At 43.5% G+C, this 1,031,099-nt stretch overlaps 161 protein-coding genes, 2 long non-coding RNA genes and 1 other non-coding gene across 236 annotated transcripts; 77 read left to right on the top strand and 87 right to left on the bottom strand.

The window, feature by feature from the left end:
- The first annotated feature begins 10,380 nt into the window (after positions 1-10,380).
- Positions 10,381-12,164, top strand: LOC132257490 (activating signal cointegrator 1). The gene is made up of 4 exons (XM_059754414.1): positions 10,381-10,543; positions 10,603-10,718; positions 10,777-11,961; positions 12,020-12,164. Exons 1-4 carry the CDS (start codon positions 10,476-10,478, stop codon positions 12,082-12,084), a joined length of 1,434 nt encoding a protein of 477 aa, XP_059610397.1. The 5' UTR covers positions 10,381-10,475; the 3' UTR covers positions 12,085-12,164.
- A 5,904-nt stretch (positions 12,165-18,068) lies between these two features.
- LOC132257616 (uncharacterized) lies at positions 18,069-23,553 on the top strand. The gene is made up of 6 exons (XM_059754596.1): positions 18,069-18,235; positions 18,877-19,186; positions 20,172-21,142; positions 21,204-21,453; positions 21,674-21,930; positions 22,062-23,553. Exons 1-6 carry the CDS (start codon positions 18,069-18,071, stop codon positions 22,738-22,740), a joined length of 2,634 nt encoding a protein of 877 aa, XP_059610579.1. The 3' UTR covers positions 22,741-23,553.
- A 79-nt stretch (positions 23,554-23,632) lies between these two features.
- LOC132257381 (cytochrome P450 4C1-like) lies at positions 23,633-25,462 on the bottom strand. The gene is made up of 4 exons (XM_059754248.1): positions 25,113-25,462; positions 24,765-25,044; positions 24,077-24,709; positions 23,633-23,992 (listed from the first exon to the last, which is right to left on the bottom strand). Exons 1-4 carry the CDS (start codon positions 25,440-25,442, stop codon positions 23,634-23,636), a joined length of 1,602 nt encoding a protein of 533 aa, XP_059610231.1. The 5' UTR covers positions 25,443-25,462; the 3' UTR covers position 23,633.
- A 646-nt stretch (positions 25,463-26,108) lies between these two features.
- LOC132258510 (uncharacterized) lies at positions 26,109-31,530 on the top strand. Its single transcript, XM_059755841.1, has 11 exons — positions 26,109-26,427; positions 26,713-26,813; positions 26,874-26,967; positions 27,030-27,215; positions 27,271-27,903; positions 27,968-28,325; positions 28,822-29,084; positions 29,558-29,752; positions 29,814-29,999; positions 30,069-30,701; positions 30,870-31,530. Exons 1-11 carry the CDS (start codon positions 26,265-26,267, stop codon positions 31,232-31,234), a joined length of 3,177 nt encoding a protein of 1,058 aa, XP_059611824.1. The 5' UTR covers positions 26,109-26,264; the 3' UTR covers positions 31,235-31,530.
- Positions 31,531-31,990: 460 nt separating this feature from the next.
- Positions 31,991-33,111, top strand: LOC132258094 (uncharacterized). The gene is made up of 3 exons (XR_009468264.1): positions 31,991-32,216; positions 32,561-32,645; positions 32,722-33,111. It is a non-coding gene; the product is annotated as an uncharacterized LOC132258094 (long non-coding RNA).
- A 32-nt stretch (positions 33,112-33,143) lies between these two features.
- Positions 33,144-36,551, bottom strand: LOC132258093 (conserved oligomeric Golgi complex subunit 1). Its single transcript, XM_059755201.1, has 3 exons — positions 36,337-36,551; positions 33,885-36,276; positions 33,144-33,293 (listed from the first exon to the last, which is right to left on the bottom strand). Exons 1-3 carry the CDS (start codon positions 36,465-36,467, stop codon positions 33,147-33,149), a joined length of 2,670 nt encoding a protein of 889 aa, XP_059611184.1. The 5' UTR covers positions 36,468-36,551; the 3' UTR covers positions 33,144-33,146.
- A 5,753-nt stretch (positions 36,552-42,304) lies between these two features.
- On the bottom strand, positions 42,305-80,700 carry LOC132258509 (COUP transcription factor 2; the record flags this gene model as incomplete). Its single annotated transcript, XM_059755840.1, has 5 exons — positions 42,305-43,778; positions 44,086-44,243; positions 60,286-60,837; positions 72,661-72,810; positions 80,154-80,700. Coding segments are annotated over 5 exons (1,524 nt in total), but the record flags the coding sequence as incomplete, so codon positions are not given.
- A 10,549-nt stretch (positions 80,701-91,249) lies between these two features.
- Positions 91,250-93,426, bottom strand: LOC132258508 (transmembrane protease serine 3-like). The gene is made up of 6 exons (XM_059755839.1): positions 93,170-93,426; positions 92,711-93,104; positions 92,504-92,645; positions 91,946-92,201; positions 91,497-91,881; positions 91,250-91,434 (listed from the first exon to the last, which is right to left on the bottom strand). The coding sequence occupies exons 1-6, from the start codon at positions 93,424-93,426 to the stop codon at positions 91,270-91,272; spliced, it is 1,599 nt and encodes a 532-aa protein (XP_059611822.1). The 3' UTR covers positions 91,250-91,269.
- Positions 93,427-126,077: 32,651 nt separating this feature from the next.
- Positions 126,078-127,729, bottom strand: LOC132258860 (FAM172 family protein homolog CG10038). Of its 2 annotated transcripts, XM_059756371.1 has the most exons (6): positions 127,602-127,729; positions 127,429-127,544; positions 127,179-127,366; positions 126,923-127,118; positions 126,555-126,719; positions 126,078-126,355 (listed from the first exon to the last, which is right to left on the bottom strand). In XM_059756371.1, the coding sequence occupies exons 1-6, from the start codon at positions 127,672-127,674 to the stop codon at positions 126,170-126,172; spliced, it is 924 nt and encodes a 307-aa protein (XP_059612354.1). In that variant the 5' UTR covers positions 127,675-127,729; the 3' UTR covers positions 126,078-126,169. The 2 variants fall into 2 exon arrangements, with proteins under 2 accessions (XP_059612354.1, XP_059612353.1); XM_059756370.1 differs by having other exon boundaries at positions 127,429-127,729.
- A 114-nt stretch (positions 127,730-127,843) lies between these two features.
- On the bottom strand, positions 127,844-130,052 carry LOC132258859 (sorbitol dehydrogenase-like). The gene is made up of 4 exons (XM_059756369.1): positions 129,742-130,052; positions 129,440-129,685; positions 128,117-128,681; positions 127,844-128,054 (listed from the first exon to the last, which is right to left on the bottom strand). The coding sequence occupies exons 1-4, from the start codon at positions 129,827-129,829 to the stop codon at positions 127,868-127,870; spliced, it is 1,086 nt and encodes a 361-aa protein (XP_059612352.1). The 5' UTR covers positions 129,830-130,052; the 3' UTR covers positions 127,844-127,867.
- Positions 130,053-130,431: 379 nt separating this feature from the next.
- On the bottom strand, positions 130,432-132,338 carry LOC132258856 (uncharacterized). The gene is made up of 3 exons (XM_059756366.1): positions 132,151-132,338; positions 131,921-132,062; positions 130,432-131,860 (listed from the first exon to the last, which is right to left on the bottom strand). Exons 1-3 carry the CDS (start codon positions 132,214-132,216, stop codon positions 130,506-130,508), a joined length of 1,563 nt encoding a protein of 520 aa, XP_059612349.1. The 5' UTR covers positions 132,217-132,338; the 3' UTR covers positions 130,432-130,505.
- Positions 132,339-132,600: 262 nt separating this feature from the next.
- On the bottom strand, positions 132,601-134,988 carry LOC132258857 (arrestin domain-containing protein 17-like). Of its 2 annotated transcripts, XM_059756367.1 has the most exons (5): positions 134,733-134,988; positions 134,516-134,671; positions 133,634-134,452; positions 133,560-133,574; positions 132,601-133,070 (listed from the first exon to the last, which is right to left on the bottom strand). In XM_059756367.1, the coding sequence occupies exons 1-5, from the start codon at positions 134,845-134,847 to the stop codon at positions 132,919-132,921; spliced, it is 1,257 nt and encodes a 418-aa protein (XP_059612350.1). In that variant the 5' UTR covers positions 134,848-134,988; the 3' UTR covers positions 132,601-132,918. The 2 variants fall into 2 exon arrangements, with proteins under 2 accessions (XP_059612350.1, XP_059612351.1); XM_059756368.1 differs by lacking the exon at positions 133,560-133,574.
- Positions 134,989-135,108: 120 nt separating this feature from the next.
- LOC132257645 (arrestin domain-containing protein 3-like) lies at positions 135,109-137,028 on the bottom strand. The gene is made up of 5 exons (XM_059754632.1): positions 136,771-137,028; positions 136,555-136,710; positions 136,183-136,397; positions 135,485-136,043; positions 135,109-135,422 (listed from the first exon to the last, which is right to left on the bottom strand). The coding sequence occupies exons 1-5, from the start codon at positions 136,880-136,882 to the stop codon at positions 135,175-135,177; spliced, it is 1,290 nt and encodes a 429-aa protein (XP_059610615.1). The 5' UTR covers positions 136,883-137,028; the 3' UTR covers positions 135,109-135,174.
- Positions 137,029-137,044: 16 nt separating this feature from the next.
- On the bottom strand, positions 137,045-138,267 carry LOC132258507 (arrestin domain-containing protein 2-like). The gene is made up of 3 exons (XM_059755838.1): positions 138,156-138,267; positions 137,222-138,100; positions 137,045-137,155 (listed from the first exon to the last, which is right to left on the bottom strand). Exons 1-3 carry the CDS (start codon positions 138,265-138,267, stop codon positions 137,109-137,111), a joined length of 1,038 nt encoding a protein of 345 aa, XP_059611821.1. The 3' UTR covers positions 137,045-137,108.
- A 497-nt stretch (positions 138,268-138,764) lies between these two features.
- Positions 138,765-142,072, bottom strand: LOC132257513 (arrestin domain-containing protein 2-like). Its single transcript, XM_059754453.1, has 4 exons — positions 141,343-142,072; positions 140,698-141,252; positions 140,170-140,634; positions 138,765-138,962 (listed from the first exon to the last, which is right to left on the bottom strand). Exons 1-4 carry the CDS (start codon positions 141,443-141,445, stop codon positions 138,871-138,873), a joined length of 1,215 nt encoding a protein of 404 aa, XP_059610436.1. The 5' UTR covers positions 141,446-142,072; the 3' UTR covers positions 138,765-138,870.
- Positions 142,073-144,227: 2,155 nt separating this feature from the next.
- On the top strand, positions 144,228-147,536 carry LOC132258008 (uncharacterized). 3 transcript variants are annotated; one of them, XM_059755101.1, is made up of 4 exons: positions 144,228-144,645; positions 144,819-144,881; positions 144,954-145,438; positions 145,771-147,536. In XM_059755101.1, the coding sequence occupies exons 2-4, from the start codon at positions 144,822-144,824 to the stop codon at positions 146,294-146,296; spliced, it is 1,071 nt and encodes a 356-aa protein (XP_059611084.1). In that variant the 5' UTR covers positions 144,228-144,645; positions 144,819-144,821; the 3' UTR covers positions 146,297-147,536. The 3 variants fall into 3 exon arrangements, with proteins under 3 accessions (XP_059611084.1, XP_059611083.1, XP_059611085.1); XM_059755100.1 differs by lacking the exon at positions 144,819-144,881 and having other exon boundaries at positions 144,228-144,429; XM_059755102.1 differs by lacking the exon at positions 144,819-144,881 and having other exon boundaries at positions 144,228-144,621.
- A 2,667-nt stretch (positions 147,537-150,203) lies between these two features.
- LOC132258506 (uncharacterized) lies at positions 150,204-160,873 on the bottom strand. Its single transcript, XM_059755837.1, has 11 exons — positions 160,668-160,873; positions 160,281-160,405; positions 158,410-158,951; positions 157,341-157,886; positions 156,750-156,978; positions 155,646-156,691; positions 155,151-155,271; positions 154,833-155,076; positions 154,662-154,770; positions 153,384-153,921; positions 150,204-150,777 (listed from the first exon to the last, which is right to left on the bottom strand). The coding sequence occupies exons 2-11, from the start codon at positions 160,390-160,392 to the stop codon at positions 150,497-150,499; spliced, it is 3,768 nt and encodes a 1,255-aa protein (XP_059611820.1). The 5' UTR covers positions 160,393-160,405; positions 160,668-160,873; the 3' UTR covers positions 150,204-150,496.
- On the bottom strand, positions 155,375-157,323 carry LOC132258363 (uncharacterized). The gene is made up of 2 exons (XM_059755667.1): positions 156,750-157,323; positions 155,375-156,691 (listed from the first exon to the last, which is right to left on the bottom strand). The coding sequence occupies exons 1-2, from the start codon at positions 156,940-156,942 to the stop codon at positions 155,616-155,618; spliced, it is 1,269 nt and encodes a 422-aa protein (XP_059611650.1). The 5' UTR covers positions 156,943-157,323; the 3' UTR covers positions 155,375-155,615.
- Positions 160,874-160,962: 89 nt separating the features above from the next.
- LOC132258362 (VPS35 endosomal protein sorting factor-like) lies at positions 160,963-164,603 on the top strand. Its single transcript, XM_059755666.1, has 6 exons — positions 160,963-161,058; positions 161,124-161,214; positions 161,273-161,588; positions 161,654-162,924; positions 162,979-163,145; positions 163,205-164,603. The coding sequence occupies exons 1-6, from the start codon at positions 161,045-161,047 to the stop codon at positions 164,250-164,252; spliced, it is 2,907 nt and encodes a 968-aa protein (XP_059611649.1). The 5' UTR covers positions 160,963-161,044; the 3' UTR covers positions 164,253-164,603.
- A 109-nt stretch (positions 164,604-164,712) lies between these two features.
- LOC132258364 (14-3-3 protein epsilon) lies at positions 164,713-178,549 on the bottom strand. The gene is made up of 5 exons (XM_059755668.1): positions 178,364-178,549; positions 167,715-167,869; positions 167,250-167,564; positions 166,989-167,169; positions 164,713-166,921 (listed from the first exon to the last, which is right to left on the bottom strand). The coding sequence occupies exons 1-5, from the start codon at positions 178,425-178,427 to the stop codon at positions 166,866-166,868; spliced, it is 771 nt and encodes a 256-aa protein (XP_059611651.1). The 5' UTR covers positions 178,428-178,549; the 3' UTR covers positions 164,713-166,865.
- A 170-nt stretch (positions 178,550-178,719) lies between these two features.
- LOC132258335 (histone deacetylase 3) lies at positions 178,720-180,356 on the bottom strand. The gene is made up of 2 exons (XM_059755616.1): positions 179,196-180,356; positions 178,720-179,131 (listed from the first exon to the last, which is right to left on the bottom strand). The coding sequence occupies exons 1-2, from the start codon at positions 180,083-180,085 to the stop codon at positions 178,729-178,731; spliced, it is 1,293 nt and encodes a 430-aa protein (XP_059611599.1). The 5' UTR covers positions 180,086-180,356; the 3' UTR covers positions 178,720-178,728.
- Positions 180,357-180,393: 37 nt separating this feature from the next.
- On the top strand, positions 180,394-183,216 carry LOC132258334 (squamous cell carcinoma antigen recognized by T-cells 3). Its single transcript, XM_059755615.1, has 5 exons — positions 180,394-180,507; positions 180,571-180,650; positions 180,720-180,875; positions 180,933-182,888; positions 182,946-183,216. The coding sequence occupies exons 1-5, from the start codon at positions 180,481-180,483 to the stop codon at positions 183,214-183,216; spliced, it is 2,490 nt and encodes an 829-aa protein (XP_059611598.1). The 5' UTR covers positions 180,394-180,480.
- On the bottom strand, positions 183,130-184,589 carry LOC132258336 (something about silencing protein 10). The gene has a single exon (XM_059755617.1). It carries the CDS (start codon positions 184,503-184,505, stop codon positions 183,243-183,245), a length of 1,263 nt encoding a protein of 420 aa, XP_059611600.1. The 5' UTR covers positions 184,506-184,589; the 3' UTR covers positions 183,130-183,242.
- A 42-nt stretch (positions 184,590-184,631) lies between these two features.
- On the top strand, positions 184,632-188,968 carry LOC132258332 (RRP12-like protein). Its single transcript, XM_059755604.1, has 4 exons — positions 184,632-184,872; positions 184,938-185,157; positions 185,221-188,784; positions 188,846-188,968. Exons 1-4 carry the CDS (start codon positions 184,731-184,733, stop codon positions 188,940-188,942), a joined length of 4,023 nt encoding a protein of 1,340 aa, XP_059611587.1. The 5' UTR covers positions 184,632-184,730; the 3' UTR covers positions 188,943-188,968.
- Positions 188,969-188,999: 31 nt separating this feature from the next.
- On the bottom strand, positions 189,000-196,438 carry LOC132258337 (transport and Golgi organization protein 2). 2 transcript variants are annotated; one of them, XM_059755618.1, is made up of 5 exons: positions 196,163-196,438; positions 189,931-190,082; positions 189,744-189,866; positions 189,565-189,685; positions 189,000-189,441 (listed from the first exon to the last, which is right to left on the bottom strand). In XM_059755618.1, exons 2-5 carry the CDS (start codon positions 190,073-190,075, stop codon positions 189,012-189,014), a joined length of 819 nt encoding a protein of 272 aa, XP_059611601.1. In that variant the 5' UTR covers positions 190,076-190,082; positions 196,163-196,438; the 3' UTR covers positions 189,000-189,011. The 2 variants fall into 2 exon arrangements, with proteins under 2 accessions (XP_059611601.1, XP_059611603.1); XM_059755620.1 differs by lacking the exon at positions 196,163-196,438 and adding an exon at positions 190,319-190,655.
- LOC132257378 (uncharacterized) lies at positions 191,819-194,822 on the top strand. The gene is made up of 4 exons (XM_059754245.1): positions 191,819-193,321; positions 193,384-194,014; positions 194,227-194,476; positions 194,542-194,822. Exons 1-4 carry the CDS (start codon positions 192,921-192,923, stop codon positions 194,727-194,729), a joined length of 1,470 nt encoding a protein of 489 aa, XP_059610228.1. The 5' UTR covers positions 191,819-192,920; the 3' UTR covers positions 194,730-194,822.
- Positions 195,617-213,204, top strand: LOC132258333 (mucin-17-like). Of its 8 annotated transcripts, none has more exons than XM_059755613.1 (8): positions 195,617-195,977; positions 203,875-204,242; positions 207,672-208,125; positions 208,497-208,653; positions 208,723-208,903; positions 209,151-210,251; positions 210,315-210,478; positions 211,299-213,204. In XM_059755613.1, exons 2-8 carry the CDS (start codon positions 203,894-203,896, stop codon positions 211,548-211,550), a joined length of 2,658 nt encoding a protein of 885 aa, XP_059611596.1. In that variant the 5' UTR covers positions 195,617-195,977; positions 203,875-203,893; the 3' UTR covers positions 211,551-213,204. The 8 variants fall into 8 exon arrangements, with proteins under 8 accessions (XP_059611596.1, XP_059611595.1, XP_059611594.1 ...); XM_059755612.1 differs by having other exon boundaries at positions 208,720-208,903; XM_059755611.1 differs by having other exon boundaries at positions 208,467-208,653.
- A 729-nt stretch (positions 213,205-213,933) lies between these two features.
- Positions 213,934-215,120, top strand: LOC132257839 (omega-amidase NIT2-like). The gene is made up of 4 exons (XM_059754877.1): positions 213,934-213,991; positions 214,053-214,523; positions 214,612-214,899; positions 214,962-215,120. Exons 1-4 carry the CDS (start codon positions 213,976-213,978, stop codon positions 215,057-215,059), a joined length of 873 nt encoding a protein of 290 aa, XP_059610860.1. The 5' UTR covers positions 213,934-213,975; the 3' UTR covers positions 215,060-215,120.
- A 597-nt stretch (positions 215,121-215,717) lies between these two features.
- LOC132258505 (pickpocket protein 28-like) lies at positions 215,718-217,740 on the bottom strand. The gene is made up of 4 exons (XM_059755836.1): positions 217,127-217,740; positions 216,363-217,061; positions 215,973-216,013; positions 215,718-215,914 (listed from the first exon to the last, which is right to left on the bottom strand). Exons 1-4 carry the CDS (start codon positions 217,738-217,740, stop codon positions 215,718-215,720), a joined length of 1,551 nt encoding a protein of 516 aa, XP_059611819.1.
- A 619-nt stretch (positions 217,741-218,359) lies between these two features.
- On the top strand, positions 218,360-220,336 carry LOC132257850 (omega-amidase NIT2-like). Its single transcript, XM_059754888.1, has 4 exons — positions 218,360-218,481; positions 218,544-219,017; positions 219,750-220,037; positions 220,093-220,336. Exons 1-4 carry the CDS (start codon positions 218,472-218,474, stop codon positions 220,188-220,190), a joined length of 870 nt encoding a protein of 289 aa, XP_059610871.1. The 5' UTR covers positions 218,360-218,471; the 3' UTR covers positions 220,191-220,336.
- Positions 220,223-221,151, bottom strand: LOC132257851 (mitochondrial fission process protein 1). The gene is made up of 6 exons (XM_059754889.1): positions 220,935-221,151; positions 220,855-220,868; positions 220,667-220,780; positions 220,509-220,609; positions 220,354-220,451; positions 220,223-220,293 (listed from the first exon to the last, which is right to left on the bottom strand). The coding sequence occupies exons 1-6, from the start codon at positions 221,020-221,022 to the stop codon at positions 220,223-220,225; spliced, it is 486 nt and encodes a 161-aa protein (XP_059610872.1). The 5' UTR covers positions 221,023-221,151.
- Positions 221,152-221,181: 30 nt separating this feature from the next.
- Positions 221,182-222,336, bottom strand: LOC132257848 (Golgi to ER traffic protein 4 homolog). The gene is made up of 2 exons (XM_059754887.1): positions 221,910-222,336; positions 221,182-221,843 (listed from the first exon to the last, which is right to left on the bottom strand). Exons 1-2 carry the CDS (start codon positions 222,246-222,248, stop codon positions 221,238-221,240), a joined length of 945 nt encoding a protein of 314 aa, XP_059610870.1. The 5' UTR covers positions 222,249-222,336; the 3' UTR covers positions 221,182-221,237.
- A 2,454-nt stretch (positions 222,337-224,790) lies between these two features.
- On the top strand, positions 224,791-234,172 carry LOC132257370 (homeobox protein Nkx-2.2a). Its single transcript, XM_059754236.1, has 3 exons — positions 224,791-225,183; positions 230,763-231,049; positions 232,717-234,172. The coding sequence occupies exons 1-3, from the start codon at positions 225,062-225,064 to the stop codon at positions 233,388-233,390; spliced, it is 1,083 nt and encodes a 360-aa protein (XP_059610219.1). The 5' UTR covers positions 224,791-225,061; the 3' UTR covers positions 233,391-234,172.
- A 6,679-nt stretch (positions 234,173-240,851) lies between these two features.
- On the top strand, positions 240,852-247,748 carry LOC132258596 (uncharacterized). 4 transcript variants are annotated; one of them, XM_059755965.1, is made up of 9 exons: positions 240,852-240,978; positions 242,773-242,895; positions 242,956-243,171; positions 244,900-244,975; positions 245,084-245,172; positions 246,559-246,801; positions 246,914-247,147; positions 247,217-247,269; positions 247,569-247,748. In XM_059755965.1, exons 2-8 carry the CDS (start codon positions 242,805-242,807, stop codon positions 247,237-247,239), a joined length of 972 nt encoding a protein of 323 aa, XP_059611948.1. In that variant the 5' UTR covers positions 240,852-240,978; positions 242,773-242,804; the 3' UTR covers positions 247,240-247,269; positions 247,569-247,748. The 4 variants fall into 4 exon arrangements, with proteins under 4 accessions (XP_059611948.1, XP_059611951.1, XP_059611949.1 ...); XM_059755966.1 differs by lacking the exon at positions 240,852-240,978 and adding an exon at positions 242,050-242,178; XM_059755967.1 differs by lacking the exon at positions 240,852-240,978 and adding an exon at positions 242,590-242,710.
- Positions 247,568-257,960, bottom strand: LOC132258595 (cationic amino acid transporter 2). Its single transcript, XM_059755964.1, has 7 exons — positions 257,674-257,960; positions 256,019-256,254; positions 255,205-255,358; positions 254,989-255,120; positions 253,616-254,025; positions 252,540-253,555; positions 247,568-251,970 (listed from the first exon to the last, which is right to left on the bottom strand). Exons 2-7 carry the CDS (start codon positions 256,142-256,144, stop codon positions 251,436-251,438), a joined length of 2,373 nt encoding a protein of 790 aa, XP_059611947.1. The 5' UTR covers positions 256,145-256,254; positions 257,674-257,960; the 3' UTR covers positions 247,568-251,435.
- A 388-nt stretch (positions 257,961-258,348) lies between these two features.
- Positions 258,349-262,665, top strand: LOC132257959 (AP-2 complex subunit beta). Of its 3 annotated transcripts, none has more exons than XM_059755040.1 (6): positions 258,349-258,463; positions 258,876-259,007; positions 259,069-259,239; positions 259,428-259,454; positions 259,970-260,155; positions 260,221-262,665. In XM_059755040.1, the coding sequence occupies exons 2-6, from the start codon at positions 258,900-258,902 to the stop codon at positions 262,504-262,506; spliced, it is 2,778 nt and encodes a 925-aa protein (XP_059611023.1). In that variant the 5' UTR covers positions 258,349-258,463; positions 258,876-258,899; the 3' UTR covers positions 262,507-262,665. The 3 variants fall into 3 exon arrangements, with proteins under 3 accessions (XP_059611023.1, XP_059611021.1, XP_059611022.1); XM_059755038.1 differs by lacking the exon at positions 258,349-258,463 and adding an exon at positions 258,554-258,808; XM_059755039.1 differs by lacking the exons at positions 258,349-258,463; positions 259,428-259,454 and adding an exon at positions 258,555-258,808.
- Positions 262,666-262,667: 2 nt separating this feature from the next.
- Positions 262,668-263,670, bottom strand: LOC132257965 (uncharacterized). The gene is made up of 2 exons (XM_059755046.1): positions 263,086-263,670; positions 262,668-263,024 (listed from the first exon to the last, which is right to left on the bottom strand). The coding sequence occupies exons 1-2, from the start codon at positions 263,422-263,424 to the stop codon at positions 262,668-262,670; spliced, it is 696 nt and encodes a 231-aa protein (XP_059611029.1). The 5' UTR covers positions 263,425-263,670.
- Positions 263,671-263,799: 129 nt separating this feature from the next.
- LOC132257962 (nonsense-mediated mRNA decay factor SMG9) lies at positions 263,800-265,135 on the top strand. Its single transcript, XM_059755043.1, has 2 exons — positions 263,800-263,932; positions 263,993-265,135. Exons 1-2 carry the CDS (start codon positions 263,891-263,893, stop codon positions 265,133-265,135), a joined length of 1,185 nt encoding a protein of 394 aa, XP_059611026.1. The 5' UTR covers positions 263,800-263,890.
- Positions 265,136-265,141: 6 nt separating this feature from the next.
- LOC132258504 (uncharacterized) lies at positions 265,142-268,839 on the bottom strand. The gene is made up of 5 exons (XM_059755834.1): positions 268,813-268,839; positions 267,121-267,387; positions 266,665-267,064; positions 265,812-266,222; positions 265,142-265,752 (listed from the first exon to the last, which is right to left on the bottom strand). Exons 1-5 carry the CDS (start codon positions 268,837-268,839, stop codon positions 265,142-265,144), a joined length of 1,716 nt encoding a protein of 571 aa, XP_059611817.1.
- Positions 267,290-274,939, bottom strand: LOC132257963 (endoplasmic reticulum-Golgi intermediate compartment protein 2). Of its 2 annotated transcripts, XM_059755045.1 has the most exons (6): positions 274,763-274,939; positions 274,565-274,702; positions 274,024-274,506; positions 273,853-273,963; positions 270,886-271,177; positions 267,290-267,387 (listed from the first exon to the last, which is right to left on the bottom strand). In XM_059755045.1, the coding sequence occupies exons 1-5, from the start codon at positions 274,860-274,862 to the stop codon at positions 270,909-270,911; spliced, it is 1,101 nt and encodes a 366-aa protein (XP_059611028.1). In that variant the 5' UTR covers positions 274,863-274,939; the 3' UTR covers positions 267,290-267,387; positions 270,886-270,908. The 2 variants fall into 2 exon arrangements, with proteins under 2 accessions (XP_059611028.1, XP_059611027.1); XM_059755044.1 differs by lacking the exon at positions 267,290-267,387 and having other exon boundaries at positions 270,843-271,177.
- Positions 269,668-270,423, top strand: LOC132258503 (helix-loop-helix protein 1-like). Its single transcript, XM_059755833.1, has one exon. The coding sequence runs from the start codon at positions 269,668-269,670 to the stop codon at positions 270,067-270,069; it is 402 nt and encodes a 133-aa protein (XP_059611816.1). The 3' UTR covers positions 270,070-270,423.
- Positions 271,846-273,859, top strand: LOC132257961 (uncharacterized). The gene is made up of 2 exons (XM_059755042.1): positions 271,846-272,109; positions 272,590-273,859. The coding sequence occupies exons 1-2, from the start codon at positions 271,924-271,926 to the stop codon at positions 273,745-273,747; spliced, it is 1,344 nt and encodes a 447-aa protein (XP_059611025.1). The 5' UTR covers positions 271,846-271,923; the 3' UTR covers positions 273,748-273,859.
- Positions 274,940-274,987: 48 nt separating the features above from the next.
- Positions 274,988-276,729, bottom strand: LOC132257352 (ATP-dependent RNA helicase DDX47). The gene is made up of 3 exons (XM_059754214.1): positions 276,564-276,729; positions 276,238-276,496; positions 274,988-276,050 (listed from the first exon to the last, which is right to left on the bottom strand). The coding sequence occupies exons 1-3, from the start codon at positions 276,711-276,713 to the stop codon at positions 275,005-275,007; spliced, it is 1,455 nt and encodes a 484-aa protein (XP_059610197.1). The 5' UTR covers positions 276,714-276,729; the 3' UTR covers positions 274,988-275,004.
- A 163-nt stretch (positions 276,730-276,892) lies between these two features.
- Positions 276,893-279,129, bottom strand: LOC132257960 (signal recognition particle receptor subunit alpha homolog). Its single transcript, XM_059755041.1, has 4 exons — positions 278,914-279,129; positions 278,337-278,854; positions 277,462-278,273; positions 276,893-277,400 (listed from the first exon to the last, which is right to left on the bottom strand). The coding sequence occupies exons 1-4, from the start codon at positions 279,028-279,030 to the stop codon at positions 276,970-276,972; spliced, it is 1,878 nt and encodes a 625-aa protein (XP_059611024.1). The 5' UTR covers positions 279,031-279,129; the 3' UTR covers positions 276,893-276,969.
- Positions 279,130-279,430: 301 nt separating this feature from the next.
- LOC132257956 (spectrin beta chain) lies at positions 279,431-302,533 on the top strand. 5 transcript variants are annotated; one of them, XM_059755032.1, is made up of 12 exons: positions 279,431-279,554; positions 288,904-289,111; positions 289,192-289,517; positions 289,585-295,171; positions 295,235-295,431; positions 295,497-295,683; positions 297,354-297,479; positions 298,117-298,287; positions 298,825-298,931; positions 299,033-299,199; positions 299,267-299,449; positions 300,843-302,533. In XM_059755032.1, the coding sequence occupies exons 2-12, from the start codon at positions 288,976-288,978 to the stop codon at positions 300,844-300,846; spliced, it is 7,191 nt and encodes a 2,396-aa protein (XP_059611015.1). In that variant the 5' UTR covers positions 279,431-279,554; positions 288,904-288,975; the 3' UTR covers positions 300,847-302,533. The 5 variants fall into 5 exon arrangements, with proteins under 5 accessions (XP_059611015.1, XP_059611016.1, XP_059611017.1 ...); XM_059755033.1 differs by lacking the exon at positions 297,354-297,479; XM_059755034.1 differs by lacking the exon at positions 298,117-298,287.
- A 160-nt stretch (positions 302,534-302,693) lies between these two features.
- Positions 302,694-304,091, top strand: LOC132257396 (uncharacterized). 2 transcript variants are annotated; one of them, XM_059754276.1, is made up of 5 exons: positions 302,694-302,805; positions 302,906-303,581; positions 303,648-303,789; positions 303,847-303,935; positions 303,996-304,091. In XM_059754276.1, exons 2-5 carry the CDS (start codon positions 302,925-302,927, stop codon positions 304,071-304,073), a joined length of 966 nt encoding a protein of 321 aa, XP_059610259.1. In that variant the 5' UTR covers positions 302,694-302,805; positions 302,906-302,924; the 3' UTR covers positions 304,074-304,091. The 2 variants fall into 2 exon arrangements, with proteins under 2 accessions (XP_059610259.1, XP_059610258.1); XM_059754275.1 differs by having other exon boundaries at positions 302,906-303,584.
- A 267-nt stretch (positions 304,092-304,358) lies between these two features.
- Positions 304,359-306,042, bottom strand: LOC132257749 (uncharacterized). Its single transcript, XM_059754778.1, has 5 exons — positions 305,920-306,042; positions 305,184-305,829; positions 304,980-305,121; positions 304,831-304,919; positions 304,359-304,769 (listed from the first exon to the last, which is right to left on the bottom strand). The coding sequence occupies exons 2-5, from the start codon at positions 305,820-305,822 to the stop codon at positions 304,689-304,691; spliced, it is 951 nt and encodes a 316-aa protein (XP_059610761.1). The 5' UTR covers positions 305,823-305,829; positions 305,920-306,042; the 3' UTR covers positions 304,359-304,688.
- A 150-nt stretch (positions 306,043-306,192) lies between these two features.
- Positions 306,193-307,914, bottom strand: LOC132257395 (uncharacterized). 2 transcript variants are annotated; one of them, XM_059754274.1, is made up of 5 exons: positions 307,767-307,914; positions 307,204-307,709; positions 306,636-307,135; positions 306,441-306,567; positions 306,193-306,367 (listed from the first exon to the last, which is right to left on the bottom strand). In XM_059754274.1, exons 2-5 carry the CDS (start codon positions 307,697-307,699, stop codon positions 306,219-306,221), a joined length of 1,272 nt encoding a protein of 423 aa, XP_059610257.1. In that variant the 5' UTR covers positions 307,700-307,709; positions 307,767-307,914; the 3' UTR covers positions 306,193-306,218. The 2 variants fall into 2 exon arrangements, with proteins under 2 accessions (XP_059610257.1, XP_059610256.1); XM_059754273.1 differs by having other exon boundaries at positions 307,204-307,914.
- A 42-nt stretch (positions 307,915-307,956) lies between these two features.
- On the top strand, positions 307,957-309,817 carry LOC132257398 (uncharacterized). The gene is made up of 5 exons (XM_059754277.1): positions 307,957-308,112; positions 308,186-308,797; positions 308,863-309,004; positions 309,076-309,164; positions 309,231-309,817. The coding sequence occupies exons 2-5, from the start codon at positions 308,195-308,197 to the stop codon at positions 309,291-309,293; spliced, it is 897 nt and encodes a 298-aa protein (XP_059610260.1). The 5' UTR covers positions 307,957-308,112; positions 308,186-308,194; the 3' UTR covers positions 309,294-309,817.
- A 644-nt stretch (positions 309,818-310,461) lies between these two features.
- LOC132257390 (calcium-dependent secretion activator) lies at positions 310,462-344,929 on the bottom strand. 9 transcript variants are annotated; one of them, XM_059754260.1, is made up of 19 exons: positions 344,867-344,929; positions 344,431-344,671; positions 339,879-340,445; positions 337,877-338,021; positions 335,143-335,718; positions 332,843-333,093; positions 332,406-332,633; positions 331,877-332,128; positions 327,869-328,044; positions 326,976-327,812; positions 325,506-325,541; positions 325,002-325,114; positions 322,130-322,339; positions 319,155-319,453; positions 318,711-319,035; positions 316,214-316,594; positions 316,011-316,144; positions 314,597-314,772; positions 310,462-314,521 (listed from the first exon to the last, which is right to left on the bottom strand). In XM_059754260.1, the coding sequence occupies exons 3-19, from the start codon at positions 340,211-340,213 to the stop codon at positions 314,505-314,507; spliced, it is 4,491 nt and encodes a 1,496-aa protein (XP_059610243.1). In that variant the 5' UTR covers positions 340,214-340,445; positions 344,431-344,671; positions 344,867-344,929; the 3' UTR covers positions 310,462-314,504. The 9 variants fall into 9 exon arrangements, with proteins under 9 accessions (XP_059610243.1, XP_059610241.1, XP_059610244.1 ...); XM_059754258.1 differs by having other exon boundaries at positions 310,462-314,772; XM_059754261.1 differs by having other exon boundaries at positions 310,462-314,772; positions 318,711-319,020.
- An 11,259-nt stretch (positions 344,930-356,188) lies between these two features.
- LOC132258502 (cell adhesion molecule Dscam2-like) lies at positions 356,189-396,839 on the top strand. The gene is given in 20 exon segments (XM_059755832.1): positions 356,189-356,264; positions 365,787-365,974; positions 366,077-366,224; positions 377,192-377,353; positions 377,655-377,807; positions 378,784-378,898; positions 382,915-383,345; positions 383,803-383,963; positions 384,649-384,808; positions 385,350-385,619; positions 387,808-388,101; positions 389,835-390,721; positions 390,785-391,118; positions 391,588-391,719; positions 391,781-393,085; positions 393,682-393,801; positions 394,338-394,481; positions 394,546-394,971; positions 395,037-395,108; positions 395,270-396,839. Coding segments are annotated over 20 exon segments (6,078 nt in total). The 3' UTR covers positions 395,770-396,839.
- Positions 396,840-397,338: 499 nt separating this feature from the next.
- LOC132258500 (uncharacterized) lies at positions 397,339-402,055 on the top strand. Its single transcript, XM_059755831.1, has 12 exons — positions 397,339-397,436; positions 397,498-397,746; positions 397,815-398,088; positions 398,154-398,194; positions 398,612-398,997; positions 399,059-399,220; positions 399,449-399,701; positions 400,501-400,737; positions 400,794-401,061; positions 401,124-401,386; positions 401,448-401,611; positions 401,825-402,055. The coding sequence occupies exons 1-12, from the start codon at positions 397,355-397,357 to the stop codon at positions 401,996-401,998; spliced, it is 2,553 nt and encodes an 850-aa protein (XP_059611814.1). The 5' UTR covers positions 397,339-397,354; the 3' UTR covers positions 401,999-402,055.
- On the bottom strand, positions 402,008-403,405 carry LOC132257718 (crossover junction endonuclease MUS81). Its single transcript, XM_059754738.1, has 2 exons — positions 402,858-403,405; positions 402,008-402,791 (listed from the first exon to the last, which is right to left on the bottom strand). Exons 1-2 carry the CDS (start codon positions 403,319-403,321, stop codon positions 402,008-402,010), a joined length of 1,248 nt encoding a protein of 415 aa, XP_059610721.1. The 5' UTR covers positions 403,322-403,405.
- A 419-nt stretch (positions 403,406-403,824) lies between these two features.
- LOC132257393 (formin-binding protein 4-like) lies at positions 403,825-406,726 on the top strand. The gene is made up of 5 exons (XM_059754271.1): positions 403,825-404,633; positions 404,829-405,407; positions 405,475-405,608; positions 406,137-406,380; positions 406,441-406,726. Exons 1-5 carry the CDS (start codon positions 404,067-404,069, stop codon positions 406,705-406,707), a joined length of 1,791 nt encoding a protein of 596 aa, XP_059610254.1. The 5' UTR covers positions 403,825-404,066; the 3' UTR covers positions 406,708-406,726.
- LOC132257399 (small ribosomal subunit protein uS15) lies at positions 406,718-407,551 on the bottom strand. The gene is made up of 3 exons (XM_059754278.1): positions 407,440-407,551; positions 407,129-407,256; positions 406,718-407,068 (listed from the first exon to the last, which is right to left on the bottom strand). The coding sequence occupies exons 1-3, from the start codon at positions 407,460-407,462 to the stop codon at positions 406,764-406,766; spliced, it is 456 nt and encodes a 151-aa protein (XP_059610261.1). The 5' UTR covers positions 407,463-407,551; the 3' UTR covers positions 406,718-406,763.
- An 81-nt stretch (positions 407,552-407,632) lies between these two features.
- LOC132257394 (uncharacterized) lies at positions 407,633-409,513 on the bottom strand. Its single transcript, XM_059754272.1, has 2 exons — positions 408,199-409,513; positions 407,633-408,140 (listed from the first exon to the last, which is right to left on the bottom strand). Exons 1-2 carry the CDS (start codon positions 409,511-409,513, stop codon positions 407,785-407,787), a joined length of 1,671 nt encoding a protein of 556 aa, XP_059610255.1. The 3' UTR covers positions 407,633-407,784.
- Positions 409,514-409,580: 67 nt separating this feature from the next.
- Positions 409,581-410,311, bottom strand: LOC132257400 (tubulin-specific chaperone A). Its single transcript, XM_059754279.1, has 2 exons — positions 409,942-410,311; positions 409,581-409,704 (listed from the first exon to the last, which is right to left on the bottom strand). The coding sequence occupies exons 1-2, from the start codon at positions 410,148-410,150 to the stop codon at positions 409,581-409,583; spliced, it is 333 nt and encodes a 110-aa protein (XP_059610262.1). The 5' UTR covers positions 410,151-410,311.
- Positions 410,312-410,881: 570 nt separating this feature from the next.
- On the bottom strand, positions 410,882-414,885 carry LOC132257392 (protein AF-9). Of its 2 annotated transcripts, none has more exons than XM_059754269.1 (3): positions 414,656-414,885; positions 414,303-414,499; positions 410,882-414,234 (listed from the first exon to the last, which is right to left on the bottom strand). In XM_059754269.1, the coding sequence occupies exons 2-3, from the start codon at positions 414,481-414,483 to the stop codon at positions 412,349-412,351; spliced, it is 2,067 nt and encodes a 688-aa protein (XP_059610252.1). In that variant the 5' UTR covers positions 414,484-414,499; positions 414,656-414,885; the 3' UTR covers positions 410,882-412,348. The 2 variants fall into 2 exon arrangements, with proteins under 2 accessions (XP_059610252.1, XP_059610253.1); XM_059754270.1 differs by having other exon boundaries at positions 414,723-414,885.
- A 497-nt stretch (positions 414,886-415,382) lies between these two features.
- Positions 415,383-419,533, top strand: LOC132257353 (importin-11). The gene is made up of 9 exons (XM_059754215.1): positions 415,383-415,941; positions 416,005-416,118; positions 416,177-417,590; positions 417,652-417,801; positions 417,858-418,065; positions 418,126-418,363; positions 418,429-418,761; positions 418,831-418,999; positions 419,060-419,533. Exons 1-9 carry the CDS (start codon positions 415,703-415,705, stop codon positions 419,186-419,188), a joined length of 2,994 nt encoding a protein of 997 aa, XP_059610198.1. The 5' UTR covers positions 415,383-415,702; the 3' UTR covers positions 419,189-419,533.
- A 65-nt stretch (positions 419,534-419,598) lies between these two features.
- LOC132258956 (lysine-specific demethylase 5-like) lies at positions 419,599-427,751 on the top strand. Of its 2 annotated transcripts, XM_059756524.1 has the most exons (6): positions 419,599-419,837; positions 419,901-420,458; positions 420,512-421,022; positions 421,083-421,445; positions 427,091-427,378; positions 427,526-427,751. In XM_059756524.1, the coding sequence occupies exons 1-6, from the start codon at positions 419,650-419,652 to the stop codon at positions 427,685-427,687; spliced, it is 2,070 nt and encodes a 689-aa protein (XP_059612507.1). In that variant the 5' UTR covers positions 419,599-419,649; the 3' UTR covers positions 427,688-427,751. The 2 variants fall into 2 exon arrangements, with proteins under 2 accessions (XP_059612507.1, XP_059612506.1); XM_059756523.1 differs by lacking the exons at positions 419,599-419,837; positions 419,901-420,458; positions 420,512-421,022; positions 421,083-421,445; positions 427,526-427,751 and adding an exon at positions 422,925-426,954 and having other exon boundaries at positions 427,091-427,263.
- On the bottom strand, positions 421,456-422,745 carry LOC132258966 (32 kDa beta-galactoside-binding lectin lec-3). Its single transcript, XM_059756536.1, has 4 exons — positions 422,543-422,745; positions 422,309-422,487; positions 421,834-422,239; positions 421,456-421,778 (listed from the first exon to the last, which is right to left on the bottom strand). The coding sequence occupies exons 1-4, from the start codon at positions 422,632-422,634 to the stop codon at positions 421,493-421,495; spliced, it is 963 nt and encodes a 320-aa protein (XP_059612519.1). The 5' UTR covers positions 422,635-422,745; the 3' UTR covers positions 421,456-421,492.
- A 54-nt stretch (positions 427,752-427,805) lies between the features above and the next one.
- LOC132258959 (uncharacterized) lies at positions 427,806-431,363 on the top strand. The gene is made up of 8 exons (XM_059756529.1): positions 427,806-428,044; positions 428,104-428,298; positions 428,364-428,559; positions 428,623-429,064; positions 429,137-429,332; positions 429,409-430,491; positions 430,552-430,973; positions 431,035-431,363. The coding sequence occupies exons 1-8, from the start codon at positions 427,982-427,984 to the stop codon at positions 431,291-431,293; spliced, it is 2,856 nt and encodes a 951-aa protein (XP_059612512.1). The 5' UTR covers positions 427,806-427,981; the 3' UTR covers positions 431,294-431,363.
- On the bottom strand, positions 431,331-433,248 carry LOC132258961 (probable ATP-dependent RNA helicase DDX55 homolog). The gene is made up of 2 exons (XM_059756531.1): positions 433,084-433,248; positions 431,331-433,028 (listed from the first exon to the last, which is right to left on the bottom strand). Exons 1-2 carry the CDS (start codon positions 433,180-433,182, stop codon positions 431,331-431,333), a joined length of 1,797 nt encoding a protein of 598 aa, XP_059612514.1. The 5' UTR covers positions 433,183-433,248.
- Positions 433,249-433,265: 17 nt separating this feature from the next.
- On the top strand, positions 433,266-434,081 carry LOC132258968 (coiled-coil domain-containing protein 115). The gene is made up of 2 exons (XM_059756540.1): positions 433,266-433,365; positions 433,428-434,081. Exon 2 carries the CDS (start codon positions 433,430-433,432, stop codon positions 433,907-433,909), a length of 480 nt encoding a protein of 159 aa, XP_059612523.1. The 5' UTR covers positions 433,266-433,365; positions 433,428-433,429; the 3' UTR covers positions 433,910-434,081.
- A 362-nt stretch (positions 434,082-434,443) lies between these two features.
- LOC132258958 (E3 ubiquitin-protein ligase TRIM33) lies at positions 434,444-439,508 on the bottom strand. Of its 2 annotated transcripts, none has more exons than XM_059756527.1 (8): positions 439,003-439,508; positions 437,344-438,778; positions 436,893-437,236; positions 436,465-436,815; positions 435,568-435,745; positions 435,155-435,506; positions 434,970-435,093; positions 434,444-434,854 (listed from the first exon to the last, which is right to left on the bottom strand). In XM_059756527.1, exons 1-8 carry the CDS (start codon positions 439,126-439,128, stop codon positions 434,690-434,692), a joined length of 3,075 nt encoding a protein of 1,024 aa, XP_059612510.1. In that variant the 5' UTR covers positions 439,129-439,508; the 3' UTR covers positions 434,444-434,689. The 2 variants fall into 2 exon arrangements, with proteins under 2 accessions (XP_059612510.1, XP_059612511.1); XM_059756528.1 differs by having other exon boundaries at positions 435,568-435,742; positions 439,003-439,507.
- Positions 439,509-439,588: 80 nt separating this feature from the next.
- On the top strand, positions 439,589-441,875 carry LOC132258960 (signal recognition particle subunit SRP72). The gene is made up of 3 exons (XM_059756530.1): positions 439,589-439,800; positions 439,871-441,599; positions 441,660-441,875. The coding sequence occupies exons 1-3, from the start codon at positions 439,692-439,694 to the stop codon at positions 441,784-441,786; spliced, it is 1,965 nt and encodes a 654-aa protein (XP_059612513.1). The 5' UTR covers positions 439,589-439,691; the 3' UTR covers positions 441,787-441,875.
- Positions 441,876-441,919: 44 nt separating this feature from the next.
- On the top strand, positions 441,920-446,845 carry LOC132258962 (uncharacterized). 2 transcript variants are annotated; one of them, XM_059756533.1, is made up of 6 exons: positions 441,920-442,044; positions 442,223-442,380; positions 442,648-442,804; positions 442,864-443,511; positions 444,527-444,926; positions 445,842-446,845. In XM_059756533.1, the coding sequence occupies exons 1-6, from the start codon at positions 441,984-441,986 to the stop codon at positions 446,020-446,022; spliced, it is 1,605 nt and encodes a 534-aa protein (XP_059612516.1). In that variant the 5' UTR covers positions 441,920-441,983; the 3' UTR covers positions 446,023-446,845. The 2 variants fall into 2 exon arrangements, with proteins under 2 accessions (XP_059612516.1, XP_059612515.1); XM_059756532.1 differs by having other exon boundaries at positions 442,196-442,380.
- Positions 446,841-447,972, bottom strand: LOC132258965 (diphthine methyltransferase homolog). The gene is made up of 2 exons (XM_059756535.1): positions 447,414-447,972; positions 446,841-447,320 (listed from the first exon to the last, which is right to left on the bottom strand). Exons 1-2 carry the CDS (start codon positions 447,970-447,972, stop codon positions 446,845-446,847), a joined length of 1,035 nt encoding a protein of 344 aa, XP_059612518.1. The 3' UTR covers positions 446,841-446,844.
- Positions 447,973-448,514: 542 nt separating this feature from the next.
- LOC132258954 (receptor-mediated endocytosis protein 6 homolog) lies at positions 448,515-454,465 on the bottom strand. Its single transcript, XM_059756522.1, has 8 exons — positions 454,243-454,465; positions 453,699-453,871; positions 453,036-453,631; positions 449,799-452,976; positions 449,114-449,685; positions 448,879-449,049; positions 448,720-448,816; positions 448,515-448,652 (listed from the first exon to the last, which is right to left on the bottom strand). Exons 1-8 carry the CDS (start codon positions 454,265-454,267, stop codon positions 448,518-448,520), a joined length of 4,947 nt encoding a protein of 1,648 aa, XP_059612505.1. The 5' UTR covers positions 454,268-454,465; the 3' UTR covers positions 448,515-448,517.
- Positions 454,466-454,545: 80 nt separating this feature from the next.
- Positions 454,546-458,295, top strand: LOC132258957 (nardilysin). The gene is made up of 5 exons (XM_059756525.1): positions 454,546-455,009; positions 455,071-456,949; positions 457,006-457,163; positions 457,226-457,622; positions 457,689-458,295. The coding sequence occupies exons 1-5, from the start codon at positions 454,846-454,848 to the stop codon at positions 458,289-458,291; spliced, it is 3,201 nt and encodes a 1,066-aa protein (XP_059612508.1). The 5' UTR covers positions 454,546-454,845; the 3' UTR covers positions 458,292-458,295.
- Positions 458,285-459,648, bottom strand: LOC132258963 (GPN-loop GTPase 1). The gene is made up of 3 exons (XM_059756534.1): positions 459,318-459,648; positions 458,668-459,262; positions 458,285-458,609 (listed from the first exon to the last, which is right to left on the bottom strand). Exons 1-3 carry the CDS (start codon positions 459,538-459,540, stop codon positions 458,285-458,287), a joined length of 1,143 nt encoding a protein of 380 aa, XP_059612517.1. The 5' UTR covers positions 459,541-459,648.
- Positions 459,649-459,714: 66 nt separating this feature from the next.
- On the bottom strand, positions 459,715-463,353 carry LOC132258967 (uncharacterized). 2 transcript variants are annotated; one of them, XM_059756537.1, is made up of 4 exons: positions 463,028-463,353; positions 462,038-462,818; positions 461,833-461,979; positions 459,715-461,740 (listed from the first exon to the last, which is right to left on the bottom strand). In XM_059756537.1, exons 2-4 carry the CDS (start codon positions 462,776-462,778, stop codon positions 461,672-461,674), a joined length of 957 nt encoding a protein of 318 aa, XP_059612520.1. In that variant the 5' UTR covers positions 462,779-462,818; positions 463,028-463,353; the 3' UTR covers positions 459,715-461,671. The 2 variants fall into 2 exon arrangements, with proteins under 2 accessions (XP_059612520.1, XP_059612522.1); XM_059756539.1 differs by having other exon boundaries at positions 462,038-462,809.
- A 748-nt stretch (positions 463,354-464,101) lies between these two features.
- Positions 464,102-465,080, top strand: LOC132257351 (uncharacterized). The gene is made up of 3 exons (XR_009468248.1): positions 464,102-464,351; positions 464,411-464,431; positions 464,535-465,080. It is a non-coding gene; the product is annotated as an uncharacterized LOC132257351 (long non-coding RNA).
- A 22-nt stretch (positions 465,081-465,102) lies between these two features.
- Positions 465,103-467,532, bottom strand: LOC132257348 (probable methylmalonate-semialdehyde dehydrogenase [acylating], mitochondrial). The gene is made up of 3 exons (XM_059754211.1): positions 467,402-467,532; positions 466,694-467,048; positions 465,103-466,552 (listed from the first exon to the last, which is right to left on the bottom strand). The coding sequence occupies exons 1-3, from the start codon at positions 467,435-467,437 to the stop codon at positions 465,375-465,377; spliced, it is 1,569 nt and encodes a 522-aa protein (XP_059610194.1). The 5' UTR covers positions 467,438-467,532; the 3' UTR covers positions 465,103-465,374.
- Positions 467,533-468,198: 666 nt separating this feature from the next.
- Positions 468,199-468,851, bottom strand: LOC132257350 (glutaredoxin-related protein 5, mitochondrial). The gene is made up of 2 exons (XM_059754213.1): positions 468,545-468,851; positions 468,199-468,488 (listed from the first exon to the last, which is right to left on the bottom strand). The coding sequence occupies exons 1-2, from the start codon at positions 468,804-468,806 to the stop codon at positions 468,304-468,306; spliced, it is 447 nt and encodes a 148-aa protein (XP_059610196.1). The 5' UTR covers positions 468,807-468,851; the 3' UTR covers positions 468,199-468,303.
- Positions 468,852-468,892: 41 nt separating this feature from the next.
- Positions 468,893-470,854, top strand: LOC132257347 (serine/threonine-protein phosphatase 4 regulatory subunit 2). Its single transcript, XM_059754210.1, has 4 exons — positions 468,893-469,253; positions 469,365-469,553; positions 469,613-469,680; positions 469,739-470,854. The coding sequence occupies exons 1-4, from the start codon at positions 469,037-469,039 to the stop codon at positions 470,852-470,854; spliced, it is 1,590 nt and encodes a 529-aa protein (XP_059610193.1). The 5' UTR covers positions 468,893-469,036.
- Positions 470,855-471,014: 160 nt separating this feature from the next.
- LOC132257349 (transcription factor E2F5) lies at positions 471,015-472,489 on the bottom strand. Its single transcript, XM_059754212.1, has 4 exons — positions 472,299-472,489; positions 472,001-472,110; positions 471,214-471,857; positions 471,015-471,156 (listed from the first exon to the last, which is right to left on the bottom strand). Exons 1-4 carry the CDS (start codon positions 472,410-472,412, stop codon positions 471,041-471,043), a joined length of 984 nt encoding a protein of 327 aa, XP_059610195.1. The 5' UTR covers positions 472,413-472,489; the 3' UTR covers positions 471,015-471,040.
- An 88-nt stretch (positions 472,490-472,577) lies between these two features.
- On the bottom strand, positions 472,578-473,464 carry LOC132257825 (farnesol dehydrogenase-like). The gene is made up of 2 exons (XM_059754863.1): positions 473,395-473,464; positions 472,578-473,330 (listed from the first exon to the last, which is right to left on the bottom strand). The coding sequence occupies exons 1-2, from the start codon at positions 473,441-473,443 to the stop codon at positions 472,627-472,629; spliced, it is 753 nt and encodes a 250-aa protein (XP_059610846.1). The 5' UTR covers positions 473,444-473,464; the 3' UTR covers positions 472,578-472,626.
- Positions 473,465-474,279: 815 nt separating this feature from the next.
- On the bottom strand, positions 474,280-475,317 carry LOC132258080 (farnesol dehydrogenase-like). Its single transcript, XM_059755185.1, has 2 exons — positions 475,264-475,317; positions 474,280-475,207 (listed from the first exon to the last, which is right to left on the bottom strand). Exons 1-2 carry the CDS (start codon positions 475,310-475,312, stop codon positions 474,507-474,509), a joined length of 750 nt encoding a protein of 249 aa, XP_059611168.1. The 5' UTR covers positions 475,313-475,317; the 3' UTR covers positions 474,280-474,506.
- A 172-nt stretch (positions 475,318-475,489) lies between these two features.
- Positions 475,490-476,411, bottom strand: LOC132258079 (farnesol dehydrogenase-like). The gene is made up of 2 exons (XM_059755184.1): positions 476,256-476,411; positions 475,490-476,198 (listed from the first exon to the last, which is right to left on the bottom strand). The coding sequence occupies exons 1-2, from the start codon at positions 476,302-476,304 to the stop codon at positions 475,495-475,497; spliced, it is 753 nt and encodes a 250-aa protein (XP_059611167.1). The 5' UTR covers positions 476,305-476,411; the 3' UTR covers positions 475,490-475,494.
- Positions 476,412-476,423: 12 nt separating this feature from the next.
- On the bottom strand, positions 476,424-477,327 carry LOC132258078 (farnesol dehydrogenase-like). The gene is made up of 2 exons (XM_059755183.1): positions 477,224-477,327; positions 476,424-477,166 (listed from the first exon to the last, which is right to left on the bottom strand). Exons 1-2 carry the CDS (start codon positions 477,270-477,272, stop codon positions 476,463-476,465), a joined length of 753 nt encoding a protein of 250 aa, XP_059611166.1. The 5' UTR covers positions 477,273-477,327; the 3' UTR covers positions 476,424-476,462.
- An 80-nt stretch (positions 477,328-477,407) lies between these two features.
- LOC132258077 (farnesol dehydrogenase-like) lies at positions 477,408-478,551 on the bottom strand. The gene is made up of 2 exons (XM_059755182.1): positions 478,432-478,551; positions 477,408-478,362 (listed from the first exon to the last, which is right to left on the bottom strand). The coding sequence occupies exons 1-2, from the start codon at positions 478,478-478,480 to the stop codon at positions 477,659-477,661; spliced, it is 753 nt and encodes a 250-aa protein (XP_059611165.1). The 5' UTR covers positions 478,481-478,551; the 3' UTR covers positions 477,408-477,658.
- A 403-nt stretch (positions 478,552-478,954) lies between these two features.
- On the bottom strand, positions 478,955-480,139 carry LOC132257887 (farnesol dehydrogenase-like). Its single transcript, XM_059754932.1, has one exon. It carries the CDS (start codon positions 479,705-479,707, stop codon positions 478,955-478,957), a length of 753 nt encoding a protein of 250 aa, XP_059610915.1. The 5' UTR covers positions 479,708-480,139.
- LOC132258499 (farnesol dehydrogenase-like) lies at positions 480,010-480,762 on the bottom strand. Its single transcript, XM_059755830.1, has one exon. It carries the CDS (start codon positions 480,760-480,762, stop codon positions 480,010-480,012), a length of 753 nt encoding a protein of 250 aa, XP_059611813.1.
- Positions 480,763-480,997: 235 nt separating this feature from the next.
- LOC132257846 (farnesol dehydrogenase-like) lies at positions 480,998-482,056 on the bottom strand. Its single transcript, XM_059754885.1, has 2 exons — positions 481,837-482,056; positions 480,998-481,784 (listed from the first exon to the last, which is right to left on the bottom strand). The coding sequence occupies exons 1-2, from the start codon at positions 481,883-481,885 to the stop codon at positions 481,081-481,083; spliced, it is 753 nt and encodes a 250-aa protein (XP_059610868.1). The 5' UTR covers positions 481,886-482,056; the 3' UTR covers positions 480,998-481,080.
- Positions 482,057-482,192: 136 nt separating this feature from the next.
- On the bottom strand, positions 482,193-482,985 carry LOC132258903 (farnesol dehydrogenase-like). Its single transcript, XM_059756441.1, has one exon. The coding sequence runs from the start codon at positions 482,983-482,985 to the stop codon at positions 482,233-482,235; it is 753 nt and encodes a 250-aa protein (XP_059612424.1). The 3' UTR covers positions 482,193-482,232.
- A 419-nt stretch (positions 482,986-483,404) lies between these two features.
- LOC132258904 (farnesol dehydrogenase-like) lies at positions 483,405-484,265 on the bottom strand. The gene is made up of 2 exons (XM_059756442.1): positions 484,174-484,265; positions 483,405-484,115 (listed from the first exon to the last, which is right to left on the bottom strand). Exons 1-2 carry the CDS (start codon positions 484,220-484,222, stop codon positions 483,415-483,417), a joined length of 750 nt encoding a protein of 249 aa, XP_059612425.1. The 5' UTR covers positions 484,223-484,265; the 3' UTR covers positions 483,405-483,414.
- Positions 484,266-484,363: 98 nt separating this feature from the next.
- Positions 484,364-485,182, bottom strand: LOC132258900 (farnesol dehydrogenase-like). Its single transcript, XM_059756439.1, has one exon. It carries the CDS (start codon positions 485,178-485,180, stop codon positions 484,425-484,427), a length of 756 nt encoding a protein of 251 aa, XP_059612422.1. The 5' UTR covers positions 485,181-485,182; the 3' UTR covers positions 484,364-484,424.
- A 201-nt stretch (positions 485,183-485,383) lies between these two features.
- Positions 485,384-486,313, bottom strand: LOC132258902 (farnesol dehydrogenase-like). Its single transcript, XM_059756440.1, has one exon. It carries the CDS (start codon positions 486,137-486,139, stop codon positions 485,387-485,389), a length of 753 nt encoding a protein of 250 aa, XP_059612423.1. The 5' UTR covers positions 486,140-486,313; the 3' UTR covers positions 485,384-485,386.
- Positions 486,314-486,743: 430 nt separating this feature from the next.
- LOC132258899 (E3 ubiquitin-protein ligase Iruka) lies at positions 486,744-489,055 on the top strand. Its single transcript, XM_059756438.1, has 4 exons — positions 486,744-486,957; positions 487,015-487,599; positions 487,654-487,801; positions 488,045-489,055. Exons 1-4 carry the CDS (start codon positions 486,883-486,885, stop codon positions 488,212-488,214), a joined length of 978 nt encoding a protein of 325 aa, XP_059612421.1. The 5' UTR covers positions 486,744-486,882; the 3' UTR covers positions 488,215-489,055.
- A 188-nt stretch (positions 489,056-489,243) lies between these two features.
- On the bottom strand, positions 489,244-493,249 carry LOC132258905 (protein salivary glands marred). 2 transcript variants are annotated; one of them, XM_059756444.1, is made up of 5 exons: positions 492,941-493,249; positions 492,646-492,758; positions 490,901-491,061; positions 490,597-490,731; positions 489,244-490,050 (listed from the first exon to the last, which is right to left on the bottom strand). In XM_059756444.1, the coding sequence occupies exons 2-5, from the start codon at positions 492,722-492,724 to the stop codon at positions 489,769-489,771; spliced, it is 657 nt and encodes a 218-aa protein (XP_059612427.1). In that variant the 5' UTR covers positions 492,725-492,758; positions 492,941-493,249; the 3' UTR covers positions 489,244-489,768. The 2 variants fall into 2 exon arrangements, with proteins under 2 accessions (XP_059612427.1, XP_059612428.1); XM_059756445.1 differs by lacking the exon at positions 492,941-493,249 and adding an exon at positions 492,355-492,496.
- A 520-nt stretch (positions 493,250-493,769) lies between these two features.
- Positions 493,770-495,634, top strand: LOC132257620 (probable cytochrome P450 9f2). Its single transcript, XM_059754603.1, has 3 exons — positions 493,770-494,022; positions 494,084-495,297; positions 495,353-495,634. Exons 1-3 carry the CDS (start codon positions 493,811-493,813, stop codon positions 495,517-495,519), a joined length of 1,593 nt encoding a protein of 530 aa, XP_059610586.1. The 5' UTR covers positions 493,770-493,810; the 3' UTR covers positions 495,520-495,634.
- Positions 495,635-495,898: 264 nt separating this feature from the next.
- On the top strand, positions 495,899-499,908 carry LOC132258498 (uncharacterized). The gene is made up of 6 exons (XM_059755829.1): positions 495,899-496,110; positions 496,174-497,387; positions 497,445-497,606; positions 498,082-498,298; positions 498,363-499,576; positions 499,636-499,908. The coding sequence occupies exons 1-6, from the start codon at positions 495,899-495,901 to the stop codon at positions 499,800-499,802; spliced, it is 3,186 nt and encodes a 1,061-aa protein (XP_059611812.1). The 3' UTR covers positions 499,803-499,908.
- A 179-nt stretch (positions 499,909-500,087) lies between these two features.
- On the top strand, positions 500,088-502,218 carry LOC132258943 (probable cytochrome P450 9f2). The gene is made up of 4 exons (XM_059756505.1): positions 500,088-500,352; positions 500,409-501,619; positions 501,682-501,945; positions 502,001-502,218. The coding sequence occupies exons 1-3, from the start codon at positions 500,147-500,149 to the stop codon at positions 501,846-501,848; spliced, it is 1,584 nt and encodes a 527-aa protein (XP_059612488.1). The 5' UTR covers positions 500,088-500,146; the 3' UTR covers positions 501,849-501,945; positions 502,001-502,218.
- A 197-nt stretch (positions 502,219-502,415) lies between these two features.
- Positions 502,416-504,261, top strand: LOC132258941 (probable cytochrome P450 9f2). Its single transcript, XM_059756503.1, has 3 exons — positions 502,416-502,678; positions 502,743-503,956; positions 504,020-504,261. The coding sequence occupies exons 1-3, from the start codon at positions 502,473-502,475 to the stop codon at positions 504,184-504,186; spliced, it is 1,587 nt and encodes a 528-aa protein (XP_059612486.1). The 5' UTR covers positions 502,416-502,472; the 3' UTR covers positions 504,187-504,261.
- Positions 504,262-504,503: 242 nt separating this feature from the next.
- On the top strand, positions 504,504-506,489 carry LOC132258942 (probable cytochrome P450 9f2). Its single transcript, XM_059756504.1, has 3 exons — positions 504,504-504,759; positions 504,817-506,030; positions 506,089-506,489. Exons 1-3 carry the CDS (start codon positions 504,560-504,562, stop codon positions 506,256-506,258), a joined length of 1,584 nt encoding a protein of 527 aa, XP_059612487.1. The 5' UTR covers positions 504,504-504,559; the 3' UTR covers positions 506,259-506,489.
- Positions 506,490-506,491: 2 nt separating this feature from the next.
- LOC132258940 (cytochrome P450 9e2-like) lies at positions 506,492-508,371 on the top strand. Its single transcript, XM_059756501.1, has 3 exons — positions 506,492-506,806; positions 506,871-508,084; positions 508,155-508,371. Exons 1-3 carry the CDS (start codon positions 506,589-506,591, stop codon positions 508,319-508,321), a joined length of 1,599 nt encoding a protein of 532 aa, XP_059612484.1. The 5' UTR covers positions 506,492-506,588; the 3' UTR covers positions 508,322-508,371.
- A 108-nt stretch (positions 508,372-508,479) lies between these two features.
- LOC132258292 (uncharacterized) lies at positions 508,480-509,746 on the top strand. Its single transcript, XM_059755544.1, has 2 exons — positions 508,480-509,561; positions 509,635-509,746. Coding segments are annotated over exons 1-2 (1,002 nt in total). The 5' UTR covers positions 508,480-508,560; the 3' UTR covers positions 509,636-509,746.
- On the bottom strand, positions 509,641-512,949 carry LOC132258291 (sodium-coupled monocarboxylate transporter 1-like). Its single transcript, XM_059755543.1, has 8 exons — positions 512,077-512,949; positions 511,654-511,859; positions 511,482-511,599; positions 511,338-511,405; positions 510,935-511,089; positions 510,243-510,873; positions 509,999-510,186; positions 509,641-509,940 (listed from the first exon to the last, which is right to left on the bottom strand). The coding sequence occupies exons 1-8, from the start codon at positions 512,228-512,230 to the stop codon at positions 509,715-509,717; spliced, it is 1,746 nt and encodes a 581-aa protein (XP_059611526.1). The 5' UTR covers positions 512,231-512,949; the 3' UTR covers positions 509,641-509,714.
- Positions 512,950-513,337: 388 nt separating this feature from the next.
- Positions 513,338-515,463, bottom strand: LOC132258027 (H2.0-like homeobox protein). The gene is made up of 3 exons (XM_059755121.1): positions 515,148-515,463; positions 513,602-513,939; positions 513,338-513,522 (listed from the first exon to the last, which is right to left on the bottom strand). The coding sequence occupies exons 1-3, from the start codon at positions 515,386-515,388 to the stop codon at positions 513,379-513,381; spliced, it is 723 nt and encodes a 240-aa protein (XP_059611104.1). The 5' UTR covers positions 515,389-515,463; the 3' UTR covers positions 513,338-513,378.
- A 2,584-nt stretch (positions 515,464-518,047) lies between these two features.
- LOC132258497 (uncharacterized) lies at positions 518,048-519,143 on the top strand. The gene is made up of 3 exons (XM_059755828.1): positions 518,048-518,437; positions 518,514-518,523; positions 518,607-519,143. Exons 1-3 carry the CDS (start codon positions 518,145-518,147, stop codon positions 519,141-519,143), a joined length of 840 nt encoding a protein of 279 aa, XP_059611811.1. The 5' UTR covers positions 518,048-518,144.
- Positions 519,144-523,015: 3,872 nt separating this feature from the next.
- LOC132258496 (uncharacterized) lies at positions 523,016-524,712 on the top strand. Its single transcript, XM_059755827.1, has 4 exons — positions 523,016-523,152; positions 523,387-523,867; positions 524,095-524,178; positions 524,335-524,712. The coding sequence occupies exons 1-4, from the start codon at positions 523,016-523,018 to the stop codon at positions 524,710-524,712; spliced, it is 1,080 nt and encodes a 359-aa protein (XP_059611810.1).
- A 411-nt stretch (positions 524,713-525,123) lies between these two features.
- Positions 525,124-525,766, top strand: LOC132257379 (mitochondrial import inner membrane translocase subunit Tim29). The gene has a single exon (XM_059754246.1). The coding sequence runs from the start codon at positions 525,167-525,169 to the stop codon at positions 525,764-525,766; it is 600 nt and encodes a 199-aa protein (XP_059610229.1). The 5' UTR covers positions 525,124-525,166.
- A 39-nt stretch (positions 525,767-525,805) lies between these two features.
- On the bottom strand, positions 525,806-526,453 carry LOC132258495 (COMM domain-containing protein 1; the record flags this gene model as incomplete). Its single annotated transcript, XM_059755826.1, has 1 exon — positions 525,806-526,453. A coding segment is annotated over one exon (648 nt), but the record flags the coding sequence as incomplete, so codon positions are not given.
- On the bottom strand, positions 526,346-527,200 carry LOC132257380 (uncharacterized). Its single transcript, XM_059754247.1, has 2 exons — positions 527,015-527,200; positions 526,346-526,950 (listed from the first exon to the last, which is right to left on the bottom strand). The coding sequence occupies exons 1-2, from the start codon at positions 527,063-527,065 to the stop codon at positions 526,717-526,719; spliced, it is 285 nt and encodes a 94-aa protein (XP_059610230.1). The 5' UTR covers positions 527,066-527,200; the 3' UTR covers positions 526,346-526,716.
- A 1,517-nt stretch (positions 527,201-528,717) lies between these two features.
- LOC132258494 (sialin-like) lies at positions 528,718-531,186 on the bottom strand. Its single transcript, XM_059755825.1, has 5 exons — positions 531,147-531,186; positions 530,405-531,084; positions 529,648-529,927; positions 529,345-529,583; positions 528,718-529,093 (listed from the first exon to the last, which is right to left on the bottom strand). The coding sequence occupies exons 1-5, from the start codon at positions 531,184-531,186 to the stop codon at positions 528,947-528,949; spliced, it is 1,386 nt and encodes a 461-aa protein (XP_059611808.1). The 3' UTR covers positions 528,718-528,946.
- A 1,009-nt stretch (positions 531,187-532,195) lies between these two features.
- Positions 532,196-533,178, bottom strand: LOC132257697 (protein KRTCAP2 homolog). Its single transcript, XM_059754705.1, has 3 exons — positions 533,116-533,178; positions 532,767-533,052; positions 532,196-532,704 (listed from the first exon to the last, which is right to left on the bottom strand). Exons 1-3 carry the CDS (start codon positions 533,117-533,119, stop codon positions 532,587-532,589), a joined length of 408 nt encoding a protein of 135 aa, XP_059610688.1. The 5' UTR covers positions 533,120-533,178; the 3' UTR covers positions 532,196-532,586.
- Positions 533,179-533,527: 349 nt separating this feature from the next.
- On the top strand, positions 533,528-541,898 carry LOC132258273 (dihydropyrimidinase). Of its 2 annotated transcripts, XM_059755496.1 has the most exons (8): positions 533,528-533,823; positions 536,467-536,703; positions 538,573-538,667; positions 538,726-539,338; positions 539,696-539,934; positions 540,469-540,745; positions 540,813-541,248; positions 541,312-541,898. In XM_059755496.1, exons 2-8 carry the CDS (start codon positions 536,665-536,667, stop codon positions 541,386-541,388), a joined length of 1,776 nt encoding a protein of 591 aa, XP_059611479.1. In that variant the 5' UTR covers positions 533,528-533,823; positions 536,467-536,664; the 3' UTR covers positions 541,389-541,898. The 2 variants fall into 2 exon arrangements, with proteins under 2 accessions (XP_059611479.1, XP_059611481.1); XM_059755498.1 differs by lacking the exons at positions 533,528-533,823; positions 539,696-539,934 and adding an exon at positions 540,101-540,324 and having other exon boundaries at positions 536,397-536,703.
- A 74-nt stretch (positions 541,899-541,972) lies between these two features.
- Positions 541,973-601,517, bottom strand: LOC132258493 (trithorax group protein osa). The gene is made up of 20 exons (XM_059755823.1): positions 601,008-601,517; positions 589,209-589,499; positions 586,353-586,535; positions 585,337-585,393; positions 578,219-578,260; positions 557,336-557,486; positions 554,414-554,764; positions 553,655-554,356; positions 553,280-553,440; positions 553,080-553,124; positions 552,290-552,478; positions 550,524-550,740; positions 550,280-550,459; positions 549,491-549,613; positions 548,917-549,076; positions 548,324-548,555; positions 548,065-548,166; positions 547,666-547,747; positions 547,413-547,597; positions 541,973-547,271 (listed from the first exon to the last, which is right to left on the bottom strand). Exons 1-20 carry the CDS (start codon positions 601,515-601,517, stop codon positions 544,920-544,922), a joined length of 6,315 nt encoding a protein of 2,104 aa, XP_059611806.1. The 3' UTR covers positions 541,973-544,919.
- A 1,731-nt stretch (positions 601,518-603,248) lies between these two features.
- Positions 603,249-606,296, bottom strand: LOC132257359 (katanin p60 ATPase-containing subunit A-like 1). 3 transcript variants are annotated; one of them, XM_059754222.1, is made up of 5 exons: positions 606,182-606,296; positions 605,461-605,663; positions 605,164-605,396; positions 603,806-604,792; positions 603,249-603,652 (listed from the first exon to the last, which is right to left on the bottom strand). In XM_059754222.1, exons 2-5 carry the CDS (start codon positions 605,638-605,640, stop codon positions 603,454-603,456), a joined length of 1,599 nt encoding a protein of 532 aa, XP_059610205.1. In that variant the 5' UTR covers positions 605,641-605,663; positions 606,182-606,296; the 3' UTR covers positions 603,249-603,453. The 3 variants fall into 3 exon arrangements, with proteins under 3 accessions (XP_059610205.1, XP_059610206.1, XP_059610207.1); XM_059754223.1 differs by having other exon boundaries at positions 605,461-605,679; positions 606,182-606,270; XM_059754224.1 differs by having other exon boundaries at positions 606,178-606,201.
- Positions 606,297-606,716: 420 nt separating this feature from the next.
- Positions 606,717-619,043, top strand: LOC132257652 (uncharacterized). Of its 3 annotated transcripts, none has more exons than XM_059754641.1 (6): positions 606,717-607,105; positions 613,140-613,281; positions 614,202-616,165; positions 616,231-616,900; positions 616,981-617,156; positions 617,228-619,043. In XM_059754641.1, exons 3-6 carry the CDS (start codon positions 614,267-614,269, stop codon positions 617,321-617,323), a joined length of 2,841 nt encoding a protein of 946 aa, XP_059610624.1. In that variant the 5' UTR covers positions 606,717-607,105; positions 613,140-613,281; positions 614,202-614,266; the 3' UTR covers positions 617,324-619,043. The 3 variants fall into 3 exon arrangements, with proteins under 3 accessions (XP_059610624.1, XP_059610625.1, XP_059610626.1); XM_059754642.1 differs by lacking the exon at positions 606,717-607,105 and adding an exon at positions 610,291-610,506; XM_059754643.1 differs by lacking the exon at positions 606,717-607,105 and adding an exon at positions 610,648-610,813.
- Positions 619,044-620,566: 1,523 nt separating this feature from the next.
- On the top strand, positions 620,567-634,036 carry LOC132258492 (uncharacterized). Its single transcript, XM_059755822.1, has 10 exons — positions 620,567-620,590; positions 620,728-620,974; positions 623,549-623,636; positions 627,242-627,406; positions 628,312-630,928; positions 631,084-632,131; positions 632,289-632,543; positions 632,612-632,697; positions 632,771-632,907; positions 632,972-634,036. The coding sequence occupies exons 2-10, from the start codon at positions 620,746-620,748 to the stop codon at positions 633,150-633,152; spliced, it is 4,806 nt and encodes a 1,601-aa protein (XP_059611805.1). The 5' UTR covers positions 620,567-620,590; positions 620,728-620,745; the 3' UTR covers positions 633,153-634,036.
- Positions 634,037-634,326: 290 nt separating this feature from the next.
- Positions 634,327-646,609, bottom strand: LOC132258779 (E3 ubiquitin-protein ligase hyd). 5 transcript variants are annotated; one of them, XM_059756250.1, is made up of 16 exons: positions 646,147-646,609; positions 645,667-645,867; positions 645,320-645,599; positions 644,834-645,042; positions 644,119-644,417; positions 643,858-644,060; positions 640,532-643,798; positions 640,025-640,463; positions 637,874-639,855; positions 637,044-637,638; positions 636,567-636,992; positions 636,255-636,501; positions 635,983-636,189; positions 635,759-635,906; positions 635,455-635,685; positions 634,327-635,388 (listed from the first exon to the last, which is right to left on the bottom strand). In XM_059756250.1, the coding sequence occupies exons 1-16, from the start codon at positions 646,206-646,208 to the stop codon at positions 635,176-635,178; spliced, it is 9,009 nt and encodes a 3,002-aa protein (XP_059612233.1). In that variant the 5' UTR covers positions 646,209-646,609; the 3' UTR covers positions 634,327-635,175. The 5 variants fall into 5 exon arrangements, with proteins under 5 accessions (XP_059612233.1, XP_059612228.1, XP_059612230.1 ...); XM_059756245.1 differs by having other exon boundaries at positions 636,567-637,638; XM_059756247.1 differs by having other exon boundaries at positions 636,567-637,638; positions 643,858-644,051.
- Positions 646,610-646,724: 115 nt separating this feature from the next.
- On the top strand, positions 646,725-648,170 carry LOC132258136 (protein Mpv17). The gene is made up of 2 exons (XM_059755265.1): positions 646,725-647,202; positions 647,442-648,170. Exons 1-2 carry the CDS (start codon positions 646,942-646,944, stop codon positions 647,811-647,813), a joined length of 633 nt encoding a protein of 210 aa, XP_059611248.1. The 5' UTR covers positions 646,725-646,941; the 3' UTR covers positions 647,814-648,170.
- An 849-nt stretch (positions 648,171-649,019) lies between these two features.
- Positions 649,020-652,501, bottom strand: LOC132258137 (uncharacterized). Of its 2 annotated transcripts, none has more exons than XM_059755266.1 (5): positions 652,325-652,501; positions 651,766-651,981; positions 651,447-651,563; positions 649,764-649,952; positions 649,020-649,678 (listed from the first exon to the last, which is right to left on the bottom strand). In XM_059755266.1, exons 3-5 carry the CDS (start codon positions 651,535-651,537, stop codon positions 649,575-649,577), a joined length of 384 nt encoding a protein of 127 aa, XP_059611249.1. In that variant the 5' UTR covers positions 651,538-651,563; positions 651,766-651,981; positions 652,325-652,501; the 3' UTR covers positions 649,020-649,574. The 2 variants fall into 2 exon arrangements, with proteins under 2 accessions (XP_059611249.1, XP_059611250.1); XM_059755267.1 differs by having other exon boundaries at positions 651,447-651,559.
- Positions 652,502-652,682: 181 nt separating this feature from the next.
- Positions 652,683-655,353, top strand: LOC132257524 (FHF complex subunit HOOK interacting protein 2A-like). Its single transcript, XM_059754471.1, has 3 exons — positions 652,683-652,922; positions 652,988-655,131; positions 655,242-655,353. Exons 1-3 carry the CDS (start codon positions 652,842-652,844, stop codon positions 655,351-655,353), a joined length of 2,337 nt encoding a protein of 778 aa, XP_059610454.1. The 5' UTR covers positions 652,683-652,841.
- A 169-nt stretch (positions 655,354-655,522) lies between these two features.
- Positions 655,523-715,841, bottom strand: LOC132257523 (uncharacterized). Its single transcript, XM_059754470.1, has 10 exons — positions 715,379-715,841; positions 712,482-712,656; positions 699,810-700,052; positions 667,816-667,932; positions 667,021-667,207; positions 666,354-666,605; positions 661,823-661,939; positions 661,563-661,694; positions 661,072-661,331; positions 655,523-660,949 (listed from the first exon to the last, which is right to left on the bottom strand). Exons 3-10 carry the CDS (start codon positions 700,004-700,006, stop codon positions 657,685-657,687), a joined length of 4,527 nt encoding a protein of 1,508 aa, XP_059610453.1. The 5' UTR covers positions 700,007-700,052; positions 712,482-712,656; positions 715,379-715,841; the 3' UTR covers positions 655,523-657,684.
- On the top strand, positions 695,094-695,214 carry LOC132258980 (U5 spliceosomal RNA). The gene has a single exon (XR_009468299.1). It is a non-coding gene; the product is annotated as a U5 spliceosomal RNA (small nuclear RNA).
- A 3,249-nt stretch (positions 715,842-719,090) lies between the features above and the next one.
- On the top strand, positions 719,091-723,429 carry LOC132257608 (transient receptor potential channel pyrexia). Of its 2 annotated transcripts, XM_059754587.1 has the most exons (8): positions 719,091-719,227; positions 720,165-720,287; positions 720,355-720,854; positions 720,913-721,547; positions 721,612-722,195; positions 722,257-722,522; positions 722,578-722,959; positions 723,019-723,429. In XM_059754587.1, exons 2-8 carry the CDS (start codon positions 720,261-720,263, stop codon positions 723,418-723,420), a joined length of 2,796 nt encoding a protein of 931 aa, XP_059610570.1. In that variant the 5' UTR covers positions 719,091-719,227; positions 720,165-720,260; the 3' UTR covers positions 723,421-723,429. The 2 variants fall into 2 exon arrangements, with proteins under 2 accessions (XP_059610570.1, XP_059610571.1); XM_059754588.1 differs by lacking the exon at positions 719,091-719,227 and having other exon boundaries at positions 720,017-720,287.
- Positions 723,430-731,855: 8,426 nt separating this feature from the next.
- On the bottom strand, positions 731,856-734,789 carry LOC132257451 (WD and tetratricopeptide repeats protein 1). Its single transcript, XM_059754350.1, has 5 exons — positions 734,363-734,789; positions 734,000-734,302; positions 732,846-733,743; positions 732,720-732,782; positions 731,856-732,659 (listed from the first exon to the last, which is right to left on the bottom strand). The coding sequence occupies exons 1-5, from the start codon at positions 734,557-734,559 to the stop codon at positions 732,249-732,251; spliced, it is 1,872 nt and encodes a 623-aa protein (XP_059610333.1). The 5' UTR covers positions 734,560-734,789; the 3' UTR covers positions 731,856-732,248.
- Positions 734,790-734,910: 121 nt separating this feature from the next.
- Positions 734,911-737,190, top strand: LOC132257340 (conserved oligomeric Golgi complex subunit 2). Its single transcript, XM_059754203.1, has 3 exons — positions 734,911-735,022; positions 735,079-736,802; positions 736,867-737,190. Exons 1-3 carry the CDS (start codon positions 734,945-734,947, stop codon positions 737,147-737,149), a joined length of 2,085 nt encoding a protein of 694 aa, XP_059610186.1. The 5' UTR covers positions 734,911-734,944; the 3' UTR covers positions 737,150-737,190.
- A 23-nt stretch (positions 737,191-737,213) lies between these two features.
- Positions 737,214-746,771, bottom strand: LOC132257339 (PH-interacting protein). 2 transcript variants are annotated; one of them, XM_059754202.1, is made up of 12 exons: positions 746,615-746,770; positions 746,430-746,488; positions 746,334-746,363; positions 745,967-746,026; positions 741,062-744,295; positions 740,733-740,992; positions 740,543-740,674; positions 740,206-740,479; positions 738,676-739,815; positions 738,380-738,614; positions 737,799-738,313; positions 737,214-737,722 (listed from the first exon to the last, which is right to left on the bottom strand). In XM_059754202.1, exons 1-12 carry the CDS (start codon positions 746,655-746,657, stop codon positions 737,459-737,461), a joined length of 6,246 nt encoding a protein of 2,081 aa, XP_059610185.1. In that variant the 5' UTR covers positions 746,658-746,770; the 3' UTR covers positions 737,214-737,458. The 2 variants fall into 2 exon arrangements, with proteins under 2 accessions (XP_059610185.1, XP_059610184.1); XM_059754201.1 differs by having other exon boundaries at positions 746,334-746,488; positions 746,615-746,771.
- Positions 746,772-746,897: 126 nt separating this feature from the next.
- Positions 746,898-748,758, top strand: LOC132258870 (dehydrodolichyl diphosphate synthase complex subunit DHDDS). The gene is made up of 3 exons (XM_059756394.1): positions 746,898-747,064; positions 747,122-747,782; positions 748,480-748,758. The coding sequence occupies exons 2-3, from the start codon at positions 747,126-747,128 to the stop codon at positions 748,756-748,758; spliced, it is 936 nt and encodes a 311-aa protein (XP_059612377.1). The 5' UTR covers positions 746,898-747,064; positions 747,122-747,125.
- Positions 748,759-749,056: 298 nt separating this feature from the next.
- LOC132258861 (vitellogenin-2) lies at positions 749,057-755,323 on the bottom strand. The gene is made up of 11 exons (XM_059756373.1): positions 754,969-755,323; positions 754,710-754,903; positions 753,956-754,500; positions 753,240-753,895; positions 752,785-753,178; positions 752,517-752,730; positions 752,247-752,463; positions 751,220-752,184; positions 749,979-750,293; positions 749,312-749,919; positions 749,057-749,252 (listed from the first exon to the last, which is right to left on the bottom strand). The coding sequence occupies exons 1-11, from the start codon at positions 755,003-755,005 to the stop codon at positions 749,066-749,068; spliced, it is 4,332 nt and encodes a 1,443-aa protein (XP_059612356.1). The 5' UTR covers positions 755,006-755,323; the 3' UTR covers positions 749,057-749,065.
- On the top strand, positions 750,263-751,310 carry LOC132258872 (uncharacterized). Its single transcript, XM_059756396.1, has 2 exons — positions 750,263-750,347; positions 750,407-751,310. Exons 1-2 carry the CDS (start codon positions 750,339-750,341, stop codon positions 751,211-751,213), a joined length of 816 nt encoding a protein of 271 aa, XP_059612379.1. The 5' UTR covers positions 750,263-750,338; the 3' UTR covers positions 751,214-751,310.
- Positions 755,324-755,493: 170 nt separating the features above from the next.
- Positions 755,494-760,974, bottom strand: LOC132258866 (PAX3- and PAX7-binding protein 1). 2 transcript variants are annotated; one of them, XM_059756383.1, is made up of 9 exons: positions 760,629-760,974; positions 760,278-760,546; positions 759,765-760,008; positions 759,037-759,695; positions 758,729-758,852; positions 758,129-758,668; positions 756,194-756,389; positions 755,789-756,115; positions 755,494-755,720 (listed from the first exon to the last, which is right to left on the bottom strand). In XM_059756383.1, the coding sequence occupies exons 1-9, from the start codon at positions 760,810-760,812 to the stop codon at positions 755,666-755,668; spliced, it is 2,598 nt and encodes an 865-aa protein (XP_059612366.1). In that variant the 5' UTR covers positions 760,813-760,974; the 3' UTR covers positions 755,494-755,665. The 2 variants fall into 2 exon arrangements, with proteins under 2 accessions (XP_059612366.1, XP_059612365.1); XM_059756382.1 differs by having other exon boundaries at positions 759,037-760,008.
- LOC132257835 (basigin-like) lies at positions 756,569-757,638 on the top strand. Its single transcript, XM_059754874.1, has one exon. The coding sequence runs from the start codon at positions 756,664-756,666 to the stop codon at positions 757,474-757,476; it is 813 nt and encodes a 270-aa protein (XP_059610857.1). The 5' UTR covers positions 756,569-756,663; the 3' UTR covers positions 757,477-757,638.
- A 76-nt stretch (positions 760,975-761,050) lies between the features above and the next one.
- LOC132258869 (peroxisome assembly protein 12) lies at positions 761,051-762,131 on the top strand. The gene is made up of 2 exons (XM_059756393.1): positions 761,051-761,207; positions 761,268-762,131. The coding sequence occupies exons 1-2, from the start codon at positions 761,088-761,090 to the stop codon at positions 762,102-762,104; spliced, it is 957 nt and encodes a 318-aa protein (XP_059612376.1). The 5' UTR covers positions 761,051-761,087; the 3' UTR covers positions 762,105-762,131.
- A 1,005-nt stretch (positions 762,132-763,136) lies between these two features.
- LOC132258874 (serine/arginine-rich splicing factor 1A) lies at positions 763,137-765,089 on the bottom strand. 2 transcript variants are annotated; one of them, XM_059756398.1, is made up of 5 exons: positions 764,977-765,089; positions 764,584-764,778; positions 764,145-764,517; positions 764,010-764,077; positions 763,137-763,943 (listed from the first exon to the last, which is right to left on the bottom strand). In XM_059756398.1, the coding sequence occupies exons 2-5, from the start codon at positions 764,748-764,750 to the stop codon at positions 763,835-763,837; spliced, it is 717 nt and encodes a 238-aa protein (XP_059612381.1). In that variant the 5' UTR covers positions 764,751-764,778; positions 764,977-765,089; the 3' UTR covers positions 763,137-763,834. The 2 variants fall into 2 exon arrangements, with proteins under 2 accessions (XP_059612381.1, XP_059612382.1); XM_059756399.1 differs by having other exon boundaries at positions 764,584-764,766; positions 764,977-765,041.
- Positions 765,090-765,161: 72 nt separating this feature from the next.
- On the top strand, positions 765,162-769,508 carry LOC132258871 (partitioning defective protein 6). Its single transcript, XM_059756395.1, has 4 exons — positions 765,162-765,563; positions 765,712-765,937; positions 766,485-766,879; positions 768,075-769,508. Exons 1-4 carry the CDS (start codon positions 765,501-765,503, stop codon positions 768,312-768,314), a joined length of 924 nt encoding a protein of 307 aa, XP_059612378.1. The 5' UTR covers positions 765,162-765,500; the 3' UTR covers positions 768,315-769,508.
- On the bottom strand, positions 769,502-772,732 carry LOC132258863 (RNA cytidine acetyltransferase). 2 transcript variants are annotated; one of them, XM_059756375.1, is made up of 4 exons: positions 772,551-772,732; positions 771,785-772,491; positions 769,661-771,730; positions 769,502-769,597 (listed from the first exon to the last, which is right to left on the bottom strand). In XM_059756375.1, exons 1-4 carry the CDS (start codon positions 772,656-772,658, stop codon positions 769,510-769,512), a joined length of 2,973 nt encoding a protein of 990 aa, XP_059612358.1. In that variant the 5' UTR covers positions 772,659-772,732; the 3' UTR covers positions 769,502-769,509. The 2 variants fall into 2 exon arrangements, with proteins under 2 accessions (XP_059612358.1, XP_059612359.1); XM_059756376.1 differs by having other exon boundaries at positions 769,515-769,617.
- Positions 772,733-772,802: 70 nt separating this feature from the next.
- LOC132258862 (integrator complex subunit 2) lies at positions 772,803-776,376 on the top strand. The gene is made up of 3 exons (XM_059756374.1): positions 772,803-774,146; positions 774,206-775,995; positions 776,052-776,376. The coding sequence occupies exons 1-3, from the start codon at positions 772,858-772,860 to the stop codon at positions 776,336-776,338; spliced, it is 3,366 nt and encodes a 1,121-aa protein (XP_059612357.1). The 5' UTR covers positions 772,803-772,857; the 3' UTR covers positions 776,339-776,376.
- LOC132258876 (uncharacterized) lies at positions 776,243-777,091 on the bottom strand. The gene is made up of 2 exons (XM_059756400.1): positions 776,961-777,091; positions 776,243-776,886 (listed from the first exon to the last, which is right to left on the bottom strand). Exons 1-2 carry the CDS (start codon positions 777,043-777,045, stop codon positions 776,351-776,353), a joined length of 621 nt encoding a protein of 206 aa, XP_059612383.1. The 5' UTR covers positions 777,046-777,091; the 3' UTR covers positions 776,243-776,350.
- Positions 777,092-777,273: 182 nt separating this feature from the next.
- Positions 777,274-777,589, top strand: LOC132258877 (TP53-regulated inhibitor of apoptosis 1-like). Its single transcript, XM_059756401.1, has 2 exons — positions 777,274-777,420; positions 777,476-777,589. The coding sequence occupies exons 1-2, from the start codon at positions 777,274-777,276 to the stop codon at positions 777,575-777,577; spliced, it is 249 nt and encodes an 82-aa protein (XP_059612384.1). The 3' UTR covers positions 777,578-777,589.
- Positions 777,590-777,841: 252 nt separating this feature from the next.
- On the bottom strand, positions 777,842-778,881 carry LOC132258873 (complement component 1 Q subcomponent-binding protein, mitochondrial). The gene is made up of 3 exons (XM_059756397.1): positions 778,566-778,881; positions 778,148-778,495; positions 777,842-778,090 (listed from the first exon to the last, which is right to left on the bottom strand). Exons 1-3 carry the CDS (start codon positions 778,777-778,779, stop codon positions 777,852-777,854), a joined length of 801 nt encoding a protein of 266 aa, XP_059612380.1. The 5' UTR covers positions 778,780-778,881; the 3' UTR covers positions 777,842-777,851.
- A 277-nt stretch (positions 778,882-779,158) lies between these two features.
- Positions 779,159-792,780, top strand: LOC132258867 (tyrosine-protein kinase CSK). 4 transcript variants are annotated; one of them, XM_059756386.1, is made up of 8 exons: positions 779,159-779,370; positions 787,037-787,413; positions 787,489-787,907; positions 789,030-789,518; positions 789,583-789,744; positions 789,862-790,057; positions 790,131-790,217; positions 790,276-792,780. In XM_059756386.1, the coding sequence occupies exons 2-8, from the start codon at positions 787,120-787,122 to the stop codon at positions 790,450-790,452; spliced, it is 1,824 nt and encodes a 607-aa protein (XP_059612369.1). In that variant the 5' UTR covers positions 779,159-779,370; positions 787,037-787,119; the 3' UTR covers positions 790,453-792,780. The 4 variants fall into 4 exon arrangements, with proteins under 4 accessions (XP_059612369.1, XP_059612367.1, XP_059612368.1 ...); XM_059756384.1 differs by lacking the exon at positions 779,159-779,370 and adding an exon at positions 781,430-782,313; XM_059756385.1 differs by lacking the exon at positions 779,159-779,370 and adding an exon at positions 786,294-786,558.
- Positions 792,781-815,469, bottom strand: LOC132258868 (dual specificity protein phosphatase CDC14C-like). 4 transcript variants are annotated; one of them, XM_059756391.1, is made up of 10 exons: positions 815,318-815,469; positions 814,672-814,792; positions 814,111-814,376; positions 813,839-814,048; positions 813,689-813,770; positions 813,108-813,622; positions 812,818-813,047; positions 812,600-812,743; positions 793,097-793,234; positions 792,781-793,038 (listed from the first exon to the last, which is right to left on the bottom strand). In XM_059756391.1, exons 2-10 carry the CDS (start codon positions 814,715-814,717, stop codon positions 792,804-792,806), a joined length of 1,866 nt encoding a protein of 621 aa, XP_059612374.1. In that variant the 5' UTR covers positions 814,718-814,792; positions 815,318-815,469; the 3' UTR covers positions 792,781-792,803. The 4 variants fall into 4 exon arrangements, with proteins under 4 accessions (XP_059612374.1, XP_059612372.1, XP_059612371.1 ...); XM_059756389.1 differs by lacking the exons at positions 792,781-793,038; positions 793,097-793,234 and adding an exon at positions 809,972-811,613 and having other exon boundaries at positions 812,600-812,740; positions 815,318-815,468; XM_059756388.1 differs by lacking the exons at positions 792,781-793,038; positions 793,097-793,234 and adding an exon at positions 809,972-811,613 and having other exon boundaries at positions 815,318-815,467.
- On the top strand, positions 799,370-810,790 carry LOC132258864 (A disintegrin and metalloproteinase with thrombospondin motifs 12). Of its 3 annotated transcripts, none has more exons than XM_059756377.1 (11): positions 799,370-799,650; positions 802,681-802,934; positions 803,657-803,828; positions 804,329-804,497; positions 805,676-806,331; positions 806,485-806,598; positions 807,713-807,859; positions 808,054-808,628; positions 808,689-809,070; positions 809,128-809,426; positions 809,494-810,790. In XM_059756377.1, the coding sequence occupies exons 2-11, from the start codon at positions 802,856-802,858 to the stop codon at positions 809,838-809,840; spliced, it is 2,940 nt and encodes a 979-aa protein (XP_059612360.1). In that variant the 5' UTR covers positions 799,370-799,650; positions 802,681-802,855; the 3' UTR covers positions 809,841-810,790. The 3 variants fall into 3 exon arrangements, with proteins under 3 accessions (XP_059612360.1, XP_059612361.1, XP_059612362.1); XM_059756378.1 differs by having other exon boundaries at positions 802,425-802,934; XM_059756379.1 differs by lacking the exon at positions 803,657-803,828.
- Positions 815,470-815,493: 24 nt separating the features above from the next.
- LOC132258865 (cytoplasmic dynein 2 intermediate chain 1) lies at positions 815,494-819,906 on the top strand. The gene is made up of 4 exons (XM_059756380.1): positions 815,494-815,595; positions 815,816-817,621; positions 817,681-818,601; positions 818,665-819,906. Exons 1-4 carry the CDS (start codon positions 815,578-815,580, stop codon positions 818,713-818,715), a joined length of 2,796 nt encoding a protein of 931 aa, XP_059612363.1. The 5' UTR covers positions 815,494-815,577; the 3' UTR covers positions 818,716-819,906.
- A 222-nt stretch (positions 819,907-820,128) lies between these two features.
- On the top strand, positions 820,129-825,037 carry LOC132257637 (Fanconi anemia group I protein). Its single transcript, XM_059754625.1, has 4 exons — positions 820,129-820,220; positions 820,294-822,542; positions 822,600-822,803; positions 822,860-825,037. The coding sequence occupies exons 1-4, from the start codon at positions 820,176-820,178 to the stop codon at positions 824,424-824,426; spliced, it is 4,065 nt and encodes a 1,354-aa protein (XP_059610608.1). The 5' UTR covers positions 820,129-820,175; the 3' UTR covers positions 824,427-825,037.
- Positions 825,038-826,694: 1,657 nt separating this feature from the next.
- LOC132258643 (uncharacterized) lies at positions 826,695-829,954 on the top strand. The gene is made up of 7 exons (XM_059756037.1): positions 826,695-826,858; positions 827,989-828,107; positions 828,182-828,333; positions 828,395-828,603; positions 828,669-828,822; positions 828,999-829,205; positions 829,261-829,954. The coding sequence occupies exons 3-7, from the start codon at positions 828,263-828,265 to the stop codon at positions 829,505-829,507; spliced, it is 888 nt and encodes a 295-aa protein (XP_059612020.1). The 5' UTR covers positions 826,695-826,858; positions 827,989-828,107; positions 828,182-828,262; the 3' UTR covers positions 829,508-829,954.
- LOC132258641 (ATP-dependent Clp protease ATP-binding subunit clpX-like, mitochondrial) lies at positions 829,903-833,539 on the bottom strand. Its single transcript, XM_059756035.1, has 5 exons — positions 833,367-833,539; positions 832,666-832,949; positions 830,827-832,118; positions 830,537-830,758; positions 829,903-830,460 (listed from the first exon to the last, which is right to left on the bottom strand). The coding sequence occupies exons 2-5, from the start codon at positions 832,736-832,738 to the stop codon at positions 830,251-830,253; spliced, it is 1,797 nt and encodes a 598-aa protein (XP_059612018.1). The 5' UTR covers positions 832,739-832,949; positions 833,367-833,539; the 3' UTR covers positions 829,903-830,250.
- A 235-nt stretch (positions 833,540-833,774) lies between these two features.
- On the top strand, positions 833,775-847,960 carry LOC132258640 (regulator of G-protein signaling loco). Its single transcript, XM_059756034.1, has 6 exons — positions 833,775-836,580; positions 844,626-844,772; positions 844,846-845,205; positions 845,289-846,135; positions 846,264-846,535; positions 846,710-847,960. Exons 1-6 carry the CDS (start codon positions 834,274-834,276, stop codon positions 847,766-847,768), a joined length of 4,992 nt encoding a protein of 1,663 aa, XP_059612017.1. The 5' UTR covers positions 833,775-834,273; the 3' UTR covers positions 847,769-847,960.
- On the bottom strand, positions 847,957-849,173 carry LOC132258642 (large ribosomal subunit protein mL45). Its single transcript, XM_059756036.1, has 2 exons — positions 848,966-849,173; positions 847,957-848,907 (listed from the first exon to the last, which is right to left on the bottom strand). Exons 1-2 carry the CDS (start codon positions 849,014-849,016, stop codon positions 847,957-847,959), a joined length of 1,002 nt encoding a protein of 333 aa, XP_059612019.1. The 5' UTR covers positions 849,017-849,173.
- A 378-nt stretch (positions 849,174-849,551) lies between these two features.
- Positions 849,552-853,608, top strand: LOC132257728 (protein krasavietz). Of its 3 annotated transcripts, none has more exons than XM_059754749.1 (8): positions 849,552-849,656; positions 849,894-849,999; positions 850,603-850,674; positions 850,738-850,914; positions 850,979-851,079; positions 851,308-851,446; positions 852,046-852,798; positions 852,865-853,608. In XM_059754749.1, the coding sequence occupies exons 3-8, from the start codon at positions 850,614-850,616 to the stop codon at positions 852,903-852,905; spliced, it is 1,272 nt and encodes a 423-aa protein (XP_059610732.1). In that variant the 5' UTR covers positions 849,552-849,656; positions 849,894-849,999; positions 850,603-850,613; the 3' UTR covers positions 852,906-853,608. The 3 variants fall into 3 exon arrangements, with proteins under 3 accessions (XP_059610732.1, XP_059610733.1, XP_059610735.1); XM_059754750.1 differs by having other exon boundaries at positions 849,576-849,656; positions 849,957-849,999; XM_059754752.1 differs by lacking the exon at positions 849,894-849,999 and having other exon boundaries at positions 849,587-849,656.
- On the bottom strand, positions 853,278-854,453 carry LOC132257729 (copper homeostasis protein cutC homolog). The gene is made up of 2 exons (XM_059754753.1): positions 854,249-854,453; positions 853,278-854,194 (listed from the first exon to the last, which is right to left on the bottom strand). Exons 1-2 carry the CDS (start codon positions 854,399-854,401, stop codon positions 853,604-853,606), a joined length of 744 nt encoding a protein of 247 aa, XP_059610736.1. The 5' UTR covers positions 854,402-854,453; the 3' UTR covers positions 853,278-853,603.
- Positions 854,454-854,599: 146 nt separating this feature from the next.
- Positions 854,600-900,109, bottom strand: LOC132257409 (uncharacterized). 2 transcript variants are annotated; one of them, XM_059754294.1, is made up of 9 exons: positions 900,030-900,109; positions 898,000-898,153; positions 865,835-865,960; positions 863,091-863,292; positions 857,534-859,369; positions 857,237-857,439; positions 856,976-857,174; positions 856,048-856,354; positions 854,600-855,988 (listed from the first exon to the last, which is right to left on the bottom strand). In XM_059754294.1, exons 1-9 carry the CDS (start codon positions 900,083-900,085, stop codon positions 855,802-855,804), a joined length of 3,270 nt encoding a protein of 1,089 aa, XP_059610277.1. In that variant the 5' UTR covers positions 900,086-900,109; the 3' UTR covers positions 854,600-855,801. The 2 variants fall into 2 exon arrangements, with proteins under 2 accessions (XP_059610277.1, XP_059610278.1); XM_059754295.1 differs by having other exon boundaries at positions 857,237-857,433.
- LOC132257410 (uncharacterized) lies at positions 867,954-869,139 on the top strand. Its single transcript, XM_059754296.1, has 2 exons — positions 867,954-868,134; positions 868,197-869,139. Exons 1-2 carry the CDS (start codon positions 867,962-867,964, stop codon positions 869,017-869,019), a joined length of 996 nt encoding a protein of 331 aa, XP_059610279.1. The 5' UTR covers positions 867,954-867,961; the 3' UTR covers positions 869,020-869,139.
- Positions 869,473-870,631, top strand: LOC132257411 (uncharacterized). The gene is made up of 2 exons (XM_059754297.1): positions 869,473-869,733; positions 869,798-870,631. Exons 1-2 carry the CDS (start codon positions 869,504-869,506, stop codon positions 870,543-870,545), a joined length of 978 nt encoding a protein of 325 aa, XP_059610280.1. The 5' UTR covers positions 869,473-869,503; the 3' UTR covers positions 870,546-870,631.
- On the top strand, positions 890,699-891,776 carry LOC132257412 (endocuticle structural glycoprotein SgAbd-8-like). Its single transcript, XM_059754298.1, has 3 exons — positions 890,699-890,787; positions 890,847-891,205; positions 891,265-891,776. Exons 1-3 carry the CDS (start codon positions 890,779-890,781, stop codon positions 891,644-891,646), a joined length of 750 nt encoding a protein of 249 aa, XP_059610281.1. The 5' UTR covers positions 890,699-890,778; the 3' UTR covers positions 891,647-891,776.
- A 1,370-nt stretch (positions 900,110-901,479) lies between the features above and the next one.
- Positions 901,480-902,369, bottom strand: LOC132257928 (general transcription factor 3C polypeptide 6). Its single transcript, XM_059754996.1, has 2 exons — positions 902,080-902,369; positions 901,480-902,010 (listed from the first exon to the last, which is right to left on the bottom strand). Exons 1-2 carry the CDS (start codon positions 902,261-902,263, stop codon positions 901,622-901,624), a joined length of 573 nt encoding a protein of 190 aa, XP_059610979.1. The 5' UTR covers positions 902,264-902,369; the 3' UTR covers positions 901,480-901,621.
- An 853-nt stretch (positions 902,370-903,222) lies between these two features.
- On the top strand, positions 903,223-908,383 carry LOC132257422 (dual specificity mitogen-activated protein kinase kinase hemipterous-like). Of its 2 annotated transcripts, none has more exons than XM_059754310.1 (11): positions 903,223-903,380; positions 903,669-903,931; positions 904,001-904,228; positions 904,331-904,510; positions 904,576-904,790; positions 904,854-904,997; positions 905,808-906,229; positions 906,293-906,526; positions 906,638-907,090; positions 907,462-907,795; positions 907,864-908,383. In XM_059754310.1, the coding sequence occupies exons 1-11, from the start codon at positions 903,239-903,241 to the stop codon at positions 908,000-908,002; spliced, it is 2,754 nt and encodes a 917-aa protein (XP_059610293.1). In that variant the 5' UTR covers positions 903,223-903,238; the 3' UTR covers positions 908,003-908,383. The 2 variants fall into 2 exon arrangements, with proteins under 2 accessions (XP_059610293.1, XP_059610292.1); XM_059754309.1 differs by having other exon boundaries at positions 907,441-907,795.
- A 165-nt stretch (positions 908,384-908,548) lies between these two features.
- LOC132257421 (RNA-binding protein Ro60) lies at positions 908,549-912,469 on the top strand. Its single transcript, XM_059754308.1, has 6 exons — positions 908,549-908,635; positions 908,864-909,833; positions 910,012-910,171; positions 910,231-910,418; positions 910,751-910,929; positions 910,993-912,469. Exons 2-6 carry the CDS (start codon positions 908,874-908,876, stop codon positions 911,147-911,149), a joined length of 1,644 nt encoding a protein of 547 aa, XP_059610291.1. The 5' UTR covers positions 908,549-908,635; positions 908,864-908,873; the 3' UTR covers positions 911,150-912,469.
- Positions 912,470-914,272: 1,803 nt separating this feature from the next.
- On the top strand, positions 914,273-923,633 carry LOC132258142 (b(0,+)-type amino acid transporter 1). 2 transcript variants are annotated; one of them, XM_059755272.1, is made up of 12 exons: positions 914,273-914,372; positions 919,610-919,726; positions 919,781-919,900; positions 919,963-920,064; positions 921,696-921,748; positions 921,813-922,002; positions 922,064-922,334; positions 922,398-922,625; positions 922,698-922,794; positions 923,067-923,216; positions 923,284-923,452; positions 923,521-923,633. In XM_059755272.1, the coding sequence occupies exons 1-12, from the start codon at positions 914,327-914,329 to the stop codon at positions 923,589-923,591; spliced, it is 1,614 nt and encodes a 537-aa protein (XP_059611255.1). In that variant the 5' UTR covers positions 914,273-914,326; the 3' UTR covers positions 923,592-923,633. The 2 variants fall into 2 exon arrangements, with proteins under 2 accessions (XP_059611255.1, XP_059611254.1); XM_059755271.1 differs by lacking the exon at positions 914,273-914,372 and adding an exon at positions 919,026-919,159.
- Positions 923,634-924,213: 580 nt separating this feature from the next.
- LOC132258143 (uncharacterized protein C1orf131) lies at positions 924,214-924,831 on the bottom strand. Its single transcript, XM_059755273.1, has one exon. It carries the CDS (start codon positions 924,763-924,765, stop codon positions 924,217-924,219), a length of 549 nt encoding a protein of 182 aa, XP_059611256.1. The 5' UTR covers positions 924,766-924,831; the 3' UTR covers positions 924,214-924,216.
- Positions 924,832-933,053: 8,222 nt separating this feature from the next.
- LOC132257404 (muscle-specific protein 20-like) lies at positions 933,054-945,662 on the top strand. Its single transcript, XM_059754288.1, has 4 exons — positions 933,054-933,376; positions 943,032-943,243; positions 945,276-945,396; positions 945,459-945,662. The coding sequence occupies exons 1-4, from the start codon at positions 933,353-933,355 to the stop codon at positions 945,648-945,650; spliced, it is 549 nt and encodes a 182-aa protein (XP_059610271.1). The 5' UTR covers positions 933,054-933,352; the 3' UTR covers positions 945,651-945,662.
- LOC132257674 (protein takeout-like) lies at positions 933,666-936,006 on the bottom strand. Its single transcript, XM_059754677.1, has 4 exons — positions 935,753-936,006; positions 935,436-935,685; positions 935,064-935,347; positions 933,666-933,992 (listed from the first exon to the last, which is right to left on the bottom strand). The coding sequence occupies exons 1-4, from the start codon at positions 935,823-935,825 to the stop codon at positions 933,805-933,807; spliced, it is 795 nt and encodes a 264-aa protein (XP_059610660.1). The 5' UTR covers positions 935,826-936,006; the 3' UTR covers positions 933,666-933,804.
- LOC132258285 (myophilin) lies at positions 937,976-939,650 on the bottom strand. The gene is made up of 4 exons (XM_059755514.1): positions 939,425-939,650; positions 938,630-938,826; positions 938,452-938,572; positions 937,976-938,390 (listed from the first exon to the last, which is right to left on the bottom strand). Exons 1-4 carry the CDS (start codon positions 939,428-939,430, stop codon positions 938,208-938,210), a joined length of 507 nt encoding a protein of 168 aa, XP_059611497.1. The 5' UTR covers positions 939,431-939,650; the 3' UTR covers positions 937,976-938,207.
- A 629-nt stretch (positions 945,663-946,291) lies between the features above and the next one.
- LOC132257402 (mitogen-activated protein kinase kinase kinase 15) lies at positions 946,292-954,022 on the bottom strand. Of its 5 annotated transcripts, XM_059754283.1 has the most exons (13): positions 953,823-954,022; positions 953,487-953,759; positions 951,765-951,973; positions 951,496-951,690; positions 949,872-951,290; positions 948,721-949,523; positions 948,514-948,660; positions 948,203-948,298; positions 947,874-947,970; positions 947,616-947,810; positions 947,402-947,554; positions 946,581-947,344; positions 946,292-946,520 (listed from the first exon to the last, which is right to left on the bottom strand). In XM_059754283.1, the coding sequence occupies exons 2-13, from the start codon at positions 953,530-953,532 to the stop codon at positions 946,292-946,294; spliced, it is 4,353 nt and encodes a 1,450-aa protein (XP_059610266.1). In that variant the 5' UTR covers positions 953,533-953,759; positions 953,823-954,022. The 5 variants fall into 5 exon arrangements, with proteins under 5 accessions (XP_059610266.1, XP_059610265.1, XP_059610267.1 ...); XM_059754282.1 differs by having other exon boundaries at positions 953,487-954,022; XM_059754284.1 differs by having other exon boundaries at positions 947,874-947,967; positions 953,487-954,022.
- An 8,508-nt stretch (positions 954,023-962,530) lies between these two features.
- Positions 962,531-970,251, top strand: LOC132257403 (uncharacterized). Its single transcript, XM_059754287.1, has 2 exons — positions 962,531-962,875; positions 966,930-970,251. Exons 1-2 carry the CDS (start codon positions 962,858-962,860, stop codon positions 968,658-968,660), a joined length of 1,749 nt encoding a protein of 582 aa, XP_059610270.1. The 5' UTR covers positions 962,531-962,857; the 3' UTR covers positions 968,661-970,251.
- Positions 970,252-975,473: 5,222 nt separating this feature from the next.
- LOC132258491 (uncharacterized) lies at positions 975,474-978,437 on the top strand. Its single transcript, XM_059755821.1, has 2 exons — positions 975,474-975,569; positions 975,932-978,437. Exons 1-2 carry the CDS (start codon positions 975,510-975,512, stop codon positions 978,128-978,130), a joined length of 2,259 nt encoding a protein of 752 aa, XP_059611804.1. The 5' UTR covers positions 975,474-975,509; the 3' UTR covers positions 978,131-978,437.
- Positions 978,438-980,704: 2,267 nt separating this feature from the next.
- On the top strand, positions 980,705-1,016,654 carry LOC132258783 (uncharacterized). Of its 2 annotated transcripts, none has more exons than XM_059756257.1 (13): positions 980,705-980,967; positions 996,137-996,930; positions 1,004,440-1,004,657; positions 1,005,631-1,005,840; positions 1,009,918-1,010,075; positions 1,010,135-1,010,855; positions 1,011,497-1,011,609; positions 1,011,685-1,011,823; positions 1,011,908-1,012,392; positions 1,012,456-1,013,530; positions 1,013,774-1,014,109; positions 1,014,177-1,014,383; positions 1,015,109-1,016,654. In XM_059756257.1, exons 2-12 carry the CDS (start codon positions 996,138-996,140, stop codon positions 1,014,357-1,014,359), a joined length of 4,431 nt encoding a protein of 1,476 aa, XP_059612240.1. In that variant the 5' UTR covers positions 980,705-980,967; position 996,137; the 3' UTR covers positions 1,014,360-1,014,383; positions 1,015,109-1,016,654. The 2 variants fall into 2 exon arrangements, with proteins under 2 accessions (XP_059612240.1, XP_059612239.1); XM_059756256.1 differs by lacking the exon at positions 980,705-980,967 and adding an exon at positions 992,781-992,927.
- LOC132257480 (uncharacterized) lies at positions 982,695-984,527 on the bottom strand. 2 transcript variants are annotated; one of them, XR_009468252.1, is made up of 3 exons: positions 984,247-984,527; positions 983,463-983,628; positions 982,695-983,050 (listed from the first exon to the last, which is right to left on the bottom strand). XR_009468252.1 is itself a non-coding variant. In XM_059754395.1 (3 exons), exons 1-3 carry the CDS (start codon positions 984,348-984,350, stop codon positions 982,917-982,919), a joined length of 342 nt encoding a protein of 113 aa, XP_059610378.1. In that variant the 5' UTR covers positions 984,351-984,527; the 3' UTR covers positions 982,695-982,916. The 2 variants fall into 2 exon arrangements, 1 of the variants encoding a protein (XP_059610378.1); XM_059754395.1 differs by having other exon boundaries at positions 984,309-984,527.
- On the top strand, positions 1,008,653-1,009,817 carry LOC132258784 (GDP-D-glucose phosphorylase 1). Its single transcript, XM_059756258.1, has 3 exons — positions 1,008,653-1,008,875; positions 1,008,935-1,009,318; positions 1,009,379-1,009,817. The coding sequence occupies exons 1-3, from the start codon at positions 1,008,714-1,008,716 to the stop codon at positions 1,009,796-1,009,798; spliced, it is 966 nt and encodes a 321-aa protein (XP_059612241.1). The 5' UTR covers positions 1,008,653-1,008,713; the 3' UTR covers positions 1,009,799-1,009,817.
- Positions 1,016,655-1,031,099: the final 14,445 nt, after the last annotated feature.

Raw genomic sequence — 1,031,099 nt, 5'->3', positions numbered from 1 at the left:
TATGCGCCGTCCCAAGGTAAATATATATATATGTATGTATTTCAAATGGATTTCCATGAAATAGAGACTCGTCTTGTGGAATTTTGCGAATTGACCAATCTCCAGGTGCGTATTGGCAAAAAATATTGATGAATTGGAAGGCGACACTCGATGGAACTCGTTCCTTTCGAGACTGGTTTCCTCTTGAGCTTCTTGGAGAATGTGGAACTGCTAATTTTTGAGCAATCATCGGAAATTCTAATGGACTTAACCTTTGATTTTAATGCAGGATATCCTATATTGCTGTGCTTTCCATGAAGAGATTCTTGATATGCTTCATATCATAAAGTATTTGCTGAATCCATAATTTGAACAATGTTTATTTAAGGTATTTAACAATGTTAACCAAGGTTTTCAACTTTCACTGAGCACGGTTCAAATTCAGATAATGTTGATTCTAACTACCTGATATTGATTTTGGTCTTAATTAACAAGTTTATATTATTTTGACAAAGTTCAAGGCATGACTCAAACGTGATTTTACCCTTAAAACTATTGAATAAACACTGGAGCATGAAAAACTTCAATTTCCCCTAAAAAAGATTGTAAATAGAATTTAAGAAATCATTTATCAAAGTTGTTTATCTCTTATCACGACACATGCAAAACAATTTAGAATATCATTTAACTAATTTATAACCCAAAATACTCATCTTTCGTCAGCAAATTTCCTTGTTCTACACAACAAAGTCTTAATTGAATAGGAGAAAAAAAATAGAAGTACAGAAAGAGGTAAAAATTTATGGAAGTGAAGGAAAAAGAATGACAGAACATGAAAACGTGAGAAAACTTCCAGACAATGGAGATTTAAATTAAAAACTCCCATTAATACACGAAATTTTACCCATCTTATTAGGTCTGAGGCGAAAATGGCCCAAAACAATGGCATCGTTTTGAATTGAGGCGGAAAGTCTCTCTCTCTCTATCGAATGTCTTCTGCCGGATGACTCTGAGAGATAATTGTTGGCTTTTTTAATTATCAACTCGAGAGACTCTTCAGTCAAAATTCCACGAGCCGCGCAAGAGAATGTCTCTCGATTGTGCCTCTGGATTGGCATCGGAATTTCATTGAAATCCGGGAGAGAAAAAAGACAGGAATTTTTTGCCAGCGCTTGTGTGCCTCTCTCGTCAATCTTCTTCAGCATGAATGAAGCAATAGGCATTCACCTGAGAAAGTTTGCAACGCGTCTGCCATATCATCCTGCATTCCACTCCACACCGAAGAGTGGCCAAAGCTCGATGGACATTAAATATTTTATTCAAACGACAAATATGCAATAGCCCGTGGAATTTTGTGTTTTCATTGGGAAACAGTCTGGTAGAAATTGGACGTGCAAGAAGCCGGAGTTCGTCGCTTTTGACCAGCCACGGCGCGTTTGGGTGTTGCAACGGCGATGGTCAAAGAGAGGAAAATGTGTGTACAGCGAGAGTAAACATCAATAAAATGCCAAGTATGCCCATTGGTAAAAAAGAGCTAAATAAACTACTAATGAAAAGTTATGACATATTGACTGTTAGTGAATTGATTTGAGTAGATAACGAGGTGCTCTTTTTCACCACAAAACGTGTGAGAAAGTGGCAATTGTGCACTTAAAGCTAGACTCGCCTGAAAGTTTCCACCGTGTCTAATTGCTGATTTCTCGGGTTCGTCACTGCGAAGAATTCAGGAATGGAAAAAGTGCGATTCCGTATACTTCATCTCTCAAGATTCACCATCATCTCTGAAAGTGTGCTGAGAATTAATGAATTTATGAGTTTTTGATATCAAAATCATGAGTAAAAGCTTGAATTTCTCAAAATTGATCTCAGATTTCATCTTCAGCAATTCACTCATCAATTGACCAGTGAATTTTCACTCTCAAATAGACATGAATTTGGGTTAAGTGAATTACCATTTAGTTGAATTGTTGAAATTTATGTCTCTGACATTCCATCTCATTATCACACTCGAAATAATGTGTTCTTCCCCAAAAAGAGAGACGAAAAGACGTGAGAATCAGCAAGTTAATTAGAATCTCTTTGTTTGCCCATTAGAGCTACATTATTTAGTATGCCAACGAAATCACATTTCTTCGCCACGCAGAGGAAGTCAGTCGAACATTTTTCACTTGCTTTAATATTCCCAGTGCGGATCTTCTTCTACCATTTATGGTGTTCATATTAGATATGAGTGCTGAGATATTAATTTGATTGGCAATTGAATTGACTCAACGCATGAAACTACGAAAGAAATGCCGGAAATTTAATTTTCACCGCACACAAAATTATTGATAGCTCGAATTACACTCGTCTGGGGAGAGAAAAGTGCGATTGTAAAGCCAAAAAATTTATTCATTTTTCCTCAAAACACTTTCCAATGAGTTCAATGTGAATTACACATTGAATACTTTCACGTGAAATTCCCTCTTGTGTGACTGAATTTCGCGATATTCTTTGTCTGAGTGAGATTTTGATTATTTCATTATCAAATCATACTGAAAACCAGTCTTTACTGGACTTCTTTCCGCCAATATGCAAATCCAAATCCGATTCTTTAACACACCTTTCTTGAATAACATCTATTCATAATTTTTTTGCCACGAAGAAGACTCTATTTTGTTCTTCTAAAACCGCCCAAAACAGCTTCTGAGTCATCGTGGAAAAATTCCTTAAATCATTACCAAAGTGCATTAGCAATAAAGTGTGCTATCTGGATTATAAAAAATACATTTTCATGTGTTAAAATTCAACTTCAGAGATTTTCTCCTCCTCAAGAACACCACTTCATGGGTGTTTCATTTCCATCCATATTCCCATTTACATAACGCAATAAATTTATCTAAATGGAGAACCGCGCCGCAGAACTCAAGAAAGAGAGATTTCCACCGACACAATGATCGTCTGCGCGAGTGTGCGAAGAACTCTTTAGTGTGACGTGACAAATTCACACAGTTGTGTGAACAACGTGGGAGATTTTTTTCCACAGTAAAATCTCGCATTAAATGTGTAATTCTCCATGTTTCTTCGGTGGATTTGCTCTTTTTCTCTCTCCTCCAATTGCTCAATTCGCTGTGCAATGGTTGTTCTGGGCGATCATATATGAAATATTGTGATGTGTGGAGAAGTGAGAGGAAGAGGAACATCCTCGCATTGTTTTTCAAATGTCTCCACGCGGGTTCGTCGCCTAGGCATTGATGTCTTTTGTTCAGTGGAATGCAGAACGCCACGCCAGACTGAAGAGTGACTCTAGCAGTTGAGCTATTTATAAATTCTAGCTCATTAGCTATTCATTAATTTGCACTCCTTCAGCGCCGCAGAGTTGGCGAATTCGTATTGTCGAATTATCGTCTCTAAATATTAGCATAAAGAACTGCGCATTGGGAAATCATGAGGACAAAGTTGTAGCGTAAAAACTGGTGAACCTGCTAAAATTAGGAATGTCGGTCAATTGGCTATTGAACAGCCCCTAGTAAAAGGCACTTTACGACATATTCACGCATAAAAATTAATGCTATTTCAGCGTCATCTTAATCACTATATCTTTCGTCTTATTTCTCCACAATCACACATGCCATTCATGCACATAAATATTAAGAAATATCGATGGAATCTCTCTGCAGGTTGGCTTTTGGAGAGGTGATTTTTTAGCGCTTTTTCCACGGATTGAGGAATCACAACACTCTTCTCCCGGCATTTTTTCCACTTCTGACGCAAGCAGTTCAAGGCAATCGCAGAGCGATGGTGATCTTTTAAAAATAAACTCCGCCATAAGTCAGTTTGTGCCAAAAAGTTAAAGAGATTATTATAAATGCATGGCTGATCGCCGAGAAATGAGCCATTAATAACAGCTAAATGTCTCCACGCGGAGTGCAGAAAGTATTATTAAAAATTATACAAGGTGTGGATATTCAATTATACTTCCTTCGCGCATTCCATCATACACACCTTGAGCGCACCGTATTGTGCAGAAAAAGGTATTCCAGTGAAAGAAATTCCATTCCGGTACTCCAATACTCGTCGTCCAATCTATATTTGGGCCATTATGAGTACGCAATGAGACCAAATGTGATCGCATTACCACACCTCGATAAGTCGTGAAATGTGAGAAAAAGCAGAAAAAGACGGATAAGTAGGAAGAGCTTCCAATCGGTTGGACTTTCATTTGCCCACCTGAGATTCCAACTCTGTAGCGAAAGCTCACGTTGCTGGAAAAGCTTGAAAGCGCGATCTCAACCGGTTACAGTGCGTCCACGAATGATCTTCGCTACATTTTCTTGTAGTTTATATAAACCTAAAGTAAAAATACTAAAGTTTCCACGCATTAGATGGCGCGAGAAAGCGAGAAAGACATGATCAAATAAGAAGCTATTAGACATCATATGATCTTCAATGTGCACAAGTTGGCAGAGATCGAAGATCGCGGTTTTTCTTCAGAGACAACCTACGACACTTTCGGCAATCTTAACAAGCGATCTCTGAATTTACGATCACAACTAGTAAATGATAAAAAATAGCGAATGATTGAAACTCTCTTTTGCGCGAATCGCGATTGGCATCTTTAGTGTAATGTAAATTTTGACACTCTGTGTTTGTGTGAAGTTGCATGGAAAAAATCCCACAAAAGCACAACATTGCGATCGCGCGCGAAACCACCGCCACTGCGGTGAAGTCAAATCGCACTCTTTCCCAGTTGAATAACAACACTCTGGCGCGATGTGCCTCGATTTGGAGTGCTACCGTCAGTTTCCCAACTCAACTATTATCAAGTGGAAGTGATCATTGCACTCTTTTATGCTTCACCATCAATTGTGCAAACTGCGACTGCAGATTTAACGCGAAGATATTGTGTGCAAGAAGTGATCTTAAGTGAAGTGCAGAGACAAAACCATAAATCCATTAAGTAAATAGGAATTATTGAGGGTTTTCGCGGTACGACAATCAACAATCTCGGTATGTTTTGTGCATATTTCACTTTCTGCATAAATTTGAATGGATACAAAGAAAAAAGAGTATCAAAAATCAGTCCAAATCTAGCGATGTGAAAGCAATTTCTTTAGGAAAAAATCACTCTATAATCATCACGATACACGCGACAGGTCATTAATTGAATGATAGGAAAGAGTAGCAAAAAATTTCGGGGTATTAGCATAAAACCAGATCATATTATGCTTACGAAAACCAGCCCACGTATAAATTTAATATGAGGAAGTGTTGCGAGTTGCGTAAAGTTAAGAATTCATCTGCAGAAAAGGTACTACAAAATAATTGGAACACTTTTCAAACCATCATTTATTAAAGCTTCGTTCCAATTAACACTATGTACTGGTTTTTTTTTCAAATAACTTTTATTGAGAGAGTCTCAAGTTCTTCATCACGTTGGCAAAGGGGAAATATATTGAGTGTGGTTTCAAAAGGAAAATTTTCTGCATGAATATTTTGATACGGCTCATCTTCACGGTATGCAAAAATTAGTCAGTCATTCAACAAAAAAATATCTGTTAGATGATAAAATGTGATGAGAAGAGGCAATGAGGAAGATTACAAGTGGGATTAGCATATGAATTTGCCTCCCCGAAGCGACAGATGCTGAGATGCATCTGGGAAGTGCACGAGAGGTTAAGCATTTATGGGTTGGTCAAAGAGGTGTCTATCGTTAAATAGCAATCATTGCCCGCCTGGGAAATATAGGTCAGAGACGATACTCTTTTAATCGCCTTCAGAATGCCACTCTCCGTTAACTGACACTCTTCACCAGCGCTGGCATCAGTGCTGTGCCTTCCCAAAACACCCGGTCAAATCAAATATTTCTTGGCGACAAACGAGTCATTAATTAGAATTAGCAGTATAACGCATTTTGGAGTCACAAACTCGCGTTCCACATTATTTCCCATCACGAAATTGCTTTCGCTGGCACACGGTTAGAAATCGCGCTGGGCTTTTTGCTCGATGCACTCGCGGTGGAATAAATCTGGCTAACTGCTCTTAATATTTTATCACCTAATTGAGATCACAAAACGAGGCACATTAGCGTGATCGAAGAGGAGTAAATTTCGCGTCTTGCAAATTGCCACTTTGCAGACACTCATTAAGCGCATAATGTGATCCTCGTGCCGCCCCGAAAGTTCATCAAGTGCTCCAAAATACATTTTAGTCTCTGTACAAATGATTATTGCCACTTTTTAACTCCCGCTATGCAAATTGTGTCTTACTGTAAAAGGTGAATTAAGGGAGAGGAGAGAAAGAAATGTTTATGCATTTTATATTTTTGTGATAAAAAGTTTATGTACAATAAAACATGGAGTGAAAGATGAAAAAATTCATGGTCTACATCACGTGTGGTGTACGAAATCTAATGTGTTCTTTCTTGGCGTCAGGCAAGAAAAAAAAAGAGCGACAGAAGAGGCGGTATTTTGACGAACCCATTTCACTGCTTGGTTCTGCTAACTTGCACCCATAAATTTTGGCACAAATTCACAGTGTGATTTTGAACTTGAATGCAAAGCGTGAAATTGCTCGCGGTGTGATGAGAAATTCAAGATTCCAGCCATGAAGTGCATGTATTTCCACCTCGACTTTATTTAAGACACTGTCACATAGCGTGAAATGCCTCGACGATCCACGCGCCGAGGAGAGATTTTGATAGATTCAAAAAAGGAGGCGAAAACATATATAGTTTTTGAATCAAAACAACAAGCGAAGAATTTGCAATTGAATACATAACATGCGGTTTACATTCGCCCCGAAATGTTTAAGATGGAAATGACAAATATATATTTTGGATTAGCTGCGATGTTTTAAACTTTCTCATTATGCAGATTTGAGTTTTGACCGTTTTGACGTATGAAAACGAACAAAAATACGAATTACCGAATTCATATTCAAAATGATTATCTATGCCTCTGAAACTTGTATGCAAAAGAAAGTAACTGTTTCGATCATCTTGAATTTGGCATGAGGCAACAACTGAATAATGCCCTAATTTTGAACTAAAGTGCAAACCAGTCTTGTATTGTTTGCAACTAGAAAGTGAGAAACCTGAGAAATACAAAGGGGAATTTGGGGAAATCCGATATTTTCTAATTGATTTGTTAGAATCTTTTCATACAATATAAATTCACCCAGTTTATATGAAATGTTGTATTGATGAGGCAATTATCATTGGAAAAATTCAACAAATAGATTGAAATTTCACTTGAATTTCGAATCTAATACACTAAAATATACCCTAGATAATGCTAATAAATTGATATAATAGATGGGCATAAAGTAGTTAAGTGATTAGTGGACACGCCTACTTCAAAGCTCCGCCCATTCCATTAGTCATTCTTGCATTTTTACCTGCGAAAGCCAGTATTTCCACATCGTGTGGCGTCAGATGATAACATCATCGCCAGTGTCACTTTTACTCTTCGTCTCTCAGTGCTGATATCATATTTAGAGTCCGGCGCATGATCTCTTCTGGCACCCACGTAAGGTAATGTGAACAATGGCATGTTCACACGTACCATTGCGTTGTGGCGGCTGAGCAGCGAAATTAATGCCTTGGTGATGTAAAACAAAACACGACGACTCTTCGGCATGAGTAGCATCATGTTCCAATTCACCATTCAATCATATTCGCGAGCATTGAGCTGATGGGGCACAAAAAATGTGGCAAAGAGATGCATTGTTGATGTGTGGAAAAACCATTTTCCCCACAGTCATTGAATGGCACATGGAGATAACAAGACAGAAGAAATGCGTACACATTGCGTAGGAGTGCAAAATGTGTTACATTTTGCGTTCCGTGAAAATTTTCCCTCCAAGAAATGGTGGAAATGCGTTAATTGCCATGTGCAGAGAAATGGCATTATTGAAGGTAAAATATTTCCGTGTGGCTGTGCTATTTCATGCATGTTTTATTTAAATATGGGAGAATTGAGAGATCTGCTTAAGGAGAAGACGCTAAAGAAGAAGAAAAAAAACTGTTGGAGAAAAGAGTGTTTTGATCATTACAAAATCCATTTCATGTTACACGATCTCAGAGACTTGATTAATTCAATATAAATTTTATCTTCTCGCAATTGAAGACGAAGAAAACATTGCGCAAAATGCTCGCAATCTTTTCTTGCCTGGAATATTCAGCAGAAAATTTTCTTCATGGTCAAGAGGATTTCTCCATTTTCGTGGCATTTTCAGGAAAAAAGGTCTAATTAGAAATATATCACAGGAGTGAGGTTTGCAATTAAGCAAAAATTACCAGTGGAAATGACTGAAAACCACGAATGAGAAATGCTAATGCCACATTAAGTGGTCATAAAATGAAAGTCGATTATGGACATTTTTTTTTTATACTTCTTGACTTACAACAGCACAAATTGGATTAAATGTTAGTCAATGAAAATGTACACTATTTCGTGGCGCATGTGAAAAACTTTTACTTCGTGTTAGAGACCTCAAGAGGCATGTAAAAATCACTTTGGTTGGATGAACGCCTCGTTTTTGAATACTCTGCTCAGTGCCTTCAAATTAGCATCTCAATTGCAATTAGTCTGAAAAATGTGAAATGCTTATTTATTAGAAAATGTTCACTGTTACTTTTACACCTTCGGACATGCCCAAGAAATTATACCGATCGCTTTTGTACTTCCTTCCGTTGACCGCTGTTAAATCGCTGAATTCGTTCAAGGTTTAATTGCCTATTTGAACATCTCCATTTTAACACCTTATGCTTTTCTTCGCCAGCAAGTTCATTTGCATGGGGGCGCAATTGATGTGCTCATTGTGGAAAGAGAAATTACACAGTGATAACAGAAAATTATCGTAATAAAAAAGGTTAATTGCCGCTCAAGCGATGATCAATTGGAGCCACACAACTTGGTTAACACTCTCTAAAATAAATACAAAGGTCAAAACTCAGCAATAAATCATCAATGGAAGTAGCCTTATTTTCCACTTCTTAGATTTAAGATCATTTCTCCGCGATTCATGCACTGAACAGCTCAATTTGCATTATTCAAATATGGAAAAGTGTACGTGGAAAATGGATTTCATTGACCCTCAACTCTCAACAGTTTCAAGTGCTTTTGGCCTCTTGCATAAGAGTTCCGTTCGAGCAGCCATTTGTTCATCAATAGAATTGAACTCGTACGTCTTTTATGCATCCTCAACAGTTCTTTGAAGCCAGATGGAATACCTGTGTGTGGTTCTCTGAAATGAGCTCAAAAGTTTCACGAGAGATAATTTAAACAGCGGAAATCATTCTTCAATCGCTTTTTGCCTCCACTTCAATATCACAATTAAAAATCTCTTTCAATTTCTGTTCCAAATACTATTTCAACTAAAGTGGATCATCTTCTTCTTTCTCTCGCCGCAGAGAATTGAGTGTGACTCAGATTGCTGAATGGGAAGAAGAAAAGCGTACGCGCAACTCCTTGTCAGCATTGTAATCTGAAGACGGTGGCTTTTATTGCTGCACGTCGCTACTTATTTATGACGACATAAATACATAGTCGCGTGCCGACAAATGCTTCCATTGTGAGCTATGCAAACACAACAGCGACTGTTTAAATTGCGAAGGAGCCAATTTGACAGAGTGTGCAATGAAAATATCACCTCTGCAAAGGAAACATCACCGTTACCATTTGCATGATTCTAATTCTAGTCTCCTCATCCAAAACATTAAGAGACACTAAAGACTCTTTCTCCCGTGATTCACAGCCTCTCAGGGCTGGCGAAGAGATGAGAATTCAAACATATATATTCAAGAGAATGCTGGAGAATGCTTAAGCTATCTCTCTGAATAGCTGTTGTGGGAATTATTCAGCGCGAAATATTGGATATTGGGATATTATGCAAAACATCTCAGATGGTTCTTGGTGTGACCTCACCCGACCGCAGCTTCACATCTGCAGCGTTATCATATTGCGTAACGGAATAGCGATCTCCGCATGTGATTAATGGTGTGGCTTGTTTTGGTCTAAATTTCCGCTCTTCGCAGAACCGTAGGTGATCTTGGCTTTCTCAACTCAAGCGCCCCACATTTCTTTGTCTCTGCCCAACTAGTTTTGGCCAAATCTCGCCAACTGAACCCTTCAGCAGTGCTCTAGATCTCTAGAATTCGATTAATTCAGAGCAATTTTGGTGTCTAGCTGTCTTTTGACTAGAGAGACGAGAGCGCTTGTTTAAAATGAACTCCAGGGATTTTCAAAGTCCACCAGAACCTCAATCAAAACAGCTAAAACAATTAAATAGGGTTTTATATAACTTTTAAAATATTTCCTTATAAGAGTATTCGTTACATTGAAGGTAAGACTTTTCGTGTGGAAGTCCAACTGACGAGTCCATTCGCCATTTGTACGCTTTTCTTATTGGCGCATTCGCGAGCCGGATTGACTGTCACGTTGTGCGCTTCGTGGTGTGTTTTCCGTGGTATTTTGCCCTTTTCCCAGTGAATTCATCGTGTAAAGACTCAGAAGATGAATAAGGGTCTGCAGGAGAGTCTGTCCAACATCCTGGGCTTGGAGATTCCAGAGGAAATGGTTCAGTAAGTTGAGAAACATATTTGTTTACTTGTCCAACATTGTGAAATTCCCTGACTTTCAGGCACATTCTGTCTCTGCGCTCTCCGGAAGAGGTGGATGAGTACTTCAGCACACTCCTGGACTACTCCTGTGAGGATCACCTGAAGTTTGTCAGCAATTTCAAGGACCAAAGATACAGTAAGAGAGAATACTTCCTAGAGAAAGTCTTGACATTACATTCAATTTCCAATTTCAGAGCAAAAGTCCAAGGATGGCAAGAAGAAGGGCGCTTCCGGAAGAGTGACAGCTGCTCCTGGGATTCAAAATCAGAAGGAGAGCAAAGTGGAGAAGCCGAAGAAGAAAAGCAAGTTCACCAATCTCTACACTGCCGGTGGGAATATCAGTGAGATCATGCTGAAAGGGCGTCACTTGTGCAATTGCCAGGCATCCAAGCACAGTCTGATCAACAACTGCCTCAATTGCGGCAGGATTGTGTGCGAGCAGGAGGGCGTCGGGCCGTGTTTGTTCTGTGGAAGTGCGGTGAAGCACATGGAGGATGTCGATTATGGAAGCTGTGAGAAACAGGAAACGAGCTCGAAGGGCGCCAAGCCGAAGGTGTCAAGGGACAAGGAAGATGCCATTGCGCAGAGGAATAGACTCTTGGGATACGACAGGCAGAGTGAGAAGAGAACAACTGTGATTGACGACGAATCTGACTACTTCAAAGCCAACTCTGTGTGGCTGTCGGACAAGGAGAGAGAGAAGCTGAAGCAGCTCGAGGACGGACTGAGGGAGAAGAAGCACGCCAATCGCTTGTCTCACAAGTACAAATTTGACTTCTCAGGACGTCAAATCTTGGACGATGATGAGAATGTGGATTACGATGCATTCAAGAATATGCAGAGCATCGAAGACAGCAGGTTTCACGGGAAAACTCTGAGGGAAATTAACTTGAATTCGCTGAAGATTGATGAAGCTTTTCCAGAACTTGCCACAGAGCCTGATCAGACGAAGTTTGTTAGCAGCAGGATTCAAGACAAAGCGATGCTTGAACTGTCGGATCAGGGGCTGTGTTTGTCCATGCATCAACCATGGGCTTCGCTGTTGGTGAATGGAATTAAGAAGCACGAGGGCAGAACTTGGTACTCTTCCCATCGTGGACGCCTATGGATCGCCTCAACCGCCAAGCCGGTGAATCCGGAAGACGTTAAAGAGGTTGAGGAGTTCTATAGACGCTACTATAATGATAAGAACTTGAAATTTCCGAGTCAATATCCGTCAGGATGTCTTCTTGGGCACGTAACAATGCAGAATTGCGTCTCACAAGAGGATTACATGGTGGAATTTCCCGGTGGCGAATCTGAGAGTCCTTTTGTCTTCATTTGCTCAAATGCCGTGGAATTGCCAGTGTTCTTCCCAATGAGCGGCAAGCACAAAATCTGTGAGTTTTCTATCAAAAGCTTATCGCGCATTCCTTCTGAGCTTTGCTTTAATTCCAGATAAATTGGAGAGCAAAATTCACGTGGCGGCCGTAAAGTCTCTGCACAGTCATGGGAAGCTGTGAATCCGCAACCTTTTGGGATTGAATAAATTTCAGACTGATCGGCAAGAGCAGCTTGTCCTCCGTCTAACTGTTGATTCAGAGCAATCGCGCGCATTATTGATTCTTTCCAGTGTGTGCGTCTCTCGTGTTTCTGGAAGAGTGCTGAGCATAATTCTTGGCCGCTGAACGGCCAGCCGGAGCGCCACTTGGGTCGCCACCATTCAGTCGGCGTTTGCTCTCATGTCGTGACGGTTGCCTGGGTGCAAAGCAGAAGAAGTGTTGCAAGTATTTCACTCTCCAAGAAGTTCAAAAAAAAAAAATAAAACAGTTTTCAGTGTAGTTTATTCACCACTGGCACGCGATGTACCACAAAACCAAGCAGTGCAATTGTATTCAGCATTCAATCCGACACTCGTGAATATTGATGTGCCCAGGATATATCGTGAGGAGTGTATTCAGTGAAATTGTTCTTGCATCACACCTTTTTTTCGCTGGCTGCAATACAAGAAAAGTTCTCGCGGGAAACTCCTAAATAGCTGAACTGCAGACGATCCAAAGAAGGTAAAGGCAAATGAGCGAAATACCATTGCGAGAAACCGCGCATCTGATATGCCGACAATTTGAAGAGAAAAGGCGAAATTGCTCGAAAAATTAAATTTGCTCAGCTCATCTGAAGCGAGCGTGCAAAATCCTGTGTGCAAGTGTCATGGGCGCAAAAAGTGAGTGATCATTGTAATTGCAGACGGCGCACAGTAGCATTGGATTGAGGCGTAAAATGTGCAGAAAAGAAAGTTCTCATAATGTAATAATTAAACGAAAATCAACGTTATAGTTGAACAATTTGCGCAAGATTGGATGAAATGAGATTCAACTTTAATTCGAGTCCATTTCATTTGCTAATCCTCGAGTGCTGTTTTCGGTTCTTGACTCACAAAATAATCAGTCTTCATGTGTGATTCATAAACTTTAGGTGTTAAGAATGCATTGGAACTACTTTTCGTAGGCTGAGTTTAAAATATTTGATCCGGTAAGTTCGTCAGAATGCTCTTAATAAAGAAGTTGGAAAAAGTCTAAATAGCCAATTGATTTGGGTTTCGAAAAAGAATAGAAACATTTAAAAGCTTGTTGTAATCCTTTAGAAACCCCCATTTCAATTTATTAGAACCTCAACGTAAAAAATAAATATAAATCCAAGCCATTGGTTTAAAATTATCTCTGCAATCGAGAATCAAGGAGATTATGACGATAGTAAGACTTGGGTGTTTTGGTTCTCTTCTGGGACTGGAAACATCATCGGAGTTAGTTTTTTACTTATCATCTGTAATAATAAAAAAAGGATACATTAAGATACTGACTTTTTCTACAAACAAATGCATTTTTCACCGACTTTTTTAAGAAAACGGTTGATAAATTAATATAAAATGTATCGTTTGAATTAATTCTGTATTCATGAATGAATTTCTATCAAGAATTCTATCTAATTGTTAGTAAACTCCACAGATGAAAATTTAAACCTCGAATTTTTAGGTTAATCTTTCAAACTCATATTCGTATACTTACAATCGCCTGGACATTTTCCGTTTTCATCTGGAAAACTTGTTGGTATACCCAGAAAATTAGTACATCCCAAGCCTGCAAAGTGATTGAAATGATCACAAATATATAATTCTTGCATTGTCTATGTTTTTAAGACTATAATTATACCTTCTCTGATAAACAGCGAAACCAGGAATAAAATCCAAACAAAGACACTTTTCTCGAAAACTGGGTTCATTTTTTTGCTTTGTACTTCAATGCAGAAATTCAAAAACTGTTTATCAATCATTCGAGAACACAATTATATTTATACTTAAAAAATCGTGACAGAAACGGTTACTGTTCCTAAGCAAGAATTTTGCTGTTATTGTCAATTGACGACAATGCAGAGTTTTGGAGTATTTAATTGTGCAAATAGTCTATTTTATGTGCTTCACGAAATTGGCTTAAATCGTTTAAATAATTATTCTGAAGTTCGTGACTGAAGCTAATGGAATAATTAAAAACACAACTTCAACAAAAAAACCTGAGAGCTTTCCAATCAGTGCAGAATTCTGTCAAGAAAGAACTTATTTCGCAGATCTCTTGAATATTCGCACTAAAAAGACAATTTATCAGATATGAAGCAGAGAAAAGCCATCTCTTTTGTCACGCAGAGACACTGGCATCATTGGCACAAATCGTCAATTAAACGCACGTTATTGGCTGGGTTAAAAACCAGCCTCCGGAGTCGCGAGAAGTGATGCGGGAATCTTTATTGCATATCAACGGTATAAAATGTGGGCAATTTATTGCTATCTCGCAGCGACAGAGCACGCGCAAGAAGACTTCTTTAAGGAATTCTCAGTCGAGGAATAAATATAGGTAAATGAATAGAAGGCAGAGATAAAAATGGTTCACTGTTATAGGCGACGCGAACATACCGTTTTCCTGATATTGCAAAGCAGGTTCTAATCCAGGGTTCGGCCAATTAACTGCACAAAATAAATACCGATGAGACAAGAGTTCAAGAATTGCAGGAAGAGAATTGTCCTCATTTCCTCGGTGAGAGGCTCACTGGACACATAAATCTTCATCCATGGCAATTTACATGCGCAAGAACTCAATTTCCTCCGCAACTTTGTACACTTTGTTTGATGCGTTTCATCGTCTCGATTGCAATGGCGCGATTTTTCACAGTTGGCAAACATTGAGTCTCTCTGCAATTCAAATGGTGAATTATTCATGAAGAATTGCTGAAAAATGGGGGGTGAAATTCAAAGACTTTTCCTTTCTCTCGCATGCAATTTTGGCGCTGCGCAAGAATCCGCGCGAACTTGCATTTCAAATTTTCCCAATAATGTACGGTAAATTTGCCTTGATGAATGATTTCACAAAGACGCTATTCTGTGGCATTTTCATTGTTGAACATCACAAATCTCAAGTTGAGCAGCGCCACTGACTAATGAACCACACAAGTTTCACTCTGCAGACCGTGGAAAATCGCTCAAAACAGCGGCCAGTCTTTTTGTGATATGTTAAATCGGCCCAAAGAAAGTATTTACTGGACTTGCCAGTTGGTAAAAAGTGAAATTTTTTGGATGATACATTTTATCAGTTACTTTCCTTCCATTAAAACTTGGCCGATCGACACTTCAGCAGATGATTAATTTCCATCCGCACGAAATACACTTGATTGCATCAATGAAGAGTGAAAAATGGTGAGAATTGGTTGAAAATTGAATTTTCGCAATAATATTTATTGTTGGTAAATTGCTGTGGTGTTTTTGTGTGCTCCGAAAAAAACGACACAATCGATCATATTAGGCAAGAAAAAGGTCTTAAGAGTTAAAAAGGCGTCAAAGTAATCATCCACAGTCTCTTTGTTGCATTCAATTGAGGCGCTGGAGTGAAATAATTTTCAATTCTCATGATTATTTAGAGATTACGAAGGGGAGAAGACATATTGATTGTCTGTTCTGATTTCACACGGAACACATACTCGCAGTGTTTATCCTCTTCAGACGCGATGAAATAATAGTTTTCCATTCATAAGTCATTGATAGTTATGCTCACAATATTCAGCCACCATCTGTTGTCTTTTTTCCCTTGCGATGCTCATTTTCCTCCGCAGCCGCGGGCAAAGTATGTTTAAATGCTCGTGAGCTTCTTCCAGTGCGCGCACTTTTTCTCCGCCAACACTCCAACAATTTAGTTGCATTTGTGTGTTTTTAAAATTATGAGGATTTAATTAAAATAATTGCAGCCTTCCGAAAGTTTTTTTTTCTTCTTCTCTTCAGCCATTTCCCTACTGACATAATAAAGAGTAATTAGTAGAAGAAGAGGCGCCTCACAAAAATTTATATGTGCGTTCCTCAGTGCGTGTGCACACTCAACAATTGGTATCCCAATTTACATTGCCGTAAAATTCGTGAAATTACTGGAAGCGCGTGATTTTTTGAGTGCGCGGAAGCGAGTCTCCGTGAGACAGTGCGATTTCCTTGAGAAATATGGTTAACGATTAATCGATAAAGAGTGCAATTGCCCTGAAATGTTCTCAGCGCAGTCAAATGGCTGACCTGCATTCGAGCACTCAGCTTCCATTGCAGAGACATTTGCTCTTGAACTTTCACCAGGAGGAAAAATGGCAGAAAATGCACAATAAACTGATAAACCAAAAAGCGATCAATTCCCGTGTTGCGGTTTAGATGAAACACATTATTTTGCAATTACATTTGGATGAGGAAATTCATTTAATCCGAGTAACCGTTAAAGAAATTTATTCCATACCATCACGTATTAGATGAAATTGAGCGTCGCTTCTTCGATCCCATTAAAAATCACAGTGCAATAAAATCCTCAAATTAATTTGCAATAGGTGGGAAAGATCATTTGCAAATTTACTGAAAGAGTTTCACTAATATTCTGAAATATCGCATCGTGAAATACACTTGATGAAATTATTCAAAGGTGTGAAATTCTTATTACACAGTGAATAATAATCCAGATGAATAGCGATGAGATTAAGTGCCAGATCAAAAGCTTAAGTGTTAAAGTGTGGTGAGTGAGTCTTTCCCATCGCGAGAGGCACTTCAAACTCATGCAGAGATACTTAGCATAATATTTATATTGATGTGTTTGCATGTCAAAGAACCGGACATTGCGCGAAGGCGAGGTTTTGAAGTAGCACACTTTTCTGCATTTATTAGCTGTCCTCAGCTCGCAGAAGCTCGTTATGAGATCGACAAGTTCTTTGGGAAACCTCTTAAGTGGACCCACTCTTTATGACATTTTAATAATTAGTCTTATAAAAGATAAAACTGGATAAGCGAGATGAGATTTTGCGTAGCAGACATTTGGGGTTCAACTTAGATTAACGAATTCTTTAAACTTAAATATTAAAAAGAGATATGATTGAAGATCAGCAGAGTTATTTCTTTCTCTTAACGTAAGAGACATTTTCACTCGAAATCACAATGAAATATTCTTTCATGAAGAAATCGGAAAATAATGTGGCATGTGTGAGAGCTTTGGTCACACGAAAGAGCACTGCAAAGTAATTGCCTGACCAAATTGCCCAGAAAATTATTATTTTATGAATTCATGAAATTATTTGAAAATTTCCGTGAAAGATTGCTTCATAGTCAATACGAGTGGCAAGAACAATTTGCCCCACTCTTGGCACTGCAATTGGCTTCCGGTGTTTCTCTGCGAAGCCATCCACCTAGTAACCTGAAGAAATTGGCTTATGTTTATGTATTGGACAATTTCAATTTTCCCAGTACACAAATTTCACCTGGCGAAATACGCACACATGAAATTCGATGGTGTTCACAATGTAATTGGAGTGCGTTTCTGGGATATGAAGAATGAGAAATTCAAATATGCTCCTCATTTTCATCTCGTGGTCAGATTAGGAGCATCTTTGGGGCGCACGTGGTGCCAAAAGTACGCGTGCAAGTGAGACTCTGGTAACTGTGAGGGAAACTGTAAAAATTTCCAATTTTTGATTAGTCCATTAGGCAAAGAGAGAAAAAAGCTTAACCGAATTGATTGAGCGAAGAGAAATTGAACTTCTAATCAATGTGTTCTTCCCTCGTTGCAGATTCTGCTGGCCGCAGATGCGGAGAGGCGGAAATGGGTCACGAGTCAGGAAGATAGAGATGATCACAAGACAAATTGCAATTCGTGTGATTGGGTCTGTGTGGAAAAGTGCGCAAACCGTTATTAATCACCCAGCAAAGAATGAACGGTGCTGAGAACATTGAGGTGTATTGGCGAGGTGTTAATTCCACGTGAATTGAATTTGCTTCAACGATCAAAATAAATTGAAAGTGTTGGATTTCAATCTGAATTCGATTCTCCAAAGTGAAAGAACATTCTTCTGCTCTCGGTGTTTTCATTCCAAGTAGCAATTCAATGTGCAATATTGTCCAGTGATGTGTTCTTTTTATGGATCTTTTCGGTGAGCGTGAGAAGTGAAACGGAAAATGGTCACATGCAAAGTGGATACACTGTCCAAGATGAGTCGTGCAAGAAGAGGATCGAGTTCATCGTCGGGATTTCGTCTGCTCGGCGATCATTGTGACACAATGTCGAGCATCAGCAGAAATTCCATCTACAAGCAAAAAATTGACCTCATGTTTGACGATACGCGGTGAGTTGTTTTGCCTATAATATTCCAAATGCAACTTCATTACCATATCTTTGCAATGGGCGATCGTGCACAAAATAGAACATTTATGTCACTAGCGGATCGTTTGAGATAAAGAGTCCCACACGATTTATTTCCCTCTTCGCGCACAAGGCGCGGAGCGCAAAGTAGAGCCAATGTGGAGTGGAGAGAAAAAACATTATATTTGCCCCACAAAGTTGCTGGCGAACCAACTCGCCAAACCTGCCCACCGCGACTTGCAACTTGCAGAGCAATGCTGGCTGCTTGAGGAAAACTATGAGAGAAGATGACCAAGGGAAAACAGTTACGATCGGTCGACTGGCGGTGAATGAAGAAGATCAGTTCAGTGGGAAATATCGAGGCGATCGTGATGTATATTTCCTCCGTTAGTGCGCGATATTCACAAAAGAAGCCTCCGCGTGAAAAATATCTGTGAATACTGTGATCTTTTTGGTGAAATATAATATCGATTCGAAATGACATATTCAAATATATTCGATAGTAAATCAATTTTCAAGTTTTTTGGGTCGAAAGCGAAGAAGCAGGCACGGTGTGTGTTTATAGTTTATAGTTTATAGGGAAAAGTGTGAGGGCTTCGTTCAAATTGTGGGCTTGTCTTGCAGATCGATCATCAGTCATCGCTTCGATGATCGTGCGTCGGTGAGAGATCGCAAGGGATCCGTTCACGGGTCTTCCTATCGCGGATCCGTTCGCAGTTCCGGGAGAAATCGTGAACATCGCGAGAGCAAGAGGATCGGCAACAGTGTCCAGGCGCAGATTGAGCGGATGTTCACGGACGTGGCCAAGGACGCCTCGTCCTGCCACTTCGCCGTGAGGTGCCTGGGCGCCCTGCCGCTGCCCAACAAGGTCACGAGCCTGCAAGGCCTGCAGCAGCCTCTGCGACAGCTCTACCTCAGCGGCGCAGGACACGGAGTGAGTATCCTCCTGCCCAGCTTTCCCTCTGCATTCCTCAGCCATCGCTGCACGTAAAATTGAATTCTTGGATTTGTTTCTGTGACCCAGTTACTGATCTTGAACTTAGCCAGCAGCTTTTGCCACGCACACTCGCGCAATGTCAGTGCGCTTGTCTCGATCGTCACATAATTAAACGCTATCGCCTTACTTCGCGTAGTACATAAAAAGCGTCATAAAGAGAACATACTCGCACATATGCTTGCGAATTAGAAATCTCTAATCATTACGAGAAAAAGCATCAGCATTTTTGCAGCTCAATCGCATTGCGGTTATATTGGATTTGATCTCAAAAAGATTAGGATTTTTAGTGCTCTCAAAACACCGAATAATAAATTCATTATGCCTAATAAATTTCACTCGAAAGGTGTGTGTTTTTTTGCAATTTGAATTGCATTAAAAAGATGGTAAAATATACGACAGATATTGAAGAAATAACAAACCTTCACCTGGTTGGACATCAACAGATCACTTTAAAATTTCAAATAACTAGAAATTTCAAATGAAAATAAGAAACGATTTTTGCCGAGATTTTCATGCTCGGAGGATTTTGAAGAAAAACAAGTCCATTTTAATCAACTCCCACTAAAGACCGAGGGTTTCTAGGGCGGTCATAAATTTTTCATATTTATTGCTTATTTGAATTTTATCATATTTTCTGTTCGCACTGAATATCTTCCGTGAAATTCTTATGCATAAACAGTAAAGACTGTTTTTTAACACTGAATCTTTAAGCTTGTTGTTCTCTGTTGCACATGTTCATATGCCATTCTTAAGAGTATTTTCTTCAGTTAATGCTTTAGCGATTCCTTTTGCTATTTTTTACACGCAGAAATTGTGTGAAAAAATTGATATTGTCAAAATACTAATTCTCTTCATCTTTCCGGAAGATTGCTGGAAGTTTGCAATCTCTGAGAATTAATGCTCAATTGCCTTCCTGTTGCAGAATCAGAATGCAGGAAACTTGGACATTTGCACTAAAGGTCTGCGCGTGAGGCTCACGAACGGCCGTGAGCCGCTCCTGACGCCTTTTCATAACATCGCCGTGTGGTCAGCGGTGAAGTTCGTGGTGTCAGCGTCGGAAGGCGGAGCGGCCTTTCTGCCTCTGATCACGGATCCTGAGAACATCGACAAGAGCTCGCTGTTCCAGCCGCTGAGCGCTTCGGACAAGAGGCGTTTGTCTTCCAGCCTCCACGCACCGATCTTCGCGGTGGTGATGCGTTCGGCCGGCATGCCGAAGCAGCTGGAGTGCCACGCATTTGTCTGCCAGTCGCCGGAGGACGCGATCGTGATCGCTGCGACACTGTATCAGAGCCTAATGGCGCACATGGGTAGTGGACCCAATGAGAAGAAGCGGCCGAAGAACAGGAACGGCGTGAGTTGCATGAGCATCGCCAGCAGCTCCGTGACGAACAAGCTGGGCTCGAGTATTGCTCAGAAGTCCGTGTCGCACAGATCAATCCCGCCGCCGGCGCGCCCGCCACGCAAGAAGAGGAGTGCCACGAGTTCACTGAGCGGTGAGAGTGACGCCATCCGAGAGGCTATCGAGACGGAAACGTCCACGGAGGAGAGGAAGAAGAAGTCGAGCAAGACCAAGAGGGCGCCGCCGATTCCACTTTCTAAAGGTATCTGCCCACGCACGCCTTTCCCCACTTCTTCTGCTGATCTCTCTGCCTGTGCTTCCACAGAAAAACCTGGTGAAATGTACAACTCGTCAATGTCGTACTTGAATGAGCAGAGCAAGGCCCGGAATAGCGCTGCCATGCCAGAGCCGCCCAGCCACGATGCGTCCGGCGGAGACATCCTTACACGCGTCGCCATTCCCCGATCGGGAAGCTTCCTGAACACCAGCGGCCTGACGCGCTACAAGTCGCGAGCCACCAGACGACACGCTGGGAAGCTCGGCGGCGGTGGAGGGTAAGATTTTTCGCGGTTGGAACAGTGTAAAACAGTCGAATAGAGTAAATCCCATCTTCAGGTCGCCCCTGGGCTTCAGCGAGCTCTTCAACGAGTTCCGCCTGCAGGAGAATCTGCATTCGCTGGATGAAATTCTCAATGCCATAATCAACTCAGACGGGATGTCCTTCAACGATCTGAAGCCCATCTACAAGGAGTTCCTGCTCAAGCTGGCTGTCACACTCACCAAGGATGAGCTGTATCAGCGCTCCAAGAGCATCATGAGGAGGCAGAAGAAGAAGAAGCTGAGGAGGCGGAATAGCAACATCCAGGTAACTCTCGATAATCACGCGTCGCATATCACATTACACTTTGCATTTGGCAAATTTTATGTAATTCATGAATAAAACACTTCTCTCAATTTAATGTCGCTGCAACATGATTATTCAATGCGGCTTAACGAGATACACAATTGACTAATAAATTATTCCACATACATTTGCCTAATGATCTTGCATCTCATTAACCTCTGGTATTTCTCTTCTTCGCTAGAACCAACGAAAGAAGATGCTCGTGGGGGCGAAAGGGCTCAAGAAGGTCTTTCGCTTCGGGAAATTTCGCAGCGGAAAGTCAAAAGCCAGCAAGGCCAAAGCTCAGGTGTCCCAGCCTCAGCTGCCTGAGCCTTCTAAGGCGATTGAGAATCACCTGAAGAATGAGCAACGCATCAGAGCTGGAACTAGTGGCTCAGACGTGTCGGAGACTCGTAATGAGCACACAATGAACGCCCAGAACAGGAACAGTTCCAGCGGGTAAGTATCAAAGTTTACATCTCACAAAGAATCCTTAGATTTTTAGCTCTTTCAAGAGCTAAACTGCTCTATTTTGAGCCAAATATATGCAATTTTTATTAATAATCTTCTGTAAAAATGCTCTTGTTCAGGTATGTGTCATGCTCTGAGTGCAGCTACGATTCCGAGGCCTGCACTTGCACATCGGCTGATCGCTGCTACTGCAGTTTGGGAGCCGATCACGAGGTCAGCGCCAAGCTAGCCTGCAATGCCAGTAAGCCTGGCAATCGAGAGTCTCTGATGAGCTGTCGTACGGAAGATAAGTGCTACTGCTCGATGGGTGAGGGCGCGGAGTCGCACACGACCTGGTGTGACACGGACAGCTGCGTGAGCGCCAGCAAGTGTTACTGCCGGCGCGTGAATAGCAGGCCGCTGCAGAAGTGCAGGAATCGCAGGGACAACCTGGCGCTGGACTATGAATTGTTCACGGTCGGTGGAGCATCGGGAGACAGTGCCGATACGGAGCAGCGCGCTCAGGAGGCGCTCAGCGTGAAGAAGAGCGTCGAGATGGCCGCGGTGTTTGCTGACGTGAAGCTTAGCCAGACGACGGACATCTCGAGCCTGGCGCAGGGTCAGCAAGGCCAGAAGGAGCGCAGAGGCAGGTGCGCTAGGGCTAAGAATGATTTTACAAGCAAGTCAGAAGGCATCCCGAAGAAGGAAGCTCGCGACAAACTGTCCAAGAGAACGACTAAGTCCGAGGGCTACTATCAGCCGGTCAGTCCCAGACCTGTCAGCGCCTCGCTCGAGGACTCCCTTGGCTACTTGCCATAGGATTTGACGCCGAAACCGAAGAATTGCAGTACCTTCTGACTAGCTCTAGGGTAGACGTGTAGGCTATAAGTTAGGCAAATGCATGGTGTTGGGTTGGGATCAAAGAAAACCCCGGGCGGTTGAGGACTCTATCTATCATCCACTCTCGTAGAAATAGTGCCGCAGCGCGAGGGTCAGCCAATTTAGCCCATCTTCAGATCAATTGAATATATTTTTCGTGCAAAAATATTCACCCAATTGATTTCGTCCGTCAGCTTCACACTGGAGACTGTCTGTGGACAGAAGTCGGCAGAAGAGGACCGGATTGCACTATTCTACGAGGCACTCACTAATTATGCTCACTATTTTGTAACACCTCATCTTCCAACATCTCCGGTTGCCCTTTGTATTTATTCACAACTTGAGCAATACTTTTCGGCATTTTTGCTGCAATTAGAGAAAATTTGAGGCGAAGAAAGGGCAAAAATTCAACAGTGTATCATTCCTGCTATTGTGATAATCATCTTATTCGCCATTGAGAAAGAAAATTTACTTATATATTGTACCTCTTATTCCACACAATAAACACGTTAGCGTCATGTTATCTGATGGGTTGGAAATTTGTATCGAGAGAAAGAGAAGGTAAAAGTGGAGGAAGAGAGATATGAAAAGCGTGGGAGACAAGTTATAATTGTTTAGATTTAAGAGCTATAAAATCATAATTAGAGCAATTTTGTGGCTTGAAATGCTATTGATATTCATATGTCGTGCAATATAGGAAAATGTTGTGCAATCGTTTAAGTCTTTTTTATACTCTCTCATCTCAATTTGTAAGGTCTTGTAGTGAAATGGTAATAAAATTGCATTATTAATTGTGCAATAAATAAACTGTTTATTGCTTTTATCGACTCCATTTAGTGGCTAAAGAAATCTGTTCGACGCTCGAGTTGAATAAAGTTCTCATTTATTATTCGGAGAGTTATGTTGAAGACCATTCGGATGTCGTCGAACTTGAGGGTTGTGCTGAGTCTGAAGTTCATCAACACACAGGCGACAATCGTCCGAGCAGCAATTAGACCGTAAGTCATGCCTATGCAATTTCTAGGACCTCCGGAGAAGGCGAGATACTGATAAGGATGTCTCTTGGCGACCTTCTCAGGGAGGAAATTGTCAGGATTGAAGAGATGAGCTTTTGGACCCCAAGTTTTGGGATTCCGATTGATCCACAAAATCGGTATTCCTACAGCAGTTCCAGCAGGAACGGTTAAGTTTTCTGTAAACACCAGAAACACTCTATGAAGTGATTCACATTCGCGTAAGGAAGAGCAGAAATGTTAATTGGAGAGAAGACACTTACTCAGCTTAACATCCTGAGACACTTCTCGTCCAATATAGGGTATTACTGGATATAATCTCAACGTTTCTTTGATGACCATGTCTAAATATTGTAGTTGCTTGACACTGTTGTAATCAATTGAGACGTTATCATTCACAAACACTTCTTTAAGCTCTGCAATTGCCTTCGCCTGCACTTCAGGATGCATTGCCAGCATCAGAAGCGTGTAGGAAGCCAGATTGGTTGTTGTGTCTGAAGCTGAGTACAGCATAACATCCAATTCACCCCTGACATCTCGGAATCCAATCTGTCCCTTCACCCAATATCTGAAGAGTTGATTGATGACAATCTTGGGCTTCTGCTCAATTTCCTCATTATTCAGCAAAGCCTGTTCTTCTCGCCGCTCCTCTTCGGCATCCTCAACTTCATCGAACATTTCCCTCTTCATCTTAATTATCCGATCGAAGAAGTTATGAATTTTGGCAAGAGATTTCATCTGAATTCTATACATTTCAGACCAATTGAATATCCAATCAATGTGATAAATTGTCTTAGCGACACGAGTTGCCACAACCGACGAGGCGGTCTTAACGGCTTCCAAGTAGTCTTGGTTTTTCCCCTCCTGCACGTCAATATCCACGTCAGTGAGAGTAGCTGACAAAGAAACCTGTTAGCTAATTCCTTGAATAGCATTCTTAATCGAACTCACTTGTTATGAGATCCAAAACACAAGAGTACATGTGCTCTAGAATGTTAATATTCGCTCCTTCCACTTGTTTAGCTAAATTGCTGACCATTACTTGGACTTTCTGGTTAAAGATTGGGATCAGCGTCTTAATAACATTTAAGCCAAAGGATGGACTCAATATCTTTCGATGGAGCCTCCAAATGTTAACAGGAGCGGCCACAAGTCCTCGATCGTTTTTGAAAAACTTGTACATGTACGGTTTTGCCATGGCGTTTGGGTCCGACAGAAGGATTTCCAAGTCCTTGAAACAATAATAAAATATACGATCATTAATTTATGAAAAATATCAAGATAATAAAAGATATTCACCTCAGGATCATCAATGAAAACGATCATTTTGAGAGGTCCTACAAAGACTGTTGCTGGGAGTTCGACTTCCTCAAGGAGTTTTACTGCATATTTTGTAATTTCCTCAGGATCTTTCCCAATAAAAGCCATAATTCCACCAATAAATGGATGCTCAGGGAATTTATTCAAGTGTCCCACAAGTTTGTTTAATCTTCTCTTCTCCAAAAACACATACAACAAGAAAACCACCAAACAAGTGGCTGAAAGTGTCAGGAAAACACTGAAAAATCCCATTTCGAGACTCTCTTCCAAGCCACTTATCTGAAATGCTATGCGCACAACACTGATCATAGAATTCTCATGCTAGACGATCGCGATCGCCTCGAATCACCTCCTCTTTTCCCATGTGTGCCGCACTGCTGTTTAATCGTGGCATTGTCTCTCAATTAATTGCCTTCTCAGGCGATCTCTCTCCATCATTAATTGGCACTGATCTATTGAGAGAGTTCAATAATTGATACACTTTGCCGCTTCCCAGTTCACATCCAACGCGCATTCTTCAGCACGAAATGAGGGACACCTTGTGCATATGATTAATTGTTGCGCGGATTCTTCACTGATAATCTCCGCATTCTCTCTGTATGTAATTAACCACAATGACATCACTGTCGAATTAACAAATTGAGATCCAAAGATTTCGCATAATCTCACATGCATAATCTCAAATGACATTCAATGCTTAACCATTTGAACTTGCACGCATTTTCCCCAACTTGACAATGAACCAGAAACATCGCGAAGGGTGATAACGACAATTTCAGTCTGCATTTCAGAATGATTAATTCTCGTCACCTTGTGGGAGATCATAAGCCACAAGCCACATAATTTAAATATTCATTCTCTGCCACTGTCACGTTAATTCGCCTGCAATTACTCGATTTCCCGAGTAAGGTGAGACATTTATGGAAAATACTAGGTAGCGGTGTGAGAAGATCACACATCGCAGCCATTATCCCACCAGGAAGCGCCAGAGAGTCAAGGGAGGGAGCTTTGAGCTCAGCGCTCAAGACGATCGCTCAGTCAATACTCAGTTCAAGTATGAGTTAGTTGATCTGCCTTACAAGTTATACAGTATCAAATTCTTGAGGTGAAGCATTTTTTTTTAGTGAAATTATGGGTGTCGCTCTTATTCTAATGGGATTAACCATCCTAGCGGCCACTGTTTATGTGCATGTGAAGAAGAGACGAATTCTGAAGATGATTGGACATCTCGATCATTTTCCCCAGTGGCCAATAATCGGTGGAGTTCACTCTTTTGCCGGGAAGGACGTTGCAGGTAACATAAATCATGGCAAAAGTGATTCATTGATAAGCTAATTGAATCTCTAAGAAACATCGTAAACCAGCTTTCTAAGACAATAAATCTTGTCGTCATGTTATATGTTTTAGAGCATTGAAGCACTCATGTGAGGATGAGATAATTAATTCACCCTCATGAATGATAATATGTAAATTTGATCTAATAACAGGTGATTTTACAAGTTGAATAGGCGCATAAAATTGTACGTTATTAATTGAATTCTTATAATCTCGTCACTTTACGCTGAATCCGTGTTCACAGGAATAACCGCTACAATTGACCACTTGCTGAAGAACGTTAATTTGCCGGCATACACTTGGGTTGGACCTCTCAAACTTATAATGGTGATAGATGACCCTGAGGTAAAGTTGGATATTCTGAATCATATTTTCTACAATTAACAGCAAAAATTAATATTTCAGGACCTCGAAACCCTTCTTTCGGATCAATCAGCCCTTTACAAGCCCTACATTTATAAGTTCTTCAAGAACGACCGAGGATTAATCACATCTCAACGTTAGTATTAGAAATTAATGTGCATTTCCATGGGAAGTTTCTCTAAATTATATGTTTTTCAGCTCATATCTGGAAGACGCACAGGAAGATTCTCAACCCGTCATTCTCAATAAACGTCATGAAGCACCTCATACCGATGTTTCCGACCAAAATCAACAAAATGATCAGCAAAATCAAGGAACTCGAGGAAGGAGTTGACGTTAATCTGCTGGACTATCTGTACATGTGCACTTTGGACATGATATCAAGTAATAATACTTGGTGAATCTCTAATTTTTGTCTCACAATCATTGTGTTTTCCAGCGTCCGCGACTGGAGTGGATATTGACCTACAGGATGGGAAGAACCGCGAATATCTCAAAGCTGTAATTGCCGGTGCTGATTTGATTGCCACGCGCATTATCACTGTTCCCTATCACATTGAGTGGATCTACAGACTCTCGAATCTGTACAAAGTGGAGAAGAAAGCTGTGGTGGCGGTGAATAAATTCCTAGATGGCATTATCAAACTTAAAAGGACGATGTTTGATGAAGCAGCAGATGCTGAAGAAGAGCGAAGAGAGGAATTGGCAAGGCTCAACAATGAAGAGATTGAGACGAAGCCCAAGATAATCATTAACCAACTCTTTCGCTACTGGACTCGAGGACAGCTGGACTTTAAGGATGTGCGCGATGAACTTGAAGTTATGTTGTACACCGGAGCTGACACATCAACTCACTTGTCTTCCTACACACTTCTCATGCTGGCAATTCATCCTGAAATCCAGCAAAAAGTCGTGGAAGAACTGCAAAGTGTTTTCGTGGACGAATCCGTGCCTTTCGATTATGACAGTGTGAAGCAACTCACTTATCTTGAGATGGTCATCAAGGAGACTCTTCGACTCTATCCAGTTATTCCTTACGTTGCGCGTGAAGTCAAGGAAGATGTAAAGCTCAGTAAGTTGTAAATTGTTGATAAATTTTAAATATGCTGTGAAACAATCATCTATTCTACTTTCAGAGAACTTCACTGTTCCTGCCGGAACGATGATAGGAGTTCCCTTCATTCGGATGCACAGAAATCCCGTGGCTTTTGGGCCGAACCCCGAACTCTTCGATCCTGACAACTTTCTGCCGGAGAGAGTGGCCAAGAGACATCCTTTCCAGTACATGCCGTTCTCTTGTGGTCCCAGGAATTGCATAGGCATGACTTATGCCCTCTTTTCTGTCCGCACAATTGTGGCAATGATGATGATGAACTTCAAAATAAGCACTCGAATACGGTTTGAGGACATCAAAGTCGTTTACAACATCACTCTGCGGATTACTAATGAGAATCTCGTCAGTCTCACGCCGCGTAATGAGTTTTGGCGGAAAACGTGAAGCTCCTCGGGTTGAGTGTGAGACAATAAATCACTGCAATTTGTCAGTAAATTAGTCTTTTGTCCCTCCCCCAAACCATGAATGGAGCTTCGTCATTGCAATGTGCAGCTCCGAGCGCTCAAAGTGATTGATGTTTCTGAGAAGAATTGTAATGATTCTTACGAGGAAATTGTGGTCTTGCTGTGAAAGCTTTCATTTGAAAGCTTCTACCAGGCGCCTCCATTCACGAATGCAGCAGACAGATTTACTTGCAATCGTTCTGAATAGTTGATAATATTATAGATAAAATTGAGTTACGGGGAACGCGAATCACATCTACGGTTCATGTTATCACTGCGTGACTTCTCTAGAAATTCCATACGCTATCAGATCATATTCCGGATTGACTCCAGAAAGCTCGGCTCGCTTGCAACCTTTACCGGACTGAGAGTTGATCCCCACCTTGATTCGCCAATTAATTACACACTCAGCAGAGAGATAGAATCGCGTAAGTGCATCCACGGCAGTCACTCTCAATCAGATCAATCTGCTGGCGAACGGCTACCAGTGCGGTTGGTTCACGGAAAATCTCAGTGTCGCAATGGCTCTCGTCAGTGTTTTTGCAGTTCTCCTGGCAGTGTCTATTGTGGTACTTCTGATCTACATTCAAGTGCGAAAGAAGAGACTCCTGAAGCTGATTGGCGCCGATTTGGATCGCTTTCCCGAGTTTCCTCTCATTGGAGCGGCATTTTCGTTCTTGGGCAAAGATTGCGCAGGTAAATATTGAGTTCTCAGTGGAATTCGGAGTAAAAACATCATGATAGACGAACACCGTGACATAGTAAACTCAAAACTCACTCGTAAAAGCTCAACGAAAACTATGCAATTATATCTTCAGCAAATAATTAGATCAATTGCGAGATTGACTGTGTGCAATTAATGATATTCATCATAAGATTTGTTAAGTGCTTTATGCTCTATGGTTGTTTTTATGCAATTATTGAATTTGTCATGCAAAGATAACGGTAAATGGAAAACTCTCGATTTTACTCTAGCGTTTCCCGCTATTCGCTTCATGTATTCAAATGAAATACAATTCTAGGTGTAAATGGGATGCACTGAAGTATTTATGCAAATTGCAGTGTGTAGAGCATTGCCAGTGAATCAATAAATAAATTCCATGAGTTGATAGAGTGATTAGTTGATTAAGTGATCATTAAGCTGATCTGCAACGCTAATTCATTCACAGGCGTCACCGAGACTGTCGATCGACTACTGAACAGTGTCAAATTGCCGGTGTACACGTGGATTGGCCCTTTTCAACTCTTCATCATCATTGACAATCCCGAGGATTTGGAGATCCTGCTGTCCGATCCAAATGCCATGGGGAAGCCTTATATTTACAAATTCTTCAAGAAGGATCGCGGTTTAGTGGCTGCGGATGGTGAGATCCTCGCTATCTTTCACTCTTTACTGATTATGCTAATCATATTCTTTGATAACAGCGCACATTTGGAAGGTGCATCGCAAAATCCTAAGTCCATCTTTCAGCATCAACATGATTAAGACTTTAATCCCGACTTTCCATCGAAAAGTTGAGAAGATGGTTGAAAAGCTGAAAGCCGAGAAGGAAGGAGTGGACGTTAATTTGCTTGAACACTTTTACATCTGTGCAGTGGACATGATCTCGTGTGAGTCAATTGTGTAATTTCACCCCTAAAGCCCTCGTTTTAGCACACTAATGCTAATGCCTTTTACAGCCGCAACGACTGAGGTTGACATTGACATTGACGACGAGAAGAATCGCGAATATGTGCGCGCCGTGATTGCCGGCGCTGATCTGATTGCCTATCGCATGATTCAGGCTCAGTATCACATTGAGTGGATCTACAGGTGGTCCAATCTGTACAAGATCGAGCAGGCGGCTTTTGGCGTTGCGGATGACTTCCTCAAGAGAATCATTAAGCTGAAGAAGGACCTCTTCGATCCCGAAGCCGATGCTGAGGATGAGAAGCGCGAAGAATTGGCCAAGCTGCAGAACAAGGAGTTTGAGCAGAAGCCCAAAACCGTAATCAATCAATTGTTCAGGTTTTGGTCTAAAGGAACCATTGGCTATCAGGATGTTCGAGATGAGCTCGATGTGATGCTCTACACAGGATCCGACACATCAACTCACTTGGCTTCCTACACAATCTTGATGTTAGCCATGCACAAGGACGTTCAGCAGAAGGTTGTGGATGAGCTTAAGACGGTTTTCACGGACAAATCCGTTCCTGTTGACTATGACAGCCTGAAGCAACTCACTTACTTGGACATGGTCATCAAGGAGACACTACGACTCTATCCTGTGATTCCGTACATCGGCAGACACACCACGAAAGACATTAAATTGAGTGAGTTTGATCTCAATCAACTTTAATACCTGTTATTGAATATTTGCGTGACTTCAGAATGCAGTTCGAGTCATTCGCGACAAATTCACATTTATTGACGGGAAAATTAGATGTCGCATTTGAATAAATCATGGATTAAAATTCACTAATCATTCTCTCGCATTTCAGAGAATCTTACCGTGCCATCTGGAACAATGATTGGGATTCCGATCATGCGAAACAATCGAGATCCCGTGGCTTTTGGGCCGAATCCTGATCTCTTCGATCCTGACAACTTCCTGCCCGAAAGAGTGGCAAAAAGACATCCTTTCCAGTACATGCCGTTCTCTTGTGGCCCCAGGAATTGCATAGGAATGATTTACGGTCTCTTTTCTGTCCGTACAATTGTGGCCATGATGATGATGAACTTCCGAATAACCACATCGCTTAAGTTCGAGGACATCAAGCTAGTATATAACATCTCGCTAAGAATAACAAACGATAATCTCGTAAAGCTAGAGCCAAGACGTGATTTTTGGCTTGAGAATAACTAAAATCAACGCTTTATCTTTACTGAAAAGGAAGCTGGAAACCATGGCGAATATTGCACCAAATTTATCTCAGTGCAAACAAATTGATGAGGAGAGATTCTTGGGAAATTTTGTAGAGAAGAAAGTGTAGAGAATCCAAAGAGCTAAATTTGCCAGAAAATGCCGCAATATTTGTTTTTCTCTCTTGACCGGTGACTAGGTGGATTGCACAACATTCTCCAATTTAGCCTCAAGTATTAACATACATAAACACATGATCCAAAAATAAACAAGAGTGTTTTCCTCACTGTGTTTTGCGATCATCTCTCGACGGTGATAAATACGTGTTAATAGTTAGTGGAATCACGCTAAGAAGCCCTTGCTTCAGATTTTCTTCACTATTGATTTTCTAGAGTGACACATTTTACAGCATTTCCTATCTCTCGACTTCCTGCGGAGGCTTCGCAAGCTCGCGCTCTCACACCTGCGTCGATGGCGTCCTTGAGCTCTTGCACACCCCCAAGTGTGCCCGGAATTCAATGTCAACCGCGCCCCAACCCACCGGCGTTCGGCACACGACCTACTCCTCTCGAAATAGAATGCGTCCCCATGGCGAGAGAAGATGCGCGAGGGCAGTGTTCTCGGCAGAAGCGCATCCATCACGCCCGGCCAATACATGCAGCCGCACACTGTGAGTGTCCTAGGCTCGTCTTTCTCACACATCCGCCGCTCGCGTGCGAACGCCGAGGAAGATCATCTCACGAAGAGAGAGAGTCTGTGTTTCCGCCGCCCGAGTGTTTAGTCGATTGTGTGATATCGAACTGCTAGCATCTTCGCCAAGCACTTTTCACCCGAGTTTTTTCAGTGAGATTCGCAGGCAGCAAGCCAAGAAAGGAGACTCGCTTTCACTCTCATCGCGAGAATTCTGTAATTTGTGGTCTGCAAATTCCTGAAAGTTCGCAACTTCGCCATGGCAAAAGGAAAAGGCGGTGGAAACAAGGATGAGGTAAGGCAATGCCCTCTGCAAAAGCCCACACAATCTCGCTGTGATAAAATTAGACAAGATACAACTCTTCTCCAAGACATCAAAATAGCATCTTGCGCAACACACGCCAAAAGGTCAATTCAATCAACTACTCTTTTTTCTTCCTGTGCACTTCACGGGAAAAGGCTCTGCCCGGAACGGTGGCATCGCAGCCTCCATGTGTTGAAAATCCGTGTTGTGCGCATTTATCGATTGATTCACATCCCCAACATTTAATTGCGCCACAATTTAATTTGGCAAATTGACAGCTTTTCGGGGATCAATCCATTCAATTAATACCCCAACACTTCTCGTCTCATTGACAGAAAAAGGGCGGCGCTGCCGCTGCGGCCCCCAAAGCGGCCGAGGCGAAGCCGGCTGAGGCAAAGGGTGGCAAGGGTGGCAAAAAAGGTACGAACATTATTGCCCATTGATTCGCAATTAGCATAATTGATGGCATTCGCTCATCCCATCGTCTCTTCAACAGGTGGCAAGAAGTGACAGTGAGGAGAAGCCTTCCCCTAAAAGCACCTCTGCAATACATTCTACACTCTTGATGATTGTGAGGAAATAAGAAAATCAATTTCTCATTTCTCCTTATCTGTGAAAATGCTAAATGTACACACACCGATGTCAACCCCGCCCACAACACGCGCCCTTCCAATCCAAACGGGCGAATCCATCGTGACTTATCCAACTCTCGGAATCAGTTGCAGTTGAACCAAAAATAACGCCGACAAATAAACTCTCTGTCTAACTTGAATGTGACTCAACTTATATTTTTTTCTTCTTTTGGACACGTGTACTTTTGAGAACAATATAATTGTAATAATGTAATAAATACGATAAAAGTAGAGATAAATCTCTATGGATAGAAGACACGCGTTTGACTCTCCACTCACCCTTCGACGCTTAGGACTTGAACCAATCCTGCGACATGGCGCCGAAGAACGCTGCCGCTCCGGACTTAACGTTGCTGGCGTAATTCTGCGTCGTGCTGACTACAGACGATTGCCGTGTATCTTCGGCTCTTCTTGCTTTTCCCGCACCGCCCATGTGCTGAAAATAGAGTGAAAGAGACATTACAGAGATTTTCCAATTGCAGAAAGCGTCCAATGCAGTTTTGTTAGTCGTCATACAGCGGAAAAAGAAACTCTATAACATTCTCAAGATTAGCGACTGACTGAAATACAATACTAAACGCTCAAGCAAACAGTTCTGTATTAGCAAACACTTGTGTTTTCTCCTAATTCAAGCCTCTTTCAACATCTTTCCATGTGAATTCTAGAAGATTTCTCGCTGAAGTTTCGTCATCCTAATCTGAGTTACATTTTCTTAGTGTGAGAAGAGAAATATAGCAATGAGTTAAAGAACTGCTGCAAGAATTTGTATATACTTTTAGTCACAATGCAATAAAATCGACTTATCTGAATAATAAAGTCAAGTTTATGTGTTTCAGTAGCGAATTCACGTTAAGATAATGCGAGAGTTAATCAATATTGATGGAATACAAATTGAAACTCTTCATGCTACAATTCATTTCTCATGCTTACTCAGCGCTGCTGTGAATATCCTTTAAATCAGAGACAAAACGATTTAATACCTTTCCCATCACCGCAACATTTCCACTGAAAATCAATACCAACTCACCTTCTCTGTCGCCTGAGCCGAAGGCGAGGGCTTCGTTGTTGGCATTGCGGTGGACGAGATGATGGGCAGCAGGGGGAACCAGGAAACCGCCTCAGTCGCTCCCGTTCCGGAAATGGCGAGGATGTTGGGCTCCTTCTCCTGCGCGGCGCTCGCCTGGCGATTGCCCAGCATAGCCAGCAGATAGTCCATGTTCGGAATGATGCAGCCCAGCTGATGGAGCACGCGATGGGCGGACTTCTTCACATTGGCATTCACGTAATCGTAGGACATCTCAAAGTCGAACGGATCCACGCGCGACTTAAATGTTTGCCCTAGAGATTGTCCTTTCTCCGTGAGACTCTTATTCTCGCGCGTCACGAGCGCGAGCAGAAGGAACTTCACGTCGAAGAAGTACTGCAGAGCGATGTTCTGATTTGTCTGGATCAATTCTGTGTCCGCCTGGAAGTTGTAGAACTCGAAGAGATGCTGAACGACGTTCTCAACAAGGCGATTGACAATCACTCGAGGAATTGTGTGGGGCGCGATTTGGTTGAGGTCTCGACAGAGATTGAAGAGCTTCTGCTGAAGCGAGAAACTCGGTTGTGAAGGCACTCTGATGGAAGACTTCAGCACAACGTCCTGCTCGTTCTTCTCCTCGAGATTGATGACTTCCCAGTTGGGAAATTCCTGCAGAATTCCACTGAGAACTGTTGCTGGAGATGAATTCTTCCCGTAGCTTTGCTGGTTGTCTTTGAGAAACGACGTGAGCCACAAATTCCAGAAATAGAGACTCTCCTCTTCAAGTCTCCGGCAAATTTCCACCCACTTCTCCACGTCGTCATCCTCAGAGTGAGGATTCCTCCGCGATAAGCAGCACTTCAAGTATGGACAAAGCTCACCGATTGCCTGAAGAAGCTTCGCGAGATTTATGGAATTGTTCTGCGTCTCCTTGAAGCGGCCGGACTTGAGGAATGTCACAAATTTTAGAATCCTTCCTGTGCTGCACTCCACAAGATATTCCCTGAGCGTGTCTGTGATCTCATCGGAAAGCCTCTGACTCTCCCCGGAAACATAGTTGCTGAGGTCACTGAAGAGCAACTCCAGTCTCTTATCCAGACTCTCGCAAACCGCCACGATTCCTGGCGAGTATCCTCGAGTCTTCATCAGCAACTTGTGACTCTTCTGGTCCGGACTCATCGCCTGCTGCAGACTCTGCGGAATGTCCGAAGCCTCTTCTGTCCAGACCATTTTCCTCACACTATTCGATGATTTCTCTGGAGTTTGGATGAGTTTCTCCACATCTTGCTGAACTGCCTCGAGAGTTCCTTCCCAGGAAGTCTCGATGATGTCCTTCACTCTCTCATTCAGAAGCTTCTGGTAGAAATACTCGTATACAGCGAAATCCTCAGGAAGATAGAGCTTCTGGCAAATGCTTTCCCAATCTCGCGGCTTTTCCATTGCCATCGCCTGACGCTTGATGTCATGAATCACTTTCACAGACGATATCAAGTCTATCAAAGATTTGAGAGCAGTTTTAGTGGCCAAATTGAGTTTCTCCAGCCAGGAATTCGTCATCCTCTGAAATGATTCCGCCTTGATTTCACTCATGCTCACTTGAGGCTTGAATTCAGTGATAATTCCCGGAAGAGCCTTTAAAACTTCAGGATTGTCGAACTTTATCAGTGATATTGTCGCCTCCTTTTCCACCAAATCACGGATTTCCCTCATAAGCAGTCCGTCTTTGCTGACAAAACACTCAAACATCACTTCACAGCTCTCGTTTAGCAACTGAAGACTGGTCAGGATCTTATCCTTGACCTTCCGCGGCTTCTCCGTCTCCTGATCCTCAGCTAGGATGTTCAGGAAGGACTTGATCCTCAGTTCTATGAAGACGGCCAATAGAGCGTCCACATTGCTGGACTCCAACAGCAAGAGACTCGCCAAGCACTTCGACGCCACGCCGGCCGGAAGGCTTTCCCTGCCCAATGTGGCGAAGCAATGATCCCTGATGATCTCCAGGAATGGCTTCAGCGCCGTCCATTGCCGCGTGGCCACTGGAAAGTGCCTCACCACGCTGTCGTTGTCGTTCAGCTGCAGATCCGTGCTGATGTGGCGCGAGAAGGCGAACAACTGAGCGGCCAAGAAGTACTCGTCGTGATGCAAGTGCGTCCAAATCATCTCCGGAAGCACCGTGAGGATGTGAATCTGCACCACAACGCCGTAATACTTACTCCTCACGAGAATCCTCTGGCCTTTGTCGTTCCTCCGCTGAACTTCTTTGCTTGTCTTCAGGTTTCCCTTCACCTTTCCGGACAGCTCAAGAATGCCCTCAATTCGCTGCAGCACTGAACTCGAAGTCCCCTTCATGTCATTTATCGTGTCAGCAGCCTTCAAGAGATCCCGATACCTTTCCCTAAAACGCCACAAATCCATGTAAGAGAGGATTTTCCCAGGAAATCCGGTCAAAACTTACCCAACCATCGTTCGCAAGTTTTCCCTTCGTTTCTCAATTTCATTCTGCAGATTTTTGCTGACCTGCTCAATTTCTGATACTGTGTGCTGCTGGAAGAGCTTATCGGGATCCAATTCTAGCAATTCACTCATCTTACCGGTGGAAAAAGCTCGAGATCTTGAGGAAAATCCTTCACAAAACACCAACACAATTTGACAGCTGCAGGATTGTCCAAATACCACGCAAGCGGCGTATAAATTACACCGTATTTCTTACGTTGATAGAGATAAGAAGAAAATTGGGTTGGAAATTGTAGATAAAAGAAAGTAATCGTGGTTTAAGGGGCAATTCTAAGCCACATCCTCAAACTAAATTGGCTAATATCTATTACAACTTCACATAAATTTCTTATAAGCGAAACGTAAAATAAGACAGGTAGAAAAATAATTTTGAAGTTGGTATTTTGCTCCGCTGAGGGAAATACACTCGCTAGATGGCGGTGGCATCGGTGAGAAGTGGTCTAAGAAGCGCGCCAAGAGATGGTCGCAAATGAAATTACGCCTCTCGCGATGCCTCTCAATTTGACAACGTAAAAATAATTTATTTCCATATCGCGTACGACACAGGTCACGAATTGAATGCCCAGGGGTTATCGCAGTTTGTTTCTTACAGCCTCCAACTGATTTTCTTTCAGCGGGGCCTGAATGAGGCAAGACAGAGAGCTGCAAAAGTGGCGGCGATGGAATCGTCTTTTGCGCACGAATTTCCTCTCCTGGGCAAAAGGCGGAATGGCGTTCGGGGCAGGAATATATGTTCATTTTTCTTCCCAGCGCGAGTGGATGTCAAAGTGATAGAAGAGACTCCGCGTCGTCTCTTGTATAAATGTAAATAAAAAGATAGTGGATGTGCAGCGGCCGAGAGATTAATGATGTAAAACTGTCTTGTCCGATTGATTGTTATGGTAATCAGATGAAAGGATCGTAATTGTGGAGTCTGTCTCTATTTTTCCACTCATTGCGAACCACACACACACAATTAATTTTCTCTGGGCGCTGCAATGGCGACCATTATGAAAATGCACAAATCTCGCACAGGAGAAAATTGCAAGATATCTTCGGCTTTTAATTGCCATGCCGATGCCTAACTGTAAATGCTTTTCACCCGGTCTTTTGATAAATTTTTCCTCATTTCGCCTCTCTCACGCTCAAGAATCTCCGCACGGCGCGCGTGAATAGACAGATTTCTCCCTTCCGCCGATGCTTAAATGACCTGTCCGAAACAAAAGATGACTCGAGTGAAAAAAAACCCGGCGAAGAAATGCCCGTGAAGTGTTGGTTATTTATGAAAAATTGAAATTTATCTTCCGCAGTCGATTGCGCTGTCAGGTTCACTTTGTAGGCGCGCCATTGCCGGTCAACGTGTCAATCAGTTCGTTTCGGGCGAAATTTACGACCACGTGGGGTTTGCACCCACTCAGGCTCATCAGCTGACCCACGTGAACTCCGTGTCGACAGTCGATCGGGAAGCGCGACACGACGATCTCTAAATTACAGGGCGCGCTCGTCACTGATCAGGTGAGAATTCCGAGCATTCCGCACTTTTACAGCTTTTATCGGCTCGTGCTGCTCGATTAGGCGGAGCACGTCCAAAATCGGAGATATCTCTTCTCAGTCTTCTCAGCAACTTCTTAGAATTTATCGTAGTAGTAAAACTATTCTCATGAAAATCACTTGGAGGTATTTAGAAGAGTCTAAAATGCTTTCTTTGCATAAAATCAATTAAAATCATCTCCAATAACTATTCAATTACCTGAATGAATGATTTATTAAAATTTACCTAAGATTTATTCTAATGCACATTTTGCAAATGAATGTCAATAAATAATATATGAAAATGCCCAATGGCACTTTTTGCTGCGATAGCAACTCTATTAATTGATAAAGAAGATTTAGATGCGCACCTAAAACTAGTCGGCCTTTGAATTATGTTGGAGAATGATTTGTTTTATTAAAGAAAAATCACTCTCTTCCATAATGATGGACGATGGAAGGACAGACCAAACTAATTAATATTCCCAGAAACATGGAGATGATGATTTTGGGTAAATTGTGGATTTCATCATGTAAATAAATTTCAGCTGAAGCGTGTTGATTGATGAGAGATGAATTTACAAAGTCAGCATCAGGAGAAAACTGTGCAAACTCTGGCACTCTTGAGGGTGAAAGTACTGGAAAATCACTGCTGTGTGAAAATCTTCGAAACACCCCCGTGAAGCTGTCCGTTTATCTGTTTGTCTTGCATGGCCGTGATTTGTGTGTGTTTTTCCTGCCAGTTCTCCAAAAACGCGAATGCACGAAACTTTGACTGTTGGGTGGAAAAGTTTGGTTTCTTTTTTTCCGCTCAGGCTGGAAAGTAAACCATTCGCAGGTGCCTTTCATCACTCCCTCTCTCGCGGTGTGTGTCTTTTTTGGCAAAAGAGACACCATTTATTATTAATATCTCCTCTTCGCCTCACGGTTAGAGCTCACATTTTAATTAGACTCCTCCTTTTCATCGCCCCGCGAACGCTTTTCCATGTGATTTTACAGCTTTTCGGTGGAAAATCGCGAGCACTTTGTGGGCCGTGCAGGCATTTTCCCATCTGCAGCGCGCATTGGATGAAGGAAGAGGAAATATAATTACAAAATGGCACATTGGGAATGTAATTAATTAAGATGTTGTGGCGCAAATTGTCATAGATAGTCACTTCCGTCGCCAAGCGCCCCACGCATCTAATGAGATGAAGACGTACCACAGGTGTCAGGACACTTTGCATAATGAAAGTCAATATGCCGCTGGAAGCCTTCTGGTTAATTGAATCCCCGAATTACGGGCGCAAATCCACTGGGGAATAATTGAGCTCTCCAGGAGATGAGATGATGTCTAAATTCTCACCCTCGCGCTGCCAAAAGACCAGCGCGAAAGGGGTGGATTTTTACCACAGCGCAACTTCCAAATCTCACCCATTTCGCCATTCATCATTAAATTTACAAGAATATACCCTGCGCTCTTTGTAGTTCGCCCCATTTTCGTTCCCCAACAAGCGCCCCCCTCCGGTCCGTGTTGTTGTTTTATGAATCTTCTTAAGAGGTATTTCATCGACTTATTACTCCATCTTCATCACCATCATCAACGGTGGTGAGTTAATAATTAATATTCGCTAAAAAGCCACATCTGCGCCCATTTTAAATTCAACGCCAATTTCTGAATCCGCAATTAGGGCACAATGTTGGGCGCCATAAATTATTTACACTGGATTTTGGTCGCAACTTTTAATTCAGTCGCTTCTCTGCTCGGGATCTGTGAAGAAAATTTAAGCAAATATTCAAATTCATAGTGTTCTTAAGGCCAGTACTCAAACTTCCAGTTTAAGCGCAAGAATTGATGTCTTTGAAGATTATTCAGTCACTAAATCCGTTTTAAGACAGAGTCAAATAACCTAGAAAAGCATTGCGAAGCCCAAAACAAGATCTAGAAAGCAACTAAACTAGGACTGATTTTTCTAAGTCAATAGTTTGCGTCTTGTTTGTTTGTTCTTTGCCTATTTGAAAAGCCGAATGCAATCGATCCCGCATGTTCTCTTGGGATGAACACTGCGCTGCATTAGTGATTGATTATTGGAGGCAATCATTAAATGGAAATCGTGCTCGCGAAGAAGTCTGTATTTGGTTAAAAGGTAAACTAATTATTTCGGTGACTCTCTGGCGTCCAAAGAAGACAGCGAGTCGTGTTCGTGGGCAGATTGCATAAGGAGAGAGTCCAATTAATTAATTCATTCATCGTCATGCGCCCTCAAAATATGTATTAGTCCCTCTCCCAGGGCGATCGCGATTTCCCACACTTTCTCAAGATCGACGGCAAGAATCTCTCATGTCAGCTGAGGCGATCGAGAGTGAGAAATATGGTGAAAGGTCCTTCGCCTTGTTCACACCAACTTTTGCACGGCGCGCATTCCATCGACATCTTTTCTTGAGTTTTTTCCCTGCCATTTCTCCTCCATTCATTGGCAGTTTGTGTTTGGGTTCTCTTTCAAGACAATTTCGCGAAAATAGCACTCGCGCGAGAGACAAAAAGCACCTTCGTGGAAGTATTAGATCTTTTCGCGATATATTGCACGAATTGATTATAGAAATCGATAGATCACCGCGTATGCCGCGTGATCCAACATTCCTGATGCCATTTTACAAGCCTCGAAAATATTGCTGCGCGGCTACATAGTGAGGGGATCTGTTGTATGTGTGTCTGGAGCATGGTGAGCAAGCGATAAGTGCTCGATCATAAATTAATTGTACAACTCCGCGGAGTCTCGCAAATGTGGAGGGAAAACCTCAGAGAGAGATCATATTTAATCTCATTCTCCCTCTGCTCCTAAACTATAAATTGCTGCGCTCTCCGCGTTGCCCATGAGCCAAATGGGCCTCTGGGGTCCCACAACTGCGCAATCGATTGTCGATCTCATCGGCCCAGTGCACCAGAAGACACGGAAGACGAAGGCAGAGACGACGAAAGTCTCGATCGTCCACTTCCCTGTGCGATCGTGCATTTAGAGAAATGATCGATGGAATTTCACATCGAATTATCATTTTATTGGAAACGATACAACACAGTGGAAATGGCTTAGAGTTCACACGAGCGATCGATTTGTCATACGGGGACTCTCTTCCATTCCATCTCACTCTCGCCATGGCTATTTTACATTAATCCATTGTTAGATCAGCGTGTAAGAAAAGGCCAATATTGTCTGAGTGTCACAGAATCGATTAGTGGCAGCTTTGACAAATTGATCTTTTGGAAATGATTCTGTTAAATTCCTCAAATACACAACAAATAGACAGAGATATACAAACCTTCCCATTTCTTTGATGTCCATCTCCAACGGTCATCGGAAGAATGAGGATCATCTGCTTTTTTCCCACACTAAGTAATCATACATTGGAAAGATGGAATCGTAGATTTTGTCTCTCTGCAGATGAACTTCTTCCTGGGCTTATCATATCAGACAGAATATCTACTTACATTCTTCCTCACTGTAAATGCGATATTTTCAGACGTACTTTTGACTTTCCAATGCGCTGCAATTTCGGTGCACAATTTCTCTGGTTGAAATAAAACATGTGCACAAAAATTGTAAAGAGTTTAGCGCGAGCAAGGAGTGATTTAATTTACAATTAGATCCCCTATTTAGACTAGAGTCGCAGCGAAGAATGTCTTACCAATTGAGCTGGGGGAAGAATTCAAAATATTGTGGACATCTCACATAATTCTGTCAGTGGAAATTGCTGAGTGAATGAGGAGAGAATGGAGAGCATGAAAAATGTAGACTAATTCATCAATTCATTCCATGGTTGCAAAACACTCTCGCCCTCGTCTTTGCCATCGCGGAGCCTCGAGGAATCTTCAATGGGAGTGGGAAAATAAAACAATATGCTGGTAATGAATTTATAAATTCGTCGTCTTGGTGGAGGAATGTCTTGGAGTGAGAGAAATGTGATGAAAGAGCCTCTCCGCGTCCAATTCAATTCCGCTGTGGGGACAGTTTGGAGTATCATTGCAGCTCCGTTCGCGGTGCAAATAGACCCGATGGCACAATGGGATGTCTCTGAATCTAACCGCGTGGAGGGAATGCGATGGAAACAATAAAAGCAATCATACATCCATTCGTGACAATCAATGTTCGTCCATTAATTCCCAGCGATTGATTAATCATCATCATCGTCCGGAGTGGCCCAATTGAGACTGATTTGAATTTATCGGAGCAATTGATTCAAATTTATTAGTCTGATGGTGTGACGTCACATTGTTCAATTTCAGTATATCGTCCGCATCAGAAATTGTATTATTCATCCTCTTCACCCTTTATCGTCGCCGAGCACAAGCGAAAACACCCACAATTTTCTACTTGCAAAGGAAAGTGAAATTCGAGCTCGTTTTTTTTCAGTAATAATTTAGAGACGTTTATTATCATTTTATTATGCACTGCACTTATTACAATTTCTATTATCTCTCATCAAAAAACTTGTACAATGGTGATTCGTTCATGGATTTCCTTTACTTCCACACTTTTTCTCATCATCTGCAAATACATTTCAAATGCGGTGTAAAATGATTGGAAATTATGTCAGATTTTTCTATGGTGGTTTCTATATTGTTAGAAGAAAATAATATCTCACTGTACAAACAATTTATCTTGTGGTTTGGAAATGAAATCAATCATAAAAGGAGGAACTGAAAAGTGATGAATAAAAAAAATAAGAAGAAAAATTCTATCTCATCAATTTAATTCTATTTATGTACAAATTGTGGTATTTACAGTTTATTTCACTATGTAAGTCATAATATAGTTATTTCACTATATAGTAATTTCGATCACAACAATATATTGGTTTCTGAGACGAGTATCTCGCAATTCATTTATATAAAATAAGAGATATAAAATATATTTTTAAAATAGATGTAAAAAAAATTTATTTGTAGCTAAAAATATAAAAATTTTAAAATAATAGAGTTTCTTCATGTCAAAATAAAATATTATTGCTCTAGAATTTCATGGGATTTGCTTTGGGAGGGAAAACTTTAAGATTGCAAAGTCATAAAATGTTCTTTTTTCTCCTTATTGTTTGTGCTCATTAAGAGATTTTTCCTTTACAAGGAAGAGTATATAATAAATATATGTGTTTTCGTGTGTGTTTGTGGGAAAAGGGCAAAAAGATATTGCAATATTGCATTTTGTGATTTTCTCTGAGAAAAATTTACACTGCGAACAAGTCATAAAATAACCTACAACTTTTACACATTATTTTTGATGTTTCATCTGAAGAAGTGTTCTTCTTAATACAAATGGCACCTAAGTATGTGATCTCTTACTATCCTCTTTTCTTGTCCTTGATTCTTTGCTACACTTTATACAATTTGTCAATAATTTAATATCTCTTAATTGCCTACTAATTCTCTCTTCTCACTTTGCCTCCTCGCGTGATATGAGACAAGATTGCGGAGGGTCAGGGACTGGCTGTGGAGTATTGTCTGCAAGAGAGCGCGCACTAGAGCGGGAGGGAGGCCAGGAAGGCGTCCTGCAACTCCGCGGGTCACTTCACGTCCACGGCGACGGACACGTCGCTGGCCTGCAGCTGGTTGGGCACGGACGCGCCGACCTGCAAGTGGTCCGCGGGCGGCAGCGCGGGCGCCAGGGGCAGCTGCTCCATGGCCTGGCCGGCTGAGGACGGGGCGCTACAGCAGCCGCTGAAGGGAGCCAGCGAGGGCCCCATGGCCGAGGATCAGGTCGTCGCCAGCTGACGCCACACTGTGTGTCACATCGATGTGAGATACGGCCAGGAGAAACTGTTGCCGGACAGCAGCATGTCGCGGATCAGCGTCTCGATGGGCGTCTTCCCCACCAGACGGACGAAGAAGAGCTGTTCGATGACCTGCTTGTGAGTGTCACGGCGTGGAACACGGAGACAAAATTAGAATGGCTAGGGATTCTAGATTCTCCTCACAAATTTCTTTTGAAACAGTGCGTCAAGAGAACTTTTCAACCCTTTCAAAGATCTTCAAGACTTCATTACTGTTGCGGATTCTTGATGAATAGTGATAATTAATAAATGGTAAAGGATCGCAAGAGTACCGACACTTCATTGGAATAGGAGAAAAGCAGCAGATTCGTGGTGAAATGGGTGAAAGGGTTGAATCTCTTGCGATTAGGGATTGCTGGCCTGCTGTGGGCCTACTCACCTGCGACGAGACGGTCCTGAGCGATGGCAGTCGAAGCAGCAGCTTCCCGAATCTCGTGGGCTGGTTGGGATACTGCGTCCGGCAGTATTCCTCGAGCGCGCACTGCGACTTCTCCTGCAGGGACTCGATGTGGGTGACGTCGGACAGGCCGCAGGCGTCTGCAAGAGAGGCGGTCAGAGGTGAGTCCTCGTGATCGTGAGGGCCACGAGATGAGCACCGGGGAGACGATGTGTGCGACACCCACGAGAGACTCTCATTAAGGTAAATTGCGCACTGGTGGAAGTTCGTGAAGAGCAGCTCTTAACGGCGCTTCCAGTGATTTACAACTCGTCTGACGCCACAGACGTCTCCCAGGGCTATTCTCTGTGCAGAATCTCTACTGCCAACATCATGCACCCAATTTACAAATTTACATTCCACTATCTCACACCCCATCACCTTTGCAACACTGTAGGCCCAGAAGTTAATTGAGCGAATCTCTCGGGAGTGAAATTCGACATGGCTTCTCAGCATTTAATGCGCCTTATTTGCTATTTAGAGGTTCTTCGCCAACTACAACATATAGTGTTGATCCAGAAGAGACACCCTTTATTTATGACGAAAACATCTCTCGCAAATCAATATTGCTCGTGGAGTAAATTGAAGATTTCTCTCCAGCTTTTAATTGCCAACATTTAATATACCCACGAAAGTGACCATTGTAATTGATTGCTGAGAAGCCACATAATGGCAAGTGCTAAAATTTATTCATTGCCGCAAAGACTGAGAGGCAAGACAGAGAAGCAATCCTATGATGGATGATTAGTTGCATAGAAACATGGCATTATTGGCATATTTCAGGTGGGAAAATTATGGAATTCCTGCGTTCTCAGCTCACCTTTGCCATCACAGGCAAAAATCAGGTGCTTGTCCAGTGAAAATCTGAGAAATCTTCCAATCATTTCTAACTCATGCTATTCATTTTGCAATTCCGCATAAGAAGACTCTCATGCTCACCATCTGGCAGTTTCATGTATGTGGAGTGTATTTAAAGTATGCGAGAGAGTAATTCGAGTATCTCGTCTAATTTCGTTTAATAAGAACTTTTCCAAATGCTCTATTTGGTCTATTTATGTTTTCTAATTGTAGCGCAATTAATCGTTACTTGTTGTCACATATGTTACAGCGGCAATTGAAGACAATTTATTTTTCTTGAGGAGAAGTGATATAATTTATAGCCAACATGATGTACCACTCAAGAATGACAAATAATTATTTTGTTGTCTTTCACGACTCCTCAAATTGTGGATCTCACCAGCTGAACTGGTTAAAAAGTGCTTCATTTTCTCCATCTCTGCCAACTCAAGAACACTTTGAATTTCTCCGGATTTTTCCCAACATCCCTCAGCCAGAGAGATTTATTGTTGAGATACACTTTGTGGTATGCTAGAGAATATTTGCAAGATTTTTTCCGCGTCTCCAATTCCAGGAAAAACAATTGTCTAACAGACATGGTATGAATTCTATGAAGGAGGACTCATCGCGCGTTGCCCGCAGATGAATTAACTATTGAGTTACTCAAAAACGCCCGCCGATGGCCCAAAGTGAGAGGCTCTCGAGTGAAAATCAAGAGAGATCATAAATATCATGTGCGAGGGAAAAGTCAAAAATAGTAGAAAGAAATTTCATCCACCTGTTTGTCGTTCTCAAGAGGAAAAAAGATCATTTTCAGACCACTTAAGAGAAGGAGAATGGAGATGAAGCACTAATAGCTCTCGACTGCCTCGAGCAATGACGAGGGATCATCTTTGAGCACGTGTTTCAGTTAACGCATCGTGCATTTTTATGGAAAGTGCGAGCATTTTAGCCATCGCCAGAGCACTATGAATCACAGATATTGCTATTGATAGTGTGTTAGATGATGGACAGAGTTTTTCGCCCTCTCAACTTGCCCTATCTCCACATAATTTCACCCACAGTTGTGAAGCTAGCGCGCGCCTTATCTCCAGTTATTACACGCAGCATTTAAAGTACCAGCAATGACCAGATGTTCAATAAAAATTCTCTTACACTTTCCATATAAAATGTAAATGAATGGACGCATGCAACGAAATCACATCAATCTTAATCACACTCGCTATCTTTCATGTGGACGCCTCCAAGTCCCTGCAGAGAGCATAACCCATCATCGCATGGAAGTGTCGCCACCATCATGCCGAGACAGTGTGTGCTCGAATTAAATTTCATAAAAAGTGAATTGCATTAAAATTCTTATTTCGATTGGAGTTAATTGCTGTGCTGGAGATGAGCGCCTGTGTGACAAAAGTGTGTCATAAATCAATTAATCGGATGGTAAATAAATTTTAATATCAGTCGCGATGGACGAGAAGAAAGGAGGCAAATCCTAATTTTTAATTGCACACCACAGAAGAGGATGAAAAATGTGCAAAGGGGAGCCCGAGCAGAAGTGTGTTGTAAACACTACTTTACCCTAATTTAGCATAAAGTATTGCTTTAATTATTTTTATTGGGCCCTCTGCCGGAACAGTGTTTAGCCAACAGAGAGTCACTTTTTAATGTTCCACCATATTTTTTCCACCAAGCCAACTTCTGGGCTGTTTAACACTTTTACGATCTGTGCACCTTCAAAAGACACGCTCGCGGTTTTCGCCTTTTTCCCCACACTTCGCCTCAAAAGATCAACAATACTTGATTAATGTACAAATTTACACAATTCCTATGTTATTTTTTATGACTGTTTAATTAGCCATTAAGCAAACCATTCATTATCATGTCACGAAACGTTTTTTTTCCGGCAGTCATCGCAGTAGAAAATAGGTTGAATTGCGAGACATGAGAGGAGCACCCCTAAGGGAATTAATTCACCACTTTAATATATCGCAGGCAGTGCGTAAAAAGGCGATATTTGATAAATTTCCACCCTCAAGTGGTCCACAACTCCCTCAATAAATTCACGTCAGAAACGTATCACGGACTGCGGCAGTTGAGTGAGAATCTGAGAATGGATATTTTGTGGATTGCACAAGTCAAGAAGCAATATCTCATATCGTATGCACCCCTTGGCCTCCCGATGGCCAGACCTCGAGGGCAGAGATTCGTTTTTTATGTTTCGACATTTGGTGATTTATTGGCAGTGTTCTTCACACTTCTCAATATTTTATGGTTATTTTGGAAATTGATCTCGCTGCCTAATAGATTTGGCCACGAGATTAGAGTAATGTCTCCCGAGAGGAGCTATTAATTTATCAGAAGACCTCACACACACACAATATCGCATGATTAGAAGAACTGTTGAGGCCGCAACTTAGGGTGACTTAGTGCCATAGATATTATTAAAGTGTTGGGCTGCTTTTTTTTTCACCAGAGCGCCGCTCTCAAGTGCCCCCAAAATGCCACAATGTTTCGAGGGAGGCTCCCAGTTACACATAACGACGAGATGATACATTTATCGCATCGTGTTGCGGATCCCCCGAAGAGAATTCTGGAACATGTACTGGGAGGATCTGACCATGTATTCGGGGCGTCACGGAGATATTGAGAAAGATTTATTCACACACACAGCCAATGTGAGGGTGTTCGGCAGAGTGAATTGTGGCGGAAGGCGCAGAGTCTGGGAAAAACAATGCTAATATAGACCTCATTTCCCTCGACCCAAAGCGCGCCATTGGAGGAGTATTATCCCCAAAAGTGGTGGAAAAGGATTAAATTTTAATCCCGCCACTTTCTACACTCCATGAATAATGGATTTAGCCACGAAGAACGCCACTAAATGCACTCTCAGTTGTCTTTTTCCTGTATAATTGCCGCACACGCGTTTTGTTCTCTCTCTCTCTGGCGGGGCAAAAAACATTCATATCGAAATGCACCATTTCACCCCAAATAAATGAGAATGATGTCTGCACCCTATCAACATCCCCGGCAAACTTTCTTATCTAATTTTTGACGCGAATTGAATGCGTGAAATGAAACAAAAACAGCAAACAATAGGGCAAAGAAGTCAAAGGGGACGAGAGTAGCTAAATTCAGATTAAACCGCACATTTAAGGGTTGTTTTTGGGTGATGGTTTCATAGAGTGTCATGGCTACACGCCAACACTTCTCCAGAGAGAAGAATCTTCCTCCGAAGGGGTGAAATTATATACAATTCCCTTAATTGAACCCCTTTTTGCATTGCGCGTACACTCTTTAATAATCTTGACGCTGTCAGAGACGTGCTGCTCAAAGATAGCGCGTTGCCTCCTTTCTGAACAGCTGATGCGAAATTACATCAATTCTGTATTAATTTCCGTTTTGCCAATATTTGAAATGCGTTGAAATTGAATTTTTTTTTACATTCTCTTCCTTTGACACAATGAGCAATTTCGAGTATCACCGCAAGTTGAGTGATTCTGTCCGCAATGTGCGGCTGTGAAAATTGCATTAGCGCTTGCCACAGAGGGTTGAAAGTCGGAGGGTGAACTTCGTGCAATAATGCCGTCATTGAAATAAACAAATCGTGTTTGTTTGAAATATTTGAGGTGGTTTTCCCGATAAGGAATGTCATAGGGTTTTTCTGGCATTATCACTCTTTTTGTCACATTACAATACAATCCGAGGGTGATTTTCATGCAGACAAGCCTTCCGAGAGGGTAGAGAATTGGATTAGCTTTGGAAAAAGAATAGAACCAAGTGTGAGGAACAGGTTAGGAAAAGTGGTGGATTTGGAATATCACCTCACAACGCGTAATGAGCTCAAAGAGAGACATGTAAATGGGATGAAATCCAATCTGTGGGGAAATTCACAATGAGATTCATTCTAGGCATATTATCGCACCAAGTGGCAGTGATGCGCATTGCGATTTGATGGATGGATGCGCCAATCTCCCCACGGAAAATCCCTTCCTCCCTCGTGTTTTTGGCTTTTCCTCAAGAACAGAGACACTTGGCATGGAAAATCCGAAAAAGGCACAAATTCACAACGCTGTCGACTTTTTCAAATGTCAGCAAATGCCAAGAACTTGTCGATTTGCTAGTGAGCAGAAGGGGAAAATAACTAGTAAAATAACAGAATAGAAGTGTGTAGCAATTTTTGGAAGTGTCTCACATGTGTATCAGCAAGTGTGACAACGTTAATTGAGGGAATGACGCATAGAATATTTGTGAAACTGCCAAAGGATTGTCCGCAATCAATTGTGCGGGAATAAATCAAGTGAGAATTGTGGAATTTAGCCACCCCTCGGCTGTGAATGCCTAATGCGGAACAGAGGGTGGAGAAGTCATTGGGAATTCCACCCTCATTCACATTTTGTCCGATTAGAAAATGGAAAGTCGAGTCGTGTGTGCCCCCAACCCTCCGAGGGGGGATAGTTCAGAGCCCGTAGCAACTGTCACACTCGGTGGCAAGCAAGACGATGGCCCTCACTGTCAATACATATGGATGTTGTTAGACCAGGAAGCGGATGTTGCTATGATATGCCACCGACAAGGGTGGCCCCTAACCCTTTAGCGTCGCCACTCAGGGGCACATTTTAAATGTGCGCGGCCGTGACGGGGTGTGAAAAGTTACGAAGGGGTGTCAGAAATTGATTTAAATGTCAGATTGAGTGTTTCGATAGGAGACAAGAAGTTTGTGGCATCTTGGCGTGAGATGAATTGCGGCCTCATACGGATTCATATGACAATTCGAGAGCGATGAAATCGGAATTCCACTTAAAGTGCCACATCGCAGCGACAGTTTTCGCCTTTGAGACTTGCTCAAGTGTATTACCGTGGAAGGGCGAGATTAGACGTCCCTCGCGCGCGAAATTTCTTTTATAGAAATTGAAGTGCTACAAGAAAATGTTTTTACACACATTTTCACCCCCAAAACTCTCTCTCTCTTAACGTCACCTTGGCGCAGAATTCATCGACATTTCTGTAATTTCCGCTCGACAAAGTATCACTATACATAGCCAGAGACGTTTGACGAAGAGTCGAAGGGAAAATTTATTGGCAAATTATTTGCAATTTCCCTCTCGATAGAGAAAAAAGAGCACAGCATCCATCATAGTGTGACAATATGAAGATCATAAATATTGGCCCTGGGACAGCGTGTATGCAAAATTCATGCCACAGCCTCTCTGCCAAATTGATCCTCCACGCGGAAATGTCTATTTAATGGTTAGGGCCATTTTGCGGCGCAGAAAAAACCTACATTTGATCCACATATAAGTGCAAAAGTGAGGTATAATAGAATATTATTGCGCCCTTCCCGCGCGATGGCGAGAGAGGAACTTTATTGGACGCCATAAGTCATTCTCGACAGCCGGACAAAAGCCAGGACATTATCAGAAGCGGGAAGAGCGACGAAATGGATATGAAAATGAAATGTATTTTTTCCGCATAATTACGGAAGGTATGATGTTGATTGAGAGCCACAGACGAGGGCAATATTGGAATTGTCAGGCTGTCGATCTGACCCCGAAACATGACCCTTACGCCGAACCATATTGGGAAGAGAGTGTCTCAGTGGCTGTGCCCTAATGCCTGAAGCCGCACACAGAGTGGATGGGATGAAAGCCGATTTAAGGGCATAATTAAAATGTCTCTGGAGGAAAACTGCACTTGGCCACGACCTAGCTCTCCTGCTATCATTGTTTATGTCCCATAAATAGCCGAGATGGGCGCACAAGGAGCTGGCGATAGGGAGATGAGAGACTCTATCGCAAGGGTTAATTTATGCACTTTTTCTCCTGATTTAATCTCATGCCATATTTTAGCATGAAACGCTTTGCCACTTGAACATGATGCCCTGACAAGTGGCGAATGGATAATTCACCCACAACATCTGCCGACACTTCACTGTTGAACTGTGGCTCATGTCGAAGCGACACACACTTGAATTTCTCTCTCGGTACTGTTTAAACGAGTGAAATAACTTTGGAGGATTGTCAATAAATATATATCTACAGCCAAAAGTGAGAGAGAGAAGTTTGGCTGCGGAGGAGAATATTCGAGGAATTTTTCACATATAATTTAGTTGGATGAAATATTTGGACACCAAAAACCCACCCTCGAATAAATAACAAAAACGCCCAATTGATTTATTCGCCGTTCGCTGAAAAGTGTCAAAGTTTAAAAAATATTTCATTTTCTCCTCAGTGAGTTCCTAAAGTGGAAGGAATTTCATTTGGACTCTCCGGCTCTTTCTGGTCAAGATGTGTGTGCGCGCACATTTGGCATCTTCACATTGAGTGTCGCCTTTGGAATATGGCACAATTATATTGTTCGAGACAGTAAATTACCCAACAACAATGCGCCAACAACACGCGAACTATGTGGAACATGGACATCGATTGGGGGGTGAGAGCGCATAAAAGGCAAAATATATACAAATAGTAGTAATAACAATAAATGTATATAAATACAGGCGGACAAACACCAGGCACACAAGACGACAACATGAAGAAGAACATGCCAACATAAACTTGCACATTATGACCACTTGAACGCGCAGCGGGAGCCAAAGAGAGGTGGACCGAATCCACACTCGGATCTATATTTGCCCCCTCAGCCGATGGAAGTGTGAGACAGTTCCGATTGGGAGTCTTCCAGACATTTCGGTGGTTACCTGAGCCAAAAGCGCACACCGTTAAGAACAGTCCCTTCGGCACGATTCTGCAAATTCCTTCCTAAGATCGCTCTTGCTTGTTCCTATTCTTTTCCAGAGTTTGACTTGTTTCCAGTTCCAATCTCTAAACTCTTAACTGACATTAGAGATGTTTAATATCTAGAAAGTCCATCGTAAATCCATTTCTAACCGTGTTATTGATACATTGTGATCAGCCCAATCTCCGAATCGCGCTATAAAATTCACACCATAGCGAGTATTGCCTTTTTTGATTTATTGGGCACACTTTCCATGCAACTGCGGCCACATCTTCACGAAAGGTATTCTTGGGAAAATGATTATCGGATAATCTGACCGTGAATTGCATACTTCTGACACTTTTTTCCCCATCTCAGTACAATAGCTTAAGAGACAGATGCGATATATTCGTTTGTGTCGGCAAAATCAATTTAAATTCTGGGCCTCTTCTTGTTGGTTTTTGTTGTTCATCAAGAAATCTGCTCATATCTTTGGGCTGTCTTCGGGAGGAAAGTAAAAACATGAAAAGGAAATTATGTAAGCGCGCGTATTGTTGCGATGCCAGGAAGATAGATCCTATTCAGAGAGGCCATCCCGTATCCAGGTGTTGTTTTGGGGTGTGTGCAGCATCTCAGTGTCCTTCATGCCAGAGACGCACTGTATTTCTATCTATAGGCGCGAGTTTGGTGTTGAGATGCATCTGAGATTGTCGCACGTGTAGCCCGCTTGAAATTATTGTCACTGTATGCAAATGACGGTGAAGAAATTACCCGAGAGAGTGCCTTCGCGGTTGCAGAGAATACGGAAATATATGTTGAGTTTGTACGCAAAAATTCCCTCAACTTGTTGTGCGCGCCCCACAATTGCCTCCCCATGCCCTTTTCCACACCACTCTTGCACATCACACGGCCGAGAGTCCTCGTGTTGTGTTGCCACAAGAACCCAGAGAGATACATTTTAAGGAAGTTTATCTTATTACATATTTAAAGTCCTCCGCGTCTTATATTCTTGTTCCACCGTTTTTTGTGCTCTTTCCCTTCTTTTTCCAGCACACATCGCGTCCCTCCATGTCTTGTTGCCTTCTGTTATTGTTGAACGTATTGTGTGTTAAGTAGATTTTTCAAAACCGATACAAATTTGTCCACAATAGATGCTAAAAGGTGTCAATGTTGGTTTTTGCAATAAACGGTCCTCCGTTTCTCACCATACATTGTCGTGTATAGCTCCAACTGCAGCATTGCCAGAGATGCTCAAAGGAATGAACTCAAGGAGTGAGGATGGCTATTGAAAAACCACCAACGAGATTAGTGAGATGCACAGCATGGGTGGATTATTGGAATTGAATTGAAATGAATTTGAGAAATCTCCAAGAGGTGCTGGAGTTGAAAAGTGCTGCAATTTTCGAAAAATAGGAACAGTCAGCGGAGTTAAATGGTGTTGTGACAAAGTGTTGAATTGCACCATTATCCACACGCGCGCTGACTAAATACCATCAAAATCACATTTAGTAGCAATTTGTCACCTAATTTACAGCCGGGCATTATGCCGATGGTCGATTTGAATTTCAAAAGGGAATAAAAGTCGAGCGGATGGGCAGATGAATAAAATGTAATCTACAAGTTGGCTAATAATGCTCACGGACATAAATTCCCGGCAAGAGGAGGCGGAGGAGATGCCGGGAGAAAAGAGAGGCGTAGGGAAAATTGAAATAACACAGGAAAGAAGCAAAAGGAATGCCCTGAGCCGATGAAATGGTCAACTTTTAGAGATTGTGCCCAGCGCTCGCCGCTGTCTATTGGCGTGAAGCAGGAGGCTCGCAACACCATCATCGAGAGACACCGAGGCTGAGTACGATATGGTTTCGGTGGAATACAGATAGGAGTATTATTGTAATCATTCGCTTTATTTATGGACCATGAATAAAATACAATAAGACACCGCGCGGCTGTTTTGGGACCGGTTTGCAGAGAGCCATCTTCCTCTTCTGCCGCCGCGCCACCTTCGCCAGCGTCAAATGAAAAGAAGAGTGCACATTTTTGAGCCTCTTCTCCCCCGCACATTGCTGCCAAGACCCGCCGAATGGCCAAATTGGAGGTGCTTGGTGATTACTTCAAATTAAAATTTTATGCATTCGCCCGCAAGAGCGCAAGAGACACACAAACTCCGTGTGTGTTGGCAAAGTGCATCGATGCTGAATCTTCTTCGTGTCGTATATTTCATACGATGGGCGCGAGAACGTTGGAAAAAAGGCCATATTAAAATTCTCCGTGCGCAAGGTAACAACAATTTGCTCACATTTTATTATACTCAGGGACATCAAAGAAATATTTTCGTGATGCATTTCTTACTCCTCTATAAAATGCTTACGAGCAAACTCAGAGTGAGAAATCCCACAGGGCAGCACTTGAGTAAGTGAAATGAGATTTGTAACTAGATTTTCGCGGGCTGTCGTCTGTCGTTTGATTAATCTGCACACTTCCTATCCGCGGAAGACATATCTGCGGTGCGTGAGAACAATGCAAAGTGGAAAATGATGAAGCGGGGCGCGCATAGCGTGAAATCGTGTTCCGATTTTTCAATTTTCACCATCACTCCCCTCGAGAGGTGTTCAAGATGTCAGGAAAGAGTTTCGCCACTCCAGCGACTTCGTGGGACAAGAAAAAAAGCCCATCGAAGGGCCTATCATCACCGGAATTGGATGTCAACATTTAGGCTTTTGAGTTAGCTCATAACTGTCATTATGCGGAGTGGAAATTTGATTTTAATATAAAGGCATAAAAGTGCCCAAAATATCCTCAAATTCCCCAAATGCAGATCCCCTTCGTTGAGCACTCTCAATACTTTATGTCCATAAAAGTGAGTGTGTAGCACAGAATGGCTTTTAAATAGGGTAAAATGAGGAATTTCAATTTAATACTACTTCACGACGGAGATCGTGTTAAAGACCACATAAAATCAAAATTCATTTCACCCAATTTGCATGGGAATTGCCGCTCACCTGAGTGAGCATCATCGCGGTGATGATCGTGAGGCATAGAAGGAATTTCGGATGATGCGCGCGATACAATGAAACACGATCCGCGCCGGGATCTTGTATCGAAAAGCCGCAGTCACACTTCCATTACCACCTCATCAATTTTCTCCCGAAATCACCCCGAAAAGAGGAGGAAAAAGGAATTAACATGACAATATAATGCGTCGGTGCCAATAAAATTTCAACTAACACGCAACAGGCGATGCACATTTGGGTGTCCCGTGACGAACCGCCCACAGTCGTGTCATTAGACATCTCTCCACTTGAAATCGACAATCAATTGGTCACAAATTGTCATCGCCGAAGCACGCTCCGGAGCACAAGCGAGTGACTCGCGCATCGGCCAGAATGTATGGCCACTAAAAACAAATTGCCATTTAATTTTTTGACTGACACTCTGGCAACGCTCATGAAGACACACAGCGAACAAGACTTCCAATTGAGCGGCACCTGAACACACGGCCGCCGCGGACCACACGCGAGGTCTTCGCGCTCTCGCCAGCTCCGGGTGTCGCCGCGAAACGCCGCGGGTTCGGCGAGGAAATTTATAGACTTGCGATTAGGAGCATCTCATTACGGTCATCAGATGCCTTCACGCATTTGTGGAATTGTGGAGATAGCGTAATTGCGACAAAACACGCTGACATATCTGATTAGGAGGCTGGAATGTTTGATCAGCAATCAAAGCTCGCGGGCCATTTTAATGGAGGGCTTTTTGAGAGCTTAATTAAAAACTCATCACGTTTATATTGTAAAGTGGTGATGAAAGTCATATCGCGATGAGTGTTGGACAGGCTTTGGAAAAAACTGGCGGAAAGAACACTGTTCTGAGTGGATATTGACTTTGAGCAAAGCGGTGCAAGAAGTGTATTAGATTCCAGACATTGATGTTCTCAGTGTTTTTTTTTAATCTCAATAACAATTCAGCACTTTCGGGATTGTTGATTTTTTCCCAATATTTCCAATATGTATGAAAACATAAGACTTACTACTGCTTTATTTCTCAGACGTGAGTTTGAGAAAAGGATTTCTGCTCTTTAATTCTTCTTAAGCCACTGCCTTCATTTCATGATCTCCAGTAACTCTCAATCCTCTGAAAAAAGTGCCCAAAGTGTAAACAGCGTGTGAGAAAATTCCCCAAAACGGTCAATCACGCCAATTTGAAGTGTGTTTATTCTTGGAATTTTTTCCCTCGAAATTTATAATGAACATAATTTCATACATGAAACTGTGCAACTTTCTTGCACTCCTCGGCAGAATTGTGAGATTTCGGACACGATGTAATTGCAAAAATGTGATTCATGGATTGGTCAAATGACTGCGAAACCCTCTCGTGCTGTGGCAGATAAAAAGCCAAGGGGTTGGACTGGAAATCGGTCGATGGTGGATGAAATAAAAAGTGGCCACAATAGGAATGAAACAATGAAAATCGAACTGCGTGCAGAACACGAGTGTGGGTGTAGCCTGGGTGTTTTGGCTGGAACAATGGACACGGGATTCTCAATAACAATCACTGGCTTTCATTTATTTCGTCCAGACCAACATATAAATGCACACTGGGGCGTCGAGGGGCGGCCGAGAGAGCGCGCGAATGTTTGGTCGGACGAATTGGCGATGATGGGAAAATATATAACAACAAAAGTGATGAAATGATTACAGGGAGATGGGTTCGGTTTAATAATAATAATGATTATAATCATAGCTTAATCGAAGTACCAGTTATGTAGATGCATAAACACCATCGTGGATCTCTCGGCGCGCTGGAGATTGTAACAACTCTTTTGCACGAGCTCACTCAACATGCCCGTGCATTTTATAATTATGTGATTATGTTAATAAAATCAAATAAATTAGTCTGTGCCGCGAATCACCTCGTCATATTGCATCAACACGGAGCCTCGCATTTTGGGACATCGCGAAGAGGGTGGCAAAGAGATAAAACTCGACACTTTCATCGCGCGCGGGGGTGAAAATAAACAAATGGAAAATAATACGCAAAATGTGCGCCAGCAGATTTTGCGCCACGCAAGTTCGAATGCGGAATGGCCAAAAAAGCCATTCGCGCGCGAGGGTGAGCGTCAATTCTCGGGGCGAGTGAAAAGGAAAAGGGTTGATAACAAAATGAATTACTGACTTATTATTTAACACAGAGCTACTCTCCCTCTAGAACGCAACAAATATCCGCCAAAGTTTCACGCATTCACTCGACGTGGGTGATAAAAGTGTGGCAGCGAAGCTCAGCAGGGGAGCATTGCAAATTGGTGGCGCACCGACTATATTACTTCTCATTTAGGCATCAATTCATTCCGACAAATTAATAAATTCCGAAAGTCTATCTCAACTTTTCCATTCATTCGACGGGGGTGTGATGTTATTTGTGTATCTGCGGCACTTCAGTTTGCCTCCAAATCGAATGAAAGAAGTAACATGCCATTTTCCATTTTAATTATTCATACAAATCACTGGGTTATTAGCATAAGTCTTTCGGCACAGCGACTGGGAGTAAATATGTAGTTGTTCACCCCCTGATTTTGGCCACGATATCGCGCCCATACTTTAAATATTTTATATTGTTTCAGACAGCCAAAGCCTGAAATCACACTGAAGCGCGCAGATAAGTAATTGCGTTTTGGGTTGTGGCAAAGCAAATATCAAAGAGAGGATAGCGGATATACTCTTCGGTGAAATCTTTCGATAACCCCTCGCGTGAACTTGGCCGAGACGAGGGTGAAGCTCAACGAAAATACGTGCATAAATTTCAATATATGAATTAAATAATTGCGCTGCCGGGCGAAGGGTTGATGATGCTCATATGTAGTGGCAATTGTGCATAAATACTCCTGTCGGATGTTTGTCTTATCGCACCTAACCCGCCGAACCCCAACTTAACCTTTATCCCCATTTTAATGCGCTGCTAAATGTCACGCCAATGCAGTGAACATTCGGGACGGAAGAGTAAATCCTTTTTAGTGGTGACACAACAATTTAAAGATTATTGCTGGATTAATGCAAAGTAAGTCCGCACATGATGCAGGGATGGAGATGTAATCATTCTGGCGGCTCCGAGACACACAGTCGCTCGCTCCCCTTCGACCTTTCACATGTGCAAGAACAACAGATAAGGTTTCAATTTAAATCATAACGCCCCCGCCCAGAATTACCACCGCAAGATACACACACACTTTGGCCAGAATTTGGGGAGGGAAAACTTTGCCCATGACTTCACCTTCTGCAATAATGGAAAGTGTTGTATATGTGTGCGACCGTAAAATAAGGTGTAAGGTCTCATTGTGGTGGATTACATGTCAAAAAGATTAACATTCACCCCATTATATCCTGCCGAAAATCTCGAGTGAAAATACCACAAATTATGACGCCATGCAAAACACCCTGTCACAAGATATACAAAGATGACACCACATTTCTCATATAAAAGGCAATTTTCATAATTAAACGGCAGCCAAATATTTGGTGACACACATTTAGGCGCTTGCCTAATAAGTAATTAAATTTAATTAACTTTTTCTACCCCGCCTCACACTCGCCAAAGATCTCTAGATGTGCCACTATTTTACGAGGCTCTCTCTCTCTCTCTGGGACTCCTTCAGTCCGCAGAGTCTTTTGCCGCCCAAATGGCTGTATCAAATATCAAAGGTGTTGTTCTGAAGATGGCACACAAAAGAGAAAAGACTAGCGATTTATGTTTGGGTGGCTCTCAAAATGCTGTAACTATTCATTTCACTTCTTCAGTGCAATGTTTGGACATTCCATTTCTCCAGTGAGGAGAAAAATTCAACATTCAAGCCAACAGACACGGCGGAATGCTGGATCTCAGGCCAAATACTACTTGTAAACTCTCAGCAAGTTTGATACAAGGTTTGAAAAACGACGTGTTGCAAGAAAATCATCAATTACATTAGCGCTCCTCAACGAAAATATCTCGAGTTGCTGTGCTACAATGTCGAGGCATTGGTGTATGAAAGGCGATAGAAAATTCTTGAAATAAATGTGAAACACCAGAGAAATTCTTTCTTTGATGAGACGATAATTTAAGGCACACTCACTAAGTGAAGTGCGCGCGCGTCTCCTAATTTATTTCCAAATGAAGCATTAGCAGTGGAACATGATTTTCCATAGAAGAAGGAAAGCTACGATTTGGGCTCATTCGGCGCGGGATGTCAAGTCGTGACTTTGGCACATGGTGACGACCAGGAACATGGGCAAATCAGATGGGAATTCCCGATAGCAGTGGACGCAGCAGTGTTACAAGCAAACACACGGACTTAGAACAGCAATCTTCATATCTGACACAATAACGAATTGATCGGTGGATCCCGAGAAACCGTAAATGCTGACATCATGGGAGTCCCTCTGGACATTCCTCATGTGCCCAAATATCTGGTCAGCCGAAGGTAGCCGCGAGTGTTCCCTTCTGTTCGCCAGATTCACACGTTTAAATCTTGCCTTCGATTCTCTGCGCGCGGTTCTTTCCTCCACCTTTCTTCCCTTTTGGTGTGCTTATTCGCCAGCTATTATGAACCGGTTCAATGTGAGAGATGTGCTATACAGAATGTAATGTACATAGTACATAACTCAAAACATGAATCACTCACATGTAGCGCTAGTCAGAGTTGTTTCATGTACAATAGTCGGTGAAGGAGCGCGATTGAATTACCAAGAAGTGGTCGCCAGACAAAGGGACTCTTCAGAGATTCTTCTAACCCTCAGACACTACAGAAAATCCATGTCACTAGAGCTAAAACTGATCACAACCTCTCTAAAACTAATTGCCATTTCTTACTTTTTGCCATCGCGTCTTCGCTGCTCATCCAAACACCCGTTTTTGCGCGCGAACTGTACCTAAATACCTTCGGAGGAGTTTATTCTTGTTCTTGGTTAGTAAATTCGTGTGAATTGAACAAAAATATACCAACAAAATCAGATAAAAAACGATACGACAAACTCAAGAGAACTACAAACTACAAAAAGAACCAAGATAAAACAGAAAACAAATATGATGTTACAATAAATTATACAACTTTTATTAAATTAAGCGATTGTACTCAAAGTTTAAATTAACAAATAAGTTACAAAATCAACGGTTTCAGACTGGCCTAAGTATACCGGAATCGTTCTACATACGAGCCACTAACGACCTACGCGGGGGTGTGGGAGTAGGACAGCATACTGCTGAGGTTGGACGACAGGGGACTACTGAAGGCGCTTCCGTAGCCAGAGGAGAAGTGGCTGTTGAGGAAGCCCTCGAACGCCGCGTACGATCTATTGGGCGTCTGATAGTACAGTGAGGGAGAGCCTAGCATGCCCATACTACCTGACGACACGGCAGTAGAGACAATCGGCGAGCTCACACTCACGGTCGGCGTGGTGGAGCTCGCGCCAGTGGTGTTAGGTGCAGAAGCGACAGAGGTTATGTGGGCCTGCACCATGCCCAGGAGCTCATTCTCACTCGGCGCCCCGCCACCGGACGCGGTGGTCAGCGAAGCGATGACTTTTGCAAGCAATGCCGTGACGTCTGTGAAGAGAATGTCTAGCAACTTACCAGTGGTGAACAGGACGATTGCCTTCAGGCAGGAGTACTCGGCCGAGTCCACATGGAGCGCCTTGAGCTTCTCCACCTGCTCCTGGAATATCCTGATGTGGTCCATGAAGGCAACCACCCGGTCCGCCGCCATTGGGGACGCGTGCAGGCCCGCGGCCGCCAGCAGCGGCGCCACATGGAGTGGCATTGAACACTGAGATGCATTGAGAACGAACAGCTCCGACCACACGAGTCGCAGCAGCGCCACCTGATCCGTCACCTGCAGCTCCGGGAAGAACGGGATGTTCTTGGCCCACTCCACCGCCGAGAAGAGCAGCCGCGCCGCCAGTTCACAGATATTGTCTATCCCCATTATGTTATTTGGTTGCATGCACTGCCCATATCGGGAGGTTGGGTAAGGCTCGGCGCGCAGGAGCAACGATATGTAGGAACTTAGGTATGAGTGACCATTGAAGCCGGCCGCACACGGGTCGCCATTCGTCAGGGCGTACTGGCCGTGCATGCCGGGATATCCAGTGGGCTGAGAGGGTGGAACTCGTCCTCGCTGAACAGCTGAAATAGAAAACAGAATAACAATTTTGGAATCTTTCAAAGACACCATGAAAGTTAGGCCTAAAAAAAAGTGCAATTCGCTAGAGTGGCCAAGATTCGGGGTGAATTTTCAGTTCAACGCTTCCTTTGAGCTGTTGAAGTGCTCGTCAAGCCACAGTTGAGGCACGAATTGGCATTTTAAATCACTGAAAGGATTGCAACTATGGTTAAATTCCAAATATGATCTTATGTATGCCCATCAACACTTTCAATATATTTCAAGGCTCATTGAAATTACTTGACATTAAAGCGTACAAAGATTTATATATTTTAATTATAAAATTCCCCCCCATAGATAAATACACATTACAATTACCGACAATAAACTCCTCTCCTTAATTCATCTCAATGACTTCTTATTTTCATCAACTGGTGAGTGTGAGAGAGAGAGAAACCTTAAGAAGATGTGCAGTGCCAATAAACACCAACTAATACGATAGACAGTGCAATAGCAAACAATTAATTAATGAGGTCATCACATTATTTGCTTTTTTCTGTCTTCGACTCAATTGAACAACTACACAGCTGAATGTCTTGTCAGCTTCGCGATGACGAAATGCAAGAGATTCTCCCATTAAATTTCATTCTATCTCTATTCTCTGTCTCTATTAATTGTAATCAGTCCAGTGTAAATGATCTTCAAATGAGTGAATTATACTTGCATATGCGGCGATCGTGCTCAAGCAGAGCCCCAATTGGCATCCCTTCCAGTATTTGCATAAATAATAAGTATCCCGAGGAGCTCTAATGCCATGGTTTCGGTGGGTGATTATATGTGATCAACAAGTGACTGACAATGTCATGAGACACACGTAAAAGTGTAATGAATATTGACGAAGCGTGTCATTATATCCACACGCGGGGCTTATTAGGTTCCAAAGTGCTGACATATTATTAAATCAACTTGTTGCGAATCTAAATGCACGTATGATGATGTCGAAATGGGAATTCAATTGCCAAGAATTGACTCAATTTGCTACATAAAGACCACTAGAAATTATTCCATTTGCATTTCACACTCATGTTTTTATTGTCATTTCACTAATAAATTGATTGATGACACTGCGGAAAGCAGACAAACACACACACACACACACACATTTTCTTGGTGATGTTCGATGAAAAAGCCTTAAATAATCCCACTAAATGATTGCGTAAAATCTGTTTATTAGATTCTGCCTCGCCAATGTACATAAACAAGATAATATAAATGTATTGCACTATCAGTGATATCATATTTGAAGCTAATTTTTAATTCAATTAAATCCATGTTGATTGAATTTAGTATGGTGATATCAATGAATAAATTTCTACTCAATGCTCATTTGTGAGTGGAAATGGGAGAAATATTTTGTATTGACAAGTTTCATAAACTGCAAAACACGATGTTGTCTCATGTTTCTCTGTGCAATTTTTACAGCTATATTTGCCATGCAAATATTTGCCATTTCGTGGTGATTTCCGAGAAAGTTGCTCTATAAATATCAACAATCCAGGAAAAATTCTGATGTGCAAAATTATATTGAAGAACATCGCGACGAGATGAAGTGCGGAGGAATCTCTCCTGGTGGGAAAAGTCGGTGAGAAAATATTTATTCATAATTCATTAGTGGTGAAATTGAAGATGGAACCACACGCTGTGAGACGGAAAGAGGCCCACAAATGAATGGCACGCTCATGTGAGCATCAAAGTGCAAATGATCACATCAAATCAGCCGAATTAAAGTCAGTTTATCTCTCACGCAGAGCAATCTCGCGGAACTCATTACTCACAGACTTGCATGTATCATTCCTCGCTGGACCCGAAGCATCTTCTCAAATGATCCTCCCCAAAAACCCGCCATTCACATGTACCGCCGCGTGTGTGTTGAAAACGGTTAGCATCGATATGTGAAATCTCTATGGGCAATATTGTAAAATAACACCGAGTGCATATGCAAGAGGCGACTTTATGATGCTGGCAGAAACGCGCTAAATTTTCACCAAATGATTGATCGCCCCGACAGTGTTGCGCGGTGTTCGGCAAGATCATTGCAATCACAATACATGTGTCTTGCTTATTATCCCATCGCGAGAGCATCGCCAGAGAATGCATAATGCGTAGTGGAACTGGGAAAAAAGGACGGATAATTTACTGATGGATTCCTCGATTACCGCTGGTGTTGAATTACAAGATCGTTTGATGCCTTTTATCACTCACACAGGCAATGGAAGAATTACTGTGTGTGGAAGGTATTTCTGAGCATTGAGAGAAGGCAACACGGCGAAGAGCACTTCCTTATCGATCCTCCAATGAAGATACACAATGTTGCAAAATTTTTATGATGAAGCAATTTTTGAGCCGGCCAGTTTTATCTCTGCTTCACGCGTCCAAGAGCATAAATATTGGCGTGGTGTGGATGCCAATAAACCACCCACAAGCATATAATTCTCCCTGTCACATTACCATTAAATATGTGACTGAATCATTCACGAAAAGTCTCTCGGGGGAGAAATACAATATTTTAATTGCCCAGCAAGACGCCACAGGTCAACCAATTTCAACAAATCACAAATCAACATCTTGTGTCAGATTTATTGCAAATTGCAGCAAATTGAGAGCCTCAACCTGCCACACTTTGTCTAATGCTCCGTATACAATTGCTGAACAAATTTTGAGTTTCACATTGAAAATTGCACTGAGATAATTCAGATCAATTGCAGATCTTGTGATCCAAGCATTTAATTATTTTTAGCACGGCGTGGTAATATTCATTGAAGACATATAATTAATCTTCCCGCAGATCGCAAGTTTCTCTCGCAAAATTGACTTCTATTGGACAATACAAACTTGATAAAGTAAATTCAAGTCTCGCTAGAACTGTGCAGAGTCAAATATTCCCTCTCATATATTCGCTGCCGCGATAATGATATATTGTCGCCTCACATACATAAATGCCACACTATGTGGCTGAAATGAAATAAATTGTGTATTTTGCATTGCAATTCAATCCCTTCTTCCACATTCAGCATGGGTTATAACACCTCAAGTTATAGCTTCCATAAAAATCAATATATTGTATGAAGATCACATGAGGAAGAACATGGCAATAATTAGTAATAAATCTCTGTGATTAAAAAGGAAGTTAAACTGCGCATTTTCCATCCTTTATCATTGCCTGGAGATTTGCGATCTTTTCCGCATGATACCATAAACAAATTTGACTACCCTTCCACGCTTTTTCAGCTGCACCCACACACGATTGCGCGCGAGATTCATTGTCATGTGTGGCATGAGGCATAAAAGGAAATTTATTTATCTTGAAATCTATTATTATGACAAAAGTGTATATAAAATATTTTATTAAAATTGGTGTGAATAATTCCCTCTTCTGTATTTCTTTATTCGCACGATATAAATTAAAGATTACCTTGTGAGATTATCTGAGTATGACGAAGTAATTCCGCGAAAACGACTTCTTTTAATAACTATTTGAACACATGCAAATACCGAGGCGTTAAATCCTCCTTTATTTCACACTCACCTACCAGAATTGTCTTCAAAATTATATTTTACAGCCTCTTTGGCCAGAGATTAAGACTCTCAGCCGAATTAAATACAAAAAGAGTTTCCTAATCATCTCAGTGAATTTCTCCCTCTTCGCGTCCAATTTTCAGTCCATGCAAATCAATTTCGCGCAATTCAAGAGGTTATACGCGATGTGCATCACATAAGAGATTATCGCGCGGAATTTTTAATTCACACCGAAGTGCATGTCGGGGCGCGAATCATAGTAATTTCTCATAATCATCTTCAAAAAGGAATTACGTTTTCGCAAAACAATTTTCGATACATTCACGCCTTGTTATTTCCATCATCCACAACAGCCACACGTTCTCCACAGAACGATCCATTGATTTATTGATCATTTTTGCAATTTGTATGGCCGGTGCAGGAATTGAAGTGCGCATTTTGCACTATTTCGCAATATTATAATAGAATTATAGTGCATTCCACCACTTATCGTGGCTCTGCACAACTGTGCATATCGGTAAATGAATTTGAGACCTCTTTTTTCACCACCTGAGCTGGCGAGATGTAATTTCGTGAAGGAGCCAAATTGCTCCACATTTAATGCTTCCCGAGAAATTGCGAGTAGCGCAAATGGTTGGATATATTTTTCGAAAGGCAAAAGAGCCGCGATTTCACTTCTGGTGAAGGAATTGAGGGTCTTTTATGCGCCTTTTTGAACGGCATCAAAAGGTGTGCAAAATTTACATGTCAGTATAATTATGCACTGCAAAAATCTACCCACCGAGAAGTGCAGCTGAGAAGTTGGAATGAAATTAATGATCCATGCGGAGGAGTGCGCATCTTTGGCTACTCAACGCGATGGGGAAGATCTCTTGGGAATCTACCAGTAAATAGGAATTTATAACCTGAGTTCCCCAAAGCGACACTCGCCGATGAATCTGTGCGCTCATCGCCATGAGAATTGATTTCGATCCGTGCGCATTTCCCGAACGAACCGACACAGGAATCCACGCGAAATGAGATGAAATATCGTATGGGATATGAGAGCATTACACGACAATCCGTTACCTTTTCCAGGTGAAGGTGGAGGTCTGGCGAGACCCCGCGAAATGGCACAGAGAATGGAAAGAAATATTAATAGACAATTAATTTGTGTATCAATTGACAAAGTGTGCGAGTTGATATTGTTGCGCACATCTTGTGTGTGGTCCGCGGATTTTCACTTCGCTGTATAGTTTTGAGAAGAATGGTCGCCTCTTTGGGTGCGTTATTGTACGTGTAATTTATCTTTTGGAGTCTGCTTTTATTAAGAATTGACTTTGACTCGAAGCGCGTATAAATCCCGAATGGCTCTCTGGGAGTCTCTCTCACTCGCGGGATGGATTTTAATATTAAAAGTCAAGAAGTGAAAAACTAGCATTAGAATGATGATAAATCTCTGTGAATTTATCACTCTGCCCATATATATACTCTAATGTATTTTAATACATCTCTTAGCTGTTTAATGATTGTCGGGGGAAAAAATAACACCAATCAATTTTATTTCTACACCAAAATCAATTTCAAACATTTGTATATTGAGAGAATTGGGAGGGAAAATTACATTAATTATGACTCTTTCTTCCCCCTTCACTTTGCCCAGGCATTCCTCAAAGCCTCTCGCTCTTCTGGCCAAATATCTCACATTCGCGAGAGTTCATTCACGATTTTTTCCCCCAACAATAAACCTCCTCGTTGGGCTTCACAATGCGCGCAAAGAATGGGGAAAATAGCACAAAAGAACACTAAATATTTAGGTTCTCATACATCGCAAACCTGATTCTGCATCTTGCCATATGGTGTGTGTGCAAATTACAACCTCCCAAAAAACATACCTTGAGGATTCCTCTTTTTGCGCCACCTCCGAAGGGGGGCGAACGCATAAAGAATGGAATTCATGCTGGCAATTTCTCATGCGGGGGAACAAACGCCAAGCTTTGGGAAATTCTCAAGCTTTCGGCAAGGTGAGTGGCGATCATTTCCACTATAATTATCTCCCCAACGATTCAATAATGTTTATGCCTTCGGGATGTGTTTTCGAGAGATGAGGAGGAAGAAAGAGGCAATGATTCTCACCAGACCAAGACAAAAATCTCTTCTGTCCAGTGATAAATCTACATTTTGACCGAGTCGTAACAATTGAATCTAAAAGATGCATTGAATATGCTCAGTGTGAAGCTTCACTCTTGCCTATTTCTTCTCCTTCACTTCTTTGACGCTGTACAGTTGATGAAATAAATGTAGATTCGTCTGCTTAACCATAACTTATGATATTAGATTGAACTTGTCGCATGAATATTGCCGATTGTTGTGCGGTTTTTAAGATTATTCAATAATAGATAGAACAAATTGATTCATTTGTCCAGATATACTAAGACTTTACTAACATATTCAAGCTGATTTTTGTGGTTGGACTTTTCTCCTTGCTTAAAGTTTAAAGAAAAGCATACGAAATAGTTGCATTCTTAATGCAATCTACTCAATATTTAACAATATATTGAGCATGTAATGTTCTTCGCGCCACTGTACTTCTATTGCTGCTATTATAATGAAAATGTTCACCGTTCTGTACAGAGAAATACCCTTCGCGGACAGCTGACACGGATTTTGAAGAAAACATGCAGAGGAATGCCATGTTTGAACACTTTGCTTCTCAAGTGTATGTTGATGATGATGACTGTGCAGTTTGACTGGGTACAAGAAGTGTGTGATGCCCAGTACTGTGTTGTATCGAATGGGATTTTTATTTATTTAGTCACTTCTTTTTATTGCTACACTATCAATACGACTATTAGGAGACCGTTATGATATTCATCGGGTGATGGTTTTATGAAGCGAAAATTAGCATAATTCATAAATCACCGGTGATAATTGCACATTTCTCATGGGGCATATTGATAAAAAAAAGTCGAGGGTGTTGTGCGGAAAATAGGCACTCCATCAGTGTAGCTTTGTGGCCTCTTGAATTTTAATGCAGTGAAAATTGTGCGATAAATTCTCCGCTTGATGCTGAAGAAGTTGATCTCCCTTACCAATATTCTTCTCCGTAAAAATCTCTAAATGTGGCACGTGCCCATTGTATCATTTCCTCACCTTTTTGCCCGCTTTTTTTACCATCTCTTGCATTATTTGATTTATATTTTCTCACTCACCTCAGCATCTTTGGGAGCAAAACACACCGAGTGGAAACCTCTGACCTCTTCCTCAGCTCCGTTTCACGCTCGCGAGTTGCTTGGGGTCTCACCACACTTTTATCCTATGCCCCATCCAATTTATTAATTACACCGTAATCATGACGAGAGGAAATTCAATCCCCGAGTGATACGCAATGGCAAGCGTCAGACGAAAAGGAGGCACGCCAATGGAAAAAAAAGACGCGAGAAACAAATAGGAGTTTAATTGAATGTTGTTATTCGAGCTCTTGTATGGAGATTTGAGCTCTATTTGGAGATCTATTAGTGGCAGAATGGCGGCACAGGTTATCGCCACGTGAGATCCGACTGGCTGCAGTTTTCTCTCCATACATTTCGTGATAATCTCTGGGCGCTCTAACGAATTGGGCGCTGCCCATCTCGCTGCTCCTCTTTCAATTTTGAGGTTCACGAACCGTGGGAACGATACAAAATTGCAATTATGCACTTAAGCCACCAGTGAGGGATGATTTGTGCGCGGGAATGCAAAAGATCACCGGTTGCAGATGCCCGATCATACCATACACTTCATTAATTACTGTTGCAGTGCAAGGAAATGTTCCCACCCTGAAAAATTCACCCCGACCATGGCGGTAATCCATGAGAAAGAGACATTGTGGCAAATGGTCAAGACTCTGGTCAAACAGGAATCCATGGGAAGGGAACTTGCAAATCCCAGAACGACATCCAAAGGGTCACTTCTCATGCTGTCAGGTACGAGCTCCTCTCCATGGCATAAAGCACTCGAAGACACCACAGTGTCTTGAACCGGCCGGCGATCGGGTCACACTGATCCGCTCCAAGGGGTGCAATGTGTGTCCCATTGTCCCAAGGGTATTTAATTTGATTAATGATTTTCCCTGGATGCGAACGTTAGGTATTTATGATAATTTCATACCTTTACTTCCCTCTCGACAGACTTTCCATCCTCTGTGCATCTCATATGACTCCTGAGGAGGGGTTCGAAGAATGCACCTTCGAGGCAATTAAGGTGCGAAAATTGGTAAAGTCATGACGATATCTCACGCATGTTAGAGAAATGCTCTCGCTGAGATTTATTAATGGATTGAAAATTGATCTAATTGTGCAAGTCATCACGAATCCTTCCTCTTCTCTATGTCAATGAGCCGAGCGCGACTGTTGAAGAGTCATTAATCATGAGGAGGTCAACCGATTGATGTTGGAACTCGATATTACACCATCTTGACGACTATTGAGTGTCTGCGAGGCGAGCTAAACTTGCCAACGGCCAAATACTATTCACAAATACTTTTTTCCCTATTGACGAGACATCGAGAACGGGTATCACAACCCTTTTCTCGGGACAATCCTCACTGAAGGAATATGAATTATGCGCTAAATAAATAGTAAACTCGCTCTGTAGTCATCAAATTGGATTATTTTATCACGCTAGAGGGAATTTGAACGATTTTTCAGCAAAATCATCTAATATGTTGTCTTCAGAAGAAAAATCTATTCAGCTGCACGTCTCCCCAAATTATGTGCGCCTTTGATAGGTGAATGGATAAAATTCAACGAGAAATGCCAGCATTTGTGACACACAATTTCTCAGGGGTTGAATTTATGGAAATTATTCAATGTGTGTGACATCTTTCACGCCCTTTTGCCGTTGCATCGACCGATGGTCAGTGCTTTGGAGAAATTTCTCAGGCTTCTTCGCCATCCAGAAATTGCTCTGACCATCAGAAAACACTTTGGCTCAATGGTTGGAAAACGTAGTTTTGTGGCTGTCAAAACAATCATCTCTTCAATAAATAAATTTCTCGCATCGCTAAATTGTAAAATGCATCTCAAATGCGCCAATCATCCGTCTTCCCATCGATGCTGGAATCAATGAGCTTGCGCACCTCCAACAATATTCCCTCAATCTCCACTCCGCGATTTAATGGTGGTTCGAACGATTATGGTTGCAACACTCAATCATCATCATCATTTCAGTGTCATCGCACCGGCAAACCATTCCTTCTGTACGTGATTGTAATTTCCGAGAGGATGATCTGCGAACCCAAGCAAAGGTTCACAAATCAGGGATGATTTCCAAAGGATATTCTTTGTTTTCAAGTATTTGAAAGGTTTTCAACAGGTCCAAGATCTCCAAAAACAGAAGTTAATCTTCCGTTTAGGATTCTATCGTTCGATGTTTGATTAAATAAAGTCCACCTTTTTGCGTGAAAGAGGCTCAAGCCATATTTGTAATTTTGTTGAACATCTTCACATCCACACTGTGCCCAAACAGCAGAATTGGACAACAAAAGCGTCCGAACAGGGGAGAAATGTATACCTGTGGCAAAGGTATCGAATTTCCCCAGAGTTCTCTTTCTGAGCACCAGAAATTGCACCATAATAGTGACGATTTCTATGAGTAATAATATTTTCCCAGTGTAAATAGATATTGTCGTAAATTATGCTTAAAGCACGCATAATAATTAGTTGCGTTGTACGTGATGACGTGGAGGGAATATCAGATTCATCCTCCTCTTTGCATATGTGCCTCAGATGCGCAAAAAATGGTTAACCCAAATACGACACCGGTATCTCTTTCTGCGCCTTTTGTCACTGCGTCGAGCGTGCTAATCAGTTTAGTGTGGAATTTGAATAAAACACACATTGTCCCACTTGAGGCATGTGCTTAGTTTCGTCAAGCATTCATCTTGCATACGGAGAAAAGATGCAAATATTTGTCATCCGGCGAATCTTACCAGGGGCGCCTCTAAATCGGATCTTTTCGACTTTATGCTCTATTTGCGGAAAAGATGTCTCGAACCTGGATAAAATCTCTTGCTCTTTTGGCTTTTCCTTTAGTCTAACCGCCGCATATATTGAGAATTCAATAAGGTGCTTAAAGATTGTTCTCTCGGCACATCTGACCATCAAAGGGTGAGATGGAAATGTGGTCAGAAACATTCAATTGCGAGATCTTATTCCTAAACGCACTTTAGTGCTTGATGGTCAGTTTTTGGGATTTGCGAGGGCAAAAGCATGAAATTACACGCTCAACTCGGATCTCGGACGTGGAAAAAAGTGGTGGCAAACAATGGCTTGAGAGTCTAATTTAGGACCAACAAACGGTCAAGGTTAAACTATTAATGTGAAACAGTTTTGAGCCGCGACGGAGGGTTGGAGAGAAAGGACTGCGGAGGTACCCTTTTCGCCAGCCTCACAATGGAGGGTTAGTGGTGTTGTGAGTTCACCTCAGGTATTTGCATTGTTCTCGTAATTATCCTTCCCGAAAATTTAATATCCTGCGTGTAATAATATGCAACAGTATGTTTACAGTCGCTATTATGTGACACGCACACACGGAGCCCGAGAGAGCGAGGCTCGCAAGCGGGGTGCTGACAGTGAGACCAAACACACAATCCTATAATCTGATGAGGAGAGCGAGAGACTCCCCGGATTCGGAGACTCCGGGATGCGTGATGGTTTAAACATATGCGAAATGAAGATGGATTTAGGGTCGCAGGGCGCACAATTGCGCGTATATGTGGCAGCCCGCAGAGTCATTGTCCCTCTGCGCACTTTGATGGGAAAAAAGCAGCGAGTCCTTGTGCGGCGAAAGGTGGAAGTCTTCATGGAGATTAGCTTGCAAAATTCTTTTCTCATCACCAAAGTGTGAAGACAAGCTCTCGCGAGGTAAAAGTGCACACTCACCAAACTATCAATATATCCAAACATATCCCCTTTGATTAATTTACATAATCACCATTCCCACCACATTATGGGAACCATTCATCTCTCCACCTTTAATTGCTTAGATGTTGCTATATGGAGTCAATAATTTTGAGAGGGAATATTCACAATATATCCCCATAATGGTATGAATAATGTGTAAACAAACCGCCCACCTCACAAGTCTCTCTTTTTATCACGCCAGCGATGAATAAGCTTTCGGAAAGAATTCCATGAGGAGTTCCAATACATTCTCTGCCGGTCATTATTCATCCTCTCGCATAGCCAAATCCGCGGTGATTCCAAAATACCTCACAGATGTACAATATGTACTGTTAGAGAAAAATTAATAAAGGAGGAAAAAATTGTGACAAGACTTTTACGTTCGTCACTCGAAAGATACGCGGCATGAAACATGACAACCAACATCTGAATGCGCCACGAAGAATTCCTCTCTCGCATCTTCAGTCGATATTGTAATTTATTTTCCTCGGCAAAAAATCAATTGTATAACTCCGAATCTGAAGTGCATGGGGTCACAAAACACGCGTTTGTTGGGTCTGTTCATGGCAAAATGGAACAAACTTCTCCGGGAATTGCATGAAATCACTCACAATTGTCATATTTATTTAATAATTCTAAGACAAAGAAGACAAACGAGAAAGAATTGCTGGCTGTGTGTGTAAAAGGTATGAAATCTTAACCTAATTTTCAATAGTAATAGTGATAAATCTCTGCGTTAACACAAAATATACTCGCTTATTGATTCCACAGAGTCCAATAACTTTCATAAATTTACAACCCCATAAATAAACTTGACACGTTTAATTGTCTCGCGGAAAATTCTCTGGCAATTCCAAATATTTTCAAACCACAGCAATTCATAGAAACAACGAAACACCATATTGACAGCCGAATAGTGAGGAAGGAGCGCGAGTGAGATGATCATAATTCACAGATACTTTCCCATAAGAGCAATTGCCAGACCCTCTCTCGCGGTGGTACAAAACCGAGTCGACTCCAATCAAATTACAGTGGGAACTTTGCACTCTGGGAGAGGAAGAAGCTATTACTTGAAACATAATAATATTTTTGTTGTCAGTACACACTGAAGGGGCATCAATTCTGTACATCGCGCTGGCAAAGAGCAACATTGTCTTGTTGGTATAGCGCGAATTCACTGCCGTCCAAAAAGTCAAGAGGTCTCGACATGAGACTGATCGAAATTAATGACGAAATTGCTTGAGCACTATAGAGAGGATTGGATTTTTTCTCCCCCGCGAAATTGGCCACTTTTCGCGGATAAGAATTGCATTATGTGCGATGAGATATAAAAAGTCATTTTCTTACCTTCACGACGCATTCCCATTTTGAGGCACTTCCGTAATCTACAGTATTGGCATTGATTCCTATGGTGCTGATCGATGGGACAGGTTCGATTTCCTCGACAAGAATACGTTAAGTTGCGCCGGACCGATCGCTTGAAGAATGATTTACAACCTATGAGAAATGAAAGGAGAAAAAAAAACACCAATTAGAGTGCATCACAACTCCGTTTTCTGGGGCTTCTTCTGTGTTGCCCAACATGTCCTGGAAAACGTGACACGCAAGTATTGTTGGCAAAAGGGATGACAAAACCCTTCTTTCACACTCATTTGCATGACACAGAGTCACAGGCAAAAGAGGCAACTCGAAGCGAAGACGCGCTAAGATGATAAACATATTCAATCAATTAATTTGAAACGTCTTAAACTCAAATGGTGAGTGGCAAATGAAAACAGTCGAGCTGTGTGACTGTTTCCAAACTCAACAAATTGTTCTAATTGCTCAATAGGTTAAAACAATTAATCTTCACGCGGGACGCGTCAATGAATCATATATGCACATGATTATTACATTGTTGTGCCGACCCGCAAGAAAACTCTCATCTTCAGCCATCTCAAATGGGCCTATGAATTAGATTGGAGAGTGTCATGGAATATTTTCACGATACATTCGTATTTAGAGATGTTTTCGCAAAATGTCACACAGCGAGAACTCATGGGAAAGTTTTATCGAAGTTTATACGAACAATTACACCAAATTGTTCAAGCTTGAAATTTGTTGGAAGAAAAAATTTCACGAAAATTAAGATTTCACTGCTTGATGGAGCGATTTGAGCCGTAATCAAGCGTGACGATATCGGTGAGATATCAACGCCCCGCACAAGCGCGATCGCATGGTGAGAACCTCGTGGCGGCTCGCGGTTCTTTGATGATCTTGTTTCACCATTGGATTATGATCTGTGAGCTTTTCATTAATAACCAAATCATTTGGAGAGTGAATTACTGTGAGAACTTCCTGATAAATACGCATCTCTTCCGCCATGGAAATTGATTAGGCCGAAAATCATTCTCCCACATTCATCATTTGCGCTAGACTTTACATGTTGACGGCTTGGCAGCAGAATCTACCCCAGGAAGGAAAGTAGTAAAGTCGCCTTTCTTCGCTTCTCGCGAGTGCAACAATAAAGTGAAAAAGATGAAAGGCTCCTATTGTCAGGGTCATGAATTATTTTCCACTCGGTTGATGGCAAGATCTCACGTGGAGTGGTGCATTTTTCCGTGGAAATAGGCTGAGCGCAATCTCGGGCGTAAGATCAGCAGAGAAAAGTGCACAAGAGGGAGAGAAGAGGTGATCCAAACAGTGGATCAGGGCGAGAAATCTCGTGGTGATGGTACAAATGACGATGATGGTGTGTAATCCATTAATTGGACACACTCTTTGAATCCCTCACGTCAAAATGCCATAAGTTATAATGCAATTATGAGTGCGCGAGCAACTCAGCCATCATCGGACAGCCACATGATCCCCTCGACTGTTAAGGGAAATCACTTGCATATTTGAGAATCTTCCCATTCTTCGGCCGCGCGCAACCTTCCGTGTGAGATGTGAATTACACAATAGAAGCTAAAGTGTTATGTCTCATATTAAACGCCGAGTGGTTGGAACTTGTGTAAATTTGCTATGCACTTTTTGCACAGCGATTCGCCTGCGAAAATGCAGCATGAGAAGAATTCTCTCCTCAAAGACAAATCGCTGGCAGAATTTTCAAAGCCATTAGTCGCAAGATCTCATGCACAGGAACACACGAGAGGGAGAGAGAATTGAGATGAGAATGAAACATGAACTGATGGAGTTCCGATAGTGAATGAATATGAATAAGCTGTAATTATTTTATGACACACCGCAGCCCTTTTAGAGGTTAATCTCGCTTGTTGACGATGTGCCACAGTTTCTCCACCCGAAAGCCCAGAAAATTGCATGTTAAGTGAAATTAATGCTAACTGACACAGCTCGACTGTGGGGCAAACACACACCGGCAATTTAGCAATTTCCGACCGCACAGAAGCCCGTCTTCGGGGGCTCTTCCCTGGCGACGACACGGGCGCCCGAGGCTGTGCCCATTTCACACTCAGGTGCATGCGAGCGATGATTTGAGGTATGTTCATCACGACAGCGATAATTTCAGCCTCATATTGATCGGTAAATTTGTAATTTGACATTTTATTGTGCGATTTAGCAGCCTTGATTCGATTCACCAGCGAGAAGGTGACGCCACAGAGTCTATGGTAATTTGCTCATGAGCAAAACGGTCATACGTTAAACTGTATAGTTTTGATTTATTGCCATATTTATTAAATGTACTTGTTTCTCCGAAAAGAATTCATGGAAACGGAATGGTGGAAATAAAGAAAAGAAGGCTCAATTACACTAATTTCAGCATTTGAATGCGCGCAAAATCAGAAAATTCATGCAACTGAGCATCAAAATGATATGTTTAAAATTTGTGGAAGAAGTGAGAAGAGGAGAAAGAATGCAAATGAAGAATTTATAGGCAATGATTTCAAGATAGCTTTCACACACAGCGTACAGAATCCAAAAGCACTCCGAGCGATACTCAGCCGATATTAATGCTTAATGAAAGATGTCTTTTCCTGTGTGAAATATGAATATTACTTCCTCAATTTGATCGTGTATTTATTATTAAAATAATGGCTAATAGAGTCATTTGAAGAGATATATAAATCCACATGTAAATTCACCAACCGCTAAAGGTACTTTCAGGCACTGAACCGTGTAATTCCTCTAACCGTACAATTAAGTTTTCACCTAACCATAAATTACACCGTCGCTCCTAATTTCCACGTGATCTTGTGCGCTTGATAGAAAAATACCACATCTCTTCGCACCATTTCTTCGTGAAAACAAACCCTTGAACTTTCTATCGGCTCAACTCCAAAAATAAGATTTGATAGCCAATAAGCACGAACACCTGCTCAATTGACGGCGCGATATCAAATCAAAAATCCTTCACATTTCACCTCAATACAAAACGTTTTTCCATTAGGATGAAGATTTCATATCTCATGCGCGATAGTGCATTGCAATTTCCCTTCACAATTACATTCAGGAGAGGCTGGAATATCATTAAGTGAAACAAATGTCCGGCAATTTTGGATAATTCGTTCCTCAATTATCATTTTGTACAATTGCCGCGCGGAGATGGCTTCAGGGGTGGTCATCATACGGTAGCCCATCATCTTATTTCCGCACGTGACCACTTATTATGCCACATTCATCACATGGCGGATGAATAAACAAATATGCTCAACTTCTTTTGCCTCCGCCAATCGCAGGGTCTTCACAATCGATAACATCGTCTCGACTCTTGACCACTCTTAGCGCCTTCGCCCCTGAAAGGTGATCCTCATCTGGGCGGTGTGACAATATTTTGCCACCATAAATGGATTATGGAAAGTGCGCAAAGGTTCTCAATATATCGATGGCAGCCAAATCCCACTTCACTCCCGACTCTTGTGAAAACTGAGATTTTCCTCGTCGCATTTTCTCTGGTGCACACGAAGGGTTTCGGTGCGCCATTATGTGTCAAGAAGATTACATAAACGAAACATGGCTAAAAGAACAGTGCAATATGGAAAATTCATCGCAAAGTTTCAAGAAAATTTCACTAAGCCGCTGAGAATCTTGAAGACGATGCACTTGAAATTGTAATTGCATGCATAAACTGGCGGAGAGGAAAGTGAGTAAAATGGCAAATGCACTCTTCTTCTGGGTGATAAATCACACAAATATTCTGCAAATCAATTGCTGACAAAGGCAACACCGTTGCGGTAGATTTCGCGGGGCATTTGGAAATCCTTCGGCACTCAATTGCACGTCTGAGGGAATATTGTTTGGCGGATGGGAAGATGCAATGACGATGGCGCTCCGTTGGCGGTGGGAGGAATTCGGAATGGCCACAGCGCGGATGCGGGATTATTTATGAGCGAGGTCGAGCCCCTCGGTCACACAATATAATCACCATCATCGTATATCGCCAGAGAGTGTGCGGTAATGTACCGGAATACTTTGGCACGATTTTCGGAAAGAATTCCCGATCTGCCCTGCGAAACGTCTCCGCGCCCGCCAAGCCTGAATCCTTCGCTTGTCCCTGGGCGAACAATATCACACTGGGCGACAAGGAGTGAGTCCACAATTATATTCTCTCCCCTGTTGTGCGGAAGCATCGCCCAATTCACGATATGCTCAATTGTAATGTTACACACGCAGAAGAGGTAACACAATTTGAGAATTGAGAAAACACTTCAAGCCCAATTATCTGCCTAATAATGCGCATTTGTGGTGCGAGCAATTCAAAGTGAAACGACACACATTTAGCCAATTTTCCATTCCAGAAACATGATTCCTTCGGTTCAATTTATTCCTGCACTCACTGCGCTACCTCAGGTCGTCGCTGTGGTCCACCCTTTTACGGAAGTTTCGAAATTGAAAAATCGTGACCCGCGAACTGGAATATATAAGACTCTCTTCGATCCAACTATCGCGGCTCGTCTTCTCAAATGCCTTCCACTGTGCCACGAAGATCGTCTGAGAAATTGAGAATTTCATTTGTTCCTCGACAATTTCCCCCTTCGTGGACTCTCGCCAGGGCACAGCTATTGAAGTCGAAGCGAAAGACGAGCTTCCTGTTCTCTCCTAGTAACACTATTTGGGATGCATTTCACGCTTGCAAAAGAAGAAAATACTCAGCAGTAGATAAAAGAAATGCGGTTAAGGAAAAGGGGAGCAATTTTTCACTGCAAAATAAGGGTGTTTTTGTATGCATTTCAGCTACTAAATCAACTCAAATGCTGTCTGGAATGTTTGGTCAGCCTAGGAATCTCCACCAGCGCCAGCTTGCAGCGCCTCATCTCGCCGTCTTGTGAGAATTTCACAGACATCCAGCCGGTGGTCTCTGAAAGATCACCACATGACTCCCCCTCATTTAATTTTTGATTGCATAATTATTGCCAGCAAACAATGCAGGCGAAATACCATCGCGAAAGTGTAGCATAAGATCGAGTGCACTCCTTCAAAAACGATCTGCATGTCAGGCACAAATGCCTCATCTCTCCGTGCATTTGGATTTATTTGTATCTCCATTTTATTGGCATACGTACTTAATAACAATTGAAGCGCGATGTGTGTGAAAAATTTTCATTTTTATCATGCATTTTGTCTGTTATCAAGTGGTACGATCGCCGCACGATGCTCAGGCACAGAGAGAGGGAATGTGTGCTGCGCGGAGAATGCCAGGGAAGAAGCGAGGAAGAAAAAAAACTACAACCATACGCCCATTCGATAAAGTCGTGATCTTTTCCACAAGATCTTCCGTTAACGGTTTAATTACAATAAAAAAAGAAGTCTCAGGCAACGAGCAAGGAGAGAAAAATGACCAAAAAGATCTCCCGCGAGACTCTTGGGGGGAATAAGTCGAAATAAAATGAAATAATAATATCGATTCAATGATTATCCGTACGTTTTTTGTGGAAAGGGGCGAGTGAGAGCGCGCGATCTTGTACGATCGCCGAGATGATCGCATCACCATCATAGCATCACGTCAAAGCGCGCACTCCACTCTCGATCGGCCACGGCATGGGTGTATATGCGGTATCAAATAGCCGATGTACAATATCCGATCATGCCTTAGACTCTCTGGGTAATTCTTTCCTGGTGTCTGCCTGGCTCGTCTCTCGTGCGATGCACTCCCTCTCCACGTATTCCAATGTGCGCCTCACCGCGCGCCTTGAAGAATGGGAAAGAAGGAGGAGGAATGCGATTATATGGTTCGCGCGCGATGAAATATTGTCAAATTGTACTCCCACGCCATTTAATTTCCCATGACTGGGAGAATTAATAATTGCGATTTGCTGCAATTTTCCCCACCGATCACCTTATTTGCGCCTCACCCTCAGAGGCGCGCGAGGGTGCAATTTGCATTCAAGAGAGCCACGTGAAACTGGGAGGAAGTACTTGAGGATCGCCTCGTTATCAGGCGAGCACATCGATAGTGGCACGATCTCAACCAAAATGTATGCAAGAGCACTTATGGGTGGCTTGAAAATTCCCTATAAATATGCATGAGCGACTTGTGCAGGTTCCTGGACCACATCTTCACCCAGAGACCATGAGCGCCTCATTGTCCGGCAGTGCGCGTACACGAAAAAGGGCTGGTCACATTTGCATTTAAGATTCACCACTGAAGCTATGTAATTTCATTATTTGATTTATTAATTGTTGCCATCCTCCCGTACTTCGGGACATTCCATGCAAATTCATTGCCTCTCGACAGACGCGACAGGGACATTATTGGATTGTCGGAGTGATTTTTCACATGTGGCGAGAGATCAGTGGATGCAAATGTGTGATAATTGATCTGCAGGCGGTCCACATCTCTCTCTATGCTACAATTGCCAGCACACAATAATTGACATGCGAAATCGCCCTGAGAGACAGAAAATCTCTCCGCCCAGAAGTCCACACAATATGATAACAATATCACGATTCCTATTTTGCATCGTTAATCAATCCCTGCGCTCAATTCGGTTGGGAAAAAAAGAAGAGGATATTATTTCCGCATGAAATAATAAAAACACGACTCTAAACGTCTGGGGCTACCCTCAAAATCACGACTCGCATTATAATTTACTTTCCCATCGTCGTTTGCTATGCATTTTCAAGTTCAAGCATAAATTTGTGTCTCTTCCCGTAGGGAATATTGCTTTGCGGACTTTTCCTGATTAATTGCAGTCGAAAATGGAAATGACATCCACGACATGTTCCTTGGCAGAGACTTGTCCCTTCCCTTCGTCACATAGAACAGCACAATGTCTCTCATATATGCCAAAGGGGGCTGAATCATCACATTCTTCTCCGTTCGCGCTACTCATTGTGACGAACTTGTGCAAATCCCACCACCTTGGAGTCCTCGTCGAGGGTTGGATCGACGGAAAAGCCGGTAACGTTGCAGTTTTTCTTACATTTGCCAATTGTACAGGATCCTTAACCCTTTGACACTCAGGGCAAAAAAAAACGCCCAGAGATTCTCAAACCTTAATGGCTTTTATGAGTACAAAAAGAGGCTTTTAATAAACACATCACCCCTTTCGAACACTTTCATATCTGGCCATATTTACCAAATTAATCTCCGAGGCAGTGAAAAATATTAAAATTATACATCCTGTCTATCTTCCGGATCGTTTTATGCCAAGAGAGAGGACCGGTCAAATGTCAGAGGTGCTCATTAATCAGATGACTGACTGTGTCATAGTCGAATCTTCATTCAGAAAAAAGAGTTTAATAAGCTATTGCGACCGGTTTGACATGACTCTCCGCACGATGATCAATGGCTGACTGGACAATTGGGGAGGAAACGGGTTTCCCACCCAGAAATCTGGCGGGAAATCTGGCTTCCCAGAGAGCCAGACCAGCAGATATTGGAAATGTGGGAAAACACTCACCTTCACACGTGAACTGGCCATAGTGCTTCCCTGAGCTCTTATCACCGCAAACAACACACTCAATGTTCTGATTTGGTTTCACATCCACCGTCTGCGATGAGCTGCCGCCACTCTGGGAGCTGTTGGCCTGGGAATTTGGTGTGATGCTCTGCTGCACGAGCTCCTGCTTGGACGTCGGCACCAGCGGCCCGAGCGTGGTGAGCTCCTCCGACGCTGTGGTTACGGGGATGTGGCTGCCGAGATTGGGGTCGCGCCAGACACTTGGGGGCGGCGGCGCTACCAGGGCCATACTCCGCGGGAACCCCAGCTCCAGCGCGTTGATCTCGGATCCCTGGCCGCGTGGGTTGAAGAACCCGGTGGCTGTGGACGGCGATGGGCACAGGACGCCACCCCCGTACACACTTAGCGAGTTGTGTGTGATAATATTGCCGGTTTTGGCCCCCCAAAGCCGGGGCCGACACTCACCACTGAAATTTACCAATGCACCGAGGGGATGCTTGGGGGAGGGAGCGGGATCGCGCGTGAGAGTGCACCAATCAACAACAAGTCACAGATATCATATCCACACACAGGCAATGGCATCGGCCGGGGCTCAGTTCCCGATAACCACACTATCGCACATCAACTTCCGTGTCCGCCTGATTGAAAAGTACGTATGCCCGCTGAATAATTGATGCCCCAATCTGTATTTATGGCAATATGATTGCTGCCCTGCACAGCTGAGTTCGAATCACCAGGCGCGCGACCTTTGTGTGTTGAAAATACCGCGAACTACTTGTGTGACCTCTGATGTGTGTAGGAGATGCGACCCCAAGAGATCACGGTGACAAATGGTCAGACGCGATAGCAATTATCATGGCGCGGTAGTCCGCCGCCCGGAAGATAGCCACACACTCGAAAAGTATAACGTCCACGTCAATCAGAGCGCGCACTCACGGATTCACCAGTGTGTCTCATTGGAGCACGACGACAGAGGAAGTCGGTGAGCGCAAGACAGCTTCTCAAAAGGCCTTCTCAAGCCAGACTGGAGGAGCAGTGCAAAAGGTACGCGACCCGACCCGACTCGACCGCATCGAACCGACACCGACCTGCCCGTCCCTCTCGCTCGTTGCTTTCGTTTCAGTCATACTCACACCACTCGCCAGCCGAAGCCCACTTCCACTCCTCTCGCCAAGCAGCCAACCTCGCACTCGGGGCAGTCAGCGAGGCAGCATTTGTACGCCTCTGCTTATCTAATTCCCAAGCACTGGGGAGTTCGGCAGGAGGGAAAGTTGCTTAGCGACTTTGAGCTGGGAGTCGTGACTGTATCATGGCTCCGCCTCGATAGGTCTATTACGGGATTGGCCCGGGTGTTTACACTCCGCAGCACTCAAAGTTCGTTCCGTTTTCATGCTCTCTGGCAACACCACACATTACGCGCTATATACCGAGCGACGGGTGTCGAGTTCAGAAAGCACAGGCATGTACTTCGGGGCGACGGAGAGCGCGCAGAGAGAGAAAGTCGCCTGTGAATTTGCACGCTGAACTCTGGGGCATATCATCATCCGTGTGCCGAAGAGCGGGAGCAGTGCATAGAGCGCGCCAGTGCGGGCCATGGGTTAAACTGACGGGAGACGACGAGAGTTCAGTTCAGTTTGGCCCCAACCGTCAGCGCAAGATCAGGGGGCGCTGCCGCGCGCCGTCTCGCTCTGAGACGCCAACCAGAGACGGGGAGGGGGGAGAGCCGGTCTCTTCTTGGAGCTCGACCCCTAGGCCCTACCCACCTACCCCTGTGCGAAAAATCCCGCCAGCGCCCCGCATATTTGAGGTTGATAGATGGCCACACTATTGCCCAGTTCAGTTCAACGGACATAAATTGCGAGGCAGGGAACTAGCACACATTCTGCGGACCTCTTCAACTGATGAGGCCGTCATGTCACCACCGAGTCGCACTACCCCAGTTGCGCATGTCGAAAGGTCACCCCCACTTTCTTAGATGAGGTAACCAATCGGGGTTGAACGGGATTTATTGCCATTGAGTCGAAATGAACAGCGGACATATGGTGCTCCACATCCTGAGGGTCGGGTTGTACATAAGGCCACCCCGGGAGCAAAAAGGGCTCTCCATTGCGGCTAAAGACGGTGGAAATCTCTTTTGTGTGCCAAACAAAAATTACCTCTATTTGCAGTGCTTTCAATGGCAGAAAACCTCTGGGCGAGGGTGGAAAATGTCTCTTCATCGAAATGAAAAGAAATCCAAATGGCAGTGAAGCAATGAATATTCCAATAGAATTTCTAAAAAGAATTCACCTAACTTTTCCCACAGCAACGTTCATTCAATTCGCCTCCATTTATTTCTTATTCCAATTAAGGTAACAAATTAAAGAGATGAATAAGAGGATATAAACCTTTTTGATTTCAAAAATCTTTCCTTTATTCACCTGAAATATAGATTTAAAAAAAAAGAAATTCGATAATATAGTGAATTTACGTGCATTTCCTCTTTCTCAGGCCGATTACTCTTTGGCCATATAAAGACTTATTTTAACAAATATTCAATCACAACAGCAGTTATCGGACTTGGTTGGAGTATTTTTAGCTCAGATTCAAATTAGCAAGCAAGCCCAAAAGTCTACAACCTCATGTTATGGCTCATAAATTGCCGAAGCAACTTAATAAGATTGAAATATGATGGAGAGGAATGCCCATAAATCATGGTATAGGTGAGATTTGAAATTCTAATGCGAAATACAAGAAGATTTTGAGATATTTTTTGTCACGTCCGAAATATTCAAATGCTCGTGCCGGCGCCTTTTGAAATGCTGGTGGTCACTGACTATTTACACTGTGGGTGCCAAGACAGAAGCTGGAGAGGCTGTGGCACATCCCAAGCGACTCGGCTTATCTGTAATCTAATAGTAGCCAATAATGTGGAATTTATGGATGTGAAATTGTCGCTGAGACATTCCCAAAATTCTGCCACGCATTTTGATTGTGCCTGATTAGAATTTCAATTATTTATCTCCACCGAAATTTCACTTGCCATTGATTTACGTCTCCACATCTCTATCACAATGAATTAAGCGCTCGGGCATCCTGAGAGAGAGTGATTCATGGTGAGACTCCTCGTCTAACAATTCATAGCTCTCGTCCCTCCGCGAGATGACTTCTCTCTCGGGCATTGTGATGCCGTGTGGAGTTTATTTCTGGCCAGAGCGGCAACGGCAGCACATTCAAACAGCAAATATCTCAGCGTCTGACAACGCCTGAGATTCTAAATCTTTAACTTGTCACAGCGGGTTACAACCTACGTGAGGGAAAATAGTGCAGAGAGAGAGTGAATAAATTGATGTCTCTGCGCTGATTCGCGTCTGCATGCTGCAAGAGTCGCTGAGGAAAATATTTGCCGTCTATTTTGACAATTTAATTGTTTATGCTTGCATCGATGAGTGCTATATTGATCAAAGAGGAGCTCTTTTTTCTCCCGTTTCACACTGAGATTTATTAACCCTTCAAAACTGAAAAATCTCTATGGGAACACAGACGACGCGCGATGGAATAAGTCACGCTCACTTGAGGATTCAATCAAGCATTGATCCCTTTTTTGCTCAACTCTCCACTCGTGATCATGAGCCAAGAGAGGTTTTTCACTACAGCGCGCTTTATTCAATTAAGCCATCAAAGTGCGACGGATTATCTTGTGAACAACACACTAAGCGTGTTGATTCGGAAAAGCCCTCAATTTATTAAAAACTCATCAATTAGTGCCGCTAGATGACTATCAATGGTGTTCAGATGCAATTTTATAGGATTTTCAGGATCTCAGAGCGACTTTCAGCACAAAGGCCACTTTGTGTGCTCAAATGGAGGTGAATTATTGCAATTTTGTCACAGGATTTTTCATAATTTCATATTAAACCACACAGTTAAAGTGGTTGCGCTTCATTAAAATTGGATTTTCCTTTGAATCGCAGCGTATTTCATGAAGTTTCTCACGCAGAGATCAACAGAAGGACCTCCACAGGCGATTGGACAATGCAAGATGAATATCGAGTCCTTTGAGGCACAATGCAAGAAGGGATGATGAAACTGGTCAAGGTACAAGTTTGACATCCCTTTCTCAGCATCTCAGCACGACAAAAGGATGACTGACCCTTGGCGAAGATAAACACCTTTCGGATGCTGCTTCGGACACTTCAAACTGGGGTCGCAACATTCGAACTCATGCATCGAATTGACCTCTCCGGGTGATTTTGGTAGCAACATAATTTTGTGGACACGCTTCTGAGGTCACGGGCTATAAATTTCACGCGTCTCCAGAACCCAAATGAGGAAGTATCATGAGCCACAGCCACGGCGATCGAGCTGGACTGCCAATGATGATCAATTCAGATGGTGATTTATGGGCAGAGACATGCACTTCACACTTCATTCGAAGGAGTTAAACAGCCACAGAATTAAGCATTACTTTTTCACATGATCGTCGCATTGTTGAGGCCACACAAAACGCAACCATTTAACCTTATGGATGATGCCTCTGGTCTGGGCATTTCTCTTGACAGAGATTTCTGATTAAGATAAGTGGCCAAGAGCGACTCACCGTGGAACTTCACTTCCATTATCTCGCGCCCGAAACGCATTCACAGAACGACTCCATCCGCGAACATTTATAGCCCAACAATGGTCCCCTAACTGCTACTAATTTATCATTCTTTCTGCTTTGGCTGTTCCCGGAAAATTTCAGCACTTCATAAAAATCCTAATCTCACTGAGACACAGAAGAGTTGGTCACATTTTTAATTTAATTACAATGAGGCAAAAGTTGCTACGCAATTTGTAAGATAAGCAATGCGCAACTGTCTAATATTACCTCTTTATTCTAATGTTGCCGAAACTTCGAGGGAAATTGAGTTGATTACCGTGATTATTTGGCCCTTATCTGTTGTGGCCTTTCTTCCCTGCCACTCGCGACAACGTGAGAATTAACTCTCGTCTTTTGTTGGACATAAAAGAAAGGGTGTTCTCAAGCAAATACTTCTATGAACTCGTTAAAAGTTTAAGCATTTAATTGAGTTTGATGGGAGAATTCTTTGTACTTACCAACAATTCTCCAGAAATCTTCAGGAAGTCCATTCTTTGATACACAAGATACTTTTAAGGAAACATGAGAAGAAGCGCCAGAATTTTCATTACTGACTTTTTAATCAAACTTTGAAACATATTCGACAGAGAGATGACAAATAATATCAAAATTTCATTTTATTGTTTAGATAGTTTAGATCCCTAAATTGAGAACAAGGAATTTTTAATAGGCCTTTAGCAAGGATTGCTTGATTTTCTCGTGCTGTTTTAAAAAGAAAATGTAAAAAAAAAAATTACAAGAATTTTTTTTACGAATCTCTTTCAAAAAGTAGGTTATTTGATACGCAACTATTTGATACGCAACTATTTGAATCGGTGACATTTCTTTTAGTGCTTTGATTCATGTGATTGATAAGAAGCCTTACGGTGGTTGAAGAAGATCAGACCCTCAAGTTTCGAGACTTGTTCTATGAAATGCTGTCTCATTTCGGTAACACCATAATTCTTGGGTTTCTCCTGAAGCGCGCGCGTTCCCCAGAAAATTTCGTGAAGACAATTTATGATGTTGTCCTTTCTCGGAGATAAAATTTTTCACCATAAAGACGAAACACAAAGAGTTTAATATTACGCTGTGAATTTATCATGTTAATTATATTGCCGCTCATGAGTGAATTTGGAGTATTTCTCGCCCCGCAGGGTGGATTGCAACTCTGTGAGACAATAATTTTCACTTGTGCGGCACAATCGACTTCACTTAATCACCAACAATACAAAGGCACAAGAATTTATCTCATGGAGCAATTGTAGAACCAAAACCGAGAAAGATGGGGCGCGAGAAGCACCAGAGAAGTCGAGAGAGATATTCCGAGAAAACAATAACGCACAATTTTGATTTTTATGTTATACAATCTCCTCACAACTTGTGCCACTCAACACGGTTGTTCAAGGTACTACACTATTGGAATATAAAAGAAGTTGGATATTTTGTATACTCCGTATCGCCATGCGGGCCTCTAAAATACAAACAGCGAAATAATTGATCTAATCTCACGAGGCGAGAGGTCAAATCTCGGCAGGACATCAAAAACCACATGCGTTGAAGAAGAGCACTTACCGTGATATAGTGGATCGCGCAGAAATATTCACAAAGTCCGCATGTGAGGAGATAATCTCGCATTCTCCAACACACACTCAAGACTCTTCAGCCCGTGCTTCTCAACTTTGATGGGCGGTGAGGCGAATGGTGACAAAGTGGACGAGCACAGAACCGAAAAAAGATGATGTTGCAGTGCAACGCAATATGTTTAGTTTATTCCCTCTCTTCATAATCGGAAGATGAGCCCGAAATTCAGCAGAGAGGAGCCATAAATGTCAGGCAAATAAGGAGTTATGGTTCACTTTTCGTCAAGCACACACAGGGTTAATTGTCTCTGCCCAGATATGTTTCATATCTTAATGGCGGTCAATAGCAATTATAGTCTGGAAAAAGGAAGGAAAAATCGAGCAGATGAAGCCACCTAGCCACGTGGTTGCTCTTACATTATACTTTATGGAGTCATTTGACAATTTTTCGACATATTATGCGATTGGGGAATATGAGAAAATCCAGATGTTTCGTCAGATAGATGAGAACTCAGGCGTGTCTGGCCAGAGATGCATGATTGAATTCTAAATAGATCTCCAAGAGAGCACATAAGCCACCCAAATCGGATTACGAGAGAGAGAGAGAGAGAGTTCACTGCAGTGGCAGAGGGTGTGGGCGAAGCACACGGGATTCCTTGGCACACTCCAAGACCCAGATGAAAGGATCTCCTTCGAGACTGCCTCTGGTATCGCCTTCTAATTAAAACAAACAAGCCATGTCCATGTTACTGGATACCGAAATATTCTTTGTTCATTCCACCACCGCAGCATAATGGTAATGGTGATGATAATGCCTTGTACATAGTCCAATTATTTTGTCAGTCCGGGTGACTGATGATGTGTAATGAATCTTATATGCCAGGCAGGAGCTTTTTGTTCCTCTCCTGATACCATGAGATAGTTCCGACAAAACATGTGCCTCACCATGAATTTTCGAATACCACACTCACTGTCAAGGGTTGTGCGGCTCCAATGCCTCTCCGACTCTATTCGCAATCACTCTGGCCGCAGAGAATTGATCCGAGGGTGTTGAACTTCGCCAGACGCTTCAACTTGTTGCAATTTCCCGAGCTTATAATAGAAATAAAACTAAATACACGCCATTCTTTGAATTTCTTCCCTGGTCTAATTTATCCTATTTTAGGAAGTAAATTTAAAAATATCCCTCAAAAACATTCAGTTCTCTGGCTGTCTTTGGGGTTCTAATTTCAGGAAAGCACTTACAATACTGCGAAAAACGATCCAACAGCGAGTTAGAGCAATGTGTAGTTGCTGAGATTGGATGTGGGGATGATCATTTGCATCTAATTAATGATGGCTTTTTACAACCCAGCCACACCATGAGACTTTCAATAAGGTTCAACGAGAGAACACACACTCTACATGGGAGAATAAATGGTCATCTGAAGCCATTTGTGGGTCGGGTCCCGAAGTGACGAGGTGTGGGCGAAGGGACATTGATAAATTATCAATTGGAATTATTTAATGTTATAATGTACATGCCATGGATTTGCATAGAGGCGCTTTGCGATAAATTAGCCCGGAAAGGGGTTGACGAGTTCGTGTATTTGGCAAAAGGGGTTGATCTGGCGGTGTGGCGTAATTAAATTACATGAGATTTGTCATTGAATCCGATTATGGCTTGGGGGGAGGGGGTTGTGTGCGACATAGGAGTCATGGCTTTTTGTGGTGTGCGGACTTTGTGTGATTCGATATGGGTGATATTGAATGGAATTGTCTCCAATTCCACATCATTATTTATTCTCTTGGTCGCATAACGCACACTCGATGCTGAATTCCACATTATGAATGTTGTGCAATAAATAAATACCCTCGAGAATACCACAGTGCATGGCTCAAAAGACATCTTGATGAAGTGAATGGGAGAGAAGGAATGGGGAGGACGTGAAATAGGCTAAATATCGCTAGAGAGACACAGAGAGAAATTTCTCTGTGTCGGGATGGCACAAAAGGGACGATCCTCTTCATGTCCAGAAACCACAAAAACAGTCAACATTGTGCCTCGGTATCCGCTATCATAAATCTGGGTGTATGATTCCACCTATGGTGTGTGTTATGTAAAAATAGTACAAGGAGATACCCTTGATGTGATAAATATTTTGCAGACACTCACCATTGTCTTCACCTTTTCCTCTTTTGTCCCCAGTCAATTCATTCATCCTGGAGAGACAAGCCCAGAGATGAGACTATTGATAAAGGGTGACTGTTGTCCCAGGACACACACAGTGACAAAAATTCACTTCCTCAATAAACATTCCCAGAAAACATATCCCAACAATTGATTCAGAATATACAGGGAAAATTTATTCGGGTATTGATCCATTCCAGCACATGATCCATTAGTGCTGGCGAGAAGAAAGTTGAGTCGAGAGTGTCACTCTGCATAAATTTACCACGCGCGACCCCCTAAAAGACCAAAACTTTGCGCTCCATTTCGAGCAAAGTGCTCAGGCGGGATCATGTGAATAAAAGTATTATGCTGTTGAACCCACAGCGGAACTCAGGGATATAATGTGTCCTTCCTGGCTTTCGCACTGTGACTTGAATGCCAAATGAAATGCCATTTTCGGCGCCCATTAATATCAAATTGTGGAGAATATCAATAAACATACTTTGGGGCACTTTCTGAATTTAAATCATCTGCGTGGCAATATGTTGAAGCTTTCTGCAGACTTGAGACATATAATTTTTCCTCTTTAGGCGCACAAGAGACGCTGGGTGCGATTTTGGGGAAGGGTGAGAAATCCAGAGAGCATATTTATTTCGGCAATTATCAAGAAATGCCGCAACGGTCAGTTTTGGCGGTCATTGTTCGAGAGGGAATTGTTTGGACAACATTACATAAAAGGATCTTATCCTCACCCTAACAATGACCACCGACAGCTGAAGATCCAAGGCATACCAGTACATAAATATGCGCAGAGATTTTATGTCTCGAAAAGGTGGGAAAGGCTTTTAGATTGACTATCTTGCAGACGCGTCCGCCATAAATTGATGGAAGCCAATTCCATATTGTCACTCATCGCCCGGGAATATTATTAATGAGCAATATTTTTCCGCTTCTCACCCTTTGCGACGTCTTTTCCCGTTGAGCCTGTAACCCTATCCACCCTTCCAGTTGAGCTGTGCACAGTCTTAATGACCAGTAGTGACCATTTGACCTCAAGCTCGTCCTTCGTTCGCCTTCCAAGACTCCGAGCCAGACTTTCCGGTTCTCCACACACTGGGAAACTCCACAATCTCAAGGATGTTGGGATAAAAAATGTTTGAGAAAATTGACGCCGGCAAAAGACACCTCGAGGGAATTTCCTCTAACACTAATTAAACAACTTTCACCAAGGGTTGTCCTTTGATTAAAGCCCAGTGATTTTTCCTCTTTGCATGACGGTTATTTGAGACTTGTAAATAAAATCGCTGGATGATATTTGAGCAGTGATGCTGCAACTCCAGTTCTCACTGGCAATTCACATTTGACCTCAATCTCCCAAGGAGGCAGGATTCTTCAGGGGTCCATGATCTCTGGCATTGTATTGTCGGCACCGGCACACAAAGGTCCTCTTACAGAAAAGGTCTCCGATGCCATCAAATGTCAGAGATGAGGGATGAAATTTAATTTCCCTCCTCTTAGTATCCTTTCTGGTCCTTCAGCGCGCGGACGGCATTGTAAAATGTTCCACTCGAGTGATGGAAAATCAATGCGGAGTGATATGAAAATTCAACAGATGGCAACATATTTTTTAATTGGAGAATCACAAATTGCACTTGTGACACTTTCAGAATTGCGAGAGAACATCTGATGTTCTTTGGGTGAGAAATTGAGAAATTTCTCTCGCATAAAAGTCTAACTTTTCACTTCCTCTCATCTCTGAGAGTGTAATTCAATATCTCCTCTCGTGACTGCCGTGATATTTCTGTCCTGGGGGTTCAGCAAAAATTAATGCTGTAACCTTTGCCAATCAATTGATTGACACTTCGTTTGTTGGCGATATTCAATACAGAAATGCGACAGAGCTCACAATGAACTTGGGGAGATGTCCAAAGTGTCAGAAATTTTAAACATGCCCACAAAAGACGCTCACCAGAGTCAAGACTAATATCTTTCACTTCCGATCTTGTGCGGTTCATTGTGGCGCTTTGCCTCCTAATAGTGACTTCGCGGTTAAATTTCTTCCTTTTGTCCTCGCCATGTCACTTCCATTTGCACTCCACTTCTTCTCTCCCTGTGCAATCAAAAATAACGAGTTTCGCACAAGAAAGTTCTCTGTGAAGAGCGGCAGAAAAAGGAGCGACAAACGCTGAATTCCGTGTGATATCTCGTGACCAATTAATTAGTTGTTTACGGTGAAAGAGGAGCGAGCAAATTGAAGTAAATGGACATTGATTCCCGTACTTTATGACGCCCCTTCACTTTTCGGTCGATAAATATCTGCTAAATGCCCACTAAGTGGACACACATTATGTTCGCCCCACTCTGAGTGTGGCGATGACGAGAAAATTACACCGGCAGTCACCCATGAGGCGGCCTCCGGCGTGCATGGCCCGAGTGTCACCCCCGCTGGGCGATTGTCAATAATTTGTGGGCGAGAGTCGAGCACGCCACTGCCAATTCGTCACCCGCAATCACGGCATTGTTCGCCTCCGATTAGCCCTCTTCAGAGGCTCTCAATGCTCCTCTGTGCGCCCAGAAGTGAGCGACAGATGCAAGGAATACGGGATGCCCCGAGGGATCAGCCAAAAAATAGCCACCTGCATCGTGAAATCCATCCCTCAACCGCATTATCCACTTACAAAGTCATTGAAAGTCATCCGGGGTGAGCCGAAGCAACCCTCAAGCCATATGCAAATTTCTGTGCAAATCCGTGCAATTGTATATTTAGTCATTCGTCTGCAATCACTCTTCCTCCGCCATGGCGCAGCGCTCATCGATCCACGGCTTGAACGGCGACACTCTGGTGAAGACATCCGGATAGCCAGTGCCGCAAATCCTCAATCCGTAAGACACCACGCCGATGAGTTGCTGGTTCTTCTTCAGCACCAGAGGTCCTCCCGAATCACCCTGTTCAAAACATTGTCTAGAGTAGCTGTTTGCTCAATTCCCATTCCAACAATTGAACTTACTCCACAAGCGCCACCGAAGAGTCTGTGAGTGCAGATTTCCGTTGAAGAGAGATTGTGGAAATTGCTGCAAGTGCTGTGGCTGACTGTCACCAAGTTGACTTCCTGAAGATCGTCAGGAATCTTGCCAGGTCTTAATGGGTAAATGTTTCCCCATCCCGTGAGAGTAACTTTTTCGCCACCGTCAACGTATTCATCGCTGTACGACACTTTCGAGATGTTCTGATTGGAAAAATCAAAAGGCCTGTCTGTTCTCATCACAGCAATGTCGCTGGTGTAGAGTTGCTGGTAGTCTGGATGAATCCAGAATTGCTGGACTTTGTACCTGTCGCCACCACTCTTGAGATTGGAAGTTCCGGCCAAAATCTCGAGTCTATCAGCCTGAAACCTACAAAAGAAAGTCATAAATATTCTTCTGCCACATCTTAAGCATACAGTTATTCGCGAAATACATCTCTAAGCAGTGAGCAGCTGTGATGGCAAATCGCTCGTGTATTATCGAGCCACCGCAAATGTGACGAAACTGTCCTCTGTGGAAGAGTTGCAGGGAAATTTGGTAGGGAAACGCATTCTGCGTATTTCCACCTCCAACAATTCTTTCTCCTCCTGCAAAAGGCGCCAGGATGACAAAGAGAAGAGCACTCAAGACCAGAAACTTCATCTTCACAGGTTTCAGAATTAACTGATTACTCGTGGCATCGCTTCTGCCTTTTATACACAACATTTGAGACTGGTTTTGTCACCCACACAAATTTTTTTTCCGCCATCCGGAGGTTAATTATTATCATAATCGGGGCGTCAACTCCAATGAAATGCTAAGAATGCACCTGATGCAATTCAGCCTTCGCGAAACGGTATCAAGTTCAAGTAATCTTATCACTGCGTGAGGTCGTATGAAAGCAAAAGGCTTATTTGCGTTTGCATAATATGATATTCTTTATTTAGATGTCCTTTAAACCCACCACCATTGAATAAATATTGAATTACATTAGTTTTGACTTAAGCTTGGCTGTTCTCATCGATCCAGTCCTTAAACTCTGAGGCTCTGGTGAAAACATCAGGAGCGCCCATCGCACAGATGATTGTGCCATAAGACACGATTCCAACAAGGAGATTGCGATCCTTAATGGCCAGTGGACCTCCAGAATCACCCTATAAATTTGAGAAAGCTTTTATAAAGAAATGCCATTTAGGATTGTTGGCTAATTGACACTCACTCCACAAGCGCCGGTGAGAAACTTCTCAGACTTTGTGCAGATTTCAGTGGGATTCACGTTCATTCCCTCCTCGCGGCACTGTTCGTTAGTGATTGTGGGAACGTAGACTTCTTGCAGGTCATTTGGAGGATCTCCAATCCTGATAGGAGTCGTGTAACCCCAGCCAGTAAGCACACATTCAACGCCTCCGCCAATGAACTCATCGTTGTAGTCGATTGTGCCAATGTTAGGATTGGAGAAATTGAATGGGCGCGTTGTCCTCATCAAGGCAATATCGCTGGTGTTGAGCTTCTCGTAGTCAGGATGGATGAGATAGTTGTCGACTTTGTATCTTTCGCCGCCGCTGTCGAGTTTATTGGTGCCAGCGAGGATTTCAAGACGCTCAACTGAGTAACTTTGAGAGAAAATCTAAAGATTAGAGCCTTTTCGATTGCAAACCTTCACTTGCGAGTTTCTTACTCTTCAACGCAATGAGCTGCCGTGACCACGTAGTAATCGTTAATGATTGACCCTCCGCAGTTGTGACGGAATCCATCATCTCGACCGAAAGGACCCACTTTGTTACCCTTCACAAACACCTGGAGAGAGATTTGGTAGGGATAAGGTTCCTCTGCAGCCTTTCCTCCCACAATTCTCTGGTCTCCTTTCGCCGCTTCCTCAGCACAAACCACCCAAAAGCAAAGGAAAGCGACTAGAACTGCTATTTTGCACTTCATTGTTACAGATTTCGTATTCAACTCACATAACTTTCCTAGTTTACTCATAGTTTTTATAGTGAATTATTATCATTTAATTATTTCCACCTCTGATAATGCGGAGGAAATCATGTGAATGTTGCCCGCACTTGAAGAATATCAAGAACAAGGTGAAGCTGTACGTGGAATCCAAATTTCTACGAATTGATAGTGGCTCAGCACCTCGGAAGTGATGAGGGATATGAATTTTATCATTTTATTGCAAACTATGAGCGTTATTGACTGTTTAATTGTCACTTTAATTGCTCTAGCAATGTACACTGATATATAATATGTTGATTAATTGATTTTCAATGAACTCTAACTCAGAAGACGTCCAAAAAACTGATCCTCGCTGCTATGCAGAGATTTCATCAATCAACGAACAATTGAATCAATCGAAAAATAATTAATTTCAATCGAATTGCATCACTCCAATCGTGTGTTGACAAGAAAATCTCTCCAAAGATCAGCCCTAAAAAAGAGAATAGATAAAAAGTGGTGTCTTGTGCTTGATTTTTTTTGTCACACATCAAAAGAGCAAATAAAAATCGTTATAGATCTGTCAACAAATGAATTATGCGAAAATTCGTTCCGCTTCGACAAACTTATTCGCCCCAGAAATTTTATATATTTTGGAATTCATGAATTTATACGCACAAGTAGGGCAGAAATTCACAATCCACTTACCATGCCGAATATCACACAAATGATATTTTCACAAAATCCGGAGAGAATGCATTGCTGGGGGAATTTCCTGCAAGACAGCTCGAATGCCAAAATTGTCCAGCCGTGTGAAAAATTCCTAATTTTAATAATCGCAACATCTTTTGCGCGTACACAATTCCTGAAAATTTACCTGCTTCCCTATGCAAATACAATTTGGACTGCAAGAGAGATTGTTTGGGGTAGAAAAGATGGGAATATGTGCATCGCACACACAAGAAAAGGGGATGAAAAGTAAAGCGAGGGTCTGTTCTGCATTCAAGATTTGAATTTCTCTCAAAATCAGGCATGATTCAGCGTGAAATTCCACAGAAAGAGCATTGATTTCTTCCCTCGGCGAGTCAGTGCACTTCGAGAAATCTCCACGAGATGGTTTTTTATCATTTATCACAGCCATAAGTGTTAATCTAACGATGGCAATTGAGAAGAGTGTCCATTGTTCAGCGACCTCAAAATGCTAATCACACGCCGTGGCGTAATTCACATGAAAAGGAGCATTAATTAATGGTGCGCATCTTCTGACGCCTCGCATTGCGAATAAAATGTATTGATTCACCATCTTCCACACCACACTTTCCGTGCCTACCAGAGTTCAATTAAATAGAGTGTGTGAGTGGCGAAGATAGTGGTCGGTGATCTCAGAAATTGTGATTGATTGCAAGTCGTAAGATGGATTTATTGGCTGATTAAATTGATGAAGATGGATTCCAATTGTGTTGGTCTTTTATTCAAATGGCCATCCAGTGATGTACAAACTCTAATCTTGCTGGCAAATATTTAAATATCCTCATCCCTGCACTTCTTTCCATGAGCTTTTCATCCCTTTTCAAACCTCTGTTTGCCTGGGTCTTGATCGATGAATTCACTCAGAGTTTCGACACTCTTTGCGCAATAAAGAAGTGTTCTTTGGGAATTATTATAAAAGGTAAACAATCTGTGTAGAATTCCGCTCGAGAGTCTCATTGGCTAATTGAAGACACTTGAGCAAACAGACAGGCCAAGAGTGTCACGAGAGATGGTCGCTGTGCCAGAGAATGTGATCGCGCATCATTGGCCGGCGGAGGCAAAGTGAAAAAAGATCAAAGGTGTGTCTCTCAGCCGTGCTTTTATTGCTTGTCTAATGGCCAATTTGAACTCGAGTGGATGGCATTTACATCGAGCCAAAAAAATCGCGCTGCCTGAAATTTGTTGGCCGCTGATCCTCGCGATCATTGTTTGCGGGTTAAATTTAATGTCTCGCGAGAGTTCATTTATTTCTGACTCGCGCGAGAACCACACTGCAAATATCACTTCAATTGCCGATCGCCAAACAACAAATCACGCTCAATGAGCAGCGAATCCAATGGTTGTCGTCAGCAAATCTAAATTTACAGGCATTTTCCGAATGGATAATGATCAGTGGTGAGTGTTCGGTATATAAACAGAACAAAGAGGTTAAACCAATGTTGTGACCTCTTTCGCGTGTGAAGAAAAATAGTCCGCGTGCGATACATATCAAAAGTATGAGTCCCACTGAATTTGCATACAAAAAACCTAGCATTTCTCGATCACCACAGAAAAACGAAGGCAAAGGCGCAATGAAGAAGTCCACAGCTGTTTAAAATCGAATAATAATACGGCTCATTTCATTTAAAATGATAATTTTGCTTCGTAGAAAGCATGAATTCTCACGTAATTCTCACATCAATTGCATTCTCCTTTATTCTCTATCGGCACGAAGCCATGGGATAAAATACTGCATCTCCAACGGCCAATTTCCAACAAAAAAGAAACAGTCTTCTTGCATTTTTTAACTGCCACTGTCAAAATAGATCCGCAACAAGCAAATCTGCACCAATTCGCAAGATTGTTTCCCTCTCAGATCAGACGATGCGTGAAAGTCAGAGGTCATGTTGCAGTGCATCTTTCGGGAGTTTCTCGCCCTACTTTTTTTTCAAATAACAAACAGAAAAGAATCGCAATTCGCAGATACTCAAGGCGTGAAACAGAAAAAAACGCATAAATTTCTTGTTTTTGTGTTGCAACATTTTGGAAAAAAAACCTTCATTTTTGTGGGGAGAAGAAAATAATCTCATGCATTGCATTCATGAGTGGCATGAGTGGCCTTTTCAATTCTTGCAAATTTTCTATACTGAAAACCAAAAAAGTGGTAATTTTGAACACTCTTCTTTGCGAGTCTAAATTTGTATGCTTTATCCTTGACTTCATCTCGGTTTTAAAAGCCGTATTAATAAATTAAAGCAGTTTTTAGTTTCTTTAACATTTGAAGATAAGTTGAAGGTTATTTTTTGAGTTTTCTTCTATAATGAAAATTTATCCGGGTTTTCACTGAAGAATTCTGAAATTTTATACTACAGAATACTTTGAATTCATTTTTTTCATCTCATGACTCCTAAATCTACTCAAAAGAGCCCCGCTTTGCCTTATTTGCGAACTGGGGAAATTTCGAGCTAATTTTATTTGACATCGCCCTTTTATCAACTATACTTCCAAGTCGCTCTTCTGTTGTTTTCTCCCTATTTCAATTTTTTGGCATAAAAAATATGAAATCTACTTTCTTTTTTGCCAAAGCATCGCCTTGCGGCCCTTGAAAGTCCTGAAGATGTGACCCATTTTCGTGCACGAAGGGGACAATGTAACAAATCAGACGTGTTCGCTTGGTATTTTGCACTATTTTGGAAACATTGTTCAACATAATTGGATTTGATTATGCTGGCTTTTTTACGCACACTTTTTGCGACATTCCTCAAAATAAGGACACTTTAGGGAAATTTCTTGGCGACCGTTATGAAGGGAGGAATGAAATTGATTTAGTTTCCGCAAGCGTGGAATTTCTGGCAAAACTCTTGGTTCTGTGCAGAGGATTTCCATGGGAAGAAAGTGGCCCGAAGAGAGAGGGAGACTCCTTTCCGAGAGGAGAGTTTTGTGTGTGTCCAGTTTTCGGACTGTGGCGATAAATTAGATTTAGCCCTTAGAATTCAGCCGCATAAAGCCTTACCCCTGAGATATTTGCATGCGAACAACAATTGAGGGGTCAGACTCTGAGACATGCAGCATTATTCCTCCTCATGGGCGCAAACATTTTCCTTCTGACGTTCCCTTTCACAGCTCCGGTAAGATTTATGAAAAATTTGAATAAATTGCGCGTATTGATCCTTTAAATTTCTGGGCCCGACGCAGACGAGGTCAGACCGATAATTTTGCAATAAATCACAATTCGCAGAGGGGAGTTTTGTCACCCGATCAAATAAAATTTCAATTGATATTCAAAGGAAATTAATTTCAACGAGGACTCTCGAAATGACCGTTAACGGCGCGCGATGGTGAGATAATAAATGGCACTCTTATTTTTCCGCACTGACATTTTATCACTCTCTCTCGCTCTCTGGTGAATTTTAATTAGCAAGAAAGACGCCCATCATGACCATTGTTTTACTTTATGGACGACAGCGCACAAAAAGCGAAATGTTTAGTATCTTCTCCAAAATCCTCACCAGATTTCGTGATTCAGTGAATTCAGGGTGGAAAAAGTCTGGCACTCACGACAACTGATTTCAAATCAGTTTAAAAATTACATAAAAATTCAACTAAGTTTATGAACCGTAATACCGAAATGGCATTTCTCCCGGGAAATATGGGAAAATAAACTTGCCATTCGGATACATTTTCGGGCGAAATTGAGGGTGGAAATCTCATAAAAGACTTGAGACTTTCATAAATTTGCCCAAAAATTATATTTTCATGGGAAGCTCGCTCTTGGCAAATGCATGAAATATGCTCTGAGATACTCTCCATCCTCGCATTCTTGTGTGCAAAAATGGGATGAGGTGTAATAATATTAACCAGTGATTGATAGAAATTGTTTCCGAGTTGGACCCCTTTTCCCACATCCCCGCAGGAGTTCACGACAGAGAGGATATCCTCTCACCCATGGCAATATTGCTGCGGAATTGATGCAACTCACCCCTTCCCAAAGACACTCTCTTCAGATCAACGCACGCGACTCTCGTGATGCTGTCGCTTTTGAGGCCACTGAATGGGTGATTGTTAACCCCATTTTCCTCTCCTCGAAGCCTCACATGATGCCACGAGTCGGGATTTGAACTCTTCTCCAGTTTCATCCCTCTGCTGCTCCGCAACCCTCAGCCTCAGTCGCCCTGCGGGTCACAGAATCCCTGCCGCCGGTGAAGATCGGCGGTCGCGATAAAATTAGATTACGGCCTTTCCTCAATGAAACTTGACTCCCACAAATGCGATATAATCACGCACACAACACGGCCCAGATGGCTCCTTTCATTGCCACGGAGAAATGCAATTAGACACTACGCACAGGCCGACTTCTATGCAGAAAGGCCATTATTTTTTGATCCCGGAGTATATTTCTAATTAGCCACATATGAATAGAGGGTCGTCGAAAGAACTCATATTGTTTCATCTGCAATTCATAAATCTTTGTCCACATTTCAACCCTTTCGCGCGATGACAAGTTTTTGAGACAAGACTCATTATTATAGTGTCATTCGCATAACAGTTTCTTGAGGCATCTTCTTGAGTTCTTCAACTTACAACTTACATCTGTTAATGTAAAATTTACAAATGTTTATGTAATATTTACAAAATAACAGTTTTCCGAATTGATATCCTTTCTTAAAGTCTTACATTTCATTCAAAAAGAATTCATAAATTAAACAAATCAACGTAATAAGAATAATGAAATTACATAAAAGCGATCACATGCAAAATTATAATCATTTCAATGTCCAACAACGTAAAATGTTGTTTCGTGACCTGAGGAGGATTAAAAAGGGTATTCTTTCTGATTTGAACAACTAAGCGCAATATAGTAAATAAATTATTAATCATTTCGACAAACTTTCTTAACCGCATTTCATAACCACTGATTGTAAGCTGAAGATCAAATCTGTATTCTTCTGTGGGCTTGATTATAACTTCCATCGTTAATTCGACAGCGACCAGCATGCATATCAATCGAATCTCCACCCCGAAATCAGCGATAAATCATCACTTGACGTGCAATCCTTAATGATTTCTGCCACATTTTCCTCACTGTAATTTAATTACAGCTCTGCATAAATTGTGGGTAATGTAGTGAAAAATTGTCTCGATGCTGATCATTTTTTCGTCCTTCTGAGCTCCTTACAATTTTTAATTTCCTCGACCCTCGCATTTGGGGCTTGTGGCGCATAATTTATGCTTCTACACACAATGTATTGCGCGCGGGGCTCGAGGGGAGAACGAGCGATGTGCAATTAAGAAATGTACAGAAAATGTGTTTCTTCATCATCCCCGACTTTCCCGCCAATTTGCATGTTCATTTCACACCGGAAAGTCGACTTTCCGTGTTATTAGCTTTCCACCCACGCTTTTTTTTGTCTCCAATAATTAAGTGTTGTCTTGCTTCTTGCGCGGATCATTTGTGATTGTTGGCGCTTAATTGTGCCGCATAATTTTATGTGCACGCATTATTGGGCGAAATATGCCATCGCGCGAGCGGATAAGAAGTGATTTACGCGACCGAAGCGTCTTCCGACTCTGGGAAAATCTGAGGAAATGTTCGTTGAACGTGAAACTCGTTCTCGTCAACTGAAATTTTTGATGTTTTTTCCTCGCAATTCGTAACATAGAAATTCGGAAGTTCAGAGGTCAAAGATGCTCGCTTGAGAGAACTCGTTTGACGACCATCACCTCTGTTCAGTGTCCAGATCGTTGATGATGGTGGGAAAATGTGACGGCAAGACAGGAGAATCGAAGGGTTAATGAATGGCTTTGCATGTAAGCTATACACTCAGAGTGGCAAAGTGTGGATTTTACCGTGTGCAATCGCTCATTTCTCTGAGTGTGCTGGAGGATTTGTGCAGAGTTCCACTCGTGAAGAATGAATCTCTGGCTTTAATTGCTTCGACAACGCATCACGAGAGACTCGTGGGGTAAATCGCTGTGAAACTTATGGCCACCATTTGTCTACTTCTGACCGTCCAAGAGCCTCGCAATGACTGATGGACAGCGTGACAAACGAACTGCGAGGAATCATGTTGGGCCCCACAGCGTCTCAGCGGGGCTCCGGAGTTTGTTTTCACGTAATTGAAGTGCTTTCGGGCTCTCAGGCGAGCAACACTCTTCAACAGCTTAATTAAAAAATTTATTTCGCATTCCACACGAAGGGATTCGGTGATGAATGGCAACCAGAGCCCAGCCGCAATCTCCAGGCAATGTCAATGCCTAATCTCCAGAGGGCAAGCCACGGAGTATGGGAAATTGCAACAGATCTATCACATCATCTTCATCGAGGGCATCCCTCGTCTGCATCGAGTGTGTGCGGTTTCTTTAATTGGCTCGACCATTACCCTACAACTGTCCGGATTAGGGCAATAATAGTTCCGAATTACAGAGATTTAGTCTCGGACAAAGTATGGTGATTTATTCTATTTAGTCGTGCACTGATTAATTCTGAGGATTCCCAAATCCCACGAGACTGAGTCTCATTTCTCAGCACAGTCCACCTTCTCACGAAGGGTCCGCGCACAATAGAATCCAACCGTTGCGCCAACTTCACGCACATTCCCTCAGGATCTCCCCTTCTTTGCTGTGGTTTCACGTTAAAAAATATTAAATCATATTTTTTGTCCTGATTCCTCTCTTCCTCGAACTCTAAAGTCGGGGTCGGCAAAGTGGAACGCAGCTCTTGCGGTGAGAAATATGGTCTCATGTACGTGAATTGCCGCTACCCTCTTGCTTCCACCCCTGCAATTCATGCGTGCTGTTTATGGGATTTTTCCATCATTCCCGAAGGGCTGGAGTTGAGAACATGTCACCCTCGCTGGGATTGAGGAATTGCGGTTTCCCTGACACCTACATCTCATTGCCGCCAGATTTCCAATGCATTCCGTCACAGCAGGTGTCTCCATCCACTTCCGCTCTTCGGATCCGCGCTCCGCCAAATTATGCACATTTCCACATTCTAATGGTCACTTTGAGGCGACATTGCCCAAATCCTGACGGCGCGCTTAGGCAAATCCCCGTGGCTCGCCATAAAGATGCCTCGGCAGACCTCAATATGTGAATTTCATAAAAATAACCTTTACTTTTTACGACATACATACGCATTCATGGCCCCGATGTCTCTTGCCGCATTTTAAATTCATCCAAACAGGGCAGAAACATCACGAAAGGAATAACTTCCATGCCATAGAAATGTATGTGGAAATGGGAAAACAAGGACAGAGTTGAGAGGAACTCTAAAACATAGAGTAAGATTTCCGGGGTTTGAACAGAGAGAATGTTTGCAATCTCTGCGGATCTCAACTCTGTGCGACCCTTCATCGAACCCTCAATCCACATTTCCTGTGAATCTCTCCGTACGGTCACTTTAGGGGAGAGATTTGAGAAGCTGTCCGAAGGAATGGTGCTCATGAATAAAATATCCACTCTCGAGAATCTGGTGCGGATACAATGAAATATTGAGTTGGAAATATTGCCAGCTAATTAGATGAATGGCTGAACTCACAAGTCGCGGAAGAGATCTCGAGCGTCATCTCTGCATGGCGATTTGTGCAGGGCGATAGCGAGAGCGCCAGAATCTGTGGTGAGGGTGGGAAAAGTCGCATAGCATTTCTAGGTGTACCTTTGCACTGCTTCGCGAATTCTTCTGCCACGACAGATCACTGCGATGTGACAATCAGATTAGTATGGTAATGGAGCGAGTCTTTCTCTCGGCTGCGCGCTCTGCAGTGTGAAGATATTGCGATGCGCGAGGATCAGTCTTTGAATTGTGAACAGTGCTAATTATTAAGTGGCTCCAAATGCTCTGCCTCGGTTTTCTAATTAATGTAATGTGACTTTTGAAATGTGAACAATTTTGCCACAAATGTGGGAAGCAAAGTGCATAAATTCTGCACTTGGGCACAATGAGGGGCTTATCTCACGCGCTGGAGCACAATGAAGGGGAGTCAGTCTTTCATTGAGAGTCAGAGTTTAGAGCTGTCTCGCGGTGTTATCAGCAGCAGGAAGACTATTTAACACTGAAGCGTGCATTGTACTCATTTGTTTACAATTAAAATAATAGCTGCACCTTTGCGACATGCAACAAACATGCCCACAAAACGCTTCTATTTCACATTACAATGATCTCACAATTCTTCACCTTGCGCTTCTCCGCTGGCAGTAAGTCAAGGTGTCTCACACTGCGAAATTTTTCCTCCCAAAACCACCCGTGGTATGAGAATAGCGCGCGGTGTGGGACAGAAAACACGGAAAATGAAAATTTAAGAGCTGTAATTTGTAGATATGGCAGTCTGCCATCGTCAATTTCCCTCTCAAGACGCATCCCCGACTCCTGAGCTACCTTTTGCCTGACAAATTAATATGCAAATTTTCTAATTTATTGCCATATCAGACGGGAAATCTTCCACGGGCAAGGGAAAACGATTACAGTGCTTTCTTTTGTCGTTCACAATTTTATCCCCTCAATATTAATTTTCCACTTTTTATTCACCAAAAATGTGTATAAATACAGAAGCGCAAAGTCTGTCCTGAGTTTGATAACTCAATGTCTTAAGGAAAGAAAGTATACTTGGAGTTCTACCAGCCCAAATTAAAATGTTAACAATGAACCACAGCAAAGTCGGGAAGATAGACAAATATTTGCCATTTCATTGGGAAGGACTTTCTCTAGACTTGAGGTAGAAGATTATGTCATAGAGAAGAGCTCAATTATATATTTAGGTTTCCCTGAAAGTGGAACTTGAGACACACCAGATTTTTCGAATGCATAATAAATGTTGAGAGACTTAACTAAGTCATTTATAGTAATTTCCATTGATTTTTCCCTCATTGATCCATCAATCACAATGTTGATGTTATTCATCTCTCTTTTTCATTCCTTCCCTAAACTCTATAATTATTTTATTTGCCTTTCAATAAAATGATGATGATTTTTATTATTAAATTCCCACATTTCTCCGGACATTTCATCTTTCATGGCTAATACCGAAGACCCACATAATTCCTCCTCGTCACACATTTTCCCAGTCCAAGTACGCGATGAGGCCGAAGAAAGAACAATTATTGTTATTTTGAAAATCCTACAATTACTCCAAACACGCAATTATGGATATTAATGATTGTGATGGGGTCACTGAACGCGGGATTGAAAGTTCGACAATATTTCTGATCGACTTGATTAAATTCAATTGATTGGGTTGTGCTCGGCTCAAATTTCCTTTTTTTTCTCCCCTTCATGAAGACTTTTGAGTCTCTCTTATTTGAGATTTTGTGCGGTTACAAAGCGGGGAATTAAAAAGGAATAAAAATTTATGACATGGAAAGGAGTTATCCGGCAATATCTATTTGTTAGTGAGCTAATGAAAAATGTAATCTCCTTGTGAATCACAACCCTTTATAGTCTCACTCCGATGATGATTAGCGCAGGGAGAATAATGTCACAGGCATCGTAAAAAATGCCACGCAGTGATTTTCTAGCATTAAAACCCCATCACACCCTCGCTGTACGTAATGAGAGCCAAAAATTCATCGCGGAAATAGTATCCGCGATGAGCCCATATTTCAATTCTCTCTGTGCGAATTTTCGCGAGGGAAACCCGCAGCATGGAAGGGTTCTCGATGGCGCAACCCTTTTCCTCCGCTCTGCGGCATTATCATCCATCTATGCTTTGACGAAGAGGCACAAGATTTGTTACGGCTCAACTCTTCTCGATGGTGGTAATCTTCAGCTTCCATAAAATACACTGGCGACATTGCAAATGACTAAATGTAATTAGTGAAGCGAGCTCATCGCTGAAGAATGGATACTTTATACGGCGTATTTGTCTGTAAATATGATCCGCATCTTGAGAGGCGCGTTTTGAGATGTTTTAATCAAGGGATTTTTACCCACTCATCTTGCTGAATGGGTTTATGGCTTCTCCGCCGCGATAATGATAACTTTTGTCAATTCTGATTGTGACTCGTACAAGACGCGCGGATTGCGGCGAAAGCGCCATGTTTTCGGGATTGAGATAGGGAAGAAGAGAGACTAAAAGAGAAAAAAATGGGCAAGAAATTTTGCCGTTTGAAATGCACAGTAACAAAATAATTAAGTTAGTTTCTCATGGATGATAATTAAGCACACGATAAGGCCATCAGCCTGCCAAGTAATGAGATGAAGCTCATTAGAGCGCGTCCCTTGAAGGAGAGTTCCTCATCCTGATGCGGGAATTGTACTGGGAAACACTGCGGCCCAGATTCCGGGATTGAGAGAGAGAGAGACTAAACAAACTGATTCTGCAGAGGGCGTCATTCCGCGATAAGAAAGAAACACTCGCCGAGTTATGAACTCGCCGGTTTTTTTCTCAGTCTCCCCTTCAGAAATGAATTATGACACTTTTTACTCAGGGATGTTCATTATAATGTCATCCACTTGCTCTTGTTTTGGGGAAGAATCAACCAGACAGGGTGACTTTCAGCCACGCAAGAGATCAAGTGAGCGGGAAGTTTGCGAAACATTTCTGTCCATGGCAAGGAAATGCAATAAATCAACATCTTATGGCAAAATCATATTTCGAAAAGGAGCTCCATCGAAGGAAGAAGACACTTGGATCAGATAACGCCTTGTTTTTCATACATTATGTATTTATTTTCGTTTTCCTCCGCCGCGAATGCACTTGTCTTCTCAGGACTAGCATAAATCTATCAGATGCACAGATATTAGTCCGTGCTTTTTATTGGGCTTCATAAGGGAAAATATTTACTAAAGAGTGTTGGAAGTTGATTGAGTTATTTCACTAAAAGTCTTCCGCAAATCCAATCTTTCCTCTTGCAATTCGTCTCACTTTCACTCTTCCTAGCGTGTTGTGACCTCTCGGACGTTGCGTTTTGAAGTACGCAATTATCTCGTCTAATTGCAGTGCCTAGCAGCCCCAGATGTGACGAGGGAGACAAAATCCGAGACCACCTGTACATTTTTGGGCGTTTCTTTTGCCTCCGAGGCACACATGTTGTGCCTTGGCGAAAGTAATCACCGCTCCGGAGCAGTTATGTGATTTCCAAAGCATGAGAACTTCTCTGTCGTTCGCGCAACCCCTCGATTTGATTCCGATAGACAGCGTTCGCGGGGGTGTGTGGGAATTTTTCCAACTTGATGACTTTTGACGCTCTGTTTGACGAACCACATCTCCGCATTGTCAGTGCAATTGGGAGTGGAAATGATTTTGTTGTGTGTGCGGTTTTGCACGCAATGCAACGCCAACAATAGTTGAAACTCTGGGTGACACATGGTGGCAAAAACAAGCTTCTGTGGAAGGGTTTTTTCCCTCCCCCAGAGGACGAACAAAGCCGCAGAGTGAAGAGATTGCATAGCCGCAGAAGGCAAAATAGGGGGTTGATTTTGATTTGAAAGTTGTTCAATCAGAAGCGTAACGAACCATGAATTGTTTTCTCATGTTCTTATGCGCTCTGCGAGTCCAGGACTTTTTTTTGCCCATTGGCTCACACAATCACCCCCGCTGAACCCCCGAAGCGGTATTGTCTTAAAATTCTTTCTGGGCGCACTAATTACACTGAAAATCGATTCGTTCTCGCCTTTTTGCGCGCGCCGAGAAGGAGAATCCCAAACGAGAGATGTCTCAATCTATTAAGATTTGACGTGTGGTGCTTAATTGCCAACATTGGCGCACAAAATGTAATCTCTCCAATGTGCCTAATTACTTTAATTACTCGCCCATGTGTGAGAATATATTTGGGAATTTAAGCACCGCATAACTGAATTATATGGATGAGCACGGCTGCCGCATGAACCTGCGATACCATCGCGAACATAATGTCTCAATTTTCTCTCCTCCTCGCGGCCCAAAAGGTGGAACTCACACGACCCAATCTCGCCTCACGATGGACCCGAACGCAAAATTGTGAGTCGCTCTGGAGAGGCCAAGAGGAAAAAATCCCTGCGCGAGACTGCCTGAAAATTTTTAATGATCTCGTCAGAGGAATGATTAATAGAGAAATATTTTTGACTTAGACACACAAAGAAGTTAATTATACACATGCGGTTATTTGGCCTCCGCACATCTCTCCCAGAAAGCCGGTGAGATGGTAATTGGGATTGAAATGGGAGTGATGTCTCAATTGCCCGAGCACCAAATTCTCTGCGCGTGAACAATTGCCCATTGAGCGATTATTGTCTATAAAAGATTAATACGTTTAGCTGGGAAATGAGCCGAGGCAATTCGTCTCGCGGAGAGACACCATCACGATGGATTATTCCCACAGGAGTGAAAGTTGCACCCTCTTCGCTGTGTTCATAATTCAATAAGGACAGCGCATTCATCATCCTCGCGGACTTGTGCTTGTCTTTCGCCACATGGTGAAGCAGAGGTGGAAATTTCGGGAAATTTACCGCATGGAAATTGTAATTGACTATCGAGTTGAATTTCCAAATTAGAGAGAACACTTTAGATTATTTGACAAATTTGTGGTCTTGACCAAAAAAAGATAGGAAAACTAGCAAAGCACCACATTTCAAATGTCAATTGGTAATTTCAATAATTTCGATGGTAAAGTTAACACAACTTTTATATTTTGCTACTTAAACAGAATTTGTTAGAAAGAAGTGAAGAATTTGAACGAATTACAAAGCATATTTGTCATAGTAATAGAAATTCGGTATGGCATTTTGAAACTCTCAAAATTTCATGAAATTTGCTTTCCCTAATTTTTTATTGCGAAAACTCCTTTGAGATGAAACTTAATCACTTTCCACGAAACTCCGTATCCGGAAATTTGTATTGAAGGAGAAGAATTGATTGCTTGCAATTGTTAAACCGAGGAAGACACGCTATTTTCCACTCAACACACGATACCACTCGAGGATGATACATTTCTCACTCAGGCAGCAACACTTCCATCATGCATGATAACAATGCAGAGCACTTGTCCAAATCATTACAGCTTCCGATGGAGCGCGCGACGCTCGGGTTCATGCGATGCTTGAAGACGATGGCAGAGGCTCAAGTGGATGAGACAGAGATGAGACGCCGCGGTAATCTTCCACTTGTGTCCCCCTAACATGCGACATTTGCCGCGATAATGGATTTTACATTGTTGAAACTCAAACAATTCCCCCGAGGCGCGCGAGGGTTCGAGAAGGGGTTAAAAGAAGACTTTTAATTGGATCTCCTGTGGGTTAAAATTTCACCCTCATGTGCCAAAGAAGTGCAATTGATTCACCAAAAGCCGCGTGCTTTCGTCAGGACCGCGCTCATAACTCGATAATATCAAGCTGGAAATTGTCTGAGCCCATTATCTTTGGGTTTCGTGATTGAATTTCTCATAAGCACATTTTTCTTCATCATCGCGCGGTCCAACTTTCCACGGCCCCGGCAATCCATCATGAGCCTCAAATTACCCGATCGACAGCAATTCAATGTACTCTCATTGTTGCCCGGTTGTTCCCTTAATGATGTTGCATGTCAAAGAGTGGTTTATGAGATCAAATTCAATGGCTCTCGCTCGCAAATATGCTAGCGCGCGATATTAATTTTGCTCAACGTGAATGAGCGCAAATTTAATTACCTGCCCAGATAAATTTGCAATCAGCCAAAGTCCGCTTCGATGCAATCCCTATATATTGCAAATTAATTTAGCGCGCGTGAACCTCACAAGGCGTTTCACTATCTCAAAGTGCCCCAGGAAAAGACTTTTCGGTGAAATGTGGCACAAAAGATAACTCCCACACTCCACAGCGCGCAAACTTGGTCCTCTGCAACTCAATACAACGTGTTCCTCCGGATATTGATGTAGTTTCTGGGTGGTGGCACGGTGCCACCCGACTAAATGGCAACTGGAAGATGTTGATGATCGTTTATATGCAACCCTTTGCACCCCAAGCATTCTTGTTCGTCTTATCGCTCTGAATTTATGGCAACCCCTCGAAGATCCTCCACATTTCTCCTCCGCCATTTATTCTTCGACTCACCACATTTATTCTCGGCCGATATTTTAATGTGACTGCGGCATCAGAGTTTCTCCCCGTGAGGACAGCATTTGTCTATGGCGTTCAATACACACATTAGCTGATTAATCAATTATCAATTTCACTTGTTAGCGGATTTGTCGGTTGATATTTCACCCAATGATAAACATATGTGATTTTGTGTTGTGCAATATTTGTCATTACTTTAATAGATTACAATATTTGATATTTACACTACCAAATCTAGCACAATATCAACACTTTAATACACACTGGACGATTGGTAAACAAGAATTTCCAGATATTCTATTTAATCAAAGTCAGTTGGGACCGAAAGTTCATCGCGTTTATAACAGTGCACAAACCATAGCACGGCATTGTTGGTTTATTACCTCCAGATAAAATCGGTTAATATTTACTTGAATCAATTTGTGAACACATTTGCGTGCCGTGCAGTCAATGAACAGGGCCATCAATTGACAGGAACAACAATCAAATCACACTGGAGAAATCTGATTAATTAGAGGAATGGAAATGGGTGAAGAGCCATGAAATGGGATCCCTTTTCTCCACTCTGCATCGATTCTTCTTTCGCTGCACTTGTGACAATTCATCACACAGTGATCAAAACACTAGGGGATGATTTTTTCAATGCTGCGGTTTCAATTTTTCGGAGCGAACTTTTAACACTTTGACGCTGAAATCCTATTTTGACTTTAACCCATTCGCGCTCTGGTTCAAGAGTTCCGGAGGGGAGTTTTTCTACAGTCAGCGCCTAGAAATTGGGTACAAATTTGAGGAGTGTCGTCGATTTAGTAACAAATATTTGAGTTTCTCATAAAAGTCACCATCAGTTTGTGGTAAAATGGCTTTTTTTGCCAGTGAAAATTTTTTTTTGGCTGGCGCAGAAGAAGTAAAAGATCACGAGGAGCAATTTGTGCGGCGTGGAAATTTTCTCGAAAAAGGGGGAAATGTGAAAAGTTTGTGCAGCCAGAGAAAAGTCACATATGTTGTCTAACAGAGATATGAATGGAATAAGAGGTGTTCATGCAGACACTCCGTGAGGGTGTTGGAAAGTGGGTGAAAATTTATGATTTCATGTTGAACAGCGAGCTGAATTTTCTCTCCGGGTTATTTTAATATAAATTCAATGTGACAAGACATTTCTGACAGTTGTCGATCTTAAATTGAGCCACACAGTTCCATCAATTCGGTGGCATGAGGCACTTTTCCCCTGACACATGACTCTATTGCTTTCCATTCGCACCCAGAAAAGGATTTTTCGGGTGTGTCTTTGCACGTGTTGCTCGCGGAGAAATTTGATTCTCAAAAATTGAGACATAAATTACGGATGCTGAGCACAGACGGTCTTCCTTCCCCTCCTCCGTCACCCACACTCTCCGTATTGTCAGCAAATTTGTACACCAATTTATCTTTGAGCAAACAATTGGCCCCTGTCCGATGGCGGTCTCGAATTTTGGCCATGTAATTTCTTCATGGGGACAATAAAATGACAATTTGTCTCGGCAACTAGTTCAATACAATACACCGGCGATGGCTCGTGAAGGCACAATGGGCGTGTGCGCCCGTAAAATATATTTAATTAACATTTAACACCCACAAAATGACCGTAAAATAGTTTTCGGACATTGCGTCGGAATTCCTCAATAACACACACTGTGTCGGCCTTTTGTGAGTTATCATGTTCCCATTTATTCCGGGCCGAACGGTTAGTTTTGGGGATGTTCCTCCGCAGAATATCCTTTGGTACAATGGACCGGACGACATAATGACACGACCATGGCGCAGAGTACGGTCACAATAGTTTTAGATACTTGGCCCATCCATAAATTAGAGACACAGTTGACCATTCATGGACAGATGCTGGAGATGTCTTCATCTTGGGCGCCTTTCTTGCCGCCAAAGTTCAGCTCAGAAGCGTTTCATCGAGTTGTTGATTAATCAATTGAAATAACATTCTGACTAAAATGTTTTTACTGTTTAACAATTCTTTCTAACAACTTCTCGTCACTTCAGAGAGTCATAGAAATCTTCTCACATGTGCAAATGCTAATTATGACTCTTTATAGCTCTTGTAACTCGTCGAGTGACACTCAAAGTAGTGTCTCTAATTCACAAGAAAAATAGAATTACACCACTCTTGCTTCCTCGTCAGGTGTTGCTAATTAGCGACACGAATTTAATGTGAATCTTTCGCCTTGAGAGTTCAGAAAGCGTGAGAAATCACTCCAGAGATGATTCTTGGAGTCATTTCACAATATTTCGAGAAAGTGCTGGCTTCCCGGGGGGAAATTCATATCGTCCTAAATGGCTGCCGGTGGCGCAAAGAAGATCAAGTGAGACGAAAACCTCATGACAATTGTGATTATCACGAGAATTTGCGGTGAGGGGAGTTTTTTGTGTTGGGAGTTTAGCACACAAAATCTACTTATCGAAATGTATGCAAAATTTCCGCTCTCTTGGCGCCAAATACCGCATTTTGGCTGGGAGTCGTGCGACAAAAAGGGGATGCTGGCAAATGTACATTTTAAATCCGAGGAATTTTGTTACTTCCGCTAGATTAGCCAGCGACAGGAATGTCTCAAATCTCTAAAATACACACCGAGACGCGCGCCCCCTTGCCGCAAAATTACCCAGGGATTCAGAGTCTCCAGGCGCCGAGAGAGTGAGGAAATTCACTCGAATTGATCAATGAATAAATTGTGATATTGTCAATGAGGTGGGTCTAGCCAAGAAGACCACGAAGACTGGAGTATAAATGGACCGGCGGCTGCGCCATGTATTCTATCGAGTGTGCAATCAATTACTTAATCAGCAAACATACTCGAGAGTCGCCTTCTTCCAGCCATTTACATGCCAAATGAATCAATTAATACGGCCAGAGAAATAAAATGCCACCAATTCAGTGACAATGACCGTAACAAATGCACAAGAAGCGAGAACTTTTCCTTGTGCGGCCACGATCGATGAAGAAGTTGGCAGAGGAAGCAATAAAAAGGTTGAATTTTAAATTGGCCACTGATTCCCAATAGACATTCTGTGTGTGTGGCACAGAGTCGGAAATTGGTGCTGTTGCTCCTCGCCTTTTTCTGCACTCCGCGCCACGATCGGCAGCTGAGCAGTAACTGATTGTTTCGGAAGGTCAGCCGGGTGACGAGGAAGAGGTATGTCTCGCCGAGCAGCAGCACAAAATGCAAAACACCGCGAGCAAGCACTCAAATTGGGTGGGTGTTCGTGGAAGGCGCACGGATTTCACCTCCAATCGATGCCTCAATCGCCAGAGAGTGCGAAGAACACTGGCGATGCAATCTCGCCTTGGCTTCTTGCCTAAACGGACAGTCTGCGGTCCACGGGATGCTGTGAATGTTTTAATTTGTGATAATTGGCCCACCCATCGTCGATTTTATTTATTATATTGCTCCGCGAGACTTTTATTTGTTGCCATCTCTGTTGACTCAATAAAGCACATTTGCATAAATGGTAATTGCGGCGCGTTTTGCACTGGACCCTTTAAAATTGGCGCATTCGCTTCGGCCTCCTTTTCCTCGCCATGACTCTCCTCGAGTCCTCCGTCAAGGGCGGCAATCAACTCGGCGGAATCTTCGTCAATTGCGACATTGAATGTCGCTTAATTGATATAATTTCTCAAATATTGCCAATGCATCGCGACTCTTTGTCTTTTCCCCCAGTGAATCACATCATGAGAAAGCAACTTCTTAGCCCGTAAACACTCAAGATCTTTCTCTTCTTTGTCTGGATATTCTTGATAAAAATATAACATTTTTCAAAAATGCTCTTTATTTCATATCAAATAAATTGTCACATCAAACACAAGTGCAAACCTTGTGAATTGTGCTCATAAAATGTCCACAGGAAATCCTTTTCTGTATCGGAAAAGCATTAAATTTGCTGAAATCTCTTGAGTTTGCTTCTCCACATCCTCAAGTTGAGCCTTCGAGTTTCAAACTACTTTGCACTCGTCACTCGGAGGCGAATCGACAGAATGTGACATGTAATTCTCACCATCGCCACTTTAGTCCCTCGGCAAGGCAGCGTCTCCTTCCTGCGGTCCCACGAGAGTGCGATAAGACAAGGGGGATGTGTATGTGAAAAATGTCTCCGGGGAGCGATAAGTTGATGAGAAAATTGACATGCTATCACAATCACACATTTCGGGTGGCAAAACTGGGGTCCAAATTGTCCCGAAATCATCCTCAATGGGAGGGAAATGCGACCGCCTTGAGTGACGTAAGAGTTAACGTGTGAAATATGACCGTTCGGTGTTGGTATCAATGGCGAAATCGTCTTAAAGAGTGCTCCTATTTCTTTGTAAGCCGATACCGGAATTCAGTACCGGAAAATGACTTACATATTCCCGATGCGTGACACACAAAAAGGATCTCACGCCTCTCTAATTCGCATGTGGAAAGGAAGACGTTCTCACAGATCGCACCCAAGACGTAAGGAACACATGAGGCTCACACTACTTCCAGGTCAATTTGGCTCAATTTCAGGCACCATCGGAAGATTCCCGACGAACCTCTGTTGCTGAGCGACGGCAGAAGTCGGGGGTCATTGACTATGATCCTCACCATCCTCATTAAAGCGCTAAGCTCGCACTATCGCGTCTAGACGTGGCACAGACGATGGGAATTGGCAGTTCAGGAAATCCATCATGTGAGAGAGATATGTTTATTTGGTATTTTTATGACATTCTCTGTGCCATCGCACATCTTTCTCTTCCGCCAACAATTAATATTCCACAATCCCAAGTCTCTGTGACACTGCAAGAGTCTTCTTGCGCAGAGCATCTCAAGACGAGGGCCAAGATGATGTAGAAAGAAGTGACATTAAAATGATAATTGTTTATTAATAAGCCATTATAATGGAAATGTCTCGCTCCCTTCAATTTTATATCCATCTTGCAACAATTTTTTCCACCCATTTCTCGCGTGGTGAATAATTAAGACGAGAGATAGGAGGAAAAAATGCCACGGACACGGAAGATGGTGGAAAAAATATAAATGCAAATGAGGCAAGTGTCACTTTATGAACTTATTAAAAATCTATGACGCGCAGGAGTGGATGAAAAATAAACAAACAGCACCATAAAGTTCTTAATTAGCTTCTTGCTGCGGTTGAAAGAATGCCACACCAACAATGGACGGAAATGAGGAGATGCCTTGGCGCACAGTCGGAATTATAATACCAATTATTGGGATTATATTTCACCTCGCCACCCCATTCAATGTCCCCGAAATCAAAGAGTATGAATTGATATCATATTTAATACGGGGCGACGCCATCGGCGATGAATGGTTAAATAGGTCTTCACGGACTCATTCACGACTGTGGATTTGATTGAAACCGCACACTCACCTGCAAGATAGGAACTGATACACGATATTAACTATACGCGTTAGACGGGGAAGCGTGGTTAAGATGTCTGCGGGAGACGCGCTTAGAGAAAGTGTCACCATAAATTATTCCGACAACCCCTAAAGCCAGAGCGAAGCGATTGAAATGCGGAAACACAAATTAGTTAAACATGAAGCAAGGAATCGCTTGGCACAAATTCACTAATTCTCCCAAGAAAATCCTCTCAAGGACTGTTTCGGAGGCTGGAGACAGTCTGAGTTTGCGTGGGAACCTTTTCACCCCAGCAGATCTTTGAGGAAGACCCCGAAGATTTTAACATGCTGCAGACCATGTTTTTGGGATGAAAGTCACAGAAATGCACGGGAAAAATGATATTCTACCACTTATGCGGTCACACGCGGTCCATTTTCTGTATTTGTAGGGGAGAATGGAGCAATTTTTAAGGCTTAGTTGTATAGTATTGAAAATTGAGACGAAAATTCTCTACCCAAATCGACCTCTCTCTCTCCTATCGTGCAAAATTCAATGGAAAATCTAAATTTGTTGGAAAACAGCGATAGTTTGGAACTACTGATGGCCGTGAGCGCTTCCCGAGAACTCTCCTGAAGTGAATCTGGGCAGAGTTGAAAGTTTATAAATGGCTGATGGCAGTGAAAGGCGCGGGAGTGTGAGGTGTGCGATAAAAATGATCTAGTTGAGTGCTTTTTTGCTTCATGATTCTAACACAAAAATGCTCAGGAAATTAACTTTTGCGCCGAGCACACACATGACTTTCTCTATTATACAAAACCCCGCACATTACATGTGTGTGTGTGCACGTAATTCTATTAGTCTGTGGGGGGTGGCGAAGGGGTGGGTGCAGGTGTCGAAATGGGGAAATGAAGTGCCATTCTCAGGGGGGAGGCAGGACAAAAAATCCGCACTCACGTGGGTCTAAATTAAAAAATGCGGTGAATTCCGCACATGGAATTTCATTTGCACCACCACTTTTTTGTATTGTCAACGAGGAAAAAAGGCTCTCTTTCATCGGGCTTTTGGATCTCAAGTGGGAAATGATATTAATTTTTTCCCACCCACAGTTCGCGCGGTGTGAGATGGAGGAGAGATGAAAAACCGGGGAAATCGATAATGCTGATAAGCTCGGTAAACAGTAAATCAAGGCGTGTCCTTTATCAAGGAATTTGGGAGGTTCTAGATTGCGTGGGTGCGAACTTCGTTAACGCCCACTTTCTTCTTGTAAATAAATGTTCTTGCACTTAAGAGCTCTTCTCCTCACGCTGAGCGATGCTTAATCTTATGATTTCCGTACATTATGTAGAAAATAAGTTGTGCAACTTTTGCCACTTTGCATCGCTGCTTTTTTCCTTCTTCGCTCTTCATATTATGCAGATTCCTCGTCTCCATTCACCATGGCCAGAGTTTGAATGGCAAAGTCATGGCAAAATGTGTGTCAATGAGGAATATTCGCATGTCTGGCGGTTGTGTGTGTGTGGCTCTCCAAAGATCAGCAGGACCCACAAAATTCCCTTCCCGGTGAGCTTTAGCGGTGAGCATCACACCGAAATGGTGTGATAATAATTCACTTGGCAATTCTGCGGTGTTTCAAAAGCCACACAGAGAGACTCAATCTCACGCTGACTGAGAGCATCATCACGAGAATGCTCGCATGCTTCAGGGGGCGAATTGTGGAGGCTACAAGTTTCCTGTTGTGCTCCATAGTTGTTACCTTTTCTGGCTGAAAGTGTGACTGACTCAATGGTATTCTGGCGCTTGATGAAAATGGGATTTGACACACCTCATGAGATGCGATGATGGCTGGAGAGCCACAGATGCTTCAGGGGGCTGAGAATCGTGAAAATGCCAAGCGACGTGTAAATAAAGTGAGGAAATTGAATTAAATATCGTGTGACAAAAATGAAATGAGTTTGCAGTCAATGCCTTTGTGGAGGATTCCCCAAAACTCCTTCCCTTTGCTTTCGGTTGAAATATGTGCATAAATCACATTCATACAAGCAGAAAATGTATGACTTCTTCTCTTAGGGAATTTTAATGGCAACAATTAGCCATTCAAATAATAGTTTAAGGACATTCTTGTGGGTGAAGTATGTGGTTTGTGGTGCACAGGATGCCATTAATGGCCACTTACCAACGACCTGAAGCCATTACAGCGTCTCTCTTTAATCGGCCACCAGAATAAATCCATTCCCGGCCACACAAGATAAATAATTGCACAGAGTTTGCGAAATCTCTCAAGCCCATCAACACTCTCTGCCCATTATGTATTCACATTTCATCCCAGAAATTCTTCTCCGTAAGTTTGTGTGGCCAAAAACTTGATTCACCATTGATTAGGCGGAACTTGTGTGTGCATAATAATTGCCCTCACAGTGTTCCAATTAAAAGATTGCTGAACCCAAAATTTGTATGTGACACACACACAAGAAGGAAGGGTTACAAAGTGTCACTGGCGAATAAATCAGAAAACGACCACAAATCATTCTCGATTCTCTAATCTACTCACACACTAAAATAATGCACAATTTGTACCGTCCTCTGCGAAGCTTCCGTGCCAACTTATAAACTGCCAACATATGTGTCTTCCGGCAAATTTATGACACGTCCCAACCCTCGGTTCGCCTTCCAAATTAAATTGAGCATAATTTCTCGAAAGGATTAAAAAGGCATCCACCCCCTCTGTGCGAGAACGTGTGTGTGTGTCTCTGTGGCTTTGCCCACTTTATCGCAACATCCAGTGGTGAAATCTACAGGCAAAATGCTCCAGCCATTTCCTGGTATCGCCAATAAATTGCCGAGACTAAACGTTCTGGCCATAAAAAGCCATCACAACTTCCTATAGTTGACACAAGAAAAAATCCAATAAACTTGAGTGCATCACAAGAAGCGATTTTGTCACTCATTGAATTACCCTCCTTGAGTCCATTCTCGAAGTGTTTGCCTTCTTTTCCGATTTGTTGCGTGGTTCAAGTGGGCTTTAGAGTGCTTCCAAAATCCAATTCCTTGACCTTCTGTGGCCCCTTTCAGTGAGGCGCCAATCTTCATGGCGCACTTCCTGAACTCTAAACAAGGTGTGACACAGTGCAGCTTCCTTCACACATCTCCTTCCTCAATAAATTACCATCGCAACATTTGAACTTTTACGCTATGGACAATTGCATAAATATTCTCCCACTTCTGGCTTCAAGTGCAATTTCGCAAAATATTATTGCATGTCGTTAAAATTGCAATAAAAATCACGCGTAATCTAACATGCATCGTGCAATAAATCTGCTGATTTTTTCCCATCATATTCCCGTGATTGCAGCCGCCCATATATTGAATGATGTTATTCGGCTTGAGTACATTTTTTGGCATTTCCACCGCGCGCTCAATTGAGCGTTTCCTGCGAATTGCCAGGAAAAAGAGATAAATATAGGAGAGAACAAGTGAAATGGAAAGAACATAAACACAATTTGGGAAATGGCATTCACGATACATTGGCTTACACAGACGCTTTTTTATCATTTAAATTGTGCCCCATCACAATTCTTTCTTTGATTCCTTACACAATCTTTTCCCCTCTCGTGCGACGAGAACCACTTGAGATTCACCACCGAACGCATTTCCGAGATGGTTTTGTCGCACTGAATAAATTGTGGTCCTTCCTAATTAGATGATATTGACTGTGTCATTCACCGTTTAAAGCACTTCCCTCGGCGCTTTGTGTACATTTATTGTAAGTGTTTGATTACAATTAGGCTGGATTCATATTTCTAAACCGGAATTTCATTACACAGTGATATTAAACACACACTCTTTTCGTCATAATACCAATAAATTCAATAGCTTGTCATCAATTTCACACAGTTTGTGATGTTCAGGAGCACGAGGTTCTTTGCGCGTCTTTGTCATCATCCCTTCCCATTTCGGAGGGCAAATATTGGTTGAAAATTCTAAATAAACACGAATTGTGACATGAAGAGTCATCCTGACTGATGCAAAGCAAACATCGGGACATCGAGGACGATTGTCACGCCATGTCATCGCATTCGACGGCATAATGAAGAGATTGCGAACTTGGTTGGGCCACGAACTTGTTCACATGATTTCATGCGACATTTTCACCCCTTCGCGATGTGGTGAAGGAAGCAAATTGAAATAATATGCCTGCGAGAGTGAACGTGTATTTATTTGCAAATTGGGAGACAATTTCGTGCGGTGGCATCTTCCACAACCCCATTTGCTCTGTCCTTTAGACACATGCTCTCGTGGCGGGGAAAAGTTTTCCCAATCCATGGAGTGGGAGGTGTTTTTAATGAATTTGCAAAACACATAAAAGGGAGTCATGTTGTGCCAACACAATCCTATCCAATGCTCTCGCCCGACAATTATCCGCAAAGGGACATTTATATGGGGGTATGACGAAGTGTCCTGCCGTGTGGAAAGGACCAGAAATCAAATATGCATGAGAAAGGGGTCCAATTTTTCAATCAACCAAACTTTCAACAAATGCAAAATTATTAATTTTTCATACAATCACTCCAACAGAGGGAAAACTTGGCTTTATTTTTTTGTTAATTTCTATGCCGGCAATTTGCAGGCATTTCATTTGATGCCACACACGCAATTTCAACTCATTGAGGGGGAAAATATCATTGATATGGCGGAAAGCCACAATGATCAAAGGACATTTTATCCCTCGTGAACGACTCTTGACTGTGGGTGTTCTTCGCAGATATTATATTGTTGATGATTTGAGCAACTCCCTCGCATTCAGCGCATATTGATGGATTTTGTGATTAACAATCCACTGGTTGCAGTGACTTGAGGGATGGATTATGAGGATTACGTGGTCTAATTGAGTCACTTATCATTTTGGGCAATGATTTCGATGGTAAACATACTTTCTGAGGGTCCAAACTGATTAAGGCGGAGGAAGTACAAATTATAGGATGAAATATGAGGGAAACTTCTTAATGTCTTGTGACGAAAATCCAAAAGTCATGCCTTGATATTTAAATGTCTGTCCAAAAGAGTGGCTCTTCAACCCCCAAACATATTCAATTCACAGTGTTTATCTTGCAAAGCTCCAACAATGCTCTCCTAATTTCTCATTCTGCGCCAATGAGTCATTTTGCAGAGAGATGTGCAATTGCGAGAACATCCAGCAAATAGTTGTTCTTTCCAGTGAATGACTTATCAGATGATGTTAAATGGAATTGGCTGTGTTGGACAATTTGTTAAAAATACACACACCGACAGCAGAAAATGTAATGTTGTTAGTGTCAATATTTCCCACTTTATGATAGATTATTTTACAATGTTGTTAGAGCATTCACAAGTTTCACGGCGAGATGAGCGTCTCTCCAGTGCAAGCCATCGATGAGACACCATGCAGTGACTGATCACCTAGAATGTTAATAATTGATGATCATAATCGTGGCGAGGAAATTTCTTCGCCATGTCCTTGTCTGGCGCAGTTTGCGCACTGCTCTCGCCAATCAACGCCGTATTGGATTTATCATGAGCAGCAATTTCAGCTGAAATCGAGACTCGAATGTACCGGAAATCGCACAATTTTGCCTCCTGTCAGAGCGAAATCCTGCATGGAATTTTTCTCAAAATTGAGCGCTATTTGTGAGGTCGCGCGCGTTTCCGCGAAATAGTGCATCACGCGGATGAGGAATTTCCATTATCGACACTAATGTGAAATTGTGATAGGTGAATTGAATGGGGCTCAAAGTGGTGCCTGACACTCATATGGGTTCATCATGTGAGTGAGAAAGAGCCCGTTTGAGGCGAACGCAATATTAATCGACTGCAAGATTGATGGGCATCGTTCAGAGTTGATGTTAACTAATGACCGCAGCATAATAAATAAATCCTTAACAAATTTTAATAACAACACAAGATCATCACACGAACGGGTGAAGTGGAGAAAAAAACTATAAATAAAATAGAAATTCCACAACAATGCCGGCAATAAGTAAACAGTGAAAATTTTCTAATCTTACACCATCCAAAAGATGTGTTCCCGTCACACGATTTCTCAATATATTGTTTGAAGAATTTATTTGATGTCTCATCAGTAATATTTATCACTCCGAAGAGGAGGAGGAGTGAACAAATTCGAAACATTTTGAATGATTTGTTGTACTCACAGTCAAAGGATAGTCAACTCTGTCTGTTGACTTTTTGTTCGCATTCCGCGAATTGAGCGAACAACCAGAGAAAAAAGTAACCACAAACTACATCTTTCAAATCACACTCGAATCACACCGTGAAAAGGGACTTCTTTGCGGGAAAACACACAGGAAAAGGAAGGAGACTGAAAATCCCACGCTCTAACATGAGCATTTACAACTGTTCCAAAACCACACAAAACATCGGGCGCAAGAAGCTGAAAAAATTAATAGTCCTCGAGCTTAAATCGCTGCTTCCGCTTTGTTTTTGTCACATGCATTGTGTGCAGCCGAAAACTCACCCTCACTCAAGTGTGGATTTTTAATAAGGGCGAAATCACAACTCAACTGTGTGTTCCTGATAGATTGACTCGCAATTGGTTCCGGCCTGATGGAATTTCCCGGATGTTTGCTCTCTTTTCCACCACGACTCGAGGGGAGGTTTTTCATCAGTTGCCAAATCAATTGATAATTTCATTGTACGCCGACATAATTTTGTGATTGCACACAATTCACGTAATTTCACCAGGTGATTAATTATGGAGAATGAAGAGATATGCGCGCGGCTTCACAAAAATTCAACCCTTCTCGTTATGCATGATTTTTGGGGGTGATTCGATTGGATGACTCCACAAAGTAATTGTCAAATATATGATTTTCTGAAGAATCATCATCATATCGCCATCTGTACTCTGTGCAATAGAGTATCTATGAAAATTCACTAACTGAATTCAATCTGATTATCAACTTTAAGACATGCTCTAAGTGTATGTATACAAACTTCCTAACATAATCTCAAGAATATCTCCGCGTGATTTTGGCGGGAACTTCTTCCCCTGCTTGTCGAGTCGAGTGACCCAAGCATTAACCTTCCAAATACGTCGAGATCCTCGGTAAACACGTTCCAGAGGAATTATTAGTGAAAATTCTCCCATCTCGCTGGAGAAAGCCTGAGCGGCTGTAAATATTTTTAAAGGAAACAACCGTGCACGCGCTTCGGGCGGCCTTTTTTCCTCATCTGCACGCACCTTCTGGCGGAAAATCAGTCTGGGTGATCAGCAATAATGGGGCACATGGCAGAACTGTGGCGAGGAATAAAAATCACAGACACTCCGCGTCTTAAATGCTCATTAACATTTTGGGTGTGCGCGCTTCCCTCGATCGAGCAACTTCCCTCGTCATCGATGCCTTTTGGAAAAGCGTGGTGTCGCCTCTCGAGCGACTTAATTTCTATTTACGGCTTCCTGGGTCACCTCTTGGGGTCACTCCATGTAAATCTACAGTCGCTTTTGGAGGCACTCCGTGTGCACACAAGCCATCAGCGAGGGTTGCCCTGCTCATTTAGCACTTTGAGACGACACACCGCTTCCATCTGTTTATTTAGACATGTCCCAGCTCCTCATAATTCCCCCCCCGTTCTCAGGGACACAAACATTTCGTGTGCGACACAGGATGGGCATTTTTTAATGCACGAATTTGCATTGAAATGTCCACGCCGGAGAAAGTTTCGCCTCCGTGTTTATCCATCATAATTAACGATGATTAACACTTGGTGACACATTTTACCAGGAGCTCTCTAGAGGAAAAATGTCGCCGCACTTGTCCCAGAATAAATAACCAGCAGAAAAAGTATCAAAACATTTTCGTGTGCCCAATTTTGCATTGAATCCCAACATGACAAACGATCGTAAAGTTGTGCTGGTTAAATTACACGTAATATTTCCAATTTCTGTCCGAAGATTGTGGCGATTCTACCGTAAAAATGCATTTACTACTTGTGCGGTTGGCGTCAGAAAAATCATAAAATAATTTACTGTTTTCCTTTCAAAAATACCCGCCAAAAGACACTTTATTGAATGTCTATTCTGGTCGAGTGGCTGCGTGAAAATGGCCTTAACAAATCATCTTTCCCGCGCCACTGGCAAAGTGTTATTAAAATCGTGGCGACGAAGAAGAATCATTGGAGATTAAATTGAGGACAGGTTGATAATCTCCCTCGACGGTTGACGATGTTGTCATTGTGGGTGGGATCGCCGTAATCCATCCCGTGAGTGATGTGCGCGCTCCAGAATTGACGAGAGAGAGAGAAGCCAAGGCAAAATGGTGCGAGGAAAGTGAGTAAAGAGGCAACAAATGTGCTTTGATGCGGCAAAATGTGTGGCACAAAGTAAACAGGGTGTCGCAAATACACCCAGAAAGAGGGGATACTTTGAGGGACATCAAAGGATCAGGCTTTTTACACCGGTGAAAATGGAATTACAGTGACAGGAAGGAGTTCCACGCGACGTCAAAGACATCGACACATCTCGCTTTTAAATACCGCACTTTGATATCGTAAATCATAAAGGATTCGCACTCGAAAACTGCCAAAGCTTGCACATATAATTGTTGAAAAACATAAAAGGAGGATGCATAAAGAGGCTTTTCATTTCACATCATAGCTAAATGTATTAAATTTCCTCTGTGGGTATAAAACAATAAATAATTGGAGAATTCCTACATAATTTCAATTAATGCAGCTTTATTGTAAAAAGCTCGTTCCACAGTAAATTTGCAAACAACATTTTCAACGATGGCTTTGCCATTCAAAAATTGAGAATAAACCACATTTCACCGCGCCAGAGGTCTCAGATCGCACGCTATTGTCTGCCGTGAATCGTGATCCCTGAACTGGAACGCGGGTCACCCACTGAAGAACTCCGTTCTGACATTAAACAAGCAATCCTATTGGGCAGTTTGCAGGTGCGCCGAATGCTCGAAGCACCTTTTGAGGGTGTTTCAGTGCAACTTACTTGCTCTAGCGTCGCTCTTCTGGTCAATTTCCGAGGGTAAGTCGCCATTTTTCAATTAAATTGATGAATAGGCCCTCCGACATGCCCCTTTCGACCCCTCGCGAAGCCACCGCAACCCCACCGAGAATTTCTGCAACTCCGCAGCATTTTTCAGAGCGTTGTCAGCGTGCAATTAAGCAAATGTAAATACCACATGGGGTTTTTGTTTTGGGGGTTGTTCGCGTGGAAAAAATGATTTCAATTAGTTTCATTGGTATTAATGTCGGGAAATATCGGCTCATTGGCGCACAAAAAAGGATCCTCCTCCCAGGATATGAATGCAGATAGACTGTGCTGCGGTGGCATGGAGCGAAAATGCAAATTTGCTCATATCTCAAGTGTTGGAGCTCGAGTGTTTCCCACCCACGCACGCCACATGATTAACAACTTCATTTGGAATTCATTGGAATCGTGTTTCAGCGTCTGTGTGTCGCTCCGGGGCCGCGTCTTGGGGCCTCGAGCGAGTGGGAGAACTGCACCTGCCGCACGGCTCAGGTGCACAGGTCACGCAGGTAAGCATGTCCGTCTCATTAGGTGCGCGAGGACGTGGCGAGAAGAAGTGCCAAGCCACGAGGAGTCAAATTGTGGAAGAAATGGCACAATCAGAGCATATCAAATGGCTTTTCCTCTGCGCGGGAAAGAGGCGAAAAAAAGAGCAGACGCTCTGAGTGTGTGTGTGTGAGAAATTCGCTGAGGCGACACTTAATTTAAAGAAGTGGCGAGAATCCCCAGCGTGACTCGGTGGCAGTAAATCGTGGCAGGGATAAAGGAGAGTCACTGATAAGACACAGCAGCAGTATTTCACCACATCTTCCCATCCGCCGCCTCAGAAGCTGAATGCTGTAATTTTCACCCTTTTTATCCGCCCAAAGCTCTCAATTATCTCATGCGAGCCGTGCTTGTCGAAATTTCGTTACATCGGAACAAGTTGAATCATCGCGAAATGGGACATAGTCATAAGCGTAGCTAAGATTTGATCGTCGACTTCAGACATCAAAAAGGTGCCCTCAGACTAATATCACTGCAATTTCACCTGATACGTTCTTGTAATCAATTCCAAAAGATTCTTAAACAAGCAGAAAAACCATCCACCCTCAATACTTCCCTACGCCCTTGAACAGGGAAGTTGCAAAGTGTTGAGTTCGGGCCAAAAATCCTTTTTTGCGTCTCTCTGAATGATTGCCATGAGCACGATGTTATCCGGCAGGAGTTTGTCTCATCCAGAGCGAGATATTTCCAGCCTGAGCCCGACGGATTGTCTGTGAATTGCTGATGGCACACGGAGACAATTCCCCGAAAGCTCATCTCGCCCGGCGTAGATCACTGTGAAGCCCGCCCAGAGTGTGTCTTTTGCACTTGCACTGAAGGGTAAATTGGTGGCGAGATTGCAATCTCGTGCGACAAGATGTGGCGCTACACTTATGTAAATCTGCCGAAGAGAGCAAATCCTCTGGCTCACCCTCGCAAGACGCCAGGCATTTGCATATCGGAATGGAGGCAATCAGCAGAAAATAAAAGAAATGACCGTGGAAGCAAATAAATCGCATAAACGTGTTCGCACTTAGCATTCATCTCCAGGGGCGGGTTGGAAGGTGACGTCTGATATTTTTTATGCACTAGGGCGCAAATGGCAGCGATTGTGGCGAGAGTGTGGGCGCGAGGGAGTCCCGATGTAAGGAATATCGCAGTCATTAAGATGAGAAATTCAATGGAACTCCCTGGAGACGGGGTGACTTTCAAATATAGTTCTCCATCAGACTCTCGAGGGGTTCTCTCAACTGTTCGGACTCAAGATTTCGAGCCATTTGTTCCTTGAGTGCCGTCTGTGTAAGCTTAGTCAAATTAATGACTTCTTTCCTGCAAATTTAACCATTTTCCACCACTCCTACTGGTGTCAATTTTCCTGTACTCTTCAAAGAGCTGGAAAAGCTTCATCTCCCATTTGCATCACACTTAAGAGAGATTAGTGAGAATTATGGATGAAAAAAAGCAAAACAATACACACAACATGGCTGTTAATTCCTCGTCTGCGCACATTTGAAACCTTAATGGAAAATCATAAATAATTGATCACTCAACCGCTAAATGGAAAAACACGCATGTCGAATTCGTCATGACTCTTTTAATAAGAGAAATCAAGCTTTGAGTTCTTTCAAAGTGCAATTTAATTAAGCTTTAGTTCAGTTTGAAATCAAAATTGTTACTTTTTCGCTTCCAAATCACTAAGAAAACAATTTTGAGATCACAATCAGATCTTGTATCGCAAGAATTAAAGCTCTTTTTATGCAAAATTGATCATTTTATGTTATCAACTAGCAGTGGTATAAAAATAGATTATCATTCATTATTAATCCATCTCTATTAATTAGCTATTAATTTCGCCGATTGCTGCACACAATGGAGTCTCTTTTCTACTGCATTTTCCATCCATCCATCGCCCTTTAATGGAGTGATGTGAAATTTATGACCGCCTCGATAACACTCTTCGCTTCTCGACTGAATGGGGTGGAGAAGAGGCAAAAAGCGAGCTCCAGAAGTATAGTTTTTGACAAATGAACACACTCCTGCATCGCAGGACAGCGGAGAAAGCGGCGGCAAAAAATGAGGGGCTACATAAAAATGCCATCGAGATTCTCTCTCGTTGGCTCTCATGTATCATTTTCAAGTTTTCTCTGTGCCTGAAATGATGCGAAGTTATCGAGGCAGTGATAACCTCTGAGGAGCGCGAATGATTACACAGTGCGGCAGGGCCGCCCAACAAATCACATCCATACACAGAGAGAGAGATTCCAGTCTGGTGGAGAGATTGAGTTGGAAAAAATGGGGAATATAAAAATAATCTCAGCGGCGAACGATGTCGATGGCGGGAATAAAAATATCCCAAGCATTTTCTATTGCTGTGATAGCGAGAGAGGCCCATTATCGCGGAGATACGCGAGATGTGTGTGCGCAAAAAAGTGGCCCACAGAGAGTGGAAGAATGGAGTTATTTCAATTCATTCTTAACTCTTATCACTGGCATGTGCTCCCCATCGAATAAACAAGGAATAATTTTTAATTAATGACTCTGTTTTTTCCTCAATTTTGAATTGCAAATCGGAAAATAACACGCAATCGCGCTGGAAAATAAAGTCTAGGCTGTGATAGGGAGAATTATAAGAAACCGTATACACTTGAGTCGAGCACTCATTCTTCCCTCTTCGCGCGCGCATCCGACTTTGTTTGGACTTTTCTGGCCGGGGTCAGGAGGTCGCGCAGCACTGAAATTGTCGCCACGCACACTCACAACCAATGCCCAGTTGAGATTGTGGCGTTTAAAATTAAATTAAATATTGCTGGATGTGAAAATGAAAACAAACAAATTCAAATCGCTCTGAAAATATTTCACCCCGCAAATTAGGGTCGCAACCGGGACTTCAACTTTCAACACCCATCGGAGCCATAGGTCCTGGGCGTACACAAGAGGTCTGCCACTTATTTGACACCGTGCAGTCCGATTAAGGCTCAATTTGTATCTTATTCGTTTTATTATCAAATCAATGTTCACGCTGCGAGTCGCTTTTCGGGGGACCTTTGCTCGCGCTTAACCCCGAGCGCCCATCAGCCTCACTTCTGCGCCCGCTGGAAAGCCTCGTGGCGCTCGCGGAAGAAGTCAAACAGGGCGCTCATGCACGTGTGCGACGTCCACTCGTGCTGCATGTGACCCGCCGAGTAGTGAGGCACGTCGTCGGGATCTCCAGTGGCCAGCTTTGTGTCCAGCGGCTTCTCCGAGCGCACCCAATTCCGCGAGATCTGCAAAGAAGCGATTGTTAATCCCTTTCGTCATTCAACTCAACAATTACTACAGAATTCAAGCAAAAGAAGACAGAATTTAAACACAACTCCCTTTGCAAATCCTCTTGACAAGGGACTAAATAAATCTTAAAACTCTCTTAAAACACTTGCTAAAAGTGAGAAAAAAAATTGCTAATAAATAAGTACAAAAACTCACAGATTTTATGTAGTCGCGAAATTCCTTTGTGCATCCTTTAATGCCCAAGTGAACGGAATCTGTGAGTCCGATGGCAAATACCTTCTCCTTGAAGAACACAGGATACTTCCTGGCCAGCGCCAAGGTAACAATACCTCCATAGCTGTGTGCCACAATGGCCACTGACTGCAAAGAGCACAGAAAACAGCACAATTATGCAATGCCCAGATATTGACAATTCGTGTCCCAGAAACACACGATTATCGCTTGGAAAATTCGGTAGCCCAAAATTAGCAGATAATTCTGTTTGTCTCCCACTTGTTTTTCCCCCACAAATGCTCCGAGAGTTCCAATTTGGAAGATTAAAATGATCCACAATAAATCGTTACCTTTGGATTCGCGGGCAGAACGTACTTTTCCCAGACATACACCGCGTGTTCCACAGAGTCTTCGCTGCCGGGAATCGGTTTCCCGTTCACGATGTTGTCATTGGTGTTTGTCACCAATATTTCAAAGCCCTGCTTTCGCGCCGATTCAATGTATGGCAGCTGAGTGCCGGCCGCAATGGAATGATTGATAATGAGGCTGAAAAAGGCGTCAGCTCATCAAATTCATGCCATTTCAGGTGACTAATGGACAGCGTACCTCCTCGACCACTGTCCGGCCTTCACGACGCCGCTGCCGTGAATCAAGAGCAGGAGTTTCTCCGGACGGTTGAGTTCCTTCGCCGTGGAGAAGACGAAGGTGCTCAGTGGAGGTGCAGGATCGACTGGCACGGGGAGTCTCTCCATTCCCACAGCCTCTAGTCTTTCGTAAACATAGTCCGTGATAACCTACAGATTGCGCAATCAAATTAGCAAAAGCTGAACAGTGACAGAAGAGGTCAAAAAGTTACTTCGCCAATTTGCTCATAGCGCTTCTGATTCTCCTTGTGTTCCTTGTACATGGCGAACTCAAAGCCCTTATCAGTGATGGCTCCAGTGTGCGCATCCAGCTGTCTCAGTTTGCCCTCTGCAGAGGAAAACAGTGGAAAATCACAGCCGGAACAAGCAAAACAAACCCTCTCACCTTCATTGAATCCATAGCCGAATTCCGCCAGCGCTCTCGCGGCCTTTAATTGCTGCGGCGCCCTGTCTGTCATCTTAAAACGCAAGGCGAGAGTACACAACTACAATTGACAAAACAGACGGCGTGAATTCTTGCACGGAAAAGCAGTAAAAGCGTGATTCCGCTGAGCACAAACCAATAATGTTTTATTAGCACTTGACAACCACATTGTTTACCTCCCATGCGATATATCGAGCAAAGCGTCATCAATCAGAAGTAGACTTTATTCAAAATTTACTCGCGTTGTTCTTGTCCCTCTTCTGGCAGTGGATCATCACTTTGATGGCATTCCCGTGGCCGTAGCGCGACGTCTCGAAGGCCTTCAGGGTCTCAGTAATGTCAAAATGGTGAGTCACGAGCTTCTTCAGCCCAGGAACTTTCCCACTCGCCACAAGCGCCAGGGCAGCTGAGTAACTGAAATGCACAGGAACATTTTCAGTCCTGAAAGTCATCTCAAATCTCATTTGTAATCTCACTCGTTGCTGTATCGGAAGACTCCACGGATGTCCACCTCACGAGTGGCAGCGTTCACCAGCGGCAGCGTGACCTCAGCCTGACCCAGTCCCACGATAACCACGCATCCTCCGCTCCTTGTGGCCAACATCGCGAGTCTGGCCGTGGCCTGTGCCCCACTGCAATCCACCGCCTTGTCCGGCTGCGAACCGAGCAGCTTGTGAATCCTGCGCACGTTCTCCTCCTCAGAGACATTCTTCTCCACCAGGTAAGTGAAATCCGCCCCCAAATCCTTCGCTACCGCCAGTCGCTGTGGCAGCAAGTCCGTGATCACGACTTTCGACGCTCCCATGGCCTTGGCCGTGAGCACGGTCACCAGGCCAATGGGCCCGGCGCCCAGGATGAGCACTTCTGAGCCGATGCCGACGTTCCCGCGTCGGCACGCGTGCACGCCCACGGAGAGAGGCTCCAGCAGAGCGCCCTCCTCCATTGTCACGTGCTCGGGCAGCTTGAAGCAGAAGTCCGCCGCGTGAGCGTAGAATCTAGTGAGATTCCCGTGACAAGGCGGCGTGGCGCAGAAGATCATCTCTGTAGGAAGATAATTACTCTCATTACTAGTAATTTTCCAGACAGTCAAGCTGATGCGGGAGATAAAAATAGATTTATGGACTATTAAAGTATTATCAGTGAATATCGAGTGCTTTAAAATGAAGCTGTTAGAGGCTTTTGAGTAATATGATTACGTTGATTACGTATATTCTGTGTTTGTTGGTAAACATCTCATTCAATTCAAATATTGCGATGGGGACGAAAATAATTGAATTAGAGAAATGCGGAATTGTTATGAACGAATATGATTTGTGTAGCGATTGATGAAGCATTTGTTTCATTTACATTTTACCAAGATTTTTCCTGGGAATTTAAATTTCTTTGACATTCAATCTTCTCTCAGATAAGATCGAAAATCTCCGCACTTCCCTAAGATTAACTGTTTGTGTTTGAAAGACGTCGCATTGCTTGAGACGCCTGAGATTACAGTTCCGGTTGCAGACTCTTTCTGACCCGTCATCAAAGAGGTCACAATGCACAATCTATAAAATTACTGAAAATCAAGCTGATCAAGCTGAAACCGAAGAAATTTAATACATTTTTCGTCAGATAAAAAGGCGAATGACCTTCATTTGCACTCTTGTTTTGTCTGCTCTCCTCACGGTGACCGCCACGTTAGCGGAAAAGTGTGAAATTCCCCCTCGTTCATTGATGACGCACGTAGAGAATTGCTGATTTTCGGGGTAATCAAAGGAAAGTTTTGGGTGCGAAGTGGAGTGGGAAATATTGATCCTTACCTGGACACAAATTGTAGCGACCTTCCTTGCACAACTGGCACTCGCGACACGCGACTCCCGGCTCGATGGCCACGCGATCGCCGACCTTCAGCGTCTTGACGCTCTTGCCCAGCTTCGCGACCACTCCCGATGCCTCGTGGCCCATAATCATGGGCTGCTCCACCACGAAGTGCCCGATGCGTCCCTCCACCAGGTAGTGCACGTCCGATCCGCAGATTCCCACGCAGTCCATCTCCAGCAGGACCTCTGCGAAGAAGCGCTGTGCATTGCTTGCGATATTGAGACTATGTCGCAGTTCTCACCATTGTCCTTGATTTCTGGAATGGGCTTCTGCTCCAGGCGCAAATCGTTGATGCCGTGCAGGACCGCAGTCAGATTATCCTTCGCCATTTCACTGGTGATTGTGCGTGTGAGGAGAATTCAAGGGCGAGATGATCTCAGACGAGAGACAACAGCTCAACTGACTCTCGAGCGGAGCCTCTCCACCGAATCCCGCTATCAGCGTTTATTGCAGCACTATCACAAGTTGGCTTTGCTCTCATTTTTTCCCGCTCTACGTCACGCTTCGCGCCATCGTGCAACCGACAAAACAGGCAGGAGGACCGAAATGAACCTCCTGCAAATCCGTGGGACTCTTCTGTCACTTCCAGTACACAAAAATCACAGCTGGAGGGCTTTCTTGTTTACACTCAAGCCCCACTTTACACGTTTTTTTCTTTTTCAAACAAATAACGTTACGAGATAAGGCAAGAAGGCAAAATTTCCACTCAATTTTAACGAGTGACAACATCGAAAAAACAACTTTTTTTGGTGTTTACATTGACAAAATAATTTGGAAATAGTGCAGAAGAGGTCATGTGAACGGAGGCTCGTCTGTAAGCAACTCATACTTTCCGCGTGCCGCTGAATTATTCATACGAAATTGACGGTCAAGAAGTGGGTCACAACACTTGGCGTCACGTGGCTCCAATCGACCGAATTGTTGTCCAGCGTAATTCCTGCAATTTGCCTATATTTGTATATCCTGTACAGATTTTCGCACCGTCTATAAATAGCCCCCGACCGTCTAGAAGTCCCATCCAGCGTACTGTTTGATGGTGAAGTTGTTCTCATGCCGCCTCCGCATCGCGGCATTGGCATCACCCTTGGCCGTGCACCGCTTGCGCTCGTCGCGCGCCTTCTGCTTCCGCGTCTCACGCTTCTGACGCTCCGCAATCACGCTGGGCGCTATCGTGCTGGCCGTAGTGGAGAAGGATCTCATGCTGCGTCTGTCCGACAGGAGTTTCTCCACCATCTTCAGACGATACATGCGCGAAGAGGGATCCAGGCCCTCGAGAGAGTCTTGTGTGGTGGTTTCTGGAATGGCTGGATGATCTGCGAGTGGTCCATCGGCAGGCAAGGCGTCTTCGAAGACATCTTCCTCATCCGAGGGCGCCTGAAGTGAGAAACTGGCCAAGTGCGAAGACACTGAAGCGATGTACTTCTCAATTTGACTCTGCGCTGAATCATCCTTGGCCTTCTGCTCACTGAATTGCACTTCCTCCTCCAGATGATCCCGCATCTCCTTCAATTCTTTCTCTGTGCACTTCACATCGGCTTCGCCCTCCTCCTCCTCAGTAATCTCTGGACAACTTCCCTCCTCTGAATCCTCCTCGTCGTCGCTCTCCATGCCGTACTCTCTCATCAAATCCCTCTCCATTTGCAGCGTGAATCCGTATCCGCTGCAGCTGATCTCCACATCGAGATTCTCCTCCCGCGAAATATCTTCAAACTTGGGATATTCCTCACTCTCGTAGTCAAATCGCCTCTTGAACAGCTCTCGAACGCCCGTCACGTCCCTCTCGAAGAAGTACTTGGCGTTGGGATGCGACGTGGAGACCATTTGTGGGAAGTCGATAAGGATGGGCTTTCCCTCGTCAGTCACCATGATGTTGAATTCATTGAAATCCCCGTGAATGACGCCACAATTGCCCAGCGAGACGATCAACTCCATCAGATCGTCATACAGAGCCTCCACATTCTCCACTTCCTTCACGTTCGTCATGGGATAGCCATTCACCAGCTCCATCAGGACACAGTGGCGATTGAAGTCAATAGGCTTTGGCACGAGAAATCCTCTGTCGTGAAGAGCCTTCATGTAAGCGAACTCCCGCGTCGCGGAGATCCTCGACAAGTACAGCCACGAAGCCTTATTCCGCCGTCCATGGTAGTCTCTCTTCTCCTTCACATTCCGGAAACACACTCTGCCCAGTCGGTGGAGCTTCAGGCACAGCGGAAGTCCTTCTCCATCGGCTACTGTGTAAATGTTGGACTCCTTCCCGACGCCAATTTGATTGCCGAACGACGCCACGGATCCTCTCAAAGTCAGCGCCTTCAGAGCCAAGTAATCGTATCCCATGTTCGTTAAGCGATAGCCATCATCTGGAAAGCAAAATCACTCGTGATTCCCAAGAATATCAACCTTCCGGAAGAGAGACTTACACATCTTTCCACGCTCGTACTGAAGCAGTTTGTTCTTGCACAACTCCCGCAGCAGTTTATTCACTCCACCAGCTTTGAGATTGGCTATTGAGGCGGTCAGAGGTCCAGGAACCAATTCGTGATTCTTCATGCCCATTTCGATCTGTGGAAATGGAGAAAATATGTGAGAAACGGTGAAAGTTGCGAGAGAGTTTGAGGTTAGGAATGTGAAACTGAGATTCTTCACTTACAGCTGTTAGAATCCTGAAATCCTCCTTGCTCATGTACTTCAGCTTGTGCACCTTCAGCTTCCCCATCTCTTAGATCTCCTCACAATCCTTTATTCCTCGAGAATTATCCACTTTTTCACCAGAGAGGATTTGTCAACAAACCCTCATGTTTTCCTTCAGCAGCGATTATATCGATATTTCCGATATTTCTCTCTTAATTCAAAACACCCTCGGTTAAGATCTCTTAACTCTTTTATTCTACAATTGTTCTTTTTTACGAGAATAAACAACAAATATCTCTGCAATTTTGATCGTATCCAAAAAGTGACAATGCAAAAATTGTATAATTTCATATCTCTATGAAATATCCATCTCTTGACTAGCAATTGTTGAAATTTATCATCAAATTGGTTTTGTTATTCACGTTATTCAACATCTTGAGGCACTCATCAAATAAGAACTATCAAGCAGTAACGGAAGATTTCGGTAATATTTTATCAGTTTATGTTAATATATAAGTTTACCTTAATCACTACATGTTAGCACTCTTGTGTAAAAATAATAGATCCTACTTCCCTCAAAAAGGTATCGAAAAAGCGAAAAAGACCTCGTTTTTGTCCACTTTTCGTTCATTCCATGGTAAATTGCGCAACTTTTCCTCCTCACAAATGGCCATTAGAGGCTCATCAGGACACTTTGTGCAGTAATTCGTGCAAGTTAAACAAAAATCTTCTAGCTTAATATCTAAAGATAGACCTCGAAATGAGTATGAAAGAATAACGCTGAGATTTAGAGATTGGCTGGCGCTGGAGCCGTTGGGTTAAATGCATAAGTTGGATATCTTGGAGCAAAGTTGTCACCCACGAATCGCGTGTACTCATTATCCTCCTTGTTGGCGATGCTTGGAGATTTGTAGGAGCTTTCGGCAAACGTTGGCGGAGCTGCAAAAGCAAATACGCAAGATAAATCAGACGCGAATTAAAATGCCGGATCAGGAATTTAGGCGCAGTCTCGTCACGACAGCCAAACACTTTGATCCTAACAATTTACTGAATAACTAACAGAAAACCTTGAGCGAATTAATTGTGCCGCACTACTTTAGTGATAAGCGATTCATTAAACACTCACTGAGGAATAAAATCATAGAATCTCAAACCATTACTTTTTTGTGCAGCTCAATTAATATTCGCGCAATTATATTGCAAAGTTCATTCAATAGGTTATTGAATTTATCCGAAATCAAAGAAACTCAACTGGAAAGAGTGTTTTAAGGTGTCTCTAAACTTAAGTCTTTGTGTTTCTCAAGAAACTCAACAGTATTTGAGCATTTCGTGCTGTTCAATGAAAACATTCCCACACAAAGTCAAGGTTTGGAGGAAGTCAACTCAAAGGCAAAAGCAAAGTCTTAAGTCTCAAACCAGAGCACTTACGCATCTGATACGGAACTGTAAATGATGAGTAATTAAAATTCTCGCTTAATTACAACACGAGGTCAAATACTCACGAATATTCGGGTAGAGATTGTGGCCTCCGGAGTCGGTGATGGACCAGCCGAGAGCGCCGCCAGTCTCTGGCGGACTGGCCGGACTCACGGGTTGCGTGGGAAGCATCGACGGATCCTGAGGCGGCTCGTCCTTGAACGGCGCCGGCGGCTTGAACTCCGCCAGCGGCACAGTGCCCAGCGTGATGGGAATCTTGCCCTCGAGATTCCTGTGCGCTCCCGCCACTTCCACCACAATCTTCAGATCATAGTCCACGTCGATGATGCCGCAATTGACGAGGTTGGACGGCGGCAGCGGCGGAATCTCAAGCTTGAACGTCCACGTGTCCGACGCGCCGGGCTCTACAGCGCCTCCGGACACTTCCGAGATGTTCACCTTATCCTTCTTGGTTTCGCGGCGCGGTGTGTGAGTGTGGAAGGTGATGATCTTGCGCATGTGGATCTTCACGCCCGTCACGCGAACGTTGCTGGCATTGTCACACTCGGCCGTGATGGGAATCACTTGGCCAGACACGAATCCCGTCACGGGCACGATGACAATGGTAGCCAGAGGCCCTGAGCGACAACACAGGCAGCAGAAGCTCTTCTCCAGATCCAGCTTAAATTGCTCCTTCACGCGCGGATTGAGATTCAAGTCAACCGGAGAGATTACAGTGAAGGCCATCTTGCTCTCCTGGTCGAACTTCCACGGGCGATCCAGGGTGACTTTCACGGTGTAGCGCACATGGCCCCACTCGCCCTCGAAAGATGAGGGCAGTGTCGGCGGCAGAGCGCACGTGAAGGGATAAGTGTGAGTTCCCGCTTCCAACTCAACTTCTCCACCTGAAAACACCCGGAAATCATCATGAGCTGAGAACCAGAGAAGTCTCCCCGCAGTTCACTCACTGTTCTTCCCGCCCAGGAGGTAGTATTGGATCTGAAAGTACTCTTCATGGCCACTGAGGTGAGTCACTTCCTCAGTCTCCTTGCCTTCGCTGTCCTGCCGCTTCTCGCGCTCCTCCCACGACGTGTTGGCCTCCCCGAGAAAGCGAATGACAATGCCTGCCAGAAGACACAATTACAGCTGCCGAGCTTTATTTTTAACCCCTCAGAAGCAACTCACCGCGAACCTTCTTGGGGGAGTCGAAGGTGAACTCCACCTTGCCATTGATCGTCTGGCCAGCGTAGTACGTGTTCCAGGGGTTGTCGAGCACAATCTGGCATCCCTTCAGGCCCATCTTCAGCCACGACGGTTAACCAAAAGGGAAACGAACTGGAGCAGCGGGGGAAAACCAAATGGATGAAAGTGAAATCCGGCTTTTCTTCGCGAGAAGAAAATTCAGAACAGGAATGTGACGTCGACTGTCAGATCACACCCATTCCTGGGCTGCCCGATGAGCGTCTGCAGAGCGAGCTGCAGATTTGGCGGCATTCGCGCCAATTTCTGCAGAGAGAATCTCAATCTCATGAAAATACGTTAAAATAATGGCATTTATCTGCATGAATTACAGCCAAATTACAGCTCTTTAATGGATGGAATAGATAAGACAATGCTTTATGTTCTATCATAGTTTCTCTCCCTTGTTCTCTTCTGAAATTTCCTGCTCGGGAGCATTATTCCTAGGCAGCTCAGGAAGCACCAGAGGCTCGATTGCCTTGGTCTCAATCTTCCCGCCACACTTTGGCCAATTGCTGCAGTTGTAGACAGGATAGCGAGGAGCATTTTGCTTGCAGGACATCACTGTCTTCTCATCATCCTCGTCGTCCTTCACCTGAATCGCCCCAAAAATGCACTCCTCATACGAAAGGGGTGCTGAAATGGAGAAATCACGGTCACGCCCATTCAAATACCCCACCCTGGAATTGTTAACTTACGCAGGTTTTGGTCAAAGCCTGGAGACTGGATTGGATTCAAGATAGGCTCTGCATGAACTGGACCTCCTGAGATATCCTCACTCGCAGGCATAATCGCGTACACATTGTCCCTCAGCGGAACCGTTCCAATCGTGACTGGAATCTTCACCACCGGATTCAAGTGCGCTCCAGACACTTTGGCCTCAATTTTCACCTCGTAGGAAATGGTGATGACACGACAGAGTGTCAGACTTGTGGGCGGAAGTGGAGGAATCTGGAGATGTTGCTCGAACTTCCCGCTCTGCTTCTTCTTCATACCCGCAATTCTGGCCTCAGTGATTGTTAAGGTTTCCTCAATTGTCTTACTTCTGGGCTTCTGACTCGTGAAACGTATTATTTTCCTAAGGGCGAACCTCACTTCGTCCAGTTTTACAGAGCTTGCATTCGCAATCTCGGCGTGGACAGTGATTGTCTGTCCAGGAACGTATCCTGACTGAGGAGTGTGAGCTATTATGGACATTGGCCCCGTTCGGCAGGGGCCACAGCAAAAACTCCTCTCCAGATTTGCTTGGCATGGTAGCTAATGAAATTAGTTAGGAGATAAATCATATTAGATTTCAGTGATTTCCGATATTTCTGAGAAAAAAAGCCCCACTCTAATCCAACTAATGCCAGAATTTGAGTCAGACAATAGGGCGTGGATTAGTTGAGTAACTCACCCTCAAGATTGGTGAATCAAAGTTCAAATCAAACTGCTTCAGCACTGTAAAAGCCACCTTAAACTTTTGATCGAATTTCCAGGGCCTCTCGAGAGCCACAACCACGAAGTATCTGATGTATCCTTTGGAGCCTTCGAAGGAAGTCGGCACCTGGTGGGGCAGATCGCACGTGAAGCGATAGGAATGCGTCCCAGGCGCCAGCTCGAGTGTACTTCCTGAAAGGGGAAGAACAAAAAGAGAGAGTCGGTAATTAGAGAGCTTTGCACTATCAGCAAGAGTGGGGGCCACAAAATTGCAAAATATGTTCGGTGATAAGGAATTCCGAGATAAAAGTCTATGGACTTGTTTTTTTTTACAATATCACAATCTCACCATCTTGCGATCGGCCCACAAGATCCGTGCTGGAAGCCAGGTACTCCTCTTTGCCATGGTACACGACTGTTGTAGTTGTGGATGTTCTTCCGTTGCTGCTCGAAGTGCTCTCTGACCAGCGAACCTTGGCGTATCCCAGAATCTTGAGCGTCACAGCTAGAACATGATCACTAGATTAATCCTCAGCTGGAGAGGTTTTCTGGTCAGTGAACTCACCTCTCACGTTCTTCACCTTGAAGATATTCAACTCCACCTGGCCAGACATTGTTTGTCCTGCCAGGTAGACTCCGTACGGATTGCTGTCGAACCTCACTTCGCACTTTGCCATGGTGGACGAAAGACTGACTGGAGTTGGGTGAAATGTGATGGTATTTCTTTCGACATTTCAGTGACGCGCATTGAAAATTCGTCATAATTGATTAGATTAGATTACTCGCGGGCTATAAATCGGTAAAATGGGAAATATTTCAAGGCGATTATTGTGTTCATTTTGTTCATATAATGATAAATACATAAGTGATATCTTTCACAGCAAAAAAATCCATTGCGATCATTCAGTAATTTGAAGCACTCCCATAGACTGACTCGTAAGACGGCGGAGCTGAAGAAGAAGAAAAAATGTGTAGGTCAGTTTATAGCATAGTTGGTTAATTGGGGAAGTTCTTACGCGCATCGTCGATCTCTGAAGTGGCTTCCTCCTCGTGATACTGCACAGATTGAGCAGGACTCGAGGGTTGATTGCTCTCAAAAGGCGCAGTGCCGATAATTATGGGGATTGCCACACTAGGATTGGCCGTTATGCCGGGAATAACTGCCATGACTCGCGCTTCGTAGGCGATGTTGAGGACATTGCAGAAGTGAAGAGTTGTGGGCGGAGTCTCGGGGATTTCCAGACGTTCCAGGAAGGAGGATTGCTCATTCTCCACGAGACAATCCACAAATTTCTCTCTGATGGTCGTGACTTCGTCCTTCTCCGCCTTGGCAGGATATGTGCACTTATATGTGATGATTTTGCGTAAGGCGAAGGCGATCTTGTTAATGCTGTAGGCGCAATTGTTGGCCACGATGGCCTCAATGGGAATGACACCACCGGAAACATATCCCGTCTTCAGCACATTCACTGTGATCGCCAGGATCCCTCGAGCCGTGCTCGAGAGGACAAATTGCTTCCGGTACTCCATCTGGGCGGGCAATTTGAGCGACGGATCGCGGCTGAGGTCAAGCGTGCGCGAAACAGCGAAGGGCTTTTTGAAGGTCTTGTCGAACTTCCATGGCCTCTCCAGCACCACATCCACCGCGTAGCGGATGTAGCCGTGTGTGCCCTCGAAGGAAGACGGCAGCCACATGGGCAGTGTGTACTTGAAGGAGTACACATTCATCCCAGCCGGCAGCTCAAAGAAGGATCCACTGGCGGCATTGTAGGCGCAAGTGCGGCAGTTGATGTACTCCTCATTGCCGGAATGTTCAATAGTCTCAATTTTGTCGGCGATCGCGCAGTAAGACGTCCAACTCACGCGACCACTGCCCGTAACGTACACACAAATGGCTGAAACAGGCGATCTTCAGTTACTACGACCGACGAGAGTTCGATGGGATCTTACCGCGCAGCCTCTTGGGGCGCTCCACGACCAGGCGCACATTTCCCGCCAGAAGCTGTCCTGAGTGATAAACTTCGGCAGCCGGTGAGAATTCCACTTCAATGCTGATCGGCATTCGGTGGCTTTCGCGCGATCACCACGACGGCGCCAAGATGCTCACGCGAGATTGCGACGCTGGCGGGGACAATGAAATTCCTTGGACGTCACTCCACACAACGCGTGGCTTATGAGCAAGAGCACACCCAAATAAATACAGAAATTCACTGGGAAAACCCTCCGATCCTCACTGATCTGCGGCAGAGTTCCACCACGGAAAATTCATTGAGGAAAATGAGTTTTGAAAGTCGTGACTTCTGTGGCACCAAAAATATCTCGCACTGAATGTGTTTCGTCACCGAGGAAATACAGCAGAATGAAGATGATCACCTAGACGAAAAATCCATTTGGTGCAAAATCTCAGCCATGAGATAAAATCTCGACACGCGCGTCTGTGTGCGTGCAGCTATTTTGGTAATTGGCGGGAATGAGGAATTTTCGTATGTTTACACACCATTTTGCATAAGAGAGTCTTTCTCCATCAGGTGGACTGCAATGAGAGACGCCCACATCCTGTCTTTTTGTATATTTTCTCTCAAGGAAATCGCGCAATTACTACAACTACGTTTGTATATAATATCATTTCCAAAGTGGAAAACATTGTACATCAAATTCGTCGCCATCACTTGGGCAATGCCGGAGCACTTGGTGAATTGTACGTCTTCTCATCGCTCTTCCAGCCGAACATAACGTCTGCGTATGAAGGCGGTGGCGCTGAAAAGACAAACAGAAATCCCAATTGAAATTCAACCCAAAAGGCTCTCTCAATGTGCGATCCATCATTCACACTGCAATATCTCGTTCTGCCCTTTCGCAGCTTCACCCTTGCGGCAAGTCTTATCGTCTCGGTGATTAACTTGTTCATAAAGGACGAAGTTGTGGGTGAAAAGTAAAAAATGACAAAACAAGTGGTGACATTTCAATTATTCAGTGGCTTATGTGGGTGTTTTTCTTTCTCATTGAGAGTATTGATTAAAATCTCTTAGCTTTTCTCTATTTTAAGCATTTTTTTCCATGAAATGAGAAAAGAATGCCGCAATTGTTTGGATTTACTTCAAAACATCCTTATTGGCAGCTTTTCATCGCACAAAACGTGGGTGGAGAGAGAAAAACACAAGGACTTCTCTAAGGTCTCTAGCTGCTCTAGGCTAGAGAAGAATAATTTGCAGTGCTTTCAGCTGTATTTAGACAGTCGAAACCTGATAAAATAAAAGCTTTCTCAGTTAATCACCCTGATTTCTGTACTGCAAATGAAATTATTATGTAATTTGTGCGGGCGTTCCAACGTCATTTATAGACCAATTAAGAAGTGTGCGCTTCAAATTGTTTCAATAATACTGTTAGATTCGCCAGTGGTTTCCCTCGTGATGAATGTGTGTGAATATTGTCATGGAAATATTTCAGGAGAAAGTGGAGCAATTTTAACTTTGAAGTTCACACTTAGAATGATGAGATTTTGCACTACTTTAGTTGTGTAAAAGTATATTTCAGAATCATACGTGACTCTGAAATGTTTCCCTCTTGTGCAATGAGTATATATGTAATAAAACACTCTAGTGCTTTCGATGCTTTGTGTAATCTGATCAATAACACTTGCCAAAGACAAAATAAAATGCATGAATAAACACTATTCACAGAGATAAAAGATGAAGAAGAGAATACACCAAGAGAATAAGGGAAATTATAAGATTGTGCACAGAGTGCTTTTCAAAAGGTCTGACAATCTTTCGCTACGAAAGCTGTCCACAAGAAGAAAATGAGAAAATAGAGGAAGATTGGTGGATAAAAATGCATATTAATTGGGCTCTATGTGAGATTATAATCATCTCTTTCCTATCCTTATAACGTAAGTAATTTAAGTCAGGATAGAAATATGGGATCCTTGCGTTCAAACACTAACGCAAAGAGATCAAATTCTCACCTGTCTCATCCGGAGTTGCAGCTGAAGGTGCCGATGGTGCTAAGGGCGCATTTGGCATCGGTACAGGCATAGCCGGTGGATATGGCGCCAAAGGAGCCGGACTCGATCCAGGCAGCATTGGTGGCACTATTGGCATGTCAATCTGAGGCGGAGCATTCGGGAATGCCACCTGAGGTAGAAAGGTATTGTTCTCTCCTTCGGGACGCAGTGGAAACGTCCCAATGGTGATAGGCACGTACATTCGAGTTGTATTGTGGCATCCGAGCACGTAAATGGCCACTTCCAGGTGATAGAACACCTTGATGTGAGCCGCAAGTTTGCACGAGACTTCAGTGAAGGGAACTCTGATATCCGTCTGCAGCTCAATGTCGCGTTCGTCTTTCTGTTGTATCAATTCAAATCTCTTGTAGTCGATTTTGGTCTCGTTGGACTTTGACTTGTGACGAGGAGTGGTGGCAAAGAATTCTTGGGAACAACAAGAAAGATAGTATTAAGTTCATTGAAAAGTATAGTCTGTGGCTTCCTTACCACATCGCTGCATGAGCTTCACTTGGACACCTTGTATAGTGACGGAACTGAGGTTGGAGATGTGAACAGATACCGGAATGTTGTCACCTGTGATAAATCCTGTTTGTGGGAGCTTAACAGTGATGATGGCGGGAGAAGTTGAGCACTTCCAAGAGCAATAATTCTTCACTCTTTCGGACTCAACAGGAAGTCTCAACTGAGGATCGTGATTCAGATCCAGACTGGGAACCACGCGAAATGATCGACTGAATTTGTCGTCCAGCGCCCATGGAATATCAATGTTGACTTTCGCAATGTATTCTATCTTCCCGTGAGCCCCGAATATTGAGCCCGGAAGACTGGGCGGAAGAGAGCAGGCGAAGTTGTAGGAGTGCTGTCCCGGCGGCAGCTGGATGGTTGGACCGCCGTGTTGGCCGTACAGCACCGTTTGGCTGTTTAAATACTGCTCGTGTGAAGAAAATGTAATTGTACGGCTCTTTTGTTCGTTATTTTCCGTGTACGATTCCTGCTCGGTCCAGTGAACCTCTGCACTGCCCTTTATCATCAGGGATATATCTGCGTGGGTAAACATTGGGAAATGTGTATGAATGAACGTGAAAAGGATTCTTCATTCCAGTTGTGTGAGCAATAAATTCTCAAACTTACGCCGAATATTCATTGGTGAGGAATTGAAGATTTCCACACGACCAGTCACATTCTCCCCCGCCACATAAGTATCCTTGTCGAATATTATATTAGTCGTAGTCATTTTTATGCAAACTGATTGAGACTTTGCGGAATTTATTGGAGAAAAAGTCAGCAGATAAATAGTAAAACGTATTTTATCTAATTCAATTTTCGCCGAGTGACTGAAGTGTTGGTCTCTTCACTATTCTTTTTTTAGGCAGTAATCGCTCACAAACCAAGGTTATCCCGGTAAAAAGCTCATCTCACTTGTATCGCGTGTTATATAGAAAAAAAGCAACACAAAGTGTCAGAGTTCGGGTTGGCGTCGAAAAAGCGGCAAAATATGTGTTATAACACAATATACAATGCGGCATATAGGCGTTCTGTCTGTGACTTGCGTTTCCTATACACAATCCCCCAAATATTGGAATCAAGCTGTCGAGAGCGAAGGAGAGGACAGAAGAGAGACGCCACAAATACTAAGCTCCGCAGAGTGACATAAAGAACACTTAAGTCTCCCGACTATACTTCCAACCACGCGAAAATTGCTCAAAACTCCCACAGAATTGCTTAGAGATTCCCCAAAACTTTGTCAATCATCCAACAAGCAAATCAAATAACGGAGAGATTAGATAAAACTGACGCAATCTCACAATTCCCAACTACTCTGGACTCCACAATACACCAAACTGGCTTCGCAGTGCCGCGAGCGAGTATTGTAAGCCATATCAAAGTGTATAGGCATAATAAAAAGGCGAAGCGTGGAAATCGTTGCTTGTGGCGTCATTACACATCACTTCCCCGCCGAATAACGCGTTCTTCGACGCAAATTCCCTTCCACGCGCCTCGATTTTGCTTCCCACTCAGTACAAATGTGAGTATATTCACTACATAAGCCAATAGTTTTCGGACTTGTAAGTGTATTTCATTCATATCTTGAGGCCATGCAATTAACATTCTTCACGAACGAAAACCATGACCGAATACCAAATTCGCAAGAACCCAACAACCTCCGAATTCCTGGGAATTTGCAAGAGGATATTCTCAGCTTAATCCCAAGCTCGTGCTAAACTGAAATGAAAAGGATTGTGTATTATTGTAGTTGTCGTCCTGAGAATTCTTAGAATTCCATTTCCGAGAATTTCTACCTCGCAAATAGCTCTATGAGAGAGGTTTTCTCGCAGAGAAAAACCTGGCAGGACTCACCAGAGGTCAAGAATAGAGCTGGGAAGCTAAACGACTGTATAACTTGATAATTGAGTTGTACCTTTTATAGATACAGCATATAGTTTACCCTCAAATATTTAACCACTTGAAATAGTTCAGTATATCACATTTCCATCTAAGAGTAGAATTGAAGTCAGTGGGTTGATGTAGATTAGGGATAAGTAGAATGAGGATGAAATACATTCTGCTGACAGGATTAATGCTTTTGCTTTCTCTGACTATTTTATATGAACTCCTCTTCCATTTTATGGTTCTGCTCCTGATTAATATAAATAAGATCTTCTTGGAAAAAAGGAAGATCTTGGGATTTGTGAATCCTGCAAATTATCGTTTATGAATTTCCAAAGAAAACGCATTAAATGCACTTTCGCGCAGTTTTAGAATGAACTGCTTTGTTTAATCTAGGACAATAGCTTTTCTGCCCCACTTCAACTCTGGTCAAATAGAAAGCCCACACCCTAGATGTGTGCTGTAATACATAATAGTTGTGCGAAATTAAACTGGGATGTCCTTCCTATCCAATTTTCCATTTTCCAGCGTGTGCATGGCCGCAGGAAGTCTCATATGTGTGACATGAATGGTATATATTAATCAGCTTTGTGGCCATTGTGCGCTCGAGGCATTTAGGGCTTTTGTCCCCCTGAAAATCAATAGTTGTGCGCTCTTCCTGGAAAGATAATTGTGCAGAATTCTGTTGCACAACAATGGGTTAACTCTCTTGCCACCCCTTTCTTCCACGGAATAATTATATTTCAAATTCACTGCTGCAGTGTTGAATTGCGAGTGTGGGGCTTGTGTGGGTGTGAGAGTGAGGGATATTTGTTGATTCTCCGCCGAATCCCAAATCCGTCGGATGCTGAGGGCTTTTCCACTCCTGCGCGTCGCATGAATCATCTCCCAGAGGCATTATTTATCCTAAATAATATGTAAATGTGGCGGAGAAAGCAACTGGTGAGAAAAGGTGCTAAAAAGGTTACACTGGCAATAACGATAAGGCATTCACGGCAGGTTTTCACCATCTCGCACAGTGAAAATTTTTCATTGATACATTTATTTATGATGTTACATTGTTGCGCGGGTTGGCGCGCACACACATGTGCTGATTTTTATCGCAAACAATGTGGGGCGGGTGCGAAAGCCCCAAAGGCACAGTTCTTTTTTTATGTGCGACTACTGTGGACTTTTGGGGCAGAATGACGACAGCGTGAATAGGGCGCAGAGCGCCTTTTCAATTGAGCGGATGCCCTGGCGCTGGGGAGACCTACCCAGTCATTTACGTCATTCACAACCTCGTTCACGATTCAGTAGTCAGAGCATGAATCAAACAGGCTGTGGGCTGCCGATTCGGGGGGTTGCCAATTCAATCCACCCCACGGAGGCGCAACCCCTTCCCCGGCGCGCGAGCGGGACGGAAGAAGTGCAGGGCCGTGGGTATGAATGAATGTACGCAAGGTCGAGTGATGCCGAAAATTTCACTGGGTACAATTGCCTCCGCCAGCCTGGGCGTGGGCTGTCGCATGCGCAGCCGAAAGCCTGGCGCCGTGTCGCGAGCGGGCATCGATTGCACAGGTCCCCGCCAGCGGCTGGGGAAGTGAGCCGAGGCTCAGGAGCCGTGCTATATGGCTGGTGGCACAGGTTCGGCAGGCGCCAGTGTAGTATGGATGTGACAAGAGGCAAACTGTTGGATACATATACAGTGCGCTCCCGCAGGGACCTCGTTGAATGAGTTCGTGGCTGGCAATGAGGAGTATATATAGGGCTCATCTCCGCACTCCATATTACATTGCACATAGCATTCATACAAAGTGGAACAGCTTCATTTTCCGCCGTCGAACACAAGTAACTATTTCGCGCTAAGTGTGAAAGTTCTTAACGTTTTCTTCTTCCATTCCCATTTCCCATCGTGTCGAGAATTCGTGCTTAGGCCTAGAATATTTTAGTGTGACTTCCTCCCTGTGAAGAAAAGCGTCTCTTTGTTTCCCACCCCCGGAGATATTGTAGCTGAAGAGTGTGTTATCTGTTGCTGCTGAAGTAATCCTGAGAGCCACACATTGAGTATGCACATAGATTGTCCCATGCAAATTCCTCCATTCAGCTTTCTTTGTCCTCAACTATGAATGAGCGCGCGGCAGGGTGAGGACAGTGGAAAATTGAGGGGTGGAATTTTTGCACATCCCCATCCATGTACATACTGACTGTGTGGCATCTCTTTCCATGTCCTCGCAAAGTTAATGGGATTGAATGAATTTCCCCATATCGCCTTTTCTGGTGACTCCTTTGCCAGACAACAGGTTTCTCCCTCGCAGCGCCCGCACAGTGGGCGGACGCGGGTGAGTGACGAGCATTTTCCCATGTCATTGCAGAATCCAGTCACCACGAGGAACCTGATAAGTTTCGGTATTGTGCTTGCTCTGTTAAATGGTGAGCGCGTGTGGGCCCAAGTGAGAGGTAGTGACGACTACCTCTCGCAGGACGCGCCGGGCGACAGCAAAAACAGCGGCGATGTGAACAGGACGGCGGGCGGCGCGGGCGGCGAGATCATCCCCATGCAGCGGATGGGCTCCTCGCAGGAGCCCACCTGCGAGGAGCTGCGCGCCATGTGGCGCTTCTCCAAGCGTCAGTCGCGCGCTGCCGAGATCACCAACGAGATCCCCACGTATCGCGATCCGTTCGCCTTCAACGTGTGGGAGCCGCTCATGTTCCCCAAGACGCGCAGCGTGGGCGGCGTCCGGGTGTCCCGGTATCGCGACGCCACCAGGCCAGTCTACGGACGCGTGGTGCACAAGGAGCCGCTGGCCCGCTACCGCAACACAAAGGCCCGCAACCGACTCTTCGACAACATCGCCAGGTAAGCTCATGACATTCCCGCAGTCTCTGATTGTCTCAGGGGCAGATTGAGACGCAGATCCTTCACCCCAATTTTGTCCTACTCAATCACCTTTAGCCAGCCCGATTTTTCTGAAAGCTTTTTGTCTCCCATGTATGAATAATAACACACAATTTCTATAATCAATTCGTTAACCCTTCAGAACAAAATTGGTCAAACACAGAATTGGTGCAGACAGAAAGATTTTATTTCAAGTCTTAACAAATAATTAAGTTCATGACTAGCCCTCATCCTAATCAATCCACCGCGGAATCTGTGTGCATGAACAGCCTCTCATTGACTGCCCTCGGCAGGTATTACGGGGCCGAGCGCGTGAACACGGGCTCGATGCAGCGCAAGTTCGCCAATTCCCAGAAGACGCGGCCCCTGGTTGTGTTCCGGAATCCCGACAGCCCGGAGGAGGGTGGCGTGGAGGACGCAGCCAGAGAGGTGAGCAGCAGCGGCACATTCCCCAACAGCCTCATCCCGCAGCAGCGCGGCAAGTTCGACACGCTGAAGGAGCTCATGGCCACGCAGCGGGCGCGCGAGCTGGCGCAGCAGCGGCGGGCAGAGGAGCTGGCAGCGCGGGCGGCCGTGCTGAAGGAGATCGCCAATGGCCAGAGTCACTCGCTCACGAGCACATATCAAAAGTCCAGTATGGCCAACCTAGATGATGACAATAATCAAAGACTAGACTACGATCAGGGCATTCCCGTGGTGAGGCAGTCGCAGGACAACCCGCTCGCGGCGTCGGCTTACCTCCTCGGCGGGCAGCCGCGGTCGCACTTCCGGGAGCGTCAGCGCACCATCATGCGGCAAGTGAGCAATTCCTATCGCTAGGCCCGCCGCGGAGAGATTATGGCCTGAAAACAGGGCCGAAGTATTCTTATTCAGAACACAATCGGTGAGTCAGAGTTTTAAATATATGAGTCAACAACCAGAAAAGCTTTCAAAGAAAAAAAATCCCAAAAAAATAAGATATACTCGATCCGACGTACATAATCAGGAGGCTTTAAGAATCAAATATATCTCTGTATTCAATGTATTCAAATGGCAGCAAACCTTAAGCTACGGGAGTTTTCATGGTTATTCGCCAAAGTATTTTATTCAAAGTTTTTTAATTAAAAAAAAAGAAATGGAAAAGATCTGATGAAAAATCCCTCAATTGCGGGAATTCTCTTCTCTTTATGAATATTGAAAGAAAAAGTGAGATGAATATGATATATATCCCACTGTAGACTGTACATTTGCCTTCCACAACAAACTTACCCCATATTGGTTGAGCGAAACATATCTCTTCAATATCAAAGGAAAGCCGAGAGACAACAAAAGAAATCCCACAGAGGAGAAAGACAAGAGATATCATGAGAAATATTTTGAATAATTGTATTGAGATGTAAGATAAAAACTCTTGGGATAATATCCAGAAGCGTGCTGTGTACCAAAGCACACCCGCGCCCATATCATTCCTACAAGACACATTTCTTCCTACCACTGGTATACCTTTGACCTGCTTATTATTGCTGGAAATCTTATGGCGTTGGGAAAGAATGCGCAAAAAGGAGAACTTTTGCTCACATATTCTTGTGTATTTGGAAATCCAAATCTTTAATATCAGAGACAATATCAGAGAGACAATAATAATATACAATTTGAGCACCATGAAAACCCCCATTTGTAACCTAGTATAATAAAATGTAACTATCTAAAGGATTTTACTCTCCTTTTTGACAATGTATGTATGCATGTTGTGTGATGCAGGGTAAAAAAATCTGCTTAAAGAGCTACAAAAAAAGAAGAAAAAAAACGATATATAGTACCTAAGTGTAAACTATGACAATAATCTACAAAAAAAAATAAAAGAAATGTGTTAGAGTGCCGTCAATTGTTTAGAAGAAATATAAAACATGGTATAATTGGAGAATGAAACCAAAAAAAAACAGATGAAAAACTCAAAATGTAGTAATTATATGTAGCAAGAGACAATAATTTTTCCTTGTAAACTACTAAAAAAAACAAGTATATAAGGATATACTGAGAAAAAATGAAAAAAATAAATTTAACTTCTTAAATCAATTAATTCTGGGCATTTTTCCTCTTCTTTCTCACTCGTCTTCGCCAACTCTACATAATTCGTCCTCCGCCTATCAATCTTGCGCTAATTTCTTTCCTGACTGGAATACAAGTTGGGTCATTAGGACGCCACGGACGGGATACAAATAAGCTCGGACTCTTGTATGTATTAGCATCTCAAGTGGCCGCAAGCCAAGGGCGAATGCAACAAATGTTCGCGAACTGACTTCGGGAATTAACTCTCCCAAGGGGATGATTAATGGCCCTTCACGCGTGCGGTGCGGAAAAAAGCCCATTGAAATGTCACGGCGGCTGTTGTGGGCGGCATGGAGTGAAAAAAAAGCGAGGCGATAAGCTTTGTTTGGCCCGGCAAGAGGTGTGATTCTTATTTGTCCCACATTAATGAACACATTTGGGGTCATTAAACACGAAGGGTTGCGCCATTAAACTATTAAATTGAATCCCAAATTGCCCAAATTTTCATTGTTTGATGAGCTGAAAAGCCCCTTTTAAAGCACACGCTCGAGATTTAACGATATAAAGCTCTCTATTTGATTTACCATTGGAGGGCGAAGTTGTCCCTAAAACATCCCAGAACACATTGGCCTTTAACTATTGAATTAAACCTGCAAATAGAGCGTGCGATTCCATTTATTTCCTGGATCCGCAAATTCGCTTCAACATCAACACAAGAACCTTCGGAAACTTTTGCCCGAATTTTCGCCCAGTTTGCTCGCCAGGTATTGACTTAGTATAGCGAGAGTTGTGTGTGATTTATATTGTGTGTTACGGAGTTTTCTAGGTGAAAGCAGATGAAAAAGCCTCTAAAATTCAACCTCCGAGTGTCCTAATATTAGAGTGCCTTTCACAAACAGAATTATCTGGCAGTCGTGATTTTGATCCGGATTTAAAGAGAACTCGTAAAGGCAGACATTAGGCAAACGGCAATGATGTATTAAAGTCCTGGCGAATAGAGATCGAAATAGATGTCTCGAATATCAATAAGGGCCATATTTCAGCACATTTTATTGGCCCCTTTTACGACACACACCCATCCTCACAGAGACGGCATTAAGTTCAGTCGCTCAAAAATAAACTTCCATGGAAATACTTAAAATCCAGCGTCAGATAACTGATATTTAATGATGCTACACTACAAGAAGTTCTGCTAAAAGTGAAAATGAGAGTGAATTGAAAATTGCTATGGCATCAGTTTGTGAAATCGGATAAAGTGTGGGAAGTTTTAATGAAAGGACTAAACTCAGCAAATTGACTACTCATGAAAACATTATATGTTCTTGTGCCATTTTGCACGCTCCTGCAAACTTTTATCATACAATGGGAAAATTATTCGTTACATATTGAGAAACGTTCTCCACATGTTCACATATTCGAGGGTATTTTGGGGGTGGGCGGAAAGATTGGAATTAACGTTGCGTTGAGAAGAATTTGAGATAGTTGATGAAATTCTCCAGGAAACTCACAACTTCTTAGCAGATTTCGACAATGGATTTTTGTTGAGTCTCTTCAATCTCTGTCCGGAAAACTTCAATTCTCAGAAGTTTGAATAGAGTTGGAATCAGATTTCCTGCAGAAATAGTTTCCTTCTATTGTTACATATCGATTCAGTCTTTCTTCACCTTCTTCTAGAGAAGCTTTTATCTGGGATTATTCTGCAAAATGTCTTAAATGCTTTAGATATAGGAAATATCAAGGGAAATATAGCTGAAGTTGCCTCTTGTTGGGAGAAAAAGCACAGAAACACTATCAATTTCTTGCGAACAGCTAAGCTCAATCAAACTGTTGCTTTGCTATCTTCATTGTTTAGGACGAATGAACGATTTGAAGCTCAGCACAGTCAATGAATTAAAATGCCCTTAAACTTCTCAAAATTTATAGAACGTGCAAGATAAATGGATCTTTCCAATAAAAAGCTTTTTATTGAGTTCTGCGAAAAAATTATCTCACGAATTGTGTGGTGATTGAAAGCGTTTTATTGTCCGGAAAATTTACTTGTCCTCTTGACTTCTCATCGTTTCATCATTTCTATTCAATTTTTTGCACAACACCACCCGAAGACAATGGTGAGATTCATCTGGTGTGCGAATGGAGGAAAAAGAAGTGTGAATGTGGAGAAAAAGGACCAGGGATTATCGGAGAAACAATGTAGTGCGGCGCGAAAGGATGGGGGAGAAGCACATTCACGTCAATAGGAGCTCTTGAGAAGCCCTCGAGGTGGAGAATTAGAATTTCGGTGCAAGGACTTTAATTAAAACGCCTCCCCAGAGACAATAAATCACTGCCGGAGGCTCTGAATCGCTGTCATAATGACTGACGTGGTGAGAATGCGGAATTAATGGCAAAGACTGGGGGAAATGCTGATGAAGGCGTCAGGTGAGTGCATAGCGATTTTTCCCTGATTTCACCTCTGGATTTCGCTGAGGCGGCACAGGATGTCCTTTGTGCCCTGTGTGTGTGTGCAGTTGTCCCAGGACTATTGCGCGCTCGCTATCACGCACTGCCAATCGAATGGTGTTTCACAGCTCTCTCCAATCCATCATCCCACGTGAATGCATCAATTTCACACTTTATTGACTGGTGCACAGTGGAAATATCTATGGAAAATTGCATGGAAATGATGCAAGTGACGAGCACAAAAGGCAGCATTTTATGTCTTTCAATCCACATGGAATGGTGCTTTTATTGAAATTCTCTCCGCAGAGCAATATTGCAACACTGTCCATATAAAAGAGTATTATTTGCATACATTCAACTGCCATTTCACCCCGCACCGCCTGAGAATCTTCACTCCACGACGTGAAATTGATATTGGGGAGGAATTCCGCCCTCTGCGCGTGGTGAAAAAGAGAGGGAATATTGAGTAGCGAAATCCACCGTGAAAGCCATCAATAAAGTGATGCTAATTTATGCGGATATATGACGACAGAGCCATCCATTTCCGAGTGCTTAGGTGGTCTTCTCCTTGGGCGGGGATTTGGGCGGGAGGCTAAATCCCACCAGCGGGACGCTGCAGCCCGTGGGCTGAGCCACTGGATACGGCGCAAGCTGGGGATTTGGGTAGAACGTCTGCGGCGGCGGAGATTGTGGCGTCGCTGCGCTGGACTGTGGCGCCACGTCGTATCTGTACACGGGGTACATGGGGACGAAGGGCTTCGTGCTGCCCTTGTCATCGTCGTCCTCCTTGATGTCGTACTTGCCCGAGATACACTCCTCGTACGACGGCGGGGCTGCAAAGGGGGGAAAGTTGGGTAAAAGCTCTTCAAAACTCGCACACAGATCAAATCACACGACAGCATGTGAACTTTAGTGGGCGGAAGGCTAATCTTCCAGCCACAGTTCACATCAACTACACATCCTTCAGGCTCTTCGCAAAACTCAACTCTCTGTCTCTCTCCCATCTTAAGATTGGTTTCTGTGTAAATTTGCCCGGTTTCGTTAAGTGAGCTCATGCAGATTTAATTCCGGGAAAGCAATTAAACTGGAAATTGAGTTTCATTTCACACCTAATAAACAAGATGAATGGATTTTGCAATAAGTTTCCATTCAGGGAATATAATTGAATTGCAAACTTTCGCAGTTCAGTGTTTGCTGCAACTCTATGAAGTCTGTAATAATTGCAGCACCGAATATGGATTTTCAATATGTGGTTTATCCTCAAAATGACCTACTTTCGAGCTCAGATTCCCACCATTCTGGATGGGAAGTAAAAAGAGTTTGCTAGTTATCAGACTTATGAACAATCTGATTTCCCGGTGCTGAATCTTTAATGCAGCTTTCAGTGAATTTTCATACTCTTAATCAATGCGAAACTTTGAAATCAATATTAAGCGTTATTTTTCTAGCATCTTGCACACATAAAAATGTCATAAAGAGAAGTTACATAGTAAAAAATGAGCTGAAATAGTCAAAAGAAGTTTGGATTTCATGCCACAAACTTTATAGGGTGAGTTAATCAATTTTAGAGCATTTCAATGATTTATCTGAACTTTATTCAGCAGTTTTGCACATCAAACGATATTATTTCGCTCTGACGTCAAATAAATTGTATCTATGTGCTATTTGGAAAATCAAAATGAATGAGATTGAATCCTGAATAAATATGATTTTACTGATACAATAAATATAAAATTGATTAACTGGAATCTTCTGATTAAAATATATTATGTGTGCAAACATTTGCCTGAATATCAAATTGCATCTGCATTTTCCATCCTGTTTTCCGTATAATCATTAAACCCTCGTTAAAATACAATTTTCCCAGAAGCGAACACACGTTCAACTTCCCACATGCGCCAATTATAATAAAAATTTGCGCATAATAGTGCAAAATATGTCACTTCATCACAAATGCGCCATCACAGATTTAATATAATCTCCATCACAATGATTTGCCCCAAACGTTCTCGTTAGGAATTCGCACTTGGGATGAAATTCATGCGTGTGAAAAACAGGGAAAGAGGTGAAAAGTTCGCCCATCCCTCGGCTTTATGCTAATTAAATACTTGTAGAGGTGTAGTGAATAATTAAATGCGTCGTGAAGTGCTGAGTTGTTGAATTTTGAAGCATCTGAAGGGTCAATGTCAATTAAAATTAACATTTTCCCCTTGTTTTCACATAAAGTCTCCTCGTGAGACGAAGAGAAGCGTCTGGATTCTTATTCACGTGGAATATTTTAATTAAAAAGGGAAGCAACAAATTTGAGGATGAAGAAAAGTACGACATAAGAGCAAAATCATCGTGTCTCATGGTCGGTCGTTGAGGATGAAAGATTATTACTCATTCAAAATCGATTACTTATCTCTCTCGGTTTTCGGGAGGGATTGAGAGAAAATTGAAAGCGCTTGTATTGTCACTTAAGGAATTAGGGAAGCACCAGGGTGATAAGCTCTTGCAAATAACTCAATGATGGAACAATTTTACGAGGCAAATTGATTGATTTTATTGCATGAACTCGTGGTGCGCCATCGAGATTGGTACTATCTCAATCTATCGATTTTTCAATTAAGACCATCGCACAGTTTGTGCAGTGATTTCAGCCTCGCAATTGTCATTCCACCATTGCCACGCGAGATGATCCTTAAGAGCTCTCTCCCACTCTGCAATCCTCATATTTAATGCGAGGATATTAAATTTCTGAGAAAATGAAAATGCAAATGCAGCCATGCTTGCATTTCCTGCATATTTGTGCGATGGTTTTCCCCCGGAGTCAATCCTTTTCCCGGGAATTCATTTCGAGCACTCAGATTTGTGCTCGTTATGGTTCAAGTGCCGACCACACAATTTTTAATTATCATTCCTCATAATGAGATAATTTGCAAAATTTATTCCCCCGCCAACGCATTTTAATTCTTCTGCTGTGAAATGAGAGGGAATGGCAGAAATAGAAGGAGTTCTTTTTTTTAATTAATGGCGCGAGAGATAAAATCAGGAGGAAATACTCCAATAGTGACGCAATTGGAGTGTCTTCAAGTCGATGAATCACACAAGAATTTCAACACAAGACCCCCCAATTAATGCTCTCTGTCAGCTAATATTGGCGTATGCAAATTAAGCTGCTCGATATTGCCTCAAATAGACACTAAATGCAGCAATAGTGACAATGTATGAACCGTGTGAACACACAAATTTATGCTAAATGCATGCGACCTTCTTGCAAATGGTGTTGATTCGGGAACCTCCAAAGCAGTTCATTACACACTCATTAGTGATTCAATGGCAAACAAGCTCACTGAATTCGCGCATCTCTCGTGAAAATCACGTCTCCCGTAATAGGATTTCCAAATGGAATAAAGCGCGTGGGCGTGAGCGGATTAAAAGTCAGTGGGAAACTCACGCAAATTGGGATTAATCGCCGATCCACCGGGCGCTCCTGGTCCCCCAAATCCTCCTGGCCCGGGGGATGTCATGTGCGGAGGCGCGAGCAGGGGAACTGTGCCCACGACGATGGGCACTCGCACCTCCACATCGTCGCTGCAGCGCGACGTTTTGGCGCACACCTTCAGCTCGTACGTGATGTGGATGACGCGATTGTGCGTGATGTTCGTAGGCGGCACGGAGGGAATCTCCAGCGATAGCTGAGCTTGCGTGCTGCCCGATCCAGGCGCCTTCTTCTCCACGCGGTTGTTCACCACAATCTCCTTCTGCCGGCGCGTCTTGGGCTTCGGCGTGGTGGCATTGTACAGCACTTCTTTCTTCAGCAGCAGCCGAAAATAGTTTATGCACACATTGGAGTCGTTCACGATGTCCACCAGCACGGGCACCGACTGACCGGGCACGAAACCCGTCTGCGGCAGCTTCACGGTGATCTGCATGGGACCTGTGCTGAATGGCCAGAAGCAGAACGTGGAGACTTTCTGTCGCTCGAACGGCAGCTGAAATGTAAGCATAAATCCATATTTATTTCCTGAAGAATTTCAATGCCTCTCAGTGGCGTAGTAAGAATAAAAAAAAAACACTACTACAGAATTCAATGATGCATTAACGAAAATTCTCTCTTCATATTGTGAAATCATGAGATGTATTTTCTCAATGAATGTCAACAGCATTAATATCAGGGATAATCTTGGAAATAATCTGAATCTCTGCAAAATGTGAAGAGAACAAACTCATAAGAACACTTGTTGATCTCACATCTTTGCAAATTGACAACACAAAACATTGCAATTTAAAATGTTGTTCAGTGAGTTTTAGGAAAGAAAAATCCAGACAAAGAAGAGTGAAAAAAATTATGCTTGGCAGAAAGACAAGAACTCTCGGTGACTAAGAAAAACTAAACCACTTTTGTCCACTTTTTCATATAAAGATATTCTTATACATTTCTGAACAAATAACATTGAAATCCCATGAGATAATTTAATGATGCTTAGCCAAATTGATTATCTTAATTCCAATTAGTACAAGAAGTGCTTTAAGAAAAGCAACACTATCGAGCTTTGACCTCTCAAGGCCAATTCTGGCTGATGCAATCTTAACCAATTCCAATCTTATCCTGTTATCATACCCCAAAATATTCGTTCTAATTATCAAATTAATGCTCATCGTGATCAATGATTTAAGAAAAGGGGCTAAAGGAGTTCTGTAACACTACGCCACTGTTGTGATTAATACTCACTCTGAGCGATGAGTCAAAATTCAAGTCGTATTGCTTCAGCACCGTGAAAGCTTCCTCGAACGTGTGATCGAATTTCCAAGGGCGATCCACCACCACTTTGACGCTGTACCTGTTGAACAGATGAGCAAGGTAATGAGGAGAGACGACGCTTTGCGGCTCTAGGAACATCACCTGATGCTGCCGTGATCGCCCTCGAAGGACGAGGGCAGCTGTGCGGGCAGAGCGCACGCCACTGTGAAGTTGTGCACGCCAGCTGGCAATTCCACGGGCTCGGCCGTCTCGCTTCCGTGCAGATAGCTCGTGGTGTTCACGTACGTCTCCTCCGCCTCGAAGGCCTCCCGTTGGCGTCTCCTGTGCGTGCCATGGCGCCTCGCCCAGAAGCATTTGGCTCTGCCGCGAAAGACCACGTAAATGCCTTGAGAGGAAGGGAGAGAGAGAGAGAAAACGCTGGAAATGACTGGCAGAAGTGGACTTGTGTGGAAGACTTACTCCGGAATTTCTTGGGTTTCTCAAATCGCAGCGAAATCTGGACAGAGAGCGTCTGTCCAGAATAGTAAATGCCCTTCGGAGAGCTGTATTTGATGTCACAGTTGACCATAATTCCACCTGTTCACGCTCACGCACCAAAATAAAAACTTTCACTTATATTCCAAGTCACCAAAGTCTCTTCACACGCACTGCGGAAGATTGGGCAGAGAAATCGAGAGCCAGGGTTTGAGGTAATCCACTTTACTCGCATGCAATAATGATACAATTTGGGATTTTAGGGCAGATTCATGGCGGGTTCCTGATGAAATGTTTACAGACACTCTGCTTGGTATTTCATGGCACTTTTACTTTTATCGAGAGCCGTTCTTCCCCACCTTCCAGCCATGACGTCACCCTCAAGCTCACTCTCCGCTCGCCAAGCGGCTCTGGCCATCTCTCTCGTGCGCACGCTTTTCCTGAATGGCTCTACACCGCTCTCTCGACTACACCGCCTACTGCGCCTTCTACTTCGCCGTCTTCGGGTTCTATCCGGCCAGGCTGTTCGTGCTCCATGGCCGGATAGCGCGCCTCCTGCAGCCTGGCCGCATCCGGCGTCACAGCCCTCACGCCTTCCGCGTCGAACTGGTTGATTCTGGCCTGCTTCTCGGCCTCTTCATCCACATCCACCACCTCAATATTTGGCAGCGTGAGGTTTTGTTGGTCGAAATCGACCATGTCCCAAAAGGGAAAATGAGTTGGATCCAATTGCTCCTCCGAGCAGATGTCCAGCGGAATCTCAAGGGTGTGGGTTGACGTTATGAATTTGTATTTAACTTCCAGTTCTGCCTTCAGCCTGTAAGTAATGCGCAAGAACTCGTCGGGCATATAAGTGGGCATACAATCGTGCGGGATGATGATGCGTCCCCGGAAGAACCACTCGGGCTGCCTGTTGTTCACAAATAAGTGCGTCACATAGTATGAGTAGACCTTTTTAATGCGATGAACTATTTCGTCGAACTCTTGCAGGCCTCTGCATTTGAGCTTGTATCTCATGACGCGCATGAGCGAGAAGTTGAGCCTCTTGACCTCAATCTCATCCTTGCAGCGCGGAATTATGGTGAAGATGGTGAAGAACTCGGTATTTCGCATGACCGCCTTGCTGGGCAACATCAGCTTAATCTTCATATATCGGAAAAGCCCTAAGTACCTGACGGCCTGCGATACCTCGCCAGGCGGCTGAAGTCCAATCAGCATCAGCGTTTTGCTCACCACCTGGAACCTCGAGTAGGTGTATACTGAGCTCCCATCGCGTCTCTTGCCCTCGAGCAGGATGACGTAGTAGATGCGCTGGCGGGTGTGCACGAAGGAACTCGGCAAGTATCGCGGCAGTCTATAGTTGATATAGATTCTGAACGTTCTTGGTTCCAAGTCTACGACAGGATCTCCTTCGCGACCGTAGCTGTACACGAGATCATCGAGAATCTCTCTGGGCTGAGGAGGTGAGAAACATATGGCTCTGGATCGTTTATATATGCAGAATCCCAGCACGCGACCACGGATGGCTGCAAGGAAAGCCATAATTAGCAAGGAATCACGCAATCCCGACTGTTAAATACTCACTGACAATGGTCAAATCACTCAAGTCCGTGAATCTCACTTCGCATTGCACTTGATCGCCGGCCAAGTATGTCGATCGCGTGAAGTAGAAATTTCCAAAGAACTCCTCCCTTTCAGCGGGCAAATATCCCTCGGGATCGAGAAGAGCTATAGAATGTCCCAAGCTTCTTCTCTCCTCACCTATTTCAGGATCCATACTTAAAACACCCCTCGAAAACTCCCTAAAATACCACTAAAAAAGAGACGCGGCAAAGAAAATTGTACACGAATCCACAGTAAAACCGAAAATATATGTTATCAAATCGATGGCTAGAGACAAAGTGATCTCTTTTACCCCCTGTTGATCGCAACAAACTCTTGCACACACTCCAGGACTAACGGATGTGTTCACACATGACGATAAGGAAAAAGTGGTTCTCCTATCAGATAGAATTCATCTCATTGTTACAAAAAAACACTCACAAAAACCGTACATTTTTGTGCAAAGTTCAATAGTACGAAAAGTTGTTCATCTCTTTGTTCCGCGTTGAGAAATACTTTGGCCGAAATTTGCATTCCCTGTTAACGTGCCATTTCTCTGCTCTTCTTCGCCTATGACTTCTGGGAAATCTCCTGCTTCTGGTGCTCTGCGAAGGACAAGTTTGCCAACACGGCGTCGTCATACGATGGCGGCGGAGCACTGGGATTCACGCCCGTGGCGTCACTGGACAGACTGATGCTGGGATTGGAGATGTCTGACGTGGCGCTGATGTCCATTTGGTGGCTTACATTCCACAGGGAAGTGTCGAGAATGGCACTGCCGCTGGAGAAGCTCTGATGGTGCTGCAGACTGGGATAAATGGGCGGCGAGGGCGACGCTGTCGGTGCGTTTGGCTCCGTTGAGCTGCTGCCCACGAAGATGGGAATCCTCACCACGGGGTTCTTGTTTAATCCACCCACTTTCACCTCAATGCGCACCTCATACGCAATGCCCAGGAGATCTGTGGCGGACTCAAAGGACACCGGCAACTGGGGCAGCATCAGCGTGCGCTGAAACAGGCCAATCTTCCGCGAGTCCATCACCTTACACCGGATGTCCACCATCTTATTAATCGTCTCCTTCTTCTGCCGCCGCGGCATCATGCTATAGAAAGCGATGATCTGCAAAACAACGCGCAAGATTAATTCCAATTCCAATTTTAGCAAGAGACATAAAGGAGTGGAATAAGTGTTCACTTGAGTGCTGATTTGCAATGTAACGTCTTTTGCGACCAATAATTACTATGACGATGGTAAAATCTTAAGCTCGATCTCTTGATTCCCTTGAGATGTAATCAATGTTTGATAGATAAGAGATCAGAGGTTAACAACCCGATTTAACAAAAACAATAATTAGAGATGGTTATTCAATTCACATGCAGATCGCTAGAAGTTAATTCCAGCTATCAAATAATCCAGTGCAAATTGCGAATTGACTTGATTGAAAACCAGTTTTTCGTCTCAATTCACAGCAATTCTGTGGGGAGACACTCCTTTTGTTAGCTATCTCCACAGCTTTAAGTTGAAATTGAGCGAAAACTTAATGTAATAGTGGAAATAAATGATATTTAATTGAAATTTGAGAAGTGCAATACTCAAGACTCTCTGAGAAAGACACATATTGACTAAACAATTCCTTTCTCACCTGTCTCAGCTGAAATTTGATCTCATGGATGGTGGAATTGCTCTCATTCTGTATCCTCACAATCACAGGAACGCCCTCGCCAAGGCAGAAACCCGTCTTCGCCACCTCAGCCTCCACTGTGAAGGGCATCGTGTGGAACGGAAGGCACCACAGTTGCTCCACTTCCTGCAGCTTCAGCGGATACAGAAGCTGCTGCGTCACCGTGAACTGCGTCATGACGATAAAGTTCTTCTTGTGCGTCTCGTCTGGGCGCCACGGCCGATCCAGCACCGCCTTTACGCGGTACGTCACATGGCCGAATTCACCCGTCCAGGACGGCGGCACCACGGCCGGCAGTGTGTAGGCAAAGTTGAACTTGTGGCGGCCCGTCTGCAGCTCCACCGGAATACCGTCCGACTGCGCCAACAGATAGAAGATCTCGTTGAAGTAGTCCAGACGGCCCCTGTAGTGCTCGCGCTTCTTCTTCGTCTCCCCATTCACCTCTGTCTTCTCCCTCTCGCGCCACTCAGTCTCGGAATAGCCCGTGATCACAACGTAAATGCCTGGAAAGAGTAACGAAGCACCGTGAAGAAACGACAAATATTGATCTTTCAGTCAATGTGCTTAGCATACGAATCGTTTTCATGGAAAAATGAAGAAACGCGGCTTCAAGATTTGACACAATAGAATGGAATTCTGCTTATTTACCAGCTTATGTGTAATAACAAAAAATCCATATTCTTACGATGAATATTAAGAAAACCATAAAGGAAAAATCAAAAAGAAAATGTGCTCAAAAGGCTCTGAAAGGCAAAGCAAAATACCAATTCAGTTCCATACAAATTGAGCTATCAAATTGGACTCTAAAGCAGCTCAATTGCTGTTGAATGTTCAAATTAACACACTCGTTTGAGTAAAAATATTATCCAAATTGAACGTCCGAGAATGTTTTTCACGCGACAAAGTTGTTTAACAACCAAATCTTCCTAAGATTCCAACACATAGGAAGCAATCATTCTAATCACACAGCGATAATATCTGAATTAATCCTTATCTTGCTATTTAAATCTTAAACTATTCTTGGTTTCAATATGGTATTTAAGATTTTGCTGTGATTTCTCTTTCTAATCATTATTTTGTGTGTGCATTATTATGTAAACAGCAACATGATTTTCTAATCAAATCATGCTCCGATAAGATAAAATGCCTCCTATGTGCCGAAGATAAGAAATTCAGAGGGGATTTTCTTTATCAAGGTCTTTACGCGCAAACGAAAACAGTAAAATGTAATTTATGGAGCAATGGAAAGATCATCCGCGTCATTTATGCCCAGAAAGTTGTAAAAGACGAATCGATGGAAGACAACTGAAATGAAGAGATCATGTGCCATTTGCCTGACCAACGAGCGATGGAGACAAAGACTTCTTGGAAATAACTATACACTTCTATGATGACTCACACTCCAGCTCAGCTTCCGAAGGCTTGAAGATAAATTGGCCGCAAGATTGGCAGGGAATATAAAGAAAGTTTCACCCTCAAAACGCTGTGTCTGCAAATTGCGTGGGTTTCCCTATCGTGTTACCCAATTTTTTCACTCTTGCGACAGCGACTTTCCACTGGCCAGCGAGGGTTTCTCTCTCGCGAGCATGTGAAGTGTTGAGTCACCCGGGAAATTAGGGGATAATTCACAAAGAATGCCAATCATTTTAGGGGCATTTTGTCGCCCCAGAAACTTCGATAAGGACCCCAAAAGAGAGATAACTTGGCTGAGTCACAAGAAATATCAGCCAAAGTGCGTTAATGCTAATTACTGGTGATTTGCTGATAATGGGGCGCTCTGTCGCGGGGGCGAGCTCCCATGGATTCCCCCGGACAGCAGGACTTCTGCATACCTTTGTACTTCCTCGGCTTGTCCAGTGTCAGCTCCACTTCGCCCATCAATCTCTCGCCGGGATGCACGACATCATTGGGATTTGTGAACTTGATGTTGCACGCGTACGCCATCGCGACACTCGAGCTGAAAAGGCCAATAAAAACAGAGAGCAATTGAATTAATTGTGTCGCGATCGACAGGAAAACTCCCATAACAATTGCTGTGTTTGTTGCTCTGAGTGACAAAGAATGCAGGAGGAGCTAAAAATAGATGGATTTCACTCTGACTTACTGAAAGACACGGCAAATTGACTCTAGCCTCTCTCCTTGACCCTCCCAATCAATCAGCAGAGCACATTACCTTCCCCATCGCCCAGCTAAAAGACTGGTAATTTGAGTCTTCTCACCGTCAATGCGCTTTTTCCTGCCTCAAAGCTTTTTCCGCCAAAGATCTGCAAATCAGCAATTTATCACTCTTTCACTGCAAGGCACTTATTTTCACCATAATCACCAGCTGGAAAACAACACACAGACTACTCTGGAGGAGAACTTCAGTGCAATTGGCCCAGAGATAATCAGGAATTTGAGGAGGAAGTCGGAAGAGATGTGAACTGGACGGAATCCTCCTCAAAGTAACACCTTTCATCGAAAAACATCGCCACTGATGACGTCACGCGGCCGGAAATGTCACTTTTTGTGCCAAAACGTCAACAAACACAGACCTCGAGAAGGGTGCAGAAGAAATGCTAGTTTGAGAGTCATTTCCGCGACAATCACTCTCAAAATGACCACAGATTGGTGAGTGAAAGCCTGGAGGCTTTTGTGGTAGAGCTTTTTGCTTGATTCTGTGCGTATTTTCACAGGCATTGCATCGAGAAAGTGCCGCTGGAAGTGAATGCTTTCGCCCGGGAAGATGCCTCGGAAATCCACCCCCTGCGACAGATGACTGTGACGGTAGGCTCCCAGATTCGAGAAAGAGTGCTCTGTGATTCGATATTTGTGGCAATTTCAGGTGTTGGAGAGCAAAGGAACGAGAAGAGAGAAGTCTTCCGGCGGCACTGGCTTGGGAATGTTGGATCCACTGAGCCAGGCGTTTGACGGATCGGATCCTCTAAGCCAATTCGCGAGGCAGGCTTCGTTGGAGGTTGACCCACTGTCTCAGATAGCAGCTGAGTATGAACTCAGCTCTAGCGGTGGCAAAAAGATGGATTCTCCTCTCGAGGAAGCCATAGAACCGTGGAGTTCCCGCAGATCGGCGATCCTCAGCAAGTATACAACTGCTGAGCGTCTGTCCATTGTGACTAGCTTCGTGTCAGGCAGCGAATCCAGTGAGTGATCTGAGGAAGAGGTGGAAGGAGTCGAAGGCAAATGTTATTTGATACTTTCTTTGCAGTCAAGGCTCAGACGACGATGACTGAGAAGGTGAAGCATCGCCTGGAGCAGCTGGATGACTTCGCGGACGGCTCCTATCATATGCAGGACGTTACTCAGCAGGAGTACGTGTCGAGGATTGAGCAGCTGAATCAGGAACTGGTTCAGGCGTGGAACAACGATCACCGCGTGACAGCGCTGAAGATTGCCATTCAATGCTCGAAGCTGCTGGCCGACACTTCGGTCATGCAGTTCTACCCAAGTCAGTTTGTGCTCATCACGGACATCCTGGACATCTTCGGGAAGCTGGTGTACGACAGGCTGAAGGTCAAGGCTGGCTACATCAGGCCTGGCAGCACAAATCCCACTGCTCTGCCGGACAACTTTACGCCAGACATGGTGCCCGAAATGGCCAAGGAGACGTGCCTCAACTGGTTCTACAAGATAGCATCGATCAGGGAGCTTCTGCCGCGCTTCTACGTGGAGGCGGCCATCCTCAAGTGCTACAGTTTCCTCACGTCCACGGAATTCAATCTGGCTCTGCTCAGACTCACGCGCATCATTCGCGGCATCGGAGATCCGCTCGTGTCGATCTATGCGCGCTGCTATCTCTGCCGCGTGGGCATGACTGTCACGTCCGACAGGGCGTACATCAGTGAGAACCTCACGGATCTCTTCACGGTCTACCACACGATGTTCAGTCCGCGGCTGAAGAACGAATTGACGCGACAGCGCCTGGAAATGCCCACATATCTCAGCCTGTACATTCCCGCATTGGACTGGATCATGCAGGGAATGGCTGTTCACACGCCCGACGCAGTTCTCGATCAGATCCTGGACAAGTGTCTGGCCCAGAAGAATAACGGCCTTTTGCTCAATTCCGTCATGACGTCCTTTAGCTGCAACTTCATCTCTAGACGCGCCGTGAAGCTCCTGCTCGCCATCAGCGACAATTCCCTGTCCGAGGGCTTTCCGCAAGCGCAGCTGCTGCGCGCCTTGGGCTCTTGCCTCGTGATGGCCACGACATTGCCCGAGGAAAGACAACAAGTGTGGGCGGACGCGATGCGTCTCATTGGAGAGATTAAGCTTCCCGGACAGTTTATCCTCGCCCTGGAATCCTGGGCTGAACTGACGAGCACTGCGTATAATTTGAGTCACGTGGCGGCGATTCTGGAGGACTTGTTGATGCACATGGGCCAGAATCGGGTCTTCGAGCAGCACTATGGCGAATTGCAGGCAGTTGTGGATAAGATTGTGTTCAATAGCAAGGATCTGGAGGGTTTGCTGACACTTGTGAGTGAACTTCGACAGATTGTGTGCAGTATTTCTCACATTTTGTACTTTCAGGACAACTTCATGCCCGTCCTGGACCTCTTCCAGAAGGAGTCCGTGAAGCTGGACGTCTGCAGGAACATCATGATGGTGTACAGAGATAAGATCGAGGCAAAGACCAATGATCCGGTGACCACAAATGCCTTGATGTACATCTGTCGTGTTCTCAATGACTCTGTCAAGTGAGTTTTCAGGCAGATGTTTGCTCTTGTCGTGAGATTCATGGCGTTTTCCCTTGCAGTGCGCTCACGGTGGACGACGAGAGACGCCAGATCGGCGGCCTGATAAGCCACATGATAAAGCAAGTGGATTTTGGGAGGGACTTTGAGTCGCAACTGGCCTTCTACGTCGACGCCAGAGCGGCATTCCTCAATCTGGACGTTGTCTATGCCACTCTTATCCACTGTGTCAACAATTTGGCCATGGAGACGCGTCGGATGATCCGCGGCCAGCACTCCAAGAAGACGGCGGCTTTCGTGCGCGCCTGTGCCGCCTACTGCTTCATCACGATTCCCAGCATTGTGGCCGTGGCCACGCGCATGGACCTCTATTTGGTCTCTGCCAGCGTGGCCCTGCAGAATCTGTGCCTTGGCCAGGCGGATTCTTGCCTCGAGGCGGCGATAGAGCTGCTTCCTGACCTCCCAGCTGTCGTGGAAGTGGACGGCAAGCCGAAGAGCAACGAAGCCTATCTCATCAGCTACGTGGGATCTCTCCTGTCCACACTGATTGTCGTGCCCGACAGTCCGGACAGAGGCGTTCTCTTCCTCCTCAGACTGCTGCTGGACAAGCTGAATCTGTACCAATTTGATGAGATTCACTGCCAGTGCGAAGCCACGCTCATCACAATCTACTTAGGCATCCTGGACATGCTCTCGACAGCTGCTCAGGACGCTTATCCCTATCACATTCCCGGGATTGTGTCCAACGACGAGCTGTACGGTTCCGATCCCAAATTCATTGCCGAAATCGATGGACTGAGTAGCAAAGTGGCGGACAAGATCCTGATCAATCTCAAGCTCCTGGCCGATAAAGGGCAGCTGAAGGTGCAGAGCAATCTCGCGCTGGAGCTGTTCACGCGCATCGTGCGCAGCACGGATATCACGCGAGACAAGCAGTTCACACTGGCGGTGAATCTCTGGAATCTCGTGACGAAGAACAAGGCGCTGCTGGACGCGAAGGCTCTGCTCGCAGTGCTGGCGATTGTGGAGCAAACGAGGACGGCGCAGGGCAACACAGTCCTGGGAAAGCGTCTCGAGGAGCTCGTAATGCGCATGAGAAATAAACTGTAAGACACGCTCGTCAATAAAATAGTTTGATAAGAGGACAAGTTTTTGGCAATTATTGGTTTTTAGATTCAATACCTGTTCATTGTCTTCGCTTCCAAGTTGCGCAGGAAGCGAAGAAAGATGATAGAAAACCACCAGCGAACCATGACAAAAAGTCTTCAATTGAAACTCACATCGTATTTTAAAGTTTTACAAATATATTTATTCGAAAGAAAGACGTCGGACATGAAAGTGTAAAATAAATGCAGTTGGCCTAAAATTCAGCTATCAATATCAAGAGTTTACAATATTGTTTGAGGTTGCATAAGAGACAGTGTGTTTGGTCGTGCGAAGGGCGCGTCCTGCAAATCCTTTTTCTCCTCTCTTATCAAAACTGAAAAGCAAACTCAAAGCAAAATGCCAATTGCAAAACAGAGCACAAAAATTATGCCGGCAAAAGAAAAACAATCACACACTGTGAAAGTGATTTATCATACATTTTTATTTTCCACTTTAAAATTTAGTCATTCTCAGAGTCATCTTCGCAAAAAATCATACTCTTATATTCATTAGATTTCTTTACTGATTCGTTGGCCCCAAACTCAGGATGCGCGCATCGCCATCGAGCTCTTCAATCAGCCGCGATCCGTAGAGTGGGAATGATATTGGCTCTCTCGCATCTTTCGTCAATCGCGGGGCCGTTCGTAACAAAAATAAATAACAGATGGAATAAACAAGAGTTAAAATAAAAAGATACACGAATTTCCGAAGGAATTATGGTACATTTTTTCCTCACATAAAGTTTTTCCTCAAACATGTTAGAAAAAGATATATTTTTTTTTAAATAACTTAAGAGTAGAATCGTAAGTTTTTCTTCTCCGTCGTCCATTGAAAAGTGTCTGTTTTCCTTAACCATCTTTTTCTTCTCTTAAAAATTCGACAAGCTCTTGATAAATTGTTCTATTTTTTAATGGTTTTTCATCAATACGTTTTTTCCACTTTCGCATTCATTTTTTTTCTCTTAAGGTTAAAATACACTGAAAATCTCTTCTATGTAAAAATTGATTCTTGTGCTTAAGAAGATTTCACTTGAAATATTGTGTCTTTTCTCTTGAGAGGTTGTGTTATTTCTTCTGTATTTAATCTTTTTTTTCCCTTAGATGTAAAAAAAGTGTATTCTTAAGTCTGTTGAACAAGAAAACATACACAAAATATATTTAGGAAATGTTTTTAATTGAAATTCTGGCAATGTACCGTGTTTTAAAGCATTTTCTCTCACTTGTTAAAGATAATTAATATTTAAAAATTGTATCCTTATTATCATCCTCTGTATATCTTTTGTCCCTTCGCTATAAGAGTTTGTTTGTGTGTGTGTGTGTATTTTGTATGATAAGATTGTGAAAGATTGAATCAAAGAAAAAATGTCCCTTACAAAGTAAATAGATGTAAAATACCGCTTGAAGATTGAGATGAAATGCAATAAGTCGACATTTCAGGAGTGTTTATCATTATTTTTTCTTCTTCAAATATTGCAATGAAGAGCAATACTTCTTTTTCACCTCCTTTTTTCTCTTTTGCTTCTTGTTTAAATATTAAGAGAAATATTTTACTTGTTACGAAATAAACAATGTAATCTACAATGTTTTCACTGCTTTTTCATCTCCTGTGTGTTACATTATAATGCTTCAGTTTCCTATTCACGCCATTTTTGCTTCATCATTTTTCTTCTTCTTCTCTCTTCTGCGCTAAACATATTTGCAAAGATTACAGTTTATCAACTAAGAAAGAATATAAATTAAAAAATTGAGACGGCAATGCTTTCTACTTGTTTTTTTTTCTTCATCCATTATACTCAATACGTTATATTTAATTTAGTATATACTGTGACATATACCACTGTTAATTTCTTAAGTTCATTGTAACCTAACAATAGTAGCAATGCGTTTTTGTCCTTTTATAATCCACCAAAGTCTCTGTCTACCATTGTTTTCCATCCTTCTTTATTCATTTTTTCATAATTTATATAATACCAAATTTGACTGCCTGATTTCTCTGCGCGTTCTTTACTATCTGACTGTTTTTTTTTCACTACCACTGATGATTTTAACATTATATTTTCATTCAATATTATATAAGCTGTCACTATTAATTTTACAAATTCATTCATGAAAAATAACCTTTAATAATTGTGTAAGTAATATATATTTATCCATCATTATGCCGTAATTCAAAGTAATATTTATATTTTTTTTCATTCCTTAGCAGTTATTACAAAGTCTGTAATGCAATGTGTCCTCTCTCTTCACACTTCTTTTATGCTCTCTGCCATTCTTTTAATTTAATAGTAAATATTGTTATGCTGATGATGTGTTTGCAATTTATCTGTTTTTTTTTCCTTTATACTCAAAAATGTTGTATTCCATTTTATTCCATTACTCTGCGCGTTATGAATATTTCTTCTTCACAAATGTATTTTCCTTCCTCACAATTTCTATATTAGATTTTGGATTGTTGTGTTTATTAAGATGAAACAATTACACTTACTTAATGCTTATACTATTAATTTATTTTTTATCTTTTTCTTCCTTTTTTTTATTAATCTTATAATAAAAATTAATTAGGATTAAAACACCTAAATTACGATACGTCCTGATCTTCGACGTCCTGAATTTGCTCCTTCTGTTCACCTTCACCTGCAAGTACACAAATACATTTTGTGTCAATTCCCCCATCGAAATACCGATAAGATTTCCTCCTTACCGTCTCCTTGCATGTCGGATGTCCAAAGTGTGAGGTTGTCTCTTAATAATTGCATTATTAGCGTTGAATCTTTGTAGCTCTCTTCGCTGAGGGTGTCAAGTTCCGCAATGGCATCATCAAATGCAGCTTTTGCTAGGCGGCAGGCACGGTCGGGCGAATTGAGAATTTCATAGTAGAATACCTAAATAAAAGCCAACAAAGAGTTCAATGACACGCGCACATTGTCGCCCAATCGCTCAACGTCAATGGTGGTGTACTCACGGAGAAATTCAGCGCCAGACCCAGTCGGATGGGATGTGTTGGTGGAAGATCTGTCATTGCTATGTCGCTGGCCGCCTTGTAGGCCACCAGGGAGTTCTCAGCGGCCTCCTTGCGGTCACTTCCCGTGGCGAACTCCGCCAGGTAGCGATGGTAGTCACCCTTCATTTTATAGTAGAACACCTTGCCCTCGCCCGTGGTGGCGCACGGAATGAGATGCTTCTCCAGCACATTCAGGATGTCCGAGCAGATGTCGCGCAGCTCCTTCTCCACCTGTCCGCGGTAGTTCTTAATCATCTCCAGCTTCTCCTCGGCGCCCTGGACAATCGGGGAAAAAAAACATCAATAAATCACAATCAGGACCATCGACAGGAAGTAAATCAGGACTCTCTCACTTGCGCTCAGAGAGCGAGAGAAAACTAGAGAGAGAGAGAGAGAGAGAATGAGAGAGATGAACAGCACACTCACCTTGTTCTCCTCCTTCTGCTCAATAGAGGTGATTATGCGCCAAGATGCTCGTCGTGCTCCAATCACATTCTTATAGGCGACCGACAGCAAATTCCTCTCCTCCACCGTCAGCTCCAAATCCATGGAAGCGACCTTCTTCATGGCATCAACCATTTCTGAGGAGAGACAAAAAGAAAAATGCCATTTCATTAACTATACAACAGCCAAAGAAACACTATATTGCAGAAAAGTATCATATTTGTGTGTTCAGACAGTGAAAAAGTACACACATTACATTAATTAAAATTCTTTTCACACACAAACATACACCACAAAACAACCCCACCACTCGAACCACCCGCATTAAATATACATAAAAACAGAATTTCAGCATCATAAGAAATACTCCATGAAGACGACGTGAGAGGAGAAAGAAGGCAATTAAATGGAGAAAACCACTCATTTTTGGGAAGTGAGTTGAGAATAAATTATGCGATTCTCTGAGCAAACCATGTGATAGCTTAATTTCAATGTTATTTGAGATTATACGATTGACCGCTGGACTAGCAATTAAAGGATTCCAAGTTCGAGTCCAAAATGAGCCTTCGGTGAATATGTATGAATAGATTAACTACGAAATCAAGAATTCAAGCCTGAATTGTAACAAACATGAGCATTTTCTAGCACTGAATTCAGTAAGTTTATCTGAAAACTACTCGGATTTTTCCATTCGTGATGATTTACACAAGTAATCCATTCACAGAATCCTCCAAACACCCTAAATCACAGTGTTTGAAGAACTAGATATCATGTAATTACATTCAATTCAACCGTCTGGCTTTTTAGCAATGCCACAAAGAGCAAATACTTCATCCTCAGCTGTGTGAAACTTTATCTTCTCCCTCTCACTCAATGATGTGCATTCATAAGCAAATATTCAGCGAAATTTCCCAGATAAACTCTTCCGCTACAAATTCCTCAAAGTTAAGCACAACAAATAAGCTCGCTCTGTGATAATGATGACTGAAAGATTCTCTCCCAAACATTCCACACTTTGAGTATGTTTATCTTCATTTTGCATATTGTGCATCAATTTTACAAGATATCGGTAGATAAGAAGACACGAAACATTATATAACATTGAAGAGATTATTAAGATAATTTAAAGATGTTGGAAAGAGGTGCTGCTGTGGGAATTTTCCCACGAATATCTCTCTCTCTCGTGCCCAAAAAAAAAACTTTATGTGGGGGTGTAAAAAAGACAAAGTTTTGGCATTGAAGAAGATCCTTATTCAATTAGGAAAACTCTCAACCTCACAAACTTTTATTTATTCATTATCTCTAGCGGAAGATGTCCTTTATGTTTCTGGAGACAGCAGCAAAAAATCGCCTTGATGAATTAAGACATTTTATCATTCACCCAAACAATTTCTCAATCTTTCCCTCCCTCCCTCCCTCCCTCTTTCCGTGCTTTTTCAGCGCGCGCACAGAGGGAGGAAAAATGCCCCCCAATGGAGAGGAGAGGAGTAATAAATTAATTATATTTCATAAATTAATTAGGAGTGACAAAATGTTCTCACATAAAGTGTCACAAAGTCTTATCTCTTATTTCATTGCACTTTTCTTCACACTCTCTCACAGCTTTCTCTGCATTCCTCAACATCATCACACTTGGCACATTTCCCAGGAGAATGACTCAGAATGATTAAGCTGTAAAAATATTCCATTATAATATTCCTGGGTCGTTCAAGTACAACTCCTATATTCCGAGAGACGTCTTTTATGACTTCAATTGAATTTTCCCTCGCCTCATTGCCAATCGAAGAAGAACCAATATATAGCTGAGAAAAGCACGGATAGAGGGAAGAAGAGAGGAACAGAATTGCGGCGCACAGTTGGAAATGGAATCATAGTACGAAGCACACTTTTATCAATCTCTCAAATCTATTTCCGTTTTATTCTCCACTGTGACGACAAGTGTCTACCTTTCTCAACTTCGCTAATTTGCTGGTGGAAAGAAATGTACAAGTGGAGCAGAGCAAGAAGTGATAAACTCTCATCGCATCGCCTCTTCTTCTCTCAACTACACACAGAGTTCAAATAAAACACAGAGGAAAACCTATTCCAACTCCTGTTTTGGAAGGTGAAACAACAAACGCCATGGAAAATAAGGCAAAAGGAAGACGACGCATATGCGTGGTAAATTTCTGTAAAAGAGTTTAATGTAATCATGTGAAAGGAGTAAACAGGAGAAAATACCACAATTTTATGGTTTTCCATTCGTATGGAAAAACCTGCGCATCACAGAAGTTTCCTTCTTCTACTCTGTCTCTCTCTCTCTCTTTCTCTGTCTTCTCAAGTGTGTTCGTTCGCCAGAGAGACAATACACAAGGAGGAAAAATCCCATCAAGTGTATGCAAGAAACCACACGGAAAAGTCTCCCTCCTCTTCAACTTCACAGCACGAGAGAAGAAGCATAGTTGATAAGATTGTTGAGAAGCATTCCATCCAATTTCAGACATACAAATCGTAACATAAGCGTGCCCAGAAAGACAGTCACGTAGAGGAATTCTTATACATTTCAATTATTCTCATTTAAATCCATTTTGATGATGATGTCTCTATTGGAATTTCTCGACCAGAGTCGCACTCATGAAAATCTTTCACCCTCTTTTCTCCACAGTCACAACACACATAAGTAAATTGTGTGTTTGAGAAATGACCCTCAAAATAGGCTGTAAAAGTCAATATTGCTTCGCTTCTTCGTAAAACTCTGTGTTATTCAACTATTGAAGCAGAAATTCCGTGACTCATCATTTCCCCACAATTGACTTTACAGCCTCGTTTCTCTCCGACACCATGAGACACATTTTCCCGTGAGTCAAGGCGAAAATTACTCAACTTTTCCTCTTCTTATGATTTCAAGATTTATGAACTTTTGCATTAAGTGTGTGAGTGTGTGTGAAATTTGCAAGTCCATCGAAATTTCACCTGCATAAATTTTCAATGCCACGGCACAAAGTCAATATCATTATTTTTTGGGTGGCGAAACAACACAAACAATTCATCAGACCAGAAAAGCGGATAAAAAATCGCACTCGTGCCCTTCAATTCATCGTCATTTAGCCATCATCATCATATCTTCTCTCCCCACACACACACATTCATTATTTTTCCCTCCAAGTCAACTTTCCCATAGAATGTTTAATTTTTAATTTTTCTCTTTTTCATCTACCCATAAATAATTCAATTGAACTAATTTGTCCCATCTCTTGTACCGATGCGCGCAAGAGAGAGTGTCTAAAAATAAACCAGCGTGGCGCTTTTTACTCAAGAGCAACCATACAGACACACAACACAGTATCACATTTTATTGTACATCCCCAATTGTGCGCAATGTGGAATGGGCAAAAAAGTACACACAATGTATAAAAATTATCTTCATTACAAACATTGACGACAAAATACATTAGACATGAAGCTATTTTCACATAGAAAACTCTCTTGTAGCATGAAAACGAGAGAAATGTGGGGAAAATTGCCTTTGATGATGATACAACACTGATGCGCGATAGAGAAGCTGAGGAGAGTGGAAGGTGAAATTGATAACTAACCCATTCACTGTCATCTCTGCCTCTTTTTTTTTGCACACCTCTTCTCGCGCCAGGCAATGAGCATCCCTCCCTTAGTCGATGTGGCAGAGGAGCGTGTGTGTCTCACAGAGAGTGACAAAACAGGGCAAAAGTGAGACTTCCCTTTTCATTAAATATTCATTACATTGTACACTCCCACACATTGTGTGTATGTAATTTTTTCGGTGGCTCACACGCATCTCTCAAGGATCCTTTCCCACCTGTTCTCCTTCTGTGTCCTGACATTGGCCCAACCCATATCATCCACAGCACACTTCATGCAAGTCACAACCTCTTACACTGTGAATCCAATATTTTCTGATTTTCGCCCCACATTCAATTACACTCTCTGCACAGAGAGCATCCAACGCACAACTCAATATATGTACAAGCTCTACTCGACAGGGCGGGAAAAAAAAAGGATCTGAAGAGGCAGGAAGGCAGAAGGGCGACAATTCTCACATCTCTCCACAGTATAATCAACACATTGAGATCCCCAGACAAATATTTTCGGGGAGAAGCGAAACTCCACATCCATGATGATGGTAACAATAGAGAATTTTCATCTCCCTCTCAAACACAACCATCGTACAAGTTCGCTAGGGCAGTCAAGTATCGATCCACACGGGACTCCTCTTTGCCTTTTGAAGCTCTTCTAATCCACCCCCAACACTGTTTCCTCTCTCTCTCTCGCTCTCGCACATCCCCAGCGATTCATCCAGACCCCAGAGACACAAAACACAACCCGAGAGAAAAAGAGACACACATTTCTTCGTCTCTCACCAAAGCCGTGGTAAAATTTTCATTCCAACATTCCACATTTGCGTGGGATTCTTATGGTTTTGCACCTTTTTGCAGGCGACTTTCCAACAAAATCCATGTCTTTTTCAAGCTCAAAAGTTTCACCAAAAACTCCAAGAAGAAGGGACGGAAATTGTTATGCTTTTCAAACGCAAGTACACATCATAAGACTCTTGACAGAGGCTTTGCACAAGCTATTAAATAAAACAGTCATTTTCATGACTTCGTTCTGTACAAATTCGTTCAGCATTTTTGCAAAAGATGTCTTGAATTTCCAATAATGCAATTCTTTTCAAAGGTTAGAAAACTCTTCGATTTTATTTAGGAAAAAGTGGAGAATTTCTGTGGATTTTAATAATTACAATTTAATCTTACAAAATGATTAAATACAAGAAATCTGAATCTCTCTTTAAGAACACAGACATTCCTTAAAGCAAGAACCATGAGACCCTGAAAAAGTCCCTAAATTCCTCTCTTCCAACATATTCATTTAGCAAAATTTCTTCACCTCCTTTTGGATGTAACACAATTTGTCACGAAAAAAATCCCCTCTCTCTCATTCCCATTCAATGCACAATAAAGAGGAAGAGAATAAATGAATTTTGCACTTATCTTGGCTGAGCAAGACGTGAATTGACATCTAAATGGGAAGACTTGTCCGTTCGCTTTTCCCTCCGTAAAGTAAAACAAATAGTATTGGCAAGTTTATGATAATTTCCTAGCCTTTATCTTCACCGTACATTCACGCTTCGATGGCGAACACAAATTTATTTATCTGGGGAATTTCTGTTTTTTTCTTCCTTAATCTTTATTATCTGCCAATGACGATAATTTTATATGAAATTAAAGTGTGTTAATTTAAGCACTCAACTCTTGTGAATGAATGCGAATTTTTTTCCTCTCCTTTTTTCCTCTTGTCATGTGACACAGAGAAGAAGAATGGGAAACATTGCAATTTTACAACCATAAAATGTGGTCAAAACCAAGAGAGAATTTTACGTTTTCACCGTAGAATCATGTGCATGATCATCAGTTGTGGGAGAGACACAATGTGAAGAGAGAAAGAGAAAGAGTGTGGCTTTTATGTACAGTATGCAAATAATAATATATGGCAATAATTTCGTAATTCCTCACTGACGAGGAGAATATACAAATAAAGAGAGAGAAAACGTGCGTAAATGGTAAGAAATGTAAATACAGATTAAGCTTTTTTGCTCAACGACCGAAATTTTGGCTGATAAATTAATTACTCTTCAGCTCATTAGCAATACTCCTTGTTATAATAATATAGCAAAAGTATTAAGTTATGAGTAACCCCACATTTTTTTTCACCAATTTCATCCCTCTAAAATTGAGTGTCCTTTATATAAGGTCGTTGACGATATTACAGTATTTATCACCAATATTGTGTGCCTCATTTCAGGCATAGGATTGAACAAGGAATGACCAATATAATTTCTTCCATCACACAGTTCGTTTTTACTATCACGCTCAATTCTCTTGTGTGCCATGAATTATTATTAGTACCAATTCTGCAAATAAAATGTGACTCTTGTCGAATGACCGGAAAGTATACATAAAAATTCTTTCTAACTTTTTTTTCCCCGTCGGTTCTCTTTTCTCCTCGTCGTCGCACAACCACAAAAGTGAGAAAGAAAAGAACGTCATATTCGCGAATATGTGCGAGCATTTAACCAGTGTAATTGAGGATAGAGAGACTCGCCACAGTGTATATATGATGAATTGTACAAGAGAGTTTATATATTTCCTCGGAATTACAACCATACACAAGAGATGAGGTCATCGTACACGCAAACACTCAATACTTTTCAAGGTATGGCATTAGAGAAAGAAGTTCTCCATTGTACCAATTCATAGTACAGATGGTTATGCTATTTCTCTTCACTTCATCTTCTTCTGTTCTACCTCAACTTCACCCTGTAGAAATACTTGGGTATTTGATGAAGAGATTTCTTCCTCTCTTTTGCGGATTTTCTTATTAGCACAGTAAAAAAAGAGAGAGAGAAAAGAAGAAGAAGAACAGTCTAATAGTGGAACCGTAACAACGTCTGTTTTATAGTGGTGCATTTCACAGCTATAGATCTGTAAAAGATCTCTCTCTCTCTTTCTCTCTCCATCTCCTCTTTGTCTTTCGCTTCAGTTTCCACGACAGACAAATTTGTCACCTTCAACTTGACCACCTGATGGAGTTTTATCAATTAATCCGAATCACCTCATCTTCTGCAACCCCCGCAAACCAATCATGAATGCCCAATCGCTGAGCGATCCCAAAATAGCCAAATTGCCCAAATATTTGTATTGGAGTGGCAAAATATTCCAGCCAGTGGCTTTTGCGAGGGTGGCACCCAGAAAACTTTTCCCTTATCATCCACCAATTCGCTCTTTCTCTCTCACTCCCTCACTTTCGCGATGCCAAACTTTAGAGGAGCTTTGGTGTGCCTCTCGTCCAACACACTCAGCAGCAGGCGAGCGCGCGCGATTGTGGCCTCTTATCAATGTCAATGCAATTAGATAGTCGTGCGGCGTACATGTCATATACATAATAGATTATAATTGTCATGTATTAGGAATAAGCAGCAGACATGCGGGAGGAAGGCCACTGCTGACGATCGATGCCGAGAGTGGGCCTCCCTCAATGTCATCCAACAAACACCGCCACACTTTCTTCTCTCCCTTTCGTCAGTTCCAGCGTAAAGTGCTCGAGAAGCCAGTGGCTTAAGCTGAGAGGTGACTTAAGCTCGCTCAAAGTCAAACTAAACGAAACTTAGCAACCAATTTCATGACTCAAATGGAAATGACACAGAAATGTGACTTGAGTCGGAACTTGCGAAATTGTAGGGGAAATTCCTCTTGAATTCAGCGTCGTCTTCAGAGAATATGAGACTGTGTCTGACTATAAACAGGCTGAATTAACCTCTTAATACTTAAATCACGTCTTTGTCAAGCTTCTAATGAAAATCCCACCCTTTCCCACCACCTCAAATCATGGATAAAAGAAGACACATATACCCATAATGGGATCAAATTACCAGTATTTCACCGACTTCTTCTCTTCATTATTGCTTATAAAACTCACTCTTGAAATGAAAATGAGACAAATTTTCCTCTAGGGCTGAAAGACGAAACCCCAATGAATGGATTTAGCCGAGCACGAGGAGAAATTCAACTGGAAAATTCCCATAATGCGCACACACATACGAAAAAGAGGTTTCCAATTACATCACATTTTCATTCAGAGAATTATAAATCTACAACTTCTTTTACTCTTTCAGAATTTCCAACATACACACTTCTTTTTCTGCTGAATTGAAAGAATCAATATGAAAGGGAATAAAAGAACTATTTGACCTCCAGCAACATTGTAAGCTTTCCCAACGAAACATCCTCCAGATCTGTCACGACAAGGCGCGCTCACATCCCTCGTTATATGAAGAAAATTGCCCTGGAGTCATATTGCAAAGTGTGTTATATAGAAAATTCCCAGCATTGCTGTGTCCGTGGAGCTTAGTGAAAAGCCCACACTCCCTCGCACTTCCACTCTCTCTCTAAAATCTCTCTTGACAAATGATTTTAGGCCGATAGCGACAGGCAAGAAAATGGCCCATTTCTTTTTGCATATACACAACACACAACATTAACGGCATGGGAAGACGATGCAGCTTTTTGTCAAGTGTATTCTTAAGCCATAATTCACGATAATGACTCCATCAAATTCCTTACACACACACACTCACACACCGAGTTGGAGTGTGAGAGAGTACTGGGAAATGGATTACATATCTTTTCCATTTTTTCCCTAGCCTTCACTCATGGGCAAATCTCTATGGCAAGCAAATCATTGATTGTCAGATTATCGCCATTCCCTCCAAGTCTGCACTTCTCCATCGACACACCGACCATGAGCGCTTGTTTAGTGTAGTGTGAAACACAAGCGCTGAGATTGTGTGAGTTCCTCCATGAATCACTGCAGAGAAAATGATTTTTTCGAGTGCCATGAAACACCGCGTCGATTGAGGTATAAATTAGAAATTAAAGAGAGAAAGAAAAGTCCATTTCCAAATATTGCCCGCACTTTTCAATAATGCAGTGCGTGTGTGTACTCAATAAATTCTCTCCTCACATCTCAACACACCCTCAAGGACTCCCCGAGTTCGATCCTAGAAGACGACTCTTCGCCTATTTTAGCTCTGTATGCGCGCGCCAACAGGTGATGATGAATCACGATCACGCTCTCCATGATCATCCGCAGCATACAATCTCGGCGGCTCATTTACACAAAATACCAATAATTCGTAACTGAATCCGCACCACTTGACTTTCTTCATCACAGTCATTTGTAATTCAATCTGCCAACTGATGGATCAAGTGGCTTCATCAATATGTTGACCTGTAATTTACGCAATTGCCTTCTCAATGCACTTTACATAACACCCCACCTCTAATGTCCACCAATTGCCTCTTCACAGAAGCTCCCATTGAAATCCCAGCGATGAAAAAAACTGATTCATCAGCTTTGCATTGCTTCAAAGCATAAAATTTGTGTAATTCGCATGTGTAGAAATTTCATTATCGATCGATTTTTGCTGTGAGTTCCGGTCAAATTACATTTTCTACCCGGAAAGCAATTTCAGGATATTATATATTTTCCAATAAGAATAAGGATCTTCCTTTCCGACAATTTTTACCTATTGGAGATGAGTTTCTATCTTATCTCTATGTACAGAAAGTAGGTGAGTTTTCTCCATATGAATCATAGGAAATTATGAGATAAGCGAAATGTTTTTCAATGCACAATTTTTTATGAATTTTTCCCGGAATTTTTACCATGGAATTCTCTCTTAAAGATATTTAATTTTCTAGAAAACCCACGAAGATCTTTATCAAATCAATACTTCATAATTTTTCATACAATAAAACATCAAACTCTTCAATTTCTCACAAAGATTCCATGGTCAATTTGCATTCTAAACTTCCCCTATTTTTCATTGCTCTAATAAATAACCCTGGAATGTCAATTTCGCCCGCAATGGCGCCACTAACGATCCTTTCGAAAAAACAGAAACCAGCGATTCCTGCAAATCAACTCAATTTGCCGTGTCGATTTCATCTCGCGGAAAACCGGTCAGAAAAGGCGCACGATTTATCACCTCGTCACGTGATAAGACGTGGCCAGATCTCGCCAGATTGCTCAAGAACGCGGACTCGCGGCACGAGCCTCAGCAGCGCCTTATCTTAGGGCCCGCTCTCTGGCCAGGTGAGCTGGGAAACGTGCCTTTCGGCCAGAGCGCGACAAGTGTGCGAGCGAGAGGGCCTGCGGACATTCCAGAATCGTGGGTGTTGCGACCTGGCCGCCGAGTGAGAGGGAGACGCGCTCTCGATGCCCTGGGGCCAATCCGCCGTCTCACGCCGCGCAGTATTGAGTGTTAATTTCATTACGCGGCCCCATAGATTCAATTCACAAGTGGCCTAAGCACGGTGGCGCAAAAAACCTCCGGAATTACTAATGCGAGCGAGGCGAGAGCGAGAGAGTCGGAAATGGCCGGAGGTGAGAGAGAAAGAGTCACCGCAATTTGGCGAGTCTCCGCGCGATCCGGAGGGCAAATCGCCATCGGAGGCGCACCACTCGGGTGAGATGTGATGAATTGCCCACTGAAATGTGCTGTGACAAATTGCAATTTCTCATTGCGCGGCCCCCCGGCCGTCCGGGCGGCTGGAAGCCCGGGTGCGAGAGCGAGATGCACGAGGGAGCCACGAAGGCCGCCCGAGCGAGAGGGGAGATGGAAAAAACGCCAAGACCGGGATCGATAATTTCTCCTCCCTCTCGGACCGTGTCGCCCATGGGGGCGGCTTCGCCACTCCAACGCCCCCGGTGTCCCGTGGCCGGAAGACGCGAGGGGCGCGCTCCGCCGGAAGACACCGGAGTGCCGAAATGGCAGAGCAATGACGCATCGATCAAACTCAACAATCTCCATTTTTGCACACTTTTCCCCATTTGCGGCGTCTCTGCGCGCCCGCAGGGGCACCAGAGGAGCCCACTGAGCCCCCCTGAGCAGCATTTGGCCACCTCAGTGGCCCACTTGTACCGCCATTTGGCGAAAACAGCGGCGTCGTCCCCGGTCTTCGCGGCACCTCCATCGCGCAAAAGGGTCACTAGCATTTTTTCCCGAGGCTTTTTCACCATCATCCATCGCTCTAAATCCCAATATCAACACTCACCATCGTAGCGCTCAGCCTGCTCGGCCAGCTTCGCCTTGTAAACGTTATTTTCGCGTTCAGCCATTTTCGATGATTTGGGATTTCGGAACACAAAACACACTGAACACCTCTAACACAAATTAATCAATATGGCCGCGCCCGCCGACTCGATTCTCGCACTTGGTGGTTACTGTGACGACTGGCTACGACGACTGAGCGATGGCGCGTTCTCCGAGAGATTTCATCGACGCGTCGATGGGGAAGTCTTCTTCTTCCCCGCGGCGGCGTCACGCGCTCGCCCCTCGTCGAACGCGCCGCGGAATTATCCGCGGAAACCGCGGAAGTGTCTGCAGACAACGTAACATTGATAAATGCTGGGCTTTATTTCACGTTTCCGCCTCAATTTTGTCATTATCATTCTCCCCATCGTAGAACTCATTCTTCGGCTCTACCATCCTGTCCTCATCCGCCTGGCTGATGCGCACATCCGGATCGCTCTCGTCCTTGATCTTCCCGTCTTCCGGCAGGGCGTCTTCTGGGATGTTGAACATCTGCACACTGGGCGCGTGCTGGCACATCTTCAGATTATCGTAGACGTGCCGCACGATGAGGTCCAGGTATTGCTTGCTGTTCGCATTGTCCTGCCGCGTTACAATCTCCGGATGGAGAGTGAAGTCCGGTGCGAAGAACCCGAGATAGTCATTCATTGGGATGTCATTGGAGATGGTCTCGTCAATCAGAAGAGACGTCTCGTATGTCCAGCAGCGCGCCACGTTCCTCAGCGTGTATCTGAAATGGGATTAGCGTTAAAAACTCAGTTCAGACTCTGGAGTCTGCCTGAGAATTTACTCACCCTCCTCCGCCAACCACGAGAGTGGGCACATTGAGCTCCTTGACAAACTTCACGCACTCTCCGTGCCCTTTGGTGCTCAGCGAGAAGCACCCCAGGCGATCGCCAGCCAGGGAATCCGCCCCGCACTGCAGCACAATTGCCGTGGGTCGATAGAACTCCATCACGTGGGAAATGATGGGATTGAAGACCTGCACGTAGCTCTGGTCGTCGATGCCTTCCTTCAGGGGCACATTCACTGAGTAGTAGCGCCCGGACTCAGCCCCGATCTCGTACATGTCGCCCGTGCCAGGGAAGAAGTAGTTGCCATACTTGTGGAAAGACACCGTCATCACGCGATCAGTGAGGTAGAACGCCTCCTGCACGCCGTCGCCGTGGTGTACGTCGATGTCGATGTACAGCACGCGCGGGTGGTACTTGAGCAGCTCCAGGATGCCAATCACAATGTCGTTGACGTAGCAGAAGCCCGAGGCCTCGAACTTCTTGGCGTGGTGCAAACCTCCGGACCAATTGATGCAGATCTCGCTGAGATTGTGGTTGAGCTTCTGGGCGCCCTCGAGCGAAGCGCCTGTGTACATGGCGCAGAACTCAAAGAGGCCGTCAAAGACGGGACAATCGTCGCCCACGTTGAAGTGGGAGAGGTACTTGGTGTAGCCCTGGATGTTCTGCGGCGTCACGCGCTGCAGGAACTCGATGTATTCCTCGCTGTGGAAGCGACACATATCGTGCGCGCTGGCCTTGTACGGCCTGTAGATCTGCATCTTCTTGTGCAGCTGATAGTTCATCACCAGGCTGTGGATCACCGACAGCCGGTGGGGCTTCATTGGGTGACCCGGACCATAGTGGAAGTTGCCCACGTCCGGATTGTAGAAGTATGAGACCTTCCGTGTCATGGTCAGAGGTCGTAATCCTCATAAAAGTACTTCTTCACGGTGTACACCACGAGCAGGACGAACACGATGAACAGGAGGCGCCTGGTTGCTGTGAAATCCAACTGGACTTCCTCAGGCATCACGCAATCCGCCTTTTCACGCCGGAAGCCATTGGATTCACCGTGTTCTCGCTTCAACTCCACTGCGGGGCGGTATGTAGACTCTCCAGAAACTGCCGGTGGCCCCGAAAACTGCCCAAATAGTGCGGAAAAGCGAGGAAAACACTGCGGCAAGTGCGGATGTTTGTACACAAAGTGACAGCTGGTGACGTCATTGCGGCGTTGCACTTTTCGACGAGTTCGCCGCGCGTCAAAACCGCGATATAAACACTGCGTGGGAGCATCTTTTGCGGAAAAATGAGTGATCCTGAGGATATAGACATGGTGAGTGGCAAAATCTGGGCTGCAAGAGGACCTTTAATCTCTTTTCTTGCGTATTTCGTGCAGGAATCTTCCTCATCTTCTGGGGATTCGGAGGAAAATGAGGCCGATTGTGATCAATGGTTTGACACCAACTCGTTTTCATGGTAAGTTTTGTGTAAAATCATTGTTTATTCCTATATTTCTCTAACTTTTCTATGGCTGATGCATTCCAGTGCACTAGACGGAGGCTACCGACCGGATTTGACCAGCAAGAGTGCGGAATATATGGAGGAAAACACACATTTGCTGGGAATGTTTATGGAAGCCGAAGATCCGGACAAAGTGGTGACATTCAAGAAAGACTACCAAAATCTGATGGAATTGGCATTGTGAGTGGAGAATCTCAGTCAGTGATTTCTAAGGCACTAATCTAGCAATACTTTCAGTTACCTGGACAATCTGGAGATGATTAGGAAGTGCTGCAAGACGGCGTTTGCCAAATTTGGCTATGATGACTTCAAGCTGCTGGTTTGGCTGTACAGGGAATTGCGAGAGTGGGAGACCACGAAGAATGACTCAATCCTCGAGTGCATCTATAACATCTTCAAGGAAGCGCTGTCGCAGAAGTACTCCTCAATCATCGTGTACAAATTCATCCACTTCGCGCCATATTCTGCACACAAGGAGGAGATTTGGAGGAAGATTCTGGACGTGTACTTGTACGATTTTACCGCCACGGCAAAGTACGTGAGCTTCTGGAAGGATTTCTATCTGGAAGATCCGCCGGACAATGTTGAGAAGTGCCAGAAAGTCATTGATGTGTACACAAAAGCTCTCTCAATACCACATCTAGACAGCGAGGGGACATTGAGGGACTTTCAGGAGCTCTGCAGCGAGAGTCCGGAGCAGTATCGCGTGGATTGGGAAGCAATTGCGGAGAAGCATCGCGTGGCAAGTGCAAAGTTCCAGTCAATCGCGCCACATGAGAGTGCAGTGATTGACGCTGCGGACGTGGAGAAGCCACGGATGTTCAGAAAGTACCTGGAAGCGCCTGAAACGGCGTCCTTCGATAGGAAGTGGGTGCAGTTCATCTACGAGCGCATGGTTGGTGAATGTGCGCTGATTCCTGGCTGCTGGATCGCCTATGTTCGCTATCGCCAGGACTTGGACGACGTGACAGACTCTTCGGGACAGTTCTTCAACCAATCCGCCCTGGAGATCATAAACAGAGCGCTGATCTTCACGAAGACCAGCGAAGATCTCTTCTCAATTAAGATGGAATTGGTGGAGAGCAACAATTTCACCGTCACGCCACTGCTTACCGTTATGGATGACGCCTTGCGGGCGCCTTTTTCGTCTCCGGATCCACACACAAATCTCTGGATAGAGTATCTCACAATCCTAAGGCGTCACACGAGCACAGATTCGGAGGAGGGAAGGCAGCTGTTGAGGAGGAACTTCGAAAATGCCTGGGAATCGCTGAGTCAACAGTGGGGAAACTTGGCCGATCAGAATGGAGAGATTCTGAAGATGTGGGCAAATCTGGAGTACACAGACTTGGGCGATCCGGCAAAAGGGAAATCGCTGTGGCAGGAAGTGATGAGTTTTGGGGACAATTCCACCAGATCGGCCACTTGGCTGGAGTTTATTCTGCTGGAGAAGCAGAAGAATCCCCCAGGAGCGCGAAAGATTTTCAAGAAGGCCATAAAATTGCCAGAATTGATGGATTCTGATGTTCTGGCCAATGCCTGGGTGAGATTTGAGAGACTGCACGGCTCCAGGGAGAATTTGCAGTACTGCCAAACGCTGACAGAGGAAATCATGGCGGAGAGGGAGAAGAACGAGCGAGAAGAGGAGAATCGGAGGAAGAAGAAAGTCAAGGATCTCAAGAGAAAGCCCAAGGAGAGTCCTGGAAGAGAATCGGCGCCAGTGAAGAAGCCGAAAGTCGAGGTGAAGCAGCCAGAAGTGCCACAAAATGTCACGCCGTCTTCCTCCACGCGAGATCCCACCAAGGACAACGTGACCATCTTCATGAGCAATCTGGACTACAGCGTCACTGAGGATGAGATTAAGACGGCATTCCCGGAGCTCAGTGCGGTGAAAATTGACATGGTAAGGAGCTCGAGTGGGAAGAATCGGGGATTTTGTTACATCGAATTGGAGACTGCGGAGAAAGTGCAGGAAGCGCTGAAGTTCGACAGGCGGCCGATCAATGGGCGTCCTGCCTACATCTCTGGGTGTCTCAGGGAGCGCGGGCAGCGCGAGAAGATCTTCAAGTACTCCGAACAACTGGAGCCGACGAAGCTGTTCATTAAGGGCTGCGGTGGCGCCACGAAAGAGGAGCTGGAAGAGATTTTCAAGCCTTACGGAGAACTCAAGGATGTGCGCGTGGTGTTTCACAAGTAAGCCATCTCCTGCAAGCTATGAATCACTTCTAATTGACCCCTCTTCCTCACCAGGAACGGCAATCCCAAGGGCATCGCATATGTGGAGTTCGTGGAAGAAACGGCAGCGAGTGCAGCTCTGCTGAAGGTCGATCAGTATCAGCTGGGAAAGAACACTCTCAGCGTCTCCATCTCGGCTCCGCCGCAGCGCGGCCAGCCCAGGAATGTGCAGAAGGTGGAGAGCCTGGGAGCGGCCAAGCGCCTTCTCCATCCGGGCGAGATGCGGCCACGGATGGCCTTCATTCCGCGCTCAGTGCAGCAGAAGAGCACCAAAAACGGCCAATAATGTCACAGAGTTTATTGAAATAACACTTATCGGATCTTGATAGACTTCCGGACAGTTGCTTTGATACCCGAATGCTCGCCTGTGTAGCGCTTCTCCTCTTTGCGCACCGTCCTGACGGCGCCCTTGCGTCTGACCAGGGCTTTCTTGTACTTGAGACGATGCTTCACTCGAGGATTTCGCAGTTCCTTCTTTCTGTGCGGAATCAAGCCCTTGTTCTTAGACATTTGATAAGTAATGGCTCGCTTATCGGTATCATCTTCTTCTTCTTCATCGGGTTGCTCCTCTTCAGAGGCAGAAACTGCGTCTTCTTCTTCGGATACCTGAACTTCCTTCACCTTCTCAGGGATTTTCTTCAGAATACCAAGCATTTTCCTGGGTTTCTCCGCTTCCTGAACCCTTGGCGGCGCCACAATCTTGCCAGATCTAATATCCAGCAGCACTTTCTCCATCGCTGTCTGTGCCTCGTCCTGGTATTTTTCCTCCAGTTGCTGCAGAAGTTCCCGGAACTGAGCGATTCTCTTCATCACCGGATGATTCTTCACCGACACTCTCTTGTGTTTCAGCATGAGATAGAAACTGAGATTTGTGGCGTAGTGAAGAGACAACTTGTTCCTCGTGTCGATGAACTCAAATATGGGCAAAACCGTCAGATTCTGACTCTTCAGCTCGTCCAGGAAAGGCTGCATGATGTTCGCACTCTCGTCCAGCTTGCCAAGCAACTCATCAACCAGAGCATCGAATTCTGGGGACTCCTTCTTGAACTGGACGAGCTCCTGATGCTTCGAGGGACCAGCGTCAGCGTCATCCTTCTTTTGAGCTTCTTTGTCGCTGCCCAGGAACACATCCAGTGAGAATTGGGCATCGCTCAGCTGTTTCGTCAGACGCTGCTGAAGCTTTCTGGTCTCCTGCTCCTCCAGCAGCGCCAATTCCTCCTCCCTGGCCGTGTACGTGTCATAATCCTGGTCCACGAAGTCTGTGTTGTAGAATGTGCTCTTCTTCTTGCCCCACGCTCTGTCGTCCGGAATATCGTCATCCTCCTCAGACATGACATCACTGTCCGCCTCGAACTTCTCCGCCCGCGTCTTGTCCTCAAAGTCAGAGTCATCCTCCATGGAATCATCCTCGGGCAGGCCAAAAACGCCCTCCTCTTCACTCTCAGAAGCTGACGCTTGAGCATCGCGGTATTTCTTCAGCAGCTGTTTCTCTCTCGCACCGTACTCATCGTCCGACTCCGCCAAGTCATAGCCATCACCTCCTCCGCGGGAATCGAGCAGTATTTTATCACCCATTCCACGATTTTCCTCACTTTCCCCGGGAAAACACTTCACCACGTGCCGATGTTTATATTTCCTACGACTCGTCTAAATTTCGCCGCGTTCGCCTCGTGTTGTCTTCGGCAATCGCCGAGTCCATTCTAACCTCAAATTTGAGTGCGGCCACATTGTTTTGTTTTGTGCACAGAAATCGCGGATATTTTCCCGAAAATCGTGATATATTAGTGCTTTCTCGCCAAAATGGGCAAGTTCAGGTCAAAGTTGAAGAGTCACAGTAAAGGAAAACGATGGGCGTCGGGACATTCAGCGGTTACCAACCCGGAAAACTTCAAGCATCGCAGCAAGGCAAAGTCACGATTCTTCCAGCCTAATTTGAGCCTTGGTAATTTTAGGGCGCGCTTTTGCACACTTCAAATTGTGAAATGTATGTGAATGTTTGATTTGCAGCTCCCAAGGATGCTGCACAAAGTGGCCTGACACTGAATGCAGTGATGCAGCACGAAGCCAGGGAGATGTACGCTTCCGGACAAGCGGATCCCACAGTCAAGGATATTGCGTTGAGCATGAAGTCCGTGAGCTTGGACGACATGATGACAGAGTCCGCGGGAAAGACTTTCAAGACATTCGCATCGAACTATACGGACTGCACGAATGTCAGCTTTAGCAAGTGAGTATTCCGGGCTCTTATCATCTCTTGGATTGAATTTGATGGACGTTTCTCAACTTCCAGACTCTTGACGCGCTTCCGGGCAGATTCTAGCCAACACAAGGATATGCTGGCTGTCTTGGCGGCTATCACAGATGTTATAAACGACAAGAATGGCACTCAATCCTCCACAGAATACTTCATAGCGCTGCTGGAAGTGCTGGGCACGGTGAAGGAGGATAATCACATGACAGCAGCTCTGTCTCTCCTCGCCATGGGGATAAAATCCGTACCTCAGGCGGTGCTGAGGAAGAAGTTCTCCGAAACCGGTGAGTTGCTGTTCAATATTATGCACGAGTTCGCTGAGAAGGAGGATCAGAGCGTGTGGAGAAACGTCCTGGGATGCATGAGTGTGCTGCTGAGGAGTCAAGAGTATGCTCTGTGGACACTCAGCTCCACAACAAAGTATTTTGAATCTGTGCTGGCGTTCACAATTCATTCCCGCGCGAAGATCCGCAAAGCTGCCCAGCACGGCGTGACGAGCATCATGATGGGTAGTCACTTCATGGTGGAATCCGAGACAGCAGTGCACGCGCATCCGGCCAGTGGGATCGTGCGAAAGTTCTGCGTGATGCAGTTCAACTCGGAGAAGGTGAGCAACTCGCAGACGTTGGTTCTGCACACGCTGGGGCTGCTTCAAGGTGTGATTGGCGTGCTGAAGGAGGAGGACGTGAAGGTGATCTGCGAGAACATCCTCTCCATCATGACGGCTTCGAATATTCTGGTGAGGACAACAGGATTCCAGACTCTGCACGCACTCTTCGCCAGCAAATTGCCCAATGCGAGTGCAGAACTCACTGGAAAGCTGATCTCTGCGCTTTATGAGTACCGTCCGGATCGCCTAGACGTGCGGCAGACAATTGTATGGGTGACAGTGCTGAAGGAGGGACTCCTAAGCCTGGGCAGGAAGGATTTATCACTGTGCAGCAAAGCCTTGCCGAGGTTTGTGGATATTTGCACATCTGATCTCTGGATGAGTGAGAAACTGGAGATTGTCTCAGCCACATCGAATGCTCTGAAGGAAGTTCTTCAGGATTGCGTTCAGCCGTGCTGTGAGACAGCGCAAGAAGCCACCAGACATGCGGGATCTCTGCAGAAAGTCATCAAGTCCATCAGCAAAGCTTTGACTGGAAGTCCTTTTGGTCATGTCGCGAAGCAGGTCTTTGTCATCCTCAAAGCGACTTTTGACGCGTGTGGAAACCACCTTGGAGATGCTCTTCAGGACACTGTGGCCACTGTTGGACGTCTGTATGACACAGAGAGTGCTGTGAGGGTGCAAATTGAGCACTGTCTTGTGTCGGCGATTGATAAAATGGGTCCGGAGAGAATTCTGAAAGCCATTCCACTGACTGAAGACAATGGCGTTGTGTCACTCAATCGCAGCTGGATTCTACCGCTCCTCCGCGAATCCATTCGCCACTCGAGCCTCAGTTTCTTCATCAATCACATCCTCAGCCTGGCAGATCAGTGTCGCAACAAGTGGCGGAAGTACGAAGAGGAGAAGAACACTCCTGTTGCTCACACATATGAATTGTTGTGTTGCCAACTTTGGGGCCTCTTTCCGGGTTTCTGTCGACAGCCTATCGATCCGGAGAACTTCCAGAGTGTGGCAAGAACTCTTGGCAGTGTTTTGACCAATAATCCGGAACTAAGAACGCCAGTTCTCGACGGATTGAAGGAATTGTGTACGAATCCAACGGATGCCTGCAAGAAGGAATTGGAGCGATTCGCCAAGAACTTCATGCCGATCTTCTTCAACATCTACACGACGAAACCGGCGACGACTTATGCTGCTGAACAGCGCGAACTGACACTGGAAGTGATTCAAATGTATCTGGAAGTGACGCCAGAAGCTGTTCGAGAACAATTGTACGAAAAAGCCTTGGAACAGTTGAAAGACAATGCGCCAGGGAAGTTCACGAGTGAATCTCTCTTCGCTCTGGTGAGGATTTTAGCGCTTTACATGAACGAAGAGAAGCTGAGCGTACTTTATGATAAATTCGTGAGTCCAATTTTGGAGAGGAAGAAGAAAAATGCTATTGTGGTGAAAGAAGAGGACAGAATTGGACAGCAACAGAAGAAAACGTACAAATTTCTGGAGACGATACTTCGCAGTGAAAATCAGGGATGCAGAGATTTTGTGGCGAAACGCAAGACGGACATTCGTGATATGCTTCTATCGACATTCAGCAAAACCACCGCTCAGTGCCAAGGATCGAGACTCACGTGTCTGTCTGTGATGTTTGAGCACGCCAAGAAGCTCAACAGTGAGTCGATGCTGGTGAAGAAGACCATCCCAGAACTTATCTTGGCCTACGGAAGCTTCCATGGCACAAAAGACACTGTGGCCGATGATCTGCTGAGGAGAATTGCGGATCTGCATGAGAAGGACGACAAGCTGAATGATATGATAGACTCATTGTCAGCTGGACTGGCTGGAGATCAAGTTCTGGTGACAAACACAATTCTGGCACTCAAGTTCCTCTTCCAGCACTTTGCTGAAAATCTCAGAGTGACCACAATTGAGTTCGTGCTGCAGCAAATCCTGAGTTACAGTACAGGAAAGCAGAGACCAATTGTGGCGTCTTGTGTGGGATTTCTGCTGGTGTTTGTGCGTGTGATTCCTGTGCCGCTGGTGGCGAATCACTTGACTGTGATCATCAAGAATCTCTCCGGAATGGTGCCGGACACGAAGCGCTACTGCAGGAAGCAGTTGGGCTTCCTCTACAGGCGCCTCTGCCGGAGATTCACCGCTGAGGAGATCATTAAACTAGTGCCGGGCAATGATGAAGTGACGCACAAGAGACTGAAGAACATCAAGAAGGAGCAGGCGAGGAAGAAGCGTCAGGAAGCGGAGAAGGGTCACCAGAAGGGGGATTCCGATGAGGAGGCTGAAGAGGAGATGCTAGAACGGAAGATAGACACAATTGACGATGTGCTGGCAGACTCGGATGAAGAGTTTGATGAGGAGGAGAAGGAGGAAAAGCCCCAGAAGAAGAGCAGGAAGGCGAAGGAGAGCTTCATCAAGGAAGACGCTGAGACAATTGTCGATTTGGCGGATGTGAATGCCATTGGGAAGATCACAACTTCGCGGCCACAGACTGAAACGGTGCTGGTGAAGAGGCCCAAGGAGGCGAATCGTGGCTTTAAAGTGGCGTCAGATGGTCGGCTGGTGATTGAGGAGCCGAAGCGTGGTCACGCGGCTGAGGAGGAGTCTGATGATGAGGAAGATGCAGAGGAAAGACCATCGAAGAAGAACCGATTGATGGAGGATTCAAGCAGTGACGAGGAGCTCGTTGAGACGGCGCCAAAATCCAGGAAGCGCAAGGCTGAGGATGCACTGAGCGCTGCGTCTGGTCACACGGGATATCGGCCTGGCGGAAGAGGTATTCATCGAGCATTGTCTGCGTACTCTGGACAGTCGGGCAAGACATCGATGTCGCGCGTCTCCAAGGCTTCGACGAAGACTTCAGGAGCGACATTTGGGCAAGAGTACAAGGCCAAGAAGGGTCGCGGTGACGTGAAGAAGAAGGGCAAGTTCGATCCCTACGCTTACATCCCGCTAGACAAGAGCACGCTCAACAAGAGGTGAGAATTCCATGGCATTTCCCAAAGACACTCAATCTAACTTTAATGCGAAATGTTGCAGGAAACGTGCCAAGAGTGCTGGTCAGTTTAAAAGCATCGTGAAGGGAGCGAGAAAGGGCGCTGCTGCTGGCTCCAAGAATCGCCTGGTCAAGAAGTAATCCCGCACACGCAAGGCAAGTGTTTTCTTTATTATGAATTCCCCCATGAAATATACGAACACGTTGACATCATAGCTGTTGTTGAATGTGCGTGTGCTTCCACTCGCCATCGGGATCTGTTCCCACCATGGTCTCCTCGTGGAAATCCATCCGGTTCTGTGCGTCTATCAAGATCACAGTCCGCGTGCGACTTCCGTAGCCCTCGGCGGGCATTTTCACACACACCGAACTCAGTTTCTCCGCCCAGTTGGGCGCTCTGCGGCTCAGCTCTGCGTCTGGCCAGTGCTTCTCGTCGTCCTTGAGGAATTCCATCAATTCGCGCACTAGATTCTCCCTTCCGGCCGACTTGACCACCTGTCGGAACTTCTCTTTGCCGTGAAGCACCTTCCGCAGGGGAATTGTGTGCGGACTGTTGCCAAAGCCGAGAATCTCACCGCCGGGGAATTCCTCAATTCCCGGTGGTGCGTTGCTGGTGTGAAGAATTGAGGCACTTGAGTCGCTGAAATATTACATATTTCATTAATTATCAAATTGGCGGGAGAAATTAGACATTAATTTCTTCTGTAAAGTAACGGATAAACTCTTCTTTTCTACGTGATTAAACAAATAGTGATATTCTTACTCAAATTCAATAGAAACCAGATTGAAAGAGTTGTAAATCTCATGCTGTTCCACCAATTGTTCAGAGTATTTGCGATTTGAAAGGTTTCCTGAGACGTAATTACTCACGATTGGTCCTCTTCCTGGAGAAAAAATTAATATTAGTCAAGAATTTGATAGATATTGAAGAGAGAAACTCACCCAAAGCATTGGGATTTCTCTTCTCGCCTGTGATGTTTAGCAGAGCGCCTATCTTCGTCACGCCGTTTTTGGAGCCAAGAGCCAGCCAAGTTCCTCCTTCTCGGCCTGGTTCCATGTCGCGTCCTTTGGGAAGGTGAACACTTGATTAACCTTAGAGATCAAGAGTCTAAAAAACCTTAATTTTCACCTCCGAAGACGTGAGGATGAGTGTCAGTCCATGCTGAGGCTGGAAGTGCTGGTCGCGCGTAGGCTTCATCTCGATTCGCGGCCAGAATGAGTTTGTAGCCATTGCGAGATGGATTGGCAGTTGCAACGAAGAAGAGAATGCACATGTTTTCACTGCTTAAAGTAAAAGTTGCGTGAGAGATTAAATGCTGTCTTGTTCAGATGGAGATTGTGTGGGTTTTTTCTGTCTATAATTCGTTGTTGAGATGACATCACTTCCAACAGGCAGAATTAAATATTTTAGATGATGGCAAATCACTGGCAAATTTTTGGGGGTGTTTTTGGCATCAAAACAATTCACTTTTGCTGAAGAGTGAGTAATTGGTAAATGGTGAAGACGCTTTTCTCACCCGCAATCGTTCCAAGACGTGAACTTTGATCAACTTTGAGACACTAATACCTCGCACTCGAGTCCCGACCTTTAATCCAGAAATATTCCACCGAGTGGCGGAGTGAAATCGAGTTATTGAAGAAGTTTCACGAGTAGTTCCTTCTTTGGAATGCCACAATTTGTAATAGTTGGGTGTGATATACACAGTCAGCAGCAGACAGAGAATATTTGACTATGTGTGGTGAAACAATGAAGGAGTGATTAAAAGTTTTCGTCACACTGATAAATTTTGTTTGTCTCGCCCGCACTTTTTCCCCTCCTGTTCGCTCCCTTTCTTTCACTCCGTGCAGTGCGACTAATGAGGAGATTAATTTGTCAAGTCAGCAACGCGCGAGTCTTTCGTGTGAAATACACTTGAGCGGCGATTTACAGGCCACTATCAATGGACAGAGACTTTTGGCATTGATAGGGAGAAAGAAAGCGAGACAGCGTTGCATAAGATGCCAATTGCTGACAAATCCCACCGCATGGGAACGACCGCTCGCGAGGGGCGATAAAAAGAAGAGGGGGTCAAGAAACTTTTCGCATAAATACACATTTGTCTCTCTCCAAATTCTATAATGTGCAGAATGTGACTAAATCGCTGTTTTCCTCTGCGAAGTACGTAAAAACTACACCCACACTTTTCACAGGTTCTTGTAACCTATTTAAATTGCCATTGTTTGCCTTGCTATTCACATCCTGTTTACCTATTTTTTTGAAGTTCATTGGCAAGCGCGCGTTATCATGGGAAGGGCGATTTATTCTGTAATATCTTCGCCTCACGATAAGACTCAGTGAGACAACGCGGGAGAATGGAATCATATTAGGCGCCATCAGTGAATAACGAAGTTTTTAAATTCTCATTTCTTCGCAATTTCATGTGCATGATAGAAAATTCGCAGAACTGGAAGATTGCAGAAGGAAGAGTAAATGCTATTTCCTCCTTTCAATAGAATGCACCGCGCATTGATAGAATTAGACTCACAGATGCAAGAAAAATTGTGGAAAAGTAATCGACACATGAGACTTATTTACTCCTGAATTGCGGCAAATGCGTTGTAAAGCATTTTTCAAGATGTCAGAAGAGATTGAACCGCGTATTTTTTAGTTACTTGATATTGATACATTTAGAACTGCATAATTTAATTCTTTTAAATCCGGACGACACACAAGAAACCCTAGCAATGTGATTGATTATGAAGAAAATAATTGGAATATTTTTATACAAGATTTTGCATTGAAAAATAATAGTCAATTCATGCTAATGGGTGGAGCTTTCAAGTAGGCGTGGCTTCTTAAATACCCAAATTTTAACAAAGACTAGAATTGCAGGTGGAAAAAGTCTAGTTAATTGAGTAAAACATCGAGAATCTGACTACGAGAAGCAAGACAGCGTTCAAGTTCTGTGTTTGATCAACGTACAAATCACCATACTTGCTGCGGCACAATATTCATAACGATCTTATGTACAGAGATCGCGTTACAAGGTCGCGCAACTATTTCCTCTTCCACACACGCGCGCGCTCGCCTCCAATTGCTCTCGGGTTGCATTGTGCAAATTGATTTTAGATGACGGATCTAGAGAGATGCGCAATCTGGCGGGTTAACGACCTGCCTGAATGCTGAGAACGTGTGCGAATAGTTTGCTGGAAAATTAATCAGTATCTGAGTTCAAGGTGGGCATGCTATCGGTCGTCTTGGGCGCAATTGAGCGTGTCACGTTGAACAGAGACCACGTGGTTGCTGGGCTGAGCGTGTATTGGACGCGCTGAACTGACCCAATTTTCATGATGTATCATCTAACACATTCTGCATTGTTCCCATTGACCGATAACGAGCGATCTTGACCTTCGCGAGAGCGCTTTTTGAGGAAAAACCAAGTCCAAGTTCGTTCACACGCGCGCACACCTTTGCTTGGCTGTTGCAATGTCACAATCTCGATTAGATTCTGGCGTAGATCAATATTTGATAGCGACACAGAAATAAATAGAATTGAAGTTATTGAATTGGGAAATGATAATATTTTCCTCAAGTGTCGACGATCTAGATTTTGCTATATTTTTGCAATATACAAATAATAATTGTGAGGAAATGCGAACGACTTAAAGTTGCAATTGGGCAGAAAATTGAGCGAAAAAGTGGAACATGACAAACGGAACATCAATTGATATACTGATAGAATTGTAATCCAGATAATGGGCGACAAATACTCGATCTGCAGAAGAGTTCAAGGACTGCCAGAAATGTATGGCCACTGGATTGGTGTTGGAAATCCTCAAATACTCGCCATTCTGTGATGTGATCTGATCGAGAAAGGAATTCGTGTATGCGATAAGGTGTTGTTTTGTAGTTTCGTGTGAGCATTTTTATCTGGGTCACAAAAGTGAATTTTATCAGGGCGCGCAAAGGTGTATTTGAGGAAAAAAAACGCGCGCGCGCCAAAAGCTGAGTCTGTGTGTCCAGGAAGAGGCAAAATTTGAGGTGGAAACTTGGAAAATTTTTCATCGCCATACCGATAAAGGGTGTTGGACACATACACAGACTGTGTGGAATCTATCGATTGACAGAGCAAATCACAAATGGACAGACTTTTGCGCTGCGGATATAAATGCAATAGGAGTGGAGGTCAGGCGTTAGTAAATTACTGGCCGGTGTGCCATAGACGTCCAATTTTGTGGAGAGAATCCAGCCTTTTCCCGCGCTTTGCTGTCCCCTTTCCAATTGCCATTGCCGCTGTGCATTCGTTAAGTGTGTCTTCTCTGTTGAAACCGAAAAAAATGGCCGACAACGCCGGGAATATTGAACTGCCCCAGTATGTTATCGACGAGATCAAGCAATTAGCCGAGAGTGTGGATATGGTGAAGCCCATCCTCAGGGTGTCCCAAGGCTCGAGGAGCGGTGATAACTTTTCTGGGGACGTGTTTCGAGTCATAGCGGTGTCTGAGGATGGAACAATGCCAGATGAAGCGTCCAAAGACAGGTTTGTCCAGCAATTCCCTCGACAATTGTGCCTCCTTTCTCATGCCCACATCTCATCCACAGGCTGATCTACCAGAAGGAGCTGCACCTGTTCGTGAAACTGGCACCACGGACCGACATGAGGCGCAAATTGTACAAATCTGTGTTGTGTTTTGAGCGCGAAAGATATATGTATGACGTCATTCTCCCGCGCTTTCAAGTGTTCGAGCGCAAGTACCTGAAGAGCGCCGACAGATTCCACAACTATCCGCAAATGGTGATGTGCAACCTACAGGAGAACCAGGAATACCTCGTCCTGAACGATTTGCGGCGCGAAGGCTACTGGAGTCCCAAACGCTCCACGCCACTAAATATCCATCAGTGTCGCCTTGTTCTGGGCACAATGGCCAAATTCCATGCCATCTCTTATGCCTTCAAGGATCAGCATCCCGAGGAGTTCACCATCTTGACCTCAAAACTCATTGAAACTATGTTTGCCACGCCAATTACGACGGACATGCTGACGTTCCTCTCCAAGAAGATCGAATATGGCCTCAGCACTCTCACTGAGCCCGATGATGGCGAGTACAAGCGGCGCTTGGAGAAGTTCGGGGAGAGCTTCACCGAGAACATGATTTCCTGCGTGCACGTGAAAGATTACGGCGCCATCGTTCACGGCGATTCCTGGATCAGCAACCTGATATTCCGCTTCAAGGTGAGAGATTGATAACATCACGCTGTAATTGCAAGGGGGAGATAATATGATCTGAAGCGGTGTACACAGCTACTTAATCAAATGTTTCTTTCCTAACAAATTACATCGATTGAGCAGAATTGAGAAAGTGTCAAGAAAAATGGTGTACGAATTTAACCCATAAAATCTCCCTTTTGTGTAATTATTTTCTCAACACTCTGTTTTTGCCACAGAACAACGTGGAGGAGGAGGTGAAACTGCTGGACTGGCAATTGAGTCGGCACACAACTCCTGTCCTGGACTTGGCGTACTTCATCTTCTGCTGCACCGATGAGGATGTGCGAATCCACTTGCCCGAGCTCCTGGATCAGTACTACGACCAGCTAATCCGTCGCATCGACCGATTGGGCAGCAGAGGAACTGATCTCTATCCCAAGGGCGTCTTCGATGATCACTGCAAGCGCTACATGAAGTATGGACTCGGTAAGACAACTTCAAAGCCTCCAATCTTTCCTCAAATCCTAATTCTCTCCATTGCAATCTTCCAGGCCTGGCTCTGATGACGCTGCACTCCGTTACCAACGATTCCGAGAATATGCCAGACGTGGTGCCGATACTTGAGAATGCGAATTTCGCAGAGATGGAAAGTATCGCAGGCGATCTGGCCAAGAGTCCCGCCTACATCAGCCGCATGTCCAAAGTGATTCGGGACGCTGTGAGGTTTGGATACATCTAACGCGTTATTTTACCCACTGAAAATGTATTATTCGATTTTACCCCCCAATGTACAGCTTTCATTATAAAAATAGATTCTCTATGCATGTAAGAATAGATAGTTTTTCATAAACTTAAGGATACACTTTCTCAAAGGGATTTGTTTCTGAATTGCTAGATAAAATTTTTGTATAGTTTAAATGCCTCTACATTCAGTCCGAAGCCGGAAAGCATGTAAACACTTTGTTGGAGTTTTTCCATAGAAATCACAGCTATTGTGAGTGAATCCTTGACGTTGTCTGACGCTTTATTTACCCAGGAAAGTCAGAGTAGGAATATTCAGATGTTTTTTTTGCCTTTTTGCATAAATGCCTTGACAACAAGAATGATTATTCAGTACTGTGTTGCATTTGAAAATTCCCTCCAAAATTATTTACAACATAAAGAAAGCAAAGGTACGAATGAAAAAGCCTCCTTGAAGTTCCCCAAAACCAATAGGAGAGCCTAAGCAACCCTTTCTGACTGTGCTTCCCTTTGGCAGTGTAAGGAATCAGCATTCCTGCAAGCGTGCCAGATTGCCACGCGATGTTCTGTCTCATGTGCGCGAGCGAGAGGACTGTTCGCTGCCTCGGAGACTAGTTGACTCATGTGGACACGCACACAGGCGCAGGCCGTTCATGACCAGCTGCGCACAAAACCCACTACAATTATCGCGACGCGCTGCCTATGCAAAAAGTGATGATGCATCATTCTCTCTCTCATGATTACCCCCACCCGCTGACCCTTGTTTATCACGTACGCCATGCTGATGCGCGAGAAAGGGTGGGAGGCATTGGCTGGCACAGGACAGGCTTCTGGGTGGTGTGACTTGGATGCGGCTGAGGCGAGTGCAACAGTCAAAGATGGTGTTTACTGCCTCAGAATGACCACGTATGGAGCGCGTGGGGAGAGGGGAAACGCGAGCTTTTCACACGCGATGCCACTATAGTCGTCTCGCTCAGTGTCGCCATCTCTGTCGCTCCGCGAAACGCAAGCCGACGAAATGGCACGGAGTCAGCTTCGTGGGCTATAATGTGACTATTCGGTCCGAGTGTGTGGTAAGGTTGGAAGTTGAACAAGTGAAGTGTCTTCAACTGGTTAGCATTTCTCCTGTGTGAACTCAGTGTTGGTCTCAAAGGTTTTTCCGCTAAAGAAGCGTACTATATATGGTGCCTGGAACACTTGAGTCCTAGACAGAGATCCTTCGTTTTAGTGTGTTTCTCTCGCCCAGGTTAGTGAATGATGAAATATATTGAGCTTTTTCTCCCTCTCACTCTCGCACTCTTGAAATTATTTACACGTCACTGTATTGTTTTGATGGAGAAAAAAATCGTGATTTCATTCTCAGCACAGCGTGATCCAAAAGCCGATGTCCAATTGGGCCGTTTTGGATCAGCCGTGAGAGTGTTTACTTACAAGAAAACGGACTCGCCGATGAGTCAATTTGGTGAGCGCGATTGGTAATCTCCACACAACTTCCTACTTATTTGGCACTGAACTATCCTGTCGCTTTGTGAAAGTCTCGCTGGCGCGCTGAGGCCTCTCTGTGTGGATGTGTTTGGCAACCTCGGCGCTTCATTGCGCCCCACAGTCAGGCATGGCCGAATGTAGCGTTCTGTGTGGGGAAATTACTAATTACACGTACTTAGTCGCTCTCCCCAGTGAGATTGCCACCTAGAATTGTACTAATTTCCATGCTGGCAAGTGTGTGCGCCACCCAGTGCGCCTCCATGATTGGTAACTGATTCCCCAAATACATGTGATCATATGAGCACGCGTGACATGGTGATTTCACGGTGTAGGTCCGCGCTGCATGTGTGTTGGGGCACGTTGTATGCGTCAGTTCGGTCTGGGGTTCCACCGAACACATCGGCAGACACTGAATGTGACCGGGCATATCAGCAAGGCAATGCCGCAGAGATAGAGAGAGCAGGGAGCAAGCGAGAGGTCCCAAGACATTCTGGAGAGAGAATTGCTCCTTGTAAGAATACGAATTCTTTTTTCCACCATGAAATCTCGGGAAGTATCATGTGAGAGTCAGTGTACTCCAAGGGTCTACCCACACTCTCAATGGCGAACCGCTGCCGCGAAAAGCAACCCGACAAACACCCATGCGACGTTGTGACAAAGAAGCTTGCGAAGAAGAAAAATCAATTTGCCAACATATAAACGCAATTGGTTGAACGGCAAAAAAGGCCGAGACAAACAGAAATATCAAGTGAAATTCGCAACAAGGTAAGTGGAACTTTCCACGGTCTCACAGGTCGCGCGTTCATTTTGATATGGGGGAAAACCGTGCACCAGTGAAAGGTGGGAAATGCGAGCGGAAAATATATGCTCTCGAAGATATCCAGATAGTCTAGCCATGTTTGGTATGATATTATAGTTGTGTGGAGAGCAGAGAGAGAAAAAAGGGATGGTTTGTTTGCATTTGGCACAAACCTGTGTTGTGAACGTGTTTCTCCAACACCACCAAAGCGCATTGGGATGCTCCGCAACAAACGTGGTGTGCCTAAAATAAGACCAGCAACAACTATAGAGTTGTCTCAAGTCACTGGCTTGATCAAAGTTGGGATTGTACATAAGAGAGCCTCTCCATGCGAGGCTCTTGGCGTTTTACAGACATTTTTATCAAACTCTTACACTCTTGGGCAATCGAGTCCCACACTTTTTTCGCCTCTCTCTCTCGCGATGCGCGAGAGAGGCCGGCTCGGACCCGACCATACCGAATGAAAGTGTAAATTGTTGCACTTCAATTCAATCCACCATGTCTGATTGAGTTGGATGAGTTCCTATAGTCGCGCTATCATACGCTATGTACATGGGCTTCGCCTATATGCTGCGATATGTACGCTATATGCACAATATAGCATCATTATACTGTGGCGTCAGTTTAGTGCTTTGTTGAATCAGATCCCGTGTATGTGGTACTTTGTATCTTATATGGCACATAACCATCCATTTCACACACATAACGAAATGTGAAATGCCTACCAAACCACCAACCCACGTCCTCTCTGCCTGCAAAATGCGCCCGGTTTCAGCCGCTCTATCAAGGGTCTGTGCTGACCTGCAGGCGACCTATCTTTCCCCCGAAATTGTCTATCGCACACCTGATAAAAGTGCGAAGAGAGTGGCCCAAAAAATGCATGGAGTGTGTGTGTTTTTTTTTCTTAACAGTACTCAGCAATTTACGGGGAGTTACTCCAGATTAGGCCGCGAGAAGAAAACAGAGAACAAACAGTAGAAGAATGGAATAGAAGTACTCGCGAGGCGCATCGCTCCCCGCACCTCCGACGACCTTCCATTGGCGGTCTAGGGCCAGATAATGTGGCTAAAAACTGTACATTTCGTGACAGATCCAAAAACTAAACTTTGAAGATTCTTGATTCTGTCAATAATCACTGACTTAAACATAATAATTGATGTGTTGGACTGCTAACTCTGCTCTAGATCCATCTAAAATTCGTCATATAATCTAAAAAAAACTGCTACTAACTACTGCAACTTTAATCCAACGTTAAGCCTTAAGTTAATCCAATTCAGGGAATTTACCTGCGTGCTCTGTCCTGGTAAACTCCATTAACCCATTTGACTTTCTCAATAGGACTCTTTCTAGCTCCTGAGGTCACTTTCCGGTTGATATGATTGTCCAAACTTATGTATGCACACTCCGATATATTCAGATATGTACTATGCTGGGCGCTTTTCCTCTTCCCCTTCCCTAAAGCAGTGCATATGGTGTGCGGGATCGCGATAGTGCGGCCCGGCCGGGGGGTGGATGGGGTCTGAGGGCGCCAGTGGCTGGAGGAATGGTTTTCATGGTGAATAATTCCGAAAGGACATGCCAATTGGATAGTTAATTGCAATATTTGCAGGCAAATGCCAAGTCCTCAGTCGTGTGTTTCCCCACCGAAGCCACTCAACTCGAGCGAGAGCGACGCGCTCTCTTTCGCACATTGAGCTCTCCAAGGCTCAGAAAAACAATCAGCAACGTGACGCATGCATGCTGGATGTGTGTGTCAATATTCATACTTTTCTCCCATACCTCAAGTACACACTCTCCGACACTCTCTCGGTGTGCTTTTTGGCATGGCGCGCGAGCGGGACGGCACGATGTGCGCTGGATGGTTGGAAGTTATTTTGTAAGCTTGACTGAGTAATTTTCTGTTACGACGCCCGCCATTGGTTGGGGATGACCTGGCTGTGGACACGTGAGCAACATCGAGCATGTGTTCGCTGTGCGTCGTAGCAAAACACAGGTCAGTGAGGAGACGGTCGTCTCGCTCTGGCCGCGGTGTGGCGTCCAATGTGGTGATCACACTATTCACTTCTCTTTTGCACGTGACTCGGCTTGTCACAGCGCGAGAGCGAGAGCCTGCGCTATTTGGCGAGTAGTTGTGAGTTCGGCTGCCACAGTGTGGATTTTCCATCCCGTTGCTCGAAAAGAGTGTGTGCTGACGAAAATATTTCCATTCTGCCCAGTGTCTGATTCAGTTTCACTCCATACGTTCCCACTCCCGTGTGGTCTCGAAGAAGTGGTAAGTTGGGTAGTGGCCTAGCCTGTGCGACCTAGCTCAGCCCGGGGCAGCGCCGCGTATCCTTGGCCAAGGGGGGCTCCTTCGGGTGAAAGTGAAATCATACTTTTTTCCGCTCCTCGCGATTGGACAAAAAATGTAGGTGGCGTTGCGCAAAAACTGGTGATGTGTTTTAAAGCATAAAAAAGAGAACACTAAGCGTGTGTTCAGCATACATATTTCAATGCGTGGTGTGCTATCGAAAGTCAGGGCTTGCGATAGGTGTATGGGTGTTTTTTCTTCTTCGAGAAGTGCGACGGAGAGAGAGAGGAGGATTAATTTATTGGTGATGCCATAGGCGTGTGTAGAAATTTTGTGCAATATCACACATATTGGTGGTTCCCATTGAGATTTACGTGCTAATTGGGGCTGGTTTCTCAACGCCACGCCACAGTGTGTGCGGTGTGGGGGGCGCTTTTGCCTTTTTTTTCTCCACTGTTATCTAGCTAAGGATAACGACTTGTTTTCACAGCATTGCCTGGGAATAGCGTAACGCGCATTTATAGTTGGGGCGCCTCAGTATGCGGGCATGAACACTATGGTTGTGTGGCGTGTAACAACAAGACGGGCGCGCCCCGCGTGCGTGCCGCCCTCCCCTCCACCTTCCCCTCGCCGTACCACATGCAAAAGCTGTGTGCCGTGATGCCATATCCCGGTTCTGGCCGCTGCGACTGTGGTCGTGGGCAAACGGAACCTGAGTGCCACCGGGTTGGGCTTTTGGGCGAAATCGTGTATGCGCGAACGTCTCTCTCTCTTTCTCTCTCCTCGCCCAAGCTGGGGTGTGTGTTGGTGCGATGGCATTAACTCAGTGTGCGGAGGAAAGGGTCAGTAGTTTGAAAGAAAAAGGCGCTATTAGCCTGGAATTGTGGGGGGGGGGGAGGGGACTACCTCTGAGGCCTAACTCGCCTAGGGTGTGTATATGGCCAAATCCGGAAGCCGAAAACCCAAATGCTCATGAGATTGACGACGAACCGCAATCGCTAAACCGTCTCCGGGCGTCCAGGGTGAGAACATGAGCTCAGCAAAAGCAATAGGCATAAGTGAGCATAATTTATTTTACAGAAGAAGTGAAGAAAAAATGGAGAGAAGTACCTAATTACATTCAATACTGGGGGAATGGCTGTTTATTCACAAAGTCTCTAGTTCTTTTTTCCACTGTGTCGAGGCATGTATGCGAGGGTACTACATGAAAATGAGTAGATACGTATCAAGCACGCATACAATCAATAAAACTTTCACACTGTCGTATCGTTTGGCATTGTGTGATGTACTGTGTGAGAAAAGTCTCCTGAAAGTATTGATGTTACTCGGTTTTTGGGCTGGAGGGACAGAAGAGGCGAGGGCAAGTAGAGGAGACTATTCCAAGTGGGCAGGGAATCAGATGAACTCCTTCGAAATAGGCAATGAGGTCTAGGGATATGGAATATTCATTAAGAAAGGAACAAGTGCTGTGCGGGCAGTAAATACAAATTAATTGTGAGCCACTGCTGAAAATGTGCACTTCTGTCGCACTCCAGCGTGCATATATAGTGTCGAACACAATGATGTGTATGGTTGTGGGGCATGGAGAGTGTAATGAGGCCCACATAGCATGCACATGAGCACAGCAGAGCACATGACAGTGACGGTAGTCGAGCGAAGCACCGCTCAGGAGTGGGTCGGGAGGGACGAAGGGTAGGCCAAAGCCTGGGCGCTGATGTGAAGGTGTAAGACCGGGATCTCGACACTTGAAAGAATATTCCTCTGCACACCCCTTGAGGGGGGCGCCACCTTGAAACGCCGTGAAAGGCTCGGTGTTTTTGCACAGTAATTATGAGAGGTACAATTTAGGGGTGGCGAAGAGAGATTAACAATAAACCCAGCACACGCTAAATGGGTAGTAAAAACGCAGTCTTTTCAGCACAAAATCACTTACACAAGCTGAATTTTCCGTCCTCCGCCCTGGGGGGTGCTATGAAATTTTCAGAGAACCTCCAGCAGGGCGTCAGTCCGATTGATTGAAGTCATGCTAGTGCCGCGCTGCAAGGTTGATTCTTTCAAAATTTGCCTATTTAACAAACATGTCTCTCCATCCGCCATTTTAAAGGGCCACAGAAATGTTCTTTTTATCAAATACTTCGGATTTTGCCGGTAGAATTAGACTAGGATTTTAATATATTGCAGCTTAAATGAAGATCTGTCCAATAATACTCAGCGAGACTTTTTTATTTGGATGAAATGCCAATCAATAGACAAATCTTCCTCCTGACATGAACCTTATGTACTTCTGCTTGGCAGCAATTCAATTTCCTGCGTGATGGTCTGCACTGAGGGAGAAAAAAAAGAGATTCGGGGAGCGAGCGAAAAAAAAGCGTACATAGCATGGGAATATGTAAATTTTCCGATATCACCCTAAATGGTTATCCATCATTTATAATTTACAAGTGATGTATTATCTCGGTTTGGCGAAATAGTTTGGTTTGCTTGTCGAGCGGCTGAGTGACGTCACGGAGGGCAAAAAATTAGGGGCTCCTAGAGTGTAGCGCCTGGGAAAACAGGTGTAGAGAGGGAGAGGGAAGAGTGTGTGGCGGAGTCCTAGAGCCTGGGTGTGAAGCGGCGCGGCGTCATATTTTGTGTTGATTGATTAAAACACTAAAGCCGTATAACACACGCTTACGAATTTACGGACACTAGAGAATGTGAGCGTCAGATATGTACAATGGCAGATGTATATATGCTCTGCTGGATGGGATGTAAGAGAAGGCCTAAGAATTGTCTGCTGGCGTGGCGTCACTCTCTATGGTTGGAAAATGCGTACGTGCGACTTTCTTTGTTTCGGCATCGGTGCGTTTTTTGTTGTCATCAACACACCATTTGACGGTGTGATGCCGAAGAGAGCAATTGCGACTCGGTGTGTGCAAGTCTCGCTGTCAATAATGGATGTGTACCTACATAGGAGTCACACAGTGGGGTTTATAGATTGGCGCATCGCTTGATTAAGAAATTAATACCTTATGAGAAATGTGTGCCCATAACTGCCTACCTCATACGCATGAGCATACAATATTCTGGGTGACAAGCACATTATACACACGACTTTGTCAGCGATAGTGGGAAAAATCTGGGAGGAAATTGGTGAGACAACTGTTAACAAGACTCCAATGCTATATTACGAAAGTTGCCTCGTAGCGAATGCTACACAAAGAATGGAACGTGTTTGGGAAGTAGAGAGCGGCTTCTGGGGTTGGAAGATGTGCTCAAGATTTCATACTTGATCATGCATAAATGATAAATAGGAGTTTACTTCTGTGCAATTGCAGGGTGGGTGTTGCACCCTACAATGTCAGGAGAATTGTGGAGGAAGTATTGAGGCATTTGGGGAAGAAGCAAAAGGAGGAAAAAAAAAACACAAGAACCAAATCTCTGGCTCTCATGTCATTTCCAGGGAATTTTACAATCAGCGCGAGGGAGAGGTCGAGCAGCATGCCTCGTGGGTTAGACAGAGAGCACTGGCTGTTGAGTGTTGAGCATACATATGCACTTGGGAGCGCACACGGACGCGAGAAAGTGGAATAAATAATAAAAATAATCCAGCGCATGGTCTGATATCCCCGGGAAAACGTGTTTTCAGCGAATTCATGCACTCGGTCGCGTTCGGCTGGCGTCGGTGACCTTGTCATTCATATGTTTTGTCATTGTGCCGAGAGAGACGGCGCGATGTGCACGCGAGAGGGACGGCGCGGTTGTGCAACACAGTCTCAGGTTGTTGAATAGAGCACGCGTGCTTGTATGCACTGAAGGAGCAATCGAAGGGGAGGGTTGGAGCAGTGCAGCCATAGGCGACTAGGAAAATTCCGAGAGAGACGACAGCGAGTCGGTGGGAGCGGAAAGAGGACGGATAGATGAGGGTGTTCAATGAATAAATGAGCGCGATGCAGCAAGAAGCGAAGGAGACAGAGTCAGTGATAGTGATTCCGCGAGAGAGACCATCGAGTGTGTCCTAGCGAAGGGGGGAGTGTTGATTGTGCAAAGTTGCGGGGGCGGTTGCGCATAGTGCCGGAATCGAGGATGAACGGGGCTTCGGCGTTTTTGCATACACAGTCAAGAGGGAAGTTGGAGGAGGCGAAAAAGGGAGCGCTTTCGCCGGACGGGAATTTTGGGAATTGTGATGGCTGAGTGCCGCCGCGCTCTCTGGATGGTTGGTTGTGATTTTTTGAACACTCCAGTTTGTTTGAATATCGCAGACGGAAAATTTCATGCTTGGGTGATGATATCTCTGTCCATACAAAATGTGTACATACATAATGTTGATTTTTTGCCTCCTCAAGAACACCGTGTACCACGCGATGCTAAATAGTGATACACACACACGCGCATGCACACATAAGTGGGTCTGTGTTGGTGCGAACGCGTCTTGATTTGAATATTTTGTGCTTTATTCGGATATTAGCACAAATTATAACTGTTAATGCTTGCTATCGTATTCACGAGGCGAATGAACATTCAGAAAAAAAAAAACATAATTTTGCAAAATAGGGAAAGACGTTCACACTTCCTTTTCATTTTTTTCAGATATTCTCTTTGTGGTAATATGACTTCAGCACTGGATACACTTTTGGAGGCGGCAAAATTCATAGAACAGCAGGAGGAATTGTCAAGACAACGATCCATATCATCAGCTTCTGGTCAAGCGACATACGCCACATCATTCCCACCTCTGTCCAGCACAGCTTCTGCAGTCACAGCGTCATCGCACATCTTGCAGAACAACACAAATCAACCGACGAACATTGTTCGCTATGTCCACAATCAACAGGCGGCGTCGCCACTGGGGAGTCCGGTTCTGAGCAGCAGCACCTCGACGGCGAGCAGTGGAAACATCCTGCTGCAGCAGAACCAGCAATTCCCCACTCTAATTCGCCTCGATGGCAACGGCACAGGTAAGAGGACTCCAATCACTCTGCCTCACGCAATTCCTACCAATCATCGCCAGAGTGACAGGGAAAGCTCGTGTTTTAGCTCGGAAAGTCCTTTCAATTCATCTTTGAAGATGATTTCGTAATAGAATTTAAGTCTCTTTTGGAAGTCCAGAATTGTCACAAATAATCGCCAGGAACACTCTGGAGTTTGAGAAGAAGGAGTTGACCTTCGAACATGACAAGTTCTGTAGAGTTGTAGGTCAGTTTGTGACCTTTTCAAAATATCATGCCTTCACCCAATCCATTAAAGGCAATTTTGCTATTATGATTTGCAGAGCAGTAAAGTTGTACTGAACACGATTTCAGTAATTAAAATTATTAAAATCTTCATGAGATCTTTCATGATATTAAATAGCTTGATTTTTCGTAAGAAAAATTTATATGAATTTTTGAATTTTCACTCTGAAAAATTGCGGTATCTTTACACTTGCGTTCTAGAAAATATTGAAATTGAAATTCAATCTACTTCTTTGCTGCAAATTCGCGATAGTTGCACCTTTAGTTTGATTTTTGGGGACAATTGAATGCACAGACAGAAATATGAATTTGGGCTAAGCGAATGCATTTGAGAGTTATCAAATGACGATAAAACGCGTGTATTGGAAAAATTCTCCAATCGAGCAACCAACCATAACAGCCGCGTCACGTGTACTGCCATCCATTAATGCTCACTATAGCACAAGTTGTATATAGATTCACTGTTTGATATGAAGTTCTTTTTTAATCACACTCTCGCCCAGTGTGAGCTTGCGGGGGGAAAGAGCGTGTGTTTGTGTGATAAAAATAGATGCATAGAAGCACTATTTGTGGCGATAAAATGGAAATTATACAGAAGAAGAAAAAAATCATACTTTCCTTCTAACTGCTTTTCTTGACAATTACAATTGGCGCTGAAGTGTGCGGGGAGAGGCGAAAAATTGCTAACTTACAGTAAAAGACACAGATCGTTTCACGTTTCTCGCCGCGTGCAGCTTACAAAGAACTTTTTTCGCCACATCTCTCAATATACACAGTGTTATAAGCGATGTGAGAATATGTCTATATTTTTCTTATTCGACGAATTTCCTTTCTTCTCCATATCGATAAAGCTCTCCTCACCAGAAAGACACACACTCTTTTATTGTTAGGCGTTTTTTACTCTTTGGTATATTTTGTGCGAGATAAAATGTGACAGAAAAAAAGTACGATAAACCCGTGGATATTATTCAAAGAGAAGCAGTTTGAGATGTGGCGAAAAAAGGGGTGAAAGAAGAGAAATATATACAAAGTAATGTATCTTGGAAATGCCGTCAGGCGAATTTAAATTAGAATATGGCAGAGAGGAGAGAAAAGAATGCTGCATCCTGTTAAAATTGCAAATAGGAGTGAATTTACACTTAGCAAAAATATTGACGATATGATAATGCATTTTGTCAGCGAGAAGAGTTGATTGGCATTTTCTCTCCAGAGGCCAAAGAGCTTTTTTCTCTCTCTTTCTCTCTCTCTTCTGTGCGAATTTGCGAACAAAGAATACAAGGGATATCGCATTTCGCGAGATATGAAATTCTAGTAAAAGTTGCTATGAAGATTTGATGCAACAATCAAAGGCAAATAATTGTATGTTCTCATAATGCAATTTGGTGAGATATCAAATTTATCACTGTGCCATTACATGAAGACTTTGGCTTTCCTGGGAGGGCGATTCTTGAGTGCAACAAAGCGACTGATATTGGGTTGAGCGAGAGAGTTTCCTGGTGAGCAGAGCGAGTGAATGAGTGAGTGATATTTGCGCTTGTGCATAGAAATATAGCGTAGAAACTCACATCGCGTCTTCTATAGAATTTCACACATTGAAATATATCGACAGCAGCGGTTTTTCCTCGCACAAAATGTCACTTTAAATAAGTGAAATCAGTCAATTGGTGCCATTTGATAAGTATGCATCGATAGAGCGCGCGAAGTGCAATTTTCTCGGGAATTTTCGCACAAAGTTTCTGAAGGGCCGTTTTGCTTTGAACACACTTTAATCATAGAGTTTTGGGCGCTGAGTATTTTTTTATTTAGTTCACTGATTCTTTTTGAGGGGTTTCCGAACGGAAGTGAGAAAGAAAAGGGGCGAAGATGCATAATGACAGCGGCGGGAGTTTCTGGAAGGGCCTGGAAATTTCAGGGTCAGGCTCTTCTGTGCGGGTCAATGAAGCACCTGAGACAATGTCGGAAGTGACATCACCATTCTACACGAGCACAGTAATAACTGATGTTGGAATTTGTGTCGGAATGCGAAATGTGAATCTGAATTGTGACAATTCGGTGTGTTTATATCCTCAGACGGCACGACACACCGTGACTAAAATACCGAACTGTTGCAATTTCGCCGTGTTCGCGAGTGATCAGATAAAGGCTGATGTGGCACAGAAGAGGGCAGATGGCGAGCTCTTGGCGGCCACTCAAGTCATCCGCAGGGACAACAGTGAGATCTCATGGCTCTACGCACAGGCGGAACGTATTGGCGCGTCCAGAGATTTGGCCATTGGCAAGACAATGTCCATGACGACAGCGGCAATTTTCAAGAACGCTCAACGCGGTGGCTGGAAAGGGCCCGAGAGCCCCATCAAGATCGCCCATGTGCAGAAACGCGATGCTCTGGCCACCATGAAGATGCTCAAACCAGCTCGCAGTGTTGCGCCGCCGAAGAAGAAGTGGATTCAGCACTACTTCAGGGGTTAGATTGCCTAGAAATAAATGCATTGATTCACGTGCGCCCTTACATCTTGCAATTGCACTGAGCGATTGACACAGATTCCTTCTCCACATGGCGTTGGCGTAGAATATTCGTTAAAATTACACACGGTCTCATTGCCAAGAGGCGCGCGGAAGGTGTGTGGGAGACAAATGTGTGGTGGTGTTGAGACGGGAAAGAATAGAATTGATTCTAGGCAGTGTTGATTTTGACCAGAGCCGCGTGTTGCCAGTTCACGTGTTGTGCTCTCTTGGCCTTTCGGCGGGGAAATGCCCGCTGAGTATCGCTGTGTGTGCACGCCTGGGGTGAAAAATTCACGGCGGCGCTCTGCTAGAGGCGTTCAGCGCAGTGGTGGAGTGAAATCATCCCTCTAGCTATCTTGATAAGATAAAGTACAATAATTAGACAATAAAACATTTAAAGTATTTTTATAAAAATTGAAGAAAAATAAGAGGAATACAAAAACAGTGTTCTTTCGTCGTCAGTTGTGATATTATCACAGAATGATTATGCTCACTACGCCTTTGTGCATTTTGCAGGGACTTTCATTTCCTGAAGTGAAGAAAGCCTTAGCATAATTGTCCATTATAGTAGGAATTTCGGGGCTATCATGCGAAATCCCGGGATTAAAGCAAAGATCTCTCATGTGTGCTATTGTCTCTTTGTTGCAGAAGAACCGCTCCTCAATGGGCACACAATCGCCACCCCACCGCTCGTGGTGTTCAGTCATCCGCCGCAGCAGCAGCACCACGTCCACAGCGGCAGCAGCACTCATTCCCCGTCGCCGCAGTCGTCGTTCGAGCTGTCGCGCAGCCGGAGCTCATCGGGCTCTAGCAACCACCCGGCGGCCGGCAGCAATGGCGCCGCCACGGCGCTGATCCACCACGTCCTCGTGGGCGGCGAGGATTCGTCGCAGTCGAGCCTGAATCTGAATGGCTCGAGTGGGTACTTGAGCGGCAGCAGCGGCACCTCAGTCACCGGCCTCAATCTCAGTGCGAACGGTGTCAACGCGGCCGCAGTGTCCGCCGTGGCGCTCAACGGCACGACCACAATGGAGCAGATCCAGTTGCAGGTCCAGCAGACGCCGACAGGACGCCGACGGACAACGAGTACAAACAGCAATGGGTAAGAGAAAGAGAGAGAGAGAGATTGTGGGCAGAGATCCTTAGCCGCAGGTCTGCGTGATGATGAATTTCTCGCCAGAATGCTCTTCATTGCATTAATAATGTGGTGTGCGGAATTCCAGCATGTCTCCAGAGTGACAGGGAATTCCTCTTGCTCTTGATTATTTAGAATTTAGAGAGAGAATATGTTATCATCACTCGGTCTGAGGTGCGGGATTTCAGTGACTGAATATAACTGGGGAACGGGGAATTGTGGTTCAACATTGGACATGTAGTTGCACAATTTGAGAGCAATCGGGTGTTTGGTGGGAATTAAAAGTATGTTGCCATGTGTGTGTCCAGTGGAATCCAACGTAGCCCATGCATTCTCAGGGCGGGAACGCGCGAGGTGCACAACAAGCTGGAGAAGAATCGGCGGGCGCATTTGAAGGAGTGCTTTGAGCAGCTGAAGAAGCAACTGCCGCAGATGCCGGAGGAGAAGAAGACGTCCAATCTCTCCATCCTGAGTGCGGCCATCCGATACATCCAGGTACAAATACTCACTTTGTGCGTAATGCAATGACTGATCCCTGTCTCTCGGCCATTCGGCTCTCAGCAGACACTGAAGAGGAAGGAGCGCGAGCTGGAGCACGAAATGGAGAGATTGGCCAAGGAGAAGATTTCATCGCAACAGAGAATTATTGTTCTGAAACGGGAATTGTCGTCACAATATGAGAATATTGACTTCTCTGCCATTCTGCCAGAGTCAGAAGTTCCAACAAACAGTATTCGTGAACGAGGTGAGTCAATCAATGTCCTCTTTGCAATGCTTTGCCACTATAGATAGCTGTGTTATCTTTGATATTGATACAATTATAATGAAGTTGTTGCTCATGAAAAGCAAATGCGAATTACTCGTGCATTGGCTCGTTTCTCATCGCAGCATAAATAATTTATGACAATAGCGACAATGCATTTGCGAGACGATGCAAATGAGCTTGTTTGTGCACCACAGACAATTCACTTCTCTCTTCTCTTTGATGGCAGAGTCATCGACTGAACCACCTTTGCCGCCAGGAACGCCCGTTCCAGTTCGCTACGGGTCGACATCCTCCCTGGCGAGCATCACGAACGCTGTGTCTCCGAGTCCTGGGCCTATTCAGGTGGCGAGCAGTCAGATAGGGTCTCCAGTGACAGCGTCGCCGACGAGAAAATCCACCGTTTCGCCACATCCAGCGATCTCTTCCACCGCCGTGGTGACAACGAAGCACCTCTTCTCCAGCACTTCGGCGCCTCTGGTCACGGACGCGAGCAGCGGTGGTGTGATGAAGATCGCCATGCCGGGCACCGCGACGTTCTCCAGTCCGCAGTCAATTGCCACAATCGGCGCCATCAACTTCACCACGGCCGACGGACTTACTCCTGGCATGCTGACGGCCACGAGCGCCACAATGCCGCTCAATCTCAACTCCAGCCATCATTCCCAGGGGCTACAGATTATCAGCTCGGCGGCCGTGGCGGCGAGTGGGAAGGACTTGATGGGGAAGAACGGCGTGCGGGCGCACGATCTGCGCGACACGTCGCCACCGAGTCTCGTGATCAATGGAAAGGAGCAACCGAAGCTGGATCTGCTCACGAGCGCCGCCGCCAGTGCCACAAAGCTGGACACAGAGCCGCCGACGAAGGTGATCAAACTGATCAACGGCAGTCTCGCGCTGGCGTCCATGGACAAGGAGAGCAAAATCATTCCATCCGGCCAGCTAACGCTGTCGCAAGTGATGGGTGGCAGCAGCCTGGTGGTGAGCCCGATTCCCTTCCTCACGCCGTCGCAGAGTCTCAGGGTGATCGGATCATCGCCCAACGGTTTGGCCACCATCGAGCTGAGCCCGGCCAGCGCGGCAACGCGGGCTCAGGCTCACCACACAGTTCCTCAAGCTGGCGGGGCGCAACTGCACAAGCTGCTGGCCACCGGACAAGCGCCCGGCGTCAGCACGGCTGCTGTCAGTGCCTCAGTGTCGTCCGTGACGCCAGAGTTGGCGCGCCTCCCCGGTGGCGCGGAGCTCAATATCCTGCCGGCGGGACCCAATGGAGCCATCTATCGCGGCCAGAGCGGCAAGCTGATCATGAACAATGGCATCACACTCAAAGGTGAGCATCCCGAAAGCACTAAACTGAGCCCATTCGCTCTAATTGACACTCTTTTTGGCACAGGAAGCGACACAACCAGTGCCAACAATCGAGCTGTCCATGTCGTCACGCCGATCCAGTCTAACTCCACGCCGCTGTCGGGTCTAACGCCAATTGTGGTGTCTCAGGGACAAGGCGCTGCCAATCTCGCTCACATCATAGCCTCGACCTCGCAACTGGCAGGAAAGGTGAGTGCTGAAGTAATCCTGCGCTTGAAGACTATTAATATTTTGGGTGGGAGATTCAAATATTTAATGTGAAACTACATTTTGAGAAAAATATTTGCCATGACAAACATCCGTTCTATTTCGGTTGGCATCTCAGTGGCACTTATCGCACTTTTCCTGATTTGCGTTAAGACTCTGTGACTAGACAATCCAGTGCTAGTCGAGCTGAACTGGAGATTTCTCAACTTCTTATTCTCAGACTATAAAATTTCATTCGAAGAAGTTCTTTTGCTAAACAACTTCATAATTTGTGGCATAAAAAGACAACAAGTACATAAATTACTGACTAGTTTATATATTTCCTGTTTTTTCGTTCGTTTTTCGATGACTCACGGTCAGTAAAGAATCATTCATTTCGACAATTTATGCCCAAAATATCAGTAACAGAGAACTCAACAAACAATAAATGTAACGAAAATTCATAAAAGAATCCTCTTATCGGCTTTTAATATCCAACTTTAGAATTGATTTCGTACGTTTGTAATAAAAGAAGCACATGACATGGAACTTAATATGTTTTGTTAACACGACCTAATTGTTGAGCGACGACCTTAGCCATCTTGGAATCACGACTTTCCCGATATAGGAAAAATTTGTTGAGATGTTTGATTTTCGTGCCTTATCAACTGCAAAATCATTAATGATGTTCGTGATTTGTATATTTCCGGCATTTTTACATTGGAAGTGTTACTAATGAAAAGGTGTTTGCTGTATTTTGGGCGGGGCAAACAAATGGGCGTAGCTTTGCACACTGAACCTAATATTTTCTCGCTCACTGCAGGTCGTGACAACGCCGCTATCCGTGAACGGACAGAGTCTGCCTCTGGTTCCGGGCACTCAGTACCTGAGCACGACCGTCATGAAGCCGATGGTCGTCGCCATGGCCAGCAGCAGCAGCAATCCGGCCAGCGGCGCCGCCACAGTGTCCACAACCACGCCCAGTGTCAACGGCCTCCCACCGAGCTCCTCGACCGTCGTGCTGCACCACGCGGCGCCCACGTCCATGGCCGCGAACGAGAACGGCGGCGCGTAATGCGGAAATCCTCACCAATTGCAACTCCTTGTTAGTAATCACAAATCACACGCTGCAAATGTAGAATGACTTTTCTGTGGGATTGCAGAGAGTAATTTCTCACATCAATTAGGCGTATTCTTTTGACACACAGACGCAAGCGATAGAGCCAATTTTTGGGCCGGCGAAGAGGTAATTCCATGGTGGAAAAGTGCAAAGAGAATGTGAATATTTTCACAGCTGATAGACACACAAAGGGGTGAGAGAGGAAAGTTGGGAAATTAGACAAAAAGCGTAGTCTTTCTGAGAAGCAGCCACACAGAAAAGTACATGTAAATAGATTTTAAAATGTATTTTGTACATTTAGCGACAAAGTGGAAAGCATACTATGAAGCATAAAGCATAGAGAATATTATGTCTAATAGTCACAATGAAGAAAAGAGAGAGAAAAACTATGGAGAGAAATTGTAGAAAATATTCCGTTTGTATTTTCAACATGAGAGAATAATTCTATCACACAAGAATATTTCTGTATGGTGCGTTTCTCATTATCCAAAAAAAAATATAAACCTGTAAATATCATATTTTTTAGAAGATACAATATATTTTTTGTACTTATATTTCTTATAGAAAAAAAACTATAAAAATGTGCAGTAAAAAATATTTCTACACTTTCATAACGTTTTAAATCCCCAGAATGGAAAAAAAATAAATTATTTTTACTTTGCTATTTTCAATGTTCTCGAGCAACAGCAAAATGTGGCTTCGTAGCAAAAATCTTGGCGGTTTCCAATTAATTACACTTGACACTGAAAAAATAGGGCACACAATTTATTTATCCTGATACTCAATAGCTTAACAAGAATGAGAAAAGTAAAATTTAATTATCGTATTAAATTTAATCTAGTCCAACATGTTATTATTAACAGATTTCTCTTTTCCTTTTGCCTTTCCACGGTTAATTTTTTTCAGTAAATCTACAATTTAACACTATAATTTACACAAAAAAAAACTTCTGTAACTCTTTTTTTTTACATAAAACACTATTTATATTCTCATTAGATGTTTTCGCTTACAAGGAGAAAAATGCATTTTACCACCTAAATTTTTTACATAGAATATTTTTACATTTACTTTTAAGTGTTTTAGTGCTTAGGCAGTTTTTCCCTTTTCGCGTGAAAGTGAGTATGACGGATTTGTAGCGAATAGCCAATAAATATTTTCGTTCTTGAAATATTGTTGTATAAAATATATTTAGCTCTTCTGGAGCGTGAGAAAATTGAACACAGATGGAAAAACAATGATTAGTCAAAAGAAAGCACGATCATCTCACTGAATTTTTGAAGAAGAAAAAAAAGTACTGTTGCAAAGAGTAAAGAATGCCAGAGTGGAAAGATCTTTCTATGAATATCCTAGGAATACACAAAAATTAGATCTTAACAATATTGCATGGACAGTGCGTGTGTGAATGCGTGAAGGAATGCATGAGAAGATGCAAAAAAATGTGTATATAATTTATCAGATGAAGGAACTTGAGAAAATATAAAATGATAGTACTACAATTATTGCATAAGAAGTGTGATAAGAATATAATTATTAATATGTAATACAGCAGATATTATAACAAGAAGAAAATCAACAAAAAACAGATTAAATAAAAAATAAAAATTATCAACCTGCGTTTCAATTGGTTCGCCAATGTCTGACTTTTGCGAACTTTCACTTCTCGATAGCAGAATTTTTCGCAAGTGTTTATCGCATTCTTGTTTATTTTTTCGTACAAATAATTGTTGAATTTTTTTTTTGCAGTGATAATATTTCAGATTTCTTCAAAACAAACTACGTTTCTAAGATCTCGTGATGTGAAAAGCATAAGAAAAATACGAACGCAGAATTGTATGAAAATACTTCACGTATTTTGATTCAAGTCATTCTTATCTGTATTTTGAAAAACAGTTTTGACTAGAATACATAATTATACTCGTATTTTGTATTCCCAGAGGCGTAGATTTCATATATTATTTGTTTTTTACCTTTCCAATTATTTTATTTGGTAGAAATTTCTCAAGAACTTTCCAACATCTTTAAACTGAATTCCTCAAAATATTGTCATCGGATCTGACTAATCTAACTTATTAAGGATAGAAAATTGCAAGCTTTATGATCGCGAAATTATGCATGGAAACCAATGAATTATTGATACGCTTGCAGAATAACTACACCACTGATAAATCCAATTATACACTTATAAATTCAGTGGCAAAAAGTACATTTTTTCGGATCTTCTATCTGATGTTCTTGACCTGAAACAAAACTTTATTTAAAAATACGAAAACTGGTCGTTATCAGTTCGTCTTTGACGGCTTAAAAATGTATAAATAGTCTGAGAATTTGCAGATCAATTCCAGTTTGGGATCCAAAGTGTGTTTGAAGAGTGAATTCAATCATGTCATCGTCGAAGTGTTAGTTTTCCTCATATTTTCCTACACTTGCGGAGAATTTATCTTCCTCTCCAATTCACAGTGATCAGACTGATTCTCGTTCAGCACAAAGTCGGTGATGTGAAGGAGGACAATGTGGCGCGCGCTGTGAGCATGGTCAAGAGCGCCGTGGCGAAGGAGAAGAAGTCCTCAGTACCGATTCTCGTCGTACTGCCGGAGTGCTTCAACTCGCCGTACGGCGTAAAGTTCTTCGACAAGTACGCCGAAACCATTCCCGATGGTTACACCAGCAAGGCGCTCTCGGGACTGGCCAAGGAGCTGGGAATTTACCTGGTGGCGGGATCTTTCCCCGAGAGAGACGCCCAGAATCCCAAGACGCTGTACAACGCTTGCACTGTGTGGAATCCCAAAGGAGAGCTGATCGCCAAGCACAGAAAAGTACATCTCTTCGACGTGGACATTCCCAATGGCATCACTTTCAAGGAGTCCGACGGATTCACACCCGGAAAGCAGTTCACGATTGTCGATGTTGGACCGGCGAGGATTGGAATTGGTGAGAATAGAAATCGCATTCTCTCTTAGTAAGACAATGTTCGCATTGATTAATGCTCTGCATCTTGTGTTCCATTTCTTGCTTTCAGGCATTTGCTATGACATTCAGTTCGAGGAATTCGCCAGAATCTATCGCAATGAGGGATGCAATCTCCTGATTTACCCAGCTTCCTTCTCCCTGACCACTGGTCCGCTGTCCTGGGAACTGTACCAGAGATCGCGCGCCAACGACACTCAGAGTTTCGTCACGATGGTGTCCAATGCCAGGGATTACGCCAATGATTACGTCGCCTGGGGACACACGATGCTCGTCGATCCTTGGGGACAAGTGGTCAAGTCTTTGAACGAGGATGAAGGCTTCATCGCTACGGACGTTGGTAAGCTCTCTGCAATTACAAATTACAAACCTTTTCTTCAAACCCTGCTTCTTCTGTCTTAGATTTCACAATCTGCGACCAAGTTCGAGAACAAATTCCGGTTATTAATCAACGTCGAACGGATTTGTATGACATTGTGGTGAAAATCCCCATTAAATAAGGCATTTTGTGAAGAAATATTTTGACTAATAAGAAGAGAATTACAATAAAATTGATAAACCCGAGAATTCTATCAATTTCTACCTCTTTATCGCATGTTCTCTGTCAACATTCGTTACCTTATCACTTTCTCCAGTAATTTTATTGACCATTAATTACTGAGAATTCGCTTTATTGCATTTTATCACAAGTTCACTTATGCAATGCACCGTCTGAAAATTTTCCAATGAAGAGCATTTAGGCAATCTCCAGCGCCAAAGAACTCCTCATGCGTTATCTAACGCCTTTTTCACGCAATTTCGGGGGCAAAGCAAGTCCACAAAAAAGCTGAGCACTCTTAAGACAACACAGCGTACAATTATTATCAGTGACTAATTTAAATTATGCTTGGCATCCAGAGATGTTGAGAAAAGAATGTGCGGGATGAGAAGAAGGCAAACACGAAAATAAAACAAACATTGCATAAGAGGTGCGATAAGCTTGTGATAGTCCAAATCTAATTCAGAGAGAATTCTTAAGTTGTGTGAAAACAAAAATAAATCATTTGTAGCGGCTTTGCGAAGATTATTCTCTCGTCCGGCAGCTATTTTTGAGAAGGTGTGCGCGGGATTTAGGCAGAGAAAAAGTGGCAGAAATTTAGCAAACATATCGCCTTGAATTCACTCGCAATACGGATAAACATGAACGCCGAGCTGGCGATTTGAGGTGGACTTCCAGGCCTGAAAGACGGGAGCTATTTTGCGCTTTCGGCGCTTCCTCTTCATGCAGTGCGGCCGCATGGTTATGTAGTAGACAATCTCGATGAGCGACACCACGCTGAAGCCCATGAACAGGCCCAAAAGTCCTCCGGTGCTGGCTGCGCAGGAGGAAAGCATTGAGTTGGAAAAGTAGTACGCAAGGTGAAAACAACTCACAGAGAAATTCAGTGAAGCCGATCAGCTCTCCTTTCGTGAAGCTGTGAATTGAGTTGTCCACGAAGAAAATGTGAACGACAGCAATATTTTCTCTAGAAGTAAGATGAACTATCGGTTATTGGCTGGTTTATTTCATTAAAAATGTTGAAAAATAGAATATCTCATTCAAAAATTCATTTCAAAATATTTAGGGCGTGATTTTGAATTTTTAAAAATTCATATGAAATATTCAATGTAACATGAATATTTCCAAACCATATGATGAAATATTAGATTGTAAAATGTGCGTGAAATCAGAAGAAATCTCTACAGCTGTTGTTTAATTGAGAGAATAAAATGGGCAGGGCATTTCAATGGGCGGAGTTTTTATTAAAATTAATTTCCACTTACTTCAGGAACTGGCGCGGATATTTGCTGAGAAAGCGATCCTTTATAAGGAAGTTTCCAAGACCCAAAGGAGTGGTCGATGATCGTCTTTCGTAGGAGATCTCAAAGCACGCCGGAAGGCAGCTGCACGTCAACGTACCATTAATCTTCATCGCGGTCTTGAGAGGTTCATAACAGTCGGCGTCGTCAAGACTGCAGATCTGCGCATCCGCCGTGGTTTTGGGCATGTAGTAGAGAATGCAGCCACAGTGTTCAGCGATGATCTTGGATTCGCACTCCATTTCGCAATTCTTCTGCGTGTAAGTCCTGAAGTAGAAGAGCTTATACTCATTGGCGAAGACGCACTGACGCTGACGCTGATCAACTCTCCTGATCATTTCTGACGCTTCATTGATCGTTGGCGAGACGACGACTCTGGTCTCCGTTCCTGGTGCCACGTAGAAGCCATAGTTGGTGATTTTGGGAGTCTCTATCGGAGCGTGGAGGAGGACCTTGAAGCCTGCGCTGTTCGTGGAGGAGCAGTAGTAATTCCCAACCTCACAGTTCATCGCCACAGTGAGTCCGACGTTCTTTCCTGCTCCTGGAATGGGTCGCGGGAAGGAATTCGGTGGCAATTTCTTCGGATATCCAGTCTCGGGTGTCCAATTGATGGCCACACCTTTGGAACTGTTCTTTTCATCGCTATCCCACTTGTTTTCAGTCCTGGAACCAGAAATATCTTCAAGTATGATTTGTCAGTGCTCACAAGAGTGCTGTTGTCATCTTACAGCGGTCCGTGGAACATGAAGTCAGGATGGACGGTGTTGAAAGTGCAGCAGAGACCGTCATCCGTGAGGGAACTCCAGAAGATGTCCATGCAGTTCTGCTTCTTGGCCGCGAAGCGACACATCACCATCATTTCGCTGCACGGCTGCGAGGAGTTGAGCAGGAACTTGCGAAAGTGTATCCACTTGCCGGAAATGGTATTTTCCGTGCGGAACTCCTTGTCAAAGCCACACGTGCTGTCCAGCAGAGAGTCCTCCAGGCTACCTTTGGCGATCTTCTGGGCGCTACTGAGGCGCGCCTGATTCATATTGCAGATTGTTACGGCGGGAAAGGGAATGGAATTCAGGGAAACTCCCATGGGATTGACGCTGATGATGACAGGATACTTGCTCCACTTCTGCCACACGTTGGAGATGAAGTAGCCCGAGAGCAGGGATACGGTGATGAAGGCCAGGACGAAGAAGAACCTCTCGAAGAGCGTGATGCCCTTATCCCCAATGTACTTGAGACCGTGCAGAGAACTATTCATTAAATAGTGGTGAAAGTTGTCCATGGCAGATGCTTTTTCCTCTTTCTCCTTCTGAGGAAAGGAAATTGTCTTCACGGGACGAAGCATTTCCAGGTGAGTCTTCAGAGGCGGGAAAAGTGCAACTGAATGCTCTTCAACTTGATATTGACTTAGTGCAAATATATCCTTGAAATGAGGCTTCAATATTTCAATTTTATATCAGGAAAATTGTTTTGATACTAGAAAGGCTAGAAAGCTTATTTAATATTTCGTAAAGACTGATAAGAAATGAGAAAACCAGAAATTTGTGTAAGGTCACAGCTGTGAATAACAAAATGATAAGTGAAAGTGCTCTTGCAATGACTTTTTGGGTGAAAAGTCCTGAAATTTTCACACTTTTCATTCTTCAGCGCTCAACGTTAAATTCCTTAGCATTAATGCGACTCTGACATGATTGTGGGTGAGTGCAAATAAATTCTCTACATGAGCAAATATTTGCCCCTTTTTCCACCCCAGCATTGTGTGCAAACGGAATGTTTGCTTTCACACAAAAAATCTAATTAAGATTTTTTCCCAGTGTGACGGAAGGAAAATAGAGTAAAGGAAAATGCCTCATTAAGATTCATATTTTTAATTGAAATCAAAATGCTACTATCACTCCTCTGATAAGAAGTGACCCAGGGAACACGAAAATCTCTCCGGAGAGGCACATGATTAACGGTCGACGAGGCGGTGAAAAGGTATAAAACCTTTGGCGAGACAGTGCAGCTCTGCCAGTCATTCTCAATCCGCTCTCGGAAAGTGATCCTCAGTCGTGTGTAAGCAGTGCTCATTGGAAAATGTCGAAAAGTGCGTCCAGCATCGCGATGATTGCCAAGCAGCGTCCTTAACGGCTGTCTTTCTCTCCGCAGATCTGCGTCTCATCCTCATTCAGCACCGCACCGCCGGTGATGTGAAGGAGGACAACGTGCAATATGTCCTGGGCAAGATCCGCGCCGCCGTGGCGGACGAGAAGCGCACGTCCGTGCCGATCCTCGTCGTGCTGCCCGAGCTCTTCAACTCGCCCTACGGCCCGTCCTTCTTCGACAAGTACGCCGAGGCCATTCCCGAGGGCTACACCAGCAAGGCGCTGTCAGCCGTGGCCAAGGAGCTGGGCATCTTCATCATCGGCGGATCCTATCCGGAGCGCGATGCACAGAACCCCAAGACGCTATACAACACGTGCACCGTGTGGAATCCCAAGGGCGAAATGATCGGGAAGCACAGGAAGGTGCACCTGTACGACATTGAGGTGCCCGGAAAGGTGACGTTCAAGGAGTCCAGCGCCATGACGCCCGGCAAGAACTTCACCATCGTTGAGATTGGCCCGGCCAAAATCGGAATCGGTGAGTGGGACAATGCAGATTAACGGGTCAAAGGCAATTGTGTTTCGCTATCAATTTATTGCTACTCTTCAACTACAATTAGATAACGCTTTTCTACGAATAATGGAAATTTACTATCACGCTTTCTAATATTCTGTAAATGAGTGAGAAATTCAAATATTTCCTTTGGTAAATTAATGCACCAAAGATGAGCAAAATATCATTACGACCCTGACTATTCACTATTCCTACGCTATAAATTCTAGAATAGCGATTATACCTGTTTTTCCACACTCAGAGAAATCAGTAGTTCGCAAGAAAATTCGTTATGAACTAATTTCAACTATTTTTACGATATTTATTGCGGTTTGATTTGCTTTTGAGGCCGTAACTTTGTCAAATTCCATTTCTATTCTAAGAATATCCCCTTCTTAAAATCAATCTCACTCTATTTCCTAAACTACTAACTTGACTACTAACAAAAATTTCACTATATCTCTGAGCGTATTTCACGTACAATTTATTAAACTATATCTGAAATTCAGTTGGAACTTGAAATATTATTATCAAGAGAATTTTCATTCTTCGAGAATCATTCAGCCTTCAGTTTAGTGTTAATTGAATATGTTTCCTAATAGAGAAAGTAACAAGAACCTCTCAAGCACCCTCAGTAAATCACACTTAATATCATCTAATGGAGATAATGAAGTCAACAGGAAGGCAAGACTATTAAAATTCTCACCCGTTCGCCAGGCATTTGCTTCGACATTGAGTTCGACGAGTTCGCGCGTGTGTACAGGAACGAGGGCTGCAACTTCCTCGTCTACCCGGCCGCCTTCCCCATCTACACCGGCGAGCTGCACTGGGAGCTGTACCAGCGGGCGCGCGCCGCCGACACGCAGAGCTACGTGACGATGGTGTCCGCGTCGCGTGACTACACGAACCCCTTCGTCAACTGGGGCTACACCATGCTGGTGGACCCGTGGGCGCGCGTGGTGAAGAAGGCCGGCGAGGAGGAGGAGATCATCAAGGCGGATCTCGGTGAGTGTGGGCAAGAGTTGGGCGTGATTTCAGCTAATTGTGCGGCGTTTTGCAGACTTCTCCATCGCGGATTCGGCTCGTGAGCAGCTGCCGTGCTTCAGGAAGCGCAGGACTGACATGTACGAAGTGGTGGCCAAAGTGCCGCTCAAATAAGTCTGCAGGAGTGTCGAGATTCGGCCCAGGCACTATTTGATGTACACGCGATACGTTTTCTCCATCAGAGCGTCCACGAAGTTGTCAATTGGATGGATAATCACTGTAAAATAGGCGGCAAATGAATAAATTGAGAGATCTTTAAATCGAGTGTCTTTTTTACCAGGGATTGACACTAATCCCACGCAAGTTGGCACCCATTTCTTGATCAGTCCCTTCTGATGAGCCATCTTCAGCAGCTTTCCAGTTCCCCAGCAAATCCTGCAAATGAAGAAATCATTGTGAGTTCCTGAACGACTTCATTGGACTGAATCTTGCCTGTTTATCGTGAATCCGGGAATGATAACGGAGGCGAGCATTTGCCACAGGAACACATCTCCGGCAGCAACTGCGGCAGCTTTGGCACCTCCGGAAGGCCTCTGAAAAAGTCACTCATTATCATTAATCCCCTTTTCACTATCATGAGACTCTGAAACCTTGTAAACTTTGTAGGATTTGTCACAAACATCGGCACAAACGTAACTCACGGCGATGCCATAAGAGAGATGAACGAAGATCTTCTTGATGAGTGGTCGGAAAGATTCCCCAACCTAAGAAAACAGGGAAAGATTCCACACTTATCCTCATGTCGGAAACCTTATCAGTCAATCAGCATCGGAATTACCTCGTTTGAGTACCCTAGGGAGGAAATGAGGCGTATTAGATATAAACAAACTTACATAATAGCTTTTGCAATAAATGTACCTAAATAGCGAAGAGGCGTGTCACGATAGAGATCCTTGTCACTCGCGAAGGATTCCTTGACCTTCTTTTGAAGACCCTCGAGAGTCATTTTGCACTGCTTTGGGGGTGAAACACTTGATTTTCCGGGGGAAAACGGGAGCACGTGAATCGCGAGAGCGTGACATTCGAGCACTGACTTTCGCGCCTCGTCACAGATATTGTAATTCACAAGCAACAGAAAACCGATGAGAATCGAGTGAGACGAGAATGTGATGGGAAATGTTTTATTTTCATTGCTGCAACCACAATTTGGAAAGAGTGCAATTAGTCCAGGTCGTTGAGAGAGACCGTGGCGGAGGAAGAGGGCTCGTCTTCCAGGCCCTGGAAGAGTTGGTTGAACAGATCCCCGAAGAGGCCGTGATGCGAGCGCGGCTGCGGAGCCGGAGCGCCGAAGTAGATTGTCCCAATCTTCTGCAGATACTTCTCATATGAGGGATCGCGGTCAGTGGAGGGCTTGTAGAGGTCGCAGAGGGCCTTGAAGCTCTCCAGAGTGCCACTCTTGACCAGCTTGAGGAGGAAGGTGAGGAAGTTCAGCAGCGGCAGGTAGAAGTATGGCTGCTCGAGCAGAATGTCCGGATGGAGCTTCGTGTAGGCGCTGAAAGTCTGCTGCGCCGTGGAAGTCTCCTTGAGGCACAGCTGCTGCAGGATGACTTGCGCGATGATGAGGTCCTTCTCACCCTGGTAGGCCTTTGTGATGCTCATCTGGATCAGCATCTGGGCGAATCCCTCGCCGTCCTTGGACAGGAGGAAGTGGTGCTTCGCCTGCTCCACATTGTTCTCCTGCCACATTATCTGGCCAACGATTTTGTGCACCAGCGGATGACCGAGTCTTCCTCCGTTCACGATGCTGCTCCACTTGATGATCTTCGCCTGGAAGGCAAAACAGACCAATCACTAAACCCGGCCGAGCAGACAAATCATCCGCAAAACACTCACCAGAAGCGTCTCTCTCTCCACAATCGGGCCCATTTCTTTCAGAATCTCGCCCAGTCTCTTGATCCACTCCTCTTGATCCGCCCGAGGCGTCGTCTTCTCCAGCACGTCCACAATCAGCGATGCCAGATCTGCCACGATGGTCTTCTGGCTGTGGTCGATGAAGTACAGGACACCCTTGTGGAGAAGCGCCAGCAATTCCTCATAGTTCTTCTGTGCAGTGTATCTGTAGAAGATGGATCGCAAAATCTGGTGTGCCTCGTAGAAATTCTGCGCTTCCAGAGCGCTGTCCAGCTTCTTCACTATCCGCGAAACCCCGCGGATGCTTTTTGGTTCAGACATCCTGCAAAATATGCTCCAATTTTGCAGGAAGAACCAGAATCTGAGAAATCCACGGTGTTTTAAGGTTAGCAGAAACTGTGCTCTATTCGGGCTGTTTCGTGGACATCTGATGTGTCACGAGCAGCCGAAGCTGAGACACACTTTTTGGGTGGATTTCCATGAACGCCACTAATCGGAGAGTAGTGGAAGGGTGAGCGCGCGAAGAATGATTCTGTGAGAGAGCAAAGGTATTAACTGTGTGCTTGATATTGGATGAAAGAAAAATGTTAAGTTACATGTTAAGGACAAGACAAGCATTCATTGCTTAGCCAATGAAAGTATGGATTCGTGGAACTAACATGAAATGCAATAAGAAATTATTTTTACTTAGAAAATGTGGGCTGAATCTCGTAAATCTTACTTGCAACTTTAGCGCCTTGAGCGGTCATCAGATGAACTTTCTATGTTAAGAAGAGTTATTTTACCCTTAAAATCATTGTATTTATCAAAAGACTGTTCAATTGTTTGTTATTTGCATTTTTATTCATTAAGTAATAAATTTATGACTTTACAATCGTCATCAAGCAACTTCCATTGCAATCATATCGAACTTCCAGTGAGTTTTAGTGCCGCTGAAGGCGAGAAATTGGTCAAGAGTGTGGAAAAAAGCCTCCAAGTAGCACGAAGTCGTCTCCTGAGTGATCGCGGCATTTGAAATAATTGCTACCATTATCACTGTTATCTTGGCTCGTGTGTAATTTTTGTCTCTCTGCGACAAGCTCCCACACTTGTACTTATCGCACATTTTAGCAGTCAATATTGTCCTCTAAAATACCCATTTAATCTCCCCACACTCCGCCAATCAAATCCATGTCTCTTTTTCGTGTGGAATTCTCGCACTAGCCAGAGAAGAAGAGAAGGAAAAACCTCTAAACTCCACATCATTCGGCTCATAAACACGTTGAAAGGGTGTGATACTTTTTTATGGGAACGCGCTCTTTTCTCTATGCACATATTCTTTATTATCTCTGGTATTTGCTTTAAACATATTTTAAAAGGGACGACAATTGAAATAACACTTCATTTTTTAATGCAACACTTCGCCTACTGTTGCAAAAGAGTGCGCGGATTTTTTTCCAGGTCAAGACTTGTGTCAATATTTCGAGATTGTCGCGTCTTGGAAGCGCAATCATCCGCAATTTTGTTGTGAAAGATTGTGTCAATAGATAAAAGGCATTGAGTGGGAAATTTCTGATAAAACTGATGCGGAATCGGCAAAAAATCTCTTGAAATTCTGCTGAAAATCCATTCACAAAAAGATCTCTCTCAACACATTTTAGTGCCTCTTCAGTTGATTGCTACCTCAAATTCACTCAATGATCAATTAACATCTCTTGTGACTTATCAGGACGGCTATGAGTGCAATTGAGGCGATTTTGGAATGTCGCATTTATTGGCTTGGGAGCTTTTTTGGGAGGAGATTCGCTCCGATCATTGAACAGTAATATAAGCAATGGTGGTCATTACATAATCCTCACTATCAGAGAGTGGGGAAAAGGTAGCTTCTCTGGCGAATTGTGTCCCATTTGAAAGCAAATGGCAATTAATCTCAATTCTTTGACTCGACGATTTCGATCGCGCCACAATTCAAACATCAGATAATCTGCCTTTCTGATCACCTGTACCAGAGTCGCCTCGGTGAATGTGTTGAAAGCGCGGTCGCGGTGTGTATGAGACCTGTTCGGTTTTTATTTCTTCTGGCTGATAAGACAGCACGAAAGCCACACATCGATCGATATAGTCTTGTAGATTTGTTACAAATGCAATTGATGATAATATAAAAACGCCAATTACACATACATATTTGATCACGCAGGTATATTGCGATATTTCCCCACGATTTCACTCTGATAACGCGGCGTGTTGTGAACACGGGGGATCAGCCTGAGCAGGAGGGTTTCTTGCTGGTGAGTTATCACGCTGCAAAAATCACACACTGGACAACTAAGCCCTCGAAATCCCCCTCAATCCAACAAAATGCTCAACAACCCATGCAGGGAATTTGCTCAGATTTCCAATCAATCGCAGGGCAGTTTCCACTCTCCTCCGAAACATGATTCATAGCTTGGAGCCCAGAAATCGCGCTCAGCATTATCAATCGCCATGGCGAATATCTCGCTGAATGTGTGGGCTGAAAAGGAGAGACATTATCGGTGTATAAGGTGATATTTCTTCTTAGTGTTCCTCCCTCCAATATTGTCTCACGGCAGAAAAGGCAGTTAATATCCCGGTCAGGGTGTCCTGATCCCCACCAGGCGACGGTGTTTGTCTTAGAGAACTCCGGGAAGCGCGAGGAGTCGACATTGCATGGCGACGAGTGATAATTTTGTATGAAAAATACAGAAATTAAATATACAATACACATACCAGCGTTGAATATATAAATATAGGTATAGTTGAGCAAACAGATAGGAAATTATCACAGCTCGATAATGATAATATAACAGTACATCGTGTAGAAAAGATATATCAAACATATTCGATACTTTAATTTATAATACCCAGATCAGTTCGATTGTGATTAGTCGATGGAGTGAACAGGCCAATGCGCCTCGCGCTGGTAATCTTCCAATAAATTACGAATTACCTGAAAACGCAGGAGTTTTTCTTCGCACTTTTCACCTTTGCCATTTGAGAGAATGTCTCAAACACTGTGAATTTTTTGTCGCTTCTTTAACGCGAAGTGCGCGCCGTGAAGAGTGCTTTAAATATTGCGTAATTTTCGCGAGAAAAACAATATTTGCAATTTGCGTGAAGTTCGGAAAAGGCGCAAAATGTGCAGCAACAACATCGGTCACGGCGGCTATGCAACAGGATACGACGACTACTATGATTACTACAATCACATAATTCCTCCCACGGAATACGTGCCGAATCACGATCCGTGCAATCTAGAGTGAGTAGAAATTCTATCAATTATAGTGCTTTGCTCTCTCGCGAATCTGTGGCGAGTTCAGAAATGTTCTTCTGTGAGAATTCCTCAAATTCTTGGGGGATTTTCGGCAATCCTGTTAAATCGTCACCCCCACAAGTTAAACGAGGAATTAATGTGCGTGAAAAGACTGGAACTAATTCAAAAGGGTCTTTCGACAATCGTCTGCGGGTGAAATTGATTACGTGCGGTTGATTATTCGATAACTTCAAGAAATCTCTTTACACTCTGATCGCCTGTAAAGCCATATTTCCTGTGCGACAGACTTTGATTTTTATACGCGAGTTTTTTTTTATAATGAAAAATGCTGTTGACAACTTTCTCACAATGACCTGAAGATCGTCCCATAAAAATGGGAGGATTCCAGCTCTACAATTGCGCTCCGATTGCCCAATGTTGAAATGACACTCTTTTTCTGTGTCCCATCTATTGAAAAAGTCAAAATCAAACAAGCATCGGAGCTCCTGAAGTATAAAAGGACTCTTATATCAATTCAGGTACATCCGGCTCGATTTTATGGTCATTCTTTTGGGGATTGTTGGATATTCTCTCCCTCCTGAATAGGTGAACAGACACTCCTTTTCTCGTCCACCGGATATAAATGCAAACTTCCCATCGATGCCGAACGACATCACAAGATTTCGCCCAGAGAAAAGACGGACATACATCAATTTTCCCAAATCTTTGCAGTGCACGTGTTGCTGGGAAAAACCAGCACATGGACAGATGAAAGGGATCATCTGAGGATTCTCGGGTGCGCTGGAAAGTCCCAAGCAGCCCATCTCAATTCTTCAAGCGAAACATGGATGAGTCATTTAGAGGGAATTGCATATTTTATGGATATTACCTTGCGTTACATACAGTTGAACGCTTTGATACCTGAAAGTGTGTGCTTAAAAGATCAATTGACGCCAAAACTGCGAATAATTTTAATTAGAGAAACAAGTGTTTCACAGTCACGAAAGATATTCAAAATTCACGTGAAAAATTCAGACGTTAAAATGATTAAAATTCTCAATTAGAAGTGAAAAACGCATAAGAGGACAGTGTGTTCGCGAGTTTTAATTCGGTGTTTAAGGAATTCCTCTACAAACAAAATGCTCTCATAAAATTATTTGTTGCTCATATTGAAATGTTAAATTTGATGTCATTTTCTAAGTCTCTCTGAGCTTTCCTTCAGGATTAAATAAAGTCTGATGTGGGACTTTTCCTCACCTGAAATTCTTTGAATTTCAACACATTTTGCAGTGGATTATTCCCCAATTATATCCACAAGCCATCAGGAATTTTTATAGAAACCGCCTAAAAATTCGGGAACGTGTGAAAAGCATCACATCTCTATTATGAGATTATGGATTCTCTCTCGCTCTGGAATTTTTTCCGAGCCTCGATGGCAGTTTTTTTGGCCGGGACAAAGGAATCATTTGCCAGGAGGATGGATAACAAATAGGACGTGTCGGGATTTGGGCGTTGTGCTCAATAATTTGTTTACTGTTATCCGTATAATGGCTTTGGCTGAGCTTTAAGATGCCGCAGTGTGAGTAAATAGTAAATATCCGAATGAATAAATGGGATTTCACTTTTTGCCCAATCCTCCGCCAGAAAATCCATACATTTCCCACAATGTGATGGATGGCAGTGTTTGGTTTGTAGCCTTTTCACTCCACGAGATCCTCTATTTGCACACACGAACTACTGAAAAATGGTGAATGCGTGTGCAAAAGTTAAGCCAAACCGAAGGAATGAGTCAATCTCTGTCCTGTTGCAATCATTTGTGATCTTCATGCTGGCACGGCTGTTCATTGCATGCGGAAATGCTGCCAAAACAGAGTAAAAGACCTCAAAATCACGCTTCATTTGCAATAGCTGTGACTGTTTGCGAAGAGCAGTTGGCAGAAATTGTGTAAATAGGAAACGGAAATTGAAAATTTCTTCACAAGGAGACTTCTTACGGTCAGTTTGCTCTTGACAATGTCCTCAGGACGAAAAGCAATTTACTTCTGGGCTAAAGAACACCTCATAGTTTACCATGTCTTTCTGCATAATCTCATTAATAAAGTGCTGCAAGAATGCCATCAGCTTTTTCCACGCGTGGAAGATTATTGTTCGAGATTATTTACCAGTGTTTGCTATAGTGACACAGTGTTTAGCATTGCCAGGACGCAAGGGAAATGAGTTGTTTTGATATCGCGATCGCACATTTGAAGGGAGCGCGCAGTTCAATTGCCCAATTAGCAATTAGGCTGGCAATTCCGGGGGAGATTTCCAGAGAGAGTGAATAAATTGTGTGAAAAACACCAAATGCTTCCAGATGTGACCCATCGCGAGGGGGTGGGCTGTGAATCGCTCAAACAGCTCGCGTGGCTTTTGAACTTCGCCCAGGAAATGGCACAGTGACTAAATGCTGTGATTGCAACTAAATTACCCCCGCAATGGCAAACTAATTAACTACATGTTAATTGTAATGCCGCATCTCATCCTCTTCGGTCTTGTTCTCTGCGGCCCTCAATTGTGCGAGGGCGGAATGGGCAAATTGAGAGTGGTTTTTTCGAGGCGAAAAAGACGCGCTCGAGGAAAGTTATGACTTTGTTTGGTTAATAAAATGAGGGAGGGGAGAGAGAGAGAGAGTGGAAAAAATGTGAAACACACCATTCAAAGATGACAGGATAGTCCAAAAATAAAAATGACAGCTAATTTATAGCATTTTTCTACAATTACCATACGGAGACGATGGCTTCTTTCCCACCAGCACAAGGAGTTTTCCGCTCTCGCGCGTATTTTTTCCGTGGCACTTTTCGGGTGGACAGGAAGTGTGATTCAATTTCGGCATTTCTCGCAGACAACATAAATGTGGGTGTAAGAAGGAATTCTATTTTTTGGCTGGTTTCCGCACAGGGAAATTCATGAAGAAATGACTCTGACAAGCAGTCGTTTTGCCAAACTGATGAAAAAAAAGCGGGATTTTGGGGTCAATTATGAATGATGAAAGGGTTAAAAGACTCGATTCAAATTGGTAATTCAGGCTTAACTCTTAATTTCTAAATTATTAACTCAATTACATGAGAAAGATGAGAAAGGTGACAAAGAAAACATTTGTATATAAAATCTCATTAGAGATTTTCATTTCATCGTCATTTCTGAGGATTTTCTTCAAAGGAATTATTATGTGTCATTTCTTTTCGACGGAAAAGTGAATTGAACATTCTATTAATACACATTTCCTACGCCACTGTCGATGAAGTCGCGAAGAAAAGCCTGAGAAGCGGTGGAGTGGAGTGTGATATAAATTCCTCCATTGATTTTCCATTATCTCCGTCGACACGAGTATATTTCAGCGTTGTATTGATTCTGCGTGAATAACGCCGTGCTAATGACGCCTGAGATGGATGATCCTGCGGTCGAGGGGTGTCCTTCGCACGTCCTGATTGCGTGCCTCTCCTGCAGGAGCCTCGTTATGCAAGAGGATACGCTCGCAATGAGAAGGCACGCCAAATTGGCTGAGTGTACACTTTCCCGCTCTCCCTCCACTGTCGCCAGGCTCGAACGATCCTTGCGCCACAAGGATCTGCACTACGCAGAGCGTGCATGGAGAATGGGTGCGGCCGATGGCGGGAACGCCTCAGCCGCTCCTCGCCATTGGTCCTCGCTCGGCGTTGTCGCAGGGGTTGGTTGGCTGACGACCGAACAACCCTTGACTTTGGGGCACTTGTGAGTCCACTTATGTCTAGTGCCATGTACTTTTGTTACAGTTAAGAATTTGCTGTCGACAGCGTAACTTTATACTCTTAAAACCGTGTGAAGTGGTCGTCAAGAGGCTCAGAGGCAGCATTATAATAACAATAATTGAAGTTGCTGGCATTTTTTAGCCCTCTCGCCTAATATCTGCTCATTGAGTTATCCAAATGCGTGTCTCTCGGAATGAAGACACTTTCCAGTGATTTTAGTGAGACGCCGAGAACTTGTGTGGATTCACAGTGAAGAAGTGCGGAGAATTTAGTCCTGTGTTTCTTTTGGTTAAGTGAGGAAGTTTAAGGACTTGAAACTGGCTGTTCAGAAGAAACTCAGTACCGTGGCTGAGACAAGCAAGAAGAAGCGGTGCACCCCGTCTCCCACTGATTTCGGGTCCATCATGGCCCCATCAGCATCCTTCCTGACGTGGTCACCGATTTTCCTGCCGCCGTGGGGCCCAACTTTCCTCCCAGCGGCTTTCTATCCGGGAGCCCTCAGATCTGCTCTCCCAGGGTTTGTATTCCTCTGTTTGCCGAGTAGTTCAGTGGTGAATAATAGCAATTGCAAGTGCTCTCGAGCAGTCACTTCAGCACGAGCAGAAATTCTGAACGGAAAAAAGTCACTCAATCGTCACACTTAATCAGATTGTTGCAACTAACGTGACAATGTGACAAATTCTTGACAACAAAGGGCACATTTTCGACGATCAATTCGACATAAATCCTTTTCTTATTGACAGATTAATAAATTCCTTCCCACGAAAAGACCGTCTTCTGTGCAGACAGATCAGTATAGTTGGTCGAAATAATTACTTCAAATACCCTTAAGGATCAAATTAGCATAATTTCATAAGCCAAAACACCTGTGAGTTCTCTGGATTCTCTTTCATCTTCGTCGGAGGTTTGCTCTTCTCTCCCTTCCTTCTCCTTTTCGCATATAACAAATATGCTTCACAATCTATTGAAGTCACACAGGAAGAAGTGTTTTTTCAACGCAGTCCTTCTGCAAAAAACCATCTTACCTTTTATTGTTCAACACACGACGGTGTTCGTGAAGTGTTATTCTTTGGTCACGTCCCACACTCCAAGAACAGAGGCCACTCAAAATGTTACAACTCTCTCGAGTGCTGGAAAGTCGATAAATTTCCATGTGATAAATGCGTCTTGTGCCAAAAATACCAATCTCACTTCACCCTCGTTTTTTTCTGCCCTCAAATCTTGGGTGTGAAGTTAAAAAGAGAGTCAGAAACGGACGCTAATTGTAATTTATACCGATTAAAATTGATGATTTGTACATAATATCCATTAAATAATTGCCGGACGAAATAGAGCCATTTCACGGTTGAGTGTGGCATGATTTACGCACCCACTTTCATTGAATTTCCATATCCAAGCATCAGGAATATCATCGCGCGACGGGTGTTTCCGGCGATGAGCTTCCGATTGGTTCAACCCCTCGGAATCGCGTCGATTTCATAATACAAATCAATCGCTTGGATTTTTCTTCACTCTTTCGCCAAGGCAGAAGAGTCGTCTTGAAGTAATAAAATATTAGGAAATTCCCAAAGAGAGGTAGATGTTTAGCAAATTAGAGACTTCGGCACCGCTGTGAAGATAAGCCAAAACATTCTCCTTTTAGAGGCTGAGGACTGTAAAATTTACACGAGGTGTTCTTTTATGAAGGTTCTATACAATGCCAAATGACTTACAAGTCTTCGCAGAGATTTGAGGCACCATCTGGCTGGGGAATCCCGGCGGTTTGGCGATGCCAGAGTGTCTGGAAAGGTCGAAAGTAAAGGTATTTTATTGTTGCAGGATTCTGGATAGCATGAAAAATCGACCATCCTTCCAAATCAGTGACATTCTCGGCCTTCAGCCCAAGGATGGCATCACGGACTCAAATGGCAATCAAGCACCGCACCAGACAGCAGCCCTGCCGCCTCATCCGCACCACAATGGGCTGCTGGATCCTGTGCCAGGCACCTTCATCCCACCCGCAGCCAACGGCGCGCTCTTCGGCGAGTCTGGCCACTATCAGAACATGTTCCACGCCGCCACCCGCTCCTGGACCACCCCTCTAGACAGCAATAACGATCAATACGGTGAGTCAATTGTTGCCAAACCTCCCACGGCACTCGCCATTGATACACTTAATGCCGTGTGTGTCAAAATATTGCGAATTGTGGGAAGAATGGAGGCTTTCATGCCGCCCGGGAATGGCAGAAATCACACATCTGCTCAAGATCAATCCGGGCATTATGGTGTCGACAATTTGAACGCTTCGAAGGGATGAAATTTACCCCTTGAATACTCGAATCCCCAGTAATTGATGGTTGGGTGAGATTTCCGACGCTCTCTCTCAATTAATTCTCAACCACTGTGCTATTGAACCATGGAATCGGATGAGAAAATCTTCCCTCAACAGAATTGGCGAATTAAAATGGTGACAAACGCGGGGATTTACGTTGTACTGGATAGAGAGGAAAAAACGGCCATTTGTCACCATTTAAAAAATAAAAAAAGGATGATTAAAAATCCAGTGTAAAATAATATTGTTCAACTACACAGAGAGAAATAAGGCACAAATTCAAAATTATCAACGACATAATTAACTTCTACAAAGTTTCTTTCTTTATTCGGTTATTTACTCCAGATTAAAATATGAATTTTTCTTATCAATTCCTTAGTTTAGCTTTATCTCGTATCTTTTCCTCTCAGTGTAAAGAAACATTTATGCAACATTAGGGGTTAATAGGGTTGGTATTCATTGAATTTTATTAAACTTATTAACAGTTTAATGAATACTTATTTTATATAATAAGGAGTTAAATAATTTTATGCTTCATGTTTCACGTGTGTTTCACATTCTTTTCAAACTATCCCAACGGTCAATTTATCTCTTTTCTCTTCACTAAGGAAACTTTGTAGCCAATGAATTTATTAATCTTGTAGAACATCCCCGAACTATCCATTGCGGGGGGTTGAATGATGTCCGAAAATTGTGTCTGGTCTTTATTCAAACTTTCCAAAACTTTTCCCAGGGGAGAATTTCATTACGGGAGCGCACAGTGAAAATGGCACGGCTTCTGCAATAACCTCTGACACGTTAGTAAGGGTAAATTGCGGTGTACCGAACAAGGGTGGAATGGCAGGGGATGAATCCATCAGGGCGCTGGCTGGATTGCATGAGACAGAGGGAATAATGGGGCGGAGCAGAGGCGTGATTTCTCTCTCATCCTTCCAATATCGCCTTCGATTCATTGTGTGCAACTTTTGCACAATTGTTGCTGCCTTGTATCCTGTATCCGAAATCGATGAAGTATTAGCTTTCATGTGTGATCTATGACCCTATCGCCCGGGATCATTGTTCCTGTGTCCCTTTTCGCACTCTCTCTCTCTCTCTCTGATCGTGAAGCATCCTTTCTCAGCTGGATTTTTTTTCCTTCGCTCCTCAGGAGAGTGCTTTGTGTGACCACCTCTCTGACTTTTATGTTTCCGATAGTGAATGAGCGTCTGAGGGATATTAGAGGCATGTAGTTTACCTTTGTGCCATGGAAATTTGGCAATTTGTATTCACTTCCCCAGAGTGACACCTTTTTCATCCATGGCAAAATAAAATAATAAGCAATTGACTCTCTGGAGGAGTTACTTCCTCAACTTCTTCTGTACTCTATTGCCCATCTCTCGAGGCATTATCTCCGCCGGCGGAAATTGACTACAAAAGCATTGTGTAGAAACCAGCTGCATCATCTTCTTCACCTTCTTGCAGGCATTCCTCAGCAAGCCAGTCCAGACAGTACGTCTCCTGTCGCGTCGGAATTGTCCTACACACCTCTTGGGGCTTGCTCTAATTCATCGAATGTGGCCGACTCGTCCAACAACAGCAAAATCATCAATCTGGACGAGACGTCCCAGCAGCAGAATCACAACACCACAACTAGTCACATGACGGAGGAGTGCGGCGACGAGGAGATCCTCGACGATCACGAGGAGGTGGGCGATCTGATGGGCGCGCAGAACACCACGGGCGCCCTGAAGAAGCGGAAAAGGCGCGTGCTGTTCTCCAAGCAGCAGACATTCGAGCTGGAGCGACGGTTCAAGCAGCAACGATACCTCTCCGCGCCCGAGCGCGAGCACCTGGCCAGTCTGATTAGGCTGACGCCGACGCAGGTGAAGATCTGGTTCCAGAATCACAGGTACAAGACCAAGAGGGCGCAGAACGAGAAGGGCTCGCTGGACGGCTACCAGACGCACCCGCCCACCACCATGCAATCCCCACGGCGAGTGGCCGTGCCGGTGCTGGTGCGCGACGGCAAGCCGTGCCTAAATGGGGCGAAGCACCAGGAGCACCCCAGCGCGCACATGGTGCTGCCCCACGCCGGCTACCAGCATCCCACCCTCATCCCGCACGCCCAGAACCACGGCCGAGGCGTGTGGTGGTAGGCGCGCCCGCGGCATGGCCATCAACTCCACTTGGCGCCCGACTTAGGGAAGTAGACTAACTTCTAAGCCCTATCCCAACACATAATTTGTACATAGGAAACCAATTCAACCTTGTGTAATTACGTTGTAGTATAATTTCTTAGTTTAAACATCTGATTGACCACCCAAAATCATACTTTCAGTATTTAGCCAATAATTCAATCTTCTCTTGGGTACCAAACAATTGTAGTAAATCGAATTTCAACCCCTGCTCGAGTGACTGTAGCATGCGAAAGTACTTGTGAAGCACAATCCTGTATACAGAAAAAAAACATATTTCCTCAGTGTTTGCGTGTATTTGTGAGTCCACCCTCCAAATTTATGAATTTCCGCTCATCAATAATACCACTTTTCCGGTACTTTCGAGACACAGCACACTCACTTCTGGACAATTCCTCTCGTGGCATTGCTTGGGAGACGCGTTTCGTGGGGTGTATAATTGAGCAATGCAGGGATTGTGTCCCATTTCGAGAGATAATTTATCGTATTTCATATAAAAACTAGCGCATTCCAATTTTCGGCAATAGGCATTTTTCCATCCCAAATGATTAAGGAAAAAAAAACATTGTAAATTAACTGGAGAGTTTAAGGTTAAATATCACCTGTTTATTGTCTTTAGGTCCAACAGCTAGAAATATTTAATGTGAATAGATGATGTGAGAGAAAATAAAGAGAGAGAAAAAGGAATTATTTATTGCGATTTATTATATGAATTTAGAGCAAATATAAACGTGAAAAATTAATTCGATAGTTTCACTCTCTAAGCTTTTGCACTTGGTGTGTTTGCTTAATTGCGCTCTTATCAATTGTAGGAAAAGTCTTATCGTGCCTTTTAATCAATACTATCTGCTTTAGAACAAATAATTACATCCATTTGATTGTGTTGTTTGCCTCACGGCGCATTTTTCACCAACTGGAAAATCAAGATATTTCGTCACTGAGAAGGCATTTTCCGCTGTCAGCCGGCCAGAAAAACAATCATGAATATGGCGAACCTTCTCGATCATCAAATCGTAAATCTCAGATTCAGAGCGCGTCTCCTTCGCAGAATGTCCTCGTCATCTCGACCCTGATAAATTGTGTCTCTCTCTCGTGTTTTTTTTCTGGGCCAAAACATACAAAACGGAGCAGAAGAAATAAATATCATCGTGTGTGTACGCATATAAAAATTAGCCTCTCTGCCTTTCTGACGTCCATTCCGATGCCAACAATGGATGTGCAGTGAACAAAAAGGATGTCGAATGACCCTCTTCCATACAACATCCTTTTGTTGAAATTACAGTTTCCGGGATTATGAATAAAAAGCGGAGAGAGAGAGTGACTCTTGGACTGTCGGCGGACGACAAGCAGTTCACTAGACAGGGATTCGAAAAATAAAACTTGAGAGCCAAATAGACAGTCTCAATTGCCATAAATATCAATTTTATACCGTCAGCAAGTTTCGCTGTCCCGTGCAATAAAAGATGGTTTGCTGATTGAAGAAGAAGAAAAACGGAAATGTGGAGAATGTCTGGCCTTTTTAGCCTGAGTGACTAAAGTAGGGGAATGAGAGGCTGTCTTGGACCATTCATCAGTGATCGAAAATCGAATGTCAGCGCAGTAAATAAGCCAGTGTTATTAAATAGTCAATATTGTATTATGAATAATTGCAATACATGTAAAGACACTCTTTAAATGAAACCTTTAATCACTTAGCGAAAGTTCAGAGAACTTTCAATTGACTTTTAAGCCTCAAAAGTCACTCTTGTTTGAAGTTTAACCGTAACGTTCTGTTTGATTGTAGCTTTCAAACGTCGCATAAATCAAGTATTTTTTTTATTTTCTTTATAATGCATAAAAATAAATTTAAACGCGAAGAACATTCTACTCAGTGTTTCAGCTGTTTTGTCAGTAAAAAAAATGTTAATTTATCAGTTTGAAAATAATTTGCCACAAAACAAAACCCGAATGATTTCTGTTTACCACTATTTCTAATGAAATTAATTTTTCCCTGATAATTTTCTTTTATTTCTGAGCAGAATAAAGTTTATTGCCGACCAAATAGAATCAAATACTGATCAAACTAAAGCAGCTTTAAATTCGCAGTATGAGCATTTTTCCATTACAATGTTGTTGCGTGAAAAACCCCTGTTTTCCCCTACTTTTCTTCTTCAGAAATTGTATAGAAGGAGCAATAAAATGCCGATGGATCGCATGGTCACTTATCGACACTTCTTGTGAGGCGGCAGAGAGAAAAAACCGTGTGGTATCTTTACTAAAAGGCGCCCCTCGCTTTCCAAATTTGAGTGGCTATCAGTTGGCGTAAGCTACCTTTCCGCGCGAACCTACTGATCCACTGAATGGCAATCATAAATTGATGATGATGTTCACAGTGTGCACGAAATATTCTACATTTTATCTATACTTTCCACTCAAATGACCTCGGCCCAAAATGGACCACCAGATAAAGGTCATGCCGCATCGCCTGAAATATGTATCAATATTGTGCGTGTAACATTTGCCGAAGTTATGAATTATGACCCAGAGATTGTCGCTGCAATTATTGGAGAGAGAAATATTGGTCGGTGAGCAAATGGCCAAGCGCACAGATAAGATTGAGGAAGAGATAAATTGGTGAGTGTCTCTTGAAAATTTTACACACACCGCAAGGGGGAAAATTGTGAATGAATTCTGCGTGAAAAATCAGTGCTGACGCCCCTTCGATTTTCATCCGGATCATTAAGTAGCGGAAAGGAAAATGGTTTTATATTGACTTCAGACAATCTTCACTACTTTTTGCCGCATATTGTACTTTAAATTGGGCTTCACAATTCATTTCCAATGGCAGTTTAAAATCTTTCTGCTCACTTCCCTTCCTCTCTTTGCATGCTTTTAGGAACAAATAAATGTTTTTTCCTCCCCATTCCTCTTTGGCCTGTGCGAGCATCCGAAAGCCAAACCGCCGCCCTAAAGCAAGGGTGCGATTGTCTGCACAGTCGCTGAATGCACTGTTGATCTGTGGCAGAGCAAATTAAATTTTCTGCTCTGAAGAACTTTTTGCGATGCTGTGTGTCTGTGGAAGCGGAAGTGAGTGGGCGGGGGAATGAGCATTTTTGCAATACGTCGTAATGTGTCTGCAATAAAATTACGTCAATTGAACCATCATCCATTTGTTTATTAAAAAACTTTCGTCATTCCGTTGAATCAGCGCCAGTGAGAGAAACTTCCCAAGAAGGGGTTCAACAATGTGTCAAGAGACAAGGCGACGCCTCGGTCAATACGAGTTGAATGGACTTTATTTGAAGTTTAAATTAAGGGATTTTTAAGGCAGTTGAAAGTGTCGCTATAAATACTCAAGTATAGGCAATTAAACTTATCATTCATTATTACTTTCGAGATAGTACAAGTAATAGAAGGCATATTGCTCTGGCCAAATAGAAAATCAAGCGCTTTCCTGTCCAATTTCCTACAATAACAGTTTTCTCAGCTACATCACTCGCTGACTCAGTGTGTCTTTCCCCGATGTTTCCACTCACTGATGTTTTTTCCTCGAAGCGAGAGGAAAATTAATTTTCGTCCTCAGTCTCTTCGTGATGGGAAAAAAATATTTATATCTCAGAAGATTTTCGCGTGTGTCATTGGCCAAAACAACGTTGGGATGAAGAGGAGAGAAGACCTCGATTATCACATCGTTTATTTTTACTTCATTGACATGTCTTGTGTGCGCGTCTCCAAATCGCTGCTCGCCCAAGAACAACATCCATTACACCCTCGTTTTGGCTCTCCTTTTTGTGCTGAGGGCACGTCCGTGTGCCAAGTCTCCACCGACATGGAACAATTGAGCGAGGAGATTGGCTCATGTCCGCTTCCTCTGCCTCCATATCCGGTGGGTGGGGCGCCTCGCTATCAAGTGACGCGCCACGGGGAGATTGATTGTCCTCGAGATGAGGAAGACACAATGAGCGGAGAAACAATAAAGCTGTTAAAAGGCGAGAAAGCAAATCATTCAATTGTCTCCTGGGATTTCTGCGTGTGTTCGCCAGCGCGCGGTGATTGAAATTGATGAATCCATCGAGAAAATCTCTGGTCGACAGTTAAATGACTTGTACATTGACTTTTTATATCCCTCACCGCGCCCCCGCTCGAGGAGTATCCCTTGCTCGGTGGTGTGTTTGTGCAAAAGGATCATCAAACAAGGGCAATATGCGAGAGTGGAGGAGAAGAAACATATTGAATTTGATGTTAACGAGGGTGGAACACCCCAACTGTAAACAATATTATATACGAATTTGATGTTCTCACCCAAAAAGAACACTCGCACGAAATGAAAATGCTGCTCGAGGGCGAGGGTGATTCGCAGAGAGACTCACTTTTGGGCCATTTAAGTGCGCTATGAATACTGATGAATGCACCAGATAATTTGTATCAATTAGGTTTGGCATACAAAGGTGTGGGTGGAACTGACTTGCACTTTTGCGCCGGACGCACCGAAAACACACCGTTCAAATAAATTGAGGCATGACGATCCCAAGTGCGCGCTTCGCACTTATTGTGACAATGCCGCAACGCGCCCAAATCATTTCATGTCTTTCTCGCCTGGAGAGTCTGTAGATGGCGAAAAGGTGTCCCGCTGCTGTCGAGGGAAAATAAAGGTGAGTCCTGAGAAGACGTGACGAGGGAAAGTGGCTTTTCCACAGCTGGAAAACACAGTCGAAATTGTCTTTCACCCTCAGACCGTTCAATTTTCACAGCAATTGACTGTAAAACCTACCCTTGATTTCTGTTTTCACGGTGAGATCGACAGAGTTGATAACGCATTGTGCAAAGATGAAATATATCAGGAGAGTCTGTTTTATATTTAGGATAATTAATTCAATTTTGGCACTAATATAAGATGAAGGTCAGAAGATTTAAAGTAATTTGTATTTTGATATACATCATTAGTGAATTTTGATGATTAACCAACGCTATTTCCAACTGGTTGAGCCTTGATTTACTGGTAAGTTTAATTTATAGTTTTTGCTATAATTCATAGAAATTTTGCCGTGAGATTTTACAAAATAAGTGTAGAAAAGCTTCCCAAAATCTTCAATCTCAAATCATCTCAACTCAGTATTTTAATCACATGTGAAATCTCTCGTGAGGATTTTAGGAAGGCAATTTTGACTCCTCACAAGAAAGGAATCAATCTAATGAAATTGCTTAATAAATGACAACCCAATACTATTATGAAGCAATCTCAAATACAAATGGGGTGTGAGATTGAGGGTGCTAATCCACGTGTCTCATGCAGTTTAGTACAGCGAATCGCTTTGTTTTCCGGGGTGAAACCCCATCAGAGGGACGATGAGATTGTGAAGGTGCGTCCGTTTCCGAGAATAATTTTGGCGAAATGTAATAAAAATTGGTTTAAGCCAGACGACAGAGTGATTGATGGCAATAATTGTATGCATTGGGACATGTTAAGTTGCCGGCGAGGATTTTAATATCACCCTCCATGCGGTGATGGGATCTGCGATGTCGTGGCAGGAAGAGGGCCGAAGGAGTGCGGATGAATATGCAAATGATAAGCGATATATCTCAATGTGCTTATTGCCGTTCGTGAGTGCGAGAGGGGACAAAATGGCATGTGTGCTCTCCAGGAAAATCATCCAACGATTGGCTGCTGGCGTTTCTCCCTCGATGGAGCCCAAGTACCGCCCAACTTGCCGACTTACATCATCATTTAGTGCCCGCCTCGAAAATTTAATTTTCCCCAAGGATGAAGGAGTGTGTGTGCGCTGGGCGAGCGGAAAAAATGCATAATGATGTCATAAAGAGGGCGCACATCATTAATATCTGGGTGGGCGAGAGTGAGAAGAGGCCATTGTGGGGCATTAAAAGTCACCATCGGTGATACAATATTGAGCCACCGCGTGGAATTACCAGAAGGGGTGGTTATTAAAAAGCGCCACGTGAACTTCATCTAATGGAACATCGCTCGCCAAGAGTCCATTGAGGGGTTGATGAGAAAAAAGGCGCTGAACAATGTTTGCGCGAACCGCCAGTGATTTGTATCATCGGAAGAAGTCAATGTAAAATATCAAATTGAGCAGCACAATGGCATCAATTGTGGCCGTAAAATATTTAACAGCACGCAATCGACTCTTTAGGCCTCGGGCGCATTTAGGGGTCGCCTCAAGGGTTGTGAGAATGTGGAATATTCACCCGTCTCATGACACCTCCACATGTGGAAGCGTGTCAATTGCATCGACCATTTCATGTCCTCCATGAATTCCACGTGGAATTGAAAAAGTTTCTCCAAACAGACACTAAGTGTAGGTGTCAATTGAAGAGATTCGAAGGAAGATAGGGAAAGACGGGGCAATTTGAGATAATAAGAAGATTTTGGGTATTTTATATGATATTTGCTTTCACTGTTGCTTAGAGTTTTGCACTCTCACAATTGACCAAATATCTTCCCATTGGTTTTGTCTGCTTCACATTCTTCCACATTTAGCCTGATGAACACAATTTTGCAATGAAAATAGTCAATTTGCCAATTTTTGAGGAGATCAACAAGCAAAGAATGTTCATTTCATGCCACGTGAGTTCCTTTTCGGGACACTTTTGGATATAATAGAGTAAAGTGATTTGTGCTAAATTTGGTGTGGCAAAAGCGATTGCTGTAATATGTTTATTTGACAGTGGAGCAGCATTGAAAGGACACGGTGGATTGTTGTCAGCTTGGCGGGACACCAAATTGGACACCGTCCACCTCGGATTGCCACTGCTAAAGGTAAGGAGTGCGAGAGACAAGGAGGAGTGGCTCAGCTGTACATTAGAGAGCTGAGATAGAAATTGCAAGTTGGTGTGCTCAAAATCCCAATATATAAATTCTCTGGCAACCATTTATGTCTCATCTGCGCTCGGATGTGAGAAAGATGAAATGCAGGATCGCGCCTTCTGCCAAATTGCCAACAGGTAGTGCGTCGCCTTGATGATCTTCAGCATTGCTGTCTTGTCATCTGGTCAAATAATTGGAGTTGCTCGCATGACGCGAGAGTGCTGAAGAGACATATTTTTTCCTGCGTGATTCGCACACGTCCAAATGACCCCGAAGCATTGACCTAAAATTATTGAAAAATCTTTCGTTCGACGGTCAAGACGCCAAATCGCAATCCTATGACGCGAATGGTCGATGAAAACCCGGATCTTTCACTGGGTTTATTTCTGGATTTGCACATTTTCTTCCTTTTTCTACATCTGCGACGTCAATTTTTCATACAATAAATGGCAATGGCGGATGAATGGCGCGCAATGGAGTGTGCGTCTGAAAAAAACATACATCGCGATTTTGTGTTTTGGACATCACAAACTTCCTGTCGTCATCATTAGCTGTACTTCTTGCGAAGATACATGTGTATATTATGTATAATACATATATGATCTCCTTCTACTCACCACCCAGACATTCGCCTCAAGATTTCGGACCAAGCAGTACATTCTGTGATTTCAAGTAGCGTTAGTAGTTTGCCATAGTTCAACGGATAACAACGTTCTATTCTAAAGCTCTCCTCAATCAAATTAAGTAATTATCTCTACAATTCCTCATCCAGTTTCTACTCTCTTTGCAATAGTTTTTTTTTCTTTAAATCAATTCTTGAGGCACGACAGTGTTTTAGAGCGAGTTTTTGAGAGTGAAGTGCAATTTCTGTGTCTTAAATTCAGGGATTTTCTTAGGTCTTTTCCCTTTAGTAAATCACCACAAATTCATATTGATATTAATTTCCATTTGGGAAATCCCTATGAGAAGCAGTGTGAAAAGCCACGATTTATCGGAATGTGTTCGTTCGTACTATTTTCACTTTCCACCCGCGCTCTTTTCACGGTCTGTTCCAGATTTTATTTAATTTTAAAGCAAGGTCAAGGCTTCGATTTCACAGTGAAAAATAAATTGTCAAAGCAGATTAAGAGCATGAAATAGGACTCGCCCTCGCGAATATAGTGTTACATCTTTATTTTGAGCATAAGTGAAATAATAATTGCCAAGCAAAAAGACTAAATTTATTCAATGAGAAGAACTCAGAATTGTGTAATTCTATCCCGAATCGCCCACTCAGTTTGGGCGCTTCGCCAATAGATTTTTTTGCCTATCTCAACGTGCCGAAGAATTCTTTCTTCAATTCGCGTGAAAAGCCACAATGGACGTGATCAGCGTCATTTTCGGAATCGGCTACATGAAGACACCCACATTCGCATGCGCTAGGCCAGCCTAGGCCAGCATCCAAAGTGACTCGCGCGAGAATCTCGAGGATAAATCGTGAATGAATTTATGAAGAATATTTGGCTAGATGCGCGTCACTTTGATGGTGATAAACATAATAAATTATGAGATAATGTGCCGTGCACATGAATTTTGAGGTGACTCCCGAATTTTCCGCTAATTTATGGGGATGGTTTTTATGGGTTTTGGGTGGTCAGAGTATGATGCATGATCTCTAAATTGCATTGTATGCGAGCAATAGGCTAAATTCATCTCGTGACTTATTAGCAAATAATTGCAAATTACAGACATTTTCCAATACACAGCGAAATCCCACCTCAAGTCATGTATTCTCACGAAATTCTCAGGCAACAAACACAAACTTGGCGAGTCGTGTGTTAAAATTACGTTATAATTAAAAATAGATCAGTCTCTGTAGTGATCAATTTAGGCATTTTGAGTTTAGAATGACCGTAGTCCCGAAAAAACTTTCGACCAGACCAGTTATAACTCCATCTTATATAAGTAAGACAAGTTCTTTTTTGAAGGATTTTTCCCTGAATGCAAGTGATTTTTATAACGCAATAATCGAAGCGGTTTTAGTGTGATTTATCTGGGGAATTTTTGCATCGAGAAATTCCTCAAACTTGCAGTGCGTCTGGAAAAGAAGTTTCAAGTGCCTATTTTTGCCCTGATCTATTTTTATGTGTTCTCAATACTTAATTCAACTCTCAGTCAATCCATCATTGAGATGGCGCATTTTTTGCGGGAGGAAAAATATCAGTCTGAATTGCAAATAATTCAGATTATGATGCCATTGCGAAGTCTCACGAGATGAGTCTTTTGGTTGAAGGCGATCGCCGAAGATGTGCGCGGTGCTTCTATTTTGAGCAACTAAAAATAAATTTTGTGTGAAAATACACGATATTTGCCCACAAATGCTACATCTATGAATGGTTTGGGGTGGGAAATGTGTAGAGAAATTGGCGAATCAGCTAAAATTGTACGACTCGCGCGCGCGATCCTCGAGAATTGATTGCCTCTCACTGAGTTTTTCGTATAAACATTTTTCCACGGGTTATTTTTCTCACATTGAATTCCTTTTTCGTGACCTTCCAGCGAACGAGACACATTAGCACAAAGCCGCAAAAATGTTCAAAAACCACTTAGAAATGATTGGGAGGAATGAGACGGCCAGCAAGAAGGCAAAGTTCTGGCAGTCCTACATCCGATCCTTGAAAGGTTAATCCAACGGGACTCTCTTGATTGGACGGGGATTGATTGGTGGTGTTTCTTGTGCAGGATCCGAGGACATCCGCGCTCAGGAGTCGCCACGCACACGCGCCTACAGACCCCTGAGCTTCGGCGGCGAACTGCCACACCACTTCAGGAGTATCTACGACGATCTTGCCGCCCCGGCGGAGCGCATCTCCGGTCCTGGATATCGCTACCTTCCGGTCCACCGCGAGACGTACGGATACTCGCCCAGACCCATCTACACCAGCAACTACAGACCAAGTAAGTGCGAATTCCATCTCAGCCTATTTATATCTCGCCAAGGTTATCTCTTTCGCACTCTTTCTCTGCAATTGATGCTTTTCCTCCGACGATCATATCATAAATTCTCCTCACATTCCTCTCCCATCTCATTGCTGGCTTCCCTATACATCTCTCTAGCCATTCAATATCTCTCAGGGTGGAATTTTTATGTAGAGGAATTCTTTTTTATGTGTCCTAATACCATGAGAAATTTTCGCCACTTAATTCTATCACTTTGTACGGCTTGTATTGGCTTTGAGAAAACAGTGTATCAGTTTACAAATGTTTCTACACTCCCTTGCAAAATTGATGAGTCCAAAGCAAAAACCCACACCGCAGATCCAGAGCTGTAATAGAGAAAAGAATCCCTCGTGCGCAATTCATGATGATATTTGGGTGTGTCAGGTGGTAATAAATGATTTTTGTCTAAATATTTCAGAATAAAATGTCAGCCAAATGAACGCCAATCTTCTAAATAGGCCACGAGATTGCTTGGCTGCGACTTATCACTCAAAAGCCGCTCTCATTTTAATAACTATCGTGTTTTTTTTGGATTAACTCTGTAACGCAGATACTCTCTATTTACTTACTTTTCTCTCGTCGTAGAATTCACATTATTCCTGGGGATAGAGTTAGATTAGAAATGGCAATGCGCTCGAGCTGTTGAGAAAACCTGAATCAGGATTTTCAAAATTATGTCCTAGAGAAAAAGTCTATAAATAGGGTGTCATATGTCTTATCATACGAGCCACTCTATTTATAGAAGTATAATACTTTTTTACGGGATTTAGAGAACAATATCGTACTCTAGAAAGTCGCTATAGTAATCTCGGCAATTTAGAAAACATTTAGACAATATTGATTTTTTTTGAAATGCTTTATATTTTCTGCCAGTAACATGAAAAAAAACACACACATAGCAAAATGGCATTTTTTCCAATTGACGCGCCAGTCATAGAGATGTTATATTTTTGAACAACAACTTTGAGGGTTAAAATTGCTTCTGCGACATTTTCTTAATTTAAGATATATGCAAATGAGGTCAAGTCGAAAGTGGATGCGCATTGCAGTTTGTGTATTTTAAAGAGAAATTCTTCATTTCATTTCTTTTGCACTTTTGCGACACACACACACATCACGAACACGCGCGAAAGAGTTGCAAAGTGTCTGTCATAACGTTCAGTAATTATCTCTATTTTAATTTTCACATTTAAGAATGTAAAACTATCATTTGTAATATCAACAGCTGTTATTTCACTGTAAATTTGAAATAAAAATTTAGAAAAACTACAATTATGTATTATGTAGAAAAGTGAGAATTTGTTGCGCTAAGAGCTTTAATGGTGTCGTTTGATTTTTTGAATTTTTGAGGTAAGCTTTCGCTTTTTTTGTCAATATTATTGTCTCTTTTTTTGTCTATCTCACAACACCATTTTCTTTGCTTTTTGTCCGAAATTACTTTTTTGTCCAAAGTGTTTGTATTTTTCACCCACACACTGTGATGTTTTGATGTACAGGCAACATTAGTCATCTGTAACATCTCCCTCATCACATACTAATTTTTACGATGGATTTTTCTTGAATTATGTACTGTTAAAAATATCAATTTTGTTCGACCTTTTTGTCGATTTGCTCACGAAATATATTTTTTTTTTACATCACTGGAGAAGTAGAACAATTTTGTAATTGAGAACGGTTTTGATTTAGGCTATGAACCAAGACACTACGATCCAGAGAAGGCTTGGAATGATCATCTCGATCGCATGGCTGAACTCGAGAGGAGGTAATAAAACGTCTTTCAACTGTCTCAATTTTCATTCACAGATTTCTTGTCAGACACTGTAAAGCTTGGATCTCAATTTCACCATAACTCTGTTTATCTCCTCCACAGATATCCATCACGCTATGGATTGTACTTAAAAGACAAACCCAGTTTTGCTCTTGGTCCACTCGAATATGAACCAGAAACGAAGCCGTCTGGTAAGGAATAGATTGATTTCCTAATGAACAAAATGCCGATCACACTTATAACATTAAAAGCAACTTAAGCCATTCATTGGATATTGATTAAGAACTTGAGAAATACCATCATGAATAAAAACAAAACCCATAAAAGGAGTGCTTTAGAATTGGTCACATTGCAATTTAATGATTATAGTAAATAATAAAGTGTCTCAATCTTTCAAAATATTATCAAAATAATCGTGAACATCATAGAAGATACTGCTAATAAAATATTAGATAAATTTCGCGGCTTTTCGGGCAAATAAAAGAAAAAAAAAACAAACACCATCTTAAGACCATCATGTAAGAACGAACGCTGAGTATCTCAATGTGTTAGAGCAATTCTTCATGCAAGAGGAAGAACTTATATTTATAAAATACGGTATATTAAATGTATGTAAATTGCATAGAGAAGAACATATGGAAACTTACTCACTTACCATCAAACGAAATTGATCTTCCGGGCATTTACAAAAAGAAAATTTATGAAATAACATTTAAGACTATGACCAGAATGTACAAGTCACCTAAGATCCTAATTTCTACTTGCAATATACCTTATTTTATATCTTAATAAAATTACCACCAAATAAATCAAATGAATAAGTGAAGAATGAAGGAAAAAAAACATCCATAGAAAAAATGTGTGAGAAAGAGAGATGAAAAGGAAGATTGTTAAATGGAATATTTAAAAGGAAAAAATCTATATATAAACTAACAAAAGTGGTTTTTGAATAAAACATTTTTGAATACATCTATTTTTGTGTTTTTGACCGTTTTTTTCGCACCTACCGCTAATAACCCCACAAAATGTCCTTCATAGTTGTTTTGTTAATGTTCCTTTGAATTTGCGCTGTTTCTTTATGTTCTGTGAGAGCAGTAAGAGCGTGGTCTTTCACTTTTTATTACCTTTACCATTTAAACCACATCACTTCATGGTTTCTGCCTGATTCGCATTGCCTAAATATTTGGATTAAAATCTTCAATAGAAACTTTGCAGTCAATGACAAGCGAAATTCCATCGTTAGCTTCTCTATTGGCTTGTAAAGGTGCAAAATTACAAATTTTACTCTCTCTATTTAGGCTTTGACCTCACAGATTGACCTTACCTCGCTATTAGAAGCATCACAAGTAAATCTCATGTAGTTGAAAGGTTATACTGAATCTCTTTACTGATGTGTTTGATCCCCGTGCGAGAGGAGTGAGATGGACGTTGATTTTTGAATACGCGCGAACATTTTCGCGTGAGAGTGATCGATCAGGTGTATTCAAATATCAAGGAATGAGGAGGGATGACTGATGACCCCACCAAAATGATTTTTGACAGAAGAAAGTCAACGAGCAAGAATAATTTTGTCCCAGGAAATCGCGCCTCTAGCGTGCCGCCGCCATCGTTCAGGGCCGGAAGTGTGCCACCGCTACGCGCTGGCAGCCCGTTTCGCGAACTGAGTGTGCCGCGTGGTCTGCGCGCCAGTTCCGTGGATCCTCTGGACAATTTGCTGGACAATTTGCGCTTGCCACTCTACTCCACCGGAAGATCGCCAACGCCCGTGAAGGCGGGACGTTGGGCACCACGTCCTTCCGAAATCGCCTATGACTCTGATGGTGAGTTCTGCAACAGTGCTAGAATAAATTTAGACAATTCTTTGAACAGTTTTCTCATGTTAATCAGTAAATATTTAGTTGATTGACATTTTGCACAATACCGCCTTTGCAGGTCTGCCAATCTTTACGCGTGGTGGCCTGACACCCGAAACGTTCGATCGCCTGAGGAATCCTAGCCCGGCGATGCCGCTGTCGGCAATCACGAGGGATCCCTGGTGGTGGGATCTGGGAGACCTCCGACCGGCCTACTACCCATTCAACCGCTCGCCGTCGCTGCTGAGGGACTCCTTCTTGTCGCCCGTGAAGCGCCGCTACTTGTGGACAAAGCACCCCATTCGCCCCTTCGGTTGGTGTTATTACTTTTGATTTACCTTCCGCAGCAGCCCTTATTATACGAAACTTTATTATTATTCAGATGACTTACTCTTAGACTTCTAAATATCACTACCCTTGTTTCAAGTTTTCTTGGTAAGGATTGACTTAGCGTTGGTTATTTGCACTCTCTCCCTGTCTATTCTGTCCACTCAAGACGGTAATATTCCTACATACTCCGAATTTACCTGATCACAATAACTGTTTGGGCACAGTTGAGCGAGTATCACAGATCATCTTCATCTATCTCTCTTCCCTCCTTGTTTGGTATACTTTAATAATCACTGCGTAGAAAGTTCCCAAGTAGGAATGAATGATATGCTATGGCTAGAATCTGTTTCAGGATATGTGAATGCCGAAAAATGTGTGATTATCAAGTTTGCTTTTCCTTGCAGCCCATGTGGATCGCTATTGGTAACTGGTTTGATGATGATGGAGAAAAAGTGTTTTCTCGACAAAATTGCTGCCTAATCAAATCGAAATTTGTGCAAAAATCTACTAAAAACACATGATCACCTTTTTCGCCCTACTTTTTCTATTGATTTTCTCTCAAAAAAATGTAAATCATTTCTCGTTATAAAAATAAATAAAACACACCACCAGAGAAAATACGTGAGTTGTTTCACTTGAGCCGTACAACGTTTTGGAATCAAAAGAATTTCACTTTTCTTTTTGTTAATGCTTGAACGTTTATTTAATATCCTTTTTATAATAATATAATTTTTCATAGACTTCGGAATATATGAGAAACATACCAGAAATAAAGAACACGGCCTTATTTGATAAGTCCATAATGTGGTTTTTCCAAACAAAAGGCAAAGAAAATCTCTTTAATATTCATCGCCATATTTCTTTGTCAACAATAATTACTTCATATTCTCGTTCACTTTGTCTTCCGCTCCAATGTCTGGAGTTCCTTGCTTTCTCAGTGGTGGGAAAGGTAAGTCAACAATCCAATAGATACTTAAATATTTTCGTAAATATATCAATTCTTCTCAACAATGTACACAGAATAAATGAAATGGTAAATATTACTTATTTTCTTTTGAAATGTTACATTACGCAGTTTATTATTTCTCTTACAATGCTACAATTTATCTCATTAATATGCTTATTTTTATTGTTTATTACTTTCAAGATCAAAAACCACATTGTAGATTTCTTATGTTGTCTTCACAATATATGAATGAGTAATTCTTTTTTAAATTAATAATATTCCCAATGACTCCCAACTGTTTATCCTCTTTTATACCTTATGTACATCTAATTAGTTTCCGATTCTGTTGCTTTAATGCTTCTTTTTGACTTCATTGATCCTTATCGACTGGATTATGTTAGCAATAGGCGCGAAATTTGGACAGTTTTCTTCGTCTCTCAACATCCTTAACAGTTTTGTGTACACATTTTAAATGCGACCTCCATATTCGAATTATCTTTATATCAATAAGTAAATATAATTTTTTTTCTTTCTCTCAATAAAACTGATAAATTCCCGAAGAGTTTCTCCATGATATTCTTGTTTTCTCTTTAAGTAATTTTTTTTTTTACTTTAACCTTCGTGTTTCAACAGGCACTATTCTTTCAAAAAATTCACCTCAATTTATATTATATTACTTTCTTTTGTGTTAATTCACTTTCATTGTAAACTCCTTTTCCACACAAGGGCATTTTTTTTCTTTAGTAACACTTTTTATTATGAAAAATGAAAATGCAGAGAAATATATGAAAATTCGCAATGACACAGTAAATTATTTTGGTGTATAATACAGTAAATGCATGAAATATTATCCTTTTATGCTCACCAGTTATCATTATTTAGAGTGTGACAACATTAACAATTAGTACACTGAAGAGTTTCAAAGCGAATGCAAAAAATACATATTCTTGTAAATATCATGAGTCAAAGATATCGATATTAAATATGGAAATCGAGGTACATAATCGTGTTTCATATGTTTGCTGTACATTTTCTTCAATAAAAGGAAGTTTTCTCTTTGTCATTCCATGTAGAATAGGTGGTTTTGTGTGATTCAGTATATTTTACATATACCTTTGTAAAATTGTCACTAAAGCTCATCGATTTAAAGTAATAGAAAAATCCTAACTAAAATATATTCCTCTCACGTCTTCTTCGGCTAAATAAGAGAAAAAGTATTTCTTGTCTTGTACGATATGTAATTCATGATGATTTGTTAACAATTGTTTATATGTAATATATTTGCTCTCTCTCGTTACCTCAATATAGGTAAAAAGGGGTAAAAGTATGTATAACAAATAAATATCATGGAATGTTATGGACAAAATATCTATTCGAGGAAGATAACATGTTTCATTTTCGGTCTTGAACGATTTTCTCTACAATATCATCTTGATTCTTCTCGGTTATGTCAACTTTGGAAAATATCGTGTGTTATTGCATAAGTAGCTTAAATGATTTCCTTAGTATGACACATTGGTAGCAATTTAAATGGACATTGATAGATTAATTACACATGACATCAATATTTTATATTAGGTTAATATACAATTAGAAGTTACGTTTTTTTTTCTCCATTCTATTTGAAATCAGTTATTTTTTTCATCTGTAATCTCTCTTCTTTGCTTTCTCATCTTACTTATACGATAAAGTCTGGAAAAAATATATACCAAGAAATGGAATATCCATACTAGAATTCTCGCTTGCTTAAATATTAATTATTGCATACAAGATAAAGAGACTTTTCAGCGTGACATCATATCATCAATGAAAATATCCCACAAAACAGACTTTCATTCACAGAGAATGCGTGTAAAAATGGTTAGTAAGGAAATTAAATGGGTAATTTGGACACAATGAAGAGGTGAGAAATTGACACAGAACTGAATGAATCCCCTTCGGCAAAAATCTCTCTGAAATTGTAGTATTACAGCTGCCAGCAGTAAATAGGGTATACATTATATCGAAATTACAGTGAGGAACACAACTTATCCTTACGAATTTCTTCGCGTGTGTTTTTCTGAACTGAGCAAGCGTCAATAGCACAGAAATTTATGATTTGTTCATACAGTATTGGTAAAGTTTTTCTTGATTATTCATCCTGCTGCAAAATGTAATAATATATGTTGAAGACCCCTAGATCCATTCAAATACACCATATCAAATAAAATATCATCTCTAAGTCTATTATATATCCTATTATACATACTAAATGAGCAAGGATAACAGACATTATCCATGTATTTAATCCCATGTTTTAGGTTTTACACAAACACTTCACCTGCCGATTATATCTTGCGAAATGGGTAATTATCAGGACATTGTGAATTTGTGACAGTGAAGCATGATTGCAATTCACGACTTTTAATTATTTTTTCTCGCAAATTCACAAGGTCACAGACTTTATTGTCTAATCTAAATTTAAAGAAAAGTGTAGCATGTTTAAAAGGGGGCTTTAAAGCTAATTATCTAGCCTAAATCACGATCTGATGTCAAAATTTGATAACTCTTTCCACTAGCATAGTTGTCAGAAAAGAGTGCTCCTCACTGTAAGTGCGTTCCTCTTAGTAAATAAGGGTTGAACAATAGTGTGTGTTTCAGTATCAAACTTGTTGGTGACGATAAATGAGAATCGGGGAGAGAAACTATCACATCACTACAATATATAGACTTTTTTTTCTCCTCTACGAATTGCCTAAAAAGATATATAACATTCTATCTGTGTATATATAAATTTGTTACTCTTTCCTTCCTTTGATCCTTCTCATAGCTCCATTGCGATAGGGGGTAGTTTTGAGTTTTTTCCTCAATATTTCAGTAGTGAAATCTCGGTAAATATATGTGTATGTATATATACTATAGGATATCTGCTCTCTGTTGTGTTCTCTGCCATGTATATTGCAATAAAGTGGTTCTATTCAATCCTCTTTGGCATATTTAATAAGATTATTCTTGTAATATTTCCTCTCTCTCTCTGTCCACTCTTGCGAGCTAAATCTTCTTAAATGTTCTTAAAAGTAAACATTTAAAAGTATAATTCCTAACTATTATTTATATTTACTAAAATGTACTTTAGCTACTTCATGTCTCTCTCTTCACACTTGAACTTTCCCCTCAACAATTTGCGGGTGGCACTTCTGTGCCAAGCGCCGAGTTCTCTTTACACTTATCTTAAATTCTAGCAATGTTTACTAACAATATTTGATATGTGTGTGAGTGTTAAAATAAACATTCTGCGCGAAGTGATGATCTCCAGGATGAGATGGTTGGTCGACGGGCGTCCATCTTAGTCCTCCCACGACGGGAACTGCGTCTCGTCGATGAAGAGACCGAAGCCATCCTTTTTCGCTTCGTTGCTGGATTGCGCCGGCGGGTGCGGAGACACCGGGACGCGGGAATGCTGTCCTCGCTGCGGCGCTGGCGCCGGCTTCCTGCTGCTAGCCTGCTGCCGATTGCCAGGCACGCTATTGCTGTTGGTGCTCCACACGCTATTCTGATCCGGCCAGTACGCGTTGCTCTGCGACCACTGATCCTCCGCCATCTTGTTCTCATACCCATGGCGATCCCACACGGCCGTCTGTTCGCAGATCTGCGGCGGCGTGACGTAGGTCTTGTCCACGGCCAACTCGAACTCCTCCTGCGGATTCTCCAGCGTGCTGTGCGTGATGCCATAGTAGAAGTACATGATTAAACCTAGCGTCATCCACACGGTGAATCTGACCAGTGTCAGAATGCTGAGCTTAAATATTAGGTAGACGTTCACGGTAATGGCAATGGTAGGAATAAATGGAAGTCCAGGAGTGAGAAATGCCAGGGCATATCTGGAAAGACAAGCAAATCGACACTAATTACTATGGATTTAATTTAAAAGGCCAGCGCTGCAACTTTTGCCTATGATGAATATAACTTTAGACAAGATGCGGTTTGATGTCATAAAGCTTAATTGACTATTAACTTTAGATATGGCAAGAAGACCGAGTTGAGATAATTGGGTGTGAGGGAAAGTCATTAACTTTCATGAGTAGGAGTGAAATTAGAAATTTAGTCATAATTCCAGAAAACAGTCTCAAATGGAATTTCTCATTAATTTTGCAGTACAACCTTTTTCACACATTTCCTCCACTGTCTTCGGCTTTGCTCAGCAGTGAATAAATCATTACTTCCTGCAGAGCTCATTTAAAATTGAGAGGCTGTATAAATCATTTGGCCTCTTCCGAGCATGTCCTTTTAGCCATCATCAAAGGCGAAATGTGAATTTGTTGTGAAATCTCGTCTAAACCCTTTAAACCATGCCATTTTAGAAGTATTAATAACAATGATGAATTATTCATTGCACGTTAGAAAGCCCACATCTGCAATATTCATTACTACAACTTCCGCTCGAACTCACCTATTCTGAGGTTGTCGGGATATAATCAATAGTATCACAATTATTCCTATCACCAAACATGTTATCACTAATCCGGCCAGTGTTCCACTCCATCCGATTGCCGTGAACAAGTCGAGGAAGAAGATGAGTGCGTACATCACGCCCACCAGCTTCGTCACGTACATCCCGCTCTCGCTGGTGGCCGGGCCGGGATTGACCCAGGGAAACATGCCCGGGCACAGGTAGCCGTACTCCGCCAGCTTGCGCCCGATCAGCCCCAGGCCGAGTGTGTCGAAGGGCGTGGGCTGTCCGGTGGGGGCGCCATGCACGCTGCCGTAGAATTTGTTCTCCGACCTGTCGGACACGAGGAACTGGTCATCGCGGCCCAGGAAACCACCCTCGGGGCTGTCGTCGATGAAAGAGTCATCAGAGTCTGGAGAGCCGCGTGTCACGCGACGCACCGTCACGCTCTGCTGCTTGACTTTGCTCTTGGCGCCGTCGGCCTGGAGAACTGTGGTCGCATGAGCGGGATCTGGAGTGCCTGGTGGCTGAGGAGTGCGCAGCTGGGCGGGCAGGAGGTCCACCAGAGAGCTGCTGTGGGGTTGATAGCGGAGCACAAGGACGCACGTGGAGACCAGAGTGTAAGCGAGGAGAGTGCCAATGGACATCATCTCGACAAGGATCTCCAGGCGGACAGTGAGGGAGACAATCCCAGCCGCCAATCCGCTGCCAATTGTGGCGATTCCCGGCGCATTGGTGCGCTGCCACAAGTGCGAGAGTTGCTTAAAGATGAGTCCGTCCTGGGCCATGGCGTAAATCACCCTCGGCATGGGGAACATGGAGCCGAACATGGCCACAGAGAGTCCCGCCGTGGCGCCAATTGCCACGATTGCTCGACACTTGGGCGCTCCTACATAAGTCCACATCTGGACTAGAGCAGACTCGCCGTCCACATGGTCGAAGGGAACAATCAGGGTCAGGATCAAACTGGTCGTGACGTACGCAATCAGCACGATGATCAGAGATCCCACAATAGCCTGGAAAATAAGGAAACATTTATTAAATTGACTTTCATGGTCGCCTGATTGTCTTTCCACCTTCGGGATGCTCTTCTGGGGTGAGTGGGCTTCCTCTCCAGTCGTGGCGATGATGTCAAAGCCAATGAATGCGTAGAAGCACGTGGCGGCGCCAGTGAAGACGCCACTCCAGCCGAAGGGAAGAAAGCCCTGGTGCTCATTCCAGGTGTCCGTGTCCACGTAGAAGAGTCCGGCGGTCATGATGAAAACCCAGGAGGCGATGTTGACGGCGTTGAGGGTGTTGTTGAAGATGACAGACTTGCTGGCGCCCAGAGCCAGCACGAAGGTCATGAAGAGCGTGATCGCGAATGCCACAAAGTCAGGCGGGCGGCCGAATATCGTTCCCACGGATTCAGCAATGCTGCGACTGATGGAACCGCCCGCCAAGGAGTCGAAGCTCGCTGACAAGGCGCACGCACATGCACTCGTGCCTGCGGAAGGATGGGAACATCAACAAATCCGAACCGGCAGAGAGATTCCAGGCGATTAGCACGCAATGTGAGAATTTGTGTGGGCGAGATAAAGGTATATAATTGCAATCTGATCCTTTTTCGACATATATTTGCACTTACTTGAGTCACTGTTTTGGTCTTTTAGGTGCTTTAAAAGGGTTAGAATAGAGTTTGAAAAATGTCTAATTTTAGCCATGAATTTCTATCTCAAGTAATATTTCAATTTTCCTAAGTTCAAACTCGCAATCCTCTAGAGACTTCTGACCTTCCTCAGGTCACATTCTAACTCGGAGGAGACTGAAAGTCTCAGGAGGAAATTTGAGAATTCCAAGTAAAGCTTTCACTTTAGAAAATCAATAGCAAAGGTTTATCATGTTTCAGATTTCTTGACAAATAAACTTAGATGAAAACAAATAACATATCAAATTTCAATTATATGTAGGAAATATAGAAAAGGACATTGACAGAGCACCCACTTTTCTTGGTTTGTGAGATGCTGAGCTCTTGCCGATTTTTGAATGCAAATTACGTAAAATCAAATACATTTAAATATTTACTACAATCAATTCAGTAAAATCTCTTTAAGTGCAATTGCTCGGGAAAAAATATAAGGCTTATCGTAGTTCTCCAATTCTGAGGCAATGATTTTCCTGCGCGACCACATAAGAAAGCTGAGCTTTCACCCTGCTTTATTCCATCTGAAGTGCCCTCAGTGTCAATGACGAAGCACTTGGAGGGCTTTCAATGAAAATTAGATCAGCAATTTTGTGCTTTTTAGCCCACATCAAAAAATCGTCGAAAATAATAATGTGCGAAGTGACTCTTGGGTTTCATTTGCGGATAATGATGCGTGAAGGGGTTGCGAAGAGCGCGCCGCAGTTTGTTTGAAATCCACAAATTGGTGTAATTGAATTAGTCCCTCGTGGGTGTCTCCTTATTTACCTATCAAATATTCTAAAATCATGTTCCATCCTATCACGAATGCCACGAACTCGCCCACCGACACATACGAGTACATGTACGCCGAGCCGGAGGTGTGGGGCACCCGCACGCCGAACTCCGCGTAACAAGCACCTGCGAACGGGAGAGATGAAATGTTGAGCGCTCTCGTGTTCACTTGTCAGCCCATAAATTGATTCCACGTCCCGCGGGGCTCACCTGAAAATATACTAGCTATTGCTGCGATGAAGAAGCTGAGTATCACTCCGGGACCGGCGATATTTCGCGCCACCATGCCAACCACCAAGTACATGCCGGTGCCGCAGCACGATCCCACGCCCAGGGACGTCAGGTCGAGCGTCGTCAGGCATTTCTGCAAAGGGCAATATTTTGTTATCACTGTCACGCGGCGTGCCGCACGGACAGAGCGGCTGAAAGGCAAGGAAAGAGCAGCAAACATTCCCAAGGCGGAGATATTTTGTTCAAGATTTGTACTGGGATTTGTTAAACTTCTATTTAAGACGTTTCTTAAGTTATTAGACAACAATTTGTAGATTAACCACAATTCAATTAGGAAGTCTTTATTAAGATAGTTCAGAATCTTTAAGGTAAAAATTTAAAGGATATCAATTTACTCATGCTTCAAATTGTTACTTTTATAAGTGAAACGACGGGAAAACTCCCCAAAAATATTATTTTTTTAAATCCAAGATGCTATTTTGGAAGAGAACTTATGCTAAACTCTACTGAATCGAAATGTTCCAAGTGTATCAATGTTAATGAGCAAGAATTGATGTTTTGGAAGTGCACAGACTTTTTGTCGTTAGTTAAATAACCCGAATCAATTCAAGTTGTTCAAAGCCAAGTTGTGATGAAATAAGCTTTGGAGGAAGTGATATTGCGAATGTTTTAGCACTTCCTAAGACTTCCGCTGAGCTGTACACCACATCCGACCCATTATCTCCCCTTAGCGGGCGTCAAGCGGCTTCCGCCGCGCTGAAAGGCAGGAAAAATAGCAGATGCTTCGCCTCACCGTAAGTTTGGGCTTTGTACTGCGCGGATCGTCTCCCTGGAGAGTCCTCAAGTCTTTTGTCCTCACAAGTTTCGAAAACAATGTGACACCAGTTCCACCGCCGGGCAAGGGTAGAGAAAATTTCATATTTGTGGATGCTGTGCTTTAAAGTTTGCCCTCACAAAGTTGCTCCTTTCGCTGTCTGTTCACGTCCTGTCGTGCGGGGGTGTGGGCGCCTTTGGGGGTCGGATGAGAGTCTGCAAAGGGGAAAAAAGTTTCTCTGCTCAAATCTCTTTCCAACTCCTCGCAATCTCTGCACACTCATTTTTATTGTGCTCAATCGCGGTGTGGCATCACAAATGGACGAAGGCGTATTTCGCAGGCAGTGCAATGTCAGAGTCTCAGTGGGTTTCCTTCCGGGACAGTTTTCGCTTGGCAGTTCTGGGTCACAGCATTGTTCGCCAAATTAGTATGGGATTCCCACGGGTTTTGAAAGTTAATTTTCAAATATTCATGCATATGAAGTAGGGAAGATGTAAAAAAACAGCAGACGTAGAGGAAAGTAGGGAAATGTGTGCCAATTTCACGCATTTCTTTTGTAAATATGGGATCATAGAATTAATTTTATGCTCAGTCGTCTTTCGTATAGACAAGAAATCGGATTATCATGCTTATATACGCTAAAAAAAATGTTTTTCCTTACTAAAAGGACACATTTTGATCAAAAATTCAATCCATGTTTCCAGATCTTGAAAATTTCTGAACTGATTTCCGTGGATTGCAGAATTTGCACGGCAAATGATAAATAATTTAGTCGACTTTTAAACCTGTCCAGCGCACTTTGCCCCACTTTCCCCTACACGAAAAAAAGGCGCTCCAATGAAAGCTCAACTTAATGCTAGCGAGTGAATGAGTTTCGATGGAACCTTTCCGTTTCTGCCAACAAAGGCAAATGATTATTCTTCAGCACGTAGGAGGAGCGCAATTGTGGGAGGATTTGGATGGTTTTGGTGTTAGGAAGAATCTCTTTGATGCCAAAGCCTGGGGCAATTTTGACCACATTTGTGGGCGGATGGCGACGAGTTCACATTATGCGAAGCACACACTTTTATGAGCATCTCAGTTGCCCTCTCACACTTTCCGCGTGCAATCTTCAACGACAATTTATGGTACAATTTCCTCTTGCAATTTTTCACCCCATCGCCAAGTTCCACCACGAATCGATTTGCTGTCGAAGGGCGCAGAGAGAAGAAATTTCAGCAGCACGCGCGATGCGACAAATGAGTGGAAATAGAATTTATCCTCCGAATTTATCCAATTGATTCCTATTTGGGGGTGATATTTAATTTTCTGCGTTGTTCACGCGCGCCCCGGGCGCGAGGGTGGAGGGAGGTAATCTCTCTTGGGGCTCTTGAGCGCTCCGCGGGCGCTGCGGAAGCGCCCCAGCCGCCCATTCGCGACGAAGAGTTGGAAATGGGAGCCAGTTGAGGTGCGTTGAAAGTCACGGGAAAGTGCAAGGAAGCGACAATTTTTTACCACTCGAGCGCCATTTTCTCGACTCGAGATGAGCCACATTGGGGAGTCACACGCACCCCTGTGAAGGGGCGCCTGGTGCGTCACCAGTGGCACATCATCTCGCGAGAGGGTGGCAAAATGGATGGGAAAAAGACACTTACTTGCGTTTTCTGCGTCCGGAGGGGGAATTTGGTGGCCGCGCGAGGCTCCCCTTCACACTGAACTGACTTCTGGGGGAGACTTTGTTCACTTTGCTCTTTGGTCCTTTCGCTGTGGAGACTCTCTCTCCGTCACAATGCCACGGGAAATGGTTGCATTTAGAGGAATGACTGCGTCCTCCACTCTTCACACGCACGCCTGATAACAAATAAATTCAATTAAACTCGAGAAGGAGTGACATATATTCTCAACACAAAAATTTATATACACGAATAAACTTCACTCTGCCACTCACAGATATTTCATTCAATAAAATGCCTTCAGCAGAGCAACAGATTCACCGAGTGTGCGCACTTCCTGGGGTGGCAGGATAACCCATCCCTATCGCCCTGCGGCCAGTCGAGGGCTCTGAGTGCGTGGGGACGATTTATGGGTGGCACGAGAAAAAGGTCACATCGCCGCAATGAGACATTCCTCAAATGCCTGCGAGAGGCAGCAGTAAAAAGTCTATTAAAAATTCTTCAACACCATTTTTCAGGCCATCTTCCACCGTTGGAGCTGAAATATCTTTTTATCCAGGGCGCTCTCAAGTGTGATTTTGGCGCGCTCACGCATTTCAGGGCAGCCAACATGGCAGAGCCCTCTAGAAATCACCAGAAAGTGGTGATTTTGCCACTAGGCGAGTCGGTACGGCAGGACTGTTTTGCAGAAGTGGGAGTGAAAAATTGCTGCGGTTGCGAAAATCATCAAATATCCAGTGAAAAAGGGTGAAAATCAGCAAAACCACATCAAGTAAGTATTCTTCAGCGCCGCGGGCAGCGTTTTGCAGCGAAATTGGTCGGGAAAGCGCGCGATGGGCGGTGAAAATGGGAAAAACAGCAACGCTTTGACAACTCATCCGGCGATGATTGTGGTGTAAATATGGCGGAGGCTGTCAATTGAGAGGGAGTGTGTTCTATTTTTGATCCTCCTGCATCTCCATCGCCACGAAATGGTGCTAATTATACAAGGGACGGTGCAGAGACTATTAGTGCTTCTTGGCAGTGACTTGCCACCTTTCGCAACTGCTTCAGTGGCGTGATATTGGGATATTGTGATTATCAGGGAGGCTCTGGAAAGATGTATTGCGGTTCAATGGTTGGCGGACTTGCAGCGGAAATCATCTTTTATCAGTATTTTTGAGGGATTTTCCTCTGTTTTGCAGTACCTGTGGAACAACACAAACAACATGACTGACTCGAAGTACTTCACTACGACGAAGAAGGGGGAGATATTTGAGCTGAAGTCAGAGCTGAACAATGATAAGAAGGAGAAGAAGAAGGAAGCTGTGAAGAAGGTAGGAATAGAGCTGAAGATTTGCCTTGTGGGATGAACTGATGAGGAGTCTTGTGTCTTAGGTAATCGCCAGTATGACTGTGGGCAAAGACGTCTCCGCGCTGTTTCCGGACGTGGTGAATTGCATGCAGACGGACAACTTGGAGCTAAAGAAGCTGGTCTATCTGTATCTAATGAACTACGCCAAATCCCAGCCGGACATGGCGATAATGGCCGTGAACACGTTTGTGAAGGTTCGTAGGAATGCACTGTGAAGTCACAATCTAAAATTAGTTAGAATCAGACACAAAAGCCACAAAAGTTCTCTAAAAACCAGCCTTCCTCTTGATAACAACACACAGAATGTAGTTATTTTTGTGTAATGACGCCAAAGGGTTGAGGAAATGTTTATGTATTTGCTTTGTTCAAATGCTCGGCAAAGGAATTGCCATCCTCTCAGCTGGTGAAGGTAAAGCTATATTGTGAAGAGTAATTCATGCAGTATGACAAAAAAAGAGATTTACTGTTGGACGAGTAAATGACAAAATGCAAGCGATAAACGCTGTGAGAATGATATCAAATCCTCAGTTGTTCAATATTTTCAGTTTAGCATTTGACCATAGAAAATTCTCACAAAAAATCACTGCTTTATCACATTTTTCTCACTCATTTGAAGGGCGCGCATTTTGCAGAAAAAAAATACCATACGATAAGCGTTCGTTTTCAGACGATAAAGAATTTATAGAGTGGTTGAAATGTTGCAGATGAAACATGCATAGAGTAACATTGATTGTGGGAGTTTTTTTCCCATCCATTCATGGCTTGAATTATTCCTTATTTATTCCATTGATTCGTGACATTCTTGATGAACATTCGATTGGCATTTTAGTGTTCTGTAGGTGATCTAGAAAGGTAGCTTTTTCTTACATTCCCCAGTTGGTTAGAAGTGATTTTTCACGTGGAATTTCTTCCCATTTCTTGCAGGATTGCGAGGACTCCAACCCACTCATTCGCGCTCTCGCCGTGCGCACGATGGGCTGCATTCGCGTGGACAAGATCACGGAATATCTCTGCGAGCCGCTGAGGAAGTGCTTGAAGGATGAGGATCCGTACGTGAGGAAGACAGCCGCCGTTTGTGTGGCAAAACTCTACGACATTTCGTCTTCAATGGTGAGTCCAGCAGCGGAATTAGAGTCTAACAGATGATTTCCAATTATGTGTGCTTCAATTTTCAGGTAGAGGATCAAGGATTCCTCGATCAGTTGAAGGATCTACTCTCAGATTCCAATCCCATGGTCGTGGCGAACGCCGTGGCGGCGCTGAGTGAGATAAACGAGGCTAGCCAGTCTGGGCAGCCGCTGGTGGAGATGAACTCCGCCACCATCAACAAGCTGCTGACGGCTCTGAATGAGTGCACCGAGTGGGGCCAGGTCTTCATCCTCGACTCCCTGGCCAACTACAGCCCAAAGGATGAGCGCGAGGCGCAGTCGATTTGCGAGAGAATCACGCCGAGACTGGCTCACGCCAATGCCGCTGTCGTGCTGAGTGCCGTGAAGGTGCTGATGAAGCTGCTGGAGATGCTGTCCAGCGACAGTGACTTCTGCGCCACGCTCACGAAGAAGCTGGCGCCTCCTCTCGTGACTCTGCTGTCATCTGAGCCAGAGGTGCAGTACGTGGCGCTGAGGAACATCAACTTGATTGTGCAAAAGCGTCCAGACATTCTCAAGCACGAGATGAAGGTGTTCTTCGTGAAGTACAACGATCCGATCTATGTGAAGCTAGAGAAGCTAGACATCATGATTCGCCTGGCGAATCAGAGCAACATCGCTCAAGTGCTGAGTGAGCTGAAGGAGTATGCGACGGAAGTGGATGTGGACTTCGTGAGGAAGGCCGTGAGGGCGATCGGAAGATGTGCTATCAAAGTGGAGCCGTCAGCTGAGCGATGCGTCTCCACACTGCTGGATCTGATTCAGACGAAGGTGAATTATGTGGTGCAGGAAGCCATTGTGGTCATCAAGGATATCTTTAGGAAGTATCCTAACAAGTATGAGAGCATCATCAGCACTCTGTGCGAGAATCTGGACACTCTGGATGAGCCGGAGGCGCGCGCATCGATGGTGTGGATCATTGGCGAGTACGCGGAGAGGATTGACAATGCCGATGAGTTGCTGGACAGCTTCTTGGAGGGATTCCAGGATGAGAATGCTCAGGTGCAGCTGCAACTCTTGACAGCTGTGGTGAAGCTTTTCCTCAAGCGTCCGGCTGACACGCAGGAGCTCGTGCAGCACGTATTGTCGCTGGCAACGCAGGACAGTGACAATCCCGACTTGAGGGATCGCGGATTTATCTACTGGCGCCTGCTCTCGACCGATCCGGCCGCAGCCAAGGAGGTTGTATTGGCTGACAAGCCTCTGATCTCCGAGGAGACAGATTTGCTGGAGCCAACGCTTCTCGATGAGCTGATTTGCCATATCTCATCACTGGCCAGTGTCTATCATAAGCCGCCGACAGCGTTCGTGGAGGGACGAAGCGCTGGAATAAGGAAGTCCCTGCCGAATCGTCAGGGATCCGGGGAGGATGGCGCTCACGCGGTGAACGAGGCAACGGTGATTCCCAATCAAGACTCTCTCATCGGGGATCTGCTGTCGATGGACATTGGCGTGCCAATGGCGCAGGCAGCTGATCCGGCGGCCAGCAATGTGGATCTTCTCGGCGGCGGTCTGGATATTTTGCTGGGCAGTGGACAGCCAGAAACCAATGCAGCCGGCGGATCGGGTCTCTTGGGAGATATCTTCGGCATCGCCGGCGGTTCGTCCACCATGATCCAGATCCCGAAGATTGTGTGGCTGCCGGCAGAAAAGGGCAAGGGACTGGAGATTCTGGGCACGTTCTCTCGCCGCGGCGGTCAGGTTTACATGGACATGACGTTCACGAACAAGGCGATGCAAGCTATGACGAGCTTCGCTATTCAACTGAACAAGAACAGCTTCGGCATCGTGCCCGGCGCTCCGCTGCAAGTGGGCCCTCTGCAGCCTTCGCAGACTCTAGATACTTCCCTGAGCATCGCCACGACTGGACCCGTGCAGCGAATGGAGCCACTGAACAATCTCCAGGTGGCAATCAAGAACAACGTGGACATCTTCTACTTCGCATGCCTCGTGCACGCAAATGTGCTGTTCTCAGAGGACGGACAGCTGGACAAGAGGGTGTTCCTGACCACTTGGAAGGAGATTCCGGCCGCCAATGAGGTGCAGTACAATTTGTCTGGCGTCCATGGCTCTGCGGATTCAATTGCCGCCAAGATGACTGCGAACAACATCTACACGATTGCCAAGAGGAATGTTGAGGGTCAGGACATGCTCTATCAGTCACTGAAGTTGACCAACAACATTTGGGTGCTGCTGGAACTGAAGCTGCAGCCCGGAAATCCCGATGCGACGCTGAGTCTCAAGACAAGATCTGTTGAGGTGTCGTCGATGATCTTCACGGCGTACGAAAGTATTATAAGATCTCAGCTGTAAGATGATTGATCGTTTCGCAAGTTTGGCTGCATTCCACCAGGGATTATTCAGTGCAGGATAAATGTTAACTACTTCTAGTGCATACTCTTGAATTCTGTGGAAGCAATAATCCACGCTATAATTAATTGAATTAATGATATAAACACGTATTTAGAGGAATCTCATGGTAGTTCATTCACATCCAAGATCGCTCTTTGGATAGCTAGGCGGAGTTTCTTGCGCTTGAAGTCGCTGCTGAGACTCCGCAACTCTGACCCCACGAAATCCCCAAAGATTTGATGGTCATCACGGGAGGTGTCCAATGAGGCGTTGCTCTTGGACGTTGGGTGGTCATCCAGGACGTCCGCAGAGCGAAAAGAAGCTCTTGGAGTTGGATCTTCGTAGCCATTGAACTGCATCGTGGGATCTCTGGACGCTTCCTCTTCATTCCGGAAGATCCCACTGCTGGGCGTCACGGAATTGACATCTTTGAACTCGATACTGGAGAAGGAAGTGTTGAGATCCAGACTTTGGTCACTCTGGAAATAGGAAAAAAAAGATAGTCAAACGATAATCTTCAAGAGCCAGAAGATTCCTTACGCATTTATCATCGAAAATCCGGCTGCTAACGTTGATGAACTTGATGGCATCGAAGAATTCCCACTTGACTTCAGAGGCTTTCCCGGTTTTCTGGAGCTTCCTCACTTCAGTGTTGTATTGCGTGCGCAAGTTGTGCAGCTTCCTCTGCACTTCCTTCCTCGACATCTTCATGCTCTTGGCCAGTTCGTCGAACGCCTTGGTCTTCAGCTCTCTGTTCCTGTACGTCTTGCAATTGGGATCCCAGAGAATTGGGGACGCATTGTACTTGCTGATCAACTGCAAGGTCTTCTTCTTATCCCACACAATCGCAGGTGCTTTCTCTGGAGACTTCTTATTCATTGTGTTTCACTGAATGTTCTGAGCTGTTATAGCGAAAAAAAATGATGAAAATCTCAGTGGGAAAGCGCGTAATTGCTGATAAAATTCAAGTAGAGAGAAAATGCTCTAGACTGACACTTCAGCCATGACATTTTGCTCTCACGGCCGCTGGTAGAGCGCTCTAGCGGTTGATTAGAGAGCTCTACTCTCATATGAATAATCCAATTTATCGCATTTTTCCTGCCTTCACAATTGATTAAAGAGTCAATTCATGCCAAGGTTTACATGGAAATTCTACTTTCATTTTCTAATTATAATTTTACTTACGTTTGTTGGGCATTTAAATATGATTTCTCACCACTCCGAGTTTTTATTCACCACACTTTCTCTAATTGAGGTTATGCGCTTTGTTTTGATGGTGTGGATTTTTGTGTGAAAATTGTTGCTGCTTATTTTCCCTATTTTCACCATCTTCTGGAGAATAAAAATGTCTGAGAGTGGAAAGAAAGCTAAGAAGTTTCCCCAACAGGTAAAATTCATAAGATACTCCTTAGTGTCTCATCGAATAAACGCTTGTTTTGTGTTGCAGAATCAACAACAGCGACTGGGGAAGAAAGTGCAGATTGCCAAGAAAGATGCGCTCAAAGACAAGCCGGAGGAGAAAAAGCCAATGATCCTGTTGAAGCCAAAAGAGAAAGTGGAAAGTGATGAGCAGGAAGCCACAGTTCCAGTTATTGCCAAGCCTCCAGTTCAAGTGGCCGTGAAGCCAGAAGCTGTGAAGGAAGAGGAACCAACTTGTCTTCCGGAGATGACGAAGCCTTGTGAGCTGATATTCTCTAATTTTGAGGTGAATAGGAAAGCTTCTGAGAATCTCAGCGAATCCAATGTCTTTTTCAAAGTTATTGGTGTGATTGGCACGAAAGGCAGCGGAAAATCTGTGATTCTTAACTTCCTGGCCCAGGAGAGATGTAAGATTTCTGATAATAGGAAGATTTTCCTGGAGAATAGAGACAGCAAAAGCTGCAGTGGACTTCAGATGTTCATCACGAGTGATCGGACAATTTTGCTGGACTTTCAGGAAGCTTTCAGCAACGAAGCTGACACGATAAAGATGATAATGTTCGCCTTGTCGCTTTGCCACGTGCTCCTGATTGTCCAGAATGACTATCTGGACATGAGCTTGATGAGGCACGTCATATTTGCCGAGATGATGAAGTTTAACACGGGAAACAGACTCTCTCCCGAAGGGCCAAAGATTATTTTCGTGAAGAATCGCACCACAGCTCAAGACATTGCGCGCGAGAGTAGGAAAATTTGGGAAAAGACTCTTGAGAAGATCTTCAGCAAGACAGAACTGAACATTTACACGGAATATCTGGAAGATTCGGCTAAGAAGGCGTCAAAGAATACCGCTAAATGCATCAAGCAGATCAATTTAATTGAATTTCCGGATCTAATGTGCAAGAACTATGTGAACTGTGTGGATCTGGACAGTGCCATTGAGCAGCTGACTTGTAGTGTCTTCAGGCAGATGAAAAATGTCTCGAGAGTCTCCCAGGCGGCATTCACGGAGAAGATGTGGTGGCAATTGGCGCTGAGTTTGGCCGAGACGCACAAAACTGAGTACTTTCTCAGGAAGTACGATCATCTCACGACTGCCATCAACTCAACGGCGGCCAGCGACGGTCATGGCAAGGATCGATACGCCCTCAATTATCACGTGGAGTCGTAGGGCGGATTACTGATAGACCGTGGCCAGAAGGGCTCTCTTGCGCTGCTCAATAGGCTTGTAGGCGTGCTGGTACACGCTGGCGAGACGCCAAATCTCCGGATAGCCGCCCTGACCAGCGCCGCCGCGCCAACAAGCGAACGGCGGCGCCAGAGTGTCGATATTGTAATTTTTCTTCGCATAGGGATCTCGCGGCTTCGGCACCTTAATGCCCTTCCTCGCCCGGGCGTGTTTATCTGAGCCGTTGGACGAGATGCTCTGGCCACAGCCACTATCCGAATCACTCCTCGTCATCTTCTTGTTCTGCTGCTGCGCCTGCTGAGCCTTCGTGTACTCACACAGTCGCATCGGACGCTGAGGCTTGGCGGAGGATCTCACTTTGGTCTCCACAAGGATCGGCGTGTGCTTGATGCACACCAGTTCACACTCATTCTGCGCTCTCTCGGCCAATTCCACGAGATTCGGAGAGCTCTTGTATGTGCGACTTAGCGGCTTAGATTGCTGCAGATCTACCGATCTGGAGACACTCTTCGGGCGACTGAGAGAGTGATCAGCTGGGACATTCATGGTCAGAGCGCTCCGGCTGCGATTTCCTCCTTCGCCACAGCAACAAGTGCGTCCTGGAATTCGTAAACGATATGTGTAAAAAAAAGTTTGATGCTGGAATAAAATTCTTTACCCAGAATGCTGGCGTTCTTTATTTCCGTCTTCTGCTTCAGCACGTCCTTGTCGAAGAAACCCTCCTCGCGCATCGTGCTAGAGAAAACTCCTCCCGAGCGGCCCGTAGCCAGAGGAGTGTTGTCGCGAGGCGTCTTGACCAGCGTGAATACCGCCGGCGCAACGGAACCATTCGAGCCGTCGATGTGCGTGGGACGCGGCGGCTCGTCTCGTGGATCACTTGGGCGATAATCCCAACAAATGGCCAAGTCCATGGGCCCCATTTTATCTTTGATTGTGATAGACGAGTGCGGCCGGTAGCCGAGAGCGGCTTTGTCCAGGGGCTGCGGTGTCACGCCGCATGTTTTGGGCCGATAAACGCGCATCTTTGTGCACTGCGTCGGGCCGGCTTTGTAGCTTTTCACGCCCACGCCTGAAAAGTGCTTCACTTTAGAAGGATTTTATGGGAATCATATTATAAACTCATTGAGTGTCTCTATGCTTTGAGTCGTTAAACTAGTTAATACAAATATTGGAATTTAGCTTGAAATGCATATTTCGATTTCGCTTTACGTTTTTCAACGGATAATAATACTATTAACACTCAATTCATTTTACAATTTCAATGTGAGTCTTGTTCATGTTTGCATTGTTTTGTGATGGTAATTTTCTTGATTTCGAAAATCCGCGATAGGAAAAATCCAGCGATAGCAGAAGATACTTAAGAGAGTGCAAAAAATTGTGAGAGGGAAATTGTCGTAACGCGCATAGTGAAATTGCCAAATCGAAATTGCGCTATATCTTGAGAATGGCTGTAAATCAATTTGAAGACATCGCGCAGCAATGATAACGACCTGCGGCGCAGAATGACTCACCTGTGGCCAGAGGAATGACGTCCAGAGCGAGTCCTGGATGGAGATCTCCGCCTGCTTGCAACTTCCTGTACGCGCAATCCATCACAGCGTCGGGTAGCGGCTGGTGCTCGAGATTCTCCTGGGCCATTTTCCTGGCCACCAGGAAATTGCAGTATGTCGCATCCATCTCGGGAGATCCTGCGCGGATCTCTTCCTCCTTCTCCTTGGCGCTCTTGGCGTCCTTCAACAGAACGCAGTTGCTGTCGTCCGCCTTGGTGGCCTCTTGGATTATGCACGGCAGCGGAGCGATGGAGTTCTTCCCACACCCACTCTCGTGATTGCTCGCCTCTGTGGGATTAGGCGACTCTGCGGCCGCGGGAAGCGATTTCCCGGCCGCGTGATCGATCGGACTGGCGGATTTCTGCGAATTTGCAATTACTAGCGGCAAATCTCTTGCGCTCGCCCACGGAAACTCACCTGTCGCGTCTGCGATTCACCCACGATTTCCGGGAGGGAGTTTCTCTTGTCGCTGGAATTGGGACACTGTCCGTTAGATTTCTTGTGCACTGTGCCTTGCGGTGCCGCGGATGAGGTGCGATTGATGAGTGCGCGCGAGTGCTTCAGCAGGTGGCCGCGGTCATTGGCAATGATTTTCGTGGAGCCCCGGCGCCGCAGTGGACGCACCACATTGTTCTTTGGCACTTCCCAATTGCACAGCGCCACGGGCCGGAATTGACACTCGAACTGAAGGATTGGCAGTGATTAATGGCGTGTTTTGCCATGAGATTTGAGGAGCATTTAGTCATATTTCATGCCGCATTCCCGAGTGAAGAGGCTAAATAAAGGGATTAGAAGGATTTACCCTACATATGTCCCTGTTTTTTAAATGCCCCCAAATCACCGGTTCTTCGTGACTGTCGAGGGGTGAACAAATGTGGAATATTCAATTAGGAAATGTTAAATATAGGATCTATATGATTTTTTTCTTTCAACCCTCTCATGATCTCAATAGACGTTGTTGGGATCTTCCTGAATAATATTACTTCTTTTTAACTGTGCAAAACTAAATAGAATATTGAGAAATGCCTGAGGAAATCATAGGTATTTCCTAAGAATTTTTTTTGCCTCTTTATTTCGATATATTTCAGAATTTCAAGTGAACTTGACACAAACAAAGCCATAAATTAATTGGCTTCTCAAAACTATTAAACTTCCCTAGTAAATCACTTATTAAACCCCTTCGTAAATGTGGATTCAGGAGGAAAATCTCTGTTTACCATCCTTTATCCCTCTATTTGACATGGGAAATCATTTCCACCACGTGTTCTTCTGCTCCTCAACTCCCGTTTTGCTGGTGTGTGCACTGAAACTAGGGGGAAACGAGTCCTCTCAGTCTCTATGGCGAAGAGGGCGAGATATCCTTGGCAGCAAATGCAGTTAAATAGCGTATTGGATTAAGGGATGACAATGAAACAAGTGTTACTTTTTTATTGATTGTCAATTAGATGAGTGTAATCCGAGAAATTGGAAATTATAATTAGGCTCGTCTAGTGGGAAATGCGCGCACGATGATCAATCTCTCCCTCGAAGGGTCACACTTGCTCAATGAAGTCCACTTTTCCGGATCATCTCACGCACTTTCGCGCGGACTCTCTGAGGACGAATTGTTCAATTTCACCCACATGCACGTGACGATAATTGTGTTAAAAATCCATTTAAGCATTTGGGGTGATGACAGCAATTGATTGAGTCTTTTCGCGCTCTCTTCACACTCTTTGCAGTGCACTTTGTGGGATGGATTCTTGTGAATAATTTAGCAAACATCTCAATCTTTTATGCTTTTCTGTGTGGACAAATTATCATATTTTCCCCATATGCACGTGCCGATGGTGGAAACCTTGTGCACATCACTGGAAGATTGATTGTGGGCTTGTCACCAGAGAAAATTGCTCCTGTCGCCATAATTACTATTTACAACCGCATCACCCCTTCGCTGAGAAGTCTCTCAAGCCCCTGACTTTCGCACTTGAACCCTTTTGCATCACTTTGTGCCACCCGAGACGCGAAAATCACTGTAATTTCGCCACGGATGATGATTTCGGTGATTACAAATGATGGGAAATGCTGATGAATTTGCACAGAACAGCCAAAAAAGTGCTTCTTCATTACCTGATTGCTGTGAAAATTTCGAGACATTGCTAAAAATGGCTTCAATACAACCAAATTATCTATGAAAAGATGAACATTTTGATACAAAACCACTTTCAGCACTGAACTATGGACTTATTTGTTAGGAAGAAAGGACAAAATAACTATAAATAATACACATAGAGAGTAATCGAATCTAAATACACATTAAATAGCATTCGCCATAGCGACCATTCCCCACTTCTTCCCTTTTCGAGGAATCTCTCTGCCTTGTTTGCCAGGAAATATTCCTCTTTTCCAAATGGCTGACAACAAAAGATTTGTTATGTCGATTGCGCGGAGAAGAATATTGAGGACAAGAACTAGAAATGCAAATTCACCTTGTCAAGGTTTTCTTCACTATTATCACGATATGAGAGAAATTGCGTATGATGAAAGTCGCCATTGGCTGAGGGTGAATCCTTTGGGGTGGGCTTTGCTCGCTCTGCCGCTGCGAATGTACCAATCGGAGGAGCGCTGCTCTCTCTTTCACCCTCAGCTCAATTTTCCTCTCGCGCGCGAAGAGATGCTGCGGACATTTCCCTGGGAAAAACTATCCTCAGTAGATGTCAGAGATTTCACGCGGAAAGTCACCCTTTTCTGTGATTCACGCTGAAAAGAAATATATCATCTCGCGGCCAAAGTCTCGAAGGGACATCAAATATTTAATTTAACTGCATATTGAGGAACGTGACAGAAATTCCTCAATTGGAGTTGAGTGCGAAATTGTGTACTTTTCCCACTATTTGCTCTCGCCTAAAGTGCTTCGGCATGGCGCGTGTTTGGTGATACAATTACGGGTGAACAAACGAAGGGTTGTGCAGGTGGCAGAGTCAAATGGTGTACGACATCGACGCTATAATTCCCACACAGAATGCAGCTCTGGCGCGGAGTACAACGGCCGCCGTGGCCATGGGAATGGAGGCCATGAATGCCGCCACAACTAGCGTCCCGGCGCGCCGCAAGGCCTACGCCGCGGACCCCGCGGCCGGCGTCCAGGCCTCAGACCTGGCGGGCTTGTCACGCGAGGAGCGGCGCCGCCGGCGTAGGGCGACGCAGAAGTACAGAACGGCGCACGCGACGCGTGAGAGGATTCGCGTGGAGGCCTTCAATGTAGCTTTCTCGGAGCTGCGGAAACTTCTGCCCACACTACCGCCTGACAAGAAGCTGTCCAAGATCGAGATCCTGAAGCTGGCCATCTGCTACATCGCCTATCTCAACCATGTGCTGGAAACATAGTGAGAGAACGTCTTCCGGGGAATTCAGTGTCCTTTTTGGCTCAACGAAACGCCGAGTTTTCAGATCATGAGCCAATAGAAAGGTTTTGCATTTAAGAGTTTTATAAACACACTTAGAACGCTTAGGATAGAGAAGAAAGGCTGAATTCTCGAGCCTCATTCGCAAAGTCAAGCTTTGGACATTTTGATTAGAGAAAAATGGGGCAGAATTAGCCAAAATGTTTCTTTGCCGGACTATAAAACGTTCTAACTAGATATACACAGAAATACATCATAATAAATAGTAATGTTGACAGAAATTATAATTTTCGCATTTCAGATTTCCCCCAATATATCGTAAACTCTACGCTATGAACACAAGACAATGCTTAAATTTCCTTTGAACATAAGCTCTAAATTACTATATTAAACTATAACTTTGAGGGAAATTCACATAATTTCAAAATCATTCTATTTCTTGACCTATATTTTGATTATTATTCTGCGGGAATGGAGGGAAAAATTGTCAGATAAGATTAAATAAAGATAATGCCGAGTGTGTGTAATCTCTCAAGGGCCAGCCAGTCTAGAATAACACTGAATTCAACAGAGAACTTTCTGAGCAGCCCCTCGATAAATCTCCCTTGCGAGGCCCCATCTGGAGAAGTGCTTTCGCCCCGCCAGAGCAATTCTTCCCTCGCATTTTCCACCTGATGTCCTCATAAACACTCTGTCGAAATCAATTGAACGGCGCATTCTTCCGAGAGCAGAATGAAAACAGTCTCTTGATGTTGTAAATTTACAATAAAAATATATATTTAAAATATTACAATCATACCTATTCATCCAATCGCCGATAGTCTAGAGATTCTCAACTCGCTCAGCGTTGTGCGTCTTTCCATTTTGCATTGACTCAGCGACACTGGGATGCATGAATTGTATGAAGCTCCAGAGATGCTGCAGAATGTTGTTGATAAAGCCGGATATCACAACGATACCCGCAATGATGGAGCACAGTCGCACGATGAACTGCACGGGATTGTCACGATCGTGACGGACGATCACTTTGAGCGCCGCCACGTCGTACTTGAAGTAGAGTCCAGGAATTCCGTGGGATCCCTTATCGTGATCTGCGCGAGGGAGGAGGAGATAAGGGTTGGAACGCATAAACATTGTAAATTCTCTGGCATTGTGATTGTCACACTAATTGAAATACTAAGACAGGCGCTCTCGCTTCACTATATAAAATCATTATTGCCGCCACACTTCTGTATGTGCATATCATTCCCTTATCAATACTCCATGATGATAAGGCCACACATGGGAAATTATGACTATTCTTCACGAGTTCCTCGACTCCTCCCGGACTCATTCTATCATTGTGGAGGGCAACAATATGTATCAGAGAGATTCGAAAGCGATTACCTGTCCTTATCGCCTTCTATATATACAAGATAAATTGCTATTATTGCTCTAATCATTCCCAACTTTTTCTCTCCACCAAGAGCTTCTCATTCAGTGTGAATTGAGACGTCACAGTGAGTGGAATTCTGTTAATTGCACAGCGCTAAATTCTGACTGTCGAGTGACAATAATTTTCTTGAGCTCTAAAAAGTCGTGGGAAAGTGCGCTGTTCTTCATCCCCGGGACGCGATGAAGAAAAACGACTCGAGTGTCTTTGGGACAGTGTTCTCGACTCCCCAGAATGACCACAGTGAGCGCCATATTGTGCAGCGGGGCGCGGAGAATTGGTGCGAGAGGCAGCAGAAGAACAAGCCGCAGAGCAACTCCGTGGCCGGAGGTAGGTTCCCTTGCCAATCTCCCCTGGCCGAGCGACTAAGAAGCATTCATCTTCATTTCATCAGGAATCTTTCTGATGCTCGCGAGTGGTCTCCACATTGGCTGGAGCATCGGCAGTCCGAATCTGCAACTTCAGGTGTGGTTCGAAAACGTTCCCGACGGCGAAATCATCCTGGCTCTGTCTTCATGGTTTATCGGAGCAGTTATAGGCAGTTTTATTGCCCTCTTCATTTTGCCAATGTGGGAGAAGAAGACAATCTACGTGCGTATTTTTTATTTCTACAATGCTAATCGTGAAGAGTGCCAGATATCTAGAAAATCGCAAAAAAGCCATAAGAGCTTTTTTATACTCTTTGACACGTATTTATGCTTAAAATGATAGCTTTTAACTTGGCAGAAAATCATTAAATGAAAATCTATTAGAATCTCATATGACAATCCCTTATGCTATGTTCATTCTGATATCAATACATATTTTTCATATAAATTTTGCAAAACGCATGACTTTCTAAAGCATAAGTAAACGATAATGAAGAACTTTGAACAAAATTCACACGATATTAGGAGTGTGAACAAAACACATTAATTTAATTGATTAAGACTTAAGACGAAATCTTAAGATATGCCACAATTTAAGCAACTTTCAATTTGATTAGAACATGATTCTTCGAGTGCACTTTTCACGATTGTCTCTGTATTTTGAAGATGCTCTTCGGTATTGAACAAATGTGCCTCTTTGCAGTACGTCGGAGCATTTATCTCTGTGATAGGCAACGCACCGCTAATTGGCTTTCCAAATGAAAGTATTGTGATAATTCTATGCCGCATTCTGGCTGGAGTATCTCACGGTTTCATCTACATAACAACCATAATTCACGCTTCAGAGAATGCCATTAAGGAGATTCGCGGGCTCATTCTCGCCTCCATCCACTTTTGTATCATCGCATCGGTCTTCACCACGTCAATCATGATGGCAATTGGTCAGGAGGCGGTCGACTCCGACGGTTACGAGCCAAACATGGTGATCGGAATCATCGGGACGGTGTATTCACTGTTGGCAGCCATGTGTGTGCCTTGTCTCACCTACGAATCCGTGGTGTTTCTGATCGAGCGCCAGCGCTACAGCGAAGCCATCAGAAACATAATAAAGCTGCGGAATGAATCCGTGGAAACGTGGGAGATCAAGAACGATTTCGACGAGATGAAGCTCATGGTTGTTGAGGATGTTCGCACGTCCAAGTCAATCTTCAAGGATGGAAACTTGCGACCGCTCTTTCTGTTGCTGCTCGTCAAGTTCCTCTTCATCCTGTCCTTCAACTACAGCCTCAACATGATCAAATTCCTGGCCGTGGACGAGATTCTCATGGGTCACTGGAGTTCAGCTTGGCTCTTCGGCATTCGCCTAACAGCCGGCACTTTCGCGCTGTGCTTCATGGACGTCTTTGGGCGCAGGATCTTCCTGGCCGTCTCAGCGGGAGGAACATCAATCAGCCTGCTGATCTATGGCTTCCTCAATCTCGGCGCCTTGGATGGAAGTTACGTGGGAATAATAGCGTCTGAAGTATTTCTGGGCCTGGGTTTGGGATCTGTGGCAGATGTCCTCTTCTCGGAGGCCTTCTCGTCCAGGAAGAAGGTCCTCTCGATGATCGTGGTGACAGTGTTTGACTATGTCATCCAAATGGCCCTCATACTCAGCTTCCTCAACGTGCCGACGCGATCTTACGAGGACGCCTTCGTCTTCACCACCGGCGGCCTCATGATCGTCATCACCATCTTCTTGTACCTTCAGCTCCCCGAGACGCGCTACATGTCTCTCAGACAGACGCGCGATGAGTTCAGGCTCGTGGGGAATGCCACGTACTCACGCCAGCAGCCGCCGCAGGGCATCACATCGGCATAGGACGAACGTAAGGACACAATCTGTGATAATTCCCTGACCCCCAATTTCAACCTTCCCCGCTAATCGATAACGCAACAATTGAGCACTTCTTGCACATGCACTTACTTATTGGTCGGGAGTTTTCCTTCACGGAGTACTGGAATGTCTTGGTGACGGAGAGCAGAGAGTGAATGTCCGTTGGCACAACTTCCAGGAAATATTGTGCCATTGTCGTGCCTAAAATGTCATCCACAAGAGTCAACTAATTTAATAAAGCCCTTTTTTTGTACTACTCACTGTCCGCGATGATCTTCTCGTCTCCCTCCAGGGGATGAACGATGCCCGGCATCATCGGCCCAAAGCTGAATCTGTTCACGCGATGCGACATATTGAGCGGTGTATCATCGAAGATGGAGCTGAGGTGAATGTGCCCCCTTGGGAAGTGAATACTCTTGCCGGCCGTGATGTGAAAGTTCCCGGAAACCTTGTTTGTCGTGAGTGTTCCGTGGATTCGACATGCATCGAAAGGCTTGTCCGGCTTCACTTCCCTCTCAGGCATTGCGGCGAAGTGTCTGGAATCGCTCTTGTACAGAATGTGCGCCAGAGAGTGATATTCCTCCCTCAAGTACGAATTGAGATGCTTAACGTACTGGAAGTGCGTTAGCTGATTCCCATCCAGTTCCCACCACGTATCCTCCTCTTCCAGACTCCCGAATGAGAACACATTTTGGTGCGTGGAGTCAAAGATATCCGCCCCGATCCGTGCACAAGGCGTTGCAACTGAAAGCCAGGAAAATATAACAATGTTTGTCAACACTTTCCGGGGATGTTTGTTTACCTGTGAGATCAATGTTTATCTGCAATTTGGTGTCCAAATCAGCGTCAGGAGCAAACTTAAAGATGAGCTTGCTCTCCAGGAAGTAGTTGATCTCCTTCCAGATCAAGTAGAAAATCACAGTGCGGCTTATGATGGACACTGTATGGAGGAAAATTCATACAACCTTTGACGGCAATGGAGACACCGTGGCAAACTTACGTGTTCCGCCGATTCTCGTGGTTTTTGTGTACTTCTCACGGATCTGCGGGAAGGCATCCAGACTCTTGACGATATCCACACGTTTTCTTTGGCGAAGCATCAATGGAAGTTAACAAATCACACGGGAAAAACATATAAATCATCCACACCGACACGGACAAGACAGCATGAATCACTCCTTTGAGGTTATGTTCAATTTTATCCAGGGAAAATTGTCAACAAATATTTAAATTCAACGGTATTTATTTCCTCTTCATCTTCTTGAATTTCCCACCTTTCGCTCCCTGTGAGCTCTTTATCCTCTTCCTCACACCCACAAATTGCTCCGTGTCGTCGTCACTTGCATCGGCATTCTTCCTCTTCCCGCCACTCTTGCGATCCTCAATCTCCTTCAGCGCAACTTTAGCTGCGCGCTGCGCTTCGCCAATCCGCTCCTGGAGCACCATCACCTCGTCCTTGTCGCACGGATACTGTTCCAGCTGCTTCCCAATCAAGTGTTCAATACGCTGATACAACTCCACGTCGTATTGCGTGACGAACGTGATTGCCTTTCCCGATCGTCCAGCACGAGCTGTTCGGCCCACACGATGGATGTAGTCCTTGCTGTGCGTGGGGATGTCGAAGTTCAGCACGACGTCCACGTGAGGAATGTCCAGACCTCTCGAAGCCACGTCAGTGGCGATCAAAATCGAGCGACTCTTCGCCTTGAACTTGTTCAGTGCCGCCAGTCGCTTGTTTTGCGACATCTGGCCATGCAGCGGCACCGCCGCCAGGCCCAGTTCTCTCAACATGAGCGCCGTCCGCAGAGTGTTGTTGCACGTGCTGCAGAAGATCATGAAACTGTTCCCCGCGAGTTCATTCAGGACGTGCACCAGATAAACATCCTTGAACTTGGCCGGGACGAAGACGTACTTCTGCTGAAGCTTGTCTACTGTCTGATACTTGCTAGATACTTCCACCTTCACAGGATCTCGTAGACAAGCTCTCTGCAATTTCCTCACTTTGCTCGTCATTGTGGCGCTGAAGAGAAATGTGCGGCGCTCTCGCGGAATTTCCTTCAATATCTTGTCCAATTCCACCTCGAAGTCCATGTTGAGGATGCGATCTGCTTCATCCATCACGAGATATTTTATCCTGTCGAGGTCAAATCCCTTCGTGTTCTCCAAATGGTCTATCAAGCGTCCGGGCGTGGCGATGATGATGTGAGGGCGCTTTGCCAGCTGCAGAGATTGCGCTGTCATGTTCATTCCGCCCACAATTACAGCCACTTTCAGCCCGATTCCGCTTCCTGCAACACACAAGATCACATCCCATTGAAATCCAGAACATTTGAAGAGAAGAAAGTATAGAGTTTTACAGGAAATTCAGTGGTAGTGACGAAGTGAGTTGTTATCTCATCATTTCTTGCATCAAAAATCTCTTATCATCATTCAAAAGTCAAGACAGATGTAATTGAGAAATCATTCCAAACTCACCCAACGCCTTAAACTGATCTCCAATCTGGTCAGCCAATTCTCGCGTTGGTGTCAGGACGAGAGCGAATAGGGATTGTGGAGTTTCCATTAGCGATTGCAGAATTGGCAAGGCGAATGCTGCAGTCTTTCCTGAGCCCGTCTCAGCTAAACCTATCACGTCTTTTCCTTGGAGCGCCAGTGGAATGGCTTCCCGCTGAATCTTGCTAGGAGACTTCCATTTCAGCTCTGCACAGGCTCCACAGAGAACATCATTCAGTCCCTGCAAATTTCAGAAGCGAAACCACGTGTATGACAAACACTCAAACATAAACAATCTCATTTCTTACCAAATCCTGCCAAGTCAGTGAAGATTCTTTACTCTCCGCATCCGCCCCATTCTCCTCCACGTCGCTAACACCATTTCCAACCCCATTCTCAAGGGATTCAACACTTTTTTCGCTGATTTCTGAGCCGCTCTCCACTTCAGAGTCAGACATTGTTAAGGTTATGTTGTACTGACATCAGCGCTTGCTGCGGACAGCACAGAAAGCAGGAGCAAAAATTCAAACTTTTTCTCATAACGACTTTTCTCACATTTTATCCAAAGCAGAGATCAAAGGCAAAATTAAAACTTTTCCCAGGAACCTGGACACAATTTTCACCTCTAAAATGCATGTTCAATGTCAACGGTCATTTATTTTCATTTCACTCTCTTCCAACACCGAAAAATTGGGGTAACAATCTTCTCTCCTTTCATTTCATTAAAGCATGAACCACTGCCTTCGCGTTGAGCGCCTTGAGGTCAGTGTAGGTCTGTCCAGTACCCACGAAGACGATCGGCTGTCCGGTGATGTAAGTCATCGATATGGCGGCGCCCACTTTGTCGTCAATTGTATCGAACTTCGTGAGCACAATGCCGTCGATGATGTGAGGATTGTCATTGGACGAGTAATCGGCCAGAGCCTGGTTGAACTTCACCAGTTGATCCACCGCCTCATTGCCCACGAGTGCCTCGCCGACGAACAGCACCAAGTCCGGCTCGTTGACTTTGATCAGCTTCGTGAGAGCGCGCATCAGAGGCTCGTTGTCCTGCATGCGACCAGCTGTGTCCACGAGCACCACATCGATGCCCGAATCCTTGGCGAAGCGGATGGCTTCCATGGCAATCCCGGCAGCGTCCTTTCCTGCAATTCAAATCCACAGCATTAGACACTCAAGCAAACAAGCATTTCTTTTCACTCTCACCATATCCTTTCTCGTAGAGCTGAACCATCTGCACTCCTCCGTGTTTCTCGGCCGGATGCAGAGCGTTGAGATGGCGAGTGTGAGTCCTCAACTGCTCCACAGCGCCCGCTCTGAACGTGTCGCAAGCGGCAATCAGGACACTCATGTTATTCTCGATGAGCCAGAAGCAAATCTTGGCCAGGTTCGTGGACTTCCCCACGCCATTCACACCGCAGAACGTCATCACGTACGGTCTCTGGCTCTTCTTCGCCTCTAGACAGTCTCGCAAGATATCCACGCGACGCTTGGGCGAGAGAATCTGCACCAGCGCCTCCGTGAGAGTCGTCTTGACCGTGGCGGCGATCGTGTCGAACGTCCCGAGGACCCTGCCCTCGAGTTTCGTGGCCACAGAATCGCAGAGCTTGCCGGAAATGTCCGCTGCCACGTTCTTCGAGATGAGGTGATCCCTCAGCTTGTCCAACGTCGGCAGCATGTCGTCCTGCGTGAGATTCTTCGAGCCCACGAGTCCGCGGAAGAGCGAGAACATCCCAGAAGGCTTCTTAGCAGTTGTCCTGGCGGTACTGACCTTCGTCTCGGTCTCGGCATCGCTGGAGGACTCCTCATAGTCCTCTTCCTCCTCACTCTCCACCTCCAGATCCTGAATGCCGCCGCGCATAGTGCCAATCATCTCGTTGTTGGCCGTGAAGTCGCTCTTCACGTCCTCGGGCTTGTCCTTGGAGCGATCCAGAGTGGCGAGGTCCTTATTGGTGCCTCCCAATTCCCACACGCGCGGCTTCTTGCCCGCCTTGTCTTGCGGCGACTTTGGTGACTTCCTACAAACAAACGAAAAGAGATTGTCTCTCGGCCGAAAGTGAAAGTGACCTCGCGCAACTTACTTGTTTTGCGGCTTGCCTTTGCCAGACAACTTCTCCGCCAGCTTCCGACGATTGGCCGCGATTACGTCCTCGTTGAGACCATTGGGACTCGCCTCCTCGGGCTGCTTCTCCTCCTTCACCTCCACAATCTTCACGGACTTCTTCGCCTGGCCGTTCTCCTTGGGCTCTCCCTTGCGCTCTATCATAGACGCCACAGTCTTCTTGGACTTCAGCGAGTCCTCGTACGAGCGCATCTGCTTCGGCAGCTTCATCTGCGCCTTGCCCCACTCCTCGGCCGCCCGCAGTACGGCTCCGTACTCCGCCTGGAAGTCGAAGAGCCGGAAATTTTTGCTGTCAGCCCGCAGTTCATTCTTGTATTTGTCCCTGAACTCCAGATGGATGTCGCTGAGGAACTTGTCCACGTAGCCCAGCTGTAAGATCTTCTGGAACGCCACCACGAAGACCAGCTCAAACTCATTGTCCAGCTTGTACTGCAGCGTGAGTCCGTTGTGGTCGAAGGCATTCTTCCCGGTGCGTTCCTGCGACGGGGAGAGACACGTGAAAAAGACGAATCCGGAAGCGAGTGGACAGAACTCACCTGAAGAATGACGCTGCGAATCAGTGCATTGACTGACGGGGCGAAAATCTCATTGGTCCCACGGAAGCACCACAGCACGATCCCACCCTTGGTGAAGATTGTGAATAAATCAAGCATGTTGGACAGGAAATCAACACAGAATCCCAGGGAATCACAAAAACACAGAACTGCTGCCCACGAAAGTACACGTCATTTGTCGTGAGGCGCTGAGAGCGCGCGTGTAGACAATGCGCTTTTTCTACCGCGTAGAAAATCAATGCGAAAACAGGAGGAGAATAATTGAATTTCCACTTGCGAACCCGCAATTAATCACTTTGATAAATATGAAGCAGATTTAGAAGAGAATGAAAATATCAATAGAAATGTTTTCTTCATTTTGATTGAAAATAAAAATACAGGAATGCGTCGTAAAATATTGAATCTCTTGCGGCTGTCAAATGTGGCCATCGGCCACTCGAAGTTGACCGAAGAGAGCAAAACCGATTGGAAGTGAGCCGAGCAGTGCGAGTTTTTTTGGAAAGACGACGTCAGACGGGCGTAGAATTTTCGGTGTGCGGATCTTGATGCAATTTCGAGGCAAATCAGGTGGAATTGTGTGAAAAAACCGTGTTCCCACTGTGGATTACACCCCCAAGTAGACGGTGAGTACGGAATTGTGTCGCTGAGCAGTGAAAAACAGGCCGGAAAGTGGATAGGAAAATTGGGGCTCCGCACAAAATTTTTAATGGCGGCGGATTTTCGCCTCCTCTCACTCGAGCGGGGCGCGTCGCGGCAGGAGAAAAACAGAAATGCCACATTTCCCAACGCTATTTTCACGCGCGTCTCGGCGCACTGGGCAGTTTGATTTTGACCGACGCCGGGCTCGCCGATCGCGATCGCCTCAGGATGCGGCATATCTTCTAGGTGTGGTTCAGCTTTTCTCCATTTTCACTGTGTGTTTGCCGCTCGCGGCCTCTTGCGAACGCACACAGAGAGACCGAGGCGGTTTTCTCGCGCGCGGCTCTCCGGGGCGGCGGCGGGTGGGTGAAAGTGGGTGTGTGAGTGGCTTCCAGCCCATCTTCCAGCTCAAGATCAACCTTCCAGTGCAAGTTCAATTCCTCAGTTCAAGAACCAAGAGTGAAACGTCTTGCGCTGGACCGGCTTCTCAGTGTCCCGGACGATTTCGGGCAGTGTTCTCCAGGCAGGGCAGTGACTGTCCGTCCGTCTTTCCCCGTTCTGGGCGTGAGTTATGTAAGAAAGTGCAGCAGATAAAAAGTGATTGATTCCACTTATCGGCCCGAACGTGATAAGGCATTGCTGGCTTTCCTGGAAAAGTACAATCTTCTGCTCGCATTGCTTTGCCACTATTTTCTATGGATAAATATTGATCCTAACGCAGGAATGACTGATAGGATTTTACAAATATTGTGTTTCTTTAACTGTTATATATTTTTTACTGTTATTATTAATGTTACTTTGAACGGTATGAGAAACTAATAAGAATATAATTTAGTATGTCTAATTTGCCTGCAATCGGAAAGTTTGTTGACATTTTCGTCCTAGGACAATATACGATTTTCTCATGAAATTCAGATGAAATGTCGTAAGACAAGTTGGATATGAGAAATTTTTGCTCTAATTTAGTTCTTTTTAGCAAAACCTTTCTTACAAGAATCGCAATCTATCAAAACTACCGTATTTCTTATCGTGATCAAATCCTACACCTTGAAGTGTTGCGACAAAGTACTGCACACTGTCTTAATTGTTATGCCCTTGTATTTTAAGTTATGATATCATCGCTTGTGAGACTTATTGATTTATCAACAGTTTCGCCTATCTCAAGTACAGATATAGAGTTGAAGTCTTCACGTCTTATTGTGACGTGAGTTTGAAAAGAAGTTATCAATAAGTGAACTTTTCAGCTTCTCTGTGTGTCAAAAACGAAATGTCTCGTGGTCAATTTAGCAATCAATTTCAAAATTGAACTCAACCCACCCACATTTGTGCCTCCTCTCCATTACTGGCCATCATCATCGTGACTACCACAAATATTTCCGATGCCCTTCTTAATTCAGAGGTTAAATAACACTGGTACAGAGAGTGAAATATTAAAATGATGTGTGTATGTCACTTCACGATTTGATGGAATATGAAAGTTTTGTGAGAGTTCTTCATGGAGAGATTTTTTTTGTGTGTTACGTTTCGATCTAAAGAAGTTATGTTGGCTATTTTTAGACGATACAATCTTTCGCATCGTCAAGGACTCTCTTCTTCGCCTCTCGCTCTAGCAATGAAGATTGATTTCTCATTAGGTCACCAGCAATTCTTCATTATCTCCTCTGATGTGTGTTTGTATATATTTTTTATGCTCTCTCGTGAAAAATCGTTTAATGATGGTTGGAAAAAAGTTGATGACATGGTTGTGAGATCGCTCAATTTAATAATTTCGAAGGCAAAATATGCTAAAGTGGCCTCTTTTTCTCCCCCTTTGTAACTTTGTCATTCTATGGCTTTGACTCTTTTAATTGAGGCATCCTCTTTTATATTTATATTTTGTACATTCATCGCGTTCGGCGCTGCACGAGATGATTGTGTGTGTGAGTGTGCAAATGAGTGGAGTTTTCATAATGAAAGTTCGGATGGTAACACAAAGTGTTCACACATTAAATATTCTTTTGACAGGGTGTTTTGAGACTGCGATGAAAACTTCTCCCATTTTTTATGCCCTCGCCTAATATCGCATCATTATGAGTGAGTCTCTTTTATCGCAATTTTTCTGGCTGATTAAAGCTAATTATGAGAGGCGGAATGTTGGATGGAAAGCAGAGAATTGACGGGGAGGAGAAGAAGAGATGTGAGAAAGAGTAGCGATAGTTACATTGGGAGTGTAAATTTGTGTATGGCAAAGAGGAACAAATAATTTGTGTTTCATTTTGTAGCTGAGAGAGATAAAGATGTTTCATAAATTACACAGAGAATTTGTATTTATTTTAGCTCCACTGCTGCAAAGCCATACAAAATATGTTGAACGTGCAAATTTTGTTGGAATAATATGCTTTTCTTCCTCTTTCTCTCATTTTGTCTTCACACTGTTTTCGGCTGGAATTAAAGACCGCGCGCGATAAGAAAATGTGAAATGTATTCGCGATTGTGGTGTTTTTTTTATCATAAACAATGATTTAGAAGCGAATTATGTAATTCTCTTGACTATGTCTCTTCGTATTTGAGTTTCTGTGGCGCGCGATATTTGAAATGAAAATACATCTTCACATGCTGAGAAGGTGGAGAGAACATGATGACCTTAAAGATGTGAACTCATCTCAAGATGATATTTGAGATGTGCGATTGTTGTAACATCAATTAGCGTGATTTTGTGAAAAGACTTTCGAATTGCCAACAGAGAGTGAAAAAAAGTCTGCTAAATCTAGATTTAAATTTGAGTCCTTTTTCAGCGTGCTCAGCACGCGAATCCTCATTGATTCTATCTTCAAGGTTTTCTCCTGGTGCAAAATTATGTCAGCCAAAATGAATCATCAGACGAGGTCAAGTGGAAAACGCAAAAGTTCATTTCCTATCATTTCCGAGAGAATGAGGAATCAGAATTTAAATTAATCAATAAGAGGGAAAATCATGGCGTTGTGGCTGGAAATTGAGTTAATATTTACACACACGATGGGTGAAAATGATGGCGTGACACCTCTTCCAAATCAATATTTAATAAGAGGAGCGCAGGAATGACAAATTTATCTAGATATCGCACTATTAACCGATGTTTATCTATAGTTTGTCTATCTATAGACTCTCCCATACATTCATGTGTGTGAATTTACTGGGCAATAAACTCAATTTTCGGTGACAGTTTTAATTAAAAATGCCACAACAGAGGCCAAAGCACTTTGCGGTCTGTTTGTGTCGTTTGTTTGAGAAGGAAAATAATATTCATTTATTGATTATGTGACACTTTTTCCGGCAGCATTCCTGTAATATCTTGGAAGTTTCTGATAAGAATCCAGTTTCTGATTGGAAGATAAAACTAAAACTGTCAAATGTTAAGATATTCAGAAGATAAACTCTTTTTTCACTTCGATAGGGAAGAAATTCTTTACTCAATACAGCATGTTGAGCTGTTCTTCTGTGAATTCAATTCAATGTTTTGATTAAGTCTCTCGCAAAATGATATTGAGACTCCTCTTAGGACTTTGAGTCTAGCTATCCACTGATTACACTATTGCTCTCAAGACGTGCTAATCTCTGGAGATGCGGAGGAGTTGGAGAGCAGAGTGAGTGTGTGGACATGAACGACACTTCCAGCAATTTCAATGATTAGAGGAAAGGAAGACAGGCGGATGGTGGTTTTATGGGAGAGTGAAGCAACTCGCACAGCACAACACTCCCTTCACTAACCCATTTAACGTGTATATAAGTTGGGGTACTTTGTACATAGCGTCCGGATGTGTCATCCTTTGCCTTCCCTTCTTCCTGGCGCTTTGCCTTCGTGCGGCTTTCGGCGGTGTTCAAGTGCGCAACTCGCCAATGTACTCTTGAAAATGAATTCCCGTGTTGAGCTTCCTCCATTTGTCCCACTCTGTTCTGTGTGTGCGCAAGCATTGAGTGTGGCGAAGAGGATGTTCTCATTCTGACTGGAGACTTGCTGAAAATACTGCCGGAGAAGAAGAGAGTGAGTCAAAAGGTCAATTGGAAGAGAATTCTGCCCACAAAGAATCAGTTTTTTCCATCAGTCTTCGCGGAAAGAAGGCTCCTTTCATTGAGTTATTTTCTCTGAATAGACATTTCCGGATAATTGATACAGTGTTAGTAGTTTCATCATGTTTGAGAGTAAAAATGTTTCAAGTGGCTTAATCTTGGCGTTCGTTTAACATTTTTCTCTCGCCTCTCCTCTTCGCCATCAGTTCCCGGGTGGTCGAGAGACAATACAGTGGATTGAAGGAAAGAAAAATTCATTTTCTGCACCCATATTTGTACAGTTGTATGTGATTTTTTGCGACTAAATGTGTGTGTGTAATGTGATTTTAATGATAAATTACCATGTAGAATGGGAGGATTCTTCAAATTGGAAATTTTACACATGTGAAATCGAAAATGGAGCTCTTCCCGGTTTTAGCCATGTTGAGCTGCAAATATTGAGTATTGGGACTGGAATTTAGTTGAATTATTCTCTGAAATGTTAGATATTAGCCAAATCTTTGCCTAACTTCGTCAAGCTGTTGTTAATCTCCTTTGATTTTGATCGTTTATCATGACAAAAGGTTTTCATCATAAGTCTGCGAAGAGAAATGCGCACCATAATTCTGTGAAAATTCATAAAACAAATCCTCAAAATATACAGAATGAGCTCCAATTTGGCATTCATTGCGAGATCTTCAGGATTTTCTTCTTTCTTCGCCTGAATAGCTCTTTCTATTCTCGCGAATTTTTTCACAAACGAATTAACGATCTGTTCATGAGAAGTAAAGAGTGTCAATTTCGTGAACTAGTTGTGAAAAGGCACAAAAATTACATTATTCAACGCTTTTGCATCCTTGGCCAATTCCTCATAAGACTCGATAACACTTTTTGACTCCATGATGTTAATTTGCGTGATTTTAACTGATTTAAGAATCGTTTTTACACTACTTTTCCCGACTTTCGGTTGACGGAGAATAAATCCTAAAAAAACAATAATATTTGCCATTGCCGCCTGCGAGAAGTGGCAAAAAACAGCGGCAAGAAATAAATTTTTCGTGAAAAATTAATTCTACGTGATTTAATGTGGCTTCCACAATCTAACAGTGACTTTTCCCTCTGTGTTATTATCATATATTTCTGTGAAATCTGCCCTGAAGAATGGCATTTAGACGTATCGTTCGTGACTGCAGAAAATTGAGCTTGAGAATGTGTCCTCCAAAGCACAAATTCACGCTAGTCTTGGATACACATATTTTTAATTCTTAACATCGTAAACTCAGAGGGAGTTTTCCAAAGGCAACATGAGGAAAACCAACAGAGTTCAGAGAGTGTGTGTTAAAAACGCACGGTTTGAGGGACGGAAAAGTGTGCTTGTACTGCAGAGAAATCAATAAATCCACAGACGCAGGACATTTTGAGAGTTCTCATGTGTGTATTTATAAAATTGTCAATGTGCTATAAATAATTATTTACCCAGTGCATTGTACTTTATCATACCAAAAATACCACGAATAGGGGTAAGTGGGGCAGCTTCAGATTCAAAATGCTGTTCCAACTTTAGGATTTTTTCTTGAAAAATCGGCTGAATATATTGAAATAATCACAACGCTCAAATAAACTCTCGTCTATTGAGCTTCAGAAAATGCCTTTCATTGGGCATTAAAACTGATCGTTTTTCCTCTAAAGGAGATTAAAAATAATATTGTAATTAATCTGAAACTGCCCCGCACGGGGATGTTTCGGATTGCTCTGGGGCAGTTTCAGATTTTCACTTATATTTACCATAAATTCCATTGTGGAATTGTAGAATCGCGAACAAATGATCACTTTGATATCTCTTCTACACACTGAAACTGTTTATTTCGCTAAAAATCGCCTTTAAAGTAATATTTTCGCGACTTTTCTGGACCCTTGCACGCACTGTCAAAATGTCTGAGCGAAAAGCAAGTTGCCCGTCATTTTTCCTGTGTCGCAACGCCACCATGCGTGAGTGGTGGCAACTTCAGTGCCACCACAAATCAAATCAGTGCAAATCAGTGTTTTTCGCTTGTATTTTCTCACTTTTCCACTAAGAAGTCGTTTAACGTGATGAAGCAATGCAGCACAGAACGGCACTTTGTGAAAAATCTTCAATATTTGCCACAAGAAAATTTCGACCGTGATGTTGCGTCAGACTGTCAGAGCGCGCTGTTGTCAGTCCGTGGCGATCCGAAACTGCCCCGTGTGCAGTGTTTGTGCATTTTCCACCACCCACTGAAAAGGCCGTGATCAGGAGGAAAAGTTCGGGCATATTTAGAATCTCTACTTAACTCTCAATAACCTTTGATTGTGTTTCACGCGAATTGTGGCTTTTTTAATGGAGAAAACACGCAATCAATTCGGCAGCAAAATTCTAGTTTGTGAGTGATTTTCAATTTTCACTTATTTTATCTAAACAGTCAAGGCAATCCTGTGCAAATTTTCGTCAATTGTAGTCCTTAAGGACTACAAACATTGTGTGAAGACCAGGAATTTATTCATGCAAAAATCTCTGAGAAAATTAAGAAATCTGAAACTGCCCCAATCTGAAGCTGCCCCATTTACCCCTAGTGTTGGGTGAGAATTTAATGTGGAAGAAGAGGATTTCCTTTTTACACCATTTGTTGTATTTGGAAGCGCGAGACAAAGGCAAAAATTTTGGCCCACAATCGATAAACACTGACCTACTTTCGTACCTTTCTTCTTATTCGGAGTATCTTTTAACTCTCAAATAATTGTGAGGGATTGAATTGCGAATTTTCCTCTCGTGCAGAAAATTTCATTGAGAAATATGCAGAAAATGGAATATTTTTCTCACAATTGAACTGTATGTTTTTCACACAAGAACTTGTCATTTTCATTTGTGTGTTTGTGGAAGAGAGAAAAAAGTCACTCTTTTTTTCTCTCTTATTCTGTAATTCATTACGCACATGACGAGAGTTTATAGTGGCTTTTTTTGTCATACAGTTGAAGAATGTTCTGAGAAAAGGTTTTGTAGCACTTGAAAGAAGTCCAATTTTAACGGTATATTTTACATACAAACGATACAAACACAATAAACTTCCGTGGATTAAAATGTTGGTCTGAAAGATTCTCTGTGTTTCTCGATGCTTTAATATTTCTCTGCTATCGGAATTGAACATAGAATTTCAATATAGAAGAAGTACACTTTATTGCAAGAAAACTGGAGACATTTGAAGTTGAAGATCATTCACACGTTTTCCTGTTTGGAGTGGTTTAACAGTACTCAGCAAAGTTCTTCACTGAGTATCAAAATTGTCACGCTTGAAGCAACAAATACAGTGAAAAAGAAATCTTTCTCATTTGCATAAAATATGATAATTCAAGAGTGGAGTGGAGTGAAGTGAATTGTTGTGAAAAGTTTGAGTTTGCAGGTGATTTTTCATTGATTTATTCATCGTGTTGTGACTTGTGACACACTGCAAAGTCTCACGCCTTTGGCTGTAAACATACATACTTCTCAATCTCATGATCACGTAATGTGGAATCAAGGCATGAATACAGATGCCGTTTTATAGCCACTATTTGATGCTTTTTTTTCATAAGAGTGAAAAAGAGATTATATTGAGAAGTTCAATAAACTATCGAGAGAAAGAATCGACGATTGACATGATAGATGAGATGAGAAGGAAGTGCGCGAAGCTTGATTATATTTTATGACTTATCTGGCTGAGAGTAAATAAACTCAATCGATCCAATTAATTGAGAACAAAATGGAAAACATTGAGTGATTACATACAAATTGCTTGTGATAAGGAAAAGTGGAAATGAAATGATTTTCAATGAAATGCAAGCAAAAAAAGAGGGAGAATTGTTCGGGTGACTTTAGCAATTGTGTGATAATCTAATTAATTGCGAATGACTGTGAAGTCTCTGTTCATAAAATAAAGTGACTCTTGATGGTGTTTTACACTCTATTTTAGCTCTATGAATATTTTTCTGCATATCTCACTGACCAATTCAATTTGATTCTAATTGGAAAAGGATGACATCATACGGAATATAACACAAACACATTACGTAATGCCTCTCATTTTATACACAATATATTCAGCCTCTCGTCATCTCTGTCTTTTTTATTTAACAACATCGAATTCAACTGCGAATTGTGGTCGAGCGGAATATTGGAGTGAATGAGTTCGTGTGATGATGTGAAGTCCTAATAAAATATCTCACTGTCTATGACAGTGAATATGCCATTATATTCTAAATATAAAGTCACTGCGATGATCATTTATGGTCCGTGTTTGGAGAGTGAGGATGAAAATGACTTGGAGGGTAATTGGTATAAGGAAAAGTTGCAATTACGATGGAGTAAACTTTTTGTTTCATTTGATCAACATCAACACGCGATTCGCAAACCTCTCCCTTCATTTTACTGTCGGATTATTAATCGGACAAGGTTTAGCAAACACTAAATATATTGGCTGATGGTGTTCTATTCTTCATGGTTATTTCACGTGTGGGTAAAAAGGGTGTCAGGTGGTGTGAAATAATCTCTATTGATTGCACAGTGACCGAGAGATTGAGTGGCAAAAAAGGTCCACGCAACAAAGGACTTATTAGTTAAGCACTGTGTTACATTTTGTACCATTTCTTTTGAAATGAAACTTGTGTATTTTGTCTTTCTTGGCGTGACCACAGAAGACAGATGTTATTCCGCTCAACTCTAATTACGATGTAATTTTAACACCTTGATTGTGTGATAAAATTTACCTATTAATGGGCCAATTAAGTAGCAATAAATGATGTTACTGCACATGAATAGGTCTGCAATATCTTGCCTGGCGCCATTTATGTGTGCCGAAGAATGTCCCGTGGATTTTCTCACTCTATTTGCCGGAGAGAGGAAGCTCAAGCAGGGAATGGGATATCGATTAATTTGTCACTATGGCTGTGCTGTATGTATAGCAGGGAGTTTTGTAGGGGAGAAAAGTCGAACGTTGTTGCTTCTCTCCAGACACCATGTCGTCGCCCTCTTTTATGCCGCACTTCCCTGAATATATATATGGCTCTAGCATGAAATCATCAGTAGAGACGAAGAAGAGAAAAAAACGCTTTCCAATGATAGAGATTCTATATGCATAGAAGGGAAAATGAGGGGAAAAACAGTGTTCTAAATATGTCAAATTGCGCATGATTCAATTTTCTACAAGGCAACGAGAATACATGTATAGAAAGTTGTGTGAAAAATGTGTTATGCTCATGAAGAGAAGTTCAATGTAAATGACCTGATGAATTGTTAAATGGATGAACTGATGTGTGTGTGCTTTTCCACCATTGCAGATTGCAGCACCGGCCTTTCGGGGTTTGCTGCCTCAGGAGTTCTAGTGTGACAACAGAGGATTTTACATAACAATGACAACAGATATTTCCGTGGTGCGCTGGGATCCCAGCCAGGGAACCGGTGGAGAGTACATTGATGAGTATGAGTACGATGGAGGAAATTCTAGCTCCCGTCTTTTCGAACGATCACGAATTAAGGCGCTGGCAGGTGAGTTTTATCTTTCGCTTGATTAAATTCATGTTTAACTTACTGAATTGAGTAACATATTTCCCCTTGTCACTTAATAGAGGAACGTGAAACCGTGCAGAAGAAGACCTTCACGAAGTGGGTGAATTCACACTTGGTGCGTGTGAATTGTCGCATTCAGGATCTCTATGTGGACATGCGAGATGGAAAGATGTTGATCCGTTTGCTGGAAGTGCTGTCCGGTGAGCGTTTGCCAAAGCCGACCAAGGGAAAGATGCGAATACACTGCTTGGAAAATGTTGACAAGGCCCTGCAATTTCTGCGTGAACAGCGTGTTCATTTGGAGAATATTGGCTCCCATGATATTGTCGATGGAAACTCCAGTTTGAATCTGGGTCTCATCTGGACGATTATCCTGAGATTCCAGGTAAGAATTGATGTGAAGGTAGATTTAGGGAATTGATTGACTGATGAAGTGATTGATGTGTTTGCAGATTCAAGACATTACGATTGAAGAGGTGGACAACAAGGAGACGAAATCCGCCAAGGATGCTCTACTGCTGTGGTGTCAAATGAAAACTGCCGGCTATCAGAATGTGAATGTGAGGAATTTCACCACTTCCTGGCGCGATGGCTTGGCATTCAATGCAATAATACACAAACATCGTCCGGATTTGATACAATTTGACAAATTGTCCAAGACCAATCCAATTCACAACTTGAACAATGCCTTCAACGTAGCCGAAGACAAGTTGGGATTGACAAAGTTGCTCGATGCTGAGGATGTGTTCGTTGAGCATCCGGATGAGAAGTCAATAATCACGTATGTTGTGACGTACTATCACTACTTCAGCAAGATGAAGCAGGAGACGGTGCAGGGCAAGCGTATTGGCAAAGTTGTGGGTATTGCCATGGACAATGAGAAGATGATTAATGACTATGAGACATTCACTAGTGATCTGCTAAAGTGGATTGAGAGCACGATTGTCCTGCTCGGCGATCGCACATTTGCCAACTCACTGTTGGGTGTGCAGCAGCAATTGGGTCAATTTGCAAATTATCGCACAGTGGAGAAGCCGCCGAAGTTTGTGGAGAAGGGCAATTTGGAGGTGCTCCTGTTCACGCTCCAGTCGAAAATGCGGGCGCACAATCAGAAGCCCTACACGCCCAGGGAGGGCAAAATGATTTCCGACATCAATAAGGCGTGGGAGCGCCTCGAGAAGGCGGAACACGAGCGAGAGTTGGCGCTGAGGGAGGAATTGATTAGGCAGGAGAAGCTTGAGCAATTGGCGGCTCGCTTCAATCGCAAGGCATCGATGAGGGAGACATGGCTGTCGGAGAATCAGCGTCTTGTGAGTCAGGACAACTTTGGCTTTGACTTGGCCGCCGTGGAGGCCGCTGCGAAGAAGCACGAGGCCATTGAGACGGACATCTTTGCGTACGAGGAGCGCGTGCAGGCCGTGGTGGCGGTGTGCGATGAACTGGAAGCGGAGCGCTATCATGATATTGAACGCATCATTGCCAGAAAGGAGAATGTGCTGAGATTGTGGAATTACTTGTTGGAATTGCTGCGAGCTCGCCGAATGCGCCTTGAATTCTCCATGCAGTTGCAGCAGAACTTCCAGGAGATGCTGTATATTCTTGACTCAATGGAGGAGATCAAGCAGCGTCTGCTCACCGATGATTACGGCAAGCACTTGATGGGTGTGGAGGACCTGCTGCAGAAGCACTCACTCGTGGAGGCGGACATCAATGTGCTGGGCGAGCGTGTGAAGGTCGTGGTGCAGAATTCACAGCGTTTCCTCGGCGAGGAGGTCGATGGCTACAAGCCGTGCGATCCTGCGATAATCGTGGACCGAGTGCAGCAACTCGAAGATGCCTATGCTGAATTAGTGCGACTGGCAGTTGAGCGTCGCTCGCGCCTTGACGAATCCCGCCAGCTCTGGCAGTTCTACTGGGACATGGCGGACGAGGAGAATTGGATCAAGGAGAAGGAGCAGATTGTCTCGACTGGAGATATTGGGCATGATTTGACAACGATTCACTTGCTGCTGTCGAAGCACAAGGCACTGGAAAGTGAGATTCACTCACACGATCCGCAGCTGATGTCAGTGGTGTCTGTGGGTGATGAATTGGTGCGCCAGGGACACTTTGGTGCCGACAGAATTAAGGATCGTCTCAAGGAGATCCTTGCGATGTGGAATCACTTGCTGGACTTAACGGCCTATCGTCGGAAGCGTCTCGAGGACGCTGTCGACTACTTCCAGATGTTTGCCGATGCCGATGATATTGACACATGGATGCTAGATACGCTGAGATTGGTGTCGTCTGAGGATGTTGGGCGTGATGAGGCGAATGTGCAGAGTTTGCTGAAGAAGCACAAGGATGTGGCGGATGAGCTGAAGAATTATGCTGATACTATTGAGCAGCTGCACAATCAAGCCAAGGCGCTGACACTGAACGAGGAGGAGCAGAAGAATGTATCTGAACGCTTGGCGGCGATTGATGCACGCTACAAGGAGCTCTTGGAGTTGTCCAAGTTGCGCAAGCAGCGTCTGCTCGATGCACTGTCACTGTACAAACTCATGTCTGAGGCTGATGGTGTTGAGCAATGGATTGGCGAAAAGGAGAAGATGCTGAAGACAATGACACCGGGCAAGGATATTGAGGATGTTGAGATCATGAAGCATCGCTATGATGGCTTCGACAAGGAGATGAATGCTAATGCTTCTCGCGTGGCAGTTGTCAATCAACTCGCCAGACAATTGCTCCACGTTGAGCATCCGAATTCCGAGGAAATTCTCGCCAGGCAGAATCATTTGAACCAAGAGTGGTCGAAGTTGCGCGATCAGGCCGAGTCGAAGCGTGATCAACTGAAGAATGCCCACGGCGTGCAGACATTCTACATTGAGTGCCGTGAGACAATCTCGTGGATTGAGGACAAGAAGAGGATTCTCAATGAGACGGACAATCTGCAGATGGACTTGACTGGTGTGATGACACTTCAGCGTCGTCTGAGTGGCATGGATCGCGACTTGGCGGCCATTCAGGCAAAACTCAATGCTCTGGAGAGTGAAGCGGCGTCAATTGAGAATGAACATCCGGAAGAGGCGGCTCTGATTCGTGAGCGCATTGCGCAGATTCAACTGATTTGGGAGCAATTGACGCACATGCTGAAGGAGAGAGACAGCAAACTCGAGGAGGCTGGAGATTTGCATCGCTTCCTGCGTGATTTGGATCATTTCCAGACGTGGTTGACCAAGACACAGACAGATGTCGCAAGTGAGGATACGCCGACGTCACTGCCGGAGGCTGAGAAGCTGCTGAATCAGCATCAGAGCATCCGCGAGGAGATTGACAACTACACGGAGGATTACAGCAAGATGATGGAATATGGCGAAGGATTGACTTCTGATCCCACACAAACGGAAGATCCGCAGTACATGTTCCTGCGTGAACGTCTAAAGGCTCTGAAGGACGGCTGGGAGGAGCTGCATCAGATGTGGGAGAATCGTCAGGTGTTGCTGTCTCAGAGTCTCGATCAGCAATTGTTCAACCGTGACGCCCGTCAGGCTGAAGTGTTGCTGAGTCAGCAGGATCACTTCCTCAGCAAGGACGACACACCGCAGAATCTGGAGCAGGCGGAGCATCAGCTGAAGCGTCATGAGGCATTCCTCACGACCATGGAGGCCAATGATGACAAGATCAACACGATTGTTCAGGTGGCGGACACTCTGGTAGAGAAAGAGCACTATGATGCCGATAAGATTCACAAGAGGGCTGATTTGATCAATCAGCGTCGTGACACGAATCGTGAGAAGGCGGTGGATCAGCACGAGAAGCTGAAGAATCAGCTGAAGTTGCACGAGTTCCTGCAGGACCTGGAAGAATTGACCGAGTGGGTGCAGGAGAAACATATCATAGCCCAGGATGAGACGTACAGAAGCACCAAGACCATTCACTCCAAGTGGACCAGACATCAGGCCTTCGAAGCGGAGATTGCAGCCAACAAGGAGCGTCTGTTTGAGGCGGAGAAAGCCGCTGAGGAGCTGATGAAAGAGAAGCCAGAGTTCCGGGAGATCATTGAGCCGAAACTGAAGGATTTGAGGAAGCAATTTGATGAGCTGGAGACGACGACCAAGAGCAAGGGTGCTGAATTGTTCGATGCTAATCGCGAGGTTCTAGTTCAACAGACATGTGATGACATTGACTCCTACATCACCGACTTGGAGAAGCAGATAATCAATACAGACACTGGAAATGACCTGACATCCGTCAATATTCTCATGCAGAAGCAACAGGTGATTCAGACGCAGATGGCCGTGAAGGCGCGTCAGGTGGAGGAGATGGATAAGCAGACGGATTATCTACAGAAGACAATTCCGACGGAGCAAGTTGAGCCGTTGGTGACGAAGAAAGTCGCGGTGTCTGAGCGATTTGAGCGCATCAAGGCGCCATTGTTGGAGCGTCAGAAGCAGTTGGAGAAGAAGAAGGAAGCCTACCAGTTCCGTCGTGATGTTGAGGACGAGAAATTGTGGATTGATGAGAAGCTTCCACTGGCCAATTCCTCGGACTTTGGCTCATCGCTCTTCAATGTCCATGTGCTGAAGAAGAAGAATCAGAGCCTCGCCACGGAGATTGACAATCACGAGCCGCGCATTCACACGATCTGCAATAATGGGCAGAAGTTGATTGACGAGGGCCATGAGGATACCGATGAGTTCAAGGAACTCATCAGTCAATTGGCAGAGAAGTGGCAGGAGTTGAAAGATGCCGTTGACACACGTCGCAGACATCTGGATAATTCGGAGAAGATTCAGCAGTACTTCTTCGACGCCGCCGAAGCGGAATCGTGGATGAGTGAGCAAGAGTTGTACATGATGGTGGAGGATCGCGGCAAGGATGAGATCAGTGCGCAGAATCTGATGAAGAAACACGACTCGCTTGAGCAATCGGTGGAGGATTATGCGGCCACGATTCGTCAGCTGGGCGAGACTGCGCGTCATCTGACAGCCGAACAGCATCCTTACGGAGACGCCGTGGCACTGAAGCAGTCGCAGCTGGACAAGTTGTACGCTGGACTCAAGGATCTGGCTGGAGAGCGTCGTGCGCGTCTGGATGAGGCTCTGCAGCTGTTCATGCTGAATCGCGAGGTGGACGATCTGGAGCAGTGGATCGCCGAGAGAGAACTCGTGGCGGTGTCGCAGGAATTGGGTCAGGACTACGATCATGTGACTCTGCTCTGGGAGCGATTCAAGGAGTTCGCTCAGGAGACAGCCGCCGTTGGTGGCGAGCGCGTGGCCAAGGCGAATGGCATTGCTGATGACTTGATCCATGCTGGGCACTCAGATGCGGCTCTGATTGCTGAGTGGAAGGACAATTTGAATGAGTCTTGGCAGGATTTGTTGGAGTTGATTGACACGCGCACTCAGATGTTGGCCGCTTCGCGTGAGCTCCACAAGTTCTTCCACGATTGCAAGGATGTTCTGGGACGGATTCTGGAGAAGCAACACGGTGTGTCTGACGAACTGGGTCGCGATGCTGGTTCCGTGTCGGCACTGCAGAGGAAGCACAATAACTTCATTCAGGATCTGATGACGCTGTACTCGCAGGTGCAACAGATTCAGGAGGAGTCGGCCAAGTTGCAGGCCAGCTATGCTGGTGACAAAGCCAAGGAGATCACAAATAGGGAGCATGAAGTGTTGGCCGCATGGGCCAACTTGCAGGGCATTTGTGAGGCGCGAAAGGGCAAATTGGCCGACACTGGGGATCTGTTCAAGTTCTTCAACATGGTGCGCACGCTGATGCTGTGGATGGAGGACGTGGTGAGGCAGATGAATACGTCTGAGAAGCCAAGAGATGTGTCCGGTGTGGAGCTGTTGATGAACAATCATCAGAGCTTGAAGGCGGAAATTGACACGCGCGAGGACAACTTTGCCGCTTGCCTGTCTCTGGGCAAGGAGCTTCTCTCCAGGAATCACTATGCCGCGCAGGACATCAAGGATCGCCTTGTTCAACTCACAAACAGTCGCAATGCACTGCTTCATCGCTGGGAGGAGCGCTGGGAGAATTTGCAATTGAGTAAGTGTGAAAATTGCTTTGTCGTGGCGGGAATTTCCGATTAATGTGATGATTTACTTTCAGTTCTGGAGGTGTACCAATTCGCTCGTGATGCTGCCGTTGCCGAAGCGTGGCTGATAGCACAAGAACCGTATCTGATGTCCACTGAACTGGGCCACACTATTGATGAGGTGGAGAATTTGATTAAGAAGCACGAGGCATTTGAGAAGTCAGCTGCTGCCCAAGAGGAGAGATTTAGTGCTTTGGAGCGATTAACTACGGTGAGTCGATCTGAATGGATTTCCCTTGGAATTGACACTGAATGTCTGCTTGGTTTTCGTTGCAGTTTGAGCTCAAGGAGATGAAGCGCCGCCAGGAGGCTGCCGAAGAGGCGGAGAGACAGCGCAAGCAGGCCGAAGCTGATGCTCGTGCTGCGCAAGAGGCCCAAGTTGAGGCCGCTCGTCAGGCTGAGGCGTCAGCCAGGGATTCAGCCGATGCACCAGGATCACCGCATTCTGGACAGCACGAAGCCGGTGAGTCAGACATATTGCTGTGTATGTTGCTGGAGATTTCACTCCGGCGCGCTGGGGATGCAAAATGACGGAGAATTTCATGCTCCTTTGTATGTTTTCTCTACTCATTTCCTTTAATCATCTCGCAAACGCATTGTTTTCTCACGTTTTTTACCACTCTTTCTGTTTGTATTCTGTCAATTCACCCATTATTATACCGATGAAATTGTGTTTTTTGGTTTTAGTCTCACTCATTGAATACAGATTTATTGTGTGGTGGAAAAGATTGGAAAGGAAGAACTAATGCAAAATTTTTCACACTATCTTTCTTACACGCTACCAATAAAAATAATCACTGAATTGTCCTAAAATGAAATTGAAACTGTAAAAACAACTGAAATGCTAAAAATTCACTGGTGACATTGATAAATGATAATAAACTACAGTAACTATGAGAGCTGCCTCGCCTGTGGCCACAGAAAGACCTATTTCGCAGACAGGTACTAAGAAAGTAGTTGGTTCACATAGTCACAGTGTTTCTCTGTTATCACTGGTTTTATTCCTTTTCCCGTTCAGCTCTTTCTCTTTCTCTGTTTTTCATTGAATATATATATTCGAATGAAAATGTGTATTAAGTGTTAAATTTATGCTAAAATAGTATAATCTGAGATAATTTAATTTTCTATGTCTTCTTCCGAAAAAAAAACAATTGAGTTTCCACGTATGAAAATCTTGTTCTAATTTCCCTTTTGCTCATATTATTGGTCACACTGTGCAAGAAGCGTGTAAATGGAATTATTATTCGGCTTTGTGGCTGCTGTTTAAGCGCTGAGAAAAAACGGTGTTTTGGTTTTTCAACCGAAAAATGAGCTCAATTGTTGAGTGATTTATGAAATTTCATGATTCTTGCACAAAGTGACGATAAATGTCTCTAGAAACGTGTTTTTTATTCCTGCTTCTGTGACTATTTTTTTATTCTCCTCTCCCTAAGAAGAAAAGGTCGAACTTTTAACACATAAATCTTGATAATTATTGTGTAAAAAAAATCTCTCTCCTGAGATGCGAGAAAAAGGTTTTGGATCTCTTGACACATCCTCACTGTCTCCCTTCCTCTGCTGCTGGTGTGTTATTTAATCATGGCAAGAGTGTACTTAATGTCACATAAGATATATTTCTGTATACATTTCTACACCCTTCGCTATAATGTATACAGAAAAATGTTGGTGTTTGTCTACATACAAAAGAGTTTTCTGTCTGTTTTTATTTCCCTCTCTCCCAAAGAATGGTTTTATTTCCGTGCTTGGAAAAAGGGAAAAAGGAGCGGGGTTGATGGCATTTCTGGGTGCTTTTAACACTTTTGCTGAGTAATATATTAATTAGTGATATCATGGCGAGAATGTGACTGTAATATATTTAGTATTCACATGTAACTTTACACAATAATTACACAAAATCTATGCAGACTTGTGTAGAGACTGAGGTTGAAGGTAAATAGATTTACCACTAAGGCATTAATTGTGTGGCTTTTCCAAGGCAAAATGTTTGAGGTAAGAGGATATTTCTTGATGTAATTCACTTCATAATGCTTGTTTTTGCTTGGCTTCGGCAAGAATTTTTATTTTTATTTAATTTGCATGACGTATTTATTTTGTTTTTATTTATTATTTTCTGTAACATTGCTATAAAACAAGGCACAGTGCATGAGAATGTAATGCATGATACAGGCAGTAATCGGAAGGATGTGAGAAGTGGCGACAATGGTGGTCAAGATATACCACCGCAAGTTGTTCCCATTGGGATTATGAAGAAAACCTCACGTATGTATAATATTGTACTCGCTTCTTATAATGTAAAACACATTATCACGACTTTAGCACATGATTTCCCCTCATTTATACAACACTCTTTATTTCTCCTTTGCACGAATACTTTTTTATATGGTCATTAGGCATGAAAAGCACGATTTTCTCAAGATTGGCGTATATATTTCTTTAGATTTATTTATTATTTACTTTCTACTAAAAGTACCAAAATTGGGTGCGGTTTTGGGTGATAATAACAGTTTATTAACCAAAATTTTTAGAGGTGAATGCTGACTATTGAAATGAAATCATAAAAATCAATAACAATAACTGTGTCTCAATTTTGCCATCAAAATCAAGAAATTAAATTGTTACGTTAGAGTTTTTGTTTCAGATATCATAATTTCAAGAATTAAATATCTTGACGAAACTTGATGGCAGAATTGAGAACACTCTCCTCATTTAGTTATATTAAATTGAATTTTTTTATTTATTTATTGCAATTTATTATTTCTCATCATTTGTTTTGTGTCTCTTTGTCCATTTTTTCATATTATTTGCGCTGTTGTGTTAAAATAACTTCCCACAAACAAATACGAACAAAAATTGCCATTCATGTGAAAAAACCACACGCACAAACATCAATCGACAGCCCGGTCTCAGCAAAGACGTGGAACGCCGGGAGCGTCGCCGAGGGGAGATCCACTGACGCCGGGCAGTGGAGGCTCCTTGAAAATTGGCCGGAGATCGCGCTCGAAGAGCCCGTTCCGTTCGTTCAGATGGAAACGTGGTTCATCGCGCACGATCGATGACGACGAAGAAGGTATTTTGTGCTGCATTTCTTATTATTTATTATTAACATTAGTAGAGATGTTTCATCATTATTATATACATATGTGCTACCATTTATTATTATGTGACTTTGTGTTTGTTGGGGAGAATAATGCAATTATGTTTGTTGTATTTGAGTAAAGAGAATCATTAGGAAAAACGTTCGTTAGAGACAAATCATGTAAGATGAAGATGAATTTTACTATGCTTTTATTTTTGTGAATGTGCATGCCAGGAATTGTATTAATGATCCATGTATCAGATGTTCCTTAGTCAGGGAGACCCAATGCCACTCTACTATGTAGATAAACACAGACAGACAGACAAAAGTGCGGGGAAAAAGTGAATCTGAAGAGGAGGAAAAGTGCCATCGAAGAAGAGAGGAAGAAAATGCGACGAATAGAAAGATCCCTTCCTTGCTTTCTATAGATGTTGACATTTTTTTTTTTCTTTGCAAGATTACTTATTGTTCTAAAATGAAATGTCATCTTTCTGGCATTGCTAATATTCCACCATGTTTCGTGTGCAGATCGTCCAAGTCCAGGAGCTGAAGATGGTGCTGTTGAAGGAAGTCTCACGAGGAAACACGAGTGGGAGAGTAACATGAAGAAGGCGTCCAATCGATCATGGGATAAAGTGAGAATCATTGCATTATTATTACCCAGCGTTAAATCTGCGAATTGAGGAAGAAGGCGGAGTTAAAATATCTTTTATGAATGCTTTCCTCCCCATTGCAGGTTTACTGTGTGTGCCGAAACGGACGATTGTCATTCTACAAGGACCAAAAGTCGGTGAAAGCTGTGCCAGAGCAGACTTTCCGTGGTGAAGCGCCACTCGAGTTAACTGGCGCCAGTGTTGATGTGGCCAGTGACTATACAAAGAAGAAGCACGTGTTCAGAGTCAAGTGAGTGTCCCATTGACGCTGTCTTTGACGTGAATTGCTCACGATGTTTATCTTGTTCTTTCACTAGATTGGCGAACGGGGCGGAATTCCTGCTGCAGGCGCACGATGACAATGAGATGCATCAGTGGGTGGCGGCTCTGAAGGCGCAATGCGACCAGGGCGCGGGTGGCGAGAGTCGCTCTCAGACTCTGCCGGCGTCACTGCAGAAGGATGAACAGAAGAAAAGATCGTTCTTTACACTAAAGAAAAAGTAAATATTGCCCATTATTCACAAGTCACCAAAACACACAAGATACATGAAAAAAGATATGCTCTCAGAGAAAAGAATGATACACGCAACATTATGGCTTTCTTCCCCAACTCTGTCTGAAGCTGAGTGGGATTTTTCCGGCATAATGTTGTTTACTTTAGTTTTCTCCTCTGTTTTTTTCTCTGTTTATCCCTTTTTCTAATGTTTCTCAAAGAGAAAGTATAATTGGCGTCTCGTGAAGAGTCTATTGCTTGATACATTTCTATTTTAGTTTCCTATACAATCTGTCTGTTCTGTATTCACGGTTGTTGTTGTGCGATAAATTGAAAAATATGTGCACCTTTTCTAAATTCTTCTTGTCTCTCTGTTATCACGACACTTTCCATTTTATACTCTCACACTTGTCATAAAGAGTCTCTAAGTAAGTGATTTTTTTGTGTAAAAACTTGCATTTAAAACTTTAACCAACACGATGAAAGAGAAAGATTCTATTCTAAAGGAAAATACTAATTGATTGAATGATTTTGGGAAATCATTCACTCTCCATTTATAAGGAAAAAAATTCTCCAATTTTAACTCTCTCTAGTGTTTTTGAATGTTTGCAAAATATCTATCCATTAAAGAAAGAAAAATCAACATAGCAGATAAAAAGCGAATTAATGAAATGAAATTGATAACTTTGCCATGTTCGAGCCACAAAAAAAACAGAATAAATTCATTGAAATAGAATTAAATAGTAAATGAAAAGAATACATTTTGTAGTTCATAAGACAAACTAATAAGATTGTTATACTCTTTGTAATAATTGTAGCGATGAGAATGACAATGGGAGAAGATGTAACTTTTCAAGCATTACCGTATTTCGAGTGTTTTTACCGAGCATAGAAAATATTAAAGAAAAAAATAGAGGAAAAGTAGTAGAAAATGGAAGCAGAAATATGTCATGGAAATCAAAAAAAATGAATCATAAACATTTGTGGTGTCTATATGAGAATATTCTCACATGAAATTGTGACAAGTTGCTTATCTGTTTCTGGTATTTGCATGCAAATCACATTTCTCGTCTCTTTAGTTAATTTGTCCAAATTTTCCCGGTGATTAGACTCCTTTTTGTCCAGTGAAATGTTGGGTTGTTTCTGTGAAATGAGGCAATTTTATGTATTCTACTCTAGAAGACTATCAATCACTATTGGCTTTACTATTTAATCCTTGTATTTATTTTATCATGTGCTTTTTGGCTTGCGAAGAAACACTTCTCTTTTATCAATCACACCATTTTTCCTTTTTCTTTCTATGGAATGTTTGGAACACAAATGACGAAGAAAAAAAATGAGAGAGAAAGTGTATTTTAGAAGAATGGAAAATATCAATTTTTCTTTTTTTTCTATTTCAGTTAAAGAAAAGAAAATTGAAAAAGCGTTCAGCAACAACGTGAAAGATTTTTGGGAAAGATATAAAATAATTATATTTTATCATTAATGATTCAACAAGATTAAGTGAATAATAAGTGGGGAAAAGAATATTAATTGATTATGAGGGATACAAACAATTGAAAAAATATAAGTTTAGGAGTTTAGAGAATAAAGAAAAAATTATAAATTGTTAAAGAAACAAAAGATGAAACTATCCTAATAGGAAAAGAGATCCCAAGTATATTTACACCAGATTTTTCCATATTGTTATTTTATCTAAACTTTGCTCTAGTATTTCTTTAATCGAAAGAAATATTTAGCTTCAGAAGTCCCCGATTATTTTTCTTTAATTTGTCTCTGATTGTCCTCGAAAAAAAAACACGAGCATGTTAGTAAATTTCCATTCAATGTAATTGTGGGTAATCTTTTAGGATGGTAAGAAATTAATTACTAATATTTTTGTAGAATTTTAAATTGAATGTTAAGGAAAGAAGATTGAGCATTAAAAAAAGTGTAATTTGTATGGAGATAAAATGCTTCTTTTCAATGGGTTTTTCGCACCATTGAAAAACTCCATTGAGAAGAGTGTAAAATTAAGATGAAAAAAAGCATCACAAGAAAAATGTCAAGCTTTTCCAAGAAAAATCCAATGAACTCCTTTTTATTGAATGTTTGCTAATGAAACAAATACTGTTTGAAACTTTTCACGATATTTTTGAGAAACTTGCTATAAGAGTGAATTTGCTGAGAAAATACTTGATTTTGTCCTTTTTATTTGCAACAATAAAAGAAAGCAAGTGAAATTGTGTGTTCGAAATATTAATGAAAAATGTCTATAAAATTAAATTATTTAGTAAGTGAAGAAAAACAGCTATTATAAATGATAATTTATATATTTTTATTCTCCCCTCAAAATATTTTAATATATTATCCTGACTAGATTAATAAAAAGTTTTATCCATGATAGAGAAAGAAAAAAAAATAATTGCAATTTTCGCTAGAGCAAAAACATCCCATTGAAGGTTTGAGAAAACAAAAATATAAAATATGCTTTGAAAAAGTAACTAAAAGCTATTCTATACACTTCGAGAAGGAAGAAATCTAGTTCGTAAGAAAGATTAAGAGAAGAAAAAACGTCATCCTACTGTGTATTATCATTATTATAAATTAATTATAAAACTGCCAGCTTCTTTGAAGATGTTCGTCAATGAGAGTAAGCTTAGCATTGTGGGCAGAAAAGAAAAAAAAGAGAAGATGATGGCATGAAACGGTTGGTAAAATTCACGAGAATGTATTTTAATTGCAAAAAGTCGTTTAGTACAAAAGAAATTTTAAAATGAAAAAAATGGAATCATAATGAGAGAGTTATTTAGTAATTCTAGGCCTGCCTTTCTATGATTTCTCACCCAAGTCGATGATCAACGCGCATTTACTTTCGCCCCTTCCAATTTCTCAATTTCTCACTGAAAAAGTCACTGGAAGAAATTGACGATGAGCAGCGAAGAGGACAAAAATTTGTATGAAAAATATTGCCGAAAGGGAGAGAAAACAAATCCAAGCAGATGTTCATTGAATCCCATGAATGTGTAACTGGAAAATAGCAAGAGTTGTCACACTGATTTGTCTCTGAACAAGAATATTATACATTATATTAAAGCTTCTTATAAAATTACATTTGGTGGTTTTATTTCAACTTTGAATCATTGGTTCATGTCTCAACTGTCGTAAGCAATCGCGAAAGATGGATTTGTATGGCATTTCATGCCTTTCATTGGAATTGCATTGCAGGGAACATTAACGATCCTCACTACCAGATGTCGCCTGCGGCGTTTCAGCTGTCAAAGGATTGTTTGCAAACAAAGTGAAGCGTCTTTCGTGCATTTAGCATTTTTTCCTCCTGATATCACTGATTTTTCGCACACTCAGCAATAGAAAACAAAAACGGTAAGCATTTTTCAGAGGAAAGTGTTAAAAGTTATCTGAAAATTATTGAAGTATGCATTTTGTAATGAATCTCGATATCTACAACATTCATTTATCATAGTTCATTAGCATTACGGTCAATGTACGCAATGAAGAGATCTTACGGATCTTACACCTATGCGAACACTTCCCGCCCTTCGCGGGACTTCAAGAGCACAGCCGAAAACCCGCTGAAGGTGGCAAAAGAAGATCAGCCGGAGCTAGAGGACCCCAATCTGGTGTACGTCATGGAACCGGAATACCTAGAGCTGGAGGAGAACTTCGAGGAGGAAGTGGAGGAAGAGGTCGTGGAGCAGGAGTTCGAACTGGAAAATGGCGAGTGCGTCCCGGAACAGGACTTCACGTCGCAATTGGCGCGCCTGGTGAAGAATAACGATTGCCCGAATGACTTCACGGACAACTTGTTAAACCTACTGCGTAAGAATGGACACGCGGATCTGCCCAGCGACAAGAAGAGCCTCGTGACGGAGCCACCGCCGCCGAGTGACGACGCGACGCTGGCCAAGATCCTGGAGAATCAGCGATTGATGATGCGCAACCAGACGCTCATCATGGAGCAGATGAAGGCGCTGGCCAGATCACACGCCACGCAGCGCATCCGACTTGCCGGGATGTCCGAGCGCTTGGACAAGGTTTTGCCTAGGAATACCAAATCCACGCTCATGTTCCCTATTAAGACACTCGACGATTTCCTGGACTTCGATGAGAGACTTTCCTACGAATCCTTCCGACTAACAGTTGTAAGTTTCATCTCAGTTTTTCAGCCAAAAATTTGTATGGCTCAATTAATTATTGTTTTGCAGTTTTCTGAACTTTCTCGAGCGATGCTGTCTGAGACTTGGCTCTTCTCACTGGTCAGCGATGATGTCCTGCATCATTACAATCTCAACGGGATCAAAAATCAAAGATCCCTTCGAGGAACAACGCTTTGGAAAGTTCTTGATGGTGAGTTTTGTCTTTGTTGTTCTTGAATTGCTCCTAATATTGATCTCTCTGTTTCAGAAAACTTCCCAGATAATGAATTTATGCAAGACGCTCATGTTCAGTCCCTGATCAGGACGTGTCACGCAAGGATAGCTTCAAGAAGACAGGTGAGGTTTTTAAGACGGAGTTTTGAAGGAATGTATTTAAAACTATGTTTTCTTTTGCAGAGATCAAGAGCTTCAGCGCTCATGAGAAGTGCTCGAAATTCAGAGATTGATGAATTAAATTCTTTGGATGACGATTGATACTAAAAGGCTGTAAGCCCCTTATTTGCTAAGGATTTTCTAGAGAATTTTTATTGCATTTCTAGAGTGGGATTTTAACACATTAATTATTCATTCCATTTTCGCACTTAAGATTATATTTATTCAACTATTAACACTGAAATGTTCTTTTAAGAATAATGTTATAAAAAGAGACCGAAATGTGAACTTTGAAATATGAAATAAATGAATAGTGAACTTTTTTCTAATACAAATAAACTTGAAAAACTAACCATTAAACATTTGATCTTACCTTCACATTTTGATTTTCGCTCCTAAAATACACTACTCACATCAAGATGGCGCTTTCTGTGTGCTCCGTTTTTGTTTACAAATACAAATTCCGCGAATTTCACTCTTGTGTATAGTGAGTGTTTTCTGCATGGAACGAAGCAAACGAAGTAAAACTCAGTAATTTTTACACTTTTCAGAATTGCAATGGAACCAGCAAGATTAAATAAATTAAACAACTGGATAAAGAGCTCAAAGTCTTTATTCTATAGAATTAAATCAATTACATACAATGTGCGATTCGAGCACAATAAAGAGATTTGCCACAAATGTTTCACTTTTCATTCTTGATCTTCTTAAAATTTCTTAGTATGAATCATCAGTAAATTCTTCCTTATATGATGACCTCGAGGCAGACATTTTAAGCATTCCTGATGACCTTGACCTCTGAAAAAGTACACAAAATCAGACAAAATTCTAACTTCTTGCACAGCTTTTGCGATCTTACCGATTTCTTTGTATGCACTCTTCCATGACACGTCCTGATGAGGGCCATAATATGTCGGTCCCGTAGGAATTCGTTATCTGGGAAGTTTTCTGCAACAGAAAAGCCAAAATTAGCCATCAGAGAAATTAATTTTGCATAAATTCACGCACCGTCAAGAATGTTCAGAAGGTTCGTTTCCTTCAGTGATCTTTTGCTTCGGGTTCCGTTGAGGTTGTAATGGTGCAGGACATCATCGCTGGCCATCGTGAAGAGCCAGTTTCCGTTCTGCATTGCCCGGGAAATTTCGGGAAACTGCAGGGCCAAGAAATTTGATTAGGAAACGAAGTTTGAAGCTGAAGAAGGTTGAAACTCACCACTTTAGCTCTGAAGTTATCGTCAACAAGTCTCTCATCGAAAGACAGGAAGTCCTTTAGGTTTTTGACGGGGAAGATGTGATTGGATTTACCCAGATCCATGGGGAACATTTTATCCAGTCGCTCGGACATTCCGGCGAGTCGGATGCGCTGCGTGGCGTGCGATCTGGCCAGCGCCTTCATCTGCTCCATGATGAGCGTCTGGTTGCGCATCATCAATCGCTGATTCTCCAGGATCTTGGCCAGCGTCGCGTCGTCACTCGGCGGCGGCGGCTCCGTCACGAGGCTCTTCTTGTCGCTGGGCAGATCCGCATGTCCGTTTTTGCGCAATAGGTTTAACAAATTATCCGTGAAGTCATTCGGGCAATCGTTATTCTTCACCAGGCGCGCCAATTGCGACGTGAAGTCCTGTTCCGGGACGCACTCGCCATTTTCCAGCTCGAACTCCTGCTCCACAACCTCTTCCTCCACTTCCTCCTCGAAGTTCTCCTCCAGCTCTAGGTATTCCGGTTCCATGACGTACACCAGATTGGAGCCCTCTCCCTCCTGATGTTCCTCCTTTGCCATCTTCAGCGGATTCTCGGCTGCACTCTTAAACTCCCGCGAAGAGCGGGAAGTGCTCGCAAATGACCTCTTCATTGTAATGCTGTCAAATGAAATCATGTGTATGAAGTTCGAGATTCATTACAAAATGCATACCTCAATATTTTTTCGGGATGTTTTTTTCTCTTTTCACCTGAGAGTGCTGTTTGATTTTATTTTATTCCGTCGATGAGTGTAGAAAACTGAGAAAATCGCTATTTTCTGCAGAACCACGAGAGCTTCACTTTTTCGTGTAAGCAATACTTTGACAGCAATAACAACTGGAAGCGACGTCTGGTGGTGAAGAGTGTTAAGAGAAAGCGCGATGTTCAAAACTGCGTGCTTTTCTGCCCTGCTATAAAATAAAATCTCTCATCTTTACAACTCAACTTACTATTTCTCAACAGCGAGGAAAATTTGCATTCATAGTAAAATTAATGCATTTATTCTCCTTCATTCAATATCATAATCTATCTCATTTTTTACGTCTCCAAGGATCTTTTTTTTGTTGTTATATTTAGCAGCGTAAATTCGACTTTTGGCGGCTCTCATTTGGCTCTTCATGAAATTTGTGAAATCCAATTCTGAAAGTGCTGCCGCTTCTGCAATTTTAGGAAAATATTCTCTGTACTTCAAATGCTTGGAGTATTAGAAGTGATGCTGAGAGACACAAACCTTTCCACACCTCGTAAAACAAGTAATCCTTGAAACCTTTTTGATCATCCTTTGCGCTAAATTTCATTCCCAGAACAATGTCGTCTGCCAGAAATTGTTTCAGTGTCAAATTTACCGCAATGTCTCTCTGCAAAGCATATAAAATGTATGTCTCAATGACAGATTCTTCACAGATGAAAACATTTCAAAACTCACAAAGTTATCTCTGTTGCTCTGCTCCTGCAAGGATTCCTCAAATTCCTCCAACTCTTCTCTGGTTTGCATGGGAAGTCTCTTATGGATCTCCCGGTGCAATTGCGTGTGGGTTTTTGTCTTCCTCATCTCGTGATAAATGTACAGAACGTGTTTGCAACAGCATTTCACATTCTTTCGCGTCGCACTGTTGTCCTTCTGCTCTCTGGAAAGTGGCTGCAAGACTTCCATCAAGTCCATCAAATCCGCTGATACTGCAGAGCCCAACTTATGCTTGTAAACGAACGACTGCAAATCTTCTCCAAGACCACAACTGAGAGATCTCTCAGGTGCTGAAGGCTCTGGATCTTCCAGATCTTCTTCTAAAGGATCAAAGTTTGCCATGGAAACTGAATCGTTATTGTCATGAAATATTTCCTCATCAGTTTCATTGAGATCCTGAGTGAAATTTCTAAAATCTCGAAAGGCTTCAGCTTTTGATCGACGATTTGACTTTTCCTTACCTGGAAAGATGAAAATATATATAAAACTTACTCTGAATCCTTAAACTAAATCTCTTTCGTCACTTTACCCGCATCAACTGAAACAATTTTATCCATTCTATCAGAAAGATCGGCGAGTCTCATCCTCTGGACGTCGTGAGATCGCGCCAGCGCCTTCATTTGCTCCATTATCAGCTTCTGATTGCCCAGGATTTTGCTCAACGCCGCATTGTGGCTCATCTTTGAGCGCGACTCAGTGATGAGACTCTTCTTGTCACTGGGCAGATCCGCGTGTCCATTCCTCCGCAGCAGATTCAAGAGATTGTCTGTGAAGTTCATGGGGACATCATTCGTCTTGACCAGTTTCGCCAGCTGCGATTTGAAGTCTGTCACTTGATATCCGGACTGCCCGGACTGACTATTCTCGAGATCATGCTCAGCAGGCGCTCCAAGGTTCTCCTCAGTGTATTGCGGTTCCGTGAGGAAAACCAAGTTGGTCTCCGTTTCCGGCTGCTCTTCCTTTATCATCTTCTGGGGATTCTCGAAGGATTCCTCCGACGAGGCGAATGCAAAAGATCTCTTCATGGCAATGAAACTAACAAGATGTTTTGTTATGAACATTCATAATAAAATGCATTGCACAATACTTTACCGGCCTGATTGCCCACTTATAATGTGGATACACTATCTGATCTTGTTCTATGCTCAGAATTAGAGCGAGAAATAATCATTTTATTGAGAAAATACAACACAAATTGAATGCTTCATTCACTTTTGTGAGCAATATTTTGACAAATGCATCAAATTATGCTCTTCATCGCCAGATGGCGGACAACGCACAGCTGTCAAGTTATCGCTTACAAGAAATTAGGCGTCTTTAGCTCGTAAATAAATGTAATTTCTTCTTAATTCATCAAGTTTCTCGAGTTTCTCGCAAACATCGTGCAGTGTAGAAGCAGCCCAGAAAGATTTTCCAGGTGAAAAGTGTAAAAACCGAGGTAAAACATCCCAGAATATGATTGAGGTATGCATTTTGTAATGAATTTCTGCAATAATCATTTCAATTGATAGGTCATTACCATGAAGAGATCTATTGCGAGCACTTCCCGCTCTTCGCGTGAATTCAGGGGCACATCCGAAAGTTCGCGGAAGAAGCTAAAGGAAGAACAGCAGGACAAAAATATGGTTTGGTTGGGAGACGCCTTGGCAGATGACGATGAAGAAGTTGAGCAGGAGCTGGAGCTAGAAAAAAGGGAGTGCGTTCCGGGGGAGAACTTCACGTCGCAGCTGGCGCGTTTGGTGAAGACGAACGACTGCCCGAACGACTTCACGGACAACTTGTTAAACTTGCTGCGGAAGAATGGACACGCGGATCTGCCCAGCGACAAGAAGAGCCTCGTGACGGAGCCGCCACCGCCGAGTGACGACCCGACGTTGACCAAAATCCTGGATAATCAGCGTCTTATACTGCGTAACCAGACGCTCATCATGGAGCAGATGAAGGCGCTGGCCAGATCGCACGCCACGCAGCGCATCCGACTCTCTGGGATGTCCGAGCGCCTGGACAAGATGGTTCCAATGGATCTCTGCAAGTCTTCCACGCATTATTTTCCTTTCAAAGTTCTCGACGATTTCGAGGACTTCGATAAGAAACTTGCGGACGAATCCTTTAGGACAAAAGTGGTGAGTTTTGATTCGGTTCTTGAAACAATAACAGTATTCATCAATTGATTTATTTGGTTCTGCAGTTTTCAGAAATTTCGCGAGCAATGCAGACCGGAACCTGGCTCTTCACGATGGCCAGCGATGATGTTCTGCATCACTACAACCTCAACGGGAACTTCAATAAGAAAAGTCTTCGCGAGACCAATCTTTTGAAGGTTCTTGAGGGTGAGTTTTATTTGCTTTTTGGGGAGCAATCTTGGTAGAAATTTCATTTTAAAATTAATTTTCTCTTCTAGAATTGTTCCCAGAAAATGAATTCCTTCGGGATCGTCACATTCAGGCGCTCATCAAGACATGCCACGCCAGGCAAAACACCAAGAATTCGGTGAGATTGCGAAAATGCAGTGAAGAGAAAGAATGTGTCTCAAAATTTTCACTTTTTTTTTTGTAGCGATCGAGAGCGAGTTTGCGAAAGACCAGAGTTAAGGAAGAAGTCATTGATGATTCCTATTGAAGGATCATAGTCAACATTCCACCATTTACAACACTAAAATCATTGATTTTCCACGCCTTTTATGAATATGATTTTGTAAGATTATTTTATTGAATGAACTCTCAATTTAAGAGACATGAAATTATGAAAATAAAAGATGTGAGTACAATTTTCAATTGCATATGATTTTCAGTGAAATTGTGGTTTTTTGTGTGGTTCAGGGTCGATTCCTTGCATGGCGGAAAACATAAAGATTATGGGGGTTATGAATTCCCCCCAAAAAACACGCATTCATACGCTTGGTTTCCTCTTTATTGCTATCTGAATTCACATGGATTGTCAAGTGTTTGATATGCATATTTTATGTGTTTTATGAATGAGAGAAAGGCAGAATGATAAATGAATAAATTTGAAAGATAAGAACTGCACGGAAACGTAAGAATGACAGTGTGATTTAGAGTGAATTTCATCCGAATCCAAGAACGCCTTTTCAGGTTCTTTACAACATCAGCGAATTGAGGAAAAACATAAGAAATATGCAACAGAAGTGGTGCGATTTTTAGAAAAAATGTCCAAACGTGAGATCAACTGGCCAAAGGACAACCAAAAACAGGAAAACAGAGGAAAATGCCTGAGGAAATAAAAGAAGTTCTCTCAATGCATAACAAGTCGATAAATAACATTTTATTTTTATAGTATGTTTTTTGTTAATTTCTTTCATGATACTTCCATCATTGTTTTGTGTTTAAATTTATTCTTGTTTTTAGACGTTGTTGTTTATCTTCTTTTTGGTATATATTTAAGATTAAGTTTTGTTTTTTTTTCTTTAAGTTTAATACCTTGCAATAAATTGCCAAGATTCTTATACCAGCACATTTTTGCTCTCAACATTTTGCACATTACTTCTTTCTTCAATTTTTTTTTCACGTGTCTTCTGATCTTACAATTCATCTGCATCTTCACATCATCTAAAATGTATAAAGAGAGATAGTATTGCATAATTCTTTACTCTTGAAATTCAAAATAATCTTCAGAGAATTTGTATTAATTTTACAAGAAATCGTATTGATACTTTTCACCTCTCAATTCTGCCATTTAATGGATTTCTTTTTAAAGTTTTTTTTTCCTTGTGCATGACTTGCATGACTCCATTAGTTTTATCATCAAAAATGCCATGCTTCTACTGTCATTTTTTCTTTCTCTTTTTCCCCCTTTATTATTAATGCTATGAAAATTATGTCTTATCAATTTGTTGCCAACGATTTTAAAGTTATCTTTCAATAAATGTTTAATGTTTATGCTGCAGGTGTTATGTTATGTGTGTGTGTCTATAAATGTGTGTTTTTGCTGTACATTCATTTTCATTATTTTTCACCACGTCGTATCTTCATATCGTATCCGTGTTTTAGCTTTCCCACAATTTCTCCTCCTTATTTATAACTCTTCCTCCGCTTTCTTTATATGAAAATATACTGGGTTTGGGCTGCCATTAGCTGCATATTTTTTTTTAATCATCGCGCGCGCAGAAATATTTCCTTCACCATCGATATTTGTTCAATGATTAAAAAACGGTTTAGAAAAATAAGTTTTGCTCTACGCTTACAAAGTTTACAATTCGCAATTAATAAGTCCAAAATGTCTTTTATATGTTTATCCAGCTCTCTTTTCACTTGCATCTGATTGTATTTTTTTTATACATATTACAATATTAACATACACATTACAATACTTAGTAATATTAGAATACGGTTCAACTCTGTGGCTTTCTTTAGCAAGATTATTATTTCTGTTTTGTGTCTCTGTAGTAAAATCTATTCATAATGACTGTTCCCATTATTACAATATAACTTCCTTTCTCTCTATTATTGGGTTATTTATGTACCTTTATGCCGACTCGTAGTTAATATTTCTATTTAGTTTATACCATTATTACATTTTACTGATTGCCATTCTAGTTTATTCATACGGTGCACTCTTACTACGCTTATAACGCCAATACAAGTGTTTGTGTATACATATTATCCTGCAGAGAAATCAGATTAATCGAAAAGAGGAGGCAAAATAATTGGATCGTTGTATTTGAAACACTGCGGTGAGATTGTGTAAATCATATTATTTATTTGTCCTTTGGAGAGAGAGTGCTTCAAATACAACCTGCAAACCTTTTTCTCACTTAAATTGTTGCGCAAATAAGATAAATCCATTTCAGAGGAAATTAGCAGGAGGAAAAGAAAGAGATAAATTCCTGAATCCCTTCACTCTGTGCAACCATTTCTCGGTGGAAAATTGTAATCCCACGGATTTTCCACACGCTCTACAATTGCATCCAGAGAAATAATACACAAAATTCCAAAGGAAATGTCAATTCAATCTCGTCTGACAATGTTAAAACTTTGTGCAAATCAAGATTAAAGTAAGAGATTGATTTTAAACACAATGTGAAAAGCATTTAAGCAATGTTTTAAGGTTTTGCTCCTTTATCAGTAAAAAGTATAATCAATCTTTCAACTTTTCAGTGACCAAACAATAATTTTTAACTGAAGAATTTTCTTTTCAACGCCAATCTGGTACATTTTCCCGGACACAAGTGTATCGCAAGCGTGAAAGAGAAAAGGACGCGAAGAAAGGTCCAATTTATACTTGCACGTAAAATGTAAATCGATTTTTTAACCATCCCCTGAGATGCTGCCAAAAAAGCTTCCTTTTTCTCTATGTATGGTTAAGGGGTGATAATTTGGATGATAGCATCTCACCGAGAAGTGGCCGTCTGAAGGGCAATTGAAGTGAAAACTTGTGGATTTGCAGAATAAGGGAAAAACCAGTCATTCAGAGTGATTGTGTTGGACACGCCAAACCCAGTAGTTATATTTATATATACTTTGTTGATGCTTCTTTAGCAATAATTTCACCCTGCAACTCTCATTAGCTCACATTACTTCGATATGCCACCGATCAAGTTTCTCTGTGTTCTTCTTTGCCTTTGTCAAACGATGAAGAAAAGAGTGTCTTATCTGAAATGCTGTCTCATGTCTTTTTGGATCACTGTAAACTCTTGTACGTGTGATTACAGAATTTGAGAAGTGACCAATTAATGGGTTGTGGAAGAGGAAATGGCGTGAAAGACGAGTGAGTGACGATATATTCCATCTCGAAGGAAATTGATTTCATTTGCAAATAAATTGCACTCAGTGGAGTGAGATTATATGCGGAATATTCCATTTCACAAGCTCAAGAAAAAATTAGGAGAGCGATTAATCATGTTAGTCGCAAAAGCCTCACTCCACCGCAACCAGCAAAACCCGACAGTTGAAGATGACTAACAAGAAATTATGAGCGCGGAAGTGTTAAATTCACTCGCAAAAACCACATTTATAATATGAACTTCGAAAAGTTGCCTCGCAAGACAGCGCGAGAAATAACAAGACAAGAATTTTCCGTTTGGATCTTTATCAACATTAGAAGGAGAAAAATTGCAACATGTACCGAAAGAGTTTTTACTCTTTGAGAAAATTCTGTAATTTAACCTGCCATCTTTCACTTTTGCGCACTCCTTCCAAAAATCATCCCACAATTTATCTTTACAAATGCCACAAATTCATTTTTATTCACATCTCCTGCTATTAAAGTTCTTCTTGTCCCGTGTTAGAACATGAAACATTTATTCGTATAAGTTCTATTATTGATTGTTACTAAGAAACTCTCTCACTCGGTCGAATTGAACTTTCCACTGTTTTCTCTCACACCTTTTCCCGGGAAATTTTCCACTCTTTTCCATTTCCTTCTGGCAGAAAACTTTTCGCCACTTTTACTGCACCGTCTTCAACTTCTTGTGTGTCTCTATTGAGAGTCAATAAAATATTTCTTCTGCTATTTAGATGAATTCCTACCTACTTTTAAGCAAACTTTTTGTCAATTTTAATTTTTACACTCAGGTTTAATTTAAACTCCGTCCATTTTCACGCCCATATTCACTTACCGTCCAATAGAAATACCTAGCAATTTTTTTTAAATATATACTTTTGTTGTTATCATTTATGCCATCTCCCACTTATTTTAACAATGCAGTCCATTTTTTCTTCTTTTTTGTATGTTTATCATTGGTTTAAAAATCCTTGTGACTCGTCTAAAAACACAGAAAAATATCTCACGCTTTCTTTTTCTTTTTAATCTTCTTCTCTATATTTTTTCTCACTTTTTTTTCTCAATAACTCCACAAACTCAGAGACACAGAAATTTTGCAATAAAACTCACTGAATTTGCATACAGTTTGTCCAATAGGTATTTTTTTATACATAAATATTTTATTTAGAGAATATATTTAGGTTTTTTTTGTAAATTTTCTAGTGCGCTCTCGCTTAGCCTCAGTAAAAGATTTTCTTTCAAGTATATGCAAAATTTATCATAACGATTAAAAGTTTTAGATTCATTTTTTGCATGTTTAATCAATAGATTGAAAATATTTCATTTTTCATTACACTTTTTTCAAATTGCGATACAATCACGCAAAAAACGCTTTACGAATGTTCTCTGTGAAGATAAAATATAACTTGAATTGTTGTCAATTGTCGTTAAAGAGTTTTTTTTATACACACGTTGTCATATTCACGAATTTTTTTTTCTTATTAGTGTCAATAGCAATAATTAGCAAATAGATATTAGATAAATGTAATGTCCATCCTTGATCTTGCAAGATTCTTCATCATCTTCTTCTCTCATTTTTAAGTAAGGGAGATTATAAAGTTAATAATTCATTTGAAATTTATGTATTTTTAAATTTGAGTAATATTCTCTTGGAATTTGGTATTGATTAGAGTTAATCTACTAGCGACACTTTTTCCTAAATCTCCACTTGTCCCAACAGAAATTTCACTTTCTCCACCTCTACAAACACTCTCAAAACCCACTTTCATTCATGGCAAAACTCCATTCGCTTGGCGTGACATACCATTGAACAATGGTTACAAGTGTTGAACTCTAAAAGATGTCTATTTCCTTGGTTAAAGAATGTTACTCTCCATATAGAAATTTTTAACGTGTTTGACAAAGAATAATTCATGTAAATACAGTGTTAAATCTCCCCAAAGAGAGGGTTGTAATGCTTTCAATTCCCCCTCTCACTCAATCTTGACTCTACAAAACTTGCTCTCTAAATCTATACGGAGAAAAATCACTATGGAAAATAAGACCTTGTAATCTCATGTCTGTTTGCATTGTGAACTCTTGTGTTTTGTCTTATTGATTTCCAAAACCTGGAATGTGTCAAGGAAAGAGAAACATTGTATTAGTGTTGTGTTACTTCCCTTCTTAGAACCAACTGCCACCACCGAATTTAGTGCTGAGTCCGCCAATGCCTTTGCCAAAGATATTTCCCACGCGGCCAACCACAATATTCTTAACATTTGAGATATTTGACAAATTCCCGTCCTCTCCGCTCAGCGTCTCCAAGATGTTCACTTTGGCCTTTGGTCGCTCGCCCTCTTCGTCGCCGTCGCCGAAGCCCCTACAAAAATAGGCCACAGACATAGTTAGGCATATATTTTCCCACTCGCAAGGCCACAAGAGCACAGGTATTGCCGAATATTAACTCCGCTTGTTTGCCATTGCTGAGAGAGATTTACTGTGTCGAAATGATCTTCGCTTCAATATGCACAAGCAATAAGACTTTCACGTGATGCACGAGAAGCAAAAGGAAAATAAAAATGACTAGCTTTTTCAGAGCAAAATATTTGATCATTATTCGTCCTTCTGGAGAGTGAGTATCCTGCTCTTCTAATAAAAATAAAAGACATGAAGGAAACGCGAAAAAACTTAATTATAAACTCACAAATCTAATAATAAGAACCAAAAGGACGAATCAATTATCTTTCAATGACAAAACTGATCATAAAATAACACTCAATTTATCATAAAATCACACTTCAGAACTGAGCGAAGCTGTGTGAAAATGCTTTTTATCCATGTTCTTATCATTTGGATGAGAATTGAAGGATCTTCCATGTGCATTTGCTTAGAACAATTAGTTGACTTTGCTTGAAAAGTCAGTTGGGAAATGTTGCAATTTTCTCCTCTCGCTGACACTCTAATTCATATAGCCTTGTGAATTCCATCACACAATCCTTCTTGCATGAGAATGCAAATGAGTTTTGTGAATGGGAAAAATACTTTGGGAATCAATATAAATTCCATGTGTGAAAATGGAATCACCTTAAATAATTGCATCAAATTCCAGAGCAAAGTCTTGGAGACCTCGTGATGTTGACATGGAAATTCGCATGTAAATATGCGGGAAGCATTGAAATAATGTATACTCTTTCAATTTAAACAAATCGCCTCCAGAGTGTGGGCGAGCTTTTGCTAAAGTTCTATATGAATAGTGCTCAGTTAGAGCAAATATTATATATTAATTAATGAAAGCTCTGTTGCCATGTGTTGGCAGAGATTGTGTGCAAGATCTTTCTCGCTCTTCTTGGAGCAAAATCAAACGCAAAAGCCTTCCAAGGCTGTTTGCCTTGCTTTCAGTTAAAATATTGAATTCACATCAATTGATGCTTGTGATGAACTTTGGCAAACTATTTACAACTTGTCCTTTCGTCATGGGTAGTGATAATGCTTTTGTGCTTCTTTTCCTGGGGGAAATAATGGACTGCACAGAAGCTAGCTTTGATGCGTTCTTTAGAAGCCTCTCTAATGGCTAAAACGGAAGCTAGAGGATAATTTATTCCTGGGAAAGACACTCACTCTGCTTCGCCGTCTGGAGCGGTCAGGGCACAGGTGGCTTCCTCAGTTTGCATGCGCTGCGACACGGTCTGATATGCCTTGGAGTTGAGTTTATCCTCCATCACGCCCTGCAGCTCGAAGTCTGAGTAGATTTTCTGCACGCGAGAGGAACAAGTGGCAAATTGGCTAATTAAAACGCCACCGAATGTCCGTGAGACACTCACCTTGACGATGTGGGCGAGGCAGGTGCACTGATAGTAGTGCAGCGAGTGATCCAGACGCTCTGACAGCCAGTTGCACAGCATGTTGATCTGCGCCGTGTACCATTGCTCGAAGATGTTGAGGATCCACAGCTCGTCGTTCACCTTGCCGCGGATCTGGTCCATGTTGTTGCGCGTGAAGTTCACATAGCCTTGGCCCAGATCCTTGCCCGAGCCCGACACATTCGTGAAGCTGAGGATGCTGCCAATCAGGCTACCCTCGTCATATCGCGAGAGCTTGGACAAGGACGCCTCCAGCACGGACATCAATTTGCTGATTATCCCCTGATTCATTGCTGCCAGCGTCTTATCAATTTGATCATCAATTTTCGCGTGATACTGATGCTGCAAAATTTTTCATTGGCAGACAGAGAGAAAAAAGTGAGCAAAATTACCAACATTATTGCCCAATTTCACTCATGCATCTCGTCACATTACATTAAAAAATCATCACTTTCCGCGATGCTCTCCTCTCCAGCATTCTTTTACTGCCACTCTTTTACTCGTGGAAAAAGTGCTTCGAACTGTTTGTGTGCACTTTGGCGAATGGCACAAGAATTCGGGTGGAAATGTTTCGATAATAAGGCAGAATTATTGCATACTCATTTCCACTGACACATATTTCAGCGATAAATTGGGGGCAAAGTGGAAAATTTGTGGCATTTTTCATGGCGCCCATCGAAGGAAGCTCTCATCAGTTAAATTCAAGAATTACAGGCAGTGTGCTCGGGCAGATTGAAATTTAATTCTGCATGATATATCCCACAATCATCCGTTGTCTGTTTTCGCTCGAGCCAGTGAACAAATAGGAAAATTTAACATTCATTTCATTTCCCAGACCCGATTTGTCAGGCCTCTCGCTGCTCCAGGCGCGCTTTTCACTGTCCTTTTGCTCATGTGCAAAGGTGAGTCATTAATAACGAATTATTGAATTTTAAATGACCAGCAAATGCACAAAAAGACTCATTTTCCTTCTATTTTTTGACTGTATAAATAATTATTACGTGAAATTTAATTAAATATCGGATTTGCATGGTTGAGATGAAAATCATTTGCTCGTTTTCATAGTAGAAGCTCCACTCAAAGCAACCCCGAAAACGCCAAATCAATAAGAGTTTCAAATCACGATAAGAACTTTTCTACACTATTTCTGTTCAAAATTCTTTTCAATTTAAATAAAAGCCAAGCTATAAATACATAAATTAAATTGCTTCTTTTCACTGGAAAGAGACACTTTAGTGGCATAATAAAATATGCAAAAGTACGGTGCAATTTCATTAAATTGATCCATTTTAATCAATTATTTTGGTAATATTAAAATTCCATGGGCCCAGAAGCGTCCTTTGTTGGCTTAGCACGTGAGCATTTGTGGCATTTTCATCAGTGAATCACACTGTAGTTAACAATTAAAATTGTGATACTATTTTGAGTGGAATTATATCACCTCTATTCAGTGAAAAAGCCCCAGACTGGCGTGGAAACACACGAACATTATTGCACTCACGATGTAATTGCAGTTTATGATCATAGCACGTAATGAAGCATTTCATTTGCCATCACAAAGAGAGTGATGAAGTTGGAAATAATACTTGTGACACGACTCCAGCCAGAGTCGAATGTCACCACCAGAGATGAGTGCAATGAGAATGAAGGTGAATTGGATGATATAACTGATGCTGACACTGGGGGAAAATGCAATGAAGATCCCCATGAACACTGCCTCCCAATTATATCGCAACGCCATGCACAATGACGCGCTCTCATTACCATTTCAGTGACTTCGAGAAGAGAAGCTACTTTGTGCTCTGGCTCTATGGAATTTTCAATGAAGTGCACTGCAGTTTCTGCACGAATGCATATATCAATGCCTCAGGCTGGATAAGTTGTGTCAGGAGGAAAAACACAAGAGCTTTAGCATTGTTATAGGAGAAGATTTTGGAAAACTTTTGAAGCTAAATAAATTTGGATGTTCTCTGGAAAGATATAATGAATTTTCACCAAAATATTTCCACAGCAACAAAGTGAGATTTTCTCAGGATAAATGAGGAAAGAAAATTGTTATATTTCTGCAAACTTCCTTGCAGAAATATCTCAAGAGTTTTGAGTTCAAAGGATAGATTAATATTGATTAAAAATAACATGAAGATAGATTGAATAAATTCATTTTCCTTTACTGTCGATTGGAAAGGCATAATATCTTCCCCTTGAAAGCCCTAAATTTTCCCATTCTCTATTCTTTGACGAAACTTTAGAAAGTACAACAGAATGTCCACAACAACTTACACAACACGTCCACGGAGTGCAAAGGAAGCTCAGAGTTTGCTCCAAGACACTCCTCGCCATTCTTCGCGCGACACATTTGCAAGAAGGTGGCAAAATGCCGCGAGAAAAGGGAATTGCGGAGTGTCTGGATAAACATGAGCGGGTGTGTGCGCATCCAACAAGTACCCTCTTGACTCACCACATCGATTCCGTCGATGGTGCACAATTTGAAGGACTGATTCTTTGCGTCGAGAATCACATTCACCATGGCGCACATCTCTGACGGCATGATGTAATCAGTTGAGATGAAGGTGACACTCTTCTTGAGCCACTGCTGGAAGGCACCCTCGGTGCGCTGAATGCACGACTCAATCATGTCGCAGGCCATCAACTTCAGGCGCTGCTCCAAGTGCTGGCGGAACTCGGCGTCCGGCCAGTGGAGGTCGCGAATGAAGGACTGCAAAGCGTCCAACTTCCAAAAAAGATCTTCTGATGTTGCACAGCCGTTGCTGATGGAGGAATCACTTTAAAGGGTTAAAATGGGTGCCTCCTGTTTTCATCATCATCACACGGAAAGGGACACAACAGCAAAAAGAATGGTGTGCAACAGATTTACCACACCAAGCAAGCCTGAGGGACTTACCCTTTACTCTCCCAGCGCTCCTTCTCGAACCCCTTGTGGATGGATTGAGCAATGGAGGACTCCATGAGGTCCACATAGCGCACCACCAGCGGCGCGAACGTGTCGCGAAGGTGCTGGTGGAAGCGGCCGTTCTTCAGGTTGTCGTCCGTCCTCAGGTAGTCGTTGAGGATCTGGAACAGCGGGAAGGAGTCCCACGTGTCCGGCGCCTGCTCCGACAGCACCCTGTCCATGTCCACGGCGAACAGTGACCAGAAGATCTCCGCATGCTCCACTAGCAGGTCCGAGAACCAGGCGAACGCCTGTCATGGACAAGGAATACAAATTGCACGCGTTAGTCACTGACGTCGCGAAACACACACACACTTTCTCACTAAAGAAGAAAGACTAAACAGAAAGGAAACAATAAAATCAGCAAGGAAGCTCTCAGCATGAAATATTTTCTCAGTATCTCAGCTCAGTTTTTATATATTTCTGTGGTGCATTGGCGATTTGTATTATCTCATGTTAATATGCTGCAGTGGTCTTTCGAGATCATTTTATTCAATGCTTTACACACACTCACAGCGGGATTTTTAGTCTTTATCATTCATGTGAAGCATATCAATCCATCAAAATTTCGTCATTAGCCAAAAAACAACATTACACAAAAAGAGAGGTACTTTTATGTACAGTTGCTAGACTTGCTACAAAATCGCACGCTTGCACTCACACAGCATAATAATGCAGTAATTCAGTAAAACGCGCTTTTTTCCTCTTTTCATAGCATCTTTTCTCAGCACTACGCCAATATGTGGTAACATAGTAACAATTTATACATGGGTAATATATTATGTACAGTTGCATGCAAAAACTCTCACTACACAAGTTTTACAGGAGACTTACTGAAGCGGAAAAATTTACAAAATTCTAGTAGCATAGATTTTCGCTGTCATTTCAGCGCGCCGCAATCGAATACTATGAACAGCAAGTATAGAAGGTAGAGCAAGAAGCATAGGTTGTGGCTTGGTTCGTGGAAAAGTGAGGCCACGCCCACTTCATGGGTAAAAATCAGCTGTGACACATTACTTTAGGTATAAATTCATTAATCAAGCGTGTGAAATCGCGAGGAAACCTGGATTTTTTATTGACAAATGAATGAATGGGCGGGGCTTGTCAGGGGGCGTGGTCTCTGAGCATTTTACCTATGAAGCAGACGCAGTATAATCATGAAACTTATTCGACAAATTGTATGTGAAATCATGCGAAGAATTCCAGTGAATCTTTCCAACTCAGAAAAAGGCACAAGAAAATACTTCAACGCCACTCGAACTATCTCTTTTTGTTCCTCACAGTTTTTCGAGGGGTGATTAAAAAGGCAAAAGCTGAACAAAAAAATTCACGTTTCTGCTACAATTTCCACTTGAGCTTTTTGTACCTATACATTTTTCACCGTGTTTCACATCCATTCATCGAATGAGTTTCATATTTTTATATACACTTTATTCATTTTTCTCTTTATTTCCACATATCACAACGAGTCTATTCTGCAGCGGTGAAAATGGAGAGGATTTTCTCACACAATTGTTTTTGTTCGGGGGAATGAAAGTAAAATGAAATGCTTAATTGAGAAAAGAGGAAAATCCATAAATATACAGAAAAGCTGTGCTTAAACAAATGTATAGCCGAAAGATGGCCAAAAATGTGAAGTATTGTTTGTTTGTCTTCAGTGAAATAACTCCAACAAAGTCAAGTTTATTTGAATAATTTTTCACAAAATGTACAGTTTGAAAGGATAAAAAGGCAAAGCGAAGAAAAAATATATGGAAATACATCAAATAAAAAAACATAAGATACTAAACAATTATTGGACAAAAATAACCAAATGAGAAAATCAATACTGTTTTACTTTTCCGGATCAAATGCATTATTTTATATACTCAAAGTTGCTCCAGAGCGCGTCAATGTAATTTAATCACATTTCCGATTCTGTCAGTCTTAACAAAGAAAGAGAATGTCGAAAGTGAATAAATTAAAAAAGGGAAATACAGAGAAACAGAAAATTTCTTTTAATTAAAAGAAAAATGTCGTTTTACAGTTGAGACTATTCATGGTTATTCGTGCTGTAAAGTAAGTTATCATTAAAAATAAAAGGAATTATGCCAGAGGAGAAGAATTGTGAGATAAAATGAATGGAACAGAGAGCGGAATGGATTTTTTCCAACACTCTTTTACATCCCTTGGAGGTGGAAGTCGTCGAGAGGATAAAATCAGGACACAAGAAAGCGGAAAACTTTCTCAAACTATATATTGAAATATCTCTCGATGCGCTTTAATTTGCACACGAAAGGAACATATAATTTGCAGCGAAACAGACGTCCTGTCTTGCGATATTAAGATAGGAGAGAGAGCAGAGGACATGTAATGTGTTGATGAATGTCGTTTTATGTTTCAATAATAAAAAAGCCAAGATAGAATATTAATCTTCTCTGTACAAAAGAAGTAATGAAAACTTTACTACGGAGAGAATCAAAAAGGACAACGTAAACATGAACGAAACTATGTCATAAAGAGGCAAAATTTGGTCAACTCTATTTTATCAACAAAATCTACCATTGATTTCTCCAAGATATTAACTTTTACTATATATGTAGCGTTTGCTGTACAGTGAGGAGCAGAATTGGTCCAAAAAGGTGATGTTAATTGTGCTGCTCACTTTACCCAAGAGCTCCTCTCGAATTTAGCGTAAAAACTTCCAAATAAAAACTCGTACAGAGAATCACTAAATCAAAATAAACTGTTTAACGAAAGGCAAAGAAATATTGCAAAAACTGTGTCAAATTGCTGCATATGAACAATGCAAAAAAGATCAAATTGCGCTCATCGCACCAGTCAAAGGACACCAGCGATTTGGTGTCCTCTTCGAACTGATCAAAAAGAACTAATACTGTCTGACTTATCACTTTCTGTATAATTTCTTTGAATACTTCGATACGTGCCGTTGGAGCCGGAAAAGTGTAGACAGCATGCGTTGGCATGCAATATCGATACGGGGTCGTGGTCGTGTTTTTCGTGTTTTTGGCCGTAGAAGTAGAAGCTGTAGAAGGAGCTGTAGTACTAGTACTAGGAGTGGCAGCGGAAGATGTGGCAGTCCCATCTGGTGGGACGGGCTGTTGCTGGTCACCAGCTGGAGCGTCAGTTTTTCGCAACTATACACGAACACAACAACACATAAATCACAACAAGATTCCATATCATCCCAAAATATTAAAAATAAAAGAGGATTCTTCTTTTCTCTCCACCTCACAATCAGCACCTTCGCGTCGAGGATTTAAAATATTTTTAAAGTCACAAATTGGCTTACATTGCGCGCACGGAGAGAGAAAAGAAGGATTTCATATGTAGTATATAATAGAAAATTCCTTTAGCATAATCATTAATGCAACAGAGTGATCATACGCACAGAAAGTCAATCTCTTCATACACTTTGTGACACAGTGAGAGTATCATGATAAGAGAGGAGACACTTTACACACCAAATTACAGCGATACACATAGTGTCGGATGTATGTTTGTTAATTCATCCACAGAAAAGAAGAAGAAAGAATACCGCTTAGAGAGAGAGAGAGAGAGATACAACCAAAGAGAAAAAACATGAAAATCAGACACCTTTCTTTGCATAGTGCGAAAATGGGGGAGGAAAATGAGGGGTGAAAATGGTACATGAGCAGAAGAAAAGGTAATTGAGGTTCTCTTTCAAACACCACCGCCAATGGTGATCTATAAACCGGACGTTTCGTCCTGAAATACGCCGTGAAATATTCATCAGTGCGGAGCTTTATCGTTTTGGCGCGGGAGGAGAAACAATTTCCGAAATCGATTAGTTGCAACACCATTAGCATACACCACCCAATGTAGTTTAGTTAAAAAGAAAGTACTGTATAACTACACTTATCATGTACTATATTCTCTCGCTCCACACTCAACGCTTAATGTCTGTGAACATTAAAAGCACTCGCTTTCGGGCCCATGTGCTCACACTCTGCGACTCTTTGTCATACGGGCGATTATTAAATCAATTCCAACGTCTCACCGAGCGATGTATATTGAAGGAATTACTTCAAACATCCCCCCAATACAGCGCCAGGCATATTTATACACCCACTCACAGTGCAAATCAATTCCCCAACCGGAAGCAAACTTCCTGACTGCTCGTCAAAGCTCCGCCACTAATGACACTACAAACACGATCGATTAATTACCATTTCATTTCAATTAATACGCAACTCCAATGCTTGCGTTGTGTCTTCAATTAAAATGTTTCAATCGCTTGCAATATACAAAGTTGCAAAGCCCGTGGCATTGCAAAGTTCCTCATTTTGCAGTTGTTGTTAATGCGCAGCTTTCCTCCACACGTACCTAAAGTTTCATATATGTATGCAGTGTGACAGGAAATTTGAAAAATCTCAAGAGTGAATGTTAGAAAAAAAAACCATAAGAACTTCTTAAGTGATTCGTGTAGTTTCTAGTCTATTCCAGAAACTGAGGACATACAAAAATCTGGCAAAACTTTTGATTTGACTGGAATTTTAAAAATTTTTCTTTGCCTGAATACCTTCAGTATACAAAACCATATGAATTTACATACTAGAAGGACAATTTTTTACAGAAGAAACTGAAAATATTGCATGACTTCTTGCTAATAATTTCACATAGTCAATTTTTCTTTTACCAAAATTTTCTCTGGAATATTATTGTATTTTTTCCAATCCTTCAGTTAGAAACTGACGAAATGTTTCCCTTTTATTAATTATTAAATGGATAAAATTCCCTACAGACAGAATCATGACATGGAATCTTTGGGTTTCTTCCTCCGGATGGCGAACCAAACGAGCATTGTTTCATACCTCTGCGACTTCCTGATATCGGAAAAAATCACCTTCAATAATCACTTTTCACGTGGAATTCTTTGTAATTCACGTTAGTTTCGTCTACAAATAGCACATTGGCGCTCAGCAGAGTGGTGGAATTTCCAATTTGGCGTGTTAAGGGAGAAAAAATCTTCATTTTCCCTCAGGTTTCAACGAGAGACAACAAATCATAATGATGAAGAAGCAGTGGTGAGAGAGAAATGAAGACATATCCAGAGGAAATGTACCCAGAGTATAGAGGTAGAATAATGCATAACGGAGAGGGTGAAGAAAAAATGCGACACAAGGAAGGTTTGTCATTCAAACACTGTCATTTCCTCTTAGGGAAATTCTTCACATACAGCATGCAGACAACACTGATATTGATCATTGATTTCTTTGGATAATAATGCCTCAGAGGAAGCACTGCTTGTATTGGTTTTGGTATATATGATCGATTTTATATTCGGTGTGTTACATTATTTATAGTTATGCCATACATGTACTGTTATTGCCCACTCTCAAAATATTCAACAACAACTCTATTCATACTGAAAAATTTAGTTTCTCCACTTATGCAATGCAAAATGGCAAAAGAGATTTATTCAAGCTCCTTCTGCACTCTTGTACTTCGCCATTGTCCATAAATTCATTATTTATTTTCCATGTACATTTATGGGAATGCTCAATTGCTCGGCATTTCCTTTGACTTTTCCTGGACTTGAGAATGAATAAATCTCACAGCACGAGGTGGAATGTCTCAACTAAGCCCACCCCCTTTCGTCTTATGGTTCAATGTCACTGGAAATTTTAATGTGATCCTGCTTGTACACCGAAATGTGATTTATCGCTGTGTGACATGGTCTTTTGGAAGGGGCACACAGATAAGTCTGTGACTTTATCGCTAATTTGTTAATTAATCATGTTTATATTGAATTAACATAATTTGGTGCAGACTCACCTCCGCGTAGTGTTCTTCATTTTGCTGCAGAAGATCCACGCACAGCTCAGCTAAATGGATTAAATCTTCCAGTTTCTTCGCCGGCGGAACAATCACTTCGCCGCGTAAATCATCTAGAAAGATTGGGTGTTTTTTTTCGGGAGAGAGAGGAGGAAAAAGAGGAAAATTTTGATGAAAAACCAATTAAGAGAGAATGCAAAATACATTATAAGCAGGAAATTTATCAATATTGTACAAAGGAAAGCCAACAAACATACTTTACACTTATCCTAGAAGGAAAGATACTGGATTAATATTCTAAGGAAGCATTTTCACATAAAAGATTTACAAGTGTGTGTCACGAGAATGTGAAGGAATTATCAACATATAATCCAGAGTTGCAGAGGTTGCAAAGAGAGGAAGCGAATATGGTACAACATTTGAGTATAGCTAAAAAAGATTTTGTGCAAAATCAATAACATGAGGCAAAAATAAGAGAATCCATATAAACACGTTATACTGTACCGATGTTCGTGATAACCCCAGTCTGTTCTGTCGTGCCTACAAATGTGTTTATAGTTTGGTTGGTTGGCCTTCTTAAAAATGCATCAAAAGCACTGTATATGATGCAGGAGTGTGTATGTTCAGATGGTGCAAGAGGTGGGGAATTGATGTTATTCTGTTCGTTTAAATGAAAGTGAGACGCAAGGAGTGCAAGGATTCAACTGAATTTCATAACTCCACTCAACCATTTTCTATTTCTGTGTCCAATCAATAACTGCAGTTTGCAATTCAATGCATTTCCGTCCTGCCACTGATACTCTCTCTTTTCCCGATGTCTCACTGTTTATCTTTCAGCCTATCTTCCCACACCCACAGCACACGAACCGTACGGTGTACCATCCTTGTCAATTCACTTTTATTTACTATTCACTCGCAACAATAACTTCCGCCACCCATCATCCCACCCACGCCCGCCCCAATGCTGTTATGACAAGGTGTAGTTGAGTCCCTCAGATGGTCACACTAATTGAATCACATCCTACACTTTGTACATCGGCAAAAAGAACACACACCGAACAGTCTACAATTATGAACAACCATCAAACATTATAGGTGTACAATCTAACACGCACGAGAAATGCAAATGAAACAGACAAGACTCTATCAGGATGGCCAACTTCCTTTTTCTCTGCACAGCGCGAATCAACAACTTGCGCCACATAATATTCACCAGAGTCATGAACAGTCGAGCGTCCTTGAACCAATTTCGATCAACAAGCTATTTGATATATGGAAATGTGGGCCCTCCATGAGCACCACTATAAATTCACAAAGCGAACTTATTGAATTTGAGCGGTCATTTGTTGTGGAATATTGCACAAAGCATGAGGAAGTGTAAGCCAATAACTTGGAGAGATTATATTGTTATTTAACCCTCATGTTTGTGAAGACTTTCATGACTTTCATTAACAGATCGAACTGGATTTAAAGAGGATTTTAGATGGAAGTTTGGAGGAAAGCTCTGTGCAATTGGCTTTAAAACATCTCTTAATTTAGAATTGATAAATCTAATGCAGATAAAACCATTGCAACTTTAAGCGACGATTCACATGGTTTTCCCCAGATTTCCTGGATTTAAAGCTTTCTTTATCCTGTGTGTTCCGATACTTTCAGTATTCATTAGTTTTCCTGCGCAATCGAGAAGAGAAAATGCGGTATTGCTCAGCTTTAATTAGTTCGCAGGTACAAAGGAAGTTGGCAATCCTCGGTACACACACACAGTAGAGTAGAGACAGAGAGAGAGTATGAAATGAAAGAGGAGGTGGAAAGTATAATGGATTACTTCACAATATCCGGTGCATCCACTTAGGCATGGCACAGTCAATACAATTACATGATATCAAAGCCACATCAGTGAGTCAGAAGGGGGACTTTTGGCTAGGGGAGAGGGGATGAAAGCCTGCAAATGTGGGGCTGTGGACGAGAGTTTACCTTCGATCTTGGCCTCGTTGGAGAGGCGTGTGTAGTTGACGAGGGCCGCGGTCTCGAGGCTCTTCTTGATCATGGCGCGCACCTCCTCGGGCGGCACCGGTGTCACAATGTCCTTCATGAGGACGCGCTCCAACAGCGAGAGCGTCGCCTTCAAGGCACCCTCCGGCCGCCCAAATGGAAAGCAGAACCGGAAATTCGTGATCTGATACTCCAGCAGCACGCGAAGGCGCTCCTTGATCTCCTGGAATTTCTCCTTCTCCACGTGAGTGATACTGCCCACGCCGTCGGGTCGATTCCCGTGCACGTGACTGGCACAGAAGGCAAATGAGTAGTGAATGAGGGTGGGATCGATCATCATATTCCGTTCGGCCCGGTCCAGTAAATCGGAGAGGTAGCACAGGTGCCGATAGCAGCCGCGCACCCCGTACCGAGCGCAGTATTCATCCAAGACGAACACTTGGCCTGGACTGAACCATCCCAGAGACGCATACGGATCGTTGAGCCTGAAGTCCAGCGTCAAGTTCTGGAGCAACGCAAACAGACTGTGATGATCGAATGTGCATGGGTCGGCGCTAATGAAGTCCTCCATGCCGTGCTTGCGCGCCTTGTCGGCGTCCCCCTGGAGCTTCGAGATCGTCGAGTTCTTGTCCTGCGTCATTGGCGGCGTGGGCTTGTGCGACTGCCCGGTGGCCCGATACATTGCCATCACCCACAGACTGCACTCATTCTCATCGTCACATGCAAACAGGATGCTGTCGCCCTCGCGCACGGCATTGAAAAAGTACCTGCCACCCTCCAGGTCCACACCCACCATCAGATTGGCTGCAACCGATCGGGCTGAATTACGTGTGTAGCACGGATATCTATCTATGTTAGCAATCAGCTCAACTCACCACTTGCCGCCTCGATGTAGTCCACAGTGTACGCGTCCAGCTGCATCATCTCGGACGGCTCCGACTTCTTCTCCTTGTAGCTGCACATGGCGAACGTGTACTGGGACACCTGCACCAGCACGAAGTAGCGCTTCTTCCATTTCTTCCACACTGACTTACCGATTGCAAACAAGTGGCTGCACACAATTGGACAACAATTAGTCACTCGCCAATTTCTCACCCCGGAATTCCCAGCTCAGAGAAAAATAATGCGCACAACTCCGGGCAGAGAGCTCAACTTTCCCACCCAAGAACTTTATTACCATCTCTCGAATGTGACCCCGTATCATCTTGTCTCCCTTCGTCCAACTTCTAGGGATTCCTCATGTGAAAGTGCTCAAGGGGGAGATATTGTAATCTGAACATGGTGTACAACTAAGTGGAAGTGTTCAAACATTTGCTATTCTCCTTTCTTAGAAGATGCTTCAGAAATGAGTTAAAGCTTATCTCTGAATTCTTCACATTACTTTTTTACTTAGAACAATTTATTCTTTCTAAGAAAGTTGGAAATACTTTATTATTTTCCTTAAGAATTCACTAACAATTCCTTAAGAAATCCTGAAAGATATAATAATTCATAATTTCAATTTCTCCAGTGATTTCTTTCTAAAATTCTCTTATGCACTTCAAAAACTATTTAATAATTCTTCTTAAGGAATTTAAAAAAAAAAACAAGGGGAACTGTCAGGAAAGTGTGTACAAGTTCTTAAGAATATTATCTCTCCCTTGATGTTTACAAGTTTCACATGAGTTTGCATGGTGGCTATTTTTGAGTTGTACATAAAGTACCCCTAATAAAGTTGGATGGTATAAATAAAAGACTTGTTATATTTAGCACACGCCCACGCAGAAGAGGAAGAAGCTCCACTTTGGCCGTTGAAACTTCAGTTATGAAGGCACAAAAAATTATTAACCCTTCACTTTGCCCTTCAATCGACGGATCATTTTTCTCTGAGTGTCGGCACATGACTTCATTTCTGGGGACATTCGATCATGAGGCACAATTTGCACTGTGACCCATGTCACTGTAATTTAACTCATTGACTCCTGCTGTCCTTCTGCTCGCTCGCATCCAGTTCAATCCGACGGAACAGTGTACAAAGTGGCGTATGGAAAATTGAAGTGTTGAAAGATTGCAATGCACACAAGGTTGAGTGGTAAATTGTTATAATATCATGGATATAATAGCTAATAATTAAAAACTCGTGAATTTGCTGTCTAACATTGTGGCTGAGAAAGCAAGCTACTTTTCTATATTAAAATTGTTTATGCAAAAGCTAAGAATATTGAGTAATATGGAAAAAAGAGAGAGAAAATTATTGAGCAAAAAGTGTTTCACAATATTCATGATTAACCGCTGTAATCTGCAATATTAAAATTCATCAATGTCTTTCATAAATGGAAAATCATATGAAAATTTATTCAGGAAATTTCACTGCAAAAACCCCGTTCACCACGGATGATGTGGCATGTGAAAGAGTGGAAAATCCCCTTGGTGAAAATTTTGAAATGGCGTTTATAAGAGCAAAAAAGGCCACTCTTTCAAAGTGTAAATGATTTTACGTCACGCGGCAGGAGTCAAATGGTTAAGAGAGAAGGTTCGGACGAAGGACGGGAGATTTCCCAAAAGCGCATTGTTAGTCTGGACATCACAATGGACTCACTAATAACATAATTACTCTGGGGCGAGAGAGGACGTGCAGGAGGCGAGGATGAGGGCATTAAATAAATTAATTGATCCCACACTCGAGGCTCACAGTCGCTGGGTTGCCCAGGAAAACTGCCCCCTCATGACCATCTCTCTCTCTCTCGTGTCAGCAGCGCGCCATCGAACGCTACGACTCGGCAATGTTGACATATACAGACACACGAGCGTCAGTCGCGATATTAAAAGTGATAAAGTGGAAAATATACGACGCATATAAATTAGTTAGGAGCCATCGTCAATTTTCGCGATAAATCCTTAACGGTGAAATTGGCAGTTTTTGCGCCCCGCGTATGATTGCGTCCCTCCTTTCTCCGCGCACTGTCGAAGACAAATTTGCATATCAATCTGCATCAGTGAGCAGAGATCACCAACTGTCGTACATCGAGTCACTCCAACACCAATCCGCGCCCACGCTTTAGCCTCGATACCCACTCTTTATCCCGCGGGAAATTTATCTCTCAATTTCCCCCCGCCCAATTACACGCCAACGTAAAAACAAATCCACCTTCGGAGTTCGAAGGCAGCTGGGGAAAAAAACCCTTCTCAATTCTGAACAGGTAAAGCATGTTTTCAGATAAAGTCTAATTGACCCTGAAAAACCCTCGAATGTTCAAAATTAAACCATATCTCACAACTTCAGAGTTTCTGGCGACATCAAATGGCAATTTTCCCGTAGCTTATGCGTTGGCTGAAGCCTTTTCAACTCTCGAAAGCGCAATAAAAGTGATTTTGCAATCTGATGCCTTTTCAAAGAATCTTCCGCACTTGAGAAAAACTCTCACAGAATTTCTTCGGGATTTCTAGACGGCATTGTGTTCCATTTGATAATGACCTTTTCAAATTGCAATACGATTTTTCCATCTAAAGATTCAGTTTTGATAGTATTTTAATATAGAAACACGCAGCTAATTGCAGTGAAAAATATTTGTTCAACTTCCGTTTTTTTTTCAGATTTAAATCAGAATCTGTCGAATTGCTAGCCCACTGAGGTGTGAAATTAAAGCGAAAAGCTGTCGCTTAGGGTACATCATAGGTGTTTTGGAATTAAGGATGCAAATAGCGACCGTTTTCCAACTATCGACAGATACATTCTCAATATTGTCACCATCAGGAAGGTGTATAATGTGAAATGTGAGCTTTAGACGTTAGTGAAAATTCCCTGCCACCACTTTGGCGCACCGGAGAAATGGCTCCGAATGATTGGCAAAACACTCAAATAGCATTAATGGTAAAGTGTGTGGAACGCAAATATTATCACAAATAGTATCGAATGGCCCCAGAATTGCTTTTGTCACCGCAATTTTCCGCCTCAAGTGTCGACCAAATGCGACGGCACACGCGTGCAAAATACGTGGAAGTGCGGGATCAAATTTAAATCATAACACACTTTATCCCATCAAGTCACGGGGAATTCGATATGGCATGATGATGGCCTTATCACGTGATATGTTAATGTATAAAAATAGACACCAATTGAATGGAGATTGTCCACTTTATGAGTTTAACGTCGCTGCTGCTGTACAAACACTATTATGAGGCGAGATTACCGATGCGATCCGAGGGGGAGATATTGAGCAATGCGCGAAGAGTGTGGAGTCAACTCAGAGTTGATTTTATCGCAGACAGAGGATAAAAATCTTGTAAGTCATAAAATAAACTTAATAAACACTACACGGGAACATTGTATGTACATTCTTTTATGAGAGTATTTAAGGGAAGGTTATGAAATTCCACTATGATTGAATTGTGGAGCATCCTTGATATGTATTATATAGAAAGTTATTGACAGCAAGCTTTCGAAACTTTCCAATTGCACTCGAAGTTTCTCAAGGAGCACCACATTTGGCGTTGTGAATGTTTAACACGACATTTGCAGAGAAAATTCGGTTAGTTCCCTTCAATTTCAATTGAGAATATTGCAACGTGTGACCATTTCGTTGGGCAATAATACTGACAATCCTCGTAAAAGATAGACTTGATGGCTTCCTGGCCCATCCGTTTTATTGTCTTTTGTCATCCGTGAAAGAAGAACGCGTCCATTGCATTTCCATAAATTGCAAAAGGACCAGAACCCACCGTTTGGCATCTCGTGAAATTTATGATCTCTAATGTTGGGCACACAGTCGTAAATTGCCAGCGTGTCCAAATAGTCTCTCGCTGTGCGACTTTCCATACAATCAACTCTGCGTTGACGCACAAGGAGGAAGACAAGGATTGCGGTTTGTGGAGCGAGAAATGTGATATGGAAGGACAGAACTCACCCACAGTGTTTCATATTGAGTGGTTTATCCATGCGACAGGCGATTTTGATGCGCAAATCCTGGTCGGGCAGATTCTTCGGCACGGTCATCCTGTGCCATTCCGGTGATTTGGAGGAGAGCGGTGTGGGCCTCAGGATTACCTTACCTAATTCCTTGTCCTCCAGCGCCAACATTCCCGGATTCTCTGTGTACAGCTTCACCTTGACGGCCGGCAGAGGGTGAGTGGTGGAGAAGTCACCCTGCGTGTCCCACCTAATGTCCGTTGCAGCAACATATCATCACAATTTCCATGTCAGATTAGGTTGATATTGCAAAAACACACATTAATATCACTCTGACGCTAACAAGGAACACACAGAGATAGAGAGAAACTTGAGGATAGATCCAGTGAGAGAATGAGAAGAGCTTTTGGGGAGAGAGAGTTATCGAGACACAGGGGAGACTAAAGAGATATGAACACACGCTGAGGAGGGAAAGAAGTGAAATAAAGAACAGCATTATGGACAATTATGATAGTAAGTGCTCTCACATGGGCTTGGACGCTTCCGCCTGGTCCGTCTGCAATTTCTCACTCTCCACTTCCATAGTGCAGTAGACAATCCGATTGGGAGCCAAGGACTTGAGGCCCTTCACCTCCATCACGACGACTTCCAGTTGAAATGTGAGCACCACATCCATCTTCGTTAGCTGTGTGTCTCCATCGGCAGAGTCGCCCTCCAATTTGGCCAGCGATCCCTGTGACCTGAGTATCATTTTTCTAGATGTGTACGTCACGAAATTGCAGTTATCCCACAACAAAAGTAATGTGTGTGTTGGGCAAAAATGCATTGATGATCAGGTTTGTCAAGGTTCAATTAAGAGCAGAGAACACAAGAGTATGGCAAAAACAGGCATGGCCAAATACGAAAAGTTGTCGATAAATCGTATGTTCATTCCATTGTGATATATATCAATTGCATCATTTACCTGTGATTGTAGCGCTTCAGCTTCTGTAGACCGTATTTGGAATCCATTGAGCCCTTCGACACCGGCAGCGACTCGAGATTTGCCATCAGCAGGTTTATCGATGATTTCAACTCTTCGATGTACAGCGACTCCATTTCTTTCAGCACAAACTTTGGCATCAACTTCCGATTGCGCTCCATCTCGGACACACGCTGCATCCGTCCATCGAGCTCTCGCCTTATGGCCGCCGCCTGTTCATCCGCAGAGTCCAGCTGCCGAAGAAAGGGAAGCGTCATCGCATTGCTACAGGATTATGCCATTAAAGTGGAAACCCAATCGATTCTGTGGCATTGCCACTCTCGCGGAGCACCCAAGCGGGCTGAAGAGCAATAACATAAAACCACCGTTAATGCCTCCCACATAAACACCGCGACGGGGGAAGAAGGACAAGTTTCTCTAATATGGATTGCGGATTTGTCAACCAGCCGCCCTCCCATTGCGCCTCACCCACTGCGAACATTAAATCTCACTCTACAATCCACCCATTTAAACTCCATCGGCCTCTTTGGCGCCAAGGGGGAGATATTGAGGCCTCTGAAAGATTTCTCAATACTATTTGAGGCTTTGATCGACGAAGATTTGAAAAACAGCCAATTTTGAGACATTTTTGAAGCGCCTGTATTCTGTATTCAAAGTGAGGAAAAACCAGGAAATGACCTGGGAAATGGTGCACAAATTTTACACTTACTATCTCCCCCTTGTTTGGCACAAGAATGAGAGCGAGTGCTCATGCCATTGTCAGGGGAGAGACTTAAATCACCGAAAGAACACGATTTTGGCGCAAAACGAAATCAATAAAGGAGGTTTGCAAGTCACCCCGATTATATTTCAATCTCAGCCAACAATATTAAGCATGATTATGTTGCGCCAGAGAATTTATTGGTGTCATTTTTACTACCACTTCACACACTATATGAACAATGTGGAAATTGGCCATTTATCAGTTGTGTGAAGAGATTTCGTAACGAAAGGTCAAGTGCTAAATATCACAGCACGATGGAAGTGATTTTGGTATTCTCGATGAAACTGCGGGAGAAGAATTAATATCAAGTTATGCAAGAGATATCTTCTCAAGCACAGTTTCCCCTTTCCACAGCTATAAATTGCTAATTCTCTAGCGAGTGTGAATCGAGGCGATAGAATTTTTCCCATGATTTCTCCATTTTTCGTCTCTGAGTTAATCACATTGCAGAGAATTGAAATGTGCAGCAATAATACATTTTTCTATGATATTCTCAATGAAAATGGCTGCTAAAAAGCATGACACAATTTTGATAATTGATTGGTCCTGAATTTAATCACAAGTGATTTAAAAAAAAAATCATACGTAAATTTGAGTGTGAATATGCGAAAAGGCCAGAAAAGGTAAAACTATTTGCCAGACACAAAATCTAGCGAATTTCTCGACAGATTTTTTCTCTTGTAAAGATCTGAACTTTTGGGTCTGTTACAGATTCAAGAAGTTTCAACTTAACTTTCAAACTGAGAAATATATTAACCAAATGGGAGAATTTTGTCCCTCAAACCTGGAGTTCGAAGGCATCAGTGTCCTAAATTGGGAATCTATTGAACACAGATTGATATATTTGATTTTGACCCCACAAAGCTTAAGATTTATCGCTTTTGATGGCATTTTGGATGAGAGACTGGCAAAAATTAGCCAAAAGTCCATCCAATGAAGGTCATCATTGAATTGAAAACATCAATTACGCCACTTAATTTCCCAAATGACAATTTAGGCAGTGAATTCCGTGAATTATTCATAAATCACGTCGTTTAGTGAAATTTTGTGGCCGATGGCGTCATATTGTGGGGAGAATACGAGGTATCTCAAATAGTGCAGGCGACTGAAATTTCTACCCTTTCTACCCGTTGGCTCGGAAATAGTTTGTATGAGTTTCCCATAGATAAGCACACACACATATGGTTAGAGGCTTCAAGTGGCAAAAAATAACCTTTTCAGGAGAAAGTCTCCCATTCTGCACGGCGAAACTTTCATAGCGCAAATAAGTTTCACACAGGATGAATATAAAAGTTCAACCTCACAGATAAGACGCGAGGTGGAGTGGAGGGGAAAAAGGCACGAGATGAGAATACATATTGTGTATCCTCCACTTCTGTTTGCCCTATGCCACCTCGCACTTTCAATGGGAAGACGGACTGCAAGTGTGTGTGCTAAAGGGCACCCATATAAAGGTGAAGTGAGAGAGATTTATAGCGATTCCAACAATTCCCAATCCATCATGTCTTCTGTGACTCACCATTAGTGCATTGAAGAGGATTTGATGCTCGAACTTCTTCACGCCGAGAATCTGCTGAAACATGTCGTAGAGCTGCTCCTTTGACAGAATCAACTCACTGTTGAGCGGTTGCTGCATTCTCGTGGGGCGCTTCGTGTCCTCATCGCCAGTGCCCTTCAGGATGCAATCGAACTTTGCCATCCACGATGTCAGGACGGTCTCCTTGCTCAGCCCATCGATTTCCGGCAGTGAACGCACACGCTTCTCAATATTATTTCGGAACACCTCGCGAAAGTCATGCTGCGAGCATGCACCCGATTGCACCATCTTTTGAACACGCTCCGACTTCAAGAAGACATCGTGGTAACTTTGTACAGCATTCTGGAATGCCTCGTCGGCCATTATCTGCGTCTCACCCTTCATGAATGCCACAAAGCGCGCAGTTATTGTCTCCAATTGATGCTTCGTGATCTTTATCTGGCGCCTTGTCATATCTGTCGGTTGCTTCGCGTTGAAGGGATATGCAATACATCGTGACACGAACACGTACAGTTGAATGCGTCGCTTTCTCTCCTCCTCCTCACGTTCGTGGCGTTCCTGTTGAAGACACGAGCAGAAATATGGTGTGCTTCAGAGTGTGTTGCTCAAACTCATTAAATCATAAGTGGAATTTTCGCATGTTATCTCCACAAATTTAATTGTAATATTCAATTCACATTCAATACAATATTTGTGACTTGTTGAAATCCAGTTCCACGCTATTTACTGTGCGGGCTCAGGAAAGGGGGATTGATGATGTTGCTCCAACTTGCAAATATGCAAATTTCGATGGCCCCCCAACCGCCTTGGCAAAATACCGCAAAATACACACCGAATTCCATGAATATCGATTGAAATAATTCAATTTGCCAGAAAAGGCTTCTCACGCTCACTGACTGTCCCAGCCCATCTTCAATCCACCGCAAAACGTTAATAATTCACCAACGACCAGGCTGACCCGCACACAAGCAAAATAACTCCGGATTACATATCCATGCCCTTTGCGATAGAACTTTTGCTATATATAGAGTCTGCGGCTAATTTCCCTACACTTTTTGTTTACTCCGCCTGTTTGTATTTGTCGCTCAGCCACTCCATGCCCATGAGTTACAAGTGAATAGCATTATGAAGGCATGTACAGTGGAATTTATGTGGGGCCTTTGCTGTGTCTCTCCCAAACTTTTAATCAGTTTATACGCTGTTGGTAAAGTGACAACGCAACACTGTTGTTCAGAGAACATTCAAAATTTTCCAGCTTAGCACTGTTATGCGCCACTGTCATATACATTACATAAGCACACGCTGGCTTCGAGAAGGACCTCTGTGATGGTTCGTTAAAAAATATAGGATGGGCATGAGCAGCCATAGAGAAATAGCCCCATACCATCGCCTATTCACGAGAGAGTGTCGCCCTACCTGTTCTCATCGCATTTTCCGCACTTTCCAATTCAAAATCACACTCACAACATGTGACACCCGCCCTTTCAATGTTGGATGCAAATGAGAGAAAAACACGGTGAGCGGAAAATTAAGCTAAATATAACAATAGCCATGATATGTGAAATTAAATCAATTTCCCTCGCATGCAACCCGAATCAATAATCTCAAATCGCATGATAAAACCGCACACATTTCCGTGCGTCTCCTACACACAAAATCAACCCTCGATATTCTCACATTAGTCCCATTTCATAATTATATTTACCACTCGCCCAGGGAAGTTGTTTACAATATCATACTTTCAAACTCTCCGTGTTGTGTTCGACAGCGGAACGTGTGTCCGCAGATACTTTTGGAAAACACATTTCTCATCGCCCCTCAGCGCGCTGCACCCAACGAATTGTGGGTGGAAAAACTTGACCAGACATTGAGGAGGTTTACAGAGTGAATGTATTTTTCAAGCACATTGTACATAATGTATTGCAAAAGAGTGTGCTAAAGTTCTGCATGTGTCGAGTTCGTTATATCTCAAGTTCACGGAGATTGAACTATTCCTCGCATCAATTTCATTTATTATGGCAATTGATACTTTCCACCTTGTGCCAGGCAAAGTGAGAAGCAACTTGAAGGGGAAATTATTTTTCACGTCCCATCCGCCCGAGGCGTTATTACTTCCACTCTGTTTCGTCTAAACTTCCAAATGAAGCTTATTAGTGGGCGGAGCTTGCGCCAGGGTGGAGTTTATAAACAATACAGTCCAAATGCGGAGATAATAAGGTGAATTTCCTTCTTATTTGGATTTTTCCATTGTCACAGTCTTCAGAATTCAACAATTTGTATTTTCCAATATTTATACAGTCAAGGTGAAGGCAGAGTACATTTCAACCACTAGAAAATGCACTATTTATCTGTGATTATAGGTTGTCTGAGTCAATCACTAGTTACATTTTACATAACCACTTCACGTGTCATTTGAATATCATACAGAGAAATCAATATGTAGCTTAATTGCGTGAAAATAAAACTTTAACTTGGGACATCTTCTGAATATTTCAGCGCAGTAACACCGCATGTTATCATGTATGATAAGTGATAAAAGTGTGCATTCTGAAGGCATCACTCCCACAAGTATGAATTTTTCAGACAACAGCAGCAGCCATCAGCATTATGGTGTGCTTTGAGAGGCGAAAGAGAGGTGCTTAAATATTAAACCACCATAGTAGAAATGACTGCGAGCCTCTGGATATTACACTGAAGGTATGATTCTCATACTCACAGCAATATCAGCTTCGTTCCGTTCGCTGACGACTGACGGGGATGGGGACTGCGGCCTGGCCAGGGAACTCGTCCTAGAAGACGGTCCCATGCTCTGATTCAGCGTCTCCTGGCTGGCTGCGCTCGATGCAGATGGCGAGAGCGTTCTGCGGAAGATGGAGAAATGAATAAATTGTCCACAGTCGCACTCTACTTCTCAACCACTATGAAGCATTTACCCGGAAGTTCTGTGCATTATTTCTTCATCTTGACTGTATGTTCCATGACAAGAGTGCATATGCATGAGGCATGAAAAGTTTTCACGAACTTATAGAGTGACTTTCTCAGACACAAGCTCTATTGTTCACTCAAAGCATTAATCAAATCAATTAAGAAATTTCTGCATAGGAAAGTGATGAAAGCACAGCAGAAATTCAACTTGGAGGCGAGGAAAAAGGGATGATTCAAAAGCAAAAAGCCATTGATATCAATAACGTTATGTGAACTTCCCTTGCAAGAGTGAAATATATGAGTAATAATGTCTAGTAGATACTGTTCCTTTTCACTGAATTATGTACACATTGTGGCATAATAGAATTTTCTTTGATGCACAACAAATTCAATTTCCTCCTTACGATATATTTATCGAAATGGGACACATGCATTTGGCACATTATTCAATTTTCCACACCATGCGCGCTCGAAGGTGTGCTCTTCCGATTATATTGAAAATGTCATTGCGGTGCGAGGAAGAGGAAATAAAATCCCACAAATTGAACACATAAGAACAAGAAACTCCTTGAGAATCTCACTGAATTGATAAAATTAACAACGAAATTTTTATGAACGAACTTTCTTCAAATTTCATGAATAATAAACACCCAATTACTTGTCATGGAAAATTTCACAACTTCTTCCCATTATTGTTGTGCCGAAAGAAAATTTTTATTGATTGGAAGTATGAGGATATTTTTCAGCGGAGCAGAGAAACCCAACATTAATGTTCTTTCTTCTCTTCTGCCAGAGCGTGACGAATGAAAATTGAGAGTTTGCGGAAAAGTATCACTTACTACAGCGTTAATGGGTGACGAGAAGTGGGATGCGAATGGTTTAATCTTTATTAAGGTGAGGAAGAGTGATGGTTGACTGTTTGTAAATTCAATTTACTGCGTGCATTTTCTAGAAAATGTTATTTAAAAATAACTTCCTGCAGGCAATCTTATATTTTTCCAAGGAAAACATTTCTTGGTTTTCATAAGACATTTTTCAATTCCGTTCATTGTTTTATTGGAGTTGAAATACATAATCTAAACATTTGTTTTCTCAGGAATATAGACACAATGCTGTTTCCCTTCTCTTGAGCTGCCATGCTATAAAAAGTTCAATATTTTCATGTTCTCTGCGTATAAGCTTTCCATAGAATTCCGACTTGAGTTACAGAATCCGAAGTCTATTCAGCATTGTATAGTTTTAATCTCATATTTGTTTATGACAACTCACATGAAAAGCATTCCTATTCAATGGTTTTGTTTGTCAGATAGAGAGAGGGCTTTTTCTTTCAACATCAGGGTAATGCGGGGGCACGTTTGGAGACGGACAGTTTCTGAGATAAAACCATTAAGTCATTAACATTCGCAGAAATGCTAGAAATGTCTTATATTTCACCCTTTTCACTTATATGTATCTTAAAGTGAATTCTGGCGTAATTTTGTTAGCATGACAATGTCTTGTGACATTTTCATTGATTCTCATAAGATATTTGCATGGTTTAGTGGACAATGTCATGTGAAAAGTGCGTGACTTGTCTGTTGATTTATTTTATCGAGCTTATTCAGATAAATCCGATAAATCTCTAGATAAAAAGTTCGGAAATTTCTCTGCTCCGCTCTCCCCTAATGAGCTTTATACTTATGCAAAGATTATGATATGTTATGTGGTTATTGACTATAATACATTCGGCGTGTCACAACGCCTCCGACCATTGGCAGGTCATTGGAATGTGGGAGAAACGAGGGCAGACTCACCTTGGCATCGACGATGAGGGCACATCAAGGCTCCCAGAAGTGTCACTGCCGGCGTGGGACAGATGGCCGCTGTGGCCGTGATGGGTATCTTTAGAGGCACCGTGGCCATGGTGGACGGGCGTCGCCGAGCCGCCGGAAATCGCGCTGCCACCATGAAGCAACTCCTGCGGCTGCTTGGCACTGCTGCTGGAGCCGTGACGTTTCAGACCGCCCGGTGCACCGATGTGGGCGCCGTGCTTCGCCGGCGGATGGTGCTTCAGCGTCTGATGAGATCCCTTGCCGCCTCCCGTCTGCTCCTCATCACTCTCCTCCTCCGACGAGCTGGGATCGATCATGCTGCCGCGCTCACACTCCTGCCCACGTCACTATTCTCACCAACGCTGTGCCTCTGTCTCTCAGGACTTGACTCTCGACGAAGGCCTTCCGGTGCAGTCAATTCCACCGGGGAATCCGTCAATTCACTCCGCAAGTTCACCGTTCAGTGCAGAAATACTTTCCTCCCTTTATCATACACACGCGGAAATATCCTCACATGCGGCAATTGCTAGTCCAATGGCACTTTCTGGTCTGAAAAAAAGGGAACAATGAAAGAGAGATGAATGAGTGAATGCCTAAATTCCACACGGAGAGTATGCGAAAAGTGGGTGGTCTGAGAAAATCACGAACAATTTTCAATTCCTTGGCGCGAGCAGTCCCACTTCCGCCGCCCCCCTTTCACCCACACATCGCACATGCGAAAATGCTAATGAGCAAGAAATGACAACGGCAAAGATGCCGAGAAGATAAAAGGAACAGGAAATAATCTACATATTTACACCCATAGTATAAAAATATTTTGGGTTTTTGCCATCAAAAGGCACAATTGTTCTATTTTTGAACACTTTCTCACACAATTCCCTCTCATAATTTTCTCCAGTCCCTGCTCTGCCATTTCCTCTCTTTTTCTTCCTTGTAATGCCACTTTTATCGAATGGGATAAAAATAATTGCAATAAATTTGTCTTGCGGAAGAATGCTTTCGCGGAAGTGAGACGAGAAAAGCCACAAGAAGAAAAGCACTTTGCTGAAATTGCTGAAGGAAAACTATGTGAAATATGCTCAAAATTGTAATGCGCATTTTCTACACAGAGAACTTTAATGAAAGGATATAATTGAATTGAGAGGATTTATGTAAATTGAATTTATTAAAATTTAACGAGGTAACGAGTGGACAACACTAGATTTTAATGCGTTATTTCCGGAATGTTTATGTGTTTTCGCTGCAGACGACTAATAAACATGAAATTCAAAAGTAAACTCGTATATTAGCATTCTCGGAAAGGTGACAGAGCACATCTGCTCCCTAATCACCCAACAATGAAGCAATATCGCGAGCTTATCGGATGGAAAAGCTAATGAAGCTCAATACCAAATCCATCGAGTGCAAATTTGTCACTGAATTTATGGACTCATGGCTAAATTCATCATTTTTCTCCCCCAAAGTATTTTCCACCATCACCGCTTGTCAACGGGAAAATGCTCTGCCAAAGTTTCAACTTCTCGTATGACGCTTTAATAAAGTTTTCACGATGGAAAAACAAGCGTTGTAAAAATTTTTGATAGATGACTTCAGCTGGAGCAATTTGCAATTCCCCTTGAAAAGCCACTTTGTCAAGTGAAATTCAATTATATGTGATATTTTCTTGATTTATCAGATCTGAAATGATGGATTTACAATTTTCACGTGAAGCTTTCCCCGTGGTTTTCAGAGAATTTCTCCAAACTATTTGCCAAATTGCAGCAAAATTTTCTCAGAGTCAGAGAAGGTAATTAAATTACAGCAACATTAATTTTTCACATCACTAATTGCCTTTTCATTGATCTGCACAACACAAAGATTAGAACAAAATTCATCTCCGAGTCAGAGTTAATTTTCTTTAAAATTGCTTTTGCGTCACAAATCACAACAGAAGAGTCCATTCACCAGAAAAGCTCCACAATTCTTGCGCAGTCCTTTATGCTAATTGAATGTTTGTTGCAGCCAACACGAGTAATAATTGCCACTTCATACACAAATTGTGGTAATGGCGAAAATGAGTAAAAAGTAGCAAAAGTGCAGTTATTGGAAGAATACTGTAAACTGTATTTTTCTCACTTCACGCTTTAACATGGAGACAATTAAGACTCATTGCTGGGTTTCTGGAAATGTGGAGCATTGAAAACTATGGAAAAAGCAGAAATTAGGAAAATGAAAAATACACTTTTCATATTTCAGCTCTCAATTGCATAGTTTTATCCCATTTTGAAGTCCGTAGTTTGAAAGTTTTAATAAAATTATCCTAGCGATATTAATTTCTTCTTGTTCAACTTTTTACAAACGGGCTGAAATTTAAAAACATTTCGTTAACAATCCTGTAGCAGACTTTTAACCCTTCAGCTGTTTGTGGAGTTTTTCCGGAACTTATACAGCGTGTTTTAACTATTTTGGTTTTTGTGGCTGCAATTTTGCACCAAAGATTTTTAAGTGTTTTATAATAAACTGTTTTTTCTTAGAATGAGTGCTTTGAGTAAATAATGAACCGAAGACATCCATAGTTCGTTAAGATTAGAGTATTTTAAGAATATATCTCATTATTTCTCGATTATTCTAACTTTTTGGTTCATCTGATTAGTTATTGAATTATATAGCGTTAAATTGAGTTATCTTGATAATTTCTTGTTAATTTCCTAATCTCAAATTTAATGTGAGTGTTTGAGAAATCACAGCAATTTTTCAAAAGTGAATTTGAATATACAAGATGCGAAGTAATTGCATTTCTCTCGGGGTCATTCTGTGCCACGCACAACGCACGCAAACGACAGAACAGTTGTATTCCTGCCAAGGAAACAATGTGTTTTGCGTTTCAGAGGCACATCGTGCGATATGCAAAGTACGTGTCGCACACACTCCACATGAATTGACTTTGGCGAGCACTTTTCTGTGTCGCACCCCAATACACATCGACACAGGCCGTGAGTTGACCTACTTGGGCGCCCCATTCAGCAGTTCAGCCCTCGGCGTCGCGCCCAACATGCCCAAAATCGTGCTGTGCGTCGACGAAGAGTCATCTCATATGCCAGCAAATTGTTGGCAACTCCGCTCTGAGGTGGCACACCAATTAATTCTGACAACCAACTGAAATAATGAAATTCTCGTTTCCTCCACTGCAGAAGTCTTCTCAGCATGACAAGAAGCACACATTTCGGAATTATAATTGAACATTTGCTTGAAATCCATCTCTATCCGCGGTTAAGCTGTGCGCTTTTCCGCACGACATTTGGGGGCGCAATTTCAGTTGGAAAAGCGCACTCAACCGCACTTTTCTCATTTTGGACCGCCACAGTGTCCGAATGAGGGTGAAAATTGAGATTCTCGGAATTGCAAGAGTAAATAAAATTGTCTGTCGCACGACGAGAGACGCAAAGGTAGAAAGGCCATGTAATTTTTCATGTATGTTTGCACATCGAGTAAACCAGAAAGTCGCAGAACATTTGCAATTTTCGTTCAACACTACTTAATCCGAAGACGTGATAAGTATCCACAAATAGTGGGAGGAATTCTCAGCTTATATACGCAAGGGATATTTATACCACTGCATGTAATGTATGGGGAATACATAAAGGGCTCAAGTGTACTCAGGGAAATTATCCAACACGAGAAACAGAGGGTTTGAGGCAAGTGAAATAAATAAAAATATGGGGGAAATTACAGGCTTCGGAGCAGTAAAGGCAAGTTGTAGCGTTTATTCCAAATGATCACTCTCCAGGTTTGTTACCGTGAAAGGGTTTAGTTTAATAAATTTTCAAATATAACACACTCTCTCTCTCTGGCCTCTGACTTCACCTCACGAAGATCAATAATTTCATACATTCATCTTGAGTACATTGAGCCCCAATGGAATGAGATTATATATAATTTCATGATGTTTTCATAATAATTTTCCATGTCCCCTCAATTCCACTCGATATAGCACTTTTCAAACTCACACACAACACGCATTTGACGATTTCACAAATGGACTTTCGTGCCACTGCGTGGCTCATTCTTATTTCCACTCCCACCCTCTCATTCACAACGCCTCCGCGCCAGAGAACAACCCTCGAGGCTCACCTCACAAGCCTGAGCATCATACTGTGAGTGATGGAATGAAAATTCGCTGGAACCACACGAATATGCCTCAGTGATAGTGATTTTTCATTGAGGCGGAAAAATTGACTTGTGCATTTTTCATTTTGCCCAGCGAATGCGCGCCATCCGCGAAAATCCACCCCAATCCACCATTTCCCATCCCCCGAAGCAGTGTTTTGCAGTGTTATTTCTCCTTGCCAATTCAACGCCATGTGCAGAAAAGCGAGTGTCTTCCCTTTTCACCGTTCATGAATTGTACTTCACGAGGCCTATTCAAGGGGTGCTCGCTTTGCAACCCTCTAATGCACACAGAGCGACTCAATGACTGCAACTGGGGCGCCGTGCAGTGCTTTTTGGGGGTCACACAAGAGGGACAGTGATGTGAGAAATGCGGAAAAAAGCTCACCCCTAAACATCATCAGCAATTGTGTATCGCGTCTGGCCACTCTTGTGCGCCATTTTATTATGCGTTGCGGGAGAAATTTTCCACGAGCTCTGCAAACCCCTGAAATCCTTCTGCACTGCACTGCAGGACACGCACTTGAGCACACTCGGGGGACTCTTAGCACTGAAATGTCGCCTCCCTTTCGCACTCCAGGGCCCCGAAAGTGGCACTGACAATTGTGTCAAATCACTTTTGCACGTCTCTGCAGGGGAAAAAAGGTTGAAACATGAGAGAAGTGTGTGAGAAAATTGGAAATTTCCCGACTATGGTTGACAATTGTGCGGAAAATTGGATCTAGCAATCGGCCCAGAAGCACTCTGTCTCTTTTTCCTTGGCTTTGTGAGGGACTTTTGGTGTTTCAAGGGGGAGAGCAAAGTGGCAAAATGATAAGACTTACACAACACACACACCGAGTGGAAAACTTTCCGTGTCGTACCACAGCGACGGAATTGCGTGAACTGAACGATGGAAATTTTGCAATTGAGCAAATGGTGGTGTGGTGAAGTGGAGCACTGTTGGGATCTGACATAATCTGTGGGGCTTTTTGGGTGCTTTTCCATCGGCGCATTGAGCAACTGCGTCGATTGTCATTCACTAAAAATTTCCTGCTGACGAAGCTTTTTTCTCCATCGACTGGGAAACTCAACGAAAGCTTCCCCTCTTTTAGAGCTTCCCTAACTTTCGGCAAAGTCCCTGCTTTTCTCTCCACAGCAGAGCTGTCCACCTACTTTTGCATCGAGCTTTTGAGCATTATATGTGAATAGCTAATATGTGCTGCACTTCAGTGTAATTCAAAATAGAACTGAAAAAAACATTCGCGGAGATTAAAATGTACCTTCTGATAACTTCAAAATTATGCAACTTTCATAAAACTTTTCAATCTCCGGTCGCTTATCTTCATGAGCTTTTGACGGCTTCATCAAAGTGCTTATCTTAAGTACACTTCTTGCTGGATGAAGTTGGAGTTAAAGAGTCCCATTGATGGCTCTCTAATGATTCAATATATCGATTGTTCGTCTCCTGGGACTGTCACAATCGCATGCGTGTGGAAAAGCACACGCGGCGAAGGGCTTGCGCTGGAAATTACCACATGATACACACTTTGCCCATTTCACCGGCGGCTAAGCCTTATCACGGCGGACGGGATCACTTTAAATAAGAGAAAGTGTCTGTCACATCAAATGGGTGGATTTGTAATCGGTGTTAGCCGGAACTGAGTCATTTGACTGACATAGTCCTTCCGGGAAAATCATCTGCATAAGCCTCCGTGCCGACATTCCAGTCACGTGCATGGCGTAATGGCTCGGGCAGAAGAGAGGGTGTATTATGGCTTTCGGTGATACGGTGAAAAAGGTCCATTTCGGTATATTTTCAGTGTCATTGAAAGAATGCCCAAATACGCCCTCCTGAGGCGCTCAACGCATTGTTTGTCACACAATGTCTCCCCAATGATGTCTATTTTATTTGATTTAATGCAAGAAAACACTTTCCATGTATCGTCATATATTTCGTCCCAAACTCCTCAGCGAACACACTTGAACTTGAGAGGAGCTTTGAGTGTGTGCTTCAGTCGCAATCTATCTCACTCATGGAAACTCAACACGTATATATTACGCAATAATACAATTACGGCTAAATTGAAGCGCGGAATAAAATATTAATATGTTTCATAATACATTTAATTCTATCAGCAAATCATTAATAATTAAAAAGCCGCTAGGCAGTAAATTTTGGTACACAATTTAATTAAACAACATTTGTATGTGATTGAGAGAAAATTATTCACATTGGCGTGGTGGAAATCCATATGTTACACACTCTTGTTCTACGATATGAAAGGTACATAATGCGAAATCGAGAAACTAAGTGTGGCGGAATGCTCATGCCACAGATAACCTATATGTTTCTTCTTTCTTTCCTTCTCACATTTGTATTAGGCTCCGAAAATCCCAACTACAAGTAAACAGGCTTAGCAAAGATGCCTTGAAACATCTTTTAAACTGCAGTGTCACTCGCAAAGAGAATTATATTTCTTATGGAAGTTACTGTAGCTAAAACTTTCTATAGCTTAATACACTCCTCCATGCTGAGTTGATCTACGTTGTTAATGAATTTAGCATTCACACCGCAGAAAATGGGGAAAATTGTCGAGTGCAAATTGAAAATTTTAAGCCATCTAATTCTCTCTGCCACTTGTGTCGTCTAAATTGTGCTGATTTAGATGAAATTCAGCAAATAAGATGGTTCAATTGCTCTGGTAATTTCTCCCCTTCACCCCCAAAGTGCTGTAAAACTGTGTGGCTGGTGCTGAATGGATAGTTGAAAGAGCGCTCATCCCAAAAAATAATTCCGCATTATATTAGGTGTTGAATTTTAATGAGAAAATGTAATTAAATTGAGAATTTGGGACAGAATAATACTATTTTCATGAAGGATTGGGCGCTTCGGGAGGTGGGAAAGGGAGAGCAACAGATTTCTGCACGGCGCGAGGACATCCCTGGCGATATATACCATGCATATATTTTCATATATATCAAAAGTTTAAATACAATTTTGAAAAGCTTGTTTACACAGCCATTCTATCTCACGGAGAGCTTTTGTCATTTCGCATACGCGCCCAAAAACCACGAGGAGAGCAGAGTGGAACAGGGACGAGGTGATGTTGTGAATGGAGAAGAGGGAGACGCCATTTCACACTCCATTTTCCTATCCATTTTCCACCCCATACAGCTGTCTCTATCGCCGCTTTTCCGACGTGCCCCACCAGCAAAAGCTCGCCTCACATGAGCTCAAATCTCTCTCGCAGATTTCTCCCTCTCGTCAGTCTGATAGTGACCGCTGAGAGCATCGGAAGGAGCTGCGCTTCACGCACACCATTAGCATTCTATCATGCTTCAGTAGAGTGGTTTACCAGCATCATTCTTCCACGAGAATCGGTGGGTGATGAACGTATCGCGCAAAGAGGACAATGGATTAATTTTTGCCACCAGCCCACCCACTCTCATCCGTTCACTCATCATATTGGGCGAAATTGGGAATTTCACGTAATTTCCTCTTGTCAGAAAAGTGGGATTTCCACTCCTCCCGCGCAAAGAGTCGACTTGATGAGAAACACTGGTGAAATTATTCGTATTTTCCACGCTACGTGGTTTCATCAGCAGCATTCATGTGAAAATGCCAATCAATCTCCAATGCTTGTGAAGTTGAACTGAGTTTGAAGGTACACACATAAAAAAAAATTAGTGAATATGTGTTTTGTGTGAAAATTTTCGTGCTCTATGTGTACATAGTGGAAAAGCAATTAATCCCAGAAGCACATCAAACCGCACAAAGGCCATTCTCATCCTCAAAGCCTGAGCGCCACCCACGCAAAAACCGCACACGGCATCAACGCCCAGCGCTGTGGATTTTTGTTGCATCTCCAGCACTATTTCCCACCGAATGCAAATCGATTTTATATCGCCATCGAACGCCCAATATTCACACATTCATTACGCCGCGCTCCCGCTCTGTGGGTCCAAAAGGGAGGCAGGAATTGCAAGTGTCTTCCCGGCAAAAACATATCGCATGAGTGAATTTTAACACACACCCTGAAATAGGACGAAAATTTAAAACTCTGTGTTCTGGCAGAAACTCCAGACAATGATAGCATTAGTCACAGCGTCCCTGGAGGACATAAACTGCATATATTATCCAACTGTGCTGGCTGGAAAGTGCCACCTAAATGGACGATAAATTAAATCAAATCGACACCCAGTGAACGTAGATTGGAGAACAACAGAAGAAAAAAAAAGTTCTGCGCGAGGAAAAAACAATTTCATATTTAACTTGATAATAAAAATGATAACTGGTGAAGTTTCCTCGCTGTCTGCGAAGGCAGGACGACGACAGGCAGACAGCAATTTTGATGGAGATGCTGCCGGTGAGATAGACACCATCACAGAGGCGGCATTTGTGAAAAGTACCTCCGGAAACACGAATCATATGGTCACGAAGATGAGGGGCAATTTCGCGAACACACAGAGACTATTAATCTTATCCCTCTGGTTGTTAGTTGTTTGCGGTAAGTTTAATTATTAATACAGAGTTTCTTTTCCTATATCATCTCGTGCGCCTATAATACTCGGCGGACCATTTCGAGATAAATAATGCCATTTATTAGATCTGCCAAACATCTCCTCTGCCGATAGCTATAGATTGTACATGATTGTTCTCAACACGCGCCGTTACAAGACGAAAAAATGTGCCCGTAGGAGAGGAATTGAAAAGAGAATTCCAACACTGTTTTTCCCCAGCGCCATTCCCAAACACATCCGATAAGCATTAAACCCTGTGTCACTTGGGGGATGCTTATGTGGCAAAAGTGCCAAGGGGAGAAATTCATAATTCCCCATTGTTACTCCCGAAAGCCCGCATATGTGGGGTGAAAGAGCGCGGCATAGTCTGTTACAGAAATCGACCATTCTGCAACTCTTTTGTATAGTTTGCAAAAAGAATAGTGGATTGAGAAATATATGTATTTCTAATACCAAATCCTTCTCACAGATATATCGTTTAACTCTCAGACGTCACTGAATCTTTCTCTCTCGCGTTAAACATCAAATTTCTGTCTTTATCTGCTCAGATAAATACACATTTCCCAACGAAATGCGGTAAAATAATTTATGGAATTACGTGCGAACATCAAAATGTAACGATAAAATTGAATAGTCCCAATTAATTTATCCTCCTTGTGTAGTGTTATGAAATTCCATCATAACTTTCCCAACAAGGTTTATCAATAAAAGCTCTTACGATGTTAGCGTCATAGTTTTATTTCACTGCAAGAGAGATTCTGAATTCCATTGCAAGCATTTTCATGCAGCTTTAAATATTCCTGCAATTTTAATAAGTAAAGAAATTATGCATACCATTCGTAATATCTTTAGGAAAAGCTTAGAATGATTAAAATACATTCCCTTCATTGTTGTATGAGATGCAATTTACTATGGCTTCAAAGAGAAGAAAGTCACATCACTGTTGAATGAATATTCACATTTGCAACCTGCGACGAAGTAAAATCCTTACATGAGACTTTTCACAACTCACAATTGAATGACTCGCATCTTCTGAAGCCTTAACTTCAGTTTGATATTTCGCGCAGAACTTAGTGAAAAGCTCGCTGTTGTCCTTTATTTTTGCCCACTCATACATTAATTGTGTATTGAGGACCGAAATTTTTATTAAAGCTTCAAAGTTCGCGTCATTAAGAGGAAAAGTCCCTTCGTTAATTAAAGCAAGTTACCGCCTTTCAAGGTGGGGAGAAATCCACTGGGATTTGTGGGTGAGAAAAGCGATATATAGCTCAAGATTTGTACATATGTAGCTGGGTTTCGGTGGAAACATAAAGTGCTTCTTCGGATTATATTTATCTCCTTTTGTGGTGAGGTGCGAGCTTTGGATATATAATGTAATAAAGCGCTTTTCGATACTAATGCTCATAATCACTATATTTTTCTCCAAGATATTTTTATCCCTGACTTCATCATCATTCATTCTCTGGGCCCCCACTTAAAATTCACTCTGCGAGATATTCCAATGTTCACAGGCGCAATTATGCCCCCAAGTGACATCGTATAGCGCCAAAAGAAATCTCTCTCTCGTTCTCTGCAAATCCCACACGTCTGTTCTTGCAATTTTTCAGTTATGCCCTCGCACTCTTCATCCACAAAATACTTTCATATTTGGTAAAGAAGAGGAGCAGTTTTCCTCGCGAGTCGTTTATTTAGTTCTCCATCGCCGCAGTCTCACTCCTGCAGAGCAAAGTCTCTCCGGGACGTGACTTAAACTTTTGGGTTATTTGCCATTTGTGGAACTCAATTTTTCTTCTGTGCCCAGAATATGAATGATTGTATAATCGGATATTTTATTTTTAGTCAAGTTGCTTTCATAGCTTATTTCCTCCGCCCATTTCACCCCATATGCGGATTACAGCAGGCATGAATAAGTATGCAAATTTTCTCCCTCACTTTTCGTTGGGATCACACAACAATAGCAGGGGGGGCGAAAGAAGTGTTCTCTCGCCAACAATTGGGTGTAGCGGAAAGTCAATTGAGATATTGGGACCATTTTCGTGCTCAAAGAACCAATTAAATTGATATCCACTCCGCTGAAAAGAGCCAATGTACAACAGTGAGAGACCATCCTCTCACCCCCGCAGGATACTATTCAGTGTGGCTGTAGTCTGTACAGACTACAAAGGCATCAAAGCCCAGAGCGTGAGGATGAGGGTTTCCGAAACGAATTTATACGTCTTTTTTTCCACCCTCGGCACATTCGTGGCAAGAACGCAGAAAAGACCAAATTCAGCGGAGCATAAAAACTCCTCTAATGCCATTGCCTTATCGCCACAAACAAACTCCAGAGAGAAAGAGACTTTGAGTTTCACCCGCTGGCTCAAGCCACCTTTCGCCAGAATCCAACCAACCCACTTAGAGTCGCTCATGCAAACACACCGCACACCGTCACACCGCAAAACTCACACTTGACTGCCGGAGACGCGCTGCTGGGTGTATTGAATGATTTAGAAAGTCCCACATGCAGAAATTGCGCCCCTCAACGCCACATACAATGCTCGCTGTGCGGGGATCCATTTAAGCGACCCAACTACCCGGTGCACAGAGGTGAAAATCGCGCCAAGAGTATTTAAACCCATGTACTGCCTCACAATATAGCCCTCCGCCGTGGGGATAATTCTCCTATGTACAAGTGCAAGAAAGAAGAGCTTCTCCTGCACTGAGGAAAAAGATTAGTTTGCAAGAGCAACATAAATAGGCACCTGCTGAGCTCAGCTTAAGAAACGCTGCGGCTTTAAATTTAATTTGAAAAATAATCTCAAATTTCCATGAATTGTCTAGTATAACTAGCAAAATTTATCGTGACCCAATATGATTCTGTTGTATTGTGAATTATAGTAACTTTGATAAAATTTTGCAGCAAGCTCAAGATGATTAGAAAGCAATTAGAACCAGAATTATTGCTCGCAGAAACTGAGCACCTCTGTCTGTTCAGCTAAATTCTCAATGCTTTGCTCTGAGATATCCTTTGTTCCAGACTCAATCAAAACCAGTTGATGAGCAATATGATTTGAGCCTCTGTGCTCAGCATCTAATTACCACAAGCCGCAAGAGTTAATATCAATCTCTTAATAGTGCATCAGACAAGCTGGAAATTTCTTATAAAATATAGATCCTTCATTGCACTCGACCAACACAATGGAAGAAGCACTTTCATTGATTAATCTGTCAGTGCAAAGTGGCATTCACAGTCTTCGGATCCGACTTAATTGAGCAAGACTCTAATAGGATAATACTTGTGGTTGTTATATAACCACATGGCAGTTGCATACAATTTAAATAAAGCCACACATCAGCTTATTAGCATATGAAGACGACAAGTAGGTGCAATCAAACTTTTCCCAAGTGTGTGACCAACAAATCCGCCACATGTGATTTTTCTGTGTGCAAATACACCCCAGAAGACAGCTCTGTGCTGTGTGTGGATTTCCGTGTACGTGAGAGTTTCCCCGCGAGAGCACAAAGAACGGAAAACCCTCATTTTATTGTTTAAAACCCCATATCAGAAAGCGATCCCCTCCACTGCGCGCTTTTCACTCTCAAACCACCCCTTGGCAGGTTGTTGGAGTGTTCGCGACACTCCTGACGGCGTTCTCGCTCTCGAGAGAGCTCCTCCGCAAACGTCATCGACAGCCACCAGAGCTGTGCTATGACACCGACCTCAGAGAACGTATCTCTTGCACTCGAGCACCAGGCGTCCCCACGGCACCACCCGTCGCCTCCACCGCGCACGCCGCCATCTGTCCCTCTTCCGCTTGCACGTGCGCTCTCCCTCGGGCCCACGGCCCCCATGTGGCCGAGGGAGAGCGCAAAAAAGCAAGAGGATTTCATTGAGAGCTTTTTCGGGTGAGAAGAGCCTCCCCTGGCACTCTTTACTTAACACTCTCGCCTTCTCTCTCTCTCTATCGCCTTTTAAACAACAATTCCACCCCATCCCGCGAGAGATGGTAGTAAATGTTATTCTATTTTTACTTACATCAGTCTCTCCTCCTCCATCATCAGTGTCACACCGCCTCACACCATCGAGAGCCCGCCACTCTTGAATCAATTTGAGCGGTGCGGGCAAAATGCGAAATGCGATCTGACGTGTACTCAAGAGAGGTTTATGATGCCGCCCATCCCACGGTTCAAATCTTCGATTTGGCGTCTGGCGCAGAGGGTTGGGGTGGTGGGAAAAATGGACTCCAGGAGTAGGAAGTATTTTTCCATCATGTGAGAATTGTTGAACGCCCATCTTCTCACTGGAGATTCACACGTACCCGATATTTCCACTTGTAACACAATAAAGCCACCCAAACTCCGATGGAAGCGCCTGGAACCCCTTTCAATTGTGTATTTCTTGGAAGTATTGAGGAGCGTATAATTCAGATCCCTCTCAACTTGGCACCAAAAGTGGTTCTGTGTTCAACTTTTTCATCCTCCTCCAAAAATATACACCTGGAAGATTGTGAGCCGACGCGACTCACAAACAGCCTTAATAGCTACTATTTATTAATATTTCATTAATTGTAAGCTTTATTTCTCATACTTTCCTCTCACATTTCTCTTTAGACTTATCAAAAAGTGTTTCCTTCATTTATCTTCTTATTTTTGCTACTGTTTTAGATTGATTTCCAATTGTTTAATTTGTTTGATAATATCAAACTTGCTTCTTGTACTGTTTTGAGTCTAAAAGAAACTTCAAATCATCCGATCATTAATAACAGTCAACAATACTTCGAAATTATGGTCATGTATGACTTCTTGAGCTTTAGAATCCCTCATATTGAGATTCCCCATAAATTCTCTGCAAGTCCCCATCTATCGCCGCGACGGCTTACGCTCCGAAGAATCGTACATCCCTCCATTCTACCACCTTCGGCGTTTTATATCCAATTTCTCACACTCACAGTCCACGATAAACACCCCTGAGAAGGCGCTCTGTGACATGCACTGTGTGTTTCGGAATCGATTCCCAAACAATAAATTGTATTAAATTGTTGACCCGAAACGTGACTCCGAAAATAAATGGCACCAATTAAAAATTCAAACGAGAGAAAGAATTTATCGTGGCGACGAAGAGGAAAAACGCGAACAAAAGGTACTAAGTGAGCACAAAAAAGGAGTATGTCTGAGAATATTATTAAAATTATCTCCCGTTATCAGTGTGAATTGGAAATTGAGACATCTTGCGATGGGAAGAGCACGAAGCGTGAGACGGAAAATTCATGCACATCCACAATATATATTGTTTGTAATATGACACGCAATAATTTTTGAACTTTTCACCCCACCGAGAGACGCATCTCGCTGCCATTTGACATCTCTATCAGCGCGCGAACATAATAGAATGAAAATATGGTGAAAAGATTTTCCACCCCCACTTTTGCCACCCACCGCGAGTGCTTCATCTTTCGCGCCCATGTGGTGCTGAAATACATAAAATAAATACATTCGCTTCCTGTCACGTTGTGTGACGCGATGACGGGGTGCTCTTTTGGGGTGTTGAGCCTGTCGAAGGGCGGAAGAGGCTCACACTTCGGGTTCACTCTCGGATCTGATAGCATTTAGAGGAGTCAGAAGGATGCCAAAAGGTATACATTATCCCCCTGCGCCATAAAGATATCATCAGTAAACATTTTGTGAGGCAATGAAGGAAAAAAAGGGGGAGATATTTCCTTTGGCGATAAGGAGCGGTGCCTCTGATAGCCAGGCTCACTGTATATAATTCATTAAAATGTCAACTCGGGCGGACTTGGAGTAGAAAAATCCCTCGAAATGAGCATCCGAGAGATAAATGCACAATCTCTCGTGCAGTGAATTGAGGCGGGTGTATCCAAACAAGTGGGTTATTTTCCTTCCGACTGAAAGACAGCATAATTACGGTGGCTGAAGGAGAGCGTAAGGATGTAATTCAATGTTTACATACATCCTCACACACTATACGTCCTCCACTATACATTCCACAGCAATCGGAAGTAATTGGTATTTAGAGTGTAACTGTGGGTCCGGGGGTAAAATTAAATAAATCCACTCGCTCAGGGCTTGAATATGCGGAAAAGGCTCTATTAAATTAATGCTAAGCATCTGTGCGACTTTGACTTAATGGATATTCTTGCTATACAAATGTTGACAATTTAGCACATTTTTCCCTTCAAAATGTGCGACAAGCGGCAATGGAATTTCAGCGAGGAGAAGGAAAAAAATAAATAAGAGGAGATTTCATACAACTTCGTCTTGCATGTTGTGTCATTTTTCTCATTTTTAATTATCTCGCAATTGTCAGAGCATTTCACACTGACGCTCCGAAATTTCATTATATCTAAACGGGAGAATATCCATTTTTCACCCTCACCCGCGCTCCTCAACATTTTCCGCATAGCTTTAGCGATATTTGCATAAATTAATTTATATTCCCTCATCCTCACAATGTCATCCCCTCGCGAGTTATCCGCACCAAGGAAATTGACATCGCGAGTACATCTGTGATTTTCTGCACATAAATTCACTGCGAGCCAAAGGAAACTTTTCCTATGAACTTTTACATTCTGGATGCAAAAGTGACAAGAGCAGAAATTGGAACAGTCTCATAGGTTATGCGATAAACTAAACATATGTAGTAGTTTGGTAACTGTGAAACCAGAAGCCTCATTAAAATTCCACTCGCATACTTGAACTGCATTATTCGAGATTCAAACAAAAACCTAATAAACACCGTAAAATAATATGACTGTTCCTGACAGTACAACTAAAACCAAATAGCTTCAAAAACAAAATGCTAACCATATGAACATAATCTGCATTCCTTCTGCACGAGTTAATTTTTATTGCACTCAATGTTGCAAATAATGAACTTGTTTTTGAATATTTCATGCAACGAAAACTTTTAATTTATGCTGCACAGCGGACTAATTTTAAGTTTTCCATCATAACTCTCTATCTAATTTCTCCTTCACCATTTCCTGGACTAATTCTTGCCAATAAAATTTCACCCAACGCAAAGTGGATGGTTGAATAATTAAAGAAGCTACGAGTTTGCGATCAGGAGAAGCTGAAAGTTAAATACAGTTCTTATTTCACAGGCAATGGAGTGGAAAATGTGTCCTTTGACGAGACAGGTATCAATTGATTATTCGATTCGCAGCAAAAAATGCCGCAGAGAAGGGGGAAATTTGATGAAAGAAGAGGAAAAATTAAGTTTTCCCGAGGTAATACCAAGAATCATGGGTTCCGGAGAAAAATCAAACTTCCGCCATCCTCTATTTTTAGTTATATCCAAGGATCGCTCTTCTGAAGTGCATTGTCCCGATTTATCCTGCTCTCATCGCGCTTTGCCTCACCGCAAAATTCAATGCCGCGCTCGAGGAATAAGACATGCTCTGCTGTGTGCTCTTGTGCCTGGCTTTCAGTGACATGTTGACGTAATCGTATTCGAGAAAATGATATTTATAATCTTCCTTACTCACAGGAGATAACATATCAATATCGCTCACAAAGAGTCAACCGCAAGCCACTCGTTCGACTGTCGCTCACCCTCTGGCTCAACAACTCTACTAATAATCCATCCCCTTCTATTTGTATAGCATTCTTTATGTACTCCAGCATTATGTGGAGTTGTGAATAGAATGGAGCAACTGGGCCACGATCCTCCCACATCTGATGTACAATCCAATACGTTCAGCACGGCATTTACTCGTGGCTGTACACAAGCGAAGTAAATGCTCTATCTGTGTGAATATCCGTACAATCTCGATGATGACATTTTCAACCATATTCAACACAGAAATCTGTGTGGATTTGAAATATGTAGTTGAATCAGCACATTGAGTAACCTCAAACTGAATGGGTGCTCGTACACAAGGAATAGAATAGAATACAATATAGTCGAGTCTTTCCATGCTCATCATTTGATGCTGCACAAAATGCATAGACATTCCCTAAAATAGGACTCAACTATTTTCAGTTCGACCTCTCAAAACCCCATTTCTCTGGCGTTACAATCTCAGCACAAAGTGCAGAGATATGAAGTTTCTGCTTCGCGAATGAATGGAAACCATATCATTTGCTCCACATTTTCTTCAGCTCAAGACTTCCCAATTGTCAATGATTAATTCCTGAATATACCAACGGAGAAGTTTATTAATCAACACAAATGGGGCACAGATGCACACCAAACGGTGTTTCTTCACAGAAAGTTTATCGATTTATATCATAGTTGCAGGAGTTTTAGCAAAAGTCTTCACTTATTGCATAATGCTTCGTTCCACTTAACATCTGTGTTAAGCTTGAGCCCCAAATTCCGAAACTATAGTAACTTCTAATTCTTTGAGTATATCGAAAGGAAAGGGTTAAAGTTACACTAAGTACGTAAGAACAGACAAAACTCTGACTTGCAACAATAATTCCATGTTAATATTTTTAGCTTAACTTCTAAAGTAACATACGAAAAAAATACATCTCAAAATTAATAATATGATCAACATTGAAAAACAATGGAAATTTTACCGCCAAGACTTCTTTTAAACAGTGGAAAAGAGAGAAGTTTGATAAGAATCATTTCTAAACTTCTTTAGCAGCAATTTGAGCTCATCAGAGTATTTGTCCAGAGTTCTCTTATCTTCTCAATTTATGGTACATTTTGCTACTTTGTCCATAGATGAATTTAATTAAATCTCCATGTTTTTGAGATTTATTATTTGCAACAGTGAAGTTTTGTTATCTTCTTACTTTCATGTAATCAATACAGGTAAACTTTTCTCTGAAGAACATAAACTCGTGAAATTCCGTATTTCTATTGATAAAAATATTTTTTCCAACAAACTTCTGGAAAAGTGTGCAAAGTAACTCAGAACTTTTGCAAGGGATTTTGTCTTATTTACTTTAAGGGAGTTTAGGATTTCTTGGATTGTGAGCCAAAAAATAATCTATCACTGACCACTTTCGCCACAAAGCATGACGCTTCAGTGAAAGCTCATTTCCACTCACGATGAAATTCTAAGTCATAAGTTTTGTGAATGTGCCCAAAGTATGTTAAATGCCAAATAGTTGTAAAACAAAACTTGTAGAATTTTCAGCTGTGGAATTTAATGAAGAATTTAATAATCAAACACCACAAGTTTCTTCTCATCGTGACTATAAATAATGCAATCTCCATTAATATGAAACCCCAGCATATTAATAAAACTTTATCATGTGGCTCAATAGTGATGATGGATTTGGAAACTCAACAGCTTTATGTTTCCTTTCTTCCCCATCATGTGCATTTCCCCACACACTCACACACTTTAAGTTCGAGTGTAGTTAAAGAGAGATGGGATGGCAATGAAAGTCCCTTCGTTCGAGTTTTCGTATTACCATTAGAGATAAGAACATTACATGAGCATATTGCACACTTCATACCGAACTCTACGCACATAATGCTCATTTTATTCAGTATTTCGCAAACTTTCTGCCAACTACTATAAAATAGCACCAAAACGCTACTATAAAATGAGATAAGCTTTCACCCCAAAACCCGATCTCATCCCAGCCATTCGAGCTCCTAATGGACCAATTTGAAATGAAATCAATGGGCGTTTGTACATGGGGTGAAATTCACATTTCGCAGTTAATTTCATCCTCTTATTCCTAGTGAATTTTTTATCATTCCTTAGGTGGAGTTCGTTGGAAATCCCTGAGTTCCTTGGGTTGCGCACAGGGTCTGTCATTTGATCTGATAAGAAGGCTTCAACTTCACGCACAACAGCAAGAATTTCTTTCCACACACTGTAGCTGCCGATAAAATACACCACTTTTTCCGTTTGTGACTCTGTGTTGATAATAAAATTGATCATAAATTCAGAGCGATAATATAAAATACTCTGTGAGTTTTTCGATTACACATCAAAGACCTCTTGATCCCACATGATGTATTTCATTGGCGGCAACTGTAGCTCCACTGAATGAAGGGACTCCAAACATAATCCATTTGAGCAAGAGATAAAGCCAACGAACAAGCCGCTGATGAGCAGATCATTTGCGCACTTCTGTTCTTGAGTACAGCACATCCTCATATTCGTTAGGGTTCATTGGATTCAAGAGCAGCAAGCCCGCACCATTGAGAGCCTTGGCAATTTCATGTCTTTTTCACACTAACACTATTTTCGCCCACAACCTCTCATGCATATCAGATATTATGGCTCTGGAATCTCTCGAGAGATTTTCAATTTCAACCTCTTCGCGCAATTTTCAAGGCATTTTCACTACCGCACTATTTAAAATTTCTGCACCACTCTATATTTATTGCATATTTGAGTAGAACTTCCTATTCCGGTGTGGCTCTTTTTTGCTCTGCCAAACGCCCTGCGAGCCGAATTGAAATTTAATCCGCGATTTCATTGCAAATATCGATCGCCTTCATTCCACTCTTTGTTGCCTCTTCTTCTTTCCTCTATCCCAAAACTCTGCGGCCATCCTAATGAGAGCGAGCGCCTCTTCTAATATCATTTTAATGATTTTTTGATAAGGCCAAGCCAGAGAAGCGCTCCACAGTCGAAGTGCTCCTCATACATTTTTCGCCAATTCCATTCTCGCTCCCAAATTGAATTCTGTGCACTTCTCAAAACCGAATAAATCACTCCATGGCTTGCACTTTGGCTCATTGTTTATCTATTGTGTGCATTTTCACCGTAAATTTCAACTGCATTGAATATGTATTAATATGCGATTCGGAAAGTTCAACTCAAAAGTTTGAAAGTTAATTCTTGAGCTGAAAGTTGAGAACAATAAGAAATCTTATATGACGCTGCAATTTGTCTCCAAGCACATTTAATGGAATTCTTGAGTGGTTGGGAGAAATAATAATAAATTTTATAGTATTTCACATGAAATTTAATAACCTGAACTGATTCAGAGAATATTATGCTCAATAAAATATCCACCGTAGTAATAAAAAGAAAATAGTCTAATTAAAGTTTCTGAGAAATTTTCAAAATCCAGGATTTGTACATGCTTAGTCAGCATCAATCAAGTGCACAAAACATTCCTCAAAGGAAAGCAGACGAGCAAATCTAAATATTTATCCCTTTACAGGATAAATATTTCTTAGCATTTCCTTTCAACTCGCCATAATACCATTTCTCATGCAATATTATAGTAATGTACTTTCTTTGCAGGGCAAACATTTGATATATAGATAATACTATATAAAAAAACGAAGGAATTTAAGAGCTTCTTTTAACAAAATGACTTCCCCATGGCAGACAGTTCAATTATCTCCTTGCAAAGGATGTTTTCTTTCATTTTCTTCTGAATGCTCAGAACATGAAGTGCACACATAATGATTTAACATCTTTATAGACATTTCTTGATTAAATGCACGGAAGAAAAGAAGTTGCGACATAAAGAAAAGACTGCTGAAAGCTCCTCCAAAGTATTGATTTCCCTGTGGTTTTTCTTTGCCAATTATTTTCCTACTCGTTTAATTAGCTCTATAATCAAAACATGAAAATTGATGTGGTAACAGTGAAGAGATAAATTGAAAAATTCAAATTCAGTGTGTGATTGGCCATCAAGCACAGTTACAATGAGCTTTTCAGAGAGCTTATTGGATATTTTTCCCTCAAGCTCTGTCACCAATATTGAGTGGATTCCCAAATGGGATTTCGGGGGTTGAAGATGAGAAAGAGGTATTGACTCTCAGCGGTGTTATTAAATATGTGTTTTGCAGCATGACTTGTCAGCAATATTTCGTGGCGGAAGCTCGCGCGGACCGCTTGGAGTGTTTACAATGTATTTCGGATGCTAATTCAAAAGTCATCCATCGATAATATCGCCACGGGTGTGCGGCTGATCGAGTGGGAGGATTTGATCTAAACAAATACAGAGTTCATTTGAGTGTCTATATTGTATCTTTAACCCTAGCTCTGTTGCGGCAGATAAAAAGAGCGAGAGAAAGAGAGGGATATTGGAAACCGCAGGGTATATTGTTCCGCACACCATATGCATGAAAATCTCTGTATTTATGACTCTCTACATAATGCATATGGCAAAGCGTATATGTATAAATACCCTTCGGGTCGATATTTGGATTAAATTCGTCCGCATCTCATTGAAAAGTTCGTGAAACCGAACCAATTTCCACAAATACAAACGACTGGGAATTCTAAGCATGGGAAAAGGGATTGTTCGGTTTGGGTTGATTTTGGAAAATCAGGGGGTTGGCGGCGGTTTAGCATTTTCACCCCTTTGCATATCTATGTAGTTCCGAGGATGAGCTGCCGCCCATTCAAATGTGGCTGCGATGGGGGCACAAGAGGTGTATTATTTGCCATCAGTTTTACTATTCTGTCAGCTTGCCATACATACTAGCCGAGGATATTTAGAAAAGGGATTTCATCCCAAATTCACACACACTTTAGCTTCGCTCAGCGAGAGGAAAAGCACGCCGGTATCCAATATTGAGTGGGGATAGCATGAAAAGTGTGTGCATGTGTGCCGGGAAATTCAAGGAAGGTTCAGTGGTATTGTACATATTTCAGCGTATTAGTATAAGCTTTTTGCAAAGCTCTCATTTCCCATAAAATTCCCATGGAGCCACGCTGTAGTGTGCGCGCCCTGACAGTACATGGCTCAAATGTCATGTACAGAGGACATCGAAGTGGAAGTGGATTTCACCCCCACCGAGAGAGAGAGAGAGAACCAGAGAGAGAAGATCGCTCTCAGCCACCCTGGTATTGGTGGATGGACGTTTTTGCTGTGTGCGGCTCTCCTTTTGAGCCTGTGCTAGAGAGCGAGCGTTTTTCCGAATAATACTCTATGGGGCGCATATTTACGACGGGATTGGGACTACTATACAGCATGGAATATAATGGCAAGAACGGCATGAAACCGGTGAGACAGCGCGGGGAGTGTGAGTGCCTGTTCAACTTATATAGCGAAATAATGATGTAGGTTGACTGGATAAACAAAACCGCCTCTGCCCTGTTTGGGGAGGAAAGTACCAGAGACCATCAATGGCAACGGCAAATGGGCACGAATATGAAGACTCTATGTTCTCCCTTTTTTCCACCCCAAGAGGCACATAATTTAAACTTTATACTGTTGTGACGCACTCTCCCAGGGCTCGAATACACGTATAACATTACACCTTCAATACATAAATACCATATTTTCTAACAAAGAACCCCCGAAAAAATGTATCTAAAGAGCCAAACATTCAGGCAAAAAATTGACCAAGCTAATGTGACTTTGCAAAGTGCCTGAGATTCTGTTACTTTCATTCCTTCGCACAGAAGCAAATTAAACTTACACCTTGACAGACTTCCTTCGATTGAACATTATTCTAGCAAGCAAACGCTTTCTGCCTATGTCACTCAAAATTACAATTGATCGCACTTAAGTCTTCTCTTCGGCTCTGGATGTTCTTCAGTGAGTCAAACAAACATTCACTCAAGAGATAGATAAACAGCCTCATTTTGCTATAGAAACTTGAATTCAAATCTGATTTATTGAGTAAATCGCAGAAAATACTCTTGTTTGTCATGTGTTTTGATATAAAATCACCGAGATTCAAAGCTAAAATCGCATTTCATCCATGTGACACTAATAAGAGTTCACTTCTATTCCAAAATCAGCCCTTCTTGATTTTCTTACTCATACTTAAAGTGGCTCTATATTATTAATCCTTATCAAAATTCACCCCTTTCTCTTTCCGCATAGTTTCTGCCACAAATATCAGTAAATTATTCAAATGACCACCTTCGCTTCTGGCTTCCAAATTATGTAAATTCCCCACGAATTCTGAATTTATGCAGATTTAGGAAAACTTGACAGTCAAAACCGAAGGATATAATCAAGGAATTTCTCTGATTTTCATCTCAAGCAACACCCAAAAATATACAGCACGAGTTCGAGCAACAAGAGGCGCACTTTTTCTTTGTTCTTACGTTGCGCCCCGAGTATCGTAGGTGGAATGCGAAAGTCTATGCCCAATTATAAAGCGTTTAAATCAAAATATTTTCGCCCTCTTTGTGTAAATGAATTTTTTTTCTCGCCTCTACTCGTCATATCACCTTCTGGCTGTGAGATGAATTTCATTCCCGCCTTCATCTGAATGTGAGACGTCGTTGTCACAATCAAAATTGCTGGAATACCAGCACTTCTCGTCGCTCTTTTTCCTCGCATGGAAATGCTCCACATTCAGTGTTTGTGATTTGTTTGAGAGCATATTTTTTCTTCCTCTCCTGCGGAGGATTCTCAGAAATTTACGGCTAAAAAATAAATTGGTAGAATCGACCCATGTGTGTGCCATCTAATTTCATTGTTCCCCCCGCACAAGGGTGGCACACAAGGGTGGCGCTCACGGGGCGCTTGAGGAGGTGTGGAGTGCATAAAAACGAGGATGTGTACAAGATTGAAACACATTGAACCCCCGGGGGTTCTTCTCACACCACGCTTCAACTCAATTTTCGATCTCAGCAATTCTCGCGCACCCAGAACCCTGCCCCTCCGCCCTCGGTCGCTCCGCAAGAGCATGTGCATGCGGGATGCACATGAGAATTTATTGAGTTGATGCAACTCAACCCACCACATCTCACTTCTGCATTGTTGCGTCTCTTTTTCCGAAATTCTGGGCCAAATATAAATTTGCCAAGGAGGGCGCGCTGGTGGAAGCTCATGCATGTTATACGATATTTATTGTCTCGGCGAGAATGCCCAGCTCAAGTCATTCTGTCTGGCGAGAAGAATTCTGTGGCGTTCCCAAGAAAAATATTTCCCACACAAAAACATTTAATTGCATAGCATTATTCAGTAAATGGAGTGGCGGCGGATGAAATTTATAGGAAGGAATTTTATGCTAAATTTCACCATAGTCACACCCCAAAAAACAACCCGAAATTGCCCACGGACTTGCTCGAGAGCGTATTTTGGGGTGTGTAATGGAAAGAGGTCCAACATCGCGCCATTGTATAGAAATATGCAACGATGGACCACATTATTTTGCCAGCATTTTATCTGCATCATCCATCCGGCAAACATGCACAAATATGTTATCTAATAAAGAGAGTTATTGTGTGGAGTGGAAATTTTGTGAAATTTCCATGAAATTCACATTGTAAATATGTTTTTGTGTATGTCTTACTGGAAAGGATTTGCTTTATGACTACTTAACATAATTGAAGCAGAAGAGATCCACAAGAGCAGCGCATTTTTATTCACTCGGCGTTCCAAAAATAAGACAGGCTCTTTGACAGGATTACTTACATTTCCCATTGTTGCTAAAGTTATTTTTGTTGTTCAAAGTACTTACAAGAAATGCTGTCTTTCATACACAGACTTTATATACTTGCAATTGACGGTCCAGAGTTTAATTTTAGAGAAATGAAACTTCCTTTATGACTCTCGCCGGTGTACTTTTTATACTTGAAGGCGTCAACTCTTTCACCTTTATTCGTCAAGCTGGAAAATCATTTTCACACTGAATTCATGGAGCGTACAATTCTCTTCACTATATTGTTGTTAAGATCATCACTTTGTTTGCTAACACAGTGATAAAACCCCGGTTTTTTGTTCTTGATAGTCTGAATTATTTGCTTTGAATAATAAACTATGTGTTTTTCATCGTTTACTTTTGAAAAATTCCGATTTATTTCTGAAATCTTGAAAGTATTTCCTGGCAAGATGATTTTACGGGTCCAAAGCGTTAGCAATTCTTACACTGAGAAGTCGACGAACTCAAACCATTGTCTGATTCCTATTTCATGAGTAATCTCGTTAGTCAATTACCATACTTCATACCTAATCTTTCTTCCTTCGCATCAAGTTGAAGTTTCGTCTCGCTGGCCCTGAACGAAATCAGTGAAAGGATGGCTGAATTCTATCATGCATAGCGTCAACATCGCACATAAAATTTTCCCACAACGCTGATGATTCTTTGTCCATCAAAAACTGTGGTCGTAACATCAAGATAGAAGTACTGGACAGCGTCGCGTTGAAAATGAAAATTTCTGCCGCGCCAAGCGTCGATGATGCTCATCAACACCTCTCAGTCACTCCTTCAATGTTATTTCCTGACAAATATTTTGACATACACCGTCATTATCGCATAGTTACAAAAGTCATTTAGCGCTATACAAAACCTTATTTACGTGCAAACGATCCGGAGCCACGGCGAGAGAGTGTATCATCAGCAATGAGGCGATGATGGTTTGGGGCGTCTGCAAATGTTTCACTGATGCTGCTGTTTCTGGCACACTTCAAGAGAGTGCGAGGCAGATAAGGATGGCACTGAACGCGCTACATTTAATTTGTGTGGAGGACCCATTAAAACTTTGCAATTGCGATGAAACAGCCAACAACCAATTTAAATTCACCACCGACGAGATTTTGTTTTGGCACCCAGCTATTAGTGGCGCTGGTTTGACTATAAATTTAAATATACACCGTTCAATCATTATTTCGCAATTATGGCTTCGCTCAAGTATGAAATTCCACACCTTGTGCACAGCGGAATATTGCAGGGATGCTGGAAATCTGGTACGATGCAATTAAAGGAGTTTTATTTCAAGCCCGCGCGCACCTCTAATTGCAGAGCAAAGTGATTAAAAACCCAATCCCATCCTTTTTGTATTTGGATCTAATTACAGGAAAACGTTCAATGTCCGTGAAATGAAATTAATTGTAATGAAATTCATGATAAATTCGGTGGGGATACAATAGCCAGCATTTATCGTTTCATATTTTCCAGCACTATGGCGCAGAGTAAGGAAAATTAATTGGTATTAATCACTTGGGAGAAAATATATGGCATGATATTTGTAGTGTGTGCGCCAGATGATCGTTGGCATATGTGAAGCAGGAGGAAATGAATAAATCAAATCCAGCCAAACGCCCATGTCGGAAAATTGCACACCGGAACAGTGTTGTTAGAGCGAACTGTATCCAATTAAATCGTTAATGCGTTATAATATAATAATATGATATCTGTGCAATGTTCATTTACGTAACCCAGTTACATTTTCGACACTGGCACAAAGGAATTTCATTCGCTGAAAACATCCCCCATGTGCACGGAAGGAAAAACTCATGGCGGAAATTCGTACATAGTTACAAATTTCATCATATTGCATTTTTTAGGTCCGCCGAGGGTGGAAATTGTGGTGATAAAAAGCAAACACACACTGAGAGCGGGATAAAAATAATAATTAATTTTCCATCCTTTCATTGATTGGACGGCGAGTGCAGCTGCAGCGGGCGTCCTGGCGAACAATTTACATGATAATCAGGGGCCCCGCTTCATGATTGAGCCCAACCATCGACTGGAGTTCATGAATCGCGCTGGAAGTCGCCTCGATTGCACGGCCAGCGGAAATCCATCGCCGAACGTGGAGTGGCTGGACCAGGACGGCAACCTAGTCACAACGATACCAAAGGTACAGCCATGCAAATGCGTCATAAGTGCTCGTGACAGCTAATTTGCACGACACCCCCGCGCGCTGTCACACGACACGCTCAACGCCCAACATATTTTGCAGGTCAGGCACATTCTGGCCAACGGATCGCTCTACTTCCCACCCTTCGAGGCCGAGGCATTTCGACAGGATGTCCACTGGACCAACTACAAATGCATCGCTTCCAATGCCGTCGGCTCAATAGTCTCCGCTGACGTCAATGTTAAAGCTGGTAAGTCTGTGCAATATTAATGCCGCCCACAATCACACCCCCCGATGAAAATGTTAATTTGCACATAAAAATTCTACATTGAGAGAGAGCATTGCGTGAAAATAGCATCGCAAACAAGTGTACCAAATAACAAGCACACGCTGATTAACATTCGAGCGATATGTCAGTGAACTGTCCTGGAAATAAACAGCGTTTTGATTTATGATTTCAGTTCTATATAACTTTATATAACTTTAAATACAGTTACTGTCAATGAAAAAAAAACACGGTGATTTTATAATATTTTTTGACGAGTTACTAAAGAATATTAATTCCTGGTTAAACGTCCTCTTCGATTTAGCATTAATACAGTCTCAAACAAATAACCACGAATTGATGTGCTTTATTTCATCGGCAGTCACTGTATGTCGACAGAATCACGCTTCAATTTCACAAGGCTTCTAAATACATTTCATTCATGCCTTTATGTTGTGAGATGGAACGAGGATAGAAAGCTTCACTTTCATAACATCAATGATACACAGAGTGATTTTTGGATCTCCCAGAGATTATCTAACTAATCAAAAGCTTCTACTCTTCATTCAAACACAGAAGTAGATGAAAACGTTGTAGTATAAATACTGGCCAACAACACATTGTAATAAATACAATTATGTCCTTTTCACAATGTATTCACATTCACTGCAATCCTCTGCATTCTGCAATCTTGCAATATGGAGCAATTCTGCAAGTTCCAGTGTTGTGTTGCCCTGAAGCATTCCATTTTCGAACTGTTGAGATTGAATTCCATTCTAAAGCTGAACCTCTTCAAAATCTCACATAGTTTAAGTGTCTTAAGAGCAAGTAAAACTATACGGAACTTCCCACATATTCAAATATTTACCAGGTTGAAAGTTGAATTATACATTTGCAATTCACATGTATAGCATGAGGAGGAGTAAAATGACAATTAATTTGTTACAAAATTCACTGGACAATTCTCCGTGTTGCTAGCGTAAATTGTATGGTGATTAATTTTTCAGCGAATTCCGCCAGCGAATACGAATACCAATTGAAGGCATGACGGCATTTTATTTGCCCAACTTAAATGAAAACCGAGTTTTATGGCATTGCAAAAAACACGTAAAATGTAAAATAGTTTTACCAGAACAAATGATTTTTAATTTGCATCGAACTGAATTTAGCTTTTTTCCGCTTTGCATCGAGAGATACGCAAAAATTACGTGAAACTTGCAGGGCTTTTCCTGCAAAGCTTCCTCGCCAGCAGATTTACTGTCAATGGCGCCCATACAAGCACTTTGAGCTTTTTTAGACCAACTAAATAGCTCCCCTAGAGCCTTTGTGTCAACTTTTGAGTAGACTTTACCCCTTTTCACGACCCACCTTCAGCACAATCCACCCATTTCACCCGGTCGTGTCGTGTTAACGCAAAATTTCACTCTTCCAACATGGATTTTACATTACAAAAGAGAAAAGGGTGCAGAAAAAAAGGAAAGAATATACTCAAATGTATTAAAGCATCGAGTACAATCTCGAAAATCCCTCTGCATTATTCAACATAATCATATTGGTGACGTGTCCTATTTATTTCCACGGCGAAATTATTGTCACTCCCAATTTGTTATTCATAGCACTTTTATCCGGGGCCATATAGAGACCACGAAATCCCACTCAGGGATTGTGGCGCAAGAAGAACTGTCTCGGAGGACAATTTGAAACGCCTCAAAATTACATACAATTTAGTTGATATTTCCGTTTCATAGGACAGCGCCTTCACTTGGCTTCACACTGAAGAAGAGGCACTTTCCGCAACCACGAGCAACCCTTTAGAAGGTCAACTCTCGGAACCATCAAATTTAATAAAGATCACTCCCAGTGGCACCCATCTCATCCACATCCAACCGCACACAAGCCACTACAGCAAAGCATTTACGCTCAAACTGTACAGTGGCGTTCGAAAACTGCACGCGCGAATTTGTGTAAAATCACCCACTGCGTTCGAAGTAACAATATCGCGCACCACTGTAGCTGATGAACTGATGCATATGCTAACAAAACCCAACTACACACTACACTACATATGTGGAGAGAAGGGTTTGAGCAGAAGTTGGTAACTTAATAAAATATTTGGCCAGAAAAGTAAACTCACTCAGGGAAAATAGTGCGAAAACTTTCAAATATCGCCCCTGATTTATGGGCGAACTTTTAAGTCTCGTGCGCCTGCAGTCAAGAAAGAGAGGAAGACACTTTGCTTGAGGTTGTTGTGCTAGAAAAAAAGGAAGGCAAGAAACTGTTGCTGTGCTGCCACACTATTGTTTGCACGCATAAATTTGACTTTTGACTCCTAAATACGGTCCCAACATAAATGTACCATCTAAATAATGTATCTTCCTTCGCTCGGGTCCCAGCCAAGGGCACTATTCCAACCCCACATTCGGGTACATGAGCATCAAATTATCTCCATTTGTGTACATTAAAGCTCTGTGTGTCAGTTTCACTCTCAGGGGATTGAAATCTGAACTTTGGCGCCAACTCTCTCTTAAATGCCTCCTCATTGCGAGCAAAGTCAGTTAATTCTGAATCATCTCGCAACACTTTCTCAGTAAGCTTTAAATGCAAGCTTTATCCTCGAAGAGCATTATATTCCAGAGAACTTTGCATAATAAACGGAAAGCTTTTCATTGCATTATATGAAAAACGAAAGAATTTAAGTCTCCTAAAAATCATTAGGAATTATTAAGTCAATATATAAACCAAATAAAAAACTTTAATTTTTGTTCTAAAAATTTGATTTTTATTACTTTGTTATGCACACAAGCTTTCAAAAGATAATTATTTGATTCTATCTTGCTTTTAATTGTACTTTTGCTTCAGTTCAGTATACAAACCTGTAAGAACTAGAAACCGTAAAGTTAAAGGTTTCTAAACATCTCTGTATTCATTCTAAGCACTATAAAGCTTAACTCTCAACTACTATATTGTGAATACAGTGAATTTTGCCAATCCCGGCAACAAAGTTTCCATATGAATTCTTTTTATAAAATCGTGTAACAATTTAGGTGTAAAACTTCCACCTCTTTTCCGTATTTAACCGTTGTAGGACTTTTCCATTGTGCAGAGTTCCAATAAATTATAACAGACGTTTTGACCATGTTTATCCCCATTCATTTGCCGCACTGAAGCCATCGAGTTTCGCACTAACAATGTGAGATTAAGTTTCTAATTTTCAACTGATAAGGCATCCATTGAAAGGAATTTACGGTGAACAGCAATTTATCTCACTTCACATTGAGCCAACTAAGCTCGCAGCAAAGCAAACACAATGTTCTGCAGCACATATTGAAGATTGCCAATCAATGGTGAAAAGTCATTGATTGATCACGAGATACTTTGAATATCGATATCAAACGGAAATTTCTAGAAACCATACAATATGGCTTTAGGTGTTAATTGGTCAATCAAAACGAGTAAATTGGATGAATAACATTTCAAATTATTTCCGTGATTATTTGTGTTAGTAATTATGCAGCGAAAGGCAAATTAATCCAAATATTTGTCCGTAATTGAAACAATAAATTTTTCCTTTTTAATCCTTTTAATTATGAAATTTTCAATCGTACTGACAATCAAGAGGATCGAATTGAAAATTCAATATAGAGCATTGGAAAATATTTTTTTATTATTTCCAAAATCAACTGCTTAATTATTGAAAACTTCAAAGTTCAGCAATATTCAATTTATGATGTATGTGAAAAATTTATTGCCAAAGGCAGAATTTTAGCAGAGAAAAAACCGCATATATAGCAAAGCTTTTACAATTAATTGCATTCCCAACTGCCCACCTTTTCACATGTATTCAAGCAAAAGTTCGCAGTTTCAAAACTCATTCCTATAGAGTCAGAAAGGATCTAATTTACTCTCATTACAATTTTAATTTACTCCAAACGAGAAAAAAAGTTGAATTTCTCCTCAACATTAAACGCTCTCTTCAAATCTGCCTTGGAAGGGTCGTAAATTCATGCATTTTTCATTAAATTAGGTCATTATATATAATCATATTCTATATTTTGTACCAGAAATATTAAGCATTTTTCTTGAATTCATTATGCAATACTTGTACAAAGATATAATTCTTTTATTATCAGCTTCTCCGTTCATATTTTTCCACTGTGTAATAAATTAAGTGAGGGCAGAATTGTATTCCGCAAAAGTTTAAATACCCTTCAGGTGAATTAATTCAAAACGGAGGGTGTTTTCAATGAAAACTTTCTTGTATCATCATATTGGTGCGTTCTCTGGTGGAAATGAAGAGTGTTTTCATTGAATTTCCCTCTGCCACTCATTTCTACCATATATCAATTGTCCTTTTCCTAGGAAATTGACTTTAAAAGTGCGCTCGTCTTAAGTAAGACGTCGGTTAATAGGACGCAGTGTTCGTGGAATGCCAAATATATAGCCTCGTAATGTTGAGCAATAAGCGAAAATGCGGCACATTCGAGTGATATACTGAGATGAGGTCAAAATTGTCTATGTCGTTCCTGCGATATAATACGCTTATCCCCTTCCACACAATTGAAATTACTCATCAGCAACAATCTTGTGAGCCTCAATTGCGGACTGTAAGCTCTCATTGTGGCAGATGAATAAATGGGTTTCTGTAATAGACTTCGAAATATCTTCTTAATGGCGACCCACCCTTTTCACCCACAGATTCCCAGTAGTATTCCTAAATACCCTCGCCCTCGGGTTCCACAATTTTCATATGACGCTCCAGAGCTAGAGCCCATCTCCTGCGGCCTTGCAATTAACACATCGAAAACAATTTTGCCCAGCAACTTCCCTGTCGCCAATTCAATTCGTGCCTTCCGGTGGCTGAGATGCGACGTCGCCTCGTCACAATTACAAAATTGGACAGGAGAAAACTGTCTCACCATCCACTTCAATTTGGCAATATTGTTGCCGAGCGACGGATATGAATGGCAGCGCTCTTAGTGTGCACCTTCCTTCGACAGCACCCCATTTTTCATCAAAGCGTCGCGGGTGATAATCGTAAAATTCCAGCTGAAATAAATTGCCTAAATATTGCGGAAGTGCCTACGCAGCCAAAATTCATTGCCACCATCTCACTTTTTACCGCCCCCAAATTACACCCGCCGCCAAGCAACAATAGGCGCCCCACAAATGCGATTATGGCTGAATTAAGACATCAATTATGCAACAGAGTTCACGCGATGATGACTAGCAATTGAGTTTGTTCACTTTTCCCACACTATTGCTGAGAACTTTCAAATTATGTTCCGCAACAAGTTCTCATTCGCATCGTAGCTCGAGAAAGTGAGCTTCGCAGCGAGAAAAATAATCCTGTGCGCTGCACTGTCACAAGACATTATTGCATTCTCCTCGCGAATCGATATGAATGGAGTGTAACTTTTGTAACTCTATCTTTAATATGGATTTCTCCCACTCCCAGCGCACATTGTTATATCATGCCATAAGGAATGCTGCGAGAGGAAACTTTTTCAGTGAAGATAGCGAATAATACAGCGATATTCCCCTATCAGCAGAAGTTAACACCGACTGGGTGAATTAGAACTTTCCCAATATGTCTCATCACTGTCAGCAATTGTAGTTAATCTGTGAAATCGAAGAAAACTACATATTGCTAAATTACAATGCGTCCATCTTAAATTCTGCTCCGTCTGCTGGCGAAAAATTAGTACTTTCTCCAGAGACACATAACTCAATACGTTTCGGGGAGTGGGAGGAGGTGAGGGTGGCTCATAAATTTGGCTATACACTTGTGCAAAATTTATAACTCTAAATCTGTTGGTAATGCTACAAAGTACCTTGAGAGACGCGCCCCGGAATGTGCCATATTCCACGAAATCTTCTTAATGAACTTGAATTCATGCCTTGGAGACCTTAGCCATAAGTTAAAGTGTAATACCACCTAAAAACGAACATATTCATGCCATTACAAATGAATGGGATGTTCCTTAGCCTCCTCACCGGTGGCACAACTACACGCTGAGTGTGTACAATTCGAGCGCAATATATTCTTTTGCATAGCATCATTGCTATATTATATATCCCGTAATTGCTGTGTTGGGAAATAGAGCACAGTATCATTATTGTATATAATATGCAAAAAGATTCGGAGAGAATTTAAACAACCAAATGAGAAAAGTTGAGGCAAGTATTAACCATTTCCATAATTTTGCATACACCTTTTTGCACCACCACTCATTATTTACCTGGGACTTTTTCTCACAGAACATCTCAATGGGTTTGTTGTCAAGGGGTGTGGAAAACGCCCCAACCCTTTTCACCACTCCCCCGCGGCCTGTGTTGGGAGAGTTTTTTACGTGGTTCAACTACATATTTGGGACACCATTTTCCAACACGTTGAGTGAAAATGTGAATATTGTAACTGACGGTTCAGACAAAGTTAAAAAAAATCGCCTGTTTAATCCATATTTTTGACCAAAAAATCGACATGAAATCTGGCAATGTTAGAATCATCGCTCAAGTGTTTGAGGGACTGGAAAATGACTGTGATCAGTTCGCAAAACGGCGGGTAATAATACAAATGGGCGTGGCGTTCGAATGGGAAGGGCTTCCGAAGTTCATAATTCACACATGACTGCAACCTATAGTATTAGAAAAACTTTAATATGTGTGAAGTAATTGATATGAAAAGCGCATTTCCCAGAATTTAATGTATTTCTCCACTTTCATTTATATTCTCTACATGTGTGAGAAGTAAGAAATGGTTTTTACCGTGTAAAAGCACAACTTGTGCGCGACATTGTGATGTCAGGGAAGCCAGAAAGGTTCACCTCAGCTCCATAGAAAAATTACTGTATTGCCTTTACACAATCTTCTCCTACGATGATCCTCAGCCATGCGAGAAAATAGACTCAACTCACAAAAGTCCAAATAATAACGGAAAACTCACACACATAACCATACATACATGGTGGAACAAATATAATTTGCCATTCTCAACTCGCTATTGTTGTTCGCTCCGAGAGCATATATATGTGTGTGTCTAAAGTATTTTTCTCTAAATTGTACTACTATTAAATGGGGTGCAGAAGAATGCTATAAAAACGAATGGGTGGCATTGCAAAGCGCCCGGCGCTGAGTATGTAACTATGTATATGTATATATAGGATACACTCAATTCCTGCCCCGATGCGGAGATCCAGGGAAAGGCGGGAGGAAGTGAGATACAGAGCCCGTACATAAAACATGGCAGAAAGCTGGGAAAGAAGCGACCGCGCTCCAGAGAAGTCGAGCACTGGAAATGACACTTTGAAATGAAACGGGCCGACGGTCGAGAATCGGACAGAAAAATGTTATCGTTGAGCGTTTGTAAAAAAGCCCAGACCGTGTTTAAGTGTTGAATGCGAGTGGGAGAAGTGGGTATTATCCCGGATGTTATGTATTACAGCGACAAAGTACATTCTCATGAAGTTGAAGTGTATTTTCGTGTATGGGCCCCCAAAATACGGCACCACAAGTGTAGTTAATTCTTATTAGGCAAAAGCTTCGGGTGCCACAGAGTGAAATGAGCTTTGCCAGAGTGTGATTCGCTGGAAGCGCAATTTTGGCGGCTGTGAACCACTTTTCGCCACATTAATCTGCCCCTATTGATGGCAAAGAGATCGGTTTTATCAGCTCGAAAGAAGTCTCTTAATTAACAGGCAAGTTGACTCTTCAATGCCCGATAGAATGCGTGGTCTTTTCAACTAGAAATAATAAGCATCATATCTTATTTTCCACTTCAATGGCCAACAGTGAAGGACATTAAAAGAAAATAACATTTTTATTAAGAGAGATTTATATAAGGATATTTCCATGACGCTGTACTTTATTTATGTGAATGTCTTTTCTCTATTTGGACGCGGGATTGTTTCGTGGCGGAGATACTTTATGGCACATGGAGGTGAATAAAGGGGGTGAAAAAACAACACCACAAACAAAGTGCGGGAAGCATTGATAAAGAGAACCACTCCTTATCCGCCAGAATTCAACCATTGTTATTCACACAGCGCGAACATGAACATGTGTTCATAAAATCATGGCATGCGATATACAATACACCACAAAATACGCAGAAGTACTTCAAAGTTTTTCGTTTTATTCATCCCCAAACCCTAAAATCCCTTCGAGTACCACAAAGACAATGCGAGTTGAGAAGTTCGCTCCATTTGATGCTGTAGTGGCTTTCCGATTTTCCCTCCTTTCTCTCTGTCTGTGCATACAAAAGAAGACATATGATGCCAAGTCACTCCAACGACAATCTGTCAGCATCGCGCCATGTTCAACAGTCGGTGGCATAAAAGATGGAATAGAAAAAAAACGCTGAAGGGTCGTAATTTTTCAGTCAAACCTCATTGCATAAGACTTAATGCATAGTCAAATATTTTGAGTTTCTATGCCAACTGCATAATTCAGTTTTTTTTTATTAAATGACCTGAAATATAAATGTGAAGCAGTCATAAATAAATCTCATCAGTACGGAGCATAATTTTTCACCAAACTCAATTCGCATGTTCAAATTAATAATTCGAAGGCCCCGAGAGAACGCATACAAACGTGGATTCTGTCCCTAAAGAATCGCGTAATATTGTAATAAAATATTTATCCATGTTCCATTTTTAACTTAAAGTCAATATAACAAATTACAGTGACGTTCGAAAGAATAGTAATGCTAAATTTACACAAAGAACAGGGAGAAAAGAAATGTTGCAACAATCTCTAAATATGAAGATCATCCTTTTTGTGCTTTATCTGCTTCTCAAAACACATCAATGTGTGCCATAAATCGCTGCCATGGAGCTATTTTGTCTCCCACAACTGTTCAAACATATATTTTTCACATACTTATGAACACGTAACCGTAACGAGAAAATTGACATATTGTGATACATAGAAATACATCATCTTCCGACGGTTGAACGCATTAAAAAATCCTCAGCATCAGCCATGATTTCCCCCTCTTTCGCACTTTCCCCCCCCCCACATAAAGCACGCATATAAATCTATACATAGGAGATAGAAAACAATTTTGCAAACAAGCAGAAAAAACTTGTTTATAACATTTCACCCGAAGCGACAAATAATCAAATTGATGGATAATTTTCACGCACCCTGCAAAAGTGGGTGGCTGAACGTTATACAGAGCCTGAAAAAAAATTGCTGGAATCAGTCAGCGTGAGACTTCCGGGGTTTTCGCAATTTGCACAACGTGCGAATGAACCATGCTGCGAATAGTGCGCGTATGACATGTGGGACAGGCTCGATATGGCCCCTGATGTGGCCCAAATTCGGCCAGGAAGTAGTACTGATACAGGCAGTGTGTGCTGCTAAATAACCACAGCCGAGAATTGTGCAATTCCCATGATATCACAATCATTGGCTCCCTGCGAATAACAGGAAATGTTTTGCCGCTGCCATTGCTCACTATCGCACCCCTAAACGCAAAACTAAATAACATTTATCATGGTGAATTCGCAGAAAATGGCACTCCATACACATGTAGTGTGGTATAAATTTAATTACATTATCTCGAGCGCTGCAATTTTTAGCGCACGGCATGTGCCACAAGCCCACCCACTTATTGTGCGCCAGACAGGTGAGATGTGGAGCAGAGTTAAACAGCTTCCAGGGCGGGAAAAACGGTGGAGTTTTTCCACTTTATTGTAACACCATCATTTCCACACGTAAAATATTTAAAGCCACCTATCAAATTCTGACAGAGTGGTTCTTCTCATGCGATTCTCCCATTGTGTGCTCCAGCCGTTTACTCAATAAATTGCTTGCATCCCATACAAGACATGTGTACAGAAGGGAGCTCGATGTAGTCATCCATCTGGTAAACCATCCATCCAGTCTTTCGCCTTCGTGTGCAAGCGGTGGACGGGGGTTGTGTGATGAAAGGAAAAGATGAGGAATGAACTATAAGAGCCCCATCACACCATGCACACATGTCTGCTGATGATGCCGAGAAGGGTGGCGCAAATTTGTCCGTGAATGTTGCGAAATTTTCCACAGAAATTGCATTACCACAATGTGTTTGCATCAATCTCCGGACGGATTCACGGAGAAGTATTCGCATTGTGAAAATTAGATAAGAACAAATTGGCGGAGAATATATTTGTAGGCATTTTTCGCGATGCTTTAAGCCATGGATGATGAAAAGCACGGTCTTTCGCGATAATCCCTGGGAAAATTTCATACTTTCCATATCAATGAATATTATACACCCTGCCATGATGAAGATTAAACGAAGGGATGAGGCGAATATCCAAAAAGGCCTCTCTCTCTCTTCCCACATCTGTGTCCTTAGCAATTTCCATCCACTACACTCTCTCTATCCGTGTTCATTTCTCACCCTGACACCACATCACACCATTGCGAATCACATAGCATGGACAGGACAAAAGGCACTGGTCTGTGTCAGGGACTGAGCATCGACCCTAGGAATTGAATTCGGGCTTCCGTGCCGCAGAAGTGCTCCTAGCCAGTCCACCATCAAATTCAGACATCATTTACGATTTATAACAACACACTTGCCAGCCACTTTTCGATACTTATGTCCTATCTATACCCGCAAATATGTTTTCTTTGTCATCCTTTGGCCCTCCGCCCACAAGGTCTGCCGCTCGCAACCGTCGAAAAGGACTGTGAAACAAAAACAGCCTCATTTTCCTGAATTGTACGGCTTTTTTGCTGTACAAATTTATTATTTCTGGCCAATATTGAAGCTCACATTGCCGCCCATTTGGCTCGATTTCTGGGCGCCCACTTGAAAAATACACACACATCAAATACAGAAATAATGCTGGAAATTTATTAGTGGCGACACTGAAATATGCCTCGCCATAAAGCCAAACCTTCTTTTCTCGTTCATTTGCACGCCCGAAAGTGTAACACAGATGTTTGATCACCTTTTGCAGTGGTTAATCAGCGATACGAGCCCGAGGTGCAAAATCCGGGCGGATTCATTGGTGGGAATGTGCTCATACGTTGCAACATACCGCCTTTTGTGAAGGAGCACGTGACAGTGACATCGTGGTTGCAGGAGCCCTCATTCAACATTTATCCATCTCTCGAGGGTGGTGAGTGATTTGTATGATCCCTGGCATCGCACACACATCGCATCAAACTCCTGAGTTCCTCCTCCGACACTCTGTAGTTTAGTTGACATTTTCATGCATGAATCTGGTCTTGAGTTTAATTAAACTTGTACCCATTAACCCTCAAGTTATTCTCATCTATGTACTCAGGAATCGATATGACAAGCCACATAGCACTCATGTTACACATAATACACTCATTCCATATCATTGAGATATTGCTCAGGCATTTCCATCGAATTCATTTCACCCATTTATCGTGAACATTGTGATGCACTTCCAGATGGAAAATACCACATGTTGCCATCGGGCGAGTTGTTGGTCATCAATGTCACACGCAATGATGCAACTAAGAAAACATTCAGATGTCGGACGCATCACAAGCTCACACAGGAAGCCGTTGTCAGCACCAATGCTGGCAGGATTCAATTGTCAGGTGAGTAATCCGGCAAAAGTGATTAGCAGTATCAATTATGCTAAAGACTCGAAATTGTCTGGTTAAGAGAAAGTTATGCAAACTTCACCAGACCTTCCATTAGTCTTAAGCCAGAGACTCAATTAAAAGCCTACGATTCCTCTGCTATTATAGAAACTCGTTTGTGGACTAGATTAAGCTCTAAACTCTTCACTAAAACCGCATCCATTGGCGTAAGGAGTAACATGTAAAATTCACAAGTCATATAAAAGTTTTTCCCGATTTTACAGAAAGATTGTTTGATCACAGCATTGTTTATTTTTCCAGTATTTTGATGTTATTACTACGAAGCTAAGTAAGAATCTAGAAGAGCTTTAAGGAAAAGACACTTTTTATAAATCTTAATACATGGTAGTCTTAAATCCGAGGCTACGCCCATGTCCAGCTGATAAATTTTCAGTTAAGAAAAGGTGTTAAAGGCAAGATCATTTTTCATCATTTAGCAAGCGCACACTGGCTTAAGCATGATAAATACCTGATGAGAAACCCTTGCGAAAGCAATATAGGAGGTGGTGATTTAACATGATGCTGAAGTTGCGAATTGGATAAAGATTCCATGAAATCCGCAGTCGCAGACGGATTTTTAGCACTGAAAGCGAATTATTTGCCATTCTACACGTTAATTATCGTGTAAGTTTCGCCAAGTAAGACAAAGATGCGGTGTCTGGAGGAGGATGACATGGAAAAGACCCCTGCGAGCGCTGCTGGAAAACTTTGATGATTGTGAAATGCGAATGGGTAGTCAATTCAATGGTGCCATTCACCACTGAACTGGAGGGCTTCCTTTGCACACAACTTGCCATCCACTAAAGTTTTCCTCAATTTTAATCACTCCAGGCACTTGAAATTTCAAGAGACATATCGTTCAATTTAATGAGACGTAGAGTCATATATGTAATAATCCACCCTATTTTCTTCTCTCTTGTTCTCTCAACAGAAATTCGCGAATCTGTGCCGCCAATAATGAATGAAAAACTTGTGAAACTTGTGGCAAATTACGATTATATTGTGGTACCATGTGTGGCATATGCAAATCCCAAACCCATTTACAGGTAAGATCCATTAGAGGAGGTGAGATGAGGAATATTTTAGCATTTCTCCGGTGATGAGATGTGTCGGAGTGTTGCTGAATAATTTACAAGCGATGAAAGAATTTCGCCTCCGAGCGGAATCGTTCTCAATTTATGTTGCCCAAATTAAAGATGATAATTTTATTAAGATATAAAGTACGTATGCTAAATGACAAGTTACACACAGCTTTGGCGCGAAGCGTCGTAAAATTTTGTGGGTATTTCTCTTATCTCACTGTCATATTGCGCTGTATACAAGCGAATTGCGGAAAACCCATTTCCAATATTTCCCGGAATTAAAGAGCGCCACCCGCGAGATGAGCTTTTATATACATTGTGTATTTATCACGTAAAATGTAATCACCTGAGCGAGGTATTGTCTCAAGTCTCATCACCACCCATTAATGTACACACGGAATATTATCTCATAACGCGTCCATCGTAAATCGTTCGCTCTCTGTAGCTTTCGCCAGCAAAGTTGGTACATGTTGCGTACATAGACATAAGATATGATCCAGAGCCACCCCATAATGAATGTAGTCAACACTTTGCCAACTCTTACACACCCAAGTGAATGGCTAAGGTAAACACGAGAGAAGGGTGGGGGATGAGGAGAAGGAATTCTGGTGAGAACCCATCCAGATGCCATTTGAGTATATGTTAGTGTGGAGCATCTATTGAGAAAATGCCCTCACACCAGACCGAGAGCCATCCTGAACCCGGGAGCTTCGTGTCGTATTCTGGCTGCAGACAACCAACTGTGCGCCAGGGTGTGGGATGAATGACGATGATGGCGATGATGGAATACATCATCACTCTTAACATCTCACCATGTTCCCAGAGTTACATAATAGCGGCGCATCAGAAGCCCAAAACCACCTCATCCAGTGACGAGACCGGGTGCTCGCAACCCCTTCCGTCTGCCCCCATTGACGACCCTTCGACGACTCGATGGATTGTTTGTTTATCCAACCATTCCAGCCGTGCTCGCCATGCTGGGCCACCCTCCATGGCAATGTTGGTGTTTCATTTCCTGCACGAACAGTAAATATTGAATTTGTTAGTACAGCGACTGGAGGCGCAGGGAATGGTCACTCGGGGGTCCGCACAGGGGCCACTCGATGGATGAATTCAAAGCAAATGAAAATGCTCTGATGAATTCCGTATTAAGCATGCATGTGCTGATAATTGTACATATGTAAAAATTCAGCCAAATTGCCATGAATAGTGCACACGCTCTCTATATACCATAGCGAACACACATCCAGTCAGCCAATATTAGGACGGATATAATTGGCTAGGGAAAATTCCTATTGACGCAGCCAACAAGCGGAAAACTTTGTAAATTAATTACAATTACTTCGCTAATTAATGATTGGATATCTTCCCATATAATTCTTCATCTCAAATTCATTCACTCAGTCAAATGGAATTATTGTGAAATTCCGAGCCAAAATCTGATGACAATTCCCGACAGAGTCAGTAAATATTGAGGTAATCGATTGACTTATTCCGCTTGACCATTCTCAATAAGAAAATCATGCCATTTCTTCTTCAACTGTAAAGCTAAAAGTTTCCACAACCTTCTGAACTTTAGGTTGTGAAAATAGTTGAAATTTCCTAGAATTTCCGTTACTTATTCAGACGATTCACGATACAAAACAACTCTGAGACGTTTCTAAAATTACCCTTTCTGATTAATTTGTAATGATTCAAATTTGGATTTGAAAGGTTTTCAATTACAAAACTCATTGAACCACATCATAGTGTATTTGTCTTTCTAGTGTCAAGTTCATGACTAATCCATCATGAATTTTCACATTATTCAGCATATGCATTGGGGATTTCCAACTATATATATTCTGATTGATGTTGCTGCACAAAAGACGAGAGGAAATGTGGAGTTTGCCGAATATTTGCTATTGCGTAATTTATAAACTCACACCCTTTTTGCATGCACACAATTTTCCCCGTCATGTGCAAATACAGAGTGCTATTGATTGCAAAGGGTGACCACTATATTTGCCGCCCACATTCAATCATCCCACCCACGCTGACACATATTGTTTCGCGGGATGCGCTGTGTGAAAAAATAATACAGTCTCTGGAGCAAATATGCAAATATTCATTAACTGGCATCAAATTTACATGCCATTGCATAAATATGTGTACTGTTTGAGGCATTATAGTTGATGTATTTACTTTTACATACCTAAACTACATATTCGCACCACACATCATAATAATATCATACCGCAAATTAATGTAGTTTCAACGCAAAGGTGTTTTATTCACCCTCAACTATCGGGAGAATTTCGGTCTCGGACTCTATTTTAATTTCATTTTAACTACAGCATGTATTGTTGCATAACAATTGAAATTTGCGATGCCAAAACAGCAACTGATACCATTTTCATCATTATGCAAGCTTAGGGGAAGGCAAAGCTTCAGTGTAATTTCACTGCAGCAGAAATCACCACTGGATAAAATGTTACGTGGAATTAAATGATTATGATGAGCGAAAAATGTTATTAAGCAAACATGCACCCATTCAATCAATTTCCATTTAATTTTTCCCACTCCATCTAACGTGGAAATACACAGTGGATTATACTTTGTATTATATCGCTGAATATGTCATGTAAATGCCTCCTTTCACTCTGTCACAATATGTACATATTTTCACGACAATCACTGTCATTTGCAGTCATCGATGTATTCACGAATTCTTTTCACAACCATCGTTTTTGCCCAGTTTCGCTCGTCGTGAAAAATATCCCATACGTGAATCCATAGTAATTTGTATAAAACTGCTATTTAGCATTTAAACCTGAAGAGCATCTCAATTTTCCCTCTCGAATGGAATGGAAAAATGATTTTCCTCATGCTCTGAAAGTGACATCGCGAAATAGGAAAGTGTGCTGGTATTGATGATACAGGCATAATGGCATGAACTTTCTGCATGTCTCATTGTTTGTAGCTTTGACAGAAAAAGGGGAAAATGTTCCACGGAAAATTGTTCAGCAGAGAGAAAAAGTCGCTGATGCATGGAAAAAAGCTGCATGACACATGCAAATTTAATGCGACCACACGGAAAATACGAGCTCATCGTGTAATTTTTAACCAATTTTGTTCTGCTCTTCTTGCACTTCGATTCCAAAACATTTGTTCACAAATGCCCAACAGTGAGTTTGGCAAACAGATAGGAATTTATTTCAATGCTAATTGCATTGTGTGTACATTGAAAGCAGCGATTTTCAATATTCATGACCAAAGAGAGCTTATCCAACCATAAAGCTTAACGCTTTCGGGGGGGTGGATACATAAACAAGCATGAATACACAAACGGATAGCATTTAAAAAAGGCCGATAGCGTCACTGAAGGACTTTTCCGCCCACGCATTCATATTAAAATGAAATTGAACAACTTTAAAGTTGCCTTGCGAATGCTTTACACTCATTGAAGTTCGCGCTTTGCTGAGATAAAAAGCGTCCAATCTCCAAGTCAGGGTGAAATTTTAACGCAAACTGCCATAACCTGCCTCGTATATACCTTTAACAATCTAATATTCTGCGAGGGTGTAAATATCCCTGGTGGCTAAATTTTCATACTCGCGCTCGAGGGTGAGACAGAGAGCAATATCAGCATTTCGTGAATAAATTTGCTAAATTAAAAATGACCCGTGAAAAAGCAATTTCGGGCAAATTGGTACTGCATTGATGACCCGCCTCGCGACCCCACGTGAAAACATATATTATGGAGAAGTATCAAATTAACACATTGTTTCAAGCGCCACATAAAATATTCATTACACTGTGAGTGAATCTATATACAGAATAACTATGACAAATTTTTATACCTCGCAACACTCCCACTTCCCACCGCAAGATATTCTGAATGGGAAGCTTGAATTTCACACCATCGGGCGTGATAGCATAACAAAGTGTGAAATACGACTAATTTTGGCAATTAATTATCATGCATGACGCACACACAGATGGCACATGAAGAAGAATGGCCGGGACGAGGCGCTGGATGAACTCCTGAACACGGGTCGTGCCACTATTCGCGATGGCACCTTAACAATCATGTCTCTGAAGGAAACCGACAATGGATCGTACTTCTGCACAGCCACTAATTCCGAGGGAAGCGAGACAATGGAAGTTCAGCTGGTCATTAACACGGCCCTGAGCGTACACATTACACCACCCAGTCAGACAATAGACCTCGGCAAGGCGGCCTTCTTCAGCTGCAGCGTCACAGGAACACCCCAGAGCACCGTCACTTGGCTCAAAGACGGCCAACCTCTGCGCACTGGCGCCAGAGTGCGGCTCCTGGCCGCCGATCACGTCAAGATCACCTCCACCAACAAGGAGGATCGCGGCATGTATCAATGCTTCGCCAACAACGATTTCCAGTCGGCACAAGGTGAGAATAAAGCCCATCTTTTCGGCTGTTGTAGGAAGAAAGTAGCATAATTTTAATGATATTAATGTGCTTACTGTGAGAAGCTTATAATGTTCCCATAATTCCTCCACGCGATTTTTTTTGTCCACAGCAATTCGCATTATTATTATTTATAATAAGCCCGAATTGAATATGACAAGTTAATCGATAAGTCGCATTCGCTGGCAAAGCGACATTGTACCAAAGTAGAGCTTTAAGCGATATTCAGCGCAAATGGGATTAAAGCGATTATTTATTCCATAAACAGACTGTCAAGCTGTCTGTGGTTTGTACACGCTTAGAATACACATTTCGGGGAAATCATGCGGTGCCACCCGAAGATTTGGCACTGACTCGCTTAAATATGAATCCTGCTGGCAAAGTATATACAAGTGTCTAACTCCTGTCTTGTCGCTCTCTCTCCCCCCAATTCTCACAGCCACTGCGGAGTTAAGACTGGGCGAGGTGGCACCACATCTTACTTACAAATTTATAGAACAAACAATGCAGCCGGGACCATCTGTTTCACTCAAGTGCAGCGCCACTGGCAACCCAACGCCACAGATTTCGTGGTCTCTGGACGGCTTCCCACTGCCAAGTGTAAGTATAGGCGAGGAGTGTACGAATGTGACTCTAATTGCGATTTCGCAAGTAATTTTAATTGAGATTTGTAACTCCTTCTGCGCCACACGACATAATTCACCCACAATTGCCACCCTGAATTGCTCAATCTCAGCTTAATACACTCTGCAAGAAATCGTAAAAATGTCCTCTTAATTAAAATTTAAACGCCATGCGGCGATTTCGCACCGTATCAAACTTTCCTGGATCTATTCCAAAGAGCTTCGCGCACCGTCCTATAAGAATATTATATTAATTTATAGAGAATTTCACCCCCTTTTTTACCAGCCCCGAAAAAAGCACAACATCAAAGCGGGCCCGAGAGATAATCACTAACCAAGTGTACGAATATGTACATAAATTTAGCACAGGAAAGCAAAGAAGGAAAGCGGAGGGCATTTAAGGAAAGTGTGATAATTTCCCAAGGGCTGTGTAGGCAAAAAATAAATAGATTTTTTAAGAGGCACAAAAACCAACGACCTGAATGCCTCCCGAGATAACTTTCCTCTCTGTCATAATGAAACTTCTTGCATGACTAAGAGGAAAATCATTGGCTCAATTTTCCGCTTCGTTTCCCATCAAATTTAAGTGAAAAATAAATACGCAATCGCCTTCACTGAATAATTATCCCTTGTCTCGCCTCTCTTTCCATCCTTCGCTGCAGAACGACCGATTGATGATTGGCCAGTATGTAACAATATTCGGTGACGTCATAAGTCACGTCAACATATCGGCAGTCAAATCGGAGGACGGGGGCGAATATGAGTGCACGGCCAAATCGACCAGTGGCAGCGCCACCCACTCGGCCCGCCTCAATGTTTACGGTGAGTACATCCGTTTTGCGAGCGAACGCAGTTTTTCCCTGCCACGCATTTGCCTCCTTTTCCCAAGGGGGAGATACTAGAGGCTGATGTGACACATTATGCGACAAGACAAAAAAAATTCTTCTTGTTGAATTGTAAAATTACATTTCAATTTAATAGCTCAATTTTTTCTGTGATATTTTCAACCATTCTCTTAGGAAATCCTGGAATTTTTTGGGGAATTTCTTAAATTTTTGACGAAAGCTCAGAGAATAATGGAGGTGGTGTACAGATTTCAGCCGTATTATCTCCCCCTTGCCAACTTTCGCCCAGTACACAAATGAAAAATCAATAAATATCACGTTTGGGGGAAGTGTAGCCTCACACATCCTGTCTCACGCTCCCATTCATCTGCTTATATTCATGACATGGGTATTAGAGCTGTACGGATAAATGTAACATGGGTAAGATGGTTGTATTGTGTGAAAAGTAATCGGATTTATTTATTTTCATTTCTTCCTGTTGTCCTCTTTCCTGTTGACATCGACACACAAATATACAGGAATGCCGTACATTCGCCCAATGCCGCCGATATCGGCAGTGGCTGGAAAAACTATGACGATCAAGTGTCCGGTGGCCGGATATCCTATTGAGTCGATTGTATGGGAAAAGGACAATACACGATTGCCAACAAACATGTGACAGCGCGTCACAAATGGCGTTCTGTCCGTAGAAAATGTCCAGAGGACCACAGATCAGGGAACATATTCCTGCGTGGCAAGGAACAAGCACAATTACACATCACAGCGAACAGTCAGCATCGCCGTTCTGGGTAAGTCTCCTTTACAATCGCCTGAGCGTATAAATTATATGAGGAGTTACACTTTATGCAGCAAAAACATCCCGCTCAAGTCTACAGGTTGTACAAAAAGAGGGAAACACGGAGAGAGAATGGGAAAGTTTCTCGAGTATTCGCTGAAAAAAAAGTTAAATGCAACTTTACAGTGGTGAGAAAGAAGTTCATAAGCCCAGAGTTAACTTACAGTATCTGCGATTCAATTGTGGTTTTAGTGGTAGTTTCTTTCTGAAATAATATTCAGAGCAGCTTTAGATACTTCCTTTAATCAATACTTTCTTGGGCCACGCCCTTTTCAGGCGGGGCATTAGTGTGGGCGGAGCTTTGAAATTTCTGACAACTCACGTGATAATCCTCATCCCTATTGGGTATAAGCAAAGTCAATTTTCCATATATTGGGAAAAGCTTTCTCGACGTACGCTTAAATTAAGTTTCAAAATTCAATAGTTCACATATTTCACCATGCAATAAGAAAGTTGATTTGAAAGTCAATTTCAATAGATGTGAATTCTCGGAAAGCATTTCTTCTGCCATCCTTACAACAAAACACCGTGTAGCATCGCTGCGAGGAATGCAAGAAGAATACAAACATTATTTATTTCACTCAATTGAAAACTCTCTGTGCTGAAAGTTTCATTAATGGTGAAAGTGAAGCTCTAAAATACAACAGTTGCTTTTGAAAATTCATTCGAAGAGCAAAAATTGCATTTAAATCACCGTTCAAGTATCACACCAGGTTAAATTATGATTCAATTATCTAGCATAAATTTATGATTAAATGATATACTCGAGAGAAGCTTGGGAAACTTTCTTCTCTCTCTCTCCCTCTCTCTGTCTTCAAATTCTTGGGAGAAAGTTAAGCAATTCTTTGGCCACAGTGAAGGAGAATAATATGAAACACCTTTGCATTATATCACACACTAGCAATAAGTTTACCATAATGTGTTCTTCTCTCTTTCTCTCTTTAATTTGACACACAAACACCATGCAATCGTAATTATGTCGCACAACTTGCACCTGTACTTAATAATGCCGTGATTGCTGTGAAATGATGCGCATTCTGCACGCTCTCACCACAATATGCAATTAACGCTGCAATTAAATTCTGTCTCTCGATGGATTCTGTGGCATTGTGTTACGCAGTGCCCCCCAAAATCACACCCTTCACCTTTGCCCGGGACCTCAACGTGGGCGATCGCACAAGTGTTCAGTGTGTCGTTGTCACGGGTGATTTGCCATTGGGCTTCACCTGGCTCAAGGATGATGTCCAAATTCTGGCCGGCGGCAGTGCATCGATTCGGCAGAACGATGAGTTCACAAGTGCCCTTACCATTCTCGACGTGAAGAAATCCGACGCCGGGCAGTACAAGTGTCGCGTAGAGAACGCCGCGGCGAGTGTCGAGTACACGGCTGAGTTTAGCGTCAACGGTAAACAAGAGGGCGACAAATCTTCTGGTCACTGGGCATCGCATTCTTCATCTATCGGAAAATCAATCATCCCCGATATCATACGAACTTGTGCCCATGACAGTGAAAGCATCGATGAAGAGGCTCATTGACCAGAATTTCAAGCACAATTGCATGTACACGTTGCATGACGCTGACGTTGGTTATTAATTCTCAATGATGATGATGATGATTGCATCAATGATGGCACCCACAATCCCACACACAAGCAATAGACGTCATCATCGTTAAGTGCATCCTCGAGCTTCCATTCACAGCATTTTTTGCAGCATTTCCGCATTGTCCCTCTTCCTCAAAATCCCTCCCCAACATACAAATGAGTAGCGCTTTGTGCTTCTTTGACATTATTTCCAAGCCACCCCCGCTTTTTTTTGCCTGCCACCTCCCCTTCGCTTTAAGCTCGCTGTGTTGTTGCCTGAAAGTTTCGATATTAATGCTTTACATTATGTAGGGAAGTATTTAGAAGTTATTTTCGAGCATGGAGGAAAAGGCGCGCATTACCACTGTGACAAAGATGGAGAGGGACAAAAGTAAACAAGACGATAAAACCATTACTCACAGTTAAAGTGATATTTAAGTCTCCCACCCCCGTTCTCGCAGATGAATGAGTGTCTGTGCACAGCACACTTTCCATCCCAAAGTTTAAATGAAAATATGAAAAGGAACAAGTTGTATGAATTCTGATGTGTGATTTCAGTACCGCCGCGCATCTCTCCGTTTAGCTTTGAGAATGACATTATGGAAGGCATGAGGACACAGTTGATGTGCTCGAGTAGCCAAGGCGATCAACCGTTCAACATAACGTGGTCCAAGGATGGCCGTCACATCGACAGAGGCACAGATGAAAAATCAATCGATATTAATGAGTATTCTCCCTTTTCGAGCATCCTGACCATGCACAATGTGACATCGAGTCACAATGGGAACTACACGTGCGATATAACTAACCGAGCGGCCACAGTGTCCTACACAGCAATGCTATCAGTTTCGGGTAAATGAAAGGTGTTGATGTTGTACTGCACAAGAAAGCTCACCACAGCAAAAAGAATATTCACATGAACGATTAATCAATCAACATTCACCGCGTGTCTCCTTCCACCCACCTTCTCTCCGCAATCACTCTCCCTGACCCAAGTCCTGACCTCTGTCTCTGAATCCCGTGCAAAATTGTAGAAATATCATCATGATGGATATAAAGAGCACTCTCAGCGCACTTTTTACTTGTGTGTCTCTGGATTGAAAGCACTCATCACTCAAAAGAATTGCAAGCACACACATTTTTTCCTTCTTCTTTTACAACCACTCATTTTTTCTGCAAAATTAATAAATGCGTCATTACTGGGAGCTCTAGCGACAGGACGAATGGGGTAACATGAAGGAAAATTCTCTGCAGAGCGCATTTTCTTTGTGATTTTATGTGGTAGAAAATCTCATCTAAACGATATTGTTCTTGGTCTGAGTCGCATGCAAAAATTGAACCAAGTGCAGTGAATTCAGCAAAAAGAGCAGCATAAAGCCTTTAATCTTACTAAGATATTACGTTCAATCACTTTACTCCATTTGAAGGATAATTGTGGGTGGAGCTTATCAGTGGGCGGAACTTAAGTATAGATTTGAGTTCAAATCTGATTAATCACCTTGTCAATCACAGAAGCAGTTATTTTCCCTCGTTTTCCGCAAGTATTTCAGCTTTCTTGCGTTAAAATCAAATCAAATGCAGGCCCATGTTTGTTTTATGACCTTTAGTACAGCATGTCGCGAAAAGCCCTCTCATTTCCGTGTGGCCAGATGAAAGGGGCAGCGCGACGCCCACATGAGACCACAGGAAAATGTCGCAATAAAAACTTAATTAAAATCCCAGTAATTAAATACCACTGGCGCAACATAAAATCGCACTAGACTCGCACTGCACGCTTTCAGGAGAGCAGCACATTAAGTGGTGACTTCTCACACAGCACAAAACATCTGATTATATGTGAACATATTACAAGGTATTATGATGCATTCACTCAGCAAAATGCTGCTTCTCATCTCACTTAAATGCTCACCTCACACCCGGTTTTGTGTGATAAATAACAATAAGATTTTCAGACTATTATTATTGTGGTTACGCGCCACATATTCAACTTCACCATCGCAAACATGCACACTTTGCAGGATACTGTGTGCGGTAACATTTTCTGGGGGCTGTGAAAGTGATGAGAATGTGGGAGCAAATGAGGATTAAAGTGAAATCCCTGGAGGTACAAATGTTCATCATTAAATAAATGCGAAGGTGACCAGTGTACATAAACAACAAATTATTTCACGCCCATTATTCTTTGATTAATTCCATAGAGATAAATCGCATGAGTTTGTTACTCAATAGAGGTGTGTCTCTCTACCTGGCCTAATTAATTAATTCCACCCACGATCCTGCAGATGTGTTTGCCGAAATATATCTCAAAGCAACACAACATTCCACCAAAATTGCTCTCTAATTCTTCATACTTAGTTTCGAGTCCCATTGCAACTTAAATTATAATCTGCCAAAGTGGGACGTGCATGTGAATGCATTTAAGTGTTCTGGCATTTTGCTTGCTGTTATTTATTATTCAGCTACGAACGTTGGATGTTCAAAATGACTTTAAGTGTGTGCATGCTTCACCCTGTGGATTATATCAAGCTCACTGCTGTCGAGATATTAAAGCTAAAATGAAATATTTATCGCAATGCCAAACGCAGTGCCACCACGATGGATTGTCGAGCCACAGGATCAGAGCGTCATTCTGGGCAATTTGGTCATGATCGATTGCAAGGCTGACGGCTTTCCCAAGCCCACAGTCAACTGGAAGCAGGCGATGGGCGACCAGACAGGAGAATACAGGGAACTCGCCTTTGCCACATCATTCGGCATTGAGAGTCACTCCAATGGCTCCCTGATCATACCCAAGGTGTCCAAAGAGCACGAGGGAAACTTCCTTTGCCAGGCCACTAATGGGATAGGCGCAGGACTCAGCAAACTCATTCGCCTGGACGTTCATGTTGGACCCCAAGTCACTGTTCGCAATAAGCAAGTGTCCGTGCGCAGGGGCGAAAAGGTCACGCTCTTCTGCGAAGCGGACGGAGATCAGCCTCTTGACATCTCCTGGCGCTCCAAAGGACACCGCATCGATCCTAGCTACGATGTCCGGTATCACATCAAGAGCACACCCACAGACAGAGGCGTGACGTCTGAACTGACCATCGTACAGACCACGCTTTCCGATCGCGGGCAGTATTCGTGCTTCGCGAGCAATGCTTATGGACAACATCACTCGATCATCCAACTTCAGGTACAAGAGCCACCCAACTTCCCGCGCAATCTGCAAATCAACGAACTCGCCAGTCGCACGCTGATCCTGGCCTGGACACCCGGCGACCAGGACTCCCTCGAGTCGCAGCCCGTGTCAAACTTTGTCGTGCAGTACAAGGAGGCCCAGGATGTCTGGCACAGCGGCAATCCGCAGAAAGTTATACCAGGTGATAAAACCGTGGCGCTCATTAGGTCCCTGAAGCCGGCAACAAATTACCACTTTCGTGTTTATGCTGAGAATCACCTCGGGACAAGTGCAGCTAGTGACATATTGACTGTAAGGCGCTGAGAAAGTTGGCGAATGTGTCTTGAGACTGAACTTTTCCTTCTCTCGTTTCAGGTTCAGACGGACGGCGAGGCGCCAGACGGTCCCCCTTTGCAAGTGACCGTTGAACCTCTGGGGCGGCAGCAACTAATAGTCACCTGGCGACCTCCTGAACACGACGCTTGGAATGGCGAGTTACTGGGCTACACAATTGGCTACCGGCGCAGTGACGGCCCGGACAAGACGTTCAACTACACGAAAGTTGGCATTCCCGGCGGCGAGATGATTAACGACTTTCGATTGACTGGCCTGGAGAAGTACACACAGTACAGCATCACAGTTCAGGCGTTCAACTCCAAGGGCGACGGACCAGCGAGCGAGCCAATTGTTGCCCGGACAATTGAAGACGGTAATTCAACTTCCCAACTCTCCAATCTTTCGCCTCTCCTTCATGAAATCCATAATATGTAACTATTCACTGAGAAAAACCTATGTGCAGAATTCATTCTTATTCTTCGTGAACTGCATTCCCTTTAATAATAAAATAGCATCTTTTGCGCGAAGTTCTTTGAAAGCAATTAATCAAAATGAATTTATTTAGAACAAAATATTAGATAAAATCAATCAAATTATATTTCATATTCTTGTAAAATATTGTTGACAATCAATTTCCCATAATTACTCATGAAACTTACTTCACGAACATCTTTTTCCTCGCAGTGAATAGTTCATAATAGTCGATTATGAAATATTGAGGAAAGTTTGGCGCACAGCGCGTGTGATTATACTGCAATTGTGAAGAGATATAGTGATATTCCCTCCCCATTATCGCTCCTGCCATTTATAACATAAATTTATCATTTCATGTTTGAAAATAGTTCCCAGTGCACCACCTCAAGCTGTTCAGTGTGTCGCATTAACCGCCCAGAGTTTGCAAGTTTCGTGGCAACCACCCCCAAAAGACCGAATGCATGGCATTATTCGTGGATACAAAGTTTTCTATGAGAACGGTAAAGCATTGGCGGCCAATTCAATGGGATGCAATTTAGATAATGGTGCCTTCATTCACAGATAACGCCAGGGAGACAAAAATCACATCAGCTCTCAACACAGTGCTGCACGGTCTCCTGCCCTTCACCAACTACAGCGTCCAAGTGCTGGCGTTCACGCGCACCGGCGAAGGAGTGGTGTCGACGATGGCAACGTGCACCACCCACCAGGGTTCACCGGATGCGCCTGAATTAATAAAAGCGGTGGTGAAGAGTGAAAGCTCAGTGATTATCAGTTGGCTGCCGCCACGGCGCTCCAACGGCGTCATCACCAAGTACACCATCTACATCAGGATCCTGGACAAGGGCCAGGAGGTGCGCATCATAAAGGACACCCTCGCATCGCAGTACCACTACTACGAGGCGAAGAACCTCAACAATCGCGAGACCTACGAAGCCTGGGTCACAGCCAGCACGCCCATTGGCGAGGGTCCCAGCACTTCCGTGGTCAAGCTCACGCCTAGCTCCGCCGCTCCGGCTGCCATCATCTCCTTCGGCCAGACGCTGAGCGTAGCGTGGAAGGTGGACGTGAGGCTGGCATGTCTCTATGTGGGAAATCCCATTCCCGCAGCTGAGTGGCGCGCCGGCGGCCAGAGATTGCAGAAGGGCCAGCGCCTGGAAGTCACCAGTGACAATTCCCTCACGCTCCGCAGCGTCCAGCGCGTACACGAGGGAAATTACACTTGTCACGTGCGCAACAATCTCGGCTCAGATCACATTGTCTTCCAGCTGCTGGTCCTCGTGCCACCGGCAGCGCCCCAGCTCTCCGCCACGGCCAGCACCACCACCTCCGTCTCCCTGCAGTGGCACATGGGCGACAATGGCGGGGCGCCCATCAGAGGCTTCCTGCTCAGCTTTCGTCAAGAGTTCGGCGATTGGGAGGAAATCCCCCTCGACCGTCGCTCGGACTCATTCATGGTGGAGAACCTGCGCTGCGGCACAGGCTATCAATTCACTCTGGTGGCATTCAACAAGATCGGAAGTGGCAATCCCAGTGACATCGGCTCGACGCGCACCAAAGGAAATAGACCCATCGCACCGCGGAAGCAACATCTCATCCGCGCCAACGCCACGTCCATCGTCCTAGAGCTGAGCTCCTGGCAGGACGGCGGCTGTGCCATCAGCCACTTCGCCGTCGAGTACCGGCGGCGCGTGCATCATCAGTCACGCGAGTGGATTCTCGCCTCCAACAATGTCCCGCCGCAGGTACGCTACACCATCGGCGATCTCGAGCCCACGCTTAGCTACGACCTCCGCGTGACGGCGTACAACAGCGCTGGAAGCACGCCCATGGAGTACTCCTTCGAGACACTCAGCACCACGGGAAGTAAGTTGTTTCCGTCCATTTGCACGCACCTCCAGCTGTGATTCCTCTTTGGCCATTTTTCCTCCATTATATGTGAACATCAAAATTGCGCCTCTGCCCGAAATCCCAAGAAGCACGGCTGACAAAAGAACGCCTTTGGTCATTATTCAGTGGAATTTGGCCGGAAAATGTCCCAAAAATCATATTTCATTCAAAATACGTTGGTAAAAAAATTATTTGGTCAGTAAAAAAGCATCAAAATATCAGTTAGTCCAAATTCGAATCACATAAAGACAGTAATTTCCATGTCTCTAAATTAATGCATCACTAACTAACGCTAATCGTAGAACTAAAAGGAGTCTTTTCAGTCCCTTAAGACTGGAGTTTCAAGATAACTTTTACTGACCAAAAACAGAGAATAATGGCCAAATATGTGAAATTTCCCCTATCAAAAGCATGACAATGCTCAACATATATGGATTTCTCATGTAGCGAAAGTTTATAAACATCCCTCAAGCATCCGTTGACCATCCGCATTGCCGAAACTGACCAGAATCATATTCTCTTCTCTCTCTCTCTCTCTCTCTCTCTCTCTCTATCAATCTCTCGGAATTCAGATAATCTGTGCGAAGGTGGATCAACGGATCTTGGGAACTATATTTGCAGATTTTTAATGCAAATGCATCGTTTGTTGAGGGGTCTGGAATACTCTAGTGATATCGTGGTTACAAATCAAGGTGTTGCATTTGATTGACTAGTTTGTTAAGACGTTTTGTTACTCTTCCTCTTTCCCAATTGCTGTATTTCATTGAGGTGCATTCATGCTCTTTCACTCTATTTCTCTCACACTCTAAACAAACGACATTACAGTGCAACTTCCATGCCACTCTGAAACAATATACAAATTGCAATATCCTTGCGTTTGAGCATTTTCACCCATTTATCACTCCGGCTTCCCATGTTCGGGGAAGTTTAATAATTGTTAGATAATTGCATAATATAGTAATTGCAATAATTAGTTTCTCAATTGTCACTCCATTTGTTCTCTCCCTTTAGACATTAAACTGACTAACCACCCAATTTATTGAAATGGAAAGTCATTTCTCCACTTTATTAGCTAGCAACTATATCAACTGTAGACTTCCAATTTCGTATTACATGCAATATTGTTGCAGTTATTGTCTTATTATATTGTCTGGCGTTTTATCGCAACATAGATATTGCTATGCAATATCGTGTGCGCAACACATATAGCATTCCCATTTACTTTCAGCCGTTCTCAGTGCCAATTCAGACGAGATGATGGAGTCGAGTGAGCACTACGAGTTTATGGACGGACACCTGATAGCTATAGCAATGATATCCATCTTTGCGGCGTTAATAGTTGTCATAGGCGTTGTTTATTGCCTCAAATCAAGTGAGAATTCACGCACATTTCCCCAGAATTCAACACTATTTTGCAAGTGTCACTCATATTTTAGACCCACGCGGATTATTCGGCAACAACAATGATTTGAGAGTCCCTCCGGACGGAAAGTACGTGATATCTGAGCAGCGCGACCAACACTACGCCACAGTTCGCAAACCAATGTCACAGAGTCCTTGCAGGGATTCCGCGGTGCTGGATAGGATTCCTGAGTACTCAGAGGACATCTATCCGTACGCCACTTTCCACCTGCCTGATCAGGAGAACATGTCCGGCAATCCTGATCGGCCAGGAAGCGGATGCGGCGCCAGCAAGTGTCTGCGATCCACGACCAACACGGCCGGCAGACGAGGGAAGAAACCCTTCAAGTCGGAGTCAGAGGAATACGACAGCTTAGGATCGGACACAGACACGGGCAGTGTTGAGCACGGCAGTCGGACTGAATCCTCAAACCAATTAGATGATCCTATAAACTTTTGCGGTGAGCAAGAGCCGAGGAAGAGTGGCAAAATTGATGTATTAACCGCTTTTCTTCCTGCAACTCAGGCCGATCGTACAGTCCAGCTTCCAGGGCGGGCAAGGAGAAGCTGGCTCTTTTCTCCAAACCATCTCGTCATAGTAAGTTAGTATTGCTTTATCTTCGCATCTTACACATAAGTTTGGTTAATTTCCTTGAGTTCTACCGTCACATTTTTGATTTCCTCGCAATCATTAGGTGTGATTTAATGCACTCCCGCAAGGAGAGATCTTTTGATAAGTCCATGACCGCGCTTTTTCAGATGGCATCCGTCAGTTCAACAGCCCCGAGCTAAGTACCTCAATCGAGAGGTCACCAATTTCTAAGCGGCCCTCGCAGCTGCAACTGGGCCAGGCCTGCTCGCCCTATCCCGCCAAAGACTTCGACACGCTCTTCTCTCAGTACGGCCACACGCGGGCGACTTCCTACACCGAAGCCGGAACCTTCCAGCAGCACCACTACTACGACCCGCAGAAGCTGCTCTCGCTCAAGTCCTCGAAGACCCCTCTGGGCGCCACAGGATCGGAATTCCTCACGCTCACGCCCAAGCGCCGCGACCGGCTGCTCGAGCAGTGGCAGCTGGACTTCCGGGACATGCGCAACGCCTCGCTGGACCGCATCTACAACGCGGCCACGCTGAAGCTGGGCGCGGAACAGGCCAACGTCAATACAACGATCACTGATAAAACGCACATCGTGGCGGCGGACACGCCTATCAGACGACAGGATCGTCACCAACAAGACTATACAATCGTCGTATAAATTGAGACAGCAAACTTCAATATCCAACGATACTTTACACTTCAGCAGCATTATTACCATTTTCTGTTCACCCAAGCATCATTGGAAGTTAATCCTCAGATGAGTGACAAATTTTTCATTAAATGTATGTATCGAAAATCCGTCCAAAGTTTGGAAAACTGCCATTGTTTTCAAAAAAGATTTAACCAAAATTGTAATTACACGGAATTTCACATTCAATTAAAAGCACCGCATCTCTCTTTACCAAATAAAGTACATATATTATGTATCAAGCAATTGATATGCCAATTCAGAGAAAAAGATCCAACTTCAATTAATATGTGACGATGAATACCCCAGTGCCAATTCATATGTATATGTAAGGTACAATATTGCAGATTAATTTTGTACTATACAATTATTAAAAACGAAAAGTGAATCTACTGAGTGAAAATAGTAGAAAAAATGAATTTAATCAAAATCGAATCCACGCAGCATTCATTGACTTTGCGTTGTCTGACAAACACTATAAACTGCCTACAGAATAACTGAGAAGAGCTTCTCCAAATGACTTTTTTCTGTTAAGAGATTGTGAAGAGACACTTTATTTCCCCCCCACAAAACCGATCAATATCAAATGGTACTACTTATACAGAATTACAGTGAATTTTATGTAAAATTAAGATAGCGCGAATTTAGAAATGGTGTTGTTCGATATTAAAAACTAATTGTTTAGTTTTTTAAATAGCCAATTATGAACAATATTTATTGTTATAGGAAAAGAACTTGAGAAGAGAAATGAACAGTGAGACATTTGACACACTCATCGGACTACTCAATGGTAATTGTATAAAATAGTTAACAATCTGAGTGTCAAAACTGTAATAAAAGCGATGTTACATAATGTGACTCGACCCAAAATATAATGTACATCATCAGACAGATAATATCGTTGCAACCGACAGTTTTTAGTAGATTATATTCACACAAAGAATTTCACGTTAAAGGACAAAGTGGAATTTAGAGGAGAATCTGACATAATTACCATATAATCGTATATATATTACCATATATCATTGTGAACATATCTATGTGGTATATTAAAAGAAATTTAAAATGTTTTGAAAACGCCTTTGTCATAGCAGAATTTCCCGGGAAATCCCAATATTGTTTTCCACAGATGCACAGATAAATAAAAATGAGTTCATGAACCACGCGGAAGAGCAAATAAACAAGGTAAGCCTGCGCTCTGTTCAGCATAAATGGAATTAAGATTCAATATGATTAAAATGATTGAAGAATTGGTAAAAATCGAGAAAATAATAGTTTGAATAAACTTCTGGTGTCTAGAAAAGTTATTGCAATTTGCAGAGGCTATTAAACAAATCCAAGATCATCAAACAATCCAATTTGATTAGCATAATTAGCCATCTCCTAACTTAGTTACTGAGTTCGCTCAGTCTCCTCTCTTGACATCGCATCTTGAGATTCTGGTGTAAAGAAGATTAGTGGAATATCTGAACAAAAACTCATGAATCGTCTCTTCTAAGTCAGTCGTCAATAGTCCGCGCGCGAGATAACAACGTTAGTTGCTCAAGTTCAAGAGATGAAATCATACGCCGCTATATTTGCCGTATTCATTATAGCATGCACGCAGAATCCTTCAGTGCTAGTGAACGGTGACGTTGGTATGTGGAAAATCACGTGCAAGTGGAGGACAAGAGGTCAAATATTTATGTATTAAAACAGGTGACGACTGCAGGTATGAGAAGACGAAATCGCCTGGAGTCTGCAAACTGGTTTTCGACTGCCAAGAGGCCATCGCAGACATCACGCAGGGAGTTCCTCTGACGCAGTGTGGCTGGCAAGGCTTCGTGCAGATCGTCTGCTGTCCCAAACCCGCGAGCCAAGCCGCGACCACTCAGAAGCCGCCAACGCAGCCTGTGCAAAACACACCAACTGATGTTGGTTCTGCTAATTTGCGCAAGAGTGAAGCAAGTGAGAGGAATGCAAATGACACCAAGTTATTGTTCCCATAATAAAATGCACACGCTTTTTTTGGGCAGAATGCAGAGAATACGCGCGATTTGTGTTCGAAAACGTCGAATCAGAAGTGAGTCTTCCTGGACGAGAACCAGAGATCGTCAAAACAGACACGTGTGGCTTCAAAGTCATCCCGTTGATTGTTGGCGGTGAGAACGCGACCGAACGTGAATTCCCTCACATGGCCCTCGTCGGATATGGAGACAATATCAATTCCCTGAATTGGAACTGCGGTGGAAGTCTGATAAGTGAAAACTTCGTCCTCACAGCAGCTCATTGTGTCTTCTCTCGAGAATTGTGAGTCTCATCTCAATCTCGAGTGTGGCTTAATCACTAATCACATTTCTCCTTCCCCAAAATAGTGGTTATGCGACTTACGTTCGCCTCGGAGAGCTGAATTACGGTGAGTGACGAATATTCTTACCCTCTTGAGAGTCAATTTCCCTTCCACTGAGATTCAGTGTGCAATTTTAACGCCAAAGGAGTTTTCACATTATGCACAAACTTTCTTATCGTTCGATGGAATTTACTACCACTGACTGTGAAAGAAAAGCGAGAATAAAATGAAATTAAATTTATGATAGAATGTTGAAATAAATCTTGATTTGTGCACAGCAAAAATGTGCAATATTTTATTAACCCATTGAAATAAAATACAACACAATCTGCTGCAGCCGAAGCATTTTTAAATTAATCCCAAAATAATAAATCATCAAATTGTTTAACAAATTAACATAAAAGTTGAAAGTTAAATTGAGTTTCAATAGATTGAAGCATGAAAATTTCACGCTGAAATACTTCAAGATATTGTTATTTTCAGCTATCAATACTGACAAGGCGCAGCCGGTGGACATAGCGATTAAGGACCGCATCAAGCATCCCAAGTACACAGTGAGGTACAACTATCACGACATCGCCCTGTTCAGACTGCAGAAATCTGCCACATTCAATCGATATGTGCGCCCAATTTGCCTGAGCGACCGGAGGAACATCAAGGAGAAGAAGGCCATCGCCTCTGGCTGGGGCTACAAGGAATTCTCGGGCGAGAAGAGCAGTGCTCTGCAGAAAGTAATTCTGGAGTTCTTCAGCCAGTCGGAATGCTTCTCGTTATACTCGAGTCCGCCGTCCATCGAGCTGAATAAGGGAATCGAAGAGGCCTCTCAATTGTGTGCCGGATCGCACACGGAGGAAAAGGATACGTGCAATGTGAGCTGAAGTGCCTTGAGATAATTGAAATTTCACTTATGCCTCTAACAATGCTTCCCAGGGCGACTCTGGAGGACCGCTTCAGGTATACAATTTGGACGTCTACTGCATGTACACAATCGTTGGACTCACGTCTTTCGGCAAGGGCTGCGGCTTCATCGGTACACCCACAGTTTACACGAGGGTCGCCAATTACATCGATTGGATTGAGAATATCGTTTGGCCATGAGTCCTCATTTGACTTCAACAATCCAGATAATTTAGTGCATTTTTCCCGGCAAACGTAAGACATAAAATTGAATTTTTCAAAAAGTGCCAATGCAATAAATAAGCGACTACCAAACAAAGCCATAGGTCGTGATTTGCATATATAAACAACCAGTACATAAAGATAACGGAGCTTCGGAAAATATTTCTTCCACACACTTATTATATAAACTGGAAACTTGAGACATTCAACACTCAGTCATCTTCCGACACTTCGTTACATCGCATCGCAACGCATCAATTGATCATTTTGACAGTGCACAATAATTGCTTTCCGACGCTTTCCCACGTGTTGGCGAATTTACATTTTACAGCCGTGAGACTTGTGCCACAGAAAATGCATAAATTCAAATTGATTTCCTGTGGATTGAATATTCTATTGCTCATTAGTGTGTTCAACAATTACTGTGTCAGTGCTCAAAGTGATTGTTCCGTTGGTAAGTAAACATTGATTTCAAATAGGGCATATTTGCAAATTAGAAGACAACAGGTGAAGAGCACTTTTTGCTTCTTGCTCAATTTCGTGTCTCCGAACAAGTTCATTAAATTCACAAGGTCATTGAGACAAGCAAAAAGTTTTTGTCGACTGCACAAAAAAAGCAAACAAGATTATTGGAATTCACAGTGAAAATAATCCAAAAATTATATCACAAGATGAAAAAGTAATCTCAAGAAGTAGAGACAGTAAAATGCTAATGAATATATACAATCCGTCAAGTGAATATGCATAATAAGCACATGGATTAATGCTATGTGAATATTACTCGCGTGATTCACAAGTGGATTCCCAGTTTCCCACTCAGGAAAAACCGCTCTGGAAACATAAGCTTCACTTAAATGTCAGCACAGTTTTTCTATTAATATTTTTTACAATTGTCACGACGAAAGAAATTCCACAGTTCTTCAATATTGACGCAGGGAAATTCGGGGAATTTTTGGACATTGCGCAATTTATTAGGCCATAAATAGAGGTCAAAATAGAGAATTTTTTCAAAACATATGTTTTTGCCAATGGCTCAGAAAGAGCTCAAAACTCAAACTTCATTTCATATTGAATAGACTCACTTGTGCCCAGTTTTCCCCTATCAAATAATTGCTCAACATTAACTAAGATTTCATTCCAATGCATTTTAATTGGATTGTGAGAAAATCACATTAAATCACAATTAGTACAATTAATTAAAAAAGAGAATGGTGAATTATTTGCCAATGACGTGAATTTCTGTCCTCTTCCAGGAGAATCTTGTACTCACAAAACGACGAATGAACGCGGAGTGGCGAAACGCGTCTTCGACTGTCCGTCAGCAATTGAGGATCTGAAGAATGGCAAAACGCCTTCGGGATGCGGATTTGAGAGTCTCACCCAGATTGTCTGCTGTCCAGCGGATCAGCCTGCTCAGCTTCCTGTCGAACCGGTAGCAATCCCAGACAGAGTTTCAATCCCCAACAGAAACGAAAGAGTCGCCTTGAGAAGTGAGTCCGATGGCGCGAGATTAGAGTCGCTAAATTGATGGAGTGTGACTTTGCAGAGTGCAGAGAATACGGCGAGTACGCGTTTGAGAATGTCACGATTGAAGTGTCTCTTCCCGGCTCTCCTGACATCGTGCGAAGGGTCAACAAGTGCGGCTTCAGTGTGATTCCCTTGATCGTGGGCGGAACGCTGGCGGGAGCGCGCGAGTTTCCGCACATGGCGCTCATTGGATTCGAAGACAATCCGATTTTGTGGAAATGCGGCGGAACGCTCATCAGCGAGAAATTTGTCCTCACAGCCGGGCATTGTCTCAGCTCTCAGGATTAGTGAGTGACTTCGAGGATATTTTCCACTCGAGAATCTCATGAGATTCCTCCAAATCTTTCAGTGGACCAGCCAAATGGATTCGAGTGGGTGATCTGAATTACGAATCCGAAGAAGACGACGCGCGGCCAGAGAATGTGAGAATCAAACGACCAATTCCATTCCCAACGTACGTGAGACGAACACAGTACAACGATCTTGCTCTGCTTGAGCTTGAGCGCGCCGTGAAGCTCAGCCCGTACGTTCGACCCGCTTGTCTCTACACCGAATACAAAACAAACACGGAAAAGGCCATCGCGACCGGATGGGGAAGAGTCGAATGGGCGGGTAAGAAAACATCTCATGCGTCTTGAGACGCCTTAACCATTGTTGGTCATTTCTTCCTCAGGAGACACGAGCAGCAATCTCTTGAAAGTGACTCTGGAGCTTTTCACTCATCGGGAATGCAACACTTCCTTCCAGTACGACATCAACAGGAAGCTCAGCAAGGGAATTGTGGACGAGTCGCAGCTCTGCGCAGGATCGCACAGTGAAGAGAAAGACACATGCGAAGTAAGATGATCATGAAACTTAAATACAAGCGCAAAATGAAGTAACTCTGCACAGATTGAAATTTTTTAAGCTTTTTCTAATACAAGAAATATGATTGAATTTCTGCAGTTTTAATGGTTCATTTATCATAGGAAAAATTATCTGTTTCGTTAAATAATATTCTATATACAATATTTATACAACCACGACGATAAACACATACCTTTCTTGCAGGGCGACTCCGGAGGACCGCTTCAGATCTACAACAACGACGTCTTCTGCATGTACAACGTAATTGGCGTGACATCGTTCGGCAAAGGCTGTGGCGCAGTGAACCAGCCCGGAGTGTACACACGAGTCTCCAACTACATTGACTGGATCGAGCAGCAAGTGTGGCCCAACCAGTGAAGCCTGCCGTCAATTAGCACTAGTGTTGTGATAGAATTCATAAATGATTTCACTCAACTTGAGACCAATTTGTCTGCCCAGTCGTCCGTATTTGATGTTTGCCAGCAAACTTCTGGCCTCCCTCTCGTCCTCACATGCTCTATACGCATTTAGAAGGAGTCTCGGCGTGCCAAAGTCTCTCACAATGGCTAGCGCTTTGTCCACAGAGAGCGACGATAATTGCATTAGCTGCTGAGCGAAGAAGTCTCGCACTTTCATGTCTCTCGTCTTTGAGGACAGAGCATTGAATTCCTTAAAGTGCATCAGAGAGACGAATTCGTCCGTGAGCTGAAACTCCTTCAATTCACTCTTCAAACAGCCGACGAGGACTTTATCCCTGAAACTTCTCTCCAGAATCCTCGTCAGAACACTCAAGTACAGAATGCTTCCGTGGTGATTATCGGTGATCTTCACGGTGAACTTGTTATGGACATTCGTGTTCGTGGCAGCTTGCATGATCGTCCGGAAAGGGAGTCCCAAGTGCCGGGATTCGTACATCTCAACCATGTAAATCGCGTTCGGGATTCCGCTCTGCATCAGGCGAAACTTCTGCTCGTGAAATCTCCCATCTCTTATGCTCATCCCAAAGTCGTCCAGCCTCTTGCGCTCCACAATGTAGGGCAGAACCAGTTCATTTCCCGCCGAATCCCGCGCGATCCATGCAAAGTCGCCAATATTCAAGTGACGCACCTCATACGACACTTTGGACGCGTTCAGCTCATTGATCGTTGCATCCACAGTTTTCTTGGTCTTCCTGGGGTTACAAAGAGATCGATAAGATCAACTGGGGAAAATTTGAACGCTTCCAAGACAACTTTACCCTTTGGTTTCCTGAGTGTCCACCAGCAAGATGACTTCAAACATGTTGGGAGACATTATCACAACGTTAGATGAGTCCTTTTCCTCAGAACCCACCTCAGCCGCTTGAGGAGTTGTCTTTTTCCTGTCTCTTTTCTTCGGGGATGCTTTAGCAGGCTTGACTTTCTTGGGTTTTTTGGTAATTTCTTTCTCTTCAGAAATCTGAAGAGTGCTGCGTTTGTCTAGCTTCTTCTCCAGCATCTCACAGATCTTCGGACCGAATCCCTCGAGGATTATACATTCCCGGGCTGAAGATAGTGGCAGTGGATACTTCTCCAGAGAGCTAAGAGCTCTGGCCAGAGATCTTCTGTTGCCCAGATTGTTTTCCTCCGAATACTTGAGCCACTCCGTCAGCCACTTCTTGAAGAGTGGATTAGGATCATTGTACTTGATCGTAACACGCTCTTTTCCAAACCTTCTCTTCATTTTCACTAGTAATTTGGGAGAAAATGCTCAAAAATCAGTGCCATCAAAACACGCACCGACATGTTTTGAATTCTCGCTTGGAAAAACGACTGGAAAGCTCTAACATAACCTCACTTTTGAGAATGATTTGCAAAACTATCGCATTTACACAAATTTTCAGCATTTTTCAGTGGTTTTATTAGACTTCTGGTGCGTGGACATAAATCAGCACTTATTATTACTGTCTCTCCTTGCTCGTGTTGTTCAACTGCGCCCGAAGTTGCTGGCTGAAATCATCCTCAACGTTGTCATCATCCCAATTGTCCTCCCAAACACTGATTTCCTCCTCATCCGCCTTCGATCCGGCCCATTCTGGGGGGATTTGCAGAAGGAATCAATTAGAATTGAGGTAGTTCTTAGTGAAAATAGAGAAAGTTACCTTCAGCGGGGAACTCTTCAAATTCATCATCTTCCTCCAGCAGTCCCAAGTCTACTTTTGGTTTCTCCTTGTCCGCCATGGATTACCGATGAGATTACTGTGTATTTCAACAACACTTCACAGCGGAATGATTGGTTTTATCGAGGAAATTCTGTTCTGAACAATGAAAACAAACTCCACTGCAAACGTGATGCAAACGACTTCCAATCGTCTTTCCAATGGAAAGTGCTAGAAAATTAAAGTGACAGGCAACTTTGGACAATGTGACAGCTCTTGTGATCGCAATTCTCGATATTTTGCCCTATTTTCTTGTGTTGTGCTGTGAAAATGCTTCCGAATGGGAGTGAAAATCGCCTAACGCACCTTCTGGGTGCCTACAACTCCGACAGCGACGACGAGGAGAGCGCTGAGGAGCAAGTACAAAGGAAACATGGGAACAATGGAGCGTCGGTGGCAGACAATATCACACAAACGGAGTGGACGCAGTGTTTTGATCGTGACACGGGACACCCGTACTTCTGGCACATCAGCACGAAGGAGGTGACTTGGGAGATGCCAGAGGAGTACAGAGCATATCTGGAGTGGGTGATGAGTAGCACAATGAGTAGCGAACACAGGTGGAAGGTTTACGAGGCGGAAGACGGCAAAGCGACATACTATGTGGATGAAGTGACGAGAGTCGTTTCCTGGGACATGCCTGAGGAGTTCCGGAAGCATCTGGCGGAGCAGAAGAAGGAGAAACCAAAGGAGAAAGTTGTGAAGAAGAGGCCAGTGAAGAAGTATCCGGAACATTTGATGAAAGACGATTCCAATGAGGAGAAGATTGAGCTGATCTCATCTTACAGCAGATCGAGTGATTCGGAAGAGGATGAGAAGGACAATGGCAAGGTGGAAGTAAGTTCTGGGAATGATCTTTTAAATCCTAGAGTTAAATGATGACCTTTCTGCGCCTGATTCATTCTGGCAACTTGAAGATTTCGAGTGCCAAAATGAGAAATGATGGTGAAGTTTTCAATCTGATACTATTCTAATGGCTCAAGAGATTCCCTATAAATTTTATGCCTTCTAATATTATGCGGTGTTTTGCAGGACACCGCTGAGAGGACACCAACACCTGACCAGATACCGAGCGAGGAACTCCTTCCGTACAAAATGCACACGCACATTGCGAATACAGACGCTCAAGCGGCGGAAAGATCACCAAATCACGCAACAACCAGCACGCTTTTCAGCAATGAGACGTCAGTGACGCTCTCAGAGCTGGAGAAGACGTACTCTGCCGTGCGGAAGTCCCCAGAAAGCGCGCCCCGGCCAGAGGCCATAAGTATTTCTACATGCGAAGAGGAAATGGACGTGAAGTTGACGATGCGGAAAAGGAGAATAGAAGTTCCCAGGATTCTGCCGAAGAGTCAACCGCCTGCGAAGGTAGACAAGGATGTGGAAGTGGAGAAGGAGGAGGAGGAGCAGCAAGTAGTCAACGCGGATGAGGATGTTGAGGAGATTGTGGAAAGAAAGGAGTTTAAGGACGCCTCGACGAGCACAGCTGAAGATGAGGAGAATTCAGAGGATCTGAAAACCATGAGTTCGCTAATCAGCGCCAAAGTGAAGTTCCTGTCTGAAGGAAGGCCAATCGTGACGGGTGTTCAAGTGATGCAGATTCAACTGGAAGTGAGTTCAGCTTAGTTTCAGCTTTTGGAATAACCAATTTCACAAAGTGTTCTCTCTCGCTCTGCAGACTCTTTTGACGGCTTTCGAGGCGCAGCAGCTGACTCGGTGCTACGTGATGAAGTGGCTCAAGAGCACGGCGAAGAGCTTGCTGCAGCTGGAGAACGAGGTGGCGCCGAATGGGTGGAAGTGCAAGTGGGATAGGTAGGATACTTTTCGGATAGTACAGAAGCCTGGGCGCTTGGCTCAGCCGTTCCTCAACATCCATTCATATCTGTTTGTTCACGACTTGTTCGCTCGTTAAACTGTGATGAAATTATGCTAAATAATCCCCTTCAGGAACAATGCTAGGCTCCGCGGGACCAGATGAGCGTCCGAGGCGCGCGAGTGGTGTAATGAATATGTCTAGTTAGATTTCTTGCAGAATATTTAATGCCTCTTTAGTATATCCAAACACTCGAATGGTATGTATGAAATCTTTTGTAACTGTCCAGTAAAAGGATGTCTTTTTCCCTCACAGCGATGAAAGAAATTGAATGGAGTTTCTACGCTTTCAATCTCTTAGTCTGGTCAGTGGTCGGGAAGCGATGATGACCGGGAAGTTGTGGACTTCCTGGGCAATAGAGACATGATCTGACACACCATAAATACAACCTTATGGACAATTGGTCAGAGAAACGCCGCTGTATTTCTTCTCTTTTTCTCTCTCTTTTCCAATTGAAACACCTCTAGGAAAAATTCCCGGTACTACTACCAAAGTATGGTGACGGGAAAGATCCAGTGGGACTTTCCGGAGCCCGATGTCACGTGCCATGACGACGAGATGGAGATCTGCACCACACCGCCTCATCCAGGAGGAGTGGAGGAAGGCGAGCCGGAGGCCAAGAAGCCGAAGCAAGAAGAGAACTCGAATGAGCTTCGAACACCCGAACCGCCAACGTGGAATTCCAGCCCAGAAGCATCTCCAGCTCCGCCGGTGAGACTGTCAATCTTCTAGATCAACCTCTCAAGCCACTCACAGCGTCCTTTCTTCCAGTTCGACGCTGCTCCGCCTCCGCCTCGCATCACGGATAAATTCCACACCGAACTGGACTCTTTCTACTCGGACTTGGCCTCCATGGACAGCATGCCGAATCCCACTGAAGCAGTTCCGGCCGAGGCGAGCACAGAAGTGGCACAGACGACGAGTGCCGAGCAGCCGAAGGTGAAGAAGAAGAAAGTCAAGACTTCGCGGACGGAGATGAAGCAGATGTCGATGTTGATGGCCAAGTGGCACAAAGCGCAGCAGGATTTGAAGAAATAAAGTCACACCGCACTTCCGATTAGCGTGTATTTCCGGAAAAAAAACTCTCAAGACAATTAAGCCACAAGGGCGGAGGCTGTGCTGGATTCGTACTTCCAGTTGGGCGGAAGGACGCCCTTTGTCTTGTAGAAGCGTGCCAGACGGTGGATGCGCGACTCCACGAGAATCAGGCGGAATTTGCTGTCCTTGTCCTTACGATTCCTCTCCAAGTGCTTGCGGATGGCGACAGCCTTCTTGATCAGGTAGTAAAGATCCTCTGGGATGTCGGGCTTTAGTCCCACGGACTTCATAATACGCAGGATCTTATTGCCATTCACAAATCGCACTTGCGCCACTCCGTGGGAGTCTCGAAGAATGATTCCTGCGAAATAGAAGAGACATTGTAGATATTCTTCCGGCCCGACATAACCTCAAAACTCACCAATTTGTGAAGGCGTCATTCCCTTCTTCCCCAGCCGCTTAATCTGGTCCTTGACATCGTCGGCGGTCAGCTTGAGCCACGACGGCACGGAACGACGATAGGGGAGCGCTGATTGGGAAATTCCCTTGCTGCAAAGTAGAGGAAAACATTCCGATTAGACTTCCATGTGGCAGCACAACAGAAGCACTCAATTCACGCTCTTATAGCCAAAAAGAACTACATTTTTCACATTCACAAGACAGAATGCACACTTTAGAGATAGTTTTGCATCACATTCAAGCGATTATTGAGGAATTTTTAGAGAAATTTACCCAGGAGCGTGCATACGACCCATGTTTGCTGGATTTTATTTCCAAAGAGACAGAAACCGGAAGCTGTCACGCCGCCATTTAATTTTAGCACTGCTGCTAGAATTTATTTTAGTACTGATTTCAGGCGCGCGATTTTCGCAGAAAAATGGGAGAAAGCGCGAATGGAAATTCCTATGTAGAAAATAAGTTCAAATTAGAAAATCCATAAATTTTATTTGATCGTAAACAATTCAATGTGTTACTTGTATTACTGATAAAAGAGAAAGAAATGTAAAGTAGAAAATACTCCAGTTTTAAGTCTCAAAAAGCGTTGAATTTCACTGATTCTGTGTCGCGTTAGAAATTTTAGTCGCGGCGTTGGAATTGTCGCCAGGCTGTTGTTGGGCGACTGCTGGGCAGCGACCAGAAGATTGGGATCGACGATCCCACATCTCTTGGGGCGTTCAATGGCACGAGAAACCTGTCCCAGATACCGCGGATCTGTAGGAAGCACGGCAAATCGCGCTGAGCTAGAAGATACTGATTGCCATCATCATAAATGCTCTCCGTTCCGAAGATCGTTTGCAGCCACTGCGACTCCAGGGACGCAGGTTTCGGCGGCAGCGGAGCGTTAGACGTGCGCCGGTCGATCATCGTATCCAACGTTATCTTCTCCTCTTGATACTCAAGCAGCAGATCTTCCCACACGGCCTGCAATTCGTCTACAAAGAGAGAGTTAATGATAGAAGAACAGAGTGGCACAGAATGCACACTTCTTACCCATCTTCTTGTTGAATCCTTCGTCGCCATTCTGTCCATCAGCAACCAGGCGAGCCAGCGAGAGAACCTTCAGTTGCCCGAAGATCGAAATGATCTCCCTCGTTTCACTGATCCTCTTTGTCACGTCCTGCAGCAATTGCGTGGCAAGCTTCTTCTCCACCTCCTTGTCTCGATTCTCGTTATCCAGCTCTTGCCACTTCTCGTTCCAGTAGTCAACGAAAGCCTTCGTTCGCGCTCTGCGCTCTTTCTCCATCTGCTTCCTGCTCCTAAACACGGCACTGCGCTTATGCAACCACAGCATTTTCGCCTTGCGCTTCTTCAGTCGCCCCTGGAGCACCCCAATCGCTGACGGATTCAGCAGAGGCTGCAGTGTCTCAATGATCTCCGCCCTGAGAATGTTCAACTGTTGATTCTTCAGTTGCCACTCATAGTTTTCTATAATGTCCACATTGTTCCGCATGACGTGCGTCAGTTTCGAGATCTTGCCCACTTTCGAGATGCACTGACCCAGGATCGCCTGTGCCAACTCGAGAGTCATCTTTGGCTCGTCAACGTCCATCTCTTCATCTACGGACTTGCGCTTGTTTGCAGAAGTTTCACAGCCTTCAATGTATCCGCGCTGCTTTAGGAAATCTCTGATCATTTCCTGGTCTTTTTTCCTTATTTCTTCGAGCTTCTCCCAGGAATTCTCCGCAGACTTCGACTGAGCCTCCATAGTGGAATTGGGAAGCTCCATCCTGAATCCAGAAGTTGGAGGTGGCTTAGAGAAATCAATTGACATCAGAGGGAATGGCTGCGAAATGTTCGACGAGTTGTTAGTCCTTCGCGGACTCTTGAAGAGCGGCGGAGGCGGTTTGTTGGCGTCAAAGAGATCCAAATCATATCTTCTTGGCGAATTTCGTGGAAAAATGCTATCTCGACGCCCTGAATTGCTGTTCATCCATGAATCATTGCGTGCAGTGCGGTTTTCTGACCTCGTTTTCGGGCTGTTCTTCAATTCAAAGCGAAAAGTGTCCTTTACCGACAATTGTGAGTCCTTCTGTTGACGGGGATCGGAATTAGCGTCTTCCCTCCTGCTCCTCGGGTTGTGCCTCCGAGTCTTGTACTCAATGAAAGGCTTTTGTCGGTTTGTCTCATCGGGTCTCCTTGTCTGCCTATTTGCAGCTGTTTGAGAACGCGTTCTTGGTCCTGGTGCTCCTTCTACCTCTGCCTCTGACGGCGGAAGAGACACATCAATTCGGTTCAATGCAACCACAGGACTGGAGTATTTGAGCGCAGAAAAGGGCGACAATTTTGATGTTCTGTTCTTATCCATTGTTAAAGTATGCTGTGTGCTTTTGTTTTCAGTTATTGTGGAATTTGGTGTTAATCTAATTGGTTCATTAATCCTTAAGTTGCACTTTCGCCTCCTCCATCACAGCTTGTGCATTTCTGTACTCCTCAGTCTCTTTCAGATCCTCCTCGGCCTTCAGAAACTCACTCAGATCCTCAAAAGCCTTGCCGAGCCTAGAAAAGAGACAAGAAATCATCAGCACATGTTCAGGAAATTCCTTCAAATCCCCATTAACAAATGAAATAATCATTGTAGAGCAATTTCACAAGAATTTCCCCACTAAAAATCATTACTGCTACTCAAAATCACCGCAATTCTCACCCTAGAACAAAAGAAATTCCCACTTTTTGCAGTGCTCCATTATTCTCGTCACTAAACTGCGAGTGATTCACGGCGCAACATAACCTCACCTTCGCTGGGTGTCCGGAACGATCATGAGGCACTCCTGAAGTACTTCCTCTTGCTTGCGCACCACGTACTCGTCCTTCCCGTCGTTCTTGAACTTAAGCAGGCGTTCCCTCTCCCTTTCAGACTCCTTCTCGTACGAAATCTTCTCCTTGGCGAGACGCTTCACAATGCCAGTCTTAATCTTCAGCGCCTTCACTCGCGGATCTGCCATCGCACACTGAACTATTCTGATGATAATGCACTTTTCTCTTCGTCTCGCGTGATATCAAGCCGGTAATCAGTGAAATCTGAGAATATTGCTCTCTTCTGATGCGCTGCTTCAACCCACAAACTCGGAATGCAGAACCCGACTGACTAGCCCCCAGCAAAATCTCACCAAAAGTTGCGCGACTTGTCAGAGGTGAATATAGGAAATGCAAAAACTAATTAGAACTCAAACGATACGAAAAAACACATTCTTTTGCAAATATCAGGTATTTATTATTTTACAATAGTTATTTATATATTTATATAATGTATGTACGAACAGCATAAAGAACTAAAACAGCAATGATTTGAATTTTGAGAAGTCAAAGTTGAATTTTGGGATGGAAATCAACGGGCCATGCATTTTATGTCAAGCTAGATACTCAAAAAGTGTATCTATTGTACCAAAAATAGGAGGTCATAAATAACATTTAAATATTTATCCTTACGACATAGAAAAAACGCTGAAATTTAATTGCAATGAACTAGAATAATTAGTACACACAACTTTTGTACTACGTACTTAAATATTTGATCGTGTATGAATATTTTTCTTCCTCTTAGTCATACAAATAAATTATTCCTCTCTATCGTCATCGCTTATCTCGATAAAATATAGTTGATTTCTTGTCATCTACAGATTTTTTTTCTTCTAGTAATATACTCTTGACTCGGGTGCTTTTCTTCTTCACCTCCACTTAAAACTATTGGTTACTATGTTCTTTTCCTTGCGAAACAGTGTTCACAAATTTGAAGTTTTTTTTCTTTAATTTAAATTAGTGGGATACAATTTTTTTTAGGGATGGAGAGAGGCTTATAGTTAGAATAATTTTGTAAATATACAATAAATTTAGCATTAACGGTGTGATGCAGTCTCAAAACGTACAACTAATGAAATTATATAAAAATCATTATCTAAAATGCACAATTCGCGCAAACACGCTTCAATTCTTACATGAAATAATCAAAATCGCCATTGTGTGAACATAAAACTACAATTAATTCATTCGAAGATTGTTTTATCTTACAAAAATATAAGATATAACCTTATTTCACAAGTCCACGGATTTTGCTAATTGCATGTCTTAAATGGGAGTAATTCTGAAAGTTTATCTACAATTCTACACAGGCTTCAAGTTAAATGGAAAACGCATTTGAAAAACTTATAACACTTTTTTTCAGACTCTTGCACTTCAGTAGAGCGATTTTTTATCATTTACTCGGAAGTGCCACCCATTGAAAATGTCTCATTAAAAAGACTTTCTCTTCAAAACGTGACTGGAAGTTTATTGGCATTTCTGTCTTATAACAGCATGAGACTGTCATATGAGATTCTGATGGATTCTCATAAGACAATCTGTAATTTAGAACTCAGGTGTGATTAATCGCTATAAATAGAGAAAAAATCGCTCTCCTAAGTTGCGTTCAGCTGCGATGTGGACAAAACCTCGATTTTTTCCTATATTACACATGCCTTTTGGATCCTCTAACTTGAATAGCTGCACAGAAGGAATCTTGCGAGAAAGCGCAAATTGGTCACAGGGAAATGCTGTACAGTTTTTATAGTGTTATTTGGACTATTTGCAACATAAGGAAAGGGCACACAGAGTTCATTTGTTGCTATTTAGCAGAACATTCAGTTAACGTATAAAATGTTTTTTTCGTGAAACCTACGTCCATTTAAGGCTCTCCATTGGTTTGCCCCTCTGAGAAAACTGTTGCTTTTGAGTTTCTTTGCATTATTTGATCACAAACTTCTATTTCATCGCAAATATATATTAAATTGCAATTCACAAAAGGCATTTTATATTTGAAGACTTCTTCTACGCAGAATTGTACCCTGAATTATATGATGAATTTTCTACCGTCAAATGCTACTATATAACTCTCTACTCTTATTCACTACTTCTGGTATTGAATATAGACTTCAATTTCTCCCTTAAAGTTAAAAGAAAGTGGTGGCAAAATGATTGATAAATAGAGTGAAAGGTATAAAAATTGAAACATAAAATTGGCCGAGAAATCTGGGCGGGAAAATGTACACAAAAACAAGCAGGACAGCGAAAAAAGAATTAATCTCACCGGGTGAGACGAGGTCCTGGGAAAGTGGGCGAATGGGGATTACTCCTGGGTTTAATGGTCGCCAAATGAGTTGATTGCGCGTCACGACGTGGCGAAGAATTCCTGCAATCGCTGCACCGTGCTCTTGTCCAGCGCACACAGGTCGAAGTCAAAGGTCTTACTGGTGATTTCGTACTGGCCCGTGGCCGCGATCATCTCCACTACTTGCTGCAGCTCGTTGTTGTCCTGCAGCGTCATGATCTTGTGCTGCAAATCCTTTAGTTCTGACATGTAGTCCATGGACAGCGGCGGATTTGCCGCGGCGCCGGAAACACTGCCCGCGGCGCTGCCACTCCGGTAGGAAGATCCCTCGTCCGTATTCGGCGCGGCATCGCCGTTCTTGTACAGATCCTCTCCGACACGCCTCGGGATCTTGGCTGGCGGATCCATCTTGCTGATCGCCGGACTGTCCTTCCCCGTCGTCGTGGCATTGTCATTCACGTCCTCCCTGTTGCGCTTCTTCTTCTTCTCCCCGCTGGACTTCTTCTCGGCGCGACTTTTCTTCGAGCTCTTCACCTCTTCCGCCTTGGGAACGTTCACGTCCTGCGCGCTGCTGTTCGAGTTCTCGCACCCCATCGCGCTGGTCATGTCAGTCTTCTCCGATGCCGGGCTCTCCATGTCCGAGTCACTGGACGCCCTGTCGCCAAGCTCATTGTACAGCTTGTCCAGCGGCGTCGAGGCCTTCTTGCCGCCGTCCGCCTGGTGACTCTTTACGCTCTCCTGGGCGGCTTTGGCGACGGACTTCGTGGGTGTGGAATTGGTGTCTTCTCGTGCTCGAGACGCCGAGGCGCTTTTGTCCTTCTTCTTCTCCTTGCTGCTGCCGCCCTTGTCCTTCTTCTTGTGCTTGTGCTTCCGCTCGCCCTCCTTCTCGTGCCGCCTCTCCTGCGGCTTCGGCACCTCAGCACTCACTGTGATCTCTGGCGGCGTCTTGATCATCTCTTTGAGCTTCTCCCGCATGCTGAGCGCCTCCTTTGGTCCCTGACTCGCCTCCTTGCCGGCCTTCGCCGCGTCGCTTTTCTCACTGGTGGCACCCTTCCCCGCCGGCGCCTTCTCCGCGTTGTCTTTCTTGTGATCTTTGCGCTCCGCCTTTTCGTGGCTCTTCTCCTTCTTCTCTTTCTTCATCTTCTTGCCACTGCTGCCGCCTCGGTCACCCAGCGCCGCCGCCGGCTGACTCTTCTCTTCTACTTTGCCCGTGGAGCCACTCCGACTGGGACTGGGTCGCTTGGGGCTGCGCTTGGGACTCGCGGGCCTCTTCACACTCTTTTCTTTGCTCTTATCGCGATCCTTCGAATAGTTCTTGTCCTTCTTCTTCTCCTCCCGCCGCTCGTGCTTCTCCTCCGCTTTCCGGGCTTCCTTGCTCTCGCCGCTCCGCTCCCTATGCGGACTCGTGTGCTTGCTGTGCTTCGATTTTGATTCCTTCTCCGCTCTGTCCTTCGATCCCGCAGCGTTCTTCTCGCCACTCGACTTGCCACCCGCCGGCGGCTGCTGAGGCTTCCCCAGGCGGTTCGGCGAGGCCTTGCTCTTTGGGTCTGGCGACACTTTAGTGGAGGATTTGGTGATAGGCGTGCCAAAGAGATTCGTGAAAGGGTCCTCTGGTCGCATCTTGTGTTTCTTCGCGGCATCATTCACGCCAATTGCACTCATCTTCCCCTTGGTACGCTCATCTGTGTCCCTGCTCTTGTCGTCCAGGTTACTCGTGGCGTTAGACATCAGAACACCGCCGCCCTTGAGCAGCTTCCGCCGGAACTCCTCCGACGGCGTTGTGAAGATGAACTTCTCCGTCTGCTTGCGCTGTATCATATTCAAATCGAGATCATATGAGAAGCTGATCTTCTTGGGATCCTCGCGATTCTTGACATAAATGTCAATGGCCAGCACGAATCCGGCATATCCGGACTCCTTTACTGAGTACGGCGGCTCCTTGACGACTGCAAGACAAGACAAAAACCACCAAATTAGCCCGGAAAGAGCTTCCCGGAAGACGACGCTTGTTTACCTCTTTTTGGCTTCGGAAATGACTCGTGCAGATTGAACACCACCTTGTCGATGAAGTGGCTGATATCGTGACTGTCGCATCCCCTCACGAATAACTCCCAGTCGTGCGTGAAGCCCTCGGGAGTTGGCTTCGCCTTCAGGGACGAATCGTGTCCAATCTCGAAGAAAACTTTCACTGACATTTCTCACTTGTTTTTCCTGCAACCAAAATCAAACATTATACTTCATTACGCCTCGAGCCGCACAAATCAATCCGGACAGGATGAAAGTGCCCGATCTGCGAGGGTTTAGCCAGCGCAACTGCGGGCTTCCGTGGGGAGCAAAATAAAAAACATGGAAAACAGTGGGCAATACTTGTTTGTTTACAAGAGCTGGAAGCGATTCTTTGGGCAACACATGGAGACTGACTGTGCAATCTTACGCTGTTTGGCAATCACTTGGTAAGGCGCACTACATTTGATTTCACGCGAATATCAGGGGAAAAGCATCTCTTTTCCATGGAAAATTTGTGTGTCAAGTTCAAGCCCGAAGAAGGAAGGAGGCTAACCACAAAATTTCACAGCGAATCTTCTCACCACCAAATTCACCACAAATATTGTCGGCAATTTCTGTGGCTTTTCGACCATTTGCCAGTTGGAGCCCAAAAATGAAGGGCGAATTGCTCGCATAATACGCTCTTCTTGCATCAAATACGAGAGAATTCCTGCAACATTCGGCGATTTTGCGAGTGTTGGGTAAAATTATCACAAATTCCCCGCGAAATACCCTGAATAAAGAGAGTGACGACAATTTAAGTATGAAATCTGCGGAATGTCCACAGACATTTTATTCACCACTGGAGATAGATTAGAGATCTGAACCGAAGTGAAATTCAGCGGCGCCAACTCTGGAATTATTAGTGCCAAACAACATTATCAACGTATTCGGCAAAAGTCTCCCTAAAACCATCCGTTGGAATGAAATTTCTTGAACTACAATACTTATTGAAACCTGCCGCGCCTGCCGCCGCCGGCCAATTCACCCCGATAGCAAACTCCGCGCAGGCAACCCCTTTCGGGCAGTTTTTGATAGAACTTCTGCTGCATGTCAGTCGGCTGACGGAGTGCGTGTGTGGGGAAAAATAAATAGTTTCTAGGCGTGGATAGTCGCAAAATTAGCCTTTTCGCATCTCTCCCCCGTACAATGTGACACGGTGATTGTGGTAATTGATGAGGACAGCAGTGCGTGAGTGATATCCAGCCGAGATTTCTCAAAGTGACCCTGCTTAACCTCAACTTTGGGCGATTGCGATTCCTGTCAATGGAGGAAAATTCAATTACTCCTATTGACCCGGTGTGCTGAGTTGAGTGCGGTGCTCTCGAGGGGATTGTCTGACTGTGGAGCTTGTGCATTGGGCGCAGAATGGATCAGTCGTCGCCGCAATTTATGGTCTTCCAGGCACTTCAGTGTGCCTGCAGTCAGAACTCAGAACTGCTGAAGCCGGCTGAACAGAAGCTGTGCGAGTGGGAAGTGGAGCCGGGCTTCTACACGATCCTCCTGCGCATCTGCACGGATCACACGGTGGACGCCAATGTGCGCTGGATGGCTGTGGTGTGCTTCAAGAACGGCGTGAACAAGTACTGGCGCAAGAATGCCCCGAAGTAAGTTCGCTGCGTGTTGGGAATTATCGTGGGATTTGCTAATCTCTCGCGTTTTGCTTGCAGCGAAATCAAGGCTGAGGAGAAAGTCTCCATCAAGACGGCTCTTATCAGCTCATTCAATGAGCCGGTGCCTCAAGTGGCCGTGCAGATTGCTGTAATCATCTCGAAGATTGCCAGGTAGGAAGAAGTTAAAGATAGCGCTGGAAATTGTACTTGAACACTCTTTCTTCTCTAGGCTTGATTGCCCGCGGGACTGGCCAGAATTGATCCCAACGCTCCTGGAAGCTGTGCGCAGTGACAATCAACTGCAGCAGCACCGATCACTCCTCGTTCTGCAGCACGTCGTGAAAGCGCTGTCGTCGAAACGCCTCCCGAGCGATCGGTGTCTGTTTGAGCAGCTCACGGAGAGTGTTTACTCGTTCATCCTGAACTTGTGGGACGGTTTCATTTCGCTGTACTTCCAAAGTATCCACGAGCAGAGCGTCTCGCCCGACGTTAGCGTGTCGTATATCGAGAAGGCGCTACTCACGCTCAAAATACTGCGCAAACTGACCATTTATGGCTTCAGCAAGCCACACAAGTCTGAGCACTGCATGATGTTCATCAAGGCGCTGTTTCAGCGCCTTAAGGAGTCGCTGGAGTGTCGCATGCGACTCAAGATGCAGCCGCAGCTGCGCAACTTGCTCGAGATGACGGAGAAGTTCATCCTGAAGCAGATGAAGATCCTCAATGAGTTTGTTGAGCAACATCCCGCCTCGGCGATTGACTTTGTGTCGACGATCCTCGAGTTCTCCTTCAATTACGTGTTCAACGAGGGCACGAACATGATCTTCGAGGGAAATGTGGTCCAATTCACAAATTTTGCCATTCACTGCATCAATCTTATGAAGAGAATCCTGTCCACATACACGTACAGTGCGACAGAGATCAAGTCCAAGACGGTGGACTTTTCGCAGGCCACCAAGGCGAAAATGGACTTCTTCACGCCGGAACGGATCAATTACATCTGCGAGAAGATCATCACGCACTACTTCATTCTCACGCAGAGGGAATTAGACGCCTGGGATGAGGATCCCGAAGCCTATGCCTCAGACGAGGGCGGAGATTCGTGGAAGTACGAGCTGAAGCCCTGCACAGAGACGTTCTTTCTCACGCTATTCAACAACTTCCGCGAGCACGTGATCCCAGAAGTGGTGCGGTATATTCAGAAGGCGCAGATGACGACTCTGTCTGAGGATTCTGGGTTAAAGGACATCCTGCTGAAGGACGCCATCTACAATGCAGCCGGTCTTGGTGCCTTCAATCTGTTTGACGAGGTGGACTTCGATCAGTGGTTCACGTCACAGCTGCTGGATGAGCTGAAGATCAAGAACAACAACTTCCGCATCATCAGGAAGCGTGTCATCTGGCTGATTGGTCAATTGACAGGCGTGAAGTTCTCGCCATCGCTGCGACCGCAGGTTTATGCGGCGTGTCTGGAGTTGCTGAAGCCAGAAGAGGACATTTCAATACGCTTGACCGCCTCAAAAACTCTCATGACGACAATGGATGACTTTGAGTTCAATCCTGAGGCTTTCATACAATTCCTCGAGCCGTCATTCTTCCTCCTCTTCTCGCTGCTCAAAGAGGCTCGCGAGTGTGAAACGAAGGTGAGTTTTTAGGATAACAATTACCCTCAAAAACAAGACTAATTTGTCTCTGTTCTTGCAGATGAACGTGCTGAATATAATGTCTTTCATTGTGGACAAAATGAGCAATAATATCCACTCTCAGATGGATAATTTGATTGAGTACTTGCCACTTCTTTGGGAGGAGAGTGTAAACCACAATATGCTGCGCTGTGCCATAATTTCGACTCTGGTAAGTTTAATAAGACTCTTGCAAATTAATTTAACTAACTCCTCGTCTGCTTTCAGCTGCAAATTGTTAAAGCTCTATGTGATATCCCGACGAAATTGGCACCCTTTCTCTATCCTGTTATCTCAATCAGCACGAATGTGGAGGAGCCATCGCATGTGTACCTCCTGGAAGAAGGATTGGAGTTGTGGCTCAGCGTGATAGAGAACAGCAGCTCGATGACACCTGAATTGCTACAGTTGTGTGATAATGTGCTTCCCATAATAGGTAAAGAAAATGGTGATTTTCATCTGAATTTTGACTAATTCTCTGTGTATTTCCTTACAGAGAAATCATCGGAAAATATGAGGACGGTGCTTTATATTATACAATCCTACATTCTGCTGAGTCCTCAGGTATATTTGCAACGTCATGGGAAGAATGTTGTATCAACATGTGCCTATCTCTTGAGTGATATGCGTCCCGAGGGTATTTGCATGATTATGAAGCTCTTCGAGGCATTTCTCTGTGCAAAGCCAGAATTTGCCATTGAACTGCTGAAGCCTGTGCTGCCGGACATCTTCAAGTGAGTGGAAATTTAGGGCCAAATGCATTGGATCTTGAGAAATCTCAATTCCACAATTTTCACAGAAATGTCATTGAGAATAAGGAGTACTCTCTGGTGATGACAATGTATCTGTCGATAATGGCTCGTGTTCTGCTCATCAATCAAGTGGTCTTCAGTGAGATTCTGCAGAGTCTTCAGCAGCGAAACGCTTTGGGGGACATTCTGGACATTTGGATTGCTAAATTGCCACTCGTGGCGCAGACTGACAAGAAGAAACTCCTCAGCTTGGCCCTCACGAGTCTCCTGACAGCCCACAATGACACCATCTTCGAGCGCTTCGGTTACATTATCCTGAAGATCTGTGAAACACTCAATGACATCATGAAAGATGACGATGACACAGGCGTTCTGACTGAGTAAGTTACGCTTTTAATCATCTCTGGAAGTGCTGAGGTGGAGAATAACGTCTTGATTTTGTCTTGCAGTTCCCTGGTTTTCACTGAGTCAATGGAGTTCGATAACAACAGCGACATTTGGCCTCTGGCCAACTATGTGGAGTTTGAATACAAGACGCACCACTACGAGAGATGTCGTCTGCTGGCCATCGAGGATCCTGTTCACAAAATCGTCCTCAGGGATTATCTCCAATCTCAAGTGAGTCTTTCTGCTCTCTTCACTAAAGCGTCGGCGCTAATGTTTTATTTTCTCTTGCAGCTATTCACGCTTAAGAATCAAATAGGCACTGAGAGATATCAGAATCTAATGATGAGCATTGATCCGAGTGTTCTATCTAATCTGGCGGACTTCATCAATATTGGGGTGAACATTCAGGCAACAGCGTAGCTTGGCTAGATGTGGTGTATCTGCAAGAGCCTATAACTAATAACAAAGTAATAATCAACAAGACACATATTCAACAAGATATTGCTTAAGATACTCTCCTTTTGAGGCGTCAAGAGCCCAGGAAATGAGTGTGGAAATTGCGATATAATCATTGGCGAAACTTTTATGTTTATTTCTGTCTTTCGCGGGTAAACTTTGTTAACGTGCGTCATGTTTAATTTTAAAAACTGTTTTTACAATCTGTCTTCATATTTTTTTTTCTATGTTGACCTTCTAGCGAGAACCTGCAATTTGTTATGTGTAATTTGAGAGTTAGCAGAGAAGGGAGAATAAAACGCGAGATGTGCGTTAAGAATATTTACAGTTTGAATGTTTTTATGGTACGCGCGAGGTGAGCGCAAGTCCAGCCGGGTCGATGATGACATTTCAGATTGTTTTGATGGAGTGTTTGTTTGTTCGCAATGGACTCGGAAATTCTGCAATTTACTCCTTTCACATCCTTTGTGCATCCTTCCTTTTGGCACAAACTCGCGGAGAACAAGATCAATGTGGACAGACTGTGTGATTCGGCCAAGAAGATTTGCGGATTCTACAGCAATGTCGATGCGACAAATTGCCTTGTTGAAGTCGAGTGCACAGCGTTCAATCAGTGAGTTTTACAACAAATTTCTCTGCTCTTATCCCCAAAACTGATTAATAATTGCTTCTCCAGGGAATTCTCAGTGCCAAAGAACTGCTTCTTCGCGCACGGAACGTTGCACAACAAGAACACCATAGAGGACTTCAAGGAAGTGGAGAAGAGCAAGTTCCTGCAGGAGGAGGGAAATCGCATTGCGCAGCTGATAAGCAGTGGAAAATGCCTTGAAGATCCCAGTTTGCTGGTGAACTTTGTGCTCCTCTCGTACGCGGATCTGAAGAAGTACAAATTCTATTACTGGTTCGCCTTTCCGGCTCCTCTTGAGGCCATTCTTCATGTCAGCAAACCACCGGCAAAAGTCACTGACGTCTTCACGGCGGAGCAAATTGAGGTGATCAGGAAGAACTACCTAACTATTGAAGACGCGCGAAAGCGCTCCTTCTTCATCCTCGAAGATATTGGGCATGGATTCAAAATCCACGCTTTGTCTGATGTGATCAGCGACAGCGACAAAGAGAACAACTTCAGAGGAACTGATCTCACAAAAATCTACTTTGGCTTCTCTGATCCATCAGAGTACGCAAATCCTGGCTGGCAACTTAGGATCTTCACGGCATTTCTCTCGTTCTTATGGTGAGTCAACGTCCTGCGTGCTTTCCTCTACTAAATCATTCTGTTTTTTGCAGTCCCAATCTCTGCGGAGGAGCAGTGAATTTCCTCTCAGTGAAGCTCAAGCGCCAACTCACCATCGACGAGTCGGTTGTGTACGTGGCCAGAATGCCGGAGAAGTCCATCAACTTCGGCGAAGATGTCAAGTGGATTGGCTGGGAGCCAAACAGCGTGGGGAAATATCTTCCACGCGTTGTCTCAATGGCAGATTCCATGGATCCGGAGAAGCTGGCTGAGACTTCTGTGAATCTGAACTTGAAGTTGATGCGCTGGAGAATCGTTCCAGAGTTGAATTTGGACGTGATTGCAGACACAAAGTGTCTCTTGCTCGGCGCAGGAACGCTTGGATGCTCAGTGGCAAGGAATCTGCTCTCCTGGGGCGTCAATTGTGTGTCTTTCGTGGATTATGGGAATGTCTCGTACTCAAATCCCGTGCGACAGAACCTCTTCAAGCACGAGGACGCTCAATTCTCCCGGCCAAAAGCTGCCACAGCTGCGAAGCGCCTTCTGGAAATCTATCCAGCTTTGGTGAGTTATCTTGAGAAGCTGCAAACTGATCAGATTTTGACAAGAATCTTCATCCTACAGACGACTAAAGGTATTTCCCTTCACATTCCAATGCCTGGCCATCCGATTGGAGACTCGACGCGCGAACAGACGATTAAAGACATCCAGACACTTGAGAAGTTGATCGCGGAACACGATGTAATCTATCTTCTCATGGATTCGCGCGAGAGTCGCTGGCTTCCGACGGTGTTGGGCAATGTTCATGAGAAGATCATCATTAATGCCGCCCTGGGTTTCGACAGTTATCTTGTGATGCGACACGGCACGCGAAAAAGTCCACCGGAACCGATAGACTACAAGAAGCACGAGAAGAAGGGATTGAAGTGCATTCCAGGGAATCATCTTGGCTGCTATTTCTGCAATGATGTCACAGCTCCGGGAAATGTGAGTCCTTTTGCACTCATAACTTTACTGATTATAAGACAAAATGATCACATAATGGCCACATCTGGATGGGAATAGGCTTCGAATCCCTCGCAATCGGGAATTCCCATGTTCATGTGATCCACTCCGGTGATGTCCAGCTGCAGACCATTTCCCACGTTGATCTTGAAGCCGTTCAGGTGGTCGAGAACATTGGCTGAGCGATAGGCGAATTGGCCAAAGTAGTTTCCATCCACGGCGAATCTGAAGTCTTCAGTGGTAAAAGCGATGGCAAGTTTGAACTGTTGCTCAATGGCGAAGGGAAATTCACCGTCGCGCTCCTCAGTGAAGAATCTGGGGAGAAAGATCACATCTGAGAAAGGAATAGTCCAGGTTTAGGGTGTCTCACGTTAGGCTGTCGTTCATGGAGTTCCTCACGATGATGCGCGGTTCGAAGCGAGGATTGAAGTGAAGTGCTTGCTTCTTCGTCTCTCCCTCTGTGAATTTCATGATGAACAGCCCTCGAGGATTCCCGTAGGGAATGCCAGTGATGACGATCACGTGTCCGGGCGAGAAGGGCTTCGGCACGTCATTGCTGAAGGCGAGGCGCGGTTCGTCGAACTGAATGGGCGGATAGGGCGTGGGAAAGGCTTGTCTATGGTCAATCTGGCTGACCACCTGGATGTCGTTCGTGATCGTGATGCAGCGAATCTCCTCCAGCGACGTCCGGAAGGCGTATGTGCAGTAAGGACGACCGTTGACGGCGATGTGGAACTTGTAGTCGCCCACCAAGATGTACACTTTAAAGTTATCACCTGAGTAGGTAAAAATAATTTGGGCGATAAGAAGACACTGATAAGCGAGTCGACAGCTCAGATTTGCACCTGGAATCATTGGGTTGGGAACTGTGAAAGGATCCAAATTGTCCTCGCGCTCTTCGTGGCCCCAGGATCCATCGTCATGCGATGTATTCCTCACGATCATGTCCTCGTGAAATCGCACAGACAGTGTCAACGGCACGGGCGCCTCCTCGCCCTTTCCGGACGCCAAGTTGATGTTCAACCTGCGCAAGATAACAGCTGAAACATAAATACTCTTACCGCTGTGTTGATCATTACCTTGACGCTCCATCCAGAGATTTTCCACCGATGACGAAAATATGCCCGGGTTCGACGGTACAAAAGATGTTTCCGGTGAAGAACGTCAGCATTTTTAGTGGATTTTCACTTCTGGTCTTCACAACAAGACTGCAGTGACTGGAAGATGACTAAAAACTCAACGCACACCAGCGAAGTAATCCCAACAAATGAATACATAAGTTTCGCGCGCTATCTTATCGAAATATTATCAATGTAAATCGCCTTTCCCGGCTGAACGGGTCGCAGAAGTTGTCTCCTATTTGCACGTGTTCAGTACTGAATTCCAAATTGATTCTTATTGTGAAATTGCTTAGTTAGACCACGAGTTAGACACATATACACTCTTATTGGAATATTACGGCAAAACAATTCTTTTTATAATCATTTGAAGTTAGGAAATATGGTTGCTTGATGCGGTTTTTAACTATCATTTTTCGATTCAGATTCTGTACCTTGTTCTATACTTAGTATGCCTAGTATTTTAGTACATAGATCGATTCAGTCGGGTTATTTGTGTTGTCAAAATTGTCAAACTCTCTGCGTGCTTTTGGGGCAATCTTTCCAAATTTTTCCTCATTTTCCTGTGGTTACTGCGCAAAATTGTGATAAGATGTCAGACAAGAGTGCAGAGAAGATTCCAGTGTTGTCCACTGTGGATGTGAAGCCTGAGGAGTTGGCGAAGAAGTGTAAATTTGTGTTTGATCGTCCTCCGGAAGCGCCGGTGTTCAGACCCACGCTGGAGGAGTTCAAGGATCCGGCGGCGTACATCAGCAAGATCCGGCCGACGGCGGAAGAGTGTGGCATTTGCAAGATCATTCCGCCGAGTTCCTGGTCACCGCCATTCACGCTAGATGTGGCAAAGATGCGATTCACGCCGCGTGTGCAGAGATTGAATGAGTTGGAGGCAAAGACGAGGGTGAAGCTGAACTTCCTAGATCAAATCGACAAGTTCTTGGAATTGCAGGGCGGCATGCTGAAGATTCCGATGGTGGAGAAGCGTGCGCTGGACCTTTACTCGCTGTACAGCGAAGTGCAGTCTGAGAACGGCTTTGAAGCGGCGTGTCGCGAGAGGAAGTGGAGTAAGATAGCACGCCGCATGGGTTATGCACAGGGGAGGAGCATGGGGGCGATCCTGAAGAGCCACTACGAGAAGATTCTGTATCCCTTTGAACTGCACAGCACGGGAAAGAGTGCGGACGTGAAGCCCGCGCCAGTGGTGAAGGAAGAGGATCCGCTGACCAAGTATGTTTGTCTGAAGTGCAATCGTGGCGGTGACGATGAATTGATGCTGCTCTGTGACGAGTGCGATGATGCCTATCACACGTTTTGTCTCGTGCCGCCGCTGCGAGAAGTGCCGCAGAGTGCCTGGCGATGTCCCAAATGTGTCGTAGAAGTGGTGAACCAGCCCGTGGAGGCTTTTGGGTTCGAGCAGGCGAAGCGAGAGTACACTCTACTGGAGTTCAGCGACATGGCGGACGCCTTCAAGAAGAATTACTTCCACATGCAAGCGCATCTTGTGCCCCTGGAAACGGTGGAGACGGAGTTCTGGCGCATAGTGTCGTCGATTGATGAGGACGTGACAGTTGAATATGGTGCAGATCTGCACACAATGGATCACGGGAGTGGCTTCCCCACACGAAACTCTCTCTATATGCATCCCAGTGATCAGGAGTACGCGGAGTCCAGCTGGAATCTCAACAATCTGCCACTGCTCGAGGACTCAGTTCTTAAGCACATCACAGCGGACATCAGTGGCATGAAGGCGCCCTGGATGTACGTTGGCATGTGCTTCGCGGCATTCTGCTGGCACAATGAGGATCACTGGAACTACTCGGTGAACTACCTGCATTGGGGTGAGCCCAAGACGTGGTACGGCGTGCCTGGAAGGCAGGCGGAGAACCTGGAGGCGACAATGAAGCGCGAGGCGCCCGAATTATTCGCCAGTCAACCAGATTTGCTCCATCAACTGGTGACTATCATGAATCCCAATGAGTTGATGAACAACGGCGTATCTGTGTATCGTACGGATCAGCAGTCTGGGGAGTTTATCGTCACCTTTCCGCGCGCCTATCATGCCGGCTTCAATCAGGGCTACAACTTCGCGGAGGCGGTGAACTATGCGCCAGCGGACTGGATAAAGAGTGGCCGTGAGTGTGTGAATCACTACTCAATGTTAGGCAGATACTGTGTCTTCAGTCATGACGAGATTGTGTGCAAGATGGCTCTGGACCCGGAGCAGCTTAGCATGCCAATTGCAATGGCATGCTTCCTAGATATGGCAGAGATGGTGGAAATGGAAAAGATATGGAGGAAATCACTGCTCGAATGGGGCGTTTATAAGGCCGAGAGAGAACCCTTTGAGCTCTTGTCAGACGACGCGCGCCAGTGCGAAAGTTGCAAGACTACGTGCTTCCTGTCTGCCGTGCAGTGCAATTGCTCAGATGCCAGAGTGTGTCTTCGTCACTATTCTGCGCTGTGTAATAAGTGCTCTCCGCAGGAGCACACGCTCAAGTATCGATACACGTTGGATGAGTTGCCAGTGATGTTGTGTCGCCTAAAAGCCAGGGTGGACGCATTCAGTGAGTGGCTTCAGCGTGCAAGAAAAGCCATGATGGACACCACTAAAAAGATCAGCTTTGAGGAATTGCAGAACCTTGTTACGGAGGCGCGTGAGTTGCAATTCCGGCAATCGCCACTGTTGGATTGCATTGTGGAGACTCTCAGTGAGGCCAAGAAGTGCATATTGGTTGTGCAGCAGCTGAAACAATACCAGAAGAATAACGCGACTTATCGACTCACGCTCAATGAGTTGGACTTGTTTGCCGCTGAGATTGGGAATCTGCGCTGTACAATTGGCGACACAGCCATTGTGCGTGAGTTACGCGATTCGGGCGTGATAATGGCAGAGAAAGCGCGCCAAATGCTCTCCTGTTCACTCAGTGAAATCGACTTAGGTGAAATGCAGGCCGTCATTGATCAAGCCGCTGAAATGTGTCTCAATTTGCCGGATGTTGAGCGATTGCAAGCACGCTCTCGTGTAGTGAATCTCTGCGCTCATGTTCTGCAGACGCGTGATCTCACTGTGATTCCCGAGAAGCAATTGAAAGAGGTGAGAGACGCACTGCGAGATGCGAAACAGTGGCAAGAAGACGTGCGTGAAGTGCTAGAGAATGACATTGTTGTGAATGAGGATAAACTGGAGATACTTTCGAGGCGTTGCAACAGTTTTATGGGCTCTACTGGGGAAGCGCAGTGTCTCCGGGAAGCTTACAGTCTCTACCAGAAGTGGCGTGAGTTGTTGAGCGCCATGCAATCTAAGAAGGAGTATCCTTATCTGAAGAATGTCGAAGAGGCTGTGCAAATGGCACAGTGCATCGCGTTTTGCACGCCTGAGATGCAGGATCTCAGCGCGCAGTGTGAAGCAGCCAAGGATTGGCTAGTTCAGGTTCAGAAGGCATTCCTGTGCAAGAACTCTGCCTTCAAACTTATCGATGTGTTGCTTCCGCGCACGGACGACACAGATGAGCGCCAGTGGGATGATCAAATGACTCCTGCCGAGATGATGGAAACCTTCAAAGCTGACGAGGAGTGTGAACATGCGATTATCATGGAGTTGCGAGGGAAGAACGTGACCAAAGACAAGTTCTGCATCTGTAACGTGGAATTCAATGAGAACACAATGATCAGGTGCCAGCTGTGCCTCGATTGGTTCCATCCGGCGTGTCTGCAGGGCGCTGTAGATGATGATGTGTGCTTGTGCACTTCGTGCCGGCGCTCACGCAGACCGGGACTCACGAGCATCTTGCAACTGCTGCAGTCGCTCAAAGACATCCCCATTCGCATGCCCGAAGGTGATGCTCTGCAGTATCTGGCGAAGCGCGCTATTGATTGGCAGGAGCGCGCTAACGTAGTTCTGGGGAGTGAAGAAGTGGCATCCGTGATCGCATATCTATCCGAATCTGAAGGTGTGGAGGCGAAGCTGAATGCTGAGACGCTGGAAAATTTGGACAGTTTGCTGTTCGAGGTCAATCTGATTGAAGTGACGATGGATCAGGTCATGATCATTTGTCGCGTTCTGAAGCGGGAGAAGATTGGCCGAATGGAGCGTGGCCAGAAATCTCGATCGTCGGTGAAGAGGAGGCGCAGCAAAGTGACGAAGAACTTCAGAGATTCTTCGGATGAGGACGATGATGAGGAGGAGGAGGAGAAATGCAGTGCGCCAAAGTGTGTGAGGCCGAAGGGCAGGAAATTTGTGGACTGGGTGCAGTGCGATGGCCCATGTGAGAAGTGGTTCCACATGAAATGCGTAGGCGTGCAGAAAACACAAGTGACGAATGAGAGCGACTTCTACTGTGATAAGTGTGCTTCGCGCAACAACAATCAACGACGAGGTGTGAATCTTTCAGCCTTTACAGACTCTGTTGTTACATGTTTTCTTTTCTTTTGTATTCTTGTGATTCTTGTGCAACTGTGTCAACACAATTCCCTCTGCCTGTCCTAATGCTCTCTCACCCTCTGTCTTTGCAGTCGATGAGGGATCGCACGCTGGATCAGCAATGCACCGTCACTCGGCCGGCTGTTAGCAATATCGCCGGATCGCTTGCCGTGGAATTGATGACAACCCTTCTGCAACATGAATTGAGGGAATTTGCTCCGGCCTTTGTTGTGACGTCGTCCGCCAATCGTGAGGATGCTGAAGTGATTCCTGAGGGGATTCTCGGTGTCTTGCCACACTCAATCCGTGGTGTTATATCGTCCTTTGAACAAATCTTGCCAGCCACTGAGAAGTTTCCTCAATGTATTGCTTGTTCTGAGGTGAGTTCATTGATAAAGTCTCTCTAGTTATCCTTTAACAGCTTTTCTTATATTAGCAAAAGTTGGAATAAACTCTAAAACCTCAAGTTTTGCATAAACCAAGGTAATCGGAGGCTTGACATTCTTTTCTGTGTTCTCTCCTTGTAGAGTATTCTCGCAGAATACCGAAAACGTAAAGTGGATTTCATCCTTGACGCTCTGAATACATCTAAATATTTGGAGGACTTGACAGGAATTACAGACATGATGAAGGAGAATTATGAGGATATTATTGAGTGTATGGATTCGGATTTGGAACTCTCAGAATAAGAAAAATGCTTTTGAATCAGTTGGATTTTGATAATTTGAAATAAATGCCCAAATTCGCCCAATTCGCCGCCAGAGTTTTTTTTTCGTCTTTTCTCCAATTGCAGCACACTTCACTCCGGGAGGCATTTGCGTGAATCTTTGTCTGGTGTGCGCGTCGTTCTGTAATCCACCATTTTTAAAAAGCATTTAATGCTGATTTTACATAAAATTGTCGCTGTAAAAAGTATTTTCTGTTCCTAAAAGTCTGCATAGTGCATTGTATTGTTGGTAAAGTTGTGATTGCTGTTGTGCGAAATGTCGGCGCCTCCTAGGATCACTTTGAGTCTGGCTATTAAAAATCCCTCTAATGCGGCCGAAGTACAGTTAGACGATGCAGGGAGTTTTCAGGAAAAAATGCTGAATTTCTGCCTTTTCAGCTAGTCGCGGCTGACGTTGTGCAGAAATATGAGGAACGCTGGAACACGGGCGTTACAAATTGCATGGAACTGTTCTTTGCGAGCACCGGACGCGAGCCTCCCTATTTGCCCTTCCTGCCGGAACTCAAAGTTGTTTACGATGCCTTGGACGATGGGAGTATCGAGGATTTGGCTGAAGCTCGCCTACAGGCAATCGTGAGTACTTCCCAACGCTGTGATGCAGCAGAGAGATGAGAAAGGGTGTTTCTTCTCTGTTTTAGGAGCGCTTCGCGGACGAGAAGTACATCTTTAACTGTCCAGAGTTCCTGAAGAAAGTGCAAGTGTTCTTTACGGAATTGCTCAGCACGAAGTATACCTTGGTCGATGACGAGAAGTGGGTTAACTACATAGTTGCGATTCTGCAGAAATTCTCCAATTACGAGTCAGAGTACACAACCACCGTTGCAATGTTCTATTGTGAGATAAGCCGGAATATCCGTTAGGAAGTCAAGGCTATTGCTGTTATCATTTCATTTGCAGACCTGCTGCTTGCCAAGTGCTTCGAGACGAACAGAGTGCAGATGAAGAAGGGCACAGATCCGAATCCTGAGCGCGAAGAGTACTTCAAGAGACACCTCTTGGTCTTCCTCTCGGCGGTGCCAATCACTTATGGCGTATCACGTCCGGCGATGGACATTCTCTCCAATCTAGCGTTGAGCTTATTCCAGTCCGATGAGACATTCTACGTGCTGGAGAACTGCCAATTGCATCTGCTCATCAATCTGCTCGGCATCCAGCACAAGTCCAACAAGGATGTGCTGCACTTCCTGGAATTGATGCTGGGGCGCGCCAGTGCGGACGTGAAAAAGGCCACTGTTGAGTACCTCGGCAAACACACAAAAGTCCTCACGTTGCTGCTGTTTAAAAATGAGAGTGCGCAGATACAGATTGCTGCGATCAAGCTCACCTTGGCGTGTCAGAGGTGAGAAAAAGAACGTGCGTAAATTGGAACATTTCCCCTTTGCTAATTGGGAACATATTGACTGATTTGCAGAGTTCTTGCCAATAAGATCTTCTTGACTCATGATGAGACCATGCAAGTGTACAACAAGATGTGTCACTCAAACAACAACATGCGCGAGCTGGCGAAGAAGTTTTTCATATTGACCCACAATAAAACAGATGCGCTGGTAAAAGGACAGACGAAAACAATTCTGGAGGCGCTCATTATTCTGATCACCAAAAAAAGGGTAAGAATTCCCTTTCATTTCTATCAATATAGTTGGAGGCTAGTAAGAATTCTTTTTTTTTTTCATTTCATGGCAGGATTGCATGGATTCTCTTAGCACGATCATCAGCTTGATGTGGAAGAACTTCCCGAAGCAAGAGCAGTTCATCCATGAAGTGTGCAACATAAAAGGCACCGACAAAAGAATCGCTTTCAAAATACATTTCCTCCACATAAAAAAAGTAATGGAGCCTGATGTTGAGATCAAGTACAAGAGGGACGCAATCGAGTCATATCTGAGCAAAATCAACATGATTATCAAGGTGTGCGATACAGATCAGGGAATCTTCGAAATCATCGTCCATACACTCTTGAACATGGACCTGAAGACGCACTATACGCCGGCATTTGAAGTGCAATTGAAAACGATGGTGGATTTCTTGATGAGGAAGTTGCTGCTGTGCGAATTCATGCCGACGCTGTATTTGGTGAACTTGGTGCTGCGCAAGATCGCAGAATTCAATGATTACACAAAGGACAGGATAAAGAAGATGATCTTAGACATGTCACAGAACTTCATACGTGAGGTGACGGGTGTGGCGGAGGATACGGCTCTGCAGCTGAGCGCCGCGTTGTATATCCACAATGTGTTGGACAACATGACGAAAATGAGAATGTTTTCCCTCTTGGGTGCCACTAAGCATTTCCTGGATTATAATAAAGCTCACACTTTGCCGAGTGTGCATCACGTCTTCACGATTCATGCGGAATTGCTGAGTGCCAAGTGGACATTCAGGAGTGTGGATGATGAAGATCTTATAAGAGAAATGGAGCACTTCCTTGACACCCACATCACGCCCTATATGCTCACCATTGAGGGCGATCCGCTGATCAATTTGGAGGTGATGCAGTCATTCTCCGTGGTCATCACGAACTTCGTGAGCCATGCACCAACGCGGGGCTACGCCCAATGGAATCTGATGCAGGACACGTTGCTGGGCTATGTCCAAGAAGTCGCGTTCTCTATGCAACCAGAGGAGACCACATCCTCTGATGGGCATGTTTCTGCTCCCATTCCGCGCACAATCTTAGAAACCCTGTTAAACCTTATTGAATGTGTCCAAAATGCTGATCATCAGATTAACAAGAGATTCGCAAAGATAATCTTCCTGCTGGCGAAGGTGAGAAATTCAGCATACGATAGTATGGCAATGATCTTTAATATTCTCCTCGTCTTTCAGTCGCTCATCTATCCGGATTTGGTGCACAAATCCCTGGAGATTCTCTTCAAGCTTCCAAAGCAATTCATCACAATGGTCGGTGCGGTTTGCCACAGCTTCACCTTCTATCCGGAGGAGAAGACCTTTAAGCAGTTCCTGCATTCGGTTGAAGATGTGCTGGCGGCTAGAGAGCCAGATCAGCGCGTGATCAAGGGCTGTCGCATCGAGATTGTTGAGCAGTACATTCAGAATGTGGGACGATACATTACGTACAAGTATGAACTTGAAGAAAAGCAGAAGGCGGCCGAAGCAAAACAGAAGAAAGTCGATGCAAAGAAGAAGGAAGCCGAAGCAAAGCAGAAGGAGAACGAGAATCGTTTGGGCGTCATGAAAGCCATTAAGGATCTCGTGAAGTCATACACTGCGGAAGAGCTGAATAAACTGTGAGTAATTCTTGCATTGAGTAATTCGGGAAATTGAGAAAATGAATAATTTCTTCTGCAGCGTCGAGACACAGCAAGAATACATTTGCCAGGATTACCTCAATGCCAAGGAGAAGGAGATTCTGAAGTCATTTGTGAAGTTCCTAAAGGCTGATCACTCTGACGCTCGTACTGCCTCTCCTGGTCCGTCTACCTCAGTCGCTGGCTCTTCTTTATCGCCGCACCCCTCGAAGGCTGCTGAGCCCAAACCTGGGCCTTCCAAGCCGCCGAGATCACCTGGTCCATCTACCTCAAAAACAGGACGCTTAGATTTCAAATGATCACTTGATCGATCATCAAAGTGTGTGTGTAAATTTATTAGTCTGAATTAAATCCTATTTCTGCATCAAACTCCTCCTCTGTCATCTTCTTTCTCTTCACACGCTTCAGCAGCGCTATGTCGTTAGCCAGCTCAGCCAAGTCCTCCTCGGAAAGTCCCTTTGTCCTTTTTGGCGCCTTCTTGACACTCTCAGACTGTTTCTTCAGCTGCTGCTTCTCCTTACGCTGCTTTCGTTTCTCCTTGCGCTCCAGCTTCTTCTGCTTCGACAACTCCCAAGATTCCGTCTGCTTCTTGCGCTTCGGCTTCTTACCTGGCCACACACCAGTCTCCTGGTACACAGACAGCTTCTCTTGTCTGGTCTGCTCGCGCTGGGAATTTTTGTAGGCGATCTCAGTGAAATCTATCTCATTCTCTGGTCCAGTGAACTCTTCCCGGTGCACCTGTTTGATCTCTGGCATCTTTGGCAGCTTCAACAGCCCATAACTCATGGCCACGCTGCCCAGAGGAACGTCCTGCAAGCGGAGAAGAAGGCTGCACTCATGCTTGCTGTAGGCTCGAATGTGAGAGACGAAAGCTCGATTGGCGGTGTCAAAGAGCGCACGATCCTCTATTTGCATCCTGTGGAGTTGCTTATTGAGGTGAGAAAGATCACTCTTGGGCACTATGGTCAGGGCATCTAGAGAGACTTTCTGGTTTCTCTTCAGGAACTCAATGTAAGCATCTTCCGTGGGCAGAAGCATTATCAGAGCGTTTCCGGTGTTTCCTTGGCGTGCTGTGCGTCCAACCCGGTGGACAAACGAGGCGGCATTTGACGGTGGGTCCCACTGGAGGACCCAATCCACCTCTGGAATGTCTACTCCGCGCGCCAAGACGTCCGTGCAGAGCAACATGGCATTGGAGGCATCACGAAACCTGTTAAGGATCTTCCCTCTTTGCTTCTTCATCTTCCCGTGCAGCGCTAAAATGTTGGTGTTTTTGAGGAGACGCGGAAAAACTTGTGACCAGTACTCAACACAGGCACACGTTGGCAGGAAGAGCATGGACTTCTGGATGTTCTTCTGTCTAATGAATGCCAACAAGTGCAGAAGCTTCTCCGCGGCTGGAACAATTATGTAATAGTTCTGGAGCAGGACAGGTGTGCTGGTGGAGGCCTTCTCACGGACACTCACGACCACAGGATTCCTGAGACCAGCTCTCATAAGATCCGTCACTTCCTTTGTCTGCGTGGCCGAGAAGAGGCCAGTTCGTCTCTGTCGCGGCAAATAACTGAGAATCGTGTTGATTGTCGCGGTGAATCCCAGATCCAAGAGACGATCCGCCTCATCGAGAATCAGAATCTCCAGACTCTTCACGCGAGCGGCGAGATTCAGCTGGCCTTTCCTCTCCAGAAGATCCTCAAGTCGGCCAGGAGTGCAAATCAACACCAAAGCGCCTCTGCTTCTCAAGCTCTCTATGTCCTCCTCCACACTATTTCCGCCAACGAGGAGTTTCTGGGTAAATATCGACATCTCAGAGTGTTCCAGGAAACTTCGTAGGACTTCTGAAGTCTGTGTGGCGAGTTCACGAGTCGGCGATATGACTATAGCACCGATTTCCGTCTTCTTCCAGGGTGTTTCTTGGTGTCTCTTCAGCAGAACCTGCAGCAAAGGCACCAGGAATGCCAGCGTCTTCCCAGATCCAGTCACAGCTTCAGCAGCCACATCTTTGCAGGCCATCAGGAGCGGGATTGTGGCGGCCTGAAAGTTTCTTAACATTACACATGAGCAAAGGATTGCTGTTGTCTTGATTCACCTGAACTGGAGTCATATTCTGGAATCCAAATTCCTCAATCGTCTCCAGTATGGCACTGTGGAGGGGCTTTGCCAGCTCTGTCCACTTGTTTTTCACCATTTTCCCGGGATTTTCACTACAAATCGTCAGGCAAAATGATAAACAAACACACGTGCAATTTGACAACAAACTACTTTTGATCTCTGTCGCTGCGAGGCTCTGCTGTCGTAAATCATATGATTTTGAGTGAGTGATTTTCTGTGTTTTCCTGGCCGATGAAAATTTATTGAAATCCAAAGAAAAGTGAGTTTCGGGGTGTTTTTACTATTTTAGCGTCAAACACCTAACAACTGGGCTTCTTCCAGTCATGCCAGAGAAGGAGGATATCTGTGAATTGATGGATAAACTCACCATTGAGATTCTGGATTTGATGGAAGATGAGGTCAAGGAGAAGATTGACATCGAGAAGAACTCCAGCTCAGGGCAGTTGCTGATGGCCAAGGCGAGGTACATCCAGGGCCACAGGACAGTGTCAGCATCCCAGCTGCCAACAGAGAACACCCCAGAGTTCAATGCCTTGGCCAGAGTTTCCTCAGATGCATCAGAGTCCAGTCCGGAAAGAGTGTCAAAGGTCAGTCTGGAGCAGCATTCCGTGGACAAGGAGAGTGGCTTTATCGACCCCATCAAGTGGTTCGGCATCCTCGTGCCGCAGAGCCTTCAGCTGGCACGAAACCGCTTCAAGAAGACTATCGAACTGGCCGTGGAGTGCACGAATACGCAATTGAGACTCCATCAGTCGCTGAGGCAACTAAAGGGATTGCGCCAAATGAAGGAAGCCGCTTCTTAAATATATGTATGTGTTTATTTTATGCTTTCAAAATACATAAATAAGTATTGTGGAAATTCTCGTTCATCTATAAAAATCGCATCAATAAAAAAGAACGTAAAACATGGAAAAGTGTGTGACTCGATTTTTTTGGGTATAAAAGTGATCTTTTTTGATTTTGTGTGTGTGTGTGTGAAATAATGAAAAGAATGTGCCGCTAAAATAATATAATTTATAATTATTCTGGTATTGTATGTGTTCTAAATTTGAGAAATTAGAAAAAAAATCTATAAAATAAATTCAATTGCCAGAGAAAATCATGCAAACACACAGAGAAGTCATAACTTTATGTCTGGTGCTTAATCTACGTCTTATAATTCTTACTGATTCATCTTACTATCGACTAACATTGGAGAGACGATCTCTCAGTGAATTGTCATGTTCAATACATAGGTTCATCTTTAAGTATATAAACTATAGCTACAGCTATCTATAATTTTTGTAGTCAAGATACTCATTGTGATAAGACTAAAATGATTTCCTCTTTTTTCTCTCTCTCTCTCTCTCTCTCGCTAAAATATTTGATCAATTGAAATGCGTATACGGTTAACTACATTTTAATGTGCTCATGAATTCGGTGTGGAGAGTGCATCTCTGCAGAGCCTTTCGGCTTCACTACTTCTAATGCTCCTTATCAATGTTATTGCTTGATGTCATTCTTCGCCTCGGCATGTGTTAAACCACTTCCTCCCAAATCCGCTCCTACTGCTAGTCACTGTCGTGGAGGAAGTGATACACTATTCATTCCTCGATTATCTTCTTCATCCTCTTCAACGGGCACTGAAACCTCTCATCATCGTCACTCTGGCGGTGACTGTAGCTCGGGAGCCACTTCATCATCTGCTGCTCAAAGAACTGCTCCAATTCGCGCCCAAAGTCAATTATTTTGGTCACCAAATTCTTCTCCTGTGCAAGAAGAGAGATCAGCATTAGAGAAATTATACTACAAATCTGTTCTATCTCAATGCATTCATTGTTAACGAGAATTCATGCCGACATTTTCTGCTAAAGATTTGATTACCTGATGGTAGAGAAGACTGTTCTTAAACATCAGTCGCACATCGTTCACAAACGATTGTACGTCTGTGTAGTGAGCAGGATTGGTCAAGTCCAGCTTCGCCTTGATGTCATCCAAGCAGATGGGACTACAGAGAAAAGTCACAATATTACGCTCGAAATCAAGGACGAACTAGCGAAGAGACATACTTGCTGATCATGTTGTAGAACTCCTCATTGGCAAGTGGTTCGGGCTCCCTGAAGGCCAAGCTGACCTCGTACTGGCAGTACATCTCCAGCACGATACGCTGCATGATCTTTATCTCGCGCAGACTCAGATCGCCTGTCCGCTTCTCGCCGGCCGCCTCCAAAGGCATGTCGGCGAAGTTGTAGCACAGCAGGCACTGCCACGTCTCGCTCTCGTCCGGCAGATTGCTGATCGATGGAATATGACAATTCTGGTGGAATACTTTGGGGCACTTATCGCAGCACATCAACTCGCCGCCGTCCAGACAAACGGCACACCAGTCCTCATTAGGATCGTCCTTTTGGCTGTTCTTATCTGCAAAGACAGATCATTGATCAAGTCGCCAATTGCAATCTTTCTTTTGCAGCTCACTCACCATCGGCCGCCGCTGACATGTCCGTCGAACTGTGCACCAGCGGCGATGTGGCCTTCGAGCGTCCTTCCGGCAAGACTTGCACACCATTAGAATCTAACTTGGCAATCGTAGTCATGAGATCCTTCATTGATTCCTCACACAATTTGTCAATTGAGTCAGCTGAGTCTTTTGAGTTCTGCTGAAATTGCATCGTGAAAGGACATTCATGAACTTTGCATCCAAGAGATAACAAAAATACTGATTTTAATGATAAATAGCCAAATTAATTATCCATAGACTTTGCACGGGTAATTTCAGTAATAATAACTAATTACAATAAGAACTGGTAGCAAATAAGAACAAAAGCATAAGCAGGAAAAATGCATTCAACGTGTTGGAATTTACTAATAAATTATAAGCGGAAATAGAGAAGTGTTACAATGAAAATGTAGCTTCAACATTGGTATTTTTCCTTCCGCAAATGACAAAACGAATTATTTATCGGTTTGTGACAGTTAGAACTCTACATCAATATCATAATAAACTGAATAAGATTAATTTCCTTTCCTGAAATAAACTCAGTTTATCTACCATTGTATCGGATAAAATGCATCGATTTTTACGTTTTGTACTTTACACCAACATAAATTATTAATTTCTCCGTTCATTGTGAGTCAGCAGACAATTTTCGCCGGATATACGTTCCCTTATCATGCATGCATTAATCCCTAGTCGTCACATGACAATCGATTTGCATATTACTCAACTTTACATACAATTCGACGGCAAAAAAATGGAAGAAAACCCGCATGAATTGGATGAATTTGCATAAAATTAACGCGTTCTTCCAACTTATTGGGAGAGGTTCAAAAGGCAACATGCAAAATGAGGTCATATTGTACACAGTGGCAAACTTACATCACTGAGACCTGTACTGGGGCTCGGTGTCTTCGGGTTGGTCGATGTCACATTGGGGATGACATTGGTGGAGCCGATGGTGATGTTCGGCGCCGGATTCTTGACGATGGGCGGCGACTTCAGGGAGATTTTGAATGAGTCCTGGCGCATGTTGAACTGCTGCATGAACTGTCCCGAGGGACCAGCGAAGCCATTCTGGTTCTGCTGTTGCTGCTGCTGCATCGACTGCGGTATGTGCCACTTGGCGGCTCCCGAATGCTGCATCATTCGCATCTGCTGCGCTTGCTGAGGAGCCATGGATTGATTGTATTGCTGCTGAGTCTGCTGATTGGCATACCCCATTGCTCCACTCTGTTGAACAGAAAGAACACACAATCCTTCAGATTGCAGAACGAAGTCCCGGCAAACAACACTCATAGTAAACTCACGTTTTGAAGCATTGACCTGTGAGCGGGCGGCGGTTGCTGCATGGCGGCCGACGAGTGCGACTGCGGCATTCGCTGATAGTTCTGAAAGCGTGGTCCATTGGCGGCCATAAAATTGGCCGGATTGCTGTTCACGCCGCTGCCACTGCCGCCGGACGCCGTCTGGCTGTAGCTCTGGTGCCCAGACGGATGGCCGCTCATGTACGGCGGACGCATCTGTGGTATTCCCTGCGGCGGGCCACTCGGCTGTGATGCATTGTAACTTGGCGGAGCATTGAAGCCTCCCATGTTGTGACACGGACTTTGTCCTGCGCCCTGATTGTTCAAGAGGCCACGTAAGCTTATATCTGCAAAACAACACATCACAAATTAAAGCCAGTTGTAGTCAGAAAAAGGAGAAACTGAGCTTCAGAATTTGTTAGAGAAACGAGGAAGAAAGTCCTGCGATTCTTACCCATATTCTGCGGATGCGTCGACGAGCTGACGTGCGGCTGTCCTTGACGATTTGGCATGCCCATGTTGGGGAATCTCGTTGGTCCTTCCTGGGAGAATTGTCTGTTTAGCTGCATATTGTTGAACGCCTGATTCGGTGATGTGCTGTTGTAGATCGGCGGTCCGTTCTGCGGATAAGCCGGCGCCGTTTGCGCCCCCGGCATGCCCGGTGGTCCCATTCCGGGACGCATCGGCGGCGCCATCGTGGGACTCGGCTGCTGCCGATTTGGCACAGGACCCGCCACTGGCGGTGCAGAGTTCTGTATCATCGGCGGGTACGCCTTGCCGTCGACAATGATCGTGCCCAGCTGCGCGATTACCTTCTGCAGCTCATTCACTTGACTCAGCTGCACTTGAATGCGCACGGGAATCTCCGGATTCGGGATGTCCGCCCTTTGGCACTTTACCTTCTGCAGATGACGCGCCAGCGTCTTGTTGCTGAACAGCACGGCACTGTCGCTGCCCTTGTCCAGAGCGTTCTGCACGAAATCAATGCAGTGATCTGTATGCCCGGAGAGCTGTTGCAGCGCCTCCTTCTTCTCATTCAGCACCTTCAGCTTGCTGTCGCACACCTCATTGAGGCGCATCACGAGCTGCTTCCCGCGCAGATTCACCGTGTTGGTTATCTTCAGCACCATATTTGTGATGTCCTTAATCAGCTCCTTCTTCTTGTCCGCAATCAAGCTCTGCCGATCGTCGATCACTTTCATGGCGCTCGTGAGCAGCACGCGCTTGTACGTGATCTCGCTGAGCAGTGAGTTGAGATTGTTGCGCGTCTCCGTGGCTATTTCATGGGCAAACTTGTACTTGTGGTCACGATGATCGGCCAGCTGGCAGTCGCGACAGGTGAGCTTCTCGCAAGTCTCGCAGAAGAGGGACAACTTCTCCTGCGAGTGTACTGGGCACATGAGATTCTTCCCCGTCGCGCTGCTGTTCTGGCTCTCCGCCGTCGCCTCCTCCTTTGGCTTGATCGTGTGATCCTTGGTGATCTTGAGACGCTGGTGCGCCTGCACGCAGCTATCGCAGATGTACTCCGAGCACTCCACACACCACGAAGTGGCGTTGGCGTCGTCGCTGCAGCTGCTGCACTTGATCACCGCCTTCGTGTCCGACTCCTGGCCGCCGCTGTTCTGCAGCTCCTCCGTGGACGAGATCTGCTCTATCAGGAACTGATTGTCGATCACGCCCTCCATCTGGCTGGCCATGTTGCACTCGGGACAGTGCACCAGCGGCGGCAGGGCGCGATCCAGCTCGGAGAACTTCGTGGTCACGCATGCCGAGCAGGCGACGTGCAGACACTCCAGGAGCTTCGGATTGTCAGCGCCGCTGAGGCTCTGGGAGCACCACACGCACTTGGACGGCGTGGTGGAGGCGCCCTTGCTGGGAATTGTGTCCACCTGGAAGAAGAGATGGAAATTTCATTGTGCGCGCAGCGGTGAAAGCCTCTTCCCTCGCGCGAGAGTCGCGCGCGCAGAGAGAAGGCAGAAAGTCAAAGAGAAAGTACATTAAAAGGCATGTGTGTAGGCCAAATTGCGAAAGTTGTGTGTGCCTTCACAAAGCGCCAACTTTCGGATTTTCACTGATAAAATGGGATAAATCTCTTCCTCCGCCTCTTCCTTACCTGCTTCTCCACGCTGTCGCACAGATTTCCCGTCTCATTGCTGTCGAACAGTTCCTGTTTGATGTTGTGCGGCAACAGTGGTAGGAAGTCATTCTTATTGATGTTCTCCAGCTCCTCCAATTCCATCGCTTATCTGCTCAGGGGCGCGCGCCGAGGGAATTTTCACACTTTTCCACAAACACACACTCTCACTTCACACACACTGCATCGTCCTGAGACGCCGGAACCACCGCAATTCCTGCCCTTTCGCCAAGCTCTCTCCCAATGGAGAATTTTTTGCAATAATGGCGGCGCAGAACGCCACAGTTCACTTAATTATGTGACCACTTTTGTCCACTCCTGCACCGCCAAAACACACCAATTTTCACACTCTTCCCAGTCACTGCACGTGCCCGTCACACCACGCACAGCTCTCGGACGCACAGAACGTCCGGCAATTTTGTAAACATTCACGAAAATCTCGATACTGGCGTTCAGGAAAATTTACTTCTTTTTTCTGTGGGAGAGGAAACAAAAAAAATCCCATTAGACATTTCAATCGCAGCGCACTTCACACTGCGCAGGCAGCGCCAAGACAACATTGCGCGACTGGTGTCGGAAGTAGATATTTACACGGTGTCAGCAAAGTTGCACGATTTTCACGAAAAGCTGTTTTTCGGGGTGAAAAATCATTGCCACAGCGAGAAAAAATGTCGAAACAGGGGCAGAAAGAGACGAACATCAAAACGTTGTACAATGATTTGAATAAGCACGGGCTGAATAGTGAGTTCGAGAAGGCTATAAAAGCTGCCAACAAGAGTGAGTGCTTTAACCTCAATATGTTGAGGAAATTCGATGAGAAATCCCTGTTTTTCCTGCTTCCTTGCAGTCTTGAGTGTGGCTCCGAATGAAGTGAAGGCGCAGCAGTGCAAGCTGGTATCCTTCATCCAGCTGTCGAAGTTCCAGGAGGCGCTGTCCTTCCTCAACAAGTCTCCGGATCTGAAGGATTTCGTCTTCGAGAAGGCGTACTGCGAGTACAGATTGAATCAGCCAGAGAATGCCCTGAAGACGATTGACTCCGTCGGTGCAGAGGAGCTTCCGCCAAATCTCAAAGAGTTGAGGGCTCAAGTGCTGTACAGACTGGAACGATTTGAGGAATGCTTCGACGCGTACAAGGATCTCGTGAAGAACACTCACGACGACTATGACGACGAGAGATTGACGAACATGAGCGCAGTGGCGGCCAATCTGGCAATTGAGGGCTCTCAGAAGGAGATCCCCGACTTCCGCGAAGACACGTACGAGCTGAGCTACAACAGAGCGTGTCTGATCGCTGGCAAGAAGAAGTTCCCGGAGGCTGAGAAGAAGCTACGATCGAGCGAGAAGCTGTGCCGCGAGTACTTGGAGGAGGACGGCGCGACGGAGGAGGATATCGAGGACGAGGTGGCCATCATCAAGATCCAGCTGGCGTACTGCCTGCAGATGCAGGGGAAGACGAAGGAAGCTGCGGCAATTTACGTGGACGCGCTGAAGAACAAGAAGAACGACGCCGCACTGATTGCTGTGGCCAGCAATAACATGGTGGCGATAAACAAGGACCAGAACATGTTCGACTCCAAGAAGAAGATGCGATCGGCGATGTCGGACGCTTGTGAGCACAAGCTGACGCTGCGCCAGAAGAAGAACATCGCCTTCAACAACTGTTTGTTGGCCTTCTACACCAACCAGGCGGATCAGTGTCAGCAGCAGTGCTCGAAGCTAATCCAGAAGTATCCGGATTTGGAGTTCCACACCACTCTGATCCGCGCGAGCCAGCTGAGTCGCGAGAAGAAGTACAAAGAGGCGATCGAGGGACTGGAGAAGTACAGCAAGAAGCATCCGCAGGAGGATTTGTCACTGAAATTCGCCATTGTGCAGCTGCAGTTGGTGAATGGGAACAAGAAGGGCGCCGTGGAGGTGCTCCAGTCTCTGGGCGAGGCAAAATATCGACCTGGGGTCGTGTCAGCACTTGTGTCCCTCCTGCTGGGCATGGATAACAAGCAAGGCGCCTCGGAGGTGTTGAAGAACGCCGTTGAATGGTACAAGAAGAACAAGGGGAATGTCGGGGACTTGTCGGACATGTGGAGACAAGCTGCGGACTTTCATCTGCGCGGTGGCGAAGCTGAAACGGCTGCCAGCAGTCTCGAGGAGTTATTCCGCACGAATCCCACTGACATGAAGATTCTAGCGCAGCTGGTGATCGCCTATGCACAATTCAATCCTGCCAAGGCACAGGAAGCCAGTCGAAAGCTGCCGACACTGGAAACGCTGACCACTGCCACGGAGATTGATCATCTGGAGGCCACGAACTGGATGATGAGCACGAAGGCCGTGAAGAAGACGGCCATCAAGTCTGATCAGTCGCCAGGTACGTCGGACAGCGTGCAGAAGGTGAAGAAGAGGCGACAGAAGAAGAGGAAAGGAAAGCTGCCCAAGAATTACGACCCGAACGTGGCGCCTGATCCGGAAAGGTGGCTGCCGCGCTACGAGAGAACGGGCTACAGGAAGAAGAGGGATCGCCGCGTTAAGGAGGTGATGAAAGGCTCTCAGGGAACGTCATCAGGAGCGGCTGACCAATAGTGAGTTGAAATTGAACATTTTTTGCCACGAATATGCTAATTTCACTTATTATTTTTCAGCGATATGACAAAGGCAGCTAATTTGAATAAGAATAACCCGAGTCCTGCGGTGTATCAAGAGCCAACGCCTGGACCGCGTCAGCAGCAGAGAAAGGGTCACCAGAAGAAGAAGAAGGGACGTCACTAGAGGCGATTTCTCTTGCGAATTGTAATTTCTTACCCCCATTCTTACCGCAATTATACATTTTGAATTGAGCGCGAATGTGTTTTCTGCAATGTCCACTGGCGCTGCCAGTCAATGTCATGCCGATCCATCGAATTGCCCCAGAAATTCCCCTCAGTCGAAGAGAATCAAAATATAGGCAGAGTTGATATTGTTGAAAAATGCAAAATAATTATTTTTTTACTCTGTTTACTCTAATATCGCTAATTGTTGTATGCAAAGGTGAGTTCGGGGCGTGAAATAGTGTCTGTGGATGGTGTATTTTCGCGAGGGAAGTGTGACAAATTGTGGGAAATCTTGCAATGTTTCATTTCCTTTCTCTCGAAACTGCAATGCGGAGTGACTTTCCGGGAATTGTGGGAATAACCCAAAGGCGTTTCTCTTGAATCTCTCTTTGCAGCTTATAGGAACTATGAGATAAAGATATCATCCAATACGCCCGCTGTTCTGGGCTCAGAAGTCACTTTCCAGGCGGATTTGTACACAGATGGAAAGCTGGTGAAGGATGATTACAAAGTTTACTGGATGGACAATGCGATTCCCAGCCACATATCAAATGTGAGTCACTCCGCCCTTGCCGAAGATGGGCGTCTCGCCACTATCAGTGGCTTCCGCGATAAGAGAATGGATGCTAAACAATGTGAGAGCGGCTCTGAAATGGCGTATTAGGATTTCTGAGCGCCTCCAAACTCGTTTTGCACTTTGTGTGCCACTTTGTTGGCACTCTTTAACTGTTTTACAATGGCCCGAACGCTCGTGTTTTGATTAATATGCACACAAATTGAGTCCACGCAGCGCTGACTTGATGAATTCGTCTCTCTGCAGGGCATCAAATCCTCCGCGCCGCACTTCGAATGGACCGCCGCTTATCCGAGCGATCGTTATCCTCCAGGGACGTACGAAGTGCAGCTGGAGGTGCAGAAGTGGGAGCTTGTGCTCTACGTTCCCATCTCGTCTGTCCGGATGAATTTCAACATCACCGGTGAGCATTTACATTGCACAACTCTTCAGTCTTCGTTCTTATCAATCTCTTTGTTGCAGCTCTGCTGAATGGCGACCTGGAGTTATCACAGAATGGCACAGTGCGAGAGAACGAGTTCGTGGCGAGCGAACTGCAGGTGGATCACACGATAAGGCTGAAGGAGAGCGACATGGCGCTGTTGAAGCAAAATGCAACATATGTGCAAACATTCTGGTTCATCGATTGCGCCTATGTCGGCTTCACGGAGAACTACACGCTCTTCAATCAGTACAAGACGGAGAATCAGAAGTACAACATCGAGGCGCTGGTCGTGGCGTCATATGAGAAGATCCCCGAGCCGACTACCACAACTACCAGCACCACGACGACCACCACAACCACCACGACCACTTCCACGACCACCACGACCACCCCGACAACTTCCACCACAACCACCCCCTCGACGACCACGTCGACTTCCACCACGACCACCAAGGCGCCGCCCGTGAAGCGCGATGTGGCGAAGGCTTCCGAGGACGTGGAAATCGAGCCATCCGGCCAGGAAATCACCCGCGAAAACGCCACCGAAGCACTCGACGCGATGATTCCTACTGTCCCAGAGAAGAAAGATCCAATCGACCAGCCCTTCGTGTGCTTCAACAAATCAATGGTGGCTCCGGATCCCAGGAAGACGTACGGATACTTCAGTCGCTCCATCACCGTGAAGCGTGAGTATTGTCATCATTACGAGGCAAATCGGCAGCAATGTCACATGATGGCTCAATTTCACGAGAGATCCTTTGCAAAAAGTGTCTCTAACTACTGGAATTAATTCTCTTTAATTGCTCACAATTGAATATCCAGAAAGAAATTGAGTTGCTGTGCAAGATTGGCGTGCTGGGAAGATGCATTGGAAGGCATAAAGCATGTTATTTGCAAATTAAATGAGCATTTAAATTCATAAATACAATCGGCTCAAGTGAAGAAGAAAGTTGCTGCGCAGTATGGCTCAGTTCAGGTGTTTTTCCATCCACGCGCTTTGTTTAATGAGACAATATTGGTGGATAAAAGTGTTAATTGAAGGTCTAAACCGAACAGAAATAATATAGAAAAACATTTTGAACAGTAAAACAGCCACAAAAGTCATTTTGCTCTTAATTTATTATCTAATCTATTTAATAATCTATAATTTTTGATAAATATTTCGTTTTACTGTTTCTGTTGGGTTCAATTCGGACTAAAAATCATGGTTTTTACTGAAGGAAGTATATCTACTAATGAAATATCTCGAAAATTAATTTTAATTATAGCACTGTTAAAGTTAAAGTTTGGTGCGAAATGAAAACAAGCACCTAATTAAATTGAATAAATAATAATAATAAAGTTTTATGAGCCCAAAAGATCTTTAAAATAGCGTAAAAACAAGCACAAGACATTATTTCTGAGCAAAAAATGTCCTTCCATGAGATAATTGCATCTATTTCCTAAAGACAAATAAGTTAAATATGGTAAAGCTTTAGATCAGAAGCTTTCAGAGTAGAGAAAGACTTATATTTCTGACCACATATGCGTCCTTATCGTATTGATAGGGCGTGAAAATTTGCAGCCGTTGAAATCAGTTCGGTTCAGATCTCTTTAGCGTGAGACATTCGCCAGGTGTTTAAAATATTAACACTCTCTTGCTAAACACCATAAAATTATCTCACCACAATTGGAGTGCGAATAATTTCTCTCGCTCTGCAGACTCCATCGCCAACGTGACGATCACCGGCAACAACTGGCTGCACCAGGGAGACTTACTTTCGCTGAAGGTGAAGTGTTCCGGATCGCCGCCGTTCCAGCACTGCATCAAGGTGCACAATGGCCCTTACAACATCACGGGCAACGAGACGTGCATTGGCTGGCTGCCCACAGACGCGTGCGACTTCGACGTGACGCACTTCCTGTCGCAGGCGCAGCCCTACACGCTGCTCGTGATCATCAAGAACGACGTCACAAAGACCATCAACCAGGTGGCGGTGAACATTTACGAGGTGAAGAAGCAGTCGCAGCTGTCCGTGATCGTCGTGCCAGTGGCGTTCACGCTGCTCGCCGTGATTGCAGTCATCTTTGGCTTCGCCTACTACATTCAGAACAAAAAGCGGTGAGTTTAACGCATGTTTAATTGAGAACTGAATTCATGGGTCGAGAATTCCGTGAATTCCAATGCGATACACACAAGTGAAGTCGGGATTTCCGTGATTTGAGTCAAAGCTGATTTTCACGGTGTCGAAGGTCTGAACAGTGACCTGGGAGAACTCGAATACTTGACGGCTTTTTCCTGGAAGAACGTACGTGAAGGCGTCTAAGAATACATGATATCCATCTAGAGAAATGCCTGTGACTGTGAAATCCTTCGGTGCGGAGGAGATTTCACCTCTGGGCGATTCTGAGGGATGAATATGCTCAAGAGACACCGCTTGTAAGTGAGCAAATCCGTGGATTTTAATAACGAAGGATGCTTTGGTGCCGCGAAAAGGCACGCAATCTCCGACAGGCGGGACTCTGTGCTTGAGAATCCTGTTCTTTAGGCAGCAATCTAAGCCGAGTAATTTGTTCAGGGTTGAAAAGAGCCACAACTGGTTGTCTAGTAAGACGCCAGATGTTGACAAAACACGTCCGCCGAGAGTGTCTTGTGCCAAGTTGATTTTGTAACCCGGGAAAGATGCGCTGCAAGGGAGTTTGGCCAGATTCTTATCCTCTGCCTTATATTGCTGCTGACCATACTGGAAAAATCACGGTTTAAACTACTTTTCTGGGTTGGGAATCAGGAAACTCACGTAAAATCGCGGAATGGAGATGTTCTTCAATTCACCAGCCAAGGAAGCAATCTTAATTTCATTTTGGTACTTCGTGACGAAGAAGCCGGTCAAGATAAGAGTGCTCGCAGCGATCATTGAGTGCGGAAGAAGAGTCATGTTGACAGAACAGAAAAAAGCGAAACTATTTCTCATCTCTGTCGCAGTGTACTAAGTTTGAATTTTTCCTTATAAGTGTTTCATCTGACTTTCCTCGGCAGAACCATCGTCGAAGTGGCGGACTTTAACTTTGGCGAGACGCAATCTGTTGACATGGAGTACAAGACTTTCCAGCAGAGGCTCTTGGACAGCATTCGCGAGGCCTGCCGGTGGCGTGCCCCAAATCCAGGTCCGTCCCATTTAACAGGCGATTCGTCCCTGGACTACGGATCGATGACGTAAAGTGCAGTTGAGCAGAGAATGTGTCTTTCATGTAGAGAAGAAATCCAGAAAGTGAGAAAAGGAGAGAGAGAGAAAAATCTATTTGATATTAAAACATGATAATGCGTGCTATGAAAAGTATTGAGGAACATTTCAGATGGACAGAAAAAGTACAGAAAAGGAAAAATCCGTAGTATTTAAAGCATTGCAAAAAGGATTGGAAGTCAATTAAGACGGCAAATGAAGAATAAAATATTTATTGCAGACTTTGTATAGTGAAACAAATAATTGTTGGACCTTTTCCATCATTGCAGAATTATAAAAATAGCAACAACAAAATTCATTACCCAAGATAAAGATTTATTGAGTCGAGAGGATGAAGTTGAAACTTGTGATTTAATTTTGAGTGTAATTATATAATTTTAAGTGTATCATAAAGAGATGGATAAATATTATTATTTTTTATTAGTTATTTAGTCGGGTTTTTTTCCACGGACAGATTGTGTGATCGTGTGATATAAATTCCATTTATATTCTCAAATCGCGGTGTGAAGGCGATGTTGACATTCATGTGGAGATGCGCGTGAAAAAGGATTGGAAAGCTAACTATAATTAGGAATTTCAGTGAATTTATTGTAACAAGATTAGTCATAATTATTTAGCGTATAACATTGTATCACTCGAAATAGATCATATTTCTAGGATAATGTTTGGAGGAGAGAATTTAACCACACACCTTTTAGGATTCACACAATTTCTGCTCTTATTATTCAAGAGAAAAAGGCATCTTTCTACAAAAGTGAAACATTTGACCTATCAAATATCCCAATAAACGGTTTAACACTAGCTCTTCGCGTATGAATTCACGCTCAAGAGGTTATCGTAGAAGGAACAGCTCGCGAAGAAGTGCCGATCATCTTTGGACGTCTTCAGCGGACTCCAATCGGCGCCATAGCAGATGCTTTTGTGCTTCCCGTTGAAAGTCGCCTCGATTGAGGGGGAAACTTTGGACTCCTCGAAGGACAATCTGCACACGGTGAAATTGTGATACATGCAAGCGCACAGGAGCAATTCTTCATCGCGCGGATTGGATTTGATGCGCCAAATGCCGCCCTTCAGATTCAGTCGATCGAGAGGGTTTTTTGGTGATCTCATGTCGAAGAATCTCAGATGTTCATCATAGCTTCCTGTGCAGAAGATATTAGAGTGTCTCTCGAGGGTCAGGAAGGATGTGACGCCCGCTTCATGGGAGCGAATTGTGAGTTTCTCCTTTGATAAGTCCCTGAGATCGTAAATTCTGCACACAGAATCATCTCCGCCTAAAATATGGACATAAAGTACAGAATAATGCAACTTGGACGCCACAAAAGGTGTCATTTTATGCAGAATAGCGTCTGAAAGGCTTTTCTTACCAGTCAGCACAATGTCTGGGTTGTTCTTGTCAAAGCAACACGTCCAGGCCTCAAAAGTGTGCGCTTTCCATCGATTGAGGGCAGTAAATGAGGTTGAATTGGTCAAATCAAGCAGTGAAATTGATCCTTTTGAGTCGCTAACGAGTATTTTTTGTTTCTCTGCACTCCAGTCCAGAGACAGAGCGATGTTCTCCTCATCTCGTGGGTTGACCCTGAGAGATGAGACAACTTCCAGCTGTCCCTCTCGCCAGGCGTACAAGACAGCGTCTCCCGATGACGTGACTGACGCCAGGAGAGGCTTTGAGGTGTTCTTCAGCCACTTCTGGTCCAAAATACCATCAGTTTCCCTCTCAAACAACTTCTGCAAATTCGATCCTTCCTCATCCCATGTGAAATTGAAAATGGAAATCGACCCTTTTCTCTTGGCCGGTCCGGAAGCACCCTCCTCGAGCTGATAAGTGGCACAGGCGAACGTCTCAAGGTGCTGCGGATGGAGACACCATTCCACAGAGTCGGCAAAGTATTTTGTGCGCACGCTGTGGAGATTTTCAACAGACATCGTGGAAAACACGCACTAACAAACTCTAACCTTCATACTTGTTTTTGTTTACCAAACATCAACCCGGCCGAACTGCCTGTGTCACTCCAACAATTGTGGTACGAATCAGCTGATCGGGCATTTAAAGATTAAAGGGATTAAAAGGTCTTAAAGATGCTATGACCACAATATATTTGTTTTATTTACATTCGAAATATCTCTACAATAATCTGTTATACATTTTCACTTAAAGTAAAAGTAAATTTCTCCATCTGAATGTATACATAAGGTTTTAGAGCACCTGTAGCCAATCTATTATTACACTTCATCCCTTTTACATCCCTAATCTCTTCTCACTCAACTCCTACACTTGTATATAAAATATATTCACTACTTTTACATATAAATAGAAAAATAAATTAATTTCGCCTTTATTGTGTCTTTAGTTTTGGGGGCTTTTCATTAGCATTATACAAGTATTATTCCTAAGCAGCAGAAGAGAAATCCCAGATTACAGAATGGTAAATTATGCTTAATGCTACAGTAGAAATATTAGATTAACACATTCAATAGTCTAGAGTCTTGATGTAAGTAACAGCTGAGCAGAACTGTGTCCACCAGTATTGATTTTCACCCTCCAATTTATCACCAATGAAGCAGTTCACGTACTGCAGAGTCGACAGCAGATAAGGGGGATTCGCCTGAAATTCACATTGAGAACTGTGATAAGAAACAGACTCAGAATCCACGTTAATTAGCAGAATTTACCTTAATGATAACGTAAATTAACACAGGCGTCAAGTCATCAGCTGAAGGCACTCGATCCGATGCCATTGACAGAAGATTCATTATGCTCGTGATGCACCTAAAAAACAACCACATCCGAATTAAATGCCTCTCGCAGTGGAAAAACAAATTGATAATCACCTCACGACGCACTGCACTTTCTCCATGGGCGTCTTGTAGGCAGAAATGTGGGCTATTTGCTGCTGCGCGAAAGGCCATGGCGCCTCAATCAGATACTCCTGTGGAATGCGAAGTTTCTCATGTGCTGGCGTTATCACTCTCGACAGCTTCCTGATGTGCTCGCGCAACACTCTGCAATCAAGCGCACAGAATTGAAAAGAAACTCTCATAATGGAACGCAATTGATTTGACTCACTGATCTCTCGATATGTCACCATCGTCATTGGGGAACATCACTTGGCGATAGAGTCTCTGCAGGAGGATTCTCTCAATGCAAACGCGCGCCTCTGCCAATTGCCAGTCATTCATGCCAACGGAATTGGTGTTGGCACTCAATTCGTCCATCAGTTTGCTGATAAATTCATCCAACAGGTCAATTTTCTCATCAACAACCGTCAACTCGGCAAAGTCACACTGCAGCTGCTCAATCAGCACCTCCCGCTTGTCCAGGAACATGTTGATCAGCGTCTTCACCAGGTGTCGATTGCACACGACTCGTTCATTCCTCAGTCGCTCCTTTACGCGATCCTGACTCTCTACCGCCGACAGGAGATTCTGCCGGAATCGCACGAGATATTGCAAGTACGATTGTCGCTTTATCAAATCCTCCTGCAATTCCTCCACCAACTTGCGGTGCTGCCCCACGTCCATCTCCGAGAGGCAGCGCATGGCCTCCGACACGAAGGCTATTTGCTGTAGATTGTTCAAATTCAGCGCCTGAGCGAGTTGGATTTGTAAGTAAATGACGATCGGGGATGATTTTCCGCACTGCAAAGCATAAAACACTTCATTAATTATGCTAAAAATATTTGGGTCAATGATGTGTTCTTCTGCCGCTTTCACACAGTTAATAAATTATTCATTTTCCTGCATTTACTCACCGAAGTGTGCTTGAAGTCGGCCGTGTGGAGATCAGCTGATGACAAAACCACCCTCAGCTTCCTCTTGGCATTCGCGAAATGGAAGAAGGCATCACCATTGCGGTTGAGTATCACTTTCGACAGTCTATTCTCGAGATCCGAGTGAGAGCTCTTGCTCTTGCTGGAGCTCGAGTGACTCCCGGTGGAGTCGGAATTGGTCGCGTCGCTGCTCGAAGAGGCTTTGCGGCGATACTTGGCCAGGATGTCCTCAGTTGTCTCAAGGAATTCCGACTGACGACACTCACCGCTCTCGCTTCCGTCCGCCTGGGTGATGAGATCGTCATCGTGATGCGCGTGATCACTGAGGAAGTCATCCTGTCCATTGCGCATCTTCTGACTGCGCCGATTCTTGAAGCCACGCTTGATTTTGTTGAAGAAACCCGAACTATTCACGCGCACCTGCAGATTCCTCTTGTCCGCCGATGCATCGAAGCTGATGCTCTTGGGAATTGCACCCGTGAACTTGCCAGACTTCGTGATTGTACCATTCGGAAGGCAATTGCCATTGGTTAGATTCAGTGACTGCGTCTTCTGGATCCCTCCGACTGAAGCATCAGTGAACTTCTCTTCGCTGATCACCTCAACACTAATCTCCTGATCCTCCGACAGCCTGAGACTCTGCGTCGCGCGGATAATTTCATGATTCTCGTAAGTATAGCACGTGCGCCTCTTCGGATTGATGTCAATCATCCCATTACGCCTCCCATCGAAGCCCGCATGCCTTTGCTCCGACGAAAGTCGCCTGTGCTCCACGAGTTCATCGCTGAAATTGTCCTCGAAACCATTGTTCTCACACGTCTGACCATTTCCAGTGCAAAAGGGATTCACAATGTTGATGTCCGTCTTCACGACAGCCTCATCCGAGCTGCGATACTCGCCATGGTAGGCCGAATAGCTGTAATCTGCGTTATCCCTCTGATTTGTGTGATCTTGCTCCTCATTGAAGCGATCCAGAATATCATCTGTCGAGGACTTGAAGACACTGAGCGGCGTGATTGAGTCAACATACTCCTTCACTGGTTTCCTATACCCGAAATCATGGATCTTCCCATTGCCCAGATCCTGATCGAAATTGGAACTTGTGTTGCTCTCCGAAGAGTTCTGCCTTATAGGCCGCGAGCGATGATTCAGAAAGCTCTTGTGGGCGTTTGTTGAGCCATTAGAAGAGCCTCCAACGGCTCCACTATTCTCTAGGCACGACGACAAGAAGTGATTCCGATTTTGGTCCCTCTGCACTTTTGTACTCGCCATGCGGACGCCGTAATCCTCACCATTCACAGCCTCTGTCGATCTCCCGGTGCCGCTGAAGAAGACGGACTCCTGCACTTTCGGCCCGTGACTCGGAGAATCCATCTGTCTGACGCGCGGAGCGAAGAACGGCGAATCCGGCGCCCTGTTCTCACCCTCGCGGAACTGATCTCCAGCCTCAGATCTCCCAGCATCCGTCGTGTCAGACTTGGCGGCAATGCTCTGATTGTCATCCGTGTCAATCTCCGTCATCTTCTCTGAATCACTGGCCAGCACGTCCATGCTCCACGCGGATTCCGACTGTGTCTCATCCAGATTTTGCCTCATCTGCGGACGAGCCGCGCTGGACAACACATCGAAGTTGTTGTCACCCGGCAAAATGACTGCCGATGGAATGAGCGGCGTGGAGAAGTTCCTATCACGATCCGTATCACCGATGGTTTCAGAGTCGCTCGCCAGCACATCTGTGCTCCAAGTGTCCGATATAATGGAGATGGTTTCATCGCCCTCGATCAGCTTCTTGATCTCGAACTTGCAAAACTTGTCGTCAATGTCTGAGCGCGCCTTATTGAGAATCTTCGCCATCTGAGGTGTCGGAATCTGCGGTGGACGATTCTCACCCTCAGTTATCTGCGACGATGGCGTATCTCTGCCGGAAATGTTCGGTGTTCCCCGTCCAGACACATTCGCCGACACCATGTCCGAGAGATTATCGTTCTGGTCGTTCTCCTCCAGCTCTAGCGAGCTGGCCATTGAATGATTGCTTGGCGCCTCGCTTACCGCTTCCAGATTGTCCGACGTGTTACCAATGGAGGCATCATCGTGAGACATTGAGTAGCGTGAGTGTTTCGGATGATCACTGCGATGCACCTCATCCCCAATGTCCGCGCCCTCGTTCACGCCCAGCCTGTCCATGTCGCCAATGTTCTTTTCCGACAGCAGCGGCTCCTCAATATCATTGGCGATCGTATTCATGTTTAGCACCTCCTCTTCCGTCAGCATCGCCAACTTGTTCTCATCGCCAAACGCCACGGGAATCACCAACACATGCCCATAATCCTCCGGACCACCACCGGTGTGATTCACCAGCGCCGATGCTTCATCCGGCACATCTGTGTTCACATTCAGACTCATTGTCTTCGCCAATTTGCTCTCTATGTTCCTCCTCAGGCTGATTATCCCCTTGGACGACGATGCACTGGCGCTCTGTTGCGGCGAATCGCCATTAATCATCGTCTCCCACTTGTCCGGCAACTGCTCGAGAATGTCGCCCAGCTTCCGCCGCGCCTCACCGGAAATGTTCAATTCATCATGACTGAGCACCGTGCGCAAGTAGTCCACAAACACATTCAACTCATGCTGCATCACCAAAACACTCCCTCGCGATAAATCACTCTTGTGTGGCGACATGCCAATCACCCCAATCCCAATGTCACACTCATCCTTTGGCATCAGCTGTGTCAGCAGCCCAGCAATGGCATTCCTGTCGAACTTATCGTACAACTCTTGCCACTTCCCATCCACCTGCTGATGCTCAATCAGCGCCAACTTCTGTAAAATTTGCCCAATGACGATCAAATTGTTGCGCGCATTCTGCGATATTGGCGCATCCGCGATACCAAATACATCGGGACTCACGACGGCTGGACAGATGAAGTTCGTGAAGACCATGTCCGTGAGGATGGCATTCATCTCCTTGGCACTGAGGTTCGAGCGCTTCAGCGACAGACACATCGTCTGTACCAGCCAGCGCAGCGTCGACGGAAAGAGCACCCAATTTGCCGACAGGGACTTAATGAACTTGTTGGTAAGGATGTTGAGCGAGGAGATCGTGTCTCTGATGTACTCTTTCATCTTCGCCTCATGCTCAGGCGTGCCTTCCTTGCCGAATCTGCAAGAAAAACACCGCCGTTAATCAGTGTTTAGAGAGAAAATGTCACGAAAACTCACCTCTTCAGTCTCTCCTTGGCTGGATAATTGATTGACGCCTTGGCAGGATCGATCTCCAGTGTGCACTCGTCCTCCACCAGCACTTTCATGATGGGCTCGTGGAGAGTCGCCGTGAGGAAAAGCTTCGCCGAGAAGACTCTCTCGTGCAGACAGTGATAGAGCCTGGCAAAGGCGCAGCTGCCCGCCCTCAACATCCTCCGCGGCGCCTCGCTGGGTACGATCTCAATGTCTATCAGCTCCTTGAGCAGCTTCAGCAGCATCTCAACGTCTTTGGAATGGATGGCATTGCCATAGAGGCCACTGACAATGGTCTGCGTGATGATGTTGGTCTGATCGGCGCTCAGCACGTCGCGCGAGAGCTGATCACCGATGGTGAGGCACTGGGCGAGGAGATACGGCGAGTTGTGGAGGTAATTGAAGAGATTCGTGTAAGCCAGAACATGCTGATACTTCAAGCCCTTCGCCTTGTACGCGCTCACGAATTTCACATTCTCCAGTGCGTTAGCCTTCTGGCAGCACATCGCCGGACCCGTGTCGGGCTTCGACACGATCAAGTCACTCAAGTTCCGACGATGCTGAGCACAAATCCATGCGAGCTATAAAAGAAATTCACTAACATTAGTATTGCACAAAGACTTCCTTGGGCGCTTCCGCTCTGCCCACCTCGGCGACTTCCGATGTGTTCTCCTGAAGTGTCTCACTGAGGCGGACAAAGAAGCTCTGCTCCTTGGATATGAAGAGCTGCTCCTGGCGCAGCGAGTGCGCCAGATCGATCACCTCCAGAAGATTGCCGCCCGCGGAAGTCTCCATTGCGAATCGCGCCTGCGACGGTGTGTCTAGAAGAGTGAGCGAAAGAAAGTGAGTCAGCGATGCTCGCGAGAGTTTCTTCCTCCTGCACAGGGCATCGAGTGTGGCTATAAATAGTGAGTAAACAGTTGAGGAAATTACCAAGAAAAGTGGGCAGATTTCACACAAGGTTACTTCATTGAAGCACTCTTTGCACTCAAACCCCCCGAAAATACACTCTAGCGGAGTGAATTGTGGCCTAATCACGGGAGTTTATCGCACAGTGCATTTATGCTAGAGAGATCTAAAAGAAACACTCTGGAGATTGTGTGTAAATAGTCTGTGTACGTGAAAAAAATGGATGGGGCGAATCTCACTGTCTGTCAACACGGTGAAATCCACCCGAAATTCCCACACTTACCACACGAATTCTCCCTCAATTTCATCACTCATCAGTTTATCACCACCTCTGCTACGCTTTAAACCACCCTTTGACCCGCACAGTGCTACCTTTCTCCGCGAAATTGCAAAATATTTTCCACTGAGCACATCAACTTCAGCACTCGCGGATCTTCATTGACGAATGGCCACTTTCCCCCGAGCAAAACCGAACTCTGACACTCGCAGTGCCATCTCGTGGAGAATTTAACCGCCATCGTATTGGGGAGGAATCACAGCTCTTGTAAGCAAGTCGGTAATTCTCCCATAGAATGTCTCAAAGGCACGAAGAGAAGTCAAAAAAGTGCATTGGCATTGACTGGTGATCGAAGGAGAATCACAAGTAATGCATGCCAACACAGCCTTATTATATTTCCCATGTGTTTTGTGTGTTTAGCAGAGAATTGTGTGCTGAATTTTCACAATTTCGTCTATTTTGTGGTTTCTACAAGACCACAACGTAGCCTAGTAAATAAATAGATAGTATTGTAGTCTATTCCCAATCTCCTGAACTGACCTAAAGTCGTAGTCTTCTATAAAACACCATATTTTACCTTCTTTTGTGATCATTTGCACACTTGAGTTAATGAAACGTGTTGGAAAGGAATTATCTCGCCTTGCTAAACATAAATCGGTCTCATTTCCGGGAAAAGCGGTGAAAAGGAGAAAAGTTAACAAGATGGGAGTTTCCACGGAAGTTGTCACCTACGAAGTCCCGGACAAATCCTTTTCAGACAAGAAAGATTACAGGTTAGTTTTCCCACAGTTTTTCAGCTCATCTTGCATCAGTGTTGATCATTTTTCTTTTCAGGATATTCTATTTGCCCAACAAACTGAAAGTGCTCCTCATTTCGGATCCCTCGCCGATAGCTGAGTCCGATTCCGATGCCAGTACAATCAACACATCCTCCTTGTCCGAGGAGGAAGCGTACGATGGCGAAAGCACTTCTTCTTCCGACTCGGACACTTTTTCGGGCAGTTCTCAGTATTCCTCTTGCTCAGAGGGTGCTGACGGCCAGGAGAAGATGGCAGCGGCTTCGTTGCTCGTCGACGTGGGATCATTCAGTGATCCTGCTGACATCAACGGACTGGCGCACTTCCTGGAGCACATGATCTTCATGGGGAGCAAGAAGTATCCAGGAGAGAATGAGTACGACAAGTTTATCCGGAAGCATGGAGGCAGTGATAATGCGACTACAGACTGCGAGGACACGATTTTCTACTTCGATATCCCTGAGAAGCATCTTGAGGGCGCACTTGATATATTTTCCAGACTCTTCGTTGAGCCTCTGCTGGAAAAAGACGCGATCACGCGCGAGAGGGAGTCCGTGGACTCAGAGTTTCTGACCAGGAGTAAGGACGACATGGCCAGGCTTGAGCAGCTGATAAGCTCTCAGGCCAACACTGATCATCCGTGCCACTTGTTCGCGTGGGGAAATCTCGAGACACTGAAGCACAACATATCTGACCAGGCGTTGCACGACAGAGTGGCTGAATTCCAGAAGAGACACTACTCTTCGCATCGTATGTACCTCACTCTGCAAGCCAGATATCCGTTGGATGAGCTGGAGAGAGTGGCGCGCAAGTATTTCTCCGATATTCCTTGCAACGATCTCCCTGGGACGGATTTCTCGTGCTGGAAGCACACGAATGTCTTCCAGAAGCAGTTCTTTGAGAAGATATACCACGTAAAGCCAATCGCTGCCATGAAGTGTCTCCACATAAACTGGTGTTTTCCTTCCATTCTCAATGAGTTCAAGTGCAAACCGCAAATCTTGGTGGAACACTTGTTCGACAACGAGCAGAAGGGCAGTCTTTGTGCGTACTTGCGGAAGAATCTGTGGATTCTCCATCTTAGTGCAGAAATTGACGAGTCGGATGGCTTCTGCAACAACTCCTTGTACGCTATCTTCAGCATTCAAGTGAACCTCACGGACAAAGGCTATGAGAACATCTCTTCCGTCATCGAAGCCATTTTCTCCTACATCAAACTGCTGCACGAGAAGGAGGACTTTAGGAAGATCTACGAAGAGCTTCAGGCAATTGAGGACGCTAAGTTCAAGTACTCCAACGAGAAAGATGCCGTAGACAATGTGGAGGAATTGGTGATCAATCTAAAGTACTATCCAGCCAAGAATGTTCTCAATGGCAGCAAATTGCTGTTTGAATACGACAAGGAGCAGATCCAGACCTTCATTGACAGACTTTTCAATGATCCCTGCAACATCATGATCTGGTGCAACGACGAGACGCCACGAGATCAGAAGGAGAAGTGGTTTGGCACGGAGTACAGACTCGAGGACATGTCTGAAGAGTGGAAATCGATGAGGAAGAATGTGGAAATCTTTCCTGAATTTGATCTCGATCAAACCAACAATTTCATCACCACGGACTTCACCATTCTCCACCCAACAATCACTCCGATGGAGTGCGCTCAACCGCCCAGTCTCATCCGTCAAGACAAACTCTGCGAGCTGTGGTTCAGGGAGGACACACGCTTCGGGCTGCCGCGAGCCTACATCAACTTCGGATTCTCCAGTGCTCTGCCTCTGCAGAGCGACAAGAACGCCGCCATGATGCGCTTCTATGTCTTGACGCTCAAGTACTTGCTGCTGGAGGAACTCACAGCGGCCAGTGTGGCTCATCTGTCGTTCTACATCATCTGTGGCCAGAGAAGTGTGGTCATCAAGGTCACATCCCTTCCTCCGCCTTCCAGAGTGGATATTAACGATATTTTTTCCTACAGGTGAATGGATACAACGAGAAGCTGCATCTGATTGTCGATGCAATGGTGAGAAAAATGAGCAATTTGGAGCAACTCACGGAAGACCTCTTCCAGACGCTGAAGACAGGAGAATTGGAGACTTACTACAACACTTTGCTGAAACCCAAATCGCTGAATGGGTGAGAAATCTCATAAATCACAATATCAATCAATGATTTAATTATAATTTGAATTCCTCCAGAGATGTTCGTGTGTCCATTCTGGAAAAGGCTTTCACACCACTTTACAAAAAGTACAACGCTGTACACACTCTGACTCTCGAAGAAATCATACAATTCTCCAAGGACTTCCTGAAAACGTTGAAGATTCAGGGCCTAATCCAGGGCAACATGACGAAAGAAGAGGCCCTAAGCATCACGGAGAATGTCGTGAGTGTGCTGAAGAGTGAACCAATTGATGATCTGGCAACGATTGAGAAGAGAGCTTATCAAATTCCGCTGGGCAACAATTGCGTGCGCGTGAAAGGCGTTAATCAAAAGGATATGAACAGCTTTGTGATGGTCTTTTACCAAACCGATGCTCCGGCGACCGAGAATGCTTGCTTTGTGGAATTACTGGTGAACATTCTTGAGGAACCGGTGAGTTTCATGTTGCCATGCATTGCAAGTAGATTCTTATAGGTACCATTTGACCTTCTCTTTTAGCTCTTCAACCAATTGCGCACTATTGAGCAACTTGGCTATGATGTGAACTGCGACTTCAGGGAGAATTGTGGCTTTCACGCGTGGACAATTGGAGTGAATTCGCAGGAGAGTCAATTCTCTGTGGAGCACGTTGACGAGCGCATTGAGAAGTTCATGGAGGATTTCGTGGGGATCTTGCGAGAAATGTCGCCTGAAGACTACAAAAATGCCAGAGAATCTGTGATCAAGACCAAACTCATGCCAGATGTTCAGCTGAGAGACGAAGTGACGAGAAACTGGGGAGAAATTGTTACTGAGCAGTACGTCTTTGACAGGATCAACAAGGAAGTTGAGATTCTGAGGAATATCTCGCAAGAACAACTGATTGAGTTCCTCCAGAAGTATGCTTTCGATGAGAAATTCACCCGAAAACTCAGCATTCACGTGAGGGGCAACAAACTGGCCAATGAGACGGATTTAGAGCAAGAACAACTTCCTCATGCCTTGCATTTGGTCTACGACGTTCCGAATGTTGGCGACACTCGACAGAAATTCATTGATGATGTAGACAAATTCAGGGAATCTTTACTTCTCCACCCGGCGGTCAATAAAACTCTTCACTGATTCATGCTCTGCTGTTTGTCCTTCTGCATCTCCTTGTGCTTGCTAACGAAGCTGGTAAAATTCTGCTCTTCCGCCTCTTCGTCTGTCGGTCCAACTGTCGCTTCTTCTGTGCCTTCGTCGTCGTCAGACTCTTCGTTTCCTGGGTGTTTCAGGTAAATGTCTGAGAGTTCTCGTCCGCTGGGCACGTGCGTGACGAGACCCAATTGAACTTCTGTACCCTCACCATCTCCAGCTGCTCTGGTCAACTTGTCCTTCTCACGCTGCCGCTCTTCCTTCTGCTTCGCATCACGCAGTCGAATGTAGTCCTTCTTGTATTCCCTAAAAACAAATTTGCAATGAGAATTTAGCTCTAGAGACGCACAAAATGAAGGCTCACTTCTCGTATTCCTTGACCGCTTCGCTGATGAGATCTAAGAAGTGTGCAAATCCTATTCCTGTCTTGGAAGACACTCCGCACGCTTTCAAATCCCTGTAAAACTCATCCAGAGTGAGAGACATCGTCCTGGTAAGCGTGCTTACGTAGGATTTGTGTTGCTCCAGCGCCTCCTGGAACACCTCAAAGTCCTGCATCCACTCCAGCGCAAAGCTGTGATCCTCCACATCGATCTTGTTCATCACAATGATAAAGGGCAGTCGAGCTTTGTACAGAATTGAGCATGCGTACAGCATGTTGGACATGAACGTGGTGGGATTAGTCGACCGCGGCACGTCCATGATGTAGGCAATGACTGTGGGAAAGGACGTGGCCAGAGCCTCGGTGATAATCGTCCCGGAAGCCGACCACGTGAAGACTTCAATCTGTCCTGGAGTGTCTATGATACACAAGTCGTGCTTCTCTCCCGCCTTCGCGATGAGATCCACGACTTTGCCGAACTTGGTTGAGAAGAGATTCAATGCTGTGACGATTCCTCCGTTGGGGCCCAGCTTGTACTCCTTCATTACCGCTTTGTAATTCACAGTGTCCCGGACGTCTGGAAGATGGGGATTTACAGTGTGCAATTTGTGTCTGAGAAGAGACATTCTCACCAATGTTGACGGGATAGGGGACTTCCTTGCAGGCTGGGTCCAGATTTATCACATAGGGCATCTTATCTTTGTAGGCGAATTGCGTGAGCTTCTGCACAAAGGTTGTCTTCCCGGAACCGGCCATTCCCAGGACAATCAGGCACACTGGCTTGTCTTTCACATCGAAATCCTTCGCCGACGGCTCCTGTTTACTCGTACTGGCACTTTCCTGGTCAGATTCCATGGCGAGGCTGCGAATTTTGGCGTAAACTCCAGAAAATCACCATCCAAACACTGCCACTTCGCATTGAGGTTAGGGCGGTTTGTTTGTGGAACACGTTCCTTCCACGGCCGATCCACAAGATTTTGGCGGGTAGACTGCAAACCGAAAGCATGGCCATCAGTAAAACGACAGTGCTTCTTTTTCTCACTTTTTATGTATTCTAGAATGTGTGTTGAACATTTAATATAACCATTTTCATGTAATCTTACTTCAAAACAAGCGCATAATCCAATTAATACTGGAAAAGAATCACATTATATCGAAATGCGGTGTGTGTGAGCACTTTTTAGGAGGTGTTCACAAAACGCTAAAATATTGCTCTGATATATATTTTTCTGTTAATATGTATGTTTGTCTCATTCAAAAGTTATATATACGTTCTGTAAATGCATCGATTATATGGTCTTGAGAAGGAGAACCAATATTGTAATGCTGGATGATATGAAGGAATGTGATTCTTCACACGAACGCGGAGTTTTACACAGTATATTTTCTTCACCTTTTTAATACAATTCATCTAACACAAAATCCCTTGTTTTCATGCTTTGTTCCTCTCACATCTAAAGTCTCTTTCGATCTAAGTTTCTATCCAGTAAAATGGCTTCATATAAAAAATAAATGGGAATGAAAATGAGAGAAAAATTCAGTGTAAATATCTTTTTATCTTCACTACAACGCTTTGTCAAGAATTTCCTCCTTTGGTTCTTAAAACTCCCAAATTTTCCTATGTACACGTACATAAAATCCACCTACAAAGTCTAGTAAACTCTCTCTCTCTTTCCTCGCACTACAAAAATAAACGGACGAATTTCCCAATAAAAAATCGTGAAGGATTTCCATTTCCTAAGGGAGAGAAAAGTGACTTTGAGAAAGTGAAATTAGTGAAAAAACTATATTTTTGTCTTGTTAAAAAGGCACCTTTCAACATACTTTTTGTGTGTATTGTGTGTTGATTTTTTTCTTTTTATATTGTAAGTCCTCCTCAAAATAACATCTTCTCTCACTACATTGTATTTCCACCATTTTTTTTGCTTTGCTAAATCCAAGTTTTGGTTGTAGAAGAATTCTTTTTTACACGACACTCATCTTAAGAATAGCTACAATATTAGCGAGACTCTCTTGGGATTTTGCATTTTTCCTCTTGCCTAAAATACTCTCATCATCAAATACAATGTTATTAAATAGAGTTTACGCCTTAAGTAATGTAATTTTCCACTATAGAGATTATAGTAATTCATTATAGTCAAGCTGAGATAATTAGGTTGCGCTGCAATAAGACATTCTTCAAGTCAAAATCATGAAATACTGTTGCGTTCGGAATAATAATCCCATAATCTCGAAAAGTTGTTGAGCTGCATTACACGGCTTTTGTGTTCTTCTTGCCTCCAAAATCAATTTGTATATCACAAAAGTTAGTGTAATCCTTGTTTATACCTTATCTTGTATACGTAACACACTTTTTAGCATCAATTAAACATCAATTATTTTGTCAACTACAATTCTTACTGATTATACATTACTTATCATATTTACGCTGTGTTTTTCCTCTGTTTTCAAGTTTCAGCATGGCTTTTAATACTAAATTGGTAATTATATAGTATATTATGGGTTTTTTTCTTTTTCTTTCTGTATAATGTCAAAGAAAATTGAGTTCTGTATGCTCAACCCTCTGCGCGACGCTCAGACAATTTCCTTTGCGTGTGCACAAGACTGCATTGCTTTCGCCTCGAAAGTCTCTCTTTATTGGCTCACAAAAAGCTCATTTGGTGGGAAATTTATTGTTATTCATAATAGCAAAATTGTCCGGCTGTGATGGCAAAAAGGGAGGAGAAAGTTGTGAAAGGAATCTCGAGGGTGAGCAGACATCATCAAGATTACAAGCAATTTTGGGAGCGCGATTCACTATTTTGAATATACATCGCAAAGTTGCGAATGGAATAAATTAGGCGGTCTTTCTTCTGGAAATCAGGCATCAAAATCATACATATATACATTTAAGAGTACTTAGAATTGGGTTCACGTAACTTAGTCTGACTTATCTTGAAAGCAAGTTGAAAAGTTGAGAAGGAAGTCCATTACTCAAAATGCAGATTTACTCCTCTTCAGAGTGATTTTCACTGGTCAGAAGAGTCTTGTTGTCATCGTTTTGGGACTCGAGCTTCTGCAGGTGTAGGGAAAAAAGCAGAGGAAATTATTCGATACTTCAAGATAAAGTTTAAAGCTCCTTCAGTCGAAAAGGCCACAAAGACTCACCTCAAAGGTGTTCCTTCCGTTTCTCTTGGCGCACGCCTTGCAAACTCCCTTGCGCCTCGCGATGACGCAGAGTACCACAATCAGAAGGACCAGCAGGAAGGCGATGCCCAGGATGACGGGTAGAATCACTCTGTCCTCCGTGTTGCCCTGCGGAGAGAAATGCCCGGTCAGAGAGGATGTCTGACGGGGTTTGGACTGCCCTTACCACCCACTGGAAGTACGTGGAGGGATCCACGTAGGGCCAGTGCGACTGCACCCAGTTCTTCTCGTCGAAAATCTTCCCGGAGGCGCTCTTCACGGCGATCTTGTCGTTCTGCTGGCTCACCACGACGATGGGTTTGCTGGAGAAGCGCGTGGAGTCGCGGATGCTGGCCACCAGCGGCTGCTTCCGCGTGTTGATGTGCGTGGGCGCGGGGGCGCTCGGTCGGCTCGTGGGGGCGACCGTGGTGCTCTTCTCTGTGCTGGTGCTGGTGCTCTCCGTGGTGACCGTCTGGGGCGCGTGAGGCGTAGACTTGGCGGCCAAGGCGTTGCTTTCGTCGTACAGCTTCTCGAATTCCGTGATGTTCAGCATGTCCGACCAGGCGGGCGATTGCGTCTTGTGTGCTTTCGCTGGCGCACTCTCTGCCGTCGGCGCTGTCTTGTCCACCTGGTACTTCACGCTCACGGGATTGCGCATCTCGCGCGCCTTCTGGGCTCTGTAGAACCACGACGCCGGACTGGGCATGAGGTCGCTGGTCACCATGAGTGGGATGAGCAGGGTGCCCGCAATCACGGCGCACACGAAGAACAACCCCACATATGCCACGATGGACTTCTTGCGGTTGTGCCGACACGTCCTGCTGCTCCTCTTCCGGCCACCGTCCGTCGCTCCGCCTCTGAAGTCGTCATTCTGGGGCAGAATTGTGTACTGCAGACTGTTCTCACCATGACGCACTGTCTTGTACATGTTTCAGGCAATTTCCCTCACTGGCATTTACCTGCAAATGCTAAATTTTGCACCCTCATCAGCAAATCACTTTGCCGAGGGTGTGAGGCGATCATAAATTTCCACTCAGGAGCTCCAAATTAAACTGCTCGAGGAAATTCACGATAGCACCTCACACACTTCCGACTTCCGCACTCGGATTTATTCCCGCCCCCCTTTTTCAGCCCTTCGCGGGCTCATCCGACGTCCAATTTGCCAATTTGCATTTACCTGTAGCGCTCGCGAGTCTCAGAGCTCAGAGAACTCTGCAGAAAGTGCAACTTCTGCGGAGAAGAGTGTAAAATCGATGGAAATGGGCGCCCGTGCAGAAGAGGGTGGCGTGTAATTTCCCTCTCGGAGAATTTGGGGCCACGCACACACACGAGAAATCCAGGACACTTCACAGCAACACTGCACAATTCGGCGCCACGAGCGAGTCAATCATGGACAATTGCGGACTCTTATCACCAGATTCCGAGCACTAGAAGTTAGAGACGTTGGAGCGCTCGAGAGAGGAGAAAATCCATCTGATGATGCCTTCCATGGGCTCCGCTGTACTGGCAAAATACACCACTTTTCTCTATACCGTAAAATCAATATTAAGTCGGGCCATGGATTCGGTGTTCTTCCATTTCTTTCTCACACCCTCGCGCCATTGCTTCGTCTTCTCACATCGTCACACACATAAAAGCCAGCGGGCGCGAGGGTGAGTGACTCCGCGGGGTGCTCGAGCGTGTGGCGCGAATTTGCATTTCCGTCCCGAAGATGACCTTTAAATCGACAAATAATTGGGCTTTTTCACCCGAGAACTATGAGAATTCCCGACTTATTGGGGTCTGGACGGAAACCTAACATAAATTAAAGTCTCTCATTAAAATCATGTAATTAAAAGTTGTCCTTACATGTTATCGGGTTTAATTTTATTAATAAAGAAATGCAAAATTGTTTTTGTCGTTTTTGTTGCACCGCAGAAATAATTGTTTTTCTCTCGAATGCTTGTTAGGCTTGTTAGAGTTTAATTGAATTTGCAGATCCATTCAAAAGATGACTTTTATAAATCAACAAATATGGAGATTGGGCAGCATTGCATTGGACGATTATTTCGAAATAAACACAATTAGGCGTACTATTATCATTAGCCATAAACAGTAGTTTTAAATTATTATTTAACACGAACAAATGATTTCGAATCGTGCATTTTTCAAGACATTTCCTATGTAGGAAATAAATCGCAAAGAAATACTGGAATCACACTTTTACTCAAAGTATTGTAATGTTGTTTGAATATGATTAAATTTTCAGTTGGATGATTTTTAAAATAACTTTTGTAATTGTAATTATCGTTTCATTTGTTTAACAGTCTTTAATTTATTTACTCTGACAATCTTTATCAACTGAGTACTAATTATTTAGCATTGTGCAATAGGTATTTTTATAAATAAATCGCAACAACTGCTCAAATGCTCACTTGCTCTCAAAGGTTTTAAATAAATTGCAGGGTTCGAGAAAATGAAAATTCTACTAGTGATCATGAGTGTTTTTCTGCTAATAGTAGGTAAATTTTTTTTCATTAATTAGTGAGTTTTCTTTCTTAATTTTGCATGATCATTTCAGGAATACAAGCCGTTGACTCAAGTGAGTAAATGTATATAGAAGAATGTCTTTAAATTCACCCAAAGAATGAGTACAATAATGTATTCTTCTAATTTTGCACTTAATTTTCTAATTACCCTTTTAGACAACAGAAGAGTAGTAAGGATGATCTCGAAGAACCGCGACAAGAGAGGTGCGAGTTGTACTGGACTATGCAGACTTATATTAGAACGAGTAGAATACGAGAAAGAAATAGATTACAACGATTACAATGAATATTAATCACCGGTTTATTATTAAATGTTAATAAGCGCATTTGCATTTAGGCACTGAATTCAAGATAATATGCATGTCAATCTTATACTTAAACTCACAGAATGACTTGCAGAATTGTGATTGATGGATTGCAATGCTGCTCCGCTCGCGGATTTGTGGGCGAGCTCGAGCGATAAAAAAGGAGAAACGATTTCCAGTGTGAGGAAGGAAAATTGAATTTTCGCGAATTTCCACACGGCACACGGGGAATTTTCACTGGCGAACATTATGTGGGTCAGTCGAGTGAATTTCAAATATGAGGAAATTGCGTGGAAATGATTGAAGTTCCTCTGCCCAACATCGATATATAGTCAATGGCTGGTCTATTGGGAGAGGATTATGGTGAAATATTAAATTCTATATAAGTCTGCCGCCATTGAATAAGTAAATACCTCGTCTTATATCTCTCTTTTCACTTTATTCGCTCTCCAATTCCCGCAAATTCACCTCCTCCTCCGCTTAATCTCCAGGATTGGAGTCAACGAGGAGGCAAAATGACTTCACGTGTAAAATCCTTAGCACAAAAGGCACATTTTTCAATATCAATAAAGTGTGTGTGTGTACTTAAAGTTTTAAGTAAATGCAACAATTTCCTTAACTAAATCTGCCGAGGAATCAATTCTCACATTCGCTGGAAGACATGCAAATTCTCTTGGGGCCAATTCATCTTCTACTTCATCGTCGGCATCGCGACGGCCGCTTTGGTGTGAGAGACATCAGTTTCGCGCCACAATTGCGTCACCGTCTTCGTCTGCGTGTAGAACTTCACGCCCTGCTTGCCGTAGAAGTGCTGATCGCCCAGGAAACTGCCGCGCGTGCCGGTGAACGAGAACATGGGTAGTGGGACGGGGATGGGCACATTGACGCCCACCTGACCCACGTCAATCTGATTCACGAACTTCCGTGCCGTGGCGCCGTTTGTGGTGAAGATCGCGGTTCCGTTTCCGTAGGGATTCGAGTTGATCATCTCGATGGCATCATCGATGGTCTCGGCGGAAAGACAGACGAGCACCGGGCCGAAGATCTCCTCAGTATAGCACTTCATGTTGGCCTTTACCTCCGTGAGAATTGTGGGCCCTACAAAGTTGCCCTTCTCGAAGTTCGGCACTTTGATGCCTCTGCCGTCAAGCACGCACTTTGCGCCCTCGTCAATGCCCGACTGGATCAGGCTGTGGATGCGCTCCTTGGACTGAGGCGAGATGACAGGGCCCAGATCCGTACCAGGTACGTGTCCAGCATTCACCTTTAGCTTCTTGGCGCGTTCCACGAGGTCTGGGATCCACTTGTTCGCCTCGCCCACGAAGATGGCCGTGGACAGAGCCATGCAGCGCTGTCCGGCAGCGCCGAAAGCCGCTCCTGCCAGCTGATTCAGCGTATTCTCCTTGTTGGCATCCGCCATGATCACTCCATGATTCTTGGCGCCCATGTTCGACTGCACGCGCTTGCCATTGCGACCGGCGCGCTCGTAGATGTATTTTCCCGCCTGATCCGAGCCCACGAAGGACACGGCCTTGATATCTGGGTGATCACAGATGAAGTTCACGGCATCGTGCGCCCCGTGGATGACATTCACCACGCCTGGCGGACATCCGGCCTCGTTCAGCATCTCCATGAGCATCATCGTGGCGCCAGGATCGCGCTCCGAAGGCTTGATGACGCTCGTATTGCCGCACGTGATGGCGACGGGGAACATCCACAGCGGAATCATGGCGGGGAAGTTGAACGGAGTGATGCCAGCCGTGACGCCCAGCGGAAGAGTGTAGGAGTAAGTGTCCATGTCCTTGGCCACATTGGGCAGAGTCTCGCCGAGCTGCAGGGACGGAATGCTGCAGCAATGCTCCACGACCTCTGCAGAGACAGAAAGATGCAATATGAAACGTTAGAATTTTCAGCTATTCCTCAGGAATAAATCTATTTTTAGCCCTGAACTTGATCGCCGACCAGTTTTCCCAATCATCTATAGCGATAAGAGATTATCTCAGCACTTACGCAATCCTCTCAGCACATCGCCTTCCGCATCGACCAGCGTCTTGCCCTGCTCCTTCGTGATGTTCTTCGCCAACTCGCCCATGTTATCCTTGATGAGGTGCTGCAGGCGGAACATGATCTGCTGGCGCGTGAGGATCGACGTCTGGCTCCAGGTCTTGAAGGCGTTCCTCGCCGACTCAACGGCCGACTCCATTTCCGCCTGCGTGCACTTTGGCACACGTGTCACGACTTCATTAGTCGCCGGATCTTGCAAGTCAATCCAGTCCTTTGTCTTCGACTCCACAAACTTCCCGTCGATGAACATTTTCGTCGTCGGCGCGCTGCTCGCGTACGAACGCCGAATGGCGTGCAGACCCTTGGAGAGAATGAAAATCGACATTAGCATGTGAACATGACTCCCAATGAGCCTCTTCATTGCTTCCCATTTGCCTTAATAGTGCTAAATTGCAAATTAAGCGCGCGCGCTCAACACACTCTCACTTTGGGGTCACGTTGGACAATTGACAAGGCCGAGAATGAAGAATAATCCTATTCTTATCTGCAATTCCCCAGCAGCGCCCCACTGAACGTCTTATCGGAAAAAAATCTCCACAAAAATAAATCGCCGTTACGTAAGAGACCACAAGACACTTTCCTTTTCATGATCACGCACTTTCGCCGCGCCCCCAAGGTCTCCAGGCCGGTTGGCCAGGAAGATAGAGCACTCACCTCGCTCCGGACAAGTCTCAGCATCGTGGCAGACATGCTCAGTGGGGTGAAAATTTGCAGAAAATCAGGAAAACTTGAACTGGACACTCGCACCTTTGCTGAGGATCGAGCAGAACTGGGCGAACGTCAATCGAGGTGTTGAAAATAACCCCACTTTGTCCGCATTTCTGAGATCGAAAGCGCTCAACTCTGCGCACTGCTCGCAGCACTGAGATTCTACAAGGAGAAATTCTCTTCAAAATAATCAACATAAATTGTAGAAGGGCAACAAGAACCTTTTCTATACCTTCTCTTCTTACCTATGAAAGAAAATGTGAAGATTTACTTTAAATTACCCAGTTGTGAATAATCAATGACAATGGAACTTCTTCATGATTTCAGACGAGTTGAGGCAATTATCACACACATTCGCCAATTATACACGCGCCGCATCTCACACTAGATATTTGATAACAAGCGATTGTGTGAGTATTTCTGGAGCTGTTTCCAAGTGGGACCTTCGAAAAAATCCGCCCAAGTGCGTCCCTGATCAATTGCCGGCTCAACATGTCCAAGAGGTTAGCACAGTTTCCCTCTGAAATCCCCTTACTAATTTCGCTCTTCTTTGTGCAGAGATCACAATCAGTCGGTGGATGACTTTATGCGGGAGATTCTCCAGGATCTCAATGGGAATCACCTGGACGACAATCAAGTGAAGTACAACGAAATCGCCGCTGCTCTGGAGCAAATAATCCTGCTCTCGAACAATGCGAGATTCCGGGAGAAGTGCTTCAGGCTTCTATTGGGCGACGGCGGCAGAGCGGACAATCTGAGGAACGCCATCCTCACGCGTCTTCATCAGCAGACTTTCAACAGGATGCGCTAAGGCTATTTATACGAAAAAATCAACTATCAATTACAGATTACTTCTTCGTGTCATCAGTCTCGGGCTGTGCGTCCAGCAAGGCACTCCTGATGCCCACTTTCTTCAGCTCCTCAATCAGCTCGCCGTTCTGGTGCATCTGCAGCATAATGTCGCATCCTCCCACGAATTCTCCATCGATGAAGACTTGCGGAATTGTCGGCCAGTTACTGAAGTCTTTGATTCCTGTTATGGAAAAGGTTTAGAAGCAGATCTTCATGCTTGAGACTTTTCTACCACACCTTGCCGCAGACTCTCGTCCGACAGGACATCGTAGCTATCGTAGGGAACTGCGTGCATCCTCATGACCTGAACCACAGCATTGCTGAAGCCGCACCGCGGAGCCTCGGGATTTCCCTTCATAAACACCACAACTTTGCTTTTTCTCACCATTTTATCGATTTGCTGCGATACTGGCGGGGCCGTGCAGTAGAATTGTGAGTAATTTGCCAGGTATTTCACAGGGAAACTCCCTGGACGAGCGATTCTTCCGAGAATATTCATTGTTTTCCTCGTCAGCTGGGCACCAAGTTCCCACTATTCCCACACGGTGGCGCTGCTGTCGACAAAAATTTCCAATTGGCATGCAAGTTCAGCCAACTTCACACAGCTCTTTGACACCTCAATCCCAAGCGTTCTCCGGAATTGTGTGTGCGATTCTTATTTGGTGTCTGAAATCTTTCTCCACTCCCGCGAAATCCCTCAATTTCTCATCAAATTAACACGCCAACTAAATGCTCGTGATGGAGAATCCCGAGGAAGTGCTGCAGATCTTGGAGCGCTTTACCAAATTGAAGCCAAAGGAGATTCCGCAGGAGCTGGAGGAGTATATTCGTCATGTAGCCAAAACGGGGGACACTGTGTACAGATGGCCAAATATTAAGTATTTATTCCGCGAGAAGTTAGTCAATGTGATCAAGCAATTTCACGAATCCACACCATCTATCGAAGGTGAGGAAATGCAAGTGTGTGATGTCATAGATGGTGAAAATGTGTCACCCAGACGCCAGTCGCTTAGATGCACGCTTTCCGGGCGGGATCTAATGCCTTTCTCCCTTGCAGATTTGCCTCAATACCCCAATGTGGACCCCTTCAACTATGAGACTATGAAGAATGGACTTCTCGAACGTCTGGACACTTTCAACGCGGCTCCTTTCACAATACAGAGGATTTCTGAGCTACTCTCGGATCCCAGGAAGCAGTATACGAGGATCGACAAGTTCATGCGCGCCGTCGAGAAGAACATCTTAGGTATGAAGCGTCCCTTTTTTACACAGTGTATTTCACTAAATGCCTGCTTTGTTGTCTAGTTGTAAGTACGATAGAGCCAGGAAGGAAAGCAACGGACAGCGAAAATGGCGACAGCCTGGATTCAATGGTAGATATCCAGAATCATTGCAAGCCTCTGGGAATCTCACAACTTTCCGTACTTTCAGCAAATCGAGTGGGAAACCTTGACGCCATCTGCAGCTGTTATCATGGCTGAAGTGGCGGCCGTGGCCAAGTTTGTTTCTAGCGCCTCAAAATCGCCCACTCAGGAAGACACTGTAGGCTTGCCGGACTCTCTTGAGGCGCCGGACATTGAGAGTGATGTCAATATCACGGACAGCTTAAGTAAGTTCGACGAGTCGAGCAACGACGCCACGCCTAAAGATGAGACCACTCAAGACGCGTCGACTTCCGCTCCACTGGTGGTGATCAAGCCTCTGGAAGTGGCTGAGACGGTGACCAAGGAAGCCTTCGAGGAGGAGGAGGAAGAGGAGGATGAGAAGACCACCTCTGTGGAGGCTGCTGAAGTGACGACGGCTGCTGAGAATGCGTCCGAAGAGCCTGAGAAAACCGATTCAGACAACACCAACGCCACGATTTCCTCCTCCTCGTCGGATGACAGCAACAGCACGGATGACAATGAGAGCCTCACGGGGCAGACTTCGGACGTTCCCGAGAGTTCCGCTGTGGCACCAGAAGCAATTCCAGCCGAGAATAGTGAGATTCAAGAGCCAGCAGCGGAAGAAACCTCGAGCCTCGCCGAGGAAAAATCGCCCGAAGTGACTGAAGAGCCTGTAAAAGCTGCCGAAGAACCACCTGAAGAGGCGCCTGCCGAGGAGATCGTGGAACCCGAAGCGGCTCCTGCGGCCCAATCGCCGCCAATTGCATTCCATCCGACTGAGGAAGAGACAGAGCAGGAGGCTGAATTGCGCGATCGTACGGAGGACGGAGAGCCGGTGTGCAAGAAGCCCATGGAGAGTGATATGCTGGTCGAGGTGCCGCCAGCCTTGCCTCTCGAAGACATCCCGCCGGCCGCCGTGGACGTTGTTTCTCAGATGGTGGCCGACGAGAGTCTCCTGATGCCGCCGAGTGAGGAGTTGCCCAAGGAAGCGACGGCCGAAGCTTCTCCGCCTGCAGAGGCGGACTTGATTCTGCCGCTCGAGGTAGCCGACATGGAAGTGGCTCCAGCGGCATCGGAGGTGTCCGAGATGGCGACTGAGGAGACCAAGACGGACGACGCCATGGAAGTGGACGAGAGCAGCATGGAGCCAATGGATCAATAAGCGTGCATCCAAGAAATTAACATAATTTTTACGTCTTAGAGATTACGTAGACTTATTGACCTTAGGAATAAAACCCAATATTGTAAAATGTAGTTTCGCTTGTACGATCAACCCATTGCAAGACATTTTCATCAAGTTTTAACCATTAAATAATGTCGCGCGCAAAACTGCTTTTGATTCCTTCCGCTACTGCGCTTCGGGCGCGGGAATGTCGAAGAGTTCAGCGATTCCCTCGCTGCCCGCGAGGCAGTACTTGAACGCCGTGTGCGCGGGATGATCAAGCGTCACGAAGGGAAGGTCAGCTGGCAAAAGATGAGAAATCAGTTGGGATTCTGGGCAAGATTACGGATAATACTCACTGCTGTACTTCTCAAAGTCGTGCTCCTTAAACCTATTGACTTCCTTATTGCTGTGATTCAGGAGAATTCGCGCTGTATTCTGGCGCTCCTCCAAATCGGACTCATCACTATCATATCCGGGTTCTTTTTTAATCCTCTTCACTTTCCTCGGACGTCCAGGACGTCTCTTGGGCGGGTCTAAAACATCGACTGTACTCTCATCGTCTTTTTTCGCGGGCATTCCGTCAGGTTCACACTTCTCGGCGGGCTCTTTCTTCACGACGACATTGGCAGCTGGTAAGGAGCTCTTTTGTACTAGTGATCTTCCCTGAGCAGTCAGCAGACGCACATCAATCGCCCTCATTTGCGAGGAGATTTGCAAGGCACATTCGGTCTCTTCCGCCTTCTTCCGCAGCGGCACGCACAGCTTCACCTTCTCCGGACACCGCAGCACCATCACTGTGTCCTCCGCGTAGCAATCGCGCAGGTCGTCTCTGGTCACGTAAGCATAAGACTGATTCACGGAGTCGCCAAGGCTGTTCCTCAGGTTCTGCCGCATGAACATGCAGTGCTCCGTGAGCTCATCCTCCTCCTCCTTCAGCTGACTCGCCACGGTTTGCAAGTGCAGCACCCGCCGGTTAGTCGTCGGCGCCTGAACGGATCCTCTGGAAAAGGACACCACATTTGAATCTGCTCCAAATTCCCCCTGCGCGGCAGACTTGCGATAGAGGGCGCCAAGAACCTGAGGCGCTGGCGGCCAGACTGAAAATTCTTTTTGCAACAAAAATGCTCATTGTACGACACTCACCGCCACCGGATGCTATTTTTGCTCTGCTTCTCGATCAAACCCACACCCTCCAGGACATTCGTGATGTCGTAGATCCGCCTCTTCTGCTGCACGCACAGCACTTCTGCCGCCTGCAAAAACATGTTCAAAACATGGCTGATTCGCGCGACTCCTGCATCTCCCCACTTTCCGCCCAATTCAAACACCAACGCCACGAGGAGCTCATGCACGCGCCTTCGTGCAGCCGCACGATACGACCAGGCGCCCCCATAAAGCGCGCCACGGCGACCGTTCAAGGTGATTGCCAAGAAAAACTTACATGTCTCAAATCCAGTGTTCCATCGTGACTGTCACGCAGGAGTTCCACAAAACGCTTCGTCAGCAATCCCAGGGACTTGTCATTGCGTTTGAACTCAAAGGAAGCCTCGTTCATCTTCAGCAGCAGCGATAAAAGGGAGTTTTAGAAAAATAGTGACAAACTTTTTAACCCTGCCGCCATTGAAGTATTGCCAGGTGGCAGCTGTCACAGTTTCGCCTTAAGGTGGCGCTCCAAGCAAAGCCGCGCTTTTCAAAAATGAATCACGAATATTCTTTTGGATTTTGTCTTGGATTTTATTAACAATATAATTCATTAAATGACCCAGCTGTTAAAACATTTCCCCAAAGGGTTTGATAGTCAGCTCGTGAATTTGAACGTGGGGAGGAGTTCCCAGGATGTACATAATACTATTCGATACATCCTCGGGCAGGAGATGCGGTCCTAGTTTGATTAAATCCCTGTGCTGTGGCAAGAAGAATTCAGTTCCCACAACTCCAGGACTCACTGAAGTCACTTTGATATGATGTTTGCTCCTGATGAACTCCTGACGATGTATTTCCGTTATGGCAGTCACGGCGAACTTACTTGGCGGATACATATTAATTGAAGGCTGATCGATGTTGCAAAGAACTTTGTGTCCAACTACGCTGTTGATGTGCACAACATGGGAATTTCTGCCGTGCTTTTCCATGGATTTATAAGCTTCGCGAGTGCAGAAAACCAAGCCCATCACGTTGGTGTCGATTATGTCTCGAATCGCCTCAGAGTTGTCCTGGTCGATCAAGGCAGTGTCCCGAATTAGCCCAGCATTGTTGATCAAAACATCAATTCCGTTGAATTTAGCATCGATCAGCTCGAAAACTCTTATGATGTCTTCTTCTTGAGATACATCACACTTCATAGCATGCAAATTCACTCGGAGCTTCTCTGGAATTTGCTTCTTCAGAGCTTCAACTCGTTCTACTCTTCGTGCTAATCCGACTGTTATCATTCCTGCCTTTGCGAGATCCACTGCAACGGCCGCCCCGATACCTGAAAAGCATATTTCTTTACTTATTTATTTGCATCTTTTATTGCAAGATGTAAGATCATTCACCTGAAGAGGCGCCGGTTACAACTGCCACTCGATTCTTCCACTGCTCCATTTCAGAACGAACCACGAAAGCTTCACGATTAAATGGTGAAATGATACTACATTTCTCCAAGTCTGCTCACAGTTTATATAATAGCATGGGAGAGGCTGATTAGATAAGGAAAGCATCGATGTATTGAATGGAGTGTCGATGTTGAATGGAAAAAGTATTGACCAAATTCGGAGGTGTTGCCTTAAATAGTAACAACTTTCCCTGAAATCTTGTCATTTTGTGATACGTAATTTTAAATTTGTGCTCTGTGGACAATTTAATTACGTTAAGATTAGCATGACACATTGAATAATTTAGGTAGTGTGATAAGGGCATTTATGTGATAATGACTTGTAAATTCCATTAATGCTGAGATATGACTTGATGAAATTTTTATGAATGTATATAAATTAATATGAATTTGTATAAATTTATTTGAATTTTATCATATGATTTATATTATATTTTATTTATTCATGATATCCTTTTCCTCGAACACATCACACTTCATAGCGTGCAAATTCAGTCTACTGTCTCTAAAAGTAACCCTTTAAGTGCTGCGACTCTATAGACTCTTTGTGCCAATCCAACAACTATCATTCCTGCTTTCACGAGATTCACAGCGATTACAGCTCCAATTCCTAATGTGAATTTTGTAATAAATAAATACTTAAATGTATGAATTTTACCCGAAAATGCGCCAGTCACAACAGCCCCTCGATTCTTCCACTACTTCTTTGCAAAAGTCGAGGAATAAACTGAACAAACTGAAAATTCTGCGCTAAGTTAAAACTATCTCATCTTCTTGTCTGCTTATATAGTACAGGAAAATGAATAAAATAAGGAAAACATCTGCTGATGTCTGGTTTTTATTGTTCTTGAAAAGTTTTTTCGATATTTTCCAAGTGCATAATTTCGACTAATTTTACTGCCTCTGTTTCTTATTTCATTGACATTAAATTTTAGAAATCCTTATTGTAAGGGGTACAATTTGTGCTGAATTTTTTTTTTTACTTTTCACACATTTATTCCGGAAACATCACAAATCTTGACTCTCACAAAATTGTGGCAAATCCAAATAACTTTACCAAGGTTCTCCAAATGATTTGATGGTCAATTCATGAATTTGCACATGAGGAGGAGTTCCCAGGACGTGAAGAACACTCTGTGAGATGTCTTCAGGCACTAGATAAGGGAGTTTTGATGTGTCATAAGAGTTACGGGTCATTTCAGTCTTCACGAGTCCAGGACTCACTGAAGTCACTTTAATGTGATGCTTGCTCCTGATGAATTCCTGGCGATGAATCTCTGTAATCGCGGTCACAGCGAATTTGCTCGGGCGATATAAATTGGAAGGTGCCACTGCGGGGTTGAATGCAATTTTATGTCCAGAAATGCTGTTAATATGCACAACATGGGAATTTCTGCCGTGCTTTTCCATGGATTTGTAAGCTTCGCGAGTGCAGAAAACCAGACCGAAGACATTCGTATCGATAACTTGTCGAATTTTCGCCGAATTATCATGATCAATTAAGTTGATTTTACTGTGAGCAACTCCAGCATTGTTGATAAGAACATCAATTCCGTTGAATTTAGCATCGATCAGCTCAAAAACTCTTATGATATCTTCTTCTTGAGATACATCACACTTCATAGCATGCAAATTCACTCGGAGCTTCTCTGGAATTTGCTTCTTCAGAGCTTCAATATTTTCTTCTCGGCGTGCCAAACCAACAACTACCATTCCAGCCTTCACCAGATCCACAGCAATTGCAGCTCCGATTCCTGATGTTAAATGAAATATAAAACATCCTTTTCTATTAATCACTTAGGTTAAATACCAGTAGATGCTCCTGTTACAACGGCTGTGCGATCATTCCACTGCTCCATTTTAGAATTTGAAAGGAATACTGAACATCAAAAGGCAAAATTGTTCATTTAATAGGCAGATTAAATAACACAGAAGAGGCTGATTAGATAAGGAGAATATCTGATAATATTTTATTATGACTTTATCTTGAAGAGTGTTTATATCAAATACAGCTTAAATTTGAAGAGAGAATTCCTCTAAATTACATTTCTTCTCCAAATGGTTTGATAGTCAGTTCGTGAACTTGAACGTGAGGAGGAGTTCCCAAAATATACAAAACGCTCTTAGACACGTCCTCAGGCAAGAGATGCGGTCCTTGGGCAACCATATCCTTGATATCCTTCTCAAAAATATCAGTTATAACTGCTCCAGGACTCACTGAAGTTACTTTGATGTGGTGTTTGCTCCTGATAAATTCCTGACGATGGATCTCCGTTATCGCAGTGACTGCGAATTTACTTGGCGGATACATATTGAAAGACGGATATTCAAGCAGACAAAAATGTTGTTGTCCTACAATGCTGTTGATATGTACAACGTGAGAATTCCTTCCGTGCTTTTCCATAGATTTATAGGCTTCTCGAGTGCAAAAAACCAAGCCCATCACGTTAGTGTCGATAACCTCTCGAATTAAAGATGAATTATCCTGATCAATCAGAGCAGTTTGACGAATGATACCAGCATTATTGATCAGAACATCAATTCCGTTGAATTTGGCATCGATCAGCTCAAATGTCCTTATAATTTCCTCTTCCTCACACACATCGCACTTCATAGCATGTAAGTTCACTCGTAATTTTTCCGGTAATTCTTTCTTCAGAGCCTGAACTTTATCAACTCTACGCGCTAATCCGACTGTTATCATTCCAGCCTTTGCGAGATCAATGGCAATTGCAGCTCCAATTCCTATTTAGCAAAAATTCTTTATAGTCTTTAACGGTGTACAAACTAGAAAAGACTTACCTGAAGAAGCGCCAGTTACGACCGCCACTCGATTCTTCCACTGCTCCATTTTATATTCCTTGAAAAAATATGTTCAAAGTCTGTGAAGTTATGATTGATACTGAAATATTTCGGCACCCGGTCACTATTATATAATTTTGGGCACAGATAAGATAAGAAGAAGCCATTCTTTATTACACAATGTGAGTTTGTATTACAAAAAGTGATTTAATAAGGCTCTCCGAAGGGTTTCACGATCAATTCGTGTACTTGAACATGTGGGGGAGTTCCCAAAACGTAAAGGACACTCTGTGCGATGTCTTCTGGTTCGAGAACAGGATACTTAGAGAACACATCCCTGTGTTCCGGCATGAAGATTTCCGTTTTGACCAGTCCAGGACTCACTGAAGACACTTTGATATGACGTTTGCTCCTGATGAACTCCTGGCGATGAATTTCTGTTATCGCAGTCACGGCGAACTTACTTGGAGTGTACATATTATAGGATATGTCATCCTGATAACAGAAGATTTGCTGACCAGCTGTGCTGTTGATATGTACAACATGTGAGTTTCTTCCGTGCTTTTCCATTGACTTATAGGCTTCACGAGTGCAAAAAACTAAGCCAAAAACATTTACGTCCATAACTTCTCGAATTGGCACAGAATTGTCTTTGTCAATTAAATCCGTCTGGCGAATAATGCCAGCATTGTTGACTAGAACATCGATTCCTTTAAATTTGGAATCAATTCCATCGAAGACGCTGATGATATCGTCTTCCTTGGTGATGTCGCATTTCACAGCGTGAAGATTTCCCTGAAGATGAGCCGGAAGATCCTTCTTCAGAGCTTCAACTTTCTCAGCTCTCCTCGCCAATCCTACAGCTATCATTCCGGCGTTGACGAGAGTTTTAGCAATGGCAGCTCCAATCCCTACGATTTGTGATTAAAACATCAGCTGATGTTGATATTTCTTTAGGCGTTTTTTACCTCCGGAAGCTCCCGTCACAACAGCAACTCGATTTTTCCACTGCTCCATAGTTCACGCACAAAATCTCTCCTCGTAGAAGTCGGAAATACAACTGATTCCTCTGAGAATCTTTCTTGTTTAATATACTCACTTATAGAAATGTATTCTCTCTCTCTCTCTCTCTGAACTCTATTTCTGAACATATGTGATATTTATTTTACATGTATTTCCACTTAATGTATGCGATGGTATTATATTATCTTTGCTTTTTATTGGCTCACTTTATTTGCTATGTCAAGTTCATGGGCCTTAGAATACACAGACAGCTTATTTGGTAATACAGTGATAAGGCAGAAGAACGAACTGTGTTTCTTTTTACTATAAAGCATGCATATTGGATTGTGTAAATACAATGTAGGCAGAAATTATGAGAAAAACGACAATATTTGAAGAATTTAGTAAGACTCGCCGAATGGCTTAATAGTCAATTCATGCACCTGAACATGGGGAGGAGTTCCCAAAACATAAAGGACACTCTGAGATACATCTTCTGGTTCAAGAATGGGCAGTTTGGAAAGCATTTCTCTGTGTTCTGGTATGAAAATTTCCGTTTTCACAAGTCCAGGACTCACTGAAGTCACTTTGATATGGCGTTTGCTCCGGATGAACTCCTGACGGTGGATTTCCGTAATCGCGGTCACTGCATATTTGCTCGGAGGATAAATGTTGATTGAGGGCTGTTCGATATTGCAGTAAACTTGATGTCCTGCAATACTGTTGATATGAACAACATGAGAATTTCTTCCGTGCTTTTCCATTGATTTGAAGGCTTCTCGAGTGCAGAAAACCAGGCCCATCACATTTGTGTCCATGACTTCACGAATGATGTCTGAATTGTCTTTGTCAATCAAAGCGGTATCACGATAAACACCGGCATTATTCACTAGCACATCAATTCCATTGAATTTCTCATGGATTCGGGCAAAGACGCTCACAATTTCCTCTTCTTTGGTAATATCGCACTTGAAAGCGTGCAAATTGTGTATCAATTCTGGCGAAAGATCATTCTTCAGAGCTTCAATTCTCTCCACTCTTCTTGCCAATCCAATTGTGATCATTCCCGCCTTCACGAGATCTTTGGCGATCGCAGCTCCGATTCCTAATGAATGCCAGACAATCCGCAGTGGCTTAATAAATGAATGAACTACCTAAAGTTGTTTTGACTTACCTGATGAAGCGCCAGTCACAATAGCAACGCGATTCTTCCACTGCTCCATCTTTTTTCTGTGTACGAACACTTAAACTGATGAAATCCGAAATCCAACTGAGTTCTTCCTCTCTCAAACATTCTGGTAAAAGCAGATATTTCTGAGTAGACAAAAAAACTTATATAACAACTTGCTCAAGGTTAGTAGGTCAAACACCTAGTAAAAAATGCTAGCCGAAATGAATATGTGGACGGGTGAGTAAATAAAATCTTCACACAAAATGATTTGACCAAAGAGCTTATATTCAAACTCAAATAGATTTACTCGTGAATGTATTTGTAAGCAGATTACTCCGTTGTTTGGTTGACTAATACTTTTGGCCACAAATTTGTAATGTTACACAGTTTTGAATTTTGAGTTTTTTGTCACATTTCGTGCATTTGGTGATGAAATAAATATGATAAGAATGATTTAAAAATTACAGAATTCTTTTTATTTCTCTGAAATTGTACAAATATATGTATCACTTTGTAGTACATTTGTTTAAAACGTTTCACCAAATGGTTTGATAGTCAAATCGTGGATTTGAACATGAGGAGGAGTTCCCAAAATGTGAAGGACACTCTGAGATACATCTTCTGGTTCAAGAATGGGAAGAGCGGCAAGCATTTCTCTGTGTTCTGGTAAAAATATCTCTGTATTGACCAGTCCAGGACTCACTGAAGTCACTTTGATGTGATGCTTGCTCCTGATGAACTCCTGACGATGAATCTCCGTTATCGCAGTCACTGCATATTTACTTGGAGGATACATATTGTTTGAAGGATATTCAAGCATGCATATAGGTTTTTGTCCTGTAATGCTGTTGATGTGCACAACATGCGAATTTCTTCCGTGCTTTTCCATAGATTTGAAGGCTTCTCGAGTACAAAAAACCAATCCCATCACATTGGTGTCGATTATTTCTCGAATCGGGATGGAATTATCAGCATTGATGAGTTCAGTTTGGCGAATAATCCCAGCATTGTTAATCAGGACATCGATTCCGTCGAATTTTGACGCAATTGAGGCAAACACTTTCACAACTTCATCTTCCTTCGAAACATCACACTTCATAGCGTGGAGATTTCCCTGAAGATGTGCTGGAAGATCCGTCTTTAGAGCCTCTATTCTTTCCACTCTTCTCGCCAATCCAACTGTGATCATTCCAGCCTTGACCAGATCCTTGACGATTGCGGCTCCGATTCCTGCCGACGCGCCCGTCACAACAGCCACTCGATTCTTCCACTGCTCCATTGTGTGGTCTTCACAACTCAGTTCTTCTCTTTAGAATTTCCCCAATACAACTGATCAGTGCGTCGACTCAACATCGCGTTTTATAGTTTTCTATATTATTTACATTATGTACAATATGCTGGCGAGCTTATGATGAAATTTGGATTTGTATTTTGCTGTGTGAGGAGGTTTTTTAAAACACGGTTAATGTATATACATACATATGTCTAGGAAGAACCACACACTTTTTTTTTAATAAAATCCATATAATTCTGTGGGTGGGTCAACACTATTTATTTCTATTCTGTTCTAACGTAGTAACATCACAATCGCGAGCCGAATGGAATAATGATGAGTTCATGGATTTCAACATGAGGAGGAGTCCCCAAGACATGGAGAACACTTTGCGAAACGTCTTTAGACTCAAGAAAGGGCTCTTCAGCTAGCTGTTCCAGGCTTTCTGGTGAAAAGATCTCCGTTTTCACCAGTCCAGGACTCACTGAAGTAACTTTAATATGATGCTTGCTTCTGATAAATTCCTGACGATGAATCTCAGTGATCGCAGTCACTGCATATTTACTTGGAGGATATATATTGTTCGAAGGATATTCAAGCATACATATAGGCTTTTGTCCGAAAATGCTGTTGATGTGCACAACATGGGAGTTTCTTCCGTGTTTTTCCATAGATTTGAAAGCTTCTCGAGTGCAGAATACAAGGCCCATCACATTAGTGTCAATTATCTCTCGAATCGGGATCGAATTATCAGCATTGATCAGTTCCGTTGATCGAAAAATTCCAGCATTATTAATAAGAACGTCAATTCCCTTGAATTCTCTATCGATCCAATCAAACACTTCAACAATTTCATCTTCCTTGGTGATGTCGCACTTCACAGCGTGAAGATTTCCCTGAAGATGAGCCGGAAGATCCTTCTTTAAAGCCTCGATTTTCTCTAATCTTCTTGCCAGTCCAATCGTTATCATTCCTGTTTTTACCAAATCTTTGGCAATGGCAGCTCCAATTCCTGAGGAAGCGCCCGTCACAACAGCCACTCGATTCTTCCACTGCTCCATTTTCTGTTAAACTCTTAGAATTCCCAAAAGCAACTGACTAGTTCGTCAACTCGATATCACATTTTATAGTTTGCGCTTAGTCACTGGGTGAGATGTGATTAAAATTTAGTGCGTCAAGTTAGTCTTTTACTGCGTAAGAATTGTTTCTTTAGTCGTGTTTATTGTACAAGAAATTACACATTTTTTATAAATTAGATTCACTGAATAAACACTATTAGTTTGTATCTGGTAATGATTTACAAGCATGTTTCAAGAAATCTATTATCATACAATGCAAAAACAAAATACGTTAAAAGAGTTAATACAAATAATCATTTTTCAAAATCGTTCTCCGAAGGGTTTTATGATGAGTTCATGAATCTGGACATGAGGAGGAGTTCCCAGAATATAAAGGACACTCTTAGAAATGTCTTCAGGCTGAAGAAAGGGAATTTCTCCATATCTTTCTCTGTAATCGCCAGGAACAATTTCAGTTTCCACAGCTCCTGGACTTATTGAAGTCACTTTGATGTGGCGTTTGCTCCTGATAAATTCCTGACGATGAATCTCTGTTATTGTAGTCACAGCATGTTTGCTGGCAGGATAAATGTTGTGCGAAGACTGTTGCATATTGAAAGGAATTTGATGTCCTGCAATGCTGTTGATATGAACAACGTGTGAGTTTCTTTCATGCTTCTCCATAGAATTAAAAGCCTCCCGAGTGCAAATAATTAAGCCTATCACATTTGTGTTCATAACTTCTCGGATTGGCCCTGAATTGTCCTTATCAATTAAGGAAGTTTCTCTAAATACTCCTGCACAATTGATCAGGACGTCGATTCCATCGAATTTAGCATCAATCAGATCGAATGTCCAAACAGTGTCTCCTTCATCACAGACATCGCAATACATTCCGTACAAATTCTCTCTTAATTCCTCTGGAAGATCCTTCTTGAGAGCCTCGATTTTATCAACTCTTCTCGCCAATCCAACCACTATCATTCCAGCTTTCACGAGATCCATAGCGATTGCAGCTCCGATCCCTGATAAGCATAATTTATTTTCGAATATGGCTCATTCATTGCACTATCTTACCTGAAGAGGCTCCCGTCACAACAGCAGTTCGATCCTTGTACTGCTCCATTTCTTATCGCCCCTGAACTAACGAAAGCCAAGAATCCAACTGAATCTTATTCTCCCCTGCTCATATTGAGCATTCTGGTGAAATACCATATCTGTTTCATATAATAACTCTTTGAGAGTGTGTCGTGGACTAATCACTGTTATGTAAAAAATATATACAGCCGAAAATAAAAACGAGAGTGTGCGAAAAGAAGTCAACACATTGATTTTGTGAGAATGTTATGTGCTGAAGGTCAAACCTAATGTAATGTTTCTGACCATGACAGAGATAATTTTGACACCTAAAGAAAACTCTTGTAATTTGACTAATAATTAGCTTTTTTTTTATTAAAATTTGTCACAAATCTTTTAAACCATTTCACCAAATGGTTTGATGGTCAATTCGTGTATTTGGACATGAGGAGGAGTTCCCAAAACGTGAAGAACACTCTGCGATACGTCTTCGGGCTCAAGGTAAGACATTTTAGAAATAAATTCCAACTGTTGAGGAAGGAAGATTTCCGTTCGAACGAGTCCAGGACTCACTGAAGTCACTTTGATGTGATGCTTGCTCCTGATGAACTCCTGACGATGAATCTCCGTTATCGCAGTCACTGCATATTTACTTGGAGGATACATATTGTTTGAAGGATGTTCAAGCATGCAAATGGGCATATGTCCGGCAATGCTGTTGATGTGCACAACATGAGAATTTCTTCCGTGCTTTTCCATGGACTTGAAAGCTTCTCGAGTACAAAAAACCAATCCCATCACATTGGTGTCGATTATTTCTCGAATCGGGATGGAATTATCAGCATTGATGAGTTCAGTTTGGCGAATAATCCCAGCATTGTTAATCAGGACATCGATTCCGTCGAATTTTGACGCAATTGAGGCAAACACTTTCACAACTTCATCTTCCTTCGAAACATCACACTTCATAGCGTGGAGATTTCCCTGAAGATGTGCTGGAAGATCCGTCTTTAGAGCCTCTATTCTTTCCACTCTTCTCGCCAATCCAACTGTGATCATTCCAGCCTTGACCAGATCCTTGACGATTGCGGCTCCGATTCCTGCCGACGCGCCCGTCACAACAGCCACTCGATTCTTCCACTGCTCCATTTTTTCAATGAAATTCACGATATTCACAATAACTTCTTGGAGTTTCTTAACCAAGTTCTTAACTCAACTGACCATTGTGATGTTCGGTTGTCGAGTTTTATAGTTTATGTCTTATATACTTAAATAGTGATGATATTTCAGTTTGTCTATATACATGTATTGCTCAGACACTGAAGAGGAAGTGTGTAAATAAGATTATTGTCCGCTTCTAGAATGAGAAGATTTTTTTCTAAACGAAATATTGATATAATTTGAAGCTATCTCGTAATAGTGAATGATTTTTTAAGTGTTTCGCTTTGCATGTCATTCTTGTGGTAAATAAGCATCAATTAAGAGTAATACTTGCGAGTCATGGGAATGATTCAACAAAATATTTACCACTATCTATGTGTTGTATTTCTTTTAATAAGTTTGCAGGTTTATAAAGTGTTAAAACTCTTCTCCGAACGGTTTAATAGTCAACTCATGGATCTGAACGTGGGCAGGAGTTCCCAAGACGTGAAGTACACTCTGTGAAACGTCTTCAGCTTCTAGATAGGGCCATTTCGATAGTTCATAAAATGCTGCAGGAGCTATTTCTGTCCTTACAAGTCCAGGACTCACTGAAGTCACTTTGATATGGCGTTTGCTCCTGATGAACTCCTGTCGATGGATTTCCGTTATCGCAGTCACTGAATATTTTGTTGGACCATAAATGTTCAGTGATGGAAATTCAAGTTTGCAGAAGATCTGATGTCCTGCAATACTGTTGATATGAATAACATGAGAATTTCTTCCATGTTTATCCATTGATTTAAAGGCTTCTCGAGTGCAAAAAACCAGGCCCATCACATTTGTGTCCATGACTTCTCGAATTAGGGATGAATTGTCTTTCTTAATTAAATTTGTCTGTCTAGAAATTCCAGCATTATTGATTAAGACGTCGATTCCATTGAATTCTCTATCGATCCAATCGAACACCTTAATAATTTCATCTTCCTTGGTGATATCGCACTTCACAGCGTGAAGATTTTGTTGCAGATCGGCTGGAAGCTCTTTCTTTAGTGCCTCGACTCTTTCTGATCTTCGTGCCAGTCCAATCGTTATCATTCCTGCTTTTACCAGATCTTTGGTAATCGCGGCTCCAATACCTGAGGTTGATAAGAGTCTTTTAACCTATTGCGAACACTAAATCACTCACTTTCTCACCTGCAGAAGCGCCAGTCACGACAGCCACTCTATTCTTCCACTGCTCCATTCCGTTCCTAAAGACCTGATGCTTTTGTGACACACAAAAAGAAACTGACGCTTTACAATGTCATTCCCAAAGTTTATATGTTCATTTTTTATCAAGAAAAGATATGATAAGCGGTATCAGAACTTATGTAAGCGTTGTCATATCGTGTAGGGTCATATAAATAAAAGAATCAACAGCAAGTCATTCATTTATTGTTGGGAAATCAAAAAGATTCTCCAAATGGTTTGACGATGAGTTCATGAATCTGCACATGAGGAGGAGTTCCCAAGACGTAAAGAACACTTTGTGAAACGTCTTCAGCTTGAAGAAAAGGTATATCCCCGAATCTCTCTTTAAAAAACTCATCGGAAACCATTTCAGTTTTCACAGCTCCTGGACTCACTGAAGACACTTTGATGTGATGCTTGCTTCTGATGAATTCCTGGCGATGGATTTCCGTGATCGCGGTCACAGCGAATTTGCTCGGAGGATATATATTATAAGAAGGAATCTGCAAATTACAGATAACATTGTGTCCTACGACACTATTAATGTGAACGACATGAGAATTCCTTCCATGCTTTTCCATAGATTTATAAGCTTCACGGGTGCAAAAAACCAGACCGAAGACGTTTGTGTCAATAATTTCTCTAAGTGGAGTTGAATTGTCACTTCTGATCAACTCAGTTTCACGAATAACACCAGCATTATTAATGAGTACATCAATTCCATTGTATTCCTTGTCGATCCGATCAAAAACCCTTACAATTTCGTCTTCTTTGGTAATGTCACACTTCACAGCGTGAAGATTTCCCTGAAGATGAGCCGGAAGATCCTTCTTTAAAGCCTCGATTCTTTCCACTCTTCTCGCCAATCCAACTGTGATCATTCCAGCCTTGACCAGATCCTTGACGATTGCGGCCCCGATTCCTGCAGAAGCGCCCGTCACAACAGCCACTCGATTCTTCCACTGCTCCATGTTTTAAGAAAATCACGTTTGATTTCTGCGAGAGACAAATAATGACTGGAGTTCTTCAAATGTAATTCTCAATTTTTATTCTCTTTCTGCGTACATGATAAGGTGTTATCAAGTCTTATGTAAATTTCTCATGAATGTGTGCGCAATTTCTCTATATTCCCTATATTCCGACTATATTCAAATTTTTACATGAATATATTCAGCAGTTAAAATGATTCTCCGAATGGTTTGATAGTCAACTCGTGGATCTGAACGTGAGGAGGAGTCCCCAAGACGTGAAGAACACTTTGTGAAACGTCTTCAGCTTGAAGAAAAGGTATATCCCCGAATTTTTCCTTATAATCGTCAGGTACCATCTCAGTTTTCACAGCTCCTGGACTCACTGAAGTTACTTTGATGTGATGCTTGCTCCTGATGAACTCCTGGCGATGAATCTCCGTTATCGCAGTCACTGCAAACTTACTTGGAGCGTAAATGTTACTTGAAGGCATTTGTAAATTGCGAATAATATTGTGTCCAACGACACTATTAATGTGAACGACATGAGAATTTCTTCCATGCTGTTCCATTGATTTGTAGGCTTCACGAGTGCAGAAAACCAGACCGAAGACATTAGTATCTATAACTTCTCGGATTAGTTCTGAATTATCACTTTTGATCAATTCAGTTTCACGCAAAACTCCAGCATTATTGATTAAGACGTCGATTCCATTGAATTTCTTCACAATCCAATCAAACACTCTTACAATATCATCTTCCTTACTGATGTCGCACTTAACAGCGTGAAGATTTCCCTGAAGATTTGCGGGAAGATCCTTTTTCAAAGCCTGGACTTTCTCTAATCTTCTTGCCAGTCCAATCGTTATCATTCCTGCTTTTACCAGATCCTTGACAATTGCGGCTCCGATTCCTGCAGAAGCGCCCGTCACAACAGCCACTCGATTCTTCCACTGCTCCATTTTCAGACAAGAACTGATCTAATGCTTCAAAGGAATGTGAGATACTGATTCCTATTGTATGCCTGCTTACTTATTATATACTCTCGATGTGGTTGTATGTAATCATAACTTATATCATGACTGTTATTAATCACAACCTTGTTTTAACCATTTTGCGTTTTAGGAGGAAAGATTTTTATAATTATGCTCTCATTAGAGCTCTTTTCAGTGCTTCCTTAATAAATATGTCTCTATTTGTGCCCATATTCAATTTGTATTTTCCATATGCTTTTTTCTCGCTCTCAGAATAATATTTATCTTTACATTATTTCTTAGATTCTTTTCACATCGAAGGGTTAAGTGCTATTTTCACCACGTTTAGCGATCTTTTTGCTTATCATCTTGCAGTGTGGACTGTGGAGGCATTATAATTATCTGAATATGATAAGAAGGGCTGACGTGATGTTAGAAATTTAGATACTATATCCTGTGAGATTCCAACTTGATCATGTTCGTTGGCGCGAATCTTGTTGGATAACTTCAAATTGCTTATCCGAGCGTGATGCGGCGAATTCGCCTTGTTCGCCGTACTTCCGTTTTCAATTGTCACGGGCTGTCACAGTCACAGGAGAAGAGCACGCATTGGTTGGCTGCGATTTTTCCCGTCTGTTTTCCCATGGAAATTCAGTAGCTGCTGCTCGAACAATGTGTCAGATTAGCCAGAGCAATTGTTTCTAGCCGCTGTGCGAGAAAAGCAGGTGAAAATGGCCGAAGTCGTGCAGCGTCCGCAGAGATTCTACTGTCATGTGTGCAGCATCGAGATCGAGAACATCTCGACGGTGAGTTGTGAAAATGACAGCGAACGCCCATCCCTTGACCCCGTGCGTGTCTTGCAGGACTTCACGTGCCCACTGTGCTCGGGCGGGTTCATCGAGGAGCTGCCGTCCGCCGCCGCGGAGCCCTCGAGTGCCGACGATGTTGAGATGTCAGAGTCTTCGGACGCTGTTTTCCCGGAGATCAATCATCGCTTCAACGATGAACTCCTGTCCACGCTCTTCATGTCAATGACCGGCGCCCGGCCGCTGCCGCCGGATGGTGGTCCGGGCGAGGGTCAGAGCACCGCCGGGCGCTCCCGGAACCGCTCCAATCGCAATCCGCAGCGCATTGGCGTGCACAGCGTGAATCTGGACAACTTTCTCCATGATTTTGTGATATCGGTGATGGGCGCCGGCCCGGGAACGCCCATGTTCTTCATGGGCAATCCCGGCGACTATGCGTGGGGACACGAGGGCATCGACACGATAGTGACGCAGTTGCTGAACCAAATGGAGGGCACGGGGCCGCCGCCGCTGGCGCGTGACAAGATCGCCGAGATCCCGAAGGGCGAGATCTGTCAGGAGCAGGTGGACACCAAGCTGCAGTGCTCCGTGTGCCTGGAGGACTTCCAGCTGACCGAAGCTGTCAGACAATTGCCATGCTCGGTAAGCGCTGCTTTTCATTCGATTGCCACGTTCTAATGTCTTGTCTCCGCACAGCATCTCTATCACGAGAACTGCATTGTCCCATGGCTGGAGCTGCACGGTACCTGCCCAATCTGCCGGAAAGCCCTGTCGCCGGAGGCTGAGGAATTCACCCGGAGTAGTAGTTTAAATGCCGCTGCGACTTTGGCAGTGAATTCGCTAAGTGAGTAATCACGTCATTCCCGAGCACAGCATTTCTTTATTGATCTTATCAGCTGCAAATGCCTTCGCAATAGAGTTGTGCGCCGTCATCATAAAAACACAACTTTTACCGATAATTGCAAGTCAAAGAAAACAGAATGAAATCACGAGCGAAGGCAACGCTAGAATCATTCAAAATGCAGTTGATCTCTGTGGTTTTATGTAAACATATGACTAAAATTGCGCGAACACGATCTGTTTTCAGGAAATACACTCTACAGAACTGATAACGAAGGCCCAGGATCGTCGACTAGTCAACAGAGCCAGCCGCAGACGTCCACAAATCCGTCGGAAAGCCGCCAGGCGGATCATCAGGCGCGCAGCCAGCGGCGGTACGATGACGATGATGGTCCGCCACAGTTTGATTTTGACTAGAGTGAGGGACAGAGGAAATTTTGGTGAAAAGACGCCCCAAATCCCGTTTTGTGTTGTGAGGATAGAAAGATAGCAAAAAAACAATCTGTTTGCGGTTTCACTGAACAGAGAGAGAGAAAGAGAGAGAGAGGGTAAGAGAGAGAGACAAAGATAAAGAGAGAAAAGTCACACACTAATTTTCCAAGTACGTAAAATCGTTTATCAAGAAATTTTTTGTAAGAATAATCTCCATAATTCTCACACATTTCCACGAATTTGATGATTAATTGAAATTCCATTTGTGGGCTATTGAATGTGCACGGTTGTGTTTTGGTTTTCTGTGGAGAGGCTTTGTTTTTCCATTTCGCGCCACTGTGCAGAAAATGTGCCGGAATTCGCGATGCTCAAATTCAAAATTGTTAATTATTATAGTCCTCTTGAACCTACAATATTGCAGCCAATGTGTCAGTCAGTATTCCTTCCTGTAACCGACTATGAAGTAATATAGAGAGAAGAGGAAGCATAACAATGGTGTTGACACTGAGTTTGATTGTAATGTTGATATTGTGCGGCCCTCGAAATTTCACAACTTTTCCTTTCTTCGTGTGTGAGAGATGATAAATAAACTGAGAAAAAATACATAGAGAAAAAGAAGAGGAAATTCATAACTATAACTATATAGCTTCAAACAAATGACATAGGTAGGTACTAAAAGATTCGCTTAATTTATCCACAGTGAAAACACGATGAATGATACAGATTACGTGGAAAATATAACAAAAAAAATACCAAGTGTGAAATCTCTATTAAACAGAGAGTGAATAAAATATTTCTCACAAAATCGTGGTTTTCTTCAGAGAGACGCCCAGTGAAAAATGCTGAATTTGCATTGTTTTGTCATATTTATTTCGTGTCTTGATCCACATTTTAAGTACATTTTTCTCCATCATCTCCTAAATACAATGAAAATCTACTTTTGGGACGGAACGCTTCTGACAGCATTTTCTCGAACCAATTCAACAATCTGCAGAAATTATGATACTATGAAAATACCATTCTTCATACTTTATTGTCATGAAGATATGTCGTCTCGGAAACTAGATTTAACTCTTCCCCAAAATCACACCTCAAATTACATGTCTATACTAAAATCAATCACTTACAATAAGGGAAACATAGGGAGTGATTAATAATGCATCAAAAGAGAACTTATGTCAATATTTTATGGCAAGAATAAATTATATATTACTTGAAAAAACAGTCTTAATCATTAGTAAAACAAATTGTTCAGACATTAAGAGAGAAGAATAAACAAACAACGCATAGTAAAGGTAATAATATTTGGTGTAAAAACGTCTTCTTGATCATGGAATGTTGTTAATGCTTGATCTGTCGCTGGAAATTCACGCTCTTCACGTGTGCTTTTCATAGTATAATTGTAGAAATTGTAAGAAGGCCTGAAACTTTGATCCCAATTTTCCTCTACAATTATTGTGCAATCGTCTCTGCCTTCGGGCAGAGAAAGAGAACAATTCGCGTGATTAGATATGTTGGGACAATCGCCTCTCAGGCTCTCTATAAGTTGGAGTCTCCCTCGTCCAGGGACTTGTTCAGGTCCGCCACCAAGTTGGTCATCACGTCGCTGTACGGCGAGTTGGGGCGGAAGGCGGTCTCGAGGAGTTTGTCGTCGCGGAAAAACTTGAAGATCTCATCCACCCTGCCCAGGCTCTTCTCCGTCAAGTGCCTCTTGATCACGGACTTCAGCAGGAATTGGCACTCCGCGAGTGCCTTCTGCAGGTAGTTAATATCGAAGCTAAAATCCACTTCATGGAAGGAAATTATAGCCATTTGAGTGACCTGCAATGCAAAGACAACCACTCATTATTATTATGCCTCGCAGTGACGCCAGTTCACTGTTTATGTTGCCTCTTCGTGGAATATTGAAACAGAGCACAGAGTTGCAGAAACAATTTCCGCACTTGTTCTTTGGCGAAAAGTGATGTAAGTACTTCTGAAGGCTATTAGAATACAATTGTCAAAAGTTATGACAACAGAACTCTTATTTAACGCATCCTTTCAGTCAGCTAAAACATTTTAACATACTTCCTGATTATTTGTTTTTTTTTATTTGAGGATGATTTCTTTTTGAGTTCGAAACCTTTTCACACAAAAATTTATATCCAATTCAAAACAAGAATTGATAGATATCACAAGAAACTCGAATAAGAAGAGGAAAGTAAAGTTTAGGCCATAAATAAACCATGTGAATTTGCGAAAGACCATGAATTTTCACATTTCTTTACGATATCCTACAAGAACTGAAAACCAAAGTGATTCAGAAGTTCCACGGCGTTTAAGATTCTGAGTAATGCATGTTAAATTGTTAGCAAATATTAAACTCACCTGAAATTTTTTGCGAAACTTTTCCGCTGTTTGCAATTCCACATCATTGAACTCATCATTGCGAATGAGAACGCCGATTTTTATTACAATCTTTATGATGTTCTTCACAAGTTTCTCAGCTTGCTTCTTATCGGTCTGCAAGAAATTGGAAAAAGGCAGCAATAAAATCTCCTATCTTATCTGCAAAGTGTCAACACTCATCAAAAGTGTGTGTTTTTGCTTAATGAAAAAGCTTAGCGACGCAAAATCAATTAATTTCCCAGAGAAAATGCAACAGAAGAGGATTGTTCTGTTCAAGACTCACATGAATCTTTGCCAGACGATAGATGTTATCGAGCAGCGAGGCTGTTGTGTCATCAATGAAGGATTTCGCCACACTCTTCGTTGCCATTCGCGAAAGAATCTTCTTCTGTGCGCGAAGACCAATGTCTCGGGCACGAAATGCCGACGCTGAATCACTCATGACTGCAAGCGAAACATGATTCAATTAGTCGCGCTGTGACGAGGAAAAGCCAATTGATAAGGCGAGACGCATTGCCTCGCATTTCTTTTTAATTACATAAATATTTCATAAGTTTCCGAATTTTCGCCGGAAAGTAGAAAGTTTATTTCCAGGTGATAAAACTTTTGTGGGCTGTTAAACTTGAGAAATCGTAATGCATTTTGGCGCGCTTTAATTACTCAAAGTAAACAACAATTTTCCGAGACATGATCGTGACTTTGTGCAAAAATTGGAACATAAATTGCAAACTCATCCAAAAAATATCAATATAAAAATCATGCAATACAAAAGACAGCGTGAATCATGTTTTCCTGATGTGTGAATAGATTTTGTGATTCAGACAACTATAAATTATATTTTACACGTGGGAAAGATGAAAATAAAGACAGGTGGAAAATTTTCCGATATAAATCAATGTAATCTAAAAATACAAGAAAATCAATGGTTGTTCGAGGAGTGTGAATAATTCAATGGATTTCATTGTGCTGAAGGAAATCACACATTTCTCAACCCTTTGCGTCGTGAGAATGTAGGACAAATATGCTTTCTGCTTAGATTTAGACCTCTTCCTATAACTTTAGATGGAATATCTTAGAAGCCAATTGCAAGACTCCAAAGTTAATAACAAAATATGACGAGATTTGTGTTGAATTTGAAGAAATAATGCTTATTAACTTTTCTTCGCACTCCAAACAATTTTGAGTCTTCTAAATGGAATTGTAAGCATCATTTTTCTAATCACATTAACATAATTAATCATTTTCTATGCGTCATTGCTGAATTTTGCCGAATTCACTGTTCCAATCGATCACACAAAGAGCCATGATGTGAAATCCTCGCGTCTATAGAACCGCTGGACTGACTTTGTCCCTGAAGAGAGCGTCTTTATCGCCAATCCACCCGCTTTTGCGAGCGAGGGTTGATGGCATGTGCGTGCAAATGAGCCGCGGTCAAGTTTAATGAAAGCCACATCAACCTCGAAACTTTAGCGCTTTGTGTTCTGGCGTCCCTTCGGCCTGCGACAAGGTTACCGGCGGATCGATAGCCTCTTCCGCTTCTCTTCAATTATAGAGCAGAGAGTGCTATCACCCACCCAGCGCTTCACCTTCTGCTCGCCTCCTTGAGGACTCGAGGAGGAGCGACGACACTCCCACTCGGCGGAGAGCCTTTTGAGGGCAGCGCAGAGGCGATTCGGGGGGACAAAGAGTGGCCAAAACGCAAAGGAAGCGCGAAATGAGTGGGAGTGGTGGTTTTACCTGTGATCATCACACTTTGGGGAGGTGACAGAAAAAGGCCAACTCAAAATCCACACAGAATGCAAATTAACAGATAAACGTGCCACAACTCAGACCATCAATAATAGCTACAAGGCGAGGCCAAATTGGCGATGGTGTATTTCTGCAAATAAAATATTAATTGATAAATTAAGGCGACAATTGAACTGGAGAAGACTGAATGAATGAATATGAGCAAAAATGAAAGTTATCACGCAGGAAATTGCATTCATGAATGCAGATTATGTTTTGCACTTGAGGAGTCGCACTTACAGAGGCAATTTGCGCACTCAACTGAGACTTTTTGGTACATTAGCCAAGCCTGAAGTTCCACCAAGTTCGTGGTCGCCATCCTTTTTCTCACAGTGTAAATCCACGGGAATTTCCTGAAATTCAAGTTTACACCAATATCAAAATCCAGTGCATGTTGCGTGGCATCGGAAATCATCTCGCAATCGCGGATCAAAGGTGAGAAATTGTGAATTCACACACGCACTTCCATGACGCGTCCGAGGTTCATTGATCCACTTTGCGAGACAATTCCTCTCCACGAGCGCTGATAAACTACCTGCGTGTAATTCTATTAACTTAATTCCTCGCTGATAGTCGCGATAACGGGATAACTGATTGATTTCCACGGACAGAAGCGCAGAACAAGAGTGGTTCTGCAGCGCCTCCGGAAGTGAAACTTTCCCAATCACACTCTTTCCATCGCGCTTTCTTTGGGGTTTGAGACACTATTGCGACTATAGTGGGGCTCACGAGCACCGTCTCGGGGAGCAGGAGCGCGGATGGGAGCGACTTTGGGGGTGTTGCAAAGGAGAGCCCACAAAGAGGAGAGAGAGCGAAAACTGCCACACCGCCCAAAATCCGTACGCGAACTGAATGTTGTGTAGAAAAACGGCAGCGCAACACATCTTCGAAGTTCGAAACCCTGCCGAAGATGCTCGAACGCTATTCGCGGATGTATAACAGTTTGTGGCGCACAATTCAAATCAATCCGTTGATATGAATGAATAATTGAAGGGGTTATTAAGTAAAGAATTAGAATACATTTCAGATTAGAATTGTCAGGATGAGTAAAACTAATTATTTATACAATTACATGCATTAAAAACTTTTTGCCGTCAGATTAATCATTCAATATGTGTACTTGATACAGTTTTACAACAGATTTGTGCAGAAAATGTGAAATCAATTAAGAAATCATCCCGGAGGTCCTTTTTGACGATTTCAAAGCAATGTTCACTGAACACCATTCGAAAAGTAAAGCAAATACAACTAAATGGTGTGAGAGAGACGTTTTGTAAACATAACATGCGCAATATATGTTCTCACTGAAATAAATACAATAACGTGTTGGTTCATTCACAACAGTTGTGTTCAGATATTCCACAAAGAAGCATTCTGTCCGCGGCGATTTCAGCGACGCAATAGAATGTTGTTCTTATATTTAATTTTTACGGCCTTGGCCGCTCTGATTTACTACATTTATCAGTTCGGTACGAAGAATGAGAATATCTTTGTGGAAAAAGGACTCGCATTTCGCAAGCCAACATTCATCTTTGGCAACAGCATCAAGTTGTGGATGAGGCAAATCAGTGCGTTTGATTTCGTAAAGGACATCTCGAAGGGATATCAAAATGAAAAGTAAGCTTTTAATGCAAATATTTTTTAAGTAAATATGATTATGAAATAATGAATTTTGCAGATTAATGGGATATTTCGATTTTCGTGATCCTGTCGTCTTGATATTTGACCCAGACATCCTGAAGCGTCTTGCTGTGAAGGAGTTTGAGAGTTTCCCTGACCACAGAGTATTCTTTTCCGAAGATTTTGATCCTCTTTTCGGGAATTCCATCTTTTCTCTCACGGGTCAAAAGTGGAAGGACATGCGAGCTACATTAAGTCCTGCCTTCACAGGAAGCAAAATGCGTTTGATGTGCGATTTGATAGTGGAAATCTGTGAGCAAATGGTGGACTTCTTGAAGACGGAAGTTGACGAAAAAGGACTACAAATCTATGAGACGAAGGAATTATTTTCAAGATTAGCTACAGACATAATCGGAACGTGTGCTTTTGGCATCAAAGTGGATTCTCTAAAGGACAAGGACAATAACTTTTATGTGACAGCAAAAAGGATTTTTACTTTTACTAATATCAGAGTTATAATCACGTTTATGTTGTACAGAATATGTCCTTGGCTGATGGAGTTACTCAATATTCCACTATTTCACGCAGAGAGCAGGAATTTCATGAAGAATTTGGTTGTAAACACAATGAAGACAAGAGAGGAACAGAACATCGTTCGTCCTGACATGATTCATCTTCTAATGGAAGCTAGGAAAGGCAATTTAACTCACACCGTAACTGAAAAGGACTCTGCGGGATTTGCCACCGTTGAAGAGTCTGAAATAGGATTGAAAGCTTCCAGAAGAACATGGACAGAAGATGAGATCGTTGCTCAGTGCTTTGGCTTCTTCCTGGCAGGATTCGACACTGTTTCCACTGTCACGGGCTTCATTATTTACGAAATCATGGTCAACCAGGATGTTCAGGACAAACTGTTCGAGGAAATTTCAGAGATGCACTCAAAAATCGGCGGAGAGTCTATCAAATATGAATCTCTGCAGCACTTGAAGTATCTGGACATGGTGATATCAGAGACTCTGAGGAAATGGCCTGCAGCTCCTGTTGTCGACAGGATCTGCACTCGCGACTTCACACTGAAATACGACAATGACAAGGAGTTCACATTCCACAAAGGTGATGTTTTCTGGGTTCTGATTGCTCACTTCCATCGAAGCGCTAAATATTTCCCAAATCCTGATAAATTCGACCCTGAGAGATTCAGCGACGAGAACAAGGCTTCAATTAATCCTGCTGCTTACTTGCCTTTCGGCGTTGGTCCTCGGAATTGCATAGGTAAAGATTATCATTTTTCCATATCTTTTCTCCTCTAATTGCTCGTGTATTTCAGGCTCCAGATTTGCCTTGATGGAACTAAAGTCGATCATTTACTATTTAATCCTGAATTTTCACATCGAGACCACGGAAAAGACTCAAATTCCTGTCAAATTGGCGAATCAATTCTTCGGTGTGCAAACTGAGAAGGGAATTCACGTACAGTTTCGCCCAAGAAACTAAAGTCAAGTCAACGTGTGATAAAAATAATGTGTGTAATCTTATCAGTACATAAGTGAAAGTTTAGAATTGCGTTTATACAAGCTTTGCTGACTTTATTAATAAAAACATGATACAATATGCGTTCAGTCGGTTATTCTTTCGCTCATTCATTTGGCCACGACCGTGTGAAGGTCACATCGGTGCTTTTGTGGGAGTCGAGATGTTTTGGTGTTGTATAAAACGCGATTGTATGAGCTGTGGCTGAATATGTATAAACTCTCCAGGGCCATCAGACAGTGAGTTCAAGTTGATATTTCAGACTCGGAGTCATCAGTGTATTTCGGGCAGTAGTGAAAGCTTGTTATTCGCCGGCCGGAAAAGTATCATATCAGTGCTGATAATGCTGTTCATTTTTCTCCTTGTCACGGCTTTGGCCGCTTTGATACTGTACATCTACCGATTCGGGACGAGGAACGAGAACTTCTTCCTCGAGAGAGGACTGAAGTTCCACAAACCGACTTTTCTTTTTGGGAATTGCTACAAGATGGTGAGAAAGCAAGATTGCTTGTACGACTACATAAAGAACCTCTCGAAAGACTTCCCGAACGAAAAGTAAGGCAAATTTGCATACAACATTTTTGGCTTATATTAAAATGATTTTACCTTTGCTCATAGGATGATTGGACACTTCGAATTTCGTGATCCCATTGTGATAATCCTTGATCCTGAATTGGTGAAGAAACTGGCTGTGAAGGAGTTCGAAAGCTTCACGGATCACAGGAATGTGTTTTCTGAGGAACTGGATCCTCTCTTTGGCAATTCAATGTTCTCCATGAAAGGACAGAAGTGGAAGGACATGCGATCCACTCTGAGTCCAGCTTTCACGGGCAGCAAAATGCGACTCATGTGTGATCTCATCGTGGAGATATGCGAACAAATGGTGGATTATTTGAAGAAAGAGGTGACAGAAAAGGGGCCGCAAACGCATGAAATGAAGGAGTTTTTCTGCAAAACAGGCACAGATATTATTGGCACGTGTGCTTTTGGCATCAAAGTAGATTCATGGAAGGCGAAGGATAACGATTTCTACGTGTCAGCTTCGAAGCTCTTCAGTTTCTCTGGATTTATTGTCCAAATGAAGCTCTTATTCTACAGAATGTGTCCGTCAGTAATGGAATATCTCAAAATTCCACTCTTTGATCAGGTGCACAGAAGCTTCATGAAGAATCTCGTTGTGGACACAATGAAATTGAGGGAGGAGAAGAACATTGTTCGTCATGACATGATTCATCTCTTGATGGAGGCACAGAAAGGCAATCTAAAGCACACTTCTTCGTCTGAGAAGGATTCCGCAGGATTCGCAACGGTTGAGGAGTCTGACGTTGGACGAGCTGTGACGAAGAGAGTGTGGACAGAGGATGAGATTGTGGCTCAATGCTTCCTCTTCTTCTTGGCTGGTTTCGACACATCATCGACTCTATTGAGCTTTCTCGCGTATGAAATAACCGCCAATCCTGATGTGCAGGAAAAACTCTACCAAGAAATATTGAAAGTGCATGAAAAGCTCGATGGAAAGCCAATAAAGTATGACAATCTACACGAACTGAAGTATCTGGACATGGTGATATCGGAGAGCCTGAGAAAGTGGGCAGTGCCTTTTGTTGATCGCGTCTGCACTCGAGATATCACAATCAAATATGATGGCGATAAGGAATATACATTCCGCAAGGGAGAAGCCTTTTGGATTCCCATCGTAACTTACCATTACAATCCTGAGTTCTTCCCTCATCCGGAAAAATTTCTACCGGAGAGATTCAGTGATGAAAGCGATCGTTTGATTGATCCTGCTACTTATCTTCCTTTCGGCATTGGACCGCGCAATTGCATTGGTTTGTTCAATCAATTGTTTATGCTTTGCAACACAATTAATCTTGAATTTCTTACAGGCTCACGCTTGGGCTTGATGAAGATAAAGTCCTTGTTCTACTACTTGATCTTGAATTTCCATCTGGAGGCAAATGAGAAGACTCAAATTCCCATTCAACTGGAAAAGAACTTCCTTGGATTGGTGCCTGAGAAGGGAATTCACGTGCAATTGCGCTCCAGACATTAATCTTCACGGCATTCAGTCTCAAGTTGATACTTAAGGAAATATAAATTTCCCATAATTGTGAAATTATATGTCGCTAAGCTAACACTGCAAACATGTTGTGACATTCAAACCAATATACTTAACATGTTAATATTTTTATGCAAGATTATGATTATTACTGACACATTTTAATCAACAATAAAAGTTTAACGAAAAGAATTTTCTTCTATCGCTAGACGAAGACATCAATTTACATAAATTCCCTTACAAATTCATGCCATATGTAGAAGATTTAGCATAAAGTGAAGTGTCAAACACTTAAGACATTGTTGAGGCTTATCAATGTTGTACTCGAAATTAATTACTATATAAATTCCTAGCAATTCACGGTCAATTTCACAGTTGCGTTAGACAATTTATCAAGTTTGGACATTAATATTTGCAAGGTGATTCCGAATAAGAGTGAATGAAAGTAATTTGCTTGATTTAAGAAAGTGAGATGAGCATCTTTTGGTTGTTGGTTCTTGTAATAGTCATACTTTTTTGTGTCTATAAGTATGGCATGCGGAAGGAGCATTTTTTCCGAGATCGTGGTGTTAAATATCACAAAACATTGCCTTTCGTCGGAAATTCACTGGGAACTTTTCTTCGCAAAGACAACATCATCAGTCACGTCCTGAAACTGTGCAAGACGTATAGGAATGAAAAGTAAATTGTTATCATATTCCTTTTTCTGGTAATAACTATATTATTATCTATAAATTTGTTATAGAGTCTTTGGTGCTTTCGATTCAATGACGCCAACTTTGGTTATTCAAGATCCGGATTTAGCCAAATATCTGGCCATCAAGGAATTCGATCACTTCATGGATCACGAGCAAATATCCTCAGCAGACATTGATCCTCTATTTTCGCAATCCCTGTTTTTACTTCAGGGCCACAAATGGCGCGAAATGAGGGCCACCTTAAGTCCTGCCTTCACAGGAAGCAAAATGCGTTTCATGAGTGAATTTATCGTGGAAATCTGCGCGCAAATGGTGGATTATTTGAAGACGGAGGCTAAAGAAAAGGGACCTCAAGCTCGAAATGTTACTGATCTTTTCTCAAGACTTGCTACTGACATAATTGGAACGTGTGCTTTTGGCATCAAAGTGGATTCCTTGAAGGAGAAGAACAATAAGTTCTTCACAAGTGCTAAGGAAATGTTTGATTCCTCATCAATTTTTATCTTGATTAAACTAATAGCATCCAGCGTGTGTCCTTGGCTGATGAAATTATTTGGAATTACTATCTTCGGTGAACACAACAGGAGTTTTCTTAAGGATCTCGTTTTAAATAGTATGAAAATTCGCCAAGAGAAGAACATAATTCGTCCTGATATGATTCATCTTCTGATTGAGGCACAGACAGGCTCTTTAGATCAGACATCAACCGATAAGGATTCTGCAGGATTCGCGACTGTTGAGGAATCGCAAATGAAATCTGTTGCTAAGAAAACTTCCTGGACAGATGATGAACTTGTCGCGCAGTGCTTTATTTTCTTCCTAGCAGGATTTGACACCGTGTCAACTGTTCTCACGTTCCTAACTTATGAAATTGCCAAAGACGATCAAATACAAAAGAAACTGTATCAAGAAGCCACAACTGTTCGTGATGGACTAAAAGGAAAGCTTTTGACTTATGAGAGCCTACGAAATTTAAAATATCTAGACATGGTAGTTTCCGAAGCATTAAGAATTTGGCCTCCAGTCCCTTCTTTTGATCGCATTTGCACTAAAGATTTAACGATAGAGTACAATAAAGGCAAAATGTACACCTTCCACGAAGGAGAAATGATGTGGATTCCAGTTGCTGACTATCACTTCAACCCAAAATACTTTTCCGACCCGAAAAAATTCGACCCTGAGCGATTCAGCGATAAGAACAAACATTTGATAAATCCAAATACTTATCTTCCTTTCGGTATCGGACCTAGAAATTGCATAGGTAAATTAAGTACATAATGAAGTTTTATAACAACACTCTAATTCTTGTCTACCTTTTAGGGTCCCGTTTTGCATTGATGGAGATAAAGTCTCTTATCTACTATCTCATCCTAAATTTCCACTTCGACATGTCGGACAAAACGGAAGTTCCAGTGGTTCTCGTGAGTTCTTTTGTTGGATTGAAAGCCAGATCAGGAGTTTGGATAAAGTTTCGTCCCAGGGAATAATTGATAAAATACACTGTAAGCTCATCGTTGTTTTGTAACAGGCGCCCACCTAATAATTACACAATAAATATTGCAATCGGTTGTGAAATAATATTGACGTACAAAAGTCTGTATATGTCTGTATATCAAAGCAAAAAATGGAAGGAAATTTTGTTATCACACAACGTTTAAAAATAAGGAATTTTCTGCCACACAAACTCACAAGATAACTCCATATCAAATTGCCAACTCATGATTAATATTCAAGAATCGCTGATATAAATGCCAGCAGTATGATTTTGGGGGCAGTCGCTTTCTAGCAGACCTCGTGTTCAGTGAGAAAGATAATTAAAGTGAGTTTCGCCATGGCCTTCGTCTTGTTACTTCTTTCCGCGGTGATTTTGTGGTTTTGCTACAAGTACGCGTACGCAAATGAGAATTTCTTCAAGGGACGTGGAGTTAAATTCATCAAACCTCTACCTTTCTTCGGGAGCTCCTTTGGATTTATCACCAACAAGGAGAACCTCATCAGTTTTGTTAACAAAATTTGCAAGAATTTTCGAAATGAAAAGTAATGTTTTGTGTGATTTACTTTTCAGACCCACAATAACGTTTTCAATATTTCAGGGTCTTCGGTGTGTTCGATTTCAGAACTCCAATTTTAGTTATTCGTGATCCAGAAATGTGTAAAAATTTGGCAATCAAAGAATTCGATCACTTCACTGATCATCTGAACATTATCCCGGATGATTTTGAGCCAATGTTTAGTTCGTCTCTATTCCTGCTCGGCGGGCATAAATGGCGCGAAATGAGAACAACCTTAAGTCCTGCTTTTACAGGCAGCAAAATGCGTCTCATGTGTGACTTTGTTGTTGAAATCTGCGAGCAAACGGTGGCATACGTAAAGAAGGAAGCACAGGAAGCTCCAAAACCCAATGAAGTGAGGGAACTTTTCACCAGAGTTGCCGCTGACATGATCGGAACGTGTGCTTTTGGCATCAAAGTTGATTCTTTGAACGACAAGAAAAATATGTTCTTCGAAAGCGCCAATGCTATGTTCGATCCAGCATCATTCAGCCTAACTCTTAAAGTTATTGCCGCAAGAACAGTTCCATGGTTACTGAAGTTGCTGAGAATTAACTTATTCGACGAAAAATATCGAGGCTTTCTTAAAAATCTTGTTCTGGAAAATATGAAGACTCGTCAGGAGAAGAATATCGTTCGTCCGGATATGATCAATCTCCTGATTGAGGCGCAAAAAGGCACTCTTGAAAATGCATCATCAGAATATGATTCTGCTGGATTTGCGACAGTCGAAGAGGCACAAATGAAACCGGTTGCTAAGAAAACTTCCTGGACAGAAGATGAGATTGTTGCGCAATGTTTTATCTTCTTTCTGGCTGGTTTTGATACATCTTCAACGATTTTATCTTTTGCGGCGTATGAAATCGCTAGATATCCTCAAGTGCAAGAGAAGTTATACCAAGAAGCCAAGATGATCCGTGACGAATTAAAAGGAAAACCCATCAAATATGAAACTCTGCAGAAGATGAAGTATTTGGACATGGTCGTTTCTGAAACGCTTCGTATGTGGCCTGTGGCACCATTCGTTGATCGCATGTGCACTAAAGAATTCACGATGGAATACGATAAGGGCAAGAAATACACTTTCCACAAAGGAGAAACTTTATGGATTCCAATTGGTGACTTTCACTTCAACCCAGAATACTTTCCCGACCCGAACAAATTCGACCCTGAGCGTTTCAGCGATGAGAACAAATATTTGATCAATCCAAATACTTATCTTCCCTTCGGCATTGGACCCAGGAATTGTATCGGTAAGATTAAGAGTAAACTTAAGATTTATGTGTTTTTTTTTATAATATTACCAATTTATTAGGGTCTCGTTTTGCCTTAATGCAAATAAAATCCCTGCTCTACTCCCTCATCGTGAATTTCCATTTCGATTTATCGGACAAAACCGAGGTCCCTCTGGTTTTGGCCGGTTCAGCTGTCGGACTTAAGGCTCGATCTGGCGTCTGGATTAAATTCCGTCTCAGGGAGTAGATTATTGAGGAAAAATATGGCACAATCCCGAGAAAAATCGTCTCCAATGTTTCACTGTAAAAATGTTTCGTGAATTTTGGATAATACAATTGCAATGGTAAGTTAATTGTAAATTGCCTTTGGTTAAAATTAATTCATTTCATTTTTTGCAGCTTCACTGGTCGGTTGAAGAATTTGCAGAAATTTCTTTACTAATAATTTCTGAACTTGTTTTTGGAAATTATTATAAAGAAGATCCATGCGAGACTGCATGGAATGCACGAAGGAGAAAAACAACGAGTTTTATCAAGATGTTCATATCTTAGTCTTATCTTTGAATACATTGCTTAATTGTAAAAATGTCATCTAAAAATATTTGTGGTATAATAAAGGCAAAAATCTTCAACATGCTGTAGTAGAAATTTTCCATCTGTTTGGAGACCTTGACAATCATTCAATCCTAAACATTGAAATATCTCATTGAAGATTTACGCTTCGTCATGTTTTATTTTCGACACTCCAGATTTTCGCAGACAGTCGCCTAAGAAATGTTCAGTTGCTTCTTCACAGCGATCGCGATCAGTCGCTTAAAAGCTGTCGAGAGAACGCGTGCCAAGTGTGCGAAAGATAAGTGCTTATCAACTAATGGCTCTGTGGTTGTTGCCTGTGTTTGTGCTCTTCTTGTGGGTTCTCTACAAGTATGGATTCCAGAATGAATTCTTCTTCCGCGATCGCGGGGTTAAATTCATCAAACCTCTGCCCTTCTTCGGCAGCTCCTTGCCCTTCTTCACCAATAAAGAAAACCTTATTGACTTTGCTCTGAAGCTTTCCAAGAAATACCGCAATGAGAAGTACATTTATTGAAGCTTTAAGTTACATTAAAGATGTTTCCTAATTTGACTGAATTTCTCACAGGGTCTTTGGAGTTTTCGACTTAAGGACACCAATTTTAGTTATTCAAGATCCAGAACTCGTTAAATATCTCAGCATAAAAGAATTCGATCACTTTACTGACCATCAAATTCTAGCGTCCAAAGACGTTGAACCTCTCTTCTCGCAGTCCTTATTCTCCCTTGAAGGTCAGAAATGGCGCGAAATGCGAGCGACCTTAAGCCCTGCCTTCACAGGAAGCAAAATGCGACTAATGTGTGACTTTATGGTGGAAATCTGCGAGCAAATGGTGGACTATTTGAAGACAGAGGCTAAAGAAAAAGGCCCTCAAACACATGAAGTGAAGGAATTCTTCTCACGTATCGCCACTGATATAATTGGAACGTGTGCTTTTGGCATCAAGGTGGATTCCTTGAAGGAGAAGGACAATAAGTTCTTCACAAGTGCTAAGGAAATGTTCAATACAACATCCATAACACTTGTCTTTAAATTGGTTGCCGCTAGAGTGTGTCCTTTGGTGATGAAACTGTTCGGAATCAGTATTTTTGATGAAAAATATCGTGGATTTCTCAAAGATTTGGTTCTAAATAATATGAAGACTCGCCAAGAGAAGAATATCATTCGCCCTGATATGATTCATCTTCTGATTGAGGCTCAAAAAGGAACTCTTGAAAACACAACAAGTGAAAAAGATTCCGCTGGATTCGCGACAGCTGAGGAATCGCAAACAAAATCTGTTGCTAAGAAAACTTCCTGGACAGACGATGAAATTGTGTCTCAATGCTTTATCTTCTTCTTGGCGGGATTCGACACGATATCTACAGTTCTCACTTTCGCAGCATACGAAATTGCTAAAAATACAGAAGTTCAGGAAAAATTATATCAAGAAGCAAAAACTTTCCGAGATGAACTAAAAGGAAGACCATTAAAGTATGAAACTGTGCAGAAGATGAAGTATTTGGATATGATTATCTCCGAAACCCTTCGTGTTTGGCCTGCAGTTTCGCTTATTGATCGAATGTGTACCAAAGACTTTACAATGGAATATGAACCAGGGAAGAAATACACATTTCGGAAGGGCGAACTTTACTGGATCCCAATTGGTGACTTTCACTTCAATCCAGAATACTTTCCCGATCCGAACAAATTCGACCCTGAGCGTTTCAGCGATGAGAACAAACATTTGATCAATCCAAATACTTATCTTCCCTTCGGCATTGGGCCCAGAAATTGTATCGGTAAGATTAAAATGGTTGAGATTTACCCCTTAAGCATATTTCATAATGCTTTTATCTTATCAGGATCTCGATTTGCCTTGATGGAAGTGAAATCTTTAATTTTCTACCTCATCATAAATTTCCATTTCGATTTATCGGACAAAACCGAGGATCCTCTAATTTTGGCCGGATCAGCTGTTGGACTTAAAGCTCGAAACGGCGTTTGGATCAAATTCCGCCCCAGAGAGTAAATCTGCAAAAAATGTATTGTCATCATGAAATAAAGTAATCTAATCAGCGACTTTTCATGTCGGCTTTTGGAGAAACCAAAACACAGCGTTATCTATGTATTCCGCGTTGGTGTCGCATCACGTCAATTGGCTTAATTAAGAATTTTATTCACATCCACGATAATAGTCTCAGTTCGTGTGCCACTCAACACTACACAGATGTGAGTTCGGTTTATTCTAATGCGTTTTTCCCACTTTTTCCATCGAAATATTTTTAGCTTCGGCCAATGTGAATTAATTTTGTAGAAACGACGTGGGATTCAGTCTCGCGTTGCGCTCGAAGTCGGAAAGACGTACTTTTTTGGTCTATAGAAAATCGATAAAAGTCCCCAGAATGCTGGTGTATATTCTCCTCGGCCTTGTGGCATATTTTGTGTACAGATGGCTTACGGACAATCAGAACTACTTCAAGGCTCGAAACATCCCAGAAGGAGAGAGGAATTATGGCTTTGGAACTTTCTTCAAGATTTTCCTGAAGCAAGCTTCAACGCAGGAGCTTATTATGGAGTACTACAATCGATTTAAGAATAATCAGTGAGTTTACCATAATTTAAATTCTATAAGGATGCGATTGAAGAATTTTTCTTGTAGAATTGCTGGTCTTTGGGAGATGAATCGGCCATTTTACTTCATTCGCGATCCCAAGATTGTGAAGAAGATCACAGTGAAATCTTTTGACCACTTTCACGACAAGGTCAACATTATCGACGAGCATATGGATCCTTTCCTGGGGAATTCTCTAGTCATGCTCTCAGGGCAAAAGTGGAGAGACATGCGAGCGACTTTGAGTCCGGCTTTTACCGGCAGCAAAATGCGTCTCATGTGTGAATTGATAGTGGAAATTGGCGAGCAAATGGTTGAGTATTTGCGAAAGGAGGCCAAGGAGAAAGGACCTCAAACCTACGATATGAAGGCATTCTTTTCCCGTGTCGCTACAGATTTAATTGCAACATGCGCATTTGGCGTGAAGGTTGATTCTCTTCATGACAATCAGAATTCTTTCTATGTGCGCGCAACAAAGCTTGTGGATTTCACAGCGCCAATAAAGCTCCTGAAGTTTATATCCTTCAGATCAATTCCAAGAGTGATGAAAGCCTTGGGAATTACACTCAACACGCGAGATGATATGGAATTCCTGCGGAATTTGGTGATAGACGCAATGAAAGCGCGAGAGAAGAACAACATTTTCCGTCCTGATATGATTCACTTGTTGATGGAGGCACAAAAGGGGAAGCTAACACATACTAAAACCGACAAGGATTCCGCAGGATTCGCCACAGTTGAGGAAGCCAGTGTGGGTTGGAAGAAATCAACGGAAAAGTGGTCAGAAATTGAAATTGTCGCACAATGTTTCCTCTTTATGATGGCAGGATATGAAACCATTTCAACTGTGGTGTCCTTTGCCGTCTATGAATTGGCAATTAATCCTGATATCCAGAAGAAACTACACGCAGAAATTCTCCAGGTTCACAGGGAATTGAATGGGAAGCGCCACAACTACGACACTTTGCAGAGGATGAAGTATCTGGATATGGTAGTGTCGGAAGCCCTGAGAAAGTGGCCTCCGGCTCCTTTCACCGACAGAACGTGCACCGAAGAGTTCTCAATAAACCTCAATGATGGACAGAAGTTTACATTCGAGAAGGGAAATATAATGTGGCTCCCAATTCATGCCTTTCATCGTGATCCCAACTTCTATCCCGATCCTGAGAAGTTCGACCCTGAGCGATTCAGTGATGAAAATAAGGACTCAATCGACCCAGATACTTTCATACCATTTGGAATCGGTCCAAGGAATTGTATAGGTAATTCAGGAAATGCTTACTTAACTCAGAATTCAGGTTAATTGAGTGTCTATTGCAGGATCTCGATTTGCCTTGATGGAAACGAAGTCTGTATTGTTTCATCTGCTGCTTAACTTCTCCATTGAAGTCACTTCAGAGACACAAATTCCTCTTGTATTGGCCAAAAGACTCGCTGGATTGCAAGGAGAGAAGGGAATTCGCCTTCAGTTCAGACCAAGAGATTTGTAATATGCATTTCTTCTTGTGCAATAAATGTGTTTCATGACTTGTGATTTTGCGAGCCACATGTTCTCATACCTTGATAAGGACAGACTAAAGACCAAAAGCGATAACTTCCAATATCTATAGATAAAACATCCACAGTTTTGGAACTTAAGCTTCGGGAAACACATAAATTGTGTGTGTGTGGTAATACGTAACTATAAATACATTCCGTGGGTTCTTAATTGAAGAGTGTGTTTAGATCAGACACACAACTATTATTCCGCAGTACAGTGAGAACCATCGGAGACTTCGGACGTGTTTAGCAAGGTTATCTCGCGAGTGTATTTCTACATAATGATTTGGTGGTTAGTGTTGATTGTTAGTATTGTGGCTTTTATAGCCCATAAGTTGTTAAAGAAGGAGGAGAGGAAGAGGAAGTTCTTCGAAGAAAGAGGCATCAAACTTAATAAATCGATGCCCTTCCTTGTTACGATGTACAAACTCCTAACAAAGCAGATGGGCGTCGTGGATATGATTCAAAGCCTCTATAATGAGTTCTCTGATGATGAGAAGTAAGTGAGAAGCATTGCGCAATTTCGCAGGCACTTTAGCATATCCATAATAATTATTTCGCAGAGTTGTTGCTTTCTATGATGGAGACACTCCGACACTTATACTGAGAGATCCTGAAGTTCTCAAGCGTTTCACCGTGAAGGAATTCGAACATTTTCAAGACCGCAAAGATTTTATCAATGAAGAAATGGATCCTCTTTTTGGCAATTCTCTCTTCGTCCTGAAGGAGCAGAAATGGAGAGACATGCGAGCGACTTTAAGTCCCGCTTTCACTGGCAGCAAAATGCGCTTGATGTGCGATTTTATTGTGGAAATTGGAGAGCAAATGGCAGAATATCTTCACAAGGAAGCAAAAGAAAAAGGTCCTCAAGTTTACGAGATGAAAGAGCTTTTATCCAGAGTTGCTCACGATGTGATTGCAACTTGTGCTTTTGGCATAAAAGTTGACTCTTTAACCAATAAAACCAATGAGGTTTATCTGGCTGGAAAAGCTCTCTCAGACTTTAGTGGAATCGGAACTATGCTGAAGTTCACGCTCTATAGAATTTCGCCTCATCTGATGAAAGTCTTCAACATTAGTGTGTCGCCTTATAAAGAGTCAAAGTTCTTCCGTAGCCTCGTCACAGATTCAATGAAAGTTCGTGAGCAACAGCATATTGTGCGTCCTGATATGATTCATCTCCTGATGGAAGCCAACAAAGGAAAGCTAAATCATCAACAAAATGAAGGAGATTCCGCGGGATTTGCCACTGTTGATGAATCAAGTGTTGCTTGGAAGAAATCAAGCAGGGTTTGGTCAGAAACCGAGATTGTGGCACAATGCTTCCTATTTCTTCTCGCAGGATTCGAATCAATATCTTCTACATTGAGCTTTGCCACCTACGAAATCTGTGCCAATCCTGATGTACAGCAGAAATTGTACGAGGAAATTAAGTCAGTCAATGACGAACTGAGAGGAAAACGGATTACCTACGATATTCTCCAGAAAATGAAGTACTTAGACATGGTTGTGTCAGAGACTCTCAGGAAATATCCACCCAGTATCGTTATCGATAGAGAGTGCAATAAGGACATTACTCTGGAATTGTATGACAACTTCACCTTTGACTTCAAGAAGAAGCACGCTGTCTGGGTTCCGATTTACGCTTTTCATTGGGACCCGAAATACTTCCCTAATCCTGCCAAATTTGACCCTGAGAGATTTAGCGACGAGAACAAGTCATCGATTAATTCCAGTGTTTATATTCCTTTCGGTATCGGACCCAGGAATTGCGTGGGTAAGTTAAGCGATAATGTGAAGTGTTGCATCAGATACAGTAATCTGATTTCGTATCTTATCTTTAACAGGTTCGAGATTCGCTCTAATGGAACTCAAGTCCATTATCTACTATCTAGTTCTGAACTTTTCGCTGGAGGTCACGGAGAAGACCCAGATTCCTCTGAAATTGGAAAAGTCCTTTGGAGTTCTCGCTGCTGAAGGTGGAGTTCATGCTAAACTACGTCCACGAAAATGATTTCATGAAGATTTGATAAATAAATTAGCATTTATTATATTCCAAAATAATTGATTTGTCGTTTCTAAGAGTTTCTCTTATTACCGGTCATTTTGAATGACGCGCAGCGCCTCTGGTGACTGATCACGTGAATCACCATCAAATGTCAAAATAGCCGCAAGAGTTTGTGTGTTTGTGTTTTCCCACAGAATTCCCGACAAATCCTCCTTTTCTGCAGCATTTCATTAGATTCAGTGAAAATGTCCCGCGGAGATAACTTCCCGATGCTGAAGAAAGCTCGGGCGAATTCAAATTCCACAATAACAAGTCTTCTGACATCGCAAAACACCACGCAACAAGTGACTGGGCACCACTTTGCATCTGGATCGGATTCTGGGGAGTACCTGCCGATCTTCACCCCAGAAATCAGCAGTATTATGCGGGGCTTCGGCGACTGTGAGCACCCACTCAGGGAGTCTGTGGTGCTCGTGGAGAAAATAGTGTATCAGCAGATGCGAGGAATTCTGCAGGAAGCGATTGACTGCGCCGTGGCCAGAAAGGGTATTGCGTGTCCCAGTCAGAAGGACTTTGAATTCCTGATGCGCCGGCAACCCGTGAAAATCTTCAGGCTGCAGAAGCACTTGAGGTACATGAAGCAGTATCAGCGGTATCAGGACATCAAGGAGGGGCGCGTGAGTGCTCTGCAGAAGGAAGTGGAGGCGAGTCCCGGATCAAATTCCGAAGATGACAGCGATCGGGATGTTCCTGAGAGATTTGACGAGGAGAAGACGCGTCGGATATTCCGTGCAGACCGCATTTCGCAGATGCTGAACGGAGATCAGTATGAGTACTTCCACGCAGCCCGCCGAACGTCGTTCTATGGCAACAATTCCGTCACAATGATGACCAAGTTTCGCTCGTGGCTCAACATTCCAGCAGAGGTGCAAATCACCGCGGAAGTTTTGAAGATTCTGGCGTATTTGGTGCACGAGACAATTGCCGTCCTCGTGGACTACTGCATCCTGACGCGCTTGAATTCCAGCAACAGAATAACTGAGCCCTACAGTCGAGTGACGTCCGGATCCACTTATGGGATGATCCACCTTTGTCCGGACATCACTCAAGGCAGGGGCGCCGACGGAGTGAAGCCCATCACTGTGCAGGAGATCAACGAGGCGATGCGACGCCACAATCTCATGTCCTCGAAGCCAATGGGACTGTTCAGGAATGTGAGAACAGGAACAAACTATTTAGCTATTTAGTGAGCAAGAATTTTAAGATAAGTTAACTGGAATATCACTCTAAATATTGCTTGTTTGTTTGTTTTTTTTTAGATAAGAGTCTCTGATTTTCGGTCATCGGAATGGAACAGTATAGAAAGTGTTTATTTGGCAAAAAGACATCACAATTGGCTCTACAAATACGATTCTTCTACAACATCCTTTATCGTCTCCTCTTCATTTGTTGGCTTCGGCGTGCAGCCGTAGTACTTTCGAATGATGGGTGATATTAGCGAGGCGTCAATGAGGTGAGGATCATTACCTCCCAGCACCAAATTGACCAGAAAAGCCACAATAATTGTGGATATCGCGCCCAAGGCTGTGTACCACATGTAAGAGATCCTGTAGAGCGGCATAACACTGGGAAAATGAGAGAAGATTTAGTGATTAGGGACACGAATTGCTTCTTAATGAGTACCTCGATTCTACATCAATTGGAGTTTGTGTGGTGTAGATTGTTGAGGTGTAGTTGAATAAGTAGTTGCATCCGTCGACTGACATGGGTTTCGTGTCGAATTTCAGAGATCCCGAAGCAATTGCCCATTGCGCATTGAGGCTGATCCAGCTCATGAGAAGCACGCCAAAGATTCCGCCAGTCAGAGCGCCCTGAAGTCGCACAGTGAGTTAAATTTTCTTGTCACACTGTAGAGAGATTTCCTCACCGTTCCGTTGATGGAGGGCAGTAGAATGCCGATGGTGAAGATGCCCAAGAGGGGCCCATTCGTGATGGCCTCCAGGCTCATTGTGAGCTGCAGCACAGTTCCCAGCTTCTCGACAACGAACACCAGACAGACGCAAAGCGCCCCCACGCCAACCACCACCGAGCGCATGATCCAGATGGTGGCCGTGGTGGAGAGCGGCGTTCGTGTGAAGGGCTTGCAGAAGTCCTCCAGCACGACCGCGGACATGGAATTGAGGCAGGTGGAGAGGGAACTGAGCGCAGCACTGAACACTCCGGCGATGAACATGCCGGACAGTCCAGGCAATTCACCCAGAGTGTCCATCACGAACAGCGGCAGGAGCTGATCCCTGGCCTTGGCGAGCTTCGTGGTCAGCGGATCGCAATCGCGATATGTGGCGAAGATTAGGAGGCCGTTGTAGGCGCACAGAAGCATGAGAAGGATCACGCCAGTGACGAATATCCACACTGCCTTGCGGCTCTCGCGCAGCGACGGAAGCGCCAGATAACGCTGAATCATGTTCTGGCTGTTGGCGTTGGTCTGCACCCAGTAGAACAGCCCTCCGACGGAGAGACACCAGAAGGAGTGCCGAATCGTGGGATCAATATCGAATCTGGTGGCGAGAAAGAAGAGCATTCAAGGAAACGATAAATGGATTCCAGGGATTGTCTTACATCGGGGGCTCGATACGATTAGTCTCGAGAGCGCTCTTTAGCACAATTTCCGGCCCATTTACGTGGAATGTCCCCTTAACGGCGACCAGAATCAAGGCGGTGAACATGAGTGAACATTGGACTACATCCGTCCAGACAACGGCCTTCAAACCACCCTGCGTTTAGTGGGAAAATCAAAAGACATTAATTGAGTAATTAGTTAATCATGGCGAAAATGTGGATGGCAAAAGCATAGTTTAAGTGATTCTTGTGTTACTCAACAACAAGAGGTTTAAGTTAATTTTATAGGGCTTTAATGCAAAGTGACTGCGTAAAATGACGCAACAGAAGATCAGACTGTAAATTTAGCGAGAAATGATTAATATAAACTGATTGAGTATGTAAAAATATTTTGGCTACAAACCACGCAAGTGTAGAACACACAGACGACAACAAGCATTATTGAGCAGATGTGAATATTGACGCCAGTTACTAAACCACATTGAAGAGATTTAATTGAATATCCTTGTCAATTAGCCACAAGACGGAGGCTTCGCGCGTGATTTACCTTGATTGAACGCTATGCTAGGCACATAGATCACAATTGGCAAGTAAGACACATTCATGATGGTGAACATTATGGATCCGTAGAGTCGCAGGCGTCTGTCGAAGCGCTTCTCCAAGTACTGCCGAGAGTTAATGGGTTAGCAAAGGCGGAGGATCACTTGTGATTGACTTGCCTGATACATGGATGTGATGTGGAGTCCCTGGAAGACGGGCAGATACACGACGGTGAAGGTGATTCCCATCAAGAGCACCCCCGAAATCACATACAAATACTGTATTCCGTAGGAATAGACTTCCGTTGGGAGGCCCAAAAGCGTGATTCCACTGATAAAACTTGCAATGAGACTTAATGCAATTGGAAACACTTGCATTTGTCGACCTACACGAGAAATCACACACATTTACATCTCTGCATAGAAGATTCGTCGCTTTATTAGACGTGATAAAAGTGATAAAGTGAGGAGAAAAAAAATCATGCAATTGTCGAGTTAATTGAAAGTCTTCGTCACATTATGAGGAATTAAGTAGTTTAAGATATTTCGTCACTTGAAACACCCGAAATAGCACTTAAAAGAGCATTTTCGATTGCTCCTCACCACCAACGAGATATTCGGATTCCGTGTCGACATTCTTGATGAAGCCAAAGTAGATGCCAATGAGGATGCAGAAGAAGAGCATCGTGACGAAGACAAGGTAGTCCGGAAGGGAGAACTTCTGCGAGCGCAGAATCAAGTCCTCGAGACTCTGCATTTTGTGGCCAGGGAGAGTGTGCGGGTCTTGAAGTCGGGTCCACTGCACGGGAAACAATCAACGACTGGCGCGCGCGATCTCACGCCAAACTCTGGCTGGGTGGCGAATAAACCCATCACATCACTCTTCCACATGTACCAAATTACATTCGTGTATTAACTTGTCGCATGTAAATTGGCGATCTTGCATAGCGACACTAATAAATCCACCGCCGAGGCTGACGGTGTGATGTGCACATCATGTGTTGGTCCGGTCCTAACTGTATCATCGTTCTTGCCATGTGGTGGTTCGCACAACTCACAGATTCCCTACGAATCTACATCATATCCCTCGCTCTTGATTGAATCATTTCGCGGTCAATTGGTGCAGAAGCGCGTGTGAGCTTTTTGGGATTACCAAACTCTGAGTGTGTCGCCAAATTGTGTCGTCACTGATTCAACTGTGTGACATCAAGATGATCTTGACGCGAATTCCCTTAAAATAAGAGTGTTAAATCAGATGCGAAGTGAACAAAAAGCGTCTCTCGCGAAAGGATTTACTCTAATCTAAATGACTTTATTGCATTTATCTCAAGTGATGATCTAGATTGAATTACTCTCTAACAGTCCGGTTGTGAAGTAATTAATTAAATGTTCACTCTCATCAAGTGAGTAATATTTATGACGCTGACAGAGGGATCAAATATGAACAGAATTAGCTTGATTTTCTGACATTCTGAAATTGAAAGATATTATAGGACTTGAATATTGCAAACATCGATTTTATCACATTTCTTTAGAGCATAATTCCTTAACTCCATACAAATAAAGGCACTGGAAACTGGAATAAACGGAATAAACAGATATTGAAGTGTTCGAACAAAAAGTCTCGTGAGTTATGGAAGATTTCCAAGAAGATTTCTTTAACTGCTTAATAACGAAAAAATTGTCCCTAAACTCTATTATGATGACCAATTAGGGGAATTTTTTTAAAGTGTGTACTTTTTATAGTAATGTTTTCACGTGAAATTTACAACTTCTCAAATTTTCATTAGCATTCAGATGTCGAAGTGTTTTCAGTGTAAATTTCAGGCAAATTCAGAGAAGAAAAGAGAATAATTTTCACCAGTAATGAATTTATGGATCTCAAGAGTTGCGATACAATTCACTTTAGTCCGAAACCACGTCTATTTCATCATCTTCAGCGCCCACGAATGCTTCGTCTTTATCAAATGTGCTCCTTTTGCTGGGGCAATTCTTCTCCTCGCCGGTGTGTCTCCACTTCATTCTTCTATTTTGGAACCACACTTTTACCTTGATCGCCAGAGAATGTAAACAAAGATGGGCGAATTAGTTTTGCGAACAGCGATTTGGCGCGCGTATCTTCACTCACTTGTGCATCCGTGAGTCCCAGTCGCGCCGCCAATTTCCGTCGGTCGGGCTTCGTGATGTACTTCTGGCCGCCGAACGCGATCTCCAGGCCTTTTCGCTGAAGATTGCTGAAGACAGCCCTCGACCAGGAGCGCTTCCGCTTCGTGGAGGACGAGGCGGCGGGACTGGCGGACGTCGAGGCGTCGGGAGTGTCCATGGCGGTGACTGTGGACCTCAGCGGCGGATTCTGAGGAGGTGGAAGGCCGTAGAAGGATCTGTGGTGATTGTAGGTTGGCGTGAAGAGATGTGTGAAGCGCATTATCGACGGGATGACGGGACTAGAGTCTCCGCAAGGCATTCCTGAGTGGCGCAAAGCAGTCTTACTCAATTTCACAGATCAATGAGAGAGTGTGTTAATATGAAAAGTGATTTTTTTTGGCTTATTGATCGCCTTTGTGGCTGTCCGAAGACCTCTTTTCTCCATCAACATTGTGCCAATATGAGTGGAGAGAATCCCGACAATTTACACTCCAATATTGTGAATATTTTATTATATATTTGATCGTTTTAGTTTGTTTATAAGAAAACCTTATTAAAACCAACGTATGGTTTTCGTTAATCAACAGAAAAATGTGTTCATTGGGACAATATTATAAACAATACTCGAGCACTTCAATAAACAAACTGCAATGACTCCTTTTTCCATACCCAAAAGCCCAGTGTGTTGTATGTGTACATCTTGGTGAGATTTTACTCGTTTACAATTATTAGTATATACACAGATTTGGCATTTTTGGGGGGTTTTTGGTGTGATAGAGAACATTTAACTGAAATGAAGGAGAAAATCTGTGTTTTCAGCTGAGATTTTCTCAAAAAAATCTCACAGATATTGTATGTGAAGAGGAAGTTGAGACGCTAGAAGATCTCTAAAAGGCTTGAAAATGTGTATTTCGTCAATGATTCAGTATCAATGATTGTATGTATAGGTAATTCACATGGAATTATCACTCTGTTTTCTGATATCGTTTCGCAAATAATTAACATTCACATCCATTCGAGCGACATTTGATCCACAATCCTCTCAATCTCGTCTGCATACTCTTCAACTGTGTATCTTTCTCAAATTGTTTCATTGAGAAGTCGGTTCCGAATGTTGCCAGTAATTTTCTGTATCTCATTTCGAGCGAGAGAAAGAGAGAGAGAGAGGCAGAGGGCAGTAAAAAAGGGTCTTTAGTATTTCATAAACAAATGACAAGTGCCTCGACATAAATACAATGTTGTGTGTTCCTCAAATCTCTGCCTGAATCCTGCACACGACCGAGGGAATGCGATCTTGTGCGTGCGCGGAGTTGGAAAGGAAATCGATGTGTACACTCAATATAAATGAGTTAGGATTGTGTTTGGAGGAGAGATGTTTGGTAAACTTGTGATAATTAACATATGGAGTTAAATGCTATTCAACACGGAGTGCAATCATCTCTTATTTTATTTCAACATGATCAAAAGGATGCCTATTCTTGTCGGTGCGCTGTTTATTTGGGCTATTCAATCACACAGATTATCTGTACCTCGATGATCGCGTCCCGCGCCCGTGATTCTAATTGGCATGGGTCGGATGACTCTGTTCCCGGCGTCGTCCAGGCTGGACACGTCGTCAGGATGGCACTTGGAATTGTCACTGAAGTCGCGGTCACACGACAGCAGGCGGTCGACACTGAAATTGAGGGCATTCTTGGCCGGATTGGCGGATTCACTTGTCACGATCATACTGTCACTGTTGCAAGATGTCCTTGCGACTGAATAGTCCATAGCTTTCGATCACCAATCACTGAGAGATCCTCACTGTCGATCGCGCGAAGAGTTGACAATGGGAAGAGAGCACGGGTGATCGAGATCAAGTTAATTTGGTTACTGAAGCCTCTCGACGCTTCGCTGAGCAGCGATCGAGCATGGACCACACAGCATCGCCAATCGGGCGGAGTCAGATCTCAGCGGCAGTCGTGGGATTGGTAACATCTCACTGCGAGAGTGGTGGAGAGCATGGAAAAGGAGCAACATTCTCGCTGATGGCCTGAGTTTTATTGCCTTCTGCCTCACTCTTTCGCGTTGTTTTGGCTCCGCGAGAGACTCAATCGCAAATCAATCAGACGTGATTTGAGGTTGTGCCACAACTGATCGTATGACTAATTGTATATTCATAGAGCAATTTCCTCCACATTGAGAGTGATTTATCTTCCGATGTATATTAAATCAATATTATAAATGCTTAAGCACTAATTGATCCAATAATAAATATTGGTATTCATTTTTCACCAGAGAAGTTATGCTGAAGAATTGATAGAGAGTCGAGAGAAGGCGACTCGAGGCACGCAGAGGTGTATATAAATTTCACACGATCGCATGATCAAGCGAGAGAAGTTCTTATATTTCCCTTCCTTCATCATTCACACACAAGAATGGGATAAATTTGTATTCATTGATATCAAATGAAATCCCCTTGATCATTAATTAGCTGTGCTGCTCAACATGCAGCAAACAAGAGCATGTCTATGATCATCTCACAATGCGCGACAGCGTTTTGTCGCACGCGTCTTCTCTTCCTTGGCATGTTGAGGGAGGAGAGACAGCGTATTAAGCTCAAATCCATAGGTGGTGAGCCAACAGGTTCAGAAAAATGTTCTACAATAAATCAAGCGCTAAACGATCTTGAGGATCGCACTAATAGATGATAAATGAGCTCTTGGCATAGAAGGGAGCACACTTCTGAATATTAATTTTCAGTCCTGGTGTCTCACTCATCATTCCAATGCCGATTTTATCCCACGGATTGTTCACGAAACCTCAGTGAATCTCCCAAATTGGTTGTCGTGCAGAAAATTTTAAATGATTACATGTGACAAAATATATTTAGCGATCGATTAAATATTAAATTACAGTAGGTGTTTATGGTGGATTCCTCCTGCGAGATTTTCGATGCAAAACGAGAGAACAGAATGGTCATAATATTGAGCAAAAAAGATGGTTTTTAGTTACATTTGCCGATGTAGAGGTAATATAAAGAATTTTGAATCTTTTTATTGAAATCCCAATACTTTAACGTGTTAAATTGACTCAAGTGTTAGCAGAAATTAAGAATTTTTTTTCCAGTTTATCGCACTATCGCGTGAAATATTTATCTAAGTTCATTTAATGTGCCCCAATTTCACACATTATATGTTCTGTTACTCCCCAAAAATTCTGCAATTCTATTGTTCGCTGTATTTATTTCCAAACTTCTGTTACACATATTCTCTCTCTCCCAAATGTGTCTTCTTCACACGTGACAAATATCTTGACAATCTGCCAGCAGCACGAGTGTAAATAATGTATTTTCACATGTAATTTAACATGAGTGTCTCCAAGAGTGAGTTATGCTGCTGAGTGTATTCCATGTAAATTTAAATTCAAGTAGAAAGTAGATTGAAATCTTGTGAGGAATTATTACAATTGTTGTTAACAAGATTCTTAGCAAGTGGGAAATTGTTCATATCGAATTATCGATCAATGCGCATGCAGCGAGATCAGCATCAGAAGTAATCTCACTCCGGGCGCGCATTCCGCATAATATGTTCTATGCGCGAATGTGTCGTTTTTCTCTGTACGAACATGAAACTCATTGTGACGCGGGATATTTTGTGAGAAGAGCCCAAGTATTGTGATTTATGTTCCAGAATCTCTTCTTGACCTGTTGTCCGTTTTTTTCACGTGTGTGCGGAGAGAAACGTATTATTCGATATTATATATTGAATTTGGTGAGAAGGAGGAGAGAAAACTCAAACATATTTTACCACCCGCCGCGCTTCAGGACATGTTTATTGACTATTTCACGCTATTTGACACAATTACGGACCTCAAGCCTTGTTATATTAACGAGTCTTGGGCGCGCAATAATTAATTTCAATAAAACACATTACTCATATATTAAACATTTTGCCACGGCGCGAGAGAAGACAATTTGAGAATTTGTTCAACGACATCTCGTGCGCTAAGTGCGATGATGAAGTGCAGAATAATAGATGGTCACGCGGCGGTGGGCCCACTTTTTTTTGTTGTGGTCTACAACGCAAGATTGTCTTCGCGGAGCATGTTGCAATGTGAGCAATTTTGTACCTCTTAACTGATTACACTGACAAGTTACAATGCATCCTGGAGAGGAGAAGAATACATAATGGTTTTCGGGGTGAAAGAAAAGTCAGTGCAATCATTTCCACACGCCTCTGACTTTTGGCGGCACAAATTGTCTCTTAAGACGCACTGCAGAGAGACATTGCGATCTTCTGCTGCTCATTGTTGCACTGTCTTCCGTCGGAGGAGGTCCGAAACTCTCACTTCCTCGTCATCCAGTCAAGATGATGGTGCACAGAGTGATTGGTGAAGTGATCTTTGTGATACTCCTGCTCCAGGCGATAGTCAGTGGCTCGTCAGACAGCTGGACTGGGAGGAATTCCCCTTTTGGCGATCTTCCTGCTGACGCGGCGGAGAATTTTGCCAAGAATCTTTATCCGGAGCGCCTGGTACAGGATCCGATGGAGGAGAGGCTGCAGAGTCGCGCCGAAGGAGGGCAGAATCTCATCTCGAGCAATCTTCTGGGCGGCATCATGCGCATGATGGGCCTGGACAGTGGAAAGCTGGGCGCTCTCGTGATCAACGGACTGATTTTCATTGCCCAAATGGTAAAGAATGGCACAAAGTACTTAACGACAGTGGCAAAGGATTGGAAGGTGACTTATGAGAAGGGCGACAAGCAGAAGGAGGACAAATTGACCACCACCGGATTCACTGGAGTCTCGGTGTATATAAAGTCACAGAGTAGGAAAAAGTAGAGACAGACTAGTCTTTTAAGTCTTTGGCAATGTGCAAGCAATTAGCTCAACTGTAATTCTCTAATCTTCTAGTCCTTTTCCTGTTAATGCGTGTTACCTGAACTTTTGGAGTTAATAAATTGTGTTGAGGGGAATTAATGTGTCTTTTCTGTCTTCCACCGAAAGATTGGCAAGAGTTTGGCCGCGCGGATGTTCCCAGCAGCTTCACCTCTGACCGATCCGCCCACTCAGCCGCCCATGGGCAATTACCATCCCGCCGAGGACTCGCAAGCGTCAGAGTCGATCAGACAGCACGAGTTTCGATCGACAGACGAGCCGAAGGTTAGCGTCACGGAAGAGAGTACGCGATCAGGTTCACCACTGGATTGGATCTTAACTAATTCCTCACCACACTTGAACAGACTCATGATGGATGCGCGCCACAGCAACCTGCCGCAGCGCCTGGTGGAGCTTGTGGCCGCTGGTCAGAGCGGCTGGACTGAGGGCGAGTGCATCTTGCGGCTGCTGTGCAAGACCTCGCCCTTCGTGTGGGCGATGCAGCGCGCGATCGGGGACAGAATCGACGGTCCGGCGGAGGACAATCAGACGGAGAATGAGGGCATCTTGGACACCATCATGAAGCACCTGCCGGATGGCAAGGAAGTGGATCTGCACGGGGATGCGTGCGAAGAGAGATATCCCAACTGCAGAGTTTACACCTGAGCATCTTTCCGCTACTCTTCAGCACTCCATTATACTGTTTGTTTGCACAGTCTATTGCTCGAAGTGTTATTCTGTGAGTGTGTTTCTTCCATTATGAACAAAATACAATATTTCTCCCATTATCTGGAGTTTTTCTTCAATTGTGACTTGAATTGAGCAAGAATCACAGCTATAGTAAGAACGCCGGGTTTGTGATGTTTCTTTAGTGTAAATAATGGCAATTTTTCTCGTATTCTGGGCATTTCTCGGCTCTCTTAAGTTACAGAACCTGTTAATTGAGCTGTGTACACCAAGAAATCCATGTGAAATGATTAAAAAATACATCAAAATATTAGAATTAATGTAGTTCGGCTTTTAGTGCGATAAAGTTCAAATTTCTTTTAAAAATTTCACTGTGTTTTGTTTTTGTTTTCACTACTTTCCCCGAGAATTCGCCAATTTCATAGCAATTTAAAATTATTTTAAGTAAAAAACATGTAAAAAAATTCACAGTATCACCTAATCTTTCCTCATTTGTCCATTTTTTATTCCATAAATATCTTTCTTCCTTGGGTTAACTGACAATCTCTTCGCTTACAAGCAATTCTACGTTGAGCAATTGATTCCTTCGTTCACATCGCAGACTAACTACCGCATTTTCTATTGTCTGCGGATCTGAGTCTGCCCAGAGGCGTGTTTTGGTATCAATGAGCATTTCTCCTGCTGAATGAAAAAAAGAAGATTGCACAGAAGTCATTGACGAGGCACAATGTTACGTAAAAATTGCGGTACTGCGCGAGAGATGATGAGGGAATCTGAGCTTCCTGAGATAACTTTACTGGATCGTGATGACGATGAGATTTCTTGGCGGATCTTGGCGCGCCAGAAAGATCACAATTTTCTCTAATTAATTTACTGCGCACAGCAAAGTTCCATCGTTCTGGAAATCCCCTTTCACTGAAAGTATTTGCATAGCGCTGTGACTTGACTCTCTCTTCTCTCTTGCAGAGCGTCTCCTAAGAACGTCGGAGGCCTATTTAGTGGTGGAATCTCGCTGATAGCTGATATGGCGGGGCAAAAAATCGCGGACTTGCAGAATTGAGTGGTTATGAAAAATCGGTAACGGAATATTCCTGTTCATCTTCACGGGGGCATCAAGAGGCGCGTGTGTGTGCGTTGAGCAGGTAGAACTCTTCCAATTTGTGCCTTCAGCTCTGAAAGCACTCCGTGTGGAATGTTCTCTTCGGCCAGCGCATCGGAGAGAGAGAGCCTCGCTCGCTCTCTCGCCAATGAAGAGCGTGCAGATGATGAGATCGAGCCGCGATGGAGTAGGAAAGAAGTGGGTCACCGTATATAAAGACAAGTTCAAGGCAACTTCAGTTCCAGAAGTGAAGATAGACTTGCAGTGAAACGGTGAATATTTTCCACAGTGATCTTTTTCCTCCTCACAATCTCATTTCTTTTCCTTCTTGCATTCTGAGTCATTTCCCTGCTCTTTATCTGTGACACACGGTGTATTTCTTCGGTTGTGCGATAGGAATTCTAAGTGGAAAACGTCTTTCTCGATTTTATCTTTCAGATAAGAGAGTGAAGAAAAAGAGCGAAATTGCAGAGGAGAAATTTGTTCAGTTGGAAGAACTATTTTCTCACTCACGCCCACACAAAATCCACCTTGATCTTCCTCACCGATTTTCGCAACGACAACGAGACATACATTTGATTTCACCTCGAAGGGCACGCGAAGAGTGATCAGGTATGTTGGCTTTTGTACTGTAGTGAAATCTATCCTCAAAACAAGCATTGCTTTTGAGGTTTCGACTGCCATTTTTTCGTGTGTTGGATTGGAAATACGTTGTTTTTTCTCTTCCATCGGCGAAGAAAATCACTCTCTTGCAATCTGTGCGCAAATTGATCGTCTTCGCATTGTGTGCACTTGTGTATTTGACTCTCCATCAACATCTTGCGGGGCAATTTAAATACAAATCCATAAGCATAGAATTCAAAATATGCGACCTCAATTGCCAAAGTGTCGAAAAGTAGGTAAGAGAGCGCTCAATATGTGAAGAGAGAGACACAGAAATTGGGTGGACACCTCAATAAACTCCCAAATGGGCGAAGCACAGAGATGGACAGGAAATACCTCTGGTGCAGTGGAAATTACTCACACGGCGGCGGAGACTTTCGAAGCGAAAAAATGTATCGGAAGATTTGTGGCAATGGGTGTTCATTGAGACGACGAACCTGTTTCTTTTCTCAATCTCTCGAGCGAAGATATGTTGAGGGAAATGAACAAGAATCTTGAGCAGGATCAGTTCTCTTGCAGAGCCGCACTCAAATCGCTGAATCGCGGATGCACTATAAATGCATGAAGGGCAGAAGATTGGCGAGATCATTGTACTTTTTTCACATCATCTTCCATTTATTTTTTTCTTGTCTGTAACTGTGCATTTAATGCCCACTCTAATTAAATACAGCCAATGTTCTCATCGCCAAATCACACGCTATTGCTCTGGGTGAGAAATTGTACGATATTGTTCTCGCGGTTAGGAATCAAGCACTTCCTGAGTGCCAAATTATCGTGGTCATTAGTGAAAAATATTTCCAAGGAAAGACACAACATTGGCGTAACTGTTGCACATGTGAGTAACAGGAATTCTTCGGCACTAATGTAAAATTAAATACCATCTATTAACGGTGCATCAAAGTTTGTTTGTCCATCTGTGTTCTGCCGTGTGTTGAAATGTTTATTCAGCAGCGAGCCGAAAGGTGCTAAGAATTGTACCGTCTGACGATACACTTTTGCTGTAATTCGAAAATTAGGGTAATTCTGCTGAGAGTTTCACCGCAGACAGTCGCATTCTTGCGGAGGAAATAAAACTGGGTGATAAATTGTAAATAGAGCGCAATGATATTCGCTCAAAAATTTAATTTACAGCCACAAAATATTGAGAACGTGAAAGAATTGTAATCACGTAATTTCCAGAAGGTTCTCTCTTCGTGTGTTTGTGCGAATTGACGCATCAAGACGCATCATTGTGAAATGTTGTGCAGATAGAAAGTCTTGTGGCATGATTTTTGAAAATTAATTTAACCAGTGAAATGAAGCATCAAAGGGGAATCCCAGTGATTCATGGCAAAACTCACTTTTACTAGTGCTATTTTGCAGCCTCTCGAATTCACTTTTCAACGCAATTATCTCACATAATATCGCACTGGTACGAAGGTCTGGAATGAACCACGACATAGTCTTGGACGTTAGATGGTAATTTCGTCGTCATTTTGTGTTATTACTTCCTCTTATTCGTGCTACGGTCGCTTCAGAACTTTCTTTGTCATCTGACTTTGTATAGCACGGCAATTGAGGCTTCATTATGTTTAATTTCTAATTGCGATCTTATCCGCAAATACACTTTAGTATAAAAATTTAATTTTAATTTGTACATAACTCTACAGTTCGGATTGACTCTTCGGACTCTTCTAAATCCAAGATGTTCATCAAATATGCCGTACTTGAAAGCTAAACAAAATAATATGAGTATCAATGTTTTTATTTAATTTTAAATTGCTCAGAATTCAACATGACTTTCGTCTGAAACACTTTGAGTCTTTAATATTGTGGGGTCAATAAATTGTGGAGTCAACTAATAGACTGGCATATATGTAGATTTTCTTGAAACCCGTCTTCTGAATTTAACTTCTTATTTAATTCCTCAAAATTGTCTTCAAATGTCTTGCAGCAGATATCTATATAATTTCAGTGGTAATATTTCAAGAAAGTCAGACGCTATTAATTGCCGCAAATTAACAAGTAATAAAGCAAAGCCGTGTTGATGTGTGAATTTTCGGGTGCTTCGCCCTGAAAAGCACAACATTCTTTTGCCCATTTGCAAGCCATGTGCGATGTCGATGGATTCTTAGCCAACGCCATAAATCATGAGTGCACGCGTCGCGGATTGGATTACCGGACGGATCTCGTTCATATTCCGCTCTCGGTATGGCTATGTGGAATTCTCTGCGAAGGCAGAAGATTGTGACCCACTTGAGTGTAATTATTTGTTAGCGAACGACAAAATGAAGAGTCACGAAGACACGGAATGGATTTTATGGGGCCACTGGGCCACACAGAACTTTTACACTGACTATTCCAAGCCGCGCGCGCTCTTCTCTCCACCCAATTAACCAACTATGCCTAATGAGTTGGATTATTCTCGCCGGTCGTTTTTTGCCCAGCACTAACTGTTCACCAATTTTTCACACCTTGCAGAATGCTGAAGACACAGGTGACAGGATGGTGCTTCTTTGCGCTGCTAGCGGCCAACTGTGTGTTCGCGCTGCCCAACTACATTCCGCGCGAGGTGGTGGCCAGTGAGCGTCGCGTGGAGGCGCCGAGGGTGGCGGCGGCGCGCCCCGAGGGGCGAAAGTACGCGGAGAAGCCCAACGCCCTGAAGAAGGTGCATCTAGATGACATTGACGACGACATCCAGACGAACCAGATCCAGGAGACAGGTCTGGGCTTCTCCTGGACGAACATGCTGAGCACAATGCTGCAGATGCTCTTCCCGGCGGGCGGCAACAACAGTCCCACCAAGAGTGACGACATCGACAACAATGTGGGCTTCACGCAGTCCCCGTGGGCCAATCTGCTGTCCGTGGGCCTGAAGATCCTCACGGCCATCCTGGGCGGCGGCCAAAACAACGACGGCATCGACAAGGTGGACAACGGCGGCGGCGGATCGCCAATGCAGGTAATTTGTCTGATCTTCAGGCGATTTCCCCCGAAAGTTACTGTAGCAGATCCCTGAGACTTCTTAATTCACCCTGTAGTGTTTTTATCTTTATCTTTGGCTCCTCCCCCGCTTATTAATGCTACAAAGCCAGTCAGAGTGAAAAGATGTGTATATAATAGTAGTGTACAGAAGTAGTACGTTTCTTTTCATCTTACATCTTGGCAATTGGTTTCTGGCAATGACAGGGCATCCTGGCGGCTGTTCTCTCAGCAATGTTGGGCGCCAAAGATCCTGAGCAGGTTAACACGATGGCCAAGCAGGCTGGTGAGGTGAGTGTGGATTGTACAGAAAAAAAGAGAGCGAAGGGAGAGATGTGTGTTACTTTTATATGGTGTGTGGGAGAGAAGTGGGGCCTGCAATATTGTGTTTAGAGCGCACTCACCCAGAAAGATCTGCGCTCACTGGTGCATTTCCTCTCTTTGCAGTTCATCCATATCGTCATGAATCTGCTGGACGCGCTGAAGACATCCTTCTCGCATCGCTCGATGAGGGCTCGCGGCATGGGCAGGAAGGACTCCATGAGCGACGCCGCCGTGGCGGGACTCAGCATGCTCAAGGGCTACGTGAAGACGTACAAGAACGCCGACGACAAGTGCATGCAGAAGTACCTGTGCGAGGCCAACACGGAGTGCAACACCAGCATCGGCGGCAGTAGCATATTCTGCCAACTGGGCACCTACGCCACGAGCTTCGTGCTCGAGCGGACCACCAGCACGGCCTTCGAGACCTTCTACGAGGCCGGACGCCAGGGGAGATCCGGCGTTGACTGCCGAACACTGTATCTGGAATGCAACGAAGTCTAATGTGTGACAAGACACTCCGCGTGACAAAGTTATTAAGTATAATTTATATACAATTTCCCTTATGTAATTTATTTATTTATATCCTAGGGTAGAGTGAAATAAATTGAATGTGTGTGTGCTTAGCTCTTATAGAACGACAACAGTATAAAAACGATCTTTTATTGCCCATCCGGAGGAAATCTTTCTTTCTCTCCCATAAAAGAAGCATTAACTTGCTGATCTCATTTCAATCAATTTCTTCTGGCCAATAATTAATTCTTCGGAGAAATTTCATGATCACACCAAGAGATTAAGCTGAGTTGAAATTTTCTTACTTTTCTCTCGTGTTTGTTACAAAAAACCGCCGAAATCTGAGCATGAATTCGAATTTCTTGATATATCGATTAATCGAATACATATCGAATCTTCTCCGGGTTGCGTAACCTCACATTTATAGTGTTTTGGTTTTGGAGTCATGCCGTTCCTCACAAAACTCCTGAGGAAATCTCTCCTCCAGTCCTATCAGGGCAGAGTGTCGGCGGTGCGGAGTCGTCTGGATGGCATTACATTTCCCCAGAGATTGAAGGGGACAATAGTGGAGAAATGGGCGAACTACTGGAGACAACTGCTCTTGGACTATCAAGAAGTGATTGTGAACGTGGGGAAAAATGCCCGGGATAAGCCGCTGAAGGCCTCAATCATTGCTGCGACGACAGCTGGTCTGTACTACTGTGGTAAGACAAATCCCGATGAGGAGAGCTTCCTGCAAGATCTGCGGCGCTATCAGAACGAAATGAGCCTCGTGCACGAATCTCTGCACAATCCCACGTCCAAGGAGCATCTGCTGATGGTGGAGCAGAACCAGAACTCTGGCCAGTTGCGGTGTCTGTCCCTGGGAGTGATGTCCCTCATGTGGCTGCATGATTTCAGTCCCGACACAGCTACTTATCGCGCAACTTGCGAGTACTTGCAGCCGGAATGGTCAACATTTCACCGGCGAATCATCGATGTGGGCTTCTTGGGACAGTGGTGGAATTTCAGACGCAAGATGACCAATTACGACATTAATTATTAGGTAAAATCAATTAAAATTACACTTATTAGAATGTTGAAACTAGGACTTTTTGAGATTGTCCAGTTCTTGCGTGACTTCCTCGAGTTGGTCGAAGAATTTGGACAATTGGATGTGATTGCACTGCATGGCAACCAAGTCTCCGGTGGATATCTTCATCTGAATGACCCCCACTGGGTTCTTCTCCTTCTCCCTCGCTTCTGACGCCAGGTCAACTTCCAAATTCCACGAAACGTCCTCCAATTCTTTCGTCTGTCCCGATTCTGTTCCCAAATTATCCAAGATGGGCTTTTGCACCTGCACCCAGTACTTGATGATCGCATCTGCCTTTTTCTCCTCGAAGCCCAGCACCTTGATGAGATCTACGTGTAGCGAAGTGGGCTTCATGATGAACTTCAGGGCTCTCTTGAAGACGTGAGACAGCGTCTTGATGGCCATGAGAAGAGATTCATCCTCAAGCTTCACAGCATCTTGCAAATCCTTGAGGGCCTCCTCGACACTGATCTCTGGATTAGGGACAACTTTGCATTCGTAAACAAAGTTCAGAATCTGCTGGAATGTTTCGTCTTCCTGCTCATTTATCCTCTGGATGCACTCGAGGAGCCTGAAATGAGTGGAACTGGTGAGAATATTCCGCAATTCCCCTTGTGTTAACTTCCTCACGGCTTCGAGGCTCGAATCCAAGCCATTTCACTCTGACAGCCACCCGGCGACTGGCGCGCCATCTGCAGCAGCCGGATAGTATTCACAAAATCACTTTATTTTTCTTTAATCTCCTCTTCGCACTCACATTGCACACAATATCATAGTAATTACGTTAGATTACATATTTTCTGACTAGACAGAGAGATCATGAGTGTAAATATAGGGTAATAGGGAAAAAATAGCATGTCTTTCTTTTGATTTCACATCCACGGGAATGAAGATGATCACCAGTGGTTGCCTAAGTCTTCTTATGTGCAGCAGTGGTAGGAATTTCTCGAGTTTATGCCGGAATAGTAGGTGTCCTTGGTGCCTTGCTGGTGGTTCGAGAAGGGGTGCTGCTGCGTGGTGCGGTGGCACGAGAATCCCTGGCCGAGGTTCTCCTTCACGGGCTGAGCGTTGGGCACTGTGGGAAAGCAGCACCACAGGATGAACGCCACCAGGGCCACTATTGTGCCCGTCAGGAGGATGAAGTCCTCAATTGTCTGTGGGAATAGTGGTGTCAGATTCAGTGGGAGGTCCTTGAGAGCGAGACCGCGAGGATCTTACCGGATTCTCACTCAAATTGAGCAGGTATGCGAAGTCGTCGAAGGGCGTCATGGTCACGGGTTATCCACCAAGTGTGTGCGAACGGGAGGAATTCACAAGGATTTGCCCACAAATTGTGCAATCTCGGGTTTGTTTTGACTTTTTGCATGCACTCCTACGCAGTGGTGAGTTCAGCAAGGTCGTTCACTTCGGGATGTTTACAATGAAGGGTGTTCGTCAAGGGGTAGCGAAGGATTATTTCATTATTCTATAAAGATTGGCGAAAATCTCGTTGTTGGAGGTTCTTCAAAGCTTGGTGATTTGTTAGTGCTTTGCTGAAGCTGGAAAATCCAGTGAAGAATCTAGAAGAACAGTTGTTCTCGGAAGTCAGGAGGGTTGATCGGAAAAACGCGCCAAAATATTCACCGCATTTTCACCATCCCCAAACATTCAAATATTATATCGTTGAATTTTTCCTAAAGAACATATTTTATTGCAATTGTAATACTAATCAAAGCAATAAAAACTTCACGTGAAGTCATTTGAAGTTTATATGAATCATGTGGAAAGTTTTCAATGAATGAAAGAACATTTTAAGCCAGAATATCACAAAAAGTTATTGAACTTGCAAAAAGAACAATAATTTTCTTCATACACAACGTTCACAACAAATTTGATTTACACCAATTAAATTTTTTTGTTAAGGATTTCTTTCAATGAAGTGAAACGAAAACATCCAGATGCTTTAAGTAATGAAAATGTACGAATTAGTGCAGAAAACTTGTTTGATAACATGACGTAAATAATTTTTTTTAAAGTTACATTGTATTGTCGAGCCTTATTTTCTTAAAAAAAAAATTAATGATTACTTCAAAGACAATACGTGACTCACGTGTAATTAATCTTCAGCAAGAAGTGGCAAAAGTTTCCTTGCACGAGCGACATAAAAGCCACGCGACGAATGCTTTTTGGAGTCTTGACATGGCAAAAGTGTGTCCTTTTTTATGATAAATTCTCCTTTTATTGCGACATCGCGAATATAGCAAATCGATACGAATGACTTTCCCAATCTTTTAACACCACATTACAAATTATTATCCTCAGCAGTGAAGAGGGAAAATTAGTACTGCGAATTGCGTGGGTGTGCAATGAAAAGCAATAAAATCCGTATTAGCATTATCAACCCTATTAACATGGCTTTCAGCCAGAACTCTCCGTTGCGCAGATAAAGCGATGAGTCATGGTGATGATGCTGCCTCAGGAACTCCAACAAGTTGCAGCTTTGCCAATGAAAGTTTTCGGCTAAAGCTCGTGGAATTTTTGAGGCACACTATCATCATTTGCACGGATTATATTAAACCAAATTGCGCCGCAAGAGGGAAACTTATTCAGGAAAATGGGAGAATGAATAATTTAATGTGTAGCGGAAGTTTAATTGTGTGTCTTTGACACTGAATAAATTGCTATTTATCTTTCGTCGTGGTGCATTTTGCAGTCTTGCATGGAAAGCACGTCGCAAGCATAAGAGTGAAGTCGGAACTTTGCCGCATTATTCCATTCAATTAGAAATCATCAGTGGAAGTTTTGATAGCAAATACTCCAATTTGTGACTGGATTTGCCAATGAAAGAATAGTGGATTTTCTTTGTAAAAATTGTCACTTTAATAGAGAGATGGTTGCGGTGGGGATTTGTGGGGTTCTTTGGTCAGAATGAAATTCCCTGTGTATTCATCCCAGCCAGTGGGATGCTCCTTCTCTTCGCACTTTATTCTCATGTATGAGTTTCTGATAAATTCAACACATTGCACATCAATCATGGATGTGTTTGAAGAGCAGCACTCTTGATCGTCTCGCTGTGGACTCACTCTTTTGTGAGGAAATTGAAAAAATGTCGGATAAGTTCTCGGTTGCGAGATGTGGAATCTTCCGATATGGATTCATCTCGTGGTCACATTACATGCGTCTTTCGTCCTCGTCGTCGGGCTCGATTGTGTTCCACGGCTGGATTTCTCCGCTGCCGAGTAGAACGTACACAAGGGCGGATCCTATGTAAATGGCCGAGCCGATGAGGAAGACGTAAATCCAGTTCTCAAAAGTGTTCTGTGAAAGGAATTCTCATCAGCATTGCAAAAGGATATTTTGACTATGGTCGAGGGGCAAACAACTCGCAAGTTTGGCATGGAGAATATGAAAAAAATCAAATTTGTTTAAATAACTTGTACTTTTCATACCAGTTGGTAGAAAACCCTCCAAAAGTATTACTAAAACACGAGTTTTCTTTCGCGTTTTTTTTCTGAGTATATAGTCTTTGTCGTGCTTGTCGTGTTGTTTGCCCCTTGCCTATGGCTTACATTATCTTGGGTGAAGTAGGAGAGCACGAGCGGACTTATGATGCCTGAAGTTGTGGCCACAGTATTGAGAATGCCATAAATACTGGCGGCAAAGTTGGGCGCCAAATCCTGACAATTCTGCATGTTGGTCAGGACAGAAGCTCCGCTGAATGCCATCGCCACTGTCAACAGAGCGATGCAAGTGTAGGGCCCTCGCACAAAGCAAAGCCCCACAAAGCACAGTCCAGGCAGAATGTGAGCTGCAATGAAAGGGCGTTTTTCACTTGAACTCTCGCCAAAGTTACCATAGTTTCGGCAACTAACAGAATATGCAGAAGAACTTCCTCATTTGCGTGATTGTGAGCAGATTTCGCCTTCTCACTGCGTCTCCAATGATGCCGAAGATGAAGCTGAATATGAGGCGGGCAGCGTGTGGCAGAGACGAGTAGACGCCAGTCATGCCAATTTGGAAGTTGAGAATCTCGCTGAGGAATTTCGGCGTGGCGGCCAGCAGGAAGAACAGGCCCCACAGGCTGCCATAGTGCAGCACCAGCAGCGCCCAGAACGGGCCCGATTTTATCACCCTCAAGTATGGTGGCACTTTCTGCAAGATATCGCGCTAATTAACTTGGCGCCGAGCCATGAAATCGGGCACAACATCAGCAACTATCGTACGCTCTTTCTTGTTCTGGATTTTTTGCAAACCTCTTATCAGGCATTTTGAGATCTTGACTTCATTTTTCTAGCACACTTCTTAAACAAACACGATTTTTACCAAAAATAAGGCAACTCTTGAGATTGTGCGCCGAAAAAATATTTGATGATGAAATTCCTATGACAACAAGTGGCGCAGAAGAAGTATTTAGAATTCTTTCTCGCAAATACTTAAGTGGTTTAAGGACACTTAAGTCTTACTGAGCTTAAGAAATTACCGTAGTGGAAAATGGGGCACTTTTTGCGGAATTTTTACAAGCAAAACAATATTGTGTTAATCTTCCGCATTTCTCGAGGCAGTGAAAAGAAAATTTCTGTTTTTTTCTCATACATGAGTAGCTAATTGAGCTGACGAAGGAAAACTCACCCTCTTGTTGGATAGAGAATCCCCCAGAGATGATTCGATATAGTGTTTCTCCTCTGGCGTTATTCTTGGGTGTCTGTCGGGTGAATCGAAGACCAGAAAGATCCAAAGGATGATGCCAAATAGGGCAATTATGGCTGGGATGTAGAATCCGCCCCACGGCCATCCGACAGCCTCCACGAGGAATCCAATCATCTGCCACGTGAATATGGTCCCGGCGGTGCCGCCCTGCAGGCACGCCATGTACTTGCCCTTCTCGTCCGGCGGGATCCAGCGCGAGATGAGGTTGTGGAAGCAGGGAAACAGCGGCCCCACCAGGAAGCCAACCACGATTCGGGCGCCGTAAATACTGCGGAAACCATGGTGGGCCGCCAAGGGGCACAGAATTGTGATGAGAGCGTTAATGAAGAAGGCGAGTTCAATGACTATCTTGGCGCCTATGCGCTCCGCGAGATAAGCACCCGGAATCGCCGTGATCATGTAGCCCCAAAAGTCTGCGCCGAGCAGGAGGCCTTGCTGCGCCATGTCCCACGGGAATCTCTCTCCGTAGCTGGGCAGCTTCTCACCATTCTGCGGCTCCACCATGGCGAGAATGCTGATGGACATGTTCACGCGCAGGAGATAGATCAAGAAGCACCCCATGAAGATCATTATGCCAATGTTGAGCCGTGCTGGAAGTCTCCCTACGGAACAGAGGATGAACGAGATTCAGAGGAAGATCCCAAATTGACAGGAATTCCCTTACAGAACACTCTGGCTAGGCAATCATTCACTTTTCGCCGCATTTTTTTCTTTCAATGGAAAATCACTTTCTTCACCATGAGTCGCACGGATGCTCCCCAAAATCACACTGTCGCTTTCTGGCAAGATTGCTAATCAACCTTACGCTAATCGCCATCAGGCACTCTCGACAGCCTAGTAGAGCTACATGAGATGCTTATTCGCGATAAGATAAGATAGAGGCATTGTACTGAGATTTCAATTTATTGCCTTTTTCAATTTGGTCGCATCGCTTGTCCTCTTTGGGGCCAAGGAAATTCATCTTCTTCCCACATGATAAGACTGGAAAGTGCTCAACTATCAACACTGTTGTCTCAAATAAATCCCACTTAAACCATATTTTCTAACCGGAACAGACAAAGTTTTGTTTTGTTCTCTCAGTGGAGTGAGTTCGGAGTGTTTCTGGTTTTGCTTCTCCAATTCTCAGTGAAGTGCTTAAGTTTGTTCAGGTATTGATTTACTTTTCACTGTCAATTAGTTCTTGGCTACTATTCGAAAGTTTTTAGGTCAATTAAGAGAAACTTACCTTTTGATCTTGATGCAAATTTGGTAGTGGAAAATCGAATTTCTGGGACATCTTCATCTGAATTTAATGCTGATTTACTGTTTTTAGTCGATAAAAGATGGCTCGCTGCGGTTAGGACAATTTTAGGATCTTGTTCGACCAAGTGTTGAGACATTTTATGAAGAATACACTTTAATCTTAGCAAATTCTACACGTAAAACGTCTTGACCATCAACTGGACAGTCTACGAATGCTTCATAATATAATTTGGTTTGGTTTTTCAATTCTCAATTTCAATGACATAGTTTTAAGTACCTCAACATAGGGAATGGCACTTAAAATTACGCCGAAAAACAACATTTATTGCTCACTACTTTGAACGACGTGAGAAGATGAATTTAAGAACTTAACTTTGAACACTTTGAATTACTTTAATGATTTTAATTATGATTATGATCTGCGGAACACGATGTTTCTTTAGATATGAGAAATTTCTCAAGAATGATTAAATTAAATTCTATGGTTAAAAGCGGGCTCTTGAAACACTTGAAAGCTCTGACCTGAAGATATTTACATAAGCTTTCAATATTTATTCTGCTCTCATATCCTGCCGAGTTACTCAGTTTCAATCGTTTCTGCATCAAATAATTCATGTTAAATCGAGAGAAACAGCGAAAGTTGAGACTGGAAATTTCCTCCTCTGGAAGGAACTTGTTGAACACTTCTCCAACTTGGGGAGGTTTCCAGTCGATTCCAGCAGGAGTCACTGGAATTGAGTGGAACTCTGGAAAACCCCCTCAATTTCCCCTGAATTCTACTAATCTCTCGTGTTCACAGATTGAAAATTTATTATGCAAATCCTGTGCTTTCGAATGCCTGCATTTTTAAATTGCCATCATCCTACTTCTTCTTCTTTTTGGAATGTGCAGCAGCATCAACAGCGCTGACGACCGAGTGATTATGCACCTTCTGGGAAATCCTGTTGACATAGTAGAGCGCCAGAATGGAGAAGATGATACTGTAAGACAATACTGCGTGAATATCTCCCTCAATAAACACCCCAATCCTGAGAATACTGACCATGTTGTGGCGCACACCCGGTGAACCATTCCGGAAGCGATCAGCGCGCTCACGAGGCAAAAGGCCACTTCGGGAAAGAGCTTGGCCTGGAAGCCGCGGCCTAGCAGGAGTGTCTCCAGATTGGATATCGCCGTGAGGGAGAGAATGAAGAGCCACGAGCCGACGAATCCGCCCAGAAGAGTGGTGGCTTGCGTGGAGGCGAGGAAAGGCCGGTAGATTTGCATCCCAGAAAATATCAGCACGCACGCGACTGAGGAAAATACCAACGACAGCATCGTGGGAACAACTGCAAAGGCATTCGGAAGTTAGTGGAATTCCTCTCAATTGTTCGATATTATCCTCAATTTACCCATTTTGCTGCGATGTGATGTTTACAAAATATTGCCACGAGCACGTCACTAAGCCGACTGATTCGCACCTCAGCGCTGAACGCGACATCTACGAGGGAACTTTAAAGGCACTGCAGTGCCGACATGGGATATTTCCCCGCTTCTTCCCCAAGTTCGAAGAAAAAGACCGCGAAGATTTGAATGCACAAGCCGTTGCAAAGTGCAGTGTGAGCCAATTGAAATTCATCTTCACTGTTTGCTGCTTTTTGTTTTTCTCTGATATTAACAGTTTTGGTTTCTCTTCTAAATCGATAATTGATTATGATTCTCAAGATATTTTTAAATCGTGTGTTTTTGCATATTTTAATTATCTGTTCTGTTTTCTCGCATGAAAAACTTGTGTTTGCGTAATCCGAGTTTAGCCTTCAATTTTATTGCCGTAATTTAAAATACTCTTCTTTTCCATTATCATAAAAAGAAATACACAAAATACCTGTATTTGTACGATACTTAAGTTTTATTTTCTAATCTTTTTGCACATTTTTTCAGACAACTTTTTATTATGTACTCCAAATCTTGCACGGATGCTTTCACGTCACCCTGTGCTGCTCGCTCTCTCGCAAACATTTTCACATCGCAATTGTTGGGATCTCTCAAACGCTGGCCGTTCAGTTGGTTTCTTTCTCTGACTCGGAGTGGAAGTGTGTGCAAAGTGGAGCGGCGCAATTGTGAGATTCAGTGTGACTGAGGAAAATTGTTGCTTTTCCCACTCAAATCGCACTCATATCCAATCATTCTTCGTCGCGTAAGACCAAAAAATAGCAGCCAGTGTCTCTTTCGACCTTTCGCGCGGTGCTCACTTGAACTTTAAGTGGTCAATTTTGGATTTATGCATACCTCTACGCACTTTTCCCATATTTGGACGGGAGGAAGCTGGAAAACACGCCTAGTTTTCAATTTCTCACACTCACACGGGCGCACTGAGGCGTCCGTACGTGTCAGGAGGGGAAGCTGAAGGCACATGCACAGTGAAATTTATTGATTTTCCTCTACCCTTCTTGTGCCGAGGAAGAAAGGACTCCGTATGGATTTTTCTTTCCGGTCTGTCCATCGCTTCCTGCGCCTTTTTTCTCCAAAAACACCTCTGTTTTGACTCACACTCTGGTGGCCGGCCGAGGAATGCCGTGACAGAGTGAATTAAGCAGGCCGTGATCGCGAGCGGGGTTATTTAAATTTTCACTTCGGTCCTCCACTGTGTGTCTATTTTTGTGTCAAATACAGTCCCCGCCTGGCTCCCCGGTCGCCTATATTGGAACACAAAAAAAATAGCTGACAAGAGGAACACACTGGGAACAACGGCAGGGGAAGCGTATTCATCATATCTCCTAAGCGAACACAATTCAGAATTCATCCAATTGCGGTGCACAGTTTCATCGGGGGAGAATGGATTCTTAAATTCACGACTTGTTCCGGTGTGCATTAACGGTGTACGCTGCACAGTTGAATAATAATAGCAAAACACTCCACCAGACAGAATAATTTAGGCTTTATGGTGGAGAAAAATGCTGTGCACTGACTTAAGACTTTGTAGTGTGCTTGAGAATGCATTCTACAATGGAAGGGCTTGAGAGACCAAAATATATTTCAATATAATACACACTGGAGAGAAGTTATTTTGAGGAAAAATGGGGGAAATGATTTTCTAGCTTTCTGCGCTAAGCAGCTATCTATCATAATGACATCGAATTTGATATTCGCATTGCGATTACTGAATGATCAGATCGATCAAATCGATATATTTGCAGTTATTGTGCGAGGAGGTGTAATCAAAACTGTAAAGCATATAAAATATGTGATTTATCGTTACTTGCAAGATGTTGCAAAGGTTGAAGCATACAGAGAACATAAACTACAAGTATTATAACAGAACATCAGACAATTTTCCTCTACTCATTCATGTTCTCTATTCGTCAATTTAACACACGAATTTTTCACTCAGCGTTCCGAACGAAATAGCGGCGAGATGCTCTTCGCCACTGTGCCTGTAATTACATCAAATTACTGGAATTAATTGCAATATAAATACAATATTGACCTAAATAGTGCATTTATGACCCTCACTCCAAAAGCACAGAATGCTATTTTTAGCAGGAAAAGAACTTTACCCCGATTTCCTCTGTCGATTCCTGCGGAGTGATATAAATTCCGGCTTATCGATTTAATAGTTCGCTTGCCGCATTCCTCAGGCGCTGGGCTTCCAAAATGCCCCACATGGATTGCAGGCAGTCAGTGGGAAGTGGAACTGAAGACTTGTTGTCCATTTTGCAAGAAACACCGCGTATGGTTTCAATTTACCACATGAGCGATTTTGCAACTTCTTCGCATGACCCAGAAGAATAGTTCTTTTCTTTATACTGCCAATACCCAGCACACGCACACAAATATTTACCCCCGTTTATTTTCAATTCCATCTAATATGAGATATTCACGCCAAGGGATATTCACTCCCTGCGCTATGAAATTTATGACTTGGGGAAGAAAAACAGTGAGTGAACTAAGGGGTGAATAATTTATCGGCGGCAGCATGCTTATAATCTGGAGAATTTAATTCATAAACACGAAAATTGCTTCACAAGTGTGTGCCCAAATGCGAAAGAGAGGAAAGTGAGAGTTTCACATGAGGAGAAAATGCGTGGTTTGCGGCCAGTTTGGGCATCCTATGGGAAGAGATGAGTCGTCAATTTGTGAGATGAAATCACTCAGATGCGCTTAGGAGGGGCTTCTTTATCCAATTACACAATAATCCCATCTGAGTCGATTGTGTGGCCTTTGCGGGCAGAGCTGAGATCAAGTCAGCGATAGATGCAAGAATACTCTTCATTCAATTAGTCAATCGCTATATCGTGGATGAAAGTGTAAAAGATGAGCAGCTCTGCGTTGTGTAAAGAAAACGCAGTGCAGAGAGCCGAAAAAATAAACTCTGCATTTCCATACAAGTGAGGAAAAGTTCCCCAGACGCGCGCCGAAGAAAAAGAAATTATTCAAATTGAGTGAAACTAAGACAAAAAGAAGCTTGTTAATCGTCATGTGAAAACACCTGCTCATAACTATTGTGTCTCTTCTGCTGCGAACTTGTTTCGCCCTTTTTTTCTCCCTCTGCGATGCAAAATATCGGCTGCAGAACACACACACAATATTGCACTTGAGGTGCAAAGCATGTGGGGAATTTAAACAACTTTTTTTTTATATAATTGAATATTTATGGGTAGAGCAACATTCTCCATTTTCACATGAGTTTCAGTCATTGAACTTGAACTCCTCGTACTACGTATAGTAATTTTATACTTCACCACTTCAACTCTGCTGCACAGCGCGATTCTAGGTGAGGTGAGCGAAGCAATCGAGCGAAGAAACTGTTTCAAGTGATCGTTTTTTACATAATAGTGCACAATCACTTGCAAAAGACACAGAAGTTGAGGAGTTTTCTCAGTGTTCAGTGTTGAATTTCCACACGCAAATCATTGCTCAAGTGTTTTGGCATCAAGCGGTGTGTCTTTGAGGGATTTTAGATGGCTGCACCTGTGAAGAAAGTCCCAATTCACCTTCAGGTAAGTGAGACAGTTGACCCACAATGTTTGTGACACAGTGTTTGAGTTTTCCAGTGTCCTCCACCCTTCAGCACACTGATAATTGGCGATAATTTCAATGGCAAACACGACTCTGCTTATCTCCGTTCCCTCCTCATGAGCGCGACTGATAAGTGCACGAGTGAAACTCACTTTATGGCTTATGCTTTGGGGGCTCATTTCGTCACATTCTTCCAAATGTGCCACACTAGATAGGAAGGAGTGTGCTTTAATTGGCCAAAAGTCTCCGCGTGGCTGAAAAAAATGGTTCAGGTCTACAAATTTTACACCTGAACTGGTGGAAAAGATGAAAAAGTTGGCGAAGAACTTTCAATTAATTAATTCACACTCATTTATGTGGCAATTAAAAAGAGAGAAAACCACACATTTGTTCAGGAGAGTGACTCAAATTTTACCTAATATTTCCGGCCCTGTCTTCTATGTACAATCCAGCAAAGATCATTGACCGAAATTTCCATGCGATGCCAACATTAAAACCATCTCGCATTTCATAACTTGCGCACACCTTCGCGGGCGAAACAAAAAAGTCTTCAAATGCGTCTTATGAGCGCCTAGAGGCGAAATGCAGCATTGTGTAATGCTGATACATTTGCTCTCGCTTCTTTTCTATTTGCTGTGCGAGATTTCTCGTGCTGATATGACAAGACTTGGTCAAAAAACACATAAATGAAATGCCACCAGGAGAAAATCGAATCTTATCGCAAAGAAACACGCAATGGAATAATCAATAAAGTCAACGTCTTCGTAAATAAAGTGCCGCACTATAAATTGCGATAATCCTCCTTGACTTTCCAAGGGAATATTTGTCCTACATTGCAACAGAAGCAAACAAACACGCAATTGGCGAAGGGTAAACGCTAATTCTGAAGTTTAAAGTCCTTCTTAAGCAGTCAATAATTACGTCAATATGCTTCTTGTCTAAATTATTGCTACAATTTGCTGTGAAACACTTGAGGAGGAGTTTATGAATGTTTGAGAAGTTTCCTTGTGGATAAAAGCTCACCATCTGGATCCTTATTGCAAAATCAATATCACAGAGAGTTTATTACAGTCCTTAAGTTCACCAGCTAAAGTATAGTTTTGTATTTAATCACTGGAGAAGGGTTTATTTTGAGAAACTTTAATGGGAAATATCGATTGAACAACTTAATTTTACCTCTTGGCGCAGTTTATACAAACATATGAATTGATTTTCTCATTTCTCACCAAATAAAAAGCAGTCTTTAGTGTTAATTTATGCGTTTCGATTCCGGACAGACGATTAGTACGAAAGCGAAAGTTATCTTAAAAGAAACGACTCTGACTATTGGAGTCTAATTGAGATTTATTTGTCTCATAGGGAAAATTGAGATTTGGATATGCCAAGGGACATGCTTGAAAATTCCCCTCTTTTGTTTCTAGAAATAGGATCATTTTATCTGAAATTGTTCGCACAGAGGCTTATCAGCTTTGTTTAAGTGCTTTTGCTCGGGCAAATGTTATCAGAATTTATATTTATACGGCAAAATTTTATTCTTCATGTGTTTTGAAAGTCATCAATTTGACACCTAAAAATTATTCAATAATCAATCCAGTAAGGCAAAATCCAGAAACGATTCTGGAAAGATGTTTTCTCCGGCTTTTATGTAATAATTTGCTTGTAGAAATGTATTCTTTTGTAAGCAAATGAATCATTCTGTCTTTAATCCTGGCTCAATTCCAGAATTTGATGCACAACACTTAGGAAAACTCGTGCACTTATCACCGTAAACCTCAGATTTACTGCAGAAAAATCCATAAAACAAGCCCATATGTCTGGAATGCCCTAATTTTGTCCTTTCTTCCCTGCAGAGCTCCCAGAATCGTCTCTACATCAAGCGCGGCCAAGTCGTGAACCATGACCAGATCTTCTCGGCGGACGTTTACGTGGAGGACGGGGTGATAAAGTGAGTGTAATTCTGGCCAATTGCCGGACGTACAATCATTAATGTGTTTTGTGTGCAGATTTGTGGGCCCGAGTGGCGAGTTCGTGGTGCCCGGCGGCTGCCGCGTGATCGACGCCGCGGGGCGCCTCGTGATGCCGGGCGGCATTGACCCGCACACGCACATGCAGCTGCCCTTCGGCGGCACCGTGGCCGTGGACGACTTCTACCAGGGCACGAAGGCCGCCGTGGCGGGCGGCACGACCATGATCCTGGACTTCGTGCTGCCCAACAAGGGTGAATCCCTGCTGGAGGCGTACGACCGCTGGCGCTCCTGGGCCGACCCCAAAGTGTGCTGCGACTACGGGTTGCACGTGGGCGTGACGTGGTGGTCTCCGTCCGTGGCCGAGGAGATGAGGATCCTGTGCGAGGAGCGCGGCGTGAACAGCTTCAAGGTGTTTATGGCCTACAAGGGACTGTATCAGCTCACGGACTCGGAGCTGTATGAGGTGTTCGAGGTGTGCCGCGAGCTGGGCGCCGTGGCGCAAGTGCACGCCGAGAATGGTGACATCATTGCCAAGAACGTGCAGAAGCTGCTGGGCTGCGGCGTGTCAGGACCCGAGGGGCACGAGTTATCGCGCCAGGAGGAGATCGAGGCCGAAGCCACCTATAGAGCCTGCGTTATCGCACACCAGGTAATTTCTTTAGCGCATTTTGTGTGAACATTTCAGGGCCAATCTGATGTCATGTCATCGGCGCTGATAAGCGGCTTCCAATTCAGTCACTAGACAGGCACTCGAGCTAATCTTATCACTTGAACGTGTCTGAGAGTAGAAAGCTAAGGGAAATTTTAGGTAAATCATCCGGTCAGCGGGTAATTTCGCTGCGCGAGAGATTGAAAGTTAAGCCAGTATTTACATGCTGAAGTGGCTCTCATCAGACGATGAGTGATCCCAATTAAAATGCTCCCAATTTGCGCGCTGCAAAGCAGAGAGGAATGACTCGCTATATCCACTTCACTCTCCTCTCCCCATGTGCCATCCCAATCCCAGACGAAGTGCCCGCTATACGTGGTGCACGTGATGAGCAAGCAGGCGGGAACGGAAGTGGCGCGGGCGCGCGCCCGATACGGAAATGTGGGCATTTACGGGGAGACTCTGGCCGCCGCCCTGGGCTCGGATGGGCGCAACTACTACCACAACTGCTTCCACCACGCCGCCGCCCATGTGCTGAGTCCGCCGCTGCGTCCCGATCCCGACACCCCGGAGTACATGATGAAACTCCTGGCCCAGTAAGTTGTTGTCTTGTGTCTCGCGGACAGGGCTTCATGCGCCACTCTAACAGCTCATTCCTACGCTCCATAACCCACTAACTCATCCGCGGGCGGTGTATATGTTTGTGTACAGCTTCTTGTCTCACCCACTAACCACCATGTCATCCTCATGCTCACTGTCCAGGCCAAGAGTGCGCTGTATGTGACGCGCGTGTCCAGCAAATCCGCCGCGGAATCTGTGTGCAGAGCTCGTCGTCAGGGCGTCACGGTGTTCGCTGAGGCGCTGGCTCGCTCTGTGGGCATCTCTCTGCACGGCATGAAGGCGGCCTCGCTGCTCTACTACGCCACGAGCCCACCGATCCGCCAAGATCCGGAAACGCCTCGTCAACTCATGAGACATCTGGCAGCGTAAGTCCGCAAGGCCATTGGTAGCATTCCATCCGGTATTGGCTCTCTGTGCACGTTGAAATTCACTACTAACGTCTCTCTAGCATTTCCTGACGCCGACCAGAAGTCACTGAAAGACTCTAATTGGGCTTGACTGTCTTTCAGGGATGATCTGCAGACGACGGGCAGCGACAACTGCACGTTCAACAAGGAGCAGAAGGAGCTGGGCAAGGGCGACTTCTCCAAGATCCCCAACGGCGTGAACGGCGTGGAGGACAGGATGTCTGTGGTGTGGGAGAAGGGAGTGCACCTGGGATTGCTCGATCCCAGACGCTTCGTCGCCATCACGAGCACAAATGCGGCCAAGATCTTCAACTTGTACCCCAAAAAGGGGCGCATCGAGGTGGGATCCGACGCTGACATTGTCATCTGGAATCCTCAGGTAAGAGAAGCTTAAAGTAAACTTTTATCTTCTGAATTGAGTTACTGAATTATTCTACTCATTTCAGGCCACCAGGACGATTTCGGCCAAGACGCACCATCAGGCGGTGGACTTCAACATCTTCGAGGGCATGACGTGCCACGGAGTGGCCGAGGTGGTCATCGTTCGCGGCAGAGTGTGCGTGGATGAGGGCAATTTGCGTGTGGCCGAGGGCCAGGGCGTCTTCGTGGAGACGCCCACACATCCGCCCTTCGTGTACGACGCGCTGGCCGGCAAGAAGACGGAGGAAGCGTGCAACGGCGTGAAGAAGCTAGACATCACGCAGAATCTGGAGATCGAAATCCCCGATCACGCCCACGATGTGGCACTCGCGTCGCGGGACTTCCTGATGTCTGGACAGTCCGTCCCACTGCCTGGAGACTCAATTCCATGCACGCCCTCGGGCAGAGCTCCGCGCCAGGAGGGCCAGCGCAATCTCCAGGATACCACGTTCTCGATAAGCGGTGAGTTGGGGAGGATTTCTGGCCTCGATTCCCTGTTAAACTGAATGTGTGTGTCTTTCGCAGAGGATCTCGACACTGAGCATCGCACGTGCATCCGCGTGAGGAATCCGCCGGGCGGGAAGTCATCGGGCTTTTGGTAATCCGCTGTGCAATCTGACGCCCAAAGCGATCACATTGAAATCACTAGTAAAAACATTTTAGAGGGCAATTGAAGATTGTACTTCATCGCAAAATAAGTACTATTTAGTGTTACTTCTGTTTTTACCAAAAAGAAAAGTAAATTTAAAGTTCATATTAAGTACCAAAAAAAGAACAAGAATATGAAAGAGAAAATCTACCAATAACTAATAATGTAGGTTATATTTGATGAGATGTGGAAGGGACATTTTTACTAAAAAAAAAGAAGAAATTTTAAAAGTAATGCTACTGTGTATTTGTACGAAGGCGCTTTAATTGATATGATATCAACAAAATTGACAACAAGTCAGCATTTATTGCAGAGATTTGTGTAAAAACTCCTCAATTCGGTCAAGACGCACACATGAATGTGCTCTTATTTCTCATGTAATATTTTAGTTACACAACTCAAAAAAACTGTCTTTTACTTTGTGAGTAACAAATAAATAATGGAAAGTTTTTATGTATAGAAATGGTGTATTTTTTTTGCTGGGCCTTTTGCTGGAAATCAACGATGAGGTGATGCTGCAGAATGAAAGACTTTGGGTAATTTTCTCACTTTTATTTTTTGAGTACTTCTTATGTACACTAAAGTTTACTTGTTTTTCTTTTTCAGTATTCAGACATTAATAAGCATTTGCACAATTATAATACCAAACATGAAAATGTTCTTTTAAATTTCATTTTAATTTCTATGATTCCACTTTTTCCTCATTATCATATCAAATTGTTTAATTCTTTTACATAGTCGGTGTGTATTTTTTTTTTAGCTTTTCTCCTCCCTTTCTCTCTCTCTCTCTCTTCTCAAATTTATTCGTGCGCTCGCTAAACTGGTAAATTTTGAAGGTTATTCGCGGAAAAAGGAAGTGAAAAAATTGGGAGGTGTGAAATAAAAGAACACTCATTTCCTAACGGTTTTTTCTTTTCACTTTTCGAGATGCCACAGAAGGGATGATTTGCTATTTGTTTTGTCACTTTCCGCTGAACTACTGAAATTTCTCCTTAAGACAAATAAAAACCTACACTTTTTTCTCGATACAGTACAAAAGAAAGAAATCATAAATTTCATGCTTCACAATCGCGCGCACTCACATTCTTCAAATTCACGTGTTTTTTTTTTATTTCTTTTACTGCTTCATTTTTTCTTCTTTCTCTGCATTTAATTAAATTAGTAACTACATAATTATTTTAATAGTAAAATCAATAATAGTAAAAAAACAATAAAATTATCAATAAGAGCATATTTATCATCCCGTTTTTCCTCATTTTCTCTCTCTTTCTCTCGCTCAAGTAGCACTAAAACTTATCATTGTAACTTTATAACTAAATTGATTACTTTAAATAATCGTTGATTTTTTTTACATAGAGGTTTTTCTTCTTCATCATCTTTCTTCATCTTCTTTTGCTTGTCTTCTCAACCGCATTTTGATATCATCAATTCTGAGATGGATTTTCATTTGCTTATCTTCACTTCTTCGTCAGCTTTCTTTGTTGCCTCTCGAGAAAGTGATTCATTCCAATATTCACTCAATTTTTATTGAAATTCATTTCCATCTCATGAATGTTTTTCTTTTTCCTATACAATTTTTCTTCCTTTTTGTGACACATTTTATTGGCTTTATCGAAAAAAATCGTTTCACACTCATTTCTTCTCTTATTTTCCGTATGTTTTGTTTTTCTTCATGTTTCTCAATAATTTAATAAGTGATATTTAAATACATACTTTTTTCATTTTTGCCTTTTCTTCTTTTTAAAATTGATTATACATAATAATTACTTAGTTCACCATTGAATCTTATTCTTCACAATATTACTTAAAGTGAGTTGGCGATTTCTTATCTTCTTCGTAGTCATTTTTTTTAAGTAGGTTCTCATTTCACTGCTTCTGGTCACACCACAATATTTCTAGGGTTTTCTTTTCATTTAATTTTACTTATATATAAATTGGTATATAATGAAGTTTTCTCCCACAATTCTACCTTCTTCTCTTCGCCCACCTGTCAAAGACCCCAAATGAAGATCGCCCAGAAACTCCGCCACGATGTCTCCAGACGCCCTTCGAGCTCTTCCCGATTAATTGTTCATTCGCTAAAATGTGTGAATTTCTCTTTCAACTAACAATCAGCATTTGAATGCAGCAGAGAGGAAAAGTCCGCCACGTCTTTTTTCCCTCCGCCGAAAACGCCTAATCATGCACTCTTATCAGTTCCTCTACAGAGTCTCAGTGTTTGAAAACTACTAATCATAATCATTAAGTTATATACAAATTCTTAATATCACTTTTCTTTCATCATTTTTCATCATCTTCATTACCGTTACGCAAGAAAGAGTAAGAAAAAAAGAGAACCTATAAATTGTTAATATATATATTATATCTCACTGTGAAATTCCATTACGCGCTTTTTCTTCCCTCTATTACAAATTTACCTACGTTTGTAAAAACGAATAAAATAGCTTTTAAAATCACATACAACCGGAATATAATTGAGATTTGTATTTGCTCTCCCTTCGACTTGCAATTTCTCAGCCGTGCATAAAATTGGGATCAACAGAAAGGAAGTCCCTATTCTCTAAGTGTTTTTTTCACTACTCTTCCTCGTCATTCTCTTCCTTACCAAAAAAGAATTCCTCTTGCTCACAAATCTAATGCTTCTCATTTTTTTCTGTGTGCCTTGCAACAAATTCATCTCTTCTCCTCTATCTTTTTTTTTGTTTTTCTACTACACAATCACTAAAAAAAGAAGAACCTCGCAATCCAATCGACTGATTTAAAGTGGTTAAAAGTATAATTTGTTCATCGTCAATTTTTCATTTGCAATAAAATCTATTCTGCTCACAATTTAGTCTCTATTACCAAATCAATCCCCTGTAGTTTTCAAGTCAGCGCATTTTGTTCAATTTTTGCCTTCACTATTAATACAATATCTTCATCATTAATACACAATTGGAAATTAAATATTCTCTCTCAGCATCTTCTTCCTTTTTCATCTATATATATATGTATATATATAGTAGTATACAAACTATACAGTTTCATATTTGTTAATTTATATGTCCTACTTAAATGTAATGCTATTTCCTATTAAGATTCGATTTCTTTTTGTTTCTCAACACACTGTTTCTCATCTCTCTCTAATCTTGTCGCCAAGTCGCGATTCTTTGATCGCTCTTTTGTGTCATTAACTCTTCCGCAAAATGTCAATCAATCCGCCTAATTTAATGCCACAGTCTCTAAATTACTATTGATTTTAGAGTGTGTGTGTATATATATACTAAATGTATATAATTAAAGGTATACACAGTCAATATTTAGTTATAGCAATTAGTGTATGATTCTCTTGAGTCATCAGATCTTTTGCCCTCTCTTCATCTGTGTCCATCTCAGTGTCTTTTGCTCAGTGCACTTCCTTTACTCCCCACAAGTGACTTTCCGAAGAGAAAACCACAATTGTCGTCTCATCTCTCCATCATCAGTCGTCTTTGTCGTTTCTCCACTACGACGAGGAGGCGGCAATGGTGGCCGGTTGCGGCAGGAGGCCGCCTTCGCCCCTCTTCAGCTCGCTGCCGGTGGTGGTGATGGGGCCCTGGCCGCGCGACACCTGGAAGAGCACCCGCGAGATGATGAGCGCCACTTGCTGGTCCAGAATGTGGCTCATCACCAGGCCCAGCAGCCGCTGCTCCTGCTGCATGAATAGCGGCCTGTTGTCCGGATGCCGCGCGAGGTGCAGCAGTGTGCCCGCCGCGCGCCGCAGCATGTCCAAGCTGGTGCCCATCGAGTCGGGATTCTCGCGCAGGAAGCTGATCCCGTGCTGGTTCGCCACGCCGAGCGCCGTCTGCTCAGCTTGCTCAATGAACGCCACCAGGTACGAAATGCACGGACTCTGCATGGCCACGGTGCGCGCCATCGAGCTGTCCGCCGCCGCCAGGTAGTGCAGCAAATTGACCGAGAACTCCCTCAGCACCTGATCCTCATTCCTGCACAAGTGGCGCGTCAGCACGGCGCACAGCTTCTCCAGCCGCGAGAAGGGCGGCGTCGCAATCACCAAATCCACATTGGCGTCCGTCACGCACAACTTGCACAGTGCCTCGAGAGCCAAACGCTGCGGCGACAGCGACGAGTGGCTGCCGCACGTGGGAAAGGGATCCTGGCCGTGCGCCGACGGACAGATGGCCCAGTGCAGCAGCCCGTCCAGCACCGGCCGCGAGATCATCTCGTCATAGCGCGACAACTCCATGTGTCCCGATATATTGGCCGCCGCCACGAGCATATTCTCCCGGATCTGCACCAAGTAGTCCCACCACCATTCCGTCTCCCCAGCCAAGCTGCTGCACGAGTCCGCAAAGTCTGCGTCCTCCTCGCGATCGTAATTCCTCGTCTTCTGCGTCCTGATCGGGTGCTCGTGATTCAGCAGCAACAGCTTTCCGAGAATGGCAAGGAAAGTGGGCGACTTGGCGAACTCAATCTCATTGCCCGGCACAAAGGTGAGATTCCGCAGGATATTCGAGATGCCCACGCATCGACGCGCCAGTGAGTCTTGACTCTCCGCCACGAGATACAAACTCGCCTCGTCCCTCGTATAGCACTCATCCTCATAGTCACTCATGCGGCGTCGCTTGAGCGTCGACGCAGGATCTCGCACTGTCTTCTTCAGCTCAAACAACTGATCAGCCTTCTCCTCGCACACCATCTCCTCACTCTCCTTCTTCACACTATCAGCCTTTTTATCACTCGCCGCCTCATCCTGCTTCGCGTCCTCCGCACACACAGACTCCGGACCGTTTGGTATTCTCGGCTCCAGCTCCATGTCCACCGGGCGACAGTCACTGTCCAGCGACTCCCGCTTCACATCAGCGCTCTCCTCCTTGAACCGCTTCGTTCGACTAGGGCCACTATTACTAATCCTTTTACTAACGCTACCACTCTTGCCGCTGCCTATCAATGACGAGTTGTAGTGCTTCCTGTGCTGCTTGTCCGTCGACGTGCTCGCCTCCTTTCCCTTCAAGTACCGTGCAAATGGAATGTTGACTATTTCAGCCCGAAAGCAGTTCATGATGTAGCCATGCGGGTGTGGTTCACTGTGGCCAAAACTCCACGGATCGCCGCCCACTGTCGAGTGCAGTTGTCCCTTCCTGTCCGCATCCACATCCCACGATCTCTTCATGTCCAACACGAAAATATCCTCCTCCGACTGGTTGATCTTCACTGGGATGCCCTTGCGCGAGTTCAGCGTGTAGTTTGTCGTGGACGACAGCACAAGGATTCTGTCATCGGGATTCGGCACATCAGCCACTCCACCCAAGTCCAGCAATCCGCGCTGCTCCTTCGCCTCCTCGCACTCGCCATTCATCTTCACCTGTCCCGACGACACCCACTCGTAGCCCTCGCGCTCCTCCAGCGCGTCCGCATCGAAGATGTCCGCCAGACTCTTCTGGAAGTGATCGAGCAGGAGATTCAGCAAGCCCGGCAGGTGCGCCAGTCCGAAGTACTGCACAGACGAGTCGTCAAACAGCAGAATATTAATCACATCCAGCGCCCAAGTGCTCTCGCCCAGCAATCCCGATCGCAGTGACATGAATATCCGCCACGGATCCACGGGCCCCACGTCCTGCTTGCAGATCCTCTTGCGCCGGTACAGGATAGGCGTGGTGGCCTCCACGCTGTCCAGCGGGAAGACAATGTCTCTCTTCGGCGGAGCGCCCGTTTGAGGGAACTGACCCGGCACTGGTTTGGCACCCTGAGGCGGTGGCATGCTGATGGGCTTCCCTCGCTGCTGCGGTGGCCGCAGCTGAGCATTGGGGCCCACATTCGGCTGTCCAGGCCCCATTCCAGCCCAATGCGGTTGACCCTGAAACGCCAAATTGCTCAGCATCAGCACGATTCTTTGCGTATTGTTTAAAGTCTTCAAGATTCCGGAACATCACATACGAATTCCAAGCATGAGATCTTCTTAAGGATGTTCCGAAGTATTTCGGGTTATTCGACTTACCTGCTGACTCCCTTGGTAAGGTGGCTGCTGCCCTTGAGGCGGATATCGATCCCACGCCTGACCCGGCGGTCCTTGACCTGGGCCAGTGGGCGGACCTGGAGGTCGCTGGCCACTTCCCCACTGCTGAGGTGCGGGCTGCGGCGGATATTGTCCTCGATACTGTCCGGTGCTGTTCTGCCAACCGCCTGAAAAGCCACACAAATTCAATTTATGCACACAATTCACAGTTCAGACTGAGATTCCTCACACTTACCATACATTGGCGGCCTCTGCGGATACGGTGAATAAGGCTGGGGCTGCTTCTCAAAGTCCGGATGTCTCCTGGGTTGGGGAGCCTGGCAAACACATGATACAGATTAGAGAGAGAGAACAGGACAGCGTGAGGGCATAATAATACACCAAAGGACCCAAACCTCACCACCATTTAGAGCCACTTTCACACCCATGCAATTAAAGTATATATCCCAAGTAACTAATTCCTCCGTTAACCACCCCACATTTCTTTTTGTAGCTGTTGAAGAGTAATTGCAATTGTCTAAAGGCCGGTTAGGGAAGAAGTCATCTCGCTTGTCAGTGTTATTTTTGGACAGAAGTAGAGAAAAGCGAAGAAAGGATAGGTTTTTATCATGTAAAACTACATATTTACACATACGTTCTGATGATAGAGGGACGATTTAGCGGGAGACATTGGGGCTACAAGCTGACGCGCTAGTTGGGAACTCATATTAATAGAGTTGTTCGGATTTTGTGACATCTACATCAAATAACAACAAAATTTGTCAAATATCTTCAAGACCTAGCACAAGAACATCTCACTTTCTCTCTCTCACTCTCTCAGCATTCTTCACATTCACGCCTTCGCGAAGACGCATTTCTCAAGTCCTCAGCAGTCAGTTTGCTCTTCGGCTTACCTGATCCGGCTGGCGGTAGTAGTCCTGCTGTGGCGGCGGAGGATAGGGGCCCGGGGCGCCCGGAGTGCCGGGCTGAGGCGGACCGCCCGCCGGTGCTGGCGTCTGTGACGCACTCACGGGCGGCTGCTGCGCGTATGGACGCGGAGGCGGCGGATACGGGGATGGAGCGCCGCCATAACCTCGATACGGATCGGCCGATGCCGGAGGCGCATTTGATGTGGGTGGAGCATTTCTGGAATGCAAAGCAAACATTCAGCATAAATAGCATGAATTTTTAAAAGCTCAACAGCAAATGAATGTGCGATTCCAATTAAAAAAAAATCTCTTCAGTGGAATTAATTGTGAAATAATTAAACATTATATTATTGTCAATTAGCATTAAATACAAATTTTCCCTCTGCTGAATATTTTCACATAAACATTAAATGAAATGAGAAATTAATATGATGTAATAAAAGAGTATAAAGAGAGACTAATAGAGAGAATTGGATTTACATTTATACGGATAACGGAATAAAGTTTAGACTGAAGATGTGGTTTTCCCCAAAAACAGAGTCTTTAGCTAAGTTAAATTAAGATTTTCCAGCACTTACGCGTCTCCTTCTGGAACATATGGCGGACCATACATTGTCCTATTGGGCGGTGGAAATTGCCCCTGCGCCGGCGGCGGATACTGTCCCGGCGGCCCCGGGGGTCCGTACTGTTCCGGCCCGCCATACTGAGTGTAGCCAGGTTGAGCCTGATAAGGAGCACCTGCGAAAGTAATTAAATACGCTTTAGGAACGCTGAAAAATGCTGATAATCTCAAATGTTTCAAAGGACACACAGTACTAAAGGATAATTTTGAAGGTGTTTGTGTGGTTATCAAACATTAATACAACATGCAAGCTACACTTGTCACTCTTTCAAACCTCTTTTCCCACTCAAACTCAAATCATGCCCATCAAGAGCTTTGATGGGCACTCATATTCTCTTGTTGGTTAGTGTGCACAACAAACTCAGGATGTATTAGAGCAAATAAAACATACAAATTTCAAGGGGTGGAAAACACAGAAAAACAGGGCGGGGGCGAATGGAACAAATATACAGGCACACACAAAAGGGCGAAATGGCAAAATTAAATGATGAATATCAATGTCAGTGTGTGAATTATTTTAATAGTTGTACCTTGAGGCCGTGAAACAGGGGGATATGGAGCACCCTGTTGATATGGGGCACGCGAGGGCCCCACCGGATCGTCGAAAGGGTTGCTCACACTTATATTATCACCGCTAGCCGGAGGTGCATTACCTATTAATTGATCAACACAAGTCACACAAGCAAGTTATTAGTAAAATTGTTCTCTTCTAGCATTAATCATGATTTGTGATTGACTCTTTCTTTCTTTCATTTCCACTGAATATTTTTGCGCATCTCAAAATCCATTTCTTTTTTATTTCTTTTTCATGGTCAATCAGTTTTTTCTTGGTGAATGATTGCAACAAAGTGATATAAAAAAAGACAAATTAAAGAACAGAATCCAAAATAAAGCAGAGTAAAAAGGAGTTTGTCTACAGAAAAAAAAGAAGCCACAATTGTGAAATGAGAAATCAAAGAAACGTGGCTCAACACTCAATTTTCTCACATTCATCACAGTTATTGATCTCTCTTTGGATCCACTGAAGAATCATCATCATCAAATGATATTCACCCGAATGTGGGCTTTTTTTTGTTATTCTCTCGTTCATATTTTATTGGTACTTATCGTCAAAGAGGAGTTGCTAATAATGACTTTGAGAGTGTGATATGCTTTCTCGTAAGTACTTTTTTTTTACACATGTTAATGATGGAGTTTTGTTCACTATTTTAGTGACACTTTATGTACAATGTGATTGTCCTGATTAAATTCCTCGAGAGGTGCATTAAACACTCGTTGTTAATTACAGGATGGCGGGATTAAATGGTGTGCAGAATTACCTGGATGCGGTGACTGTGCATTATTCTGCGAAGGTGGTCTCTGCATTGGCGGTGAGTTGTAGTCTGGCGTTGAGCCCTGAGGATAGCCGCCCGGATAGCCGCCGTAGCCGTCCATTGACGCCCCACTCGAGCCGGGCGGCGGGAAGGAGTCTTGCGAATTCGACGATCCGGCCACTGAAACTGCACACAAACCGTCAGCAAATTCACAATCACCACCCTTCATCACAGCGCATCGCTTTCTCACCTGGTGACGGAACTGACGTGTTCTTCGCATTCTTCTTCTTGGAGCCCGCCTCCACTTGTTGAATGATCGGCAACGGATCAATTCCACCGCGATCGAAGTGGCACTCGAATGTCAACAGATTCTTCGTGTAGTGCTTCCTGAGCGTGTATGCTGCACTGCTGCTCGCGCCAATTCCCAGCATTCCGGCAATGTCCTTCCATGTTTTGCTCTTGGTAACCTAAATGGACCGCCCCGTGAAAAAGCACCGTCCGACAGCGAGAGAGAGAGGGAGGAAATGAGAGAAAATCAAATTAAAATGTGATGCTTGATGACACACATACAAACACACATAAATTTTCAATATCAAATTTAATTTTAAGCATATATGTTAAATAATTAACGAGCAAGTTAAAATATAAAACCATCGAACATACAATGTTTTTTTCCCCACCACCACCACCATCACCGCCACTGCCACCCTTAAAAATTGTGCACCTCTATTTAAGTGAGCAACCAGAAAATTATAAATTATTTTCCAGAGTAAAAAGTGGAAATATGCGTGAAAAACATCCCTCATACCAACACTGTGTGCGCATCGCATTGCAAAATTGCGCACACATCCTCATGAAATTATTCCACATTATATGAGTCGTTTCAGAAGTTTGGGGGTGAAAAACTAAAACTTTATCTTTTCTGAACATGACAAGCACACGCGATCATCGTTAGAGGCGCTAGTAGACTAACACTGTCTGAAGAGTCAAATTTTGCATATTAAACAATCTTATCTGAGTAGTTTGTCAACCAATTTTGCTATATGAGAAACACATTTCAATGCTATTTTTCACTGAAATGTCTAACTTATTAGTGGATAAGAGGTTGTATTCTGTAAGTGAATATAAAAGATTGTATAAAACTAATATCAGAAAGAAAAACACTCGAATTAAAATGAATATTTTATATAAAGCTCTTCAAAGTTAAAACCTCTGCTAAGCAATAAAACCACAATGACCGCTTAAAGTTTAAAAACAGCTTCTAATCCAATCTGCAACGTTGCAAATTCGTCACAAAACCTCGGTAGAGTTTATACACATTTCTGATTTTTTCGCCACTTTTCTGCCAAACTTTTCAAACGACTCTTTATGTATTTGTCTATGTACTGGTTTTTGATTAAAATCAATTTTTCAAACAGATTACCACGGCGAAATTGTTGGTATAGTGGCGCTATATAGTGGGGTTATTTTGAACAGAGAACATAATTGCAATCGACAGCAACCATAGAATGTTATTTTTATCGTCATCTCCCTCACACAAAACCAATATACTTTTAATCATGATGTACAACTTTTGTGCAAATACCATCGATTAATAGTAAACATATAAAAAGTGTTATTTGACAGAGAGATTTTCGTGATATTGAAAGTATTAGTGAAATTCATGTGAAATGTTAGTAGCGCAGAAAATAGCATGAGTTAATTTTACACAGCGTTATTAATACGAGAGATTTCGAAGGCAATTAATGTTATATTTGTATTATCGATTGACCATTAATCTCTCTCTCTCATTCTTTCTCTCTCCACCCACAAATGAGAGAGTTGACATGTCATTAGGGTGAAGCCTAAAAAATGTATTAATTATGCGATTATAACGTTTATAATGAGAAGCTACGCGAATGTGTTATCAGTGGGTGACTAAAGAGTGCACACAATCACCTAAAAGCATAGAGAAATGAGTTGAACAAGGTTGGATTTAGTATTTTACTAATGGAACTACTACGGCACCTTGCATACCTCGACGAATCCGCCCCGTTCCTTAACCAACATATATAACCTATACAGATCCAGAGGCTGCTTCGAGATCGTGGGACAGGCTGTAATAGGTGATCGGCGGTCCTCCATAAAGCCCAAGAGTTTGTCTAGCCACACACGCCGATCTGGATTGTCATCCATATCGTAGAGCTTACACAAGCTGTCCGATTTCTTCAGCAGGAGAAATTGAGAAAAGCCATCATTAGCGAAAATAAATCACACAATTCGAGATTAAGAATTAACGTAGTATTGCAAGCGTCATGCAGATTTGTTTTAAAATATACAAGTGAGAGCCAATTTCCTTAAACAATTAGCACAATATAAATTCATTAATTTCTCCTTTTTTTTTAGTTCTGAAATGCGATGCTCATGGACGAACAATTGCCAATTATGTGTTAATGAATTTTGTAATATTTCACCAATTAGATTTTGACAAATATAGTAAAAATAAATAAAGTAATGTTATTGAATTGAAAGTGTCAAAATTTGAATTTCAAATTGTTTCCATGTTAGAGAAGCCACGAACCAAATATAGATTATAGAATTTTAGCAAAAAGCCATAATAATCATCATCATCACTTTTTGCTTTTCAATCCCTTTCAATCCAAATGACAATTATTGTTGTTATAATTAAAATCAGCATAGAGAATGAGGTTAATTCTGTTTTAGTTCTGTTTTAGTTTGCGACAATTTGTACAGATAAAGAAACTAATGAGTTAATATTAGATATAAAACGTGTGAAATATATTGACAAAATTCAGTAAATAACCACCTTTGTTGATCGGTAGGTTTCCTGTGGAACGTGGCTGTTAAAAACCTGCAATTTATGTCATAACATATGTTCATAAAATAATGTATAACAATATAAATGGTGAAGTGAAACAGAAATTTACAACTACTTTACGGCATCAGTTTTACAATGTAAAAAGAAACACTCGAGAGATTCTCTGAATAAGATTGTGTTCAACTAACCGGACTCGCTGGTGTTCTTGACCACGTTGGAGATCCCATCTCGAAGTCTTCGTGCTGCTGATGAGCACCTGGAGATGCACTCGGCGGCGCCAAGTGGCTCTGGTTGTATTGATCGCTCTTCCGAGATTTCGGCGTGGAACACTGCGGATCTTCAGCAGATGCTGCAAATGACACAGCCAAATCACAATCCAGCACAAATCAAGTCAATCAATGTAAAAAAGCAAAGCCGACGCTCTGTCGCTGAACTTGCATTTCGGCTAGGCACTAAACATTGCAATGTTTCGCATAATATGATACTAATGGAAAAATTGCATATTGTAAAGCTTTTCAAAATTCCCGAAGATGATCCGGAGTGGAAAAGGAAGCGATTCTCACCTGCTGAGGCATTGGAAAGCGTACTCTGTTGACTGGCCTCGTCGAGAGGCGCGCCATCGGGACCTGTGGTCACCAGAGATGTCACTGGATGTGCTGCAGTTGGCCCAGATGAACTAATACCGTTGTCCTGAGGTCCGTCGGGCGTCACACTGCCGTCCGGATGGCTGTTGGGCCCTCCAGGCGCCGCGGCCGTCGGTACGCCAGCCGGAGCATTCTGTGGCGCGGACGACGGCGGACCCATGCTGCCCGTGGGGCCCATTGGAGGGCCCATGTGATGCGGCGGCCCCATGGGCGGATGCATCCCCGGGCCGTTCCCATAGCCCTGTGGCGGCGTCGGGCTCTGGGCGCCCACGTAGCCGCCCTTGTGCTGCAGATGCTGCTTCAAGTAGTTCAGCGGCCGCGGCGAGCCTCCCGTTGGCGGTCCAGGAGGTGGCGGCGGGGGCGCATTCTTCCCGCCCGGTTGCTGTGGCGGCTGTTGCTGCTGTTGCACGTGATTGCCCATCATCCCGCCACCGGGCTGCGGCGCCGGCGGGCCCCAGTTCTGCTGATAAGGCGGGAATTGCGAGTGTGGGCCGACGTGATTGGGCATGGGTCTGCCCGGATACTGGCCCGGGCCCGGCGGCATGCTGTTCGATGGCGGCGGCTGTCCTCCCGGTCCTGGACCGTAATTCCCAGGATACTGAGGACGAGGTGAATAGTTTCCTGCAGGAGAAAGAGAATGTCAGCAAAGAAGTCAGTCGAGAGATCGGTGAATCTTACCTGGCGAATACTGTTGAGATTGTGGCGGATAGGGAGACATGTTCTGGGGTCCAGGACCTGGCCCAGGCCCTGGACTGGGTCCCATCTTGTAGCCGCCGTGCATGTGCGGCGGCGGTGGTGGCGGTGTCTGGTAGCTACCCTGAGCGGCCGCCATGGCTGGCGATTGCTGCTGCTGATTCGCTCCCGGAGCCGTTGGCGGACGAGCAGGAGACGTGGCCGGGTCCAACGGCGGCGGCTGTACTTGCTGCTGATGCTGCTGCGAATTGTTGTTCTGCGTACTCTGAGGCGCTTGATTCGGTACCTGAGAATGACTACTTGAGGGACGTGGTGGCATCTGAACGTTTTGCTGACCTGCAATGTTAAAATTCAGAAAAAGAGATTTATGAGCACATCAAATTACCATAATTTCCCTCACGCTACAGACATTTATATAGGCCAAAGTAAATGACAAGCATTTCTTCTTCCAGGGAAAGGAAAAAGAAGATGGTCCAATTCGCAAAGTGAGATATGTTTCAAAGTGTGCAATTTCGTGGCGCACGCGTTCCATTAACCACCAGTGCCAGACAAACGACCTCATTTTTAATTAAATGCCATATTATTATTGTGAAGAATGCCTCTTCTATACTTCACTCGCCGACAATAATTTGATGCACGTGCGTTCACTTTAAACTCCTCTTTTATTATTGCTACACACTAACACACACCGTGTGTTGTAACATCCAAATTATCCAGGGAAATTGCACATTCTGCCAAGGTGAATGATCGCTTTGCATATCAAAATCCCCATTAGAACACGAATGCAGTGTGAGAGAGAGAAAGAATGTCACTATTTCCCATTATAAATAAATAATAATAACAACAAACATTTCAATATCAACTTCCAATTCCCGCACATGCCAATTCCCTTCTTCTGCAGCAGAAATCTTTATGTATTACACATTCTACTGAATCAATTCGCCGTTGCGACGATTATAATGTGTGGTATATTGTGAAAAAGCTATAAATAAAGTCGTGTTACGTGTATATCTTATATAGATATATACCCCATTAATGTAGATGACGTCGTCGTGATGTACATTTATACACTTTATGTATATACTTATATCCACTTTTGCCTCAACTTCATTGATAATTATGATAATGGGAATCATGAATGAAATTCTTCAGCGAAATTCCATGCATATTTTACTCTTCGACTCCGCGTAATTTGTTCTCATTTAATTTTAATTCCTTTTTTTCGTGTATATTCACTCTTTGCTATTTGTCACACACATTTCTTCCTCTCTCTCTCTTTCACTCTTCTCTCTGCCCAACCGTGTGTTGTTTATAAAACGCCGCGCGCATTGTATTTATAGATTCAATGGTAATACATAAATTATTTCTGTACTATGCAAAAACTAATGATAGTCGATCATTCTCAATACTGATGAGGAGTGCCTTTGAGATGCGACATTCGGACATGATGGACACAGTGCTGAATGTGGTGGTCTCTTTTCTCTCAATAAACCCCACATGAGTGTAATTATCGCACCTTTTTGCACGGAAAAGCCATAAAAGGCAAGAAATAGAGATACAATCGAGCGAAATGTCGACGTAATACAATCCACATAACATCAAATGACTGTGAAATTTGAGGAGAATTTGAATTTCTCATTTACACTTATGCAATGCTTGCTCAGATGACGTCACAATACCATGATTTTATGACTTCACGTGTAAGCAAATGGGTCAAATTTGTAAAGGTCAGTGTCTCATGGTATTTCCAACAGATCAATTCTGTCAAATACACTCTCACTCTCTCTCAGTCTTCTCTTATCTCACAAACCCTACCATTTATTTATTATGGTGTATCTCGCCAGCAAACACAATCCCTTTTGATACACTCTCTCTCTCTCTCTCTGCCAACCCCATAACATTGTACACTACAATAGGTTAAAATGCCACCCTTGCCAAATTGAGCTTCACTAGGGCAAAACCACACCATCAAGAAAATCCATATTCGGTCATCGGGGAAATCCGCAATTTATGCCAACCCAGACGATAGCTCTTAATGTCCCGGATCCTGTGTGGAAACCGTTTGAGGGCGAAATGACCGGACTCAATTGGGCAATCAACTTGATGGCAAAACTCTACCACAAAATCCCCAATAAAATTCATTCAACGAAACACACCGCGATGAAGAAAGCAGCGAAAGTGAAATTGATTCCTCGCTTGCACCGATTTTTTTTGCTCCCCCTGCACGTGTTTTGTGCATTTCGCACACTTTCGGACCTCTTTTTTTCGTATGTGCATAACATCCCAAACGCCACTCACTACTCTCTTTTTTTCCCACACCGCTCGCGTCGATGCTCCGCAATCGCCCAATTTTAGCGTGAATATCACACCGCATATAATGCCTTGCACATAACATATAGCAATATATGATGGGATTTACTGTGAATACAGTCTGCTCTTTTCTCGCAAAACACCCAACCGGCAACTCATCCCCCTCTTTTGGGTGTCACACCGTGGAAAAGGCACACATTCACGACATGCATGAATGAATGAGGATATAATGAATGAATGCGAGGAGAGGAAGTGCGGCGGATATGTGAGCATTAAATGAAGTTTACAGCCGCAGAAAAATACACAGTGCAAGACTCCACTGACACCATGAAGTTTATAGAAGCTGTGATTCTTCGATAGCGAGCGTGGAATGTTATGAAATCCGATTAATCTTCTCATATTTGTGTGACTTTATGTAGTGCACAAAATAACATTTCAGAGAGATTAAACTACTACAATATTATCTGAGTCATCATATTATTAAAGAACGTTTTCTAGACACTTAAAGATAACATCAATTTATCTAATATCTGTCTAATGTCGCCCAATTTAGCTTACAGTGAGATAAGAGAGAAAATATGAAGTGCTTCAACTCACCAACAGCTGGCGACATAGATCGCGATCCTGAAGATCCTGTCGGCGATGGAGTGGGTCTCATTGCTTGAGAATTTGGCGTTCCTGGAGTGGCAACGACAGCCGCACCAACACCACCGCTTGAACTATCATTGCTATTTTGACCCGTTGAATCCTGAAAAGAGCAGAAAAGCCACACATTAGATTGGAATAAAGTGTCCACCAATCCCTTGAGGCGTAAAACGAAGAGATATTCGCTCTGGAGTTACACAATTAATTGAGACATTTTGTCTCCCGAAAAATCCAACCATAATCCCAACAACAACATCGCACGCCCAAAATGCGAATCAAGATAGGAATAGGGAATTGGAAATCAGGTGCTTTTTGGGATAGAGAGTGAGACTCAGGCGGGATCGATAACCTCTTGTGCGCTCTGTCGTCAATACAAAAAGGCCCAAAATAAAAATTAATAAAGAGAGGAAGAGTGATGAAAAGACGAAGATAAGATAATGAATGATTTTTTCAGCCTTCGCCAGCCATCGTCATCAAATGGCCCCACTGAGTCTGTCTCAAATTCATGAACTGCGGCCTCACTTAATGATGACGTGATGATGGGTATGGGAATATATCTTTTTCCTCACTTTATATACATATATATATTTACACAACTTCATTATACTATACGCGCCGCATTATATATTATATTTGGATCTTACTATAGACGCCACATGGTTTTTCGAGCACTCAATTAAAAGGCCACCACCGCTTTTTTCTCTTCTCTCTCTCTCACTCACTCTGTAAAAATCCACACTTCCTACTCTTCGTCAACAATGTCGACACTGAGAAAATTATTTCAGGCAGGTCAGTATCTCATTCTCCCTCTCCATTCTTCTTTCACCGCATATAAATAATAACGATTTGAATGCCGATAACTTGAATTAGCTCACCCATACAGTCATCATATCACAATTCATCACACTGGGAAGCGCAACAATATCAGCCACACAAGCTCTCCTTTTATCAATTACCGTATTATTATTATGTTGCCATTATTTAACTAGCAAAGATAGACACGAAACGACCTTGAGGGTCGTTTTCTCCACGCGCTTTTTTCCGCCTCTCTCTCTTTCGCTCTCGCGCACACATCACCATCTATATATCTATGGCCCTGTCCTATCGTAAAGTGAAACTACAAGTGAATGCGGCAAAAACGTAAATAAATGAACTTCGGGCCATAAAACCCTTTCCCCCTCCCCTCCGGCCCATTGAGGAGATCTTTTGTGAAAAGAGACGATAATGCCTGAATGGTGGCTTCCCGATGTCTTGCCTTTATCAGCCGCACTCTGGAATGAATGCCGGCCGGTAGAAAACTATACACAACACAGGTTTCTGACAGCTGAAATTCTGCCCGGATGGCATTTGACCTTTATTGCCCCGCTCCACATTGCGATGTATATATTTTCCCTGTTGCGTCATCTGACGACACAACAAACGCACTCTCCTCTCAATGCCCTGAGAATCCATTGTACCGTAAAATGTACACACATTTGTGTTTCGCTCGTTTTCAAAGCAAGGAAAGCGAAATCTCCTTTCACCCAATTTTCTGCCGACATCATCCCTCACACCCCCCGGAATCGCTGCTCTCTCTCACTCTCTCTTTCTCTCTCTCTGGCCCGATGCTCTCTGCAGAAGCGCCCAAACATCCCCACAGTCAGAAGTTCAGCGTCAACAGCCTTTAAAACACCCCCTCGCACAAAAAGCCTTCTTCTCTCAACTCCACAGCATCTCTCATTCTCTCGTCACTCATCCGTGCACGTGAGGGTGTATGTGTGTGCACAAATCGCGTTTTGGATTTCAACAAAACTTTCACTATCATCCCAATGCTTCGGGGGCTGCGAGGATTTTCAGGAATACCACCACACACACTTTCCTCCACTTTCCAGAGAGCACACACCCCGAACATATCCTCCACTTCCGACATTTTGCGGCGCTGCTCTTCCCAATTTATAACACACACCCACAGCCATCCATCTCGCCACCCTTTCGCCGCTGCACATTCTACATATATTGGATTTTCCCGGCTCCAAAGCCCCGAAACACAGAGAACAGCTCTGTAGTCGCACGTACGGGAGTGCCGATCCACGTTGACGAGGATTTCACAGCAATTATGGATCCTAAATTAGATCATTATCAGAAGAAAGGAGGAAAAACCTACACACACACAGTGGTTGACTGTTAAATAAATCAACTTTCTTCGCGGTTCTCCAGGGAGAATGTGAGTTTGGAATATGAGTTATTTAGTGACACTATTCAGTATTTCTATTCATTCTTTATTTCGTTGGCGACAACTGTTCTCGCCTTACAAAATAAGAGCATATTCTTGCAAAAGTCAGACTGAAATAGTGAATAATATGGAAATGAATGTTGCAAAATCATCCAAAACACCCTCTTCACCTCCCTATTGCGGTTTTATGTGGTGAACGAGAAGTGCATGTGAGTCTCGTCGCATATCGATAGCCTGGAATGTGAATTGTGCACTTTATAAGCTTCATTCAGTAGAGTTCTTGCAGTTCTCAAGCACACTGTCACATGCTCTAGCCTTCATCGGCTTCACTTCTCCTGATTTTCCAGTTGACAGACACAAATGCTGGTATCAGCGCAACCCAAATGCTTTCAACTTTTCGCCATTCGCGCGCGCCTCAGCACTCAAAAGGGGGCTGAATGTAGTCGGATAGTTCAAAACAGTTGAGCTCTCTCGCTCTCTGCATGATGAATATGAAAGTTGCGGTGTCATCAAGCAGACAAGCCGACAAAATATCCCCTAAAAACACCCACGCCACATCATCATCATCATCGCTGAGCAACCCTTCGCCGCCGTCCGCATGTGACTGCATCAACTTTTCTCTCTCACTTCCATTCAACTTCCCATCCACACACCCGCCCTCAGGGGCAGACTTTCGCGTACATCATTCCCCACACCATCCATCCATTCATCTTGCAAAGTGTCGACACGTGCAATATACCCTGGGCCTCGCACACAAACTCCCTCCGCTTCGCAGACCACCTTTCAGACATTTTCCTACCCCATCTCGCACTGTGCGGCTAACCTCGTGTTCCTCGGCACAGGGATTTTCACCAAATGAATTGCTACACATTGCCATGTATATAATTAAGCCGAAATACATACATATATTAGTGTGGAATACACATCTCTCTGAGACACTTCTATCATTAGATAGGTACAAGATTGTCGCTTCGTTGGAAAGTTGTGTTTCGCTCTGGCGATTTCAATCATCATTTCCTGTCAAGCAACACGTCATGTCAGTTACTTTCAACCCAACTCTGCGTCTCTATTCTTTGCACTTCTTTTTCCCCGCTCTCTGTGTGTCTTCGACTTCTGCGCTATTCACCGTCTAGCTGAGAACACTGACTTTTTACAGCGGAATTCCGTGACTCTCTTTTTTGCCTCCCCCAAAATCCACAGGCGCGCAATGCAATTATTTCATCCAAAAAAGCCCACTCTACATATTCCCTTTGCAGGACATTACACGCTGCTCGCCAATGCATGATTCGCTGGATAATGTATGTGTCCATGTGTAGCGCGTACTGAAGAGCAATTTGAACAAATACATTTTCCCCCATAAATTTGTGGTGCATCAATTAAAATTTTAATTTACTGCATCAACCGCCCAGCGCCCATTTGGCAAAATTTAAATCATAACAATTTTCCAAATATGCATGAGTGCATTCGGCAACACTCCGCATACAACACAACCCCATCCCCCATTCGGTTCTACACCTCAGCACAACTTTAAAGCATCGGCCCATCGAACACGCCAGAAACACCCCAAAACCTCATCCCCTCGCCAACATAGTTTATCATCCTCATGGAACACACACGCACACACACACACACACACACACACACACACACACAATCAATATCGTGTTCACCGCATTCCGCCGTTATCATCCGACATGACCCAACCAACCCCAAAATGCCAGAGAGCTTTCAAACTATCCTCCCGGCGCAGCGAATTGATATATGTATGGACAATATGCAAATTTACCGGTTGATTGGTGCCTTATTGTTTGAATTAATTAATTTCCACCGAGTGACGTCACAAAGCAAAACCCATTCCATTGAAATCATGCAATCACATCAAACATCCAAATCCCGCTGATAATCTACAGCAGTAATATCATTTCCACAAAAACGGACATTTCCACAGAAATATCCTCACCTCTCGAAAAGCACCGCGCGAAGCATTCCAAACACCCAGCTGACCTTCACAAATTTAACCGCACAACATTATAAATTCCTATTATTTCCAAACAACCAAATTCCACTTGGCGGCAATACACAAGTGCGGCACAGTGTCAAAAGTACGATGACCCTATTTTCAGCACCCATGTCTATTATTGCCTGTCTATTGCATGTGCACAAGCCACAATAGGTCGGGGTATACATAATGAGAGAATTTTTGAGGAGCGGCTCAGACTCGTTATCTTGTACGTCTAGTGGCTGAAGAAAGGGACGCAATTTTGGTCAATTGTACCTGGGCAAAAGTCAAGGAATCCCTGGCACTTCTCGGGGTGAAAAGCAGGCAAAAACAGGACGTTGAATTCGTAATTCAACACCAAGAGGATGTAAACAACTTATCTAATATCACCAACGTTTTTCTGCTACCCGCTTTTATTGTGCCTTCTCTCTCTCTCCACTCGTTATGTAAAATCTCTCTCACCATTTACTTCGCTGGCACAATCACGTGGCAAAGACGGGTAATTTATGGTTTTTTATTATTATTATTGCCCCGTACAACATCTCTCTTACCATCTACTCAACAGTCACTTGAAAAGAAACCCAAGCAACTCCCGTGTATTGAGGAAAATCCTCTCTTTCGCAACAATTCAACATTCAGATATTGTAGCAATTATTATTTACACGTTTATTTGGGCAACAAATTAATCCGTATATAAAGTAAGGAGAGATAAATCAAGCAACAAAGAGTGTGAGAGAAGGTGGATGTCGCTGAAAAACAGTCCATGCTTCGCTCACTTTGCTTAGCTTTATGAGAAAATGTGATTTGAGATAACAAATTGGAATAGGACAGGCACAATTGCAAAAATTGGTTCATTATACTGTGAAACCAAGATAACAAGATCCAAGATGTTAATTTCTTCAAATCTCGATAGTGAAGACACGCACCAATTAAATTTCTATTTCATGATTCACGCTCCTCTCACACCATTTCTCTCATTGATTTTTTTCCCATCTGCCATCGATCATAAACGGAGAACGTTTGGGAAAACTCATAACTCCTCACCAATTGACAGTCATTGAACGGAGAGATTGTAATTGCGGCATAATAAAACGATTTGAAATATTTTGTTTTCACACCGTGTAAACAAAGGATTGAATGGGTCATTTATCGTGTGTCTGAGAATGAATGCAGAGTTTCCAATAGTGGGCGTGTGTGTTTGATAAAATGAAGGGTTAATTTGGCTAAAACCCCTTCGGAAAGTATTCTCATATTTCCAAAATAAATTATGAAAATGAAAAGAGAAAATCAGCCCAATATTTCCTCACTCTCTCACATGTTGAGAGGTCAGAGGCAGAAAGTGTCCCTATAAATAGTTAAATTGAGGTTAGGTTGGAGCTTCGATCGAAGCTGTGCGCTAGTGTGGATATAGACACCCCCATTTATTATTTTATTCTCAGTCCCCTTAACTGAAACTTGGGACTTTTGCTCCACAGCCTGATTCAACGTATTCTCCTCTCTCTCTCCCTCTCTTTCCCGCTGCAGATGATGCCCTCGCTCCGTTGCCATTGGAGGCTCTCGCTCTGTCTTGCTTAAGCCCTCTTCTCTCCAAGTTCGCTACTGTGGGGCCACACCATTGAGCTTGTGCTCACTGCTAGTTATATCGAATTGAACGTGATGTATTGAGGCAGATAGGAACGTTCTCTCTAGTGATATGTTCACATGCCCGTCTCTTCTCTTCTCCCCATATATGTAGCTCTACACTCGGCGTATAATGGGTGGTAGAGAGATATACCCGAGCGGGAGACTGACTGTAGCACACTCGGTATATGTATGACACACAGCAACGGAGCGAACAAACGACAATCGAACGGGCGAAGAGCGCAGGCAGAGCGGCTGTGGCGACCCCCTTTTGCAATGCGGTAAATGGACTCTCCCATCAGCTCTCGTATTCTCGACTCGCCTAACCTCGCATCCAATGGTGCTCGGGAGACTACCATCGATATTCCAAGTCCGACTTTGCAGGCATTTCGCCTCCTATGCTTTCACATCCCAACCAACCCAACCAGCATATTACTCACTATACACATTCTCTACATTATACAGCACACTTAGTACTTTTGCTATGTTGCCCTGCTATACGCTCGATTCTCGTTTCCCGTGTGTGTCATACACAATTTGTGTTGGCTGGCTGGCTGGCTTTGGCTCCAACACACAACACAGAGCCATCGCCCCATCTCGCTCGCACCCACTGCCATCCATTTGGTGTGGCGGAATAATATTTTACAGAGAGCACACTAAAAGCAACAACAACTCCACCAGCAGTCAGCCCCAAAGATATTTTATACACCCGAGAAAAGACTACGTAAACTCTGGATTTCCCGATGAAGCAAATGCCTTACGTTGGAGAAAATCTTTTGCTGCCAAGCATCTTGTAATCGCTCTCCCTCCCTTTTATTCAATTTCTTACATTTCCTCCCGTCGATGGCTCTTTCCTCCTTCTTCTCCCTCTGCGCCTCTCCTTTCCTTGATTTTGTCTCAAGCCTTTTTGTCATATTACCATCATCGGACCAGGCCAATTTGTCTTATAGACATTTCTATTGCAATTGATTACCTCGCTTGCTTCTTTCTGTCTTTTTGCCTCCTTTGTCTCTCATCTGATCCGCAGTAGCTCGCTCAAGTATCATCGTTCCAGAGATAAATTGCAACAACAGCACATCCTGTGCAACCCATTTGCATAGAATTTATTAGGACCTTCGTTATGCGCGCTCTCTCATCTTATAATTGTAGGCGATTGTCATTTCATGTTATTCAAATCAACTCTCAGACCCAATTGCACTTGCCCTTCATGCACCGAGTCGATTCAATTTCGACGACTTTCTTGCTACACTTCATTTCATAGCCATGTTTAGGTATATTATGCATGGCTATGTACAAAATGGTAAGTTTTCACCACACTCTGTTCCAGATGTTTAAATTATGTACAGCAGGCACGTGACTTCTAAAAACAGGTCTTTTTCTCCTCTTTTCGTCTCTTCACTACTAAATATTTATGAGCAAGGTAATGACATAATTAATACATTACATTTGATACTCCTTTGACAAATGGCGCGATGACGATTTTCTGTGTGGAAATACAATGACCTATTGTATGAAGTAATGAATGAATAGGGGAAAAAAATGTGAGCAAGTGGAAATCTCATTAGTATTTGCCTTGTTTACTCTTATCACAAGCGCGCTTCTTATTTCACTCTATATTCCCTTTATCTACTGCCGACCACGTTTAAACTGTGATTTGCGATTTTCACACAAAACGTGTGTGTATCTCTATCGATTCAAAAATTTATAATTGGCCTTCTTAAGCGAGAATCACACCAATTTCCCACTCATTCATACAACACAAAGTCTCAGTGTGTACAAAATGATGTAATAAATAATAAAATATTTGCGGAAGGTCAGGCATCTTGATCTGTTAATAAAATTGTGGTTAATGCCATTATGTGCCTTTTCCCCAAACTCATTCTCTCTCTCTCCCGTCACACTCACACTTTATTTCGACCTCTTCTCTTCTGTGATGTTACCCGAAATGCGGGGACGCACTCTTCCCACACTTTCCCTTAAATGTTCAATCTCTATGCAAATTACATGTACAAGTTTCCCTGGCATTAATTCATTCCTCTGCCATTCAATACTTGTACAGAGTAAAAGGTGGAGCAGTCGGGTGGCAGAGGAAGAACACACCCCATTCCCCGCGCGGCCGCGAAAGTCTGTCCAAAGTACAGGACTTTCTTCCACTTTTCTTTGGCAGAACATCCGCATAAAATTCAAACAGTTCTTTTTAAGGTGTCAAGGTCGAATTATACTCTCAATTCCCTCCTTTTATACATGCCATGCTATATACAATATACACTGCATCCCTGTGTAACTCCTCTCAAAAGAATTTATATCAGCCCCCGATACATAGATAGATCTATAACGTCTCTCTCGCCATGTAATGTGAAAGACTTTCTGGTCTGACGGGGGGTTGCTCTGCTCTGAATGTTTTGACGGCATTTGTATGAGATGATGGCAATGGGAAAAGAGGTATCAAAACCCATTGTAGTATACATACTTCGATAACGCTTTTCCAGCCATACTCTGTATCGCCACAATAGAGTGACAGAGAGAGAGAGAGAGAGAGAGAACGGTAACAAAAAAGGCGATTATACAACCCATCGTGTGTCTTTTTTTTTTCTTCTTCTCTCAAGAGTTTATTATTAGGACGTACCGTTCTAAAAATACCTTACGTCTCTCTGTATTTAAACACACAAAGTGCGGATAGACACTCTCCCACCCCCACCGCGCACACTGTCCAATCGTGCATCTCAGCTGAGTACATAGCACTTAATCAGCGATGTTACACATTCGTTTGGTCTTCTGATTTCATGCATCACACAATTTATTATTGAATGGGATTTTAATGAAGTCTGGGATTTCGTCTACAGCATCGGCGCATTCAAGTCATTGGCCATTTCGACTGCAAATTGCCGGCTTCAGCATTCACATGATTGACAAATTAATCAATCAACTGATGATCTCAGCGAGATCGCGTCACGACTTTTTCTCCCTCAATTTCTCCTCTCACCTCCATTCATTTTATCAACACACACATTCTCTCTCTCTTTCTCACTTCTGCGGCGTGCGTTTCTCAAGCAATCACACTTAATTACAATGTACTTTTGCCACAGCACAAGTACAAGTCATCTGCTTGTGAGCCAATTCACAAATAATAGTTATTATTGTTCAAACATAAAACACACGCGACTTTGGAATCCAATATCGTCAACACATAGCGAGATGCGGGGCTCATTGGATGTGAAATGCTTTGCATTATAGAGTCTCATGCAATCTTTCCTCATTCTTAAGAACTGCAAACTCTAATCTTACAGCCACAATTATTAAAATTCTACTACTTTCCAGACCTCTTTTCAACCACCATTCTAGAGACTCAAAACCCTCGCAATTATGCATAGTAAATAACCATATCAAGAACTCTCTTTTCTCGTTGGACTAATGAGGGATAATGGAAGCCCTTCCTCGCCGTACAGAAAGCAAAACAATAAACAGAAAACACCACTTTGCACACGTCGTGAAGAATAGAAGAGATGACGGGTAATGTGATTCCAAAAACCTATTAAAATCACATTTTGTTCCATTTGCCTTATCGTCAGTTTCATCATTTCTATTTTATATACCCATTCGCATTCCTACTATTTCCCACATTACACATATGTAGTGTGTGACGACAAAAGTCCACGGCTCTCGAGGTACAGATTGCTATTCTCTCATCAAAGTTCACAAGCCCATGCCTATACATAAAGTATGCTCAATGGGATGAATTGAAAATCAGCTGTTTTTTCAGCACCAGCGGATGCCAGAAATCATCTTCAGCAGCACAACATTCCACCACCTTGGCCGCTCTCCGTTTCTCCTTTCAATTTTATGTATGACGCGATGCTGTATGCTTATGTATAGCACATTTTCAATGAGTCACAACACAATATATGTACACATAGGATCCTGAAGCGCTATGACGCAGTCTTGGGAGGCTCTTTTCTAGGTAAATGGCTCTTCTTTTCGACAGTTTCTCACCGAAAGCCATAGGAATTCCCAGAGCCATTGGAAGGGACAAGAATAAAAAAAATCAGGGCATTCGGGAGGAACAGAAAGGGAATCCCAGTGTGTTGACCTTTAAAAATTGTCTATGCACATAACATTTACCATACACATAAGCTACCCTTTAAATCCCATATAGTTTTATCTTCTATTTTTTCCTTCTGTTTTGTATACAAATGCAAAAGATAGAAAACTTCTTCCTCGTGTGCTTAACACGTTCCAAATCAACATACAAGCATGAGTATGTATATAAAACATCCAACTTGTCGCCAGTGATTGAAAGCCAACCAGCTGGTCATATGCAAATTCTCTTCACCACCTCAATAAGCAACCTAATTTATCGGACAGCGATAATACCCTCTCTCTTTCTCTCTCCTCCTTATCAATTATGTCACACACAGCAGTGAAACATTGAACTACATTCGCCGAGACAGTGACTTATAAAGAATCCCCACCCACAGAGCCGAAATCTCACTCCGCCGCAGCGTCAAATTGAGATATTCCGTGGCATACGGAAGAGATACAAGTGCAGAGGAGTTACCCAAAGTGCCGTGTGTTTTCTTTGTAGTAAAAACACGTGACTGGAACACATTGCATACTCTCATTCTTCTCGTTTTGCGAAACACAATCACAGTGCCGCCTTTCTCTCTCTCTCTCCCGCTCTTCCTCTCACTTAACTCACACTCTCGACTGCCATCTCACTTTACAACCCCCTTCGCCGACAACCCACACTTTACATCACTTTTACCCCCAAAACTCGTGGCAGTTTGTATAGCTGCACTGCCAACATATAGACTTATACTATACAATTTTGATACACATGCAATACGAGGCAACCCCCATATTCTGTTTTGAATGAAATTGAAAGCTGTGCTTGCCACCCCCAAACCCACTCCCCCCGCCCAGCATAAAACCCAACTCTTTTGCCGCACACGCCTCACTTTCTCTCCTGCAGAACCCCTTCAATGCCACCCCACTTACATGCAGGCCACATTTCCACCCTCCACTCTCTCCCCGTGTGTCTCTCGCATACACGCACCGGAGGGCGCACAGAGAGCGCCCCACTCGCCGGCCCAACCTCCCCCCATGACATCATGCCAGACAAATTCAATGTTTACACCTTTTCATGCGACCCCACACGTGCCGATCGCACCAATATTCCCTCAGAGCTTGCAGGCAGATGAAGCCCCCACACTTTTGTTCGAGATTGGCAATCGCACCTCCAAATATACTTCAAGTATAATCACACAAACACGGTCTCAGGCCGTATTTACAGCTGTAGGAAAAGCCATTGAGACCATCAATCTTCCTATGCAGACTCACTCGAGCATCTAATACACTGTTTATTATGCATACGAGAATCACATGTTTGGTGACGTTTTCCATTCATTTGGGATCATCATCATGTGAATCTCTCTTTCTCCCTCGCTCCACACAAACAATCTATTCTCTTGTACTTCACTATCTTAACTTTTATCACCATTCCAGGAAGTACTTTCGTTTTCCCTGTTAAATCCTCACTCGCTTCTCCACCACAGCGCCTTCTTCAAACGCCACGACGCTGTGTGTAGTATAGAAAGTATCCTACAAGATATCTAGGGTTGGCTATATCTTCAAAAGGTCTCTTCTCTCTTCCCACAAGTATTTCCATCGCAAATGGCAGAAAGTGGTGGAAAATGAGGAAAAGTTTTTCAACCACAGAAGAGTGAAAGTTTCCCGTTTGCCAGAGAAATACACATTGCGCTATTTTTATACAGGAAAATTGACCAAAACTTGATGCTGAATGCTGAGTTGTTTGATGCCTAGAACGTGCAAATACTTGTACTAAAAAAGGGATAAAGCTCTAGTCTTTATTGTTCATTTGTTTGTCTTTATTGTTGAGTGCTTTTGGTTTAACATGAGGATTAGGGAATGAATGAATAAGGACTCGAGTAAATCATGCCGATGCAATCGTGCATGGAAGTGCCTTATATGCCATGTGTCACAATCTGCACAATATCATCCATAACTCTCAATTCCATTGTACCTGTGACCGTATGGCGGCAAAAAGTAAACAGAATAATGAATGTGGGACACGGCGTCAATGCTAAGGAACGTGTGCGATGGCGATGGCGATACCGGCATTCATCAACCACTAACACCACTGAATCTATTCGAGATAGCGCTCATCTTTTTACCATATATGCGCCAAATCTGTCACTCGATTATTCTTCGCTCATACTGTTGTGTGTGCGCTATCAAAAAGTGGGAGAAAGCACCAAAACAGCATCTCTTCATTACCAAACAACGGAGAAAAAAAAATCACAGAATCCATAAGAAAAGTTTGCATATAAATGAGGTTATCGCTCAGTTTGCAACCCAGACACTCCTATTTATTGTCACATTTCGCCCAAAATGCCTATTACATCGGAATCCCCCTTGAGACTGAGACACAACCCCATCATCACACCCCACGCAACCCCCGAAGAGACGAACAGGACCTACATTAGGAAGCCATAAAATCTGTCTGACACATATCGAGTGAACAATAAAAAGGAAAGAATAGAATATAAAAGAGATATATTGTTTCTAATAAAAATCAATCATTTACCAATATAGCTTTCTTTCGCATTCTTCGCGATTTAGCTCAATGCACACTTCTTTGTAAAATCACCAACAAACACACACTCACGCACGCACACCATCCCAATGTCTCTTGACACAAAATGTGAGCAAGAAACTTCACATGCCAAACATTTTTTCTCCTCTCCTCCTTTTCGTAATAACACATTTTCATTTGCAAGTCGCCTCTCATGAGACTCCTAATGTTTTAACCCCGCACAACTGAATTTCTCTCGCCCGGCAGAAGTGTCAAAGGTTTTTCTCCCAAACACACTTCTGTGATATAATGCATTGGGAAAAAGGTGGATGGAAAATTTCCCTACATATGTACAAATATACATAGTTATCTAACACAATTTTCACTTACTTTCCAACAATACCAGTCTTTCTTTGTGTTGTGCCAGCCACGATGGATGATTCAATTCCCAACGGGAATTTTTATAAATAAATTTATGTATTTTTCAACCACACACCACCAAACGAGAGTCTCTCTCATTCAAGCCCAAGAAAAAACCTAAATATCACAAATGATATTCACTGTCTTATCAGAGATGAAATTGAAAAAAAAATCCATAAAGCAAATCTCAAAAAGTAATTAAGAGAAACTCTGAAATGCACGAAATCCGTCCACGCACTCAGTGTACAGATGGAAAAGTTCTTCTCTCTCTCTTTCAAATGTTGAATTTGAAACGCGCTCGTGAAATGTGTCACTCCTCAAGACTCCAACTTGACCAGAATATTTTCCACTCTATCACAAGTCACTCGTCTTCACGGACATTTTCTCCACCATCCTTTTCACACCACTATTTCTCATTATTCCCCGAAAAAAACCTACAATATTTTCCACTGTGAAAACTCTACAGTGTGTATTTCACTGCGAACGAATATAAATTTTGAGTTGGAAAGAATCGTTCGTTGTTTCGAGGCCTGTGGTGCTTCGAAAGCCAGGCCAGTGTTCATACCCGTCATATAGAGAGACTCTGTGAGAGCACACAGCCCGGCAGCACACACCAACACACCCGCAGCCCAATACGTTATTTATGCACGTGTGTCCCGCACACAGTCGCACAGCCATATCCACTCCTCTTCGCCAGCGCACGCACACACCCAGGCGCCGACCGTCGCGCCAGTGTGTTGGTGTGTCGAGAGCAGAGCTAGGCAGCAAAATATCATATTATACTCAATATAGCGAATGCAGAGGCGGCGTGTTTCTCCGAAAACACATTTTCACTCCATTTCCTTTTCCAATTGTGAATCCTTCGGCAGGAAAAACTCAGCCATGCCTTATATAAAATATGCGAAAAGTCACATCGTTCTCACATTCCGCGCAGAACCTCGATAGCACTTTACTTAACCTCAAAAAAAAAGCATCACCCTCAGAGATCTCTCTTGGCGCGGGGACACAATACAAAATAGAATCATTATCAAGTCCGCTTTTTGCTTTCTTCTCTCTTCTTTTGTCCCTCTTCCATTCGCTCCAATCTGTCGATTTTTCGTTCATTTATTCAGTGTTGCGCGATTCATAAATTATACAATTAAATTGAGGTTATATCGCCTGCAGAGATGTGACATTTTTGCCATTCTTTCGCTCTTCCCGCCCATTCATTCCATCGAGATACTATAATCACTACGATCTACACGAAAACCCTTCGTCTTTCATCTAATACAATGTTGCGTCGTCATTTTACTGAGAATTCCCAGATTTTTCCCGGTTTCTCGAGTACTTTTTTCCCACAAATATCCGTTTATTATTCTCAAACTTGTCAGGACTTCTTTATTGGTTTAATCAATGCATCCTCGTTAGAAGAGACATTCAAATTCCAAATAAGATCCCACGAGAAATTGAGAAAGCTGAAAATTCTCATTTTCAAGCTAACTCGATGACTAACAATATGTTTCTATGCACACATGTGCCAATCGGTGATAGCAAAATATGCAGAAATTGTTTTGACAGTTTCAAAGTCACTGCAACGCGCTGTGGAGGCGGTCGCACTTGGAATACACTTAAGAAGCAAATTTCAACGTTTCAACCATTAATTTGAAATTCCTTCAGGCATCATATTTACACTTTTTCCATCCATAAGCAGCATGGAAGCGAAACTCTCGAGTGAAATGAAAACGTTTTCAGTTCATTGATAAACACGGGAAAATTGTACAAAATGATTTATAGATGAAAATTGATTGTTTCCCGATCTCTGACTGTCCCACAATCTTCACCATCCCTCGGTCAACACGGTGAATGTGATAAATTCATCTGAAGACCGCAAATTAAGTTGTCAGTATGAATTGCTGGAGAATTTTATTATATCCTTCAGCCAGATCTCTATGCCATTGTTGACTCTCCTCGCGCAAGAAGAATTCAACGATCCATACATTTGATATTGGGAATAAAGAGAGGTGAAAAAGAGATAGAAGAGAGAAAAAAAAATTTGTTCAAAGTATGAAAGAATTAACAACTACAGCCTTGCCCATCATTATATTTGAACGGTATAAAAGTTGATTGCTCAACACATACACTGCGAACGCAGTACAATCTCTCTCTCTCCTCACTTCCAATTCTATATAAACCACTCTAGTCAGCAGCGCGGCAATCAGCTAACGTCATGTGGCAGTTCAGCAGAAGTCTGAAAAACGACGACGAACCAGAGAGTTTTATTATTACACACAGCAGAGAGAACCCAACTCGCTCTGTTCACAACAGCTCAGAGCTCACTATAGTACGATGTGAACAAAAAGTATATTGTATTTTATATGGAAAAAATACAATATATACGTATATCTCCCTTCACCCATGTACATTTTCCGCTGCGTGTGTGTGCGATCACCAACACAGTCCAATGCCATCTCTTGAGCACCACGTTCAACTCTCCCGTCCGTCCATAGAGAATGGATCGAAACGAAATGCGCAGAGGCGCCGTTTAATAATAATACATACGGCTGAATGTGAAAACGATGTTGACGACGATGGCAATGACTACGGACGTCGAGGGGTATGGCAAAAAAGGGATATACACATGAAAAATATGTATATCTGCCAGCAGTCATAAAAAAGGACATGCTGCGTCGACTGCATTCGCAAACAACATCACAGAGAGCGAATGGAATGAGAGGGGTGTTCTCCGCTATCATAAAGCATTTCATCTGCAATTTACATAAGACACGACGACCTGAGAACGGCTGTGGGGGAGAAGAAGGAGGGAAGCCAACTACATTCTAACTTTTCAATGCCACCGAAAGCCTAAAGTAATGCCTTTTTTCTCTCCCTCTCCTCTCTCTTTCTCTCTTCATTTTGACACAAAAGGGGTTGAGAAAGTTTGCACAGTCCGGATACTTTTGAATGCACCACGCATAACTCATTAATTTGGAGATGCACAGCAAACAAGATGGAAAATGAGCGGAAGTCTTCCGTTGAATGTCTTTCCATTTGAAATGAGTGTTATTGCCCTCTTTCCTCCACACTAATGAAATATAGCCTCATGATGAGCGGAAAAAAAACAAAGCAGACCACCTCACATTCCCAAATCCTAAACAACACACAGCGAGTATAAATTTGTGCATAAGACATGAGATATGGAATATACTCACAATCGGTAGCATTATTTTATGCCTTTTAATATTTCATTCGCGGCATTAAACACACCGAAAAAATTAATCATCAGCGCTATATCGCCAAGATAACGTGTGTAGCGGTACGGGCAAAAAAAGTATGCTCATTTAAACTTCTCTTTCGCCCGTCATTTCTGTCATCATCGGAAAGTACATAAGCGGCTCCAAGGGATTCACTCAATTCTATCTATCTCACATCCTTCTATAGCGATAGTGTAATGCTTCCTCCTCAATTCTTAACTCCCATATCTACCACAGAGCTTGTACATGCTCTTTCTCTCCCCATTCTGCCGAGCACTTCTTGCCTCTACACTTCACCCGTTGATGGCAAGCGATGGTTTCCAACCGTATACCTCGATATAGAACCATTCTATACAACCTCTCCCACTTATCCGACCATGCATACTCCTTCCAGAGCGCTTCCTTCGACTGCTTATATTGTACCGAGCGACGTTCGTTCATTTAGTTTACAGCTTTCTGTTTTAACCCCACACCGCCACCGATTTCTTCCCTTTGCACCTTTTCCCACCCACATCTCTCTCTCTCTCCCCCGAAGTATTCTCATTTCCCAGTTCACACTCCTGAAAGCTGATGGGTTCTGGTTAAAAATGCCCCCCCTTCACCAGTCAGGCGCTTGTGAGAACTGCTCCTCTGGCAAATTCTCCAACTCTGCACTCTCTCAGGCACATTGCTGAATTTTCCACCAGTGAAAAACCCCTACATCCCGTCGTATCTTTTCCGCTCTTCGCCCTCGCTCTCGCTCTCTCTCTCTCACTCTTTCTCTCTTCCTCATCAGTTTCCTTTCACACCCATGCCTCCTGTAGTCTATCCTCGTGCGCGCACCATAATAATACATTGTATACCTCTGAATATATCTCCAGAAGACTCAACTTGACGATTCTGCTCTCGGTATTATATGAAGAAGAGTGAGAATGGAATCAAGCAGCAGCAGAAATGGTAGAGAGAAACTCCCTTAATTTTGAATCCCATCACCTCCCACACACATCCACTCTCTTCTGCCAAACCATACATACATTCACTTAATGTTATGTATATATAACCGGTATCTATACCCAGTGTACACTTAGTAGAAACGACAAAGTCGGTTCTATTCCATACATTCACCCTCCATAGGTTCTATAGCATTGGAAGAAGTGTCGGTTCTGGCTTTGCCTGCGACTCTCTTGCATAGCTCAGCACAAACTCAGGAGGTAGACACAGAGTGGTGAGCTCACCAAACCCCACCGAGTGGAGGATGAAAAACACTCACATATTCCAGTGGAGCGCATGAGGATCCGGAGAGGGAAAAAAGGTTTGAGAGAAAGAAACACCACCGGCCCCAGCATCATCATCAACTCTCCAGAACACACTCTTCTTTTCCATGCCGCCTGTCGGTTCGCATTGTAGCCCATGAGCTCCGTTCGTCGTCTCTCGAGTTTCGCCTCAACTTTGCCTTGGTAAAATGCCTTCGAGATGGGGAATGGCGATAGAGTGGCAGTCGGAGCGACAGTGTGCTCTCCATTCTACATCGCAAAACCCCCTCTGAATTGGGATGTGAGGCGCAGAGAGTGAGAATAATACCCTTCTTCTTCTGCATAGAATACACCAACGACGTTGCCGACATCCACTGGCAATGGGGAAGAATCTAAATTGCAGAATCGGATGAAAGGAAAACCTCACCCCCTCCCACACTCACAAACAACCCACGGTGTTTCTCACAAGCGGGGTTGGAGAAGTGTGGGATTGTCTAAAATTTCTATTTTATACTACACAGCAATCAAGCACTGGGGAAACCATCAAGGGGCAATTTATATTTGCCCAAGATCCGCTTCTTCATAGTACTCACACTCACTCCCTCTCCTTCACCCACGAGGTACATCAATGAATGATACATTTTGGAGTACTGCCTTTGCACATACACTCCGTGATGACATTTCCTGACGTCATTGAGATTCTTGCGTGGTGTTTTCATAATTTGTCCAACACTATCGAAACACGCGGTCATACATCACTCATGTGACATGAGGCTCATTCTATAGATAAATCTCTCCATATGTACGATCGAGCCGGTATAAAAAGCGACATTATCCAAAAAGGCCACAATAGACGCGCTCCTCGAGAGCAGTACAAGTGACATCAACCACTTGCTGATTTTCCATTATTATTACTCACAGACCTAATCAATTTCTGACGTTTCTCCTCTCTTTTTTTCTACTCTCCTTATTCTCTCCTCTCCATTCCCCAATACAAAAATTCATCATTATTATTACTTCTTCTGTATTCCTCTCCTTCTGCGCTCATCATATGCACACACGAAACATTGGGGGCTTCATGAAGGCAATAGTCCATGCATAGGAATTAGATGGAGGTATTTTTCACAATGAGCACCAGCAGCGTAGCCTGAGATTTGTGTTGTATGTCGTTTGGGTGATGGAAAATCGTGTGGTGAAATAATTGTGGTAATGGTCTTTTTGACGTAAATACTATGGGTATACGGCGCATTAGAACTCCGCCACCACTGCCTTCACAACATTTTCGAATTGGAAACGTCGACCCAACATTGTGTGTTATATGGTGTGTATAGTACCAAGCATTTTGTATAGGCAAGCACTCAGGCACAGTCAGCGCGGCAAAGCATAGAGCTCTAGAGCAGTCAGAGCGCGCACAAGGGAACGGCGTAAATAGCTGGTGCTCGGGACACAGCATTTCCCATTTCAGTTCGAGACTCGCCGCCTCAATGCTTTCCCATACCAAAATCCAATTGCACAGAGTTGAACTCCCAGCAGTGCCAGCAAAACACGCTACAGCTTTGCCACATTTCAACTTCAGGCCAGCAGCACACACACAAGCCAGTCACAAATTTCAAAAACACGTCTCCACACCATTTATTCAATGCTAAGGCATAGGAGAGGAGAGCAAGAGATACAGAGCAGTGCACGGACTGTGAATCGAATGGTGAACGTTGGAGATTGTATGAAAATACCACAGAGAGATACAAATTCACAAAATGCAATGTATGAAATGAATAATAATATTATTTTCAACTGAAACTGCACTGTTTTTCTCCTTAAATTAAATTCCCTCTTTTTTGCAACCCCACCGCGAAACTCTTGATTGCAGACCTTGCTTTCTTTTCACCCACCAATGATGATAATGATGATGATGAGGATAAAAAAAAAGACAAACTCTTTCACCCTTATGCTCCACCGAGAATATACAATTGAATAAATATTCAATTAAGCATATAGAAATGGATGAGAGATGCCACAATGTAGAGTGTTGCGCTACTCTTGTATGAATTCCGCCAAGTCGGGATCTGACAACACTTGCCAAGTGTGCACAGAAGCTCTCTCTCTCTCTCTATCAACTAAGTGTGTGACACTCATAAAAACATGTCTAATTACTTTTAATTGGCACTTTTATCACACTCTTTATTTCCATTCTCCCGCCTTCTTCGCACAACCCTGCGTATAGATTTCACTTAATGGATCTCCATGACATCCATGCAATAGTGCAGAAAAGTGTGTCTGCACTCTCTTTTTGTGTTCCGTTAAAAGGAATCACCTTCTCTTTCATTACGGGCGCCTCTTCCAAACACTGTCAATCCATTTAAATTCAATCATGTGCTCACTTCCCATCCTCTTTGCTCTCTCTCTCTCTCTTCCCGATGCTCTTGAAAATGCATTTTTGATGCCGCCACCTCGACTAGAGGTATGCATATACATAACTCCACACACAGCATATATACATACATTTTAAATCCCATCCAATGTTTGTTTCTTCTCACATAAATCACACATAACTGCTGCCAACAATTAATGGAGGGATTCCCTAGCAATTTCACAGCTGAACAACTTTATTTCGTATGTGTGCCACTAAACCGCATCATTCAATGGAATTCGGATGACGTCAACTTGCTCTATTTTGTCTCTTTTTTTCTGCCCTCCCTCGCAATCACTTTCTGCCGATCGCCCTCGCGCAAATCCCTATAATAATATCCCACACCCCGACGCTAATTGCAATTTGTGACGTGAATTAAGAACCACCGGCACGCGAATGCCACGACAAATTTTCATTCATTGAAAAATTATATGGTCATCATACTGCCGGAGGGCGCGGAATTTTGCATATTTCTCAAACACAAGCATCAAGGGCCGAATGTCTGCACTGTACATGTGTGGCTATAGTGCGGCCTCTAAGTTCGCTAAACTAGTAATTAGCAATTATTCTCAGCTGTTCAACTTCTCTCACAATGATTTCCCTCGCGAACACACAACAAACTCTGAAAGCAAAGTGAATGTGTCGTGATCCGAATAATTAATTACTCAAACGTCAATTTGACATTTCGCTCTGAACTTTCCCATAACAAACCCGCTCTCGGTGCATGAGACATGACTTTGCCATACTGCGCTGAGGCTTCAATCAACTTGAGTGCATCAAGATTGATTCCCCATGCGATGCACACACACACACACACACACACAATGTGTGGGGAGAGATGGCAATAAAATGGAATTTTAGGTATAGGTCACAGCGAAATTGCCGCCGGTTGTGAATGGGAAATCCCTGAAATACTATCCTTTCAACCATGCCAGAGGTCAAAGTCTTCCCTGTAATATGTTTACATCGCGCACATTGCAAACTTCTCAGCAATTTGCACAGAGAGTCTCAACCCATTGTCCTGCAGAGGGAAAAAAGGGAAGGGGACTTGTTGTTGGGCATACACAACAAGAACTACGCTACACAATATGAGATAGTAGGTAAAAATAAGTGCAAAACTCACCCAGTGATGTGACAAATACTGACTGTTGTGATTGATACTCACCTGAAAATGAAGGTGAAAAGTAGTGAGAAGAGGTTAGAGATACAAAGTGAGGTGGAATTGAAAAGAAGTGAAATGCAAAACAAATTATATACAGTTGGCAGTGAAATGGCAATGTACATAGCCAAGTTGGGTAAACAAATGAAAAGCATTATGTAATAGGTTAGGTCAGTGACTCAAAATGATGACCTTGGCTTTCATACCGCCCAGCCACCCTCTCTTCGGGTCGTCGCGCATTTCTCCCTGGAAAACGACCGAAAACCCTGAAAGAGCCGCACCCCATCAAAACCCACCCCAAACTCCCTCCCGTCTGCCTCACTCTCTCGCTCACTCTCACGCCCACCCCACCCACACCCACTCTACTATTCATCCACAACAGCATTGAAAGCTCATCCCTTTCCATTACCTACACTTTTCCCGCATGTTTTTCTTCTATACACTTTCTGCTCTTGCCTTCGTCACATTCAGTCACACACAATTTCCTCCTTTTTTCCGCCGCAACACAACATTTTCCACGTATGTAAAAACACGTGAACCGCAGTCAATCCACGTGTGTCTCTTGCATTACTCCATTACACATTTCCATCCAAATCATCACCATCATGACGACAGCCAAACACAGGCCCTAAAGTCCGCAGCATTGCAACTGTGCGGAACGCAAAACCCTCTCAATGCTCTCCAGAGTCCAGCATAAGCGCGTGACAGACTGGATTTAAAGCCAAACCGTGGAAACTCTAGTTCAATTCCTCTAACAACACATTCAATCTGCAATCTGTATGCTACAGTGACGGTGAGATAACAATGATGTGAATAGACCCAAAAAGATCACAGATTATTACTTCACATTCACCCAATTTAGCGGGATGAATATCACTAGTTCTCCTCAATGAGTGACTACTATGCAATGATTGTAGACCGACTTATTCTGAGAGCCTTCATTTGGAAGAAAACATCTTTGAAAAATGTAGATAAATTATCGTTGGAATATAGAGTGATCAATTGAGTTTCACAATGTCAATGCGCTCGAGTGAATTTGTTGTGCATAAGTGCAATGTCAATATACGAAAACAGGGCAAAGGAAGCAAAAAATCACAACAAAAGAATCAAAAGGGCGGATTTTTTTCAGGTTCAAAATGTACCAAAGTTGAGTTATTTCGAAGGTAAAAAACCGGCTGAACGCGGAGGATTTTATATAAATGAAGAACTTTCTTCCTCCTTCAAACTGCCTGATAAACTGTCCTCATCACTGGCATATTTTGACAAGCAATCCTCATTAAACTCGTACCCTGACTGACCCAATATTGCAAATCACGATAAGATTGTCTATTGCAGAAGAATCTCTATTATATGCACTCCTCTGTATATTCCATAGTGAAAAACCCATGAAAATATTCCTGTGTAATCAACTTTCATAAACTTTTATAATCTCAAATTTTGTCACTCGCAGCCAAAGCGACATTCTGAGGATTCCCGCCGCAACATCATGAGGCGTATTGGCGAAAAACACATTGTGTCCTTTCTCGTGTCAATCACTGACTCGTTTTTAATTAAATTCTCAACGCAACTCTCATAAAATTGCCCAACAAAAGCCTATGCCATACACCACATCGTGCGCCTTTTCCCCTATTTATCGCGCAATTTTCCCATTGAGACGACGAACGGTGATGTGGGGAAATCAATGTGGGTGGCAGAAAGATGGAAAAGTGCGATGAGGGTGGTGGAATTCAATTAAAATTGCTCATAAAAACAGTTAATTGTATTTCTTTCTCTTGTCACATTTTCAACGTCACACTCACTCTCTCTCTCTCACTCTCGTATTTTTCCACCCCCGATAATGTCCTTTCAGCATTTTAGAGAGAGAGACTTTTGCTGTGCGCGCTCATTGAGCAGGTGAGGATTGAAACAATCATTTTCGATTTTATGAAATTTCCGCCTTCACACATTCATGTGCCACTTGAAAGGGTTTTGAGAGTGTCGTTATTCAATTTTCACCTCAAATGTTCTATCATTTGCCTGATTGTGGAATCGCTCAGACCTCTGTGCATCTTGAGAAACAATCCACCGTCAAGGGAAAAGCACAGCAGAGAGAGGAAAAGATATACAGACAAGAGCGGCAAGAGCCAAACGTAAAACCCATTGAGAATTCACCATAGATCAACAATGAAATAAATTTATTGTTGATTCAATCTCAAAATCACATTGAGGAATTCGATTAAATCCATGAGTCATTGAACTTGTGCCATTATTTCCCATTGTGTTTGTTTTTATATATCTTTTTTCGGCCTCGCCTATATACTGAATCTTGTTTATCTTCAAGCATCTTTATCGCTCATCTCTCTAAAGCAAGCTTAATGCGCGCGATGTGAACATTATGCAATAGTTATATTTATGGCGATAAACACGATCTCACTTTTTCGTCGGCGTGCACTTCAATTTTAGAGACAACGTGCTCCATATTTTGCGCGATTGTTTGCAACACTGGAAATCGACTCAATGTATTTTCACCTTGTTTTCCTATGCCATAACTTCCCGCTCAACCTCTTGAATTGCCTGTTTGGCTTGCAGCATTGCTCCCAATAAACGTCAATCTGTTGTGAAAGCACGATTGCACTTTGGCTGCTCCTGCTAAAAATCACAACTTTTGTATTTGCCAAAATAATCAAATTTACTCAGCACACATTTCGAACACATTCACAGAGAATCGCAACTCACGTGAATCTATGCGATGCGAAAAGCCTTATCACATTGCTTTATGACTTCTGAAGTGACACACAATATCGTCAAAATGTGTTTGCATTGACGTAACAATTTTTCGGTATGAAATATTACAGCATTGCATTGAACTTAAGCTTTGACATTCGTTTTAAAATCTCTAATATCTTCCTCTATTCATGAACTATTTTCAAAAATTCTTAAGGTTTTTATCAGTCAATTATTAAATGAGCTTCCTTTTAGACTAACGAAGCAAGATTATCCGTTGGCAAAGTCACACAAAAGCTAGCAAATTTCATGAAAGAATGCTTGTAATCCATTTACACTCGACACTCCGAACGTCATCAAATGGAGTTCAGCTTGACTCACATGATAAACTTATCAGAGCCAGTCTCCTGACCACCGTCGGTTTGTTTACAAACACTTCCTCCTCCACCTGCCACACATTTCACTGACCAGAGACTAATTGGAAGCACACCATGGACCAATCCAGTGCGATACAGCCTCTGCCTTCACCTTTCCCAGCGCCGCACTCAATTGAAAGGCACACATAAATTGCGTGCAAGTGTGTTTGGGAAATTTGTACAGAAAGTGACCTTGGCATTGACCCATTGGAAGTGGAGTGCCTCTCTTTGTTTTCTGCCAGCACACAAACACACACACTCAGTCTCTCTCCTTGGACACCCACAAATCATCTCCCAGCCATGCTAAATAGTTTTGAATTTATATGAGAACGAAACTCTTACGTGTATACCGCACGAATGGATATCACAACAAAGTGCACAGCGCCACAAGCATCAAAGATGTGTGCAGCACAGTGCAAATTATTGATTTGCATTGAATGGGAGAGGAGAAATTGAGAGGCACAAATGGACCTCAAAAACGGATTAGGAAGGCCAGCAGTGCACCGAATTGCGGCAGCACCAGCAGCAGAGCAAGCAGAAGAGAGGCATTCGAGGCATGTGGAGTGAAAATGAAGGTGATTCTGTTCTGTTTTGCCACACAACGATCCCATATACAAACCCCTTAAATCTGGTATGAAATAGCCATTTGTGTATTAAATACCCATGCGGAATCGATGAATGAGTCACAGGCAATCGCACACACAATTCACAGACAGAATGACGATGAAGGAGGAGGGAAAGACAATTATCGTACGCATCAGCTGTTTCAATTTTTATCAGAGAACTCACACAGTAGAGCGCGGCGGCGGCGAAGAGAATGAGGAATTTTGTTGTTTGTTCCGAAGGTCGCTGAAAATTGTGTGTGTGTGTGCTCTTTTTTCCCTGCGCCTCAACTCTGATACATCCCATCGCAGCATCCCTCTTTCCTACTCCTCCTCCTCCTCCTTCCCCCCAAAATGCAGCACACACAGTGAGAGCATTCAATCCCAAAAACCATTCACTGCTCTCTGTCGAGTGCCACCAGCGAAAATTTAGTTCAAGTTCAAAGAATTATACCACACGGATGTAAATAAAAACATTCACATTTATAGATGGAGTGAGAGAAAGAGGAAAGAGTGTACAAGAGGAAAATAAATTTATGTATGGCACAATATAATGTACATATGGGTAAAAAGAGAGAAAATACTCGTTGAACGCCCAGCTATAAATAGAATATGAAATTTTTCGTCAGTCTGTTTACATATTTTATATTGATAGAGAGATAGTAAAATTGTTATATCACACACAATTCATTTCTTCACATTGGGAATTCCTCTCGACATTCCACCTCGCATTCCATCCACTAACAACATCCGTGAATTTCACCGAGAGACTTGATCTTCATTGATAGACTCTCTGTGTTTTCGTGCATTTTTGTCTTGTGAGACTTCATTTCAATCTGGCTAAAAAGACATTCTGCCTATTTTTACTCTCTTTGATGCTCCCTTTCACATCTCATGTAAGTTTCACAGTGAGACAGAGATCTTTTGATGTGACGGAAAAGGAAATTCCCAATTTGGGTATCTTTCAAATCGTCTCTCAGAAAGGAAACCACCTTATTTGATACTGTCATGAATCACACAATTCTTGTCTTCCACACTTTTTTTTCTTCTTCCACCTGTATCGCTCCGCAATCAGAAAAAGCCGGAGATTTGTGAGCTATTCTTCCACAGTGATGGAATGGATTTAATGGCAAAGTGCGGTGAGTGTGGAGTGAATGTGAATGAAATCGAAATTGCATGTCTATGACGACACAAACGTCCAACTTTGCCGCTTCCTCTCTTTCACCCAATCCTTCGTCATTCATTCTTGCCTGTACATTCAAACTTCATGCCATGTGCCAAGTGATTTAAGCCCTCTATGTACAGTCTTTATCTATGTACACAAAATGCCGCACAAGTGATTATCAATGGAGAAAACTGAAATGGGATTTATGATATTAGCTCTCCTCTTGTGTATTTGCCAGTCAAGCAACTCGCGCGCCAGCGATCAAACAACAAGAATAACGCAAAACGCACTCTTGTGACTTTCTCTATTTCTCCACTCAATGTTGCGCCGCTGCACACTAACTCACGGTGAGAGCTGTGAAAGATGACGCTTTTGGGCATCAAGATATCAAAACGAAAAAAAGACACACGATATCATCAGCTGACTGACACATAAAAGTGTCACTCTCTTTTGACACATTTTCCACACACACTCCTCACCGAAAAGCACATTCGCGCGCAACCCCAGAGAAAATACACACCTTCCCTCGGCTCTGTTCCTCTTCGTCACATGGTTGGCGCGGTAGATTGAGTGAAACAATTTTACCACCACATTTCTCTCACCCCCCCGAGAACCACCCCCCACCCCGATGCCGGCAAACCACGTGGCATCGCAAAACTCACCCACAAGAGCACAGCTGCCGCATCAAACGGGACGCATTCCTAACTTTATTTCCTCGTTTTCTCTGGCTCTGTGTATACACAATTTTCTCCTTTTACACCCCCACCCACAACAGCCCACGTTCAATGCAAAATACACACACTCTCTCTCTCTCCCTCGCACGCCTTTCTTGTACATCAAATTGTATACGTCATGTAGTTATACAGGTTTTTATTATGTAAAGTATACCTGTTGATTGTGCTAGACACCCTCACAGCACCCCTCAAACCACTATTTTATTGTTCTTTGCCACCAAAACCCCATCAGCGACACTCACACCCTCGTGCGCCCAACACATCATCCTGCAGCGCTGCCGAAGGAGTCCCTAAACTCACTTCATGCCGCCCAAGCAGAGGCCGAAGCACTGAACTTGCATCTGTTGTGCAATCTCAGGCAGGTTTCAATCCATTCTGCAGTCTGAATATATTGCAATGCTTGGAAAACATAGGAAAATTTGAAAAATATTCACTGCAAATGCCAATACACGATTCAATTTAGTCTTATTGGCGACAATTTTCCTCTTTCTGCAAGAGATTGCGAAATGAATGCTTCTAATGAGAAAAAATTGATTGAATCCATCTAATTTGTTTGATGGAAAATGTGCTTCTTTCTACCAAATAACAAAATATCCTACAATTCTTCACTTGAACAGCTTTTAGGTACAAATTCTATTTACAGCATTAGATTTAAAAAATTCTGAAAGCATAAAAGTCTCTGATATTAAAAGATTCATCAAGAATTCAAATTATTTAGTGTTTGAAAATCAATTTTGAACATGTACTGATGGTTTTTTGAATGGAAGTTTTTTAATGTTGAAAAACTTTAATAAGTGTGTCAAAATTATGTTCTTTTTGTATCTTTAACTCTAATTAGAAAAGAGAAAAACAACAAGTCTCAATTGTTTGTTGAGAAAGACTTTAATATTCTCACGAGTCGGACTTCTAAATTCTAAAACATGCAAAATCATGTCCCAGAAGCTGAAAGTGAACTGAAATGGATCTGAGAGAACCCCAGAACAGCAAACAATCATCTGCCATCAATTCTTCCGCCCTCTTCAAATATGCACTCCTTCTGCTCTCTGTGACGACAGAGAATTGCAAGAGAGCCGATAATGAAGAAAATTATATACACACATTCATGTTACCCTGGAATCCCAGTGCCAATGATCAAGGGAATGTAATTGCCACTTTCGTCCCCTCTCTTGTATATAATCAGCTGATTTTCCTCGTTTGTTTACAAAATCATTCAACTTAATTTCCCTTCCCCCCCCAACATCGCATCACATTTCTTGCTGAGCGAACATGCGCCCACCCCATAATTTACCCTCCACTCTTCCTCTCTCACTCCCCAAACACTTCACATCATGTCTGCATAATCGGAAAAATTCTTCCTCTCTCAGTGACGTCAGGGCATTTACGTCATGGATGTCATGTGGGAAAAAAGCACCCCTTTCAGAGGCTCAAACAATGGAGAGATATTGAACATTTGGTCACTCACCCCAGTATCAGCGTCATTTGCATTTGGTGTCGAAGCTTGACTTGGTCGATTTGGATACTGAAATTGCACAAGAAACCGATTTTATCATTAAAACACTATCGATTGGATGCCTAAATAAAAATGAATTTGAGTGAAATTGACTGATTTCACGTGAAATCATCCATTAATAATATATACAGGAATAATAATATTAAATTGGACAATATTATGAATAATTTATATTTCAATAACACATCATCCACCAACATATATAATAATTCTTTTCCATTCTCCTAACTAAAATATACCAAAATTCAATTGTAATTCTTCCACTCACTCAAACCAACCATTAACAATACAAAATTGCACGGGAAACTGAATAAAAACTATTGAAATTTTGACAATTCGTTTTGTAATTTCCTCCGCACGTCCACAACTCTCCAATATAATGCAAAATGCGGTTTAATTCATACGTATGCACACATTAGAGTGCACAAAACAGCATCTATTTCCCTGGAATTAATTCATGTCCCCATGATAAACCGACACTAAATTCGTTTTTGCAGTCACTTTAATTCCATGTGTGACATTCACCACACAAACTTTTTGTTGTACGGATTTTGCACAAAAACCACCTCATTCTTTACTGTGCGGAAAATACTTGCAGGATCGATAGAAATTCATTTGCAATTTTCCATGCTTTATCTCCGCAATGTTTTGTGTTTTGCACATACAAACACTATCTGAAGAAACATACAAATATATAGAATTGTACAGCAATATGACAAATAAAACTCAAAATTGGAAATATTTTTTATCAATCGCTTCTAATTTCAGTCACTTTTCAATTTAATTTCAGGTCGTTTTTGCCCCTGAGTGTGTGAATGTGCTTTTCTCTCCTTCATCTTGAGCTCTTGCAACACTGTGGCATGATAAATTGGATGCATTAAACCCGAACGATCGCCATAATTCACTCAATTATTTCGACTCTCCCAGACTAAGCGTGGCGGCAGGACGATTGCCCCGGAATGACTTACCTGGTGTGGTGATTGTGCCGGCTGCGGTGGCTGCGGGGACGGACTTGGGGCGTGACCAGGACTCTGCGGCGGATGCAATTGCTGCGGCGATGGTGGCGGATGAGGATGTCCCACCGCCGGACCGGGAGATGCGGCAGGAGACGGTCCTCCGGGGCCCGGCCACGCTCTCGTGGGCTCAGGATACTGCAAAGACACACAGCGGCTCTTATCACTCTCGTTCCACAGAAAGCCACCCAATTGTTCTGCCCGGCGAAACATTTACGGCGTTTCGTCGGCAAACTGATAAAGCACACTTTGAATGGGTGATAAGTCATACGGCAGAGACAACAGCCTATATTTCTCATGGCGGGAAATCGTAAAATATTGTATATGGTCGCACGTAGACAGAGTCTCAAGTACATGGACAATAAAGTTCTGTATTTTATTAGGAGGAATAAAAATCAGTTAGTGACATTTACTACTCTCGCGCCGTATTGTACTTTCATGTTGAAATTTGCTACAATTTCAGTATATAAAACACCTGATTTACTAGTGTGTTTTCTCTCCCCACTTTTCATACCTTCTGTTCTTTCCATCATATTCCATTGAGTGCCCAGAATTGAGTGGGCTTCCGCACAGAGTGTTTTCAAGTTTCACCAGCGACATAGACATGATGGGAGACGCGCACAGAAAAACCCATGGCATTTGAGGCAAAAAAGCTTTTTCTCCATCCATTCGACAGCGCACAAGAATTTATAGGCTTTCGTGAGGAAGGACGTCAGTTGAATAAATAATTCCGAGGCAGGCGGAAAACCCCCTTCATTGAATGAAATTGTTGTCGCTGTTTACTTGACATATAACACAAGGCGCCCGACAACAATACAACACGGACTGAGATATTGAGGCGAAAGCCAAAGATCCCCAAAGGGATGACTCGAGGGTGTGAAGGAGGGACCAGAATAAATATCAAAAAATATCGGAACAAGTGTACAAAATTGCCATACAGCAAATATTCTATGTACTTCCCCAACGTCAAATGTGTGTGTTTGTGCAGAATGGGAAGTGGGTGAGAAGAGAGACAAGGAGGCAGAATGAAAATTTAAAGGGCGCGCAAAGAGAAGTTGAATTGAAAGCGAAACTGTTTAGTGCAGATAAGGCCAAAAAGGAGAAGAGAAAACGTCAACACATGCGATTGTTCTTACACGATGTAATCTCACAGGGAAAATGCAGGATCGCAGTTGAGAGAAACTTTTGCTCAGCTTGGCGAGAAAAAAAAACCATAAAGAATACACATCCCAGAATTGGCTGCGTCTGTGTCCAGGAGGAGTGAAGTTTCGCCTTGTCGCCCTTGCGAACAAGAGAAGCTAACTCAAGAGTCCTCCTCTTGCCGCACATGTACTCGTCATCATGCTCCAAACACAAGACATAGCAAGGTCGCTTTTATGCTATATACTCATATCTACACGTCATGTGTAAAAGATCTTTTCTTCTCCATTGCCATTCACTCAATCACACCCCAACCCCATTTCAAATACTCAAAGCATCTCCTCACACACAGTATCGTTTCACCGCTCTTCGCTTTTTTCTTCACAGGATGCTCTCTCGCTCCCATGAATGATGCACAGACAAGAGGGTGGAATTTTATGATATCAACTTTCTTTTGTCACTTTCATCCCAAGAATAGCTCAACATTCACTCTACACACAAGGATGAATCACAGAGAAACCACCCTTGTTCACACTTCTTTCTTCCAACATCTTTCTGCCAATCGGTGACGAAGAGTTCAAGTCAAAATGTCACTCTCCTTCCACCCTTTTGTCCACTTGGCAGGACAAGTGTGTTAATCCAGCCAAACTACAAATTTCCCTTACGTGCAAACGGCAAGAATGGAGGTAAATGCTCCTGCACCGCGCAAAAGGGCATCTACAGAAGGGGTTGGAGATGCATTGGGTGGTTGTAGTTCTTTTGACCGACTTCTGAAAGAGGTTCGGTTGACGCAAAACTTTCACTCAACTTCTTCCACCACACACAAAACACGCCTTTATACACAACTCTAATACTTCTCGTTTTGCCATCACATTGACGGTATGTATCAAGGCGCCCTCTCACCCCCACCCTCACCCTCGCAGTCGCTCCTCAGGCGCCGAAACAACTCCCCCACGCTTCATCCAACCCTAGGCACAACACACTCCACCGCTATAGCCAACTTTATATGTACAATAAAAGCTACTATGTACATTCAACTGAATCAGCTGAGAATCTCAATAAACGATTCACTCTCCTTCTCATCCCTCAAACATCACCATCCGTTCTGGCCTTTTTCGCGAATGCCACCGCAACGTTGCATATGGCAAAAAGGATGCCGAAAAATCAATCTTCCCCTTTTCAAGTGCAACTGCATCAATCGATCTTCACCCCAGAGACTTCAAACTGCGGAACTGTGAAAGTAATTGTTAATTCTTGACTCAAAATAATGATGGATTTCAACACTTTGAAGACGCAAAAGTAAGTTTTTCTCCAGACAAATAATTCCAGATTGACTTGATTGATGTGGATGTAAGTGAGACCGATAAAAATGCACTGTCTACATATCTCAACCGGTAAGCTGTGTGTGTTAGAGAGCAACCCCTGCCATTTTAGTGAAATACCAGAGCATTGCTCTTCACTATTGTCACGCAACACCCTTTTCCAGAGGTCTACTTCTTCTGACATAAATCATTCAACGATGACAGATGGATAATTTATGTGGAAGGAATAATTGCCGATGAGTACAATCTTGCTCCACACAAATCCCCATCATTCTGTGGCGCTCCGGTTGCGCCTCAAACTGGCCCTGTACATTAATCTAATATAGCAACAAATCCCAATCGTGTTTACCTGATGCGGTGGCGGATAGGGTGATCGATGATTGCCAGGCGGTGTGGGATATCGTTGTGGATATGGAGAATACTGTGGACCACCGCCCGTGGAGACCGGCGTGACACTTCCGCCAGCGCCAGCACCTCCGGGACCAGGTGGCGGCGGCTGGGGCTGTGGCGGGCCCTGTGGCGGCGGTTGCTGCTGGGCCTGCTGCGGCGCCTGTTGCTGGGGCGGGGGCGGCGGCGGCGGGTAGGGACCTGGGCTCTGTCCCGGCGGCGGATATGGAGACTGTCCACGTTGCGCGTTCGTCTGCAAAACACCAGATAAGCCATTAGGAATTCAGCTCATTTGCGCAAAAAAATAACCCCTAATTTTCTTGTTCTCCCCCTTTTTAGCTCGTGATAAACTAAATTTGCAGTCTCAACTATTAAAAACATCACCTCACACCCTCGACAGAGTCATTGTCTGTCCCATTCCACATCGCCAATTGTAGATGATAAAACATTGTCCATGTGAAGTACATAAGGGGCGACTGACTTCCCCATCGCACACACACCCCACAAATTCAACCCACCAACGATGCACAGCCATAGCACGTTTCCCATTTCGATCGATGGCAACATCGCACAAACATTCGCATACTTTTTCGCATTTACAGTCGCCACACAGCAATACACAGAGGAAAACCCCCACTCATCCCCCTTGCCGTCGATGCCGCATTTTCTCTCCGTTCGGTCGACCATAAAAATGATTTTCCACATTCACATTTCACTCTAGGCTGTGTATTGGGGTGTGTTTTTTCGCTGTATGTGATATTTTCCGCAAATCATGTGCGCCTGTATGTGCACACACACCCCGCTTTCTGGGGGGGGAGGCGAGATGCCCATGGGAAGAGATGAATAGATGAGGAATATGGGGTGGTGATTTAATTATACACAAACACACATCAGACACTCTTCTTCTTTCCCTACGTATACACAATTTTCTCCGCTTGGTACATAAGTAAAATGAATCCTGAATTTTCTTCCCTCATTCTCTTCCAGTACAGCACGTCCTTTCTGAGCTCCTCTAGCTCCCTCCTCGCATCTCAACTTCTCATTGCCAGCATTATTTTTTGCGATGAATTCTCACCCTTCGTGCCACTCTCGTCATTCCTCCAATTCCGCCCCTCCTTCCACATGCAATAATTGCGTTCTATTCCACCCAACCACCCACCGTAGCATTTCATATTTCATCGTGCGCGCCCGAGAAGAAATCCTCCCTCGGGGTGATCGGCACCACGTGAAGACCGTCTGTCGGGAATGGCTCAGTGTGGAACACCTTCAAATACCAAGTGTCAGTCCCTCGCGCGCATTGGAAGAAAGCGACGTCTGCATATATGTGAAATATGTTAAATGCCATTGACTGATACTGTGTAGTTTTTAATTGAGTTTTTCCCTCGGGGCTGAAAATTAAAACTCCTCTCTCCACCACCACCACTTCTGCCATGGCTCGAAAGAGAGAGAGAATCAGGCAAAAATTGATCTACAACATCACTCCCCATTTTCCATCGTTCCTCTTCCTCCTCAGCCCGGCAAAAAGTCTCCTCTCTCTCCGTCTTCTCGCTCTACCCCGTTTTTCATTAATGTATGTATGGAGTGAAATTCTCTGTTGGGCGCTATTTCCAAGGAGTAAACCCTCTTCAACGTCCCTCGAATTATATATGGCTCAGTGTGCTCTGCACGAGTTTTCTCGCTCAACTCCCCCAACCCAGCGCACACTGTGCTCTCCTATCTCCTCAGCCCAGCTCCCGAGGAGTCAACGATATTATAAATGTAAGGGGGATTGTGGAGGATTGGAGCGCCACCACGTCGACACTGTCGACATTTTCCCTTGTCTCCCACACCCTCAGCCCACACACACACACACACACACACGCTCGCCTGTTCAAATTGGAATATGGAGTTTTCGAGAGTAACATGGCTGACTGAACCCCAAGCACACGAGCGGCAGCCGACTCCAGCTCCGCCTGTCGGCTACCACTCCAAATCACATTGTGCGCCAACCAATGGTGGAAAATTTTCCACAGCAATAGGCGGAGCTTTGCCCCATTTCACCCCCCACTTGCGCTCCCCCGTGGCAACACCCCCCTCCACCCCAGCGCCAGGGCAGAGAGACACCCTGGCACATCGCAAAATTCCCGACAGACGAGGGAGAGCATACCATATTTCTGGCAACTCCTCGCCATACGATAAACCCTCGTGCCATTTCGCTCCGCCAGCAGTGCAGAAGAGCAAGACAGCGCCATTCGGCGAGCGATGGGGAGTGAGCAACCCCCTGGTTAGAATTTAATTCTTCGCGATTGTGTGAAATTCGCTCGTTGCTGATGTTCTCTCTCCGGACGAGAACGTCGTTTTCTTCGTCTTCCACACCCCATCCCCCACTCTCTTGCCAAGGGGGGTGGGTGAGATTTTCACATTTGGGAAGTGTGCAGACGGAGAGCGGGAAAAAGCGTAGAGCCAGGGAAAAACAGGCACGCCAACAGAGAATGGGAGATTTTCCAGAGAGAATTTCCACACTGTGCGCTGTATGGAATGGTCTTAAGGGTGGTGGTTTTACTCCCAATGTAGCCGGTGTTTTATTAATATTTGTCTGACATATCCCTGAGAAAAAGCTCAGTGATGAGGGGTAGAGAGCAAGTGAGGCAGAGCTCTCCTATTCAACTCGATCTCTCCCTTCTGCATGACCGAGTACACACTCATACAGAATTTTCCACTCCATGCCAAAAAAACATCCCTGATGGGCTCTTTTTCCCTTCAGTCTTCCGACAGTTCTCGCAGATTGTCTAAAGCACACTCACACACACACACACCGACCCCTCGTGTACACAATCGCATAAATTAATGGCAGTCTATTTGATCAAGCAGTTTGCGATTGCTGCTTGGCTTGGATGACTATGGTAAAAAAGCGAGGCAGTGAGGGTAGAATTTCCATGAGATTGCTCCAAATTCACTTTTTAACCAATTAAAATCTACGATTAAATTTTAATTTTTCGTTCAATCGCATTTATATTCACCAATGTTATAATTCTATTTTTCCCTCAAAATGGAAATTCAATAGTTTCGCCATTATTGCTAAATTGAATCGCTCTCTGCGTGTGCTGGAAATGCTCGGACATCCCGTCGAAATGATGTTCGATTACGAAAATTAAACGGAAAATTGGTGGAAAAAGGAATGCAAGAGAGACCAGAGTGTGAAATTCTGATTTTTCCTGGCGCACAGAATTCTCTCTCCTCACAATTTTCAACACATTGTGTTCATAGCCGTGAAATGTCACACAGCCAAAGAGAGACAGTTAAAGTTTTCACCGCAAACCTAAATACTCAAGTCTAACACAGACTGTATATTCTTGCTTCAATTCTCCTTCATAAGCATTAAACATGATATTTATAAAGATTGAGAAACCAGAAGACGAACAAATGCATCTTCGACAATTTCTGTGGATAACAAGACGTTCAATATCTTAAAGATATTTTTACGCACTTATGAAAAGAAACCGAAGACAACTTATTGTTGATAAACCAAGAGAGAGAATCCGAGAAGCCATCATTCAAATAAAGAGAAAAACTGAAGATTTTAACGCAGTACAGAGTCTGACATAGAAGTTTGCAGAGAGAAAATACCAATTTAAAGCATTAAACAGAATCAATAACTAGCGATAATTGCTCTAAGGAAAAGAATTTCTCCAGTCAAGAGAAGTTAAAAGTAGTTTTCAAAGCTCATCAATTTTGCTTTAAAGTTTGGCAATGAACAGTCGCCGGTGGAAGCAAACCTTATTTCGCTTTCGAACGTTTCGCCACTCGCAAAGCGAAGGGTTAACACGCCATATTGCAGAAAATTTGACTGCATAAATTCCCAAACAAGGAACAGTGAAGCAGAAATTGATGAAAAAGTGTGAATATGATGATTTCTCATAGCAAATACTAGTGATTCAATTGAGAGATATTAAAATGCCTTGCTGAATTGATTAAATTGAGCAGCAAACACGCGACGATTTTTATTTGTTCTCAATGTATATTCCTTTTTTTCTACTCTTTTATTATTTTTTCACTATTCTGCACACTCACAGCGCGTCACATCAGACTGGAAAAGTGTTTGAATATGGAGAGGAGAGGAAAAAATTGTACAATATTTATGAAATTAGCGAAACGAACAGAGAGGAAACTTTCATTGAGGAAAAAAGTGAATTGCGACATGACGTCATCGAAAAAATAAACGTTCGTGAACTGCCTAATGATTTCAACCTTCAACCAGTTCATTGTTTTTTTTTCTCTCTCTCCTCTCCTTTTATATTTTCACGCCTTTTTTCCATACACACATATAATATGTCTCTCTCCACATAGCGCCAAAGTGAACGACATTCAATTGAAGAAATGTAATACGCCACATTTGCCAGTGATTATTTAACTGTTGTGTATATACAGAGGAGGTATAAAGTGTCTCTAATATGGTTCACTGTCAAGGTTTGCAGGTGTTTGCTCCTCTCTCGCCTTCCCACCATCACTCACTTTTCTATGAATGTATTATGTACATTTTACAGTTTTATGTTTACTTAATCACACGCTGAGAATCATGACAAAAGTGTGAGCAAATACGCTGAATGGCAAATAAAACATTGCACTTTTCTCCGTACTTCCAACCCGAGCATTAATCATAAATACTATGCTGCATTTACATTGCTAATTACATCATGACACGAACACTGCGACATTGATCATCAGCGTGGGCTTTCCGTATTATGTTATTTTATTCCCTTCTATCCAGCCGTCAATGCGCCAGAACTGCCAGAGCTCAATTGAGTGGCTTTCTTGCACTTCAAGCCATTCACATCTCGTCGAGTGGCAAAGGTAAACATATTGAGAAAATGGGAACAAAGTACCTTCCCTGCGTGTTACCCTTTTTGCAACACTCCGCCCGGAGCCACTTGAGATACTGCAAAGGGTGTGATGGGAAAAATATGCACATAATTTCCTATATATAGACACAGACACCCTCAATCCCGCCCGATATTCCCAACCCCAATTCGAGCTTCCATCATGCCAAATTGCTAGATGTAAGAAATTTTGTTTTTCCTCCGCCATTGACTCGAAATCACTTCTCTGTCTCACTTCCACCGCCTCTCTCTCACTCTTTTCTTACTCCAAAATGCATAACATGGCCATAGTAAAAGCTCCCTCTTGATTCCTCCCCACATCGATCGTGTGTAATGTTCCATTAAATGGAAGAAGCGTGGCAAAGAGCAAAGAAATGGAAGTTAAATCCAACTACGGTGAGTGTAAGCTCACAGTAAATAAAATTCTAAAAGGTGGAGAGAGAAAGAGAGTCAATAAATGGAAAATAATTTTGAAACTTTTTCTATTTCACCCGGATTTTCTTGACAGCCTCAATATTTCACCGTATTGCCACCGAATGCAAGCAAAAATTCATTCCGATTGTCTGCACGTCGCCCACTTTCTACCCTTTCTCTCACTCTCTTTCACTTATATAAACCTTTTCACGCTCATGCCGCTGAATTATGACATCTCAGCCAGCGACACTTGAGTCTGCTGGAAAAGTTTTTGACCGTAAACTTTCCAAATTGGAGGCAATTAAAGGAATTTCAAAGGACAGTCGTGTACTTTTCAAAGAGAAAATCATACGACGTCAGAGGATTTGTCTAACCATCAAGTTTTTCTGCCTGAAATCTATAAATGATTCCATTGAATTAGCTATTGATATTCACAAAAGATGATTATTGACATTTGTTATCGTGTATAAAAATAACTGCCATATCTGTTAGCCGTGAAAACCTATTTTTAGAGCAGCTTTTCTCTCCACATTCTTGAAAGCGCGCTGAAAGTTTGGAATTCCACGAATTTTTATCGCCCTCCCACACTCTAGATCTGCTTTGTGTGTGTGTGTGTTACCCTAAACCCATTTCCAAGCAATCAACTCTGCTGAATATGGCATCCATCAAATTACAGGTCATTTCGAGGTAATTTATGCACACTTTTTCCATACACTCACAACCCCCAACCATCATCCCCGTTCATCAAAGCCACACTGTCGGAGCTTAGCATTTTCGTGGATGAACATGTGTGACACTTAATCCAAAATGTCAGACAATTGCCATGTTTTGTAGTATATTTCTACGTCAACCTGCAAATTGTGAGGCATTCAGCGCGAGAGACAGTAATAAAAATAAATCGCGAAATTCTCTACACTCTGCATTTATTGTCATCATTCATATAGAGAACTCTTTTATTTTTTGTCCTATGTAACATATACTCTGTTTCTCTTTGCCAAACTGCGCCTGCAACTCGCAATCTCTTTGGCTTTTCACCAATTCCGTCACATCAATGAAGTGGATGATGTGAGCAGTGACGTAAAAAGTGGGGAAAAAGGGTGGGAAATTGCACTGACTTCAATACATTTCACATCATTTGCTCTCTGTGCAGTGAACATATTCAAAATTATAGGAATGGGCATGACATGGTGTACAAAAGTACTTTATCCCTCACACACAATAACTGCAAAACCATTTCACCCAGTGTGCCCATGTTGTCAAACCCCCACCCACCGACGGAAGGTGGTGAGTTGGGGCAGAAAAAAGAGTGTATAACATCAATCCTTAAATCTCTTTCGACACAACCGCACATTGAGTAGGTCAGGTACATCCATGACCCGTATGGATATCTGTATGTACATATGCCGTTGCTACTTTATATCCCTCCCCCCTCACACCGCGCCATCCCAACTTGCCAACGCACAGTGTGGTACATAAAGTGTATGTACAAGTTTCAGCATTACATATGCGCCTCACCACCAGATACACACATAAATTTCTAACTATATTATACAAATAATGCTAAATGTCTCCATTTATATATGTCGTAAGCTCTGTGGCATGGGCGAAAAAGGGCACTTCTCACCCCCCAAAAGATGCCCCGTTCTGTCGCATTTTATTGCCAATTCCCATCCCCACACAAACACACATACACACTCACTCACACCACTGTGCATTTGTATGCAGATTGTGCAATCTTCATGGCTGATGTTCTCCAAACTACTTGCAAATCCCCAACTATTCTATATCGTTCAATTTAATACACCCAATTGTATGACTTTCTCACTGTCTCTCACATAAAATCCCCCGCCAACAAAGTGCTCCAATGTGTTTATTTGCACAAAAGAAGAAGCATTCGTAGATTAGTTGGAGGAAAATTGCTAGAATAAATGTATGCTGAGGTAAATAAACTGGCGCTATAGACGCCACACTTTTCTTATTCCATCACCCATGAGTCATCCAGCAAATACCAATTGTGTTACAATTTCGAAAATTACACATTGTTAAATTAACTTCAACATAGCATACATATATATGGCATTTGCACGCGCGTTCCTTTTCAAAGTTTCACAAACTTATACATAGACAGAAGTTGTTTTGTGTTACAAAAGAAAATGATGAAGATACTTTCACTTTTTTATTTTGAATTTCTTCTCTCGCTCTTTCTCCACCGTCATAAAATATTTCGGATTACATTGTGGATGCTTTTCTACACCATAAAGAAAAGTGTATGATAAGCACATGGCTTTACTTAGTTTTCTCAGGCTATAGAATAAGGGAAAATGTCAATTTTCATATGAAATAAACTTCTAATGATGCCTAGAAAAACATTTCAGAGTGATTTTCTACAAATTTTTGGGAATTCTTCAACCATATGGATAATTTTTGTATTCTTTCGACTGACAACACTCAATTTGTCCATCATTTTTCACCCCTTCACCAACCAAAACACCCACACAGACATTGTTGAGAATTTATGTCAGTTCCTTCATGGCATTTTCTGTCTCAAGAAGGACACAAAACATCACTCTTCTCAAATCCATGACAAAATATAGATAATAATGTGTGTCGAGTTCCCTAAACTACGCACAATATCGTTTGATTTTACTATAAATAGAGAAAATCAATTGCACTCCTATGTAATCGTATATCGGATAAGTTGTCAAGCACATAAGGCAAGCGTGTATCCACAATTTGGTGTACATAGAGAGCGACAGGGTGTGAGAATACACCCTCTCTCGCACTCCAACATCATTTATTGCTACATGCGATGCTGCTACCTTCCTCTTCAGTTCGCCACTCATGGCGTTTCGCCCCAAAGCATCCACCCTAATTAGCCCATTTAAAGCCAGACAATGTGCATAACAATGTTTGACCATTATGTTTGAGTACAAACACTTACAAACTACACATATTCCCAGTTGTAGAATCCACAAGCTCTTCCTCTTCGCCGCCCACTCGCCACCCTCCTCGCCCTTCTCGCTGGCACGCAGATCGCATGTAATATGCAATCATTATATACACATCAGATTATGTACAGTGCAATTGAGAGCATTCGAGGGTGAGACCGACGACTAAGGAATAGACAGTTGGCGGGGGTGGAAGTGTACTTGCGGCAACACGAAGCCCTCACTCTTCGTTGGACTACAGTGAATAGTACAAGTGTAAGATTATGCACAGAGAGATGGAATGAGGCCTGGAATTTACAGTGTTCCACATACCGAACATATAATGTACATAATTGGTATATATTCAATAACACATCATCATTCCCTTTTCCATCTGACCCTCTCTCTCTCTCTCTGTCTCCTCAATTGATTATGCCCACTGAGAGGAGAATTATCTCAACACAACCTGTCTCTCATAAACTGTCTTATCGCATATCAAAAGCTGTGGCTTATTAGGTGGACAAATCACGTGAGGCACATTGTGTGAAGGATATAAGCGAAGGGTCACTATGTGGTCATACACAAATTCCCGGTCAGTGCTGAGGGTTCGTAAATAAAGACGCTAAACGCAAGACAACAGAGAGCAGAAGAAAAGAAGACCCTGTGCATCCCAATAAATTAGACAGGTAGAGAAACACACACAAACACACACACACATACTCACATACACGAGAATTAGATGGAGCAGGAAAAACAGGATGCTTTCTCATATAGTTGAATGGATGAGAGAAAGAGAACAGAAAAACCGTACACGTGAAAAACAAATTGAGTCTCACACAACAATGATTTAAAAGGCATTTGGCATTCACTGACCTACTCAACAATTCACAGGATCCACTGGAGGATTTTATAGTATTGAAGAGAGCATTAACTCCGCCATACCGTGTGTACATATACAGCTATATATGATGAGGGAACATAAAACCCCAGGAGGGTTGATAAAACCATCCCCCCGGGGAATCTTCGCCATCAGCATATTATGCAAATACATTCTCATGCACAAACACATTTGCTTTATTGATTGACTTCACTCTCTCTCACTCTCTCTCTGAGAACAAATCACACACAATTTCCGCCACCACCCAGCTTCTGCCGCCCACGCATCCCAACATCTCAAGAAGCGCCCCAATGAGATGGGTAAACCTCATTATGCACTGTTCTCCAACGCCCCAAACATCCAATCCAAAATACATCGCCCAACAGGACACGACGCAACTACAGCACGGCATTTGTGGCAATCCAATATGCATTAAAGTTCGCAGATTGATAAAATTGATGTCGCCCAAATTAAGCTCAACACGAAACAGCCGCAAAAACGTGACTTTACCGTCAAAATTTGCTTATCACCGAAAAAACATTTCACGTAACGCACGTTGAAGCGTGCAAAAAAAGCCCCCGACACGGGTGTGATTTCAAACTTCTGGTACTAATCATTGAAAGAAGATCTGCATTGTGAGGTGAGAGGTCAGAAATTGCCCGAAAACTTTTTGCTCCAGCGCATTTTGCCCCGAGAACATCTTCAGGTGAGGTGCTTTAGAGTCTTGTCACGTCTTTTAAAAATGCTACACTGTGTACAACACTCGTAGTGTTTTGGTGGAAAAGTAAACACAACAGCAAGTATCTCTATACTAAATGAAATGCCACGAGAAATATCAGCAAGTTTTTCAACAGATCTTCCATTCATAAATTGCACGAAGAAAATCTCTCGGCAGAAGTGAAGAATCAGTCAAGAAGCCAATAATAGGCGAACAACCGAAGTTTATTTTCATTTGCTCTAAACCAAAGCGTATAAAACTATAAGTTTTCCGCAAAATAATGAGATAAACAGACAAGATCTGCAAGCTGTATAAGAAATTTTCAATCTATTCACCATGAAAAGAAAATCTAAACATAGGAAATATGATCTTATTGAGGTAAATTCATTAAAAAGCCATTTCCAATACTCAAAAACCCCGAAGCGACTTCTAAAATATCCAAGATTTTGATGTACTGTTTATTGAATAAAAGGAATGTTACAGATGTAATTGACTTTAGATGACTTTTACTGTGAGTTCAGTAATTTATTCAATTCCAAAATCCAGAAATAGAGTTAAAGTTTTGAAAGGATTATTTTTGAAATCTACTTTTCGCCTTAAAAGTTATTTTGCAGTCATTTGAATGGACGTCCCTCGACATAAATTCACCATAAACACATTTTCTAAATAAGAATGCATGAGTGAGAGGAATTTCTGCGCCAGAATACATCTATTATTGATTTCCTCCATAGTAAAATAATGCATCCTCCATTCAATTCCATCTGCACACTTCAGTCCATTGAGCGGACACAGAGTTGATATACGCATATCAAACAGAGAGTGCAATAAAGTGAAAAAAGCACGGGAATAAGAGACAAGCAATCTATAAACTCTCGGTGAAATGAAATAAAACCCACAATTGAGCGCGGCATCGATGGCCTTTAAGTGCAATGAACTGAACTGACAACATCACGTTTTATTTACAATTTTTATCGAAAACTAATCAATATTTTGTACTTACACGATACTCCTAGTATAACACACAACATTACATAACGAGAGGGAGAATACATACGCGACTGACGTCTGACAGATGATGATAAATAATACACCTCTCATTCTTTGGGGCGCTTCAGCAGCACAAATCAACTCGAAAAAATCTCTCGTATTCGATTGTGATTAGTTGGGAGGTAAAGCAAAAAGAAGAAAAAAGCTCCGAGGGAAAAAAGGCAATTTCGAGAAATCTCTCTCTCTCTCTATCTTTGCATCTCACAAAATCCATAAATGATGCCATTTCACCTTCTCAACCATCATTCTCTCTCTCCTAAACCTTCATATATGCACGATGATGTTGTGTGATTCACAGAAATTTATATGGAAATGAACATTGTACGCACATAAATAAAGTGGAGTCAGCGAAGAGAGCGAGAGAAAAAAATCCACACGTGTATTTTTTTCCTGAGGAACAACACCGCACACAAAATGCGCGGGAACAGCTGGCAATCTAATCTAAATTGCCCAACTTTTTCTGCACGAAGCGCGAATCCCGCTCTCATCGTCATTTTCACGCAAACACACACACGCACTTGCCGAGTGAGAAGTGCATTGGCAAAAGAGGCGCTCGCAATGACCAAAAAACCCACCTACGCAACACAATTAAAATTAACCTTTTGCCACCCTCTTTCGTCCTTTCCACATCTCTGCACCAGCTCTATATTGCGCCCCTTCCCTCCACCCCCTGAGAATGAGAGTGTAATTCACAAAATTTGGAAAGTTGTGTTTTCACCCCTTTTGGCGCGCGATGGTGTGAGAGTAAATTAAGAAGGGAATCTCAGATGTGGAGAAAACACGGGCGAGAGAACGATAATTATTTCTCTCAACACCACTTTGGCATGACGTTAATAGTTTCCTGACCTCTCACAATTTCCCGATGGTCTTTCACCCACTTCCCACACTCCCACGCACACTTTCAGCACTTGCGGACACTTACCGGCGGCGGTGGCCTGTAGGGTTGCGCCGGCCCGCCCATCTGCGGGCTGTAGGGCCGCGGCGGCGGAGCCCATCCCTGCGCCTGGTGCGGCCCGTAAGGCGATTGTGGCGGCGGCGGAGGCGGCTGGTGGTCATAGCTGTTGGGATAGCCTCCGCGGTGCTGTGGCGGCGGATGGGACTGCAGCAGGCTATTCAGCGTGGGCGTGGGACCCTGTGGCGGCTGCCCAGGCGCCACTTGCGCGCCCGGCGGCGTCCCGGGCGCCGGAGAGGGCATGTAGCGCTGCGGCGGCCGACTCGGCGGCACCATCGTGGGCTTGCCGCCGCTCACGACGCGATAGTGGCCGTACGGATCGGCCTGCGGAATGACATTGGGATCGTGGTAGCGCTGCTGCTGCTGATACTGCCCCGGATGGCCGGGATACAGACCGGCGGCCTCCTCCTTGCCGCCCATGAGGCCGTCGGGCGGTGGCGGCGGCGGCGGGCCCGGCGGGGGCGCCTGCCCGGGCGGCATGCCGTGACCGGGCGGCTCGTTGTACGGATGATGGTGTGGCGGCATCGCGGACGGATCCATTGGCGGTCCGTTGCCCGGCGGCGACTTCACCTTCTGCTGCTGACTCTGTTGTGGATCATTCATGCCGCCCGGTGGACGATGTGGCTGCTGGAGATTATGCTGTTGCACTTGGTGGTGATGCGGTTGCGTCTGCTGCGGCGGTCCACCATTTCCGGCCATGTTTGCCCTCTCGCTGCCATTCTGCAAGCATTTCGGGGGAAAGGGGCTCTCAATTTACTGCGCCACACTTGCTGGGGACATCCCCTGAGCGCCTCTTCCACTACCGTTCACCACTTCTCCGGTCGTCTCTTCGATCTACTCAAAAATACCGTGCGGTTCTTTAACTGCCCGTGAAAGCGCGCGACAAAGAAAAGGCGAACGGAAGTGGATTTTTGTTTTTCTCAGTCGAACTGAGAGAAAAGACAGCAGAAATCGGCGCTCAGGTGAGGTGGAAGGCAAGAAAAAGCGAGCATGTACCAAGAGAACAGGAAATAGGAATCGTCTCGCAGAAGATGATCTCACAGTCTTTCTTCGGCAGTTTCGGCGTCACACAAACACTTCTTGGATCACTAGAGTCCACAGTCCTTTAAAACGTCCTTAACAGCACAATTAGCACAAGAGCATCCAACGCGTACACTTGGCACTTTTACCGGTTGTCTCTCGAGCGAGAAAAAAGCACAATATCTCTGAGTGTGTTCGAGAGGCGCGCGCGTCCGGATCCGCAAGTTTGTCTTCTCTCAAATCCACGGTCGCTCCTCTGCCTCTCCTTCGCGGCGGAGAAGCACGAAAAAGCACACGGAATAATGACTATTTTGTTGATGATCGACGTCGCTCGCGTCGTGGAAAAGTGGCAAAATGCCGGCTGGCTGTGTGTTGGGCTGCCCTGTGTTGGTGGTGAGATTTGCGCGGCTGTGTAGAGACTCTCTCTCGCAGCCCGAGCGAAACCAACACCCAGAGTGTCCGGGGCGCCTCTTGTACGGCGTATGGCCCCACGGGGGCCCTGCAGCCACGATCGGCGACTCCTCAAGCCCACGCGGCGTGGGGCGCTGTGCTCCTGGTGTGGGGCGGAAGCCAAAGGGGGCGCGCGCTGGACTTCCCGAGAAATCTCGCGCGGAACAAAGAACAGACACACACAATTTCTGGCCACTTTTTCGCCCTCCTGCGCTCAAAATCCACTTGCACCCTCACCCAATTCTCACACGACAGCACCCGCGTTGGCAATTTCACCCATTTTTGCACCCGACATCGTCTCCGGAGACGAAATATAGCTTCACAGAACTTCACCAGTCTACAGTGGCGCGTCGGACGCGCATTTCTCGCCACTTCTCACGCACTCTCGCATCGCGGACGCCCCGAAAGCAGCGTCAATCAACCTCACGCGTCTCCTAAATACCTTTTCCCGCAATTCACATCAATTAAAACACTGGAATTTTCAACTTTTTCACGGAGCCGCGGTGAGTGACGCCGATTTAGAAAGAGCCAGTGGTGAAATATTGTAAAAGGTGGGGAAAACGCAGCTTCGGCGGCCACTCGTTCGCCACTCGCGCCCTTTCGCGCCGCGCTCTTTTCTCACCACTCGCCGCCATTTTTGAGGTACCAGAACCCGGCCTTCCAGTACCACACTCGCCTCCAGGCGGGATCTTCAACTTCTTTGCCCACTTCCGGAGCAGCGCACACAGTGAAACTCTCCCATTTTATTAGGATTTTTTTTTATTAAATTCAGTATCATTAAGTACACAAATCACAAATTGGCAAATAATGGAGCCAACTGTGGAAGAAAATGGCCGTTTGTCGTCATGTCTCTCAATGGATAAATAGATGTAAAATTCGATTGCACGGAGAAACGGTTAAATCCGGGGGTTAAGGGTCAATCAGGGTGAGAGAGAGAGAGAGTTCATCAGGAAGAGCCAAATTCCCGCATCCACTGCTCATACTTCTCCAAGTCATGCTTCGACACGCTCTTGTTGCATTTGCTGATGGCCTCTATGAAGTCCTTCGTGGACACTGGCAAATCCACCTCCTCCTTGGCCAGCAACTTGATCTGCTCCGGCTTCAGCCCGGCAATCTTCCGGCGCATGGACATCATGCTGGCATCTCTGCAGAAAGAGAAAGACGGCCAATTATGGGACACAGATTCTCTTGTGAGGCTGAATTTGTCTTATTTGCCTCTGATAAGAACTTGAATCTAATAGATTTCTTCAAGAATAATCAAATTGCAGAAGACCGAGTGACTCATGATGAAATCTCACCTGCAAACATTGGTGATATCAGCTCCCGAGTAGCCCTGCAACTTCCTGGCGATGCTCTTCAGATCCACAGACGGATCCAGCTGCACTTCGCGCAAATTGATCTTCAGCAGCGCCTCGCGGCCATCGTCATTGGGCAGCGGAATATAGATGCGCTTCTCCAGACGCCGCCGCAGCGCCTCGTCAATGTCCCAGGGAAAGTTCGTGGCCGCCAAAACCATCACAACCTTTGTCGCCTCGTCGCTACTGATGCCGTCCATCTGCACCAGCAGCTCCGACTTCACCCGTCGCGACGCCTCGTGCTCCGACTCTGAGCCCCTGCGCGAGCACAGCGAGTCAATCTCGTCGATGAAGATCGTGCTGGGCGCATAGAAGCGCGCCATCTCAAACAGCAGACGCACCAGCTTCTCGGACTCGCCGCGATACTTGGACGTGAGTGTGGAGGAGGACACGTTGAAGAACGTCGTGCCGCACTCCGTGGCCACGGCCTTGGCCAGCATGGTCTTCCCGGTGCCGGGCGGTCCCACCATCAGGACGCCCTTCCAAGGCCGCCGGATGCCCTTGAAGTAGTCCGGCATCCACATGGGCAGCACCACGGCCTCCTCGAGCAGCCGCTTCGCCTCCACCAGATCGGCGATGTCATCCCACCGGATGTTGGGGTTCTTCTGCAGAATGTCCCGCTCCAGCATGTCCACGAGATCCACATCGGCGTGACTGGCCGGCTCGAATTTGCGCTCCTCCTCTGGTGGCTCCTCCTCTTTCGCCTCCTCATCTGGGCTCTTGTCGCTCTTCTCCCCTTTGTCGCCCTTGTCCGCTGGGTTTCCAGTCGCCCGGCGACTCTCCTTGCCCGCCAACTTCCCGTTCACACCCTTTCCAGCACCGCCCTTCGCCTCCTGGCCCTTCTTGGCGGTCGTTCCCGGCCGCGACATTGTCTTGCGCGACGTTTCCGGCTTCCTTCCCTTCTGCTGCTGTCGCGACTGACCGCCGGATCTGTAGAAATTTCACGCAATACTTGATTAGACAAATTCTCCGCAATACAACTCTGGTGGCAAATGTTGATTTAACAGCCACGATTGCCACTTCAAGGTTGACTGAGTCTCGCGCGATCGCGGAGTGCAATCTCATTAGAATATCTCAGGAGAGACAGAGCGAAAGAGACGAGGCGGAAATACATTTGGGCCCCTTTTCCGAACCCTCGTGATGTGATTCAGTCCATTTGATTAATTTGTTCCCCAATATGAAGGAATAAGAGGCTATTTTTGATTAATACTAGCCAAGTCAAAGATTTTTGAAAAAATTTGACTGAGATGCTAAGTCTTCAGTCGCATCTGAAACGCTCTTTCTCCTCAATGTAAATATACCTGGAGTCCAGAGGCGATGGTGGCGGCCAGACGTCCGGATCACGGTGAGACGGAGGCATCCAGATGTCCGGATCCGGGCGAAACCACGACGCCGGATCCTTGGCCGCCACCTCAGTCGTTGGCACACGCAGCTTTGTCTTCAGTGGCGTGTTCTGCAGATCGATGCTTATCTCTGTCAGCGTCCTCTGGATGGACTTCACCTCGCTGTACTCCTTCGACAGCTGCTGCTGGATCTGCAAACAAAGGGAGAGTGCTTATCAGCGCGCGCGCGCGTCGGGGAGAAGGTCAATGCCTCACCAGAGTCCACTTGCCCTTGCGCACGGGATCGGCCAGGCCCAGCACGAGCTGCTGCACCATCTGCAGGACGCCCTCGTAGTAAATCCCTGCGGAGTCGTAGTTGCCAATCAGTGCCATCTCACGGGCCAGTTTCGCGTTATCGCTGATCTCCGACGCTGAAACTGCTGCCATCACGGTCATTCCTGTGCCGGGAGAGCGCAGATCTGCAAGAAACACCACCTGAGATCGGAGGAATGTCTGTCATCTCTCTTTTCGCGTGCTTTTTTGTGCTCCTCATCTGTCGTGAATAATGAGACGCCCACCGAAATTCCGCCTCCCACCGAAACGCGATCGCACGTCCAACAATCGTAACTTGTAATTTTGCCAGTGCAACAATGAAGTCTGGCCGAAGTCCCCGCACTCAGCCATGTTCCGGGGAGACACGCGAAGCGACAAGCTCGCCATTCCTCGAGGTAGTGATGTGGAAAATCGAGTCGCACCGGATGAGGAATTAATACCATCCGCGAGGCTGTTTTCCTCATACTCAGCGACATTGAAGTCGCCCGACATTGACTGTCAAATAAATCCCCATTTTTGGGCAAACACACACTCCCGGACTCGCAGCCTCTCGGACCATCGCGCTTTTCTGCCATTCACGCAATTTCCCTCACGCCCACCCGCAAACTCTTGTCCGCACGCCGTGCAGAACGCAGTGGAGATGACTTTTTTGCAATTTACCTACCAGTTGCCAATTACTTTTATCAATAATTCCACAAACACGCACGGCCAGCTGCAATTTTGCCTCGCACTGACATCGCTCGCGATTGACACTGCGAAAGGCCGATTATCTGAGCAATATATCGCGTAATTCCTGAGCAAACTGCTGGCGGCGCTGCGCTAGCCGAGAAATGAACCCGGGAATTGCTCAAATTACACTACAAGAAGTACACCGGAAAGTAAACGGAATCTTTGTAAGAAAATCAATTTCACAAGTATTTTCCAGATTATTTTCTCGTGTATCAAGATAAGTTTGCTGTGGGATAAAAAAGCTTACGAATTAAAAAAAAATTCAAGGGATAATAAAAATTTCGTATTTTCAGATCTTCCGAAATTCGATTAAGAATCATCCCTCAAACGCCTTTATGCTAAAAATCGAATAATAAACCGCGAGAGCAAACGCCCCTCGGCGCACTCTGTGGCCCTTTGCCTTTTTTTGCAGTGTAGCGCCTGACAGTTGCAGAGCAACCCGAAAAGTGAGCAAAAAATTTTTCAATTGTCACCATCGCTCTCCATTAGTTTTCTCATTCGTTTGTTCGTTTCTGTGGTGCAAGAAGGAAAAGTCGAAAAAGTACCGCAAAATCACACAAATCGTATCGTAGAACATCCATCAATTCACACACACAGCCGTTCGTGGAATTTACATTGCGATCACCTCTGTTTTCCGCGGAACACTCGCTGTCTTCTCTTTGTTCCCGTTCGTCGTTTTCCCACAAAAAAAAACAGGCACACGCAAAAGAGAGAGGGCCGAAGGCGAACAATAGTGCATTAGCGTTTGGAATCATCTGCTCAATTAGGAGTGAAAACTAATTAGTTGCTTCATCTCGACATTTCGCGCGAGCTTTACGATGACTGGCGCAGTTTTTTAGCACCTAAACAAATAAGTCTGGTAAGTCCAACATTGTCGTATTGATTTTCTTTTCCACCCTCGGCGACCGTGAAAAGCGCTGCTATTTTCGTCTCGGGGCCCCAGAGTCTCGCTGAAGGGGCGTCCGGACGCTGGGAGGGCGGGAAGTGGGCGGATATGGCCCATGTGCCCGAGACTGGAGCCCCGCTACGGGGCTCCGGAGAGTGGCTAGAGGTCAGGCAGTGTCCAGACGAGCTGCCGCCAGAAGCTCCCTCTCCCGCGAGGCCCAGGGAGTCACTCACCTCTGCCGAACAGCCCAGAGAGTCGAAGCTCACGCGCGGATTCCACAGAAAGACATCAGACACTATCGCTGGCGCCTCAGCGAGTCTCGCGTCTGATCTTGTGAATTTGCGAGCGCGTATTGCAAAAGAATGGGCAGAGGAGAGGCGGAGAAATTGAGGAAAGAGTGTGGCAAAGAATGGTGAGGAAGTGGCGCCACGAAGACTCCCAAGAATACCCACCAATTCTCTCTATTATACACACTATTGTGTCTAGTTTCATTTTATTTCATCTCCGCCACGAATGCAAAGTCACAGCTATTGAGATTGTGTGGCGAAGGTTTGCTGAAATTGCTTCTTTTTCATTAAGCAAATTGCTCAGCTTAGTGCAATAAATCACTTCTTTCTGGAGCCGTCTCAAAGTAATTTTTTGCGTTTTCTGGTTGCTTTTGCTGAATACCAAGAAATTTCTTTCGTTTTTTGACCCCATTTCTATCAATATCAACAGCAAAACTATTTAATCGAACTCAAAAATAACCATTTTCTGCATTATTAAAATTCTTTGTGACTCTGTAAAGCAAATTTACTGTATATAAATTTATAGAATTCATGAGTCAAATTAAAAATAAATTGCAGTAATCATTGTAGCGCTTTTGAAATCGTTGTTTCGAGAAAATGGATAATTTCTGTAGAGAAGAAAAATCCTCTTCAAAGCCCAAATTTCCATGGATTCGTCCAACTTTAACTATATCAAACTTCCTGCAATCCTTCAGAGACTTGGAGAAGATCATGAATATCCTTTACAACGCCCTTGAAGAAATTACCGACGTTTTCAAAGCTTTGAGTGAAGATGTGACAAAAAATTATCTACAATTCTTGAAGAATAATCAACTTTTGATGGCAATGGGGAAATATTTGCAAGATATGTCTTCGTGGATGGAAGAATTGGCAAATCTTCTGGATACTGTTAATATTTCTTTGGGTCATTTGGAGAGAAATATAAAGATTCTCGAAAGAAAACTTCCACCGATGACGAATTTGGCAAAAGATGATTCTCGAACTCTCATGTACAAATCATTGCTGAGTGTGGTTGAGCGCCTTAACGTCAACAAGGAGTTCTTGCGTGAGATAAATCAAGAGGTTCAGCTTGCAAATGACGCTACTGATATTCCAGACGGCTTGGCAAAGCTGCTCTTTCATCATGTGGCAATTCTGGAGAATGTGGCGAAGAGGCTTGACGAAATGACGAGACTTGGGGAGGAAAATCAGACAAAATTGGACACCATAAACCTTGTAAACTTTGAAAAGCCATAGAATCCGAGATTGTGCAGTAAATCCTGTGTCTTCATTAGCAATCTCTGGTCGTTTTTCGTGCGATCGAGTCGAGTGGCGGCGGGAGGATTGCCCGGAGGACGGCAAATAGGGTGGAAAAGCGAGGACACGAGTGGAGAGTATTGATTTCTGCGGGCGCGGGGCGTGAGAGAGTGTGCCATAGAAGCCAGGGATACGGTCAAGGTTCTCTCGCTGGCCGTGTGCCAAAATTCGTCCTCCTGGAAAATTCAATTTCAACCTCTAATCGCTCCTCGCCCGCAAATTCGCGACAAGGATTGTGTGGGAAAGGTGTCAGAAGGCGTTCGTCACGTTCATCTGCGGCTTCTGGCAACAGCTGATCACATTCGACGGTGTTGGTGTGTGTGGGATGAAGGAGACTTTGTGGGAGAGTCACTGAAATGTTGACGCTCAATCGATCAGTTTAGGTGGAATGGCAAGAGACTTTCCGCGAGAGTCACATCATCTGATAGCATTTTATTCGCGTCCCCGATGAAGCTAATTTGGGAACAAAGCGCAGTTCTTTGACTGATAAGGGAAATAACGAGTGAGGCATTTTATCATGTTAAGCAGGGTATTTTGTGTCGGGAAATCTACTTTAGTATCTTGGGTAGAAATGACTGGATTTTCGCACAATTTGTATACTTGGTTACAAATGGATTTTTCTGGTATTACTGAATTTAATCTCTGCATGATAATCTTGTTAGAGTTATCTTGAAATAAATATCAACAACCTACTAAAATGAGAAATCAAACATTTATTTACAGCATCAAAGGATGTTCTGATGAAGGTCATTCGAATATCGTTTGATTTGTCCATTGGATGTCTAATGATTCTTGAATGATAATGCGTTTTACAGCTTGAAAAAATATCGTTCAGCTCAGTAAATTATATCCTATAATAAAGGAAAGATTATATTTGTTATTTCATGTTATTTCCATTCTACAATTCACAGACAGTCCTCTGAGATTCTTATGGATTTTCATAGGACACTTGATATATAAGAACTCCTGAATTTATCACAGAAGAATTCCTCAGAATTCAGAAAAAGGTGTTTGTTCAATGGTTTTTTTGTCAAAGCGCGTAGACGATTTAATGGTTCTGCTTAATTTTTTTTTGTAAAAGCATTTGTCGTGATCATCTGTGAAAATTAGCCGTCAAACTTAAATAGCCTTAATTGAAATGTGTTGGGAAGATGGAGTGAACTGACCGATGGATATGTCATTCATGAGCATTGGGATCGAAGCAAAACATTAAATTGATGATAGGATTACGTAATTTATATACACGCTCAAGATGATCGCGCGTTTGTGAGTTAAAGAGATCAGCAGTGACCTTCGTTATCTCTGCCATTCACACTAGGAAATTGTTTATTCCGTGATTAAGTCGGTGGGCTTTTTTTTGGTGTTAATGAAGCGAGAGAGATTTAGAAATTGTCCACATGGAGAGAATTTGTACAACTTCCACATGGTGGATTATCGAGCAATTTCCTTTATCTGCCTTCCTACTGATAATTCGTGAATGTGTCTCTCGATTCTGGGGTGTTTTTGTGTGTGGGTTTCTTGGCTGAATGTGTGTTGAGGGAACGCTCTGTGAGGGATTCGGACGCGAGATTCAGATTGAATGTGATCGATGATCAGTCAGTGATCGAGAGCGTTGCCTGGCGGTTGCTTCTGTCCACTTGACCAACTGTCATTGCTTATCTTGCCGAGTGTTTGTTGTCAGTGTGAGGAAGTTGTGTGTGATTAGGAAGGAATCGGAGAGACAAAGAAGTCTGACGAACAATGTTGAGTGCGTGAAATGCGAGAAATAATGTCTGTGCCATTATGCTTCAGGTGAATTGATAGTATAAATAAATTATATTTTGAAAATTGTGTGGTTTTTGTGTGGAAACAAGACCAAAATGGATTGATTTTCCTGCTCTTTTTATTACCCGCGACTATTGCAATAAATGCATCGATTGCACTTTTCTGCACTCGGACAAAAGTCGGAGTGAAATAAAAGTTTTTTTCTTTGTTCACCAACTAAATGTTAATGGTTAACAATTAAGTGTAATGTGACGCAGACTCACTTGACGAGGAGGATTTGTATGCAAACATGCTTTAGTGTGGGTTGCTCTGAATTATTTTTAGAGTGACTTTGGTATGTTTTTTTCTCTTCTTCTGTTGTTGCTCTTCTTTACAAAATTGTGTGTATATTATTATTATTGAGAGACACAATTCACATAAAATGCTAAATTCAAATATTTAGCGTTTCTTCGTTTCGCTGTGTGTGTGTTTGTTTTTATTTTTATTTACCTTCCGTCGCGGAGTTATAATAAAAGAGAAGAGACTCTTGGTTATGGATTTCCCCCAAATGCCAAAAAGGACACAACCAAATTACATTGGCAGTGTTTACCTTCAAAACTTCGTGTTTAATGTCGTGTTCACTTGCATGCTATGCGGAGAGGGAAAATTCGTATATGAATTGTTAACATGGTGAATATGTTGAAATTAAACTACCAAAAAGCGAAGAGAGAGAGAGAAGAAGATTTTGCAGAATGTGGCGTGAGTTGATTTGATTGCGCGCGCGATTTTATGGGAAATTTCCTCAAGTTTTGGTGTTGGGTAGTTTTATCAGTTGCGAAGATGGAATATATTGTAAATTCCAAAATTAGCTTCTCTTTGACACACAAAATCACCAAAGACTCACATGATTATTTTGCCCGCCTTGTCAACATGACGACGATAAGAAGGATGAGAATTCAATGATGTGGAATACATGCGGAGCTTGGAAAAAAGGGAACAACGACATGTGTATAGATATTTTAAATCTCAGATTATGTGAAAAATTGTGAATAAACCCACGAGAATGATGAACTTTTCACATTTCTATTGCTCTCATTCTCTTCCTCGCCTTGCTTTTTTTCCTTCTTGTTGTTGCCACACGATAAACATTTTGTGGATTACTCGGCTTCCAAGCACACTTGACATCGTGAAATGTTGGAAAAGGAGAAAATAGAGATATTATATTTGTGAGATTCGCAAGTATGAGGGCATTGGAAAACTGATAGTTGGATGAGAAATGTAGTTTATGGGTTACGATCTCAATATGATGAAGGACGTGGACAGATTTGTGCGACAAATGACGTTGCACAGTGACACTTATAAGTTAAAGGAGTCGCAACAGCTCGAGATTGATGGGAAATATGATAGATGCTTCAAATTAGATTAAAAATAAATTTCTTATTGAATATTAATAAGGTTAAAAGTCGATTGGAAAAGTCTATCTTAATCCACAGACTTGTAGTCGGACTGTCCATGGGAATTGTAGGAAATTAATAGGAAGGAAATAACTAAAATGTTACTAGTTTCTTGCACAATATATTATTATATTTGCGTGTTCATTCCTTTTTCAGTGTTACCAAAATCCAAGGCATTAAGTCGACTAAAATATGACAAATCTTCTTAATTCTGTAGAAAATCTGCAGATTGTCATATGATTTGTCGAAATAGATGTCGTATTGCCGATATTTATGTTCTTCTGTGCCGCTGTTTCTCTTTCAGAGCTGAGATAAGACAATGTTTCCTGCACAGATCTGTAGTTGAGAGATTGAAAAAAGTCGATAGAAGAAAGAGGAAAGTGATTATTGAATGTATTCCACACTTTCACTATAAAACAACCCGAATGGGTATGTTTTCCCATTCTACAGTCACACACAAGCGGGAAAATAGAGAAAACGTGTGTAGAGACGGAGAGGAGGATGCCAAAAAATGTCTTTCGTGGGGACACTTGTGAAATAAATTTGGCAAATTGCTGAATGTGCGCCCAGAGACACTATAACGTTTTTGCTCCTTTATTTTACGTGCAGAATGACTATGTGTATACACAAGAGCGCGAAGCGAAGAGAATTGTTATCATGGGCTTTATAGGAGTTGTGTAAAAAGTGCAAATAATTTAATTCTACTGTCGCATATCACATGCGAAGAAGTAAATCCTATTAATATCGCTCGTATCACTGAGAAATGAGAGCAAATAATTATCTGGACAAGTGTCGAGTGGGTTCGCGGCTAATTGCTCTCCTGAAGTGGCTGTCTTTCGGGTTAATTGAAAGAGTCACACTGGATGGGAAATGTGTTTGTGAAAAGAGGTGTCAAGTTCTTTCATCACGGCAATGTTTCACTTGATAGAGTGTATAAAAGCGGTGTGAAATGACGAAGATCCTCATGCAAAAGTATACATATACACGAGCAGTGGTTGTTTGGTGAATAAAGGCGGCCCAAAGGAATATATAAATCTCACTGTGATATCCGACTCTTTTGTTGACTAATTCGGCGCGTCCCTGGAGAGGAAATTCTATACTCTCATGTTTTATTACACTTTTGCAAATTCAATAATGATTCATTTGTCTGTTTTTTTCTTGTCATTCAACCCTGTGCAATGACGCTGCGCGACATTTAATCAAGTGCACTCTCTTCCATCTTTTCAGTTAACGTGTAAAGAGTTTGGGATTTTAGGTGCCGTACCGCATGGCAGCCCTCATCGTGTCACGTGTTCTCATACCTGGTGATCGGATTTCGCCAATTCTCCGTGTACCTGTGAGGAGAAAACCGAAGGATTCAAGTTCAAAGGTGAGAAGACAGTCAATTTGCGTGGAATTGGGGTTGAAAACATTGAAGAGAAAAAGTAAAAGTGCTGCTGAATAAAATATTCAATAAATAATTTTTATATAAACACTCAATTTGGGGTGAGTAAACTCACGAGGAAAATAATATATTCGCCGTCTTCCGTGTGTTTCTCCATTAAAACGCCATTGGAGCAATTAGAGGAAATGAATAATAGCTGCTGCGTACATTGTCCAAGTGTTTTCATTTCGATATAACGTAAAAAAATTGGTTGGCATTTTTTCTTATGACACAATATCTGTATAAATATTTATTGATATTTATACTAACAGGTCAGGAGTTTTTTTTGTACTTGCTGCTGAATAATACGATATTTCCTTTAGCATTTTTTTTCCTCCTTCTTATCTGATGTTTAAAGTATTTTTTAATGATTTCCTGTTCAATTGACGGATATTCAGTCTTCAGTGATATCTTTATTGTAGTTTTATAGGGTAATCAGTGCTGAAGAGCTTGAAGACGCATGTTTAAGAGAGGGAGAGAGAAAAGTTATCAAATTTTGAGATGATCTCTTTGTTTAGCTTCATCAGCATTTATCACATCTGCGTTTTAAATACTTCTTTGAAGATGAATTTTCAATATCACAAATTATGGACAGCAATATTAAATGAAAAGTGAAGGTTCTTAAGACTTTGTGGTTTTTCCTGAAAATGAATATGAATTTTTTTTTCCACACATTTTCAAGCAAACTTCTGTCTAAGCATAACAAGAAGGGCACCAAATAGAACTATTTTCAACATCTAACGGTCAAATGTTTGAAATATTTTCAGTTTAGAGCGTATTTGTTTACTTAAAAGAAGTACTTTTTCCACAATTCTAATTAATGCTAATGTATTCTAATGTCGTATGTTTCTGTGTGTGTTTTGCAGGTTTTCCGCATGCTCGCCTCACATTTAGATCCATTTAGGCGTCAATTTCGCCGTGATTTATCGGAATGGATGTCAATAGACCCCATCAAGACAATAGTAACAATCAATCAGCTGGTTACTGCAATAGTTCTGGTGTTGGCAAGGCAAATGGCGGAGGGAAGCTCCTGCAGCAGCCGCCGGTTGTCAGCAACGGGCGCTGGAAAGCCGGCGAGGACAAGCATAGGGGCTGCAACGGAGCACCAGGAGTGGCTGGAGCCGGAGGAGTGCTTAATTGCGGATCCCAGTGTGAGAGTGTAACCATTTTGGCTTCAAGTAATAGTGCGGGAAGTGGTGGCATCGATGATCCAGAAACTAGAGATCCTCCATCCAGTGAGGAGAGTGAAATCGCGACGGGAATCAGTGATTGTGGCACAGTAAAGCTGGAGGATGTTGAGAGTGTGTTCAGTGGGGGTGTTTCCCAGGGGGGCGGCAGTCAGGAGACCACCATCGATGTGAGCGACGAGAAGTGCGAGGAGATCAAGCCGCTGCTCATTTTCGATCATCACTCGGAGAAGTATCCGCGCAAGCTGCCGAAGAGTATTGTTAAGTCGCCGTCGACGCAGAGTTTCAAGGCGGAGTCATTCCACAGGAGGTACCATGAGAAGCCCAGGCTGAGTTTGCAGTGTGGTGGCGGAGACACGGAGCGTCCGGTGCTGCATGTGCAGTTCTTGCAAGAGAAGGGAAAGGCGGGATCCAATCCCAGAGTGGCGCAGAGTGGCGAGGAGGAAAGGAGCGAGGCGTGTGGCAGTCCAATTGGCAGCATCACTTCGCGCACGTCGGGCTCCAGCAGCACGAGCTCGTCGGATGAGGAGAACAGCTCTCTTGGGCAGTATGCAGAGGCGCGAGCGCCGGACGGCGGCTGGGGATGGGTTGTCGTGGCTGCGGCTTTCATGGTGAATCTCATTGCGGATGGCATCACGTTCAGCTTTGGGGTGATTTTCGTGGAGTTCCTCAACTACTTCCGCGAGGGAAAGGCTAAGACGGCGTGGATTGGATCCCTGTTCATGGCAATGCCTCTCCTCTCTGGACCAATTGCCTCCTTTCTCACCGATCGCTATGGCTGCCGACGCGTCACTGTAGCCGGCTCTATCCTGGCCGCCGTGGGATTCATGATATCCGCATTCTCCACGTCAATGGAGATGCTCTTTTTCACATTTGGAATCCTCGCGGGCTTCGGATTGAGCTTGTGCTACGTGGCCGCGGTAGTGATAGTTGCTTACTATTTCGACAAGAGGAGATCCTTTGCCACGGGATTGTCGGTGTGCGGCAGCGGCATTGGCACATTCATCTTCGCGCCGCTCACGCAAGTTCTCCTGGAGGAGTACGGATGGCGAGGAACGACACTTATTCTCGCTGGGGTGTTTCTCAATATGACAGTGTGTGGGATGCTGATGAGGGATCTCGAGTGGACGACGCACAGGGCGAAGAAGACGCGTGCTAAGGAGAAGTTGAGGAAGAGCAAGATGGGAATTTCTGCGGATTCGATGAGCAACAGCACGAACACGGGCGGAACGGCGAGCAATCACCAGCACGGATCGGGATCAGGGAATCACGATCCAGAGGAGGAGTTCTACAGTGATCATCTGAAAGTGATTGAGTCGGACGATTGTCGGCAGTTCAGCTCACTGATAGCGCTGCCGACGTTCGTGCGAACGGGCGAGAAAGTGCCTCCGGAGGTGCTTGAGCTTCTGTCGACGCACAAAAATGCCCTTTTGCTGCACAACTATCAAGGCATGATGCACTCGCGTAGCTTCAATGAGCCTCTATCAACGGCAATGTCTCCGGAAGGGGCACTCAGCCCGTCAAATCCCGATCGGAGTCCATCGGCGACCATGGCGAGGAATCAGTCTCGAAAACAGCGCCTGCAGGGCAACGAGCAGGAGTTCCTGGACATCCTCAAGCGGGACACCCATCAGAGTCGTGAGGTAAGTATTCGTATTCTATGCTGAAAGTCCATTTATTGAATTGTGTCTGTTATTTGCGATTGCAGAAGCCGACAATGGCGTACTTGAAGGACTTGCGAATGCATCGGCACTCACTCACTTATCGTGGCGCCATGCTGAATATAAATCGCTATCGATTGCGCGCCTCGTCCTGTCCGGACATCTACAGGAACTCCATGACGACCATTGCGAAGGAGAAGAGTCAGTGGTATCACGGGATAAGTGAGTTCAAGAATCTTTTCGTCGATATTCTCGATTTCTCTCACTTCACGGACATTCGCTTCCTGCTGTTCGCCATCTCGAACTTCCTGCTGTACACTTGGTACGATGTGCCCTATGTGTATTTGGCGGACAACGCCATTGGGATTGGTTTCTCGGAGACGGACGCGTCTGTACTCATATCTATCATTGGCATTGTCAACATGTTTGGTGAGATATGCCTCGGGTGGATTGGGGACAGAAAGTGGGTGAATCCCACACTGGTCTATGCACTGTGCATGGCACTTTGTGGGGCGGTTGTTGGACTTGTGCCACTACTCCGATCGTATCAGGCACTTTCGGCCATCTCTGGGGCCTTTGGACTCTTTATTGCGGCTAATTATTCACTTACCAGTATTATTCTGGTGGAATTGATCACTTTGGAGAGATTCACAAACGCCTATGGACTGCTGCTGCTTGTGCAGGGAATTGCTAATCTCGTTGGACCTCCTCTGGCGGGTGAGTGTCTTTGAACACCTTTTAACATAAACTAATCATATGAAAGGCCTCGGTTTTTCTCACCGCTTTGTTTCTTTCAGGCTGGATTTTTGATATTACCGGAACTTATGAGTGGTCTTTCTACCTGGCCGGATTGTTCATAGCCGTCTCGGGTGGAATGCTAGTGATTCTTCCGGCTCTGGGGAAGTACAGAAGTTACAGGGCACTGAAGCGACAGAATTCGGAGAGCAAGAATGAAGCACCATCTAATTCTACGGTGAGTGAATAGAGCCTTTGCTGTTGTGTTGATGAATGTGAATAATACAAGTGCACTCAATCAATTGCCAGGATTGTCCTTCGGATAAATCGAATGGAACAACTATTCTTAGTGACTGTTTTCGTAAAGACTTGGGCAGAGGTAATGGGAAAATTGACCACGTCTAGGCTAGTTGGTGGATTGTGAGCGGCATCGATGGACTAAGCCAATTACCTTGTTGATATACAGTTAAAAGTTTTTTGCATCGTGTAATGTACACACGACTAGGAGGATTAATATTAACACACAAGTATTGAAGATGTAAATATGCGGAAGAAATAATCTGTCTGCATATTAGTTTAGGAAGTACTTGAAGAAAAAGACCTCTCAATATCGCGAGGGGCGATTTATTCGAATGAAAAGTTTCTTGATTTAGCGAATTGAATTGACAAACTCCATTTAAAAGTTGTTCTAGAGTGTGATTTTCGCACACAATTGAGAGAAACCTTTCTATGAAATCTTCACTGTTGATATTTGGATTGATGACGCGATAAAAGACGAAAATATGATGAAATTAGTGATCTTCCTCTTGCTTAATAACTAAAGAAAAAGAAAACACATTGACACAAATCGAGAAAAAGATAGAATGAAAGTATGAGAATTATACCAATTAGTGATCAATCACAACAGCGTTCGAATTATTCTATGAATCTAGTGAAGTAAAGATGCAAACAGAAAGGAGTAAAAAAAGCCCCTAATTATAGATTAAATCCCGAAGGTTTTTCCTTGTTTTTATTTTACTTTACAATTCGCTATTGTGCGGTGAAGTATGATAATTCTGTAATTTATGAACTGTGATCATTAAAAGAAGATGAAAGCATGAGGGGACGTGAAATTATGGGGAATGGGATCCAAAAAGGGCGAATAATATGATTTTCATATGGTGAAATTCTCAATTGGATAATGAAAAAATTGCGATGGAGAAAAATATTTTTATAGGTGACCCAAAAATCATCCCTTTTGAGAAATATGTATTTGCAAAAGATTACTTCAGCAAAATAAAACTGAATTCATGAGAAGGAAGAGGGAAAGAGAGAGATAAAAATTATGCACAACTTCTTGCAATAAATTACTCGATGAGCATAAAGAATTTTACATTAAAATAAATCGTATATTTAATACAAATATAAAAGATATGATATTGGATGTGTCTTGCAGTGCGGAAACATATGATTTTTGGTAATGAGCAACTCGAGAAGAAGTCTGACAAAGAATCAAGATTTTGCTGAATGTTTATTTTGTGCTAAAGTAGAAATTTTAGGATAGAATTGCGTGTGAGATTTCATTTTCCAATGTACCGACGATCCTTTTAGTTGTTGTGAGTGCGAGATGAAGGGTGATTATGTGTTTCATATAATCGATTAATATGAATTCTAATTAATGTGCGTCATATATATTGATGGTCGTGAGTAATTGAAGAAATTAAAATGAAAACCAGATAGAAAAAAAAGTATGAAAATCGACAAAATTACCTTTTCTCAATATTTTATATACAAATATATTTGATGTTTCATAAGAATATGAAGTGAATTAATCACTGGGAAATGTGAAGAGAATGATATGATATTTTTCTCAACTTTATTTACCCTCCTTTCGATCAAGTACTTGAGAAGAAGAAGCTACAATTTCATAGTTGAGCTAGAATTGAACTCCACTTTAAAAATGATATAAGAGATATATTATTGAAATATGATACCATTCTTAGCTCTAATCGATACACATTTGAGTGAAAATTTGAAGGAGAAATAAATACACAGCAAGTATGAGAAGTACATCTCACAAAAAAATATTAAATACTGTTTAAGTAGCGAAATCTCTGGTAAATAAACTTGAAAATGAGAAATGATATTTAACGGAAGTGCTTGTTTTTTGTGTGTGTACTCTTGATTTTTGACCCCACGAGAAGCGCGTATTTGGAATGGAAAATGGGTCAAAGGTGTATTCTTGCGTTGTGCCAACGAAAATACATCGTCTGAGTTTATTTGGGGTGGAATTTGCTGGGCGACGACGGAAAAGGGGGTTTACGGCTGTACTTGACTGGGAAACCTTGCACTACGCTTCTCTTGTACTCCACCTGATCGTTGTTTGCCTACAGAGAATCACAGCCTTTGCAGTTGAGTGCGGGAAAGTGTGATGACTTGACGATTTTCTTCATTGAAGGTAGGTTTGAGACATTTATAGAAATCAATTCTTCTTTCAGGACGCTTTTTTTGCAAGAAGATACTGCTCAGCGAGACATACATATTTCAGAACTTCTCATTATACGTTTAATTGCAGTTCTGGTGAATAAGAAATATTCCTTCTTTCTTTCTTGATTTTTCATCACTTATCAATTAGCTTTTTAAAGCTTTTTAACGCTATTAATACTAACTGAAACTGTGGAGTCTTTACAAATGGGCGGGGCATTAAAGTGGGCGTGATTTCGCAAATATCTTAACTATTCTTGATGACAAGCTATTCAGCGGCTGAATTCATTAGCAAACCTATAAATCCCACTTCCCATATGCTTCTCGTCGCTCATCACTGTCTATGACTATAAAGTGTGGCGTCGCTGAGCGTCCGTCGCGTAGGGAATTTAAATCAACAAAGTCAGTGTGGGGGAGAAAAAGCCGCGAAATTCTCTCATATTTCAGTCACAAGCGAGTCGCCCTCCAAGAAAGTGGATCCGAATTCCCCCGCGCTTAGGCTGTGCCTTTGTATTGCAGCCTTGTCCAGTGGAAAATGTGCTCTTTTTAGTGCTTTCGTGCCGACGACATTCTTGTGATGTGGCTCGTCGTATCTGGAAAATTTAAATTTAGCCCATGTGAAAAGAGACTCGTCTGTCTCCAACATTTCACCACACATGCAAAGCGAGGAATAGTGTGGAAAAGTGCCTCCAGTGCAATTTAAAAATAGTCCCTGTGCGCTGTGTGTCTGAGAGTGCGGTTTCTTGGGCGGGAGATTAGTGAGTTTTGAGTTAAGTTTATTGATGGCTGCATCGAATGCGCCAGAGTGATTTTGTGCGATTGCGAGAGAGGGTGAAGAGGCATTCGTTGGGAATTGATTTAACAAGGGAAAAATGTGAAATCAATAATTCACAATTCCATAACTTTGCGCGGGTGAGGCAAACATTCTCCCATTTCCCTGCTATCCTCAATTTCCCGTGTGCCTTCGGTGCACATTTGAAGGTTGCAGCGCCTTTCCAGCCCCTCAATAATTGATACTCGGTGGTCAGCGCCATGAAAGAATGATTGGTTCATTTCAACACCCGGTGAAAGTGGACTTTTCTGTCGGTGTGTCGCCGCCAGAGTGGCTGTGAGCACAGCACAGAGTGCTTCCCGGACATGAAAATGGAAAGTGAGGGCAGGAGCTCGACAGCCAGCACCGTCAGTGGAGTCTATCAGAACATCTTGAAGGTATGCGATGCACTGGAGCATTGACATTGCCAAGTGAGGCGGAAAATTAATTCAGTCATCAATCATTTTGGCACTCAAACGCGCGGAATTTATATTAATACGTCTCTCAATGCCTCTTTCACCCCTTTCAATTCCAGAGCCCCGCGCCAATTTGCATGTTCTACTTCTCACATCCCTTCGGGATTTCATCACCAGTCGACGCGACAAGTGGAAAATTGTCAAGCAGCCCCAAAGATACGGATTGCCCGAAGAGGTTGGCACGCAGAGGACGCAGATTCGAGGGTGACCAAGCGAGAAAAACGCCTCTGATCCCCTGGCCGAGGGACACTTGGCGCCGCGAGTTCTCCCTGCCGCCGCTCATTCAGTTCATCGCCCGGCGAAATGGTGAGTCCTGCCCATTTCGCACCGTGTGTGAAAGTATTTACCTTCAGTGCGTGTTCGTGACTCTAATCGATTTACTACGGGGAAAACTTGTATCGTTCATAAATCGAGCGCTGTGCCTAAACTCCTTATCGCAAGTCGATTAAGGGATGAGGTGGGAATTGAGAGCCGTTCTCGATAATTTTATGGGGCTTCTTTATGAGCGGAAGCAATTTATTACTCTTCACCCTGTGCATCAATCTTTGGCACTTTGCATTGGAGTTCGCATGACGCGGGAAAAGCGATTTGAGGGGATGTTTCTCCCTGAATTGATATTAATCACTTTCATAACGCTCTGGAGAAAGGAATTGAATTTGTGGTTCGATATTTTATAGCCAAGGTGTTCTAATAATACACACAGAAATTCATGTTAAATTCGCTTTTAGGGTCAGTCAAAATATGATTCGTCTATCTTTGGTGTGAATAAATCAATAGGAAAGTGCTTTTATGATTGTATTAAAGCGCTGAATTTGAATTATTATTTAAATTGTCACGCTTGTTCTGAAAAATCAAAAAAATTTTTTTGTATGGATATTTGTCTGATTTACTAGAAAATGTATTATTCTAATGGAAAATACATAAAAAAGTCTAGCAAAATGAGGACATCTGGAAAACCGTGAATTTTGCATTATCCTAATTTAGATAACATCGAATTTCAAGACTTTCTAAGGGATTGAAAAACAAGTCAATTATATTGACGTTTCTTTAACAAAATGTCCAAATTAGTGAGCGGAAATCTAAAAATATACACAATATTAATGAATAATTGATAAATTCCATTAATATTATAATATTCCATTGATAACTAATCTGCGTGACGCCCAAAATTGCACTCCAAACGTGAAACATGAATGAAACACGGCGAGAAAAGGCGGGAAAGTGGCAGAAGTTTGTCTATTCGCCGGGAAAGCGCTGCTGTGGCGGTCTCACTTCCCGGCTTTTCTCGGTTGCTGGAGTATCAGTTTGTTTGAATTCGTCGCGTGGATACGTTGAGTTGGTCATCCATCGATTTCTTTTGCCGGCAACAATTCGAGTGCCGTGTCGTGTTAAAAAAAAATACATATGCTCAAATAGAGTTGTTTGGCAGGTGTTCTTGCGATAAAAAGTGCCGATAGATTATGAGAGAATTCCGCCCGCTCTTTGTGCTTCTGCAATTTTGATGAGGCACCTTTTGAGAGGCCCTCTTTGGCGGGGGCTTTTTTGAGTGTGGGTGTTTGTGGAAAATCCATCTTGTTCGTGGAAAACACCTCCGCATGCCAAAAGAAGACATCTGTGGGTGAAATTTACACGGCAAATGTGATGAGAAGCAGTGAAATTCAGTGCGGAAAGGATATTTTTGCCAACAACACACAACTTTTCCTCTGGCTCTGCTGAGGTGAGACTTTTGCGGATTTTGTGGTGGTTTTCAGTGGAAGTTTTTGGGGATAGAATAGCACCCTTTGCGGTGCAAATGCCACATCAGTGATTTTCCACACAGCGAAGTTTATTAACTAATGATACGCACTTCACCACTTTCCACCCCTTTCACATAAGTTTCCCACCCACGCCGTTGCGCGAGCAATTAAAGTCACATGAATTGGTAATGAAATTAAGAAATTTGTGTGTAAAGTTTTATGGCAATTTTTGGGCGTTGGAGACAAAAATGTTTGGCATTTAATTACGAGCGCAAAAGACAGCCCATAAATTAAGGTGAGAGTGTCACGATCTTTAAGCAAAGAAGTAAATATTTACACGTGAAACATCATCCCATTCCACAACTGCTTTGTCACACACACAATTAATTTACTCAGGATGGAAAAGTGATTATCTGGGAGATTTACTGTCTCTCTTGCCAAATGCGATGCACTTTTGATAAGAATCATAGTCATAAAGTCGCTCTCCGGTCAAGACTTCCATTATCGGAGTATTTGGCCGAAAATTGGAAATCGAAGGGACAGAAGAGCAATGATAATTACAGCATTGTCTCATAACTGTCTCAATCACCTTTTGCAATGGTAATTTATAGTCAATTTCCACAACTATCTTATCTTAAAAATACAATTTATTCTTCGAGATAAGATTGAAGAACTCTAAATTAAATATTTGCGTTCGGTGGCTGGCAATAGATATGAAAATCTTGTGACTCTAGAGTCCACCAAATGAGTCCATAATCACAATGAAATGTCTTTCGACCAGCGCTTGAGCAACCGACATGATGAATGGCTGTCTCCTTAACGAATTGATGACAGATTTTAGCGCAACGCCACTGATAAAGAGCCACTTTTATGAATTATCCGCGGAATTTTCTCTCATCAGTCAAATTTTCTGCTTCGCCAAGATAAATTTATCACTATGTCGCGCTGTATTAGCGAAAGTGTACCATCGGGGGTGACACTTGGGGAGATGAAGAAATTACCATAATCGTAGAAAAGCACGCAAGTGACCATTTGCCGAAAGAGCCCTTCTATTTTGTGGCGATAGAAGACAATAGACGAAATCGCAGGAAATGGCGACACTCTGGTTTCGTGAAATATTCATCGAGATGATTTTCATTTGCAGGTCGCAAAGTGCCGGATATTGAGGGCGTTTTGAGCACAATCAGACGCGCCTGGAACACTCCAAGTGAAGGACGTGGATCGATTTGTAGGTGAGTGATTCTTCTACCCATTGGATTTGCTTTTTGAGGGGGTTTAAGGTCGACTCTTGCCGAGGGAAGGAAGTCAAAATCCAATTCGCCCACTCGCACGAGGGCGCGAAAGCAGTCAATTGAGTTGATGGATTCATCACTTTGTCATTAAATGGAATAAAATTAATTCCGGCCCTGATTGCGGATGCCACAAGATTATCGTTCAATTAATTTCATTGCCACGCAACTGGAATTTCAGAGCTCTTCTTCTCTGCATCGCAGTGAATAAATTAATTCTCATGAGCTTTGACTCGGTGCGATATTGCTTCTTAAGTGCACGTCAAGTGCGTATGGAATAAAGAGAGGCAATGCGGCTTCTTTTACAGTCTTGTGCCAGAGAGAAATACCATAATTGGTAAATCATGGAGGGTTAAAGCAATATTTTACCTAAATACTCATGAATTAGCGAAAATTAGATGAATCAAGGGCAAAATATATTTAATGTATGACAAAGATCAACAAAAGTAGTCTCAATCTTTCGGGAAATATGAGTTTTTCTCTTATATTTATCATTCCAATACCTTTTCAACACATTTCCATCGCCATTGACTTTGAGCACCTCCATTCATTCAACTTTGGGTAAATATTTGACCTAAAATCTCATCCGGAGAGAACCAGAAATTAGCTAAGAGTATGAAATCGGAAGCATACTTGAGATATCACTCAGTTCTCAAGATGACTGAAGGAAAAAAAACCGTAAAATTTTCCCATAATGCGTGTCTTCCGTTGCCTGTTTTCAAGACAAATCCAGAAAGACTTTAGAAGCACTCGCGCATAGTTTAGCTCACTCATTAGCACGCCACGGGCAGATGGTTGCAGGTAAATATTGTGCTTGAATGCTCGAATTGGGATGGAAACTGATGCGAAATTTGCGAACAGGCTATTTTTAGTGTGTCATGGAATCAATAGAGCTGAATTCGTGGAAAATACTCGCGATGTCACCACAGAACAACTGATAAATGCGTCACGCGTGCAATTTTCCTGAGTGCGGCGCGGTGAAAAAATTCCTCAGGGTCTGCCGTCACATTTCATTTGGGTGTTTTCCTTTTTTTGCCTACACGTGGAATTTGAGTGAAAATTTGGTGGGTAACAGACGTAAATTGGCGAATCCGGTGACGGGACTTATCAATCTTGACGATTTATTTCCACCTGACTTGAGATGCTCCCTCGAGATCGTCGAATTTGCCAGTCACTTTCGTGCTCTCGCCCTCGCAGTCACTCGTCCCCGGAGAGTCTATTTGTCTCTCCGGCAAATTGGCGAAGACACGCTCGCATTGGGAACGAAATTGACGAAGGACACGGCGCACAAAAGGCTTCCGCTGTTAATTCCTTAATGGCGCCTCGCCGACCCCACGCACAATCGCCTCGTGTCAGACAGAAAGAGGAAAAATCACGTGTGATATTTATTGAATCAAGTCAAAAGGCAAATATTTGCCTCAAAAATGCTGCAAAGCTCAACTCTTCCTCGTGCTAAGTAAGATTGTTTGCTTAATTCGCGCATTTCACTTAATTCCAGACAGATTCATGAGATTATTTACCGTTCATTTTATCTCAAGACTGAGTCTTCCAGGTGAATTATGCGATTTTTTCGCGCGAAATAAATGGGTATTTTCCAGAAATAGCTCAGCTTGCATTTATCAGCACTTTGGGACTTGATGTGCTCTTTATAGCCTCGCAGTTCAACTACCCTGAGACTGTTTCGAACTGAGCTAGAATCCTTATTTGACGATGTTGAGTATATTAGATCGCTTAGCAAACAATTGCTTAAGGCATTTCTGGAATTTCGGTGTTCTAGTTTTGTCTTGAGTTTTGTGTTCTATTTAAGCAATCTTTTTTATGCCAGAAATAGAATATTTGATAGATTTTAAAGACCTGAATTTGTCCGTTTCTTAAAGACTTGCAAAGATTTCCCGTAAAATTGACTTGAGCGTGTGGAAAAATTAGCTTTATATGCACAACTTTCTTATGGAAAATTCTTGTAATTTCATCACTTTTTATGTTCTTTGTTCCCTATTAATCACCGAGTCAATTGAACGTGGCTCGAGCTGCTTTATTTCCTGAAAGCATTCATGGTTTCAGAGTAAAGTTTCCTGGTGTTTCACGTGAAAATTGTGCCTCTTTTCTCGCCCATCTCTTTGCGACCGAGAACGGAAAATATTGATTGTTTCTATTTCTCGCCGGTCATGTGCCGGTCAATTTGCACAATTCACAGGAGATAATCTCGGGCGGGGATGCTCAGCCGGTGTGTGATTGCCCAAGCGAAGGATGGGACATGTTAATTGGCGCTCGAGTTAACAGGTGATTATGGACGCTAATCACACATCGACATCATCACTCTGCAAATTGTCTTTGAGTGGATATTCATTAGTGAGCCTCCAGTGGCTTCAGTTCTCACATCTCGAGCCCACGTCAGTCGATCCCGCGAAGTCAGTGTGTGAGCACACTCTCTTTCTGACCCCCTTAAATTGCTCCATTTGCTTTCGCGCGAAATAGGAAAATTACCCACGGATCACCGCACAATTGACGCAGTTTCTCGAATTTCTATTAATCTTGATAACATCCCGCGAAGTGTGTATATATGTCAAGAAGTTTGCTTAGAGCCATCAAACACTCTCAATTGGGGACACAATGAAAGAATTTCGAGTGCCAGTATTCGCGCAAATGAGCTCTTCTTCCCTTGTTCACACCAAGAACACCAGCAAACACCTCACCGAGTATTTCTACGAGAATGTAAGTTTTTCTACAGAATGTTGCCACATTTTCGCGCAAAATACTCCATCTCACCTTTATTTGCTGGCCACACTGGCAAACTTTTCCACTGTTTTGCAGTCAGATTTTAGGAGTCACAAATATGCTATCAAAACACTAATTTTGCAACCACGCGCAGAGCATAAAAAACCAATATTTATTCCTCCACCGTCGCACACTGTCCAATGTACTAAATGGTAGTGTGTAAAGAAGTTAGAAAACTCGCGCCAAGACATTGCATGCTGGCGGCAATTATTCAAGTCTCGCAGGCAGGTGAAAAAGGATTCCATTTTCATTCCATTCCGCAAATTCTTCAGCCTCTCAGTTCATATCAGTGCAGAAATGTTTGGGATTATCAGTTTTTACTGTTGGGAAAAAATTCCCCTCATTTGCATATTGAGTGGAAAGAGGAAACACCGCGTGTGTGATCTGCTTAATATCAATTTAGGATTTGACTCTGCACACTCTGTGTGGGGAGTATATAAATATAAAGTGATTTAAACTCTGTGAGAGCACAATTTTGATTTATTCGGATTATTTCAATTGACTCTCTCGCCTCGAAATGAATTCGTATGAATAGAATTGTGTGTGTGGCATTTTTTTCTGGCTGGCTCTGGATTTGCATTCAATTTTGGGTCACTTTCTCACTTGGCTGGAAAATTTCATTATCCGATCATTGATTCGCCGTTTTCCACCACGTTCGCTGATAACAATGTGCAGATAATGAAAGTTTTAATTGCCCGGGGTTTTTTATTTGCCATTGGTGCGCAAATTAAATCTTTGCACCGTCTGATTGACTTCTCGTCTGGCTTTTGCAGTGGATTTCGTGACGAAACATCATCAGCATCCGATTGGGATTTGGTCACGGTATCGAGTGATTTTCCGTGCTGTCGACACACCATGGGCTCCGGCACCTTCGCCCTCACCAACGGCGGCGGACTGCTCAGGCGGCGCTACTCCGTCCCAGAGATTATCATGAGAAAGTGAGTATTTGCCGAGCGACTGGAGGACTTTTTGGGGTGGTTGGCCAAAGGGCAGGCCAGCAATTTCACACAATCAATAGCCGATGGATTTTCCCGGATGATTGCAAAATCCAATCAGGAGCTATGAGACTTTCTGTTTACCCAACGCGCCACTTTTTGGATTTGACCACCGACAAATTGTGCCATAGAGCGGAATGTATTTCCTCCGCTTTCAAGGGTTGGATCAGTGTGGGCATACCTTTTCATAACATCAAATCGATAGCATACTCACCAGCACAAAAGGAGCAAAGAACTCACAGAGCCACTAACCCCGCACTCAAGCCGCTATATAGCGTCTTTTCCGGTGTAACACAACACAAAATGACCATTTGCCTCCTCCGCCTTATATTCTAATTCACTTCACTGCCCCTCTTTTGACCCCCTTTCTGCGCCCCCGGACACGCTTTCTGCGATTAACCCTCGAGGATTTTATTGCAAAACCCCAAAATAACGGCAGGGCGTGGGAATTCCACCGCGGTGTACAAATGGCTGCAAGAGAGTGAGTCTGAAGTCATCCTTGCATCAGATTCTCTAATTCAATTAAAGCCACAAATATTACAGAACTGTTGAAATACCAAGAATTGTAATGTGAAACATTTTGAAGTATTAAGAGTGAAAGAAAGCAGTGAATCTACAAATTTAATTAGTCTTGAGTCACTCATTAACACTAGAATCGCAATTATCTTTCCGGGAGCGCTCCAAAAGATTTTATCCATCTTTTGCGTCAGTTTGAGGCACATGACAAAAACTTCGTCTAATTACTTAATTCCATTTAAATCTCGTGATGTACACTTCATCCCTCAAGTGTCTCTCTCTTGTGCTAATTCGTCATTTTTCTCCTTTCATGTTTGGCCACCCTCAATCAGGCACTCGCTATCGCAGCAGCGATCTCTCGAGACGCGCGAGAGCGTGGCGTCAACGGCCCCAACGCCCCGCCACTCGCCCTTGATGCGGTCGCCGGCCGACACGGGACGCCGTGGGGGAGGATCCGACTCGAATTTGTCGCGTGCCACGGCCAGCAACGACATGAGGAAGTCCACGCTGCTGCGGCGCTTTTGGGGTCGCGACGCGCGGCGCGCGGACATGGACTCGCGGTCTGGCAGTTGGTCACCGCCCGCGCGACGCTCGCAGCGGCGACTCCACTTCGACGCGCACCAGTGTGCCGAGTGCCAGAAGCTGAATGGGACACAGACCAGCGGCAGCAGTAGCAGCAGTCAGAGCAGTGTGTTCCTGGCCAGCGGACGCACACCATCGCTGGCATCGCCCAAGAGGCTGAAGCTCATGAGCACGCCGTCGGAGTCCGTGCGACAAGGAATGGAGAGTGAGATCACCGAGACGAGCAGTCAGTTGGCGAGGGACTCGCCCACGAGCGCATCTTCAAGCAACGGGCGGAAGAACGTGATGATCTACATGACGTCCCTGGAGACGGGCACGTCGCCGGAGAACAACAACCCCTCGGAAGAGTCCCTGCGGATTGAGATTGAGACGACGACGCTCACCTCGGGCGCGGGGGATGAGAATATGAATGGGCCGCCCACCACCACCACGGTCACACGCACCGAGAGGGTCAACAGACACCACTCGGAGGAGGAGATGGATCGATACATCTCCAAGTTGCTGATTGACAGTCTCAATAATGTAATTGAGACGTCTGCCACTGCTGAATTAGTCACCACTGGAGATTCTAATGGAAATGAGACGGGTGCCACCAGGGAATCCACCGCCGATGAGAATCTCAACACTGTGGCGGACGCTGAGGAGACGGAGAAGGTGCAGGAGAGTCCTGAGGAGGTGCCCATATATTTCCCGAGCTACTCAGCCGAGAGCAAGGGCGATCTCTCGAGCTACACTTCGGCCTGCTCAGAGCCTGAACCCCAGGAGATTGGCGCTGTGGGCACGGGCAGCTCCTACCCGGACATTGATTCTCACGGAGAACCTCTGCTCGTGCCTAGACTGTCCGCTTTCCCGCGCACAGAGTCCATGGAAGTGCAGCCATCGTCAGCTTCGGCCTGTGAAGACGCTGATAACGCGGAAAATCTTCCAGACGATGAGGATAGCGTGAGTCTGGTGGACAGTCTTGATGATCCCGACTCACCAGATCACAAGTATCACTCCACAGAATCTCTGAGGCCACCATCTTCGGGGGAAACGGCGCGAGAGGAGAAATCCCCGTTCGTGCGCGAGAAAGGAGAGGCTTTCTTCGTGCCCATGTCCGAGAGTCAAGTGCCGGTGGATGAGCACATAGTCGTGGCTGATACGATGCCTGAGAAGCTGAGGGATAAGCTGGTAAGGCGCCAGAAGAGGCGAGATATGAAGAAGGAGCAGGAATTGCGCCGCCGACAGAAGATGCAGAAGTACATTGATCAGAAGCTGGAAGAGCGCCTGGAGGAGCTGCAGGTGAATGGAAATCGCAATTCTCGAGCGATTATAGCCAAGAAGGATATTCCTGTGTCCACTCCCAGTGCGCCAGTGAAGCCAGTGAAGAAGAATGTGCTGAGGACGGAGATTGGAATGCTGGAATCGTACACAATTGACTCCAGAGGGAATATGCAATTCAATCCTCCAGCAAAAGAGTCCTCGTCGAAGAGCACAAAGGCTCCCATCGCCAAGAGGACGAGCATCACGAGGAAGTTCACGAAATCCAAGTCTGAAGAGCATCCGGCGCCTGAGAAGAAGTTCCAGGTGAAGAAATCCGCGTCGGACACGCTTCCGAGGCGCGGGAAAGGAGTGAGAAAGGATGTGCAGCACATGACTCTCTATCAGACGGCAGACTTGACTCCTGACACTGAAGGTGGACCGCGGAGAATGTATCAGAAGACAGAAATTCAGGATGGGGAGAAAAGGATTGAGATTCTGGAGATTGTGGAGTGTCTGGACACTTCTCCGGAGAATTCTCCGCTGACTTATCGCGTTGGCAAGTCACTGAGGCGATCTAGGATTCCGGTGCCCATTTACAAATCTGCCCGGAAGACGAATGGAACGGTGTCACCACGCACTGTTGCCAGCACGAAGGTGGACAAATTGATAGCCGATCTCCTGATTGAGGCGCTGAACAATCCTGTGGATCTGGGAATAGAGTTCGTGCCATCGCCAAAGATTGAGAAAGCAGTGAATGGGAAGAGGAACGGCGTGAAGAAGAGATCAGCCAACAGTGGAATTAAGTATCATCAAGTGTTTGATGTGATTCCTGAGGAGAGGAGCAGCTTTTCCCTGGACTCGTCGAATGAGGAATCTGGAACGACTCACAAGTCCCGAGTGGACAGTGGTCAGGGTGCCTCAGCGAGGAGCTCATCGAAGCAGGATTCCGTGAAGACGAAGGAGGACGACAAGGAGATCGAAGAGATCCAAGAGACCTCAAAGGAACTAGAGAAATTTGCGCCGGACGATAAGAGTCAGGCGAATCGCGGCAGGGCAGCTTTGGAGAGTGACACGTGGCTGGGATTCTTCAAGCCACACGAGGAGTCGTCGGCTGAAGGTATGCTGGTAGTTTGAGACGTTGATTAGTCTTGATTTGCTTGCATTATTTCCATCTCACCGCCAGTTATTTCTGTACACACATTGAAATAAATGTTTCGTGCACGAATTCCGTGATTTTTTCTTGCACTCGCGAGGATAAAAACTGTTCGTTTCTTGCAGAGGAATCATCTCGCACTCATCACTTCTGCCCACTTCATTCATGTCATCTCATGCTGACACCCTCATCAGACACCCTGACCACAGTTTCCTCCGTTTTGCACAATCCCACGATGACCTTCTACTCCCCAGACACTGTCCAGGCACTCGAATCCCTCCCGGACGCGACCACGCACCACACGAGCAGCTGCGGCTCCGACAACATCCTCACGGTGATTGAGGAGGTGCACCCGAGTCCATTACCTCAGCCACATGATTCTGTTTCAGGTGCACTGGCCAAGATTGAGCCGCCCAAAGAACCCATCGACTCCAGCTCCTTTGTCATCATTCCGGCCGCGGAGAAGGCTCCCGAGCCGGCGCCAAAGGAGCCTCCGGAGCCAGATTCCGCCAAGTCTTCGGTGCGAACGCGCGACGTGTGCAAAGATTGCTGTTTCTGCAACCCAGATCTGCACAAGAAGGCCTCTCCCGAGGACACCACGCGCTCCTGCCACTTTTGCGACCGAAAACGGCAGACGAGCGCCCCCAAGAAGGCGGAAGAGGAGCCCCAGAGTGGCTACGAGACGGCCAAGAGTCACCACTACTACGAAGTCATGTCCAAGTCTGACCATCAGCACACAAAGACCAAGTCCAAGGATCCAGAGACAATCAGCACGCGGTGCGTGAAGACCAACGAGAGGATCCAGAGATTTGTGTCGTCTCCCGAAGACGCCAGGTCCAGCAAAGGGAAGATTAATCGCCCCAAAGATGTGCCGCAGCCCATCTCCAGAGGATCAGCGGTGAGAGTGGTGAAGGATGAGGTGGAGGCGACTGGGAAGAAGATAAAGTTCCCCAGTCCCTACACTGTCCTGTCCTCGCCGCAGAGCTACGACGACGGCTCCTCCTGCTCAGAGGACGCGGATTCTAGTCCGCCGGCGCCGCGATTGAATCCCATGCGCAGCCGGTGGGCCAACTCCAGCCGCTACGCCGGACGAAAGTCCACAAACAGCCGTGTGAACCACCCCAAATCCTCGTTCGCCTCCACCTCGAGCAGCACGACGCCGGGAGCCAATGCAGGTAATTTCATCACACCGCGCAAGGGACTTCGCGTGGGTTGGCATCCACCCTGGGGACTGCTGTAGTGGCGATTTTGCTTTTTGTCACCAATAAATGCCCAGACTTTTGCTCACGTGGATGACTGTTGTTTTGTGAACAAATCCACACTGTGTTCTAGGTTGGTCAGTCACTGTGGCTGGCAACTATCATCCCCAGCTGGCGCCCGATGTCGAGATGCGCCTCAGCTTCCCCAAGACCGTCACGGAGAGCGCCCAGCCGCAGCCTCCGTCCACCACCACGACCAACAGGGAGTTCTACGAGATGACACCGCCGCCGGCTCACGATGCCCGCTCGCGAGCCGCTCTGCCGCCCACAAATGCGCACACGCTCAATCCCAAGCGAAGCCTCACGAAAGTCACCCCGGCGCCGTCAGGTATCAGAGAAGCTGTGCCCCAGTCTCAATCACAGGGTCTCAATTTGAATATCTCGTGACTTCCGCAGCTAATGGCAGGAATTACCGCTTTCCGGAAGTCAACACAGCCACCAGCCAAGCCGTGTCGCGGCAAACGGCCAAGAAGGCAATTAAGGTAGAGGAATTTGGAGTGGACATTTGACCCACATTCTCACCCCAAATCTCTCTCTTCTCGCCCATAAAAATAGCGGGTGGAGTGCAGCGTCGCCGTCACTTCCGCCACTCGCACCATTTCCAAATTCAGCCGAGCCCAGCGCGCCATGTCCTTCCAGTCTCTCCACCCCGCCATCGAGGACTCCTTCAGGCACCGCGACGGATCGGTCGGGTGAGTTTTCCCCTGTGGCACACGAGCCAACAGTCACTCTCACGCCCCCCAAAATCCCGCACAGAAACCTCTCCAGCCGCCGCTTGTCGCTGGACGGCAGCCAGTCGGACGACGTGGCCAGTCTCAGCATCATGGGCAACGCCATCGCGCCTGAGATCAAGCCCCGCGTGCCCACAATGAGTGAGAAAGACCTCACGAGGCGCCACAGCTCCTGCTTCACCAGAAACAGATCCTATTTGACGTAGAAGCGAGCATTTCGATGTGAACAAGCACAGAAAATATAGATAATTTAGGGAATAAATGTAGGGAAATTTGCAATTGCCACACGCAACGTGAGAGGAAAGAAGGGCCATTTCATCCGATTGTCACTAATCAATGTATCGTGTTGTGCCAGATCTTGTGAGATGTTTCAGTCTGTCTAGCATAAGTTCTTTCAATCAAAAACTGTCCTATAATTTGACTAAAAAGACTCAAAAGTCGCAGAAACTGTCTATATATTGATTTGATAAAAACATCCACTAAGAAAATAAAGAGGTTTTCCATGCAATCGCTTTTAATTGAAATACAAAGAGAAGAGAATATTGGAAAAATTCGAAAACTTTTATTGTAATTCTACAAATTCGTGAAAAGTGTGAAAATCAAAGTCTGACATTTCCTTAGTTCTATTAATGTACTTGAAATAATAGTCAAAACTGTCTAAATCATATTTTTGAAAACTTCCGAACGCTTTCACGGAGTTTAGCATGTCTTTTGTACTGATTCTGAGACTCTTTCGTGTACACTTATCTCTGTTAACAGTCTTGCCATTTCTGGTGAGAGACGCTGATAAGTGTTCTCTTTGCATGCTCTCTGACTCAAATGTGCAATTTCATATCTTTTCCTATTCCTTTCATAAACAACTAAACATTGCGACGCTATATTTTCCCATTGCTCTATTCTCGGCTAATATAATTCGCGCTCAAGTGACATCGAAAGTGTGTTTGTGAAGCAATGTGCAGTCATCGCGTGTCAAAGACCAACTCTTTCGCCCAGTGTTTCACTTTGTGAATTCATTGGGTGACCGAATTACATATTCACCCCCGAAAAGAGACCTCAAATCAGCACCCCTAAAAACCTCTCATTGTCGCTGTGGCGGAACAAAGAGTCCTAGAATACATAATTAGGCATTTCTTACAGAAAGTCGCGAGAGAATTCAGCGCAATTGCGCCATAGTCCAAGAGAAGGGATGTTTAGTAATGTAAAACCAATGGTTTTGTTGCCAACTATTATATTCTCTCCATATCAGAATAATTGAGATAATAATTAATCCATTACTTCAAATTGTAAATCTTATTATGCGTGAATATAACTACCTAGAATGATATACTAATTCCGACAGCAAGATATAATTTATCATCATGTTTTCTCATTTTCTCTCTCATCTAAATTCCGAGTTTTTTTTTCTCGTTCTCTGTGACCCATTTTTTCCTCCTCCTCCTCCTTCTCCTCATTTGCATCCAGAAAACTCTTTTCCGTCAAACATTTACGATCTTTACATTATTACTCTACTTCCTTGTTATTATACTTCTATATCATGTTGAAAACGCATTTCGTCCCTCCTTTCATCCAATTCTCCCTAAAAAAATCTCTAGCCAATAAATCGACGTGTAAATAATAATATGTATATCAAAAAGGGAGAGAAATCATAATCATTCCAATTCAATATCAAAGAAAATTCCTCCTCAATCGAATGACAAAGACAAAAAATTACAGATAATAAAGTGTGAAGGAAGTCAGCTCGAGATTTTGCTGCATGTGAATGCATCACTCCTTCAGAAGGAGCCTCTTGTCCATATTGAATCACAGTAAAAAAACATAAGATTTAACATGTACAAAAGATATTTCAACTTCAATGACAAAATAATAATAATAATTATGATATTATATTAAGGGGAAAATAATGTCCCAACAAAACAGGAAACAAAATCATAATGTGGCTTAATTTATGCATTGTTGCTCAATTACTTCATCTCAACAATCAAAATTTATATATATATGTCATTACTAATTTTACATATACGATAATTGATAAATTGAATAAATAGAAAAATATGATATTATTTTCTATTATGATTCTTCTTTTTTCCCTTATTGAATAAAATCAATCTACTCTTCTTCTTCGCCTTTCTATTATTCTGTTTTGTTTTCCTATATATTCTTGAGGGATTGCAATTTCACTCACAATTTCCTTCATATCATCAATGATCTCTGAAGCTTTTTCTACAGCTTCTACACGAAGCCGAAGTTCTTCGCCTTGATCGCCAGCAGGAGTTTGTGCCTGAGGATGGCCTTGCTGGAGTACAGCGGGATGTAGAGACGAGAGATGCATGTGTTGGCCGTGGGAAGGTGAGTGTCATCGGCTGGACGAATGTTAACTGACGGCATCGGTTGGAATCCCTCTTCAGATGCCGGCAAAGCCGGTGAACCAGTCCAAAAGTACACCTGAAAAGCACAAATTTATGCTGTCAAAAGGGATTCTCTTTGCCAGAAAATTCCCATTGAACTCACCAAATCCTGCTTCTCCAGCGCACTCATCTTCTCCACAATGCTCCAAAGCCATCGCTTGAATTTCAGCAACTTGTCGCTGTTCTCATTGGACTCATCATTAAAATTTGTGTAGGAAATCAATGTTCCAACATGAATATCTCCCACGCCATTGAGTAGAAGGCGTAAATCTTCCGCTGTCAGTCGATCAAATGCATATTCCGGCAGAACGTCATACACACCATGTCGCAGTGCCTTTTGGAAGGAGAGGAGAAAGTGTTAAAAATACATTCACACAGCCCAACAACATGGGTTCATTGACACTCACCTCGAGGGCCTTCTCTTGTGCCTTTATCATACGAAACTCGGCATACTTCCGTACGTAATCGTATACATTTGTCTCATTCACTTGTAAATCCCGTCCGCCAGGCACCAATTCCACCGAACCGCCTCCCTCTTCGGGGCACAAGTCAATACTGCAAGCAGGTCAAACGCCTCATGATTAATTAAACACATTTCCAGAGACAAAAAATAAAAATAATGACCACTTACACAAAGTTCAGCTCCAAACTCATGAGAATCGACACACCATTCTTCGACTGCGAGTCCTTAATCAGATGACGCAGTGACTCATAAATCACCGGATCGAAGAATGCAAGGTCATGGAACCGTATCGGTCTGCCCAGGATGTATTTCAGCACGTGCCTCTGCAGAAACACGGGAAACAGTTCATTCTGCAGCAAGCACAGTCCAATCAGTCTGCAAAGGAGTCAAAGGAACATCAGTTAATCATATTCGACATCAGAAGATTCACTCCAACTCACCGTCCGATATTCCTAAATGCATTTATCCTTTCGTAAGTGGCGCACCCTTGACGAGGTGTGTAAAATCCTCTCTTTCCCGGTGAATAGAAGAGCGGCGCTGAATCATCCAGTTGACACTCTTCCAGCACAACAATTGGATTCATCTTCTTTGTCGGCGAGAAACTTCCTGACGCTTGACCACCTCCACTTGCGCCTGCTGAAGATTCACCCATGTTGGCATTGCCCGATGAGCTTCCACCGGAATTTTCTACACCCACGAAACAGAGAGTGAAATAGCTGCTGGGAAAAATCTCTACAATTTTACAAACTCACCTGGCTCCAGTCGCTGTCTGTAGATGATCACATCCATCGCCTCATTCGCCTTCTGTCGCAGCGTCTCCTCGGACGACACGAGCAAGAGCAGCTGAGTCGGTGGCAATTCCAGCAGCATTCCAGTGATCTTGGCCGCATGATTGGGATGCAGAGCATACACTCTAGGATACAGACGCTCGCCCATTTGCACGGTGATGTGATCAGTAGAGTTGGAGCCACTGGATCCCGCTCCACCGGCACTCCCTGAGCCGCCCGCCGATGATCCAGCGCCTCCCATCGCTGACAACGGAGTGTACGGTCGTGCATCGTAGTTGAGTGTCTTCCTCGTCTCGCGGCCAGGACGCCAGAGTGACTTGTTGGAGAACACACGACGCGCCGATGACGTTGACGCCGCCGACGTTGGCACTGCATCTCGTGCAGAAGATCCTGCGACACCACGATGTCTCAACATCGAACCAAATGGCACAGAATACTTACTTGGACCGACTTGCGCCGTCTCCAAATTCGGTAACTTCTCATTCGCCAATATCGCTTCGGCTATCGATGTGTAGAAACTGCGCACCACGCCTGAACCCTCGCCAGGTTCGTTGTTGAACACCACCTTCACACGATTGAATATCATCGACGGATGTAATCGTCTTGTCTGGTTGCCGAACTGCGTGTTCAACTCCTTAAATGTCTGTATGAGCAAACTCGTGCGATTTCTCTCCATCTTCGGCAATATCAAGTCTTTCTGTTGGCTATTGCGCAATTTCTCCATTGTACGCCGAAAGCGCGCCTCCTTCACGGGAAATCCACCCAATTCGCACACAATGCTGCCCGGCTCGAGGCCAACATCCTCCATGAAGACGCGACTAAAGAGATCCAGAGACAATCTCCATCGGCCCAGGAGAAGATCCGACGTTATCGGCTGACTGGCCACACTCGATCTGAAGTACAGACCACGCGGCGGCAGTTCGTGATGCATTGGTTGCTGAACTGATGGCGTTGTCTCGACAGTGACATGAGCTGAGATCTCCTGAGTCTCCATAGGATCTGGCTGCTGGAGCACTTCATTCGAATTGGAACAAGCCTATCAAGAGAAAAGATGCATTAGCAACGAAAAAAAGACAATCCTTCACTAGACACATCAATCGTGTTCACTCCGTATCTGTTCCCGAATCATTGGATTACACCATTCGAGCTCATTAGAAAGTGTTTTTCTTTGCTCTTGGGTTAGTTTGTGAGAGTCAGATCAATCATTGAGTATCAAGAACTGCCTCCGTATCTGTTTAGAACCCGCAATAGTGAAATAATCTTCGACTTACCGATGAGCCAGCACGCACAATCACACTCTTCGATGGCGATCCACTCGGTCCGGCAGCACTATTTGCTGGCACAGACGATGAACTTCCCTGAATGTCAAAGACTGAGAATGTCGTGGGCAGAAGAGTGATAGGAACTTCAGACACGCAGTCAGCAAGGCTGGCCTTCTTGTTCTTCGCCAACACATTGGCCGTCACAGACTCAATGGCGGCCGCCATTTTCCTCGGCGTCACAATAATTTGCGGACGAATGGATGACGATGCTGACGATGATGATTGAGATTGATCCTGAGATTCCTCTCTTTCCGCCATCTTCTGATTTGTCTCAGATTCAGAGTCTGAATCACTGACAGCATCATTCTCCGTATCGACATCCATTTTCGTTAGGCTCTCCTTGGAGCACGACAAATCCTGAGGCTCCTCGTCAGTCTGTGTCTTCGCCTCTTCGGCGGCAAAGTGATCATAGTACTTCCGCTTCTTCAGATGCACATACACATTGCTGGGGAATTCTGTGAGGGGGTTTTCAGCCGGTGGCGGTGGGGGATCTTTCGAGGGGCCCGCGATAGGCACAAGACTGGCATTCTCATTCACATCGTCAACCATCTTCTCCACCTCAGTCGCCACTTTGGGCATCTCTTGTTGACTCATCGACTCCTCGGCGATGATCTCGTCCGTTGGCATCATCTCGGGAATCACTTCAACATATCCCGGCGAAGCTGGTGTCGTGTTGATGCCAACAGACGACAGTCCCAGTCTTGTTGGCGGCACTTCTAGCGGTGAATTCACACCCGGTCGCTCACTTCCCACCGCAGGAACAGTCACTTGATGCTTCGGCATGGCGAACATGTCTTCGCGTCGAGCATTTGGCTGCAGAAGTTGCGGCTGATCGGCAAGTGGAAGTGCCTCAGCCATTGGCGTGTTGAATGGATCCGGAGCTGGACACCCGAGGCAGAGAGTCGAGTCTGATCTCTGGAAGAAGCCATGTCGACGCCCCAGAGATGGTCCCAAATCGTCATCCACAGAATCCGTCTCCACGCCCAAAGACGACGACAATTCATCTTCAGTCTCTTCATTGTCATTCTCATCCTGATCATTCCACCCATTGCCGTCATTCCTCTCCAGATCATGCTCAGTGGCTGAGCGCATGTAGAAGATAATGGCATCCAGAACATAGGCTATATGGCGAAGTGCTGTTATGTCCAGCACCGGCAGAGAGTCTCTATGCTCAGAACTGTGGGCACGCATGAGGGAGAGACAGTACGTGAGGAATTCCCTCCTAGATGGCTGAGAATCATTCCCAAGTCCGCTCACGCCTATTGATCCGCTGCCACTGCCGCTGGTCGGTGGATGATGCGGCGGATGGAGCGGGTGAAGGGGGTGAGACGGGTCTGCTGAATGCGTCAACGACGCACCAAATTTCAATTGAGCCTCCGTGGCATCCATCACGGTCAATATCCAGTCCCACGTGGACTTCAGTCGCACCTCAATGTAGCGCTGCAGCTTCACCGTGTCTTGATAGGTGAAGTTCAGCACTTGCTGCAACGGTGGCGTCTGCTGGAAGCAGTCTGGCGGTGTGTTGAGCAACTCCGATATCTGTCGGACAACACTGCCGAATGCCCTGGCCAGACAACTCGCCGTTGTGCCACCAGGATGAGGATCCTGCGTGGCACTGGCCGCTGTGGACCTTCGCAGCGCGGTGGGATCGATAAATACGAGATTCGATCCACCAGCAGTCAGTCGCACGCCTGAAGATCGATTGGAATCTCTATTCCTAATCGCCCACTGCATACTCTGCGGTGCCAAATTGTTCCTCTGATTTCCCGACGAGGCTGTCCTGCGCTCCAATTGCTCCTCGCCGAGAGTGTATGTGAAATCCTCTTGGGAATGCTCATCCGTTTCTCCATCCTCCGATCCATCATCGTCCGGCTGACTCGATTCTCCCGAATCATCTGGATCATTGTGTATAATGATTCGTGGAACAATACCTAAACATTGTAGAAAACTTCAGAATCCTTAAGCGCAAACGGATTGAGGACTATTTCAATTGTGCCACACTTTCGAAGCAAAAAAAACCAATTAAATTCCACCACAAGTGGAACCCATTTTGAGTGTGGCACAATTGAAATATTTCCTCTGCCATGAAATCTTTGTCACCTGTATCTGATCCCGCTGTGGCGCCTGTCTGCACACTCCTCTGGGCATCTTGTGTGCTCTGGTTGTCATCAGAATCGCTCTCTGTCTCGGCCTCGGCAAAATTGAACTCCGTGTCACTCTCACCCTCTTGGGCAGCCTCCTCATTCCGTCCCAGAGCGTCCTGCGCCTCCTCCTCCATATTGGCATTATTGGGACGAACATTCGATCGACTATCGCGCTCCATCACTTCGTCCTGCTCAGAGATTTCACCGTCATCCTGGCCAATGGCATCACCATCATTCTGGTCATCAATATCCCTCAAGCGTACATTAATCCTCGACATGAAACTCGGCTGCTGTTCACTGTCAATTCGCGACACCACTGCAGATGTTGACATTGTGCTGCTGTGACGCGTTGTGGGCGGCGCCAGAGGCTCCACGGAGAATACATCGTCAGAGTTCTGTAAAGAGAAGTTGAGCACACTCATTAGGCAATTAATCACAGAGATGTGAGAATGCAGAAACTCACGTCAGAATTGCTGGGCGAGAGTGTAAATGGCGCCGTTGGTCGCACAACACCCGATCTCACAGGAGCAATCAAAGCATCTGCCGTTTCGCACAATTCCTCAATGGAAATCTTCGTGAGCGACTGAAACACCCTGCGACATGTCATGATGTTACGATTTTGTGACTGTGGCACCTTCTGCTTGTCCGACACCGGCACACGTTCAATGCTGAAGATGACAAACACACGCGCCACAGATCTTATGAAGCGTCGCGCAACCTTCTGAGCATCATCAATTCGTCCCGGAATTCGATCATTCTGCAGCTCACGCACCAGAGTCATGAGGAGTGTATCGAGTGGCTCGTGATTACAGCACACAAAGAGACTGTGTGTGAATTTGTCCAGGAGATTTGTCCCACTCTGACTCTGAAGATAAAGCGACTGATTGTCCATCTCATCGTAAATTGTCTGGCCCGAAGATCGAGCGGCGGTTGGCTGAGGAGCTGCAGCTGTTGGCACTTCTTGTTTCTGCTCCACTCCCGTCATGATCATCGCTCTCACCGCCGCCCAATCCATTAGCAGTCGATCGACGGCCTTCTTGGCAAATCGCGGCGGCTCCAAATTATGCTCCGGCATGTCATTGTCCACATCCATTGACGGCGTCTTTCGCGAATTACTCGACGCCGGATTGCGCACCCTCGAGCTCGATCTGTATTGACTCTGTTCCGCCAATTGACGTCCAACCGTCTGAATGAGGAACAACAAAATAGACTCTCCGCGGGAATTAAACCGTGTCACCAAATCCGTGTCTGTGGCCAATTTACACAGCAACTCGAAGCGCTTCGTCTGATTGCCCGCAATTAGTGCCTTACACTTGCACTTCTCCCAGCAGTCGCAGTAGGCAGTCGGCGAGGTGCGTTTCACCTTGCAATCGTGACCCTTGTGACACACCTTGGCGCACTCTGTGCAGCAACACAGCGATCCCACCAGACCGCAAGTGCGACACTCAAAGATGTCCTGATTGATGTGATCAGCGCCCGTCCACGTGAAGGAGCACGTGTCATTGCAGCACAGCACATAGAGCGGTGACTGGTCGGGATTCGAGCCGGGCGGGAAGATCATTGAGTCTCTCAGCGTGGCATCGCCATTCGACAGCTGCATTATCATGTCGAAGAGAATCTTTCCCGCTTGGTAGGCACGTGTTGACACCGCCAGCATGAAAGGCGTCTGGCCCTGAGCATCCTTCCCGCTCAGCAAGTGCTTCAGATGCGGCTGCAGCGCTGGACTGGAGCACATGAGCGCCAGCGACGGAATGGCATTCTCCCGACGCTCACTCGCATCCGATATATACATGGCGCCTTTGTTCGATGACTGATTGGATGCAGCATTTAGGCCCGACAAGCTATCCTCATCACCCGAATTGGGATCATATTCTGGCGGCCAGAAAGTCACAGGCATAAAGTTGCTATCTTCCGTGCCAGCTTGCAAACCACTGTTATTCCCCGACGTGTCCATGTCACGATGCGTGGCCCGACGCATTATATCACGCAGACCCACCGTGCGACAGCCAGCAAATGAGTTCGGTATGATATTGATACACTCCAGTCCAGATCCACTCGCCGAGATGTCTTGGTCGTTGTCCTTATTCGACGACGGAGCACACATGCTCACGCACGCGTGAATAATATTCCTATTCCCATCGCATCGCTCCGCCAAAATGTTGCTGACCTGTGCCTTCAACTCGCCACTCTCCAGCTGCGTCAGAATGGATTTCACGCCCTTGAAGTCACAGCGCAGGATGCGCGGCATGAGGATTTGTCTATCAGGCACCATCACAATCACCGCCACTTGAGACTTCATATTTACGCCCACACTCGGAAGTGTGAGCGACGAGGCCGTGACACATTTGATGGGCGGAAAGTCCAACCACTGCGGATCTCGAATAGCATCCATGCAGTCCTTGGCCAGTGGATAAATCGTACTATTTCCATCTCTCAGCAGCAAAACACTGTCTGAACACTCAGAAGCGCACGTCAGAGACACATTGCGAGGCGAAATGCCCAAGAATGAGTTGATGTCGCTGGGAAAGACACTGTCCTGTTCCTGTCGTCCTGTATTGAGATTGAACAGAGAATAGTGCAACTTTGTGCCCGTTTTCATAATGGCATGAATGCCTTTCGAGTCTACTGCGAGTGTAAGCAATTGAGATCCATTGCCTTGCTGTTGTGTCGACAGGACAATTCGTCGTGGAATCTTCTGGAAGCAATCAGGACCCCTTGATGTGTTGGTTGACTTCATCACCTGCAGATCCTCCTTCTTCAGCAGCCGACAATTTGTCCACACGTCGCCCTCATCTTTGGGCTCAGCACTGTTGCTGCTCGGCATTTCAATGGCCGCATAAGCGCCGTCAATCTTCACCACACGCCCAACGGGAACAGTCTTCACGTCCTCAACGAACACCACATCTCTGAGTGTCCACAGCTCCTCGTCCTTCTTGTTGTCCGTGTCCTCCTTCGGTGCCATGCGCTTCTGCCGCTTGTGCGACGTCACACTTCCTGTGTCACTGCACGTGCTCGAAGCCGGAGACGGTGGCGGCGGCATGTCCATCCTATCAGCCGTCTCCTTGTTCGTATTGTTCCCAGACTTCGATGATGAGTTGCTGTTGCTGTTCTGCGTCTGTGGCACACCACTTCCGCTCGACTTTGGCAAGTCCTTGAGATCATTCGACGTGAGAATCCCCGTCGCGCTGCCCGAGCTGCTCGGCGGCAGCGGCACAGACACCAACTTGAAGCGACACGTGTCGGCAAACTCCCAGGCAGCGTTCAGCAATTGTCCCACTTTCGGCACGCCATTTGAGATTGTGAACCCAATGGCTCCTGGCATGTACATTGGCGAACTCTTCATACACACCTGAGCGCCCACAGTCACCTCCGGCGCGTTCCCACTGTTCCTGATCGGCTTCTTGGTCTTCGCCTTATACTTGTCCCACAGTCTCTTCCGCTGGCCGTAGGGCAGAACGCCCCACCAGTAGAGACCGCCGCTGTCCGTGCGCGCCACTGTGTAAAGCGTGCACGTGTGCAGCGACACAATCTTCTCCAGCGCCAAATCGGGCAGTGTCTGCGGACCGTGCTCCAACTTGCTCCCAGCGTGACCAAGCAATTCGTCCATCCACGTGGCGACGCGATTGCTCTCTGTGCCCACAGTGCAGCGAATGGACGTCGCTGAGATGTGAATCACCTTCTCAAATGTTAGATTGAGAGCAACGGTCTTCGGATGATGAATGTTTGGGTTCTGCAACAGAAAAATTACAGAATTAGCATTTAACTGAAAAACTTTATAATATTTCTCACCTCCAGATTCCTGTAGGGATCCTGATCTCCCCAGCGCCACTGGTGAAGCTCTCCCTTCGCCGTCACGCCGATGAACTCGGAATGCAGACAGGCAATCTGGGTGAAACGCGGCGCGGAATCCTTCTCTGGCCACGCTTCCAGTTCGTCAGAAATCCACAGCGGCAGTCCTGAGGCCACTTCCTTCTTCTTCGTCTCTGCAACACCTCAAGAGGGACTCCTCAGTAACACCACACAAACTCTACCCCAAATCTCTCTACTCACCGGTCTCCTTGTCCCAGGCGGACTCCTCGCGTGTGGTGTGGAACCACCGGCGCGGACCGAAGTAGTGCCTGTCGCGCCAGCGACTGAACGAGTCGCGGTCGGCTGACGCAACGCCACTGCCCGACCCTCCGCCGCCCGAGCTACTGCCGGCGCCTGAGCCGGATCCGCCACCACTTGCGCCGCCGCCGCTGCCACTCGCGCCGCCTGCTCCGCCACCAGACCGGCTGCTGCCGCCCTCGGCGCTGGGATTGGCGCCGCTGCTCTGATTCCTCTCGTTGCGAACACGACTGTATAACAAGCTTGTTTCAGAAAGTGAAACAATATAAATATCTTTAGGTTAGTTTATGATGCAAGCAAAATGAAGGATCTCCAGGTGGGCGGCAGCGTGTTGCCAAGCCCATCAGAGAGAGAAAGAAGGGAGGATAGAAAGGATATGGAGAGAGAGACACACATTTTCCATGAAATCAACAACCAACTAAATATACTGAACAGTGTTGAGAAAATCATAAAGGATAAATTATAAGCTACAGGATTTTGGATATTCGAGTGTTAGGAGAGGAAGTTGTGAAATAAAAAATTGTGATAAAATTAAAACATAAAGTATGAAATGCTGCGTGATTCTTTCGCGATATGCGATTTTCTCGTGTGATTTGGCGCAACAGCTCTTCACTTCTCATCAACAATCTCCACTATATCGTTCTCTGCCGTAACTCACTTGCGAATACTCGAGTAACCGAAGATTTCCTCGGAAAATGACGCATCGGCATCGATGATGATACTGTTGTCTGTATGAAATCCATTATCGAGAAGGGATATCAAGTCCTCTGGAACATAATTCTCACCACCTTCCTCAGTGTCTTCACCTTCCTCGTCGTCACGCGATAGTAAATTATTTACTGCAAGATTCACATCCAAATTCGTGCGCTATTTGCCAAAAGGAGAGAAAGAGAAGGAGCGGTATAAGTTGAAAATAGTTGAAATATGTGCACATAATTTGTCATATCATTTGTCAATTCACTCAGCAGTGAACGTATGAATGAAATAGAGGTTTCTCAGCTCTTGTATCGCCTCGCTATTTCGCAACAACTCTAAATTCACGGTGCAAAATATGTCCCGAACATTCCTGAACACGATAGTTGCTGAGTCAAGTGACAAATTCACGTGGTGTAATAGAAGAGAACTGAATAAGGCGGATAGAAACCTGCAATTCCCGGATGATGACGTTGCGACTCTTCCCCTGGAGCACCATTTGCGCCTGCGAGACGAGTTCCTCCGGAACGAAGGGCGTCGGCACCGTCACCATGGACCGTCCAGAAGATCCGCCACCGATGATCACCCCAGTGCTGCGCGAGCCGCTTCCGCCCCGCACAGAAGCCGTGCGCATGATGCGAGCACGCGACCTGGCCAGCTGCCTCGACGTTCCCGGCGTATTCTTCGACCCACTCGACGAGTTGTTGGCGATGCCGCTGCTGCCGCCGTTGCTTAAGAATCAAAAGTAGCATTTTCCATTAGTATTCAGACAGACAGATTATCGGTTTGACTAATTACTTCTTCGTCGGTTCATGCTTGCTCAGGTCCAGGCGCTCGGGAATGACGGAGAAAGCCACCCGAAATGCCCGGCCATCCTCCAGCAGCAGCCCGAGATGCGTGGGTCCAATCACCACCTGCTTCACGGGGATCTTGAGGGAGGCCAAGGCGGCCGGAGTCGGCGATCCATACTTATTGATTTTGTCTGCAACTTCGCGTATTCTGCAAGAGAACAGGAAGGTGAAAAAGTGACCACGTTTCGACATGTGCGGAATTTGTTCGCTCTCTCCAGCCAAAGTGGCCGCTTCCGGACATGGGAGCCCCGAGGGGGGCTCCCATTCGCGTGGAAAATGTTTAGATTTGGGAGCGGAAAAGCCCCAGAAAGAGCAGCAGCGGACAAGTGCTGCGTTGGACATCCAAATGGCTGCACTAGAATCGCCATTATATCATTTGTGGGCCCGTATAGAGGCGTATATGGAAGAAAATGGAATTTTTGCTCACCTATCATTGAGCTGATCTTCGGTGCCAGGCAGAGGATGGACCACAAAATGCAGTGACGACATCTCTGCTGGTTCTCAATTCACCACCAAATCAATCTCAGAGTCTTTCTCCACAACTTTCACGCACTTTCAGCTCTCCACATCACTGAGAAAGGGCTCAAATTTCGTGAAAAACTTCTTCCTTCAGCTTGCCTTTTCACACACTGTCGAAATGTAGTAATGGCGTCCCGTGACAGCTGTCAAATACGTTTGACCGATACTGGCCGACTGCCCGGAAATTCACAGCACAATCACCGCGGCGCTGCTGCTGCGAGACAAACCCTCAGAATTCAAGACACGGTTTTCTCAAATATGCACACGCACAGATGAGATTCTCCACCACAAATCACTTCAATAGCTCCTTAGAGACAAATTTCACTTATTTTCACGCTTTTCCCAGCGACACAACTGCGGAAAAACACCTTTTGCAATACACCCAATTCTATTGTTTTCATTCCTACGACTGTTTGCCAAATGTGACCGATTTCCGGCCGATCATGTCCGACGCGTGCCATAAAAAACATCCGATAGGCTGCTATAAACCTAACCTGTTTGTTTAGCGAGAGAAAAATAGACTTTTTCTTTGGTGGATTTTTCTTAAAATTTCCCAATGTCACAGGTTCACGAGACTCCTCTGTGATTACTACACATCTGCCCAGTCTTATTCCAATTCTACGAGAGTGAAGGCAAAGTGCGAAGAGTTTCTGGACCACATCAAAATTGGCATTCCCTCAGCGGCGCGTGAGCAATAGAAATCATGTCGCTAATTGCTAAATTATCTCGCTTTGTGCGAAAGTCACCCCTCGCGGTGCAAGTAAGGCTGAGGAATGTGAGGCAGCTGTCGTCGGGGTATCAAAAGGCGCTGGCGAAATACCCGCTGCTCACACAATCAGTCCAGACGGGCATTCTTATGGCTTCGGGGGATTTGATTGCCCAAACAGTGGTGGAGAAAACGAGTATAAACAAACTGGATTATCTCCGGACGGGGCAATTTTTTGCCATTGGACTGTGTATGGCGGTAAGAAAACATACTAATGGGTAAATATTTGAATTCAGGATGATAAAGGGAATTGAATTTCGCCTAGTGCTTGATTTTTACAATTGCGTCTTCGATTTACTTCATGGACAAAAATCGATTTCTATCCTTATCAGAGCATTGCAATATTGCTTCTCCAGGAAGCGACCTGAGCGAGTTGAAGTCGCAAAAATGCCCTCTTATCTCTAATCGCTACTCAACGTGATTCCTTTGTCTTCCAGGGACCCGGATTGAGATTCTGGTACGGAATTCTCGATCGACACATCCACGGACGGAGCGTGAAGATAAGAACGCTGAAGAAAGTGGCTCTGGATCAGCTCGTCTTTGCGCCAGTGTTCATGATGGCCTTCCTGGGCGTCGTGGGCGCAATGAAGGGTCAGCAATTGCCTCAGATCGAGGAGAAAATCCGCGCGGACTATGTGGACATCCTCAAGACAAACTACTGCATCTGGCCATGGGTGCAATTGGCTAATTTCTCCGTGGTGCCGCTCAACTATCAAGTATTAGTTGTACAGTTTGTTGCCATATTCTGGAACACATATTTGTCGTGGAAGACGAACAAGGGCCACGAGAATCTTGCCATGTCGACATGAGAAATATAATATAGAAATTAGAGAGCGCAATTGATTTCTACAATCAAGAAATGATTAATCTTTTAATCAATTGACAGAGGTACACAATGATTTTTTGATTACGAAATTTTCTCTTATTTTCTCTCACTGGAATACAATATTTAATCGTGCAACAGACATAAAATAGTAAATATAGTTATATTTTCACTTTGAAGTCAGATGATAGAAAACAAGATTTTTCACTAGTATTCACTTGTGATGTGTAGGAAATATGCACAATAAATCCAATAATTATTACACAATTAGATCCCAATTTTTATCATGTTCCTAAATATTATAATCGTCTTTTCTCTTACGTATATCAACGCAAAATGTTGCCAATCATTGTATTCACGAATTGAACACCGTCGCATCATTGTGCGAAATTACAAATTTTGGTATTTTATCTTTTAGCATCTTAATACGTGATAATTAAAATAAATTTTCTCTAATGTTTTGGTTTATTCTCAAATTTTTTTTTCTTCATCAATTTTTCCTCTTCTCACTGTGTAAAAAAACTACCTAAAATATATTATCAATGTTATGTAGATTTTCCTCTATTTTTTTTTCACTTATTGTCCTATAAATCTATTGATGAAATAAGAGCGGATAAATAAATTAATGGAAAGAATTACACGATTGTGATAAACTATATGAAACGGTGGTTTTATGACTCTGTCTCTTGTTTCATTTTTTTCTTTTCTTTTCACTAAAATATATATTGAGTAATTTCACTATATTTCTTACAATGCCTTCAACTGGGAAACGAGGATCGAAATTGAATAGGAACTAATTACAATTTTACTCCATTACTGAAATGAGCTTCACTCAGAGTCGCTACTAAATGCAAAGAAGTTCTGTTATTGTATAATTCTTCTAAGATTTCCACATGGGAAACTCATCTAAAATATCCTCTCTTTCTCTCTCTACAATTATGTTAATTAATCTTATTACAGGATCGTTCTTCTAAGTAGAGAAACTGAATAAAAAATTATAAAAGAAAGATCTTGAAGAATTTCTTTGGATCATTTCGCCTTAAAATCCCATGCAATTTGTCGTCGTTTAGCTTTTATAGAACCCTGTATTGTAGTGAAATACAAATTACGTGCATAAAATAATGTTGCTTTCTCTGTTTACGGTTAATCTTCTAAAAAAATAGCTGATAGTTAAATATGTTTCCTTTTTCTCTTTTCCCCTCTCAAATCTGCCTTTCTCACAACTACAAACTATTAGTGGCAAGGTTGCATTCTCATCTCCGATAATGCATTAGATAACATTTGGTCTCGAAAATCTCAAAGATGACATAACTTCTTCTTTAAATTGATATACTCACACAGATTTTCTGTTATTCCATAAACAACGAAAAATATACAAAAATCACACAACATTTTCTCGAATCACAAAAGTTCGATTTTACCAAACAAATCATCGCCTTTTACTTTCATCCTCTTTCTCTCTCTCTTTCCTTCTCAAAACTCTCTCAAAACCAAGAGTATGACTGTCAATTGCAAACTAAAGTAAACACTCTTTTGAGTCCCTTTTCTCATCTCAACAATTTGAGGAAAATTGAACTTTCAGGTTGGCCGTTAGTGTCGATTTATCTCCGCTTGGTGTTGCACTATCAGTATAACCATTATTATCAAGCGCAGAGATTCGTGAGCTTTTCGTTTTATCATCTTTGCAGTCCATAAAAACTTTCCTTCACCTCTTCTGGCAATAAAACTGACTCATCAGCACGCGAGTTTAGGTCTTTTCGGTGGTCGAAGGGGTTGTATTACTAGTCGTTGCCGTGTTAGCAGCCTGTGATGAATTGACTCCACTGGGACCAGCCTCGGGCGATGGATTATCTGCAGAGGGAGCGCAGAGGACACATGTGAGCTAATCATTGGAGCTCATTCTCCGGGGAAATCACGCGGGAGTGCATTTATTTACCTGAAGTCGAGAGTGCACTGAGGCGCTCCGGCAGGTCCGCTGTGCTCGTCCTGCAGTGATCGCTCAGAATGTCCGGGAGGGCATTTCTTCTGCCCACGCGTCCGGAATTGTAGAACTCAGAATTCTCATCCGCAGCACCTGCACCAGCACTTTCGTCCTTTTGAGTGTCCATTTTCAGGAGTTTCAGCACTAAATGACACAACAGGAGAGGAGATTTTACACTCACTGTTTGCTAACACCACACATAATCTCACAGAGCATTAATATGTTGTGAAAGAAGCAGAGAGACAGGCACAAAAGCATACACACCAGCATGAGTTAGACAAATAAAAAGCATTGTATCCAACGTGAAAGAATTATCGATAGAATCGTTAGTGGCGTTATGGATTTCACAAATTCAATAAACAATCATATACCAAACATATAAAAAGAGATGATAAAAAAGTTATAAAAGAATTGGGCGAAATGGCAATTCACGCTCTCAGACGCGCCTTCATCCGACACTCTCAGCAATTGAGGGGGACTTTTCACTCCTTATAAATTCACTCTTGCTGACGAAGCTACAGAAAAGTGCCAGCGTGAATCCACTCTCCCTCGCGTCTCGGCCACACACTCGCTCTATCTGTGTCGCTCTCTAGCAACAAGAGGCGGGAATGGAGCAAAAATCCATGTTGCGAGAGATGCGGGATGACGGACGCTCTACAGCAAAAGCTACACAGTAAACATCCCATACACTCCTGGCAATATTTGCCGTTCCGCCACCCCTCGAGCTTCACACACGAGGATTATCCGAGAATTTATTACTCGGAAATACTGGGGCTTTCATGGCACGCGTTGTTTCCTTGTCGGGTCAACAGCGGAGGAGTTGGCAAAGAGCTTCTGCTGTTCAATGGACTTACAAAGCAGTGATTTACTGAATGATCTTCAGAGATTCACTGAAGAACCAAGCTTGAGCCGTCATTAGTAGCTTTTAGGAGTACATTTTCAACCCTGATTTAAAAATTATTTCTAATGATTATTTCAAGATTTTCCTCAGCTCACATAAACCGTGTAGACTTAAGGTAATTTGTATTTGAAATTTTTTTCTTGCCTTGTTTGATTGTAAAAAGAATTAGGCATATTGAAGTTTTAAGACTTTTCTAAAGGCACTGAATAAGAACCAATCAGGCTTCGAAGGTTGCAAAGAACAGATGCAAATAGAATTGAGCTTTTTGTGTGAATACATTTCACGCTTTTTTACGTTTTGCATATTTTAGCGAACAATAAAATAAAACTGTGATATTTTAATAATTCATCGCGCAGTGCAAATGCGAATATTTTATCCCTCAGTCAGAGCGAATGCAAATAGAATCCTCTGACCCGCGGGCATCGGAACATTGCATAAACCGCATAAACTCTGCTTCTGTGCGGAAACATAAATATCGCCGAGAGTGTACAGCATTGCCACATACAGACGGGACACACAAGCGCCTTTCCAAGGGTGTCCAACACTATTTCTGTGTATGCACACACGGAGGACAGCGCGAAGAGGATGTCGAGAAGAGGGAGAGAGTTATTGATCGGCAAGTGATTTTAGTTTCATTAGTTTGCAGTGGCCACTTGGCCTGCATCTGCCCAAAAAGTGGTTAATTGTCAGTCCATCAACTATATCTAGGATGTTATAATCTTCTGCACACAATGTACCTTTCAGTCTATTTAACTTTCTTGACAGGATTCTCCTTGCAATTCTCCCTGTTCTCTTGTATGCCGTTGCCTTCATCATTGTCGTTGGCATCTTTTTCCGTTCCACTTGCGCTCTGTCTTTGTGTGGATATTGTTCAACAAAAGAGAAGCACGAGTGAGGAGAGAGAGAGAGTAGAGAAGAAAAATGTGCAAATGATGTGAAACAATGTGCTCTACATGCTGCAAAACTCCAAATAATAATATTGTCCTAATGTTGATGATAAAAAAGCTGTCGAGAGGCGGCAGAAATGGTGAGCGTCGCTCGCTTTCCTTGCCTTACCATCTGACCCTGGCCTCTTCACTGCCACTCGTGCGACTCGCTCTCCCAAGCCTGATTACTACTTCTCGATGGTGTGTGAATTTTCGCTACTTTGCCACTTGCAAATTTGCCCAGAGATTTACTGTGTCTCAACGTCTTGTGTCGCCGTCTTATTGCGCTCTCTCCGCACTTTGCCTGCGAACGCCGGTAATTGACGTCATTGTTGTCGTATAGACTCTGGAAAAGAAGACACACAGAACGGATAAGCACTTCATTTGCAATTTTATAACAGATCGTAAAAATGATTGAGGAAAATCGTCATTTTGCGTGCAACGAGCGTGGTGTGAGTGGGTGGAAGTGTCCCTGAAGTTGTTTCCCACTAAAAAAACACACCCCATCTTCCCCACTGCACCGCCACCCCTGAGCCAAGGATCACCCCTGCGCAGCGGAGCCCCAGCATCGCTGTCCTGCAGCAGGAGAGGCGGAATAAATAATAGAGAGGCTGCGAACTTGCGCTTGTTTACAATTTCATGGCCCAAGTGTGGGGGTGGAGAGAGCAAAAAGGATGGTTTTTCCTCACCCGAAAAGCGCCCCGTTCTCCAGACACTGCCAATTACACGCTACACCATTCCCTGCCACACGCGTGAATTATTAATTTGAGACTACCAAACACTGGAATTCACTACTCGCTATCGATTAAAATTGATTTTGTGTCTCACAAAAATAATCCGTGTGTTTTTCACGCTCTGACAGCTCACTTTTTGACGCTTCACTCTTCGCCGCGCGTTCGCCGCGTTATCGCACTCATCGATTCGTCTCGTCGCGACAGTCGATGAATTCACCACGGAAATGCCAGCTAATTCTCGGGGAATCTGTGATTCTCCGGGCCAAGTTGGAGCAGGTGGAATCACATTCTATAGAAACAACACAGAGCCCCTTAAGAAACTTCATAACAATTCACCGTTCGATTGCAATATCTGTGAGCGCTCTCAGGTGAATCACTGTGGCAAAGTGTTTTCCTTGGACCGAAAATAAAACAGTGCGGAAATCCGTGGAAATTTGGAAAAATGATAGTGTAAAGTGGGCGCCAGTGCTGTATGTTAGGCTGTCGAAGACTGCGAGTGCTGGACAAAATGTTTGGGAGGCTTTCCGATGCGCTTCACACTGCTGCAGATGTGGTACTGGCATTGCACAATCCATTGATTCCCTCCTGGCCTGATTAACGCACACCTTGAATTTTCAGCTGGCTCCGCCGCCAACGCCCCTGCAAGACTTCGAGTACCACTGGCGCATCGTCAAGACGTTCTACTCGGTGAGCCAGGATCTGCCCAAGGTGCACATCAGCAACACGAATGTTCCCGTCCACTTGGAGGAGATGCTGCAGATCCTGGTGAGGGAGCAGAGCGCCGAGGCGGCGGGTCTTATGGCGGGTCCTAGGGAGTGTATGGACCACTTGCTGACCACGAATCCCTTGGAATTTTTGGTGGAGAAGTCAGTCTCGGACACTCCGCCAGGAATAAGAATGCACACAATCTCCTGGCTCAGGAGGTTTCTTTCTTGTCTGGAGAATCCGCCCATATCGCATGGTAGCATTTTTCAACCGGTGCAGAAGCTCCTGTCGCTGTGCCAGGGCAACGGGTCACCATATGAGAAGGAAGAGATCCTCTTCCTCACCACAGTGGCCGCTGTGGTGCGCAGGAATCCGTGGCATGTGAATCTGTTCCTGCCATCGCATCAGCATTTACTTCCCCTCACGTCAACCCTCAGCGGGATGGCGCCCGCGAAGCCCCCAACGGGAAACCCCCTCTTCGATTGCTCCAAAGAAAAGGCGAAGAGGATTTCCTTCGTGCCAGACATCAATGCGCCCTCGTCAAGTGACGATCAGGCCAGCCAGCAGGATCCTACGATCTGTGATATCAACTGTAGTCAACGGGACAGCGTGTCCAGTGGAAAGATAGCCTTTGGCTGTGATTGTGACGAGAAGGAGGACCGTTTCACCCTCTTGGATTCGATTGTTCTGTACTTGGATAGTCCGGATCACACCATTGTCGTGCGAGCTGGCGAAGCTGCGCTCATTCTCACGTCTCTGCCGACAATTGACCTCTCTTGTGGGGCCATGAAGAGCAGTCTGGACACTTTTGGGGACTTTCTCATGGAGAGAGTGTGGCACTTCTGCCGCAGGATCCCTGAAGATATGAATCCCGAGGATATTGAGGACGTCAACGTGTCCTGGGGATTGACGCTTCGCGACTCTGATGTGCCGGAGTTCATCGGGCGTCCTCAGCTGGTGGAATTCCTCGCGTGGCTCGACTATGCCGACTGCGTGGCGAAGGAGTGTGAAAATCTCCATCCGAACATGAGTGAAAAGTTCAGAAGTCTGATACTGGAAAACGCCATTGAGCCTTACCTGCTGGACGCGAATGCTGCATTCACGCTCCTCCTGACTGCCAAAATAGTGCGCCAAATTCACTCTGCGGCGTTCATGAATGAGATCGCCACGTGGCTTGTCGCTGAGGAGAACATCTCAGCGATTGTGGGCGGAGATTGCCTGCTGACGATTCTCATTGAGAATTGCCAGTACAACACTCCGCTTGTGTTCCACACGCTTCTCTTCGTCGAGGCCTTACTGGAGAATCCCAATGAGCGAATCCTTCACGGGCTGCTCTTCTGCTACCTCAACCGTCGCGGCTATTGCGATCCTTCAGCGCAGGTCACGCAGACGTGGTCTGACGAGGAGGATGAGCGCCACAGGAGGCGAGGAAGTGCCACAATTGCCGTGAAATCTCGCACTCTGGCGCCCAGTAACATCATGAAGATCATTAACAACTTCCTCCTCCTCCTGCCCAAGCAGATGCTCAACGAGAGCGTGGGCACGTGCTACGAGGAGTATATGAAGGACGCCAATCAACACTACAGGACGTGGATCAAGAAGACAGAGCACTTCAATTGGCCAGTAGAAGCTGTCTTCCCGGAGAAGGATGATCTCACACCCGAGTGCGTTTCCCCCATTTCCGGGGCTATTGTTCCCAGTCGAGGACCAAAGAGGGAATCCCAGTGCAACGACAGTGGCATTTCCGAGGAGATCTTCAGCGAAGGGCCGCTGCTGAAGCTCCTCTTCAGGCACATCCGCAACATGGCCAATCAGCCGTATGAGTTCAATCTCGGTGTGATTGCTGTGATGTCGAAACTGGCTCTGCTGCCGCATCCTTACCTGCACGAGATCCTGCTGAATCCGGAAATCGCCGTGACGCCAGGCGCTTCGACGCTGTGGACTGTGCTTCAGGACGTGGCTAAGCAACTGCTCATGGAGATTCCGCGAATCGAGGGCTTTCAGCAGAAGATAGCGGAGACTGAAGAGCGACTCCTGACCAATCCTCCACTCATCAGGTGAGATTTTTTAATTGCTTTTTCTTTACTTGGCTCAAATTGCAAGTTAAAATGAATGAGGAAAGCTGGAGAGAATTGAATTTACTTAAGCTCTTTTCATCATTCTGCAGTGAACCGTCTGACAAGAATGAGACACTCTTCGAGGCCATTGTCGTGCTGAAGGAGTTCTGCAAGGAATTAGCTGCAATCGCCTTCGTCAAGTACAATAGATCCACTGAATAGTGATGTCTTCTGTGCACGTGCAACGTGCAGAGTGGAGAATTCATTTGCGTCTCCCACACAATCGAGCGATTTTCCGCGATCATTGGTGAAGGGTGAATAAAAGATGCTATTTAATTTCCTGTGTTAACTAATTTTATTAGTTTTTCAACTCAATTTTCCGACAATTTCATTTTATATTCTAACGTGTATCATATACCATCTTTCTATAAACGTTTATGCTGTAGAATTGTATAATAAGGGTGTAACAGTGTTAAATTTAAAATTCAATTCATCTCCAGCAGGTGTAATATATATAGAATAATGCAATTGAATATGTACAACAATCAACTCCTTATAAACAAAGAGAAATCTATTCCTCCGCAGAGTGCAAGAAAGGTAAAGTAATTTAATATTAGAACAGAGAAGTGATAGTAAAACACTCGTTTCTCGATTATATACATAAGAATAATAATAATAATAAAAAAAATGATTGTGTAAGATTCTAGTTAAAAGCAACAACATTAGATGTTTTATAAACAATGCGTAATGTAGATTTTTGGTTTCAGGTTTTTGTATATATTTTTTTGTCCACTGGTGTATGGCAATATTGTAGTTTAATGGTAAAAAATATAGCACAAAATTAATTTGCTCTAAATGATCATTGCTGTTAATTTGCAAATACATAACTATGGAATGAACATTTGCAGATTCCAGCCGTGAAATATGCCGAATTTCCCATGCAATTTAGTCATTTTACAGATGAAGCTATTTCACTCTATGCAAATATGTTTTCACTCTATGATTTATTTATGAAAGTGGTTTTGTAAATATTCAATATTCATTCAATTCACATTAGACAAATGGCTATTTTGTAGTAAAGTTACAAGTATATTAATTCCTATCATTTCTGCGCAATCAGTTGTATATAGAGTCATGTAAAATAAATCTGATTCAAATCCGCCCTTTTGCAAACTCTCCCTTTCTCTTCCTCTCTCTCTCTCTCTATTTTCTCATTTTTGGGACAATCTTCACATTTAATCTGATGTGACTAGTAAGAACTCTTTTTCACTAAACAAAGTATAATTCAGTTATTAAAATATAACTTGTATATAGAAACTATCGATTATTATTTATGTTCTCTTATAGAAAGAAAAGAAAAAATTATTGTATTGGTCAGTTACATTTTTACGTACTACAGTTTCTTCTTCACTCAAATTGAGTCCCTCTCTAAATATAAAAATTACTTTGGAGTAAAATATATTATTAATTTCATGCATCCTTGCAGCGCGGTGCTAAACTTATATTTCTCGTGAAATATTCAGCATGTTCCTTAGTCATTGCGAAAATGTATTAAATTTTATGTAGATTTTTTTTGTGATATTACACAGGAAAAGGGATCCTGAAAGTATTAAAATGATATGAATTTTCATTAGGATTCTATTATCTCTTTTACATTACACAATTTGCATAAGATAATCAGTACTGAAGTGATGTGTTTTGGGTTGATTTTTTTTCCCACTTTGCGCTTCGCTTTTCCACCCACTGTCTTGAGATGATTTAACACGGAATGGCACGGAGAAAAGACGTTGGTTAACTGATGGAATTCTGGTTTTACTAACATGCAACACTCATTTATCGATAAATTACACATTCAATTTATCTTCCTTAATAATTTTTCATTCACATATTTGCTATATTGTTTGATTAATTTGAGTCCCATGCTTATTAGTTGATATTCTTTATCTAAAAAAAACATTTCTATTTCGCAAGGGTGGGTTTTTTGCCTTAAAAATTCCTTCAGTAATTGCATTGTGATCATTTTGGGGAATTGTTTCGTGAAGTATTTCCAAAAGAATTCACTGCTGAGGGGAAGTTCAAAAGAATTTTTCGGTTCCTCCCTCATTAGCCAACTTTATGACGAGGTTAACATATAAATACAGTGTAATTGAGACGATAAATTCTCAGGAATTATTTACAATTTGCAGTGTGTAGAATTGATAAAGTGTCTTCAATTTAACTGCCTGAATTACACTGATGAAAATTAAGAAGTAAAGTAATGCAGCTGTTCCATAGTGTTCCAGGGAATTTAATTAGTAAATTCCATGCCTTCAATTCTATCTTGAATGCCTTGAATGTGAAAATCAGATCACTCTCAGCATGAATATTTCAGTCATCCAGTGCAATCCAGAGCACACTTCTTTGCAATTACACAAATTAGTCTACACAATTTTGATTCACATCCTCGACAATCATAAAAGTAACAGTTTCTCATTACAAAATAATGCACCTTGATGAGTTTCTCGAATTATCCGAATAGCGATCCGCCCTGGAGACCGGCGGCTATCTACAGAGTTACGGAGAGAAGACGCGAAGACTGCGAAGGAGAGTGGCTAGCATGTTGGCCAGGCATTCCGCCTGCAGAGCCAACTGACCAGCCCCGAGCACACCAATCTTCACGCCCGCCAACTCGCGGAAGCTCGACGCCACGTCGTGCACTTTAAGCACAATGTTGCGCGTCTGAAGGGGCGAAGAGGTATGTCTGGTCATGTCCTGGGCCAATTCTGTTATCCTGCGCAGAGCTGTGAGACAGGAAGTGAGGTGTTCGGGCAGGGAAGCCATCGAGGGATCACTGAGAGCGACCACGAGCAGTTTGGAGGCTGTGACGAGAGACAGCGCTTGATCAGTGAGTTCGTCGCGAGCCGCCTGGAATTTGTCCTCGTCAATGGAGATTCCGCCGCCGGCAGCCTGGGCGGCTGAGCACATGGCAGCAATTTGATCCAACTTCACCAGAAGTCCCGCCATGGCGACGTCCGTCTTCGCCAGCAGGGTTTCTGCGCTCATCACATGGCCATTCTTGGAGCTCAGCTGCGGAGATCCTGTTGGTGAGGAGTTGCTAGAGAAAGAGCTGTTGTTGGCTGTTCGGCGCATTAGCAGGGGTGAGCTGAGGAGCGAGAGCTGCGGTCGACTGTCCTTGGGTGGATTCTGCAGACACACTGGCGGGCAGTCGCTGTTGGAGCGATTGTGTCCGTTCGCAGTGCCCCTTCCTGACGACGTCGGCGAGGAATCTGTGCTACTGCTGGTGTTGAAGGCTCTGTCAATGTCCTTGTAAGTGTTGGGATGTCGATGGAAGTGCGGTGAGTTGATTCCCGCCACACGAACTGGAGAGCTCTTCTCACTGCCACACGGAGGGATGTTCTTGAGAATGGGCAGAGGACTACGGATATTTGTAGGCTTTGCGGGCACCGGTGGCAGAGGCGGCTTCTTGGGCGGCAGAGTGGCCAGAGCCGGTGGATTGTGGTTGTTCTCCTCGAAGCGTGGCGGCAAATGCGGAGGATCCATCTCATAGTAGCTGCTTGTGGATGATGAGTTGCTGCCGCCCCCGTTGAGTCTTGGCGATTGCGGTAGACTCCTCGAGGGTGAGTTCAGCTTCAGCTGCAATCCCACGCTCTTGGGCGGCCGTTCGGGGATGGGAAATGCAGTGTTGTGGAGACACATTCTGGGCGGAGGCGTGAGAACTCCTGACAAATTCTGAGGGTTCTTCGGCACTTCGTCCTTCTTGGTCTTGCTGCAGCATGAGAATGGACCCTTCCTGTCCACTGTAGAGTACTCGATGACGTGATTGTTCTGGCTGCTCACCGGCACTGGAATCACGCCGTGAACACTGGTATTGCTGTAGAGATTCTCCGTGGGGAAGCTTCGGGGCATCGTCGACGGAATGTTTCCATTGCATTTAGTCGCTGAGCCATTCTCTCTGACTCCATTGCTTGGCACAGGCGGTTCAGTCTCTTTCGTTCTCCCGTCGCGCGCCTCCTCATCGCCCAGGCCAGGCGGTGGCGGGATGATGAAGGAGAGAATCTCCTCGGGAGTCAGCTCCTTGGCTGGTGTGACTTTCTGCGTGGGCGGCGCGATGATCACCTGCGCGAGGAACTTCTCCAGCTCGTCCTCGTCCTTCGGCAGAGCCTTGGCGGCGTCTCCAAAGCCCATGGGCGCTGCGTCAATCACCGACAGGGCGTCGAGCTCATCGGGTGTCTGCGGAGGGGGTATGGCTGTTAAATCTATTAAATCGGGATCAGTCTCAATGAGTGTGTCATCACAGAGTTCGAAACCATAGAGTTCGGACAGTTTCTTCGCCGCCAGATCCGTGTCAGTGCCACTGCCGTCGTTGTTGCTCGCCTCGCGAAGCTGCCGGAGGTACTCCTTGAGATTGGTGTCCTTATTGTCGCCCCCGAGCACGGAACTGTCCGGACTGTGGAGGCCGAAGCTGGTTCTTATTGTCTTGCTATTGCCGCTGGTCTGTTGTCGGTGAATTGGAGAGCTGTTGGGCGAGTACAGGGACTCTGAGTCACTCTCACTCTGCGAGCAGTCCGTTCCCAGAGCCTGCAGATCACTCAGGAGCTGACTCAGTCCTTGCATGCGACGCTGCACTTTGGGCGTTCCCTGCTGCGATTTCCCATTCACCTCAGCGAATGGTGAGCCACAGATAGAGTTCAAGTCATTTGTGATCCCCGTGAGATCCTGGCTGATGCACTCCGCCAGGAGTATCAAAGAATCACTGTGCTTCAGCGGAGCCGGAGCGGAATCTTCGTTGGAGGACAACTTGCTGCTGTTCATGCTGTCGCAATCGCTGTCCAAATCCACACTGGTTTGTCTCCAAGGAAGTCTTAGGCTGGAATTGGATTCCTGGTCATGCATCAGCTCACCCTGCTCACTTAGGTATCTCTCAGAAGTCTCCACCATGCGCTGCATCTCGACAACCCTCCGCATGACTTCCTCATTGCGCGCCTCAACCAATCCGTGATATCCATTAGTCTTTCCCGTGTCCTCGAGAATTTCCATCGCCATCACGCTGTGCAGATCGAAGCCGAATTCATCCTCCCCAATCGGCGGGCTCTTGTGGTTGTTATTCGATAGCGTGCTGTTCATATTCCTGTCGCAGTTGTTGGGATGCTCGCCCACCTTCAGGGCTGCGCTGATGATCTTGGTGGAATGGTATGGAGGCGGCATGGAGAATGCCATGCTAAACGATCGACCGGGCGACGTCGGAAGGTAACTCCAGGCTGTCGGGACCACCGAATGCTGCGAGAGATAGGGCGGAGCGATGTCCTCAATCACAATCTCTCGCTCCATCTCCATATTTAGCTCCTTGCCCGTGGCTAGGCGATAGTATCCGGCCAGCACCAGGGCGAACTCCACCGCATCCCGATCCTCCATGAAGAATGTGACCAGACGATCTGGCTCCATGAACACCACCACTGAGTAGGAGATCTCATCTTCTTTGGTAACAATCACCCGTATGAGCTCCTCGAGGTTGCAGATGGGCTGTGGCACTGAATTCCTCACGCCGGCGATCTGGCTGAGGCCGAATCGCGGGCTGACTAGAAGGACGCGCTCGACGCCATCGCGCTGGTTCGTGCTGAAGCACTTGGCGCCGTAGCTGGGCAGGCCGGATATGATGTCGAGATAGTGGAGCTTGGCCTGGAGCTGCGTCAGCATCTTCGAGGAGCCCGTCATCTGTGTGTTGAGCTTGAGGAAGTGGCTTATGAGGCGCCGAAGCTCCTTTCTCTTCATGCCCTCAATGAGGGATGTAGGCACAAATCTTTCCAGTCCAAATTCTCGTCTGCAGAAGACAGAGATAATATGACAAGCATGAAGAAAATTCAATCTTGTTGAAACACTGCACTCTATTCATAATGCTGAGATAGAAGCTATATGAAGTGGGCAAAGCGGATTCATACTCACTCTACGGTTTTAACAGTCAACTTTGCTGGTGAAATGTTATTGGCCAGGGCGTGCTGGTGCATGTGAAGTGCCGCCAAACGGAGAGCCACATCCGGTTGCAGTTCTGGCGCAAATCTCTCTTGTGTCACATCATTGCAGCACTGCATGAAGAGGTAGTCGAGGGAGTTGAGGTCTCGCTGAGCCAGTTCAGCAGCTGACACCGGAACGAACGTCACTCGGAAGAGGCAGCGCAGTTTGTGTGCACCAGGCCGTGCAGCAATCTTGGGGTAGGTGGAAGAAAAAAAGCAAACTTAGAGAGAGTCTCTCGACTGCAATGGCGACGATGAGAGTGTGTGGTTCACAAAAGAGCTTCCCCTGGAGGTAATTTACTTAACAACCGCCCATCCAGTGTTCACATGCAAAGTAATTTAATCCCAGTCGCCCCATCAGGGCTCCATATTGAGAGGTAATCAGATCCCGTGATTATTTTAATGCCGAAAAGCCACACTCACCCTAACCAGTGTCTCCTGTGGATCCAGCAGCGTCAACTTGTTCCTCTTCAGGCTCTTCACGTGCTCCAGCACCAGGCTGAAGTGCTCACCGGAGCTCAAGCACAATTTGTCCCTCAGCGACGTCACGACGTCCTTTTATTTGGCACAAAAGAGATCACATGGTATCAGGTTAATTAATTACCCCATCGAATAATATATGCGGTAAACATATTTTCCCCAAAAGGGATTACCGCAATATTTCTTGTCGCATATCACATTACCTGAACGGTGGTGGTGGCGTCATATTTGAACGATTTCGTTTGACCGTTTTCCAGGAACACCTTCAGCACATTGGCCATGGGAGGGACACACAGATCGCCCAGTGAAAATGCTGACGGCTGTTTTTGTGGGGTGAGAAATTAAAGTACATATAAGTGATAATGCGCGCTGTTTCACTGCTTGTACACGATAAAATGATGAATTTCAGGGACGCGCTATACCAATAAATGTTATGAGAAATAATAAAACAAACATATAACGCAATTTCGAACCATCGACCAGCAAATTGCGACAAGCCGAAAGCTCCAAATTGAGAGGTTCTCCTCTCATCGCCATGAAATGTCATTTCAATTCATCATCATTTGATATCTCTTCGCCAGGGCGAAAAGACCAAAAAAAAACACCCCCGATTATAGGTCATACAGTCATCACTAATTCACGATAACGTGGGAAATGGATTACATTTCCCCCGCCGCCATGATATTCTAATACACATTCGCGAGGACTCCGCAAAGGAGAGCACGCGTGAGGGTGGGATTCTCACCGTGAGCCTCTCGAAATGTTAAGCCGAGTTGGAGGGGATTATGTAACATTACCCAAGATAAAGATTGTGATAAAATCCTCATGAAGTACATGGATGTGCACAAGCATTCTAAGGATTTCATGATACCCTTCAAATTTACCCATCTTCCTTGCAGTGTGTGTGTTGAGTAAATTTAAAATTTAGTAGGGTTTCCTCGATGAGATATAGTGTATGCCTTTAGGATATCCTACCAAATTACATGCTCTTCTAAGTAGTGAAATTATAATGGGAAAGCCTTCGAGATTGCTACTTAGACGTTCCGGAATGCCATTTGATTTTCCCCAATTGCTTGCGCTTCACTCTCAATAATCATATTCGAATATGGAATGTTCACTCACACACCAAAATAATCTGATAAGCGTATACTCAAATATAATCTTATATCCAGACAATTGTAGCTTTGACTCTTGACCTCGTACTTGACGCTGAATGCCGTGCATTTGAATGTTGTCGGAGCTTTAGAAAAATACACTCCCACGTCGTCGAGAAGGCGTATAATCCACAAGAGATGCGCCCCAAAACGTGCAGAAAATGTCTCATCTGACGAGACACGACCACTTTTGATCATTGGCGTTGGCGTAATGGTATTAATTTTACGGTTTGATGGAATTTATACATGTTCAACGTGAGTGAGTGGTATTGTAGTGGCAGAAGGACAGAACACGTCCTTATCGCATTAGCGAAAGGGAGAGAGAGAAAAGTGAAGAGTCCAGAAGAAGGACGTTGACTTGGAAGTTATGGACAGACACAACAATCACGAGTGGACTTCTTTCCTTCTGTGCTGCCCCCGCAAAAGTGCAGAGTGGCGGCAAAAAGAGAAGCACTGAGAATGCCACATCTCGGCTCGTCGTCCTGAATTTCCAAACGCCCTGCGAAAGCCACCCCTTTGTCACCACACATACACACACTTCATCCATGAACATGAAGAGCCGATAAAACAATGATAAATGACCGTTTCCGGAGAGTATCTATAAATTTTTTCCTCGCCATCGTTTATTTTCTCCTCCAGCCACCGAAAATTCTGACGGGGATTATCAATCATTAGTTTTATTGCATTGTGCGAGGGAAGGTGGGTGGAAAAAATTAAATTCCACACTAAATTAACTGTAGCCAGAATCTGGTAATGAGATTGTTAGGAGTGTTGCATATAAATGTGATGCTAATTAATGAGACTTTCTCGCAAAACTTTACCACCCAAGATGAGGAACACCGAGAAGAAACCTGGGGAATTTTCGCAAACAATGAAGTTGTTGTCTCAAGTTTTCCTCCCCGGGCTTGTGCGGAAATGGGGATGATGATGGGTGGTGAAAGGCGCGGGAAATGGTCCAAAAAATCTCCCACACCATTTGCACAAAATACTCCGCTATTTTTCACCTGGTGTTCTTAGTGCAGAAAAAATGTTTTGCCTTTTTCATCCATCACCCAAGCATTTTCCCCGCATTGAATTACTTATTGTTGTTCTTCTTAATCTTCCGCACTTTTCCACTTTGCTCCATCAAAAGACTGTATCAACATTTTTATGTTCTCCACGTCGGCGGTTTGTGGAGCGGGAATTAAATTTATTACCAGGTACGACTGAATCAATTATCGCACAGAGCACAATTCCACCACCGACTTACATTACACTTTTTCCCTCGCCGGGTGGGAAAATCAAACGGCGGGAGGATAATAATGTAGTTTCATTAATGACAATAGCAGGTATTTCAGCACCTTTTCCCTCCCTCTCATTCTGTCTGGTGAATATGCAGTGGCAAATCCAAAGTGATTCTCCACATTTGCGAGACTGTAACGTGCACTTTATTGCCTTTACAACCATTTCAGTGACTTTCACACAAAATACCACCCTTCTCCCTGGGGTGTGCTATTGAGGGATGTAGCTACATTGCACCTCAGCCCCGTAAATTCACTCCCATGATGACAGCCTCAATGAACACAAATAATACACACAATATTTTTCTCCTCTTCCCATGGGGATGATTTTCCTGCACCAACTCTCGGCAAATGCTCACGAATATTGCCACAGAGCCAGAAAGCTGTATTTGATAGTGGCATAAATCTCTGAATTCTCCACTTTAGATAGTTTCTACGGAAAGTTGGAAAATAGATATAATTCAATATAAGTTTATAGAAACCACAAAATGAATCATCTTAACTATTTGCTTTTCTCCAGAACGCAGTAAGATTTCAAGGCGCTTTGAAATACTCGCAAGGTAAGGAAATAAACTTAGTCTTTTGGTGACATCTTGAGAACTATATGATCGAGGGTTTCGATCGTTCACGCCTGGTTATGGTACAAGAAAAATCCTGAATATCGCGTGCGTCCAAAGCTTATCGCGCCACTTTTACTCCTCTCATATATCATCTTCCCACATAAATCTAGCTGTTATTTAAAATTATTTCTCAATTTGTAAATTTATTGTATGATTTCTCTGCCATTTTACCAATTCTCCCTCATGAAAAGAGTGCTTCACCCATATTTTTTCGCACTTAATAGCTACAGCATATTGAATTTTCTCCCCAATACGCCTATCAATTATGAGGTGTAATAAAAATCAATAATAAAATTTTACGGTTTCCGCCACTGCAATCTTTGCCACCTTACATTTTTTCCTCATCACCTCTCCTTATCGACAATCTATGCCCACATTCCGCTCCACTTTGGTGGGTCTGTGGTGGGAAATTTAATTAACAATGCGGTCACGGAGAGAATTGGGGTGGATATTGAATTTTCCGATTTTCCTCCTTCAAGTCAATCATAGGTATTTTCAATCCCCGCTCAAATCCACAATCATCTCGAGGGAATCACATAATCCTTAAGCAATCATCGCACAATTTCTTTCCCCATCGGCCAGTGGGACTCTTTCGCCTGCCACATGCGATTAATTTCCAGGGAAGACAATTGTTTACCATGATGTCGACTGAGGTGGATGAAAACGCCTCGCCTTCAGCATTTCCCACACAATTGGAGTCTAGTGCACACGGCAGAGGAACTTGAGGATTTCCCAGAGAGACAATGGCTTCACTATTCCATTTTCCATCTTCACAATCTCCGCCATGGATCCATCTAACGTGTTTTACACCACTTCATGGGGGTCTCTTTGGTGTGCTGAGTCAAAAGGGATGCTCAGGAGTTACTTTAAGTCTCTCCTAATTGTATGAAAAACCCCCCAACTTGTGCCGAACTCCCACAATGCATCGTCCCTCGCGAGGCGCCCAAAAAGTGACTAATCCACTGGCGGATGGCAAGATGAATATGCTAGTGTAGCCAGCGCGATAGGGGCACTATGATAAATATCCCTGGGTAGTCGCGTGTTGAATGAGGCCATAGAAATCATTGTTTCCCCAGTGGATTGTTTGAAACGCTATAGTTGTTGGATATTTCAGTATCCTGCTGCTATGCATTAAGAGCTCGTGATCTTTTCACCCAGTTTCAAGCCTCACAAAGGGCACACCATTTTGAATTATCCCGCGAGGGGAGTTGCTTAGCCAACTATGCAGCAATCCTTAATACAATGTCGTACGATTATGTGCCTTAACTTTCGAAACCCCTCACATTTCGGTGCTGTTTGATTCTCCATGAAAATTTTGAGAAACACTTCTACTCTCTATACCTCATTTAAAGACTATTGCTTTCAATATTTGCCCAACACAAGGCTTAAATAAACTGATTTTGCTGCTCCTGAAGCACTATATAATATAGTCAGGTTGTCGTGTATTAGTTTATTGCAGCAATCCCATCACGAACAGCGGCCCAAGGCTATTGCCAATCCCTGTACTTTGGTGCTATTATAGAGCGCAATTTATAGTCGCAAATTCGCTGATGGTGGTGAAATGTGGGGTGATTTTGGGGTGGGATAGATCAATGTTGCATTTGTCCGGATGTTGGGTGGATGAAGAGAGAGCTTAGCAGTGCGGGTGGCGAAAAAAGTATAGAAAATGTCACCACAAACCGGAAATAGCGGTGCTCCGTTCACACAGACACTTTCTGCAAAGCGAACACGGCTTGGACGTGTTCGCAATTTGGCCTTTTTCCCAGCGGACAGAAGGGTGGATTTCCTCCCCGTGGCTCCATTCACGGGTGGCTGAGTCACCAGAAGTGTCACTTGACTCTCGCATGATCTCACGAGCTGAATCACTCGGTCCCTGGGTGCATCTTTCACATCCTCCCCATTCACGGCGAGTATCTGGTCGCCGGGCTCCAGCTGCAACAATTTAATGAATTCACAATTAGTCGCCATTGTTTGCCAGAGTGGAAAATATATTATGGCCGTACTCAAGCATCTTTATCCCATTCCCATTGGGATTTTCCTTGCGATTTTCCCATTCTTTCGCTCCATTTGGGGGATTTCTTCCAGTGCACAATCAAAATGCTCTGTCTTGAAGTCTCGACACTGACATTGGGCATGAATGTTTTACGAAATGTTCCCATTAAAACTGCAGAGCTTCTAAGTGTCCAGAGACAGAAATGTGACTTTAATTAAAGGACGACTAGCAATCAATCCTGTTGCCATTTCTTAATTAGAACTAAATCCCCGCTCACTGATGGCACTCAATGGCTCCCCCAAGAAGAGCTTAGTCACTCGAACTTGTTGATGGCAAATCCCCAGGGATAATTACCTTATTTACACTGGGACCCCCTTCTGTGACGAAGCGCACTATGACTGGCTTCTCGCTGCCCGCCACGAAGCCGAACCCCATTGTGGGGCTGCGCTGAAGGATGACGAGGCGCGGCTCGGGCGGCGGCGGCGGCTCATCGCATCGATAGTAGTCCGGCGCTTCATATGTGGTGGTCTTATTGCAGTGACTGCGAGAGAAAGGAGAGAAAACACTTATCAGCAAGGGGGAGATATCTTAGGAATTGGTTAAATATTAACAATTCACTGCTTTGGATAATTTACAATTAATTCCCAATGCTTTTCTGGGTTATGTGATTGATTAAAGCACACCTAATAATGACTTCATGAGCTCTAAAAACAGTCATTCTTATGCTAAGCCGTAACAATTTGCATTTATTAGCCAGTGTTCAGCGCTACACTCAATAAAGATCTTAATTCGTAAACCTCATGGTAGTAAAAGAAAGTGCTGAAGTCAAACATAATCTCCAAACTGCCCAAGAAGAGCAAAGAATTGACGAAAGTGAAGGATTAAGCTGTGCATTCTGGGCAGATTGAAAGTGTTAAAGATTTCAGGCATACTTTTTCCTCCTAAGCATATCGATGGCAAAAGAAATTGACCTCTAAAACACCGTCGTAACTGATTTACTATTATGAGGGCGATGCCTATAATTGAAATAATGGCAGCCGAACTATGCCACAAAGTGCGGTCATTAATTATGAAAAGCATGCGGCTGGGATTTGGTAGCTAATTCAGGCATAATACACACACTCATTAGACGACTACTAATTCACTCACTTGATGTAGTACGGCCTTCCCTTCTCATCAAGCGCCTTCTCCCAGCCGTACGGCAGCTCCTCGTCGCCACCCCAGCTCTCGGCCGGCGGCAGCCACCCGGCGGTTCGTGTTATGTGACTGTAAATAATACAAAAGTGTTGCCATTAATTATTGACTCTTCCCTCACTCCGCTCGCATTTCGCAAATGGAAATCAACTCATTTGCCTTTCAGATTAATTGATCGTGTCATTTAGGCGTTCTGGGGCTTATTTACATTTTTCAGTGAGAGGAGCTCTCATGTTTTTTGATATTGCCAGCGAAATGCACTTGTTTCGCCATAAATCATCACATTTGAAATTCATATATTATGAAATTGAGACATCTCCGGAGAATATCAAAGCTCAGTGATATTTCTATTGGAAGCACAGCATCAATATTTCATCAATTTTGCACTGTTGGGAAAAAGAGAAATTTTGTCTGCAGATATCCAATACATAATGCATGTAATACTTTAAGGCGCTTTCCAGAGGTATTATCATTAGGAAGGAGCGCACCTTGGGGAGCATTCGAATTTTATCACTGAAAATACTACAATTATGCTCGAGTATTAAATTTAAATATTCATCAAAATGTGCCATATCAGCGCAACGTGCTTCAAAATCAGCACCACTGCAAACTTCTCTGGATTTCTTCGGGCTCCTTGTTTCATCCCTGCCAGTCGACAGGGGAGAGTGAATCCCTTTTCACGTTAGATCACATTTTCCCAGTGTAATCCTGTTTGGGTGTAGAATGTGGCAAATGAAATTGTGTGTTGAGGAGCAGTGAAAAATGGCGAGGCAAAGAGATTGAAATATCATGATAAAGAAAAGTGTTGTTTTGAAGTTACGCGCGACTGTATGAAAAGGGAATTCACACTTTTGGTTAATTAAACTCCCACTGAACAAGGAGGAGAGTGGAAGACAGCCAAGGAATTATGATGAAGGAATCAAGAGTGTTTCAAGGCGGGAAGGCGACAAAGAAAACATTTTGTTCCGCGCCTTTTCATAATAGCATTTCCATGTGAAAACATTTGAATTCACGGAGTTGGAGAGATTCCGTCTTCACACTGGCGAAGAATGGATCTCGCAATATCTCAGCGAAACAGCCTGACGAATCAATACACAAAAGGAGGCGAGTCGTCAAACAGAGCGTAAATCTCCTTGTGCAAAATTAATTTCAATGCATTCATTTTAATCCATTTATCACTCTGTGCCTCACACAACGAATTACACACATACACATACAGACATTAAGTGGAATTCGAGCAGTTTTTCAAAGATTTTCCAATTCCTTTGATAGAAAATTGAAAACATGCGAAACTTCCGCACCCCAAATTTCTGAGGCCATGAAGGGCAAATGTGGTGAAAATGTAGCCTAATCCGGATTTCTTTCGACATAAACACACCGGAGGAAAATGGTTTTTCATCAATTTTCCAGTGAAAACATCCCCAAGCTCACCCTCATGCAAATGGATTTGGTAAGATTTCACTCCTCTATCAACATGTTGATGCCGAAACCTATTTCAAACTCATGAGTGTTAGAGTAAATGATAAGTTTCACTTGTGGAATGCCTCAACAATTCAGGTGGAAGGCACCAGTTTTGCAGACGGAGTTCAATCCCTGGCAAAATAGGAAGAACATCGAAATTGCTTCTTCCTTCGTCTGTTTGCACTGAAAATTCAGACACACATTCGTGAAAATATCTTTCTCTTTCCGTACACTTTGACTATCATGTGTGCTTTCCATCTAATTCGATGGTAATAAGAATGTTTTTATATCATCACACTCATCCTTCATGTGTTTCTTCACTCACTTCAATCAACTTATTCCGTGGAGGCAAGCAATGGAGGGATCAGAATCGATCCGATTGAATGATAACACTTTTCCAAAGTGTCATAGGGAAATGCATCATATCTCATGTCATAACACTAACAAGACGCAAGGAAACATTCTTACCTGGAGGAAAAGTTTCCTCCACCCTCGAAATTTCCATTCTTCTGAGACATCTTCCCCGTGACTTCTTTTCCCTTTTTCAACGTCTGCCTGTCTAGTGCTCTTCCCCTTTTTATTCCCAGGAAAAGCGCCAACGACCGCAGGGAAGCGCAAAGGCATGAACGAAGGGACTGTGAAATGTCATAGTGCTTAGAAAAATGTCATGTGAAATGTCTGCGGCACCAAAAAGAGAAAAAAGAGGAGAAAAAAGAATAATTTTATTTATTTATTATCGCTATCTTGGGATCCTTGGGCGAGACATACAAAGGAAGAATGTCAACGTAGACGCAGAATTTATGCTCTCACATCATAATTATTTCAATTTCCCGCTCTTGCAAGTATTCCGAGCATTTTCGTAGTATTAATTTTAATTAAATATGCAGCATTCTTCTTCAGCACACACGCCCAATCTGAGAGCACATGGGCTCCCACATGAGAATCGCTGTTCTCACAGTATTCCCTTCGAGGCATGAGCATACTGAGCGCGACTGGTGTTTTGGGAAGGTAAAGTCAAGAAGGGCGCTTTATTTGAACCGCCCCAAAACCGCTCTGCTCCGCTCTAGACGATTGGATAATTTACTACGTGGGTTATGTCCTGTCAAGTAACATAAATAATTCAAAATTTGTGTGTCCTTGTCGGAGGCTCTCATATAAATTATATGATTTTAATTCGCAATTGCTCAGAGATTTACTGCGCAGCAAGCGAGTGTGATGTATCGCGCGGTGGTAGTTTGGCTGAACAAGGAGTGATTGTGATTCCTGGGCCTACGCAACATGTCCAGAGGGTGGCAAATGGCAGCACTTCAAACGGAAGCTAGGATGCGAGCACGGGACTAAACTGTTTATTGCATGGGGGCCTCATTTATTTCTCGATGCCTCGGGGGTGACGTGAAATTCTGTATGATAATGGCTTGAATATTTTAATGTGTGCTTTTTGCCGCTTTCGTCGAGTCACTGTGCGAAGGGCTTTCGACACGCTTCATGATGGATTAATAGGCAGACAAGGTGTTGCTGGCATTTATCTTCATATCTCTCATCCCCACGTGTGAACACAATCGCACAGAATTCTCTCTTCTATATAATGCCATGTGAAAATGCCACTCAAATCTCCCTCTAGAATTTGTCTCGCACTGTAATTAATTTCTACAAAACAAAACAAACACATCTTCCCAAACCTCCGAGAGTGTGTGCAACTTTCTGGAAGCTCTGTGTAAATATTTTTCACAGATCCTTCATGTTAGTGTTTACTCTGAAAATTCACAATCTCTGACCTTCCATTTCCTCCACTCTCTGCCACTTTTTCCACACGTCGTCTGGGAGAGATAAAAATTCTATACACACACACCTTTTGAGCCTTTCTTCGGCATATTGCAATGATTTGATAACACTTTCCCATTGACTCGCAATGAAGGGTGAAATATTATTCTCCGTATATATATTGACAGTGCAAATTTACCCACTTTATGTATTGAAGAAGGACAAGCCATTAAGTAAATATTAAGTTCAGCACTTTACTCTAGTTGCACCGCTGAAAAATTTAATTTTTCCATTTTCTTCTCTCTCTCTCAGAATACACTATATAATTGTTGCAAGTTGATGTAGTGTTGATAGCGATAGGTCTCTTCCTTGTCGATATTTTCCACTGCTTCTCTTCTGCACTTTCCCACCCCTCCTTCCGGATAGCACACTTCTGGTGCACCCTCAAAAGCGACAGGCGAACTCCATCCATTCTCCCCTGAGTACACGAGAATTGCATTCACTGGAGAATGTATATGCACATCGCCTTTGGGCGACGATGCACACACACACATTTTATTTCACCATGAATAGATTTTATTGTGTCTTTTTTTTGTAGTGTATGACAAAAAGAAAGAATTTGTAGCAGAAACAGTGGCTCTACTTCCACTCCATGCCTCATTTTCCTCATCTGAGCACCACATAAAATATCAGAACAATGTTATTTTCAGGCTTTTGCCTTTCATAACTTCTCCATGGATAAATTTTATATATTAGGGGCTTTTTAGAGGTAGGAAAAAAAGCTGCCTAAAAGGATTTAACAAGATTATAGAGTCTCTCTTTTCCCTCCATTTTCCACTCAACTCACACTCTCTTAATCTTCGTGTTCACAGAGAATACAACACGCCGTATAAAGGGAAATTTATTCAAGATCCAGTTGGTAACCCTTAATTTGTGAAGAGTTGCGGATGAAAATGAAAATACACGAAAGCCACTTCCTTGCCAAAGTCGCACATCCTTATAATGTTGCCCGTCGCAGACATACCTTTCCCTTTTTATTGCCATATTTCTCGAGAGCATTCTGCAAAGTCTTCTCTCTCACTGGCACTTTTTCTATGTGCCAACAAATTTCGTGCAAAGTGAATTTAAATTCACAAGACCGTCCCTAAAGCAAAAGTTTTCCGCAAGAATTTCTACTTCTGCACTGCAGTGGATTTTTCTTCGGAAAATATCCTACAATTCTCGCTACATTATCAAATTTGTGGACGTAAAAATGCAAATTGATATTTAAAGTCGTATCGTCTGATGGTGTTTGTATAATTACAAAATGGCATTTCATTATATAGTTTTCTTTCAGCAACTTCACAGGAAGCGCACAAATATTGGGTTTCTGAGCGAGGGGAAAGAGGCGCACATTTCATCACGATATGTGTGTAATTTGGCAAGGATACGTCTGTGAACTTTTGAGCGGGTGCAGACGAGGCATTCAACGACCCCCGCGAGAGTATGAATTACATCCCCAGTGCGAATGTAAGCGAAATTGTGTGAGCCCCAATCCACGAACATGATATTATTTTAATTTAATGAAAGCTATTTGCATCAATGTTACCAAGTTGTCTGCCGCGAAGTTATGCCTCTTGTTTTCTTCCTCCCGCGCTTTGCAGTCGCGAATAAGAGGAATTTAATTTGACTAATGACTTTTTCGTCGCCGTGAAAATAGCGGCTTTATGCCGTATTTGGCTTCATTATGCAACATTGTGCGAAATTGTTCGCCGAACAAAAGTACAGCCCTTTAGGCATGAAATATCTCCATAAATACACCCAGGATCAGAGCGATGCTTCCGAGGACGCGCGCGAGTGTCTGTGAGGCCTCAATGTTGCGATGACGTGGAATGGTAAATTGGGTCATCAGCATATATAAATGATGTTCTCTCAATATTTCATGCATCCCTCGGTTGAGTATTCAACTCATCGATAGTGCTGAAATCTCCGTGCATTTTGTTGCCGAAGACTTGATTTACTGCCCATCCTTCCACCCCATTGAAGGGGAATTATGTAAGTGATATACGCTCAGGGCGACATTAACATCCACTTGCAGGCATGCGAAACTTTTCACAATAACACCCAGGAATTTTCACATCAACTTAAACATGCATCACAAAGTGCATTTTCCAGCACAATTCATGCGAGAGAGACAATGATTGTTAACAAATAAATAACAGTCGATAGACGATCCTTTGCCAATCCCGTGTGAAGTCATGGAATTGCTCTGCTTATGATCTTGAAAATGAAACTGAAGTTTGTTTATAAACTCTGTCACTGATTGATTGCCAGAGGGAAGTTTTGCACTCTTATGAATTTCCTTTGAATGATAAGAGAGAGAGAAAGCTTTTCAGCGCACTGGAAGTTGCGTGATTGTTCAGCAAAAGACATATTTTGAGCACAGTTTATTATTCAATTTCTTTTACGGAGTGACATTGCGTGCAGAACGTGACATCGCGGGGAATTTCCAGTCGAAGTTTGCCACTTCACGGAAAATTAGAGGATGTGGTGCGTGGCTTTCGCAAGTTCGAGCAGTGATTCCTTAAGACCAAGAGTCGTGCGAAAAGTTTCCGTCTCTAAATACTCTTGTGCGCTCGTGGTGAGCTTTTTGCCCAATCGATGCCAGAGAATGTTGTTGGGCTTATCGTTTTGAATAAATGGCTGAGAGTGCGCTGCAAAATTTATGACTCACAGTGTATGCGGAATTTTAAATTCAACTAACCGTAATATCTCAAATCATCAGATTATTCTCCTCTCAAGTGCACACCTTTTGTGTTCTCCCGACACTCGACACACTTAGAAATTACATTACCTTATTAAAATTGTATATTAGCGAAGGGATGAAACTTTCACGACTGTGCTCTTCTCTTGTGTCGGGGCGGAAAAAAAGCACACGCGAAAATCCCCATCGGGCGTCTATACGTGCACAGACAAGTGAGATATTTCTGTTCAGACACGAAGATTCACGGATAAGAAGGGAAATGCGGGAAAATGTGTAATCCAATTAAAAAGTGATGGAGATTGTATTCTTCTTCCCTTTTTTTCTTGCAACACACAAATTGTCTTAATTCACTGAGGAAGCGCTGAGATTCCGATGTTGTTCTGCAGATTAGGCGCAATATATGTGGAGGAAATCAAAGAGACTTTTTTCCCATTTCGGTTTGGAGGATGAAAAATAATCATTCTTCATTGGGGAAATGATGAAACGGCACCTGCTACGTCTGTACTTTTGCAACACATTTCTTTAATAAACCCCTCTCAGCGCAGCTCCAACTCAATTTAACTCCCAGACAACCTCGCATTCTTGCCTTGCGAACACCTCACACGGAGTCTAGCAAATTCTGTGGGAAATTATATTACTGCACATATGTTTATGTGTCAGGTCCGGGTTCTGCGGCCCGACCTCAAATGTGGAAGCAAAACTATATATTGGGGCTTATGTATAAAACCGCAAAAACATCTTCTGCCACTTTCCTTATTACGTTTGAGGATACAACGGATCCCCAGCACAGGTCGTTTGTTCTCTGACCAGCCAATACACAACGAGGGAGGGAAATTTTACAGGAATTGACGGCCCTGGTGTGTTTATGCGGCAAAGCGGTTGAGAATTTGCGAGGAAAGCCAGGAGATTGGAAGAATTCTCTCTCTCCGACATTGCAGGAAATTATGAACTGAAATATGCATTACTCCAACTAACGCTATCAGCTGGAAGAGGTGAACTCACTGTGTGATATTATCGCTCTAATATAAGTCCAAAGCTCGATTAGGTTTGGCTCTAAATTCTACTCACGACGCCTGGGCTCTTCTCTTCTCTGAAAGTTTTTATTGAAAATTCCAGAAGTCAACATTTTCCGGTGAATTGCAATCTATGTAGCGTCTTAAATCCCAGATTCCTGGCGAAAAATAATGCCATTTCCCCAAACAATGTCCCAGATGGAATTTCCTACCCAATAATCCACGTTGTGTATGAGAAAAGTTTGGGGTAGTCGAAAATTGCAAAATAACAGAGATGGTGACGGAGGCGAGCGACGCTTCCGGAAATGTTCACCTTCCCATGTGACAATATCAAAGCACACTCACACAATTTCACAAGTTTCTCAGAGTGGTCAGAAGTTGGCGTGAGAACCTGCACAAGTTCAATTTTCCGTGCCACTGCTACTCAGTGGGAAATGTAGCACCTTTTTCGATTCCCACAAGTTCGATATTTGCAAGGAAATCTGTGCATGACATGCCATCTGATCGATAATTGCATGTATGATTTTTCAAGTGAATTTTTTCCACACGAGCGGAAATTCAATTTCATCGGATATATTATTCTGGCGAATGGAGTTTCACCCAAGTTTTCCTGGAGCTGAGTGGAGAAGAGGTATTTGGAAGTGTATTAAACATCGCCTGTCACGAAGGAGCGAAAAGGGGCACCAGAAGACGACATAGGAGGAAAATAAGAGGAAGTCAAGGGGACTTCGCTGAGTGTTACCTTTGGCATTTCTCGCAAAACTCTCGGCTTACAATCTGGCTCTCTCTCTCTCGACTGTGTCGCTTGGCGGTGTCTTAAAAAATACCACAAGAAACACTTGACAGGAGAAGTCTCTCCGCTGAAAGATACCCATGAAAATCAACTTTGTGTCAATAAAAATCTTCTCAGATTTTATTTACCCAATTTCGTGTGTTGTTGAAAAAGTCTTGGCAAGAAGTTGAGAAGCAGGTGCGGTGAAATATTGGCTGGCGGAGAGGAAAGAGATGAGTCCATCTCAGTTATGACTGTGCAAATGTTGGCCACGATTGAATTTGTAGCAATTTGCTGTGCAGAGATTTCGAGTGGATTTGCTGGGCAATTTAATTTTAATAAAATCCACGGCGGAAGATGAAATTTGCATTGACTGTCAACAAGCAGAGATAACAACTTGTTGGTTTCGCGACGTAATAGAATTCAGCGCTTGTGATGTTTTAACAGAGATTACTTTTGATGTTCTCATTGTGAAAAATACCCCAGTTATTCTGCAATTCAAATCAATTCGCTGCTAGGGATGCATAATTACCACATATATCACTGTTGAATATGATTAAGTATAGCATCGATCAGCGCGTTTTCCAGCACAAAATTGCATTATGCGCCATTTAATTGGGAAATTGGCCTGCAAATGGTCCGCTTTTAGCGAACAGCGAAAAAAAAACAGAAACTTGCGGAAAATCCGTCATGGGATTTTGATTTGAATTCAATTGTGCAGCGTGCGAGAACGATTTTAACGCCTTTCCCGCGACCATCTCTCGCCATTCAGTGATTTTTTGCATAAGCTTGAAAATTTATGGGCACAAAATATATACATACACATTCATTCACACTTATGCACAGGCACAAAAGTGCTTCATGAAGCTTTAAGCAAAAATCCACGTGAATCGTGATGGGAGCTTTTACCCCAGCCGCCAAAAGTGTACAGGAAATAAATTTTCGTAACAATGGGCACCGATTCTATTTTCCCCATTTAGCTGATGAGCCACCACATTTGTGCTCCGGTGTTTGGTGCAGTTTTTGCTGGAGCACAGCCAGTCACTACGGGGCGCCTCGGCGCTGGGACGTGCAAAAAAATATTAAATGCTAGATCAGGTACTTTATACATGGCCCGTGTTTGTGCGCCAAAATTTACATATTTATAGTATCAATTTTATCGCATTTTGAATATACAAAATCCCCTCTTCTGTGTCGGCTGCTCTGTTGCGGCATCCTTTTAGCCATCTGGGACTGGAAATCGGAAACCTTCCTTCTTCGTCAGCCCATGACTTTGGATTAAAGTTAAATATGCTTTTTGAGATTGCGGTGAAGGAACCCCAGAAGAAAGGGTCGCTGATTGTGAGATATGGAAGAGGCGTGAAAAAATCTGTCATTCGGATTATTGTGTTAAATCGATTTGATCTTGAAATAAATACTAATAAGTAAATACTAATAGAAGAAGGATTGGAGATCAATTGAAAAAATTAATTGATATTTAATGATTTTGCAAGCAACCAGAATACAAAGAAACTCTTTCAGTTTTCTTTTGATCTCGATAAACTTTTGAAGAAGAAAATGTTTTTATTATTTGCTTAAAAGCTTGCAATTTGAGCTTTTAATGAATAGAGAAAATGCTGGCTAAATTTGCCTCACGTTCTGGAACTTTCAGCTGAATATCCTTTGATTTTCCACTTCCTTAATGAGTATAGTTTAATAATGTAAATACTTAATTTTCATCCAACTTTTCACCTCTTTGTACACATATAAATCCCGACCAAAGAAGACCATTAAATTTTCACCAATGAACATTAAAGTCATTGGCAGTCATATTCGGTTAAATAGCGAGCAGGAATTTGGGGGGGCTTCGCATGGAGCAATGGTGAAGTGGTGCCAAGTAGCAAAGGTCGCTCTAAGTACTAAATGGCACCCATATCGAAACCCCACAAGCGCTCATTGGCTCGTGAGCTTGTCAACACTGGTCAAGGGTGGTCCACATCCTCGTGAGCCCGCTTAGTCAGCAGTTGTCGCGACCACTTTCATGTGATCCACTCTGTCTACAATTTGGGAGATGGTCGAGATTGCAATCAGCAAAAGCCAGCGCTGAGACTGTTGCTGTGCAGAATCTCGCATTTCGAGCGTGAGGGTTATTTGGGCTAATGAGAGATCCGCCGCTCGGTGAAACATGATGACAACAATTGTTCTAATTCCCACATTTCCTCTGTCTTTTCCCACCTTGATCCTATTCCATCGTCACTCCTGTCTGAGGTGACAACCGCCATCCGTCGCCCCCATTCTGCCATTAACTCGTGAGCCCGAGTTGTTTAAGCTTGTTTGGGGAGGCTCGAGATTGCGAGATGAGAGAGCATGTAATGTCGACGAGGGATTCAGTTTGAAGAGTTGGCAAGTGTCAAAGGGGCTTAGCAGAACGAAAAACACATTAACTAGCGTCCCTCGCCTGCTGAGGACACCCCGAAAGGGGTTGACGAGATGTACACAATGCCGAAATGCCAATATATGTGAAATTGAGAAATATTTCTGACGGAAAACGCCGTAATTGCCAAAAGTGAAATTGCCCCATGAGCGTGCGACCGAAGGGGCTTGTTTACGGGGTTTTTGAGGTTGGCACATTTGACGTGGGACACCCTCAGATTAATGAACGACAATTAATTAAATTGCTACACATAAATTGAATATGATCCATTATGGTGCTTGCAATTTTACACCATTTCCCATAACACATCTTTCCAATTTAACTTTTCCTTCCCCGCTGGATAGTGGAAAAAGCGTGTGTGAACTCTTGAAAAGCTCAGCATTCCCCAGCTTAAATGGTCATGCAATTGATTCTGAAGATTTCCCAATTGCAGAGTTACATATTTCAAAACGTATCACATCAATTTAAACTTCCCCAGTATCAATTAAAGTTTCGGATTTTGGGTGGTGAGACAGAAGCTTGAAATTCTGATTGACTCTATTTTAATCAGCTTAAGTTACTTAGGAATTACATAGTATAGAGGAACAATTAAAGTTTTCTATTTGTTCTGCTTTCTCTCTCTCTCGAGCTGTAATAATAACACACATCCCAGTTAAGCCAACTTCATCCCCATTGCAGTACAATTTGGGGGCTGGAGGATATGTAATACAGGCCTGTGAATTTCCACTCCTTGCCACTCTAACATTGTCCAGGTGAAGGAATTGTGGCTAATTTATATCCAATGAACTTAGAGACACTTTGCGCCATGAGAGCCCATTACAATACATTTTCCATTGCGGCTGACTCTTGAACGGCAACTCCAAGTCCAATAACTCACGTAGGCATTATAGCAATTTTGGGGGCTCGCGTTTGTGAGCGCCAAATTGTCAACTTCTCTCTTTCGTGCAATTCGTGGTCAGTTATTTCAATGGGAAGTGGCATTAACAACTAACTTACGCTATATAAATATAAACTAACACGAAGTGATTTCACTGCCAAACGGAAGATCATAAATTACTTCAATGCACAGTACTATAAACTGTCACGTACATTACAAATGCCATTTATCATGTATTCGACCCACAAAACGCGATCCATATATGGAAAACTATGTACTCCCGTTCCGTTCTCACTACATATTTGGGGATAGATATAATTATTCTCCTCATAATGCGGATATTACTGACTTCTAAGTACCCACGTACCTATCTCTGCACACAGACACGCGGAGGAGAGGCAAAAAAGCGGGCAAATGTGGAAGCTATAAAATTCAGACATAAAATGGGGGCGCCTGGTAATCAAATCACACTTTCTGTACACACATATATTTATGTAGTTCTGGAGCATGAAGTTGAGATATTTTTTTCTCTCTGTATATCTCCCATTTATTAGAAACAACGGCACATTAGAAAGAAGTCATCCGATGAGCACAAAAACCATCACTCCACATTGTTGTCTATGTGTTGCTCCTCCGGGCCTTTTTCGTGCTCATTCTTCCCGCACTGAATCCATCATAACAGCCCCGAGCGGGAAAAAAAACTCCACTCATTGGCATCATTATAGCATGTGAGTCACTGTGCATTTTTTCCTCGGCTCGCAATTGTTGGGAGGACTATATAAATTAATGACAACAGAATGATTCGTGACATGATATTCGCATGTCCGCGGCTTTGGCAGCGTCTCTTCAAAAGGATCTCTACGCCTCGAGTCCTTAAAGTTGACACACATTCACAGCGATATCGTCTTTAATATGATGAATAAATTTGGTGTCAATGCATAAATCCCGCTTCTCATGTCACGAGCAACCATTTAAAATTCATCTGTCGTAACAATAAAATTTTCCACCCCACGAGAGCCGAAGAAATTTGCTCTCCATTGTGGAATTTGAAGGATTCCCACACCAATTTTTGCTCAATCCACCAAGTATGGAGATTTTTTTTTATTATTCATACACATATTGTGGCATATTGTGGTGGTGAAGTCATGTGTGCGGTTCTCAGTTGTATCTGGAATTACGAATTGCCACCTCTTTCCCATCACGTTCTGGCCACCCACTGAGTGTGGATTTTTTCCGTACTATCGTGCAAGAAATAGAAACATAAACTTAGATTTATGTCCAACAGGCGCAAGGAGTTGAAGGAGTCTCTTTCTTTTGCATACAATATGTCGACACACCGAAATTTCACTGCTCTCTGGCGTGGAAAAAGGAAATGGATTATGCGAAAGCCTCAGCATTAGAATTCAAAATTCAATTGGTTTCTTGGCTCAAATCCAGCATTTGACGTCTTCCTTGGACAAAGACTATCAATTAACATTTTGTCTGGCACTTTGGGAGTTGAACTTTAAAGTGGGCAATCACTTAAAGTTTTCCACACACACACACGGAAGTGTCTCTCGAGTGATATTCTGTCAGTGGTTCGGATTTCAAAGACAAATGCTGGGTAAAAAGCAAAGGTCGGAGTGTAACAGTTGTCATCTTCTCCCCGCACAAAGTCTCCCATGCTCAGGCAGCCACCGTTCAGCCCTACGCCTGTGCGAGTATGAATACAGATTGGGGAAATCGTCTCGAAATGGAAATTATGATCATTACATGTGTGCGCTTCCTACTTCTGTGGCTTAGTCCACCAGAATGATTTCCTCCCAGACTCGACATTTTCACATGGTTCTGCGTGTAATGTGTAACAATCAGACGAACACATGGCTCAGTTCGGGGGCAGCTCGAGGGTGGGAATATATTATAAATTGGGGACGTGATTTATGGCGATGGTATTGAATACTGCCAAGGACGGGGTCGCCGTAAATCGTGAAACAGCCCCCAATGCTCAAAGTTCACCGGCTCCCGCTGAAAATCACTCCGGTCAAATTAATACACTCAAGCAATGAGTGAAATATCGCCTTTCATCTCTTCATTTAAGCCCAGCCTTAGCCAATCAATACACTTCGATTTCATGAATTTATGTCTCGCCATTATCATTGGGAAAATTTCATCCTTTTACACTTCATTCGAGTGCGGGACTTTTTTTTCCTCCTCTCTCGTTCTATAAATACCAATTCTTCTGGAGTTTTTATGTACTTGCCACCATCAAGTATTTTAGCTTCCAGAAAAGAAAACTCAATTTACACATACAATCGCTCTGTGGCTGTGCAAGTCTCTATTCAATTTCCGACAGAAATCAATTGATTCCCGATTTCTGTGACGTGTTCCACCCGCATTACACACACACACACATAGAACAGCCCCCAATTTGGGGCTGGTGATTGCCTGTTGACCCATCACACAGTCACTCAGGCGGGAATCAAACATTCGCCATTCCACTTTATTTCCGACACTATACATCTAATTACGCGACTCAACCACGTCGCCAACGCAATCACAAAGTTAATTAACATTTGTGCATTCGCATCAAGTATTTTTCACTTTGGGCATCGTGTTTGAGCGTTATTATCGGGAAATTGTGGTTAATTCCTCTACGATTTTGCATTTGCATTTCATTTGCCCGGCAATTTTTGTGCGTTCAAAAGTCCCTGGATTTATTCGCATTATTACAAGCTCTCTGTCTTATCCGGCAAACTTAGACTGTAAAGTCCTCTGGATATTGATTTGATCTTATCCATGTAGGGATTTTTTGGGACCGGATTGGAAACTGGCATTTGCGTAATCGGATTTCCCGGTGATTCCTAATCCCGCGTCACCAATGCATAGCCATGGTGACTGTAAATACGGAAATACGCCAGAGAACAGTGTATTTACACATTTCTTTCAGCATCATCCCCTCTTTAGCTGGAGAGTACTCTCTTTGGTCTAAATATAGGTGGAGAGCAAATTTACGCTCACTAATGAGAAGTCGATTTATTTGTATATATAATACAAGTCTGGGAGAATATACACAAATAATTAGGCTATGTGTAGCTCCATGATGTCATTAGGTGGAAATTTCGTCTATGCGAAGACAGAATTCTTCATCGTAATTCACTCCCAGGGCGCCCTTTCTCGCCCACTTCCACAGCTGAATGCCAACACGAGTTAGACTGATACTGACAAGATATTAGCTGTCGACAACTTTCGTCCTGGGAATCATATTAAATGGTCCCGAGCACAGCGTCTCAAGGTGGCTGGATGAAAAACTCTCTCCCCATAACTTGATGAGGAGCAAGTTGCGAGACGTGTATGGGTTAATTATACACATTGGGGAAAATTTCGTTAATTGACAAGTTTGTTAGCAGCGTCCAGAATCGTGTGTGGAGACGAAAGCGATATGGAGATGCTGGAGTGAGACATCAACTCCAGTCAAACAACACACAACGCACGTACTCTATTGGCTAATCAATTAGGCTGCCACAATGGAGATTTTATGCGGAAGGGTTTCCGCACACTTCGACTCCTTAAATAGTCCACCTTTGCCATCTCCTGCGACGCAATAGCTCCAGAACGTCTACGCGGAATAATATTTTTCCATATTCAGCACATGATTTCAATTTCGCATTCACAGCTCTGCCGCATTCACATGGCAAATCCCCGTGATGTATTGAAAGCGCAGTGAAAGAAAAAATCTCGGATTAATTTTCCTATCTTCTATTCTCACCCACTCAGAGACGGTATCGCAGGGAAATCTTGCGGTCTCGTGTCTCCCAGATAATCCCTTTTTTCCCTCCACGACCCACATATGAAATCCGTCTCAGCATGACTCAATAGAAATTTTCAAATACAAATGCCACTCCAGTGTTCAATTCTCCAATCTCCGATCTTGCGAGAAATATTGAATAAGTCTTCACAGTTGATTTGACTCTTGTGTCACTGTGAATGATGGGTGGTCAGAAATCACTTTGGCCCAATCACTCTTGGGCGAGTGTGCCAAGCATTGATCTTGCGATGCATTAATTGTGAGAACATTGGCATTGCCAGACACGACCTGAAGCCTCACAATCGAATCTTATACCCTCCCTGACAAGTGTTTGCACAAATTCACCCAGCTTCTTCACACCCCATTGACAAGTGCTGTGATTCCGAGACATCTTTGCATTGTTTAATGTTGTGTAATGTTCGCATAAAAAGCGTGAATAATCTCAATACCCACTGTAATTTAGAGTTAAGAGGCTTCGCATGTTCGCATTGTTCGCATGGTTTTGAGTATAAATTGAAATTTGGAGTGCAGTTGAAAGATTTCAAGTTGCTGGGATACAAGTTGAAACTTTATTTAAACACAAGTGAGAGTAACTTTTAGTAATCAACTGCACATGATTGGAAGGTGTCACATCGTTATACTTTCGAGTAGTGGTTGAAAACTGAAAACAAGACCATCAATAGTGTAAACAGATCTTCAGTCTCACTTTTGAAGAGCATTCAGACTTCATAACCACAAGTTATTCAACTGCTTCGAGCAGTTTTGTTGCAATATCGCATGGCTCAATTCAGCAAAAGAACTTCCAATGGTAATAGAAAAGTCATTTGCTGCGGACAATCTATCTGAAAATGGAGAGAAACTCAAAACTCCCGGGCAAATCTTTTAATTTGCATAACATTATCATTTGAGGTGGGGTTGAGCTGAAAACACGGAATCTGTTTGTATATGTGAAGTAAGTGTCTTTAATTGCCCGACCTTTAAGTGTCGAGATAGAATTTCAATGTGGCAGAAGAGAGGCAACTAAAATCACTCAACCGCAGAATACGCCTACACGTAATTGCACAAAATCCACAAATTACATTCCATACACCCAATCATCTTCCGTAGAATTGCGTGTGGTGACACTAACGATGCAACAATTGATTGCTTCGAGAGTGACACATTTCGGTGAGGCGATGGCAGGTGCAAAAACGAGGCGCGAGGGATTAGGACCTCGCACTAATCTCCGAAATCCTTTACCGTCCTTCCTCCTGCGCACCTCGCCCTCCGTTCGCCCACCCAGGCGCAAAAATACCTGCCCTGCTTGACAGTCACATAAGATTTCCCTCCAGGTTATTAATGTGTGTCTCTCCGGTGACTGAAAGCCATGTATTTCGAGGGTGGAAAATGACGAGAGGATTGGGGAGAAATCACCTCGGCACATAAATCAGCCTCTGAGGATCCGAAAAATGTTCCACTCTCTAACCAAAATACACCTCATTTGATGAAGTCTCGTTATGTGGCACTAATAAATAGCAATCCATTTATATGATCTCTCAACCACACTTTTGCCAGTCTCCGTGTGACTAAAGGGCAGACAATTCGCTACATTGCTACAAAATGTCTTTCAATGTGGAAAGTATACAATTATTTGGGAGAAATGTGATTTCTTTTCACTATATATTTGATATTTATCGTCTTCACGGTACTGAATGCGTTAAATTCGCGAGCTGTTCACCCCTTAAGTCTGACCCACGGGCATATCAGCTCACACACGAAGAACTGTGTTATTCTTCTCGCACGGCATCAACAGCACAACGAACACATGCATACATATCTCATCAACTAAATGAGTGAGAGTTTCTGATGAAGGGCAGGAGCACTCATGGACGAAACCACCCCTGAAACTTAATAACTCGATAATAATTAAAATTAATGTCCCTAATCGCAATTCTTTTGCCATAGTAATTACCTAATTTCACCCCCACGACGACGGCCAGTGGAGAAACTCTTTCAAAAACAGACATTAATCACACGATTTTCCACTTGTTATCTGGCAATAGGGATTCTGGGACACTTTCCAGCCACGCACCCTCCGGGAGCCTCGAGTGCCATTTGCGCCACGGAAATTGTTGCAAAGTTTTTTGGCAAAAGCTCTCTCTCTGTCGGGGTAATTCAATTTCGGAACAATGTTACAGTACAATCTCACGGTCCACAGCTATTTATAACATGAGTCGATAGGGGTTGATATTCCTCATTGTGTGCCTCAAGGAGACATGCTATTTCAGTGTACATGTCGTGATTCACATTCACTTGTAGTGTGTGCTTTTTTCGTCGCCAATATTAAGTGACTCTTGTGTTTCATAATCGTTTACCATTCTTCATGGGGTAAACAGCATTTTGTATCGTTGACAGTTTTATAGAGCTTCTGCGGATTCTCACGTCACACGAACTGATATAAAACGCCAATATTATATCAATACTCCAGAGATAGATGGAAGAAAATGTCAATTCTAACTCAACATGTGACACAATAAATGTATTTGACCGCGAATATTTTCATACGAACACCTCGTCGCTTGTGCCAGCAAGTGTTCTATCAGTAAAGCTATTCCAAGAGCCTTTCGGAGCTAAAATCATTGCACTTTTACTTGTGACATCATAACAAAATGCGATGAGATATACAAAATATTTTTGTCAGTATTCCATGATATTTATTCAGTTAGAGCACTTGCTGAAGCCACCGACGAAATATTGAGTATTTCTTTTATTTCTCTCCTTTTTCACATCACATTTCCAGCACATTGATTATGTCTGCAACATGTGATGCCTCTCGAGTGACCCACTTTCGTGCAATTTAACTAATCAAAGTGGAAGTAATTGCCCTGCACGACGATAAAGATTCACAAAGTGCTTTGCAAAAAATTTAGGATGAGACATTGAGACTGATCTGCTGCACTGACATTGAGTTCGAGGTAGTTTTAATTTACTAAAAAGTCTCTCCTCATGCGAAAGAGCTCTAAATAGCTCTCAAGCAGCGGCGAGATTCTCAATTCACGTCATTCAGCAAATATTGTGGGGGAGATAATTGGAGGAGACAAAGATACACTCAGAGAAAAACCACTTGGTGGAATATTTGCAGCAGACTAAAGGCGCTTAGGGGAAATGCGGCATGATTTCCTATGATTCTCTGTGAAATGTGAGATTTAATCAAAGTTTGGACTTGTGGTGCAGTCTGATGAGACACTTGATGTGTGTTCCACAAAACTGTCTCCAGAATTCATATGAAATGTTGGGTTTTCGAGTACATGTTTTGCATCAAAGAAAGTCCGAATTACTCACAAGCCCAGATATTAGGCTTGGGAGTCTTATATCATCTGGTAAGTTACCAGCAGTGCAATTTGGATACACTCAATGGGGAGGATCTGACAATTAATATTTATAATATACAACAGCAGAGATTGCTTGCCCAAGATATGGATATTATCTTGCCAGTGGGACAACAATAGACCAACAATTCCACATGTAATTCCTTTTGAATGGTCCACACAATGCTCTTTAATTGAAATTAATTGGAAGGAAGATCACTGGAGTTGGTAAAAAGATATAACTCGATTGATATGCCATGGTGAATGAAGGTCCAAGTATTTATAGCCCAGCCATAAAATTCTCTGAGCCTATATTGAATCTCGGCCCGAATTTCACTTGCCGCACAACATAATCGTATTCTAATTTGAAATTAATGGCGTATAAACGTGATTTCTGTTCAAATTTTACTTTATATTATTTATGCCCAGAGCTCATGGAAAGTGCTTCTGAGCGCGCATTTTATATATGATCAGCGATGTGAGAATGCCAAAAGTGCGAAATCAATTTGAGACGAGTGGATGCTCCGCATATTTAATGCGACTTCGAGACCCTTAAAGTATTCAGACATTGATAGGACAGTGCACACAATTCTCATGATTTCATAGACTGTGTGGAGATTCAAACATTCCGAGAACTTTGCCAGAGCACGATAATAGGTGGATTGCTCGACCAGTGGAAGTATTTTGCGTTTAATGAGACTGCTAAGTTTGTGTGCAAATAAATTAGTAAGTTTGCTGTAAGTTTTTCACCCCACAACCAATACGTATTATCCCTGGAAACTTTCCATGCGCGTCTCCACCCAGAAATTCCAACTAATCCATTTTTATTCCTAGTCACGAATGTATTTCCGAAGCAGCTGAGCTGAGCGGGAAATTTTCATAATTTCCCTCCGAGCAAAGGGAAAGAAGAATGTGCGCTGAGTAAATACATTTATGGGGTAGGAAAAAGGGCCAGAGGGAGAGAAGGGTTGGAATGTAGTTTTCAAGGGAAAAAAAGCTTCCTTAATGCTTTATTTTCAATTTTCTCCCTTCTTTTCTTGCATGTTGCCATAAATTTTTATTGAAACTTTCCATATTTCACATGGTTCGTCCAGCAGACAAATTGCTGGTGTGTAGAATATAGAAAAGCGATATAGCCCAGGATTTTCACGAGAGCCCAGAAGAAGCCTCTCATTTATAATTAAAAACGCCAGCCACTTTTCATTTTGGCGGCCGAGTGTGTGGGGTAAAAAATGGGGCGAAGGAGCAACTCTTGAGTGGGTGAAAATGAGAATCACGAACAATTCTCAAGTGAGGGTGAGTGGAAAATTCTCGAATCAACTTCACGACTTGTCTGAGCGACTCTTTGCCCTATTATTGGTAATTTATTTTGGCAGAGATCTCCAAATTATCTCTATTATCCTGCAAATTTATTAGATTTCCACCCAGAGAGACACGAGAATCATCTTGACTTTTCCCTCCCCGGATGTAAGCGAATGGGCGGATGATGGAAACTTTTCAAGCACTCGCGATGGTTTTATATGGAAACCACGCTTCTTGTGTTTTATATTTTGCCATCCCGCTTCAGCAGATTGTTATGCATTCCACTACAAATTGGATCAGCCAGTGACAAGACACAGAAGAATCTCCGGTTGCTTCCGCCTGAGGATGCTAATTTTAACATAGCTAGTCAAATTTCTCGGCTAAAAGAATATGAGATTCCTTGGGAGATTGAGTTCTGTGCTGGGAAACTTCCTCACACTATTCCATGGGTTGTACAAAATATTTTCACCACATGTCCACCACTTCCAGCAAAACTTTCCCCCTCTGGTCACATAACCGAATTATGTCAATTTCATTCGTACGCTTTGGCCTCACTTCTGCCATGTTCTCTGCAGAAGAGCTCTCTTCCCGCGGAAGAGGGAAATTTCGGGTGAACCCGAGCACAAGAGGGGTAAAATCTGTGATTTAGCAGCACAACATTTTTCACAAGATCACACCACATTAAATCCCAGAGAGTCGGTGAAAACGACTGGACGGAATGAATGCCTCTTCGGAGAACTGCTGCATCCGAAAGGTCAAGGGTTATTGGAGAGCACATAAACACAGTATCGGATGACGTGTGGGTGGTGCTCGTGCTGTCCTGGGGAACTTTCCTGGATTTTGGCTGGCGTGCATATGAATTATATAGGCGGGATCCTCTATAGAGAGCTTAATATTTTGGAAATTCAACCATGAAATTCTCTGTCTTTACACTATCGATTTCTCTTGTGTAACACTGGGAAATCGTCCATCATGTACTCTGGCGAACATGGTGAAATTCCTCTTTGAATAGAATACCCGTTGCTGAATTTTCCATTAAGTTTGTCGTCAGGAAAAATTGTTTACATCGCTTCGAGGATTGCGAATAAATTGTCACCATTTCTCAAACTCACCCCTCAAAACTCTTTGTCTCGGGCCAGCGAAAAGGGATGCCGAAAGGGTGTGAGCATGCACATAAAGAATTGTAAAACATTTTAAGTTTACGGGCTCTCATCCCACGATTTAGTCGCCAGCCTGCGACTTCTTGTAATTTGTATTTGATTTTATCGCATCATGGACTCTCTCATATCTTTTTTCCTCCTTCTGCCTTCGACTCGCCATTTGGGCACAGGAAAAGGGTTGGGGGGGAGGAACTATAAATTTTCCACCCTTTTCTTGAGCTCTGGGCGAGAGAACAACTCAATATGGGTGGACGCACATCATTCGAGAGCTTTTGTAATGGCAAAAAACCAGATGCAGAAGATTCTCAGTGTCTCAGCGAAAATGGGGAAGAAGAAGTGCGCAATAAAAGGGAGGAAATCACTCCAAATGCCAAATTAATTGAGAATTATCGCGATTAGGAAGTGTGTAGTGAATTTTCCTCCTCAATTAACTCCTCTGACGGGGAGGAAGCACACAATAAGCACAAAATTGTCGCATGTCAAAGGGGGGAAAATGTGAGTGTGACATGTTTATAAAGTCACACAACTATGGCAAAATTTACAATATATCGCACGAGAGTTTATAACTCTAGCACACAAGTTTCAAGCGCACGTTATGAGATACTTTAGGTCTGCTAAAAGACTTTAATTGGAAATTTCAACAGAAAGATCTTCAACGCTTACTTTCCCGAAGTCAAGCAACACTTTTGCAAGTAAACGCCGGCAAATTAACACAAGAGGAAAATTGTTCCGTCCCGAAAAAAAAACAGCACATAACATTTTAATTAAAAATCTTGCTGTTGCCTGGCCAACATGTGCAATTTGTGCATTTTCTGTCTGGATGTTCGCGCCGCAAACACCGCAGAAAATGCTTGTGAAAATTCAACCGCCAAAGATGGGAGACCATCGAGAAGTTCTCCATTCAAATTATACTTCTGGTCGATTTGGTTTTCCCTAGTCCTGGGGTTTCATAGCACAAGTCACGAACTGCAGAAATCGATTCACTCTCCAGCGGTGGAAAACTATGAAAATGTATATGAATTTTTGTATTCAAACGTACAACTCAGGATATTGACCAAATTGAAAGTTGTGAATCGTATTTCATCTTGAAGTTTTCCTCTGGCCAACAATCCAAAGCGGAAGCAAAGTATGGGAACAAAACCCATCCTTAATGATGCATAGTTTTCCCAACTGTGAATTTCCCTCAGTGTTGTAGCACTAGTTGCTGTCGCAATATCACACATTCTCTCTATGACACTCAGCGAATGTATAAGAAAAGTTACACATCTCTATTAGGACTTTTTTCTCCATCGCGCCGTTCTTTTTATACACCATCGACTGTTGTTTTCTTTTCCTTGCATTCCTCTTGCTTTCCGGCACAATAAACTCAAGAACAAAAGTTCCGAGATTGTCGTGTGTTTTTTCACTCTCGTGCAAGATGCTTCTGGTTTTAAATCACAAGAACTTCAACAATTCCAGACCGTTTATGTTGGGGAATGTCGAGAGAGAGATAAAAATAAAATTCGGTCTATGTGACATTATGCGGAGGCAGAAAAAAAGTGAGAAAATAGAAAAAGCGCGACAGAAAGTGTTATAATACTGTGATGATATTTCCTCCACTTGTCTCATCCACGCGCATTTACAACCATCCCGTGAATGGTATGGGGATTTGAAACAATTTTTCACTTTACCGAATTGCCGAGGGGACGTTTTTGCCTGAGAAAAGTGCCACTGAAATGTTAGCTTTGTCATATGAATGCAATGCATCGGTGCACGATTTCTTTGATCTCTTTGTGCAATTGTTTGTTTCCTTGGCAAATGACTCTTCTAAATTGTGCACGGAATTCTCAAACTAAATTACATTGAAATTTCAGCCCATACACGAAGACCTGAAGGAAAGTGCAAAGATATACAGCGGAAGAGATTGCATTTTGTTCTGGACATCAGTCAAAACACATCAGCAAAGCTGACATGATAGATGAAAATCCAGTCCAGTTTTGCAGTTCTTATGCTCCTCTCTCCGCCCTTTTGCACTCCCCAAAGGCCACACGGAGAAAAAAAAGTATCCCTTGAGCGATGAAAGTGGCAGGGAAACCCCTAAGAAGTGTGCCTAGAGTCGCAGTGTGAAGTGAATACCCTCAATTAACTCAAGTGGTCTTGCCGGTGTAAATTTAAACACCTTTTCGTGTGACGGGTCTTGCAGCCCCCCAGGAGTTAGCTGACAAGCTCGTGTGTGAGTGTCACCCCAAAGATAAACATATTACAATAGAGTGAATGTACGGAGCAGAAGGATGTGTGCTTAAGTGAATGTTTGAAGAGATAAATAAGTTTATTGAGATTCACCGTATTTACTGTGTGGGAGATGTGCGAAATATTTCTCCCAAGGAATTCACAATTCATGGAAAATGAACCGCAAAATTTCGAGTCATTCGTGTGGAAAGCTTTCAACCACTCCTCCACACATTTCCTCGCAATGCCGCAAAGTTACACAGGAGGGCAGAAAAATGTGAGTGTCCTCAGAGTTGTTGGCAACTCGGGGGGTTGTTTAGTGCGGCATTGTCGGGGATTTAATTGATGAGATAGATCAGGAAACAATCGCACACGAAGGATAGACATTTCATTGGGTGGAAAATGAGACATTTCCGTCTCTGGGATGTGACACAATTTGCCATATCGATTGCAATCATTTCCTACAGCCGTCCTTTGCCATCGTGACCCTCGAAGACGCGCAGTCGAGGAAAAACCTTTGCTGGTCAAACACAGCTTTTTTCTTGCTTTTCAACTCTGAAATCCGAATATTCTCGGGATTTTCATTTTCCTGTGCCAACACTATGGCAGAAATTACTTCCGCGGCGCATTCTTCACGGCAATTGCAAGTGAAATCGCAACGAAAGTGGATTTTTTCGTAAGTTCTCAGCTCAGGAAATCCAGGAAAAGTGGAGAGAGAATCATCTTCAAGTCACTGTGATAACATATTGCATGACTAATGTGACCATTTTATCTTGCTCCTCTTGCCATTCTCGCTTCCTACATTATTCATTCTCATTTCATCATTCGTACACCCTTGGGGAACATTAAGCATAATAAACATAATTTTCTTCTTGAGCATGGCGGGAAAAAAGCGAAGTGTATATAGGAGAAAGGAGCAAAGTCCTAAGAGAGCTGCATCGCCTTACAACACTAATAATTTCTGAATAATTTATAGAAGACATCTCTTGCTATTGTTTCCCTTTTCCCATGGAATTACAGCAGCTCAAGATGATCTCATTTCCCGACGATGCACGCGGGATTGTTGGCAAAAGGATTGCGAGGAGAAATGTGCTTTCAATATTTATTGGAATAGTTGGCGCAACTTTTCCTCTGCAATTCTCACACCCACGCAAGTCTCCGGCACGGAGTTAAGCATCGGCTAATTATTTATCATTGGAACAATTGAATCGATATATTGAGCGCGGGGATGCCAAAAATAGAATGGAAAGAGAGACTGGAGCAGCGAGTTGCTATTGATTTTTCCGCAGACACCCTTTAATGATTAAAGAAACAGCAACAAAGTGTCACTGAATGGCAAAGTTCACTTGGATTTATTCCACCATCGCGGGCAAAATAAAAACTATACTATGTGTGCGCGAGGGAAGAAAGCCGCGCCCAAAGACTCTAAGTCAGGGCATATTTTAATCACGGGGAAACTTTTCGTTGGGCGCCGCGAAGGGGGTATTAAAATAAAATGAAATTCAGTGCTCCCCACGAGCGCGGGAGCCTCGAGAGTGCCACTGCGGCTCCAGCGCCAATTCCGCCCGTCACAATTATCGAAAGGGGTCTCCCACACTCGCGGCGTGGAAGTGGTGAATTCGCGAATTGCGAATACTTCGGCAATGAGTGCCGGAAATTCCACGGCATCAACTTGATCTCATTGCTCTGTCGCAGTGAATTTATACACTCCCCCGCGCCTTTGACTCTGGGTGGCAATTTTCATTCTGACAATTTGCAAAAGACTCTCTTTCACAGCTGAAGGACAAATAAATTCCCGCATGAAGTGCGCTCGGAGGGCGGATGACGGGTGGGACTTTGTCGCTGTCAAGGTATTACTATTTATTAAAATGCTCTCAACCACCGCGGTGGGAGCCAATGAGGTACGCCCACCGACTTTTCCAGCGACTCCCAAGGAAAAGCTTCAGGTGTAATTAAGCTCGAGACGATGGGAATTCTCGCTATTTCGCACACAAGATCGTGTGTTTTTGGCTTCAATATCAACTTGGGAATTTTCATTTCACTCACACTGCATCAGCCTTTGATTTTCCAGTTTCCATTTTCCACACACACACACAATTCTATCATTTTCACCTTGTTTATATGCCAAGTCTGCGCTCATCACAGCGTTACAAGAGTGAATCGAATGGCAAACAGAGGCGACAGAAGAGAGACTGTTTGACCATGACGGCAATTTTCCACACCCAAATCTTGCTTCTTTTTCGGCACACAATCCACCTTTTGTGATGCCCAAAGTCAACGCGTCTCAAATTTCGCACAATAGCGCAGTGCGAGTTTGTTTGAATCCCATAAATTCGCAGAGAACTTTCAATTTATTCTCGGTTATAATTCAGGATTCTTTGCCATTTTTGGCTTTCAAAAGACTCTGAACAATTTCATAGACAAATGAAATATTCCGCCTGGCAGAGCCCTGATGTCCCCTATATATTTTAACCGAAGATTGAACATTTGTGAGCAATCTCACTCCACCGCACTTCCGATGAGATTAAATCAACAGAGGGTTTTTACAGCAAATTCAGTGGTTAACTTTTCCTCTGCGGAAATGTAAGTCTTGCGAAAAGTAAATGTTTTCGGATATAACTTTTCAAACAGAAACTCTCCAGATTTTATGCGCGTGCTGAACAAGAGTGGAAAATACCGGAGGTGGAAAAAGTTACACTATATACAACACAATACGAGAATCCAATGTCACATTTCTGAATATTCAATATTTTGCCGGGTGAAGTTTTCTACCAAACGGAGACTTTTGTGTCATGCTTTCCATCCCTCGCGAAGTGTGCAAAGTCCGCTTAAAGACTCTTAAACGATGTTCTGCAGTGATTGGCGACTTTTCAGCTTTGCCTCGCCAGAATGAACTGATTCATTATTAAATTTCCCAAACTTCAATCTTCCACCCTTTGGGACTGCGCAACCCTTTCTTGCGCTCATGAATTCTGGTACGTGGACTTATTTAACGATGCCATTCATATTTCATGGTGGGAACTTTGCGCTTGACTTCCAGCGATCATGACCGCATTTTCATACAAAACACCGCGAAAGCTCTCTTCTGTATTAATTCAATTGATTGATGTATAATGCAGACTTTTCAATAACACAGCGATATATCTCCATCGGCGTGCAATTGAAGATCATTGGCAGAATGGGGAAAGTTCTGGCGCGAGAGCAACAGTACAAAGTGCCAAATAATGGCAATGCGATATTGGATTAGAGATGAGCTTTATCTGCCACTCTGCACTCCAGTTGATTCATATTTGAAGCCACTCCAGCGAATGCCAATTGTTTTTCCATCCCCATCTTGCCGCGCTGCAAATGAAATTGCGCCAATGCTCGCAGATCGCGCGGGAGGTGAAATTGCCATTGAAGGCGCGGCGGCACTTTGTGAAATTCACGCACATGAACACGCGTCGGAGGGAAACTTTAAATAGCAGACAAAGGGAGAAAAGCTCATGTGGCTGAGGATGTGAGCCCGGCTGAGCGCACGCGAGATGTGATTGAAGATGAGACTCGAGTGGGAGGAGATATCGTCATTAAAAGTACATCGATTTCTTTGATTTTCTCCGTGCGCTCACGTGCCCTCGAGCATGCCAGAGAATCCTTCCGATCCTTCCACGAACGCGCTTGATAACTCCTCTCTCTCTCTCGCTCTTTCGACTACCGGAAAGTGTTCCCTTGTTTTCTGTGTGAGTTTTCCCTCCTGACTCCAACTGTGTCGCACTGGTATAAAATTGGTTACAAACCCCATTTCAATTTTCTATTTCATTATTTTTCCTATATACAAAATCATTTTCCCTCTTGTGCGTCTTTTCGCTTTTCTTTCTGCCCTGTGCACGGGAAGGAAACACATCCCCATCATTCCCCCCGAATTGGAGCAAAATGCGGGCTCGGTGGATGTTTTTTCTCCACTTCTTCTTCTATTTCAGGGAAAGAAATTTGACTTTCACCCTCGGTTTTGCGGGGATATTATTATATGTACAGTGGCTGCAAGCGAAATAACAGCAGTTGAAGCTTTCAGAGATATTAGTGATAAATATTTCTACCAAATTTGGAGGCTTTATCTCATGTTTTTAAGTCCTAAAACACATTTTCGCCACACGCAAGCAGATATTATTTCACAGCAATGTTGAAGTGGTCTTATTTCGATTGGAGTCACTGTATTGTGTGAGTATAACGAAAATATTTGGAGAAAATGTATTGACGAATCTCTCGACAGCATTCAAAATCATGCATTGACCATATTTCATGTTCATCTCCCATCAAAACGCCTTGCAAGTGATATTTGTTTCTTTTAGCATATACGTCGGGCGAACAACAGCCACGCGCCCAGCTCAAGAGTCGCTCCAGAGCTGTTCGTCGTCACTCTGGCCTCTCTTCAGTGTCAAATAAATCTTTCGCCTTTTACTAAAGATTTCTGTGGAGAGGGGCACTCTAATGAGTCTATAGAAATTTTTTGTTCGTGCCCGACGAAAGTTGGGCCTCTTAAGCAACCCCAAAAGCAACCCTGCGGATTAGCAGGAGTGACACGAGATAGTGCCAGATAGGCATCTGGAGAGATGATGACAGGATTCTCTCGACACTCCATTTGATCTATTTATAAACTTTATCAACTTATTAATATTTTTCCTGTGCGAACTCACAAGTTTGTCATCCAAATTACGTCATTTTGCGTTTTATGAATCTCCCCTCTAAAAATAACTGCAGATTACATCGATTACACGAGAGCTGAGCGGATGGCGGAGGGCGAGAGCCAGGGAGGCACTTGAAATCCCCAGCATTTGATGCCCGGGCATCTTTCATGGAATGCCATCAAGTTGACGAGAGCTCAGATTCTCTGCGAGCGACTCTGGCAAGGAGGAGGGCAAACACGCGCTCTTCATCCGCACACAAACACACACCTGGACAAGAAGATGATTGTGGACAAAACATGTTGTTGAGCTTGACAAATAGGATGACGTCAGGAGACAATATTTCCTCAGCAACGTGAAATTTATCGCTGCGCAAATTAAATAATTATATTGATGATCTGCCCAGGTAAGTCTCTTTGGCGAGTGAGTGTGAAAAGTGGATAAGTCTTCAGCACACGCTCTCGCCTCTAATAGGATCACGTGGATGGCACTCATTTCTCTCCCATCCACTGTGCTTAACCCACTGCCAAAGCGCCTGACTAATATTTAATCATTTTCCGCACCGGCAGATATGCACATTATTGGATCTCGCGGAGTGGTCACTTAATAAAACACTACGCCATGCGAGAATGCAGCATTTGATGGAATTAAATTTCCCTTTATGTGACAATAACTGAGCTGGGGATTTCATTATTATCTCTTACTACAATAATATGAAGGACAACACAGAGGGAAAACCAACGAAGTACGCTTAATCTTGCGGAAAACTTGAGCTTTTGTAGAATTTGTTTAGAAAAACAGCATTAATATTTATATCAGAATTAAATTGCAAATCACCAGAAGTCTACCAGAAGTTTACTCAGTTGCAATAAATTCAAAATGCACACAATTTTGATTTTTTTCAGAGAAAATTTGTGCATTTTATCAACCAATTATAAACAAAACCTCATCAAAATGTTTTTCACACATTCTCTAAATCGCGATCACAAAATTTGTGGCAGTTTTAGACTGGTTTCAAGCTCACATAAATCCAAAATTAATGTATAAAAGATGAAAATGTATAAAACGCCTGCATTTGAATAATATTAGCTGATCATTTAATGCCCCAAAGTGAGAGTAAAATTACATTTATTCTCCCGGTTGATTTTGAATACGGCAATCTTATCGCATTTCATTCTGTCAATTCCAATGAATTTATTTGAATATGAAAGAGCGCAACAATTTCAACCCTCAATATTTAAATATTCTCTTGGCGCTTAATATAATTTGAGGGTAAAATTTCCACTTCCACAAGCGTCAAATTTAAATTTCAATACCTGTCGAACTGCTATTTTCTGCTGATTTTGTTCTCACCAAGCTCAGCTTATGATTGATGGCCTTCATTAAAATTTTTCTCATATTTCCCTCGCCACAAATGCGGGGAAAACGTGAGGATACAATAAAATGATTTTCATCCCTCTCCTTTCGACCCACTTTGCATGGCCTTTGGATGAGTGTTTTCCCTATATTTCCGCACACTCTCGTGCGAAGGGAAATTGTGTGAGTGTGTGCGTGTAGTGCAGTGATTTTGGGAAATAGCACCACATAAAAGCACTTTCCATTCCTCAACGCCAAATGCCTGTCATCGCACGCAGACGTACAGGAATGTAAATTAATATTAATTCTCTGCTCGCCGCTTCACAAAATAGTTTTTTATCTATGGTCGCCTGGTTTAGGGTGAAAATATATGTAGCATTTTTCGTGGGTGGAGTGTTTTTCCAACATATTTCCACCGTGGCAAATGGATGCACAGTGTGTTGAGGGAAATTAATTTTTTGCGTGCCAACTACAAATTTATATGACCGCAAAACCCACATTTGACATTTTAATTCGCCACTGAGAGTTTTTTTTCCCTCAACAGCAACTTACACCACGATATCACCCCTGATTCCATGCTTTCCACCCCTAAAACCCCCCCTCGAAAGCGGCGATGTTCGGACATTTGGAGGCAAAGTGGAAAAGTGCCCAACGTGAGGAGGTTTGTTATTTAATTTCCTCCCTAACAGCATCGAGGGGTGGCTTTTTTGTGTCACATTCCGTGGCTCGACCATTCCGGAAAACCACATTTAGGATTTCGTGGGAGAGCGCGCACATCCTCAAGTGGTGGCTTTCACAATTTTCAATTTTCTTGGGCGGAAGAGTCGCCAGGGAAAATTGACAGCAGCGGTGGAGAGCGATAATTTACCTCTGCACACGTTCGATGAGTTGGGGATTGTGCTTTAATTGAAATTCCACGCTCTTTCTCCTCACACACGATCCCTCAGTGTCAGAGTTGATAATTGCATTTCCTCCCCTGAATTTTCAAGACAATCACATGAGAGCATTTTCAATTAGGCACACATAAAAGCCAAAATCTCCAGGAAACACTACAAATGAAAAGCATTAGTGCTCATAGTTATTCAACTCTTAAAGTGGATTCCAAGAATAGTTGTAGTCAATTGAATTGACTCTTTCTAGAACCTCTTCAACTCTGTCGCCTCGCCATGGAAATAATTATGGGTACTTTGGAGGTGCAGGAATTGATTTTGTAAAATTTCAGCGCGTAGTATTGAAGGAATTAAATGAGAATTTGAGCAAAGAGTTTCGAATTCATATCAATTTGAATTAATTACTGCCCTCCAATTGCTCCTCGTTTAATTACATCCAACTTTTCGCCAGTCAAACGATCAGAAAATCATTTGCAATTACATTCATACTACACACTTCGTCCTTTCATGCGCAACTCAAATCCTTTTGCAATTGTATATTTATCGAATTCGCCCTGCCAGTGATAAGTCTTATTAAATTTGTATTTGAAGCACGTGAGATACTAAGCGAAGTGGAAGGAATTCCGTGAATGAAATTAAATCGACATTCATAATTGGATTTAATTACACGAGTTTCATGGGTGTCGACGCCAATAAATTGCTATAAATGACACGAGCAGAGAAATCTGACACTAGGTGGAAACTTTCGCGGAGGGATTGGAGAAGTTTGATGAATTTTCACACACATTTTATATACATATATAGGTGTGCATCTTGTGGATAAACAGCTGAATGAAGGGCAGATTGTAATGCCATATGAAATGTGAAGTGTTCTATTTTCTCTAATCCACTTTATTATGTCCCTTTCGGGTTGGAGCCACTTAAAGTCTCCCCTTTTCATAAATTCCCTCCCAACCATATATCATTTGTTTGTTCTTTGACTACAAAAGAAAATGTTTCACCCATTTCTCTCCTGCCCATGTCACTAACGAGAGCAATAAAATAAATTTCCACCATGAATCTCGCTCTTTTCCTTCGTCATGAAGTGGTAATAATAAAAAACCTGACGAGAATTTCTCCACGACAGTTACAATTTTGAAAATTCCTCACCCTTATCGAATTGCAAGTTTCCCCACACATTTACTACTTGTTCGCCAATTTACAGCACTCTCCCGTGGGGGTTTCCACTCGCATCATTGTGTACAATGTTGCCTCATATTTCGCACATAAAAGCAATCTCCACAAATTTAAGCGTCTCGTACATGGGACAGTCTTGCAAGTTCATTGCTCCACCAGCATTACACTCATCATCATCACCCAGGCGATGGGAATTCTGCTCTCCTTCGCCCGGCGTTGTATAACTTCATTTAGATATTGGCTCAGAAACAAATGTGGCAGATAGAGGATATAAAAAAGACGATAGTCCGTGGGTAGACAATGTGAAAATAATAGCACGTTGTTGTGTGACTTTTTTTCTCCTCACCCAAGCAAAATTGAGAGAAAGAAATACCTACACAGCTCAGCACTGTAATAAAGAAGAGTCCCTTCGGATAAATATAGGTATACGGAGAAGATGGGAAAAAGAACTTCGCCGAAAGTTTTCACTCCGGACACTTCCTCTTTAACATCCCCGGCGCGACATCTCGCATGCAAAGTACGATGAACACCCATGAACAGCATGGCAATTGCGAGGCACAATAAACATAATAGTAACAATTTGGTGCGAAGTGATTTAATTTAATTAAAACAAATAGCAATTAGTGTTGGGGAATTTTTGGACACGGGGAAATTCTCAGGAGGAAATTGTTTCATACACAACAAATTCACCCATTATCACCTTGTATCGTCTCAGGTGGAAAAAAAATATTCACAATTAGCTTGAAAATAGTCATTAATTGATGGAAAAGCTCGTCAGTGTCAGGAAAATGGAAGTTCAACATCAATTTCATGTCTCTTTTCCCACTGAAAGCCATCCTCTTCATTCAATTAAAATCGCTTCAAATTGTTGTCACGCCAATTATGCCATTTCGAGCACATGTGTGCGGTGAACTCTTTCGGATTTCATTGGCGTGAACTCTCGCGCACGGCATTTTAAATACATGACACAATTTCCAAATTGTCCCAGCCAATTATGGCGAAGAGTCACCCCATTGAGCACTCACTTGCAATAGTAGAGGCGGCCATCCTTGGCCAGGTGCACTGTCCATCCCTCGCCGAGATTGTCCTGGATATTGTCGAGCTGCTTGGACACCTCGAACGACTGGAGTGGCACAGGAAGAGCCGCTGCTTGTCCCTTTTCCGTCGACGGCCCATTTCTTTGCTGCTCTGCGCCACCGATATGTCCGGACTGCAGGAGCATTTTCCACCTTGTGATGTTCCTCGTCAATTAACCACTCCTGAGATGCCTGCAAAGAGCAGAGAATTCCCATTATTATGCAGATAGGAAGAGCCCTCTAGCATTGCCCTGACTTAGCAGACTCTTGGAAAAACGCGCTTTTCATCATTTTTTCCCTCCACTTCTTCGTTGCCACTTCCGGGCGAACATCTCTGCCATTCCGCCTGAAAGTTCAGAACAGTGGCACAGTGAGCACAACATTGTGGTCTTCAGGAAAATTTGCGGACGCTTCGAAAACTAGTTGCAATAATCATCAGGCGACTATCAAACAATCTTGACATGATCCAGAAAGTTTATAATCTGTGAAATTACTTGTTATTTGCAAGTGAAAATTGTGCTCACAATTTTTCCCTTTTTCAAACAAAGAAGACACTGAAAAACTGAACTTCACACTGTGTCGTGGCTTTAATCTACTGAATTGAGAGCATCAAATTTCTTTTACTGCAGAACTCAAATTCAATCCATGAATTTCCCTTGAACTACACGAACCCAAACATTTCTCCAATCTTAGATTTCTTAAACAATTTCTTCGAATGTTCGAATATGGAAAATATCGAGACAGATTACTACGCCTCTGACTAAAGCTCTCTTGCCATAAACAATCACACGGTGAGCCAACGATTTCACCCCACACCAGCATAATTCCTCCCTATCTCATGCTCATTCTCTCCCCATTTCACCCCCATTGTTGTCAGCATTAAAGGAAAAATCATCAAATATTTGCATTTTTATCTCGGTTTCATTCATACACAAAAGCTCGTCTGTGGCATTGTTGTGTTGCGCTGGCGATAGTGGGGAGAGTCTCGAGTGCTTAGCGGGATGATCAGAGAATTAATTTGCGGGCTGTGGGAAATGAACTGCCCGCACAAGGAAGGAATCAACCGACGATGACACGGCCGCTCAAGTGCACTGAGACACTGCACGACTTCATTCCAGGGAAAGGTGAGTGCGTGTGATTCGCGTGTCACTCGATAGCACACAACATGCAATTACTTTTCCTGTCAAAATCACAAATTCCCAATCAACTTCCCATAAACCGGAAATTAGTTGTGTAACCTGCTGAAAGATCAGAGCTGAAGCCACATCGATTATGGGAGAGCGAAGTGAGCGCGTCTCCAATCTACATATGCTCTGTGTATGCATATAAATATACGATTTATTGAATTAAAGCTTTCGCTACTTTCATTGTGGCGTGCGCGGTGGGGATATTTTGCGTTATCTGCGGAGAAAATCATAAATTTCGCATGTACATAAAGACATCAGTGTATATAAAGTTTATTTTACATTTGATCCATTCGAATCGTACTGGGTAATCTATACCCGAAGATGAACCTCGGCGAGATATAGCATCTTCATGCTAATGGGCTCTAAAAATGTCAAAGCATTTCACATTTTTACCCAACTCGTGGGGGCGCGTCTTGTGAGAAGGGCATTAAGATAATCTATCGATTTGGAGATCTGAATTCGCCTCAATCTCGGCACACTATGCGCAAAGCAAGCACACAGCAGAGTGTATTGGGCTGAGACGTCTTCCGAGCGACTAACTAAAACAGGAAAGTGCGTAAGAAACCGGCGACCCTCCTCATCAGCAGCCCCAAGAGCTAAATGGGCCTTAATTTAATTTATGCGGAAGTTAATAATGTTTTATAAGATTTGGTTGCGTGAATCTCTATGACGATGTCTCATCAGCGACTCCCAAAAATAAATCTACTCATCTTCATCGAATATTTCATTAAATAAAACCATCATCAAGAGGAACTTTTTATGCTGTGCATATCATTTGCCACAACTCACGCGGGCACTCAAATGAAAAGCATCTGCGAAAATAGTTTATAAATAGCTCATCCTAATTAATTGCACGTCACCATTTTTCTACACTCCATCTTGAGCGCGCTGGCGGTTTGAGGAAATGCGCGCAAGGGAAAAGGGCAAGAATGTATTATGAGTTCGCATTAATTGCAATTCCATATCGGGCGCAGTGCAAAAAATGCAATATCTCTTCCTTGGAAATCGGAGAGAATTTCCACAGCCTTGACATATTCTGCAAAGGAATTTTATCTCTTAGCGATGCTCAACCTTGCTCAAGTTATTTATGAAATAGAGACAAGAGAATGGAAATTCCGTGGCTCAACACACACACACACGCGATGCCGATGGATAGTGAGAAAATGTGTGCTGAAACTATTTGCAAGCGAGAGGAAATGGAAATCAACTAATAAATTGGCTGTGTTCGTGATTTTGATTGAGGCCCTAATTGAATTAAAAGACACATTTCAGACCATCCAGATGACTTTTGACGACCAATAATTATAAATCATCCATTGACAGGCATTTTCCGAGTGCATTTCACCCTCCCGATAATGGAGATTTTATGTTAAATAATTGATAGTAATTTTCACACCAGTAATTTGAATGTTATACGAGTGAATTTTACGATTCCCAGCAAGCAATTTGCCATCCAGAAATAGAAGCTTCCATGGCGATAAGGACAGGCAAATGCCGGATATTCACCTATATAGACACACAGTCTCGACTAACTGATTTTTTACTATCGCCATTTTATGTCTCAATTTGAGTTGAAACACTCTTTTCGAATTTGAAGTACAGCCACTAAATTTCAATGTTAATTGTTCCTTAAAATTCCACATTTTTATGGACTCTGTTTACATGCTGTTCCACCGTCGTCAATTTTGGGGCCCTCCGAGCATTTACAATGGCACATTATGTGATCCATCAAAAATCTGGAGGGAAAATTGGGTCTCTGGTCGAAGGTTGCGAAACCGCTTTTTCCATCACCCGGAGCGCCTCTTCAAAAGGAGTCTATTTGAGGAATTACGAAATTTTTTATGAGCACCCGGACTTTCGAGCGCCGCAGTTCAGCTGACAGGACCTTTATTAACATTTTGTGAAATTGTTTTTGGGCGCTGAACTTGCGAAATGCCGAGAATTTGAGGCAGGAATTCACCATTAAAGCAATTGGTTGAATAATTTTATTAAACGCCGAGGCATTCGCAGGGAATACACGTGTTGATATGGATTCAATTAACACAAATCAAGACGACTTTAAGTACGTGTGTTTCTGCATTTGGCCCGATCGTGAGGCATTCCAGACAGCCAAGAGTACTAAATTTAGACTTTACACCTGTGACATTTATTCTCGTGTCATTTGAGCACACATTGGGCGGAGAGAGGCATCCTTTTTTCCACTCACTTAAGGGATTTCATCTCGTCTGGCATGAGGCAATGTGTGTAATTTGAATAGAGCGCGCAAACAAATATACTTGTCATGTTCCCTGTGTAATCTTGACGATTCTCTACAACTAAACAGCGTTGTATACAAATGCTACATCGCCCCAGCACCTCTCATCCATATGAAATATCTTCGCTTTTGGCATCCTTCTGTCGACACATCCACCCCGTCTTTGGCACAATGCCGCCGCTGCCGCGCGAGGGCTGGGAAAAGGGAGGAATCTCGCGCACACTTCCACTCTCTGGGTGAATAACATTAGACAGCGCAGCGCGAGTGCCAAGTGGCGAGACGGTGCCCGCAAAAGAATCGAGACATTCACCGGAAACGGAAAGAAAACACGACGCGAGAACACGATACAGTAAATAAATATCTGTCGCTCATCCCTGAGCCCGGACTCGTCGGTGTTTGGCAAAAGGGTCGAGGGCAGATCCACAGACACCGTCCGAGGTGGAATATAGAAATGCGATAAGCCATCGCATGGCACGAGCTTGCGAGAGCTGAGCTTCTTGGCGACTGTGATGAAAGTCCCTTTAGAAATACTCGTGTTTTGACCAGGAAATCAAGACCGTTGATATGTCTAAGAAATGATTATCTCTAACTTTGACGTCTTCTTCAAAGATCTCGTTGGGAAAGATCCAATTGTAATTTCCAGGACAACAATTAGACTCTATTCTGCTCTTCTCTTTCCCGGTCGTTCGCAGGATGAGGCAGGAATGCGAAATCACAGCTCAAACTGTTGACGGTCGACCGGGGTGTATTTCATTTCAAATTGTTATGCCATATATCACGGGGATTCGCAGGGATGAGGTCGTGTGCGACGAGTTCACGAGGGAGGCCCAATTTATTTTGCATCGTCTCCAGAGATTTGTATGGGGATTCACAATGTGACAAAATCAGAAAACAAACGCTCACCTGCACGGTTGGAGGCGGAGGGAGTTGAGGGTGTGTCATTGGGAGGGTGAAATACCTGCATGAGAAAACATTTTTCCGAACGTGCGCTCTTTTGTGGTCGAAATGAATGTCCCCCGGAGAGATTCCAGAGATACAACACAGAATGGGCAGGAGTGACACACATTAGATGGAATTCTGCAGGAGGACATTTTTCTCCTTCGACGCGGGGCTGAAAATGTCGCTTCCGGGAAATTTGCATACATGGGAATGTAACCCTGGGCGAAGAATAATAAATATAGTCTCTATGGATACCGAAACACTGCCGCTGTGCAAACTCACTCCCGCGCCTCGTGTCACGGCACCTGTCGCAATAATCTCGCCAGTCTTTTTTTCTGCTCGCACTTCTCCTCAGCCTCTTTAATGCCACACTGGCGCAAACACACCGACAACAATGTGTGGCGGCCGAAAAGTGAAAGTGTGCCCCGAAAAAGGTTAAGCGATAATGTAAATAAAAAGAAGTGGAGCAACATACGAATTCATAATGTTGCACAGTATGGGAAACTGTGCAGAAAATATTCTTTCTTATGTAATTTCACAAGAGACGCACATTAGCAGACCACGATGCCATTTCCCATGGCAAGGCAGATCCCAGTGTTCAATTGCACTGCAAGATTTTTCATAATTCCGCCCGCCAGTGTGTGCGCTGAGAGGGAATTGTATTGCCAAAGACGAATTCCCATGGGTGCACGCTGCAATTGTGTGGCACTTTGAATGAAAACAGCACCATTTGGCGCCACTAATTTATTCAGCAAATACCACGACACGAGTCTCTCAATCGATTAATCCACACCACGAGGTCATGCGAGGTCAAATCATACTTTATATGACTTTATTTATAATTCCAGCACGAAAACCGTGTGCGTTTTGTCGATTTTTTACCCACTCACACCGCCGCAAACTGCGCGAGAGGCCGCAGAAAAAAGCCTCCCCATCCTCCAAAGTATAAACAAACTCTCTGCTGGCAAAAAGATGTGATATTGCGTGCCATTTTCTTATCATTTTCCACCCGGTCGAGTGGCGCGTCTCTTGAGTATAGAGAGCGAATAAAAGGAGGCAAAAAGAATTTTTCTAAATAAACTCACTGGGTTTAATTATGTTTTAATTCATACTGCTGAGCTAACCTTCATACAACTTTTTATGCCATTTTCGCAAGCCTCCTCTGCTCTCTTCGATTCACAACAGTGCAGTGCCTGAAATTGTGATGCTCACGAGACACTCTTATCTGCGCCACCAAGAGCTTATCATTCGCCCCACGGCGACTGTAGTTCGCCAACTTTGCCTACAGACTGCGTATGTTGTGTTACATAAACTCGAAATTGATTGAGACTAATCACAATTAAATTAAAATGAGACTCTCCAATTGAGAGGTAGACTTTTTTATCCGCTCCTTTCTCTCTCTGCCCATAACTCTGTGACGAAAATAATAGCACAAAGTGTAATTTTAGATGCACAGCAGATTGATTCAATTAATTCCGCATTTGCCATACATTTTTTCGCCCCAAAACTTTGTCTATTTTCCACCCAGAGTCCTCATGAGACACAGACATCTCTCACTGGCTGTTGCATGCGTCCCCAAAATCACTCAGGAAAGTTAATGTCTCTCCTGAGGAAAAGAAGGTATGTCAGTGTGATGGAGAGTAAATGCAACGTGAGATACTTTCAGAATAGTTTTGGGCACGTGATTCAATGGGAAAGTGCACTCTCTCGTCTCCAAACACGACACAAAGAAGTAAAGGGAAAAGGGAGGATAATAAATTTGTAACAACAGTGATACTCACACAGCAGAAGCAACAGATTTTGGAGATGCTGCGAGTGGCGTGCATAATAAAGTGGAGAAGAGTAATAAATGCTTAAAATAAACCGCGACGCAATTTATAAATAAAACTAATACAGAATTCCCTTTTTTCATCATCCAGCATCCAGAATTCCGCGTGTGTGTGCGCGCGGAGAAGGAAAGGCAAAGTCACGAATGGAAGAACGTGGCGAGTGAGAAGCAGTTTGGCTGAGTTTAATTTTTATTAATGGAAATTACACACTCAACGGTCACTTCATTGATCAATTCCACCAGTTTTGCGCGCACTCGCTGCAGAAAAACAGCGCACGGCAACAGGAAGGATTTCGCAATTTGCTCTCACCCACACTCGACGACGCACCCACAAAATAGCATCAATAATGACTGAACTCTCATGAAGCCACTCAAAATTAGACTCAGTCTGTCATCACATTGTACATGTTGGTACTCTTAGTCGGAATCTTCTTTTTCTCTGGCAGTCATTTGAATGGCAGTGATTTTCTTAAAGTGCCCTTTCGCTCTTGCTTTCTTGTTTCATTTAGCAACTGAGAAGAGAAACTTTCAACTTTTCATCGTCCACAAGTTCGAACCGTCATTGGCAGTAGTTTCCACGGAACTTTTTGCCCACAAAGCTACAAGATGCAGTCACGTCGATAAGTACAAAAGTCCGTAATGGCTATAATGAGAAATCTAATTAATTGGTCGATTTTTCGGGTGGCTTAACACGCTCTGTCTCAAGGCGAAGGCGAGTCACAACAATGTGGCGGAGATTTTGCTGCCTGTGAATTCCCAGAAGTGCAGAAAAAGCGTGGATAAGCATTCGCTTTGCTTAATTTGGATCGTCTAGGACTTCTAGAGGATATACAGTGACCGGATTTGGATTAGTTTCAAAGCATGAAGTGACGAAAGCGGGCGGAACATCTAAATGAGCGTTTGTTTTCAGAGGAACTGAGAAATTATTTAATAAAAAGAAGCGAATAATTGTGTACTCGTTTGGAAAAATTGACATTATAAAGTTAAAAAGACAGTTTGAAACTCAATATAAAGTTATTTTCATTGAAATTCTTATGAAAACTTGAAGAAAAGCTCTTAACTTCTATTTCAATTAAAACCTACTTATTGAAATCTCAATTTCTATAGCGTCGATAAATGAAAAAAAAAGTTCCAGAATGAGAAATATCAGTGGAAATAAAGCCCAGTCGCAATATTCAATTGCAGAGACTTTGTAATTAAAAGCCAATCTATCGATTTTCGCGATTAGGTTGCAATTCAATTTAACTCCACGAACTGGCGGAAATACATTTCCGCCAGGATAACTTTTTATCAGATAGCAAATTTACTCAGTCTCTGGCTGTGTGTGTGCTTCCAATTGCGCCACAAAAACATCCCATCTGCCGTGACAAATTGCTGCTTATCTTCGTGTTCTTGGCGTGATGTTGTTGCGAGAGAAAGACTGAGATTCATGAGCCGCAAGGTTGTCAATCACTCGAGCGCACACATGTGCAGATAATGTGTATAATAATGTGATTGATCAGTGGCCAGAAAAGTGTCTTCCGCGTGTATCCACAAGTGTCTCACTTCGCGCCTCGCAGCGACTGTGCTTCCGGAAGTGTGCTCGCACGCCCGCCGGGATCATCTGGCACAATTCGCGCAATGGATTCCCTATGCGATAGTTAGCATTAAATCCCAATTAAGCGTGCCTTCTTCAATTGTGTGGCCATTAGTGACGCCATCACGGGTGGATGATTAATTGAGAATTGTGGCACAAGTCACACAATAATTGCATTCAACATTTTCATGCACGCTCCGAGAGTATCACAATTAAAAGTGTTGATTCCTCGAAGAATTTCCAATTGCTGTGTGTATGTGGATCAAGCCAGGCGCGCCAAGAAAGACGACGTCATGTCACCGCACAGTGTCCGAATTGGAGATGCAGAAATTAATTATTCCCATTCAGCCAGCATCTCTGTCTATCTTCATTTAGAATGGTAATGAGCGGAGTTGCAGAAATTTAATAGCATCACAATCACACTGACATTCAACGTCATTCATGCTGCAATTTACATATTGCAACTTAAAATGCCACACCATTTTTAGTGACCGTCAAATGTCTCTTTTTTCCATCAGCGATTGGCAAATTTAATTTCATGTCTCACTTTAGCGCGGAGTTTTTTTCTGCACCGCAGCGGGAAAAAGTTCAAAGTACTCGAGAAATGCGGAATATGAAACTTGACAACATAAACTCATAAGTTTGTTTTGTTTCACTCTTTTCTCATTTCCCCGGCATTATTTGTCTACCGAGGCTAAGTTGAATTTCATATACCGCTGGCGTATTGCACTATTTTCTGTATAAACAACCCATTCGGAGTGCTCTCTTCCAAGAATGGCCCGCGCCCTTTTAATTCTTCCTCAGTCAGACATGTATATTCCATCGAGAGCATGAAGCTCTAGCAAGTGGAGAGAAGTTTCGCTGAGATGCAAATTTCATGCTTCAGACATTTGATATGACAGAGATTTTCCACCATCCATCTTCTTATTTGTCTCCTGTGGGGAGAGAAAAGCTGCGAAATTTCAATTTTATGCGCGCCCAACTCAAACTCAATTGAGTTTCACATCAAACTTTGTAAATTCACTGCCACGTAAGAATTCACGTGCTACTTCTGCATGTATGAAGTAATTGTCATATTTTTTGTCTCTCCCGAGATACCGTTGTGCGATAGCGTAAGAAATACGCTTGGAACATTCTCATATTCTCACAGTCAGATGACATTATTTTGGCTGTCTTCGGACAAAGACATTCGACGGAGGATTGAAGCGCTGGCAGAGTGCTCACACTGAGGAAATGGAAGTCATTCACCATGGAAATGATCATCCCTTAAGGGATGTCTTTGTGTTGCCACACGTCATGTCTCGAAAAGTCTTATCACTGTGCCAATACCAACATCCCTTGACTTTCCATGATATTCCTTATCAGTTTTTCCTTAGCATTAAAGTTCCTCTGCAAGCGGATTTCACTTGCATTCTATGACAACTATTAAATGTGGAGCACAGAAGATTAAGAGACACATTGGCAAAGAGTGATTTGATTGACAAAGACGTGTTTCTCCATGGAAATTGGCACGGATCAATGAGTATTATTGAGCAGAACAATGGATGACGGTATGGCTGTCTTTATGGCGCGCCGAGCGAGTTTGAGCAATAAAACGTTATTTGTTGTGAAACAAAATTCAGAGACATGAAGAATTTTTCAATTTCCGTGTGAATCTCGACGCAAAAGTCAGGACGATTTTCCATTTTCACTCTCAAGGAGAGATGTCATCCTCGGCAGAGTGAGCGTCTGGTGAGGCGATAAGGCAAACATGCCATTTGAAGAGGCCAAGAAAGGAGGTGAGGAAGTTCGCTTATGAAGACATTTTCAGGTGAGTGAGTTATTCAGTGGTGTTAAGAGAGACACATATTGAAAGAATATGTTCTGTGCGTGATGCATATGCAAATGAGACTAATTTGTATGCCAGTCGTATGTGCAGAGAAAATCTCTCTTGGTGCGCTACGGAATGCCTTTAGTCTTTCCCCTTCATTACACCCGTTCTATACCTGTGTCTCCTCCCTCTCACCTCAGCCTCAATATCCTCTTGCTGCCAGAATCACACAGTCAGCCGCACAATTGTTCCCCTCCGAGCGATTTCTTCGTCTCGAACGCACCGCAATTCTCATCATACGTTCCTCCCTATCTGTCGGTTGTGTCGACAAACGAACCGTATGGATTATGGATTACTCGAGGAGTTTTGTAAGACGAGAGAGAGAGCAAAAAATTGGGTGTGTAGGTGGGTTTGGGAGGAAGAATGCGCCACGTATAGATTTAAAATAAACCGCACCAGATACAATAAAAAAAAGAGAAGAAGACGAGTGGAGAAAAAGAAATGGGATATTTATGAAGTTTTTCGCCCTTCATCTCTAGATAGAAAATCTAATAGACAAATTCACCTTCTTCACACAATTTTTCCAATCTTCACACTCTCTATTCTCACCCTCCACCATTCACAGTCCGCTTCCCTGCGGAAGCACCCTCGCCCTCTCTGCCCATTTACAGAGGTGGAAACTTTCAGAACTTCTCCTAGAGGATTCCACCGACGTTAGTTGGAATATGGGATGTGTGAGTGAATTTAAATTGAACGATTCCATCGACAATGTGAGTGATCCATTGAAATTTTCGACAAGCTTTTCACATCAGCCAGAATGAGATATTTCTGGATATTCACAAAGTGGATGCGGACGGGCATAGTGGCAGCGATCACAAGAGGCCACAGAAAAGATCCCCGGGAATTCCAATGGTGATGACACTCCACTCGTCTGCTACACACAACACTCCCCCATCCCCAAGTACAGCGGTTTAATGTGACAATTTATCCATGTGAAAGAGCCCAGGAAGAGTGGGTCTCGTGGGTTAAAAAGCGAGCGAATGACTCTGGGTGAATTCCTTATGCGATGGAAAGGAAGCCCGCACTCAATGATCCACTCTGGGCTGTACTTCAGTGTCTCTCTCTTTTCTTTTTTTCCTCGCATTTTCACTTGCTAGCACGATGGCAAAAGGGTTTCCCGCACCCCCAACCGAAAAACTTGCATTCAATCACGTTTTAATCTCCTGTTGACGGTCATGTAAATTACATTCTCACAAGATAATGCTCATCCTCATCTTCTCAGGGCGGCACAAATACTCGCTAATGGTGTACATTTAGGGCTCATCCAGCTGAAGTAATGTGCGCAAAAAGCGAGAGAGAGGAAAGTCACTTGTAAAGAGATATTTTACCGCATTTAGCCGCAGTTATTTTTTTCACACAACACTTTGTAAATAATCTGATTATGACGGAAGACAGCTAATGACAAACACTGCGATTGTAAAAAGATACAAATCAGTTAATTGCAAATGCGTAATTGCAATTGGAGGCGATTGTGTAACAGAAAAAATGAAGAGAATAAGCAACATGCAAATTTCTCTGATAAATCTCTCGAATGATGTGACATTGGCTAAATTGCGCAGAAAAAATAGCATTTGGAGGAAAATCTTTGCCCATAAATTATGCATAAAATGGTTTCATTGACACGTTCAACCGAAAACTGATTAAATATAAATTGTATAACTTTAAACTTCCAAATCAAATACTTAAAAGTTGTTTTATTAACACTTTGTGCTGGCATAGAGATGAGTTTTTGAAGGCCAATGTTCGTGCTTCAACTCACAAATATCATGCAATTTTGCTTAATTAAGAAGGTAAAATCTTCCGGAACAATATGAATATTATGCGATTTTTGGATGTGACAATATTTGTGGGCGAGGCTCTCGAGTGGGCGGAGCTTTAGTCAGAAATCGTTATGAAAAACGCTTCTATGCAGTCGTGGAGTAAAGTTTGCTTCCCATGAAATGTGTTTTCCAACTCCTCGAAAAAGAATGGCAGGAAGAGGAAAATTGCCCGGTCTCTTGTTTCATTCCCACGGCGTCTCATCTGGAAAATGTATGAATATTCGATACGAGATATGCTCCTCAGTTGATGGATAGAATATTGTATTGAATTTCATCATTGTCATCGCCACAGCTGCAAATGTAAGCATCCACACAACTCTTTTGGGCGCCAGAAGGCACGAGGAGGCGCAGCAGTGGTTGTCAGGAAAAGTGGCAACTGTAACTCCCCATTCGCGTTGGGATATTAATATGCGATGACTCCCAATAAACATGAGGTCGAGTGTATTAAATTGAAGCAATATGATGTGGCTTTTTCCTCCGCCGCCCCGCAACACCCGCTCATACGTTGCATATCGTGATTGCTTGACGAATTGAGAATCAATCGTATTTGCGCGATATATGATCAATTGTCACGTTTGTGCAGACAGTCAATATGCGTCTCTGTGGCTTCCATTCAACAACATTTCGACGGTATTATTCGGCATGATTAATATAATAATCCATCGCATGAATTGTTCCATGGGTGGATTGAATTGTTATATGTATTTTCACGAGCAATACTCAATTTAATTTTCATTATTTTCCTTACTATTTCTACACACGGCGAGTGAAGTTCAATTGTGTGGGCTCGAAACTTTGAATAAATGATAGACTCCATTGAGTGAGAAAAGACCACGAGAAAGAATGCCAAGAGAGACATGAATGGAATATGAAATGAGGCAGAAATAGTTGAAAAAGGTCCAAATAAACAATTTATTGTTTTACTGGAGTTTCTGTGTGACAAGCCATTCAAGTGGGGAAATGTATCATTCATTCTTAATCACTGTGAAACAATTAAAGATATGGACAATTTCAAAGTCAGGCCAATTAATCGCACAATTTCCTCACGCGACACCGCAAGTCAGCGCGGAGTTTGAAGACCTCGCATGACAATAGTGAAAAGTTTATCAACACTGATGGCCAATGAATATCCACTTTATGAACTTACCTAATAAGATGACATCCTGTTAGCATATTTGGTGACAAATCCATAAGTTGCAACTTCCATTTCGGACACTCTGCGGGCAACTTTCTGTGCGCTTTGCCCACCAAATGGACTTGATGGCAAACGAGACACTCACACGCCGGCTTTTACTCGTATTCGGGGATAAAACTCACTTCCACTGGAACAAGCATTTGATGAAAGAGACATTTTCAGTTGTGGTATTTTACGTGTAGAGAAATATTTGCACTTTAGCAGAAAATGCTAATGATAACTCGGAATACGCAATGAACTGAGAGTGTTTCATGACTATATAAACACAGTTTAATACACCAAAGGTGGCTCTTAAAAAGCCACAAAAGTGTTAAGGAACTCGCGCGGTTTTTAATTGCGAATAAAAGTATTTACGGGATATCCGAAAAAACAGCTCTGCCGCAGATCATTTTGGAAATGTTCAATGAATTTTACATCAAGTGTTTTCCATTTTTTAACAGCACACTTCTGACTACATTGGTTTTAGTTGTATTCTCTGTGTTTATGAATTAATGCATGGATTTGGAATATAGCAGCGAATCACGCACTGAACTTAAATCATGCATTTGCCCTCATTGTTGCGGAATTTGTTTACCACTTTGAAGTCTCCAGGCAAAAACGCTTCCTAATAAAGTGTGGAAAATTCCCTTTAGCAAGATGAGAAGTTAATTGGAAGCTGACGAGGATGGGAGAAATCTTTAATTACACCGTGATTTTCTACTCCTGCACACCGTCGTAATCATCAGTCATGGGACATTGGAAAGCTTTTGTACAAACATCTTTTCACTATGTAAACGGATTAAAATGTTGCACTGGCAGCATTTATAGAAAATATCCAATGATGGCAGAGATAGTAAAAGTTTCTGTCGTGCATTTCAGGGGGAAAATCTGAGTGAAAAGTTGGGAGACACATTCTCATGTCGCAAAATTGCCATTTTGCTCAGCATTTCACAGCATTTGACTTTTCAGTTCGCATAGAGCGAGTTATGAGAAAAAAATTGCGACTTGTGTCCAATTTCAGCGAAACTGGTTCAAATGATCTCTTGTCGGCGAAACAACCTGCCATATGTTGGGGAGAAAAGAATTAATTGGAATTTAAGTTGTGACAGTCGCCACATTTCACACCCTTTGGCACCTCCATTCCGCAGAAGAGTGTGGGTGGGCGCCGCACATACACTGAGTAATGGATGTTCGAGGAACACCCGCGTGAAAACAATCTGCGGGCAGCAGCTGATATGCTCCCGGATGGTACGTTTTCCATCAATTTCGCCGCCCCTGCAGCGTCTAACGGTGATTTAATTGCAAGTGGCGACTGTTTTTCAACTAAAAATGTCCATTTTCCAGCTCCAGCGCACCTTCATGGATGATTTCCCGGGCAAAATGGCCGGATTTTCGCGATCGCGAGTGATCATTTCTCATGCGTCAATGGATACATGATTCTCTTTCAATTGTGCCAGAGTCGCGAGCATGTGTTGGAGGAATAGATTGATTGTGTGCTTCACCTCCAAGGTAGGAGACACGCCATTTCTTAGTCAGTGCTTTTTTGCTCGCAGCCAAGATCTCTCCGACGCCACCAAGTCAGTCCCCAATATGGAATTTATGCGCGCGCCACTTAATTACGCTGAGGATTGCGCAAAAAATGCGCGCCAGCAATGTGATATTTGAACAAATTGACATGAGGGGATGGAATGTGAGGAAATTAGCCAGGAATATCACATCGCGGTTTGCATTAATGAGTATGAATTTTATCTGCTCAACATTCACGGTCAAAGTATCAATATGCACTTCAAGTGATAAGCTCGTTGGCAATGAGACGTGCTGCAGCTCATGTAATCGAGCAAGTCAATTGGGAGCTTCTATTTCGTCAAGTGAAGCTGAAGAATTAATGGCTTTTCTCCAATTGATGGCCCAATTTTAATTGATTTTAACGATTTCGGGACTCTAAATGTAGGTTTTCTGGCACAACGTGACCCTTAAGAATATTTAACAGCTCTTTAAACCATCTCAATTGGGATAGTCACAATAAAGAATTCAATTCTACTTGATAACTAAATTGAAGTATATTAAAAGCATTTATTTTTGCTAATTTAACACCCAAAAACACCAAAATGTCATCATGTTTATTTCAGTCGATAAGAACATTCTTAGTTAAATTACCATCAAACTCAATTATGTCTGCTTTGAATCCCAGATACTGTAAGTTTGTGGCGCTTTTGCACTTTGCAACTAATGTAATTTGTACACACAAACAAGAGGCAATTTTCAGTGGTTCATTGGCAAGAAAGGCCCTCCCCAAAAGTGTAGTAAATTAATATCTTCAGCCTGGTTCACGAGATAATTGTGGGAGACACCGAAATGAAACTGAATCTCCCCACATTTTCACGCCAAAGAAGTCACTGAAGAAGAAAGAGAAGTGATTTTCGCAGTGCAACTGATTTCTTCAGTTGATGTTGCAAGCAAGAGTTTATTGTTTTTTTCTCAGCACAACACACTCTTCATTTTTCCTCGGTGGTTTCGTGCGGTGGGAAAAAAGTGAATTTAGTCGTCACAATGAGTGTGAAATATTGCACGTTCTCAGAGGAGGAAAATTGGGAAATAAGCATCCCGAGAGGCAAATTGAAATGGCACAAAATTTTAATTATTGTATTTCAACTGCGTCACTATCATATGAAACACTCTCCAAATAATGTATTCCATCCATTTATTGTTATTTGTTATTTGCCGGAGGACGCACCATCGCGATATTTCGAGAATTTCCATAATATTGAATCGGCATCGGGAGGAGGGGAAGTGGGAGAGTGGAAAAAAGACAAACACAGCTCGGAATCACGAAAATATGTAAATACCATTGGACTGATGGAATTATATACCTTCGATCTATTTTAATTTCTAGCTCTATGTCGCCTCTTTTAGGCGCTTATTCCAACTATGCACACACCAAATCACTCTTGGAGTTTGTTAACATTCACAAAACTGCGCCATGCGAAATTTCTCGCAATTATCGCCTGCACTGAAACTCCTGCTCTTTTCCTCTCTCTGTGTTTTTTTTTCGCTGCACAAATATGTTTTACACTACTAATTATCTCGCATGTTTCCGTGGAAAATCCCGCACAAGCACTGCTCAAATGGCGAACTTCTTTCCCTTGCGGTCACTGTGTCCGAAATTTCACTGATTCTCAAGTTGCATGAGCAGAGTTTCATGAGCTCTTTTGCTTCCCCACTTTGTGTGTGTGTGTGTCTGACCGCCTCAACTTTGGTCAGACTTGGACAAGATGAAGTATTCCGTGATCACGCGAATTTCACGTCCACATGCCCGCGAGTTCTCTGATAAACTGAGGCAGAAACGGTGAATGGAGTAATGTCGGGCGGTTGTGGAATTGAGTGCTGGTGAGCGAAAAAGAGCGGGAAAGCGAGAAAACTCTCTCTGGCGCTCGTGGTCTTGCGGCTGGAATGCGCTGGAACGAAACTGTTAGATGTCCATTCAAGCTCACTGGCTGGAGCGAGAACGCTATGCCGCGCTGCTTCCAGTCTTGGAAAACTCGCGCGATGCAGAGAAGGACGGCTAGAGTGGCAGCATAACTTGTTGCAGAGGCTGAGAAGCATGAGAGACAAGTTCTCACAATTCAAGCACTTCTTGTAGTTCATATTCCAACACCTTCGGGCTGCTAAGACTAGCCAGAAGAGGGAGTGCGAGCGCACCAAAGAAACGGCACTGAAGAAGTCTTGTTAATCTCAATCAACAGGTGGGAGCTCTTATGTTTCACTCGCAATCCGTGGTCTTTTTCTCCTCATATATTTAATTACCACATTGACATTGTAATTCAGTGGAAAAAGAACTTCCTCATTGTCTCATGTGAAGAAGATTTGTAGAGTTGTTAAATGAGAAATGCACAGATTTTAGTCAAGAAACATTATTATAAAAATCTTCCCTAGCTGAAGCGTTTCAAACTCTCAAACTGTAGTTGAGTGATTATTGAACATAAATATTTTGCATCTATCAAAATTTGCAGTTTTTCACGGAGTCATTAATTTCGCAAAGCCACGCCCACTTGGACGCACCGCCCATTGTCTTCTATGCAATTTTCTGTGATCTCATTGGGATCAAGTCTTGATTTGTCGTCGCATCCATCAAATTATAATTGCCTCATATTCAGTGCTTAACCCTCTGGAGCACAGAAGTCTCGACTTGCCAAAGGGGGCGGTGGGTGAGTCGCAATTGAAAAAGCCCAGATTCCACTTAACGTGATAATTTATAGATCGAGAATGACAGCATCAAACCTGTTGCTGGTCCATCACGCGGGCTCGTAAGTAAAATCCATTTCTTCGCATGCAATGGAGTGACACTATTAGATGAATGTGACCAAGGGAGTTAATGGATATCGCAGTATATCAGCATCGGGAATAATGAATATAAAATTGGTATACGAGGAGATTTAATTAGCTCTCCGCAGCATCTCCATCCATGCTCCACTCTAATTTATGTGCTCAGTGTAATCTCCAATAAAATTCATGTCGAGCTGCAGGGACTATTTGTTGATTCACGTGATAAATCGTCTAAATGTCCTCAATGAAAAGTCCGTCTTCAGTCCACTGTGATTATCTAACTGTATCTCTTTTCTGCGTGTAATTAAATGTCGCGCGCATTAAGTTTGGTTATTAAAATTGTAAATTACATGACCACGTTCAATCCATTCAATTATTCCGCACAGAAGTTCATTTATCATTGCAAAATTGAGTAATAGAGTCTCTCGTGTTAATGCATTAAAATAAATTATTTCATATTTATTATGTGTGTCGCTGAAATTGTGTTTTGCTGGGGGTTATTTCGGTAATTTCCACCCCACGGATTGCATATTTTAATCAATTTCCCTGCAACATAAAATATTTACATTCTTGTTAAATAACAATCCACCAATTATTAAAAGCTGTCTTTTAGCATTTACTATCGTTGTCATATAATGTTTGGATGTACATATTGAACTTGTAACGGCAACTTTGAATCAAAAGCCCATAAATTATTATGTGAATTGGATTAAAATCGCTTAGAATCAATTGAGAGCGAAGACTTCGAGTAGGAAACTTCTGTGACACTTTAATGTCTTCACGAGGAGCTTTTATGATCTCAGCAGCGGTCAGAATCTGGCTGATCCCATAAGATTGTGCGAGTGACTTCGGTGTGAAACTTGTAAATTATCTCTGGGTGACACTCGGATTGCACTCTGTGAGAAAGACGACCGTTCACCTCGCTGAGGTTGAGGAAGGTGCGTGTCAAAAGGCCGGAGTCTAGATTGCAGCGTCGGTATTTGTATCGTCATATTTTATGTAATTGGCGGAAATTTCTAGTCTGCGCGCAAGAAGACAGAGCAGAATCCATTAGGTGACCGTTAGAATGTAATTATAAATTGAGTTGGAGATGAAGAAATCCAGTTCTGCGTAATCCTCCTCATACTTAGATAAATTTCAATTAAAAGTTGTTCCCCCTTATAAATTATTGAGAATATTTTCTTTGGGGTCTCTTTTTGATAAAACACCGCGCGCGCACATCATCTCATGGACAATTTTAGTGAATTGCATTTCTGCCATTCTCTCATCTTCTCCTCTCCCGTCAAATCATTATGTGTGCGCGGCGTTGGAAGATGCGGAGGATACAGGAAGATCAAGAAACGTGCCTGAGGAGTCATTCTTGGGCAAAAAATTGGCAGCTTCTCTTTTTTCCTCTCCTTACATCACTAATATTGCATACATGGAGCCAAGTGCATCTTCCTGTGCCACACAATATCGCAACGGAGCGCATTTTGTGCCACAGAGAATGCATATTCTGTCGATTGCATCAATGAGCATCGTAAGTTTCTTATTATCTGCCTGCTTCAGAACCATGATCTTGATCTTGACAATAAGACAGCCTTCTGAAAGTGTGATTCGCTAATTGAATTCACGAAAGGCTGCCAAATCAGAGCGAGAATAACACATCGCGATGAGATGCTGAATACAAGACAAAGGTATATTGTAAGCAATTAAGCGGATATATTGGAAAATCAACAAGTTTTTCGTCACATCTCATAATCAAGCCAAGTGCTTTGAAGAAATGGAAATACAAAGTATTTGCATTCATGGTATTTCATCTTTCAGGTGATTGGCTCTGCGATGTTTTCCGTTTGTTTACTTCAGGGTGAAAATGAAGAAAAAGCATATAGTTTTATATTTGGAACTATGCGCGTATTTCACATAAATTTTCCGCGCTTCAAATAATCATTTGGCAAATTTGCGATGGAATAAAAAGATGATGACCAAGAACAGGAGAAAAATTGTTTTAACCTACATTTTATTCTTTTTTAAAAATATATCAAGAAAGAGGCGCCGAAGTAGCGAAAAAACGCACATTTTCTCCGTGTAAAAACCTCCTCGGGCTGAGTTGATGTGGGAGAAGGGAAAGCAGATCTAAATGAGTTCGATATTTGCAGAGAATCTCGAATAAACACACTATGAGCATTTTACTTCTGTATATTTTAAACATTTCTACGAATACGTGCTTCACTTAAGTGTGAATTTTTCTTCAGTCTGTGATCATAAACTTCTCGAAGTGGTCGTGATTCGATTATGATCGCGCTCTTAAGGCAACTTTGGCGTTCTAATTAATTATTTAACGCAAAAACCACTCATTCCAGTGATGTCAAATAATTTATACACTGTCGCATTTGTCAGCGAAACATTCTTGAATTGTGAGTTTTTGTGGTAATTAAAGATTTCGTGTCACACAGAGAGATTCTTCAAAGAAAACCCCGAAATGTTTACAAGAACGTGCCGAAAAGATGGTGAATTGTGCGAATCACAATAAGGAGAATTTATCAGATTGAAAAATATGCTTTCAAATTGCCAAAACTCATAACATCTCTCCAAAGCAGATGCATTTTCCGACCCTCAACGGTGGAATTTTGCGGGGATATAAATTTTATTATGGGATGTTCAACTTGATTAATTTGCAGTCAGTATTTCATCGCGTCGTATTTTGAGATATGTTCACAGATTACACAAGTGAATATTTATTTTGATATTTGCAACGCATCGAACAAGGGCGCAACATTGTAACGCAAGTACCAATTTCCTCCACAATCACTCGTTGCCATCAGCATTGGAAGAAAGTTTATACTTGGAAGTATGATAACTCATTTTAAAGTAAAATGCGCGCATTTGAAGAAAAAGAGTCATTTCTAGAGCGTAACAAAGTTCAAATTGAAGCCCTGAGTCGTTGCACTATTCAATTAATTCATACTCGGTGTATTTGTGCCTACTTAACAGGTCTAAATCAACACTTTACGATCATTTACACCTTTTACTATGTTGTGCATAAAAATCCGTTGCGATCAATACAACACACTGAGCACGCATTAATGATTCAGGGGGATAATTATAGTACAATACAGTAAGCAGATCAACATGGTTTCATCTTCACTGTATTAGCAACACAAATCTCGTGTCTGAATGCTCGTCTAAACAATAATACCGCAGCAGAGTATTTAATTCGCATTTCAGCCGTTTAATGCGTTATTTCCTTTTGAATTTACCCATGCATACACAAGCAGGAGTATTTGAACTACAAATAAATTAAACCTGCAGGGATAATATTTTGGAAAATAACACTATTTTTCTTTTTGGTAGAAAAAGTAGAAGGAAAAGCGTAGACATGTGCTTTCGATACATTGAGTAAGCAGAAGGAATAATAAACACAAGGACAACAGAAGAATTGACCTAAATATGGATTCAGTGCGCTTTTCAATTATAGTGAGTACAATTCATAAAAAAAACTAGTGAAAATATTGAGCAATGGACGCAATTCGGAATCTTTCAGGAGAGCGACTTGAAGTGGAACCAAAAAAACGAGGAGAATCTGGAAGGAGAGGAGGATAATAAGAGCATTTCGAGCGAGGGCAGTGTTGAGGGAGGAACTGTTGATGTGTCCACGATTCCCAACAGGCAGCACAATTCTCCGTGCGAACAGGAGATCTGGCAGTCCTTCGAGATTGATAACTCCCTGAAGAACCTGCCCAATTACGAGAAGATCCATGAGTTGATAGAGTGTGGCGATCTCGACGGCCTGACTCACATTCAGAGGGACATAAATACGGCTCTTCTTCTGGCCGTTTGGCATCAGCGACCGAGTTGCGTGGTTTCGCTCCTCAACGAGTTCAATGCTGATCCCAATACGTCAGATCTCAAGGGACGCACTCCGCTACATTTATCCTGCTCACGAGGAGACTTCTTCACCACGAAAGTTCTTCTCAGGCACGGCGCAAAGTCTCATCAATGGGACGATAGCTTGAAAGCTACTCCGCTTCACTGCGCTGCCAGGTAACATTAACACTTCTGAAGTCTCTTGGTTAGCATTCAATGAGGAACTGTATTTCAGTGCCGGCAGCGCCGAATGCATCCAACTTCTCTTGCGCAACGGAGCTCAACTCAATGCCGGAATCGAGAGGAGGTCAGCACTTCACTATGCTGTGGAGAGGAACATCGTGCACTGCGTCCAGATCCTGCTACAGTACGGCGCCAATCCCAACACTCCTCAGGTTTACACCGAGACTCCACTTCACGTGGCCGCCAGTCTGGGCTACGACAGGTGCATTAAACTGTTGCTGGATCACGGCGCAGACGTTCGATCACAGTTCGGCAAGAGACGCTTGACGGCACTTCATCTCGCCGCTGAGGATGACTACATGGAGTGCGTGCGACTGCTTCTGGACGCGGGAGCGAAGATAGACGTGAGAAATCACTTAGATCAGACTCCTCTCATCCTGGCATGCCTCGGCCAGTCCACTTCCACCCTTGAGATCCTCATAAAGCGCGGCGCTGACGTTCACACCGTGTACAAGGATGGCCGAACGGCGCTTCACGCGGCCATCGTGAAGGACAACAAGTCGTGGGATTGCGCCAAAATGCTTCTGCGCGCCGGTGTGGACGTCAACCGACCAGACAACTACGGTTACACACCAGTTCATCTGGCCGCTCTCAATGAGTTCAGCTCCTGCGTTCACATGCTAATCGGTGAATCACCCGCCGTCACACTTCCACTGCAACCACTCGATCTCCATGTCTTTTGCATTTCTAGAGCACGGCGCAGACATAACAGCGCGCACGAACGGCGGCGTCAGTGCACTCTCCTTCATAGTCCGGCGCACACCAGAAGTCATCCCCAAGTACATCTCCAAGTTCGACAGTTCCATCAAAGTCAACGAGCACGAGATTGGCGACGTGGACTGCGAGATCAAGCTGGACTTTCGTCTGCTGGTGCCCAATAATGAGCGCGGCGAAACCGAACTCTTGCTGGCCTTCATCGAGGTCGGACAGAAGCGTATCCTCAAGCATCCGCTGTGCGAGACATTTCTCTTCCTCAAGTGGCGCCGCATCCGGAAGTTCTTCCTCTTCAGCCTCTTCTACCACTCGATCTACGTGCTCCTGTTCACTCTCTACGTTCTCGGCGTGTACGTGAAAGACTGTCCCATCGCTTCCAGCTCAACCGACCACTGCAAAATCCCTCCATACATCATGCCCGTGGGATACTTAGTGCTCATCCTGAACTTCCTCCTTCTGGCAAAGGAACTCTTCCAAATGGCACACGGCTTCAGTTCTTACGTAAAATATTGGGAGAATTGGCTGCAATGGACAATCATCTTGGGCGGATTTCTCTGTGCAGTGAGTCTTTTGCAATTCATCCGCCCAACTGCTATAAACAATGTTTCATGCTTCCTTCCAGACTCCACAAGCCATCATCTCAGATGATTTAACACTCGTTCCCAAATGGCAACATCACATGGCGGCGGTGGTAATATTCCTCGTCTGGGTGGAACTTATGATGCTGGTTGGGCGATTCCCCATCTTCGGCCTCTACGTGCAGATGTTCACCAAAGTTGCTGTGAACTTCTCCAAATTCCTCCTCGCTTATTGCTGTCTTCTCGTGGCTTTTGGCTTGAGCTTTGGCGTGCTTTTCGCCAACTATCCAGCCTTCAAGACGATTCCTTGGTTTGTCATTTCCCAATATTTGCGTTCGCAACCTCTGAAGTGGGTCTCTTTGCAGGGCACTGCTTAAGACCATCACGATGATGGCTGGAGAATTGGAATTCGAGGATATCTTCTATGACAATGAAAGACCACTCAACTATCCTGTCACTGCTCACGCAATGTTCCTGGCATTCGTTCTCTTGGTCACAGTAATTCTCACCAATCTCTTGGTGGGTTTGGCTGTTAGCGATATTCAAGGATTGCAAGCATCGGCAGGACTGGACAGACTCTCGCGTCAGGCTGAACTCGTGTCACGCCTTGAAGGACTCTTCTTCTCAAAGCTACTGAGAAAGCTTCCACCGAGACTGCTGGCAATATGCCAAAGAAGCGCTTTGCTGAGAACATCTCGATGGCATTTGCAATTTTGCATTAAACCCAACGATCCTCGCGAGAGAAGAGTACGATCCTGTAACTAAAACATTGAGAATTGTACTCTTAATTTCCCAATTTCTTCCAGCTCCCCAAGGATCTCATGCTGTCTGTCTACAAACTAGTGGCGGAGAGACGTGATCGCAATCAGAGCATGAAGCGAAAGAGGAATTCTCAGAACTACAATCTCTTTAAGGACTCCATTAACGACAAGACCAACACAGTTCAGCTGCGAAAGCACACATCTCAACTCAACTCCAATCCTCGACCGAAAACCGTTGCTGAAAACTCGAGGATCTTTTACAGAAACGCCAGATCGACTCCTCCGCCGATAACTCTTCCGCAAATCACTGATCTCGATGGAGACAGCAACAAGTCGAACGTGAGCGGAATTGTTGAGCGACTGGAGAAGATGGAAGAAGAGATGTCGAAGCGATTTGACGAGATCAATCGCGATATTGTCTTCATCAAGATGCGCATGGAAACTTGACCAAAGAATCATTTCAGATATACACAATATTTGCATGTTAAATTTATTAATAATTCCAACTTATTATTGGTTGTTAAAATCATGGTTTTATTTGGCAATTATTAATCTAGTCTTGTAAGGATCCTTTGCTAACTGTAGCGATTCAGAGGCACAAAGTGCTGAAGACATTTGTCGAGGAAGAATCAATTCAGGCAGAGTCAGAACATGATGATAGAGTGGACGGTCGATCTCGGAGTGCTCAGGAAGAAGTGTTGCATGTATTCATCGCTTGGATGTAGCATATTTGTGCACTAAGCGATCGATAATCATTAAAATTCATAAAACAGAGAGGAGAATGGCTGCAAAGGCACACAGTGAAGCGACGATGTACGAATACTTGATGTTCACACCATCTTAGGGGTGAGTACTGGTAATTCACCTGCAAATTCACACACTTTTTCCAGCCAAATGGCCAGCGTCACTTGAGCATAATTCTCTGTTCACTTTCATTGTCTCGATGTGCATTTAATGTAATGGAAAAATTTCCTGCGGCAAAAGTACAGCGATGGCGAGTAAGGACAACCCTTACAGAAGTGGCCAATAAAATCGGCGCGCAGCAACTCTGAAGAGGTTCTTGTCTTCATGTCGCCTTGTCTCCTGACCGGTCCAGTTTTGGTTGACATGTTGCCTTGGCCATTTATCCCAGGCCAGAGAGACGCGACGTTCCAATCGATAATTATTGATTTAAGGAGTTCGCGGCAAAAAGTGCGGCAAAATGCGCATATTAATTTATTCTTTTATATATCAATGCAACGTGCGTTTGCGAGTGATTTGCAATTACCTGACTGGTGTTCACAAAACATGGAGCTTCTGGGCAAGAATTGGAGCTCAACACTTGACATCATGAGGAGATGGACAAGTTGGGTAGCTCGATGAATGTCACCAAGAGCAATTATGATAGATTGTGTCTGACTTCATATCACCATAATTCGCTGGCTTAATGCACACAACAGCAAGAAGGTGAGCATTGAATTTGCTTTTTATCCACCTCTTCCTCTATCCACTCTTTCGCAGCCTTCCGCTGTCCAAGGCTCAATTAAGCACCCTTTTCAGCTTTTTCAAGGCACTCCAGAGAGTGGGATATATTCAAAACCTCTCTTGCAGAGCGTTTAGCGAAAATCGATTAACAGCAGTCTTGTCTATGGGAAAAGAATTGAGCAGCGATAAAGAAGTTATTCTCAATGACCATCAACTGCATGATTATTTAATCAATTCCCTTTTAATATAGCATTATAAGTAATCACAACTGAAGAGATCGATTGAAGAGCGAGTAATTGTTCTGTCTTCGGCTATAAAGCGATAAAATGATCACATTTTATACACCTTAATCGCTCTAGATTATGTCTTCAACCACTTTAACTATTATTAATATTACCAGCAATATTTTATAGTTTTTGTGTGGTTAAGTTAACATTTCTATGACATATCGCCTCTTCAGCTACACTTTCAATACTATGCGAGTTGAGACACGTTGAATCTCCTGAAGCGAAATCTCGCGTTCTGTGGCAATGATGAAAATTATCCGGCGATAAGAAACGGCTAAGGAAATCCCTAAACATCCAGAAATAGCAACATTTTATTCCCTCTGGCATTTCTTGGTGTACACAAAACTGCGTGCAAGACAAGTTTCAGGTTCTGCGGTGGGTTTTTGCCAACGCAACAAGTGGATATGGCAGAGATTTTCTCATATAAATTTGCACTGCGGCTAAAAAAAACGTTCGATCCCGCGACGGATCGAATGGGCGGGAAGAAGGAAAAAGGTAAAACACAGGAGGAAAACATCGAAAGAGTCTTATTTGTGATATAATGTATAAATTTTATATCTGAAACACATCTCAGAAGACTGTCAAGACAGCGCGCAGTGTTTCAAGCGCGACTCTTGAGCCATTTAATAGGCGTTTTAATATTTGCAATGATCACCGAGGTGCAGATGGTGGACTTTCGTGATTGCTATCGCCTCTCTGAGCCCGCGAGTGCCTTTTTGCCTCCCCAAAAACCCCTACAAGAGGCGAGCAGATTGCATTTCTGCACTCCTGCGGTCGAATTCTCGCCTTCACGCAAGATCATTTGAAGATTTCATTACTCCTTTGCTTTCGCCACTATTATTTCTGCTTGTTTGGGTGGTATTTTGGCAGGGCATTTCCTTTTTGGCGCAGCACTTGATTGAATCTGGCACGATAAATTGCTTCGCATTTTGTGCGTAATTGTTCCGACCTAAGCAGCCGAGAGAGAGAGAGAGAGAAGAGCTGAACTCTCTGGTTTGGGAAGCGATTTGTAGAGCGATCACCTTAAATGGGAAGGATTCATCTCCATTGAATTTTGTATTCATTACACATTGTTCCGCGCTGGCTTCTTGCCATTTTCGTTTGGGGCATGAGTTTTTTTTCACCACCGCAGCATCAAGACACATTCCAGTGGACCGCATATCCAGTGAATCGCACTTGCGCCGTGCCTTTGTAATATATTGTTGAACCAAATTGCCATCCTTGCGAAAATGTGTGTTGGTGTCCATATTATATGCACAAATCGGTTTTGATTTAGCGTTTTGCCTCACGTTGTACTTGGAAGATTACAAGGTGAATGCAGCAGAAATTATTCTTTCTCAAAGTGCACCAGACAATTTATTATAACGAGCAATGAATGACCGGTTAGAGAGGCTTGCGATATTTTCTTGCTCGTCTTTTTCCATCATCGCTCACTTTTTTTCCTCCTCTTTTGCTCACTCAATACTGTATATTTACCACTCTGCGGCATCTTGCGCTTCCATGGCGCAATACTTAGGGCATATTAGCGTTTTCTCCCTGGGCTGCAGGAAGGCGCATTGGGGGTCAGCGGAGGGGAAGGATTGCAATTAGTAGTTAAAAGTAGATTATCGTGTTAATTTTTGAGAGCAAATTGAAATCCAAAACGTGCAATTACAGGCCAAGAGAGAGATTAGGAGTGGAGCTGCACTGAGGGGCTTCGCATTCATCCGCTGCTGCCCAGTTTCCCACCCAGAAAGGTGCGTAGGAACGCGGATTGCCATTGAAAAAGGCCAGCGAGCGTGTGTATGTAAATATGTGAGACGGGAGGTGAAGTAAATACAAGATGATCTGCTCAAGATGCTCCGCAAGAAGTGTATAAATGTTCTATTGCAATATGCATCAGTTGCTCTACAGCTGCGGTAAAGACTTTATCTCAATGCTACACTTAATCGAGGCAATTAATGGAGCACCTGAGCGGAGACAGCGTGTTGAGTCAACCCTTTTCCGAACGCAGAGGCCATCAGACATCTCTTGCACAATTTAACAGGCCAAGAGAAAAGACCTCAAGACGACGCACATCCACACAAATGTGGAATCGCATCGCGTTGGAATTGACGTTGCATCGTGCACACATTGAGGCCAGAACGGGCGAGGAGTCGCTGGCTGGGAAGTGGCGGAGCAAGAGAGACGGCGATGGCGGAGGAAAAAACGACAAGCACGACTAAAGATATCAACCAACAGGGCCTGAACCAGAAAACCAAGAGACAAGCGCGAGCGAAAGAGGCGAGGGAGCCAGAAAAGAGGAAACTCCAGCGCGATCATAAATGTCTAGTCACCAGAGGAGTGAAGATCATGGTGAGTGCAGTGTGCCGAGACGGAGATCAATTCTGTGATCAGTCAATGGCGGAGTCCTCGTCGAGCAGGACCAGTGCTTGTTGTCGGATTCTGTGTGTCGTGATCGTGTGCAGTGCGCCTAGTGAGGTCAGACAGGGTAAGGATCATCCCAAGTGATCTCCAGTCGAGTGTGCTCAAATTTGTCTGCGCGCCCCATAAAATCACAATCTTTACGATATTTTCGGCATGCTTTCTGTGCGCCTCCGTCGCGTGGGGGACATTCGGCTCTAATCCGCGCGCGCCCTCACATCGTGAAGACAGAGAAGAGACACCAAATTTGTCCCCCAAAGTGCAGAATCTCTCGGAATGACTTGTTGAAATTTTATTGCTCGTGAATTTCTGCTGAAAAAAAGAACACTTTTGCATCTCCCCAAGTGCAGACTCTGCGCGATCGTGGTGTGTGAATGAGAGGCAGGACAGGCGGAAAGAGGAACGCATCGCGGAGCGACTGGAGAGGAAGGAAAAAGAGAATGAATTCACTTGTGAATGTGGAGAGTCGCGCAAAAAGTGCAATTTAAATGCACTCAGCGACGCATGCAGCCTCATCTCACGATCACTTTTCTTTTCACATGCCAATGATCATTAAAAACAATTCCCAATGAATAAATCGCGCTGTGTCTGCGCGCTCGCCAATGCATTCCGTTAAATCTGGCCACTATCACTCTCGCGCGCGCGCGCCTTTTTGGAGGGAAAGGGCAGCCAATTGTGCAGAGTCAAGGTCAGTCAGTCTCGGGGTCATCTCGTCGCGTTTCGTGCCCTTTTCGTAGGAACTCAAATTGTGCTCGCGATCACTGACCAAAACCACGCAAGTCTGACGAAAAAAGAGCAGCGCTCTCGTGCAGATCACGATGTTACTTTATGCAGAAAAGTGGGTAAAAAAGAGAGCGCGATCGGAGCCCCAACTCATGGGCAGAAAGGGGAAACTTTTATGGTTTCTCTTGCATTTTTTCTGGCAATGAGAAGCTCTCTTCCCAAACGCTCATGATCTATTTCCAAAGAACACTTCTCAGCGCCACTCTCTGGCCAGAGAAGATCGCACAGAGGGAGCGAAGAGCGTTTGAGGCTACAAAGAATTTATGGTGGAAGAAATATGCAATCAAAATCTCTGCATAATTACAAAATTAGACATTGTTCTTATTCGTGAATTGCTATTGTATTTCTGCCTTCTACTATCTTCACAAGCGCGGACAGGCTTCTTCTTTCCCTCCAATGCAGTGTGCAGAGAGAACGGGTGAGACAGAGGAATTAAGTTATAGTTGGAAAAGAAACACCTTCTTAACATTTTTCCTTCCCTCCGATTCCATGACAATAATTGCTGTGTCTGCGATCTTCGCGTTCTGTCGCTACGATTTTTACCATTTTCTTTTTGCAACTCCTCCTGCATCCGCATCCAAGGACACCAGTTTATTAAACTCCAATCCCAACTGTGCTCCTATGCACATGAGCGCACGCTCAAGTCAAGCGATCGAGTCAAAAGTCTCTCGATCACGATCTGTCTTCACTGCGATATTCGCGAAATTGTCTTGAAAATTCTCCGCTCTTCACTTGCAAATTCTCACCCAACTGCCACTTGTTTAAGGCCGAGGGGAGTGCAAATCCTGTCATGTATTGGCCAAAAACACAAGGAAGATTAATCTTCCTAAACATTTTATTTTTTTTAAGTATCATTCTTTGATAAAACCTTAAGTTTCTGGCTAAAAACGTTGTTCTTGATTGATCGGACATAAATCTCTCTTTCTGAGGTCATTATTTTGTTAATTTACCGCAAAATTAGATTCTTTTGGGGAAGAAAGAACGCCTGTTCTTGCATTTTCTTTGAAATGTCATAAAAATTCATCAAATCCGTAAACACATTATCTTATGATTAGCACTTCAATTCCAAGAGTTTAAGCTAAATATCGATATTTCCCACATTCCACGTATCTTCTCAAAAATCCCAACTCACTTGTAATCTCAGTTAGACGCTTGATTGTCATGTTTTTCTCCTCGTCGCGAAATGGACCAAATGCGTGGCTCTTTGTCATATATTTGGATATCTCTCGACTTCTTTTTTACCACCTAATTCGCGATCAAAACGGTGCCTCGGAGATGAGATCACATGTGAGACGAGTTGCACGGGAAAAAATCCATTCAAAGGAAAAAATATGAGGCGAAATTTATCAAAATAATAATCGTAAAATAAAGTGGCTGTGGGTAGTTCTTTGACCCATAAAAAGTTTCACGTTAAGTCTTGTGTTGACTGTGGAAAAAATTCTCGCCGGAACAATGACTCCCCATCCAGTTGGCGATCTCAGACTTCTGCCGATGTCTCTCGCCCCGTGTAAGATCACTCTTTATGCATATAATGGAAGCAATTTAATTGCGCTCTCGTGATCTTCCCCCTGAGCTGAGGAAGATGTGAGTACTTCAGAGACGGCTGAAGATGCCACATGATTCAATCGATTCATCCGACGCGATCGCGTCAGGCTCTCTTCCTGAGTCAAAAAGAAACCTTCACTCTCAAATTAATCTCCAGACACTTTTGACGTTGACGAATATTTGAGGAGAAAAAAAGGAGAGACGAAATTCTGTAGACGCGCTGCACATGGGATATTTGTTCATGGGTTCTGTTTGTCTATGGTTGGATTCTTGAGAGAGAGAGAGCAGACAGCCAACAAGGCGAAAGGTCTCGCTGACGAAAGTGTGATCACGCGGAGGTTACACAAAATATTTGATTTTTAATAATAAAAATCCGAGGAAACACTCACCCCTAATTATATATTTAACTTGCGCTGGAACATCGCTGCGATGTCTCTTTATTTTTAAACACCACCACAATTCCTGCACAAAATGTATTCCGGGATAATTTGTACACACAAATTCTGTGAGACACTGAACAGATCATTTTTTCTACAGCGCCTTCACGAAATCACTGGGGTCTTGAAAGTTACGGGAAAGTTTCAATGTCTCTCAAATTTATACGATTCTTTCATAAATCAAGCGAACGACATAAAAAAGAGCCTACAATTTTACGATTACACACAAGATTTAACATAAAATATCATATGATTTCAAACTCACGCATTTACATATGACTTCATCTCTGAATGATCATAAAACAGTCGTTATTCTGAGACCCTGACGCTCTTTCTACCGTAAAAAGTCCAGCTTTCCTCTCATAAATCCACTAATCACTCGTGTACAACCGAGAGGACATTTCCCATTAAAGAATACAGGTAGAAATCACGTTGAAGCATCGTTTCGTTGCAGGATGAAAGGAAGAGTGCAGACGGAGGCTTTTAGCTCTGCCATCGAGACTGATCGTGACTTGCGGATCTGTCAGGGATGCTGGGATGCTGAAAAAATGCCCTACAAAGTGCAAAGATGCTGGCGATCTGGAACCTGGTAACTCCACCACCGTTGGCGATTCTAAGCTGCCAATGGGAGCTGGAGTTCCCGTGTGCCGATCGTGAATCAGCGAGAGGACTTTTCATCACTTTCCATCGACTGTGCGTTCCCATCATCAGCTATTCATCAAAACTGGGATTATTGCGACAAGATTTGCAATTACGTCTGCAGTGGGATAACAGAGCCGTGCATTAAATGTATGATATTCCTCCCCGATCGCCAGCAATTCCTTATAAGATGAGAAGCGACGCGCAATGCTCTTTTTTGCCTCTTACTTCTCCTCTGCAGACATTGTCTCAAGACGCCAATGACACATGTGAAACGTGATCGGCGATCTTGAATTTATATACCCATTTTGAAAATATTGACATTGAAAATGTACAAGCAAAAAGATTACCGCGACGGTGCAACGCAGAGGCAAGATAATAAGAACACCACCATCTTCCATGGGGAGATTTTGCACCGCGCGAGAATTGAGAGGTGAATGCAGGAGATAAAGAGAGAACGAGTGGTAAATGCTGTGATCTGCAGCTGATATGATTGATGGGATTCTGCGGAGCGTCAGTGGAATTTGAAGCAAATGAAAAAGTTTCAAACACCTTAAAGTAATATTTTCTTAAATATTAACTATTATACTATATTACTATACTATTATTAACTATTATTACTTAAATATTTCTATGCGTAAACAGATATTATTGCAGAATTGATTCAAATTTTGAAAAATTTCGGACAGATTGACAAAAACTCATAAAGCAAATATTTCAGATTATTATTCTTCGCACAAATAGTTAATTAAATTGAAAAGAAACTGAAGAAATGTTTAGCAGAGAGATGAATTGCTCTCTGAGAATCACAGAAGATTACACCTCGCGATCTTATGAAGCATTCTCACAAATGCGTATTTGTTTTCTCGTTTGATTGCAGCATCTGCGAATGGAAGGCGGAGCGCAGAGAGCGGCCCAGCAGTGATGGGGAAAAGAATGCAGAAAATAAATCCCAAGAACCTCTGGTGGCTTGGCTATTGCCCTTCCCGCGCATTGCAGAAAACCAGAAAGCAGAAAACGCACCATTAAAAAAATGGCATTCAATATGGTCGCCGCGCGTTCCTTTGGCAATTTTTCAAATTTATTCCCGCGACCGGTTCCAGCGGAGCCCTGGTGGCATTTTATCCCGTCCCGCGGTGCGCTCCGCCATCGATGCTGCCCCAATGCATTTGCACTTAGAGGTGTAATTTACCTATTAAAGCATCTCTCTTGCCTCCGAGATCTCGAGCTCTCGAAAGGGCATCTCGCCAGCCAACCGGTTTCCCTATTTGTAACTATTTGTCTTTGAAATTTGACAAAAAGGCGCTGCCCAGAGCGACGTAGGGATGAGAAAGACTTGTGATGTTTTGTGTATTTTCCACAAAAGAAAATAAAATATTTAATTACGCAGTAACGTCGAATCATGGGCGCATTTTTGTGGTCGCGCCCGCAAACAAGAAGCTTTCAATGCACTCTGTAATCCCACCATTTTCTCAGCCACTCTAATAATATTTATTGTATATAGATTCATCTTGTGCCTAGCATCGATACACTTTCATGAATATTCAATGATTATGTAAAAAGTGATTCAATTGAATTTACCCCCAATTGCTAAAATCCTCTCGTCTTCTAGACGCCAAAAAACATCTCTAGCGCGGTAGCGTGTTAATAAATTACATTATATATCTTTGCGAAAAAGGGAAATATACATATGCAATGCTGCAGCTTCTTGCTGCGATTAGCTGGGCGCACAGAAAGGTGGATTGATGTCGTTGAAGTCAAAGGGATCCTCGTACATTCGCATCTGGTTCTTCTTCATCGCCTTCTCTGTGTACTCAACGCGGTGCTTCGACTCGAAGTTCTCCTCCGGCTGCGGACTCCACAGCTTGATGCTGTGATCGATGCCGCTCGTGGCCAGGAGACAGACCGACGGATGCGGCTGCACGCAATTCACGATGTTCGTGTCGCCGCTGAACACCTCGGCGATGGAATTCGTCGAGCGCTCCCAAATGAAGAAGTTGCCATCGTCAGAGCCGGCAATGATGTGGTTCGAGTCGTTGCCAAAGAAGTTGGCCTCCTTGATGTCCGTCGTCGTATTGCAGTGACCCATGAAGCGATCCTTGTAATCCTTCGCTGAGGTGCGCCAGAACTGCAATTCGAGATTTCAGCAAGAAATTCATAGGTTTATAGATAGACAACACAGACTCACTATTTCATTCTCCGACAAATCAAATATATCAGGACTGTCTTGGGAAGATGAGTTGGGATGTTGCTGCAAGAAACAATCAACATTAAACCACATTCACCAATGTGTTTCTGCAAATTCATCACTCACCTTAACAGCCCGCTCAATGTCCTGCTCTAGCATTTGCACACCGTAGCTTTGGGCATATTCTGGGAAGCGATTCTTCAGCTCCGCAAGACACTGAGCCGCATCTGACACATAGTTTAGCGCCAATAAGGCGCGGGCAAGTCGGAAGTGCGCCTTCAAGTACGACGGATCGAGCCAGAGCGCTGTGTGACAGTCCCTGAGACCAGCATAGGTGTCTCCACACCAATTGCGACGCACCAGAGCAATAGCCCTGTTTAGATATAGAAACGCACACTTGGGCGCCTTCTGGATGGCCTTCGTGTACTGGTAGATCGCCTCGATGTACTTCTCATTCTCCAAGAAGTCCGTGCCTAGCTTCTGGTCTGCCTCCACATCCTCAGGCAGTTTCCTCCTGATCGCCTCGCTGTTCACAATCTCCCTGTCATGCAGTGGCGGCAGATCGAGAAAGACAGGCTCCTTGGCATTGTTGATGTCGTACAGATAGATCTGCTCGGCTCCCATGTTGACCAGCAACTCCTTGCCGTCCGGACTGAAAGTCAGATACGTGATCGCTTTATAGCGCTTGTCGTACTGCTTCCTCAAGTGTCCCGGACAGAAGTAAGTGACGCTATTCTTCGGAATCGTGTCCCTATCGGACGGGCTGCTGATCCTCTCCTCATTCGACGTCCACAGCGTGCTCAGCTTCATCATGCGTCGATCGTACATTCGCGCGTAGCAATCATTTGCACCTACGGCAATCAATTCCGGGCGCCGAGGATTCACTGCAATGCACTTGGCCTGAGCAGGACTCGGCACAACATTTGAGACTAGATTTGAGGACGAGATGTAGTGCTTCAGACAGATTAGAGACACCTTGCACTCGTTGGACATACACTTATGCGGCTCGCGCAGATCAAACTCCCTGGAAAATCATAAAAGAATTCTTAAAACTTTATCCAAACATTCTACATAAGATCGCAGCCTGTAAAAGATTGAGTAACAAGACCAGAAACACATTTGCACTCTGACCTGAGCTTTCTACCCAAACAAAAGATGACTCTCTGTCATTTTATATTAATAGAATTATTGGAAAATGCATTCATAGGAATTCTGCGAAATTCACTGAATTGGAAATACTCGAAATACTCTTTTCCATCATCTACAGGCAGACGACTTACAGAATATCGCCGTCCTCGGCGGCTGACCAGAAGACAAAGGGAGTTTCTGGCGCGGTGGCCAATCTCTTCACTCTTCGGCTGTGGCAGCAACACGTCCAAGTTGGACTCTCTGAGCGATTGAGATCAAACACGTATATCTTCCCATCGGCCGCGCCCGTGACCACAGTGGAGCTGCCACTCTTGGGCATGAACTTCACTGAGAAGATGTTGCCCTGATGCGGCGTGATGACATCAGCCACGCGCTTGTGCGAGAACGCGTCCCAAATCATCACGTGGAAGTCATCAGAGGCCGAAGCGAGAAGTCTGCGGGGGCAGTGAGACATTAGAATCACGCTAGAGTCCTACTAGAGGAGACATACTCACTTCCCATTGTCGCTCCACTCCAGACAATTGACGCATCCATTGTGACCGCGGAGTTCCGTTTCCAACTCCAGTCGCCTTATGAATTGCGGGGCAGTTTGCAGTCTCTGCCGCACAGTCGCCTCCAGTTCGAAGTTGCTCCTGTCCCAGAGGAGCGAGGCTGCATTCACCACATGCCCATTGCCGTATTTGCGTTTCATTTTTCCTCTGGCTCTTGGCGTTTCCACGTAAACAAGCACAGCAGAACAATGAAAACAATGGAGAAGTCTCGAAGATATCGCCAAATGTTCACCTCACTGAACTCCTTCTGCACCCTTGCGCATTGCCAGCCAGTCAGGACACCAAAAAGCGCCCGAGAGGATGTTTTCTGCTGAGTATTTGTTTGAGAAAAACCACACAGAAGGAAATCCCGACTGTATCAAAATAAATGCCTGTCAGATGTGATCGTTTTCCTGATAGCGCACCCGAGCGCGCCCGAACGTTCATTCCACAGTCCGCCGAACAGCTGTGGAATGATGATGTGTCATTCTGGTGCGTGTTGTGAAAAATCCCTCTGTTTATGCAATGAAGTGATTTTCAGCCAAAATGCTGAGAAACAGTGAGTTTTTCACCTTGCCCGCGGGACCAGTGGAGCTCTGCTTCGACAAGAATGAGTTCACAAAGGTATTAGCCGGAAAAATCGCGAGAAGCTCCCATAAATCTGAGATTTTGCATTTCAGAAAACCTTCTCTGTGGATGACTTCCTGCATGAGCACCGCAATGCCGGGAGTCTGGAGGAGATTCGAGATGATCTGGGTGTTTACCTGAAAGTCCTGCGATCCGCAATGATAGAGCTCATCAACGAAGACTACGCGGATTTCGTCAATTTATCTGCCAATTTGATTGGACTGGACAAGTCGATTGAGGGCATCCAGGCTCCACTGAGACACCTGCAGCAGGAGATTGAGGGCGTGAAGCGTCTCCTGGGCGACAATATGAGTGAGTTGTCTGAGTGTCTGCGGCAGAAGCGACAGCTGAGGAACATGAAGAAGAGCCTCAAGAGTCTCGGCAGAGTCAGTGAATCCATGGAGAAGTTATCGGGAATGCTGGAGCCGCGAGATGATTCTCCGCTTCAGCCGGCACTGCTCGAGAGAGCGGCCCAGGAGTTCGTGCAGATGCAATTCAACATAAATTGCTGTGAGAAGTATCTGAGTGAGGATGTGAAGATGAGAATTGAGGCATTGAAGGAGCGAATCTTCAGCAATTCCCGGGATTTCTTCCTGGCCGTCCTGCAGAGTCACAATCGCCAGGGTCTGGAGCAGAGCCTAAGAATCTACTACACCTTGGAGGGATGTTCGGTAGCCGAAGACATCTTCCGCAAGGAGATTGTGGCCAATTCCATGGATAGAATCATCTCAGAATCTGCTTTGCAGAATTCTGTCCAGGGATTGACGGGCATATACAACAAGATTCACGAGTTCATCACAGTGCAGATGAAGGATCTGCTGCAGCTGACGCAGGGCAGAAATTTGGCACAGATAAAGGGCTATGATTTCTTCCTGAACAGCTTCTGGGTGGAAGTGGAGCGGCGTCTAGAGACACATATGGCATCGATCTTCGCTCCAGGCAATCCCGATGCCTTCTACATCAAGTACAGAGCCACTCTGCACTTCCTCGAGCAACTAGAGGCCATCCTCAATTCTCCAGAGGCCATCGAGCAGTTCAGAAGTCACGCGCAGTATAAGAGTTTCCAGACAAGATGGAACCTGCCAGTTTACTTCCAGATTCGTTTCCAGGAGATCGCGGGTGCCGTGGAGGCGGCGTGTAGTCGCCAGATCTCCAGTGCATTGCTCTCCAAGGCAGGAGACATTCAGCTGGTGCCTTTCGTCACGGCGCTCTCGAGCATATCGCAATGCTGGTCAGACTCAGTATTCCTGCCGCAGCTCTTCCATCGCTTCTGGAAGTTGTCGCTGCAGATCGTGGCCAGGCTCTTCTCCTGGACAGAGGAAGTGTTGGCTGTGAAGAAGTGGAATGTTGCGGAGATGAGTATCAAAAGGATAGATTTCCTGGTCGTTCTCCTCATGGATTGCATGAAGCTGCTGGGAAAACTGCCTGGACTGCTGCAGATGGCGATGGGAAAACTGCCCCAGGAGCTCAAGGAGCACTCTGGTGGCCTCAAGAAGTGCCTGGAAGACACCAAAGAAGCCCTCAAGAACAAAATCGAGAACATCGAAGGCGCCGTGCTGACAGAATTGGTGGCCGAAAGTGATCAGCACATCCGGCAAGTCACGGACATTCCTCGTCTGTACAGGAAAACCAACAGGGATGTTCCGTCGAAGCCCTGCTCCTACGTGGCACAACTCTTGGCTCCGTCGCAGGCCTTCCGCAAGCGCTATCTCAACGACATCAGCGAGGAGAAGATGCATTTCTACCTCGAGCGTCTCTTCTCCAGACTCACAGAACAGTAAATCACAGCGAAAATTAAATATCTGCCAGATTGTCTAAGAGGGACTTCCTTGTTCTTTCAGATTCCACACTCAGGTGAATGAGGTGCTGACGTCTGTGCAGAAAACCGAGGAGTCGCTCAGGAGGTTGAAGAATCTCCGGGAGAAATCCTCGAGCGCCAGTGTGGCCTCAACAGAGCGTGCCGGGATGACAGATGACGACAAGATTCGTCTGCAGTTGCAGGTGGACGTGATCTCCTGGGTGAACGAAATTGAGAAGTTCTCCCTCAAGAGACACCAGATAGATCGTCTCCCGGACCTGATACGCCTCGTTGAGGAGTCCACGAAGATTCGCACAGAAGAGTAGCGCGCAATTCACAATAGATAGTTTTTCCAATGACAAATAAATGCCTATTCAATTAAATGCCGCCTTTACAATAGTTCAAACTTCGTATTTATTCATGTACTCAAGTTAATAGTAATGGGGGGACTAATTATTCCTCATATTCTTTAAGGTATACAGTATTTCAAATTATAGGTATAACTCAGAAAATACGTCAGTCTTTAATACATATAATAATTCGTTTATGAAGATTGACTCTCTCTCTCTTAGCGGCAACTGAAGTACGAGGAACCGAACTCAAGGCGTCTCAAGCGAACACACAATCATGTCCTGTTATTCACGGAAAAGGCCTCTCGCTTTGGCAGTTATCTTCCTGATGCGCCCGCGACTGCTAATACTGACCGTCTGATCGCCGCCGCTGTCGCTCTCCGCCTCCTCCGCGTGGTGGTTCCGGCGCGTGGGCGAGTAGCTCATGTCGCTCATGAGACGCCTCTTCGTGCGCATCCTCACGCTGGGCGCCTCCGTCGAGTCACTGTCCTCATTGTACTGCAGGCGCCTCAGCTTCCTCGTCCTGCGACTGTACGACGGCCCAGGCGACTGTCAGTCAAGCAAGAGCAAAACAAATCAATCTTCGCATGCCCATCGACAAAATCAATCCATTTATTCAACTTACGGGCTCATCATCTGAAATGTCCCTCTGCGCTGCACTCCTTGTGCTTCTCGATGACGACGCCACGAACATCAGTGGTGTGTTGTCCTCCGGATCTGTCTCATCGCCCGCCGTTGTGGTGTCCTCCTGGCGCATCCTGCCGCGCATCGTTCTCCTAATTGTGCCCGTGGAAGTCGCCCGCGAGACCGTGCTTCCGCCCTCGCCATTCACGTTCGGCCTCACGCGGAGGCGCGACATGGACACGGATGGAATTGGCTGGGTGGCATTGTCATTCTCCTGCTGCGGATCCAACTCATCGGCATTCCGCTGGTGCCTGGACAGCATCGTCACCTGCCTCCTGCGCCTCCCGAGTTCGCCATAATTGTGGTCAATCTCATGTGGCGCCGGCGGCATCGCCAATTGAGTCGACACTTCGGTGGATTGATTCCTGGTAGTGGTGCTGGTGGCAAATCTCCTCCTGAAGCGATTCAACGTTGGATTCCCCGAAGATGACCCATTGATTGACGATGAATCTGCAGCTGAGTCAAATTCACTCAATTAGAGACAGCGTCAAACACACACATTCGTACAAGATTGTGACTCACTGTGAATTCGTGTCGAAGATCGCGTCCTACTGGAGCCCATCGTGCTCTGCTGACTCAGCGGCTGGTCGTCACTGTCAATGTCCTGATCAGGGTCCTCCTGCGGTATCATTCTGCCTCGTCTGGACCTCAGAGATCGGTACGACGAGCGACTATTGCTGGTCTGATTCTGATCAGTGTGACTATTGTCCGAGTCACTTTGCCTCACGCGCACACTTCGACGTCGATATCGTCTCACCTGAGCAGAAAGAAGTCAATGATTAGAGAATGTCCTTCGAATCACTCAACAGCACACTTACCGTGACTTCCTCTTCCTCCACCTCCTCCACATTCACATCGTCCTCATCTTCTTCCTCCTCCTCAGCCATTTCCTCAGAATCCTCATCATCGTCCCGCGGCCACTCGCTCTGCGCCTTCTTGATGCTGCTCCTCGTTGATCTGGTCACTTCGTTGTCTGTGTCCGACTCGAGAACAACGCCCCGCCTGCGCCTGGTCGACTCCAAATGATAGCTGTGGTCAGATTCGTACCTCCCGCGGCGCCGCTGCGTCCTCGGCGACATCTCAGAGTCTTCACTCTCGTCCACCGATCTCTGTGGACGCCTGTTGCTCCGCGTGAAGTGCGAACTCGTGCCCACCTGAGTGCTACCATTCGTTCGGGGCTTCTTCCGCGGCTGCAACGGCTCCTCCTCATCCACACTGTTGCCCTCGTCAAAGCTCTGTTCCTCCTCCGACGGCACACGACGGCTCGTCGACGGCTTAGGTCTCTTCGGACGTCCGCCCTTCTTCGGACTCGCCGTCTGACTGTGCGGCGACGCCTTCTGCTTGCGCTTCCTCTTCTTACCCTGCTTCCGCATCTTCTTCCCCCGCCGATTCGGTTTGTAGCTGTCCTCCGAGTCATAAATCTTCGTCTTCTGACTCGAGCGCTGCTTTGAGCTCACGCCCAGCGCCGACAGTGGGATTCCTGCACTCTCATCACTGTCTCCCTCGTCATTCTCACTCGAACTCGAGCTCGAGCTACTCGACTCAGACGACTCCTCATCGCCATTCAGGTGATTCGTATTCACTCTTCGACTCCTTGACGGTCCAGCCACAGACGAACTTGGACCTGGCACGGGTTCATTCATCGCCGCCGACGACACACCATTCGACAATCCCGTCGGCACTCTCCTCATCACTCTGCCATTGCTGCGCGTCCTCCGCAACTGACTCAAGTCCACGTCATCGTCATCACTGCCATCGGAACTGTTCACCTGCCTTCTGACCGCCGCTCCGCTCGTCGCCCTCGTCAACATCTTCGACGTTCCCGGCTCATTGGGATCCGCAGGCTGGTTTCTCTTGTCCTTCGCATTGTTTCGTCTCCTCGACGCCTTCCAGTTGTACAGAATCTGCTTGATGTGCGTCTCAAACAGCGTGCTCAATCTCAGTGTCATCGAGTAGATCTGCAAAGGAGAAGAGAAGCTCACAGTCAATATGGCACTCGCAAACACAGCACATCGTAATTGACAATAAGAACCCTACTACTCTCCATCACAACACATATTTTGCAGAATGAGAGGACAGTGAGCAAGGTGAAAAGGTGAAAGTCTTATGCAGCATCTCTTACCTGGATATTTTCCTATTTTTGTTCAAAATACACATGAAAGGAAGCATGAATATACAAAAGTGTCGTGTGATTATGACAAAATGAAGACTTTTTTGGGCAATTGCAACAGCAACAATGAAAAACTGTCCTTGCGGTGCTTTTCTTTTTTTTACACACGGACTCATCACACTCACGCTCAACTTTTCTTCACTAGCAAAAAGCTCATAAGACAAGGAGGAAAACTCACCCTTGATCTCTTGTTTGTGTTGTAGTTTCGCGAATTCTGGAAGATCAGACGAATGTCTTTGACAAAGTCCATCGGTGTCTGGTAATTGCCACCACGGAGATCCTCTTGAATTGTCCTCAAATCCATTGGTGTGTCGACAATTTGACTGTAATCGGGATGTTCAATGATATCAACAGGTTCCCGAAAGGGTGTTGAATCATCGCACTGCCAAATCAACTCCAGCAACTCCCGACAATCCGCTCGCCAATCAGTGGGAGCGCCAAGACGCTGAGATCTGCAAGACACACAGAGAGTCATTTAGACAAGAGTTTATCTCCGCACACGCATTGATATTTACCTTCTGGCTCCGGCAGGACGCGTCGGTGCAGAGCTGGTTGAAGGTCTTGGATTCTCCGTGTCTGAATCTGATGACATGTAAGTGTCCATGAGTTGATGATAAACCGCCCCGACGTCGATATCATTCAAATCTCTGCAAAGAACCAACATTGCTACAAACCATCCTTGAATACACGTCAATCATCACTCACCGTATAATTCTCAAACAGAGATCTGTGATTATGCGAGCGTGCTTTACAATATTGCTGTGCGGTTGATTGAACTTCTCAGCATTCGTTGCCAGATATCTCACGTCAAATTGTGCACTAGTGATTCGCCGGTAGAAGTGATTCTCAAATCTCGCCTTGATCGTTGACAAGTCTATTGGATATTCCACCACAAAAGCATAAGCTGGATAGATGTTGAGATCCACTGGCGCCAAGAAGAGATCAGCAATGGCCAGTCCCATCACCTGAAACACAAGCACAGAAGCACAGCATTATGGCATGGCACAAAACATTCCTTAAGAGATAAATATTACCTGCTCCAAGCCCGCAATGATTCTCCGACACGACGCATCACGATCGCCGCGAGGCCACTCCTCCGCCTTGGGCTGATACAGCGTCGCACGCAATTCCTCTGGTAGAACAGGAATTGCTCCGCCAATTTCGTTCGGCATGCGATTCTCATCCACCGGCTCCATATCCCACGGACTCATGTACTCGTACTCGCCATTGTCCCAGCGCACCCTGAAGCACATGAAGAGGGAATTGGGGAAGTCACTCGACAGCGCTGTGCGCGACTCAATCTGCCCAATCCACCATCCATCGTCAATCATGCAGCGGAAGATGTCGCCCGGACACCAGTTCCTCGAGACGGCCGTGTCGAATGTCTGTCGCAGCACCAAGAAGTCCAGCACATCCGGCATGTCATGGTACTTGATCGTGAACGTGCTCCCCGTGAGACTGCCGTCATTCATGATGATGCCCAGCTTCAGACAGCACAGTCTCGGCGGTCGAATCTCATACTTTATCCCAATCACCTTCACCATCTCGTGATCGCGCAGATCAATTTGCTGCCACGGTTCGCAGTTATTGTTCAGCTTGTACACTTTCTTCGCCCGCACGGCATCCAAATATCGCTGATGCCCTTGCCGCAGATACACCACTTCATCGCCCATCTGCGGATAGTACGGCGCTTTCCGCGGAATCACTTCGGACAGCCACTCAGGCGGACGGAAGGATTCTGGTATCTCCGTTCCGTTCTCCGTGGGAATTGGCAACTTCTTCCTTCGTCCCTTCCTCTGCTCACTCTGATCCTCATTCGCCGCCGGCGAGTACGCTCGACGCTCCACGGGCTTCCGCTTGGACCTCTTCGGCGGCACGAGATTCGGTCCAGGCTGGTCGGCAATCCAATCGGAGTAATCTGAGGTCTCTGTCTCCGAACTACTGCTCGCGTCCAGCACCAAATCCTCCTCCACAGCCGTAGAATCGCTGCTATCACCCGACGAGTTACTGGCCGATTCAATGTTATCCGGATCATCTTCCTCCTCCTCCTCCACAATTACCGGCTCGCGCTCTCTCACGGCGCGCGTCCTGTACGCCGGCGGCGGCTGAACCCGACGCGTATTGCGACCTCTTGGCCTTCCCGGTGGATTTGACACAGAAGTGGACAAGTTGGAGGTGTTGATCATCAGCGGTCGACGTCTCATCTCTCGCCTGTACGCGTCCAACTCCTGCATTCCCGCCGTGTGGACACCCTGCTTCAGCGTCTGCAGCTGCGAGTACTTCATGGGTCGAATGTAGACGCGCGACATGAACTTGAAGGCTCCGTCTCTCTGCCAATTACCGCTGCTCTGACGCACACCCTCCACATCTCCACTCCGGCGCAATCCCACGCGATTCAGCACCACGGACGCCGCTCGCGGAGAGTTCATGGGCCGATTGTTGGCTTGCACATTCTCACGCTCATTGTTCACCTCCGCAGCCTGATCCTGATTCGCGGGTCCCTGGCGATTCGCCAATGCCTCAATCAGGCGATCAATATCCGACCGAATGCCGTCACCCATCACTTCCACTGCTCCATCGCCGCCCACACCAATGTTGGGAATCAGCTGATCCGTGGGGCAATTCTCTCTGCCCGGCACGAGTCTCTGCAACGTCGGATGGTGAGGATTCCCATCCACATCCACCAGGAATGGCGGTGGCATGAGATGCGGCATTGTTTGCGTCTGTTCATCCATGACATGGTGATGAACATCCCTCACGAGAGGACGATAGTCTGTGTGGAAGAACAGTTCAGTGGGAAGAATTTTGAGTCTCTCATGGCCAGAGCCGAAGCCAAACATCAGGATGTGCCCATGAGAATCCGTGGCGGCAATCATCGTGCCATCCGGTGACCATTTGGCATCGAAGACACCACCATGTCCCTGTCCTTCGATGTGATTCACAAAGCTGGCGATCGATTCACCCTTGTAGATATCCCAGAGGAAGATCTGTCCATCATGTCCAGCCGAGAGCAGTACATGAGCATCTTTCGGATGACTCTCCAGCACGTACAACTCATCCGAATGTCCGCGCAGGACTTTATGCAGCTTTCCCGTCTTCGCGTGCCACACTTTGATCGTGAAATCATTCACTGCCGTCATCACCCAATTATCTGAGAAATCCCATGACACCATTGTCACCTTTATCTTCTTCCCGTCATCCTCTGGCTCGGGACACGAAGGCAGTCTGTCCGTCATGCTCAGCTTTAGCGATTTCCACTGCTGAGATTCAAAGTGCCACACATGAGCCGTTCCATCCTTGCTGCCCGAAATGAATCTCAGGCCATTGTGCGCCCACTGAATGGAGTCAACTGTGTCACTGTGTGACTCTGTCTCCAGGATACGCTTCGGCCCGTCCTCCGACATAAGATACACCCGCACATAGTGATCTGCAGATCCGGCCGCCAGAAACATTCCGCCAGGCGAGAATGCCGCGCATATCATCTGTGCCTGTCCAGGACGCAACTTCTCGTGATACTGAATGGGTTTGGGCGCGAATGCCGTCTTGCTGCGCTGAATTGTGAATTGCCAGAAGGCCACAGAGCCATCAGTGCTCGTGGTGACCAAATAGCGCAAATCTCCGCGTGGCGACGGACAGAAGTTCACCGAAGTTATCATTCCCGTGTGGCTGGTGAGTACGGCAATTGGCGCTGTGGTCTGCAGATCCCACACGCGCAGTATCCTGTCCAGAGATCCTGCCGCCAGGAGTGTGTTATCCAAGTTGATGGCGATGTCTGTGATCTCCGCCGACGCACCGCGGAAAGTGGCCAGCAATCGCCCATCAATGGCACTCCACAGCTTCACCAGTAGATCATCAGCGCCCGTGAGGATGTACTTGCCAGACCTGTCGAACAGCACGCAGTATACGGCCGACAAATGTCCGAGTGTGCGTCGCAGGAGAGATTGCTTCTCATAGAATTCCGGCTGAATGGCCAGACGCCGAATGATCGGACCCGCTTGCTCCCTTCCGTGCAGCACGCGCACGATGTTGTACGAGTTCTTGCGGTTGATGGCATCCGGCAGAGGCATCCCGTGCAGCCTCGTGCAGTACTCCAGAATGCCACGCGGCCGTGAGATGGTCTCTGATGTCCTCAGGAGACTCTGTCGCCCAGCGCCGAGCAGAGACAGGATGTTCTGCACACTCGGACATAATTCCTTGTCCAAAATCGGTCCAATGCGAGCACAAATATCCAGCAAATGATTCGGTCCAATGTGTGAATATTTCTTCTCCTGAAATAACAGCCATAGACAACATGTTTTTTTTTTAGTTTCTCAGGAACAAACAACATAACATCATAACTCTGTCTCTCGCTCCTCTCGCAAAAATATAGCACGTAAATATAGCGAAAATTCTCGAGTTCAAGAACCTCTTCGGCGCTTTCATTGGGCATAAGACCTCCCTGAGAATGCATCGGGGAAATATAGTGTAGGTTTCCCTGCACAAATAGTCATTCAATATCTCTCTCAGCTCAAATTTCATATTTATGCACAACATTTTATTCAGAGTTTCGTGCTTCTCCTCACAAATGCTCTTTTATGCTGCTGATATTGAGGTGAAAAGTGAACCCCAGTCACCGGCCGACCAACACCATCGCATGCCAGCGCTCTACATCGCACCCGAAGGGCTTCGGCTCTCGCCCAAGCGCACTAAAGCGTCGCTTCGGCTCGCCTTCGGCACTGTTTTCTGTTTCATCAGGGGCACGTCATGGCAAATAGAGAAGCTCACTGCCACAGAAACCCGGAAACACCGCAATAAGTTAGGCGGAAATCAAAGTAAAACTGAAGATCTTCACAATGAAAAATCCCGCATTTCTTGCTTCTATCTCTCCTTTCAGTCGCTCAGAGGCTTTAAAATCTCTAGCGAGTGCCTGATTTGCGGAATGACGCACCCCATTGGCTTCACACTTTTCGATTCTCTGTTCCTCTTGTGTTCGTGTGTGTGTGTAAACTCCGAGTTTGCCTGCGCCTGTGTTGGTCTGGTATGAGTAATAAAAGCGACGAGAGAGAGATACAAAAATGGTTGGCTCAATTTCATGTTTTTCACCCGTGCAAGCGCGGGGAGGAGCCTCAAAAAGCATTAAAAATTTTTATCCACTTTCACCCCCAAAAAATTTATCACAGTTTTTGGGGAGTTTTTCCACTTGAGAAATGCACTCGGCCAAAAAGGCGTGCAAAAGTGCCACAAATTGCGGGCAAACAGACACAAGAGGGTCTTGGGGGATGCTGGAGGAAGCACCTGGGGGTGCAAATTGAGATCGGTGCACTTTTGTGCAGCTGGCGAAGAGATTCATCGGCAGTCCCGTGATCGCAAAGCCACCTCAGCACTCGAAATATGGCGGCTGACCTTCAAATACACTCTACAGCTCGCGAGATGGCTGAGCAGCAACCAGTGGCCCGTGGGGAGAGTCCGGGCAGTACTGCCGGGGGTGGGCGATTGCCCAAGAGGCAGTGAAGGCGATTCACTTGGGATTTCATCAGACGCTCGCCCTTCGAGTCAGCGCGAGAGCGTCAGTGCGGAGAAAGCAGTGCCGACGCCTCGAAACTTGCCAAGAGGATTTCCCGGCGGATTCTCGAGACAGCGCTAATGCATTTGGGCAGTGGGTGAGGGAATGCCGGAAGCGATGAGACACTGGCGTTCGGCGGGCGGTGTTGGGAAGACAAGTGGGAGAAATTCTGCCCTGACTCGCGCAGACCAACATGGCCGCTTGGGCTCGTCGAGGTGCGGAATGTCGGTGGAGACAAAGGAAGCCCCCGGAGGTGGGAATGTGGGCAGGAAGTGGGAGATACGACCACTTTCCCTGGCCATTTGGGCAACTCCTGGGGTGCGAGTGCGGAGAAATGTCGCCGCGGTGGCGACACATCGCGAGAGGAGGAGAGAACAATGACAAGACTTTTACTCACCAATTCCGCAAAGGTCTGGTCGTGCTCCTGGCCAGTCCAGTCAATCCTCTTGGGCAGAATCTGGAAAGACACACGAGACACTCAATCACCCGCCACAAGTCAGAAGCACCGGGAAGTGGCGCCAGAGGCTGGCGAACCTCCCGCCAAGTTGAGGCCAGAAGTGGGCCTGATTTGCACACAATTTTTCCCGGATAATTTTCCACGAAAAAGTGCATTGTGTCACAGTTTGACAGCTAAGGAGCACGTGCAAAACATGTGAGATGCTCAATCTAACAACAATATTTTGATCCGACGATCCCCACAATGAAATAAATACAGAAAACCATACACAAAACCTCCTCAGTCGCCCAAAGGCCAAAGCACTCACCTTATGGCGTTCCAATTCTTGCACCAAGACCTGCAACAGAGAGGACAAATTTAGCACTTTCACGCACTCCAACCACCCCCCACGGCATCCCTGTACCTTCTTAGTGTCCTGCAGAGGACTCACGGAGAGGAATTTCGAGATTAAAAAGTACAATTCTGCAATAACAAAAACACACGGCATATTGAAAAGTGTTCCATTGAATGGAGTTTGATGGCAAGGCTGGCTGCCTCACCGAGCGACTTTTCGTCCCATTTTCACCCACTTGCACCCACTCTACCCACCTGGTGTCAAGATTGACTTCTTCACTGACTCATGGTTATCCATTTTCACAGTTTTTCACACCACCATACGCCTATAAACTAGCGAAAAATATCAAAATCTTCACCCGCTATTCACCATTTCGATAGCTCTGCGCTTACTATACTAGCGCCACTCTCGCCGACACGACGAACTCTGTGCCCAGGCGGCGCACCAGCGCCCCTGGTGACAGCGCCCATGAATTCTGTGCCCACGCCTGCAGCGCCTCTAGTGGTGCCACTTTCCCATTGGGCTGCGTATCTGCAGTAATCACATGCGCCGGACTTTGTCGCGGTTTCGCATCCAGCTCGACAGTGGAAAATTGTGAAAAACTCGCCCATCCGGTGACTGTGACTGCCCAGTATCCGCCTCCCAGTGTTCCAGGGGCAGTGTCCCGCGCTCAGGCCACACAGTGAGCACCCCAGCGGCCGAAGGTGAGGTCTGGCGATGACCCGGAGATGGGATTAGTGATGCAAGCTCTCTCGTTTCAGTGCAATGTCATGGGTCAGCGACACAAAACTGCCCTGGTGGCAGCGACTAGCCGTGCGGGTGGTGCGAGTGGGCAAGATTCCGCACCACATCGCCTTCATCATGGACGGCAACAGGCGCTTCGCCAAAAAGATCCAGGTGGAGAAGGCTGAAGGACACTCGCGGGGTTTCGAGAGGCTCTCCGAGGTGCTGCGGTGGTGTCTGGATCTGGGCGTGAAGGAGGTCACTGTGTACGCTTTCAGCATAGAGAACTTCAAGCGCAGCAAAGAGGAAGTGGACGCCCTTCTCGATCTGGCCAGTGAGAAGTTCGACAGGTTGATAGAGGAAGAGGACAAGCTGCACGAGAACGGCATCTGCATCCGCATCATCGGCAACATGGAAATGCTGCCCCTGGCGCTGCAGCAGAAGATCGCGCGCGCAATGTATGTGACCAGGATGAACAGCAAGGCCATCCTGAACGTGGCGTTCGCGTACACGAGCAGGGACGAGATCGCTCACTCCGTGAGGACCATCACGGAGGGCGTGTCCGACAGCGTCCTGGACCAAGACACCATCAGTGACGAGCTCATCAACAGATGCCTGCACACCAAGCTGTCCTCGGATCCGGACCTGCTCATCCGGACGTCCGGCGAAACGAGACTCAGTGATTTTTTGCTCTGGCAGGTGATTATGCCTTTTTTTTACTGACAAAGCTGTGATTCTGTCGCTAGACAACTATTTTGCGTGCCTTGATTTAAGTGAAAAAGAAGTTAGACAAGAGTAGTGATATTTCTATAAATGGGTGGGGCTTGAAAATGGGAGGAGTTTCTAATTTGGATTCTGCCTTTGTATTTAATGTGAAAATGTGAGAAAAGCATGGAAATTTACAGTGAAAACAATTTCGGCGGGCTTCACCCAGCTGTAATGAAGGAAAAATGAAGCATTTTAAGTAGTTTTAAGTGAGTTTCATGCGTCAATCGTTTTTATATCAAGAAAAAGTCGTTACAAATAACTTGTGCAATGAAAAACTAACATTTAGTCTAATTAGAAGTTTTTTTTGGTAAAACCTCTCTTAGAATTTTTAAATGACAAGTGTTTTATCAAACAACTCAATTTGGGAATTACAGAGCAAAACAATTGGATAGAGCATCAAATTTTTAATTTACTAATCATTTGCGGTCTCTCAAATGCTTTGAAGGTTCTTGAACCCGCTGCAATGATGAGGCGGAATTCATAAGTTGCCCTTTGACTCTCTTTCTCAATGTGAATGCTAAGAATGTGAGAAATTTCTCTATCTGCTCACATGATTGCAATATCTGTTCAGAGATTCAATGTCAGTGTGATTCGTGCTAATTTGATGCTATTTTTATCGCTCTTTCAGGTATCGTCTACAATTCTCTACTTCACGAAAATCCTCTGGCCGGAAATCACCATCTGGCACCTGCTCAGCGGCATTGTGCAGTATCAGCGGTGGTACTATCGCATGCAGGCGCCGCAGAAGTTCGTGCGGGCGCCGGAGAAGGACGCCCGGGAGCAGATTGAGCACTTCGTGAGCGATGTGGACAGCAGGCATTGGAGGCGCATGCAAGAGCTCATGGTGCAGGCCGATGCATCGCGTGTCCACGGTGATAACACCACTGAACTCCATCATAGCTTATAGTAGAAGGAGCGCGTTAAGTAATACTGTACATAATAGATAAGGAAATTGTCTTGTCAAAACCCCTTATTTCACTTTGATAATTCGGAATTATCAATGAAGCCGAGAGAGAAACATTCCACACAAAAGTCAAAAGTGCATAGAGGGACTTTATTGAAAATGTGGGAAAAGAGAGTGATGAAGCGTAATGTAAAAGCTCTAGAGCGCGATTAATAGAACAAATCAGCCTCACTGAATCCTATATTTTGTGAAAAGGAAGAGAGTCAAGATTCTCCTGTGAATAAAGAGAGGAATGTATAAAGAGAGCGTGTTATGACTTGAAGCAGTAGCTGTACGAATCTGCGGAGGACTTCGACTCAGGATTGCACAAGCCGCACACTTTGCTCCGCAAGTTAAATGATGTGCTCATCTGCAGGAGGTTTTTGCGATCAAATTGAAGGCCCTTGAAGAAAACGCCGTCGCTTATCTCCAGAATATCTTCCGGAGTCACGTGAATCCTACAAAACACACAATCGTGAGAAATTGTATTTGAATTGAGTGCGATTGAGTGTCTCACCAGAGATGCTTCGTTGCGTGATTCTCTCGGGTCAGAGTGAGATTCCTGATGGGCATTCGTAGATCTCCGCCCGTCACGAGCGGATTGTTCACGACCACGTGCTCGGGATCGTCCGGCGAGTAGGCGACACTGGTCTGACCAACGAAATACTTTATGGCAAACTTCTCAGCCAATCCTGATCCGGCGATGGGCTGCAGGAAGACAGCGAAGCTCGTCTTAGACGTGCAATCGGCAGCCAGGAGTAGAGCGCAAGGCTTCTTGTTGCGCTCCACAATCATCTTGCTGAGCTCCACTTGACTCTCCGCGAACGTGTGCAACGTCCCACCGGCCACGCTGCACGTCTTGTAGATGCCGTAAGTAATGAGCCTCGTGTCCCACTGATTGTACTTGATGTCGTTGGTGTTCCGGTAGAAAGGCGAGAAGTGCGCCAGGGAGCCCAGATGCGCGCCATTCACGTCCACTTTGACTGTCTGACCGCGTGCCGGCGGCATCGTCACCTTCACGTCCATTCCCTTCGCCCATTCCTTGGTGCTGGTGTCCGGGTAGGACATGAATGTGGAGTAGAGATGCTGCAGCCGCGCCACTCCGTCGTTGTACCAGGAAGGCATCTGAGAATCAGAAACAACATTGAGCATATTTCCAGTCTTGAAATTACGATAATTCTCACTCTGTTTGGCTTGATCTGCAGCGACAGATCCGTTATCTTCGTGAATGGCGAGAAGCGATCTTTGCACTGCAGCAACAGCATCGGCGGCGTGAATTTGACAAGATTCCCAGGACATTGCTCATCATTCTGCAGCGCTTGCAGGCTCTTCTTCGTGCTATCATCCACATCGAATGACCCGGTAACGGAGATCACAGACTTGTTCTGCGGACAGCGACTCTTCGAGCCTTCAGTAATCTGGCCAAAAGTCGCAGTCGTCTTAAAACTGCCCGGCGATTGGGCGTAAACCAGAGGAACGTAGTAGCCTTCGAGACAGAGCTGAAATAAAATCGAGTGAAAATTTTCTCGTGAGACAAATTCATCATGACTACGGTAAGAATTTTTGGCAATTCCTCAGCCTCAGAAGTAATTCCAATTGGTTATTCTTGCAGCTGAAAGAGAAACGCGATGCCTTCCGTCAGTATCTGGAGGAATGCGGAATAATTGGCTTTCTCACTCGCGCCTTGACGCGTCTCTATGAGATGAAGGAGCGTCCTGAAGATGGGATTGAGTTTCTGAAGCAGATGCTGGAGGCGTATGATAAAACACAACAAGAGAATGTCGCTATACTTTCTACTCCTCAATGCAAAGAGTCCTCTCCTCTGTTGGCCACTCAGGAGAAGAAGGAAGAAGCATTGCAGACTGTGAAACCTATTCCATCAAAGAACATTGAGATCAACAGCACTCCAGAAATTTCAGGTCAAGTGAAGAAGCAAGAAGAAGACATTCTCCCTCCAAAAGATACAGATTACAAAACTAACATTGTGCAGGAGAAGAAGGAAGAATCACCGGCAGCGGTCGATGATTCTAAGACCTCTGTTGAGAACAGCAAAAGCAGCACTGTTCCAGAAGCTTCTAGCAAGGTGAAGGAGAGAGAAAGTGCCATTGATCTCACGGAGGAGAAGGAAAAGGAAGCGAATTCTGCTGATAATATGCGAGAGTCTTCACACAAATCAATTTTGGAGAGCGCCATCAGTCGCCACAAAGAGATTCCTGCTCCAACTCATGCTCCAGAACATAGAGATTGGAGTCACAAGCCGAATGAGACTTCAAGCAAACAAATATCTCAGGAATACGCGCACTCAGGCCAATCTACAAGGTCACACATTTCTGCCCAGCAAGCAGAGGTCAAGGATACCGCTCATTCGGATGATTCCTTTGAATCCGCAAAAGGACCGACAAAAGAATTCGTTTTGTAAACTCACCCGCCAATCCTGCAAGTTGGAGATGCGCGTCAAGGATGCCTGAATTGTGTGCTTCCCCGTGCTCTTGGTCGTCATCAGCCTGACCACGGCGCTCCATCTGTGCGTTGGCGTGGCATTTCGATTCACCAAATCGCTCGTGTGCATTAACTCCATGTTCAAATTCTTGGCAAATAAATCGGGATTCCCATCATCGTGGTTAAGATTCAGTGTCAGGAGGATCTTGGAGTCCTGTTCATTCTTCACCAGCCACTTTATGTTTTTGTAATTTCCCAAATGAGTGGTGATCACTTGCAGGATATTTGCCGTCTGCAGAGCTTGACCAGCAAATTGGGGCACATTTCCATTCTCCGGCGAAAGGATGTTCGTGAAGTCAAACATGCTCGGCACGATTTTCTTCATTCCCACCGACACTTGCATCCTCGTGCCCAGATCCGCGATGTCCCAGTCCAGAACAGACACAGATTTGTCATCCTCAGACTCCACGAACACAAACGGATTGGCGGGCTTCGTGTCTGTGTCCAGCAAGAGGAATTCCCTGATGTTGACACTGATCCTCGATTTGAGGGCGAAGCCGCTGGTTGTTTGCTTTGGGCGGATGAAGCTGATGGACATCCCGCCGGTGACCATGTTCAGACTGAGTTCGCTGTTAATGGGCTTGAATCCCAAGAAGCCCTGATCCTGCTGCACTTGATGCTCATAGTTCAGGAAGGGATTGTAGCTTCGCGACAAGCAAGTGGAGTAAGACGAATATCTCATGTCGATCTGGTGATTTCTCATCGTGGAGCTCATGTGGTTGGGAAAGGTGATGTTGCCTCGCACCGCTGTGGCCACTGTGCTCTCAATCACAACCTCAGCCGGCGTGCCAAGAACCGTCGGCACTGAGTATCTGTTCATGAAAGGCCATCTGATAGTCTGCATATTGATGTGCGTCTCACCCATGATGAGTGTCTGCAACCTAGTGATGACTGGAGAGACAAGAAAATGTTGGCAACACTCTGAAGAGGCCATGAATTCGTCAGATACTCACTGTCTCCCTCCGTGATGTTCATAATTGTGGTTTGATTGATGTAGTAAGAAAGCACTGCTTTTCCCTCCACATTCAGCACGAATTCCAGATGCAGCGGAGTTTGTGGCACTGGATGAAGTCTCATGCCATTCAGAATGCTCCGCAGGCCATCAATCTCCTCAATCGGAAGGGCGATCTTCTCTATCAACTCAGCCAAGCCGCGGATTTTGACGAAAACCTGCGATTTCATCTTCAGTCATTCTGCGAATCCTCAACCTACTATTAACTTACAGAGAATTTCCCAGTATACTTTCTCAGTGATTCTGTATCCAGACGCAGATAAACCACCTCGGGAATGTCAGTCTTATCGTCAGCAATCAGGAGAGACTGAATTCCAATGCCAATAGCTGACTGATGAACTGTTCCGTCCATGTAATTTCCTGTCCAGTATTTCTTAGTCGATTCCAGCGGAAGATGGCGAGAGAGGAATCCCATCATGTCCTTCCTGCGTAGCACCAAAAATTAGCCATCAATTCATTGAGAAATTACTTCTCCTTACATGTTTTCGTAGCACGGATGCGTGGTTTTCTTGAGTCCCAAGATTGTCGTTCTGTAGAAATTCCTCAAGTGTGGACAATTGTCGGACAGCATATACTCGTGGATGCTCATGAGACGTGCTGGAGAGGGTTTGGACATGAGGAGTTGCATTAGAGCCGCCACTCGTAGCTGCAGCGGAGCGTCTCTGGACTCCAAGATTGGCCAGTACAGCTCATAAGTCTTCTCCGGTCGCACATGTGCCAATGACAGCGTCGACCAGATTGCCAGGAAGCGAATGTCTGTATTCTGAGGGTAATCTCCCTTGACAATGGGCTCCAGATACTCCACAACATTGCCCAATTCCAGGTTGGTCAGGGCCAAGAGGTACAGCATCTGCTGCTCATAGTCTGGACTGTCTGCAAAATGACACCAAATCCCCATTAAACAGAGGAATTCTGCCAATTTCTTCATACTCACTGAAGAAGAGATCAAAGTACTTCTTCACGTATCGTTCAAAGACATCCACAGTCATCTTCCCGCCCACGAAAGTGTGATGAATGAGTGTGGCGTAGCTCAGCACTGCCGCTTGCTTCACATCTGGGCGATCAGAGCCGAGAGACAGGAGGATTTCGCACTCCCGCGCGAGATCCTGACTCATCTCGTCAATGTGAAAGGGCAGCGCCATGAGGAGCTGCACAGCTGTTGTTGGCTTCACGCTCTTCTTCACCACGAGATCACGTGTGAGGAGGACAGAAGCTCTGGTGCCCACGCGCGACACGAACTCAAAGAAGAGATTCCTGATCGTCTCCTGGCGATACGATGTGCCGATGTCGATTTCCTTGAACAGCTTCTCCAGCGCCTCGAATTCCATGAAGCCAATCACACGGAAAGTCTCTGCCACATGACTGTCGATGGGATCTTCGAAGTCCACCTCAGCGGCGTCCAGTGCATCGGTGAGGTAGTTGAGGAGATAGACAACCTGACGAATCTGGTGATCATCCGTGGCGGTGTTTCTGCCGGCAGTGGGATCTTTGTTGTGATTCACGTACTCGAGCGACGTGAGGAGGAGTTTGTCCACATCCAGAGACACTTCCTTGGGATGCATTCGCTCCTTCACAAAGTTCACTTCGAGCCTGGAAGAAAATCAACGTCAACACACTCACAAATTGCCCCGAGGAATGTTGTGCACTCACTCTGAATTTATGTACTGTGCAGATCCTGTGGACTCGAAGATATTCACCAGCGTGACGCCCTTCATGGTGGCTTTGGACACAAACACACCCGAATTCTTGTTGGGCCGGAGCTCGTACGATCCCTCATTGCTCACCACAACCTTGCGCTCAGTCTTGTCCAGGCACGGCACGTTCGGCACATTGATCCTGGAATGGTGGATTCCCTTGCCGTGCGGCGAGCAGGAGTTCAAGTCCACCGTCTTGCGCACCTGCCAGTGCGTCGTGCGATTCGTGACGAGATAGCTGGTGCTGCAGAAGCCATGCAAGCCACCCTCGTTCATGGTGAAGAGGCCACTCTTCTCCACCTGCAGCTGAAATGTGGACGCAAAGGCGCGTTTGAAATTCGACGTCCATGCTTTCTCCTTTGCATTCACGGCCACATAGTTGATAGCACCATTGTTGGCAATGATTATCTTAAACGGTGCCCGCAATTCGTCCGACATCCACATTCGCTTGGGGTCAGCGTGTTTTGGCGGGAAGATATTCACTTCTCCATGTGGCGTAATCTGCGAAAAAGAATGCCTCAATTCAGCCACAAGTGCCTATCGCCAGTGAATGCGTGTTGTTGGATCAAGTGAAACACTCTTTCAGATTAGGAGCTGCGCGCCGAGAGGAAATCGCATTATCAAAATGGAAATATTTCCTATCACACCAATTCACTCGATGCCACACACTGCCCGAGACACTGGCGATGGAGGAAATCACACGAACATACCCAGGCCGCCAGAGTTGTGGAGTCGATTCTCTGCATCTGGAAGAGTCCAGTGATGCGCCACCAAGTCGGATTGGCATTGTGATCACTGTTGCTCTCTCTGGCACCAACTTGGACGCTTCCTGTGAAGTTGTACACGTACACTCTGTTCGGCTGGAACAAGTTGAATGCCTCAGACCATCCCAGATGCGAAATATCTGCAAAAGCAGCACAGAAGTCACACAGAAATCCCACCACTGACCATCCATTGCGTCCGCCTTACAAATAAACAATAAATAATTGAGGCGAGAAGAGGCCATGTCCTCACTCTCTGCACTTGTGCACAGAACTAAATCACTCACTAGGAATTTTCAAGCTCACTTCCCGTCAACGGACACACACAGACTGAGTGAAGGCATTCACGAAATTCCACTCCCGAGCACACAATATTCCTTCACTCTCACCCAGTACAATGGAACACGTGATAAGCTGTTGAATTTCGTGATAAATCTGGGGAAAAAGGCTATCGCCCCATTTGAACCTTTCAGCAGAAATCAACTGACTGTCTTCTCTCTTTTTGCTTCCTCAACGCGTCATGCAATATTCTCAATAATCTCTCTGGCTGTACTCTTGCACTTGAATCTGTGGTCGTGCGATACTTCCACTGTCCGATAAGCAGCATCTTCACATTCTGGCCAAGGCACAGATTGTAAATACATTTGCACACATTTCCCACAGTCGCCATACAGTCTCGATGGATCCATCTCTGGCTTCAATTGACGTCAACCAAATCATCAGGGCTTTAACTTAGTCTCAAAAGAGTGTGTTTAATGCCTTTTTTGCGCTATCTCTCAATACAATCTTGGGAAAAATTTGTATTACTGCAAACCCAACTAAAAATATGGACAAAACACTTCCCTTTACTCTCTTTTCGGACTCTTATCACCACCACTTCTTCTTCTCTTTCCCCTTCTGTCTCTTTAAAGTGTTGCATGAAGACTACTGAGAATTTTTACAATCTTCTCCAAGGAATCCCTGCAAGCAAAAAAAACACAGTCGCGTTAGTTCAATAAATATTACACCCTGTAAGTAATCACACTCACAAGTGAATTGGATTCCTCTTGTCCAGCTGATTGGCCACCAGTTTGAGGAATTGCACAAACATCTCGATGCTGGGATTGAAGTCACTGCTCTGCGACTGGAGCCACGCTCTCGGCAGTGTGTACACAATCACGTGCGCCTTCGCGATAGCGTCTGCCGGTGAGCAGACACGCATAGCGGACAGTAAATAGCGATTAAGGAGTGACAAGATTGCCACCTCGCGCAGTGACGCGTCTGATAAGATGCCTTGCCAGCTCAGGATGTTCCTGAACAACTTCAGTCCACTGCAGAATTGGCGCTGGAAGAATGACGTTCGTGCATCTTGCGACCTGCAATAAATCAAAAAGAAATCAAGTTTAGTATTTTTCTGAGAGAGAAAAGTAAAACAATTGTCTTCAATCACTCACTGCTTGGGGAAGATCGGGATGAAGACATCGTTATCCAGAGAGGCTTTGATCTTCTCCAGAATAGCATTGAACATCGTTGTCAATGGCTTCGAACATGGCCTCAGAGACGGATATTCTTGATACAGACGATTGATGAATCCCACAAGTCGTAATGTTTGTGATGTTGACATTGGATCCCAGCAAGTTTCAATTTGTTCTGCAACAAGAATCGCATTATGTAAAGTATTTCCTCATAATCAGTGCGAAATCTACAGTGTGTGTCGTAAAGGCACGCTCTCCTCAAATAAAGCATATACAGAGACCGAGCGCGGGTGATAAGAGTGCGTCAAATTCTCATCACTTTATTGTGCATCATCTCACAATAAAGATGAGACAAGGGAATGGGGAACATTTTTCAACTCATCACCCAACAGTGACCATCAAACATTCATCAAATATAGTTGGACTTATTCTGCAGTTCGCACGCGACAATGTTCACTCTGCACACAATTCTAATCATTTTCGTGTTAATAGCCGCCAAACGGGTGGAATCACAAAATATCACAATTACACCAAGTAATGCTACCACCATAATTGTGTTCAATATTAATCGACCTCTTGTGCTCTCGTGCAATTTAACGCTCCCGGAGATTAATGCGACTCAGCAGATCAAGTGGTACAAAAATGGCACAGCTGTGGAGGAGTTAGAGGAGCTGCAGGATCGCCACCAGGTCATTCCCGATGAGCAGCTGCTAATCATCGAGCGCAGCCATCTGGAGGATCACGGCGAGTACACGTGTTCTCTCAACACCACCCTCGATGTCCTGGAACAATCCTTCACCGCCGTGGCGAACGTCGCGGCCAGACTCACGAAGAACACCCAATTGATCGAGGGCGAGAATCTCTGGCTGCACTGTCGCGTCACAGGAACCGATCCCGTCGTGCACTGGCTCCTCCCGGACGGCCAGACGCTCATCACCAACTCCACAGAGCGCATCCAGCTCTTCGAGATGGATGGCGTGCCCAATTCCGCACTGGAGATCCTCGACATCCGCCTGGACGAGAGGGGAAACTACTCATGCATAGTGAGCAACCTGGGCGAGGGATTCCAGGGCTATGAGCCGGCAGCGGCGTATGGAATGGTGAGAGTGCGGTCGCACTTGGCCCCCCTGTGGCCAGTGTGCGGCATGGCAGTGGAATTCTTCGTTCTCTTCGTCATTCTCTATCTGTACGAGAAGTACCGCGACCCCGAAGATGTCGATGACGACAGTGTGTGTGACATGCCGCAGCGCAAGAGGGATTAGAGAATCATGTGTATCAGAGAGCAAGACAGAATAAATTAATGGAATTTCATTGCAACATTTTCCTCCCAGTTCAGCAAGAAATATCTGGGCCAAAATCACAGTATCTCAAAGTGAGAGGAATGCGACACGCTATTGTCGCTTTTATGAGCGCATCATAAAACATCTCCAAGATAAATGTGAACCTTGAGTTGCTAAAAGTACAGCAGAATGACATATTGAGGGAAACGAAATGCTTAAAATTGCAGAGTTAAATTATTTTGAGACTTGTAATATGAAAAAGGGGCGGGGCAATCAAAGGGGCGTGGTGTGTAGAATCTATTCTTCGCTCTCCATCATTGAATGACTAATATTGCAGAGATCTGCAGAAATTTGTCAATTTATCTACAAGACTACAAAGAAACCACGAACGTTCTCACAAAAATGTCCAATTTGCCATGTTTCGTGATAAATTGGATTCAAGATCACCTCATAATATAAAAATAGACGATGTAAGACGATGAAAAGACACTGAAGAAACAAGTACAAATATTTCGAGTAGAAAATATCCATCTAGAACTAGTATTAAATGAATTCTTGGCAACCTTGTTGACCTCAAAGACTTAAAAAAAAATCCAGAAATTCCACAATCTCATACATCGTAAGCTGTACTCACCCGTGAGTTTGGGCAGGATGATTTTCTCTACGAGCACCGGCACTAGCGTCACGTCTGGATCAATGGACAGCGACTCCTCTGTCTCACTCTCCGCGTACGAATACATCATGCAGGCAGCAAACCAGGGACTCTTCTCAATGTCCGGACAGTGATCAGAAAGTGGATTCCATGTGATCATTTGCAGACGGATGAATTGACCGATGATCTTGGGCAGACACAGACTCACGTACGCATCTCTGTACGCCGCCGTGTCAGTGCTCTTCCACGCTTGGAATTTGTTAAGAATCTCTCGGATCTGGCAAAACTCGTCCGCCACATCCGAGAAGAGCATCTCCGCCTCACTCTTTAGCAGCTCCAGCTGCGCCAGATACTGACTCAGGTCATGATCCGAGATCTCATCATCGCTCGACATCCCGTTCAAGTGGCTCTCGTTCATGTTGCTCCGCTCGCGATCCCTCCGACGCCTCGTCCTTCGTCCTTCCCGCTCGGCTGCACGTCGAATGTGCTCCTCATCCTCACCCTTTCGGCTGCTCCCAGGCTCTGAAAAGCGTGCCTCGTTAATTAAACGAACTTTGTCACGCAAGCAATTAGTACACTCACTCGAGGAGTCGGATATTTCCTTCGCCTGGTCACGAATATCCTGCCGACGCCGCTCAATCAAGTTATTTGCATGCTTCGCCATCAGGACAATTGCCCTCTTCTCCAGCTCCACAATCAACGGCACCTGTCCAGAGAAATCAAGCCAATTAGCCCATGGCAGTGGCAGACATCGTATTGCTCGACACGGGAGGTGCATGTGATAGAAAATGGGCGGTAAAATTCACAATTAAGGGCAAGAGAGAAAGAGAAAGAGAGAGAGAGAACAAAGATATATCGTCCAAGACCAGTACTGAGTGAGAAAATATTACCTTTTCGTCTAAGCATTCAACCAAGTCTGAGACATACCCACGTAATTCTTGATAGAATCGATATTTGGCAGCTGCAACGGGCGCTTTCTGTTCGCAGTCAATCGCCTCAATCTTCATCTCTTTCATCTCCAAGCTCATCTCCTCAATCTCCCGCTTGTGCTTGCCACTGAGATCAGACACTTGCGTCAGTCTCTCGCGCACCTTCTGCAGGATCTCTTGTGGCATTCGCGGCCCACTCGACTTGCTCTCCGCCTTTGCCGTGGACGAGAGCATCTGCTTGGGCTTCTCCAGGCAATTGCGAGCGTACGCCTGCTCCAGAAGCGCCCCAGTGGAGAGACTCTGCTGGCTTCCCACCACACTGGCCGGCTGAATCATGTACTGCGATAAGACGGCCTCACTGTGTGCCAGAGCCAGCTGTGTCCCCGTCACGCCCTTGCGGATCTGCTGGTTCTCCCACTCATTCATCTCCAGATCCGAGTCGTCGGACAACTCTTGCTGAACAGAGTAGAATTTCTCACGGCGCTCCTCGCGCTCCTTCGCACCCGTGATTGCGGACATATCGATGCGCTCCTCCTCTTCAGAGCCATCGTCATCCGGATTCTCCTCTGTCCGGCGTGGCTTGACTTCTTCCGGTTTCTCCTCAACGGGAATTAATTCACCTAGAAGACAGATAAACACTCTCTTTAGATGAACAATCACCCCATTTGATGTCGTGTGTGCATTCTTACCCAATTCTCTGGCCTTTTGCCTCCTCTTCCTGGCCGCATGGATCATGGCAGCATCAGGAATCTTGCCACTCTCCAGCACCTTCTTAAAGTTGTCCAGCGGAGTGAATTTGTGGTTGCCTGGCTGCGACTCCTTCTTGTCCTTCTCGTTCGACTCCTCGTCCGAGGACATGTCATCGCGGCCTGCACAGAGAGCCGCGCGACCGTTCAGCACCACACTCTCAGGCTCCGACTTCTTAATGACGAGCTGCGGGACGAGAAAAGGGGAAGAATAATGTTAAACCACTGCCGAATTGCAGACGAAGCCCTGCAAGAGATCTCTGTTAGTATGTGTTTTAGTGAGAGAATACAAAATAAGCCAATTGATGCCAATTGATTTATTTTCACCCTCAACCGGCGAGAATATGAGGATCTTTTGATCAAGTGCATTATCGATCAGAGAAATTGTCAATCAAAGGAGGAAATCTTTGCACAAATCCGTGGAAAAATGTAGAAAATTGATAATAATAACCTTACCACAAAGTCGTCTGTGCGTATTTCGGTTTGGATACTATTGGAATTATCTTTTGATTCCTTTTTAACTTTTTCTTTGCTATTTAACTCGGAAGGAGTTCTCTTTGATGACACTGGCGGAGATTCTCTCTTCGGTTGCGCCGGAATCTGCTGTCCGGGCGCTATGCTGTCTGATCCCTGACGGCTCTTCTTGCGGCGCTCCTTGTCCAGCATCTTCATCACCTTCTTGCTGTGCGAGGACTTCTTCACTTGGAACACTTCCTCGCCCTCTTCTGTTTTCCGGAGAGTCCAGAGAAGGGAAAATAGAGACATGTTAGAGAAACGTTTGGGAGACACTCAATCAATGATTGTTACCTTCATCGTCGAAGCTCAGGAGATTCGCTGCTCCTCTGTCCTTGTCCTTCTTGTGCTTCTTCGTGTTGCTACTGTTCTGCTCGCTGCTGCTGATGCTCCTCTCAGACACCTCATTCTCATCGTCATCATAGCTCCCAAACACCCGCCGCTGCATCGGCTTCTTGGGCTTGCGAAACAACGACATTTCACCGGCGTCCAACGCTCCAGACACTCAGGCACGCAATTCACTCGTTTTCAGACCGACCACCACCAAAATTACCGAGTATTTTGCATTTTTCAGCGGCAAAATGTGTCCTCCTATCGATCACTGCAGTCTTTTCAATGGCGTCATGGCGGACATCGACACCCAATCACCAATGAGACTGGAAGGTGCGGAATTATTCCACTGTCCGACGGGAAATGTCCTCTTGATTTTGGGACGGTTCTTTTGGGACAAACAACACTCCGAAGAGATTCGCAATGGCAGAGAATTCAGCTCATTTAGCAGCAAATTTGCAGAGTAAACCATCGATTTTCGAGGTGGTGGCTGCAGAATCCCTCGCGGGAACATTCTATCCAGCGTTTCGGCGAATTACACAGGTGAATTTCTAGATATTTAAAGAGAAACAAGAGAGTTCAAACTTTGTTTACCATTTTCAGTTCTTGGTTTTGAGGAATCCAGAGACGTTTGCTTTCGTGCTGAGACACTACGATGAAATATTCTTCCTAGCCAATGGAGTGATTCAGAGTTACTACCTGAAGAACCGAGGCGGAACTCTGGCGGAAGTGTTCTACGGCCTGAGGAGATTCTCAACGGGAAGCAATGACTTCAGCAGGAAAGATCGGATTCTTGCTCTGCTTTTCTCTGTGATTTTTCCTTATGTGAAGATAAAGGCGGATAAGCGGATTAATCAGTGGAAGGAGGCCCTAAGGGACGGAGATTGGATGCCAAGAGCTGGCCTGAAGCAGCTCATAATCAAGATTCACGGCGTTTCCATTGGTGTTCATGAGTGCCTCAAGATTGTTCAGTACATCGCTTACTTGTCGGGCAACTCTCAATCCCACACGCCGCTCTTCAGAGCCATAAATCAAGGACTGACGTACATCCAGGGAGATGATGAAGAGACTGAGTGGACGTGGAGGAATTTGCTGCGCGGACACCTGAAGATGTCTACAATCTTGAGCGAAGTCATTCTTAAGAGCCTCGAGTTTTCCGCCTTCTTCATCCAATTTCTGCAGTGGTGGCAAACTGAGGCGCAGCACACAGATCTCACGAGTCTTCCCACGCCCAGCTTCCCCGTGCTCACGCGGGACCTCAACTACCAGAACGTGTGTCCAGTTTGCCTGGGCAAATGGAATCGGCCGGCGTGTTGCGCCCTTTCCGGCTACATTTACTGCTACAAGTGCATCGTGACGGCGATCGAGAGGACGGGCGTCTGTCCAGCTTCCAACTATCCCATCTCCATCGAGGACATCTTCCTTGTGTACGATGACTAGAATAAAACACTGGTGATTTTGAATCAATTGGACTCTGCATAAATTTATTTTCATCAATTTTTTCCACTCTTGAGATGTTCTGAAAATTAATCAATCTGCACTGCATTATAAATGGTGATTAATATATCAACTGATAAGACTTTGCAGCTTTTGTCATACACACAATGGTATGAAATTATACATGAAACAGAGAAAGAAAAAACGAAAAATCTTGTATCAAATGGTCGCATGCATTGAACAAAGTTTGTCGACTAAAGTATAAATCTTAAAAATGTCTCTAAGTATTCAACTAATAACTCTTGTCTGCATTGCTAGTGATTTTCACTGGCTGCACTCAAAAACTCCTCCGGAAACTTGAGCATTCCAAAGGACGATTCACTGAAATTCGAGGGAAGCTTTTCTCCTGCATTCATGCTCTGTATTTATGATCTTTTGCTTGTCGTTCATCCTGAGGAGATTTTTGATCCTCTTCTCTTTGTTCATTGTGTCCTTTTTTATTCAACATGAGATCAACAAGTGATCTTTTGCTGCTATTTTGCTAGCAAGATCTTTCAGGGCTTCTTTCCTCCATTGACAGGGTTTGACAATGTCCTCCAATGCAAATCATCTCAAATCTCAGTTCGTCCCCCGAAATCCCCAAGTTCACGCGTTCCTTTCGAGTGCAGCAGCACATTTGGATGTAAAAAGGTATTTAAGCATTCTTGTATTACAAACTGAAATGTAAAAATTCAATATTCACAGGGTCAGTTGGGAAAACATGGGAAAGAAAGGTTGTTAAGAAAGGGGAGAATTAGAGAAAAAGTATTTCACATCAATGCCATACCCATTTATCCTGTCTCACATTGCAATCCTTATCCCTTTGATCTTTGATACATTGAAATCCTCTCCTCAATTTATCCTGTTCCTCAATCCATGAATCCTCCTCAACATCCAATCCTTCCTCATCACTTTCTCTCTTTCTCACTCTCTCAAATGATTCCTAGTGGATCCTTCATTATCTTGAAATCCCACGTGTGATCCTCCTTTTTCTCACATCCATTTGTCCAAATCCAGTATTTATCCTCCTAAATTCCTAAATCCTACTTCATTGCAAAATCCTTCCAGAGTCCAATTCATACTTTGTCCAGCGAAATCCTCCCAAATCCACATCTATATTCAATTACATCTCTTATCCGAGGGTAAATCAAAGAAAAAAAGAAAGAAAAGATGCATTAGTGATAAAATTGATAGAAATGCACATGTATAATTTGTCATTGTCTCATCAATTAGCATTTTTAATCTTTTTTTAATGTTCTCTTTCTTTACGATAGTTTTCTTAGAAATCTCAACTGAAGATTCCATTTGTTCGCTCTTTACTTTTCATCTCATTTCTATAGAAATGAATCTTCAGTTCTCTCTCTCTTATTTTTGCAAAAATTGGTTCTTGTTGAAAGTGGTTTTTTTTTAATAATATATATTATTTTTTCATCGCGGAGGGAGAATTTAAATTGTGTGTTTGCAAATTGCAAATGCAACAGATTAAAGAAAAGGACATTAGAGAGAAATTGTGTGTAAATCTAAAAGTTTGATAATACTTCCTTCATGGAGTCCAGATATTATCCTAATCCTTTTCATCCCATTTTCCATAAACTTCCCTCTCTTTTTATCATACTCTCTATGCTTTCCAATTTAACTCATTCTGCGAACGCTGGAAATGAAGATAAGACGGCGACCGTGGGCTGTGGGGGAAGTCAGTAGTTGGACCTGGAGTCTGAACGTGATCTGGAGAATGACCGACGCACCGGCGAATAGGTTGGCGTCCCTCGGCGACGACGCGGCGAGAAGGAGCGCGAGCGAGAGCTGAAAAACCAACATTTCAATGTAACTAAATCAGTTTCAAGTGCTTCTCAGAGCAAATTTTCTCACCGATCGCGGAAATTATCTCGACGCTCTTCACCAGAATCCTCCCGGACGCGAATGTAAGCGACTTCTCCCTGCAAAGCAAACAAACAGCAGAGTGAGAACGGCCGCAATGCGACTGATAAGAACCCGTTATCTCACCTCGTGGGAGCGGAATCTCGAGTCGTCCAGCTTCTTGATGGCATACTTCATGTCCTCGTGGCGCAGGAACTCCACCACGCCAGTGCCGTCCTTGTACGTGTCAGCGAAGCAAACATCGCCAGCCTCTCGCATGTGATCCTTGAGATCCTGCCAGGAGCCGGAAGGCGGCAGTCCGGAGACAACCACCCTGAACTGAGATCTCTTCGTGGGCGGCCGGTTGCTTCTGCTGCCGCCGCTGTCTGTACCCCGGCTGCGATCGTTGCTGCGGTTGCCCCTGTAGCTGCCCGGGCCTCCGCCGCGTGGGAACTCCACCCTCAGACGGTATCCGTCGTAATCGTAGCCGTCGCGCGCCTTCACAGCGTCATCGGCGTCGCTGAACACACAAAAACCAACGCCAGTCAATATTTCAACTCCCCAACGGGCGATTAAGTCCACTTACCGGGCATCTTCGAACTCCACGAACGCAAAAGGGGGCCCTCGACGGTTCTTCAGGTCGACAAATGTCACTTTGCCAAACTTGTGGAAGAGATCCTGAATGTCCTTTGTGCGAATGTCCGGTGGCAGATTACCCACGTAGATTCGGCACTCATTGCGCGTATGAGACATTTTTCACGGCAATAATCTGAAAATATACCTACAAGGGGGCATCAATCAACGCACTTCGCACAAAGATAAATTCGAAGCGGATGCAGCAGTAATAAAAATTAATCAACCACCCGGAAAACAGGTGGTGAATTCCCGACTACTGAGCCCTTCCCAGTGCGCCCACAACCCACAATTGCAGTGCAGAGGATCAGAGCAGTAGAATGAGTGAATTTGAGAATGAAAATACCTGCGAAAGAGACACAATGACTGTGAAAAACAACGAGGAAAATAAGACGCGCTACCCAAATGGCGACACTTCACAAATTCACTCCGGAAGCCCGATCACCAGCCGAGCGCCTGTCCCAAAAGTCACGAAGCCCCGCCGAAGATGGTGTCGGTGTGAAGTTGGCAGCACTTGGCGATGCCACCTGCGTGTTTTGATTAGTGGGGATGACTTTTAGTACAAGATGGAGAGTCAAAATGGAAAGTTTGAGTAATTTTATTTATTAGGGTGGAAAATCCTTGTTATTTTTAGCATTACTGTTAGAAGGGACATCAATCCATATCATTCCGCGGTGTCTGTGTTGTGTGGCGTTCCATGTGCACTCACCACACGGCCGAGACGGCTTTTCTCACGGAGTTTTGAGTGTGTGTTTCATTTGCGCGTGAAAATCTTCCCCCCGTCGTGATTATCCTCGTTTTCTCCGCCAACCAAGTTGTGGATTTACCAATTATTGTGTACACTGCACGGCAATTAGATGTGCGAACAACATGTCGAAGAACAAAATCATACATTCCAAAGCTGATAGTGATATTATAGAGATAAAATCAAAGGTGAGAGAGCTTGCGACATTTTGCCCCGCGTCAAGAATTCCATGTTAGATTTCTCTTTTGCTGGCTCGCGCCGCAGAGCTCCGAGCCCCGCCAGTGTTTGCCCAACATATTCTCCAGTCACTGATAATGGGTGTCTATTGTGTTGCAGTTCGACGCGGAGTTCCGGCGATGGTCCATGAAGCGATCGGATCAAGTGGGCTTCGAGGCGTTCTTCAAGCAAGTGGCACACCTGCACAACCTGGCCAACATCCAATTCCTCCTCTCCTACATCGATCCCAGCGACAATGACCTGCTGCCCATCAACAATGACGACAACTTCGGCCGGGCCCTGCAGACGTCGCGCCCCAATCTGCGTCTCATTGTGCAGAGAAAAGGTTCGCTCAAAATGCCCATAAGCAGCAGTAGCATAATGCCCACAAATGCCTTCCCTGTGAATCACACGACGCTCGCACGGTCAAGCGCTGAGCTCACGCGGAAAGGAGTTGCATTACACATCTTGCGCACCGATCTGTTTTGCAACAATCGGCCGTTTGTTTAGCATAGTCGCGTATCTCGGATTGCATTATCGCTGCAAGATGCAACTGTAAAAGTCGCACTGCCGAAGAGCTCGGTGAGAATGCAGGCCGGAGAGCACCTGCGAAGACGGCAAAGTGCCGTATTTGTTTTAACGTTGATTTCTGAATAATTGGACAAAATCATAGACCATAAACAATGATCCATTTTCTCTTGAATCACCGACGTTCACGTGGTTGTCGCTGGTGTGTAAAAATATAGCTATTTGCTTTCCTGAGAGCAAATATGAGTGTTGTGTGAGATAACGTAGGAAAAAACTGCGTTTTCACCTTCACTGGAATGAAGAAATAGGCGAAGGCTGGAGACTTTGCAGTGCGCTGACACCCATTCATGTCTCTCTTCCCACAGGCGACAGTCTCGAGGAGATTACAGGGTATGGAACTATGAAGCCGCGCAATATCATCAGTAGCATTCTGGGCCAGACGCCGGTGAAGGCCAAGGGACTCGCCATCTCCAATCCCCACGACTTCCGGCAAGTGTCCGCCATCATCGACGTGGACATCGTGCCCGAGACGTGCCGCCGCGTGCGCCTGCTGAAGCACGGCAGCGACAAGCCGCTGGGCTTCTACATTCGCGACGGCACGTCCGTGCGTGTCACGGCCAATGGCCTGGAGAAGCAGCCCGGAATCTTTATCTCACGCCTTGTGCCCGGCGGTCTGGCCGAGAGCACGGGTCTGCTCGCCGTGAACGATGAGGTGCTGGAAGTGAATGGCATTGAAGTGGCAGGAAAGACACTCGATCAGGTGAGAGTGAATCTGTGGTGGAAAAAGAGAAATTTATCGTATCAAATGATCCAAATTGCAAAGACACAGAGAGAAATTCCGCTGAATTTATTAGTGTGTTTTGAGCCGCAAAACATGCGGGTTCATTGTAAACTGTGTAATCTTTATGGAGGAAGTGAGCAATTTTCGCGCTATTACCTTCTCATTTTTTTAGCATCTCTGAATTCTAACGTGTTCTTGAATGCCTTCACGCACATCGCTTTGTTGTTAGAGTTTTGCTGCATTGAATATTGGAATGAATTGTCTCAGGTGGAATTCCTTATTTAGAGCACTACTGTATTATTAACTTCTGTGCCGTCTTCGGTATTTGAGAGAATTAAGTGTAAATGGAACTCCGCCCCTTTTCTTGCCGCGCCCATTCGCATGTGTCATGGGATAGAAACGTGAAATATGCAATTTTATCGCCAGTCCTTTAATGCCAAAATAGGGACACTTTGTCAAGGATCTCTACACATTTATTCACAACAAAGTAGAACAATGTTTTCTTAGAGCATTGGAGGATAGAGTTTTTCCTAATGTTTTACAAAACATGTGAAGGTTAATTGCATTGAACCATTAATAAATAGTTGAACATTGCTGTTTTTCCAGCAAAGTTCAGAATCTTAATGTGATCATTGTTTTCGTTATCTAAACAAAACTGAAGCTCTTTGAGTAATTTGTGTAAATTTCTTGCAATAAATCTATGCAATTATTTATCAAACTCTAAATTTATAGTTTTGATAATATTTCATGGCTGATTAGCAATATTCGTTTGTCAAGAGCATAATCTAAAGTGAAGTGCAAATTCACCAATAAACCAAGATAAACATCTTATATTTATAAATATTTATAAATTACACAATCACGCCCCTGCAGTATTTTTTACACCCGCATGACATTGAATAATGTTGAGGGATTTTTAGAATCGGTTTTGTGTATTTTGACAAACTGAATGTTTATACAAACTCGAATCAATTCGATCCATTGTATGCATTTGATCTGTGGAAAATGCCTCATGATTCATTTCCGATAGAAGCATTTGAATAGCGCAGTGCTGTCGATGTGTGGCATTTTCCATTTGCTGTGCGACACTTGATTAGAGCCGATGGACACGTGAAGAATAGCAAATGAGGCAACCTTGAATTCCAGAATGTTGTGTACATTTTGCAAATCACAGGTGACAGACATGATGGTGGCGAACAGCTCCAACCTGATCATCACGGTGAAGCCAGCGAATCAGAGAACAATCGCGCCGCCGCGACGCGGCTCGTTCTCGCGGAATAGTCAATTGTCCAGCGGCTCGCAGCAGTCGCACCACACGAACATCTCGGATGAGAACGACCAGGATGACCAGGACGACGTGGTAGATCTCACGGGCGCCGACGCGTGCAGATCGGACGGCATTCTGCATCTGTAGAGGCGCGCGCGGCCGCGCAAAGAGGACTTAAAGCTAGGGGATACTTAATTTTTTTCTTTTCTGAAAATTGTACTTATATCATTCCAGTTTTGGGACCCTTATATATCCTATATACTTCTCATAAACATACATTTTATTTTATACATTTACCTTTTTTCTACTCACTCTTACAATTGTATTGAAGGAGAAACAGGAGAGAATATCATATTTGCATGTTGAAAAGATTGTTGTACTCTTGTTATTCGAGAAGAGGAAGAGCTTTTATCGACAACAATCGTGTATTAATTTATTATAATTGTATATCTTTCCTTTCACCATCGCCGGTGTGACTTTTTTCGCGATAAACACGATATTTAAAGTGGATCATGATGAAAAATTTATATAGTAATTAAATATTGTTAGAAGGGATATTTCTCTAGAAATTAAACAACAAGATGATATTTTTAAAAATGAAAATTGAAAAGTAATAAGATGAAAAGTTCACAAAAGAAGCAATTGTAAATATAAATAAATTTATTGTGCCTTTTCGATTGAAGATTTAAAAGAAAAAAAAAAAACACACATGATATGAAGAAATGTTAAGCAAGAGAAATTGATAAATTTACACCTGTTGAGAAAAAAAATTCGTGCTATCAAAATTAGGTAATTTTTCCAAGTAATTCGGCTCAATTGGTTTTTTTCGAAGGAATGGGAAAGAAATTGAACTTGTTATCAATAAGGCGTACCTCAGCGATTGCATGTTAATAGAGTTGACGACAAAGGTTCCGTAGTGTTGTTTCTGTCTCAAAAGTGTTTGGCAACAGCAAAGAATGTCAAGTATAAATGAATTTAATCAGCATTCCGCCCATATTTTCTTATAAACTATAAAGATTGTAGAATGAGAAAAAACAAGGCTAATAGTATTGAAAGGCAGTCTTAATAAAAAATTTACACCTTTGCGAGTTTCAATGGAGATAAAGAACAGCAAATAATAGAATTCAAACTAACAAAAACCGTTTAAAGACGAGAAGCATTAACATAGTTATTGAGTAGTTACTTAGGTGATGCCTCTGATTTACGATTATTGATCCATACATATTATTACATACCAAATTTATTCTCTATGATGATATACTTAAACAAAACATATTAAAGTACAGCTATTAAATTGCTATTTTATTGATTTTATGTAAAATATATAATTTTAAACATTAATTCACTTCTTGTTCTTCTTCTTCCGCTTCTTGGTCGGCTCTTGCAGCTCCTCCTGAAGTGTGTCACTCTCGCCAAGTCTCTTTTCGCCACTGGAATTTACAGAGAAGCTCTGAATTAGATGAGATTGATGAGCAGCAGATGGAAATACTCACCTCTTGACCGAAACTATTGACGATTTGTTGGCCGACAGTGCCTTTCCCCACTCCTCGTCCGTTCCTTTGATGGCGTACTGCGTCAGATTCTCCTTCTTCAGCCGACTCAGCTCTTGCTTCTGTTTCTTCTGCAGCTCCTGGGCAGCCGTGGTCAGCTCCTCGTCCAGAGACTGCTTCAGCGGCTCAAACTGTCCGTCATCCTTAGTCTCTTTCACCGTCATTTCTTCCTCCACCTTGTCCTCCATCACATCCACAATTTGCTTCGTCAGCTTCTTCATGGCGTTGTAGAACTTGGCCAGAATCTGATTGGTCGGCATGTTGAGCTCCTCAGCCACGGTGTCCATGGACTTGTTCTGCAGTCCCACCGCCAGAAGGACGGCTTTCTGGATGGCATCCATGCCATCGAGACGGTTCTGGAAGTATAGCATGCCCAAATCCGTCGTGAGATCCAGAATCAGCCGATACTCCACTTGATTCCTCGAGTAAGCCTCCAGACGCTGAATATCGTGCGGCAGGAAGAATTGATCAATCGTACTCGTCGTGAGTTTCTCCACTTCGGTGGATTTGGAGGCGCTGGGATTGTCTATCAGCGAGAGCGCTAGCGAGGAAGTGAATGAGTTGAAGCTCTTGCCCAGGAGCTTGAGGATTCGCCGCCTGAAGTCAGTGAAGTACGCAGAAATCCACGTGTCAGAGCTGGTTTTGCCCACTGCAAGAGGCGATATCATGATGCAGGAGTGCTCTCCTGTGAGATCGTTCTCCTTCTGACTCAAGTACACCGGCACGAAGCGGAACTTCTTCCAGAAGCGCAGCAAATCCAGTGTCAAGCCATACGATGTGCCGATGTAGTCCAGCGTTTCGGGACGCCGCTCGGACAGCCTCTTGAGCAACGTAGGCAATTTCTTCTTGGGCGCAATGGTTTCCTTCAGAAGTCCCTCATCATCTACTTTCTCAATCCCATTATCCTCCTCGTCGTACTCCTCCTGATCCTCGCTCAGCGACACAAACTTGCCCTCATAGTAGTTCTTCAGTAGTTTCAGTGCCCTCTTGCCATAGCCCATCCTCTGGTAGTTGGGGTGCGTGGCAATGCGTACGATTCTGGCGCCCGCCAGCTTCGGGAAGTTCACATCGTTGTACTGCTCAGACACAATCCACGGAATTAGATCTCCAGCGGCCTTCTTCCCTCTCGCCATGGAATCCTGCACTGTCGCCACCGAGATTTCTCCCTCTAGGCACACCTGCACCACCACCAGAACCTCCGGAAGGGCGTCTTTCTTCGAAATCGGCCCCAGCAGGCAGAATAAGTGATGGGCAGGAGCGTCGCTCATCATCTGAATATCATTCGGGCTGTTCTTGTAGTGTGACGACACATAAATCGACACGATTCTCTGCAGAAAAGCCTCTGCAGCTTTGTGGTAGGAGAACAAGGCATCGCGATCGATGTAGTAGAGCTCACAAGATTCCGGCGTTGGACATCCGCTGTTCAGCGACGGCACAACCGTGGCGTCCAGACATAGTAGGGAAGTCAGCCAACTCTCAACCTCATCTCCTGGCCTGTATCGAATGGATTCCTCGAGTTTGATTGGCGGCGGTGCATTGCTGTCCTTCTGCAGCTGCGATATCAGCTTCAGACTCAGCGATCTTCCCGTGCCCTCGTACCCATTGATTGTGGACGCCATGAAGACCAAATACTGGCCCAGCATCTTCTTCACAATGGGTAGCGGAATGGCCGCCGCCTCGTCAATCACCAGCAGGTCTGCCACACTCACCAGATGACTATCAATCGGAGAAACATACTGAATAGTTTGCCTGGTGTTGCGTGTGATATTAATCCTAATGATGGCTTTCTTGAACTCGGGATTTGTGCTGCGAATGATCGTGTAGTCCAAATGCTCTTGATACTCAAGCGCATCAAATCCCTTGAGGACAAACTCAAAAAGTGTGATCAAGTTCTCAGGATGAGGCGAAGTCACGTAAACATTCACGTAGCCAAAGGCGATGGCTGCTGATATTGCCAAGCCCATTGCGGCGGATTTTCCCCTTCCTCGAGACGCTGTTAATGACGTGGGCGGTCTAGAAGAGGAAAACAATTAATCCTGAAACGAAAACAGGCAAAATATAACTCACTTGAGCTGCTTCTCGGCCAGTGCATCGATAAATTGCGCCACTGCCTTCGCCTGATCGTACGTCTTGCAGAGCTTCACCAGCGGCCCGGCGGGTGGAGTGTCGCTGAGACTCTCCTTGAGCTCAGCCAGTGCCTCATCGTTGGAAGACAAGGAGATTGACGACACATCCACAGGCGCTACATCGGCAGTCTTCGAGCTGAATGGCAAGACGGTGAGATCGTCATTCATCAAAAGACACCTTCTGCAGTCGGCGAGCGACAGAATGAGGCGTTCATTGAATCGGCAAGTAACATCCCGATGCGCTTCCGTCCGATATCTCTTGTGCACATCCATGCTCATGGTGTACAGTTGCTTCAAGGAGGACATATTCTTCAGCAGAAGGATAATCAAGCCTCCGCCTTCAACAGTCTCAATGGTTCTGGCCAGCAGATTTGGCGTCAGCGCCTCAAAGTCCTGCAAGACACACACACCATACGTCCTTCCCAGGATCGTGTGCGTATCTGAGTAGTATCGACCGTGGATTGTTGTGGAAATCCTGAAGACATCAAATAAATCCGCCTCGTTGAGATCAATTTTGCCGGATTGAATCTTCTTCGATCGCTTCTTGCCGTGACTGGAAATTGCCTCATCCTTCGTCTTGTAGCACCAGAGAACAGTTGGACGGGCTCTTGTTGTGGACTTTGTCAGCATATCATAGAGAATAGGCACCTGCAACCAGAATATTCGCTAGAAGTATCCTTCTGGATGAGAACTTCTTAAAGACTCACCTGATCTCTCGCCTTATCTCCGATTATAACAAACATTGTCCGGTGACCCAGCTTCACGCCATTCTCTATCATCACACGAATGCGATTATCAATCTTTTTCTTCACCATTTTCACGGGGTTTTCCTCTATTTTGCAGAAAATCCCAGCACAGCGGCTCACGCACGTTGCTTTGTTTTGGTGTTTTTTGAGGTTACGTGGCTGTCCCAAAACCGCTGATAACGCCAACTGGCGATGACAGTTCGTTCTAAAGCAAGTTTGTTTACGTTTGCGGTGCAGACCAAGGATCACAGAATCCCCCAAATTCGTGATGAATTTCCCCCCTGTGACTGCTCGCGCCTTCATGGCGATGCAGAATCTGAACGTGGGCGAGCTGGCCAAGTGCTGCCTACGAGAGATTCGGCCGATTCTGCCGAGTCTCGTGCGAATGACCCTTCTTCAGGCCACGGACAACACGCAAGAGTGGACAGAAGCCCGCAAACAAATTCTCTCAATTCTCGTGGGCATTGAGAACGCCAACAACATCGTGTCCATCCTTCAAATAAACTACCACGAGTTGGAGGCGGACATCAAGAAGGAGCAGCAGCTGAGGCAGAAATTGGGAACATCACAGAATGAGTCTTCTCACAGCTTCGCCCTACAAAACGGGGCTGCAATAGGTTTTGAGCGGGCGGATGTGGCGCGGAAGGTGAGAGTGATTCTCTCAGAGCTGCTCTACATCCAGGCACAGATCGCCGAGCAGAACCAGCAAGGCGTCACAAGGAGCACCACAGAGTCCCTCGTGCGGGAGTCTGAGCTATTTGACAATGAGATCTACCTGGAGGAGGTGACAGACATTATCTGCATCGCTCTGGCTGAGCTTCCGTCGCTCCTCAACATCCAGGACATCGTGGATATCTTACTGTACGTGAATAATGGCGCCAATGTGATCTGCTGGATCATTGCAAACATGCCGGATTGCTTCAAGGAAGTCACGGCGTCGCTCATCTCCAATGGAGACGAGGAGACGGTGGACGGGAAGCTTCGGCTACAAGTTCTCACGGCTCTCTGCGAGATGAATCCTAGCCAGGCGCTGTCCACGCGCACACTTTGCGTGGAGCTCTCAAAAATGCCCTCATTGATGCTCAAGCTGAGTCTTCGTGATCCTCAGGATTTGATAGCCTTCGTCTCAGGTCTGCTCCTGGGCAATGACCAGAATACACGCTCCTGGTTTGCCCAATTTGTCCGCAGCAGCCAGAAGCGCAAGAGTGACGCTCTGCAACTCGTGCGAGAGGAATTGCAGAAGCAGCTGCAGAATCTTGTGGTGTTCTCCATGAATTCCGAACTCCCTGACGAGTGTGTTGTCCAAGCATCGACTCTCCTGCGTCTTTACTGCGCCCTGAGAGGAATTGCCGGCGTAAAGTTCAACGACGACGAAATTCACCTCCTGATTCAGCTTGTAACATCCAAACCACCTCCAACCCCAGCCGGAATTCGCTTTGTGTCACTGGGATTGTGTATGCTGATAGCCTGTCCCTCACTCATCTCCCAGCCGAACTTCGAGGCGAAGGGAATCGAGTGGATGCAGTGGTTGATCAAGGAGGAAGCATACTTTGAGAGGTATTTTTAGCACTTTCGCTCCTGAAATATTTCACTGATTGTTGTCACTTCTTTTGCAGCAATAGCGACATGGCAGCTTCCTTCGGCGAGATGCTCCTCCTGATGGCCATTCACTTCCACAGTAATCAAGTTCCGGCCATTGGGGAGCTTGTGTGCTCCACACTGGGCATGAAGATCCCTCTGAGGCCCAACAACACCACTCGCATGAAGCAGATCTTTACGCAGGAGATCTTTACGGAAGCAGTCGTGACGGCGCACGCTGTGAAAGTCCCCGTGACGGTGAATCTGAACGCCGACATCCCTGGATATCTGCCCGTGCACTGCATCCACCAACTGTTGAAATCCCGGGCGTTTTCGAAGCACAAAGTGCCCATCAAGAGTTGGATATACAAGCAAGTCTGCAGCTCGACGACGCCTCTTCATCCCGTTCTGCCGGCTCTAATTGAAGTCTACGTGAACTCAATAATCCTGCCCAATGCCAAGGGACCCGTCGAGCACACGCACAAGCCCCTATCCGAGCGCGAGATCCTCAAGGTATTCAACAACTCCGTGCCAGGAGCCAATTTCGACCACAAGAAGAAAACCTACACAACGGAATTCGAGATGGAAGCCAGCGATACCGGTGAAGAAGAACTCGTGGGTGTGCCAAATATCACATCACAGCTGCTCTTGCTGTATTATCTGCTCCTCTACGAGGACGTCCGTCTGAATCACATGGCGAACATCCTTTTGACCGGCCGGAAGGTGAAGTCTTACACGATGGACTTCATGTCCGAACTTCCCATCAAGTATCTTCTGCAACAGGCGCAGAAGAACCAGCGCAACTTCGGAGGACTTTTCTCGCCACTTCTGCGTCTCCTGGTCACGCACTTTCCGCATCTCTGCCTCGTGGATGACTGGATAGCTGAGGAGACAATCACTCTCGAGTCCACGAGTCGCAGCGTCATTACGGAATTTAGTGTGATTGAGGCATTTGAGGAGTTGGAAGTGTCTTCGATAAAAGCTATTCGTGTGATGAGGCGCATGTTGAAGAAGACACCCAAGGATCTATGGCCTCTATCGGGCACTTTCATTAAATACTTCAAGAACATCCTTCGCGACGACACGCCAAGGCTCGTGACAGAGCTGTACAAGCAAGTGTGGGTGCGTCTGAACACCGTTCTGCCCCGAAGACTCTGGACAATGTCGATAAACGCCTTGCTTCCAGAGGATCAACTCATAAAGAACTTCTCGCTGGTCCAGGAATCCCTGTGTATTGACGCACTGCAAGTGTTGCGCTGCGATGAGAGAATCTTTAGGTGTCCAGACGCTCTGTCCATCGTCCTACGCATCCTACAAGCCAGTCTGGCGGCATCCAAGAGCCAGCTATCGAGACACATCCAGGATAAACCACTGATTGAGAAGATAGGACTAATGCAATCCGAGGCGGAGCGCGAGGAGCTCAAGATGGCTCTGGTGTACTCCCAGGAAACGGTGGCGGTGCAAATTCTCCTCGAAGCGTGTCTGGAGACAGAGAATGATCGCAACTTGCCGGGCAGATTGTGGGCGCTGCGCGAAGTGCGCGGCATCATATGCTCGCACATTCATCAAGTATTCATCTCTGAAATCACTCTGGCCAAGCTGGTGATGTTCCAGGGATTCCACAGGGATTTGCTGAGTGTTGTGGTGAAGGGCATTCCCTCAATGCACGTCTGTCTGCATTACATACCAGAACTGCTGAACATGCCCGAAATGGAGAAGCAAATCTTTGCCATCGACCTGGCATCGCATCTCTCAATTCAATATTCACTCCCGAAGTCGCTCAGCATCGCCAAACTCTGTATCAACACTCTGTCCACTCTTCTAGGCAGTGAGTATTTAACATTTTACATTAACACTACAAACTCACCTGAGAATTCCTTGCAGTTCTTTCCGGAGACTCGCGGATTGAGATGTTCAGGGCAATTTTGCCGTGTATCGTGCGCTTTGCAGAAGCCTTTCCGCCTCTTTTGGACGACTGCATCTGCTTCCTTATGCAACTGGGCAGGATTGCAGACTCTCAAGCCGCTCTGGGACGTTCCACGGCTCTGAACGCGAATGCCAGCGTTGAGGCCAAGAACACATCTTCAGACGCAGAGAAACTCGTAATTGAGGTGAAGGAGACGTTCTCAAGTCTCCTGGAACAGGCTGTTCTCTCGCCGAAGATCTACTGAAATCGTTTATCATTAAAATGTGGTCCTGTATTTGCAAATCTTGCTCTCATCCCAATTGTTCTTCCGCCTGAGATTTGAGAACTCATTTTCTGGCTCTTGCAGGTACAATTTATGGTTTTTCTTCTGGTAGTGATAAACCTTCCCTCTTCTCTTTGGTGTCCAGTGCTTGATGTCACTCTGGCTGAGAATTAAGTCCGGAGACACAGAACTTTGCTGGATTTTCTCCTCTTCAGAAGGTTCGTCTGTGCGTTTCCGCTTCTTTCTCTGTGGCTTCTTGATAGATATTTCTTCTTCTCGTGGATTACTTGTTTCTTTGATAAACTCCTGGGAATCCTTCAGCAATCTAATCCCACTCAGATCGAGGTCAGAAGTTCCTGGAGCATTAGAAACTTCGTCCACGAAGCATGTCTTCTTGGCAACCAGATCCGATAGTTTTCTGCTCATGAACTTCTTCATAGATTCCGTCACTATCAATTCCTTGTCAATTTCATCAGCTTCAGGAAGATATCGCTCGGATTTTTGGGCACATTTGCCATTTGATTCCTCATCTGCTTGTATCAAAACAACATTACACATTATTAGGAATTCCAACACCAAACAGGATTTGTTCATGATTACTGACCTTTATGGGAGTTCTTCCCGAAATTCTGGAACATGGAGTTATTCAGGAAAGTCGTGTCTACAGCTTCTTTTAGAAAATCCTCCATGGCAATAAATTTTCATGAATTTGCCAAAACAAAACCACATTCCTGGAAGGCGACTCGCTGTGTGACAACTTGGTTCGTGTGGGACACTGGAAGTCTCCTAGTGTGGTGTAATGTTGTGGACTTCCTCGCAATATTTATCATCAAAATAATCCATGAAACCACGTGTAATTTCCACTGCTTTCCCAAGAATTGTACAAAAGAAGTTTTAGTGCGGATAATTAATTAAAAATGAATAGCATAGGAGAGAATTGCAATGAGCTGAAGCGCACTTACGATGCGTGCTTCAATAGTTGGTTTGCCGACAAGTTCCTGAAGGGCAGCACGGATGAATCCCAGTGCGAACCTCTCTTCAAGGTCTACCAGCAATGTGTGAAGGTGAAGAAGCTCCCCTGCTATCGGAAATAGAGACTCAATCCAACTGTATTTGCAGACGGCGATGAAGGAGCAGCAGATTGAGATTGGAGAAGTCGAGGCGGACCATTTAGGGTCCGATAAGGAGTACAAACCACCGCCGGGAAGCTCCTCGAGTTGACATCTATTCTCCTGCCACCTTCCGTGCTTGAGTAGATCGTGCAAAGCAGCAAAGTAGTGGCATTCTAGTCCGATTTCCACGGTTTTACTGGGTTCGTCTTTCATTCCTCGTGGAAATCCTCATTGAATTCCTTTCAAGAGTGCTTTTTCGTACTCATTTTACTCTATATTGTTCAGAATTTATTGATTTACTTCACTGGAAAATAATGAGCGTAAGAAAATGAAAATACAAGTGTGATTTCTATCTGCTGGAAACTATCCTCATGGCGCCTGATTTACTTCCCAATCGTGAACTTGGAGAGCCTCTCGAGGAGATCAATGTACTGTGAGTGTTCGTAGATTGTGCTGAATTCCGACAGTTTGTCCACGAACTCATTGCTAATGCCCTTCTCCTCGAGGAGATTCATCAGCAAATCGTACAAGTATCCATCCAGAACGTCTCCTGCCACGGCGTAGTTGTTATCCTTCCACTCTCCGTCGTACAGGACGAGTTCATCGATGCCAAAGATGTCATCTGCAAGAGTAGGCAAATCTCAGTCTCCTGAGGAGAACCGGAATGTGACTGACTTACTGTATCCTTCAGCGTCTTCTCCCTGATTCTGCAGAAAAGAGCATGTGAAGGAGAGTGTTTGGCTGCCTCTCACGATGTCCACCTCAAACTGCGGCTTGCTCTTCATTTCTGCCAGATTGGGCTTGTCCATGTTGGGATCAACTTCCGCCTCCTCATCTGTGTCTACTGTGTGATTCACATTGAAGGAGATCGTCACGGTTTCCTTGTCGCCCTCCTTTGTCAATTCCACTTCTGGCCCATTGATCTTCACTTTGAAACCCTCGACGGTCGTGGGAATGGATTTTACCTTCTGCGCTTTCTTCTCAGCCACAATCTCCTCGGTCAGGAATTCCACGAGCTCTCTCTCGCCTGTAGACAAAGTGAGGTTAGGATGCACAGTCGGCAAACTCCCGGAAACTCCTTCCTCCTCCCGCCTTACCTTTGGTGTGAATGAACTTCGCGCCACAGCCGCATGAGCAGCCAAGGCTGGGATTGTGCTGGATGATGGATTTGCCCGCAATCAGATCTTCCGGCTTCCGTGACATGTGCCACAGAGTTCTCGTGAATTCCCTCTTCCCCAGCGTCGACCGCATTGGCGACACAATGCTCCTCAGCGGGGCGATTCTGAACACAGATCTCACCAGGTTATTCATGCCGAATGATGCAGTTTACAAGCTCCAAGGAAGATGAGGTAATCCAGAGAAATGCACTCTCGCCGCTTCCAGAATAAAACTGCCCCTCCAAAAAACTTATTCGCCTTCCAATGGAAAGTCAACAAAACATTTCATGAAGATTTTGGTCAAAGATTTTGCTGACATCCATTAAAACGCCTCAAAATTACTGAAATGTCTGTTAATTTCTCAGAAAATATTAGGAAATTGTTTGATTTTCAAAGAATATTCAATAAAATGAAATGCGTTGTGGGACTATTCTGCGGAAAAGTCCAATGCTCCAGTGGAAGTTGGGACTCTGGAAATTGCGCTCTTGGAAGTGTCGCCATGGAAGCACACTCGATGGAAAATGGAAATGGCTTTCCAATTCATTCCCACTCCATTTGTCAGTGAGTTTCTTTGACGTTTGTACTACTTTTTCATTGGGATCAATTTTCAGCTCGAAAATTCACGAAAATCGCTGCTGTGCGGCGCTTGCCAAGTGTGAAAAGTGCATAAAAGTGGACATTGAGTGGACACAAGTGGATGTGCAGTGTTATTGGAGGTGCAGGACGCGGTGCGAACGGATTTAAGGTGAGATCTCAATGGCTGGTTACTCTCATTTGCGCTCCGCTGCCGTCCGCAGGGCTCTGCGAGAGGTGTGCTGAGGTGTGAATTGCCTGGCAAACGACACCCAGGAGTGCGGCTGAAGGGCAGGTGTGCCGGGGTGAATTGGCAAACACGGTTGAGTTGCTGTGAAAATTGGGGCAAAATAGTGGTTTTGTGTGCGTGTGTGTGCGTGTGTGTTTATTGTCATCGGAACGCCTTATCGCGGGGCTCGCGATCGCGGGGCGAAGGAGAGGAAGTGGCCGAGTCATGAGTCCTTCAAGTGCACCTTGCCTTCATTGAGAATATTGTAATTGAGTGTGAAGCGAAGAGAGTTGCATTTTCTACCTGGCGAGTCACCTAATGAGCAATCCCAATCTCTCGGGTCCATTGAGTGCACACCTGGAATGTGCAGAGATCAGTTCAGCATCCGTGGGTGGACGTGCGTTGATCTCTATTGAGTGGTGCTGCCAAGTTCGCGCGCGAATCGAATTCGGTTCCAATTCAGGAGCTCTCCAAATTGCCTCTTTGCCCGATGTTTCCAGCATTTTCTGCTCTCGCGTATTTACATAAACGTAAACACTGGGAGCTGAATGCATTTTTATACACAAAATGTGTGGAATGCGGCACCACAGGGCGACCCGCACAGCAGCCGCGCTCTTGGCGAAGACTCGTCATCTCTAAGAAGCGGACACACCCTGTCGTATCCTTGTCAAAGTCGGAGTTCACTCTCTTTTTTCTCTGCACCTCTATCGTGTGGTTAATCTTCACCTCAGACGCTCATTCTCGTTGTGTTTTCTGCCCCTTCTTCACTCTCCTAAGCGTCCAACACATGATCAGCGATCAATTGTGTGCTCGCACAATTGGCTCCCTGTCTTTTCTCTCACCCTCTTCCACCTCAGCCGCCCATTTCGGTCATCTCGGCTTGAGCGACAGACTCTCACTCGATATTTTTAGCATACTTCACGAAATTCACTCCATTTCTGCGCAATTACACTGTTTTCAGGGCACCTCGAATGCCCATTTCAAAAAAATTAATTGAATTTTATTTTTGGAAGTCAACTGATGTTTCTTGCTCAACCTCGACTTCTATTGCACACTTCCTTCTGGATAATCTGGTCTAGAGTTGTGCGCTTCATCGACGCCTTGCGACATCCTAAGACGAAGAATTTGAATAGAATGCGTTGGATGTAAAATTTGCTAGAAATTGTGGCTAATTTATGTCAGTTATTCCGTTTTTGGCTGTGCATAAATCATTCTCTAAGGATATTCCAATCTGTGTGTAATTTCCTCGAATTGCTCTGCCACCAGCGTTGGTATTGATTTCGCATTTCAACCAAGTCAAGAGTATCTTAATGTCGCGACCTGGATATTTTTTTGCTGACAAATCTCATGCATGATAGGCAAAACTTTCCTCGGAAATGGCAGAGAGGAGAAAAATGGACTGCCAATAGGTTGTAATTAATTGGGCAAAGATAAAAGAGTGGAATGAATGGAGGAGAATTCCAGTGTCGGAGAGTCACAAGTCGGTGCGGAAGCGGAAATTGAGACGAATGGTGTGCCGGGAAGAATTGCAGTGTGTTCAATTTCCTCAGAGTGGCGTGAATAAAAGGGTGCATAGAAATGTAAATATGGGAGTGAAGAAGAAGAGTTAAAGGAGAAGAATGAGAGAGAGAAAACAGGGATGTTTGCTTGCCACCAGGCATTAAATGCCTGGCCGTGTGTATCAAGTGGTTCTCTTCATTGTCATCTCCCCGAAAGTGTTTGGAATTTTGATTACATCTCCGCATAGCGTGTCCCTGCGTCTTGTTTTCTTTGCAATCTCCGCGCGCGCGAGAGTGTGTGTCTGTTTGGGATCTGGAGAGACGCGGTGACGAGTTGAAAATAAACGGGTTTGCAGTGTGTGATTGCTGGCTCTTTCGCGGTTGACGACGTCAGAGTGGTCGAATATTTGGGGGCTGCATGGCGAGGAGTCTCTGAGTGGTGGCAGAGACGAGAGGCCATTGAGGAGAAACCGATACATTAGTCGTAAAAGATATCTCCAGCAATTCACTTCGTATCGCGCGCTTCTTTCCTCCCGAAAAATAACAGAACAGAAGAGAAAAGATAGTGTGTGTGCCTGAAATACCATCATCTCTGGTGCTTTGCTCTCCTCATATCTCTGGTCGTTTGTCTCCGAAATGGGAGCGGAAAATAGTATCGAATAATGATGATTACTGGTGGAAATTTAGTACTTCAGTTTGTCGAGATAGACTGGCTCTCTTTCTAAGTGTTATTGAAAGTGAAAATTCCTTGGGAACCATTCAGTGATTGGAATCCATGAGTTTGCTATCCTATGACCTTTGCTTATGCTAATGAATTATCTCACTTTTTGTCCAATACTTTTTGGCCGGTGTAGAATTAAAAACACATATTTGGTTAGTCAGAGTGATTACAACATATCTCCTCTTACACCATCTCATCATCAAATTCATCCTTCTCGCGTATGTTAAACAATGATTTTTTTGTGATGTTATGTGTGAAGATTTCACTGCAGTGAACTGAAAGATCTTCTGGGCTTGAGTTGAGTTGAGTTGTGAAAGCTGTGCGAATTTGCAAAGAGAGGACGAGGAGTATAATTGTGAGTTATGGTGACAACAATTAAGATAACATGCGACGGTGTGTGCATTCAATCAAATTCTTACCTAACGAATTTGCACTTGAGTGGCGACGTGCGGAACGGCGCGAAGGAGAGTGACAATTGTCCAGTGACCCGAGTGAGTGCGGTCAAGAGTGTGGATCAGATTGACACGCCGCGGAAGGGCCGCGCGAACTTTCCGCCGAAAGCGCATGTGTACTTTGTGAGGAGGCTGTCGATAGTTGCGGGCGAAGATTTCGCCCAGAGAGTGATCAAGGAGTCGCCAGACGCACCAGCAGCGCCTCCAAATCTTGGTCAGTAGGTCTTGGTGGACTTCTGCCACTTCACTTGGATGCTGAATTAACATTTCGATCTCTATGCATTGGCAAAGCACACACACAATTCATCATAAACGCCGGCTCACTTTTAATCGCCACTCAATTGATTTCTTCGGCCAGACAACACGAGAAATTTCTCTTTTCAGTCACTGTTTCATTTTCATGCGTGAATTTGCCTTTTTTACGTGCCACCGATCTCTTGTTTTATTACTTTCCCCCACAATGGGATTAGCATGTGTTGATGAAAATGATAGTTCTCTAAATATTGGCTCTCAATGCTGCTCACCATTGAGTGAATTACAGTGATCGCACTCTTCCTCACTCGCCGCGAGATGGAAATCATCGCGCAGTCAAGGCGAAATGAGTTGAAATATGATCAACTTTTTGGTGTCTCTCTCTCTCGAAAAATCGAGGTGAATCACTCGAGATGAATATTCACAATGTGTTTTTTTTTGGTTGTTCGTGCACAAGTGCTGATAATTTCTCATTACAAAAACTAATTGCTCAATAGAGAGTTAGAAGATGACTTCTGCCGTTCCTCGGAATGCATTATGCATTCACATTTGGGAGGAAAGTTTGAATTGAGGAGAGAAATGCTTTCATTTGCCTAGTTTTATTTTTCGCCAATGTCGAGTTATACTCCTGAAATGAAGATTAATGGCGGCTGTTTTGCCTTTTCCTCGCTCTTGATGTGCGCGAATGATAAAATTAAATTAGGTGGTTACTTTTTGATTTTGCTAATTTGCAGCCATAAATACACAATTGTTTTACAGTAGTCGCTATATTGCGCTCTTTCACAAGGAGTAAAAGAAGATTAATTGAAGAGTTTTGTATTTCTTCACCAAATATGGTATTCTGACAGCGGTTTTGGACAGTAATTTCACCTTTCTTGCGATTTTTAAACGTTTTCTCAAGGAAATATTGCTGAATATTCCTGATTTTAGCGCTTTTCAAGCTTATATCTGAACTTCTTGAATGATAACGTCAAAGTTTGAGTTTAATTTCCACTTTTAAGGCATTTTATGGACTTGTGTTTGAGGGAGAAATTAATTTCCGTAACGAATAAATACTAATTATATCATCAAGCATAGCACTTTCTTACATTATTAATAAACTTCTCCGAAATTGGATCTCTCCGCGAGCACATAAATCAAACACGTGAATTCTACACGCCATTCTGTATTCATCCCATTGAATCCATATTCATCATCCAGACCCAACATAATTATGTGGAAACTGGCCATAAAGTAGAACTGTGCGTGGTTCAGCTCGCAGCAGGTGAAGCTCAATTTGAAAACATCAATGGAATGCCACTTTCCTGGATAGAGCGATTAATTGTAAATGGCTGTACAGGCTCTGCATAGTCTCCTATGCACAGTGGAAATTGCATGGCATGTACAAAGAAGCCAATGTTGTATAATTTGTACCAATGTATCACCCGTGTGATAATTTTACTGTCGTAGTTTTTCACATGTTTTCACCTATAATTTACAATAGTCGTGGATAACATTTATTTTTTTGTGTGTCACTTTACATCGTAAGGTTTTTTTCACTATGAACCACCACAAATAGCCTACAGTTTTATTTCCGGACAGAGACGCTATTACGACACTTTAGCATGAAGTCATGCTGCTTTTGATTGTATATCAAATGGAATGAAATAAATTCCATCGCAGAGAGTACAAAAGATATGTGACAAAACCTGTGCAGATCATTTTGATTGACTTGTATCACCAGATGATATACAATTTTGAATTAAAATGCCCATTTGAGGAATGACAATTTGAGTGAAATATTCATGAATTGCAGACCCAAATTTTGTGCTTATCTAAAAAAATAAATGTATATTTGAGAGACACAATTCCCGGGTGAATTCCCACAAGTGTTGTGTGGCCAAGACAAAAGGGGCATTAAAAGTAAAAGTTTGGCACAAAGAGATTTTAATGTGTCGGAGAAGTATGAACTCCTCCTCATCAAGTCACACTTTGAGGGCACACAGAGTGGCAGAAAGTGAGAAAAAGACGCTCTTTTGCAACTATTGTCAATGGGATTCAGAAAATCCTACATTTTTTTTCTATTTAGTATGTGTGATTTTTATTGCACAAAATTCACACTCGCACAAAGTGAGCATCTCATTTGCGGGCATTTTTGCGAGGCTGAAGGTCCCCAAATTTATGATTAAATTAATGGTCATATTGTGTATTTTTGTCCATAGCGACACTGTTGTTCGTGCATTTTCTGTTCTTCGCATTAACATTACTCCTCTTCAGCCTCTGTTTGCCCATTGTGGCTGTTTGTCTCTCTCGCACTGTCCAAACTTTAAATAATAATTATATAAACACACAAGCGCGAGGAGAATCCACTTATTTGAATGAATTTTTGATAATTGACTGACTCACACATGGCATTATCTCAATATAAAGCTGTAGCCGTGATGAAACAACCTGCTTAGCGCTGACTTTATTATAAGTTATGCAGTAAAAACGGCCGTCGTTTTGCTGTGGGATGATCCTTCAGAGGCCGAGAGGAAAGCCCATTTGGATGATTGCATTGGAAAAGTCATACTTTTCAATGTGTGTAACTAAATAACCCTTATGCTGGGCAGATAGCAGTCGTTCCCTTGAGTTTCTCATTTCGAACAAGTACAGCTTTCAGACACACAAGTGCTTCATTAGTATTCTGTCCTCCTCGGCGCAGTGTATTTAAATTTTTCCGCAGTTTATCGTGGGGAAGTGACACTTTAGAGTTGAACATGCAACCTGAAGAACCCTTTCTCAGCCAAAGTGTGCTGCTCGACGGAACCTCGAGACGAAGTGTTCGAGCAGCAATTGAGAAGGAAAGTGAATTGAAAATTGAGTAAATACAGTGACTTTTCACAAAAATGGTGAGATGAAAATAAGAAAAAATACTGAACTCGCAGGGATTTGTTGTGTATTCAACAGATAATTAAACATTTAGTGCCTTCTTTCTTCTTTTTACTTGTCAGTAAATTAAACCTAATAAGACAGGGTTTTAATTGATGTTTTCCCTTCAATTTGAAATGCATGAAATAATGAGCGAAACACACCATTCCTCTGTAAACTATACAGTCGTCTTTTGGATAAACTGAAGATCTGGTTAAACGGAGACACCAATATGTGAAGTACTGTCTTAAGAATGGGAGGAAATTGCGCAACAACCGCAACAGTGATTCATAGAGTCTATCAAGAGAGTGCACATAAAATGACTGTGTAATTTAATCATCAACTGCCCATAATTTCGAACAGCTTCCAAATTAATAGATTGGCTGCTTTTTTCACCAATTTTGCCAGTCATTTTCACGTGGTTTTTGTGACTCACGAGAAGAAGTTTCCGACCGCCAATTTATTATAGGTGAATTTGAGGTTTATTCCTCTTTCCATCCTCTTTTTCGCCATTGTTCTCTTGCGCACAGACTTTGCGAATTATGCTAAGTTCTGGCTGTGTTGCTAATTTGTGGGAAAGTCAAACAGAAGTGCGATTGAGGTTCAATTAAATCACTCTTCTTGCTTGATGAAATACTTATTTTGAAGCAGAAGTTGAACATGTGTGTGCATAATTTGATTTCCTGCCGCTTATCGTTAGATCGCCTCGAAAAAAGTTAATTGATGGTGTTTCTTTTGGGAGGGATTTAAATCGATTTCGAGTCTAAAATCTGTGCTGAGTTGAATGGCGGAGTGAAACTGTTGCATTTTGCATTGCTCTCTTACACGTTTGACCTATAAAGTGGCACGTTGGTGTCACTCGATAAAAAATAACATCAATTGTCACTGGTCGTGCGCTGTTCAGGTAGAAATGTGCAATCGCCAGAGTTGAAGTTCCATTTTCAATTAAAATTTCATTTCGATTTGTGTGCGTTCAATTAATACGATTTAAGTCAGTGCTCGGCAGCATCTGGACCGAAATTCATTCGATTCCAGTGTTATTTTTCTAGTGAAGAAGCCTTGCTGAGAATTCAGCCTCTACAGAAAATACTTCCTGCTTGAATTGTGTGTGTAGTTTATTGAATTTTCCTCATTTTCCTATCGGCATCACTTAACAAATGTGCACTTGAGGTGAAGTGCAGAGAGAGAGAGGGAGGAGTTATGATAAATGCACAGGAAACTTTTATTTCTTAAACACCCGAGAGATGCCTATTTCCGTTTCAATTGCTTGAGAAATTGATGACTTTACTGGCAATCTTTCGAGCGGAGTGGGAAAAATGTGGGTATTTGTTTACAATTTGTATATTGTTTATGGCGATGAGGAAAGTCGCAATTCATAGTTTCCAAAGGCAATTGTGTATGCGTGAGCTTGACATTGAACCGACAATTTACTTATACGTTATTCATAAATTCAATTATTTGTACATTGAGACATTGTATGTATGAATATGACTGGCGAATGTTGCGTACATTGTCTTGCCAGCGATGGTGAATATTTGATTGTTTTCACTTCGCGCTCATCTTGCGAGCGGACAGAGAAGGAGAGGTATTCTCGATACTTGCTCTCTCTGCGGATGATTCACTTTGGCAGTGGAGTGTTTGTGTTTTATGAGGCATGAGTCAAAATGTTAAAGTGCAGAAATGAGCGTATGAAAATCGCTGATTTGCCCGTAATTGAGCACTGCGTGCTTCTTCATTAATTAACCGTGATTAATGTGTGCCTCCCACACTTTGTCCCTCTTTCTCACTCTTTGCAGATGGAGATCTGAAGCGACGACGATCGGATAGGAAGCAGATAGTGGCACGAAGGAATTCCAGTGGAGCGACTGAGCTGGTCGTAATGAATAGTCACGCGACAGCACTGAATTTGCAGTCATCTGGCCAAACAGCTGTTGTCGGTCACCATCGTGGTTTCTCTCAGGTTTCAGCCGGCTCTGGCGGCGGCTCCACATCGGGCGACTGTCCATGGTTTATGGCGGCTCATCAGATGCCACCGACAGCACCACTGCGCCAGCACAAGCGTCCAGCTCCCCAACCGGGTGTCATTCTCCACAGTCAGCCGCAGCCGAACGCCACCAAGCATCTTCCGCAGATGTCAAATCCTCCGCCTCAGGTGCCGCCACACTCGAATGTGGTAAGATTGCTCGAAATCTCGGTCTTGCGCCACCCACAGTCTGGCTAATTGCCCTCTTCCTGTGCCTGTTTTCAGCAACAGAATCAAAACCCCATTCACCTAACCAATCACTTGCACGCAAATCAGCAAATAACAGCGGCCTCGAATGCAGCCCACTCGCCCAAGTCACCGAATCTCCAGCCCATGCATCCGCACCAGACAATTCCACCGCCATCGAGCGCCTCCTTGGCCGCGTCGAATCTCATGTCAACGTCTCTCAACAGTGTGCAGTTGACGAGCCAAATAGCCGGCAATGGAGCGCCGCCGCCCAATCACCTGTCCGGCCTGGCTGTGCTGACGGCGTCGGGTGCCCCGGCGCCCATGTCCATGTCCTCGTCGCACAGCGGCATCGTGTTCGACAAGGCGAGCGCCTCCACGTGGAACAGCGCATCTTCACTGTCGCCCACGGTGCCATCGAATCAGAAAAAGTGTGAAGTGAAATTGAATGCAATGCCGTGAGTATTTATCTACGCACGCTTTTCCGTTCCCAATCAAATCACACAGTTTGCACGAGAAATTGAATATCCGCAACACTGGAAATATTGCAGGAATTCAATTGAATTTCACAGCTTGAAATGAAATTTGCCAGTCGGATTTGTTTGGGAATTTGAAAATACTCTTCTCGGAAAATACAAAGACGTATCGATAAATATATAAATAGATGAAATATGAGCGATAGTGTTGGGAGTTGAGTGAATTGGATGTATTTTTCTCATGTACTGACTTGGCATAAAATTAGATTGAAAAATGCTGTAGAAAAATGGAGCAAAATTATCCGGCGCCATTTACATGGAGAAAAGTGGGTGGAAGTGAAATTAACGAAGTCTTAGAACTTGATTTTAAGACGTGCACTAAATCTTGAATACTTTTATCGTGTGATATCTCATTGAAAGCACTTTTATGCCTTAGAAATTGATGAGATTCTATTGTTCGACTCCCTTCTAGACTAATATTATGCAAACAATATTCAGTAATTAAGAGTTGAGATGGCAGCAAAATTGGACAATAAAATCGCGAGTGGACAGTTTTCATAGCTTTCCGACTTGGCGGTTATTGTCGGAATTAAAAGTGAAGGCTTTTTTGGCATGTTAGCATGACGAGTGGAGGAGAGACACTATCTCACAAATGACTCACTGATTACTAAATTTGCCATTAATGTAATTTTTCCTCGACATGAGAGCTTTCAATTTGCATCATCAACTCGGTAAATCAGAGAGTGAAGTCAATGTAACGGCCATTAAGACGACATGGGCAGTAAAGTGTGGCATTATATAAGGTTGCGGATTGAAATGGAGAGACAATTTGTGAGTGTTACGATTGATTTTCACTTTGGGCGCGCGCTCGAACGTGTGTGGAGGAGGGAAGTTATGATATATTATCGTTATCAGGTGATGAATGGAAACGACACGCATTTGACGTGGAGAGAAATTCGATGGGCAGAGAGAAATGAAAGTGGCTGTGATGCACTTTTGGCCCTTTTTTGCGCGAGTTTCCGCGGTGTTGATTGATTGGGAGGAATAGAGTGAAATGGACGTCAGCACTTTCGTTGATTGTGATGTTTTCACTGACTATTGCAGATGGTTCCACGGGAGCATAACGAGAGATGAAGCGGAACACTTGCTGCAGCCACGCGAGGACGGGCTGTTTCTCGTGCGGGAGTCGACAAATTTCCCCGGTGACTACACACTGTGTGTGTGCTTCCAGGGAAAAGTGGAGCACTATCGCGTGAAGTATTTGGAGAACAAGCTGACAATAGATGATGAGGAGTACTTTGAGAATCTGGGTCAACTGGTGCAGCACTACGAGAAGGACGCCGACGGGCTGTGTACGCAGCTGATAAAGTGTCTGCCGAAGAAGGGCAAGCAGGAGTTCTGCATCAACTCCAAGGACTTCCTCGACAAGGGCTGGGTTTATCCGGAGAGTGACATTCAGCTGCGCGAGAGCATAGGGAAGGGGGAGTTCGGCGACGTGAAGCTGGGCCTGCTGCGGGGCGAGAAGGTGGCCGTGAAGATGCTGAAAGACGATGGAGCTGCTCAGAAATTCCTGGCGGAGGCCTCAGTTATGACGTAAGCACAATTTCTGGAATGATGATCTCATCCGCAATGCAAATGTGTGTGTCGCTGCTTTCAGAACGCTGGAGCATGAGAATCTCGTGAAATTCATCGGCCTGGTATTCACCAACAAGCACATATATCTCGTGACGGAGTACATGAGCAAGGGATCTTTGGTGGACTATCTCCGTTCGCGGGGTCGACAGCACATTACGCGGAAAGATCAAATTAATTTCGCATTGTGAGTATCTCTTTTGGCAGAGGCCTTATTGGTCTCGACGACGAGGCCGATGATCTCTCGGCGATGGCTGTGCAATTTGGCATGGGATCCTAATTGTTTTCCGTGTGCCTCTTTCAGCGACACATGCTCGGGAATGGAGTACTTGGAGTGCAAGAAAGTGGTCCATCGCGATTTGGCGGCCCGAAATGTGTTGATTTCGGAGAACTGTGTGGCCAAAGTGTCTGATTTTGGATTAGCACGTGAGGAGTGCTACAATCTCGACGTTGGCAAGCTGCCAATTAAGTGGACAGCGCCAGAGGCACTAAAAGGAGGGGTGAGTGTTATTTTCTCCACCCAATATTCTTCCTCATAATAAACTCTCGTGTGTATCTTTTCATGTCACGTAGCGATTCTCCAACAAATCCGATATGTGGAGTTTTGGGATACTTCTCTGGGAAATTTATTCATTTGGACGAGTTCCATACCCGAGAATTGTGAGTATAATGCATAATGATGGTGAGTGAGTGTGACTAACAAATCCACTGTCTGCAGCCACTGGCGGACGTCGTGAAGCACGTGGAGGTTGGCTACAAGATGGAAGCCCCAGAAGGTTGCCCACCGGAGATTTACGAGATGATGCGTCAAGCGTGGGACCTGAATCCGACAAGGCGACCAAATTTTGGGGACTTGAAGGTGAAATTGCTTCAATTGAAGAATGCCACCACGTGAATGTCTACTTTGATAAGCTCTTATCCATCTGCAAACTGTGCAGACACGATTGAATGTCTGGCGGTGTGAATTGTATTCAGTTTGGCCGTCGACACGGAGAAATTTTCAGTCTGTGGAGGAGCAAAAGAGTGAAATCTGTGCCACGATTTTTTTTTTAATTTTCTTCACGCTGTTTTGTTTGCACACTGTAAATCAATTGCAAGACAATATGCAGACCGGCTCTAAAAAAATATATTCATGTTTGCGGAGAAGTGCAGAAAATCAAGGAAGGAATTGACAATCACATAATCTCTGTTTAATCCATCTTTTACTTGACAGACAAGTTTTGATGTTCGTTGCAACATTTATGTCTCATAATCTCTGCGTTATCACACTGTTAAGAGGGTGTTTTGAAAGACGTTTTAATTAATTCAGGTGAAATTTTCTAATTGCCTCCAATTATCTCGTGGCGAATTGAAGGAGAAGCAAAAAAGCTATGCAAAACTTGTGCTGCAGATCAATATGAAAGTGGAATTCACGGCAATAGATGAGTTAATCGTGTTATTAAGACATTATACAGTAAAAAAGATGGCAAAATTATTCATAATCACAGCGCGTGGTGTGGCAGGAATGATGAGAAATTATTCAAGTACTGACATCTCTCCCTATATTTATATTTACTATTTAGTAATATAATATGATATTCATATTTGTAACTAATATATACAACTTAACACGGAGAATAGAAAGGAACATTACAAAAAAGGAAGAGTAGGAAAAGAGAGTAATCATTAGAGGTATTATAGATTGTAATTCATGAAGTAATGTTTTAGTGCAGAATATGATGAAATATTTTTTAGACGATCATATAGAGAAATAGAGTCACTGCAAATTGTGTGTTTGGGTCCCACAAAAGAGTTCAAAGAGGCAACAAACAGCTCGAATTACATGTTTATTTTATTATTTTACACAATCACCACAGAAATTAAACCGAAAATCATTTAATGCAAATATTCTGGATATATTCGCAGTGAGAAAAATGATGGTTTTGTGCACAAATTGCATGTAAATAGACGTCACACGATGAATACTGTCAATGGAAGAATCAAATGATATCAGAAAGAATGAATGGAATCTAATCTCGAAAAGTGTGACAAAATAATCAAATTGTTTTCGTCCAATTTATCAGAACAAACACACAGACAAAATGGCAGAGAGAGAAAGAGTGGATTTTGCAATGTAAATATTGACCTTATGGAGCACTTGTGAAGGAAAGTGCAGAAGAGATGAAATCATGAGCAAAACATTATATCATAAAATACTGTAAATATCAGCATTAATATTAGTGGACAAACTTTTTATTAGTGACTAAAAAGATCATGTTTTTGTAACTGCAATTTATGTAGGATGATAATTTCTATGTTTAGCTAAAGGAAAAGAAAATGTTTCTGTAATGATTAACAAAGTGGCGAAGAGATGATTTTTATGAGGATATAATTTAATCAATTTATGATACATTTGAACCCCTTCCCAAATCTCCAAATTAGAACTTAAATATAAATTATTTATTTTGCTGTCTTCCGTGACGCGATTATGAGGAAAATGAGGTGGAGAAATATATGGTGAAATATTGAATTTTGTGCAATTGACAATTGTGTTTTATATGTGCCGCTCGAGAGCAATATAACCAGTTAAATAGAATTGAAGGTATTCATTTTAGAGGAGATCTGATGGCAAAATTATTACATTTTAAAGTGTAGACGAGAAATTTACTGTAATTCTACAACATGATAAACATAAAATAGAAGTCTTGGCATTTAGAAATTTTTGGGTGTTGAAGAAAAAATGGCAAATAAATTGAGAAAATATAAAGGAAATGTGAACAAAATCGTAGACAAGTAATTTACAGAATAATTCCATGTATAATTTTAGTGTTGATGAGGCAAAATTATTGGAAAAAAGGAAAAAAAAACTTTGATGAAAAATTATGTGAGAAAATCGATGCGTTATAATTGCTTAAAGCAAACTTTTTTTTATAATTTGACTTAGGACAAAATGAGCAGAAAAGAACTACTTAAATAGACGCAAGAGGAGATACTTACATTTACTAAATACAATAATAAAATCTAAATCACATGTTTTATTTTATGATTTCTGTTTAATCTCACAACGCTTTTTCTTTGGTGCGTGAACGAGTGTATCGCACATTAACATTCCTTGGGGAATTAGAACCTTATTTTTTGCAAATTGTTATTGAATTGCGTCAACTTCCTTTTCTTTTGTATTGAATCAAGCAACAACTGAAGGAATGAAATTCATAGTAAACTGAGAAATAAACAATCTCTTGGAAGTAAATTCTGTCACAGAGAGTTTTATTGTCCAACGAATGAGAAGTTATTTTCCATTTCTTTGCGCAGCTTTATCATTTCCTGCGCACTAAGACGCCTTAGTGACTCTTCAATCAAGCTTACCGTCGGATTGAACGTGTTAATCCCGAGGTTTTGGTAAGCAGACGTCGGTTGAGCGTTCATGTCGTGAGTTGAAGTCGCTTTATCATAGTGGAAGGGAAAGTTTTCACAGACTTCCATTCTTTCACACTCGGACGCCCTGAAAGGATTTCTTTGCTCATAACTTTTGAACGCCATTAAACTGAAATGTTACTTACAAACTGCGTTGATTTGGTAATAAATAAAGCTGAGGCCCGAAATGTGGCTCCAAAAGAGAGATTCTGGCATCCAAAATTGTCCTCACGTCGAGTTGGTGGACGAGAAAACGCCTATTTTCAATCGTCATCGGCAATGCGCTGCTGTTAAGGATAACATAATCACTACCAACGATTTGGACAAATACATTACTTTGAGGATTTTGCATCTTCACTTAAATTTCTGCAGTCTTCGAATAAAAGCTTTCAGAATGACTGAGATTCACACAAATAAATTGCATTGCTTTGATTTCATGCGACTTTTCTCGCGCCAGAGACAAAAACCGACCAGTAAAAGCGTGCAGCATATGCTTCATGCCATGCTTAACGGTAAAGAATGATATCATCGCCAATGGATCTCTTTCATCACCTGTATTTACAATTTACCCACTCTGACACCCCTTCGGAAGACCCCTAAGCGACGATTGGCGATGCAAGGAGTCAAATTACACAGCGAGCAGGGAAATTCGATGCGACGCGGTGAAAATGGAGCGATTTGAAAGTCACCCTGCAAAGCGCGCCAGTCGTAAAACATGGATTGTAATTGATCCGAAACTGGCAAGAAGTTGTGTGTTGAACACAAATCGCACTTTGAATCATTTTATGAATGAAAATTAACACAATGCGGTATTTGTTTGTTTTTGCAATCAAATTATGTTAATTCCCGTCCATAAATTATCGTCACACAAAACATTATGGGCGCGAGAGGGAGAGACAAGGAGCTTCTTTAAGTGTCTTTTTTCTCCTATTCGCTTGTCTGTTTGGTTGTGTGGCTCTTTTTTATTGCTCCCTGCCATGGAGTGTCATCTTCTGCTTATAATTAATTAAATCACATTGAAAATATACAGAGATTTCGTAGTTTTTTTTTTCACATTTTGCTAATTCTCATGTTTTTGCTACTCTCAGGGGCCAAAAAAGGAAATATACAAGGAGAAAATTATTACCTTTTGTATTCGCGAGACTCTGCAAAATCTGGATTTATCGCTCCCGCGAGATGTTTTTCTCTGGGCGTCGTGAGAGAACCATAAAATAAAAAAGAGGCACAAGATGGCAAGAGGAGATGAATGAAATCTGAGATGGATAAAGAAGAGCTTTTTAGATCTTCAGAGAGAGATTCCTCATCTGCAGACGTCGCACAGATGAAGAAAGAATTGGATAATTCCAGTCAATTGCCATCCAGAGACACACAGAGCCAGTAAATACAAGTTTGAAGGATCGAAGGCGTTCTCGAGTGCTGCAAAAGGCCAAAAGATCACGATGGCAAACTCCACTGATTTACATAATTACACGATTTCAACGCCCAGCTGCATTAATCACGTACATAAAATACATTTTTCACTCCGAATCTCGCGCCACGGAATAATTTGTCAGCTACAAAATTCCCACTACAAGTGTCGGTACATTCTTTGACTCTCTGTGCCCAGAGATCCCACACACTTATTCTATGCCGGAGTCTCCATCGTGTCTGGAGCGTCTCTTCGCGTGGAGCATTAATACCTTTTTTCTGCTCTCGCTCAATGCAATATGAAAACCAATTGGAATGTGTCGCTTTTTCTCTCCATTTTGCGAGCCCGAGAATTCCTCCAGTGCCTCCACTGAGTCGTTATTTGCATCAGCGCTCGAGCACTTTTGGGTTCTTAACACTAGATTCACCGCACATGGAACACATTGGCTTGGAAGTTCATTAGTTTCTGTATTTCTGGGTTGTTTCAGTTGTCAACTATAAAGTGCTTTCAAGGAAGTGTTTAAGGAAACATCCAAACTGATAGCTATTAGACTGACTCGGTTAATCTAGTGTTAAACCCATTGTAATATGAGACACTGTGTATTAAATGACTTATTTGCTCCGGACGCCTCTTGATTCCTTCACTGGTGAAAAAACAAATAAGAGAAAATGAAACGTCTCAAATATTTCGGTGTGATTGCTTGCGTGTTCTCACATTTCAAGCCATCCGAGCGACAAGTTGCTCAAGTGATTTGCTTCCTGATGCGGAGGGAATATGTACATAACATATGTAGTATGCAAAAATTTTCCATTTACTCAATGGCAACTTTTATCTAAATATTATTCTTTCCAGCTATTGCTCATGTCAACAGTGTGGGAGAGGAAAAACACTTGAAAAGACGCAATGAGTTGGTTTATGGATTTCATTATCAATTACGGAATCACTAATCATTCATACTATACTTTTATGTTTGATTGCTAATAAGCAACTTTTATGACTGTATTTCCTTCCTCGCGCGCCGTCTCGAGTTGACAACAGAATAATACTGTATGAATATTTCAGGTAATTTTAATTGCCGTGTAAAAAACTATTTAGCAAACACTCATTTAAATTATGTTATGATACTTGACACACTGGTTGGATTTTTTTCTGGGCATCGCAGCTTGAAAAAATATGCTTGATCTGCGTGATTTCGGGGAGAAGAATTCGCAAACATGGCCAACAGTCGAGGGATGGAGGGAATGGACAAAACGTGCCTAAAACATACATACAATCCTCTCACATAACAAATTAATTTGTTTGTCAGCGCTCGCAAAAAATGTTGCCGCTGAGAAGATGGAGTTTATAGGGAGAGGATTAAAGAAAAAAAAGCCTCTGTAATCTCTTCCATTCATATTCCTACGCTATTTGTATATTTCAATGTATGATAATTTATGTAGGAAAGATGTAAATTAATAATAAACGCCCATCGTCACATTCATTCATGTGATGCAGAAGACTTTCGTCGAGACAATAATGCCATTGATGTGTTTGTATTAATTTAGAAGCACATAAAATGCCTGTAATTCTTCAAGTAGCAAAGAATTGATAGCGGCTTTCTTTGGGTCAAATGATCTTTTTAGCTCCTCCCACACGAAAGCCCCGCCCAATTGAATAGATTTTTCTTGAAAACAGTCATGTTTCTAGCATATCAAAGCTCTGATCTAATAGATAATATTAGAAGAGAAATACAGACATTTTGCTAATTCAATTCTGAAAATTAACACTATCGTGACGCGCTAATTTCCGAATAACATATTCGATTTATTTATTTTTTTAATACAGACATAATTGAATTCCTCTCTTCATTTAATTGTGTGCCTCTGAGAAATATTTTTGATAGCTTGTTTTTTCTCGTTGGCTGAATAAATACAGATCATTTAATCGATCTGTGATGTTTGGGAGAAGTTGATTTTGATAACAAGAGAATTTCCAGTGAAATCTGCGCGATTCCATGCGACGTTCTCGAGAGTGTTCGCGAAATTCGTGTGAATTTCATCAGATGACGATCGCGGTGAGGATGAGCTGAGATGTTGTGAGGGGAAAGGGGCTAAAGTACACCTTGACATTTTGAATTTGTGATGGACGAAATCTCATATTTCCTTAATTAGGAGTTTAATCATCGATTTTTGTTTACACACCGGAGAGTAAAATACATAAAATATGGGAATGACTGCGGCGAAAATTGGTGTGTCTGGCCATATGGCATGGGATTTGAGGTGCGCGCTCTTGTATAGGTTCACACGATCACGATTCGCAATCGAACCAGTCGTTAATCTCTCCCAGGCAGAATCTCAAGTGTGAGACATTCATTCATCCGCAAGAAGGTGAATATCAATTGGAGAGCTCGCGAATCGCGGCTTTTTTCCTCTCTTCGGCCACAAATGACTCATCGCATGGGTTCTCTGGTGTGATCTTCTGACCGACAAACTCGTTTTTTCGTCTCCAGATCGCGCGCCTCACCCAGAGAGAAAGAGCAAAGATATTGGGAAAAGATCATCCGCGATCACTTGTATTCGCACAATGCGGGAGAATTGGCAGAAAAACAGTCAAATGAACTCTTCCTTTGCCCAGGAAATTAAACTCCAGCTCAATTTTCAGCCAATTGACTTTTAATCTCTTCAGATCAACAATCGCTGGATCTTGATTTTGGTGATTTTTATATATTGGATTGAGGTGTGTCCGACTTTAGAGCCAATTTGCCCATTTTATGCTTTTATTTCTCCCTCACTGTTGTGCGGCACAATTCGTAAATTTCCTATTTTTATGTGCACATCGATAGCCATGAAAATGACATCAAACACCCAGAATTCACTGCATCAGTCTTAGATCATGATCCGAAAAAGGATGAATGCGATATTTGGCAATAAGGCAAAGATCACAAGAACAATGATTTTATTGATCTTGTGCTCTTTTTCAGTTTCTCTCGCTCAATAGCCTTGATATGGAAAATTGTGTGCTTGAAACTATTCAATTTCATCCTTTCTGGATGATCACGCACTGTGTGAAATTATCATTCCTATTCGTGATATCGGGAGTTGTCAAATGATAGAATACCGCGCAGCGAGATTTATTCACCATGTGATCTCACTAATTACAAGAATTGACACCTGACAATTATCGCATGCAGATCGCGAGGAATTAATGTCTCTTTTAAAGCCAACAGCCATCGTAAATACACATGAGATTGATCTTTATGGCTCTATGACGGTGTCGGAGCTAATTAAATTTATTGTGGGATTAATTCTTCTCAGCAATGTTAATTTCCCTTGAGACACACGATCGAAAATGCAATTTTTCATTCCCTCCCATATGGAATAATATCGCAAGAATGTCTTGTGCTGTCATAATTTATTGGGAAATGCAAAAATCATGCAAAATTGCGTCGTGTCGTTCTAGAGGTCTGCGTATTATGCGCGCCCACCTCAAAAGATGCCGCGCATCTTCGGCCGCGATAGCAGATAAAATATTTAATTAGAAAATGAATTATATATTAAGGAATGACTAATCGATTGAGTCATCCGGCTTTTAGCGCTGCCATCGTAAAAAAAGAACTGTGCGAAAGATCGCTGACAGAATGTCTGGTTTTGCGTTTAAATTATTTACTTTTGAACATCGAATGGAAAAGACAAAAAGGCACCAAAAAGTGTATATTTCAGCTCAAATCCCAATGGCCTCTTGTATGTATACGATTTTTTTTCTTCTCTCAGTTCTACACGAGCCGCGTTTTATTATACTAAACTTATTTATTTTCGCTATTTGCATATGAGATCACAGAGAGAGTTGGTGAAAAGACCAAAAAGAAGCGTCTTAATTGTCCCGCGCTCAGGGAAAAAAATCCACTGCCTATTTTATTGAGTGTATCATCGATTGCGGGGTTTGGCAATCTCTTGCTCGAGTGCCTGTGCTCCTCTTGATCGCCAGCCTCAGCCGCGCAGTGACATGGCGTGAGAGGCGGGAAACCCTCTCGGCGAGTCTCATCGGCGGTTGGAAAAGTTTCGCGAGGGGCCATTAGCATATAAAGCACTTGGGAAGTTTCTGCGATAGAGTCTGCTTCACACACAGGCCATTGAGGCTAATCTTAAATTAAAATAGGTGTGTGGGCCTTTCTGCGTTAATGGATAGATGGAACGGAACACCTTCGTGGTTTCGCGACGAAATCGGCCTTATGTTCATTTTAGGTATTTGCGCTTCGGAGATTCTTTCAGAAATCTATCATAAAGATCGAAGTTTGTAAGGATTTTGATAGGCAAGAGATATTGAAGTGAAGCTATGAAATTTTTAGCACAATATTATGATGAACTCACTTATATTTTTTAATCAATCAAAAATTAAGAACTTTAGCAAGTATGCAAACTTTATCATTTGTGTAAATAAACTGTGAAATTCAATGTGATGTGAAGTGAATTTCTGAAAATTTCATTACTCTTCAATGTTTCCCAATTTTTCACAAGACATCAATTCGGTAGGGGAAATATGTGAAAAGCAAGCGATAAGTGTCTTCGTGTTCGCTATCTCAGAGAGACGAAAATGCAGAGGACGATTTTCTGTGTGAATGAATGCAGATTTTCCCCCTGCAAGCTGTGATTGATAGAAATCACACTGAGAGTATTTCGTCACTTTCTTCTCAAATATTATGCAAAAGCCATCAAGTGCCAGAATGCAAATACTTGTAACATCAAATATTGCACTTTGGTTTATAAATAAACTCACGTTTAACCCAAAACTGATTTGCTGATGCTCTCTTGTGCAAATCTTGGAAATGCGATCAAATCTCGAGATCATATTAAGGATGTTTTCATTCGGAAAAACAGCAATAATCGCTAGAAAAGCGTGTGGTTGAGAATATAGAATACCAACACCGAAAGCCAGTCGCCTCTCTTGAGAGGTATTCGCGAGTGTGTGCGCCACAAACTCAAGAGCTCAAGCGATCGCATTGAGCGATTTAAATCAACAGACACCAGACAGTTGGAGTTGGATCGTCGGCTCGATTGCATCTCTTCTTTTTGCCTCCGCCAAGCAAATCACTGCGAAACTCGCGATCTTCTGGGCCTCGAATGGTTTTTCCAGAGTTGTTGAAAATTGCAAATTCCACCATCTGTGAGTGATCGCCTTTGCAGTGCCACACTAATTGATCCCACTTGTGACTGGTGGAGAGATTTGATGAAAACCCAGTGAACTTCGCCTGGAAAAGTGTATACACGTATTTTTCCAGCGATCGCCAGAATTGATCAGAGACCATAGCGACAAAATGTAAGATTGATGTGTATTCTCTCTCTTTCCACGGTTCTGTACTTGCTCAATGTATGTTTTAATGTTTATTTAATTGAATACCGAGTTGCATTTCAATGATCTTTTCGTGCTCGCACGGAGACATCCACAAATGTACATATTTATTCAAGGGGAAGTGAAGGAAAAAAGAGGAAAACGAGCGCAAGTGAGAAAGATGAAAAGTATCTTGTCTCGAGCAATAAAGTGATAAAATGCAGCATTTCATGTTTCTCCCCTCAAATTTACCCATAAAATCCCAATAATTCCCGGCCAATGACAGTGAAATTATGTAATTGCGCCAATGAAGGGAGCCTCTTGAAACGAGAGGTGTTAATAATAATTGAGTGACGCGCGAACACAAGAAATTATCTCGCATGGTAAATTGTGTGCAATTTTAATGAAATGTGTAATACAAATATATCACTCACGACAAACGATAAATTAGTTTGAATGCAGAAAAGGTGCTGCGCGAGGTGGAATTTATCGTCATAGCTGAAGATATATTCGCACCTCCGAGACATTATTGTTCAATTAAGCACGAATAGAATCGATTAGAAATTTTCTCTGGCAACTCAATCAACTCCACTTGAGCTGTGCATTTTATTTTACATTGTGCGACTGGGCGCAAAAGTGGGGGATGATTTACGATGATATTTTTATTGTAGATCCGTGCTAAAATAATTGCTATTTTAATTTATTGAATTATTCCTCTCGACATCGCGATAAACACTGAAAATGCTGCCTGAAACACCACTTGTGGGATGATAAAGAGCGGAGGATCGCATGTAATAAATAAATATAGTTGATGGAATTTTGGGTGAAATGAGATATCGAAATAAACATGCTGACATGCAAATAGTTCACTTCCTCTTCTCAAGCACCCAACATCGTTAAGGCATTCCCAATAGAGTGCAAATAGATGGATATTTTTCCTAAAAATCATGTTGAAATTCCCAACTTTTATACTTAATTGCTGGGTGTTGTGATTTTGTGTGGCGCCAACAGAACATTTGTCTTCAATTCACCAATTTCATTTTGCCCTCTCTTCGCCTTCTTCCCATTCTCCAAATACACTTACACACCGTACATCGTGATTATAAATAAAACCAAAATGCAGTAATTAAAAAAAGACAGAGTGGAAAGGAGAAGAGGAAAAAATCCTCACCGTGTAAACGCCCCACTTGATGGCGCCTAAGAACTTTTTCCTCATCTTCCTTCTGCCCACAAAAATTCTCCTCTCAGTTGCTGCTGAATGGATGAAGATAGTGTGGAGGTATTCCGCACAAAATCAACTTCCATTGGCATCAGACTGTGATTTTATAGAGTCTAAGTGGTCAAAATACTTGAAGAATTTGCATATCTCCAGCGAAAAACACTGAAAAATATTATCACAACAATCTTTTTTTGCTCGGCTATCAAAACTCTGTAATAATAAATTGAGATATAGGGCAAATATTTATTCTAGCCCGAGAAAAAAAATCTAAGAATCAATAAACAAATAAGATTATATAATACTTTATCGACATATTGAGTTACAAAAATATTTATCAATTGAATGTTGTTGTAATTATTGCATAAAAAGGTTGAATACTTGGATTGTCATCTAAAATCTTTAGAATTCACAGAACTCTATTTGAAATCTTGAATAAAATGGCAGATAGACCCTAGGAAAACCACAATAAATCTCACACAACTGATGTACATCACAACTCTGAGTTCCCTTCCTTTGGGCATCCCGAGGAGGCTCCTATATATCACGCAAAGTCATCTCGCTCTCGAGGAATTGGCGCCACAGCCTATCGACAATCTCTTGGCGAGGCTCAGTGTTGGAGGCTGCGAAAGGGCAAGATCCTCGGCTCCGCAACCTCGGGAATGGTGATTGAGTGCACAATGCAAGAAGTATTGTTTGCCTCGCATGTGTGCCATTTGGCGCCCCCACGAGACGCGCGCGCGCGCCCCTTTCGCGGAAAGATACGCGATCGCGGCGGAGTTCTGGGAAGAGATTGAGACATTCACGCGTGAGATTTATGTATCTAAAATTAAAAGACGGTGTATATTGCATCTCTTGAGAGTCTCAATGTCTTTCCACACATTTGTAATCTCTCTAGCGCCACTTAATTAAGATCATTTGTTAGTGAGCTCATAAACACGATTGTGAATGTTCAACAGGTGCCCCTTGTTTCTCCAACTCGCATCATCTCTCCCGCCTTCCCATGAGAGTTATGAGTGCCTTGCGACGCACAGAAGACACTTTATGATATCAATTGGAGTGTCGTCGCATTTTTAATGAGTATGAAACATAAATTATTGTGTTTTAGTGGAGATATAGAGGATAAATAAAACATGAGCCTCAAGTAGTTGCTGGTGTAAATGTACACACTAAAGCGCGATGGAAAATTGAATTGTGTGAGAAGTGCAAGGGAGTCACACATTGAAGGAAATACGGTTTATGATTTCAGATTGATGGCGCCTCGCTTAGTCTTCAGACAAAATTCCCCGCCGCACGAGACGCCAATTTCCCCATTTTTATGCATAAATGCCCCACAAATAAACGCGAGCACAGAAATGGCTCCAATTCTATTTTGCCTATGCATCCAAATATCAATTCTCAGATTCAGTTCACATGCGGAATGGTTTAATGAAATGCTGATTAATTGAGCGCCTATATTTTGGTGGTGCCATAGACATCAGAATGTGGAAGTCTGACTACGAAAATAAATCAAAATGATCTAATTTTGAGAATCTGTCCATTTTAGTGGCACATGTTGTAGAACAAATAAACACCAAATCCTCACAAAATGCACATATGGAAGGTCTTAGTTTTACGGTCGTGCAGAGAAGAAGATCATGAGGAAAACAAACAGACAAGGCGCTCAGTCACATTTTCAATCGAGTGACAAACAGAAGTTTAGTCGATTCTCTCGCTGATTATTTTGTGAAACAACAAATTGAGCAAGTTCAGATCTTGAGGAAGGACGAGAGAATGAAGTGTCTTAAAATGTGATTTGCCAGTGAAAATGTCCTGAGGAATAGTGAAAAATGAAGAAAATCATCGATAATGGTTAGTGCCAAATAAATGAGCGCGCAATGGACAATTAGTGCAATAATTGAGTGTCTTGGACGAATTAAGCGGCCAAATACAGAGAGGAAGTGCAAGCAATAAAGCAACGCGATAAATAACTGTAAGATGCCACAATTTGGGATTTGCGGAATAATTCTCTTGCTCACTGTGGGAACATCTCTTGAATTGGAATATGAACATGAAGGTGAGTATATCAATGAAGATCTCACATCTTTTTTACACACTCCTTGCCAATATCTTCTTTAATTTATTACACTCCTCACAATATATATTTCAGCCATAATTTGAGATCCGAGGCTGAGATCAAAATTTCTCTTTATTCCCATTTATAGTAAAGAAGGTGATCTTTTTCTCCTTCGGCGCTTTTCAGCATCTTTTGTGTGTGATCTGTTGCCCGGCCAACGAGCTGCAATACCTATAATAACAATCATGCATTCTGAGCATGGAGAGGTGGAGAAAGACGCTTTGGTCCATAATTAATTCGAAAAAGCCGATAATAATATAAGTACCTTCGTCTTTTTCTCTCCCTGGCGCTCACGTTGGCGCCAGACGACAAAGTACGGGAAAACACTGTCATCATAAAGAAACGTTTCTTATTATTATTGTGGCGATATCTGGAGTGCACGCATTATTCCACATTCGCTGGCTATTATTGTGTTGCGCCTCAAAGAAAATGCCATGCACACAAAACTCAGGGAGGCAGAGAGACACAAAACTCTTGCCGCCGCACTCTTCGGGCATATGTTGAATTTTTTCACACATTCTGCATTCGCAATTCTGAATGGCCAAATATGAAAAGTCCCTTTCACACAGCACCGCATCCAAAGGAACCCGCGCCAAGGTGTCCGGCGAGAATTTCATCACTAATAAGGTGTTCTCTCTTCTCTCTCTCTCTTCAACCTCAAGGCATTTACTCAAATGGAATTGCTAATGGAAAGTTAGTGATTCCCAGAAAAGTCGATCAGCACGGCAACCATGTCTCGCACTTATTGGATCACCATCACGATCATGAGGCCAATGAGACCACTCTGCACTATCACTTGGAGATTGATAACGAAACGCTGCATTTAGAATTAGAGTGAGTCACAAATTTTGCCACATTTAATTCCCATTAGCTTCTTGCCACTTCGAAGATTGAGAATATTGTTGATGTCGATGGCTTAAGTGAAGATTAATATGCAAAGTAATATTAAAAGTATATTTAGAGTGAGTTTTTGGAAGTGTTCAACCTAAATAAACTGAAACTATATGCTGATAAAAGGTAGAGATTCGTTTAATTAAGATATTGTCGACTTTCAGAGATCCTCAAGAAATGACTCTTAATTGTTCTGGACAATTATTAATTTTAACCAAATACCGAATTCAATATTTCATGATCAAGAGATTAAATTCGCATAATCAACAGATTTAGTTGCGACCACAGAAACGACAGAAAATACTTGAAATAAAATTATATTCAAAGTTCAAAAATTATTTCAAAGCATTTTCTCATCAAGTTGCCGTTTGAATGGAAAACACTTCACTAAAACTCATGGAATTTTAAGAAATTAGATGATTTCACAACCTTTTCTTTGGTAGGCCTTCGCATGAGTCCTTCATTGCTCCCCTGATGGTCGTGGAGCGCCACAAGAGGGACACGAAGGTGCGCAAGAAGTACAAACACAGCAACGCCAGTTCCTGCTTCTACCAAGGGCAGATACGGGGACACCATCGGTCCAAAGTGGCCCTTTCGTCGTGCAACGGCATCGTAAGTCTCTAGGATAATGCTCTGGGAGAAGGTGTGGTCGCCTTTCTTCGCGGCAATTCATCCGCGATTGCCGGCGATTATCTGTTGGCCATAATAGCTGGCAGTCGTACAAACAAATGGCTTGTGAAGCCTCATGCATGAGTGAAGAATTGCAATCTCTGAGGCGATGATCTTTCCGCAGAAATTCACCAGAAATTGTCAGCTAAATCAGTGCGTATAAATTACATTCGAGGCAATTGTGTGACTCTAATTTACATCTTAATTACAAGTCCGCTTTCGAGAAGCAGCCGGCATTTCTATGGGGGCAAAAATGGTCAAAGTGCCGTAAATTAATTGACATCCTAACTTCTCAGAAAGCTCATGCTCGCGGCGCGCAACAAAATCAGACTAAGTGCACTGAATGTTGGTGGTTAAATGAATGTGGCAAGTTAATTGCGATATAATTGCTCATTGCAATTATGAGCTTTCAAGTAATGTCGCGCGATGTTTGTTATACATTTTAGTGTGAGGCAAAAGGTGCGCGATTTTCGCGAGTGAAAATGACTACATTGCCTGTGACGCCAACACCATTAAGTCCGCCTTTGCTAATTCATTCATTAAATTCAATAACTAATTCCGAGATACACTCTCTCAATGGAGAGTGGCTTTCCGCCGCGCGAGACAGGTTGACCCACACAGAGACACTCATTCAGCGCGACCTGTTGAAATGCAATCCTTTTTCATCGTCAAACACCATCATTCGATGTGGAACTTTATGTTTCCCTCATCTCAATATTTTACCACAGATATTAGACACAGATTAGAGCTGCTGAGACATTAGTGAGTTGAGTGTTGGCGACAAAAAATTAACCGTTTCACCAGAAATCGCTCTAGCGACAATTTGTATCACAAAATTCGCGCGCTCAACATTTTAGGGATATAATAAGTTTTTTCTCAGACCTCATAGCTCTACAGAAAAAATATACTTTTAATTAAAATTAATACCACACGCCAGGAGAAAAAAGTTTACAATTTATTGCCTGGACCACAAGACGCATTTTTTGGCCTGGTTAGTGAGTTAATGACGAGTTGGGAATAGGCACGAGTTTGTTATAAAATTCATTCGCTGCACAATAAATCACATTGGCAAAAGGATGGCGAAAGAGAGGAATTGTGATGATTTATTCCCCTGCTTCCAGACTGGATTCGTGGCCTCGAAGGACAAGGGTTTCTACTGGGTGGAGCCCTCGAAGAGACACAAGCCTCACCATCGCCTGGGCCATCCTCATGTCGTGTTTAAGGCACAGAATGTCAATCCGCACAGCGCCTCGGTGCCGCCCAAGAAGCGCCGAAAGCACAGGCGCCGCCGGACCAGCACGTGCGGCACAAAGGAGCCCAAGAGGAAGGCTGAGACGCAAATCGAATGGCAGCCGCAGGGAAAGGTGCTCGTTCAGGGCGGTCGAAGGGCGAGGAATCGCAGCCCGAGACGGCCAAAGCGCTCCGTGAGCACACCGCATCACGTGGAAGCCCTGGTGGTGGCGGATTCCACGATGATGGCCTTCCACGAGCACGGAGACGTGCAGACGTACCTTCTGACCATTATGAACATGGTGTCGTCGCTGTACAAGGATCACACCATTGGCAATCTCGTGCACATCGTCGTGGTGAAGATCCTCATGCTGGACGACGAGGAAGCTGAAGAGGAGCTGAACGTGTCGCACGCAGCAGAAGCTACGCTGTCCAACTTCTGTCGTTGGCAGCGGAAGCTCAATCCTAGAGACGACCAGGATCCCCACCACCACGATGTGGCCATTCTCGTGACCAGAAAGGACATCTGTTCCCACAGTGGCTGCATGTGAGTAGAGTATCCTTTGTCACGCCCCCTCGTAAGCCCCACCCATTGACGCGCTAGTAGGGGAATTGATCAAAGCTCGCGGCCGCCTTCTCTAGGTCAATGGCGTGCGATTGCAATCTCTCCGTCGCGAATGCATTTATCTGGTCTTTGCAGGACGCTGGGGGTCGCAAATGTTGGCGGCATGTGCAGAATGGACAAGTCATGTAGTGTCAATGAAGACAATGGAATCACATTAGCGCACACGATCACCCATGAATTGGGTCACAAGTAAGTTTCCTTGTTTGATGTTGAATTGATGTCTTTCATTATCGGCGCAAAGCCCAAATGCAGAGACCGAAAGCGACACACACACACACACACACACACTGCGGACGATCGCGGAAGAGTGAAATCGCGATTCTTTCTCTCCTTTCTGCGAATTAATTTTTGCACCATATCGCGAGAGGGTGTGTTTTATCCAATATATCTTTCCGTATTTGCGTGCGTCTCTTTCGCTCTTGAGTGCCGCAGCGGAATTGTAAAATCAAAAGTCGCCTGCCAATTAATCAGCTGCCAGGCAATAAATTAGTGTTGCTCAACTAATTAAACTGCTGTCTGGAGATCGCGTTTCGCCCACGGAAACGAATAGAAGCTGTTTTGTACAATTATTAACAATATAATTTTCTATTTATTTACACACTTTGTGTGCCCACTTGCAATACGATACCGATCGCTGGTGATCTCGCGGATTCGTCTGATAGTGGCTTCGCGATCGTGTGCGTTTGCCATTTGATGCTCGCCATCTCTCGCGGTTCTTTGGCTCGCACACAGGCAATTTTGGCATCGGATATCTGATCAGCCGACTTGTCTGATTGATTGATTGATTGAATGATTTATTAGGTGAGTAATTACAGAATGTAGCATGCAAACCGGTCGCGGTGCGATCAACTGGAGGGAATATCACTTGAATGAATTGAGAAAATCAATCGCCAGTGCACACAAGGAGGCATTGTAATGTAAATTGCCATGTGCATGCGTCTCATTAGCCGCTCTCATGAGAAGTGCGAGGCTTCATTCCATCGCGACAAAGATGAATTCAACGCGTTCATTTGCGTCGCGCGAGAGTGCAATTATTTATGCCAAAATGATCGTCGCACACGGCTCTGCGCATTTAAATTACAAATGTGCAAAATTGATTTTGAACTTTGCTGCACACACACAATTTTCTCACAATTTCCGTTACGTGCAATTCAATTCATCATCTCGCGCGCCACCCGTTCAATCACACACAATCGCGGCCACAAGAGCGGCTCTGCGCCGATTAATCATTGCACAGAGCTTCAAAGTGGGACTGGATTGAGGAAAATGGCAAATTCACTGTTTCTTTAATTTATTGCTACAGTTTCGGCATGTATCACGATACCGAGAAGACTGGCTGCGGCCACCGCATTGGCTCCATTCTACATGTTATGACACCCAGTTTCGAAGCGGACACAACACACGTGTCATGGTCAAATTGTAGTCGTCGCGATATTACACACTTTCTGGAGTGAGTAATTTTCATTCTTGCTTTTCAGTCACAGAACGTATTTTATATCAGAACAACCTTTAATGAAATTATCGCATGAAACTAATCTGCAACTTAAGCAATCAATTGCATGCAACTGATTTGAGTTTTAACTGACAAAATCAATTATGTAAAAAAGATCCTTTCATAACTATTTGCGTCTTCTGGATCATCAGTCAAGGATTGGGAAAATGCCTAGACGACACCCCCACGACAGAAGAACTGGAGGACAAGTACGAGTATCCCGATCTTCCGCCCGGGGCCATGTACAATGCGGACCTGCAGTGTCGCCTGCAGTTCAATACAACCGACGAAACCGTGCGCGTCTGCTCGCAAATGGATGAGATCTGCTCTCAGCTGTGGTGCCAAGTGGACGGCTCCTGCATCACGCAGTTGCGAGCCGCCGCGCCGGGAACGACGTGTGGCAAGCACAAGTGGTGCCAAGAGCAGAAGTGCGTGCTGATGGAGGATCTGCCGCGGCCCGTGGACGGCGGCTGGGGCAACTGGAGTGACTGGACTGAATGCTCGCGCGCGTGCGGAGCCGGAGTCTCAATCCAGATGCGAGAGTGCAACAATCCGCACCCGTCGAACGGCGGGAGCTTCTGCATTGGCGAGAGGACACGCTACAAGACCTGCAATCTTGAGGTGTGTCCAGACGATGAGCCCAGCTTCCGCGCTGTCCAGTGCTCCAAGTTCAACAATGAGACTTTTCGCGGGAAGAACTACACTTGGCTGCCTTTCTTCGACACGCGTGAGTACATTTCGCGGTGACGCAGAGAATTATAATGCTGAGGGAGTTCTGGCTTTGCAGAGGAGCCGTGCAAGCTGTACTGCACTGATACTGACGACACTGTGATAGTGCCTTGGGGAGCGTCAGCCGCTGACGGCACGCCGTGCAATTTGGGCACAAACGACATGTGCATTTCCGGCATCTGCAGGAAAGTGGGATGCGATTGGGTGGTGGATTCCGAGACGATTGAGGATCAGTGCGGCGTTTGCGGAGGCGACGGCGAGACGTGTACTGTCATCAAGGGCGACTTCAACAAGAGGCTCAATATCTCGGAAGGATACTACCAGATCACCACGATCCCAGCCTGGACAAGGAACATCCATGTGGAGGAAGTGGGCCCGTCCAAGAACTACCTGAGCATCGGACAAGCAGGAACAGACAAGTTTTACCTCAACGGAGACAGGTGAATTTTCCACACTTCACAAAGAGCTTCCCTTCCTGACGAAGGATGTCTTTTCAGGCTCATTTACTTCTCAGGTGAGTACGATATTGCTGGCGCGAAGGGCTTGTACGACAGGAATGTGGAAAAAGACAAGGAGATCCTCAACATTCCGGGGCCCATCAAGGAGGACATCATACTGTACGTCCTGATGAAGGGCAAGCACAAGAACGTGGGTCTCAAGTATGAATACACGCTGCCATCCAATGCCACGGCGCCGCCAATCTTCCGCTGGAAGCTGGGCGACTGGACAGCTTGTTCTGCGACCTGCGGCGGAGGAGTGCACTTCAGATTCCCTATTTGCTATCAAGAGAACAAAGGTAAAGGCACCCTTCCTGGCACTGTTTTGTCTTATTATTCTGAAGAAATCCTTTGATTTTGCAACAGGAATTGTGGATGAGGAACTGTGCTGGTCCAATGCCGATGATCCGCGCCCAAATCAGATCAAAGAAGTGTGCAACGAGGACATGTGTCCGGCGCATTGGTGGGTCGGACCGTGGCAACTCTGTCCCGTGACGTGCGTGAAGCGCGGCGATCCGAACCCCGTCAAGCGGCGCTCCATAATGTGCGTGAACGAGTACGAAATGGCGCTTCCGGACGCCAGCTGCCACGAGAGCGAGCGTCCGGCCGACACGATGCCCTGCAGTCAGGTGATTCCCGTCTGCAGTGAGTCAGCCGAGGAGTTGGAGGGCGAGAAAGTGACGCCCGAGGAGACGAGCAATAATGTAATTTAGTTCTTAGGCATATTTCTGTGTTATATTAACATTCTCTTCGCGAGCTGAAAACTCTCTACTCCATTACCTGAACGCCCAGCCTCTTGTAGACGTACAACTCCGTAGGACTGCCCATGAAAATTCTCATAGAGTGAAGTAATAAAATTTATATTATAGATTCAACACTTAATACATAATAAAATTATAAATTTTCTCAATCAAATTACACAATTTTTCATCTCTTTTTCTTTCTAATTTCTAACTCTAACGTCTGTCTCTAATTACATTGCTATTGATTTTTTTTTTCTATCTTTATCATGTTAATTTATAAGTGTGCTTCTATGGATAAATGTAGATTTTTCACACAAATACTTTTAGTAGCTTTACATTTACTGCATTTAAGGTGAGACACAAACAGGTGGAAATAAAACAGGATGAGAAGCAGGATGCATTTTCCTTAATCTGATTATTTTTTAAATGAGAAAATTAATAATCAATGTGTTAAATTGTTTCAATGTCTTAATCTCTAAAGTAGCGCAGAAGGAAGTATGAGTTTTTATGCATAGAACTCGCGATCTGTCTCTTGATTTATTGCGTAAAAAAATCACATGAGTTAATCTTCTGTTACATTGTAATATGAAAAATATCCCTACACAATATAAACGCCCTTTCCTTCCTACAACTTTTATAATCATGCAAATCCTCACCTTATCGTCAATTAGTATTATGAAAATGTTATCAATTTGTTGACAATTGAAAACGACACAAATAAGTAATATAGAGTAAATAATCTTATGCTAATCATGATTAAATAAATTATTATGACACAATTTAAATCTCCATGAGATCCACACGAAATTTTTTTTTGTATAAATGAGTTTTGTAATGAAAGGTTTACTATATTAGACATACATATACTTTGTGTAATTGTACTTAAAATGGTAAAATAAAACATTCTTTCATAAAAAAAACATAAAATTGCCACTGAATTGTACCATTGCAGTTCACTTTAGAGATGGGGCGAGAGATTGGCGCAAGTACGCAACGCAAAGTTGGTCCCATGAAGAGCAAACAAGAAGGATAATGACTGTCAGAGTGGGTGGTGAGTCACTGGAAACCGTGGCGCGATAGAGAGTGATGTGAGATAGTGAGACATCTGTGATATGTTTCCCGACTGTGTCCATCAGAGAAAACATAGAGAGAGGTTTTCTTTTTCCTTTGTACTTGCAAGTTTGAGTACGTCTACGAGTAAAATACGTCTACTGTTCATCTACGAAGGAGAATCTCTAGAATTTGCGGCTCTGCGGTCCCGGATAGGTTCTGGGCGTGCTCGTGATGGTCACCTGCACGATCTTCTTGATCGCCACGGGCCGCGCGGCGTCACCCTTCGCCTCGCGACTGCCCGTCGCGTGGCTCGTCTGCGCGGCCGCGTCCTCCTTCCGCTTGGCCGACAGCTTCTGCAGATTCGCCGCCGCATTCCGCCTGGACACCTTGGGCGCTCCCGTGTTCTCCACCGGCTCCAGCGTCGACCGCTTGTTCCTCTTCGTGGGCGTGACAATGCGCGCCGCCACCGGGCCATTATCATTCACATCCCGCGACTCCTGCACACTCCCCACCGCCGCCGAGGCTTTGGTCACGGTGGCACTCTTATCAGTGATTATTTTTAGCAACCGCGTGCGACGCAAGATGTTATTGGCCAAATTTTGCGGTGGCGTGGTTACATTTGATGATTGTGTGTTAGATAATGATTTTGTTTTAGCAATGAACTTGTCCACTGCGCCAGATTCTAATCCACTGTTTTATTTATCGCACAGTTGCACAGTTGAGTAGGCATGAAGTGAGCAAGACGAGGAAGATAAATAGAGAAAAGAGAGAACAAAACAGTGTGTGATTTCCTTTCCTCTTCCCGCGAGAACATTGTCGCTCGCTTTCTTCCTCTCCACACGCAAAAAAAAAACACACACGCAGCCACACAAAACGCTAAAGCATGACAAAATACCATTTAGCAGGAAACAAGCATAGTAGTGATTTTTTAATTGCACGGTAAATTAAGCGGACTACAAACTAAAAAAAAACAAACACTCTTCGCAATGAACTCAATGCTACACAACATGCAGAACCAAAACGTGTAATTATGCAAATATTTCGCTCATGCTGCCGTATGATTCAGGGTGGATTTAGAGTAAAAGAAAAAGCCAGAACATTCACATGTAAATCCTGAACTCATAGTATAAATCAAATGAAGAAGTTTCAGGTGCCAACAATTATGCCATTAGAAGAGTGAAGCAAAGTTATATGAAAATATGCGGTAACACAACAAAATGAATTGCATGATGACTCATTAATTGGGCGATTAATAAGAGACTGTCGCTGTTTGAAAATGTCGGCAAATATTAACGCATAAAATTACTTGACAATCATTCGCTTAGGGAAAATTTTATAGTTTTTCTCTGATTTACAGGAAATTCGTGTTTCAAAAGAATACTGAGAAAAAGATGTCTTGAAAATATAAAGAAGCCCAATTAATGTAACCGTTTTATCGCGAGGTAATCGCCTTATTAGTGAGACACTCGTCAATGCAGTTAATGTGAGGATGGTGAAGAACAAAAGTAAAATGAACGCAAACTTCGGCAAGGGTGCAAATCTAAGGGTCTCCTCCCAGTGGGGCGTGCATGGAAGGAGTGGCATTAGTATAGCTTCGGAGCAAGTATGTGCTGCGAGGATTAATCCAAATCAATTATAAAAATCAAAACCGTCGACATGGCACAAGTGTCACTCACCTCTTCGTGATGTGCGCCCCCCTCTTGTTGCCATTCACCTCATTTGCCGCATTCTTGCGCTGCGCCAGACTGTTCGTGTGCATGGATTTGTTCTGAAAAGGCTGTGACTTCGCCCTAGTGTGAATGCCATACGACGGATTCCTGCTGATGAATGCATGAAAAGAAGAGTTACAAATGTTGACTCCGCCGCCTACGCGTCATCTCTAATCGATTCTCACCCATGATCAATGTTAACCGAGCGCGAGTGACGTCTTCGCGATGCCTTAATCTCATTGAGGTGATCACCTTGAGTTTTCCCACTCATGGGCAGAGTTTTAGATGATCGCAGCGATTCTATCGTCTTTGACGTAAATATTGCATTCTCATTATTATTGGGCTTGTTGCTTGGCTTGTTATCATTGAAATCCGACTCTATTGTCTCATTGTCATTCAAATTTATATTGTCCACCTGAAAGCACAGAACAACGATTACATCTTGGCTGTGAGGAAGACGCAATTCATCCTTTACCTGATGCGATATCGTTCCCAGACGATCCTTCAATAGCAACTGACGGAAGCTGTAAATGCCAAATTCGTGCGGAATTGGATTCTCCATGTTCTTATTGCTGCGATTCTTGTCGCCCTCCTGCCACAGGAAGTTCTCCTTCTCCTCCATCCAGCGCTGCTGGTGACCAATAACAGATCCCGGACGACACAGGCGCAGCCATGCGATCGCCTCTAGTGCACTAAACTTGTAGTGCTTCATGATGTACGCCCCAATCAGACTCCCTGTGCGACCGAGGCCAGCCTTGCAGTGCACGGCCACGGCGTGCGGCGTAGACTCGCAGTACTGTAGGAATTGCTTCATTATTGCATCATTGGGACAGCTTCCGTCCGGAAAGAACATGTCAATGTGCTTGAATCCCGCCTCAGTAAACTGCTTCGCGTCGTACGACTTGCAATTCAGGCGAATTATGTTCTGCACATTGTTACGGCGGAAGTAGTCAAAGTAGGACTCTGGCGAATGCTGTGGATATCCCTTCACTGCAAAGCAACAGAGACAATAAATCGATAAGGCGTCTGAAAGGCGCTTCAGAGACATTCTCATACCGATTCCAGCAATCCGATGAGGTCCACAGAGGGCAAGAAACTTTCCTGGCAAGATCCAATTCAAATCACCATTCTCCACGCGCTGCAGAGTGAGAAAATGTCGATTAATCACTTGTTTAGAGACTATGAAATCACCATTACAGTGATTACCTCATAATATTCATATTCCATCACGTTGAAATCGGTGAAATCAACAAAGTTGTACTTCTTGGCCTTATCAATCGCTCTCAGGCAATCCCTTAGGCTTATCTCGAACAGCGGTGTCATATTTGATGCATCGCGGAACTTGATATAAGCTGGAATATCTCCCGATGTGAGAATATCATAAGCCTCATTTGGTGGTTTCTTTAGGTACATAATCTGCACAATTGAGACGAAATATTAGCATCACAGCGGTCATTTTGCACACAATCATCTCTTACCATATAGGCACCGATGAGGAAAGCCGCATTGAGACGCTTCTGTGGCGTCGAATTGGTGTAATGGACAATCTTCTTGCGCGCCAGAGACTTTGAGTACAATTTCGCCTCCAGCATCTGGCAATATTGATAGACATGGCAAATGTTGAGCGGCCCAAAGTCCCAGAAGAAGTTCTCGTACACATAAGTGTCGTCTACGCAGAAGTACAGCGTATTTGCTGTGTTCTTCGGCTTCACATTGTTCTTCAGTGTGACAAAATAGAGACGATCTACAAAGGAAATAATTGCAACGAGTCAAATCGAGCAAATAGTCGAAGATTCAAGCAATCTTGCACAGTAAAACACAGTTCAAGAAACACTGGAAGGCCAAGAAGTTTTACAGCGACGCGATAATTCACTGCCCAAGAAGTTCATGGGGCATTTTCGTGTGGTAATATGCAAATTTGAGATTCCAAAAATATCGCAGGACAGCATTTTTTCAGCTCATGCTCCGTGCTTAGCCACTGAGGAAATTTCCAGTGCTCAGAATTCATAGAATTTCTACAATTGCGTGAAATGTTGTACCTTTTATAATCTCCGATGCACAAATGACTCTCTCTGCATCATCCATTGGAGAAGACTTCCTGATCCCGTCCAGAAGAGCGACAGTGAACCAGCAGGATTGCTCGTGCCACACAGAATGGGCCTAGAAGTGGAGTTGATGAGTGAGATTAGCCAGAGCCAAAGATTTGCTCAATTGCTTGGGTGCGATTCTCGCGCGATTCCTACACACAATTCCGGATGGGGTTTTTGTGTGTGGGCAGAGCAATTCTCGCGCGCTCTCGCTTCAACACCACAGCGGAACATCTGGCCAATTTATTAGACACTCTTCTAATTTCTTTCACTTTTGCATCCACGCAACACCAGCAAAACAACAAACAAGTCTCGCGTTCGCCCCACTCAAGAAAACGGATATTTCACCAATTTTGCCCTTTCCACTGTCCGGAGAGTGGAATTACGGTGGAAAACTGTGCAGAAGCGCGAGAATTACGCATTTTATTGCCACCTGGATGTGTTCAGAGGCTGTGCGATGGAAAAGCATCAATTAATTGGAATGAATAGAAGCAGGAGAAAGAATTTACAAATGGCGTATTTTGTGTACAGAAATTTTCTCCGAGAAAAAATGGCAAATGTGAAGGAATTCCAGTAGGTTTTCCCACAATTTCCTCACCTACACACACAGTGGAGTCCACACTAAACTTGTGCAGGCAAGAGGACTCATTTTTACACTTTTATCGCACAAAAAGACCACGAAATAAACGAGAGCAAGCCAATTTGTGTTTACAAATCGAAACTCCACTGCAGACTGGCATGAAGTTGGAGTTGCTGGCAAGATTGCTGGCAAGAAGATTGCCATCTGGCATGCTAGCAGTTGTTTGTTGTGGCTTTTCCAAAAATAAACAAACAGAGTTTGTCTAAAGAAAAAGCATAATGTCGAGGATTGTAAAGGTAAATTGGTAATTTGTGGTCTACAAGAGATGCGCTGTCATTCTGCAAATCCAGTTATTGCCACGCTTTAATTTATTTTGTGTTTTCAACACATTTTCTTAGGAGACAAAGCTGTGCACAGATTTGGTTTTTGCTGCACAATTATGCACACTAATTGCAATTTTCCCGGTTTTTCCGGACACTTGAGCGATACTGAAAAACCTATCTTAACTGTCCAAAGACCAAACCATCAGGGAGAACCGGAATTGTGGCTGCAGAAGCACCAAAGAAGCCTTCTAGTAAAGTCACATCGAAGGTCACGGAGGATCCTGCGAAGGCAAAGGCTTCAGGGCAGAAGAGTAAAACATCCAGCCAGACAACAACGGGGATCAAGAAGCAATCATCTATAGAGAAAACTGTGAAGAAACCAGCAAAGATTGAGCTCAAAAGTACTGCAAAAGCCTCAAGTAAACCTGTTCCACTGAAGGCGAAACCAATTCCTGAGCTATCGAAGAATAATGTAATGAATCGTGTGCACAATGTCACGGTTTCCTCTCCTCCGTCGCAGAGGAAGACTGAAGTGAGTCACTTGCCTCGGGATCGCACCAGAACCAGAACACTGGAACCCGAAGAGATTGTCGTGCTGAAGAAGAAGACACAGAAAGATCCTGAGTCTGCATCCGATGAGAGAGATTCTTCAATATCCGAATCTATTACTGTGAAGTCTGCTGTAGCCTTTGAGGTGAAATTTGATGATGAGAAGAAGCTTAGAGACGAGAAAAAGGAGAAGAAAGACTCTCCTGATGACCAAGAATACAACTATGAGGATGATTTTGAATCTTACGAGTCGGACTTCGAGTCTGAGACGTCATCCAAAGATGATAACAAGTCTCTGGATTGCCCAGAGGAAGACAAGAGTGACTCTGCAGATGAGAGTGCGTCAACGACACCAACAACATCCCCAGAACTTGCGCAGCACTCCAAAGATGAGGAGAGAAAGCTCGATTCGGGGAACTATGAGCTCCGAATTCAGAGGGAAAGATCCCCTCTGGATCACATTGAGGAGCAGAATGATTCAGGAGTGATATTTGGGGAGGAGAACATCTCCAAGAGAATCCCCAAGAAGGAAGTTAAGAACTCTCGCGGAGTGGAATTGATGAAGAAGATCTCTCTGGATGTCATGACGTTCTCTCTGTTCGAGCTAAAGCCCATTCCTTATGAATACTACATGAAAGTGTATGGACAGGGAAACACAACGCAAATCTCCACGCAAACGGAGAACAATGAAATGGATCAAGACACTCAAACCGACGAACATGACCAGGAAAGTGTATGGACACAGTTTCCGCCGACTTTCTCAAAGGAAGTCCTCAGCTTGGGCATGGGATCATCTTATCACGATGAGAGAATCGGTACGGGCAGAAGTAATAGAAAATCACTTAAATCTCTCGGGAATTTGAGTCGCATTCCTGATTACGAAAGCCTTAATCAGTTCCTGCAGAAATCCGCCGTGGCAATTGCGAGTGTCATCCAGAAGAAGACAGAAGGGAAGAGACTGAAACCCTCGCCAATATCAGAAAGCAATGGATATTTCAATCTCTCTCTCGATCATCAAGTTTTCAAGCAGTATTTCGTCGCTGGACTTTTCACAGACCGCGAAATTCCGAATCTTCTCATCACTGTTCACAAGCTAAGACCAGAGTTGGAGGGATTTTTCTACTCTCACTTAATGGGCCTGTGGAATATCCTGGATGCGCAATATCCTGTGAAGATTCTGCTCAGCTGGAGTGACATTTCCTGTGTTCTGGTCCACAAATCGTCTCCAGAAGCTGTGATCTCTGCATCGCTCGACGGATCTCTCTCACTCTGGGACACTAAAGAGTCTCTACAGGGACAGGATGATGAGCGTGCAATTGGACAAGTTCCTTGCCAGTTGATAATTCCCAGAATTCCTGGAAGTTCTCAACATTTCGGTCGGATTGTGAGCATGAAGAGCATAGAATGGAAATCTGAGGGAGATTTCTTTACAGAATTCAGTCCAATTCAGGTGATTATTGCTAAAATCCTCACCTTCTCGACTTTCAGTATTTTCAATGTATTTTTCAGATTTGTTCCCTGCATGAGGAGGGAATTCTGATTCTTTGGCTACTTCTTGAGACTTCCTCGATTAATTCTGCAGACGCAATCAATGCAAATGATCACACTTTTAGCAAATTGAAGCTAGTCCAGAGCAATGTTATCGATCTGCGAGTGCATTTGATGGAAAATGGAGCGTCAACGAATCATTTCGAGAGGAAATTATCATATTTCGAGAGCGATTTATTCAGCGACGCGGCTTTGAGAGAGCTTCAAGACAAGGATGGAGAAAAGGATTCCAATTCAGAAGTTCTCTGCACAGATTTTCAAGCATCTTCTGAGGGATACTTTGTGACTACCAATCAGCCTTTTATATTGTTCTTCAACAAGTCCACTAAAGAGGGAATTGCGAAGATTCCAGTGGCGGATAAGAGCAGTAAATTCTACGCGACAGTCATTGAAATGTGCCCTTCGACGAAGAATTTGTTGATTGGCTTCTCCGATGGTTCTGTGAAGCTGAAACCAATCCATGTGGAGCGAGAGGAAGCGTCAGGCGTTGCGGAGGAAAGTGTCATCGATGAAGATGCGGATGAAGCGAATCTGAGTGCGAAATCGTGCGCCATTCAGAATATTGTGAAAAATGAGAGGAAACTCTATGAAGAGAGCCAAGCGCTCAACAATCTCGACAGCTCGGAGATGAAGAAATCCTTCGCATCTCCACTGAAGAGCATGCAGAAGGATCGAGTGAAAGTTGGTGGAATAATTCTTGCAGGATCATACTTTCGCAGGGATTTCGTGAGGAAGATCCAAGTGACGGAGAAGCACGTCTTCGCTCTGTGCGGCCAGCAAGTGAAGGGAGTTGAGAAGGAGAGCCAAGAAGAGCAGCAAATGGAGAAGTTGGGTGTTGTCGATATTGGATCGACGACTGATGGATTCCTGAAATCACGGCTGGTAAAGACAATGATTTTCTCATGCGCAGGTGAAATTATCGTCTTATGCTATGCGTAATTGCAGGTGATTGCAACGAGGGAGGAAATACAGGTTCATAGTTTCGATATCTGCTGAAAAGTGTCCGGGCGACAGCCTAAATAAATGATGCGACATCGATGAAGGGGTCAGAGAGTTTCCACGCGACAAATTGCCCAGGAAATTCGCTCCTTCGATAATGCGATGGTACAATTAGAGAGGGACAGCGTTGAATCACTTCGCGTCATAGCGCGGTGGGCAACAACTGTTCGCCTTCACACAAATTACTAATTCATTGCTACACACTATGTATTGTACATTTTCCCTTCAATCGTCAAACACGAGACACTAAATAAGCCACACGATTAATAGGGAAAAAATAACCGCCCTCGTCGAGGAGGAAATACACTGCAGAGAGTGGTGATCACTTAACAGCAAATTATTCGATTTACTTGTTTGATTCTTGACCCATCGCCAACACACAATCTCCCGACTTTCCGTACCCGATTTTTTATTCATTGTGTTTCTTCTCCACAAGCCACCCTCGGTGTCATGAGGTTACTTAATGGCTAATCGTGTCGGCGAGGGAGGAAAGAATAAGGTGATATTTTTTTCCCATGCATTTTTTATGCTCTCTCAGTCAGGAAAGGTGACAAATTGATCAGCCATTCACAAATGTTTGTTATCCACATTGGGCAAATATTATTTTCAATAATGCCGAGCGAATTTTACAGAGGGAAGAAGTATTAAACAGAGAAATAGACACCAAATCAATTTGTTCACATATTTGCTCAGGCGGGTGGCAAAGACAGCAAGAAATGGCTAAAGAGCCACCCAAATTGGAGGGTAAAGATTGCGTGCTGCCTCACCATCTGATTTGAACAGGAAGATGGGAAGGAAATCAAAGAAGAAAAGTTTATTATGCACGATTACCCCTTTTCTGTGTTGGATATTACACGATTTTTGGGTATTTTTTACGACACTCCGTGGGAATTTCTCTATCACCTGAACATCTGCATCGTGAATCGCGGCGAGTGATAGTTTTCTAATGTTCTTTTGATTGATATCTGTTACGGAGAATTACCCTTTTTCTCCTTTTTTCCATGTCTGCCACTTTCCACTATTATTTTATCCTCTGCCCCACAATTGTATAGAGAAAACTTTCTATTTTCTTTCCATGCTATGTTCGAAAATTTTATTCTATGATGAGATCCAACAATGTTCTCTATGTGCAGATACAGTTTTTCGAGTTTTGTATATTGTAAATTGATGTAAAAAGGGTAAATAAATGGAAAAAGATGAAAACAGAGTGTTTTCCATGCAGAGGACCACGCGATCAAAAGCCGTTTTTGCGCCTTCGCGCGGTTCCAGGGTTTGAGGTTATGAGTCAAATTGCGCCAAAATTGTTCGCAAATTGTGACGTCTCGTTGTGAAATTCGGATGCGTACAAAACAAATCCTGCTGATCCTGCGAAAGGCTGTGTTTTCTCGTGTTTTTAGGAGATTTCCACAATAATTTTGTGCTGTTTGAAGCGGAAAGGAGTGAATATCTCTGAAAATATGGAGAATATGCATGAGGAATTCTCCGCGAAGGAAAGATTCAAGGTACATAAATTGAGTACAAATATTATGCCTTCCTTTCCTCATTCCTACGCTTCTTCCATGCCTCCTTCTTCAGATGTTGATGACCAGACTGCAAGGTCTGAAGGAGAAGGAAGCCAATAACAATGAGATCTGTGGCGTGGTGATGGAATTCCTGCGGGATTTGCCGAAGTTCGAGAAGGAAAGCTTGGTGGAAACTGTGGAATTCTGCGAGGAGTTGATTCGCGATCAGACATCCAGCTTCACTGTCTGGAAAGATCTCATCCCGCCCACTGTAAGTCTCATCAGCAAACTCCCTAAGATCACTGTCAATGAGATTGCGATGACTGGGCCTGAGTATCGCTCGAAAATTTTCCTGGGCTGGACGACGCTGAGGTGGCCGAAGGGGGTTGTTATATCGCTGGCTGAGATGTTCCGGGACATGGCGATGACCAAGGAGGAGCGCGAGACGGTGATGAAGAAGTTGTGCGACGCCCTGCCTGCGATCACGCCATCGGAAATCCCGTCCATGGCGTACCAGCTCTTCTCCTTGAGCAAGAGTCCGACGTTGCTGATCATGCCGATCCTCAGTTTGCAGAAGTACTTCAACAGCTTTTTCTACCAGAAGATGTACGAAGACCTCGAGAGCAACACCACATCCTGTGACTCCGTCGAGGAGCACTCGGACAAGGAGATGCGCAACTTCGAGGAGACTGTCTTGTACCATCTTAGCGGCGTCACGGAGTTCTCCATGACCGAGAGGGAGATAGTGGCGTCCTTCCGTGCCCTGTCAGCCACTCCGTACTACATTCTCACGCCCTTCGTCACCACAGCGGTGCTCACGATCTCCAAGACCAATCGTCAGATCGACATGAAGCGCCTGTCTCAATCGCTGGCGCTGCAATTCCTCAGATCAGTGATCAAGAATGCCCAGAAGGAGAAGCAAATGGCCAGCGAGTCACTCTGGTGTCGCAATACTTTCAACCGCAACTTTGTGAACGTCGAGAGACTCTTTGAGATACTGTTTGAGCAGAGCAAGGTGGGAATGGACGTAGTGACGCCCGGATTCGTGGGATTACTCTTCACACTGCTGAAGGCGAAGAACCAGCCGGACCTCAACAGCATGGCCATAAATCTGCTGCAACAGTTCCTGAGGAAGCGACAGCAATTCGGGAGGGGAATTGTGAAGGATTTGCTGGAGTTCTTGCTGGCGAATTACGAAGCTCCGCAGCTGGCTGAGTGCATGAACAACTTGAGTCTGACCAGCACTTTGGCAGTGTCTGAGTGCATAGACGGCCTGAAGAATCTCATGGACTTCCTGCTGATGATCCCTGGACATCATGCCATGAGGATTGTCACGTTTATTTACCCGCTTATCAGGATCTCCTACGTCACGAGGGACTACTTGATAGATACGCTGAGGAAGGCGATGTTCTCCAATGACGAATCGACAAGAACTTTTGGGATTTATGGCTTCGGAACGCTACTGAAGCACATGAAGAACAGCAACTGTCGCCGCGCTGGCGCTTCCAATGTTGGAGTGATGAGCCAAGTGAGCATCTCCGGTTTCTCAATGATGTCTCAATCCACGCTGGGCAGCCGAGGAAATCCCAACAGAGACTTCGATATGCTGACCATGGAGATTCTGGGCATTCTGCGAAAGGTCTTCGATGAGAGCGTGCAGATGAAGGAGATCAGCTACGACACTCTGCTGCGTGCCGTAGACCAGAATACACAATTAGCGCCTCACATTCTCTTCTTCATCGACTACCACTTCCGCAATTACTTCGAAGTGGATCAGCTCAGCTTCGTCATCAAATTCAAGGAGTTCGTCCACGAACACGAGACACAAGTCGAGGTGTGGGACAATCTGGGGGCGCTGATCTACTTCGTGGGCTTCTGCGTGTTCACGTGCGACAAGTACGAGATGCAGTATGACACCCAGATTCTCAAGAAGCTGCTGGAGGACGTGATTAATCGCATTGTGGACGTGAGCCTTGAGAGCATTGGCATCTCTGGCTCAGTCTCGTCCTTCAGTCTCGCCGTTGGGCAACAGTTTCTGCACTGCCTCGAGGGCGTGATGGCGTACTGCGCCCTCGCGTCGACTCCCTCAAATCACTACCTGGACAAGATTGGGAAGGTGTTTGAGCACTACGAGAAGTGCAGGAAGAGCCTGAAGGAGAAGTGGGAATCCGTAAAGAAACCTGGAAAAAAGGGCAAATCATTGAGTGTGACGAAGATCTCATTCATCAGCCAATTAAGTCAAGTACCCAAGTTTCATCCCGACAAGACGACTTGCATCTGGGATTTTGCCACACTTGAGCGATTCCTGATTATCATCTACGAGTGAGTAACACAAATTAGCAAGATTAGGAACTTTTTAACCAATTTTGTGCTTTCCAGGAAAGCCGATATCTTTGGATCAACTCAACAAATCACTTCCTTCCGAGAGAATCGCGACTTTCACTGTCATGTGCTGAAGATCACCAGGGATTTCCTGAGGGATTTCCCATCTCAGCCCGAATACAAGCACGTTGCGCACAGTCGACGTCTTCTGATGCTCCTGTGCTCCTGCTCGAAGATCCTCTTCAAGAACTGCGTCAAAAAGTAAGTCTTCACCTCTTGATGACACTGAAATTTGTCACGAAATCCTTCTCTTCCAGCCTGATTCCCATCATGGAGAGATTCGATGTGGAGGCAGCAGCTCTGGGCGTTGAATCCTTCAAGCAATGCCTCATCACGGCCGATGTGTTGTACAAGAAGAAGCTCTGTGACATTCTGCGCTTCATCACGAACGAGAATCAGTCAATTCCAGAAAATGTGATCCTCCTGGTGAGAGAGATTGAAGAGCTTCTGGAGAAGTGCATGACGGAGACGTCGCTGTTCGATATTGATGGCAACTCTCGGCAGATTCCTGGGTTTCTGCTCTCATGCCTGGAGATGTTGTACTCCCATATTCCGCCTGAGAAGCCTGAATCCTCGACTGCCTTCAATTGGCTGAAGGAGTTTTGCCAGAAGCACTCAATCCTCGGAAAAAATCTCGACAACGTGCACAAGATGCTCTTCCAGCAGTACATGAAGACAGACGAGGGATTGTTCCTCAGCTCTGTGGCGTCACAGCTGAGCGAGATGATGGGAATTATTCAAGACGATGGCGTCGAGCGTCCCACGCCGTCGAATCTCAAGTCTATTGAAGAAGGCACAGCGGAGTCCTGCCTCATGCATCTTCTGCAGGCGTTGAGAAAGGAATTGACGGATGTGGAATATCTAATCACGAAGATGAAGAGCATTCTGGCCAGGGTGAAGATCATGGGCGCTACCAAGTCGGAGGAACACACGGAGCCGCTGATTGCCATGGAGAAGGCAGTGTGTATGCATCTGATCAAGGTGGCAAATTGTCTACTGACTATCTCGAATATGCAGATTAAACTCGGCGCTCCTGTGGAGACCACGTTGCGCCTCATTATCAGCTACTACTCAGCAGTGACGGGCGTCACTAAGCACCTGATAGCCAGGCATCCTCTTGTGTCCGTGTTGTATTCGTCCATGCGCTTCGATAAGCTCGTGCAGAAGAGCGGCGGTTCCCTGGCAAAGTCTTGCTATCAGCTCATCAAGTTCATCTACGAGCTTTTGACCCCGGAGTCAGACACTGAAATGCCCGCCAAAGAAGCGAAAAATAAGGGCTCTGTGGCTATTGTAGTGCGCAACACGCGCTACTTATCCTCTGTGGTGCGAGAGATGGAGAATTTCAGCAAGTTCGTGAGGATTCTGTGTCGCAAAACGAAAGACAAGACGCTGGAAAAGTATCTTCAGGACGATTGCGTCCGGGATTTCCGCATCAAGACGGATAGACTCAAGGATGCTATCGAGGATGAGATGGAAGAGATCTCTTCACAGGAAAGTGACGCAATTGACTCATCTGATGGGGAAGAGCAGGAGGTGAACTTTGCCACTGGAAGCAGTGGCGCCAGCACTGTGCATGACAACGCTGTGGAGTCCGACCACGAGGAAGCCATCAGGCGAAATGTGCAGAAAGTGCGCGATAAGATGCAAAAGAAATCGTCAGAGTCGGAACTGGAGGAATCTCCGCCGAAGCGCGCCAGGAGAGGCAAGACTCCGCTCAAGCTGAACAAGAGAGCCGCTGAGATTGTCGTGCCATCGCGCAAGAAAGCTCAGAAGAAGGATTCCTCGCCATCGCCGCCCGCGAAAAGAACCAGGAAGTCCAAGTAATTTTTCCATGTCTTTTTGTTATTACTTTTTATACATTACAAATGAATTGAATTCAAATAAAAACCTTTTCAAGCTTCTCACCATTTAAACATCCGCATTTACGATTTCTTGAGAAAGTTTTTGCACTAATAATCCTTTGCATTCTGTGAATCTCCAGGATATTCTGGTGAAGATAATATTTATCTTTCTATTACTCATAATAACTCATCAACTGCATATGTTCCAATCATTAATTAAAAATCCTGAATTGTAAGATTTTTCAAATAAGACATAAGGAAGACTCCGAAACTAGCAAATATTCTCTATGTTTGAGGATTTCTTGAAGACAGAGTGCCCACAAAAATCTTGTCAAATGCAGTAAAAGTGAAAGACAATAGAAGCAAAGTTACAAATATAGTTGGCTAGTTGTTATCCCTCGGAAGGATCGAGGTCATGGATTTATGGTCACTTAACCAGCGCTGTAATCCCTCCGATTGTAGATGGGAAACATGATGGCGCGAATGAGAGGCCGCGTTGCCACATAAATAATTCAGGTGCATCGGAAAATACAAACAGATTGTTGGCTACAATTGAAAATTACCCGGAGGTTTACTTAATAACCCTCGAGGCACACAAATAGATCCAATATTATCCCTGCCACGTCGAAACGAGCGCTCCTGGACGCAAATGGGCCTTGAGAATTTCGTCAGATGTGTCGCGCAGGCAGAGGGCAAGAGGTCATCGGTCAATTGATCATCCCCGCGAGGGCGAGTGGAAGTGGCGGGAAAGTTTCAGCGGCACAAGGAAGTCGCAAAGAGTTGGATTTTAATAGAGCGGGAGTGGTTATTTGTTCGAATCACATCGTAACGAAAGGTAGTTAGTTACGCCCTCGAGTTGTACAACCCTCGTGTGCAACAGCGCACGGCATCCCATCCCTCCTGGCCGACGACACTCTCACACCGATTCCAATCACCCCAATCCGATTGGCTGGGCTTCCGCCGCGAATTGGGGCATAAAACAGGAGATTCGGCCGCGCGAGGCGTTCAGTGTGCGTTTGGTTCTTGTGGCGATGGCACGAGAGTGATGATTTTCGGTGATAAGATGTGCAATGGATCCTCCAGATCCCTCCTGGAGCCGCTCTCCTTCAACACTCTCCACTTTCTGCGCACCTACAATCGCATCTTCGCTCCCGCTGACCTCTCGCAGTGCTACAACTTCACCGTGCTCAAGGATGTCTGTCCAGACAGGCGGATATCATCGCTGCCGCTCACCATTTATCCGGCCGCTAAGGAAGTGTCGCCCATTATCCTGGCCTCGACCTCCAAGTGCCCTCTCCCGTCTCCTGTCGACTCTCAATGCCTCTACGAGGCGTCCTCCTCCAGTGCCGATACGACTTTTCCTCACGCACTGTGCAGACGCCAGCGCGGCGAAAAGCGCCCCATTCCCGATGAGCAGAAGGACGAGAAGTACTTCGAGCGCAGGAAGAGGAACAACGAGGCCGCAAAGAAGTCCCGGGACGCTAGAAAGTTGAGAGAAGATCGCGTAAATATGACAAAACCCTGTGAAATCTTCCCAGAGCGTGCTTAACTACTCACTTACCTCGCAGATTGCATTCCGGGCAGCACTTCTGGAGCAGGAGAATGCCATTCTGCGGGCACAGAATCTGGCTCTGCGCGAGGAGATTTCCACCCTGAGGGAGATTGTCTGTCCCAGTGCACAGTCGCAAATCTCCACAATTCCTGTCTAAAGTGATCCCAGTGATCCTGATCATCGCCTTCTTCAGCCCACATCTTCTCACCTCTCCTACGTAATACAATTCACAGATTGCGATTATAGTCGACACTCAGTGTACTCGAGAGCCTTTTTCGTGGTTTTGTGCAATAAAAGTTGTTGAAATTGCATTAAACAATTGGTAATTAATGCACAATTGGAGAAATAATGAACAATTGGAGTAAAATGCGGTACACTAATGTCCGTTGCCCAAATCCATTCAAATATCCGCTTTCTCGCTCTCTCCAACTAAAGTTTTTATCTTCGTTTCCACATCGTATTATCCAAACTCTCAGTACTGCTGATTGTACAATTTCCTACGTAAACAATAATAATTGAGAAGAGATAAGACATTAATCTTATCAAGCGTGACTTAGTGCACATTTACAAATTGACCTTAGAGCGTGACATCGTTTAATCATTGCAAAAATTGCACAGAGAAATTTTTATCCAACTTTCGAGTATTTTTCGAACTTCGCCATCACAGAAAGAGAGAGAGAGAAAGAGAGAGGGAGACAAGAGGGAGAGAGCCATCTCTCACTCTCTCACGTCATTTCGGACATTCATTTTGAGTTGTTTTGTTTGGTATTATTTCTCCAATTTTAGCAGTTCTCGCGCGTTTCAGGAGACCTAAAATGTTCATTTCCTCATGCAGTGGTGTCTCAATAAGTGATTTCAGTGAGGTAAGGTCACTTCCTCCGCTTAGCTTCGTGGCGGCGTGGCAAAATTGGGCGATGTCGCAATGTCTCCCCCGCGAGGGAAACTTGCAGCCAATTTCCCCGTGTGTGCAGATTACGTGGAATCCAATTGCGCTGTTCAAATTCTTGACCGCACACAAGTGTCCACAGCTGCTCGTGTGTGTGGCGATCTGTCAATCGCCTCGATCGCCTCTGGAGTGCCTAAAATGTGGGGCTTCGCAACTTGGCACACAATTTGACGCCCCTTCACCGCGTCTAGGGCAAAAACTATTTGGCAAGATGAAGAGTGAAAGTGAATAGGCGCTCAGATTTAGAGCTGAGCGCAAATGAGGTGCTGAGATTGCGACAGAGATAGCGGAAATCTTATCATTCGCAAAAACATCTCACTTCACCTTGACGTCTCAAAGTCAGCTGATTCAATTTGCGAAGTATTTTTTTCTTGTCTCACGGCGGCAATCAAATCAGGGACTAATCAGCGCGAATTCACAATGCAACACAGCAATGTTTCCGGGTTTTTCCCCATGACCTTGATTTTGACGGCACGAGTCGCTCTTGTCAGCCCATTTTGCCGCCCGGGTGGTCGTCCTGGGCCGACTTCGGCGCGCCAAATCAGATCAGCTGTGACCTCAGAATCAGCAAAGGTCACTCAGATTGTGTTCTCGTGGATCTCCAAAGTTCACAAGCGATTTAGCAAGTGGAGAACCCGTATATGAATTGATTCCTCATTCGCGACTGAGCAGCGATTTCTGCTGAAGGAAAGCCTTTTTTCTCATAGCGTAAATTGAATGAGACGATGAAAAACCGAAGAGAAAGACTAGCGAAACTCCGCCTCTTTAAAAGCCCAGCCCAATGAAAATTCTATGTTTTCTGAGTTCTAGGCGTTCTAGACATCTGGAACAGTGCTTAAAGTAGAATTTCTAGACACTTTATTATCTTAGTGTCTTAATTCGGCACGTGTGACCATAATTTGGCAGTATGATGTTCACTCTCTTCTCATTTTACTGCATATTTCTTGTTTCCACCTCGGTTTTTATTATAGACTTTACGACTTAACACGTTGTCTCAACACGACTTTATCCTTATCTTAACCATCCTTGTTTATTGATTTCTTTCAGATGCTCTGCGGGATGGATTGACATGGGGTTTTTTGCACACAAGTTTCTGTTCCTGAGCACCTTTGGCTACAGCTAAAATAAACGCACGCGTTGAGAGGAGAAAATAGAACTATAAACAGGTGATTTACAATTACATGAATCATCAGAATGTTTGCTGTCTTATGTGCTAACGAGTCTGTTTTTCCATGGTCAGATTTTCACACATCATTCGATAAGGCATCACACTTAAACAAGAGCAGCAGAGTAGATTATTATATTTTTGCAAACACGGAGAATGGACAATCAGGACAGCATCTCTTCGGGCAGAAGTCTTCCGCAGTGGATGCGTACAAAGGTGGACAGCAGGTGAGATGGCGAATGGGTCTCTCGGTGAGTTGCTTGATTAACTGTTGTGCGGCGCTTTCAGGATCACCTCCACCGACATTCCGTTCTCGCCGCCGACGCACGATGAGTCCTTCTTCTACGTTCGCTATCCGGCGGGCGACGGGAAGCGGCAGGAGGAGCTGAGCCAGATCCGGAGCGTCCTGGAGGACGCCGGCGTGAGCAGCCTGGCGGGCGCGCGGGACTTCTCCAAGCACACGGACCAGTGCAAGATGTTCCTCAATGGGGCCAATCGTAACTATGACCATTGAAGCTAATGCCGCAATAGGCAAACTCACCGATTGTGTTGTCTGACGTAGAGAGTGCCAAACCCGGCGCTGGAGCGCCGCTGAAGCCCGTGGGCACGGATGATGGCTTCAAGGGTGGCGGAGCGGCGTGCGGCAGCTCGATTGTCCGCATGGCGCAGACGATGGTCAACAGCCGGCCCTTCACACGTGGATTCACCGTTGCAAAGTAATTTGTGTTGTCTCTGCACATTTTCTCTGTGTCATTTGCCACTGTCGCCCCGCAATCTCGCATTATCTCTGCGTCTGTTGATCAACAAACATGTGCGATCACTGTCACAGTGTCCCTGGGAGCGGGAGCTAGAGCAGGGCAGGAAAAATGTTTTTGTTTTGTGTATTTCTCAGTTTCGAGGAGGCGTCGCCAGACGTTGACTTTCCCGTGATCAATGCCGAGGAAGATATTGCCATTGCCAACGCGAAGAGGAATAAGATGAGACGCGGCTCAAAGTCCCTACCAGCCTCGCCACTGGGATCACCCAAGACGGCCAGAAAGATCAACCAGAATCCATATTTTGCCACAAATCAGACGACTCTCGTGATAGCAGATCAAAAGTAAATGACTCAAAACAGACATTTGTGGAGCAATTTGCTAATCTGTTGCTTGCAGGAAGTGGAATTTATCGGATTTTCTCGGGCTGCAGCGCAAGACGGCGATCTCATCGCAATTCATGGCATCAGAAGTGGACGAGAAGGCCGAGGATGCACTGGAGCTGGAGAGCAAGCTGGTGAATCTGGATCACGACAGGGTGAATGCAGAGGCCAAGCTGAGTGAGAACGCCGAGCCGCCGACTGTGCTGAAGGCTAAGCCGTCTGAATTGCGTGAAATGAATTTTTGGTCACCGACCTCCATGTAGAAAGTCACAGAAAAACACACTGAAAAATGCTCTTTCAACTCTCTTGTTTTGCGTAAGTTTCTGTGTAGAAAAAGGTTTGCTCACTAAATCCTTCGATTATTTCGGCAATCAAATTCGCCTTCCTGTAAAGTTCATTCCCTTCGTAGACTCTATTGTTGAATTCTTTCTTGTTTTTTTTGTATACGAATTTTATTCTTTTATCTGCTTGATAGCAGTGAAAGCGTATTTTAGTCATTCTCAGAGAATCACTCGCAAAATAGCTTTCGTGTAGTTGTAACAAATAACAAAAAAGACATCGTCGTTTTATCTCTATTTTATCACTGAACAGACGAAATTGATATTAGGCAATATTATGCGTTCGCCGAGCGGAAAACAAAGAGTGAAACAAGAAGGTATTCTCTATATGTTCATTGAAATTTTAATAAAAATAAATCTTGTGAAAATCAACACATTTATTTTTGTCCTAAAATCGTCATCCGAACGGCGTATATTCGTGCGATCTTCCAGTTAAATATGCTCTTCATTTCCCCCACATTGTCTATATTAGCGCTTTTTTTGTGTGTTTATTTTTCTTTTGCAATTTCTCATATTTTGACACCCCCTAAAATTGTATCTTGTATTATTCCATAATTATACTTTTGCTGAGAGAAAATCGAAATCATCGGAAAGTTGCAGGTCATTGAAAAACTCTTTCGCAGCAGCAGCTCTTTTCTGTATGGCCTTCAGCGCTCTGTGGCTGATTGTTATTGCTGGATGCGCACTTTTGTACTCTCCTCCTCCTCGGGATTCGTCGTGGGACTGAGCGAGGTGTCCTTGGGCGAATTCGAGCTCACGGGACTCGCACTGCGAACGTAGTGCGGCGTTGAGTTGCCGCGGACGCACTTCTCGTCGATCAGCACCTCCTTCACGTCTGACGCCGGCACTTCAAACATCGGCTCGAGCAGCAGATTCTCCTGCAAAACACAAACACAATTCCATCCGATTAGCGATAAAGTGTGCTGATTGCGCAGCGCAATGATGCAATATCACCATAATTGCTCGCAGTCCACGAGCGCCCGTTTGGCGCTCCATTGCCAGGTCAGCGATGGCCTGCAGAGCGTCATTCGTGAAGGACAACTCCACCTGATCCATTCCCAGCAGCGCACGATACTGCGGCACGAGGGCATTGCGAGGCTCCGTCAATATTCTCACGAGCATGTTGACATCGAGACTGTGGAATGGAACCAGCACTGGGAAGCGTCCGACGAATTCCTTAGGCAAGAGAGAATGCCAGTCAGCGCGAACATCACGCAAGACAGAGAGAGAGAAGGTCAACTCACCGGAATCATGCCGAATTCCACTAGATCTTTCGCCTGCACCTTCCTCAAGCACGCATCGCGTTCCGCCTGGTCGTCGTCCATCGGCGACGCGACAGCCTGAGCGGCACGGCGACCCTCAGACGACGACGCCGGCATCCCGAAGCCCAGGTACTTCTCGTTGAGGCGTCTGGCGATCAGACGATCGAGTCCTGTGTAGGCGCCCGAGGCCACGAACAGTATGTTGGTCGTGTCCACCTGCACTGTCTCCCCACGCAGCTTCCGCGGTGAGTTGCGCTCCGGCACATTGACGATCGTGCCCTCTAGCATCTTCAGCATGCCCTGCTGCACCCCCTCGCCGCCCACATCGCGCAGCTGATGGATGCCCGGCACGGCGCCTATCTTGTCCACCTCGTCGAGGAAGACTATGCCCATCTGCGCGCGCTCCACACTGTAGTTGGCGTCCTGGAGCAACTTGGCGATCACACTCTCGATGTCCTCACCCACATAGCCAGCCTGCGTCAGCGTGGTGCAGTCACAAATGGCAAAGGGCACGTCCAGACACTTGGCGATCGTCTGCGCCAGCAGCGTCTTGCCCGAACCCGTGGGCCCCAGCATTAGGATGTTGCTCTTCTCCAGCTTCAGCTCGTACGTCTGCTTGTCCAGCAGCACTGATCCCGAGGCGTGGTCCACCGCCGGGCCCTGCTGCGCCGGCGCCGCCCTCGGCATCTCCGACGGCGAGCTGCTCATCATTGTGTGCCCGATCCCAGAGATGTGCAGGAGATCGTTGCGCGCCAGAGTCTCACTCTGCGCCGCGGTGTTGTTCACAGACGACGGGATGTTGTGGTAGATGCGCTTGTAATGATTGTACACAGCCACAGAGAGCACCTTTTTGGCCAGATCCTGACCCACCACGTGACGATCGAGGTACTCCATGATCTTCTTAGGCGGCGGCGGCGGGCGGCGATGATTCTTCACCTCCTCCTTCACCGTCTTCTTCGAATCCACTTCCGACAGCACCACGAAGAAGTGGTGACAATTCTCGCACTTGACAAAGCGCGTCGACGTGACGAAAGTCTCAACGTGTGAGCAGGGATCGCCACACTTGGGACACGACAGCACGTTCTTCTTTGACGGCGGCTCCTTGCCGCCTCCGCTGCCTGTAGTGCTGCTGCCGCCGCCGCCGCCAGAGGGCGGTGTTGGACCACTTCCGCCATCCTTGGCAGCCTTGCATGTGGGAGCGCACAGGTGAAATCCCCGGTGCTCTATCGACAGATGACTGGATGTTGTGTTAACCGCTCCCAAGCACAGCAAACCTGCGAAGAAGATCAAGATAATGTCACTGCATAGCCTTAAGACCACGCCTCTTCAAAAGCTCCGCCCACACAAGGCGATGTATTCTATCACTTCTTTTCGGATGATCTTGGATTCAATTGAGCGTTATTATAGAATTAAATAGATTTTCTGAACATAAAGAGCCCAAAAACCGATTTTTAAAGGTAAAATAGGCATGTTAAATTACTGTGTTGATTCGCCCTGTTATGCTGGCCAAAACTGCCCTACGCGCAGTGCCAGATTTGCACACGCCACCCACAAATCTCCCACCTTTTCCTAGGAACCGAAAGCATTGATATCAGCTATAAATATTTGAGAAACTAGTGGAATAGAGTGAAATCGAGCCAAAAAACAAGGACAAATAGCACAAAGGAAAAGTCTAATTGCGAAACACAGACATGAGACGCGCTATTATTGCTTGGCGGCAAGAAAAATGGCCAATAATGCCCTGTTTGTGTCTCTGAACACTTGATAACATTTCGGTCACTTGTGGGCATCTGATAAGATTGCCCATTTGGCGTCACTCACTTGTTCGTCCCTTGATGTTCTGGCTGTTGACGGCGAGCCTCCCGAGAGTGAGGCTTGTCCGCACGCTCCGCATTGTCCCTCTGGTCTCTGGCCTGGATTCGGGGTGTGAAACTCTTCCCTGAACGCCTGAATGTGAAGCTCGAAAGTGTCCGCGAGCAACCAAAAACAGTGTCCAAACACGTCACTTCTCTGGCAGCCTCTATTGTTATTTAATTCCACGCCGAATTAATTTTCCATCCACGAATCGAATTATCAATTCCGATTGCGTCAGGGAGTGAATTTGGCTGGAAATAAAGAGTGGCAGAAATACATATATTTTCACTGTGTCTCACTCGCACTCGCGCGATATTTTGGTGGCTCGCGCCAGCCATGGGCAGCCGCGAAGGGGGGCCATCAAGGTGGGTGAGATCTCTGCAACAATTTCATTCTCATTCCCCCCTAAAGATCATTGCAAACTGCTTTTTCCACGCTGCGCGCCGCGCAAACTTGAAAAGTCGCTGTCCCAATCTGCGTAGAATCTATTTCTCAGACACACCATTGATGTGTCTCAAGGTCTCTAAACTTCTCGGGCTTTTTTATCAACTCCGCGCTCTGTGTGGTTTTTGTGCTGATGGGAAATTCACGAGATCCTCCCGTGTCAATGGCCCCTGCGTGGCGTGAGCCAGCAAAATGGGCCCGTGGGGCGACAAGGGAACACTCACACGTATCAGCTGGCTCGCCCGTGGCAATTTTCGCACAATAATTTGCCTGATAAAGCACTGGTGAATCGCAATAAAGTGAATTGCGACTATGCAGATTTATCCACTTTTTTCTGACACATGTCACTGCCTCGATTCCCACTGTCACCGCTCATGGCGCTGCGGACGATCTTCTTTCTCTCACGCACACTCGCGCACGGGAAAACTTAACGAATCGGCTCTCTTCCTCTCTCTTTCGGGGCAGGAAATGTCCGTGGAAGTCTTCTGAAAGTCCACACAGCGTTTCAAAGACTCTTGATTTGAAATTGAAGAGAGAACCTGTAAAAATTATTTAAATTGCTAAAAATTAAAGAGTATCCCAAAGAGATCAATAAGAGCAATGCCATTGGATGCTTCGAGGCTCCTTCTCCCTTCTCAGGAAACTCCTTTCGTCCATTCAACGATCTCTTCTCGAAGATTCGCAATGGGGTGTTGCGATCTCTTTCACTCGCATTCCAGTTCGTCCAGTGGAAAGGGCGACTTGCGCGTGTGTGCGAGAGAGTGTGTGTGCGTGCCTGAGGATAACGTCAAAGTGTGGTGTTTTGTATTTTTATCCCTCAACTGCATTTTTGCCCAATTTTCTCACCCCAAAAATGCTAGAAGCCCGCGAAAAGAGTACATAAGTGTCCAGTGCATGGCTGAACACTGTCGGAAGGTCGATTTGGTGTGCAGAAGGACGGGAAAAGTGCATTGAAAGAGTCAGATTGGTCGCAAGCTTGGCTCTCTTGTTCGCCATACATTGCCTTCTCTGTATGTATGTCAATAATCTCGGTGGAATGTGACAAATTATGTGCATTTTCCCCAAGTGCCTCGCACTCGAGTAAGTGTCTGGCGGCTGATGTGCTGGTGAGGCTGGCCAGGCAGTTGGAAAATGCATCGCAGACGCAAGAAGAGGCCCAGCTATGGGACTCGCACGGTCGAGGTGTGTCGTGGCATTAATGGGTTTGGCTTCACCATCTCCGGACAGCAGCCCTGCATCTTGTCGTGCATCGTGAGCAACTCTCCGGCCGATCTGGCGGGTCTGCGCGCCGGAGACTTCCTGATATCCGTGAACGGGCTGAATGTGTCGAAGCTGCCCCACGAAGCGGTGGTGCAATTGATCGGGAATTCCAGCGGCAGCATCCGGATGACCATTGCCGAGAACTACTTCTCGGACAGCTCGGACGAGGATCAGGTCACCATCCACAGCAATGTGCAGCGCGTGAGGCCCAAGTATCACAACAAGATAAAGGCCAACAGAGCCATGATGAGGCGCTCGATGGAGGAGAGAAACAGCCCGTCGACGATCCTGTCGGACTTTGCGCTGCACAATCTCGCCCTCCGGCAGATCAGGGAGAACGAGGCTTTGATGCCGCTCTCGCCAACTGCTCACGACATCATCCTGAGCCCAAACGCCAGCAACAGCAGCGACGTGCGCAACGTGAGTGCCATGGTGAGGAGCTCGAACAAGTCTCGCGAGGATCTGCGTGTGAAGCCCATGGCGCCCAAGATGACGCGCCTGCGCGAGTACCGAGTGATCGTGGGCTATCTGGGCACAGTGGAGGTGCCTAGACAAATAGCAGTGGCCGGATCGAAGCTGCAAACGGTGCGCGGATGCATCCGGAAGCTGAGGCACGAGAAGAGAGGCGTCACCACCGTTCTCATGACCATTCTGCCCAACTGCATGACCCTGAAGAACTGCGGCGACATCTTGCTGGCCACATTCCCCGCCGGCACCATCAATTATGTGAGCAGTGGCTCACAGAACGACAACAGATTCTTTGGCGTGATCACATCGGGACTTTACTCCGATGGGCTGATGTGTGATCCTACGGAAGTAATTTTGCGGCACACGACATCACACAGCTGTCATGTGTTCGCCATCGACACGAGAATCACTGATCACTCCTGGCATTTCGAGAAAGTCAACCAATTCAAGATCACCTGCTCAAGAGATCCACTTACGAACACCTGTCAAGAAGTGCCGAGTACATCGGAGTATGTGGTCAATTTGCTGCGCAGCATGTACACTCTCAAGTCGCTGGGCAGCCGTCAGGAGGCTGGGATGCACTTCCGCACGAAACCACCCATGGGCAGGGGAGTGCGCGAGCACAGACTCAATCCGCGCGCTCTGGACGATCACGATTTCATGGCGAACTCACCGCAGCCGAGCAACCACAGCGAGATCACCACCACTTCCAGTAACTCAGACTCCGGGATTGGCTTCCACAACGACTGCCCGAACCTCTCGGATCGCGTGCTCGTGGTGGACTTCCCGGGCATTCAGAACCACAAGCTGATTCCCAGCTTCCGTCCGAATCCCATCGGCAGCAGCGACACTTCTCTGCGTTCGTGTGGATTGTCCAGCGCCCAGCAAGAGTCTGAATCTCTAGGCCGCAAATCCTCCATTGTGGAGTCAATTGAGGGCAAGCTGAAGCCTCATCACTCTAAATCCAAGTCTGCAGATAACATTCCTAGGCCGTCCACGTCCAGAGACGCTGATCCCAGGCTCACAGTGAGAGCCATGCCGGATCCCAAGATGTTCAGCGATCTGGGTCGCGACGAGGCGTCAGGCTATGAGATGGTCTTCCCCATTTTGCCGCTGAAGTACTGGCTCTCCGGCAAAGTGGTGGACGACGAGGGAAATATCGTGCAGGAGAATCCGGTGGATGTGCCTCAATCCGCAAACCGTCCATTTAGCTGTGAAACCGAGGAGTCCACGGAGGATAAGCAGAAGAAGTTCCTCCAGACCGCTCGCTCTTGCGATGACATGATACTCACGCTGGAGAAGGAGTTCGACAACAAAGTGAATCTCATGAAGATGTCCCTGGATGATGTGTCGGTGCTGGAAACAGCGCCGAAGCCGCCAAAAGTGCCTGACGTGAAGGAGGATCACGTCTTCTTGCCGCCAATGCCAGTGAAGAAGTCACGAAAGTCTCACGATGGACGGAAGAGCAGCAACATGAACAAGATCATGTCGTACAAATTGAGCCCCAAAGTCTTTGGGCTGTCACGACCGGTGTCGGCGAGTCTGGAGAATATTGCGCGATCGTTCAGCAAGAAGACGCCCGACAGTGCCAAGGACTTGAACAGCAATTTTGGCAGCCTGAAGGATCTGAAAGATGACGAGTGCACATTAAGGAGGAATCTGCTGGACAGCAATGCTTACAGTGAACCAGATCTGCGATCGTCAGAAGATGTAAGTCAATTTTTGATTACACTAATCCTCATGCAGGTCTGATGATGATGTGTAATTTTCGGAAGGCTGCATGAGGGTTAATTGATTATTTTTGCTTTGTTTACGTTTACACACATTTTTTCGATTTCCTCCTTTCCATTTCACTGTTGGTGGGTTTAATTATAAACCATGTCAAATTGGCCAAATTTATCATTCTTACCCCAAATGAAAGGGCTCTGATGCTTAATTATGGGCAATTCTCCTCGGTTTTTGGACACATTCTGCGATATTTAACATACGCGCATTCCTTCATTCTCTCTCTGTGCGTCTCATCTATTCAATTAATGAGGAATTTCCCTCTTTTGAAGCACACTCAATCAATCCCACAACACAACAATACTTGAGCAATGTGCTCTCGATGTTTCTTCTCTGTCCCATGAATTCACTCTGTGTGGAAACTCAATGTTGTTGTCGCCTTTTCGGGCTGAAATATTTGAGATACAAAAATGGGAGAAATAGAAGAGGAAAAAGGGGGATTGGATTAAATTGTACTTGGCTCTGTCTGTATGACTCTCTGGCATGCAGTTAGGTCTGGTTCTTGATGGCAAACAACAACAATTGGGATGTTCTGGAAAAATGGTGGGATCTAAAAATATTATCTAATCAGAGCGGAGAAAAGCTCCACAAAGCGGCAGAGTTTTCCACTGGTGTTCACATGGAGTTTCTGTGGCGGTTAGTTTACAGGGCGGATTGTATTCTTAGTTTGTGCCATGAGACAGTTGAAATCAGTCACGCGAATTTAGTCTCACTGGTGATTTACTGGAAGATTTACAGCTCTGTGTGACTTGCTGGCTAAAGTGCCTCGCAATGAGTGAAACCCTCGCTCTTGACTGTTCTCGCTGACAATAAGGAGGAGGGCGAAATATTATTAAGTGAATAATATAAAATCAGAGAGACACTTTCATGGAGTCAGTCGAAGCATGAAAAAGAGACTTCGAGTGTGTGTGAGAATATATGCTTGAGACATTGGAGTGCGCGAAAAGGCGAGAAATATGTTAGTCAGGCCATGACGTCATGAGGGAGGAAGATTTAATTCCATGAACCGGTGTGTCGCGCAGTGAATAATAATAATAATAACGAAGTATTTTTGCGCCCTCAAATTTGTGGACACACTCGTCAAGCTATTATTATTTGTGTGCCGTGGAGCTTTTCCCTGTCAAGCCTTATCTTGGACTGGTGTTTGCCCGCGGAGAGCCACTCCAAGTGCACAATAGTTTGGGTTAATGAGGAAGGAGAGTAGAGCGAGATATGTAAATATGGCAATATTTCGACATGGCCACATTCGGGAAAGAGAAAGCGAAAAGGGGTGCTCGTGAAGTGCTGTTTAGTGGGTGTATATTGCGACTGCTTGCGAGCACGACTATGGGTTCAGTGATAGTCGCACAATAATCAGAATTATCTTATCACAACGGTAGACACCGCATTCCCTTGTGCAAAGGTGATAAAATACGGTATTTTCTATTTTTTACCACTTTGCGAGAAGTGGTGAAAGACAATTGAGTGTGTGGAAAATTTCATGGACAAATTTTTGGAAATTCGAACGCTGTGCAATAATGTTGAGTTAAAGTCAGCAGAAAAAAGCACAGACTTGAGCAGTGAAGGTGTAAAGTTACTCTATAATTTCACATGAACTAAGCTTAATATTTTTTTGCGGGTGATTTTCGGTGTGCAAATAAGGAGAAAATAATAATGATGTGATTTCTGTGCAATATGTCGAAAGTGTATGGATTAGTCTGTGGCTACAACTCAGCTGAAATATCAGCGGTAAGATTATGAATTCAGTGAGCGCAAAATTAAGGAGTGAATTCACATAATATTAGTTTGTACAGTAAAACTACTTCACATTCATTGGGAGATCAATTTGGAAATTAATAAGGCACAATATGTGGAATGACTAATTCATTGAATGTGAAAATGTTTTCTCAACGGGTGAAACGGACATAAAATTTGCATTTAACTGAGCATTATAGTGCATTTGGCGTTTCTTTGAGATATTAAATCTTCCACTAGAATGGATTTTCCTCACAATTTTGCTTGTATTCTGCTTCGCTGGATGAATGAACGTGTGTGTTTGTCTGTTTGGGTCGATTAGCCACAAGATGCTGAATAAAGTGCTGGTGATTCATTGACTTCAATTGGAAATTCATGCTCCAGAATTAGCTGCTGTATTCTGTGTGCTGCATTTCTCCTCGATTGTGGCGTTTTATGTATGCATTTTACACACCATTTCAATATGTCAAAGTCATTATAATTCTCTATATGAGAAGACGAAACCACACAGAATTGAAATAATTATCCGACAGAAAGATTGCCCTAGAAATATCAATGTGAATATTGTGAATTGCAAACTGAAATGCTAGATTCTTATTCATGGCATTGGAGAGACATAATGAGAAGTGTATTATCTTACGGTACAGAAAAAGAACAATCACTTGGAATATATCGTAACTTTTTTAGTGCACGCCAAGGTTGGAAGAATGCTTCATTTTCTTCTTCTATTCGACGTGAAATTAGCTTTTACAGAATATTTTTAAATGCTTTGGATTCTTCCACATTGCATAAGAGTAAAATTATTAGTTTTATGGATGAAATGTGAGATGTTTGATCTGAAAGGGTTAATTTATGTGGTCAGAAACGTTCACTTGCAGTGTTAAGAGAGTTATAAGTTAATGTGTTGCCAATATTATAAGATCGATGCCTGGATTTTATAATTATTAACACGTGTATTGTTGATCCACGTTACATGTCTTCAGTCTCTCCAGCCCATAACAAGGAGTAATGATGCCAAGATGGTAATCACTCCTGTAATACTGTTATTAATTAATGGGAAATTTCTGTTGTTTCTTCTTTTATCTAGAATCTCGCTCTCAACAATGTGTTCTAATAAAAACAAAATAGTACTATCTTAACGAGCGTCAGAGTGAAAGAAAAATCATGCGCAAAAAGTTTAAGGTGTGATGCAAAGGGAAGATAGAATAGTGTCATAGTGTTCGCATTGAGTGATGTTTATTGTCGTCTTTATTAAGAAATGACGGTTAAGATAATTTCCCGGCAATGTGTGCCGCTGAATTCCATAATGATCGCGTGCTACTTGAGAAAATGAATGAGCCATTATGCTAATTGTACATCTAGAAGTAAATTTGTGGCGGCTGAAGACCGAATTTACCGCGGGACTTTCGTACATTTTTTTTCACTTCACCTGCACGGACTTGCCGTTAATGTCAGGTGGTTTTTTCTTTAAAACCTCTCATTTTTCCGTACATTCCCCTGCACGTTGTGCAGTTTTGTGTCGCTTTAAAAGGCAATTTGGAGTGTTTCCCCGTGGATGAGCAATGGTGTGTAGATGGGTAAATAAGCGCGTGTTGCACATGGCAAGGCGGAGAGGCGAGGAACGAGGAAGAACTAAGAGGATGGCAGTTGTTTCTTGCGGAGGGACTCACCTTTATGTGCTCAACAGTTTCTTCTATGGCATTGTTGGTAATTTTATTGGGTGAAGATAGGGCAGGAAGTTTCCCCTCGGGAATGATCAAAAAATGGACGATTTGAGGGGCGAGAAAAGACATGGTTTCACCTCTGTTTGAAGGTATTTTCGTATTCATTTGGTGTTCATTTGAGCTGTGAGTCACACAGAAAATGTTCAGCCAGTTTTCCAGTGCGACAATTTATCAAGTCAATTGAGAATTCATTGCACAATTGAGGGAGTGATTGGTTTGTGCACAGACACACACAGACATTGCTGAAAAAGTGTGGGCTTTTGGCGCTGTGTTACAAATGGAGCAGATCAAGAGAATTGATTTGATAAGACAAGCAGTGGCAGATAAAAATGCCAGAGACGATAAAGTCTATTCAGTCAGTGAGAAGAATTGCCTTCTAAAGCCCACGAATGATTCCTCATTTGAGGCTTCTCTTGAGTATAAACCACTCGAGAGTTCGATTAATCTGAGGAGAATTGCAGAGGGAAAATCTCGTGGGCACTGTGAGAGGATAAGAGTGCTGAAGAGGAGGAAAAAGAGTGGCGTTGGTGTGAGAAAATGTGACAAAATATCCATTGGATCTGTGACTTTGCCAATTGATTTGGCAAATAGTGCCTTTAGCACTCTGCAGACAGTGAAGAATCTGAGACGTAGAGAAGAAAATGATGAAAATCTCTCGCCAAGAGCTCTAGAGTTTCGCCAGAGGAAAATTGATCCTTTTTCCTCGTCCACACCGATAAAGAGTGTCGAAATGAGGGCGGAAAGTGAGCGAGAAGTGGTGGGCAATGAGAGGAAATTTGAGCTAGAATGTAATGAAATTTTGATGGAGGAACAAATGAGAAACTCGATGATTGTTGATTGCGTTGAGATAGACAAGAGTAAATTGGTGGAGTCAAAAGAGCACGTAATGTGTGTTGAAATTTGTATGCCGCTAACGAGAGAAAATGTGGAGAGGCACGAAAGTGTGGAAAATTCATTGTCCGGCGACGAGGGAGCGGAATGGGGACAATATTTTGATTTCTCCTTCATCTGCGAGCCATCAACGTCGGATGCTGAGGAGGAAGAGCACGTGAGTGTGCTGATGCCGGCGCAGCCGATGACTAGGAATTGCGTGAAAATGGCCAAAATCCAGCAAAATGCCAACAGTCTCAACAAATACACTTCAGCCATTCAGTCGGCATCCATAAAGAGCCTCAAATTATTCACTGTAAGTTTACATAAGAGAGACGGTGTCTTTGGCCAAGGCGGGTGTGATATGATGGAAAGAGAGATAATGAATATCTTGGGGAATTATTTTACAGCACATCTGAGGAGGTTGTCTCGTGCATTTTTATTGAAATGACTGACAAAAGAAATGTGTCGGTTAAACTTGTTTGCCCATTTAGGTTGGAAGGTAAAAAAAAAACACCTCATCCCTCGTCACACTTGCAAATTTTGCGCGCCGCGAGAAGAATACACAATAAAATGACGGGGCTATAAAGAGTAAAAATGGCAAAGACAAGATGGAATTTGATACTTCTTCCCATTTTACAGTCCAAGATCACACCAATTTCCGTTTCGTTTTCCTCACAATTTGCCGGTAAGAGCAACTCTGTCAAGGGGATGTGTGATTATCATGTGAAAGAGGAGTGATTATTGTGTGTGAAGAGAATACGGCGCACTAAAGAGAGAGAGAGAGAATTTTCGCTATCAGATAACCTTCCGTCTCGAAGTCCCCTTTTTGGGTTGTCTTTCTTTTCTCGAACATGCTAATGATATGAGGAATTTCCTGTGCATTTACCACCATTTTTGTGTTCTGTTATATAAATTTGCCAACATTACACATTAACATTTACATTTAGAATCCATCTTCATTCACACCTCGCACTGTTTGCGCGCACTATTGAGAGAGACAGAGGCAAAGAATATAAGTTGCCCGGCTAAAGTTTTGTGTTACGCCTAGAACATTGTGGTATGCGGCTAACAAGGAGAGTGGCGAAAGACAAGAACATTGTGCAGTAGAAATGTGAAACACGAGAAAATTGTCCTGCAAATCGTTGGTTAAATCAGCATTTATGCTATTTTAGAGATTCCTTAATTTTCTAGAGATATTTTTATGCATGTCAATGTATAGTTTGTTTGTCTTTTCTTTCATTTTTTGCATTTCTTGATACTTCAAACGTTAAATGTATCTAATTTATGTGAGACAACAATAGAGTAAAAATGTGTTAAGCATATTCCAAGAATAAGTGGAATTTTACTCGATCAAAATTTGATTTCTAAACCAAATTACGATCATTATGTTAGTTAGCACAAGTCTACAATTGCGTTTCGTCTATGAAACGTGAAAATTTCGAGATGAATCTAATACTATTTTGCTCTGGTTGACATATTTAACGCTCTTATGGATATTTTCTTGCTAAAATCATTTCTTTCACGTCTCATTATTCACAGTTTGGCGCGTAGTGAAAATGTGCAGTTAGTGTAAATGCTGATAATGGCAACGAAATTGCTCTGATAATGTTGCAAACAGCGATTGATCGCTTCTAAGTGTGTTGTGGCAAGGAGTGTAAATTGAATGTCTTTTGCTGATGTTTTTGATCGTGGTTCGCAATAGATTGAAAATGTCTACTTTGAGAAATTACCACTTGGCGGAAAAAAAGAATCAATTCCGGCCTCTTGAAGTGTTGTGTGCTTGTGACCCCTCAAGTCAAGTGATTTGTCTCTCTTTTGCTGCAATATTCTCGCGAGAATGTGTGCCTTTTTATTGCTATAAAAGGTGATTCCACTAATATCTTGTTTACCTCTTCATTATTGCACTTCTCCGCGGCCCCGACACGCATCCCAGATCATGCGTAAAGAGGTCGTGCTAGAAGGACAAGGATTTGATATTGAGGATTCCAGAGGAATCTTCAGCTGTGGTGAAGAAAGTTGGGTCTTTTTTCTGCTTGCCAGCGACACCATTGCCAGCGTCTTGCTCTGCGGCAGTTGTGGGGGAGCGGCGAGCGCTGCTTGTATGTGGGTCTCTGGCGAGCTCCCCACCCAACAGATGACTGTGGAAACTCTGTGTGGCGGTGCTTGAATTGGGCACTTGTGCGATGTTCGTAGATGAATAGCGCTAGATAGAGCAGCGGGCGATTCAATTGACGAGCGAGTGTACAAAACGTTTGGATTCTCTTTTCTCCATTCATCGTCAGTTCCTAGTTGTGTCTCTCAGGCGACCAGACGCATCTTCAGCCTCCGCAGCCTCAAGTGCTGTGTGCTGTTCTCTCAGAAAAGACAGACTTTCGTTGATTTTGAAGTGGGCTTTTTTCGTATTGCATTAGAGCGGAGGATATCATCAATTGATGCAATTATTGCCATCAATTTAAATTCCCCTCTCACAAACTGTGCGATTGTGTGTGGTTTTCTCGGTGATTAGTTGGAGCAAAGGAAAGGATTAATGCTGAATATCTCAATGAAAGTGTCTCTCGATTAATGTGTGGAGGACTTAAATGTGAATTGCAAATGATCAAATATGATGCTCGAGTGTGTGTGGAGAGGCAGTGTAAATGTACTCAATGAAATTAACTTTCGAATGCATGCGCGGGGTGAATTGATGTGATTTGTTGTTGATTTATCGACAGATATAATGTGTGTGTTTTTTTCGTGCTGAACTGTAAAAGACATTGAAAGTTGGCATTAGGCAGACGGAGGGAAACATCACTTAAGTTCACCCTTGAGTGAATATCGGCAAACAACAGGTTGGCGATCGCAGAGGATGCTTGTGACGTCCCGCGATCTGCAGATGGTTGTTGGCTTCATCAAGGAGGATGAGGTACTCCTTGTCGCGCGATTTCGATCGCGATATTAGCATGAAATGTCGGTTAACATAGCGGAGAGGTTGTGAGATTTCAATGGCTATTGTGCCGGGCGAGCAAGAAGTGGATTCCCAGCGGTAATTTAAATGGTGAATTGTAAGAGTTGAACGAGGATGGGAAAAATGAGGGGAGGAAGTGCAGAATAATAGGGAAGAGAGAGAGAGAGAGAGAGCGAGATAGAACGCAGAGATTTTGACGGTTTTTAATTTTGAGCAAATGAAGTACACGTTAGACACATAATAAGTTTCTCCACTAAAAGTGATGGGAAATTCCAATGTGCCCAATCTTCTTTGGTCGATTCTTGATGAGACTTTATTCAAATCACCTCCGCCGAATTGCTCATAAAACCATAGAGAAGACAAATAAGCCATATTCTTATTATACAGTCAGTTCAGGTCGAAGTTTTACAATTTGCAGTCGAAAAAAAAACACGCTGCCGGTTGAACAAATTTAGAGTATTATGGTTGATATGTATTTATGAAAATCCCTCTGAGGAATTCGCTGTTAACTGTTGTGCGCTGAAGAATGGGTGAAATTCCACTGTGCGATCTCCCTTAATTGGTGCACAGAAATTGCATACATACGATGGCCTTTGAGGAATCAGATAAATTTCGCAGAACTTGTCTTACTAATGACGCTATTAATAGCGAATTTATCGCATCGCACTGACGATTCTTTCTTCTCTCGCCTGCAGACTCGCGCTCTCCCTACCAATTCGGGTGGTTCACCGTTCAGGCGATGGGGTCAGTCGTCGTTTAGGTCACGATCAAATGAGCAGCGCAATCTCCTCCCCAGGAGGCCATCGTCGCTGGCCGCGTCCGAGAGTGATGTTTACACAAAGGTTCGTAGCGGCGAAATTGAGCTTTCATTGTTTGCAACAATATGAACTAATTGAACGATGAAATGCAATTTAGTCCATCAACGGTGAGGCGGCGACGGGCAGGATGAAGGGGGAGTTCTCGGGTGAAGCCAGCGAATCTGGCGGCGTGTCTGGATGGAGCAATTCGTTCGAGCGACTGCTGGAAGACACGGCTGGTCTGCACGCGTTCGCGGAGTTCCTGAAGAAGGAGTTCTCGGCGGAGAACATCTACTTTTGGACGGCGTGCGAGCGCTATCGGCAGATTGAGGACCAGACTGAGAGGGCGAAGGAGGCGCAGGAGATCTTCGCCAAGCACTTGGCATCGACAGCGCAGGAGCCCGTGAATGTGGACTGCCAAGTGAGGACGGCGGCTGAGGGAAATCTCCAGTGCGCCAGTGTTGATCTCTTTGAAGCGGTGAGTGATTCTTAACCGATTTTGATGCATCTTCACGGCTTGAAAGTGTTCTAAACATGTGAATATTGCTCATTTTCTTGTAGGCCCAGAAGCAGATCTTCAACTTGATGAAATTCGACAGCTATGCGCGATTCATTCGATCGGATCTGTTCAAGAGCTGCCTCGAGGCGGAGTCCAAGTGCAAGCCACTCCCGTATCCCGGTGATCAGTTGGACGTGGGCTTGCGCACGGGTCCAGTGATGCCGACGCCGTCCAAGCTGAAGAAGTCACTGAGCAATGCTGAGGATCGTCGTCGGAAGTCTCTCTTGCCGTGGCACCGCAAGACTCGCTGCAAGTCAAAGGATCGCGATGATCTGAGTGTGGGCAGCAAGGGCAGTAGCCTAAAGGTGCCACTGATGAACTACAACAGTGATCTGCACAGCTCGCGCAGCTCGCTCTCCAGCTTCGATGCGGCCATCACGAAGCTGAGCACGACTGAGGAGGAGGGCAAGAGTGCGCTGTGCAGAGTGATCCTGCCGGACGCCGCCACGACAATCGTGCAGACGCGCGCCGGTGAGACGATGAGGGAGCTGGTGGACAGACTCCTGGACAAGAGGGGGCTGATTTACAACAGCTATGATGTGTTCCTGGCGGGATTCAGCAAGGCGCTGGATTTGGAGGACTTGTCGCGCAATGTGGCGGGAAAGGAGGTGCAGATCGAGCAGAGAGTGGTGTTCAAGCTGGATCTGCCCAACAGGAAGGTGATCTCAGTGAAGAGCAAGCCCGGGAAGGTGCTGGAAGACGTGTTCCGGCCCATTCTGCACAAGTACAACTACCGCCTCGACATGGTGCAGGTGTTCGGGAAAGAGTCTCCAGATCCCATCGATGTGAAAGTGGCTGTAACGTCGGTTGATGGACAGAGATTGCAAATAGTAATCAAGACAAGCGATGGTGAGTAATATTTTGCACTTCATCTTCCGCATTTATGCTAATTAATGGTAATGAAATGTGTAGTAATAAAAAAATGGTCTGTGTGGCTGCGAAATTCAGTTAATTGAAAGTACAAATTGTATTTGTAGGCGGTAACAATGTGAAGCAAACGAGCAAATTGGCCTCTGCTGGAGCCATGGATGGTGGCAATTGTGATGTTGCGCAATTGAAGAGCGCCCTGGCAATGCAGCACTATCCGTGCATGACCGGCAACCTCAACCAGAGCACTCTCGATGAGATCACCAACAAAGTGTTCAACGAGCTGCTCCAGGGAAAGGTGGAAACGCTGGCGGAAGCATCTGGCGCCACTGGACTGGATAATGCCTTTCCCAGGGCCACGATTGATCAGCTCTCGATGAAGGTAATGAACCATGTTATTGGGCAGTGAAGTCAATTCAACACTTGACTGATTTCTGGACATTCAGACATTTCTAATAATAACCCTTTTGGCCATCTTTTGACTATGACGACATTTAAAATGCCACCTTATTGAATTAACTGGATGCTAATCAATGTTTTCTCTTCCTGCACACAGTCTGAAGAGTGGGGATCGGAGGCCTCTTCGGGGATCTTCTCCAGGGCGCGTCGGCATGAGATCCTGCCCAAGCATCGAGGGCGAAAAGTGGTGCAGTCGCAGAAGAACTCCCAGACGGAGTCTGAGGACAATGGTGATGGCATGAAGAAGCCCCTGATTGCCAAATGGAAGAGCGGGGCGAAGTTGCAAGTGACGACGAGGAGTAGTCCGGGTGGAGATGATCTGCTGGAGGGCTTGAAGAGGGCTCAGCGATCGCGCCTTGAGGATCAGCGCGGCACGGAGATTAACTTCGAATTGCCGGAGTTTCTGCGGAACAAGGAGAACATGAACAGCAATAAGAGTCGTCGCGATAGTCGCTTCGAGGAAGCGGCAGGCAGTGAGGATGTCAGTCATCGGAGAGAGTCCAGCGATGGCGTTTCTGGCTTCCCGCCCAGACCGCAGCCCGCGCCGAGGCTGTCCATCATCAACAAGAACAGTGGCAATCACGCCGCTGCACTTTCACCGCGCACTCCGCCGCCATCCGTGAGTCTGGCGAGCAACAACAACGAGGCGTCCGGTGGAAACTACAGCAATTCGGCGGTGATCGAGAGATCGCTGCTGCAACTTCTGGAAGCGTCGCCGCAGGCGAGCGCCGCTGAGAAGCTGGACAACAGCGCATATCTCACGCCATCGCGCACCGGATTCACAGATCCTGAGCTGTTCTACGGACGCCAGACCGGCGACAGGAGTGCCTTTAGACACGGTGATCTCCTCAATTCCAGCTTCAGCAGCACGACGACGAACAACAGCACGAATTACTTCGAGGAAATGGGCGGATTTGGTGGCGAGATGGAAATGCAGGGTGCCAGAGGACCGCCTCCGCTGCCGCCCAAGCCCAAGATGGTGCCCATGAAGCCCTCCAACTGGAGCCAGAGCGCTCAGCGCCAGAAGCAGTCCAGATTGTCTGCGGCGAGTATGGAGGAGAGATTCAAAGTGGCCGCAGAAATGCCGCGGATGAGCGAGAACACGAGGAAGCAAAAGAATGCGTACTTTGATCAGCCCAGCAGCAGTTTTGTCTGAATTTACTAGCACTTAAGGACAACTATACTTTCTTACTTCTTGATAAGTTAAGTGGAATATTTAGGAAAAAGTGCCAATCGCGGAGGAAACTTCTGAAATTTATAAATTTCTATTTATACTGCTGATATTTTATAGAATCTATACTTGGATATTCTCTATTTTTTATCTAATAAAAAGAAACAAGATATTTAAGCCGTGGCCACTTGCTTTTCTCCCTTTTCACTCTCCGCCACCTGGACGGCGTCCGTGGTCTCTTCCTGGCTGGCCTGCAGCGCTTTTGGCGGAGTGTCGTCAATTCTGTACGTGATTGGGCCGGGTTCCTTGGCCGGCACCCATTCGGGGACGATCTTCTCGTGCAGGCGCCACTTCCCATACTCGTTGGCCATGTGGCGCTCAAAGACAACGTACTCCAGCACATCCTTGGCCAGGATCTCGCTGCCATGCAGGAGCCGGCCGAATCTGTCGTAGATGGCGAGCAGTTGCTGCGTGTGGAAGCGCACGGTGACCTGAGCGAAGACATTCTCCTTGGTGACCAGATCTGTGCACCGTGCATGAACAACTTTGGGTAAGTCCAGAGTCTTGAGGAACTTCCAGTGAATTGTCTTGTCCTGGATGTTGTGCATGACTTCCGGATAGGCGCGCTCAGTGATGAGTTCTCTGATGTCGTACTTCTTCTTCTGCATCATCAGCTCGTGGACTTTGATGTAAATGTCCTCGGCCTCCTTGGCGAATGTTGGCGGATCGAAGTCCTCTTCATACGTACGGATCTTCCTCAGTGCCAGCATGCTCTTGGACTTCTTCTCGAGCAACTCGATCTTCTGCTTGGCGCCCTTCTTCGTGATTGACGACAGCTTGCCGTCGCCCTCAGGAGGCACATAGGGCTCGAAGATGCCGCCGGTGCAGCTGATGTAGAAGGGGCGCTCCATCCAAGGCCGAGGCGGCTGCAGTCCGCGCTCCCTCAAGCGACTCTTCAATTCTTCGGTCGACAAGTCGCTCATCTTCTCATTGAGGTTTGGGATCTTGATTTTGATGACCTTTCTCGCGCGCCACCACTTGAACGCGGGATTCCAGTGCTTGTGGAATCTCTTCTGCTCCAGGAAGCTGCCAGGAAGTGTGCCCAGAACTGCCGCTGTGCTGCCCTAGAAACGACAGATGAGATTTAGTTGCGGCAAAAGTTTGCTTGTGAATATTCCTCACCTGAGACAGTTTCAGAGACTTCCTCACGCCATTCATTAGTAATCCCGACATGGTTTCGAGGAAAATTCACATTAGAAAACACCTGAAAATCCTAAGAAAAACACACTGGTCGGCCGGAGAAAATTTCAGGTTATTTAGACCAGTTGAACCCAGCGGAGGAGTTCACAATTCGAATAGCTTCGCGTGCGCATAGAAATCATGACCAGACCGATCAGATGAAAATTACATGCCTCAGAATCTCTTAACGCTTTCTTAAATCATCGAATACATCTCTTAAAAGACACACTACAACTTAGCAAGATCCCAAATCTCACAGTTCAGAAGATTTTCCAAGGCATTTTCCTGAAAAAAAAACTCCAGGCATTTAAGGGGAGGAGGAAATTTTTACAATACAAAGCCTTAGTGTACTCTAAGAAAATATACAATATAAAAGAAATCAAGGCAAATTTGTGGTAGCAAAAATGATCTATTCCAATGGAATGTATTAAAATGCAATACAAGTAAGACATGAGTTTTGTAACCGCCACATCGAAAATCGATGAACTCGTCTAATCGACCGCTGGATTGTTGTCTCGCTCTTGCGCTAATGGAGCGAAAGAGACGCAAAGTCCGCCATTTTTCGACATTGAATTCTGGATTTGCGAAAAGTGACAGATTTTTGTGAAAAAGTGATCTACAATTTATTAATTTTGTAAGTAGATTTTCACGTGAAAAATCAGTTTTTCCACCACAATCGCACGGAAAATTGACAGTGCTTGCGAGGGCGGCTGCGATTGGGGTGAAAAAGGTGGCAAGAAGGTTGATTTTCCGTGTGATTTTGGCGCTTTTCTCATTGCGAGCGGAGCGATTGAACAAGTGAAGAGACGCGCCATCACTTTTTTTCCTCCTCTAACAGCACGTTTTTCTCTTTTATTTATCCCCTTTTCAGCCTCTTTTCCTGCGTGTACAGATCTTTTTTTGGTTGATTAATTGAGTTTCTCATCAATCCTAGGATCACACACATTTGGATTTTTGTTTGAGACAACTGAACCTGAGTAAGAATTTTACTTTGACTTTTTTTTTGCCTCCTTTTCGTAACAATGTGACGTCCACATTTTCTCCCATACATTTCTCATCAACTTTTTTGGCCATTGACCTCAAATTTCGTACGCAAATGCAGCTGACGCCGCGGTGGGAACAGTATGCCTTCTCCCTCTGCTGGGGCCGCTCGCGCGGGGGCGATTCGGGGGGTGGTTTTCGGGGCGATAATGAGCGAGACGGTGCTGAGTCGCGGGCAATCGCCATTGTTGGGCACTTTTCGGGCTGAAAGTCACCCGACTTTCACAGCAATTATGCGTGCCAAATCTCTCTCGAGATCGCAATTCATCAGTCGGGGCGCCAACGGGAAAAGCCCACTTAATGCAGAAGAAAGTCCCATGGCTCTGAGTCACGCGGAGGGGAATTTGCATGTGTGCGAGCGAGAGGGAGACACATTAATGAGGTTATGTTGCCTGAAATTGTGGCATTTCCGGTTCTACTTTGCGATGCGACGACACGGAGAAGGCATAACTCACTCGTGGCGGCGACGGCGGCTTTTCTCCCAGCCCAGAGCGAGACCCAAAATGCACCTCAACCATGCTTTTCTTCTCTCGTTGCAGCAAATTATTGTATGAGTCAGAAAACAGAGAGACCAGTTCTATCAGGTCAACGAATTAAGACCAGAAAGAGAGGTGAGAATGTGCGGCATTTTTGGGGCTGTGCGGAGGATAATTGGGCGCTTTTTTCGTTTGCAGATGAAAGAGAGAAGTATGACCCCACGGGCTTCCGTGACGCGGTCATTGCTGGACTTGAAAAAACTGGTGGGGATTTAGAGCAAATCTCCAAGTATCTCCACAACGCTGGTAATAAATTGGATTATCGTCGCTACGGAGAAGTGCTCTTTGACATCCTCATTGCTGGTGGTCTTCTTGGTGAGTTCTCAGCCTCCATGGCGTTCGCAAATGCACCGCTAATCCCTCTTTTGCCCCCTTGCAGTTCCCGGAGGATCAATTTCTCAAGATGGCGAGAACCCGTGCACGCAGTGCTGTATCTTCAACTCTCCTGAAGATATGGAGGCCCTCCGCAATCAGGAGCAGGTAAGGCAGTCTCCGGCAGCCCTTTGCACCTCATTAGAGCCAATTTGCCTGGAATTTGCTGGACAAATTGGTGTCGGTTGTGTGCTAAATTAAGCATTACGAAAGAGCCCGTTATCACTAATCTGCTATTTGCCAAAGATTAGAGGTCCAAGTTCTTCGACAGATCACACAATGATCGTCTCTCAATGCTCTCCCGCTTAACTCTGATGCATTCTCGTCTCTCTGCAGGTCTTCATCAATCTCATGCGTCGACATAAGTACTTGGAAAAAATGTTTGAAGAAGAAATGAGGAAAGTTCTCGTCTTCATAAAAGGTTTCACACCAAGCGAACGAGTTAAATTGGCTCGTATGACCGCATTATGGATTGGTAAGTTGTGTGTTTTATTGCTTGTTGTAATTCAGAAGAAATTACCCTCCAGAATGTTTACCGTCGAGTGTGAGCAAAGAATGATAATTTCTCTGGCTTTCACGCGCATTTTGGGGATATAAAAAATCAAGATTTACTGGCTTTTAAATGTCGAGAGCATCGCGCTCGTTTGGTTTGAAAGTCATCACATGTGAGACAGATGATTTCCAGAAAAATGCGATCGATTCTTGCCTTAAAAGTGATTAAATTGACGACAGATTCATTCCATCAATTCAATTCTTTGTATAGAATTTCTCTAAATGATTTTACACAGATTTGATAAACGTGTCCCAAGAACATTTTCAAAGTCATCATTATCAGACACAAAGAAAATTATTTTCCTCTCACGATTTCTTATCACGCAGTGCATTTGTTTGATTCAAAATTGCTCAATTTCCGTCAGTAAAAGTGATAAATATTTCTGTTTTTCTCCATTTGCACTTGAATTGAGACTCTGAATAGATGAGAATCCGTCAATTTTGCCACTTTTATCGATCGGATTTGGGATTTGAGAAATGTTTCGACGGCCAATGTTGATTGTTTCTCTTTGGCTTGCGCAGGAAATGGATCTGTTCCACCAGCTGTTCTCTTGGTTCTCATCAACGAGCACTTGGTGAAGGATGGCATCGCCCTGGACTTCCTGATTGAGGTGTTTGTGACGTTCAAGCAGGAGAAGGGGATGTCGTCACTGACGCAGGCACTAAAGAAGGGCAACATTGAGAAGCGCCTGATGGAGTTCTTCCCGCTGAACAAGCGCTCCGAGGACTACTTCAAGTCGGTGTTCATCGGCAAGGATCTCACGGACATTGTGAAGTTGCACGAGCAGCGCGCCAGCCAGGAGGCGAAGCGCGAGCTGCAGCAGCTGCTGAACGATGCCATCAATGACAACAAGTCGCCGGCGGAGATCATTGAGGATGTGAAGGAGGCGGCGCTGAAGTCGAACATCTCGGAGCACGAGGTGATCGGGCTGATCTGGACGACGGTGATGTCGCTGGCGGAGTGGAACAAGAAGGAGGAGCTGGTGGCCGATCAGGCGCTGAAGCATCTCAAGCACCACACGCAGCTGCTGCAGGCCTTCACCACCACAGACCGTGCGGAGTTGGCGCTCATCCTGAAGGTGCAGGAGTTCTGCTATGACAACATGAACTTCATGAAGGTCTTCTCGAAGATCATCCTGCTCTTCTACAAGGCCGAAGTCGTGTCCGAGCACTCCATCTTCAAGTGGTACAAGGAGGCGCACTCGCCCAAGGGCAAGATGCACTTCCTCGAGCAGATGAAGAAGTTCATCGAGTGGCTCCAGAACGCCGAAGAGGGTGAGTTTTTACATCCTTTTCTGTGCTCTCTGCTTGTTGCTGACGCGAATCTTGTTTGCTTTTCAGAGTCAGAATCCGAGGATCAGGACGGTAAAGTCGGAGAGTAAAAGCTACTTTGACGTGGTGACTTTTGATATGAAAAAAAGATGCTGAAGAGAATTGTAGATGTGAAGAATTATATATCCAATTTCCATGGTGGCGAGGTTTACTAATTAAAAAGAGGAAAAGAGAAAATTACACATAATAATGATGATAGTAAGAGAGAGAGAATCAAGAGGAGAAAATTTTTAAAATGATATACATAAAATAGTAAGAAATCTTAAGTAACGGAATTCATATAAAATATACTCTTAAAAGCGTTTTCTTTCTTGTTTTACAAAAAAAAGTGAAAAAGGATTTTAATTAATGGAGAATGACTATAAAAGGGGGAATTCCTATACAATTTACACACGATGAATAGTCTCTAGAAAGTTTATTTATACAGAATATATAAATGTAATGAAATCAAGATATAGAAAAGTTCAGAGATTGAGAATGCTTCAAGGAATGGAACTTAATTTTTTGTACCCTATTTTGAGCCCCTGAGTTTGAATGAGAAAGAAAGGAAAAAGATACAAAATATTAATCTGTTATGCGGAGAGTAAAACGAAGAAAAAATTGAGAATTGTAAAAAATACCTACATAAAAGTGGAGAAGTTAAAATATGCAAGTAATTTATCAATTTTTGTGGAAGTAATTTAACAAATTTTGTAATGACACATTTAACAATTTTATCCAAGAGAAATGAAAAAAATATATCTACGAATCACATTTGTAAGTTTTTCACTATTCGCTCCACGACGCTGCTGCTCGTGACCAAGAGAGGCTCCAGACTGGAGGCGCTTCCCATGGGGATTTCAGATGTTTCTTGGCTCTTGGGAAGTCGCGCAGAAGCGTGAATTTCCTGACAATCAGTCTCGTCGATTATCTTCTTTGCATTCTTATCAGTCACTCCAGCTCCCGGCATGATCACCAGTCTTTGCCGGAATTTCTCATTGAGCAACTTGATCCTCTGCATTCCCTCTTCAGCAGATGTCCGGAAGCCACTGGTCAAAAGCCTACAAAAGCCAAGATCGGCAATTTGCGCGCAAGTTTCCGCACTCTTCGCCTCTTCTGTGACATCAAATGCCCGGTGGAATGTGACTGGAAGACTCCCGGCGGCCTGAATGATCCTCCGGCAGTTGGGAATGTCAATCTCTCCACGCTCAGTGAGAGCGCCGAAGACAAATCCATCAGCGCCAGCCTCTTTCAGGACTTCCAAGTCCAGCAGCATCACTGCCATCTCATCGTCGCTGAAGCAGAAGTCGTTACCCCTCCGCGGACGCAGCATCGCGAAGACGGGAATCTTCGGCTCAATCTGGAAGAGGTTCTTTGATCATTTAAGCCTGGAAGAGGAAATTGCTCTGCTCACAATCTGCTTCACAGTCCGCAAGAGTCCAACTGTGGGCGTCAAACCGCCTTCGCTCAGAGCTGAACACAATTCAATTCTGCCGGCGCCTCCTTTGGCCGCCTCTCGAACCGACTCGACGCTGTCCACGCAAACTTCCAGAAGAACTCTTCCCATTCTCAATTTTTCGGCTCTTCTAAAGATTTTCAAGTGGATAAACAACGTGACACGATCAAGATGCTCCGAACTGTCCGACAACTCATCACAGATTTCCGCGGATCTTTCCCTCTTCGAAACGTAAGGCGCTGATGGGTGACGAAGGCGGGAAATATGAACTTTTGAAGAAATCATATTCAAGAAAAAAGTCCATTTGGTCAACTTTTCATCTGTATGTTTATTGTATACATTTTATCACTACAGAACTGTTTGTTTTTCTCCTCATTGAATTCTCAGAAATTTGCCAATTAATACAATCATCGCATGTGTGCAGGATGTTGGTGGCAATACGACATTTGTGATTAAAAGGTCAATTTATTAATCGGCTTTACCTTAAACCTCATGAATTAAACTTGGGTTAGATAGAGAGTGGAATATATTAAGTGGAATCAAATGGTCTACATTTTAAACTCATAAATATTCACCTACAGAGTTACAATTTGCTCTTTGGGACAAAAAGGGTGTTTTCTCTTAGAACTTACAAGTAGTACAATTTTCTCGACTATATACAATGAAACCTACTGATAATAAGAGAGTTAAATGATAAAGACTCTTTACTCATCCTTCGATGTTTACACTAAATATCTATAGTGATGTTTCCACTTTTTTTCTCACTTTACTGGTAAAAACTCACTCGCAGTGAGTAAAGGTGATGGATTTTAGTAATAATGTTTTGCTGTATATAATCACTATTATCTATGCAACTTCACATGTTTTTTTTATCCTTTAAATATCATGTAAGATTAAGTGTGAGGGCTACATTTTTTTGCTTCTTCCTTCTCTATATACTTTGGGATTCGAAGCGCCCCTCGACTATGCGCAGAAGGGCTGTTTTTTCATACATTCTGCAGAGTAACTAGGCCGACATATCAGCAAAACCACGTGCTCTATGCCCTCAGCGAAGCCCCCTTCGCTCTGTCACTAGGATTATATGAAAAGAGTATTAAGTACATGTCTCTTGCATACTATTTTAATGTGGAAAATCATCTCAAATTCATCTGGAAGCCAAAATTCCTCTTCCACCGCTTTATTTTGTCCGCCACGACAGACAATTGATGACAATTTCTCTTCACTTTTCATCTCTTTGGCAATTGCTTTTCCCCACAGTTTCGGAGCTGGAGGGAGCGCAGACTGGATGAATCGCCCGAGGAGATATAATTGAATTATTGCACACAGAAATTGACGCCGAAATCCCTCTCGCTCCCTCCGCAAAGTCCAACATTCCGAATTACTTTTTATCACTTTTATCACAATTTTCTCCCCATTCCCGTGCTCTCGTGGTGATTCAAACAACGTGCAAAATGATAAACTAAGTCTGTGATATGTTCCTGTTTCTCCCAAACGAGGCGCAGTCAGGCACTCTACAGCAGCTGCGCGATCACCGGCTCCAGCAACACCATGTGCTCGGCGCCGCGGATGGGCAGCCGATTGAGGCAGAAGTGCCTGATCATCTCGGGAATGGAGTCGAAGGGGCGACTGAACTGGCCCAGAATGTATTGTCCTGCGTCATTCTTCTGTATCCGCATGTGCATGAATCCCTTGGCGCTCCTGCAAAGTCAGCAAAACCGTGAGTTATGTGAATTGAAAAGACGGTGATGAATACTCACTTGAGCGACAGGGAGTAGTCCTGCCTCGTGGACTCGCTGTTCCTCACCAGAAAGCTGCCCTCGTTCAAGGGCCGCAGCGTACACTCCGCCTCCACGCGACTGATGGCGCCGTGATACCATCCCTGCCTCTCCAGCGGCACCGTGGCATCGATGAGATCCAGCCCGGCAGAGTAGGCGCCCAGATTGAGGTTCAGCAGCCCCTTTCCGCTCGACTTCAGCTCCAGACTTCCGCCCAAGCACTTTTTGCCCGACGCCGCTTTCGTCTCCATCAGATTGAGTGTGAGATTCTGGCGGAACATTCCCGTGCCTGAAGGGAGAGGAAGGGAGAGAGAGAGAGAGAGTGGTAAGTGCACGATTTACAGCACTGGTCACAGATGGGAGATGCCTAGACGAGGGGCAGAATTACATGCGATGCTCCTCGTGCGGAAAAATCAATTACATCTCATTAATATTCCCAATAAGTGCCAGACATTGCGAGGTCCCCCAATTTCGTGCACATGGTGTCCACTCCCATGCATCAGGACACTCACGACCAACCGCACAGCATGTTCTCTTGGACAAATATGTACACGACGATTTGCAAAATTCATACGACCATCCTTCGAGTTGTCCGCAACATGCAGGGCGGCTCAAGAGGGTTCGTTGCGGAGGAATTGCCACAAAAAAACGCCAGCGCATCCTCATCTATACATTCAGGAGGACAAGCGACACACACGAAGGATTCAGCAGCAAACAGAATCCACAGTGGCGCTTGTCTTCTGCAATTGGTCGGGAGAGTGACTCGAACATAACACCATTATCCATTATACATATGCAAAATGTATATAATATTTAGTCTTTTTGCGAATATTCACGAGTTTTCATTGGATTCTATGGCTTCTTCTTGCCTGTAAATCACTTAAATCAATTTCAGGGCGAAACAACTCACCGAGAATCGGCTTGTCCTCTCGCACAGAGTGACTGGACGATGCTTGAGAGACTCCGCTGGATTCTGTGCTGGTCTGGATCACGCCGCTCACTCCGCACGCCGGCTGAGGCGTCAATCTCACGCGCCGTCGAAGCTTTGGCATATCAAATGGAAGATCACCCAAATCCACCGACGTTGCGCTGCCAGATGTGCACGCATCCTTCGTGGAAAAGACCAGTTGAAAAGCCATTCACTTCTCATTCACTAGAGAGCATCACTTACCGGCTGAGTGATGATTCTGCGGCGTCGAAGCTTTGGCATATCGAATGGAAGATCGCTGAAGTCCTGTGGCAAGTCCGCTGGAGCAACATTATTGTCCACTTTCTCAATTGTGGGGTTGAACTTGTTCACGGTGAGTGGCTGGAAGGCGCTTATTCTCGATTTGGCACCGTCTCGCGAATGCAGCGAGATTCCACTGTCTGAACCTTGAATTTCATCACCTGTTCATTCCACGCAACATCACCAGAAAACTACTTATAAACAATTCTAACGACAGGACATAAAGCACTGGATTCTCACCTGTGATTAGGAGGAGTGTCTTATTCTGTGGTATACGCCGCTTCATCTTGGCAGCCGCATTGTCGGTTGTGAAGTCCTCATTTTGATTCTGCTTCGTTCCGTCGTCCGGAGACGCTTTCTGGCTGTTGTTGTTCCTGTTGTTGATATCACTTGTCTCGCTGCCCGGCTCCTGGCTGGACTTGTCCGAGATGGGACTCAGGATGTGCAGCTTCGAGTGGATGACGATGGGCACTCGCAGGGGATTCGTGCCGCCCGGGCCGGAGTCCGAGCTGTGAGAGCTCAGAGAAGTGGAGTGTCTGGACTCTGAGCTCGAAGTGCTGCGATTGCCTTCGCTCGTGCTCGACCGAATGGACTCCATGCTGCCGCCACTGCTGGACGTGACCATACTCTCGGTGGAGGAGAAATTCCCGCCGCGTCTCTGTCTCTGGCCAGTGCCATGATGACTCCCCTTCAGCTCCAACACCCTGCCCGACTCCAGGACCACCGAGCGCGGGCGCTCAGCGTTCCTGGGACTGTTGTACGAGCGCGTGTCACCGATGCTGCCCTCGCTACTCGCGGGCGGATCGCGCGGACACAGCGACTTCAGCGGCAGGTGGAGATCCTTCAGCCGAGCGTTCTTTGGGGGATTCGTGGATGGCAAATTGGGCGCACTCTTGATGCTGTTCATGAGGAAGCGCTCGTGCTTCCCGGGGAATTTGACAGGAAGCGGAGCTGTCGACGGTGGAGATGGTGTATATCCTCTCAGAGGCAACTGAGCAGCCAATCCTGCCTCATTGGCGTTCGCGGAATTCTCCATGAGATGCATGTTCTCCATCTCCTGTGATATCGTCGAACCACTGCCCTCCTTCTCCTTACTACTGTGAGACTTCCCTCGTGAGTGTCTCTTCGCTTCTGAGGACTTTGATGACTTCCTCGAGCGTTCTTTGCCCTCTTTCGGGCATGATTTCGGGGTGTCCACAGTCTGTGGCGTGGACGCGAGCATTGAATGGCTCGTAAGACGATCCAAATTATCGTCCAAGTCATCGTCAGATCTGGTGACTTTGGAGTCAAAGGCCGTCTCGTAAATCTGCCTGGTCTTCCCACTGCCTCCAGACTCTGTGGCCTTCTCCGATGCAGGCTTCTCTCCGCAGTCTGCACACTCTTGCTCGCCCACTTGGTGAACGTAGAAGATGCTGCGCGGCCGGAAGAGATCGTCGGGATCATCCGTGGCAGTCAGCGCAGCGGTGCAAGCACACATGGCTGGCCCAAGGAGTCGATGGGGTGGCATTGAAGAGTCCTGGACAGCGACGACGTTGCACGTTTCGCGGACTAGGGCCAGCGCTTGGGCATGCCACTCTCTCCTCTTCTGGCACTCCGTGCAGTCAGAGTCATCAGACGTGGTCGTCGACGGGGACTCGCATCTGATGATCCGCACGCCGTCCTCAGTGATGGAGTAGCGCCGCTTCTGCGGCTCCTCCTCCTCGCGCTCGGCACACGGGACGTCGAGACTGCTGCTCTTCTTGTAGTACTTGTGGAACTGTGTGGCGCTCCGCTCGCCACTCTGACCGCTGCTCCTTGAATCGACTGTCTTCGATCGCAGCGATCTGTGCTGCCGACTCTTCTGTCCGCCCTCTGAACTGTCGCGCGCCTTCAGCAGGTCAGAATAGTAGTACGGCGACGGATTTCGCTTGGACGTCTCCGAGGTGCCAGTGAATCGCTTGGGGCTCTTCTGGGGCTGCAACGGACGCACCAAATCCTCCGAGATGCTGTCCGGCGAATTGAGATCAGGCACTCGATCTGGCTTTTCTGCGCCGGCTTCCTCCTCTTCGTCTGCGGATGTTTTGGGCCCGGCAGAATCTGCGGAGAAATGATGCATGGCATGATTAAAAGCCACCAAACGACTGGCCATTATTTCAACAATGTGAGCCCATTCGCCCCCGCACTTCGCAGTTTGGATGACAGCATAATTCAATAAGTTTTGCCACCACCGGTCGTTTAGTGGTCCGGGAGGCATTTTATCAGCGTGGCCATTTGTGTGGCGACAAAAAAGGCCGAGGGTGAGCGCGACAAAGGAGGGGACCTGCAACAAATCGTACAAATCACAGCCGGAAATTTTGTGCTTCTGGCACTTTGTGTCGCCCTCGGCTATTATTTACGCCACTATTCTCACACCCAGCCCCAGAGGGAATTTGCATTGTAACCACTTCCTTCATCCGCGTGGCACTCCTTTCAAAGGCTCCCCGACGAAGAGAGGCAAACTCGTGAAAGAAGTCCAAGAGATATCATAAAACTGATGTACACAAGTGGCTTTAGTGAATTTTCTAGGTTGATGATAACAATTTCCACACTCGAAAATTTACGTCACACTACTAATGACTGCCACGGAGTACATCAATTGCAGGAGGAACAGGCGGACAGAGCATGAGAGGACATAAAAGTAATTTATATGGTTCACCACAATGACCAAGAAAGTCAATGGCAGAGGGATTGTGTCGCCAAGGAGGGGACAAGAGACCATATTGATGATGATTTTCATCTTTCTGCTCACACGGAAAGAAAGGGATGCTCGTCGGTCACTCCTTCTTGATCAGACAAAATCACCTTTCACGAAAATTCCCTTATTTCCCAGAAAGGGAGAACCGATGGGTATTTCTTATCTCTCGCAGATTCATCCAGAGCAGAGGTGGAATTGCCAAGTGCTCAAGTCAGAGTCTGATTCTGAGTTGAACCAGTGAAATATCTTGTAATCTTATAGGTAAATTTATTTGCTTTAAAGGAAAATTTCTCGCATGATTCTGATTAAGAGATACATTTGCAGTGTTTGCATCACTCGAACTTAATGTTATTAGTGAAGTCGGAGACGAGAGACAGATTCTGACCTGTTCACTCTGTGCTTCGCCCCCAGAATTGCACACACGAGATTAAGCGACTCAGCAGCGAATCTCGGAAATTGATTTTATACATCATGAAGGATTTTCGGGAGGCGAAGGGGAGGTGAAAACGACAAAGTAGTAAGACATCCCTCTTCAGCAACAATAAATAGTCTATTGTGTGACTTTTATTGTGTTCAGTTTCGATTCATCAAATTGGCAGCGGGTGTGAGACACCCGCGATCGGAGGCTGAGCTTTAAAGACATCAAATATTGGAATGATAAGAAGCGCTAAGCTCTGTGCGATACATTGCGGAATTAGATTTCAATCTCCATCGAGAGTAAATTGAAAAGTTGATTCTCCACATGGATTTCCTCGCTCCACTTTCCTCCCAACTGTGACATCAGCATGACGAGCAATGGACAGAAGGAGATATAATCTTGTGAGGAATCGCTCTGTTCGATTTCACTCCCAAAACCCATGAGTTTTCCTTCCCCTTCCACTCTGCAAATCACGCGAGAGAACCTAAATAAATAGAAAATGTGCACCCTTTTCGGGGATTTGATGTGCATATTTTTCCAATTCAGCACTGACACTTATCGAGTTGCCTCCATATGCGCAAAGGGATAAAGACATTCCCATTTCTATTTGACTAGTCCTGAACAATAAGCTCAATTTGCAGTATTCCTCCATTGTTTGTTCTCTCCCCGAATTTCTCTATCTCAGACTGTCCGATTTGGCATTCGACGTCCCCATTTTTGGCGTTCATCCCAATCTCTGCATGCGGAAAAAATGGTAATGTTCCGATGAAAATTCTCTCTGACGGTGACTTTAATTGTTGTCATTCATCCTCCGTGGTTGATGATGGAAATGCGCCACAAAAAACAATTCCACCACGGAAAATACCATCGACATTTGATTACCTTTGCAATCTGGAAAATACCACGAAGCCTTGGACTCATAAATCAGGAAAAATGTGTCAGAAACATGTTATACATATTTCCAGCATTTCCAGCCAGAGAAGCAAAAAAAGCACTATTTGGGGTGTAATACTCAAAGGGTTGGAGGAGGAAAATGAAACTGTCGCCTCACTTGTCGATTTCTACAAAAATTGATTTATCCCTAAGAATAGATATTCCCATGAATTTGTCAGTTTTTTTTCTATAAGTCACGCTTATGCAAAGCACAAGAAACACATGTGTGACTTTTTCACTCCCCAAAGAGAGAACTGAAGAACCGAAAAGCCACACATTTCAGGCACAGAATTTTAATATTACACTCCTTCAGCCCTTCTCCAGTGCCTTTTTGTACACGCCACTTGACAATTTTCAAGAGTGAATGTTTGCTTTTATCTCGCTAATGATTCAACTTTCGTACAATTTCAATCGCAAAATCGTGAAATTTATACTTTGTCGAGTTACTGAATTTAACTCAACAAACAGAGCGAAAGTTTACAGTGGATTAATTTTAGAAAGGGGAAATGGAAAAGCTACTGAAAGTCCTTATCAGCTATTGTGGTGTGTTTCGCTGCTAGGAATTATGGGACTTTATAAATGTTGCGAAGCATTGCAAGGTAAATAGATGGGAATGCATTCAATTGGCACTCTCTGCAGTCGCTTTTTTCCACTCAGAATCTCCCCTTTGACCACGAATTGCATGCACTTCGAATGAAATCTGCAGTGATGGTAAAATAATAATGGTAAGGGTGAAAAGCACAGCATTGTTGAAATGCAAATTTATGACCATTCTCTCTTGCATAATTTCTCTAAACTCACACTGCATTTAATTGCATATTGACTAAATTCACCCAATCGCTGTGCATTTACGGCATTTACAACAATGCCACTGACATAAATGAAATGCAACTCTCGGCATATTCAATCAACGTGTTATCAGCGAGATTTGGCAGGAAATCCCCGCAAACAATGCACACAAAATAACTGCACAGTCGGAGCTTTTAAAGGAAGTTGTGTAGCACCCACTGTTTTAAAGCCAAAAATGTACAAAATTAATTTCCACCCCTCTTGGCAATATAATTTCCCAATTTACTACATTTATCATTAATATGAACAAATTGGCAATTAACAAATACAAATGAAATGCCGTTGGATTTAGTGATATTTTGCATTATGCACCAGATAATTAGTAATCAATTTGGTCAGATAATATAATAACCAACAATCAGATTTATAATCGAATTCCATATTCATGTAGCAAATTATTTTGGTGTTTGCAGCAAATTCCATTGTTATGACCGCTCTTTGCGCAGCTCTTTTTCCAGCATCACCCGATAAAATTACCATATTCAATTTCACCAGTTCAGCGCTAAATCTCAATTTACCACGAGTTTCCCCACTCAATTGCTGGGTCTTCGATGGAATTTCATTATCACAGTAACTATGTGCAAGCGCCCCCAAAGCATCAATCATTTCCCTCCGAAAGTGACGCTGCAGATGCTGACCGGCGGGATTTTAAAGCGCGGTGGAAAAGAGGGTGATAATTGGGCTTTTCGAGGGCATTATCGCAGTATTTACATATAGTGAAATGATAATGTTGTGCCTGTGTGTCTCTAATTGTTATTGCATACTAAGCACTTGAGAGTTACATTAATGCGACGGCGGGTAATTTTGTGCAAATCCCTCTTGACCGTATGTTGGAAAAATCAATTAACCACGAGGAGACTTTCACCCTTTTGCCATTTGCATACCTGAATCACTGCAGAGGCGATTGTAGGGCTTGAAGTTGCCGAGTGATGTTGGCCTCTTTGACTGCTCTCGCCTTCCTGTCCTGTGTTGCCTCTTCGAGTCCTTGGGATTGCTGTAGCCTTCGACGACTTTCACGGGCGGCTGAGGCGCTGGCTGCGGTGTGAGTGTTGCCTTTGCCGGATTTCCTGGATCTGCAAATGTCACCTGCGGAAGAGAATACGCCATAAGCGTTCCGAGTACAAAATATGTGGTTTTCAGCACAGTTTTCAATGCAAAGCATACAGAACCGAGAATTTATGGTATTTTTCACGAATCATTCTTGAAAATCTGAAACATTGACGTAGCAAAGCATTTTCCAAATCTATTTTAGACTACAATCGTGGCTATAATTTACCCAGAGAAATTAAATGTTTTCTCCACTGCGAGTGTTGAAAATCACATTGATATTTCTTGAAGGCTCTTATTATCTTCCAATTGAGTTGAATTATGCAAAGAAATTGATCGTATTGAACGGCAATATCAAGAAATCGTTGATAAACCCAAAAAATCACCCCAAAATTTAGGTACGAATTGAAATGTTTACGCACTCTAAAGCGAAAGTGCGGCATAAACTCTTTGTGAGCAAGTTTTAAATTTGCCACGATGAAGAGTCAACTCATGGCTTTTTGTGCAGACGACGGCGAAAAGGATTTCACCTGGCTCTCTGTTGAGTGATGACAAGCATGTAAATGAGCATTTTAGAGTGGCAAAAAATAAATGAATCCCCATGAAAGTGTCCTGAAAGTCCTGGATATTTTATTTTTCTCACGTCGCCCACATTTATTGCACCTGTTTATCAGCATAATTCTGTCTGTGCGCACTATTTACTAGAGTTTCTATTTACGACTAATTTAGTTCAATTCATTCGCGAGTGTGTCCGGAAAATACTGCATTAAAGCTCTGAACAAACATTAAGAATAATTTAATGAATTTAGTTCTGAAAGCACATGAATTCAAGATACGAAAGCACCTGACTGACGCGATGAAATGCTTCCTGCCGAATTAATTTCTCTCGACATTCCATCGTTTTGAGTTGAGCAACACTTCAAATATTTCCCTGAAGATTCTCTCCGCTTCAATTGCACTCCAAATTCATTCCTAATAATAATTTATCTCGAAATTTCATTAAAAGCCCAGTGATTTCGCTCAACACGTTGCGTTGAGAGCAAATTTAATGACACTCCACAAACTGCACAGGATGATTTTAATTGCATTTCATATTTTCACGCTAAGATGAACCTTTAATCGAATTCCCTCGGGAGCCATTGCCCTGAATTCGCTTGCGAATGTAGCATTTGCTCTGCAATCGCACCAGCAGACGCCCAAGAGGGGCGATTTGAGAGTGTTTTGAAGACAGATAATTACGGGGAATTTTTCTATCCGCCCTGACGAACGCGTCTGGCGTTGAAGATGAAATTGTTTCGCCTTGCATTAATCACGCTAAATTGGGAATAATTTATGGTGGACTGTTTTCGATGGAGATACAATATTGCGGCGCATCATTTAAGAAATTGCCAATGTACCAAAGGCACAGAATTTAATTAAGCAAATGGGATCTGTTATCAAAAAAGGGGAGAGATGATTATTTTGGGGTGTCACAGCGATGATGAAGTGCTCTGCACAAGGATTGCCACGAGATATCCTTTCTGTTGCCTGTGCAATTAAAGTGAAATACACACGATGAGTTAATTCCATGCATTATCTGATTTGCGTGACTGTAATTTGATGTTTAATTTTCAATATACTCTAATGGCAATTCATTAAAATTCATTCCATTCATCACACGCCAGTGAGAATGACTGTCATCAGTGCTGATTGGCTTTCCCGTTAAATTTCGCGGTCCATTTCTGAATGAAAAAAAAAACTCCTTTTCCAGCCAATTTCTCTCTCGCTCGTTCAATTTAGAGCGTTGCGATAAGAGTGAGAGATAAAATATTCATAAATGCAAAATTGGTGTGACAAATGAGACATTTCCACCCTCCGAAATGGCCGACTTCTCATATGTTTCCGTGACATGTGAGGAAAGAGTGATTGGCCGATTTTGGGAGCACCGCTGGAGGCTCAGCTCAATCACCTTGCGACCACCGCCGTGAAAATCATTAAAAATAATAGCTGTCATCCATAATTGGCGGAAGGGAGGCGTGGAAAATGAATGCGATATGTGGAAATTTGTAGTATTTATGCGAGGAAATGGACAAAATTATGAAATGATACCCAAGCTTTTGGGTCGGTCCATTTTTTACCTCTCGCTCTGATATTTATGGTCACAATCCACCCACAAACCATGCACATACTGACCGTGTTGTAATCCAGGGTCTCTTCTAAATTCACAGAATTGCTACCTGTGGCCCTAGGAAGGGCTTTGTCGGTTTATCTGAATTTCCGCGAATTCGCCTTGCATTCGAGGCTTTAACTGGAAATTACAAACCCACGGCTTTAATGTGAATATCCCGAAAGGGCTGAAAAAGGGGATTTTTTTCTTCACCCCAGCGGCGTTTTATGGCTGAGCTTGGTTTTATGTGCAATTCACGAGAAATTCCACCGCGGGCAGAAATAGCGACAAAGCCTTGTGTTTTGCCCACAATAATTGTTAGCATATCGTCGTCAGTTGCGACAATTCTGCTATTACAAGAACTCACACGTTCTCAATATCACAGGATCGAGTGACAAAATATATAACATTTGTTATACTTAATGCTAAACTTACGTGTTCTGATAAGGGGCTCGGTGTTGTCCAATTGTTTGGCACAAGATCGACCAAGCAAGGATCAAAACTGGACGGCCGTTTCTTTACAAAGTCAACTGGCAGGCTGTAATCATCACAGATGGAGATCTGCAAAGAGAAGGAGAGGAGAGTTAAGCTCCTTAACTACACTTTCCTAATTACTTCATTACACCTTAGATTTCTTTTTGCGTCCCTTTGCAATAGAGGCACGACATTTAATTAAATATTTTATTAATATGGCACATTGAGACACAGAGAGAGAGAGAAAGACACTGTAATTAAAGACTCAGCCAAGTACAAATTTTCCGCCATAACAAAAGGATTGGACGGGAAATTTACAACCCTCTCACTCTCTCACTGTATGTTCTTGACAAGCTCCATTATTGCGTCGTTTGAATTATGAAGTAGAACATAGACAGCGCTTGAGATTTCATATTTACCGTCCGGAGGAGAAGCAGCGAGAGAGAAGAATTAATAATAAAAAAGCACTTATCAGGAATCAAGATAGAAGTCATGCTGCAAAGGTGCAAAGTGTGTGTAATACCGAACTTACAACTTCTACACTTTTGCAACCATTAAGTGCCGGAGGAGTTTAGGAAATTTACGAGTAGACACACTATAATGTAGTTTCTTTTATCACATTTTCCCTTTAATAAAGTGGCAAGATCTCGTGCGGCTATCTCGAGACTGCAGTCACAGTTCCACCGTGAGCAGTCTCGTGTATGTAAATTACCTTCAGCCCAGCTAAGGCTGAAGAGGGAGAAGTGCGATGTCACCAGTTAGTACTGCTTAATCGATTAAACGGAGCGAAAAAGGGGTTACTTTCAACAGGACTCCTTCTCAACATTGCCAGGATCTGAAAATTATAAATTCTACGACGATTTAGAACGTCATTTTTATTGAAGTAATTATAACTTCTCTCCCTCCCGCAATTCACCCGCAAGCCTGGGAAAAGCTTTAATCGTTCCACGGCTTAAAACCATGCGCCATTTACATATTTGCGCCGTAAATAACATTTAAGGGCGTCTCACACTTTCTTCATCGCGTTTTGGGTGCAAAATTGTATCCAGAAAATCCAATAAGTCTGCTGTAGACTCGATTTCGCAGCACATCCGGAATGCCATCGAAAGTGTGCATGAATTTAACACCCACGAGTCGCGCTCATAGTCGAAGAGCGGATGAGATATCAGCTTTATTGAATTTGGGTGAGCTTTTAAGCATCCGATGATGGGCGGGATGGATAACCCGCAAAGTGATACACTCAACCGCCACATTGCAAAGTTCCTGCGAAAACACGCCTCGTCGAGGGGAGAAATCCATCCTGACCGAGCGAAATATACTCCACAATGCAAGACAACTTCCCAAAAACGCCCCAAATTGTGGATTCGAGCCCTAAAAAAGGTGGGTTTATGTTGGATGATAAATGCCAAGGGTCAAAATTAAATAATAAACACAAATAATACGGAGCAACATGGAGTGAAAGTCTCGCTTTCATGAGTAAAGATTGGGATTAAATTTTAGAAGGGTTGTGTGACACTTTTTGGGCACGCAAGCCTCTTTGGAGGTGTTTCATAGAAGCTGAATTAATGAAAATCAAAGAGATTGTGGGATTTTCGAATGAGATTTATTAAATTTCACTTTGATTTTAGAGGGATTTGGTCTTTAAAGGATTGTTCAGTCAATCGATATCATTCGAAATGATATTGAAATCGTTTGAATATTAAACAACCCCACAATAATTCACGTTTTATTTAACAACAATATTCCCTTGACCATTGAGTACACTTGTTACTCCTTCACGATTCAACAAGGGAGAGCCGATGGCCAGAATTCATGAGGGGATGACTAGATGAACATCCCCGATATCAAGAGACATCGTCAGGTCGAGTGAAGGGTGTGATTTAATTACAAATATTTGCTATCTTTGGAATTCAAAATCTCCCGCAGTGTGATTTATTGCCGTCCCAGAACGTGACACTCTTCCAGTTGATAAGGAGTCTATTTTTAGACACTCTTTTCCTGGATCTGTCACGAAATTGCAGTCACGAGAATTGGTGAAAAGTTTCCAAACCCACGAAAGCACTTCATAACGTTTCTGACCATCTCAGCATGAAGGCGTTTATAGTTATTTCTCTGGCAGTTCTTGCCACTTTGGCCAGTGGTGGGAATGTTCCTGGCGATGGCGTGATTGGATCCAAGCAAGCCCTGAGACTCAGTCTGCAGAATCCCGGAGATGTTTACTTGGTCACGAACTTCATGGCCTGCCTCCATGCATACTCTTGGTAAGAACGGACAAATTCTTTTAGCGATTGCAGCTAGTTTTTAACACAATATTTCTCAGCAGCATGGACACGGCGCTCAGCCTGGAGATGGACTCTCCTCTGGGATTCCTCGCTCAGAATGTCTTCATCTACGAGTACGACGGCTATCTTGTGTTCTTCAACCAGATCAATGCGAAGCTGCTGTTCATGCTGCCCGCAGCCAAGATGAAGGAAGTTCTGACACTGGTCAACGTGACTGCGGATCTCAACAGATTGTCTCTGGCTGTTGCCTTCAACTCCTATCTTGGCATCAACAATGCGAAGCAGACCAAGAACTGCGTGGAGATGTTCAACTACGTCGGAAACGTCTTGGCCGAGCTGATTGGAGTCGGCTGCAAACCCACAGCTGCAGTGAACCTCCTGGGACTCCTCAATCTCTACACCGTCTTCCCCAACGACCTGGTCGTGCTGCAGCCCTACAGCCCTGTCAAGAACTTGCTGGTTGAGTCTGCGTCGGATTTGGCGCTGCTCATCGCTCGCTGCTCCATCGTCGTGGACGCCGCTGCGTTCTACAACAAGAATTTCCTCTTCCAGGACATCATCTTCCCGGGCAAGACTCTCAGTGGCAACAAAATTGGCAATATACTTGGTAACAAGGATATTCTCGCCAAAGTACCGTATCTCTTGAAGCACATCCTGTACAATTTGCCCTATCACGATGTGTATGAGTTTTTGGTGAATCTCTTAGTAACTGTCACTCTCGATTCTAAGCCTCTGGAATTGTATGAAGATTTCTTCTCGCTTGTCGCTCTAAGCGGATATAAACACAAAAATGACTATGAAACTACTACTTATTACAGTACTACAGAAGCAGAAACAACCACAGAGTACGATTGGGGCAAATGAAGATAAAAAAAAGTAAATGATTATTAACTTAATGCAAGTGTAGGGATTTCGAAGACACATGTAATATTCTTGTAAACCCAAAATAGATATTGAGAAATAAAGAAAGACATATTTTGCAAACGGAAGTTTTTTGTCTTTTTATGGCTTCAGAGGAACTTGCGTTGGAAACAAGATATTTCGATCAATATATTGATATAATCAGCATCATCGGCATGACAACATGCTAATAATACTGACGATAAGGGGACATGCACATTCATGATCCAGAAACGTGACTTAGTGGTTTCTAAGGCGCTTCACTGCTGTGTTTTATGATCAACACAAGTCCTAAGGATTCGTTGAGTTAGAAACAAGCTGATTTGGCTGATCGTGTCAGCGTGTCACGATCAAAAAGCTTTTGCTGGTGGAAGGGATGACGTGTGATTTGGACAAGGCAATATTTTAAGCGAGAACTTCCCCAGAAATCTTCAGTCTTTAAGATATCATGAAGGTATTCGGACAGAATATTCCAGTCTTTGCGCTGCTCTTGGCAGTTCTTGCCATTCAGTGTGTTAATTGTCAGCACAAGGCTTACAACGACCACAAGGGATACAAGGATCACAAGGATTACAAGCAAACTCATCATGTCCAGGCAGATGCGAAAGTAGACACTTGCCAGGCTGGCGATTACTACATCCTCTCACATATCTTGGGACTTTTCACCGCCTACGCTAAGTAAGTCTTTTGCCACCATTTTATTCTGCAGTTTTCGAAATAACATCGGAAACTCCCTCTACAGGAAATACCACGGATTCCAAGTGACCAAAGATTGTCCCCTGGATCTGCTGTCTAACCAGTATTTCGCCCACACGGACGGCGAACATGTCTACTTCTTCAAGAGATCCACCGGAACTGTCAACGTGATTCTTAACCAGGATGCCATGAATTACTACGTCAACTCCCTGAGTCCAGTCGACGTTGAGTTCTGCTTCAATGAATTCGTCGGCGTTGACGGAGCCACTCTGTCTCCAGCCACAGCAACTCTGGGTGAGAACCTGAAGGTTCTGCTGGTCAACATGCTGGATCAGCGCAACAAGTACAGGCTGTTCATCAACTTCAACGGAGCTGTCCTCTACCCCGAGTTCCTGCCCCAGCACGGCTACTACCTCAATTCCAAGACATCTGCCCTCTGTGACCTTGTTGACGTGAAGGATGTCATGGAGTTCATGCACTTGCTGGATGATCAGAGCTCTATTGTTGTCTACTTGCGCCAACTCACCGCAAGCTTGGATGTCGGCTCCAATCAGCTGGACTACGTTCTGCCCAATCACGATGCTTGCTGGAAGTACGTCTTCGGATACTTGTCATTTGTCGACACTCTGCCTAATGAGCTCAAGACGCTGTACTACGAGGCTGGCCTCTCCACCAAGAAGGTCGATTTCGACAAGCTCGCTTTGGTCAGTTTGACTGTGAGCGGACTTTATACACAACTCAAGGATTGGCTGTACAAGCTCTGGGTTGATAAATACACCAAACATGGATACTAAGAAGACAATTGATGACAACCAACGCAAATTAAGATACCTGGCAACCAAAATGTAACATTCAAATAAAGCAATGAGTGAAAATGAAACCTTTTGGGTTTGAGGTAACTTTCTCTGAATTGTCCAAATTGCCCAATTTCAATATACTTTTCCGATATTCTCACACACCCTTGCATATCCAAAGTCCCCTCCGTTGAAGACGTTGAAAGGTAGAACGCATAAGCTGAGAAGCATAACATGGTTTAGGAGTAGTTTGTACTTCTTTTGCACCCTTCACTGGGCAACTTCCGCAGGGTGTTTGCGTACACTTTGAACTCAATAAAAACAACAATTTATAAAGCTCTAATTACAATGATATTCAGGGAGGAAAGTAAACAGAAACACGGTGGGTGTGAAAGGGGGAAAACATGACGAAGGGTTCATCAATAAGAAGGTACACTTTGCCAGAGTCCGCAAAGTTATTGGCGGTGGCAGATAAATGACCCTCTCAGGTTGCAACTGTGGCACAACTCCCAATCAATCTTGATCATTTGCCACCAGAGAAAATGAGAAGAAATTCACTTTTCTGATGAATAGATAAGGTGGAGAGTTGTTTTATGAGTCACAGGATTGAACCAATCAATATTCTTTTCATCCTCGCGCCTTGTGGTGAATGAAGGGATGAGAGGAGAATGTATTGGAAATCCCATTACCACTCCCAGGATTACCGCCAGCCGTATATTGCGAATATGGGATTGAAAAGAAACCAGTGAGATATTTGTTGCGGGATGATTTGTTGAAATGATTTTAATGGAGTTGTTGCTCCTCTTCGTCATCACTCGCAAGTATTGATTTTACACTCTTCCACGGCACGAGGAACGTGAGGAATTTTCCACACTGTGCCGTAAAGACACTGATGAGCATTTTCGCAGGGCCTCATAAGGCATATTGCTCCTAAATTGTGGTAATTTTCACGAAACAGTCTATTAAACATTTATGTAGTTTTCAGTCATGAAACCTCAGGCAAATTTACTGCATACCATGATTTTATTCAGCATTTTATGTCAGCAGCAGTGACTTCATAAATATTTATACATATTGTGATACTCGGCAAAACCCTCTAAAAACATTTTGCCAGCATCAGGCAAAGTTCCACTCAAAAGGGAAAATTATTCCACATTTTAATTTCACCCCTTGAGTATGCTCAAGTCGTCTCAAGGAGTGACTGAAAGGTGAGAGACTGCTAAAAGAGCATTTACATCAGCACTTTTGTCTCTTCTGCAAATAATTAATTCGATGCTCATTGCATTTCTTTTGCCCTCGTCAAACTGCAGACTTGGCACAAGTTGGTTTCCCAACAAGTAATTCAATTAGTTCATTTGTTGTTCTTTCTTGTGCGACATAAGAACCTTTCTGAGGTTCACAAATTGAAAGATTTGTGTTCATTAAGACTTCCGGTGAGTGAAAATTCACCTCATTGTTTCACGTTTAGAGATTTTTCTTGTCTCCCAAAGGAGATAAAAAAAAACAATATCGAGAGAAAATTCTTCCTCATTTCACATTCCGTGAGATGAGATTTATTTCTTGTACACGAAACTTCTCTCTGCCCATGAGAAAATGACTGAAATCAATTGTATTTTCCTGCAATAAATTTCCAACGCGCCATATTAAAAATTCACCCCTGAATACAATGCAATTGGAATTCTTGGTGTTGTCTCTCTTGTTTTCTATGCCTCTTCCCCCCCACTTCACGATCCATTCTTCATGGCTCTCTGGAGTGGCCCATAAAAAAGGAGCAACACACTCCAAAGGAATTCCTACTAGGACATAAAAAGAGAAGGAAAAGTAGACGCAAATAAACGTGTTAAGAAGAAATAAATTTAAAACCATCTATTTTCGCCCCTTTCACTTCCACCCTCTCAGATCTGCACGGTTCTCACGAAATGAGACGATTGATGGTGAAATTTGGCAAGCAATATGTTGACGGGCGAGAAGGTCCAATTTATAAATAGACGCACTTTCACCAATTTGTCGACTAAGCAGAATAACCGATTTTCAACGAGACGGAAACAGGAAAATTATCCAACTAACAATAGAAGGTGAGAAAACTCCCCCCGAAGATGTGGTTGTAAAGTGAATGCTCTGATTTTTTACTTCGCCATCCGAGCTTCTTGGCAATCAACTTGGAATCCACTTTGCATGATGTGCCAAAGCAAATTATCCATAAAACTTTATGGCCTGGAAACTGTCGATTGAGTGAGTGTGCATATCATTACGATTTGGCGTCAATTAGGCATTCCACCTTGGCAGAATGGTAAAGATACGGACAGAAATTCGTCTTTAGAACACTCTCTTCAATCAATGGCGAATTAATGAGTCTTGCGCGTTAATTCAAATTTAACTGCGTCACGACTTTATTGATTTCTACACATAATTCCCTGAGGCTCGCTTCGTAACAAATAAGAAGGAAATTTATTGTTATTCATCGAAAAGTGTTTGCAAGAGAGGTTGGAAGTTGCGAGGATGAAAAACAAACAAACTCGCACCCTTGAAATTGAATGCTAGAACTTCTACACATCATGAAAGTCAAGACTTTTTCATTCTCCTCTCTCTTTCTCTCTCTCTCTCTCTGAATGGTGGAATCAATTTTTATAATGTGAAAACACATCTCAAAATGCTTCAGCCTCTCCATTGTTTCGGCACCACCTGTAAGAAGCACCACAGAAAGCGAGGGTGTGCAGAGAAATGACTTTTCCCATTGGAAACTTTTCAAATAAAGAACATAAATTGTCAACTTTCTTCTTCTGTCTCTCCTCGCGTCCCACAAAATGTATGTATAACTTCTCCCACATTCACAACCGTCTTTTTTTCCCGCCGCCAATGTGAATAAAATGCGTGAATTTTTCCGTCTATCGCCTCCCCTTATGAAAACCACCCAGTAAAATACTGATTGCATCCATGCGAGCTTGAAACACGTTCTTTTTGTCAAGCTTTTTTGCTCGCTCGCCCGTCTTCAGTGGATCATTTTTGATGTGACATGCTCAGAAAAAGTGTTATGACTCTCCGCCGCAATCCACATGATACGGCGCAAAGTATATTGTGCAAATATTTATCATGAATTATGAGTGTTGAGTCATGCGAGGAAAAAGTGACTGATTCGCCCTTCCATCGTCTTGAGACATGCCAAGAAAATCATTTTCTGAGTGCCCATAAAGCCCAGCAAGAGAAGCGACTTTTTGCCAAGGATTTCCCTGCCATAGATTCCACGCACTAAGACGTCTCTTATCGGCACAAAGCTGAGAAACTTGCCACTGATTTTGCGGAAATATTCCACAGCATAAAATCACATTATATTTTATGTCTCCATATAACCATACAAGAGTGAAAAAGCATAATTTGACGGAAGTTGCCACATGAATTTGGATGTGAGGCCTGAGAAAAAACCCCCTCGACCCAAACTCAACTCACGAGAGACGAGTAATTGGATAGTCGAAGAAGAAATATGGCGTTTCACCCCCAAAAAACTGAGAGAGAGAGGGAGAGATTCAACAGAAATTATTGATACTCTGAGCCGCACTTTAATACATTTTTGGATTGGGTCCAACAAGCACGAAAACACTATCAGTTTCGTAGGCCCTTTTCACGAACATCCACAGTAAATTGGACGCGATAAATAGCATATCGAAATAGGTTTAAAGTTATACTTTTTACGCTCTTTCGCCCCACGATAAAGTTCACCGCCACGGAAATGATAAATGGCTTTTGGCAAATGGCGAAGGAAGAGGAAAGAATTTATATATGAACGAACCCACCTAAGCGATTACATTATACAGCGGAATTTGAGGGAAAAACGCATATTAAAGTTGATGTGCATAGAGATTACAATGTGAACGAGATTGTCCTTTAAATTGCAGATATTTTGTGTTGTCATTTGGTTTAATGCAGAAAAGAGCAGAGGTATTGCAAAGTTTCATTGAACTAAGACCTCAACCGTGCAAAATAGTCCCGTTTTCCCCTATTTAGATATGAACTTTTATATGGACAGTCGGAAATCCCAATGAAAGCACAAATATCGTGTCGAGAGCATATTTACAAAAGGGGAGACACAGCATTTCATGTGTCAGTTTCGAATTCTATCCCTGGCCGAAGGATTGCGCGAAAGGCCCGAAGACAAACAATTTGCCAGAGAGAGCAAAAATAAACAGAATTTAATTGATTGCTTTTGTCACTATATGTGGTCCATTTCGCACTCACTAATCCAGCACAACGGGCTTGCTTGATTGAAGCCCACAATTAATCGCAAGGGCAGCGAATTGCAGGGCGAGTTCCTCCAGATTGAATTAATGGTTATGCGAGAGGCAAGAAAATATGATTAATTCTAGAGGAAACCACATAAATAATACCGGATTCCCGGATGTGTCACACCCATAAATTATTTGCAATCAGCGAAAGTGTTCTCAAGTACATCGCGCTCCCCAGTTTTCGCCTGAGGAGCAAAGCTCTAGGGCATTCCTTCACATCCCCTTCGACGAGGTGTTTGATTTTTATTTACAACGCATCAGGGGTGATCCTGAGCACTGGCTGAACAGGATTCGTGCATCATCCCCACTATATCGCCCGAGGATCTGTCGGGAAATCCTCTTTTACATGCCCTAGATAAATAAAACCGACACAATTGAAGCCTGAGGAGATTCTTGATATGGTGTAGATTCTGTGAGTCATGTGTCATGCACAGAAGGAGATTCGCTGTGTGAAGAGCTCGCAATTTGTGCACCACTTGAACTTCATTTGTGGCATTTGAGATTTAGATCAAACTCCTGGCTTCCTGGATACTCTCACTCCTAATGTTGGGTATTTATCACAAAAGGCCCCGGAGACGCCTCGTTATAAAAATGTGTCATGAAAATCCTCTTCAGCCTGTCAAGCGGGGGTGGAGAAGTGCAGAAAAAAGATCGGTGTATTTTATGAAAAAGAGATTACGCAAGTAATTGAGGAGTGGAATGATGATGAAGCATAAGTAAATTACGGTAATAATTGCTGCCGCTTCTCACAGGCTCATTTTTTATTTCATTATGCACGGGATTTATTTTTTCCTCTTGAAAACACATTTGCGCGCACAAGGGAGAAGATGAATAATTGGTGGAGATTAAAGTTGTCATTACATCATTTCTGACTGACATCCTGCACAAAGGGATGCGCGTCTCACATCACTTAATTCATCCCCTTTTCGCGTGCTTTTTTCTCCGAGAGAAAATTTATTTATTTCTTGATTAAGCGAAAAACTTTTTCCTTCACCTTCCATTTAATGCACAACGACATAAAGGGGAAAATCATTAATTATGCGCTGTGCAAACTTTTGCCAAAAAACACACACGAAAACACCGAAGAGGAAGTAGAAATGCCAGAAAACTTTCTGGAACTGTGACTCAATGTGATGCAAATAATACGCATTTAACCAATTACAAGTGACCAAAGAAAAATGCACAGAAGTCTAATTACGTTTGTGGCTGAGAATTCGCTTTAATTGCAAATTGAGGAATCTCTTTAATTACCTCAGAAAGTGTCAGCCTGAATGGAGTGAATTTATATATTTTTGATCTCCCCACAAATTCCGCACAGTGGTATAAATTCAATAAAGGCATCCCATTAATCCCATAAATGTCTTTGAGTGGCATCTCTCGAGGAGCCACAGAAACCCAATAATAATAATATATTTGACGCTGGTCTGCACCCCACTAAAGGGCTGTTAGGGAGACAAAGACTCGCATAATAGTCTGCAAGAGGTACAACGCACATGTGACACCATGAATTAATAAATAGTCCCCCATTATTGGCTTTTAAATATATGCGTGTGCCCATAAATAAGTGCTTCTGCAAGAGCTGGAATTTCTGCTCCAGCATTAATTGTAATTTTCACGTGCGCCGGTCAACAGTGGACAAAATTTATGTGTTAACTAAGCGTGGGTGTGAATGAGAGGAGATTCCATTGAAAAATCGCACTTGTGAGGGTGGAAAAAATGGGGATGAAATTCGTCTCTCAAATAGCGAAACAACTTTTCCACTCAACCGTCGACTTTTCCTCCTTCTTCATCTTAATAGAGAGAGTCAGTGGCACAAAAGGAAGCATTGAGGGACAGAAAAAGATTCCCTTTATTTCACTTAAAAGAACTCCCAACTTTTTGTATGTTTGCCAGTGGATACAAGATCACACTTCTCGAAACAGGAAACTTTCCTCCCACTCCACATTTCCACTAATGTGATTTTGTGATTCAACAGAAATTAATGTTTCTTCCCACTTTCCCTTTTCGTCTTCAATCCCTCAGCCAGAGATATTATGTTATTTTGTGTCGCTCCATTAATATTGCATGTAATCAATAGATTTGCAAATGAGCTTTTTCCTTCTTCATCTCACAACGTTACATAATTTAGCATGAAATATGCAGCATCTCTCGGATTCGGAGGGTGTATGGCGAAGCCCACCCTCCGAAACAATGAGCTTTCTTCCGTGCACTTCTCTCGTCGACCACTGCTGATGCCATCAAAATCACGTGCAATACTTTCGAGACGATTAATCTTCAATAAACGTGATTTCATCCTTCGCCATGGAACTTTGCTAACAAAGTGCCTCAGAAATTGCGGTGTGAGTTTTGTTCACCTTCATTCCAAATTCCGTCAACACCCAATTTTAATACACCACAAGAGAATGAGGCCGGGAGAGCTTTGAGCACAACATCAATTGTCTCCACATTTTGGCTAGAGTTTTACGGTGCTGTTGTTGTATTCAAAGCACCACTCACTCTAAAGCTAGTTAGCGCACACAGAAGACATTTTTGGGGATGGAGAGCCGGGAAAATATTTGTCAGGGGGAGAAATTTGTAGAGGACAAAGTTTTCCCTTAACGCCTAATTTGTACATACTCAATACAATTTCAATTTACATTATTTCTCAGTCCCTCTTCGTATATACTTTTTGAGTTGGGAATCTTCATAATCCCAGCTTAACTGTAATCATGCCTTGAATCACGAAAGAAAGTTGATGACAGTGAATTGAGCAGCAGGTGGAAGAAAGACACTAATTATAGATATTCTAATAATAAAAATAACGACCATTCTATTGACAGTCTTATTGAATTCTCCTGACATGAACACACGGTGTCGACAATATGAGACTTTAAGATTGATGTATTCGTCACTTGATTCAGCAATTGTGCTATCAGAAATCAGTTCACATAAGTGACTCTTTTGGAAGTCAGTTTCACATCAACATTAGAGGTGAATATTTTGATTAAATAATCGATAGAATATTAACCTCATTTTGCTATACATTTTACTTTAAAAGTTGCTAGATAGAATCTTAAGATCATTACGAATTTATTTTCTCGTTGTACGTTTACTGCAAACGCGCAGAAAACGACTGAAGCTGCAATCCCAAATCCTGGCATCCAAAGAAGAGACTTGCAGCACCCTTGTGATTACGCAGCACATACAGAAAACGATTAGGCTGAGAAGAGAGACTCTTGAATTTTCTCCACCAACAATGACAGAGGGCTTTTGTCTAACCTTTCTCCCTCTCATCTTGATATTTTTTCGCCTTCGCCTCTTTCACCCCCTATTTACACCCTGTTTTGTTCTTCACACACTCAAAGCACCCTCAACCGTCTTTCTTATCTCAAGGAGGAATTCCTTGTATTGGAAGTTGTGTGTATTTAGATAAGAAGAAATTGATGAAAAACACTCATTTATATGGTTCTATTTCAATTCCATTCAACTACATAATCATTACCAGCATCATCATCTCATGTGTTGAGTTTCCCGAAGAATCGCTTTCTGATTACTTGTGCAGATGAATTACAGCGCAACCCTTCATTCTTAGGCATTGTAGGGGAACTCAAAGAATTCTCATCGGGCGAAGTTCAAAAGGATAAATCAACAAATTTAATTTTATGCCCGCCCTTTCAACTAATTGCGCGCAAGTGACGGATTGGTAGACTTATTATATTCCACAGTGAGAGAAGAATTGAAGAAATGCTCCCACCGTTATTGAATTATTAAGGAATACATTCCAGAGAGACTGCAGACAGGAAGTGAAGAAGAGAACATTTACCGTCACTTAGACAGCGAAAGGCATCAGGTAACAAGTTGAAATGACGCTATGACTCCTTGTTATATCTGCCGGAGCAGATGAGGCCCTCGCTTTGAGGCAAATTTGATTAGAGCTGTTTTTATTGCTATGGAAACTTCTCCTCATCTCAACGGCAGTGCCATTGCCCTCTTCGCATAGGTAATTATGTGCGATTTCAATGGGGAAAAATATAATCAATGCCCTCATGATAAAATCGTCATTGAAGCTCTTTAGTATCCCGCTGGAACAGGATGAAAGGAATAAACGATTCAGCAAATAATGATAGCGACGTGAATTGGAAAATAATTTCGCATTCGATTTTCACATTAAATAGAACGGTACAAATGTGATTTTGATTTGAATGTGCCTCCAGCAAGGTTCCACCGTATGTGGAAAATCCATTCCGTATCGAAATCATAACATTTCTCCCCTGCCCTTCCACATTATTCCCTGATCGTGCCCATGATAGGACGATATAGAGGAGAAAGAACACAAAACATTTCAAGATCTCCTCAATAGTAATGTCAAGGATTATTACGGAATATGATTTTATTTTATATGTTCTGTAGGTAACAATGCTGCATCACAGGAAGATCCACTCATGTGAGCCTTGATGGGAGGAAATAAAATAAAATAAATGGCATTCCTAGAATGTATGACTTTACTGCGGTATGACGACAATTTTAGCAAATGAGAGTGAATGTCGCACAGCATTGAATATGTGGGCGGCATGAGAGGGCCATAAACGAAAAATATCCCTCCCTCTATCACCCTTCGCAGCCCCTATTTAATAGAATTTCTCCTAAACATCACAATATTACTGTTCGCTCTTCCATCTCTAAAAACCTGGGGCGCGTTTTTCCTGCATTTCCACACTCTATATGATTTTTTTACGCGTCTAGAAAGTACAGGAAAATCTTGTATGCTGGCTGGAGAGACTGAAAAATTTACACCCTTCAACTTTTGCTCAACATTTTCAACAATTCAATGCCAAAGTCTGGAGGGAGAAGTGAATAGAGGCTCCGCAGAGGGGGATGCTAAGATGGTTACACGCATAAAGCAGAGGAAATAAATAATTTTTGCATGCAGAGCCGCTGGAAATTCCAACATGACCACCATTTGGGGGACATCAAAGTGTCAGGATATTTATTTAGGGAAAGAGTGTAGTTTCCAAACCTTGAATTTTGCTATCAGAATTTCCCTCGGGCATTGGGAAGCGTGCTCACACTCTTGTGTAAAATTCAAAATAGGCACAAGAAGCACGTTATAAAATGGAATTCGTCAAGATGGTAGAGTGAAGATAGTGCAGTCGCCGACTTAAGATCATTGAAGCGAATATGTGACCAAGAATCGAGTCTTGAATACTAATTGCATGTTGTGTGCTTCTGAAGTCACCCCTCAAGTCAATTTATGCGGCATCTTGGCGCGTTTTAATGCAGATCGCACGCTCTCCGCTGAGCCTAGTGCGTATATAATGATGGGGATCAATAAGGAAAAATAGAATTTGCACATGAAAAGACCAAAATATCCTTCCATTAATCCCGCCACTTGAATAAAAGAGGGAATACTTTGGCGAAAGCGTCGTTCGCCGCATTGCTAGCTTAAAAATTTATTAAAGAAATCACACTTTGCATCACCAACTGTCTTATCTGCATAATGCTCACAATTCCGCTTGACAACGGATGTGAAAAAGAGGCTAATTCCACCGCAGTGAGTGATGATGAAAGCGACGATATTAAGAGCGAGATGTTTAATAAGGAAATTCCGAGAAAAATCCAACAGCGCACTTTCTGCAAAAGCATTTAGTCATTATATTTTCTCGAGATTTTCCCTACTTTCCGCAATTCCCCCATCGTAGAGGCGAAGTTTTGAAACTTTATAGCCATCTCCATAATCTCCGGGGGCGGTGAAATTAATTAAAATTATTCGATTTCTTTGAGACGTCCGCCACAGATACAATTCACTTCATTCAAGGCCTAATAAGGGATCGTTTATCCATTCCGTTCATCAATCTCAACCCCGTGATTTGGGAAATGATTCCCTTTTCACCCCAACCAAATGACGATAATCGTGTAATTTTGAGACAAATAAATGACAATGGCGAGATTTCCCAAGGAAAAATGCTCACGTTCTGACTCCCTGGCACGATCTTTAGTAATTTGGCAGAGTGGAGTAAAAGCCCCTCAATAAATCGTCCAATATGACACCCAAGTGTAGGGCAGGCGAGACGCACACTTTTCCCAATATTATTGACAATCAGCAGAAGGGCTTTGGCGGCAGGAAAGCTTGACGAATGAGATTACCACGCTGTCTGCAGTGGCATCACCCCTCTGATTTACCCCCTCAATTATTATTTTACATTATCCATCGGGCAGAGGCAATGAAATGGTCCGCAGAGAGACTAAAAGCCATCCCGGCAAAGGGTGGCTTTCGCCTGATATCTCAACTCTACGGAAGGGCTCAGAGATCCCAGATTAAATGCGATAAAACTAGTGCCAGCCAACACTTCCCCGCGCATTACATGAATGAATAAATGAGCGGTGGAGAAGCGAAAGCAATTCGCCAAACGCCGAGGGAAAGATTTTCAATGCAATTCCTCAATGAATGGAAATGGCTGGAAAAACACCCCTATATTGCATTGAATGGATGTCTGTATATGCTCAGATGGGGGCGAAATCCTCCAGATTCAGGGGTGAGCATTTAATGCAACATTCACTGAGCCAGTGTATGGCATATGGAGAGAACAATTCCTCCAAACCAAATGTGCAATTCGCTAAATAATAAAAAGGACATGATATAAGCATCTGTTTGGCTCTGCTCGTGGGTGTTCGAGTTTCTGGTATGTGTTCCCAGTGGAACTACAGTTCAATGGCTATCCAACTGTGCGGATTGGAGTTAGAAGATTAAACTGACTCATCTGTTCCGGTCGTTTTGACACTCTAAACTTCCAATTGAGCTTATAAGCTTAGAGGTCTTCAAAGTCCAAAATAGTACAAGATGATGAAATTTCCTCCACAAACTCTGAGACATGAAGCAATAAAGCAATTTAAAAGTGTTCCAGCGAAGATTCCTTTGATATGTGATACAACCTCATCGCAATTACCGAACAAACAACATATAAAAAATCCCCCCAAAGGATGCTGGAAAGGAAAGCGAAGGTAAGTAATTTTTCCCTTTGATGTTGATTCTCCGTGAAACTACATTGTGATTGTAAAATTTAATAACCTGGCAAAACATTGGCCAACATTGAGTGACGATGCAGGGAAATTTAGTCTCCCTTTGGGACTGTGATTTTGTCATTGGGAGAAATGTAATATCCTTGTGTGCGCCCTGGAAGCATTGCTGTATCAACATTGCGGTTCTGGGTAAATAAAATCTGAAAGCAACTATATGTGGTTTTAATTCGACCATTGGAGGTAAGATTACAGGAGAGTTCTTGAGCCAATATTTAAACAAAAGGCACAGCATTTCGATTATGTGGACACAGTGTCACAGAGTGTACAGATATCCATCAGAGCGTCTCATTTACCCTTGCATCAAGTGCAATTCCACCGCGACCCTCATTCTTCCATCAAGTAAATATTTTTCTTACGATCACATCATGAAATTTTAATTACGAACAAATATTTTCCCTGCATCACAATGTATCGCTCAACCCTCCGTGCAAATAACTTGCCGTAGAAGGGTTGATTGAATATCCGCAGCTTGTATTTGTGCTCTCTGTCATCTCACATGATGAATGTGGTCAATGTGAGCAATTTGGTGCACACACAAAGTCTCATTAGAGTGCCACGGAAAAGTCATGGCAAAAATAAGTCGCCTAAGGTCAAATGAACAAGAATCAGATTGATGAAAAACTATATATTTGGTATGTGGAGTTGCATAAGTTATAAACAACAAAATTGATGACTTCGAAGCACGCGCTTTATCGCAAATCATCATCTATAGTAGTGAGAATAGAGAGGTGAGATTTTGTGGAGGTGGAGAATTCATTGCTTTAATTTTTACAATATCCAAATAATTGCGGTTTACTTGTTATTCATCCGACATGTGAGAACTTTTTTCTGCAATTTTCGCCTATGACTCTTCTGTTGCTGCTGTGAAGTTCACATTTTTTGGGCAAAAGGTCACGGATTTTCATTAAAATAGACTTCATTCATCGCAATCACGATTCCAAGCACTGACTCTTTGTGTGTTATTTTCACCTTACGATTTATTGTACCAAATAGAAGTCACTGTGACGGAGAAAAACGACAACAATAGACCTCTGGGTATTCGCATGAGAATTCGCTGGCTCAGAAATTGTTGCTAACCAGAGAGTGTTTTGGGTTACGACGATGCTGTGAATTGAAATTGCACTCAAGAAGTCCCCTTCTAAGTCCACGTCCTTGGAGGATAACACTGCCTCAATTGATGACATACGATCTTATGGTCACAAACAATAAATTCCTAATGAATTAACGTGATTTGTGATTAATTAAATTCCTTCCCAGCAACACTTTCTCTCTTCCCGGGCATTAATGTCTTGACATCATTGCCTACATGTGTGTTTCATCAACTTCCACCCTTTGCCAGGGTGTTTTGTACACAAATCTTCACTGAGCGTCCCTTCTCAAAATGATGACAAGTCATAAATTTAAAAACATAAACCTCCGCACACTGCCGAGGGTGAATATAATAAATGATTCCTCGCCTTCACTTGATATGTAACAAAACTTTAAATCTCGAGATATTATGCAAATCAGGCGGATTAAAATATATTAAGACGACAATGCCACAGACTCAAGACAAATTAGCGCAGACAAAAATTAATATTTCTTCCTATAAGCTCGTGTGAGAGGCACAGTGTTCAGTGCAAAGTTCCCCTCGACTAATCACTAACAGCGATCATGAGGCATTTTTGATGGATATCACCATCATATCTGGCGGCTAAACAGAAATTGCGCCAAAAGACACGCCACGGCAATTCCTTCAAATTCATCTCTGATGAATGCCGATCTGTGATTGCACCAGGTGAATTTTTTAACACATTTAACGCTATGGTTTCATCTCATTCTTCTCATTTTTTTGTGCACGCCGCATTGACTTCTTCATCTCACTCTATTGCAATACACTTTCAAACCTTGATGTTGATCATGATCTACATAACACACACAATCGGAGAAAAAAAAAGACGTCCAAAGGTGGGTGCAGAAGACTTGTTGAATTGATACGATCGCATGCCAGATTTCATCATACCCACCGTTTAATTGGATATAATATATAAAAATACATCACAAAGCACAATCCTCTAAAATACTATGAGAAAAATTTCTCGATGCCGATTAAATGATTGATTCTTCATCATCTTCAGCGCAGCCAAAGAGCAACGAGAGGCATCGCATTGCATCATAATCCAAATATGTTGCCGGTCATCCAAATTTGAGCACAATTTCGGCGGTGGAAGAGGCAGAAAAAGTTGTAACAAATTGTTTTAAGTATTCAACCCGTCAGCTTTTTTGCTCATCCTCCCGCGGCATCACACAACTCTCTAAATTACCGAATCCATCTTCCACGCACACACACGGCGAAGCGATTACTTCAAGGTTTTCTCGATTAAAAGGAAAAATTGCTTCCGTAAATTTAAAACAAACGTCGAATTACTGCTCACAGCTTAAGTGCCTCTAATTCAACAATGGTCATGAGTTTTCCTCACACCGCGGCGCTCAACTTGCCAAAGCCTTTTGGCCGTGTTTGAGGAAATGTTAGAGGATTTCAGCAATGAAATTTGAGAAGACGAAGTCGCTGAATAATTCATCGATTGAGGTAATATTCCAAAAAGGGATTGTTCATCAAAATTGTTCTAGATCGGATATTGGTCGTGTAGTACAAACACTTTTCCCGCATCGAGGGTGAATAATGTAAGAAAGACGAAATACATTCGACACCGGGAGAGATACAAAGGAAAACATAAATATAAAAGATATAACCCATCGTTACCTTGGCGCTTTTGGTGAGGTTTATGCGTCTCAGCGAATCAATAAGACATTACAGAGCACATATAAGAGAGAGTTGCACTCAAATGCTGGTTGTTTCTTGATAAGCCAGCTTATGCTAAGTTGGACTTGACTTAAGAAGATGGTCTTGAAAGAAGATTACTCTGAAGAACAATTGCAACGATCGCTGTGTCGAAAAATGTGCCAAAAATTTGATATTTTCGACACTGATGGTGTCAAAAGTGGGGAAAAAGCTTACAAATTGAGCAAGTGGAAAAATTGTTGAAACCTCTCAATAATACTGAATAAAGACCTTCCAAATCTCCTGCAGAAAATGCATTGAATTGCCAAAAAGTCCGGCAAAAATCAGGCTCACAATCCATAATTCTAAATAATTTATCGCATGAACGCCGCGCTCAAATGTGCCCCCTTTTATGCCATTCATTGTCTCTTCAATAAATTTATGTTTTACGCAGACACAACCGACCGCCGAGATGATATTTCCTCCTAAGCGCGCCAAATGAGATTCATTACTATTTCACGAGGAAAGTAATCCCAGTCCCAAAATTCATCTCCCCACACAGCAAATATCCGCAAATCCCCTCCTGAAATATACCAAATTCTTCACGTGGATATGAAAATATCTCAGAATAGACCGCCTCTTCAACCCTCTTCTTCCGGGAAATCCAGTGTGTGCGCTCAGGTTATAAAAAGGTGGCATTTCCGAGCACCTCTCTTTAAAATATATTGCCTATGAGATATCGAAAAATAAAGTATTTATAGCATAAACAGCATAGATGCCGGTACTGACGTCAATACCAGAAAAATCACACATAAGCCCGTTCACATGGCACAAATTACCACCCCTTGTGGGGCTTCAGCGCGGGGCTGAATTCCAACAATAGCCCGAGAATGAGTCATTTTCGCAAAATTGCGCAAGCCAAACAAATATACTACAAATTCCGACTGTTGTTTCACCTTCCATCATCCCTCTTTGTGGCGCTCTGTCTTTTTTTTCGGCCAAAAAGAAAAGCAATAAAGCCGCTGTTGGCACTCTTGCGAAAACACACACCCGTGATACAGGTGCAATAGGCAAAGGAAATGATAAAACACTCGCTTTCTGTCTGTCGCCACGTGAAAATGCAGGGCAATGTGGAAAATTTTGTAGTATATATTCGTGACCCCATCATTAAAAGTGGCAACCTTCGCTTTTCCTTCTCCCCATCAGCCGAGAACACCACCGTGTGGCTGTGTTACGAGGCGCGTTTTGTAGGTCAACACTACATTTTCGAGTGAGTCATCACGAGTCGTCGTCATGGGAAAAGTCAGTCGCAATTGAGAGGAGGTTGTTGGGCGGAGATAAAAGGCAAATTTCGATCATTTTTTTTCTTCTTCTATCAATTGACTTCGCGTGGAGCGGTGCTTACCTTTGTTATCAGATGAGTGACAATTGAAAATCAATCGTACAATATTTAGAATGTTCTTGTCAAGAATGTTCTCTTCCCTGTCTTCACTCTCTATCGAGCCACCCAAAAGTCACGTCAAAATGACACTGGGATGCAAAAATGCCAGTGTTGCTCTTAATTACGTTACGTAACAAATCACTTGTATTAAAATTTGTACATAATTTCACCAAAAATGTCTTATTTGTCATTCAGTATTGTTTCAGAGTGAAAAGAGAGTGTGGGAAATATGCGGACAACAAACTCTTCTCGTCACCAACATTCGCGCACAAATGAACAGGATGCGAGCTTCTGTCAGTTTATAAGGAGAGAGAGAATAAAAGAAGAGCACAGGTTCTGTGAGGAAAACTCGCACTTCCTTTTTTTCTCCTATGTCCACCTACGCGAAAGGTTATAGAAATACTGCAGATAGACAATGATGTCATACACACCAAATACTCAGGAAAATCCTCTCATTCACCACTCTCGGCGCTCTCGTTGCTCTCATTCACCCTCATGGAAGGCCAGAGCAGATGGAAAAGCGCTTTTCTCACCCAGCATTACGACACTTTCCACCAATGGCGTCCGCATGTCGTTCGGCGAAGACATGCGCCTGTGCCGCACAGAGAGAATTCTCTCGCCCCGGCGAGAGAGAGCTGGAATTTCGATCGATGACAGTATCATGGAGTGTGCTTCCCATGTCGGAAAAATCCACCCCTTCTGGCCCTCTCTGGTGGCAAAGCGAACTCCTCACATAGAAGCGCCCCGCCGCGAACAATACCCTCGAACATTCGTACGAAAACACTCACGAAAAGCTGAATCGACCAATTTGAAATTGAGCCCAAATTGGGGCTTCCTAAAGAAAAAATGAAAATTCAATTTGGCCACATTGATTGAATTATAAAGTTTTCACTCCAAAAATGCCCAAATCAAACAATCTCTCCAGAGCCTTCAGCTCATCGCACGAGCGCATATAAATACATTAAATTCAATGTGATATCACATTGCAGAGCATCTATTTTATCAAAAAAGCATAATGTATAATTTGCTTGCAAAAAAATTGTGCCTATTTTATTTAATTTCTCCTGTGGGTGGTAAACAAATGCAAATAATTGCCAACACACGAAAGGGCTGTAAAATGAAATACAGTTGAGTTAATGACCGAAAGGTTGCTTCTCGATGTGGCAATTCTCATTTGTCTCAACATCGTGTGAGGAAAAAAATGCATAGAAAAGCCGCTTAAGGGTTAAATGAGGGCAATCCACCCGCAGTTCTTCAACCCCTTTTCCGCCTTTTTCCTATTGTCCCCCATTTGGTATAGATCAAACATTCTCACCCGAGATAGTTATTAATAAGACGTCACACGAATTGATACACCAATAACTTTTGTCATAAGATTTTTACCGTTCTGCACGCACTTGTTCGTGCACACTTTCAATTCAGCATCCCCGCAGGAAACCCTTGTCCCTCCCCGTTGAGCCCAATTGAATTCTCTGCGAGTGCCAGGCAACGTTTATTTATTGCACACAAGACACTTGAGCGTGGACTGCAAAACGGATACCTTGCGAGTTCTCCTCTCATCTTTCGAATGACGACTTGGCTTCACAATTTGAGGGTGTTTCGTCCCCCATGCATTTGTCATTCCCTACACTTCTTGGCGATTTTATTCGGTGGTTGGGCAAGATAGTTTCACCGTGCAGCGCTCGTCATTCCCTATGTTGAATCACACTTCACTGCAATGAATCTCACTTGTGACTCTCGTATTTGCTGTCTTCGACGTGGAGGAACAAGTGTTTGGCCATTTCCTTGAAATCACAGTCACTGGAGAATGAAATGCAGAGAGAAACTTCCTTGGAACATGTGCCAATCAAGCAAGTGTTTATCGATTGATAGACTTTAACTCAGTGTTCAATGCAAATGATTCATTATAATGCAGTAATGAGAGAGGAAAACTAGCAGACTTTCGCGTTCGTTTCTGTTTGGAGTTGTGATTTTAAGTAATGATGGATTATGGTTCCTTAATGCACAGTGCAAATTGTATAGATTCGAGGTCATAAAATCAATGAAATCTTTCAACACTGAATCAATAATTAACTTCTTTATTGTCTCTATTTTTCTGAGACAATCTTATTGTTAAGTATCCAAATCTCATCGCGATATCGTGAGCGGCTTTTCCATGGAAAAATGCAAGTATTATGCTAATGAGCATGAAAATTTGTCATTGATTTTGGGTTCTGTATTGTTACAGCAGACGAACAATAATTCGATAAATATCACTCATTGCTAGCAAATTACATAAACCTTCGCTGTGTGTTTTTCTGATTCCTCGCCCACAGTTAATTTGCGCCCATAAAAATTGCACCATTGACCAAGTTGTAATAATAACAAAGCGCCGAGGCAAACAATGATAAGAGAGACACTGAACTGATCGTCGTCTCACTTTCACAGCACTTTGGAAGATTGCAAATAAAATCTTCATTTGTCTCGCAGGATCACAAGAAAGCCAGACAGAGTTGAAAAATCCTCCAGTGGCACGATAATAGATGAAAGTCCGTCAAGTGCGGAGACGGAAAAAGCGAAACACTTTAGCGTTCTTGTCAGTGATGCAAGTCACTGTTCTCCCTTGTCTCACGTACACAACAGCGCAAGATGTATAGCTTCTCTTCTCCACCTTCCTTTTCCTAATTATATTCTTGCAAAATATATGGGGAGATTCATTTCTGGAGAAGCTCCAGATGATAAATGCGATTATATGGAAAACTTAAATATTCATTTAAGCCACACAACACACACGAGGGAAACTGTGGTCAAAGTCGACAAGAAAGAGAACATTTGCATATCTGACGATTTACCGTATGCTGCAAATTTTCCATTATATCTATCCATTGTCCAGTTCACTCCACTTGCGCCCAACACACCCAAATCATAAATAGTCGTCCTCATTCGCCATCTGATGCTTCTGCATATTGCACGAAAATGCATGAGCACTTGTAATTTAACGCCCAACATTGCCAGCGTTATGATATAATAAAAATACAAGGATGAATTTTGGACATCTCGGCTCGCCATTAAACTCTTCTGCAATAATTGCCGCCCAGAGTGTGATGTTAGCAATAACTATAATACACCATTTCACCACTTTTCAGCTCAAACACATTTCAACAGCTGATGAAAAATTGCAAATTGCCCTGAAATTAAATTTCCACCGAAGTCCATTTTAGCGTGTCAGGAATTACTTGTATGAAATTAAGGTGGAAAAATATGAGGAAAAGCAATTTTTCCCCATAGGCATTTGAGATGATAAAAGTGTGCATTCCTTTCTAACAATTCAATTAAAATTTTGCAATTTATCTGCTCACAACACTTCGACACAATCCACCGATTTGACCCACGATCTGACCCCATGTCGAGAGCTCTGAATCTGCTCTGCTCAGCACCATCACTAAATTACCACGGTGTCCTCTGCATGACTGTGCCTCGTCATTAGCATGCGGCGCTGCTCCCTAATGAGCACACAGCCGAAAATCTTGGGCATGTAAGCGACCGATGAAGGTAGGAAATGTAATTGATTGAAATTGTCTGCGAGATAAGTAGACAAGAGGAGTGAGAAACAAAAAGAAGCCAACAATTAGCATTTGCTCCGCACTTCAATTAACTTCCAAACACCTTCTTCAAACACAAACACGCGAGACTCTGTCCGATCAGAGCTCTATTGATACAAGCAGACGCTTATTAGAGGAAATAAAACACCAGATAAATGCTCATATTTTAGAGTTATTAATGAGAATCTTCGCATCATTCAAAGTTTGGGCGTGATTTGTTGGCAAGAATCGTGACTAGTGCCTCTAATGGCAAAAAAACGGAAATACAAGTAATTGTTTAAACCAGGATCTTCGTAATGAAGACTTCAAAGCCAACTCTATGAGATGAAATGTGAGAAGAATTCCCCAAGCGACGTCCTTTTCCGTTAAAGTAAGTCGCATTTAGGTGCCCAAGTAGCGAAAAGAAGTCAGCATGACGTTATTTCAGGCATTTCAAACGTATAAAAAACCTAAATTTGAATGAAGTATTCAACTTAGAATGAAAAAAGAGACGATTAAATGCGGATTTGGTGTAATTAACAACTCAATGCAACATATAAATGCTCATAACTGCTCAAAAGAAAGCTCATGGCACAGTTTTACTCCTCTCGAGCTTGCTAGCTTCACAGCTTTAAGCTGTAAGTTTCTTAAATGAATTCGAGAAGTCAAGCCTTAACTCGTGAACTTCTATTCTCACAGAGATCAGCATCGAATTAACCTCCACATTCCCAGTGCGCTACTGGGGTAGTGAATCATCATCATTCCGCGATAGGTGAGAAGTGAGAGGTGACGATGCTGTACACAAAATCTCTGGTGACCTAGAGTAAATGTGTGTACGGGCAATTTTTCCCATCTCCCAGATCAAGCATAATAGCGCCTTATGATTTGTGTGTGTACACAAGAGTGTTGCTGCCACAGTTCGGAGCGCGTGCAAATATGATGGAGGGATCTCCTCTCCATGACGATCACTTTTTCATCGCGCGCAGAGTTCTCAGATGGCATCTCCGGGTTGCGAGGTGGCTATATAATCGGATGGAGTCTTAGACACTAGCATCAGTCTCTCGTGCACCTTCGCCCAGTGAAGTGTGAACTCGCCAGAGTGTTTCGCATAAGATTATTGTATTTTATAGCTTCGAAGATGAAATTGGTAAGATTTGCGCGCCACACTCCAACGAGTGGTTTTCCTGTACTGCACTTGTGTTACAGTTCATTGTGATCGCCTCTGTGATTGCCGCCACTTCGGCCGCGCATCTGGGAAATGGCTACATTCCCCCACCGAGCAATGCCCTGTCCGCCGGCGGATCGCCCTTCCTGCAGGGCCCTCGGCCATCTAACCAGTACTTGCCGCCCGGCGGCCAGAATTTCCGCCACTCTGCCGGATTTGGCGGCGCTGGAAGTGGCGCCTTCGCCGGTGCTGGCGCCTCGCACCAGCCCCAGTTCCGCGCCCAGCCCAACTTCGGCGGTCAGGGACAATACCAGCCACAGCAGTACAACGCCGGACCCCAGATCCCCATCCTGCGCTTCAGCAACAACGTCAACGCCGGCGACGGCAGTTATGATTTCGAGTGAGTTTCCTAGCGCGATTCTGCCATCTACAGCCCTGCTAACTTTCCCTGATTCTCAGCTATGCCACCGGTAACGGAATCATGCACCAGGAGCAGGGACACGTGAACAACTTCGGCACTGATCAGTCCGAGCAAGTGGTTTCCGGCGCCTATTCCTACACTGGCGATGACGGCAAGACCTACTCTGTGAGCTACAGGGCTGACGCCAACGGCTTCCAGCCTGTCGGCGATCACCTGCCCACTCCACCTCCAATCCCAGAGGCCATCGCCAAGTCCCTGGCCATCGCCGCGAGGACGCCACAGCAGGGCTACAACGACGGCCAGTACAGACCCTCCGGACAGGGCTTCCCGCAATCCGCCCGCACCCAGCAGCAGTACCTTCCTCCGGCCGTCCAGAGCGCCCGCCAGTCCTTCAACCCCCAGACGGGATACCACTACTAAGAGCCACGCACTCATCCCACACAAATACTCCTCAAGTGGAAGAATAGAGATGACAAACGCCTTTGTGTAAATTATGTAATTTAAAACAATTATAGCAAATACTTTTCGATACTAAAATACTTAGAGACAAACTGATAGAAAATCCACTCTTTTCTCGTTGCGGAAATGCCTTCAACTTGGAAAAAATTTATGTAGTACAAGGCCTGATCATTGGCGATTGTTTGCAGTTATGAAAATTGGCATTTAAATTCTTTGCCATTACTTTGCATATATTTTCTTCTCAAACACACGCGCGCCACACATGATGATTTCGATAGTAATCAGCAGAAATCTTCGTTGGTACTTTATTAAAAGGCAGATTTCATAAGTCTTCACATTCAGCAAATGGACACAATCTATAATTACTGCAAATTTAGAAGAACAACGGAAAGCAAAAGTCGCGAAATTCAGCAAAAAAAACACTCATCAAACAATGTACGATTCAATTGATTTTGAATACATTCTACAAAGGTGACAATTTGCCATAAATGTTAGGCAGAAATAAGGCTTCTGCTAACTTGAGTGAGGCAAGCATTTCTCATTTTATATCGGCAATTTAAATTGCCCTTTCATTAAATTAGAATAGTCCTATGATTAAGTCTGTGGACTTGTCGCTACTGAATTAAAAGTTGAGAAATCAAATTATATAAAGCCTCATTCCACCTCTTTCCACCACTCGCGGATAAAAATGCCAAATTGTATAATACAATTTGGTAAAAAATTCACGTCCGAGGAGTTGGTTAAATTGGGAAATGCAGAAGAGGAATAAAGGATTTGGTTACGTTGTCTGAATTTAGAAAAATTCCCCATTCAAAAGGTGGACAGAATATCTAAAAGGGGGAATAATTAAACGATTCCAGACGGCCAATATTAATCATTTAAATTCCTCCTTGGGAGGACGATTTGAATCCTGGAGATTTTCATTGCAATCCTCAGACGAAAATGTAATTCATGACTTTATGCATATCGCACATACAGAGCAATGAGCGAGAGAGACAGAAGGGAGCTGAAGAAATAGGGATTCAATATTGCTCAGATTATTTCTTTTCACCACAGAAGAGATTTTTATTCTCTCTTTTATTACAACGCCTTTTATCCCGTCGACTCAGGAAGGCAAAAAAGGCAACCACCCGCTGTTATTGAAGGGGTACTCAAAATCCTTCATACCAACCACTGAGCAATATTTTCCACCCCATCCCCACGAGTATGTCACCTCTGCTTCGCCCGCCACCCGCCGCCCATCGCCAATGTGACACACAAGACACAAAGGCCCAAATATTGGCCCTATTTCGTCTATTTGTGTTTATGCAAAACGCCTCGACAGCCCCTCTTGTGCGAGTGACTGTATCAATATTGCTCACGAGGAGGAGACAATGCTTAATAGCATTTACGCGCGACTTTCTCACAATATTATCGGCGAAATATATTCAGACTCAATGAGGGGATAAAGCAAATATTTACTCCAGATCGACCAAAATCCACCAGATCCTAATTTGCGGTGATAAAGTGAAGATTCACCTTCCATTCAATTAACGCCTCTGCGCTTCACTTCTCGTGAGATTTCTCCAGTGAAAATTGAAAATTCTCCTCCAGGAAATCCAACAAAGACCAGAGGAAATGAAAATCCAGTACAAAGAATGACTTTTTTTCCACTGAGAAACTCCTACACGAGGCAGAAAATGAGGTGTATTTCATGAGAGCGTCAGGTGTAATGAATCTCACAATCTCCCGCATTTGCAGAATCCACTGTCTTCACGGCAAGAGGAGATCAAGTTAATCATCTGCGCACATGCAGGGTGTTTTTGCATCTTCTCTGGCGAAATAAAACTCATAAAATTCACGCGCCACCCTCAAACTCTCGCTCACAAATCCAGTGAAAGTGTGTGCAAAGTTTTACTGTGAATGACAAAGGAAGCACATTTCACTCTCTTTAAGCAACTGAACAGATTTCTACACACACAAAAAACAGTCAAGTCCGTCAAGCTAAATCCCCAGAGGTTGAGAAGTGTTTTTGCACCTCCTTCAGCACAACATGTTCAGCAAATCGAATGTGTATGACTTGTAATTGGGGGGGAAACTATGCGTGCATGCACGCAAAATATGAAATCCCCATCATCTTCCCATAAAATCTCATAAATACCACATTTCTATCCCTCGTCTGGAAAGATGAAATCACAAATCAATACTGTATTGTCAAGACTCCCAACTGGAAATCATTGCAATTGGAGGATTTTCCATTTTATTACCTCCCCTAAGTTTATCGTAACATTACGAATATCTGCCGAAAGGCGATTTGCTGCGAGGCACCCCACTAAGCGACGACAAGATAATAATTAAAATGAAAGCTAAATCCTTAGGAGACAGAAAAGTGCCCCATTCTTTCAGCAGACACTTCATCCCTCTATTGAAAATAATGGCCTGACAGGAAAACGTATTCAGATTCTTCACTACCCGAAGTGAGCAAAAACAAAGACTTCCCAAAAAAAGAGACAGAATACTATTAAAATACTGTGTGACAGTGATCAAAATAACGTGAATTACAAAATATATTTTGCGTCGAAATTCACATTGTTCATTTAGACATTTAAGAAATTAATCTTCTTTGATGTGATAAGCAAATTCTTCGACATCAATCTTTATTTTTTCTTCCGGATTTTTCTCCAGCGAAATTACTTCACTCTGTCAACATTTGATTTTCCCGGGCAATTAAATATTCAATATATGAGTGAATTGAAGGCGGAAAGAGCCAATATCATAATATTGCTTATGGGGTCGTTTAAGGAATTTTACCACGTTTTGAAGATGACATAGAGAAACAAAAATGGCACCCCAGACTCCATTATATCCACACAATATTCTCCTTCTTCCTGGGCTCTCTTTTTTTCCGTGAAACTTAATATTTATGATGCATCACCGTCAAATGGAGTACGTTCAAAGTGGAGGCGAGACTAATTCATCTTTATTAATCCTGGCGGGTGTTGTCTGACAAACGACCTATTGCCACGTTCAATATTTGTTAGTTCTGACATTCCCGTATTCAATGGAAGGCGTTCGGCTGGTGGGATGAGTATTTATGGATACTCAGATGATGTGTCTTACATTATACGGTTAGAGAGTGAGACAGGGTGTGTGTTGTGAGTGAATCTGTCAAGTTGCTGGGAAAGAGGCGCAGCCTTTCTTTTCCATATATTCACATTTTACCCACAATTCAATGCTCTGAAGGTACTTAAATCGCCATGTAGTTGAAAAATATGTTGCGGCCAATTAATATCCCATTTGCCGAGTGTTTCTTCGGGAAAATTCTTTCCCAATAATTCCCCCTCCGCCCACAACAATCAACTCACATTACGTTATTGCTTCGGGGGCGATGTGGTGTTTCGGCAAATTTCAATACACTTTCCCATTAAGTTTGAAAGTTAATTTTCCAGACGCACACAAATTGATGCCTCCGCACGATGAACAGCATGTTACATGAAATTGAATTTGAATGCCGATGAAAATTCATTAAATTGCTGTTTAATTTACATTTCTCGCTTCGGAAAATTTAAATATTTCAACCCCAAAAAGTCCCAGAGGAAATATTATATTAAAGGTATAAATTTTAAGTTTTCCCTTCATCGCAAGTTTCCATTTGCAAGTTATACTGGAAAAATCCCACTGAGCTCCATTGAAAGCTCTCTCTCTTTCTGTGATATCTCGTCACAATATATTCCTCATTCTCTTGACGATGACTTGCGGTGGAGATATAAAAATGTCACCCTCGTGAAGTCCTTTATCCTCAAAGTGAATTCATGCCTTTTCAAATTCAAATTAGATTCCTTTTCCGGTCACTCAAGTGACTTTTACTTTCTCACCCACTCACGATGGCTTCTGCTCATCCCTTTAATCGCCCTACACAAAATCCAATGCTGAGTTATTCTCATAGCGTCTGTCTCAGGTTCTTTTTTGTGCATTATTATTCAATTGGAAAGTCGATGGCAGAAAACTCTATAATCTTTTTGTACTACTCAAAACCCTCTTTGTAAGCCAAGGAGGGTAAAAATTAAATTTATGCATGAAATACACACTGCTTTCCCCAAAGATTCAAATTTCATTCCGCAGACTGACTAACGATTGGTGCGCTTTCCTAAGATGACAAGTAAAGCAGAGTGTATTTCAATCTTCTCGTGTCCACCAAAAACATCTGAGCCATATTGAAGCCTTAATCCAGAGCTTTCCTCACTTTTCCCTTCGCATTTTGTTGAGAGAGAGAGACAAATGGTGTGCCGAGGAAGGAAATTGAGAATGAAAAAGCTTCGCGTGAGTAATTCTAATCAATTTGCCAAATGTAACTAATTTCAAAGTTTTTTCCCCATCTATTCCCACTGATGAATTTATTTACATCCCACTCGTGATGTGCTCTTTTTCTCGCTGTGTTTCACCGGAGGAAAAACCTTCTCCTTGAACGTGACATGCGGTAGTTTGACTGAAATTGTCACTTGTGGTTGGGAAAAAAAGCCACACAGCAAATGAAGTTCAGTGCTGCAAGTGGGATTGAAAGGCATACAATTTGACTGTGGTTTACCTCAGCGCACTGAAAGCTGAAAATGTGTGTGCAGCGCAGGTATAATGAAAAGTCAAATAAGAGCCATTCAGTTAAATCGCGTGTATCTCTTTTGAAAGGCTTTTCGGTGAAAGAGGATTGGAGTGTGTTATGAAGTGTCATTTGAATCGAGGACGTCGAATGGTGTGAGAATCATTTTCAATTATAAATCCCTTGTTGGAAGACTTTCCAGAGGGTGAGAATGGAGGAGTCTTTCCTCGTTCAGGCTGTGATTAGAGCTTTTCTCAACGACATCTTCAGCAATTCTAATGGGTGATTGTATTGAATGTCTGCGACTGGAGACGTTAACTCATTAATACCCACGTGCGATGCACCTCAGGCGTTAATTGTCTTTCTGAATATATTCCTTTGCGGTGGATTAACAAAGAGTCGTTGCGAAAGAATTATTGTAAGCTTAAATTTTTCAATTATCTATTGAATAGAAATAGCTTTCAGCATTAAATTACATTCCGTGCACTCTGATGTCCAATGCCAATGAAGGTATGCAAATGTTTCCAATCTCTAAAGCTTTGCACTGAATGATTAAGTCAAAAATTCTCTTTATTACACTTTTTTCTGCTATTTTTCATGTTCCTTTTATTTTAATTACAATGACATTTTAAGAGTCTTGCTTATTGTTTATGTTCTTATGCTTCCTTAAATAAATATACACTTAACCAAGCATGAATTTAAGTCAGTTTGACTTGCTTAAAGATCAATCTTCTCACAGAGTTTATAATAATATAAATTCAATTCCCAAAAGTTTGCACACTTTTATGCGAACTGTTAATAAATTCCCAGTAGTGCAGGATTTTTCCTTCTGTCTATTCCGTGTTGATTTAGAATAAAATGAATAATTTATGAAATTTAAAATCCCAACTTTTATACCATTTCAATTGTATTGCACACATGAGAGCAGTTGTATTGCCGCTATACATCTTCCTGCGAGATCCAGAGTCAACATATTGGGCGGAAGCAGGGAAAAAAATGCATTATGTGTGCTTCTGTGAATCTCATCCTCGCTCTCTCTCTCTCGTCTCAAATTCACCCTCCTATTTGGTCTTCCCTCCCAAAGCTCACCCCCTTTCTAAGCCCGTGCGCAAAAAGTTTTCGCCACTGTGTGATGCTGTGAGAGGAAACTTACGGACAGATTTTGGTTCCTTCCTCCGCAGCGTCAGCAGAGAAAATCCATGAAAATGAACTGTGAGGAAATCCAACATGTAATGACTGTGCGTCGGAAAGTTTTCACGCTGTACAATTGAGTGAAACTAATTCTCTAACAACAAAACTTTCAATACACCAGCGGAAAGGCATTAAGCTCGTGTGCTGTGTTTAAACATAATCAACAAGACATGCGGATTGGATTTCAGTCCAGAAGTGTCACTCACAATAAGCAGGGAATTAATATCCGTGAGACAAATGGATTGAGACGGGGATAAATTGAATTACCACGCAATCAATAATACCCATTCTGAGAAATATGTACGTAGTTTTCCGCCCGATACGACGCATTGCGATTGAGCCGACTTGGCTTCTAAGAAAGCTCTATTGAGGGGAAAATCCGCCGTGCGTGGCGATATCACGGATACCAACCCGCAAGGAAAATTCGTGGAAAACTCTAGGTGGCAGATTGATCGATGAAAGGTATTGAAGCTTCGAGAGCTTATCAATCTGCTGTCGCTGGCGCGATAAGGAAGCTAAAAAGCGTGGGAATCCGCACAGAGTGACTCACCTGCTTTGGCAGTGTTTCAGATCCGCCCACTTCCTGTCCCTCCTTCCGGTCAAATCTCTCGAACTTGAAGCTATTAGAGCGGTAGAGTTCGTTGTCGTCACGTCGTCGATTGCGACACAGACGTCGCGTCAGGATATTCCCGGCGGAGCGAGGTCTGAAAAATGCATGGAAAACAAGAAGACAAACTCCTTCAATTCCATGTCCAAATATACACGCGAAATCTCTTCTTCTTCTCACCCAAAAGTCAAACATGAAAAACTAAAGAAACACAACAAATATTCATGCAATTCTGTACGTGCTCCCAAAAGTTTTCGTGATCAAATTGAAAGAGCATCGCATTATTCAGCAGAAACATCCATTGTGTAAAGCTTTCAGATGATTTCCATCTTCGCTGCTGCCAAGACACTATTGGCAATTTCATGAAATATTCAATATGCATCACACATCTATGCTTGGACAGAAATGAAACTGTTGAATTGCCATTTTTTCTCACTTACAAAAGAATTTTGCACGGGCAAATTGACGTGAAAAATCGACAGAATGGCGCTCTTTAAGTGATAACAGCTCGTTGGATAAAGAACTTGTTGAATTTTCACATCAAATATTTCACAAGAGTCAACAAAGTGACTTTTCCTCGATGTGAAAACTCATTTCTCAAGGAGTCACTCAAAAGCCAACACGTTTAGGAAATCTATTCACCGGATTCACCATGACATGGCAATTCTTTGCCACACACACACACACGCCCGAAACTCCTTTTCCGACCATTTAATTGTGTAGCATGTGTGGCACAGGAACTGGAGCGCAGAGATGAAAAGATTAAGAAATTGATTTTCCCAGGAGGATTTCCCCGCGAAATGACTGCTACATGGAAACACATTCAGAAATATTGAGTCCTTATCTCTTCCCATCCAATCGCGCGACCCCTCAATTCGCCCACCCGAGAATGTGGAACATATTGGCAAAATATGTGAGTCACAGGCCTTCTGCTCGCCCCTCAGCGCGTCTCCCAAGCGTCTGCCCAAGTACTTTTCGCGATAAACATTGATGTACTCGTGTGAGAGAGGGAGAGAGAGTGTGGGAGAGAAAACTTGGCGCCATCCGAGTCACTTTTCATTTCTTGCTGCGAAAATATCAAACAGCAAATCGAATTTGTTGTCGCCATAGAGCTCCAATATTGACCATTTACAAATTTCACCCTGAAACTCTTTTGGACGCACGGTTTTTGTTGATAAAAACACGCCCATTAAAAATATCACGCTGAACAACTTTTTTGCGTAGATGCCATCAATGCGGAATTTATAGAGCCTCATCCCCTTTTCCCGCTGGGGATTCATTGAATATTTTACGTGAGGCTCTGGAGGACGCAGGAGAGATTAACTGCGTGGGTGTAATTCAGAAGAGACTTGCGAAGGGACATTCGCGCAGGGCTCGAACACGTGGTTTTGCTGTTATTAAAAGACTGCTCTCGCGCCTCAATCCACATTTGATGAAGGAAAAGCACGTAGTGCTAAAATATTCAAATCCACATACATAAAACAGTGTATTTTACGCGATAGCGTTACGTCATGCGGCCGAAACCGGCATCAAAATGTTAGAGAATGAAACAGATTCAGTGAAGATCAATTAAGAAATTTCTGGGGCACATTTAACTAGTCTTTAGATAAAAGAAAACAATTACATCATTGAAACTTAAATTATTTAAATGTACGCAAAGTGATTGAGTTTATTTAAAACCATAATGAAGATTGTATCGTTACAAAGATAGCAATACCAATCAAAATAGATCCAAATGAAGTGATGAAGGAAATAGCGCACATAATTAATCAGTGAATGAATTCATGCATGTGAATCTATCATTTGCCAATGAGCGTTCAATAATAGAACCATTGATTCTAAATCTGAGTCCCGAAAGTGAATTAATCATGAATTCATTCAAAATGCAGTCAACGAACGGATTATAGTGTGGCCTTCCACGCACTAGCAGGACGTGTCGCGGGCACAGAATCATCAGACGGCAAATTACTCACCCGCACGGCTTGCATTGCGTCATATGGAGATCCCAATTCAAGTGGAAATTGAACATTTTCAGCTTGGCGACAGCGCGTTGCTTCAGAGAGGCGTCCGCCCCCGGCGGCGGCGGCGGAAGTGGCTGCGTAACCGGTGGAGCGCCACGCTCGGAAGATCTCCTGCCGAGAGAATTTGAAATCATCAGTTCCCATCGCCACGGCGAAGACTCTAGAGTGTATCTCACCCTGTGCGCCGCGGCCGGCTCTTCCTGCGGCGCCTCTTGCGCTTGTCCGACGTGACAGGAAGTGCCTCTCGCACAGGCATCGTCTCCGTCCTGACTGGGGCCCGGCCGGCGACCGCCACGACATTCTGCGCCTCACCAAATCCCGCCGAGCTCACGGTTTCCGTGGATTGATGGTGCGTCTGCTTGCCACTCGCGCGTCCTGACAATCCCTGGTTCACCTTCCGCCACATCCTCTCCATATTCGCCCAGAATTGTCAGTCTTGCGAAGAAGATTTCAGTTCACTGGAATTCTTTGGAAAGTCGGAAACATTTGTATTGATTTTCCTGGGAGAATTCTTCAGCAAATTCAGTCCACATTTGGGGACATTTTTGTACAGAGTCCTTTTGCACTATTTGTACACACTAAATTGCTACTATTTAGCTCCTTCAATCTCCAACACGCTACCCTTATCACTATGCAAATTGCTTATTTGCCAAATAACACGCAAACGCCTAAGCATAAAATCTTATTAGTGAAAAACTCGATAATAAAATTAACTCAATAATTAATTGCTAATTCACTTAAAGAGTGTGTCTGTATTTTGGGGATGCTGCAGCGCCCGAACTCCGCTGCAAACCCAGAGGCGCTTCCGGCGAGAGGGAAATGAACTCTGGGGGGGCGCGCACGAATCTTCTCGCGACACTGTGGCACTGGAGAGAATACTATTCACTCAAGTTCAGTGAGAATTAGACACTAGACATGTGCTCCCTTTGTCTCTCTCCACCCAGAACTGATTTTCCTCCGCGGCTCCGTGGGAAAAGCCCAAGATGAGAACTGTACCATTTGTCGTCCATGCACCCCCACGAACACACACACACACACCGACAGCGGAAAAATGCTTTTTCCACTCGAGATGCCACACAACTTCTCACAGTATCTTTTCGCCTCGGAAAAAGAGTCCTTTCCAGTCACACAAACACAACCGCACTTCCTCTCCGGAGTCGCCAGAGAGGCAGGAAGCAGTGCCGATGCGAGCTTTCAGTCTTTGGGCGCGCGTGTGTGTGTGTGTGCGGAGTGAAAAGTATCAATGATACTGGACAACTTTGCCATGCGCCGAAAGGGGCGGAAGATGTAGCAACAATTTCCAGAGCGCAAAGCACTCCTCAGTTGGATGGAGGCGCCGGGTGGGTGCTGATTTACGATGTGGAACGTTGAACTCTCTCGAGCTCTCCTCTCGGCTCCCCTATTGATTTTTCCCGGTCGCCCTTTTTGCCCGCTGGCGATGCAATCATGTCACAATTGCTTGAATTATTTATGAAATTCCGATAACACAGTCTTCTCCGGGATATGAATGAGCTCCTCGAGCGTGTATTCCATGACAAAAGAGTCTATAAAGGATTATGCTTCCTGTCCTCCAGGGACTCCAGATCCTGATGCTCCTCAGTCTCTTCCTGTGTGGACTTTATCTTGGCATCCAGACAGTCGCTGAGCACATTTGGCGGAATCTGTCCGGGCTTGAGAAGCTGACAAAGAGTGTCTTGATAAGTCATTGTCACTTGATATTTTGCTGAATTCTCAACCGGAATCGCATCGCTGGACGTATTCTCACTCTCTCGCGACTCCAGGAAAATTCTCCGCATCATCAGCGCTTTGTTGCTCTTGTTCACGTACTTGAACATTGTCCTCGGGTTCCTGCTGTACAGCGGATCCTGTTGCTCATGATGGTCGGGATCTTCCTCGAAGAACAAGTGTGTGCCAACCGTGTCCTCATACTCTCCTGCAAATGCCACTCAAATTAACACCTCATCCACTTCCAATGCCAGCACCTCGACATGCAAAATCATACCTTGGAAAAATTTATTATTTATCTGCACGACTGGATTTTCACTTTCAATGCCCACAATCTTGAGTGTGAGGTTAGGCTCATTGAGTTCATCGGTCAGGGGAATTGAGTTGAAATCAAGGTACAAATACACCTCTTCACAATCATCTGCATCTTCAGTGTCACGCTCAGTCTTCACTGATGCCATTTCACCATGAATCACTCGTGGAATTTCTGCAAAACAACCGCAAAAACACTATTTTTCGCTCAACTTTTGCCTCATCCAGAGACGCGGCATAAGAAACCAAAACAAAGCAAAGCGCGCTCCCTCTGCAGAAATTTCCCTGCAAACATTCCACCCGGCTGGAACGCTCAACCTTCAGTGTTATACAAGAAAAGTTATACAAGCATATTATATGCAATAGCATCTTAACGCATGTCGAAAGTTATTGCATCTGCTAGGCGTCCATCTTTTGTGAGTCTCCCGCTTTCTGCTGCGCTTGGAAAATGGATTTTCTGGAGGAAATGAAGGACATCGAAAGCTTGATGAAAAGTTCGCAAGGTCCGCAACGCAATATGTTGTGAGTAAACCAAGGAGAAACATTCATATGTGTAATAATTTGTCAGAAAAGAGTGATAAATTTCTTTGCGTTTCGCGTGATTTCTTTGCAGTGGATTTGCTGGAATACCTATCATCCGGAAGGGACTGGCTGAATTCAAGTAATCCAATCCGGTGCTTGCGAATCATACCCTTGGTCATACCGAATTCTTGATTGAGAAGTTGGAGCGTGAATTAAGGCCGAAGAAGAGCTTCGACGACATGCGTCGAGAAATGACAGACTTGGGCAATGGCGTGTTCAAGAAAGTTCTGATCGAGGGATTTGGCGAGAAGTTGGGGGACACGAAGACGGACACCCTCCTTAGAGTAACGGTATACTCTTCTTCTTTATGCCAGATGAAAACTTGAATTAATATAATAAAGAAGATTACACAATACAAGAAGTATATGTACACGTGAGACGGCGAATTATTCGTCTTTATCAGCTAGGAATATCAGCCGTTTGTGAAATTTGACCACGAATCTTGGACACTTCCAGCCGGGATATTTTCATGGTGTCTTCTTCAGGGCGCCAGTCACCAGAGGCGCTGGCTGCGTAGAACAGTTGTATAACACTCCCCAGAAATGTCGAATGATATCGGGAAGATCGGGAGCAAAATTCAGATTTTGGAGGATCGCCTGAGCGGTAAGAATGAGTCTGGTGAGAGTATGGATAAGCAGCCGTTCGATAAATCACGCCCCGGCAGCGGCCGACGTCCGGACAATTGTGAGTATCGTGCGGGAATCTGGCGAGAAAATTCCGCCTGTCAAGTGAACCTGCCCATCCCAGAAATTCCCCATTTTGCCACTCCGCGCCCCGTTTTGGGGCTGGAAATCCCATCGTGGCGCCATCCGTGCGGTTTTCCAGGTGGGTGCGCTGCAGTGGCGCCTGCAGGGGTGCCGGAAAATGGGGAAAAGTCTGTGAGGGAGTTTGACAACTTGAGCGATTGACAGTCCGGAAGGGGGAGATTCTCTTGTGGCACGGAAAGTGGTGCATTTTGGTGTTTTCTTGCAGTGGGAGAGTTCGGACGAGGCCGGAAACCAGGCGGACTGGATTTGCCGGTGGGCGGATTCCAGATTCTGCACTCCCGCATTGAGCCGGAAACGGAGAACAAACTGAAGACCATCATGAAGCGGAGCGGGATTCTGTGCATCGACGGGAAGGAGTACAAGACGGACATCAAGGACCTGGAGGACAAGGGAGAGCTGGGAAACGGCACGAGTGGGCAGGTGGTGAAGATGCGACACGTTGAGAGTGACACAATAATTGCTGTGAAGGTATGAAGAGACTCTTCGTGAGGTCAGTGTTGAGTTGAGAGCTTATCTGGGGGTGATTTCTTGCGACAGCAAATGCGGCGGACGGGAAACGAGGAGGAGAACAAGCGGATAATCATGGATTTGGACGTGGTGCTCAAGTCTCATGATTGCCCATTCATTGTGAGATGCCTGGGATGCTTCATCACGCAGACAGACGTGTGGATCTGCATGGAGTTGATGGCGACGTGCTTCGATAAGCTGCAAAAGAAGTCAAATCTGCCTGTGCCTGAAGACATTCTCGGGAAGGTGACAGTCGCCGTGAGTATCTGACCTCGGCAGTCTGAGGGATTATGTTGATTGCTCGGGAATAACATGGCATTTCTCTATCTCTCCCGCACGCGCGCGATAACCGGCCCGCAGACCGTGAAAGCACTGGCGTATTTGAAAGATAAACACGGCGTTATCCACAGAGATGTGAAGCCATCGAATATACTGATTGACGAGAAGGGTGTTATCAAACTATGTGATTTCGGAATTAGTGGAAGACTAGTCGATTCAAAGGCCAAAACACGATCCGCTGGATGCGCCGCGTACATGGCGGTGAGCATGATTACGCTAATCACCGTTTTCAGCATGATTCTAATCACTGTTTTCCCCTCATTCAGCCCGAACGCATCGATCCGAAGAAACCAGAGTACGATATTAGAGCCGATGTATGGTCTTTGGGCATAACACTAGTCGAACTGGCGACTGGCTCTTTCCCATACAAAGGCTGTAAAACCGACTTCGAAGTGTTGACCAAAGTTCTAGAGTCAGATCCACCATCACTGCCAACTGATCAAGGTTTCAGTGTTGATTTTCAGGATTTCGTCATTAAATGGTGAGTGCAAATGATCACAATTCACTCAAGTTTTCCGTCTCTCACCGTCTTTCTTGGTTGCAGTTTAACGAAGAACTCACACCGTCGCCCCAAATATCCTGAACTCCTGCGACAACCGTTTCTAAAGTACTATGAAGATCATTACGTCGACGTGCCTTCGTGGTTCTCGTCGGTAATGGAAAAGACTGGACTGAAGTCACATCGCAGGTAATTGATGCACGATGCTTTGGCTGTAGTTGGTTTTTATTTGTACGTTTTGTGATGTGAATGTGAATGAGAGATTCTTTTGCATCATCCGAACATGCACTCATTTTATTGACCACTTTTGATGTAGTTTCGTTTGACAAACCTTTAACAATAATAATCATATTTATCTCTTTCTTTCTAAAAAAAAACCCCATCTTGTTATGTGCGTGAGAAATGGCAAAATGTCGTGAATGGAAAATGTGTTGGCAATTTGATGGCATTTAACATCGAAGTGTCAACTTTTGGGCATGAGTTTTCCTTTTTATTTAATCCGTTGTTTTTATTTTTTGTAGGTAACAATTATAATCTATTTATTTTGTTAAGTAAGTATTGAAAAATAGAATTTTTCTCTTAATACCACAAAAGAAATTGAGAATCTTAAACAAAAAAAGAGATGTTTAAAAAAAACTCACCAATTCTTACATTCTTACTCAAATAACTACTATTAATGTGAGCTTGATTCTAATTCCTCGTTAACTTTCTACGTTCTTTGTAAGTTTTTCAAGCCTCTTTCTGGTTTTATTTTGCTGTCCTGACGATTGAGGGCAGTGATTTTTTTGGCTTTTTCTACATTTTTTTCTTGTTCTTCTCTTGCAAATCTCGCAAATTATAATTGAAGTTTTTCTAGTGATGATTTTCAGTAATCTTCCATTTATATTTTCACTGCATTTCTTATGCGCGCTGTTCTTCTTTGGCACCGGAATGCGAAGCTTTGTCTTGTCTATTGTCTCTTTGACTTACTGGAGAATGTGTTTGCCAATCCTCTTCCAGACTATCGTCTTCACACTTGCAATCTGAAGCTCATAGGACAATAGTAGCACCATCAAGTATACCAAATTATCATGAAAGTAGTAGCAGTAGTAGTCATCGCCATCAAGTGTCGCCATCGCCAATTTCACCCCCAAGCAAGCCGCCGGCCGCGTCTTCGTGCGCGGCCGACAACGGCGGCTGCACGAGTGTCGAGAGGGACGTGGAGGAGCACCGGAAGCTCGAGGATTTGTACAGTGGCGGCGAGCCGTCGGGTAATTTCACAGTTGACGAGGGAGATTTCAATTTGCCGCGGAACGCGCAGGACAATTACAATGTTGTGAGTGAAATGAACAAGATGTACAGGAGTTCACCGTTCATGCAGCGTCGCCGAGAGATTGGAGACTTCGGGAGTCCGCGAAAGGAGTCAATGATGGGCAGTTTGGGTGAGTTTTGTCATCTGCTGTTGGCGAGAAGTGCCGCGAAGATGCATTGAATTTCCCTTTCAGGCCATACTTTCATCAGAAATATGACCACAACGCCGTTTGCACAGAAGAAGATCAGCAACCAGGCGAGACAACACCAATTGGAGGCCATGAGGAATCAGACTCGACCGCCGGATGGTGATGAGAATGGCTTTGGGAATCTCTATATCCCAGATTCACCGTTGCCGCTGCGCAAGTCATCAGCACTGGCGCAAGAGCATGGGCAAATGCGTCTGCCAGGAAACACTAGTCCAATTGGTGAGTTTTGTGCCCAGATTAACATTTGTCGTTGTGATTGAGGGAGAGCTTCGGGGGATATTGTGTCACTAACAAGAGCCACACTGTGCGCTTCATTGCTTTTAACTGCAGTGCTTCAACGCTTCTACCATCAGCAGAGTCAGTTGCGTGAGAGGCAGCTGGAGGAGGAGGTGAAATTGCACCAGGAGAACACAAATCCCTTCCACAGTGATATACTTAAATACCAAACAATTCAGCGATCGCATGTACCAAATGTGGGTGTCATGAATCCCTTCCATGAACATCAATACCATCAATATAATCACCGTGGAATTGACAAGAGTCACGCGCCGCACGCTGATAGTCAGAAGCAGCATCAGTACCTCTTTAACAGCTGCAGCAATGGCAAGAAGAATTCTGTTCAGCCCTCATCGCTGGGCTTCTATCCAACAGGTGACTTTCGCGCGGAGGCTGAGGACTTCAGGCCTGACCACAATGTGTACAGCAACAGTCCGCGGGGGAGGAACTCGCCGTCTGGCCTGATCAATGGCCTGGGCAGTTGCGATGGCATCAAAGATGACACGGGTGAGTTTGGAGAGACATTTGTTGGTGTAACATCAGAAAGAAATACCAGATAAATTGCTGCAAAGGCTTATCAAGGTTGATTTTCTTTCTTCTTTTTCGTTCAAAGCAGCAGCTTTTTTATGAATTTTTCTTTGCAACCATCAATATTAGTTTGGATCCTCTCATTTCTTTCTTTTCTTTCTCATGTAAAAAAGATGAAAACCGTGCCTTTGATGATATGGGATTTTGTAAAAAAAAAAGAGAGAAAAGAATCATTTCACGTCCAAATACACACAAAGAGCTTATTTTGCTTGCCTCTGTCTAACCGTAGGCATTATTTCTTTCCCGCGATCCATCCTCAATGCGTTTAGGGTGGTTCAATTCCATTGCAGGCGTGGTGAAGCGTCGCTTTGCCTCGTACATGAAGCTCCACTTGGCGTCGGGGGAGCGCGGCGAGAAGAGCCGCGGCCGACCCACTGTGAATTCCAATCCATCGACCGTGTACAACACGCCGACGCACACGTCGAACAATCCCTTCCTGGTGCAGGAGCGCGCACCGATTCCCATCCAGCCGCCTAGTCCTCACATTCTCAGTGGCGTGGACAGACGCCACAGGAGTCCGGATCCGCCGCCGCGGTACAATCGGGGCCAATCGCCGCTGCTGCTGCGGAGGAATCTGTACGAGTTGGGCCAAGTGCCGCCCGGATCGCCAATAATGCCGAGGAGGTGAGAAAGTCGCTGTTTTGCTTGCCAACTTCGGAATGAGAAGTCTGACGCTCTGGCTCCCGTTTCAGGTACTTGTCTTCATCACCACCTGTGCCGCCGCCCCGACGTGGCTCCGAAAGTGTTCCCGGATCACCTCAACATTTCCGCACGCGCATCCACTACACGCCAGAGCCGCAGAGGCGATTCTACAGGCACATCGATCAATGAGTGGGACTGCAAGTGATGATCCTCAGATCATCATATGGCTTCTGAATTGTTGCCAGAACGCCGCTCTTCCTCTCTTTGTGGGGGGGTTTTTGGTGTGTGTGCTCGCGAAAGAGAAAAATTCTCAGGTGTCCCTATGAAAAAAAAATCACAATAATCGTGTAGTTTTGTACGTGAAATCATGGCCGTTTAGTATCAATGCCTTTGATTTGTCTTTTCTCTAAACGTTAAAGGAAATACAGAAGAGTGTATTCGCTGTAGTGCAGGTGGGAATTGATAGTGCGAGAATATATTAATAAAAATGAATGACTGACTTGTAGGAAATAGCAGAAGAAACCCTATTTATACACTGGAGAAAATAATTGTGAATAGCAACTTTGAGAGTGTTCGATTATATTAAGATATGAAAGAAAGAGAGAAAGCGAGAGAGAGAGATGAAGATGAAATGCAAACTTGCGACTTGTATAGATATTAAGACGTATATTCTGTATGCATATATAATAAAATGTATTGTAAAAATCCCGTGGCGAATGGCTAGAATTTTAAAATGACGGCCCGCGAAGAAAGGTTGCGCGTCTCTGCAATGCCAGCAGTGAATTGGTGAAGTGTTGTGACAACTGGAGGAATTACGCTCATGTAATTATCTGCTTTTCACCCCTAAAACATGGGTTTTCCCCTCGAATTAGTGTCTCGGCACTTAGTTTGGGATTTGTACTGGCTGTTGAAGCTAGAGTTTGGATGGAATTTGTGAAAATAGAGCGGAAAATTGGGTCGAAAAATTGTTTATCACAACCTAACCTCACTCAATGGAAGATTCTTCCTCGTTTCTTGGAAACTCCTCAGCAATTCGTTTTGCCTTTGCAGATCACCAGCAATGAATGCTATACAGTTGCTGCGATTCCTTCACATGGGCACCACAGGGCAGTGCTACGTGGCGAGCGAGAAGAAGCCCAACGTGAGGGAGTTGTGTCGCATTCCGGACCAACTGGAGTGCCTGAAGATTCTGGCGACTGGAGAGAACCACCGTCTGGTCACGCTGACCATCAAGAAAGCCCTGGACTCTGTCTATTTGCGTCGCACAAATGAGGCGATCATCTGCATTGTCTACTGCTTCCACTTGGTGGAGAATCAGGAGCTGCGCAATGCTCTATACCAGATGCTTCCGGATCTGCTCGCGACGCAGGAGGATCTGCTGCTCTTCGCCCACTACAACAAGTTCTACTCCCTCACACGTACCGGCTACGGACGCGGCCTGAAGAATGCCGTGTCCAAGTGGTACAATCTGAAGACGCCCGAGCAGATGTGCGACATGATCGCGCGCCGGACCGTCATCAACAAGTGGTCGCACAAAGACGTCATCAACATCGCTCATCCGAAGATTGAGGACCCGCAGAAGGTGCTCATCGTGAAGTCCGTGTTCCAGAGCGGGCCGCGCGTGCTGGAGAACGCGCAGGAGAACGGCTCCGTGGCGAACATGGACTCCTATCGGCGTCTCCTGCTCGTCGTCGAGTTCAAGAATCTCCAGGACCCCGTGAAGGCGGCCGAGATGATTCGCACGCACAACTTCCCCTTCGGCTACTTGCCCACGCACATGTGGCCGTTCCGGCAGGTGTGGGAGGAGCTTCTGCACAAGATGACGTACCCGGAACTGCTCGAGGCGATGCCACGGCTGACGGCCATGAAAATGCTCAAGCCTTCCGAGGCGCTCGCGAAGAAATACTGCACAGCCGTGGGCAACATGGAGACCCTGCGGAAGAGCAAAATGCACCCAATTTCCGTTTATGCTTTCCTCCAGCTCTACCGTTCCAAGCGTCGCTACACCGAGACGCACAAGGTAGGAATATCGATTTGCAAACTTGCCATCTGTTGCCATGCAAGGCAGAAATTATGGTAATTTCTCGCGATCTCTGTCTTTCCACCTTCTTCCTCGCCCATTGTTCTCTCCTTTTGCACATCTTTTTTTTTCCTTCGCGCGATCCGATTTGAATGCTCATGCGATCATATTTCACCAGGAGATGTACTATCGCAAGAAGCTGGGCGTGCAGGAGATGGAATTCAATCAGCACTTGGCGAAGAAGATTCTCTTCGGCTTCAACCAATCATTCAAGTATTTGGAACCGATTGAGCAGAACATCTGCGTGGTCATCAACTTGAGGAAGAAACTCGTGGACAGTAAGTTTGTGGAGTGATTTCTGTGCGAAGTTTTTTTTCTCATTTCGTCTCCTTTGCAGGACCTGTTTTCGGCCTGAAACAACTCACGTGCCTGGAAGTTTCCCTCGTGATGGCTCTTTCTCTCCTCCACGCGGGACGCAAGGTCGACATACTCACGTTCTCGGACAACAGAGGCACTCTGAAGCGCGTCCCGCTGACTAAAGAGATGTCTTACGATGAAGCGTACAAAGTTTGCATTGGAATGCTGGTGAGTTTCTTGCAAAATTTTACTGATTATATAGAGAAATGCGCGCAGAGTGAAATAATTGCATTATTAGCAATTTTATCATCCTTTAGCTGTAAGAAAAACTTCTAAGATTTAGACTAATGTGTTCTAGAATGCAACAGACAATGTTCTCTGCAATTCTTTGAACACTGCGCCAAGTTTTTTGTAACTTTGCAACACATTGTTGACCATTCATCACACTTTGCTTGTGTCAACTTTGTGTTTATCACTATCCAAACATGCCCCGCCCATTCGATTTCCCCACCCACTTGAATTCTCGTCGCGCCATCAAGCCTTTGTTTCATTCTCTGCAGATGGACAAGACTTGGCAAGATCTGTCGACGCCCTTCAACGAGGCGATGATGAAGAACAAGGAGTACAATGCCATCATCGTGTTTGTGGACTCGCTTTTGAGGGCTGGCAAGAGTGCAAGTTCCATGCTCATGGCCTTCAATCGGTACAAGATTAAAGGCCAGCGACAGAAGTATTCAAAGTGAGTACAAAGAAATGTTTTGGTGTGCCCGCGGCAATCGCTATTTACACTGTGATTCTTTAGTCCTTTCTCGCGCTTCGTTGTCGTGAACATGCGTCGCAAGAAGGCGGACCTGAAGTTCCACGGGGACGATGAGAAGATGGGAATTCTGGAGATTGCTGGCTTCGACAGACACTCGCCGAAGGTGATTGAGGCTTTTGTGAAGCAGCAATTTGTCTAACTTCCGCAGCTGCTGGAAGGAAAAATAACTCATGCACACAAGTATGCGATTAATGGCTTATTTCTTTATTTTATTTCTTCACTATTTTTAATGATTTAATCGGGGCTGCAAATACCGAAATTGTTAAAAGCAAATGCGCGCCAAATTAGTTTCCCAGAGTTTTTTGATGTTGTTGCCCAAATTCCGTCTTGGTATCAAAATACTAGAAGAGATCGGCAGCCTTACTTTGTCAATGAAATTAACCCAGGATGAAAATGTCTCAGATGAGGAATTAATAATAACGGAGCAATACACTCCAAGGAAGTATGAATCTTACATTTTGTAGTTGACTACGTAATATGAAGTAATTATTTTTGGATGTAGTATTATTGAATTTTATGATATATATATATGCTTTTATTAATCCTTTGAAGTACGATTATGAGGAAAATATGTGTTCTTCATGACACCAAATTGAGGAAGATGCGGAGAGAGAGAGAGAGAGCGCGTTATATTTTACTATCAGGTGAAAGCGGTAAAAGTTGACGAAAAAAAACGATAAGAAAAAAATAGTCAGGTAACAACAGTCTGAAGTAATAAAAAGAAATAAATTGTAAAAGTAATTCACAGGGTGTCACCTAATCATAAAGGTGCTTTTGATGAATAAAGAAAAAAGGAGAAACTCTTCATGATATAGAACTGATGATGATGATGAAAAAAAATAGTGATTGTAAGCTTAATGAGAATGAAAGTGAATTTTGACTTGTTTTATTTTTATAAATTGTAGCAACAAATTATAAGATTGAGAAACTCCTTAGAATCGAAACCACTAAAAGTAATTAGGCCTTAGATATAAACAAGAAACACTTGACATTAAAAGAAAAAAAAATGAATTGCAGCGTGGCAAATTCATAGGCATTTGCCATGGCTGCACAAGAAAGGAATCTGTATGTATGTTATTTAATTTGTTGACTCGTTTTTTTTCCTATAATAAATTATTTTGGTAGAAAGAAACTTAGCAGAGAAATTAGAAATCAAACAACAAAATATAGATTTTATTTAGAAAGAGAGAGCAAATAGATATTCCTTAATCAAATAGAAATAAACTGCCAAAGTCACATTTATACACTTAAATGGAAAACTCTTGTTCTGAATGTATTTTTTTGCTGAACAAAGATTAAATATATATTTTACTTTTTGCCGTGCGAACAAACCATTGTACAAAAGTGAGAGAGAGAGAGAGAAATTGAATTGTATCTAAGGCACAGCGAGGAGGACGCAAAATGAGAAAGTTTATAAATAAAACTACCCAAAATTGTGATATTTCAGGATATATAAAAATAGGATGATCGAAAATATAGTTACTATAGATGAAAGGCATTATAAAAAGATGAATTGAAAGAAAATCGGACACTCCAAAAGTTCACTCAACGCAAATGTTCTGTGAGGCGCGCGAGGTTTGATTTTGAGAATTGCAAGTATAATGGAAAAAAAAGAAACATAAAATCTCTTATTTTATGCTAAATAGTGATCATTTTTATCGTAAAATAGCGAATATTTGTTACACTGACACCCTGTACTTACTTCATAAGGATTGTTTTTCATAATGAAAAGTTAACAAAAGAGATTCACTCATATTGTAATTTGTTATTTCCAACAAGAAAGAGAATTGAGAGATTGAAGAGAGAAATGAAAATTAATTTCTAAAGGACAATTTTTTACTCCAGAAAAGATGAAAGTGAAAATAAAATGATTTTGGACTCTACAAAAATTGTCTTAACCTTCTTTCCCGCCCCCTTGAATTGAGAAACACTTTTGGAAATACTTTTCTCAGTGCTTTTTAATTAAAATTCTTCCTTCATCGCGAGTCGTAAAGCATCTCGCACTTTTATGACAGTTGATGAAAAATTAATTGAAAACGAATTTGTCATAAAAGGGTTCAATTGATGTGATTTTCCTTCACGATGGTGAATTTTCCCTTCGGCCTCAAGTAAATATTTATGCGCAATTCCTGAAAATCGATATGAAGAAAGCAATATTCCGCATCGCTTCATGTTTGATTTTCTGAAGAAGTGTTTTGCAATATAAATGCTGAAAATTTGGTGTGGGAAAATTAGATTTGCGCGAAATGTAAATCCACGCGATTTCAGGAGCGCAAATATAATTGCAATCGTATCCATTTCGTATCCTTTATTTATTTACAGTTTATTTAGTTAATTTACCTTCCTTAACAATATTATCTTTCATTTTGTATTATCTTTTATCAATTTGTGTTTCACTTCTTCTAATTCACACGGAACAACCCGGAATTAGCATTGGAAATTATACAAATGAGAAGCAAAGTTTTATTGCAAAGTTACGACATATGTAAACCTTCTTACAATATGCCGACAATAAAAGCCTAAATAACATCTATAAAAACGGTTTGGCAAAATATGTCGTTGCAAATAATTTATTTCCTAGCAATTCATGGTTAATTGATGATTTACAACTTACAAAAAATGTAAAATACATTTTCATTTTGACCCAAGAATTGGAATTGACATTTAATTGACCTGTAATTTCTGGATTAATTGAAGAATAAGAAGAGAGAACTCCTTTTTTGTAATGTTGAACGTAATTCCTGAGAATTCGTCATCATTTCTTATCAAAGGCATCAAGTTAAGACGCTTAGTCGCTTAAGCAACCGTTGTCCGTGAAAAACAGCATCTGTTAATTAAATCAGAAGAAACTGCCTCATTCTGCTCTGCATGTGACTTTAATAAACCCTGAATTTCTTATGGACTTCTTAAATCCATGTTAACAAAGGCAGAAATTGTTAAACAGTTTGTCTGGGCGGCGCAAAAACCCTCGTAGGCCCCATAAAATCAAGTGTATGCGATAAAGAGGACAAGAAGCATGTGAGGAGTTTTGTGCTTTAATACCTCGTTGATCTAAAACTTGAGCTTTTGCCTCTCGAAAGTGAACTTCTTCAGCCGCTGCGGGGTTATATATTGCCGTGTTGTTATAGTGCTTTTTCCCACCCAGCAGTTCATTTTGCCATATGAATTCTCAGCATGAATGCCGAGAATGTTAATCGAGTGGGAGAGAGAAGAGACTCTCTCGCGAGAGAAGCGCCTCGGCGAGAGAGCGCAGAACAAAAATCGGTGAAAGCTCTCGGTTTTGGCTCAGTTCTCGAAGTGACATGAAAATATCAGCATGCATCAGCATGCCTACCATACAAACCACATCGCCAGAGCAAATGGTAAGTGAGAAAAGTGTGTCTTTGTGATGTGAGGGGATGTTTTTGGGGCCTTTTCTGACCCTTTCTTGCGGCAAATCTGTCGAATTTCCGTGGAAAATCGCGGAAACAGGGAAAATGTGCGCGCGAGTGATGTAATATTGGAAGCGCGTTGCAGTGGTAGTTTCTCGAAGCTGTCCTGTCGGCATGTGGGGTGGATTTCCGCCCCATTTTCACTCTTCCACGGCTTTTGGCGTCCAGAAGTTCGGTGGAAAATGCGTTTCATGCTTTCCCGCGGGCACAGCCAGGCATGGTCCTAACATATTATCGATTTGCACCCCCACAATGTGTCCCTGATGAGGGTTGGCAGGGTTGCCGGTTCCCTCAATGGCAGCGGAGGGAAAATTTTATGGTCGAGCCCCCGAATTTCCCTGTGTCATGCGTACTGGCGCTCTCATCCACCCTTCATCCCTCTCACGCTGTACCATTTTCCCACCCCCGCGCGCTGGAAAAGTTTGTGCGCCCAAATGTCTGTTTCGTCCTTGAAGTGTTCCAGTGACGACACATGCGAACGCCTTGAATAATGCAAAGTCAGTTGAGGAATTCCTGCACTGATGCGACTGTAATTGCGCTCAAAGATGCTCGCAGAAATGATTAGGCTTCAATTGCACGAATGATTTATATTGTGAGTCACGAGGCAGAGCTCGATTGACGCGAATTAAGTGGAGAATTTATGACTACCGGAATAATGTCTTCAAGTCAGAGGCCACAATTGATCAAGCATTGTAAAGTTGCAATAAATTTCCATTTGATAAAATCGCGCCTCGCAATTGAGACGCGCGAAAATTGCCGCCATCCACCACGTGGTCGAGCGTCTTCTCTGCTGGCCGCCTTGGAAAATCTCCCTGATTTTCCTCCCGCTTTTCCCCCTCTTGCGAAGTGCGTAACACAGTGGCTGTCAGTAATTCACGCCGAGTACGCAAGCGTTTCACGATCGATTCCTCACGTGGGAGGGACAAAATATCTGTCTTGCTTTTTTCTCCAAAGCTCCGCCGCGCTAAGCGACTGTATCGCACTAAATAGCTTCACGAGACGCCAAGAGTGTGCAGTGAGGCGCTGAGATAAGCGATTCACATGAGCATGTGACACTTTTTGTGGCTCTGACGAGGTTTCGCGCTTTATTATTAGACTGGATGGGGTGAGAAAGGAGGCAACATCGTCAATAAATTGATGTTTGTCCATCGATTTGTCACTTGCACGTTTCACTTTTCCCATCAAAAGTCCGCTCTTGTGGGTGAAGTCACCCGATCAGACGGACAGATGTGCTTGGCATGACACAACAGAGGCGAAAAGCCGCCTAGCAGAGTCTTGTGACCACTTAAACCCGTTTTTAGATTGCATTTGTCTTCCTGCTGAGTACATTTGTTTAATGGGGATGTTTTTCTTGATTCTCCAATCACTCGGAAAATGTCCAAACAGTCGTAAAAAGTGATGGCCATAAACTTGTAGGCACGATAATTATTCAATGTTAAGGAAAACATTAGAACTTTATTTTCTTATGAGACTAGCGAGATTACGAAATTGTAACGCTAAAAGAATATTGGTGTTTTGAAGGATTGTTGTTTAAAATTTTTCATAGAGTTTTTAAGACATTGTACAGATCAACTTTTCCAAAATTTTGAAACTTTCGGTACAATTAAAACTCCGATTTTGGAATAAAACTACTCAAATTTTCTCTACAAATCATTTGGGTGCGAGAATGAACACAGGAAATTTTGAGCAAAATTATAATATAAACTTTATACGTTGTTTTTTATACAAATAACTCGCAAAATCTACGTTCTTTGAACTCTGTATTTTGTGAATTTAAGCAGGAGTTTAAAAATGGATTCTGAATGGAACACATTATAATTCCCATTGTGAATAAAATATAATAATTTCCCATTATTCTTCATAACTTTTCCACTTTCGGGGCTCTTCCATTGAAGCCCTACTCAAAATGTTTGCACGTAAAATTTAACCTTTTCAGCTATACAAACATGATAAGTACATTTACTACATTTACCTGACCGCACCGCTTTTTCCTGGACTTGGAATACACGAACGTAATTGCGTTCGATGATTCCGAGAACAATTCTGCCTGACAAAGTTCAATTAAGATAATTAATGGCGACTGATGCAGTACTTTTCAGTTGATTGCAATTAACGTGATCAAATATCATCAATTATGTCTGGCGTGTGCAAACTTTGAGCTTTCACGAGAGCTTTAATCTTAATCCCACACGCGTAGTCTTTAATTCTCTCGTGAATTAGTCCGAATCTCGAGATTTATTTGAGAACTGGCGCCGAATGAGAATTCTAGTGCAAAATTCAAATTGTGTATAGAGACAAGTGGCTTTGTCAAAGGGGAAGAGAAAAACTGCGAGGCTTAGAGATGTCTGGCATGTTGTCGCGCGAAATTTGACCAGAGAATTGTAGCTGTTTGACCAATCAATTTAATTGATTTTTCGAGCAAATTAATTGAGCCAACTCCCCGTACAATAACCTCTTGCTCTGTCGTCTGTCAGAGACACTCAATTGGGTCGCGTACTTTGAACGCCTTCGTGTGCTTAAGAGGAAAACCACCAGAAATACACATTTATCAGCGGCAATATTTCAAATATTAAAGTGGAAAAAATTCCATTAATATTTCATCAATTGGACTCTACTACACACGTGAGGAATTGTTGGTTGTACGACGCGTTCCTCATTGTCCTTTCGATGCCCTGAGCTGAAAATAGATTGTGTAACTCAGAAAAGGTAACTTTTGAATCCTTTGATGTGCATTTTTGATTTATTTACGAGCCTAACGCGAATGCGTGGAAATTGATTGATATATCTTGTGAACTTTTCTAATCAGAAGCACAAAACCACGTGCAGAAGTCCTCAGCCAAGGTCTCACGTCACACTTTCTCTTTATATATAGACAGAATGCTTCATTTTTCTTCACTTGATGGATCTATTTTCGTATCAGAACCCCTTGCAAATTAATTAACTGCCATCGAGAAGCGTGGGAAACTTCATAATTTAATCATGCGGCGCGCGGTGTGCAGAAAATGAGGGATATTCTCGCCACCCTTTCGTGTTACAGTTGCTAAAGTGGACTGAAATTAATGTTTTTGGCATTTAATTATCGAAAATGTCTCTCCTTATCTTAATTATTCCCGTCAACCGCAATTTGTACAGGCACAACACGCTAATTTATTCCGAATGCAAGTTTAAGTGCTCAGTTTTCTTCTAATCTCTGCAAAATCTTATTCTATAAATTCTCTCAAGTCACTCAGCTCGTAAATATAAACAATAAAAAAAAATCTCGCATGAACGCGAAAATATAATTGTCAATTTATGTTGTGGTGTGCAAAAGAAAATGCGAGAATTCGCGTGGTGAACGGAGGAAAAGCATATTTTGCGAATATTTCCCACAGTGTTTTATTTTCGAAGATATTTTGCAGGCTGAACTACATATCTCTTGAATTACCGGGTGGTTATTCTCCTCTTTCAACAAACATATAGATCTGGTTAGGCATGAACGTCTTGCAAGGGTTGAGATTCGAATGCTTACCACGTTTTTCCATTGAAGTGTTTTGGGAATGAATTATAATAAAACTCACAAATCTTTCCCAGTTACACTACCCGTTAAAATCTTGACTCAACATTTCTATTATACGAATATATTCTCCGCTAATATCTATGTGGGTGATGAAGTATCATTATTGCTGTCCTTACTTCTTGTTTATTTAATCATTGTAACGCCTGTTTTATGGTGTAGATTCGTCGTGATATTTTGGGGCAAAACAACATGACAAGTATCAACTTTCTTCTCAATGCTATTTGCCACATGCGAAGAACAATAGCTGAGGAATGTTGTGGGTGAAAATTGCTAGATAAATTTATGATGACATTGAGGGGATTGTTTTATCGCTCCTGTTCCTCGTGTTAATCACAGAGATTGCCAGCGCAAGAAGAGTGAGAATGACCGACGACAGACGCGAGGAGAGACATTGGCATGCATTCAATTGCGAATATTCCTATTGTATCTTGTTTATTTGCATACAAATTACATTGTCTCATTTCGCTTCACATCCACGAAGACTATTTGGGTGGAATTCTTCAACTGGCCCGAAGAGGAATGGGTTAATTGCAACTCTAACCAGACGCCTCCACTGTCACCAGGCGCTTCCATCATCTTCTCCTCGCTCATGTTTTGCCCTATTGCGACCAATTGAGCATGGAAAAGTTTCGCTAAAACTATATTTCCTCCTCTTCTGTGTGCCTTTAATTGAGCAGCACGACAGTTTCTGGTGCAGAATTTATCACTTGTACGTCATATTGTCGTTTTTTTTTTCTTTCGGCGCTATGAAGCTCGCGCTTTTGAATTGTGATTGCGCGAATGTGTTGGGATTTGCTACTGAGAATTATTGTTATTAACTTAGCGAGCGCTCAAGACAGGATTTGAGAGTGTGTGCTATTTGGTCATGTGAATTATTTTCGTCTCATCGTCGTCGAAACGCCACATCCGACCATCAAAGAACATCAGCGCGCGAAGTCATGTGAACTTGGACCGGGCGGGAATGAGAGACACCTTTTTAGTGATCTGCTTCTCGAGCGGGATAGACGTGCTAGCGTTTGGTCAGTTGCAAAGTTGATTTTATTCAGAGAGGCAGCAAAGTTAATTTAAAATCCATCCGTTCATGCCATGCGCGATAAACTCGCCCAAATATTCTGCTCCCACCAGAGAAGCGCACGCAAAACCAGCTCAGAAAGTCTACAAGGTTACTATTCCATCCCACTTCCAGGCTCCCACGGGCAGTTGACGAAGGGAATCTTCCCCATTTTGGGTGGACGGTTTGGCACACAAGCCAGCATCACATCTAAATTGCGTGAATTGGCGTCACTCGCAAGAGTCGACGTCCTCTCAGTGATTTTCGCTCTCTGGAATGAGGTCAAAATGATCCTATCTTTGTCACTCCGCAGTGCACTTTGTGTAAATATATCAACTGATGGTGTTAAAAATAGTTTCGCGTTCATATTTTATCGAGATTGATGGTGAAATTGTGGTAGTCTTCCGTTCGGATTGTTTGATTCGTGTGTGTTTGTCTCTCAATTGTGCGAAATTTGATACTGTACTGAAATTTTTTACACTCCCCACGAACAAGACGTGCCACGTTGCAAGGAAAGTTGCTAAACAAGTCTCTCTCTCTCTCTCTTCTCGTGATCCACAGGACATAATAATGTGTCAGTTAAGCAGTCAGAAAAGTGCAGCATCGAAGATGGGACAACGGGTTCCGATGGCAGCTTTGGGCATGGGGCGCCCGAAACGGCAGAGACCGACTCATCAGGTGAGTTCACACTCGAGCAGCATCCTGCAGACCACTAATGCCTCGCTTCAACAGGGACCGGGGGGATGCGGGACTCGCTGGAGGGGCCGGGCTCAAAGGCGAACGACATTGTTCACCTCCAGAGACGGGTGGGACTCTTCAGTGGGGTGGCTTTAATTGTCGGAACGATGATAGGTGAGTTCGCGGCCACTTCTCTGCACCCAGATCTCCCCTGCTAATCCTCCTGACTCTTGCAGGGTCTGGAATATTTGTATCGCCTTCTGGTTTATTGGTGAGAACTGGTTCCGTTGGCGTGAGCTTCGTCATATGGCTGGCATGCGGTCTACTCTCATTATTAGGTAAGCACCTTTTCTTCCTTCCCGACGCCAAGTTTCATTCACCGAATTCACTCAAAGTATTATTTATAACGCAAGTCGCCAGTTGGCCTTTGAGTGGTTCGCACACAATTCACATGAATCGCGAGAGAGAGAAAATACCTGGCGTCTCCACTGACTGGTGGAGGCGCCTGGTGGTAACCTTTTCTGAGGCTTCTGAGGCCTTTCGGCAGAATTGTGTGCGAGTTATTCTTTAATTAGTTCCCTAATTCCTTTAAATAGTCAAAATTTATTTCTCTCATGATCTTACGCAATTAATTGGCAGACGTTTCCCACACTTTTCCTTCACTTCTTCGAAAGAATAAACTCACGCGTGCAAAGTGACGCACGCGTTGGTCTCGAGAATGACAAGAATGTAGGGAAAACAGAAGTATTTTGAATGAGAATTGTAGTTTCGGACTAAAATATTGAATAGGACACAATAAAGCAATCAAGCTCAGAAATTAACACCTAATTTTACTACAGTTAATACGGTTAAGTGAATTATCATCTTGTGATATGTGCTGTTTAGCATCACGAACAAGATTACTTCTATTCATAATCGAATGGTTAAGTCGATAATTGAAGTTAGCGCTCTCTTTTATAGTTCAATTACCAGCTACAGACAATTTGCAAGAAATCAAGCATTAATGGTATGTTTACGTTCGAAAAATCTGACTAAATAATAAATGATTTGACCACAATTTTGTAGAGGGAAACAATAACTTCCGTTCATAAAATTAAACATTAAATATTCAGGATAGAGTATTCAACTTTTCAACAATTTCACAGACTTTCAAACAGTGAAAATAAACTCACTCTCCGATGCAACCCGACTTTTCTCTAACTATCGTAAAGCTGAGCCACAATTAGCACCAATAAACACGTGATTTCTCTTATGATTTTCTCCCCGAAAATCTCTTCTCGTTCGCTGACGAGACTTCCTGTGGGAAAGTCTCTTGAGACGACCACCCGACAACGACCTCTTAAGCAGCTTAACTGTAATCTCCTGGCAATTGATCAATTTGCGCCCCACGCAGTGGAATATTTGCGTGACACACTTCGAGGGACATCTTGGCCGCGAGGAATTCAATTAAAATCACTTCCATTCGCACTGATGAAGACGATGGGAGTTGAATTTCCGCTCATATTTTGTTTGTATATTGCACCGAGTCACGGTAATTGTGAATTTCCGCCCTGGAAATAGACTCGATATCCAGTGGATGAATTTTTTACGGCACTCTTCGTGGGCTGAAAGGCTCAATAAATAGAATAGAAGGGGGGGGGGTGATGTCGAGGGTGGCAGATGCTATCACAGTGGCTCAATTTGGTTTGGTTGGCGTGTGACGCACTTTCAAATGGGCGGCGACGCCGATTCCCACGAGTGATGTCCTCAGAAGTGAGAGAAAGAAGAAAGCCCTGAGAGAAGGGAAAGTCTCTTAATGATTTTGTTATGTAATCTCATGGCAGACGAGGTCGTGTGACCTTAGCAAGGGCATGCCAAACGTTTACATCCAATCTCTCTCTCTCCGCCCCACACTATCGCTCAACTCCCCTTGAGGCGAGTGCCTTCCGCAGAATTCCGCTAATGCCTGTGTGTCTCCATGGCTTTTCAGGTGCGTTGGCGTATGCGGAGTTGGGCACCATGAATACATCATCCGGTGCTGAGGTATGTTCGCAAAGTGATATCGCGCCCTGGCGAGGCCATTAATTTCACGCCTGTCCTTTCGCAGTGGGCGTACTTCATGGATGCATTTGGAGCACCACCAGCTTTTCTGTTCTCCTGGGTCAGCACGTTGGTGCTGAAGCCCTCTCAAATGGCAATAATCTGTCTCTCGTTCGCCCAGTATGCCGTCGAAGCGTTCGTATCAGAGTGCGATCCCCCGATAGCGGTTGTGAAGATGGTAGCGGTCCTGGCAATAGGCAAGTCCGCTGTTCATCCCCAAATACCAATCGCCAGCTAATGCGCCTCTGTCATTCGCAGTGTGCATTCTGTTCGTGAATTGCTACAGCGTGAACTTGGGCATGGCAGTGCAGAACATCTTCACGGCGGCTAAACTCGTGGCGGTCCTCATCGTGATCCTGGGCGGCGTGTACAAACTGTTCCAAGGTAATACGCAACATCTACAGAATGCATTTACAGGACCAACGCCATCCTTCGGTGTGATCGCCACGGCATTCTACACCGGCCTCTGGGCTTACGATGGCTGGAACAATCTCAACTACGTCACGGAGGAGATCCAGAATCCCAGCAAGTGAGTAGCTCCTATGCACTTCCTCACGCCACGAAGCTCACAAACCATCTCTTGTTTGATCAGGAACTTGCCGCGCTCGATCATCATTGGCATTCCTCTGGTGACTCTCTGCTACGCTCTAATAAATGTCTCCTACTTGGCAGCGATGTCCGCCTCTGAGATGATCGAGTCCGAGGCCGTGGCGGTGACCTTCGGGAATCGCATCCTGGGCGCCTTTGCTTGGCTGATGCCGCTCAGTGTGACGATCAGCACCTTCGGCAGCGCCAATGGAACTCTCTTCGCAGCCGGACGGTAAATATGATCATCTGCGCCTCCGCCAATGTGACCAATTTCTAATTTATAGTCTCCACTCTGTGTCTTCAGTCTGTGCTTTGCCGCCAGCCGTGAGGGGCATCTCCTGGACATACTTTCCTATGTCCACGTGAGACGTCTCACTCCGGCTCCAGGACTCATATTTCACGTAAGAAAGCCCTCTTTTATGCTAGCCAAAAGGGTCAAAAACCCAAGTAGTTTGGGAGGAATTCTTTGCTATAGTCAAACCAGTCAAAGAGCAGAAAACATTTAACGAGCGTTCCGCCCATTTAAGAGCCCCGCCCAGGCAAACAACATCAATATTCTATTGGTATTATTCTCGTCCTTGCCTTGCATGTTGTTTGACTAAAGCAAAGAAGAGCAGAAATGAAACAATTAAAGAATAAATTCCTCTTCTATATCCGAATCTTTTTTTTGCAGTCCTTGATCGCGGCTGCCATGGTGATCTATGGAACCATCGACACCCTCATTGATTTCTTCAGCTTCACGGCCTGGATCTTCTATGGTGGTGCTATGTTGGCCTTGATTGTGATGCGCTACACCAAACCCAACTATCCGAGGCCCTACAAGGTACTCTCTTGCTCCTCTTGTGGCCTTAATAAAACGCTCAATGCTGCTCCTTCTTGCCTTTTTGCAGGTGCCAATTATCATTCCATTGTTGGTTCTGGTGATCTCGGCGTATTTGGTGGTTGGCCCAATTGTTGATAAACCTCAGATCGAGTACCTGTACGCGGTGGGTTTCATATTGGCCGGACTGATTGTCTACGTGCCGTTTGTCCACTATGGCATTCAAATCAAATTCATGGGTGAGCAAAAGACACTTTCTGAGCTCCACCGATGCGCATTCTAAGAAATTTATGCCCTCTTCTTGCAGACAAAGTCACAATATTCTTTCAAATGCTCCTCGAAGTCGTGCCCACATCGACAATGGCCATGTTCGATTGAGGGGCGCGAATTTATTGTGCCCAAGTGCACGGTATTCTGCTTATAGTTACAACAACCCAAAAATACATGTCTACAGTTATACTATCTTGAGTGTGTTTCACCCAGGCGAGCCAGACGCAGGGCAATGAGGCGGAGAGTGCACGGCTCGAAGAGAGAAAAGCTTAATACTTTAGGTACTTTAGTCATTAAATGTAATAATTGGAGACTTAATTGAAACCGGAAAGTATAGATTTGATTGGGAGGCGCGAGAGAATTGATCTGTGGCAATAAGTTTTATCGAGCAACTTGTAATCAATGTTATCATTGGCGAACAAATTAGTTTAGCTTCTGTGCCAAAAAACCATTTGATTCAAATTTCAAGTATATCATCGAGGTGAAGATTTTTGGATTCGAGAGTTTACTGTTTGTTTGATAAAGAAATATGAGGAATTCATAGAGAGTTTTATGGATATTGTGAGAAAACAGAGTGAATATCTTGTTGGGAATTTATTGAAAAAAAATCAGACAAATTGTGACTCTTCTCAAAGGACAAAAATTTTATATATAAGAAACACATTATTTTTGTGTACAACAAATTGAAAAATAAATCTATATTATTAGAATAGTAATATAAATAGTATTTAGCCTATGTTTTCCTCTTTTTCGTCGTCAAAGCCGACAGTTTGTCCGCAGAGATTCTGCCGTACTCCTTCAGAACTTCCGAGTCGCCCTTCCGCTTTCTGTGCCCCCTCGTGAACTTCTTGTAGCTGAAGAGCGCCTCACCGGTCGCCTTCTTCCCCACATTCTGCAGGCTCTGCTGCTGTTCCTGCGCCTCCTTCGCGAGCTTTCGCTCCTCCTGCAGCACTTTGTAGTTCTTGTACTCCCTCTTCGCCGGTTTGGCCCCCAACTTCACTGCCATCTCCACCTGTGCCTTCTTCTTCTCCACTTCCTCGAAGCCAGACAATCCCAACTTCAGCACTTCGTTTCGCGCCTTCCGTATATCGAAGACACTCTCCTCGTCTTTCGGCACACGCTCTGTCGATTTGTGGTTATGGTCAATGTTTTTCTTTCGCTTTCGCTCCTCTCGGTGGTGCTTTCTCTCCTCAAACACCGTTGCCGTGAATTCTGACGCACTCCCGCTGCGCAACAGCATTGCCTTCGTAGGGATGATGCCCAAAGAATCTCCAGAAGACATTGTTTTGGAGTGAAAATTGAGAAAACTGAGGCAAAATGCACGAACCACACGTCGAATTATCACATGAAGTTGACTCTGAATGGGGAAGACGTCATGCCCCGATAAACGAATTTCTGCAGATTAAGGTAAGAAAGACAGTAGACAGTCGGACACATGTCTTCAGTAATTTCCTCAATTTCCCTAAATTACTGAAAATATTCTTTTTTCAACGGATTTACTTACTGATAGTGACGCAACTGCCTCTAAAAGCAGTGGCGTAGAAATTATTGGTAAAGATGTTCCATTTCATATGTTTCCCCAGACTTTTCCTTGAATTGTTTCCACTGTCTATTCTGCTCCAACTAATTGATTGTAAGCGAAAAAAAATTCTCGTGAACATGATAACTAGGAGTTGGTCGTAATTAAGTCACTGCAAGATATGTATTTTCTCCTATTCTGTTCTCCTGCTCGCAATTCATTCTCGTCTCCGATGCTTTTCCACCGCAATTCCATCATGAGCCGCGAGGCAAAGTCGAATGGGAATCCTGTAGGATCTGCATTGGAGATTTCCGCCTAAGTAGAGTTCTGAGCCCGATTTGGATTTGCTCGCATTTCTGGTCGCCTGGCAATTGCTGATTCTCACTTCCATGCTTTTCCATACAAAATTCCATACTAAGAAACTTAAGAGTTTCATTTGAAAATCTTTTCGACTTTTCATAGGTGTTCGAGACTTAATCGGCAGATGAGATCAAAATAGGATTTTCCCTAAAACAAATTATTCAGAAATTAAAGAGAAAATGTTGAAAATTTGAGAACATATACAGAGGCTTTCTGGAGATTATTAAGAATTAGAATTAGAGGTAAATGGGGCAGCTTCAGATAGGGGCAGTTTCAGATTTCTTAATTTTCTCAGAGATTTTCACATGAATCAATTTCTAGTCTTCACACAATGTTTGTAGTCCTTAAGGACTACAATTGACGAAAATTTGCACAGGATAGCCTTTACTGTTTAGGTATTGGTCATCCAAGAACAATTCTCGGTTCTTGCTTTTGCTATAAAAATTATCTTAAACGAAAGTTGTCAATTCTATGAGAATTCCAGCGAGGTCTTTGGAGTTTCCCTTCCAAAGTGAAGTTTTGAATTTTAGTTTTCTTCTCTTTTGCTCTCCTGGTGATAAACCATTCGCGTCTCCGATGCTTTTCCATTGTAAATCCGACAAATCCCTAAACCAGCAAAAAGAAAACGCGGATCGGAATCCTGTGGGATTTGCGAGATTTTCGTCTTAAGTGGAGTTCTGAAGGCGATTTAAATGAATTCTTGCAATTCTGCTCTCCTAGCAATCACCGACTCTTGTTCGCTCAAAATTCGCTCATGGCGCCTGTGTCGCCATCTAGTCTGTTGACGAGGAACTGTTCAAGTCCAGAATCTCCATTGGAGTTTTTCTCTTTTTAAGTGGAGTCGTGCGAATACTGTGAATACTGCTTTCGACTTAATCCCACTTCTGAGCTCCTGTCTCGCGGTGAGAGTTTTGGCTTCGATTCAGGTTCAGGTTACAGCGGGGACAAATTTCTTTCAGTTTGGAGGAATTTATCCCCCCGGAGAAGCACTAAATAAAGTCTCGTATTGTTTCTAAAAGAATGATTTGTTTTATTTATTCACTTGTTCCATCAAAGCGGGTACAAAGAGATTTTTTTTATCAATAATTTCTTGCAGATATTCAGAGTTAGTTTCCACAGGTGCTCAGTTTCCAGAGAGTCTTGCTGATAAGCTTGGCTCTGCGCATGCTAACTTTTCTCCGGATTTTCCTACTTGCGCAAAGAACTGCGATATTAATTCTCACTTGCAATTGCAATTGCGATGGATTTAGTAATTCTCAGCTCCCATGCAAATTTTTCTTAATTTCCCTTTAGCAGTTAATGATTTTTAGAGGATCTCAGCAGGAATTTCTCCTCATAAGAGAAGTTCTGGATTTGTTTTTTTCTCTTTTGGCCTCCTGGTGATAAACCATTTTGGTCACCGACGCTTTTCCGTCACAAATCCGTGCACGAGAACTTGGATAAGAAGTAGGATCTGCACTGGAGGTTTTCGACTTAAGTAACTGTTCATCTTCGTGCTTCTGAGCGCCTAGCAAGTGTCGATTTTCGTTCCGATGCTTTCGTACAAAATCTCGCAATTCAAAAACTCAAAAAATGTCCCTTGAGTTTTTTTTCCACTTTTCACATGACGTCATGTCTTGAATTGATAGGCGGCTTTCAAAATAAGACTTTTCATTGAAAAGTAATAATTTTAAAAATATATCTTAGAGGTTCAGTTTAAGTTCTCGATTTATTGACCATTTTCCCGATTTTCTTTCGAAAGAAAAACCAATTCACGAGTTCTTAAAAATTCTAATGATTCTCAGAAATTCTTAATCAAGGTATTCGAGAGTTGCTGTGTAGTTGCTTGTGGATTTTTTAATTTAGTCCTTGCGCTTCTGATCTCCTAGGAAGAACTGATTCCATGTCTCATACTTTTCCTGCAAAATTCGCTCATACCGCCTGTGTCGCCATCTAATCTGAAAAACTGCATTATAGGGAATTCTATTCCCTGTGACCAAAGCTGGGAATCTCCATTGGAGTTTCGCCGTGCAAAGATGGAGTTCGATTTTAGTCCTCGCACTTCTGGTCGCCTGGCAAGAGCTGATTCACATGTCCCATGTTTTCCTCCAAAATATCGCACGCGAGTCTCTCCCGAGGAAATCTCGCGGAACCTCTGCCATCTCACTGCTGCTGGCCTTCGGCGAGCGCCCACTTTAGGCGCCAATGCACAGCAGAAGTGCGCTTGCTACGCCACTGAGCGCGTGTCACTCCTGCGCCGCCTGCTCGCCGGGTGCGGAGTAACAGAACAGTGAGGACGGTTTTTACTTTCCAACGTTTCCAATTCCGAGGCATTGGAGGCATTCCGCTGCTTGGGAAAGTGACGTGTCTGCACATCATGCGTCCCTAGTCGCGGACGCAGTTTTGCTCTATATGATGATTTTCAAATTCCTTCAAATCATCTTCCATCCTCGTTGCTCCGCAGCACTTGGGCGGCGCGAGACTCGCCCATGTTCGAAAAGGCGCGAATCTCAGACATTCCGAGCAACTTCGCTGCAAATTAAATGTAATCGCGGCGAAATTGGAAAAGGAGTCAAATCCACTTGATGCATAATTTGCAACTCGACAAATTGGCCAATTTCTTTTCACTTTTTTCGCGACTCTCGTGTGAGATTGGGTGTGAGGAGAAAAGGCCTCTTCGCCGCCTCTGCTAATTTCTAATGCCGAAAAACTGATGCTCAGACGCGGCGCGCTTCTGCTCGCCTAGGAAGAGTTTTAGTCTGATTGATGAATGGATGCAGAGAAGGCCACCTACAAACAACTTTCTAATTCACCTAAGCTCTACCTGCGGTCACTGAGACGTGTACTTGCAGAGGCGCGGGCAGAAATGGCGTTTGCGCGCCTATCTCGCTTATCCTTCCGCCGTATTCTGTATTCTTATTTGCAGATCTATGCCGCATCATGTCGTTCTAAACACGCGAGTAGTTAACATATTCCGCACACTTTACAGTCTCTCTCGGCAATCGAATAGCGCAAGTTTTGTGACAAGCATTAGGAGAAATAAAACATTGTGCAGGTCAATTTCTCAACATACACCAGGCGAGCATGGCGCGCAGGAGGGTTTAGCACTAATTCTCGCGCCGTGTGGTTTTTGTAATGTTGTAAAACACTTAGGCAGCACTGTTTGCATTACTGTACCCATGACTTCTACGCGGGGCATTATCTATTTACAAATTTGATCATTACCACAAAATGTGGTCGTTATGACAAAACAACGCGTTCATTGTCGAGTGGCGCATCGGATTTAGTGTTTTCTAGTCATGTTATTGCAACAAATAAAAGTTGTAAAATATTTAAACTAGAATACCAAAAGTTATGAGGCAAATACAAACAACATTTCCACCAGGACGCCATACAGATGGTCGGACTGCCAAAAGCCGAATTTTTCACGCTACGCCCCTTGATTAAAGACACCTTTTCGACATGCTTTCGACGGACAGTTTAATTGGAATTGCTACAGAATTGCATTTCGGTATGCCTTCCGATGGGAATCCTGTAACACTGTGTACAGCGAGTGTAATATTGATAAAAGATGGAGAGAATCACAACTATCCAGCGGAATACGAAGCAAGAAGAGCTTGCCAGAGACGTAGTCAGCATTAACGATTTTCGAGTATCATTCGCGGAATATTATTCACGTATTAATATATTTTATTTATTCATTCTGTCGCTATAAATTTGTAGAGTAATCGTGAAATTATTTTCAGAAACAACAAAAAATTGTTGATTTCACTTAGTTGAATATAAGATTAAGAATTTCATTGTATGATTATATTGCCACATTCTATGTAATTTAATTCAAAATATTAGTTTCTGGAATGAATTATTTTGGAACATTACTCTACTTTAGTTCTTCCTTTTCTCTCAATTTTGTAAGATTGATCTTATAGGTGACATTTTAAAGATTTTATATTCATAGGCAGTATTTAATACTGAATATTACTGATTGATTTTTCTATTGGTTTCACAAAAAGACTAAGATTCTTGGGTAGAAGCGGTAGAATGCAATGAATACTTCTGATATCCTAGGTTATAAGTCGTTTTAGATGGGTTAATAACGTCTTCGGGATACTAAAAATTACCATTATCAATGCTAGAGTTCTGGATTTCTTCAAGTCGCACTGGGAACTTTGGGAAACCCTTAAACTTAAGGATAGAAGATAAGATATTTTTTGCCAATTGAGTAGTTAAACTAGTTCATAACTATAAAAAGAAACGGAAAAATAGGAAATATGACAATCTGCATAGCTTTAAGCGCCACTACATAGTAAAATTATCGTTTTGAATAAAAACATATCTTGCAAGCCAAGTGATAAAAGTGGGAGCGGATAAGATTGGGCGCCCTTGTGCGCTTCCTACGTCACTGCGCCGGTCGCGGGCTTGCAGAGGTGCGCGATGGCGCTTCTGCGCTCCTAATGCGCCATCCAATTTCATCCGACATCGTCTCGGCATATCGATAACTAGAGCAAATATTGCCAGCCAGACTAAATGCGCGTACGTGATAGTCGCCTGGCACCTGGGCCCGATAGTATTGAATGGCCACCCGGAACCGATTTTTAAAGCCAATCATGGCCGTCGATAATCAATGGCAATATTCAATGGCGAAAACCATCGACTCGTTCGGTTTTCAACAGGCGCGCATAAGCGCGCTGCACTCCGGTGGAGACGAGGTGCAGCATGGAACACGTTATCGCGGGCCCGGCCCCCCGCCGCGGGTGTGCCGGGAGCGCGGGAAGCGCCGCTGTTATCGCGGTGCGCGCGGCGTATTGGCAATCAATTGATTCTTTGGGCGACGGGCGCGCGTCAACTATCAATGGGAAAGAAGTGCGGCGTTATGAATGGAGCGGGCGAGACTACAAATGTGTGACTTTCGCACTCCCGAGCGATTTATCGTCGGCCAGAGTCTTGGCGATTGAGGGCGCACATTCTTCCGGACCAGCGAGCAATCCTTCTTCCTTAGCGCGCGAGGAATCCCAATCATGTCGCGTGTGTGATGGATTTTTGAGGGTCTCAGAGTGGCGAATTGAGAGTTATGCTGTGCAATACAATGTTTCAATTCAGAGCAGCTCGAGAAAAGGCAGAGGAGAAAAGTCGGGCTTGTGAATGTGTGTAAAAATGTGAGGAATTCCGACAATTTGAAATTTCTTATGGGCGCCGCGTACGTGGCATAAAGCAACGTAACTTAAATGCCAGACTTATTTTACTAAATTTTTTCCACTGTCGTGTGTAAAGGCGCTCCGATTGGTCAGAACGGGTGGGCATTTAAAGTGTGCGTGACGTCTAAGCATGTGTGGTTGCATACTTGTCGGCTACAAAAGAAATTTTCCGAGCTGCACGGACAAGGCTGCAAGAATCCGGAGAACTTCCTTTTCCGGGGCGCCCAAGTTTCGCCATGTGCAGTGCTTGAGACGCTATTGAACAGGAGCCGAAAGCTCTGCCGACAAAGCTCAGATGGACGTCCAAGTACTTTTCGTCTCTTGTTCCAACACAGTAAGCTCAGAATGGTCGCCAAGGGGATGTGTTTTCCCACCTCTCGACGCCGCACGCACTCCACAGACACACTCTCGGCGGCACATGTGTTTTGGAGGTAATTAAGTGAGAAATCAACAAATCACTGTGGCCTATTAATAGCCCAGGGATTGCCCTAAAAATAGAGTCTGGCTCACGCGGAATCACCGCGGGCGCTTGGAAGTTGTCGGTGTTGATAAAAGAAAGGCTGAAAGATCTCACATGACGCGCTTTTTCCCACCCAAACAACAACAGTGACTAATGTCAACCAAATTAGTGTGGAATTCAATGAGAGCCATTTGCCACATAAGGCAATTGTAGAGCAAACCTCAAGTTGCACGCCACATAAATTCAGAGGAGCATTTCAATCAGTCGGCGCACTAATCACTCCCGCCTTCTCTGGCCGCTCTCTGATCAGTATCAACTTGCTTCGCGCCTCTCCAATTGATAGTCTGATGAAAGGCCAGATATTCAGCAGAGAGTCGTAAATACATTTTCACTAGCTGCGGGGCCACAGACCGGAAAAACATCCTGCAGCTGATATTTCAGAGTGAGAACGAGCGTGAGATTCTGCGTTAGATAGTTTACATTCCGCATTGACGTAGAAATGGGGGAAAAATGAAATTGTAATGGCATTCCTAACATTAATTCTGGGTGGAATTCAAAAAGAAAGCTCCAACACCTAGACGAGACTTCAGCAGAATGAGAATTATGTCTGGGTTTAGTTCAAACATCTTCTGAGCTCATTTAGATATGGATATAAATTACATATGGAAGGTTAAAGTTCACACCTTTACCAACCTATATCTCCGCTGTTTACCAACCAATTTCGATCATCTCTCCACCAAAAGACGTGTCTCAACACCCTCCAAGAGACCACATCCACTATTGGCCTTTGACGTCATCAAGAACGCCGCCATATTGATTTAACTTTGAACGCCTGTTTGGGTACATTTCGAGTGGTTTGCATCGCTCATCAACTAGTCTTGGCGTTAGCTTATCACATCCTATATCAAGTGTCAAAGACTGGGACTCGATTGGATTATTCCTTAGTGAAACAATTAAAGCTATTGGCCTCTCGTCGATCGAATGAATGTACTTAAAACATATGAAGAATTATGGAGCATGAAATTACCTTTTTATTTGCATAAAAGATTGTGAAAATCCAGGAATTATGACTAGTCATTGGTGATTAACTGCGTAGCTTACACACAAATAGACATGTTTTCCGTACTCGCGCTTGTATTGACCGTTCAGTCCTTGTGCGGCTCTTCGGTCAGTGTCTTCGGAAGACTTTGCTGGCCGGCCATGAAGAGGGTTTATTTGACTTGGACACATGACAGATGTATAATGTGAAAAATCCCGCCTTCGGCTTTTCGCATGTCCTCTGAGATATTTTTGCCTAAAAGTAAATACATGTGGAATGGCAGAGAGGCACACATGATTGTTTGAGCGGAAAGATCCCTCGATTGCGTGTGTTTGTGTGTGGATACATTATTTTGGGGGTGTCTAAAATTATACCATATTACTCACGGTGGAGTAAAATCAGTTAGTTGCAAGCATGGAAAATAATTAAATAGTGTGTGATTCACAATTCTGATCTTGCTCCAATATTAATACCATGTGCGATGGGAATAAAACACTGGGCGCAGTTATAAATGCTCTCGAGAAAATGATTATTTTCCACAATCGTGCAGAGTGAAAAATTTCTATTTTTTATGCAAGAGCAATTTTGCATAATTAATTGTTGAAATTAGCAAATAAGATTCGATTAAATTATTCCAACCAATCACTTAATATGCTCATAAGGCATGCACCCGATATCATTTCTTTATTCATTAATTTGCTAAATGTTCACCTTTTTTATTGCCTTTTCATTCTACTTTTTTAGTGCAGATGATCTATAATAGTCTCTTTCCTCGCAAAGCGAGACTCCATGTTGGTGAAAGAGTGAAATTATGGCGAAAGAAAATGAGATGAGTGAATCTCGCGCTGTACTTAAACACAAAGAATCTCCCCGCGCGCATCGCCGAGAAAAATCCACAATTTTACCCACACATTTCCATGCGCGCGCTATGTACACAACCCCCCTGGGCGGCTCCGAGCGTACGTGTATAAGTATAACATGCCACACAGATATAGATCTTATAAAATCATCTCGAGAAGACTAAACGTGGAGAGGAGGTTCATGATTAGACGGACGCCTATATAAAAGTTCGCATTGACCCAAAAACAGGTATTTCAATTTCATCATTCACAAACATCGCATCAACAGAAAGGAAAACGGTGAAAATCCACACTCGAGAGCGGGAAATTCTTGCGCGCACATCAAGTTTTGAGTTGTTTGCCGAAAAGTGCCTTTTTTTACTGTGTGAAATTCTGTGCATACTTTCAAAGAATTCCATTTGAGAATTTGTGATTTTTCTTGCATTATCTGTGAAGTAATTAAAAGTTTGAATACAAAATGATGCGACGTCCACTTTGGCAGGTAATTTGTTGATCCTGCACATGATTTGTGATAATTGCTGCTAATGGAGAAAAAGGTTTTCTTTGTTTGCCGCGCGCGCAAAGTTGTTTACGCTGAAATTGCCAGAAAAAGCTCCAAGTTCTTGACAAGGTTCCAATTTTGCGGTTCACCAAGTATTTGTGAAGATACTTTGCGCTGTTTTAATTACCCGAGATTTTCCTACAAAGAGAAATTATTCAAAAGACTTGAGTTTTTTTCCCTACCTTTGGCCCAGAAGTGTTTAGCATCGGCTGAAAGCAAATAAATACAGTTTTTTTCTCCTATAACTTTAATTAACTTCACACTTTTAGTCTAGACTAGGCTCTTAACTCATTACATTGGAATGTACATAGAAGCTCTGCACCTTATTTACACATTTTATTAACGCATAAAAGTTGGAATGTCTCGCTTTAGTTCTTCCGACTGTACAGTTCGCTGGGTTTTGGTATATCAGACACGAAAAAGTTGGCGGGAATGTTGTCAAAGATCTTCCGCATGATCCTCAGCAGGATGTCCTCCACGGTCTTCGCGATGACAGGCTTCAGGCCCTCGTTGACGGGACGCCAGTTCTCGTTCAGATAGGCATTGGTGCTCTCCTCTGCAAGAGACACACAATACGATCTGTACAATGTTTCGCGCCACACGAATCGCACGGCGTGGAATCACACACACCGCAGAGGTGGTGATCATGGAGAAAACACGAGCTCTTGCCAAGCCAAGTGTTGCATGCGGTGATCATATGGTTTCCCGCATTTAATGAGAAAAATCTACGGCCCGTCGAGTATTCGGAACAACTTGTGACTTCATCTTGCTGAAGTGCATTTTTTTTCACTAAATTGCTTCGTTTTTTGCTTATGTGAGTGACAAGGGAAATCGCACGCCGTGCATCTGCATAGGAAAAATGTGATAATTTGCATTGCAATTTTTCTGATCTACTTCAACTTGCGAGGCATTTAACATTTTTCACATATCGGAAGTGCGCATAGGAAATTCGAGAAATTATATCACTCACTCGAGAGTGTAAATGGAGATATTTTAACTAGACAGAAGTGGAGAAGTTTTATCAGATCTTTATCAAATAGATGAAGATCACTGAGTTGATCGGTTAATCATTGGTGAATATAGAGAACAGTGGGACGATTTTGAGCAGCGCACTTTATGAAATTAATCTCACTTTACAATTAAACACTTTTTAGTTGAAATCAATTAAATTGATTGAAGTTAATCAACAACGTGAATTATTTAGAGGATATTTTGACGTCCAAACTTAGAATTCTAGATAAAATTCTTGCTAAACTTTAGGAAGAACTTTTTTTTTTAATCCGACAAGGCGAAAAATGTCATTTTCTGACCTTGACTACAAAGGTAAAAACTGTAATTAATTTTATCCACTATAAAGAATATACGAAGAAATGCTCGTAAAACTACGAATATTACAAAATTAAATTAGACACTCAGCTAAATTTAGAAACACTGAAAATTCTTAGGTTTTTTGTGCCCACAATGCCCCGATTTCCCCTATCTAACGGCTGATGATCTTCGACTACGCCTCTGTTCAAGAGAGAATCAGTTTGACGATCGTTTGACCGCGAAAAGAGTCAAAAGAGATGAATAATGTTCAATTGTTGAGTGACTTTGAGGCTAATTATAAATGCTGATGTTTGCTTACCAAGCGCCTTAACTCCATCGAACAGATTGTCGAATCGCAGCCTCAGGCCGCTGATGTCGTAATCCACCTTCGTCCCTGTGACATTGTAGAATACAAAGCCGTCCTTCTCGATCAGGCGCGTCTTCGTGTGCATGCGAATGGTCATGTTCTCAGGCTCGAGCCAGCACTTTCCCCTGCCGTTCAGGGGGATGATCAGGATCCTTCCCTGCATGCTGTAGATGCCCTCAATGCGCACCTTGGGCAGGAAGAATGTCGTCTCCCAGCTGAAGTCCTTCGGACTCACTCTGTGTATGGAAGCGATTGAGATTGTCAGCATCAACTTATTCGTCGCTTGGCAGCACGTGCTTATGAGACAAAGTCATAAATTATTACTTGCTTTCAGTGACGTTTGTGTATCTGAACCCAGTCACGGTAACTTTCGACAAGGACGCGTTCAAACTCACAGGACCAGCACCTTGTAACACTTTGATGCGGTTTATTTTGAGCGGATCAACAACCACATCTTCTAGGCCTTCAATTCCGGTGTACAGATTCTCGAAGAGCTTCTGAATGTCCTCAGTGGAGCACTTTGTGAACTCCTCTTCCGGCACGGACATTATCGGGCATGGCGTGAGGAAGTCCGCTTTGGGTGTGATACAAAATGATCAACTTCTGGCACTGATTTTGGCATAATCAGGCGATAGACTTACGCTTCGTCGTAATATATCCACTTGCACTGCCGATCGCCAGGATCAACACCGTGCAAATCACAGTCCTTAGCATTTTGGCGCCTGCGATTTCTATTTCACAGCACACTCTTGAACTTATTCACTGGAAGGAAGTTGCGCGTTGCACAATTTCCGGTAAATTCGTGTCCGTAAAAGGCTGCGGATTTTGTCTTCTCGACACCGATGCCTGACACCGTCTGACGAGCAAATTTACTAGGAATCCATTATATAATGTCTCGTCCATATACATCTGCATACACCATACATTTCTACAGTAGGTAGTAAGACAACATTTTCAATTTTTTCTTTGACTTACAAGCCATAATAGTGTAGTATCAACACCACGAACAGGTCTCCATCGAGTGGTTGACTTCTAGTTTTTCGGTGTGTGCCAATCTCCAATACACATGGCAAAAATGGTTGTATTTTTTCTCTATTTGTAACATTTTCACATATAGCAAAATGTGCAACAAGTTTGTGAAAATGCAATCGATTTGCAATGTGCACAGTTCCAGTGGATTCGATGTATATTTCAAATAATATATCAAGGAAATCGGGGACAGCAACTACAGCATGGGATGTGAGCGAAGAGTGAATGCATATCCAAAGTCACAATCAATCGGCCATTAAACCCATAATTGTCCTATTAGCCATAAATCGTGGTCAATTATTGGTAATCGCGACGGAACTGCCCCAAAAAATTATCACTTTTATGAAGACCATGATTAATTTCCGATACACACACGACAATCAACCTTGACGGTAACCTTAAGAATGGTTCTAAAACGCGCATGCTTTTATTATCTGTTGCAACAAAAACATAGAACTTGTTTCACTGTTTAATTAACTATCATCTAAACCTTTATTGTTCTGCCAAAAAAGACATCCCCGACAATCTGCGAGCGTCATGCGTCAAGGACGGAGTCTTAGGAAAAAGTGTCATGCCATTAGGAAATCCTCAGCGAGATTCTTGTCCACAACAATGATATGTAGTTTTCTCTCTCTCTCTTTATGTACACGATCGGCAGCATAAGCAGCGATTGAAAGCAAATGGTTTGGAAATCTCACAGTAACAACTGTTGAACATCGCATCCCATCGAATTGTGTATTTGAATTCGTACCGCAATTCACCCATAATTCTATAGCAATTGCAGAACTGTTTTCATTGAAATTTACATACATTCGAAATGGTCAATTAGCGCTTAAGTGCATCTTCGACAGGTATTTTTTCTCTGCACCCAAGCGTCTCAATCATGCATTTTCAATCCACTCTGTGCTTAGACACATTCAAAGTGGAAATTAATCACTTTAATCATATATTTTTCTCATTATTTCACGAGTGAGATCTCCATAAATCTCGCACAATTGCTTGTTTACCAGAGCCACCCGACCGTCCATCAAAAATGCCGCGGGGCTCGCGGCGGATCTTTCTTGTTCAACACCCGAACCATTGGTTTCCATGTTCTGGAGGGTAATACACAGTTCAATATATGCGTTAGTCGTTGACGCATATAATTGCAATCGGTTCTTGCATCGTCTGTTATGCAACTCTCCGCATGTCCATGTTCAGATTGCACGCAAAACGTGGCATTAGCCACCCGTTCTGCGCGCAACACACCAAGGGTCTAGTCTAGAGTATGCAACACAGCAGAGGAAATTCATACGCCAAGTTCAATTAGCAATGTCTTCATAGAAAAGAACTCAATGGAGCCAAACTGAACACACGATTGTTGGGCTGTTAGCAGTTGCTAATGAGAAAGACGAGTGCATTTATTGACTCGGAAGATTCACTGCTAAAGACTCAGTTTTGCACTCGTCTTTTTTATCTTAATCTTTGCAAAATTTTGATTTATTTATTATTTATTATTTGTAGTTCATTTTTAATTATTGCTTGAAAAATATTAGCGCAAAAATTTAAAATGGATTTAAATTAAGGTTGTTTTAAAAATTTATAATTTACCTATAATTAGGGAAATTTTTATTTCGAATTCTTTTAAAACTACTTCTATAATTGATCTTTGTAAAGGATTCAGAAGGTATTTTTTCAGCCTAACTCATGTAGAACTTTCCAATCTAGCCTGCTGAGCCTAGACCAGCCTAGGCTGATCAGTAAAAGCTTCCTTAATAACGCCTATTGAATACAACATCTGTGAAATGTTTGGGTTGAAAGTCAAAACAAACATTGTGCAATAAGAAGTCTCTTGGTCAATTTTTGCCTTGCGAGTTCATTAGAAATACAGAAAAGTTTCCTCATCGCATGGTGGCATCAAATGCAATTTATTGTGCATTCAATTATCATCGCTTGTAACATGAGTGTTTGTGAAATAAGTATGTTGGAAAAATAGAAAAGCGCATTTACCTCTAGGTCAATTCTGATCAAAGAAAAGAACATTATACAAATTGTGCATTAGAGAGAGACAAGAGATTCGTGTGAAATCTACATGTGACGCGTGTTGCCGAAGCCGCCATGGCCAGACTGCGAGGCGCCCTTGTTGAAGCCCATCTGGAGATTGAGTTCGCCCTCGTGGGCCCTCAGCTGGGCCTCCGAGAACGTGCGCTCGTTTTTCTCGGCCATCTTTGGTCCCAGGGCTGGTCCGGCGTACTCCGGATGGAGTTGAGTCTGGAATGAGGAGGAATGTGAATGCGTTCTCAGGGAATGAAAGGGTGTGCTTGCGTCTCACAATTCTTCCTAGAGAGTAGAGGCACAGAGTGACTTGGGGAATATTTCTGCGCTCGAAGAGATCAGCAGTTTGGAAGATTTCCTCCTCAGGCACGCCATACTTCTTGATAGCCGCCTGGAATCTGCACGGAAAACAGGGTAAATGATGAGCATGAAGAGATTCGAGGCAGTCGATTCACCTCTGAATGTTCTCCATGAGTTGGAAATTCGTTCCGCGTTCCTGGATCTTCTTCACGGAGCCCGGAACAATTTTATTGATGAGCTTGCACAGAACCACTCCATCGCGAAGGACATTCTCGTAGTCGCCAGACAACTTCTCGCCGAGAACAGCTCCAATCCAGTTGAGCACTTCAGCCTCTTGTTCCTTGTTGCGCGGCTGGAAAACAAGGCAGATCGAATGTGATGCTATCATCGTCTCAAAATAGCCGATACGACAGACATTAAACTTCTTTCTCCTCTTCGAAAAACCACCCGCACGGAGCTGAGCATAGCGCGAAAGCGCGTCAAGATTTGGGGAGTTAAGCACTGTTATTTTTGGATATGATTTAGGTTCAAGCATAGAAGAGTTCTCGCGGAATATATATTTGCGCTGATGTGTGCTTCTGTCCGAGAGATTATGGCTGTGGTGTATGAATTTTAGCGCTGATCCAATGTATAAACACTAGAGAATAACGAATGGTGGCGTCAAGAACATCCACGGTCAATTGGCGATGGGAATTTCTATTTGTTACCAATTCAGCTGTACTTGAGATGAAGCAGAAGTCTCTGAGCCAGTAAACATTTGGACTAACTTTTCATTCACTCGGCTCTTTATTTGAGTGAAAAAATTAATGGAATTTTTAAAATAAATTTCAAACACATTTTAAAAATAACCACAAAACATTGCAAATTTAACAAGTTCACACACCAGGGCGATTGGGAAAAAATTCGAATGATTTTTGGCAAATGGCAGAGGAATGAGAAGAATAACTTACCGCCATTCTCAGGGACTATTAGTGTAATTGAAAAAAGGAGGGGCTAAGTTATTAATCGAGCACTCGATATGCACGAAGATGTCGTCTTTCACGAAAAGCCGCAAACTTTCGACTGACAAGAAATGTTTCAAAATACCGAATTTAAGTTAATTAGACCAAAAATACAGGAGCGGACGGAAAGACTTGTCGGCGAAATTCGGCGCGAGTGGATATATGTTGGGCAGAATGTTGCTGAACAGAGATTAACTCCCTCTCATCGCCATCATCGGGACAGAGATTACGCGCGCGAGTGCGAGCGAGAGCGACGCCAGTCGCGTGGGTGGCGAGCGCAGAGAAAATAGCCCATTACAAATTTGTAACTTTGTGATTTAATAACTCGATAATTGAATTTAGAGGCGAGACTATCGCCAATTCTATAAAATGCACCTCACGACACCTTGCCATGCTGACATAAATCTAATATGATGTCAACTTGTGCAACGCGAATAATTCGTTTGCCAATTTTAACAATATATTTTGCTTATTTTATTAATTATATCGTGCGCGATTTATTACATCCGCGAAGTGGAATATGATCAATGCCATGGTTCATAACAGCTGCACTTCTGAATGCCTTGAACTTGAGTTGGATTCTTTTCGAGCTATTTCGGTGTTTGCCTCATATTTCATGTGTTGGAAGTAATTTGATTTATGTAAGATTGTATTACAATTCTGCGAGGATGTTTTTCTTGGCCAAAACTGACGTGAAAATTCGGTTTCTCTAGTGTTTGGCGTATGCATAGATAAAGTCAACATTTGCTATTATTAATCCTGCGACTGGTTGGAAACATTTTGGTGGATAACGTCAACACGCGGATCGAACTATTTAATATATCATAATAAAGTAATTATGAGTGAAGCAATAAATTTTCAGGCCTCTATCTTGGCATCAAGAATAGATGAGCAGAATCTGTTTTTTTGTCCAAAGAAACTGAACAAATTTATCGGGTTAAGCAATACAAATTCTGACTGTTCATTCGACATTTTTACAATAATCGATTAAAAATTCTTTTTTGGGCAACTTTTCCGGACATAACCTAACAATATCACAAAGAAATCCTTATAGACTTTGTTAGGAAGCTTTTTAGGACACAAAATCATCTGTCATGAATTGTCAAAGAACTCAAAATTGCTGATTCAAAGTTAAAGTTGCTCAGAACGTTTTCGAAATCAATATTTTTTAATCTCAAACTAATATTTTTGAGGTTATGTTCGATCTTATCTCATTTTACTGGGTTTCTTGGCATCGATGGTGCAGAATAGCAATGTTTATTACATTCAAACGCTTAATTCTGCCAATTACTTACGATTTCTCCGACTTAAGCATAAGAATTGATGAGCTAGACTGCAAAGTATTCACTAAATCTGGCCTTGATTCGTGACATAACTTAGAAAAGGATTATTGTGACTATTTCTACGTAAAAATAAAGAGTAATTCAAAGAATCAGAATAATTTGTCAGTGAAAGAATCACTGAGGAAATGAATATTGTAAGTTTTTAAATTTCTGACTATATTGTCTTCTTCTTGTGTGTGCCATGAAAGAGAATAACTTTAGGAATGTTCTGCTGTTTTTACATTGAAATTACAAACAAAGCCTCTGTTCCAATAAAAACCAATCATAAAAATGCAGTTCAAAGATTTTCCTACAATCGTAAATAGTAGAATTTATAGTCAAACGTCGATTTCACTTGAAAATGTCTATAGAAAATCATTTCCTTCAATTGAGCTCAAGAACACATTGAGGCGCTAAAGGCGTTAAGCATTAAAAAATCATGTTAAAAATCAGATAATTTCCTCCGTCCGTCGCTTCGAACACGCTAAATGACAACACCGCCCCAAATTAATCAACCCATGTTTCACTGACAAAATGTGTTGAATTAATCAAGCTTTCTTGGACCGCTTTGGGACTTCCAAAAATAATTTTTTGGCAAAGTCCCATCACGCATTCGATCAAAACAAAGGCTGCACAATTTCTCAAAACGACCTATTTTTAATCGATTGCGAAAAAAGTGCCACAAACATCAATCTATTTCTGATGAATCGCCACAATATAGAAGTTCATAGTTGGGCAATTACGCTCGCCTGAGTGGATGTCAAATAAAATGGAGTCAGTCCCAAATGTAGACACCGAGTACCAGGCTAGAAAAAAGACTCGCGGAGCCCCAAAGTCCCCAGAGCTCCCGCCAGAGCGGCGAAAGCGCCGAAAGTTCCGTAGTACCAGGCGTCAGCTCCAGCTTCTCCGACTCTTCGGGCGAACGCGCTTTCAACACACGCGACGTGACGACATTCATTCATAGTTTCGCGGCTCTTTTTTCCTCCCATTCGCACTTCCTTCCACTTCAAAGCCGATGGCTTTGCGGGTGAGCTCACGTTCTCAAAATTTCTGTTTATACTTCCACACAAATTAATCATTGGCCATTTTGTACAGTGGACTTTTTTCACGCAATTTAATGGATCTCGACGCCCACGCAATTCATATCATCACAACTCGCAGGGAAATTCATTAAGCACATCAGCAGTCACTTTTTTCTGGCTCATTTCAAAATACGAGCTCACTTTATGTGATGCTGATGAACATAAAGTAGAGCAGGGAAAAAAGAAGGTGATTGAATTATAAAGCTACAGCAGAGGTCAAGTGACAATGCACATAAAAAGTAGCTGCTTAATTAGCATTAAGAAGCGAAAATACATCAAATCAATCAAGCAGAGAATTCGCATTTAAATTCGATTCGCGTGTTTGTGCTTTTTTTCTGGGTCTTTCCACTAATTGTTTGCTCTCTAGAGATGAAGTAATTAACTCTGCAACTCAATCTCATTTATCATCGGAACAGTTGCCATTAGCATTTTTAGCAAAGGGGAAGAAGAGTGGGTGGCCTTTGTCTCGATTAATCTCAAACTCGTGTCATTTTTTACTAGACATGATTATTTGGTGTCCGGTGTAAGGATTTAGCAAAAAGTTTCAGTTATGCAATATATTTCCTTGTTTATATTGAAGATTTTGAGTAAAAAGCCACGCCCCTTTCGTTGCCCCGCCCGCAAATGTAAAATTCTTTTTTCAATTTAAGGTTTTCGAGGATTGAGAACTGAGGATTAAAGCGAATATTCCACTTTTAATTTCTTTACTGAGAAACAAAATTGTAAAAAGCTATTTTTGAATATTAACATTGACTTAGGAACCAGTAAACTGTAAGACAATCTGCAAATATGCTTGAAGAAATATGATTTACGTGCTCAAAACTTGAAATGGTTACAAAATCTTCACAATAAACAAATTTAGTTTATGTTATCACGCTGTTAAATCAGTCTATGTCACTTAGGTAAACAAATTTAACCCTTTCTAGTAAGTTTGCCAATTTTTTGTGGAAATAAACACTCTAAAATTTGATAAGGAATTTACTATAATGCACTTACATCGACAAAACAATTTGTAAAATACCATAAAAGCTCTTATCAAAATTCGACATTTCACCAACATCTTCTAAGGGTTAACAATAATCCTTTTTGTCCTGCTTAATGGAGTGCCTTGGGGGTCAATTGTCCGAGATTGATGGCTCTCTGTCTTTGCAGGTTGCTGGCAAGCGGGAGCCCTCGCAGGAGGCCGAGGCGCAGCACTGGATCGAGACGGTGCTGGGCGAGCGCTTCCCGCCCGGCGTCCTGTACGAGGACATCCTTCGCGATGGAGTCATCCTTTGCCGGCTGATGAACAGACTGAAGCCCGGCCTCATCCAGCGGATCAACACGTCCGGCGGCGATTACAAAATGATGGACAATATCAGTCAGTGAGTGAAGCAAAAATTCGTTAATTATATTTACAACGCGCCGCAGCCGCTTCTGGGCGCCTGCTACAGTTGGAGCACGTTGGATCACCATTTTCTGTGCACACGCGAGAGCTCCAGTCGCGAGCCCACTTGGCGCTCCTCCACTCCTCGCGGCCGGCGCTTCCCCTGCCGCGCCCTGGCGCACGGGCGGCGCGTGGAGGGGACGAGCGCTTCTCCTGAGACGCGCTGAGGTCCCGCCGACTGCGGCCGGCCGCTCTAATGCCACCCGCTGCTCGTCTTGTTGACTAATTTAGACGCGAACCTGTGCAAACTAGCTCCCTTTGTTTGTCGTCCTCGGATAATTTAAATTTCTTAGCATAAAGATTGGACGGTGTAGCGAGGCAGCAGAAGCGGCAAGAAGCCCGCCAGCGGCGCGAGGTGGCGCTCTTCTGCGCGCCGGGTCGCGCACTGGCTGCCATGCCTGTCAGATTGATGTCACGGACAGCAGTGACAGTGCTGGGAAGGCGCGCGGGCCCCCACCTGCCCCGCGGATTAGCCGCAGGGCGCGTGGCCATATGAGGAGTCCGTGTGTGCTCGGGGAGGCGCCGATAGCGGAGATGAGCGCCAGAAGATTGCCAACTTCAAGACCTTGAGGTCTTGTCCACAAGTTTACGAGGCTTGCAGAAGTCACGCGCGGCTCCGCAGCGCCTCCGCTCGCGCTCGAGGGTGGCTTCGCGGCGAATTTCACACCCCGCCGCGCTCTAAATCAGCCATGAAGCACACTCAGGGTGGGAAGTGCAAATTTACTCCAATCATCGGCTTCCTGTGCGGCGTTACGCCGCCAGATTGAGCGCCTCTCGCGAGATTGAGGGCGAGAGCGTCTTTCCGCCCATTGAATGCGGTCTTAAATACATTCCGTAATTCTGAGCAGGTACATAAGGTACATAATTAAAGAGGTGGTTTTCACGAAAGGTCAGCGTTCGAATGCCAATGAACTTTAAAGGACGTTCGTCCTCACGAAAAGAGAGACTGAAAAGGAATAAAAGCACGAATTGCTTGAGTTTGCTTTTTGGATTTGCCTTTAAAAATAAATTTTCATAGATTTTTATTGCAAATTCAATTGGATTTCAATTTTAAAACATTTCTAAAGCCTTAAACTTTGCATAAAATACGAGAAATTCTAAGGAAAACAGGTTCAACAAATTATAGACTCACTTTAATGCCATAATTTCTCTTTTATTTATTGTTTTTGTTTTAAGGGAATTAATAAATAAATCATAATTAATTATAAGTGAATTAATAGGAGGTTAAATGATAGCAAAATTGAGTATTTTATGATTTGAAATATACCAAAAATATTTCCACAATCTGGCTTTCTTGGATGTTTCCTTGGATGTTTCTAATCTTATCTCTGTTCTAGTTTGAAATATAGCGAATTGGGTTATTTTCGGTGTTCATTTGCCCCGTTTTTACTTATATTCACTGCATCACTAGACTTGTTATATTTTAATGTCTCTTTTCTCATCATAAATTGTGCTATGCAAATTGGCGAATGAAAAATCTGTGGTCTAATTGAAATGTCTTCCTTGGACTGGCACAAGGTGACCTAATTGCTTCTATCGCATAGTTTCTTCACATCAATCAATTGGCAACCTTTCGCCTTGCCGCATTCCGAGTTGCTGCGGTGCAATTAGCATGAAAAGCAAGATCGTGGGCTGATAGTAAAATCGCGCGATAATGAATTCTGAATCATGCAAAATCGAGAGCACTTTCCTTTGGAGGGAAAACGCCTTTCCGCTGGCCGAGAGAGATGTGCATGAAGAGTTGGCGATGGCAATCTGGCCAGTGGCGCGGAGCCGTCAGCTGGGCGAGCGGCGAAGTGTGCGCGCCTGGTGGCTCGTGGCACAGAATTGCTCATCACAGCGCGCCCGGCTGCGCCATTCGGTGCGTGCAGCGCCAGTTTCTGCGCCTCGCGTACTCGGAATCGCGTTCCCTCCCGCGGCGCCACTCGAGCGCCTCCGGTCTCACTTGGCCACTTCTCGCTCTTCCGCAGATTCCAGCAGGCGTGCATCAAATACGGCGTGGCCGACGTGGATCTCTTCCAGACCACGGATCTGTGGGACCGCAAGAACATCGCCCTCGTCACCCAGACCATCTTCGCCGTTGGGCGCGCGGTGAGTCTCTTCTTCGCATTCACCTCTTTCGCAATCCAACTAATCGCGCCTCTTCTCCGCAGACTTACAGACACCCCGAGTGGCCCGGACCCTACCTAGGCCCCCGACCGTCGGAGGAGAACCGACGTGAGTTCTCCGAGGAGCAGATGCGCGCCGGCGAGAACATCATCGGCCTGCAGGCGGGCACGAACAGAGGCGCCACGCAATCCGGCCAGAGCTTCGGCGCCACCCGAAAGATCCTCCTGGGCAAGTGAGGCGCTCCCGAGAACGCGTGGCCGCGCCACGACTCGCAATTTATTAGCACCGTATTAATTTTAACTCCCCTTTTTTTTAATAAATCACCCACTGAAATTATTAAAAACTTGAGCCGTGTATTTAATTGGACACATTAATTAAATGTACGTGAAATGAAAGGCGACAGTTTTTTCAATACTTGCATATAATTACAACACATTTTTCTTACAGTTTTACAGGCGAAAAATTTTCTTCTTCTTTTCTTTTTTTACTGATAAAAATTCGTTCCATTTTGTATCGACACTTTTGCCAGTGTGGATAAATTGCATTTTGTAGTTAGGCTTTTTGTCCTTACAAAAATATGTGATGTTTTTCTGTTCTACAGCTTAATAAAAATGATTTACAGAACTTTGCAAGTTCTCAAAGGCACATCACGATCAGGTTCACACTGTCTGCTTCATCATCACATATTCGTTACATTTTGTGCTATTCAGGCTATTCAAGAGAAATCCTTCTGTAGCTGGTAAAGTATTTGTTATACAATTGAGTATAAATGTACACAAAATAATATATAAATGGCACTGGGTTAGAGGCGTTTTGGGGGAGGGCAAAAAAGGGTGGCAAGTTAAGGGGAGGGAAGATTGTATAATAAACTGGACACTTAAAAATCATTCTTCTCGTCGAAACCATTGCAAGAATCGTAATCGACGTTCTCCGAAGACGTGCTGTTGGAGTCAAAACTGTTGCAGTTTGAATTTGAGCTGGATTTCGCCACCAACAATCCATCTGCATTTGAGCTTTCGGTGCGATTTGTCGCCTCTTCTGAGACACTCTGATGCGTCGCTCTGTGATTCTTCAGCGCATTCCAAATCCTCACTTCCGTTCCAATTCTGCAAGACAGCCCAAAAAATCAGCACAAGAGGACAAATTAGTGCTTTTTTGCCACTCACCTCAATCCTATGCGTCGAAGATCATCCTTCTGCAGGCCATAGACAAAGTCCTCGTACGAGAACTCCTCTGCGTGAATCACATTTCTCGCTTGTGTGTCAATGCTGTACTTCAGCAGCCACTCATTGAGTTTGCTGTCCATCTTCACGACATCCACAGGCGAAGGAGCGAAATTTATCCGTCGACTGGACGTCATACTGATCGATCGGCCGAAGTCACTCTTGCCGTGTGAGCAATTCCTGCCCAGAGTGAGTCTCCTGCCGTCCACATCGTCATCAGCGCTTAGCTTCGCTTGGCGCCCATTCTCGCTCAAGTCACTCGAGTAGCCCTGCGAAATGCTCCTCTCCATCACGTTCGCCGTCGTGCTGACTTGCGTGAGGAAGTTCCGCATCACCTCCAGATTCACGTGGTGCTCCTCAACGGCGCCCTTGAGGAAGGTCTGATATGTCCTCTGAGATTCAATGAGCTCCTGCATGAGGCGCACATTCTCCGCCTTGAGCTGACTGTACTCGTCTGAGATGTACTTCTTCTCCTGCGACATCTTGGAAGACTTCATCTTCGTGGAGTTCACAGTGCTGGCGCCGGACGTTGACATGTCTTCGCCATCGTCATCGTCGCCCGTGTCAATCTGACCAGCCAAATTGGCGCCCAATTCCGGCGACAGCACTGTAATTCCCGCCTGCACGGCACTCTTCACGAGATTGTCCAGAGCGAACATCCAGTGAGGCTTAATGCTGTGCGATCGCAGCACGCTGATGACTGCGTCCTGCAATTTGAGAGGAATTTCAGTAAAATTCACACGAAAAGCAACTTTACCACTCACTTGAAATGAATACAGAGCCAAATGCAGATGATCGATGGCAGTTGAGTCAAAGTCGAGGTTCTTCTTCAACTGACTGATGGCATTCTCCAAGAATTCCCTGTTTTGCTCAATGATATATGATCTCAAGGCTCTGATCATCAGTTCCAGGTGAGACTGTAATGAAAAAAAGTGCATTAGAATTGTGTTTCTGATGTCTTCACAGCGCTTTAAACACCTTATTAATCACAATTTCAACTTGATGCTCTTTCACAAGCTTGTTCATCCACACATCGCATATCTTCTCCTCGTCATTGCTCAACACCTTGGACAGAGTCGTTCTTCGCTGCGAATCCTTCTTCAGCATGTAGAAACCATCGCTTTCACTCGTCTCTCCAGAGACACTCTTCGTGCTCGAGCCGGACAATTCAACCTACAATCAAACGCAATCTTTCATCAGCCTTAAATTCCATTTCATTTACATTTTCTCCCTCACCTCAGGAGATAAGAGTCCACCGGAAGATCGCCTGGTTGAGCTGAAAGAACTTGAGTCTGATTCAGTTTCGAGTTCAATTGTTGGACTTGAGATGCTACTGAAAGTAAATATCCAGAGAAATATTGCGAATTAATTTCACATGACATTCATCGTCAGATGCATTATTATATTATTTTGTTGCACATCAAAAGGCAATGGAGAATTTGAACAGACACTGAGTTTTGTTAGTAACTTTAAAAGGAGAATAAAATGCCGAATTGTTTCTCTCTGTACACATTTTTTTTTTCTTTCTTAAGAAGATTGATGGTTTCTCAATGTTTTTCTGTTACCTTAAACTGGTTGTCGCCAGTGAAATTTGAATAGGAGCCAAGTGATTGTGATGTGGAGTCTTCGACGGTGATGTTTTTGTCGATGACAAACAGCTACTGAATATACAAATATACACCATATTTATACAAGTAACGAGAAGAGATAGAAACACAGCCTTGGCGAGGGACTCGTCGCGAGCGTGTGTAGGCCAAATGAGATGTGTTTTATATTGTGTTAATTGAAAGCAAAAGACACGAAAAAACATCTCTCAAGGTGCATTCTTTGGCATAGAGAGCTTCTGCCAGTTGAAGAAACTCTTTTAAACACTTACTCTAGTTCAGGTGTTGTAGGCGTAGCGCAAGATTGACTGCTATTCGGTGAGACACTCTTTGAAATCAGACGCTCAGCTGGAACTGAAACGCTCCTCGAGAGCTCAATGACATTAGTTGCCGGCGCACGAACAGACTTGCGATGTTTGCTGCAAGAAGAGGCACTGATTGATAACACAATCACTCTTCTAGAGTGTATTTGAACTCACTCGGAGAGGAAAAGGTCCTCCAGAAGTTGAGCCGCTGTTGCTCGCTTCAACACATCCACTTCGAAGCATCGCAGGATGAATTTCTTCGCCATGGACGAGAGTTCTTCGGGTATTTCGGGGTGTTTCTTGTAGAAACCCACCTTGAACATCGCCGCCTGCGCCGATCCCAGCTCGATGAACGGCGGCTTTCCCGTCGCCATCTCGACTGTTGTGCACCCAAATGACCACACATCAGCCGCCGGTCCGTAGCCACGCACGCCCTGGTCAATCACCTCCGGCGCCATGTACTGCAGCGTCCCCGTGAACGTCTCCGTCACGGGATTGATTCCCGCCAGGCGCTTCGACGTGCCAAAGTCGGATATCTTCACCACGCCGCTGTACGTGTTCACCAGCACATTGTCGCCCTTAATATCACGGTGCACGATCTTCTGGTCGTGCAGATACTTCAGTCCCTCGAGGATTTGCTTCGAGTAGAACGCAATGGTGGACTCGTTGTCCTTGAGCGGACCCCACTTGGAGCGCAGCAGCGCCGAGAGTGAGCCGCCGGGCACCTGCTCCATGAATATCTTGAAGAAGTTGTCCTCAGACACCGAGCCCAAATACTGCACGATGTTCCGATGCCTCAGCTGACTGTGGAGCTTGATCTCCTCGTGCAGAGGCTGGACGTCGTGTGAGAATTTCTCAGGCACCTCTTTGATGGCAATACGAACTTGAGTATTGAGGTCGCGCGCCGCATAAACCACGCCATAAGTGCCCTTTCCCAGCTGAATCCTCCTGTTCTGATCATCCAAGTCGTATTCGTACTGCAGAGAAGAAGAGAGTGACAAAAATTAGTATTCAGAGCAACTCTAGAATTGTATATAAAAGCGTGAAACAGTTTTCCATTATTCTTATCATTGAATTATAGATTCAAAGAACTAACAATGTTTTGGCAATGAAAAAGTGGTTAAAAAATACATTTCCGCTGTTCTTCTAATGTAAATTGATTGTACATTTGATAAAGTAATTCAAGAATTCCATTTGATGGTTGACAAAAAAAGAAAATCAGGAAAAGACTCTTGATAACAGTTGACTAACTAGAAATCTGTCCTTTTCAGCACGACATTTTTCAATTTTTTAGGACTTTCACCAGTAATTCAACACTAACTCACCTTGATCTGATTGGTGTCCAATGACAGATCGACAAACACCTCCTGATCCACCGTCATTTCCAGCACCATGTCATAGAAGCGCTGTCGACTCGGCACGGACGGGAAGTAAATCTGGAAGTCATCTGAGTTGTGGTGCACGTACAAATACGCACAGCGCTCGTCTCTCTTGTACAAGCTGACGGATTTGATCTGATTGGCGGTGAAGAGGAAGTCGTGCACCTTCTTGCAAGTGCCCTTCGAGTGTGCCAAGCAGATATTGATGATTTGCAGCGATTTCTCCTCCGCGCCCATGTTGACAATCAAGTAGCTCGGCATGTAGATCTTCTGCGGCTCGAGGATGAGTATTGGGAAGCGAATGTTCTCGTTCGGCTCCATATTTGTCGCCTCAATGAAGAACTCCATCCAGAACTGGAAGATTTGCTGCTCCAGACTCGAGTCGCAGTCCTCGGACTTCTTGCGGAAGCGATCAATGAGCGCAATATTGCCAATGGTGGACTTCAAGTACCAATTGGGCGGCTTCAGCTTGAACATGCACTCAGCTGCCTGGATTGCCTTGGCATAGTCCTCGGCCAGCACGGAAATCTCGAAGAACGTCGCCACGTCCCAGTACTCTGTGAGCGAGGGCAGACTGCCCTTCTTCCCAATCAAATTGTTGAGCACCACGCCGACGTGCTGCAGTTCTTCTGTGTTGGAGAAGTCCTTGCCATCGATCACAAGCAGCGTGGCCAGATTGATGCCCGCGTACTCGTTCGGCTGCACCTCGAAGCTCCTCCTGTACCACTTGATGGCATTCCGTAGGCTGTCGATGTCCGTGTGACTGGACTCCACGAACTTGTCCTTGTATATCCGTCCACAGAGGCACAGCATGTCCGGGAAGTGGTTCTCTTTCTTCTCCAGCGCCTTCACGCACGTCTTCAGCGCCTTCTCGCGGTCGCCCTCCTTGTTGCGCCGGTTCAGCGCAAAGGCATACAGACAGCTCATATTCCCCGTGGTGATGTACTTCTGCTTGTTGGGCACCGTCTTCAGGTCGTTCACCAGCTGCACCATCGCATCGTAGTCCTGAATGTCCCGCAGCGAGCACATGTAGCTGTGCACCACCTCGCCAGACACCACATTCGGGTCGTCCAGGCGCTTCCGCATGTTGTGCAGCACCTTCGCCATCTCCTCACCATTCCCAGCATACTGCTCGCGCGCCACCCGCAGGTCCGTGAGGAATTTCTCCCTCATGTGCGCCTTCGACTGTATCTCCACATCCTGCAGCAGCTTCTTCACCCTCTGCACCAGCGACTGCTTCGGATCCTGGGCGTCTTCCGTGAATTTGCCGCTCGTTGGGTTCGTCACAATACACGACCCGGGTGAATTACCTGCCTCACCCTCCAGAAGCTTGTACGACAAGAAGGTGTACGTTCCGCAGGAAATCTATTCCGGGCGAAGACAACACAACTCAATTACTTAGGGTGAAAACTTTAACATGCACAGCAATTACACGATTGCTTAATTATTGAAAGTCTGCGCGAGAGAGAGAGAATTGAAGCTAAACTACACAAATAGCAGTTATTAATTACTTTAAAGCTACAATTACAGGTGATAACGTGTTAAGCACAGTTATTAGTTTTCTCATCACCTTCAGTCGCAGCGTGGACTCCGTCTGTGTGTCATTGTACATGAGAATATTCTCCTTCATGCCGAAACTCTCGCGGACGCCCAAGTGATAAGACAGCGCACTCTGCTGTATTTGAATGCTCAAATCCACAACAGCGACATCAGCATTGTAGAACGTGTCCAACACGTTAATCTCGCCAAAGTCCAGCTTCTCAAACTACAAGGAAAGCGCGCCACAAATCATCACAAATCTGCTCCCCCCACTTGAGAGACAATCACGAGGTCACAAACCTGAATATACTGCAAATTTGCATTCACCAGCGAGCACGCTTGCTTAATTTCCTCCAGCGCAGACTTCCGATGCTGCAGATTCTCAGATTGATGTGTGTCTATAACGCACGCCACGTCCATCCGTGGGCGATTGCTCTGCTGTGTTGTCGTGTTGCCGGACATATCGCTTAAATTGGACATGCTATCCGTTTGCCGGACACTGTGATATTCTGCAGAGAGCATGAGATAGAGAGGGAAATTGTAGATGTTATCAATTTCCTGCCCACATCTTATTGCCATTTCCCCCGCCGGGAGAAATCCCCATTTTTCGCAATTAAACCCATTTCACCCGGAAGACGACATTCTCGCTGTGTCAATTTGCGGACGAGCAGCGGCGTTATGCAACGCTAGACAAAACATTCAGATCAATATTCACAACAATCTCTCAATTGTTCATTCTCCCAGAATGACTCATTTTCACATTCAGCGGATAAAATAACGCCAAAGTGGACTAAATAGTTCCGTCATTAAGTAATCAATCGATTTAAACTGGCCGCTTATCACACGGCAAAATCTCAGCGCTGGTCAAATAAATACGAGATAACTTTCACGCTGTCATTCACGTGCGCCGATAGTTCTTTTTATCATTCACTCCAGCATTTGCATAACTCCTCATAATTTGAATATGTTGCGCTTATGAGACGCCAAAGACTCAGATTTACATTACCAGTTTTTCACGGAGTTTCATTATTATTCCATGCGCTTAAACTTTTTTCTGGCAAAGTTGAGCTTGTTATCCAAATGCCATTTTCTTATCACAACAGGAACATAATTTTGAAACTTTAAAATTATTGCAGTGAAATTTGATTGGTAAAAATGAAGAATTTTTTATCAAATTAAGTCAGATTTATATATGAATAAAAGTAAAGAAATTCTCCAAAAATTGTACTTTTGTTTGAAAAGATTCAATTCTGTTTATTATTAGGATAAATTGAAATTCATTCCAAATACTATTCGGCACACCTAAAATCTCTTCTTTTCAGCATATTTCTCAATTTATTTATGATATTTTCCAATTCAAAAATTAGTTCACGCTCTTAACAATCTCGCTTTCCTATCAAATATCTTCAGTTTAATTGTTGTTTAATTGTTCAGCACAACATTGCTGGGCTAAATTGGCTCCTTTCATCCCAATAAAAGCCTTTTATTTGCAAACACAAGTGCAACATCCGCTTCTCGATTCCATGCGCCCAACATTCGGCCAGGTGAGATTCGTGAGTGAATAAATAATGCTGAGCCCTGACACAGAATGGAGATCATTTTTTTGCCCGCGTCGCAGGAAAAAGGTGGGCAGGCGATGAAGAAACCGCACTCATGTCGCGTACAACAGACGCCACTATTTTCCTAGCCGCCGTGGGCGGCTCAATGAATTACTTTTGTGTTAATTGCGGCCGAGAGGCGATCGATTGCATAACGCGCGATGATCGAACGAGAAACTGATACTGATTCCACAGCATGACAATTGACTGTGTGTGCATTGGGAATGTGATGTGGTGCGAATTTATCTAATCACAGTCGAGCATCGTTGGCAAATATTTGTCTTTCGGAATTCTTCAAATATTTTTCAGCCAAACAATAAATCCCCGCTGAGCCGACAGCTAATGTTGATTTATTACACGCCAAATACAACGCGAAAGTCTGAGCTTCAACAGCCCTTGTGCGGCGAAATTGAATTTCATTTACCTGGAAAGTCCTCCATGGGTGATGCTGTGGTTGACGGCGATGGCATCCTTGGCGGGAAATCCAATTAGAAGATGTATCACAAAGTTGCTGGGGAAACTCGATTAATCTCTCATTGTGTCACTCTTCGCTCGAGGATCTTCAATGACACTCATGAGCACAAAAGGCGCATAAATTGCCACTAATTGATACACGGGAGCCGTGCAAATTTGATGGGGTTCTCGCGTTGTGGTGGAAAAAAGTTGTAAACAAAACTCCAGGCGGTCACAAACACAACTGCGGATTTATCAATCAATTCAATTTGCGCGCCTCGCGCTCGGAATTCAACGCATGTCTTACGTTCAGTCGCACTTTTTCATCTCCGCTCGCGAAATTCTCGGAAATATTTTTTCACCTTTCACACATTGAACACCCTTAATTTCCGCAGGAAGCACACAAATCAGAAACTTCACTTGGCAATCTAGCACTGTGCACTGAAGAGAAGTGAAATAAATGGGAGGAAATTGGGGAAAAATGAGGATATTTTGCAGTGCGCTGCACAGGTAAGAAATATTTTCCTCACTGACACTCCAATGACAGCTCCTTCAGGGGCATTTTTTCCTCTGAACGACGCTAGCGCCGCTGAAAATACCACAAGTGCGGCAATTTTCGAACACAACGGTCGCACAATTAAATTCTGCGAATGGCGAGAGAGACTTTTTGGCGTGTGAAAGGTAAAAATGACACAATATTGTGGGGTAAGCGCCAATTTCAGAGACAAATTGTGTTTCCCAGCACTGATGTTACACAGAGATGCAATTTTGCATGCTTATGAATAATTAAGGTGGTCTTTAGCAAATTAATTGCCAACGCCAAAGAGAAACGCGCGCTAACACATTTTCCCAGACGCTTCGCCAAAAAGGGGAGTTTGAGGCGATGAGTGAGCAGAAAAAAAAGAATTTAACTTATCACAATCATCACCTCGCGAAGGAGAGTTCCTTATTTTAATTTAATCCAGCGAAAATTACGATTATGTCTGGCACAGAACGACACGCAGAATCATCAACGGAGGCGTGAAAATTGGGTGAGGGCGAGAGCTTTCCGGCTTTTCCCCTTCGGGACAATCGTGATGGCGAGGCAAAGACCGAAATTCACTTGAATTTAATTTCGGTTCGAATTAAAAGTAAATGTAAAGTGGTTCCGGTATTAAAGTGTGGTGTAGACACTCAACATTTCCTCCCTCCTGTAATTATTATCAATTTGATGTTACACAATCTCTCCTTTTATATTCATGCTAAATTTTTGGCTTAGTGATTGTTCTCTAGAGGCTTTTTTCTCTTCTTTCTTTCACTCTGTGCATTTTCTTGCGGCCAAATTAATTTGAAACACGCACTTTTCATCGCATAACAAGCACAGCTAATGAGGCAAATTCAATTGCCTGAGTGTTTTATGGGACAAAATACTTGCGGAAAGTGTGAATACACTTGAGTCCATTGCGAGACTCGTGATTCCTTTCATTATATCTGGTAAAAATTGTCTGTAGTTTTTTTCAATTGACACAGTATTTGTTCAGATTCTGGTAGGAATTGTTCTCTTTATCTACAGCCCAGAGTCCTCTTGAAAGACGCCCACGAAGGATGATCTCAGACCAGCTTCGCCAGCAGCTACCATTTTGAGTGTTCTTACGACAATTGTCTTTCTCCAATTGCTCAGGTTTAATTGTTAAGAATCATTCTTATTGTTTTGAATAGTTTAATTGGCAATACGCAGACGTTCAGTACAGAAGTCTTAACTAAGTTTCTCAACCCTTTTATTGCTCAAAAGTGGAAGAAATTCTTTGAATTCTTCATGAGCATCTTCAAAACAGAATTGCTGGATAAATATTAAATCATGAGCATGACTAAAATATCATTTCTTTACCTTCTTTCTCAGTGAACTCTTTGTTGAAATTGCTTAACAATTTGCCAGTTGTTAAAACTCAAGTTTCAATACTTTATTCATTACACGTTCTATGAGGATTTCCTCCGTTTCAGCACAACTTTCTCTCCCTGGATAAGAGACATGAAAAATGAAGAGAAATTTCGGTAGTTTGAGGAAAATTCTGAGATATTAAATAACACTAATAACCCTATGAAAAGTTCACTCAAACTTTCGCATAACTTTTATATGTGAAAAGTTCTGTGCATGAAACTTATAATGTGTTAAATTATGTATAGGCAAATTTCTGATGTAATTTTATATGTTTTACATCAGCAGACCTCTCGAGTTAACCCTCGGAAGTGAGGAAAAGAGATTCCGTGTACCTGTTCTGGTAAGCATGTGAGAATTAATGGAAAACAACCACTGAATTTCCAAGAGAGTGAATATATTATTGGCACATGGGGAAGATTCTGAAAGTCTGTCACATTTGATGGCACGTTGTAAATCACTCGGATTCGTATGAAGGGTTTCAGATTATGTTTGAATCGAGCCCAGTGTGGAAGTATTCAAAGTATTTCAATTAAATCCCAGTCGACGCATTTCGGGCTGAGTTCAGCGAGGATTTCAGAGAATGAGTTGATGGGAAAAAAAGACAGACGCTGTGCATAAATTTCAGATGGCAATCAGTGAATGTTTGCAAAATATAATTGAGCCAAATTAATAGGAGAGCTCGAAATTTTATATCTCATTATCGCATGCATACAGAACTGTGTTGACTTAAAATATGTGCACAATGTTGGAAGAGCTCAGTTGATTTTAATATCATTGTTGAAATTGCTGGCCACAGAAGCTATTTGCGAATGAAATGAAGTTGAAAATTTATTTGGTGAGAAAAGTTTTCAAACAAAATGCACAATTTGAGCGAAGAGAGCGGCAGACTTTGTATGGAAAAGATGAATAAAGTGATTATATTTCGGTGCTTTTTAAATGCCTTTTGTTTGAGTTTCAATAAATTCGCCATATCGACTCGGAAGGGAAGTTTTGAAATTTCATGGAACTTTCCTTAAAGTTGGGCGGCGAGAGATGTTTTCGGAATGTTTAGCGCACAATGTAAATTTGCATTTAATATCATGTGGCGGAGGGAAGATTAGACTGAAGGTATAGTGATAAATGGGAAATCCCAAGCAGACGCGCACCTTCTCCCAAATATATTGCCAAGCATCCGCAGTGAATCGCTCTGTATCACAGTGAATCGATTTTTATTGAGTTCCATCTGGTTTCACGCTCAATTTCACATGAAGACCCATAAAAAATCCCTAGAAATGACGGGTGAAGAGGACGTGCTAAATATCTGTCTAAATGGTTGGCCAATTAAGTCTCATCTCCGCTCACTTTGTGATCTTTACGCTTCCGTGGAGAATTTTCCGGCCGATATGATTAAAGGATGAGCAGCGCTTACTGAGCGCAAAGTCGGAAGTTCACTGAATTCCTGCCACGGATGATTGAGGACACGTGCAGCAAAAAGTGAACAGGAAGACTCTCTCGGCAACAAGAACGGGAGCAGGTGGAATATTTCTCAAATTAATTGGGCATTATATATCAGCGGAATAAAATATGAGGCGCTCGCGAACAGTTGTAAAGCGAAAGCACAAACTTCCTAGACGCGCGCGAGCTTTTGCATAACTCTTCGAACCTCTCTTATGTGTGTTTATTGAATTCGTCCGCCTTTTTGCACCGCATCGAGAGTTTGCGATATAATAAATTTAATCTCAAATTGCGGACTCTCTTGCTGCGGCTAAAGCCAGTTCGAAAAAGAAGTGCCATCAAAGTCAGGTGAGACAAAAGGAATTAATTTACTCTCCAACTCGATTTTGCACCTGCTCGGCGCGTATTTCTTTCTTTTTTTCCTGCTGAGATTTTGCTGCTCGCCAACTCAATTTGCCAGCACGCTAAGAAGAGCGGTTTTATTGTAATTGATTTTTTTCACCAATTAACTTCTCTGTAATCCTCTTTCACCCTTTTGCAGCACATTGACACACTTTTACTCAACTCGTAATATTTTATACAATAACGGGAATGTTTGTAAAAATATTGTTGATGTTTTGGAGAATAAATTCCGCGAATATCCCATAAAATCACATTGACGGCGTCATTTTTGCCATGTGTGTATTTGCAATGCATCAAATATTTTTCTATAATTATCAAATAAAATGAATTTATTGCTCTGTTTTCAGAATGCACTATTGAAAACAATAATGAAAATGAAAAATTGTAGTGCTTTTCAAAGCAGAATCACAATATTTAAATTTTGGAGGACATTTTGAGCGTTCTGAATAGTAAAAACACTCTAATTTCATGGGAAAACATCATTTTTGACTAATTTCACATTTTGGCTACAGATTGAAATTGATTTCCTTCCAAACCACTTCCATTTGGAGTCGTTAATCTGAGAAATAGTAGTTAAACCAGTTAATGATAGACTTGGAATGCTTTAAATAGGTGTTATATATTCCAAATAACTTTCATCACTACATTGCTTTCTTAACGAGATATTAAATGATAGAAAGCAACACTTTTGCCTAATGAATTTTCTTGAAAATGATTAACAAAATCACAGTGATTCGTCTATTTTTAACTAAAAAATTTAATGTTCAAAGCCATTTTTGTGCTTCCGATTGGTTAAAGATTGTCACAACAGTCACAAATCTGCACAAACGATTATCATAACTCATATAGTTGTGTTGGATGAAACTACAATAAAAGATAAACTTTGATTTTCCGGGATGTTCGCTTCTATATGCGCATTATTTGCATACGCAAACATTCGAGAGAAGCGCCAAACAAATATATATTGTCGAACGGTTTTTTGCTCTTCTGCTCTGCATTAATTTTGACCAATATGTTATTTTAAATTAACATTCTGAAATATCATCCACATTGAGAGTTGAATCTCGCAATGTGGCTTCGAGAAAATGTCAATTAACGACCTAGTTGAGATTTAAAGCTGCCCGAAAAGAAGTCACTCGTGTGCTCAGAAAGAAATTCCCACTTTTCACATACATAATCAACCTTGTTTTCATGTGCGGATTACTTGAAGTCAAGTCTTGAGGAGTGTAGAAAGTTATGTGGACTTTTTTTTACGAAAATGCCAGACATCTTATCTATAAGAGTTAATTTTATGTAATTTCTCGGAGAAATTCCTTCGTAGGTCATAATTGATTTGCTCTCGTATTAAAGCCATTAAAGCTTCAGTGCTTCAGTTGTGCTTAAATGCAGACTGTGCAATATGATATATGTGAGATAACACAAATAGTTGGAGTTTGCTGGGCAGAAATCCTTTTAAGCGTAAAACTGCATTTGATACATTTGGTGAATTTCCACCGCTGTAAATGTCAATCTGGCATTCGATGGATTCCCAAATGGAATGTGTGTTAAAATATTGAGTTTCCTTCTTCGCATATTGGCAATCCATATGGTCGCGCACACACTGCAAGTGAGGCAGACGCGACTGTCGCAATCTGAGGCGCATTCGGTGGAAAAGAGAGTGTCGTAGATCGCATTTCGAATTTCGTGGTCAAGCTTTTCACATACTCCGGGGGCATCTTATATAATGGCAGCCTCAAAAGCACTTGCTCGATCGGGCAGATATCACTTTTTTCTCTCCTCTTATTTTTAATACACCTCAAACATTGCATAATGCCAGCCAATCATCGCATCAAATGCATTCTCTCCAATGGAGGAAAATGTACGAGTGCGCCGCTGGAATGCACGAGAACACGGTGAATAATAATGGTGTTAAATTGATTGTTTGGCGTGAAACACAAATCAGTGAGTGCATACGAAATTCGCCACTCTCACTGATGATGATGCATGTCCACGTGGACAAGAGGCGCATTTTCTCCACGACTGTCGCAGAAGCGAAAAGAATTCTCTGAATGCACCGTGCTCAATGCAGTGCGGAGAAAACCAAGGGGAAGATTGTATGGCTGAAGTCTGTACACCACTTTCTGACACTCTTCAGAACTCTGGCGGAACACCAGAACGCCTTTTCATACACTTCGTAAACTTGTTTACCGTCTTAGTCAGAGGCTTAAGTCTGTCAAATGTTTGCATGTCAGATACTGTAACACTTATACTTCCAAGAACTCTCGCTAAGCCACCATTTCCCACAATAATATCTCCCCCTTGGGCGGAATATAATATTTATTTCCTATAGAATCTCGTCATCTTTCCAATGCTTTCTTACAGTGGCGAAAAAAGTCATTCCACGCAGAAGTATATAAATTTCACCTCTGCTCGCACACTCACTTCGTCCAAGACTCAGCATTTAGCTTTTGAGCGAGAGCAAAATGTGTATACACATTGCATTTGTCAGAGGAGTAATTTTCCTCTCAACCTCAAGTTCAAATTGGCGTATTGTGCGCGCTGCCAGTGAAGTTATTTTTGCTCCGGATAAAAAAGCCACACCAAGTCGATAATTACATTGTTGGTAGTGACTGAGGGATACTAATACATATTTATTGCCATAGGTGGATATTTTATGAATGGACAAGGCTAAATGAAAGTGAAAATTTGCTAGCTCACAATAGATTGCATACAAGATCCGTTATTCCGCGACTCTGTACATAAACTTTTAATGTCTCTCTGCATGTCTTTCATGCCGAAATGCCTGAATGGCCACTGAATGTGGATTAATTTTCTTTTGCCGCGTGTTTTGTGAACTTTTATCGCGGGCGAGCCGGAAAATGGAAGGTCTATCGATGACTGAGGACAAACAAATGACTCACAATGGAGATTTTTTTTTCGCCGTTTGCCCGCCATTAATTCACGACAAATTGCTCTCAGACAATAATTCCTCTCGCTCTCATTCATTTAGTTTAATTATATTAAAATTAATTGCGGCGTTGCAGTGGTCATATTGCCAAATGTGCGGCTGGCCCGCGTGTTTGTTCTATTTTCCATGCCCAATGTGCACAGCAAAAGGTTCCCAGGAATCCCCAGCCGAATGGCAACCCACCCAAAAATCACGCATAATGTCTGTGTTTGGAATTTTAATTCGGACCGTGCATTAAATTCAATTAAATACCCATTAAAATTGTTTATAATGGCTCTCGTGGTTGTTTCAAGAGCTCAGTGCGTGTGCGTTCAAAGGATTGTCATGACAATTATATTGCAGCAATGCAGAGTCATCAAGAGTGGCCATCAAAAAAGGCTTAATTGAGACATTTCATGTGCAGTGGAAAAACACATGCGAAAGAGGGGTGAATTTCCTGAAAGAAATTCACAATTTCGCCTTTGCATAACAACACTCTGTGGCATTACGCAAGGAGAGTTTTAATGGATGGGGCGCAGGTTTCATTATCACTTTCTGGTGCAGTCTGACCAGCGGACGCCCAGGTACAAATCACTCTGCATGTGTTGGTTCAGCACGCGGTGCACCATTCGATAAACAATGTGCACAAACTGCCTACATACTGACTGAATTTCGCGAATAACTGCACACGATGCCGTGATGCTCTAACATCGCACGACTTTTAATTTATACCGTAATCAAGTGGATTATTATTGGGAATGTATGCACATAACTAATGCTTCGATAATACATGTATTATCGCATGGAGATTCACCAGTGAAACCGGAAAAGTATCAAAAACAAGACTCAATTAATTCAAAACAACATTGCGAATTTGTGCGGTCATGACGCTATCATAAGAACTGCGCTCGTACATTGGATGAGAGCGATGAGAGGAGACGGTTTATTTGGCATCTTCTCGTCTCAAGATCACTGAATTTCTCTTCACAGCAATTGTAACAATGAATTTTCACCTTTTACTCAATTGTTTAAAGCAGAAAGTGAAAAAGACGAGCATAATTCAATTTGATATGCCACTTACTCTTCACAGATCTTGTTTGTTTGGTGCCTGAGTGCCACACGTAAACTTAATAAGTATCGCTATTTCGTCCAAGAGTGCTGTATATAGTGTGATATGTACAATACGCAGTGCGCATTTGCTTGAATTGTGATATTTTCAGTCAGGAAAGTCATGAGAATGCTTTTTAAGAGAAAAATGCATGAAATGATTTCTTTTGAAATATTTCAGAATTCAGAGTAAATAAATCACCAAACAATGCACAACGTTTTCAATGGCAAAGAAAAGTGTTTCATTCGGAAAAGATTCTTCAAATTTTGCTTCCAACAACCAAAGATTCTATTTTTGGCTGAAATTGAACTGAAGACTTCAAGTTTCAGAAGATTGAACAAAATAATGCTCTTTTCTCTGTTGATTGTTTGATTCCTAAACTAAGATTACTCTTCGTGCGACTCTGCAATTAGTTTCATTGAAAATAAAAGTAAAATTCGTGATATTTTCACTTGAGCACAGCATTGAAAATGGAGTAATAATAATAAAAATAGAGTGAAAAATTCCAATTCTCATCCACAGTGAATAATATGATATTACTTTTTTTTCTTCTTCATTGTAAAGAGATCTCTGTGATCTTGTGATCTTTATTTTGCTTTCAAAATGATCCACTTTCAGGTGAGCGCGCGCAACAATATTGTGAGACGCCGTTCGACCATCGGCAAGAATATTCAGTTTCTTTTGATTTGATATTCATGAAACGCTATCGATTCAACTTCACAGCAGTTTCACTATCTTTTGGCTCTGCCAGGGCAGAATTGAGGGGCGCGTCGCCCTGAAATTTGTGCTCCGATGCGCGATCTTTGGCCTTTCGGAAAAACCTGTTCTCAAGCTGCTTGATCCTATTAATTCACGAGGTGTTTAAGTCTTCTTAGCCATCATCAAATATCCATTGGACTCTCCACGGAGAGGATTGAGATATTGTGGCGAAAATTGGTGATCCCTAACGGGTAAATTGCTGGTGGGATATTAAATGGCGAAGATACAATTGAATATCATGGAAAAAAGCGATGAATTCCGCCACTTTGCAGGTCTGCACGGCAATACATGGACGGCAAGACCACCTCTACCATCAGCCAGTCGTTGTAACACTCACTCAGCGCGCCTCAAACTTCGGTGGAAGGTGGATAATACACAGTTGATCTTACTTTATAACTTTTAGAGAGAAAATGTTATATAGCGACTGCAGACGGGTCATGCGAGTCATTTTGCGAAAGAACTTACCATTGTTCACATTCACAGTGGAGTTGTGGAGTTGTTGAAGTTGCTGGCGTTATTTTTTCACTTCTCCTCGACCTGTACAATTGAAGATCATCCAGCAAGGAAGTGTGGTCACTGTGCATAGTGTGTCTTTTCTAGAGTTGTTCGTCTCTCTTCCTTAATCTGTATTTTCTGTAATTTTTTCCACCGTTATTCCTCGAAATCATAACAAATCATAATCCTGCTCGGAGGAGCACGTTCGGTAATAAATTGAGTTCCATTGTGATTGTTGAATAACAAAGGAGGGAGAAGAGAGCAACTTTCTTTGGATTAAAATTCAATTAAGGAAACACAATGCGATTAAGGAATTTGGTGAGTTGCTCGAGTGTCTCTATTCCTCCACTTTGCAGTGAAATTCACGCCATTGATCATGGGCGACACTTTTGCATCAATAATGAGAGAATTAATATTTCTTGTGTGGCATGGAAATGCGCTATGCCTGATTCCTGAACTCTTGCGCAATTTTCACCTACGGTTGGAGTGCCATTGTCTCTTTTTTTTTTTAAGCATACCCAGTTAAACTTTCAATTACAACACGAGCGCTACACATTTTGAAATGAATCCCAGGACATTGTATGCGCTCGAAAGTTCAGGTGCTCAACATATAATTTGTGTGCTGTGGGAATGACTCCTGGCTTCGGTTTTACTAATTAAGAGCGCGCGCGTGTGATCAGCGTTGCATTAAATATCCGTTTTTGGGGTGTGATTTAATTTAATTTAACAGCGAACGCATTTTATGACAAATGTAGCGATTGCACATAACATTTATCCGCTCTTTGGTCGGCATTTTTACGATTTGGTGGATGTGTTTTGCAAACAAGTTGCTAAGCGCCTTGAAAATATTTCACTCTCGATGAAAGTTGCCATGAGTTGTTGGTGGATTTAAGAGCGACAAAAGAGAGTGAAAATATTTTCATTTTATCTGCTTTCCCAATGCATTGGCGATGAAGACATAGAAAATAGCTTCCACGAGTGGAAAGAAAAATGTGTCTAATAACAGAGGAAATACTTTTCATTTTTATTATTATAATATTGAATATAATCTTCATATGTGAAGCAGAAGCTAAATGCGTTGTTTAAAATTCCTCATTGCTAATTTGAAGCAACAAATTAAAGATCTCTTTTTTTCCCTACTTGCGTATTTCTCCCATATTTTGCCCAAGATCCGTGTGCCATTGCCTTCTTTTGCAATTTTTATTATACATTCTTGCGATCACAATACAAGAAACCCAGCAAGCGACGAGGGATGGTGTAAAAAATTTATTTTGTGAATGGCCTTTCATGCCACAGATTTTTTTCCCGACCTGTCGAGAAGTTGGAAACGTAGAATTTCCAAATAAATCACTGGGCTCTGCGAGATGGGAAAAGATGTGTTTGTGTGCACAGAAAAAGCAGATGAATTCTTTGACGGGCGATGAAATGTCTTGCATTGTGCAAATTTCGTGAATATCATTATCTGATTTATGTTAATTAAGTTCGGCGGTTTGCTGGGCGCTGAACAATTAAAAATAATTAAATTGTGCATAGCTATGACCTTGTTCACATATCAACAATTTGCTGATGTGTATTGTATTTGCGACTGTACAATAAATAATAATGTGATGCCGATGTGTTAGAGAATCTCGCGATGGCAGAAGCAGAGAGGAGAACCTCGCGTCTCGCCTAAACATGGGAGAGAAGACACAAATAATTCACATAAACATGAGATATATATTAACAAATAACGCATATAGTTTGAGATTGGAATAGAAAATGTGAAGAAGTTCCCACGTTTTGCAATCGAATCTTTAATTACAAAGTCTACTCAGAAGAACGTATCAAACAAGTGCTGCAATTTTATGCATCCAATTACACGGTGGCTTCACCACATTTTCCAATAAACCGCACTCTGCATTCTTCCATCATCCCGAATTTTCCCCCCACGGACGCTCCATTATTTGGCCGCACGTGAAGAGTTGGGCGATGAAAGGGGGAAAAATATGATTAATTGATTTGAAGAAATCACAATCAAGGTGAAGCAATTCACGAAATCGCGGCTAAATGTCAAAAAATTAATTTCCGCAACAAAGCCGTGTTTACGTTTAATGTTTTCTACTTAATTAAATATCCATATTTTTTTCCAAATAATTTCTCGCGCCTCTCGAGTTAATTGACCATGTAAAAGAAACAATACAAAGTAACCTCCAAAGAGTGGAAACAGCCATATACTTCCACCTTTACTATCTCTGGCAACGACTTTATGATTTATTGTATTTGAATTTAATGAGTTTGATGGAAGAGCTTAAATTTGGAGTGAACGCACAGATGGGATTTTTCACTTTTCTCCACAAATGTAGCATTTTATTAACTCAACTCAATCGTTTCGCATCGACAAGAGAAGCTGTATTGCAATTGAGTGAGATTTTATGATGTTTTCAAGGAATTATTCATTTAATTAATAAAGTTCAGTTAATGAAATTTAATCATGATTCCAACGCAACTCCTGAAGAAGTCCTTCGTTTGATTTTACTTGCTTTTCTCTACATTATTAGTCAGACTCGGAGTAGATTGCAATGCTTCACACGCTCCTTCCAATATTTTTTCCTCCTTCTTATAATTATAATAAAATCTATTTAAATAAATTGGTGGAGTATTCACGATGGTAAGAAAAGAAAGTGATATAACATCTCAATGGAGTGAATCTTAATTAATATTTCTATGTAGAGAGTGTGTGAGCTTGTTTGAAAATTTTTTGAGAAAGACGAAGAGATAAAGAGAGTTTCTCGTCTTTTCGGGCTCAGAAATGGACTGTGTGAACAGATGTAGTGTTTCCCATACCAATAAAATTTTATGTGTGGCAGAATACAAAGTGAGATTTGTACTGAAAGTGGATAATAATTGGTTTAATAAGTGATGTGTTTGACAATCATTTGCTTTCGATTTCGAAATACACACTCGGGATTGGTAAAAGCACCTCCAGTCCACTCTGTGCTTCACACTGGCCATCATCAGCATTTTCTCACGCAATCGTCGTCACATTTTGCCAGAGAGCTCACCTCTAAAATAATAATAATGCGGCATAAAGTGTGCGAAACAATACATGTCTTCGCGCTGATATGCAACAGCGTGCCATATATGTGAAAACAGTGGGTCAAATAGGGAATCGCGAGAGGTGCGAAAAGTCTGGGCGCCTGTGAGAAAAAAGCGTGTGTTTTTATTATTGATTATTATGGAATTGCGGATGTTCTGCCGGAGAAGCGAGAAGACACGGAAGATTGCATAGTTGCGAGAGGAGAAACAATAATACCCAATCGCGGTTGCGAGGAATCACCTGAGTAATGAGTAATTTATGCAATTAGTGCCGCCTCTTCAGCATGTATTCATATGCAATTCGCCAAAAACACACACACAAACACCATTTTCATTAGAAAGTAACACGCCGAATAAGCAGAGTTTCTGCCAATACTCCCATCATGCATTAGACGCAGTCGGAATTCCTTAATGTGCCATTGCATTGCGATTTCAGATCGTGTCGCGCTATGACTTATTTGATTTCATACCTGTGTGTACACGGGAAATTTTCAATTTCATAGCCCCAGCGATTTTGTGAGTCACTTAGGGTGCAATCAATTGAGATAATCATGACCGAGCCCATGTTCCGAATTTGCAATATTCTGACTGATTGGTTTGTGAATGCAATTTTCGAATCTGCATTCATTTTCTCTTAGTCACTGCGGTGCACATTCTCCGCGAATTCTATTAATAAATTTGCAACTTCAAGGCACTTATTTATTGCTCTTTGGGACACTTACGCGCTTGGGCATAAAAAATGGAGGCGTTTCGGTGAGTTTGAACTCCACAAATTGACGTTAAAACAATTGCGAGCGTGCAAAAATGAATATTTAATTGTGTCAAGAGTGGAATTGATTTGATGCTGAAATCTGTGCCACAATCCTTAACACTTCGGCAAGAAGAGGACAATTTTTTTTCTCATGGAATCTGCCTTAATTCACTTCTTCGTCTCAAGTTCAATTTTCCGCTATTCATTTCTGTACGGTCAAGAGTCTGTTATGATGCCGCACGGAGAGCTTTAAGTGGCATTTGATACAATGTAATTCCGAAGACGAGTTTCCCACTTTAGAAAAGTCCCACAACTTTGAGATGGCATCACAGAGTGAAAGAGGATGTAATTAATGGCTGTATTTCATGTTTCATATCTCTTCTCCGCCATTGCTAACCTTATGCGCTTCGGAGAGAGAGGAAAAATCATCTTCACTTCGTCAGTGGGCACACAAGTTCAAGTTTAGCGTATTTTTTTGGGGTCTCTCAAGTGAATTATGTAAATATGCGTACTGATGGTAATCTTGTCTTGTCTCTCAACTTGCAGGGAATTCTGCTCTTCACTTTGGTTGCCATTTGCGAGGCGCGGCGCGTCCGGGTGCTTCCGAGGCAGCGGCAAGAGGAGGCGCGGGAGGTGGAGCTGGCCGAGGAGGATGACAGCAGGGCGCAGCCTGCCATTCAGTACTACAGCGCCGCTGAGCCGCAAGACAACCAAGGACGCGTCATTCTCGTGGCGTCCGATGACGACTACAACGGCCCCTATGGCCAGCCGACCCTGAGACAGCGGGCGGACTACAACAGACCCGTTCCCACGACGAGGAGTCAAACTGCCGCGCCGATCGCGCGCTCCAAGGATCACGCCACAAAGCCTCCGCCAGTGCAGACAATCAGGAACTACAGCAAGGTGAACGACGATGGCTCCTTCACTTTCGGCTACGAAGCTGCCGATGGGTCGTTCAAGGAGGAGACCAGAGGAACTGACTGCGTCGTGCGCGGAAAGTACGGCTATGTCGATCCTGATGGCAACAAGAGGGAGTTCACTTATGTCTCAGGCAATCCGTGCGATCCCAACAATCCCGAGAGCGAGGAAGAGGAGCAGGAGCGATCGGAGGAAGACGGCTCGGATGAGAACATCCCTCAGAACTACCCTCGAAGACCGGCAATTCCTCGCCCTGTTCGTCCTCTGCACACAACTCCTCGACCCACAACGACTGTGTTCCAAAACAACTACGCACACTCTTCGCTGCCTCAGCAAGACGACGCCAGCGAAGAGACTGACGAGCAAGAACCAATCCAATACATCCAACCCCAAAGACCCTCAGTCACTCAACGTCCTATCATCAGGACGCAACCCCAAGAAGTGACCATTCGCGAGAGACCACGCGTAACGTTCAGCACCACACCAACCCCAGCCGCTGTTCAGTACACTCCCTCACAGCCCGTTAGCATCACCCCACGTCCCACCTATCGGGCACCGACACAAACCCTGCAAACCCAACCACCAGCCACCACATACAGGCCGGCTCTGAGCTCCACCCAGAAGACCCAGAACTACCCATCCTCCACCCAAGAAGTTTCCGTGGCACCCACGAAACCCACTTCGGGCCGTCGACCGATCGACTTCGCGGCCGAGTTCCAGAAGTTCCAGGATGAAACTAACGCTCTGACGCCGTCGCCCGTCAGTCCGGCCGTCGGGAAGCCCTTCAAGCCAGCCCCCGCCCTGCCCACTGGCAATCCCATCTATCAGTCACAGCTGATCTTCGATCCCTCCACCGGCCAGTATGACGCCAATCTGTACCAGCAACTGCCGCAGTCGGAGGGTGACTTCGCCCTGAGCCATCGCATCCAGCCCTACGTGCACCTGCATCCCCAGCCCACGCTAGTCACGCTGGAGCAGCTGCAGAACCAGAGTCCGCTGTACAGGCAACCCATTGCCCAGCCGCAGCACCAGATCCAGCAGCAAGTGCGACCAATTCCTGTACCGCAGTTCTCGCAGCAAGTGTACCAGAAGTCGCAGGAGAATCTGCAAGTGCTGAATTCGCAGCAGTTGTTTGCGCAGCAGCAGGAGATCGCCCAGCAGCAGCTGCAGCAGGATCGTCTGCAGGCCAAGAAGCAGACCCCGAGCGCCCCGGCGCACAGGTTCCAGGTGCAGGCGCAGCCTCAGCCACAGAGACCTCAGGCGCCACCACCACAGGCCTTCTACTACATCCAGCCATCTCCCGGAGGCTCTCTGGGGCAGATCGACGCCTTCCTGCGAGGGCAGAATCTTGACTACTAAACCGAACAAGATTGGCTCCGCCCACTCGAATGCTCCGCCCATTTCTGCTAGATTGCGGCAAATGCGGCATTCCATTGAGAGTATGATTGTGTGTAATGACTCAGAATTTGTCTAACATGAAAATGATGAGATTTTTTCGAGGCAACTTCCCCCAGCTGTTGTAATGAGGATATCATGAATTGCAACCTCGATCAATCACGCATAACTTCGTAATGATTTGCCATAGTGTTAGCGGCAAATATTGTTTTTCTCTTAGTCATTTATTCTTAGATAATATTGATTTATATGTATTGCAAATTGTTAAATATTTACTACAAGTCTTTATCTTTTCTACACTCTCTTTAACATTGAAAAGAATAACTACAACTCGAAGAAGAAACTGTCTTTCTGCATCGCTTACAAATGCTGTAGTTTTAGTAGGAAGTAACAAAGTGAAAGTAAGCACGTATTCCACGATACATATTTTTCTCATAACTTTGTGTTATAATAATTATCGCATTCCGGTTCTCTGCGCTCAAGCATTCCCGGTGAATTCTTCATGTGACAAAGCAGTGCGATTTATTTCAAAGTCAATTTAGAAAAGAATCCAGTTTTGTTGACGTTAAAGTAATCCAATAGAGACATTCTAAATTATCACACAAAGTGTCTCACGTGTGAATTCTGGGCATATATAAACAATTTTCTTAGCATTTATAGTGTAATTGGGTATTAAGTAATAAACGCAATTACACTTAAAGATCGCCGATGGTTATTCCGTGCAGCTGGAGTGTAATATGTACATAATGAAAGCGAAAGAGAGAGAGAGAGAGAGAGAGCCAAGAATGCCCGGATCGTCAGATGAGAAAAACTCGCTCGAACGTGCATAAGTAACTTGGGCTATTGCATCACATCACACACCTTGTCTGCGATTTCGGATATTGAAGCTTTTAGCAAGATAGGAATTCAACACATTTCATGTATCGCGATGAAATATGACTTACATAGAGTGGCGTTTATTTAACCCAAATAATACATAAATGATCCGCAGTTGGTGGGCAGACAGAAAAAACTCATACTCGCAATTCATGTTTATATTGTATTTGAGAGAGAGATAGAAAAAAAAGAGTGACACTTGAGAGATGATTTGCTCTTGCAACACTTTTAGTTGCCTATTAATCCAATACAGAAAATAAAATATATAGTGGCAATTAATTTTCCTATCACACGTCAATCTGTTGATTTTGCAATTTGTATAATATAGCATTTTAAGGAACTGCGCATTGATCGTAGGAAAAAAATGGTAGATCATCGATAAACATCATCCATAACCGAATTTTTAAGTATGATCTTTAGCATATGAGTTACCATTTGTGTTTCTTCCAAAACTACAAAAAAAAAATTTTCCTTGTCCACCGCAAATGGAGAAGAGGTCATTAATTACCTGTAATTCCTCTGTATAAGGTAATTATTGTATTGTCAATTGTAATTAATTTAATATGTATCATTTAATTCCCTTTTTGATACCGACAGAGAAAATCGCACGATGAAATACTCTATTCCAAATACGCATAAGAATAAGAATAAAAGATTGTAATAAAGAGTGTACATAAAAGTGGACATTTTTATTGTTTTGAGTGGTGGAAAATTAATGGTTAATGTGTGAAATCCTGAAAAAGAGTGGCGTCCATAATTGTATTGCGACAGTGTTCGTCTGGTGTGATGTTATGAATCACAAGGACGGGGTGCTCTTTAATTTAATAGAGAGCTCGCCTTGAAATTCTGTAAGCTTGTTATTTAATGGTTTTATTCGGATGAGTGGGAGATAAATCCAATACACAGATCGCGTGTAACGTTACTCAAATAGTAATCACTTTAAGTGACAGTGAAAACATTAAATTTCCCACTGACGCGATGCTGAATCGCAAGTACAAAGTTAATGTTAATAAATTCTCGGGGGAGGGTTGAAAAATTTATTCACAAAATAACTGACGCAGAAAAATGGTTCTGTTGGAGGCTTTAAAGAGCTTTAAACCTGTCCAGTTGGTGTAATAAAGTATAAAGTCTATCATGCTCTCGGCAGGCAGCTGATGCTTCAGTGAACTTTTTGCCCCGCCAGAAAATACATTGTGAGCCACTAACTTACCTATAAAAAGCACACATATCGCGCCGCACAATCCATTATAACAGCCAGAGGAAAGGAAAGGATTTAAAAAGCCATTTTCAATACCTTCTTCATGGTGATTGATTGCCATTTGTGAGTATCAATTTTTCCCACTTCTTTTCAACCCCTCGAATTCCGAGAATTTCATTATTATGGCAGTGAAAATTTCTCACTATTTGACCTCTTTTTCCTGCCGAAGAATATGCATTTGGATTTCTAAGTGGCAAGCATTCCGACGTGAAATTGGCAATATTGCCTCAACTCAGGGAATTCCTTAACATTCACCGAGCGTGCAACATGAACCCTTTTTACCATTCAAAACCATTTCCATTTGAATGCGAAATATTTTGTAGTGAATCACTTAAGCAAATAACTTAAATTTTCCCTTTTCTTCCTGATATATGTTTCCCTTTTCCACATATTCGCATATACAATTTTTATCGGCTTTCCATGCGCGCCACCAACAAATTGGAATGAAAACAAGAATGAAAATTGCTCTGGGTCAAAAGGTAGAGTGTTTGAAGCATAGCTAAAATTGGAGCTTAATTTGAACCAGTTTTCATGTAACTATCTTACGTCGTTATTAAAAAAAATATATGTGGACGCACAAGAAAAACTGGGCGTGCAACTTTCATTAAAACTTTTCAGTGAAATTGATGTAAAATCTCGAATGCGACTGATTTGATTCAATTTCACACACTACGTCAATTCCATGCGAATGAAATTTCATCCATTTTCGCAGCGAGGCAAATTTGTAATTAAGAGTATTGTTATTTAATCAAATACAAATTTTCGGGTATTGAAATACAATTTTTAAATTCGCATAGAGCTTAAAACAAATATTGAGGAGTGTGTGGCTGACATGAAAGGGAAATTCTATAATTTTAAGTCCGTTTAGAAGAATTTTAAATCACAAAATCATCTTTCATGATTTGCCAATGATGCTGATTGAGCGTCAAAATTGTCCAAAAAGTTTTCTAAATTAACATTTTCCAAGTCCAAATCGATATTTTTGAGGTTATGTTCGATCCAAACACAATTTCCAGTGTTTTTTGCACCCAATGAGTAGAAAACCAATGTTTATTGCATGCAAATCATTTGTCACTAGAAGAATCACTTAAGAAAGGAATTATACAAGTTTTCCTTCCACTGAGCTGTACACCACTTCTAACTATATTATTTTTCCCTTGGGTGTGTCATGCATACGCAAGGTAAGATACAAGAGAGATGTCTGTTTCGTCTTGGTGCTTTTGTTAATCAAGATTATTCTACGAGAAAGTGCTTTAGATCCAAAAATAAATGCAAAACGCCCCGCATTTCCCTACAGGCTCTCCTACTTTCACACTTTTCCACTTTTTTACCCAGTCAGGTAAATAGTCCTCCTCAATATATGAATATGTATCATGCGCAATATGTGTTATCAGATTTATTCCGAGTTGATGGCGAGAGCAGGTAAATGGAATGTTGGTCTATTACCATATCAGAGGGAATTGCTACAGCCCAGAATGATGTTGGATGGCATTAGCTCTAGTTTTATGAAAATGATTTTAATGAGGAGTGTGTGTCTTATTGGCACAAATGCGTTTAGGCACCCTTAGGCATGTGCACGCCACATCTAAACTACTCTCAATCTCAGAAGAGATGAAAACTGGAGCACTTGGGTGAATTAAATTGCACCTCTTCATGGAGCCAAAGAAAGTGTATGCTGTGAAATAATTGTGCCATGCACGCACAAAGAAAGGTATGATATTTCTAAACCATCATTAAGTGCACTGCAATTATGCAAGAGTTATTTGTAATTCATAACACAGAAGTATATATATGTCTCTGGCGTGTGGGATCTGCAGATGATCGGGACTGCGGTGAAGTCACTGTGATATTTGGGAGTTGGAAGATAAATTGCTGTGTCTTGCAGAGAGGTGAGCATAAAACAGGTAACTAGAGTGGACTACTGTGGGTCGCTGTGGCGATTCATTGTCTGTGTTTTCATCGGAATTGCACGTAAATTGTATACAATTCATAAATCACTCGCACCCAAATGGACAATCAGTGAGAAACTGAGAAATACACTAGTCAGTTCATTGTCAAATATAATAATGCACAAATTACACTTTTTACGGCAACCGCGCCATTGTATTGTTTTATGAATGATTATATGACCGACGAGGTGGTCCATTAAAAGAGATAAATTGGAATTATAACATTTACCTTTGGCGAGTCAAAGTCCTTATTAATCTCACTGAAGTTTGCACACTCAGAGACTCATATTTTATTTGGAGCTCTCGTGAACTAAAGTGTGCGACTCCTCGTGTTGGGCTGAATTTTGAATGAAAACAACTCACGTCCAAGTTCCGAGTTGAGGTGATAAATAAGTGATGCAGAACTTCTGCTCCTGACAGGCTATTGTCGAAGGATAAAATATTTTCCGTACCATCGCCAGCGAACAATGAGTAATTAATCTTGAAATTCTGCGAATGTTCATAAACTTTAAATTTTGTCATACAGGCAAGGTGGAAAATTGTCCAGTAACTACAATGAGAGTCACACCATGTCCATGTTTGACTATTTCTCTGCTTGATTTCGGTGAGAACTAGGTCTTCACACATGAATCGGGAAATAATGCATCCAAAACAACACATCGCATACATATGTATGCTATTTCTAAAGTACATACGTAAATACTATTTACGTGCTGTAGAAAAAAACGCTATACGCAGAATTTACAACATAGAATCTGAATGTCTCTCTTGAATGAAAAAAAATGCACACGCTGAGTGAATTTCGCAAATTTTCAAATATATGTGAATCAAATGAACGCGAATACATAGTGAATAAGATGTGAAATGTACAATGGCTGATTTTGTGGCCATAAATGCCTTCATTCTACAATAGTGCACAAGTGCATTTATTTCGCAACATTTTCCCATGACAAGGGTGGTCACCATGTTGAGAGAGAAAGACATCGAGAAATGTGTCTGAATTATTCAATAATTTTATTCACCTCTGCGTGGATTTATTTAATTGCATCTTCTTTTATTTTTGCGTAATGTCCTCCCGGAACAGCAATAAATTCCACTGAGATTTATTCTCTATTCTCCTTTTCCCAGACGTGTTGATTTGATAAAAGTTGTCATTGTAGTTCCACCACACATTTATTTTATTATTGTACGCTCTGTTTTCGCAATTTTCCGCCATTTCGTCTCAGCTATTCAAATTTATTTACAGTTTCTGTGCTGCAATTAAAGATGGAATACAGACAATTTAGGTGATTTCTTCTTTCATTGCCACTGAGAATTCTATCATCGCTGGGAAGGTGTTTTCAGACAAATTGTTATTTAATTTTCCGATCTTAATGTCCGTCCAAGTGTCTTTCATTCAATTAGGGACTTCTGGGAATTTCCTCTGGCCCTCAAACATTGTTCTTTCTTCCATTCAATAAGACAGCTAAGCTTTGTACATTTGTGCAGATCAACATCATCCCGAAACACAATTTTAATATTACCCATTCGAGGCTAGAATAATCAAAGTGGGCAGAGTTTTTACGCGGGCGGGACTTAATAAATGCGTAGTCAATATGCTTTTGTGGATTCTTTACAAATACGCCGATAATTAATTGCGTTTTTGCTACCAAATTGAATGCGAGATTAATTTTTCAATTCAAATGTTCCTACATTTAATTATTGTTTTCACTTTCCGATACAGATTTTCCTGCACAACTACATGTGAATTGTTTCGCTGCATTTCAGCTATAATAAGCGCATTATTCATCACTGGAATTCTGGATGATTAAGTGGAACAGTCACCAAAAATTTTGCAGATTCATCACAATTTTCTGCAAGAGACAACAATCCACCCCCTGGGAAATTGCTGGGAAATCTATAAATAATTCAGAAAAGCTCCTTTTCTTTCATAGCTTTGCGATATTTTGGGGGATAAGGCAACAATACAATTGCCATTACTTTGCTCAAGTGGAACATTTAAAAACAATTAACTTACGCAAATGTCTCTCCAAATCGGAGGTGTTTTTCCCAAAATACACTTTCATAATTAATCTCCGTGTGGTATTGAGGAGTCAATCTGGAGATTTCATCTAATCCTATTTAAATCAATCTGAAATTCCGCGTCATGAGAGATGGAGGAAATTCACTTTCATCTCACACGTGACGTTGTTTCTGCGGTTGTTTATGGTATTCATAAAGGAATTGTGTATTATTTCTTGTGGTCTAAATATAACGAGAGGGAAGCTGTTAATAACCGCATCGTCATAATAATGAAAATGTTAAGCGGCAAACATCATACAATCAATAGATGAGTGACTCCCACACTCTCTTACGTTTAGCACCGTTGAGGCCTGTCTGTGACGTGAGTACTATATGGGCAGGAATATAACATTCGTAATACTATTAAATAAAACTGAAGCCAACAATGGGGTTCACATGCGGAGCATAATATTTCTCACGGTGGCAACAGGTGGAGGAAAGTGGAAGTCATATTAAGAAGAGTGGATGAGAGCTGGAAGGTGGTGGGAAATCCACAGAGGCGCGTAGTCAAGGTCGTCCCGACTCTGGTAAGACAATGTGAGACCCTCCCAAGCCACCCACAGCCTATATATCTCTTTTTCTTACACTCCAGTCGCAAAATTCACGTGGAAAAATCTCCATTAGTCTATAAAGGCACCCCACGCTCAGACAATCAACTCACTTCAGTTGATGTGTTGCTCGTGTAATGATCTGACTACGTCCACGATGGGATACAAATCTCATCAGAAGGTACACATTGCCAAAAATCATCTTATACAACATAATAATATCGCCTATTAGTGGGATTTATGTCGTCACGGTGGTCTGGATGCGCAGAGGACGGAAAGTGTTATTGCAAATGAGTGAAATTTGTGTACTTTGCCAATTAATCTTGGCGTATATATTAAGTTTGTTTTGAGTGGAGCCCTCGAGGATTGTGCTAGCAAATTGGGAAATTCTTGTGCGCTTCCGTGACTCCTGGTCATGATGTGATGCACCGCAAAGTTATATAAGCAAGAAATTGTGCTGGTCATTTGCAGAGTTAATTTGGCCATCAGTTAAATGGTTGAGAAGATATGCGGTCACAGTTTTGTTTTCTCTATAATTTGCAGATCTCATGGTGTTGGATAATTCTATCGCTGATATGCCAAATTCATGCAACATGGGCCGCTGAGGAGAGCACCACGACACGTCCTGCCGACGCCGCACTCGACTTGGAGAATGCCGAGACGAAGGATCCGACCAAAAAGTTGGAAATCATTAAGCAAATCCGGAAGGTAAATAACGATGGCTCATACACTGTGGGCTACGAGGCGGAAGATGGCACGTTCAAAATTGAGAGTCGAGATGTGCTGGGAAACGTGAAGGGAACGTACGGATATGTGGACTCGAATGGGGAGATCAAAAGAGTGTCATACACGGGAAATAATGGGACGACAGGCTTGAGGAACTATCCTGGCAATTTGTCCCAGGAAGACGCCTCAGCGCCCAATCACAGGAATAAGACGTACGCTGCCGTCTCCACGACCAGACGACCAGCCTCTCTGGCCTTCCTCTCCTCCACCACACAATCACCCACGGGATTTGTCAAGTCCAGTGTCATACAGACAATCCCCAGGCGTCGCATCACCATCCCATCGTCCACGGAGCGCTCGCAGTACAGCCACTACGCCACGTCGAAGGGCACGGAAGGCACCACGGCGAGTCCCACCAGCGAACACACCACCACGGTTATCTACGCAGAATCTGTGCCACCGTCGAAATCTGTTGTCATCATCCGACCCACGCCACATCCCACCTCATCCCAGCGCCCGCCTGAGCAAATCACGCGCCCAGACAAGCTGGAGATCAACCAAGTGTCGAAGGTGATGATCACAAAGAGCAGAGAGACGTCCACGTCCAAGCCTGTCACGGAGGAGGACGTGGAGAAGGAGCACGACCGCAAATCTGTGCGTGGCAATCACCTGAGACGCCAACTGGCCGAGAAGGAAGACCACTACGAGGCGCAGCCACAGATTCTCTACACCCAAGCCGCAGGGGAGGATTCGTCTCACGTGTATGGCGGCGGAGCGGGAAATGTGAGACCTCTGTTCACCACCACCAGCAGTCCGAGGATACCGTCGCTCGTCCTGGCGGCACGACAGCGTGCGGCCAAGCTGCAGAACGTCATCAACACGGGCTCGTCGCCGGCCACCACCACTGAAAAGGTGTACGCCAGACCGCCAAGTCGAGGCGAGGGCATCACCACTGTCAACAGCTATGAGCAGACCACGGAACCAGCGGCGGATCTGAACTACCTGACGCAGAGTCCTGTGCCAGTGGTGCAAATTCCGGCCAGTCAGGCGACTGAGGACGAGCGGCGGGTGTTCAGACAGCGCCAAGCGCCCAGCAATTACCGTCCTCCGCCGCCGCGAGAGCTGTACAGAATCCCCCAGACGGGCAGACCGCCCACGCCCGAGCAGTTCATCAGAGAGACCACCCAGATTCCCGGGCGGGATGACGACGATGCGGACAACTATCGCCAGCTCCGTCGCCCGCCCTCAGTGGCGGGATCGCAGTTCACGGACGGCAGCAATGACGTGGGGTACGAGCAGCAAACCTCGCCCTTCCCATTCGCCCACTCTCCCTTCGGTCGACACATTCCCGGCGGGCAGTACTACGACTACCCCGAGCGACCGGTGACGGCGAGAGACTTCGAGCGACTCCTGCACCTGCTGGTGCTGCGCTATCAGCAATTCCAGAATCCCTACGCCAGATTCGGAGGCGGCGGAGGATTCTACCCTCCCTACATGCAGTACGGCGGCTACCAAGGATTGACACCGTATCTTCCCAGTCAGTATCAGGGCTATCAGCAAATCCCGCGCTCGCCTCTCTACGACCCAGTGGGATTCGATCCGCGCTACTCCTTCTACCAGCGACCTCCCTTCCAAGGCGCCTTTCGGCAGTACAGTGAGCAGGACAACGTGTATCAGCAGCCGCAGGACATGCCCTCGGGCTATGACGCGCAAAGACTGACGCCGCGCAAGAAGCAGTTCAATCCCAGGTATTTCGGCGCATCCAGTCAGCAATCCGGCTACTTACAGCCGGACGCCAATCTGCAGCAACTGGGCCAGGCCTCAGGTTCGGCGAGCGGCGATTACCTGCCCGCGGACGTGCGAGAGGAGCTCCTGTACCGAATGCTGATGCTGGCAATCCAATCGCCCGAGCAACAGGGCGCCAACGTGCCAGCCGCCTCAGCGCCCGCCGAGGTGAAAGCGCCCCAACCCTTCCGGAAGCCCGTGCGGAGTGTGCAAATCCTGGGTGAGGAGTAGATGTGAGGAGTGCGCAATTCCCTTTTTATACAAATTTGACTAATCAAGAAAGTATTCGTGTGCGATCTCTATTTTTGGAGACATGTATTAATTTCATTCTCACCTTTTTCCCCCTATTTTCATCAACCAATTTTTCCTAGGAGGATTTGAATGGCCAGTCTTCTAAGTTTGTAACATGATAGTGCAATGATGCAGGAATGTATACTATATAATTATCATTACTTATTGAAAAATGTCACGCAAGAATTTATGTTTTTTTTTGAGTTTTTGATGGAAGAAAATGCTGTATGACTGCCTGGAAAATAAACAGTGAAGTGTATTAAATTATTTCAACATATTTTCATCCTTCATTTCTTGACTCTCCTTGTCATCTAATGGGATTTTCTACAGTTGAGCAGAACATAGGGCCACAATAATTAATTTAATCCAACACAGCATGGGAGAAAACATTAACTGTGCAAACCACGATGTCTCTGTGGAATTACTCAATGCGTACTGACTTGAGTATTGTCGTTGAAATTGGTTTAATGAAATGAGGTTTGCCTTAATTTTTCGATTGTTCCAACGGTTCACAAACGCAGCGGTGGAAAATTGTGCAATTTTTATATAAACTTGAGAGACACACGCCAATTTTCTTGCATTCCAGCCCATTCAAGTTGTAATGATTTTTGCGTACAATTCGTGGGAGTTTCGCTGGTGATTTTTTCTCCATACTGTCCTTAGCAATTCTCCCAGTATCTCAATAGTGGCAGAGAGAGAGAGAGATTGGGCAACATTGAATATATTTTGAATCTTCGTCGTAATTCAATGGTGAGATTTTCCATCTATGTACTCAGCCTGCCTATTTTATATACTCTCTGGAATTTATGACTTTTCCACGACAGCGCTGAATTTCTGAGGGATGAACTGCCATGATGTGATAAATGTATTTCGTGCCGATGAAGTGGAATTTTTTTTGCAATTTCCGCATTCAATTTGCAATAATTGCATTTTTCAATTTGGTGCGAAACACTCTTCGCAATCAATAATCAATTGCTCATATCCCAATCAAATCATTTAGAATTGCATCACGTCAATCTCCTCTCTGCATTCACTCATCTTTCATCCCTCAACAAATTGAGGGTTGGCACTCAACGTCTGCCATGCACGAGTTCAAGATACTCACGGTAATTGTCCTACTTTGAATACACAACTTTCCGACTAACACAAGCACCCAATCTATGTACCGAACAGTGGTAATTTGTTAGAGAATTCGGGGGCGTGAACAGTATCGATGTCTTCCGGTTAATTAAACTGACTCAATTACAAATATGCCAATCAGTGTTTACCTTCTAATTAACGTTGAGCACAAACAGCAATTAAATGTCCGTGTCATCTGGCGGGACCTTAAAGTTGTATCCTTTTCTCGAGAGCAAAGCCATTAAATTGAGCTGAACTGTTTAAAGCATCTCCGTGAGATAGATAGAAACATTACAGAGAATAATGGCCTCATTATGGTTAACCCATTAAAGTCCTCTTCCCGCAGAAATGCACTTTCTTACCCTTTTGTAAAAAACTTTCTTTTTCCCTCGGGCCATGGAAAGCAAGGAGAAGAGAAAATGCGATAAATCTGTACACCATTTCCTAACACTTCTAGCACTTGAAAAGTTTAGATTGTACAAAAATTCTCAAATTATAATTAAATTTCTTAATGTTTCTATACAACATTTCTATAAGAATCCATTTAGAATCGCTTGTTTTGGATATCTTTTCTGGCTATAACCTAAAAATACAACAAAGAGATCTTTAAAGATTCCGTTCGGAAGAATTTTAAGCCACGAAATGTGTTAGAATGCGAATTATTGACTAAATCTGATCTTGAATCATTACATAACCTAGATAAAGGATTATTCTGATTGTATCAATGTAAAAAAATCTAAAGAATCAGATTTTGTCATTGAAAGAATTAGTCAGGAAAGGAATATTGTAAGCTTCTGAACACTTCCAGTTCCTAATACTCGCGCCAAGTTGTACACCACTTTTGATTATATTACTTCACCCTTGATTTAAACTTCAACATATTCTGTAACTTTGCTTTCAGCGCACATTCTGAGGTATAAGCATAGTTTCGCTCTCCTCAAGGAAGTTGTTTATCACTTTGGATGCAAAAGGGAAAAGATTAGCCAGAGGCAGAAATTTACACTGAATTTTGCCACTCAAAATCGATAAAGGTTTGCATGGTTGGGATCGTGAGGCTGGAAAAAAAACCATAAAGCATTGTGGACTGTTAAATCACTCTTTAGGGTAATGCGCAGAGTTCAACACCCGCATTTTTCTGAATATTCTATTTCCCAATGTGCATTTCATGATGGGTTAATCAAATTGCCCTTTTTCAGCAATCTGTTGCCTTGGCGCCTATCCAAATTGTGGATGATTAGCGCCACAAACTATGCAATTTAAAGAGTTACAAGAGAGCGAAACTCTACAAAACAAACCGCCTGCCTTTTACGGTTTACCCGCGAACGTCAAAGCGCGGCGGTGGGATCTTGTCGAATCTCTCTTTCTCTGGTGGTTCTTTCTCTTCGCCTCACTCGCTTGTTGTGAGCGTCATGCATCAGTCAAATAACGGTCAAATGGTGCTCTAATTATCAAAAATTGCAATAAATCCAGCAGATAAGTGCAAATATCGACGAGTGGTTGGTGTGTGATAAGCGTTTGTGCAAAGATTCGGTGGAATATCCAGTGATTTGGGGTGCTTTCTTCTGTGTGATCTCAATTCTTTTGTGTGAAATGTCACTTTCTTATTTCGGATGGATTATCTGAAAACCTGTTGATTTCGTGGAGACTCGGGAAAAAAGGTCAGTAGTACAGAAAGTCATTAGAGTTGCGATGGTTTTGGGGGAGAAATTGAACTCTAAATTGATCTGGCGCATTTGCTGGGATGCGTCGCATGTTTCTGTATTGATTTGTACACATGTTATTGGGCAATTGGACAATTTGTGCTCCACTTCGGTCGTCATGAATCCAAAGGGAATTGCGATGCAGTGTGAATGCGAAGCAGGCATTGCCTGCAAGGATTGCGCGTGTAGATTCGCGGGAAGTGCCGAAATTCTTGGCAATTCAGCAGGTAGCACGCTATGTATGTATGTATCACAGCTGAATGTCTCATGCTCTTTAACTGCGGTGCGTCTCATTGCGCACTGGCCGCCCGCCCGCGTTACTTTGGCGTTACTTTTTGTCCATGTCGAGCCGAAGAGTGACATAATGCGCGCCTTGAGCAGGCAAACAACGCCGAGGCGATTGCATTGAAGAATATTTGGTGGCTGGAATCTGTGTCGAACTCAATGATCTCAATTTGAAGTGTTCCTCTTTCGTACACGAGAGACACAGTCATGAATCCGTGAAATAATACAATACTCCGCAATTGCGCTGCGGCACCTAAAAAAAAATGATTATATTTTAACCCACTTTCTGGGCTCTGCGAGATGTGTGCGTTTATTTGAAGAGGAGGAAGAACGAAAGCATTCATGAGTGAAAATGAAACCTTCTCATAAGTGTGCACACAATTGCAATAAAAATCGGATATCCGACAATTAATTGCATTTCCATCCAACTTTTCAATTTATTCTCTCACGTGTACAATTTCTCTTACACTGACTGGGATGTTTTTTCAATGTCAGTGTTCGCGAAGGTGGGAGAGCAATTTGCTTTTTATTGTTTCTGAATTGCTCAACATGAGGCGCAGAAGAAAAGTGAGTTGAAAGGAAAAATGTTTTTATATGGCATCTCACAATCACAAGACGATGAGCTGCGAGTTTTGTCGATGATAATGAAATTATATTGTGGCTGTTGGCATAGTTTTCACTTAAAAATTTCTCTCCGATACTCATTATCTCCTTGTCTACACAATATTTATTTAAAGTCGTTTGGTTGATTTTTCCACTTTTCATCACTCTTTCTCTCGACGCGAGGCATCAGCATAATATTTTTGTGAATCTCATGGCTTTTTGATTTCTAAAGAGAAGACGAGAAGAGAGAGAAGATTGAATGCCACAATAATTTCTCACTTAATTAATAAGGCAAATCTTCATACCTGATAAATTGTTGCATATCAGTCGATGGCTATTCAAAGTGGCCGGATTTCCTCTCTTCCATCACAATCTGCACATATTTTCCTCGCCGGCTCTGCTGGATGCTGATGCCCACCAATTTTCCCGAGACATATCGCATGTATTGCCTTCATTATCGTCATTAGTGCGTGCTGATGACCTCACTGATTCACGCAGAAAGTTTCTGCCCTTGACGCTTTCACCAGCTTTTCCATTATCACTCACGTTGCTCAGTGACAACTCGTTGATACGCTTGATTGATAAGGTATCATCATCAGTGCTCGCACGCTGATTGAAGGGATTTCCTCCAGCGACATGCGAATCCGCTGGCAACTTTCGATTAACTTTCATTTCTTCAGCGAGATAAGTTTTAAATTGCTGCTGGAAGTAGTCGTTTATTAAATTCCAAATTCCACTGCTATACCAAAACATGATTCCGAAAAAGAGGAAGTACCGTACTGCCACACCAATCATTTTGGGCTATGATGTGTGAAAGAATGCGAAGACACACCATAAAACTGTATTTAATTACCCAGAGTCTGTGGTAATGCACGATAATTGTTTTTAATTAATATTTGCCACAATAATCGCGCTTATGTCCCCGCTTAATTGACATGCGTTTGCCCTCATCTTAATGGGAAACATCTCAATTCACTGACATTTCTTTTCATCGTTCGCAACTAACACTTGGACGGAGTTTAGATATCTTCAAGATTTTCACCATAGATGAAATCCCTGATGATCTCAAATGTGTCCTTTATGCTCGGCCAAGCCATCGTGATGAATACAACAAGTGAGTTTGCCACCACGAATAGTCGCATCATGTCCAATCCTACAAAAGAATCAATTGAAGAGAACATTGTCACAGTCTGCTAAGAATAAAGGGCAAAAGAGTTTGTTAAATTTTTAGTACACACGAGAACAACGTTCAGAAACGTAAATCTAATTCCTCCTTTCTTCATTCCTTGTTCTAACATAATAATCATCGTTAACCTCGCCTTGCTTTTTAAGATTCGGAAGCATCAAGATTTATTTGCCACGCCCATGCGAATGCCCCGCCCACTTTTGCTTCTTCTGGTGCTCTTGTTCACTATTTCCTAGACGAAGTCAAACTACACCAAATTCATGGCATTGTTCCTTGCTTTCCTCAACTCAGCGGCCAAAACACATTTGAGAGGCGAAAACCATCGCAAGTCATTCTCAAGTCCTCAAAACTGTTCACAAAGTTGCTGAAGTGAAATTACCTTGACTTGATTTCAAATAGCTAGCAAATCCCGAGTTTGGATCGTCATCTATTTCATTTCTCATTGCAAGTTGCTCCTCAATATTGTCTGCATTTGAACTACTTTCATTTACTTTTGTGCCACTGATTTTCCCTTTGCGGCGCTTTCTGCTTTGGCTTGAAGTCATCTACGTGGATAAATGTAGCAGTGATTTATTTGAAATACGGCACACACTAGACGCAATTTCGTGCTTTTGTGTAATTTTGATAAAGGGAAAGGGCGCTGAATGTAGCACAATATGGAAATATAATCTAAATTAAGCTCTGTGGCATTTATAATACAAATTGGAGTTTCAATGAGCGAGAGAGGGAGATGAATTAAGTGTTGAAGCTAAATGACCAATATTTATCATAATATTCACAGACATACCAACGAATTAATCAATAAACCTACCCATTTGGATGGTTTCTAATGCCTCAACAAATTGTCAACGATATGAGATAGCGATTATCGCATTTCTGAGCCCATCAGGCAAACATGGGACATTCTAGAAAGGGTTGCGGTGAGTTTGGCGACAAGCATTGTGATTTAAGCCTGTCTTATGCTAGAGGGAAAGGAGGAATTTCTTGAATAGAACAGAAGTGTATTTGATATCAGAGGCTGGTTGGGGAAATCGACCATCTCTGGAGATTTCTGCACTACAATGCAAAGTGTTAACAAGCTAGCCAGGCCAATTCTATTAGCACAATGTTATCTTATTTGGCAGCACTGGCAAAATTGCTCCCAAATTGCTTTTGAAAACCACTTTTATCAATATTAATTTGACTGAGCGTCAGTTGAGAAAGTTCACAGCGGAGAGACACAAACTTCCGTATTTTTGTCGTTTTGAAGACACTTTTGCATAGTCATTGCATCACATTTGCAAATTAAATGGTCTTCTATACTTTCTCTCACTCATCGCGAATTGATGGCAATTTTCTGCGAATGCTCTTGATATTGATTTTTGCTATGGGGTGTGAATTCACCACACAGAACTTCTGCTTGCCTTTCCCGAGTTTTCGTGACTGTTTCCAATGCTTCTTCTGCGCGACTATATGAGTTTCAGAATTTATTTGCCGGCTGAGGGTGAGGAAGCCTTTACAATTCATTTCATAAGGGAATTTCTCACAATTTTAATGGCTTCGGACGGATTTTTGTTATGGCTGCTTTTAATTAGATGACACACCATACAATTCACGTCTGTTGGCCACTGTTATACATCGGCACTGTAAAAAGTGTGCAAATAAACATTCTTTTTTTTAATATACAAGGGCCGCGTTTTTCCAAACAACTTTTATTGAGGTTCAACATGTTTCTCGAAGATATAATTTGAAGTATTTATTATATGAGGGTTGCGCTATCAGGGACTTTTTCCCATGGTGAATGTCATCTTTTCTCCCCCGCACGAGTGAGGTAATTATCATGGAGGGTGTGAGAGCGACATTTGTGTATTTACATGTACTAGAATTGATAACAGAAATATGCGAATATTTTCCAAAATGTATTTACACGTGAGCTTCTTACGTATGTACATGGATATTCTGCTTATGGAGGTTTTTCCCTGGAATTCCAGTGCGTTGCTTGAGTGTATTTATTGTGATCAGGGAATTGTTGACTTTCGTAATCCGATTTTACACTTCACATTCATTTATACACATAGAAAGCTGTATGTGACTTGTCAACCCCATACAGGAGAAAGTCTTATCGGCTTGTCATTGTGTATAGCTTAAAAGTTTAATGTATGGCGAAGGCATCGAGGGATGCTGAGCAGTGTGTGTATAAAAGTGAATCTCTGGAGATGTTTTCCATGGAGAAAAGTGCGGTAAAAATTAGTGAAGTTGTCCGCTACTTTAGAAATTTACTCCCCTGGGCGGTTCTTAAGTTTCCATATCGTTTTTCTGGCATAGAATTACTTGCACTACTGCCATTGACTTTCCATGCCTGACAACATTGAGCGCACGAAGCGTATTTCGCTTAAATAGTGTACACTCAATATTGACATAAATAACCAAATAAATCTCTTATGCGAGGACACACGGAAAAGATGCAGACGTGTCGAAAAGAAAGGTTTTTGAGTGATGTATGAGCCATAAGAGATGTTTACCTTGGACGATCGTCACAGCGAAGGGTTGATGTTTAATGCGCGGCGATTTCTGGGAATTTTTTAGGACCATCCCCAAAAAGTCAATTATAATTTTATTTCACCCCCGAAACCTGCTGTCGTGAGAATATTTTATTTTGCCTCCAGGTAATTTATTGACAAATTTGTAAGAGGTGTATTGTGGGCCGCCGAGTCTGAACGGGAGATTTTGCCGTGCTAAAAGCCTTTTAAGGGGATATAGGGCTTTGCATACGAAAAGTGTGGCATTAACACCGTGTCAGTCATAATTAATGGAAATCGTTTAAGATTGTGGGTATTATGGAGAGGATGTTTTTAAGAATTTCCCCCATAAATTCTCACTCTTGACACATCAAACGGCAGCATAATCACTTTCGACAACTTCACGTGCTGTTCTTGTGTAGGAGAAGGCAAATCCCCTTTTCGCTTATAAGTATTTCGCGTGATATATTTTCGCATTAGACCATGGAAATTAAATCATGCTCCATTACAGAATGCACATAAATATTTCACTTTATATTGTGAATGTGTAGATTTATCCAGAGAAAGAGCAACTTTTTGTTTTTATTTGAGAATATTTCCAACTAATATTTTGTACAGAACTCTCGTGAAATTCCTCCACATATGAAAATGTTTTCCTTCAAGCTCACAGTGAGTGAAAAATATTTAATTTAGAATGTGGAATTCAAGTGGTTTTCTTTGACTGATTCCAAATGAGTTTTTTTTGCCATGTCAACACATAAATTCACCCTTCGACGGAGTGGAAAAAGCGACAGGGATGAAAATGACTAAGTTTCCATTTGCATGGTTATGCTTTTTTTTCCTTCCACATGACCTCATAGGAGTTTAGTTTCATTAAATTGTGAGAAGTGATTCTGTGGCGCACAGGTGAAATTTCGTGCCATTCGCAAAGTATTCTTCTTCTAACATACAGTGTCATCCTCATATTTATATTAATGAAGGGACGAGAAATAGGCGAAGCCTCGGCAAGGTGGAAATTACACTTAAGTTCTTTTTAATTAGGCTTCTTGTGACTGACATTTCACGCTAGTGGGATAAAGCGTGAGAAGAAGACTTCATAAGCAAGGCGTGTTGTGTACATAAAGCGACACACTTAAGGTAGAGCTGAGAGAGATTTGTTGAAATGTACTGTCAAGGAATATATCATTAGGCGAGAAGATTTAATTATGCATCATTACACAAGTACAATTAATCATTTTTAAGGGTTTATATGGGTGTAATTAATTGAGAAGGCGCCCGCCTTTTCACTTAACACCTAATTATTTCTAATTATCCCTTTGGCTGAGCGTGTGTCTATTTGCCAGCAAAGGCTTCCGTGCAAAATGCGAATATGTCAAAAATCAATATGGTTAATGAGTTTTGAAAAAGGAAGCCCTGTGTCCTGTTTATCCACCTTTGTGTACCTTTCTTATTTGCACAACAATCGATTATATTGATATTTGAATTTGTGTAAACATTTAATTTTCAGGGTGTGTTGCGAAAAAAATTGAAGATCAAAGTATATAGCTATTTATTTATATTATTTTTTGATAGCAATTTTCGATACCCATTTGTTTTTTTATGCGAAATATTTTGCTTCGTCTTCCCCAAATACATATGTTATGTATGCTCATGTCGTCGCTTCAATTGGTCGCTCTGGTAACTGAGTTATCATAGCATGAGGATAGAAAGCGTAGAATGTAAATTTGTTTCTCGTTAATTGTCACTAAAATTAGATTAAATTGTATGGCATGTGAAAACATGTGAAATTATCATTAAACTGAAGGAAAACATGAAGTCAAATAGAGGAACAGTGTGTAGGTGATTGAGCCAACAATATTATACTGCAACATGTTCAAGTTTTTACGGAATATATGACTTAAATAAATGCAGAAACATAAAGTTTCGCTGTGGATTAAGTGTCAAAGCCCTTTGAAAGCTTTGCATGTACTGCTCGAAGCGGGAAATCAAATATTTCCCCTGTTTGTAGGACTCTTTCTGTACACAAAGAGTGTGCAGAAGTGTATTGCTAGGTTCCCTGAAATCCTCTTGGCGTGCATAGAGAATTTTTGCAAAAAGTGTGGGCGATGAAAAATGAGCTCACGAGCTTCGGAAATATTCCGGTTCATCAGTGAGGAGAAATGTGGAATTTAAGTACAAGTGCTCAGACTCACTGCGGAGAATGTGTAACGAGCATTAGGCGATCAGCGACATTTATGGTGTGGAAAAAAATGTCTTATGACATAGAATGACCAAATCGATATGCCCATTAAATGGACGATAAGGAGAGAGGAAAAGTGTGGGCGTGCGGCAGAGAATTGAGATACAGCTTCATGTCCTTACGACATTCTTCTGGTGTCTATTGTTGTAAAATTTATGAAATATACCTACACTAGATCCCGGCAGCATGATTCTGTTTACTCTCGTCAGGCGGGGGGTGTTATTGACAGAGAGAAAGCCTCTCTCTAATGATATGATATTCACAATGGCTCGGAGGGCAAATACAACAAAGGATAATTTAATTTAGATATGACGAAAATGGTTTTTCCAGCAGCCAGAACGTGTGATAAATCAGCACGAGGGGAAATCAATTACTGAAATTAAAATTCCCTAGTGTAATATCCCACTATTCAACCGAATTGTGGCATGATATAGTCGCTCCGTGATTTATGGTTTCCATCCCAGGCAATCACGGAAGGAGCAATGAGGCATTCTGCCTCCTAACATCCTGGAGAATCTTCGGAGAGGCTACAATTCATTTTGTGTGAAAGAGTTACCCACGAACACTTGCCAAGGACCAATTTTACTGTCAGTGGGGCTGGGAAAAGGGCCTCTTTTTTCCACCAAATACTTGAGTTATTAAATTTTTCTCCCCAACAATCACCTTTTCGGGAAAAGTGAGAGACATTTTAGGGGTGAATTTCCTTCTCTCGCCTCTACTCTATGCCAGATTTGTTGGCAGTCATGTACAGATATACGTGGTTATAATTGAGTAACGTGGCGTACATAAGTAGTGTGAGAAGTGTACAATATATGGCATATAAAAGTATACAGAGAAATTCCATTACATCGATTTGTACATAAGCAAGAAAAGGATGAGATGCTCTCATGCACACACACCTAGGCTGTGCGCTGTGTGCACAAATATATCACAGAGGGGGAGTTGTAGAAAATTTCCTTTTACACATTGCCAATTTCTCTCGGCACATGAAATGTATGATGTCATGAAAATACTTCTTTCCCTCTGTTTCCCCATCAATGAGAGAGCGTCTCTCTTTGGCTCGCCTCTCTGCTCTCTGCGCTCCCTTCGGGGCCACCGTGAGGGGTAGTATTTGTTGCTCATCGCCGTCATCATCATCGTCATCGTAAGGGATCGGATGTGAATGGGATATACGAGAGAGTGTTGCCTCCGGTATATTTTCGGTTGAACCGTCGAGAGTTCAGTATCTCGCGTCACGTTGCTCGTTAAGCAAGTGTTTCACTGTTGTGGGGCAAAATGATGGCATATTTTTGAGTGAAAACATCCAATTACAGTGATAAACTTTATACTTGAGATAAAAGATTGAGCACATTTCCATAATCAAACACGATGACATGCAGAATATATTTGCGATCGCTTTTACAACTTCTGTGTGGCATAATTGTGATTTGAATGCACTCTTTGGTAAATGAGGAACCAATTTGTGAACAGCGTGTGAAGTCATTGTGTAAATTTGCAAATTTGTGTGGAAGTTTATGTACTTGTCCAGCACTTTTCAATAATTCACCTTGCGAAGAATCTAACTCACCTTTTTCCCTGCATTATTGATATTGGTTCGATTACCCCACTGTTCTGACCGTGTCTGAACGAATTTTCCCGTTTTCTCCTGAGACATGAATGGAGCTCTACTTTCACTTTGACTAACATTATCCCTTCAACTTATAGATAATTGATTTTCTCTTGAGGTTTTTCTCCACAGTCACACACTGTGAATGCCCTATAAAATTTCGATGACATATTTTTCTAGCATCTCATATCACCCACTGTGCGATACACACACAATATTTCATATTATATTTAGCACGACAAAAAAATGTACATAAAACTTATCCTCGTCGTCTTCCTCCCATAATCGAAGCAAGTGAAGAGTGAAGAAAAAGTCGAGAATGGTATTCAATCGATTGATGCTAAAGGTTTCCCATGTTCAATTTAATATTTTTCACACTTTTCCTACGGGATGTTTAGTCACAGCTCACGTGTATAAGCGTCCGCCTACACTACACATATGTTATTCTATCGCAATTCGAGAAAAAAAAGAAGAAAAAGAGTGTTTCCAAACAACTTACTTAACACACAAAAGCACTTTGGCAAACCTTTTCACTCCGGATATTACACAGAACTCAATTGAGAGGGTATAAACGCCAGACGAATAGACATCACCTGTTTGGTGGCGGTCTTTCGATACATTTGTTATGTACATATGTAGCGAAAAACATATTTTCCTCCTTGGTCATCCCAATAACTTCACACTCAATTTGGGGGCAACACACACACACACGCACAGCGAGTGAAATGCCAGAAAAATAAAAGTCCGAATGTCCAAAAGCTCCAAATAAAGTGATTTTAGACAAATTGCTAGAGTGTATGTGGGTGAGGAAAAACAACAGAGAGAGAGAGCTCATTATTTCCGTTTGCGAGTGATAAATGTAGTGAAGGCGGGTGTTTTAAGGGGTGAAACAAAGCGTGTAATTTGTTAAAAATGGAATGTGAGGCATTTTTCATGGGCAATTGCGAAGCATGGAGGACACAAAATGCCTTTCCAGCGCTGTCACTTTGTTATTATCAATATTTGCAGAATTGTGCGCTTTATGCCCAGCTTATGTGTGCTGGCAATTTTGTACGATGGAAAAGTGGAACCGCAGCCCAGGAGTTCCATGACATTTGCATAATTATGATGTTCAATTACACCATGGACTGAATAATTAATTCATTTTCCTTTCAATATAAGACGCACAATCAGTTGTGTGCCGGGAATTTACACTTGGAGGGAATTAATGGGGTGTTAGAAAGCACGAAAATGTCTTGTGTATAGTTGGGAGAATGGCTTTTAATTTACTCCAACTATATATATGTGTGTGTATGTCTGAAGATTGCTGGGAGAATTTCATTCATTGGGTAATAAATATACAACAGAGATTTGAAATGCTGTTCAGCCATTTCACACCATTGTATCGAATTGAGATATTCACTTGATAATTTATTGCCGAAATTAAATACAGCCGAGATTGTTCAACACATCCTTTCGCCAAGGCACACACAACCCAGCAAAATGCCTAAAAGCAATGAAATAATTGCACCATGAATGAATTGATGTGGTGTAAATTCCATTCAGGATTTAAATCTTCCCCAAGAGAGAGAGAGAGAGAGCGAAGGAATTTTATTGCCACCCCAATTTATGTGCCGCGAAGAATTCTCACTTTGCGATGCATTCAAATATAGATGATCAATGATTCAGTAATTGAATTCACAAATGCAATTGTTAATGGCAAAGGAAGAGAAGTCAAATGCTATTGATGTGAATCTGTGAGGCGTTGTGAAAAGGGGGAATTTAATGTGCGAAGAGAAAATGCTTCGCGAATAATGAGATTCAATTTTCAAATGACATTATTAATAATGCATATGAAAAGTCTTGAGGGAACTTTCAGCTGGATACAGAGCAAATTTACTTGAGAGGAGGATTTACACGTCTTTGGTTTTAAATTGGCTCTAAATGCAGTGACGGAGAGTTTGGGTTCTGCTGAAAAATTTATTAGGCTGTTAAGATCAATGTGGGTTGCTTGACAACGAGAGGGAATTATGTTGAAATTTGCGTTTTTGTCCTCAAACACCTACTAGACTTCCGCAATAATGTTAAACGTATCATAAAGTATTCGTAATTCATTAGGAATCTTGAGGGCGGATGAAATATCGTGCGTTTGCGAAGCTTTTCGTCGCTGCTAACTGAAAACAAAACGGCTTATCAAAATATACAAATGAAAGCATTTGAGCTTTGAGTCAAGAAAGTTTAGGAAAAACTTTGTTTTCACAACAAACACATGTTTTCGCAATAAAAACAAACAGTTTTTAAGTAGATTCCGTGCAATTCTGGATAAAATCTCTCGTTATATCGAAGTTATTTCTTCCTCTGTACGAAAGATCCTAACTATAACTCATTTTAAATGGCACAATTTCGAAGCGAGAGTCAAGTAGGGCTTTTAGCTATGCTACTGTGTAAATGCATTTGCCCGACCTTAGAGTTTCTCTTTGACCTCCCGCAATAAACATATATTTATAAGACAATTTTCCATCTTAGCGCAATAAAATTTTATGCCTTCCGATACTCATTTTCTTTGCTCGTGGGTAATATTAGAGATAAAGGGTGGGAATGATGAAGTGCGTATGTTTACCAAAATGGTCATATACTATTTCAATTTTCCCCCACTAGACGCGCTGTGTCATACAACGCATTACAGCCTGAATGAATGTGTCTTATCAGCGCCAGAGGGAAATAATCATTGTCATCATCGTGCAGTGTTGTGTTGAGGGAGGAAAAAAGTATGAAAATTCTGAGACATTAAATTGATTTAGCAACAACATTTGGGGTGATGGGCGCATGAGGAATGTAATGTATGGGAAAACGAGGGAAATTCACGCGCGAGGGTGGGAGATAAATGTGAAAAATTGCGTGACAAGTACATAAATTATGGCGCAGAGTTGATACATTAAGAATTGATATTTAATGTATGCTACTTAGGCTGGGTGAAGTGTGTGTGTTCAACAAAAGTTAACAATGTTGCAAGTGCCGAAAATATTATATTAGAAGAGAGGTTAATCAAAAGAGGCTGAAAGTGATGATGATGACTTAGAGATTGAAGGGATTGAATGTGAATCAAGGAATATGCAGCTGATGACGTTCAACTCCCTGCTGATGTTCGATATCGTGTTTGTGTTCTTCTTGTTTCTCGTGGGAGTGACGTGCCTGGTGTACTATTTGCCACCAACCCGACGACGGCGCTCGCAAATGTACCATCAACAGTTGTACTACAAGAACTTCGCCGCCAACGTGCACATCACTGAGAATCGCTCAGTGCTCGATGTCGATGGCGAGGCGTGCGAGAAATTGCCGCAGCGGCACAATCACGATGATAAGGGCGAACGGCCCGTTGTGGTGGATATCGACAGAGGACAGGCAAAATCCATATCATGTAGCATTGTAAAAAGCCGACCAGCCAAGTGTTGCTACGTCAAAGCCAAAGGATGTGATGTTATTAAGGAATGTACAGGACCTGTTGATGACGTATAGAATTTGGTATATGCACACAGTCATTTAATATGCTCCTCCCAATACCATTCATCCTCATCACTGATCCTTCAAAAAATACTTTGCCTACAATATTTCCGCTTTGATAGCTGTAATTGATGATGCTCGGCCTGTCACAGGCATGACGGAAGCCCCTCGAGAATTCCACCCCCAGTCAAATGCGCTTATCACACGAGAATGTTATCAATTGAAACACTTTCCAGGACTTTTCCTCGACTATTGACTGAGACGTGATACAGTCGTATCTATTTTGGCCCCGCAATGAAGTGATGTGCGCCTTCTCATCCGCTCACACAAGCCAGAGAAGCTGCGACGTTATGTATAGAATTCCCTATTTATACAAACCTTTTTTCGTCAATCCTGACGCCAAACGGAAAACCCTAGGACATTACCATTTCCACCAAACTTCTCCGCAGCGGATCTTTAATTATGCAAATTTTGGCGTTTGCTGTCCCCAAAGAAAATGCCATATAATACTCCTTTTGTGCTGTAAATCAATATCACTTGGAGTGTGTTTTCCAGCCCTGCAAGTGCACCTTTTAAATTAATTACATAGAGATTCACTTTAATGCTCTTCCACAGCAGCTGAAGCTTTTCCTGAATTACCTTCGAGCTATTTGAGAATCTGAATGGTATTTTCAAGTTGATTAAATTCTCAAATGTATAGAGATTCTCTATGGTGCTCTCAATACACAAGGAATATATTTATTAAATTATTCTCGCTGGGAAATATGGAAAAATCTATGTGGATAAACAACGGAGGGCGAGCAATTAGAGAAATATATATTTGTGCGCTGTGTAATGTTGAGGATTTTAATGAGAAAATTTACCATCTCGATAAATTAGGCTTTGGCTTCATGGTTTTGCATTCACCCAGCAAAATCATCCATTCGAAATTCCACGTTTGCGGGCTCTAAGTGAACTCTGTGCTTAATTAATGTATATCAAATCAGAAACATGAACAGCTATTAATCCTATCAGCTTTTCGATTTTGGCGTGTTCTATAATTATAAAATAGATCAACAATAGTGGGTTTTCTTCAACATTTCAACGCTTCTTTGATATTCGAAATTGCACCGGTTGGATATGATTGAGAGCAATTTGTGGTAATTGTATGTCATTGTGAGTTGAATTGAAAGTTTTCGTTGATAAATTAGGAAGTTTTCCAACTGACTTGTCATAGTCGCTCTGCGATATTCTATGAAAATTGAATCAATTTATCTAAATTTGTAAGTGCTGGTGCCGCAATTTGCGGTAATGTCACACGGAAACCATGTGAAAATTTCACATTTATTTTCTCACTGAGCTTTTGGCGTTTCCCATTGTGACAGTCATTTACCAACATGCACAGCTATAACTGTATTCTATGCTGTCGCATTTGTAGAAAAAAAGAATAATAAATGAATCTCGTCTAACCAATTTGCATTCTGAAAGCTCTCCTTATGCAATATTAAGGAGATTCCAGCGGCATGACGATAGGAATATTTCATTATTGTGCATTTGTAGCGCAATATTAGCGATCCGTTGCTTACAATATATATGAATCAATGAGTGCACAGAAAAGCTCTTATTCATTTCTTTCAATTCGCTGGATACAAAGTGTGCCCCAATTTGCCCCCACTGTAATTTCCTCTCCTTTTGCAATGTGACCTTCCAATTTGGAAATATTTCTGTACACTTATGTTTAATCATCATTTGAAAGTCAGCAAATTGTCATATTTTCCGCAACTTTTGCCGGGCTTGTAACAATTCTGCCCTCGCTCTTGAATAATTCACGAATGAGGTGGAAAAATGCCACGCAGAAGCTTTTAAAATGTTTCCCACAGAATTTAATCCTATGTGGCAAAATTGCGTAGGCCGTGTCATTAACATTAGTAACCGTTTAGAAGATCGTAACATTTTATAAGACTTGTCGCGCGCTCCTCGCCCGGGAGGACGGAAAATTGCATTCTGTTTAGGGGAGACTAATGAATTTATATGACAATATCACGTTTTATGTAAAAATTGCTGCCACCTGAAGGGATATTGTCGTGAAGGTGCTCCACTTTTTTTCCTCCAGCATCAAAATAATGTTATATACACGACACGCTGTGTTCTTTAATGTTATTTTGTTTTATATAAAAGTGAGTCGGGATGCGGGACAAGCCAATTTATTTGTGCTTCCGGTTTTTCGCCCCTCGATAGTATAATACAATCAAGGACTCTCATATCCTCATCGGTGTACATATATATTTATCCGGTGCTTTCCTTCTTTCGATTGCTAGACTGAAAAATTGCCGGGCATTTGAATTTGCGAGTGAAATTGAAATTATATTTACAAGAACACTCGCGCGACACAAAAAAACCGATATTTCTTTAATTAAACTGTTACAGAGTACACAGCTTTGTGTATTTTTTTCACTCATTTTGCATGCCATATTGCGCATTGTGTGGGTTTTTTTGCAGAACGAGACATGAATTATAGCTAGAGATATAATAACTATTTGTGTATGAGAAATATTTGAGAAAACTCGAGTAAATAAGGGAGAAATGAAAGAATGATGCACACAGATAAGACTTTCAATTCCTTGAGAATGAAAAAAATGAGTGAAATTGAACGTATGCTGTGCTATTTGGAGAGAAATGTATAGAAATATCATATTAGCTATGCATATTTCTGGGCAAATTCTGTCTTTCTATACTCTAAAGTCTGTTGGAAAATCGTCCTGCAGGAGAGAAATTACAGTATTGAAATGACGAAGGAGAGGAAGAATAGGAGATCAAAATGCTGAATAAATTCTACTCTGGATTATGTCTTTTTTTTTAGACATTCGTGGAGGGATTTCACATTATCGGCTGTGAACTTGAGTGTGAAGGAAGGGTTGAAAGAATTCACTAGGAGCGAAGTTATATACATCTCTTTCCCTATGAATCATCCACAAAAGAGCAAAAAAGTTCCGCCACCATTGGCATAAGCTCGAGATTATTTTCATGGCGATTTCATTGAAGTCTTGTATACCCTTTTTTTGCCCTAAAAATCAAAGCCATTGTTGAGTGAGAAAGTTTTTTCCCTGAATGGCACTTTGAGTCTATTATTCTTGTTTCTAATGAAAAAAAAATTCTAAATGAGACTATTTTTTCGAGTCTCCGCGCGCGAAAGAACATCTGCAGTAATTGAGTGATGACTTAACTCTTTCCCTTTCTGTCTGCGCTTGCAGGATGTATACAGGAGTGAGGAGTCACACATCAACACTACCCAAGAGCATTTGCCGGTCGATGGGCGACTGCGAGGGGCGGAAGAGTGATGCGGAGTTTGCCATAAGTCATGAGGAGGATGACATGATTCGACCCACCTACGGTGCCTATGCATGCAACACTCTACCGAGGGGGCCTTATCTTCAATACAAATTTAACGATCAACCAAACGACAATAAGATGCGCAAGAGTCAGCAAATTGAGGAATTGCGGCGGGAGTTCCTGAACCTGCCGCGCGCCAGTGTCACACAGACGCTGGAGCGCTATGGCAAGAGGGATAATTGCGTCAAGCAGCAGCGATTGACTGTGAGGAGCTCGAGCAGCCATCAGAACTTGCTCAGCTCGCAACCAGTGAACTACCAGACACTCCCGAAGGCGCTCACCAGGCATAATTGCCCGGCGGGCAGGGTGGAAGTGGCAAATGTGCACCAGATCCACACGCTGCACAAGTCCGACTCGGCTCAGAATCAATTACGCCAGCAGACGGATTATGAAATCCCCATTTTCCCTTTTTCCTCCCAACATCAAGCCACCGACACCACATCAAACGCGCTCAAGTGCCAAGCAGAAGTACATCGTGCCAAAGTTTCCGGCTCCATTTCAACCGGATGTCCATTGAGCATCTCATCAGCAAATCAATTAAATTATGTGACACTGGATGACGCTCTGAATGTGAGGCCCAGTGGATTTACAGCGTCGGAAGGATGGGCGCTGCTGTGCCAGACTGTGCAGGCGCTCCAGGACTTGTTCCTCGCAGGTAATCAAATTTCCTGGCTAAATAAACTTCATTTTTATTTGGGATTCCTCCGCGTAGCTTCCAGCACTCCTTTGGCCCGTGAATTGAGTTAGAGACTGTGGAGCTCTTTCGCAGTGATATAGGAAGAATTCGGGATGAAATTGTATCGTCGTGAAGGGATTAATGAAGGTTAATTAATTGCAAGATTCCAAAGTCGCTGCCTCATTAATAAGTCAGCGGTACGCAATGTTGCACACCCACATTGCTTCACAAAATCAAGACAATCGTTGTGATTTAATTTAAAGATGTTGAAGTAAGAGACGAAATCCTCTTATAGGATTTTTTGTTTCTCTATCCATTTCGGCGAAGATCAATGTGTTCAGATGAGCTACAATCTAATCCATTCAATTTAAATAACGCTTCATTAGAGTGATTTTCTTTGCCGAATAAAGCGAAGAAGAGAAGAAGAGTTTGTGAGGATTGCCAGAACTTTAACCATCATTTAGTTAATAATCCATTTTTGAGTATAATTATAAGTAATAATCTCATCCAAAGATATTTTTTGGCTTGTTTCTCTCAAGCCAATGACCAAATTTCCCGTCTTTACTCTAATAATGACTCTTAAATCTGCTCTAAAATGTAACATTCAACGGGAAGTATTTTCTAGTCTAAAGTTTCATATCGTTGTTCGCCCTGCGAGTTTGCTAACAAAGAGTCTTGAAGGGATGCTTAAAGAAATATTCAAAATAGGTGTGTATATTACATAAAACACACTACATATGGTTGATACATATAAGCAACTTTCCTTAGTTTTATGGCAGGACAAATTAAAGCGTCTCAGCTGAAGTTGCGAAATGAAAAGGAAGACCATAAAGACGAAGGTGCATGTAATACATAAACTGTGTGTACATAAGCAAAGGAGCTTTTGAGGAACTTGACGGGAAAGACGCTCCGTGAAGAGTGTTGCGGTGAAAAGAATCTCCTGAAGATACGTTATCAATATTTAACAGAAATTAATCTGCATTGAATGGAGAGCAAACAAACGGGGTGAGAAATAGAGTGCGCTGCAAAGTACATATTTTCCGAAGAAGATATTTAAATGATTAAACGAACTTACCAAGTGAAGTTCTATCATAATTGTACGAAGCTCCTCTTCCGAGATGATCAACTTTGTAGTCCTTCTACTCCAGCCGATTTTGCACACGTTTCGTAGATAATTTTGAAAAATTATCCGCCACTTATCCAACAGTGGCGCTGGCGCTGCCGCGAATGTCATTATTTTAAAGTTGTATAGGCCGTAACAATTATTTAGGGTTTATAAATATAGGGAATTCTGGGTGGGTATGATCATCTCGGAAGAGGAGCTTCGTACAATTATGATAGAACTTCACTTGGTAAGTTCGTTTAATCATTTAATTGTACTCCGCTCCTCTTCCTCGATGATCAACTTTGTAGATGTTCAACGCGATGTTACGGCCGCTAAAGATAAATTATATCCATGAAATTTGATTATTGATTTTATATTTCATAGATTAACTTCAGCTTAGATCTTATTTCTAACAAGATTTTTTCTTTAGAAATTCATCCCTGTAGGATTACATTGGCAAAGGATTCCTTGTTGTTTGCCAATGGTAAGTTATAAAACTTGACGAAAGTATGTGAATTCATTGTCCACCCAGCAGTCTTTTTAATCACTTCAATATCTAAACCCTTTCTATTTGCCGCCGAGGTGGCAGCATGACGTGTAGAATATCCCGAGAAAACAGTAGTGTCGATCTCACACTCTTCCAGGACATTCTTAACCCAATGACTGAGAGTTTGGGCGCCTACTAATTTATGTGGACGTTTATGTGATATAAAAAGTTGTTTTTCTGCGCCTCTTAGTTCATTTGTTTTGCTCAAATAATGTTTAAGAGTCGACGCCACACATAATTTGGGTTCTTCATTATAGAATGGGATGATTAACACAGGTTGAGATCGGCCAACACTTGACGTCTTGATTCTCTTTGGAATCCTTATTTCAATTCTCTCTTCGGTCTCTCTAATATCCTCGATATTTATCAATGAGAAAGTCTGCATTCGATGTCCCGTAATAAGAGCCAGGAGGATTATCAATTTAAATGATAGATCTTTAAGAGTTAGTTCCGCATTGATGGGTTTCTGCCTATATAGCTCTAGCACGACTTTAGGATCCCACGTACTATCATATTTTGGCTTACTGGGCCTGATTCTAACAACTCCTTTGAAGAATCTTTTTAATCCTTCATCTTGGGCCAACCAAGATCCAACTATCATCGATAGGGCTGATCTATATGAATTTAGCGTACCATAAGAGACTCCCTTGTTAAATTCAGTAGTTAGAAAACGAAACACACTTTCAGTATTCGTTTCAAAGGGGTCCAAATTGTTGTCTGTGCAGAACTCCCACCATTTCTTCCATCCTGTGTTGTACTGCTTCCATGATGACTCCGAAAGAGATTGTAGCACTATCTCATGACTTTCCGACGGGATTCCTTTCCTCTCGCAGCTCTGCTTGACAAGACTCCTGCCACCAGGGTAACTCCTTCCCAAAATTGCATTTGCCTGTCGACGGAAATGATACATGTATCAGCTTGAAATTCTAATAGTTCCGAAATAAGCATCGATTGGAAGATCGGAAACCATGGCTGAGTTGGCCAGTAGGGTACAACAACGATCCCTTCGGCTTTATCATGCTCGATTTTTTGCAAGACTCTCAATATTAGAGAGAATGGAGCAAATGCGTAAAAGAAATAATCTTTCCAGGAAATTGTAAATGCATCTACTGCTATCGATTGAGGATCTTTCTTCCATGACACAAATTTCCTGCATTTTGCATTTACTCGTGTTGCAAAAAGGTCAATCTCAGGCTGTCCAAATTCCGCGACAATGCAATTAAACGCTGAATTCGACAATTCAAACTCTGTGTTAGAATGTAATTTACGTGATTCTGCGTCAGCGTCTGCGTTATCTTCTGAGCTGATATATGATGCGAAAATCCATAAGTTTCGCTGCTCGCACCATCTCCAGATGTTCTTGGCCAAAATGCTTAAATCTGTCAATTGCACTCCGCCCATTCTGTTGACGTAGGAAATTGCTGTAGTATTATCTACACGCAAGAGAATCTGACAGTCTCTTTTATCCTTTGCAAAGCATTTTAGTCCAAAAAATACCGCTGTCAACTCTAAGAAGTTTATACTCTCTAGTGTTTCACGATCAGACCAGAAACCACTTGCTCTTTCTTCATTGTAAATAGCACCCCAACCTGATTTGGAAGCATCCGTGAAAATTACATGATCGTAAGACGGATATCTGATGGGATTTATGCTTAGTGAGCCCACAGTTGCCCACCAGTTGAAATCTTCAACCACCTCTTTATTGATAGTTAATCTTCCTTTGTAACTACCATTGCTATTCAAAAGAGCGTTAAATTTTAACAGTTCACTGGCCTTGGTGTAGACCAAGCCGTATTTAACTGCCTGGCAGCATGATACAAGAAAGCCTAACGTTTCAGCAAATTTTTGAATGCGATACGTCTTATTTTCCTTGAAGTTACTCGTTAAAGAGACAATTTTTTCTCTCTTTGCCTCTGGAAGTTCAACTGACATCCTCCTTGAGTTGTAAAACACACCGAGAAATTTGCAGTATTGTGATGGTTTCATCTGGCTTTTCTCGTAATTAATTACGAGACCCAACTTCGTCAGGATCTTCTCAGCATTCGTCATATTATTTGCGCAAATCTGAGACGATTTTCCCATTATCAGAAGATCGTCAATGTAAATGACTAGTGGAATCTCCAAACTTCGCAAATAATAAGCCACGGGCTTCATGATTTTTGTAAAGACGAATGGGGCTGTACATAGTCCGAATGGCAGACACGTGAATTGATAGAGATTGCCATTAAACGAGAATCGTAGGTATTTTCTATCCCTCTCATCGATCGGGAGTAAATAATACGCATCCTTCAGGTCTATTGATGCCATATAGCAGTTCTGCGTCATGAGTTTAGTGACAGTACGACCGTCTTCCATCTTGAAATGCGGAGGATCAATAAATTGATTCAGTTGTTTGAGATTTATAATAAATCGATACGAGCCATCAGGCTTAGGGACAAGAAATATCGGAGAAATAAATTGCCCCTCCTCCGCAGAACAAATCTCGATTGCAGATTTTGCTATTAACTCATTAACGGCTAAAGTGATATTCCTGAATTCACTTTGAGAGAATTTCTTCTCATTTGGCGGTCGAGGTTGATGTACATGGCGAGAAAATGGGATTCTGTACCCATCTAGCCAAGAGAGAATTACTTTATCTGAAGTAATTTCACTCCAACTCTCATAAAAGTCTCTCAACCGACCAGCCCGATGACCTACCGTCTCTAACGCCGGCGTCTGGAGTCTGACGTGGTGCGACTCTTCTCCCTGGATTTGTAGTGGGTCTGCTTCCTCGACGAAGTCTGCTTCTTTGCCCCGCTGGCCGCTGTCGAAGTCTTCTGCGTTCGCTGATGCTGTCGCTGCGGGGCTTTCCAGTTTTTTGTGCGTGGAGTCGACTCCTTGAGATCCTTCGATGCAGCCTGGAGAGTTTTGGTATTCTTGATTGTCTCCTCCAGTGCATCGCCAAACAGAAATTCTCCAATTTCTGTTTCCTTCAGAGTATCTCGCATGGAAGCACCCACATTTGCCACAATCAGGGTCCTCCTGATTAACGCCTGGTCGTGCTGTACATCAGAGATGATTTTATTGGCATCGGAAAGAGTCTCAGCGAGACTCTTCCATTCCGGAGGTTTAGACGTCACCACCACAGAAAGCGCTGTGGCGATTGCTGACAAGGCAGCAGAAAGCTTCTCTTGGCGTTTCACAATTTGATTGTCACGTGAAACGACTTTCTCAGACATAGTAGCCTTCACAACTGGGTTCAGTTTTGATGGCTCGAATTTGCCGCAGTTCTTTGGCGGAGGATACTTTGCAGTTAAGATCTTGAGCACATCATCTGGAATTCCCTTGCCAATGATTTCATCCCAACGCACGGCCATTTCGGGAAAGACTTCCGGAGCAGAGTCTTTTTCCTGGTAAAGACGCTTTCCCAGGACTTCAATAACTTCACCCGCGGTGAGAATATCAGCCTCATCGTTGTCGATGATAGCCAGATCTGGTGGAGGATCTTCCTCACTCTTGTGAGAATCGCTTTCAGCCTCATTGTGGGACTGAATTGAAGGAATGTCGTCCTCCTTGCGCGACCTGTCGGGGCTCTCACTGCTGCTCAGCGAACTCCTGCTCCTCGTCCTGTGTCTGGAGGCGCTCCTAATCCTGCTCCTGCCCCTTGAGGTGCTCCTGTTCCTCCCTAAGTTCGTAGGAAGAGAAAGAATTTAAGGTTACCTTCAATTCTGAGATGTCAATGTAGACGCTCTGAGATGTCAATGTAGACGCGAGATTGATGTGGGCAGGAGACGATGCTAGCCTTGCGCATCAATGAGAGATATCGCTCTCAACCGGAAGGTGCTTCTCCTTCGAGTAATGACTCAGAAGGGACGTGTGATGCACACTTAAGGCTATGCTTATAGCCTTTAAAGCACGCTCAAGTGAAAACTAGAGCTTTCCGGGGACACAGTGAGCATGGCTCACCTCAGACCATGGCTGTCCGGAAGCATAAAAAACAGTAGAGCAGACCGCGCCTGGCTCAATAGCTTTTTATGTGTGTCCAATGCGCTGTGGTCAGGGCATGACCTGACCACGATGAGTGAAAACTCATCTTTTGGCTATCCGGAGTGTGGTGTCATAACCTCACTTTAGGTGTCTACAAAGAAGCAGAAAGTTTTAGTTCTATTCTTACCGTGACGCTTCTGCTTCTTCTTCCGCTTTCTCTCCCTCAGCTTCCGCTCCATCCTGTCGAACCGCTTCGCCAATTTCTTGATTTCTTGCTCCATTTTCGAGAGCAAAATCACGAACACGTGTACTTTATTCAGCACAAAGCAAAAGAATGACATTCGCGGCAGCGCCAGCGCCACTGTTGGATAAGTGGCGGATAATTTTTCAAAATTATCTACGAAACGTGTGCAAAATCGGCTGGAGTAGAAGGACTACAAAGTTGATCATCGAGGAAGAGGAGCGGAGTACAATTTCATTTGACAACACTTATTACCTGAAATAATTACTAAAACCGTAGCAACTTAATAATCCCGGAATGATTAATTATTTCCATTGCTCCAGGTTTTTGGGCGTGTTGTTGGTGGATTTTGGTCGGTGAGAAAGTGATTAAAATCAAAGATAAATAATTGAATTCCAATTTTCCAGTATTTCCACGCTTGTCAACATTTTCCACTGGGCTTCATAAGGTGGGAAGATACCGTTCGGCAAGTCCTCATAATTTTTCGCTTGATGACTTGCTCTTGTCTTTGTATGATGAATTTTCATGAAAATTAATCACAACGAGGGCTTGACATTCATACTGACTGACGAGAAGTGAGAGTGAGAGAGAGAGAGAGAGACTTTCAATTTATTGGAAAAGTTTTGTGAAGAGCGCTTTTCCATTATCAAGAACAATTGACTTGAATATCATTCAAATGCAATTTCAACTGAATGAAATATTTTTCGAGTCATAGTATATTTTTTTACGTTTTACAAATTAATTAGTTTTTAATGTGTTTTGGTTTGGTGCTTTTTTAAGCTCCCTACAAAAGCTTTGCGCAGCTTTTTTTAGCAGCTGCGGAAAAACCAACTTTTTGTAAACCCTCTGAAAATTCCCTTTGATGCACAAAATGTATGAAAATTCTCATAAGGAAATCAAATAAAATGTGAGGAATAATTCCTCAGGCAAAAACAAATTTTTCATGTCATATATTCGGTGTTTCTGTACGTATTTTCATGGAAATGTACTGAAGTTGGTTACGCTAATTTTCGCGGCTTTGGCTTTTTTTTGGTCCCGTGATAAATCCAACAGCGTTAATCGTATACAGAATTACAAATTAGCTGGAATTGCGAGTGATGAAATCTTTATTTAATTGTAAAAATTATTATTGACAATTTGGGGATGTGATAATGAGATTAAGTGTAGTATTGAATTTCCCCTTATTGATGCACATATAATTTGGATTTCAAATAAAGCCACCTGAGAATATTTTCATCTGGGCAAATCAATCAATTAATACGGTATTTGATTCTGAAGCCAATTCCGTCTGGGAAAAGTATTAGGACTCTTCCGCCTTCGCATGCTTTATTGAAGCGATAACTTTATCCGGCCGAGGGTGAATCGTTCTCGAGCATAGAGACATCCGCATCAGCTTGTAATGGCGGCACGGGGAGTAGATGGGCAGGAATCACAGTTTTCATGCGTGCTGTTCTTAAAGCTGTGCGTCGATGTCTGAATTTTTGGTAAGACGGCATGGCATAATAATCTGGTCGAGCGATTACCGTTTTATGGTTATTTTATCAAGTGCTTGTGGGCGGAGAAAATGAGATGAGGAGGATAATCAAATTGGGGAGGCTGTTATATCTATTTCTCTCCATATACTTGTAGATACGCCATCAACATCGAGAATCCTGCCACTGGTTACACCTACAACTCTGCAAATCACTTCACGCGGACGTGTGGCGTTCAATATTATACCCGCCGGCCAGACAATTGCTCATGAGCTCGGCCGAATGGCTGGCGGCGATGCCGTGAAGCACTTGGCGCCGGAATTTCTCAGCTCCGTGGGCAAAAAAATCACGTTTTCCGAATCGGATATTGAAAAGGTAAAAATGGCGATGCTCATTAATTCCCACACTCGATGCTCACTCTCTGTGTCCCTCGCTTCCCGAGGACTCTCCAGGACAAACAGTGGCACTCTTTGGGTGACACAGTGAAACATTGCTTGTCGCCAGTGAGTGAAATGGCGCGAATCACGTATTGCACCGTCAAATGAGTTCGTGTGTGGGGAAAATGTGTCATGAACATCTGTATGGGAAGTGATAAGGTGGCTGCGAGGAGAGGGATTTATTAGATTGAAGGGGTGCGGCTGAGCTTTTTGTTATTTCAACCGCCCCTCTTGAATGGTGGCAAAACAAGTTGGGCGTTCTGTTGTGTTCGCAAATTATTTTAATCATCCCAACGTATATTTTGGGCAAATATGCATAATTTCGTGCAGATTGTGTTTAACGTGGGAGTGAAATTATCTCTCAAGGAAAATCTCTGCTCCAAATGTTATTCCGCCCTAAAAGACCGTAAAGTCAAATGCATTCACTGCACAGCATTCTTTATGTTGACTCAGAAGCTGCTGATTTTCTTATCCAACTTCTCTGTGCTCAACGAGAAGAATCAATGTCGCTAATGGAGCTAATAAAACGAGAAATATCTCACTAAGAGCTTTCGTGCGAGTTTCAAATGCCTAATTCGTGTTAAATCATTGTGTGAAATTACCTTTGATCAGTCTTGTGTTGTAAAGAATAGTTTTTCCAGTAATTTTAAATAAAAAAAAAGTTTTTTACCCTCTTAAGACAGTAAAAGAAAATCAGGAATTTTGGATACGGCTTTGGCAATCGAACGGTGTAAAATCTAATGTATTTTTAGACTCGTCTGTACAGATAAAATTCTTTTGGACTCTTTTGACGCTCTCAAAGTGCCTGCAGAGAATTTCGAGGCGCGCGTGTCAGAAGTTCCGCCTACATTTTGAGTCCTTCCCAGAAATCCCAACTGGGCGCTTATCAGTGTCTCATTTCGCACTTGCAGATGTGGATCTACTCTTTGGGGGTCACTTTGCACAAAACACTCCCAATTCCACCTTCGCCGGCGGCTTCGAGAGTGGAGAACGATGAAGCTGCACCTCTTGAAGTGACACTGTTCCAGAGTCAGAGTTCACTGGCGCCGCTGGATTTCGTGATACGGTCAATGTGCAATAGGAATCCGCACAATCGGAGCACTCTTATGTACTTGTTGGATGTGAGTATATGAAAAAAGCATGCCTGACGGCCAAGAATAAGGCGCTTGTCATGACTATTGAACAAGAGCGGCTTTGTTTGTCAAGTCAGGGTATTATATTTGGCCATATATTACCTCTGTCTCCCCCCCCCCACACTCCCCCAGACTATGTCAGTTAAATTAGAGCAATTATATATTGCGTAGTTGTCTACAATTGCTCTCCTTGGGAGAAATTGCGCTAACGAACATAATCACAGAGATTTATCGGATGAGCGAATAGAAACCTGGGGAATAGCACAAAGGACTCGTTTTAGATGCTTTCTATCTTCTAATTTCCCATTTTATTCCTGCACTCAATATACTTTTCTGCTCTCACTGTGTGTGTGTACACAAATAAGGAGGTGAAGGGCTTTCATCCGTCGCTCTCTTGCAGAAGAGTTTTAAACTATAGACTTGAGCGCGATTTTGGTAAATGATGGATGTTGGGAAATGCCTTAAAGCTCTGCCATCAATCTTGTTTGTGTGCATATCGAAAAAAGGGGGGATTTTTCCACAACAAACACTTCTTGAGATAACAGAAGATATGAAAACATAAAAAATAAACAAACAAATAGGAAAATATTGGCAGCATTGCGGATAGTATTTGAATAGGCAAACTCTTCAGAGGTCGTGCAACTATACGTGTATTGATCAAGGGGGCTAACAGAGGGTGGGTGGTGGCGGGGATGGAGAGAGTGGGCGGAGGGTGTTCCTTTATATTTCTGGCTATCACTCACAAATGGACTTTTAGTCTCTCCGGGGACTTCAGGTGCTTTTATCAAGTGAAAAGGATTGCTCGAGGGTGAGCGCGTCTGTGAAATGGAATTTCGACATTTTTCATAGGCATCTTTTTCTGATACTTCGCCAGTGTTTCATGTTACTCGGGGGGCAGGGGGGCGGGGGCGGTGGGCAAGGCTCAACAGGGGCCACGAGCGCGCGGGTGTGAACATGGAGGTGACGATGACGGCGGGAGTTGAACGGAATAAGGGATGATTTATCTAAACACCACCACCATTCAGTCGGTAGTGACGTATGTTGTGTAGGCTGCATGATAAACGCGTCACTCAAGCGTCGAGCACATTGTAGGCGATGCGAAGGGTGTGCGAATGGCTTGAAGAAATAGCCAGAAATTTCCATGAAATATGACAATGTAGCCAGACAAACTCCGGAGCGGGAGAGAGAGAGAGTGAAAAGAAATTTTCTATTCTCCCGTACACTTCAAAAGCTCACCAGTGATCCTACGGAGGACATTATTAAACGATTTCCTTTTGTCTCTTCCTTTTTCCAAGCCCGCTCATATCTCTTCTAGACATGTGTCTATGTACATTTTGGGCGAAACACCCGCAATATGTGATTTATAGAAGGGTTGTTTCGTGCGAGCGAACAGCAAAAAGCACCATCTAATTCCACATTATTCGACTCTCACTATAAGTGTACACATAATGCTTGTGTATTTATGTATTTTTGGGTCGCCACCAAATCTCGCAACGTCAAATTCTTTATGATTCTTTCAATTATGGCCAAATTCTTGTCACACATTCATCATTTTGCCGATTTGGCCCCTCAAATTGCGTGCGTGTGTCATAAATTTTGCAGTATGATTGATAAAGGGCGAGGAAAATTGCAACTGTTAATCCTTTTTCGCCAAATCACTCACATCTTGCTGTGAATTTTACCTTCCTGTTCCGCCACATGTAATACACTAATGTGCCTACATAGCTAATTAAGCTCTCACCGCAGAATTTCACTTCTCCACTGCTTCAGCGCCTATTTACACAGACATAATAGTGAATGTGACAAATGCGGTTAAAGTTCCCAATTACCAACCATTATACGCCAATTTGATGGTCTGCGATGGCCAACAACTGACCACACATCTGATTGAAATTGCTCCTCATTCATTTTACGGGGTGCTTTTTCTGATGATTTGACGATTCTGTCGAATCACCCAACAAATACATGCAGATGGTGAAAAATAGATTTGAGGAGGGAAAGTCATCTGGTGCCAACAATCAATGGAAATTCCTTCACCCCCTGAAAAGTGGGTGGGAAAGTGTGGAAAATCCACACTTTTGGAACATTGTGTCCGCACTAAGCGCAGACTGAGCTCGCAACAGAGACATCTGCTCAACGCTTCCGGTATTTCCGCATGAATACAGTGGCAAGCAGCAATACAGGAACATTTCGCGCACAGAAATAAGGCACTTTTGTGCTCAAACTTACAGCAATTCCAATGACGAATGGATTCAATACGGAGAAATTCATCCAGTGTCCATCAATTAATTCCAAATAATTCCATAAACGATATTATGGAATAATTCTATTGGTATTCCTTTTAGTCATTCATGGAATATTTTCCACGGTGAAAAATCCGCGAAATATCCATTGGTTCTTTCACAGAATTATAAGAATTATCTACCGTTGATGAAGAAATCTAAAGGGAGAAAAGCGTTCTTACGAATAATTAATGGATCTGACACAGCTTTATTGTTCTGCTTCTTCATCCTTTTATAAGAAACCAATAATATTGTTTCCCTGAATATTTTGGGGATTATTTAAGTGAAACATACTGTGTTTGTTGCTTTGTCTTCTGACAATCCTGAGAAAAAGGTACGACTGTCTTATATGAAGCAAAAAATACGCCCAAAAGCATCATGAAATTTTAAATTCAATACTTTTAACCACATTCGGTTTTGAAGTCAAAGCTCAAAATAGAATTACAAATTTTATCTGTCATCTATACTCTGTTCAACTCCAAAGGCAAATTGACGTTTCTTCCACCAACTCACATAACCTTTAAATATTCCGTGTGCAAAGTGGAAAATTATTTCACAATTTAAACAGTGCATTTCCGCATGATGGAGAAGTTGGTGAACTTTTCTGCTGCCAGAGACAATCTTGCAAATTTAATTTCATTGAAATGGAGTGAAGCTGAGAGTAAAGAAAATCTGTTCAAGTATAAATTGAATGTGACGAAGAGTAAAGTATTGCCGGGGTATTTTGGCTTCTACGTTGAGGTAAGAAAAGCGCGTCATATTTTGGCAACATTTTTTTTTCAACTTCAACATTTTTCCAGTTAAATCCGCAACGAACTCAGTTGCGGAGAAAACCGCAATTTATAGGCTCAATCACGCCGAAATTCAATCCGGAGGCATTTAATTTCAACAAAGTGAATCCAGATGAAGTGTTGTTTGTCCTGCAGTACAAGGAGAGTCTGGTGTCTTTTCTGATTAACAACAGTCCTTTGACGCGCAATCATTGCCTAGTATGTCCGGATTTGGCGGAGAATCGGCCTCAGATGCTCACGGAGAAAAGCATTGAGTTGTCGCTTGATCTGCTGGATGCATTGGGAGGCAGATTCTACAGAATTGGCTACAATTCTCCGGGCGCACTGGCGTCTGTGAATCACCTGCACTTGCACGTGATGCTGATCGAGAGGGAGTTGTACGTGGAAAGGGCGGTAAGATTGATTCAATTGGACTCATCGCACCGCAAACACTACAGCATTATGTCTTTTCAGCCTCTGCGTGAACTCGGAAAGTCTATTTACACACTGGAAGATAAATATCCCACCTGTGGACTCTGTCTCATTGTCAGGCACGCCGATTGTGCCCAACAAGTGTCAGCAAGGGTCTTTCGTCTCGTCAGTTTTCTCTGTGAAAGAAATATTCCGCACAACATCTTCATCACAAGTGGCGCAATTGGCGACGAGGCGTGCAAGAGGATTTTAATATTTCCCAGGGACAATAGATATTTGCTGAAAGATAAGGAATTAAGTGGCTTGAATGTTGCCTTCTGTGAATTGTGCTCCTACGTTCCGGTCGGAAGTGAGGAGATATACAATGGCCTGACCGAAGATGCCATCGTAGGAAAAATTGAAGAGGAAATGGGAAACATTTTCTATACCATTAAGGATGAAATTGTGGACATGTTTCAATAATAAAATATATATATGGTCATTATGATAATTTTGTCCCTTTTTTCCACGGCAAATGTCAATGAAAAGAGCGCGCCAGATGAGAGACATTATCAATATTTTCGCCTTCTTTCGTCCTTCAGGTTATTTCTGAGTACTGCAAGGTTCACCATCAAGTGAAACCCTTCTCGCACACAGTCATGGAACTGTTCCAGCAAGTCATCGACCAGAAGGGGCAAAGTGCTGTCGGCTTGGCTGCTGACCAGCCGGCGGATGAGGTGAAATCCCAGGAGGAACACAAGTGAGAAGTTCAGTCTGTGCCTAATATGAAATGGTGATAACATCATAAATTTCTTGCAGAAGCGACACAGATTCCGGCAGAAGTTCTGACCACGGTGAAATACATTTGGAGGTGAAGCGAATACCGACATTTCAGCAAAACACGGAAAATCCTGCGCCCAAGTTTAACGCAGATGCGGCAAACTCGGGAACGCTTCAGGTGATCCGCAGGAAGCGCAAGAGGGAGACTCTACGACGGAATACAATTGATGTGAATCGCCTGGAGTTGCAGAATGTCCGGGAGGAATTGCTAAATGCATCGAAATCTGCCACATGTTTGCTGGAGTTGAACAACAGTGAGAGTTTCAATCGGAAATTGGCCGAAATTGACTTTGAAACTTGTGGCGTCTCACTACCGGATCTCCATACAAATGCCAAAACGGATCAAATACTCACCGTGAGACGCCCGACAGGATGCTTACAGCGGGAGAAGCGAGAGGATGCGGCGGACAAAGCGCCGGGCTTCAGTGAGAAGGGACCCGATTTCATTGTGAAATCCTTCGAAACGCCCAAGCAGATTGATATTTCCGATGCAAAGTGCCAAAATCGCCGATCCATCAATGTCCTGCTGCTCAATGGCCACATAATCCATATTGTGTGTAATCCCGTCACGACAACAACTTATGACATATTCCAAGTCATCATGGAGTCGGAGAATTGCACGGAGAACTTCTTCCTCGGCATCTGTGCACTAATTGGCGGTGATTTTGTCTTCCTGCCGCTCGATCTCAAAGTTTACAAGGTAAATTTCATGTTTATGCTAAAGTTAGACGCAATAGTAGACTCATCAGTGTGTGGGCGGAAAAGCTTTTCCATGTGAAATCCGCGAATTTGTGTATAAAAAATTGTAATTATTTCAAGAGAATGTTCTACAAGACTTGCAAACAAATGACAAAAGAACTTTCTCTACAATTCTTCAAATCTTCCTTATATAAAATGCGCAATTTATCTGATAATTTAAAATGTGCTGTGCGGAGCTTTTTCGTGATTAAACAGACTTGAAGTGCTTCATATTCAGAATTTCCCTGGGAAATCACAGTTCGTCATAATGTATGTGCAATTGTAGGTCATTTTATATGTTTTTTTTGTTTGCAATCAGATTAAAAATATTCACGGTTCGATTAAAATAATGAGGTTCGTTTGAAGTCAAATTACTGTTTAATTTTTCATCATTAATATTCATAAAATGCCATCAATAAATTCAGCTGCACCGATGAGAAATGTGCTTAAAAATTGATAACTTTGTCAATTTTCTCCCAAAAATGCCATTCTCTGAAATATGCAGGAGAAAAGCTATGGCAGAGATTGCACAAAGACGAAAATGCACTATGAATATTTCAATATAAATGCTAATACTAGTGAAAAATGCCCTCTTTCTCAAAGGTTGCACCACAGGCGTGGATTAACGTGTCAAAGAAGGGAAATATGATAGACAACATGACGTTCTCTCTCTTTGTGAGGATAAAATTCTACTTGCCGACGCTGAGAGGCATTGGGTAAGTCAGCAAAGTGGATGTGATTTGAGGGCTTTAAAGACTCTCTCTCTCTCTGTATTGATTTATTCCGCACAGTTCACTGGAGTCGCGACACATGCTGTACTTGCAGCTGCGGAAGAGCATCCTCGAGAGACACATTCTGTGTACTGACGATGATTTAATAACTCTCGGCGGACTGGCGCTGCAAGCTGAGGCGGGTGACTTCAAAGAGAATGTATGTAAATAAATCAGGCAAATTACCTGGCAGCGGGGAAAAGTCGGGTCATGTTGTAAAGAATTGTACTTTTGCCTCTTGCAGATGAAATACATGGAATACTTCACATTATCGCACTACTTGCCGGAAGGTGTGTACCAGAAGAACAGGGAGATGGCGCAGTATTTGCGGAATTCGCACTATCACAAGAGGGGCCTCTTGCCGCTGGAGGCGGAGCACAACTTCGTGCGCTACGTGCAGGAGCTGAAGGAGTACGGATTGCATCTGTACAGTGCAGTGTGGATGGTGGATGAGCACACGAGCCTCAATGTCTTTGTGGCGATATCGTTGAAAGGCATTTGCCTGTTCCAGCGCAGCCTGTCACCCAACATAAACAATCACTTGGAAATTTATGCGGAGAATTCGAAAATGATGTACCAGCGGAAGCTGTATGCGAAATTTGAGTGGCTGGAAATTGAGAATCTTTGCTACTCCAAGCACATTCTCTGCATTGTCGTGCGGAGCTCTGAGAGTCTGAAGGCGAAAGACACTAACAGAATTAAGTATAAGCTGCGAATGGATGGGCGGAAGTGAGTTTTGAGCATAATTTCGTCACTTTAGCACTTTCTAATGTTGACTAATTCATTTTGCAGGAGTTACTTTGCCTTCTCACTCGCCTCGGATCATCATAAATTCTACATGACACTGCGAAACTCATTTGCCTCACTTAAGATGATATCATGTGAGCTGAACGTTCCGCTGAGGGGAAAGTTGAATCCATCACCAGACGAAATTCTGCCTGAGTTCGTGCCAAAGATTGAGAAGCCAACGAAACCGCAAGGGAATCGAATGCGGAATTTGAAAAAGTCCATGATGAATGACAACAAGTTGATTAAGTTGCGCCAGAAGTTTCTCAAGAGATCCAAATCCTCTGTCGAGATGTCCACAGTTGCTCAGAGTCACATCACACGCGAGGAGGCGCAGAACAAGGAGAACGAGTGTCCGCCATCGGCATCGTCCAATTCGTCACCCAGGAGCGCCACGTGGAATCGCAATAAGGTGAAAATGGGCACGAGGGTCTTCTCGTCGCAGTTCCTCAACAAATCCTTTGACAATATCTGCGACAATGTCGTGAATTCTGCACGATCTGAGGGCAATTACAGTCTGCTGGAGCAGAGTTTCGCCCCAATAAGCGAACACCAAATTGAGCATGATTACTCCGATGGCGACAACTCACTGAAGAGCACAAGCTTGGCATCCATTCTCTTTGCCATCGACAAGCGCCCCGATTCGCCGCCGGCAAACAATGAAGCTTACGTTATTCATTCATCCATACGGAGCATGCAGAATAACTACTCCTTGCCGAATGAAAGTGTCTCCGACACCCTCATGGAGAAGTTCAACAACATCTCCTGCAGCAACACGGCCAATGATAGAATCATTGTGAAAATCAGAATTGTCAAGGATAAAGTTTGTGACTCGAGGAGCAGCAGTTTTGAGCGGATGAAATTTTCCACCCTCAATCCGAGTCGCATTAGCAAGAAGCTGATTAGAGTGAAGAATAAACTGCTGTCGCGAAGTCAGGAGTCAGTCGCAATTGACGACAAGAGGACAAGTGGAGGCACGCTTGGAATAAGCGTTGTCCAGGGATCAGACAATAATGTGTATGTTAAGGATTTGGCGCCAAATGGCCCCGGAGCCAGAGGTGGCATCAAAATCGGGGATCAGGTGAGTTTCATCACTCATTCATCATTCATTGATCAATCAAAGCAGTGCAGAAATTTCCTCTCAACACATCATCAAGATAACTAAGGTGTTCTTTGGTAGAAAATTGTATTCCAGACACACACAGAAGCATTAGAAAGATTATCAGAAATTTAAATTTAAGCAATTCATTAAAACTTGAGTGAAAACCAGAGATTCTGAAGCCTACGTCACTGCTTAATCTTGTATTGCAATTCTGCTTTGTAGATTCTCGCCGTCGATGGAGTGTCCTTATTGAATTTGCCGTACATGGAATCACTGAAATTACTCCAGACCACGAGCAGCAATGTGGAATTAGTTGTGTCGCAACTATTGCATCCACCGCAGGAGCCGCAAGCTAAATTGAATTGCCAAGAGGAGTGCCCTGTGCCAACGGAGCCAATCCATTGGAAGCCACACAATAATTTTGACTATTTCCGTGAGATGAAATGCTCTGGAGACACTAATGCGCCATCAATTGCACCACAAGTGGCGAACGACAAGCCAGAAGCTTTGGCATCGAGCAAGGGCATCCTGTCGAAGAGTGTTCCTGATCTACCAAAGGTATTTAGACAGAGAGTCATAAGAAAATTTCATGAGCAGAGAAGTGTGTAAAGTGCTTTCTTGGCAGATTATTGCAATTATCCCGAAGGAGCCCAAGATGAAAATGAACGTGCACAGAAAGTTCTTCGGACACCACAAATTTCCAACGACGCCGGGAAAGGAATTGAAGAGAACCACCATTGCTCCAGTTAACAAGCCTCAGCCACTTTCATTGCCAACGGAAAGTGCTGAGAAGCAAGTTTTCATATAAGATGTGCCAAAAACTGGGAATAGGGTAAGAATTTAGTTGAGTGTATATTGGAAAATTTTAAAGTTTTCCTTTTTTTCTTCATTCTCCATCGCAATGAGTTGCCAAAAGTATGACAATTTACATAAATTTTTATGCAAATTCACTTTGCACTTGTGCATAATCAATTCAAGTGATTGAGAAACCATAATTGGAGATTTTTTTTGCTTAAAAATCACTTGAAATTGCTAAGAATCATGCGCGCTCTCTTGCAGTGAACTCGTGACCTTTGACACACAAATGCATTTGTGTTAATTGAACACTGAAGCGAAGTGATATCAAATTGCGGGGGGTAAAGTTGGGGTGTTTAATGCGTTTAGGGTGAATAAAATGTAAGGTATTGAATATTACAGCAATTCCCCCAAAATCGCTACTTTTGCACACATTGCCAATGACTGGAGTTTATTTTGCAACATGTTAGCTTTTGTGTGAAGGGAACAAAGAACGAATCCCAATCCAATTAGCAATATTGCAGAATTTATGCGTAGTGACACAGAAATTGCTGTACAAACTTCAGTACAATTTGTTCCTCGCGATGATAACAATGTAACCGTGCGGCTGCTTCTTTTCCATTACAACACTCTCTCTCTCTCGATTCTGCGGTGTACATAAGCGAGCACTTTGTGTGGAAATAAGATGGAGTTTTTAAGAAGTTTGGCAACTTTTTGTCTGCCAGTGGAGCTCCTATCATAATTTCTGCATTTAAATTTCAGATTTGCTTCCACCTCTTAAGATGCCGCGAGTGAAGAAGATCAACAGAGAGACGCTGATGAATTTCCGCGAGAGAGTTAATTGCAAGCGCATATCAAATACAATATTGAGCATCGCGACGCGGCAAAATGTGGAGGAATCACGGGAGAAGGCGGGAATATCGACCATTTCGTCCCTCAAATTGGATTTGGCGGCGTCAAAGCGGAATCCACAGAGTGAGAATTACGGCCTGTATGCATTGAAGTGTGATCGGAGCGGCGGCTCTCAGCGCGGGGTTATTTTGCATATTCCAACAAAGGGCGGCAGCGGCAAGAAGACACCGGATCCCAAGGAGATGATTCATGAAAAATTCGAACCCTGCCGACGCAGCATTGAGGATGTGACTGCAGAAGAGGCGCATACATTTGTGGTCGCTCCGCCGCGTCGGAAGCGTCAAGTGAAAGGCTCGAAGAGAGAGCGATTGCCACACTCGCAAGTTATGACATCCACAGGACGAGAGGCCGAGAGCACTCTGAGTGCCAGCAAGTCGAATTTAGTTGGGAATAGAGTGAAGTTGACGAAAAAACAGAGCGTGGATATTTTCAAATTGAGTCACAGCGATGCTTTCGATGAGTTCGACTCAATTTTTGCGTCTGTTCCGGCGACGTCAGGGGTGAGAGCCTCGGCAAAACCCTTGAAATTGGAGCAGGATGTGGGGGAAAATATGACGGGAGATAGTAAGAAGGTTGGGGAGCAACCTAAGACATTTGAAACGACAGAGAGGCATTTCGTGCCAAATATTATAGTAGAACAATGCCAAATGAGTAATCATTTGCCCAAGAGAAGCTCTCGCATTGACAGAATCCAATTTCACAGTGAATTCATTCCGAATTCGTTCTCTTTGAAACCCTCCACCGCCGCTGGAGAGCCCCAAAGTTCAGCACCTTGCAACACAATTGACTACTACATAATTAAATCATCAAAGAGGACGGCAAGTTCGGCACCTGACAATTTAGATGATGAGAATAACCAAATTTGGACAATTTAATATACAAAGCATTCATGTTTAAAGATATTTCGAGGGACCCTTTGTGTTATACTTTGACAATTGTAGTCTTCTTCGCTTCATTAGAGCATTTATTTTACATTTTGAGACAACTATCAAGCTATGTATAGGCATTTATTTACCAGCTAAGGCAAAATTTAGATAGAGTAAAAAAAGAAATTGTTTATACTCAAAGAATAAATAGATATGCTGTAGAGTTAAGATAAATGATAAACAATATATATATATCGTGAATCAATAATAAACAATATATACTACTGATTTATATACTGTACATTTACATAATATACTCTAATACTCTTAAATTACTGGTGTATATATTGAATCTCAGTCAATGGGCATTGGAGTAAATATAATCTCTAGCGCATAAGACACATTGGTAAAAATATATTGATTTGTGTTGGACATTTATATAAAAGCATAACTATTGTGTAACACACTTGGTAACACAGCATGAGAAGAAACCATGAATAAATAGTAAAGAGCTCTGTTTAGCACATAACGGCAATAAAATGTATTACTGAAATTAATATGGCATTTCTTAATCTTCCAATTGTGCGGAGAATTAGAGAAGCTTATAATGTAGTTTGCAAGGAGTGATTTTCTCTATGAACAATTCTCTGCAGTGAATGGAAATTTGCACCTGCAACAAGTTGCAAATTGTGTTTTTTTTCTGGTTGAAATTCAGGTCAAAATTAATTACATTATATCATTTTCACGATAAAATTCATAGTTAAAGAGAAAATCGGTTCTCGAATCTAAGCTTGCGCTGTGCATTAATTTTTTGTCAGCGTCTTTCACTATAAATTTTCGTGCTGAACGTGTAATTTTTATCATCTCACTGGCAGAATCTCCAATCGATTTATAGCGCTGGAGCTTGAGGGTTAATATCGGAGCTCCAAATTTGAATTACTCAGTCGATAAAGTCAATGGAAGTCCTTTAAATTGGTGGGCAATTTGTTTAGGTTCTCTTGCGGTACAAATAGCACACAGAGTAAATACATGGCGATCATGTTGCGAAGAATGCCAGAAGGAGAAGGCAAAGTGGGAGTACTTGAGAAACTTTTGTATTTAATCGAAACTTTTGCCCATAAATTCCCCAAAGATTGATGTACTCTCTGGCTGTGGCTTTGCATCTATTTGCTGCCGTCTCTGCCGAGGTGTTCGCCAGCATATTGAGAGGGTGTGAAGTTCTCAAGTCGCTCATAGTCATTCTGCAATAATTACACATCGGGAGAACCCCAAAAACAAGTGCAATTGCTCCACTTAATGGCCTCTAATGTCGGACAGAGAGACAGAACGGCGTGTTGCAACAGTTGTTGGGGCGAGAACGCTTTCTCGTCCCTTCGATTATTCCGCTTAATGACATTCAGTGCATGATATTCGCTTTACAAATTCATTGGATTCTTGTCCAGTTTTTCCCACGCTTGGACGCTGCCAATGTAGCAGATGCCGTGGAGATTGCAAATGGCCATAAATCAAGCGACTGGATTCCTCTCGTAATGCTGCCCATCCTCCAAAAATACCCACCGAGAGCTTCTAGCGATGAAGGAGCGACCATAATCCCTTCAGTGCATATCCTTGCAGGGCGCAGGAAATACGGGAGCATTGTTATTGAGTCTTGTCACGTTTTATTGAGTTGTGTCTCTACTGCTCGATCGTGTGGTCTCACTTTATATTGCTCTGTGCCCGAAACAATATATCTGGAATTTATTATGCTTGACCAGGAAAATACACGCGAGTGTTTGTATATTTGCCACCCATCAAGTGCTCAACTTTGAGGCCTGTTCCGTTATTAGAAAATTCCTTGCTTGTCACGCGTGGGAGAAATTTTGGGAATATTGTCTCTTTATTAATACAACACTGTGCGCGTGGATGTTGACATGTGTAATAGTATATCTGCACGGAGAAAGAGCGGCAATACAATTATCGTAGACGAGTTTTGCATTTTTATGCTCGCAGGATAAGAGGCGGAAGTCCCTCGAAGGGTTTCTTCGCCAGTATGCTCATACATATGTACCTAACCATTTGCCGAAAAATGTACATAGTGAAATTACTCAGTGAATTTTACACAAATTCTCCACTTCACGGCGCATGAGCGAAGGGGAGCAAAAACATCGAAAGAGGAGAAGATGCTTTGGGTGGAAGAGTTTCACATCTTTTCCCTTTTGCACATCAGTAGCAGTGAGATTTCCCTGAGGAAAAGGCTCACGTATATTTTGCAATGCCATATGAGAGGAATTTTGTAGCGAAATTCTTGTCTCATGAGGAAAATTTATTTGCTATTTCGCCCACCGGACAGAATGTCGGGCATGGAAGATGAACTGTGGCAATATCGGTGATGAATCTCTTGCTGAAAAATATTTCCATACACCGACACATTCGCCACGTAGGCTGTAAAAATGTATTAAAAAAGCACAGAGCACCTCATTTAGTGCGGCGCAAAACAGGTGCAATATGATGCGAAATCGCTTTTACGGAGACCATCAGAGAAATTAATGCAGAAAGTTTATCGTGTGTCTGCTGGTGAAATTGCTGGGAAAAGTTTCATCCTAGTCCATCTGCCTTGGATCGCAAATACCCATAAAATATCTCCTTCCACGCGACAAATGATTGATAGATTCATCTGATGAGACATTCTCACTGAAATAATATACATATGCACAGCACACACACACTTCCGTTGCCACCTTTTTGCACATCACATCGTCGTCACCCTGAAAACTTTGGCATGCCACAGTAGAGAAACTTTTCAATTGGATCCCGCACACATATTAAAAGCTCCCCAGCACTTAATCTCTCTCCGGGCTTTTTGTGCAAAATGCACGTCACGCATTCCCAGTGGAAGCTTTTTGCACAACATGTGCGGCAATATTTATTTGTACATGTAATATGCAGAGTTATATCTAAAAGTGTTGTCGATAAAATCGAATCACGACAGCATCTTCGTCTCCTTGCAGAAAAGTGGTGTAACATTTTTATCGTATATGTCGACATGCCTTCATCAATCACAAACTCACACCCCTGACGGATTTCCTCCATGCCAGTGGTTTTTCATCCCTTTTCCCATCGCCACCACATCAGCAAGTGTTCATGAGTTGATTGTTGTATTTTTAACAAATTGAATTTCACGTCTTGGCACGCATTGTGCCATTTCGGAAAAGAGAAATATTTCCCCACACTATATGTATAATTGTATTACGCACGATGGCAATAGATGAGCACGAGTTGGCGAAAAATGTGACATGGAAGAGATTCCACGACCAGAGAAAAATCTCTCCTAAAGCACTTCCATCAACTTTTTATTGTGCTTTTCCCGTTGAAAGGCACTTGTGTGCCTTTTATTATGTATACATAATACATTTGCAATACATAGGGCTGATGTTTATATTAATTTGTTGGTCTATCTACAATTCGCCAGGCATATACAGTCACATCAAAGTGAATAAGGAAGCTTCAAATCGATGCGATTTGCAATAAAATTCTATTCAATTCCCAATCACCAGGCGTCCCCATCGGCTCGCCTCATGGAATTCATGTATTTTCCACAGGAATGTCACTAAGCAGTTGCTCGCTTTTGATGAATGAGGCAATTTATTTGGTGCTTTTTATAAATAAGGGGAAAACAATTACAACCTACTAGTGTTTGTTGATTTATTGGTGTACATTTATTTACAGTTTGCTGTATAAATATTTATTTTAACGTTAGAGCACTGCCCAATAGTTGCGGCAAAAAAGCAGTCAACTTACATTGCACACATGCTATTGACATGGGATTGTGCTCGACTGATTTTCCAATTGATATTTCAGCTTCTTGCAAGGTTAGGAGCAACAATTTGATGATCTTCAGTTTGGCAGCAGAAAAGAAGCCACAATCTGACACTCAAGTGGGCGGAGCAGACAGATGGGCGTGTCTAATTATCTAATTAGCCACAATCAATTACAATATTACTCCCTCTTGTCGTGAAATTGTGCGATAACTGCGTAAGCTTGTTTAACGTCCCTTCTCCTGGGTCAACAAAGTGCTATCGTATCGAAGACAAACAGCATGCTAATAAGTTGATAATTACACAATTCATTCTTCCCCTCCAACTTTCCGTCAATGTAACGTGAATTGGAACAGGTGTAGATAGGGAAATCTATGTATATAGCATTTGGATAGGGAATTTATTCCTGAGAGCAATCATCTATGAATGGTGGCTCTATAAAAGGGCATTGATGATTGTATTGCTTCAGCATTTAACACGGAAGTGCCTTTTCTGGTGGTTTTCCCCGACAGTTGGAGCGCCGAGGCGAAAAGTGCCCGGGGCAGGAGTGATTTTGAAAAGGAACAGGATAAACATTAAGTGGGTGCTTGCTTACCCATCAGAAAAGCCGGAGAATTTGTTGAATTAATATTGTTCCACTTGAGTTCTCCGTTTTTGGGCCAGAAAACAAGACAGTCAATTTCATATAGAGTTCACTATCTTACACTGACTGGCAGAGACAGAATTTACCGCACACAAGTGGATTTCGTCAGAGATTCAGTGTGCTGGAAAAGGAGCTGGACATGAAATTTCTTTCCATACTCTTTCCCGTTAATATCTGGCCTGTGTGGAAATTGCGAGGGTGCGGAACTGTGTGAATTCCCCTTAAACATTTTGAACGACTGTTTATTCTCCTTTCAACATTACAATTTGTGCTGGGCGAGAGATAAGACGGGCAGGAGAATGCTGGGAATAATTCTGCGTAGCATCCTTTTGCTGGCTGTCCTCAGTCGTTGTGGCACCTCGAATGGCGTGAACGACACGCAGAGGGCGATAAAATCTCGTGAATTGCTTAATTCGGTGCCAATGGAGGGACATGTTCTGTGCTCTCGCCATGCAGCGGCCATCGTAATGGACATTATATCAAATCAGAGGGAGCCGATAAAGAATTTGGTAATTTTTCCCACGCACAGCATCGAGAAGGAGCTCAGTGACTTGGACGAATTCCTCTGGATGCTGTCTGTGTGGGGTGATAAGAGCGTGAGGGTGGTTCCGTTGGGTGGCGAGGACGTAAATTCAGCAGAATTGCCACGAAATTCCGGCGAAGGTGAAATTGATGATGCGACGGATGATGAAAATGTTGGCAAAGTGGCACATTTCCGCGTGATGGCGGAAAACATTACATGGGACCGTGGCAACAGGAGGCACAAATTGGATTACCACCCCCGGCCGGGGTATGATTTGATGGGTCTCGGCACGGACACCAGTCTGTTGTTCTTGCACAAATCACCAGTGCTGGAGGACTTGAGCGATATCATGGCCATCCATCCGAATTTAATAAAAATCCTATTTACATACGACGCGCTGTGGTGCAGTGAATCTCAGTCATTTATCACGGAGCATCTCACAGCCTTCATGGAGAATCAATTCCGGGTGAGACGGAGCCTCTTCCTGCACATCATCCCGCTCTGCGGCGGCCACGAGGAGTTCCGTGACGGGAGACAGTGCGCCATAAATAATGTGTTTGCGTACGACGCCTTTTGGAGGCACGACAGCGTCACAAATGCCTGGGGTCGCCTCGAGAGCAGCCCGGCACCGTCGGTTGATGGCGATAAAGCACCAGGAAGTTGGCCAAACTTTCGAGACAATGCAATTGATTGCGGCGTGACGCCTCACGAGTCGCACTCATCTAATTGCTCGGCGCCGATAAGGGAGGGTCACTTGAGAATGAATGGCTATCCGCTGAGATTGGTGTTCTTCCCCACTGCGATGGCCTTCCTTAAGGCAAATTCCACCATTCTTCAGCGACAATTATCGCCAGAGGCCCTGGAGTTCCCATTCAACACCACCGAGGCGTATTTCGGCCTCGACGTGGAGGTTCTCAAGGAGCTTTCACGCCAAATGAATTTCACCCCAGCCATTATGCAGACGTCCGACAAGAAGGACTACGGATACATGGTGAGTGTGGCGCGGCACATTTCATCCGCCCGCCCACATGATTGTACAATTTTTACTCCTTTCATGATAATTTTAAAGACTCCAGCAGAAAGCTCAGTGTCATGTTCAGGCCAGAGCGAGAGCACAAAAAGGAGGGAATGAATTTTCACCGCTGGTGTTGCCCTATATCATCTTTCTCAAAAGGCTTTCCAATTACAAGTGTCATGAAAATCTTTCCACTTAGTTATATAATTTGTGCAGAAAAAGAGAAAGGCTTTTGGACACGAAACATGTTGATGGAATTTTAACAATTTTAGCATGTTTGTGCGGAATGGAATTTTAGAACACATTTCACAGACGTTAACTAGCAATTGTTCTTGCTGAAATGAGAAACAAAAATCACTATTTTCAACTTACTAAAGACTAAGCTCACACGAAAATATCACACAGTTGCCAAGAAGTTTATTAACTGTGAAAGGGTTTCACATGTGGGCGGGGCAATTGAATGGGCGGGGCGTGAAAACGTGTGATTGAAATGAATATTCAAGCAGGATTTATTTAAAGACTTTCTATCTGTGTGTGGCCATACAATCAGATAGCAATTATTCGGCTTACATTTTGGCCCCACTTTAACTTGACCTCGAGCTTTAATTACAGCTTAATGTGGATGATAAGATTTTCGATTTGAATGTACATTTAATCCAGCTTCCACGGCTGAGCTGAGCTTATTTACTGTCTCATTTTCCATCCCGCAGAATTGGCATTTGCAAGAAGTCATAATTAAAATGCCTATTGTATTCCAGGAAAGTTCATTCCCATTATGCTCAGCACAGTACGTGTTGATCAGTACAGAAGACTGTCATATTTATATTTCCTGCTTCACCCTCTCACGCAGGAGTCAGATGGGACTTTCAATGGAGCTCTGGGTGACGTTATTTATGGAAGGGCGGAATTTATAATGAATGGCTTTTTTGTCAAGGACTACGAGACCAGACAGTTGGAATTTTCAACAGCCGTTGATAATGACAGATTGTGTATTGTGGTGAGAACGGCTGATTTGGTGAGTTGTATTATTGTTTTTCCTTATTCCATTTTGCTTATAGCAATAGGAGGAGTAAATAAAAGACGCTCGCTATTTCTTATGTACAATCAATTCTACTCGACAGATTCCAAATTCTCTTCTAATAACAAAATGCTTCGAGCCAACAGTTTGGCTCGTGATGGTGTTGACAATATTAATTGTCGGCTTCGGCTATCATGGGCTCTTGGCGACGTCCTCGCACATCATGGAATTTATAATTGAGACGAGCGATAATGGAGAGAATTCGCAATCTAGAGGTGAAATTGAAGCATTCAATTTTCCATTTCAATAGCGAACGCTCTGAGGAATCTTCCAGCATAGCTCCAACTTTAAAGTCTCCTCCATTCCAGCTACTACTCGAGGATGGGGTTTGCTATTGAATTTGCATGCCGCCTACCGAATCATCGCCCTAATGCTGAGTGCTCCCGTGGGTGGCGTTGGGACATGGTCGCATGAGCGCCTATTTGTATCCGTTTGTCTGCTGTGGAGTCTCAATTTAACCGGGGCATTTCAGGTATTTCCAGGCCGCTATCATGGTATTTGGCGTCATTATTGAAATTGCGCAGGATTGATGGGCGCACCTTTTGAATATAGAAAGCATATTTCCCAGAGACCATCAAACTCATGCTCTATCACACGCCGAGGGCTCTCAATTGGCGGATGGAGTTTGGCATGCAATATTTAAATGGTATGCGGTGATGGTCGAAAACACATCCGGGAAACTGAAAGAGTGGCTTATCAAATATTCACGATTCAATTCTGGGGAGTTTCACAAGAACTTTCCAGCATGACGAAGAGAGAGCGTTATCCATGCTGAATGCTCAAAAATTCAATTTAATCCCATGAAAATCATATTATGTGAAATATGATGATGATCGGTCGGTCTTTTAGATGTTGGAGTTGGTGATTAATTTATGGCGAATTCGCGAACATTTCCAGGGCTCCCTCGTGAATGTCTACACAAATCCGATGTCATACCGGAATATCGATACTCTCGAGGCGCTGGACAGGAGCGGAATACCAATTGCCGTTCAGCACGCCGGGCTAATTGTTGATGTTCTGGGGTCAGAGCCTGCGGGGACACGACTTGGTAGGTTGACTATGGGTCCAATCTCACGAAATTAAATGAAAACAATCTAAATGCTGAGCATGAATTTGGGTGTAGACTGACAGGCAATGAAATCGTGATTTGCCTCCGTTACAGGTAATTTGCGACAAAAAATGTTCCCCTTCACGGAGGCCAACTTTGCCATGCTCTCGGAAATCGCCACAAAGGGAGATAAAGCCGCCCTCCAGAGATTAGTTGATATGCCGAAGATATTTCAGCAATTTGTGCGCCACGATGGAGTACCATTGATTCACGTCATCAGCGAGTGTCCCAGGTAAGATGACAAATGCCGTGACAGGCACAGTCCTAAGCACACACACCACACAGTGCTGTTCAGCTGATTCACTGATACTGAGCAGGGACACTTTGAGCATCCTTCAGGTGGGATTTGTGCCAATATTTAGTCAGTACGCCATTGATTTAAAGCACATCAGGATTCGACTAATACACTGTCATTGCAGATCATATCGCTTGGCCTACTTATTTCCCAAATCATCGATTTTCCTGGAAACAGCTTCGCGCTATTTGTCACTCTTCTCCCAAAGTGGGCTCATAAGGAAGTGGTTCGACGACACAATGTACATCTTCACACTGGAGGGATCGCACCAGAATCGACACTTTATCCAGAGTCATGCCATCATCCTGACGCTCAGCCACCTCCAGACCGCTTTCTACATCTTGGCCATGGGCCTTGCAATTAGTTTTATCACTTTCCTCCTCGAGCTCAGCCGCTGGAAGCCCAGCCGAAATGGGAATTAAACTTTCTTGCGGAAGTGTCGTATTGCTCAATGGCTTTTGATCTGTGTGTGCAAAGTGGGGGCGAAGAAGCAGTTGGGTGAACTTTTTTTTATAGTTGCGATACTTAGAGTGAGAGAAATAGAGATTCACCCTGAAGAGAGTTGTGTTGAAATTGATTTTATATTCCGTCCCCTATATAATATGGAACACCATGTCTTATTCTCGAGCAGGGCGCCTGCTTCATGAGCTGGAAACTAAATTGTATTACCCACCGCCAAATACGTCTTCATGTACACTAACTTTCTGCTTATATAATATACGAATGTGGCGTTCGCAATCACAGCCAATGCTGCTCTTCTTTTTCCCGTTCAACCCACATACACTCTCGATAAGGATATGCTGCCTGAAACGATTAACTTTTCCCAACTTTTCACTCAGAAACACATCCGAAGGAGCATTTCCCACTGCTGATTGCGTAAAAGATAAAATTCCTTACCCAAAAACACACGGCGAAAGTGCTTTATGCGTCCTCAGCCGAGTGGCGCGCGTGTTGCCAAAAATATTATATTATGAACTATCAAACATTTAATTGCAGGAGTTCTCATTAAAAGCGTTACATACAGACTTTTTCCTCGTCGAGCGGACCTCGCTGGGTGGTCCTCCTAATCCATATGAATGAGAAGGAGGGTGTCTGTGACTCGGAGACGCCCTCGTTTTCCATTTTCGGCTGATGACAAACTGCTTTCTCGCTACGTGAGTCAATGCTCTCTCATGGCTTTCAATTCACTTTATACTTATACACATTTCCCGGCAAATATATACAGCACGATAAGGGCGAGCTTTTCTCCAGGAAATCACCACTTTTTGCATATTTCATGTCTAACACATCACATCGCACAACATACACACTTCGCCATAATATAGCACAGAGTATCCCCATTTATGTTTTCATTCCGCAGCTATTCATCTCCATTCCTTTACACCACCAGCTAAATGTAAAAATGTTGTTGCAGGGAATCACATTTATACTCATGTGTCGGGAAGAAATCACTGGGAAAGCACTGTCTGTGAAAATATGATACATTCTCTCGCAGCGAGCATCACAGCCTCGTGAGAATTTTTAATGATGGCGGAAAAGCGCGGGTGTTGCTGCAATGTAATACGGTAGTTTACGAAGGCAAACAGTTTTCTCTGGGGAAATGTTTGACTATGAAGCATAAAATCAATTAGGAACTTGCGCTTTCTAACTTATAAATTATAATACACAAGTATTAGCGAGTCATCAGTCTTTGTGGGAGAAAATTAGAGGGCAAATACTCGAATTGATTCACAAATTTGAGGGAAATTCATCAGTTCCCAAGGGGAATAATATAGTCAGAAGATGATGTACTTACAGATTTAAGACATATTCTCTTCCCCTTGTTAACACCGAAGCTGGGTCCAATAGCTGTAATCTATCTGGAATAGAGTAATCAATATTAGCGTGAATTTCTTGGTGAGCTTATCTTGCTATCAGACTCTCTCGCACCCAAAGTTGGCGTAATAGGATCGAATTTATTCAAATTGGATTACTCTTAATAGTTGGGCTCTTGTCCTATTTCAGGGATGAAGTGTTACACTAGAAATTGTTTGCTGACTAAACCGAGTGCGGAGGAAAATGAAATTGACCAAGAAAAACAGCTGAATTGGCCAAAAGTACAATAATAAATTTAATAAATTCCTTATGTATGTTCTTGTGTACTTGGACGATAGTAAACACACGGTTTCGAAGGTTGGCACAACTTCTTAAGTTACTTCATCTTGATTGCACATCCTTCATCTCGAGCGATCTAATAACGTTAATCATGAGAACACAGAAGCGTTTCAGCACAGAGTTTAAACATTTCTGCCAACATTGCGTTCGACAGTGTCCTTAAAGTTCCTGCCATCACCTCTCGCAGGGTGACAATGATGTAGTGTGTGCTATTCTCAGTTGGGAGCGCCGAATTATTATACGAAATTTCAATTAAAATATGCAAATATGAATACATGCTGTTCAATTACATCTTCCCCAGCATATATGGAATGATGTGGAGTTATGTAGTTTGTCCGCAGCGTGAGTAAATGCCTGTGTGTGAAATCATGCAACTGAGAAGCTCCGAAGGAAGGAAGCGCACTGCCCATAAAGAAGGAACTTTCCTGTCGCAGGCAGTGCGGTAAAAAGGACAATTTTATTGTCCTTTCTGCATTTCCCGCTATCTTTTTGAAGCTTTTCACCGTGCACCTGATTGATGTTACACACCTTCCCACTCGGGCAAAATTTACAAACTCGCCGACTCCCCCAAGAAAGCTGCATATATAGGCATTATTTACCACTTCTGAGGAATAAATTCCGTCCAGGACGAACATGGCAAAGTACAAAAGGCAAAAGAAATATATTTATATGCTTGTTCATTTGTATTCACCCCCGAAAGTTTGAAAATCGCTTCCATATTCATTTACAATAAATTTTCGCGCGTAATGAGACAAATCCCGATGATGGAAAAAGTTGTGGCCTCATACAAAATACAAAGGTTGGCAATAAATTTTGCCTACAGCCTCTTCCTGTCCTCTGCACAAATATAAAAAGAGACGAATGTGGGGTGGAGATGGTGTGCGAGATGCGCATCCACTCGCAGACTTGGGATGTTTTGGCGTCCTGATGAGATTGATGACCTGAAGTTGGCATTCGTGGCTATATCGTTTATGGTTATAGTCATTGTGTCCATTTACCCACGCGTCGAATGGTGACAGAATGAAAATTAAGTGTGTAGTCACACCAGAGGGCAAGAGAAACTATGTTACATTTGTCCTGTATCTGGCGACGCTGCCAGTGATAAAAGTAATTTATAACTTTTCATTTTAAAGTTTTGAATAATGTCATAATTTTTAGGGAATGGCAGAATGAGTGGAAATGAACCTTCGAGACCTTTTGCATAAATCACTGAGTTTATTAGCCTTGCTTCAGTGTCGGTTGCTACAAAGTTTTTCTCGTGATGTTGCAATTTGTGCAGAAGAATACTGAGTAGCAACACATTATCATCATCATCAGACCTCTGATGAATCAACTCAATCATTTCACTGCGCACGATGATCGATAGATTTAATCGTTTGCATCAACAGAAAGAATTTCGAAAAATTTCACAGCAGTTTCGGTTGAGTTCTGGAAATAAACAACCCCATATTAAAGCGCCCTAGAGATTGCAAAACAAGTCCTCAGACCATGAGGATTTTTGATGTGACGCGGTGACACGCTCAAAATTAAATACATAAAGCATTATCAGCAATTTCATGAAGTGCGGAATTTTGGTATTTGCAAAAAGCATCTCTTTGGAGGCCAAAGAATGTGGCCTGGGCGGATATTCAGGGAATGCCAATCCCTCTGGCTGTGTAATATTTCGCCAACACAGTGAAATGGAATATTTTGCTAACCATTCGGAGCACCTATGGCATGAAACCAGTGTATTTCATAATCATCCGTTATCAGCAGCCGCCAGCGATGTCAGAACCCCGCGCGCTGCACGCGCCCCGAATGTGAGCCTCGCAGCGCCTGGCGCACAGTCTCGAGGTGCCTCGCGAGACGGCAGAGATCCGTGCCCAATGCGCTTTTCACACCCGCCACCCCTTTGACTAATGTGATAACAGCTGCTGCTCTCCGCTGTGGAGCTATGTGGATCTCCTGCGCTCCGTATTCGCACTTGAATAAATATCATCTTGTCTCTCCGCGTTCCGTGGCGTGTGATCAAAATGTGCGAATAGCGGAAGTTGCTGGAGATTTATAAATGAATCCCACCCGTGAACCCTTCTCCTGTGCGCCCACAATTGCGGCACCGCGTCGAAAAGGAAGCCGCGCCGCACTTGTGTGTCGCATACCAAGATATAAACTTTCTCTTACCCAGGCAAATCGATACGAATTTGCGGTTTTTTCCACGGTTAGTTTAATTTCTGCTCGCTCCTGCTCCTCAAGCTCCGTGTGTAAACATACAACTTACATAGAGGCTATATAAATTTCCCCATGTGAATTAATTTTCACCCAGTTGCGTCGCTCGTGAAGGAACAAATGGTTATGGTTTTGGGTCCGTGCACTTCCCCTTTTCAGCAATTTAGATTTAATTAAATCTAATTGCTTCTGCCTGACCTTTTTCTATCAATTTACTTGGGAAAATACATCTATTTGCGGTTGAGAGCGATTTCAAATGGACATATTTCGTGAAGCATGTTTAGATGGTGTTCTGGTGGTTATAATTTCGCGATTTGCGCCGAAGCATCAAAGTGAGGTGAATTGGCAATGAATCAACTTTCAATTATGGGAGGAAAGTTTCACTGAAGCACCAAATGATGAGCATTAGGAATTCATCCCTCAGTGGCGTTCCATTACACGAAAGCATTTCCACATTTCATCACCTTGTTGAGTGAGCGAGAGAAGAGGATATTTGACTCTGTCTCTCAATTGCAAATTGATAGGCACATGTATAGACAATTAAAATTAATTGTTCAACATTTGTGTGAATAATGAAAAGCTTAGGGTGTGTTTTATGAGAAACTCTCGCTGGGGATCTAAAATTCCACCTTCATTATTTTCAATATATATATAGTGCGCCATATATATAGCGTGTAGCAAATGATTGTATGGGTCTTAGACACGGGAGATAATTTATTTATCATGGACCGTACGTTTCCTCTGCAATATTTTTCCTCCACATTTCCCCTTCCGGTTACTATACTTTTCGGACTCGCATGGCGAAGGCGCACACTATGTGAGAATGCGAGAAAGGACGTGGGGAAAAACATTCGACACCTTTCGATAATGGACCTATAAATTTTATTTTTAATATAATATTTTGACACAACTCTCTTATTTGGCATGATTTATTGTGTGCCTCGCAATGCGAAAAAGGGTTACATTTCCATACATGTCGATACATTTGCCTAAGCAGCCACATTATGGCCACTTTTGCGCTGCGTGAAAAGAGAAATACTGTTCCTCACAGTATTTTAATTGGGCAAATTATTGTAAAGGGTGCGACCAATTCTCACCACAGCAGCACAGTTTAAATTTTTATCCATATTTAAATCGGCTTTATTCAGCACACTTCACCTCTGTGCAAATAAAGTCGGGTGATGTAAAAATGTGAAGGGAGAATTAAAACTCGTATCATGTTCACGCCATCGTTTAATTTTGCATGCAGAAATTCAAATTTTATTGTCCATGAAATGGAATAGACTTCATAATCACCTCTCACATACTCCCTTCATCGAGTTCCTTTCGTACAATAAAACATATACACCACGTCCCGGTAATTTGACTACCCCGTATTGTACAAATGGAGCTTTTTCGCCGCTCTCATCCATTGCCATACAATGAGTAAGCCCCCAGTAAAAAAATTACCCAACCCATCAATTTCCGTGCATTCTTTCTCGAGGAGCAATAAAACGTGTTCCAAGTAGTATACCAATTTGTATACACACAAAGCGGTGGCTTAATACATTCTCACCTTTCCGCACAGGCCCATGTTAACCGTCTTTAATGGGAAAGCGTTCAAGAAAATCGAATCTTTTATTCACACACACACACACACACACACACACACACACACATACAATAGGGCGAGAGCAAAACCCGAGGCAGAAAGAACAATTCAATTTATGGGGCTACGTTTGGCTGAAATATTTGAAAATAAAATTTGAATGTGTGAATAAATTCCCTACAGCAACTAAAGAGGAAAATTTGATAAGGAAAGCTCAACTGCCGGCGGCTTTTTATAGTTTAGTATGACGTAGTCACGTATATAATTCGGAGAAGGACTAAATTCGAGTCACAATTCCATCTTCACGCTTGGATATAAAGCACAGAGTGAAGCTCCACGAAGTGTGTCTGTGCAAATTGACTCGCGAATCGCCGTATAATTATGAGTTTGTGGACTTTGGGTTCATGAGAGAGTGAAGCTATTATAGCAAAGCGACCACTATACATGTGAGTAATGAGATAAGAGAGGGAGTATATACCTTCCTGGGAATGTATTCAAATTAGAATTTTGGTGACAGAAACCTTCCGCAATTATGCAAATAAATCATGGGGCTTTTCCCCTTTCAGTGGCTC

The sequence above is a fragment of the Phlebotomus argentipes genome, unplaced genomic scaffold (genome assembly GCF_947086385.1).
Source record: "Phlebotomus argentipes unplaced genomic scaffold, Phlebotomus argentipes genome assembly scaffold_4, whole genome shotgun sequence".
Classification (NCBI taxonomy): Eukaryota; Metazoa; Arthropoda; class Insecta; order Diptera; family Psychodidae; genus Phlebotomus; species Phlebotomus argentipes.
The sequence above is the reverse complement of the archived record's forward strand: the minus strand, read 5'-3'. Positions and strand labels throughout refer to the sequence as shown.

Coding starts and splice junctions, on each gene's coding strand:
- LOC132257490 (XM_059754414.1), top strand. CDS start 10,476: ATGAATAAGGGTCTGCAGGAGAGTCTGTCCAACATCCTGGGCTTGGAG. Junction 10,719..10,776: donor TTTCAAGGACCAAAGATACA/GTAAGAGAGAAT, acceptor TTCCAATTTCAG/AGCAAAAGTCCAAGGATGGC. Junction 11,962..12,019: donor GAGCGGCAAGCACAAAATCT/GTGAGTTTTCTA, acceptor CTTTAATTCCAG/ATAAATTGGAGAGCAAAATT.
- LOC132257616 (XM_059754596.1), top strand. CDS start 18,069: ATGGTCACATGCAAAGTGGATACACTGTCCAAGATGAGTCGTGCAAGA. Junction 21,454..21,673: donor GGCGGAATAGCAACATCCAG/GTAACTCTCGAT, acceptor CTTCTTCGCTAG/AACCAACGAAAGAAGATGCT. Junction 21,931..22,061: donor AACAGGAACAGTTCCAGCGG/GTAAGTATCAAA, acceptor GCTCTTGTTCAG/GTATGTGTCATGCTCTGAGT.
- LOC132257381 (XM_059754248.1), bottom strand. CDS start 25,442: ATGATCAGTGTTGTGCGCATAGCATTTCAGATAAGTGGCTTGGAAGAG. Junction 24,710..24,764: donor TGTTTTGGATCTCATAACAA/GTGAGTTCGATT, acceptor TTTCTTTGTCAG/CTACTCTCACTGACGTGGAT. Junction 23,993..24,076: donor GTCTCAGGATGTTAAGCTGA/GTAAGTGTCTTC, acceptor TGGTGTTTACAG/AAAACTTAACCGTTCCTGCT.
- LOC132258510 (XM_059755841.1), top strand. CDS start 26,265: ATGGGTGTCGCTCTTATTCTAATGGGATTAACCATCCTAGCGGCCACT. Junction 29,085..29,557: donor CTTGGGCAAAGATTGCGCAG/GTAAATATTGAG, acceptor ATTCATTCACAG/GCGTCACCGAGACTGTCGAT. Junction 30,000..30,068: donor TGCAGTGGACATGATCTCGT/GTGAGTCAATTG, acceptor TGCCTTTTACAG/CCGCAACGACTGAGGTTGAC.
- LOC132258093 (XM_059755201.1), bottom strand. CDS start 36,467: ATGAGTGAATTGCTAGAATTGGATCCCGATAAGCTCTTCCAGCAGCAC. Junction 36,277..36,336: donor AACTTGCGAACGATGGTTGG/GTAAGTTTTGAC, acceptor GTGGCGTTTTAG/GGAAAGGTATCGGGATCTCT. Junction 33,294..33,884: donor CGGCTCAGGCGACAGAGAAG/GTGAGTTGGTAT, acceptor CTCTATTTTCAG/CACATGGGCGGTGCGGGAAA.
- LOC132258508 (XM_059755839.1), bottom strand. CDS start 93,426: ATGAAGTGCAAAATAGCAGTTCTAGTCGCTTTCCTTTGCTTTTGGGTG. Junction 93,105..93,169: donor GCAGCTCATTGCGTTGAAGA/GTAAGAAACTCG, acceptor TTTCTCTCAAAG/TTACTCAGTTGAGCGTCTTG. Junction 91,882..91,945: donor GCTGCTCACTGCTTAGAGAT/GTATTTCGCGAA, acceptor TTTCTTTTGTAG/GTTTCAGGCTGATAGACTCG.
- LOC132258860 (XM_059756370.1), bottom strand. CDS start 127,674: ATGACAGACAGGGCGCCGCAGCAATTAAAGGCCGCGAGAGCGCTGGCG. Junction 126,720..126,922: donor TTCTGCCCGCGAATCCAAAG/GTAACGATTTAT, acceptor TGCTCTTTGCAG/TCAGTGGCCATTGTGGCACA. Junction 126,356..126,554: donor TTCGCGACTACATAAAATCT/GTGAGTTTTTGT, acceptor GCTTCTTTGCAG/ATCTCGCGGAATTGGGTGCG.
- LOC132258859 (XM_059756369.1), bottom strand. CDS start 129,829: ATGGCGAAGGATAATCTGACTGCGGTCCTGCACGGCATCAACGATTTG. Junction 129,686..129,741: donor TCCAGAAATCAAGGACAATG/GTGAGAACTGCG, acceptor GCTTCTTCGCAG/AGGTCCTGCTGGAGATGGAC. Junction 128,682..129,439: donor TCGCTACAATTTGTGTCCAG/GTAAGGATCAAT, acceptor ATCTTCCTACAG/AGATGATCTTCTGCGCCACG.
- LOC132258856 (XM_059756366.1), bottom strand. CDS start 132,216: ATGGGGAAGCTGAAGGTGCACAAGCTGAAGTACATGAGCAAGGAGGAT. Junction 132,063..132,150: donor ATTTCAGGATTCTAACAGCT/GTAAGTGAAGAA, acceptor CCATTTCCACAG/ATCGAAATGGGCATGAAGAA. Junction 131,861..131,920: donor GTACGAGCGTGGAAAGATGT/GTAAGTCTCTCT, acceptor TTTGCTTTCCAG/ATGATGGCTATCGCTTAACG.
- LOC132258857 (XM_059756367.1), bottom strand. CDS start 134,847: ATGGGCCTGAAGGGATGCCAGATTGTGCTCGACAACCCCTGGAACACG. Junction 134,672..134,732: donor CTCCCCCAAGAAGGTTCGCG/GTGAGTTGCTTC, acceptor GTCTTCTGGCAG/GCATTGTCATTCGCTTTCTC. Junction 134,453..134,515: donor CCTCCTGGGCGGGAAGAACA/GTGAGTGAACTG, acceptor GGGTGTTTTCAG/GTGGAGAAGTTGAGTTGGAA.
- LOC132257645 (XM_059754632.1), bottom strand. CDS start 136,882: ATGGCAAAGTGCGAAGTGAGGTTCGACAGCAATCCGTACGGAGTCTAC. Junction 136,711..136,770: donor CAAGGTGAAGAACGTGAGAG/GTGAGTTCACTG, acceptor ATCATGTTCTAG/CTGTGACGCTCAAGATTCTG. Junction 136,398..136,554: donor TGTGGGCCGATCGCAAGATG/GTGAGATTGTGA, acceptor TTCCCCTTTCAG/GAAGTACACTCGAGCTGGCG.
- LOC132258507 (XM_059755838.1), bottom strand. CDS start 138,267: ATGCCGATCAGCATTGAAGTGGAATTCTCACCGGCTGCCGAAGTTTAT. Junction 138,101..138,155: donor GCGCCCCAAGAGGCTGCGCG/GTAAGATCCCAT, acceptor CGCCTGTTTCAG/CCATTTGTGTGTACGTTACG. Junction 137,156..137,221: donor TTCAGAGATCGACGATGCGC/GTAAGAACTTCC, acceptor CTTCTTCTTCAG/CTCCGCCGTCTTACGAGTCA.
- LOC132257513 (XM_059754453.1), bottom strand. CDS start 141,445: ATGACTACGACTAATATAATATTCGACAAGGATACTTATGTGGCGGGG. Junction 141,253..141,342: donor CTCACCAATGAATATTCGGC/GTAAGTTTGAGA, acceptor TTACCCACGCAG/ATATATCCCTGATGATAAAG. Junction 138,963..140,169: donor TGCAACTCCGGATGAGACAG/GTGAGAATTTGA, acceptor TTGTCTTTTCAG/CGCCACCGCCTTCATACGCA.
- LOC132258008 (XM_059755100.1), top strand. CDS start 144,313: ATGAGTTCGTGGCTGGCAATGAGGAGTATATATAGGGCTCATCTCCGC. Junction 144,430..144,953: donor TTTTCCGCCGTCGAACACAA/GTAACTATTTCG, acceptor ATGTCATTGCAG/AATCCAGTCACCACGAGGAA. Junction 145,439..145,770: donor CTCTTCGACAACATCGCCAG/GTAAGCTCATGA, acceptor TGCCCTCGGCAG/GTATTACGGGGCCGAGCGCG.
- LOC132258363 (XM_059755667.1), bottom strand. CDS start 156,942: ATGGATCCTGAAATAGGTGAGGAGAGAAGAAGCTTGGGACATTCTATA. Junction 156,692..156,749: donor GAGTGATTTGACCATTGTCA/GTGAGTATTTAA, acceptor CTTTCCTTGCAG/CCATCCGTGGTCGCGTGCTG.
- LOC132258506 (XM_059755837.1), bottom strand. CDS start 160,392: ATGGCGTACGCGTGCAACATCAAGTTCACAAATCCCAATGATGTCGTG. Junction 158,952..160,280: donor CAAGCCGAGGAAGTACAAAG/GTATGCAGAAGT, acceptor TACTCTTTCCAG/GCATTTACGTTGTGATCACG. Junction 156,692..156,749: donor GAGTGATTTGACCATTGTCA/GTGAGTATTTAA, acceptor CTTTCCTTGCAG/CCATCCGTGGTCGCGTGCTG.
- LOC132258362 (XM_059755666.1), top strand. Junction 161,215..161,272: donor TGCGACAGATGACTGTGACG/GTAGGCTCCCAG, acceptor TGGCAATTTCAG/GTGTTGGAGAGCAAAGGAAC. Junction 162,925..162,978: donor TGGAGGGTTTGCTGACACTT/GTGAGTGAACTT, acceptor TTGTACTTTCAG/GACAACTTCATGCCCGTCCT.
- LOC132258364 (XM_059755668.1), bottom strand. CDS start 178,427: ATGGCTGAACGCGAAAATAACGTTTACAAGGCGAAGCTGGCCGAGCAG. Junction 167,870..178,363: donor GCAGGCTGAGCGCTACGATG/GTGAGTGTTGAT, acceptor GTCTCTCCTCAG/AAATGGTTGATGCCATGAAG. Junction 166,922..166,988: donor ATCCGACATGCAAGGAGACG/GTAAGGAGGAAA, acceptor GTGTACTTGCAG/GTGAAGGTGAACAGAAGGAG.
- LOC132258335 (XM_059755616.1), bottom strand. CDS start 180,085: ATGACACGGAAGGTCTCATACTTCTACAATCCGGACGTGGGCAACTTC. Junction 179,132..179,195: donor CTCGTGGTTGGCGGAGGAGG/GTGAGTAAATTC, acceptor ATCCCATTTCAG/ATACACGCTGAGGAACGTGG.
- LOC132258334 (XM_059755615.1), top strand. CDS start 180,481: ATGAGTGATCCTGAGGATATAGACATG. Junction 180,508..180,570: donor ATCCTGAGGATATAGACATG/GTGAGTGGCAAA, acceptor TATTTCGTGCAG/GAATCTTCCTCATCTTCTGG. Junction 182,889..182,945: donor GTGCGCGTGGTGTTTCACAA/GTAAGCCATCTC, acceptor CTTCCTCACCAG/GAACGGCAATCCCAAGGGCA.
- LOC132258336 (XM_059755617.1), bottom strand. CDS start 184,505: ATGGGTGATAAAATACTGCTCGATTCCCGCGGAGGAGGTGATGGCTAT.
- LOC132258332 (XM_059755604.1), top strand. CDS start 184,731: ATGGGCAAGTTCAGGTCAAAGTTGAAGAGTCACAGTAAAGGAAAACGA. Junction 185,158..185,220: donor ACGAATGTCAGCTTTAGCAA/GTGAGTATTCCG, acceptor CTCAACTTCCAG/ACTCTTGACGCGCTTCCGGG. Junction 188,785..188,845: donor AAGAGCACGCTCAACAAGAG/GTGAGAATTCCA, acceptor GAAATGTTGCAG/GAAACGTGCCAAGAGTGCTG.
- LOC132258337 (XM_059755618.1), bottom strand. CDS start 190,075: ATGTGCATTCTCTTCTTCGTTGCAACTGCCAATCCATCTCGCAATGGC. Junction 189,686..189,743: donor GAGAAATCCCAATGCTTTGG/GTGAGTTTCTCT, acceptor TTTTTTCTCCAG/GAAGAGGACCAATCGTGAGT. Junction 189,442..189,564: donor CTGGTTTCTATTGAATTTGA/GTAAGAATATCA, acceptor GTAATATTTCAG/CGACTCAAGTGCCTCAATTC.
- LOC132257378 (XM_059754245.1), top strand. CDS start 192,921: ATGGACAGACTTTTGCGCTGCGGATATAAATGCAATAGGAGTGGAGGT. Junction 193,322..193,383: donor GATGAAGCGTCCAAAGACAG/GTTTGTCCAGCA, acceptor TCTCATCCACAG/GCTGATCTACCAGAAGGAGC. Junction 194,477..194,541: donor CTACATGAAGTATGGACTCG/GTAAGACAACTT, acceptor GCAATCTTCCAG/GCCTGGCTCTGATGACGCTG.
- LOC132258333 (XM_059755605.1), top strand. CDS start 203,894: ATGACTTCAGCACTGGATACACTTTTGGAGGCGGCAAAATTCATAGAA. Junction 208,654..208,719: donor CGGCCATCCGATACATCCAG/GTACAAATACTC, acceptor TTCGGCTCTCAG/CAGACACTGAAGAGGAAGGA. Junction 210,252..210,314: donor CAATGGCATCACACTCAAAG/GTGAGCATCCCG, acceptor TTTTTGGCACAG/GAAGCGACACAACCAGTGCC.
- LOC132257839 (XM_059754877.1), top strand. Junction 214,524..214,611: donor ACCGGCGAGGATTGGAATTG/GTGAGAATAGAA, acceptor TCTTGCTTTCAG/GCATTTGCTATGACATTCAG. Junction 214,900..214,961: donor CTTCATCGCTACGGACGTTG/GTAAGCTCTCTG, acceptor CTTCTGTCTTAG/ATTTCACAATCTGCGACCAA.
- LOC132258505 (XM_059755836.1), bottom strand. CDS start 217,740: ATGCTTCGTCCCGTGAAGACAATTTCCTTTCCTCAGAAGGAGAAAGAG. Junction 217,062..217,126: donor TTCATGTTCCACGGACCGCT/GTAAGATGACAA, acceptor TTCTGGTTCCAG/GACTGAAAACAAGTGGGATA. Junction 215,915..215,972: donor CGGCTTCACTGAATTTCTCT/GTGAGTTGTTTT, acceptor CCTCCTGCGCAG/CCAGCACCGGAGGACTTTTG.
- LOC132257850 (XM_059754888.1), top strand. Junction 219,018..219,749: donor CCCGGCCAAAATCGGAATCG/GTGAGTGGGACA, acceptor CCCGTTCGCCAG/GCATTTGCTTCGACATTGAG. Junction 220,038..220,092: donor GATCATCAAGGCGGATCTCG/GTGAGTGTGGGC, acceptor GGCGTTTTGCAG/ACTTCTCCATCGCGGATTCG.
- LOC132257851 (XM_059754889.1), bottom strand. CDS start 221,022: ATGACTCTCGAGGGTCTTCAAAAGAAGGTCAAGGAATCCTTCGCGAGT. Junction 220,610..220,666: donor AATCCTACAAAGTTTACAAG/GTTTCAGAGTCT, acceptor TGACTTTTTCAG/AGGCCTTCCGGAGGTGCCAA. Junction 220,452..220,508: donor CCCGGATTCACGATAAACAG/GCAAGATTCAGT, acceptor CTTCATTTGCAG/GATTTGCTGGGGAACTGGAA.
- LOC132257848 (XM_059754887.1), bottom strand. CDS start 222,248: ATGTCTGAACCAAAAAGCATCCGCGGGGTTTCGCGGATAGTGAAGAAG. Junction 221,844..221,909: donor TGGAGAGAGAGACGCTTCTG/GTGAGTGTTTTG, acceptor TTTGCCTTCCAG/GCGAAGATCATCAAGTGGAG.
- LOC132257370 (XM_059754236.1), top strand. CDS start 225,062: ATGTGCAGCAACAACATCGGTCACGGCGGCTATGCAACAGGATACGAC. Junction 225,184..230,762: donor CACGATCCGTGCAATCTAGA/GTGAGTAGAAAT, acceptor TTATTGTTGCAG/GATTCTGGATAGCATGAAAA. Junction 231,050..232,716: donor CAGCAATAACGATCAATACG/GTGAGTCAATTG, acceptor ACCTTCTTGCAG/GCATTCCTCAGCAAGCCAGT.
- LOC132258596 (XM_059755968.1), top strand. CDS start 242,805: ATGTTCAAAAACCACTTAGAAATGATTGGGAGGAATGAGACGGCCAGC. Junction 242,896..242,955: donor CTACATCCGATCCTTGAAAG/GTTAATCCAACG, acceptor TTTCTTGTGCAG/GATCCGAGGACATCCGCGCT. Junction 243,172..244,899: donor CACCAGCAACTACAGACCAA/GTAAGTGCGAAT, acceptor GTTTTGATTTAG/GCTATGAACCAAGACACTAC.
- LOC132258595 (XM_059755964.1), bottom strand. CDS start 256,144: ATGAAATTTTCTCTACCCTTGCCCGGCGGTGGAACTGGTGTCACATTG. Junction 255,359..256,018: donor GTACAAAGCCCAAACTTACG/GTGAGGCGAAGC, acceptor TGCCCTTTGCAG/AAATGCCTGACGACGCTCGA. Junction 251,971..252,539: donor TCCCGACAACCTCAGAATAG/GTGAGTTCGAGC, acceptor TTGTCTTTCCAG/ATATGCCCTGGCATTTCTCA.
- LOC132257959 (XM_059755038.1), top strand. Junction 259,008..259,068: donor AGAAGGAAGCTGTGAAGAAG/GTAGGAATAGAG, acceptor CTTGTGTCTTAG/GTAATCGCCAGTATGACTGT. Junction 259,455..259,969: donor CATCCTCTCAGCTGGTGAAG/GTAAAGCTATAT, acceptor CATTTCTTGCAG/GATTGCGAGGACTCCAACCC.
- LOC132257965 (XM_059755046.1), bottom strand. CDS start 263,424: ATGAATAAGAAGTCTCCAGAGAAAGCACCTGCGATTGTGTGGGATAAG. Junction 263,025..263,085: donor GGATTTTCGATGATAAATGC/GTAAGGAATCTT, acceptor TCCTATTTCCAG/AGTGACCAAAGTCTGGATCT.
- LOC132257962 (XM_059755043.1), top strand. CDS start 263,891: ATGTCTGAGAGTGGAAAGAAAGCTAAGAAGTTTCCCCAACAG. Junction 263,933..263,992: donor CTAAGAAGTTTCCCCAACAG/GTAAAATTCATA, acceptor TTTGTGTTGCAG/AATCAACAACAGCGACTGGG.
- LOC132258504 (XM_059755834.1), bottom strand. CDS start 268,839: ATGTCTCGAAATTTTCACAGCAATCAG. Junction 267,065..267,120: donor GTGAATCGCAGACGCGACAG/GTGAGTTTCCGT, acceptor GCAAATTCGCAG/AAATCCGCCAGTCCGATCGA. Junction 266,223..266,664: donor CGTCATTCCTCTGGCCACAG/GTGAGTCATTCT, acceptor AGCACTTTTCAG/GCGTGGGCGTGAAAAGCTAC.
- LOC132258503 (XM_059755833.1), top strand. CDS start 269,668: ATGGTGTACGACATCGACGCTATAATTCCCACACAGAATGCAGCTCTG.
- LOC132257961 (XM_059755042.1), top strand. CDS start 271,924: ATGCTCGCGAGTGGTCTCCACATTGGCTGGAGCATCGGCAGTCCGAAT. Junction 272,110..272,589: donor GGGAGAAGAAGACAATCTAC/GTGCGTATTTTT, acceptor GCCTCTTTGCAG/TACGTCGGAGCATTTATCTC.
- LOC132257963 (XM_059755045.1), bottom strand. CDS start 274,862: ATGCTTCGCCAAAGAAAACGTGTGGATATCGTCAAGAGTCTGGATGCC. Junction 274,703..274,762: donor CACGAGAATCGGCGGAACAC/GTAAGTTTGCCA, acceptor TCCTCCATACAG/TGTCCATCATAAGCCGCACT. Junction 274,507..274,564: donor GATAAACATTGATCTCACAG/GTAAACAAACAT, acceptor CCTGGCTTTCAG/TTGCAACGCCTTGTGCACGG.
- LOC132257352 (XM_059754214.1), bottom strand. CDS start 276,713: ATGTCTGACTCTGAAGTGGAGAGCGGCTCAGAAATCAGCGAAAAAAGT. Junction 276,497..276,563: donor CACTGACTTGGCAGGATTTG/GTAAGAAATGAG, acceptor TGAAATTTGCAG/GGACTGAATGATGTTCTCTG. Junction 276,051..276,237: donor AGATCAGTTTAAGGCGTTGG/GTGAGTTTGGAA, acceptor TGTGTGTTGCAG/GAAGCGGAATCGGGCTGAAA.
- LOC132257960 (XM_059755041.1), bottom strand. CDS start 279,030: ATGCTTGATTTATTCACAATCTTCACCAAGGGTGGGATCGTGCTGTGG. Junction 278,855..278,913: donor TTCGCAGCGTCATTCTTCAG/GTGAGTTCTGTC, acceptor TCCCCGTCGCAG/GAACGCACCGGGAAGAATGC. Junction 277,401..277,461: donor GCTCTACGAGAAAGGATATG/GTGAGAGTGAAA, acceptor TTTGAATTGCAG/GAAAGGACGCTGCCGGGATT.
- LOC132257956 (XM_059755032.1), top strand. CDS start 288,976: ATGACAACAGATATTTCCGTGGTGCGCTGGGATCCCAGCCAGGGAACC. Junction 289,112..289,191: donor ACGAATTAAGGCGCTGGCAG/GTGAGTTTTATC, acceptor GTCACTTAATAG/AGGAACGTGAAACCGTGCAG. Junction 295,172..295,234: donor CTGGGAGAATTTGCAATTGA/GTAAGTGTGAAA, acceptor ATTTACTTTCAG/TTCTGGAGGTGTACCAATTC.
- LOC132257396 (XM_059754275.1), top strand. CDS start 302,925: ATGTACGCAATGAAGAGATCTTACGGATCTTACACCTATGCGAACACT. Junction 303,585..303,647: donor AATCCTTCCGACTAACAGTT/GTAAGTTTCATC, acceptor ATTGTTTTGCAG/TTTTCTGAACTTTCTCGAGC. Junction 303,936..303,995: donor GGATAGCTTCAAGAAGACAG/GTGAGGTTTTTA, acceptor TTTCTTTTGCAG/AGATCAAGAGCTTCAGCGCT.
- LOC132257749 (XM_059754778.1), bottom strand. CDS start 305,822: ATGAAGAGGTCATTTGCGAGCACTTCCCGCTCTTCGCGGGAGTTTAAG. Junction 304,920..304,979: donor CCTTCTGAACATTCTTGACG/GTGCGTGAATTT, acceptor TTTCTGTTGCAG/AAAACTTCCCAGATAACGAA. Junction 304,770..304,830: donor GAGTGCATACAAAGAAATCG/GTAAGATCGCAA, acceptor GTACTTTTTCAG/AGGTCAAGGTCATCAGGAAT.
- LOC132257395 (XM_059754273.1), bottom strand. CDS start 307,735: ATGTTCATAACAAAACATCTTGTTAGTTTCATTGCCATGAAGAGATCT. Junction 306,568..306,635: donor AGAGCAACAGAGATAACTTT/GTGAGTTTTGAA, acceptor TATGCTTTGCAG/AGAGACATTGCGGTAAATTT. Junction 306,368..306,440: donor GTTTTACGAGGTGTGGAAAG/GTTTGTGTCTCT, acceptor CTAAAATTGCAG/AAGCGGCAGCACTTTCAGAA.
- LOC132257398 (XM_059754277.1), top strand. CDS start 308,195: ATGAAGAGATCTATTGCGAGCACTTCCCGCTCTTCGCGTGAATTCAGG. Junction 308,798..308,862: donor AATCCTTTAGGACAAAAGTG/GTGAGTTTTGAT, acceptor TTGGTTCTGCAG/TTTTCAGAAATTTCGCGAGC. Junction 309,005..309,075: donor TCTTTTGAAGGTTCTTGAGG/GTGAGTTTTATT, acceptor TTTCTCTTCTAG/AATTGTTCCCAGAAAATGAA.
- LOC132257390 (XM_059754258.1), bottom strand. CDS start 340,213: ATGATCGATCCCAGCTCGTCGGAGGAGGAGAGTGATGAGGAGCAGACG. Junction 327,813..327,868: donor CTACATCGAGGCGGCAAGTG/GTGAGTTGAGCT, acceptor CACGTAATTCAG/CCCGATCGGTTGCAGCCAAT. Junction 319,036..319,154: donor GAGCGCTGGGAGAGTAAAGG/GTAAGTCCCTCA, acceptor AACCCTTTAAAG/TGATTCCTCCATCAGCAACG.
- LOC132258500 (XM_059755831.1), top strand. CDS start 397,355: ATGAAATCATACGCCGCTATATTTGCCGTATTCATTATAGCATGCACG. Junction 399,702..400,500: donor TCAAAGTGATTGTTCCGTTG/GTAAGTAAACAT, acceptor GTCCTCTTCCAG/GAGAATCTTGTACTCACAAA. Junction 401,387..401,447: donor GGGAAGAGTCGAATGGGCGG/GTAAGAAAACAT, acceptor TTTCTTCCTCAG/GAGACACGAGCAGCAATCTC.
- LOC132257718 (XM_059754738.1), bottom strand. CDS start 403,321: ATGAAGAGAAGGTTTGGAAAAGAGCGTGTTACGATCAAGTACAATGAT. Junction 402,792..402,857: donor GACACTCAGGAAACCAAAGG/GTAAAGTTGTCT, acceptor TTGTAACCCCAG/GAAGACCAAGAAAACTGTGG.
- LOC132257393 (XM_059754271.1), top strand. CDS start 404,067: ATGCTTCCGAATGGGAGTGAAAATCGCCTAACGCACCTTCTGGGTGCC. Junction 405,609..406,136: donor TGGAAGTGCAAGTGGGATAG/GTAGGATACTTT, acceptor AAACACCTCTAG/GAAAAATTCCCGGTACTACT. Junction 406,381..406,440: donor AAGCATCTCCAGCTCCGCCG/GTGAGACTGTCA, acceptor CCTTTCTTCCAG/TTCGACGCTGCTCCGCCTCC.
- LOC132257399 (XM_059754278.1), bottom strand. CDS start 407,462: ATGGGTCGTATGCACGCTCCTGG. Junction 407,257..407,439: donor GGTCGTATGCACGCTCCTGG/GTAAATTTCTCT, acceptor TCTACTTTGCAG/CAAGGGAATTTCCCAATCAG. Junction 407,069..407,128: donor AATGACGCCTTCACAAATTG/GTGAGTTTTGAG, acceptor TCTATTTCGCAG/GAATCATTCTTCGAGACTCC.
- LOC132257394 (XM_059754272.1), bottom strand. CDS start 409,513: ATGGATAAGAACAGAACATCAAAATTGTCGCCCTTTTCTGCGCTCAAA. Junction 408,141..408,198: donor AGGATTCAACAAGAAGATGG/GTAAGAAGTGTG, acceptor CTCTCTTTGTAG/ACGAATTGCAGGCCGTGTGG.
- LOC132257400 (XM_059754279.1), bottom strand. CDS start 410,150: ATGGCAGATCCGCGAGTGAAGGCGCTGAAGATTAAGACTGGCATTGTG. Junction 409,705..409,941: donor GTTCCGGACACCCAGCGAAG/GTGAGGTTATGT, acceptor TCTCTTTTCTAG/GCTCGGCAAGGCTTTTGAGG.
- LOC132257392 (XM_059754269.1), bottom strand. CDS start 414,483: ATGTCAGTGAAAGTTTTCTTCGAGATTGGACACGATTCGTCCCTGAAG. Junction 414,235..414,302: donor ATTTCCGAAGCCAAAAAGAG/GTAAACAAGCGT, acceptor CTTGTCTTGCAG/TCGTCAAGGAGCCGCCGTAC.
- LOC132257353 (XM_059754215.1), top strand. CDS start 415,703: ATGGATCAGTCGTCGCCGCAATTTATGGTCTTCCAGGCACTTCAGTGT. Junction 417,591..417,651: donor CTCGCGAGTGTGAAACGAAG/GTGAGTTTTTAG, acceptor CTGTTCTTGCAG/ATGAACGTGCTGAATATAAT. Junction 417,802..417,857: donor GTGCCATAATTTCGACTCTG/GTAAGTTTAATA, acceptor GTCTGCTTTCAG/CTGCAAATTGTTAAAGCTCT.
- LOC132258966 (XM_059756536.1), bottom strand. CDS start 422,634: ATGCTGACGTTCTTCACCGGAAACATCTTTTGTACCGTCGAACCCGGG. Junction 422,488..422,542: donor TCTCTGGATGGAGCGTCAAG/GTAATGATCAAC, acceptor TATCTTGCGCAG/GTTGAACATCAACTTGGCGT. Junction 421,779..421,833: donor TCCATGAACGACAGCCTAAC/GTGAGACACCCT, acceptor CTTTCTCCCCAG/ATTCTTCACTGAGGAGCGCG.
- LOC132258956 (XM_059756523.1), top strand. CDS start 423,033: ATGCCTAGTATTTTAGTACATAGATCGATTCAGTCGGGTTATTTGTGT. Junction 426,955..427,090: donor CAACAACAATCAACGACGAG/GTGTGAATCTTT, acceptor CTGTCTTTGCAG/TCGATGAGGGATCGCACGCT.
- LOC132258959 (XM_059756529.1), top strand. CDS start 427,982: ATGTCGGCGCCTCCTAGGATCACTTTGAGTCTGGCTATTAAAAATCCC. Junction 428,299..428,363: donor AAGCTCGCCTACAGGCAATC/GTGAGTACTTCC, acceptor TCTCTGTTTTAG/GAGCGCTTCGCGGACGAGAA. Junction 429,065..429,136: donor CTCACCTTGGCGTGTCAGAG/GTGAGAAAAAGA, acceptor ACTGATTTGCAG/AGTTCTTGCCAATAAGATCT.
- LOC132258961 (XM_059756531.1), bottom strand. CDS start 433,182: ATGGTGAAAAACAAGTGGACAGAGCTGGCAAAGCCCCTCCACAGTGCC. Junction 433,029..433,083: donor AGAATATGACTCCAGTTCAG/GTGAATCAAGAC, acceptor AGAAACTTTCAG/GCCGCCACAATCCCGCTCCT.
- LOC132258968 (XM_059756540.1), top strand. CDS start 433,430: ATGCCAGAGAAGGAGGATATCTGTGAATTGATGGATAAACTCACCATT.
- LOC132258958 (XM_059756527.1), bottom strand. CDS start 439,128: ATGGAATTGGAGGAGCTGGAGAACATCAATAAGAATGACTTCCTACCA. Junction 438,779..439,002: donor GCGACAGCGTGGAGAAGCAG/GTAAGGAAGAGG, acceptor CTCTTCTTCCAG/GTGGACACAATTCCCAGCAA. Junction 437,237..437,343: donor GACGCATCCGCAGAATATGG/GTAAGAATCGCA, acceptor GTTGTTTTGCAG/ATATAAGCTTACGTGGCCTC.
- LOC132258960 (XM_059756530.1), top strand. CDS start 439,692: ATGTCGAAACAGGGGCAGAAAGAGACGAACATCAAAACGTTGTACAAT. Junction 439,801..439,870: donor TATAAAAGCTGCCAACAAGA/GTGAGTGCTTTA, acceptor GCTTCCTTGCAG/TCTTGAGTGTGGCTCCGAAT. Junction 441,600..441,659: donor TCAGGAGCGGCTGACCAATA/GTGAGTTGAAAT, acceptor ATTATTTTTCAG/CGATATGACAAAGGCAGCTA.
- LOC132258962 (XM_059756532.1), top strand. CDS start 441,984: ATGCAAAATAATTATTTTTTTACTCTGTTTACTCTAATATCGCTAATT. Junction 442,045..442,195: donor GCTAATTGTTGTATGCAAAG/GTGAGTTCGGGG, acceptor AATAACCCAAAG/GCGTTTCTCTTGAATCTCTC. Junction 442,381..442,647: donor TTCCCAGCCACATATCAAAT/GTGAGTCACTCC, acceptor GTCTCTCTGCAG/GGCATCAAATCCTCCGCGCC.
- LOC132258965 (XM_059756535.1), bottom strand. CDS start 447,972: ATGTCTGTTGAAAATCTCCACAGCGTGCGCACAAAATACTTTGCCGAC. Junction 447,321..447,413: donor CCCAGACATTGTGCTGACTG/GTAAGAAAAGCC, acceptor TCCATATTTTAG/GCGGAGATGATTCTGTGTGC.
- LOC132258954 (XM_059756522.1), bottom strand. CDS start 454,267: ATGAAATTGAGGGAGAATTCGTGTG. Junction 452,977..453,035: donor GCCAAGGAGAGACTGAAGAG/GTGAGTTTTCGT, acceptor TTTTTCTTGCAG/ATTCGGCAAGGAAGGCACGC. Junction 449,686..449,798: donor CCGACTTCAAGCACACTTCG/GTGAGTAAATGC, acceptor TATGCTTTGCAG/TGCGGAAAATCATCCCCGAT.
- LOC132258957 (XM_059756525.1), top strand. CDS start 454,846: ATGAAACGTGTTGGAAAGGAATTATCTCGCCTTGCTAAACATAAATCG. Junction 456,950..457,005: donor AGAGAAGTGTGGTCATCAAG/GTCACATCCCTT, acceptor TTTTTCCTACAG/GTGAATGGATACAACGAGAA. Junction 457,623..457,688: donor TGAACATTCTTGAGGAACCG/GTGAGTTTCATG, acceptor CTTCTCTTTTAG/CTCTTCAACCAATTGCGCAC.
- LOC132258963 (XM_059756534.1), bottom strand. CDS start 459,540: ATGGAATCTGACCAGGAAAGTGCCAGTACGAGTAAACAGGAGCCGTCG. Junction 459,263..459,317: donor CCCCTATCCCGTCAACATTG/GTGAGAATGTCT, acceptor CCCATCTTCCAG/ACGTCCGGGACACTGTGAAT. Junction 458,610..458,667: donor GCGGTCAAGGAATACGAGAA/GTGAGCCTTCAT, acceptor ATTTGTTTTTAG/GGAATACAAGAAGGACTACA.
- LOC132258967 (XM_059756537.1), bottom strand. CDS start 462,778: ATGTACAAGACAGTGCGTCATGGTGAGAACAGTCTGCAGTACACAATT. Junction 461,980..462,037: donor CCACGTACTTCCAGTGGGTG/GTAAGGGCAGTC, acceptor TTCTCTCCGCAG/GGCAACACGGAGGACAGAGT. Junction 461,741..461,832: donor ACGGAAGGAACACCTTTGAG/GTGAGTCTTTGT, acceptor CTACACCTGCAG/AAGCTCGAGTCCCAAAACGA.
- LOC132257348 (XM_059754211.1), bottom strand. CDS start 467,437: ATGTCTGCCACGATGCTGAGACTTGTCCGGAGCGAG. Junction 467,049..467,401: donor TGAGACTTGTCCGGAGCGAG/GTGAGTGCTCTA, acceptor ATTCTCTCCAAG/GGTCTGCACGCCATTCGGCG. Junction 466,553..466,693: donor CGATGTGCTGAGAGGATTGC/GTAAGTGCTGAG, acceptor CTGTCTCTGCAG/AGGTCGTGGAGCATTGCTGC.
- LOC132257350 (XM_059754213.1), bottom strand. CDS start 468,806: ATGAATATTCTCGGAAGAATCGCTCGTCCAGGGAGTTTCCCTGTGAAA. Junction 468,489..468,544: donor GGACGAGAGTCTGCGGCAAG/GTGTGGTAGAAA, acceptor TTTCCATAACAG/GAATCAAAGACTTCAGTAAC.
- LOC132257347 (XM_059754210.1), top strand. CDS start 469,037: ATGCTCGTGATGGAGAATCCCGAGGAAGTGCTGCAGATCTTGGAGCGC. Junction 469,554..469,612: donor CGTCGAGAAGAACATCTTAG/GTATGAAGCGTC, acceptor TTTGTTGTCTAG/TTGTAAGTACGATAGAGCCA. Junction 469,681..469,738: donor GCGACAGCCTGGATTCAATG/GTAGATATCCAG, acceptor CCGTACTTTCAG/CAAATCGAGTGGGAAACCTT.
- LOC132257349 (XM_059754212.1), bottom strand. CDS start 472,412: ATGAACGAGGCTTCCTTTGAGTTCAAACGCAATGACAAGTCCCTGGGA. Junction 472,111..472,298: donor GAACACTGGATTTGAGACAT/GTAAGTTTTTCT, acceptor ATGTTTTTGCAG/GCGGCAGAAGTGCTGTGCGT. Junction 471,858..472,000: donor AAAAATAGCATCCGGTGGCG/GTGAGTGTCGTA, acceptor GTCCTTTTCCAG/AGGATCCGTTCAGGCGCCGA.
- LOC132257825 (XM_059754863.1), bottom strand. CDS start 473,443: ATGGAGCAGTGGAAGAATCGAGTGGCAGTTGTAACCGGCGCCTCTTCA. Junction 473,331..473,394: donor TGTAACCGGCGCCTCTTCAG/GTGAATGATCTT, acceptor TATGCTTTTCAG/GTATCGGGGCGGCCGTTGCA.
- LOC132258080 (XM_059755185.1), bottom strand. CDS start 475,312: ATGGAGCAGTGGAATGATCGCACAGCCGTTGTAACAGGAGCATCTACT. Junction 475,208..475,263: donor TGTAACAGGAGCATCTACTG/GTATTTAACCTA, acceptor ATTTAACATCAG/GAATCGGAGCTGCAATTGCT.
- LOC132258079 (XM_059755184.1), bottom strand. CDS start 476,304: ATGGAGCAGTGGAAGAATCGAGTGGCGGTCGTAACTGGCGCTTCTTCA. Junction 476,199..476,255: donor CGTAACTGGCGCTTCTTCAG/GTAAGTCTTTTC, acceptor TTTGCTAAATAG/GAATTGGAGCTGCAATTGCC.
- LOC132258078 (XM_059755183.1), bottom strand. CDS start 477,272: ATGGAGCAGTGGAAAAATCGAGTTGCTGTTGTGACGGGAGCTTCCGGA. Junction 477,167..477,223: donor TGTGACGGGAGCTTCCGGAG/GTAAAAAACGCC, acceptor CACAAATCGTAG/GGATTGGAGCTGCCATTGCT.
- LOC132258077 (XM_059755182.1), bottom strand. CDS start 478,480: ATGGAGCAGTGGAAGAATCGCGTTGCTATTGTGACTGGCGCTTCATCA. Junction 478,363..478,431: donor TGTGACTGGCGCTTCATCAG/GTAAGTCAAAAC, acceptor GGCATTCATTAG/GAATCGGAGCTGCGATCGCC.
- LOC132257887 (XM_059754932.1), bottom strand. CDS start 479,707: ATGGAGCAGTGGAAGAATCGAGTGGCTGTTGTGACGGGCGCGTCGGCA.
- LOC132258499 (XM_059755830.1), bottom strand. CDS start 480,762: ATGGAGCAGTGGAAGAATCGAGTGGCTGTTGTGACGGGCGCTTCCTCA.
- LOC132257846 (XM_059754885.1), bottom strand. CDS start 481,885: ATGGAGCAGTACAAGGATCGAACTGCTGTTGTGACGGGAGCCTCTTCA. Junction 481,785..481,836: donor TGTGACGGGAGCCTCTTCAG/GTAAGATAGTGC, acceptor TATGCTTATCAG/GGATCGGAGCTGCAATCGCT.
- LOC132258903 (XM_059756441.1), bottom strand. CDS start 482,985: ATGGAGCAGTGGAAGAATCGAGTGGCTGTTGTGACGGGCGCGTCGGCA.
- LOC132258904 (XM_059756442.1), bottom strand. CDS start 484,222: ATGGAGCAGTGGAAGAATAGAGTGGCTGTCGTGACTGGCGCTTCTGCA. Junction 484,116..484,173: donor CGTGACTGGCGCTTCTGCAG/GTGAGAAAGTGA, acceptor TATCAACCTCAG/GTATTGGAGCCGCGATTACC.
- LOC132258900 (XM_059756439.1), bottom strand. CDS start 485,180: ATGGAGCAGTGGAAGAATCGAGTGGCTGTTGTGACGGGCGCTTCTGCA.
- LOC132258902 (XM_059756440.1), bottom strand. CDS start 486,139: ATGGAGCAGTGGAAGAATCGAGTGGCTGTTGTGACGGGCGCTTCTGCA.
- LOC132258899 (XM_059756438.1), top strand. CDS start 486,883: ATGGCCGAAGTCGTGCAGCGTCCGCAGAGATTCTACTGTCATGTGTGC. Junction 486,958..487,014: donor AGATCGAGAACATCTCGACG/GTGAGTTGTGAA, acceptor CGTGTCTTGCAG/GACTTCACGTGCCCACTGTG. Junction 487,600..487,653: donor TCAGACAATTGCCATGCTCG/GTAAGCGCTGCT, acceptor GTCTCCGCACAG/CATCTCTATCACGAGAACTG.
- LOC132258905 (XM_059756444.1), bottom strand. CDS start 492,724: ATGGCGACCACGAACTTGGTGGAACTTCAGGCTTGGCTAATGTACCAA. Junction 490,732..490,900: donor ATCGTCTGGCAAAGATTCAT/GTGAGTCTTGAA, acceptor AATTTCTTGCAG/ACCGATAAGAAGCAAGCTGA. Junction 490,051..490,596: donor AGTTTCGCAAAAAATTTCAG/GTGAGTTTAATA, acceptor TTTGCATTGCAG/GTCACTCAAATGGCTATAAT.
- LOC132257620 (XM_059754603.1), top strand. CDS start 493,811: ATGTTGTTCTTATATTTAATTTTTACGGCCTTGGCCGCTCTGATTTAC. Junction 494,023..494,083: donor AAGGGATATCAAAATGAAAA/GTAAGCTTTTAA, acceptor TGAATTTTGCAG/ATTAATGGGATATTTCGATT. Junction 495,298..495,352: donor TGGTCCTCGGAATTGCATAG/GTAAAGATTATC, acceptor CGTGTATTTCAG/GCTCCAGATTTGCCTTGATG.
- LOC132258498 (XM_059755829.1), top strand. CDS start 495,899: ATGCTGTTCATTTTTCTCCTTGTCACGGCTTTGGCCGCTTTGATACTG. Junction 496,111..496,173: donor AAAGACTTCCCGAACGAAAA/GTAAGGCAAATT, acceptor CTTTGCTCATAG/GATGATTGGACACTTCGAAT. Junction 497,388..497,444: donor TGGACCGCGCAATTGCATTG/GTTTGTTCAATC, acceptor AATTTCTTACAG/GCTCACGCTTGGGCTTGATG.
- LOC132258943 (XM_059756505.1), top strand. CDS start 500,147: ATGGCCTTCGTCTTGTTACTTCTTTCCGCGGTGATTTTGTGGTTTTGC. Junction 500,353..500,408: donor AAGAATTTTCGAAATGAAAA/GTAATGTTTTGT, acceptor TCAATATTTCAG/GGTCTTCGGTGTGTTCGATT. Junction 501,620..501,681: donor TGGACCCAGGAATTGTATCG/GTAAGATTAAGA, acceptor CCAATTTATTAG/GGTCTCGTTTTGCCTTAATG.
- LOC132258941 (XM_059756503.1), top strand. CDS start 502,473: ATGGCTCTGTGGTTGTTGCCTGTGTTTGTGCTCTTCTTGTGGGTTCTC. Junction 502,679..502,742: donor AAGAAATACCGCAATGAGAA/GTACATTTATTG, acceptor AATTTCTCACAG/GGTCTTTGGAGTTTTCGACT. Junction 503,957..504,019: donor TGGGCCCAGAAATTGTATCG/GTAAGATTAAAA, acceptor TTATCTTATCAG/GATCTCGATTTGCCTTGATG.
- LOC132258942 (XM_059756504.1), top strand. CDS start 504,560: ATGCTGGTGTATATTCTCCTCGGCCTTGTGGCATATTTTGTGTACAGA. Junction 504,760..504,816: donor AATCGATTTAAGAATAATCA/GTGAGTTTACCA, acceptor TTTTTCTTGTAG/AATTGCTGGTCTTTGGGAGA. Junction 506,031..506,088: donor CGGTCCAAGGAATTGTATAG/GTAATTCAGGAA, acceptor TGTCTATTGCAG/GATCTCGATTTGCCTTGATG.
- LOC132258940 (XM_059756501.1), top strand. CDS start 506,589: ATGATTTGGTGGTTAGTGTTGATTGTTAGTATTGTGGCTTTTATAGCC. Junction 506,807..506,870: donor GAGTTCTCTGATGATGAGAA/GTAAGTGAGAAG, acceptor ATTATTTCGCAG/AGTTGTTGCTTTCTATGATG. Junction 508,085..508,154: donor CGGACCCAGGAATTGCGTGG/GTAAGTTAAGCG, acceptor TATCTTTAACAG/GTTCGAGATTCGCTCTAATG.
- LOC132258292 (XM_059755544.1), top strand. CDS start 508,561: ATGTCCCGCGGAGATAACTTCCCGATGCTGAAGAAAGCTCGGGCGAAT.
- LOC132258291 (XM_059755543.1), bottom strand. CDS start 512,230: ATGCAGAGTCTCGAGGACTTGATTCTGCGCTCGCAGAAGTTCTCCCTT. Junction 511,860..512,076: donor ATCCGAATATCTCGTTGGTG/GTGAGGAGCAAT, acceptor TTTCTCGTGTAG/GTCGACAAATGCAAGTGTTT. Junction 511,090..511,337: donor GTGTGTTCTACACTTGCGTG/GTTTGTAGCCAA, acceptor CACTAAACGCAG/GGTGGTTTGAAGGCCGTTGT.
- LOC132258027 (XM_059755121.1), bottom strand. CDS start 515,388: ATGGACTATTCAGTCGCAAGGACATCTTGCAACAGTGACAGTATGATC. Junction 513,940..515,147: donor CGCGGGACGCGATCATCGAG/GTACAGATAATC, acceptor TGCGCCACTCAG/GAATGCCTTGCGGAGACTCT. Junction 513,523..513,601: donor TGGGACTCACGGATGCACAA/GTGAGTGAAGAT, acceptor CTGGCGATCAAG/GTAAAAGTGTGGTTCCAAAA.
- LOC132258497 (XM_059755828.1), top strand. CDS start 518,145: ATGGAGGAGAGGCTGCAGAGTCGCGCCGAAGGAGGGCAGAATCTCATC.
- LOC132258496 (XM_059755827.1), top strand. CDS start 523,016: ATGTGCGATGTCGATGGATTCTTAGCCAACGCCATAAATCATGAGTGC. Junction 523,153..523,386: donor CTCTGCGAAGGCAGAAGATT/GTGACCCACTTG, acceptor CACACCTTGCAG/AATGCTGAAGACACAGGTGA. Junction 524,179..524,334: donor TGGCCAAGCAGGCTGGTGAG/GTGAGTGTGGAT, acceptor CTCTCTTTGCAG/TTCATCCATATCGTCATGAA.
- LOC132257379 (XM_059754246.1), top strand. CDS start 525,167: ATGCCGTTCCTCACAAAACTCCTGAGGAAATCTCTCCTCCAGTCCTAT.
- LOC132257380 (XM_059754247.1), bottom strand. CDS start 527,065: ATGACGCCCTTCGACGACTTCGCATACCTGCTCAATTTGAGTGAGAAT. Junction 526,951..527,014: donor TCAATTTGAGTGAGAATCCG/GTAAGATCCTCG, acceptor CTATTCCCACAG/ACAATTGAGGACTTCATCCT.
- LOC132258494 (XM_059755825.1), bottom strand. CDS start 531,186: ATGCGGCGAAAAGTGAATGATTGCCTAGCCAGAGTGTTCT. Junction 531,085..531,146: donor TTGCCTAGCCAGAGTGTTCT/GTAAGGGAATTC, acceptor TCTGTTCCGTAG/GGAGACTTCCAGCACGGCTC. Junction 529,094..529,344: donor CCTACTTCACCCAAGATAAT/GTAAGCCATAGG, acceptor TTCCTTTCACAG/AACACTTTTGAGAACTGGAT.
- LOC132257697 (XM_059754705.1), bottom strand. Junction 532,705..532,766: donor CGGGTGTGCGCCACAACATG/GTCAGTATTCTC, acceptor ATTGTCTTACAG/TATCATCTTCTCCATTCTGG.
- LOC132258273 (XM_059755496.1), top strand. CDS start 536,665: ATGGCTGCACCTGTGAAGAAAGTCCCAATTCACCTTCAG. Junction 538,668..538,725: donor GTGGAGGACGGGGTGATAAA/GTGAGTGTAATT, acceptor TTTTGTGTGCAG/ATTTGTGGGCCCGAGTGGCG. Junction 539,339..539,695: donor CCTGCGTTATCGCACACCAG/GTAATTTCTTTA, acceptor TCCCAATCCCAG/ACGAAGTGCCCGCTATACGT.
- LOC132258493 (XM_059755823.1), bottom strand. CDS start 601,517: ATGCCGCCCGGGCAGGCGCCCCCGCCGGGCCCGCCGCCGCCGCCACCG. Junction 550,460..550,523: donor CACGTCAGTTCCGTCACCAG/GTGAGAAAGCGA, acceptor GTTTGTGTGCAG/TTTCAGTGGCCGGATCGTCG. Junction 547,272..547,412: donor CTTACCAAGGGAGTCAGCAG/GTAAGTCGAATA, acceptor TTGGCGTTTCAG/GGTCAACCGCATTGGGCTGG.
- LOC132257359 (XM_059754222.1), bottom strand. CDS start 605,640: ATGACCGTGATGGCAGCAGTTTCAGCGTCGGAGATCAGCGATAACGCG. Junction 605,397..605,460: donor GCAAGGGCAAGTGGACTCTG/GTGAGGCATTGA, acceptor CTTTGTTTGCAG/ATCCAGCAGCAGCTGTCGAA. Junction 604,793..605,163: donor CCATCGCCTCTGGACTCCAG/GTATATTTACAT, acceptor AAATTTCTACAG/ATCCGGCGGTCAGTCGCGAC.
- LOC132257652 (XM_059754641.1), top strand. CDS start 614,267: ATGGATGTCAATAGACCCCATCAAGACAATAGTAACAATCAATCAGCT. Junction 616,166..616,230: donor ACACCCATCAGAGTCGTGAG/GTAAGTATTCGT, acceptor TTGCGATTGCAG/AAGCCGACAATGGCGTACTT. Junction 616,901..616,980: donor CGTTGGACCTCCTCTGGCGG/GTGAGTGTCTTT, acceptor TGTTTCTTTCAG/GCTGGATTTTTGATATTACC.
- LOC132258492 (XM_059755822.1), top strand. CDS start 620,746: ATGTTCTACTTCTCACATCCCTTCGGGATTTCATCACCAGTCGACGCG. Junction 632,132..632,288: donor GACGCCGGGAGCCAATGCAG/GTAATTTCATCA, acceptor ACTGTGTTCTAG/GTTGGTCAGTCACTGTGGCT. Junction 632,544..632,611: donor AGTCACCCCGGCGCCGTCAG/GTATCAGAGAAG, acceptor TGACTTCCGCAG/CTAATGGCAGGAATTACCGC.
- LOC132258779 (XM_059756245.1), bottom strand. CDS start 646,208: ATGTCGTCACTGCATTTTGTGGTCCATCCTCTGCCTGGCACCGAAGAT. Junction 645,043..645,319: donor TCATCATCCGGGAATTGCAG/GTTTCTATCCGC, acceptor TTTGGCAAATAG/CGCACGAATTTGGATGTGAA. Junction 644,061..644,118: donor CGCCTGGGACAAGGAGACCG/GTGAGTAGAGAG, acceptor GTCCCTCTTGAG/GTGTTGCAGAGACGAAGAAG.
- LOC132258136 (XM_059755265.1), top strand. CDS start 646,942: ATGTCGCTAATTGCTAAATTATCTCGCTTTGTGCGAAAGTCACCCCTC. Junction 647,203..647,441: donor CCATTGGACTGTGTATGGCG/GTAAGAAAACAT, acceptor TTTGTCTTCCAG/GGACCCGGATTGAGATTCTG.
- LOC132258137 (XM_059755266.1), bottom strand. CDS start 651,537: ATGCCAACGACAATGATGAAGGCAACGGCATACAAGAGAACAGGGAGA. Junction 649,953..651,446: donor AAAGTTAAATAGACTGAAAG/GTACATTGTGTG, acceptor TGTGTCATTTAG/TGCTGAAACTCCTGAAAATG. Junction 649,679..649,763: donor CAGTGCACTCTCGACTTCAG/GTAAATAAATGC, acceptor CTCCCTCTGCAG/ATAATCCATCGCCCGAGGCT.
- LOC132257524 (XM_059754471.1), top strand. CDS start 652,842: ATGTTAGGCTGTCGAAGACTGCGAGTGCTGGACAAAATGTTTGGGAGG. Junction 652,923..652,987: donor TTCACACTGCTGCAGATGTG/GTACTGGCATTG, acceptor TTGAATTTTCAG/CTGGCTCCGCCGCCAACGCC. Junction 655,132..655,241: donor ACCAATCCTCCACTCATCAG/GTGAGATTTTTT, acceptor ATCATTCTGCAG/TGAACCGTCTGACAAGAATG.
- LOC132257523 (XM_059754470.1), bottom strand. CDS start 700,006: ATGCTCCTGCAGTCCGGACATATCGGTGGCGCAGAGCAGCAAAGAAAT. Junction 661,695..661,822: donor ACGCCACCACCACCGTTCAG/GTAATGTGATAT, acceptor GCCAAATAAAAG/GACGTCGTGACGTCGCTGAG. Junction 660,950..661,071: donor TTGACTGTTAAAACCGTAGA/GTGAGTATGAAT, acceptor TGTCTTCTGCAG/ACGAGAATTTGGACTGGAAA.
- LOC132257608 (XM_059754587.1), top strand. CDS start 720,261: ATGGATTCAGTGCGCTTTTCAATTATA. Junction 721,548..721,611: donor CTGCGTTCACATGCTAATCG/GTGAATCACCCG, acceptor TTGCATTTCTAG/AGCACGGCGCAGACATAACA. Junction 722,523..722,577: donor GCCTTCAAGACGATTCCTTG/GTTTGTCATTTC, acceptor GTCTCTTTGCAG/GGCACTGCTTAAGACCATCA.
- LOC132257451 (XM_059754350.1), bottom strand. CDS start 734,559: ATGAAACGCAAATACGGCAATGGGCATGTGGTGAATGCAGCCTCGCTC. Junction 733,744..733,999: donor GCCGAGGACGGCGATATTCT/GTAAGTCGTCTG, acceptor ATGATTTTCCAG/GGAGTTTGATCTGCGCGAGC. Junction 732,783..732,845: donor ACATTGAGCGGGCTGTTAAG/GTGAGTGATGAA, acceptor TGTTTCTTGCAG/CAACATCCCAACTCATCTTC.
- LOC132257340 (XM_059754203.1), top strand. CDS start 734,945: ATGCTGAGAAACAGTGAGTTTTTCACCTTGCCCGCGGGACCAGTGGAG. Junction 735,023..735,078: donor ACAAGAATGAGTTCACAAAG/GTATTAGCCGGA, acceptor TTTGCATTTCAG/AAAACCTTCTCTGTGGATGA. Junction 736,803..736,866: donor TTCTCCAGACTCACAGAACA/GTAAATCACAGC, acceptor TTGTTCTTTCAG/ATTCCACACTCAGGTGAATG.
- LOC132257339 (XM_059754201.1), bottom strand. CDS start 746,657: ATGGATAACCATGAGTCAGTGAAGAAGTCAATCTTGACACCAG. Junction 746,027..746,333: donor AAGAATTGGAACGCCATAAG/GTGAGTGCTTTG, acceptor GTGTCTTTCCAG/ATTCTGCCCAAGAGGATTGA. Junction 744,296..745,966: donor ACCAGACCTTTGCGGAATTG/GTGAGTAAAAGT, acceptor CTGTTATTTCAG/GAGAAGAAATATTCACACAT.
- LOC132258870 (XM_059756394.1), top strand. CDS start 747,126: ATGTCATGGGTCAGCGACACAAAACTGCCCTGGTGGCAGCGACTAGCC. Junction 747,783..748,479: donor GTGATTTTTTGCTCTGGCAG/GTGATTATGCCT, acceptor TCGCTCTTTCAG/GTATCGTCTACAATTCTCTA.
- LOC132258861 (XM_059756373.1), bottom strand. CDS start 755,005: ATGGCCTCTTCTCGCCTCAATTATTTATTGTTTATTT. Junction 754,501..754,709: donor CCACAACTCTGGCGGCCTGG/GTATGTTCGTGT, acceptor TCTTTTTCGCAG/ATTACGCCACATGGAGAAGT. Junction 753,896..753,955: donor GCACAGTACATAAATTCAGA/GTGAGTGCACAA, acceptor ATTTTCTTCCAG/GCTCGAAGTGAACTTTGTGA.
- LOC132257835 (XM_059754874.1), top strand. CDS start 756,664: ATGTTCACTCTGCACACAATTCTAATCATTTTCGTGTTAATAGCCGCC.
- LOC132258866 (XM_059756382.1), bottom strand. CDS start 760,812: ATGTCGTTGTTTCGCAAGCCCAAGAAGCCGATGCAGCGGCGGGTGTTT. Junction 756,390..758,128: donor CATCCTGCCCAAACTCACGG/GTGAGTACAGCT, acceptor TTCTTGTTGCAG/AACAAATTGAAACTTGCTGG. Junction 756,116..756,193: donor ATCCCGATCTTCCCCAAGCA/GTGAGTGATTGA, acceptor GATTTATTGCAG/GTCGCAAGATGCACGAACGT.
- LOC132258869 (XM_059756393.1), top strand. CDS start 761,088: ATGGCAGAGAATTCAGCTCATTTAGCAGCAAATTTGCAGAGTAAACCA. Junction 761,208..761,267: donor CGTTTCGGCGAATTACACAG/GTGAATTTCTAG, acceptor TACCATTTTCAG/TTCTTGGTTTTGAGGAATCC.
- LOC132258874 (XM_059756398.1), bottom strand. CDS start 764,750: ATGTCTCATACGCGCAATGAGTGCCGAATCTACGTGGGTAATCTGCCA. Junction 764,518..764,583: donor GTGGAGTTCGAAGATGCCCG/GTAAGTGGACTT, acceptor TTGTGTGTTCAG/CGACGCCGATGACGCTGTGA. Junction 763,944..764,009: donor CGAGATAATTTCCGCGATCG/GTGAGAAAATTT, acceptor TTGGTTTTTCAG/CTCTCGCTCGCGCTCCTTCT.
- LOC132258871 (XM_059756395.1), top strand. CDS start 765,501: ATGTCGAAGAACAAAATCATACATTCCAAAGCTGATAGTGATATTATA. Junction 765,938..766,484: donor TCTCATTGTGCAGAGAAAAG/GTTCGCTCAAAA, acceptor CTCTTCCCACAG/GCGACAGTCTCGAGGAGATT. Junction 766,880..768,074: donor CAGGAAAGACACTCGATCAG/GTGAGAGTGAAT, acceptor TGCAAATCACAG/GTGACAGACATGATGGTGGC.
- LOC132258863 (XM_059756375.1), bottom strand. CDS start 772,658: ATGGTGAAGAAAAAGATTGATAATCGCATTCGTGTGATGATAGAGAAT. Junction 771,731..771,784: donor CTGGCCGAGAAGCAGCTCAA/GTGAGTTATATT, acceptor TTCCTCTTCTAG/ACCGCCCACGTCATTAACAG. Junction 769,598..769,660: donor TCAATAGTTTCGGTCAAGAG/GTGAGTATTTCC, acceptor TGTAAATTCCAG/TGGCGAAAAGAGACTTGGCG.
- LOC132258862 (XM_059756374.1), top strand. CDS start 772,858: ATGAATTTCCCCCCTGTGACTGCTCGCGCCTTCATGGCGATGCAGAAT. Junction 774,147..774,205: donor GAGGAAGCATACTTTGAGAG/GTATTTTTAGCA, acceptor CTTCTTTTGCAG/CAATAGCGACATGGCAGCTT. Junction 775,996..776,051: donor TCTGTCCACTCTTCTAGGCA/GTGAGTATTTAA, acceptor AATTCCTTGCAG/TTCTTTCCGGAGACTCGCGG.
- LOC132258876 (XM_059756400.1), bottom strand. CDS start 777,045: ATGGAGGATTTTCTAAAAGAAGCTGTAGACACGACTTTCCTGAATAAC. Junction 776,887..776,960: donor CGGGAAGAACTCCCATAAAG/GTCAGTAATCAT, acceptor TGATACAAGCAG/ATGAGGAATCAAATGGCAAA.
- LOC132258877 (XM_059756401.1), top strand. CDS start 777,274: ATGAATAGCATAGGAGAGAATTGCAATGAGCTGAAGCGCACTTACGAT. Junction 777,421..777,475: donor TCTACCAGCAATGTGTGAAG/GTGAAGAAGCTC, acceptor CTGTATTTGCAG/ACGGCGATGAAGGAGCAGCA.
- LOC132258873 (XM_059756397.1), bottom strand. CDS start 778,779: ATGAATAACCTGGTGAGATCTGTGTTCAGAATCGCCCCGCTGAGGAGC. Junction 778,496..778,565: donor GAAGTTCATTCACACCAAAG/GTAAGGCGGGAG, acceptor CTTTGTCTACAG/GCGAGAGAGAGCTCGTGGAA. Junction 778,091..778,147: donor AGAAGACGCTGAAGGATACA/GTAAGTCAGTCA, acceptor CTACTCTTGCAG/ATGACATCTTTGGCATCGAT.
- LOC132258867 (XM_059756384.1), top strand. CDS start 782,010: ATGGTGACAACAATTAAGATAACATGCGACGGTGTGTGCATTCAATCA. Junction 787,908..789,029: donor GTGAAATTGAATGCAATGCC/GTGAGTATTTAT, acceptor TGACTATTGCAG/ATGGTTCCACGGGAGCATAA. Junction 790,058..790,130: donor CAGAGGCACTAAAAGGAGGG/GTGAGTGTTATT, acceptor CATGTCACGTAG/CGATTCTCCAACAAATCCGA.
- LOC132258864 (XM_059756377.1), top strand. CDS start 802,856: ATGCCACAATTTGGGATTTGCGGAATAATTCTCTTGCTCACTGTGGGA. Junction 809,071..809,127: donor TTTTACCTCAACGGAGACAG/GTGAATTTTCCA, acceptor ATGTCTTTTCAG/GCTCATTTACTTCTCAGGTG. Junction 809,427..809,493: donor TTGCTATCAAGAGAACAAAG/GTAAAGGCACCC, acceptor ATTTTGCAACAG/GAATTGTGGATGAGGAACTG.
- LOC132258868 (XM_059756388.1), bottom strand. CDS start 814,717: ATGGATGATGCAGAGAGAGTCATTTGTGCATCGGAGATTATAAAAG. Junction 814,049..814,110: donor TCCTCATCGGTGCCTATATG/GTAAGAGATGAT, acceptor TCAATTGTGCAG/ATTATGTACCTAAAGAAACC. Junction 813,048..813,107: donor TGGGAACGATATCGCATCAG/GTAAAGGATGAA, acceptor CTGTGCTTTCAG/GTGGACAATATAAATTTGAA.
- LOC132258865 (XM_059756380.1), top strand. Junction 817,622..817,680: donor CAGAATTCAGTCCAATTCAG/GTGATTATTGCT, acceptor TGTATTTTTCAG/ATTTGTTCCCTGCATGAGGA. Junction 818,602..818,664: donor GATTCCTGAAATCACGGCTG/GTAAAGACAATG, acceptor GCGTAATTGCAG/GTGATTGCAACGAGGGAGGA.
- LOC132257637 (XM_059754625.1), top strand. CDS start 820,176: ATGGAGAATATGCATGAGGAATTCTCCGCGAAGGAAAGATTCAAG. Junction 820,221..820,293: donor CCGCGAAGGAAAGATTCAAG/GTACATAAATTG, acceptor CTCCTTCTTCAG/ATGTTGATGACCAGACTGCA. Junction 822,543..822,599: donor TTCCTGATTATCATCTACGA/GTGAGTAACACA, acceptor TGTGCTTTCCAG/GAAAGCCGATATCTTTGGAT.
- LOC132258643 (XM_059756037.1), top strand. CDS start 828,263: ATGGACAATCAGGACAGCATCTCTTCGGGCAGAAGTCTTCCGCAGTGG. Junction 828,334..828,394: donor CGTACAAAGGTGGACAGCAG/GTGAGATGGCGA, acceptor CGGCGCTTTCAG/GATCACCTCCACCGACATTC. Junction 828,604..828,668: donor GTTCCTCAATGGGGCCAATC/GTAACTATGACC, acceptor TGTCTGACGTAG/AGAGTGCCAAACCCGGCGCT.
- LOC132258641 (XM_059756035.1), bottom strand. CDS start 832,738: ATGCGGAGCGTGCGGACAAGCCTCACTCTCGGGAGGCTCGCCGTCAAC. Junction 832,119..832,665: donor GAACATCAAGGGACGAACAA/GTGAGTGACGCC, acceptor TCTTCTTCGCAG/GTTTGCTGTGCTTGGGAGCG. Junction 830,759..830,826: donor TGGAATTCGGCATGATTCCG/GTGAGTTGACCT, acceptor CTCTTGCCTAAG/GAATTCGTCGGACGCTTCCC.
- LOC132258640 (XM_059756034.1), top strand. CDS start 834,274: ATGCATCGCAGACGCAAGAAGAGGCCCAGCTATGGGACTCGCACGGTC. Junction 836,581..844,625: donor ATCTGCGATCGTCAGAAGAT/GTAAGTCAATTT, acceptor TCTCGCCTGCAG/ACTCGCGCTCTCCCTACCAA. Junction 846,536..846,709: donor TTGATCAGCTCTCGATGAAG/GTAATGAACCAT, acceptor TCCTGCACACAG/TCTGAAGAGTGGGGATCGGA.
- LOC132258642 (XM_059756036.1), bottom strand. CDS start 849,016: ATGTCGGGATTACTAATGAATGGCGTGAGGAAGTCTCTGAAACTGTCT. Junction 848,908..848,965: donor AGTCTCTGAAACTGTCTCAG/GTGAGGAATATT, acceptor TGTCGTTTCTAG/GGCAGCACAGCGGCAGTTCT.
- LOC132257728 (XM_059754749.1), top strand. CDS start 850,614: ATGAGTCAGAAAACAGAGAGACCAGTTCTATCAGGTCAACGAATTAAG. Junction 850,915..850,978: donor CATTGCTGGTGGTCTTCTTG/GTGAGTTCTCAG, acceptor GCCCCCTTGCAG/TTCCCGGAGGATCAATTTCT. Junction 851,080..851,307: donor CCCTCCGCAATCAGGAGCAG/GTAAGGCAGTCT, acceptor GTCTCTCTGCAG/GTCTTCATCAATCTCATGCG.
- LOC132257729 (XM_059754753.1), bottom strand. CDS start 854,401: ATGGGAAGAGTTCTTCTGGAAGTTTGCGTGGACAGCGTCGAGTCGGTT. Junction 854,195..854,248: donor TGCGGACTGTGAAGCAGATT/GTGAGCAGAGCA, acceptor AACCTCTTCCAG/ATTGAGCCGAAGATTCCCGT.
- LOC132257410 (XM_059754296.1), top strand. CDS start 867,962: ATGAAGGCGTTTATAGTTATTTCTCTGGCAGTTCTTGCCACTTTGGCC. Junction 868,135..868,196: donor TGCCTCCATGCATACTCTTG/GTAAGAACGGAC, acceptor ATTTCTCAGCAG/CATGGACACGGCGCTCAGCC.
- LOC132257411 (XM_059754297.1), top strand. CDS start 869,504: ATGAAGGTATTCGGACAGAATATTCCAGTCTTTGCGCTGCTCTTGGCA. Junction 869,734..869,797: donor CTTTTCACCGCCTACGCTAA/GTAAGTCTTTTG, acceptor CTCCCTCTACAG/GAAATACCACGGATTCCAAG.
- LOC132257412 (XM_059754298.1), top strand. Junction 891,206..891,264: donor GACGGCAGTTATGATTTCGA/GTGAGTTTCCTA, acceptor CCTGATTCTCAG/CTATGCCACCGGTAACGGAA.
- LOC132257409 (XM_059754294.1), bottom strand. CDS start 900,085: ATGTTCAATTTCCACTTGAATTGGGATCTCCATATGACGCAATGCAAG. Junction 898,154..900,029: donor ACGCAATGCAAGCCGTGCGG/GTGAGTAATTTG, acceptor TGCATTTTTCAG/ACCTCGCTCCGCCGGGAATA. Junction 856,355..856,975: donor AGAGGACAAGCCGATTCTCG/GTGAGTTGTTTC, acceptor CTCTCCCTTCAG/GCACGGGAATGTTCCGCCAG.
- LOC132257928 (XM_059754996.1), bottom strand. CDS start 902,263: ATGGCATCAGTGAAGACTGAGCGTGACACTGAAGATGCAGATGATTGT. Junction 902,011..902,079: donor AAATAATAAATTTTTCCAAG/GTATGATTTTGC, acceptor TGGCATTTGCAG/GAGAGTATGAGGACACGGTT.
- LOC132257422 (XM_059754309.1), top strand. CDS start 903,239: ATGTCGAATGATATCGGGAAGATCGGGAGCAAAATTCAGATTTTGGAG. Junction 904,791..904,853: donor CAGGATTTCGTCATTAAATG/GTGAGTGCAAAT, acceptor TCTTGGTTGCAG/TTTAACGAAGAACTCACACC. Junction 906,230..906,292: donor GTCAATGATGGGCAGTTTGG/GTGAGTTTTGTC, acceptor TTTCCCTTTCAG/GCCATACTTTCATCAGAAAT.
- LOC132257421 (XM_059754308.1), top strand. CDS start 908,874: ATGAATGCTATACAGTTGCTGCGATTCCTTCACATGGGCACCACAGGG. Junction 909,834..910,011: donor GCTACACCGAGACGCACAAG/GTAGGAATATCG, acceptor ATATTTCACCAG/GAGATGTACTATCGCAAGAA. Junction 910,930..910,992: donor CAGCGACAGAAGTATTCAAA/GTGAGTACAAAG, acceptor GTGATTCTTTAG/TCCTTTCTCGCGCTTCGTTG.
- LOC132258142 (XM_059755271.1), top strand. CDS start 919,084: ATGCGCGATAAACTCGCCCAAATATTCTGCTCCCACCAGAGAAGCGCA. Junction 922,335..922,397: donor GAGATCCAGAATCCCAGCAA/GTGAGTAGCTCC, acceptor TTGTTTGATCAG/GAACTTGCCGCGCTCGATCA. Junction 923,217..923,283: donor ACTATCCGAGGCCCTACAAG/GTACTCTCTTGC, acceptor GCCTTTTTGCAG/GTGCCAATTATCATTCCATT.
- LOC132258143 (XM_059755273.1), bottom strand. CDS start 924,765: ATGTCTTCTGGAGATTCTTTGGGCATCATCCCTACGAAGGCAATGCTG.
- LOC132257404 (XM_059754288.1), top strand. CDS start 933,353: ATGATGCGACGTCCACTTTGGCAG. Junction 933,377..943,031: donor TGCGACGTCCACTTTGGCAG/GTAATTTGTTGA, acceptor CTGTCTTTGCAG/GTTGCTGGCAAGCGGGAGCC. Junction 945,397..945,458: donor TCTTCGCCGTTGGGCGCGCG/GTGAGTCTCTTC, acceptor TCTTCTCCGCAG/ACTTACAGACACCCCGAGTG.
- LOC132257674 (XM_059754677.1), bottom strand. CDS start 935,825: ATGCTAAGGACTGTGATTTGCACGGTGTTGATCCTGGCGATCGGCAGT. Junction 935,686..935,752: donor TGGATATATTACGACGAAGC/GTAAGTCTATCG, acceptor TCACACCCAAAG/CGGACTTCCTCACGCCATGC. Junction 935,348..935,435: donor ACAAACGTCACTGAAAGCAA/GTAATAATTTAT, acceptor TTCCATACACAG/AGTGAGTCCGAAGGACTTCA.
- LOC132258285 (XM_059755514.1), bottom strand. Junction 938,573..938,629: donor CTCATGGAGAACATTCAGAG/GTGAATCGACTG, acceptor TTTTCCGTGCAG/ATTCCAGGCGGCTATCAAGA. Junction 938,391..938,451: donor TCTACTCTCTAGGAAGAATT/GTGAGACGCAAG, acceptor TCCTCATTCCAG/ACTCAACTCCATCCGGAGTA.
- LOC132257402 (XM_059754282.1), bottom strand. CDS start 953,532: ATGCCATCGCCGTCAACCACAGCATCACCCATGGAGGACTTTCCAG. Junction 951,691..951,764: donor CAAATTTGCAGTATATTCAG/GTTTGTGACCTC, acceptor CTTTCCTTGTAG/TTTGAGAAGCTGGACTTTGG. Junction 951,291..951,495: donor AGTCCACGCTGCGACTGAAG/GTGATGAGAAAA, acceptor CGCCCGGAATAG/ATTTCCTGCGGAACGTACAC.
- LOC132258491 (XM_059755821.1), top strand. CDS start 975,510: ATGTGTTGCTCGTGTAATGATCTGACTACGTCCACGATGGGATACAAA. Junction 975,570..975,931: donor GATACAAATCTCATCAGAAG/GTACACATTGCC, acceptor TATAATTTGCAG/ATCTCATGGTGTTGGATAAT.
- LOC132257480 (XM_059754395.1), bottom strand. CDS start 984,350: ATGACTATGCAAAAGTGTCTTCAAAACGACAAAAATACGGAA. Junction 983,629..984,308: donor AAAACGACAAAAATACGGAA/GTTTGTGTCTCT, acceptor TTATCCACGTAG/ATGACTTCAAGCCAAAGCAG. Junction 983,051..983,462: donor CTATTTGAAATCAAGTCAAG/GTAATTTCACTT, acceptor ATTCTTTTGTAG/GATTGGACATGATGCGACTA.
- LOC132258783 (XM_059756256.1), top strand. CDS start 992,881: ATGTTATTAAGGAATGTACAGGACCTGTTGATGACGTATAGAATTTG. Junction 1,005,841..1,009,917: donor CTCTTATGTACTTGTTGGAT/GTGAGTATATGA, acceptor TTCGTCCTTCAG/GTTATTTCTGAGTACTGCAA. Junction 1,010,856..1,011,496: donor TCGATCTCAAAGTTTACAAG/GTAAATTTCATG, acceptor TCTTTCTCAAAG/GTTGCACCACAGGCGTGGAT.
- LOC132258784 (XM_059756258.1), top strand. CDS start 1,008,714: ATGATGGAGAAGTTGGTGAACTTTTCTGCTGCCAGAGACAATCTTGCA. Junction 1,008,876..1,008,934: donor ATTTTGGCTTCTACGTTGAG/GTAAGAAAAGCG, acceptor ACATTTTTCCAG/TTAAATCCGCAACGAACTCA. Junction 1,009,319..1,009,378: donor AGTTGTACGTGGAAAGGGCG/GTAAGATTGATT, acceptor ATGTCTTTTCAG/CCTCTGCGTGAACTCGGAAA.